Source organism: Kogia breviceps, chromosome 16, assembly GCF_026419965.1.
Source record: "Kogia breviceps isolate mKogBre1 chromosome 16, mKogBre1 haplotype 1, whole genome shotgun sequence".
NCBI classification, from domain to species: domain Eukaryota; kingdom Metazoa; phylum Chordata; class Mammalia; order Artiodactyla; family Physeteridae; genus Kogia; species Kogia breviceps.
In genome coordinates this window covers 23,094,527-24,152,319 of record NC_081325.1, presented here as the reverse complement: position 1 = coordinate 24,152,319, position 1,057,793 = coordinate 23,094,527, and the positions used below count along the sequence as shown (strand labels likewise).

The 1,057,793-nt window shown below is 40.8% G+C and overlaps 4 protein-coding genes, 1 long non-coding RNA gene and 2 pseudogenes across 18 annotated transcripts; 2 read left to right on the top strand and 5 right to left on the bottom strand.

Annotated features, from left to right (window-relative positions):
• Positions 1 to 20,772: 20,772 nt before the first annotated feature.
• On the bottom strand, positions 20,773 to 21,449 carry LOC131743454 (spliceosome-associated protein CWC15 homolog pseudogene; annotated as a pseudogene).
• Positions 21,450 to 46,239: 24,790 nt separating this feature from the next.
• On the bottom strand, positions 46,240 to 51,785 carry LOC131743542 (dynein light chain 1, cytoplasmic-like; annotated as a pseudogene).
• A 31,276-nt stretch (positions 51,786 to 83,061) lies between these two features.
• Positions 83,062 to 698,121, bottom strand: ENOX1 (ecto-NOX disulfide-thiol exchanger 1). Of its 11 annotated transcripts, XM_059042200.2 has the most exons (19): positions 697,610 to 697,968; positions 563,905 to 563,970; positions 506,782 to 506,941; positions 388,266 to 388,409; positions 354,403 to 354,549; positions 304,965 to 305,108; positions 303,977 to 304,114; positions 243,366 to 243,536; positions 241,945 to 242,151; positions 238,031 to 238,264; positions 227,593 to 227,805; positions 209,668 to 209,774; positions 205,441 to 205,558; positions 179,766 to 179,950; positions 152,688 to 152,795; positions 148,236 to 148,292; positions 124,211 to 124,313; positions 112,000 to 112,085; positions 83,062 to 84,025 (listed from the first exon to the last, which is right to left on the bottom strand). In XM_059042200.2, exons 5-19 carry the CDS (start codon positions 354,488 to 354,490, stop codon positions 83,894 to 83,896), a joined length of 2,091 nt encoding a protein of 696 aa, XP_058898183.1. In that variant the 5' UTR covers positions 354,491 to 354,549; positions 388,266 to 388,409; positions 506,782 to 506,941; positions 563,905 to 563,970; positions 697,610 to 697,968; the 3' UTR covers positions 83,062 to 83,893. The 11 variants fall into 11 exon arrangements, with proteins under 11 accessions (XP_058898183.1, XP_058898193.1, XP_058898191.1 ...); XM_059042210.2 differs by lacking the exon at positions 354,403 to 354,549 and having other exon boundaries at positions 697,610 to 698,121; XM_059042208.2 differs by lacking the exon at positions 148,236 to 148,292 and having other exon boundaries at positions 697,610 to 697,891.
• A 34,968-nt stretch (positions 698,122 to 733,089) lies between these two features.
• On the bottom strand, positions 733,090 to 767,463 carry CCDC122 (coiled-coil domain containing 122). 3 transcript variants are annotated; one of them, XM_059042220.2, is made up of 6 exons: positions 766,652 to 767,463; positions 757,681 to 757,768; positions 757,056 to 757,171; positions 751,153 to 751,551; positions 750,283 to 750,399; positions 733,090 to 736,037 (listed from the first exon to the last, which is right to left on the bottom strand). In XM_059042220.2, exons 2-6 carry the CDS (start codon positions 757,724 to 757,726, stop codon positions 735,867 to 735,869), a joined length of 849 nt encoding a protein of 282 aa, XP_058898203.1. In that variant the 5' UTR covers positions 757,727 to 757,768; positions 766,652 to 767,463; the 3' UTR covers positions 733,090 to 735,866. The 3 variants fall into 3 exon arrangements, with proteins under 3 accessions (XP_058898203.1, XP_066872272.1, XP_058898206.2); XM_067016171.1 differs by lacking the exon at positions 757,056 to 757,171; XM_059042223.2 differs by lacking the exons at positions 757,056 to 757,171; positions 757,681 to 757,768; positions 766,652 to 767,463 and adding an exon at positions 753,401 to 753,479.
• LACC1 (laccase domain containing 1) lies at positions 766,878 to 777,461 on the top strand. 2 transcript variants are annotated; one of them, XM_059042212.2, is made up of 7 exons: positions 766,880 to 767,395; positions 768,729 to 769,333; positions 770,187 to 770,365; positions 771,483 to 771,648; positions 774,485 to 774,710; positions 775,812 to 775,972; positions 776,992 to 777,461. In XM_059042212.2, the coding sequence occupies exons 2-6, from the start codon at positions 768,784 to 768,786 to the stop codon at positions 775,969 to 775,971; spliced, it is 1,281 nt and encodes a 426-aa protein (XP_058898195.1). In that variant the 5' UTR covers positions 766,880 to 767,395; positions 768,729 to 768,783; the 3' UTR covers position 775,972; positions 776,992 to 777,461. The 2 variants fall into 2 exon arrangements, with proteins under 2 accessions (XP_066872271.1, XP_058898195.1); XM_067016170.1 differs by lacking the exon at positions 775,812 to 775,972 and having other exon boundaries at positions 766,878 to 767,395.
• A 233,446-nt stretch (positions 777,462 to 1,010,907) lies between these two features.
• Positions 1,010,908 to 1,014,952, top strand: LOC131743197 (uncharacterized). Its single transcript, XR_009331727.2, has 3 exons — positions 1,010,908 to 1,011,006; positions 1,012,141 to 1,012,486; positions 1,014,875 to 1,014,952. It is a non-coding gene; the product is annotated as an uncharacterized lncRNA (long non-coding RNA).
• A 10,059-nt stretch (positions 1,014,953 to 1,025,011) lies between these two features.
• Positions 1,025,012 to 1,029,806, bottom strand: SMIM2 (small integral membrane protein 2). Its single transcript, XM_067016901.1, is given in 2 exon segments — positions 1,025,012 to 1,025,169; positions 1,029,575 to 1,029,806. Coding segments are annotated over 2 exon segments (390 nt in total).
• Positions 1,029,807 to 1,057,793: the final 27,987 nt, after the last annotated feature.

Below are 1,057,793 nucleotides of genomic sequence, written 5' to 3'. Positions count from 1 at the left end.
CTGTCCTTAAGGGTAGCCTTGGTACGTGGTGCTTGACCTTGTTCTAATAACCGTCACCTCCTCCTCACACAGATCCATACCCTAGACGTTGGCACCAACTTACTTCTTCCTCCTCCCTCCCTCATCCCGTGCTACACAGAGCTGCTGACTTCACTGTGTTCCTTGGGTATCAGACTATGAGTTTTCACATAAAAGAACGCCCTCCTCTTCTGGGTGATGTGCTTTGTCACCTGGGCCTTCAGCTTGTGCTGTGGGTCTTACGGTGGCATTGGCACTGACGAGGCTTTACCGTGTGGCTTTGGAGGCAGTGGACACACACACACACACACACACACACAGGATGACAGAGGAAGACACACGTGTAGTGGCCTGTGGTAGCTACTGATCTGGGCTGTCAGTCTCTTTCTCCCAGTACCGACTTTGCCTCCTAGCTGCAGAAACGGCCATGTGGCTTCCTTTCCCTGGACACATCGATCAGCCCAGGCTTGGGCGTGAGACCCACGCAGAGTTCATCAGAGTCTGTCCCTGGGGTTGAATCATGTAGCCATGTTCTGTGCCGTGTGGGCGAGGAGAGAAACTGAAGCCAGTACATAAAGGAGAGCCAAGACAGCAGAAATGAGTGACAAGAGCAAAGGGAAGTGTCGTGGAGGCACTGAACACTGCTGCTGGTCCTTGAGGTCCTGGACCCTCCACTGCTACTTCAGTTACATGAAAATCCTCAGCATCCTTCTTAACAATGGGAACCACTTATTCTCTTGTCTTCCATAAGCTAGTTCGTGATGGTCTCTGACACATATGGCTAAAATGGCCCGGACTAATACACTTTCTGATGCCAGCAGGTGCCGGTTTGATTTGTGAATTTAGATGAGACATCCCTCTAGGGACTTCTGGAAATAGCAGGAGGGCACTTTGAGAAAGCACTGTTTCTTGCAGGCAAGCAGGATGAGGTCTCCTGTCATAATAATTTGGATTATAAAAGGGAAGTGTGACCTTGTTTTATAATCACAGGCTAATGAAGCCAGGAATATGTAGGTTATACCCTCACAAAGTCACATAAACCTTTTAGCCAGACTGGCTCTGGCTGGATCTCCCCCACTTGCCTGGTGCCCCAGTGTCTCGGACAAGATCAGACGCATGTCTGAAATGTAGCTGTGAAGATCACTTGGTGATAACTTCACCCAACACTCTACAGAGAGAAGCTTCTAGGGAGAATTGCGACAGTTTAATGGTGACATCAACGTACAGGAGGAGAAGGGGAAATAATCAAGGGTAACATCAAGGTTTAAGGCTGGGGAGGCAGGTGTTTGGCGAGGCCACTGACCTAGATTAAAACATTATTGAGGGGAGGCTAGGTACGTGGCAGAGATGAGTTTAGTACTGGACACACTACACAGACAGTGCGCGCGGGGCACTGAGATCCACTGTGTCCGCTGGGACTTGGAACCAGTGCTTGGAAACCAGATCTAGAACTCAGGAGAGAGCTCCCAGCCAGCACTTAAGAACTCGATGTCACAGGCATGTAGATGGACTTGCAACCTCGAAGGTGAAATTTAATTATTTAAGAAGGTGGTTGTGTTCGTTTCCTAGGTTTACTGTAACAAATTATCACAAACTGGGTGGTGTAAAACAGTGGAAGTTTAGTCTGTCACAGTTCAGGGGGCTAGAAGTCTGAAATCAAGTTGTCACGGGGGCCGTGCACCCTCTGAAGGCTCCTGAGAATTCTCCCTTGCCTCTTCCTACCTGATAGCTGCTGGTGTTAAAAAACAAAATTCAACTGACTAAATTTTCAAGACCTTTATTGGCTTTATTCAGTGATTCATGAACGAAGCAGCATCCCATGCAGCAGACAGAAAGGAGTTCTGCCGGAGCTGTACAAAATGAGAGACTTTTATAGGCAGAAGGGAGCGGGAACGAGGAGGTTATACTAGACAAAAAAGCGATTGGTCATTGCAAGGTTACTTTCTTTCAGGGGAAGGCAGGGGTCCGCGTAGCAGATGACCTCACTAGAGCTGAACAGGTGATTCCTGGTTGGCTGGTTTAAGATTCCATTGCTGGAAGAGGCTGAAACTGCAATTAAGTGTTAAATCTCTTTTTAGTGACGTAGGGTTTAGCATAAGTGACTCCATTTGGGGCCTGTTGTCTCGTTTTTAACCCTGGCAATTGTTGGTGCTCCTTGGCTTGCAGTGGCACCACTCCAATCTCTGCCTCTGTTGTCATGTGGCCTTCTCCCTCTGTGTCTGTCTATCTGTATGTGTCCTCTCCCTTTCTTATAAGGACATTAGTGGGAATTCCCTGGCGGTCCAGTGGTTAGAACTCAGTGCTTTCACTGCTGGGGCCCGGGTGCAATCCCTGATCTGGGAACTAAGATCCTGCAAGTTGCATGGCATGGCCAAAAAAAGAAAAAAAAAAGAGAAACAAAATTAGTCATCCTGGATTTAAGACCCTTCCTAATCCAGTATGACCTTGTCAACTGAAAAAGAAAGAAAGAAAGAAAGAAAGAAAGAAAGAAAGGAGGGAGGGAGGGAGGGAGGAAGGAAGGAAGGAAGGAAGGAAGGAAGGAAGGGTAGAAGGAGAGAGAGAGACTTCAGCCTGGGAGACAGCCTCTCAGAAAGCTCTGAGGACCTGCCCCCAAGAGGGGCAGGAGAAGCAGCCAGGATGCAGAGGAGTGGTTGCTGGAATAAAACATGTAGTCTGACATTAAAAGATTACTGCTAGGGCTTCCCTGGTGGCGCAGTGGTTGAGAGTCAGGGGGACGCGTGTTCGTGTCCCTGTCCGGGAAGATCCCACATGCCGTGGAGCGGCTGGGCCCGTGAGCCATGGCCGCTGAGCCTGCGCGTCCGGAGCCTGTGCTTCAACACAACATGAAGTGAAGAGAGAAAGAAAGCAAGCTAAGGGCAGAATCATGAGAAACACTGGCATTGTAGAGGTTGGAAGGGAAGTGTCAGCAGAGACAGGAGGTAAAGGAAGGAGAGATGAGAGCGGGAGCGGGCAAGGAAGCCCAGGGGCATAGAGGCTTCTCGAAGCACAGGGGCTAACACACATCCAGAGCCGCTGAGAGGGCACGGGTCCATCGGAGAGTACTGGGAACCTCAGTGGGGTGACCGACCATCCCAGTTTGCCCATGACTGGTGGGGTGCCTTGGATGTAGGACCTTCAATGCTAGAACCAGGACAGTACCAGGCCCACCGGACGGTGGGTCTGCCTCCTTCAGCATCCGCTGTTATTTAGAGCTGAGGGTGGAAAGAAGACAGGGATGCAGAGTAGAGGCTGGCGAGTGAGTGGAGTTCACAAATGTACTTCCCTGAGGCATGGTTGTGGCTCTGCTGGTGACTGGGTTGTGTTTTTCTGAAAATTTCGCCACACTGGGAGTTTGCTCGGTTAAGACGTGGACTGGAGTTTTTAGTCCAAAGTAAAGGTCTTCAGGTAAGGTCAGCTCAGTCTCTAACCGCCTGACATCACGGAAGAACCAGATTATCGGATATCAAAGTGTCCATCAGATGCACTGAAAGCCACTCTCAGCCTCCTTGGCTGGTGAGACATTCTAGGGCACACTAAATGAACCCGCTGAACGTGAGAGCTACCTTGCTCTGCCTTCTGAGCACTTATTTTCAAAGCGTTCAGCACTAGGCAAAAACCTTAATATTTCCTTAAAAGGAACTCATCAGGATGTCTGATTCCATCCAGACCTTTGGATGTGTGATTTCATTATTCATGGTTGACACCCCTCTTCTGGCTTTTGATCTGTAGTTTACAGAATATGTGTATAAGGAGGTTCTCTTTTCCATAAACTCATCTCTTTACCCTCTCAGCCCAGAATAACTTTGCATTTATTCCTCTGATAAAGTGTTGATACCATGAGCCAGCATATATTAAAACTATTCTGGGCTTCCCTGGTGGCGCAGTGGCTGGGAATCTGCCTGCCAATGCAGGGGACACGTGTTCGAGCCCTGGTCTGGGAGGATCCCACATGCCGCGGAGCGACTAAGCCCGTGAGCCACGGCTGCTGAGCCTGCGAGTCTGGAGCCCGTGCTCCGCAACGGGAGAGGCCGCGACAGTGAGAGGCCCGCGCACCGCGATGAAGAATGGCCCCCCTTCGCCGCAACTAGAGAAAGCCCTCGCACAGAAACGAAGACCCAACACAGCAAAAATAAATAAAAATTAGCTAATAAAACTCCTACCCCCAACAAAAACCAAAACCAAACCAAAACAAAACACTATTCTTATACAAACACAGCACTAGACGTATATCCAGCCCAGACCGGCATCCAGATCACTGTCAGGGCTCCTCGAGTGTTTGCTGATGATGAACAGCAGAGGGCCCTGGGGGGGATAGTCCACAACCATCAGGTCTGGAGAAGGAATCTCTTCTTTTTTTTTCTTTTTTGCGGTACACGGGCCTCTTACTGTTGTGGCCTCTCCCGTTGCGGAGCACCGGCTCCGGACGCGCAGGCTCAGCGGCCATGGCTCACGGGCCCAGCCGCTCCGCGGCACGTGGGATCTTCCCGGACCGGGACACGAACCCGCGTCCCCTGCATCGGCAGGCGGACTCTCAACCACTGCGCCACCAGGGAAGCCCAAGGAATCTCTTCTGAGAACAGTCTCCCATTTCTGTTGCTAGCTTGCCAAAAGGTAGCTAAATAATCTCAGCCTTAACTCAATAATAAGCATTTAAAAAAATATTTATTTATTTAGGCCACACCCCACAGCAGGTGGGATCTTAATTCCCCCACCAGAGATCGAACCTGGGCCCCCTGCATTGGAAGCGTGGAGTCTTAACCACTGGACCACCAGGGAAATCCCGATAATAAGTATTTTAGAATACACATTAAAGCACCAATTAATTTAAATTCTTCAGTGGCTTTCCACTCTTCTGATGCAGACTAATATTGTTAACGAGGCTTCCAAGGACCCTGCCTGCCTCCCCAGCTTCACCTACCCCAGACTCTTCCTCCCTTCTGCTCTCAGCCCTGCTGCCTGTCTTGCAATTCTTCAGAGATGATACTGTTCCCTCTTCTGCCTCCTCTGAGTTTAGGGTTCTTCATTCTCCCTTCACCTGGACATCTCCTACTCATCTTTCTCCTGTCACCTCAATTATCACTATCTCAGGGAAGCACGTCCTGACCCACCCCATGTCCCACCCACCCACTCACCTCCATCCCTAGGCTAAATCAGAGTCCTTTATTTGCTTTCACAGAATCTCTACCAAGTCAAGATAGGCTGGATATGTGAGCATAGCAAGCGCCACCGAAATCTCAGGGGTAGATAAATGAGGATCCACTGAACTTGACACTCACCCTCCAAAGCTTGATGCCAAATCCTCTCTTGGGAACTCACCTCTCTCTCTCTCTATCCGTCTATCTATCATATCTCTATATAGTTTTTGTAACACAGTTATTTGTTAGGTATAGACATCCATCTTCCTAATACTTTATATTATTTGTGCTGCTCTATTGACTGCAACTAAATTTACAAAGAATATGTTTTGCTACAAGTAGCAGAAAACCTAAATAGCAGGGGCTTAAGCAATAAATAGGTTTTTATTTACTCACCAAGAAATCTGGAGGTAGGTAGGTGGGTCCTGGGTAAGCATGTAGCATTTCTGTGACATCAAGACACTAGATTGTCATCTCATCTGTTTTTGGCTTTCTCCTCATGGTCACAAGATGGCTGCCACAGCTCCAGGCACTATATCCTCCCCTGACCATGTTCAAAAAGCAGCAAAGAGGGTCAGATAAGAGTGTTCTCCTTGTGCGCCTCCCTCCTTTGATGAGGGAGGGAAAGTACTTCCCAGAGACCTCCCAGCATAGCACCACCTTTAGTTGCAAAGGGGGCTTGGAACATGAGTCTCTAGCATTTTCACTCTTTAGAGTGGGAGGCGGGCAAAAGGAAGAGGGCATTGGAGTGTAGCCAGATAGCAGTGTTTGCCATGGGACCATGTTTATTGATCTTAGTCCTTCAACCTCCGACTTGGAAACAGATAAACCATCTGTTTTCCCTTCCTGGGGAGTAACAAGTTATTAATAAATTATGCTGCCAGACCACAGAGAGTCCTTAAAACAAAGCACTGTCAATCCAAGGCCCCCGTTTCATTAAACCCATATTCGTTTCTATTGCTCATTTGATGGCCTCTGATTGTTCCCTAGGATGGGAAGCATTAGAAGTAGAGGAGAAGGGGAGAACGGTCCCTCACATCTACTCTCCCACCCCTTTTCCCCAGTTGCTGAATAATCATAAGACCCCAGGCATTCCAGCCATTGTTGGGTAACCAGGGAACTAAGGCTACAGGTTCAGGGCAGGGGGATAGATATGTTCAAGAAACCTCTGTGCTAGAGCCCTGAAGAAGGCCACTGGAGAGAGGATACATTTCTGATAGAGCCACGGTAGCCATCGGTGAGGAAGCTGGCAGTGCCGGGCAGCACTGGGCTTTCATAAGCCCCTGAGATGACTCCTGTGTCAAGCCCACTGATCTGCTACCTCCCCGCCTCCAACGCTCTTCTCATCTCACTATAATTTCATCTTCCCAATTCTCTTAATCTCACGATTCTCAAGAGGGTTTTAAGAAGCGCTCCTTTCATTTCCAGAGGACACTTCCTTTGGAAGCAGGGTTGGCTGATGGCCGATTGTGGACCCACAGGTCTAAACCGGAAAGCTTGAACATGCAAGAGGCCAAGCAAGGCAGGGTTCCTGAAGAATCAAGTGCAGCCACGTAATCGCCGTTGTCACTCCTGACCTGAGCGTTCCCACGCCAAAGGGCCAGAAACACGAACACCTTGACCTCGGCCTGCCCTGTCCGTCTGTCTCCCACATCTCACCCACACTCTTGTCTTCCTCTTCCCTCCTCGGATCCTCACTGCTTTGCTGGCCTGACTCCACTATGTCTCTCTGATACAATTTGTCTCCTGTTCCCTGGTGTTTGGGGGCACATGCTGTGCCCCCCACTGACCACTCCAGGCTCCTAGGGACCCATCCTGCTTTGGTTGGCCTACTCAGCTTTCCCAAGTCCATCATTCCAAGCCAAGAAAAGAGATCCTAGCTGTGAACACTGCCTGGATCTTGGAGGTTAATCTAAACTTGAACAGGCTTCCTTGGGAGTTTTCTGGATCTCGTCTGCACCTGTCCTAGACCACGATCAGTTCCTCTCTTTCCCCTCATACTCTGGCCAGTGCTGGTCTGGCTCCCAGAAATGGGAATGATGCATGGCCTTCTTGGAAGGGCCATCCCAATGGGCTCTCACCTCCACGGGCTGCTGGGGCTTGTTTGTGAGACCTGACTTGACATCTGGTTTCCAAGAGTACCAACAGACTCACAACACCATCAGAATGTGGCCTGGCCCCTGACTCCATTAGTTTGAAAACTGTTAGTCACAAGAAATTTGCAGCCCAGATGTCAGCTGGGATCCTTGTGACTTTTGAGATTCGAATGGCATTGGCTTCAGAGCGCTGTGAACAAAAATATGGGCCCAAGTGTCCATCTGCCCAGATCCCACATCTGGGTACTCTGACTCGCTGTGTGAGCTTGTGCAAGTGACTTAACCTCTCTGTTTCTTCGTCTGTAAAATAGGCATAGTAATACTTTTATAAATTTGGGGTGATGATTCAATGAACCATTGCAAGTAAAGCACTAAGAACAGGGCCAGACATACAGTGTTACCATTAGCTCTGCCCCATTTCTTCTAGCAACCATGGCTCTGAATTTCTGCGGTAGCTAAGGGGCTAGTTCCAGGGACTGTCTTGCCATCTCATGCTCTCTGGTTGTTTTCTACACTGCCACCATGCTCAGTGCCACCCTATGTTCAATACCACCCTACTTTCTTTACTTCCCCAAATACCTCTGATCTCTAAGGTTGGGTATGCAGATGGCTTTCTGACGTAGGGCAAGGAGGGGGATTTATAGTACAGTGCTACACAACTTAGATTGAAATATGACATCCGGTTCTTACAAGTTCTTTGAACTCCACAGTCCCTAGTGTCTCACCATCTCTCTTTTATTTTTTTTTTTGCGGTACGCGGGCCTCTCACTGTTGTGGCCTCTCCCGTTGCGGAGCACAGGCTCCGGACGCACAGGCTCAGCGGCCATGGCTCACGGGCCCAGCTGCTCCGCGTCATGTGGGATCTTCCCGGACCGGGGCATGAACCCGCGTCCCCTGCATCGGCAGGCGGACCCTCAACCATTGCGCCACCAGGGAAGCCCCATCTCTCTTTTCTGATTGCCTCTTTCCTTACCTCTGCACCGAATATTCCCAGTAAGGTATTTTCTTGAACGCAGACAGCTCTTTTGTCCTCAGAGGAACTCAAGTTGCAGCTTTTTGAGTAGAAAAAAAAAAATTTCTCCTCTTTATATGTTTTTCATGATAACTACTTGTGACAAGCAGAGATTTTAAATGGGCACTAGTAATAAAATGGTAACTATCAACTATCATTAGCTTGTGTTTTACAGTTTACAGAGTATGCTCAAATTCCTTATTGTCTCATTTGGATGAATTTCCTTTTCTATGCCTGAAGGGTTTACAAATAAGGGCTTCATAGCAGAGGAGGGACACACACGAGTACCCATGAATACACACATGTGCATAGCTCCCCGTTTTGCGTGGGCTCTGCGATGCTCACATCAAGCTCCATGAGGGACAAAGGCCCCAGATCAATCTATAGACAAAGTCATTGATGCATTGTCTATTGATCCCAAGTCCCGGGCTGGAAACTTCTGACACCATGGGCCGCCATGAGGAGCTATTACAACCTTGTTCTCCTAGTGGATACACGTACTGAGTTTCTGAAAATTCAGAGAACAGTTGGGCTCATCTTCCTCTGGGATTATTGGGTCATTTCTCAGCATGTCTGAAGTCTGAACAGGAGTGAGGCCCCGATGAATCACACTCAACGTCTACAGTTCAAGCAGGAGAAATCTGAAATTTGAACAAAGATTTAAGTACTTCCGAGCACACAGCCTTTCATCTTCAAGGACTAATTCACAGTGTGCATTTTATACATCTTTATATGGTCATGTTACCATTCCTGGACCCTTATTTCTTAACAGTTGGTGGGTGGAGTGACACTTATAAGTGAATTCATTCAATGGAAGAGCTTGCTTTTTTTTTTTTTTTTTTTTTTTTTTTTTTGCGGTATGCGGGCCTCTCACTGCTGTGGCCTCTCCCGTTGCGGAGCACAGGCTCCGGACGCGCAGGCCTAGCGGCCATGGCTCACGGGCTTAGTTGCTCCGCGGCATGTGGGATCTTCCCGGACCGGGGCACGAACCTGTGTCTCCTGCATCAGCAGGCAGATTCTCAACCATTGCGCCACCAGGGAAGCCCATGGAAGAGCTTGCTTTGACACGTATTTCATTGGCAGAGGCCATACTTTCAGCACATATGTTTGTATATCCGTGTGATGCTTCATTTTGGAAAGCAACAATAACAACTGCGTCATTAAGCAGCAGAGAGGCTCATGTTTCAGCTGGCCTCGTAGGGAAGACAAACAAAAATTATCTTGTCAAGTCATAAAATGGATTGTGCTTTGGCATAAGGTGCCTGCTTATTGCTGGGTTCTACAATTCCAGGACTTGAATTTAACCTGTGGTTTTAATGTAAGTTATCACCATGACCCCCGGCAACTTACCAGTTTCTCTCTGGCCTCTGGGGTCCTTGCCATGACTGGGATGGGAAGTTGCTGGAAGTCTACAACTTGGATCAGTCATTGCCCAGGCCTTTTCCAAGTGTCCCTGAATAGTTGCAGAAATGGAACACAGTGACTTGTCAGGAGTGTCCTTAAGGCTCTTTGCCACCATTGTAGCTTTTTTTTTTTTTTTTTTTGTGGTACGCGGGCCTCTCACTGTTGTGGCCTCTCCCGTTGCGGAGCACAGGCTCCGGAAGCTCAGGCTCAGCGGCCATGGCTCACGGGCCCAGCCGCTCCACGGCATGTGGGATCTTCCCGGACCGGGGCACGAACCCGAGTCCCCTGCATCGGCAGGCGGACTCTCAACCACTGCGCCACCAGGGAAGCCCACCATCGTAGCTTTGAACACACATTTAATGTTGTAATTGGCTGATCACTTTTCAGTCTCCATCGTTGGATCAAAAACTCCAGGCAGGGACTGTATCCTATTTATCTCCATATATCTAGCATTTAACATAATGCCTGGAATATAGTAATGAATTAACAGCTTTGTTGAGGGAATAAATGAATGGCCCTGCCCCAAGGGGATAAAGGAATTCATTTTCTCTGAACTGAATGATTCCCCTACGACAACGCTCACCTCTCCTAATTTCCTTTGGATCTCTTTACGTCTCTTGTGTGGTGTCAACTGAAAATTGTCACCTGCCCTCTGGTTCTACAAGGATTAAGTCACTAGGCACTGTAGTCGCTGACCTTCAACATACCCTGAAAGAAGTTCGGGGTGGACATCAGGAAGGAGGCGCTCTGTGCTCTGGGAAAAACAGGCAGAACAGACCTTCAGATAGATATTTTCAGTAGAAGATTTTATAAGCTCAATTTCTGGCATGTTCTCACATCTAGGAAAACACTAAGGGACTTCCCTGGTGGTCCAGTAGTTAAGACTCTGCTCTTCCATTTCAGGGGGCAAAGGTTCGATCCCTGGTCAGGGAACTAAGATCCCACATGCCACGCAGAGCGTCCAAAAAAAAAAAAAAATTAGAAAAGCACTAAAATCATTAAGGAGACATCCGTTCCTCGTGACTAGCAGCAACCTTCTGCCAAAACGTGTGCTTGATTGCCTGGATCCCCTCTTCGCTAAAATCATATGTATATACTAACCTCTCCCGTATGTCTTTCAAAGCAGTTCCTCAGAGCTCTCTGAGAGGCTGTCTCCTGGGCTACAGTCCTCATTAGGCCCCCAATAAAACTTCACTCACAACTCTCACGTTGTACGTTTGTTTGTTTTTTTTTTCAGTCGACAGTAGTTGCATGCAGGTAAGGAATATTGACTGAGAACATTTACACTTTATTTATTCCCTATCTCCCTCAACAGACATGACAGTGAATAATTTTATCGTAAAATCAAATGTAAGGTCAAAGGGAGGGCTTCCCTGGTGGTGCAGTGGTTAAGAATCTGCCTGCCGATGCAGGGGACACAGGTTTGAGCCCTGGTCCAGGAAGATCCCACATGCCACAGAGCAACTAAGCCAGTGTGCCACAACTACTGAGCCCGTGTGCCGCAACTACTGAAGCCCACATGCCTAGAGCCCGTGCTCCACCACAACAGAAGCCACTGCAGTGAGAAGCCTGCGCACCTCAACAAAGAGGAGCCCTCACTCACTGCAACTAGAGAAAGCCCGCGCACAGCAACGAAGACCCAACGCAGCCAAAAATAAATAAGTAAATAATTTTTTTTAAAAAAAGGTCAAAGAGAGGCATGATGGGTTGGGACCATGGGAGAAGAGATGCCTAAGCTCGTCCCAAGGCCAGGGGATGTATGAGCACCTTCAGCTGAGAGGGGGGCTCAGCCACCTCCTGGGGCAGTTTGAAATGTGTTTGTCATGATGAGACAACAAGCAGCCCTTAATGGGTGAGGCTCAAGGATGCTAAACATCCTATAACATTTGGGTTGGTCCCTATAATGAATAATTTTCTGCCCTAATGCCATTAATGACTCCCATAATAGTGAGTCATCTTTTCTATTGTAAGTTAGTTTCATTTCAGGATATGATGTTTCTTTCCCTCCTCCATCCTTTCCTTCCTTCTTTTTCTTCCTTCCTGCCTCCCTTCCTTCTTCCAATACTTACTAAACATCTACAGGAAGTGAATGGTGAGGTTTATGAAGATGAATCAGGCATGGACTTGGTCTCAGGGAGCACAGCCATCCAAGAAAAGATATGACATGTGCTCAAAAAGCAAGAGAACTGGGACTTCCCTGGAAGTCCAGTGGTTGACACTCTGCACTTCCAATGCAGGGGGTATGGGTTTGATCCCTGGTTGGGGAACTAAGATCCCACATGCCACGCAGCATGGAAAAACAAAACCAAAACAAAACAAAAATACCAACCAACCAACCAAAGAAACAAACAAACAAAAAAAAACCAAGAGAACTGGGCAGAAAATAATAAGTGGAAGGCAACTAAAGGTAAAGTGTTAGAGGAGATAAGAGGGAGAGATGTGCTTGGTGTTTTCAATGAAATGCATCTTACAAATCAATATCCAGTCATGTTCATAGAACTTTACAGTTTACAAAGGCCTCTCCTATAGAATTTCCCATCCATATTCTTCCTCAAAATAACCGTATAAAGGTACTTAGTTTGTCCTCAGATTTATCCCTCACCAGTTCTCTGCTCTACTCTGTGTCTCCAGGGCCCTGACCATGCAGGCCATGCCCTGCTCCCTTAAGAGCCCATTTCCAGCAGGGTTTCATTAATGGGAAGCACTGGTGGGAGCTGGCAGCTTCTCCATTAAGCAGTGAGTGGCTCTTTCTTTTCTGCGACCCCACCTCCCACCAGACAGGCCTTGGTGCCTGGACTCAGAGTTCTGCCTCCTTCCCCTTTCCTCCTCCTGCTGTTGCAAGGCTCTGGTTTCCCTTGCCTTCCCTTCCTGGGTCTCAGAGCCTCCATCACCTGACTAAGCAACTCCTTGCTTAGTCCTTAGCAAATTCCCTTGGCTGTAAATATTTGAAGGGGATTGTGTTTTCCTAATTAGATCCGAATTAGAAGGAAATCATTTTTCTTAACATTTAGAGATAGGGAGAGGAAAGAATTAAAGGACTTTCCCAAGGTCAACCAGGTACACGAGGCAGAGCCCAGGTCTGTCTCCTGACTCCGACTACAGGCCTTTATCCACTGCTTCACGCTCTTTCCCATAGAGAAAATAACAATGAGAAAGTCATACAAAGATTTTTCCAAGATTGTATGAAAGACATATCAGGGGTTTTTTTCTTCCTCTTTTAAGCTTTGGTGATATGGCTTTTGTTTTGATTTGTTCTCGGAAAAAGTTAATATATTAGCTAGTTTAGGGCAATGCCACACAAGTGCTTATGGATATTAGCCTGACATTTGGCAAAGTCCCTTATGATAGCCTCATGGAATAACACATGTTGGTACAGTCACATGGATTAGCAAATGACTGATGCAAGATAAAGTCCTCATAGTACTTTATGTCCTAATATCTCAGCATATTGCTATGATTATCATGGTTAGCTCACCTTGGAAGAAGAAGAAAAGTAAAAATATTGAAAGTGCTCTGGGTTTAGAAATATTTTGATAACTATATGAATCAGAGATACATTTGTACGGATTACCACACTCTGACAAGAATATTTTAATTCCTCAATATTACTAAATTAATTACTAAATGTTACTAATCAATTGATTCAAAAATAACAAATCCCTGTTCTCTGAAAAGGTAAAAGCAAAGCTATACAGACAAAATCACACAAGGAAGCATACACATACACACTCACAAACAGAGAAAAAGGTCACAGACACCCCAAAACACACCACCGGACGCAGTCCTGCCCACCGGAAGACAAGATCCAGCCTCATTCACCAGAACACAGCATCAGTCCCCTCCACCAGGAAGCCTACACAACCCACTGAACCAACTTTAGCCACTGGGAGCAGACACCAAAAACAGCAGGAACTATGAAGCTGCAGCCTGCAAAAGGAAGACCTCAAATACAGTAAGGTAGTCAAAGTGAGAAGACAGACAAACACACAGCAGATGAAGGAGCAAGGTAAAAACCAACCAGGCCAAACAAATGAAGAGGAAATAGGCAGTCTACCTGAAAAAGAATTCAGAGTAATGATAGTAAAGATATCCAAAATCTTGGAAATAGAATGGAGAAAATACAAGAAACGTTTAACAAGGACCTAGAAGAACTAAAGAGCAAACAAACCATGATGAACAACACAGTAAATGAAATTAAAAATTCTCTAGAAAGAATCAATAGCAGAATAACTGAGGCAGAAGAACAGATAAGTGACTGGGAAGATAATATACTGGAAATAACTACTGCAGAGCAGAATAAAGATAAAAGAATGAAAAGAATTTAGGACAGTCTTTGAGACCTCTGGGACAACATTAAACACACCAATATTCTATTTATAGGGGTCCCAGAAGAAGAAGAGAAAAAGAAAGGGACTGAGAAAATATTGTAAGAGATTATAGTTGAAAACTTCCCTAGTATGGGAAAGGAAATAGTCAATAAAGTCCAGGAAGCACAGAGTCCCACACAGTACAAATCCAGGAGGAACATACCAAGACACATGTTAATCAAACTATGAAAAATTAAATACAAAGAAAGAATATTAAAAGCAGCAAGGGAAAAACAACAAATAACATACAAGGGAATCCCCATAAGGTTAACAGCTGATCTTTCAGCAGAAACTCTGCAAGCCAGAAGGGAGTGGCAAGATATATTTAAAGTGATGAAAAGGAAAAAACTACACACAAGGCTACTCTACCCAGCAAGGATCTCATTCAGATTTGATGGAGAAATTAAAACCTTTACAGACAAGCAAAAGCTAAGAGAATTCAGCACCACCAAACCAGCTTTACAACAAATGCTAAAGGAACTTCTCTAGGCAGGACACACAAGAGAAGGAAAAGACTTAAAATAACAAACCCAAATCAATTAAGAAAATGGTAATAGGAGCATACATATCAATAACTACCTTAAATGTAAACGGATTAAATGCTCACCAAAAGACATAGACTGGCTGAATGGATACAAAAAGAAGACCCATATATATGCTGTCTACAAGAGACCCTCTTCAGACCTAGGGACACATACAGACTGAAAATGAGGGGATGGAAAAAGATATTCCATGCAAATGGAAATCAAAAGAAAGCTGGACTAGCAATTCTCATATCAGACAAAGTAGACTTTAAAATAAAGACTATTACAAGAGACAAAGAAGGACACTACATAATGATCAAAGGATCAGTCCAAGATGAAGATATAACAATTGTAAATATTTATGCAGCCAACATAGGAGCACCTCAATACATAAGGCAAATGCTAACAGCCATGAAAGGGGAAATCGACAGTAACACAGTAATAGGGGACTTTAACACCCTACTTTCACCAATGGACAGATCATCCAGAAAGAAAATTAATAAGGAAACACAAGCTTTAAATGACACAGTAGACCAGATAGATTTAATTGATATTTATAGGACATTCCATTCAAAAACAGCAGATTATGCTTACTTCTCAAGTGCACACAGAACATTCTCCAGGATAGATCACATCTTGGGTCACAAATCAAGCCTCAGTAAATTTAAGAAAACTGAAGTCATATCAAGAATCTTCTCCGACCACAAAGCTATGAGCTTAGAAATTAATTACAGGGAAAAAACCGTAAAACACACAAACACATGGAGGCTAAACAACACGTTACTAAATAACCAAGAGATCACTGAAGAAATCAAAGAGGAAATCAACAAATACCTAGAGACAAATGACAATGAAAACACGATGATCCAATACCTATGGGATGCAGCAAAAGCAGTTCTAAGAGTGAAGTTTATAGAAATACAATCCTACCTCAAGAAACATCTCAAATAAACAACCTGACCTTATGCAGAAAGCAATTACAGAAAAAAGAACAAAAAACCCCCAAAGTTAGCAGAAGGAAAAAAATCATAAAGATCAGATCAGAAATAAATGAAAAGGAAATTAAGGAAATGATAGCAAAGATCAATAAGACTAAAAGCTGGTTCTTTGAGAAGATAAACAAAATTGATAATCCATTACCCAGACTCATCAAGAAAAAAGGGAGAAGACTCAAATCAATAGAATTAGAAATGAAAAAGGAGACATGACAACGGACACTTCAGAAATACAAAGGATCATGAGAGGTTACTAATGGACAACCTGGAAGAAATGGACAAATTCTTAGAAAAGCACAACCTTCTGAGACTGAACCAGGAAGAAATAGAAAATATAAGCAGGCCAATCACAAGCACTGAAATTGAGACTGTGATTAAAAATCTTCCAACAAACAAAAGCCCAGGACCAGATGGTTTCACAGGCGAATTCTATCAAACACTTAGAGAAGAGCTAAACCCTATCCTTCTCAAACTTCCAAAACATAGCAGAGGGAGGAACACTCCCAAACTCATTCCATGAGGTCACCATCACCGGGCTACCAAAATCAGACAAAGATGTCACAAGGAAATAAAACTACAGGCCAATATCATTGATGAACATAGATGCAAAAGTCCTCAACAAAATACTAGCAAACAGCACATTAAAAGGATCATACACCATGATCAAGTGGGGTTTATCCCAGGAATGGAAGGATTCTTCAATATACGCAAATCAATCAATGTGATACACCATATTAACAAATTGAAGGAGAAAAACCATATGATCATCTCAATAGATGCAGAGAAAGCTTTCGAAAAAATTCAACATCCATTTATGATAAAAACCCTCCAGAAAGTAGGCACAGAGGGAACTTACCTCAACATAATAAAGGCCATATATGACAAACCCACAGCCAACATCATTCTCAATGGTGAGAAACTGAAACCATTTCCTCTAAGATCAGGAACAAGACAAGGTTTCCCACTCTCACCATTATTATTCAACCTAGTTTTGGAAGTTTTAGCCACAGCAATCAGAGAAGAAAAAGAAATAAAAGGAATCCAAATTGGAAAAGAAGAAGTAAAGCCATCACTTTTGGCAGACTACATGAGACTATACAGAGAATCCTAAAGATGCATCAGAAAACTACTAGAGCTAATCAATGAATTTGGTAAAGTAGCAGGATACAAAATTAATTCACAGAAATCTCTTGCATTCCTATACATTAATGATGAAAAATCTGAATGAGACATTAAAGAAACACTCACATTTACCATTGCAACCAAAAGAATAAAATCCCTAGGAATAAACCTACCTAAGGAGACTGAAGACCTGTATGCAGAAAAGTAAAAGACACTGATAAAAGAAATTAAAGATGATACAAACAGATGGAGAGATATACCATGTTATTGGAATGGAAGAATCAACATTGTGAAAATGACTATACTACCCAATGCAATCTACAGATTCAGTGCAATCCCTATCAAACTACCAATGACATTTTTCACAGAACTAGAACAAAAAATTTCACAATTTGTATGGAAACAGAAAAGATCCCGAATAGCCAAATCAATCTTGAGAAAGAAACACGGAGCTGGAGGAATCAGGCTCCCAGACTTCAGACTATACTACATAGCTACACTAATCAAGACAGTATGGTACTGGCACAAAAGCAGAAATATAGATCAATGGAACAGGATAGAAAGCCCAGAGATAAACCCATGCACATATGGTCACCTTATTTTTGATAAAGGAGGCAAGAATATACAATGGAGAAAAGATAGCCTCTTCACTAAGTGGTGCTAGGAAAACTGGACAGCTACATGTAAAAGAATGAAATTAGAACAATCCTTAACACCATACACCAAAATAAACTCCAAATGGATTAAAGATCTAAGTGTAAGGCCAAACACTATCAAACTCTTAGAGGAAAACATAGGCAGAACACTCTATGACATAAATCACAGCAAGATCCTTTTTGACGCACCTCCTAGAGAAATAGAAATAAAAACAAAAATAAACAAATGGGACCTAATGAAACTTAAAAGCTTTTGCACAGCAAATGAAACCATAAACAAGATGAAAAGACAGCCCTCAGAATGGGCAAAAATATTTGCAAATGAAACAACTGACAAAGGATCAATCTCCAATATTTACAAGCAGCTCGTGCAGCTCAGTATTAAAAAACCAAACAACCGAATCCAAAAATGGGCAGAAGACCTAAATAGACATTTCTCCAAACAAGATATACAGATTGCCAGCAAACACATGAAAGGATGCTCAATATCACTAATCATTAGAGAAATGCAAATCTGAACTACATGAGTTATCACCTCACACCAGTCAGAATGGCCATCATCAAAAACTCTACAAACAATAAATGCTGGAGAGGGTGTGGAAAAAAGGGAACCCTCTTGCACTGTTGGTGGGAATGTAAATTGATATAGCCACTATGGAGAACAGTATGGAGGTTCTTTATAAAACTAAAAATAGAACCACCATACAACCCAGATCCCACTACTGGGCATATACCCTTCAAAAACCATAATTCAAAAAAGAGTCAAGTACCACAGTGTTTGTTGCATCTCTATTTACAATAGCCAGGACATGGAAGCAACCTAAGTGTCCATCGACGGATGAATGGATAAGGAAGATGTGGCACATCTATACAATGGAATATTACTCAGCCATAAAAAGAAACGAAATTGAGTTATTTGTAATGAGGTGGATGGACCTGGAGTCTGTCATACAGAGTGAAGTAAGTCAGAAAGAGAAAAACAAATACCGTATGCTAACACATATATATGGAATCTTAAAAAAAAAAAGTTCTGAAGAACGTAGGGACAGGACAGGAATAAAGATGCAGATGTAGAGAATGGACTTGAGGACATGGGGAGAGGAAAGGGTAAGCTGGGACGAAGTGAGAGAGTGGCACTGGCATATGTACACTACCAAATGTAAAATAGATAGCTAGTGGGAAGCAGCCGCATGGCACAGGGAGATCAGCTCGGTGCTTTGTGACCACCTAGAGAGGTGGGATAGGGAGTGTGTGATGGAGACCCAAGGGAGAGGGGATAAGGGGATACATGTATACTTATAGATGATTCACTTTGTTATAAAGCAGAAACGAAGATACCTTTGTAAAGCAATTATACTCCAATAAAGATGTTAAAAAAAAAGAGCACAGGAGCATATTATGGAGTAATGCATTAAAGCAAAGGCACAATTTTTGAAAGTCTGAGACACTTTCACAGCAAGACAAAGGTGAGGAGAGAATGTACGTTCTCAGAGTCAGTTCCTTGTCTCGAAAGATGTTAAATAAATAAAAATTAAAAAAATTCTCATCTATCCCTAGGTGTAATACGTGGCAGGTACTCTGTTGTGTTTGTCCTGCTTAAACTATGGAGTTGAGACCACACTGCTTCTGGGGTTGGGACTGGGGTCTCCCCTGAAAAAGAAAGGCTTACAGGTATCAGTTTTTTGTAAATGAGGTGATTTATCGGGAAAAATTCTCACAGTTCTTTGGGGTAAGACATCTAAGAGTGTTTCTGCTTGGAACAGATGTGGGACCACCTGCAAGAGAGAGTTAACATAGGAGCATATCAGGTTTTGTTGCTTAGAGGGGGCAACAATTCTCAGCAGAGAGAACTTGTGAATTGGTGGAATTATCACCAAGTTTCTCTGGGCTGAGTAAGGAACAAGCTGGCCTGTTTCGTCTAGCTCCACTGGTGAATAGCGTCTTTTCCACATTGTTAGGTTGGTGGAAAGTGTTAGTCCCCCTTTGGTGGGTGCGTTTAAATGGCTACAGCAGCCTCTGATGTCTGCATGGTGAAGGTAGTGATGTAAATGGAAGAGCTCCTGCCAGTGCCAGCTTTGGAAGATTGAGGTTTTATTAAATTGAGGAAGTTGTGGGTAGATGCTCATCAATACCACTTCTTCTCCTTGGGCACTTTGGAAGATTACATTTCCCAGCAGTTAGTTTGAGGCTGGTGTGACCCATGAGATGTGGGCAGAAGTGATACATGCCACTGTTAGACCTGGCCCCTGAAATCTTCTGTGAGGTTCTTAGTTTATACTCTCTGTTCCCTGTCCAACTGCACGTTAGAGCCATTCTATGGAGGCAGCCCAGTTCCCTGAGTATTGCATAGTGGCAAAGTGCCCAGGAATGTCATTTACTCTACATTGGACTGAGACATGAATAAGAATTAAATTTCTGCTGTATTGAGTCCCTGAGATTTGAAGGTTAATTTGCTACAACATCATCGCCTAGTTTTTGTACAAAAAGGTCGAAAGAGCACTAATCAGTGAACTGTTGCTGATTATCTGCAGAAAGGGGTACAGTGGTATATGACACAGCTCTGCTTTCTGCCTGTTAATGATCTCGATGAGGACACTGGTAGTTTGCTGATCAAATTGGAAACTGGTGGGAGACCGGAAGGGATACCTGTGTACCTGATGGTATCATAGAAATTAAAAATAAGTTAGGGCTTCCCTGGTGGCGCAGTGGTTGAGAGTCCGCCTGCCGATGCAGGGGACGCGGGTTCGTGCCCCGGTCTGGGAAGATCCCACATGCCGCGGAGCGGCTGGGCCCGTGAGCCATGGCCACTGAGACTGCGCGTCTGGAGCCTGTGCTCCGCCACGGGAGAGGCCACAGCAGTGAGAGGCCCGCGTACCGCAAAAACATAAAAAAATAAAAATAAGTTTAAAAAATTAGAATAGTGGGCCAAAATAAACTTCTATAGGGCTAAATAGAAACACCTAGACATTTGTTCATGGCCATTTATATATTTTCTTTGGAGAATTGTCTATTCAGATCCTTTCTCATTTTAAAATTGTGTTGTTTGTCTTTTTATTGTTCACTAGTATTGGTTCTTTTTATATTCTGGATACTAGACTCTGAACAGACACATGATTTGCAAATATTCTATCCCATTTTTTGATTTCTCTTTGTAATTTCTGTTGTTTTTTTTTTTAGATTATTAGAAGCACATTACAAGCAGATTCCCTTTCCCATATTAAAAAGAAAATACATGACTGGAAATATTCAGAGATGAAAACTGGGTTAAACCAATTCCCAAGTCCTTATCAAATAAGGTATCAATAAAGGAAAAGATATTTTGGAACTTAAAATTAGGGAAACCTATACACAATTTAGAAGGGAGGAAAGAGAAAAAAAAAACTAACCACAATAAAGTCAGAGTGTTTACATTTTACAGTCTTTAATTAAGCACAAAAACTGTACTATTTAATATATTTCTCCATGAACTTTTTGTGAAATTCAGATTGCAGCGTATCATTCACAAATCTTTTTCTTCTTCTGATCATCCACGCCTTTTGCACAGTCTTTAAAAGCAAAGCCTTCATCCCACCTTCTTTTAACTTTGAAGTTGTCCTGAGGCTGGGATGGACCAGTGAGATTAGAGAGAGCATTTCCATTCAGAATGTTTTTCGTACGAATTCTTTTTTCTTCGCCTTTTTGTTCTTGTTCTTTCCTGGCCTGCTCTTCAGCTCTTTCTTTGTTATTAATCTTTTCCAGTTCTGCAAGAGCTACAGTATCATCATCATCATCATCACTCTCTTTATCAAAGTCTTCATTTTCATCTTATCCATTAGAGGATCAGCTGCATCAAGGTTGGCAGTGGGAATCTGGTCTAATCAAGGCTTCTTTGACTCTGAAGAGGAGGCTGTATGTTCTCGGTTGGACGATCTCTTATTTTTTTCTCTCCCTTCCAACTCTCTCCTGAAGTCATGGTTCCTAACCTCTTCAGGGACATCCTGAGTGGTTTGTCTATATTTTTATCTGTATGAGAGGGTAGGTCTCTACTTGAATATTGCTTTGAGAGTTGGCTCAGATCACCTTCTCCTTTTCCTCTCCTACCCATTGCAGGTTCAAAAGTTGGCCTAGCTGCTGCTGTCATCTTTTATGGGTGGCTGAGGTCCAATGCCCCAGTCTCTGGAGGTTATACAGACACCATTATGACTCTGTAATTTCTTGATAGTATCTTTTGATGTACAAAATTTTTAATTTTGATAAAATCCAATGTATTTTCTTGTCGGTTGCTTGGGCTACACGTGTCATATCTAGGAGATTATTGACTAGTCCAAGGCCATGAGGATTTAACCTAAGTTTTTTTCATACACTTAGGTCTTTGATCTCTTTGGGGTAAATTTGTTTTGAGCAAAAATATGGTGCAAGGTACAGGTCCAACTCCATTCTTTGCATGTGTATATTCAGTTGTCCCAGCACCATTTCGTTGTTTTTTTTTTTTTTTTTTTCCTGCGGTACGCGGGCCTCTCACTGTTGTGGTCTCTCCCGTTGCGAAGCATAGGCTCCGGATGTGCAGGCTCAGTGGCCATGGCTCACGGGCCCAGCCACTCTGCAGCATGTGGGATCTCCCCGGACCAGGGCACGAACCCGTGTCCCCTGCATCAGCAGGTGGACTCTCAACCGCTGCGCCACCAGGGAAGCCCCCCAGCAGCACCATTTCTTGGAGACTGTTTTTTCCCCCCTTGAATGGTCATGGCACCCTTGTCAAAAATCAATTGAGCATAAATGTGTGGATATATTTCTAGACTTTCAATTCTATTCCATTGATTTACACATCCATCTTTATACCACTACTGTACTGTTTTGACTTTGTAGTAAGTGTTGAAATTTGGAAGTGTGAGTCCTCCAACTTTTTCAAGATTTTGGCTATTCTGAGTTCCTTGAATTTCTATATGAACATTAGGATCAGCTTGTCAATTTCTGCAAAAAAAAAAAACCCATCTGGATTTGTGATAAGGATGGCATGAATCTGTACATCACTTTGGGGAGTATTGCCACCAGAACAATATTAAATCTTCCAATCTGTTCACACGGGGTGTCTTTCTGTTTAATTAGGTCTCCTTTAGTTTCTTTCAATGATTTTTGTAGTTTTCAGTGTATAAGCCTTGTACTTGTTTTGCTAAATTTAAACCTTAGTATTTCATTCTTTTTGATACTATTGTAAGTGAAATTATTTTCTCAATTTTGTTTTTAGATTGTTCATTGCTAGTGTATAGAAATACAACTAACTTTTGTTTATTTTTTATCCTACTATCATGCTAAAATGGTTTATTAGCTCTAAAATATTTTGTGTGTGTGTGTGAAGTTAGAATTTTCTATATACAAGATTATGAGTTTGGAAGTATTCTCTCTTCTTCAAGTTTTTGGAAGAGTTTGAGAAAGTTTGGTGTTAATTTTTCTTTAAATGTTTGGTGGAATTAATCAGTCAAGCCATCTGGTTGTAAGCTCTTCTTTGTTGGGAGGTTTTTTATCCCTTGAGCCACTCTATGTCTTTAGGTTGGTGATTTAATATATTACATTTAAAGTAATTATTGATAGGTAAGGATTTATGATCACCATTTTTGTTAATTGTTTTCATTATGTGTTCACACACACAAAATATATATATATTTTGTAGTGGTGTGAATTGATTCCTTTCTTGTCATCTTTGGGTGTGTATTAAAGATTTTTTCTATGTCATAACTATGAAGTTTATATAAAATAGCTTGTATTTAAGATGTTATAAGAGCCTATTTTAAGCTTATAACTTCAGTTACATACAAAAAACATAATTTTACTTCTCACCCCACATTTTGCATTGTTAATTTACATATTTAAAAATTGTAGTTCTATTCTAGTTATAGTTATTTTAAATAGTTTCACCTTTAAAATTTTATAGTAGGGTAAACAGTGACTCACAAGACATATCATTTTCAAATTATAGAAAATCAGAGAGAAAGAAAAAATCATGAAGGAAACCAGAGGGAAAAAATATCTTACCTATAAAGGCACTAAGATAAGAATTACATCTGACTTCTTCTCAGAAACCATGTGAGCAAGAAGTGAGTGGAGTGAAATAAAGTATTGAGAGAAAAAAACCCCTACAACCTAGTATTTTGTACACTGGAAATTATTTTTCAAAAGTGAAGAAGCAAAAAAGGACTTTCATAGACTATTAAAAACTGAGAGAATTTATTGCCAGTACACTAGTTTAGTCTGTTCGTGTTGCTATTTGTTATTGTTTGTGCATTTGTTTCATGACTTGTCTGAACTAATGTTGTGAAGTCTATATTTTTTGCTATGTGGGGCCACTTAAGTCTCTGCTCAGTTAGCTAAATGGTGCTGGGGAAGTAGGCTATACATGTAGAAAATAAAACTTGACTTCTAGTCACCCCCCATACAAAAAATAATTCCCTATGGATTATAAATCTATATCTTAAAGATGACATGATAAAGTTACCTTTGGATGAGTTCTACATGATTTTGGAGTATAAAAATATTCTTAGAACAGTAAAGAAAGGTACTAACCTACAAAAATTGATGTTGATTTATTTCCCACATTCAAGAGCAAAAGGAAATATGATTATCTCAACAGATGCAGAAATTCAACATCCTCTCATGAAAAAAACAAAGCAACAAAACAAAACAAAACAACCCCCCCAAGAAAACAAGAAATCCTTTGCTAAGAATAGAAATGAGTAGTTATCATAGATGAGTTTCTTTCTATGTGTAGGCCTTTTTTTTTCTTGCAGCTACTGATATGATCATACAATTTTACTTTTTTTTCTGATGCAGAATTTTTTTTTTTTTTTTTCATTATGTGGACCTCTCACTGTTGTGGCCTCTCCTGTTGCGCAGCACAGGCTCTGGATGCGCAGGCTCAGCAGCCATAGCTCACGGGTCCAGCCGCTCTGCGGCATGTGGGATCTTCCCAGACCGGGGTACGAACCCGTGTCCCCTGCATTGGCAGGCGGACTCTCAACCACTGCCCCACCAGGGAAGCCCTGATGCAGAATGTTTTTATTTTTTATACAGCAGGTTCTTATTAGTTATCTATGTTTATATATTAGTGCATATATGTCAATCCCAATCTCCCAATTAATCCCACACACCAAACCCCCCACTTCCCCTCTTGGTGTCCATATGTTTGTTCTCTACATCTGTGTCTCTGTTTCTGCCTTGCAAACTGGTTCATCTGTACCATTTTTCTAGATTCCACATATATGCATTGTATATCCTTGCCTCCTTTGTCATAGAATAGTTGAGCAAGATGCGTGGATTTATCTCTGGGTTTTCTATCCTGTTCCATTGCTCTATATTTCTGTTTTTGTGCCAGTACCATATTGTCTTGATTACTGTAGCTTTGTAGTATAGTCTGAAGTCAGGGAGTCTGATTCCTCCAGCTCTGTTCTTTTCCCTCAAGATTGCTTTGGCTATTCGGGATCTTTTGTGTCTCCATACAAATTTTAAGATTTTTTGTTCTAGTTCTGTAAAAAATGCCATTTGTAATTTGATAGGGATTGTGTTGAATCTGTAGATTGCTTTGGGTAGTATAGTCATTTTCACAATATTGATACTTTGAACCCAAGAACATGGTATATCTCTCCATCTGTTTGTGTTATCTTTGATTTCTTTCATCAGTGTCTTATGCTTTTCTGAGTACAGGTCTTTTACCTCCTTAGGTAGGTTTATTCCTAGGTATGTTATTCTTTTTGTTGCAGTGGTGAATGGGATTGTTTCCTTAATTTCTCTTTCTGATCTTTCATTGTTAGTGTATAGGAATGCAAGAGTTTTCTGTGCATTAATTTTGTATCCTGCAACTTTACCAAATTCATTGATTAGCTCTAGTAGTTTTCTGGTGGCATCTTTAGGATTCTCTATGTATAGTATGTCATCGGCACACAGTGAGAGTTTTACTTCTTTCCAATTTGTATTCCTTTTATTTCTTTTTCTTCTCTGATTGCTGAGGCTAGGACTTCCAAAACTATGTTGAATAATTGTGACGAGAGTGGACGTCCTTGTCTTGCTCTTCTAAGAATTTGTCCATTTCTTCCAGGTTGTCCATTTTATTGGCATAGAGTTGCTTGTAGTAGTCTCTTAAAATGCTTTGTATTTTTTCAGTGTCTGTTGTAACTTCTCATTTTTCATTTCTAATTTTATTAATTTGAGTCCTCTCCCTCTTATTCTTGATGAGCCTGGTTAACAGTTTATCAATTTTGTTTATCTTCTCAAAGAACCAGCTTTTGGTTTTATTGATCTTTGCTACTGTTTTCTTTGTTTCTATTTCATTTATTTCTGCTCTGATCTTTATGATGTCTTTCCTTCTGCTAACTTTACATTTTGTTTGTTCTTCTTTCTCTAGTATCTTTAGGTGTAAGCTTAGATAGTTTATTTGAGATTTTTCTTGTTTCTTGAAGTAAGATTGTATTGCTATAAACTTCACTCTTAGAACTGCTTCTGCTGCCTCCCATAGGTTTTGGATTGTCGAGTGTTCATTGTCATTTGTCTCTAGGTATTTGTTGATTTCCTCTTTGATTTCTTCAGTGATCTCTTAGTTATTTAGTAACGTATTGTTTAGCATCAGTGTGTTTGTGTGTTTTACGTTTATTTCCCTGTAATTAATTTCTAATCTCATAGCTTTGTGGTCAGAGAAGATTCTTGATATGACTTCAGTTTTCTTAAATTTACTGAGGCTTGATTTGTGACCCAAGATGTGATCTATCCTGGAGAATGTTCTGTGTGCACTTGAGAAGTAAGCATAATCTGCTGTTTTTGGATGGAATGTCCTATAAATATCAATTAAATCTATCTGGTCTATTGTGTCATTTAAAGCTTGTGTTTTCTTATTAATTTTCTTTATGGATGATCTGTCCATTGGTGTAGGTGAGGTGTTAAAGTTCCCTAATACTATTGTGTAACTGTCGATTTCCTCTTTTATAGCTGTTAGCATTTGCCTTATTATTGAGGTCCTTCTATGCTGGGTGCATATATATTTATAATTGCTATATCTTCTTCTTGGATTGATCCTTTGATCATTATGTAGTGTCCTTCCTTGTTTCTTGTAACATTATTTTAAGTCTATTTTTTCTGATATGAGTATTACTACTCCAGCTTTCTTTTGATTTCCATTTGCATGGAATATCTTTATCCATCCCCTAACTTTCAGTCTGTATGTGTCCCTAGGTCCTAGGTGGGTCTCTTGTAGACAGCATATATGTGGGTGTTGTTTTTGTATCCATTCAGTGAGCCTGTATCTTTTGGTTGGAGCATTTAATCCATTCTCACTTAAGGTAATTATTGATATTGTATGTTCCTGTTACCATTTTCTTAGTTGTTTTGGGTTTGTTTTTGTAGGTCCTTTTGTTTTCTTGTGTTTCACACTTAGAGAAGTTCCTTTAGTGTTTGTTGTAGAGCTGGTTTGGTGGTGCTGCATTCTCTTAGGTTTTGCTTGTCTGAAAAGCTTTTGATTTCTCCATTGAATGTGAATGAGATCCTTGCCAGGTAGAGTAATCTTGGTTGTAGGCTCTTCCCTTTCATCACTTTAGATATAATGTGCCTCTCCCTTCTGTCTTGTAGAGTTTCTGCGGAGAAATCAGCTGTTAACCTTATGGGAGTTCCCTTGTATGTTATTTGTCGTTTTCCCTTGTTGCTTTTAACAATTTTTCTTTGTCTTTAATTTTTGTCAATTTTATTACCACGTGTCTTGGCATGTTTCTCCTTGGGTTTATCCTACCTGGGACTCTCTGCACCTCCTGGACTTGGGTGGCTATTTCCTTTCCCATGTTAGGGAAGTTTTCAACTGTAATGTCTTCAAATATATTCTTGGGTCCTTTCTCTTTCTCTTCTCCTTCTGGGACCCCTATAATGCGAATGTTGGTGGGTTTAATGTTGTCCCAGAGGTCGCTTAGGTTGTCTTCATTTCTTTTCATTCTTTTTTCTTTATTCTGTTCTGCAGCAGTGAATTCCATCATTTTGTTTTCCAGGTCATTTATCTGTTCTTCTGCCTCAGCTATTCTGCCATTGATTCCTTCTAGTGTATTTTTCATTTCAGTTATTGTATTGTTCATCTCTGTTTGTTCTTTAATTCTTCTAGGTCTTTGTTAAACATTTCTCACATCTTCTCAATCTTTGCCTCCATTCTTTTTCCAAGGACCTGGATCATCTTCATTATCATTATTGTTAATTCTTTTCTGGAAGGTTGCCTATCTCCACTTCACTTAGTTGTTTTTCTGGGGTTTTATCTTGTTCATTCATCTGATACATAGTCCTCTGCCTTTTCATTTTGTCTATCTTTATGTGAAAGTGGTTTTCGTTCCACATGCTGCAGGATTGTAGTTCTTGCTTCTTCTGTCTGCCCTCTGGTGTATTGTGTAGGTGTATCTTTAGACTCTCCATTCTATTCCATTGTTTCATTTGTCTATCGTAGCTCCAATATCATACTCTCTTTATTTTCCAAATTTGATGTCCAGTAGAGTTGGCACTCTAATATTTTTGCAGTTCAAAATTATACTGATTTTGGGGCTTCACTGGTGGTGCAGTGGTTAAGAATCTGCCTTCCAGTGCAGGGGACACAGTTTCAATCCCTGGTCCAGGAAGATCCCACATTCCATGGAGCAGCTAAGCCCATGTGCCATAACTACTGAAGGTCACGTGCCTAGAGCCAATGCTCTGCAGGAAGAGAAGCCACCACAGTGAGAAGCCCGTGCACTGCAACAAAGATTAGCCTCCACTAGCCGCATCCAGAGAAAAGCTGGAGTGCAGCAATGAAGACCCAATGCAGCCATAAATAAATAAATAAAAGTATTTAAAAAACTATGCTGATTTTTATCTTTTGTATTTCCATATAACATTTAGAATCACCTTGTCAATTTCCACAATGAAAACAGTAAAACATGTTGATATTTTCTTTTGGAGTGCATTGAATTAATAAACCAAGTTAGGGAAATTGATATCTTGACAATGTTGAGTTTCTCAATGTATGTACCTAGATATTTTAAAATTTCCTCAGTAATATTTTATAGTTTTTATGTAGAAGTCTTGCATATGATTTTTTGTTTGATTTTTTCACAGATATTTTATGTATTTGGATGTTATTGCAAATGAAATCTCTTAAAACTTTATTTTCATTTTTTTCTGGTATAAAGAAGTATGATTAATTGGCGTAATAGGGTTGTTCAGATAAACAGAAACAATAGGATATATATAAGTATGTATGAGGAGATATATTTTAGGAATTGGCTCATGCTGTATGGAGGCCAAGAAGTCCTTTGATTTGCTGTTTCCAAGCTGGAGAACCAGGAATGCCAGTGGCATAATTCACTGTGAGTCTGAAGGCCTGAGTATTGGGCTCTGATGGCATAACTTCCAGTGTGAGTTTGAAAGCCTGAAAGCCAAGAGCACTGAAGGGCAGAAGATGGAAGTCTCAGCTCAAACAGAGCAAATTTGCCCCTTTTCTGCCTTTTTGTTCTGTTCAGGCTCTCAAAGGAATGGATGATGGTCACCCATGTGAGTAATGGAGATCTTTAAGCTGTCTACTGATTCAAATGCTAATCTCTTTCAGAAATACCTTCACAGACATACCCTGAAATAATGCTTTACCAGCTATCTTGGCATCCCTTAGCCCAGTCAAGTTGGCACAGACTATTAACCATCACAATTGGTATATTTACCCCATGAAAGCTGTAACCTTATAAATATGATTTTAAATTTTAATAGCTTGTAATTGTACTTTGAACTTTCTACATATACAATCTTGCTTTCTGCAAAAAAGAAAAAGAGAGGAAAATGTTGTTTTATTACTTCTTCCTCTCCAACACGTATATACTTATTTCTTTTTTCACCTTCATTGTGCTGACTAGAACTTGTATTAAAATGTGAATATAGTGGGTTGTGTAGGCTTCCTGGTGGAGGGGACTAGTACCTGTGTTCTGGTGGATGAGGCTGGATCTTGTCTTGTGGGCAGGTCCACGTCCGGTGGTGTGTTTTGGGATGTCTGTGATCTTATTATGATTTTAGGCAGCCTCTCTGCTAATGGATAGGGTTGTGTTCCTGTCTTGCTAGTTGTTTGGCATAGGGTGTCCAGCACTGTAGTTTGCTGGTCGTTGAGTGGAGCTGGGTCTTGGCATTGAGATGGAGATCCCTGGGAGATTTTCGCCATTTGATATTACATGGAGCTGGGAGGTCTGTGGTGCACCAGTGTCCTGAAGTTGGCTCTCCCACCTCAGAGGCACAGGCCTGATGCCTGGTTCAAGCACCAGGAGCCTGTCATCCACACGGCTCAGAATAAAAGGGATAAAGAAAAAGATAAAGTAAAATAAAATAAAATAAAAAAGTTATTAAAATCAAAACCAAAAAATAATTATTAAAATTTTTTTAAGTAATTAAAAAAAGAAAGAAAGAAAGAACAACCAAACCAAGAAACAAATCCACCAATGATAACAAGAGCTGAAAACTACACTAAAAAAAACAAAAGCAAACAAACAAACAAACAAAAATGGACAGACAGAACCCTAGGACAAATGGTAAAAGCAAAGCTATACAGACAAAATCACACACAGAAGCATATGCATACACACTCACAAAATGAGAAAAGGGGAGAAAAAAAAAAAATATCATTGCTCCCAAAGTCCACCTCCTCAATTTGGGATGATTTGCTGTCTGTTCAGGTATTCCACAGATGCACGGCACTTCAAGTGGATTGTGGAGATGTAATCCACTGCTCCTGAGGCTGCTGGGAGAAATTTCCCTTTCTCTTCTGTGTTCGCACAGCTCCTGGGGTTCAGCTTTGGATTTGATCCTGCCTCTGTGTGTAGGTCACCTGAGGGCATCTGTTCCCCGCCCAGACAGGACGGGGTTAAAGGAGCAGCTGATTCTGGGGCTCTGGCTCACTCAGGCTGGGGGGAGGAAGGGGTATGGATGTGGGGCGAGCCTGCAGTGGCAGAGGCCAGCGTGACATTGCACCAGCAAGAGGCGCGCTGTGTGTTCTCCCGGGGAAGTTGTCCCTGGATCACGGGACCCTGGCAGTGGCGGGCTGCACAGGCTCCTGGGAGGGGAGGTGTGGAGAGTGACCTGTGCTTGCACACAGGCTTTTTGGTGGCTGCAGTAGCAGCCTTAGCGTCCCATGCTTGTCTCTGGGGTCCGCGCTGATAGCCGCGGCTCGCGCCCATCTCTGGAGCTCCTTTAAGCAGCGCTCTTAATCCCCTCTCCCGCACACCAGGAAACAAAGAGGCAAGAAATAGTCTCTTGCCTCTTTGGCAGTTCCAGACCTTCTCCCGGACTTCCTCCTGGCTAGCTGTGGCGCACTAGCCTCCTTCAGGCTGTGTTCACACCGCCAACCCCAGTCCTCTCCCTGCGATCTGAGCTCTGAAGCCCGAGCCTCAGCTCCCAGCCCTCGCCCGCACCGGCGGGTGAGCAGACAAGCCTCTCGGGCTGGTGAGTGCTGGTCGGCACCGATCCTCTGTGCGGGAATCTCTCTACTTTGCCCTCCGCACCCTGTTGCTGCGCTCTCCTCTGTCGCTCCGAAGCTTCCCCACCCCCTCCCCCACCCACAGTCTCCGCCCGCAAAGGGGCTTCTAGTGTGTGGAAACCTTTCCTCCTTCACAGCTCCCTCCCACTGGTGCAGGTCCCATCCCTATTCTTTTGTCTCTCTTTTTTCTTTTTCCTACCCAGGTATGTGGGGGAGTTTCTTGCCTTTTGGGAGGTCTGAGGTCTTTTGTCAGCATTCAGTAGGTGTTCTGGAGTTGTTCCACATGTAGATGTATTTCTGATGTATCTGTGGGGAGGAAGGTGATCTCCGCGTCTTACTCTTCGCCATCTTGAAGCTCCTCCTCCTGGATAGTCTTTAATACATAAAAAAATTCCCTTCTATTCTTTGTTAACAAAGAGATTTATTTTTTATGAAAGATGTTACATTTCTACATCTGTTTAGGTGATCATATTTTGTCTTTTATTATGTTAATGTGGTAAAATACATTGTTGTTTTTTAAATTCTCCCCTCCAGCTCGGTCACGTGTTCAAATAACTTTTTGGGAAAAGCAGTAATAAGAGTTCTGTTATATCTTCAAAACAGGAAGGGAATGAAACCAAATCTGGCCTCTGTACCCTGACACTGAATGAATTCTCAGAGACAGAGTTTTGGGTGAAGTAGAAAAGAATAGCTTTATTCTTTGCCAAGCAAGGTGGGCCACAGCAGGCTTTTGCCTTCAAAACTCTGTGTCCCAGCCTGGAGGGGGTAGTGAGAAGTTTTATAGTAATGTTCAAAGAGGGCGTGATTAGCTCGTGGACATTCTTCTGATAGATCGGTAACCAGGTAATTGGGAGTCAGCATCATCAACCTTATGCAAGATATTTCATGGATTTCTGCGAGTCACTGTCCAGTTTTCAAGTCACATAAATGGAGAGAGAGGGGCCACTCCCATGCGAATCCCTTCCTGGATTACTTCTAGGATTTTCCAGCTCTTCTGCATCCCTCGATTACAAACGTTTTAAAGGGATGTGTAGAGCAAGAGGCAAACAACACATACTTTGAAGTGTGAAGTTCAGCAACAGGTGGGGTGCCCCAGAATCCGGAAGTCATTTAGAGTCGGTGACAGAAGCCTGCTCCTCTGGGCTCAGCAGCTGCAGGGCACAGTACTTCCTAGTGGTTTTGGGGCTACAGGAGGCTTGATTTGTAGTTTTGCAGTGCTCCTCGCGAGCTGCACAGCTGGCCCTGCTGCTCAGCTGCTGAATTCTGTGGAGATGCTTCTGAAGGCATCCCAGAGCAGCCGGCTGCCACTGTGAGAGGGCCCAGACAGCAGTAATCCTCAGCACTTCTAGCGTCTGCAGGCAGCCCAGCATCCGGATTATGGTTACAACACCAGACACTGAGCAACCCGCCATCCACGCATTTGGTTACTGTCTCTGTCAGAGGCAGTTGAGGGAAGACGAAAGGCTAGCAAGGCCTGTTGTCGTCATAGTAAAAGGCTGGGATTTGGGCCTATAAGCAAAGGCACTGGCCAACACGAGAGGCCGGCTGGCCAGCATGATGTGTCATTAACCAGGTGGCGAGTGAGCACGTTATCCGAACAGTAGGGCATAAGGGCCTGGAGTAGGGCACGCACTCGAGGCCGAGGAGAGGTGGCTGCAGAAAAGGCCTCGTGGTGCAGCCCTCAGTGGGCCAAGTTGCTCATCTCCAAACAAGAGGCAGTCGCTTAAGCCGACGAACGCCACGCCAGAAGTTACCAGGTGCTATGGGTAGCTCAGCGCATCATTGCTCACGACGCACGTTGCACTCCCAAACCCAGCCGTCCGCGCATGCTCAGCACAGGCAGCACTAGCTGCTGGCCGAGTGCAGAGTCTCAATTCGGAGATGTTCCGGGGCAGCTGCAACAGCAGAAGCAGATATTCTCGCCCTGGCTACAGGCTCCAGCGTAGGGTCTGGCGCAGGCTCCGGCTCCCGCTCCCACTCCTGCTGCAGCTCCAGCTCTAGCTCACCCCAAAAAGCCTCCACCAGCCTGTGCTTTAGGAAATTCAGCCCCTCCTTACGCTTCAGCCTGCAAGGTGAGTACTTCCTCCCTGGCCGCCATGACTGCCTGTTTTGGAGATAGTTAATACGTTGATATTTGAATGTTTAATCAAACTTGCTTTTTTTTCTTTCTTAAACCCAAATCGGTCATGATGTGTTATCCTTTCTGTATGTTATTAGATTTGGTTTGCTAAAATTTTGTGTAAAACGTTTGAGTATATGTAAATGTGAGAGATGGACCTCTAATTTTCCTTTATTTAATATCCTTGGCAAGTTTTGTGCTTTCCTCATTGAATGAGCTGGGAAATAGTTCCTCTTTTAATACGCTACAGAATTTGTCAGTCTGATGTAATTTATTCCTTAAATATGTTGACTAAAAAAAGTGCACAATGTGAGAATTGTGAGTTAAGTTTTATTTGGGGCAAAATGAGTACTGTAGCTGGGGAGACAGCCTATCAGATAGTTCTGAGGACCTGCTCCAAAGAGGTAAGGGGAGAAGTCAGTATATATGTGATTTTAGGGGATACAGTGCAATCAAGCACACGTTTTGGCAGAAGGCTGCTGCTAGTGGTGAGATGCAGATGTCTCCGTAATGATTTTAGTGCTTTTCTAGGTATGAGAAGATGCAACAAATTGGGCTCATAGAATAAGTTCACCATAAAAACAACTTTTCCATATGTGATTTTTCTTTCAACTTTACAATCTTCTTATCACAAACTTACGCAAGGTATTTTTCTCAGAAGTCCCACTCAGGAGACTTCTTTTATCTCATTAGCCAGAACTATGTTGACTCTTAGATACAAGAGTGTTAAGGGAATTGATCATTTTCACCTGGGCCCACTGCTGCCACAAACAAGACCGGGATTCTGTTAGATCACAGCAAAAAGCAATTAAGAGGATCTTAGTTATTTAGCTTTTGTATTTTTAAAGATTCCTTATAAAAGCAATATCATATGATATTTGTCTTTTCTTGTCTGACTTACTTCACTCAGTATGATAATCTCCAGGTCCGTCCATTGTTGCTGCAAATGGCATTATTTCATTCTTTTTAATGTTTGAGTTATATTCCATTGTATGTATGTACCACATCTTCTTTATCCATTCATCTGCTGACGGATATTTACACTGCTTCCATTTCTTGGCTGTCGTAAACACTGCTGCAGTGAGCATTGGGGTGCATGTATCCTTTTTTTTTTTTAACATCTTTATTTGAGTATAACTGTTTTACAATAGTGTGTTAGTTTCTCCTTTACAACAAAGTGAATCAGTTATACATATACATATGTACCCATAACTCTTCCCTCTTGTGTCACCCTCCCTCCCACCCTCCCTATCCCACCCCTCTAGGTGGTCACAAAGCACAGAGGTGAACTCCCTGTGCTATGCTGCAGCTTCCCACTAGCTATCTAATTTACATTTGGTAGTGTGTATATGTCCCTGCCACTCTCTCACATCGTCCCAGCTTACCCTTCCCCCTCCCCATATCCTCAAGTCCATGCTCTAGTAGGTCTGTGTTTTATTCCCATCCTACCACTAATCTCTTCATGACTTTTTTTTTTTTTAGATTCCATATATATGTGTTAGCATACGGTATTTGTTTTTATCCTTCTGACTTACTTCACTCTGTATGACAGACTCCAGGTCTATCCACCTCGTTACAAATAACTCAGTTTCATTTCTTTTTATGGCTGAGTAATATTCCATTGTATATATGTGCCACATCTTCCTTATCCATTCACCTGTTGATGGACACTTAGGTTGCTTCCATGTCCTGGCTATTGTAAATAGAGCTGCAATAAACATTTTGGTACATGAGTTTTTTGAATTATGGTTTTCTCAGGGTATATGCCCAGTAGTGGGATTGCTGGGTCATATGGTAGTTCTATTTGTCGTTTTTTAAGGAACCTCCATACTGTTCTCCATAGTGGCTGTATCATTTTACATTCCCACCAACAGTGCAAGAGGGTTCACTTTTCTCCACACCCTCTCCAGCATTTATTGTTTCTAGACTTTTTGATAATGGCCAATCTGACCGGTGTGAGATGATATCTCATTGTAGTTTTGATTTGCATTTCTCTAATGATTAATGATGTTGAGCATTGTTTCATGTGTTTGTTAGCAATCTGTATATCTTCTTTGGAGAAATGTCTATTTAGTTCTTCTGCCCATTTTTGGATTGGGTTGTTTGTTTTTTTGATATTGAGCTGCCTGAGTTGCTTATAAATTTTGGATATTAATCCTTTGTCAGTTGCTTCATTTGCAAATATTTTCTCCCATTCTGAGGGTTGTCTTTTGGTCTTGTTTATGGTATCCTTTGCTGTGCAAAAGCTTTTAAGTTTCATTAGATTCCATTTGTTTATTGTTTTTATTTCCATTTCTCTAGGAGATGGGTCAAAAAGGATCTTGCTGTGATTTATGTCATAGAGTGTTCTGCCTATGTTTTCCTCTAAGAGTTTGATAGTGTCTGGCCTTACATTTAGGTCTTTAACCCATTTTGAGTTTATTTTTGTGTATGGTGTTAGGGAGTGTTCTAATTTCATACTTCTACAGGTAGCTGTCCAGTTTTCCCAGCACCACTTATTGAAGAGGCTGTCATTTCTCCACTGTGTTTCCTTCCCTCCTTTATCAAAGATAAGGTGACCATATGTGTGTGGGTTTATCTCTGGGCTTTCTATCCTGTTCCATTGATCTATATTTCTGTTTTTGTGCCAGTACCATACTGTCTTGATTACTGTGGCCTTGTAGTATAGTCTGAAGTCAGGGAGCCTGATTCCTCCAGCTCCATTTTTCGTTCTCAAGATTGCTTTGGCTATTCGGGGTCTTTTGTGTTTCCATACAAATTGTGAAATTCTTTGTTCTAGTTCTGTAAAAAATGCCAGTGGTAATTTGATAGGGATTGCATTGAATCTGTATATTGCTTTGGGTAATAGAGTCATTTTCACAATGTTGATTCTTCCAATCTAAGAACATGGTATATTTCTCCACCTATTTGTTTCATCTTTAATTTCTTTCATCAGTGTCTTATAGTTTTCTGCATACAAGTCTTTTGTCTCCTTAGGTAGATTTATTCCTAGATATTTTGTTCTTTTTGTTGCAATGGTAAATGGGAGTGTTTTCTTAATTTCACTCTCAGATTTTTCATCATTAGTGTATAAGAATGCCAGAGATTTCTGTGCATTAATTTTGTATCCTGCTACTTTACCAAATTCATTGATTAGTTCTAGTAGTTTTCTGGTAGCATCCTTAGTATTCTCTATGTATAGTATCATGTCATCTGCAAACAGTGACAGCTTTTCTTCTTCTTTTCCTATTTGGATTCCTTTTATTTCTTTATTTTCTCTGATTGCTGTGGCTAGAACTTCCAAAACTAGGTTGAATAAGAGTGGTGAGAGTGGGCAACCTTGTCTTGTTCCTGATCTTAGTGGAAATGGTTTCAGTTTTTCACCATTGAGAACAATGCTGGCTGTGGGTTTGTCATATATGGCCTTTATTATATTGAGGAAAGTTCCCTCTATGCCTACTTTCTGCAGGGTTTTTATCATAAATGGGTGTTGAATTTTGTCAAAAGCTTTCTCTGCATCTATTGAGATGATCATGTGGTTTTTCTCCTTCAGTTTGTTGATATGGTGTATCATGTTGTTGATTGATTTGCATATGTTGAAGAATCCTTGCATTCCTGGAATAAACCCCACTTGATCATGGTGTATGATCCTTTTAATGTGCTGTTGGATTCTGTTTGCTAGTATTTTGTTGAGGATTTTTGCATCTATGTTCATCAGTGATATTGGCCTATAGTTTTCTTTCTTTGTGACGTCTTTGTCTGGTTTTGGTATCAGGGTGATGGTGGCCTCATAGAATGAGTTTGGGAGTGTTCCTCCCTCTGCTATCTGTTGGAAGAGTTTGAGAAGGATGGGTGTTAGCTCTTCTCTAAATGTTTGATAGAATTCGCCTGTGAAGCCATCTGGTCCTGGGCTTTTGTTTGTTGGAAGATGTTAAATCACAGTTTCAATTTCAGTGCTTGTGATTGGTCTGTTCATATTTTCTATTTCTTCCTGGTTCAGTCTTGGCAGGTTGTACATTTCTAAGAATTTGTGCATTTCTTCCAGGTTGTCCATTTTATTGGCATAGAGTTGCTTGTAGTAATCTCTAATAATCTTTTGTATTTCTGCAGAGTCAGTTGTTACATCTCCTTTTTCATTTCTAATTCTATTGATTTGAGTCTTCTCCCTTTTTTTCTTGATGAGTCTGGCTAATGGTTTATCAATTTTATTTATCTTCTCAAAGAACCAGCTTTTACTTTTATTGATCTTTGCTATTGTTTCCTTCATTTCTTTTTCATTTATTTCTGATCTGATCTTTATGATTTCCTTCCTTCTGCTAAATTTGGCGTTTTTTTGTTCTTCTTTCTCTAATTGCTTTAGGTGTAAGGTTAGGTCGTTTATTTGAGATGTTTCTTGTTTCTTGAGGTAGGATTGTATTGCTATAAACTTCCCTCTTAGAACTGCTTTTGCTGTATCCCATAGGTTTTGGGTCGTCGTGTCTCCATTGTCATTTGTTTCTAAGTACTTTTTGATTTCCTCTTTGATTTCTTCAGTGATCACTTGGTTATTAAGTAGTGTATTGTTTAGCCTCCATGTGTTTGTATTTTTTACAGATCTTTTCCTGTAACTGATATCTAGTCTCATAGCATTGTGGTCAGAAAAGATACTTGATACGATTTCAATTTTCTTAAATTTGCCAAGGCTAGATTTGTGACCCAAGATATCATCTATCCTGGAGAATGTTCCATGAGCACTTGAGAAAAATGTGTATTCTGTTGTTTTTGGATGGAATGTCCTATAAATATCAAGTAAATCCATCTTGTGTAATGTATCATTTAAAGCTTGTGTTTCCTTATTTATTTTCATTTTGGATGATCTGTCCATTGGTGACAGTGGGGTGTTAAAGTCCCCTACTATGACTGTGTTACTGTCGATTTCCCCTTTTATGGCTGTTAGTATTTGCCTTATGTATTGAGGTGTTCCTATGTTGGGTGCATAAATATTTACAATTGTTATATCTTCTTCATGGATCGATCCCTTGATCATTATGTAGTGTCCTTCTTTGTCTCTTGTAATAGTTTTTATTTTAAAGTCTATTTTGTCTGATATGAGAATTGCTACTCCAGCTTTCTTCTGATTTCCATTTGCATGGAATATCTTTTTCCATCCCCTCACTTTCAGCCTGTAAGTGTCCCTAGGTCTGAAGTGGGTCTCTTGTAGACAGCATATATATGGGTCCTGTTTTTGTATCCATTCAGCCAGTCTGTGTCTTTTGGTGGGAGCATTTAATCCATTTACATTTAAGGTAATTATTGATATATATGTTCCTATTACCATTTACTTAATTGTTTGGGGTTGTTCTTGTAGGTCTTTTCCTTCTCTTATGTTTCTTGCTTAGAGAAGTTCCTTTAGCATTTGCTGTAAAGCTGGTTTGGTGGTGCTGAACTCTCTCAGCTTTTGCTTGTCTGTAAAGATTTTAATTTCTCCATCAAATCTGAATGAGATCCTTTCTGGGTAGAGTAATCTTGGTTGTAGGTTTTTTTTCCTTCATCACTTTAAATATGTCCTGCCACTCCCTTCTGGCTTGTAGAGTTTCTGCTGAAAGATCAGATGTTAGCCTTATGGGGATTCCCTTGTGTGTTATTTGTTGTTTTTGCCTTGCTGCTTTTAATATGTTTTCTTTGTATTTAATTTTTGACAGTTTGATTATTGTGTCTCGGCGTGTTTATCCTTGGGTTTATCCTGTATGGGACTCTCTGTGCTTCCTGGACTTGGTTGACTATTTCCTTTCCTATATTAGGGAAGTTTTCAACTATAATCTCTTCAAATATTTTCTCAGTCCCTTTCTTTTTCTCTTCTTCTTCTGGGACCCCTATGATTCGAATGTTGGTGCATTTAATGTTGTCCCAGAGATCTCTGAGACTGTCCTCAGTTCTTTTCATTCTTTTTTCTTTCTTCTGCTCTGCAGTAGTTATTTCCACTATTTTATCTTCCAGGTCACTTATCCGTCCTTCTGCCTCAGTTATTCTGCTACTGATCCCATCTAGAGTATTTTTAATTTCATTTATTGTGTTGCTCATCGTTACTTGCTTCCTCTTTATTTCTTCTACGTCCTTGTTAACTGTTTCTTGCAATTTGTCTATTCTATTTCCAAGATTTTGAATCATCTTCACCATCATTATTCTGAATTCTCTTTCAGGTAGACTGGCTATTACCTCTTCATTTGTTAGGTCTGGTGTGTTTTTATCTTGCTCCTTCATCTGCTGTGTGTTTTTCTATCTTCTCATTTTGCTTATCTTACTGTGTTTGGGGTCTCCCTTTTGCAGGCTGCAGGTTCGTAGTTCTATCTATTTTTGGTGGCTGTCCCCAGTGGCTGAGGTTGGTTCAGTGGGTTGAGCTGGTTTTCTGGTTGGGGGGACCAGTGCCCCTGTTCTGGTGGATGAGGCTGGATCCCGTCTCCCTGGCGGGCAGGTCCACGTCTGGTGGTGTGTATGGGGATGTTGGTAGACTTACTACGATTCTAGGCAGCCTCTCTGCTAATGGATGGGGCTGTAGACCTGTCTCGCTCTTTGTTGGGTATAGGGTGTCCAGCACTGTTTGTTGCTGGTCCTTGAGTGAAGCTGGGTCTTGATGTTGAGATGGAGATCTCTGGGAGAGTTTCGCCGTTTGATAGTACGTGGAGCTGAGAGGTCTCTTGTGGACCAGTGTCCTGAGGTTAGTTCTCCCACCTCAGAGACACAGCCTTGACACCTGGCTGGAGTGCCAAGAGCCTTTAATCCACACGGCTCAAAACAAAAGGGAGAAAAAAATAGAAAGGCAAGAAAGGAAGGAAGGAAGGAGGAAGGGAGGGAAGGAAGGAAGAAAGGAAGGGAGGGCGGAAGAAAGGAAGGGAGGAAGGAAGGAGGGAATAAAGAAAGGAAGGGAGGGAATAAAGAAAGGAAGGGAGGAAGGAAGGAGCGAATAAAGGAAGGAAGGGAGGAAGGAAGGAAGGAGGGAAATAGGAAAGAAAGGAGGGAAGAAAGGAAGAAAGAAAGGGGAGAAGACAAAATAAAGTAGGGTAAAATACAGTTATTAAAATAAAAAAATAATTATTAAGAAGAAAAATTTCTATTAAAGAAAAAAAAACCAAAAAAAAAAAAAAAAGGGTCGGTCTAACCCCAGGACAAATGGTGAAAACAAAGCTACACAGACAAAATCTCACACAGCAGCACCCACATACACATTCACAAAAAGAAAAAAGGGGAAAATAATAGTATATCTTGCTCCCAAAGTCCACCTCCTCAACCTGGGATATTTCGCTGTCTATTCAGGTTTTCCACAGATGCAGGGCACTTCAAGCTGACTGTGGAGCTTTAACCCGCTGTTTCTGAGGCTGCTGGGAGGGACCTCCCCCTCTCTTTGTTCGCACAGCTCCTGGGGCTCAGCCCTGGACCTGGCCCCGCCTCTGCGCGCAGGTCGTCCGAGGGCGTCTGCCCTTCGCTCAGAGAGGGCGGGGTCAAAGGAGCAGCGTTAACGGAGCAGCTGATTCGTGGTCTCTGGCTCACTCAGGCGGTGGGTGGGGGGGCACGGATGTGGGGCGAGTCCGCGGCGGCAGAGGCCAGAGTGACGCTGCACTGGCCCAAGGCGCACCGCGCGTTTTCCCGGGGAAGCAGTCCCAGGATCCCGGGACCCTCGCGGTGGCGGGCTGCACAGGCTCCCGGGAGGGCCGGTGTGGAGAGTGACCTGCGCTCGCACACAGGCCTCTTGGTGGCGGCAGCAGCAACCCTAGCGTCCCACACCCGTCTCTGTTGTCCGTGCCGACAGCCGCAGATCGCGCCCGTTTCTGGAGCTCCTTTATGTGGTGCCCTTAATTCCCTTTCCTTGCGCCCCAGGAAGCGAAGAGGCAAGAAAAAGTCTCTTGTCTCTTCGGTAGCTCCGCGCCCGTTTCTGGAGCTCCTTTAAATGGCGTGCTTAAACCCCTCTCCTCGCGCAGCAGGAGGTAAAGAGGGAAGAAAAGGTCTCTTGCCTCTTCGGCAGCTCCAGACTTCTCCCGAACTCCCTCCCGGCGAACTCCTTCCGGGCCAGCCGTGGTGCACTAACCCCTTCAGGCTGTTTTCACTCTGCCAACTCCAGACCTTTCCCTGGGATCCGCCGGAGGCTCAGTTCCCAGCCCCGGCCTGCCGCGGCGGCTGAGCAGACAAGCCTCTCGGGCTGGTGAGTGCTGATCGGCACCGATCCTCTACGGAATCTCTCCGCTTTGCCCTCCGCACCCTGTGGCCGCGCTCTCCTCTAGGGCTCTGAAGCTTCCCCCTCCGCCACCCGCAGTCTCCGCCCGCGAAGGGGCTTCTAGTGTGTGGGAACCTTTCCTCCTTCACGGCTCCCTCCCACTGGTGCAGGTCCCGTCCCTATTCTTTTGTCTCTGTTTATTCTTTTTTCTTTTGCCCTACCCAGGTATGTGGGGAGTTTCTTGCCTTTTGGGAGGTCTGAGGTCTTCTGCCAGCGTTCGGTGGGTGTTCTATAGGAGAAGTTCCACGTGTAGATGTATTTCTGATGTATCTGTGAGGAGGAAGGTGATCCCCGCGTCTTACTCTTCCGCCATCTTCTCGCTCCCCCCTCGCATGTATCCTTTTGAACCATGGTTTTCTCCGGGTATATACCCAGTAGTGGGATTGCTGGGTCATATGGTAATTCTATTTTTAGTTTTTTAAGGAACCTCTGTACTGTTCTCCATAGTGGCTGTATCAATTTACATTCCCACCAACAGTGTAGGAGGGTTCCCTTTTCTCCACACCCTCTCCAGCATTTATTGTTTGTAGATTTTTTCGTGATGGACACTCTAACTGGTGTGAGGTGATATCTCATTGAATGTTTGTTTCAACTTTTTATTTTATTTTGGAGTATAGGTGATTAACAATGTTGTGTTAGTTTCAGGTGTACAGCAAAGTGATTCAGTTATACATATACATGTATCTATTGTTTTTCAAATTCTTTTCCCATTTAGGTTGTTACATAATATTGAGCAGAGTTCCCTATGCTATACAGTAGGTCCTTCTTGGTTATCTATTTTAAATATAGCGGTGTGTACATGTCAATCCCAAACTCCTTAACTATTCCTCCGCCCCACCCTTCCCCTTGGTAACCTAAGTTCATTCTCTAAATCTGTGAGTCTGTTTCTGTTTTGTAAATAAGTTCATTTATATCATTTTTTAGATTCTGCATATAGGCAGTAGCATACAATACTTGTCTTTGTCTGACTTACTTCACTCAGTATGACAATCTCTAGGTCCATCCATGTTGCTGCAAGTGGCATTATTTCATTCTTTTTAATGGCTGAGTAATATTCCATTGCATATATGTACTATGTCTTCTTTATCCATTCCTCTGTTGATAGACATTTAGGTTGCTTCCATGTCTTGGCTATTGTAAACAGTGCTGTAATGAACACTGGGGTGCATGTATCCTCTTGGATCATGTTTTTCTCTGGATATACGCCCAGGAGTGGGATTGCAGGATCATATGGTAGCTTTATTTTTAGTTTTTTAAGGAACCTCCATACTGCTCTCCAAAGTGGCTGTACCAGTTTACATTCCCACCAGCAGTGTAGGAGGGTTCCTTTTATCTCACACCCTCTCTGGCATTTATTGTTTGTGGATTTTTTGATGATAGCCATTCTGGCTGGTGTGAAGTGATATCTCATTGTAGTTTTGATTTGAATTTCTCTAATAATTAGCAATGTTGAGCATCTTTTCATGTGCTGCTTGACCATCTGCATGGCTTCTTTAGAGAAATGTCTATTTAAGTCTTCCGCCAATTTTTTTTTATTGAATTGTTTGTATTTTTTTGATATTGGCCTGCTTGAGCTGTTTGTAGATTTTGGAGATTAATCCTTTGTCGGTCCCATTGTTTGCAAATATTGTCACCCATTCTGTGAGTTGTTTTTTTGTTTTGTTTATGGTTTCCTTTGCTGTGCAAAAGCTTTTGAGTTTAATTAGGTCCCATTTGCTTATTTTTGTTTTTATTTCCATTACTCTAGGAGATGGGTCCAAAAAGATATTGCTGCAATTTATGTCAAAGAGTGTTCTACCTATGGTTTCCTCTAAGAGTTTGATAGTATCAGATCTTACATTTAGGTTTTTTGTGTGTGTGCGTGGTACGCAGGCCTCTCACTGTTGTGGCCTCTCCCGTTGCAGAGCACAGGCTCCGGACGTGCAGGCTCAGCGGCCATGGCTCACGGGCCCAGCCGCTCCGCGGCACGTGGGATCTTCCCGGACCGGGGCACGAACCCGCATCCCCTGCATCGGCAGGTGGACTCTCAACCACCGCGCCACCAGGGAAGCCCTACATTTAGGTTTTTAATCCATTTTGAGTTTATTTTTGTGTATGGTGTTAAAGAATGTTCTAATTTCATTCTTTTACATGTAGCTGTCCAGTTTTCCCAGCTCCATTTATTGAAGAGAGTGTCTTTTCTCCATTGTGTAGTCTTGCTTCCTTTGTCGTAGATTAATTGACCATTGGTGCGTGGGTTTATTTCTGGGCTTTCTATCCTGTTCCATTGATCTATATTTCTGTTTTTGTGCAGGTACCATACTGTCTTGATGACTGTAGCTTTGTAGTTTAGTCAGAAGTCGGGGAGCCTGATTCCTCCGGCTCCATTTTTCTTTCTCAAGATTGTTTTGGCTATTTGGGGTCTTTTGTGTCTCCATACAAATTTTAAGATTTTTTGTTCTAGTTCTATGAAAAATGCCATTGGTAATTTTATAGGGATTACATTGAATCTGTAGATTGCCTTGGGTGGTATAGTCATTTTGACTGTATTGATTCTTCCAATCCAAGAACACAGTATATCTTTCCATCTGTTTGTGTCATCTTTGATTTCTTTCATTAGCGTCTTATAGTTTTCAGAGTACAGGTCTTTTGCCTCCTTAGGTAGGTTTATTCCAAGTTGTTTTATTCTTTTTGATGTGATGGTAAGTGGGATTGTTTCTTTAATTTCTCTTTCTTATCTTTCATTGTTAGTGTATAGATATGCAACAGATTTCTGTGTATTAATTTTGTATTCTGAAACTTTACCAAATTCATTGATGAGCTGTAGTAGTTTTCTGATAGCATCTTTAGGATTTTTTATGTATAGTATGATGTCATCTGCAAGCACTGACAATTTTACTACTTCTTTTCCAATTTGGAATACTTTTAGTTCTTTTTCTTCTCTGATTGCTGTGGCTAGGACTTCCAAAACTATTTTGAATAGAAGTGGTGAAAGTGGACATCCTTGTCTTGTTCCTGATCTCAGAGGAAATGCTTTCAGCTTTTCACCATTGAATATGATGTTAGCTGTGGGTTTGTCATATATGACCATTATTAAGTGGAGGTATGTTCCCTCCGTGCCCACTTGCTGGAGAGTTTTTGTCATAAATGGGTGTTGAATTTTGTCAAAAGCTTTTTCTGCATGTACTGAGATTATCATATGGTTTTTATTCTTCAATTTGTTGATGTGGTGTATCACACTAATTGATTTGTGGAGACTGAAAAATCTCCACCCTTCAATACCAGCAGGTAGGTCTGGCCCAGGCTTTACTGAGGTCACTTCTTTTTTTCCTGGGTCCTGGTGCACACGAGACCTTCTGTGTGCCCTCTAAGAGTGGAGTGGTTGTTTCCCCCAGTCCTGTGGAATTCCTGCGATCAAACCCCACTGGCCTCAAAGCCAGATTCTTTGGGGGCTCCTCCTCCTGTTGCCAGACCCCCAGGCTAGGGAGACTTTCACTTCTGTGGGAGAACTTCTGTGATATAGTTATTTTCCAGTTTGTGGGTCACCCACCCAGTGGGTATGGGATTTGATTTTATCACAATCATGCTCCTCCTACTGTCTCGTTGTGGCGGCTTCTTTGACTTTGAATGTAGGATATCTTTTTTGGTAGGTTCCAGCATTTTTTGGTCCATGATTGTTCAGGAGTTAGTTGTGATTTTGGTGTTTTTGTAAGAAGAGGTGAGCTCATGTCCTTCTACACTGCAATCTTGTCCCCTCCTCTCCTGTATGGGATGTTTTATTTTGCATTCTTGAATTAATATTTAACTGATTTCTTATATCTGATGTCTTATTCCATTTAGGCTGCTATAACAAAAATACCATAGACTAGGTATTTCATTTTATTTATTTAATTTAATTTTTAAAGTGTAAATTCCTGCAGATTTTTTTTAATGAGCTTCTTGTGACTTTTAAATTTATTTTTTACTTTTATTTATTTATTTTTAGCTGCCTTGGGTCTTCATTGCTGTGTGCGGGCCCTCTCTAGTTTCGGTGAGCGGGGGCTACTCTTTGTTGCGATGCATGGGCCTCTCATTGTGGAGGCTTCTCATTGCAGTGGCTTCTCTGGTTTCCAAGAACGGGCTCTAGGCATGCTGGCGTCAGTAGTTGTAGTGAAAGGTCTTAGTTGCTCCACGGCATGTGGGATCTTCCCAGACCAGAGCTCGAGCCTGTGTCCCCTGCATTGGCAGGTGGATTCTTAACCACTGCACCACCAGGGAAGTGGTGCACAGAAGGTCTTGTGTGCACCAGCCTTCTATGTGATTCTAATAGGGTATGCAGGAAGATTTTTCCCTTTTAAGAGCACCTTTAATCTTTAGAGTATACTTTGGCCAAGGCAGAGGAAGGGAATAGTCTAGAGCCCAACAGATTTCTCAGTAGCCCAACTTTCTTATCAGCTTATTTCCATTTTACAGCCATACAGGGCTTAAGGAAGTTCTACTACATGTTCATCACCAATTGAGGACTAAGGTCCAGAACACTCTAAACCAGTATCTTTTAACAAAATGAGCACTTAAGGAAAGTATTTATCAGATCAGGAGTAAGAGTTAATCCAATAGTTTCTCTGCCATGCATTTCTCAACATGCACTTCTAAGTAGTATTCTTCCATGCACAACAGTAGCAGGATGGGCAAGAATGAAACTCAAGAGTATTGAATAGGCTAGTCTATTATATCCTGCAGAAACTTCAAGGAATCACTCCCACCAGCCTACCCAAGATCAAATAATAGGCCATCTTCAACCCTAGATTATTATTATTATAGATTATTTGGACAAATCATAATTAATGCACACTTTTCCAACAGATTTATATATGTTTCTTTAACGGAATGGATTTTGAAGAAAAAAAACATGGGGCAAAGAGGTATGGAATAAAAAATAAATACAAATGTAAGCTGTTTTGCTAATTGCTTTATAACCACAACAAACTAGCACAAAAAAATGCCCCGTACAAAACAAACACTATAAAGATCGAGATGTTCCCTTAGGCAAGGCTGAAGATTTCAGTCTCTGGTATTTGGAATTTAGGCTGCAGTTCTTGTGGTGGATCACAGGGTATGTGGCACCGTCCATGCTCTTAACCAGATTTGAACAGGAGAATGGCCCTTGGCCCAGGTAGAAGTAGATGAAGTCTTTGGTTTAATGTGTCACATAACTACCGAAGTTCCTCCCCGTGATGCAGTGCCAGGTGGATTGTACTTCTTGTCAAACTTCTTCTTGATATGGGCTGCAATGTCCTTCACTATATTATATTTCTCCAGTGCCTGAGTAGCATACTCCACCAAGTCCTGTTGCATCTCCTCTGACATATTGGCATTTTTTGTTTGTTTGTTTGTGGTACGCGGGCATCTCACTGTTGTGGCCTCTCCCGTTGCGGAGCATAGGCTCCGGACGCGCAGGCTCAGCGGCCATGGCTCACAGGCCCAGCCGCTCTGCAGCATGTGAGATCTTCCCAGACCGGGGCACGAACCCGTGTCCCCTGCATTGGCAGGCGGACTCTTAACCACTGCGTCACCAGGGAAGCCCCATATTGGCATTTTTGATCACAGCCTTTTTGTCACATATGGTTACCAATAAGCAGGGGCTGGCTGACTGCAGTGGTCTCCTGGGAGAGGGGCTGGTGAGTCTCAGACCAGTTGGGAGCAGCCAGATGGGGTATTTTAAACAACAAATATTTATTTTTCACTGGTCTGGAGTCTAGAAAGTCCAAGATCAAGATGCCAGGAGGCGTGATGTCTGGTGAAAACTCACTTCTGGTTCATAAAGTATTCTTCTGAAAAATATTTATCTGAGGGCCTGTTCTGCCAGTTTTTCTCAGAGCACAGAGTGCCTCATTCCTGATCTCTACCCTAAACTCCTTTCAGAGTGTGTTGAAGGTCAGTGGCCAGAGACTTCATCCTTGTAGAGGCAGATGGCAAGTGACAATTTTTAATTGGCAAATATTTGATGGAAGGGACTGGTGAATTCTTCTGGATTTAAGATTCTCATTGAGGGAAGGCTTTAGATTATGGGCTTATTCCTGCAATAGAAATAGAACTATTTGGAGTTTATTTTTGGATTTGGTAAGTTGAGCTTTCTTAAGGGTACATTTCATCTAAATTTTTAAGTTAATTGTCTTAAAGTTGCACATAATAAGCTCATATGATTTTTCCAATATAGGACCTGTAATGATGTCACGTTTTCCTTTTTTTTTTACATTTTTTCATTGTTTTAACTTTATTTTGTTTAGTTTTTATACAGCAGTACTTATTAGTTACCTATTTTATACATATTAGTGTATGTATGTCAATCCCAATCTCCCAATTCATCCCACCACCACCCCACCCAACCCCACTTTCCCACCTTGGTGTCCATACCTTTGTTCTCTACATCTGTGTCTCTATTTCTGCCTTGCAGTCCAGTTCATCTGTATCATTTTTTAAGATTCCACATATATGTGTTAATATACAATATTTGTTTTTCTCTTTCTGACTTACTTCACTCTGTATGACAGTCTCTAGGTCCATCCACATCTCTACAAATGACCCAATTTTGTTCCTTTTTATGGATGGGTAATATTCCATTGTATATATGTACCACATCTTCTTTATCCGTTTGTCTGTTGATAGGCATTTAGGTTGCTTCCATGACCTGGCTATTGTGAATAGTGCTGCAATGAACATTGGGGGTGCATGTGTCTTTTTGAATTATGGTTTTCTCAGGGTATATGCCCAGTAGTGGGATTGCTGGGTTGTATGGTAGTTTTATTTGTAGTTTTCTAAGGAACCTCCATACTGTTCTCCATAGTGGCTGTATCAGTTTACATTCCCACCAACAGGGCAAGAGGGTTCCCTTTTCTCCACATCCTTTCCAGCACTTACTGTTTGTAGATTTTCTGATGATGCCCATTCTAACCAGTGTGAGGTGATAACCTCATTGTAGTTTTGATTTGCATTTGTCTAATAATCAGTGATGTTGAGCATCTTTTCATGTGCCTCTTGGCCATCTGTATGTCTTCTTTGGAGAAATGTCTATTTAGGTCTTCTGCCCATTTTTTGTTTGGGTTCTTTGTTTTTTTAATATTGAGCTGCATGAGGTGTTTATATATTTTAGAGATTAATCCTTTGTCCATTGATTTGTTTGCAAATATTTTCTCCCATTCTGAGGGTCGTCTTTTCATCTTGTTTATAGATTCCTTTGCTGTGCAAAAGCTTTTTAAGTTTCATTAGGTCCCATTTGTTTATTTTTATTTCCATTATTCTAGGAGGTGGGTCAAAAAAGATCTTGCTGTGATTTATGTCAAAGAGTGTTCTTCCTATGTTTTCCTCTAAGAGTTTTATAGCATCCAGTCTTAAATTTAGGTCTTTAATTCATTTTGAGTTTATTTTTGTGTATGGTGTTAGGGAGTGTTCTAATTTCATTCTTTTCCATGTAGCTGTCCAGTTTTCCCAGTACCACTTATTGAAGAGACTGTCTTTTCTCCATTGAATATCCTTGCCTCCTTTGTCATAGATTAGTTGACCATAGGTGTGTGGGTTTATCTCTGGGCTTCCTATCCTGTTCCATTGATCTAAATTTCTGTTTTTGTGCCAGTACCATATTGTCTTGATTACTGTAGCTTTGTAGTGTAGTCGGAAGTCAGGGGGCCTGATTCCTCCAGCTCCATTTTTCATTCTCAAGATTGCTTTGGCTATTTGGGATCTTTTGTGTCTCCACAACACTTTTTGTTCTAGTTCTGTAAAAAATGCCACTGGTAATTTGATAGGGATTGCGTTGAATCTGTAGATTGCTTTGGGTAGTATAGTCATTTTCACAATATTGATTCTTCCAATCCAAGAACATGGTATATCTCTACGTCTGTTTGTGTCATCTTTGATTTCTTTCATCAGTGTCTTATAGTTTTCTGAGTACAGGTCTTTTACCTCCTTAGGTAGGTTTATTCCTAGGTATTTTATTCTTTTTGTTGCAGTGGTGAACGGGATTGTTTCCTTAATCTCTCTTTCTGATCTTTTGTTGTTAGTGTATATGAATGCAAGAGATTTCTGTGCATTAATTTTGTATCCTGCAACTTTACCAAATTCATCGATTGTTTCTGGTAGTTTTCTGGTGACATCTTTAGGATTATGTATGTATAGTATCATGTTATCTTCAAACAGTGACAGTTTTACTTCTTCTTTTCCAATTTGTCTTCCTTTCATGGCTAGAACTTCCAAAACTATGTTGAATAATAGTGGTTGTCCATTTTATTGGCATAGATTTGCTTGTAGTAGTCTCTTATGACACTTTGTATTTCTGTGGGGGTGTGTTGTAACTTCTCCTTTTTCATTTCAAATTTTATTGATTCGAGTCCTCTCCCTCTTTTTCTTGATGAGTCTGGTTAACAGATTATCAATTTTGTTTATATTTTCAAAGAACCAGCTTTTAGTTTTATTGATCTTTGCTTTTGTTTTCTTTGTTTGTATTTCATTTATTTCTGCTCTGGTCTTTATGACTTCTTTCTTTATACTATCATTGGGGGTTTGTTTGTTCTTGCTTCTCTAGTTCCTTTAGGTGTAAGTTTAGATTGTTTATTTGAGATTTTTATTGTTTCTTGAAGAGGGATCATATTGCTCTAAACTTCCCCCTTAGAACTGCTTTTGCTGCATCCCATAGGTTTTGGATTGTTGTGTTTTCATTGTCATTTGTCTCTAGGTATTTTCTGATTTCCTCTTTGATTTCTTCAGTGATCTCTTGGTTATTTATTAGTGTATTGTTTAGCCTCCATGTGTTTGTGTTTTTTTTCCCCTGTAATTGATTTCTAATCTCTTAGTGTTGTGGTCATAAAAGTTGCTTGATATGATTTCAGTTTTTTAAAATTTACTGAGGCTTGATTTGTGAACCAAGATGTGATCTATCTTTGAGAATGTTCCATGTGCACTTGAGAAGAAAGTATAATCTGCTGCGTTTGGATGGAATGTCCTATAGATATCAATTAAACCTATCTGGTCTGTTGTGTCATTTAAAGCTTGTGTTTCCTTATTAATTTTCGTTCTGGATGATCTGTCCATTGGTGTAAGTGAGGTGTTAAAGTCCCCTACTATTATTGTGTTACTGTTGATTTCCTCATTATTAGCTGTTAGCATTTGCCTTATGTATTGAGGTGCTCCTATGTTGGGTTCATATATATTTATAATCGTTATGGATCGATCCCTTGATCATTATGTAGTGTCCTTCTTTGTCTCTTGTTACGTTCTTTATTTTAAAGTCTATTTTATCTGATATGAGTATTGCTACTCCAGCTTTCTTTTGATTTCCATTTGCATGGAATATCTTTTTCCATCCCCTCACCTTCAGTCTGTATGTGTCCCTGGGTCTGAAGTGGGTCTCTTGTAGACAGCATATATGTGGGTGTTGTTTTTGTATCCATTCAGCGAGCCTGTATCTTTTGGTTGGAGCATTTAATCCATTCACACTTAAGGTAATTATTGATATGTATGTTCCTGTTACCATTTTCTTAGTTGTATTGGGTTTGTTTTTGTAGGTCCTTTTCTTCTCTTGTGTTTCCCACTTAGAGAAGTTCCTTTAGCATTCGTTGTAGAGCTGCTTTGGTCGTGCTGAATTCTCTTAGCTTTTGCTTGTCTGTAAAGCTTTTGATTTTTCCGTCGAACGTGAATGAGATCCTTGACAGGTAGATTAATCTTGGTTGTAGGTTCTTCCCTTTCATCACTTTAAATATAACATGCTACTGCCTTTTGGCTTGTAGAGTTTCTGCTGAGAAATCAGCTGTTAACCTTTTGGTTGTTCCCTTATATGTTATCTGTCGTTTTTCAAATAATTAATTAATTAATTAATTAATTAATTTTTGTCACATTGGGTCTTCGTTGCTGCATGTGGGCTTTCTCTAGTTGCAGTGACCAAGTGATACTGTTCATTGCGGTTTGCAGGCTTCTTATTGTGTTGGCTTCTCTTGTTGCAGAGGACAGTCTCTAGGCCTGAGGGCTAAAATAGTTGTGGCCCGTGGGCTCAGTAGTTGTGGCGCACGGGCTTAGTTGCTCCACTGCATGTGGGATCTTCCCAGACCAAGGCTCGAACCTGTGTCCCCTGCATTGGCAGGCAGTTTCTTAACCACTTCTCCACCAGGGGAGCCCTCCCTTCTTGCTTTTAATAATTTTTCTTTGTCTTTAATTTTTGTCAATTTGATTACCATGTGTCTTGGCATGTTTCTCCTTGTGTTCATCCTGCCTGGGACTCTGTGCTTCCTGAACTTGGGTGGCTATTTCCTTCCCCATGTTAGGGAAGTTTCTGACTATAATCTCTTCAAATATTTTCTCGGGTCTTTTCTCTCTTCTCCTTCTGGGACCCTTATAAGGCGAATGTATGTGTGCTTAATGTTGTCCCAGAGGTCTCTTAGGCTGTCTTCATTTCTTTTCATTCTTTTTTCTTTATTCTCTTCTGCAGCAGTGAATTCCACCATTCCGTCTTCCAGTTCACTTATTCATTCTTCTGCCTCAGTTATTCTGCTATTGATTCCTTCTAGTGTATTTTTTATTTCGGTTACTGCACTGTTCACCTCTGTTTGTTCTTTAATTTTTCTAGGTCTTTGTTAAACATTTCTTGCATTTTCTTGATCTTGGCCTCCAAGTTTTTTTCGAGGTCCTGGATCATCTTCACTATCATTATTCTTAATTCTTTTTCTGAAAGGTTGCCTATCTCCACTTCATTTAGTTGTTTTTCTGGGGTTTTATCTTGTTCCATCATCTGGTACATAGTCCTCTGCCTTTTCATTTTGTCTATTTTTCTGTGAAAGTGGTTTTCGTTCCGCAGGCTGCGGGATTGTAGTTCTTCTTGCTTCTGCTGTCTGCCTTCTGGTGGATGAAGCTCTCTAAGAGGCTTGTGCAAGCCTTGATGTCACGTTTTTCATTCTTAATTTTTGTTGTTTGTGTCCCCTCTTTGTCTGTCTCCATTCTTCTCTCTCTCACACACATATCGTCTCTGGGCTCATCTTTTTCAGGCTGGTCAATTATAGGTTTGGACCAAATCTAGCCTTGGATCTGTTTTTGTCAGTAAAGTTTTATTGGGACACAGCCGTACCTATTCATTTATTGTTTATGACTGCTTTCATACTACAGTGCCAGATAACAAGTTGCACAGAGACCATAGGCTTGCCAGGACTACAAAAATAATTTACTTAGCCCTTTCCAGAAAAAGTTTTCTTACTCCTGATCTATGCTATTAGTCTACTGAAAGAGCCAACTTTTGTCTTTGTTTCTCCTGTGTTTATAAGTTTATTTATTAAATATTATTATTATTATCAATACATTTTCTTACATTTATTGTTTCTTCCATCTTGTTCATTTGCTATTTTTTTAACTTCTTGAGATGGTTTCTCAGATAAATTGATTTTCAGTCTTTCTTCTTTACTACCTTATTTATGAAGCAGTAAGTTTCCCTTTAAACAAGGCTTTAGCTGCAACCCACAAACTTTGATATGTTTTTAGTACAATTCAAAATATATTCTAATTTCCAATGTAATTTCTTATTTAATCCTTGGATTATTTAAATTTGGACTTCCTAATTTCCTTTGAATTGGCAATTCCAATTCTGTTACCAGATCATAAGGAAATTATTAGAGATGCAGAAAATAGTTTTATATATAAGGGTATTCAGAACAACATTGAATAGGAAAAGTTGGGTAGAAACTAAATATTCAGTGAGGACAATAATTAAATTATGGTACATCTATAAGGTAGAATAATGTGTGGTGATTGAAAATCATATTTTTTTTTTGGTACGCGGGCCTCTCACTGTTGTGGCCTCTCCTGTTGTGGAGCACAGGCTCTGGACACACAGGCTCAGTGGCCATGGCTCACGGTCCCAGCTGCTCTGCGGCATGGGGTATCTTCCTGGACCGGGGCACGAACCTGTGTGCCGTGCATAGGCAGGTGGATTCTCAACCACTGCGCCACCAGGGAAGCCCTGAAAATCATATTTTGAAAAGCATTTACTAATATGAGAAAATAAAAGATATAAATAAAGGAGAAAACAGAATATTGCACTTTTCACATGGCATTATTCCAACTTTTTAAAAAGTATATTTTCAGAGATAAAATGATAGAAAGATATAAAATAATTTTTAATGTACTTAACTGAATGGTATGGTCAGTTTTTTTTTTTTTTTTGGTAACAGATTTTTCCCAGTTTTATTGAGATATAATTACCCTACAGAACTGTGTATGTTTATGGAGTACAGTTTAATTACTTGACCTTCATGTATTGTGAAATGATTACCAACGTAAGTTTACTTAACATCCATCGTGTCATATAAACTGAAAAAAAAAAAAAAAAGAAAATGTTGTTTTCCTTATGATGATAAATCTTAGGATCTACTCTCTTAACAACTTTCAAATATACCATACAGCAGTGTTAACAATAGTCATCATGTACATTACATCCCAAGGGCTGTTTTTAATTTTATTTTTTTCATTATATGTTTTTGTATTTTTGAAAGATTTTTATATTGAGTATGTAGTATTTTATAATCTAGAAAAAGGGTCCTAAAAAAGTAAGCCCATAGCTCACCTTTAATCCAGTGGATTGTGTGAACTGTTCTTTTATCACAGTCTTTTTTTCAATTAATGTGTAGTTGATTTACAATATTATATTAGTTATATTAGGTGTATAACATAGGGGTTGAATAGTTTTATATATTATACTCTATTTAAAGTTATAAAACATTGGCTGTATTCCCTGTGCTGTACGATATATCCTTGTATCTTATTTTATACATAGTTCGTACCTCTTAATCCCCTACCCTTATCTTGCCCCTCCCTCCTTCCCTCTCCCCACTGGTAACCACTAGTTTGTTCTCTGTATGTGAGTCTGTTTCTGTTTTGTTATATTCATTCGTTTGTTTTATTCTTTAGATCCCACATATAGGTGATAACATACCGTATTTGTCTTTCTCTGTTTGACTTATTTGACTACGCATAATAAGGTCCATCCATGTAGTTGCAAATGGCAAGATTTCATTCTTTCTTATAGCTGATAACACAAAATCTTTAGGAAGCTAGAGATTCTTTACATTTTAAAATATTTAGTTCCTATCCTATATTTCACACTAATAAATGAAGACAGAGACACTTGGAAAAACCATATGGGAGGTTGCTGGTGAGGTGACACCAAGCATCTTCATCTTGTTCCAGGGAGCAATCTGCTCCATGGCTCTAGTTGTCTTTTCAGTAGTTGAAAATGGTTTCATCCCTTGCAGCCTTGGTAGTCTTTAGTTTTATTGATTGAGTTAATACTTCTTTATCTACAAAAGTGGAATGGATTTTTTTAAAGTCCTTTTTGTTATGACAGGGATGTATCCAAGTGGATTCTATTAACTAAATATTTTGTTTTAAAAGTATCTAAGTAGTATTTGGGGAATTCTCTTCTTGAAATTTCTAGTTAGCTTTTTTAAGAACTGATTTTTTTCCTCTGTTCTTTATAGAGCAGGTCATTTGTGGAGGGATCTTATCTTCAAAGGAAGGCTGAAGAGGGGCAATTTGGTTGCTTGACTGATTACTGTCCACAGCTTTTCTATATGGGATGTTTTATTTCACATTCTTAAATTAATCTTTTTAAAATTTACTTTTATTTTTATTTTACCTACTTAAACATGCAGCATGTGAGTTCTTTTTTTATTTTTAAAATAATTTTTATTGGAGTATCATTGATTTACAGTGTTTTTTTAGTTTCAGGTGTACAGCAAAGTTATACATATATCCACTCTTTTTTAAGATTATTTTCCATATAGGCCATTGCAGAGTATTGAGACATCTTGAATTAATCTTTAACTGATTTCTGTTATCTGACGTTTTATTCCATTTGGGCTGCTATAACAAAAATAAAGACTGGGTGTTTCAAACAACAAATATTACTTCTCACTGTTCTGGTGGCTAGAAAGTCCAATATCAGGATGCTGGCAGATTTGGTGTCTGGTGAGGACTCCCTTCCTGGTTCATAGACAGCTGTCTTCTTGCTATAACCTAGCATGGTGGAAGGTGCAAGGGAACTCTCCTGGGTCTCTTTTATACGGACACTAATCCCATTCATGAGGGCTCCACCCTCATGACCTAATCACCTCCCAAAGCCCTCACCTCCTAATACTAGCACATTGGGGGTTAAGGATTTCAGCATATGAATTTAGGGCAACACAAACATTCATTCTATAACATCTGATTTTTGTTTTCTTTCAAATGTTGATTAACTGATTTTTTTCCTCTACCCCATCACTCTTCTTTCTTCTCTAGCTGAGTTTCAGAAAACTGGTGAACTTATTTTGTATATTGATTCAGATATGAATAGTTTGTGAACTTTCTGAAGGTTTGTATTGCTCATTTTGGCTAAAAATTTTCCTGATATTCCCAGGACCCTGAATTCTTCCCTAATTCAATGAAATGGTCTGTTTTTATATTTAAACTTTGGCCTGCAAGAATAATGCCATCTTGATAGAGCTAGGGGGTCTGCTACCTTGGACTGTTGCTTAAAGACATATTTCAGTTTTATTTAAAAGCTCTTTTTTTTTTTAATGTGTATTCCCCCACAGCACCTTAGCTGAAAATCAGATTTTAGTCTAGAGATTTATACAGACCAATGCCTCTTTCTTTCTTCCTGTATACCAGTAAAATTGTGTATTTCATTTTAACCTCAATCTGCCTGTGTTTAAAATATAAAGCTAAGGTTAAGGATTTCACTATTAGCAACGCCACCTGGACATCTCAGTTTCTAGATAAAATCTTTTACAGAGACTATTTTATTAGCCCCACAGCTCAACCCTACTATATATGCCAATTTATCCTATTAATCCTTAGCTAGAAAAATATCCGAATCGTTTACAAGCTAAAGTTTGTTTTAGCTTTTTAGTTTTCTGGGCCTTTTCCATGTTATTTCCATCAGCTTGGGGGAGGAGAGGCTCGGACCTTGGGGACAAAGAGGCTCTAGGACTGTCCACCTACTGTAGCTGGCCCTCTCCTGCTTGCCCCTTGGCCTAAGGTCTTGGTACCTCCTGGTGGAAAAAGAGAGTGAGGCCTGCGGGGAAAGAGAGTGCCTCCCTGGACATTTATGGTGGGGCTCTGATGATCCTCCTTTGTTGTAAGAGGGTCTCCTGTCTTATCCAGGGAGGAATAACCTGGAACGCCTTCTGTTGCTAGGTTGGAGGTTGGAGATTCCGTGTCTGGGTGGCCTTCCTCTTTTGGGTGGGGGGATGCAGGATGCCTTGCTACTCTGTTGTTCCTCTGGTCCCAAGGTCCCAGACCAGTTGGCTTTCTTCTTACCACATTTTGCTTTCCTTTGGTGCCTCTTTTGCCATTCGCAGGTTTTATTCTTGTGCTTAGTGGACAGGAGTCAGGAGAATGGGTCTATACCCATCTTGTCTGAACTGGCTGTTTTTAGCTGTATAAAAGGTTTTATTGTATTCACACTTCTTTTCTTATTTATGAAATGGTTGCCTGCATTCAGGGACCATATGTGATCTTCACGCCAGAAGAACTCCAGGACTTCTTCTCTGCTCATGTACAAAAGCAATGATTGGATTGAAATGCTGTAGAACCCATGAAATACTGCTTGGACCAATTCTGCAGTTGGGACTCAGGATGTCTTAGGACTGGGTTCCAGACTTTACACTCATATTCAGATTTCAACATCCTACTCATGAGCTGGGAAAAAAATGTGTTAAGTCTGTTGGAATTAGGGGCTGGGGAACCAAAGCCATGTACTTTCTGCTCTTTCATGTTAAATAAGGAAACAGTCTGCCTGCTGAGTTGGAGATCTTTATTGCTTGGAAGATTTTGCCTTACCTGGCTTTCTTTGCCTCCCAACAGAAAATCGGCTGTGTCTAGAATTTTATTTACCAAAGCAAAGATCTCAAGGTTAACCTGGACATTACAACCACTGGGCTTCAGGAATGTCTAGTGGCAGGGGGAGAACTCATAGAACAGAACTAATAGCCTGAGGCGTCTCCTGGGAAAGAACTTAAGCCCCGTCCACTGCTGGAGTTCAGACACAGGCGTGTATTTTTCTTGACTGTTCTCTTTCCTTCACGTTCCGTGTCTAACCTCTCCACAAATCTTGTCAACGCCACCTTCTAATAGGTCCAGAATCCAACATCTCCTTGTCTCCACGGCTATCCCTCCACAAACCAACATCAATGCTCAGTACACTGGCTCACCAGCTGGTCTCCCCTCCCCTCTAGCTCCTCCGCCACAGAACTGCAAGTCAGATGATGAAACTGCCCTGTTTAAATCCCTCCAGTGTTTTCTACCTCACTCAGGGTAAAATTCAAAGTTCTTCAGTGGCCCATAGGGCCCCACGTGATCCAGCCTCTGATACGTCACTGACCTCATTTCCTTCTCCCCTCCTCGCTTACTCCTCTCCAGCAATGGCAGCCCTCAGACATGCCAAACACCCTCCTGCTTCAGCACTTTTACACTTAGAATCCCCTCTGCCTGTGATGTTCTTCCCCACATTTCACATGGCTGAATGTTTAACTGCTCAAATGACCCCCTTGTCAACAGATCCTTGCTAACCCAGGTATATAATACTTTCTCCACTCCTGAGTTGCTCTTAATCCCCTTACTTTGCTCTGTTTTCCTTTATATCACTTGGCATCGGTTGAAATAGGTATGTATTTGTCTCTTTACCTCTTAGGAAAACGTAAGCTCTGTGAGAGATAGGACTTTGATGCATTCCTTCCGTATCACTTGAACCTAGAACAGAGCTTCACATGTTAGGTGTTCACTGTTTAATGAATACATGAATGAGTGAATGAATATAGATGCTCTCATACATCTCTTCAAGGTGGAACTGGGAAGCCTCCTACAAGAACTCGTCCTAATGAAATGAGGCATGGAAGAGTTTTAACCAAGAGCCGGGAAGGGTATCCTAAAGACTGAGTAATGACTATCCCTAGGCCCAGTACCCATTGGACACATCTTTGGATCTTTGGAAAACAGTAAGATTGTACATAAAATCAGAAAGATTCATTTCCCTGGACTGTTAAACACGGGTACCAAAACAACACTGGTGTAAGGACCAGAGGAGAGAATTTTCCTCTCCTTTCTCCATGTGTAAGTTTCCTATTTACGTGTAACACACTACCAAAACTTAGCAGCTTGGAACAACACCCATTCATTATCTCATAGTTCTGTAGGTCAGAAGTCTTGGCTGCATTCTCTGCTTGGTGTCTCACAAGCTCAAAGTCATGGTGTCAGTCCAGCTGAGCTCTTCCTTGGAGACTCCAGGGAAGAATCTGCTTCCAGGGACATTCATGATGTTGACAGTTCCTTGTGGCCAAAGGGCTGAGGTCCTTGTTTTCTTTCAGGGGCCAGTTTCAGCCTCGGAGGGCACCTGCGTTTCTTTCTCCTTTGCCCCTCCATCTTCAAGGCAGCAACGGTACATCAAATCCTTGTGCTTTAGATCTCTGACTTCTCTCTCTGCCATGAGCTGGAGAAAGCGCTGCGTTTAAAGGGCTTATTCAGTTTACGTTAGGCCCGGCTGGATAATCTTCCCTTTGCCATATAAAGTAACATAATCACAGGGGTGACATCTCATTGTGTTCACAGATTCCACCCACACTCCAAAGGGAAGGGGCACAAAGTGAGGGTCGCGGTGAGTCATTCTTAGAATTCTATCTAACACACTGATTTCACTGCACATCACAGCAAAGGTTTGGTCCCGAAAGCTTGGTTTCGGGCATCGGAGATGATACTGATGGAGAGGCGGTGGAACCCGCTGTACTTGTGAGACAAATAGGACTCCTGAGGACCTTCCAGCCCTGGGGAATTCTAGAGGGAAATGGGGTACTTCTGGGGGTGGCAGTACCCTTTCAGCTTGGTAGACCAGTGGTGCTGGCAGGAATAGACTTGATTATGGACCCATGAGAGCTACCTTGTAGAGAACTATAGAAAGACTGAAGAAGTCAAGAATTTCCAAAGGGTAGGTGATCCTGTAGCAGCAGATAGGAGCCACAAATGAATCAAATATGAGTAATTACTACTGTTCAGGTGACACGTTTGTGTGTATAAGGTAGTGAGGACTGGGGAACTTTCCCCCTGTCAGAGCAGATGTTAGTAACTTAATCTGCTGAGGTCTTCAGGATCTGATGCATGACCTTCTATGGTCTTTCAGTTTCCCACGGATGGGAAACAAGTGGCCCACGGGCTGTGGTTCACCACTCCCATGCCCCGGCATTGGCTGACCGCATAGACCTGCCTGCCGGGCCTCAGAATCGTCAAGACTCTGCTTCTGACCACCACTGCCAATGAAACAGAGTTGAAATCCAGGGTAGAACTCATCTCCCATCCCTGGACTACATTATACCTCAAATTCCAGCCATCCCAGAAACAGAAAATTTCGACTTATTTCTTATTCCAGCTGCAAAATTGCATACTGTAAATGTTAGAGGAATACCTTGACTCCCTCTATTATGTACCATTAGTTGAATCTGACTAGAGAAAGGGAAGCAAGGAGAATTGAAATCTTTTATACATTTTTTTAGGGCTATTACTCAAACTTATATGAATTGTGGGATTCTCTTCTCCTAGCACTCCCCTTTCCTAATGGATGGAAAAGGAATTAAAATGATTAGATGGCAGGAATACAGACCCATAGAGGATGGAGTAAAGTCATTTGTGCTATTTAACCTTCTTAGAGAGGACTCAGTATGTTAACATTAAGAGGTTGTGCCCTGTTCCCATGGAGGAGCAGAGCAGGCTTAGGAGAGCTGTCAGGAAGCTCAAGTGAAGGCAAGTTACTGAAAGCTATGTGATCTATTGCCAAGAGGGACACAGGGGTCTCTTGGGTGGTGCGGAAGCTCTGTTTGGAGGTACAAAGGTAGAGAAGGGGCTACTGGAGCCTTGTGTGGTACTGAACCTTGAAGGTTAACTTTTTAAAAAATTTATTTTTTATTGAAGCATAGTTGATTTACAATGTTGTGTTAGTTTCTGGTATACAGCAAAGTGATTCAGTTATACATATATATGTGTGTGTGTGTATATGTATATAATATACACGTTTTCACAGTCATTTCCATTATGCTCTATTAGAGGATATTGAATATAATTCCCTGTGCTATACATAAGACCTTGTTGTTTATCCATTCTGTATATATTTAATAGTTTGCATCTGCTAATCCCAAGCTCCCAATCCATGCCTCTCCCACCCTCACCCCCCTCTTGGCAACCACAAGTCTGTTCTCTATATCTGTGAGTCTGTTTCTTTAACTTCTTTATATTGATGTCTCAAGGATGGAACTACACATCGCAGCCAGCTCACACGCTAGAGATCAGGTATTTCTAGATTAGACAGTTGAGTCAAAGAGAAAAACCATGACTCAGTCTCAAAGACAATAAACAGAGGTTACCTGTAACTTGGCCTTCCAGAGCCCAATGATACAACTCTGACCTATTCCCCATCACTTCTCATGATCTAGGTGGGAGCCACCCCGGTCTCAAGGCTTTCTGGATGGCTGTTCTCTCTTCCTGGTCTGCTCTTTTCTCCCTCTTTGTCTGGTTAGCTATGGTTCAGTCGTCAGATCTCAGTTTGTGTCATGCCCTGCAGACCTGATCAGATGCCCCCGTTACTTTACACACCTGCCTAGAGCCCTGTACTTGGTCTCAGTTACACTTGTAGTTACTTTTTAGTAATTCTTACTAATTAATTAATTACTTGTGGAGTTCTTTGTTTAATAAGGGTGTAAGTTCCTTGAGGGCAGGGCTTAGCTCTTTCTTCTTCACTTCTGTATCTGCGCATCTTGCCTCCATTTTTAACACTCAGGCAGGGGCCCAGTAAACATGTACTGAATGAATGAAAGAACCAAAACACTAGGACATGGCCTTTGGAACACTGGCTATGATGAAAGCATGCTGCAGGTGGGTCTGTTTTTTTTTTTTTTTTTTTAACATCTTTATTGAAGTATAATAGCTTTGCAATGATGTGTTAGTTTCTGCTTTATAACAAAGTGAATCAGCTATACATATACATATATCCCCATATCTCCTCCCTCTTGCGTCTCCCTCCCACCCTCCCTATCCCACCCCGGGTCTGGTTTTTAGTATGCCTTCCCCCTCCTGTAGTATCTGTCTTCCTGCAAACATCCACCAATTCTGGGTTCATGTACATAGGGCTTACTGGGCTCTCAGTTGGCTGTTTGGTATTTGCCCAGTTAAGGAGCTGAGCTGACAATGACCAGGGCTAGTTTATTGTGGGAGAATCTTAACAATGTATTTCTAGGTTCCAGGTGCTGGGAAGATTCTAAATAGGTAACCAAGGTGCTGATCTAGGAAATGTCATGTGCTGTGGAGGGTCTCCTCAGACTGCTAAAGGAATGTCTAAAGTCAGGCCACATGGCAGATGGTGATAGGTGGGAGAGAATTGTCTTGTGGTGGTGATGTGGAGGGAGGTGGATCAAACAGCTGTTTCTGTTTTTTAACAGCAGCTGTGATAGTCAAAAATGTCTGCAAGACATCTGGCATTTTTGTCGCACCTCTAGAAACTATACACCTCAATAATATGTGCCTTACAGGCAAGGGCTCTGCTTGTTGGTTGATTGTAGGTGGGTTGTTGGTTGGTTGGCTGGTTGGTTAATTGTTTGTTTTCTGCTGGTCAAGTCTCGACTTTCTAATTGACTAACGAAGTCATGAGCCTCCATCACCCTGTGTGAAATGGGACTTTCTTGTCAGAATTAATCTCGTGTGCCTTTGGTGCTCCCAGAGAGGCTGGTAGGCATTTCATTTCATCCTGAGTGCTCCCCGGCAGGCAGCAGGCCGTTTAGGGTAGGAAGCACATCGCTCAGATCTGCGTCCAGAGCCTCAACCGCAGTGCATCACAAGTTTGTCCTTCAGACGGGTGTGTTGGTCTGAACTGAACTGAATGTGTTAGAGTATTCACCTGGCCTCCCCGTCACCACCAAGCATGGACTGGCCATGGAGAAACAAATCCAGAGCATCTGGCCCTCTTCCTTTATCTTTGTGTCATGAGTCTTCCTTCTGTCTTCTCCCCTTCCCTCCTTTCTGTCTTTCCTTCTCTCCCCTTCTTTCTTCGACCTTCCTTCTCAGTTTCATTCTCTGCCTCTCCATTTCTCTCTTTCTGCATGATTCTTTTTATTCTTCTTTCTTTGTCTGTTTCTCTCTTCTCTTCCCCCTTCCCCGTGCCATGTAATGGTTTGTTGGTAGTTAACTGCACAAGGATACCTTGCCAAGAAGAGAAATGAGGGTGGATATCCAGCCTACACTCTTGTTTGCTGAGGCCTAAGCACTGGCATGGGGTTTTGTCTGCCCAGAGGAAGCATCTTTTTTCTAATTTACAAAAAAAGCATTTTTGAGGCTAACGGCAGCTCTTTCTTTTCTTAGAATACTCTGAGGGGAAGCAGTCATTTTGTATTTTTCTCTTGACTCAGGCTTCTTCTGAATCTCAACAGGAACCTCCTTTGCCCTTCTCCTCTCACCTGCTGACCAAACCTGAGCAGGTCAGAATTGCATTTGTATCAGAAACATACCATTAAAAAAGTCTTTCTGCAATAGTCTAGTGGCTTCATCTTTTTTCTGCTGATCCTTTATTTTTGTTGGGACTCTTTTGAGTAGAAGAGCTAACCTTTCCATCCTGTGCCTTAGTTTAACTCTGATTTTCTCTTTTCAGTGTCTACATAACTAAACCCTCCTAAGCTCTCGTTGATCCATTGGCATGGTAGTGCTTATTTGACAGTGGTGTTGGTTCCATACTCTCTGACAGGAAATCTTAGGATGGGATATCTTTGCAAGCTGCAGGACAGTCAGAGGACTGTAGACTTGGAAGTTCAAGTTCTTGGAATGCTCTTGAGATTAGGGTCATTTCTCATTTGCATTTGTATCTGTAGTGCCTGGCATGTTGCTTGGCTGGCGCGAGATAGGCATTCATCAAGGCTGCTGCATGCCCCCAAAGAAGGGCATAAATAAAGCCTCCTTGCACTGAAGGCTGCCTAAGAGACTCATCCTGGTGCTAAAAGTAGCCATTATAAATCCACGTCAAGGCGGCGCACTGATGCTCACATTCAGCTGACTCGGGGTAGAGTTAGGCTCTTGAGAAATGCAAGAAACAGGAGCATGTTAGGTTAAGCCAGTTAAAAGACATAAAGTACGCAAGGGCTTCCCTGGGCGCAGTGGTTGAGAATCCGCCTGCCAATGCAGGGGACGCGGGTTCGTGCCCCGGTCCGGGAGGATCCCACATGCCGCGGAGCGGCTGGGCCCGTGAGCCATGGCCTCTGAGCCTACGCGTCCGGAGGCTGTGCTCCGCAACGGGAGAGGCCCCAGCAGTGAGAGGCCCGCGTACCGCAAACAAAACAAAACAAAAACATAAAGTACATGGGGAAAGCCAGTTTCCATAGAACAAGGCCTCATGCCAGGTCCGTCAGGTTAGGAGAGCAGGAGGGATTGTTCCTTGATCTCCTGTCGTGCCATTGCGGTGACAGCAGTTTTGGTCTGCCTTTTTTGTTCTTACAGACTGACTTCCTGCTGTCCTCCAGCCTCCCAGCTCCTGCTTGGTGTTAGAGTGTCCCTCAGCTTCTGGAGTCCCTCCTTTCTGGTGGCCTCTCTCTGTAGGTGCCATCACCCAGCCTTTCAGGAGGGACCTAGTGGGTTGCTGGGCCATGTCCAGCAGAGGACGCACTGCACTGTGCAGAGCCCTGTTCCAGGCTGCGGCAGGGACAGTGCCTTGTATATGGTGAGCCCCTCAGACACGCACTGTCGGGGGCAGGTATTCAAGGCTTCCTAGAAGTGGTCAGAGTGCATGGCCTTCACACCTTGTGAGGATTGCTGCTGTCCCTTGAGTGTCAAACCAGAATGTCGCTAAGGGCACAGTCATATCCCATTCAGCACTGAGCCATTTAGTGTAGCTTGTCCCAGGAATACTCTTATGGTACGTGAACACATCCAGTGTGGTACTGAGACAGTCAAAGGACAGTGGAGCAAGTCAATCAGTAGAGGAGGCATCATCGAAGCTCTTGGCCGCTGGGTACTTGCAAGTCATAGAGACCTAGCTTTGCTTGATTCACGGTCATTTTTACTTGGCTGTGACTTCTTTTTACGTCATTGACTCAAATGATGGACAGAAGGTGCTAGAGGTGCCTCAAAAGTGCCAAGGGAGAGTACCGCACTGAAGTGTTTTACCGAAGTTTGGCTCTCCTTCAAGAAGATGGTTCAGAAAACAGAATTAGGTCATTAGCGATTGGCAGAAATGCTTTGACATTATGAAAGAAGGACATCCTAAAACTCCCTGCAGCCTGGGAGGACTGACTCAAGATTATATGGAATTGGAAAAAATGATGGTTGGATGTGGCGAGCATTGCCCTCCGAGGAAGGCGCCATTAAGACCCTCATAAGCCTCAGGGCCCGACTGTACTCTCCTTGGTATGCATCCTGGACTTTATGGTATGAACGTAAAAAAGGAGACGGCCTTTGGCCAGATCACCCCAGGGACCTGCTCAGTTACTGGGAGTCCCTGGTTGTTCCCTAAAGCTAGGAAATGCAATGCTGGAGGGGAACTTGGTGCCTTTGTGGAACAAGCGATAGATTTGCTGATGCAGATAATGCAGATAAGGTGGTGACTAAGCCAAGAGACGGTAAACCTGCTTAGTTCCACAGAACAAAGGTTACGCAAAGTTTCTACTTTACAATGACCATGCAAAGTCCCTGCTTTACGGGTATATATATATGGCTATGCTTCGTTATTAAACTTGCCTTGCAACCATCAGTTGCTTGTGCCCTCCTGATCCCATACCTTGGTGCATTCAGTTCCCTACCCCCTCTCGTCGATTGTTGCTGCACTTTGAGGACCCGCCGCGGCTGGCGGCAGTTGGAGCTTGCCAGACTTCAGGGGATTTGATGAGGACAGTCACCACCTCTTTAAGGATTATGCTGTCATGATTCAGTTGGTGCCTTCATTTTGGGGAATGCGTTATCTTCAACCTCTCCCCCCCATGCTGTCTCCCAAGAAATGAACTCAAGACAGTAACCGGGAGAGCCCCGGCCTTTCCCCCGTCCTCACACAAGTGCCACCCACTGGGGTGTTCTCCGCCAACGTGAGGAACAAATGGGGCTGAATCCGTCCTCTCATCCCACAGGGAGTGTCACCATGAGCCCAGAATACAGTTTTCCTTTTGGGGACTTGGCAGCTAGCCCAAGCCTCCTGCCTGGGATTGGGGCTGGGGGCAACTGAGGAGACGCTGCCCAGGTCATCGTCCTTGTCCCCCTTGATGTCTCCCTTTAAGCGGCAGACTCAGTCACGGACGCCATCCATCCAGCACATTTCATAAACAGTAAATTCATTTTAAAAACCTGCCGCTGAGCAGCCATCTGTCTCCATTTTGGTCAGTCTGCTCTTATAGCCGTGCTGCTGTACCGTGAGGCTGTCTTTCACGGAAGATGCCTTGATCCGAAGGAGAACGTGTTAAACGTGGAGACAAGAGCGATGGGCCGGCTGACAGCATTTCCACCCAGTAGCCTTTCATCACTGGAGCTTGGAATTTAAATCTTGTTTTTGACGTAAGGTGATGATATTGATAGTTTCTATATTTCGCTGTGCTTGATTTATAGACGTTAAGATTACAGAGTGTTCCAACATCCTGATTTATAACTTATTAGGAAGAAGGCAGACAAATGTTGTTACCACGTGAGCATTGCTGGTGGATAAACTGAGGCACAGAGTACTTAAGTTTCCAAGGTCAGATGGCAAAGGAGGAAGAATTGGAACGTATCTTGGTTATGATCTCCCTCTTGAACAATCAAGTCATCTCCCTGTGTGTGTGTGTGTGTGTGTGTGTGTGTGTGTGTGTGTGTGTACTATTTAAGCATTTCACAAAACTGCTATACATGGACATTTTTCTCTTCAGAGACCAGTCTGAATATAGCAAAGAGAACTGGAACCACCCCTGGGCTGAGCTGGAAGAAGCTGACAGCTGGATCCCAAGCCAGTTTTTTTTTTTTTTTTTTTTTTTTGCGGTACGCGGGCCTCTCACTGTCGTGGCCTCTCCCGTTGCGGAGCACAGGCTCCGGACGCGCAGGCTCAGCGGCCATGGCTCACGGGCCCAGCCGCCCCACGGCATGTGGGATCCTCCCGGACCAGGGCACGAAATCGTGTCCCCTGCATCGGCAGGTGGACTTCCAACCACTGCGCCACCACGGAAGCCCCCCAAGCCAGTTTTTAATACGTAACATCCTACAGTGTTTCTTCTTGCAGCACTCAAGACCTCTCTTCACTAATCATTTTTTATTAGGGGGGACAACATTAAACAAAACCCCAAAACCTCAACAACATAAAAATCTCTGAAACCAAGCCAAGGATGCAGACGGCACCAGAAGGGATTGTAGGCAGTGGGGACTCCTCTTACAAAGGGGGCTTGTTAATTTATGCTAGGTCCTCACGTGCTTGTCTCTAGATGGAATCATTTGCAAGAGCTCGGAGTATATTTTCCTATGCTTACCATCAGTGAACACCCTTAAAAGCCATTTTGGGTGATAGAAGAAGAGTTTAGGCGGGGAACAGGTTTTCAGAGCTCTTGGGAGTTTCATTGTCTCCATGACTGTACCATACTTTTATCTGTTAACATGGAGACTTATCTAAAACAGATCTAATCTGGAGGCATGGATCTCAAGGAAGGCAGCCATCCTGTTGCGTTGACCCCCGCAGCATCCTGGGCTGTCGCTAGCTTTGTTTCCGTCCACTTTTCTTTGAGGGAAGTGCTTGGCATTGACACGTTCCCACCAGTCTCTGTGTTCATCCTCTTTGTGGCTTTCCCACTGCTTCGGTTTTTTTTGTTTGTTTGTTTGTTTGTTTTTGATACACTGAGCCCGGGACCTCCTTCCTACTGGAATCGAATGGGCCACCTTGCCTTTGAACTGTCAGTGGCTGTTAAGAAAAACACTTCTGCCTTACTCCTGTTCCTTGGGGCGCTAGTTCTAAGTGTCAGCTTGGATAGGTACGGCATCCAATTGTTTGGTGAAATATTAGCCTAGACACTGCTGTAAGGTATTTTTTAGATGTGGGTAACATTTAAATCAGTAAACTTTGAGTAAAGCAGATTCCTCTCCATAATGTAGGTGAACCAATCTGTTGAAGAGGAAGAGCAGGCCGCTGCTGGAAAGGCTGTACCCAAGGGGCACTGTCAGAGGTAGTGGGGCTGCTCCAGGACCCAAGTTTCCTGCTACTCAGCCTGAGGTCACCGACTGCTGTGTGGGTGCCGGTGTCCCCCGTGTCTGCCCAGCAGTTCCCTGCTGAGGAACGGGCTGTGCTCCCTGTGCTCAGGCCACTGGGGGGGGGTGCGGACCACCGCCAAGTGGTCTGAAGTGTTCTTCCACGGACTCTTCACCGGAAAATGGAAATAAGGTTGATAAAAAAGTGAATTAAGAGTATTTGCTGTGGATTATTAAGAGGGTTAAATGAAGGTGGACCTGCCACACAGTGAATGCTGTATGTTTATTGAATTAATCTAGTATCACAGGCTGTTGATTTGATGTTGTAGGCATAAAAAGATGTCCGTGTATGTACTATTATTGCGTGAGGAGCGGTGGAGAAAACTGTGGAATACCCTTCATAGTGTTCCCAAATTGTTGTTTCTAGTTTTTCTGAAGGCATGTGGTTGGCGTGGTGGTGAAGGAAAGAGCATGAACGTTTGGAGGTAAATAAAGCCACCTTCAGGGGCTTCCCTGGTGGCACAGTGGTTGAGGGTCCGCCTGCCGATGCGGGGGACACAGGTTCGTGCCCCGGTCCGGGAAGATCCCACATGACGCGGAGCGGCTGGGCCCGTGAGCCATGGCCGCTGGGCCTGCGCGTCCGGAGCCTGTGCTCCGCAACGGGAAAGGCCACAACAGTGAGAGGCCCGCGTACTGCAAAAAAAAAAAAAAAAAAAAAAAAAAAAAAAAAAAAGCCACCACCTTCAAATCCTTGCTCTCCCATCTGTGAGCTTTATGGTTGAGAGCAAATGATATTATCTTCTGGAGACTCCAGACTTTTTCTTTTTTTTTTAGTTGAAGAATAGTTAATCTACAGTGTTGTGTTAATTTTTGCTGTACAACAAAGTGATTCAGTTGTACATCTATATATACATTCTTTTCCATTTATCATAGGACACTGATTACAGTTCCCTGTGCTCTACAGTAGGACCTTGTTGTTTATCCATTCCATATATAATAGCTTCCATCTGCTGACCCCAGCCTCCCACTCCATCTCTCCCCCGACCCCCTCCCCCTTGGCAACCACAAGTCCATGAGTCTGTTTCTGTTTCATAGATAGGTTCATTTGTGTCATAGTTTAGATTTTACATATAAGTGATATCATATGGTATTTGTCTTTCTCTTTCTGACTTCACTCAGTATGACAATCTCTAGGTCCATCCATGTTGCTGCACATGGTATTATTTCATTCTTTTTTATGGCTGAGTAGTATTCCATTGTGTATATGTACCACATCTTCTTTATCCATTCATCTGCTGATGGATTTAGGTTGTTTCCCTGTCTTGGCTATTGTGAATAGTGCTGCTATAAACATAGGGGTGCATGTATCTTTTTGAATTATAGTTTTCTCCAGATATATGCCCAGGAGTGGGATTGCTGGATCATATGGTGATTCTATTTTTAGTTTTCTGAGGAACCTCCATACTGATTTCTATAGTGGCTTCACCAACTTACATTCTCACCAAAAGTAGGAGGGTTCCCTTTACTCCACATCCTTTCCAGCATTTGTTATTTGTAGACTTTTTAATGATGACCATTCTGACTGGTGTGAGGTGATACCTCATTGTAGTTTTGATTTACATTTCTCTAATAATTAGCAATGTTGAGCATCTTTTCATGTGCCTATTGGCCATTTGTATTTCTTCTTTGGAGAAATGTCTATTTAGGTCTTCTGCCCATTTTTCAGTTAGGTTGTTTGTTTTTTTGTTATTGAGTTATATGAGCTGTTTGTATATTTTGGAAGTTAAGCCCTTGTTGGTCACACATTTGCAAATATTTTCTTCCATTCTGTAGGTTGTCTTTTCACCATTTTTTATGGTTTCCTTTGCTGTGCAAAAGCTTGTAAGCTTGATTAGATCCCATTTGTTGATTTTTGTTTTTATTCCTATTGCCTTGGGAGACTGACTTAAGAAAACATTGCTATGATTTATGTCAGAGAATGTTTTGCCTATGATCTCTTCTAGGAGTTTAATGGTGTCATGTCTTATGTTTAAGTCTTTAAAGCCATTTTGAGTTTATTTTTGTGTACGGTGAGAGGGTGTGTTCTAACCTCATCGATTTACATGTGGCTGTCCAACTTTCCCAACATCACTTGCTGAAGAGACTGGACTCCAGACTTTTTAAGACTCTCAATTTGACCCTGGCTTGATAGGGGTGGAGGTCTTGAGAAGTATGCTTAGGTGGGTCCGTAGAGAATTCACCTTGAGAGGATGCATGCTTTGGTGACTCACCCTAGCTGACAACCGCCGAGAAGCAAGCCTTCTGAATGTGACACCATGTCATGCCACTGGAATCTTCCCCAATTTTGCCACAAAATTTGTCCCAAACTGCTCAAGAATGATGGTTATAGACATACTGGAAGCCTTATAAAGAGCTATAAAACCTCGTGAGTAGAGCAGCAAAAGTAATTGGGGGTAGAGGACAAGCGTAGAACAGAACAGCTGCCTTTGGAAGGTGAAAGGTCTTTCCTGTGAACAGCTGTGAGAAGCCCCAACTACGCACAAGGCTGGGGGATGGAAGGAAGCTCGACACCCCGGGGACATTGCTTGGTGACGGTGGAGGTGGTATCCATTTTTAACAGCAACAATAAAATTGGGATTTTTTTTTTTTTTCTCGTTCTCTCGAGTAGTGTTTCTTAGCCTAGTAGAGAGGTTACTGCCCCCCAGGGGACATTTGACAATGTCTGGAGTCATATTTGACTGTCACGCCTGGGGTAAGGGGTGCTGTTGTCATCCAGTGGCATCTAGAGCTGCTAAGCAGCCCGCGGTGCACAGGACAGCCTCGCAACAAAGTATCTGACTCCAGTTGTGACTAGTGCAGAGATGGAGAAACCCTGCTGTAGAGACCCTCCCTGCCCTACGCGAAGGGGAGGCTCTCCGAATGCGTGCTGTCAGACTGCTGGCGGTAAAAGCATAGGAGGCACATTGCAGCCTGTAGGAGAACAGGAGACTCAAATGTATTTTGGATGTTTCCTCCAAGACAAAGGATTTCATTCAAGGCCGAGTTTGGTGCTACGGGAGCTGCCACATTAAAACCAGGTATTAGATCGAAGGATGTGAAACCAGTTCACCTCATTGCCTCAGCGTGATGGTGAGATAAAGCCAAGATGGATTTCATGACAGTGTGAGAGCTTCCCCGACAAAGTGATCTTGTGTCGGCCATTCATTTGGTGCTTTCTGTGTGGTCTCCTGTTGCTCCAGGTTTCATCTCCCCAGTTAGAGGGCAAACTCGGAGCAGCCGAGGGCTACGGATTCTCCCCTTTTCTGGGCCTCCTGCCATTCCTAACAAAGGGCAAGCCCTCAGGAAAGGAATGTGTAATAAAGGAAAGTCACCACCTAGTTCAATGTAGTCCAAAGGGCTGACAACCTGAAAAAAAAAAAAAAAATTAGGACAGGAAGAGGAAAACCATCCTCAGTGAGGAATGTTCTAAAATTAGAGTCTGCAGTACAGGGATTGTATTTCCTCAGAATATTAATGTGCCCTCCCTGTAGTACATCATCGAGATTTCACTGGAAAATTAGGAAGGGCAAGGGAAGAGTTTCAGGCCGGAAGGCTATTTTGAATATCTTAAGTGATTGAAATAAGCAAATTTAAAAATGAACTTGTTTTCTTCAGGACCAGATTAATGACAAGGCAGTAAGTGTTAGGTCATTTTTATGGTGGCAGATCGGAAGCCTCAGAGGATTCTTGTGTCCTAAAGAGCTGTTCATCAAAATATTTTCCAGTTTCTTCAAGTTGCAAGGGAACATAAAGAATGGTGTTTCCAGTCTACCCTGCTTAAGAGGTTGTGACCTGTTCAAGAAAACTTAGTGGCAGGGCTTCCCTGGTGGCGCAGTGGTTGAGAATCCGCCTGCCGATGCAGGAGACACGGGTTCGTGCCCTGGTCCGGGAAGATCCCACATGCCGCGGAGCAACTAAGCCCGTGAGCCATGGCCGCTAGGCCTGCGCGTCCGGAGCCTGTGCTCCGCAACGGGAGAGGCCACAACAGTGAGAGGCCCGCGTACCGCAAAAAACAAACAAACAAACAAACAAACAAAAAAAAACAAAACTTAGTGGCAAAGTCAGGACTAAAACCAGTTTCTCAGCTGCTACACTATCATCCTATGCTGCTTCACCTGCCATTTGTCCTGGTGCCTGAGAGTCCACCACTGACAGGTAGGGAGATGAAAAGAGGGTAGGTGTTTGGTCAGGCAGATAGATGTGGGCATGTATCCAGCTTTGCTGCTCCCTTTCTGTGGGGCTTGATTAGCTTTCCTGACTCTTGGTTTCTCATCTGGGAGGAGAGAAAGTGATAGCCACGAGCAGTTTATTGATCTGTGCCACGAAGGTTTCTGGGTCTCCTAAAGCTCTTTATTGTAATGCAGTTATTACAAGTTTCCATAACTTAGACTAGCGCTTCTCAGAATGTGATTCGGGAAACACGTGTTCTGCAAGATGTCTTCAGAAGTTTTCTCTGATTAATGTGTCTCGTGGCTAAATAAGTGTCTGAGACACTAGTTAAACCAAGGTAAACAGACATGGGAATTCTCAGAGCCTTTAATAGGTTAATGGGTACTGTGATTCACCAAAAGGATATAATAAACAGCACTTCACAAGTCTGTGTGACTACAGAACTCTTTTTTTTTTAGTGGAATATCTCATAACATCTTCGGGAACATTAGTTTCTGTGGAAGACAGTTTTGGAATTATGGTAGGTTGATTGCATTGAAGGCCCCACCCCCTGTCTGGGCTCAGCTGTGTGACTTATTTTGGCCAATTGGTGGTTAGCAAGTGTGATGAAAACAGAGACTTGGAAACTTGTTGTGCGTTGAGGCTTGCTCTCTTGCTGCTCTTCATAATCATAACCTTAATCATACTCTTCTCTTGCTCCTTCATCATCGTCATGAGTGTATGCTAGGGCTGGTCTGCCAGAAGGATGAGAGACACTTAACGGAGGAGAGTGGATTTGTCACAGCTGAGGTCATTGAGACATGTGTGGTTCAAGCCAACCACCGGCCAACCAGCACCAGAAACATGATCCCAGTCAGCAGCTAGTTGACTTAAAGTTCATGCAAGGGAACCTAAGATCAGGAGAAACTCCCAAATTAAATCACAAACCTGTAGACCTTGTGAGCTAAATAAATGATTGTTTTAAGCCATCCATTTTATTTATTTATTTATCTGCGGTACGTGGGCCTCTCACTGCCGTGGCCTCTCCCATCGCGGAGCACAGGCTCTGGACGCGCAGGCTCAGCGGCCATGGCTCACGGGCCCAGCCGCTCCGCGGCACGTGGGATCCTCCCGGACCAGGGCACGAACCCGCATCCCCTGCATCGGCAGGCGGACTCTCAACCACTGCGCCACCAGGGAAGCCCTAAGCCATTCATTTTGGGGTGGTCTGTTATGCACCATTATGTGTGGCGGTAGAAAACTGATACAGAAATTGGAATGGAAACTGGTACAGAAGCGACGGAATGTCTACACTCTGATCCCAACTGTTCATTTTATTCACTCATGCAGAATATGCTTACCCCCTCCTCCCAATATCCCTAATGATCTCATTTAATCATAGCATCAGGCTCAAGGTCCAGGGTCTCAAGACACGTAACATGTTCGAATGTGGCTCCTGGATGTAAATTCTTTTTGACGAAGGCCTATGGATGAAAAAGATAAGCTCTTTTACCCCAAACCTACTACACTAGGGTAAGAAAGGACAGGATAATCCTAGCAGACAATCCCATTCAAAAGGATGAAGAATGGAAGTTACATGAGGCAGTAGTTCATAGCAGTTCTGAAGTCTAGTCCTGTGAATGCTGCCAGGACCTCCTATTCCAGAGGAGGGGAATATTCCTTGATTGGGCCTCAGTTATGCTCCCTGAGAGTGACTCTGCAGTCCATTGTTTTCTGTGGCTCTCTGCTCTACCATCCAGGTTGATTTAGTTATCCACTCTCCTTGGCTACCTCTGTGTGCTTTGAGCAATTTTCTTACCCTCCTTTTTGTTTGTGGAAATGGGGGACCCAGAGATTGTCCTACTTTTTCAACAGTCTCAGTTTCTTTTAGTATAAATTGGTAGAACTCTTGCCAATGCAGTACCCGCAAAGTTTTTGTGAGTTTCTTACAAATCTGATGAGCCAAAAGCAAAACCTACAATTCTTTTAGAGCTAGATCTCTCTCTAGACTTAATTACTGTTATTTGGGCAAGTCAGGTTGCTGTGGGGCAAGGCTCTTAAGATTCCTAGCAGCCCTTTTGTCTAGCTTAGAGGTTCTGCTAGGTTCTGCTTGCTTTCTCTCAGAAGTCATAATAAAAGGTCTTAAATGTTTGTTTGGATCCTTGCCCCAGGCATTATTTTACTTTGAGAATCTTTTGCTGACTGAAGAGACTACAGATAAGAAACAATTTTGTTTTCCAACAGAGAAGTTATGGTCCTTCTATAGTCCCTCTAAACTTGCTTACACACTGGTTGGTTATTTCTTGAACCCTTCTCTTTTCTTACAGGAACCTTATCAATATGTAGGTAGTGAGAGCCACTGATACTTTCGACATTCTGCCTGGAAATGTTATTACTCAAATCCCGAAGTTCAGTAGGTACATTTCCTGTCTTTTGAATTACCAAATGACAGTTTTACCAGGTTTTTTTTTTTTTTGCTGCTACATAATTAATGTTGCTATTTTTCCATCCTTCTATAGCAGTTTTCTCATTACTTTCCCAGACTCTGCCCACTTCTTGGTCTCAAAGCCAATGCCACATGTTTTACTTTTTTGTTATAACAGCACCCTAATTCTAAGTCACAGTTTCTCTGTTAGTTATCTATTGCCACAGATAATGCTGCATAACAAGTCACCCCAAAATTCAGTGGCTTAAAACAACCATTTATTTAATCTCACAAGCCTGCCAACCAACAGTTAAGGCTGGGGACTTCCCTGGTAGCGCAGTGGTTAAGAATCCACCTGCCGACGCAGAGGACATGGGTTTGATCCCTGGTCTGGGAAGATCCCACATGCCACGGAGCAACTAGGCCCGTGGACCACAACTACTGAACCTGTGAGCCACAACTGCTGAGCCCACACGCCTAGAGCCCACGCTCTGCAACAAGAGAAGCCACCGCAATGAGAAGCCCACACGCCGCAACAAAGAGTAGGCCCTGCTCACCGCAACTAGGGAAAGCCTGTGCGCAGCAACAAAGACCCAATGTAGCCAAAAATAAAACAGACAAGAAACCAATTAAGGCTGAATTATACTTCTTGTCTTTGACATGAGGTCAGCTGGCTTTTAGCTGATCTAGGGTGGCCTTGACTCAGGCCACTTGCCTCAATTACTTACATTATTCATCATCCCGTAGGCTAGCCTGATATGTTCTTATAGCCATGTCAGAGAGCAAGAGTGCATAAACCCAGTCATGCAGGAGGGCAAGCAGAAATTTGCAGGTGCTTGTCAAGCTTCTGGTAACATCTCTTTGGCCAAAAGCAGGTCAAAATGACCAAGTCCAGAGTTGGAGTGGGAGGAGATTACAGAATTACAGGGAAAGAGGAGTAGATACAGATTAGCCATTAAATAGGGCTGTTAATAATCTCCATCTGCTATAGGAATTGTTGCTGTAAATATAAGATTTCCTGGGTTAGAACCTTGCTCCAGGGCCTCCCTGGAACAGGGCTCCTTGATGTCCTCATGGGTTAGCTAGCTCAGTTTCCTTCCCTTTTCTGACTCTTTCATAAATTGTTTGGAAAGTTTTCAAACCCACCTACATTTTTTGCCAGTGTCATCTTTTCAGAGTACGTTTCATACATTTATTATCTACAGTGGTTAGTGGCACCTTCTCTTATTTGTCCTAAGTTAAACATCCTCCTGGGAAGAGTGAATACCTGATAGAAATAGAAGGAGAAGAGGGAAGAACCTGAAGGGGCAAAAGTGATTACTGAAAGCAGAGATGTTTGAGTGTCAGTATAGTTGTTTCTGTGTACATGTGGCTACATCTGTGTACATTTGCATTGTGTGTGATATACACACGTGTGTACATGAAGTTTTATTAGTATGTGAACGTATACATGTCTGGGCACATGTGCATTCGTGCCTGTATATATGCATAGTGGTGGGTGTTCCTTCCCAGTTTATTAAAATATTCCACTATGCTTGACCTGATAAATCATGAGACAGTGAGATGAGCACTTACAGGGCAAAGCCTTATGGGAAGAGAAGGAAATAGGAGTCCAAAGGGGGGTTATAAGAACAAAGCAGGAGTTGGGTGCTTCCAGGTTTGAGAAATTTCCAGCGGTAGTAATGAGGATTTCCTCAGCCCTTCTCCCCCCATGTTTTTCCTTAAACCTGGATGCTGGAGAGACATGAGCTAAAAAAATCCATGTTGCCTTTCCATAAAGTAATATGAAGCAGAGAAGCACAAGATAGATTTTATCCCTTCTGTTCTCCCACCAAAATGTCCCCTCCTTACTGGAGATCGAGAACCTACCTAGTTCTTTCTCAGTCCCAAGATTGGGATGTTGTTCTGTTTCCTTTGAAATATTTTATATTTGAAAAAAACACACCAGGTTTGTCTTTGCCAAGACTGTCTTCCAGGAGGTCTGGTGTGAGTTCGGAGCTTTACTGGTTCTTCATTGATTTCGTGAGTCCCTAAAACCTCCCAGTGAGGCCACAGGAATCTAGAGGTCTTCGGAGGCCTCATTCTAGATTCACACAGCCCACCAGGCTCTTGGGACTGTGGGAGATTTCCGGTTACGTTGTGTTAAAGCATTTGTTATTCCAGGGAGGAATCAGGAAGCTGAATCCACTTGATATGTTAGTGGTGACCTCTGAGGGGACATACTTTCCAACTGGCAGTGGACTGTGAGGCCATGAGATTGAAAACGTTTGATAGAAAACGTTTGCTAAGGTCTATGAACTTAGATGACCTAGTAAGACCCAGATAATGGATAAAATTACAGAAAGACCCTATGAGACAGGTTGTTACTATTAACCCCATTTCAGAGATTTAGCCACGTTCCTATGATCACTCACTTGGAATGATTCCAGAAAAATGCTCTTGAATGCCTCACTCTTCTGTCTCTACGACCAGGCAATCTACTCCTTCCATGGCCGAAAGGCTGGAAGCTTCATTTCTCAGCCCGTAGAAACAAGCAGTGATACATAAAATACTTGACTATAGGTTGGCACAGTCTTGACTTTGCTGTCTGTCCTCTGCCACCCACAGTTTGATTGTATACCAGGCCCAGCACCACAAAGCCTTTTCTTTGGCGTACATTGAACCAAAGTCACCGTGACCGGCTCAGGGAACAGATATTGAGGTGCAAAACCCTTCCCAGTTGCCGGCCAGCCTTAGGAAGTGACAATTATCCTCACCAAGAATTCATAGCACTTTCTATTTGAAACTTGATTTACTGTCATAAAAATGATGCATGATATGTTGATTTGATGTAACAGTCAATGCCTGTTTAATAAAGCACCCACAGTGGTGTTAATACATTATCTCCGCCTGAAGACAGTGGTTGCCTTGCCAGCCCTTATTTCACATTCTGTATCAAAAAATACGAGAGAAACCAACCCTCACTTAGGCATAAACATATTCAAAGGCAAAAGATTTATTTATTGATGAGCGCCTCAACTTGACCAATTTTTAGCTTTTTCCATTCTTCTTGGAAAGAAGAATGCTTTCCAAAAAGAGATTGCAACCAGATGTCGTGGCTTACATGGCACTTGCTCAGATGGAAAGCATATGAAATGGAATATTCAGGTTTCTGATTCAGTCCTATTCTTATCTACACATAGCTCTACTTAAGTGAACCGGACAGTGTTGGGGTTGATATTAAGACAGACTAGTAAACAAGAAAAAAGAGTTTTACTCCCTACAATAGCAAATGAGCTTTATATAGAGATTTCTTTGTGCAGGGGAAGATATTACAATTTTCAACACACAATAAATATATTTGCTAGACCAAAAAAAAAAAGCATCTCATTACCTGCAATGCATTTTCTATTGTACATTAACCATTTTTTTGCTTTGTATAGAAAAGTACCATCTTGTACTGTAAAATGTTTGCAATTTATTTTGTGAGTCTGTTTTTCCCATGAAGTAAGAACATTCCATTCCATAGCCCTGTACAATACATGTACATTATAAAAGAGGTGAAATGTGCATTAGAAACGTCTGAGCTTTATTGTTTGGGTATCTGTACAGTTCTGAGAGCAGGCAAACTGGAGTTAAAATTTTGGACCCAAACAGCTTATTTTATTAACACAACCAGTCTGTAATTACTAGATTTACTGGAGTCTTTTACTTTGATACTCTCAGCAACTGTAATAGACATGTATGTTCTCTAAAATAATACTGTTGCATGTTCCAGCTACAACTATAATTCTTCCTGACAGTGTTTCTGCTGGGTTAAAGAAAACATAATTAATACTTTACTTAATCCTTGCATACTGTATACCTAGTTGACCATCATTCAAAATGGCAGTTGCCCAGAGCCATATAGTTTCTTCCCAGCTGAATGTATATGACCCTGATTACTGTTTGTTGGAAATATACGAAATAAGTAAAAAGGGAGTTGTAACAAAGAATTCTGGCTCTAGATTTACTCCTTGCTGAGAGTCACTGTGACGGTGACTGCCCATTTGACTGTAAGATTTTTGAGAGTCTTTGCAGGTTAGAGAGTGGCAACTATTTTGCTTATGTTGGTCTTAATGTACTTAATGGACTATTGAACATATTTAATGGACTGTTTGTGGGGATGATGCTTATACTTGTCTTATTTTATTCGTATGTTTAGAAACATATTGACTTTTTATCCCTAAAGACAGGAATTGGCTAAGAGCAGGGAAAGGACTTGCCTGCTTTGCTTGGGCTGATATATCTAAAGTACTGTTTCTGAAGAAACCAATGCCTTCAGTCTCCCTGGCTTTGATTTGCATGCTTTATGCATGCTCTCTTATTTAATCATCACAGCGATCCTCCGACATAGGTGTTGACAGTACCGTATCATCAATCTGGGACTAGCTCCTCACTGGGTTTAAGTAACGAGCCTTAGTCACAAGGCCAGTGAGGGTTAGGGCTGGGACTCAACTCTGACACAGACTGAATGCTCTCCTACATAGTATGAGAAATTGCTAAATGTTTGAAGCCCAGAAATTAAAAAAAAAAAATCCACTAGAAAGCAGAAGAGGGAAATTAGAGTTGGTGGAACTAGAAACACAGTATTTTTCTTGTGTGTGTGTGGTACGCAGGCCTCTCACTGTTGCGGCCTCTCCCGTTGCGGAGCACAGGCTCTGGACGCGCAGGCTCAGCGGCCACGGCTCACAGGCCCAGCCGCTCCGCGGCACGTGGGATCCTCCCGGACCGGGGCACGAACCCGCGTCCCCTGCATCGGCAGGCGGACTCTCAACCACTGCGCCACCAGGGAAGCCCGAAACACAGTATTTTTAATGATCTAATATATAAACACATTCATTATAAATTAACTCTGAAATGTTCATGTTTGGTGTGCTACACATAAAAGTATAGTTTACTCAGATACTAATGACAGACTGATTGAATATACATGTGAACCTTTTACCATTTTGATATAAAGCGAGCCAAGCTATAAGATTTTAGGAAGCTTACATCTCTTTATTTTCTCAGTTTATGGGGAGAAACTATGAGCATTACGGTAAAATAGTTCTTACGTTTTCAGGATAAAACATCTTTTATTGAGTGTAACATATAAACACAGCACCCATTTTTAGAAAAGGGATTAAAAAAAAAAAAGTCAAAGTAAAACATCCCCAACCCTTACCAAGAAAAAACAACTTGTCACATACCATATTTGTTGCATGCATGTTTGTTTAAACAGTCTCGTTTTCTACACAATGACTGCCAACATTTTCTACTTTTGTCATTTTTTATTACCCTCATTGAAAACGAGAGGTTTATCAAGATGGAAACAAACTTCTCTACACTCTCAAATGTTGTTTTTGAGGTGGTATTTACTAAAAGTACTTGAGTACTTTCAAACATAGACAACTGACTTTTCCTTGCTCCGACAGAAAAAGGATACTTCAGGCAGCCGGAAGAGTTCTCATACAATGGAATATTATTCAGCATCAAAAAGGAGTGAAATTCTGACACGTGCTACAACATGGATGGACTTTGAAGACACTTAGCTAAGTCAAGTAAGTAAGACAGAAGGACACATACTGTATGGTTCCACAGGTATGAGAGGCCTAGAACAGGCAAATTCAAAGAGACGTAAAGTAGAAGAGAGGTTACCAGGGCTTGAAGGAGGGGGGATAGGGAGTTACTGTTAAATGGGTACCGTAAAATGTGTTGGGGATGATGAAAAAGTTATAGATATAGTGGTGACTGGTTATGTACCCTTGTGAATGTACTTCATGCCACTGAATTATACAATTACACATGGTTAAAAGATAAATATTACGTTATACATATTTTTCCACAAAAAAAAATTTTGTTTCAAAAAGTCAAGAATGCTGCTGAGATCTTACAAGTGAGGGAAAGAAACTTCTAGCCTCTATTACTGGACCTAATATCTCAATATGTTCTGATTCAACAAATTCAGAAAATTCCCGTGTGGGCTTTTCTTTCACGCATTGGGTCCGTTCAGTCAGTAAATACTTAGAGGTCATGGCAGTCTGAGGGACTAGAGGGATGAGTAAGGGAGGTCTCCAGCCTGCAGGATGTGGGAGAGGCAGCTGCATTCATAACCGGTTAACATACAGCATTAGGGCTGCAGTAGAAATGTACTGAAGTAGTAGTGGGAACACAGGAGAGGAGATTCCTGAGCGGATCAGGGCTTCATAGAAGAGTTAATAATTGACCTGGGTTTGAACTTGAAGAAGGAATTGGGTTGCTTTTTATATTTCAATAGTATGTAGTACATTATCGCTCACATTGTCTGTCTTGGAATCCTGGATCTAAAGTATGTGCAGCCTTTTCAAATACTTTGCAATTTTTCCTTTTGTGTCTAAGCAAACTGGTCTCTGGAGGCAGGAAAACATCTTGGTTCCTTCTCTGTCCTGCTTGCTAAATATTTATAAGTAAAACCACGTTGAGAAATAATTCAAAGTAAACGAGACACGCTTGGATCCCTCAAAAGAACTTGCGGTCTAACGAGGAGATGAGGCAAAGACAGCTGGGCAGTAAATGCCTTAAGAAATAGTCAACGTGGGATGGCTGTGCAGAGGCCTGAGAAATGACTTCTGGGGAATGGAGAAAAGCTTCACGGCTGAGGAGGGTCTTTGTGTTTTCCTCTTAAGGCTGTGTAGAATTTTGACAACTAGATGTGAGTAAGGTCTTTTCCTTCAGATAGAAAGATATATGAGCAAAAGCAGAAAGGCAAAAAGTTAGCCCTCCTCAGGGGAGCAGTGAAAAAGCAAGCCAGGAAGCCCTGCTGGGGCCAGGTTACAAGGATCTCCAAACTTTCAATGCTCTGCTTATTCTCAGAATCCAAGAACAATGATTTGTTATTGGGTAGATTTAGGAGAGAAAGGCCAGAGTTTTCCCACTTGTACGCAGGTGCAGGGGATGGTGGAGAATAAAGGAGGGTAAAAGCGGTGATCCGGAGGTACTGCATGGGCATTGGGCTCACAGGATAAGTGGGGATAGACTGAACTAGAAGCATGATGCAGTGAAAAGAAAAACATGTTTTGGAGTCATTGGGTCCTGGTTTCAAATCCCATATTCAGAATTTTCTAACTGTGCGAGCTGGGCCAAATTGTTAGAACTTCTGAGTCTCATTCTCCTTGTGTGACCAATGAGGACAATAATACTATCCTTGTATAGGGTTATCCCGAAGATTAGGGAGGATGGGGCGACAGACATATGTAGACGGCCCTCAAAGGAACCAATGTTAGTTCCTTCCCTAGGTGATCTCTGAAGTCCCATCTGAAACCAGAATGTGGGTGAAATAATTTAGAAGTTTCTTCTTTTTTCCTGCAAGAATAAGTTATTTACACAATTGAAGGAGTTAGAAAGTAGTGTCTTTTTGTCAGATCTAAAATAAGGTCGCACCAACTCCTTTTCCTAATCAGAGCTCTAAGCTAGGTCTACCCGGTGCAGTGTATCCTTCGGCTAAAGTGACTACAGGCAGTACTTGAAAATAAGAATGCACATTTGAAAACATCTACCAGACTTTCAATTTGCAGATAGTCTAGATTGTGGTACCTCCCCTTGTGTCCCTACTTTATAACTGCCACCTCACAGAATTTGTTTTTTTCTAATTATTTTTCAGGTGAACCTCTTAGGTCTTCTATTTTACAGTAACGTTATCTGTAAATGAGTTCGTCTCCTTTCTGACTGTTGTATCCTTATTTGTGTCTCCTGACTTTTTTTTTTTTTTAAGTCTTAGTTCTCTCATGTTTTATTTGATATTTTTTGCTCTTTTTTTTTTTTTTTTTTAACAAATTGACACTGTGTACAAAGAGTTCAAGTGGCCATAAAACTACTGCTTTAAAATTGTTGGCTTTTCGTAACAGAGGTATAGTTTGAATTCACATCAGAGCTTTACAAAATGGCAGTAGTACAAGAATATGACTTTCTCTAGTATACAAAACCTGTTCTGGCTTTCCTTTGGCTAAGGAATAGAAAACTAGACAGCCTTCTAAAGCTGCCACAATTTCCCTAAATGCTTTGATAAAAGTTGGCATGCTTCATTTCTCTTGCTTACCCTGATAACACTGGACTAAACAGAAAATGAAGAAAATTCAGTCAGTAGTAACTTAAGCAGTTGCTAGCTCGCTCTGGATAAATGTGTCAGGATGATGGTGGTAGTGGGCATTAACGGGTGGTAATGGGAAGGCCTCTAGTATTTCAACATTTAATATGACATTGATATTTAGTTTGAATCCCATAGCTCTGTTGTCACATCTTTCCTGTTACGTGGCTCACATCATATAGACACTTTAGGGAAAATGTCTTTTCCCCATTGAACTATGAGCTCATTGGGGGCGGGAGGGTGTGGGTCCTTTCTTACTCAGCTCCATATTCATGGGTTTAGCACTGAGCCTGAACATAACATATGTGTAGATATTTATGGGAGGCACGAATAAGAACCTTAATTTATCAGGGCTCAATAAAAAGAGCCTGAGGACAATAATGTCCAATAGGGAATTATGAATGTCTTTTCAGAATTTCAAAGAACATTCACTGTTCAGCTGTCTTCCTAAAAAAATGTTTCATTAAAAATTAATATCTTGAATACTTGTCTTTTTAAAAATAATTTTTATGAAAGGAAGCAGGAAGGAGATACAATTTAAAACCCTATTCTACTTGTAATTAAAGAAGGGAAGCCCAAATTCTCTCTAAACTGTTGGTCCACATATGAATTCTTTAATTCCTTTTCTAACTTGTATGTATTCCAGAAAACATACAAATAAGTAAATCCAGGAATTAATAATATTAACGAATTAATTGGCTACTTTGTTCCTATGCATGAGGACACAAAACAACGGTAAAATTTATGTTGATTACATTTGGATGTCATATCATCTTGGTATTTTCAAATACTGTCTATTCTAATGCTGTATAATCTCCTTTTCTTAGTACTTTCCACTTTATGATTTTTATATATTCCTGTTTGAAATAACGTTTTGTCTCAATGTCACTCATGCATTTGTTTAATCATTTAAAAATGATGGTCTGTGAGATGGGACTGAATAATGTGAAAAATATTTCTTAAGGAAGAATGAAAATATATCAAAGAACAATTTGCAAAACCAATATGGTAGAAGTCATATTTATTGAAAAAAATTAATATCTTTGCTATAAAATTTGTAACAGGAATATTTACTGAATGTTTATTTTGATGCAGAAACCTGAATTTTATACCAAGTACAAGACAGTAGCACTAGTTTTTCTTTTATTTACATTTTATGAAAATTGTTATGCAGTCCATGTTAAAAGAACTTATGATGGAGAATTGTTACATTAGAAAAATAATATTCTTGGTAAAGCATTCTCAAGGAGTCCAATCACATCTTCTGCCTCTTCAATAAGGCAAAAGTCCCTAGAACAGCATATAACTTAATTTATAAAATACAGTAACTGTTCAGACACATATTCAAGTTTTCTTTTGGTATGATTTTTTTTCTCACTGTAAAATTACTTTTTTTCCTCTCTTTTTTTTTTTTTTTACTAAAACAGAAAGACTTCCAGGAAAATGTCATTGAATGATTTCAGCTATAGATTACATATACAACAACTCTGTAGCCTAGCAACAACCATTGCCACACCATCATTAACTTTAAATATTTTACTTGGTGAGCTATTCTCAAATGTAGCATATTTTAAGGTTTTGCCATCATGACTGTGGAAATCGTTGGTTTTCATAGCAAACAGATCTGTCACAGTATGAAGCTTTGTTTGTTTTAGGGAACTGGTACACAATTACATTTCCACTCACAAGAGAACGCCACAGATGTAACTAAAGTCAGGCTCTGATGGCTCCATAAAGGTCCTGCGCTGGACCAGCCCCAAACCTCCTGGGCTCACACTGCACAGTCCTGGCTGGGTTCAGGCAGTTTCATATCCAGAGACTTTGCTGCTCTTCACAGTTAGGTAGTTTTAATTCCTTCAAAGGCACACAACTTCCACCTTTTTTCCAGCGTTGCTCCCACGCCTGTGAATTCCTGTTTAAACATGCGTGGCAACCTCATCAAAAGCATTTCGATTTCGTTTGCAGATATCTGTTAGAAACGAAAAAAAGTCACTTTTGGGAAACAAGGAGGCAGGGGTTTGAGTGAGGACATGCTTTCCCAATGAGACAAACATGTAGTTTCCTACTAGGCTTTAAAGTAATGTTCTTGTAAAAGGAGCACAAGTTAAAGGGCTGAATGTGATTAGCTTCATCATCTCCCGGGCAGCTGGTGGGAGGGGGGCATGAGACAAGTGGGTGGAAAGTTTCAGGTTCACCCTTCATATGGATGGCTACCTTACTGATAGCAACATGCCTGAACAGCCCTCCCTAGATAAAAAAGGAGATGGGGTGGGATTTAAGACGGCTCAGAGCAAACTGATCACCACACCACTTGGGGAAAGCTACCACTCCTCTGATACAAAGGGCAGCACTTTTATCTAACTTGGTGAGGGCCAGAGGGCATGTCGGTGGATTTCTTGCCACCTTAACTTTCTCTTAACTTTCACAGGGACCAGAAGACCATAAAGGTTTAGGAATAAAAATGAAACCCAGCAACCACAGCAATACAAGTCTCAAGGTCCATCCAGTCATAAAACCCAGGTAAGTTTTTTTTTTTTTTTTTTGCGGTACGCAGGCCTCTCACTGTTGTGGCCTCTCCCGTTGCGGAGTACAGGCTCCGGATGCACAGGCTCAGCAGCCGTGGCTCATGGGCCCAGCTGCTCCGCGGCATGTGGGATCTTCCCAGACCGGGGCACGAACCCGTGTCCCCTGCATCGGCAGGTGGACTCTCAGCCACTGCGCCAACAGGGAGGCCCCCAGGTAGGTTTTTTAAATGCGGTTTTTTTTTCTTCTCCCAACTTTTATTACATATATTTTTATGCCAGTAATTCATTTTTTCTTAAATAAAGAACAAAACAACCACAACCCTTTTACTCTAATGCAGACATTGCTCTTTTTTTTCTGTGTTTGCATCCTAATCCATGCATATATATAAGGATCTTAAATAGCAAGTTGACTGAGATCCTGGAAATAGAGGTCTGACATTTCGGTTTAAATTCCATATCATACTATTGTTGTGATCCAAATGACCCTACCAAGATAGTTTTTCTAAATCTCAACAAGTGGGGATGACAACATTTAGTAAGGATGTGTGAAGACTACTGGCTTAGCACAGATTTGGGCACATAGAAATGTTCAGTGAATAAGACCTCATTATTTTTCACTGTATGGATATCATTTTAGAGTCTATACTTTCCATTTAACAATTAAGAGAGACCAGGGACTTCCCTGGTGGTCCAGTGGTTAAGACTCTGCACTTCCAATGCAGGGGGTGTGGGTTTGATCCCTGGTCAGGGAACAAGGATCCCACGCACATGCCATGTGGCCCCCCCCCCAAAAAAAAAAATCCAATTAAGAGAGACCAAACAACTGATACCACAGAAATACAAAAAACCATAAAAGAATACTATGAACAATTATATACCAACAAATTGGACAACCTAGAGGAAATGGAAAAGTTTCTAGAAACATACAATCCACCAAAACTGAATCAAGAAGAAATAGATATTTTGAACAGACTGATCACTAGAAATGAAATAGAATCTGTAATTTAAAAAAGAAAAAAAAGCCTCCCTGCAAACAAAAGTCCAGGACCAGATGGCTTCACTGGGCAATTCTACCAAACATACTGATCTTTCTCAAACTCTTCCAAAAGACTGAAGAAGGAATACTCCCAAAGTCATTCTATGAAGCCACCATCACCCTGATACCAAAACCAGACAAAGACAATATAAAAAAAAGAAAATTACAGGCCAATATCTTTGATGAATATAGATGCAAAAATTCTCAACAAAATACTAGCAAACTGGGTCAGAAGACTAGATGGATGGCAAGGTGAGAAGGACTCATCTTGCCGTGGCTGGCTTTGAAGACAGAGGTAGGGAGCCATGATTCAAGGAACACAGACAGCTTCTAGAAGCTGGACAAGGACTCCTGCCAGTGTTGCTGAGGCATCCTGCATCACTCAGAATCCCAGTGGTTATTACCCAGTTGGTGCTGAAGGAAGTTCTGTTATGGATGCACAATTAGACTTCCTTATTACTACTGTGAAGGGGTGCTGTTGAGCCTGTTGATATGGCACTGGTTTGTAAAAAAAAAATCTATCAATCAGTAATTAAGAGTATGTACATCATGAAGATGGCAGAATAGAAGGACCTTGAGCTCACCTCCTGACATGAGCACACCAAAATCACAACTAACTGCTGAACAACCATTGATAAAAAAGACTGGAACCTACTAAAAAAGATATTCTAATCCAAAGACATAAAGAAGAAACTCAACGAGATGGTAGAAGGGGCACACTTGTGAAATAATCAAATCCCATATCCCCTGGGTGGGCAACCCACAAACTGGAGAACAATTATATCGCAGAAGTTCTCCCACAGGAGTGAGAGTTCTGAGTTCCATGTCATACTCCCCAGCCTGGGCGTCTGGCATTGGGAGGAGGACTGCCCAGAGCATTTGGCTTTGAAGGCCAGTGGGGCTTGAGTGCAGGAGCTCCACAGGACCAGAGGAAACAGAGACTCCATTCTTGGAGGGCCCACACGATTTCTTGTGTGCACCAAGACCCAGGGCAAAAGCAGTGACTCCATAGGAGCCTGGGTCAGACCTACCTGCTGGTCTCGGAGGGTCTCCTGGGGAGGCAGGGGGCAGCTGTGGCTCACTATGGGGACAAGGACACTGGTGGTTGGTGTGAGCTCTCCTGGAGGCTGCCATTTTGGCACCAAGACCTGGCCCCAACAGCCTGTAGGCTGCAGTGCTGGGACGCCTCAGGTGAAATGACCAACGTGGTGGGAACAGAGCCCCACCCGTCAGCGGACAGGCTGCCTAAAGACTTCCTGAGCCCACAGTCACCTCTAGACATGCTCCTTGACATGGCCCTGCCCAGCAGAGGGCCAAGACCCAGCCCCACCCACCACCAGTGGGCAAGCATCAGCCCTTCCCACCAGGAAGCCTGCACAAGCCTCTGGGCCAGCCCCACCCACCAGGGGGCAGACAATAGAAGCAAGAGAACTAGGATCCAGCAGCATGCAGAACCAAGTCAGCAAATGCAGATCAGAACCTACACTGGGACCAGCTGGCCCCTGGCCCTTGGGTGACAAGAAGGGAGTGTATTTCTGGGACACATAGGACATCCCCTACAGAAGGCCACTTCTCCAAGGTTAAGAAACATAACTAACCTTCCACATACATAAACATACAAATAGAAATTTAGACAAAATGAGATGGCAGAGGAATATGTTTCAGATGAAGGAACAACATAAAACCCCACAAGAACAACTAAGTGACATGGAGATAGGCAATCTACCTGAGAAAGAATTCAGAGTAATGATTGCAAGGATGATCCAAGAACTCAGGAAAAGAATGGGTGCACAGAGTGAGAAAGTTACAAGGGTTTTTTTTTTTTTTTTTTTGCGGTACGTGGGCCTCTCACTGCTGTGGCCTCTCCCGCTGCGGAGCGCAGGCTCCAGATGCGCAGGCTCAGTGGCCATGGCCCACGGGCCCAGCCGCTCCGCGGCATGTGGGATCCTCCTGGACCGGGGCACGAACCCGTGTCCCCTGTGTCGGCAGGCGGACTCTCAACCACTGTGCCACCAGTGAAGCCCACAAGTTTTTAATAAAGAGTTAGAAAATGTAAAGAGCAACCAAACAGAGTTGAAGAATACAATAACTGAAATGAAAAACACTAGAAGGAATCAATAGCAGAATAAATGAAACAGAAGAATGAATAAGTGAGCTGGAAGACACAGTGGTGGAAATCATTGCCACAGAGAAGAATAAAGAAAAAATAATGAAAAGAAATGAGGACAGTTTAAGAGACCTCTGGGACAACATCAGATACACCAACATTTGCATTATAGGGATCCCAGAAGGAGAAGAGAGAGAGAAGGAGCCTGAGAAGATATTTGAAGCAATAAAAGCTGAAACATTCCCTAACATGGGAAAGGAAACAGTCACCCAAGTCCAGGAGGAGAGTCTCAGTCAGGACAAACCCAAGGAGGAACAGTAATCAAATTGACAAAACAAAGAAAAAACATTAAATTGACAAGAGAAAAGCAACAAATAACATAGAAAGAAATCCCCATAAGGTTATCAGCTGATTTTTCAGCAGAACTGTTACAAGCCAGAAGGGAGTGGCACGATAGAATTAATGTGATGAAAGGGAAAAACCTACAACCAAGAATACTCTACCCAGCAAGGCTCTCATGCAGATTTGACAGAGGAATCCAAAGATTTACAGTCAAGCAAACACTAGAAGAATTTAGCACCACCAAAGCAACTTTACAAGAAATGCTAAAGGAACTTCCCCAGGTGGAAAGGAAAATGCCACAACTTAAAACAAGAAAATTACAAAATGGGAAGGCTCACTGGTAATGGCAACATACAGTAAAGGTAGGAAATCATCTACACACAAATATGATATCTAAGCCAGTAATCATGAGGAGAGTACAAATGCAGGATATTTGAAACACATTTGGAATTAAGAGATTAGAGACTTAAAACAATTACGTACATATATATAGACTACTATATCAAAACCTCATGGTAACTGCAAACAAAAAAATCTATAGTAGATACACACACAGAAAAGAAAAAGGAGTCCAAACACAACACTAAAGACAGTCATCAAATCACAAGAGAACAAAAGAAGAAAGGAAGAAAAAAGACCTACAAATCCAAAACAATTAACAAAATGGCAGTAAGAAAATACATGTTAATAACTACCATATGTAAATGAATTAAATGTCCCAACCAAAAGACACAGACTGGCTGAATGAATACAACAACAAGATCTGTATGTGAGCTGTCTACAAGAGATCCACTTCTCAGACCTAGAGACACATGCAGACTGAAAGTGAGGGGAGGGAAAAAAGGTATTCCCAAATGGAAATCAAAAGAAAGCTGAAGTAGCAATACTCACAGAAGACAAAATGGAATTTAAAATAAATACTGTTACAAGAAACAAAGAAGGACACTACACAGTGATCAATCCAAGAAGAAGATATAACAGTTGTAAATATATATGCACCAAACACAGGAGCACCTCAATGTATAACATAAATACTAACAGCCATAAAAGGAGAAATCAACAGTAACAGTGGGGGACCTTTCATCAGTGGACATATCATCCAGACAGAAAGTCAATAAGGAAATACAGGCCTTAAGTGACACATTAGACCTGATGGACTTAATTGATATTTATAGAGGATTCCATCCAAAAGCATCAGAATACACTTTCTCCTCAAGTGCACATGGAACATTCTCCAGGACTGAGCACATGTTGGGCCACAAAGCAAGCCTCGGTAAGTTTTAAAAAAACTGAAATCATATCAAGCGTCTTTTCCAAGCACAGCACTATGAGATTAGAAATCAACTACATGATGAAAAAAACCCGCAAAAAACATAAACTCGTGGAGGCTGAACAAGATGCTACTAAATAACAATGGATCACTGAAGAAATCAAAGAGGAAATAAAAAAAATACCTAGAGACAAGTGAAAGCAAAAACATTGCATTCTAAACCGTACAGGACACAGCAAAAATAATTTTAAGAGGAAAGTTTATAGTGATACAAGCTTATCTCAGGGAACAAAAAAAAAATCTCAAATAAACAACCTAACCTTACACCTAAAGCAACTAGAGAAGGAGGAACAAACAAAACCCAAAGTTAGTAGAAAGAAAGAAATCATAAAGAACAGAACAGAAATAGAGACTAAGAAAACAGTAGAAAAGATCAATGAAACTAAAAGCTGGTTGTTTGAAAAGATAAACAAAATTGATAAACTTTTAGCCAGACTCACCAAGAAAAAAAGAGGGCCCAAATCAATAAAATTAAAAATGAAAAAGGAGAAGTTACAACTAACACCACAGAGATACAGAGGATGAGACTAGTACGAGCAACTATACACCAATAAAATGGACAACCTAGAAGAAATAAACAAATTCTTAGGAAGGTACAATCTCCCAAGACTGAACCAGGAAGAAATGGAAAATATGAACAGACCAATTACCAGTACTGAAATTGAATCAGTGATTAAAAGACTCCCAACAAACAGAAGTCCAGTGCCAGATGGCTTTGCAGGCAAATTCTACCAAACATTTAAAGAAGAGTTAACACCTATCCTGAAAATATTCCAAAGAACTGTAGAGGAAGTAACACTCCCAAACTCAATCTATGAGGCCACCATCACCCTGAGACCAAAGTCAGACAGATACCACAAAAAGAGAAAATTACAGGCCAGTATCACTGATGAACATAGATGCAAAAATCCTCAACAAAATACTAGCAAACTGACTCCAATGATACATTAAAAGGATCATACACCTTAATCAAGTGGGATTTATCCCAGGGATGCAAGGGGCTTTTCAATATCCACAAATCAATCAGTGTGATACACCATATTAACAAATTGAATACAAACCATATGATATCTCAATAGATGCAGAAAAAGCTTTTGATAAAAATTCAACACCCATTTATGATAAAAACTCTCCAGAAAGTGGGCACAGAGATAACATATCTCAAAATAATAAAGGCCATATATGACAAACCCATGGCTAACATCATACTCACTGGTGAAAAGCTGAAAGCATTTCCTCTAAGATCAGGAACAAGACAAGGATGTCCACTCTCGCCATTTTTATTCAACAGAGTTTTGGAAGTCCTAGCCACAGCAATCAGAGAAGAAAAAGAAATAAAAGACTTCTTTTCCAAATTGGAAAAGAAGTAAAACTGTTATATTTGCAGATGACATGATACTGTACATTGAAAATCTCACAGACACTACCAGAAAACTATATACTAGACCTCATCAATGAATTTGGTAAAGTCTCAGGATACAAAATTAATACACAGAAATCTGTTGCATTTCTATACACTAACAACAAAATATCAGAAAGAAAAATTAAAGAAATAATCCCATTTACCATCACACCAAAAAGAATAAAATACCCTGGAATAAACCTACCTAAGGAGCCAAAAGACCTATACACTGAAAACTGTTAAGATTCTGATGAAAGAAATTGAAGATGACACAAACAGATGGAAAGATATACTGTGTTCTTGGATTGGAAGGATCAATATTGTCAAAATGACTATCCCACCTAAGGCAATCTATAGATTCTATGCAATCCCTATCAAATTACTAATGACATTTTTCACAGAATTAGAACAAATATTTAAAAATTTTATGGAAACACAAAAGACCTCGAATAGCCAAAACAATCTTGAGAAAGAAAAATGGAGTTGGAGGAATCAGGCTCCCTGACTTTAGACTATACTACAAAGCTACACTCATCAAAACAGTATGGTACTGGCACAAAAACAGAAATATACATCAATGGAACAGGATAGAAAGCCTGGAAATAAGCCCACACAACTATGGTCAATTAATCTACAACAAAGGAGGCAAGAATATACAATGAAGAAAATAGTCTTTTTAATAAGTGGTACTGGGAAAACTGGACAGCTACATGTAAAAAAATGAAATTAGAACATTTTCTAACACTATACACAAAAATAAACTCAAATGGATTAAAGACCTGAATGTACAACTGGATACTATAAAACTCCTAGAGGAAAACATAGGCAGAACACTCTGACATAAATTGCAGCAATTTTTTTTTGATCTCTCTCCTAGAGTAATGGAAATAAAACCAAAAATAAACGGGACCTCATCAAACTTAAAAGCTTTCGCGTAGCACAGGAAGCCATATACAAAATGAAAAGACAACTTACAGAATGGGAGAAAATATTTGCAAACAATGCAGCTGACAAGGGATTAATCTCCAAAATACACAAACAGCTCATACAACTCAACAACAAAAAAATAACCCAATCAAGAAATGGGTAAAAGATCTAAATAGACATTTCTCCAGAGAAGATATACAGGTGGCCAAAAGACATATGGAACCATACTCAACACTGCTAATTATTAGACAAATGCAACAGAGCTACAATGAGGTACCACTTCACACCAATAAGGATGGCCATCATTAAAAACTCTACAAATGGGCTTCCCTGGTGGTGCAGTGGTTGAGAGTCCACCTGCCAACGCAGGGGACACGGGTTCAAGCCCTGGTCTGGGAGGATTCCATGTGCCGCAGAGCAACTAAGCCCATGCGTCACAACTACTGAGCCTGTGCTCTAGAGCCTGTGAGCCACAACTACTGAACCCACATGCCACAACCACTGAAGCCCACACACCTAGAGCCTGTGCTCTGCAACACAAGAAGCCACCGCAATGAGAAGCCTGCGCACCTCAACGAAGAGTAGCCTCTGCTTGCCTCAACTAGAGAAAGCCCACGCGCAGCAATGAGGACCCAACACAGCCAAAAATAAATTAAATAAATAAATTACAAACAAACTCTACAAATAACAAATGGTGGAGAGGATGTGGAGAAAAGGGAACCCTCCTACATTGTTGGTGGGAATGTAAGTTGGTACAGCCACTATGGAAAACAGTATGGAGGTTCCTTAAAAAACTAAAAATAGAGCTACCACATGATCCTGCAATCTCACTCCTGGGCATATATCCGAAGAAAACTATAATTTGAAAAGATACATGCACTGCATTTTTCATAGTGGGACTATTTACAATAACTAAAACATGGAAGCAACCTAAATGTCCATTGACAGAGAATGGATAAAGAAGATGTGGCATATTTATACAATGGAAGATTACTCAGCCATAAAAAAGAATGAAATAATGCCATTTGCAGCAACATGGATGTACTTAGAGATTATCAGACTACGTGCAGTAAGCCAGACAAAGACAAATATCATATGATGTTGCTTATATGAGGAATCTAAAAAAAATGATACTAATGAACTTATATAAACAACAGAAATAGACTCACAGACATAGAAAACAAACTTATGGTTACCAAAGGGGAAGTGGGGGGGAAAGAATAAATTAGGAGTTTGGGATTAACATATACATACTACTATATATAAATAAATAACCAACAAAGACCTACTGTAAAGCACAGGGAACTATACTCTATGTTTTGTAATAACCTATAAGGAAAAAGAATCTGAAAAAGAATAGATATATATCTATGTGTAACTGGATCACTTTCCTGTACACCTGAAACTAACACAACATTGTAAATCAACTACACTGCAATAAAAAAAAAAGTTATCAAACGAAATCCAGGAATGCATAGAAAAGATCCTCATGATCAAGCTGAATTCATCACAGGGTCACAAAAGATGCAGAAAAAGCATTTGATAAAATTCAATATCCATGGATAAAGAAGATATGGCACATATATACAATGGAATATTACTCAGCCATAAAAAGAAATTTATTTGTAGTGAGGTGGATGGACCTAGAGTATGTCATACAGAGTGAAGTAAGTCAGAAAGAGAAAAACAAATACTGTATGCTAACACATATATATGGAATCTAAAAAACAAAAATCGTTCTGAAGAACCTAGGGTCAGGACAGGAATAAAGACGCAGACGTAGAGAATGGACTTGAGGATGTGGGGATGGGGAAGGGTAAGCTGGGATGAAGTGAGAGAGTGGCATGGACATATATACACTACCAAATGTAAAATAGTTAGCTAGTGGGAAGCAGCCACATAGCACAGGGAGATCAACTTGGTGCTTTGTGACCACCTTGAGGGGTGGGATGGGGCAGTGGGAGGGAGACACAACAGAGAGGAGATATAGGGATATAATGTATATGTATAGCTGATTCACTTTGTTATAAAGCAGAAACTAACACACCATTGTAAAGCAATTATACTCCAATAAAGATGTTAAAAATATATATATGAAGAAAAAAACCCAAATACCTAAAAACTTAATGGCATTAAAAAAATATTCAATATCCATTTATGATAAAACTCTTACCAAAGTGGGTATAGAGGGAACATATCTTAACATAATAAAAGCTATTCATGACAAACCCACAGCCAATATAATTCTCAATGGTGAAATGCTGAAAGCCTTCCTGGTGAAATCTGGAACAGGATAAAGATGCCCACTCTCACCACTTCTATTCAACATAGTATTGCAAGTCCTATCCACAGCAGTCAGACAAGTAAAATAAATAAAAGGTATCCAAATTGGAAGAGAAGTAAAATTGTCATTATATGCAGATGACATGATACTACATATAGAAAACCCTAAAATATCCACACAAAACTATCAGAACTGATAAAATAATTCAATAAAATAGCAGAATACAAGATTAACATACAGAAATCTGTTGCATTTCTTTACACTAACAATGAAATATCAGAAAGGGAGAGTAAAAAAAAAATCCCTTTAGGAATCACATCAAAAAAACTCCCCCAAAATTAAGGAATAAACCTGACTAAGGGGGGGGGGCAGAAAGAAAATGGTGGAAGAGTAAGACGCGGAGATCACCTTCCTCCCCACAAATACATCAGAAATACATCTACACGTGGAACTGCTCCTATAGAACACCCACTGAACGCTGGCAGAAGACCTCAGACCTCCCCAAAGGCAAGAAACTCCCCACGAACCTGGGCAGGGCAAAAGAAAAAAGAATAAACAGAGACAAAAGCATAGGGACGGGACCTGCACCAGTGGGAGGGAGCCGTGAAGGAGGAAAGGTTTCCACACACTAGAAGCCCCTTCGCGGGTGGAGACTGGGGGTGGCAGAGGAGGGAAGCTTTGGAGCCACGGAGGAGAGCGCAGCAACAGGGGTGCGGAGGGCAAAGTGGAGAGATTTCCGCACAGAGGATCGGTGCCGACCTGCACTCACCAGCCTGAGAGGCTTGTCTGCTCACCCACTGGGACAGGCGGGGGCTGGGAACTGAGGCTTGGGCTTCAGTCGGAAGCCGGGAGAGGACTGGGGTTGGCGGTGTGAACACAGCCTGAAGGGGGCTAGTGCGCCACAGATAGCCGGGAGGGAGTCCGGGAGAAGTCTGGAGCTGCCAAAGAGGCAAGAGACCTTTTCTTCCCTCTTTGCTTCCTGGGTGTGAGGAGAGGGGATTAAGCGCACCACTTAAAGGAGCTCCAGAGACGGGTGCGGAGCTGCCAGAGAGACAAGAGACTTTTTCTTGCCTCTTTGTTTCCTGTTGCAAGAGGAGAGGGGATTAAGCACGCCGTGTAAAGGAGCTCCAGAAACGGGCGCGAGCCACAGCTGTTGGTGCGGACACGAGAGACGGGCGTGGGATGCTACAGCGGATGCTACGGCTGCTGCTGCCGCCTCCAAGAAGCTTGTGTGTGAGCACAGGTCACTCTCCACACCTTGCCTCCCGGGAACCTGTGCAGCCCGCCACTGCCAGGGTCCCGGGATCCAGGGACAGCTTCCCCGGGAGAATGCGCAGCGCGCCTCAGGCTGGTGCAACGTCACGCCGGCCTCTGCCGCCGCGGGCTCGCCCCACATTTGTGCCCCTCCCTCCTCCCGGCCTGTGCCAGAGCCCCCGAATCAGCTGCTCCTTTAACCCCGTCCTTTCTGAGCGAAGGGCAGACGCTCTCGGACGACCTAAGTGCAGAGGCGGGGCCAAGTCCAAAGCTGAACACCAGGAGCTGTGCGAACAAAGAGGAGAGGGGGAGGTCTCTCCCAGCAGCCTCAGAAGCAGTAGATTAAAGCTCCACAATCAGCTTGAAGTGCCCTGCATCTGTGGAATACCTGAATAGACAGCGAATCATCCCAAGTTGAGGAAGTGGACTTTGGGAGCAAGATATATTATTATTTTCCCCCTTTTCTCTTTTTGTGAGTGTGTATGTGTGTGCTTCTGTGTGAGGTTTTGTCTGTATAGCTTTGCTTTCACCATTTGTCCTAGGGTTCTGACCGAACTGGTTTTTTTTTTTGTTGTTGTTGTTGGTTTATAAAATTTTTCTTTTATTTTATCTTCCTTTCTTTTCTTTCTCCTTCCTTCCTTCCTTCCTTCCTTCCTTTCTTCCTTCCTTCCTTCCTTCCTTTCTTTCTTCCTTTCTTTTTCTTCCCACCTTCCTTCCTCCCTTCCTCCCTCCCTCCCTTCCTTCCTTTCTTCCTCCCTTCCTTCCTCCCTTTCTTCCTCTCTTCCTTCATCATTTCTTCCTTCCTTTCTTCCTTCCTTCCATTCTTCCTTCCTTTCTTTCTTTCCCTTCTATTTTTTTCCCCCTTTTATTCTGAGCCGTGTGGATTAAAGGCTCTTGGTGCCCCAGCCAGGCACCAGGGCTGTGTCTCTGAGATGGAAGAACCAACTTCAGGACACTGGTCCACAAGAGACGCCCCAGCTCCATGTAATATCAAATGATGAAAATCTCCCAGAGATCTCCATCTCAACCCAAGACCCAGCTTCGCTCAACGACCAGCAACCTACAGTGCTGGAAACCCTATGCCCAACAAATAGCAAGACAAGACTACAGCCCCATCCATTAGCAGAGAGACTGCCTAAAATCATAATAAGGCTACCGACACCCCACAACACACCACCAGACGTGGACCTGCCCACCAGAAAGACAAGATCCAGCCTCATCCACCAGAACATAGGCACTAGTCCCCCCAACCAGGAAACCTACTCAACCCACTGAACCAACCTTAGCCACTGGGAGTAGACACCAGAAACAACAGGAACTACGAACCTGCAGCCTGCAAAAAGGAGACCCTAAACACAGTAAGCAAAATGAAAAGACAGAAAAACACACAGCAGATGAAGGAGCAAGGTAAAAACCGACCAGACCTAACAAATGAAGAGGAAATAGGCAGTCTACCTGAAAAATAATTCAGAATAATGATATTAAAGATGATCCAAAATCTTGGAAATAGAATAGACAAAATGCAAGAAACATTTAACAAGGACCTAGAAGAAATAAAGAGGAAGCAAGCAACGATGAGCAACACAATAAATGAAATTAAAAATACTCTAGATGGGATCAATAGCAGAGTAACTGAGGCAGAAGAACGGATAAGTGACCTGGAAGATAAAATAGTGGAAATAACTATTGCAGAGCAGAATAAAGAAAATAGAATGAAAAGAACTGAGGACAGTCTCAGAGACGTCTGGGACAACATTAAATGCACCAACATTCGAATTAAAGGGGTCCCAGAAGAACAAGAGAAAAAGAAAGGGACTGAGAAAATATTTTAAGAGATTATAGTTGAAAACTTCCCTAATATGGGAAAGGAAATAGTCAATCAAGTCCAGGAAGCAGAGAGAGTCCCATACAGGATAAATCCAAGGAGAAACATGCCAAGACACATATTAATCAAACTATCAAAAATTAAATACAAAAAAACCATATTAAAAGCAGCAAGGCAAAAACAACAAATAACACACAAGGGAAACCCCATAAGGTTAACAGCTGATCTTTCAGCAGAAACTCTGCAAGCCAGAAGGGAGTGGCAGGACATATTTAAAGTGATGAAGGAGAAAAACCTACAACCAAGATTACTCTACCCAGCAAGGATCTCATTCAGATTTGATGGAGAAATTAAAACCTTTACAGACAAGCAAAAGCTGAGAGAGTTCAGCACCACCAAACCAGCTTTACAACAAATGCTAAAGGAACTTCTCTAGGCAAGAAACACAACAGAAGGAAAAGACCTGCAAGAACAAACCCAAAACAATTAAGTAAATGGTAATAGGAACATATATATCATTAATTACCTTAAATGTAAATGGATTAAATGCTCCCAGCAAAAGACACAGACTGGCTGAATGGATACAAAAACAAGACCCATATATATGCTGTCTACAAGGGACCCAGTTCAGACCTAGGGACACATACAGACTGAAAGTGAGGGGATGGAAAAAGATATTCCATGCAAATGGAAATTAGAAGAAAGCTGGAGTAGCAATTCTCATATCAGACAAAATAGACTTTAAAATAAAAACTATTACAAGAGACAAAGAAGGGCACTACATAATGATCACGGGATCGATCCATGAAGAAGATGTAACAACTGTAAATATTTATGTACCCAACATAGAAACACCTCAATACATAAGGCAAATACTAACAGCCATAAAAGGGGAAATCGACAGTAACACAATCATAGTAGGGGACTTTAACACCCCACTTTCACCAATGGACAGATCATCCAAAATGAAAATAAATAAGGAAACACAAGCTTTAAATGATACATTACAGAAGACGGACTTAACTGATGTCTATAGGACATTCCATCCAAAAACAACTGAATACACATTTTTCTCAAGTGCTCATGGAACATTCTCCAGGATAGATGATATCTTGGGTCACAAATCTAGCCTTGGTAAATTTAAGAAAATTGAAATCGTATCAAGTATCTTTTCCGACCACAACACTGTGAGACTAGATATCAATTACAGGAAAAGATCTGTAAAAAATACCAACACATGGAGGCTAAAAAATACACTACTTAATAATGAAGTGATCACTGAAGAAATCAAAGAGGAAATCAAAAAATACTTAGAAACAAATGACAATGGAAACACGATGACCCAAAACCTATGGGATGCAGCAAAAGCAGTTGTAAGAGAGAAGTTTATAGCAATACAATCCTAACTTAAGAAACAGGAAACATCTCAAATAAACAACCTAACTTTGCACCTAAAGCAATTAGAGAAAGAAGAACAAAAAAACCCCAAATTTAGCAGAAGGAGAGAAATCATAAAGATCAGATCGAAATAAATGAAAAAGAAATGAAGGAAACAATAGCAAAGATCAATAAAACTAAAAGCTGGTTCTTTGAGAAAATAAACAAAATTGATAAACCATTAGCCAGACTCATCAAGAAAAAAAGGGAGAAGACTCAAATCAATAGAATTAGAAATGAAAAAGGAGACGTAACAACTGACTCTGCAGAAATACAAAAGATTATTAGAGATTACTACAAGCAACTGTATGCCAATAAAATGGACAACCTGGAAGAAATGGACAAATTCTGAGAGAAGCACAACATTCTGAGACTGAACCAGGAAGAAAAAAATATGAACAGACCAATCACAAGCACTGAAATTGAAACTGTGATTAAAAATCTTCCAACAAACAAAAGCCCAGGACCAGATGGCTTCACAGGCGAATTCTATCAAACATTCAGAGAAGAGCTAACACCTATCCTTCTCAAACTTTTCCAAAAGATAGCAGAGGGAGGAACACTCCCAACCTCTTTCTACGAGGCCACCATCACCCTGATACCAAAACCAGACAAAGACGTCACAAAGAAAACTACAGGCCAATATCACTGAGAACATAGATGCAAAAATCCTCAACAAAATACTAGCAAACAGAATCCAACAGCACATTAAAAGGATCATATACCATGATCAAGTGGGGTTTATTCCAGGAATGCAAGGATTCTTCAACATATGCAAATCAATCAAGATGATACACCATATCAACAAACTGAAGGAGAAAAACCATATGATCATCTCAATAGATGCAGAGAAAGCTTTTGACAAAATTCAACACCCATTTATGATAAAAACCCTGCAGAAAGTAGGCATAGAGGGAACTTTCCTCAATATAATAAAGGCCATATATGACAAACCCACAGCCAGCATTGTTCTCAATGGTGAAAAACTGAAACCATTTCCACTAAGATCAGGAACAAGACAAGGTTGCCCACTCTCACCACTCTTATTCAACATAGTTTTGGAAGTTCTAGCCACAGCAATCAGAGAAAATAAAGAAATAAAAGGAATCCAAATAGGAAAAGAAGAAGAAAAGCTGTCACTGTTTGCAGATGACAAGATACTATACATAGAGAATACTAAGGATGCTACCAGAAAACTACTAGAACTAATCAATGAATTTGGTAAAGTAGCAGGATACAAAATTAATGCACAGAAATCTCTGGCATTCTTATACACTAATGATGAAAAATCTGAGAGTGAAATTAAGAAAACACTCCCATTTACCATTGCAACAAAAAGAACAAAATATCTAGGAATAAACCTACCTAAGGAGACAAAAGACTTGTATGCAGAAAACTATAAGACACTGATGAAAGAAATTAAAGATGAAACAAATAGGTGGAGAAATATACCATGTTCTTGGATTGGAAGAATCAACATTGTGAAAATGACTGTATTACCCAAAGCAATCTACAGATTCAATGCAATCCCTATCAAATTACCACTGGCATTTTTTACAGAACTAGAGCAAAGAATTTCACAATTTGTATGGAAACACAAAAGACCCCGAATAGCCAAAGCAATCTTGAGAACGAAAAATGGAGCTGGAGGAATCAGGCTCCCTGACTTTAGACTATACTACAAGGCCACAGTAATCAAGACAGTATGGTACTGGCACAAAAACAGAAATATAGATCAATGGAACAGGATAGAAAGCCCAGAGATAAACCCACACACATATGGTCACCTTATCTTTGATAAAGGAGGGAAGGAAACACAGTGGAGAAATGACAGCCTCTTCAATAAGTGGTGCTGGGAAAACTGGACAGCTACCTGTATAAGTATGAAATTAGAACACTCCCTAACACCATACACAAAAATAAACTCAAAATGGGTTAAAGACCTAAATGTAAGGCCAGACACTATCAAACTCTTAGAGGAAAACATAGAACACTCTATGACATAAATCACAGCAAGATCCTTTTTGACCCATCTCCTAGAGAAATGGAAATAAAAACAATAATAAACAAATGGGATCTAATGAAACTTAAAAGCTTTTGCACAACAAAGGATACCATAAACAAGACGAAAAGACAACCCTCAGAATGAGAGAAAATATTTGCAAATGAAGCAACTGACAAAGGATTAATATCCAAAATTTATAAGCAACTCAGGCAGCTCAATATCAAAAAAACAAACAACCCAATCCAAAAATGGGCAGAAGAACTAAATAGACATTTCTCCAAAGAAGATATACAGATTGCTAACAAACACATGAAAGAATGCTCAACATCACTTATCATTAGAGAAATGCAAATCAAAACTACAATGAGATATCATCTCACACCGGTCAGATTGGCCATCATCAAAAACTCTAGAAACAATAAATGCTGGAGAGGGTGTGGAGAAAAGGGAACACTCTTGCACTGCTGGTGGGAATGTAAATTGATACAGCCACTATGGAGAACAGTATGGAGGTTCCTTAAAAAACGACAAATAGAACTACCATATACGACCCTGCAATCCCACTACTGGGCATATACCCTGAGAAAACCATAATTCAAAAAGTCATGCACCAAAATATTCATTGCAGCTCTATTTACAATAGCCAGGACATGGAAGCAACCTAAGTGTCCATCGACAGACGAATGGATAAAGAAGACGTGGCACATATATACAATGGAATATTACTAAGCCATAAAAAGAAATGAAACTGAGTTATTTATAATGAGGTGGATAGACCTGGAATCTGTCATACAGAGTGAAGTAAGTTAGAACGAGAAAAACAAATACCATATGCTAACACATATATATGGAATCTAAGAAAAAAAATGTCATGAAGAGACTAGGGGTAGGACAGGAATAAAACACAGACCTACTAGAGCATGGACTTGAGGATGTGGGGAGGGCGAAGGGTAAGCTGTGATGAAGTGAAAGAGTGGCATGGACATATATACACTACCAAACATAAAAGAGATAGCTAGCGGGAAGCAGCTGCATAACCCAGGGAGATCAGCTCGGTGCTTTGTGACCACCTAGAGGGGTGGGATAGGGAGAGTGGAAGGGAGGGAGTTGCAAGAGGGAAGAGACATGGTAACATATGTTATGCATAACTGATTCACTTTGTTGTAAAGCAGAAACTAACACACCATTGTGAAACAGTTATATTCCAATAAAGATGTTAAAAAAAAAACCAAAACCTGACTAAGGAGGTGAAAGACTTATGTGCTGAGAATTATAAGATACTGATAAAGGAAGTTGAAGATGATTCAAAGAAACAGACATATCCCATGCTCTTTGATTGGAAGAATTAGTACTGTTAAAATGGCCATGCTAACCAAAGCCATCTACAGATTTAATGCGAACCCAATCAAGTTACTCATGACATTTTTCACAGAACTAGAACAAAGAATCCCAAAATTTATATTGGAACCATAAAAGACCCAGAATTGCCAAAGCAATCCTGAGCAAAAAAAAAAAAAACACAAAGCAGGAGGCATAACCCTCCCAGACTTCAGACAATACTACAAAGCTACAGTAATCAAAATGGCATGGTATTGACAAAAAAATAGACATATGGATCAATGGAACAGAACAGACACCCCAGAAATAAACCCACACACCTACGGTCAATTAATCTTTGAGAAAGGAGGCAAGAATATACAATGGAGGAAAAACAGTCTCTTCAGCAAGTGGTGTTGGGAAAGCTGGACAGCCTCATGTAAGTCAAGGAAGTTAGAATACTCCCTCACACCATTCACAAAAATAAACTGAAAATGGCTTAAAGACTTAAATATTAGAGATGACACCATAAAACTGCTAGGAGAGAACATAGGCAAAACATTCTCTGACATAAATTGTACCAATGTTTTCTTAGGTTAGTCTCCCAAAGCAACAGAAATAAAAAGCAAAAATAAACAAATGGGACCTAATTAAACTCAAAAGCTTTTGCACAGTAAAGGAAACCATGAACAAAATGAAAAGACAACCTATAGAATGGGAGAAAGTATTTGCCAATGATGTGACCAACAAGGGCTTAATTTCCAAAATATACAAACAGCTCATCCAACTCAATAACAAAAAAACCAAACAACCCAATCAAAAAATGGGCAGAAAACCTAAATAGACATTTCTCCAAAGAAGGCATACAGATGGCCAATAGGCACATGGAATGATGCTCAACATTGCTAATTATTAGAGAAAATGGAAATCAAAGCTACAATGAGGTACCACCTCACACCGGTCAGAATGGCCATCATTAAAAACTCTACAAATAACAAATGCTGGAGAGGGTTTGGAGAAAAGGGAACCCTCCTACACTGCTGGTGGGAATGTAAATTGGTATAGCCACTATGGAAAACAGTATGGAGGTTCGTTAAAAAACTAAAAATAGAGCTACCACATGATCCTGCAATCCCATTTCTGGGCATATATCTGGAGAAAACCATAATAGAAAACCACCACCTAGAGTGGTGGGATAGGGAGGGTGGGAGGGAGGGAGACGCAAGAGGGAAGAGATATGGGAACATATGTATATGTATAACTGATTCACTTTGTTGTAAAGCAGAAACTAACACACCATTGTAAAGCAGTTATACTCCAATAAAGATGTTAAAAAAAAAAAAAAAAAAAAAAGAAGGAAAAAATGGAGAAAAGGAGGGAGGAAGAAACCTTTTAAATTCCCCAGCCCAGCAGTAACACGGGCAGGTTCAACTCTAAGCTTTTTCTAAATGTATCTGCATATTGACCACTGGGTAGCCTGCTGTTTCCCTCAACAATTGTCCTCTGTAAGGCTCTCTACATAAACCAATATGTATGTAAATATCATGTGTGTTGGCAGTAAAGTGTTCCATGTTAAGAATACACCACAATTTGTATTTAACCGATAAAACAAAAACAAAAACAAAAACAAAAACACATTCCCTAGCCTCGTCTCTGGAGTCTCTAATTCCACCCAGTGTGGGGTGTACCCAGATTATTGTTAATAATTGCCCCGGGTCAGGCATATTTGGGTTTACATTGAGGATTTAAATCAGATACGCTCGAATTTGCATCTGGGCTAAGCCTCAAGCAAGCTGTCTGACCTTGGGCAAGTCATTTAATAGCTGTAATTCTCAGTTTCTTCATATGTATAATAGAAATAATAACATCTCTTTCAGTATAATTGTGAGGATTGTTTGTAAAATGTAACACAGGGCCTGGCACAAATACAATTTCTCTTTATATCTGTCTTAGGCGATGCTGATCGAATAGTACACACTAACAGTCAAACCTTTTGTGGTAGATGGGTCAAGCCCTGTGTTCATAAGCCAAAGGAAACAAGTACAGAGAAGTGTGTGGTCAAACCCAGTTTTCAGTTGGTCCAGAAGGCAGTTTTCCTTAAGCTTTGTGAAGTCAAGGTATTCTCTTAACAAGCTCCCTTTTTTCTTTTGGAGGACAGTACGGGTCATCTACAGTAGGTTCCAGTCCCCAGTCAAATTCAAGTGATACCCCTGGGATGAGCAGTCTTTTTCCAGATCAAGCAGAGGCCATAGAGAAACTGACAGGTGGAAGGAACAGCCATCCCACCACACACTTGTTTCCAGCACAGCTATCACCTTTTTTTTGGAAAAGTGGGGAAGAAGCCTCGTACTGTTCATTAGGAAGGGGAGAAAAGGCTGAATTCTCGAGGGGAAAATAAAGATCTGATCTAAAGCTAATGGCTTTGTAGGAGGCCAGCTGGGGTTAGGTCAGGCCATCCCACCTAGCAGTCCTGCAGCTGATTGTAAAAAGTGTAACATCTCACAACCACTGCGAGACTTTTCCTTGCCAGACTCTTCTGAACACACTTTTTAAAATTCTCACCATGCTCTTGTAAGAGAGGGAATAATTTACAAATGAGGAAACTGAGGTCCAGAGTGATTAGGTATTGTGGAGTGGGAATTAGAAATAATCCATTTGGTCATTGCCTCTGTGCTTATGGGTGGGGACCATGGGGGAGGTGTCCCTATACAGGAGGGCAGAGCTCCTCTGTGATGAACACTGTTTTAGAGTGATATCAACATCAACAGCAAAAAAAAAAAAAAAAAACCCTGAAAGTTCCCAACTCAACCAGCCCATACACAGTCATATGCTAATGTTTGGGCATCCCCTCCTGAACCATTCACCAAAAATTTGCAAGCAAATCATGCGGAATCTTGGCTCGCCTGTACTGAAAAGTAGCAACATCTTGTTTTCCATGGTGGCTTTTGACCTGAGCCTAGACTTCAACCACAAAGGAAGCAGAAGGAGGCATGCAGCAGGAAATAGGTAGCTACCACTTCCTGAGTCCCCGCTGTGGGCCAGGCACAGCGTACATGCTTTTAGTGTATTATCTCATCAAAAAGTTCATTAAACAAGCAAATAAACCTTTCACTTGCTGGAAGAAAGAAATGTAGAGGCAAAAGATCAGATTCCAGTCATGGAATGACCATTAACCAGCTTCACCATCTTGCTTAAGTCACTTAATCTCTCTGGGTATTTTCTCATTTGCAAGACAAGGGAATTGGAAAGAAGCTCATCAGATGCTCTAAGGACTTGGATTTGCGTGCTGGCCCTACCATATATTAGCACTGGTCTTTGGGCAAGCCATTTAAAATTCATCTGTCCACTAGGTTGTGGCAAAGATCTCAAACTGAGAGAATGTAATAGGTCTTTTGTGCACTTTTAAGCACAAAACAAATGGCAACCAACACTTAGTAGCACTTACTGTGTGCCAGATACTGCTGTGAATGCTCTTCATATATTAAGTCATTTAACACACATTATAGCCCATAAAAAACCCCGTTTTATAGACAGTGAAACTAAGGTTACAGAGACGTTAAATAAGTTGTCCAAGGTCACACAGCTAAGATGTAGTGAAACTAGGATTTGAAATTCTCATAATTATTTAGTTTGAATAACCACTTAGCCAGAAATGAGCATAATGAAAATTGGTGTCCTCAGAAGTAGTGAACTCTCAGTTGCTGTTGCTAGTATAAGGTAACAGCCTGATTCTGCCATGAAGATGTAAATAATGTGGACAGGGATGTGTCACAATTACGGAGCAGTCCCCCTCAAATGAAATCCCATCTAAAATATCCATTAAAAAATAAATAAAAAGCTTCTGTACAGCAAAGGAAACCATCCACAAAATGAAAAGACAACTTACAGAATGTGAGAAAATGTTTGCAAAGCGTATGTCTGATAAAGGGTTAATATTCAAATTATATAAAGAACTCATAAGCTCAATAGCAAAAATACAAATAATCCAATCAAAAAATGGGCAGAGGATCTGAATAGACATTTTCCAAAGAAGACATAGTGATGGCCAATAGGTACATGAAAAGCTGCTTAACATCACTAATCATCAGGGAAATGCCAACAAAACCACGATGAGATCTTATTGTAAATAATCTAGAGATGATTTAAAGTATAGGGAGGATGTATAGGTTATATGCAAATACCAAGTCATTTTCTACAAAGGACTTGAGCATCTGTGGATTTTGGTAGTCACAGGGGTTTCCGGAACCAATCCCCTGCAGATACCAAGGGACAAGTCTACTGGGAAGCCAATAGAAGGAGCCTGATTGAAAAAAAAAACAAACAAACCCATTTAATAAGGCGCTCAGCTAAATTCTAGAGCATTTCCCTAAAGATGTTTATATCTCATGTGAGAAGAAAAATGAAGGAGAAACTGCTTTCATGTTAGTTTGATGGTTTCTAAACCTTTTCCCTACCCTGACAAAATAATCTATACGACATGTGACATTTGGGGATCTCCACGACAAAGTCGAGAGAAAATTCAATTTGTCCTTCTGTTTTACCCTATGGCCAAAGAATTTTTACTTTACAAATATCTTCGTTTACTTTAATTCTGTTCTCTTCCTTATAAAAATGTGTCAGCTCTTGTGATACTGCCTTCATAATATCCTTTCTCTTCCCACCAGTCATTTCAAGACCATTGGTCTTGAGGCCTGAAAGCATCATAGAGTCGTCACATAAACAAAGCATCCAGCACTCACTGGCTGAGCTCAGAGTGAGAGGTATCCGTTTCCCCACCAGGTGCGCAGGATTCCCTTCCCCATATCCCTTCTGAGGTCAGGGATCCTCGCTAAGCTCCTGTTCGTCATAGATGGAAACACCGCGTCCAGGGCAGGGCTGCTGCTGGCCCAGCTGGTGAGTGGAGGGGCTAGAACTCAGTGCAGGGTTTCTGATGCTGAATCCAGCCCTGCTTTCGCAGCACTGGATTCGCTCTCTCACAGGGATACTATTAGGCGAATCAGATACACGTGGCTAAGGGAGTCCCGTGTGGCATTACGATATAGATCAGAAACGTGCCGTGACTAGGAAATCTCATTTTCCCATATACCATGTATTGGTGCTGTAGCAACTGGGGAGGACTCTCCTAAACATGATGCTTTTATTACCCTCTTACCCAGCTGGCTTTTATTCTAAGAAACTGGTGGTCTGTGTCTTTGTAGTCTTTGATGTGGTCAGTGGATCCCTCCACTCCTATTTTGTTTAAAATTTTCTAACATTTATTCTTTTAGAAAGGATTGATTTGCTCTAATGAAAAAGAAAAGGAGAGATGAGAAGGAATAAAGGCTCCGTGTAACTAAGGGGCTTATGTGGTGGCAAATACCACAGAGGGAATTTGTAATTTGACTTATTTTCTGATTTGCTGACTCTAGCTCAAGCCCATTGCCTCCTTGCCAGGCCACTAAGCACATGTATAAACGGACACGAGCCGGCATAAATCAATTGTTATGTGGGTGGTCGGCTCCATGCCCCATATCAGTCAGGCAAGGGAGGCAAGTGGAGAGCAGTGCCTGTTTGGGGGACTGAAAAGACACCGACATAGGCTTTGTCAAGGCTGGAGAGTCAGAGAAGCCAACTGCAAAACCAGATTTCCTTCCATAGGATAAACTGACGGTTAGCCTTTAGCGCACATTTAAGTCTTGTTCATCCTTATATCCCTGGGCAGAGCACACACACACCTTGCAATAAACGTCTGCAGAGAGAGATACAGAACGTAGGTGGGGAGGGAGGAAGGACACAGAGGAGGAGGTTTGAGAGGAAAAAGGAAAGAAGATAAACAGAAGTGAGGACTTAGGAAAAGAGAAGGAAAGGACTGGAAGGAAAAGGAGCAGGGAGGAAGGCAAGGAGGTACGAGGAGAAGAACAAGAAAGAAGGAAGAAGATAAACAGAAGGAAAGAACTAGAAGGAGAAAAGGAAGGATCTTGATGCAAGGTGAGAGAAGGAAGAAAGGAGAGAACGAGGAGAAAGGGGAGACACGCAGCAAGGACAGCTAAAGTGCCCCAGAGGAAACCAGAGAATGAACACGGACTCAAGGGCACCGCCTGCTGGTCATGACCCGTATGGACTTCCCCCTTCTCCACCTCCTATTTCACTCAGTATCTATCTGCCTGCCAGATTTAGCACTTCATTAGTTCACATCTGATTCTCACGTTAGTTCATAAATATACCATTTCCTCATTTAGACTACAAGCTTTTTGAGAGCAGGGTCCTTTCTTAGATTTCTTTTGTGCCCTGGCTATTCCTCGTCTGCCTAGTCCCTAGACAGTACTGGGTTTGTGAAAAGCCGTGACTTAGCCAAGCAGTCACCGGGTCCCTGGTGACCTTGTCATTTTCTCTTGCTGTGAACAAGCAGCTTCCTTTCTACTTTTCACACAGCCAGATGGAAGTCTCTTTACCTCCGAAGTTTCATATGCCTTATGCTTTCCAGAGGTGCTGTGATGTCTAGAAAACACATTCACGATAGCCTGTCGAAGCAACAGAAAACTCATTCACTCATTAACATACTGTGACAGGTGGCTATTTAGGAGAACACCAGAATATACACACTATTAAAGATTATTCAGGTGGGCAATCTTACAAACACTACTTGGAACACTTTCTCCAACCTTACTGCCTAGCTAGCTGTCATCTGGGAAAGAATGCGCTTCAATTAAGGCTGATTTGAATCTCCTTGGAACTGACAAGATAGTTTATGTTCCAGAGGTATGCTTCTAGTATACAAATGCAAATGGTTTGCCCCTTTGGTGGGAAATGAACACTTCGCGAGCACCCAAGCCTGTTACCAAACACGGTGTCCTGACAAAGATGGCAGCTCTTTCTAAAAAAACTCCAGTCTCTGTGGCCACGTTACATCGAGTCTGGTTTCAGAATCAAACCTTCCATTTCGTGGGTTTGGGGAAGAGGCTGCCGGTATGTAGAGGCGGGAGCCAGACACACTTGGAGAACTGGGTCTTCATCTCTTAGACGATATATAAACTGGGGGAAGAGCAGAGGACTCCCTCCTCTTGACGGTAAGACTGAAAATATTCATCTGCTGCTGTTCAAATGTGACTTCCTTGCTGCTTAGGATCAGTGAGTGACCTTGAACGGGCTCTGGGCTGATGTAAGAGATAAGATAGTGTTGCCTGTGTGGAAGGGCTGACCTGCCCCGTGCCCAAGGCATGAGTTTTGACTCAGCAAAGCTTCAAGAAGCCATGTCCTCTGACCACCCCGGCCCTGCCTCCCTCTGGATGCATCTTTCTGACTTGGTCATGTATTTCTGATACAAGAAAGCTGAGCGAATGAGAGTGAGTGGTTTAGAAGAGGCAGAGGAGAAAAAGAAATATGCAGATATCATTCTCAAGAGCAGAAACAGTATTTAACTGGAAAATGGCCTGTTTGGGGATACGCAGTTTTAGGGAGCCGTGTGCAATTTACATGCCCAGCCTAATTTAAATCAGTTCCTGTCTCCCCTTCCATTTCTGATCATTCATATACCCAGCTGTGGCCTTTGGGGAAAATCCTAAGAAAAACAGCTTTGTTACAGGCTGGACTGAGCCTGCTTTCCTTCCTCCCATCAGCACAGGAGGAGGCAGAATCTAAATGTTATCTTAACAACAGTCGTGGTAATAATAGTGATGCTGTCTGATCTCAAGGTAACTGTGTTGTGCTACGTGGAATTTTTAAAAGGCTCTTTCGCCAGAGTCAGCAAACCTCCTGTGTCGCGAAGGCCAGGCTGAGTCCCCTGCTTTCATGCAGCGTCCCCCTGTCACTGATTAACCAGAGCAGGTGCCCCAGGCCGCTGTGCAGGAGAACCTCAGCATCAGGGTCTGGCCGCAGCTCCAGGATTATGAGCCTTCTGGCAGTTGGTGCAGGTACAAGGCCCTGGTGGATACTTAGAGGGCAAACCTCTCATTATTTTGTTTTCTGCTTAAAGCCCCAAGGGTATGGAATTCCAGTATATAGCAGTAATTTGCTCTCTGGATTAAAAAGTCTAAGTATCCTCGCAGCCTCACTGGGATAGAAAGAATATTTGGTCCAATCCCTGGCACCCAGGAGTTTTAGTCAGAACACTTTTTGATGTATTTTCAGGCGTGAGGCAAGAATGTGACAGCTCCACTGAGCGTTCTGTCCAGGAGGTGAAGGGCTGTCTGGGAGAGTCCGAGACCCTGTATATTTCCTCTGTGGGGGAAATACCTTATCTCTTATCTTCTAAAATAAAGGTATCAGTCTGAGATGAAATGGAATCTCCCTCTACCGAATCCCTTCCGGAAAGCCCCATCATCTAAGGACCAGAGACCAGGTGTGTGAATTCCCGCCTTACTGAGCGAGACCACACAGATCTCACCCGAGCAAGTGAATGACGGACACCGTCCTGAGAGTTAAGACTAGAACAAGAGCTCCTACCCATCAGATAATCAATTATACCTGGACGTGCACGCACACACACACGTATGCAACTCACATGTGCACACACGTGTCATAGATATACAGATCGTCCGCCTGCACTGACGGGCCAGAGGAGACAGGAGCCCTACAACTCTTAGGTGAATGATGAGTGGATTCCTTGGCCATTTCAGCTCATACTGAAACAACCACGACTTCTTCACAAAGGCTTCCCACTTGGGATTTCCAGAAAGGGAAGGAAAGAAATGGCAACAGTACAAGGGAAGGGTAATAGCAACGATAGGAATCATTTCTCGAGGGCTTATTCTGTGCCAAGTACAGTGGTGCAAGTGGCATTTCATGTAGCCCTCCAGGCAAAGTTAGTGGTGATATTATGAAGAATGGTACTGGAGAAGGAAAAACAGACCAAGAAAGTAGGACTTCGAAGCTTTCTTTCAACAAAGTAACGTCGTATCGCTCCTCCTCCTCATTTCATCTGAGTTCACAGGAGCGGTTTCGGTCACCCTCCCCTCCCCCAGGGAAGTGAGGGGAGGCCACTGGGAAGGCAGTGGCATGATTGTGAACATCAAGACTCCTCCGGGCTCCTCCTTCCCTCTCCCTCTGTTTGGTCTACCTACCCTGTCACCGGCTGCGGGAGAGTAAGAGGCTATGGATCTCTATGACCGAGAAACACTTCTTGTTCCAGATGACTTCTCTCAAAGGTGAAGTGGAAGACCCATTAGAAAGGTCAAGCGGTTACGGGGTTGTGAATTGGTAAGATCTTCTCAATCAACATGAGATGACCGCGTAGCAGGGTGATCGATACTGACCACTGAAGATTCAGAATGACTTCATGTGTGTGTATTTAGGCCAGAGAGCTGCGGGCCTGGTCCTGCACATTCTAGGCGCTTTGCTGTGCTCTGTGGAAGAGCTTCTTACCTCCGTTTTCCTTCTCAGCAGGACACTTAGCGCACTGTCCAGTGACAGGCCTAGCATCTCTGTCCCCTTCCAGGGCCCCCCAAGGCAGTACTGGTTAATGCCATCGCTTGATCTTCGCAGAGGCCCCTCTCACTATGCACTGGAATTCGACCCATAAATTGAGCTCTTTTTGTCCCTTCTCTTTCGGGGCACAAACACCCCAACGGGCTAGGAGGGTAGCTGGTCTGCAGAGGAGAAGAACTAGCCTCACAGAAATGAGGAGTGATGTCCTGACCCTGGGTATGACCCTCAAGGGGCACAGCTGAGAGGAACTTTTGTAGTCTTTTTTTTTTTTTTTTTCCATTTGGAGAATGATGCTAAAAAAACCACCATTAATACAGTTTTCTTGGGAGTCACATCAGATTTTTATGTTATTTGAGGTGATTTTTCCTCTATTGTGTGGAGCCCTTAACATAGAATCCTGTGAGAATACGGTCTAAGGCTAATGCCCCATCAGTCACCCTGACATGATTTCTCCCTTGTTGTGGGAACTTTCAGGCCAACCTGCGCTTTTAGATCCCTCATATGCTTTTCAAAGTCATTTGGCGTGTGCTGAAAGTCACTGTCATTTTCGATAACTGCTTTTCTTTCTACAAAGACAAAAGCAAGCGAAAAGAAGACAACTCTCTGCCAGAAGCTGAGTTCCTGAGAAGAAGTACGGATAAGCCTCCATACACGGTTATAGCCCTAACGCAGCTCACGCAGCTTCGACCTGCAGCCGGCAGTCAACACGCTACATGTTAGCAAAAATGCAAGTTGAGAAACAGGACTTACCTTGGAGTCCAGCTGCTGCATGTATGACCAGAGATATTCGATATTGGCTCCAAAGGGGTGGACGTGAAGGAACGTTGATATGATGCCTGAATACAAAAGACAAACCACTGGGCATTATTGAGAGGCAAATAAAAGCGTCAGGCGAATAATGCCATCTGACCCCAGTGACAGTTTTGTCAGGCTGGGTCGTGGCCTGGCCATTTCTAAGGGCTCTCGGCAAGCATTCGATGACTGCACGTTTTGAAGACGGTAATGGTAACATGGCCAACAGAACACTGTCTCCTGGAACGACAGTAGTTGGAAAAGCAAGACTCTCAGGAAACACACAGATGAATGAAGGTATTTCTAAACAAAGACTCCTGGAAGCATTTCAACTACCAATTTTATGCTTGATTTGCCAATATAAAATCGTAATTATTGGAAGGATAAAATGATCCTTTTCTTTCCCTCACTAGACTCTGCAGTATGAAAACGGCTCCTACAGCTGTGTCAAATTCCCCCTGATAATTACAGCTGCTAGTTACAAAGAGTATTTAATCCACATTTCCCCTCACCGCCACTGAAGGATGCACAAATCCTTTGCCGTTTCCCCCTGGCTCTTGCTGTTCGTTTGAAGGGAGCTAGCCTGCTCTCACCCTTCTCGCTGCTGTAATTTACAAGATCATTTTAAAAGGCCCAGGAATGGACGGTTTGGCTGGAGTCTCATTATAAATCAGAGGGCTTTCCCGTCGTGAAAGTCAACTGTCAACATTGTACTGACAAATGAAAAGCTGAACGGTAGTGTCGGGGCTGAGGTAAAAGCATTACCCTCCTACCCTCCCTGCTCTTATATCCAAAATCAAAATGGTGAAAATGAGGACGTCAGCTCCATAGGCCGTATGCTCCTATTTGTTAAGAAACTGTGTTCAGACGGACATTTTTGGCTTCTCTTTGAGACAGGCTTTGAGATGAGTCAAATTTGAGGATAAGGCCTCAACGTTCTGTTTATTGTGATGCTTTGGTGCTCGAAAGCCAAAGAGGGGAGACCCACACTGGTATGAAATGCAGTCGGGGCAAGTGCAGGCCGAGCACACCGTTCTGCACTAGGTCAGGCTATGAACTGCAGGGTGGCCTTGGATTGACCTGGGATAGGGTCTCATGGCCCCCTGATCTCCCGTGTGATGCTTGGCATGCTCTGGATGAGTGTCAGTTTTTAAAGAAAAGTTCTCCGTTTATCCTTAGGCTGAGAACAGAGAACCAAAGAGTCTACACAAGTACTTTCAAGACCTCTCCTCAGAACACTGCTTTTATGTGGGTTTTCTTGGTGGACAGTGAAATGAGGAACATAGAGACGATTAGTTACATTTCTCCATAAAGCTAAAACCTCAGTCTTCAGAGATTGACCTTTTCCCTGAAATATAAAGAACGGCTGTTTTATTCTGAGATTATGTTCTTCGTTTTTTGTTAAAATGTCCTTCTCTTATGAAATAATGCTGATGATGGAAGGTAACAGTGGTAGTTGTAATCTCTTTAAGTGGCAAATAGCCATTTTCAATATATGTAAATGGGATTGTTTTGTCCCCCTCCTACCACTTTGTTAATTTATGTTTTAACTGTACAGACCTGGCAACTGCTTCCCTGTGTCTGAAATTCTCAAATCTCGTGAGGGGGCAGTATAAGTAATTCTGTTACCAATAAGAGGTAAAGTATAGAGTCTCATGAATGATTTACTTAGAAAATAAATTAGAAGTCTTTAAAAAAATAACATTTCCATTTGCATTCCTTAAGTGGGAGAGAGGGGGCAGAATTCTTACGGGGAATTGATTTTTTTTTTTTTTTTTTGCCTCGCCATGCTGCATGGCTTGTGGGATCTTAGCTCCCCGACCAGGGATTGCACCTGGGCCCTCAGGAGTGAAGGCACAGTCCTAACCACTGGACCGCCAGGGAATTCCCAAGGGGAACTGCTTCTATTTCGGGATGGTGAGTGGGGCTTTCCCTGCTGTCCCAGGCTGAGGACAAGTGGTACTATGTCTACTGCTTTCCACAGAGAGCCTCCAACAAATGGTAGGCAGACCCCTGCCCCCTATAAGGAGGAAAGGAGGAGGACAGGGAAGGGAGAAGGAGTAGTCAGTGCTGGCTGGCTTTGTGAGAAGGCGAGGGTGTTCCTAGTGAGAAGCTTTTCTCTTCTCTTAAATGCGATGCTCCCAGGGAGGGGAGGAGGCGCCTCAAGAGAGCGGCTTGTAGAGACTGGAGGGGCCCTGCAAGGCAGCGAAGCACATTCCTTTCCTTGGCTGGACTTCCGCTTAGGCAGCAGACTGACTCATCTGGCTTGGTGCCCAGCCGAGCACAGGGGAGGCGGTGGGGTGCTGTAGCCTTTGGGTGACAAGGATGTGTGAGTTTCCCAAGGGACAAGGGGGTAGCTCAGAAGGCTTGAGCAGCCTCACAAGTATCCCAAGGGCCCCAGCAAATAGAGAAAAACATTTTTTATGCTAATATCCCTACAGGACAAAGAATCATCAACATCTCCTGGATAACCTGCAGCCTCTCCTGTAAATGCCCTTGGGAGTGTGACACGAAGTTAGTTAAATGCCTCCAATAGAATGAATAGGATGGTTCAGAAGAGGATGGGGGTGGGGGCTATGGGGGAGTGGCTGACAGCTCTTGACCTAAGAAGATGAAGGAGGAAATTCAGGGAAACCAGAAGTGGGAGGACCTGGAGTGGCCGCCTTTCTTGCCTCTGTGATTGAGAGGCAAATCAATTTCCCTCACTGTTTACTGTCCCACAGCCCTAATCTTGGGTCTGTAGCCCCAAGGAACTCTGCCCTTAGACGGCATTTGTGTGTTCTGGTTCAGGAGCAGGAATATAGTATACATTTACAATAAATGTATGTTGAATGAATTTGTCCTCTAGAACTGAGAATGGCCAGTTTACTTCTTGAAAATTTCTACTGTTCTATTATTGACACCTCAGGAGAAATACGAACCTTAAAAATTGCTACCAGTACTAACCAAGGATGTCGTACTCTTTCAAATACCAGGTAACTTTGAGGAATTAGTCATCAGTGATTCCTGCCCTTAACTCATCCTGTTCATCCTGTTATGAATTCAGGACAGAGTAACTTGGATACTTTGGGCATGGAAACTTTTTATTGAAACTGTTTTGCTCATAAAGCTAAGGGGAAAATGCACATGTGATTTCTATATATCTTTCTAAAATCAGATTAAAAATCCTAATCCGGACATGAGTGTTTTTCCCTAGGAGAGTATTTAGAACCATCTTAGTGGTAGCTGATATTAACAAGCCATTAGCTTTTCTTTATAAACGTTTAGCAATTGCCACTAAATACATCTGGGGTCAAAGCAGGTAGTCAAATAAAGGTTTTCCAAGCTTTTCCTATGGATGGTGACCAAGTTCTTCAGTATTGCTAGAGATGCAGTAGAAATGGGAACCCTCAGTCATCATCCCCCAAGGACTGCGCCCTCCCTCCCCCTCCCCCACTTGCTCCTGCCTATCCCAGTAGCATCACAGAAGCATCAGTCATGGCGGCTGAGAAAAATGTAGTTTCCAGGCCCTGGTTCTGGATCAGATTCACTTCGAGGAAGCTTCCGAAACAATCAAACTAAAGCCTCTTAAAGCTCCTTTAAAGGAACTGGGATATATTTCCTGAGAATGGGGGGGGGGGGGAATGGATAGCTGTAACTCAAAATCAAATGAAAAATGCTACAAACCCAGAATTGGAAACTATTTATGGTTCTCTGGAAGACCATAAACACTATAAAGGCTGGGTAAAAGGAACACTAGGAACTGAGGGTGGAGAACTCAGCCATTACTGAACTAACTGGTGGCTCTCCAAAGGGATGGACTCAACAATTGGTCTTGGCTGGCTCCATGGAGAAGCGAGGTCTCCACATTTAAGAATGGGTTTCCTAACAGTGGAAAATACAACTGTAAGTAGCTAGATTAAGAAAATAAGGAAGGAATAGAGGAGGCTGTCAGTACTCTTGAGTTTCCTGCACAGTTCAGGGCCTGAAACACTACTTTAGAAAGATACACAAACCAGCTCCAGACAGCATATGGCCAATCCCTCATTAGGAAGGGCCATTTAAACAAGCACATAGAGGCATTTTGAGCTTTTCCCATCAACGTCATCTAGTTTATTCTCACTTTTAGATGTCACCAAGACCAAGGGAACGACATTTAAATTAACCAAGTAGTGCTAGATTTTTACTGATTCATTTCCTTAGCAGCAATTAGATGCCAAGGTCCTAGGGACACAGCATTGCCCAGACAGACAAGGTTCCTGCTCTTGGAGAACTTATATTCTAGGTAAGCAACATAGACGATAAATGCAAAGATTAAAAAAAGAGATATTTTCAGAGAGTGGTGGGCATACTGCAGAAAACAAAACAGGTAACAGGACAGGAGTGGGGAGTATCCTCAAGCTTGGTGGAGGGCTGCTTTATAGGAGGTCAAGGAAGGTGAATTTGTCCATGTGTCAGATGAAGAGGAGTCAGCCACAGAGACCCTGGGGGAAGGTGACTCAGGTACAGGCACCAGCGAGTGCAAAGGACCTGAGGTGGAAATGAGGTGGCAGGAACAAACTTGGCTTCAGAGTGGTGCAGCATGCGTTTAGAGGTAGGTGGGGAGCCAGATCACGTAGGGCCCCAGTTTAAGGGGGTTGGATTAAGCTCTAGACATAGCAGGAAACCAATGGAAGGGTTCTAAGCTGGGGCATGATATGAGCTGAATTATGTTTTCAAATTTTCATTCAAGGCTGCTGTATGGTGAATAGACAAAAGGGAAACTGGGAAACCAATTAGAAGTGTTTGCAACAACCAATGGGTCACTGAAGAAATCAAAGAGGAAAGAAAAATATACCTAGAGACAAGTGACAACGAAAACACCATGATCCAAAACCTGTGGGACACAGCAAATGCAGTTCTAAGAGGGAAGTTTATAGTGAGATAAGCTTACATTAGGAAATAAGAAAAATCTCAAACAACCTAACCTTACACCTAAAGCAACTGGAGCAGGAAGAACAAACAAAACCCAGCATTAGTAGAAGGAAAGAAATCATAAAGATCAGAGTAGAAATAAATGAAATAGAGACTTAGAAAAAAATAGAAAAGATCAATGAAACAAAAAGCTGGTTCTTTGTAAAGATAAACAAAATTGATAAACCTTTAGCCAGACTCACCAAGAAAAAAGAGAGAGGGCGCAAGTCAATAAAATCAGAAGTGAAAAAGGAGAAGTTACAACTGACACCACAGAGATACAGAGGATCATAAGAGACTGGTAATGAGCAACTATACACCAATAAAATGGACAACCTAGAAGAAATGGACAAGTTCTTAGAAAGGTACAATTTCCCAAGACTGAACCAGGAAGAAACAGAAAATATGAACAGACCAATTACCAGTACTGAAATTGAATCAATAATTTAAAAACTTCCAACAAACAAAAGTCCAGGACCAGACGGCTTCACAGGCGAATTCTACCAAACATTTAGAGAAGAGTTAACAGCTGTCCTTCTGAAACTATTACAAAAAATTGCCGAGGAAGGAACACTTCTGACCTCATTCTATGAAGTCACTATCACTATCACCCTGATACCAAAACCAGACAAAGATATTTTACAAAAAAAGAAAACTACAGGCCAGTATCACTGATGAACATAGATACAGAAGTCCTTAACAAAATACTACTAAATCAACTCTAACAGCACATTAAAAGGATCATACACCAGGATCAAGTGGGATTTGTCCCAGGGATGCAAGGATTCTCCAGTATCCGCAAATCAATCAATGTGATGCACCACATTAACAAACTGAAAACTACAAACCATATGGTCATCTCAACAGATGCAGAAAAAGCTTTTGATAAAATTCCACATCCATTTAGGATAAAAACTCTCCCAAAAGTGGGCACAGAGGGAGCATATCTCAACATAATATACAGATTTCTTTTTCTCTTATGGACTCTTATTCTTAAAATTGTATTGATACCGGCACAAAAACAGATATATAGATCAATGGAAGAGGATAGAAAGCCCAGAAGTAAACCCACACACTTATGGCCAATTAATCTATGACAAAGGAGGCAAGACTATACAATGGAGAAAAGACAGTCTCTTTAACAAGTGGTGCTGGGAAAGCTGGACATCGACATGTAAAAGAATGAAATTAGAACATTTTCCAACACCATACACAAAAATAAACTTAAAATGGGTTAAAGACTAACTGTAAGACTGGATACTATAAAACTCCTAGAGGAAAACACAGGTAGAACTCTCTGACATAAATCACAGCAAGATTCTTTTGGATCTGTCTCCAGGAATCTCAGCTCTGCAGAGGAATAGATGTCTCTAGACACAGTCATATTTTGCTGGAAACCTACAGAGGACGGACCAGAAGTCTGGAGAGCCGTCAGGGAGGGGTTATATGAAATCTGGGTCTCCCACTAAGCCACTAGGGGACAGTTGTCTGTGGGTGGCTGCAGAGTGACAAAGTATTTATGAGGAGTGGAGAGAGACAAGACTGGGAGTAGGTAGCAGAAGACTGATCAAACACTTGTGGTTTTGGTCTGATGTTTCTAAGTGCCTTGGGATTCTAAAAACCTTTAATTTTCCAAAAAGCAGATTTTTCTACTTATTTGGTGATTATAATACCTGATCTTGTACAGTTAGTTTTTCAGTTTTTTAAAAAAAAAATCTTTCTGTCTTATTTTAACTAAACTCCTGAGACTGTATTTGGGCCTTTCAGTAAATTGTTCCTTGTATCTGAAATGGCCTTGACAACTCCCCATCTAACCAGAGGAAACCCTATTCATCCTTCAGGGCTCCCTCAGCTGTTCTTTCTTCCCACAAGGCATCTGCAGCAGAAATAGCTCCTTCTCTGTATTTCTGATTTTAGTTTCATGGTCATTTAACTACTTGCTTTCTATAGTAGACTTTTATAGACTATAGTCTATAAAATTCTTGAGGGAAGAGATCACCTTATCACCACCGTCTGCTAAGATACGTCTTGGTACATGGCAGGCCACTAGCTCCCAAAACACAGTCCCAGAGGTGACTGCTTCAGTATCACCTTGGATGTTAGTTTTATAATAAACAGAATCTCTGTGTGTGAGGACAAAGATTCTGTCTTTTAAACAGGCTGCCCAGATGATTCTTTTCCACGATGAAGGCTGGTAGTTTTTAGAGTAGGCTCTTGACAAATGTTTGTTGATTTACTGATACGGACATTTGTGTCTTGGAAACAAGGTTTAGGTCAATGGCTCATTCTTTACGGTCAGTAGCTTTCAGACAAGAACACACCTCCCCAGATTACTTTTCTCAGGTGCGGCCTAAATATAGCCTCAACTCTATTCACTGAAAACACCAAAAAGTTGCCACTCAACCTTCTTTAAGTGTTTTTCTCTACATTTCCTTCATCTGCTTCCTAATACCCATGTATAAGGGGGACATTCCAATTCAGATACAGGCTGGCTGTGAGGAGATGGGTTAAATGGTGAGAGTGATGGAAATGGTGGTGGTGGTAGGAGGGGAGGGGCTTGGTGTGAACAGTCATCTTGGTTACCCATAATATGTATGTCCTGATCCGCAGAGGAGTCACGATGGTATGTGAAGAAGCTTGCCTGATCGTTAAGAATGTGAGGATGGTTCTTAGGGGTCTGGGGGAGTTTGGAACAGCAACTTTATAAACAGAGTTGTTGAGAAGGTTTTGACTATATTTGGGTGGGATTTACAATGATGACCAGCATTGACAGGGAGCCAGTCGGGGCTGCTGGGATTGGGAATGTGTTGTGTTGGAATTAATTAAAAAGAAGAGAAGATGGAGTGATACAGACCCAGGGTTAGACTGTCAACGTCTCCTTAGAGCTATTTGCCTGTCGATAAAAAAATTTGATCCATTCTCCTTCATAACAATAGCCAGGGGTCTCCAACCAAACACAGCTCCAAAGCTTTGGTCCTAAACCAGAAGTATTGACTCATCCTCTCCCACACAAGTTCAAAGCATGCCAAATCCAACAGGTAGGGCACATGTGAAAGGAACCAGGAGTTCTGGCATAGACACTAGGCAATGTCAAGCTGACCTAATGTGTGGTTCCCATACAGTTTTGAGATATAAAATGCTACCCTCCAAAACTCCCATAAAAAATGTAATTCTTTTAGGTTCAATTATATGCCAACCTGTCTTCACAAGGATTGATTGCATAATAAATAATCTAGCAATCAATAATGAAGTGCTTCCTAGGGGCCTAGCTACTTTAGTTGAGTTGGAACATAGCACTCGATGCCCGTTCATTGTCAAGCAGAAAGTTTGGTAGAATGGTGGATCTCCCAAGGGACTCAGGATCGAAATCTGCAAAGCTCCAAGTAGGGTTACTGATGAAATTCTACTGATATTCTGTAATGTATATATAATTTAATATGTCTTAAAGACACCAATTTTATAAAATGGTCATGAGAATCTCTGGAAAGAATATACTCTTTTCCCAGATAAATTAATGTCGCAAATAATGAGGATTGCTCATTATTTAGGAAGCTCTAGCCTCAGTTTTATGTTTTCTGTAGATGAAATCCATTTGAATAGCTTATCTTTCACTCCCCTCTTCTCTTCCAGGCAATCAAGATTTGTGCCACTGTGCATTTTTTATATAACATCTGTGTGTCCCAGGAGGGTGTTACCTAAATATGTTCGCATATAGCACATATATAGGCATCTACATGTGCTGAAGATTTTGCCAGCAAGCATTTCCAATACAAGGGAGATTTTCTGCTGTGCTCCTAGCCTTTTAGAGTGACTTAGAGCAGGCCTACTGTATCCTATATATGGGTTTAATTATTCCAAGGGAAGATTCCAGGGACATTGCAGAGTATTCCTGACCCCTCCAGATTTATCAGAAGTCCAGGGGGCTCCCAGAATCATTCTCCCCACAAGTATTCTTCGGAAAAGAGTAGCCCCAGCACCAGAAACTCCTTTTTCTCTCTAGCCTGGTCCAGAGCAGTTTTGGACCCATATTCTGTCATTCTGTCTCTATCACAGTCCTTATCTGGATTCCAGAAGCTGCAGGAGAGGTCTTTATGGTCCCAACATTTAGATTTCTACAAAACACGAACGGCCAAACTCAATTAGCAGAGAGGCACATTTAATGGCGGGGAAAACTGCACCCTTTGGCAAGGTCCGTTTTGCCAGTCTTGGAAACTCTTCTCTACCCTGGCATTCTTTTGGATGACTGCTCTCTCTTTGACTACAAAACAGTGTAAGTACCTAGGAATTTTGGGGTAGGGTTTGGGCAGGAAGTCACATCTGTAATAAAACTTCCATTAAATAGAGTAAGATAAAATATTGTGGTGGAGAGGCAATGGAGAAATGAAGGGAAAATTAAACTCCTAAATTTAACCAAACCTTAAATCTCCAGCCTCCCTTCTACCTAAACGGTCTCATATATTGGTTCAAATTGAGTGTCACATGCTGTTTTTCTTTTGCTCAACGCTGAACTTCAAATGCTAATATGAGGGACCAGTTTAAGAGACCAAAAGTGAGAAAAGTCCTGGAAAATTTGGAGTTGGTTGTACCTACTTTTTATTGAAGACCCCGACTTACTAAGTTTTTAATTCCAAACACAGTTGAATTGACCAATTTTTAAGTTTTTTCTAATATTAGAGACCTCAGCAGAGTTGCCGTGTTACAAACATAACCCTCGTATTTACTCCCATTAACCTACAGTGTGTAAAGCATATTGTTTTTAAACTTTTGAGGTGGCTGATTGAAAAAAAATGTTTGTGTCGTGTGTGTGTATACACATGGTCCCCAACTTACAATGGTTCAACTTAACAATTTTTTTGACTTTATGATGGTGCGAGAGCAATACACATTTAGTAGAAACCATAGTTCAAATACTGAATTTTGATCTTTTCCCCACCTAGTGATATGCAGTATCATATTCTGATGCTGGACAGCGGTATTGAGACGAAGCTCTCAGTTAGCAACACGATCATGAGGGTGAACAACTGATACACCATTCTGGACCCACACAACCAATTCTGTTTTTAACTTTCAGGACAGTAGTTAATAAATGACATGAGATATTCAGCACTCTATTATAAGAGAGGCTTTGTGTTAGATGTTGCTCAACTGTTAGCTAGTAAGTATTCTGAGCATGTTTAAGGTAGGCTGGGCTAAGCTATGATGTTTGGTAGGTTAGGTGTATTGAATGCATTTTTGACTTACATATTTTAAACTTATGATGAGTTTATTGGCATGTAACCCCATCATAAATTGAGGAAGACCTGCGTGTGTGTGTGCACGTCTACACCTATAGTAATTTATATATAATATAAATACTTTAAAATAAATTTATATATGTAAAAATAACATACTGTGTGTATATATATAATCTATCTATATATACAGTAACTATTTAGCAGATATTGTAAATGAACTATGTTCTCCAAGTACATAAAAGGAGAAGCAGCAGTCTATTGTGAGAGGAAGGAAATAAAGAAAATGGATACCCATTTCCATTTTTTTTACCGTCAAGTGGTCTATATTATTCAGACTTAAAGAGGGAGAGTTTACTGCTGATCATTAATTATGTGCTCTGTTCATACCCTGAAAGTATCATGGGGGAAATCACAACTTTGTCACACTGAGCGAAAGAGAAACAGTTGTCAGTTTGACACATTTTCCAATAGAAGAAAAATCCAGTTGCTAACTACATACAGGTTCATTTTGGGTTCCTGGAACTGATAGCACATCAGCATGTCTTATGATGAAATTTGTGCACGGCATGTTATTACAGCTGTATATCATCAGAGAGAAAAAAAATAATTGGTTTTCCTTGGAGTAGCTCTAAGTTGATGTCCTATTCAATAACCTTGTAGTTGAAAAATCTATAGATGATGGATGAAGTTGAGACTATCTTTTGAATTTAATTCCTCCTGTGCCAGCTTCTACAGGACCTGATGTACCTGTCATTTTGAGGTGAATGCATACAGTATTTAGAAAGTGCAACCAGGCGGTACTTCTGCCAGATAACAAACTACAGAAGAACAGTTTGTCTCACGTGTACAACAGCCTCATCCCTCACTCTTAATCATGCCATAGAGGAGCCAGGCTAAACTTGGAAGCTCACACTGGGGTCAGTGCCAAGGTGCAACTTGAATCAACGCTGTGCATCAGGGAGTGAAGCTGGTAGCTTCTCCTTCTCTGGATTTGAGAACTCTGGAGACAGCCTTAAATATACAGGCTTCGAAGGTGGGGTCCCAGGCACGGTACCACCACAGCCCCATTGAGAAGACTTCCTTATGAGACTAAGTACTGCTTTTGTGTACGCTGATGATCACTGTCAAGTGGGGACAGGGTTGGATTGGGAGTTTGGGGTTAGCAGATGCAAAGTGGTATTTACAGGATGGATAAACACCAAGGTTCTACTGTACAGCACAGGGGACTATATTCAATATCCTGTGATAAACCACAATGGAAAAGAGTATGAAAAAGAATGTATACATATATGTATAATGGAGTCACTTTTCTGTACAGCAGTAATTAACACAACATTGTAATTCAACTATACTTCAATGAAAAATAAATAAATAAGAAAAGAGAATATTTAGAGCTTTCTCTGGTCCTGACAAAGAAAAAGCCAACTTAGATATATTTTGTGGGGCAACTGAATATGTTTAGGTGAACAGCAACTTCCTCGCTTCTTCCTTCCCCTTCCTTAGTGGCCAGCTCGTCTTATTTATCTTGGATAAATGAGTCCAGACTTGGGCAGGGAAGCCTGGTCAGACTGTCCTAGATTGGCCTAGCACTGTAGTCTAGACGTCCCTGTATCATCAGCATTTGAGGTTTGGCCTCGGGACTGACCTCAGGACGTGGCCACTCCGGAGCCTGGGGAACTTCTGCACTGAACCCAACCTGGCGTCCAGTTGTGTCCACATTTGGAAATGCAGATTTATAACATGTGAAGTGCAAGTTAATCTGTTTTCCTTGTACTCAGTTTTACGCTGGATAACCAACTGATACACATAGTTACAGAAGAGCAAAGTCCCCACTGGCTTGCATGCCCCTAGTTTGAAATGTGTGTAATACAATCTTGATGAAGTTAATCCTACCTCTGACGAAGCTTTTAAATCATTAACAAGTTGGAGGTGAATTACTTAAATATTGTTTAAGTGAATTATTACCTACGAGAGAACAGACGAGGAAAACAGAATTTCCTTACCGATTAGCAGAGCTTCTTTCTCTGATTTTAAGCCTTGGCTTCTTTTCTCAATATTGTTCTCTCGGTCTTGGTTGACCAATGCGACTGTCAACACATTAATTTCCTATAAAGTTAAAAAACAAAAACATATAGGTGTTTATGTAGATTCTGTGCATTCCAACAAAAGCCACCAGGTCTTTTAAACTCTATAAAAGAGGTCATCGCTTCCATTTATAACTGAAGATCAACTTTTATAAGTGATTGGTCTATTTGCCCGAGAGTAGAAAAGTAATTCTCAAACTTAGCCTCCTAGCTGCTGCTCCCAGCAAACCAAGTAACTCTTTGCAAAAGTGGCACATTTTGTGCAATTATCTTACATTTTTAATCCATGTTTTGATCAAACTCTGTTAGCAAAAACGATTTGACTTTAGCTACTTTAACAAAGTTTTTATTTCAAATATGAAAAAATTTCCTGAAAAGCATATACAGACTCACTTATAATACTATGCAAGTAATTTGTGTGAGTGTGTGTGGGAAACAGGGCCTATTGGGAAGGTGAGATAGAACTGTTGTTAGGAGTGTTGAAGATGAGTAAGTCTATGTTCTTATACATAACTGCCAAAGGTAGATACAGCAAAGGTTGGGAAATCGTTTTCTCTGGAAACTAGAAATGAAGAATTGTACAGCAACCCAGTATGTGAAACATTGAGGCTCGACTATTTTTAGTTCTTTTGGTATTTTTAATTTAAAAACAGAGAAAAATATTTAACTCATATTCTCCCAGACTTGATATTAGGACTCAAAATGGAGAATGATTTAATAGGAGATCAAATTTAATGATCAGAGACCTGCATATATGGGATGGTAGAATCATTAGGGTAGTGGAGTCTCACTGGAGGGAAATTTCTCACTTAAGATGGGTCTTATAGAAGGACTAGCGCATTGGACAAAGAGTTAAGGATACTGTTTCCATTAGATGATAAGGACTCTGTCCGAAGGGACAAAGGACAACTTAGATGGTTTGGCAGGTGTTCCCAGGACTGGAGCTGGTTACAGGATAGATATTTAGCTAGTTTATATAAATTAACAAAGTTGGCCAGATAAAGGAATATCGGAAATTATTGGGGGCATGTTGAGCCTGTGAAGATTTTACCTGAAGGCATTCAAATTAAGACTGGTCCAAGGCGAGTCGAGCCAGTTAGACTTAAAAGGTCATTAGAAAGATGCTCTTAGACTTCTAAAAAGGGATCTTGGGAAGCAGTCCCAGCAGAAACACAATCCAGAACTTGAAAACAACAAACCCAAAGGTGTATGTAGATGGGATCAGAATATTTTATAAAGAGAAGTCACAGGGAATTCCTTCTGTGATGAAATAACATAGGGATGTGTTTTAAGGGCTTGAAGAGGTACAGGAGGAAACAGAGCAGAAGGGGGACTCTCCTTTCCATTATAGTCAAAGGTGTGTCCAAGCATGTAAACGGAGACTTGGGTCTTTAACACCGTTTAGTGAAGTGGACCAACTTGTGACCATTCAAAAGCATCACTACTGACCTAGAGCCTAAGCCTGCCCCAGGCATCATATAAAAGGTCAGACCCTTCAGAAAGAGACAGACAAATACCATATGATATCACTTATCTGTGGACTCTAAAATATGACACAAATGAACTTATCTACGAAACAGACTCACAGACGTAGAGATCAGACTTGTAGTTGCCAAGGGGGAAGGGAGGAGTTGGGGGAGGGATGGACTGGGAGTTTGGAATTAGCAGATGCAAACAGTTATTTACAGGATAGATAAACAACAAGGTCCTACTATACAGCACAGGGAACTATATTCAATATCCTGTGATAAACCATATAGAAAAGAATATGAAAAAGAATGTGTGTGTGTGTGTGTATGTGTGTGTCTATATATATATATATACACAAACACATATACATATATATGTAAAACGAAAGCACTTTGCTGTAGAGCAAAAACTAACATTGTAAATCAACTATCCTTTAATAAAATAAATTTTTTTTAAAAGTTCAGACTATTGCTGACAGAGTCACAGAATTAATGAGATAGGTGAATGCTTTTGTTATACATTTTGGCAGAGACATAATTTAAATTTAATATGGGTGTGTTTTAAGGGTTAGAAGACAGGACAGTAGTTTTAGATAGCCACTTGATGTGCTGTGCTTTTATCTTTTTCCACTATAACAAAAAAGGCGAGGAGTATTGTAATGACTCATGACTCACTGGTTCCTTAGAAAAGTAAAGTTAATTTGATTTGTCTGTATTTGTAGTAGAGTCGTTTAATTTAACAAGAGAATTACAGTTATTAGTAGGTGGCGAGTCTGGGGTTGTCTTCAAAGTACAAAGTAGATATAAGCAATATCCATACCCTCTTTTTGTGTTTTCATTTAGCTAAATTATCATCCAATGTTTGTCAAAAGAGCTCCATCATTATAATTGGTTAAAGGGAGTACACAGAGAGAAGGTGGAACTAAATAATTCCCCAAGTCAAACCCTTCTTGCATTTAAGCTAAGCCTATTTTTACTTTCAGCCACTCAATAAATATTCATGCTGCATACATATATTACATACCTACCACATGCCAAGGAATGCTAAGTTTTAAATGATACTGAGTCTAAAAGTGACAAGAAGTGCATGCTTACCAGCAAGCAGTTCTTAAAAAAGGTCTGTAAGAAAGCTTACAGGAAATGTCAGTAGATGAAGCTGGAGAAGTAGGTGGACCGGGATAAGTAGCTTGGATTTTACCCGGAAGGCTTAATGAAGGAAGAGTGTTCAGCACAGGAGTTACATGAACAATTCTGCATTTTAGGATATTGGTTTGCAGGAAGTGGAAGTAGAGGCAGGGATGCCAGGCTAGAGCCTATTGCAGTTGTCTATTTAATTCTGACCTTTTTATAACGAGGGTAGAACCCAAGTCAGTGATGTGCAGAGGGCAAAACATAAGAGATATTTAAGAGGTAGAACTAAGAAAAATCCGATGACCTGGTGGATGCGGAAAATGTTGAGAATGAGTAAGTGCCTCAGTGAAAAGGAAAATAGAGAAAGCAGCAAGTATGGGGGAAGATAATTCGTCCAAATTTGAACTTAAGCTTTCTATGACATATTGTCAAGATATCTGAGAGAAAGTAGGATCCACAGGTTTTTGAACTTAGAAGCAAGGCCCTGACAGCTCTTTTATGGCCCATTTCTCAAGTTAGTGTTTTAGCACACAACCCTGATGTCTCCTTCTGGGGCAAAGAAAAGGCTTGCTTATTGCTTGATATAAAAGAGATGGCTCCCCCAAGCTCACTGTTCCTGCCCTGTAACATAATCCACTGTACGTTCAGGCTTCCATCTGGGGCCCTCTATGGGGGCATGACCAGCCTGTAAGATCCATGAGGATAAAGCTGGTGAAGCCAGGACCACTGTCTTGGGAGCACAGGATAGAACCTCCAATGGACATCTGCCAAAACCTTCTCTGAGAACAACCCATCACAAAAGGGACAAACTGACCATAACGGAGCACACTTTCAAGGATATCAGAGGGTACCTAGTTTGTGCTTCCTCTCTAACTCTATAAATCCATGCTTCAAGTCTAAGTCCTCGTCCTACCTTAAGAGTTTCACATTCTCTACCCAGAATGTTCCAACTTATCTCTTCAGTAACTGGGGAATACCTTTTACTGGGATGTTGGTCATAAGTTAGAAAGACGTTGCCCCTTTCTTAAAAACTTCACTGTTCTTTTGACTCATTCCTACCCCAAATCTCTGGAATATAGAAGGAAACTTTCATCATTAGAAACATAAAATTAGTAGACTCTTTATCTTTGATCACATACACATCCTTTACCCTGATAGTTGAAATATGCCCTGAAGAATTACGTGTCTACTGGTGAAGGTGTTCCAGATGCTTAGAGATTGCAAACTGGATGTGGATCAGCGCAGATAGAGGTTATTAAGGACAAATTGTTAATGGTGTACAAAGTATACACTAGGAAGGAAACATTAGGATGGGGCTCTAGAGTTTCCGCACAGTGAGATCAACAGGATTATGAAATAGTGTTCCGGAGGAAGTGGTAAGAACTCCACTCACCTGACGCAGTAAAAAGCACTCCAGACTAGAAAATGCACAATAAGTAACAATTCCGCACTTGGCAGGAGAATGAACAAGATTATCTACTAAAGCTTTTCTCAGTCTACCTTTTAACTCTCATTTCTGTGATACTTAGAAGGAATCATTAAAGGGCTGGAAGAAGAGGTTTTTCAATAACTGAAACTAGATATCATGGGGGTTGTTTTTAGACTTCTTAAAGGTTAAAGCTACTCAAAGGCAGAAATTTCCCATCTAAGGGTCCTTGTCAATTACTTTAAGAAATGGTCAAAGTAATTTATCCATTTAGAAAAGCTCTTTCTAAATAATTTACTGAGCTAGAATTGTGCTTTGCTGTTGTTTTGTTTTTGTTCCCCTACACCTACCCAAGACCCTAAGAACCAAGAATAGGGTTTCTTCAGCCTGATAAAATCCTTTCCTTATTCCTTTCACTTAATTATTCGTGTGACCTGCTTAACTTTAGTGCTATTTGCTTTCTGCTGCAAAGCTTCTTGAATACATAGTGCATACCCACTGTATCTACTGTCTCACCACCTGAAAGCTCAGCTTTCTCATTAATCACCCGATGAAACTATCCTTTGAAAGATTTTCAGTGACTATTTTCTCAGTCTTCGTACCATATGATATTTGACATCACTGACTCCACCTCCTTAAACCATCTGCCTCATTTGCTTCTGTTACATAAGAAGTCCTGATCTTTTTCCTCCTAATTTTTTATTTCATCTTCATTGGTTTTTTTCTTCCCTCTGCTGGCCCAGTACACATGGATAAGAAGGTTACTTTCTCCTTTTATAGTCTAACTTTGGTACTTTTGCCAAAGCTCAGTCACCACTTTTTCTTCTCTGTTTCCTTTGATCAGAGTTCTTTCATTCTCACGGGTTCAACTATCATCACACTTAACTCTTTAACTTCTGTTCCTTATCACCAACTGACCACTGGGTTTGTTTGCTTGAAATTATCACTTCCCATTTCAAGTTCAGAATGAGAGGTGGTCATGAGGTGGTAGGGGACATACTACATGCTTAAGTTTTAGCCTTGGCTCTTCCACTAACAGTTAGTTGACCTGGGGAGAGTTATGCAACATCTTTAAGCCTCAGATCAGTTGTCTAAAAATGAGGGTGCTGGGTAGGGTCCATCATCTCTGAATAATGCTTTATGGAACCCCATCAGCTCTACAGAGGTGACATGGAAGGTCCAAGGAGCAGATCTCTAGAATTCCCACTCCATTACTACTTGCTTCTGTTTTATAATACAGGACTTCTATTTAAGGCTTCATTGAAAGGAATGTCCTTATTTTGAAAAATGTGTGAATCCAAGTCCTTCCTGATGTGGTGGTTCTTCTAAAATTCTGTAATTTTATGGCTAACGTCCAATTCACCTCACATGTCAGACTGCATGTTCTTCTAACTTTTCTGTTTCTATTAGTAGTACCATCATTCTTCTACTTGCAGGCCTTTGATTCATTCTCTTCTATCCCCTAAGACCTCTCTAGATCTGAATTCTATAAAGTATCTGTGAAATGTCTCTAATTCCCCTTCCCCATTTCCACTACCAGTGCTCTACTATCACTTCTCCTCATTTCTTACTTGGACCACCACAAGAACCTCCTACCTTGTCTACGCCTTTGGTTTCTTCCTCTTCCAGTCCAACTTACATGATATTACCAGATCAGTTTTCTAAAATGCCACTTTCATCTTGTCAATCTCCAATTTAAAACTCAGATGCTTTCTGATAACCCGTAGGAAAAACTCCGATGCTTTCCAATAACCCGTGGGAAAATGCCAGAGTGAGCCTGGCATTCAGGTTCAATCCTACTGATACAGCCCATCTCTTTTAGATGTTCTGTCCAGATACGTTCTTAGAAAGTGCTCTTCTTTTCTTCACCACCTCCTACATATATTTTTATACACAGGACAAGTCCCATATCTCTTAAGGGCATTTTATTCCAGGCTATTTGTACATTTTCCTTATCTCAGCACATCTCCCCTGTCACTTCTGTGGCAGCTGGCCACTTATACATTTGGAATAAACTGAGTCACCCGTGTTTGTTTCCTCAACAAAACCGCCAACTCCTTTAGGGCACTCACCGTATCCAAGCAAGTGAGACAGCACGGTCGAAAGGCATCCGTGTTCTAATTCTGTCACCATTATTTACGTACTAGATAACTTTAGGCAGGGTATCTCTGAACTTTCTTTTACGTAAATCATGGATAATAACCTATACCTATCCCCCGGGGTGCTGTGAAGACCAAATGTCATATGTGACATGGTGCTTTTGAAAACTATAACCTTCCAGGAATATTGTGGCATCACTTTTATTATCCTCAGGACTGAGTGGATACAGCACAGGTGCATAATACATACTTGGGGTACTAAATCTAGGTGAGAATTCTGTATAAGACCTTGACTACAATTATATAAAAACATGTATGCGAAAGTGATAAACTGTCATGGGATTCAAATTGTACATATTTTCTGTTTTCTAAATGTTCTGTGGCGCTGTTCTTCTACTGCTATCCTTAGATTCCCCATGTCACTTCCTACACCGTCACGGCCACACCATAAGGCCTTACTCTTAGACGTCACACTCCATGGACTGAAGGGCCCCGTAGACTACGGTCAAGATGCCAGTTAGCTACTTCAGTATCCTTTACTCAGAATTTTTTTCAGAGTACCCAAAGCAATCCATCAAGTGATAGGCCAGTCTCCACTAACCTTCAGGGATTCCTCGTAAGATTAGAACCATGGTCAGAGGAGGAAGGGGGATGGGGATACGTCTCACACTTCCCTTTATGAGCCAGTGACTGTCACGTTGCAGGTGCCCAGTGGCTGATAAATGAAGGAACGGCCCACAGACAATGGCCTGGAATAGTGGGAAAAAAAAAAAAATGATGGATTTGGACACAGAAGACTGGTTCTAATTGCCACTCGCTGTGTACCCCTGTTTCATGATTCCTGTTTGTCAAGAGAGGGGTTTGAAGCAGATGAGCGCTACAGTGTCTTCTTGCTCCAATATTTCATCTCTGCTGTGTGCCCTTTCCCCTGACTTGGGGCTTCCCTTCAGAGTAAGGCAGCCAGCTTGGTACTGACAAGATGCACTTATCCTGGATTTCAGTGCCAATAAAATTAGAAGGAAGAGAAGAAGAGGGAGGAAAAAAACATTTAAAAAGCAAATGGATGAGAAAAGGATAGATGAGAATGAGTAACTGAGGAAGCTTCAAAATTTCTTGCGGTTTAAGGGAATGCAAGAATGCATCAATCCCCAAGACTGAGCAGGCTCTCGGGAATTTTCTGTGGCTTAGAAGTCCCAAGGCCTCACTAATCTTACCAGTGGCTGAAGCTTGGTACTGCCAGTCCTGAGGGTCATGTGTCCCCACCCTCCTGTCCCTTTCCTCAGAAGCCTTTGATGTCCAGGGTCTGCAGAGGAGAGCCTCAGAGGCCCAACAGGCTTCATCCTCAGAGAGACCATCTGAGAGCAGAGGTGCGGAGCGCCCACCCTCAGCCAAGAGTTAGTGATTCATCACAACATTAGCACATTTTACACACTGGGATATGAGCCACCGCACTGGGCTGCAGTTGCTGGACTCAGACCCAGAGTGCATGCATTATGTCCTAAGACAACTCCAAGATTTCCTAAGATTTCCACTCGCAAAGATTAAAATCAGTGAGAACTGGTTCTGCATCGTAAAAGGGACCCTTTAAGGGCTTCCCTGGTGGCGCAGTGGTTAAGAATCCACCCGCCAATGCAGGGGAGACACGGCTTCGAGCCCTGGTCCAGGAAGATCCCACATGCCGTGGAGCAACTAAGCCCGTGTGCCACAACTGCTGAGCCTGCGCTCTAGAGCCCGCGAGCCGCAACTACTGAGCCCGCGAGCCACAACTACTGAAGCCCCCGTGCCTAGAGGCCGTGCTCCACAACAAGAGAAGCCACTGCAGTGAGAAGCCCACGCACCACAATGAAGAGTAGCCCCCGCTTGCTGCAACTAGAGAAAGCCCGCGCACAGCAACGAAGACCCAATGCAGCCAAAAATAAATGAAGAAATAAATTTAATTAAAAAAGCCTTTAAAAAAATAAAAAGGACCCTTTAAGAAAGAGAAAATTCACTGTGGTTTAGTTACCAGAGATATCCACGGAAAGCATTTCTCCTGGTGGCTTTCTTTTTAGAGCATTCTTGGTTATATTTATTTAATAAACACATATAGTGCTTAATTTGTGCATGTAGTATTATAAGAACTTTACAAGTATGAACTCACCCAATCCTCCTAACAGCTCTAGGAGGTCGGTACATTTTACAGGTGAGGAAAATGAGGAATGGAGAGGCCAAGGACTTGTCTAAGGTCACACAACGAGTAAGAAGCAGACTCGGGATGTGAACCGATGCTGTCTCACTCCAGACTCTTAACCACCGTGCTGGGCTGCCTCTCTTGAATGGACTGTAATGTCAGCCTATTACGGTCCTTGTCAGCTGAAAAATGCCTGTGGAGCGCTGGGACGCCATCCCCTTCTGAGGGCTGCCGGCAGTCCGGGCCTCTTGGGGGGCCAGCAGGGGCTCCAGGCTGGCTGATGCGTGGTGGCTCGGGTGCAGTCGTGAACGCAAAGGGGAGTGGAGCAGAAAGGCAGCAGGGACCTGGCCCAGGAGCAGTGGTAGCTGGGATGGGCCTGGCTCTCTGCTGCTGTTAGGTTGGTGACACCTTGTCCTTCGGACAAGCGTGACTTGTAACCATGGTCCGAGCAACAGGTACGCAGTTTGGAAGATGTGTGCGGGGGAAAGCCGAGGTCGAGGCAGCGCTCCAAAGACCAAGTGAGGGCCACGGGCAGGACCGGCCAAGCAGGTGAAGAGACGCGGGCAGGGGAACCGGGGGAGCCCCAGCCATACCCCAAGTATGTGGTAGTAAAGCAGAACCACTGAGGTGATGGGATAAGAGAGAAAAGCGGGGGATACAGAAGCCATTCGAAAGGAAGAATGGACAGATTCTGTGTGTGAAGCAGAGGAAAGAAAAGAATTAAAAAACGTTCAGCAAAGTCTGGACCGCTAGGAGAATAATGATGCTAGAATCAGAGGTCACAAAGAATGAGAAGTACTGGCTCCAGTATTTCAGAAATACTGGATGTGAGGTCTTGGAAAGGTAGCTGGAAACATGGGTCATAGGCTCAGGATAGCATCTGGGCTGGCAGGGGCTCTCCAGCCCACCTGCCGTCTCTCCCCCCTCCCGCAGGTAACAGGAGGAGTTGTCCTTGCCACCCTCAGAGTGTCTCTGCCTGGACTTCACGTGCCTGCTCTACCTGCAGTCATTTCTCTACAAAGCAACAGTGTCCTCAGTCGCTAGCACAGTCCCCTGCACATGGTAAATCTTCAGCCAGTATTTTTTGAAAGAATAAATGGTAGACTCTCGGTAATATTTGTTGAATGAATCTGTTATTACCCAGAGAGGGTAAACTTCATAGGTGAGACCGACTGGCAATTACAGGATTTGGTCAGCACCCTTGGCTGGGAGTGATTTCCCAGAAGTCTGGGACTACATATAATGGAGAGGGAAAAAAACAATGCTGTCGCCTTGTGTATTTTACATTCTTCTGGTCCCTAAATGTATTTGATGTAGCATCATTTTTAAGTAAAATAATTTCTTTACTGCTTTAGATTTAGACAGTAAAAAGTTAACTTTGAGTTTGTGTCTAATATTAGTGCTTTCAATATGTTTTTAAATTAAATATTAACTTTTTTTGGAGACCATAATATAAGCTTATAAACTTTTCCCTTTCTTTTCCTTTTTAAAATTTAAGACAATTCTCTAGTTCATGTTAATTTTTTTTTAACATCTTTATTGGGGTATAATTGCTTTACAACGGTGTGTTCGTTTCTGCTGTATAACAAAGTGAACCAGCTATACATATACATATGTCCCCATATCTCCTCCCTCTTTCGTCTCCCTCCCTCCCACCCTCCCTATCCCACCCTTCTAGGTGGTCACAAACCACTGAGCTGATCTGATCTCCCTGTGCTATGCGGCTGCTTCCCACTAGCTAGCTGTTTTACGTTTGGTAGTGTATATATGTCCATGCCATGTTAATTCTTAATAATAAGGTTTCTTGGTTTTTCTCTTTACAAATATATATACTGGCAGAAAATTTATAGAATATAGATTTTAAAAATTAACTGGAATTCTACTACTCAGATATAAGCACTATTAACATTCAGATATTTACCTTTCATATTTTATATATAACCCTCCTCCCACATACTCATATATATAGTATAATGTAATATATATACACACACATGAATGTATACATATATAGTTGTGTGTGTGTTTATATATATATATATTTATATATATATAGTTGTTTAATTCTTATTTGAAAAAACACGATTATCCCACATATACTTTTAACAAGAGAACCCTGATAGGAAAGAGTAATTTCAATTTTGTAATGTTTTCCATTAAAAACTAAGAGCATACTGCTGCCTGGATCATAACTTAATTATGGCTATCACAGTTCACACCAAGCTTAAACTATGGTCTCAAGCTGGTGATTAGATGCCTTTTTTTTGGCATAGTTTTGTGACAATCATATTAACTGAAACCCATGTAAAAATGAGAAAAAAATCTTTTGTATTCCTTTAGCTCCATTCATTATTTAAAGTGTAGGTTGTAGTGTTTTATTTTAGCTTTACTATATGCTGCCATAAATGTTGCCAAGTGAAAAATAATACACTTGATCTCAAAAACAGTTGTGTGTTTCTCTTCAATACGTAAAAAATGGAACCCATACTACTGTATCCACACAAGTGAGGCTACCCTTCATAGCCTGAAAAAGTACTGACGTGAAGAATCTCCTTAACCAATAAAAATGGAGCAGCAAACAGAAGAAACTAAAGCAAAATACTTTTAAATGTATGTATGTGCATCCAGAATTAGTCAGTTTGATTCATCTTATATGATACTGACTCTGTTGTTGGTAAAGATTAATTGTATTATGGTGCTCTTGGCATGTTATTTTCCCAGGCCATTTCTCAGTATGATATTTCGTATTTTTCTCTGCTACAAAGCACTATCAAAATTTTCACCTGCTAAGTTTACGTTACTAATGATAATATTAAAATTCAGAGTATTTTTGATCTGTATAGAGGTAAATTAGGTCATGAGAATACATGGGATGCAATCTGATACATGGGAAAGAGAGACATTTAATTCTTATTAAAGTAAAATCAAATTTTACAAGGTTTGCCAGCCATACTGTGAGATCTTAGTAAACATTAGATAGTCTCCCCTCCCTAACACACCAAAATCCAATTCTCTCCTCTCACTGCCTTCTTGCATATGCCACCTATGAGAAATACTCCAAGAACAAAGTGGTCTGGATTGCTGATGCATGGTTCATGAAGGATGTAGCATTTGGCGTCCTCTGAATTAAAAAATAGTATGAATAAGGGCAATGATTATAATACTAATAGTTAGCCCTTGCTGAGTACCAGGTAGATGCCAGGTGTTGGTCCTGCCATTATCCCTATTTTACAGATGATAAAATCGAGGCACAAATAAGCTAAGTACTTTCCTCAGCTCACATACCTAGAGAGTAGTGGCTGTAAGACCGGGCCCCAGGTAGCCAGACTTTGGAGCTATTAGTCTATACTGCCTTCTGTCCAAGTTACTTCTCAGGGTATCACAACTTCCGGACTTCGTTCAAGCCCCTAATCCCAGCCCAAAGTCCTTTCCTTGCTGAGAACACTGAAGCCAGTGTTTAGTGATTTCCCTTTTCAGCACCTGCTGTCTCCACAATGGGCCATGTGCTCCTTGAGGACGGTGACCAGGCTGTGATCGCATGTGCTCCCAACACACAGCACTCTGTCTACAACACTGCATGGCTCATCATGTGGACTTGGGTGGACACAGGAGCAGCTAGTTGTGAGTCCACCTATCTTTTGTGTATTCTCCAAATGGCTGTGATTTCTTATAAACCAGAGTCTGGCAATTACTAACTGTGTATTTTCCTTTGGGGATTGAATCACAGCAAAGTTCAACATTTAGACTAAAGTCTCTGGACACCTCAGTTCAGTATAATTCAATTAGAATTTATCGAACCTCCACCACTCTCTCATCCATCAAATATGTATTGAGCGCCTACTATATGGTTGGATTTGTGCTAGGTAAGATTCAAAGATGAATCATAGTGGTTCCTGCTCTCAAAGAACCTAAGAGTCTAGAGTATGGACAGGCACGTAAAATATATTGAAAGACAGTGTGATGTAACTATGACAAGGGTTGGCCTTGGGGGCTGTGGAAGCCCCTAGCAGCACCCAATCTGAACTGGAGTGCACAGCAGGCAGTAGTTACCCAAAGTATGGTCTGCAGACTGATGGCCCTGGGAGCTTATTAGCAAATTCTCAGGCCTCAGCCCAAACCTTCCCAATCTCAAACTCTAAGCGGGGGGGGGAGCCCAGCCATCTGTGCTTTAAGAAGCTCTCCTTTTGATTCTGTTGCTTACTAAAGTTTGGGAAGTATTGCCTTAGAGAATGTAAGACTCACAGACGCATAGCCACACGCAAGAAAACTTACACCAAATTAAAGCTGTAAAATAAGAAAGTTGGATGAGTGATCCCTAGTACCTCAATTCTAACTTTCACAGTCGGCAAGACTTCTGCACACATCTTAACCTGAACTGCAACGAGATGTGCTTAATCCTCAAGGTCACCTGCAAATAATATAGATAAGGAAGTGTTTGCATTTCTCACCTAATCAGGCCAAACAGATTCACAGAGCTGTCTGAGGTGGCTGGAGTTTCTACGTCCACTCAATCATCAGTCAACAAGTGTTATAAATGTATTACAAATGTGCCCACCTACATAGGCTCATCACTCTGTTAGGTTCTGTAACACATACCTACACATTACCTTCCCTTAAGGCACTTACCCCTGAGTTGAGAAGCTCGGTGTATCATAACTGGGTTGTTCAGAATGTTTGGGATAATGATCAATACTGTGGGAACATGAAGAAGATGGTAATTGATTTGGGCTGATCTTAGGATGAGACCCCAAGAAGTAGGAATTGAGCTGGGGCTTCAACACAGCAGAATTTGCATTGCCGGCAAAAAGCATGACATGATAGATGGAGGAAAGCTGAATTACCAATAAAAAAATCTAACTATTGAGAGTTTTTCATGTATGGTGCACCTAGCCGAATTCGACCTGTTGACTAAAGTCATTTATTCAGGATCCCAGGTCAACAGTTATTCCCACTAGCAGGCCAACAGTAATTGTGTTCTTACCAAGGGGACCAACTTGAATATTGCTGTGTAAAATGTCTAGGAACAGGCTTCCCTGGTGGAGCAGTGGTTAACAATCTGCCTGCCAATGCAGGGGACACGTGTTCGAGCCCTGGCCCGGGAAGATCCCACATGCCACGGAGCAACTAAGGCCGTGTGCCACAACTACTGAGCCTGCGCTCTAGGGCCTGTGTGCCACAACTACTGAAGCCTGTGAGCCACAACTATTGAGCCAGTGAGCCACAACTGCTGAAGCTCGTGCACCTAGACCCATGCTCCACAACAAGAGAAGCCACTGCAATGAGAAGCCTGCGTACTGTAACGAAGAGCAGCCCCTGCTCTCCGCAACTAGAGAAAGCCCGCGCGCAGCAACGAAGACCCAACGCAGCCAAAAATAAATAAATAAATAAATGTATTTATTTATTTATTAAAAAAAAAAAAAAAAAGTCCAGGAACGATACCTAAGCTTACAGTGGTGAGACATGTTATACTTGTGTGCATGTGTGTCAGTGTGTGTGTACGTGTGGTGAGGGGAGCGGGGGATTACACCCACATAGGTTTGGGGGCTTTACATAGGTTACACTTGCAGACCTTTCTCCTAGTTTCAAGTCATCTTTCTCAAAGCTGACAATGGCAAGAAAGTGTGCAAATTATGTTCTGAAAGTCTCATAAACATAAGTAGCTCACCAGCATACACCGAACAGTCTGGAACCTGTCCAGACAAAGAAAGGCACTCTACAATCTCACAAGGAAGCTGCTATAACAATAAAAATGACGGTGATGCAGCATCATGGCCACAAATCTCTCCTACAAGGGCAATTTCAGGGCTGGGAAGGCTGAGGCTTAGAGGATTTTCTTGGGGGAAGGAAAAAAAAAAAAAAAAAAAAAAAGAAGAGAAATCTTAAAACAGTAACAACAACAAAACCTATTAAGTGTTCCAAGGCTGATGAATCTTCTCTAGAAAGAACGTAAAATGTGAAGGCCTCTTCCATTGGGCAGGGGCAGTAGCTTTCCTCCCCAGCTCAACGTTTGCTCTGCCTGAATTAGGAAGAAAGACATGGAGGGAGTTCAGGCCGAGGAAGCTCCAGGTGGCTACAGACAGGGTGCCTGGTGCCCCGGAGAGCAGTGTGGCTGGGTGCCCTTCTGGGCGGGGTGGGCAGGCCGGGAGGGAGGGAGGGGAGGCTGCATTTGGCGGTGAGCTCACAGCTGGGGCCGACCCCCACCTCTCAGGTCCCAGACAGGCAGGGGGGGGAGTGGAGAGGGGCGCCTCCGTCAGAGCAAGGCTGAAGGAGTAGAACGCACTTCACTCGCTCGTGGGCAGAGTCTGAAATTTGCAAGTACTGTTTCCAAGTCTGACCTTCGTAGTTACCCCGAGGAAGCCCGTCCATATCGCATCTGCACATTAATATCTGAGTTGTTCGCTTCGAATTCCAGGATAAACGTCTTTTGGGGTAGGGTTTTCATTACGTGGGCAATAGTCACGCAACTACAAACACACCTCCGGTGAAGGCCGTTTCGCTACTCGAGTTGGCAGGGACGGGTGGGATGGTGACAGCAGAAAGTGATGAAACTTAGGAAGACTCTTCCTGGCACAGTCTTTCCCGCCCCTGTCCCCCTTTTTTCTTCTTTCCACCTTTCCACCTACTTTCCTTCTTTGTCCTCTTCCTACATATTTCCTCAAAGAGACAGCACAGTCTAGTGAGTTCTGGGGCACTGTGGTGGATGAGGTCTGGAGACGAGCAGTGCGTGTGGTGAGAGAATGACTGCCCCGTGCAGCGTTACACAGCCCTCCTGAGACCCAGGGATTCTGAGCAGAGAATCCTTGCGCAAGACCAGCGTCAAGACGGCGAGCCGAGCCACGCTCGCCCCAGCCCTGGCCGGCACATTTCACACCTCTTCCTTTCCTGATCTCCGTGGTTAGCAGAAACTACGAGTGTGGAAATCACTATAGAACATTTCATATTCTAAAAGCAACAACAAGTGTCTAGGAAGCCCCACAGCTCCTGAGAAACATAGAGAACTGACAAGAGGCGACGCTCATCTCCCGGTGAATCCCTGGTTCCCTGCTGTTTTCAGGTCACTAATCCGGGTGATATGTCAGCAGGAACCGAAGCTGCGTGAGAGAAGGGGGCACCCCACTTTCCCCTGCCGTCTTCCAGAGGCACGAGAACGAACTGCTTCTGTCCACCTTTTGGGCTCCTGGCTTTTTTCACAAATGCTCCTCAACTTTCGTCCTGTTCCGTTTGGGGCAGCACATCGGGCAGTGCTAAGCCGTATCTCCGGGGAGGCCCGGTTCCTGCGACGGAGCCCTCTAGGTTCATTACACCTTCAAATGATATCACCTGCACTCAAGTCACGTCTGTGTATTCCTGGGTGCATCTCTTGTTGACGGTTTTGAGTTTCCATGTATCTTCTTGGCCATATTAGAAATAAAAAGTTAAGGTTCTGTTTGGGCTTAGAACTCATGTTGTCCTTTTACTTGGACATTCTTCTCAATCTCATGTATTCTCTGGAGAGGGTGGACAAGCCTCACTTGGGTAGGGGTGGCCTGGGTTTGGGATCCACACAGAGAACAGGTTCTGCCATCCCTAGACCACCAGGAAGACGCTCTAGTTCACAGCACAAAACCCCCAATAACATGTCTCAGCATCAGTCTTCTAAATCATTCACGAAGGCTATACCATCTGCCTTTCTCTTCAGAATGCAGGCATTCTTGGGAGCTACTTTCATCTCCTGCTGAAGAGCTCAGTATCCTCTCTATGTGGTCACATCCAGACAATATTACTGGTTGTTTATCTCATCACTTACCATGTAGGGGCTGAGCTTTAATCTTTTTAAAGAGTTAGTGGATCTCCCTCTATCCCTAAATCCCATTCAAATGGAAAAGCATCCCCACTTCAGAAGTGCTTAAATGGTGGACGGATTAACTAATACATTGTTAAAGAATACTCATTGCACGCTATCCATGACAGCAAAAGCAAATAATATTTTAAAGTCCCACAGCAGGGACTGATTAAATACACTACAGCACATCTGTGGCATGAAGTATTAGGCAGTCACTAAAAGTTGTATTAAGAAAACATTTAATGACATGGGGAAACACTCATGATTTACAATGAAAAAAATGTATGGCTGTAAAACTGCCCACATAATATGCTGTAAATTTGGTAAAAATGTATATATGTGCACATAGGCAAAGCTGAAAGAAACACAAGGAAGTGTAAACACTAATTTCTGAGTGGTAAGATCGCAGATGATTGTTTTCTTTATATTTTCCACAAAAAGAAAATGGCTCTTTTGAGATAAGAGCATTTGTGTGTGTGTGTGGGGGGGGCATTGGATTTATAAAAGTTACCAATCTTCCATTCTAAACAATTGCTTTTGCTTCTGCATCACGTAGGATTATCATTAACCTTTTGGGGGAAGTATATTTGTCTCCAGAGTGGAAAATTTTGGTTTCAGATCTTGATTTTAGCTATATAGGTATCCATGTCTGTGTCAGACCATTTCAGTCAGCACTGAAATTTATGTCTACTTTGGCTGTTTTCATGTCTCCAAACCCAACCTGTCAGCTTTATTAAACATGCGCTAATCCTATTACATGCTCCAAATCCCCTAATGGCCAAGCAGGTCCTACCAGCTCCCGTCCTGACAAAAAGGACTAACTGTAGGCCCAGCTCCAGCTGTGGAAACACATGGCGGGTTGGCAGTGAGGCTCCTGGTAAGGAAACTTCTCGAGTGTTTACTGGAAACAAAAACACTAACCCCGAAGCCAGCTTTGTCCAACTTTGACAGCAGTTCCCTCTCTAATCCTTCCTTGGGGCACATGCTGAGAAGAGAGTTTATGAACAGGGTCTCCTCCAACCATCAGTCCTTTCCGAGGGGGCTGGGTTGGGATGCGTGTGGTTTTTTTTCACATGCAATTCTGGATTTCACAGCAAATGGCGGGGATACGGCTAATTCACAGCAGAAAACGTGGTAAACTAGCTGGAAGAAGGCAGCTGGGTGGGCGCAGGAGGGTGGAGTCGGGGTAGAGGTGGGAAGGGAAGCACCAGCAGAAGAAAAGCAGCGTTACAGAGGCTGTAACTGGAACAAAAGGCCAGAGTCTGGGTGTGAGCATTTAATGTGTGAATGGGGCCATATATTACAGGCTAAAGGAAACAGCAGTCCATGAAAAGTCCCCCTTCTTGATTTTAGACATCTACAGAGCAAGGGTGACCTCAGGCAGCTACAGACATGGGTCCATCTCTCCCTGAAGGAAGATAAAGTGACTACTGGTTTTCCAGTTGAGATTTTCAGGGGTCTCAAAGCTCCCTACATACCTACACGCATATACCAGTCCCCTCAGACTCTCCTCCCCGAGGACCCAATCCTTCCAATAAAGGTCTTGTCTCCAGAGAGTTTAGGGAAACGTGCAAACCAGCTACCTCAAGCCCTTTCATTATTCACACTGTGATATTGACCCAAAGGTGGAGAATGAGTCCTGATGGAATGGGACAGAGGACAGGCAAGTGTTGGTGAGAGCAGGGCACGATGACAGAGTCAGCTCCAGGTGGGGCAGGAACCATGTCTATATTAGTCACCGATGGATCTCCAGAACCCAGCACAGCACCTGGCACGCGGAAGGATGGAGCAATAGTAATACCCAACGCTTCCCGGCCACGTCAACACTGCTTAGCAAAGCTCACAATAACCCTATGAGGTAGCTGCAGTCGCTACCTTTGTTTTAGAAGTGAACAAAATGGTGGTGCAGGGTGCAATGAACGGCCCAGGGTCCCCCAGACAGCAAATGGCGGAACTAGGACTAAAGGCAGGCTACTTGGTGCCCAGATCTGTTCTTAATCTCTACACTCTGCTGCCTCCTTCAATGAAGACTTGTTGATTTACTGAGTCAAAAAGGGATGGAAGGTGAAGTAAGTCAGACAGAGAAAGACAAATATGATATCCCTGATATGTGGAATCTAATTTTTTAAAGATGATACAAATGAACTTATTTATTACAGAACAGAAACAGACTTACAGATAGCGAAAACAAAACTTACGGTTACCAAAGGGGAAAGGTGGCGGGGAAGGATAAATCAGGAGCTTGGGATGAACATACACACGACTATGTATAAGATAGATAACCGGGCTTCCCTGGTGGCGCAGTGGTTGAGAATCCGCCTGCCGATGCAGGGGACATGGGTTCGTGCCCCGGTCCGGGAAGATCCCACGTGCCGCGGAGCGGCTGGGCCCGTGAGCCATGGCCGCTGAGCCTGCGCGTCTGGAGCCTGTGCTCCGCAACGGGAGAGGCCACAACAGTGAGAGGCCCGCGTACCGCAAAAAAATAATAATAATAAAAAAATAAAAATTTTAAAAAAAGATAACCAACAAGGATCTACCGTATAGTACAGGGAACTCTATTCAATATTTTCTGATATCCTATATGCAAAAAGAATGTAAACAAGAATGAATATACGTATAGGTATAACTGAATCACTTTGCTGTACACCTGAAACTAACACGTTGTCAATCAACCATACTCCAATAAAATTTAAAAAAAAAAGGGGGGGGGGATGGAAGACTGTACTGGAACACAGACTGGAGGCCTTCGTACAGCCTCAGGCAGTGAGGTGGTGAGAAGAAAGACCCCCAGGCGCTGGAAGGACCGTGGCGTCTGCAGTCTCGCCCCCGGTATCTGCAGGCGCACGCTCCCTGGGCCGGTGCTCCAGTTCCCTGCCATGGAGCCTGTGGAATGGGGCGAGGGAGGGACAGACCTTTGTGCTGAGGTGTTCCTTACTGTCTCGTCTACTCCTCCTCCAGTTCAAGATCAGGCCAGAAGTTACAGGAGGGAAGGATAGAGCCTGAGTGTCTTTATTCTCTGAGACTATGGTCCCAATTTCCTGTGGGGTTTTTCTTTTCCTTTAGCCTTGTTTGATACATCAGGATGTATATACTCTCTCGTGCTTACGTACCCGAAGGACGGTCAGCACGTTCTGCACTGGGCCAAGGGCTCGACGCTTGCAGAGGTTCCGCCATAGGCATCATTAGAATACACGGTTAATGGTAGCTTTCTGCCGCAGCGTGTACTAAACTTGAAGACTGTTCTGCACACAGTGTCTCTCCCATATGCTCTTAACATCTTTACTCTGACAACTTAAAGACAACTTGAGGATTTACTTACAGAGGCAACGTGAAAAACTAAAAAATCTTTTCTCTTTTGTGTTTTTGTTTTATTGTTGGGAGGGAAAGGTGTTCCACTACACAGTGGTAACCTTCAGGGCCACAAATTCAACCTCTTTACAGACTGCAAATGATTTTTGTAACGCCAGTGTGTGAGCTTGAATTATGCAAGTAGAGGAGGGGGCGGTAAAAGCTTTCCTGTAGCAGAAACAAAGAGGGGGGAGAAAAAACTCATGGAAAGCTTCTAGACTAAATTGTTCTATACGTTGCCGGCTTCGGTAGCCACTTTATTTGATTCCTCCTAGTTGTTCTGCATTTCTTGCATCCTCTCCTTTCCCTTCCACTTTCTTGCCGGGCATATGCGCGTTAAAGATCATGGGTGGTGATACCTCTGGGAGGAAGGTCATCAAAAGAGATGCAAGGTGAGGACAGATATCAAATTAATTACATTCAATAAAGTAATTAATTAATAGTAAATTTAATTTAATTTTTTTTTTTTTTGAGGTATGCGGGCCTCTCACTGTTGTGGCCTCTCCCGTTGCGGAGCACAGGCTCTGGGCGTGCAGGCTCAGTGGCCATGGCTCACGGGCCCAGCCGCTCCGCGGCACGTGGGATCTTCCCGGACCGGGGCACGAACCCGTGTCCCCTGCGTCGGCAGGCGGACTCTCAACCACTGCGCCACCAGGGAAGCCCAGTAAATTTAATTTTAAATTCAATTGTAAAAGTTTTTAATTTAAGGTTTTGATATCTGTTATACATAATGACCAGGGACCAGGTTAGTTATTCAGCAATCCTAGGGGTTAAGAGAGAACTCGGAGACAGAGACCAAAAGCAAAATCACAGCTTTGCTTTTGAGGAAAGAAAATTGGTTTTGGAATAACTGAAGTCTCTGAAGGATCTGTACTATAGGCTAGTTTTAAACTTGGATATGCTAAAATATATCCAGTTCCAAATACAAGGAAAAACCTGCTTCAAATCTTAAGTGCAGTCCTCTTGGAGAAAAGGCCTTTGCAATTGATCTCAGCTTCTGGCTTCAATGCTTTTAGATTAGCCTTTCAGAAACCTCTTCTCGTGGGCGTGGTGAGCTCACAGAAGGTCTTGTGCAGGGGGACAAGGGTGAGCTTTGGAAGGGTGCCTCTGTTTGGAGACCTCAAGAATAGTGAACAAGGTGTTGGTCAGATACTGTCGTTGCCCAATAAAATAGAAAATAATTAGTAACTGACTGACTCTAGGTGCGGCTAGCGCATCTCCTAAGCTTGGCTCTTGAGACTAAATAGGCAAAAGAGTTACTAAGTTGCAAGACTGGACACATCTTCCCCCCACCACACACACATCTTTGAGCGGCAGGTGTGCGTCTGTCATGCTGACATTTTGAATGCCCAGCAATTCCGTTAAGTCTGAATCTCCCTGCCATGCTTCATGACACAGCTATTAATACACAGAATCAACCAGAAACAAATATGAGCAATGCAGACCAAGATTTATGGACGTGTTAATTACGGCATTATTTATAAAATTAAAAAAAATAGGAAGTTAAATGCCTAACACATAGGCACATGGTTCAGTTAGTTCATATCTACTCTGAGGAACATTTACTGACCAGAAGAATACTCGTGGTATAATGAGAAATCAATAAGGTACAAAATGGAAGACACTATGGATCCTATTTATTGGTTCATTTATTTATGGTTTTTTCCCCTCTGGTCATATACATGCACGTGACTGGGAAGAACTAAACTAAAATACTGATGGTGACTATCTCTGAGTGATGAGATATTAACTTATTTTTCTCTACCTTTGTATACTTTTCTGTAATTTTCCAGTTTCACACAAACATTTTCCTTTTCCAATAAAATATATTGCTTTAAGAAAGCAACTGTTAATTCTCACAAGAACACCCAGCTAAGCCAGCACCAGTCCACTATATAATTATTATTAATAAATGATAATGTACACATTTCCTATCCCTGCACGTGAATAATCATGGTGAAAAAAAAATCTATATGTCTCAGTCAGTAACCTCTGGGCCAGAAGCTTTAAAGCTCATGGTCTGCATTAAAATTCATCCTGTCAAAGCACTGCCTACTGTATTGAGTATTGCTGATATCGATGCATGAAGAGGGAATTGATACTTGTCAAGGACGTACTCTGGGCCAGGTGTTTCTCTATGGGGTTTCGCTTAGTACGTCTGGAGGAGGAAACTGAAGTTCAAAAAGGTCAAACCACTGGCTCTGGTCACATGGCTACTCAGTGATCAGAATGGATTCAAACCCTCTCAGTCTGGCTTGAAAGCCCCCTCTCCTTTCACCACCACAGGGCTGGTGAAAACTTCAGATGACACGTAGACTTCATTTCAGACATTTAAAGATACCTTAAAATATTTTGCTAGCGCTCCAACGGTGTGGCCAAAATGACTGATCTTTGTTTCTTTTCTTTCACACAACCTAGTGGAGGTGCTGGGGAAACTGCCCAAAGGAGACCACATGACAGACAGAAAAGAGAAGGACAGGTGCATAATCCACCTACTGGGAAACCCTTGAAAGAACAGGCAATTTTTAGAGTTGCACGAACTAGCCTAGCACTCTGCTCAGTGAGAGAGGAGGCGGCCAGCTGAGATGTCAGGCAGGTGCCACCAGACTCCATCAGTCCCACAGATCTCTCCTCGAACCCGCCCCAGCGGGCAAGTTGCTGCTTCTCTCTCCTGCTTGGCCTGACTGAACCCCATTTCTCAACAGTCATTTTGGGGGTTGATTACAAAGCACACATCATGGATTCTAGAGAGGTAGTTTTAAACGTTAAAAACTTTCCTGTAAGAGAGGACAACAGACCTCCAAGATGATCTCTTTTCACTCTTTCCACTTAACAATATATACCTTTTGACATTTCTCAAGAAAGAGCCTACAGACTAGATATTGTGTCAGGCCTATCCTTCCACGTAGCATCTAACTGAATTCAATCAGCAGATGAGTTTGTAATCCTAACAACATCCCATGTAGTCAGAATCTCACAATTACAAAGTGCTTCCACATCAGTGATGTCATTTGCTTCTCACAGTAAACCTGAAGGAAGGAAAGGGAGGTAATGTCACCCCCATTTTACAGGTCAGGAAATTGAGACGTACTGCCACTTTGTCTGGCTTATTGGATTATCCCACAGATCCAGGAGCCGTTCTTGAGTATCCAGCACAGAGAAACCATAACAACACCTTAAGATTTCCATGTGTCTTAGCTCATTACATCATGATAAGCTTTTGAGGTAGCCTGCATCGTCAGTTTTACAAATGAAGAAAATGAAGCTCAGGGGGGTTCAGGAACTTGTCAAGCTGACACAGCTAATAAGCAGCAAAGTCTGGGTTTCAAACTACGTCACGTCACAGCGGCCTCAACTTCCTGTACACGTATCACATCTTGTAAATTGCCTGCCCACGTGTCCCTCAGTTCATCAGCCTTTTGTTGTAAGTTCTTCGAGGGCAGACACCAAGCCTTATATTTCTTTCTAACCACCCCCTCCCACAGTTAGCAGAGCCCTATGTACAGAGTAGGTTCTCAATAAGCATCATATGTTAAATATCTGTTTGGTAGGAACAGTAGTTATTAAGAGGGATTTTTTGGTACTCTGAATGTCAGGGTCTCTGCTGTATATAATTAAAACAAGAGTGAACATGGAATGTATAATTTCTCCTCGCTCTAGCTTAATCAGGCATTCATTACCATGTCTGATTCTGTGTTATGTGAAAAGAGCTGCTTAGTAAGCATTTTCTATGAAGAGGATAGTCAGATACATAGAGATATCAAAGAGATTGTTTAAAAAGGCGAAAACAAAACCATCCAACATATGGAGAGACGATGATGGCGTACTATTTCACCTGAGACTAAAGAACTTCCAAGGCAAAGAGAGCACTTGACTAATACTGGGAACCTCAAGGTACACCAAGGAGGAAGCAGAGTGCCAAGCGGGATCCTGTGCCATCAGACTCTGTCTCAAGAGGACGGATGCTCCATGCAACTGATCGGGGTCAGAAACAGAGAAAGGTACGCTTTCAAGGGCTTTTCTGGGAGAAGGGGTTTGCTTTGAAACCTCTTCAGCATAGCAGCCATTTCACTACCCTCTTCACTGCCAGGCAAACTTAATAAAAACACATGCAAAAAAAAAAAAAAAAAAAAAAAACCACATGCAATATACAATTTGTTACCCTGTTGGGTCTCATTCCATTTGCCCTCCCAATACCTCATTGGTCTGTAGCTTTGAAAATATAAAGGGCTCGAATAAATTCACTGAGGTTAGAATTTTTAGGATAGAGCTTAGCTCAAGTACTTCTATGTCGACATTTGGTAACCTAAGCTAACAGTATCTACCATATTTTATTGCCAGACCACACATTAGTAATCTTAATAAGCCGCTGAGACGCAGGGCTTCTGACTTCCTTAGTGTTAAAAAGTGCCACACATTCTCGTGGGCATTCAACCAACACCAAGCAAGAAGAGCAAACACCAGGTTTGTGGTACCTACATTTGTGTCCTCATGGCTGTGGCCATTGGTCTCGACCAACTCCTTGGTACCCTTCAACTGCAGATTTCAAGAAAGAACAAAACAAAACAAAAAAACCCAAATGAATAAGTAAGCATTATCTACTAAGTGTATATCATCCTGTTAACCCTGATTGATCTGAGGCTGCACTTTATGAAACTTCCAACAAGAAAAAAACAGATGGAGCACTTAATTCTAACGAGTCTTCCTGAAACCAGCTTGAGACCAATATTTTACGAAACCTGATGGCTGGCAAGAAATAAATGGGCCTTGGTCATTATTTTTAAATAATAAAATTAGAAAGCAGTTCCATAGGCATAAAATGCATAAAATTCACTCTTAAGAATAATAAATGATTTCATTTCCTCGTTGTATTGCTAGTAATTTAAACCCTGCAGTGTTTGCAAGTTGCCACCAGCTAAATGATGTTATACTAACAATCATTCGAGAATTATGTATTTCCCCTTGTTTTAACATGCCGCAGTGCTGCTTTAGGTGTCCTCCTTGACAACCTATTTGAATGACTAACATGGTTTCTGGAGGTCTAAAAGAAGATGATTTGCTTCTTTTTGGACAGGAAGAACTGGGAACACATCTCCTTGGTCACCGAGGCATTAGAAGAAAAGCTATTTCTCAAATGAGATTTTTAACAGTGAACGTCTGAAAATGCCTCTCCCTCAGAGGGCTTAGGAGTAATCAGTTATCTGGAGATTTCTGGAAACCTTTAATTGGCATTTTATCCTAGCCTGACTTGAAGCAGACACATGAAGACAGAGAATAAGGGCAAAGGGGAGCAGGCCTTGTAGCTGTTTGCTGGTATTTCTTCCTGGCTTATTATGCTCAGGAAGCAGCATCTTCTGCATCCTCTTTTTTTATGCCTAAAATATTCATGGTGGGATATAAATGCTTAAAGTTTGAAAGAACATAAATGCACCACCAGTGTGTTTGATTCAAATGCTGGTTCTTTCGGGCTCTTTGCACATGTTAAAATGAAAGCTTCTTTGATTTTTGTCAGGCGGTCTCAGACTCTCAGCAAGAAAACCTCATGCTCTCCGTGCCAAGAGAGAGGCTCTGCCAAAGCAACGGCGACATGGAGGAGCTGAGTGTGGGGGCCAGTGGGGCAGAGGAAGACTCACCTCCACATCACCCTCCTGCTTGAGAAAGAGGCGTGCTGCCCTGTGTTCTCTGGGGCTACGCCACTGATGTTTCTACACGTAACAAAGACAAGGGAGCACAGGCGATGTGTGATACACATGAGAAGAAAAAGGGCGCCTCAGTGACAGGAGTGCCATCTGTTATCCGAGGGCACAAAGGGACTTAAAAATCCCTGTTTTCCTGTCTTAAAGTTTTCTTTTCATAGGTGTTCCTCATCTTCTCCTTTTCATCCACCCTCTCTGCTTGTCCCACCTTGTAACTCGTGCTTCTGGGAGTGAAGAGCCGGGATGGCTCCCAAGAAGGTTTTGTTACTTCTGCCCTCAATGGCCTGCTCCCTGTTCGTGCCGGAGCTGCTACCCCTCCTCCAGACGGAGGGGCTAACATCTTGTCTGAGGATACCTGGGCTTGGGAACAGGCTCCAGGTGTTGGAAGCTACCACCTCTGTGCACGAAATGAAAGGCAGGAGCCAGCGGGGCCTGCTGGGACCTGGTGAAGCTGCATCTTAGCAAACAGAGAGCTTAAGGAATGAGCCTGCCTTCCCTGGGCTGAGGGCTATGGACGGTAAGGGTCTGCCCTCACGACCTGTTCCTTCTCTTCGGGATTTCCATCACTTTAAAGAGCAAAATTCCAAGTCTTCAGAGCAGGGTATATCTTTTCGTGTGTGTGTGTGTGTGTGTGTGTGTGTGTGTGTGTGTGTGTGTGTGTGTGTGTGTGTGTGTGTGTGTGTGTGTGTGTGTGTCTCTCTCTCTCTCTCTAATACAGTAAGTCCCCTACATACGAACGAGTTCCGTTCCGAGAGCGCATCTGTAAGTCCAATTTCCTTGTAAGTCCAACAAAGTTAGCCTAGGTACCCAACTAACACAATCGGCTATATAGTACTGTACTCTACTGTGATGGGTTTATAATACTTTTCACACAAACAATACATAAAAAACAAACACAAAAAATAAAGAAAACATTTTGACTCTTACAGTACAATACCTTGAAAAGTACAGTAGTACCAGCTACATCATGGCTGCTTTTATGCTTGCTTTTGGACATCCTGGGCTTGAAATAAAGACACTGTACTACTGTACTCTACACAGTACTGTAAAGTATGCAAAAGCACGACCACTGGTAGAGGATGCACGCACGTGACAGTGTACGCCAGACATGTGAACTAACTTATGTGACTGGACAGGCGAACGCACATTTACATCTTCGGAAGTTCTCAACTTGAAGGTTCGTATGGAGGGAACTTACTGTAGTAAGAGTCTAGGCCCAATCAAATCTCTGGGGGTGAGGCCATCTGTTTAGGCCCTATCTGTGCAGGCACTGAAAAGGTGTTTGCACGTATAGCTACCCTACACAAGTCCAAAGAAAGCTTTGTAAGGCATTGTTCAGAGAGGCAGAGGTGTGTTTTTAAATGTATGTCTGTGCGTGGCAGGAGGCTACAGGGAGATGGAAGGAACGTGTCCATTGCTTGCTCTCATCTACAAGGATGACAGGGGCACCAGGCAAGGGGCTCTCGGGAAAACAGTCTGGTGGCGACAACAGCACCCAAATGCATTTGGCTGCTGTGGGCTCTCTTAAGCTTATGTATTCTCGGTGCCTTTGCTTGAAAAAGAGCCATCCCATTACTACAGCAGATTTAAAAATGCTTCCTTTCCAGTCATATTTCCTAGGTTTTTAATGATTTCAGTTGTTCTGAATCTTGTTCACGTTCCCCATTTATCTTTCTTTTTTTTTTTTTTAAGTAATGGAGAGTGAAGCGTGATTTTTTACCAAAGCCTGTGTGCGCACATTGCTCTTTAAAAATGCATGCCATGACGACAAGGATATAGCAATGAATTCTGCAAAACTTAGCATCTATTTTTATGACTGGAGTTTGGACTTTGAATCAAAATAAAGGAAAGGATTTGAGTCATTTAGAGAAAGGAATTCACCCCTCCTCATCCCAGTAAATCAAGGAGGCAGACAGAGAAAATGTAAAACAACAAAGCTCAGAGCTATGTCTGTTCGATCAGGAGCAAATCTGGACCAAATCAGCTCTACTTTGTTGAAAGCCTTTTAATAATGTGAAAGAAGAAAGAACAGTGACTGCAGGTCTCTTAGACAGTGAGTCATTGTGAATTTAGTCATCAATATTTTTTCAGTTCAATCTAACTTATCCAAAATCATATAATGTAAGCCTCAGTCTAAGTTACTGAATCTTTCTTAATCATATAAAGATAACGATTGTCTTTAGAAAGCATTTTCCTCCAAAGCTATAAAAGCCTATAAACTATTTAACATCTTCACTTTTCCCTCACAATTCACTTATACTTTTAGGGGAAAGTGACTGAAAATATATTTTCTTGAGTCCAAACCATTAAAAAGTTAAAAATCACTTGTAAAGTGACTGAGTCACAGCTGACCAGGCTCATACTCTCCCAACTTCATAGTTTTTTTAAAAAATATCACTTTTGAAGTTATATATGTTATACAAAGGACCTCCTCATATACCACTGTGAGTGAAAATTTTAAAGCAACCTAAATTTGACTACCCCCAAAGGGCTACGGTTACTATATGTGATTTTTTTTTTCCCTTCCATTTGCCATTCATTACATCATGGGCAGCATGTGAAGGCCAGAAAGAGGAAAGCATTTCAAGAGCTTTCTCAGCTTCTCGCATGTAGATACTGGGCTTAGATTTCACTCAGCTGCCGAGCGATCCATCTTACCCTGCTGTAAGACAATAGTTTCAAATCTACTTATCAATGTCAGGCCACACTTTAGTATCAAAGAAAGCCAGGATGAAACGTTCAGATTTACAAACTTCACATAAAAGGTTTGTTGCTCACCCTGGTTAGATAAGTGCCCTGATGCACAAGGGAGAGATTTTTTTTTTAATGTCACCATGAATCAGTCCTTCTGATTCAGATGTCTGCAGGAGGATCGTGGGCTATGCTAAACTCATTTTCCTTGCGATTAGACTTAAGAGGAAACTAGCTGCTTGCTGTGAAATTTATCTGCACTGCCAATGCTCTAAAACTTTGTCAAAATTCATCTGTCTTCTGGAAGAAACTTTCACACATCGCTGGGGGGCTTGGGTGGTCTAAAGAGGTACCAGAGCGAAAACAGAGATGCTGGAGATGAGATTATAAATTCTACCCAGCAAAGCTGCTAAGAGGTGGGGAGGGTCCAGGCTGGTCATTTCGAAGATTAACTGCAGCAGTGTTTGCGTGTGTGTTGAACACGGGGGAGGTGTGTGTCCGTGTTTGAACTAATTCACGAGGCAGAGCTGTTGCATTCACTTACTTGTTCCTGGAGGACTTTGAGTAATGCTTGTGTGTGTGACTGCTCTTCCTTTGCTTGTTCCAATTCTGACTTTTTGTTGTTTAACTCCTCCTGGATGGTCAGCAATTGCTGTGGAAAGGATATTTAGGATAAGTAGGATTGAAGGCCAATGGAATACTGTAAGATATTGAAAACATCCATCCCAAAACACGAGGAAAAGGTTTGTACATGTCTTAAAGCTTAACCCAGACTTCAGTTGACTTTTTTTAAATGTCTGTTTCACACACACCCCCCCACGCAGTGTAACGAGTGTGCAGTTTTTGCCACAGTATCAGGCTGTTTGTGATACTGATGCACAACGCTTGTTTCAGTGTTTGTGGAGCCACCTTTATATTCCTTTAAACAGATGCATATTTGTAAATATATGTAGAATAGTGGTAAGAAAATAAGACGTTGACAGCTGAAGCAATTAAATCATAAAAACACTTAAAATAATGAGTCAACTTGTCCGAGGTTACATCATTTTACATATGACCCTAAAGCTAGCTTTACAGTAGCTCTGTAAAGCTGCTTCACCAGGTGGCTGGGAGCACAAAAGAGCCTTTTACCTTCTCTGTTATGATGGTGATGTTTTATTAGATCAGCAGGACTGAAGTCCAAAGTGCAATCAATACATGAGCCAAGAAAACTGCTGATATAAGCTGTCAAAACACTCAGCTATGGCCTGCACTGTTGCTTTGAAGCAGGGCCACCAAACGGATTGCTGTTAAGCCTTGAGCGTCCCTTGCCCTATCAACTGTAATGCATGGGGAGGCTTACCTGGCCTGCCAGGAGGACGGGGCTGCCCAGAACCAATTCTCTGGAACATGGTTATATGCTAATATATACACAGGCTGGAGAGCACATTCAAAAGCTTCCAAACAGGCCCTGGAAGCAGCTCTGTCTATTCAGAGCTTCTTGACAGCAAAGGGCTAGTTTGCAAAGACAGAAGTCTGTTTCTTCTGTTCCCGCACATGACAAGTGCTGCACTAATGATAGGAGAATGTCAGTGCGTTCCTGCCACGAGGGTAGCTGTCTCCACACCAAAGCTGCGACTTCTGGGGCTTGACAAGCTGGCTGCAGAGCTGCCTGGCCAGTTCTGAACTATCAAGGCCGGAATAAACACTGGCACTGGATTCCTGATGCTTAAAGTTGCCAAGGGGAAGGATTAAACGAAATCTTCAAAACTGCTAGTTTGGCGGTACGTTGTCGGGGAGGAAGTACTCAGAAAATCACACTGTGCCCTAACCCCTGGGTTTGCTTGTCCTGTTCCCTCGTCCGGTGCCGGATGTAGATTTAAGAACCTGCTTTGGTTCCCCAGCATAAACAGTGATTTCTTTGCAGTTTTCAAAACACTCAGCGCCCCTTATTTTACCACCTGCCCGTATCATACTCACATATGATGCAATACGCACATCCCACACGGGCCCCCTTCACACGTTATGTGATTCAATTGTGCACCAATTGATTAAAGTGCGGAAACCAGGGGGCCATATTGTACTTTGGCACCATGATAAGTGATGAAAATGACCATTTCCAAACAGTGGGGAATGACCCTGTTTCTTTATTCTCATTCACGACCAGCCCCAGAACAGTTCCGAGAGGATCTGGTGCTCTGACTTCCATGATGCCGAGTGGATTTTTATGTCATTAGACAATTTTGAATCCGCTCCTTAAACCTCCTTTAAAAATGAACCAAATGGGGCTTCCCTGGTGGCGCAGTGGTTGAGAGTCCGCCTGCCGATGCAGGGGACACGGGTTCATGCCCTGATCCGGGAAGATCCCACATGCCACGGAGCGGCTAGGCCCGTGAGCCATGGCCACTGAGCCTGCGCGTCCGGAGCCTGTGCTCTGCAACGGGAGAGGCCACAACAGTGAGAGGCCCGCGTACCACAAAAAAAAAAAAAAAAAAAAAAAAAAGAACCAAATGAAGGACAGGAAATTGTCTTCAAACGTAGGTAGCTTATGTTCACTCAAGTGCAGCACTCGAAGTAGCAAAATTTAGAAACGACTGATGTCCAGCAGAGGGGGACTGGCTACAGTAACGATGGTGCATCTGTACAATGGAACACCATGCAGCCATTAAAAATGAAGCTGCACAAGTGTCTCTGAACATAGAACTAACTCATAATTTACTGTTCTCCACATGAAAAGTTCAGGCTATGAAAGGGTTTCACTGAATTTTGCAAACTATTCATAGAAATGAATCTGGATACTGTCTCTGGGTGAGTGGGCTTAAGGATCTGTTAGTTTTGCTTGTAATTTTCTGGTATGTCTGTGAAGGAGCAGACACTGCTTTAGTAAGAACAGCAGCGAGAGCAAACAAATGAACTTAATTAAGGTTGGGGAAAGGACAAGGAAAGGAAAACCACTTGGACACAACTCTCAGCTGTTATTGCCAACACTGTGAATAGATCAGAGGGGAAGGGAGAACTCCCTTGAGTCTGCCATTTCATGTACACGTTTACAGCACTGCTTCACGCTGCTAAAACATGCGTGCGCTCGTGTACACACACACACACACACACACCCTTCCCCTGACCTCACTTCCCATGTAAGTTTCCACCCATTCTCACTGTTCCTTGGAATCACACTTTTAAATGAAAAAAAAGTGTGACTCCTATAGGAATCATCCCCAGTTCCTTTCCTTCTCATATGTAGACAACCGCTTTCAACGGTTTCTATCTTTTTTATTTGAATGCGTTTTTCCAAAATATATACTGTTGTTTTGAGAGTATGCATTTGTATGTTAAGTGATAGCGTTCATATTTCTTGTTTACTATGTTTTTAAGATCCATGTTGATATGTATATATATCTAACTATTGCTTCTGGTGGCTGCATACTATTTTACGGGGTATGTCTACCCAGTTATACCTATTCCACTCTCCCAGTGAAGGCCACTCAGATTATCTCCAATTCTCCTCCCCCTGTATAAGGCTGTAGTGGGAGATGCTAATGCTTGCCCCTATGGACCTGTGGGAGACTTGCCCTGGTCCATATCCAGCAGTGGAGTTGCCGGTCATGGGGCATGCCTGAGGAGTTCACTGCCAAAGCTGCGTCACAGAATGGCTGTACCAGCATACCTGCCCACCAGTGCTATCTGAGTTACTGTGTCCCACACCCACACTAACACTTTGAATTATCCAACTTTCTAACCTCTGTCAGTCTAACAATATCAAGATTCTTCACCTTGGGACTTCCCTGGTGGTCCAGTGGTAAAGAATCCACCTTCCAATGCAGGGGACGCGGGTTGGATCCCTGGGTGGGGAACTAAGATCCCACATGCCACGGGGCAACTAAGCCCACGGGCCATGGCTACTGAGCTCGTGCGCATCAATGAGAGAGCCCCGCGTGCCGCCAACTACAGAGCCCACGCGCTACAACTAGAGAGAGAAAACCCGCATGCCACAACTAGAGAGAGGCCCGTGAGCTGCAACGAAAGATCCAGCGTGCCTCAACGAAGACCCCGCGTGCTGCAACTAAGACCCGATGCAGCCAAATAAATAAATTAATTTATATATATTTTTTAAAAAGATTCTTCATCTTTGAAAAATCTCGTACTTCTCTGACCCCCTGGGGTTTTGTGCATCTCACATGTCTGCCAGCTTTGGAGGTTTATTGACACTTCTTAAAGGGAGAGTCAAGGGTAGTGGTTCTTAAATCTGGAGAACTTTTCAAACACACTTATTCCTGGGTCCCACAGAAGACCAATTAACTCAGAATATCTAGGGGATGGACCCAGGCAATAATATTTTTTTTAAAAAACCTCCACAGATAATTTTAATATCCAACTGGGAAGGAAAACCACTGTCTCTTTAAATGCTTATTTAATCCTGATACAACGTTGCTTCTGTCCAGAGTACCCTACTCAGACTCTGCTCTTACTAAAGTCATTAAGGCTTTTCTAACTGCCAACTAGGATGCCAGGTTCTGTTTGCCTTGGCATGTCCTCTCTCTCCAGGCGATCCTGTTCACACCCATGGCTTCAACTGCACGGGCTCAGCTCCTGCGCTCCTGCTTTTCAAAGCTGACCTCACAGCCTCCGCCTCTCTTACTGCTCACCGGACCCTTTCCCTACAGTGTTTCAAACTGTGCTTACTATCACCCCTCCCCCACAAGGCTAATTCTGTTCCCCTGGTAACCAGAGTTAAAGCCTTGAGGTCCACGCTCGCCCTTCCATCACCCTCGCAACCTCTCTGCCCGTTCGTTCCTCTGCCTTCTCTCCAACCATCTTCAACGTCATGGTTAGGATGAGCATCTCTCTTCTGGATCTGCTTTTTCCTCCTGTCATTCACCCTACACTCCTGAGAAAGTTGGCCACCTAAGAATCAAAGTGCTCCCGTGCTTAAAAAATACCACTGATCCCCCAATCTCTACTGGATGAAATCCAAACCACTGGCTGTGTCGTCCTTCCCCAGACATGCTAGGTCCTTTCATGACTCTATGAAAAGCCCACTACCCAGAATTCTGCCTGGCAGATTCCTCTTCATTTTTAAAGCCAACTTAAAGAATGTTTTCGGGCTGACGTCAACCCATGTGATGACTTTATACGATAGAAAAGAGCCCCATCCTCTAGGCAGACAGGACCCTTCACCAAGGCACATGGTTGGGCAGTAGAGTAGGGGCTTGATTTCATTCCCTTTCACCCATTTGGCCTGGTGCCCTTGTGCAGGACAAAACCTGCACAACTATAAGCAGTGGTCTTGGTTTCTTCCTCAATAAAGACCCCCTCTGATCACCCAAGCAAAGTTAGCTGTTCGAACTTCCATGCTCCAAAAGCACTTTTGTATGATACATTACATTTCATAAATATCTCCCCAACTAGCCTACATCCACCAATGGTAGGGTCAATAACTGGGTGACCTCTAACGCACAGCAGGTGCTGAATGAATGAATGAGGAAAGAGGTGAATGAATGCTTGCTCTGGTTTCCCCAATTCTATGAGATTAAGCCATGATCGAGCAAAACACAAAACAAAAGAAAAACAAGAAAACCTCACACACACACAAAAGCCAAAAGTAGAACAGTAAGAACAAGTACCTGAGGATCGATCACTGGGTGATTTATTTTGTTCTAGACGTATGGGTACATGAACTCTTCGGAGGAAAACAGCACTTAAGACATTTTGATTCTTTACTCTGGAAGTTCTAGATACCATCCTTCATCTATAGGGGAATATTTCTTAAAGGTCTAAGAAAAGCCAATCAGTGACTTTACAAGTATGTAATTTCTTCCCCATGTTCCACCAAAAAGCAAACAAATAAACCAAAACCACCACTAGAGGAAAAACAAAATAAACACCCCTAGACTATTTTCTGCGTTCTTTCAAATGAATTGTTTCTTTTGTTTACAAAAGGTAAACTCACGAATCTAATATTTATGTATTCAAAACCGTGGTGATTCAAACCTGTTGATTGTTCATATGACGAGATGTCTTATAAAAAAAAAAATGAGATAGTCTGCAACTAGATAATTTAAGTCAGCCTTTCTGGTCTTTTTTCACTTGAAATCTGTGAGACTGTATAATATTCTTTCCAGTTTGAATTTTTAAGTTCCAGAGTGCCTCAGATTACAGAAGTTCACAGGCAGCTAGAACTTCATCAGAAGAGCCTCTCGGTTGGACTGGCTGACTGCAGCATAATTGTAATTTAACACTGGGAAGTGTGGCATTAAACAGATGCACTAGTACGTTTTTGGTGGTTACAACTGAGTTTGTTCCAATTAGGCTATTATCCATATGCCAATCAAGTGCAAACACTCTGGCGGACAATAACAGGTAAATAATCGCCGAACCTGACACATCTTCTTCATATTTCCAGGCCACTGATTTAATAGGATCATTTGTAATGCTCTTTGGGGATGCAGACTTCCACGTGTGACAGGTCTTTCTCTCTGACAAATCCAAAGAGCATTATCAGTGTTATCTGGAAACCCAGAATAACTGAGGTCACGTTTCCATTCTTGCTGGGCAATTCATAGGCACCCAGAGGTTAAGTTATGTATCCGAGGCCATGGTATTGGGTAAACACCTACCCCTTGCACAACTCGATTTTCCTACTTCAAACTGTGGTTTCTACCCTGACAACCACATTGACCCGTCAAATCTGAAATGGAAATCAGGACATGCCAGACTTCAAATCCCCTAGCAACGACCTCTACCTAGGCATTCACCATTTCCACTTAAGACCCAGGCTGCTGGAGACGTGCCTTCGTGTATCCTTCTGTGAGCGCTGTGATGGATTTAACTTTCCTTTAAAAACTGTAACCCTTTCCTTGTCTTTTTCCCTTGAATTTTATAATTTTGTCATTAAGGTCAAGTCTTTATATAGCTAACATATCAGATAAGGTTAGATTCCCTGAAAGCCCCAGACTACAGTGCAGGTTCTCTGTATGAGAGAACACCAGCAACGTCTCATGACAAGCTGACACTCACTGAATGGTGAGGCCTCAGGAATCTCTTGCAGGACTGCTGAGCTGCTTGGGGATGGAGCTGCTGGGTGGCATGAAACTGAGAGCAGCTGACTTTGTGTCTCCATGGTGGTGGAGGAGTACTCTTTCTAAATTCACGGTGGTGGCAGCTCATGTGAACTCGTGCCACTAGGTAGATATAATATATACTGATAGTGACTGACACCTACACACACACACACACACACACACACACACACACACACACACACACACATTTTCTCTCTTTCCCTCATTTCAAGATTTCCCCAGTGACTGGCTCTATGTTCAGTTCTTTTAAGACAATCCAGTAATATTCAATTATCAATCAATCAAGCAATCATTCATTTATCCATTCCTTCAATCATCACTTGTCTCCTAAGTACACAGCTGGGCTAGACAGTATGGAAGACAGGGAGGAAACAAAGTAGCCTGTCCTCAAGATGCTGCGTCACGAGGATGCTAGTCTATCCACTAAAATGAATTTAGGATGGCACAAAATACTCTAATAGTGGCTACAACCAATGTGGTTTCCCTAGGAGATTCTTAGGGATCAGTTCAGGTGTTAGGAGAACATGAGCTCAGGGGATCCAATTTGAATCAGAACTTGTTCTCTGCTCATTAGAAATGAGCCACCAAATACTAATGCTTAAAGTCTGGAAATATTTGAGCCCATATAGTGTCATCAATTTTTAATGTGTTTTTGCTCTTTTGATTCCGTTTTTAATAAATGTCATTCCATCTCCATAACTTTGCTATAAATTCATTCGATGCCCTACTTAGTGGGATAAGCCTTTAAGGGATCACTAGGATATCGCCTAAGGAAACGAGGTCCCCTGGCTCCCAAAGAGAGTTTTCCACCAAAGGCCAGGGTGGGTGTGACTATGTCTGGACAGACCAATCAGCAGTTGTTTTAATGTCTAGACCGTGGGGCAACGCCTGCAGGCATCCAGCACCACCATGTCTGCACATCTTGACTCCAACCCGATTACTCCGCGTATTTCAGCCTGCTATCTGAACTCCCCGCCGCCGGGGCCAGTTCTGCCAGATCCGTGTCGTCTTGTCCTGCTACAAGGTGAGGGGATCTGCTCATTCGTCCCTTCCTCCTTGGTGAGATCCTGCTACCCCAACACAGCTCTCTGCTTCTGCTGCTTTTCTCCCCAGGCTCTCCAGACCTTCCAGTCCTCAGCCCTGCTTTGCTTCTCACTGACTTCAGAACCACTTAGGAAGGGCAGCCCTAGGTCCCACTGCGGAAGCCTGCCGGTTCCCACCTCACATCTAACACTGAATCCCGAGCCAATCCCTGAGTGTTGGGAAAAGCCTGAGATATAAAAAAAATCAAGTGCATATTATCACAACCTAAGAGCAAGGCTTTGCCTAAAGGCAAACACATCTAACAGTATTCCTGAGAAAGGAGAGAAACCTGGGTCAGAGGAAGGACAGTCATTTACTACCTGGTACTCACAACGTTCACTTTTCTCCTTGGGGAAAAAAAAAAAAAAAGATGGAATTGAACTAGTTTGAATTTTTTTGTCGCACGAGGTGGTAAGACTACTCCTAATTTATTCTTGTTTAAAATGTCATCTGCTTCTACCTGCGGATGACACTGCGCTTCAATTTATATCAAGGTCCAAGGGTGACCGAGCCTGTGGCCTGGTTTATCCATTCCAGTGCCTCGCTCTCTGCCAACAGCTCAGTGACCCCTGGGGGAGAAACATCTTTTGGAGAGAACCCCCCCCCCCCCATTTAGATGACTGATAGCAGAACACCAGATCCTAGGAATGGAATTGTGCTCAGAGCCTAATATCCTATTACACCAGGCTATACATATTTAATTCCTTGGGTCTTTCCTCATAAATCAATTCCTTCAGGCCCGTAATCTCGTCAATATCTTTTCTGATATTGAATTTTAAATGCCATTCTCATTGCTAGGCAGAAAGGCCATCTCTTACTCGTGATGGGATCAGGTTTCATTTACAGCTGAGAGATGCTTGGGGGAGCCTGGCCCTGTTCCCCGACCCTGCTGTTAAGATCCGAATGTCGGTCAGAGCCAAACAGCCCAGGTGCAGGCCCTCCAAGAGGTCAAGACAAGGAACCCTGGGGCCATGGCTATTGGTGCCCTGGGGGCCTGGGACAGCTCTGGGAGGCGGCAGAAGTAAGTGTTTTCAAGGGTGTGGATCCTCAAGGGGGTCCCTGAGACAGGAGGCACCCTGCCACCCACCCAGGGCGGTGTGCTCTGCCAGGGGTTCCCTTCTCTGAACAGACGAGCGAGGGCCTGACCGAGGACACACACAGTGTGCGTACACTGGAGCAAGATCTCGCGGGACGTGGGCGAAGGGAGGCCATGGGCCGTGGGTTCTCTGGAGGGGAAGCGTACAACCCAGAGGGCAAGGGTTTGGAGCTGGAATGTTTCCAGGTTCCCTGAGGCTGGCTCCTAACACTGGTGTTTCCCCTGCTGCAGCGAAAGGGAAGAAACCCTGAATTCTGTGAGCAGTGCAAAATTTCCGAAGGGAAGCAGGAACGATAAATGTAAGACTTCAAGAGTGACCGAGAATTGGGAAACGCAGGCAACCACTGAGATGCAGATTTGGGGGCCTAAGTCTGCAGGCAGTGGAAGGACTCCAACGGCGGGGCTCTGGGAGCTGTCGACGTCGGTGCAGGAAATAAACAGGTGCAACTGCACAAAACTTAATGGTAATCGAACTAACCCGAAGGTCCGTCCACTGATTATCAGCGAGCACCAGCAATTCTAACATAATCAGTGATAAAATCCTTTGTTGAGCTAAAGCCTAACCAATTGCTGCCGTTACTGATAAGAGTCAATATACATGTGCAAGCTTCAAATGAGCAGAGTTTCACTTCTTACCCTTTAATAAACATACTCGATGTAGAAACGAATTTGGAAAATGTCAGTATCATAGTCTGCTCCCACCCTCCCCCTCCCCCGCCCCCATATGCTCACACGGGACTCAGCTACAGCCAGCTTTTGGATTTTGAGCTTGTCTCAGACACAGTGTCTCCAATCCCTGTAGCACCACATGTCTTCTTACATTTCTACAGTAGATTCGAAATAAACGATGGTAGCACAGTTATTGCAGAGACTGAGAACTAGAACTGAGCTACTTCGTTCCACAGGACCGCTTAAAGAATTTTTATGGCTAAAATTGGAAACAGTGAAACATGCCGAGAACCATGAGTTGTATTATTTTTGTTGAGTGCAAAGTTTAGTTCTTATGTTACCTATTTTTACTGAATTTTAATATTTTCCAAGTTGAAATGAGTTCATTCAAAACTGTTGACTGTTTGCCTTAAAACTAAAGGACAGATCAAGAAAATGTTACCAAATCAGTGGTACTATTAGTAGTTGCCTAAACTGTATCTTTTGCATTTGGATTTGTTAAGATTCATATATTTACTGGACAGTTATTTACAGACTGTAATATATTAACTATAATCAAAAGATCAAAGTTCCAACTGTTAGGTGGGTTAAAAAAATTATTTAATAGAGAGTTGTGATTTTCCCTTACATTGTACTATTTTATTTAAAAATTTTTTTACAGGCATAATTATATGTGAAACTCAATATAAGAAAAATTTCACTGTATTTCTTTCTTGGCCATTATTATTACTTGTTTCATTTCATGATTTTTACTGAAAATAATTCTGTCGTGTAGTGGAGGAGGATGTTTAAAAAAGGACCCCCTCGGAGTGTCAAGTTATGCTAGGCAACACACCTGGCACGCAGCCCAGTGTCTGGGCAGGAGAGGAGATCATGACCTTGGGAGGGGAGAAATGTGTCATCAGACATGGTTTTAGAGCCCATTTCCTTTCCTTGGATATCCTCCTGGGAGGGCCTTGTGTAAAAGACAAGATACCCTTTGGCATTTGTATAATCCAATGGAGTTACTTATCACGATACGCCACACCCCAATGAGGCAACATTATTATGAAAAGAAACACAGTCAAGGATTGGAGAAAAGGCAAAAAAATAAGCCCCAGGTCATTGTTTCAAGGTTAACATGGTTAGCTCTATCGCTGACTTGCTGTGTGACCTCGAACAAGCCACTTTACTGCTCTGGTCTCCTCTTTCCCTCACGACTGTCTCATGAGGAATGATTTATCATCTGCAAAGCAACGCATCAATTAATGTCTTGCTTACTGAACGCAGGAAAAGATGCAAAGGTGGCTTAGAAGACTCAGAAACCTGTTTTCTCTTCTTCCGATGATTTTCTTTTTAATAGTGTGATTTGTAGTGTCGTTTCAACTTCCTGTTTTTCACTTCCCTCACATGTTAAATAAAGATGACAATACTCATGAGTGAGATGTTATGAGACTAAAGAACATCCATTAATATGTGAGGCTCCTTAATGGCAACGGGTACTGAGTTAAATGAAAGGGCTGTTACTATCCCCTTTGCAAAAATGGACAGACTAAGGTCAAGCGAGTGGGCCTTACATGAGTGGGCACTCCTGGGGATTAATATTCATAGCGGAAGGTCTGTTGTTCAGTCCCATCTTGGCCATGCTGGTTGTCCTCCTTCAGCCAATTTTCAAAACACAGGGCCAGCCAACCTGAATTAACACCATTCATGCAATTCCCAAGGGAAGGTGTCAAATGCGTTGCTGAAGTAGGAATATATATCAGTGATATTCTCTCTGTTGCCTCTGCTGGCAATTCCACTGCAAACAATAATCCAATTTGCTGGGATTTATTTATTCTTGTCACTTTTTTTTTGGCAATTATATAAGGTGGTCATCACCCCAGCCTCTGGGCACATGTACAGCTGTCAATGTAGAAATTTAAAATATTAACATGCTTTCCAGCCAGGTTGGCCCATTTACTTCAAACAAGAACCTAATTGCACAGCTGGGTCTTGCATTGTGTCCCAAAGGCCAAAAGAGATTTGTTCTTTTTCTGCAGGGTTTATAACCCAGTCATGATCAGAGCTTATAGCTAGAAAACCCTTTATGGGTGACTTGTGACCAAAATCCTGTGGCCATCTTTGGAGTTGGCTTATGCAAAGTGATCTGGGCCTCATTCAGTTCAGCCTGCGGAGAGCCAAACCAGGCTCTTTCTGGCATCAATAACAGACACTACCACCATCAGCGACCACCTTGACTGCAGTTTTAGGAAAGCAGCTCTTGACTTAATGGTTACAGAGTAAGAACGTGAGTTGTGGTTTTGAGAGCTTTTAGTTGAATCCTAATTGGTGAGAAAGTTGTGATGATCTAACATGTAAATGCAGAGAGAAAATACAGCTGAAAGATCTATCTCTACATCAGCCACAGATGTCTGACTAAGGATGGACATGGCTCGTCACTTATGTTGCTTAACTCTTGATTAATGGTAGAACTTGAGTGAAGCTAATTCAAATGATAACAATATTCCCAATTTTCCTTTGTTAGCACAAGTTGACGTTTTTATAGCTAGGACACTCAGACATCTAGGGGCAGGGTGAGGAGAGGAGAACTGTCCCTGAACTGAGTGCTTTCAATCTTTAGTGGCTCTGCAACAAGGTTTGCAAATAATGGGCACATTCGTCTGTCACAGAGAAGGTGTGAGGCAGAGGATGTCTGCTCGTTCCCCGAAGTCTCCACGTTATTTTAATACACTGGGGCTGGTCTGGGACCCCTCATTACGCATCTCAGAGTAACCAGAACCTCGTGGAGGTCTCCAAGTTTCACCTGTTCCCTGTTCCAAAGCCAAGCCCTGGGGAGACAGGTGAAGGCCTCACCAGATAAGGACAGTCTCCCTAAGGGGCTTTAACCACCTGCAGGTGGTCTCCGTGGCAGTTACTTAGCCTCTGGACTATCTCAGGTTTGCCCAGTCCCTGAACTGCAGACTGTCTTTAAGGAAAAAGCCAAACAAAACTGCAGCAACAGTAGCAGCAGCTGCAAGAGAAAAGCTCAACAGAGACTGCCATTGTGAAATGTGCCACATATTCTTAATATCCGGGGCTGAGATCCATTGGGTAAAATAAAATATAGCACCACCCATTTTGCATAGATCTCAAGGATGCAGACAGAAAATTACCATTTTAAGCCAATCTTCTCTGCTTCTGGAACATTAAACATAGGAAGCACTAAAGAAGTGAGCTGAATCGCTCAGACCCTTTACAATAAATTGTGTCAGCATGGCCATGAATGATAACAGCAAAACAGGGTCCCAAGGTATAAAAATTAAGAGAAATTAAAGCTGTAGCTCTACACTTAATATCAATATCAATCTACCCTGTGATGATGTGTTCCTCCGGCCTTAGCAATCCCTCAACTTGAGATCGGCGATTGCATGCAATTTAACATTACATGTGGGAAGTCAACCCATGTCCTTTTAAAGAAAATTTCAATCACAGGTTTTGCTGAAGTCAGCTGAAAGGCCAGCTTCTAACAATGATGGCACAGAAAAGATCATCTTGTGTGATACACAGCTAGTTACGTGTGCATTCTAGAAACAGGGAAATCAACACCAAGATTAGTGTTGATGGCTTTAAATTTTTTCCAAAAGAAAGAATAGGGAGACAACATTTTTAGGGACTGCCAATAGACTCTACATAGCAGTGATTTTTACTTCCTGATGACAATTTGAAAATGTAAATCATGATACAAGTAAGTGACATAAAGCAGTTATATTCTAGTCCAAGTGATTATATCAGGATTAAGAAGGATTATGTGAGAATTACTTTGGGAAGTTCAAAAAAAACCCACCTGTTTTGCCACGAGTTCACTGTGGATAATCTTTAACAAGATATGAAAGTTTTCTTTTATTCCAAGTTGTTACAATCTTCATTTTTTTCTGTAGTTTCATATTATGAATGGGATATTCAGTAGCTATTAAAAAGATTGTATTATTTGGGTTTAACCTGTTAATGGGATTGTATCATATTAATAGACTTCTGTAACGAACCAACCTTGCATTCCTGGAATAAATCCAGTTTGGTGGTTTATAAAATACAAGATTAAATTAGCTTTTAAAAAGGAATTTTAAGTCTATGTTTGTAAGTGAGATTGACCTGTAATTTCCACCCATCTTTTTTACTGCCTTTGTCCTGTTTTGATATCAAGTGTACTAGGTACACTAGCCTTATGAGTTAGTTGGGAGGTGTTTCCTCCTTTTCTATTCTCTGAACAATTTTGCAAAAGATTGGCATAATCTTCCTTGAATGTTTGGTAAAACCTTCCAGTAAATCCATTTTGGATCTGTTGCTTTGATGGGAGATTTTAAGTCTCTAACTCCAATTTTTTTATGAGATCAACCAGGCTTTCAATTTTTTCCTGATTTAATTTTGATAAGGTTTTTTTTTTTCCTTTAGGAATTTGTTTATATCACCTGAGTTTAAAAATTTGTAGTAAAACTATTCCTGATTTTTTCATAGTTCTTCAATCTCTGTCACATCTATAGTTATAACTCATTTTCTTTTAAAATATTGTTTATTAAGTTATTCTCTTTATGATCAGTGTTGCCAAATTTTTCAATTCTATTAGTCTTTTCAAATAGCAACATTTGGCTTTGTTGATCTTCTCTAATGTATGACTCTTTGTTATTTTAGTAATTTCTATCCTTATCTTTACTTATCATTCCTTCTTTGTGTTTACTTTTTTTGTAATAAGAGTTGGATGCTCATTCCTGTTTCCAGTATTCTTTTTTCCTTAAACAGATATTTAAAAGTTTAAAAATTTTCCTCCAGGTTCTGTTTTAGCTGCATCCCACAAGTTTTAATGTGCTGTATTTTAATTATCAACTACTTCCAACTATTTTAAAATTACAACTCTGATTTCTTTTTAGACATGTGGACTTAGATGTGTGTTTTAAAATTTCTAGGTATATAGAATTTATTTTAGTTATCTTTTGTGACATTGATTTCTAACAATTTTATTTTGATCAGAAAATACTATCACCCCTTTGAAATTTGTTGAGACTTGCCTTAAGGTCTAGTATGGGATTAATTTTTGTAAATGTCCCACATATATTTGAAAAGTACAGTTTTCTGTACAGGTCCTGCCAATCAAGAGTATAGGAGCTGAGTGCTATGTAAATGCTTCATCAACTGCAAACATCAGCAGGAACAGCAAGAAGAAGGGAACGGCAGAGCTGCTTAGAAAAGTGTCTTCACTCCCTGACATCTTCTAGGGTCTTTCATTCAAAGTAGGCTTGGTATGTTGCCACTGTCCTTTAAGTATCAACGTGTGATGCAATCTCACTTTCAAAAGATAGGAAAAACAATCAGGAAGAAATTTTAAGCACTCTATTGCCTGGTTTGGAGTCTTCTTACTACTCTTTCTAAGCCTTGGTTCCTTGATAAGCATGATAAAAATGTCAACTCCCAGGATGCAAGGCTCTTAAAGCATTTGGATAGTAGAAAACATTGTCTGAACAGAAACATTTGTGACTGCACGTACACACACTCAGCGTGTAATAAGCTTACTCAGCTTATTTCCCAAGGTTGTAGTCATTTTTCCATAGCCCTGGAGCCACACCAGATGACGTCAGTGACTAATAAGCTCCTTAGCATCTAATACCAGAAGAGAGCATTCATGACCCCTAAAGACAGAAGGGCTCCATCAATCCTTACACTTCAACAAAGATTTGTCAGAAATCTGGTTCTATTCAATCAATGAGATGAGATTATTATGTATTCGGGCATGAGTAGGAAGAGCAGCAGGGATTATGAATGAGGGAAGTTGGGGCTTCCCTGGTGGCGCAGTGGTTAAGAATCCATCTGCCAATGCAGGGGAAACGGGTTCGAGCCCTGGTCTGGGAAGATCACACATGCCGCAGAGCAACTAAGCCCGTGAGTCACAACTACTGAGCCTGTGCTCTAGAGCCCGTGCTCCGCAACAACAGAAGCCACGGCAATGAGAAGCCCGCACGCCGCAACTGGAGAAGGCCCGAGCGCAGCAACGAAGACCCAACGCAGCCAATCAATCAATCAATTCTCAAAAAAAACAAAAAAAAAAGAACGAGGGAAGATGGTTTACAGTTTTCAATAGCTGAGAATAAAACGTGTGGCGACTCAACAATTTGTTCTTTTCTTCACCTGTTTATTCAGAGAGCTGTTGGCTATAAAGGACTAAATTAGCCATGAAAGACTGGCCTTAGGTGCCAGAATTAATCTCTACTCCAATATCAGAAGAAAAAATAAACTAACAGTTATTTAACATGCTGGGGGGAAATCATAGCCCCTGTGTCTCACCTCATTTTTCAGGGGGCTAGGAGATCGATATAAATGAATGTAAAACGAAAACAGTCTCAGCATGCAAGCATGTGGAGGCCCAGTAAGGAGCCAAGGCCCAGGAATCAGGAGCCATGAGCAGCGGAGGGGAGAGGGGGGATGGGGGGGATGCGGCTTAACTCAGTCACTTAAACTCTATTGGATTAAAATCAGGAAATAAGTGGGCTGGTCTAGGGGCTCACCAATGCCCCTCCTAGCTTCAGCAGTCTGTATCCTGCAGTTCTCTGGAGGTAAAAATAGTGGTGAAATTGAGCCCATCTCCAGTCCAGATTTTATATGTAAAGCAGAATTCCCATCATCGTCACATTCTACCTTGCTTTTTATACAGTGGGTGGACCATGAGAAATGTCCAGCAAATCGTGGACTTAAAATCAAGCACATCAATCACCCGCTGGGCAGAAAAGCAGACTGAAAAGACCAGACCAATCAACTAAGACCCAAGGACCCATGAGGGAAAGGTCAGACCTCGGAGGGCTCCTTAAGTGACCTGGCAACTCTCAGAAATCTATGTGAGCTCACGTTGTCTGATGTAGAGCGGTGAAACTACATCACAAACACCTCTTTTCTCCTTCTCCCTAAATGATAAACAGGAGGATTACCTGGGGAAAATTATATTGTAAAAAGAAACTCAGCACAACAGCTTTTTTATGGACTTTACAGCTAGGTCATTACCCAGATCTTCCTGAAATAAATTGCGAGTAGCACTGAAGAAATACAAACCACTAGGGAAGAAATATAAACCCAGGAGCAAAGAAAACAAGATGCACAGAGAATTAGTGAAGGACAAAAGTGCAGCGTCCCACTCTGTGTTTAAATGACTGAAAAATGTGTAATGCACTGGTTCAGGAAATGACTTTGGATAAAATGTAAATCATGGGCGAAAACATGTATCTCTGATACCGTGAATGAGAGTGCTGGTGCTCGCCAATGAGAGCCTTCTGACCGGAATGCCTGGCTTAAAATAAATTAAAGCGGTGGTGTGGCGGAGGACATAAAAAATGGAATGTGTATGCATGGGGGACAGCAGAATAAATTACAAATGTAATTCCAATAAACTACAAAACAAACGAAAGAAGAAAAAGGTGATAATAAAGGTGTGGACTGTCATTTTGCACATCTTTCTTTTATAAGTACCAGTTGTAATGCCCCTTCCTTGGAAACTTATAACCAGAGTTCAAATATACTTTCTCCTTTTTTATCTCCCCCTGTACTTCCAGAAAATAAAGCTGTTGTGGTCATTTACTTAGTGTGTGTGTGTGTGTGTGTGTGTGTGTGTGTGTGTGTGAGAGAGAGAGAGAGAGAGAGAGAGAGAGAGAGAGAGAGAGAGACTCAGAGACATACAGAGATGAAACAGAAAGCACCAAAGCTGGAGAGGTAATTACCAAACTGGGGAAGTCGCATCAAATTAAGAACTTCATGAGGCAGGGTCTTTTCAGTGATCAACTGAGTGAAGTGGGTGGTCTATAAAGTGAGCACCGGAGTGGGCTATAAATGTGTTTAAGTTTCCCTTGATGACTATTCAGGGTTCTTTGTTAAACAGAGGAGAACACTTAGTCTTTAACTAACCATCTAACATCCTGGTACTGAATTCCCAATTCCACCCTTTGGTTACAAGTCCAGAAACGTTAACTGACTATGTCTGGCTAGCCCCTCGGTTGATCTTTAAAACTGACAACACTACATGTTTATGTGCAAAGAGAGAAGGAGACTGAAAGAATATATGTAAGTGCTAACCATAGTTAGATCTGGGTGGTGACACTCTGAATGATGTCTTTCCTTTTATATGCTTCTTTTAGGTTTCCAAGTTTTTTTTTGCATTGAGCATATACTCTTTTGTATGAAGAAAAATAAAACAAAAATCGAAACGACGAACCTAGACCCAGAAAAACTGCAGCTCCCGAGCTTCTCGGCCGCTCTGTTTATTCGCTCACTCAGATAAAGAGTCATTCTTCTCCTTCCTCTTTGCTTCCATGTTGTGTTCTTTCCCCACCCCCTACACTCCTCCCTGTTTTCTCTTCACAGCCTTCATTTCTGATGAGAAGGAAATGGGCTGCTCTCCCTAACCCTCATGTTCCTCTCCTAACCAGCTGCACGGAGAAAGCCCCGGAGCGCGACTCCCTCGCAACCGCAGCCCAACTGGAGATGATGGATAATTACATCAGTCTGGCTGGGAGCGTGACACCTGCTACACGCAGGCGGCCACGTGTGCGTCCGGGTTCAGGGTTTCAGCGTGGAGGAGGCTGCTTCTTTGCATGGTTAGACTATAAAGAAATGGAGTCAAGGCCAGAACACAAGGATTCATTTTCGTGTCCGTGGCTGGAGGGAGATACGGCAACGGCCAAACAGTATGTGTCTGTGGTCAAAGCCCATTTTGATTTGCTGCGTTCAAGAAAAGATCCATTTCACTGGAAAGCTGGTACTCTTGGCCTAGGGGCAATTTCTAAAAGAGGCGGTGGAGGGGAGGGTCATTCAAAGGTCATCCACCAACTATGGCTGACAGTGTGCAGGAAAAGCCAAGTTCCTTTATCCTGGGAATGGCTGCAAATCTCCCAAGGGTCTGTATTTCCTACTGCAGACACTGGGGAAAGTGGCAAAAGGTAGAAGCCAAGCGATTTTAATGGTCTGCAGGGCAATGCCATTATTTCTACCCCTGGCTCCCACATGCGTTCATCTGCTAGCCTCACTGCTTTCAGAAGAGACGATTACTAATGAGGATACATTTGATGATCAAATTAATTACGGGCAGAGCAGGAGCTCTAGCGGTGAGCTGAAGCCTCCCAGAATTAAACTTCATTAGGGCTTCTCTTTCTCATCCCAGAAGTGAAGCGATTTCTTTTCACAGTTCAAATTTAATAAATAAAAGCCACGCGTGTGTCACTTTCTTATTGCTAGCTCTTACGCTGCTAATGTCAAAACCATGTTAAGGGCTGTGACATAGTCAGAAAAGAGGCAATGGGTTTTTGCCAAAAATATTTCTCGCAAGCAAGGAGCGCCGGAAGGGTAGAGCTTCCCCATGTCCTGCTCCCCTGGTCACCGTGGCCCTGAAGCCCCTCTTCTCCACCTGGTCCACTGTGGGGAGTTACGGGGTGACAGAGAGAATGCAGGGGCCGTGGTCAGGCAGGCCTGGGCTGGAAAGCTGACTCTACCACGTCCATGTTGGACCCTGGGCAAGTCACTCGTCATCTCCGGGTCTCGAGTTCTACCTGAGAAGCTGGGATAAGCTCATACTCCTGAGATGTGAGCGCGGAGTGGAGTAATGAAGAAGTTTTTGAGAGTAAACTGGGGCGAGCAGGTCCTCTGGCTGTAAGGGGCGGCGGAGCAACAACGCTGGCCACCCCAGGGTCAGGAACCTCAGCTCTGGATTTATCCAGACTTACTCTGCAAGGCCTGAGTCTTCTCTTAAACCTCTACGCGTCTTCACGTTGGTCCCAGGAACGTGGCGATTGCACTTTGCATTTGCAGAACAGCTTTTCCAAATGCGTTCACCATACATGACCTCATTTTACAGCCACAAACGCTGACCGAGGCTGGCAGGGTCCATTCTCCGGATGCAGAACCTGAGGTTCCGATAGGCTGATTTGTACACAGTTGTGCAGAAAGCGGCCAAGCTGGAAACCCTCTCCCTCCTACTGCTTTGGTGTTTTCATTTTCTTGGGCAGAAGCTCGGTGCCGCTCACGTCCATGAAGGCAGAGTATCTCCTTCCTTATCTGAAGGTCTCTGTCCAGTGAAAACGGCAAGGTGCCCATGGTCCTCCCTTGTTTGAAACTGCTTAAAACTCTGGGCGGTTTCCTCTCCATGAGCTTCACTTTGAGTCCTTTGTATCTTGTCCGGAGTCAAATGGGAATGTGCCTTAGTAACTCCTAAGCCCCTAGGCAGATGTCAGGTGCGATCATTTCAAACGGGTTGGGCTTTACAATGTGAAGCCCTGAGCCAAGAACCGGAGCACTGGTTACTATTTCTCGTTCCAAATGTCCCCAACCCTCCCTTCAAGAGTCTCACACTGCAGTGGGTACAGACGTTCTGAGACGTGCCAGGGAGTGTGATCTGCAAATGTTAGAAAATGCACATGCTGCCACCAAGACAGCTGACATTTAGCAGCCAAAGGGAAGGGGCACTGAATTATAAGTGAGGATTATCATCCCCATGACGCAGGCTGCTATTACAATGCATCATCCAAAGTACTGGTTGAAGAATAGGTAGAAAATGAAATGACAAACTCTGGGGTAGTTAAGGAAGGACAACCACGGTAGACCCCAAATTAAGCAGCGTTGTGAACCTCGATATCCTGCCCTGGAACCTATGTAAAGCCACATCTGAGAGACGTACATGTTTTTATGATTGTTCTGATTCTAGCAAAATATCAAAGACTTTTAACATGAATGTGGGAAATGCCTTGCGAGTTGTTTTCTATTCAGAAAGAAAGAAACTTCATCTGGGTAAGTCGAAATAGAATAAAATAAACATGGATTATGTCTCTGCAGCCACAGCTCATAAAAATTCCAGATACGTGTGTGAATATGTCTTTATGCATACATATATTTTTTGAACTTAAAAAAATGTATTTATTTATTTTCAGCTGAGTTGGGTCTTTGTTGCTGCGTGCAGGCTTTCTCTAGTTGTGGAGAGCGGGGGCTACTCTTCGTTGCAGTGCATGGGCTTCTCATTGTGGTGGTTTCTCTTGTTGCAGAGCATGGGCTCTAGGCGCGTGGGCTTCAGTAGTTGTGGCTCGCGGGCTCTAGAGCGCAGGCTCACTAGTTGTGGCGCACGGACTTAGTTGCTCCACGGCACGTGGGATCTTCCCAGACCAGGGCTCAAACCCGTGTCCCCTGCATTGGCAGGTGGATTCTTAACCACTGCGCCACCAGGGAAGCCCCCCTGTGTCATATTTTTAAAGAACCCACGTAAAGCTCCAACTTCTCTCTTGTTAGTACATACTGCAGCCTCTTCCTGTCACCTTTTTCAGACTATCGTCCTTTTCTCCTCTTAAACCCCTCTAATTTTCAGATCTGCTTCTTCAGTCTGAAGCGTCTATATTCCAAAATATGCTGCCTTAAGTTCCTATGTTCCTGCCTCTTAGACATTCAGAAAATGTGCTCTCTGTTCTTCCCTTCCCTTGTTTCTGGAAAGCCAGAATAACATGGAATATTCTTCCCCCATCCCCTCCCCGGGCACCATGCTAACCGAGGATTCATTCAACAACTGGATTAAGCTAAAACCCCTGAAACAGGTTCTTGTTCCAAATGTCAGACCTGGTCCATGTGTGTTTGCTTTTGCTTTTTCCTTCCTCCACAGGCAATTAAAATGTCTGTCAGTGATTAAACTTAAAAGAACAGAGAGAATGGGAAGGGAATTCCATGGAGTTCTTAGTGTAGGACAGACTCTGGCCTTTGTGGAATTCCCAACTCTCCTCAAAATGAAACCTGCCAGTCAGTGAGCCACCGGGCAGGAGAAAGACTCAGCTGTGGAGGTGACCTGGACTCAGCCATCAGTAAGCCACACGGAGTCCTAGAAAAGTGACCCCAGCCCTTCATCCCCGATACAAACAGGCTACCACGCATTACCTCACGTGAGAAGGAACCTGGAGCATGAAAGAGACTGACGGAGACACAGAAACCAAACAGCCAGTCCCGGAGTAAATAGAAACGATTCAGGAACAATAAGAATTAAAAAATGCTAATTAGTATTCTCAAAAAAAAGATTTGAGAAGATGCTGCAACCAAAAAGTAAGACTGTGTGAAAAAGATAGTAAACAAAGAACAGAAATGACATTTGCAAATAAAATAACATGATTATCAAATAGAAACTTCAGTGGAAAGGATAAAAGATAAAGTTTAAACAGATAATATGAGAAAAAGGACAATGGGCACAGAGCATCAGCCTCGTAGGTCCCTTATATGACTGCTGGGCACTTCAGAAAGAAAATAAAAATAGAAATGACAAGTGAACAGTTATCAAGAGAACAGAGACCCCTGTTGCATTTACCCCTGTTACCTGTCTGTAGCACCTCGCCCAAGTTCTTTGTAGCAGCACCACCTGTGAAGGCCAGTGCCAACAGTGGCTGCTGGCCTTTCTAGGATTTTCAAAATTTTTAAGGGACATGCTTTTTTTCAGAAATTAGAAAGAAATTATCTGAAGTTGTCTTGGGTAAGTTCATTTTACCTGTCTTCCCCTCAAGTTTTCTGATGATCAAAACCACCCCCACCCCAGCAGAGCCATCTTCATCGCAATCCTTGATATGACTCCTGCTGCCATAATAACGATCCTGACTTTGACGTGTACACGTGAGACTTCATTACATAGGACAACAGGAGGGGACTGGAACACAAACTTTTCACTATCTCTAAAAATGTACTCACTAAGCAACTGAATCGTTTAAAGAAGATTTCACAAGAGATGCTCACCTCTCCTTAAGTGGTCAGAGCACTCACCGATGTTCTCATTTCAACACACTTTCATTTATTTCTTAACATATATCCCAAAGACCGATCCTTGACCAACTTTTGGCAAAACTAGCTGGGGTTACTGTGTATTTTAAGAAAGTAACATTATTGTATTTCTCTGTCCTCTTCTATAAAATTAGTCTAGATTAGATTTTGTAATACATACACAGAGAATCCCACATCTACTGCTCTTTGAGCATAAGGGAAAAAAACCCAATAACTTAATTTCTAAAATGATATTGATCGTAATAGTCCTCTTTCCCCCAATTTTTTTCCCTGGTCTCCCTTGCTGAAAATTGTCAAGACAGCTGACTAGCCCTGATCTTTAATAACGGGAAGCCAAGAGTGTTAGTTCTACGCGGGCTAATGGTCTACTGGCCTAAGACAGCTGGTCTTCAGATGACATTTGCTAACAGCAATAAAGAGCATCAGCTGGAAGTTATGTATGAGGGACCCTTCTGACATAATCATCATTAGTCACTCACAGTTTTATGACCAGCAGCTTATAATGGTATCCTCTTATCATCTAAATATTTACCAGTCCTATCAATACGATTTACACATGGCTTCAAAAAGAATTCTGATTTGTAAGTTGGTTATTTAGAAACATGACATACTGACTTATCCTCGTGAATAAAAATACAGATCCTGTTTAAATTCAGGTGTGCTTAAAACCATAACGAGATACTAATACACACGTATTACAGTGGCTCAAAAAGACAGAGTAAAACAGAACCAACTGGCCGTTCCAAGTGCTGGCTGATAAGGACACAGAACAATTGTAATTCTCATGTAAACCCTCGGGAAAGCACAACGAGACAGACACTTTGGAAAACAGTTTAGCAGTTTCTTAAAATGTCAAACACCCTTACCATACGACCCAGCAATCCTACTCCTAGGTATTTACCCAAGCGAGATGAAAAATTATGTCCAAACAAAGAGCCTGTAAGTGAATGTTTATAGCAGATTTATTCATATTGGCCTCAAACAGGAAACCGCCCAAATGTCCATTAACTGGTGACTAGATAAACAAAGCATGGCCTTTCCTTACCGTGGAACGCCATTCAGCATAAAAAGAACGAACAACAGACACATACAACAACGCAGATGCATCCCCAATTCGTTACGCTGAGTGACAGAAGCCAGACTCAAGAGGTTGCATACAGTGCGGTTCCACTTACATAACTTTCCTGAAAAGGCAGAACCATGAGGGTAGAAAACAAATCAGTGGCTTCTGGGAGTGGGGTGGACTAAAAAGGGGCATAAGGGAATTTTGGGGGGCGGTGATGGAATTATTTTATATATTGATTGTGGTAGCGACGGTTACATGAGTGTATGAATTTGTCAAAACTCAGAGAACCCTCAAAAGAGTATTTTTCTTGTGTGTAAATTTTACCTCGATCGACCTAAGAAAATAATTCAGTGTGGTAAACCTGGAGGTAAATAAGAATTTCAAATATGGGTATGCTTTTCTTGGATACCTAAAGATATAAACGAAAGCCCCCGACCTTACTCTCCCTGTGGCAGAGACAGGTTAACTTTGTTGCCAGCTTCAGATCAGGTTAAGGCCACCATGTTACCATGGATACAAGCTATTATTTCCTTTTGTGTGAAACCTCTAATATTAAATCGTGGCTCACATGCAAGGCAAGGGGAGACTAAGAAACAGCCAGACAAAGTCAACCGAGGCTTTGTCATTTGTCAGAACCCTGCCCTTAATGTTTCCTCCATGAACTCATGAGAAACCATGTGAAGTCAGTGAACATATTCCTTCAGGAATGAAAAGAAGAAAGGTTAGAAACTTTTTGGCTAAAGTTGGAGGCAATTCTACAAATTTTATGCTAGTCTTAAGGCTGTTAAGACTGTTTATATTCTTCTGTTTGTTGCAGAAATAATTTCCCCTACATGGATTGCTAAAACAATGACATATGAGAGACCAGCCCTCTCCTCTACCTGTTGACTTGCCTGGGAGACGATGCTTTTCTGATATAAAGTGGACAGAGGGCAGATTGAGGGTGGGTTTTAAAGTCAGGAGAATCCTTTGCAGTGGGGCTCAAACTGGTAAGTTGTGGGGCTTCACTCAAAGCCGGTAAGGTAGAAAGATGACTCTTAAATAAGCACATATATTTTAAAACTATATTAAAGATGTGTTGCCACAGTGATCGCCATGCATCCACCTAACGACTAGTGAAAATGAAAATCATAACAGCTGCCTTTGAGCTAGTGCTTTCCGCGTGCTAAGGAGGTGCTACACGGACCCCTAGGGCATCACCTCTCCCCACACCCTGCCCGCCCTGCTCTTTATGATCCAAGAATCCCAAACAACCCAGAGCTCCCCAGAGGCACCAGGCGAGTTCTTGCCTCTGTGCCTTTGTCCATTCGTTCCTCCATTCAACAAATATATTTTGACTATCTACTCGTGTCTGTTGATTGAATTGCGTCCCCCCAAATTTATATGGTGATGTTCTAAAGCCTGTGCTTCAGAACGCAAGCTTATTTGGAAACAGGGTCACGGCAGATGTCATTAGTTAAGATGAGGTCATACTGGAATAGTGTGGGCCCCTTAATCCTATACAAATTGTGACCTTATAAAAAGGGGAAATTGGGACACAGGCACACAGGCGGGGAGAAGGCCATCTGAAGACAAAGGTAGAAAGCAGGCTGATGCGTCTACAAGCCAAGGAAGGACAAAGCTCGCCAGCAAACCTGAGGAAGAAAGGGGAAAGTCCGGAGCAGACTCTCCCTCGCAGCCCACAGAGAGACCAACCCTACCGACACCCTGCTCTTGCACTTCTAGGTCCAGAACTGTGAGACAATAACTTTCTGTGGTTTAAACCAAACCAGAACAAACCAAAACAAACCCCCAAACAAAATTCCCCCCAAAACAAAACACACACAGTAAAGTACATTTCCTATGGACCAGGAGATTCTGCAAATGTAGAAGCCTTGAGAACTGAACTGCTCCCTTAAGGGGCTGGAGCTCAGTGGGGATGCATAGCAGGGGCTCCAGTGTGGACCAGGGCGGGGCGCTGACACCCCTGCATGCTTCTTCCTGATTGGCTAGCTCACCCTCGCCTGCCTCCTGACTTCTTTCAGATTTGAATTTTCAACCAGCTTAAAGGTTTTTTTTTTTTTTTTTAACACCTTTATTGGAGTATAATTGCTTTACAATGGTGTGTTAGTTTCTGCTGTATAACAAAATGAATCAGCATATACATGTATCCCCATATCTCTTCCCTCTGGCGTCTCCCTCCCACCGTCCCTATCCCACCCCTCTAGGTGGTCACAAAGCACCGAGCTGATCTCCCTGTGCTTTGCGGCTGCTTCCCACTAGCTATCTATTTTACATTTGGTAGTGTAAAGACGAAGACGTTCAGAATGGACTTGAGGACACGGGGAGGGGGACGGTCAGCTGGGACGAAGTAAGAGAGTGGCACGGACTTTTATATACAGCTTAAAGGTTTCTATCAACTTTTCGTGCAACCAGAGTCGTCTTTCCTGGAGGAAAAGAGGGCCCGACGCATGAGGTAGGAGAGACGGCAGGACGCTCCTCCTCCTGGCAAGGGCGCCAATCACCCCCAACATGCGGACAGATGGACAAGCCCCGGGAGCTCCCCACGGCAGCTGTTCACACCCATTTCCAAGTGCGGGGGCCTGAGCCCCGCCTGTAATGACATTTTCCTGGCTGGTTCTGACCTCTGAATCTTGCTGAGTTGTCTAACACACACCGTGAACATCAGCGAGTTAGGACTCAAAGCCAAGACACCAAAACTGTTTAAGACAGAATTTCTGTGACTTGGTCATTAACTTGTTTATATCCCGATCCACGCTTTTTTACATCCCTTCCTCTCAATTATTTTTTCCCTGCTTGGCAGAGGTTTTAGCAGCAGGTACCTCTAATCATTAAGACACTTTTGTAGGCAATTCAGGCTCCTGCTCTTAGAGAGCCGTCAATATTGGTGGGGGAATTTGAAAAAAATATCCTACTCACTATATAACTGCCCATTGTCTTGCTTATATTTTCCTTGTTTATAGAACACAATCGTTCTTTCCAGAAAAGAGTGGTTAGATTTATATATTCAGAGGAGTAATACAAATAACCATGTGTGATGATAATTTAGCCTATATTATTCTAAGATAACTCACACACCTTAAGGGTATCACATATCAATCAATGTTTTCAGGTATAAATCCAGCTATGACTCTTTGATTCTACCCTCTGCTGCCAGTGCTGTTTTTTCCCACCCCCTGAGGCCCTCATTTCCCACAGTCCACGTTCCTTCCGCTTCCTCCAAAGCCCACAGCTTCTATCTCTTTCTTACATGAGCTGGAAACACCCAGCTTTAACTTGAGTGTGTCAGGACGAAGCCTGTCCGTCTTTAACAAGAGCAGAGACGCTGGCCTGTTTCTCAAGTTACCCATCGCCCCAAATTTTAGTACTTCATCCATCCCATCGACAAACCTTTCTGAAATACAGAGTGTGTTCAGAGAACCGGTCTACATCCTAAGTATCATCCAAGAGAAATGGAAATAATACAGTTGACGTATTCATCGATCTCAAAAACAAACTCGCCACGCCTTTGTAGAAATCAGTCTGCCTGCTTTTAAGTTGAGAAGTTCTAAGATTACAGAACACTGGTGTCACAGCTGGCAAGGATTTTCTCACCTTTTGCCATGAGGCTAAATTTTATGGACGCAGCTTGCAAACTCCTAGATTCTCTTCCTTTGCTTCCCACTTCGAGCATGTAGTGCTTCAACCTATTTCTTTAGTGTGGCTTCTCCCCTGACCCTCCCCTTCCACGGTCATCAGCACTTTCCTGACCTAGCCACTCAGCTTTTCTGCTGTTCTTTTTTCTCCTCCACCTTTCCCAGCAAATAGCCGCCACTGCATACGCACGTCTCTTTCTCTCGAGAACAGAGACACCAATGCGGGCGCAGGTACCTGTTGCATGCCTTGCATGGTCTGCTGCAGGAACTGCACCTGCTGGTCCTTGGTCAGGTTTTCTTCCGTTCGAAACAGCTGCTCTTTCTCCTGCTTCAGCAGCTCCACTTCGTTCCTGTAGGCGTCCAGCTGCCACCGGAGGCTGTCGTTCTCTTCTTTAAGCGCGTAGGCCTGGGCGGCCAGGGCTGAGGGGCAAACAGAATGAGTTCAAGTGAGTGACCTTCTCTCTTAGAGGGACAGCCTTCAGTGAGAAAGGGGTTCTAAATCGGATTCTTAACGTTTGTACCGAACCCAAATGAGCTACCCTGGGGTGCTTTATTTTGCAGCTGGTGAGCATTGCTTCTTTGGGAATTTTTCCGCTATCCTATTTGTCCTGTCTTATGTGTGATTGTGGGCACAGGATTGACTCCTTCCAAATTCTTGTCTCTTGACCTCTTCCCTGATCCTAGGTTCCCTCTCAGAAACGGATCCATGTTGCTAGGTGATGAGAGTTTTCAGAATTCCAGGCAACCATCGTATCTACCTCGTGGCTGTCCTTTCCCTTTTGCAGGACGGCTCAGCTCCTTGGAGGGCCACTTTCTTTCAAATTATCAGCAGCACCCCAGTGGAGGCACGCAGCCGCAGCTGCCCAGGGGAGCTGAGGATTAATCCACACACACACACTGTTCCTGCTCTACTGTCGGGTCAGACTGACTGCATGAGTCCGTTAGTTAGTTCCCTTTGACTCCTATCAGAATGCTGACCTGGTTCCATCTGTTTCACCAACAGATTCCTACCCTAATACTCCTTCCTGAAACCTGAAATTCTCTATGTGCAGATTCAGAGCTCACTCACATCTCCACCTGACTGAGAAACCGAGACACTTAATTCAGGGTCTTACGCATCTCAAGGCTCCAAAAACAACGGAAATGGAATTAAACAGAGTGAGTGGTTCAAAACAAAATTGGGGATGGCGACTCCCTTCCCTAGTTTCCGGCTTGCTGCTTGGTGGTCTCTGCAATAATCACAATAGCTTTCTAAGCACTCTCTAGAGAGGAGACGCTGGACCATGAACTAACTCACTTCGTCCCCCCCATCAAGCCTCTGACGTGGGTGCTGCTCTTAACCACGCCCTCTTTACAGATGAGAAAAATGAGGCTCAGGGAAGTTAGAGGACTTGTCTGATCCCACGAAGAGAGTAGCATCAACAGCCTTCAGACCCAGAGTCTCTGCTGCCTGTCACTAGGTTACCCTGCCAGCCAGATGCGTTTAGCTCGTACCAGACTGTTTGAGAAGAACTCCAAATGCTCCCCCTCTACTTTCTCACCAGTTTCCCAGGCTTTCTTCCCCCCGCTTCAGAAAATCCATTCTCTACTTTCGTAAGCAAGAGAAAAGCGAAGATATGTTAAAAGCTTGTTATCAGAAGCTTCTTGAAAGAAGTAACTTCCGGTTGGTAAGGGCATGGCGTGGAGTCCCTGCCCAGCAGGTTCTCGGTCCAGGAGCATTTCCGCACCCCACACCACGTCCAACCCCAATCCCAGAGCCAAATCGAGGTCAGCCTCTCAGATGTTCCACCCACATATTACCGCGCAATGGTGACAGATCTGTACGGAGGTGCTCTGAAACCCCAGTGAGTTCTCTCCTTAAATATCAACCATCAAATTACATTAATAGTAGTTTTATAGTTGAGTGTTTTATGGTATTCTACCTTGCAAAATGATTGTGTATAGTACACACTGAAATACTCATCGAATGGAACATGCAATTAACCAGAAAATTCCCTACCTCAAACCATCAGGGATCAATTAGTCGACAAGCAGTTACTGCATATGTACTCCACGCCCGGAGCCTGTCCGGGCATCTTGGATCACAAGACAAGGAGACAGAGTATGTCTCTTCTCTCGAGGAGCTTGAAATATAATAGAAACCAATACGTTTGAAAGGAACACACTCAAAGCAAGAGAGAAGAGCCTGATGCCTGGCATACAGTAGGCACTCAATAAATGTTGGTTGGATACATAAACAAGTGACTAATTTAGTGTCAAGGTTTACTGCAAGAGAATCCATCCTACAGGAATTCAGAGAAGAGAAAGGAAAAGGCAGACTGGATTAATAAAAGAGGGCTTTGAAGGGTGAAAGCCCAAGTACTGGGGAAGAGCACCTCACTTGGGAGCAACAGCAGAAACAAAGCCCAGAGATGAGAACTGAAGACAGAATATTTGGGGCAGGAAGCAGAGAAGCTTGACCAAAAGGCAAGAGTCTGTCTGGAAGCAGTGAGAGAAAGGTGAACCATGCCAGGTGATGAGAGAGGATGGAGGTTCAGAAGTCAGGATGGAGAGGTAGGGTCAAATGGGGAGGCCAACTGAGAACCACTGAAGGTGCCGAAGCAGCAGAAGGGCGTGATGAAACCGCTGACTTAGGAAGATTGGTTTGGCAATGGCGCATGGAATGAACTGGAGGCTGAAGAGGATGAATAAAGGAAATTTTATTTGGTGTATATGTGTGCGCAAAAGAGAGGAACTGCCAATTGTACAGCTTTCAGGGACTGACGTAAAATCGGAGACGACCCAGGGTAGGCCCAAGAGTACGAGCTAGTGCTTTTTCAACACTGCACAGCCCAACTTCAGATCTTGTCCACACCCTGAGGTACCAACTCCTGACAACTCAGTTTACCAACCCCTAAGGAAATGGTTATGAGGCATCATTTAAGAGGGGGATGTTGTAATAGGGCAAAATTACAGAAAATGCAAATGATGGAAAAAGTGTTGGCGCTACAGAAGCCCATTACTGCATTTAGTAGCATTCAAAGACACTTAAGTCATTTCCTTAGGAAGCTCTATCTGGCCCTTTCTCAATTCAGAGTGGCATTTTTATTATCATAACTGATAGCAGGTGTTTGCGAAGAAATCGATTAGTATGCGGGGATGGAAATCACATTTTCCAAATGAATTGCATAGTCTGCAAGATATGCTGAAATCTGTGTAGCAAAATGCAAGCAGCTATAAAGCATGTGCCAGCAACGTTATTTCAATAAATTGTCTGAACATAAATACATATAGGGAAGTGCACCATCCATTATTTTAGGGCTTCTCTTATAAGACTGTGGAATGGCACTGCTGACGTTTCTTATTCTTGGCTTAAGCCAACTGACCACTGTTCCTACCAAGTAGGATGCAGTGTCATTTGCATTTCTGGAATACGAATGTGATATCATCATATTAAAACAGATTAAAAAAACCCAGCAGCTGTAACTCCATCCACCCCCAACCCTCCCCAAATCAATACCATAGCCAATCCCATCAACGTTTTTATAATTGGGGCATATAACTGATTTACATTCCTTATTAAATAATTTCAAGCTTCATATTTGCAAAGGAAATGTTGGTTACTCATGTGGCAGCAAAGTGGTTTTCTTCTAAAGGGTGAGAAATTATATATTGACTCCACTTAACTTGTGGTCACCTGTTTGTAAACATTATTCAGCATCTGCATGGATCCACCCCTCAGATGAAGCTTCCTGGAAGAAGCTAGATGATGTTTCTTGGACCAGAGCTCTAAAGGAAACAAAATCCTAATAATTTCTAACTTAACATCATTTCTCAGTGTATTCCAAATCCAGAAACTTGAAAGGACCACCCTTTCATTTCTCTCTTTTCTCTTTCATTCTTTCTAGGACACTGTATTAAACAGTTCTGAACAATGTATAATGAAGCTTCTGTGATAAAACTGACCCCTTGAAAGACAGTACAACCAATCCACTATTCAAATAAGAAGGATTAAAAATAAACAACAGCATGCATCTTTTTGTAGGAATCCCTGTGGACTGTACTGTGTTCCAATAAATAGAATATTTAGCTAACGTGGATTTCCAATTTTCAATAAAATAAAAAAAAAAAGAATACAGTGAGGCACTTTAAATGTAAACTATTCTGAACATAACTGAATTTTCCTTTGGTGATTTTAAAGGCACTGCTGAGTCCAGGGATGCCTCTGGATTATCATTCATTCATTCACCAATCAGCTATTTATAGTGAAGCCCTGTGAGGAGAGCTGTGGCCTCCACGAGGGGAAGGCCAGTGTCGGCATCAGTTTATACTTGCTCAGGACCTTAGGAAAATTCTGTTACAAGGATTTTCTGATTGGATCAAAAGTGAAATAACGACGTTGGAAAAACTCTGCTAAACAAGATTAAATTCCATTTCAAAACAGCACTAGACTACTAAAATTACCAAAGTGTATATAAGTTGATCCAAAGATTAAATTGCACTGCTGAAGAAGAGGCTTAAAGGCATTACAGCACCTTGCTGCACCCTTGACTAGATCCTATATAAACCATTAGTCTTTGTATTAATTATGGTCAGAGTGACCTCCTCCTTTGCCTCCTCCATTACTTACTGTGTTTCCCTGGGAACAGATAATGGCATGCTTACTTTCTTTAAGTAATACTCTGCTGAAAGCCTCGAAATCTCTCTCTTAGCAGCCTGAGCCAGCCTCAGAAAAATAATTGGCCTTATATGAAAATATGTAAGTTATTTTGGGATATGTCCCTGTAAGAGGACAGTATGTTAATATCTCTTTCATGCTCAGGGAAGATGCAACTAAATAATCAAACACTTTACCATATCGTTTCCAACAGTATCTGGATTTCTCGAAAACTGTTTGTCTTGGTGTCGTTGGGGGACTCTGTGTTTAACGTCCCCCTTCCACTTTGCCAGATGTCCTCCTGAAATGCTGGGAGGACGCTGCCCGGCAGTGCATTTCCTCCCCACGTGCAAAGAAGGTCTTTTCCAAGGTTTTCATCGGCTGCTGTCCAGAAAGGCACTTGTGCTGAAAGGTCCAGAACCCAGGACGACTGGGTGGGTCTGAGACCTGGAAGATACGGCCACCGTATCAGCTCGCCTTCCAGCCCCCGTGGCCTGGGCACTTAGGGACCATCCCCAGGTTCCACCTGCCTTCCTGCATTTTGCTCCTCTTCCTGCAGGGTGCCTGGGGTGGGGGTCCAGTGGCATTGCTGCAGCACAGGCAACACACTGTGTCATGCTTTTCTCTGCTTAGTGAAGCTTGTTCCTGAGAGACGACTGGCCCAGGGGCTGCCATCTGACTGGTTCTCACTGATGCAGTGTGAGGGGGGTGTGAGGTGTACCCTCTGCTCAATCCCTCATTACCTTCCTGCTGCCGGAATGGGCCTGGCTGGGTCTCTGAGTCATCACGTGGAGGAAAGGTGCCCACAGACCAAGAATATCTGCTTTGGACTCTACTGTGCCCAAGAAATAAACTTCTTTTTCTTTGGTAAAGACACCTGAAGGTTTGGAACTTATTTGTAAAACAGCTGGCATTACTCTAACCCAGAGTTTTCCAAATATTGGCTTGAATCAGAAATTCCTGGTGGGCGTGTTAAACACGTATTTCTGGACCCCTTCCCCAGAGTTTCCAAAGGGGTATATGCCTGGGATGCTGCCTAAGAATCTGCATTCCTCCAAGCTCTGAGTGCTGCTGATGCTGCCATGGCCGAGACCACACTTGGAGAGCGGCAGCTCAGGCCACGGCCGCTTCTATCCCCTGGCTTCTGAACTGGAGCTACAACTGGCTTGTTTGGACAAAAACGTCTGACGGCACCACAGGCTCAGCTTGGCATTCTGGTTCCATTCCTCGACCTTCTGAATGAGCCTCAGCCCCATGCGTTGCACCTGTGAAGGCAGTCCTGTCCCAGCCCTGTCTCCATGCCCCAGCCACCTCCTCATGGAGGGAGGGGGAAATCTGGGCAAAAGGTACAGTCACTACTGTTTCGCTTCCCCCGTTTTCCCCCAATAATAGTAGCAGTAGCAGCAGGAGTAGCCGTAGTCATAGGAATAGTAACAGTGGTAGTAATAGCTAACGATTTTATGTGCCAGGAAACGTATGCACAATCTCCTTTCACCTTCACAAAAACATGACAGAGTAAATACAACTATTATTTTTATTTTCCAAGTGATGGGACTGAGTTTGAGAGATGTGGAGGTTTGCACAGCTGGCTGGAGGGGACGTCCCCCCTCTGCAAGGGGGACGCCAGAACCTACACTCCCCGACGTGATGGCACTGGGGTGGCCCCTCGCAGGTAAGCGCCGCAGCTCAAGCGTGAAGGAAACCAGGGACCCTGCTGTGGGACCTGATCAGCTCCTAACAGAGGCAAACATTCCCTTGCTGGGTCTTTTTGGGGACTGTTCTGCAGGAGAGGGGCTCCACTACGGAGGCAGAGAGGATGAGCCCATTTTAAAATGAACACACGTAGAACTTCTGCAGGAGGAGTCTGGGAATGAGCCATACAGAAGTTAAACTCAGGCTTCTGGAGCCTTGAGGCCTGACTTGATCTGCTCAGGGATCCCACCTTCTATGCTGTGTCCCCCTCCTCTGAAATGGCTGCACTGAGACCACCGACCACTGAGCTCCTGGGCCTCGGCCAGTTATTAAGGCTCCATGAATGACCATAAGTGCGTGGGTTTATTCTGGGCTTTCTATCCTATTTAAATCCTGTTCCACTGATCTAGATGTCTGTTGCTGTGCCAGTCCATACTGTTCTGATGACTGCAGCTTTGCAGTATAGTCTGAAGTGAGGGAGCCTGATTCCTTCAGATCTGTTCTTCTTTTGGAGAAAACTCTAATTTGAAAAGATACATGTACCCAATGTTTACAGCAACACTATTCACAACAGCCAAGACACAGAAGCAACTTAAGTATCCATCAACAGATGAATGGATAAAGAAGATGTGGCACACATATACAATGGAATATTACTCAGCCATAAACAAGAATGAAATATTACCATTTGCGGCAACATGGATGGACCTAGAGATTCTCATACTACGTGAAGTAAGTCAGACGGAGAAAGACAAATATCATATATCACTTATATGTGGAATCTAAAACAATGATACAAATGAACTTACTGACAAAACAGAAATAGACTCACAGACATAGAAAACTTATGGTTACCAAAGGGTAAAGGGAGAGGAATAAATTAGGAGTTTAGGATTAAAATATACACACTACTATATATAAAATAGGTAACTAACAAGGACCTACTGTATAGCACAGGGAACTATATTCAACATCTTATAATAACCTACAGTGGAAATGAATCTATAAAAAAGAATGGATATATATATATATTATAACTGATTTACTTTGCTGTACAACTGAAACTAACACAACATTGTAAGTCAATTATATTGAAATAAAAATTTTTTTAAAAAGGCTCTATGAAGAGAGCCGTGTCCAAGGACTCTGCCTGGTCTCAGGAGTCCCAAAGGACCAGTGTTCCAGTGCCTACCCCACCCAACTCCTCTACGTTCTGCTTTTCTAGGTGTCCTGCACCTTCAGCTGGAGTAAAGGCAGTGAAAACGCTTCTTCCCACAGATTCCCCAGGGTCTGAATAGGCTCAGGAAGGCCCAGGACAAGCATCAGATGATCCTCAGGTGACCAAAACACGGGGTCCTTGGAACGCTGTCATATCGGTGCCCGCCAGCGTCCAGGAACAGAGCTGGAGAGCATCAGAGGCTCCTGCTGCACAGTCTCTTGCGAGACAGCCTCTCGTGGTCCGGACGAACTATAATCAATCTGTTTTCCAGTAACAGCTGTATCGCCACTGAAGCAGCAATCTTCCTCCCACTGCTGGCGGGAATTCCTTCAGCTACGGTTTTGCAGGATTATTATTATTACAACTTAGCACTGACATAACATTTTCTATTTGTAGTGTGTATTATGGTCTGCGCATTAGCTATGATTAGGGAGAGCTCACCAGAAGCACAATGCAGGGTCTATTTCCATCTTTGTGTGAGGCCAGTGGAATAAGGGTAACTTAGAGAGTGCAGGTAACCTGGATCTTGTTATTATAATGGCTTAAATGCGAGTCTGCAGGCGCAACCGGCAGCAGGTGACTCAGGAAAAGAAAATCCTCTGTCGCCCTGTCCACGGAGCTCCTCCTAAGGAAGCGGTCTGCACCGGTGGCCGTGACCGTGCGGTACATCTGGGCCACTGACGCTGCTGAGAATTCACCTCATTCACGCCTTACCGCTTTTCCATCGACCTTATTATATCTAATACCTCCCCCAACTCTCCCATTGTCCGTGGAGGAAAGTAAGTGAAGGAAAGAGGCATGCTCGCTTCTTCCAGTAGCAGGGTGTCTGCCATTTAAAAGGTTGAAGGATGCTCTGCTGGGTGAGGGAGGCCCTGAGAGTCCTCAGGGAAGCACAGCTGCAGTGAGGCCCGCAAACCTCGGCTCAGAGCCTGCTCTAGGCAAGCACCCCGCCTGACCTCGGGGGCTCCATGCCCAGCGATGGGGAAAATGATACAGGTATGGATGCGGGGAGGTCGCTTCCCTGCTCTCCCCACCACGAGCCGTGGGGGTCAGACCGAGGAAGAGGCTGGGAAAGGAAAGCTGGGGGTGGTGAGGCTCCTTTCTGAAGCAGGCGGGGCGGGGCTGGGCCTTGAAGTCAGGCTCACACTGTGAAAAGCTACAAGCAGTGGAAGTGGGGCCGTCCCACCGTGAGGACCCCTTTCCCAAAGGACCCTGCCGACTCCAGAAGGAGCCAGTGCCCAGGGGACAGGGTAAGATGGGTGCAGGGAGGAGGGGAGGCTGGGTTGCTAAGGGCTCGACGTCTTGGGTCCCAGCAGCAGACACATCGAGAAGGGCACTTGCCCCAACTCTCTCTTTTTTTTTTTTTTTTTTGCTTAGTCTTCCGTTTTCTTTTTCACTTGCAACCCCTATTTCGATTTCCAAGATGCAGGTACAGTTTTTTCTAACTCTCTGAAAGCTTTAGAGAGTCTTTGTTAGGGCCGTCAAGCCTTAGACCAAGATACATCACAGAATGACACGGGTCTTCAGGAACAGTGCTCCCTCCCTGGTCATGTTCCCCCCTCACAGACAGCACACCTCCCCCAGGGGGACCGTGCTCCACCCTCACTAGTGGTTGGTCTCATCCAAAGAGAGTAGCTTTAAACAGCAACCCTCCCTCCGAAGGCATTACTCCTCTCATTTCTCCTCTGCCTGCAATGCCAGGGCCGGGCCAACACCTTTCTCTCCTCCCAACTGGCAGATTTCTTTCCCTTTTAACAAATGGTCACTTCCAGTTTTCTTCAAGAAACCTTCCCCTCAAGGAGTGATGTTTTTCTACTCCTTCTAAACCCCTACACACACACACACACACACACACACACACACACACACACACACTCTCTCTCTCTCTCTCTCTCTCTCTCTCTCTCTCTCTCTCTCTCTCTCTCTCTCTCTCTCTCACGGCTGGTTACTACTACATAAAACGTATCCCTCCAGGGCTTCCCTGGTGGCGCAGTGGTTGAGAATCCGCCTGCCGATGCAGGAGATACGGGTTCGTGCCCTGGTCCGGGAAGATCCCACATGCTGCGGAGCAACTAAGCCCGTGAGCCATGGCCGCTGAGCCTGTGCGTCCGGAGCCTGTGCTCCGCAACGGGAGAGGCCACAACAGTGAGAGGCCCGCATACCGCAAAAAAAAAAAAAAAAAAAAAAAAAAAAAAAAAAAAAAACGTATCCCTCTGAAATGTGCAGTGGAGGTCAGCCCACACCTAAAGTGTGTTCTCAGTCCTAGGCATTGCCCTTTGCAAGGAAGAGTGATATTTCCCACAAAGCTTTTCTTTTAAGACACCAAATACTTGGGATAACAAAGATGCGTTGAATAGAAAGGCTTTCTCTTCCCTTGGGTTTTGTGCTGCACACAAACTCTATCCAGTCCACGGACTGGGAACCAAGGCTGGTGGGAAACGGTGGGCAGTGAATTCCCCTCCCTACCAGCCTCACCACCAACGCTGAGACTGGTTTATTGAAGCCCACGTGTTTGTGCCTGGCACCAGGGAAAAAAGATTCCCATCCTCTCTAGATACATAACCAAGGTAGAAATGACACTGGTATGAAAAAAGAACTGGTGTCTCCAGGCCAGCAGTCCTGGAAGTTTGTTCCACACACAGCCTCCATCTGTCCCACCTTGGAATCTCCTATGTGAGAATTCCTAGACCCATCCCAGACCCTCTGTATCTGAGTTTCTGAAATGGGGGCCTGGGGTTGTACATTTCAGCAAGTTTCTGGAGTAACTCTAATGCACACCGAAGTTTTGGAACCTCTTCACTAGCCTCTAGAGACCATAACTTTTTTCCAGGCTTGTGTTTCTTTCATTTTTTTTTTTTTTTGCGGTATACGGGCCTCTCACTGTTGTGGCCTCTCCCGTTGCGGAGCACAGGCTCCGGACGCACAGGCCTGGCGGCCATGGCTCACGGGCTTAGTTGCTCCGCGGCATGTGGGATCTTCCCGGACCAGGGCACGAACCCGTGTCTCCTGCATCGGCAGGCGGACTCTCAACCACTGCGCCACCAGGGAAGCCCTCTTTCATTATTTTTTGATGCCTGCTTTCTCTCAGCCTTTTCTAACGGCTTCTCTGTTATTGAAAGGACCTACTCTTCTCCAGCTTTTACCATCCAACACAGCCTTCCAGGGTTCTCTGCCACCTGCCTTGCCTTCTCACATTTCATTCATCTATCTCCCTGCTCCTCTCTGAATGCTGGTTACTGCCTTTCCCGTGATGATACTGTGACTGAATGCTTTCATAAATCCTCCAGGCAGTGTCTCCAAAACACATTTTTCTGACCTACTAAATGTGGTTGTGTATTACTTTCATTTGCAGCCATATTTCTGGAGAAAGCTCGGCTTCAGCAGGTTTGTGGCCTGCACCCAGGAGAGGCTGGGCTATACCTCCGTGCTCTGTGGGAACTAATCACCCTTGACCAAGGGCCCTTGGACCAGCCTCTCAGTGGAGGAGAGGAGGCCCTTCCTGCGTGTACACTCTCCCCAGACCAGTTGCTAGGTCCTCTGAGGCTTTTCTCTTTGGCAAATGCCCAGGCATCCCTGCTTCTTTCTGTCACCACTGATGGATGGGAAAATAGTCCTTGGCTATTCTCCTAGCATCAGAGAAAAGCAGGGACTCTGTCTTTCTGCATCCAGGCTATTTTAATTTTTCCTTTCCTCTAAGCTAGTCTTTTTTCCAATTAACCAAAGGATACTTGGATGCATCTCGCACAGATATGATGAGGGGGGTTCTCCACCCGTGTCACGCATGCCATATTTAAACGAATAAACCACCTGCCTTTCATTTCTTCTTTCTTTGGTCCTTTAATATTGCCCATGTCAGTCACTTCCTCTCCACTAATCATTTTTATCTTCTACTTCATTTTAATTGTCTTCTTGTTCTCATATTTTGTTACCTTACCTCTACTTGTTTTCTTTTTTCTTCTTTCCCACCTATAATTGACAGCCGTGAATCTTCATGTCACACGCCAGTGGTTTCCAATCCTTTGTGCATCAGACTCGTCTGAGGAGCATTTTGATAACACAGATGGCTGGGCATTAACCCCCAGGCATTGGTGTTTGTTGTATAAAGCTTCCCAGGTCTTTCCTGTGTGCAGCCAGGGCTGCGAACTGCTCATTTTACCTTTGTTACTGCTTAGCAGCATCCACTCTCCACATTGTCACAGTACCATTTGCAAAATGCCACGGAAACCCTTAATTGGTTATTTCTTACAACCTCAAGGAAACCCTCTTAGGATGAGCCTTATGTTACTGCTAAGAAAGCTGAGGCTTAGGGAAGGGACATCATTTGCCAAGCCACGCTGGAAACAAAACGAAGATCCCTCAAGGGGCCTCTGACCTCATCTGGTTCAAAGTTATTTCTGCACTCTGTTTGGTGGCTCTAAAACCTCTCTTCCAGGGACACCAATTCGCACTCATGTAGGCCACTTTCTCAGAGCTTTTCTAGTGGTTTGACCACCTCTCTTCAGAAGAGCGTCAAGGTGAGCTCGGCGTTCCTCAGTCAGGCCCAGAAAATGGGAAGGAAACTTGGAAGGAAGTCTCTCAAAAACTTATTTTCAGAACTCTTGATTTCTTCTCTACTTGGATGGCTCCAGCTCACATTTGTCAACTGGACACCTCTTCTCATTACTTCTTCCCATCCGCAGAGCCTGAGTGCGACAAAATCCTGCTTTGACAAACTCAGAGTCCTTGGGCAGGGAAAAGTGCATGCATTTTATAAACTGTCTGGATGGCTAAATTATAGCAATTTTTCCCTGGGAGAGAGTTGCTTGGATATTAAAACCTGCTGTATATTGAGTACGATCATCTTTCTCACATCCCCATAAAAAATGCAGTTTTTGCTTTGTTCATTAAAATGATTTGCTTTTGGTTTCTGAAGGGTATACTTTTCCAGGCAGCAATGTCTTATTCTTACTGGCAACTCCTTAGAAGCCCTCTGCAAGTGCTGAAGCCCCAGTTCAGCGCTATTAATCAGATGCTAAATGCTTTAAAACAGCTCTACCCCTTTTTCTTTTTTTTTTTTTAAATTTTATTTATTTATTTATGGCTGTGTTGGGTATCCGTTGCTGCACATGCGGGCTTTCTCTAGTTGCAGCGAGCGGGGGTTACTCTTCGTTGCGGTGTGTGGGCTTCTCGTTGCGGTGGCTTCTCTCACTGTGGAGCACGGGCTCTAGGCGCGCGGGCTTCAGTAGTTGCGGCACGCGGGCTCAGTAGTTGTGGCCCACGGGCTCTAGAGCACAGGCTCAGTAGTGTGGCAAATGAGCTTAGTTGTTCTGTGGCATGTGGGATCTTCCCGGACCAGGGATCGAACCCGTGTCCCCTGCGTTGGCATGTGGATTCTCAACCACTAGGCCACCGGGGAAGCCCTACCCCTTTTTCTAATTGAGAAATAGTGCTGTCTGGGCAAGTTTAGGAGGTGACCTTGATTGAATTAAAGAGGTCGCGGATGTAAGAGACTTCAAAGTCATATTCAATGATTTTAAAGAAATGACTTCCCTCCAATTAAGCAGAAATTAGCATGAAATATTTTGTTTCTGAAAGGTGAAAAGAATTCCTCTGAGAAAGCAGCTCTCTCTTTACTAGCTTTTTACTGAACATGGAGGAGAAGGCACCACGGATGGTTTTATATCAAGTGCTTTGTTAACATGGTGCTGATGACCCAGCATCTCCTTAGGAGCCAAAATGTTATATAGCTGGGGCAAAAGGTCCAATTTAAGTTTTGATTTCTATTTCAAAAGCCCAAGGACTTAACAACTTTTGATTACTAAAAAAAAAAAAAAAAAGCTCTACTTTCCATCTGCAATCATTTCAACGTAGTTCCAGGAAAAAAAGTTTCAAATGTTAACCTTACTTATTTCTTTGTTGTTTCCCCTTTTAGCTCCATCCTTCACCTTGCCAAGTCCCCTATCTTTTTTTTTTTTTTTTTTTTGGCGGTACGCAGGCCTCTCTCACTGTTGTGGCCTCTCCCATTGCGGAGCACCGGCTCCGGACGCGCAGGCTCAGCGGCCATGGCTCACGGGCCCAGCCGCTCCGCGGCATGTGGGATCTTCCCGGACCGGGGCACGAACCCGTGTTCCCTGCATCGGCAGGTGGACTCTAAACCACTGCGCCACCAGGGAAGCCCTACTAGGATTTTCCAGAGCAGATAAACACCACTCTCAGATCAAAGACTGAGTCTCAAATAGTCTTACAAGACTTCGTTTGCTATTTTTCCCCCCTTACTATGGCACTGCAAGACAAATGATATCACGGTCCCATACATGTCATAAGTAAGAATTCACTAAATGTTTTCATTTTATCATTGCTTTGTATGATGGCGTTGCTTAAGACAATTTCATGGAAGCAAAGAGCTAAGGATAGAGAAATGGATGGCTTTACGACGTTCGGATTATATAAACTATATGAGAAAAGTCTAGTATGGCAGGTGGAGACATTTCTTAATCAACCAACTGGTAAATCACTAAAAGAAGAATTAAATCTCATATCCTACTTCCAAGAGATTTGCCAAATATGTGTTATCACTTAAGTTTTACCTGAAAACTTGTAATTACAAAAAAATATATCCCCAATACAAACCTGCAGACATTATTCAGCATTCTAGCTGATGATTGTTTGGTGGTAAAACCCACATTTTTCTCATTAATTTTGAACATGCGGTAAGAAGAGAGAGGACATATTACTTCTAAGATCTCTTCCCGATCAAAACTTCCCTGAGTCTGTACATCTCAGTAACACTGATATTATTGCAGGTCATCTCCCTCAAACTTTTATTTTTAAGATTGATTGAGGGGTAGATCTCATAAAGAAAAGCCTCGGGAACAAGGAAGGATGGAGAGCGCTTCAGTAAGTCTTGAAATTAGATGGAGAGGCAATGAATGATTTTCAGGTAGGCTCTCCCAGGCCCTGGGGATGCAGGGGAAACATGGGATGAGATGGGAAATCAAAGAACTAATATTGTAGCTCAGATCATTGCAGATCAATCATCATATCTGTGCTTGTGTTTAGAGAAGTAGTTTTATTTTTCTCTTTGCCTTTTTGGAGAGTCAGGGAATGGAAGACTTGGGCTGTGACAGTGTGTCCACTTTACCAAAGGAATACATGACATGGCATGATTCGTTCCCGATGTACTTTGCCTCTTCAAAGCAGTTCTTCTTCTTGCCCAAAGCCATAGAGCTGGTTGTTTTTGAGGAAATAAATATCATTCAGCTAGAAAAGGGACTGTGCCAATTTCCTGAATATTTTTAAAAGCTGGCATTTCTGTTGGAATGGGCTAGAAAACAGTTTGCTGGATGCACTGCCTATGTTGAAGCCAATCTCTTTCTAGTCAGCAGAAAAATCCAGAAAGTAATGGGAAGACTAAGCAAAAGCCCCAGTCAGCCTGGTCGGGATTAACATTTTAAGGTAATAAACATCTCCAGCCTACCTTTGCTTCCAAACGGCATCATGGTGCCACGCACATAGCAGGCATTCAAAATCCTTGGTTGATTTTACTGACTCTTACGATGCCACTTAACGGCATTTGAGGGATATTCTATTCTGGAGCTTTTCTTCCCACAACATTTAGTGGTGCCATAGAAAGGTCATTAACATGGAAAGAAGAAAATTAGTACTGACTTCTAGTACTAATACCTAGTATTAGTACTAGCTCTAGTTCTAGTACCTTCCACTTACTATCTTGGGCAAATAATGTTAACTGTTCAACATGGGACTGCACATTCCTGTTTGTGAAGAAAGGAGAAGGTTATTAACGCAAGGTGCTTTCTAAGGGTCTCTTCATGTCTGAAGAGACTCATGGTTGCCAGTCTCCTTGTGGGTAAGAATTCAACATGTCTGCCTGGATCAGAACTTGAATTATTTCTTGGATCCTTAATTAAATAGTTACACAAATATGATCATATTGGGAATAGGAAACTGCAAGACGATGTGGTCTAGGAAGGTAAAATATTATGGAAAATTAAAGGTGATTATTCCCCAATTTGAAGCGAAAGAGGGCAATTCAATAAACTTCTATCATCTGATACCAGTTACGATTCATGACTACTTTCAACTTTCCTGTGATCAGAAATGGCCAGGTAGTATTCCTCAATCAATACAAATTTTACCACAGATTCTCCTGGGTAATTTTTATATTAATATTTGCTGTAGTCCAATTATTTAAATAATACATGTATGTTCGGTAGAAGTTTTTGAGGTGCAAAAATAAGAAAAAAGATCACTGGTAATCACACCATCTACAAATAGTCACTCTGAAAATTTTGACCTATCTCCTTACAGATTTCCCCCTAACATATAAATTGTGAATACAACACATACACAAACACACAACTGGAATGATCTGTACATTGATTTGTAACTGCTTTTTTTTTTTTTTTGCGGTATGCGGGCCTCTCACTGTTGTGGCCTCTCCCGTTGCGGAGCACAGGCTCCGGACGCGCAGGCCCAGCGGCCATGGCTCACGGGCTTAGTTGCTCCGCGGCATGTGGGATCTTCCTGGACCAGGGCACGAACCCGTGTCTCCTGCATCGGCAGGCGGATTCCCAACCACTGCGCCACCAGGGAAGCCCTTGTAACTGCTTTTTAAAAATCACTTAGCAATATACAGAGAACCTTCTCTCATGCCATCATATAGTTTTCTAAAACATGGTTGTTTTCAAGGCTGCTTACGGATATATGATTAATTAACCAATACCCTAGTGTTAGATAGTTACATATTCCTAAGGTAATTCTGACAACTGAAAATTTGGGTAACTGCCTCAAGCGGCAATGACCCACATGCAGGAAGTGGAACGCAGAGGTGTCTGGGCCACAGCGGCTCTAGAAGTTTTCAGTAAAATGGGCTCAATAAAGAACCTGCAACACCCTCCCTGAAGCACTACAATGAATCGACTCTGTTTTCCAACTTTTGCTCCAGAAATGTGTCTCCCTACTTCTCTGCTGGTAATGGGGAGTCTCAAATAAAACGTCCCTTCTCTAGCCCCTTCCCAGAAAGCTTCCCAAACTGTGTCCTGGAGCTGGGGAGAAGGTCTGTTGAGCACACTTTGGGATCAAGGACATGCATGCCAGTAAAACAGAGGAGTCTGTAAGCCATTTAGACATGGGAGCGCTCACTATAATAATAAATTTTAAAATTGCTATAAACTTCAATGTCCAGCGCTTCTAAGTATCATAAATGGAAGGTGGAATTTCTAAGAAAGGGGAGAAATAATTACTGCTACTTCTGTCAATTACTTTTTCCATTAGTTATGGGGCATTTAACTGAGTGTGGCTCACCGGAATTCAATTGGCTATCTGTCCTCACTTTCTGTATTCCTACGGTAGATCTTCAGGTCTTGGATTAATGAGGCTTACGGGCAACAGTGTTAGGAGTCAAGGTACAATAACTTTATGTCGCCAACTGTGTCTTGATGAACGATGCGGTATAAAAGCACAGGAGAATTAGGACAGTGGCGTTCATAAACGGTACATCAGGACCAAGAAGCTGGTAGCAGCATAGGTTTTAATATAGTCTGGTATCGATTCTTTCGGCCAATGTCCCACTTTAACGGTGTTAAAGTCACACTTTAAGATTTCAGATGGAGAGGTAGAGAAGAAAATCAATAGATACTATCTTTCCGCTACTAACCAGCTACGTATCTATAGTTCTCTGCCACACTCACATTTAAGGGACCTGAAAGATGCTTTGGGGAGGGCTGGCCCAATTTTCAGGCTTTAATGACCTCAGGTATCTACTCTGACCACCTCAAAGATTACAGCTTGAAGTCCTAAAGGTTCACGGGAAGGAGCCCATGATCCAGAAAGGATACACACGCACTTGCTCTATATTTTCTATTTCATTAATATATAAAAAAAGCTTTAAAAAACCCCACCTGTTATACAAAAAGGTCTGACTAAAAACAATCATGTATATATTAAAGAAATACATACAAAAATGCTTATATAGTTAGGCTGTGAAGAAAACGAATCAGAAACTAAAGAGTCTTTTGTAGTGTTATAACTGTTTTATCTTTTATTATTCTTAATCATTAGACTTTCCAAAATGAATAGGTATTTTTTATATAAAAAATAGATTTCATTTTCAAAAAGTCACACGCTGCTGGAGGGCAATAAACTGATCTACTAAAAGTGTTTTCTATAAGCGCCAGCTAGAATCATAGGTGAGCACTTAAAAAATTACGTCAGTGTTGAAAAGGATAATCCTCATTTGGTAATCAGAAATTCTGACTCGTTAGTTACCAACTAAGAGGAAAAACTAGGAATAAATGCCACTAAGGATTCTTTCCTACATTTAGGAAAGAGAAAGAAGAGAGTTACAAACTTACCCAAATTCTGTCATCTAAACTCCCTCGACAATATTCTGCATTTTTCCAGAAGTTGTGCAAACCCCACTTCAATTCCAACAACACTGTGTTAATTTTGCTCAAATGCAAGCTGAAAACATATTTTAACAGCCTGTCAGAATGAGATACTAAGAGTGTCGATAAAATGACACTAAAATAAATGTAAATTTAGACTGCTGTTATAAGTGGCTGCCTGGCTCTACGAAGATGTTAGGTTGCTATAGTATTTTCCATAGCAACTTTGCACCTTATTACATAAATATCCCCTCAGTGTCCTCAGAGCCTGCTAAGAAAACGGGATTAAATCTACTCCCCTATGTAATGATCCTGCATCAAAACTTATCAGAATGAAATGCCCCCAAAACATAATAAACTGCAATCTAGATCCCGGTGCCCCTGGCAGTTGAAAGGCATCACAGCGCAACAGGCTGGGCACGGGCGGCCGTGCCGTGACCTCGTGCTGCCCACTGGCCATTTGTCTACACTCCTCCTGGGTCAAGGTCTCCGCACTTCTCCCTTTCTGAACGTTGACTGGTAAGCTGCTCACTCTTCTCCTCTGCCCGCCAACTACCCATCAGCCCGAGAGCCCTTCACCACGCTCCAGGGGCTCCTGTCACCAGGCCAGAAGCCGGGGCTTGACAGAGCCGGAGTCCTCTCTGCAAGGTGGCTGAGCTGGGAGCATGTGCTGGGCTGTCACACAGAAAACTATTCAGAGAACGCAGCCGGCTCCAAGCTAGTGCTGACCAGGCGTGAATCGATGGAGACCCTCAACCAGGGCTCGCCCGGGTTTTCTGGAGGCGCCGCTCAGCTGAGTGGCTGGAGCATTAGGGAAAAATCTGTGGTCTCCGAGACACAACACAGTTTTCAGCAACCCGAATCGATTTGACACGAAACACACGATTACGGAAAATCTGTGCATATATGAGAGCGATGTTGGGAATACGGCACTGTCGCGGGCTACAGAAAAATAAGATTAGAAAGGGGCTCCGCTTAAAGACAGTGTAGCCTCCAAATGTGAATTTACAGAACAGATAAGCACCGTCTGGTTGGACAGGGGTGCTGCCGTGACAAAGGAATCCTGCTCCATGGGGTCGGTTTAACAGCATCTGCCTCTTACATTTAAAAGGTAAAGAAAGGATTTCTACACTGTTCAGAAACACATCCATTACGAAATGGGAACTGTAACTGCACATGAAATCAAGGAACTGAAAAATCGACCCCAAATAAACAATGATTTGATTTCCTTTGGCAAGATTAGCAAGATTTTTAAAAATAAATCAACGAAGGGAAGAAACAGAGAAAAAAGCCTTGTCTCCTGGCTAATGAAGCTCTATTTCAAGAGATTAGGAATGAAGCAGGCTGCTCAGCCCACCTCGGAAGACTGATTTCATCATCTTTAAGCCATATAAGTTTTAATTACTCACACACCTCCTTGTTTGGCCCTTGGGGTCCCAGAAGACATCCTGTCATGGTTGGAAATAAAACGCTCGTCTTTAACTTGGCGGTAACTGACGGACACACATCACTGTTCTACTTTCCAGTAGCCCTTCCCTTCTGTGGCCAGGCTGGTGCTGGGGGCTGCAGTGAACCTCTTCTTGGACTCGTGCCTAAGTGTAATCTGTCTGTTGGGCATTCTTATGTTTTTCAAAGCACTACCATACAGGAAATAAACGGCATCAGACAAATGAAGGCAGTCCTGGTGTTCAAAGAGATCAGGGGATAGCCTGAGAGAGCCTTATTATTAAGTTTTTTAACCTAAGACTTCCAGCTATATATGAAACTGTTTAGACAGACTGAATACTGCTGATTCCAAGTGAACTTAATTATAAGTCCCTAATTTGACTCAGTTGGCTGAAAGAGTTGGAAAATCTTTGACTTCTTACTGGAATTAAAAAAAAAAAAAAAAAAGTCCGTACCTATTCTGTGGTGAGTTTCCATGGAAACTTGACAACCCAGAAAACATTCTTCATAATGAAAAGAGTATCTGCTCCTATAAGGAGCTCAGAGTTTAAATAAGGTGTAATTAAAACCCAAGAGCATTTGTGCATATGGAATGGTTTAAGGGTCGTCTGTTAAGCAAGGGCCATTTTAGATTTACTCTCTTCTAAAAATCTGTGTTCAATGTACAATGTATACTCACCAAATATTGGGTTAGGTACATACACTGGAGAGTGACGTTCATTCTGCTTTATCCTGAATTTAAATTAACGGCTTAAAATATATTTGGCATCAGGCACTGTATTTCTATTAACTTAAAATGTTTTATTTATCTCTTTAAAAGCATCTCACACCTCAGAGCGCAGGGTAGGCTGTGTCTAACTCTCTCCATACCCCCGGGGTCCACAGTGTCTTGAACACAAGAAGATGCTTGACAAGTGTTTGTCAATCATTAGCATGATGCTGAGTTTCAATTCTCCCGTCCATAGTCTCTTCAGCAGGTGGCACTGAATTCTGGGTGTGCAAAAGTTCTGAACGCTGTGGAGAAATGAGCCATTCTTGTCTGAACACGCTTCTTAATGCCTGCCATTTCAGTTTAACCAGAGCAAGTGTTCTTAGGGCTACCATCTTCTGATCAACTTATGCGACAGAACCATCAAAGACAGGGACCAGAGGAAGGGGATTATGTGATTGAAGTCAACCAACTCTTTTTTTTTTTTTTTTTTTTTTTTTTGCGGTACGCGGGCCTCTCACTGCTGTGGCCTCTCCCGTTGCGGAGCACAGGCTCCGGACGCGCAGGCTCAGCGGCCATGGCTCACGGGCCCAGCCGCTCCGCGGCATGTGGGATCTTCCCGGACCGGGGCACGAACCCACGTCCCCTGCATCGGCAGGCGGACTCTTGACCACTGAGCCACCAGGGAAGCCCTACATGTGAATTTTTATCAAAAATTATCTTCACAGACTTTGGAGCAAGATGCCGATTTTCTTGAATGAATGCTTCGATAAATCTGTCTTGATTTTCGAATGTATTAGCAAAACTCATTTTCACTTTTATCAGCATCTTAGTTTGGCTCCAGCAAACTCCTTTTCTCCCTTTAAGAGTCACCGGCTGAGCAGCAGTGACTGGCCCGCCCAGAGGGATGTGGAAGTGACAGCCGGTCTGGCGGAACTCTGGCCAAAGACACACTGTAAATTACTATACGTGGTAAACAGCAAAGGTACAAGGAAGTATTCTTCATAATCAGAAAAGCAGAGATGCCCTGAGAAACTCTGATTAAAAAAACAAAAAATTGAACCCAAGGTATCATACAAGCCCTCACATAATAAACCTTGCTTTTTCTGAAAACCAGAGTCAATTCTCTCCACCTCCCCCTCAGAAATGCAATAAAACCCACGCAGGTTTTTGTTCTAGGAGGGAGATGGAGGGCAGGGCAGGGCAGGCCGGCTCCGGGGAGAGAGGGTATTATCCCCTGGGATTTCCAAGAATTCCTGAGCCAGCTGCTGCCCGTAATGCAAGGTCTCACTGTTTTCGCAGAAAAAGAGGGGGCAGGGATTCCTTAAAGGATGGAGAAGTTTACTTCTATTTCAGGTCTGGCAATTCCTCTGTCCGTTCAGTAGAGCGCTCTGTTTTCGGAGGCCTGCTTGGAGGTGACTAGACTAACACATGCAAATTTGTACCTAAAAAAACGAGTGGGGCTTCCCTGGTGGCGCAGTGGTTGAGAATCCGCCTGCCGATGCAGGGGACGCGGGTTCGTGCCCCGGTCCGGGAAGATCCCACATGCCGCCGAGCGGCTGGGCCCGTGAGCCATAGCCGCTGAGCCTGCGCGTCCGGAGCCTGTGCTCCACAACGGGAGAGGCCACAACAGTGAGAGGCCCGCGTACCGCAAAACAAACAAACAAACAAAAAAAACAAAACAAAAAAACAAAAACAAACAAAAAAAACCCGAGTGGCCTGTCACCTAAGGAGATGCCACTGGAAGACCTGTTTCCCTTAGGCTGTAGGGCCTCAGTCCCCCCCTTTCAGCAGTTCACACGATCTTGTCTGAAGCTTGGTCAAAAGACAAGATGGGATTCTTGCTGTTAGGCTGCGCCCCCCGAATATGCACGGCTGAAAGAACCACCACCACCTACCTGCCTTCTGGCAGGATCTTGAGAGCCCAGCGGAATAAGGAAGGTCAGTTGCTTTCCCTTCCCTCCAATCAGTCTTGCGCTTTCCTCATAAACCACACACCGCATTCTCTGGGTCCGTCTCATTTCGAAAAGCACAAAAAAGACTTTGAACTCCTCAAGGCCTGGCATTTGAACCCCGGTTCTTTCATCTCTGCCCTCGGCCTGGTGTGGAACACGCACTGTATTGTGTTCATTGATTTTGCTGACCAAGGAATGAGCCTGGAGAAAGTTCTGCAAGTTCAAGTCCTACTTCAGGTTCTTATCAGATGCCTGGGAGGAAAACCACAGAGGTCTGGGAAGAAGGCTCTTCAGTCGAACTTCCAGGGAGGACCCGTGTGGTCCCCACTGAGAGGAGAGGTCCTTGGTATCCCTGCGGATTCTTCCAGAGCACAGATCAAGGGGCCAGTCCTGCAGGTATATGCTTGCTGCCATGGTCTGTAAGATCTCCTCTGTGGCCTATTACTATTCTTGAGTCATTTTTATTCTTGTCTTATCCCAAGCAGGCTATGAAATTATACATATTTCTTACTTGAGAAATTGACAGGTTATTTAAAAAGAAATGCCACTCCCCCAAAAAATAAGGTGGAAAAAAAGCCACAGGTTCAAATCAGACGTCCTGATTGATTGCATTCTTTTCTTCTCCACCTACCTTATAAAGATGTTAAGGATCCAGGTTTTGTGTAAACTTGCCCCTCATCTAGCCAAAGACACACTGTAAATTACTAAACGTGGTAAACAGCAAAAGTACAAGGAAGTATTCTTCATAATCAGAAAAGCAGAGATGCCCTGAAAAACTCTGATTAAAAGTTATTTATTTATTTATTGGAAGAGCTCATTGAATTTAAGAAAAATCACACGCAAAACTCACTTTCTTCTTCTGATATATGAAGGTCTGAAGAATAGAAACGCTGTGTGGAAGGTCGTTTCCTCAAATAAGCAAATCCAAACCCAATAATTGAGCAGTCCTGAGAAATCTGATATCAGTTTAATAAGAGACATACATTGACACATAAATGCTCGGTTCATTTTTCAGACAAAGGATATATGGCTTCAGAAAGTAGTGGCGTGGTGCCTGCTTTTATGCTAAGCTTCTAAAAGATTCAAATGAACGGAATTTGAGGATGAAAGGGAAATTTTCTAAGGCAGTGGCTCTCAAACTTTAGCCTGCATCAGGATTCTGCCGAAGGTTTTAAATCACAGATTCTGGATCTCACATCCCCCCTCCCCCATCCTCTGGAGTCTGATTTAGTAGGTCTCGAGTAGCACCAAGAATTTACATTACGAATAAGTTCCTAGGTGATGCTAACATTGCTGGACTGGGGACCATGCTTTTAAGAACCACTGTTCTAGGGAAATGAAACTCCCCTCTGTATACGTCTGGATGCAGGAGCTTTTTCTTGTGATCATCTTATGCTTCTGGCATTCTCTTCTAAAGCCCTGGAAAAACAGAGCATTCTGACTGCTATTTATTTATTTATTGAAGTAGAGTTGATTTACAGTGCTGTGCCAATCTCTGCTGTACAGCAAAGTGACTCAGTTATACACATACAGGCATTCTTTTTTATATATATCCTTTTCCATTATGGTTTATCCCAAGAGACTGGATATAGTTCCCTGCGTTATACACTAGGACTTTGATGTTTATCCATTCTAAATGCAATAGTTTGCATCTATAAACCCCAAACTCCCAGTCCATCCCTCCCCCTTGGCAACCACAGGTCTGATCTCTACATCTGGGAGTCTGTTTCTGTTTTGTAGATAGGTTCAATTGTGCCATATTTTAGGTTCACATATAAGTGATATCATATGGTATTTGTCTTTCTCTTTGTCACTTACTTCATTTAGTATGATAATCTCTAGTTGCATCCACATTGCTGCAAATGGTATTATTTTGTTCTTTTTTATGGCTGAGTAGTATTCCATTGTATACATGTACCACATCTTCTTTATCCATTCATCTGTCAATGGACATTTAGGTTGTTTCCAGGAGGCATAACTCTCCCAGACTTTAGGCAATACTACAAAGCTACAGTAATCAAAACAGCGTGGTACTGATATAAAAACAAATGTACAGATCAGTGGAACACTATAGAGAGCCCAGAAACAAACCCACACACCTACAGTCAATTAATCTTTGACAAAGGACGCAAGAATATAAAATGGGAAAAGAGAGTCTCTTCAGCAAGTGGTGCTGGGAAGGTTGGACAGCTGCATGAAAATCAATGAAGTTAGAACACACTCTCACACCATACACAAAAATAAACTCAAAATGGCTTAAAGACTTAAATATAAGACATGACACTATAAAACTCCTAGGAGAGAACACAGGCAAAACATTCTCTGACATAAATCGTACCAATGTTTTCTTAGCTCAGTCTCCCAAAGCAATAGAAATATAAATGAAGATAAACAAGTGGGACCTAATCAAACTTACAAGCTTTTGCACAGCAAAGGAAACCATTAAAAAAAAAAAAATGAAAAGACAACCTGCGGAATGGGAGAAAATATTTGCAAATGATGCAACTGACAAGTGCTTAATCTCCAAAATATACAAACAGCTCATACAACTCAACAACAATAAAAACAAACAACCCAATTGAAAAATGAGCAGAAGACCTTAATAGACATTTCTCTAAAGAAGAAATACAGACAGCCAGTAGGCAAATGAAAAGATGCTCAACATCACTAATTATTAGAGAGATGCAGATCAAAACTATAATGAGGTACCACCTCACATGGGTCAGAATGGACATCATCAATAAATCTACAAATAACAATTGCTAGAGAGGATGTGGAGAAAAGGGAACCCTCCTACACTGCTGGTGGGAATGTAAGTCGGTGCAGCCGACTTACGGAAAACAGTACGGAGGTTCCTCAGAAAACTAAAAATGGAATTACCATATGATCCAGCAATCCCACTCTTGGGCATATATCTGGACAAAACTATCATTCAAAGAGAAACATGCACCCCTATGTTCATAGCAGCACTATTCACAATAGCCAGGATGTGGAACTGACTGGTCAACCTAACTGACCACTTTGTAATCTTGATGACTTGACCATTCTGGAATCTTGATTTTGGCTTCTACTAACCAAACTAGCAAAGATCCTCTATTCCTGGTCACCCGAAAAGGCCTGGGAGAGGTGAGTGTTTTATTCCCTTTTTGGCAAAGGTGGCGACTGTGGTTGTTCCCAGGCCCTTTAGGAAACACTCTTCCCCTCAGACAAGCAGTCTCCCTCGGTGCCTCCTACGTTTGAGTGAGCACTTCTCCTGCTTGCTCTTACAACATCAAGGGAATTACATACAATTTGAGAAGAGAGTTTTAAATCAGCGTCTCAGATTAGGCAGAGAATATCAATCAAGGTTCTCTTTAAGCTTCTCTCCTTTTTATAACTCAAGGGTTGATGCCCCTTTCTTGGTACCAAATGGGACCATCCCTTTGATTACAGGTTCGGAACTAAAATTTATTGGAAAGCAGTCTAATTCTCCAGCACATTGCTTCAGAGGCTAGAAAGCTTCTTTAGGGATTAAACATCTCCCATGTAAGAAGTACACTGACTGAAACCAAATTTTATCTGTATTTCAGCATCAGAGGTGGCTGCCACACTCTGGAAAAGGATTTTTATGGGAACAGGCAAATATCCTCGAAAATAAGTGTGGCCCCAGACCCACATACAGAGAAACAACTGGAACAATTTAAATCATTATGTTCCCAAGAAGGAATTTCAAGTTCTATTAATACAAGGCAGAGTCACTCAAAGATGAAAGTGTAGTTTAACTCAAATAAAAGGGAGTTATGTGGCCATTCCTCAATCTGTGTGCCCCATCTAAGATTAGGAAGATCATTAAGGTATCTCACAGGGATGTGGCAGTTCTCCACGTTACCTGATTCATCAACTCTCATTTTTTTAGTAGGGCTGTCACAGTTCTCATCATCCGACATTTCCATCTCCTCTTCTCGGCGGATGCCCATAAGCTGCTCACTCTGAGCGTTCCGGAGCTCCTGGAAGCAGAGGACCCAGGGGCGTCAGAGTCAGCGACACATGACACACCTTTCCCAATGGTCTCTCCGTGTGTTATGACTGACATAGGAATGTCTTCACCTCCCAAACACTGCCCCACCTAATCTAGAGTGAAGTTCTGAGGGGTCTGGGATGCGGACCAATCGAGGGATTCGGTATCAGACTTGGGAGAAATTCCTGATCACCAATGGTGAGTCAAGGGCTCTTCAGCAAGTTATTTAATCTCTGAATTTCCTCATTTGTAAAAAGGGGGACGATAACGTCCAACTGGTAGGGCTGTCGTGTGGCTCCCACAGAAATGCCTATTACCAGAACTGGAACGTAGGGGCGGCTAGGAATGTGAGCAAGATAATTTTTTTTTTTCTTTTCGGTACGCGGGCCTCTCACTGTTGTGGCCTCTCCCGTTGCAGGGCACAGGCTCCGGACGCACAGGCTCAGCGGCCACGGCTCACGGGCTTAGTTGCTCCGCGGCATGTGGGATCTTCCCGGACCTGGGCACGAACCCGTGTCCCCTGCATCGGCAGGCGGACTCTCAACCACTGCGCCTTAAAAGGTCAGTCTACCACTGACCCACTGTGTCACTTTAGGGATGTTTCTTCATCTCTCTTAGTGTCAATTTACTCACTGAGATAGTGTGACAAGGAGAGTTTTGAGGATAAAAATGTTAATGCACTTGAGATACTTAGCATCATGTGAGATACTAAGCATCATGTGAGAGACTTGGTTCATTAAGTTGAAAATGTTGACCACTATTATTATTCATGCAAAATAGTGTCCCTGCATGTGTGTATGTGCCCATGTGTGATCACATACACACACACATACATACACACACACTTCATATATCCAAATGGTGAAATTCAAATGATGTCGGAGGACAAAATAAAAACAGATGTCTTCTTTGTTGGTGTTTTACATTATCATGTGGAGTTTCTTGTTTATGTTGTAATGGTTGTTTTAGCATCCCTTTAAGATCTAAGGGTCATTTCTCTCTCCACTTCCTAGAAAAGTGACTGCATCAAGGCATTTAATTTCCTGAGCCTTTGTCTACTCACACATAAATGGGGTAGTAGTAATACAAGGCTGTTTGACTGCAAGAGTGTATGTGAAAACTCACTGTAAAAAGTAAAGAATTACACAATAAATTGTCTACTACTGTGCTTAAAAATCAGGACACTGTAATTGCTTACATTAAATAATTATATTATTATTTTGGATCAAGCTGTAAATTATATATTTGCAAATCCTTATCCATTCTGTTCTTTTATATGTTCTGCCCTCAAAAAAAGCGGGGTGGGGTGGAAAGACCTGCATTGTTGTTTTTCTCCCCATTTAAATTGGAGTCTCTAAAAAAAAAGTCAAACAGTTAAAATAATTTCACTTTATAATAAAAATCTATGAATAAGAATAAAACTAAATTACAACACCTAATGTATTAATGGCATGACTTTAAACACAGTTTAAAGTGCTCATTCGATGCATGGATGTGTCTATATTATTCTGTTACAGGTGCTCTCAACTCTCTTCTCTCCTTAGCACACAGATTTTAACTGTAGCACGATGCGAAGGGAATTCTGTATTGCTGACCACATTTGCATGGTCAGCTCTGAACCCTGGGAACCACAACTGCAGAGACAAAGACAGGGAAAGGGGGAGGGCAGAAGGCAAGGTCCCTGGGACAGGGCCACCCATCACAGGGCAGTCCTGAGAGGCACCAGGATGCCAGGCAGTGTCCCCTCCCTTGAGCATGCCACCCTGTAGAAAGAGGTCCCAATTCCACCATACGTAACACCATCGGGTCTTGGAGGCGGATGTCACATGTGATTAGTGGGGAAGTTTTTAGGTTGTGGACAACTAATCTTTCTACTGACAAACAGCCCAGTTCCCGAGGAGGTGGCCTGAAAATACTCGAAGCAAAGAAACTTCAGGTGGAAAGAATGAACGAGGCTAAAAGGGCCTGTTGTTTAGTTCCTACGGTTAGTGACAAACTGTCATACGGTAGCTGTTCTCGTGGGAAAGGGTGGCAGAAAGGAAAAGATTGGAGGAAAAAAAAAAAGCTGAGGCTGTTTCCACAGGGTGCCTCTGGTTCAGCAGTAAATCACTTGTACACTCTAATAAATCTGTAAAGGTGTTGCAGATAATTAACAGATGCTGTTCACAGGAACGTGGAAAAATCAAGCCAATTATCAAGCTCATATGCAACTGAGAAATCATCCACCATGTTAAATTGCCAACTGGTATTTAATCAATCGGGCACATGTAGGAGAGAAAATCAAAGGTAATTTAGAATTCCATTTCCTACTATATCAGAAGAGGTGGTGGGGGGAGTGGCAGGGAGACACAAAGACCCTTTACAGAAGCATCTTTCTGGGCTGTGTCCCTTTCTATCTCCCAGTAGGGAGCAAAGCAAGCAGGCTTCCTTGGGACAAGGCTGGAAGCCTTCGCGCGTGTCCTGCTCAGCAAGGGAGGGGATGGCCCTGCACAGGGGAGGCAGGGCTGGGGGGACGCGACCCGACGTGGCAGGAAGCGTGATTTTAGATCAGCTAACGGATAGTTGCCGCCAGGCCCAGATGTTTTATGCCCGGGTTTATTCCACATCATGCCACCTGCCCTTCTCTGAACATTTCTTTTAATCACGTCTGGTTTTATGTGAAGGCCCCACCAAAAAATAAAATAAACAATTCATAGGCAGATCATTCCCAAATCTGAATCAGTTTATGGATTCCAATTTAGTGTTTCGGAACCCTCGATTCACGTATTTCATCACTGATCTTCGGGACTCTTTGCTCATGAAAATCAACCTTGACGTGGGGCTCCAGTCAGTGTCTGGGAGAGCACTGGGTAAGCATCCTTTGGTTCTCTGGCCCCCGAAAAATAAAAGAGAAATCCCACCTCCTGCATCAGTCACGAACCACCTTCTCGGTATTTGTGAACAAAACAAAAAATGCCCTTCTTAATAATAAACCGCACTAGCCTTTTAAGTGTCTCATTATTGTGCAGTCATTCAGTACTCACCATAATAACAGTGATAATAAAGAATTCACTTGGTATGCATATGGATGCTACATCAAGTGCCATTGGTATTCAACTGTAATTTAGCATTAGTTAATGGGCACTTAAAATGCTACCCAAATGATTGATACTGCAGTACTTTGTGGTGCCTCAAACTCTACATAAAACACTTACTTTACAAGTGTGAGCCAAAATCATTAAATTAATAAACCTTACCTTCTATAAGTTTGGGATTTGGAAAGAGGGGATTATCATTTAGAGAACTTTAATATTAACATGCTAGAGACGGAGAGGCGTCCAAATGAAAAACATTCTCTCATTAAAAAAAAAAAAAAAAAAAAAAAAGGAAGAAGCAAACAAAGACAGTATACTTACTTTTAAATTACAGGTTCAAAGCGTACACTACACTGAGGAGTTAAAAATAACAGCTGGACCACCAGTGACTAATGACACAATCTGGTCCTTCTAGGTGGCAGCGAGGGTTAAGTTCTCAACTCTTGCCTTGGGGTAGGTACTCACACTTCACACATGCATTGATGCAGAAGGGTGGACAGGGCTAGCCTGGACATTCACTTCCCTGAGGAAATCTGCTCTGGGGAGAGGTCTGATAGGACCTGCTTGCTAGCACAGGGGACAAAGACATTGCTTAGGATGAGAAGATGTGGATGAAAGGCATACTTGCCATTTCTAGCCAAAGAGCAAACCGTCACCATCATGTTGTAGAACACTGAAAAGAAACTCAGTAATTTAAAAAGTAGTTTTCTATTTTACGTTACACTTTTTTTTTTTCTTTTTTTGCACAGTGATTAGGCAAAGTGTCTTAGCTTATTTCTGAGCTCTTGACTATGAATGGGAGAGATGCTTTTCTCCCTTTGCAGGGGGGAAAAGCACTCTGTCCTCTAAGCATTAAGTCAGCTGCTTTTCTGGACAAGGAACAAATCTGAGCTGGATTTGGAGCTGACAGTGAGGGCAGGATGACTGCCCACTGTAACAGAAACCATCATGGCTGCAGCCACACTATTCCCTGCCAATCCAGCTGTGTGATGGTGGTTAAAAAAGTAATAATAAAATCACCAACCTCAGAATGCTTTCGCCAAATGTCTATGTTCTTGCGCTGAGCTTTCGAGAAATGGTCCCAAGCTTTTTGTCTGGTAGAAGCGTTGAAAACGGCCACAATCTGCTCAACTTTGGTGAACAAGGAAGTCAAACAAGACAAGTAATTTATGTTGTGATCACTCTAGGGAAGCAAAGCAAAGACACTAGGAGTCTATGGATGATGTCGCAGCAGAAATAACATCATCAATATCCATCCAATTTGTGCCTTTTTGTACTTACATGTTAGCAAGGTTGGGGAGGCCTCCCTTCATGTCTGTCTCCATAACTTTAGGTTAAAACAAATTCTAAATATGACTGGGAGAAGTTCATGGACATCTGCTTCCAAGCATTTGTTACCTCTTGTCTAAAAATATGACTTGGTACATCTATACACCTAGATCTACAGATACACAGGCACTGGTGTCGACACACAAATATAGATATACAGATCAAGTAATGCCTGGATTGGGGCCTTAGAAGTGAAGCCCGGGGGAGGGGCTGAATGAGGAAGAGCCAAACACATCTCTTTTTAGCTTTTGGTCTCGATCCCAAGAACCCCAGTGCAGCCTGCTGAAGACATTACCGTGTCCAAGTTCCAAGTTGGGGCAATGAGTAGTTGTGTCATATCTCCCTTCGGTCTCAAGGCCATTTTTACTCCTTGGTCCCCTTTTCTCCCCGTTGCACCCATTATTAAAGCCAGCCCTCCAGACCTCTGGCAGAAAATTGGAGCCACTGCCTTTACTTCAAGACAGACCAAGGCTCACCCAACCAGCAGCACCGCATGCAGATCTTATTTCAACGCCATACGGCGTCCTTTGTAGCTCATCATGGCCACATACCATTCTCTGTTACTCCATTTTAACTTTCATAAGGCTCTCCTCCCTCTGGCTCCCGACACCCTGGAAGTTCTAACTCTAACACTTTGACTTGATTTAGCACGTCTGTGGCTTCCAGGGGAGGCACTACGTCCATGATCAATGTTGAAGGGTGGTGAACAAATGTAGACAGGGAAAGGGATGGGCTCTTAGTAGTGGATGTGAGAGGCGGGGTCAACCAACTGCAGATTCCATCTTGCTTAAGCAGTTATTGATCTAGTAAGCACGGGATTAAGGAAATTACAGCACTGAATGAACCGTATGATTAAACCTGAACTCCTAAATATTTAGTTAGGAAGGCACAGTCAAAATGAGCTTCTTAGGGATGCTAATGCTCTACTTAACATAAATCTTTCTAAAGTGATTCCCAGGGCTCTATTCTAAAAAAGGACATCAAAGCTCTTCCAAATCTTCCAGGTGTCCAAGGAATGTCACAGAGTAATAGAATAATCCCCACAGAAGAGCAAACACCTGGTGCCCCAATTTCAAAAATTAGAAATAAACAAGCGTGTGGTGGAGGAAAGAAAGAAAGCAGAGTCCCTTCACTTACCACCTGGTAAATATCTTCTAATGCTAATAAGCAACTACTTCTCAATCTATGGGTGATTTTCACAGGGGCTTTTACCTGGACCTTTTTCTAACTCAAGAAGATCGCAACTCCAAATCTCCTTATTTATCAGACTTCATCATCATGTCTCCTGATGAATCTGTTGCACGCGCTTGTAACAGGAGGATTTCAGCTAAGCTCGCGCTGCCCTTGGGCACGTGCAGCTCCCCTCTCCTGCCTCACCTGGAGGAAGTAACGCTGCCAGACTAGTCACAGTGAGCTGCTCCCAATCCTGACCTTCCCCTGACCACCGACCCCCAGGGCTCTGCTCGGATGCACTGCCCGCGGCTGGCCGAGGAGACCTGGTTCAGCCCCACTGCCTGGGCTTCCTATGGCTTTGCCTGCAGGGAGGCGGGGATCATCTGGGGCCTCCAGATGCCTGCTGCACGGGCAGCACAGAGCACTCGGCCCAAAATGCCCATGGTGGAATCCACTGCCTGGTGAGACTATCTGGCAGGGGTGGTGATCATGGGATTGTTAAAGAGTAATGGGTCTCATCGCTTTTAATAGTAGACCTCTTTGATCAGCATCCTTTAGAAGAGTAAGAACTGTGGTGTCCTGACACCAGGCCTGAGGAGAGAGGACAGGGAGGGTCGAGGCTGAGTTATCTGGGTGATAGAAGTCAAAACTCTGCCATCAATCAGAGAAGGCTGTTAATAAAGGGGATACACTAAAGAGAAAATTACGTGGTCATACATGCGTGTGTGGAGTGGGAGGCAGGTAAGAGAGACCAGTAATGCACTTGGAGGAGTACAGAAGGGAAGGTACTTAGAAGAAAGACTCTGCACAGGTTCAAGGGTAAAAATGGATCCCCTAGTATCTACTGAAGGCATGTACTCTTGCAGATATTCCCTGTTTGAGGATAAATGCCTCAGTTATTTAGAACATGTTATTACCATATTCCAGGGTTTAAGTTCCATTCATTCGTTCATTCATTCATTCATCCATCGAGGAAACATCTGAGATCCTCCTAGTTACCAGGCATTTGACTGATTGCTAGAAATGTATGATTGAGACAAAGTCCATGCCCTTGATGAGACCACGGTCTCCAGGGAGCAAGAAAGACAAGCAGATAATTATCTTATGCAAGAGAGGTATGGATGACAGCTATATGGGGACACAACAGCTAACTCAGTAGATGGAGTCAGGGAACACCCCCAAAGAAAACAACATTTGCTAAGTCTTAAATGATGAATCAATGCTTGCCCAGTAGAGAAGGCAGGGGCATCCCGTTCAGAGGTGGCCATGGAATTGTGAAAGGACCTTGTGTGAAAGTAGCTGGTGGGGATAGGGCTACAGCTGGGTGGGAATAAGTCAGGAAGGACCGTGTATGCCAAGCCAGACTGTGACTTTATACTGTAGGCTAGAGGAGGCATATCCGAGTAGGATTTGTTTGGGAGAGATGATGAAGGCTTGAATTAAGACAGAGCACTGGGATGGAGGGAGGAGCAAGGAGTCGAGAGGACACGGTGGCTGACCCGCTGTGAGGCTGGAGAGAAGACAGACCAGGGTGACTCAGACTTGAGAAGCGCATCAGAGACCAAGAGCACAGGTGGAGGTCTGAGAAAGAAGAGAAGGAGTTTACTTCTGGACAGGCTGAATTTGAGATGCCTGAAGGTCATCCAGAGGGAGCCAGAACACATACTGGAGGTTCAGAAAGAAGGCAGAATTCCGAGACTTATCTTGAATTTTCTGGGCCATTCTCCATTTCATGTAATTGTATTCTTTTCAACAGCATAATTAATGAAAAGCAAAACTAAATATGATTACTTTTATACTTCTTTTCTTATTAAGTTTCATACTTTCCCCCCACATGTTAACAAGTTAAAAAAAACCCTCAACCCCCCAAAACAAAAACCATGTAACTCAGCTTAGGTTTAAAAAATACTCGCACAGTATGTCTATGGTCCAGTTGACTTCTCTCATTTCTCTGCAGACTGTCCCTGAATCGGCCATTCATCTCGCAAATGAAAGATCTTGGGCACACAAAAGGACTCAGAAGACTGCTAGGGTCAGCAGGAATTCATCATCATTAGTGAAAAACGACCTCAAAGAGTATGCAGTAATGAATGTGATTCAAAGACGGCATATTTTTAAAACCATACATCAGGATGACCACTAGGATTGGTGTCCCAGGGAAAGACCATACTCTCTTCACTGTCTGCAGCAGGAAACACCAAAGAGCAAGTCTCTGAACCTGACTACCACTCACTACTTCTCCAGTACAATTCATACTGCTTTTTCTATACACAGTAAAACTACAGGTAGTTCCTAAGTGGAATCTTTAACACTCCACTTCACCGCTCAGCGAAGACAGAAATAGTAAACAAGATGGCACTGGCCTTCGTTCAAAAAGGTAGCGTGCAGACGTGGAGCTGAGAGCAGAGCAGATTCACATCGACTGCCACCGGGGCATTCACCACCCAGGGGGTCTACAGAGTGGTGGCTGCAGGGCCCCAGAAGAGCCTATAGCAATTAGAATCCTTCAGAAGTTTGGAAGTATTAACAACAGAAAGAGAGCTCCGTTAAGAGAATTAATATTTACCCTTCACACCTTGCAAACCGCCCTCCCGCAATTCTATGTGTTAACTTTGCCTAAGTTAGGTTATTTGAGAGAAATGAAAAAAATTAAAAGTGACTGATTTTTCTAAAGTATGCTTGAATGTCTGTCTTAGGTGTCATAGTAGAGTCCCTAGGACATTTCCAGCAGGTATAAGTGAACATTAGAGGAGGAAAAATAGAGCTTTGAGGAAATTGCTAATCACTCTTGTTAAAAGATAAACTGAGGTATATTAAAATTTTTGAAGTTTATTTCAACAAACGTGGATTCCAGTCGAGCGGCACCAAACCGGAAGTGTTTAGGAAGTGCACCACTGACAGGAGCTGGGGAGAGACTTACAGGGAAAAGGCAGAAGCAAAGCAAGGAGATTATTGTTTGGTTGTCTCTCAAAGCCTAGTTGGTTATTTGTGATTCGTTGTCCTTAGGCTTCCATTTCTTAACCTTGAGGCATTTACAGGCTTAGCTTTTGGTTTGCATACTTAAACCACCATGACATTAGAGCCTCCTCTAATGGCCTCTGTGTTTAATTAATTGAACACCCCACTAGTGATTATTCATTCTCTTATACACATAACATGCACACACATGCGAATAAATTCTTCAGCATTTGAACAAAAAATCCTAAGACTAGGTAATTTAACAACCTTTTTTTTTTTTTTTTTGTACTTTCCCCTCACCTCAAAATGTCTGGACATCTGCTGACTTCAGAACAGACTTCTTACATGAGAGAGAACTTTTATCAATTATCTTGAGAAGCACTTGTCTTCAGTCTTTTCAGAAAAGACAAGCTCAGAACAGGACATTCTGGGTGAACACCCAGAAACAGAACACACTCAAACAAGTTCCCTGGGAAGGAGCCGGGCACCAAAGCACAAAACCTCAGACTTCTGGGGGGTACGAGGCTCCTGATTCTTGAGCTCTGGGCAGAAAAGCCTTGCAAGCAATGAAAGAGAAAGGTTAGGTTCCTCCAAAGAACAAACCCAGACCTTTTCCTCCATGTGCTCCTGAGTGCGTGTCTTGAGTCCCCGCACCTCCTGCATCTTTTGTTCCAGCCAAGCAGCTGTGAAAGAGCTTTCAATCCATTTAGTCTCCCAAATACCAGGAGAAACCGATTAAGTCCGTATAGGCAGTAGGCCTGCCTAAATAGAGCACCTCAAACAAATCTTCCAAGCTGAATTTTTGTTTTTTAATGTTATCTAGGCTCCTGATAGAGCCTTAACTCTGTGGGGTTCAGAGGGAATTTTATTTTCCTTTAAGGGATAACGTTTTCCCAAATCCTCTGTGAAGAGCTCCTAAGAGATTTCCAAAGGCGTGTAACAGATGAAAGAGCTGAGTCCCCCCACTAGCGTTTTAGTGTTGTTTTTAAATACCACAAGCTAGGGTGGGACTGATGAGCCCCAGAGAATGGAGTAAGTGATTTGGGCCCTCTGGACGCCCAGAGTGAGACAGAGCCAGAGGGAGGAGCAGTTAGTGTTGAACACGACAGAGGAAGCTGCCAGAGTGATTCCCAGAGAGATCCCTGTGCCCTCACTTGCGTCCTGGGTCCTCACTCAGGAGCCAGTCAGTCTGGCGGGAAGCCCAGGAAACAGAATTAACTCCATCAAACCCATACATTAAGGAGGCACGGGCAGGAATTTCAAGTCAAGGAGGAAAAAGGGCATTCTGGGGTTTTTGTCTTGAGATGAGTAAAAAGAGCCATGCTGTGTAGCCCTGTGAATCCATTACAGCCCTGTTAAACCCGAGGCCCAAAAGCCACCAGCGGGCACCACGGTTCTGAACTTCCTGGCTAGATGAGGCCAGAAATCTGGTTCCTTTGGAGAGTGGGGTGTGGCTAGGAAGAAAAACATGCTGCTCAAATTATACAAAAAGAAACAGGGTGCTTTGGGCAAATTTTAAGCAAGCAGGAAACGGTGACATTGTTCCAATACATGGTAAGATATTAGGCAGACAGTGACTTTTGAAGCTCTGTATAGTATAAATCCCAATACACTTCAGGGAACTGTAGATACCCTTATTAATGCATCTGTTCAAATATTCTGGAAAGTAATGGAACAAAAATCCATGAAGCTATTATAATTTTAATGGTTCCTTACAATATATAGCATCTATTAGGCTTTTGAAAATCCAATCAATCATCCTGTCTGGATGATCCCTATTGACTAAATGAAAGTAATCTACGTATATAAGAAAAAAATGAATAAAATGAAACGTGAAAGTCTATCTTCCCATCCTGACTACTGCCCATCCAGTGTCTCTCTCTAAAGGTAACCACTGTTAACAGAGTATCCATCCAAAGAAAAAGTTATACATACAGTACACTATGTGTAACCTTGTTTGACTCACATAAAGTGCTAATATTATTGATATGTGCACTGTGCTGTATCTTGCTCTTTTTTACTTAACGTATCTTGGAAATCTAGTGCTACGTGTATTATCAGTAAGGCTGCAGTGAACATCCTCAGACATATTTTCTGACACATTCTTAGCTAAATATCTTTATAAGAAATTCTTAGCAGTGGAAAAAATAGATAAAAGAGTGCATGAATTTTTAATTTTTGAGAGCTATCGCCAAGTCACCCTCACATTTTATGCCCACAAGTGTTTTTCAGATTGTTTTCCTATCCCTTGTCAACAGGTGGTAATCAAGTGTTAAATTTTGCCATTCCTGATCAATGAGAAAAGGCCTCAATTACGTGATGGCCAATTCTCTGAACCCGAGCTATCCACATTTACAGTTTCCATTGTGAATCACGGAAAGAAGTCCACAGACTCATCAGAACGGCCCTTTTTATCAGTAACTGGCTTATTGTGAAGACCGATCATCCAGCAGGAAGGGAAGAGACCTGGTTTCTGGGTATCCCTTCTCCTTTGTGACCCTCAAAATGGTGACCCTGCTTTCCTCTGGGTCACCATCAACTCCATGAGTGGTGCCAGGAAAATCAGGTGACAGTAGCTGGCTATTTCTGATTATTTAGACTTACTGGGCCAGGCACTATGCTTGATGATGTAAAACAGTGGTTTTCAAAGTGTGGATCCTGGACCAGCATTGTGGGCATCACTTGGGAACTTATTAAAATGCAAGTAGCCCCTAGACCTACTGCACAGAAACTCTGGGGGGGGGGGCCCAGCAGATTCTTTTTCTAAAAACATTTTCCCCAGTTTTATTGAGATAGATATAACTGACATACAACACTGTGTAAGCTGAAGGTGCGCAGCATAATGATTTGCGGTATGTACGTACCATGAAATGATTACCACAAGGTTAGTTAACATCCGTCCTCGCACATGGTTATAAGTTTTTTTTTCTCGAGATGAAAATTTTTAAGGTCTACTGTCTTAACAACTTTCAAATACACAATACAGTATTCTTAACTATTGCTGTCGGGCCGTGCATTTCATCTCCGGGAATTACTTATTTTATAACTAGAAGTCTGTGTCTCTTGCCCTTCTGCACCCCTTCCCTGCAACCCTCAATCTCTGCCTCTGGCAACCACTGATGCAGCACAGTCTGTTCTTCCAAGGTCCCCGGGTCATTCCAACGCATAATGAGGTCTGAGAACCTCTGATTTAAAACATTACCTCATTTAAATTCCCCAAAAACGATCCGAGGCAGGTGCTATTATTATGCCCATTTCACTGAGGAAGAAACTGAGATTCACAGAGAGGGTATCATTACCAGTCATATACTTAGCAAGTGGTGAAGCTGGGAATGGAAAATAGCATCTGAGCAACTTCAAACCGTGCATTTATACCCATTTGTATATGCATTTGTACTATGGGCCAAAGTCTTACGAACACTGTGGAGCATACCGCGCCAGACCTTTCACTAGGCACCGGGAATCCCAGTATGAGAACTGCCGAGAGGGAGGCTGCAGACAGTGCCAAGGCGGGCAGGAAAGGCTTTAACAACAGCTGGTCCAAAACGTTAAGGTGAGCAGAATTTTCTACTGCAAAGAAGACGAATATTTGCGGCTGTGATGGGGCAGGAAGCTGCACTGAGCTCTGTCCAAAAGTGTACCGAGGAATGTGAAAGACAGCAAGGACGAATCCCAGGGTCCGGAAAGGGGGCCCCTGCTCACCTGTCTACCAGACTGCAACTGACTCCTTTCGGGGTGCGTGCTCAGCACACGCTTTCATCTAAAATCCGTGCTGTCCTACTTTTGCTTATCACTGTTGTTGAATCAAAGCCTCAGCAGGCGAAGCCTGAGGTGGGGCTGAGGGAGAGCTTTTAGGGGTCGAGGCGTTGCACAGGGTTTCTGGGGGCACGTGGGCGGGCAGGGAGGGTCATGCAGCCTGCATTTCTGAGGCCGTAGCTCCACCTCTAAGCAGCTGTGTGGCCTGAGAAACCTCCACCTGTTTGAATCCCAAGGTCAAGGGGGGTCAGTCCTGAATATCCTTCCTACCTCTGCCATCCCGTGGCACAGGGGTCTGCGAACTTTCTGTGAAGGAACAGACAGGATATATTTTTGGCTTTGCGGATCACAGGCTTACCTGCTAGAGCAGGGGTCTGCACACCTAAGCAATTTGTCTCCTGAAGTAGATGTTAAGCCATGTTGTCTGTGGCTACCCTGTCACGAGTCTCCCTGGACAGTGTTCTTTTGTTTGAGTACAAATACTAATCGACACTTCTTTTTCAGTTGCACAGAGAGTCAAGAACACATCATATCTGCCTTCAAGAAACTTTCCTGACACCTCACTTTTCCTCGGATCTAGCTTGAAAGTGTCCTGGCTTTAAAAGATTTTCGTGATTTTTTTTTTTTTTTTTTTTACATGTGATTCCTTCCGAAGTAGCTCAGTGACGTGTCCTCACACGAGCCCCCTCCCCCTTCCCCTCTCCCTGATACTGGGCAGTGGCTTTTTTCCCCAAGTCCCTACAACTGGGCTGGGATCAAGGTAGCAAGATTTTCATCCTTAGCTCCCGGGAGTTACGTATTTCCTGAACTTCTGTGTTTCACTCAACATTTATATGTTAATTCTTGAAATCTAGCCTTCTACAATGCTTTATTGTTCCAGAGTATAAGACTTAATTTCTCTCTCATATTTTGCTATCACTACATTTTAAAAGAAATGCAAATATCAATAGTGTATTACTTGGCTCAGTCACATATATATACATGTATAGATACATATATATATATATATATATATATATATATATATATATAGAGAGAGAGAGAGAGAGAGAGAGAGAGAGAGAGAGAGAGTGCACCTATATATATAGATACGTGTGTGTGTTACATATATTTATATATACATATGCAGGCTGAAAGCCAATACCAAAAAAGGCTCAATTCGGTTCTGGCAGGCTTCCAGAATCTTCTATCAGCTTTGCTGTCCTGTGAAATAGAAAATTCTGTGCTCATCCTTGATTTGGAAGTTTTTATAAAAGGTATTTTCTCTGGACATTTTGTCCCTGAGAACACAAAGGTATTTTTTTTTTAATGAAAATTATGTTTGTAGCACTTAAAACACTGGCGAACACAGCCATCTGTATAATTTTGAGGAGAAATAGAAGACCTGCTGAGTCGCTAAGGCAGTCATGGGGAATTTTTTTCCCATGGATGCATGATAGCAATGAGGACCGCAGACATGGGAAAACATTTTAACACGTCATAAAATTCTTTTTCGACAGCAGGGACATGGGAGCCAAATTTCCCCTAGCGGAAATTAAAAAACAAAAGAGTTTAGCTGAGATGTTCCTAAGAAGGAAATGATTTCAGAAAGAGCTTTTCAGGCAGGAGAAACGTGGACGACAATGCCAATCGGCCTGAAACGGGGGTCGAAGTTCACAGGGAGATCAGACACCCCTCGCATTTCACTCCAGCACTCAGTGCTCTACCTGGCACTTAATAGGGACCCGATAAATATTGTGGATGAGTTTCATCATTCATTCAAACGCCTGAGGCTTTTCCGATTTTAGTCAAGAAAACAGATGAGGACGTGGCAGAGGAGATGCAAGATACAGCCTCTCTGACAGGAGTTTTGGCGCATCTGCAGCACCAGCAGGAGGCCACACACACTCTCAGGGGGCAAAAGTGTCTTAAAACTTACAGTACTGCCCGGAGATGTAACCTCCGCAGCCAGGCAGGGTCGGGACGGGCACGGAGAGTGTCATCTGATCCTCTGTTCTGTGATCAGCTCCAGAGTTACTGACATCCCGGCGGGTACTTGTTGTGTGTAGACATTCAGAGATGTTCAAGGGTCGAAGGTGTCGATGCGATAAGGACAGCCAAATTTTCAGAGTGGGAAGAAAGCCTAGGGGACTGTCTGGTCAAACCCTTTCACCGCAGAGATGAGAAAACGAAGACTTAAGGAGCTTCAAGGCCTTTCCTAAAGTCACCTGGCTAATTTATGGTCAAGCTGGGATCACAACCAGGATCTCTTGGTGCCTGGTCTAAAGACTCTCCACTGTCGGCTTTTTTTCGAGATCTAAGATGAGGCTGATGCCGTTTCCTATCATAAATGCACGAAACAAATCTGCATGATAGTTCTAACCTTCCCAGTCTCCAGGTTAAAAGAACATCAATGACAGTGCTCTAATACTACTTCTGCAAAATTCTCAACTCAAGTATATTCTATGTATTTTACTTTTAAGGAGAATGGTATATTAGATCAAAGCCAGTTAAGATCACAGTTTACCCCCAAAACCAACATTTAGAATGTGTTTCGCAGTTCTTAGGTTCCAGCCCAATTTCCAACACTACTTTCATTTCCACCTGTGACATATAATCAACAACCAATATTTGTATACTGAGGTGCTTACAAGAATGTTGCCTGAAAGCGGTGCAGTGAGGCAGGAAAAGAGAACAGCAAACGGTCTCTGTCTCTGCTTAGCCTAAAATCTTGCTGGAGGAAAAAAACCTAAACCCCAAACCTGATGCTTGAAAGAATAATCAAATGCCCAAGTAGACAGTACCGACAGGCGCTACAGAAGGGAGGAGAAAGGGAGGCGCTTATGCATAGAATAGAGAGAAAAGATTCATGGAGGAGGTGTGATAGGAGCTTCGGTTCTGGTCTGGGGAGGAGGGGAAACACTTCAGACAAGGGATGGGGAGGAAGTACGAGTGCGGAGGGGGGAAAGAGGGTCGTGCTAGAGGCAAAGACTCTGTTTTCTGACCAGGTAGCAGCTCTTATATTCAGTGTAATGCCAGCACACTTCTTCACACCCACCTGTAAACTATAAGCTTACACTTATCCTCCTCTGATCATTTTCATTTTTCATAAACACACACGCACACAGAGAAAGCGAACTGTCCAAGGAGCCAAGAGTCCCGGGTTCTAATCTGCCCATAAAGTGCTAAATGACAGGGGCCTATCAGGGCTGCTCTTGGAACCTCAGTTTCCTCCTCTATAAAATGAGGGGGCTTGGGCCAACGAGGGTCTGAGGTCGCCTCCAGCTCTGACACTCAACGATTTCTAGTTTTCCGTCCTGCTAATACTATGGCACCTAATCTTAAATTAGTATTACTAAGTCCTTCTCCATCACCGTCTGCTTCCTGTCTGCCTTTTCCCCACTTTGCTCCCTTCCCTCTCTCCTCTCTTACCAGGAAGTGTGCTGGGAAATTTCGAGAGTGGGACAGTCATGGAGTGTTTAAATTTTCATCAGATGTGTGTGTGTTGTAACAAGGCATGGACAACTGATCAACCCGGCACGCACATTAATAACTGAGTGTTGTGGAACGCGCCTCCTCAACTTTCTAAATAGCTCTTCTCGGAGCTTGGAAATGACAAGCTTTGCTCGGAACTGAAAACCTGAACGTGGGCGGGCCTATGGGGAGTTCCTCGGACGTATAAATGTTTAAAGAGCAAAAGGAAGATCAAAACCTGAAAGTCTCTCCGTTGGGAAACATGGGGGAGTTTCTGCCCAATGGATACACTGAGAGGTGACATAAAGATGAGATAAGGATGATATGAGAATAAAATGACATAAGGATGAGATGATTCAGCCGTACTGAATTTTTTTCCCCTTTCTTTATATATAGTGAATGAGATCTATCCAGCCGGCCCAGAAAGCAAGGGAAAGCCCTCGGTGCCCGCACCGGTTTAAAGGATGCTCTCATCTAACATCTTTGAAAACTGCACGTCCGTTGTCACAGGTGAAAAGCGATCCAAAGTAGAAGCGAATGGATGCCATACTCCCCAAACTCTTGGCTGGGTTTAGTTGCTGCCCTTTGATGCTTTATGCCAAGGCTCAGATGGAAACAATGCCTATTTGATTATATTTACACAGCCCATCCTGGGGTGAAGGCCAGAGATAGGAAGAAGGTTAGAATTTAGACAAATGGTGGCAGAACTGAACACCAACAAAGCTAGAAGGTAACTGCTGGCCTTTGATGGAGACCTTGAAATAAATCTCAATCTTTCAATTACTCATGGCTCTTGGTTTTTTTTTTCCCCCTTTGAACAAATGCTATCTGTTCAAATATGAAAGCAAGGATAAGCAAGGCAAGGAGATATGCACATTTAATCCATTTTAATGGACTAACGTGCAATGGCATTTCCCTTCTCCTGGTCAACCAGTTGGCTATTTCCAACAAAATCTATATAGGGACCCACACTGTTACTGCGCTTGGAGCTTTGTAATGTACCTGAATGTTCCTGGCAGTTGTACGGTGGGCCCTCTCTTCAGGACACCAGGCCAGCCCCACTTGTTGTAATAAACTAGCTCAACAATAGACCTGCTTCCAAACTGCCTATGAACGACTCCCTGAAACTTCACTTTCTAATGGAGACGCTGCCATGGAATGCTAGGAGCATAACATTGACGTTGTGGGGATCTTTTACGTAGGAGGGAGCAACTGTCAGATAACCGGAAGATTTCCAGCCACTTTGGAGAAAGAAAGCTGAGATGTCATTCCCGAATCCCAGTGCTTTACAATCCTAATCTAATTCTGAAAGAGAAAGCCAAATGTGATTCCTGTGGTGTCTGCCAGAAACATTAAAGCCGATAAATGGGGGTGTGACTGGTTCTACTTTTGGAAAATATGGCAAGTATGTCGATTGCTGTGGACTTCCGCAGCTATTATTTTAGAGGTAGCTCCGTGTATGGACACCAAACTCACCCTGAAGCCACTTGGGGAAGCAGAAAATGCGGTGGAGACAAACAAACATAACTCCACCAGACATGAAATGAGATATATTTCAAAATTCAAAGGATGAGGAAATGTACACACACCTGCCAGGCTAGTCAGGTTACTGCTAATATTTTTATGGTGAATTTCGCGTTAGATTTTGGTTCCCCTTTCCATCTGGGGAACTGTCGTCTTTGTAAGAGCACATAAAAACGAATGGAAAATTCTGAGCTTGCTCAGTGAGCTATGGCATGTTCCCGTTCTACCTCACAGGCTTAACCCCAGCTGAGGCTCACACTGAAAGTATCTGCCATCTTCAAGTCATCCTGAAGGGTCCTGGCTATTGAGGATTCACATGAAGGCCCCTCAGGCCCTCTGAGGCTGGGGCGTGTACCCCCTGGACAGCTCTGGGGGCTGTCAAGTTCAGCTGGGGTTTTCACAATCCCTGTTGATATCTGCTGGCTGCTGAAACACTTCCCAGAATCAAATTACAGGGTTAAGGGGGGAATCTCTTAAACAGTAATAGGGAGATGGGGAAGGTACAGGTTGTCAGACAGTGACAACTGGGGAGATGTCAACATGAACTTTTGTGTTTATTCTTCTACCCCAACTCTCCTAACATCCTCTAGCCTGTTACCAAGTGTCTGGTAAAATACAGCAGCTTCCAACAAAAGCATAGCTGGTGAGCTCTTCCTTCAACTTGTTTGATTACACATGCAAGGTGAAACTCCGTTATCCACAGACAGTGCTAACACCAGTGCCAAACTGTTCTACAAGGTTCCTGGAAACTTCTGAGCTTACTGTTTCAGGCTTACTTCCTGCCTTCCTTCCAATGTACTCATTCATTCACTCACTCATCCACCAAATATTTGTTGCATATTTCCATGTTCCAGGCACTTGATATATATCGATGACTGGGAGAGATGTGTCCTTTCCTTTGTGACGTTTATTATAACAAACCAAAACCAGAGAATTCATTAAGTCATACCCATTTGGATAAGTGCCCTGAGAAAGCTGATGAGATGCAGGAATGGTGAGCCTGCTAGGAGAGGATGGATCAGGAAGGCCTCTCTGAAAGGGTGGCCTTACAGCCAAGACCTAAAGGATGAGAGGGATGGAAGCATGCAGAGTACAGGGAAGAGCACATCAGACAGAGGGAACAGATGTGCAAAGGCTCGGAGGTGGGAGGTAGCTTTGACGGGCTCGGGAAAAAGGCCAGTGGAGATGATGCCTCGTGAGGTGAGGGAGAGCTGACGTTGAAAAGGGAAGCACGGAGAGCTTAAGGCTCGGGAGAATGAATGTTATTGTAAGTGCAATGGGAATCTACTCAAGGGATTTAAGTGGGGAAGACGTGCTCTGAATTATGTCAGACAACGTGTGAAAAATAGATTGAGCTGGAGGAAAGGTGGAAAGGGAGGAAGTACACATGGCAGAAACTGCAAAATGTCTCTTTGTAGCCATTCTCCCCTCCTTCCTAACTCGGAGAACTCCAGTTTTATTCTGGAGAGCAATGGGCCCAGTCAAAAAAGTATATTTGCCATTTTCCTTGTAGCTCGGCATGGCCACATGTAATAATTCTCCACAAGACATAAATTGAAGCCTACTGGGGATCTTTGGGCAAATTTGCTTTCCTGCTCTAAAGGTGCAACCCCTTCCTCTTCCTTTCTTCCTCTCCTTTTTCTTATGTGATTCCAGCTTGTAAAAACAAGATGTGATGGCAGGAGCAACAGCAGCCCTCTTAGACAACTATCTAAGAAGGTTAATATTGATAGTATCACAGAAACCTCAGGCCTGACAGCCTTAAACCACTGAATCAGTGCCAACAAATCTGGGTTTCACTGTGTATAAAAAGAAAATGCTCCATTTGTTAAGATAAAGTTTGCTTGGGTTTTCCATTACTTACAGGTGGACACCATACTTAACTGACAAACCAGGCTCTTATCATCGTTCAGGCAGCCTGCATTTGAATGGTGGCAGTGAAAATGAATAAAAGTGGGTCAGTTTTGAATTGTTGAAACAATGGGATTTCCTGCTGTCCTATATGTGGGCTTTGGTGGTGAGGGATGGTGGGTGTGAAAATTACTTACAGGATTTTGGTCTGCAAATTTGTTAAAATGGGAAGGAAAAAACCAAAGAAGGATAGGTTTGAAGGTTAAAAGAATTTAATTTTTGGTATTTTACAGGTGAGGTACCTAAGTGTTATCTATGATAGTAATCTCCATTCCTGTGGTTTCCATGAGGTGGGATCTTCCTCCAAAATTCCTAGTCCTGCTCTAGCCCTTCATTCTCTTCTTTTTCAGGGAGCAAGTGAACCAGCCTGCCTGTACAGGGTACAGTGGGCCCTGGAACAACACAGGTTTGAACTGTGCAGGTCCACTTATATATACTACAATACTGCATCATCCATGTTTGGTTGAATCTGCAGATATGGAACTGAGGACAGGGAGGGCCGATTGTAAAGTTATACTCGGATTTTTCATCCTGCAGAGGGTCCAAGCCCCTAACCCCTGTGCGTTGTTCGAGGGTCACCTGTACTCACTCCCGTCTGCTTCTCCACGTGTGATGTGGTACATGTGGATACAGGCTCCACAGGAAGAAGCCTGTGGTCCTCAGAGCTGCCTGTGGCTGGATGCTCAACCCCCAGGTCCAGCATCAGGAAGCCCATCATCGCTGCAGATCTCAACCCCATTATCCAATTCAACTTTTATCAGGAGTAAAACACTGACGTTTGTATCCCCACGTGCTGGGACTTCTTTGTCTATCTCTCAGTGGTTTTACACTTAGGTTGGCTGCTACCTGTATAATACTAGACACATCCCATTCTTTCAGCCACATGATGGGGGGGCTTTTTTTTTAACGAGTGCCTCTTTCAACAGGTATCGCCAAGATAAAACCAAAATCCCTCCCCTATTCTAATGTGTGGCTGCCTTCCTGTCTTCCTTGTGAGAGTCAAGGATTGAGTCTTCCCTGCCCAGTGGGACTGTAAACCGCACGGGAATAAGGATTTATTTAAAACTGATGCTAGTGAGCAAAAGGTAATCAGTGATCATCCTACTGTTCAGGCAGTTGGCTTCCTGCCATAACTTGGTAGCAATTGTATTATTATTATTATTATTATTGTTATTATTATTATTATTTTTTCGGTTCTCGGGCCTTTCATTGTTGTGGCCCCTCTCATTGCGGAGCACAGGCTCCCGGACGCGCAGGCTCAGCGGCCATGGCTCACGGGCCCAGCCGCTCCGCGGCACGTGGGATCTTCCCGGACCGGGGCACGAACCCGCGTCCCCTGCATCGGCAGGCGGACTCTCAACCACTGCGCCACCAGGGAAGCCCCGCAATTGTATTATTAGAATGGTGTGGCCTTTCCCTCTCTCCCTTTTCTCTGCTACCAACCCATCCTACCCCACCTACTAATCAATGCTCTGCTTCCCTCCTTTAAAAGGTGGTCTGGGTGTTAGTGGACTTGAGCCTAGCCCTAGTAACCCCAACTTCAGAACCGCTGGGCATACACAGTCTGGTAAAAGGTCACTGCTCGCCACCAGGGAATCTAGGTAAGGTGTCTGACAATGGGCTCTACGAGATACAGCAGTTCCGCTTTTCCTTTTGTGTTTTTGTTTTTTTTTGTTTGTTTCTTTCTACAAAGACAGGGTGTCCAAGGTTGGTCTCATACTGGATATCTGGTCACTTATCAGAGTGTATGTTTGGGAGTTTCCTTATGTGACATTTTACGCTGTGGCAGAAATGGTCTTTTGACAACAGCAAAGTCATATGAAACACATTTACAGTTAAGATTCTGGTTTTTCATACCCTCCTCTCTTTCCATCCTGACGGATACATTATGGCTGGGGTTTACACTGATGAAAGAGGTGATGGGCGTTTTGGAACACTGTGTCATTGAAAATAATACTTATGCTCAGAATGAATATGTAAATTGCACATGTTGCCGTCCCGTGCGGGGTCCCGCACCTGGTGTGGAATGGAGCGCGGCACCGTTGCTAGTGTCATTCAATAGCTTTTACCAAGCAAGGGCACATCAGCAGCCGTGAGGCATGATGCCACTGTGACATTAACTACAGACACAGAGCGCCCCTAAAAAAATATATGTCCTTTGTTTCGAATAGAGCCCTGGGTAATTTCCCTAACTATTGTTCCACGAGAAAGCCCCGTTTACACCCTTTCATCAATTTAGGATCTGGACGTGAAAAATCACCGGTATCCAGGGGTTCAGGCAATTTGCTTTCCAAATGAAAAAAGGACAAAAAATAATACTGCAGAAGAATCTCTACTCCTGAGTTGCCTGTGTTGGACAGCCAAGGCTCACCTCAAATAAAGGATCCTGAGGAGGAGTTTTTCTGACCTTCTTTCTAAACGGAGCCCGAGGACAATGCGTGACAGTTTATTCAGGGGCTGCTTCTACTCTCGGCACGGGGAAATGTGCGGGTCGGGGTGTAGAGCCCGCAGGTGAGGGTGGCCACCCTGCAGGGGCGGTGTGAACTGCGGTGGGTCCAGCAGGCACCGAAGCATCTGTCTGCCCCGCCCTGGGGGCCAGGCCGGGTGTTCCGCGGAAAAGCTACAGAAATGCTGCTCACCTTGGCAAGTAAGCTCTCAGGGCGGGGTCCGTGTTCCTCCAGGTTGCCACAGGACATGAAATCGGTTATGAGGTTTTTGCCATTCGATATGGAGTAAGATGGGAAATTATGGGACTACTTACCCCCAAATGAAAAAAAAAAAAAAATGAGGACATAAGCAAAGGCAACATCATGACAAGAGAGATGGCCCCCAAAATCTTACTTACATTGAGTGAGGATGCCGGTTAAGGCATTTTTGAAATTCTCCTTGGCCTCTTCCATCTCCTGCTCATGGGTGGCTTTCTCGTTCATCAGCCGGCGGACATGGCTGTTGGCCGACTGCACCATGGAATAGAACTGGTTTGCGGACCGCCGGTTTACTTCCCCTCGCTCAATCCAGGACAGCAGCACCGTGATGGCCTCTGAAAACTTGCTATCGTCTGGAAATGCAAAACCACCAAGTCCAAATCACGCCCAGGAAAAGATTTTGGTTTTCACTTTGGTTCCTCTCTAAAGGCAAAGCACGGCCCATCCTAATGGATATGTTTTCAGAACTTGACCTTGTGAGCGTTCCTGCGACTAATGGCTCCATCATCACTTAGCTTGTCTTCCCTCATCTAACTCCACGGCACTGCACAACCACCCAAGAAACAAAGGGTGGTTCACCCTCTCAATTAGCTCAGTTTTAGAAGAACTGTTCCGGGCATCCTTTGAAATATGGTACAACCGCACTCTTCCACCAAACCCAGATTTCTCTTTCTTAAGACTGGCTCGAAAAACTGTTATTCACCTATTTGGCTTCCAGTTGATTTCTTTATTCTTTCACCACAAATAGCATACAGTGATGCTAGTTTTCTGACTTAGAATCTGCTGAGTTATTGTCAAGATGTGGAGGACAGATTAAATTACTTTAAAAAGTGGTTGTGATGTGAGATACTGTTCCCAAGGTGGTAGTAGGAATAGATCAATTCTTATTCTACTGCAGTTCAAAACTAATTTCACTTTAGGTTTAATAGAACATATTTGATAAAGCTGAAAACTAGGATATTTCCTTGTTTTCAACAAGAGGACCTGTTCCGGGGTGGTCAGTGTTAGCCTTGGAAGGCTACTGGAAACCCATTTGAACTTGGTTTGAGGGGTGTGTTGATGGGGGGAGGGGATGGGAGGTTCTACCTGCAAATAAGTGATAAAGTTTATTTCAGAGAAATCAATATACTTGCCCGTTTGCAAATAGTTACTGGAACAGATCTGTGTTTTACGACTGACTTGGAGGTGGAGAAGAAGCAAGTTTGAAGGAGATTAAGTTAATTGGAAGTGGAAGTTGTATGTCAGTTATTACAACATTAATTGATCTTATTGACGAAGGCTCACTGTGTATTTTCCAGATGAACTTGAGGAGACGAGCCTTTCATCCGTATTTTTTTTACCCCCGAAAAAAATGTGATTTAAGAGAAATATCCTAGAAACTAACACAACATTGTAAATTAACTATACTTCGATAAAAGTTTTTAAAAAAATCTTACATTTTCCAAGTCAACTAAGTAGAATCTGAGTTCTAAAAATAAGAAGCAAAATTAGACTAAAAGATTCAGATGCTTCTCAAGTATTTGACAAATACTAAGTGACTACCATGTTCCCTCTACTAGAGGAACCCCAGAGACATCCTTATACACTGTATGTGTATATTCCATTGTTTATATATTATTATATATTGTGTGCATACATATATACACACACATAAATACACACTCTAGATGAACAGATAGCGGGTGATTCATATTTAGTAAAGGAATTTTATTTTATTTTACTCACCAGAGGTTTTATAATCAACCATCGCTGTGAGTATTTTACACACCATACAAAGTCTGCATTTGCGGAGTGCTTTGTGAATTTTGCAGAGCGCTGTGGAAATACCATTAGTACCGTTTCTCCCAGAGGCCCCCTTTCAGACCAGGGCACTTCACTGCTGTGGCTGCTCCTTACCCAAGAGGTACCTGCACTGAGTGAAGGCAGGATCGCTTGACCCAGTGCCTGTGGATTCTCCAGGATGGAAATCCTGCTGCTGACGGGCCACCGTCCTGGGCCCTCTCCCGCCTGGGTGATGCCCATCTGGGCTTGGGGATCAAAGCTTTACTCCTGGGCAAACCTGCCCCTTCTGCCCTCAAGCTTTGATCCGAGGAGATAAGTGGCCTGGGGAAGGCCCACAGGGCAGCCTGCACGTGAAAGACTCAAGTTTCCTTGCCAATTTCAAACGACCGGCGATTGAGCGCGCGCACTTGTTCAGCGTCACAGCTGGTTTGCACAGTTTTGTTAACTCTGGAATTTCAGTCTGAGTTCAACACTCAGTGAACTCCAGCTGCACGGGGTTCTTATTTCATGCACCAGAGCGGCTTGTATAAGAGAGAATCCATCACACAACTTAACACTGCGTTCAACCCGTGGAGAGGCCCATAATTCAGCATTACGCTTGCGGGAGCCCCACTGCGACCCTTACAGTCAGAATAAATTCTGCCTCTCTCCCTCTCTCTGCCTCTCTGCAGATATGTGTTAGGAGAATGGGCCTCCGAAAAGACAACAGAAATCAACCTAATGCTTATAAGAAATCTTTTCTTTTTTTTTTTTCCCCCCTCTTAAAAAATAACAACAGAAAAGAGAACTCTGACTTCATGGACCATTTTTCCCCTTTGCTGTGACTTTCATCTCTACGTAACACAAAGAAAAATCCTCGATATTTTCGTTATGGGGCTTCCAAGGAGAGAGAGAGAAAGCAACGGGGTCCCATCTTTCTTTCACCCTCGTATGTGCGCGGTTTTTCCTTCTCTTGCTTGTGGTTACGCAGTTCATAAATACCTTAATTTACTGTCAGGAAGAACACACTTAAATTTTTAAAATGCATGTTTCCTTGAATGACCTAAGAGCCAAATTTTATTGTTTTTCACTCCTAGACCTAAAGCATCAGTTCACCAGATTAGACTTAATCAACAGTTTTCAGAAAGAGAGACAGCAATTTTAGGATTAAGCAACTGAAAATACACAGCTGAAAAAGTAAGTAGGCAAGAGACTTTCTAACACTGTAACAAGTAATAGTAGGCAGAATTCATTTTTCTCAGTATATAGGAATAAAATAAAAATATACATTATATACTGTATATATATTTTATATATATATATATATGGCTTAGTACATAGTTTTAAAAACTCCCAATTTCATCCTCTTTTCTGAACTTTCTGAGGCGGGCTGGTGGATGACTGATGTACTGATGTTCAAATTAACTGTGAAAACATTAGCTAACGTACAACTGGTTAAATCTAGTCGGTATCTGTTGCCATGTAAGACGTGACTTTCCATTAAATGAAGACTAAGTCAGCAGCGCCCCCTGAATAGCTACAGGAGGGTGTTGGAAGTGGTCATTTTTAATACCCCAATGAAAATTCAATTCTGGATGCAGGAGAAAGATCACAGAGAAAACCGAAAACAATATCAACTAATTTAAACAGGATTTAGATTGCAGCACTCTTAAAGCTATTCATGTGGAAAGAAATTAACACGGCTCATAAAAATTACATCAAAGACACACTTATAAAAATTCCAAACTTTCTGTGAACATGCATGGGTTCAACTCTGAACATGGGTGCCCTTCAGAAACTAGAATGTGCAGACATGCCTTCTCCCCACAAAGAATTGGGAAAATTGGCATATTATGGAGCGACTATGGACCATTTGCTCATTAAAAATCGCCCAATGTTTTCTAATCGGTGTCTTCACAATGTCACACCTGGGCTACTGCAACTGTTTGCTCCACGGCCTCCCTCGATCTGCAGTTTCCCCTTCAATCCATTAGCCATTCCTTTGTCACACTCCTCTTTGTTAAGGACCATGGCCTTGTCTCCCTACTTTTGCATGTACTGTGCACTCATCCTAGGGGCTCCGGAACTCCTGGTCCGCCCGGCTAACTGTTACGCTTCCCTCAAGAGTCAGCCTAAGTGCCTTTCATAAAGGAAGCTTTTCTGCAACCCTAACATGAATTCGGTGTCCCTTTGCTACGTTTCCACAATTCCCTACATATCCTGCTATGAAAACATTAGTCACTCTATACAGTAATCGTAGGTTCCTGTATCCACTGGCCCTCCAGTTCTGAGGGGTCAGCGTGAGAAGAAAACTTCCAAAACATATTTCAGTCTTCTGCTCACTCTGACTTTTTCCCTTCATAGTTTCTTTCATTATACTCTATTTCTAAGGGATTTGTAGTGCATTAGTGCTGGAAAGTTACAGCAAATCCAGCGGTCAGAAGTTGGGAAATACCCGTTGATAAACATTTTAATTTCAGGTTGAAGAGTATTTTCACATTGTCTACCAGAGATAAATGTTCTCATGGCACTTAAGCTGGCTGGTCCTTTTATCCTTCAGGCCTCCGAGGTTATTACCATAAGCAATGAAAGTTGAGAGAGATGTCAGATAATTACCCAGAAGCAGAGCTTTCCACAGTAAGCTAATCAGCTTATCCAATGACTTAAAAATCTTTTTGAAAGTTTTTTTTTTTTTTTTAATTCTGGAAGGTAATAACCCTTGCATTTAGCTTTATATTTAGCTTTTTAATTCTGGGAAGGTAATAACCTTTGTATTCAGCTTTGTGAGGACTAAATAATATTATAATGATTATCACACTTCAGTATCGCTATCTGAATCCATACCCATCTTATTTCATTTCTCGTCACGTCAGAATTTTTCAACCTCCCTCCCTATCCCTCTTTTCCACGTTTACTGAGCACGGGGCACGTAGTAGGCATTCTAAAAATCGCATATGGGACACATCTTTGCTAGTCAAAGACCACAAGCATGGGTCTCATTTGGGGGCTTATCAAAAACGTAGCCTCACCCTACTCAGGCCTCCTGACTCAGAATCTGCATCCTAGTCCAAGCGTTTCATATGCACATTGAAATTGGAGAAGCACTAGAATAAATCACTCAGTCAAAGCCAGGGAAACTGGTGAGGAGCTCACCTAAGTTAAAAGATAATGAAAACCTGAAATGGAAAGTAGCATCTGAGAGAGTGGCGAATACTGAAAGGCTCTGATGTGATTCTCAGGAGCTTTGTGAATCCCTGTCCCCAAACCCTCCACCCCCATTTAAAGAAGAGCTGCTTAAACGTCAGTCATCTTCATCCCAGAAAAAAATGTGAAAAAAAAGTCAAAGTCTTGGAAATGGGCACAGAGACTGCAGATGCTTTTGATGGAATGCTGGGCTAGAGGATCCTCTCCACCCCCCTCTGGGATTATCTGATTTTACAGGGATGTGAATCTCTAATTGTTATTGACCAGGCTATTTTACAACTCTTTAGGGACAGAACATAAATTGTGAAAGCGCATAACAATGCAAATAATTCTTCTCTGTAACAATGTAAATGAATTTTTGTCCAGAAGAAAATATAAGTCTTTACAAAGCAAACTCTCTTTTGAACCAGTTTTAACATCTTACTCATTCTCTCGTTAATTAGTGAGTTAAGTAAAATCACTGATACAGGCTCATTTTGTATTTCTTCTCCCTCTTTGGGTGCACAGGGAGATCTGGCCTTGAATTTCAGAACAATAAGTGTGACAAGAGCCAGGCCATGAGCCCTGAATATGAAAACTGAAGTGGGTTGGAGTAGCCTGATTTCTGGTGGGTCTAGAAAGGAATGACAGGAAGGGAGATTCCATGTTTGAACAAAATGTCTCGAGAATGAGGGAAAAAAGGAAGACATCCTACAACACTTTTCTTTCCAGAGAAACGGGGATAGACACGTACACACACACACACACACACACACACACACACACACACACACACACACACAGAATGAATGGTATGTGTATACAGCTGTCCCTGATTTCTGCCTTCTATGATAGGTGGAAATAACTTATAGTATACAGTCACATACTGATTCAAGCAGAATGGACATTCCAGATGGCACTGCTACTACAACATTCCCAAAATTTCACTATGTGTACCTAAAACGTAGACATCCCTAAACAAATTTCCATTCTCTGGCTGTTCAATTAACCATCAAGAGGGGTGGTACATTACCTATCCTTCAAATCACGGATAGCGTGAAAGGCTACACAAATGTTAATACTTCCCCCTCTACCCTCGACATACCTACAAGTTCACTTACACACACGGAGGCACACACACATACACAATCTCTCCAACAATTTAGTACCTGTGAAAATGAGAAAATTCAGCGGGGACAACATAAACATACACTGATTATTCCTGCTTTTGGATCAGGTAAAATGTTTCTAGATGAAATGGTCTCTCTTGCCTGTGAAGGTCAGTTACGCCCAAGGACGTGATTCTCAAACAGGTTCCCGTGCTGCGTATTTCCTTTGCCCTGAGAAGGAAGCCTGGCTTCTAGCTAATGGAGCTTCGACTTGGCTCAGAGCGTTATTGATTTTTTTAGTTTCTCAGAACCATAAATATTGACAACCATCTCAGCAAGATGCTGGCACCCACTTCCGCGGTTTCTCCCTCTGGCAGGCTGATCGGGGGCCAGTCTGTATGCACATCAGAGACTAGTCCTCAGAAATTACAAATGCTGATCGCAGGAAGACTGTATCCTGGGTGACATATCAGGGAATCCCAAGGACAACGCTTGCAAAGCTTTGTCAAAACTTCACCCGATTCAGAGAGAAACTCTTCATTCACCACATAATGAAAGATTATGTGACGCTTTCCAAAGGGGGCAAAAGTACACAAGAACTTTTAAATGCTCTTGCCAGGAGAAATCCCCAGTGAACCGGGAGATCATCTGTCCTCACTGTCTAGTCAATCTCTCCCTCCCACAGTCCAGACACAGGGCTCCTCCAGGGGTGGATGGTCTGTGTTAGACAAAGAGAAATTCATTATCTCATCTGCCTGATGCTACTGTTTCCAATAAAGTGTAATTATGGTGGTATTGAGCTTCTTCTCACTTTCTCCAAGCCGTGCTATAAACTTTGGATCTGTGAGCAGTTACTTCCCACTCAGTCTTCATTAAGTTGAACTGTCGCAGAAAAATGTCTGTTTAATCAGCAGGGTGCCCGCTAATTTTCTTTTTTTAGAATTTGTTTTAACCATAACAGACAGTGGGTGCTCCGTGCCTCAGACGCTACACCGTTACAACTCAATATCTCCTCTGACTTCAGAAGACCCAGGGGACCACTGGATCGGGGCTAGCGGGTCCCAGAAGGTCACCCCTCTCTCACCCCCACCTCTGCCGGGCTGGGTTGCCTACCACTCCCCGGCTAGCGCGCTGCGCTTCCCATGCATAATAATGGGAAGAGCTTTGTAATTGCCTGTGTCACTCAAGAAGCCTAAACTACACCTAAACTCTGTGAGGCAGGGGCTTTGTGTGCTGCTTCCCCGGCATCACAGAGTCAGGGATACGGCAGAGAGATCAGCGAATCCTTGCGGAGTGAGCGGAGTGATGGCCGAGGGCACATCACACTGTCCTACATTTCCCACCATGCCTGGTAGCACTGCTGGCCAGAAGTGCAACACACTCATAGCTCCAAACAGCTAAGAAAGAGAGACAGGAATTCATTTACTGAGCATCCACTGTATGCATAGGTTTACCACCGGGCAGGATATGGAGGGCCTTGTCGGTTATAAGAAAGACTTGGCCAGTACAGATTTTGCTGGATAAAGCTGATTTTCCACAAGAAAATTGTAAGGATAAACGAGTATGGTGTAAAATGGGAGGAAAAATGCTTGTAATAAATCTGAGATAGCAAGATTTCTCAGGGGAGGAAAAAAAAAATCAAATCCAATTAGGTATTTTCATTTCCTTTCTGATCCAGGCCTTTTTTTTTTTACCTGAGGTCTTGATGGTGTTTTACATCCCCACATCAAGGAAATCATCTTCAGGGAAACAGTTTCCTTGGCTCCTGCTGCCTGGTTTTGCAGCGGTATCAGGAGCATGGAGCGGATTTCCTCTCAGAGGCGGCCAATTTCCTAAGCAATTAAATGCTGTTTATATTCCAAACTCTATGCTTGGGTTGAAATTGTCAAGCTTGATATTACCTGACTGTTGCCTAAGATGTCACCCCAGCTAGCTCATTTTACTGTAACTACCATCTATTAAAATTTCCAATCTGTTCTCTCCTCAAGGGATCACACAGTACTTGGCAAAGGTACGGCTTCTAAATTCTTCAAATTATACTCATCTATATAAATACACAGTTTTGAAATGGCAAGGTTTGCAAATGACTTTACCAAACTGACTTCCCAATCTGCTATCCTTCAACAGGAAAGGCAATGCTGTGGACCTCTTACACGCAAAGACACTTCTGTGCTGGTTTCTTAAAAAGAACCTAACGTCGATGCCAAACTTTCCGGAAACTCCCCCACGGGGTCCCAGCGCCAAGGTGCTAGCTTTTGTCACTTCTGGGTGTGGACCCGATCGAATACAGTTTAGCTGATATAGCTCATTAAGTGATACTACACAGTGTACTGGATATTAAAGAAAACATTATTTGTTCCAAAATCAACGTTCCTGCTTGAGAATGTTGCTCTATCTCATTCTGCCCCCTCCTTATGGAGTCTAGCCTGAATGGAAAAGTGAGAGGACGTCTGCATATGCATTTTACATGCTTTTTATTAAAGGGACAGCCACAGCCTACGGTGGTAAGCCACGCCTTCTTGGAGCAGCAGAGCATGTGCCAAGGGCATCAGTAAGAGGTGCTCCATGGTTACGTCAACTAAAGAAGGTTCTACAAGGATCAGGTCATTAGCCACTGCAGTTGCTGACCTTCAACACACCCTGAAAGGAATTCAGGGCAGAGAAAAGGAATGCGGCACTCTGTGCTCTGGGGAAACTGGCAGAACAGGCTTCCACATGGGGAGATATTTTCAGGAGAAACTTTTATGAACCCCAATTCTTGCATCTTCCCATACTTAGAAAAGTACTAAAGCCATTAACTAAGATATCTGTTCCTTGTGACTAGCAGCATCCTTCTCCTAAGATGTGTGCTTGGGTGCAGGCACCCCCTTCACCAAAATCACATATATATTGACTTCCTCCTTTACCTCTTTGGAAAACTTCCTCGGAGCTCTCTGAGAGGCTGTCTCCTGAGCTAGAGTCCTCAGTAAGACACTGAATAAACTCAGCTCACAGCTCTTACAATGTGAGGTGTTTTTTTTTTTTTTCCAGGTCAACAGTTTCAGCGGCAACTATATCTGATTAGGGGTCCCCAAGGCTGGAGCAGGGGATGAGGGTTAGAAGCAGAAGTCTTTTTTCTTTTCTTTTTTTTTTTTAATGCTTTTTTAAAGAAATAGAATGTCAACTTCCTATCTTCCTACTAAAATAGGTTTCAGGCAGCTTTTCATATTTCCTTAAGTGAAAACATCCAATCCACTTTAAACACTGCCAGTTAAGCTCTAATAAAACACTCAAAGGATCAATCGCACCTCTCCACTCCCAATGACTTCTCCATCGTTCATGGAATAAAACCCCAATCCGGTGGCAGCCCTCAGGGCTTCACCATCTGGCCCCAGGCTGCCTTCCCAGCTTCACCTTTGCTCTGTTACCCCCAGGAGGCGACTTGACTTGCCTTTCTCCGCCTGTGCCCAAGTCCCCTCTGCCTCCTTGTGTCTTTACTCCTTGAGCTCCAGCCCCTGATAAGAATGTCTTTAGGCCCTTTCTTCTCCTGGGGAAACAAATCTTGTTTATCCTACAAGGTTCAAGCTCTGCCTCCTCTGTGAAGACTTTCTTGACACTGTCGTCAAAGCCACTCACACTTGTCCGTGAGTTCCCAAAGCATGTTGCTCATATGTTGGTCGACAGTCATGTCATTGGCTTTGCATTACAGTTCATCGTGGCCAGCGACCATGAGCTTTTTTTTCATCGAAACCTGACACGCCCAATAGACTGAGGAGGGTGTGACCATCACTGGCCTGTAAAGTGCACCCATGTTGCTGGAGTCAAACAACTTTGTTCAATAATGGAACCGAACTGACACACACGTCATCCTAACTTCCAAATCTGGCCTCTCCCCAGTCATTTGTAGTTCACTGTGGCAGGTACTAAACGCTCCGTCTCTCTGTCTTTATCCCCCAGGGCCTCAAACCCGGGAGACGAGCACAGAAAACAGGTAAAGAAATGACACATGCTCACTTCTAATACTTCCATAGACGTTAGGAGGGTCCCTTCCCGTCCACCTCTAAAGACAGGGACCCTATTCTACATTTCTCTTCTGTCCTGCACGGAACCCAGCACGGTTGCTGATGAGCCTTGTGGGGTGGGGTGGCGGGGGCTTTGTTAAGAGCCCAGCAGAGGTGTAAACTACAGACCTGGAGGAGCCCCGGGACCTGCCCGCCTGCAGGAGGAGGCACTGGTTCATTCTACAGGGGTAGGAAGTCAGATGGTGGCCTGCTACGCGGCTAGTGCGGAGGCCTCTTCTGCCCCGCTCTGCTTGACTTTGGTTGATATACACACACATTCAGGGAGAAGGCAGGGGAGAGGGCTGGGCAGGGGCACGGCTCTGTCCAGGCATTGGGAGGAAGCCCAGGTGACCCCGGTGCCATGAACTCAGCACGCGAAGGGCCAGGAGAAACCCCTGGGCCGGAGCCTGGGGATCCCGCTGCTTCCCTGGCGGCGGGCGATGGCCGGCGGGGAGGCGGAGGAAGCGAACGCGCGCGGCTCCTACCTTTCAGCTTCTCGGCCAAGAGCGCGGCCTCGTGCTCCGAGTAGTGCATGATGGGCGGCGGCGAGGGCGGCCGCAGCCGGTCCTCCTCCAGCTTGCGCCGGTGCCGTTCCTCGCGGGCGCGCATCCTCTGCTTGCACTCCCACTCGTAGAAGTCGTCCCGGGCCTGGGCGAAGTCCACGTGCAGCCGGCCGGAGTCCTTTTTGTCCGTGCTAGACCCTAAGCGCATCCGGTAACCTGAAACCAGTGGGAAGGCGGGTCACATCACACTGTCACAACACTGTCACGCGCGACTGTCACAGTCGGGGCCCCGGCCCTCAAGGCGCGCCAGGGGAGCTCTCGCTGATTTCTTTGTCCCTTACAAAGGACATCCTTCCCATAGGAGGTGGGAAAAAGCCGTTATCCTTCTCCGAGGCCATCCGGAAGCACGGCCCAAGGTACGCCTATTACAGATTTGGGGATAAACGTTCCACTGGGAGGTGTCTTCAAGCCAATGTTGCCAAGAGGATGATCTCAAGAACCCGGCCACTTATCCTAACTCCTTCCTTCTGGCTTCCAGGAAGATGGGAACAATATTGGGCATGTAGCTTTTCTCCCCCTCCACTTTTTATGGCCTCAGTTTTATATGTTCGATGGACTGTAACTCTGTTGCTAAGCCCTCTTACTTTTATATTTTAGAAAGAGGTGGAGTGCGAGTTAATAAATGTTATCTATGATATTTAAAAAGATCTACAAAGTAAATTCCGCGACACTTCTCTCACAGGCTATTGCTTCATTCTCCTAGAAAATGCTGCTTGCTCCGTTCTCTCTCGGCAGCTGCAAAAGCCACAATTACCGAGGCAATTTTGCAATACTGTTTTATTTCCACTTATCCTCTGGGGCACGCAGGAGAATATTTTACCTTCAATCAAGAGGCCTCACTGCGGCCTTCCTTACAGCCCTCCAGCACCTCATCTGGCACGCAGCACTGCACAAATTGTCCGTGCAATCTTTGAAGGCCACAGGAGCCTGTGTGAGAGCCCAGAGCTAGACCAAAAAATGGGCCTGGAAGTCTTTGGGGGATTTACGGTGAGCTACACAACTTATAAAGGTTATAAGCAGAAACTTGATCTGAGAAATCAACACAAACAGAACAGAAACCAGACAGCCAGCCTAACTTCAAGGGAAGGAGGTTTGTCTTTGAGGTTGCTCTTCAATTTGGGGTACTCAGATTTTTAAAAACATAGATTCAGGTCCCAGCAGGATCCCTGCTGTCAGGGGCTGCCAGAAGAGAGAGCAAAATAAGCACTTTTGCTGTGCAGGGACTTTGCAAATGAGACACCACTGTGAAATGCTAGGCTGCACTGCACTGATGTTCAGGAACTTGTGGTAGATTTCAATGGCTTATTTTAGCATCTGGGGTCGAAACTCAGCTGAAAAATCCCAGGAGAGGCCGGCTTCTCCCCAGTAAGGTACTTCACACCTTTGAAAAGTTACAAATGTGAAACCGATCTCAAGTCTGATTCCTGTTATGACCTTCTCACTCCCAGGTTGAAAAGGTATTATCTCTCTAAAACTGGGAAGACATAATAACACCTATCAAAAACGCAAACATCTCAAGAGGGAGGGGATTTGGGGATGTATGTACAGGTATAGCTGATTCACTTTGTGATACAGCAGAAACTAGCACACCATTGTAAAGCAATTATACTCCAATAAAGATGTTAGTAAGTAAATAAATTTTTAAAAAAGTGTTCACAAGCAAAAAGAAAAAAAAGCAAACATCTGATCACAGAGGGGCAGAATTAATGCTAAAGCAGAGTATATTTTGGTTGTGGGCTGTGGAAACTTAACAAATCAGCAGGCCATGGTGATATATACATAACAGCTGAGCAGGCAGAATGGCCTAAGACTGGCCAGCTGTCCCAACTGGCCAAGCAACTTTCCCCTGGTCATGTCCAGAGCATCACTTTTCAGACATTTCTGGTTCCCAAAATCACCCTCTCTTTCACCAAAACACCATCATTAAGGCCTTAAAAGAGCCCGTGATGAGGCTGAGTCTAAAATTAGCTTGGCCTTCAAATGTGATTGTGGTCCTAAAATTAGACAGGCCATCCAGCTGGGCTAGGGCTTGTGGGAGCTCTGACATAGAAGCAGCAGCCTGCCTTCCTTCCTTCCTGCCCCTCCCAGTCAGCCTTTCAGATCTTCCCAGGACGATGCCGCAACCTTGCCAGGGCAGCCCAGGCAGAGCTGGGGGACCCCTGTGTACTCAGGCAGCTAGGCTGGAGGTGAGGCCTTTGCTGTGGGCTCCTTCTGATGCCAAGGGGTAGTCAGGCAGGGGCCCGGGTCGGAGCTTGAAAAAAAAATATAGCATCAAGGCATAAATCTGAAACTTTCATGTGCCTAAATTTCGAACTGTTCATCTTTGGCAATGTACTATGAGTTTTCTGATTGGGTCTAAACATCGTGTTATGTCAGTGTTGAAAAGCACCTTTGATTTACTGTAGCCCTTTCAGTTAATCAGGTTGGGGGGGTAAAGTCATAGTTGTATTGGTGGAGCTGTGATTAGAACCCAAATTCCCAGGGCAGGATTCCCTCCCTATCATCGTCAGGATGTTTGTGTTAAAAACAACCACTTACTGAATGGTTCCCATGTTGCACGTGCCCTGCTTGGCGCTTAATACCCCTTATTTTGATTCATTCCTCATTACAATCCGATGAGGTAGCACTGTCACTATCTCGATTTTGCAGAAGAGAAAAGAGAGGCTCAGAGAGAGGTTATCTTGCCCGAGACATGTGAAAGCCAGTGCCATACACTCAACAGAATCCCCAGTTGTCTAATAGATTACTCTGATGCTGCAGCTCAAGACTTTGTGAGAGATATGAGTGCTGTATTTTTATTCCGTGTTTTACGGCCCACCTCCATTCTGGAATACTTTCAGGTTTTCTTTTCCACTGTCAGGCTGTATTGGAATAAGGGTTTTCAAGTTCTCCAGGTCACTATCTAGCTCAGGAAAGTCTCTGCAGTGTTGGAGTAACCCCAAGGCTTCTGGGGTTTGCAAGACAACTTTATGGTAATAGGGGCTGACGGCAGAGTGAAGTAAACCTGGTAGTAATGTTCAGATTTTTTTCCCCTCTTCTTTTCCCACTTTTCCCCACTGGCTTTGCCTCTGGAAGAGGGAAGTGACATGCAGAGTGACAGACTGAAATATGCAGATGGAGACAGAGAGGGAATGGCAGTGAGTTACATCTAAAAAGACAGCCTTCCAAAGCTACATTTCAATACCAGCTCTGTGATGCTTAGATTTGGCAAAGGGCTTGCTGACAGGATCCATACACTTGCTCCAACACCCATAGGGTGGAAGGCAGCAGGAGGCTTAAATTCAACCTCTGTAAAAATTTCCCTTATAAATGGCACCAGAGAAGCAGAGATGGTGGAGCGGGCTTAGCCAGGCTAAATACACCAGCACATGGGCGGTGATGCTGGGCCTCCTCCTCAGGCCCAGAGGACCACTCTCTGCAAGGCACTCATCTTGATTTGGTGCCCTGGTGTCTAGAAGGTGAACCACTTCTGAAAAACTGAAATTATGCTGAGAGAGGACTTTATCCCCCTAGAGAATTACATCCAATAATAATAATGGTCCTCAGTGTTCATAATATTGCTTCTCATCTAAGAAGCACTTGAGAACATTAATTAGAAACTCGATGGAATTCCTAAAGCCTGGATGGTGGGACACCGTGTCTGCAGCAGGGAGGTGCGTTCACAGACTTAACAGGGAGCTTCTGGCAGCCTAAGCAAAGGGCAGAATTCCTCCTTCTCCAGCCCCAAACTGCGAGGACTTTTATTGTGCATTAAGGCGCAAAAGGGAATACGCTCATATTAACATAACAAAACATCACAAAGCGCCGAGAAAACCCCCTTATGTGATGCAAAGTACCAGAAAGGTAAATGGCTTTATCAACCATGAACTCCTCTGCAAAGCGAATGTGACAAAAATTCTTCTTGCTTTTCCGAATCGCTGTGATGTCACCGCACTGCTCAAAGACTTCTTGGATGATCTCCTCAGTGGCGTTTTCTGGTAATCCCCCGACAAACACGGTCTTACACCCCGGAGGTCGTTCTCTTGTGGAGGGAGGTGGAAGATCTGAGAATCACAACAAAACAGAGGGTTTTGCCTTTTAGTTATAGTTGCTTTTTTTTTTTTTTTTTTTTTTTCTGGTTCACCCGGTGAAAGTCAAAACTCGAAAACTAACTTTCTCCATTCTGAGTAATGATGGATTTCTAGAGTGATTTACACAGGTGGCAAGGCTGTCCTGGTTTTCAGTGCCTGTCCCCTCCTTCTCCCCACCTTTCTCTACTTTCTGTGTTCATTTCTACACAGAGTGGCTATGCTCATCCGCGAACAGAGATAAAGTAAATGTTACCATAATTTCATTTCTCCTTCATAATACAGAGGCCCAGAAAATCGGGAAAAAAACCCCCACAGAACTTCATGAAGTACAAAGCACGATGAAATGAAAACATGATGAAAAACCGAGGCTTGTTGTCTGCTTTGTCTGGTTGCGGGATAATGGAGCAGTAAGGCAGAGCAGGCAGCAGAGCCTGAAAGCAGGCGCAGTACTTACTTGGCTGGGAAACACAAGGCCTGAAACCACCCCCTCCTTTTTTTATTATTATTCACATTTAAATGAGCAAACTACTAAATCTGAGGGAGCCTGCATAAAAAGATAAAAAGCAATCTTCTGAAAAGTCCACTTTAAAAAGGCAACACTGATTCGTATGAATAAAAAAAAAAAAAAATCCCAGCTATTTAAGCCCATAAATTTAGTATCAGAGGCTAAGTTAAAAAAAAAAAAAAAAAAAACTGGCCTATTTATTTCATCAAATGTATGTTTCCTTCAAGCGAATGCAATCTGGTCCAGGAACTCTGAGATGCGGGCTCCCCGCCCCCCTCCACCACCAAATTGCTAACTGCCAAATTAATTCCGTTTTCCATCCAGCAAAATGCATTTCAGAGTTTCTCTCCCACATTTGTGAAGATGGATGGAAGTGTTCACAGATTTCACACTCCGATCTGTGGCAAATGCTAGACTTTGTTGCCTGCAAAAAGGTTCTTAATGCTGGCTATTCACCCCATCACCCGTGCTGCCTTCATGGTGTCAGTTCAGCTCCTGGATAGACACAGGGACCCACATATTTGTTTTAATCTAGAGACGAAGGACTTCTGTAGAATGATTCCCCACTCTGTGTACCTAGGTGGGAGAACTTTGAGTCACATCTGAAAACGAATGCAATACTATATTAAAAAAGAAAGAAACTTAAATTGATGATCAAATACTTCTCACAGATATCACTTACTTGGGTTTTGGGGGAAAAGAGTACAGCTTTTGCAGTGGATTATTTCTTTGACGACAGCCACTTCTGTTGGCGGTGGGGGTACCAGCCCCAGGCCTGGTATCATTGGGTTAATAGGGGTGATCCCAGTCATCATGTTGAGGCCTGGATCAAAGCCTGGTACACAGATTGAGTCTGTAAAGTACACAAGATATCATTTTGGCTAGAGGATCTTAAACGGGTTTTTGTTGTTACTTTTGCTGTTTTCCTGCAAAGACGATTTGACTTCATGCTTCCTATGTTTTAGGAATTTCTCCTGGCATAAATATAGCAATATAGAAAGCTATTTCAGAAAGGTAAAGAGAAAATAAAAGATGAACTTAATGCTACATGGAAAGGAAGTTACATTATTTAAAATATTAACACGGCAGAATAGAACACAACGTATTCAAGTGTAAAACCATGCACCATGAAGCTTTGCTGTTATTGTGAACGTGATTTTCAGTTTCTTAACTTCGATGTGGATGTGACTGCCTTATGACCCAGGATGTGGGAAGAATATCATTTAACACTGAAGTGCCCGGTGAATACAACTGTCAACCCGGTTTTATCAAAAGAGCCTTCTTACCCAAGTGACCTCGATTTAAGAAAGTTCAGTTTATAGGTGCATACTTTATAATGATGTATTCAGGTCCAACCTAACCTATTTCCCATAGGAAATAAAAAACCAAGAGTGCTTATAATTACTAAGGCTGGGTTAGATACATGCGGGCATAAAATTAGCTATATACATTTCTGAGTTCTATTGGATAATCACACGTTCTTCCTATAATTCAATCAGCAAACAACTGACCACCCTTCTGGGCCCGTGAGCCATGGCCGCTGAGCCTGTGCGTCCAGAGCCTGCGTTCCACAGCCGTGAGGGGCCCGCGTACAGAAAAAAAAAAAAAAAAAAAAATTTATGCCCTGCATAAAAAATGGAAGGGCACAAAAAAGGGTGGGTTTTGCAATATAAACACTGAATTTTTTTCTAATGGGATAAATAATAAAGCAAGTCATTTCAAAAGTGATATACAGGGATTTTTTTTTTTTTTTTTTTTTAATTAGTAAGATCTTTCTAAGAGTAGGGACTGTTAAGATGTATTGAGTTTCTAGAGTAGCTGCAAGGGGATCCCTCTCCTGAGAATTTTTCTGTTTTCAGATAACATACTCTCATTGGTGGTGTGATACCGTTTGGAGATAGACAAACAGAAGCACAGATGCCCCCAGCAGTAGCTGTGGTGACCCTCCACTATAGTTCTCAGGGATGAAATTTCTTTCTCTTGTTTTCCTTTTCTCCCCATTATTCTAGATCATTCCCATTCTTCCCTTCTGCACCCTCTCCTTTGTGGTTCTCATGTCCAGCCAGCCGGGTGCCTTAGGCCCCTGCATGGCCTCACCCTTTGCTTACCTGTGCGGAAAGGTCAGATAAGCCCAGAGGCAGGTGAAGTAACTATAGGTTTTGTTTACCAAGACTCTCCAGCGGATACAGAAGGACCAGCACGGACTTTTCCTTTCTAGGAAGAAGTTTATTATAGCTTTCCTCCAGCTGCTTTGGGTGTCTCCATTCCTCTTCTGGACTGAACACAATAAGGAGGGTTATCCTGATTTATAAGCTCAGGAGGACCGCTGTCCCATTTATGAGGAAATCCACTTAATTTGACTGCATACCAGCCTTACTTCAGTGAAATGAGGTGGGGTTTGGGGTTTGTTTCTTGGTTTTGGCCTTTTTTAAGAAACCCTCAGTGTCAATGTCAAATAAGCATTCTCTTTCAAAGCAGTCACCCTGACATTCGAGGTACTTCTATAATTATGGTTCTCAGGTTCTTCGTCTCTCACATGGGGCTTTTGAGTGGATAATCTCTTGGAGCACTGGCCTCCTTAGGACTCCAGGATTCTTCACGGAAAATTGTTCAAAACAAAGTGAAGTACAAATGACATAAAAGTTTGGAAGTGACAGAGGCAGGCCTCACACTTTGGTTATTCGTCTGAAATCTTCATCAAGTTTCACAGGTGTTATTCCCATTTCACAGCTAAAATAATTGAGGCTTAAAGCGGTAAAGTAAAATTTCCAACATCACAAAGCAAACACACGGCAGGGTCAGAACGAGGGTCCAGGTCTCTGGCTCCGGATATAAAAACATCTCTTTTAACCACTTCAAAGTTTCCACCTAGAATGACCCAACTAGATCATTTACCTAATATATGCCACTACCACAAATGTACTCTACTCTTTAAAACAAACCAAGATGTAGCCTTCTGATCCGGATGCCAATTCTAAAGGAGAGCTCCAGAACAGAATGGCTTCCAATGTCATCACCACTGAGATAACACACTGTCTTCTCAGGAGGATACATTAGAAATAGAAATATTGGTAATGAGAATACTGGCGTGCTGATGCCTTTATTTAATCTCATTCCGTACATGAGATTGGTCTGTTCCTTTCCTGGCCTGGCCCTTACTATTGTTAGCCAACACGGTGATTTAAGGCTGAAACCACTCAGGACCGCATGAGAGCTCCGTGAATTACAATAAACAGATGTTTCCCAAAATGAGACGAGAAGTCCAGTTCTTGTGTTCTCTTTTAGTTGTAGCAGACTTGTGTTTTCTTTTTGAAGCCAAATAAATAAATACATCTTCAGGAATGGGGACAAAAGATACAACTCTTGAGCAAAATATTTGAATACAGAGCAAGAGTTACTTTGCTTTTTCTGAGACATTAATACAAAGAGACTGTGGGGTTGAATGAAATCTGCATGGTGAGTGTAGTAGCTTGAAAAGAGCTTAGCAAGGAATTAACACTTAAATTATGCTGAACATCAAAGGATCTGAGATTTAGTATTTGAGAGGAAGAAGTGGGAAGGATTAGACTTAAAAAGAAAAGTATGAACCCATTACTTTTTAACAATATATGAACAGATGAAAATTGTTTTCTCCAAGAGCACAGGAGGATCTCACCAAGCGCCTGCCAGCAGCGTCTTCCGGCTTCCACAGGGTAGAAGGAGTTTTTGAGTGCGGCTGCCACTAGGCTAGTGTCTGTGTCCCCAGCAGGAGACACAGCCACCCCCAGCCTCTCCAGGAGACTCTGCAAGATCAGCAGAATGCAGCCTTTGAAGACCTTCAAGATGGCGGAGGAGTAAGACATGGAGATCACCGTCCTCCCCACAAATACATCAGAAATACCTCTACATGTGGAACAACTCCTACAGAACACCTACTGAACGCTGGCAGAAGACCTCAGACCTCCCAAAGGCAAGAAACTGCCCACGTACCTGGGTAGGGCAAAAGCAAAAAGAACAAACAGAGACAAAAGAATAGGGATGGGACCTGCACCAGTGGAACGGAGCTGTGAAGGAGGAAAGGCTTCCACACACTAGAAGCCCCTTCGCGGGCGGAGACTGGGGGTGGCGGAGGAGGGAAGCTTTGGAGCCACGGAGGAGAGTGCAGCAACAGGAGTGCGGAGGGCAAAGCGGAGAGATTCCCGCACAGAGGATCGCTGCCGACCAGCACTCACCAGCCCAAGAGGCTTGTCTGCTCACCCGCCGGGACGGGCGGGGGCTGGGAGCTGAGGCTCGGGCTTCGGTCAGATGCTGGGAGAGGACTGGGGTTGGCGGCGTGAACACAGCCTGAAGGGGGCTAGTGAGCCCCAGCTAGCCGGGAGTCTGGGAAAAGGTATGCACCTGCCAAAGAGGCAAGAGACAATTGCTTTGGGGTGCACGAGGAGAGGCTATCCAGAACACCACCTAAACGAGCTCCAGAGACGGGCGCAAGCCACGGCTATCAGCACGGACACCAGAGACGGGCATGAGACGCTAAGGCCGCTGCTGCCGCCACCTAGCCGGGAGTCTGGGAAAAGGTATGCACCTGCCAAAGAGGCAAGAGACAATTGCTTTGGGGTGCACGAGGAGAGGCGATCCAGAACACCACCTAAACGAGCTCCAGAGACGGGCGCAAGCCGCGGCTATCAGCACGGACACCAGAGACGGGCATGAGACGCTAAGGCCGCTGCTGCCGCCACCAAGAAGCCTGTGTGCGAGCACAGGTCACTATCCACACCGCCCCTCCCGGGAGCCTATGCAGCCCACCACTGCCAGGATCCAGGGACAACTTCCCTGGGAGAACGCACGGCGCGCCTCAGGCTGGTGCAACGTCACCCGGGCCTCTGCTGCCGCAGACTCGCCCTGCATCCGTACCCCTCCCTCCCTCTGGCCTGAGTGAGCCAGAGCCCCCGAAGCAGCTGCTCCTTTAACCCCGTCCTGTCTGAGCGAAGAACAGATGCCCTCAGGCGACCTACACGCAGAGGCGGGGCCAAATCCAAAGCTGAATCCCGGGAGCTGTGCGAACAAAGAAGAGAAAGGGAAATCTCTCCCAGCAGCCTCAGAAGCAGCGGATTAAATCTCCACAATCAACTTGATGTACCCTGCATCACTGGAATACCAGAATAAACAACCAGTCATCCCAAAATTGAGGTGGTGGACTTCGTGTGATTTTGTCTGTATAGCTTTGCTTTTACCAATTGTCCTAGGGTTCTGTCTGTTTTTTGGTTTTTTGTTTTTTTTTTTCAGTATAGTTTTTAAGCGCTGGGTATCATTGGTGGATTTGTTTTTTGGTTTGGTTGCTCTCTTCTTTCTTTCTTTCTTTTTTTCTTCTTTTTATTACTTTAAAATTTTCTTTTATTTTTAATAATTGTTTTAAATTTTTTATTTTAATAACTTTATTTTATTTTATTTTTTTCCTTCCTTCTTTCTCCCTTTTCTTCTGAGCCATGTGGCTTACAGGATCTTGGTGCTCTGCCTGGCTGTCAGGCCTGTGTCTCTGAGGTGGGAGAGCCAAGTTCAGGACACTGGTCCATCAGAGACCTCTGGGCTCCATGTAATATCAAACAGTGAAAGCTCTCCCAGAGATCTCCAACTCAACGCTAAGTCGCAGCTCCACTGAACAACCAGCAAGCTCCAGTGCTGGACACCCTATGCCAAACAGCTAGCAAGACAGGAACACAGCCCCACCCATTAGCAAAGAAGCTGCCTAAAATCATACTTAGGTCTCAGACACCCCAAAACACATCACCCGACATGGTCCTGCCCACCAGAAGGACAAGATTCAACCTCATCAGAACACAGGCACCAGTCTGCTCCACCAGGAAGCCCACACAATGCATTGAACAAACCTTACTCACTGGGGGTAGACAAAGAAAACAATGGCACTATGAACCTGCAGCTTGCAAAAAGGAGAGCCAAAACACAGTAAGATAAGCAAAATAAGAAGACAGAGAAATGCACTGCAGATGAAGGAGCAAGGTAAAAACCCACCAAACCAAACAAATGAAGAGGAAATAGGCAGTCTATCTACCTGAAAAAGAATTCAAAGTAATGATAGTAAAGATGATCCAAAATCTTGGAAATAGAATGGAGAAAATACAAGAAAAGTTTAACAAGGATCTAGAAGAACTAAAGAGCAAAGAAACGATGATGAACAATACAATAAATGAAATTAAAAATTCTCTAGAAGGAATCAATAGTAGAATAACTGAGGCAGAAGAATGGATAAGTGACCTGGAAGATAAAATAGTGGAAATAACTACTGCAGAGAAGAATAAAGAAAAAAGAATGAAGAGAACTGAGGACAGTTTCAGAGACCTCTGGGACAACATTAAATGCACCAACATTTGAATCATAGGGGTCCCAGAAGAAGAAGAGAAAAAGAAAGGGACTGAGAAAATATTTGAAGAGAGCATAGTTGAAAACTTCCCTAATATGGGAAAGGAAATAGTCAGTCAACTCCAGGAAGCACAGACAGTCCCATACAGGATAAATCCAAGCAGAAACACATCAAGACAAATAGTAATCAAACTATCAAAAATTAAATACACAGAAAAAATATTAAAAGGAGCAAGGGAAAAACAACAAATAACATACAAGGGAATCCCCACAAGGTTAACAGCTGATCTTTCAGCAGAAACTGCAAGCCAGAAGGGACTGGCAGGACATATTTAAAGTGATGAAAGGGAAAAACTGACAACCAAGATTACTCTACTAAGCAAGGATCTCATTCAGATTTGATGGAGAAATTAAAACCTTTACAGACAAGGAAAAGTTAAGAGAATTCAGCACCACCAAACCAGCTTTACAACAAATGCTAAAGAAACTTCTCTAGGCAGGAAACACAAGAGAAGGAAAAGACCTACAATAAGAAACCCAAAACAATTAAGAAAACGGTAATAGGAATATACATATCAATAACTACCTTAAATGTAAATGGATTAAATGCTCCAACCAAAAGACATAGACTGGCTGAATGGATACAAAAAGAAGACCTGTATATATATTGTCTAGAAGAGACCCACTTCTGACCCAGGGACACATACAGACTGCAAGTGAAGGGATAGAAAAAGACATTCCATGCAAATGGAAATCAAAATAAAGCTGGAGTAGCAACTCTCATATCACACAAAATAGACTTTAAAATAAAGACAATTATAAGAGACAAGGAAGGACACTACATAATGATCAAGGGGATCAATCAAAGAAGAAGATAAAACAATTGTAAATATTTAGGCACCCAACCTAAGAGCACCTCAATAAATAAGGCAAATGCTAACAGCCATAAAAGGGGAAACTGATATTAACACAATTATAGTACGGAACTTTAACACCCCACTTTCACCAATGGAAAGATCATCCAAAATGAAAATAAATAAGGAAACACAAGCTTTAAATGATACATTACACAAGATGGACTTAACTGATATTTATAGGACATTCCATCCAAAACCAAGAGAATACACTTTCTTCTCAAGTGCTCATGGAACATTCTCCAGGACAGATCATATCTTGGGTCACACATCAAGCCTTGGTAAATTTAAGAAAATTGAAATCATATCAAGTATCTTTTCCAACCACAACACTATGAGACTAGATATCAATTACAGGAAAAAAATCTGTAAAAAATACAAACACATGGAGGCTAAACAATACACTACCCAATAACCAAGAGATCACTGAAGAAATCAAAGAGGAAATAAAAAAATACCTAGACACAGATGACAATAAAAATACGATGACCCAAAACCTATGGGATGCAGCAAAAGCAGTTCTAGGAGGGAAGTTAATAGCAATACAATCCTACCTCAAGAAACAAGAAACATCTCAAATAAACGACCTAACCTTACACCTTAAGGAATTAGAGGGAGGAATAAAAAACCCTGAAAATTAGCAGAAGGAAAGAACATAAAGATCAGATCAGAAATAAATGAAAAAGAAATGAAGGAAACAATGGCAAAGATGAATAAAACTAAAAGCTTGTTCTTTGAGAAGATAAACAAAATTGATAAACCATTAGCCAGACTCATCAAGAAAAAAAGGGAGAAGGCTCAAATCAATAGAATTAGAAATGAAAAAGGAGAAGTAACAACTGATTGCAGAAATACAAAGGAACATGAGAGATTACTACAAGCAACTATACGCCAATAAAATGGACAACCTGGAAGGAATGAAAAAATTCTTAGAAAGGCACAACCTTCTGAGACTGAACCAGGAAGAAATAGAAAATATAAACACACCAACCACAAGCAATGAAATTGAGACTCTGATTAAAAATCTTCCAACAAACAAAAGCCCAGGACCAGATGGCTTCACAGGTGAATTCTATCAAACATTCAGAGAAGAGCTAACACCTATCCTTCTCAAACTCTTCCAAAATATAGCTGAGGGAGGAACACTCCCAACCTCTTTCTACGAGGCCACCATCACCCTGATACCAAAACCAAAGATGTCACAAACAAAGAAAACAAAAGGCCAATATCACTGATGAATATAGATGCAAAAACCCTCCACAAAATACTAGCAAGCAGAATCCAACGGCACATTAAAAGGATCATACACCATGAGCAAGTGGGGTTTATCCCAGGAATGCAAGGGTTCTTCAATATAAGTAAATCAATGTGATATACCATATTAACAAATTGAAGGAGAAAAACCATATGATCATCTCAATAGATGAAGAAAAAGCTTTCAAGAAAATTCAACACACATTTATGATAAAAACCCTCCAGGAAGTAGGCATAGAGGGAACTTACCTCAACATAATAAAGGCCATATATGACAAACCCACAGCCAACATCATTCTCAATGGTGAAAAACTTAAACCATTTCCTCTAAGATCAGGAACAAGACAAGGTTGCCCACTCTTACCACTTTTATTCAACAAAGTTTTGGAAGGTTTAGCCACAGCAATCAGAGAAGAAAAAGAAATGAAAGGAATCCAAATTGGAAAAGAAGAAGTAAAGTTGTCACTGTTTGCAGATGACATGATACTATGCATAGAGAACCCTAAAGAAGCTACCAGAAAACTACTAGAGCTAATCAATGAATTTGGTCAAGTATCAGGATACAAAATTAATGCACAGAAATCTCTTGCATTCCTGTATACTAATGATGAAAAATCTGAAAGAGAAATTAAGGAAACACTCCCATTTACCACTGCAACAAAACGAATAAAATACCTAGGAATAAACCTACCTAAGGAGACAGAAGACCTCTATGCAGAAAACTATAAGACACTGATGAAAGAAATTAAGGATGATACAAACAGATGGAGAGATATAACAGGTTCTTGGGTTGGAAGAATCAACATTGTGAAAATGACTATACTACTCAAAGCTATCTACAGATTTAATGCAATCCCTATCAAACTACCAATGGCATTTTTCACAGAACTGGAACAAAAATTTTCACAATTTGTATGGAAACATAAAAGACTCCACATAGCCAAAGCAGTCTTGAGAAAGAAAAATGGAGCTGGAGGAATCAGGCTCCCTGACTTCAGACTATACTACAAAGCTACAGTAATCAAGACAGTATGGTACTGGCACAAAAATAGAAATATAGATCAATGGAACAGGATAGAAAGCCCAGAGATAAACCCACACACATATGGTCACCTTATTTTTGATAAAGGAGGCAAGAATATACAATGGAGAAAAGAGAGCCTCTTCAATAAGCGGTGCTGGAAAAACTGGACAGCTACATGTAAAAGAATGAAATTAGAACACTCCCTAACCGCATACAGAAAAATAAACTCAAAATGGATTAGAGACCTAAATGTAAGCCTGGACACTAAAAAACTCTTAGAGGAAAGCAAAGGCAGAACACTGTGACATAAATCACAGCGAGATCTGTTTTGATCCACCTCCTAGAGAAATGGAAATAAAAACAACAATAAACAAATGGGACCTAATGAAACTTAATACATTTTGCACAGCGAAGGAAACTACAAACAAGATGAAAATACAACCCTCAGAATGGGAGAAAATATTCGCAAATGAATCAATGGACAAAGGATTAATCCCCAAAATATATAAACAGCCCATGCAGCTCAATATTAAAAAAACACACAGCCCACTGCAAAAATGGGCAGAAGACCTAAAGAGACATTTCTCCAAAGAAGACATACAGATGGCCAAGAAGCACATGAAAAGCTGCTCAACAAAACTAATTATTAGAGAAATGAAAATCAAAACCACAGTGAGGTATCACCTCACACCAGTTAGAATGGGCATCATCAGAAAATCTACAAACAAGAGATGCTGGAGAGGGTGTGGAGAAAAGGGAACCCTCTTGCACTGTTTGTGGGAATGTAAATTGATACAGCCACTATGGAGAACAGTATGGAGGTTCCTTAGAAAACTAAAAATAAAACTACCATACAACCCAGCAATCTCACTACTGGGCACATACACTGAGAAAACCATAATTCAAGAAGAGTCAAGTACCACAGTGTTCATTGCAGCTCTATTTACAATAGCCAGGATATGGAAGCAACCTAAGTGCCCCTTGACAGATGAATGGAAAAGGAAGATGTGGCACATATATACAACGGAATATTACTCAGCCATATAAAGAAACGAAATTGAGGTATTTGTAGTGAGGTGGATGGACCTAGAGTCTGTCATACAGAGTGAAGTAAGTCAGAAAGAGAAAAACAAATACTGTATGCTAACACATATGTATGGAATCTAAAAAAAAATGGTTCTGAAGAACCTAGGGGCAGGACAGGAATAAAGACACAGACGTAGAGACTGGACTTGAGGACACGGGGAGGGGAAAGAGTAAGCTGGGGCGAAGTGAGAGAGTGGCATGGACATATATACACTACCAAATATAAAACAGATAGCCAGTGGGAAGCAGCCACATAGTACAGTGAGATCAGCTCGGTGCTTTGTGACCACCTGGAAGGGTGGGATAGGGAGGTGGGAGGGAGACGCAAGACGGAGGGGATATGGGGATATATGTATATGTACAGCTGATTCACTCTGTATAAAGCAGAAACTAACACACCATTGTAAAGCAATTATACTCCAATAAAGATGTTTTTTAAAAAAAGAAGCACAGGAGCCTATTATGGACTACCACATTAAAGCAAAGGCACATTTTTTTTGAAAGTCTGAGACACATGCACAGCAAGACAAAGGTAAGGAGAGAACGTACATTCTCAGAGTCGGTTCCTTGTCTTGCTTAGAAAAGCTGCCCCCGTGAACTTGAGAGATGGTGAGCTACAATTCCACTCAGGGAAAAGAGGGAGGAGGTGGAAATTGCCGCAAGAAAGAACCCAATTAAGCATATAGTAGAACTTTCTTCTCGAAACTGCACTTAAACAAGAAGAAATGTTACTTATTGCCAAGACTGCAGCCCTGTCCAGCTCCTCTTTGTATGGCTGGCTGCAAGCACAGAAGCAGTGAGGCTGAAGCTCAGCAAATGTTTTAGTTGTCTCTTCCCAACTGGACAAGACAAAAACAAATAAAAATCCTGCTGACTGATTCGCAGTCCAATGTTTTATTAATTAGCTGAGCATTTTTCAGAGGGCAGCCTGGGGTGTTGTGTTCAAGACTTTAGAGGTATGGCAGTTGAATTCATTCATTCATTCGCTCATTCATTCGACATTTTCTGGTCACATACTATTAACAGGATCTGGAGTTACAGAGGTAACAGCTACATGTTCCCCACTTGGGGAAATCACAGGGTTTGAAGACAGCGTAAAGGATGAGGACCAAACTCAGCAGAAGAGCTGAGAAATGTGAACAAGAGGCTCAAAGGACTAAGAGTCATCTAGGAAGGGATCAGTCAGGGGGAGCCTGATAAGACAGGAGAATTCCAAACAATCATCCAAGGCTACAGCACGGTGAGCACGTGTCAGTGTGGCCACAATGTCCTTAGGGGTCTTAGGAGGCAGATCAGAAGGGATCTTGCCGTTCAAGCTAGTGTGCCACCACTGGAGGGCAGCCACTGAAGGTCAGGTGTGCCCTGTGCCAGGCCACAGGCCCCGTGCTGTGCTACCCTCCATCCTTCCTGCTCTCGTCTGCTGCCCCTAGTGGTGGCTTTCCCCTTTTCTGCCCTTCCCAGGCAATGCCTTGGTAAAGAGTCTCATATTTAAGGTGAGAACTAGATTCCATTTGAAAGAAAGGCAACAGAGGCCTGTCTCTGGTCAAGGCTGGACAGAACTAGGTTAGGTGTGGGCTGGGCTGAGGCTCAGGGGACAGAGGTAACCTGTCAGTGCCAAGAACAAATGCGGCCCAGAAGGCAGGACACAGTGTTGCCAGGGAATAATAAGAGAAAAGAGGTGGGAGTCAGGCCAACTGGTAGCATTCTAGGTCTGGTGATGGGTAGAGATCGTTAGCGGCAGATAAAACGCAAGGCCAGGCTGGCCAGCTTTGCCAGGAGACTCCATTTGCAGGTCACAGGGCCTAAGCCACCCTGGTCCATGGTTCCGACTCAGTCCAAGGGGAACTGGCACTTAGCAACCACACTGTGGGGTCACAGGTCAAGAAAAACTAGGGAATCTAGCAGGTTACCTAATCTGGGACTCAGGCCGGAGAAGTAAGACAGGCTCTAGACACCAGACGCGAGGGCTGGGGTTTGTAGAAAGAGCAAGACACCCTGGTAATCAGTCCTGGAGCACTGGGCAGAGCACGACCAGGTCAACCCAGCTGGATGCTGAGTCCCAGAAGCAGGGCTCTGGGATCCCCTTCCTCCTACCTGAGGGCCAGGTGGGACCTCAAGTCCAGGGAGATGCCATGCACGTGGGGTCCCGGACCCAGGACTTGTACAGGCAGAAGCAGGCTGGAGGGGCTCTGATGAACATGCGGTAGCTCCTCTCCTTTCTTCAGAAGAATTATTGATTCAAAATATGATCTGTCGGGGGCTTCCCTGGTGGCACAGTTGTTGAGAATCTGCCTGCCAATGCAGGGGACACGGGTTCGAGCCCTGTTCTGGGAGGATCCCACAAGCAACTAGGCCAGTGAGTCACAATTCTGAACCTGCGCTCCACAATGAGAGGCCGCGATAGTGAGAGGCCCGTGCACCGCGATGAAGAGTGCTGCCCGCTTGCCACAACCAGAGAAAGCCCTCGCACTGAAACGAAGACTCAACACAGCCAAAAATTAAAAAAAAAATAAAAAAATGAAAATAAAAATATGATTTGTCGCCCCTCGACAGAGAAACCACGTGATACTTGAGGACATTCTGTTTCCTGGGAGTTTAGGAGGGGGAGACTGTTTTTCACAATGGTTTCCCGTTGCAATTGACAAGCCCTGCCCTTCTATAAGATCGGTTAAGTTCATGGACTATGAAGGTAACTCTTTTTCCATTCCGCGTCCTCCTTTTCTTTAACATTCTTAAAAAATCATTTCACGATCAACAAAGGAAAGTAGTTTCTAAAAAGGTGATCTTGAAGTAAAAGGATGTGGGCACAGCTGGGTGACCACAAGGCTGGCTGGTTCCTTAACCTCTCGGGGCTTCAGTGTCTTCATCAGGTAAAAGTGAACATGAATACCAGACACGCGACATCCACAAAACAGGAGCATCACAGGAGACAATCTGCAGGACAGCCGTCTATCGCGCCCAAGTCGGCAACCTGTGGTCAGGACCCTGGGTCTCCCACACACTGGCTGTGTGACTTCAGGGAATTTAACTAACCTTGCTAAGTCTTGTTTATAATATCTGTAAAATGGGGATAATCATATTTAAATCTTAATGTTCTTGGGTGGATTAAATAGGATTACGTGAAAACCCGAAGTATTTCACAGAATGTTCAACACATGGTTAAGTATGCAACTAATGGTAACAATTACATACATTAATATGTATTTGTACATCTATTTAATGTAATCTTATATAGGTATGTTATCAACATTGTATACACATCAGAGATCATCATGGGGATGTATTTCATTTGACAAACAGTTGAGTGCCTACTAGGTGCTGGATGTTCTGCTAGGTACGTGGCCTGCAAAGACAAAGATATGAGTCCTCTCTTCGTGGAAGCAGCAGTCTAGTGGCAGAAACAACTAAACAGAAAATGACAATCACTACAGTGTGATGACAGTTGTGGAACAGTTAAATAAGACGTGCTATGGAAACACAGAGAAGGGGAGCATCAGAACCAGTCTGAGATAGGGGGTGTCCTGGGTTAAATTGTGTCCCCTGAACGGGTATGTTGAAGTCCTAACTGCCCTGGTACCTGGGAATGTGACTTTATTTAGAAACGGGGTCTTTGAGGATGTAATCAAGTCGAGGTCATACTTGGTTGCGGGGAGCCCCATCTAATAGGACTGGTGTCCTTATAAGAAGAAGAGAAGAGACACAGACAGACACACAGAGAGGACGCAGGTAGTGACTGGTGTGAGGCGGCTGCAAGCCAAGGAACGCTGAAGACGGCCGACAGAAACCAGCAGCTAGGAGAGAGGCGCGGGGCAGATTCTTCCTTAGATCCTTCAGGGAGACGACAGCCCTGCCAACACTGTGATCCCGACTTCTCACCTCCACAACTGTGAGCAGACGTTTCTGCTTCAAGCCCGCCCAGCTTTTGGTACTTTGTTTTGACAGCCCCAGGAAACTAATACGGCAGGGTGGGGGGGGGGTAACTGTCCCAGAAGGAACCCCGGAGGGCATGACAGCTGACCCGAGTCTTAAAAAGGACGGCTTCTATATAGGCAATGGGCATATAAAAAAGTTATTTCCACAATATCCTTATTGGGATCATAAACACAAAGATAGTTCTAAATATTCTCTTAGAAGAAATGTCCTCTGGAGGCAGAACTGCTCTTAGGTTCTCCCTCTGTGAAGGAGCAAACCTTGAAGAATGCCATATATTTGTCGAGAACAAAGCAACCACTCAGATTATCAGTTAACATAATAGTGTGCTTTACACGATAAGTGAATATCTACAAGCAGAATCTCTACGAAAGCAAAATTGAAAATGTTGTTGTGATCTTTCCAAAGAGACCCAAAGGTGGAGAGGTATGTTTTCCGTTTAAACCCAGGATGTATATCAGAGGTGAGCTCCTGGAGCCCTGCTGTGCACACGTTATAAACAAAGACCTCATTCCATCAATAAAGCCCTCTGTCCCCTTCCATGGGGGATGTGATGCTGGCAGTTGGAGGAATGTAGCCGTCAACAGCTATTTCAAACACTGTTGACTTGAGTGAGGAAATCTGTGCCCATATCAGAAAATATGACATGACACCAAGTGAAGAGGATTTTCAAAACTTCTGACAAAAACCAGTGCAGAGAACTGACAGCTAGAAAGGGGTCTGTCAGATCTTTCTAGCAACCTGTACACAGGAACCAGATACATTTTGAGGGAGCAGGAGGTAAAAGCCCATCAAAGGTTCTGGGAGGGCTTCCCTGGTGGCACAGTGGTTGGGAGTCCGCCTGCCAACGCAGGGGACACGGGTTCGATCCCTGGTTCAGGAGGATCCCACATGCCACAGAGCAGCTGGGCCCATGCGCCACAACTGCTGAGCCTGCGCTCTGGAGCCTGTAGGCCACAGCTGCTGAGCCTGTGTGCCGCAACTACTGAAGCCCAAGTGCCTAGAGCCCGTGCTCCGCACCAAGAGAAGCCACTGCAGTGGGAGGCCCGCGCACCACAACGAGGAGTAGTCCCCGCTCGCCGCAACTAGAGGAAGCTCATGTGCAGCAACGAAGATCCAATGCAGCCAAAAATAAATAAATCAATAGATTTATTTTTTTTAAAAAATAAAAGGTTCTGGGAAATTCATGCACGCTGGGGGCCGGGTGATTTGAATTCAGTGCCGGAGCAGTTTTTTTTTTTTTTTTTTCTTACAGAGGCCTGAGCTGTCACACTCAAAGGAAGCGGCTTTGTGTCCCCTGGGCCTGCTGAAACACACCCGTCAGACACAATGGGCCTCACAGCTGAGGCATAAACACCACGCTGGCAGTGCCAGCCAGATGGGGAGTGGCTCACTTAGACAAGGAAGCAAAAGACACTGGGTGTTACTTCAAAGGCTGAAGGCGACTTGGGCATTTCCTAGTCCTACCCTCTTGATTTGGAGAGGAGAAAACTGAGGCCCAGAGAGCTTAGGTGACTTGCCCAAAGCGACACGTCTGGTTAGGAGTAAAGCTGGAATTGGAATCAAAAGTGCTGCGCTTCTTCACCGTGCATTTGCCGTCTCCAGCGCCTCCCTATCTGCCTTCCTTGGGAGGCCTCTAGAGACGGCACGTTCGCTAACTCCCAGGGGGGCCCATTCCATTTTCTAACCATTTTCACAAGGAGACAGTAACCCTTCCTGTGTTGACTCAGGACCTAACATCCTGTAGTTAAATCCCTTGTCCTTAGTCTTCACTCCTGAGCTACTGCCCCAGGCCTAATTCTCTCTCCCACCTTTACTGGTCAAATCCATGACAGAAGCTCACGGGAATACCCGCGTATTCTCTCGGCCACGCTTGGCACCCTGCTTCCCGCAGTCCTTTCCACATGGGACTGTCCTCGAAGACCACCTTCTCCGAGGTCTGGGGTTGTCCCCAGAAACAGGCCACGCAGACGCCGACACTCTGATCAGCAGTGCTCGCTCCCTTTCTGAATTCTGAGCTCTGTGTTTTTTGCTGACTTGGTGCATCGTGACTGAAAGACAGCGGTCACGTTTGAACACTTGCTCTGTGCCAGGCCTGTGCCGACAGCTTCACCTCCTCTAGTGATGCGGGCCTTTCTGGCAGTCCCATCACAGAGTTGACATCACTGAACGACCTCATTCAACTAGAACACACACGTCTTGTCTCTGCAGGATGCCATCGTGCAGCTCTGCAGTTGGCATTGTGAAATGAAATGGAAGATTTTGCGTCCTGCACTGAATTTTCCCCAACCTGTCTTTCTAGGTTCTCCTCCTGTCTCGAACGTTCCCTCCTGGGCCTTCAATATCTTGCACAGCAGCGGGACAGGTCTCTCTGTAAGTTCCTGCCCCTTCCAATGCCCCAGCAAATTTCTCCTTGCACGTCACACGCAGCCACAGAAGGGGAGGAGATCCCCTTAGACAAATCCATTTAGACACCTTCCCCCTAACGCTTATTTCTTCTGAACGCTTTGTTGTTGATTTCCAATCTGGAGGGCCATTGCCAAGTCCACTGGCAAGCGGGGTTACCCCTACTTCCTGGTGTTGGAAGCTCGTGCTGAGTTCTCTTCCCTGCCCTGTGGCCTCCTGCACCTTCTCACTCGTTTCTGCGTTTTATCTGAATGTTCTCCATGGCAAACTGTTGACAGTGTGCAGGGCATCCGTCCTGTTCCAGTGCTTTTGGACACTCTTCAGCAGATGAAGTAACTTCAGGGTTTCCCTATTTCTTTTAATGGTACTTGCCCTTCCTCTCAGTTCCCAGTTTGAAACCTCTGTAGGCAAACACATCCAGGGTAGGCCTTTCAGACAGACCTACCCTTGAAAGGTTTTCTACGGCATGTCCTGCTTCCACCCCACTGCTATTTAGATTCTCATTAGTGCTCATCCAGAGTACTGCAAAAGCCTCTTTGTGTGCCCAGAAGTTTCTATATCTTCTTCCCTCTTCTCCCACCCATCCCTCCCCACACCCCCACTCTCTCCCCGCAATCCCTTCTCACACCCCTGGACCTGGGATCAGCCAGTGATGCTCATGGGAGACCCATGAGAATAGGCCCTAATTGGGGTCTCTAAATTACTTCTTTCAAACTTCTTACATCCCTATCTCATTAGCTGATGATTAATTTCCTCTCTGTACGATGTTATGTGACATCATAGAGCAGGACTGTTACATAATGATAGGGAAAAAAGGACTGGATAGGCTCTTGGTGGTGTTCTCTGCTTTGTCCGCACTGATAGGCTCGTGGCACAGAAGCAGAAACTATTGAATCTTGAGGAATATTTTTGAGTATTCAGTCAAGCACGTAAGAAGCACTCTTTAATTTTTACCCATCTAGTAATCCATTTATCTGCCTATCTTTCCAAGGAGTGGGGACATTCCAAGTGTATGTTGAAAGACTAGAGAATTTATGTCAACACATTTCTTTCTGGCATTCAGTGCCTCTTCGCTCTGTAGAGCTGTTCCTCTTCTTTGAAGTCAGGGTAATAGCCTGGCATCGTACTGATATAAAGCCCGCTGTAGTCAGTGGTCATGACAGCAGAGGTGGTATTTCACAGCCCGTGAACGTCGTTATAGGGAACTTTCCTTTGAAACCTGCACCTTTCCAAGGCAATATACAGGGCCTAACCTTTTGATTTTATTTATCAACCTTGGTTTCAGTTTACAAAGGCATCTGGGAGACGGTAACATCTCGTAAGTTTACACAGGAACAAAGGAAAATGTATTCAACGTTTAGCTTCAAAGAAAACATTCACATCATATTATTTTAAACAATTTATGTAGGTTTCAATTTAAACTTACTGTTTGAAGGGGCTGAAGGAACACAGAGTTGGTCTCTTTAAATAAGATCAGTACGGAGCTGTGGACTTGGAGAGAAAATTGAGCCTATTTTTAAAAGTAAACACTTCATGCTCCTAAGGGAAACTGTGAGTCGCGTGTTGTATTTAAATCATAGACTAATCTAATATTAATTTAATTTTTCCACTGTGTGAGCATCACCTTAAGTCCTGGATCCAACACAGTCCCTGGACCTGGGTGTCACCCTCAAGAAATATTTGTTAAATGAATGAAAGAAATTGCAAAATTCGCAGAATTGACAGAGTTCATACTAAAGGGACAAGACAATGTAATGCTTGGTTGTTCAATCGTAGGGTCACTGCATAAATTCATGTAAGATTCTAGGGCGAATGATATCTGGTGTTCTTTCTGTTTAGCTTATTAACTGAACAACAAGAGCCACGAGGGTTTCTGCTAGTCATTCCTCTTAAGATCATTGGAAAATGACATGATTGTTACTCACATGTGACTGATACTGAGTCTGAGAAGCAGAGGAGTGACGGGATGCTCCAGACCACAGAAAACACTGACAGGAAGGTCTCAGTGCCTATCACTGGGGCCTCATACTCACCCTCCTGCCAGCTCGTGTCTGCAAAACACAGGCCTGATCCTGGAGGAATGGGATGGAGAGGCAGGAGGGTGATATGGTATCACTGAAATCCATACAAAGTCAATCGGCTTGGGACCAGTTGGAAAATTCAGGCCAGGAATGGATACTTTACAAAAATTATTTATTATGGGTACAACTTACTCTCATGCCACAGGGGAATGCTATCACCTAACGGTGGCATAAGTAAAGAGCTACTTAATCAAAGCAAGCTGACAAGAGGTAAAATAAGAACTTTAACTCATCCACTGCTAAAATTTTACCTAGGAAGCATAAACCATATTCAATAGACACTATCTTTGATTTTATACTGTGGTCAAGTAAGGGAAAAATAAAGATGGAGAAAGTAAAGGAAATGTAGATTCTGGGTAGGAATGAGGAAATAAGGGGGCAAAAAGAGTTGAAGATGGAAAGAAAAGAGAAATCAGAGGGAAAGGCAGCCAACAGACAGAGGGGTGGTCTGAGTGCTAAATTCCAGGGCAGGCTCACCCTTCTGCCCAGCTGACTAGCCTCTCTACTTCTCCATTCTTAATCTTCAAAAAGAGGAATAAGGGCTTCCCTGGTGGCACAGTGGTTGAGAATCCGCCTGCCGATGCAGGGGACACGGGTTCGTGCCCTGGTCCGGGAAGATCCCACATGCCGCGGAGCAACTAAGCCCATGAGCCATGGCTGCTAGGCCTGCGCGTCCGGAGCCTGTGCTCCGCAACGGGAGAGGCCACAGCAGTGAGAGGCCCGCATACCGCAAAAAAAAAAAAAAAAAAAAAAAGAGGAATAAAAATAATACTTACCTTGATAGGGTGGTTGTGAGACACAAATAAATTAAAACACACAAAGGGCTTGAAAGAGTTCCAGGTACATAGGAAGTGCTCAATACATATTAGCTAATTACTTTAATGAAGAGTATTATGTATATTTATTTGTGTGTGTAGAACATGCCTGTGTGTGCTACACTGTATACATGATACAATATTGCCTGAGCAAACTCTCTGCACAAAAAGGCATATCTCAGTCTTCTGTTGCTTTCTAAGTTAAAGTGTTATTATCTATCTTAATTTCAAGAAGTACTTCTTTAGGTGGAAATCAGGAGGGTCTTCTAGGTAAACAACTGAGAGAGGCAGTGCTGTACAGTTTCCCCACAGGAGAAATTTCTCCGAGAGTTTAGTATCAGGAAAATACTCCTCCCTATCCCCCAAGGACCCAAGATGTTTTTCTGTGCCTGGAAATGAGAATTACAGAATTCAGTGCTATTTCTGCTCTGCTTTTTCTGCCAGGAATATTAGGTGTTATACCCAAACACACCTTTGTGCTCTTCATGTATCTGGCATATCTGTTTTCCCCTTAAACTTAGTTTTTCCCTTTGCAATCCTATTTTATTAACTTAAATGAACATATCTATGTTATTAAGCTTCTTTACACATACACATGCGCACACATGCATATCTTTTAAATAAATTAAAACTGAGCAGCACCAGACTTTAAAAATACTTTGTCACATCTGATGCTCTGGCCAGATTTAATTATTTACACGTTGGTGTGCATTTTAATTTAGAAAACACCAATGCCAAACCATACTCTCTGATAGCCTGCCATTTCTAGCGATATCCCAGTGGCTGATTTTTTCAGAGAAGTAAACTAAGGTGGAATAATTTCACTAAGAAACCGCCATTTAAAACTAATTCAGCCTTTTGGGCTGAGCATGGTATACTTTGAGGAACATTTCTTTCTTTTTTTTTTTTTTCTTTCTTTTTTTTTTTTTTTTTTTTTTTGTGGTACGTGGGCCTCTCGCTGTTGTGGCCTCGCCCGTTGTGGAGCACAGGCTCCGGACGCGCAGGCTCAGCGGCCATGGCTCACGGGCCCAGCCGCTCCGCAGCATGTGGGATCTTCCCGGACCGGGGCACGAACCCGTGTCCCCTGCATCGGCAGGCGGACTCTCAACCACTGCGCCACCAGGGAAGCCCGAGGAACATTTCTTAACTGCTTGTTTTGGTCGAGTCTTCCTCCACACTGTCAACTCCTCAGTATGAAAAAGTCAGAGAACTCATTTTCCGCATGAAAAGTATACCCCCATTTTTTTTTTTTTTCTGGAGAGTTCAAGGTTAAAAGCAGAGACCAGCTGCCAGATTTTCACTTGAAATTATTTTCCAGAGACATCTTGCTTTGAATTGTCACTAAGCCTTTAGGCAACACTATATTTTCAAAGTCCTTTTCCTATCATTTAATAAGCCAGTCCTCATTACATCTCTCCAAGATCATTCCCCCTTTAAACATGAATGAGGAGGTTGAGGTTTGGGAGACTAAAGACATTTGCCCACAGCATCACTGGACTTGGAGGAGGGGTAGATTGTGGTCCATCCTCTCCTGGCTGCAGTGAGGGTCTACTTGCCTGTGGTCTCCAGGGAGGCTCAGGGCCCAGGGAAAGAGCTGGGATGTGCAACATTTAGGGGTCAGCCCCACGTTCACCTAAGGGTCCTCCTCACAGATGTGAGGCTACAACCTGCCCTGCCTACTTCCCACAGTTATTGTGGGTGCCAGATGTTACGACAGGTATTTATATGCCAGCAATTTACAAACCAGAAATCAATATACAAATGTAAATTATAGTTTGGGTTTTCCACTTCAAAGGCCTCTGGGGCTCCACAATGGTGCTAAGTGTTTATCTTGTGCAGAAAGAGAATTCAGTACATTATTCCATATATTATCGTGCCTTAAAGAGTACACAGGAGCATGCCAGGAGGCAGGAGGGGAAACGGAGGGGGCATGGATGTGTGTGTGCGTGTGTGTGTGTTGTACCCTCTTTCTTCTCACCATAACCCATGGTCCCAACACAACCATGCCATTCTCCACGTTAGGGTCATCCACTAAGTTCTTTTCTTTTTCTTTCTTTAAAGATTTTTTGATGTGGACCATTTTTAAAGTCTTTACTGAGTTTGTTATAATATTGCTTCTGTTTTATGTTTTCTTGGGTTTTTGGCCCCAAGGCGTGTGGGATCTTAGCTCCCCGACGAGGGATTGAACCTGCACCCCCTGCATTGGAAGGCAAAGTCTTAACCACTGGACCGCCAGGGAAGTCCCTGCACTAAGTTTTATAGCTGGAAACACTAAGGAGCTGGGTGGCCTACTGCCCTAGATCCCTCTGAGATATTTGCTCATTCAATATCTACTGGGTTGCTAAGCAATGTGCTAGTCGCTGGGGACACAAAGGTAAGCCAGGACCCCTCGCCCTGAGGTGCTCAGTACACTGTGATGCAGACACATGGGCACATAACTGCATTAGAAAGTAGCAGCAGGGCTTCCCTGGTGGCACAGTGGTTGAGAGTCCGTCTGCCAATGCAGGGGACACGGGTTCGTGCCCAGGTCCGGGAAGATCCCACATGCCACGAAGCGGCTGGGCCCGTGAGCCATGGCCGCTGAGCCTGCGTGTCCGGAGCCTGTGCTCCGCAACGGGAGAGACCACAACAGTGAGAGGCCCGTGTACTGCAAAAAAAAAAAAAAAAAAAAAAAAAAAAAAAAAAAAATAAAGTAGCAGCAAAATTCGGGAGGGCTACACAGCACCTGTGCCATCCTCCTGAAAAGAGACTGTCTACACTCTGAATGACAAGTAGCCTTCCTCACTGAAAGTATCTGTCTAGCTGAGCCACTGTGCCCCCAAGCCCGAGCACAGAGCACTTTGTAAATACATTCCCAAGTCAGACGGTGGCTTCCCCTTGGGGCTGGAGCCAAGCTTTCAATAGTGGTCATTTTTACTGCACTTATCTAATGACTTTTTTGAGGGCAGAGGACTGTTGGGTGTTTTATCTTTCTTTATCTGTATTATTATATGTCTTCCTCCTCTATCTTAGTAAGGGGGGCATTCTGGATCAGCAGGCCTCCTTCAGGCTGAGTTTACATCAAAAGCGTCCATGGCGTGGAGAACTGCAGTTACAAAGTACAGATCTGTCAGGGACCGAGTCCAAGGCCCAGCTAATCTACATCTGCGGGTTGAAACTGGACAGGGAATTTCCATTTGCCAGAGAAGCCAGAGTAGAAATGCTAGCTTGGGCCTTCATACCTTTATTCAGTTATGTTTTTGTTTTTTTCTTTTGACTGTAACAAAAGCAGATCATCACATTTTTTTTCAAACACATTTGGTAAGTCAGTCAAAAGGATTTGTCTTCCTTCTATCCCAGAGTGATGGGACAGAGGCGTGAGCGAAATGAACAATTTCAGCATAAAGTGTTTGTTGCACAGAGAGAGCTAAGCTAAGCTTAAATCAAAGAGAGTAAACTGGGAGGTTGTATCGAGTGTGTATTATGAGGGTTGGTCCTGGGGCCTTTTCTGCTCAGTACCCTTACTTGATGTCTGGAACAGAGAACTCTGTGACACACATGATTATTATTATTATTTTTGCGGTACACGGGCCTCTCACTGCTGTGGCCTCTCCCGTTGCGGAGCACAGGCTCCGGACGCGCAGGCTCAGCGGCCATGGCTCACGGGCCCAGCCGCTCCGCGGCACGTGGGATCTTCCCGGACCGGGGCACGAACCCGCGTCCCCTGCATCGGCAGGTGGACTCTCAACCACTGCGCCACCAGGGAAGCCCAACACACTTATTGAACACCATCATCACCAAGCACTTGTGCTCAAACCTTGTGTTGGGTGCTGGGGACACAAAAAGGTTGAAGACTGGGTTTGGGCTTCACGGTTCTATTGGGACAGAATCTTTCACGGAAAATAAAAGCGACAAATACAAAGTGCCTTAATTTGTTGAAAAGCATCTCAAAATGAGATGAAAGGGATGATGGTACTTGCGGCATTACACGACTGACCCATTCACGGTGGATGAGGAAAAGAAAGCCATATGTGTGAGACGGAAATCCATGTCAGAGAAACCTAGTCTCACAAGGTGTCCCTCACACTGTCCCCCTTTGCCACCATTTGTCAAGGGACTGTGCCAGGATGGCTCTGAATTATTATCACCTAAAGAAGCAGAGAGGGATGTATCGGGAGGATGTTGGTCAGACTCCCACCAAGTTCTTCTAACGGAATTCGGGCACCTCTCCCCTTGTGTTACCCCTCTGCACCTGGCTGTGGCTGGGCCCCCTGGCACTGGCCGCTCTTGTGGCCGTGGACACCAACTTCCCCTTGGACTGACTTTACATTAGCCTGACTGGGAAGTTTTCTGAGCTATGGTGATCACTACCCAGTTGTCCCCTCCATCACGCCCTCTCACAGTTCTTATTCTTTCGGATCCTTTTCCCCACAGACTGTTCCTGGGTATAGTCCCTTCTTCCTCTTGGGTGAATTGCCCTCTTAGTTGTGGGTGGCCTTGAAGAATCCATGTGGACCATGGAGGAGGGTTTGGTTGGGGTCTGGAAGAGTACTCATATTTTACTGAGTATTCTAGGGGTCAGGCAAAATACTAGGCACCTTCACAAACTTTATTCCACTTAATCTTCACTACAGCAGTTTAGGGGAAATTAAGGATGGGAAGAAATTTAAGTCAAATCATCACTTAGCAATGGCAGAGTTGGAACGCAAACCCAGGTCAGTCTTACTGCAAAGCTCCTTTTGTCTTACCAAGACTGTCAATGACACACACCTGAACTGGATGGATTATGGGGTTTTATCACTACACAGGACTGACTTTTAGCTGTAAACACCAGGATGGCCATATCACCATTTCAGGCCAGCACCTGTTCTGTCTGGTCAGTGCCCAAGACCTATCAGTTGTTAAATATTTGGGTATCACTGTTGCCCTTATCAAAATGAAATATGTGGCAAATGTTTAACTTCTGCTTCTGGCAAGGTGAGAGTCACAGAGACTGGAAATGCTCTCCCACCTGAAACAACTAAAAAGCCAGGTAAAATGTCTGCAACATGGTTTCAGATAATGGACATCAGGCAGTGCAAGACAATGAACCCTGAGAGCAGGGAAACAAACAAGGTGAGCTGTGTGACTCCCCAGCGCACTTCCAAGAGAGGCTTTCCAGGACGCAGCACAGGGACAAGGAGCCCAGGAGGAGCGCAGCAGTTTCCCTGGGTTAAGATATAGTTGGTAGTTTGGGGAGGCCAAGCCCATCAGAGCTTGCAGGGCAGAGTACTGGAGAGAAGAGAACTGCACACACCTGTGCAAGTACACACATGTACACACTTACATACACACACGCACATACACAGCCCAGAGATTAAAAGAGGACCCCCCACACACCTGTATACACACATCCACACACACATCCACAGCTTGGAGACTTAAAGAGGACCCACGCTGAGCCTTCAGCTGAGAACTGATGATGAATGCTTGCGAGGAAACTACTTAAGGCTGAGAAAAGAACCACTGAAGAGGATTAGAAGAAACAATCCATAGAGATCACAAACGCTGGGGAGAGTTTGTGCCCTCATCAGCTCGAGTAGAAAAGCCTCACCATTCATGGGGTACTGGGTAGGATACTCTGAATGGTATTGCCTCAGTGGTAGGGCAAAATGAGCCCTGGCTTAACAAAGCTTCAAAGCAACCCTTGAAAGGTTCAAACGATTGACAATTAACTTAAATGTCTCCTAGAATAAGCCTCAAGGATATTTAGAGGAATATAAAAATATCTAGCCCCTAACAAGGTGAAATTCACAATATTTGGCAACCAGTGAAAAATTACCACATGTGATAGGCTAACCCAAACCTGTGAATACATTTTTTTACATGGCAAAGGAAGATTAAGTCTGCAGATGGCAATAAGGCTGCAAATCAGCTGACCTTAAGATAGAGAGATTACCCTGGATTATTCCAGGGCACCCGACATAATCATAAGGGTCCTTCAAAGGGGAAGAGGGGAGACAGAAGAGAAAGTTAGAATGATCTGATGTGAGAAGGATTCAACCTACCATTGCAGGCTTTGAAGATGGAAGGGGGCCATAAGCCAAGGAATGCAGGCAACATTGAGACATTGGAAAGGCAAGGAAACAGATTCTCTCCTGGAGCCTCCAGAGAGGAATGCAGACTTGATGGAGTCTTGCTTTTAGCCTAATGAGACCTTCTAACCTATAGAACTATAAGATAGTAAATTGTGTTGTTTTAAGCCACTAAGTTTGTGGTAACTAGTTACAACAACACAGAAAAATACACTCAGCATACAAAGAAGAAAATGAGACCTACAATTAAGAGAAAAATAAATCAATAGAAACAATAACATAAATGATAGATGACAGAATTAGTAGACGAGGATATTAAAGTAGTTATAACTGTGCTCCATATGTTCAAAAAGGTGGAATAAAGATTGAACATGTTAAATAGACATGGAAGATTAAAAAATTGTAAGTCAAACTTAATTAAAAGCAAATCCAATTGAACTTCTAGAGATGAGAACTACAATATATGAGATGAAAACACAAAGAATAAAATGAACAGCAGATTAAACATTAGATTAAAAAATAGTGAATTTGCAGACAATATAAACAGCAATAGGAACTGTCTAAAAACAAAACACAGGGGAAAAAATAAGAAAACATAAACAGAACATAAAAAAAGCTGTGGGACAACTACAAGTAGCCTAATATACTTGTAATTACATTCTCTGAAGGAAGGAGGTGGAGCCAGAAAAATATTTGAAGAAATAATGGCTGAAGATTATCCAAATTTGACAAAAACTGAACTTACAAGTCCAAGAAGCTCAAGAATATATGGCACAAAAACATGAAGAAAAGTATACCAGGACACATCATAATCAAGTTATTTAAAACCAGTGATAAAGACAAATTATTAAAAGCATCCAGAGAAAAGTAGTTATATTATGTACAGAGGAACAAGATAACAATGACAGCAGATTTCTTGCTGAAAACAGTGCAAGTCAAAAGACTGGAGTGACACCTTTAAAGAATTGGGAAAAAAATTTTGTCAATCTAGAATTCTGTACCCAATAAAAATATCTTTCAAAAATGAAAGCAACATATTGACATTTTTGGACATAATAAACTGAAGAATCCAACACAGCAGATCTACACTATGATAATATTAAATAAAGTCCTATAGGCAGCAAAAAATGATATAAAATGTAAATCTTAGTCTTATTCTACACAAAGGAATGAAGAACATGGGAAATGGTAAACATGTGGTTCAGTGTAAAAGAGATTTTTGTATTTCTTTAAAAGATAATTGAATGAAAAAGCAAAAATACTAGGAATGTATTTGGGTTCATAATAAATATAGAAGTAAGACGTATAACAGCAAATAGCACATAAGACAATAGGGGGATATAAAATTATACTGTTTATGGTTCTTATACTATACATGAAGTGGTAAGCCAACAAGAGAGAAAACTGGAATCATGAAAGATACTCAATTGAAAAGAAGACAGAGGGCTTCCCTGGTGGCACAGTGGTTTAGAGGCCACCTGCCTGCAGGGGACATGGGTTAGTGCCCTGGTCTGGGAAGATCCCACATGCCGTGGAGCGGCTGGGCCCGTGAGCCATGGCTGCTGGGCCTGCACGTCCGGAGCCTATGCTCCGCAATGGGAGAGGCCACGACAGTGAGAGGCCCGCGTACTGCAAAAAAAAAAAAAAAAAAAGAAAAGAAGACAGAAAAATAGAAAGGATGGCATAAAGAACAGAATAGACAAATAAAACCAATTGGTAAGATTTATTTTAACCCAATTGTACCAATAATCATATTAAAGGTAAGCAGTCTAAGTATCCTAATTAAAAGGCAGAGATTGTTAGACTGGATTACAAAAGCAAGACCCAACTATATGCTGCCTGTAAGAAACCCATGTTAAATCTGAAGTCATAAATAGGTTAAAAGTGTTTAAATTATATACCATGCTAATACTAGTTAAAAGAAAGCAGGACAAGGGGGCTATATTAATATCAGACAAAGTAGATGTTGGAACAAAAATAAATGCTACCAGAGATAAAAAGGGTCATTTCGTAATAATAAAGGAGTCAAATAATCAAAAGAACATAACAAACCCCAAATATTTTTGCACTGAATAAGAGGACTAAAAATACATGAAGTAAAAATTGATAGAATGGAAAGATGAGGTAGAAAAATCCATAATATCAGTCAGAGATTTCAATACTTCTCTCTTAATAATTGCTAGAACAAATAGGTAGCAAATCAGTAAGAATATAGAAAGCTAAAATAACACCATGGATCAACTGGACCTGATTAACGTTTATAGAACACTTCTCTTAACACTAGCAGAAAACACATTCTTTTCAAGTGTACATGGTGCAATTACCAAAGATAGACCATATTTGGGGCATAAAGCAAATCTCAATAAAATTACAAAGATACAAATCTCACAAAGTGTATTCTCAGACCAAAATGGAATTAAATTAGAAATTAATGACAGAAAGACACCTGGCCAATCATCAAATATTTGGAGACTAAATAACGTATTTCTGAATAACCTGTAGGGTCAAAGAAGAAACCAAAAGAGAAATTAAAAAGTATTTTAAACTGAATGAAAAGAAATACAACAACCCAAAATTCATGGGATGCAGCTAACGCAGACTTAGAGGGAAATTTATAGCACTAAAAATGCCTAATTAGAAAAGAGTCTCAAATCAATGCACCTGATTTCCACTTTAAAAATCTAGAGAAGGGCTTCCCTGGTGGCGCAGTGGTTGAGAATCCGCCTGCCGATGCAGGGGATACGGGTTCGTGCCCCGGTCCGGGAAGATCCCACATGCCGCGGAGAGGCTGGGCCCGTGAGCCATGGCTGCTGAGCCTGTGCGTCCGGAGGCTGTGCTCCGCAACGGGAGAGGCCACAACAGTGAGAGGCCCGCGTACCACAAAAAAAAAAAAAAAAAAAAAAAAATCTAGAGAAAAAGATGAGCAAATTAAGCCCAATATAAACAGTAAAAGGAAATAATAAAGATAAAGCAGGAATCAAATATAAAACCTTAAAACTATAGAGAAAATCAATGAAGCCAAATGCTAATTCTTTGTGAAGATCAATTAAATTGATAAACTTCCAGCCAGGATTAGGAAGGAATAGATAGAAGATACAAACTATTAATATTAGACATGAGAAAGGTAACACAATTACAGAGCCTAATAAGTATAAATTAAAACTGCAAACAAATTTATGTCAATAAAACTGACAGCTTGGATGGAACAGGTTCCTTGCAAGACACACATTACTGAAGCTCACTAAAGTCAAAATAAATATATAGACCTATATCTATTAAAGGAATTGAATTCATAGTTAAAGTCATTCTTATAAGGAAACTGTAATTCCAGATGACTTCAGTAGAGAATTCTACCCTAGTATAAATTAAATATTAAAGAAAACATGACAGTAATTCTTCCAGAAAATTGAAGAGGAGGCAATATTTCCCAATTCATTTTATGATGCCAACATTACACTGATACCAAAACCAGAAAATAGCATTAGAAGAAAAGAAAATTATTAGTATCTGTCATGAACTGTGATGAAAAATTTTAGCAAATTGAATCGAATGATCCATATAAAGGATAATACATCATGACCAAGTAGGATTTATTCCAGGAATGCAAGATTGGTTTAACATTTAAAAATCAATTTAATTTACCAAAGTTGCAGACTAAAACTAAAAAATAAAACGACAAAACCCCAAAACCACAATCATCTCCACAGATGCAGAAAAAGTATTTGAAAAAATCCAACATCCACTGTCCCAGCGAACTAAAACTTGAAGAAAATTTCCTTAACCAAATAAAGGTGATGATAAAACCTAGAGGCATCCTCATGCTTAATTGTATTTTCTTTGTAAGATCAGGAACGAGGCAAGGATATCCACTCTTACTACTTCTATTCATCCATCAATATATATGACAACACAGATGATTTTCAGGATGATTATACTGAGTGAAAGAAGACAGAAATGGAGTACATTCTGTATGATATCATTTATATAAAATTCTGGAAAATGCAAAATAATGTATCAAGAGGAACAGAAGATTCATGGTTGCCTGGGTATTGGGGTGTTGGGGAGAGTGGGTTTGAACAGGCAGGAGGGAGCATTTACAAAAGGAACAAGGACGCTTCTTGGTGTGACCAATATGTTCATTATTTTGATTGTGATGATGATTTCACAAGTGTATTCACATGCCACAGCTTATTGAGTTATGCAATTTAAATATGTAGTTTATTGTGTGTTGATTATATCAATACTTCATAGATATATGAAGTAAAATTTAAACAAACAGCCCACTATTATGCCAATTCTAAAATCTCAGAAGTCAACAGGAAACATATTGGGGATTATCGAAGAACTCAGCAAAATCTGGCATGAAACATGGTTCCAGACCTCAAGCAGTTTTGGAAATTATAGATGATTTGGTAGGGTGAGATTACTTCTCACTCTCAACTCAATCCAAGAGTGAAAAAGTCTCCCAAGGAACATACCAACTTGCAGGGTTTTAGATGTCACTGTATATCTGAATTTCCTCCACAGAAATTCTTCTCCCAACTTGTTAAATTTTAAGACTTCTCCTTGGAACCGTGAGCAGAATGAGAAAAACACAGATGGCTCAAGCTCACTGTAATAATGATTCAAGGCAAGCAAAGCTTAAGCTGTTTGTGTTTCAGATTTTAAAATAGAAATGAGGAGAGCAACATCCTTATCCTGGGTGCTAAAATGAATATTAAGGCAAAGCTAGTTTAGATCTTGTTAATGCTGCAATATGATTCTTTTCAGTTTGTAATCCAATTGGAAATTCGCACATCCTTCCACTGCTTCCCTCACAATTAGTATTTTAAATAACTTCTACATGCTTATTAATAAATAAGGTCTATTTACTTACTCAAAGGCAACAGACCCTACGGTACTATCAACAAAGGCTTCCCTTGTGGTGTCCTGCTGCTGCTGTTTATAGGGCTGCAATTACAGAAAAAGGTTCTCAGGAAAAGAAGAAATGACACCATTACCAACGATAGGAATTCTCCCGGCACTGTGGAGACTCTTTATTGAAAGAAATACAAAGCCAGTTTGTTGTTAGCAGAATGCATGGAGTTTGTTTGGCAGTGGCTTTGCTCCTTCTGGACACCACCCTGCTGGTTAATGACGCTCAACTCTGAGCATCCTCCTTCTCTTCTTTGAGCATCTTTCTGAGTTAAATGTCTCAGAATAGGAAGGCTGCCACTCCAGGGAGGCGGCACAGCAAAATGCAGGAGACCGATGGGCGGAGGAGCCAGATTGCTCATGTGTATTTTCTGGCTGTGCTTCTCACTGGCGTGTTGTGGCTCAGAACAGATTCCTTAGCCCCTCTGTGCCTTGGGGGTACTCGTTTGTAAAAATGAGGTACTATTAGCACCTATTTCATTAGATTAGGATTAGATGAGATAATAACTCTAAGATGCTTGGCAAAATACCTGGCACATACACAATGAACGCAAGCAATTATTACGATTAACACAGCTTTGCTGACACAACCGCACTTGTGGAGAATGGATGATAGAAACATCTCTAAGCTGCCTCCTTCTGACAAGCACAGTAGGAATAAGACATAGAAGTACTTCTTCTAATGATACAGCAAAATCTTCTTGGAAAGAGAACTATACAAAACCAGTTTACCAAATAATAATTATACTAATACCACCAATTACTGAGTACCTTTGCATACAACTGCAAAGGCATCACGTACACTATATTATTATTAATTCCCATCGCAACCCCAAGAAGCAGATGAGAGAACTCCCATTTTCGAGACTAGGAAACTCAGGTCTAGGGAAGTTAAATACTTTGCCTCAGCTCACATGGATGGTAAGAGCATTTCTGCACAGAGCCTGGCAGAGTCTGGCTCTTAGCCCATGGTTTTGCTACTATGCCAGGTGGTTTTTCAACCCACAAAGTGGTGCTGTGTTCTGAGCAAAGCCGTTCAGGAGGAAAACAAATCTTTCAGAAGGCAGAGTTTCCAACAATGCACAGTCTTTCGAAATTATTAAAATAAGGACAGTCTCAAGTACTGCTGGGTGAAACATACTTTCCTTGTCATACCTGAACACGGAGATAACGTCATTATTGCTGAGCCATCTCTGTCTGTCAGGAGAACATACTTGAAATGATAATGAATTTTTTTTTTTTTTTCTGTTTTTTCCTTGGTCCCTACCTGGTACCATAATTCACATCAGGCTGTTTAGTGTTTACTTCCTCAGGGAAGGATATTATGCAGAAAGCACAAAGCAAAGAAATATGTGGCATAGTGGCATCAAGGTCTCACAGGGGTTGGAAGGACCTGTAGCATCAAGATATAGAGTAAGGCTTCCTGTTTCCCAATGGGAGGGAAGGCTCCTCTGACTGATGCATAAATGAGTGCATGTTAATGTATATTTGGAATATTTCATGAATAAAAATTAAGAATTAGTTATGGGCTTCCCTGGTGGCGCAGTGGTTGAGAGTCCGCCTGCCGATGCAGGGGACACGGGTTCGTGCCCCGGTCCCGGAAGATCCCACATGCCACGGAGCGGCTGGGCCCGTGAGCCATGGCCGCTGAGCCTGTGCGTCCGGACCCTGTGCTCCGCAGCGGGAGAGGCTACAGCGGTGAGAGGCCCGCGTACCGCAAAACAAAAAAAACCAAAAAAAACCAAAAAAAAAGTAGTAGTTATAAGCAGGAGAAAACTTGATCTTATACACTATCAATAAGCTCATAGCTATCAGGATACTCTCAAGATTCTCAAGAAAACGTACCATGATTAACTTTTATATAAAGTAACAATTCTATTAAAACATAGTAGCCTACATTAAATTCAAATTGTAACTATTAAAAATATGTGCAACATATAAAAGGGCAAAGCCCCTAATATGGAAAGAACACTAATAAGTCAAAAAGAAACAAAGGAAAATGTTTCAGTAGAGAATAAACAGGGAATTCACGAGAGGAGAAATAGATGCGTATAATCAATTAAGATTTTGAAAAGGTCCAAACTCATAAAAAAGAGATTAGATTTGTGGCTGCCAAAGGTGAGGGGTGGGGAGAGGCGGAATTGGATGAAGGTGGTTCAAAGGTACAAATTTCCAGTTAGAAAATGAATAAGTAATGAACAACATGCTGACTAGAGTTAACACTGCTGTGTGTTATATAGGAAAGCTGTTAGGAGTTCTCAAGACAGGAAAAATCTATTTACTTATTTATTTTTCTCACCTATATGAGATGATGAATATTAACTATACCTATCGTGGCAATCATTTCATGATACATATAAACTAAATCACTGTGCTGTGTATCTTAAACTTATATAATGCTGAATGTCAATTATATCCTAATAAAACTGGAAAAAGATTTGAAAAGGTTCAAATAAAAGCAAGATTCTTTTCACTCATTAGCAAAGGTTTAAATTACAATAATAGCAGTTTTAGCAAGGATTTAAGGAATGGGCCAACATTACATGTGGCTAAGTCTACTATTATACATCCAAAGAATATTTACTGACATGAGAAAATTATGTCTTTTTTCTCCCTGGTAAGAAAAAGTGATAAACAATTATATATTTGAAATGACACCATAGTTTTAGTATCAAATACATTTGTTTATACTTTTGTAAAAAAAGTGACCGGAAGTAAATACATTGATATAAGAGTGGTTATTCTGAGTCCTTAGATTACAATATTTTTCTTCTAAAGATATCTGTAATGTACTCAAAATTTTTATAACAAAACTATGCTATAAAATTTTTCTCTGTATGTTCCAAGGTCCTTTAAAAAAAATCCCTATCTTAGTTGGGAAATAGATGAGACAGGATTCATGTTACACACCCCTCCATATCATTGAGCATGTCATTACTGAGACATGCTGATAATGTATATAATTTCTTTGTAACAGTGTTGATGTTGTTTTCCCAAGAGGATTATTTAGGATTGGATGAGTAGGCCTATTAAAAATTTAACTTTACATAAAATAATTTTTAGAGCTAGGAGTCCATTTCAGCATGGACAGACTCTTCTGTGATAAAGGAATGAAGAGAATACAAATTACAATACTATATTAACATATTGTTTTTTCCAAACAAATGATGTGCTTAATAGCTGCTTCCCATTCAGTAAATCTATAAGTGGGAGAAAAGTGATAAAAACCAATGTTCACCAAATAGTAATATTAACAAACCATTGTTTACCAGCCATTGTTTACCTGGATATAAAATTTTTAGCTTTTTGAAAATTTCCAGTTAAAAAAATCAGAAATAAAATTACTTTGGGGCATTGTAATTTAAATGGTACAAGAACGTGATGGTTCCTTTGGGGAAATGAACTTTGAAATTCTACCTAATACTTTAGTAAGTAAAACTTCTCTTCAGGCGCTCTTCTAAAACGTTTAGAACTGATTTCAACACATCTTATTCTTTGTAGTAGCCTTTGACCATGGGCTTTCAGATTCCTAGCAGCAATCAGACTTCAAATATCAAAACTTGACCTGATAACATCAACCACAGAAAAAGCTTGTGAAACACATTTTTAAAAATTGGGAGGTTAAAAAATAAACCCTAATGGATTTAGAAATGAGAGAAGGAAATTGTATGAAAGTTTTCGAGTCCTCTAGAGCTGATGTCTCATCAATATATTTTCCCCCCCGCAAATATTAATAAGTGCCTTCTACGGACAGAGTGGCCTCTCCTCTGTGGAACCTCACCTCCTGGTGGGGAATTGGTAGAACATAAACCATAAAGAAAGAAGCTACTTTCAGGTAGTGGTAAGTGCCGGGTGTAGGGATGTAACAGAGTTACCTGGAGGTGGAAAGGAGGGAGGAAGCCATCTGATTGGTGAAGGAAGGTCTCTCTAGAAATGTGACTTTTGATTTGAGCTCCTAATAACAAGGGGTCAGTCTGTGGGAAGCTCTAGGTGAGGAGATTCTAGGCAGAGGGTACGGATGGAGCAAAGGCCCGAGGGCAAGAACAAGCTTAGCACGTTCCAGAACTAGGAGGAGGCCAGTGTGGATGAAACCTGGTGGGCAAAGGGTACCGTGAAGAGATGTGAAATCAACAGCAGGGGGACAGATCATGGTTTTTGAAACGTGATCCGAAGAACCTCCTCATCCCTACTATTCAACTGGATAATCACTATCTTTTATGACTTTCTGCTTCAGTGATCATTCAAGAGTGTTTTGTTTTGTTTTGTTTTGTTTTTGTGTTACACGGGCCTCTCACTGTTGTGGCCTCTCCCGCTGCAGAGCACAGGCTCCAGAGGTGCAGGCTCAGCGGCCATGGCTCATGGGCCCAGCCACTCCGGGGCACGAACCCGTGTCCCCTGCATCGGCAGGCGGACTCTCAATCACTGAGCCATCAGGGAAGCCCTCAAGAGTGTTTTAACATTAAAAAGATTTGAAAACTTCTGTAGTTTTAATTTTATTCTAATTGCTAGAGGATATATAGATACACACATATATGTTTATATACATGAATGTATATGTGACTGTATAAACACACGTAAGTTTATAAACATATATGCATATGCACAAACATGTATACACACAGACACACCTACATACCGGTGTTTTGGGGCATTTGCCAAGGATTCAGTCTAGAGAATCAGTGGCTTAGAAATCATGGCAGAGGAGGTAAAATTGAACCATCACGATTTAGAAGTGCTTGAAGCTGGGGAAGCAGAGTTAGCTACAAGCGGGTGGCAGCTTTTCCCCAGCCGGAGAAGCTCAGTTTGTCAGTGAAACCTGAGATGACTAAGAAAAGACACATGAATGACACGAACAGGTATATTTTGAAAACAGCAGAGTTGGAAAACACTAACATTAGAGACAGAGTCAATAATAACAATGAAGGCTGCCAGGATTAAGTGGATCCGTGTCACTTAGGAGACATGATCTAAATAGGGAAGAAACTCAACCCACGTGTGAGAATGTTTCAACTATTTTGTTTGAGGAGAAACTAATCTTGCTCACTGGCAAAAGCCGGAAGACTAAGCAAGAAAAGACCATGAGGGGACGGTACCTAAAGAACGAATCAGAATGATCTGAAAACAATAATGTTGGAAGATGAAGTATAATAATAAATTTGCTATGCTTGTCCAGAGTTCTGGAAATGAGAGGGGAGAGGATGGCTTTTCTTGTACTCCATCACTCTCTGGAGTAAAATCTGTCTGACATGGGATTCATTGCAATACCACAATCCATGTAAATTATGCATCCCTGTGTGGCTAACACTGTGCTAGGCAGAGTCTCTGCTCACAGAGAGGAAAACCTACTAAAGAGAAAAGGCCTGGTGTCAGCATCCTCTGGCAGGTGGAGTGTATCCGTTTTACAAAATCCTATCAGCAGAACCAATACTGGAAACAAACTGACCATAGCCCAGGGTCAAACCATATGGTAAGAGCAATCGTTGCCTTGGTGTGGAAGGGGAAGGGCAACACCACAGTTGGCCCAAGCTACCAAGGGAGGCTATTTGAATGGACTGGGACTAGGGATGCCCTCGGATGACCTGGTAGAATTTAGGTGGGTGGAGAGGTAGAGGAAGGTGTTTCTGAATCATTAACAGCTCAGCAAAAGCAGTTCAGTCTGATCCAACTGTGAGCCTGGAAATATTGCCTAATTATTAACTAGCAGGTGAAAAAACAGAAAAAACACCTCTGGTGTCACTGCAGGCTTCCATCTGGCTGTGGGACCATTAGGAGGCCCTTTAAATTATGGCTCCTGGGCAATACAAAGAAGGCAGAACTCTTGCTTACTAAATTAGCAGAAATAATTTCAACAACACCCAGAGTGAGCAAGGATGCTAAAAAGAGAACATTCAGCCATCTCTGATGAGGGTAGAAATTTTAAAGCCCTTTAAAAATAATTTGTGATGCCTCCAGAGTAACTGAAATGACCATATCATCTGCTGACCTGGAAACTGACCTTAAAGAAATATTCCAAATGGGAAATAAAAAGTCCAAGATACTAACTGCAGGGTTACTTAATGCTATTTGAAACTTGGCAACAGCTCAAAGACTACCAACAGAGCAGTCAAAGTAATGCAAATCGATGTGTGAGATCTTTTTCACCCAGAGAGAGAGAGTAAAGGTTAAAGTGCTTTTAAATATCCACTATTGGTGGAAGTGTAAAACGGGTGAAACGTTTGTCGAGGACAATTTGGCAACATCAAAATTTAAAACATTCATTCCTCTGAGTCGGTCAGTTCTAGAAACTTAGTATTTCAACTTTCCGAGTTCTAGAAACTTGGACAGTTAACATACTTAAAGTGTGTAAAGGGCTTTACTGATTCCAAGGCGTCTCCTAATTTCCTTTTCAAAATTATATAATACACACTACATCTGATCCCTGAGAGAAAGGGTATCATGATAGATATAATTGATAGGCCCACTTTCTAATAAGGAACATGAAGGTCACGGAGATTAAGAGATTTACCCTTACTATCCCTAAATTCATATGCCCAGCAAGTAAAAGTCAAATCCTTTACTAGTGTTCACTAGAATTCCATAAGGCTAAATACAGTCATCTTGTTTATGTAAAATATCTCTTTGTTTAGGCATAGAACTCCATTTCATGGAGGCAAACCACTAGGGTCTGGGGAGTAATTCCATATTTTCTGTGGAATAATGGATAATACTGCTCCCACTATATTTGGGGGGTGGTGTTTTTGGGGGGAGGGGAGAGAGAGAGGGGGAAGGGAGAGAGAGAGAGGGAGGGGGAAGAGGGAGAGACAGTGGGGTGGGGAGAGAAAGAGAAATGATTTGTTGGTCCTCTGACCTAGCATGTGTGAAAGAACAGACAAAAATAACTTATATGCAGATACAAGATGCAGTGTGAATGCTTAAATGGAGGTGAGGACTGTGAGAGATCTATTATTCACAAGTGTTGTGTATCCTTGGAGAGCAGGTTCCAACCGGGAGGTGAGGCCTTATTATTTCACAGCAAGAGAAGTAATAATTCTCATCGTTTCTAAAAGCCATGTGTACTACAGTGGGTTTCACAATAATCAATTAATTAACCAAAGTAAATATATAGAATGAGTTACAGCACAAAGATATGAAATCAAGGCATATAAATGAACTTCAGACATGTAAAATCCCTCTTCAGAAGGAGAGATTACACAAAAGAGAGCAATGGTGTCACACTAGATGGCCATGCCCAGTAATAACTTCAGTGAACACCTGTCATCATTGCTCTGTTATTTATCAAGGAAAATGTCTGCAAAAATTCAGTGAGTATAGGCAGAAAAACAGAAATATAGATCAATGGAACAGGATAAAAAGCCCAGGGATAAACCCACGCACCTATGGTCCCCTGATCTATGACAAAGGAGGCAAGGATATACAATGGAGAAAAGACAGCCTCTTCAATAAGTGGTGCTGGGAAAACTGGACAGCTACATGTAAAAGAATGAAATTAGAACAATCCCTAACACCAAAATAAACTCCTCCTCATCCTTCAGGATCTCAGGCTAAATTTTGACCTGATCCCATGAAGATCTATGGTAGATTCCTTCCTTTGTGCTCTACCGTTGCAGCATCCTACTATCTCCTTCCTAGTAATTATGATGATTTGTAATGATGTACTTATTAATTTACCTGCTTAGTATCCGTCTCCACCATTGGATAATAGCTCCATGAGGGCAGAAATAACTTTAGTTCTTCACAGTGAAAGGTGGACAACAAGTAAAGAAGGAAAAGAGGGAGGGAGGCATGGAAGGAAGGAAGAGAGGGAGGGACGGACGGATGGAGGGAGGGAAAATACTGTCACTTTATACAATGAGAAATGGTACGGAATCCCTATAATTGGGAGGGGGCAATATTAATTCAAAAATCCATTTTCTTGAGAATAAAATTTTAGTTGCAATACTTTCTGCATATTTTGGCTTTATTTTTACAAACACTTTAAAAATTATAATATGTTTTTCCTTAAAGTCTACTATTTTCTTTACCGATTTGTTTTTTCAGTCAAAGCACGAAAAGCTTGACTCTCCTGAGAAGTCTCTTAAAGAAATCCTTTCTCTGAGTCTTCTCTCTGTCCTCACACAAAACAAACAAACAAACACACCAACAAACAAAAGGTGTGAGGGGTGAGGCTGCTACTGGAGTGGGGTGGGTCCCCAATCTTGACCACTGTCAGTGGGTACCAAGGAGTTTGAGGCAAAGCCAGGCACAGCTCTGTGGATATTTCTGATATTTATATTAGTTATTATAAATAATTCATATAAAAAAGGTGAACCACAAATAATAAGAGGAGAGAAAATGAAGTATTGTATGCTTCTGAATTGCAGCTGGAAGGAAATTAATTTTCAGCCCAAACACAATAGCGCTTCACCCCTTTGATATGTCTGTTGGCTGGAAGTACAAGTAAGTAGCAACGAGAAACTTACACAGTCTTAGAGCTGCCTGCTGTGAGTACTCAGGTCTACGACCTGATAAAAGATAATCATAAGCCTTTAAGGAAGGTACTTTTTAATTTCTTTTTTTCAAATAGGAGAAAAAGGGGGTACAAATGGTTTGTACCATTCTAATAAAAAGAGAGCGGGTAAAGGGGCAAGAAATCAAAGGCAAAAAATTCCTTTTAAAAACATTTACTGAACATGCACCGTGCTGGGAGGTGTCGGGGCACAAAGATGAATAAAACATAGTTCTTTCCCTTAAAAGGCTTAGCATCAAGCAGAAGATACAGATTGGGTGGAAGGAAGAAGGGATGGGTGGACGGATGGATACACACGCAGATACAGCATGAGGAAAGGATGGATGAGTAAGCATGGTCTCCCAGGGAAAAGAAAGTAACCAGAATACACAATTTAACAAGGAAGAGTTAAGGAGACTCTGATTATAAATGTGGAGAAATGAGCATGGTTCATTAATTTTATCCATATCTCAATTGCCTTGGGATATATCAATAGGCTTTCCCTTTATATTAATGTACACAAAATTCTTACAGTGAATGAATGAAAAATGTGGTCTCCTATTAAGTCTTGTGCTTAAGCAGCCAAGGTTAGAGTTTAGTTGTTGCTTTATAACCAGTTTCATTCAGTGGAAAACATAATGGCACTCCCAGACCTGGCATGTTCTTCACCAGGTGTGGAAGGAAAGAGGTAAGAGTGCCTGGATGGTCCTCTCCACCTATCAAAGATGGACAGAACAGTCAAGATACATTATTCTGTAGAACTTAACTAGACCCTATCCAGACCTTATCTCCTCATCCATGAAATGCAAGGGCTGGACCAGATCAGGGTCAGCAGAAAGTTTTCTTCACGTTTGTACTGGTGTTGGCCGCCTGGAGCGCCATGTTGACATATAAAAACACATCCTACTTCAGTAGGAAAGAGGGTCCTGATAGGTTAGTAACGTCTGCATGGGAATAGTATAAGACACATTTGCCACTGTGGAGTGGATCACTAAGGTTTAAATGAAATATGGTATCTGAAATCTCTCTGAAAAATTAAACCCTAAACACCAGTATAAGGTATTACTATCTAAAGTCCTTTCTAACACCCAAATCTTATTTCTACTGAGTTGGAGCTCTTACCTTCCCATACAATGGATACCATGTTACGATAAATTCTTAATGATCCTTATTAATGGTTCTTAATAATTCTTAATAATGATTCTTATTTCAGTTATTTTTTTGCCCCATGCCTTGTTTTCAGGTTCTCATGAACATGACTGGAAGAGGCTTGGCCTTATTTCCTTTTTCCTTCCTAAGCATGGGGCCCAGCAGGAGGCCGTTGAAAACAGAACACGTGGTTTACTCACTCAAAAAAGGAGCCCGTCACACATCGACCATGCCAAGGGGTGCACGGACGCTGTGTTGGCTCTTTTCCTCAGTTTAAGCCTGGGCTCGGGAACAAGGGAGGTGGGTGGGAAAATGAAAACAGACACTTCTGGTTCCTCCTTACTCATGTGTTTATACAAAGTTCCTAATTTTTCTCAAGGAACTGACAATTCATAAATCAGATATAGCCACGACCAAGGGCAACTACAAATACGAACAGACAAGGCCACTTACTTAGGATTTTCGATAGTCTGTACCCTATTACCCTCTGTTGAGAGAAAAAGGTGGGCTACAGAAGGCCCTGTTCACCCTGCCCCCAAGGTTGCCTGAACTGAGATCTGATTTCTAGCATCTACACAACTCCTTCACGTTTGCCCTGGGTTATTGGTTATTCAGTAGATGCCGTGGCTCTGCCAAAGGATCTGCCTTCCCTCTGTTGCAAGTTGTTTCTTCAAAGCCTAGAAAGGTTAAAGTTCCTTACCCTGATTCTCCCACATCACTTCTATGGCTGTGTGTGCCATTAACTCTGCAGGGGCTCTCTGGGGCCATTAAAGAACAAATACACAAACAAACAAATAAAAACCACCACTGCCGCCAGAAAGATTACCTTAATTATAGAGATACTCTTCCTGTGGTTCTTGTTAAAAGTTACCATCCTGCTTTATTTCCTCAAGATATTACCTGGATGCTAGTCACTGTGCATAGTAAGGGCTTATGTTTTGAATTTTGAGGATTTTCCTAAGTCTAGTATTTCAGAGCTTTAAGAGAAGCTGGACACCCTGCCTTGACAGGTGGGCATAGCAAGGCCCTCAGGACCTGTGCAACTGGCCCATGGTCATTCAGCCCCCATGTGACAGCGCAGAGGGGGATTCACACCCAGCCCCTCCAGGGCCCTCGGCGCTCTGCTTCCCTATATGATGCTGACTGGCTTTTCCGGCACCTTCCTGCCTTCCCGGTCTTCTCTAGTCAGTCAGGGCCTCCTCTGGCCCCTGCAGAGCCTCTGGCCTGTCCCTCTCCCAGCCAAGCCCCAGCAAGGATGACACAGAAATCCAGACACGTATGACATTCTCATCTTCCTCCATTATTTCCCTAAATTGCTTTTTTCCTACTCATGACAAGGCAGTATTTTCTCACAGCTGGGGATGAACACATTCAAAAAGACGTTCTCAAATACATGGTTTCCGAGAGAGGCCACAAAGTTTTGAAAACAGAAAATGAGCATTTTTGAGTGATTGCCCAGTTCAGGAAAATGTCTCTGGTTAGAACCTCGTCAGCAGTGATTCACTCTGAGCGAGGGTCCCCTGAGGAGACTTTAGTTGCCTCGCATTAGAGTGTGAGGCCTATTTTTCCTGCTGAGATAGAGTACATGGCTAGGAAGCATTAACTGATGGAGGCCACAAGAGTTCCAGCCCGTGAAGTGAGGAATATTTCTTTAAAGATGCCCTCGTGGTTGCAAAGCCTCAGTGAACTTGAAGACTACAGTATTTCCCCTTGCTCTTAAGGATAAAGCGTCTCTTCACCCACAGGCATAAACCTGCAGAAGTAGAGCTTCAAGGTCAAAGATGTGCCTTCTATGAGGACAAGTAAATGTCCCTAACGAGGAGGAAAATATAGTTTATTATAGTTCAAGGATGTGCATCTTGATGCCCAAGACCTTTTTTTCCAAGATAAAACCCGGTTAGATAAGATTATACACAGTGCTTGAACAGAGTAGATGTTCAAAATATGTTTTTTAGATTCGCATTGGCAGCTCCCTTTTAGGTACTTTATGGCTCAGGTACTTTTACCAAAAAAATCAGTTGTAAAATTATGTTACAGTTAAGACCAGGGAAATGTAGCATCAGACAAGTTTCCTGACCCATTCCGAGGCCTAACGGGGTATCTTGTTTTGCTTTGTTTCCCCACCAGCCCAGGCCCTGAAGTACTTCAAGGAGTTATGTTCTCAAGTTTTCAGTTGTAATTTCCGGGCCTCGCGTCTCAGAAGGTTTGAAATAGGCCCTGGGATCTACAGTTGACACAGTGACTTGTGGAAATTACTTTGAGTAATACTGTCACAGAGCTACAACTTATGGGTGTGCTCTGGTACATGTGGATGCGTCCACTTGGCTTGTAGAGGAGAAGGGTTGTCACTGCTCCTAGAACAGAAGAAAAGTCAGAACAAGGGAATCACTGTGCAGAGGGGCCACGTCTTCTTCTTTCTTTCCCTTAAAATAGAGAGTTGGCCAAGATCACTTCCACCCCGCTACTCCTCCTTACATGCCCTCCAATGAGGGTAAAGGAAACTAACATTTTGGATCCCTACACTATGTCCCACACTTTCATTACCCATTATGGAAACTGCAACAGTTCTCTGATGTTGAGAGTATTATGTCCCCCCTAAGGACAGACGCACTCAAAGAAGGGAAATACGTCATTCCAAGTTATACAGCTAAGGGAAAGAGCCTGGATTCAAACCCAAGACCTCAGGCTCTAAAGCCACCATCTATCTGCCTCTTGCAGAGAGAGAATTCATCAATTTCTAATGAAAAGGATTTTTCTTTGCAAAGACCACAGAAAGGGTCCCCATTTATTGCTGTTATCAGCTAACTCCCCTTTCTCCTTCACACCTTCCAACCCTTCCAACCTCCTGCTTGCCCTTACCAGCTTCTCCCATCCAGTGACCCCTCCACGTTCTCTCTGACACCAGTCCTCCCCCCTTTCACTGATCTGCCCCCAGTCTTGTAGGACGGTGTGGTCTGGCTCCATAATGACTCTCCTGCAATGCTCATCATATACACTTTGTGCCCCTGTCCTTTTATTTCAGCCACCTGCTGAAACCCAACCTGGATAAAAGCCACCCTCCTTCTCTCTGTGCCCCCCCCCCACTGGGAACATACAACACTGCTGGGGGAAATCATGTCAGGCTCACAATGAGTGTTCATCAACCTTCCTAAACTTCTGTAGTCAGCTTCTTCTCACTCCTCCAGCGACTGCCTTCAAGGGCTCTCCCTTCTCAAACTTTTCATTCCTCATCAGCCCACCTAACCTCACCAGATAACTTTGCCTCCTACTCTTCTGGGAAAGCATCAATAGAAGCCTTCAGCCAAGAACTCCCTCCACCCGTGTTAGTAAATCAACCAGCCCACCTGCTCCGGATTTGGTACCTTCCCAAGAGTGAATACGTTGACTCAAGTCCATCTGATCTGTGTTAATCACTGACAAGTTCAAAGTTTCTTTTTTCCTTTGGGAGAGCTTTCTTTACTTATTTTTAGACTGAAAGGTACATATCTGCCTTATATTTATGATCATTTTCGTTTACTGACATTAACTGGAGGGCATGACCACCACGGTCTTATTCATAGCAGTCAACTTTGTATTACTACGTTTTTCCTGGTTAAACTTCAGTACAGATCTTAGATCACTGGACCCCGAGTCCTAAACTTGTAACTTTTAATGGAAATCTCCAGATTTCAAGCACAATAAATGATATGCATAAAAATTAATTAATTGAAATCTTTTAAATTTCAATGCAATATAAAAAAATCTCTATAATCATCACTCCCTCCCACCCCCCAAGATATATTTCCACCTAAGGTATTTATTTTTTAAAGTACAAGTGTAAAGATAGGGCTGGCCTGAGGCAAAAATGTAGGAGGTTTTGTTTTAATCATTTCCCCCTAATTCCTGATAGAGTGGAAAGAGTTTAGGCAGCCAGACCTGGATTTCCATTCCAGCACTGCCTCATTGTACCTGGCTAACCTTAGGTAAGTTAATTAACATCACCGAAGTTCAGTTCCCTTATCTGTAAAATGGGGTTAATAATATTTAGCTAGCAGAGGATTAAATGAAGCAAGGTATTTAGAGTATTTGGTTCATACTAGGTGCTCAATAACTGGTAGAGTTATTACTATTATTTTCACTATTCCTAGTAAAGCCATTCATAGCATAGCCTCAGATTTATACTGATTATGTCCCTAGGGAAAAACACACACACACACACACACACACACACACACACACACACACACACACACACACACACACACACACACACACACTTTTTTCAAAAGACTTTGAAAACTTCTGCTTGCAGCCATGAGGAAGCAACAGGGATAGAATTAAACCTTCTGCTTCAAGCAGCTAAAAAGTAAGACAAAATACATGAAGTGACAGTTTGCAGGGACTGGACAACGGAAAGTACAGGACAGTGATTATGGAGAGAAGAGAAACAGATGAAGTGACACCTATGATTGTCCCAGTCTGCTGTCTAGAAAGTTTTGAGGATTTAACTCAGGGAAGAGAAACCCAAACAGAGCCTGAGGCATACCTGAGTTCAGTGTCTGAGGAGGCCAAGCCAGCAGGAAATTATAAGGTCGAGCACTGGAAAGGAAGGAGGTTATCAGAGAGAGAGCTCTGGAGATCTTCAGATGATTCCCCTCAGGTCTTTGGCTGAGTATTGATCCGGCATGTGAAGGAAGTACCAAGGCAAAAATCATGGAAAAGGAGAAGGTGGTACCATTTCTGAAGCTCACAAAGCTCTGGGAGCCAATCAAATTTCCAATAACCAGAGAGGGGAAACCTTGCAATGTACTGGGGTAGAGTTCCAGGAAGGGTCTTGCCTCAGCAGTAGGATAAAATTATCTCCTAGACCCAATTATCCAAACTTAAAAGCTAGCCTTTGCATGAATTAAACTATTTTTAAGGAATTTAACTATTTTTTAAGGAATTTAACTGTATCTCAGAACAAATCTCAAAAATATTTAAAGGAATACAAAAAAAATCCAGCACCTAACAATGTAAAATTCACAATGTCTGGCATCCAACAAAGAATTACTAGGCATACAAAGAAAGAAATAGAAAAATATGACCCATCACAAGGAGAAAAGTCCATAAAAAGAACTTAGAAACATCACACATAACAGAATTAGTAGATAAGTAAGCTAAAACGGCTGTTATAAATATACTTTACATGTATAAGAAGATAAATGAAAGAATAAGAGATGGGAAGATAAAAAGAAGAAAAAGACGTCAAATCTCACAGACATCAAATAAGGAGGCTGATGGTTATGGCCACCCTTCATATCTAACCATGAATAATGACATAAAAGCTATACTTTAGAATAGTCTAAGGACCAGGTATAAAAGTGACTTTTCCAAAATTAATACATTTTAGATAATTAATTATATAAAGAAATCAAATCACACATTCAATCAACTATATAGTTATTGAGCACCCAGCTCTGTGTTTGATGATAGAGGAAATACAAAGATCAATTCGATATGGTTCTTGCTTGTATAAGTGTACAGTCTGTCACAGTGTGGGAGATACATGATAGCCTAATTATATAACGGCATAATGTGATATAGCTACAACTCAGAAACACAATATGGAACACAGAAAATGATAAGGCTGCAAAATAAAAGGAAATAAAAAGAAACAAGATACAAAAGTCACTATGCAATTTTTCTATATTTACAAATAAAAGGCGTTGACATTAATTCAAAACAAAACTCCAATATACAATAATATGCATGTGTGCACACAGGATAGAAAACACACAAATTGATTTTAATATAGGAATAAAACTGGTTTTTCTTTCTGTTCCCAGCTGTATTAGAATGTCTACTGTAGGGCAAGGATACAATTTTCCATTATGAAATGCAAATATCTCCCTTCAGCTCATGTTGCTGTCAAAGATATCAAAGCTTCTCTATCCCAGTGGAAGAAAAGGAAAACAAGAAAGCTAGGGAATGTGTGTGTTTGTGATGTATATGCACGTGTACACGTTATATATTTCTATGCAATGTGTGTATACTTAATATATCTATACATATATAAATATACATGCAATTCTTGGAATATATTTTCTCTAGTTTTAGGCTAGTGGGTAAGAAAGTGACTTGCATAGTTCAACACGCTAGTTGAATGGTACATATACCAGAGTACAGCAGACCAATTAAAGACTAAGCTAATCAAGAGACGGAAACCAGTTTAAAATTTTCAAAAAAATTGTTACGGCATACACAGGAAGAAAGAAATTACACATCGATAACTCAAAAGAAGTCAATCTACAAAGGAGTAAATTTACAAAGCAAGTAATGTTGATGTGCTTCATTCCATGGAAGAGAAAAAAATGACTATATTTCAAATAACTATATTATGTTATGCAAGCATTTGGAAAGGACTTTCATTTCATAACAGCTCTAGCCAACAAGGATATGGGCTGTTGTCACTTGTGGAGAGTTACTGGTGGACAAGCCTTGATTTGTCTGAAGTGACATCAATTACCTTATACATACACAGTACAGGCAGAAGCAAATATTACAGTTTTTGGAAACAATTATCTACAAATTCTCTTACCTCTAGAAACACTGTAGACACACACATCATAAACAAAGTACTAGAACGAAAGGTCCCGGAGGACATGTACATCCCCAGCACCTACGGCAATGCCTGACACATAATAGGTACTCAATACTCAGGTTCTACCATTAATCTCTTCTGGGATTTCCAGAAGCCTCTAGGTGTGAGGCCAGGTGTCTCTCACTACTCTTCAATCCAGTCCCTATAAAACAACTTGGCTGACCTTTTTTCTCCTTTAAACATGAGTCAGAGGTTGCTTCCCTGTTTAAAATCCTTCAATAGCCTGCACTTCAAATAAAATCTGTACTCCTCGCTTTGGCAGGCAGGATCTGGCCCCAGCCAACCTCTCCAGACATATGTTAAGTACCAACCTGCCAACCCGCCCCATGCCAACTGCCGCTTCTTGCCCATGCATATACCTGCTTTCATTTCCTTGAAAGAGCCAAGTTCTTATCACCTCTGGCCTTTCCACAGGGAATTTTAAGCTTTTAGAATTTTCTCATCTTCCCAAATTCGCCCTTTCTTCCTGTTCTTCCCTCCTGCTACCGGGACAATCTTCATTTATCCTTGGGGTCTTAGGCCGAATATCACTTCTTCAGGGGAACCTTTTCTGAACACACTCCAATCCCTCTGAGCTAAGTCAGGCTCCCATTCCTCTTTTGTAACAGCCCACAACTGTAATTATATAATCACCTACACAGCTGTTTGGATAACATCTGCTTCTTTAGAAATGTGTATCTCCACAGGAGCATCCCCTGTCTGTCATGTAAACTGCTGTTTCTCTAATGTCTTGTAACACACACTGTACATTATGAACTTTCAGTAATATTGTGGTGAATGAATGAATACACCAATGTACTGTCCTGCTGTCCTGGGGAGAAAAGGGTAAATAACCGTGGAAAGTATAACAGAACTGTCAAGGAGACATGAAATCGGGTACATAAATTGTGAAATATGAGTCAAGGGCCTATCTGTTTTCTGACACTTGATAATGAGAAATCTTTCAACCAGATGGAAAATGAAAACAAAAGAGGACCAAGCAGCATCTTTTAGAGAGTCCAACTACTAAGCACCAGGCTATCTGCATCCCTTAATCATGCCTGTGACAGAGTGTCACCATTAATATCTGAAGGGACTAAAGAAAGGAAGTTTGCTGGCTTGAATATAATTTTCATCTTAAAAATGAGTATGGGGGATGGTTTATCATCAGATAGTCTATCTGAGTGTCTCTGTGAGCTGATGAGATGGCTTCAGGTATAGATCCCTAGGTTACATTTTAAAGTCTCTGACTACTTCTCTTATTTCAAACCTCAAAGTCCAGCAACAGACAGCAATCTAGTGGGTCAAAAGAGAGGGCACAGATGAATGAGCTATTTGGAGATGCAATTAGAGGATAGACTGAGACCTGCATGAGCAGCTGAGGGCCTATGTCTAATTTCACAGCAAAAGTGTAACTAGGAGAGATAGGAGTCAATGGCCACCCATGTGCTGTGACTGCCAAAGCTACATCTCCATACCCGCTTCTTTCATGAGCTCTAGACCCTTACATGTGACTGATCACCACGTGTTTCCTTCAACAGCTTCTTCATATTCAACACATCCAAAGAGAAACTCGCCATCTTCCCTCACCCTTTCCCCTTCCAGCCTTCCCCATCTCAGTCAATGACTCCACCATTTACACCATTTCCAAAGCTAGAAGCCCAGGAGTCACTGTTGATTCTTTACCCGCCTTACGTTCCACATGGACTCAGTCATCAATTCCTGTTTTTTTTGTTTGTTTGTTTTCTATAATTAAATGTCTCATGGGTCCCTTCACTTCTGTCTCCACCACCATGATTATTATTGTCATTATTTTCTCTTACCTGGGAAACTGCTACAGCCTCCCATCTGATCTCTTTGCTGCCAATCTTCCCTCATTCCCATCAGCTGTCTGCAGGACTTAATAAAAGTGCTCTGTAAAACTGCAGCTCTAGATTCCACATATAAGAGATATCATATGATATTTGTCTTTCTCTGACTTACTTTACTCAGTATGACAATCTCTAGAGGAAGGATAAATTGGGACTGACATATACATACTACCATACATAAAACAGACAACTAATAAAGACCTACTGTATAGCACAGGGAACTCTACTCAATACTCTGTAATAGCCTATATGGGAAAAGAATCTAAAAAAGAGTGGATATATGTATATGTATAACTGATTCACTTTTGCTGTATACCTGAAACTAACACAACATTGTAAATCAACTATACTCCAATAAAAATCATGAAAAACAAAACAAAACAAAAACAAACAAAAACTACAGCTCTAATCATATGACTCTCCTGCTTACTGCTTTTCAGTGACATCCTATAGCACCCTTTATCTGTTAGTGGCAGAACCACTTACACTGATGTGCCTTTGCTTATTCCCTCTTCTCTATTTCCCCCACTAGGGTCTAATACAGGAGAGTGAGGTCTATGTCTTGTATTCCCAGTATTCAGTACATCTGGCTCAATGAATCCCAGTTAAAAGAGTGATGCTTCAGCAGATGAAAGGATTTAACAAATGCCTCTTCATATCTGGGCATACTGAAGAGGATCAAGTTGTTCCTGGTAGGATTAATCAACACAACAAGGAAACTAGATAAAAAATATTCTGAGGAAGCAGAGTGGAATTAAAATGAGTGGGGGCATCCGTGAGTCGGAGAGAGGAAGAGGACAGAGAGGGGACAGTCCCCGTGAGTTGTAAATCCCAGCTCTTCCCAGAGCGACAGAGAACAGAGGTGCTGAGAGCAAACTCAGAGCTTCAGGAGAAACCGCAAGGTAGGAACCAAGGAACAACTCGGATACCTGTGAGAGGGAAGAGGTCTTTTAAGACCTCTCCAGGTTAAGCTCCAGGTTAAGTCACGATTAGGCACGTGCACTTCCACAGCTAACAGGGAGGTGTGATGCCTTTTCTGAACATGTATTTGAAATACAACAAATGGCACACTGAGAAACTTGGGGTAAGAGATGCATGTCCACTTAAAGTCAATAACAGCTAAGGAGAGATTGCTGACATTAGGAAAGAAAATTTCAAAAAATTTAGAGCAAAGCAAGGTATAATCTCACAGTCAGAGAACATCCAGGAAATACTACCCATTCCCAGGCAGGCCTGGGCAAGCAACTTAACACCTGGGGACTCAGCTGCTGCTTTCCAAGCTTTCCAGTTGATGATGATAACTTTGGAGAAGAAGCCAGGGTATACAGGAAGGGAGCAGCTGGTCACACAGATGGTGTCAAAGCTCGGGATTTGATATTCTTGGTTTCAGCTGATGACACCAGAGGTGGAGATCGGGGGGCTCCTGAAAGGAGACAACGTGTATCGCAGGAAACTGGGAAGAAGCTTTTAGGCAACACCAGACCACATGAGGATTATTTTGAAACTTGAGATTAGGCAGTGACACTGTTCAGTGAAAACACAAACAAACAAAACTGTAAACTAGATCACAAGGGAGATATCGTATGTGGCAAAGAAAGATGGATGGTCCTAGAGAGGGATCTCCACAGTTGATGGGAAAAGTCTGGTTTAGATGGCTACATTCTAGTGTCTCATGAGATGCTAATAGATATTTTTTAAAGGCTAAATTGTGTCTAGGGAATCCTACATAAGAGATACCACTCTTTTAAACTGCACATTGCACATTAGCAGAGTAAAGGCTCTGAGGAACCCACAAAGAAAGCAACCTACTTGTGTTAAACCCAGAATTTGCCATGCTTGTTAGGCCGCGTAAATACTTACATGACATCCACCCTACCTAACAACTGTGGGACACTGATATTCCAACAGGCCAGTTTAGGAAACCTGGATCTATACCAATGCACAAAGAATTGATAATTTAAAAAAAAAAACAAGAAAAAAATTTAAATTCCACAAATCTAAAAGTATGAGGAATAAAATAAACATACAATACTATAAGGAGGGAAATATTAGCTCATAGACAAAGGAGGACTTTGAGTATGGGATTTAGTATACCAGTGTACCAGTAGAATGGTATATTTTGGATAAAAGAAACAAATTCAATGTAATGATCTCAAGTAGCACTTCATATGAAGAAGGTAAGTGGGGAAGTTCATGAAAGTGGGAATGGGATTGTGGTGGGGAACATGTGGGTGATGATGAAAGGGGAGGAAAATGAAGGAGGTGTAACTGGGAGCTCATAATGACCCATCAAAATGGCGTGATATGGCAGCAATAACTGCATCGGATTTCCTGGGAAATCTTTTTGATTAAAATCAGAGGATATGAAAAATGTGTGCCTTGTTTTGCTGATAACTTTAATCTCTCAATAAATAGGAAAAAAGTAGTAAGGAAAGGGATTTAGTGTCAATTTAATTTTAACAAACATGGGAAGAGGTGTTGGTCATTTAGAAATATCAGAAACTTTGGGAGAAAGCCAAGCACTCATAAAATCCAGCCTCCCCATAATTCTGTCAGAGACATTTTAGAGGAGATTTCTTGGAAAGAAGGATACACTAAATTATCTTTATGTCCCTTCTGAGACATTAAAGCTTGCCTCAAAGAGATGCCAGCATGAAAACTGGGCCAGCAGCAACATTCTGTGGCTCTATGACTATGGGAAAAAGAAACAAATAGCACCACACATTGGGTACAGTAAAAAGATACTTTATATAAATATACTATAAAGCTATAAGAATTGAAACAATGTGGTGCCAGAATAAAAAGAGATCAGTAGTACAGAATAGGTATTTCAGCAACAGATTGAAATATACATAAGAATTGAATTTCTGATAAAAGAAGGAAGTACATCCATGGAGGCATGGCAAATTAGGACTATATATCAGCTGTAGAGAGTGGGCAAAACCTTTCTGTATTTAGAAATGGAATAACCATAAAGGACTCATAAAAGAAATGTTAAACTTTTCTTTTTTTAAAGGAACGATACTAAAGAGGCAAAAAACAGACTGGATAAATATTTTTAGAAAATATGAACGTCAAGATTAAAATGCTCAGGGCTTCCCTGGTGGCCCAGTGGTTGAGAATCTGCCTGCCAATGCAGGGGACACAGGTTCGAGCCCTGGTCTGGGAAGATCCCACATGCTGTGGAGCAACTGGGCCCATGAGCCACAACTACTGAGCCTGCACGTCTGGAGCCCGTGCTCCGCAACAAGAGAGGCTGCGATAGTGAGAGGCCCACACACCGCAATGAAGAGCGGCCCCCGCTTGCTGCAACTAGAGAAAGCCCTCGCATAGAAACGAAGACCCAACACAGCCAAAAATAAATTAAAAAAAAAAAAGATTAAAATACTTAAAAGTAATGACCAAATACAAGCTAATAAAAAAATCACCTAGAATCCTATGTGATAAATGGATATAGTATGAAAGTAATAAATATATTTACAAAAGAGGAAATATGAATAGAAAATAAATGCAGGAAAATGATACAATTTAAAAAGAGTAATTATAAAATAATTTAAAGTAAAATAACAGGATGCCATCTTTGCATATCAAGTCAGTAAATATTAAATATGTGTTTATATTTTGGAAATTAATTACCCAGTATTTAACAAGAAAGTTTAAAATGTTTATTTGTTTTGAAAAGCTAATTCTACATGTAGTAGTCCATCCAGGCAAAATAATTCTAATTGTTGCAAAGCTCTATGCATAAAAAAGGTTCACTGCAATATTATTTGTTGAAACACATCAAAAGGAAGAAAGGAAGGAATAACAGGTAATGTTTAATGAATGCTTACTATGTGTAGGTACTATGCAGTTATTGTATGTGAAGTTATCATATTATAATCTCACAACTGTCCCAGGAAACAGATACAATCATCATTTTACAGAAAAGGTAAAATGTTTTTACATACTTGAAGAGATCATGTTCTCCACAGAAACTTGGTTAGTAAGAGTAAAAAAATGGAAATAGCTTAAATGTAAATACAGGAAAACTGTGGAAGATTTATTTAATGGATTATTCTAAAATTTTAATATAAAACTATAGAAAGGAAAAATAATTTAGGATAAGGTGCTAATAAAAATACACAATAGAAAATTTTATATTTAATAGGATTCAAATATTTGCATAGAAAAAAGACTGGAGGAAAACATATTAATACTAACCAAATAAAACAGGACTTGACCCTGAGACAGGGTCAATAAAGAGAGTCTGCTGGCAGCCCTGAGAACAAAGCAGAGTGTAGTTCAGCTGGTGGATGAGGGGAATGATGAAGGATGCTCAGGAAGAGCCCAAAAGGCTCAGACACAGTTGAAGCAGTTTGGCTAATACAGGAGATAGAGAATATAATTCACGGCAGATACGGTAAATCTTCTATAACAAGTAGGGCTGTAATTCTTTTCATGGTTAAGTTGCTGGGAAAATCATAAACTGGTCATGGTTAAAACGTCAGAAGACTCAAAATCATAAATTATTGAGGTTGTGGCTTACTCTGGAAGTCACACAACATTTTCTGAGAGGAGTGGGAAGTGGAGACAAGAGTAAAGTAACTTCTGCTATAGGAATACTTCAATTAGGCAGTTGAGAAAATTTGGGCAGAAACATACAAATCTCTGCTCTCAACTTATTAGAAGGAAGTATCTGTCTAGATTAACTTTAGGGAAAAGGAGTCTGGATAAACGCATGTTCAAACCATAGAAAATGCCATTTTATGTACATACACACACATCCCATAGCAGACCAATCTTCAACTGTATGAATTTTATAACATTTTGGAAAATTTTATAAATATTTTAAGTATAATGCTTTTAACTCAATATTTGACTTCCCTTTTTCTGTTTCTCGCTTTCCTGTCTACTGTCCTCTCTTCTCATGTTCTTTGTTATATTAAATAAGAAACCACATATATATTTATATATGTATGTATGTGTATGTGTGTGTACACATATGTTTGTATACATGTGCACACATGCACACACATTATATATAATTTACCACAGCTAGTTTAGACTTTTACATGTATGGCCCATATTGAGAAAAAGAACAAAAACAAACAACAACAACATGAAACCAAATGTTTGGTCAACTCAACTCAAAGTACACAGGTTTGTGGGTGTGAAACTTAGTAACTCTCCAAAGGCAATTGGTTTCTACTTAATGCATACCGTCTAAAAATGAACTATTGTTGTGCAAAAGTGAACTGTTCTTCTGACATATAACAATGACCACACTATAATAACTGTTGCTTCTCCATTGCAAATTCTGGGAGGGCAGGGGCCGTGACTATTTTGTTTACTGCTGGAGCCACTGCACCAGGACAGTGTCTCAAAAAATGTGTTGAGAGTGTGACTCCCTCCTGCGAGAGCACAAGAATCACAACTAAGTGTGGAACAATCATCGAAAGGAAGACACTGGAACTCACCAAAAAAGATACCCCATAACTAAAGCCAAAGAGAAGTCACAGTGAGATAGTAGGAGGGGTGCAATCACAATAAAATCAAATCCCATATCCACTGGGTGGGTGACTCACAGACTGGAGAACAATTATACCACAGAAGTCCCCCCACTGGAGTGAAGGTTCTGAGCCCCATGTCAGGCTTCCCAACCTGGGGGTCTGGCAATGGGAAGGGGAATTCCCAGAGAATCAGACTTTGATGGCTAGAGGGATTCGACTGCAGGACTTTGACAGGACTGGGGGAAACAGAGACTCCACTCTTGGAGGGCACACACAAAGGAGTGTGTGCATCGGGACCCAGGGGAAGGAGCAGTGACCCCACAGAGACTGAACCAGACCTACCTGCTAGCGTTGGAGGGTCTCCTGCAGAGGCAGGGGGTGGCTGTGACTCACCATGGGGACAAGGACACTGGGAGCAGAAGTTCTGGAAAGTACTCCTTGGCATGAGCCCTCCCAGAATCTGCCATTAGCCCCACCAAAGAGCCTGCAGCTTCCAGTGCTGGGTCTCCTCAGGCCAAACAACCAAAAGGGAGGGAACTCAGCACCACCCATCAGCAGACAACCATATTAAAGTTTACTGAGCTCTGCCCACCAGAGCAACAGCCAGCTCTACCCACAACCAGTCCCTCCCATCAGGAAACTTGCGCAAGCCTCTTAAATAGCCTCATCTACCAAGGCTAGACAGCAGAAGCAAGAGGAACTACAATCCTGCAGCCTGTGGAATGAAAACCACATTCAGAGAAGGACAGATGAAGTGAAAAGGCAGAGGACTATGTACCAGATGAATGAACAAGATAAAACCCCAGAAAAACAATTAAGTGAAGTGGAGATAGGCAACCTTGCAGAAAAAGACTTCAGAATAATGATAGTGAAGATGATCCAGGACCTCAGAAAAAGAATGGAGGCAAAGATCGAGAAGATGCAAGAAATGTTTAACAAAGACCTAGAAGAATTAAGGAACAAACAAACAAGAGATGATCAATACAATAACTGAAATGAAAAATACACTAGAAGGAATCAATAGCAGAATAACTGAGGCAGAAGAACAGATAACTGATCTGGAAGACAGAATGGTGGAATTCACTGCTGTGGAACAGAATAAAGAAAAAAGAATGAAAAGAAATGAAGACAGCCTAAGAGACGTCTGGGACAATATTAAACACACCAACATTTGCACTATAGGGGTCCCAGAAGGAGAAGAGAGAGAGAAAGGACCTGAGAAAATATCTGAAGAGATTATAGTCGAAAACTACCCTAACATGGGAAAGGAAATAGCCATCCAAGTCCAGGAAGTGTGGAACGTTCCAGGCAGGATAAACCCAAGGAGAGACATGCCAAGACACATAGTAATCAAACTGACAAAAATTGAAGACAAAGAAAAAGTATTAAAAGCAACAAGGGAAAAACGACAAATAACATACAAGGGAACTCCCATAAGGTTAACAGCTGATTTCTCAGTAGAAACTCTACAAGCCAGAAGGGAGTGGCATGATATATTTAAAGTGATGAAAGGGAAGAAAGTACAACCAAGATTACTCTACCCAGCAAGGAACTCATTCAGATTTGATGGAGAAATCAAAAGCTTTACAGACAAACAAAAGCTAAGAGAATTCAGCACCACCAAACCAGCTCTACAACAGATGCTAAAGGAACTTCTCTAAGTGGGAAACACAAGAGAAGAAAAGGACCTACAAAAACAAACCCAAAACAATTAAGAAAATGGTAATAGGATCATACATATCGATAATTACCTTAAATGTGAATGGATTAAATGCTCCAACCAAAAGACATAGACTGGCTGAATGGATACAAAAAAAAGACCCATCTATATGCCGTCTACAAGAGACCCACTTCAGACCTAGGGACACATATGGAATGAAAGTGAGGAGATGGAAAAAAGATATCCATCCAAATGGAAATCAAAAGAAAGCTCGAGTAGCAATACTCATATCAGATAAAATAGACTTTAACATACAGAAAGTTACAAGAGACAAGGAAGGACACTACATAATGATCCAGGGATCAATCCAAGAAGAAGATACAACAATTATAAACATATATGCACTCAATATAGGAGCATCTCAATACATAACGCAAGTGCTAACAGCTATAAAAGAGGAAATCAACAGTAACACGATAATAGTGGAGGACTTTAACACCTCACTTACACCAATGGACAGATCATCCAGACAGAAAATTAATAAGGAAACACAAGTTTTAAATGACACAATGATCAGATAGATTTAATTGATATTTATAAGACATTCCAATCCAAAACAGCAGATTCTACTTTCTTCTCAAGTACACATGGAATATTCTCCAGGATAGATCACATCTTGGGTCACAAATCTAGCCTCAGTAAATTTAAGAAAACTGAAATCATATCAAGCATCTTTTCTGACCACAATGCTATGAGATTAGAAATCAATTACAGGGAAAAGAACGTAAAAAACACAAACACATGGAGGCTAAACAATACGTTACTAAGTAACCAAGAGACCACTGAAGAAATAAAAGAGAAATCCAAAAATACCTAGAGACAAATGACAATGAAAACATGATGATCCAAACCCTATTCGATGTAACAAAAGCAGTTCTAAGAGGGAAGTTTATAGCAATACAATCCTACCTTAAGGAATAAGAAAAATCTCAAATAAACAATCTAACCTTACACCTAAAGGAAGTAGAGAAAAAAGAACAAAGCAAAACCCAAAGTTAATAAGGTTAACTAACTTTAAGTTAGAAGGAAAGAAATCATTAAAGATCAGAGGAGAAATAAATAAAATAGAAACAAAGAAAACAATAGCAAATATCAATAAAACTAAAAGCTGGTTCATTGAGAAGATAAACAAAATGGATAAACCTTTAGGTAGACTCCTCAAGAAAAAGAGGGAGAGGACTCAAATCAATAAAATTAGAAATGAAACAGAAGTTACAACAGACACCACAGAAATACAAAGCATCATTAGAGACTACTACAAGCAACTCTACAGTAATAAAATGGACAACCTGGAAGAAATGGAAAAATTCTTAGAAAGGTATAAATATCCACGACTGAACCAGGAAGAAATAGAAAATATGAACAGACCAATCACAAGTAATGAAATTGAAACTGCGATTAAAATTCTTCCAACAAACAGAAGTCTAGGACCAGATGGCTTCACAGGTGAATTCTATCAAACATTTAGAGAAGAGCTAACACCCATCCTTCTCAAACTCTTCCAAAAACCTGCACAGGAAGGAACACTCCCATACTCATTCCACAAGGCCACTATCCCCCTGACACCAAAACCAGACAGAGATACTACAAAAAAAGAAAATTACAGACCAATATCACTGATGAATATAGATACAAAAATCCTCAACAAAATACTAGCAAACAGAATCCAACAACACATTAAAAGGATCATGCACCATGATCAAGTGGGATTTATCCCAGGGATGCAAGGATTCTTCAATATATGCAATTCAATCAATGTGATACACCATATTAACAAACTGAAGAATAAAAACCATATGATCATCTCAATAGATGCAGAAAAAGCTTTTGACAAGATTCAACACCCATGATAAAAACTCTCCAGAAAGTGGGCATAGAGGGAATCTACCTCCACATAATAAAGGCCATATATGACAAACCCACAGCAAACATCATTCTCAATGGTGAAAAACTGAAAGCATTTCCTCTAAGATCAGGAACAACACAAGGATGTACACTCACGCCACTATTATTTAACATAGTTTTGGAAGTCCTAGCCATGGCAATCAGAGAAGGAAAAGAAACAAAAGGAATACAAATTGGAAAAGAAGAAGTAAAACTGTCACTGTTTGCAAATGACATGATACTATACATAGAGAATCCTAAAGATGCCACCAGAAAACTGCTAGAGCTAATCAATGAATTTGGTAAAGTTGCAGGATACAAAAATTAATGCACAGAAATCTCTTGCAGTCATATACACTAATAACAAAAGAACAGAAAGAGAAATTAAGGAAACAATCCCACTCACCACTGTGACAAAAAAGAATAAAATACCTAGGAATAAACCTACCTAAGGAGGTAAAAGACCTGCTGTACTCAGAAAACTATAAGACACAGATGAAAGAAATCAAAGATGACACCAACAGATGGAGAGATATACCATGTTCTTGGATTGGAAGAATCAATATTGTGAAAATGACCATATTATCCAAAGTAATCTACAGATTCAATGCAATCCCTATCAAATTACCAATGGCATTTTTTACAGACCCAGAACAAAAAAATCTTAAAATTTGTATGGAGACACAAAAGACCCTGAATAATCAAAGCAATCTTGAGGAATCAGACTCCCTGACTTCAGATTATACTACAAAGCTACAGTAAACAAGATAATATGGTACTGGCACAAAAACAGAAATATAGATCAATGGAACAGATTAGAAAGCCCAGAGATAAACTCACGCACCTGTGGTCAACTAATCTATGACAAAGGACGCAAGGATATACAATGGAGAAAAGACAGCCTCTTCAATAAGTGGTGTGGGGAAAACTGGACAGCTATATGTAAATGAATGAAATTAAGACACTCCCTAACACCATACACAAAAATAAACTCCAAATGGATTAAAGACTTAAATGTAAGACCTGATACTATAAAACTCTTAGAGGAAAACATAGGAAGAACACTCTTTGACATCAATCACAGCAAGATCTTTTTTTGACCCACCTTCTAGAGTTATGGAAATAAAAACAAAAATAAACAAATGGGACCTATTGAAACTTAAAAGCTTTTGCACAGCAAAGGAAACTATAAACAAGATGAAAAGACAACCCTTAGAATGGGAGAAAATATTTGCAAATGAATCAATGGACAAAGGATTGATCTCCAAAATACATAAACTGCTCATGCAGCCCAATATTAAAAAAACAAACAGCCTAATCCAATAATGGGCAGAAGACCTAAATGGACAATTCTCCACAGAAGACATACAGATGGCCAAAAGGCACATGAAAAGCTGCTGAACATCACTAATTATTAGAGAAATGCAAATGAAAACTACAATGAGCTGTCACCTCACACTGGTCAGAATGGTCATCATCAGAAAATCTACAAACAACGAATGCTGGAGAGCGTGTGGAGAAAAGGGAACCCTCTTGCACTGTTGGTGGGAATGTAAACTGATACAGCCACTATGGAGAACACTATGGAGGTTCCTTAAAAAACTAAAAATAGAATTACCATATGACTCAGCAATCCCACTACTGGGCATATACCCAGAGAAAACCATAATTCAAAAAGATACATGCACCCCCCCATGTTCACTGCAGCACTATTTACAATAGCCAGGTCATGGAAGCAACCTAAATGCCCATCAACAGATGAATGGATAAAGAAGTTGTGATACATATATACAATGGAATATTACTCAGCCATAAAAAGGAATGAAATTGGGTCATTTGTAGAGACATGGATGCACCTAGAGACTGACATACAGAGTGAAGTAAGTCAGAAAGATAAAAACAAATATTGTATATTAACGCATATATGTGGAATCTAGAAAAATGTTACAGATGAACCGGTTTGCAAGGCAGAAGTAGAGACACAGATGTAGAGAACAAATGTATGGACACCAAGCGGGGAAAGCAGGGGGTGGGGGGTGTGGGGGAAGAATTGGGAGATTGGGATTGACATGTATACACTAATATGTATGAAGTAAATAACTAATAAGAACCTGCTGTAAAAAAAATAAAAAAATAATTAGGGGAAAAATATGTGTGTTGAATGAGTTAAGTGAATATTGAAGCCCTATGTATCTTTCCAGATAGCTCAAGTCCCACCTCCCTGATAACATCTAAGCTCAGAGCCCCAGGCATTGATCCTTCTGGAAATTACTGAACCACCTCTTAGCACCTGATTCTACACATTATTATTATTATTATTTTTTTCGGTACGCGGGCCTCTCACTGTTGTGGCCTCTCCCGTTGTGGAGCACAGGTTCCGGACACACAGGCTCAACGGCCACGGCCCACGGGCCCAGCTGCTCCGCGGCATGTGGGATCCTCCCGGACCGGGGCACGAACCCATGTCCCCTGCATCGGCAGGCGGACTCCCAACCACTGTGCCACCAGGGAAGCCGTACACATTATTTTTATTGCTGTGGTTTTCAGTCTGGGGAGATATGCTCCCTCAACCCTCGAGGACACCTATATACATATATATTTTTTTCTGTTTTCCCAAAGCACTTGTTACACGGCACATGGAATATCTGCAATAAACATGTGTTAAATTAAATGATCAACTCTTTCAAATGACCTTCTGCTTTGTGATATCTCTAAACATTTTCTACATTGAACACACGACTGTTATTACTATTCCAAAGTGTGACGGAAAGAAAACAGGGAATGCAGTGTCAGTTAAGTTGGGTTTCTAAGTTCTGCCACTTCAGTGCTGGACGAGTCACCCAAACTGTGGTCCCCTCTTTCCCTGATTTTAACGTGGGAACAAGGGCCACGACCACCATAAGTGTATACCTGTCTCAAAGAGAAGACTGTGGAATCAAATGGTGTAACATCTGTGGAAGAGTTTTGTAAACTGGAAAGCAAATATGAGCTCTTCTGTTTACCCATTTAAAATACGAAACTGATGTTGCAGTGCCACCGGTGAGAGGTAACTGCGTGTGGCTTTTTCTGAGAATGGCTGTTCGGCAGAAGAGTGAGGTGACGAGGACAAGAATCTCAAGCACGCAGCCTGCCAAACCATGCCCCATGTCATAAATCCCAGACCGAGCTTAACACCTGCGTGCGCAAAGACTGCCAAGGCGCCTGTCACCCACACCCAGTGGCGTGGTTGCCGGCATCTTCCAACCCCGGAGAAAGCTTACCCGACACGAGCTGCTGCCCAGGCAGTCCCACGGGAACCATGCCCAAGTTATTCATAGCGGTGGCCCAGGCAGTGGGGTCCGTCACTGACATGTTCAGCTGGGTCGTGTCGATCGCGAGACTCCCCAAACCATCGGCTGCTGTGATGGGGTAGGGGGGAAGAAACTCTGACTTAAGAGTCCACAGGCAATGGTGTCTCTTTGAAAACAAATCGCCATTTCTAGAGACGTGAGGCTTCATTTAAACACATTCCCAAACCACAAAAAAATAACAGCACTGTAATCTACAGCAATGCTTTCTCCAGACGTAAACATAAAAGAGTTTCCAAATACATTCTGGGAGGAAACTGAATGACGTGCAGTTTATATTACACACAGCATGCCATTAAGGAATTACCCCTGGAAAAAACTGAAGAATCGCTTCCTTCTCCAGGTGAAACCTTAGTTAAGTTCCCTGGTGGAGAGGCAAAGCCAGAGGACTCTCTGGGTAAAACAAGTCAACTGGCTTAGAATAAATAAATTCATCTGTTTCCGAGTGTCATTCTGAAGCAGGCACACCCTCTAACCATCTAATAAAATCTCTAAAATCAGCTGTCAGGCAGTCAAATTTTTCCTGACTGAATTTATTAAGCGCTACCTTGTAACACAGTCTGTCCTTTACAAACTATTTACATCCATACATTAAGGAAATGCAGGTGTCTTTCTAAAGTGACTCCCCAAAATATTTCTTATAAGCACAGCCTTTCATTAAAACAAAATAAACAAATAAATAATACTGAAAACAAATAGCACAGAGCTTAAAAAAAAAAAAGAAAGGTCAGCAAAATAAGTTAAATTTGACTTAATGCTCTTCGATGTTCACTAGTGCCAGAGCCTGGTTTCTTTGAGGAGCCCAGGCTCCTGGTTCAATACTTATTTTCACGGCTGGGGAGGTTTTCCACTAAGACGCAAAATGCCATGTTTGTGTTCCGTGCTGGCCACTGACATTTACCTGCAGCCATCATCTGAGGAAGCCGCTGGGGACACTGTGTGATGCTTTCAAGGCCGCCTGCATCTACTACTGAGTTACGAGCATCCTGAGGGGTGGGAGTGCTTTGATGGCTGGGCGCAGGGTCCCCACGGAGATCATCGGATTCTGCAAAAGGGGAAGGAGAGCAGCGCGGTGAGAAAGTGTAATCGTTAACTGGGGGAGCTCTCATGGGAAAAACTGTTGTCTATTCAAAACACACCACAACGATAACAACCAAACAAATAAACAACAAAGAACAGCTTTCAGGGGGAGGCACAGAGGCGAAGCTGCATCCTTCTCTGGTCTCGGTCTTGGAGCCCGGGAGATGTGCGGGTCAACTGTCAAACCACCCGGAGCAGGGCTGGATGAAATAAACAGCCTGTCTGTGGAGTGCCTACTGCCTGGCCTCCTACTGAAGAGACTTCACAAACGGGGCTTATCAGACCCTCACAGCCCGCTCCGCACATGACACATCAATGGAGAGGGCAGACTCGGGGCTAAATGTGATTTTTTTTTTAAGTTAAAAAATTAATTGATGTTGTTATTTTCGAAGACGGTCGTCTGTGAAATGTATTCAGAGAAGGAGAAAAAGTCAGCAAGAGGGAGAAAAAAAAGCAAGGAGCTAGTCCCCGTGAGACTGGTAAAGAGTGTGCCCAAATTACAATCATCAGGAAAGGCAAAAGGAAAGAATGGTGTGCTGCCCACCCGTCGAAAAAGACGCCGACGGTGCTGGGGCAGCAGAGGAAAAGCATTTGTTTTCTTAGTTCTATGACAAGATAAATTTAACTGGCCACAATTTGTTTGGTCTGAATTTTCCCAAGAATTGCACAGCTTATATAGAAATGTATTTTAAAATTTTTTTTTTTTTTTTTGGTACGCGGGGCCTCTCACTGTTGTGGCCTCTCCCGTTGCGGAGCACAGGCTCCGGACACTCAGGCTCAGTGGCCATGGCTCACAGGCCCAGCCGCTCCACGGCATGTGGGATCTTCCCGGACTGGGGCACGAACCCGTGTCCCCTGCATTGGCAGGTGGATTCTTAACCACTGTGCCACCAGGGAAGCCCCTAGAAATGTATTTTTTTTTTTTTTTTTTGTGGTATGCGGGCCTCTCACTGTTGTGGCCTCTCCCGTTGCGGGGCACAGGCTCCGGACACGCAGGCTCAGCGGCCATGGCTCACAGGCCCAGCCGCTCCACGGCATGTGGGATCTTCCCGGACCGGGGCACGAACCCGTATCCCCTGCATTGGCAGGCGGATTCTCAACCACTGCGCCACCAGGGAAGCCCTAGAAATGTATTTTTATAAGACTTTTCAAAGCACCTTTCTGAAAAAGACAAAAACCAAAACATTACTTAAAGTTACAAAGGGTCCCTCTATGTTGTACCATTTATAAAATGCTAGGCCTTCTCTCCATACTTAAAAATGCAAAGACATAGCATTCCTACGTACATATTTTAAGAGCTCTTTCACCAGTTCAAGACTGGAAGACAAAACATATCACTTGGATGGCTGACCTGAGAAGTTTGAATTTTAAGTAGATTGGTAGAACAACTGAATTTGAAGTACTTATCTTTATTTAGGCTCAAGTTTAGAAATTTTTTTCAACTGTCTTTCTGTTAATATATATTTTAGAATTAGTGTTATAATCTGTCAGTGTATCTAGTGCAAAGTTTGGCCCTTTTATGGTATGCTCTTTTATTTCTTTGATTCTTAGGTGCAAGAATCAGTGATCCTTTTGAACACTGTACTCTCAAAAAAAGCAAAAACCAAACAAAAAAAACCCCTTACTGCCAGGTGAATGTAAGTTCAATTCAAATGGAAGCTCAGGTTTCAATATCTCAAGGACAGGTGGATATTGAGCAAATAGTTTCTATGGTCTCCACAAATCCCTAGCCCTCAGACATAGGGGAATGAGAGATGGTGGGGAATTATTTCCAACAGTCTATCAGGAAGATAAAACACCTTCATCAAGAAGTAGTAAATGGGGCTTCCCTGGTGGTGCAGTGGTTGAGAGTCTGCCTGCCGATGCAGGGGACACGGGTTCGTGCCCCGGTCCGGGAAGATCCCACATGCCACGGAGCAGCTGGGCTCGTGAGCCATAGCCGCTGGGCCTGCGCGTCCGGAGCCTGTGCTCCACAACGGGAGAGGCCACAGCAGTGAGAGGCCCGTGTACACCCACACACACACACACACACAAAAAGAAGAAGTAGTGAATGATTTCAACTTTGGGAGCAAACTGTACTCAGGACAAATGTTTCAAACCTCGCAATTAGACTCTACCCCCCAAATAAACTCAGAACGTGCTTAGATATTATATGCATCATTTATCCCAGGTAGTGGATGCCATCAGACAAAGAGATTCTCACCATATAAAATACACCCAATAGCATCAATACATAGCTAACCAAAATGCCTGCCCTTTAGCTAGCCACAGACCAGCAACATTTCTGTGGTGAAACCTCAATGCATTTCCCTCTCTCCACCTCCAGCCATTCCAGAACACCAAAGCAAAGTCAGCCTACAATGTGTTCATTCTTTTGCTCAAATGGCCCAGGAGGAGAGGCACTTCATACCACTGCAAGGTCACTATTTGTCTTACTTATCTCCCCAGTGAAGTTTAGTTGGCTGGTTCTTTTTCTAGCTCAAGTTCTCCCCAAACGGGCATTAATCACAACTTTTTTTGCTGTCCAGTGAGTCTGCAGTTCTGGAACACTGTATCAGAGAATATCCCTTTACTCTGTAGGCTTTATGACTTGTGCCTGACTGGCCATGTTTCACTTTGCCTTTTTCGCTACCGTATTTTAGGGGTGGTGGTAGCTCTCCTTGGCTTTATAACTGTTCCAGTGTTAGTTTTCACTTTAGTGACTGTGGTATTACCAAGGGGCATCGAGTGTCCCGGTGGCCCTTAGCTCCTACCCATGCTTTCAATCTCCATTTTAACAGACTGATACTGTTTCGAGAATAGTAACAAAACCGCTACTGTTTCATAACAAAAAGTATTGCTTCCTTGTCAAGCTGTGGTTTGTAAACCTGAATTTATCCTCTAATGAGACGGTGACATTCTATGTGTGACATCTCTTCAATCTCCCTATCCAATGGTTTGAATGACATACAACTTCATGTGGCTGCCATGTACCTAGAATGGTGACTCTAAAGGAAGTTCTGGCATGTCTTAGGCATTTCCAATAGACTCAAGGATGCCTTGCAATTCTTTTTTTAATAAATTGATTTATTTATTTATTTTTGGCTGTGTTGGGTCTCGGTTGCTGCGCGTGGGCTTCTCTTTAGCTGCGGTGAGCGGGGGCTACTCTTCGTTGCGGTGTGCAGGCTTCTCACCGCAGTGGCTTCTCTTGTTGTGAAGCACGGGCTCTAGGTGTGCGGGCTTCAGTAGCTGTGGCATGCAGGCTCAGTAGTTGTGGCTCGCAGGCTTTAGAGCGCAGGCTCAGTAGTTGTGGCGCAGGGGCTTAGTTGCTCTGTGGCATGTGGGATCTTCCCGGACTAGGGCTCGAACCCGTGTCCCCTGCGTTGGCAGGTGGATTCTTAACCACTGCGCCACCAGGGAAGCCCAAGGATGCCTTTCAATTCTTTAAAAATTTTAAAGTGATTTGGTTTGGGAGAAAGGTGATATTTTAAATTAATTACTACCTGGTAATTTATGAATAGTTACAAGAGTGATTTTTATACTCTACTAATATCTATTGTTCCTATTGAGGACCTGCCTTTTTAAATGATTCAAGGCCATAATGCCTAATTCATCATTCCAATGAATGTCTCTGCCTTAGTTTTCTTATTTCTAAACTACAGAAAAGATTAATATTCTTAATGTTTATTTATACACAGAGACGTGGGGAGTTAAAAATTATAGCTAATAAAGCACTTGGAATATAGTAGGTGCTAATTATTATTATTTTATTTGAAAGTGTAGTGTTTCCATTAAGGTACCCTGGGATCTTTGTGTTCTACTGGATAATTATGTAATTAATTTTAAAACAGTGAGTAACACTTGATATTTCTAAAAGTAAGTGTTGCCCTAGTTTTCTGTCACATCTAAGTTGTACCAGAATATTTCTTCCTTTTCACCGTTCCTTTATAAAATAATATAATGTAATTTAAAAGATGTATAAATTTTTCTCTCTAGGTTTTTCTTTTTCTATCTATGCAACTGCAAAAGATTTCAAGAGATTCATGATGAATTGTGAAATTGGCAGTTTCTATTTACAGCTTTCAGTGAAGTAAGATCATCCCCAAACAATCAGATGTACAAAATGCCAAGGATAACAGTACAGTTTTGTCCAGGTTTCACCTGAAATCTAACCTGATCTTTATTAAGGTACATTCAAGTACAAAACCTCAGACCCAATTTCATAACTGTTCAACAAGACATATTTATGCTCAGAATTTCACTGAGCTGTATCAATGGTGCAAATAGTTTTTGAAACTCACCAAGCCTAAAAAAATACTATTTGGCTTAAAAAAATGACACAGGCTTCTCCTGCTCTAAGAAACACAACTCATTCCCAAGGTTCCAAGGAACACAAGGACGGACGACACACACACACACACACACACACACACACACACACACATACACACACACACACACTGTGAGTAATAAAATCCATCTGTAACTGTCTACAAAACACAGATTCCTATTAAAAGGGGGTGGAGATGAGTTAAGTCTTGAAAATTTTTCTTTTGTTAATTTAAAAGCATGATTTTGTTTGACTTAAGTCCTTAGGTTTATACCTACTTCAACAGAAGAATAATTATAGTGGGAAAATTTGATTTCTTAACGTTTTGTTGAGAGTTCATTCCAAAGGAAACTTATTTCATATGACATTTGAAACTTTCTTATTTTATAGGAAGTATTCACTAGCATTATCATGGTTTATATTCTAGTAAAAAGAAAAATGCATTCCCATCCAAAGTTATACTTTCTGCTTTTATCACTAAGAAAATATCTCTCACACTTTGATCTCCATGTAATCAGTAGGGTGTTCTCTTGAGGTTATGGAAATGCTCATAGTTTAAAGCAATATAGAGTATTGTCAAATAGACATTACTTACCTTTTAACCCCATGATTTTTAAGCAACCATTTAGGAATAAGGGAGACATTTCTGCTTCCTATAATGGTAAGTGAAGTAATTCAGACTAATTCTCCCACTGAGGAACAACCAGAAGAGCCTAATGTCTTTCATCAGTTTTATAAAATTCTCACTATTATCTCTTCAAACACAAAAGGATCACGAAGACATGCTTAAATTATGGTAGAGGATTACTAACAGGCTTCTAAGGAGAATGGGTCCTCTTACACTGATCTAGGAGATGGGTGGAATCTGCAAGTTTCGAGGCAGAGCAGAATTGCTCTGCAAAATGTGGTTAAAAAAAGGGGCTTCTCTGGTGGTGCATGGTTAAGAATCTGCTTGCCAATGCAGGGGACACGGGTTCGAGCCCTGGTCCGGGAACATCCCGCATGCCGCGGAGCAACTAAGCCTGTGCACCATAACTATTGAGCCTGCGCTCTAGAGCCCGCGTGCCACAACTACTGAGCCCGTGCGCCACAACTACTGAAGCGCACACGCCACAACTACTGAAGCCCACACGCCTAGAGCCCGTGCTCCAGAACAAGAGAATCCACCACCGCAGTGAGAAGCCCACACACTGCAACAAAGAGTAGCCCCCGCTCGCTGCAACTAGAGAAAGCCCGCGCACAGCAACGAAGACCCAATGCAGCCAAAAATAAATAAATTTATTTATTTTTTAAATGTGGTTAAAAAAAAAAGAGAAAAAAGGACACCAAGGCTAAGTGCTTTGAGGGGAAAGAAAGAAGGGATCTTTGGTAGCCACTCATGAGAAAAGGGGACTTCAGAGAAATGACTAAAGCAGACTTTGAGGTGCTTCACTGGGAAATATACAATGTAAACCTTTCCCCTGCACCCTCTACAGAAATGTCAGCAAAGTCTATGTTGCTGCTTACTTCTTAGATGGGAATAGTTTTTGGATGGTGGGTACCCTTTAGAGGAGAGAGCTTGAAGAGGATTATAAGGAGGCAGCTGATAGCAGAGACTACCTAAGGTACTACATGATAACGCATGATGAAGTTTTCACGTCTGCTAAATATACAGGATGTTGGTTATTAATGATTGATGTCTCCTGATTAGTGTGAAATAAAAGGATTAAGGTTTTGAAGAAGAGATTTAAATTATATTAAAGTTTATGAGGAATTAGATTTTGTGGGGGAATTTCTGATGAAGAGAATTGTAAGGTAGGAATATTATATCAAATAAAGCTAGAAAGATCCTACTTGGAAATGGACAGAAAAGTCACCTCTTGGAAACAGTATAGGCAGAGGATGGAACTGGGCTAAGATGGATTCAGGCAGTGCTGGATCCTGTAGTACTTTCTATCAAAGCCATGAAATCAAAAGGTCTTCTTTAATACCTGACCTATGACTTTCTTTAATAACTTACTCACATGTTTATAAAACCATTGAACTCTTTTCAGAGGGGTCATGATGTGACACACCTCACAGAACAGCGCACCTGAGGAGAAAAATGCCGTTCCTGTTCTAAGTAGTTTTTAGTTTGCCCTTTGAGGCAAGAAGACAAAGGAGGTATGTATTCCCTCCTCTGTGTTTCCACAGTGCTCCGAACCTTTCTCTATACCAGCACTTGTAACTTCATATCCTAATGAGTTGTTTATGTCTATGTCCCTAACATGCTTAGATGATTATGGGAACTGGCCACTTTTGCATCCCTGCAGGGAGCAAGCATAGTACCTAGAGTATGCCAGATGCTCAGTATACATATAAAATTATAATGCATTTATAAATTTAAAATGTATTTAAGTCGTCATATGAATTACATATATAAAATTTTATATACACACGCACGCACGCACACACACACGCACGCGCACACACGTATGGTTTTCAAATAAATTCAGGCATAGAAGGCAGGAAAGAAAGTAAAAAGGAAAATAAGAAAGGGAAAGAAAGAAGTAATAAGGGAACAAAAAGACAATATTCAGTCCCAGTGTCCAGTCTCAAAGGTTGGAGGTTTGAAAGCTAAAGGGAAAATTGCTGTTGGAAACTAGAACACAGACAAGTATCAAAGACAATTTTTTTTAAATGTTAGAATTTTCCAGATAAGCTCTTGGTGTGCTTAACAAGTCATTCTCCAAGATCTAAGATTCCACACCTCCCTGGTAACCAATGTAGGGTCATAAGCAGGTTACAGCCATGTTCTCCTTTTGTGAGACTTCTTCCCAGCTGCTCTTTGGAGAAGCTGAAATCTATAAATAACGGCATCGCCTGATCCATCAAGTGCTGCATTAGTGTAACAAAGGCATATACCTATAGTGCTAAAGAAGTGAAATCAGGGGAAGAAAGGAAAAGTTTCAATTTGGCATGCACCACAGAGGATAAAAAGCAGGTCTGGCCATTTCTCAAACACAAAATGCCATTAAGGGTCTGTGATTACATCCTCCATTTTTCTACTTTGTCTAGTAGCCAATTTTAAACTACAGATCGTCATCCTTCCAGCTTAGGGAGGAAATGGTTACTGAATGGATGACAAAGTTTTACCCACGACATATCTGTCTTCGAAGAACTCAGTGTTGAAAGAGAAAAAGAGAGAACGAATATGAGAGAAACAGGAGGCCTCCCTCTGTAATGATGCCTTCAAACAAAATCACCAACTTTGCCAAAGAGATAACTCAACCAGCATGGCAGGATAGCAGATAAAGCCAATTATCTTTCGATACAAAGAAAAATACTATTCAGCATTACATACGTAAGTGTAGAGGTAAAATTATTATTATTTACAGAGGTAAAATTATTTTGTTTTCAGGAACTCTTTGCTTTTTGAAAAAATTACACTTTATATTTCTAAATTGAAGAAAATAATAAAAGAGAAAGCTTGAGACCATAGGAGTAAAGTACTTCTCTTTCCATTAAAAACAGAAAAGAAAATAGGACTGGAAGCTACTATGATAAAAATATGTAATTTCAAAGTCTTTGTAGAGACACCTTCCATATGTAGTATATTTCAGATTTTCTGAGAAGGGCAATATTATACTTGAAGACTGTTTGTGAAACATGACTTGGGTCAGCTAATTCCCCTCATTAATGGATACCTATCAATCAGGGCAAACACACCCAAGCTCATAGAACATCAAAATTCCAACCTGAGAGTTCATCACTTCTAACTTCTCCCAGATACAAAAGTCCCCAAAATGTTTCTGACAGGCAACTGTTTCAAAATAGCCTTAAAGTTCAAAAAGTCTCCCTGCAGCAAAGCCCTTATCTAGAAAACAAGATAGCTGAGCTCCGTCTTTCAATCCTACTTCTACAGTCATGTGTAGGCCTTGGGACTCTTTGAGCCTCTGAATAGGGACACTGAGGCATAACCGCCCAATAAGTAAGTCACAGACAAGTTTATTAAAATCAATAAGGACGTATCAGAGAATTCTTGCTTCCACTCAAACGACGAGTTTTTTTCCTGCTGGCACCCTCGCCGTTCTCTTCCCTTCCCATTCAAAAACTTCTACAGAATAGACAACGTAAACAGAAAGCTGGAACTACAAAAAAGCTTCACTTGAAATGGTAAAACTACAGGCTGCCGATGATAGAGAGCTGCAGAGAGACCAGAGGAAGAGTCCTTTTGAGAAAGGGGGTAACGCCTCTGAAACAGACCTCAGGTGGATTTCTGGCTTCAAAGACACAGCCATCAGGAGAGGTAACCTCTGTAAACCATGGATGGTGCCACAGATCAAAGAAGATTTTTAAATTAATGCGTAGTGTATTAAGGCCTATCATTCACATACTGGTCTCTTCAGCCACACTTATGTCCAGAAAGTGATTTCTGTGAACATTATTATCTTACTCATTTTACACCTTGACCCGACCACGGAAGACATATTAAGCTACAAAGTGGAACACTTTAATGATAGTGGGTGAAAAACTGACCCTTAAATGGCTGCAAACTCTAGTAAATGAGTTAGCTGTTTTCCAGAAAGCCCTGATTAGAGCTCTTTAATCTATGGAAATCTACCTGCAATAAAACCTGGATCCGACCACGACCGGCCTGAGCTGGCTGCTCATCCAGTTCAATGTTTAGCACCAAGAACATATTAGTTACTCTTTAAACTAATGTGCTCTTAATGATGCCATTGCAACACGGTGAATAAAGCATTAGCCCCGCAGCAGCTGATCGCACCCAGAGCAGGACACCACACCTCACCTCGGTGAGGTGTGTTACCGGGGGCTGGAGACCTTGTTTTTTTCTTCTCGAAATGAGCACGCGGAGCCCTTGCTGATGCTCTGTAACCAGTGGGCAGGAGAGTGGGGGCCCTGGGTTCCCTGGGATGGTTGGTCCTTTTTCCTCTTCAGGGAGTCAGAGATGGTGACATGGCGTTGGGCTAGCTGGGGGAGGGCTACTAGGGCAGGAGTAATGCATGTGCAGCGAGATATCCAGTTGGAAAATTCTTGGCTGGCAGGGAGCATCCTGAGGAGACAGGTCAAACTTTAGTTGATATTGGCTGGGTTTGGCAAGAGTCAAAAAGAGGGGGTGGATGGGGCATCCCTGGTGGCGCAGTGGTTGAGAGTCTGCCTGCCGATGCAGGCGACACGGGTTCGTGCCCCGGCCCGGGAAGATCCCACATGCCACAGAGCGGATAGGCCAGTGAGCCATGGCCGCTGAGCCTGCGCGTCCGGAGCCTGTGCTCCGCAACGGGAGAGGCCACGGCAGTGAGAGGCCTGTGTACCGCAAAAAAAAAAAAGAAAAAAAAAAAAGAAAAAAATAGGGGGTGGGATAAATGCTGATGGGCAGGTTCCAGCACTGAAGACAAGGTTGAAGGTCACTGTAAAACACTGCTGCTATCAGCATAACTCCTTCCTTTCCTTCCCTCCTCCCTCCCCTCCCCTTTCGCTCCCCGCACCTCTCTCTCTCTCTCTCTCTTTCTCTCTCTCTCTCCTCCCATACAAAGGTGTAAATGTGCTGCTCCACCCCACCTTCTCCCAAGAACACTCATACTCCCTGACACTCAGTGCTATTTGCCCCCTAAGCATGTCTTAATAGAAACCCTTCCTCTGTACAAGGGGATGGCATTTGGAGGACTAAGCTCCTCAAATGGAATCTCTTTCTCTACTCCTATCTTCCACATTAAGAACCCATCGAGCCCTGGGAAAGTCACTTCTCTTTCTAACTATGGCTGTGTTACCAACAAGGCACTAAAGGCACCGAGGTCTACAATAATGTTGGAGAACTGAAAATGGTTTGTGTCAACCTGCAGTGAAATGCGCATGATCAAAAGCAAATAGTTATTTAATGAAATACCTATGCATTTTGTATTATGACAACTTCTCTAATTAGCAAAGTTAATATCCATATAGACATCGTTTGAGTTAGAAATCATTTGTAAGTGGGGCTGTGTCGCACTGGAAAAAGTCTCTGAGTCCGCACGGTTATGGAGAAGTCAGAGCTGGCTGTAAATGAAATAAGCAACTTGTAGGAAAATAATTTCAAAAGCAGAATTATTAAAAACCCTGCCCGGGACTTCCCTGGCGGTCCAGCGGTTAAGAATCCACGCTTCCACTTCAGGGGATGCAGGTTCGATCCCTGGTTGGGGAACTATGATCCCACGTGCTGCTCAGCACAGCTCAAAAAAAAAAAAAATCCTGTCCAAAAGTGCTATAGACAAAATTATATTGAATTTCACATGTGAGGGCATTTCGTATGTTTCGATGTGGGGTGAGGCCTCCAGAAGAAAGCTGCTGGCACCTGGAGCCTAAGAAGTTTTAAGTGGCTGTTTTGAGGCACCATCTGGCCCCTTCCTGCCTATTGCGTGTGACACAAAGATCCGTCTCCCCTCAAACTCGCCACACTCAAGTTCAAGATCCAATGCCATCTCCAGTTATTTATTCACAGATTACTTACATATTACTGGTGGTGATGGCAGGGGGGAAGCAAAAACTGACCCTAAAGAAGACAGATATGAGAGAAAAACATCTGGCTCCTGGTGCTGAAAGTAATTTCATGTGAGCTGAGAGTAATCATATTTATTTATGGTTTTATTATTTATAAGAAAAAGAAATTATGCTGAATGTGCTTTGTGGGAATTACAGTATATTGCTATTGCTACCATAGTTTATTATTTTCACAGCTAGATGGCTTAAACCCAACCTAAACAAATATTTTAAAAGAATTCCCACTAGTATTACCACGTTTTCCCCTTTCTAGTCTTAATGAAAAAGATCACCTGCTCTTCAAGAACTCTGACGTTCTTGTACTTGTGCATGTCTAAATTTTATGGCTTATTATGAGACAATGTTTATTGTAAAATGATGACTAAGAAAATAAGCAGCAACTAGTGGTGGTTAAGCAGTGCAGGGTATGAGGTGATGGCATCTGAGAACCACGTGGCTGCCAGCTACAAATATTCACCAGGCCCTGGCCCATTAATGCAATCACGATAATGATTTTGTTACTTGCACAATGAAGCAGACATGTGTTCATGAGCTTATCCAGCATATCAATCTGACACAATCTCTACAACACAGAGTTTTATTAATTATTAATAAGCTAAAAATAGGGTAGATAAAACCGTGAGATACATAATCAACATGAAAACTAAGTGTAGCATTATTTCCAGACTTCCCACAGCAAACTCTCCTAATACTTAAACCCTTACTTTAATAGGAGACACCATCTTCATTCAAACACACTCCCCAAACACTTGCTACCCTTCCTATTTACCAGCTAATTCAACTGCCCTTTTTTTGAGTACTGAGATTTGCATGGAAATGCAGTGACGCAGTTCCTGTCAATCTGAGAATAAACATCCATATACATCAGGTAGATGGAAACTAATATTCTATTATTTATTTATTTATTTTGCGGTACGCGGGCCTCTCACTGCCGTGGCCTCTCCCGTTGCGGAGCACAGGCTCCGGACACGCAGGCTCAGCGGCCACGGCTCACGGGCCCAGCCGCTCCGCGGCATGTGGGATCTTCCCGGACCGGGGCACGAACCCGTGTCCCCTGCATCGGCAGGCGGACTCTCAACCACTGCGCCACTAGGGAAGCCCCGAAACTAATATTCTTTTAAGGACATTTTTATTTTAAAGGCATTTTTACTCATACTAACGCTTGGAATGAGTTAAAAAAAATTTAAAAAAAGCTGAAGTCCATAAAGTGAAAGGAGAGTCATTCTGTCAGCCCTCCCCCAGAGGCACCCAGTGGGAAAACAGCTTACTATATAACAGTCCCACATCTTTGATTTCATGAAAACTCACAACCTGTGTGACAGATGTTATTAGCACTTTTTTGCAAAAGAAGAAAAGCTAAGTTTCAGAAAATTAAGACCGGCCCATTTACCCCGGGTCACAAAGCTAATGACTGACAGAGCCCAGGGTTTAGTCTGTCTTAGCCTGGACCTCTATTGTTATAGCTTTGGGGAACTTTTCTCCAGCAAAGAGCCAGACTAGGAGGTCCCTCTTGGTTTGGCTGGAGGAGTCTGGGGTAAAGGGTTAGTTCTTCCCCCAGGGACGCATTCACTCAGTAGATCTTTAGTACATGCTTACTGTAGGTGGGTCACTGTGCTTGAGATTAGGAATAGAGTGGTGAGCAAGACACAGACCCCGTCTCCAAAAAGTTTGCAAAGTAAGAAGCGCTAGCAGGTGAACAAATACAACAAAACGGAAACAGAGTCACAGATGTAGAGAACAAATTAGTGGTTAGCAGTGGGGAGACGGAAGGGGATTAAGAGTACAAACTACTAGGTATAAAATAAATAAGATACAGTACAGGGAATAGAGCCAATATTTTATAATTACTTTATATGGAGTATAACATACAAAAATATTGACTCACTATGTTGTACACCTGAAACTACCATAATAAGTCCACCATAGTTCAACTGAAAAAAAAAAAAAATTAGCAAACTTGAGCTTGCTGCAGTGTGGCAAAGTAGTTACTCTTCAGAGCCTGCCTATTATAAGAAAACAACAACAACTGGATTCTGGATATCACTACTTATTAATGTATTGTTAGTCTTGATGAAGGAAGGAAAAATCACTAAGATTCTTTGCTTCCCCCACCTACCATTCTCCTCCTTCCCCCACTGCCCAACAAAGAGAAGGACAAGTAGGCTGAACCCAGGAGTTGCCGGAGCAGTAGGGCAAACATGAAGCCAGAGTTGCTTGGAGGGAAAAGTGCCAGCATCGGCACTGTGCCAGGAGACAGCCTGTAATGGTGAAGCAGAGGCAGGGTCTGAGTATCCCTCGGTCATCAGGACCTGGAAGCCTTGTTGTGTCTTTGCATGGCCCTCACCCCACCCCCATTCAGCTATCCTGACCCTTCCACTTCAGTTATAGAAACAGACGGGAAAGAATCAGAGCAAATCAGCAGAAACGTCTGCTGGAAAACGTCTGAAGGCCCAGGCTTTATGGAGAAGCACATTTTTCTTAGAATATTCACTGTGCATCTAGAGAAACAGAGGTGGGGAACGTATGCATAAGATGTCTACCTAGGGTTGATCGACAGTCTGAGGGTTTTAATGGGTTAGGTTTTATCAGACAACCTCACAGATGCCTTGGCCCCGCATTGGGCTTAATTTTGTCCAAATACATATAATGAGGGTCAATCTGTGGTCTGAGCTGAGAGCTTGGTGTAAGTATCATCGCCATCGAGGCTTGCCTAGAACTGCTCTCCCTGTGTAGACAACTTCTATTGGAATCTCCAGTTTACCAACACTCCCACCACATTTCTGCCACCTAACGAACTACGATAGTGAGAGATAAAGAGGGCGAGACGGAAAGGCTGGTCAGGGCCGTATGAGTGGGATGGCTGGGAGGTAGAGCCAGGTGACTACTCCTCTCTTCCTTTTCCTCACCCGTTCTGTGCTAGCACCCCTTCCCATCCTACCTCTCTTACTTCACAGGCTATCTCATTCCGCTGGCAGCTGGCAACCAGGCTGGCCCGGAGTTCAAGCCTGCTTTCTGCCTTCCACCCATGAAGGAGAGCTACAGGAAGCAGGAAATGGGGGTACTTTGGGGCCCGGGTAAAGCTGGGAGCTGAGTGAACCAGAAATCCCAACTTCTAATTCCTCTCCCAGGGGACTGGTGACCGGAGGGGCTGGAAGCACAAGGGTCTGTGTTACTGTGTGATGTACACTTGAGTCCATCTCCCACTGCGTGCTTATCAGGATCGGTACCGCTGTGGCGGTTACTTTTTCGTTCCCAGTGAAGATAGCCTGAAACCCTGAGAGCTGGTCTGGGGACCCACTTTGTGCCTCTCCTGTAAAAACATGCACAGCAGTTTGACAGCGCAATTTGTACATCACAAGAGAGCTCTCATCACAAGCTCGCCCCGGGCCAGTTCCCTGAGCTTCTCCACTGTATGCCTTCACTCCTCATCTCACGAGTCATGGGAGGGGCTAATGCGTAATGCCTCTTCGAGGAACTGAAAGAAACAAAGCATTACTGGCAACACGGTGAGACATTTTGATAGTTAAAATCCAGATCCCTTTAGATACGTTCTCATAGAGGAATTCTTTGGATTACAAAACAACAGCAAAACCTCCACCAACAGACAATTTTGTGAGCGCATCTTCACACCAACTACTCCCCCCTGAAAAGTCCACATTCTGGTTTCTCTGGTTTTTTTCCATCAGTATTTTGGCTTGATTCATTGTTCGTTCACACGGACACCAGAATAATAAGCTAGGTGGTTGGAGGCTGTGAGTGGCAGGGTTTGGCGGTAGCGTCACTGTTTTGGTCTGTAAACTCCTGTGGTCCCAGATATCAAACGTGGGAAAAGCGTGTTGTATTATCACCTTGACGACTTAATCCATTAAACGAAATTCAGGACAATGGCCAACAGCGGCAGGGATCTTTTGGCCACGTTATCTGCCATTGGATCACACACTCGGGAACCAGGGAGATGAGTAGGCCGTTTTACTCAGGGCAGCGAATTAAAGAGAAGATGTGAGTTAATACTGAAATGTGATGCAGGATAAAATACAGGTTATAGTCGGATCCTTCCAGTCAGAGTTGTACTGAGCTCAAATTGTTCCTGAATTTGCAAGCTTCTTGCTGAGTTAAATTGCAAAAATAAGTTCATATGAGGAGAAAAGGTGATTTCTGAAATATATTAAGGGTAATACAATGGTTGTAAATTTATATATGAAATCCAGAAAAGTGTTTTTCCTCCATGCCACGTGATCACAGTTTCGTTATATACAGTTACACAGTCTTATTTTATACTCTCCACTAGTTTCCTTTTTTTTTTGCTTCTCTTTTTAAAAAAATTTAATTTACTTTTTAAATAGTTTTTAATATATTTTCTTATTACTTTTCATTCTTTCTTTTTTCTTTTTGGCCATGCCATGCAGCTTGCAGGATCTTACTTCCCCAGCCAGGGATTGACCCCAGACCCACTCAGTGAAAGCGCCGAGTCCTAACCACTGGACCACCAGGGAATTCCCTGCCACTAGTTTTCTAGTATGTGCATATTCTTGACCCAAATCAATGAAAGCACGTGAAGTATAAGCAATAAGGGCCCCACATGGAGATTAACCAAGGCACTGAACTGCAGAGTACTGCTTGTCTTGTCCACTGCAGCAAACAACATGCCCAGTATTAAGAAGTGCTACATGACTTAGGTCTCGCTAATGTGGGTGGAGGGGCATTAGAACCAGAACGGAGAAGAAGCTAAGCCAACAGCCTACTCTTCAGTTTCCTCCATTTTCCAAAAAGCAAAACAACCAAACAACCGACCAGCTATTAGTTAATACCACATTTGAAGATTATTGAGCAGCAGAACTTTAGAGCAGTAACATGATGTTGAGCTTAACAGAAGATGGTCTGCCTCTGTCCATTTACCTACATTCTACTGAAACTAAATCAGGAAACCGCAGCATATTTGGTCAGAAGGTCTTTCTAGTTATAGTCATAATTTCTACCTCCCCCTCTACCTTTTTGTTCTTCAGAGAACACCTTCATAGAGAGGGGTGTTTTAAAATTCTGATCAGAATTGGCAGTGGGAAAAGAGCTGGGGAAATAATGGAGACTCAGTACTTAATGGACACGTTTATAAACCCTATGAATTTTTAACAAAGGAACAATATCCACAGTTAGATGTGAAATGAGCTTTTCTTTCTGGGCGCCCTTATGTTAAGCAGATTGTGAGTGGATTTTACTTTATATTTAATAAACGATACAAAGTGCAAAAAAAAAAAAATCACGATTTAACAGAAAATGAAAGCAAATTGTTGATTGCTCCCAGATCTTTTTGCTTCTTCTAGAATCTCAGAAGTGTGGTGGTTTTCAAACTGTATTTCATTTTATTTAAATGCCACATATATGCCAAGGAATTCAGCGGTACAGAGTCATTTTCCAACACTCCCGACCTAAAGCTGTCTTTTTGCATTATGTGGGTAAGTTTTTGTTTGTTTTCAACTGTAAAAAAAAATTTCCAAATGTAAAACTTTGGGGAGAAAGACAGTAAGCTTTCCCATTTGCAAACAAAGCCATCTCAAATAAATATTGAAAAAATGGAAGAGCGTAGCAGAAAACAGTGAGGCGATGGCTATTTAATTTGCATTTTGAGACCAAAGCTTAACTCTTACCTTCATATGGCTTGAATTTCTAGCATCACAGAAGCATACACAGCTTCCCTTTGCCCTCAGATGGCCTCCAAGGTCCTTCAGATTCTGCCTTCTGGTCACCTCTGCTGCCTCATCTCCTACAGGCCCCCTTCTCCCAGGGGCCCCAGGACACGGGCCTTGTTACTGTCCCGAGTCTGCCAAGCAGGATCCTCTCAGTGACTCGGCACCAGTGGTTCCTCCAGATGCCTGGACATCTGCCCTTTGCTAGCCCCTTGGTCCCTTCTCTACTGACATGTCACCCTCTGCAGAGAGGCCATCCCTGACCTACCCAAAATAGTAACTTCAGTTCCCTTCTGTCCTTCCACCAGCTGTATTTTTCTCCACAGCACTTCTCAGTATTTGAGGTTATATTACATAACTATTTCTTTGACAAGCTGGTGTTCCATAAGGGCAGGGTGACTTTTAAAAACTGTTTATGTTTTTCCTGCTAAATCGCCATCAACCAAAACAGCGTCTGGTACACAGTAGACACTCCCTTCCCCCCGCACAAGTGCACTGAATAAGTAGAATGAGTGTGTATGTCTGTGTATGTGTGTGTGTACATATATATATATATACATATATATACGTGATGCGTTAGTTATTTTTTTTTTTTAATCATTTCCATTTCCTGATGCTTTAACCTCTGGGCCCTTCCTGACACTGGAGGGACTGCCTCTCCCAGGGCTGGTCAATTCCTAAAGACGGAAAACAATAGGAGCATAATCTTCAAATGTGAGCTAACCAATCCAGAGCTCATACCCTCAATAGACTCCACTGTCCCCCTGCCCTAATCACCCCAGGGCTAGGCACCGGACAACTAAAGACAGCCCCTGTGCCTCAGAGCCCGGTGAAATGATTCAAACTAGCCAATCCAAACGTGCTCACCCTGCTTCACCCGTTCCTTCTCTCAGAAACTATCATGAAGCCTCCTGCCCACTTTCTTCCCTTGCTCCTTCGGCATCCTGACCGACCCTGGTGTCTCCCCCTGTGCCCACCCACCTCCCGGGGTGGCACGCATATTCTCTCCTCTTGGGAAATGTGAGTGACACACTGTCTTTACAATGGCAGCCTTCTCCTGATCTCTTGGCTTCACCATACCTGAATAATACTGAAATCTACATTTGAAAATGCACACATACAAATTTGTTGAATGACTCATACACGTGAAGTCCACAGCATCTTCAGGGAACATGATATATACACATCACCAGGAGTTATGGTGTCCTTGGACTCACGATAAATAAAATAACTGTACCATTTTAAAGATTTGTGGGTAATTTGGCCCTCATCTTGGCTCTGAGATTAATTTATGGATTGACTGTTTCTGTGGTTATTATTGCTGGTGTCTATTCGACCTTCAAAGCTTTTTTTTGGATCTAGGGACCATCAACGCAAGGGAGCAGCCCTGCCAGGTTCTTTCTGCCACAGACACAAATAATCAACACTGGATACCAAATGCCAATAAACTGTCAATACACATTACAAACTTATTCTCTTTAAATATAAGGAAATAATTAGTCCTGTCCATACTTTCCTAAATTACACTGAGCTCTAAAAGTAATGAGGACACATTTCTGCAGCTGAAGTACTCTGAGTTTTTCCAACACATGTTTTCTTTTCATTCCAAGAAAATATAGTTCATGTTGTTCCAGGGCCCAGTGCCATCTGAGGATGGCTCCATGTTCTCTGCTGGAACACACCTCGGGCAGGGCTAAGCCTGGGCCTGCAGGCATGGCAGCCATGGAAACTGATCCTGGGAAACTGACCTTTGATTCACCCTCCCAGTAAGTGCTGGGGAATCTCCTGGGTGTTACCCTCCTTACCCACCTGGTAAGGAGGAGAGCCCGAGGCGGGAGTCTTCAGCACAGTAGGGACAGGCCAGAAAGATAGAAAGACGTCTGCAGAAATGGCCAGGGGAGCTTCCGGAATGAACTGGAGGGAACCTCAACCCCGTCAGTTGCTGTCTTTGGCAGGAGAGCCCTCTCTGGGATTTGACAGCCTGGGAAGCTTGACTCTCGAAGGGGGAGACAGCCACGGAGCCTCACACCCCATGATGCAGCTGTCTGCGTGCAAATTCACACCTCCTGTACTTGCATTACACAGCTCTTTCCAACTGTGGTCCCCCTGCAGACAACTGCATACTCCCTAACAGAAATGCTACCTGACCCTGCTTAAGGTATTAATCATCATAACAGAGTAATCTGCAGAAAACTTCAGAAGGGTCATAAAACCGTGCTCATGTGCTTTGAAAACATGTTTGCCAAATAAACGCGAGGATTAAGAATTTACATCAGAGGAGTCCGGAGCGCCCTCTCTGGTCCATCAGCTTGGCTTTCCTTTCCCACTGGTGGCGCACTCAGCCCCCTGCCCGTCCTCACGGACAGCTTCTCCCCTGTGACCCCTGTTCTTCCCTCTCTTGTCTGCGCATCCTTCCTTCCAGCTTCACATCCTGGCCCCCCTCCCCTGAGAAACCTTACAAGGTCAAGTCTTAACAACTGCTTGCTCCCTCCTGCTCCAGAGTCCCTCCAGGGTGATATACTCCTCCGGTATTATATCCAGGGATTTAATGTGACTCATGAAACCATCATTTTAAATTTTGAATAGTTATGTTTACTTTAAGCTATGTGAAATGGATGTTTTGTGGATTTAAAAAATAGTCAAATATTGGCAGCTTCATATAGTTCAACTTAACATGTATCAGGAAACAAATGTATTAGAAGAAAACCATGTGATTTTGCAGATATTACGACTTAGGAAGAAGCTTAAATAGATACTTTTTGGAGTCGTATATAAACAAAAAAGTAAATAAATGTTCTGAGGATACAGACACGGCAAAAATGGTTAAGCTGGTATCCACCATCAAACTGAGGAACAAATGCATTTTGACAACCAGTGTTCCATATGCCCCTCTGGCCATGCCCGATTTTTGTGTGTGTATATGGTTATTTTCTTTGTGTGTCTGCGTTTGTGTTTTCTCTTCAACTAGTTTCCCAGGCATGTAAAGGCAGAGAGCAATTTGAATGATCAACCTCCTAGCACAGTACCTTCTACACAGCAGACCGACCTATGAGCAGGATTTGTCTGGTCACTTATGATGATGCTATCTCACCAGGAAACACCATTTGTTTTCCCTCTTATTATTCTAAAGCTAGAAACTGATGGGCCGTGCTGTTCCGGCCAGGAAGCCTGAGACCTGGAACAATTTACAACTCAGGACTCTTAGTAGCACTGCTTGTTAGAAACCGCCAAGAAGTGTTAAGAGGCAGCGTGGTCTGTTGGACAGACCACAGTTGACCATCTGGACTCTGTTTAGCGGCACACTATGCATGGTCCCCTCCACTTCCCAGCCCCAACAGACAGGGGCCACAAGCAGGTGGGAGAGGACAGACTACGGGAAGCCACCTCCTCCTGTGACATTCTCCTGGCCCCTGACCTCTCTGCCAGCTACTGAGCACTGCTACCAGCATCAGTTTCAGTTAAATACTGTCCTTTAAAAAATGAAGCCTGCATTTGCAGCAGCATGCATAGACCTAGGGATTGTCATACTGAGTAAGTCAGGCAGAGAAAGACAAGTATCGTACACTGTCGCTTATATGTGGGTGCAAATGAACTTATTTACAAAACAGAAATAGAGGCATAGATGTAGAAAACAAACTTATGGTTACCAAGGGGGAAAGTGGGGGAGGGCTTGGGAGATTGGGATTGACATATACACACTACTATATATAAAACAGATAGCTAATAAGGACCCACTGTAGAGCACAGGGAACTCTACTGAGTACTCTGTCATGGCCTATACGGGAAAAGAATCTTAAAAAGAGTGGATATATGTATATGAATAACTGATTCACTTTGCTGTAGACTTGAAACTAACACAACATTGTAAATCAACTATACTCCAATAAAAATTTTTTTAAAAATGATGCCTGGGTGTTTTGAAATGTGTGGGGAGAATTATGACTCACATACTTTAAAACATGAACTAATGTCACTCGTACATTATTCATTTCATTTCTCTTTTAAACACACATAAAATATTATGTGCCATTGGTATTTTGAAAGCTCTTATAACTTAGCTTTTATATTAAATCCAGTGTTTAAGAAAAAAATAATTCTGCCTACTAACCAGTCTTTACAACCATGCACAGCACAGAATGATGTGTCTCTATAGTACCTAGGAGGTCAGTCACTAGATGTCACAATCAGTAATATTAAAGAAAAAAAAGTTATTGTAGAAATGCATGGTGAGGAGACAGAAGAGATGTTATTTTCTTCTGGGGTGCCAGGGAAGTACCGCAGACAAGAAAAATATAGGCTGAGTCATGAAGGATAAAAAATACCTCAATAGGAAGAGAGAGAGGGAAAGTAAGCAGGCAGCTCAGGAAGGGAAAGGTAAATGCTGATGTGTGAAATCAGAGTGGGAGAGGCCGCTGAAAGGACAAAGCTGCCTCTCTCTTCACTACTGTACACTGAAGTGAAGTCATTCAGATTACATTGGTCTCTGTATCCATATAATGACAGGGGTAGTTTTTATTCTCTAAGATGTTGCTTTGAGGAAAATGTCAAGGGATGTGAATGCATGCTTCCTAAGTAAAACATTTTCCTACATAAAGATGCTAGCTTAGGGCTTCCCAGGTGGCGCAGTGGTTGAGAGTCCGTCTGCCGATGCAGGGAACACTGGTTCGTGCCCCGGTCCGGGAAGATCCCACATGCCGCGGAGCGGCTGGACCCGTGAGCCGTGGCCACTGCGCCTGCGCGTCCGGAGCCTGTGCTCCGCAACGGGAGAGGCCACAGCAAGTGAGAGGCCCGCGTACCGCAAAAAAAACGAAAAAAAAAGATGCTAGCTTATCAACTAGAAAACTAAAGTGAGGTTTTTTTTTTTTTTTTAATATATATAAAAGATAGTCTGAAAAGATTAGGAAAGTCTTAACAATATAAACATGCATTTACTCCCCAACTCATGCAATACTAAAACTAGGGTTACTGCTCAGAAGCGTAAAAGAGATCATTTTAGTAGAAAGAAAATAATGCACATTTTTTATAGCATAGAGAGTAATCTCAGAATTCATTAACCAAGAGACAGAAAAAATACACACAATATTATAGATTTTAAGAGAATTTTAAATAAAGTCATGGAGAGAAGATTACCAATGGTTTAATTAAACTAGGTTAAGAGTGACAGGAGTCTGTTCCCAAACTTTGAGGCCAGGGAAGAACTATATAATAGCCTTAGTACTGACTAGCTGCAAAAAAAGTCAACAACATGAAGATGACTGGACTCTTAGAAGAAAGTTACTATACCAGCCTGGATTCCATGATAGTGAGGATAGAGAACATTAATTCTAATCAGATCCACACCATTGACTTAGGAAAAACATTTTAAAACACCAGCAAAAAGATAAGTATAATATGAATGCAGAGATAGATATCAGCTCTAATTTAAGAGATTCTGAAAAATAAGATTTTGATCACATAACTATATAGTCATAATCCTAGTGAAAGAAAAGGAGATGCCATTATAGAATTCACCATGTCTTTACAAGAACTCTGATGAATTCTGATTCTACAAGGATGAGAAATAAATGGAAGCAATGACACAAAGTAGAGACAATCACAAAAGTGTCAGAAGATTCCTTAGGAGAACACTGGAGAGGCCTAAATCCAGAAGGACTGGGATTGAACTTTTGAAAAGCAACCAAAGGTAGTACATAGAATATGTTTCAAAATATCTGAAGAGGAGGAACAAGGAAAAATTGAAATATTTTGGAGGAAGGTCATTAACAATAAACAACAAAGACCACAGAATTGTTCAATTCCCCTTTTGTGAGTTTCCTTCTGCAAGCAAAATAATCCGCACATGCAAGCAAAATAATTCATAAATTGGGAAGTTATAATAAGCAACGCAAGCACGGAAGGACAGCCTGAGGTGGTGGTGGGAGAGGGGAGAGGAAAGGCACTAGGTGAGCCTCAGATATTCTCAATATGATCCTGCAGTCCCACTCCTGGGCATATACGCAGAGAATGGCCCAAAACGATGCATGCACCCCAATGTTTACTGCAGCGCTGTTTACAATAGCTAAGACATGGAAGCAACCTAAATGTCCATTGACAGATGAATGCATAAAGAAGATTTGATACACACACACACACACACACACACACACACTCACAATGGAATATTACTCAGCCATTAAAAAGAATGAAATAATGCCATTTGCAGCAACATGGATTGACCTAGAGATTGTCATACCGAGTAAAGTAAGTCAGATAGAGAAAGAGAAATATCGTATGATATCACTAATATGAGGAATCTAAAAAAAATAATAATATAATACAAGAGAACTTATTTACAAAACAGAAACAGACTCATAGACTTAGAGAATGAACTTATGGTTACCAGGGGGGAAGGGTCAGGGGGAGGGATAGTTAGGGAGTTTGGGATTGACATGTACACACTGCTATATTGAAAATGGATAACAGTCAAGGACCTACTGTATAGCACTGGGAACACTGCTCAGTATTCTGTAACAACTTAACTGGGAGAAGAATTTGAAAAAGAATAGATACATGTATATGTGTAACTGAATCACTCTGTTGTACACCTGAAAGTAACACAACATTGTTAATCAACTATGCTCCAATATAAAATAAAAAGTTAAAAAAAAAAAAAAGAAGCAGGTGTGAGACTCAATACTGGGAGGAGAGTGGCCAAGATGGCAGAGTAGGAAGACGCTGAGCTCCCCTCTTCTCACCAGCACACCAAAATTACAACTATTTACAGAGCAACTACTGATGAGAAAGACCAGAAGACTACCAGAAGAGACCTTCTACAACTGAAGATATGAGGGAGGAACCACAAGACAGGTATAGGGGGAGCAGAGATGCAGCAAAGGCAAGACCCACATCCCAGAAACTGGAGGATAATTACAGCTGCAGAGGTTCTCCCCAAGGAGCGAGGAGTACGAGTCCCACGTTCTGTTCCCCAGCCCAGGGGGCCTGCACCGGGAGGATAAGCCCCCAGAATGTTTGGCTTTGAAAGGCTAGCAGGGCTTACTTTTGGGAGAGCCAGAGGTCTGTGGGAAATAGACACTGCGGTCAGACCCACCTGTTGATCTTGGAGAGCCTCCCAGAGAGGCAAAAGGCAACTGGAACTCATCCTGTGGATACAGACACTGGTGGCAGGCATTTCTGGGAGCTCGTTCCACCACGAGGACTCTGATGCTGGCAAGTACCATTTTGGAATCCTCCCTCTAGCTTTATAGCCTCAGGACCCAGCCCTGCCCCTACCCAATAGCCTGTAGGCACCAATACCAGGATGCCTCAGGCCACGCAGCAGCTGGGAAGGGACACAGCTCCGTCCACCAGCAGAGAGGCTGCCTAAAGATCCCCTGAGCCCACAGCTACCCCAGGACCTGGCCTTATATGCCAGAGCGCTCAGGACCTGGTGCTACCCACCCGGGCACTAGCCCCAGGAACACCAGCGACCTGCAGTCAAAGACCCCGAGACCCAGCTCCACTCACCAGTGGGTCAGCAATAGCCCAGGGACCAGCCTCAATCCCTAGTGGGCAGGCGCCAGCCCCAGGAACCCCTGCACCCCAACCCCGCCCACCAGCAGGCTGACATCAGTTCTGAGACACCTTGGACCCCTCATCCAGCCACCCCAGGATCCAGCACCCCTCACTAACAGACCAACCCCAACTATGGGACACCCAGACTCTGCAGCCAGCTGTGTCAGAAACTACCCACCCTAGAACCTAGCTCTGCCCACCGGTGGGCTAGCAGCCTCCACACAAGGCAGGGCCTGGCAACCAACAGCACCGGGAGCCAGCCTGTCAGACTGCCCGTGGTAGTCAGCCCACCACAACGGAAGGGCCCATGAAGCCCACTTACGGGGCACCCCTAAAGCATACAGACAGCTCTGGTGACCAGGAGGAATTGCACTGCCGGGATGCTTAGGACGTCTCCTACCAAAGCCCACTTCTCCAAGGTTGGGAGATATAACTAACCTTACAAACACACAGAAATAAAACCAGTAAGTTAGGTAAAATGAGGTGACAGTGGAATATGTTCCAAACGAGAGAACAAGAGAAAACCCCAGAAGAACTGAGTGAAGAGGAGCAATCTACCCAATAAGGAGCTCAAGGTAATGATCGTAAAGATGTTCAAAGAACTCGGGAGAAGACTGGACGGACAGAGTGAGACATTAGAAGCTTTTAACAAAGAGTGAAAAAATATAAAGAAGAACCAAGCAGAAATGAAGAATATAATAACTGAAATAAAAAACACACTAGAAGGAATCAACAGGAGATTAGAAGACGGAGGAATGGATCAGCAAGCTGGAAGACAGAGTAGTGGAGATCACTGACTCTCAACAGAAAAAAGAATAAAAATAAAGAAGGACAGTTTAAGAGGCCTTTGGGATAACATCAAGTGTACTAACATTCATATGATAGGGGTCCCAGAAGGAGAAGAGAAAGAAAAAGGGGCAGAGCACATATTTGGAGATATTACATGTGACAACTTCCCTAACCTAGGGAAGGAAACAGACATCCAGGTCCAGGAAGCACAGAGTCCCAGACACGATCAACCCAAAGAGGACCAGATGAAGACGTGTAATTAAAATGGCAAAAGTTAAAGATAAGGAGATAATATTAAACGCATCAAAAGAAGAGCAACAAGTTACATACAAGGGAACACCCATAAGGCTATCAGCTGACTCTTCAGCAGAAATTCTGCAGGCCAGAAGAGAGTGGCACCATATATTTAAAGCAATGAAAGGGGAAAACCTACAACCAAAAATACTCTACCTGGCAAGGCTTTCACTCAGATTTGATGGAGAGATCAGAAGTTTTACAGATAACAATATCTTGTAATGGCCTATAATGGAGGGGAGTAAAAATTCAGGATTGTTAAAATGCATTTGAATTTATGAGATCAGCAGCTCAATCCTGAAACCAGTGTAATATGATACCAGGTTAAATGCTACCCACTTTACTCTCTTGCAAATCGGAGTTTGTAGCAAGTTTATCAGGATGAGGTGATTTGACTTTGGGAACTTAGTGCAACTTTGAAACTACCCATAATGACTACTGGAATCCCAAGGAGTTGGTGTCAGTTTTAAAATGGCAACTTACTAGGTGTGTGACTAGGGGAAAAAGACAAAGGGTGAGAGTAATCTTCATATATTAGGAGAAAAGCAGACATATATGATGGACTAGATTAGTTAAGTAATACACCAAAAAAAAAAAAAAAAAAATGGAATTAGGACCAGTGGGAAGGGGATACAGCAAACCAGTTTCAGGTTCATTCACTCTTTTTCCCACTCACTCAGTGAATATTTAGTTAACTCCTACTGTCTGTAGCACCATTTTAAGTTCTAGGCAAACAAAAACTCACTCCAAAGAGGGCTGGCCCAGACAGATATGTCAGTATATAGGTATGCACATAGACAAAGGGGTACATTAATTAAAACACAGGTTAATATAAAGAACAGAGAGGAAGACTCAGTCAACTCTGCCAGTGGAAGTGATTTTAGATTTTCTTGAAGGATGAATGAAGGTGAAAACTAGAATAAAAAGTGTTTCAGGCATTGACAACATTATGAGCAAACACACTTAGCTGAAAAGTGCAAGGTGTGGTATAGAAATGAGTGGTTTTTTTTTGTTTTTTTTTAAATTTTTTGTGATATGCGGGCCTCTCACTGTTGTGGCCTCTCCCGTTGCGGAGCACAGGCTCCGGACGCGCAGGCTCAGCGGCCACGGCTCACGGGCCCAGCCGCTCCGCGGCATGTGGGATCTTCCCGGACCGGGGCACGAACCGCGTCCCCTGCATCGGCAGGTGGACTCTCAACCACTGCGCCACCAGGGAAGCCCGAAATGAGTGTTTTTAATCGCCTGGAGTTTGTGGGGCAAATGGTGAAATGGTGGGGAATGACGCTGAAAACGTAGGTGCGGGCCAAACTAGGGACTTTGATCTCCATAGGCAATGAGGACCAAACAGAGCGTTTTAAATTGGGAGCGATAGGATCAAATTTGTAATTTAGAAACCTTCTCGGAGTAAACGAAGGGTCAGCTCACAGGGAGAGAAGCTTGGAGGAGGGTAATTCTAAAGTAATTCCTAGAGCCCAGGCAAAATGGGGCAGTGGCAGTGGAGATGGAGAGAGGGAACAGACTGAGAGACTGTGTCTCTTTTGGAGACACAGAGATAGGGGCTTGAGAGGCAGTCCAAATATATAGATGACGGTGCAAGAAGGTTTAGTTCAAAAGGAGGACAATGTGAGCTTTCCACAGAGCAGTCAGATGCTTCCACTGCTGAACTTATATAATACACAAAGCCATGTTTGTCCCTAGGCAGACATGTGCTTCTCTCAGTAGCCACAGAACTAGCCTCTGTGCCTGGCACACCGTGGTTCTCAGCCTTTGACGGACACCAGAGTCACCTGAGGAGGTTTTTACAAATGCATATGCTGGTTTCCACCCTCAGATTTTTAAACAAACCCTTAGTAGATCTGACGTGAGGTCCAGGCATTTTAAAAAAACAGCTCCAAAAGAGATTCTGATGTGTACCAAAATTTGACAGCCACTGGAGGACAGAGTTGATAAATGACAGATTCACTAATTAAAAGAAGAAAGGGAGGGAGAGAAGGCTTCCTGCAGTTTTTGAAAGCAGCAGCTGGTGGACCTTCTATACTCAACAGTATAGTGTCGCCTGGCAAGTCTACAAGATGCCCTTTTAGATTTTTCCAATTTCAAGCGTTCATGAACGTGCTGTTACAGAATCCCTGGCTTTGACCCTTGCAGACAGAGCACCGGCTAAGTGATTGCTGGCCTGACTCGCAGAATCTTTTCTTATATCTCTTCCATGATTAATGACCATCCTCTCTTATGGCTACCTGTTCTTTAACTTCATAACATTTTGTGTATTTGTTAATACATATTTTTCTCCGTTTGCTTTCCTCTCAATGCCTGTCTCTTCTACTAGACTGTGGTTCCACACAGGCAGGCATTCTGTTTCTTTTGCTCACGACTGTGTGTCCAGCACCTACCTAGCAAAACACAGGTGCTCAGCGAATAAATGAGCAATGAGCCAGACTTTTCTCATGAAAATGTTTAGGCCACATTGCAACACTTTCAACATGCCTACAGATCTGTCAGGAGGGTATTATAGACAGAGGAAACAGTTTCAGAAGTATTAAAATCACAAACAGCTGCAGACAAGATATTTTTAGATTTTCTTCCTTGAGAAAACACTTTAGTTCCAAAAACTTTGATGTTCTATAGGATACCTCCTTAAACAAAGTAAGTCAAATTTTAAAATAGGGAATAAATAAAAGGGTGAAATCGGGACAGGTGTTTAACCTGAGAGATATAATTTAAGCCCTGGTCCTGTTCCTTATCTAGATCTAAAGAGTCATACCCTCAAAGTCTGATGAACCTGGGGCTTTCATATCACTTATGTGTTAATTACCAGGTCTAACAATTAGGCACAGAAAAATGGGAAAAATCCTGAAGTTCATACTAGCAGAGCAATTAAAGAAGTAGAAACAGGCTAACTTCAAGAGCCGGAAATGTTAAAAATCTCTATATTAATTTTGATCAATGTGCCTCTATATGTTTGAACAGTAGTTTGAACAGTAGTAACTACTGCTGACAATAGTTACTAGGATATTTAACTAACCCATGACTTTTTAAAACATTTTACTACCTTGAGAAGTAATGTGATTTTTTTTCTACATAAAAAATTATCAAAACCAGAATTCTACTTTTCCTAAAATTTGCCAGGCACCAACTATATGCTACCACTTTCACATTTAAAATCCCATCTGATTCTCACAACCACTTTACAGAGCAGGAAATGAAAAAGCAGAGTTACGTTAGATGTATGCCTAAAACTGGAATACTGTAGGAAGTGTTAACTACAATAAAAAAATTCATTGAAGAATCATGTTAATCTAGATGAAAATGTATATTTATAAAAGCATATTTTTATTAAAATGGTAAATTTAAACTTCAATCATTGGACTGATAGAATACTATGCTTTAATTAAGGATATAATTTCATTTACTAAGGAGAAAATAATATTGTTTCAACTGATGTTATCAAAAGGACATTAAGACCAGTGATAAGATTATATTGACAGCATGTGCCCTTTGATATGATACACTGAGAAGTGTGTATAGCCTCTGTGGTATCTTTGCCCAAACTGTATAACCTCAATTTAGTTGTAAGAGAACATCAAACAAACCCAAATCAAGACATCTAAGCAGTACTCTTCAAAAATGTCACAATTGACAAAGTAACAGCATGGTTTGGGAGCAGAGACGATGCTTGGGAGGAGAATGACTCACCTCATCATGAAACAATGGCTGCAGAACTTCCAGGCCACAAAGCCTCATACCAAACCCTCTAGCCAAAGCCATGTGGCTGACAGGGTCTTGGTGCTTCGGCTGGGTATCAGGCCTGAGCCTCTGAGGTGGGAGAGCCGAGTTAAGGACACTGGTCCACCAGAGACCTCCCGACACCACATAATATCAAATGGCAAAAGCTCTCCCAGAGATCTCCATCTCAATGCTAAGACCCACTTCCACTCAACGACCAGCAAGCTCCGTGCTGGACACCCTATGCCAAACAACTAGCAAGACAGGGACAACCACACCCATTAGCAGAGAGACTTCCTAAAATCATAATAAGTTAACAGACACCCCAAAACACACCCCCGGACACAGTCCTGCCCACCAGAAAGACAAGATCCAGCCTCATCCAACAGAACATAGGCACCAGTCCTATGTTCCTTCCACCAGGAAGCCTACAAAACCCACTAAACCAACCTTACCCACTGGGGGCAGACACCAAAAACAATGGGAACTACGAACCTGCAGCGTGGAAAAGGAGATAGCAAACACAGTAAGTTAAGCAAAATGAGAAGACAGAGAAATAAACAGCAGATGAAGGAGCAAGGTAAAAACCCACGAGACTAAACAAATGAATAGGAAATAGGCAGTCTACCTGAAAAAGAATTCGGAGTAATGTTAGTAAAGACGATCCAAAATCTTGGAAATAGAATGGAGAAAATACAAGAAATGTTTAACAAGGAACTAGAAGAAGTGAAGAGCAAACAAACAATGATGAACAGCAAAATAAATGAAATGAAAAATTCTCTAGAAGGAATCAATAGCAGAATAGCTGAGGGAGAAGAATGGATAAGTGACCTGGAAGATAAAACAGTGGAAATAACTACCACAGAGCAGAATAAAGAAAAAAGAAAGAAAAGAATTGAGGACAGTCTCAGAAACCTCTGGGACAACATTAAATGCATCAACATTCGAATTATAGGGGTCCCAGAAGAAGAAGAGAAGAAAGGGACTGAGAAAAGATTTGAAAAGATTATAGTTGAAAACTTCTCTACTATGGGAAAGGAAATAGTCAATCAAGTCCAGAAAGTGCAGAGAGTCCCATACAGGGTAAATCAAAGGAGAAACATGCCAAGACACATATTAAACAAACTATCAAAAATTAAATACAAAGAAAAAGGAGCAAGGGAAAAACAACAAATAACATACAAGGGAAGCCCCATAAGGTTAACAGCTGATCTTTCAGCAGAAAGCCTGCAAGCCAGAAGGGACTGGCAGGACATATTTAAAGTGATGAAAGGGAAAAACCTACAACCAAGATTACTCTACCCAGCAACAATCTCATTCAGATTTGACGGCGAAATTAAAACCTTTACAGCCAAGCAAAAGCTAAGAGAATACAGCACCACCAAACCAACTTTACAACAAATGCTAAAGGAACTTATCTACGCAGGAAGCACAAGGGAAGGAAAAGACCCACAAAAACAACCCCAAAACAATTAAGAAAATGGTAATAGGAACATACATATCAATAATTACCTTAAATGTAAATGGATAAAATGCTCCAACCAAAAGACATAGATTGGCTAAATGGATACAAGAACAAGATCCATATATATGCTTCTACAAGAAACCCACTTCAGAACTAGAGACACATACAGACAGAAAGTAAGGGGATGGAAAAAGATATTCCATGAAAATGGAAATCAAAAGAAAGCTGGAGTAGCAATGCTTATATCAGACAAAATGGACATTAAAATAAAGACTATTACAAGAGACAAACAAGGACACTACATAATGATCAAGGGATCAATCCAAGAAGAAGATATAACAGTTGTAAATATTTAGGCACCCAACGTAGGAGCACCTCAATACATAAGGCAAATGCTAACAGCCATAGAAGGGGAAATCAACAGTAACACAATAATAGTAGGGGATTTTAATAACCACTTTCATCAATGGACAGATCATCCAAAATGAAAATAAATAAGGAAACACAAGCTTTAAATAATACATTAAACAAGATGGACTTAATTGATATTTATAGGACATTCCATCCAAAAACAACAGAATACACTTTCTTCTCAAGTGCTCATGGAACATTCTCCAGGATAGATCATATCTTGGGTCACAAGTCAAGCCTTGGTAAATTTAAGAAAATTGAAATCGTATCAAGTATCTTTTCTGACCACAACACTATGAGACTAGATATTACAGGAAAAAATTACAGGAAAAAATTACAGGAAAAAATCTGTAAAAACTACAAACACATGGAAGCTAAACAATACACTACTAAATAACCAAGAGGTCACTGAAGAAGTCAAAGCGGAAATCCAAAAATACCTAGAAACAAATGACAATGAAAACATGACGACCCAAAACCTGTGGGATGCAGCAAAAGCAGTTCTAAGAGGGAAGTGTGTAGCAATACAATTCTACCTCAAGAAACCAGAAAAATCTCAAATAAACAACCTAACCTTACACCTAAAGCAATTAGAGAAAGAAGAACAAAAACCCGCCAAAGTTAGCAGAAAGAAAGAAATCATAAAGATCAGATCAGAAATAAACGAAACAGAAATGAAAAAAACAATAGCAGAGATCAATAAAACTAAAAGCTGGTTCTTTGAGAAGATAAACAAAATTGATAAACCATTAGCCAAACTCATCGAGAAAAAAAGGGAGAAGACTCAAATCAATAGAATTACAAATGAAAAAGGAGAAGTAACAACTGATGCAGAAATACAAAGGATCATGAGAGATTACTATAGAAATACAAAGGATCATGAGAGATTACTACAAGCAACTATATGCCAATAAAATGGACAACCTGGAAGAAATGGACAAATTCTTAGAAAAGAACAACCCCCTGAGACTGAACCAGGAAGATATAGAAAATATAAACAGACCAATGATAAGCACTGACATTGAAACTGTGATTAAAAATCTTCCAACAAACAAAAGCCCAGGACCAGATGGCTTCAAAGGTGAATTCTACCAAACATTTAGAGAAAAACTAACACCCATCCTTCTTAAACTCTTCCAAAATATAGCAGAGGAGGAACACTCCTAAACTCATTCTATGAGGCCACCATCATCCTGATACCAAAACCAGACAAAGATGTCACAAAGAAAGAAAAGTATCGGCCAATAACACTGATGAACATAGATGCAAAAATCCTCAACAAAATACTAGGAAACAGAAACCAACAGCACATTAAAAGGATCATACACCATGATCAAGTGGGGTTTATCCCAGGAATGCAAGGATTACTCAATATATGCAAATCAATCGATATGGTGTGATACACTATATTAACAAGTTGAAGGAGAAAAACCTTATGATCATCTCAATAGATGAAGAAAAAGCTTTTGACAAAATTCAACACCCATTTATGATAAAAACCCTCCAGAAAGTAGGCATAGAGAGAACTTACCTCAACATAATAAAGGCCATACATGACAAACCCACAGCCAACATCGTTCTCAATGGTGAAAACTGAAACCATTTCTACTAGGATCAAGAAGAAGACAAGGTTGCCCACTCTCATCACTATTATTCAACATAGTTTTGGAAGTGTTAACCACAGCAATCAGAGAAGAAAAAGAAATAAAAGGAATCCAAATCTGAAAAGAAGAGGTAAAGCTCTCAGAAAACTACTAGAACTAATCAATGAATTTGGTAAAATAGCAGGATACAAAGTTAATGCACAGAAATCTCTTGCATTCCTATACACTACTGATGAAAAATTTGAAAGAGACATTAAGGAAACACTCCTATTTACCACTGCAACAAAAAGAATAAAATACCTAGGAATAAACCTACCTAAGGAGACGAAAGACCTGTATGTAGAAAACTATAAGACACTGATGAAAGAAATTAAAGATGATACAAACAGATGGAGAGATATACCAAGTTCTTGGATTAGAAGAATCAACATTGTGAAAATGACAATACTACTCAAAGCAATCTACAGATTGAGTGCAACCCCTATCAAACTAACAATGCCATTTTTCACATAACTAGAACAAAAAATTTCACACTTCGTATGGAACCACAAAAGACGCCAAATAGCCAAATCAATCTTGAGAAAGAAAAACGGAGCTGGAGGAATCAGGCTCCTTGACTTCAGACTATACTACAAAGCTACTGCAATCAAGACAGTGTGATACTGGCACAAAAACGGAATATAGAGCAATGGAACAGGATAGAAAGCCCAGAGATAAACCGACACACATATGGTCACCTTATCTCTGATGAAGGAAGCAAGAATACACAATGGAGAAAAGATAGCCTCTTCAGTAAGTGATAATGGGAAAACTGGACAGCTACATGTAAAAGAATGAAATTAGAACACTCTCTAACACCATACACAAAAATAAACTCAAAATGGATTAAAGACCCAAATATAAGGCCCAACACTCTAAAACCCTTAGAGGAAAACACAGGCAGAAGACTCTATCACATAAATCACAGCAAGATCCTTTTTGACCCACCTCCTAGAGAAATGGAAATAAAAACAAAAATAAAAAAATGGGACCTAATGAAACTTAAAAGCTTTTGCACAGCAAAGGAAACCATAAACAAGATGAAAAGAGAACCCTCAGAATGGGAGAAACTATTTGCAAACAAAGCAACTGACAGAGGATTAATCACCAAAATTTACAAGTATCTCATGCAGCTCAATATCAGAAAAATAAACAACCCAATACAAAGTGGGCAGAAGACCTAAATAGACATCTCTCCAAAGACGATATACAGATTGCCAGCAAACACATGAAAGGATGCTCAACATCACTAATCATTAGAGAAATGAAAATCAAAAGCACAATGAGGTATCACGTCACACCAGTCAGAATGGCCATCATAAAAAAATGTACAAACATTAAATGTTGGAGAGGGTGTGGAGAAAAGGGAACCCTCTTGCACTGTTGGTGGGAATGTAAATTGATACAGCCACCATGGAGAACAGTATGGAGGTTCCTTAAAAAACTAAAAATACGACTCAGCAATCCCACTACTGGGCATATACCCTGAGAAAACCATAATTCAAAAAGAACCATAACCACAATGTTCATTGCAGCTCTATTTACAATAGCCAGGACATGGAAGCAACCTAAGTGTCCATCAAGAAATGAATGGAGAAAGAAGATGTGGCACATATATACCATGGAATATTAGTCAGCCATATAGAGAAACGAAATTGAGTTATTTGTAGTGAGGTGGATGGACCTAGAGTCTGTCACACAGAGTGAAGTAAGTCAGAAAGAGAAAAACAAATACCGTATGCTAACACATATATATGGAATCTAAAAAAAGAAAAAAATGGTTCTGAAGAACCTAGGGGCAGGACAGGAATAAAGACGCAGACGTAGAGAATGGACTTGAGGACACGGGGAGGGGGAAGAGTAAGCTGTGACGATGTGAGAGAGTGGCAGGGACATATACACACTACCAAATGTAAAATAGATAGCTAGTGGGAAGCAGCCGCATAGCACGGGGAGATCAGCTCAGTGCTTTGTGTCCACCTACAGGGGTGGGATTGGGAGGGTGGAAGGCAGACGCAAGAGGGAGGAGATATGGGGATATACGTATACATATAGCTGATTCACTTTGTTATAAAGCAGAAACTAACACACCATTGTAAAGCAATTACACTCCAATAAAGATGTTAAAAAAAAAATAAAGCTACAATAAAAAAGTCACAATTATGAAAAACAAAGAAAGAATACAGAACTGTCCTATTCATTTTTTATATCTCTGATTATTCTGATCATCATTCTGAAGATCAGCAGTCAATACATAGTACTGGATGCATAAATGCAGGTTTAAGAAATTGGAATAATTCCTTATCGCATCCTAGGTATTAGCTAAATTCTATGATTTAAGCCTGTTTTTATATTATTTGCAATTTTCCCCAAACAGCTGTAATCAAAAAAGGATTCGCTATTAACTAGAGACTTCAGTTAACTGATTGAAAATTACTTTATGCTAAGCTAAATCTGTGTCATTTCTTACAAAGGCTGTACGTCTTTCTAAATCAGTATCTCAGCTCAGATTATTACAATTATGATGGTTGTTGCCATTGTCCAAACAGGAAAGCAGCCAGACAAGAAAAGTATAACAAAGACAGAGGGAGAAATTGAAGCAAGGAGGAAGGAAACGCTATTCCCTTGAAACACATTCATTAACCTGGGATTACTGCTAGAAGCTCCAGGCTAGAAGTGAGCAGCTTGCTTCTAAACAGATTTTAATTTTTAATCCAGTGGAATAGGTCAGATGCCACTCTCGCACCTGGAGGCCCATCCCAGAACCTACCTGCCCCAAGGCAGTACGGCGGGTCTGCTAGTAATGGTCACAGTTTGGGTTTGGGTAAACGCAACCTCCGGGCAACCACGTGGCTCTGCGTGTTCTCATCCCAAGGACCAGCAATCAAAGTTGGATGAGCTCTCACAATGAGGTAGGAGGTTTCTCCTTAGATATGAGTGAGAAAAGACACAGCCAACAAAAACATTTTTTAAAGTGGAGGTTGGAGGGGGGATATCTATGTTTGAAATGCTAATAAACAGAGATCAGCTTTACTAAATTAAAATTGGGTGGAGGCATACACGTTGGTTCAAATGTGATGCTCACGAGAGAAATGTCCAGGCACAAGAAAGATCTCCCGGGAAACTGAACGCCTAAATGTAGGGAGAATTGAACACCTAAATGTAGGGAAAATGGAACAGAGCAGGCCCTGTGCTTCCACAGGTGGAGCTAAAACAAGCAAAGATGAACCGGGTGTGACCGATTCCCAAGCCCTCCGCAGGCCTAAGATCAGCTGCGTATTAGCATAGGCAGGCCTCAGCTGTCCATGAAAATGAGAGCGTATATTTAAAGTTGCGTTTTAATTTAAAAGGTACTCAACATTTCTCGTCTTGTTCACTGAAAAAGGCCAACACCCGTGTGCTTTACTGATGCACTGCAGAACCTCAGTCTAAAAGAACTAGGTTTGCCACATGGCATTTGCTGAGGATGTGTTAAAACGCATAGTTTCAGAGCCAGGAATATTGTTTTTCAAACTCAGTGAATGCATTATTAAAGGACTTCTGCTGGGCCCACCACCGGGGCAGGGGAGAAGAGATGGCGGTGGCCCTGCACTCTGAATGCAAAGGGACAATGACTAAGTCATTCACTATAAACTCTAACAGCAATAACCCCAAACTTACACTCCTCCGCCCCTCTCTTCAATTCCCTTTGGCCAATCTAGAAAAAAGGAAAATGGAAACCTTTAAATAAAACTCGTATAAAACTTTTAGTTCCCAGCACAACATCTTTGGTTCTTCGGATGGTAAGTATTTCACTGAGATGGGCGGGTGCCTGGTCCCCTTTTCCACATTCTGGGGCTGCGTAAGCCTTCACATCAGCCCCCAGTTCTACTTGGAGATCAAGAGTATAATATACTGACTCCTTCCAAGAAGCTTTGTGTTAAAATCATTAAATGCCCACACAAGTAATTTTTTAATTAACTGAACCAGAAATAATGCATAATACATATATCAGTTTTATGACAGTGAGAAGTTATTCACTTTTAGTAAGCCAAGGATATCTGTTGTATAAATTTAAAATCTTAGGAGTAAGTCCAGTGTTTAAAATAGGCTATGGAAAAGCATGAAATTTATGTCAGGTGAATTCTGAATATAGGGGAGCCTTTATCATTCTAGGAAAAATACTTCTCTACAACAGGCAAATTCTCTGGTAAGTCCAGAAAGGATCCATTTTACTTGGAAAAGTATCCTCTTTCACTTGGAAAAATATTTTCTTTAAACTGCTCCCTTAGTGCATTTAAAAACCTAATTTGATTTACAGACCTCACTTTTACACACAACTCTTCTAGCATATATCTTTTGCACAAGGCAAAGTGAATTGGTGACAAAAATTTCTATCCCGTTAAGATGTGTGGGGAGCAAACACATGACCAGTATCCCCAGATGCAGGCAATATATGCTGAGTTTTATGTAACACGTTCCCCTTAAAAGTAAGAATATAAAATTCTTTCTTCAGAAGACCATGGTTTTCAAATTATACCTTCACTCGACACACTTTCCAAAACTCAGAACCCTGATGTTGAAAGAGCTGATGCTGACATAATTTGAGTCGACCCCATAAATATGTATAGAACTCTCAGTGCACCTCATCTGCTAATGTGCTGGGATTATACTCTCGTGGTATATGAATCAAATGCTCTGGCAGCACAAAATAAAGAGTGAGGATTCTGGAAGGCAACATGGGAGTACGGAGGGTAGATGCTCAGCAGAAGAGATGACATTTGAGCTGGGTCTTAAAGGATGAAGAAGATTAGGCCAGGCAGGGGAGAGCATTCTAAGCCAGAGAAAAAAACCCCACAAAAACAAAAACAAATCAGCCCATCCATACCAAGGGTTTAAAATCAGACTCTTAAAAGTGTTTTCCTTCAAAAAGAATCAAGTCTGAGAAGTCTAACACGACGTAAAAAATCACACACTGGATGGTTTCTTTCTCGCTGGCCTGCCCTTCTCACAAGCACCCTAGATGGTTAGAAGTACATGTAACAAGAAGGAGAGGACTTAAAGTACCTTGGTAGAAACAGAGAGAGAATGATTCCATAACTGAAGTAATAGTAGGAATTAGCACTGTAGGTTTGTGAGTGAGAAGTGCTACCAACGAAATCAGGAAAAGCATTGGAAAAGCATACTGCAATAATCATGCCTTTTTGGTCTATTTAAAATACAAGTTAAATTGATCTCATTAAGAGGGTCTGCTAAGAAAAAAGTCTGCCAAGAGCTATCAGCTACAGGCTGTGTAAGAATTTTGCTCTGTGCTGGGTCCTATTAGTCAGGAGGGAGGAGAGCGAGGAGAAACCCATCATTTTCTCCCAGTCATTTAATCACATTGGTCTCTTGAATAGAGGTAAAGGCTGGGCTCCAGACTTCACGTTTTGTGCTGTGTCCCGCTACAGAGAGACAAGGAAGGGGAGAAGCAAGGTCTCCTGGGTAGACCCGGACGGAGGAAGCCTGAGGCTCTAATGCCCAAGTGAAGATGCCACTGAAAGGCTGGGACCAGGAAGAGGCCAAGACTTTGATGGGTTTTCACAGGGCCTAGAAGCTAACAAAACTGGAGATAAAAACCTGAGGGAAATTTAAGTCAGCTGGGACCTAAATATAATAGGTTATAGTTTTGCTTATTCATTTTATAAAAGTTAATTCATTCACATTGGTATCTTTTCAAAGAGGGGTGCGTGTATGTGTAAGTGTACGGGTGTGTGTGCCTGTGTGTGAGAGAGAGGTAAAAAGATAAATGAACCGAGTGTCTCGATTGTGTTCACTGTTTTCTCTGAGCCATCGACAAGTAGAGCCGAGACGTAGGAAGAGTGTATTTAGGAAGACGTGCCTTGGAGAGTTAACCCTCTTAGTATTCCCCATGTAAAAGAAGGCTCTACATGTGGCTCCCTAGATCCGCATGTCACCCCTCCTCCCCGGGCAGGTGTGCAGACTGTGGGCCTGCCTGGGTCTCGCTAGACTTGGGTTCTGGCTTCTGGCTCTGGGTCTGCTGCTGACTCACTGCACCAACTTGGGCTGGTCACGGTTTTCTCAGGTGGAAAGGAAAAGCCAGTGTTTGGATTACACACTTTGCATTGGCTTTCCTCTCCCAATGTTCTCTGATTTGGCAGCACACTACAACGTTCTAAAGAAATGTGTTCATCCTTCTGGGTTTTACATATTCCCATTTGCGAGCCACTGTAATAATAACAATGCCCCATCTAGTGTCAAGACAGGGAATATTGGTTCGGGGGTGCAGAGTGAGGAATGGCTCTGCGGTCCTTCACGGCTTCAGGGGTCCGAATGGCAGTAGGCGTAACTGCTGTCCAAGGGGGTCTCTGTCACGTCCCACCCGCCCGACTTGGTGACGTAGGACGTGTTGAAAAAGACTGTGTTTTACGGCTTCCATGTGTGACGCACAACGCTGGCACAACAGGACTTTTATGAAGGTCAAAAGGAATCATCTTTCCTACTCTTTCGACTGGTGGCTATCGCCATCAACATAACAGAGCCTCTGGGCGATGGAGAAGGGATCCTGGGCGAGCTGCAAGCAAGTCACCCAATTCTGGCATCTCACCGACTTAAACCTGGGAGTTCTGCAGGGCTTCAGTCCTCCGCCCTTCCCTCTTCATTTCTTTCTTTCCAAATGCTCCCACAAGGAAAACATCTGCCACCAGCTCACAGCTCACCACACACACTTCCAACTTCCCAGTTCTTTGCAGCTCTGTGCTCTCCTTGCTAAATGCCACCCCACAGGAAAGTAAACCAAAGGAGGGAACAACGTCAACGCAGGGGCAATGCATGTTATCATTTAGACAAACGGCCCTCCTCCTCATGTGTCTGACTCTGCTGTGGCTTTTCTTTGGTCTCCATTAAGTGCCAGGGCAGTTGAATTTCATTTTTACAATATTGCCATGTACAAACTGCTTCATTTTGGAACCTGCCCCCCTCTCAGGACGCAGGTCAGTTTGGAAGAACGGTGTTTACCGCACGCCAGATGATGTCTGGGCGGAGAGAACGTAATGAGCCCAAACTCAGAAATTCTCTGCCACGCCGCCCGGTCTGCTCTCAGCCTGTGATCTAGGTGACTAGAAGCACACTTTACTTCCTGTGACCAAGTTCAACGGAAGAGGTTTTCTCCCTGTTTATCATTCTTATGCCTCATTCTCGTGATGGCTGGACCCATGCCAGCAGCGGTGGCTGAGGTTCTGGAATGCTCACGAGCTGGCTGGGCTGCCCGCTCCAACAACTCACCTGCTCTGATCTGTTCTAACAGGTTGCCTCCGCTATTCTGCCTTCTGTCCTTACCTTCCAGTCGGTCACTGGGAATTCCACCGTTTACTGGCCCAGTGGGACTTCTGCCCAGCCCTCTGCCCTGGCTTGTCAGTTTAATGTGCCTCTACGTTCCCCAATCGGCTTGATTCTAAGTGGCCCAAACTGTCCTTAAGTCTGCTATCACCAGCCCCACGTTCCTGCTCCAGGATCTTTGCACCCGTCCGGAGGGCGGCAAATCCTTTGAGCTCAGAGCGAGGGTCTCAGCTCGGTCCCACTGACCAATCCAGGTCCGGCAGCTGCGGTGCTCTTGAGTACAACTGTTACCTGGTAACCAGCAACTGAGGCGGCTCCCACAGAAGACTCACAAATGAGATGTGCCTCAGGGGGCCACCAGAGCATACTGGTCTCTGATGATCACCAGACAAAGAAAACGTTTAGAACATTTACTGAAGACCTAGAATGGTGCCTGGCATCCTATGGGGACTCAGAAAAATTTGGCAAACTATGTAAAGACACCTCTCAAATCACAAACTGCAAACGTTGACAGTTATGACTGGATATTGCTAAGCTCCCTCAGGACAGAGAGTCTGTCTGGGTTGACATCTGCATCCCCAGGGCCCAGCGCAGGGCCTGGCATCTAGCAGAATTGGCCAATATTTGCTGAGTTAGAATGACTTTGTTGAGAAGAGTATGTCAAAGGCACTTTTGGAGGAGATCTCATTTCCCAAGAATTGGGATGAGGCGGGACTTTTGAAGATGCCCCAGACAAAACTGTCAGATTGGTTGGAGCCCTGAATCTACATGCTAGGGTGTTCCTGGGGCACCAGAATCTCTGAGTCTATCCAGTGAGTAAGGACCACGACAGGATGGGCGTGGGAACTCTGCAGGACAGTCTATGACCTAACGTACATTTTCTCCTGCTGGGATCCTGGGCACCTTCAGGTTTGACCTGGGATGCAAGAGATTCTACTGGACAGCTGCTTAGGAGTAAAAAACGGGCATCTGGGTTTGGCCAAGCATCTTGGACGTCTGAAACACATCTGAGCGTGAAACAGCCAAGCTACAGGCCCTCTAATGGAGCCCAGCAGAGCTGCCAAAACAGCTGGGTGGCGACGAGCTAAGAATGCCATGCTTTCAGTGAATGGCGGCAGGCTAGTAGCTGAGAGCATTTATTTATTTTTTTTTTATGGTTTAAGCTCTCTACGAATGTGTGGAACACTATACTTAGGTCAATCAAGGGTACTTGAATTTCAAAATATATTAAAACGTGTTAAGTGTTCATTTCACATAAAATACAAACAAAGCATCCATCTTGAAAGTGCTCAAGTGCTTTTAGTTGAGCAGAAAAGCATATACAGATATAGAAATGTTTAGTCCTAGCTGGGGTTCCTGATTGTCATCTTCAGACATACGTTTCCACAACAGATGTGTTTCAATTACAACAGTAATATTTATTGAAAGGTGAACCATAAATGTACAGGCACTTGAAACATTACTGAACGAAAGTAATTTAAAATGCTGGTGGACTGCATTTTAGCCCTGCTTTGATTTTATCAGCATTTGTCAATTAATCAACATGAACCTTGTAAAACGTGTTCTCTTACTAGTGTAAACAAGCAAGTGCTTTCAGACTTTGAAGGAAAGGTCATTTAATAATTTGCTAATTGTGCAAAGAGAGATTAAAAAAATTTTTTTTAAAAAGGGAAGCTCTCATTACCACTCTGCATAAACAGAACTTTATTCAAGCTTAAACTTGCAAACTGAAATATGGTCAATGGTTGGGCTGTGGTGGTTTGTTTTTGTTTTTGTTTTTTTGTATTAAATAGCGAGAAACATTAAGATGGAAAGAAATTAATCTAGCTGCACGTTTTCAAAATTTATTTTAAGAAGCTTTCTGTTGTCACCTCTGACATTTCAGAGCTGCCAACCTTGAGGCTATGGTTATTAACAAATCAACTATAACTTCTTGGCAGACAAGTGAAGAGAAAAAAGACAAAGCAACAGAAATGGGAAATGGAGCAGCACAAAAGAGCCATGCAGGGGCAATGTTCTGTTTTCTTCTCTTTTCTTTTTTCTTTGCTTCAATTCATCCTTCATTCTGCTAGATTGATGTCAGCTCTCTACTCCCTACTTCTGACCACCTGGTTCATTTTAAGTGAGAAAGAAGCTGAGTCCAACTCTCCCTTGGGGGAAGCCAGGCCTCAGCACACCCGCCACCTCTCCTGGCCACCAAGGAAGTGCCTTAACTTCCGGGCACAGCACTACCACCACCCAGTGCTCTGCAGTCATCTGAAGGACTCGAGGAAGTTTAAAACGGGTAACGTACCTCGGAGAGCAATTTCTACCCTGGGGTCTGCAGGGCTGAACCGAGAAATCCGCACCATCTTAGAAGTATAAGTGGAACTTGAGATAGCGTGCCTTGAGGCGTTTGTAGGAGTCAGAATTTTGCACGGAGTTTACAGAGACAACGTTCCTTGAAGGGAGATGGGTCTTGGCAGGCGGTCTGGGCAAACTGCTTTGCTGCAGGTCTCCTTTTATAAGAGTTACGAGGCCTGGGTTGCTCTCTGCCTGCTCAAACTGGCTTATCAATCCATTCCATTCCAATCTGTTACTCGTTCTAAATAAGTCATTATTTCAGGCACATTTCCCTAAGCAGATGCAAACACTCTTTTCCTGTGTGAGACTCCCTTGGGCAAATTAGGTTTCTTGGAAAAGGGTCAAGGAGCAATCAAAGAAAACACCTACTGGGAAACAAGCACGGGGTTTCAGGGGACGCTGTCATTCGTGCAGGCCACACTGCAAGTCAAATTTTAGGCACTGCTCGGGCAGTGATGTTGAATCTGATAGGGCCAGGTATGGAAAGCAAAATCCTGATATCTGTAGCCAAAGTTTCTTTTTATCGTCATGACAAATACGTTGTTTCCCCTCCCAGAGTTATCAAAGTATAATTGAGAAATAAAATTGTATAACATGCATCTAACATGATGATTTGATATACATATGATGAAAAAACAATTCATATTTGAAGGCAAAATCAGAAAAATTTAAACAGAGATTTTTTTTTCTCTGCCTGTTTGGGCCTCCTCCCACCCCTCTGGTGTACACTGTGCACCTGCTTTATGCATTAACCAGACCTCCCCAATGGCAGAAAGGCCGGCTCAACCAAAAAGATCAATTTCTCTTCTTCTGGCACCAGCCATGTAACTCCTTGGAAGATAACATTCCTGTCTCAATCCCGTAAGGGGTCAGGATGACCCGCCACTCTCCTTGTCTGTGCAGACATCTCTGCTGAACTTTATGTATTGATACAAAGCCAATATATCATTTCCCTTAAAGACAGCGATTGGTACAGACCACATTGGTCAAAAGACTGAGGAGATACTGGGCCCCCCCAATGGAAGTCCTTAGCTTAAATACTTATGACCTTATTAATGTTACTAGCTATATTACTTGTATTCTTGTATTACTTGTATTGTGTTACTTGTATTCTGCCTGTTTTCCAAGATTATTGTTTCTTGCATTACCAAATGTGTGACTGAGCCTCTGATAAGAAATAATGATGACGAGGTGACTTGAAACAATTGACCAAATACAGAGCTCTGTAAGATCCATGATGGTAATAGTGCAACCTTAGATGTGGAAAAAAACAAGAGGGAACCATCTCCTGGACCGTAACAGAGTCTTAGTTCCCTCACCTATAAAATTGGGCTTTTGGCTACTGTTAACAGGGCCTAGTCCAGTAACAGCACACTGAGTGGTCCATCAACGAAATACTTGCCTTACCTGGGAATGAGCATTCCTAGCATAGTGGGACAAATTGGACATGGTGTGCCTCCAAAACCTTGGTAGAAATTAAGACTGAAAAGGAGGGGACTGTAAAATAAAGAATGTTGTTCACCATCTAGTTCTACAAGACTCAAGTCATTAATCACTGCAGTCGCTGACCTACAATACACCCTGAAAGGAATTCAGGGCAAAGATCAGGATGCAGTACTTTGTGCTCTAGGAAAACTGGCAGAACTGACCCTTAGATAGCTGATATTTTCAGGAGAAAATTTTATGAGCTCCGTTTCTCGCATCTTCCCATACTTAGAAAAGCACTGAAACCATTAACTATATCTGTTCCTTACCAATAGCAGTAACCTTCTACCAAGATGTGTGCTTGACTGCACGTACCCTTGTCTCCAAAATCACATATACACTGACCTTCCCCCTTTACCTCTTCGGAACAATTTTCAGAGCTCTCTGAGACACTGTCTCTCAGGTTATAATCCTCAGGTTGGTTTGAATAAAATTTACAATTTTTTCTTAGATTGACCATTGATTAATTTTTCATCAGTACACAAATATTGTGAAATGATTACCACAATAAAGTTAATAACATATCCATCACCTCACATAGTTACCTCTGTGTGTGTGGTTTTATTTTTTTATGGAAGCAAAACTGATAGTCATAAAATAATGGAAAGTTTCCTTGTCTAATATTTCTAATTAAAAGTTGCTAATCAAATCCTAATTCCTTAATAAAACTGCAGTATAAATTTTTGTAAGGGAAAAGTTACTATGAAATTATTATCTTCTGTTCTCGTTACCTTATCTAACACATGTGGAATATTCTGACATAGATATTGCTTATTGCATTTTTTCTTCTTTGAGTCATGGGGAGAAAAGTCCCTTTTATGTTCTTTTAATATTTGCTTTTATTAACTTCAGCTTCAGTTAGCTCACTTCCATATACTAAGATTCTTTTCAAAACAGAAGAGACAAGAGTTAAATGCAAATGTGGGAAGGGAAGCTGCTTGGTGACATGACAGCCGCTCCCTGGTAGGAGTTATTTCTACCTAAAACATATGCACCATATTAAGAAGCCACAGGGAAGAAATAAATGGATGTGGATGGCAGGTTTTCACTCGTTTCCTTGACATCTCAGAATACTGTAAATAAGTTTGTGCGTTTCAATTCAAACGGTTCCATGATCTTGGAGGTCTTAATCATTTGCTTTGTTTTTTTTTTACTCTTTACTGTTTTTTAAAAAATTTTATTGTTTTATACAGCAGGTTCTTATTAGTTATCTATTTTATACACATTAATGTATGAGGTCTTAATCGTTTGTATTAACAGTTTCTGGAGTGTACAAAGCTTGTGCTTAAGGACCATTATTGGCATTCAGTGCAGTCAGACTGCATTAAGCAGATGTACAACCTTGTTCATGGCTATCTTTGATCATCTTTACTTAAAAGTTAAGTTCAGGCTGATGAAGTGGCTTAGCATCCGCCTGTGTTTCAGCCTGTAAGTCATGCCCCACCAGAACATCTGGCTCTGCTGGGCACCCTCACGCTTCTCCAAATGAAACCAAAGTTGGCAAGGTGAATGGGAAGGACTGGCAAGTGGCATTCAACCCGGGAAAAGAGTTTAAAAGTGGCATATAACCCGGCAGCCCTGTTTTTAAATGTATCCAGCGTTGTGGTTTTATGCCGGTATGGTATGGGGAACAGGTTAGGAGATGCCTGCCATAGAAAAGATAGTTTGTTATATATAGTTTCCAAGAGGAAGAGGCATGAAGTACCACATCAGGCCATGCAGGGCCACATGGAGAGGTACCAGGGCTGCTCGGGAGGAGAGGAAATAAGGAAAAAGAAGTGGGCAAAAGCCTTTCCTGTAGTTTCTGCAGGGTAAGAAGGTTTAGGACTGGATAGCTTAAATAATTTCAGTGCGTTCTGGGACATAGGGATGATTCCTAATTGTCCAGGACCTGGCCCTGGTGTGATTTAGCAGAGGGGGATAGTGTTCTGGACTGCAGGAGCCTGATAAAAAGGGGCAGGTGTGGGCACAGCCTCAGGATTGGTTCACTCGGCAATCTAACGTGTGCTCCCAGGCAATCCGTTTGCTGTCTCTAGGAATTAGCTAACCCTAGGAAGGGCAGTGCCTCCTTGGCATCTGCAAGACTCTAAGGTGTCAAAATACATCTTATAAAATACTGAAGATAAAATAAGATTAATACAAGCCTGTCTGAAACACTTGTAAGAAGCATAAAAACAGAGCTTCTCAAACTTTGACGTGCACAGGAATCACCTGGGTATTTTGTTAAACTACGGGTTCTGATTCATCAGGTCAGGTGGGCGTTGAGATTTTGCTTTTTTTTTTCCTTTGCCACGCCCCACAGCATGGGTAACTTCCCCCACCAGGGATCAAACCCGCAGCCTCTGCAGTGGAAGCATGGAGTCTTAACCACTGGACCACCAGGGAAGTCCTGAGATTTTGCATTTCTAATAAAGTCCTTGGTGATGTTGGGGCCATGCTTTGAGTAGTTAGGGATAAGAATATCCCTTGGTCACATTCTGCAGGGAAAAGGGAAGAAGCTGACACTTGCCGAACCCCGCTTTGAACCAGATACCGCTAGGCCCTGAATACACAGACTTCATCTTGTTTTGCTCAGACAACGTCCTTTGCTCTTAGGAAAAATTATCCCAGTGTTACAGGGAAGGGAACTGAGACTCAGGGTAGTTAAGTAACCTGCCCAGGTCACTTAGCTGAAAGTCAGGAGATACAAATGTATCTGGCCCCAAACCCCAAGTTTTCCCACCACAACATGCGTACAGATGGTTCCACTCCAGTGGAAAATAAAATGTCTCTGTTGGTAAAGGCTTCGTAAAATATAAAGTGCGGACTTGAATCATGGACCATTTACAACTTGAATTCTGAACAGAAGAGAAATTCTGAATGATGTTCATTATTTCAGGACCAGAAATAAGCGGTGCTGACTAAATAACTTATATTTTATTATAGCTATTCGAGAAACACTTCACATGGGATTCCCTATTACACTAATGTCTTTATTTTTAAAAGTGACGCATGTCCATGGTAAGATACAAACAACAAAAGTCTGCCTTCCTCCCATGTGCTTCCATTTCTATTGCGCAGAGAGAACTACTGTTAGGTTTGTGTAGCCTTCTAGAAATCCTGGGTAAATAGTAGCCTTCTATGCAAATACTAAGCTTTTTCATACAAATTCATTCACCCAGCCATTCATTTTTCCAGGGGGAAAAGGAATAAGTAAAACATGCAACATCCCTCATGCACCTCACACTCCAGTAGGGGAGCTAGATCATAAACAAAAGAGTGAAATAAACATTATGTCAAATAAGGATAAATGATAATGAAGAAAAAGCTGGTGGAGTGGGGGGTGGGGGGCGGGGAACGTTTGCAATGATAAATGCAGTGGTTAAGGAAGGCCTCATGGAAAAGATGGTATTTGAGTAGAGACATGAAGGAGGTCATCCTATTCCACATTTACTTTTTCCTTTAGCAATGTACGTTAAAGCCCTTGCCGTATCACAACTTAAAGATCTACCTCATTCTTATTAACGGCTCCATAGTACTCCACTGTGTGCATATACCGTAATACTGATGGGCATTGTTACTTAAGCAAAGGCAATGTTTTAGATTAAGCTTGTATTTAACTTCTTAGGTGATCGTTTGAGTGGTCATAAGGAGATCTGGGGAGCATGGTATAAAGCCTGATGAAGTAGAAAGAGCAATTAGATGTGAAGCTGTGGCTGGGGGCCCTAGTGTGCCACTTGATCAGGTGATCATGTTATAACCGAGTATTCACTGAATGCCTGCTTCACATTAGTGGTTTTCCTTCTGCCATATCTTAGGCAGGGCTACATCCACCAGGTGCGGGGGGCTCTCTAGGAGCTTCTCTACCCTGATGGCAAGGCGACAACCTACTTGCAACATTTTCCTCAATGCCAGGCTACCCTGTAACCCCTGCGGAGTCAAATACAAACCCTCCAGGTGACAAGCTTTCCACAAAGGAAGCACAAGCACCAATTTTAGGGAGCAGTTAACCATCTGGGCTCTGAGTACAATCCTCCTCTTTTAGGAGAAAGCACGTAAGCTTCCTTAAAACAATGAGGAACAAAAACTCCTTACCTTCTAGCAATATTTATTTACATGGATACAGATGCTTAGCATTGGGCCATATGACTGAACGTATTTCACATTTAATGAAAGATTCATTTATGCATTTAATAATTATCTGAGGCAGCACCTGGATTATGTCAGCACTCTGCCGGGCTCTGTAGGAGGAATAAATATCTGTGCAGTGTGGTTCCTGCCCTTGTCACCTGCTAGCTCTTAACAAAGACTGGACAAAGGAAAAAATGACCGCGATTGAAAGCAGTGTGTGAGCAGTCAGTGGTGCCAAGGACAATGTAACAGGCATTAAAGGAAAACGGGAGGATGCTATGATCCAGAGAGGGATCCTGGCTGAGATATAAACAGGTAGCGATGCAGGTGGAACCAGGGGACTTTGGGAAGGGATGTGTGTGTGTGTGTGTGTGTGTGTGTGTGTGTGTGTGTGTGTGTGTGTGTGTGTGTGTGTTTTGGGAACATGTATGAATGGAAGGTGAATATAACTGCACAGCAAGCAAAGGCCCAGGCGAGGGAAAATACAGGTATTATATAAAGGGAACACGAAGCGGCCCACTAGAGCTTAAACACAGGATATGGGGGGTGGTCGCAGATGACAGGAGATGTTGGTTGGAGTGAGGCTGGCAGAAGGTTCTGAGGCCCCAACGTTGTAATTAGATATGAGATAAATAAATGAGTCTTGAAAGATGTCAAGAGAAGCACCATCAACCTCTTCCTCTTTTTCCGTTTTTGCTTTTATGGGGTGGGGGTGGGGGACTGCACACTTTGGTCTTATAACCTCTATTTCCAGTTCCAGTAATTAAAAAAACCAACTTAACACTTATCAAAGTAATATCCGCCTGTAGCTTAAAAAAGCAAGTACTCCGTAAGAGGCCTAGAATCAAAACCAGCCATCCCCACCTGTCTCCACCACCCCCACTCCTAGCTCCTCAGAAACCTCTTTTTTGGTTTGCGGTTTGCTTTTACCGTGAAAGATAATGATTTGCCTGAGCGAGGAGCCTCCTATACGGTAAGACTCTTGCCCCAGGCAGTTGCTCTCAGGTTTGGTTAACGGGCTGGCCCAGGGCAGGAAGACCGGTAAGTCTAACCCAGCTCTCCCCGATCCAGGAGGCTGAATACTGTCATGGGAAAGAAAGGACACCACTTTTCACTTTCAATTCTGATATTTGATTCCATATATTTAAGTGATATATGTACACTGATATTTCTTAAATGATCATTTTTAGAGATTATCTAATGTCTTACTACTCTGCAAAATGAGGAAAACTTGACACTGTGACATCATCACCACCTCTCAACAAGCGTTCTTCCCCCATCTTTCCAGCTGATTAAACAGCAAGTTGGGGTTAAATCAATATTCTATGTTTACATTGTTGTGACCACGTACTATTGTTTACTACCGAGCCACGCAGTATAAGAACGCACTTCCTAGCTTGTTCAATATTTTTTTTCCTGGTGCTACCTTTTGCTTCCTTCCTTCTTGTGTGTATCTATTACTAATCACGCTTGAAATTTTCGAAGGAACTATAAAAGTCCTACTAAAATCATTTTTGGCGTGAGCAACTCGACCAACGAATCTCTCAGATCTGCTTTTCCCTCCACAAGCCTCCCACTGAGTCCGCCCGGCCTCGTAGTTTCCCAGGCCAGCTGCCCACCTGTTGTCCTGGGGCTTCTTTTTAACACCATCTTGCGAAACCCCTGTGCCTCTCGCCTGTGTTGGGTCCCCCGCTTCCTGGATCCCATGGTTTCCTCTTTCTTGGTTTACATCCTCATTTTTGTGGAGCTCATTCTCTAGTAGCTTCCTAAGAAAAGGTACATGGGAGGTAAGTTTGTTGAGACCTTCCTTGCGTGTCTGAAAAAGTCTTAATTCTACTCTCACGCGGGCTTGCTAATTGTCATTTAATTCTAAGTAAAAATTCGTTCCCCTCAGAATTTTGCAGGCTGAGTTTCACTGTCTTCTAGCATCCAGTGCTGCACTTGAGAAGTCTGAGGCCACTGGTTCTCCTGGTCTTCTATCTGTGACCTGTTTTATTTCTCTGGAAGGTTTAGGAATCTTCCTTTTAGTCCCTGGTTTTCTGAAATGTCGTAGTAAAAAAAAACCTTAATGAGGATATTTTCTTATCCACTGTTCTGGGCACTTTCCCTTCCCTTTAAAGTTGGAAATTCCTGTTGTTCTGGTTTGCAATTTTTCTTGAATTATTCTTTGATACTTGTCTCCCCACCATTTTATCTATTTTCTCCTTTTGGAACCTCTATAGTGAAATGCTGAACCTTATGGACTGATCCTTTTTCACCTTCTTTTTCCCACCCCACTATCCATCTTTGCCTGTGAATCTGCTTTCTAGAAAGTTTGCTTGACTTTACCTTTTACACCTCTGAATATATTTTTTTTAACTCTGAGTTTAATTTCCAAGATCTCTTTCTTATTTTCTGAGTGTTTCTTTTTTATAGAATTTACCTTTTATTTCATGGATATAATATTGTCTCCCATCTTTCTGAAGATATTATAGATTTTTAAAAGCTCTTCTTTCGCTTCTTGAATTATCTATATTTTTCCAAGCCCCCCAACCTGTTTCTCTCTCTCTGTTTTGAGCTCAATATTTTACTCTATATTTTCTGTTGGGAGCCATACTCAAATAGCTGGTGATCCTCTCACTATTCATTTATGTTTAAGACTTTCACATATATATGTAACACTTATATATAAAGAAAATATAGAATTTATTTATATTGAGGTACAGTGAGTCCCTACACACTGATTAGAAACCCTGGCAGGGTGTGCATATCACCTGGCAGGCGTCCCATGAGGTAACTGGGTAGGAATCTAGCCATTCCGATAGGGACTTCAAATGCCAGTCAGGTCATTTCTTTGAGTCATTCAGTTTCTCTAGATAATATTCCTTTCAACTCCTGTCTAAAGAGCCTGTCCCAAAAGAATTTGAAAAAGAACAGATACATGTATATGTATAACCAAATCGCTTTGCTGTCCTGAAACTAACACAACATTGTTAATCAGCTATGCTCCGATATAAAGTAAACATCAAATAAAAAAAATAAAGAGCCTGTCCCTGGCTACAGGTGCTTTGGGAGCTACACTGTAGAACAGTCCAGGAGGGTCTCACCTATTCACTCTACAGAGTTTCACTTAATTCCCCTGGTTTCAGCTCTCTCTCCTGGGCCTCGTTTCCCTGAGTCCAGAGCATCTCTGATTCAATTTAGCCCAAGACTATGCCTCAAGCCCCCAGCAGGGATGGAGATTTGGTAGTGGCATTGTGAGGGTGGGAGAGGAACAGGGCCGAGCTAGTCCCTGCACTCCATTCCACTAAGTACTACTAACTACTCTGTAACTACTGTGAACTAGTCCCCCCTTTTCCAGGCTCACCCTCACACCCTTCTTGAGGCTCCCCTGGGTCCTGCAGGATCAATATGCAGGCTTCTCTCAGTACCCCTCAGCCACTCCCTCTCCATCACTGGGCCATCTTCCCAAAGTTTGCTGACGCCTCTTGTTTAGTACCACCTCCCCCTCTGTTCTCTCTCACCCTCAATCTGTGTATAGCTTTGTAAAAATTCTTTGCTGAAATTTTAGGGAGATTTTTGGAATTAGAAGATATAAATGCATGTGTTCGATCTGACAGAACGACAAGTTAGCAGTCTTATAAATTTTACTGTGTACTTATGTACTTATTATGTACTTCACTCTCGAAAGTTTATCCAGAGAACTTTAGGTGTTGCCCTAAATCAACTACTAACTACGTAACAACTGTAATACTTTCAGGTAGGATATGACTGAAATCATTTTAATTCTCTGTGACTTTCTAGGGAGTACCAGGCAAAGTGAGTTAAACTCCTTCATAAATTTATCTTTATAGAATCTCATTATAATCTTGGCTCTAGAAATTTGGACCAATCTTCAATTTGAGGCAGATGCCACATCAATTTTTAAATATGAAGGAAGGAAGGAAGGAAAGGAGGGAGGGAAGGAGGGAGGGAGGGAGGGAGGAAGAGAGGGAGGGAAGGAGGGAGGGATGGGAGGAGGAAAAAAAGAAACAGACATCAAGAAAATGATTTAAAAATAGAATAGTGAGAGGATTGGCCTAAATAAATAACTATTTTAAGAAAAGCTATGTACGTTTATTAAATAAGAAAAGAGACTGCAGAAAATCATCTGCCTTTAAGAAAACTAAACAATGATCACTCACTTGGAAGGAAGTTGAGTAATTTCTGCCCTGAACATTAGCTGTGAAACTCCAGTCATTCATTCAACAAGTTGCACCCAAAATGCATATAAAAAAATCACCATTATCCAGCAAGAAACTATCCACATAAGAAATTCTCACAATTACATACACAGATCACCTTCTAATTATGTACTCACCCTTTTATTGCATATATATATATGCATTCCTCACCTCATCCCCCAAATAAATTTAAGTCAGCTTGCTGGTTATCCTTTTAATATATTAGTTGAATATATTTTTATTTTCCTGAGTATATTTCTTACAAATTTGTCTACCTAAAATTATGTAATCCTCTTTATTCTGTGCCACACTCAATTATGGGCCAATAAGCTTTTAAAAAGTTAACCATGTTGTCAACAGGAATGCTTCTAATGTAGCTGTAATCACATTTTTGAACTTGATAAGATGAAAAACTTTGTAGTCAGATTGACCTTGTTTTGCATCCCAACTCTTCCACTTATTGAATGTATGACCTTCAGGGAGCTGATAACCTCCCCACAAGGAAAATGGACATACTATTATCTATTTTGCAGGTTGTTATATGGATGAAATTGTAAAATGCATATAAAGTCCCCAGAACATGAGAAGATATTGACACCTTAACTCTAAAAATATACTTTCTAAGTGAAGAGTTTTCACTTCCATTTTTAGGCATCAGATCACTGGTATGCTGGTCAACTAGAAGCAACTTGTCAGCCACTGAAAAGCAACGGGGAAGTTCTTACAGGCAATTAGGGAAAGCAATGTGAAAGTAGGGGTGTGGGGAGGAGGCCTGGAAAAAAAGTTAAACGAAGTATTTGACTTGGGATCAGTTCCTTAACCTTTTTGTAGTTTATTTAACTATAAAATTAGGAGGTTGGATGACGTCCCTCCAGATGTTCACAATAAAGAGTTCTGTGGCTGGATAATTTTGGAACAGGACCCCTTCATCCCATGCTCTCCCCCTCCCCCATTTAAGGCAGCAGTTTGATTTTGTTTTACCTGGCATATTACAAACTTATCCGCCTACAAATCCTCCCCATTTTTTCCCCCCAAATATTAGCATGTTTTGGAAAAGACGGATGAGCTGATCAGCAGTTTCTCATTCTATAATATGCTGCTCTGACTTTTACTACTTCACATAAATGTTCGGTTAAGGAAAAAAGGGTAAACGTGACGTGTGGGAAGTTTTATTTATTGATGCTTTCTCCTATAACAGCATAGAACTTTTAGAGTGGGAGAAAAATCTATCGCCATTCCAGTGAAACCAGATATTTCTAAGTATAGTTTAACATTTCATCTATGTGGTACCATCAATGTCTTGAACAGCTGATCGCCAAAGCATCCACTGAACTGCTGCCAATGAAGACAGACATATTACTGGGACACATCTGGCAATTCTGGCAACCACTGAATGAAATGAATCAACCTTGTAGTGATCGGACTGGCTGCTTGGCGATCAACGTGACTGGGATGGAAAATAACTGTGGGATAAACTAATCCTTAGACTGCAGGACTGAACTGTGATACCAGAATAAAACTCAAATGGGTGTTCATGATGAATACATTTTCATGCTACAAGTACAAATCCAACAGTTAAATTATCTCTAATAGTAAAATACGTTCACTTTTTCTATCAATCTACCAACATTTACTTTTATCTGAAAGGAAAAGACTGTGCAAAGTGTTTCCTGGTAATGAAAGGATATAGTAGGAAAGAGGCCAAAGAACCTACCAGAAAAAGATCCAGGAGCCAGATGCTCTGTCAGTAACTTTCCATGTAGCCTTCAGTAAGTCTTTGTTTTCTTACTTTTAAAAATAACTAGCCTCAAGTAGCTTATAATTTAGTTGATTATATTTACAAATTTGGGTTTTCCATTTAATGCCTTCGTACATTACAAAATCATTCTTAATTTATCTACATAGTGGAGGTAAAAGTGAATGAATATGCTGATGTTCTTTAATTAACTACATGCAATGAAGCCCCCCTGTTTCACTTTAATTGTAGGAATTCTATTAGAAACTGTTGCAATGTGTTTCCTTTCTCTCTTGATATGTCTCCTGCCTCTCAAGGCTGCTAAGGTTTGAAAGTGTTCTAATTATTTCTATATTTTCATAAAATATTTTATTCCCACCCCCAAAATACTTTTCCTTCTTCTCAAGAGGAAGTTTTTCAGAAAACAATTCTGTAGAATCTGAAGGATGAGTGTGTTAGTAGTAGGGTGACCAACTGAGGGGTTTCCCACTGTGTAGGACTTCCTGTGCTAAAACTAGCACAGTCCCTGACAAATGGAGATTGTGGGTCACCTTAGTTGGTAGCTTGAGAGAAGGACTGGAAGCGGCAATGGATGCCTGCATCAAAAAGTTGCCATTTTAATCCTCCTATTAGAAGCACTCTTCTTTCATCGCTAAACAGCTGTAGAAAGCCATCCAACAGCAGATGGATGAATGCACTTAATGACCTTAACTTTCTCTTACACCAGTGGTTCTCAATTCTGGCTTCTTACTAAAAGCATCTGGTTAGCTTTCTTTCTTCTTCTTCTTTTTTTTTTTTTTTTTTTTTTAAATGATACTATTCCCAGATTTAACTGATCTGGAGGTAAGTCCCAGTCACCGGCATATATGTATAAAATTCCCGTGCTTATTCTGTTACTCAGGGCTAAGAAACATTGCTTTGCATCCATTCTGAGATTCAAACTATAGGTCTAGCAAGAGCCATTCAAAGCAAGGAGAAATCTACTTTGTTATCTCTGACTTTTAAAATATTGCCTGCAAGTTTCCACTTCGTATTTAAAACAAATGAGAACCCACAAACTAACTTTAAATGGTATGTTTATGGTATGTTTCTCCCTTGTCATGATTATCGATCACCACCATCTAATGACATAATTTTTTGCACAAGAAACTGTTAGGCAGGTACTGTGGGACCACAGAGATTTCAAACTCAGGGTCTCTGCCTTCAGGCGGCTCACTGTAAAACACAGGAAGGTGACTAAATGATCAAGCAAAGGACCTCACGAGGAGCTCAAAGAGGAAACGGCTATGGCCTGAGACGGTTGGGAAATCTGCACAGAGCAGGTAGGATTTAAAGAAGGCCTTTGAGGACTAGGTAGGATTCTAATTAGAAGGCCAGAAAGGGCCTTCCAAGCAGAGAGTGGGTAAGAAGCAATCGGACTACCAAATTTAAACATACACAAAAATAATAAAGTTCACATTCTGAGCAATACAAACTATATGACGCAAATTGCTGAGCCAAGGGGACATAATTAGCCCTATCACTTTTTTTGGTGATAACCACTCCTGACATTGAAAAGAAGAACTAACCTGGCAGATGGAACGGTTGGTTCAGCCGAAGCACAAAGACAAGCTTGGTTTACAACGCAGAGAACAAGCCACAGAACAGCAGCAATAGTACAAGTCCTTCCCTCTCTCATGCTGGGCCCACCAAAGAGACCTTATTACCCAGGCATCAAGGCAAAAGCTGCTTAGTTCATTGCCAAACGCTTGAGGTTCCTACTCTATCTGATCGGATGATTATTTAATGTTGAGGGAATGCATTTAGGACAAAAATCATGCAAAAGTTATGTGTTGTCTTTTTTTTTTTTTTTCCAGTATGCGGGCCTCTCACTGTTGTGGCCTCTCCTGTTGGCGGAGCACAGGCTCCGGACGCGCAGGCTCAGTGGCCATGGCTCATGGGCTTAGTTGCTCCGCGGCATGTGGGATCTTCCCGGACCGGGGCACGAACCCGTGTCCCCTGCATCGGCAGGCGGATTCTCAACCACTGTGCCACCAGGGAAGCCCTGTGTTGTCTTTTATGTCATGTTATGTGATTATCAGTCATTGATTTTCAATTACTTTTATAATGCGATGGCCTTCTCTCTGGCTTTCAGAATTAAAGCAACACTGTGCCGTTTGTCCTTGACCCCTAAAATAGTTAATTTTCATATTTATTCCAATATCTGGCCTTCATGCAAGATAGGAACTAAATGAGTATGGGTATGCATCATCTCAGGAAGTCAGTTGGCAAAAAGAACACTGAGAAGTAGGCACCACTGGTATTTCACACATTATTAACTTATATTACAATTCAAATAAGCTTACGGCTGGCAAAAAAAAAAAAACCTCTTCTGTAAAGTGATCTCAAACATAATAGGCTTAATCAGAGATAAATTAAATTAGGCAGCCATGCATACTACAGCATATTAATTCTGAGTAGTTATTAAATACACTTTCTGTTATCAGTGGTGTGAACAACATTATATGCAAACAAATTCTTCGAGAGGATAGGAAATAAAGTTTATGTTTGGGATACTGTGTGCCTGATATTTTCCCATGCCTTCTTATAATGTTAAATAATCTTTTCTAATAATGGTACTGGGTTAAGTCTCCATAAATGAGTCAACTTCACTCCCAGGCAATTAAGCAAAAGAACAGCAGACAAAACTGCCAGTGTGGTTTTGGTTTTTTCCAAAGGGAGCTTTTCTACCTTTCTACTGCAATTTTTAAAAGAAGGCATTAGTGAGTCAAGCTGGAGCAAAGTTGTCCAAAACATAAGGTAGTGAATATTCATTATGTCAATTTTATGATGCATCTCATTCTGTGTCTTGGGTAACCTGTGTTGCCTGAGGATATTCAAAGAAGGAAATTATTAAGGTTGAGTGCTATTTTGTAAATAACATCCTACCATTCTCCCTTTGTTTCCTTAAATGGTAGTAATCTAACCCATCCAAGCTAGCATGCAGATTCCATAAACTAGCAAGTGGTGCTTCTGTGAAAGAAAAGAAAAAGAGACATCTAAGGGATGAAATATATCGAGAAAGGTAATGTACACACATTACCTTCCTGGATGTACTTTTGCCATATTATCTTGTTCTTTTATTAATCAATCAGGCCCTTCAATTTCTGTATCCAGAAGCAACTCAAGTTACTAGGTATGACCCTCCCACACACACCCAACCCCCAAGTCTGAGAAAAACGTTTGACACTCTGTGCTTTGCACATTTAAAACTCAATGTAAGGTGACAAGAACATTAAGCTGCCCAGTGAGCAAAATGTGAAACTAATTACTATCTGTTCTTAGCCATGGGTATAATAATTGGCAAATTAAAGTGCCTGAGAATAGCTGGGCCACCTGCATCAGAAAGCATCACCCTGGAATGACTAATGAATACAAATGTATGCGGCCAGCTTTACTGACAACTCCTTCCAACACCCGCAGCCTGAAAAGGCACATAACAGCACCTGTTTCACTTACTGTAAAGTAAGCATCATGTCGATCTTTCTGTAATTTAAAGGCATTAAAACCTAACAACCCTCAATATTTTGTATATACATACTGATTGAATTGACTGTTACTTACTTTTGAAATAAGTCAGAAAGAGAAAGACAAATAATGTATACTAATACATATATGTGGAATCTGAAAAAATTGGTATAGACGATCTTATTTACAAAGCAGAAATAGAGACAAATACGTAGAGAACAAATGTATGGATATCAAGGGGGAAAGGGGGCTGGGATGAATTGGGAGATTGGGACTGACATATATACACTAGTGATACTCTGTATAAAATAGATAACTAATGAGAACCTACTGTATAGCACAGGGTACTCTACTCAGTGCTCTGTGGTGACCTAAATGGGGAGGAAAACCAAAAAAGAGGGGATATATGTATACGTATAGCTGATTCACTTTGCTGTACAGCAGAAACTAACACATGGTAAAGCAACAATACTCCAATTAAAAATTTAAAAGAAAAGGTTTACTTACTCTTGCAAACCCAATGTCTTTCTTTGTAAGCTGGCAAACTGGGATCAACTTGTTTATTAAAATGTTGAATGTGAAGCTTTATAACAACTAAATTCAAATAAATACAAATGCTTCAAAAATAATTTTGTTTTAATAAACTTGCTACTATTATTCATCCATCTGTCCATCCATTCGACATTTACTGAATACCTACTATGTGCTAGGCACTTCTTGATATTTGGCAGAGAGAGATGAATAACATATTAACTTAAGGAGTCTGTCAACTATTGGAGGAAAGTTGCACGCACACAGCCATTTTCTACATGTTATTGTAGAAATAGTTTCAGAGCACCTTCCTTTCTCTTAGAGACTTCAGAGAGAAGACTCTTGAACTGCATTCTAGGACCATATAAAGAGGGCACAAAATGAAGAGTTTTTCTGACTGAACAAGCTTAAGAAAAGTCTTCCAAGCTGAGAGAGAAGCATGTGCAAAATCAACAAGAAGGTCATGGTCTGAGTGAGGAAAAGAAATCGCCTTCAGAGTAAAGGAATGAAATAAACACAAGAGGCAAGAAAGTCAACATATGATGGTGAACAGTAGGCAAGGGTGAGAATGTGCAGGGCCCCAGGAGACATGTCTAGGACTTGGGATTTCCTTCTATTGGGCAGTAGTTTGCAATACACATGCCAGGGAACCCTCAGGTCCTGGGAAGGGAGGGAGACAGACTAGGAAGGCATGAAAAGAGTGAAGGAGAGGCCGGCCAGTCAGGACTGGGCCCCGAAACTCTGCTTCAACCACAGTATCTTTGCCAATGTGTGTCTTCTGTTGGGCCTTCTAAATTTTTTAAATAACTTTTGAACTTGGAAAAATTTTAGATTTGCAAAAGTTGAAAAGATAATACAGAGAGTTCCCATAAACACCTCACCCAGTTTCCCCTAATATTAATCTCTTTATGTTACCACCACGGCACATTTGTTACAACTGAGAAACGAACATTGGTACCGTGCTATTAACTAAACTCTGGACTATATTCGTATTTCACCAGTATTTCCACTCGTGTACTTTCTCTGTTCCAGGATCCAATCCAAGACACCACACTGCATCGAGACACCATGTCTTTTCCATCTCTTTTGATGTGTGACAGTTTCTCAGTTTTTCCTTGTTACTCATGACCGTGACAGTCTTGGGGAATATTAGCCAGGCATTTCACACTCACTCTGGGTTTGTCTGATGTTTTCCTCATGAGTAGACTAGGGTTATGAGTTTGGGGAGGAACACCACAGAGGTGAGGTACACTTTCCATCACATCATATCAGGGGGCATATATCATTGACAAGACTTAGCACTTGCAATGCTAACCTTGATCACTCAGTCAAGGTAGTATATACTGAGCTTCTTCACTGTAAAGTTACTATTTCCCCTCTTCACATACTCTCTTATTTGGAAGCTAGTCACTCCAGCCCACACTGAAGGATGAGGGTAAGCTTTACTTCCTGGAGAGGGTTGTATCTACCTACATTATTTGGAATTCTTCTACAAGGAAGATTTGTCCCTTCTACTCCAATTATTAATTGGTTTAATCATTTGTTTATATTAGGATGAACTCATGCACATTTATTTTATACTTTAGATTATAGGACAATAAATACTGTATTATCTATTCTATTGCTCAAATTGTTCCACTTTTGCCATTGGCAACTATTTTAGGCTGGCTTTTCTATTCCTTCGACATGCCCACATCCTTTTGTTCTTTGAGCACTTTATTGTTTTAGGGCAAACCAGATAATTCAGTCCCATATTGTATTTGTACTGCCCCAGCCCTAGAACCAGCCATTTCTCCAAAGATCCCTAGTTCCTTTTAATGGAGGATGATATTTAGAAACTAGTATCTGGGCATGGGTGTGCTAAGATGCTACTGGGGTATCACTGCTCCCAGGCCCTCTCAGCAGAAAGAGTTAAGAATGTATGTATATATTCAAGCCCAGGTATATATACATAGCTATAATTGTTTCTGTATCCATCCATCTGTATATATATTACACCAAACATGAGTTCATACTAACATGTCCAACTATAACCCAGTACTAAATGGTTCATTCTGGCTTTCCCTCCTTGCTTATCTGCAAAGACCCTGACAGAGAGAAACTCGGCTCCCAACACCCATTTACTTATTTGTTTGGCTCTAGTATTTGAAACTTCTTTCGAAAACAAAATTCTATTACTTTAAAATAACAAAAAAAAGTTTGAAAACAAATGTTGTAAGAGAAGATCTTTAAATTATTTAATGTAGAAAAGTGACTTAATTATATTTATATTTTTAGAAACATTATTCTGACTGAGTGAGGAATGGGTTGAAGGGGGCTGAGACTTGAGGTAAGGACAAATGTTAGAAAGGATGCTGTGTAGAAAGGATGCTTTAATATCCAGAGGATATTAAAACCTGAGAAGAAACAGCAGCTATGGAAACACAGAAGAAGGAATTAATTTGAGAGATATTTTAGAAGATTCATAAATAGAATTTAAGTCAATGGATGTGGAAAGTGAGAGAGAGAAGATGGAGATAAATATGGATTAAGTAATGGGGTAAAGGTGTCTTTTTTTTTTTTTTTTTTTTTTTTTTTTTTTTTTTTTTTTTTTTTTTTTGCGGTATGCGGGCCTCTCACTGTTGTGGCCTCTCCCGTTGCGGAGCACAGGCTCCGGACGCACAGGCTCAGCGGCCATGGCTCACGGGCTTAGTTGCTCCGCGGCATGTGGGATCTTCCCGGACCAGGGCACGAACCCGTGTCTCCTGCATCGGCAGGCGGATTCTCAACCACTGCGCCACCAGGGAAGCCCTAAAGGTGTCTTTTTATCTCAGAAAATACATTGGGAGGAAAGCATCTGAGAAGAAAATAATTGAGTATAAGGCATTTAAAATGGAGTATCCACGTGGACACGCTTCAAAGACCTCCTGAAATGTGGTTCTGGATTTCAAGAGAGTTGTCTAAGCTCTAAAAGTGAATTTCAGGGTTTTAAGCCCAAAAAGGAAGATGCAAAATCTTGGGACCAAATAAAAAGGCCAGGAATATGGGACGAATAAGAAATAGAAGATCAAGGACAACAAACTATACAACAATAATATTGAGAAATAACATGCTGAATACATGAACATGTGGTATCTCTCCATTTATTTAGGTCATAATTTCTTTCAACATGCTTTGTACTTTTCAGTGTACATGTCTTACACTTCTTTTATTAAATTTTTTCCTAAGTATTTTGTTATTTTTTATGCTATTTTAAATGAAATTGTTTTCTTAATTTCAGTTTTAGATTGCTCGCTGCTGGCATATAGAAATATAACTGTTTTTTACGTACTGATGTTCTATCCTGCAAGCTTGCTGAACTCATTTATTATTTCAACAGTGTTTTTGTGAACTCCTTAGGATTTTCTGCATATGAGACTGTGTCATCTGTAAACAGAGTTTGGTTTATTTGTCCCTTTTCAATCCAGATGCCCTTTATTTATTTTTCTTGCCTAACTGCCTTGTTAGAACCTCCAATAAACTACTGAATAAAAGTGGCAAGACTAGACATCCTTGTGTTTTTTGATCTCAGGTGGGAAACTTTCAGTCTTTCATCAATAAGTATGATGTTAGCTGGGGGTTTTTCATAGATAATGCTTTATCAGATTGAGAAAGTTTCTTCATATTCCTAGTTCGTTGAGTGTTTTTAACAAAAGGTATTTTGTCAAATGTTCTTCCTGTATCTATTGAGATGATCATATGGTTTTTGTCTTTTATTCTATGAATATGGAGTCTTACATTCATTAATTTTTGAATTTTGAACTAACCTTGCACTCCTGAGATAAATCCCACTTGGTCATGGTGTATAGTCCTCTCTACATGTTGTTGTATTTGATCTGTCAGAATTTTGTTGAAGATTTTTGAGTCTACATACATAACAAATATTGGTCTGTATCTTTGTTTGATTTTGGTATCAGGATAAAAGTACACTTACAGTTTTACATATTAGCAGGAACGAATTGGAAGATAAAAAATTTAAATTATACCTAAATTATTAAAGATACATAAAATTCTTAGTAATAAATGCACCAAGAGGCATGTATGAATTATACACTAAAAACTATGAAATAGGGCTTCCCTGGTGGTGCAGTGGTTGGGAGTCCGCCTGCCGATTCAGGGGACGTGGGTTTGTGTCCCGGTCCAGGAGGATCCCACATGCCACGGAGTGGCTGCGCCCGTGAGCCATGGCTGCTGAGCCTGAGTGTCTGGAGCCTGCACTCCGCAATGGGAGAGGCCACAACAGTGAGAGACCCACGTAACACACAAAAAACAGCAACAACAACAAACTATAAAATATTGCTGAGGAATATTAATGAAGCGAATGTACATTTATGGATTAAGAGGCTCAATACTGATGTCAATTCTTTCCAAACTGAGGCTTAGATTTAACATATTCTCAATTGTAATCTGACTAAACTGATTATTTTTAAAACTGGTAAGCTAATTCTAAAATCTACATAAATTTTCAGAAGAAATAGAATATCTAAGCCAATCTTATAAAAGAACGAAGATGGAGGACTTACACATATGACTTGAAGACTGGCTGTAAAGCTACGGTAATCAATACAGTGTGGTGCTACTAGCATAAGGAGCAACAAAATCAATGGAACAGAATAGAGAGCTCAGAAATAGGTGCACACTTATGTGGTCACTTGATTTTTGAGACTAGCACTAAGGCATTCCAATAAGGAAAGGAAAGACTTTTCAAAAATTGTTGGAAGAATTAAACATCCCATATAGAAGATAATAAACAAATAATATACAAAACATAATAAACATAATATACAAAAGTTAATTCAATAAGGATCATAAATCTAAACATAAAATCTAAAACTATACAACTTTTCAAAGAAACCACAGAATTTTTTTGACTTGAGCATAAAGTTATCTTAGGATACAAAAGCCAGTGTCTATGAAAGAAAAAAAACCCCAACAAATTACACCCCCCAAATTAAACCTTCTGCTCAACAAAAAACATCATTAAGAGAATGAATAGACAAGCAATACACTGGAATTGGAAGGAAGCAGTTGCAATGTATACATCTAATAAAATCCTGGAGACTAATATATATTTTATACCTCAAAAATAAAAATACATACAAGCAACCCAATATAAAGATGGGCAAATACTTCAATGGACACTTTACAAAAGAAGATATGGCCAGTAAGCACATGAAGAAGATGTCAACATATTAGTCATCAAGAAAAATGCATATGTGATCACAATGAAATATCACTGAAAACCCAATTCTAGCTTACCAGAATAGCAAAAATTAGAGACTGACAAGACCAAATGCTGTTGAAGATGTGTAACAACTAAAACTATCATATATTGTTGATGCGAATGTAAAATGGTACAACTCTGTACAAAGATATGGTAATTTCTTCTAAAACTCAATATACACCTACCTATGACTAAAATTCCACTCTTAGATATTGACCTAAAAGAAATGAAACCATATCTTCACGAAAGACTTGTTCAAGAATGTTCATGGCAACTTCATCCAAAATAGAGCCTGAAAAGAACACAAGTGTCCATCCATAGAAGAATGGATTAACAAACTGTTGTATATTCATGCAATCAAGTATCACTCAGCAAGAGATAGAAATGAGTTACTGACAGACTCAGGAACAGATTAATCTCAAAAACATACTATGTAAAAGAAACCTGACACGAAAGAGTATGTAGTATATGAGTCTACTTATATGGAGTTCTAGAACTAGAATTGATTTACTCTAGAGGTGGGGATGGGGATGTGCTGGGAAGGTGTATGAGGGAATTTTCTGGGGTTGATAGACACTTGGGTAGCACAGGTGAATATATCTGTTGGAACTCATAGAAATGTACACTTAAGATCTGTGCGTTTTATGTAAATATGTAAATTTTACCTAACAATTTTACTTAAAAAATAAGAATCATATAAAAAATCATAAACTTTGAATTCTAGTAATGGCACATACACCAAAGCATTTGGGGGAACTGTAGCGATGTCTACAATTTACTTAGAAATGTTTCCCAAAATACAGTGGATTCATGGATGAAAACAGGGATGCATAGAGGTAAGCATATGAGTGTTCACTGACAATTTCTTTCAACTTTTCTGTGCGGTTAAACATTTCCATAATAAAATCTTGCAAAAGAAAAAAAAACCCTTAAAAACTGAGTCTTTCACAATAAATAATAAATTAAAGGAAAAAGTTAAAAGAAAAAAAAAGAAAGCAATCCCAACTCATAAGTTACTCCATGTGAACTTGGCACAGTATTTAAATAAAGAGTCGATGTCTAAATTTCCTTATTTGTAAAACGAAAATGATAAATAATACATTTTATACAGGAACCTTAAAGGACTATACTTGCTAATATACGTAAAGAACAGTTCTTGATATAAATAAGCACTGAGTAAATGTTTGGCTACTATTTTTAGTGAGCACGGAGCGCCTGTGGCCATAAACCCACAAAAATAAAATGTCTCAGAAACAGAAAAGGAGGACACAGTTTGCACACTTTGTTAAGGCAATTGTGATGTTTGTTGCATAGATAAAATCAGATTCACTGTTATTTTTTTTTTCTGTGCGTGAATGTCATTTATCAGGACCCCTAAGCAAATGAGCTAGTACAAAGGAAATATTATATTTTAAAACACCCATAAAGCATATTTTTAGAAATGGTATTTCCTCAACTTTCATTCCAGGAAAATGCTAACACATGGCGTGGAGCATGCTGGGCCCAGAAAAGAAAGCCTGCCAGATGCCACAGCAATAAATAGAGTGGGGCTTTGGAGAGGAAAAGTAAAATGAGAACATGTAACGTTATGCCTCCAATACCCTTACCATCTGGTATTTAGCCCACTGCAATTATGGGGTTTTTGGAAATTCACCTTTGTAGGCCATCTTTAATTAATTTTCTTATTTATTTGTTTAGCAAACATTTAAATCACAGCCTACTTTGGGCAGAGTTCTGCATGCCCTCCAGGACCTCAGAAAAATGAAGGGTGAGGTAATTTTAGAAAGAAAAAGTTCTAAGTGCAGTATAATGAGAAGTTAGTACTATTTACACCTGCCACCTCCTTCTTTAATATTCATTTTAAAAACACAATTTTAACATTTTCAATCGATAGATTAAGCAGCCACATATTTTCACAAACGACAGGAATTCACAGACAGGAAAAGAGGTGGCAGAATGTGTTATGTGGGTTATGTTTTACTTCGCTGAGAAATGTGTAAGTAGAAATACATTTTTATAAATTATATTTCCTATAGTGTTTGCATTATCATTTTTATCAATATTTTAAATGCAAGTGGAATTTCTTAATGTGGTATCTTTTACTTTCAATTTAGCAATGTTTCTGAGAAGAAAACTGAGCTCTAGAATGTTGAAAATTGTCTCATTCTATTACGACTGCTCTCCTTCGGGTTTTCAAATATACTTGTGATAATCCTAAGAGACTGTGACTGATGGACTTTTACCCAGAATTTTAAAACAACAACAATAACAAATTCTTTTAAATGAAAGGAAAAGTACATTCTGTTCCCTTGACTTGTCTTTATTTTGGTATTATACGTTCTCTGCTAAAATTTAGGATGGACTTTCTAACATTGATGACATTGTTCAGTAAATAGCAGTCCTTTGTGTGTGTGCAAATTTTCAAATGAATGGAAATGGTCTTAGACATTTTATCTGGAAAACTTTCGCCTATAGTATTTATTCAAACGTTGTCCATATTTTCAGGAAAGAATTGAGAAAAATGTCTTTCTCATAAAAAGATGTCATTCCCTTGTGGCTATTATGAAAGGAACTCCCTCTCCTCCCTCCAGTACACAACACACAAACCCTGTGCTACCAATAGAAGCGAAACATAAAATTAAAGAAACACTGACTGCATGCCAAATTCTGGGATAACAGGGAAGAGAAAGCCAGTCGGCAATCACCTCTCCTAGCCCTTATCTTCTCCTCCCACTTATCTCTCCCAGGCTGGGGATGTCTGGACTCTATGACCTCTTTCTTCAGTGGAGACACAAGCTGTGAGTCAGGTGCCCTGAACTTTAATGTCTATTCTTCTTCCCCTTTAACCTTACTGTTCAGAGAAAATAAAATGTTTTACGTCAATGAAAATACTCAGTCACTTGGAAATCATCTTTCTCGGTTTCAGCACCAATACACCTGTGATCTTAAAAAATCCTCTCAATTTAGATAGTAATGAATTTGTCACAGAAGTATATTAGGAGACCTATATTCAAATAAAGTTGCCCACTGACTTTAGGTGAATCCACTGTTTTCTAAATCAATACAAGTTGCTTAGGATGATCAAAGGCCAAACTTTTGTAATCTCTCCCCATGCAGATCATCTTAGAGTAAAATTATTAGGGAGAAATTAGGGATTCGTAAAGCAAGACAGAGAGAGGGTTTTTTTTGTTGTTGTTGTCATTTTGATTAGCTACAAGCTTATACCACTGTATTTACTGGAGAGTGTATAACTGTCTTGAAATGAAACATCACATAATTCCAACAAGTATGTTCTCTCTAGTTCACCTAAATTAGGGAGGCTTCCCTATATTCATGTTGTCTCTTTCACAAGCATCCTTGAGATTGTTTGTCCTTAATTACTTACATCTATGCTTCAAGTATTAGGAGCACGCTTGAAATTTACCATTTTTCTAAGTTCCTGACACGTATTAGCTTTGTTTTCTGCCTAGACCTGCTAACCTAATTTTGTCTTCAATGCTTTTGGGAATAATGCATTCCTTATCTTGAAATTTTCCATAGCTGTTTCTATATTAAGGAATCCAAATGCAGGTTTCAATTTACTCATTATGAATTTGCTGATCCTCTAATCAGAATTAAAAACCAAATGTTTTTCATTCTTCTCCATTACGTTTCAAATTTTAACAGATACTCTCAAACTGTATTTGAAAAACTTACAATCCAACACCATGACCAACCTTTCTGCCAAGCACTGGTGCCTAAATCTTTCTTTCTTTTTATTTTTTTAAGTGCTATGGATCCTGATATAAAAGACAAGGGAAAGAAAATGCAGAAGGATGACAGTAGGCCTATTACTGGACACATGTCCTCTTTCTCCTCTGCAGCTTCATCTTCTTGGATGGTATCAGAACCCAGGGGCTCCACCCCAACTCCTGAGAGAACGGGCTGGCAGAGGAAAGGAGAGGCTGCAAATCTGGTGATAATTTGAGCTGAGTCCTGATGCCACATCTTGTAGGAAGACAGATTGACAAAGCAGGATTTTGATTTTCTAAAGTGAAATCCACCAGAAATTAAGAGCGTGCAGTTTGTGGGAACTATAGCACTCTTTTAAAAAAATTTAATTTAATTATTTAAACATCTTTATTGGAGTATAATTGCTTTACAATGGTCTGTTAGTTTCTGCTGCATAACGAAGTGAATCAGCTATACGTATACATATATCCACATATCTCCTCCCTCTTGCGTCTCCCTCCCATCCTCCCTATCCCACCCCTCTAGGTGGACACAAAGCACCGAGCTGATCTCACTGTGCTATATGGCTGCTTCCGACTAGCTATCTATTTTACATTTGGTAGTGTATATATGTCCAGGCCACTCTCTCACTTCATCCCAGCTTACCCTTCTAAGCTCCCCGTGTCCTCAAGTCCATTAACTACGTCTGCGACTTTATTACTGTCCTGCCCCTAGGTTCTTCAGAACCATTTTTTTTTCAATTCCATATATATGTGTTAGCATATGGTATTTATTTTTCTCTTTCTGACTTACTTCACTCTGTATGACAGACTCTAGGTCCATCCACCTCACTACAAAAAACTCAATTTCGTTTCATGTTATGGCTGAGTAATATTCCACTGTATATATGTGACACATCTTCTTTATCCACTCATCTGTCAATGGACACCTAGGTCACTTCCATGTCCTGGTTATTATAAATAGAGCTGCAGTGAACACTGTGGTACATGACTCTTTTTGAATTATGGTTTTCTCAGGGTATATTCCCAGTAGTGGGATTGCTGGGTCGTATGGCACTTCTAATTTTAGTTTTTTACAGAACCTCCATACTGTTCTCCATGGTGGCTGTAGCAATTTACATTCCCACCAACAGTGCAAGATGGTTCCCTTTTCCCCACACCATCTCCAGCATTTATAGTTTGTAGATTTTTTGGTGATGGCCATTCTGACTGGTGTGAGGTGATACCTCATTGTAGTTTTGATTTGCATTTCTCTAATGAACAGTGATGTTGAGCATCCTTTCATGTGTTTGTTGGCAATCTGTATATCTTCTTTGGAGAAATGTCTATTTAGGTCTTCTGCCCATTTTTGGATTGCATTGTTTGCTTTTTTGATATTGAGCTGCATGAGCTGCTTGTATAATCCTTTGTCAGTTGCTTCATTTGCAAATATTTTCTCCCATTCTGAGGGTTGTCTTTTCATCTTGTTTATAATTTCCTTTGCTGTGCAAAAGCTTTTAAGTTTCATTAGGTCCCATTTGTTATTTTTGTTTTTACTGCCATTTCTCTAGGAGGTGGGTCAAAAAGGATCTTGCTGTGATTTATGTCAGAGTGTTCTGCATATGTTTTGCTCTAAGAGTTGAATATTGTCTGGCCTTACATTTAGGTCTTTAATCCATTTTGAGTTTATTTTTGTGTATGGTGTTAGGAAGTGTTCTAATTTCATTATTTTACATGTCCAGTTTTCCCAGCACCACTTATTGAAGAGGCTGTCTTTTCTCCATTGTATATTCTTGCCTCCTTATCAGAAATAAGGCAACCATATGTGTGTGAGTTTATCTCTGGGCTTTCTATCCTGTTCCATTGATCTATATTTCTGTTTTTGTGCCAGTACCATACTGTATTGATTACTGTAGCTTTGTAGTACAGTCTGAAATCTGGGAGCCTGATTCCTCCAGCTCCATTTTTCTTTCTCAAGATTGCTTTGGCTATTCGGGGTCTTTTGCGTTTCCATACAAACTGTGAAATTTTTTGTTCTAGTTGTGTGAAAAATGTCATTGGTAGTTTGATAGGGATTGCACTGAATCTGTAGATTGCTTTGGGTAGTATATTTATTTTCACAATATTGATTCTTCCAATCCAAGAATATGGTATAGCTCTCCATCTGTTTGTATTATCTTTATTTCATCAGTGTCTTATAGTTCTGCATACAAGTCTTTTGTCTCCTTAGGTAGGTTTATTCCTAGGTATTTTATTCTTTTCGTTGCAGTGGTAAATGAGAGTGTTTCCTTAATTTCTCTTTCAAATTTTTCACCATTAGTGTATAGGAATGCAAGATATTTCTGTGCATTAATTTTGTATCCTTCTACTTCAGCAAATTCATGGATTAGCTCTAGTAATCTTCTAGTAGCATCTTTAGGATTCTCTATGTATAGTATCATGTCATCTGCAAACAATGACAGATTTACTTCTTCTTTTCTGATTTGGATTCATTTCATTTCTTTTTCTTCTCTGATTGCTGTGGCTAAAACTGCCAAAACTATGTTGAATAATAGTGGTGAGAGAGGGCAACCTTGCCTTGTCCCTGATCTTAGAGGAAATGCTTGCAGCTTTTCACCATTAAGAATGATGTTTGTCATATATGGCCTTTGCTATGTTAAGTTCCCTCTGTGCCTACTTGCTGGAGGGTTTTGAACATAAATGGGTATTGGATTTTGTCGAAAGCTTTTTCTGCATCTATTGAGATGATCATAAGGTTTTTCTCCTTCAGTTTCTTGATATGGCTTATGCCACTGACTGATTTGCGTATATTGAGGAATCCTTGCACTCCTGAGCTAAACCCTGGGTGATCATGGTGTATGATCCTTTTAACATGTAGTTGGATTCTGTTTGTTAGTATTTTGTAGAGGATTTTTGCATCTATGTTCATCAGTGATACTGGCCTGTAGTTTTCTTTCTTTGTGACATCTTTGTCTGGTTTTGGTATCGGGGTGATAGTGGCCACGTAGAATGAGTTTGGGAGTGTTCCTCCCTCTGCTATATTTTGGAAGAGTTTGAGAGGATAGGTGTTAGCTTTTCTCTAAATGTTTGGTAGATTTTGCCTGTGAAGTCATCTGGTCCTGGACTTCTGTTTGTTGGAAGATTTTTAATCACGGTCTCAATTTCAGTGCCTGTGATTGGTCTGTTTATACTTTCTATTTCTTCCTGGTTCACTGTCGGAAGGTTGTGCTTTTCTAAGAATGTGTCTATTTCTCCAGGTTGTCCATTCTATTGGCATATAGTTGCTTGTAGTAATCTCTCATGATCCTTTGTATTTTTGCAGTGTCAGTTGTTACCACTCCTCTTTCATTTCTAATTCTACTGATTTGAGTCTTCTCCCTTTTTTTCTTGATGAGTCTGGCTAATGGTTTATCAATTTTGTTTATCTTCTCAAAGAACCAGCTTTTAGTTTTATTGATCTCTGCTATCGTTTCTTTCATTTTTGTTTCATTTATTTCTGATCGATCTTTATGATTTCTTGCCTTCTGCTAACTTTGGGGGTTTTTTGTTCTTCTTTCTCTAATTGCTTTAGGTGTAAGGTTAGGTCGTTTATTTGAGATGTTTCTTGTTTCTTGAGGTAGGATTGTATTGCTATAAACTTCCCTCTTAGAACTGTTTTTGCTGCATCCCATAGGTTTTGGGTCGTCATGTTTCCAATGTCATTTATTTCTAGGTATTTTTTGATTTCTTCTTTGATTTCTTCAGTGACCTCTTGGTTATTTAATAGTGTATTGTTTAGCCTCTATCTGTTTGGTTTCTTTACAGATTTTTTTCCTGTAATTGATATCTAGTCTCAGAGCATTGTGGTAGGAAAAGATACTTGATACGATTTCAATTCTCTTAAATTTGCCAATGCTTGATTTGTGACCCAAGATATGATCTATCCTAGAGAATGTTCCTTGAGTACTTGAGAAGAAAGTGTAATCTGCTGTTTTGGGATGAAATGTCCTAAAAATATCAATTAAGTCCATCTCGTTTAATGTATCATTTAAAGCTTGTGTTTCCTTATTTAGTTTCATTTTGGATGATCTGCCCATTGGTGAAAGTGGGGTGTTACAGTCCCCTACTATGATTGTGTTTCTGTCGACTTCCCCTTCTATGGCTGTTAGCGTTTGCCTTATGTATTGAGGTGCTAGGTTGGGTGCCTAAATATTTACAAGTGTTATATCTTCCTCTTGGATTTTTCCCTTGATCATTATGTAGTGTCTTGCTTTGTCTCTTGTAATAGTCTTTATTTTAAAGTCTATTATGTCTTTATGAGCATTGCTACTCCAGCTTTCTTTTGATTTCCATTTGCATGGAATATCTTTTTCCATCCCTTCACTTTCAGTCTGTATGTGTCCCTAGGTCTGAAGTGGGTCTCTTGTAGACAGCATAAATACGGGTCTTGTTTTTGTATCCATTCAGCCAGTCTATGTCTTGTGGCTGGAGCATTTATCCATTTACATTTAAGGTAATTATCAATATGTATGTTCCTATTACGATTTCTTAATTGTTTTGGGTTTGCTATTGTAGGTCTTTTCCTTCTCTTGTGTTTCCTGCCTAGAGAAGTTCCTTTAGCATTTGCTGTAAAGCTGGTTGGGTGGTACTGAATTCTCTTAACTTTTGCTTGTCTGTAAAGGTTTTAATTTCTCCATTGAATCTGAATGAGATCCTTGCTGGGTAGAGTAATCTTGGTTGTAGGTTTCATCACTTTAAATATGTCCTGCCACTCCCTTCTGGCTTGCAGATTTCCTGCTGGAAGATCAGCTGTTAACCTTATGGGGCTTCCCTTGTCTGTTATTTGTTGTTTTTCCCTTGCTCCTTTGAACATTTTTTCTTTGTATTTAATTTTTGATACGTTGATTAATTGTCTTGGCATGTTTCTTCTTTGATTTACCCTGTATGGGACTCTCTGTGCTTCCTGGACTTGATTGACTATTTCCTTTCCCATAGTAGGGAAGTTTTCAACTATAATCTTTTCAAATATTTTCTCAGTCCCCTTCTTCTTCTCTTCTTCTGGGACCCCTATACTTCGAATGTTGTTGCATTTAATGTTGTCCCCGAGGTCTCTGAGACTGTCCTGAATCCTTTTCATTCTTTTTTCTTCATTCTGCTCTGCAGTACTTATTTCCACTATGTTATCTTCCAGGTCATTTATCCGTTCTTCTGCCTCAGTTATTCTGCTATTCATTTGTCGTAGAGAATTTTAAATTTCACTTATTGTGTTGTTCATCATTGTTTGTTTGCTCTTTAGTTCTTCTAGGACCTTGTGAAACGTTTCTTGTATATTCTCCTTTCTATTTCTAAGTTTTTGGATCATCTTTACTATCATTATTCTGAATTCTTTTTCAGGTAGACTGCCTGTTTCCTCTTCATTTGTTTGGTCTGATGGGTTTTTACCTCACTTCTTCATCTGCTGTGTGTTTCTCTGTCTTCTTATTTGCTTTACTTACTGTGTTTGGGGTCTCCTTTTCACAGGCTGCAGTTTCACAGTTCCCATTGTTTTTGGCGTCTGCCCCCAGTGGCTAAGGTTGCTTCAGTGGGTTGTGTAGGCTTCCTGGTGGAGGGGACTGGTGCCTGTGTTCTGGTGGGCAGGATCGCATCTGGTGGTGTGTTTTGGGGTGCCTGTAACCTTATTATGGTTTTAGGCAGCCTCTCTGCTAATGGGTGTGGTTGTGTCCCTGTCTTGCTAGTTGTTTGGCATAGGATATCCAGCACTGTAGCTTGAGGTCATTGAGTGGAGCTGGGTCTTAGCGTTTAGATGGAGATCTCTGGGAGACCTTTCGCCGATTAATATTATGTGGAGCCGGGAGGTCTCTGGTGGACCATTGTCCTGAACTCGGCTCTCCCACCTCAGAAGCATAGGCCTGATGTGGCTGGAGCCCCCAGACCCTGTCAGCCACATGGCCAGGTACGTGGGGAGTTTCTTGCCTTTTGGGAAGTCTGAGGTCTTCTACCAGCGTTCAGTAGGTGTTCTGCAGGAGTTGTTCCACATGTAGATGTATTTCTGATGTATTGTTGGGGAGGAAGGTGATCTCTACATCTTACTCCTCTGCCATCTTGAAGGTCTCCCTCCTCTAGCCCTCTTATCAACAACTATGCCACATGAGAACCCAGAGCCATGCTCAGAGCTATCATTACGATGGATACTGATAAAAGTCATATCTTTACCATTAGAAAACAGTATTAATAATCTCATAGTGGGGATATCAGTACTACCAGAACAAATTGTACTTAAAAACTTATGTGCACTAAGATTGAAAAGCATTTTCTTGCTGATTTCAGCCATATGGGAAGGCCTAAATAGTACTGTGACACTTGGCAGAGCAGCTAGAGGTAATATGTGCAAGAATTTCTGGCTGAAATCCTATTTTCTGTCGACTTATACTCAGTTACAAACTAAACTTGGCACAAATCTTAGCTTAGTAGAACTCCATCAACTACAACAACAACAAAAAAGACCAGAGCATTGTTTGCAACAGAAACTAAAGGAAATTCTCAATACTTACTAATCTTTTTATATGGAAAATTGCATTTGGCAAGTGCTAAGATCAATTACAGTCTAATAGTTTCCAGTATCTTGAAAGGAATAAATAATTAAAAGGAGCAAGAATTGAACCCTGGAAAGGCTCTGTCAGTTCTAGAAATAATTGCTTTTACTCTTCAATTTTTCAAAGTTTCACTTTTTTAGTGGCGTCAACTGGCTCAGCCCACTGTCATGTACAAATTAATGGACTAAGAAAACTTTAATTTCTTAGAATAACAAAACAAAATTTGAGAATAGTCTAAACACCGAGACATACAGTTCTTAAAATTTTAAGGGAGTAGACATTTGTTTTAGAGCCCTAAATAATCTAGTAACCTTAAATAGAGACTTTAATTTTAATAACTTTTGGGAATTGGTGCTCTCAGTTAACTCTGATCTTTCATTTGTTTTTAGACCTTTAATTTTCAATCAGAGGAGATCTAAATGTTGAGGTTAAGTGTTTTAGTAGATGAAAGATGATTACTAGTAACATTAAAATATCTCTAAATCAAATGACCATGTAACCTCTACAAATATTACTGTAACTTCTACAAATATTTCTTTGTTTATTTATTCAATCATTGACCAAATATTTATTTAGCACATGCTAGGCAAAATGCAAAACAATGGTAAAATCTACCAAAAAGTACAAATATACATCCGTTTGAGGGTTTTTGATAGCTCCCATTTTTTGAGGCACCACAATCTAAAAAAACACTTGAGATAGATCTTGAAATATACCTGACTTTAAAAAAATAATATACATTTTTCTAATGTTATTATGAAAGTAAGAGACCAACAGAAGTATTTGGTTAAATGGAAGAGAAAGGCCTCCAAAACTGGCTGACCTCTGAGGTGACAGAGAATAAGAAACTGTGCAGGTGTCCTTTAAAAAGTATCTCTCAGGAATACCAATCGAGTCTCAGAGGCTAAAGATTAGAAGTAATCCCTTCTTCCTTCTTTCATTCTCTCTTGTTTGTCTTTGCTCTATTCCTTTGGTCTTTTCTCATTGTTTACACATAAATATACTTGATTTAGATGGAATTAATACAGCCACATTAGAAACTGCTCATAGAAAATTCAGTGGAAAAGGGACAGAGGCACATCTAATGGTAATAACAAAACAAAATAGAAAACTTTGTTGACAAGAAGAAAATAAAAGGTTTTCTAGTAGAGTTAAAGAATAACTGTTTCCCAAGTGCCTATTCAATGGCAGGGAGGGTGCTGCACTACCAAACGTTAAACCTATATCTATATGTCTACATGTCTACTGTGAATGATGAGATGGGTGTAGGAAGGTGGTTGTCCAGAAAAAAAAAAAAAAAAAGACTGCTGAATGTTCCATTATGAGAAGGTAGATACATAAAACAATTAACTACTACAAATAAGTCAAATGTCCATATGTTAACAGATAATGCTAAAAAAATACCCCCAAAAAAACTGTTGAGGAAAAACAAATTGTAAGGTTTAAATTCAGTATGATCTCATCTATGTAAATTTAAAAATACTATCCCATATATACAGACACAGACATAATTAGATACAGATATATAATATAATATAATAGGAATGAAATACAAAATCTTATATATAAGTTATAGTATCTATGGCGATGGGTAAGTAGAAAGAATGGTAATTTTTTTTTCACTTTAAAAAATAGATATCCAAAGCAACTTTAGAAGTATTAACATTTTAAAATATGGCAGTGGAGATGGTGGCCAAGCTGGTGAGTAGGAAGACCCTGAGCTCACCTCCTCCCATAGCAAACGAAAATTACAACTGTTTACAGAGCAACTCTCAATGAGAATGATCTGAAGTCTAGCAGAAAATATCTTCTACAACTGAAGATAAAGGAGGAGCCACAACAAGATCAGTAGGAGGGGTGGAGATGCTGTATAGTCAAGACCCACATCTCTAGGTAGGTGGCCCACAAATAGGAGTATAATCACAATTGCATAGATTTCCCCCAAGAAACAAGGAGTCTGAGCGCCACGCTAGGCTCTGAAGCCTGGGAGTCTTGCACCGGAAAGATGAGCCCACAGTATTTCTGGCTTTGAAGACCAGCAGAGCTTGCATTCAGGAAAACTGGAAGGCTACAGAAAACAGAGACTCCGGTCTTAAAGGGCACATGCAAAATCACACATATGCAGGGACCCAATGCAGAAGCAATAATTTGAAAGGAGTCTGAGTCAGACACACTTGCTGATCTTGGAGAGCCTCCCAGAGATGCAAGAGGCAACTGGGGCTTACCCTGGTGACAGAGACACTGGTGGCAGCCATTTTTAGGAGCTTATTCTACCATGAGAACACTAGTGCTGGCAGGCACCATTTTGGAGTCCTCCCTCTAGTTTATTAGTGCCTAGACCTGGCCCCACTTGCCAACTTTTCAGCATTAGTCCTGGGATGCCCCAGGCCAAGTATCCAGCCTTGCAGGGACACAGCCCCACCCACAGTCAGGCTAGCACTGCGTTCAGGACTTACTGGGTCATGCAGGCAGCTAACTGGGACTCAGGGCCCCCACCGCCCACCAGTGGCCAGCAGCCTCTGTACTAGGCAGGTCCTGGCAACCAACCAGGCTGGAGATCAGTCACATCAGCACACAGTAATCAGCCCCACCACAACAGAAGGGCCCATGCAGCCTACACAGGGGGAGGAATACCTAGATCATATAGCTACGGTGAACAGAAGGGAGTGTGCAGCTTGGTCCCATTGATGTCTCCTATGTAAGGCCAAATTTCCTAGATTGGGAAATGTAACTGACCTACCTAATATATAGAAATAAAAGCAAATAATCAGGCAAAATAAGAAAACGGAGGAATATTTTCAAAATGAAGGAACAAGGTAAAATCTCAGAAGGGCTAAGTGAAGTGGAGATAAGCAATCTACCCAATAAAGAGTTCAAGGTGCTTGAGGAACTTGGGAGAAGAATGGATGAACACAGTGAAAAGTTTAACAAAGACTTAGAAAATATAAAGAAGAGACAAACAGAGCTGCAGAATAAAACGACTGCAATAAATAAAGAAGGAATCAACAGTAGATTACATGATACAGAGGAAAGGATCAGCAAACTGGAAGACAGAGTAGTGGAGATCACTCAAGTTAAACAGAAAAAGAGAAAAGGATTTTAAAAAATGAGGATATGTTAAGATACCTCTGGGACAACAAATGTACTAACATTCTCATTATAGGCGTCCCAAAAAGAGAAGAGAGAAAGAAAGGAGTAGAGAACTTAATTGGAGACATAGTATCTGAAAATTTCCCTAACCTGGGAAAGGAAACAGATATCCAAGTCTAGGAAGCTCAGGGAATACCAAACAAGATAAACCCAAAGAGATCCACACCAAAAAATATTAGAATTAAAAAGGCAAAAATTACAGATAAAGAGAGAATATTAAAAGCAACAAGATAAAAGCAACTAGTTACATACAAGGGAACTCACAAAGGTTATCAGCTGACATTTCAGCAGAAATTCTACAGGTCAGAAGAGAGTGGCACAATATTTTGAAAGTGATGAAGGGAAAAACCCACAACTAATAATACTTTACTGAGCAAGGCTATAATTCAGATTTGATGGAGAGATAAAGAGTTTTACAGACAAGCAAAAGCTAAAAGAGTCCAGGACCACGAAACCAGCCTTACAAGGTATGTTAAAGGCATTTCTCTAAGCAAAAAAGAAAAGAGTACAACTAGGAATATGAAAAGTATAAAAGGAAAAATCTCATTGGTAAAAGCAAACATACAATAAAGCTGGAGGAATCAGGCTCCCTGATTTCAAGCTATACTACAAAGATACAGTCATCAAAACAGTATGGTACTGGCACAAAAACATACACATAGATAAAAGGAACAGAATAGAGAGCCCAGGAATGAACATATACTTATATGGGCAATTAGTCAATGACAAAGGGGGCAACAACAATACACAATGGGGATAAGACAGCCTCTTCAATAAATGGTGTTGGGAAAACTGGACGCCTATATGCAAATGAATCAAACTGGACTACCTTCTCACACCATATACAAAAATAAAATTTATTAAATTTATTAAAATTTATTAAATTTATTATAAAATTTATTAAAAACTTAAATGACCTGACATCATAAAACTCCTAGAAGAAAACATAGGCAGTATCCTCTTTGACACTGGCCTTGGCAATAACTTTCAGGAAATGTCTCCTTAGGCAAGGGAAACAAAAGCAAAAGTTGAAAAATGGGACTGCATCAAGCTAAAAAGCTTCTGCACAGTGAAGGAAATCACCAAAAAAACGCTAGCTATTGAATGGGAGAAGATATTTGCAAGCGATATATCTGGTAAGGGGTTAATATCCCAAATATATAAAACTCATACAACTCAACATCAAAAAATGAAACAATTGATTGAAAAATAGGCAGAGAATGTGAACAGACATGTTTTTCAAAGAAGACACATAGATGGCAATGGACACATGAAGAAATGCTCAACATTACTAGTCATCAGGGAAATGCAAATTAAAATCACAATGAGATATCACCTCATACCTGTGAGAACGGTTATTATCAAAAAGACAACAGGGTTTCCCTGGTGGCGCAGTGGTTGAGAATCCACCTGCCGATGCAGGGGACATGGGTTCGTGCCCCAGTCTGGGAAGATCCCACATGCTGCGGAGCGGCTGGGCCTGTGAGCCATGGCCGCTGAGCCTGCGCGTCTGGAGCCTGTGCTCCACAACAGGAGAGGCCACAACAGTGAGAGGCCCGCGTACCACACACACAAAAAAAAGACAACAAATAATAAGTGTTGATGAGGATGTGGAGAAAAAGGAACCCCAGTCAACTGCTGGTGAGAATGTAAATTGGTACAGCCACTATGGAAAATAGTACGGAGGCTCCTCAAAAAATTAAAAATAGAACTACCATACTATCCAGCAATTCCACCTCTGAGCATTATTCTGACAAAAACGAAAACAGTGATTTGAAGAGATATATGTACCCCTATGTTCAATGCAGCACTATTTACAACAGGCAAGATATGGAAGCAACCATCAATAGATAAATGGATAAAGATGTGGTATACAACTCAGTCATAAAAAAGAATGAAATCTTGCCATTTGTGACAACATGGATGGACCTAGAGGGTATTATGCTAAGTGAAATAAGTCAGACAGAGAAAGAGAAATGCTGTATGGTTTCATGTATATGTGGAATCTAAAAACCAAAACAAATGAACGAACATAAAAGAACAGACTCATAAATACAGAATGTAACAAAGAGGTGGTTACCAGAGAGGAGGGAGATTGGGGGATGAGTGCAATAGTTGAGGGAGATTAAGAGGTACAAAATTCCAGTTACAAAAAAAAGATGAGTCACAGGGATGAAATGTAAAGCATGGGGGATATAGATAGCTATACTGTGATATCTTTGTATGGTGACAGATGATAACCAAACATATCAAAGTGATCATTTTGCAATGTACAGAAATATTGAATCACTATATTGTGTACCTGGAACTAACATAGTGATGTAGGTCAATTATACCTCAATTTTTAAAAATGTGTAAACACTGGGAGGAAATGCATAAAAATGCTAATAATGAAGGTTCTCTCAGGGGGGGTGTTATGGGGTGATTTCTAATTTTTCCTTTATGTTTTTATGTATTTCTATTTGTCTGCAATGAACATGTATGTTTTGCTTGTAAAATTAGAAAAAAAAACAATAAATGTAATCCAAAATGAAAATCTTAAAATAAAATATGGCAGTAGGTACATCCATTATTTTCTGTAGGCTTAAACTACTTCATAATAAAATTTAATATATTTTTAAATTGTGTTGTTTAAAAGAAGAATGCTGTCGAAATTTAGGTAATTAGAAGGAGCTAGTCCAGTAAGTCCAATTTTCTTACTTTTGAGCCCAGAATATACAAGGCTGATTATTTTCCATCTTTAGCAAGAGGAACAATGGAGAGTTAATGTAGCAGAAGAAACTGTCCTTGATATGATGAATCATTGGCACTTTTGGCAAATGGATGGTCATTTCTAGAAGGAAGTGAATTATCTGAACATAATTATATTGAATCCTCTAGTTTTAAAAGAGTGTTTCTACTCACACACTATCCATGTAGGTTACTCTTTTTCTTCCTTACGGGGTGTTAATGTGAAGCTTTAGGGGCACAGTCAATGGATGCTACATTTTCACTGCTGCTAAAAATGTGTAATTAGAGTCTGGATTTTGAAATAACAATTTACACACATAAAGTACTGACTAGCTGTGCAAGACCACGATTGACTTTTTATTTTTAAACTCCTCACAAAACTTTCTCCTGATTCAAAATTGCCATCAGACATTTTCTAATGTAATTAGAAAGGAAGCCACAAACATCTTAACTTTGAATGTGTAATTTTTAGAATAGCAAGATCCAGAGAGTTCTGTTTGTTTGTTTTTAAATCAGAGTGGTAAATAAGTCTGAAACATTTCACTAGTGAGGCAAGACTCACTCGAGATATATTGTTAAACCTGAGGGGTGAAAATACATCACAGACACAAGTGGTATTACACAGCACACATTTTTCTGAAAACGTAGTCTCTGTGCATGAGGATTAGATATATACCCACAATAAGAGAGCATATTGGCCTATAATTTTCAACATTACATCCTTGTATTTTTTGTTGTAGGCTATTTTTCAACTGGTAGAGGAACATGGTCTCATAAAGCTAATATTTATTCTTCCATGTTTATAGAGCTAGTAGAGCCCTTCAGGAAATGAGAAACTGAGAAGTCACATATATAACTTGGTGTCCTGTGCACCAAGGAAGAGAGGACAGGAAAGTCACCATGTTTGAAAAATCGGGCTCAGGAACTCAGTTATAAAGCTTTAAATAATTAAACAACACAAGGTAAGGGAGGCCTTTGATGTTATTTCTAGCTCCATAAACGGAGTCTATTTATAGATGATAAATCTTATCATGTAGGATTCTTCATTTTACTAGAGAGGAAAGAAAAAGAGTCCTTTAGTTCAGTTCCCATGTGTAACTCTGTAGTTGTGTGTATTTTGTGCAAGCTAAGGAGGAGAGTAAGTGTAATCCACTGTAACAACCAAGATACCCCTACCTATAACTGTGTCTTTAAATCATGAATTCTTCTCATTTTCTTATTAAGTAACCTCTGTACTAGGGAATTCAATGATTCCTTATGTTAAGTCCAAAGAAAATAGCAGTGAATGAGAATTTGTTTTTCTATGGAAAGGCTGTGCCTGTATTACGGTAAATGTCTCAAGAGATCACACCCCTTAACACAGCTTTTGTGGGAGAAATTTCCTGAAGCTCACTGTTTCTACGTCCTTTCCTTTTAATGGATAGCCTTACTTGAGATTTTGGAAGAATCCAGAGAAATAAAAGGCATCAAGTCATTTCCTCATTCTCTGCAGACATGAAGAATGGAGGGCAGGAATGGAGGCAGCTGCCAAAAGATAAGTGAGGGACAAGGCAGAAATGTGGATGGAGGGTGGGTGAGGGATATCGAGGCTGATGGGAGAGAGAGTTTCAGCTGCAGTGAAGGGCCCTTTGAGCTACCCGCAAACTGATTCCTGAACTACCGAGGAAGCCTGTGACACGGAGCAGAGAGCTGACACTGGGTGCACGATACAAAGCAAGTGAAAAACTATTCCTTTGCTACTGACCTGTTCTAGTCTTCCCTTGGATTTCAGATGCTCTACCCGCCCTTCCTCTCTCAGTGACTGAGCTGAGGATACCTTTGCAACACCAGCCCCACTATTTCCTCTGGGGTCCGAGCCCTGTCTTTTCTGTAAGTCCCCAGAGCTGTCCACTCTCTCCTGTTTCCCTGCACTGAGTTCTGATGTTATCTTCTGAAAAGTACTCTGCTCCTTCTCTCCATGTTCCTATATCAAACAACAGTGATCTCCCTAAACACCAAACCAGAAATTCTGGTTCTCCAAAAGAGTATCCATATACGCACGTTGGTGTGTTTCTAGACAGCTGAAAAGCCAGTGTAGACCCAGAATTGAAGAATGATAGGGGGAAAGAGAAAGGCACCCAGAGTTAAAAACTGGGGTCCAGGCCCGGCCCCACCATTTGCTCAACTCTGCCCATTTCAGCATGCTCAACTCTCACCGGAGACTCTCTGGTCCGGGCAATCCGGGTCCTCCTCTGCAGGGACAGGCAAAGGAGGTTTGAATTTGGTTATCACGTCAACTGGGGACTGGGTGGCAGGGCGCTGCTGGTCTTTAGTTCCTTGAAGGCAGGGCTACTAACCTTTCTATTGATAAAATCCATGGGCTGATCTTGCATCACAAAGAAGTATCCCCCTGAAAATGTCAATAGTGGCCCCACTGAGAAACAACAATAGATGATTTTTCATGTTCCTGCAACCTGTCTATTCTCAACCTTAAGTGGAATGTAGAGAACTTAAGAGACTCAGAACAAAACTGTGGGGATAAATAAATTTGTGGACTGTACAATTTCACAGGAAAGGTTCAGAAAAATGGGTTTCTCTCTCCTGAAGAGAAAAAGGATGACTTGAGACTTAAGTCTATGATGATACAGGGGGACTGACCAATACATTCTGTCTCGATTAAAGAAATAAAGTGCCACGCGAGGAGATCGGGAAACACGTAGGCTTTCTAGACAATGAGGTTTCTAAGAAAGGAGAATCTATATTAGGATTCAAAAGGAAAGTGGATACCTAGGTATAAAGGTCTGAAAACAAATAGTTTCTCATTGGTTTCAGACAGTTCAAGTGGGATCTTATTTGCAGACTAGGGAAGAACATTTAGGTAACTTCTCAAGTCCTTTCCAGCACCTCTTTTTCCATCAGACACTTGTTACATCTCTGCACACCATAACATCCGACCAAGCTGACAGACTGGAGAGTTAAAGATGGAGACACAACCTCCCATCCGTCCTCTCCCCCAATATGTACCACATGCCTCACCCTTCAAAGTGAATCAATCATGGGGCCCAGCAATGAAGGGTGCAGTGGGAAAACTGGAATCTAGCCCAGCACTGAAGTGAAATCTACTTTGATTTCTCAGTTGAAGTAAGAGAATTAAAAAAAAAAAAAAACCCACAGTAGAGGGCCATTACGGGAGAAAACATTTGTCACCGTGGACAGAATAAAAGTCCAATCGAATGAAATAAACGCTGTAGAAAAAGACATGTCATTCTAGGGAAAGTACTCCGTTCCTTCTCCCTTGCTCTTCACTTAGTTTTTATCCACTCAGTGAGCCAAGCTTTATCTGCTCTCTTGCTCATTTTTCCATCTATGAAAGATGGGTGGATTAATTTCAGTCTTTGGGTAGGTCTTTGTCAGAAAGTACTTTCAGAATAAAAGCGGTTTACTTGGTACCATCTCAGAAGCAGAACACGCACTTCCAAAATAAAATGCTTGCTTTGCTAGTAAGCTCTGTCCTTAAGTGAGCAACAATACTGTTAGTGATTTTTCGAGCTGTTAACGCACACACATTAAACAACCACCACCATCACCCTGTTCTATCCTAATAAATCATAGGGTGAGGACCCCTTGGCAGGGCTAAATGAAAACATTCTGGCTACTGAGATTTTATAATTTGAAAAATGTCATAATGATAACACTAGTTGATATTGACAAATGCAGTTTTGATTTTCAATGTTTCAAAATATAATTTATCAGCGAGGTCTTAGCTAATTGAAAGTACTTAACAAAATCTGATATATGTAGACACTCAATATAATTGTACTGGATCTATTCAGTTAGAATTTATGAACACAGAAATAAAACTTGTTTTAAGCCAACGTGGGGGATATTTTATTTCTAATATCCTTGTAACATCCCACAGAGCATCTAATAATAGGTATGAGAAGGATCATATCAAATTTCTTCTCATTTATATCCATCTCCCAATGAAATCAAAGGATTACAATCTGTGCATAACCTATTTCCACAGTTCTTATTGCAATAGGGTATGACTATTACCCATTTAAAAAATAGCCCTCAAAATTAATAATAACTTCAGTGAGACAAATGGAAAAATTAACACAAACCTTAAGACCTCCAGCAGATCAGAAGACAAATGTGTTCTTTGGGAACTTGACCGAAACAAGGTATTCACACAACTCTTTTAAATGGAAGCTGTTCACAAAGGAAGTCCCATGGAAGACGCTGTAGCTCTGACATGCCAGATGCTTCTGGAAGGAGAAAAAAAGCGCACCATTAGGATGTGTCCAAAGTATCGTGACTGCCACTGTGGTCAGAAAGTGCTGTAGTAGCACCTACCGCTATTATTAAGATAACAGTATTAATTGCTATTACTTTTGTACCCCCAGATCTTTTTACTCTTAAATGACAGGGTGGATGGTAACCTTTCAGCACTGTGTTTAGAAACTTTTAAAGGCCAGCAGTATTTTATAACTAAGCGAACTCTGCTTTTCCCCTTATTTAACCAGACAAGGGTTGAAGGACGGTGCTCAGGGTCTGAGCATGAAGGCGAAAACACTACTTTTCACTGAGAACCCACCAGCTGTGAGGCACTGGGCACAGGCTCTTTAATCTGAACGATGGCCCTGCAATTAGAAGGCACTGGCCCCATTTTCCAGATAAGAAAGCTAAGGCACAGATTCCTGAAGTCAGGTTTACAACCCAGGCATCAAAGCCTAAAAGGCCTCAGGGCTGACTCTTCCCCTCATTTCACTCTGTGGCCTGTGTGATTTAGAAAAATATTTCACTTGGTGCAGCCACTATGGAGAACAGTAAGGAGCTTCCTTCAAAAACTACAAATAGAGTTACCATATGATCCAGCAATCCCACTCCTGGTCATGTATCCAGAAAATAAGGAAACTCTAACTCAAAAAGCTAGATGCACCCCCAATGTTCATAGCAGCACTATTTACAATACCTAGGATATGGAAGCAACCTAAGTGTCCCTGGACAGATAAATGGATAAAAAGATGTGGCACATATATACTATGGAATATTACTCAGCCATAAAAGAGAATGAAATAATGCCATTTGCAGCAACATGGATGGACCTAGAAATTATCATACCAAGTGAAGTCAGTCAGACAGAGAAAGACAAATATCATATGATATCACTTATATGTGGAATCTAAAACAAATGATACAAAAGAACTTATTTACAAAACAGAAATAGACTCAGAGACATAGAAAACAAACCTATGGTTACCAAAGGTGTGGGGGGGAGGGATAAATTAGGAGTATGGGATCAACAGATACACACTACTATACATAAAATAGATAAACAACAAGGACCTATGCTATAGCACAGGGAACTATATTCAATATCTTGTAATAACCTATAATGGAAAAGAATCTGAAGAAGTATATATACAACTGAATCACTTTGCTCAACACCAGAAACTAACACATCATTGTAAATCAACTACACTTCAATAAAAAAGAAAAATATTTCATAAACAGAAATATTATTGACAAGAGAACAGGTAATGCTGCAATATACTAGTGACTCACATACTACTAAATTGATCAAGAAAATTCCTCTCCTCATTTGCTTTAGTTTTATATCAGACATTGTCTTATTGAGTCAGGCCCCAGAGAAATACAGACAGCCAACTTTCAGCAGTGCACTTCCTCTCCCACCTTCCTCCTTATGCAAAGAGAGCTCTTTGGAAACCCAGTGTTGCCAGTGGGTTGCGGGGCAGGTTTGTGTGCTGTGTGACATCAACGAGATAGCAATGCAAACGGTCCATCTTCCTCTGATGCCTCCATGTGACCCACAGTGCCTTCATCGTCCCAGTGAAAGAGGACATCACCTTTCCCTAAGGGGAACTGCATCCCTGATGCAACCAGGAATAGAGCCTGCGTCTTCTGTGGATGTCTCTGAGTGATAGGACTGCATCTCCTCGTAGCTATATCCATCTTAACAGCTAAGGGGTGGCTGACAAGTCACAGCAGGGCTCCATCTAGATTTCCGTTCTTATTTTTAGTCAAAAATCTACATGTTTTGGGTTGTTCCATTGCCAACAGCTTACTCTCCACCAGCTGTCCCAGCACCCACTCTTACAGCATGTTTCAGGGTCACTGCCCACCAATCAATCACTTAAAAATTCCCCTCAAAGTGCCAGCTTTTAATGCCAGAGCCTTCTGTATGAGCCTTAGAACTTCTAGGTCATAACCACACAATACTTGGGAAGCTCCTCGGAAAGGCTAGAGAAGGATAAACCAGGAAGGTCACGTGTAACTTTTAAAAATTTTTATTTTCATTTAGGCAACAAAAGCTTAAGGCATGAATAAAGAAACAAGGAAGAAAAATTGATAGAGTTTTCAGAGCTCTGCAGAACTGGATTATTACGTGGGGAAAACAAAAAAAGAAAACAGAGCCAAACAGAGCCAGTTTATCTTTGCTTATAAAAGAAGGAAGAAGAGCTTGACAAAGAACAGGGAATGAAAATATCTGGACCATGGAATCTAACCTAAATGACGGGAATAAAAAATGAATAGAAACTCTTCTTAAAAATCTCACATACCAGCTTTCTGATTTCCTCACATCCCTTAAAAACAAAGTTTCAGGTGGTATGCCTAAATGTGTAGACCCTGTTTCCCATAAAACCTCGACGGCAATTTCCAAACATTCACTCAACCACTATTTACTGCACACTTCTTTTATTTTTTTCATTTTTATTGAAATATAGTTGATTTATAATTTGTGTTAGTTTCAGATGTATAGCAACATGATTCAATTATACATATATATAAATATATATATTCTTTTTTACATTCTCTTCCATTATAGGTTATTCCAAAATATTGAGTATAGTTCCCTGTGTTATACAGTGGGTCCTTGTTAGTTATCTATTTTATATATAGTAGTGTATGTATTTTAAGCCTAAACTTCTAATTTATCCCTCTCCCCCTTTCGTCTTTGGTAACCATAAATTTGTTTTCTATGTCTGTGAGTCTATTTCTGTTTTAAAAATAAGTTCATTTGTATCCTATTTTTTAGATTCCACACATAAGCGATATCATATGGTATTTGTCTTTCTCTAAGCCAGACAGAGAAAGACAAATATCATAGTGCATACTTCTGAGTCAGTCAATATGTCACAAAATTCCAGGAGTACTGATAAAAGCAAGATGGCCTTTCCCTCAAGCATGTTACTGCTCTGGAAGCAGATGCAACTTGGACATCAAAAATTATGAGAAGGTGGTACTAATATGTGTTTGAAAGAATGGGGTCTGGACCAGACTGCCTACGGTTGTTCTTGCTTCATCACTTACTAGCTGTATGATCTTGGGCAAGGTATTTAAACTCTTTAACCTTGGCTTCCTTATCTGCAAAATGCAGAAATGATATACTTGCCACGTAGGCTGCTGTGAGCATTAAGTAAGATAACCTATACAAACAGCTTGGCACTATAAGGGGAGCATGGTAAGAAGTCATCAGTTGTTAAGAAGGAGTAGGAATGCTGTTACATAACAGAGCATGATGATGTCGGAAAAAATGCTCTGAAACTTTGAAAGGGCTGGCAATCCTTTTTCTCAGGAATGAGGGGAATCAAGAAGGCTTCAGTAAGGAAGGTAGCATTCAAGATCAACCATAACTAAACACACAGAAATAATTATGCTTTCACAGAAATCCTCTAATGATAATTGAAAAGCTAGAAAATGAGCTACTTTAGAAAAAAAAAAATAGGTCCATGAAATTAGACGTTATTTTCCAGGATTTGGTGTGAAAGTAGATATCCACCATAACAACATAGCCAGGGAACGATACAAAGAAGAAAATCTATGTATTGCTACCAAGAAAGATACAATATCCCACCGGGTCCTGTTCTATTCAACTGTAATCCAAAATGACACCAGGGCTTTTCAATGGAATTGGCAAGCTCTGGGCACACCATTTAAAAACTTAGCCTCAAATTTAAGTCACAGGGCTTGTGACTCAAATCTCCAATGTGACCTTTACAGGGTATTATTGTTCAAGGAAACATGCCTGTCACTGTGCAGAGAAACTATATGCCCTTTTATCCTGGAAAGTATGATGAAAAGATGCACTATATTGTTATAAGCACAGAGCCACAAAAGGATTCTGGCTTTGATTCTCTAGAAGCAATGAAAACAAAGACTCCATTTGATTTTGTATCATTCATGTAGAAATGCTGTCTTATCACATTAACGAGCATTCCTATTTCCCCCATATTCTGGACTTCATTTAATTCAAAAGAAGCTTGGCAGGAATCTCATCATTTATGGATTTAAAATATAATGCCTCTGACTAAATCCCTTTTTCAAGGGCTTACTGAGCCACGCTACTTGTCTTTGTCAGACCCACAGGATATTGTACTGAACAGTACAGCTAAAAGCACACAGTGACTTGAATTCTCTCACCCCTCCTCTGCGTCCCAGCCCTGGGGGGTCTGTTTAGAGAGAGGGACCTTGCAAAAGATGTAGTGTCATCATTCCTTTCTCACCCTTCTTTATCCCTTCCGCTGAATTAGGAAATCCTATCAACTCCTCCTCCCATTGATCCATCTCATGACATCACATTTCATGTGCTACCATATGCTTTTTGCTGGTGTTTCCTTCTTGAAGCTCATCCTACAAGCAGTCAAAAGATCTGGCATCTTCTTTGACTGGTGGTGAGATGGTGGTGAGAAATAAATATCAGAATTAAAAAAAAATATGAAAGAATGAATGCATAAATGAAATATTTTTTAAAATGTCACTCTAATTACATTCATCCACTACTCAAGAACTTACCGTGGTTCCCTATTTTCTTAAGGATCAGATCTACCTCCTCATTAGGAATACCTGTTCCCACCATCCTCTCTAACCTTAAAACAGACTATATATGACCCAAACCCTTGGGTCAGTTAGAAATAGTTTGCTCATTATATTATAGTGAATCTCAACTAGGGATGCATCGTAATTACCCAGGTCAACTAAATTGGAATCACCGGAGGAAAATCCTCACTATATGCATTTTTTTTTTTTTTTTTTTTTTTTTCAGTACGTGGGCCTCTCACTGCTGTGGCCTCTCCCGTTGTGGAGCACAGGCTCCGGACGCGCAGGCTCAGTGGCCATGGCTCACGGGCCCAGCCGCTCTGCGGCATGTGGGATCCTCCCGAACCGGGGCATGAACCCGCGTCCCCTGCATCGGCAGGGGGACTCCCAACCACTGCGCCACCAGGGAAGCCCACTATATGCATTTTTTAAATGCTCCACAGGTGATTCAGATGTACATCACTTGTTAGGAACTGCTGCTGTGTCTCCTCCTCCTCTAGGTGTATGAACCCACCTAGCAGGGCACATGGAAGCCTCACCTTTTTTAAAAATAAATTTATTTATTTATTTTTTTGGCTGCATTGGGTCTTTGTTGTCGTGCACAGGCTTCTCACTGCAGTGGCTTCTCTTGTTGCGGAGCACCAGCTCTAGGCGCACGGGCTTCAGCAGCTGTGGCTCGTGGGCTCTAGAGCGCAGGCTCAGCAGTGGTGGCGCGCGGGCTTAGTTGCTCTGGGGCATGTGGGGATAGCCTCACCTTTTCAGTGAATCTTCCTAGGCCATAACAATATTCCATCCCTTCTCTAGTTTCTCATCATAGAGTTAAAACATTTCAAACTAGAAAGGATCTTCCAATGATTCTCTTGATTGACTCTGTACTAGTATTCACACCCTTGTGTAATCCCCTCTCCTTCCCCACCTTGAGTGTCTTCTGATGAACAGAGTATGGCAGAAGGGATGGGCAGTGACCTCTCTCTTGCCCTGACTCTAATGATGCCAGCTGCCATGCTGTGAAGTGCTCTATGGAGAGGGCCATTTGGCAAGGGACTGAGGCCCTCAGTCCACCCACCTGTCGGCAACTGAACCCTGCTAACAGTCACTGAGGGAACTTGGAAATGGATCCTGCTCTATTTGAGCAGGGTGAACTGCAGATCCTGCCCCATTTGTAGTAACTGTGAGTCTGGCCAACACCTTGATTGAAGCCTTGTGAGAGACCATGAGCTGGAAGGACCCCTCTAAGCCATGGCCAGATTCTTGACTGTGATGGTTAATATTATGTGTCAATTTGGCTAGGCTACGGTACCCAGATATTTGGTCAGACACCAGTCAGATGTTACTGTGAAAGTATTTTTTAGATGAAATCAATATTTAAATCAGTAGACACTGAGTAAAGCACATTATCCTGTGTAATATTGGTGGGTCTCATCCAGTCGGACGAGGGCCTTAAAAGAAAACAGGCTGAGATCTCCCAAGAAAGAGGTTATTATGCCTGCAGACTGCCTTTGGACTTGAGCTGAAATATAACTCTTTCTTGGATCTCCAGCCTGCCCTGCAGATTTTGGACTTGCCAGCCTCCATAATCTTATGTGAGCTAATTCTTTGAAATAAAGTTCTCTATAAAATAGATGGGTAAAGATATATACCTGTATATCTCTCTATATTTGTGTATATATATTTGCGTGTATAGATATATACACTAAACACACACACACACACACACACACACACACACACACATACACACACACACACACATACAAACACCCTGTTTTGTTTCTCTGGGGAATCTGCTAAATTTCAGGGTAATTTGTTAAGTAGCAATACATAGCTAATATGAGACTCCTCCCCCTCCACAGCACTATTACTTTAAAAATTCCTCTCTAATTAGGGCCTTCAAGCTCTGTCAAGGTAAGTACCATGTTCACCATGCTTGCAACCAAACCTACAGCTCCCAGTATTGTGCCTGGTATATGGCAGGTGCCCAATACATATTTGTTAAATAAACTAGTCAGTGATAAAGCTTTAGCAGCAGTGTCTTCCTATAACCAAAAAATAAATAAAAACAAAAAACGAAATACTAAACAAAACAAAAAACAATGGAACAATTCCCCAACTAAGATTCTTACTGTCTACAAGTACAGGTACCTTCACAAGAGGTCCAAATCAGTGTGAAATTTTTAAGGTGACACATATATCCCCTTACTAGTGAGCAAAAAAGGAAAGATGAGGAGAACTGAGACACATTTGGAGACTGGAGTGGAGATTTTATGGAGCTGGAGAATAAGACTAGAGTGTGAATTCCAGAATAACACATTGGAAATTTTGTTGACTGGCTTAGAGCTATTGGAAGTGTTTTTGTTTCAGGTGGATTTTGACTAGGAGTGTGTTTTTGAAGATAAATGTGGCATCAGTGTTCACAATAAGAAAAAAAAGGAGAGGACTATTGCTAATAGAGTGAATTAGAGAGATAGGTGTGAAAATATAAAGGAAGGCCCAGATGGAAGAAAAAGCAGAGAATAGAGGAAAGTCCATGAACTAGATGGAATTCATGATAAAAGAGAAGAAACAGTCAAAGATTATAAGAATATTTTAAGCCTGGGTTTGGCGAAAATTGTAAGAACACTGACAGAACGTGGAAATTCAAGGGGGGAAACTGCTGTGTGTCTCCATGACCAGGAGAGTAGAAAGCAATAATCAAAGCTGCTTTAAGATTTAGAAAAGTTACATTCCTTCCTATGATTATGAATATTGAAAACTCAAGGTCTGATAAATCCCCAAAGATCAGTACGGAATATCAAAGACTATGTCCTCAATTTTTTTCAACTGGGATGTAATTTACATACAGTAAAATACACAGATTTTAAGTGTACATTTCAGTGAGCTCTGTCAAATGTAACCAATACAATAGATAAGATAATGAGCATTTTCATCACTCCCAGAAAGTTCCTTTCCAGTCAAGCCTTTCCAAAAGGGGAGCTCTGGTTTCTATCACCATTGATATCTTTGCCTATACTTGAACTTCATATATATAGAATCATACATTCTAAGTTATTTTTTGTCTGGCTTCCTTTGCACAACACAGTGATTATGTATTATTAATTTTGCAACTGCAACTATCATTCTTTTTATATAGCACTGCATTCTATTCCTAATTGTTCGTTAAATATTCTTGTGCCCATGGTCATGACAGATACCAGCGTGTATTTTTTTAATAGTGTCCTTATCAGAACTTGGTATTAAAGTAGTACAGATCTCAGAAAATGACCTAGGAAGTGTACTACTCTATTTTCTGTATTTACCTGAGATTAATATTATTTCTTCCTCAAATATTTGAAGGAATTCACTAGTAATACCATCTGGATCTGGAGGGTTTTTTCTTTTTTTTTTTGGTTGTTGCTGTGGGAATGTTCAAGTCAATCAATTAATTCAACAAATACAGAGCTAGTCTTATTTTCTATTTCTTCTTGTAACAGTTTTAGTTGATCTTTGTCTTACTAAACAAGAAATTTTGTCAACTTCATCTAAGATGATTTTGTCTCTTACTAATTCTCACACCCTAAAATAACAGTTCCTGCACTTATTTTTTTTCCTTTCCACTTCACTTGACTAAACTAGATCCACCTCTCTAGGTTTCCTTTCTTGATATATTCAGATTAATGTTATTTTTTTCCTCTTCTGTGAGCTTCTCCAGTCCTTACTAATTTAATCTTGTACTGCCTTGTATTTTCCATTATCTTTCATTAGTTTATTTTACCTCTGAAAATAGATTATAGAATTCTTGAAGGCAGAAATTATACCATAAACTTCATTGTTCCCCATAGCAACTAGCATACTCATTTAACATTAAATAAATATTTATGAGATTACTGATTTTTCCACTCTGTGGGTTAGTTTAAACATCTACTGTGGATGAGTTTGGAGCACCTTATATAGTGCCAGGAAGCATGGAGTGTTAAAAAAATAATGATGGTAACAGAAACTAGTATTGGGCATGTCAAAAGGCATAGGAGCCAACCTGAAAGAACTTCCAACGGCCAAAACTGGAAAAATTTGAGAAACAAAGCAAATAATTATAGTACCAGACCATATAACCCAAAGAAAAAAAATAGTATGAGTTCAGAATCCCATAAATAAATGATTGAATAAATAAATAAATAAATGGGAGAGAAGAGACTAGTCTTCCTTACAGACTAGGTAGAAAATGTAGAGGGTATGTATGCTTCAGCAGTACATGGGATTAAAGTGAGAAAGATGAAGACATGGATCCCAGGAAGATTAATGCAAGACAAGATGCCTAGATAACAGCTGCTCCAGTATGGGACAGCAGGTAGTATCTAGGAAAAGGGAGTATTGCAAAGAATCTGAAAGTACTTAAGGATGCCATAAAGACAGATTATGGAAAGAAAAATAAAAACAATTAGAAACTCTAGGAAAAAAAATAGCTACAAAAAAATAAGGCAATGTAATCACAGTATACGAATTCAGCAGTGAATAATAATGCTTACATATTCATAATAATTTTTTGTTGAGGTTTTTAACCTTTAGAGTCAATCTACTGACAAAATGCTAAAGTCTTAATATGATTAAAAAGAGAATATAAATGATTCAACCTTAGTAGTGTAAAATTAAAAGCACAAGTGAGCAAAACTAGAAAATATTAAAGGGAGAAGTTACGGAAAGGGTAATAATCTCATAAGGTAAGAAATCATTAGATACTGTCTGTAGTTAATAAGATAGAAATATAGGAATAAATATATTATTTAAAAATATGTAGGTAACAAAAGAAGAACTAAAAATGGTAGTATATTGAGAGTGGGATAGTAGTAGTACAAATACACTAGATCCTTATTTATCATAATAGTAAGTCAATATATTAATATCTAAATTTGACAAATCAACAAATGGTGATTATACACGTACACACACACGATACAGCCAATATCACAAATATATTTAGAGCTACAGCATCAAAAGTATAAACAGAGAAACATACAAAAGAATTATAAGCTTTTCTCTGAAAGATTTAAAAATTTTTCAATTTTTAAAAGTATATATATGTATATATATGCATTTTATTGATAAAAATAAATATTTTTGAAATAGTAAACATTTTGAATGTGAAATATTTATTAACATTAAAAAAATCTACATGGAAATCATTCCATTAGACTATGCTTCATAGTGCAGCCCTTAATGTTTAAATAATGGTATTTTAGAAATTAAAATAGTACATTTTAAAGTCTCAAATAGAAATGTCTTCTACAAATCCTATCTTATGGCAGGCCATATCACAGAAATATTTCAGAATACACGACAAAATAGCCTACTTTAGGGACATTAGGTGTTGAGGAAATTAAAAAACTGTGGTTAAAATATTTATGAAAAATATATGAGGTGGGTAAATGCCTGTCCTTCATGACTCTTCATGATGGCATCTGACACATATCAGAGAAAAAGGGGCACCTTGGTCTCTCACTCACTAACACAACAATGAAAAACTCCTTAAACTGGAGCCATCCTGAAATACCCTGAGTCTGTCATTTATTCCCTCTGTGATTGCCAATATATGAAGTGACAGTGTCCATCAGAATCAGGGTTTGTGAACTACACCCCTGGCTGTCATTTCTAGGTGACAATACCTCCACTGTCAAACATGGTAAAGCTCAAAAGACTTTAGGCATAGTGGAACACCACAGAATTTATGCCACCTGAAATTTGGGGTGTACCTGATGTGGCATGAATTTGAATTTTCTGGATATAATAAACTACTCTGTGATACAGATTTGGAAAAAGTAAAAATGAAGTGAAAAACTTTAAAAGGAGACAAATGTCAAAATACAAAAGACTGTATCGTCTGTGGATGGTATTCTCATTCATCTTCAAATTTCCTTTGCTCCATGTCCAAACATTTCAAATAAAGAATTTTTCCAATATCATTTGATTCAGGCAAACATCTGAAATTCAACAGCAGACTTTAAATACTTCCAGTCTTGTAGGAGCTTTAAAAATGAATGCTGAAATATGCAGGCTTTTCTTCCCCCCTTCCTGAATGAGAATTTTCCAGCTGCTGCTAAGTTTCCAGACATATGTTCTCAGGGTTGGAGAGTCATACTACATGTATATTCTATTTTAGCAAAAATTAGGGCTCGGAAAGCTTGGCAAGTAGCAATGGACTTCAGATATTCGTTGGAAATCTTTATGGGAAGAGTTTATCTGTGTGTGTGTGTGTGTGTGTGTGTGTGTGTGTGTGTATACATATACATCTAGAAGAGGGAAGTCACCAAAATGTTTTCGCAATAGAATAACAACCAAAAAAGTAAATAACATATGAATGTTATAAGATCCCCTTCCTATGAACGAAATCAGAGCTTAAAGAGCCTTGAGATCATGGCATGTGAATTTTCACAAGCCTTCTAGAATAAGGAAAGAACAAGATGTTGCCACCCTGCCTGCCTGCACTGCCTTTCTGAAGCATTCACATGTAGCAATGGTTGTTACTAACATTATAATTACTACGCAGTCCTTTTAAGTAGGTAAGTTCCAGTAGAGTGAGTTCCATGTCTCATTTACTATGGTGTCCCATCTTCTGGAAGAGAATCTGACATATAACAGGTATTTTGTAAATTCTGTGCATTAATAACAACCTTTGACTTCTATTGTATTGACAGAGCAAAGGAGCAAGTTGAAGTGAAAGAGCTTTGCAATTTCTCAAACATTCTAAGATGCCAGTGATGGCTGGTGATATTCTGCATAATCCAATCCCCTGTTGGGGACAGCTCCTAAGGGTTCTGACACAGCCATTCCCTGCACTTTGAATTCTAATGCACCTACAGAGGTGAGACACAGAATCATGCAGTTGTTTGGAGTATAAACTCTGGAACCAGGCTGCCTGGGTTCAAATTCCACCTCTGCAACTGACTTACTGGCTGTATGACCTTGAGCGAGTTATTTCACCGCTTTATACTTTGTTGGCTCATCTGTCAGTTGGGAGATAACAGTACCTAATTTACATGGCTGTTGTGAGAATTAAATGGGTTACTTTACATAACTCACTGAAAAAGGGCCTGGCACACAGAAAGCATTTAAGTAGTGCTGCTGGTGCCGATGCTACTATTCTTATTACTGGGTTGGCCAAAAAGTTCGTTCGGGTTTTTCCAGAGCATGGAAAACCCGAACGAACTTTTTGGTCAATCCAATACTACAGGGAAGCGGAAAAAAGTATGAGGAAATTAGGTCATGTCCATACTGTGATTTTTAAAAAAATTTTTACCAGTGCCATACAAGGATAGAGTTTACATTCCTGAATTCCTCTGAATATTCAACTTGATGTCCTATTCCACATATTTAGCTCCTTAAAGAGCCCAGTGGAACTACAGCTTAGTAAGGTATACGTTTTGGATAAAATATGGATATTAGTTGAGGCATTTAACCACGGAGGCAGCTTCAGGGTCTCTGTTCACCCTGTGCGTGGTTTTCAAAGCACGTGGCTGAATGTGTTTCCTCTTTCATGAAGGCCTTTTAAAATGATGTGGACAAGACAAGCTTCTTTATACATAAAACTATTTTAATTTTGATTGAGATTTGCTTTAGGAATGTTCTTAGTGTTGGTAAGCTGACACATTTTCTGACAGCAATTTCATTCAGAAGAGTTTAGTTTATGATTACTGTACACATGATGGAGTTTGTGCAGTTATATTTATATTGACTCTTTGCGCCATTAGTACTGAAATCCAGATGTCACTTTACTTCAATGCAAACATATCAGATTGACCTGAATTTTTCCAGAGACTTAAAAGGAAAAATCCCAGACAAAACAACACGCCACTTCTGATCCACACTGTGCTGCGAGCAAGACCTTTCAGTTAGAACTTACTAAAATTAGGTCAAGGGGTTCTCTTGTGGGAGGGGGGGGGAGTAGTTTGCCAAAGAAATTCTAAAATTTCCAAAATAAAGCATAAAGCAACATGCCATTTCACTGATTCTTATTTATGCTTTTACAGTGCTTTGGGAAGTCTCAGACCATTGGTCTGCATCATTTCATCTCCTTGTACGGGAAAACACTGTCACCAGCAGCTGCTGCTTCAAGCTATAATAATCTTGCAGGTTTGTTCTAAGAGATCCCCAGAAACTTCCTTCCCATGGGTGACCATGCTAGTACCCTAGTGTAAAGCTTAGAACTGTGTGTGTGTCTGTGTGAGTGCGATTTATCATTTATAAGATCAGGGTGAGCTTTTCTATTACTAGGAGGTCCAAAGATGGCTATTCAGATTTAAACCACTGCAAACAGTTACTTAAAAATCTTTCTAGCAACTAACTGCTGAACAATCAACAACAGGAAGACACCGGAACTCAGCAAAAAAGATATCCCACATCTAAAGTCAAAGAAGAAGCCACAATGAGACGGTAGAAGGGGCGCAATCACAATAAAATCAAATCCCATAACGGCTGGGTGGGTGACTCACAAACTGGAGAACACGTATACCACAGAAGTCCTCCCACTGAGGTGAAGGTTCTGAGCCCCACGTCAGGCTTCCCAAACTGGGGGTCCAGCAACGGGAGGAGGAATTCCTAGAAAATCATACTTTGAACGCTAGTGGGATTTGATTACAGGACTTGACAGGACTGGGGGAAACAGAGACTCCACTCTTGGAGGGCACACACAAAATAGTGTGTGAATCAGGACCCAGGGGAAGGAGCAGTGACCCCATAGGAGACTGAACCAGACCTACCTGCTAGTGTTGGAGGGTCTCCTGCAGAGGCAGGGGGTGGCTGTGTCTCACCGTGAGGACAAGGACACTGGCAGCAGAAGTTCTGGGAAGTATTCCTTGGCGTGAGCCCTCCCAGAATCTGCCATTAGCCCCACCAAAGAGCCCGGGTAGGCTCCAGTGTTGGGTCGCCTCAGGCTAAACAACCAACAGGGAGGGAACCCAGCCCCACCCATCAGCAGACAAGCAGATTAAAGTTTTACTGAGCTCTGCCCACCAGAGCAACAGCTAGCTCTACCCACCACCAGTCCCTCCCATCAGGAAACTTGCACAAGCCTCTTAGATAGCCTAATCCACCAGAGGGCAGACAGCAGAAGCAAGAAGAACTATAATCCTGTAGCCTTTGGAACAAAAACCACATTCACAAAAAGACAGACAAGATGAAAAGGCAGAGGGCTATATACCAGATGAAGTAACAAGAAAAAACCCCAGGAAAACAAGTAAATGAAATGGAGATAGGCACCCTTCCAGAAAAGGAATTCAGAATAAAGATAGTGAAGATGAACCAGGACCTCAGAACAAGAATGGAGGCAAAGATAGAGAAGATGCAAGAAATATTTAACAAAGACTTAGAAGAATTAAAGAACAAACAAACAGAGATGAACAATACAATAACTGAAATGAAAACTACACTAGAAGGAATCAATAGCAGAATAACTGCGGCAGAAGAAGGGATAGGATAAGTGACCTGGAAGAAAGAATGGTGGACTTCACTGCTGCAGAACAGAATAAAGGAAAAAGAATGAAAAGAAATGAAGACAGCCTAAGAGACCTCTGGGACAACATTAAACACAACAAATTCGCATTATAGGTGTCCCACAAGGAGAAGAGAGAGAGAAAGGACCACAGAAAATATTTGAAGAGATTATAATCGAAAACTTCCCTAACATGGAAAAGGAAATAGCCACCAAAGTCCAGGAAGTGCAGAGAGTCCCATACAGGATAAACCCAAGAAGAAACACACTGAGACACATAGTAATCAAACTGGTAAAAAATTATTGAAAGCAGCAAGGGAAAAATGACAAATAACATACAAGGGAACTCCCATAAGGTTTACAGCTGATTTCTCAGCAGAAACTCTACAAGCCAGAAAGGAGTAGCATGATATACTTAAAGTGATGAAAAGGAAGAAAGTATAACCAAGATTACTCTACCCAGCAAGGATCTCATTCAGATTCGAAGGAGAAATCAAAAGCTTTACAGACAAGCAAAAGCTAAGAGAATTCAGCACCACCAAACCAGCTCTCCAACAAATGCAAAAGAAACTTCTCTAAGTGGGAAACACAAGAGAAGAAAAGGACCTACAAAAACAAACCCAAAACAATTAAGAAAATGGTCATAGGAACATACATATCGATAATTACCTTAAACGTGAATGTATTAAATGTTCCAACTAAAAGACACAGGCTTGCTGAATGGAAACAAAAACAAGACTCATCTATATGCTGTCTACAAGAGACCCACTTCAGACCTAGGGACACTTACAGGCTGAAAGTGAGGGGATGGAAAAAGATGTTCCATGCAAGTGGAAAGCAAAAGAAAGCGGGAGTAGCAATACTCATATCACATAAAGTAAACTTTAAAATAAAGAATGTTACAAGAGACAAGGAAGGACACTACATAATGATCAAGGGATCAATACAAGAAGAAGATATAACAATTATAAATATATATGCACCCAACATAGGAGCACCTCAATACATAAGGCAACTGCTAACAGCTATAAAAGAGGAAATCGACAGTAACACAGTAATAGTGGGGGACTTTAACACCTCACTTACACCAATGAACAGATCATCCAAACTGAAAATAAATAAGGAAACAGAAGCTTTAAATGACACAATAGACCAGATAGATTTTGTTGATATTTATAGGACATTCCATCCCAAAACAGCAGATTACACTTTCTTCTCAAGTGCGCACGAAAGATTCTCCAGGATAGATCACATCTTGGGTCACAATTCAAGCCTCAGTAAATTTAAGAAAATTGACATCATATCAAGCATCTTTTCTGACCACAATGCTATGAGATTAGAAATCAATTACAGAGAAAAAAATGTAAAAAACACAAACACATAGAGGCTAAACAATACGTTACTAAGTAACCAAGAGATCACTGAAGAAATAAAAGGAGAAATCAAAAAATACCTAGAGACAAATGACAATGAAAACACGATGATCCAAAACCTATGGGATGCAGCAAAAGCAGTTCTAAGAAGGAATTGTATAGCTATACAAGCCTACCTCAAGAAACAAGAAAAATCTCAAATAAACAATCTAACCTTACACCTAAAGGAACTAGAGGAAGAAGAACAAACAGAACCCAAAGTTAGTAGAAGGAAGGAAATCATAAAGATCAGAGCAGAAATAAATGAAATAGAAACAAAGAAAACAATAGCAAAGATCAAAAAAACAAAAAGCTGGTTCTTTGAGAAGATAAACAAAATTGATAAACCATTAGCCAAACTCATCAACAAAAAGAGGGTGAGGACTCAAATCAATAAAATTAGAAATGAAAACGGAGAAGTTACAACAGACACTGCAGAAATACAAAGCATCTTAAGAGACTACTGCAAGCAACTCCATGCCAATAAAATGAACAACCTGTAAGAAATGGACAAATTCGTAGAAAGGTATAATCTTCCAAGACTGAACCAGGAAGAAACAGAAAGTATGAACAGACCAATCACAAGTAGTGAAATTTAAACCGTGATTAAAAATCTTCCAACAGACAAAAGTCCAGTACTAGATGGCTTCACAGTTGAATTCTATTGAACATTTAGAGAAGAGCTAACACCCGTCCTTTTCAAACTCTTCCAAAAAAATTGGAAGGAACACTCCCAAACTCATTCTATGAGGCCACCATCACTCTGATACCAAAACCAGACAAAGATACTACAAAAAAAGAAAATTACAGACCAATAACACTGATGAATATAGATGCAAAAATCCTCAACAGAATACTAGCAAACAGAATCCAACAACATATTAAAAGCATCATACACCATGATCAAGTGGGATTTATCCCGGGGATGCAAGAATTCTTCAACACACGCAAACCAGTCAATGTGATGCACCATATTAACAAACTGAAGAATAAAAACCATATGATCATTTCAATAGATGCAGAAAATGCTTCTGACAAAATTCAACACCTATTTACGATAAAAACTCTCCAGACAGTGGGCACAGATGGAACCTACCTCAACATATTAAAGGCCATAAACGACAAACCCACAGCAAACATCATTCTCAATGGTGAAAAACTGAAAGCATTTCCTCTAAGATCAGAAACGAGACAAGGTTGCCCACTCTTACCACTATTATTCAACATAATTTTGGAAGTCCTAGCCACAGCATTCAGAGAAGAAAAAGAAATAAAAGGAATACAGATTGGAAAAGAGGAAGTAAAGCTGTCACTGTTTGCAGATGACATACTATACATAGAGAATCCTAAAGATGCTACCAGAAAACTACTAGAGCTAATCAATGAATTTGGTAAAGTAGCAGGATACAAAATTAATGCACAGAAATCTCTTGCATTCCTATATACTAATGATGAAAAATCTGAAAGAGAAATTAAGGAAACACTCCCATTTACCACTGCAACAAAACGAATAAAATACCTAGGAATAAACCTACCTAGGGAGACAAAAGACCTGTATGCAGAAAACTATAAGACACTGATGAAAGAAATGAAAGATGCTACAAACAGATGGAGAGATATACCATGTTCTTGTATTGGAAGAATCAATATTGTGAAAATGACTATACTACCCAAAGCAATCTACAGATTCAATGCAATCCCTATCAAATTACCAATGGCATTTTTTTACAGAACTAGAACAAAAAAATCTTAAAATTTGTATGGAGACACAAAAGACCCCGAATAGCCAAAGCAGTCTTGAGGGAAAAAAACGGAGCTGGAGGAATCAGACTCTCTGACTTCAGACTATACTACAAAGCTACAGTAATTGAGACAATATGGTACTGGCACAAAAACAGAAACATAGATCAATGGAACAAGGTAGAAAGCCCACAGATAAACCCACACACCTATGGTCAACTAATCTATGACAAAGGAGGCAAGGATATACAATGGAGAAAAGACAGTCTCTTCAATAAGTGGTGCTGGGAAAACTGGACAGCTACATTTAAAAGATGAAATTACAACACTCCGTAATACCACACACAAAAATAAACTCAAAATGGATTAGAGACCTAAATGTAAGACCAACACTATAAAACTCTTAGAGGAAAACACAGGAAGAACACTCTTTGACATAAATCACAGCAAGTTTTTTTTTTTTTTGATCCACCTCTTAGAGTCATGGAAATAAAAACAAAAATAAACAAATGGGACCTAATGAAACTTTAAAGCTTTTGCACAGCAAAGGAAACCAGAAACAAGACAAAAAGACAACCCTCAGAAAGGTAGAAAATATTCGTAAATGAAGGAACTGACAAAGGATTAATCTCCAAAATATAGAAGCAGTTCATGCAGCTCAGTATCAAAAAAAACAAACAACCCAATCCACAAATGGGCAGAAGACCTAAATAGACATTTCTCCAAAGAAGACATACAGATGGCCAAGAAGCACATGAAAAGCTGCTCAACATCACTAATTATGAGAGAAATGCAAATCAAAACTACAATGAGGTATCACCTCACACCAGTCAGAATGGCCATCATCAAAAAATCTACAAATAATAAATGCTGGAGAGGGTGTGGAGAAAAGGGAACCCTCTTGCAATGTTTGTGGGAATGTAAATTGATACAGCCACTATGGAGAACAGTATGGAGGTTCCTTAAAAAACTAAAAATAGGACTACCATATGACCCAGCAATTCCACTACTGGGCATATACCCTTAGAAAACCATAATTCAAAAAGAGTCATGTACCACAGTGTTCGTTGCAGCTCCATTTACAATAGCCAGGACATGGAAGCAACCTGAATGTCCATCAACAGATGAATGCATAAAGAAGATGTGGCACATACACACAATGGAATATTACTCAGACAGAAAAAGAAACGAAATTGAGTTATTTGTAGTGAGGTGGATGGACCTGGAGTCTGTCATACAGAGTGAAGTAAGTCAGAAAGAGAAAAACAAATACCATATGCTAACACACATATATGGAACTGAAACAAAACAAAACAAAACAAACCAGTGGTTCTGAAGAACCTAGGGGCAGGACAGGAATAAAGACGCAGACATAGAGAATGGACTTGAGGACATGGGGTGGGGGAAGGGTAAACTGGGAAGAAGTGAGAGAGTAGCATTTACATATATGGACTATCAAATGCAAAATAGCTAGCTAGTGGGAAAGAGCCATATAGCCCAGGAAGATCAGTTCGGTGCTTTGTGCCCACCTAGAGGGGTGGGATAGGGAGGGTGAGAGGGAGATGAAAGAGGGAGGGGATATGGGGATATATGTATATACATATAGCTGATTCATTTTATTATACAACAGATGCTAACACAACATTGTAAAGCAATTATACTCCAATACAGATGTGAAAAAAAAAGAATTACCATATGACCCGACAATCCCACTACTGGGCATATAACCAGAGAAAACCATAATTCAAAAAGAGACATGTGCCACAATGTTCATTGCAGCACTGTTTACAATAGCCAGGACATGGAAGCAACCTAAATGCCCATCGACAGACAAATGGATAAAGAAGATGTGGTACATATATACAATGGAATATTATTCAGCCATAAAAAGGAATGCAATTGGGTCATTTGTGGAGATGTGGATGGACCTAGAGACTGATATATAGAGTGAAGTAAGTCAGAATGAGAAAAACAAATATTATCGCATATATGTGGAATCCATAAAAATGATACAGATGAACTGGTTTGCAAGGCAGAAATAGAGATACAGATGTAGAGAACAAACGGATGGACACCAAGGGGCAAAAGCGGGGAGAGGGGCAGTGGTGGTGGGATGAACTGGGAGATTGGCATTGACTAATATGTATAAAATAGGTAATTAATAAGAACCTGCTGTACAAAAGTAAATAAATAAAATTAAATTAATAAAAAAGAATAGCTTGTATGTTATGCATATTTTAGAATAATAAAAATCTAACTTTACCATTGAAAAAAATAATAATCCTTCCAGAATGAAAGAGCCCTGAAAGCTAATCCTAACTTGCTTTCCTTCTGACTGTGCTATACACTGGTAATTACACATGCTGTTTGAGGCACTTGTACCATTTTGCACAGTTTCATTCCCAGATTCAAACCTATTCCATCCTGAGAACAAAAGCTGGCAAGAGGCACTCAAGTGATGAGTGAACAAAATGCAACAGAAAAGCAACAAACTGACATGGAAATGTCATGTGAGTTGCTGAATGGCACGCAGCTCTAAAGTTTACCAAAATATTTTGAAATACTTTGCCAATGAGCATATAATTGACTGAAAGACTTGCCAGCACTGTTCGAGAAATGCCTAACATACTATATAATAAAGAAAACCATTTACAAAAAAAAGTTGTATGTTAAATTTTTAGAGAGCTTTCAAAACCAGTGTGCTTCCCCTCCCATTTCTGGCCAAGGAAATAACTGTGATAGTATCAGCTTTCATATTTTGATGTTCATACTTTCCTCACTGCCTATCACTTGCATTTTTGCATGGCAGTCAAATAAGTCAGTCAATGAACCTAAGCACGTAAGAACCTAAGAAGTACAAATTTCCCGGCTCAAATTGCTATTAGTAAGATTCTGACTCATGAGGTCAGAATCTACCCTCTTATGTGAGCATCATATTCTTCCATCCACCCATCCACCCATCCATCTAGTCGTCCATCCATCTATCCATTTTTCTAACAAATACCAGTCAAGTACCTAAGATGTGTCAAGCATTGTGCTGGGTGCCAGAGATATAACGATGAAAAAGACAGAGTTCCTGCCGTTATGGAATTTACAGCATAGCTTGGAAGACTCACAGTAAGAGGAATATAAGTCCTAGGATAAAGAAAGAAGAGCAGGCTAGATAGGACATAGAGAGAAAGGTCATAAAGGATTCCTAAAGAAATAGCATTTATCCTGAGGCCTTAAGAATAAGTAGTACTAGGTCTGAAAAAAAATGAAGGGACTTAGGGGCCAGACAGAACGCACAATGGAGGGTGTGAAGCATTAAAAAAACCCCAAAACCCTCAAAGAAGGAAGGGCTGGTGTGTAGAGAGCAAGCAGAGAAGTGGCAAGAAATAAGACTCGAGAGATGGGCACAGTTTGGGACTATTCCTGTTTTTGCCCTTCTCCGATTATTTATTGTTTTAATCAACACTGGACAGGGTAAGTCTAAAGATACTTCAGGGTAACCCTGAAGTAATAATAAACAAGAAAAGTATTATTCCATTATTCTTAACAGAAACCTCACCTTGCAACCCAGTGAACTGTCTATAACTAAACATGAGCAACTATCCATCTACTCATTCAGGAAATTTGGGGGAGCCTTTAAATGACAGGTCGAGTATCATGACCACATCTCCAAGTGTGATTTATGTTTCCTTTGTGAGACTTAGTATAATGAGAAAAAAGTAACACAAAAGTAATGAATACATTTAAAATCAATATATAAAAAAGGAGAAAAATCACAAGTACTCCTTCAAGTAAACTTCAACAAGTAAAAGTTCCAGTAAACGTTCTCCCTTAGCTGTTGATCACATAGTTTGCAAAACAATAGTTTTCAAGGAAAAATAAGGATCTCAACACTACTATTTTGCATTAATTTATTACATAAACAATTGTTTTCCTAGAATACATCAAAATCTTTAACCATGAAATGCATATATTAATGCAATGCCCGTTTACATACCGACACATTTATGTACACATTCGTATGTGCATATATTTCTCTCTTAGCAGGCAGGAGAGGAGCAGTAATAATTAGCTTTTATTCTTATATGTTAAATAGAGCAAAAATATCTATTTCATATTCACCTCTAAAGACAAAGAGGTAATTTTGGATTTCAGCTCTTTTTCTTGTTGGATTCTATTAAAATTAAAGTGGAATAAAATAAAATTCAGACCAGCTTTATATGTCCTAAATTTCCAATTGAGTTTTTTATTTTATTTTTTTTAGTCCTAACTAGTTAGTTGCATCACAGTAAGTCCCTATGGGTAGCTGCTAAATTCCTAAACCAGGAGCAACTATATTTCAGGAACATGTTTATATCTAATACCAAATATGTTTTTATCTTAATAAATTAAAAAATATCTCTCCTATCCTTTCATTTTTTCCTAAATTTTCTCTTCTCTCTTCACTTTGGCATGTGGACTTGTGGCTACGGCCAAACACGTTGGTTGAGAGGGAGTATTAACTTCAATAGCTGGGAGGGAACAGTGAACAGTATCTGCCAGCCAACTCTCCTCTGTGTTCTCCCCACCCAAGTTCTGGGTTCTGGCCCCATGCAATTCTAACAGCCTGTTCTAATTAACCCTTCCACATTCGGTTGTCTAAAATGATATGCTGAAATCTAGCATATCAAATGGTAGGCCTACTTTGGCTTAATCTGTAGAAGTTTCGTATAACCAGAGCTGTCTAATAATGGGACTGTTTACCTTATAAAGTAGTAACTCCCTTTATCTATGTCTGCTGAGCACTGGAATATTAGCTGGATAATCATACAACAGAAAATACAGGTGGATTCCACAGAAAAACATGCCCAGAGGTCCAGAATCCATTACCCTCACCCTCCCCAATCCTAAAATAACCTTGTCATCAGGCCTGAGGCTTCCTGCCTGCCCAACTGTGGGCTGAGGCCCCCTCCCTTTCAGTAACGAGACCACTTCACAATGGTCATCAGTTCACTGGTGCCTTTCAGATACACGTCTTGTTTCATTTTCATAGCAGAGCCATGCCAGTATTCACAGACAAATTCACGGATGTTCACAGCTTTGATCCACATGTCCAAGGTCACACAACCAGGAACCAGAACACAGGTCTTCTGAGTCCCTACAGGTCACTTGCTCTAAAAGGGAAAAGGCTTAGGCAATGTCTCAAAAAGATTCTGGGACTGTGTGCATGAAAATCACTGATCACTGCGGGTGATTTTTTTAAATGCGTTCTTCTGGATCCCAGCCAAGAGCTAGGAATTAGATTCTCTGGAGGGTGGGGCCAAGAGTCTGCATTTTAACAAGCTCCCTGGGTAATTCTTACTTGCAGTAGAGTTGGTGGACTGCTGCTCTAAGTCTTTTCTTCCATCTCTAAACTTTCTGGAGGGTTCGTCAGCTTGTCATTAAGAACATTTCTGGGAATTTTTTATTCATCATCTGAGCGTCTTATATGAACAAGTCACTGCCCTGACCCTCCCAGTCTCACATATTTTACTTAACAAATACTTATATAGTATTATTTACTACATGCTAGGCCCTGTTACTTGATTAAATTCTCACCACAACCTCACGTAGGAGATGATATTATCATAATACTCGTGTTATAGATGAGGAAACACATGCACAGAGAGGCTAAAGGGACTGGCCTCAAATCACACTCAAGGCGTGAGTCCAGGCTGTCTGGCTTGAGTCCGTGTGTCAACCACTGCGCTAGGCTAGACCTGCAGCTTCAAAACCAAGATTTGCGATCGCCCTGACAGTGCTGGGGGAGCACTGCTCACAGCACCTTCGATTTGAGCTTAATGGATTAATCAGCTTAGGGTTGCTCCAGGACGTCCCCCTACTCCATGCCCCACGCCTCCACGTGTTCGGTTCCCTCCGCCAGCATGCCCGGTACGCCCCCAGCCCCCTCTTCACACAGCTAACGCCTTCTCATCCGACAAAACCTGGACACCGTCCCTGGATGTCCAGGATGAGTGAGAGTCCCCGCTGCTTCCCATCCAGGGCCCAGAGCACACTGGCCTCACGGCACTGACTGCACTGAGCGACACCCCCAGATCTACTCCTGTCTTCCACTGGAGACTCTAAACCCCCTCGGGGTGGACATTAAGCCTTATTTATTTTCTGCCCCAGCTGTCTGGTGGTGAGTAGGAGCTCCAGAGATGCTTGTGGCATAGAAGAGTGGTTGTGTGCAAAGTAAGGAATGGTTATTTGCTTTATGATAGAATTTACCAAAGGTTTCTAAACCCCTGTGCTCATTTACATACCAGTAATTTCTGGACAGCAAGCCTGGAGAACAGAAAGTTAAAGCCACTGCCAACTGGAGATCAATCCAAATTTCCGATAAAATAATCTCTGAAATTATCATTTAAGTCAGTGGGAAATCTTCTATGGGCCTATGAAAACGCGACTTAAACAGTGGTTTTCAGGGACACGCCTGTACACGTTAGCGCACGCTGGCTTCGGTGCTGTAAATGTGTAAGCAGATGGCGGAAGTGAAGCTTGGCTTGTGCATTTGGTCCTTTCCTCTCCAGCTGGAAGAAGCAAGAAATTCTGAGAGCTCTCTGCTCTCCTGGCTACTGAAGGATCAAGTTTCCCAACTCGGCAATGACCACTGAAGCCATCTGGGGAAAACAAAATTCTTTCGCACAAGAAGAACATAACGGAACGATGGGGAGGGACTGGTTCTTTGGCTCCTGCTTCTAGAAAAGTCTAGTTGGTGTTCTGTCTAACTTGTCTCTCAGTGGCCTAGTACATCAAACAGGATAGTTGCAAAACGTTCTACAGTCTTGGGGTCAGAATAGCCTACATGCCTAGAAAGCCACCCAAGTTGTAATTAAATCCCTCAAACAAGCAAAGTGGCCCCAAACACAGAATATTAACTTCCCCATCTTACACGGTTTACTAAATTCTTGAGATTGCATACATGCTAAACAGGCTCACTGACATTTTTCTTCCTTTAAAAGAGATTTAGTCTTTTCCCTCACATCAAAGAAACTATATCAAAGAAATACAAAATGGAATTTGTGATTAGTAGAAACAGACCGTATTAATTTTTCCTTCTAAACAATACCCTAAGACGAAAACAGGCTAAAGCCATTATGCTAATTCAGTGATGGAGAGCTCAGATTGCCACACGAATAAACAATGTGTTTCAGATAAAACAGACTATACACACTGTACCTCACAATTATATTTTATGGCAGAAAACATATTTATGAAGCTTTTAGCCTGGTAATTTAAGGGAAATGCCCTCAAGTCTTCAAGTCCCTACAAGTTTCATGTGAAACATACAGTTCTATGAATACTATTACTTTAGGAAGTAAAGTCCAGTCAATGTCTTTGAACAAAAAATTCAGGAGTTAGTGCCCTCTGCCTTGGTTGTAGGCCTGACAGGCCCTAGTGTGGGCCAATTATCTCTGCTCTGCCCTATGGTCAAAGAATGCACTATTATTTTCCTTCGAAATGGAGCCTATGAGACAAGTCAGGGAGCCCTGATGGCTGATCAAAGAGAGCAGCCCCCAAACAAAACCAATCTAAAGAATGCATTCCTCACTAGGAAGAACTCATCAACCATATCAATAAGGTTTCCTCTCCTTTAAATGCCCTGCCTCCTTCTTTCAGTTCATTCTCAGGAGGTGAGTTGTGAGAACTGATCCAAGCCAGTTTGATCATTCATGGATATTAGATTTCTTTTGATAGGTGAGACTGTCTCCTCTCCCACAGCCTGACTACAAAACTAGGCCACATATGCAAACATCTATTAGCAAAAGCAGGCACAACAACAGGTTCGTAAGTCACTTCCATGAGAACTCCCTCTTTCTGTTCTTTTTGGTGTTCCAACATCATTTTGGATCAAAAGTTCAGTGCAGGCAGATATCATGATATTCTAATACAATATGCAGCTAACTCTTTTAGTTAGTTAAGGATAGTTTTTCATACAAGACGGTGCTGAACTATAAACCTATGGTCATGTTCAACAGGTGACTGGCTTTCCCATATTTGGTTCACTAGATTCTAACATCTTGTTCATCCACAAATCTTGAACGCTTTAATTTCACCACTGGGAGAGAAATTCTAAATACTCCTTGTTGATCAGATACAAAGATCACTGACACATTTATCGTAACCATCACATGAACCTTTCAAATACTAGCAAAATGCCCTGAACTGAATATTCTCAATTAGAAACTTCGCATTAGTCTTCCATCATTGTGATGTAAATTAATTCACATACAACACACACGCACACACACACCATTGCGTCTACACTGAAGAATTTAAAAGTAAGTTATAGAAAACATGACCAAGTAGAATATCCATTCATTTTAACATTTTTTCATTAAATTTAAGATTGAAATTAGTAATTCTAGGCAATACGTGACAAATCTCTCTCTCCTACGCACGTTGGAAATTCTTGCCAAATCTTACTTCGTTTTCACAGTATATGAAAGACTTGGGGGCCTAAAGAGAGCATGCGTGGAGAATATGAAAAGCCTGGGTGCTAGTTCTAAGTAGGCAAATAACCATGTAGTGCCTTTTGGTTAGGAATCTTTGTGCAAAAGTCTCCTCAAGAGGTACTGTCGGAGCAACTGAGATGCATATTAATTCATATCAAATTGCAACAGATTCAACTCAATTCAATTACATTACTGAACACGTGTGTGTTTCCCCCCATCTTACCATCCACCATATATACCACCTCTGACCCCACAGCCTGCAGCACTGCACTAATCACATGCTGGTTCTGGTTTGGGAAACAAAAAGACAACAACGAAAAAAACTTATCCGCCTACTAATAAGGAATATATTCTCTGGCCTAAGAACAAAACTTCAACCTACCTCTCAGCCTACCTGGCCACCACTTTGACCATTTCTTCCCATTTCCTGTCTCTGTGCTTCAGCTCCAACTGTTCCCAGCACCTGAAATGACTTTCCCCACACCCTCCAGGATCTCCCTTTAACTAGTTCTGAGATTGTGACGAGTTCATCTCAGCTTGCCCAGAGCACCTGGCAGAAAGCCTATACTGAGCACTTGGTTGGCAGCCAGACAAACTGGGCCTGGGAGAGCGAAGACCAGGACACCCCAGACCACAGAGCAGATCCCAGGAGCAGGCCATGCGGGGAGAAGGGAGTTGGTTAGCAAGAGGAGACAGGACCAAACACAGAATGTGCTCAGAACTCTTCCTCCCATGTGATCTTCTCTGACCTGTGCCATTAACCAACCCTCTCAACAGTCCCAAACTCATACTCAATGCCCTTGTCTCTGCTCCCTTGCCCTTGACTTAGACTAAGGAAATGGATCCAGACTTCCAGTGGGTTCAGTGTCCCTGCTAGACCCCCTCTGTTACATATAACATCTCCATCCCTGAACATTTACACCACTTTTTAGGTGTCCACGTATGTGTCTGCTTTCCCACTGGGCTATGAGCTTCCTGAGTGAGCCTTGGCCTCATTCATCTTAGTGTTCCCAGAGCCCAGCAGAGCACTTGGCCCATAGTAAATGCTTTTAAAAATGTTCATCAAGTAATTGAATAAATAAATTAACTCTAGTTTGGAAGTGTGACAGTGCCTACTGATGGCACCAAGCTCTGCTGGCTTGGTGATCAGGTTTCATCACAATGATCCTGGGCCATGCTCATCCTTTTGCTAACTCTCCCATAGGAGGTCAGAAGCAAGTCCTCGAGTGCCTTCCCCAGCAACCCGTGTTGGGATGTACCCCACTGGTATTGACCCTGGTTGTTCCTTATATTCCCTTAAGGGTAACAGTCACCCTGCATACATAACTACCTTGATGTTCTCTTTATCTTACTAATAAGTCCTCCTAAGTACACAGCAAGTTGTTGTTCTTTTTTTTTTTTAATTTCAGAACTATATTTTATTTAAATTCTTAAAAACTCTCTAAAGTCACTGCTATGGTGTGTGTTCCTTCAAATTCATATGTTGAAACCGAATATCCAATGCAATGGCATTAAAAGGAGGGGGCCTTTGGGGAGTGATTAGGTCATGAAGGTAAAGCCCTCATGGGTAGGATTAGTGTCCTCGTAGACGAGGCTTGAGAAAGTTCCATTGCCTCTTCTGCCCTGTGAGGTTACAGTGAAAAGACACCAGGAAATGGGCCCTCACTGGAAATGGAATCTGCTGGCACCTTGATCTTGAGCTCTGCAGCCTCCAGAACCTTAAGAAATAAATTTCTGTAGTTTATAAGCCACCAACTTATGGTATTTTTGTTACAGCAGCCTGATTAGACTAAGATAATTACTAATAAATACTGACTTATCTCCTGCTACATGCAAGAAAGTAGGCTAGCTGGGTGGGGTCCAGAAAATGATAAGACGTCTTTTTTCTCACAAGGGTTTTTATCTAGATGGGGAGACACGGTATGTACCCACGAAGAAAACCACCATCAAATGAGCTACACAGATGTGGGACTAGAGGGCTTTGCTGCAGTGGCCGTCAGCCAGATGGAGTAGAGGGCGTTTGAAGAGAAGGTGGAACTGTGATGGAAGCATAATGTAAGCACTTAAGGGTCAAGGAAGTCACGACAAGCAGGTCCAGGTCCCAGGATGCTTTGCAACAACCCTGGCAGTGGGCAGGAAGAGACTTCAATGGAAAACCAGGAAGGAGGCAGGCTCTGGGTGAGGAACCACATAATCAAGGCAGTAGGCTCATCCTGGGCCCCAACCATCACCTGCAGTGACCATCACTCTTTAAAAGCAATCCTTTCATGAACTCTCTCTTCCTCGTTAGACATCAGGATTAAAAAAAATAAAATTTACTAAGACAGCTAATAAATAATCGAAGCTGCTGAAAACTTTTCAGTGTGGCATATTTGTACTGGATTTAAAAAAAAGAAAGAAAGTGACGTGGCAAAAGCAGGGTTGCTAAAATCACCACAGATGAGCACCAAATGGCCAATGGCTTTAGCAGACACCTCAGAAGATGTGTAATGAAAATGGGCCACATTATGACGTGAAGGCCACAACTCTAAAACATGGCAGAGCTTCACGTCTCTGCAAAGTTAATCTCTAATTGCGTTTAACTCCATAAACCCAACAGCCCCATTCTTTAGAAGTTTAGTTTTAAAGATCTAGCATAATAATTCTAGACTACTATATCCCTTTTCATAGGCACATTGTGAGACATTAGCAGAGTGCTATAAACTTTAATCAAAATGAGACTAAAGTGACTTTCTCCAGTGTAGAAAACTACACTTTTTCTTTTTTTCCTTATCTGCAGAGGGTTTAGCATCAACTCTATAAGCTAAACAGGAAATGGTCCATACTTTCCAAAAAATATATTACTTCGGAGAGTTGAAACATAAAGCCTGTGCCTACAAATTACACTATAGAAAAGTGCACAGTCATTCTCTTTTCTTTCACATAGAACCAAACCAGCTGAGAGAAAGGGAGGGAAACCAACACTTACTGGTCACCTTATTTACCTTCTGCAACCCTGTGCGACAGGTTTAATTATCTTCATTTTAATAGATGATGGAAGTGAGATTAGAAGAGTAATTCGTCCAAGGTCATGAAGCTAATAAGGGGTAGGGCTGGGACTCAAACCCTGACTTGAGTCCAAAAACTCTTGCGTCCTCGTGCATAAGAGAACACGCTACATTCAGTGAATGACGTAGAAGAATAGGCAAGAAAGGGGCGCGGTGTGTAAAAAGTCTGCTTCATCCTTTGGCCCCACCACTGACCAGGGTGAACTGTGATGCAAACACTTGTGACAACTGGGTAGGGCCAGGAAAGGCCAAATGGGGCTCAACTGAATGGGGTGGAGGGGAAGAGATGTTTGCACAGACACGTGGAGTCCAGTGAATCAAAAAGTAGTAGTTAGCCATAGGCCATATTATGCCTATCAGATGTTATGTTTTTTAAAAAAGAATTTGATGTCAAATATCTCATGTAAAGAAACATAACTAACTATGTAGATGATTTGGCTACCTGAAATCACCCTGGGCTGGCAAATGAGGAGAAAAGGTGGGTCTCCATCAGAAGACCCCACTCATTCACTCTGTCACACCACACACTGATCCACAACTACACGAACAATAGTTCACTGGTCAGTGTGGGAGATGTAGTTACATATGATTCCTGTCCTAAAGGAGCCACAATACTGCAGGCGAAGACTGACAAACAACAAACATTCCAACGTAAACTCAAATGCAAAACGTACACAATCTATAATACATACCCTAAGAGTCCAGAGGAGGGAGGAACGTTGCTTCCCAGGACCCCAAGGTCCCTCCCATCCCTTCACTCGTATTACCACCAGTCCAGGCAAAAACTGAAAGGAACGAACTAGTAGGGCCATGTTTTAATCTACATGCAGACAATATGATTCCCTCTAGCTTAGCTAAAGGGAAGGAGGGAGGGAGGGAGTGGAGAAGAACAAACTGAGGAAAAGACAGGAGGAGGAAAATGCTTATGCACTAACTTCTAAGAATTTGCCAGAACTCTGTATGATACAAACTTGGTGTGTATACTTTAGCAGAAACAGTTTTCCCTACCATGGGGATACCTGAGAACATATCACTATTTTCCAAACAAAAGAAGAGTGTGCTCTGGCCCACACTCTCATTTGGAGCTGTGTGAAAAAGTCAACAGAATTTGACTTGTGTCCAGACCCTTTGCATGAGGTACACTGACCCCTTGTGTCTAGAAATAGGGTTTTTTTTCTATAAGAGAACAATCAAATTCTATATTTTATAGGTACATGATAAAAGGCACAAATTGATAAACTCCAATGTTTTACTCACATGACCAATTGAATAATAAAACACTTAGCATCGGTTTTAGAACAATGAGATAGTCACTCTGAGAAGACTTGTTTGGATATAACCAGACGTGATGAGGTATGTTGTGCAGGATACTATAGACCCAGTAGAGAGAAGCAGGCAGGATCACCCAAAGACTAATGCCAGAGGCTCAGCCCAGTTTGCTTAACAACCGATCCTGGTCCGGTACTCTGGCTCCCACAGGAGGGACTGTGCCCAAGTTCTCTTTCCCATGACACCAGTGACAACCCCACTTCCATGAGGAAGGCTGCCAAGTCTTCCCTATACCCTCTATACCTTGCATACAAGTCAAGTCCTTTGGTACCCAAGTAGTCCTTTGTCCCTGAGCCCTACAAGGCCACTCTTGTGTCCTTCCTCCTAGAAAGGAAGGACAGCAGAGGAGGGAAGCTCTCAACAGCCTCTGAACTTTATCAAGGGGGGGTCAGTGAACCTAGGACCTCTCTGACCTAAAGTCCCAGCCTACACGCAAAGATACTTGGCCCTGAAAGGCCATTGCTTTGGACAAACAGGAATAGAAGTTTGAGCTTAAAGACTGAAAATATAAATTGTCCAATACTGTATTTCTACTGTATTTTAATCATTTATTTGTAAGACTAGCTCCTCTGCTGGACTAGGAGCTCCCTGAGGTCTGGGACTATGTCCTCAAGGCCTAGCTCAGTTCGGCAGATAGAGCAAGCTCATCACGTGCTTGTCGAATACATGGAAAAATTAGTGCTACAAGGCAAGAGAGTTGCCCCCAGATGAAGTATGAATTTTCAAGCTGATGTGGCACTTAAGTATTTATAAGACACCACGGAGGCTGATTAGTACAGCATCACGAATAGAATCAAATCCTAAGTATCTGACAATTTATTTGTGGACCAGAACATTTGTGAGGGCTTGTGGTTATCAAGGTGAGGCTACCTTCAGAGGGGTCAGAGGCTGATGCTCATTGGCATATACATCAAAGTTCTTGAATTAGGAGGAGAAACTCTATTTAAAAATAGGGAAAATGAAAAAAATGATTCTTGTATTAACGAGATGCAGATAATTCAATATTTTACTACTAAACCACAGAGATCTAGATTACTAGGGAATAGCAATTGCTTTGAGTTAACCACCACTCTGGATAAGCCAGCGTTAGCTTAATGAGCTTTCTGTGTACTGGGCTTAATAAAAAATTGTATTAGCGTTTCATACAAATGCGGTAGAGTTGATGAATTACTCATAATGAAGGAAAATAACCCCTAATCCATTTTAATAATTCCCTTATTTCAAAAAATAGAAATTTATCCCTAAGCACACAATCCTAGAAGATGATACAAGCCTAGAGAAATGAATTGATTTGCTGAAGTCACATAGCTAATTAATGATGGAGATAAGATTAGAATCAAGGTCTGCCAACTCCCTGTCTGGTGTACTTTCCACCACCTCAGGGGTTCTCAAATGATGCTCTGTGGAACTCACCGGGCACCCAGAAGTGGGGCACAGGGGGGCCTGGAGAGCAGAGTTCCACTGTTTGCCTCACGCTTTATTTTCAGGTAGAGCCACTGGGATTTTAGTGCTTTAGTATACAGATTTGTGGATTTCATGCCATTAAAAAAACTACTATATACAATTACCATCATGCCATAAAAGAAGGGATATTTTGTTACTAAAAACATTTAATATTAAAGAATCTCAGAATAAATGGAGATTCTTGATAAAACACAATACCATCCTACATTTTTCTCATTTCGTTATGGATCACAGAAAAAAAGCCAAACATGGAAAGGCACTGTTCTGTAGACCTGTGCTTGGGAAGCAACAGTTTTGTGGGAAAAACATAGAACTTGGGGTCTCAACCACATCACAGTAGCAGGGCATCCTTGAGTGAGTTGCTGTGTTCTCTGCCTTTTATCCATAAAGTTCAATAATAATTCCTGATCCACAAACTGCAGGAGTTCTTCCTTCACAAAAAATAGAGTCTGGTTATTCTCAAAATGTGGCCTCAAGACTACCTACAAAAGCAACGTCTGAGGTGTATATTAAAAACCCACGTTCCTTGGCCCTACCCTGGATGAGGCTCAGAAAATGAGGTCTAGTTCTAAGAGATGTGTGTTAGAAGGCGGGAAAACCTAGGTTCTTGTTTTGTCAATGGTGGTGTACCGTATCTGCTCAATCCCTGCAGAGGCTGGTGGTTAGATTAAAAGGATGGAATTCCTTTGAAAATCTGCACTAACTAGCAGATAACTAAAAAAGGGAACATGAAAAGGAGGACAAGAGCAAGAAGGACCAGAATAAAGAGGACATCACTTACTCTCACAGTTGCCTTTTTCCCATCTGACAAAGACTGTGAACAGGATCAGTGACTTTTTAACCCCCCTCTTTGCAGTTAAGCTATTTTCAAGCAGAATCTTTCTTCTGACAGATGCAAAGCTGCTCGGGTAGAAGTGACCAGGGACCCTGTCCCTTGAGCCCCCTCTCTCAGACACCCTCCACCCTCCAGGTAGTCTCTGAGGTCCCCTACACTGGACGATAACAGAAATATCTGCTCTCTGAGGTGTCATTCTGGCTCTAAAGAAGGTAAATCTAACCATTAAGCATCAGTCATCAACCAACGCCCCTGGCTCGACTATAATTAGCACAGAAAATGTAGCCAACTCAATCATCGGATTCTCCTTCTTAATGAGGGATTCACGTGCAGGTGAAGTGGCTGGCATAGCACACCACAATCAATGAGAAGACCCTACCCTTAACGTATTTTTTTTTTTAATCCATTACTCTTCTTCCCACCAGCAGTGCACAAGTGTTCCATTTCTCCACATCCTTATCAAAACTTGGTATTTTCTGTTTTTTTTTTTTTTTTTTTTTTTTTGCGGTATGCGGGCCTCTCACTGTTGTGGCCTCTCCCGTTGCGGAGCACAGGCTCCGGACGCGCAGGCCCAGCGGCCACGGCTCACGGGCTTAGTTGCTCCGCGGCATGTGGGATCTTCCCGGACCGGGGCACGAACCCGTGTCCCCTGCATCGGCAGGCGGATTCTCAACCACTGCGCCACCAGGGAAGCCCTGTTTTGTTTTTTTGATAGCAGCCATTCTAAAGAGTGTGAGGAGATATCTCATTGTGGTTTTGATTTGCATTTCTCTAATGATAAGTAGTGGTGAGCAACTTTTAAACTTGTTGGCCATGTGTATGTCTTCTTTGGAGAAAAGTCTATTCAAGTCTTTTGCCCATTTTTAAAATAAGTTTGTTTGTTTTCTCTTGTTATTTTTGAGTTGTAGGAGTTCTTTATATATGCTGGATATTAATCCCTTATCATATATATGATTTGCAAATATTTTCTCTCATTTAGTGGGTTGCTGAATAATATATATTTTTAGTTCCTTGGATTGACTGGTGTCCTCTTAACCTGTCCGTAATTTATTTTGGATGGTGTACTGCTACAGAAGAGAGATGGGTCTGTTAGTCTGATTCGTGCAATTCTTAGCAAACAATACTCTATGCAGGCTTGATGCCTAAAGTTTTTTGAGGATGATTATGAAACAACGTAGGATACTATTTGGTATCGCTCTTCTTTCAACAATGGCCGACAAATGGAAGTACAACTGTTAATTAAAAGCACATAATGTTGCCCTATTATGAATAAAATGTCCCAGCTCACTAGAGCATAATTTCTACAGCATTAGTGGAGAGTTAACTAGCTTTATTAAAGATTTGGAGGACTAGTCACTTTTTCATCATCCTTTAATTAAAACCTCTACATCTTGTACTTAAAAGCCTTTGTTTCTTACCCATTATTTTCATCCTTTATTCTGGCCTTGAAAAAACAGGATGAAAAAATTTTTTTAATTAATTAATTTTATTTATTTATTTTTGGCTGCATTGGGTGTTTGTTGCTGTGTGCAGGCTTTCTCTAGTTGCGGCAAGCGGGGGCTACTCTTCGTTGCAGCGCGTGGGCTTCTCATTGAGGTGGCTTCTCTTGTTGCGGAGCACAGGCTCTAGGTGCACGGGCTTCAGTAGCTGTGGCTCGCGGGCTCAGTAGTTGTGGCTCGTGGGCTCTAGAGCACAGGCTCAGTAGTTGTGGCACACGGGCTTAGCTGCTCCACGGCACGTGGGATCTTCCCGGACCAAGGCTCGAACCCATGTCCCCTGCATTGGCAGGTGGATTTTTAACCACTGCGGCACCAGGGAAGCCCCTACATTCTTAACTTGGAATTTGCTTTGAAGTAAATGGGAGGGCAAGACATAACCTCCCTCAACCTTGGGTCTCTTCCCCTCCCAAAGACCTACCCTTGAGTGCCTGGCACAGTACCTGATGCAGAGCAGACACTCAATAAGAGTGTGTTAAGTAAACTAATAATTTAAACCTATTAGTGAGGATTTGTGGGGTATTATGTGCCAGGCTTTGTGCTGTGTGCTCTACAGCCATGATGTCACAACCCCAGGGACAGATGTTGTCACTTCACAACCACTATACTCTACTATACTCAATTCTATATTTCTCCCCATAAACCCCAGTTATGAACTTTCTCTCCACTAAAAATTCTGTATGCTTCTTAAGGAAAGGAGAACTGACTGGTATTTTTTTATATTGATTTCAGGACCCTCATTTCTCAATCCTTTTATATAAGTAGAGTTTATTAAGCTTGTTTCAGCCCAGCTAGGAAGAAATCTAGAAACAATGTATTTTTTGGTTTCATCCTTTGTCACTGAATTTGGCCTGATGCATCTTGCAAGAAATAAAAATGGATATGATGTATGTGATAAGGAATCTGAGTGATGGAGAGCAGTAAGCAAGGCAGCTAACTTTCTACACCAGAATTATCCGTATGATTAAAATATAAAGACACCTGAATTTATCTTTCCTGTTTATGCTGTTTGAGTTCCATTAAGTCCATGTTTCTGCTTTCTTCTCAATATTGTTTTCCATATTTCAAATGTCTAATTAAGTAAACACAATGTAAAGTGAGATGATATACTGTTTGGAAAACCATAAAATTATAGAGTAGATAGGTTTCCATTATAATCCAATTTTCACTGTGTCATAATTTTCCCAAAGGGTTTCCTTCGGGGTTGAAGCTTTCTAAGCTTCGTTTCAGCTCAAAACTGAATGTTTTGATTCATGTGAATTTGGAGAAGACTCAACTCCACCTTTTCTCTGCTGATCATATGTGTTTGTTTCCTGTAAAAGTAGATCAGGCTTCATCTCCCTTTTGCTGACGTAGCCTCTGCAAGACCCCCTCTCCTTCTGAATTCTTGAGCGCTTAATTACTTAAGTCACGTAAATGGTGCAGAAGACTAGTGAGATGACCTTCTTGGCTCAACAACAGCCCCCCCAGTTCTACCCCTTGTACATTGTACCCCCTAGTATATACTCTCTCTATATACATAGGACTACCGTCTTACTACTGACACCTAGAACTGTTGGATCAAATGGAATGCCGATTTTAAATAGTAATATATGCTGCCACACTATCTTCCAAAATGCCTGCACTAAATTATTATAATTTCACCCAAAGTACATATATGAGAGTACCTATTCCCTATATTCACTAACATTGAATTTTATCAATCTATTGGATAAAAATTTCTGCACTGTTACTTAATATAAAATTCCATCCTTGTTATGAGTTTGGATATTTTATTGTTCATTTTTTAATTCTGTCACTCATTTGCTTTTTATTTTGATGTGTTAGATCTAAAAGTTATTTTTTGTAGAAGGTTGGGCACCTCTAAAAATATCTTTATGGTACCTTCATGTTTGAGATTTCTGGGTTCAAAGTAATTTTCCTTGACAATTTAATGTTTTAAACTTCACTATATTGCAGAATCCAGGGTGGCCAAAAAAGTCTGCTAACATAATGCATTCTTTCTTTTTTAGGTAGCCTTCTTTTTCATCCTTGGGAACAGAATTCTTTCTTTACCCCATCCTAGGAGTTCTAAAATTTCATCAAGATGCACCTAGGTATAGGTTGTTTTCCTTTCAGTTTGCTGGAAATTGGCCAAACCATTTAATCTCAAGACACAAGTCTATCTCCAACTTAGAGAAATTATCTTCTGCTATTTCTCTAATAATTTCTTTGCTTATTTTCTTTTCTATTTTCTCTGCTCCCTTCTAGAACTCCTAGTCAATAAATGTTTGACCTCCTGGATTGATTTTCCATGCCCCTACATTTCTCTCATTTTCTGTCTCATTTCTTTGGATTTGGGAAGGAGTGCCTTAACTTCCCAAATCACCATTCGGCATTCAGCATTTTCATTCTGTTATTCAGCTACTCCATTGATTTTTTTTTTGGGGGGGGGGGAACTTACATGTTTGCCAGTATCTCTTTCTGGTTCTCTGACTCTACTATTTCTTTTTTCTTATTTTTAAGTTTAAGCGATATCATGTTCTCCTACACTTGAAATTGTCTTTAATGAGGTTAGAGTATGCAAAACTTGATTCCCAAACTACATGTACTCTAATAAGGCACTTGAGTTTAGGTTGCTTAATGCAGAAATTGGGGAGAATTCTGTAACACTATTGTGTGCTTACCTAAATAGTGAATTATGGTGCTATTAACAGTAATTAATATGTTGAAAATTTCCTGCTTTTTAAAGTATTTTACATGTATTAGCTCATTTAATCCTCAAAGTAACCCTGTTACTCCCATTTTACAGAAAGAGACATTGATAGAAAGAGACTAATTACTACTGGTAATTATTATTACTAGTAATCACTAGTAATACCAAAAACTACTAGTAGTATTATTGTTATTACTACTATAATACCAAATACTACTACCAGAAGTAGAGGAGCCAGGTTTGATCCCCAGAAGAGTATCTCCAGCACCCACTCAGTTAAAAAAATCAATAGTCTAACAGTCGTTTGTACAACTATTAAAACAACAAACAAATAATTAATGCAGATGTCACACTAAGCTGTCCAACCTGGACTAGTCTGAATTTAGATGTCAAGAATGCCTCTGACTCAGTATCCCTCTGAATCAACCACTGAAGCTAGGACAACCCTCTTGGATATATGTTACATTTTAATATCCATCTAGTATTTCATGTGGCGTGTGAGTGAAGGCTATCTTGGAGTAGACAGGAGATAACTAAACAAAGCATCCTATGTTCATAGTATTTCAAACAATACCTATCAGCTTTCATAAATCAGCTGCTTCGATGGAGGTAACAAGCTTGACACAGATATTGTTAAGAACTGAAGTATATAATCAGAGTAGACAAGATGTTTGGGGGATTTACTCTGTGATAGAAAGAGTACGATTTCTCCAAAAGAATCAAAGCTGGACAAAGGAAAGGTGCTGCCGTTCAATTATTTCTCACTTATCACTTCTGATAGGAGGCCACCTGGGAGTGACCCTGCAGAGCCTATACCTGTGTTAAAATGCCCTCAGCTAGAGCTCATCATACAAGCGATGCTAAGAAATTAAAATTACATGGCTTGGAAAATGGCTGTAGCTGAGTGCCAGCCAGCAGAAATCTCTCCTATGCAGACATAATGCATCATCAGAATTTGAAAATCATTATCTTTCCACATTAGCGCTAAGTGGTGTGTAGAATCAACCAGGTTGAGAATGATTAAAGTTAAAAGAGTGTAGTTATAGCGAAAATAACAATAAATGAAACTACCTAAAGTACCACTGGCTAGTTTTAAATCGTTAAGAACAAACAGGAATTTGCTAAATCATTAAAATCAAATTAGCATAATTTAGGATCTAAAATTATTAGAGTGTTAATGCAGTGATTACATTTCTTTAAAGTCAGTTAATGAAAAATCACTGTTACTTCCTGTTTGGAAGAAACTGCATTAACTAATATCATTGGGTACCATTTAGATTAGCCAGTTCATCTCCATAGGAGCCAAAATTTGTATCAGTAATAAGAATGCTAATATTTTATATATAATTAGGATGAAAGCTCTTGGCCATATACAATTATAAGTAGAAAATGAATTTTCTACTACTCTATTCAAAATATATATACAAATTAATTAAAAACTAAAATGAACAGGAAGTAAAAACAAGTAAGTTCTAGCGATCTGTTGTACACACTGCCTACAGTTTACAACTCTGTATTGTACACTTAAAAAGTTAAGAGGGTAGCTCTCATGTTATGTGTTCTCACAGCACAATAAAAGTTTTTTTAAAAGGAGTTCAAACAATCTTCTTAGGGTAATGGGACTACAAGAGGTTTTGCATTTTGCTTAAAATTTCAAAATATTTAATTTCTATCATATTAAAGACTGAATCAATACATGTTCTGTTACAAAACATTTTCTGTAAGAAATTCTATAAAATAAACAAAAAAGAAGAAAATAAAATGACCCCTAATTTTTCAATCCTGAGATATTACCATTGCTCAACAGTTTGATATACACTTTCCAGTTTTTCTCTTTACTAGAAATATTTTTATTTAAGAAATGGGACAATTTTCTGTGTCCCTTTATCACTAATAGCCATGGACTTTTTCCCATGTTTTAAAAAGTTTTTCCATAACAGCAGTTCTCAAAGTATGGACTGCAGACTCCTAAGTGTCCCCTGACATTCTTTCTTTGGATCTGGGAAGTCAAATCTATTTTCATAATAATACTAAAATGTTATTTGCCTTTTTCACCATGTTGACCTTTGCACTGATGGGGCAAAGGCCATCGTGGGTAAAACTGCTGTAGCCTTAAAAAAAAAATCAAAGCAGTTTTTGAGTGTGATACAGTGTCAGAGAACAATGTCCACGATTATTTGAGAAGGCTATTGAAATACTCCTCCCATATATGTGTGGGGCTGGATTTTCTTTATATTCTTCAGCTGAAACATATCATCAAACAGCTTGAATAGTGAAGTAGGTACGAGAATCCAGATGTCTCCTATTGAACCAGTCAAGTAAGATATTAAAGACATTCACGAAAATCGAAAAGAACACTTACTGCCCTCACTAATACTTTTGGTTTTGAAAAATATATTTTCCAAAAAGTATGTGATTTAACAGGTAATATGCTTAATGTTGCTTATATATTATTTTTTCTATTTAATTTCTAACACAGTTAAACATTGATAGATATAAATCACATGAACAAAAGTTCTTTGGCATCCTCAGTCATTTTGAAGGGTGTAAAGAAGCTCTGAGACCAAAATGTTTGGGAAAGGACTTTTACCAAAAGCATAGTGGTCTTTTTAATGGGCATGCCTTAAAGTATTTAACACCAGAATATACAGTTCTTGAAAGCAGGGACTACTAGGTCAATCCTAAAGCACCTGGAGAGGGAGCTACAGCTCGTGGCAATCCTGTCCTTCCCCCAGGGATGGGTAGATTGAAGACAAAAACCAGAGGCTAAACTTCCCTCGGCTGTTCAGACACAACCACATTCCTCTCCTGCTTAGCTTTTCGCTCTTCTCAATATTTTGTCTAATTTTTCTAGGATTTCCACAGAAATAAAGTTCAAAGAAGGTGAAATACAAATTTATTTCAGAAAGCCAAATGACATTTTCCTTGAACTCACCTTACACTTCCGATATCTTTACACTTCTGATAGCTTTTTAAAAAATTTCTGATCGATACTCAATCAGGTTGAGTCCTGAGCACCTTAGCTTGGTCACTTACTCCCCTCCTATCTTCATGGCCTCTCAGTCAAATACTGGAGACCTGAATGGCCCTTAATTAATGAATTAGAAGGATTATTTAAATCAGTCTTTTTTTTTTTTTTTAACAAGGTTAAGAATATATTTATAGTATTAAGAACTCATGGCCCAGATTATCTATTTTGCAAACCTGGATTTTCTTAAATCGGGATTATCCACGCTGAATAACTGATTTTTTAAAAAATTAACCTAGAATTTTAAAAATGTCTGCTCAGAGTCCTAAAGCATAAAAATTCCATAAGGGCTTCCCTGGTGGCTCCGTGGTTAAGAATCTGCCTGCTAATGCAAGGGACACGGGTTTGAGCCCTGGTCCGGGAAGATCCCACATGCCGCGGAGGAACTAAGCCCGTGTGCCACAACTACTGAGCCTGCACGCCTAGAGCCTGTGCTCTGCAACAAGAGAAGCCACCGCAATGTGAAGCCCACGCACCTCAATGAAGACCCAACGTAGCCAAAAAATAAATTAAATAAATTTTAAAAATTCCATAAAATTCCACTCTCTCAAGCATTAATATTGCTTTTAATGAATTAAATATATACAGAGTTAGCCACATTAATCTCAAATGGTCTCTGGGGGGCTTACCTAAGTAACTTTAAACACGACTATACTCCCTAAAATGTGTTCCGCAGTACTTAGGACTTTTCATTGTTATAGAGGCGCTTGAGTACCTATTTAAAGTAGTCTTGGTATCCACGCCAGAAGGCTAAAGAGAGTAGAACTAAAGGACAGTACAGCCATGTGAGGTTCTCAAACTGTGAACCCTGGAGCTGCAGATCCTTACTGTAGTGCCCAGTGAGTATGGCACTCCTTATCAATGATTTTCAAATGTGAAAGTTGAATTTTCTCTCCAAAAATGTATACTGGATCTTCCTATTTTAAATCACACCATGCCCTTCTGTCCAACCCACCCTTTCCATGTTACGAGTCAATCACAAACACACTTAGAGTCCTCAATAAACAGAGATTCTCAAGAAACCTAAGAGTGGGGCATGAAACAATCCACTTGGGTCCTCTTCCCAACTTCCTTTGGGCCTGGGATACTTGCATTTGGCCAGGTCTTGTGTTCTCAAGACTAGGCACACTGTTGCTGCAACCAGTGAATCAAATTCTTCCTACCTCTACCGTACCCTTCACCCATGGCCCTACTCCTAAGTGTCTACCCTTTTCCTCTCCTAGGATAAGAAAGTGATTATTTGGACAGGTTCTTGTCATTTTCAAGGGATAATGTTTTTGCTCTCTTTCTCTCCTATGACAGAAGGAGAAAACACGGAAAAAACCAAAAACCTAAATACTGTTCCCTACCTCATCCCCTAACTCCTAGAGAGTGAAGACAGTAATGCTATCACAGAGGAAGGGAAATGCACCTAAGCTCGCTCTTCTAAGGGCTGTGGAAAGTGATGCTGTTGGTTTCTGGAAGGTATAGTAATTCCCAGGTGACCACAGTAGGAATCCGTGCTTCTGAAGTAGAGGCCTCAGGTGGCCCTTCTCACTCTGGGACTTCTCAACCGGCAACGATTTTGCCCTATAGAGACACTTTTGGTTGTCACAACTGGGAGAGCAGGAGTGGGGGAACGCATGCCCCTGGCATCTAGTGGGTGGAAGGTAGAAATGCTGTTAAACACCCTACAAGGCACAGGTCAGCCCACATGGCAAAGTATTACCTGGCACGAAATGCAACAGGTTAAGAAACCTTGCCCCAGTCTAATACGGCATCTAGGTCCATGGATATAAATGGAAACACTGCTTGCATTACTCACTAGTTCATTCAACTACTTGCATTTTTTGTACTGTTTTCATTACCAGAGAGATCTGATCCCCAGCTCTTACACTTACCAGCTGTGGGACCTTGGGCAATGGGCTGAAACTCTGTGAATCATCAATGAATGAAAAAAATAAAACAGCCAATAACACCTTCAAGACAACTGCCATGAAGATTACATTAGATAATACATATAAAATGCTCAGTGAGTAAATGTTAGCGGCTGCTGCTAGCACCATCATCATCACCAGCATTATTATCACTGCCAAATACTTAATAACTACCAAGTGCCTGTCCCTGTGTTTGGACCTGAAAGTACACTAATGAAGAAAGACTTGGAACTTATCAGTAAGAAGCTCACAGACATACCCGGTAAGCAAAAATGCAATCAGGAGACATATCCTAAGGTTCTGAAATCCTAGAGAATTGTCCCCAAGCAAGACGTACGCTTGTGCGCCCCTTGACCACTTGGTGAGACCCATCTCTTCTTTCTCCTCCAGCATCACAGGGTGCTATGCTTGTCCTAACTGGGTCTTCTCACGCTCTGCTTCCCTGCTACCTCTCCCTGCCACCACAACCCCGGGTTCTTTGGTTTGGTACCTCAGGCACTTTGTGGTGAGGAGTTACTCTCACACCAAGAGAAAACAGCATGCAAGTGAAGTGGCATGACTTCCCGTGGGTCTCAGAAAGAAGGAGGGCTGACCGTGTCACCATGCTCAAGATTCAGGGGTCAAAGGTCCAGCCCAGGGGGAGCATGTGGAATGTACCATCAGTCTACCCATGCCCTGTGGCATTTTTGGCGTGTGTCAGCTAGAAACTCTTAATTTAGCAGAAATAAGCATTTTTTCCAGGAAAAAATTCCCCCAGTTAAATAATTCTCCAGAATTTATCTTCTTTATTGTATCACATGACTTTTACTTATCCCTCTTATACCACCTGATACAGCTCTGCTTCTTGCTCTGTGCAAGAAAGTTATAATTTGCACATGCACACTCTAACTTGTAACTGTACGAATGACTGCAGTGTCACATTCACTAGAACAATGACCTAGTGCATAAATAAATAGGGCTTGGAAGGAAGGCATAGTCCTTATGAGAATATCCTTTAAGCCCTACAGTTCAGAAATGAAGTTCTGTCTTGCATCATTCTACACATTCAATAGTAGGAAAAATTACTGGAAAGGTAAAAGCCCCATTTGGATGGTGCATATTTTTTGTGGATTTGGATTAAGCCCAAATGATTATTTTTCCATTAATGTAGAAACACTGTGGAAAAATGAATCATGTTTTAATTGCCATAATGCTGTATCATTTATTTACACTAGAAATGACTGGTGAATCTGGTTTGGTGCTAAGTCCTAAACAAGCCAATTAGTACTCAGATTAACCTCTGTAATCACTTTCTAGCCAATTGCTTTCCATAATTTTTTCATAAAATTTGTTTGCACTCATGTTTCTTAATGAGGCAGGTAACTAGCCTTGCATTTCAGGAATTTGGTCCTCCAGCATAGGAGAGTTTATAGTATTTGCTTTGGAGAAATTTACTTGCATTTAATACAAAAATCCCCTATTTTGCTGAAAGACTTCAAACCGTAAGAGGATACAAGATAATTAGTTTTTGGACTATTAAAAAACAGAGAGTTTCACTTAAAAAATAAACCAAAAAAGTCCATGGGTTCTCAACTCTATAAACCCTTCTTCAAGAAAAATACACATTCCAGACCAGAATGATAAAGGAAGCAGAGACGTGCCTTCATGACAGGTTTCCCCCTTCAGAGTATATCATCACCTTCCATAACATTTGTCTATTATTCTGGTTACTCACTATCTTATACGTTCGGGAAATAATATTTTTAAGAGTTCATTGTGAACAGCACTAAGCCATTTCCCCTTCTGTTGGGGGAGTGCTAGGCATGTACTTACTTATGTCCCAGATCTGAGCTGAAGCCCTACGTGCCCGCAGAGTCAGGTGTACCTGGTGTGTGGAGGACTGGCTTTGGACTAGTCCGTGCAGACACAGGAGGAACCAAGGAGCCTCCTGAGCTAGGAAGGGAAGGAAAAGGACTGGCAAGGAAACAACTTTCTTCTACGACAAGGGACAAAGATACAAGTAAAAAGAACTGATGCTGAGAGCAACATATTGGCTCCTCTCCGAGTACGGGGGTACTGTTCCAGCAGGCGCATGGGAGTCCTCGCTAGAGAAATTACAATAAAGGTAGTGTCAACAAAGAAGAGCAGTTTTTCCGAAATCTCAGTGGGGCACTAGAAATGCAAGATACCAGTAGCATTTATCCAGCAGCATTTATCAATTTATGGGAGATGATACTCACTCCTGGGCTGCAGCTAAGTGCCCTGGATGTGAGACTCCGCCACCCTCGGATGGGCATTAGTAGAAAGCACAAGAACTCCCAGTCCCCAGTGCCATAGGGACCACATGTGGAGTCAGAGCCACTGGAAACCCTCCCCGGGGTGGGTGGGGAATAAACCTGCTGGTGATTAGCGGTAATCAAGAAGACTCGCTCACAGAATATATGTGAGACATTCACTAGAGACTCCCCAGCTGCTTGGGAGGAATCTGAGGGAGCTAGCTGGAGCCAAAGAAATGCTGTTTTGTAACTGTTATTGTGATGTGTTTCTATTTCCAGGATGAAGGGGCTTGGGAAATACACAAAACGTGCAGAAGTAACAATGATGACTGTGATAATAGCTACTTTATTTTCCGTGTAGTTCTAGCCATTGTTTCTGTGCATTAGGACAACTGTATCAACATATTTCACTGGAAATTAATAAGCTCTCAAGTTAAATTATAAAAGACCCCGTGACGTGAGATACAATATCCAAAAGTATTGAACCAGGGGAAGGAAACTGCTGAAAATCAATGTTTCTTCTATCTTCTCATGATGATGAACCACATACCTAGGAATTTTCTTGGCTTATTACTGATTGAAACCAAGGAGTAGAAGAACTACTGTCTCATTCACCTGGAGTCTAAAGATTACTGGGGGGCACCCCAGGCACCTGTCAGGTCTCTTACCCCAGGGCAAGGTCCTTCTGGCCACAGTTAACACCCACCAGGCAGAGTTCTCAGATACCTGGAAGCAGAAGTCATTCTACAGTGTAGTACTTACTTAGCCTCTGTCCTCCAAGCAGATGAAAGCACTGCTTCTCAGTCATCGTGCATTTCCTGGTCTCTGGACACAGCCTCCCTGGACCTAGGACAGCTGCCCATCTTCTCAGCACTAGCTGTTTTCTCTCAGCTTATCCTAGATCTTGCCCTTGACCTGTGTTCTGGCCCTGGCCCTGACTTCCAATTCTGCATTCCTCTCAATACGGGTAATCTCTCAGGCAATGTCTAACCTAAATTCATGATATTTAATCTATTCTTAACAACTTCATAGGCATTCTATATGGTATCAAATATTAAAAAGTATTCCCTTCATTTTTCTGTTATTTCGTCAATTTTGATGATATCATAGAGAAGATGAGCAATTAAACGTCAAATGGCACAGCACAGGTCTGAGTGAGGTCAGAATGACCTCTGACAGGACACAGGCTTTGATTACAGATTTGGGGGGCACATATGCAAACTATACTGTAGATTTTGGGGTGGATACCCTTTTCAGATTAAGATAAGTTCCTTTTCTTCCTGGTATACTTAGAGTTACTATCATGAACTAATGGTGAATCTCAATCAATACTTTCTTGATATATAATGAAATAATCACACAATTTTTCTCCTTTATAAAATTAGTGTGGAAAGTTACATTAAACCAATCTCGTGATATACCTTAAACTCAATTTGCTCGTGTGGTAACTTTTTTAATATATTAATTGAGTTAACTTGCTAATATTTTCTTTAGAAATTTTACCATTATTATAGTTGTTGATAATATTCTTCAACGTCTGCAAGGAACTATACTGATATCTTCTTTTTTCATTCCTGTTTTATTCTCTTTTTCCTTGTTTGACCTTGCCATTTTCAACAGACTTTTCAAGAACAAACTGGCTTTGATGATGGTCTCTACTATACATTTGTTTTAAAATATGCATTATTTTTTGCTCTTTTGTTTGTTTTCTTCCTTCCTGCTACTTTCCTTCAGTTTATTTTTCCTTCCTTGTTGAGATGGATATTCAGTGAATTAATTTGCAGTCTTTATTCTAACATATGCATTAAATTAAAATTTCCCTTAAAGATGGCTTCAGTTGCATTTTTATACATGAAATTGAGATGTCAAAATTTCATTATCATTCAGGTAAAATATTTTCTAATTACCATTGTTATTTCTTTGACCCATTTCATTATTTATGTAGAAGAATAATTCTTAATTTTTAAATATGAAAATACTCAAGATTTTAGTGTTGTTTTCAAGATTATTGTCACTGATGTAGCTTGAATAGTGATCAACTTTTAATACTTTGTGAGATTTTTAAACTTTCAAGTATTTTGAGACTTGACTTTTGATCTGGTCAAGTTCTGTATATGTTCCGTGTATATTAGACAAAAATGGTTTTCTGGATTTGTTATGTGTTCATTGTTCTTTACGTGTCCATAAGTAAAGTCTGTTATAGTGTTCAAAACTTCTAAATGTTTACTAACTTTCTGTCTGTTCTCTCTATTACTGAGAGAGATATATCACAGTCTCTTACTATCTGTTGTTTTTTAAACATTTCTTCTCTTAGTTCCATCACTTTTTGCTCTAATTAGCTCATATTATTAAGCGGTTAAAATTTGAGGATTATTATAATTTCCAGGTGAATTAAAGCTCTCACCATTTTAAAATACCCTCCTTATATCTGGTAATGTTTTTTGCTTTAAAAAATCATCTTAGTATTAATACAGCTACCACTGCCTTTTTGGGGGGGATGGAGGGACAACATTGGTATTTGCATTTTGTGCTTTTTCCCGTCTTTTCACTTCCAACCTTTTGACATCCTTATGTTTTATATATATATATTGAAGTACCATTAAGTCGGGTCTTATCCAATCTAACAACCTTTGTCCTTTAATTAGAGCATTACGCCTATTTACAATGAATACAATCGCTAATATATTTAGATTGATATTACCATCTACTACATTACCATCTACTTAGCTTTCTGAGGATCAGTATCAACTTCAATCATGGGTCTTATGAAAATTTAAAAAATTTTAATGAGAAGATTTGTACAAGTGCTTTGGAAATTATAATATCCTAAATCAAACTTTGTATTAGTAAATATTCTTCCACTGAAGATTTAAAAACAAACAAACAAAAGAACCTCTGCAATACAGGCTCCTGAACGCAGTTTCAAAGACGTTTTAAAAATATATCAGGTATGTAGCACAGGGAACTATACTCAATATTTTGTAATAACCTACAATGGAAGAGATATTAAAAATATATATATATGTATGTATATATATATAAAACTGAATCATTCTGCTGTACTCCTGAAACACAGAATTTTAAATCAACAATATTTCAATAAAAATTTAAAAATAAGTAATGGTAGCACTGCAAGAATATATGCACAATCTTCTGAGATGACTCCTTTGAAACAAACAAAACTCATGACGTTTGGAGTCAGAAGGTGTGAAGGAAGGGTCTGAGAAGGAAAGGGACTTGGTGAGTTTAAGTAACAGAAAGGAAGTATGGCAGGAAGTGATGAGATTAGTGTCATGGGCATAAGCTAGATCCTGTAGAGCTTTATGGGGTTGTTGACTGTATTAGAAACGCACTTCCCAGTATATAGGGCAATGTCATGGTCTCATTGATGTTTGTAATAGTCTACTTGGGCAGCTCCAGTAAAAGCTGATTAGAGAGACAAGAACGGAAGTGGGTGGACAATAAGGTAGCCATTGCAGACTCCTAACGACGTCTCCCCTCCAAAGACATGTCTTTCACTTGAGAAACAGAAGGAGGCGGATTCGAGGTATCTCTCAGGGTAGAATCATTAGGAGATAATTAATAATGGCTCACGTGGGAAGTGAGGGACAGGGTGGTGTTAACACGATGGCGTTGTGATTCTGGCTCAAGCAACATGCTGATGGGAAGTGTTTGTAATGAATTTTTATCTACAATGAAGTCTAATAATTATAGACCATTTATCAAAACTACTGATTATTATCTTATCATTATTTCATTTTCATTATTTAATACATTTTCCAAATTGCAAGCTTATGAAAACCTCTCACGGTTCTACGGTCAAACTCCAGTCTCTCTTTAATATTTTTCCTTTGCAGTTTTTGTGCTAAAAATCATTTCAAAGAAAACTGAACAGTACACCACATACTATCCAATACTATTCTTCTCACAAAAGACATTATAAGGTTTGGTCAGAAACCTTCAGTGTTTCAGACCAGGTTAACGCTGACTCTAAAAGAATTAAAACGAAACTTTTGTTCTAGTGCACTTTTCACAAGAAAACAAAATTGAAGCAGACAATTCTGCTGAACGACACTTTGTTTTTCCCTAACACAAAATTTCAGTACCGCTACTTTCAAAAGAAGCATTTCTATTATAAAAACCATCACGTTTGCAATTGAAATGATCACCCTCAAAACATTTATTGGGCTTACATTTCATTTAGGTTTTCAAGTTTTGACCTCTCTCTTGAAAATAAAAGGAAAAGTGCCTAATGGAATTGTAAGACTGTTGAGTACCAAGTTTTTCTTTTTTTTCCCCTCCAGTTATACAAGTTACGTCAAAAAGCATCCAAAAGAAAGAATATTTTCTGAACGTTAGAGAAGCTTCATTTATGGGGGTGGGGGGGACCCTCAACAATCATAATCTGCAGAGCACCAATAATAAATAATACACATCCCTCATCTGCAAAAGTGAACTGGTACAGATACCAGAGGTCCCTGGAATTTAAAGCACAGGTATGTGTGGAAGGTCCGGGGGCGGGAGGCACGTGTGTTGTACATGGGATCGTGGAATGAGGAAGCGGGTGAAGAAGGGGAAGGGTGTTAGTGCCTATATTGTTTACTGTAGAGATGTTTCTCCTGGGGTTAAGAAATGGAGAGAGGAGAGGGAAAAAATTTGATGGATTAGATAGAGCCTTGTTTTTCAAACATCATGTCGTGAGCCATTAGTACATGGCTCATTACCAGAATTTGTTTTATAAGCTAGAATAGAAGGTATCAGAATATATCATGTAACAAAGGTAATGTTTCATGAAACACTTGTTTCACATATATATGTGAAAGTATTTTGTGAGAATATATAAATGTGTATCATTGATTTGTCGTATAAAATGCTTTTAACTCTGTGGTTTGTCATAAAAAGTGAGTCACTGAGCTACAGTATTTAAGGTTCCCCGTCCCCTTCTTCTAACAGGAAAGGACCTTATGTTAAAGATCTGTTGATGCTCATTGTTTAACTTGGGCTTTATACCTTCAAAATAAAACTCCGAGCGTTCGCCTTATCCCTGTTCCCAGTCATAGAACAGAGAAGAAAATCTTGCTTCCAACGTCTCAGAAATTATCCCTTCTTTCTCTCATTCTGTGCCACAGGTTGATTCCCTTTAAGTAGTGCTCAAATCCTTTAGCCACACTAGATCACTGGGCTTTTAAATATTAAGAAGATCCTCTCTCTCCTTTGGGTATCTCTTTTGTTAGAGGGTCTTAAAAACTGGCATATGATCTGGCTTTATATCAAAATACATTCCTATCTAAATTATTGTCCAAATGAAAAAAAAAAAAAAAGTATGCAGTGAATCAGAATCACTTCCGCCCTGTATAAACTTGGAAAGTTATTCATCCTCTCTGAGCCTTAGTTTCTTTGGCTGTAAATTAAAGTTAATGCTATCTCCTTAGCCAGATTGTTGCAAGGAGTGGAGATGATTCGCGCCAAGTGCCTGACAAAAGTTAGGCATTTGATAAACGACTGTTTTGAATTATAATAACATAAGAACCCAAGCACACAACTGCTTCTTATCCTTCTCCTGTATAAGCAGGCATCTTGTTTTCTACCCTCACGATGAGCATTTTTCGTCTCTTTTCATCCCCTGAGTGCAACACAGGGCCTGACACCCGGTAGATGCTTGATAAAAGTTGACAGAGTTGAATTTTAAAAAGGTGCTGTTGTATTTTCTTGATAAGACAGTATCCCTATTGCCAAAACAATTACGAGGGCCAATCTTCATGCCCATATTAGCTCACTGGGGGGTTTTTTTGGACTAGGAATGTAATCTCAACAGGAAACACCCACCTCCCAAATGGTCCGAATACAAAAGGAACCAAAGTCAAGTTCCATCAGGTAAGCTGCATCTCCCCTGACAGGAAGTTAGCGCGTCTCTCTGCGCTGGGAAGAAGCCAATAATTGAAGGCACCTGGGAGTCAAGACAAGCCGTGCACTTAAGACTGAGGAGAGAGAGTGGTATTTTTGCTTAATTTCAAAAGCAAAGAACGGGTTGATAAGAGAGAACAGTTGTTTTGCTCGGAAACAAGCCTATGACAAACCAGACTGAATAGAGGCCAATCCTTATTTTCTTTTCCAAACTCCCTTCTGGAATACCACACAAGTACCTCACACCCCTAACTCTGCATCCGGTGCTCTGTCCTCCCCACCCCTAGCGCCTTGAGGTGACGGGGCACCTCTGAGCACCTGTCCAAGCCGACCTCGCCGGGAGCCCCACCCTCCTGTGACCACAGAGCTGTGTCTGAGGGTGGAGGGGAACCAGAGGTCTGATGCTGCTTCTCTGCCATCTCAGAAGAATTCCAGGTATCATTAACGCAAAAAGTCTGTGCCTCCCACTGAAACAGGCCACATGTGTATCAGTAAACAGACAGTCATCTCCAAAGGACCCCTAGGCATACGAAGGTGCTGCGTTTTCTCGCCCTGCTGTCTTCAAAGTGACAATGAAAATACAAGTCTTACACATCTAGCCTTTCCGGCTGACACGAGGGTGGCATTTGCTTTCTATTCTGCCTTTAAATTGCTTCACGAAGATAATCTTTCTGTCAGGTCTCTTTCTGTGTCCTCTCTTACACAAATAAGAGGCCCCAGGGGAGAAGGAAATACGAGCGTGGGGAGGGAGGGACTAGAATCCCACCAGTCAGTGGTCTGGTCTGTGGGCCCCCAGTCTCTATGAAAGATTGACTGGCAATGCTTCTCTCCCTGCTTTTCTGCCAGGCGGCAGGGTTAAATAATGTCATAAAGCAAAGCCAGAGGTCACATGTGGAAAAATGGCAAGAAACTTTCGGGGACTTGTGGATTTTCGAAAGTTGACATCCACACTGTGTAACACTGTGTGCGTTTCCTGCGGGCGAAGGGGTAGTTGCTGATTGTGTCAGAGGATGTTTCGGAGGCAGGTGTCTCCTCCAAGCCAGTGATGACATGTCTGACTGTTTGCGTCCACTGTTCTCTCTCTTCTTGCATCCAATCAAACAGGCCACCTGGTCTGAGCCACAGGGACCTCCGACAGGTGTGGGGTGAAGGGAGGTGGTGCTACGTCAACTGTTTGAAGTCTTCTCGGCGATGGCGAGGGGCAACTGAACTATCAACATTGGTTTATGTTTGATTCATATATAACAGTGGGTCAGCATTTGAACGGGTCTGGAAAATTCAGATATTCATTGTCAGTTGAGCCCCTACATTGTGCTAGATGATATTTAAGTGCTGGGAAGACAGTGTTGAATAAGGTCCCCATCCTCATGGAACGTGTATTTTTGAAAAATTATACAGACAGTTTTATTAGGTGGCATTTTACTGAGGGGTTGGAACTTAGCCTGCAAGGCAAGAAAAATTAAGTAAATGAAAAAATTGTAGCAAAAAGTGTTGTGCTCCAGGCATAATAAACAAACAAAGAAACCACCAAAACTTTCTTTAAGGAAGAAAATATGATCACAGTACGTGGCTACAATATTTTAAAAAGGAAACACAAAAAACAAAGTGCATGAAGTTATCGTACACAAAAGGAGACAAAGCATAAGTAATTATGCTAGTCCATGAATTCTAGTGGGAACAGGAAATAGATGAGCTAAAGAACAATTTCAAATAGTGATAAGTGCTATGAAGGCAGTAAAACGTGGTTACTAAATGGAATGACTGGATAAGAAGTGGAGGAAGTTTTAAGTGGGTTTAGAGAAGGTCCTTGGAGGGGCTGGCATTCAAGCTGAAAGCTAAAGGATCAAAAGAAGCCACCAAGCTCTGGTTCTGGTCAAGAGCAGCACAGGTAGCAGATGCAAATGCCCTGTGCAACGGTGGAGGGGAACCTCGACCTGTATACCTGGAGTCTGCTAAACAGCGGGCAAGCGGCATGAGGAGAGGTCACGGGGGCAGGAGGGGCATCCCACAGGGGCTTGTGGACGGTGGGAAGGAGTTCCCATGTCACTCTCACAGCAAAGGGAGGCCACTGGAAGAGACCTAAATCAAAATAAATACCCTTCGCCTCCCCACTGCATGTCTCCAGCTCAGTGCCTTCTACAGACCCATGCCTTGAAAGACTGCAGATTTCAACAGCAGAGATATGTGCCCCGCACCCCCAATTTCTACTTTTTTATTTGTGAAAAACATTCCATCAAGACCTATCATCAAAAAAAGACCTTTTACCTGCCACCACAGTCTCACTTACCACTCCAAAGTACTTCAGAATGGCTTGAACAGAAAGAAACAGGAACCAGAAAAATAGAGGAGTACAAATTAAATTATCCTTCTCACAACATCCCTGGGTTTGACTTGCCAAGTCTCAATGTCAGATTGAATTCCTTGGAAACGAGTACCTTCTGCAAAGCATCTCAGACACAGGCAATGCAGGCTGGACTAAACTGCTTGTCTTCCCGTAGGAGTTGTTAGCATCTCCCTTTGGACCAATTGAGGATTATTGTTTCAACAAGACATGCAAGCTCATTGTCTGTTAAGCTGGCTCAGCCAGCCATTAAATCATAGGAGAGATGGACCTGGCCTGTCCTCTTGCCTCTGAATGGGATCACAGTTAACTTCTCCAAGAACCCCACCGCAGGTCCAAAGACCAACTGGGGAACGAGGCTCTTTAGCGAAGTCTGAATTTTGTTTTAGTTCCCTAATACAATCAACTACTTTTGTCAAGTTAATGTTCTTAAGTCTACACCTGCTTTTTTTTCCCCTTAAATGAAAACAAACCAGAGACAAAATATGGAAATGCATGGAAATGCAATGGTTTCAAAGAGCCAGAGAACCCACAGAAGAACACATTAACTTAATTTGTACCCCCCAGACAAATGACAAGATATGTGTATAAGGGGAACAAACGTTTAAAAAAGCCATTAATGATGGGTGAAGATGAAAGTTATCTCTGACTGAAAAGGTAACTTAAAAAGACATCAAAGAGAAAGCTCTGCAAGTGCACTTGCTAAATAATCACCAGATGAGACAGACAGAGGTGCAAACTGGATTTTCTTAGTCTTGTAGGTCCCAAGGGAATGCTTTCATTTTGAAATACTGGTGAGCCAACAGCGCAGGAAGTTTTACTATTTGTAATGACTAGACTGAGTTAACAACGGATGATCAGATACTACAAAAAATGTGTTTTGCCTGAATACATCTGCATATCTTCAGATGGCTCGCAAAACTGCAGTGAGACTAAACAAGAGATGACCTCTTCCGAGTCACTTCTAGAAAGTGGGAAACTGCTGCTGAGGTATCACTGCAAACCCAGAAAAGAGAGGGGTCTGAGACCCCAAGTGCTGTCAGGTAAGGCAGGTGCAGACCTGAAAATGGTGTTCAGGTTTAACTTCTCCACTGCCAGGGGCATCTGTGTCTAGAAACCTAAGTCCTCCTCAGTAAGCGGGGGGCTAGAGAATATATAAAAACAAAATAAATTTTTATATAAAATTAACAATTTTCTGTGTCTAAAATTTGGTGATAGTGTTCTTTGCTTTTGTGTATAATTGATATAAAATGCTGTTCTGAAATAAGACTTCTAGAACTAAGCTTAAATTTCTGATAAATAATCCATACACGTAAAAAGAAGAAATAAGCTTCCCTTTCAGAGGAAATCTTGGGAAACCGCCACAGTTTCTTTTTAAGTCAAAAGTAACAAAATTTCTTAAAAAAAAAAACCCCAAAACCCAAAATAATTTATTAGAACTGTTCCAGTTTCAAATGACAGAAACCCAATTCAAAGTAGCTAAAGTAAAAAGGAGTATTTATTGGCACACTCAGCTGAAAAGTCCAAGGGATAATGGATTCAGGTATGGCTAGATCTAGCTGCTTAATTTATATTATCAGATGCTTTCTCCTTAATTCTGTTCCCCTCTGCAATGGCTTTCTTTTTAAGCAAGTTATCATTAATAGAGCTAAAATAATTACCAGAAGTCCTGCATCATATAACAACCTAAGCTTAAAACAAAACAAAACAAATTTCTTCCATGAGTTCAAGAAATATTTTAAGATTGGTCTAATTAACCTGGCTTGGTTCACATGCCATCTCTGTGGTTTGCAAGCAGGGTGAGGGAGTAATGCTCTGAGTGGGATGATGTCAGCACCACTTGAATTCCACAGGTTAGGAAGAGACCTGGCTCCCACAGGAAAACTTGAGGTGGTGTTACCAGGAGAGGAACGCACACCACCATGTAAGACCAACAGATATTTACTATGTGATGTCTACGCCTCCATTTACCTGTTTCCTCCTCTTCCATCAAAATCCTATCCAAACTGATTTCAGATACTCCCTCCAGCCAAAACCCTCCCAAATTCCAATGAATTGTTCACTTTAAAGTGATTAATTTTTTAAAAAGTCTCTCTCCAGACTCTCACCCTGTGGTCTCTGGCCCCTTTCTGGAACTCCCAACGACTCTTGTGCTTTTCCCTCCGCCACCAAATTTACTACACTTTTTGAAACCCTCTGCTCCTGTGTTCATCTTAAATATAAAAAACTCCCCAAAGGCTTTTTATCCTTGCCACCTAGGACCATCCTTGGCACAAAATAGCAAATATTTATGGAATTAGACTGTTGTTGACAGAGACAGTTCTTCCATGGTGTCACACTGAATTTATTCAGAAATAGCAATGAAACAGTCTCCGGAAGACCCTACATCTTTAATGCCTCTATCTTGCAAATGGAAATCTGAAAATTCAGTCATTGAGAAATGCATGTTTACCTAGTCCCTAAAGCCCGACTCAGACAAGAATAGCAAACCATTAACCGCTGAAGTATTTTAAAATAACTCATTAGGAAGTGCTAGCCTCTCTATCCAACCCACAACCTAGTAAAATAACTTTAATTCATCTCTAACTCCATTTATATTTTCAGTTTATCTTGCTGATGTCACAAAAATAGAAGTTTCGTGTTTCACCACGATCAAAGATACTTCATGTAAAAATAGCCTATGGAACAGCAATACATGCCTTTTCAGATGATGTCATTTTAAACACTGCATAAATTTACTATTACTTAAAATACTAATGGCATAAGTGGATACTAGAAGATACTGCTCTGCATCTTGCAAATGTACATAGGCTCCGAGCCTCACTCCCATCTGTGTCCTCCTCAGTGTCGGATGAAAATGAGGACCATCTCGCAATAACCCGGTTCTCAGTTCAGAACCGTCCACTTCAAGTGAAACTCTTGTGATCAAGCCCTTAAAGCCGTACTGAATCCCACATTCAGGTCCTGTTGGTTCAGGAATGACTGATACCAAGGTCCTCGGAGCAAGGGGAAGAGAAACTAAGACTAGCTGCGGAAGGTCTGGGGTTGGGTATCTTACACACACATGATGGGCGTCCCACCATATGCAAGTTTTCATACAACATGGGGTCTTCCTCCAGAGCTCACTATCAGCTACCCAGTCTCATGCTGGAGGGAAAAATGGGCTGTGCAGGACTTCCCAAGAGATGGTATAAGCAGGCAGAGAACCATGTTTGTTATTCTTTATAGGCAATTTAGGGACAGTTCAAGCATAGTTTTGCCTACACGTCTTTCTCTTCTTGTAACTGACTGCAGGTAAGGTACAGCTATCCCTTCTAGAAATAAGATGCAATTCCACTGTTCAGAGAATCAACCACCACCAAAACTCTGAAAGACAGATAAATGTTACTTACTGGCCTGGTTGATACATGAGAAAATGAAGCCTCAGAGAGGTTAAGTAACTTTCATACAATAATGTGCTCAAAAACTTCAATTCTCCCCCTTCCAAAGATTACAAGACCTATCTTCAGGATACTTGTACACAGCAAAAGAGTTGCTCTTTGTTTTGTGTTAAAAAGAGAGCTAATCTCTGATGAACGTTTTGAGATGTTACAAATAGAATTTAAATCACTGTTTTATGCTATTACAGCAAGGGTTTCATATCACAAAATATGTCTCTTAATTATTGAAAAGCTTAGACCAGAAACAACCCATATTTAAAGAGTAAATCCCTAGGGTATTTGGGTCTTATCCCAGCAACATCCTTCAAATACTCTAATAATGCAAGAGATCTTTTTTCTTTTTTTTGAGGAACTTTAGGTAACTCTCAAAAACACACAGAATCTTAAATTTAATTTCACTTGGCTTTTAAAAACAAAATCAAAGTCGCAGATGCTATCCCCTCAAGACACTCTTTCTCGGATCTTCCTCCAAGCATGACACACCTAACAGATAATGAGTTGACATTTGAGGTGAGGCCTCAAAATGGGGCAATTAAATTGAGTTTGGGGGACTGTTTATCTTCTAAAAAAATTACATGGCATATTTCTGCTCCAGGAAGCTGCTGACCTTTTAAAGCTACAAAGCATTTTTATATACCAAAAGCATTTTCTTTTTGTCTTCAAAGGTACCTTATAGTTTGATCAAATTTAATAGTCGTTGGTTTATAAGCTACAACCATTACTGATTATGTTTGACTGCAAAGCAAAAGAATATTTGCTAACCTAACACCATTTAGATCCCACCTAACATCACGGTGGCACAATTGCCCACAAAGCTGCTCTAGCCTCCTGGGGGCTTCCTTCCACGGCTACACCTGGCCAGGGCAGGAGAGGATGGGCCCAGTGCAACTGCGCACGGGCAGCAACCCAGACAAGATAAGACTGTTTTGACATAACACGTATACAGTGAGCTTAGTGTGTTTAAATTCTCCTCACAAACCCTTAACTCCCCTCCACCCCACTTCTTCAGTTTAGCAAACGTTCACTTTATAAGGAGACAGGACTTTGTTCTTAGCCAGCCCTCAGCTCTACCTGATGTTTTCCGTGCACCATCTCTCCAACCTCTGCCAGGAAGGAGCAGGTTGTAACCCTGATCCTCTGAGAGATTTCTGATTTAGGAAAGAAAATGCTTAAAAAGAAAATGCTGAAGTATTTATTGACAGGCTCCACCTCCCCGTGGGAGACGCTCTGTGATGTCACAGAAGGGGCATGCCAGGGGGGCCACATGCCAGTTGATTTTTGAAATTCCCAGAAGCCACAGAAAAGGGCTCACCTCTGCTCTAGGTGGCAAACATGCAACCATAATACATTCATTAATCTGAGCCTCTTAGTTAAAAAAATGCAGCTTTTACTGTATTCCCAGAACCTTCCTACTTCCCTTTTCATTCTTATTTCCTCCCTTTTTCTTTCTCATTTACACAGAATTTTAGGGTCAGAAGAGATCTTGATGGTTAAATAATTCAACTCCCTTGGCTATACTTTCTCCTTGGTTTGTTTCCACTGCATCTCCATGCCCCAGCTTGCTTCCTCTCATCTCTGAAACTGGACTTCCTCCTCCCTTCCTTCCTGCTTCCTCCTCCCTTCCTTCTTGCTTCCTCCTCCCTTTCTTCCTCCTCCCACTCGCTCTGAGATCGCTGCTGCCTAGGGTAGGATCATGCAGAGGCAGGATCATGCACTCCCGGGATGAACAGCAGGACCAAAACAAGCATGACTTAAGGGTTTAGACCATGTCATAATTTAAGGTCCAGGACCAACCGACCCAAAAGGACCTACCTGACTTCATGGTCCTTTATCTGTCTTAACATATGACAGTAGGACTAGGCACTCAGTTATCTACCAAACTAATGAATGAACAAATTATTGCTTATCCACATAAGTAACATATTTGAAGACTATCATTCTCCTTTAAAATGGAAACATACCCATAGAATTAAGGGAGGGGTTTTCACTGGTTACAGACATCTTATTATGAATTAGTTTAATCATATTACTTTTTCCTAATTTAATCAGCCAGAATTAGAGAAAAAAAATGGAAGTTTGTGATGACACTAAGAGAAAGAAGTAATTTTGGAGCCTGGGCTTTTTTGTAGGTGGGCAGGTAGAAGGTTGGGGGTGGAAGTTGAGAGGTCCTGAAACAAAATGGGAACTTTGGACAGTCAGAGGCAACCTAAGGACACAATGGGCACCTAAAGGTAAGAGGAGACACCAGGAGATGGCAAAGGTATATAAACAGGAAAGATGGCAACAGCATAGAACATAAGTATTACTATTTGCCTTAGGATTATATAGCTGTAGTTACAGCACCTATGTACTGGAGAACCTGCCTTAAGTGGTCTATGAAGAAGTCATGACAAAAGTCAATGGTGAATGTAGGACTACCACCATTCCACAAGTATTTTTAATTTTCCAAAACAAAACAAACAAACAAGAAAAGAAAAAAAAGCTGCCCCATAAGACACCCTGGGCTTGACCGTTGGCTGCTCTGATGACAAAGTCTGAAGAGAAAGCTCATACTTCACTGGGGTCCAATACTCACCATTCCTCAGAACTGGCTCACTAAAATACCTCCTTCCTTTCTGACGTCATTTGTATGATTCAATTTTGTTTTGGTTTCCGGTCTTACAAATTGTCAGTTGCCATAGAAAATGACAAGTAGAGGGATTAAAGGAAGTACAGGATAATGATGAAACAAGAAGCACAGCATAGATCAGGCACATGGTGGATGTTTTTTTAAGGTAGATACATTGAAGTATTGTTTGGTTGTTGTTATTGTTTCCATTCTAGGCCTAGAATACTGGGAGAAAGCACAACATTATCTTTCCAAGTGCACTAATGCCACTTGGGAAAATACAAATAATTACAGGTGGGTTCTTGTAATAATATAATATATACCGGAGACATTCCTTGTTATTTCCAAAGAGATTCCTCAATCTGCTTTGGAGATTCTAAAGAGATTTTCCATTCCTTCCAAAATGTATACAAGATACAAAAAGACAGGTGTACACAAAGATACAACTACACATCAGAAGGAAGAGACAAAATAGGAAGCAACATTACTAATTTAACAGTAGTCTGGACTGCAATCCTACGTCTGCCCACATTTATCTCAAAAGGAACCCTTCACGGGCCCGTATGTAATTTAAATGAGATACCAAAAGATTGTTAGAATTAATAAACTAATTCAGGGCTTCCCTGGTGGTGCAGTGGTTGAGAGTCCACCTGCCGATGCAGGGGATGTGGGTTCATGCCCCAGTCCGGGAAGATCCCACATGTCGCGGAGCAGCTGGGCCTGTGAGCCATGGCCACTGAGCTTGCGCGTCCGAAGCCTGTGCTCCACAAAGGGAGAGGCCACAATGGTGCGAGGCCCATGTACCGCAAAAAAAAAAAAAAACCCAAACAAACAAACAAACAAAAACACAACTAATTCAGTAAAGGTAAAGGGTACAAAATCAACATATAAAAGCCAGTCATGTTTCTATATACTAAAAAAAGGAATACCTGAAAAATATTATATCTGAAAAAGAAATAAAGAATACCATATATATTACGATAGAATCCAAAATAATAAAATACTTAGGAATAAATTTAACCAAGGGGGTGAAAGATCTGTATGTTGAAAATTGCAAGACAATGATGAAAGAAATTGAAGAAGACACACATAAATGGAAAGAAATCCCAAGTTCATGGACTGGAAGACTTAATATTATAAAGATGTCAACACTACTAAAAGTGAACTACAGATTTAATGCAATCCTTACCAAAAAAATTTAAAAATCCATCCTAAAATTTATAGGGAACTCTGAATAGTCAAAACAATCTTGAAAAAACACAAAATTAAAAGCCTCACACTTCTTGAATTCAAAACTTATTATAAAGCTACAGTAATCAAAGCAGTATGGTACTGGCATAAAGACAGACATACAGACCAATGGAATAGCATAGAGAGCTCCCCAGAACAAACCCTTGTATATACAGTTAAATAATTTTCAACAATGTACCTAGACCATACGATGAGGAAAGGACAGTCTCTTTAACAAATGGTGCTGGGAAAACTGGATATTTATATGCAAAAGAATAAAATTGGAGCCCTGTCTTACACCAGTCACAAAAATTAATTTTAATGAATTAAAGACTTAATTGTAAGACCCAAAACTATAAAACTGCTAAATGAAAAATACAGGCAAAAAACTCCTTGACATTGGTCTTGGCAATGATTTTCAGAGATGATACCAAAAGCACAAGCAATAAAAATGAAAATAAACAAATGGATTACATCAAACTAAAAAGCTTCTGCACAGCAAAAGAATCAGCAAAATAAAAAGGCAACATACAGAATGGGGGAAAGTATCTGCAAACCAAATATCTGATAAGGGATTAATATACAAAATATATAAGTAACTCACGTAACTTAAAAAAAATCGAATTAAAAAATGGGCAGATGAATAGATATTTTTCCAAAGAAGGCATCTAAATAGCCAACAGGACATGAAAAGATACTCAACATCACTAACCATTAGGGAATTGCAAACCAAAACCACAATGAGCTATCACCTCACACTTGTTAGAACTGCAGTTAACAAGAAAACAAGAACTAACAAGTGTTGACAATGATACAGAGAAAAGGGAATCCTAGTGCACTCTTGATGGGAATGTAAATTGCTACAGCCACTATGGAAAACAGTATGCAGGTTCCTCAAAAAGTTAAAAACAGAACCACTGTATGAACCGTCAAACCCATATGTATCCAAAGGAAATTAATCTCTATCTCAAAGAGGTATCTGCACCTCCATGTTCATTGCAGCCTTATTCACAACAGCCAGGAGGTGGAAACAACCTAAGTGTCCATCACTGAATGAATGAACAAAGTAATCTGGTGTATATATACACAGTGGAATATTATTCATCCACAAAAAGGAAGGAAAACCTGACTTTTGTGATAACATAGAAGGTCCTTAAGGGTATTATGCTAAGTGAAATAAATCAGACAGAAAAAGATAAATACTGTAGGTTCTCACTTATATGTGGAATCTAAAAATGTTGACATCACAGAAATACAAAGTAGACTGGTAGTTACCAGAGGCTGAGGTGTGGGAAAAATAGGGACATGCCAGGTCAAAGGGTACGAACTTCTAGCTATAAGACAAATAATTTCTGGGAAGTTAATGTACAGCACGGTTACCACCACTGTATTATATATATATTTGAAAGTTGTTAAGAGAGTCGATCTTAAATATTATCACCACCAAAATAAATGGTAATTGTGTGAGGGGACAAACATGTTACTTAATTATATTGTGGTAATCATTTCACCATATGTATATGTATCAAACTATCACACTGTGTACCTCCAACTTACATATATGTCAATAATATCTCAATAAAGTTGGGGGGCAAGGGAGGAAGTTACATATTTATAGTGCTGTACAATTTACAAAGTAATGAACATTGTCTCCTTTGATTTTCATAATTTTAAAAAATCTCACATTCCAAAATGATGAAATTGGTACCCAAAAGACTAATGTGACCACTACAAGGACACACAGTGACTGGTTATAAAACCAAGAACCAAACCTGGTTTCCAGCCTGAAACACTTTCTATTACACCACCAAACTTTTTATTATGTACGTTTCCAGAGTACAGCATTAAAATTCAACATCTGTAAACACTACAAAGTGATCACCACCACAAGTCTAGTTCCCATCCATCACCATACAGTTGACCTCCCCCTTTTACCCATTTCACTCATGGCCCAACTGTCTTCCCCTCTGGAAACCATTAATCTGTTCTCTATATCTATGAGTTTGTTTTTATTAATGTTTTGGTTTTTTAGATTATTCATATGAGTGAAATCATATAGTATTTGTTTTTTTGTCACCCGACTTATTTCACTTAGTATAACACCTTCAAAGTCCACCTGTGTTGTCTCAAGTGGCAGGATTTCATTCTTTTCAAGGCTGAGTAGTATTCCATTGTATCTATATACCACTTCTTTATCCATTCATCCATGAGTGCAAAACTTAGGTTGTTTCCATATGTTGGCTACTGTAGATAATGTTGCAATGATCATAGAGGGGCATACATGTTTTTGAATTAGTGTTTTTGTATTCTTCTTATCAATACATAGAAGTGCATTGCTGGGTCTATGGAAGACCAATAATTTTTAATTTTGCGGGGAATCTCCATACCGTTTTTCACAGTGGCTGCACCAATTTACAGTCCCACCAACAGTGTAAAATGGGTCCCTATTCTCCACATCTTCTCCAACATTTGTAATTTCTTGTCTTTTTTATAACAGCCATTCTAACAGGTGTGAAATGATATCTCATTGTGGTTGTTATTTGCATTTCCTTAATATTTATTTATTTATTTATTTATTTTGCGGTATGCGGGCCTCTCACTGTTGTGGCCTCTCTCGTTGCGGAGCACAGGCTCCGGACGCGCAGGCTCAGCGGCCATGGCTCACGGGCCCAGCCGCTCCGCGGCATGTGGGATCTTCCCAGACCAGGGCACGAACCCGTGTCCCCTGCATCGGCAGGTGGATTCTCAACCACTGCGCCACCAGGGAAGCCCCTTAATATTTAGTGATGTTGAACATCTTTTCACGCACCTGTTGGCCACCTGTATGCCTTCCTTGGAAAAATGTCTACTCAGGTCCTCTGCCTATTTTTATTTTTATTATTTTTTTTATTTTTAAATTTTTTTAAGCATTTTAAAACATCTATTTATTGACTTAATTTTATTTTTTATAAAATCTTTATTGGAGTATAATTGCTTTACAATGCTGTGATAGTTTCTGCTTTATAACAAAGTGAATCACCTATACATATACATATATCCCCATATCTCCTCCCCCTTGGATCTCCCTCCCACCCTACCTATCCCACCCCTCGAGGTGGACATAAAGCATCAAGATGAACTCCCTGTGCTATGTGGCTGCTTCCCACTAGCTATCTATTTTACATTTGGTAGTATACATAAGTCCATGCCACTCTGTCACTTCATCCCAGCTTACCCTTCCTCCTCCCTCTGTCCTCAAGTCCATTCTCTACGTCTGCATCTTTATTCCTGTCCTGCCCCTAGGTTCTTCAGCACCATTTTTGGAATCCATATATATATGTTAGCATACAGTATTTGTTTTTCTCTTTCTGACTTACTTCACTCTGTATGACAGACTCTAGGTCCATCCACCTCACTATAAATAACTCAATTTTGTTTCTTGGGCTTCCCTGATGGCACAGTGGTTGAGAGTCCACCTGCCGATGCAGGGGACACAGGTTCATGCCCCAGTCTGGGAGGATCGCACAGGCCGCGGAGCGGCTGGGCCCGTGAGCCATGGCCACTGAGCCTGCGCGTCCGGAGCCTGTGCTCCGCAACGGGAGAGGCCACAACAGTGAGAGGTCTGTGTAACACACACACACACACACACACACACACACACACACAAATTCGTTTCTTTTTATGGCTGAGTAATATTCCACTGTATATATGTGCCACATCTTCTTTATCCATTCATCTGTCGAGGGACACTTAGGTAGCTTCCATGTCCTGGCTATTGTAAATAGAGCTGCAATGAACATTGAGGCACATGACTCCTTTTGAATTATGGTTTTCTCAGGATATATGCCCAGGAGTGGGATTGCTGGGTCATATGGTAGTTCTATTTTTAGTGTTTTAAGGAACCTCCATACTGTTCTCCACAGTGGGTGTAGCAATGCATATTCCCACCAAGAGTGCAAGAGGGTTCCCTTTTCTCCACATCCTCTACAGCACTGATTGTTTGTAGATTTTTTGATGATGGCCATTCTGACTGGTGTGAGGTGATACCTCATGGTGGTTTTGATTTGCATTACTCTAATGATTAGTGATGTTGAGCATCCTTTCATGTGTTTGTTGGCAAATCTGTATATCTTCTTTGGAGAAATGTCTATTTAGGTCTTCTGCCCAGTTTTGGATTGGGCTGTTTGTTTTCTTGATATTGAGCTGCATGAGATACTTGTAAATTTTGGAGATTAAACCATTGTCAGCAATCCTTTTATTCATCTACAAATATTTTCTCCCATTCTGAGGGTTGTCTTTTCATCTTCTTTATGGTTTCCTTTGCTGTGCAGAAGCTTTTAAGCTTCATTAGGTCCCATTAGTTTATTCTTGTCTTAATTTCCATTTCTCTAGAAGGTGGATCAAAAAAGATCTTGCTGTGATTTATGTGATAGAGTGTTCTGCCTATGCTTTCCTCTAAGAGTTTTAGAGTATCTGGCCTTACATTTAGGCATTTAATCCATTTGGAGTTTATTTTTGTGTATGGTGTTCAGGAGTGTTCTAATTTCATTATTTTACATGTAGCTGTCCAGTTTGCCCAGCACCACTCACTGAAGAGGCTATCTTTTCTCCATTGTCTATTTTTGCCTCCTTTATCAGATATAAAGTGACCATACATGCATGGGTTTATCTCTGGGCTTTCTATCCTGTTCCATTGATCTATATTTCTGTTTTTGTGCCAGTACCACACTGTCTTGATTACTTGATTTGTAGTATAGTCTGAAGTCTGGGAGTCTGATTCCTCTAGCTCCGTGTTTCTTTCTCAACATTGCTTTGGCTATTCGTGGTCTTATGGGTTTCCGTACAAATTGTGAAATTTTTGGTTCTAGTTCTGTGAAAAATGCCCCTGGTAGTTTGATAGGGATTGCACTGAATCTGTAGATTGCTTTGGGTAGTACAGTCATTTTCACAATGTTGATTCTTCCAATCCAAGAACATGGTATATCTCTCCATCTGTTTGTATCATCTTTAATTTCTTTCATCAGTGTCTTATAGTTTTGCATACAGGTCTTTTATCTCCTTAGGTAGGTTTATTCCTAGGTATTATATTCTTTTTGTTGCGGTGGTAAATGGGAGTGTTTCCTTAACTTCTCTTTCAGATTTTTCATCATCAGTGTATAGGAATGCCAGAGATTTCTGTGCATTAATTTTGTATCCTGCTACTTTACCAAATTCATTGATTAGCTCTAGTAGCTTTCTGGTAGTGCCTTTAGGATTCTCTATGTATAGTATCATGTCATCTGCAAACAGTGACACCTTTACTTCTTCTTTTTCGATTTGGATTCCTTTTATTTCTTTTTCTTCTCTGATTGCTGTGGCTAAAACTGCCCAAATGATGTTAAATAATAGTGGTGAGAGAGGAAAAACGTGCCTTGTTCCTGATATTAGAGGAAATGGTTTCATTTTTTTCACCACTGCGAACAATGTTGGCTGTGGGTTTCTGATATATGGCCTTTATTATGTTGAGGTAAGTTTCCTCTATGCCTACTTTCTGGAGGATTTTTATCATAAATGGGTGTTGAATTTTCTCAAAAGCTTTCTCTGCACCTATTGAGATGATCATATGGTGTTTATCCTTCAATTTTTTAATAAGGTTTATCACACTGATTGATTTCCATATATTGAAGGATCCTGCATTCCTGGGAAAAACCCCACTTGATCATGGTGTATGATCATTTTTAATGTGCTGTTGGATTCTGTTTGCTAGTATTTTGCAGAGGATTTTTGCATCTATGTTCATCAGTGATATTGGCCTATAGTTTTCTTTCTTTGTGACATCTTTGTCTGGTTTTGGTATCAGGGTGGTGGTGGCCTTGTAGAATGAGTTTGGGAGTGTTCTTCCCTCTGCTATATTTTGGAAGAGTTTGAGAAGGATGGATGTTAGCTCTTCTCTAAATGTTTCATAGAAGTCACCTGTGAAGCCATCTGGTCCTGGACTTCTGTTTGTTGGAAAATTTTTAATCACAGTCTCAATTTCAGTGCTTGTGATTGTTTATATTTTCTATTCCTTCCTGGTTCAGGCTCAGAAGGTTGTGCTTTTCTAAGAATTTGTCCATTTCTTCCAGGTTGTCCATTTTATTGGCATATAGTTGCTTGTAGTAATCTCTCATGATCCTTTGAATTTCTGCAGTGTCAGTTGTTACTTCTCCTTTTTCATTTCTAATTCTATTGATTTGAATCTTCTCCCTTTTTTTCTTGGTAAGCCTGGCTAATGGTTTATCAATTTTGTTTATCTTCTCAAAGAACCAGCTTTTAGTTTTATTGATCTTTGCTAACATTTCCTTCATTTCTTTTTCATTTATTTCTGATCTGATCTTTATGATTTCTTCCCTTCTGCTAACGTTGGGGGGTTTTTTGTTCTCCTTTCTCTAACTGCGTTAGGTGTAATGTTAAGTTCTTTATTTGAGATGTTTCTTGTTTCTTGAGGTAGGATTGTATTGCTATAAACTTCCCTCTTAGAACTGCTTTTGCTGCATCCCATAGGTTTGGGGCTGTCATGTTTTCATTGTCATTTGTTTCTAGGTATTTTTTGATTTCCTCTTTGATTTCTTCAGTTATCTCTTGGTTATTTAGTAGCATATTGTTTACCCTCCATATGTATCTATTTTTACATTTTTTTTTCCTGTAATAGATGCCTAGTCTCATAGCATTGTGTTCAGAAAAGATACTTGATATGATTTCAATTTTCTTAAATTTACCAAGGCTTCATTTGTGACACAAGATATGACCTATACTGGCGAATGTTCCATGAGCACTTGAGAAGAAAGTGTATTCTGTTGCTTTTGCATGGAAATATCATATAAATGTCAATTAAGTCCGTCTTGTTTAATGTGTCATTTAAAGCTTGTGTTTCGGGCTTCCCTGGTGTCGCAGTGGTTGAGAATCCGCCTGCCGATGCAGGGGATACAGGTTCGTGCCCCGGTCCAGGAAGCGGCTGGGCCCGTGAGCCATGGCTGCTGAGCCTGTGCGTCCGGAGCCTGTGCTCCGCAACGGGAGAGGCCACAACAGTGAGAGGCCCGCGTACCACAAAAAAAAAAAAAAAAAAAACAAGCTTGTGTTTCCTGATTTATTTTCATTTTGCATGATCTGTCCATCGGTGAAAATGGGGTGTTAAAGTCCCCTACTATTGTGTTACTGTCGATTTCTCCTTTTATGGGTGTTAGCACTTGCCTTATGTATTGAGGTTCTCCTATGTTGGGTGTGTAAATATTTACAATTGCTATATCTTATTTTTGGATTGATCCCGTGATCATTATGTAGTGTCCTTCTTTGTCTCTTGCAATAGACTTTATTTTAAAGTGTATTTTATCGGACATGAGAATTGCTACTCCAGCTTTCTTTTGATTTCCACTTGCATGGAATATCTTTTTCCATCCCCTCACTTTCAGTCTATATGTGTTCCTGGGTCTGAATTGGTCTCTTGTAGACAGCATATATACGGGTCTTGTTTCTGTATCCATTCAGCCATTCTATGTCTTTTGGTTGGAGCATTTAATCCATTTACATTTAAGGTAGTTATAGATATGTATGTTCCTCTTCCCATTTTCTTAATCGCTTGGGTTTGTTATTGTAGGTGTTTTCCTTCGCTTATGTTTCCTGCCCAGAGAAGTTCCTTTAGCATTTGTTGTATATATAGCTGGTTTGGTGGTGCTGAATTCTCTTAGCTTTTCCTTGGCTGTAAAGGTTTTAATTTCTTTGTCGAATCTGAATGAGATCCTTGCTGGGTAGAGTAATCTTGGTTGTAGGTTTTTCCCTTTCAACACTTTTACTATGTCTTGCCACTCCCTTCTGTCCTGCGGAGTTTATACTGCAAGATCAGCTGTTAACCTTATGGGGATTACCTTGTATGTTATTTGTTGCTTTTCCCTTGCTGCTTTTAATATTTTTTCTTTGTACTTAATTTTTGATAGTTTGATTAATATGTGTCTTGGTGTGTTTCTCCTTGGATTTATCCTGTATGGGACTATCTGTGCTTCCTGGACTTGACTATTTCCTTTCCCGTATTCGGGAAGTTTCCAACTGTAAGCTCTTAAAATATTTTCTCAGTCCCTTTTTTTTCTCTTCTTCTTCTGGGACCACTATAATTAGAATGTTGGTGCATTTAATATTGTCCCAGTGGTCTCTGAGACTGTCCTCAATTCTTTTCATTCTTTTTTCTTTATTCTGCTCTGTGGTAGTTATTTCCACTATTTTATCTTCCAGGTCACTTATCCGTTCTTCTCCCTCAGCTATTCTGCTATTGATTCCTTCAGAGAATTTTTAATTTCATTTATTTCATTGTTCATCATTGTCTGTTTGCTCTTTAGTTCTTCTAGGACCTTGTGAAACGTTTCTTGTATTTTCTCCATTCTATTTCCAAGATTTTGGATCATCTTTACTATCATTACTCTGAATTCTTTTTCAGGTGGACTGCCTATTTCCTCTTCATTTGTTTGGTCTGGTGGGTTTTCACCTTGCTCCTTCATCTGCTGTGTATTTCTCTGTCTTCTCATTTTGCTTAAATTACTGTGTTTGGCGTCTCCTTTTCACAGGCTTCAGGTTTGTAGTTCCCGTTGTTTTTGGTGTCTGCCCCCAGTGGCTAAGGTTGGTCCAGTGGGTTGTGTAGGCTTCCTGGTGGAGGGGACTGGTGCCTGTGTTCTGGCGGATGAGGCTGGATCTTGTCTTTCTGGTGGTCAGGACCACGTCCGGTGGTGTGTTTTGGGGTGTCTGTGACCTTATGATTTTAGGCAGCCTCTCTGCTAATGGGTTGCATTGTGTTCCTGTCTTGCTAGTTGTTTGGCATAGGGTGTCCTTCACTGTAGCTTATTGCTCATTAAGTGGAGCTGGGCCTTAGCACTGAGATGGATATCTCTGGGAGAGCTCTTTCCGTTTGGTATTACGTGTAGCTGGGAGGTCTCTGGTGGACCAATGGCCTAAACTTGGCTCTCCCACCTCAGAGGCTCATGCCTGATACCTGGCCGGAGGACCAAGACCCTGTCAGTCACACAGCTCAGAAGAAAATGGAGAAAAGAAAGAAAGAAAGAAAAAATAAAATAATATAGTTATTAAAATAAAAAAGTATTACTAAAAGTTTAAAATATTTTAGAGTAATTTTTAAAAAAAGAAAGAAAGAAAGAAGAGAGCAACCAATCCAAAAAAGAAATCCACGAATGTTAACAAGCGCTAAAAACTATACTTAAAAAACAAACAGAAAACGAAACAAAAAACGACAGACAGCGCCCTCAGAGAAATGGTAAAAGCAAAGCTATACAGACAAAATCACACAAAGAAGCATACACATAACACACTCACAAAAGGAGAAAGAGGAAAAAAATATATATATATATATATTTGTATATATAAAAAGGAAGAGAGCAACCAAATCAATAAACAAATCTACCAATGATAATAAGCTCTAAATACTAAACTAAGATATACGTAAAACCAGAAACAAAGTAGATGAAGAAAGCAAAACCCAAGTCTGCAGTTACTCTCAATGTCCACCTCCTCAGGTTTGGGATGATTTGTTGTCTATTCAGGTATTCCACAGATGCAGGGTTTATCACGTTGATCGTGGAGATTTATTCCGCTGCTCCTGAGGCTGCTGGGAGTGGTTTCCCTTTCTCTTCTTTGTACACACAGCTCCTGGGGTTCAGCTTTGGATTTGGCCCTGCCTCTGCGTGTAGGTTGCCTCAGGGCGTGTGTTCCCCGCCCAGACAGGATGGGGTTAAAGGAGCAGCTGATTAGGGTCCTCTGGCTCACTCAGGCCTGGGGGAGGGAGGGGTACAGAATGCCGGGCGACCCTGAGGCAGCAGAGGCCAGGGAGACGTTGCACCAGCCTGAGGCACACCGTGTGTTTTCCCGGGAAGCTGTCCATGGATCACGGGACCCTGGCAGTGGCGGGCTGCACAGACTCCAGGGAGGGGAGGCGTGGAGAGTGACCTGTGCTTGCACACAGGCTTCTTGGTGGCTGCAGCCGCAGCCTTAGCATTTCATGCCCATCTCTGGTGTCCACGCTAATAGCTGCAGCTCCTGCCTGTCTCTGGAGCTCATTTAAGTGGTGCTCCGAATCCCGACTCCTCGGGCATCCCAAAACAATGGTCTCGTGCCTCTTCGGCAGCTCCGGACCTTTTCCCGGACTCCCTCCCGGCTAACTGTGGTGCACCAGCCCCCTTCAGGCTGTGTTCATGCAGCCAACCCTAGTCCTCTTCCTGGGATCTGACCTCCGAAGCCCAGGCCTCAGCTCCCAGTCCCCACCTGCCCTGGCGGGTGAGCAGACAAGGCTCTCAGGCTGGTGAGTGCTGATCGGCACCGATCCTCTGTGCGGAAATCTCTCCTCTTTGCCCTCCGCACCCCTGTTGCTGCGCTCTCCTCCGTGGCTCTGAAGCTTCCCCCCCCCACCCCCCATCTCCACCAGTGAAGGGGCTTCTAGTGTGTGGAAACGTTTCCTCCTTCACAGCTCCCTCCCACTGGTGCAGGTCCCGTCCCTATTCTTTTGTCTCTGTTTTTTCTTTTTCCTTTTGCCCTACCCAGGTACAGGAGTTTCTTGCCTTTTGGGAAGTCTGACGTCATCTGCCAGCGTTCAGTAGGTGTTTTGTAGGAGTTGTTCCACATGTAGATGTATTTCTGATATATCTGTGGGGAGGAAGGTGATCTCCATGTCTTTCTCCTCCGCCATCTTGAAGGTCCCTCCCCTATTTTTAAAAATCAGGTTTTTGTTTATTTTGTTGTTGAGTTGTATGGGTTCTCTATATATTTTGGATATAAACCCCTTATTGAATATATGATTTGGGAATATATTCACCCATTCAGTAGGGTGCCTTTAAAAAAAATAATTTTATTTATTTTATTTATTTATTTTTGGCTGCATTGAGTCCTTGTTGCTGCACATGGGCTTTCTCTAGTTGCGGCGAGTGGGGGCTACTCTTCGTTGCGGTGCGCAGGCTTCTCATTGCAGTGGCTCCTCTTGTTGCAGAGCACGGGCTCTAGGCACGCGGGCTCTAGGTGCGCAGGCCCTAGAGCGCAGGCTCAGCAGTTGTGGTGCATGGGTTTAGTTGCTCCGTGGCATGTGGGATCTTCCCAGACCAGGGCTCAAACCCGTGTCCCCTGCATTGGCAGGTGGTTTCTTAACCAATACACTGCCAGGGAAGCCCTAGGGTGCCTTTTAACTGTGATTATGGTTTCCTTCACCATGCGGAAGCTTTTAGTTTGATATAGTCCCATTTGTTTATTTTCTAGCAATTTTTAAATTTTTCAAAATTGGGCTAATTATACCTTGGCAATAAGTAAGACTTCTAAGACATTTTGAAAGTACAAAGTAGCTTTATCTATAACAAAATGATACTTGTATTTTTAACATGTCTTTATACCCAAGCGCTCATGTTGAATGATATATTCCTATACATAGGTATCTCGGGGTACTTAAACTCTGAAAAGTAAATCTACAATAAACTCAAACCCACTAATATCCCAAATCTTTCAAATGTAAACAGAAGCTAGGATCAAGGACAGGAGCTATGGAGGGAAAAGTGCTATTATTACATCACCCTATCTGTGTCTTAATAATCACACAAAGGACAACTGCCATCAGTAGTGTATGTATCCTCAACGACTGATATTCTCAACCCTTGCTTCTTTACTTTGTACCCAACTTTGCTAATTTCCAGTACTGGATTGTACTTCTTTGTATTATTTAAACTACTCTATCTAGACATGTTCCTTTCACTAATTAGTCTGTACTTGACTTTTCCCACCGCTTTGATAAGTGAGATAATTGCAGAGGAAAGGCCAAAGGCTTTATGGTCAATCAGATGACGAGAAAGGGAATATGGTCTTTCAGCTGAGGAAAATGTAAAACATTATGTGGCAAGGCAGAAGCTATTAGCAGAGTCAATATTTCTCCTTAATAACTCATTATATCAAAGCCCCGACAGGATGGAGAAAACCTCAGTCTACCTACATGGAAGCTTCTAAACTGGAAAATAAAATTCCATTTAAATTACAAAGACTTAATTGGCATACAAAGGAAATGACAAGTTACAAAATCAGCCTCCAGATTCTGAATGTGTTAGGAGTTTTTAAATCATTAGTGCAGAAAGAAAAGCAGAGAGACAAAGAACAGTGCTACTCCCCGGGCTGCACATTTATAATTTGCAACTGGTAAATATGTATGAATATGCTCCACTGCAGCTCAGGATGACATACTGCTTGATAGAGACAGCACAGAGCAGAGGAATCAAAGCAGAGAAAGGCTCAGCAGTTATAGCCCACCCCCTCCCACACTTAAGAGTTTTCAATCTTCCCAAATCTCCCCTTACTTAAAATACGCTCATTTAGGAATGGTTTCTTCAAATGAAAAGTACTTTGATGCCAATGGACGTTCAACGCACAGCAAAAAGTGTCCCATGGTCAGCTCTAACTGTATCATGAGGCATAAATAATAGTATTTTTTCCTACACTTTTAAACTTCCCCCTTCTCTTTGATGCTTCCAAGAAAACAAGCAAGCAATTAAAAACAGTTACTAGGCTTAGTTGTCCAATTGTTTTAACCACAGAACTAATTGTGTTTCTTTCCTAATAGGTAGCAGAAGACAAAAGAAACATTTTGTAGTAATTGACATGGGGAACACTGGGTTTTCCCTGAAGGACACTATCTCCTTATTTATAGAGATGATGGTGAATACAGACACTACTTTGATTCTACTACAAACTTTTACTTATAACGTTTAGTTAAAAACATTTTTTTTTTCTTACAAGCTCAAATGACTTTACTGTAGCTCTCTCAAATCTCATGGCAAGTTAAAACTGAGAGTTCACACCAGGAAATTTGTTTAGAAAAGGCCACAGCTGGCGAACCAGCAACAGAAGAAGGCCAGGCTCCCTAACATCTTAAGATACTATTCCTGATTGATTAATTATTTCTTTTTTTTTTTTTTTTTTTTTGCGTTACGTAGGCCTCTCACTGTTGTGGCCTCTCCCGTAGCGGAGCACAGGCTCCGGACGCGCAGGCTCAATGGCCATGGCTCACGGGCCCAGCCGCTCCACGGCATGTGGGATCTTCCCGGACCGGGGTACGAACCCGTGTCCCCTGCATCGGCAGGCGGACTCTCAACCACTGCGCCACCAGGGAAGCCCGATTAATTATTTCTTACATGCCACAAACACTTATCAGACACTTAAATATCAGACATAGGTTTGATGAGAATTATACGGAAGAAAGTTCCCAGAAGGTTCTCTCTTGAAAGAGCTCGACAATCTAAATAGATCTGGAAGGCACACAACATCGAAAAGTTACACAGCATTACAGGATTTAAATTATAATACAAAATAATAGTCAACTGTCACAATCACTGCATATAATTATGGGCCAAAGAGGGGCTACAGTAAAGTTTAAAGAAGAAATCTCTATTGGCAGGAGTTTTCAAGGAAAGGACTAGGGGAAAAGGTAAGAGAGTTGAGTGAGACAGCACGTGAGCGGGTGAAAAACGAAAACAACAAATATTCCAACAAGCAAGCGCAAGCCAGTGAAAACACACAGTCCAGTGTAAAGCCGAAGAAGATCTACATGACTTATCAGAGCGGATAAGGATAGAAAAGTCCACCCAAACGACCAGGAAGGGCAGTGGCAGGATTGCCTAGAACTCAAGGTGAGAAAGTTTTCTAACTTAAGATGGGAGAAGAAATGGAGAGTCAGGAGATTCTCATACCGTCTCCAAGTCCAGGAGCATTTGGGGCGTAGAAATTGCACAGGGAGGATATCCTCTCTACAGAAGAGGCAAGTTTCATATACAGCCAGAGTTGTATAAAGAAGTCGAAGCTTTCAGAAGACCTAGGAGCAAACCACAACTTCAGGGAAGGGGCACTGGCAGGATGGTTCTTGCAGAAGAAACCTGCTGACGGGAACAGAAACGCGTGCATGCGAGGGGACCCCTGTGGGGACGGCTTCAGTGCCAGGAGGGACAAAGGTGGCTGAGATGAGAAGCACAGTGGCTTTGATCTGGTCCTCAACACAACCTGGTGTCACACAGCTTCCAGAGCTTCACCAAATGCTAGAAATAGCACCCTCCTCCCACCTCACCTGTCACTGGCAAGGATCATGTCCTAAGATGCTTTACAGTGAAACCTGTCAGGTTCCAACAGCTTAAAGAGCTGGGCTGAAAGCAAAAGATTCATTTTGTGGATATACATAGAAAAACCAGGAATAGCAAGAAACAAGATATAGGGAAACTGTTGGTTAGGAGGTCATACTTGACGGGGCCTGGAAGACTTACTAGAACTGCTATTCTTCCCCCGTCACCCATATCCCCTGCCTTGTGAAATTCCAGCACATCTAGGCCCTGTGTCCCACTGCAAGAAATCCCAACCAAGAGAAGAGCTGAAGGGGTCCTGTGTGTGAGAGCCATAGTCTTGGGCCAGCGCTACTTGGAAGGCTGCCTCTGCGTCACATTCTGAGGGCTGGGAAACCAACGCGGTGTTGGGTTGTCAATAAGGCAGCATCTGCTGATTTGGGTACCTCCGGGGAGTACAGGAAATGACTTTGCTAGGCTTCGAGTTGGCAGCTGCCCTCTCCACTTTCCACAGGCAGCTTTCTAACTGCTGTCACTGTTTCAGCAGAAAGGCCATCAGCCGTTGCATCAATGCCAGAGCTTGACTGGCTGGGAGAATTCTGCCCCATCTCCAGTGTGAACTGTCCCTCTGGGTGACCTTACTCAAGCAGCAGTGAACTGGAGAACAATAAGTCTGTGGTTCACTCCCTTGAGGCCGAGCACGGCTGGATGGGTGAGCCGGCAGGACCAGGGTTCCCGCACCACACCGAGGGAGCCACAATATTTCCAGGATGGGTCTGGGTTTGTGTCGGCAGCAGGGAAAGTCCAGCGTTTCTATCACTGATCGCAGTGAGTTAGTCAACGATTTGCCTTAGTTACTCTGACAAGCTTTCATTTATTTATTTTTGCCTCTGTGACAAGGACACACTTCCGCCTTTCAACATGAAATACGTCGGACATTCATTATTTTTCATTCCTTTTTTTTTTTCCCACTCTTCCAGGTGAAGGGCAAAATGATCATTCTGGTGAATTATAGGTGGGAAATCAACATAAGACACAAAGATTAAAGAGAAGTAGATTTTTAAAAGAAAATTATTGGTTTTTTTTTTTTTTTTAATGTTTTCATGTAGCAGAACTTCCTTTTACTTAGCTGGTCAATACAGTCTTGGGGACTGAGAGATCTTTCTGATAAAAGAGCATTTCTCTTCTGCCACTTCATCATCTACTTCTATCCTCTAACCACACTTTGTCCCCTTAAAGAGGACAAAAGCAACAGGAGGAAATTTTTCTTGTTTCCAGCCTCCCAGCCCTTGCCCCTCTTCTCTCAACTATTTGGCTTCCATTATGAAAAAGGTGCCACAAACAGAGCATAAGTGTGTTACTAAGGACACTTCTTCAGTTCACGGCACCACTCGCTCAGCTAAATCTGGTAGACTTATGCACATCTGGCCCACTGGCAAGTCTCAGCCGAATTCAGCTGTACTGGTCTAGGGGAGCAGGGGGACGGCACTTAGAGTGACACCCAACTGGCGTGCTGATTCCTTAAATGTGCAAGGGTCACAGGCCACAAAAATACCTCCTCCAAACCCATGCACCCTTACTTGATGTTTTTATAGTTTTTTTTTTTCTCATTTTCAGTGCTCGATTCTCTCCTTTAATAAAAACCAGTTTTGTCCTTTGGCTATTTATAAACCACACCGGAATGCAGTATTCTGTGCACAAGCTCACTTTCTGCACAGCATGGGAGAAAACACAGATCTGGGGAGATTTAAAATCTGTGGACCCCAAACCCACTGCAGATTCTGAAGATTTAGATCTTACTGTCTCTCAGGCAGTTCAAAACAGCTTCTGAAAGGGAATACTTATTTCAATATGCTCCCTCTATGGTTCTTGAGGTATAACAAAGTATCACAAATCATAAATATCCAGAATCGTGAACAAGAGAATAAGAACCATAATTGCAGAGAATATGTGGAATTTCCTCCTTCAAGTCAGCAGCCAAAGGTAATACAGCAGGAAGGGAACCATCTGGAACAGTGGTGGGAGTGAGAGATTAGCAAAATGTATGGCTCTTAGAATGTATAACGAAGAAAATCTTAATTTCTAACAGGAATTACAACATGCCAGGAGCATGGACCACAAGAAAAAATATCTAGTTCTTTGCTGTAAGTAACTTTCTAATAATGCTGAAATATATTCTCCTTTAATAAAGTCCTTTAAATATACTCTAACTGGGGTTTTTCTTCAAAACTAATATATGATTAAAGTAAGAATTTCAACTAGTTCAAAAGACTAACCAAGAAATAAAAGGCTTCCCAATGACCAGAGTCCTGCTTTCTAAAGATAATAACCAAAACAGTTCCATGTACAGCCCATGCATACAAAAGCATATATATCTGCATATCTGCACATGTGCATATTTGCTGGTACATGCTTAAACCATATGGAAACGTTTGCTAGTTTCTTCAGATATGCTCAACTGTATATAAAATTCCTGCAGCATTGGTCCATATCATTGTCATAGATTGACTTGCTATTTTTAACAGCTGCCTTGTATCTTATTGAACAAGTCACTATAAACACCTATATTCCTATTCATATACTTTCAGGTTACTTCCACGTTTTAACTGTTACAAAAGAAAATGCAATATGCTTTCTTGCAGTTAGAGCTGCATATTTTGTATAGATAGACCAAAACTCTTGCAAAAAACACCTTGCCGATCTACACTCCTTCTAACAGTGTGAAAACTTTTCACCATCACTAGGTAACACCACCTGTTTAAACTGTTTTCAATTGACAAGTGATAAATACCATCTTATTTTAACATTTTGTTTCTTCCATCATTAATGAGGCCATGTTTCTTGGCTACTGTATTTTTCTTTGAACTAACCATTCACATTCTTTACTTATTTTCTTTTACTGGGTTGTTACCGTTTATTGATGCAAACACAGGAGCCCCTTGTTTAGCAAGGAAATTAGCCCATCATCTGTCGTATATATTACAAATACTTCTCCTAATTTTTCATTTGTCTGACTTTAGTTTTGTTTTGGAGTAGGAGGCAGTCTTCTAGAAAATTAGATTTGTTAAACAATACATCAGCAACTGTACTGTATGCATGGTTGGAACTGTGACCTGCTTTATTCAGGTGTTAAGCTTATCTCAGGTAGCAAGGTCATCAGGACTAACTGATAGAAACTCCCTCAAGTTTCACAGAGTCACAGAGGTCCCTACAACGGGGTCACCTTCACCTTGCAGCCTCTTGCCTTATCCTCAGACAGGAACCTGACCCACAAGTGCCTGCTCCTTTTATCTAGAGGTCACTCAAAAGGCAGTAAACATTTCTTTTATTTGTTCCCCTTCCTTCCTTACCAACAATTTTGCGAAGAGTCAGGGAGAAAAGAAAAGAATTCATTTGATGAAACAAATTCAGCAACTTCCTAAGATTCCTTTTCCAGCCTCCCAGTGATTCACCCGGATCTTATATTCCAGGGTTTTGCATCCTCTCCCTCATCACCACCACTGACATGGGTTACTGAGGGCGTGCTCCCCGTAGGCGTTGACCGGACTTGCCACTGGTATGCACAGAATGACAGGGCAGGAGTCCAGCCAACAACGAGCTCGCCTGTACTTGTGCAGGTGGGGAGCTGGCGACAAGGTGCAAATCCTGACCCCCGAATTGTTCACTGTGTTACCGATAGCCAGTTAACTTCCAGGGCTCAGAATCCATATATATAAGATACCGATAAGTACAGCATGTCAGAATAATAAGAGCAGCTACATCACCGGACTCCTATACAGGTAAAGGAGTTACTACGCAGAGCTGCGCCTGGCACGGGGCAAGTCTTAAACAAACATGGTCTGTTAATAACAATGAGACCAGCGAGCAATATAAACAGAGTATGATAAAATCCAACAAGCCTTATTTAAGTGCTACTTGACCACAGAAAGGGGAGCCCCAAAGGATCAGTCGAGTAATACAGCAAGGAACAAGCAGGACTTGAGAAGGAGGCCTAAGATAACCAAAGACAAGTGTGTGCATTCCCAAGGCGGGGAAGAGCCTTAAAAAACCACCACCTCAGGGCCCCCCCGAGTACACCAGTGTAAGCACAACAAAAGGGGAACTGAGATAGAAGAAGGAAACAACTTTAAAAATGTAGACTGCCCAGGAGTTAACCTCTCAGACAGCTCATCTCTGTTTGTTTAAATAAGAAAATGTTGACTTACTCTTTGCTCTCAAGGAATAAACTGGATCAACTGTTATCTCAGAAGGAGAGCTAATCCCTAACAGAAGAAAGGAAAGCTGCATTCCCAAAGTTTATCTCTAGGGCAAATGTTTGAAAAAAGAAATGCCGGTCCCACGGAAACCCTGCCATAAAGGACGGAGAACTTTCCAGGCTGGTCCCTGCAGCCCCTGGCGATAAAAGCTGCTAAGGCAGAGTTGGGAGACTACCATCCAGTTCATTCATTCATTCATTCGTGCATTCGTTTATTCACGCATTCGTTTCGCTCATTTGACATTTGAGGACCGCCTACCACCAGTGCACAGCTCTCCTAAGAGAGGGGTGTCAGTCATGATCAGAGAGACATGAGGTGTCCACACTCACGGCGCTTGTAGTTCAGTGTCGGGGAGGGAGGAGTGAGGGGCACAGAGCATAAGAATAAACCAACGGATGAAGGAGGCTCAATGGGACAGTGAAAAGCACCGTGGAGACGGTCAAAGCAAGAGCTGTCATGGGGTAGAAGGCCACTCTGAGGAAGTGACATCAGATGACATCTGAATGAGGAGACAGATCATCAGCAGGAAGTTCCGGGCAGAGAGAATGATCAGAGCAAAGCTGCGGCGGCCGGGAAAGGCTTGGTGTGTTCCCAGCACAAGACGGCCAGCGAGGCTGGAGCTGAGTGAAGGGCAAAGTGCCAGGGACGATGCTTCCTCACCAAAAAGTGACCTCGAGTTCCGGCTTTGGACATCAAGCCCACATGTCCCCCTTTCCTCCGCCGTGCTTTTCGCTGGCAGCGCCTGCCAGGGGTTTAGCAGCTCCTCAGCTGCTGACACAGAATGCGTGAGGTCAGGACCTCAGAAGCGCCCACAGCCAACGGGTCTCACACTCAGGGATCCAGGAGGGGGCCTTGGGATCCCAAGAGCCTCATGGGAGGAATGGGAAAGGCTTGGGTGAGTGAAGGGTAACTAGGTGCTCACAGCTCCGGTACCCATGAAGACACAGTCTGGGGAGGCAGGGGGGGTGGAGGAGAGTGGATTTCAACTCATCTTCAGCAGAATTTTAGTCTGACTTAGTTAAGGGAAAGATGGATGCCTTTTTTTCCCCTTATTTGCCTGCGGGTTTCCAAATTAGCACTTGGGATAAAATCAATTGGCAATAGCAGAAATTCCAAGGGTGCCCTACGTACAAAGCAAGACCAGGGGAATGAAGACAACTGCTGACGTATCACTAAGATTTAGGTAAAAACAAAATAATGCCCAAAATGCCATCCTAGTAAATGTCCCTTAGGCTGACTCTGAAAAGCAAAACAAAGCCACTGATGATGGATGGAAATGAATCTCACCTAGTATGATAATTTTTAAAGAAAATTTTCTACTTTATTTGTTGGCCTCTTTTTTAAAACTTAAAAGTTTATAATCACCATGCATGATACAGTATCAAAATAACTTGTGACTGATGATAATTAAGAATAGGAAAATTAAGCAATGCCTGCTTTTCTAAGCTGAGTTTCAACTAAATGTGTTTACTACTAAAATCATGCCTTCTCATACAAATGGGGAACGTAAGTAAGTTGCTCTGGAGAGGTTAAGGTTTACATTTTTTCCCCCCTTTGTCATTTATTAGCGTGGATTAATAGGCCAGTTTATACTTGACACTAGATTTCTTTATTCTTAAAATAATAAGACCAAATTTCTCTATGAGGTCATACTGCTTTCTTAAAAAGGATGCTTATTCCACAGTCACAAGGAGTCAAACTCAAGGAACTTCTCCACAAAGTTTAGGCATTTTGAACATTTTGGGTATGGTCATTTTAGGGCAAATCATCAATGCACGGGTCAGAGAATTTTATACTTATTATACCACATGAATTCTATTTTACTAGTATTTCTAAAGAAGATGAACACCCCAGGTGAATAAATATATTTTATTTCTGGGTTCAGAATATACAAATTGTTATTTTCTTTCTTTTTTTTTTTTTTTTTTTTTTTTTTTTTTTTTTGCGGTATGCGGGCCTCTCACTGTTGTGGCCTCTCCCGTTGCGGAGCACAGGCTCCGGACGCACAGGCTCAGCGGCCATGGCTCACGGGATTAGTTGCTCCGCGGCATGTGGGATCTTCCCGGACCTGGGCACGAACCCGTGTCTCCTGCATCGGCAGGCGGATTCTCAACCACTGCGCCACCAGGGAAGCCCACAAATTGTTATTTTCAATGGCAATAGCATATCTATCAAGTCCTTCTATGTGCAGCTGTACAGAAGAAACTCTGGTTATATGGGGAATAAACTATTATTTCTGAAAGACAAAGAGCTAAAACTAGAAGCTAAGAACTCTAAGAACTTAGTGTTGTTTGGATTGGCATCACTTGATAGGAGAATAATTAAAAGACATTGTTCCCACTCTCAGAAGAAAAGGTACACAAGTTTGAAAATTTAATAATGTAGTAAACTATACTTATATTCTAAATAAAGTGAGTTTAAACATTCAGGTGTGTGAAAATGTTTTACAAATTATGAAATACTGTAAAGTGCAAGGACATGCCATTATTAGTGGAGTTGTTTTACTGTGCCAATCATCACTAAAGTCCTGTCCATAATTAGTTTTTCAGTGACCGGGCCCAGATCATTTAGAATAAGAGTGATCAGAATGATCTGATCTCCTAGAATGAGAAACAGCTAATGGAAAAAGTTATTTCATCCATGAAACGAACGTGTTTATTCATAATCTGAGCAAAGTACCTCCATGTCAATTCCTGATTGGTTTTTCCAAGCACTTTTTAAAACTCACCAGAAAAGATGAAGCAAAAAAGATACAACTAAAACCTGATAGTGTAATTAGTGGCCTGGAAACTTGGAATAAAAACCACATAATAACCAGATCTTTAATAGGAAGTCAATATCAGGGCACATTCCTTACACTTAACTCTGAAGAGTTAGCAAAGTAGCACATTTTAATAGAAAATCAGCATCAAGGGCTTTTTCACCATGTCACTAATTAATTTATAATATTTTAACCTCTATTATTGTTTTAAAAATCATGTGATCTGCAGTCCCATGAGTTCTATCACTTTCATCTAACCATTCTATAATAGTTTTAAATGTCTAGTATGCTTTAAAATGGACAAAATTGTACCCAATAAATAAACTGCTTGCCAAGAGGTACTTTGTTTAAAAAAAAAAAAGGTTAAAATTGCCTTAAATGGTAAATATAATTCCTAAAGTTAATTTTACCCCTGTCTAGATACGACCCAATAAATAATTAATTAATCTATATATATTTATAAAAAGTAGAATGAGAATCAAAATATCCCGAATTTAGAGGAGAGAAACTGAGGTTCAGAGAGATAAGTACCTTGTTAGAGAAAGGATTAGTACTTAATCTACGTCTACTGTGCTTCCTTCCTTCAATCAGAGCCGCAAGGAAGAGAAACAGGATTTATAAAGTAGATTCATAAATCATGATAACATGAGTCAGGGTATGGTTATGTAATCTCAAACATCTTTGATTTTAACAAGCTAGAAACCCAGAGCTTGATATTTATTGAATTACATACGTGCCTTTCCTTGTTGTCTTGTTTACAATAAATTTATAATAAATATTTACAGGATATTTCAATTTGTGAATCCTAGCCAGTCTGCTTTCTAATGAGAATATAGCCTATTTGGGTTTTAAAGCTTTCTGACATTTGAAAATGTTTACTTTGGGTCTCTCAAAACCACAGAAAATGCTTCCCTACTATAAAAATCCTGATCAGTTGTCCTTTCAAAACAAAATATGAAAAATCCCTAGGTGATGGATTTTTTTGTGATAGAATGACACTCCTTTTTTTCATTCTTTGACAATTGGCACTATTATTTATACACTTGAGTTAAATTGGATAGAATATACTTACAGCCAACAATATTTTGATCAAAGGTGTCAGATAAATGCTTTGCCTCAAAAGGATAATCCAGAGACCATTTTCCCCCTTCCCTGATATGCATGAAACCTTCTATAACAGCCGGAACTTCGCGCACTGTCCATGGAGAATGACGTACGTTACGAACACCCAAAATCTGAATTAAAATTTCAGCCTTTGACAAGGAAGAGCTATCCTTGACAAATATGTCAGGGTGCCTTTGGAAGGAAGGCTGAGAATCCTCTGGCCATTTCTGTCCCTAAGAAAGAGAAAAACCACACTTTCACCAAAACCAATGTCGGCGTGATAAACTCCTCCCCGACCGGTGTGGTCAGATCAGCCCACTCCAGCTGAGGTCCTGAGGGTCAGGTCAGATTACGAGCTGAGAGAAGAGAGGGTGGCACAAATAAGAAAGAACCAAGCTCTGAAAACAATGCCTCCAGACACGGTCATTAGTTCTAGCCTCGGCCACTCTACGTGGAGTAGGCCCGAAAATTCCAGAGTTGGGTTCTTCTGGGTCTGCCAAAATTCAACCTCCCACATGAATTTGTTGACTTGGGTCCATTATTAGTATAATCATTGCTTTCATCACCATGATCATTAAGTTTATAAAACTCATTTTATTGATGAAATTAGACAGAGGAAGGCAAACAGACTCCATTGCTAAAGCCAATTTTGGTCTATTCGTAGTGGCAGCCCAGGGGACTGCACTGAGAAGCATTCCGAGGCCGGGGACGGTAGGAAAGTGCAACCTACTGATTTCACGCTGTTCATTATGGGTGCAGGCCTGTCAAACCTCCAGGGCTTATAGCACATGTAAGGTAATCAGTAAGTATTTATTAAAATAATCAATAATAATACTTCAATAGTTGCTCCAGGGGTCTTCCTGCCTCCATCCTCAGCCTTTTCCAAACCACATTGCTTTAAAATGACCTTTTCTATAATTGTGTTGGATCATGTCTGCCCTTCTCATCCCTGGTTCTTTCTTCTCATTGGGCTCACTTATGAAGCATGGCATACAACTTATAAAAACCAGCCACGGCAGACAGATAAATAGACTGGATGGATGGATGGGTGGCAGGTAGGTAGGTAGGTAGGTAGGTAAGTAGGGATGCTCTCTGGCTGGCTGATTGGATGAATCAATGAGTAGATAGAAAGAAGGAAAGATAGAAAGAAGGAAAGACAGAAAGACCCCAGATATTCACCCAGGACATCTTCATTAATCAATGGACCAATTATTAATTAGAGAATAATTTTTCTGTTCTCCTAATCCCCTTTTGCTTTGGCTCACAGGCCTTCTTGAAAGCTTTGATTTCATTGTAACCCACAGGCTTGGTTAAAAACACTCCCAGTGAGACTCTCAGCAGAGGAAGGGTCCCCTGGTATTCCTACATGGAGAAGCATATTGAGACAATGCCCCTTTACTGAAGTCTTTTACTTGGAGTAGAAAGGCCAAGCTCCGTGGCAGTACAGACTCTGTCCTTCTCCATCTGGCCTCTGCTGCTCTCACTCAGCTTCATCTACCACCAATCCTCATACCCCAAGGAAAACTTCTCATGAGTTTAAATTAACATCCGCAATTGTCGAGAGCAGGAACTTTGTCTTAATTTGTCTCTGTTTTCTTAGTACCCAGCACAGTTTGGACACACTGAATAAAAATGAGATACCTTCAGAGCTTGTCAGGCTAGGAGGCCAAGGGAATAGTGATGATGTTAATCAAGACAGGGGATGAGAAATAAAAGCAGACTGTTTTGTGAGATGTAATTTGTTTCATTTGGAGATGCTCAAATTTCAAAGTTCCAGTAAGATGTGCCCCCAAAGAAACCAGAAAGTGGGGAAATCTGGTCCTAGAGCTTGGGAAAGGGGTTAGGGCTGAAGGGGGTAGTCATTTGGGAATTATCTGTATGTAGGTAGCAATGGAAGCCATGGATAGATAAAGAGGACCTAGTAAAAGACCAGAAAAGGAGATAAGAAAAGAACCCTGTAGAAAGGCTTTGGGGAAGTATAACATATCAAAGACTTAAGAGGCCAAAGGCATTAAAAAGTTAAAGTAAGAAGGAGTATCAATCAGGTTAGTGTCTCATAATGGTCAACGGGGATGAAAAATATACTTTAAAGATTTTTTTGATGTGGACCATTTTTTAAAGTCTTTATTGAATTTGTTATAATATTGCTTCTGTTTTATATTTTGGTTTTTTGGCCACGAGGCACGTGGGATCGTAGCTCCCCGACCAGGGATCGAACCCCCATCCCCTGCATTGGAAGGCAAAGTCTTAACCACTGGACCACCAGGGATGTACCAAGCGGGATGAAAATTAAACAGAGATAATGGATTTTACAAACTGGGGAGATGGGGTGCAGAGAAAAGTGAGACATCATTGAGAGCAAATTCACTGCAGGGAAAGGACCAGGGAAAAACAGACTGTGGTTGGTTACAATGAATGAGTATCTTTCATTCAGACTCATTACTGAGACTACGTGTGTGGATGAAAGATGGCTTGAGCAGGAAGTCTTCAGTGGCCACCTGGGTGGGAGTGGAGGAAGCACTGATGAGAAGCATGGTGAGAAGGTATTAGCAAATGCGCAAAAGCAAGAAGGATCCTACTCTTCCCGCTGCAACCTTACTTTATATTTCGGGCCAGATGTCCTTAGGAAAATGGTTCCACTATTCCTACTGGCGACGAATGTTTATCCCCACCTCCTCACCCTCATTCCTCGTGTTTCCACAGAGCTTAAGGGAACATCAACTTCACAAGAAGATACAGTCTCTGCCTTCCCATTGACTTCTCCTTGAAAAGGAGTAACTTATCTGATTTTTATGTTTGGGCAAAGTTATTGAGCTTGTCCAGCTCATCACCTTCCTGCTTTAAAATCACAGGAGGCATGGGACCTCCTATTCATCTTGCTTTCAACAGCCTGCCACAGCTGGGGAAGACTGCAACTGTCTAGCTCTGCCTATAACTGAAGGGTCAGTTTATATCAAAGGGGCTGTATTAAGAAGCCCACGTGGTCACAGATGTAAGCCATAGTCTCCAATTCAGTCATACTGATAAATAAACCTTATGGTATGTGCTCCATTTGTCTGACTCCCGTGTTTGCTTCTCAACTGGATGGGAATTCAAGGCAACAATCCATGCTTAATCATTACCACCTTAAAACTACCTTTCAAGGAGTTTGTTAAAGAAGAGACACAGAAATATAAGTCCTCTAACTCCTCGTTTGAGATTTGAAGGGGTGGAAGTAGATAATACCTAAAGTCCCTTTCATCAATTTCTAACCATTTGTTTGTTACTGTGTACAAGTTCATAAGGGATAAGTAGGAAGAACCAGGAGTCAGAGACATCTCAGGAGCTGAAGGAAGTGAGAATGTCAAGTATTGTAGAAGCAGGCAGTCAACCATGTAGTATACCAGAAAAGTCTCCTAGGGTAAAGACACATTAAGAGATCAGAGGGCACCTTGTCAAGAGCATTCTCCAAGAGAGGAAGGGATCAAAAGAATAAAGACTGCTGTATATAAACAGAAATGTATTTACACACCTATAGACACAGAGAAAAAGATATAGACAAACAAAATAAAGAATCAACCTGGAAAAAAAAACTCCTCCCAATTCCACCGGCTAGACTTTTCTAGGCTTATGTAAGCCTCTTCCTCCAGTAGATTACAAAACTTTGTGCTTTTGCATCTAAATTTTCCCAGATAAAAAACCAAACAGCCACAAAATGCTTAAAAGGAAATGCTAAGGGCTTCCCTGGTGGTGCAGTGGTTGAGAGTCCGCCTGCCGATGCAGGGGATGCGGGTTCGTGCCCCGGTCCGGGAAGATCCCACGTGCCGCGGAGCGGCTGGGCCCGTGAGCCATGGCCGCTGAGCCTGCGCGTCCGGAGCCTGTGCTGCGCAACGGGAGAGGCCGCAACAGTGAGGCCCGCGTACCGCAAAAAAAAAAAAAAAAAAAAGGAAATGCTAAGAACTGTTTCGCTCAAAGAAAAAAACAGAGACTTTTTTAACTGAGGTGAAGACAGTAGAATATTATTTTTGCTCTCTTGTGCTTTGGAAGCTCTGAGACCTTTTCAGAGCTTAGGTGGGGAGGGTGTGCAGGCTCCGAGCACAGTGTGTCACGGCACTTGTGCCTTAAGGACTAATGGGTTTCGTCTGATTCATCAGTGAGTACCTCTGGGAACAGAGGGAAGAAAGCAATTTTTTTTTGTTTTGCTGCTGCTGTAAACAGAAATCTCACTCAGCCCTGCCCTGAATTCTTGCACAGGAAATCTCTGCTCACCTGCCTCTTGAGACACAGGTCTCCAGTGGGCACCCTCCAGTGGTAGAAGCGAATGTGTTCCACGCAGTGAAATCAACTGCTATGTGTTCCATTGTGGCGACCACAATTCCCAGGGGCAAAGCTGATCCACGCCAGTTTTCGGCTATAATCCCCCTGGAATCTATCCCTGCTGTTTGAGGGATATTTATCTGCTTATCCCCGAGGCCAGTTCTTACAGTTTCCACATAAAAATCACCTCTTGCATGAGACGTGAAATTTAAAATCATCCCTTCATAGATATCACTGAGTCACTCCATTACCTCTGGGACAGATATAAATTATGCATTCTTTCATTCTCTTTAAAATTTTGGAGGCACAGGGGGACAGAGAAGGATCTCATTGACACTAAAAATAATATAAGGCATACCAGAAAGAAACAATAACTCGTGTGACATTAACTGTTCCAGAGAGAAACAATAACTCGTGTGATATTAACTGTTCCAGAAAGAAACAATAACTCGTGTGGAATTAACTGTTCCTCATGCTCCAAAGGCTCCCTGCTTGGTCAAGGAAATCACGTAAAGCATGGAAAACTAACAGCAGGCTTGCATGCTAATGACGGCTGGTGACAAGGACTCACTGAATGTCACTGTTTCCTGTCCTCATGCTGCTCGTTTTCCTTATCTCAGTGACTTCTCCCTTCACAAGACTGATGTACCCCATGAATTAGCATCCTTCTGCATCCTTCTGGGTGTCTGCAACCACGAAGGCACTCAGAAATGTCTGCATTCGAACCGTAAGCACTCTTATGCCTGCCCTTCCCCCAGCACCACTGCTTAATACTGAGAGTTATTTGTTTGTACTGTGGAGATGGTGTTGTTGGAATCCTCTGGAGCTAGTCTGATTTTTACCCCTAGATGCTGCCAAGGCCTGCTGTCACGCGTGTATTCTTACTTCAGAGAGGGCGAGACATTTTCTCAATTAGCATGAGTAAGACGCAATGGCTGTCACTCCAAGAATGAAGAAGTGTGTGTGTTCTCGTGCTCTCCTGCTACAACGACCCATTTCACACCAGCATCTGTTCGGGGCTGAGGAGCTATTCCAGATGTGAGCTAGCAGCACAGCCCAGCAAGTATGTTACCCAGACGTCCACAGAGGGCTACAGATGTTTCATGCCACGGTCCATATTCAACATGACTGTGACTCATTTTTTTTCCATTAAGATTCTAATAAAAAAAAAAAACCCTTTCTTAGAGAGTCAGACTCATGCTAGTCAATATATTGCTTGCCTCGGGTGCCTGAGATAACCTGAAGACAATTCAAAGAACAGCACCCCCCAAAATCAGTCTTGCCACAGAGGTTAATTCAGTTGCTTGGTCTTTAACGGCTGCTGGTGATAGTTTGAGTTCTGTGACTGGTGGGAAAAGTTGAGACCAACTTCCGTTTCCTGCTTGAAAGCCTTCCCTCCGGCAAAATGCACCATGTAATACTAGCTTTTCAATTTAAAAATTAGAGACATCCGGAAACCACTGTTCCCTCCAAACAAGAGAGAAAAGCACTGTTCAGATGCTAAAATGCGTACCACAGTCACCAAAAACATACGTCAATTCTGTACAAAATGCTTTGAAGCCCTTGACCTAATGAGGTTAGTGACAGGGATATGGATGACTAGAACAGAGAACGAAACTGAGAAAGAATTTTGTGCCATATTTCTCCTGTCATTTAACCAATTTTCTCCCTCAAAATTACAACATGGATGGCAAATCTTCAAGGCTAGTGCTGCATAGAGCAGACTAAGTGCTATTTAAAATGTAATATAATATGTGTGCCCATCTGATAGGAGGAAACAAGGGCCCATGGGAAGGACTTTCCAGATAGGTAGGGGTCTTAGAAGGTTATAAAGATGCCAATCAGAAAACTGAATCACTGAACAGCTACTCCCAGCCAATTAGAAAAGTGCAGTGTGGTCAATGGATTCTGCAAAGGAAAGAGTCCTTTCAGCCTCTCGGCGGCATGTACCCACTCCATTCCCTTGACCTCCAATTTATAATCCATTAATTTCTACTAAAATGAACGTTGTGGGTTAAAACCAGAGCTTGGAAGACGTTAATGGAAACGGTTTGATGTGTGTGCCATGTATACTGCTCTCCAAGTTTCCTGTCTTTGTAATTCACTATCAGACATGCGAGGACATGCAGAATGCTGGCACTTCCACTGCTGATCAAAATAGACTTTCATTTTCCACTTTAATCCCAGCAGGGCATCTGTGCTGTCTCAACACCTGTCATGCTCGAAATCTCAGTCAAGAGGAACCACAGGTTTCTGACAAACATACTTTATCATCGTAGGGGACTCCCTGCTCCAGAATCACTACATGGATATTTACACTGATTCGCTGCAGAGATACGGGCTGTGGAAGATCCAGGACACTCAAGATTCCTCCACAGTGACTGACATCCAGGATGAGAGACTCCGAACTGCACCGTGCCTGCACCTGCTTGATGCTCTAGGAACTGCGCATCAGACTGAAATGGGATAGAGAGGGAAATGGACTAATTAAAGTAGGATGTTCTTTTTCCTTCCCTCAAGGATGTTTCTGCAAAGTGGAGTCTGAAAACAGAGACAAGACTAAGAAGATACATATAGAGTCATGGGATACAGAAGAAAAACAGGAGACCAGCAAGACTCAAGCTCTTTTTAACCACTTGAAAGGTAGACAAACTGGGAAAAAGACAGCAGCAACAGGGAAAACAGTATTCCTTGAGGGAGGGCACAGGAGAGACCCAGATGCTTGGCAGGAGTTTATTGCTTTACAAGGTTTGGGCTAAAGTTCACCTGAATTTAAAATTTGTTTTAAGCACCTATAAGTAAAGAATATTTTCCATTCTGAAAGAAAAGGTACAAGCATCAAGTATATGGAGAGAATCACCTGGCCCTTTAATATTTTACTTTACTGAAAACACATCAGTATGAAGACCTCCTGAAAGGAGGCAGAGGACAGAGTATGGCCTTCTCATTTGGTGTTTTAATGAGAACCATGAGGAAGTTGGACTCCATCTGACACTTTCAATCTCTGAGGTCTCCTTGGACAAAGAAGCAAGCACTACCTGCCTACCAGGTGAGAGTTGAGAGGAAAGTCTGCCAAGCTTAGACTGTTTTCGTAAAACAAACTAGGTCAATCTCAGGAAACTCCACCACTGCTGCTTTCATTGCCCTCCATGCCCTGCCTCTGATGAGTGGAAAAGATATCAGCTACTCTCTGGACAGAGACAAGTGACATACAAGATTTCAGTGGGCAGCCTTCAGGCCATATCTTCCAGGCATCTAAAATCAGCTTTATTAAACTGTTCCTAAGAAGTGCCTCTGCCTTCCTGCTGACCCATCAATCCTTAAACTCTCCTCCAGAGGTTCGTGTTACAGGATGCCTTTATACTGTGGTTATTAACAAGTGACCATTTATCCCAGTGGCTCAGAACAGCAAGACTAGGACTGTCACCAGAAGAATAAGACACAGATTCCTCAGTCATTTAGCAAAGTGCCGGCTGAAGTTCTCTTCACCCAATAAAACGCCTGCCTGGCCATTTGGAATTTGACACCAGGTTCTCCTTTGTAAGATCAACCAACACAGGGGGCATGAGCTTCTACTAGTTACAAGGGATGAGGATGTATGTACACCTTGACTGTATCTAAGGGCTAATTAACACCTAGGAAGCACATCCTAGAAATACATTGTAATACGTAAGTTCCCAAAGACTAAAAAGGAAAAATATGAAATAACTTATATTCTGTTGAAATGTATTGACCTAGTAGTCTAACGAGAAACTTGTGAGAGTGGATAATGGAACAAAAAATATTTTCTTCAATTAAAAAGACAACTGAGGGAGAAACGTTGAGAATGAAGAAAATGGGATCCTAAAAGCAGTCAGAGTTAACTGCCTGTCTTAGAAATGCATATCTAGTCCCATCATTTCCCTACTTAGACTTGCCCCAAATCCTTAACTGGCCCCAAATCCCCAAATCATGCCAAAGGACAACAGAAGCTATTTGAGGGTTTTAAACTGGGAGAGAAGGAGAGTATCTCATCTCCCCTTCTGCTTTTTAAGACCCAACCCACCTGTTATTCAGGTTTCTTCTTTATCCAGGAAATCTTCCCACACCAATGGGGTTAGGTTCCTTATAGTGTGATCTCACAGCACTCTGTGCTTTTTCTTAATACAAATCACTCTTGTACTTATTTTTCCATGTCTCTCTATCCCCCCTAGATCTGGGCTGTCCAATATGGTAGGCACTAGTCACATGTGGCTACTCAGACTTGAAATGTGGCTAGTTCAAACTGAGACGTGCTTTCATGCAAAACATATATTGATCAGATTTGGAAGGCTTTACGTGAATTCATGCAGAAGGAATGTAGCCCAGCTGACACCTTGATTTTTAGCACAGTGAGAACAACATTAGTCTTCTGACCTTCAGTTCTATAAGAGAATAAATGCGGGTTGTTTTAAGCCACTCAGTTTGTGGTCATTGTTACAGCAGTAACAGAAAACTAATACATGTGGCTGCTAGAAGGTTTATCTATATGGACCACATAATATATCTGTTGGATAGCACTAGGTTCAATTATAAGCTTCCGGAGGGCAAGGACTGTCTGTGTCATTCGCAGCTCCCTACCCTATCCCCAGCACACTGTCTGGTTCATGCTGGTTAGTCCAAAATAGCAGGAGTGAATGAGGCAACTGAAATAGAGACAGTTCCTCTCCTTTCAGAAGTTTGTAATCCATTCATTATTCTGATAAACACTGATTAAGCACTCACTCTGAGCCGGGTGTTGCTCAAGGCCCTGAGGATACAAAAATAAACAAGAAGTGGTTGCCAGAGGCTGAGTGGGTGGGGGGCGGGGGCAGGGAGAAACTGCTTGACCAGTATGGGATTTCCGTTTGGGGACAATGAAACTGTTTTGGAACTAGATAGCAATGGTGGTTGCATAACTCTGTGAATGTACGAAATGCCACTGAATTGTTCACTTTAAAATGTTTTATTTTGGGGCTTCCCTGGTGGCGCAGTGGTTGAGAGTCCGCCTGCCAATGCAGGGGACGCGGGTTCGTGCCCCGGTCCGGGAAGATCCCACATGCCGCGGAGCGGCTGGGCCCGTGAGCCATGGCCGCTGAGCCTGCGTGTCCGGAGCCTGTGCTCCACAACGGGAGAGGCCACAACAGTGAGAGGCCCGTACCGCAAAAAAACAAACAAAAGTTTTTTTGTGGGACTTCCCTGGAGGTCCAGTGGTTAAGACTTTGCCTTCCAATGCAGAGGGTTCGATCCCTGGTCGGGGAGCTAAGATTCCACATGCCTCAGGGCCAAAAAAAAAGCAAACCATAAAACAGAAACAGTATTGTAATGAATTCAATAAAAAGACTTTAAAAAATGTTCCTCATCAAATAAAAATCTTAAAAAGAATTTTTTTTGTGATGTGAATTTCATTTCAATAAAAAATAACAAAACAAGAAGATAGCATGGTCCCTGGTCCCTGACTTGAAGGATCTCAGTGTAGCTCAGGGTTGTATGTACATGCCCTAAAGCACTATAGGCCTTATGCCAGATAGCCATATCCAGGACACAGCTGCTTAGGAAGGAGCAATGGCCAGGTGGAGGATGGGCCTGGGTAAAAAAATGGGTGCCAGGAAAAGCTTGAAAAGATAATGGCAGCTGTTTTTGATAAACCTTCTAAGATGAGTAGGATTTTTTCTTTTTAACCATGCAAACTGTGAGTATTCCAGGCAGAAAGCTCAAACATTTATAGCAACCCAGAGTGACTTTTCAAACTCTTGGCATTCTCTATCAATCTGTCTGATTCCACGTCTCTATCCTAATTCATAGTCCTTACAGAGGAAAGCCTTATTAATCCTTAAAGCCACAGCTACCGTAATTACCCACAATCACAGAACCCTTGGAGTAAAGAGCTATTTAAAATGGGAAACTACAGAGAAAGGGAAATAGGAACCAGAGACTTGATTGAGTCTATGGACAATCCAATAAAATGTTCATGTAATGTATAGTTAGAGAGAAAGGAGGATTAAACAAAACAAAACTAGCTTTGTTCAGAGTTTATCTGACAACCATAGGACAGCCATTTGAAGCCATCTGGCTTCTGATACAAGCAAGATGTACAGACCTAAACACAACTTGGGAAGAACACCAAGAGGTCATCAAAATCACAGGACAGACATCAAGGCAGATGAGACCATTTGGCTTCTCTTCTGTTTAGGAAAGATTTAAATACAACCTGGAAATATCAACAAAAGTTATCTCAACTAAGAGCTGACTCGAACTCAACTGTATTCTAAATAAAGGGGAAGAGGTAAGTTGGGAAAATATATATATATTTTTAAAATTAATTAATTATTTTATTTTTGGCTGTGTTGGGTCTCTGTTGCTGCGCGTGGGCTTCCTCTAGCTGCGGCGAGCTGGGGCTACTCCTTGTTGCGGTGCACAGCCTTCTCATTGCGGTGGCTTCTCTTGTCGAGGAGCATGCGCTCTAGGCATGCGGGCTTCAGTTGTTGTGACTCTTGGGCTCTAGAGCGCAAGCTCAGTAGCTGTGGTGCACGGGCTTAATTGCTCTGCAGCACGTGGAATCTTCCTGGACCAGGGCTGGTACTGTGTCCTCTGCCTTGGCAGGCGGATTCTCAACCACTGCGTCACCAGGGAAGCCGGGGAAAAATATACTTTGATCAAGGAGGCTTTTATTTTGTTTCCAAAAATTTTGACACATATGAAAACTTTTATTTCTAATTCTTAATAATAATGAATGAAAAATCAAATATTTGCTCTCAATTCAAATGTTACCTCCTCGGAAAGGCCTTCCTATCAAAAGCAGAATCACTCAACAGTTATAATACAGTCACCTTGCTTTATTTCCCTCATATGATTATCTGATACTTTCCTGTTCACTATCTGTTTGCTTCTGCCTTTCTCTTTCTAGAATGTCAGCTTGATTTGAGTCCAGCTTGTATGTCTCATTCACTGCTTATCCACAGCATCTATAAGAGTGCCAAGTCACAGAAGGTACCTTTGCTGAATGAACGAATGAATGAACAAGAAATTCAAATATTATTACCTGACTTAATTCCACATCCCATCTCTTCCCCCCAATGATTTATAAAACTTTATAACTGGAAGACTTATTAAGTTTACATCTATTCTATAGGTCATCCTTGATTTATTGAGTATTGTAGGATTAATTAAGAGCATGGAACCAGAAATCCTATTGCCTAGATAGGAATTCTAGTTCCTTATGTTTTTTTCTTCTAGTGTGTGACCTTGGGTAAGCTACTTAACCTTTCTATGGCGTGGGTTTCCTCATGAGTGAAATCAAGGTATGTTATAGAGTTGCCTGATGACTAAAAGTATCTAGAATAATGCCTGGAACCTACTAAGCACTCAATAAATAGAATTCCATAATGGGTTGAAGTCACAGAGAAAAGAATAGTGGCTTAACAAAATGTAGAATTTTTAATCCTTAGATGGTTTTAGGCTGAGTTTTCTGTACCCAGAGGTGTTCAAACAGAGATTTAATTATCCACTTGATGGAGATATTGGAGAGAGGATTTACACAGCAGAAAGCCATTTACATGAGATAACTTTTAACATCCCCCTTCCTATTCCTGCAACCTTAAGATCCTATGGTCATGACTAACACAGTAAACTGAAGCTAAGAAGGATGTAGCACAGTTCCCCAGTGCAAAAACAAAGAGCATTTTAGGCTCCAGTACTCAGCAGGTACATTTGCCCTATTTTCACAAGAGAGCTGATGTCTTTCCTGTACAACAGGGGAACTTCCTGTTGACTTCTGACCATTGGTGTCTATGTTCCTGACCTCCTCACGAGACTACAAGGAATGAGGGGTAGATGAACATGGGGACCGGGGCTCAGATGTTCTTGGAGACACAAAAAGTTAGACTTGCTTAGAAGCCTCATGATAAAGCAAACTAAAAGGAGCCAGAAGGGAAGAAACTGCAGACGTTGAGATCTGCAAATGTGTGTTAGTTTCAACTAACCATTAATTCTTAATCGGAAAGGAAGAATTTAAATATATTCACATTTAAAGAAGGCCATGTCTTACCGCAGAGAGACGTATAGGAAACTGGGAACAAGCCAACCTGTCCCAAAGAGACCTTCGATAGAGTAGGGAAAAGTAGTCTCAAGGAGTGCTTTGAGATGGCCACCAAGACAACCACCAGAGAGGGCAGGGTTCGGCGGTAAGGGCTATGTGCACAGGGGGTCCGCCCAGGTGTAAACAGCTGGTAGCGGGTCTTTTTAAAGGAAGGTGAGACCTGAAAAATCTAAATCTAGGTTCAGAGTGAAAGAATGAATCAGTGGGCTTCTTCGAAATCTGTGGTACCAAGACATAACCTGGGACACTCATGTCCTTTAGAATCACAAAATCTGACATCACCTGCAACACCAGGAAAGACCATTAAATGGCATTCTCCATTCATTTTTACATTAAGTGGATTTTTATCATATTACATTCACTACAAATTAGCAATCTGCACGTGCTGAGTCAGCTGACTTTCAGCCTTCTTAGTTTTTGTAAACTGTAATGGACCCTTTTAGTATCAACAAGTAATGTTATGAGCATTCACAGACATATTATAACTTAATTCTCACCAGTGGTAGATGTGGAGCAGCTTCTCTATGAGGTATTTTCAAGTGCTGACCAGAATAGCTGCACTAAGAACAGTTCCGTACACTCAGGTGAATACCTAAAAATACATACTTATTCTCCTTTCTAGCAGTGAAAGTCATTTTCAACCACCCTAAAAAAGACTTTGATGTCAATGTGTGTTAGCTTCAGCTAAGCTGTTTCAAATATCCACACATTCAGGGGGATTCTTTCAAATTCTGATGAGCTAACCAAAAGTTACTTTGAAATTGTTATATTCCTTCCACACTGTTTGCATACAATTTTTAGTAAGCTCATCTTGAGTTCTAAGAACTTCAGAGTTTATTTTTATAGATAAGGTTCCTCCCTCTTTCAATGGAATCCTGATGTTTTTTGTGTTACATATACAGAAATTTGCTTGAGTCTTTAGGAATTTATTTTAGAACTAAAGAATTTAGTTTAAAATTTCATGTACGTATGTTATTTAGTATGCCATATTTACATTCAAGAACTTGTCAATTTTACACAGCTTGCCCTTTGGGAGATTAATTGCAGCAGATGGTAATGAAAGTCAGGATTCTGTTGAAATATATATAGACTTATTTTAAGGCTATTGGAAGAGTTAGTTTATTTGGTTGACCTTTCTTACAGTTTCTTGCACCCTAACGAGAGCAAAATATTGGAATGGAAAGAGTCTGACTCAAGCAATTTTAGCACTCTGATTCCTACTGGCTTCTTCTGCCATCACTATTTAATTAATTTCATCAGAATCTCAGAAAGGAAAAAAATTGTTTCATATATAACTTAAAATAATTTTTTTAAAAATCTTAAATTTTCTCATAAGACATAGAACTATCATATAAATGAGAGGAAAGAAAGATTTAAAAACGTATTTTCCAACCATGAGTGGTTCTAAGTTACAAATGATACTGTCTCTACAAACCTAGGGGATACTTTCAGATGTTAAAATAAATTGGAGGAGTCTACTGGCCTAAACTGTATAGAAGCCAGAGAAGGTAAACATCTTGCAACACACGGGGCAGACATTCACAATGAAGAGTTGTCCCTACCCAAAATGTCAACAGGGGACATGAGGATAAAATACAGAAACAGATAAGAGCAGAAAATTATTTATCTCTTTCCACTTGTGATACATCAAGTATACAAAAAAAAAGGTAATAATTTAGAATATCTGAAAACTAATAATTTTATAATTAATAATCTGATTTAATAATCTGAAAACTAATAATTTATCTAATAATTTAAATAGCAGATCTAATTAGTACAGATCATATCTCCACCCTGAAAACAAAGAAAATATCTTCTTTTCCAGTATCTGTCAAACAGGCAATATTAATACAATATTTGACAATGTATTATGCCACAAATAAGACATCAATAAATTTCACCAAATAGGAAAGTGCAAAAAACATTCTTTTATCATGATGCAATAAATCTGTTAATTACTAACAAAATTAGAAAAAAGTATACCATATCTTCCAAAAATTTTAACCTTCTCATAATTTGGGGGTCAAGAAAATAACATCTAGAAAACAACTATATGGAAAAAAAAACAACCCCTATGGGGTAGTTAAAGCAGTGCTCAAAGGAAAATTCATAGACTTAAACAGTTTATTAATAAACAAGAATGAATAAAAAATAAATTGAGCATTTGAGTTAGGATCTTAAAAGAAACAAAAAGTACAGAAAGCAGAAAAAGGAATATACATAAGTATAAATTAATTAGAAGAAAAAAGAGTAGAGGATTAATAAATAAATCAAAAAGCTAGTTCTTACACTGTTAGCTAACCAAATCACGGGGGATAAGGAAGAAAACTGATACAATTATACAACATAAGAAACAATAAAAGGTAAATAACACCGATATAGAAGACATTTCTAAAAAAATCGTAAGAGATTTATTTGCTCAACTCTATATAAATAAACTTCCAAACTTGGATGAAAGAGATAATTTTACAGAACATATGGTATCACAAACTGCCTCCAGAAAAAGAAAGATCTATTCAGACCAATTACCATGCAATAAAGAAAGTAAATGGTTACCCCCAAAACTGGACACACACACACACACACACACATATGCACACACACACAAGGCCTAGATGGTTTCACAGTACAATCTGCCAGAACTTTAAAGTTACAGATAATTCTAATATCATATAAACTCTTCCAGAGCATAAGGAAAAAAAGACAAGGGTGATTTCCAAGCTCTTCTTACAAAGCAATAGTAACATTGATACCAAAACCTGACAGACCAAACTAAATAGAAAACTATAGTGCAAACTCAGGAATAGCAATGTGGAAATCTGAAACCAAATATTGACAAACACAATCAGTAACAAATAAAATAATATGCATGGCCAGATGGAATTTATTTCAGGAATGTAAAGAATAAAAACCTTAGGAAGAAATCTGTCAACACCAGATTCCTCACTAGGGCACTTGATGTCTTTTAGAGAATGAGTTTTCCTTTCCACATTAATCCCACCACTCCAATGACAGCCACACTATGTCATTCAGCCTTCCGCATACTTAATGCTATTTCTTATCTCTTGACCTCTGCTAATTTTTTATCTGTGTTTGGAATGTCATAGGCCCCAACTTCCTCCCAGTTCTAAATATTCTATCCACCTACCAAAACCGCATTTAAATATTAACTCATAAGAAAAGCTTCCTTGATTCTCTCCACAATCAGAAACCTCTCTCCTTCTGCGAAACCACTGAAAAGCACTCTCACTCTCTTTCTCTCTCTCCCTACCCCTCCTTCCCTCCCTCCCCACTCTCCCTCATAGCACATGTATTTAACCCTGTATACAGATATTTACACCTGTAAGGCACTACTTCTCCTATCAGACTGGAAACTTTTTTGAGGGTAAGCGCCATGTTTTAGGTGCCTTTGTATGCCAATCATCCCAAGCACCAATCCTTCCCTACTTGAATGTTCTGGTGCATGGACACATAAAAATCCAGAATATAAATGCAGAAGGCAAGCTGAACACTTGTGAGAAATGGTTTTCCTTAAAAATGTTACTGTGTGTGCACAGAACAAAAAGTTAGAATCTGAAAGTCAGCAGGGTAGTAACATCGCCAGCCCCACTCTCACCCCACAGCTGGAATCAGGGCAGCATGAAATGTGCTCAAGTTCCTGACGTAGGAACTCTAATTACCTTCAGCCAGCCAGTAATCTGACAGCAACAGCTACTGCAGAAGCCAAAAAACTGCTAGAACCATCAATTCAAGGCATGGGGGGTGGGGAATAAGTGAGTAAAGGAGTCAGGATGGAATTGTTGGTTTCATTAGCTTGTTGGTTGGTAAGCAGGTACTTCACACACCCAACACACACCCTGCTATGCATGCTCATCCTCTTCACATTTTCATTTTCACGAAACCCAGATATCAACCTGCGTTCTAAAATTTCACTGGAAATGTGTAAACTCGTGAGACAGTCATAATGTCGAATTTCAACATGTATGTGCAATTTGTTATGTGCAGTGGGGTCAACAGTCCTATCAGAACTGCACCAGAAGGTTTGCTAAGAACAGAATATTAAACAGAGCAGAGACTATGGGGTATAACGTGAGAAACTAACACTACGTTAGAACGGTACCAGAAGGTCATACTCCGACCATTGTTGATACACTTTTTGAGAACTGGACTTTCAACATAAACCTGTTACATTGCTATCAGGTGCCACTTCAAAAGCAATGAAATCTAATGACATGACAAATTTCTGGATCATTCTGAACACAGGAGCTACAGTTCATTTTAAGACCACATAAAACAAAGAAGTTGACATACCTAGCGCTTTCCTAGAAGGGAAATGTAGTGCTTTATTTTTGGCCTGCCTCTCACGTCGATCCATCCCTCCTTCAGAACGTGCCCTTCTTAGATATTTGAGATGCCAGCTCTCGGTTTTCCTCCTGCTTCACTCATGCTCCCTTATCTTTGCAGACCTCTCCTTCTCTACCTGCCCTTATATTTCAGTGGTCCCCAGGCTTCCGTATTCAGCCCTCATCTCATCTCACACCACACACTCTGCCATTTCAGAGCTTAATTTTATTCACGGTTTCAACCCAAAACTAAAATCAAAGTCTTATGTCATCAAAATCTCTATCTCAGATAAGAATCCTGTACCCAAATTTCCCCAGGTGGTTATCAACTGCATATGCACAAACTGAACTCACTTTCTCTGTCCCAACCAAGAGAGATGAAATGATGGTCCCCCAAAGATGCCCATGTCCGAATCCCCAGAATCTCTGATTATGTGGCAAAAGGGATTTTGTAGATGTGAGTTGGCTAAGGATCTTGAAATTACCTGGTTGGGCTCAATACAGTCACCAAGGTGCTGATAAACGTGAGGCAGAAGAGTCAGTGCTGAGTGGTTCAATGTGGGAAAGACCTGACTGGCCATTGCTGCTTCTGAAGACAGAAGGGGGCCATGAAGCAAAGAACGTAAACAGCCTCTAGGAGCTGGAAGAAGCAAGAAGGGATTCCTCCCTAAAGTGTCTGGAGGGAACGCAGCCATGCTGACACTTTAATTTTAGCCCAGTGAAACCCTTTTCAGACTTCTGGCCTCCAGAATTATGAGATAACAATTTTGTGCTGTTGCAAAACACTAATTTTGTGGTCATTTGTTACAGCAGCCCCAGGATACTAATATCACCAATTTTCTCCTTAGTCTATGGTACCACCCTGAAGCATCCTTAGATTCATCAATCACTCTTGATCACCACTCTGCCACATGAGTTGCCAAGAACTACTGACTCTATCTCATAAATTCTTCATGTCCCCTCACAACCATCTGTTCTTATCTCCATGGGTACTCCCTGAGACAGATCTCCATCCCAGAGTCGTTACTAGTCTCCCTGAATCTACTTAAGCCACTCCCTCCCCCAGCCCCAACCTAGGCAAGGTTCGTCTTCAAACTGTCCCCAGAGAATGTCTACATGACACAAATTTGATCAAGTCTCAAGCAAAATGGCTCACTGCTGACAACAGAATGACAATACATTTCTTTACCTAAAAAAAGGGTCTTCATATTTTGACACCCACCTAAGTATCCAATTTTAATCTCTGCCCTCTGTCTAAACCTGGTGCTTCACACAGCATTCCATTCGTATTTGGTACTTCATCTTTACTCTCTGTCTGATGTTCTCTCACTACTTGACTAAGTGGCAAACTCCTACATATCTTTCAATACTGAACCAACTGTGTTGCCAAGTTCTCAACAACGACCTTCCTGAAGGCTGGGGCCTCTCTCCATCTCTTTCTCAGTGCCTAGCCCAGCCCTCACTCTGAACCAACAGAAGGGACAAGCCTTCCCTTCTCATGGCCTCTGACGTATGCCTGCCCTATCTTTCTCCTAGTTTTGGCTCACATTTGGCTTTGGAATTAGTTTGAGAAGTAACTCAGTAAGACACCATGCCCTCATGCCCCTTAAATCTCAATGAACAGGTGCTAGATTTGAGAAGTGACACGAGAACAACCACCCCTGGCATCAGGGCCACTTCTTCTAGCGCAAGAACTTTACCTTAAAGGATAGACTTCGGACAAGAGACTCTGTCAGTCTCAGTTCTGCTATAGATGAGACCTACTCAAAGCTATTCTTACACCAGCTCTTCACTTTTCCTTCTTGGCTATAAAGAATTCTGCTTTCTTTCGGTTTGCAGCACAGGTAAGGCTTTGTACTTTCAAATAATTTCCACCCCTTTTCTCTGGCCCATATCAAACTTCCTAATACTGTGCTTAAAATATGGAAATGAAAGTTAAACTCTAATATGGGCTTTATCAATGTTTAACACAGTGAGTGAATTATTTCATGATTCTTGTGTGTTACATTCTGGTTAATACAACCCAGATAATGTTGGCCTTTTTGAAAATAGTCTTATATTGCTGACTCACATCCCTGAGTGACAGAGTGAGAATGACTTTTTACCTGCAGAATACTTATATGTCAATTCCATTCTATATGATGGCTAGGATAATTTATCAGTATTTTTTTCTAGAATAAAAAAAACTCACACTTTTGCAAAGAACTGTCTGATGCACTGACAGTACAGTTCATCTTGAGTTGATGTTCCAACTTGATGACTGCAACCATTAGACTCAAATCAGAGCTTCACGAAGTTCCCTAGCAGTTTTCTTCACTTTTAAATATGTGCTATATATTTATGTGGGTAACAATTCAACTCCAAGTAAAAATAAATACATCAACTATCAGTTGATACAACTTCATTTCAGGAGCCACAAATACCAAAAATAATGATTTAGACAGACCATCTAGAAATAGTCTTAGGAGGTATCCTCTGATTTGATTAACTTCTGTGTATTTTTTCCGTTTAAGTCTACAATGAGAAAGACAGAGTTGAGAGCAGAGAACTCTTTTTTAGTTAATCTTCCTTTCTGATAAGGCAATGGAAACAAAGGTCCAAATTATGTTTCTGAAGTGAAATGGGATGAGATAAACAAAAAATTTCATTCCTACTTCACTCCTGGGAAAAAATCTCAATCCAGATTAAGTATGTTTCTATTCATTTAACTAAATTAAGTTCATTTCACTTTCTCATACTGACCTGATAAAATTGAAGCATACATATTAGAAAAAAATTTTTGACATACTATAAGGATTTAATATTATCTCATTAAAATAAGATGTATAAGCGAGTGGATTTGCAGTGGAAAAATGTGGATCACAGTCTTAGTTCATTCGCTCACTATCAGATCAAAAAAGTCACATTATCCCTGCAGAGCTCTATTTCTCTTATTCGGTAATACTAATCAGTAATCAAACTAATGCTTATACCTTGTTTTCTTTCCTCTGCTGTGAGTAAGGCTGAAAAATCTACACAACGATTAAAAATATAAAGAATAAGATCAAAATACAAACCTGTAATAAGAATCAGTATCATCTGTGGAATAGGGCCTAGTACTCTGATGTGAGGAAAGTGAGGCTGAAATGTGAAGCTGAAAGTCCTCCTTGAGCTCCATGTCCCACACCCTCTAGAGATGTGGCTTCTGAGCTCCTATTTCCTCATCAGTGCATGAGACTGACTGCACAGGTTTCCAGATTTTCTTCTTACAGTGAAAATTCTGAGAATCTCAATAAATAAATGATAAAAACAAGGATCCTCTGGTGATGCAGATGTGAGGATGCAGGGTCTTGCTCACTCTAACCCTCTGTTCCATCCCAACCCCAGTTCTAACTGCAACATTTTAAAACCAATGGATGAGAATTTAAATACGGGTGTTCCCAATATGAAAGTCCTGGTGTGTCAACTATAGGGCACTTGCTGGACATGGGATGAAGTGGTATTTTAAAGGCGCTGAGCACTGGGCCAGACTTATATTTCCAACCATTGGTGGACTAAACATTTAGGAAAGCTCTCCTGTCAAAAAACACATACGTGTTGGATAAATTGTAACTAACTCACATATAAACACATTGCCGAGCTCGCCAGGAAACAAACAAAAGATGGAATCCACATAGTAAAATCAGAATGGTAAGAAAAGCTTGAAGCTGAGGCTTCCCTGAGGAGAAGTGACTGGAACTAGGTTCCCACAGCCTTGGATATTAATGGGATAGAGAGAGAGGAAGGTTAAACCTGAGATTCTTAAATTCAATTTGTACTGGACGGAACTTCACCCTCAGAGAAAGTGAACACTATTCCCTCTGCAGAGGAAATAGGTAGGAAGCCTACTTGTCCCTGCCACGCCCATGATTTTAAAAAATGATAATAATGAAGATAATAATAGTCTCCCCTTAGCATCTACAACAGGAGACCAGATCTCACTTAAGTGTGCACTTCAAATTTACACTTCGGCTGTCAGAAAACCCCAGCCCAAATAATTAAATAAAAGTTCTCCTAAGTTTTCAGTACTCCCTGATGCCCAGCTGAAGCATAGGCAAGTCCACTCTAGAAAAAACAGCATCCTTAATGTCTTAGTCATCTCAAGTTTCCATAACAAAATACCACAGACTAGGTGGCTTAAACAGAAATTTATGTTCTCATAGGTCTAGAAGCTGGAAAACTGAGATCAGGGTGTCAGCATGGTCAGGTTCTGGTGAGAGCTCTCTTTCCAGCTTGCAGAGGGCCACCTTCTTGTGTCCTCACATAGTGGGAAGAGAGACAGAGATCTCTCCTTCCTCTTTGTATAAGGCCACAGTCCTATCAGATTAGGGCCCCACCCTTACAACATAAGTTAACCTTAATTACCTCCTAAAGATCCTATCTCCAAATATGGTCACATTGGGAGTTAAGGTTTCAACATTTGAATTTGGGGGAGGACACAATTCAGTCCATAGCTCTTAATATAGGCTCCTCATAATTCCCACAGATTAAATTCAGCCAAAGATGAGCTCATAATCAAATGTTACAAAATGAAGATGAGGAACCAAGTCACCATAGGTGACAGTAAGAAGCACCAGCAAGGCAAAGATTTAAAACCTTGATGACCTCAAATATTAAAATTATACAATGCAGAATATAAAATAGTCATGTTCCAAATAGCTAAAGAAATAAAAAAAGAAAACATTCTTAATAAGCAAAAAAAATAAGACTAACAAAAAACATTCAGTCAGACTAAGAAGACAACAAAATAGATGTTTGGGAAATAAAAAAGAAAATTTTTGAAATTAAAACTCTATGATACATTACACCACAAATTAGAACACACCTGAAAAAAATGCTCTGTGAACTAGAAGACAGACTTTAAGAAATATAAACCAGATTATAGCATAAATTGACAAAGAAAACAGAATATGTGAAAGAGTAGCTGTGAGACACAGCCAACAGAAAATGACAAGAAATGTATAACAATTAGTTTTCTTTATCAAAGGACACCATAAAGAAAGTAAACAGCTAATTCACAAATGTGGTGAAAGTGATACCCACAAAGGATGCTACACAGAACATATGAGAATGCTTATAAATCAAAAGATAAAGACAGCCCAACAGAGAAATGGACAAATGTCAAAAACAGATATTGTAAAGCAGAGGAAGCATGAATGGCCGATAAAGTTATGAATGGATACTTAAATATTCAGAGACATTTAAACTATGAGATACCATTTGACACCCAAGACTCGGGAGAAATTTAAAAACATACAGTTTCCAAATGTAGACAAGAACTCAGAGCACTGAGAACTGGTAGAAAATTAAATTTGTCTAACCACTTTAGAAAATAATTTAGCATCATATTTGAAGATGCACACATCCATTGACTAATCATTTCAATGATTAAATATACTCCCCAGAGAGACACATGCACCTGTGCATCAGAGACCTGAGAAAAGTGAAAGGTCTTGACAGCATGGTTTGTAATAGCAAAAAAAAAAAAAGAAAAAGAAAAAGAAATGAAAAGAAACCAATCTAATTATAAACAACTCAAATCATGTCCACCAACAAATCATTAAAAACTTCTGGAATAGTCATATAATAGAATATTTCACAGGAGTGAAATTAATACAGCATAGCTACACTAATTTACATGAATAAATAAATCTCAGGAAAATCATGTTGAGTTAAAAAAAGAGCAAAATAGAGTCTCACTCTATGTAAACTACAAAAACATAGAAAACACATTGTCTACAGATGCACACATGAAAACCATAAGATACAGCATGATAATTGCAGGAAGTGGTTTGCTGGGAGACAGGGGAGAGGACAAAACTGGAGGAGCGAACATAGGAGCCATTTGATTGATTTCTAAGGTTCTATTTCTTTTGTTTTTAAATTATTTTTTATTGGAGTATAGTTGCTTTACAATGTTGTGTTGGTTTCTGCCGTACAACCAAGTGAAGCAGCTATACGTATACATATACCTTAAGCCATTTTTCTTCACATTCACATAATTTTTATTACAGTATATTGTTATAGCTGTTCTATTTTATTATTGCTTATTGTTTATGTGTGTGTGTCCATCTTTTTTTAGCATCTTAATTGGAGTATAATTGCTTTACAATGGTGTGTTACTTTCTTCTTTATAACAAAGTGAGTCAGCTATACATATACATATATTCCCATATCTCCTCCCTCTTGAGTCTCCTTCCCACCCTTCCTATTCTACCCCACTAGTGGTCACAAAGCACCAAGCTGATCTCTCTGTGCTATGCAGCCGCTTCCAACTAGCTATCTATTTTACATATAGTAGTGTATATATGTCCATGCCATTCTCTCACTTCGTCGCAGCTTACACTTCCCCCACCCCGTGTCCTCCAGTCCATTCTCTAGGTCTGTGTCTTTATTCCTGTCCTACCCCTAGGTTCTTCAGAACCATTTTTTTTTAGATTCCATATATATGTGTTAGCATACAGCATTTGTTTTTCTCTTTCTGACTTACTTCACTCTGTAGGACAGTCTCTAGGTGCATCCACCTCACTACAAATTACTCAATTTCATTTCTTTTTATGGCTCAGTAATATTCCATTGCATATATATGCCACATCTTCTTTATCCATTCATCTGTCGATGGACACTTAGGTTGCTTCCATGTCCTAGGTACTGTAAATAGAGCGGCAATGAACATGGTGGTACAGGACTCTTTTTGAATTATGGGTTTCACAGGGTATATACCCACTAATGGGATTGCTAGGTTGTACGGTAGTTCTATTGTTGGTTTTATAAGGAACCTCCATACTGTTCTCCATAGTGGCTGTATCAAATTTACATTCCCACCAACAGTGCAACAGGGTTCCCTTTTATCTACACCCTCTCCAGAACTGATTGATTGTAGAATTTTTGATGATGGCCATTCTGACTGGTGTGAGGTGATACTTCATTGTAGTTTTGATTTGCATTTCTCTAATGATTACGGATGTTGAGCATCCTTTCATCTGTTTGTGGGAAATATGTACATCTTCTTTGGCAAAATGTCTATTTAGGTCTTCTGCCCATTTTTGGATTGGGTTGTTTGCTTTTTTGATATTGAACTGCATGAGCTGCTTGAAAATTTTGGAGATTAATCCTTGTCAGTTGCTTCATTTGCAAACATTTTCTCCCATTCTGGGGGCTGTCTTTTCATCTTGTTTATGGTTTCCTTTGCTGTGCAAAAGCTTTTAAGCTTCATTAGGTCCCATTTGTTTATTTTTGTTTTTATTTCCATTTCTCTAGGTGGTGGGTCAAAAAGGATTCTGCTGTGATTTACATACAGTGTTCAGCCCATGTTTTCCTCTAAGAGTTTGATAGTATCTAGCCTTACATTTAGGTCTTTAATCCATTTTAAGATTATTTTTGTGTATGGTGTTAGGGAGTGTTTGAATTTCATTCTTTTACATGTAGCTGTCCAGTTTTCCCAGCACCACTTATTGAAGAGGCTGTCTTTTCTCCATTGTCTATTCTTGCCTCTTTTATCAAAAATAAGGTGACCATATGTGCGTCGGTTTATCTCTGGGCTTTCTATCCTGTTCCATTGATCTATATTTCTGTTTTTGTGCCAGTACCATACTGTCTTCATTACTGTAGCTTTGTAGTATAGTCTGAAGTCAGGGATCCTGATTCCTCCAGCTCTGTTTTTCTTTCTCAAAATTGCTTTGGCTATTCACAGCCTTTTGTGTTTCCATACAAATTGTGCAATTTTTGGTTCTAGTTCTGTGAAAAATGCTATTGGTAGTTGGATATGGATTGCACTGAATCTGTAGATTGCTTTGGGAAGTATAGTCATTTTCACAATGTTGATTTCTTCCAATCAAAGAACATAGTATATATCTCCATCTATTTGTATCATCTTTAATTTCTTTCATCAGTGCCTAATAGTTTTCTGCATATAGGTCTTTTGTCTCCCTATATAAGTTTATTCCTAGGTATTTTATTCTTTTTGTTGCAATGGTAAAAGGGAGTATTTCCTTAATTTCTCTTTCAGAATTGTTATCGTTACTGTATAGGAATGCAAAGTGATTTCTGTGCATTAATTTTGTATCCTGCTACTTTACTGAATTCAGTGACTAGCTCTAGTAGTTTTCTGCTATCATCTTGAGGATTTTCTAGGTATAGTATCATGTCATCTGCAAACAGTGACAGCTTTACTTCTTTTCCAATTTGGATTCCTTTTATTTCTTTTTCTCCTCTGATTGCTGTGGCTAAAACTTCCAAAACTATGTTGGATAATAGTGGTCAGAGTGGATAACCTTGTCTTGTTCCTGATCTTAAAGGAAATGGTTTCAGTTTTTCACCATTGAGAATGATGTTGGCTACGGGTTTGTCATATATAGCCTTTATTGCATTGAGGCTAGTTCCCTCTATGCCTACTTTCTGGAGGGTTTTATCATAAATGGGTGTTGAATTTGTTGAAAGCTTTTTCTGAATCTATTGAGATGATCATATGTTTTTTCTCCTTCAATTTGTTAATATGGTTTATCACATTGACTGATTTGCATATACTGAAGAATCCTAGCATTCCTGGGATAAACCCCACGTGATCAATGGTGTATGATCTATTTAATGTGCTGCTGGATTCTGTCTGACAGTATGTTGTTGAGGATTTTTGCACCTATATTCATCAGTGATATTGGCCTGTAGTTTCCTTTCTTTGTGACATCTTTGTCTGGTTTTGGTATCAGGTTGATGGTGGCCTCGTAGAATGTGTTTGGGAGTGTTACTCCCTCTGCCATATTTTGGAAGAGTTTGAAAAGGATAGGTGTTTAGCTCTTCTCTAAACGTTGGACAGAATTTGCTGGTAAAACCATCTGGTCCTGGTCTTTTGTTTGTTGGAAGATTTTTAATCACAGTCTCAATTTCAGTGCTTGTGATTGGTCTCTTTATCTTTTCTATTTCTTCGTGGTTCAGTCTTGGAAGGTTGTGCTTTTCTAAGAATTGGTCCATTTCTTCCAGGCTGTCCATTTTATTGGCACAGAGTTGCTTGTAGTACTCTCTCATGATCCTTTGTATTTCTGCAGTGTTTGGTTTTACTTCTTTTTATCATTTCTAATACTATTGATTTTTTTTCTTTTTTTAAAACATCTTTATTGGAGTATAATTGCTTTACAATGATGCATTAGTTTCTGCTTTATAACAAACTGAATCAGCTATACATATACATATATCTGCATATCTCTTCCCTCTTGCGTCTACCTCCCTCCCACTCTTCTTTTTTTTCTTGATGAGTCTAACTAACGGTTTATCAATTGTGTTTATCTAGTCAAAGAACCAGCATTTAGTATTTTGATCTTTGCTATTTTTTCCTTCATTTCTTTTATTTCTGATCTGATTTTATGATTTCTTTCCTTCTGCTAACTTTGAGGTTTTTTGGTTCTTTTTTCTCTAATTGCTTAAGGTGTTAGGTTAGGTTGTATATTTGAGATGTTTCTTGTTTCTTGGGGTAGGAATGTATTGCTATACACTTCCCTCTTAGAAATGCTTTTGCTGCATCCAATAGGTTTTGTGTTGTCATTTTTCATTGTTATTTGTTTCTAGGTATTTTCTGACTTCCTCCTTGATTTCTTCAGTGATCTCCTGGTTATTAAGTAGTGTATTGTTTAGCCTCCATGTGTTTGTATCTTTTACAGATTTTTTCCTGTAACTGATATCTAGTCTCATAGCATTGTGGTCAGAAAGGATACTTGAAATGATTTCAATTTTCTTAAATTTACCAAGGCTTGATTTGTGACCCAAGATATGATCTATCCTGGAGAATGTTCCATGAGTACTTGAGAAGAATGTGTATTCTGTTGTTTTTGGATGGAATGTCCTATAAATATCAATTAAGTCCATTTTGTTTAATGTATCATTTAAAGCTTGTTTCCTTATTTATTTTCATTTTGGATGATCTGTCCATTTGTGAAGGTGGGTTGTTAAAGTCCCCTACTATGATTGTGTTGTCAATTTCCCCTTTTATGGCTGTTAGCATTTGCCTTACATATTGAGGTGCTCCTATGTTGGGTGCATAAATATTTACAATTTTTATATCTTCTCTTGGGTTGTTCCCTTCATTATTATGTAGTGTCCTCCTTTGTATCTTGTAATAGTCTTTATTTTAAAGTCTATTTTTTCTGATATCAGAACTGGTACTCCAGCTTTCTTCTTTTTTTAAAAAAATTTTTTTGGCAGTGCTATTCCCTCACATTTATTTTTAAATGTATAATATGTGAATTTCCATAGGGGTGGGAAAGATGCTCCAGCTTTCTTTTGATTTCCATTTGCATGGAATATCTTTTTCCATCCCCTCACTTTCAGTCTGTAGGTGTCCCTAGGTCTGAAATGGGTCTCTTGTAGACAGCACATATACAGTTTTTGTATCTATTCAGCCATTCTATGTCTTTTGGTTGGAGCATTTAATCCATTTATATTTAAGGTGGTTACTGATATGTATGACCTATTACCATTTTCTTAATTGTTTTGGGTTTGTTATTGTAGGTCTTTTCCTTCTCTTGTGCTTCCTGCCTAGAGAAGTTCCTTTAGCATTTGCTGAAAAGCTGCTTTGGTGGTGCTGAATTCTGTTAGCTTTTGCTTGTCTGTAAAGGTTTTAATTTCTCCATCGAATCTGAATGAGGTCCTTGTTGGGTAGAGTAATCTTGGTTGTAGGTTTTTCCCCTTCATCACTTTAAATATGTCCTGCCACTTCCTTCTGGCTTGCAGAGTTTCTGTTGAAAGATCAGCTGTTAACCTTAAGGGCCTTCCTTTTATGTATTTGTTGCTTTTCCCTTGCTGCTTTTAATATTTTTTCTCTGTATTTAATATTTGATGCTTTGATTAACATGTATCTTGGCATGTTTCTCCTTGGATTTATCCTGTATGGGACTCTCTGTGCTTCCTGGACTTGAATAACTATTTCCTTTCCCATATTAGGGAAATTTTTAAGTATAATCTCTTCAAATATTTTCTCAGTCCATTTCTTTTTCTCTTCTTCTTCTAGGACCCCTATAATTCTAATGTTGGTGTGTTTAATGTTGTCCCAGAGGTCTCTAAGACTGTCTTCAATTCTTTTCATTACTTTTTCTTTATTCTGCTCTGTGGTAGTTATTTCCACTATTTTATCTTCCAGGTCACTTATCCGTTCTGCGTCAGATATTCTGCTACTGATTACTTCTAGAGAATTTTCAATTTCATTTATTGTGTTGTTCATGAAAGTCTGTTTGCTCTTTATTTCTTCTAGTTCCTTGTTAAACGTTTCTTGTACTTTCTCCATTCTATTTCCACGATTTTGGATCATTTTTACTATCATTACTCTGAATTCTTTTTCAGGTAGACTGCCTATTTCCTCTTCATTTGTTTGGTCTCGTGGGTTTTTACCTTGCTGTTTCATATGCTGCACTTTTCTCTGTTTTCTCATTTTGCTTAACTTACTGGGTTTGGCGTCTCTTTTTGCAGGCTGCCGGTTTGTAGTTCCTGTTGCTTTTGGTGTCTGCCCCCAGTGGCTAAGGTCTGTGTCCTTGTGGATGAGGCTGGATCTTGTCTTTCTGCTGGGCAGGAACATGGCCGGTGGTGTGTTTTGGGGGTGTCTGTGACCTTATTATGATTCTAGGCAGCCTCTCTGCTAATGGGTGGGGTTGTGTTCCTGTCTTGCTACTTGTTTGGCATAGGGTGTCCAGCACTATAGCTTGCTGGTCCTTGAGCGGAGCTGGGTCTTTGAGTTGAGATGGAGATCTCTGGGAGAGCTTTCGCTGTTTGATATTACATGGAGCTGGGAGGTCTCTGGTGGACCAGTGTACTGAGCTCGGCTCTCCCACCTCAGAGGCAGAGGCTTGACACCCAGGCGGAACACCAAGACCCTGTCAACCACGTGACTCAGAACAAAAGGGAGAAAAGAAGAAAGAAAGAAAGAAAAACATAAAATAAAATAAAGTTATTAAAATAAAAATATTATTAAAAATAAAAAAATTAAAAAGTAATAAAAAAAAAAGAATGAAAGAAGAGAGCAACCAAGCGAGAAAACAATTCCATCAATGATAACAAGCACACACACACAGAAAAAGGACAGACGTAACCATAGGATAGATGGTAAAAGCAAAGCTATACAGACAAAATCACAGAAAGAAGCATACACATACACAGTTACAAAAAGAGAATAAGGAAAAAATTATATATAACTACATACAAAAAAAGGAAGAGAGCAACCAAATCAATAAACAAATATAGCTGTGACAATAAACTATAAATACTGAACTAAACTAAGATAAACATAAAACCATAAACAAATTAGATCCAGAAAGCAAACCCCAAGTCTACAGTTGCTCCCAAAGTCCACTGCCTCAATTTGGGGATGATTCATTGTCTATTCAGGTATTCCACAGATGCAGGGTATATCAAGTTGACTGTGGAGATTTAATCCACTGCTCCTGAGGCTTCTGGGAGAGATTTCCCTTTCTCTTCTTTGTTCGCACAGCTCCCGGGGTTCAGCTTTGGATTTGGCCCCGCCTCTGCATGTAGGTCGCCTGAGGGCATCTGTTCTTCACTCAGACAGGACAGGGTTAAAGGAGCAGCTGATTCGGGGGCTCTGCCTCACTCAGGCCAGGGCCAGGGAGGGGTATGGAATGCGGAGTGGGCCTGCAGCACCAGAGGTCGGCATGACGTTGCACCAGCCTGAGGTGCGCTGTGTGTTCTTCTGGGGAAGCTGTCCTTGGATCACAGGACCCTGGCAGTGGTGGGCTACACAGGTTCTTGGGAGGGGAGGTGTGGATAGTCATCTGTGCCTGCACACAGGACCCTTGGTGGTTGTAGCCGCAGCCTTAGTGTTTCATGCCCATCTCTGGGGTCTGTACTGACATCTGCGGCTCACGCCTGCCTCTGGAGCTCGTTGAGGTGGTGCTCTGGATCTCGTCTCCTCACGCACCCCACAATAATGTTCTCCTGACTGTCAGGCAGTTCCAGACTTTTTCCCGTACTCCCTCCCAGCTAGGTTCGGCACACTAGCCCCCGTCAGGCTGTGTTCATGCAGCCAACCCGAATCCTCTCCCTGGGATCTCACCTCTGAAGCCTGAGCCTCAGTTCCCAGCCCCCACTCCCCCCGGCAAGTGAGCAGACAAGCCTCTCGGGCTGGTGAGTGCAGGTCGGCATGGATCCTCTGTGCGGGAATCTCTCCGCTTTGCCTTCTGCACCTCTGTTGCTCTGCTCTGCTCTGTAGCTCCAAAGCTTACCCCCCACCCACCCCCTGTCTCTGCCAGTGAACAGGCTTCCTAGTGTGTGGAAACTTTTCCTCCTTCACAGCTCCTTTCCTGAGGTGCAGGTCCCGTCCCTATCCTTCTGTTTCTTTTTTTTCTTTTTTCTTTTGCCCTACCCAGGTACATGGGGAGTTTCTTGCCTTTTGGGAGTTCTGAGGTCTTCTGTCAGCGTTCAGTAGGTGATCTGTAGGAGTTGTTCCACATGTAGATGTATTTCTGATGTATTTGTGGGGAGGAAGGTGATCTCTACGTCTTCCTCCTCCGCCATCTTGAAGGTCTCTAACTGTGGTTCTATTTCTTAAGCTGTGACACACACAGCTGCTGTTTTACTATTCCTCATAATATAAATACATGTTACATATTATTCATTACATGCATAAAATATTTCATTAAAATCCTTAAAAAGTGCTGTGGAAGGGATTGAATGGCAAACCCTGGGCAAAACTGGGGACTCGGCCAGGTATGTCTTTGATTCCCCCCCACCTGCGTCTTTCCTCAGACTTAAAGGCACATCTTATAGGTTCCAGCCACAAATCCTGCCAAAGGATAATCAAGGTTTGGGCTCATAAAAGTCTCAGGTAACACTTCCCAAGGAACCTTTGAAATGAACAGACAAGCTTTGGCTTTGAAGTCCTCCCAATAAGCCCCACATCTGCCTGGTGTCACCTTCTCCCTGGGGTGCTCCACCCCCACCACACAAGCTCCTCAATGGAGGTGACTGGGGCAACGTGCTGACCACTTCAAAAAGCTTCCTGGAGCTTCTTCTAGACTAATTACTCCTAATTATCACAATGCTCTGTATGTATTTTTCACAGTATATGGCCGGCAAGTTTTTAATCATTCATCTTAGTGGGGAAAAAAATCATCTGAACCTCTTTCAGACAGATATGAAATGTGAAAGGAATCCAAGGAAATGTACCAGTACAATGTCTTGTGATTAGATATCTATTTAAATATAAGTGACTTCTAGATTTAAGACTTTTGTGGCTGTATGTCAGCTGATCAATGTTTCCTGAAACATTCAGTCCTTATAAACATAACTTAGTATATTTGTAGTATATAATTTAACATCTTGAGTGTCTGAGACAGGTAAAAATGTGTGATTAAGTAACTTCTGGGAAGATTCACGTGGTTTTATTCATAGGTGATTAAAAATACTATCACTGTTTTAATAAAAACAAATACATATAGAATGAAAAACAAAATCCTAGGGGAAAAACATTTAAGGGATAGACTACTTGATTTACTCTTGTAAATAATAGAACATCAGTGTATCTATTAGTATGTGATTTAAGATAATTCCTCAAAATTAGTTTGGTTGCATTTTTCTTTATTTACATATTTTTAACATTTATTTATTTATTTTTAGCATCTTTATTGGAGTATAATTACTTTACAATGTTGTGTTAGTTTTGCTGTATAACAAGGTGAACCAGATATATGTATACATATATCCCCATTGCTTGGATTTTTAAATTCTTACATCAGTATGCAGAAGTTATTGGTATAGATTTTTCTATGCTGAAAATGCAATCTTAATGAACTATATTATGGAAGGAAGGGATGGAGGGAGGGAGAAAAGAAGAAAAAAAGAAAGGAATTCGACTTTTGCTAAAGACAGCCTACGTGATTCAATTAAGCCAACTTAATGTGCACTGATATTTGCCAGATTACTATCCTTCTCTGCAGAGAAAAGGTCCTAAAACTGCTATTGTTTATCACAAACTCTCCTAAAGTCAAATTTGGATCTGATAAAGTCAACAATTCTTCAGCACTCTGAAAATCAATCTCAAGTAGAAGTTGCTAATAATTATTCCTTTGCCGGGTACCCATACAAAAACAATGTCAGAAATTCTTAAAGTTCTACTTGATATTCTACATCAGGGGGTCCCCAACCCCCGGGCCATGGACCGGTACCAGTCTGTGGCCTGTTAGGAACCGGGCTGCACAGCAGGAGGTGAGCGGCAGACGAGCAAGTAAAGCTTCATCTGTATTTACAGCTGCTCCCCATTGCTTGCATTACCACCTGAGCTCCACCTCCTGTCAGATCAGTGGCAGTATCAGATTCTCACAGGAGCATGAACCCTACTGTGACCTGTGCATACGAGGGATCTAGGTTGCGCGCTCCTTATGAGAATCTAATGCCTGATGATCTGAGGTGGAGCTGAGGCGGTGATGCCAGCACTGGGGAGTGGCTGCAAATACAGATTTTCATTAGCAGAGAGGTTGGACTGCACAGAGACCATAATAAATCAACTGCTTGCAGAATCATATCAAAACCCTATCAGTGAGTGGGAAGTGACAATTAAGCTGCAGCTGGTGGCAGGCTATAGTGGCAAGTGAGTTGATGTACTTCAATTGTACAGCTGCACCTGGTAGCAGGCTTTAAGTCAGAATGCAACACTTACTTTAGTCTGTACGTGGCCTGCCCATTATTCTATTTACCACTTCCCTCATGCCCCTTTCCTGCACTGCGCACTTGTCTCAGTCACAGTTTTAGTAAGCCCTCAGGCTAACCCTAGCCAAAATTAGTAAAAAAACAAATGTTGCTGGAGAGCTTCTTTGAAAAGGGGGAAAGACCCAACGAGGAGATAGCAGAAGACTCTAAGACTGCCAACAACAAGAAAATACCAAGAGTCCAACTTAATTTACAGGTTCTTTGTAACGGGTGATTCACATTCTCCAAACCCACTTTGTATAATATGCAGTGACCAGCTATCCAGCGAAGCCGTTTGGAAACTTTCAAAACTGTTTCACCACATGGGGACCAAGCATCCGGCATTAAAAGACAAGCCTCGGGCTTCCCTGGTGGCTCAGTGGTTGAGAGTCTGCCTGCCGATGCAGGGGACACGGGTTCGTGCCCAGGTCCGGGAAGATCCCACATGCCACGGAGTGGCTGGGCCCGTGAGCCATGGCCGCTAAGCCTGTGCGTCCGGAGCCTCCGCAACGGGAGAGGCCACGACAGTGAGAGGCCCGCGTACCGGAAAAAAAAAAAAAAAAAAAAAAAAAGGACAAGCCTCTGGAGTTTTTTTTTTTTTAAAAAAAACGTGAACACAAAGAACAGAAGCAATTATTGAAAGCCACCATTTCATCAAATGTGTCTGCAATGAGAGCATCATTTTTAGTGGCTAACCACATCGCTAAAGCTAAGAAGCCCTTTACTATTGGTGAAGAGTTGATGCTGCCTGTTGCAAGGACATTTGTCGTGAACTTTTTTTTTTTTTTTTTTTTTGCGGTATGCGGGCCTCTCACTGTTGGGGCCTCTCACTGTTGTGGCCTCTCCCGTTGCGGAGCATAGGCTCCGGTGGACATGCAGGCTCAGCGGCCATGGCTCACGGGCCCAGCCGCTCCGCGGCATGTGGGATCTTCCCGGACCGGGGCACGAACCCACGTCCCCTGCATCGGCAGGCGGATTCTCAACCACTGCGCCACCAGGGAAGCCCTGTCGTGAACTTTTAGGAGAGGCTGCAGTTCAAAAGGTGACACGTGTTCCTCTTTCAGCTACTACCGTAACTAGACGAAACAGCAGAGGATACTGAGGCACAACTGTTAGAGAGGATTAACGAGTCACTGTGGTACGCAATCCAGGTTGACGAGTCTACCAACGTTCACGACAAGGCAACAATGCTTGTTTTGTGAGATACGTTTTTCAGGAGGACGTGCATGAGGATATGTTACGTGCACTTTCGTTGCCAACCAACACCACAGCTGCAGCACTGTTCAGTTCTTTGAATGATTACATACCAGGAAGACTGGTCATTTTGTGTCAGTGTGTGCACAGATGGAGTGGCTGCCATGACTGATTTCACTACTCCAGTCAAAGAGATCGCTTCTGAATGTGAGTCTACGCACTGCGTCATCCATAGAGAAGTGCTGGCTAGCCAAAAAAGGTCACCTGAACTTAACAACGTTTTGCGGGATGTGATTAAAATTATCAAGCCCATTAAAGTGCACGCCCTTAACTCACGACTGTTCGCGCGGCTCTGTAAGGAGATGGACGCAGAGCACACACGTCTTCTCTTATACACGGAAGTGAGATGGCTTTCTAAGGGTAGTTCACCGGCCAGAGTTTTTGAGTCCCAAGAGCCAGCCACTGCAGAGATTTCGTTTAGAAAAACAGTCACCACTGGCAGCACATTTCAGTGACACAGAACGGGTCGCACAACTTGCTTCCTTGTGTGACATAGTCAACCCGCTCAACAAACTCAATCTGTCACTTCAAGGGAGAACGACAACTGTGTTCAAGTCGGCAGATAAAGTGGCTGCATTCAAAGCCGAACTGAAATTCTGCGAGCGACGGGTAAACACAGGGATTTTTGACATGTTTCAAACTGTAGCCGAGATTTTGAAAGAGAATGAACCAGGGCCTTCTATCACCTACTGCAGCTTTCAAACGAGTTTGAGCATTACTCCCCAACCACAAAAGATCCCCGAACTGGGAGGGAATGGATCTGTGACCCATTTGTGAATAAGCCAGGTGAATCGACTCTGTCCGTGCTACAAGAGGATCAACTGCTTGAGATCGCAAATGACGGTGGCCTTAAAAGTACGTTTGAGACAACTTCAAATCTCCATATGTTCTGGGTTAAAGTAAAGGCAGAATATCCTGAGATTGGCACAAAAGCACAGAAAAGCCTGCTTCCGTTTCCAACATCCTGTCTTTGTGAAGCAGAGTTTTCTGCAGTGACAGCGACCAAAACGAGATCACGGAGTAGACTAGACATAAGCAACTCACGTCGGGTGTCACTGTCTCCCATCACCCCCAGATGGGACCAGCTAGTTGCAGGAAAACAAGCCCAGGGCTCCCACTGATTCTGCATTATGGTGAGTTGTATAATTATTTCATTATATATCACAATGTAATAATAATAGAAATAAAGTGCACAATAAATGTAATGTGCCAGAATCATCCCGAAATCATTCCCCACCCCACTCCGGTCTGTGATAAACCCGTCTTCCATGAAACCGGTCCCTGGTGCCAAAAAGTTTGCGGACCACTGTTCTACATCACTGAAGTTCTCAAAAATATTAGTACCTCTCAAAATAATTACCCAGTAACAATATTTGGCTAGTGTTTCATATACTAACAGAATAAATACCACTGAATTCCAAGAACTGCCAGTATACTTGGTTTCAAATTTTTGCTAAAAATTGTTTTAGAGGAGAGCAGCAGTCTAGGGTCTGGTAGCGATTGCTTCCTGGAGTGACTTCCTCACCTATTTACCTTCCGGCACGTTGTGTGGATCGACAGTTTTGCAGACAGCAAAGGAATTCTACTGTTTTGCCCAGAATGCACCTGCAGGTCTACATACTTCCAGGGAAAAGGACCAAAATAAAGAAACAATTCCACAGCCTTACCTACTAATGGATCAGAAATAAAATTGTTTGGGGATGGGGTGAGCAGAGAGAGAGTCTGGGAGACTGCTATAGGAGGGCCCCTCCAAGTCTCTGAGTCAGCTGCAAATTCCCCAATTTCCTTCTCTTGGTTACGCTGTCTGTAGTGAAACCCTTAAAATGAAACCCCTAAAATATATATTTTTTAAAAAAGAGTTGCCTCTTTTCTTTTAGCAGATGTAGTCTACTAGTTGAAACAATCACACGACAGCCCAGATTTCAGGGGAGGGGACAGAGTCCCCAAAATTTAAAAAAAAGCAGCCCTTCAAAACCTTCAAAGCTTATCTGGAAGGTAAAGTCAATTGGGAGGAGCTACAGAACATGTTCCCTGCTTAGTAGGAATCAGAGAGGGAAGGCGGGGAAGCCCCGCTCTTGAGGACACGTTTGGATTTGTAATTCTGTGGCTTTCCCCCACTCCAGCACACACAGGCACCCCTTTTCAAACAATTTGTCAGCCTTCCTCCAGGGGAAGATCTTGACTATTTAAAACTCAATTCATAGTGAGGATGCTCCATAAATATTAGTCACCTGAACTCCTCCCCCTTCTCCTCTTGTCAAAATATATGACCTGTTTTGCACAGAAGCTGAGAGATGGAGTTTGGAAGCACGCTGAAACTAGAAGTTCAGGCAGTTGAAACCATCTGGGTTTTTGGACCACAGTCTGATCCTCATATCTTCAAGTTCCAGCAGGATCGCTACAAGGTCAGCCAGTTGATTCCCTCTTACGGAGCCCCATCAACACCAACCCCATTTGCTCTCGCGTGCGTGAAAGTATGTGGAATTGCAATCAGGCTGACACACAAGACCTACAGCATCTAATTTCCGGCTGATACAGTAGGTGGTTAGGATATGCCAGGCACTGTGCTGCCTTCCATTCATCACCTCACAGAATTTACACCGCAGCCCTGGCAAGGAGGTATTATCATCTTGATTTTACAAATGAAGAAACAAAGCTTGAGTGAATTTACATAACTTCCTATGTCCCATAGCTAACGACTGGTGGAGCCAACATTCCAACAAACCCAGACCTAACTCGAAATTCCACACGTGAGGCTACACCACCGTTTATTGGGAGCTGGGGCGTGTGGAGGCCACGGAATTGCCCTGCTCCAGTCTCCCTTCAAGATAGCCTGCTGCGGGAAGCCTGGCTAACAGATAGTTGCTGGACCTTTGCATCCACCGTGGCTTTCCTCTGAGACCACGATTCCCTGGGGCTTCTCTCCACCCATCTGAACTTGACCAGAATTGGCCCATTCCCACCAGACCTGGGATTCCTCTAAAGCTGCACCATCTAATTCAGCTGCCACCAGCAGCACGTGACAATTGAGCACCTCAAATGTGGGTAGTGCGGCAAATATTTAGTTGTGTTTCATTTTAATTCATTTAAGTCTAAGTAGCCCCAAGTGGCTACTGGCTACCATACTGGATAGCAAAGACCCAGAAAATTTCTGTGGCTGCAGAAAGTTCCATTAAACTGCATTGCCCTAAAAGGACAACTTCTGCTTAAAGAGATCATCAGACTGAAATCTGCAAAGATCCACAGGGGAGGTGAAAAAGACTTACCTGAGAGGCACTTCCCTTTGAGATAGTCGTCCCAGAAGAGGCTGCAGACACTAGGGGAAGATCGTCAGAGGTGAAGAGAGGTGGGTGGACAGCAGGAAGGCAGCAGCACAGAGCTCCGGTGACTCAGAGACACAATGCCTCTCTGGGGCTGGTTGCACAGCTGGGGAAACAAAGCGTATCTTAGAAAGGGGAGAGGAGCATACCTGGGTCAATGGGGCTGAGTGAGTAGGATTTTATGTGGCTACTGAGAGAGAAGGGGAACAAGGACCCACATGAGGTACAGGTCTCGGAGAAATACCAGGTAGGAGGAGTTAGGTACGTTTTCTTCCATCGGTTTCTCCTACTCTTTTCTTTCTCCCTGATTATCTGACTCTGATCTCCTTACAACATCCTTATTGTCCCTCATTCTCCTCCACCCTCCAGTCACCAGAAAAAAAAAAACAAACCCTGCAATAAATACTTTACTTCTTTTATGTATTAGACTTTCATGTTCATTAGTCTTCATGAGGATTAACTGAACATTCAATTTTTTTTCTCAAGAAAAGTTAACTGTTCTTTGAACATGTATTATGACCCTCAGCTAACATTCTTTCATTAAGTCATAGAGTCAGTGGTAAGATGAGGTTATACTTTTTACCTTCATCAGAGGTATTTTCACAGGAAAATGTTGGCTAACACTAGCTTTCTTGTATAAAATAAGAATAAAAAATCTTGTGAAAATAAAATACACTTAAAAGATATGTACATACAATTTCACTTACTGAAAAACTATAATCAAGGCAAAGGTCTTTTCTTAAAACAATCAACTTTAGGAGTGACTTGCAAATTAATCTGTTCTTTCCTTTAACAGTCATTAGCCTGAATTGGTACCTAAGCCATAACATGAGAAAATAAAAGATTCCCATCAACAGTTTTAAATTCTGTAGCCTCAATTCCCAGATAGACTCTTATTAGTTGGTTTTATGAACTTCTCTTCAAAATGTGTGAAATTAATACATTCATCTAAAAAGGCAACTGAGAATTCATATACAGCTCAAAAATACAAACTTCAGAAACACAGATGTTCTACCAAAGTCTCACTTGCTTACTCCCAGCTAAATTCATCACTGAGCATTAAAAAGATTTTCTAAACTGTCAAGGACGAAAAAAAAAAATGGTATTATACATTCACATCTGGCTCTGTCACCATCTAGGGCACGTTACTATAGACATTAAACATCTGGGCAGGAGGAAAGGATCTATTGGGGAGCTTTTGGCTACCATGACAACTGAGTGTACGTCCCTCAAACAGTTCGGTCTCTGCTCATCTACTTTTAACACCACTGCAGGTCTTTCATTCTTATTCCAAAAGCCCAGAGTAGGTACCATTTTAAAACAACAATCATCATAGTAAATAATATTTACGTGTAGGAAGTCAGTTCCTAGAGCATGCTTCCCTTGCTTCTGTCCTAGTTGTTTATTACTGTGGGTAGGACAAATTCTTTCTAATTGCAGTGATGCAGTTAGTTTGGACTTTATGGCTTTTAGATGAGGAAGTCCTCTATTTCTGAGTTACTCAAGAGATGGTGCTTAGTGAAAAAGTCTTAATGAAAATTAGCCACCATTCTTCTTCCCATGAAGAAGCCTCCCTTCTGGATGTCAAAAATGTTTATCAAGATTCTAAATGACACAGAATATGGAAAATAATAATTACAGCTTCCATGTAAGTCATGTTTTCTGTATATTGGATGTGCAATGCACTTTATACACATCATTTTCTATTTATTCTTCAAAACTACCTGTAAAGTTGGTGTTATTACTTAAATCTCACAGTTATGGAAACTAAACTATGGAGAAAGGTATAACAACATTCACTCCACAAATATTTACTGAGTGCCTACTGTGTGCTACGCACCAGGAGTATAATGGTTTGAAGCATTATAGCATGTGCCTACTTCCGTGGAGCTAACCATGCGTGGGCAAAGGGAAACAAACAGCTAGTAAGGGACAGAGGCAGTAACAGAGAAGCTAATTCTGGTTTTTGAGTGTCCAAGATGGCAGAATAGGAAGCCCCGAACTCACCTCCTTCCATGGACACACCAATATCATAACTATTTACAGAGAAACTATCTATGAAGAAGATCTGAAGACTAGGAGAAAATATTTTCCACAACTAAAGATATAAAGAAGGAACTGAAATTAGGTAAGAGGGATGGAGAATTGGTATAGTCAGAACCCACACTGCCAAGTAGGTGAGCTACAAATGGGAGGATAATCACAATTGCAGAGGTCCTCCCCAAGGATCGAGTGGTCTGAGCCCCGCAATGGGCTCCCCAGCCTGGAGGTCCTACACTAGGAAAACAAGCCCCCAGAACATCAGGCTTTGAAGGCCAGCAGGGTTTGCATCTGAGAGAGGTGGAGGGCTATAGGAAAGAGAGACTCCACTCCTAAGGGCACACACAAATCTCACACACTCCAAGTCCAGCACAGAGGCAGTGATTTGAGAGGAGCCTAATTTGGACCCACTTGCTCACGTTGAAGAGCCTCCTGGAGAGGCAAGGGGCAACTGGGACTCCACTGGGAACAAAGACACTGGCAGCAGCCACTTTTAGGAGTTCATTTAACCACAAGGACACTGCCGATGGTGAGCACCATTTTGGAGTCCTCCCTCTAGCTTATGAGTGCCAGGGACTTAGCTGCCTACCAGTAGGTTGACACCAGCCCCAGGCACACTCAGGGCTACACAGCCAGCCAAGCTGGGACCTGGCCCCATCCACCAGCAGGCTGGCAGCCACCGCATGAGGCAGGGCCTGGCAGTCAACCGAGCCAGGAGTCTGCCCTACATATCACCACACCCAAAGTAGCCAGCCCGCCACAACAGAAGGGCCCACAGAGCCCACAAAAAAGCATATCACTAGAGCACATAGCTCTGGTGGCCAGACGGGGAGTGTGCGGCTGGGCCCAAAGGATGCCTTCTAATTCTCTCTCTCTGTGCACAAAAAGAAACTAAAAATGGATTAAAGACTTGAAGAGCTGAAACCATAAAACTTCTAGAAAAAAACATACACAGTATGCTTTCTGACATCAGTCTTACAATACTGTTTTGGATATATCTCCTCAGGCAAGGAAACAAAAGCAAAAATAATCAAATGGGACTACATCAAACAAAAAGTTTTTGCACAGTGAACAAACTGAAAAAGTAGCCTACTGAATGGGAGAAGATATTTGCAAATCATATATCTAACAAGGGGCTACTATCCAAAATGTGCAAAGAACTCATACAGTTCAACATGAGAAAAACAAGCAACTGGTTTAAAAAATGGACAGAGGACCTGAATAGACATTTCTCCAAAGAAGACCTACAGATGGCCAACAAACACATGAGAAGATGTTGAACATCACTAAACATCGGGGAAACACAAATCAAAACCACAATGAGGTATCACTTCACACCTGTCAAAGTCAGCACTGCAAAAAAGACAACAAATAACAAGTCCTGAAGAGATATGGAGAAAAGGGAACCCTTGTGCATTGTCAGTGGGAATGTAAATTGGTGCAGTCCCTGTGGAAAACACTATGGAGCTTCCTCCAAAAATCCAGATTGCTGGTTATACACCTCTCTCCCCAACTCCCATTCACACTGGTAGCCTGAAATTAGCCATGCTTGGCACATGCTAAAAATTAGGCCTCTTTTCTCCCTGAGAGCCAAATTACTAGCATAGCACTCTCCTCCTAAAAATATACTGCCCCCCCCACAAGGAAATATGCTTCATGAAGGTAGAGTTTTGTCTGTTTTGATCAATGCTTTCTCCACAAGACCTATAGTGCTTGGCACATTGTAAGAGGTAAATATTTGTTGAATGAAATAATATTTTTCATAGCTCCTACGCTCAAGCAGATTGAAAGACGACTACCAAAACTCCAATATTCCATTTTCAGAACTTGTATAAACACATTCTGTGGTTCAGAAAGTCTGGCCCTTTCCCAAGCCTACTTCATCTGCTCATAAAGGGGTCTCCTCAAAAAGGGAACCCTCCTACATTGTTGGTGGGAACGTAAGTTGATGCAGTCATTGTGAAAAACAGTATGGAGGTTCCTCAGAAAACTAAAAATAGAATTACCATATGACCCAGCAATCCCACTTCTGGGCATATATACAGACAAAACTATAATTCAAAAAGATATATGCACCTCTATGTTCATAACAGCAGCATTTGCAATAGCCAAGATATGGAAACAACCTAAATGTCCATCGACAGATGAATGGATAAAGAAGATGTAGTACATATATACAATAGAATATTACTCAGCCATAAAAAAAGAACAAAAGAATGCCATTGGCAGCAACATGGATGCAACTACAGATGATCATATTAAGTGAAGTAAGTCAGACAGAGAAAGGTACATACCATATATCACTTATACATGGAATGTAAAATATGACACAAATGAACCTATCTATGAAACAGAAACAGAATCATGGGCACAGAGAAGAGACTGGTCGTTGCCAAGGGAAAGGGGGCTGGGGAGGGGATGGAGTAGGAGGTTGGGGTGAGCAGATGTCAGCTTTTATATATAGGATGGGTAAACAACAAGGTCCTACTGTAGAGCACAGAGAACTATATTCAGTACCCCATGATAAACATTAATGGAAGATTATAAAGAAAGAATGTGTGTGTGTGTGTGTGTGTGTGTATATATATATATATCTCTGAATCACTTTGCTCTACAGCAGTAATTAATACAACACTGTAAATTAACTATACTTCAATTAAAAAAAGAAAAAATTAAATAAATAAATAAATAAAGTAAAGGGGTCTCCTCTCTGCCTGCATTGTTGCTGAGAAGGAGGTACAGGACTCACCAGTGAACCTTAGTCCCTGGAAATACCTCCAACTGAAAAAGGGCAAACAGCAAATTGTGAAAAGTATGACACAGCTGGCTTCCACTTTTATTGTAACCTGTTAGAACAAATACCAAACTACAGGCGATATGGTGTGCTATGAATAAAATTGCAGAAAAAGGTTTGGGCTCCTTTAAAATACACTACTTAGAATGTGAGGGAGCTTCCCTGGTGGCGCAGTGGTTGAGAGTCCGCCTGCCGATGCAGGAGACGAGGGTTCGTGCCCCGGTCCAGGAAGATCCCACATGCTGCGGAGCGGCTGGGCCCGTGAGCCATGGCCACTGAGCCTGTGCGTCCGGAGCCTGTGCTCCGCAATGGGAGAGGCCACAACAGCGAGAGGCCCGCGTACCGCAAAAAAAAAAAAAAAAAGTGAAACTACTTTTTTTTTTTAAAGTCAAGGAGCAGTTTACCAGGAGCTCTGAAGGGAACACCAAGGTGACAAGGACCTGTACAGTTGAAATAGGATTCTTCCACTTATCTATAGCTCTGTGTTAAGTTGGGTGTTTCCATCAGAGACAGAACATGGCTGACCCACTAAAAAGTGTTAACAGGATCTTAACTAGATTTTAGTAAAAATAGTTGAGTGTTAGCGAGCTTGTTGAAATCCGTGGAGGCGGTCAGAATTCTGCTGGGAAGTTGGGAGAATCTCTGGCAAAGAATAGACGCAAAGTATTGGATTAACTGGGCCAAGAGTACATAGTTTGTACTTAGTGTGCAAAGAGGTTCATTTTTCATAAATAACACTTTCTAACTTTCCTTACATAGGTGTTGCTAATATATCCCAAATAACTCATTTATAATTGCAGAGTTTATTAGTAAAAAGTTCCTTATACTTTTCCTTATTTTCAACCATTATTAGTGGTAGTAAGTTAAGACATCCTTGGCAGCAAAGTTACCAAAACTCTGGTCTGGCCACAGAGGAACCCTGGCCTGATGTGTGTCTAGTGCTTTTGATCCCCTCAACGCATCAGACCCATTATTTCACGTGATCTACCAACAATTCTGTAAGGCAGATATAACAATCCTCATGTTATAATTATGAAAACCGAAGCCCAAGGAGGTTACAGCTTACCAGTTAGGGCAAATATGGTCACTAAAATCCCAGACCACAGACTCAAGAAACCTACTGCTCTTTCCACCACATGATGCGGGGTCTACTGGAATAAAATTTAGTCTCTTTGGTGATGTGCTGGGCCTGGGTAGATGTTAGGATGCCCCAGCTGAGCCTCAGGTAGGGTCATCTTATGGAAGCTCTATGGTCCTGATCCCTGAGTCTTATCTGGCTAAATTCCACCTTGAGCTTAGGGTACTGCATAAGGCTTACAGCCAGTAGCATCCAAGTCACTGAGCTGAGAATCATCTGGGAAAAGGCAGGAGTAGGGGACCTCTGCCTGGTGCCTCCAATGCAGGTTGGCAGGAAATAATCCCTTCATGTGACACCGCCTGTACAGTCTCTTCCTCTGTTACCTGCTCCTGAAAAATGTCTTAGAAACACATCCTCTGTGTTACTAAAGACACTTCAGTAACTGAAGTCTTAATGCAATACATGAAAACATCATCTTATTTTGAGGGGTGAGAACGGGTAGGAGTATGGGAAGGGCAATGTATTATTTTGGGTTGAGTCTCCTGATGATAAAAATACTGGCTTTTAAATGACATAATTCTTCTTCCCCCAGACATAAATTATTTCTCTTCTGCTCAGTGTCACAAATATTTTTATCTCCTATGCAAAGAACATTGTGCTGGGTGTCAAAAGATATAATGATGAATAAGAAATGATTCCTTCCCTCGAGGAATCACTGATCTAACGAAAAGATGGAAATCTTTCTAGAATAGATTTTTACATGTGTCTACCTTCTTAAGAATAATATTACACAGCTTTTCCTCGGTGACTTGGGGCATCATTACGAATATCCGCTGCTGTCCTGACAACAACAGTGGACACAGCTGTAGTTAAGTTAGCCAAGAACTTGCCACCCACCTCTTTGGATTGGCTAGACGGATGGATGGATGGACAGAAAGACGGATACAAATATCCCTTTGCGCTCTGGTCTTGTCCCCATTCTTCCCATGCCATATATGAACGAAAGACCTGCCGTGTGACAAATGTGCCTTGAACAAGCACAGAACTGCCTTTAGTCTCCACTGAGGCACAGGGAGGGCTGAAGCCTTCTGCTCAGCACCCTGCTGAGTCCCCAGAGCTGCCCTGAAGGTCACTTCTTACTGCTGGGCCTCTCTCTGACGTCAGTGTCACCCACCCACCCCCTCTTGTCACTTGAATTTCCACACCGCTGGCACCCCCCCCCACTTCCAATCTCTGCCAATTACTCTGCGACTCTTCACTCTCTTTGCTGTCCTCGAATTACACTGTACCTAAGATGCCTAGCAGAGGGCAGTCACAGAGCAGGCACTGGAGAAAGGCTGGTTTTGGACGTGACACTTTTCCCAGTCTCTGCATCTTTCACAGGATCAGGTGGATACATACAAGAGACTGCTCCTCTTTGCGGTCAGCGAACCCACAAATCACAATCCATCACTTTTTATTTGTGCGTATCTGTGAATAAAGTTTTCTTTTTTTTCCTCTCACCCCTGCACGACACTCATTATGCTTGCCATAACTCATTCGTAACGGTATATAGTCCAATAGCTTAAAAGCTCCTTATTATTTTCAAAAATTTTCTCTACCCAGCAGTTCTATTTTAATAAAATAGTCACTTCGGCCTTATTTATATTTTTATAAATAATTTATATTTCGGTTATAACGAGTAATTCTGGGTCTGAGTTATGGTGTCGTGGATACACGATTTGAGCTTTCTAGAAGCAGCATCACTGCCACTCCGATGTTGCTTCCTCTTACCTAATGATGACAAACCTACAGATGAGATGAAAGTCTAAGGTTCACAGCTAAAAGGCAAAGCAATTATAAAGTATGGCACGTGTAGCATCTGATAATTTCTCTCCGCATAACTTCACACTTGCATTTGAGAAAAAAAAAGGTTCTTGTCTTATTTGTAACATAAACCATGTCATGGAATCCTTTTATTCATTTTGTTTTATTTATTTTATTTTATTTTTGGCTACGTTGGGTCTTTGTTGCTGCATGCAGGCTTTCTCTAGTTGTGGTGAGCGAGGGCTACTCTTCATTGCAGTGTGCGGGCTTCTCATTGCGGTGGCTTCTCTTGTTGTGGAGCACAGGCTCTAGGTGCACGGGATTCAGCAGTTGCAGCACGCAGGCTCAGTAGTTGCAGCACGCGGGCCCCGGGGAGCACAGGCTTCAGTAGTTGTGGTGCAGGGGCTCAGTAGTTGCAGTGCATGGGCTCTAGAGCGCACAGGCTCAGTAGTTGTGGCTCGCAGGCTCTACAGCGCAGGCTCAGTAGTTGTGGCTCAAGGGCTTAGTTGCTCCGTGGCATGTGGGATCTTCCTGGACCAGGGATTGAACCCATGTCCCTGGAGAATCCTTTTATTTTAATCTCCTTGCAGGCTTTCATTAAAGCTAGCACATATAATTGCACTGAAAACTGATAACTATTACACTATTATGGCATAAGAATTAATGGAAGGTGCATTAACAAATATTAAAATAACTGTTACAAATACAAGAAAAACATGACTGCACTATACTCTTAGGGGCTTCATTTATGTAAGAATTTTTCCCATCTCCTTCCTGTTCACCCAGACAACAGCCAGATAAATGACAGTCTCTAATCTTTACTAATAGGGTTGTTTTCTCAGAGAATAACTTCCTATGATCCCCCCTGTTTTGAAATTTTGCACCTCTCATGAGTATATGAAAATCCCAGCATTTCACTTTGTCCCATTTCAAATTTATATGGCAGAGCTTCAAACGCTGGGAGCTGCAAAGTGCCCATTCTCAGGACGTATCAACCATCTGCCCTGGTCATCAAGACAGAGTCCAGACATCAAAGTGCTCATGGCATTTATGCAATGTTTTTGTGATATTTTGCAGGTGATAAATGGAGTCTAGCTTTTCCAAACTCAGACCCATTTAATTCCACGCACGTGAGTACTTTTCTTGTGCTGTGTATTCAACTGTGCATGTTTGTATTTGCTCACTTGCCTCCCCCCTTCCCCTGCCATCTCTCTCTCTCTCTCTCTCTCTATCTCACTCGCTCGGGCTCTCACTCTCTCTCGCTCTCTCTCGCTCTCTCGCTCTCTCTCGCTCTCACACACACAGCCACACACAGGCACACACACACAGCCACAGACAGACAGACAGACAGACAGACACACACACACACACACACACACACACACACAGAGTCTGAGAGCAAATCATGTAGGTGCCCCAGAAAGGCTAAAGGTTTGATACCCATTCAAACTGATATTTCTAAAGTATTTACTCAACCTTTTTTAAGTGGAATTGGGGAAAACTTATTTTCTATTAAGAAAAGTGTGTATCTCTTCATGGTTAGTTAACAGAGCTAGTTCACACACTGATTGAACATATCACTTTCTCGAGCTTCAATTTCTTTTTTCACAATGTTTTGGTCTCATGGCTGGCTAAAATTAGTTACTTATACTCATGAGGAAAGCAGTAACCTACACATATAGAGTTACAAAGTGGATCACAGAGTTCCTTGGTTTGTTTGTTTACATTCAGGTTGTCAAAACATTTTCCACTTTTCCCTGGTCCTTTTCTCAGTTCAGTCTTGTTTTCTCTTCAGTCTTCCTGGCTTCCTACAATTTACCAAACCAAGCAAAATCTTGGAAAGCACACTAACTACTTTCAAATGTAGATACTAAAAATAAATGTACCGCATGGTGATGACAGTTAATAACACTAATATATTTGAAAGCTAAGAAAATATACCTTAAAGTTTCCATCACAAGAAAGAAAAACTGTAATTGTGTGTGGTGATGGATGTTGACTAGACTTATTGTGGCAATCATTTTACAATGTATACATATGTCAAATCATTATGTTGTACACCTGAAACTAATATAATGTTATATTCAATTATACCTCAATAAAAGAAAAATAAATTTAAAAATAAATAAATCACTCATTTCCAATAAACAGACCTATATAAAATACTACTCAGTATAAGAATTTCAACTGACTGTGAATTGCCAAATTCAGGTGATTGCAATTGTGGGGAGGCTTGCTGTAACATTGTGCAACATATCTAATATAGTTCAGCAATGCCAACAATTATTGTTATCTTGCTCCCACCCCTATGAGGAGGCTGGAATAAATTTTGTCTTGCCAACTGCCTATGTGTTACACATGGAAACCTGAGTTAATAGGTGCCATGTTTCCTGTTTACACCAATGATATTCCATTGGTATACACTGGTGCCAGAAGAAGCTGCCTTTCCTTAATTCAGATCTGTTCACCCAGATACGCACATGTATCCCTGGATCCATCTGTTAGGCATCAAGAATTACAATACTTGGAAGACTAATCCTCCAGTCTAAACGTTTGAATGTTAAATGCTAAATTACGTTGCAGGATCTGAAGCAAGGAAGTTGCAAACATGACTCAGTCACACATCTGCTGCAGTCCTGTCCAGATGTCAGAATGCATCAGTCATTTCGGATTAATTTATAATGAGAGAAATCAAGGAACGACCCATGTAGTCTCAAAGGTCTACTTAGATGATGGTGAAGACCTGTGATGCTCCCTGAAGTATGGCTGACTCTCCAATCCTATTAAGGATATATGTTTCTGACATTTTAAATATCTTTAGTCAGTGATTTTAGCCACTTGGGAAAAACAATGTTGCAGCATGTAATTTAAGGTCATTTCAACAGAGCCAGTTCAATCTTAAATCATCATTTCTAATGCATTCTAGCAATGCTTGTTTTGTGAAGCCACTCTGCACAATAGTGCCAGTGACCATGGAATGTGACTGAACAACAAATTACTTGTAGAGTTTGCAAAACAAGTCAACCTCTCAGCAGTTGGGAGCTTTGCCTAAGAGCCTGTGCTTGCCCCTGGCATGGTACCTTGCTCTTCTTCTTCAGTGTCAGCAATGCCACACTGCTTTCCAGCCTCCTAACTCGCTGGCCTCACAAACACAGACTCCCTAAGTGCTCTCAAAGATACTGGTTATCACCTTCCGGGGAGACACTTTCTTTTCCTTTCTGCAAACTCTGCATTTTTTTTCTGTCATTCATATCCAATCAATCACTGTCAACAGTCATCTTCACATATGAATGTTAATACTAATATTAGTAGAGAATTCTTGGTAACCTGTCATGTGGGTAGAGTTGAAAGGGGGTGACCCTAAGCAAGCAATCCAAAGGAAAATCATTTTAACTACTCTGAAAGCTGACCTCTGTGAAGCAGTCAGAGAGCGCAGATTAATGTCCCAGATAGGCTCACTGTGAATAAGATGGTGTGTATGACAGCTAGGAAGGGCCAACCAAGTAGATCACTTGACCGGCCCAGTTGACAGTAGCAGAACATGTGGGAAATGAAAACACAGATATAGCCTGTATGGGTTACTCATATCCTTGTAAGTCACTAATTTGAGAGCATCATATTTGATGATTGAGAAAGATCTGGAAGGGAATTGGATTATCATTGACAAAGTTCTAAATGGATAGAAATAACATCTTTGTTGGTGCCCCATCTGTCATCAGCTATAAAGGGCAGATTTATATTATTATTATTTTTGCTAAAGTCATTGGAATAGAATTATGGGTTCTTTCCAAAAGAGTAAAAAGAAAGCAGACGTTATGACTCCTGGAAAGTTTTTACCCAAGAATTCCTGCAGGGTGATTTGAAAATTAATGCTTTTTCCTCCAGGGGAACTTGTATAAAAAATTAATTTGATAACAAATTAATTATCATAAATTCTCCTCAGTATTTTTCTCACCAAGACTTTTATGACTCTCAAAATAAATCAACAGCACTATGATCTGTGCCTTCCACTGCAGCCCAGTACTTTGTTCCATAAGTGCAATACAATACATTTCATTTCCCATCATCTAACACTATCTTCGCAAACAAATATTAAGCCTTACATTTTATAATAAATAGTTCTGGATGATAAAAACTGTACTTAAATATTTCTGAGTGATAACAAAAGTTTACACTAGTTGCCTGCTTAGTTTTTTCAGACATTGCCAAACTGTTTTCCAAGGTGGCTGTACAATTTCACATTCCTACCAGCAATCTATCAGTGATCTAGTTTCTCTGCATCCTTGCCAGCATTTGCTGTTGTCACTAGTTTTAATTTAGCCATTCTGATAGATGTATAGTGATTTGGCATTGTGGTTTTAATATGCATTTCCATGACGACTAATACTATCCAACGTTTTCACATGCTTTTTGGCTACCTGCATGTACCCTTTGGTGAAACTCTTCAGGTCTTTTCCCACTTTCTAATTAGATTCTTTTTCGGTGTTGACTTTTGAGAGTTCTGTATATATTCTAGGGTAGTAGTTCTTTCTCAGATTAGTTGTTTGCAAACATTTTCTCCCAGTCTGTGGCTTATATTTTTATTCTCCCAACAGAGTCTTTGGCAGAGCAAAACAAGTTAATATTAATGAAATCTGAAAAATTCTGATTTATTTATTTTTTCTTTTGTGGATCATGCTTTTGGCATCAAGTTTAAGAACTCTTTGTCTATGCCTAGATCCCAAAGATTTCATGCTACTTCTTTCTAACAGTTTTGTACTTAACTCTATGATCTATTTTGAGTTAATTTTTGTATAAGGTGTGAAACTGAGATTGAGGTTCATTTTTCACCTATAAATGTTATTGCTCCAGCACTGTGTGTTAAAAAAGGTAACCTGCCTCCATTTAACTGCATTTGCACCTCTGTCAAAAGTCAATTGTGCACATTTGTATGGGTCTTTGACTGGGGTCTCTATTCTCCTCCATTGATTGATGCGTCTATCCCTCCACCAAAACCACAGTCTTGATTATAGTGTCTATATAATAAGTCATGGAACTGGGTAGATTGAATCTTCTCATGCTGCTTTTTTCAAAATTGCTTAAACTATTCTAGTTCTTTTGCCTTTCTATATAAAATTTAGAATAATCTTGTCAATAGCCACAAAATTATTCCTGTGATTTTGATAGGAATTGCTAGCAAACCTCTATATCAGCTTGAGCATAACTGATATCTTCCACTCCATGAACATGGTATGCCTTTCCATTTGTTTAAGTCTTTTTTATTTCTTTCATTAGTATTGTGTAACTTTTAGTATACAAGTCTTGTATGCTTTGTTAGATTTACACTTAAACACTTCTTTTTTTGAGCAACTGTAAGCAGTATTGTATTTCTGAATTTCTGTGTCAATGTGTTCACTGCTAGTATAAATACAACTGACTGTATGTTTAGCTGCATCCTGTGATCTTCCTGAACTCACTTATTAGTTCTAGTGTTTTTTAAAAACATTGATTCTTTGTGATTTTCTGTATATACAACCATGTTGCCTGTAAATAATGGAAGTTTTATTCTTCCTTCCCAATCTATGTGTTTTTTGTTCCTTGCTTTATAGTACTCTGTAAGAATGGTGAGGGTGGATATCCTTGCCTTGTTCCCAATTGTAAGGAGAAAGCATTCAGCCTTTCATCTTTAACTGTAAAGTTCTGTGTAGGTTTTTTTTTGTAGACTGTCACATATCAAATTGGGAAAGCTCCGCTATCCCTATTTTTTAATGAGATTTTAAAATCATGAATAGGTGTTGAATTTTGTCAAATGCTTTTTCTGCATCAATTGATATGGTCATGTGTTTTCTCTAACTTATCAATATAGTGGATTACATGGATGGATTTTCAAATACTGAACCAGCTATTTTTCCATGGAATAAATCCTACCAGGTCATGGCTTACAATTGTTACATATATTGTTGAATTCTATTTGTTACTATTTTGATAAGGATTTTTGCATCTCTATGTGAGAAATATTGGTATATAGTTTTCTATTTTCTATTGTTTTTGTCTGGTTTTGGTATCAGGGCAATGCTAGCATCCCACAATGAACGGAGAAGAGTTCTCTTCTACTTTCTGGAAGAGACTACAGAATTGGTATTAATTATTCTTTAAATGTGCAACAGACCTCTCCAGAAAAAAATCAGCTGGGCCTGGAGATTCCTTCTAGGGGAGTTTAAAATTATGAATACCATTTCCTTAATAGTTACAGGGCTATTCAAATTATCTACATCATATTGGATGAGTTGTATTATTTTGTTTTTAAAGGAATTAGTCTATTCCATCTGGGCTGCCAACTTCATGTAGGTAAGACTGTTCATAGTATCACCTTTATTTCTTTTTGAAGCCTGCAGGGTCTGTAGTGATATCTGTTGTTTCATTCCTGATACAAGTTATTTTTATCTTCTCTCTTTTTTTCTTTGTCAGTCTTGCTACAGGTTTGTCAATTTTATTGATTTTTTTCAAAGAAGCAGTTCCTCGTTCTATTGATTTTTCTCTGTTTTTCTGTTCTCAATTTCACTGATTTCGACTTTTACCCTTATTATTTCCTTTTTTTTAAACTTGAGTTGGGTTTAGTTTGCTGCTCTTTTTCCAGCTTCTTGAGGTGGGAACTTAGATTACTGATTTAAGACTTCCCTCCTTTTTATATGAATTTAGTCCCATGAATTTCCCTCTCAAAACTGCTTTAGCTGCTGCCCACAAATTTTATGTTGTATCTTCATTTTCATTTAGTTCAACGTATTTTTTATTTTCCTTTGATACTCCCTCTTTGACCTGTGGATTATTTAGAATTATGTTGCTCAGTTTCAAAGTGTTATGAGATCATCCTGTTATCTTTCTGTTATTGATTTCTAGTTTAATTCTATTGGGGTCAGAGAACATACTCTATAGAGTTTCATGGCTTTAAATTTGTTAAGTTTGTCTTATGACCCAGTACATAGGCTTTCTGGTATCTGTTCCATGGGCACTTGAAAAGAATGTGTATTCTGCTGTTGTGTGGAGTAGTTTCTAAATGTCAATTAGATCCTGTTGATATGTTGATTAATGGTGTTATGAGTTCTTCTATATCCTTGCTGATTTTCTGTGTAGTTATGCTGTCAACTGTTGAGAACGGGATGTTGAAATCTCCACCTGTAATTGTGGATTTGCATATTTCTCCCTTCAGCTCTATCAGTTGTTTTTTTTTTTTCCCACATATTTTATAGCTCTGTTGTTTGCTGCAGTCACATTTAGGACAGCTATATCTTCATGGTAGATTAACCCTTTTATCATTATATAAAGTTCAGCTCTTTCTCTGGTGATTTTCTTTGTCTACATTATCTGATGTTACAACCTTGAATTCCTTTGATCGAGGTTGACAAGATATATATTTTTCTGTCCTTTAACTTTCAATGTTCCTATATTGTTATATATGAAGTGAGCTCCCTGTAGACGGCATATAGTTGGTTTTTGTTTTTTAATCCATCCTGACAATTTGTCTTTTACTTGATATTTTTAGATTATCTGCATTAATGTAATTATTGATATATTAGTGCTTCTGCCATCTTATTTTTAATTCTGTTTGTTCTGTTTTTCATTTCTCTATTTTTTTCTTGTGCTTCAAGTGAGATGAACACTGTAGAATTCCATTTTGATTTATCTGTAGTGTTTTTGAAGGTATCTCTCTGTATAATTTTTCAACGGCTTCTCTAGATATTATATATATACCTAACTTGCCACAGTCTATCGGTGGCATCATTTTACCAGTTCAAGTGCAATAGAGAAAACTTACCTACTTTTATGTCTCTTTACCTTCCCTATTTAAAATATAACTGTAATCAATATTTCCTCTACATTAATTTAGAAGCTATATCAGACAGTGTTATAATTTTCATTTCAACTACTGAACACAATTTGGAAAATGCAAGAGAAGAAAATCTAATATATTTACCCATATTTTTGCTTACCACGTTATTTCTTCTTTTCTGAGTGCCCTGAATCCTTTTTATTTATTGTTTCCTTTCTGTTCAGAGAAATTCCTCAAGCCACTTTTTTAGGACAGGTCAACTGGGGTCTAATTCTCTTAGTTTTCCTTATTCTGAAAATGTCTTGATTTCCCCTTCATTCCTGAAGGATATTTTTACTGGGTTTAGGACTATGAGTTGACAGTTCTTTTCTTTCAGCACATGAAAAATATTGTGCCACTTCCTTCTGGCTTCCATTGTTTCTAATGAGAAATATGCCCTTTTAATTATTTTGCTCCTGTAGGTAAAGCGTTGTTTTCTCTTGCTGCTTTCAAGATGTATCCTTGAAAATAGTTTTGAAAATTAATTATAATGTGTGGTGGTGTGGCTCTGTGTTTATTCTTTTGGGGATTTGTTCAGCTTCTTGAATCTGTAGGTTTATGTCTCTTGTCAAATTTAGGAAGCTTTCAGCCACTGTTATCTTTTTTTTTTGCCACTATAATTTCAAGCTGTTCTTCAGCACACCCTCTTTCTCCTTTCCTTCTGGTACTTCAATGCCATGAATATTAGATTTTTTGTTATAATTCCACAGGTCCCTGATCCCCTATTCATTGAGAACTTTTTTCCCATTCCATTTTCCCTCTGTTGTTTGCACTGGGTTAATTTTTCTCATTCTGTCTTCCAGTTCCCTGATTCTTTCTTCTATCCCCTCCATTCTGCTGTTTAGCACATCCACTGACATTTTTATTTTGGTTCTTGTATTTTCAGTTCTAAAAAGTCTACTTGGTTCTTCTTTATAGTTTACGTTTCCTTGTTGAGGCTTTCTATCTTTGCTGGGGCTTTCTAGTGTTTTCATTTATTTCAACAGTGTTTGTAGTTGCTTATTCAAGCGTTTTTATCATGAATGCTTTAAAATCCTTGTTAGATAATTCTGACTGTCATCTTGATGTTGGCATAAATAGATTACCTTTTTTCATACAATCTGAGATATTCCCAGTTCTGGGTATGAAGAGTGATTTTCAATTAAAACCTGAACATATTTGTATTATGCTCTGAGACACTGGTTCTTATTTAAACTTTCTATTTTAATAGGCTTTCCCTGATACTGATCTGATAGGGATAGGGATGATACCATCTCATTATTGCCAAGTGAAGGTAGAAGTCCAGCTTCCCTACTGAGCCTCCATTGACACACAAGTGCAGGGTTTTGTTAGATGAGTATCCATTTTCATTTGTTTAGCCCTTGCATTTGATTATATCACACCTTTATTTTCCAGACGTTTTTGCCTCATAGTCCTTAAGTGCTATTTCAACAACAGTGGGAACAGAATATTCCAAGAATAGAACAATAAAATATCATTTACAACAGGAATACAATTAAAACACCCTCTCCCCAGTTAAAGCTTATTGTCATTAATACATAGTCCCTAAAACAGGTTTGATTTTGTTTAATTCAAAAGATGAAGCTCCTTCTTTTCTCTACAAAGAAACACACGCACATAAAAGGATTAACTCCTTGCAGACCTCAATGTATATAAAGATGTGTGCGTGTGTGTATACAAACTTCTGATAATATTTGCTCACAGTAGAATACTTAGGGGAAAGAGAAATGCATATATATATATAAATGCATATATATAATATATATAAATATTAAAAAATATATTTTTATATATTTATTTTTATATATTTATTTATTTATATTTTTATATATATAAAAAAATATAACTCTACATAATACCATCTAGCTATAAACTACTCTTACATTTTCTTTGGAGTAGTCCATTTTAGTTTCTTCCTATGCACTTAGTATTTTCTTCTCTTTATAAAATGGGCTTATACTATAATAAATACCATTTGGAACCCTGCTTTATCCACTTAACCTAATAATGGGTTTTCCCATTTGGTTAAATGGTTTTTAAAAACATGAGTCTTTAATGGCTATAATAATATTCTACCTTATGAAGGTGCCATAACTTATTTAAACATTCTTCTATTTGAGGATATGTTTTTACATTTTTGCTGTTTTTAATAATACTGCAATGCATATTTTTTAACATAAATCTTTGATTTTTTTTTTCCCCTTAGGGCAGACTGCTAGAATTTGGATTACTGGATCGCAGCTACTAATAGCACAAGGCTCCCTCCTAGAGCAGGAAACACTGGTGTGGGTTGGGGCTAAGTGAACTCTTGGCCGTGGCATTTAAAAGAGTTTGCAAATTCTGCATCCTTCTAGCAACACACTGTTGGGGTTCTCTTTAGGGTACTTATATCCTGTGCAATAGTGTGGCCAGGCAAGCCTGAGGCTCCTCTGGCTTACACCAAGAACTAGTTGCTTCCTCTGTTCCTTAGAAGAGTTGCTGGGAACAAGGGAAACTGAGTCATGTGTGTACTTCCTCTGGTCTGTATCCTGTCTCTTTTCACCACTGGAGTAGTAAGGGCCAAGATGAGAGTGTGAGTCAGCGGAACGGTGTGAGACATTTTTCGCAGGAAGGCTTACTTGCTAAATTTTAGGACAGATAAAAGAGATTCCATGCTGTAAGGAAATAGTATCTTTAAAACAAAATTGGAAACACAATTATCTATATGTAAGTACATTTCTGTCTATCTATCGCCAAAATTTAGGTGACTCGATAGTTTCATCACACTGTGATTGTGTTGTATCTGATTACATATTGCTCTCAATAAAGTACTTTTAAGCTATTTTATTTTCCATAATAGATCTTGTAAGTTATTTAATTGTAAAAATGTACAATGCCTTCTAATATTACGTTCTTTAAAACAAGAATGTTTTCCACTGCCGACAAGACAAACAGCAGTACCTTTACACAAAAGAAGAACTCATTTGTCAGCTTACTTTGAAACATCCAAATTTCCATCAGCCATTTGCTCTTCCTAGAGCAGGCTGAGCGGGGGAGAATTCACATTTTATTTATTCATGCTCTTTGTTCATTTTTCTATTGAGGTGTTAGGGTTTCTTTTTCTTATGAATTTGGGAAATTCCTTTAATTACCGATGATATTAACCTTATGTCTGTCATATTTGTTGCAAATATTTTCCCCAGTTTTCAGAACCAGTTGATTCTGTATATGGTGCATTGATTTTTTATAATTCAGAAATAAATTTAGTACATTAAAATATGTCTTTTTGCTTTAGCATTTTTTCTTCTGTATAGTTAGTATACCTTCCCAAGTCCAAAATCACATATATATTAAGCTATATAAATGATTTTAATATCATTTTTGAGAAATCATTTGAGTCTTCATTGATTTTGATACCATTTTTATAATATACTAAAGTATTTCATCTACTGGATCTTTTAAAGCCCTTGCAATTGTACCACTGTGTTATCTGATGATTCTTAGATTGTTTACTGAGGGAATCTTATAAGGCAAGTATTCTTTCCTCCACTACCATTTCCCTTTTCTTTTCCTCAAAATTTTAAATAGCTCACCCATTTATTCTTTCAAATGAATTTCACAGTCAATAATTCAAGTTTCAAAAAATAAATTCTCTTAGATTTTAAACGTAAAATTTAAATTTTATGATTATTAAAAATGTTTACACTGGTAAACATGTGAAAAGCTACTGACTTTCACTACTAATCATAGCACTGCAGGTGATCTGCCATCCTAAAGTAAATAAAAATTTTTAAGTTTGATAATGTTTGGTGTTGGTATAAGTATGTGGGAAATTAGCACTTTCACAGACCACTGATGACAAAGGAAATTGGTAGTTATTTTAGAAGAAGTTTGTCACATCTGTCAAAATGTAAAAGGCGTGCACCATTTGATCCAACAATTCCTCTTCTAGGACTCTGTCCCACAGACATTTTTACACATGTACATAAAGATACAAGGCAGGTCATTGTACCATTTTTGTAATAAGCCCATATTGGATTCCACATAAAAATCTGCCTCAGGGGAATGATAAACTATGGTGTGCCCATATAGTGGAATATTGTATAGCTATTACGTAGAATGAAGTAGATTTATATGTAATAATATGGAAAAAAAACTCTAAGATACAGTAGTCCCCCCTTATGTGCAGTTTTGCTTTCTGAGGTTTCAGTTACCCACAGTCAATATAGTCCGAAAATATTAAATGGAAAATTCCAGAAATAAACAATTCATAAGATTTAAATAGGACATCATTCTAAGTAGCATGATGAAATCTCATGCCATCCTGATCTGTCCCATGTGGGATGTGAATCATCCCTTTGACCAGAGTATCCCACTTGTTAGTCACTTAGTAGCCGTCTCAGTTATCAGATCAACTGTTGCAATATCACAGTGCTTGTGTTCAAGTCACCACCCTCTTTTTATTTAATAATGGCCTCAAAGCACAAGAGTAGTGATTCTGGCAATTCAGATGAGCCGAAGAGAAGCCATAAAGTGCTTCCTTTAAGTGAAAATGTGAAAGTCCTTGACTAATAAGGAAAGAAAAAAAATCATACGCTGAGGTTGCTAAGATCTATGGTAAGAACAAATCTTCTGTGAAATTGTGAAGGAGGAAAAAAGACATTCGTGCTAGTTTTGCTGTTGCACCTCAACTGCAAAAGTTACAGCCACAGTGCATGATAAGCACTTAGTTAAGATGAAAGAGGCATTAAATGTGCACAATAAGATATTTTGAAAAATCAAAACTACAGTGAGGTACCACCTCATACCAGTCAGAACTGCCATCATTAAAAAGTCTATAAATAAGAAATGCTGGAGAGGGTGTGGAGAAAAGGGAACCCTCCTACACTGTAGGTGGGAATGCAAGTTGGTGCAGCCACTGTGTAAAACAGTATGGAGGTTCCTCAGAAAACTAAAAATAGAACTACCATATGATCCAGCAATCCCACTCCTGAGCACATATCGAGACAAAACTATAATTCAAGAAGATACACACACCCCTATGTTCATAGCAGCACTATTCGCAACAGCCAAGACATGGAAACCTAAATGTCCATCAACAGATGAATGGATAAAGAAGATGTGGTATATATATACAATGCAATACTACTCAGCCATAAAAAAGAATGAGATAATGCCATTGGCAGCAACATGGATGTAACTAGAGATTATCATACCAAGTGAAGTAAGTCAGAAAGAGAAAGACAAGTACCATATGATATTACTTATATGTAGAATCTAAAATATGCCACAAATGAACCTATCTATGAAACAGAAACAGAATCACTGACATAAAGAATAGACTGGGTGGCTGCCAAGGGGGAGGGGGTTGGGAGAGAGATGGAGTGGGAGGCTGGGGTAAGCAGACTGAAGCTTTTATATGTAGAATGGATAAACAAAGTCCTACTGTAGAGCACAGGGAACCGTATTCAGTATCCTATGATAAATCATAATGGAAAAGAATATTTTTTTAAAAAGGTATTTTGAGAGACAGACACACATATTCACACAACTTTTATTACAGTATATTGTTATAATCGTCCTATTTTATTATTATTTTTAGTCTCTTACTGTGCCTAATTCATAAAGTAAACTTTATGATAGGCATGTATGTATAGGTCAAAATAATATAGAGAGGGTTCAGTACTATCCAAGGTTTCAGGCATCCACTGGGGGCCTTGGGATGTCTCCCCCACAGATAAAGAGGACTACTGTATATTATTAAATAAAGAATAAGTTTGAGAACAATATGACCAACGTAATGCTATTTCTATTTTAAAGTATGTCTTCGTGTGTGTGGGGGGAGGGGTAGTATGTGTATGGATAAAAAATATTGAGAAGGGCAGACACTAAAAGGGTAATTATATTTACTTCTGGGGAGGTAAGTGAAATTAGAGAGTAAAAAGAAAGACTATAACTGTTAATCTAAGTATTTGTATATTGTTTTATTTATCCACTGTAATACTGTGCTCATATACAACTTACATGTTTTAAATTAAAAAACTTAAAAGCGACACCTAGTCGCTATTAATGTTATCTTTTCCTGGACTCCTATTTTGGATTTCTATGTGTTTATTTACTCTCTAACTGGGAGAAAGTTATTCGTACTTAGTTGGCCAACAGATAATATGTGTGAGCTCCTGGCTGGCAATGCCCCTGGGGTGGTGGTTTCTGAATCCCCTTCTGAGTTCCACCTTATGGTACAAGTTAGTCTGGAAACTTTTAGGGTTTAGCTAGCATTCATCCTGGACTACCCTAAGTGACTCGGGTGAGATTTCTTTTTTCCTCATTGCATATTTCTCTACCGCCAAACCCCAGCAAACACAGAGTGAGAGAAAAGCTACAATCCTTGGTGTGTTACATGGGGAGGGGACTTCACCATCTGGGATGGATTTTATTCTTCCCCTTCTGCACCACCCACTAAAAAAGGACAGTAAACTACTGGGAATTGCAGTCCATGAAGATACATAGCAATTTGGTGCAGAGGAGAAGTTCTGCTACAGTATTTTTTTTTTTTTTTTTTGACTGTGCCACACGGCTTGCAGGATCTCAGTTTCCTGACCAGAGACTGAAACCAGGCCCCAGCAGTGAAAGCCCAGAATACTAACCACTATGCCACCAGGGAATTCTCACCTGCTACGGTATTTTCAACATGTCAGAAAGCACATGACCCACAGGAGAGAGCTGCTCAGGCTTTCTACTGGTACAGAAATCCAATCCTGGCCAACAACTTTTATTCTCAATTCAGCTCTATCGGCCTCGGAATCAGTAGAAATTCCTTCAGGAATCCTGCAAAAGGCTACCAGTCTTATTTTCCACTGGTATTATGTCTTTATCTTTTTCTGTGTCACCACTGATACTTAAATGGCAAGTTGGGAGAGGATGTGTCAGGGCCTCTCAGCCAGATGACACTATAATTGTGTTATTCTGCAAATAAAAGTCAAGTCCAAAAACATAATACAACACTGCTAATGGACAAAAGAGGCCATAAACACAAAAGGTGTATGTGGACAAACCCAACCGTTAGAACTTTGCTACACCGCAGTGGTGCATCTGCCACTTACTAATGAAGCATGGCGACTCTCTAGGGCGCTAATTCTCCCAAGGACCAAATACCCATTTACTGTGTAGGTGTGCAGAGAACAGGGAACGTTCCAGTGACAGCTGCTCTGAAGATCAGGACCGAGGAGAGAGAAAGGAAAGAAAAGCAGCATTACAATACAGAGAGACCAAAATCTGAGTGGAGATAAAGACAGACAGTGGGGAATAAACAGGAGATTAATACTATGAAGCGATGAAAGAGGATTGAGTCCTAGAAGGGGTAGCAGAGAAAAACTCTGTAACTTATCAGTGGGAAACGGAAGCTCTGCTGGGAAAGACCTTCGGCCTAATTTTTTTCAAACTTAAAACTGGGATTTTTGAGCCAGGAGGAAATAATAGGTAAGTGGGGAAGCTAAGGCAATTTATCACAGTGATCATTTCCACTGATAAGCGTTTCTTTGTTTGAACAAATGCCCAGTCTTAAAAACCAAGTTGCAACTGAACTAACAACTCGGTTTCCAGTGACGTTCCCCGTATAAAAAAAAAAAAAAAAAACTTCCAAAAAATGTAATATAAAAAGAGTGAATATACGGTATATTTTTGGTCTTTTGACAGAGATAAATGCGCTAGAAGGACACCTGCCACTCTTTACTTTAAACGTGGAAATCGTGGGTTGGCCTAAAAGATGTAACAGGTTAGAGTAAAACCCGAACGAACTTTTTGGCCAGCCCATATGTTCAATCCATATACCTTCTATAATTTCCACATGTGAGAATATGTTTAAAGATACCCAATATCAGAAAAATATGATGTATATCAAGATTCTGTTGGATCCTGTCAGCTACTCATAGCGAGATAAGCCAGCAAAGGAGGGGCCAGAACTTGCCGCGGCAGCAAGTGCATGTGTGCAGAGTGGGCAAAGCATAATGCTCACGCTGACCTCTACTCAGGACAAAAGAAAACTAGGGAGTCCCAGGACCCAGGGCCATATGCAGAAAGAGGCCCGGCAGTCCTTGGAAGCCATCCTGCAATGGTCCACAGACACTTATCTGTCAACAGGGAAGCGGCAGGGCCCTGTCCCTGGGCTGGACTTCTCCGCAGCATAGCCACTTGTTCAGCCGGTGGAATTAGCTGGGCCTCGATCCGACAAGAGAGACCAAATGACTGACTAAGAAGAGAGTTCTGACCTGGACCACATTCAAGCCACCTGAGGTTTGGGAAGTCAAGACACAGAAGGTTTGCTGTTACTAAGAAGGTTAACATCAAGAAGGGTTAACATCAAATGGGCTGACAATGCACCACTGGGACTGGGAACCATGCCCGGGGCCATGCAAGTAATAGTGACACATAGCAAACACGACAAAAGGGTCTCCTATCGGTAGGAGTATCGGAACATCACATCCAATTTCAAATGATGGAATCTCCTCAAAGGTGAAATTTTGCACTTGAAGTCTGTGGTTAACAACTGTTTCATGGAATCGTGGGACGCTGACTCTGGAAAAGCAGGCAGACCGTCAGCCCAGGCTGCCCAGGCTCCAGTATAACTTGCCGCTTAGCTTTTTTTTTTTTTTTTTTTTTTTTTTTGCTGTATGCGGGCCTCTCACTGCTGTGGCCTCTCCCGTTGCGGAGCACAGGCTCCGGACGCGCAGGCTCAGCGGCCATGGCTCACGGGCTTAGTTGCTCCGCGGCATGTGGGATCTTCCCGGACCAGGGCACGAACCCGCGACCCCTGCATCGGCAGGCGGATTCTCAACCACTGCGCCACCAGGGAAGCCCTGCCGCTTAGCTTTGAGCATCATCACCTCAGCTTCCAGGGCCTCGGTCTTCTCTTCCCAACAGTCTCTATGGCCACCTCTGGAAACTCTTGAAGGCCATGAATTTTTGTTATGAGGCTCCTATCACAAATATAATCTTAGTAAAAACGATCCTATACTGTGGCATTCCTACTTAGTCAACAACAAATCTAAAGGGGATAATCACACTCCAAAACGGATGTTCAGAACAGTCCAGCTTCCTTCACCCAAATCCTTTGAAAAGCAGACACGGTAACAAGCCAACCAAAACCTCGTTAAGACTGATCATGAAATAAATCATGCTCATGCCAGCTGAGCACAGTCTCCCTCACCCCTCTGGGCCCAGCTCCGTCTTCCCTCCATCAAGGGCTGGTGTGTCAGGACTGGCTTTGTCCCACAGCAGCTGGGGGCCATCGGTCCCGGCTGCCCTCTGTGGGCTGGACACAGCTGTGGCGAGGCTGGGCGGTGGAACAGTGTCGGGTTTCATGAGGAGGCAGGAGGGAGAAGGGCTGATCTTAGAGACACACAGGAAGTGGGGTGGGGGGACTGGTTATAAGGGACACAGGTGTGCCCAACCCAATCCAATCAGGAAGAGTTCCCAGCACCACCCAGGGTTCCTAGTACAGGTCGCCCCGGTAAGCAGCTTTTTTTGGCAGCAAAGAGCTGCTTGCAGGAAAGGGGTCTCTGCAGGAGGCCTCTTTTGTCTCATCACTAACCTTAAACCAGGCACCCTCATGCTCTACTCAACTCCAGCCCCAGCACACCTTTCAAATCTCTTGATCACATAATACCTTGCCTGACTTGTTGGTTCTTTCCATAGATCAAAGAGGTAGACATGAAGAATAAGTAATTAACATATGACGAGATCTCTTCCCTAGCTTCCCCTTCAGTAACCTCACCAACAAACTGTGTGAACAAGGTAGCATCTAAGGAAAGATCACAAGAAGTACACAAGCCTGCACAGAGGTGGATGAGGACGACTCTGACCTCCCCCTCTCAATGATTAACTGAGGTTACTCATTTTTCTCTTTAAAAACGTTCCTGGCTGAGCAGAATCTTTGGAGGTGGTTTTGTGGGGGGTCACTGAGTCTACCATCTCTCCAGATCGCCAGCGTTCTGATTAAAAGCAGCTTTCCTTTCTACCAACATTTGCCTCTCTCTCTCGAGTACTGATTTTTGAGCGGTGAGCAGCCAGACCTGAGATCGGAACGCCCCCAGTTCTCCAGGGAAGGCCACCCCCAGGTCAGTCCTACTCCAAACACAAGTCTCAGCCAGAGTCTCTCCCAGGACCACAGGAGCCTAGACAGCTACAAGGGGACCTCCCAGGCCTAACTCAACCAGCACTTCTCTGTGATCTTGGCACCAGAGGGGGAAACTGGAAAGAAAGGGGCTGGAGGGGAAAAAAACTTTTATATGGTTCTAACTTTATGGAGAACAGAACAAGCTTTCTAATGGTACCGCTTGGAAGCACGTCGACGTAAAGCCCAGGTGACTCAGCTCACAGTTCCTCATCTTTCATAGAATTCCAATCCTGGCACAATCCTTGTATGAGGATTAAATTTATTCAGAACCTGTTTTCCAAGAGCTCCAAATACTGCACACAAGTATTTGTTTTTACTAATCTGCTAAATCTTTACAAAATTCCTTTTCCTTTGGTTAGAAATGAACAAAGCAGGGTTAATCTCTACATCTTTTTCAACCATGGAAGCACAACTGAAACAGAACAGCCAATCTACCGCAGGTAATACAGAAAGTTAAGGAGGATCCTCGGAAAAAACGGTCCTGAGGGGAGAAAAAGATCACTAGCACAAGCCCTTGCCCCATGAAGCCCCATAGCCCACGGACAGCCAGCAGAGGCCAGGCCTACCCAGAACGCTCCCTATTCTCAGATACCCATGGAACAGGAGGCAAATTCTGAGGATGTACAGATTGGGTTTTTCTGATCTCCGTGGGCAGCTGCCACATTTGAATTCAAGTCCTTTAAGAATCCACTCACAAATGCTGAGCGTCTCTGCTTTATCTACAGAGATTTTCAAAACACTCACCTCCTGTCTCTCCCCACTCTTAAAAACATCATCCCCCAACATTCACTGTATAACTGTAAAGGAGCAGGACCCATGGGGCCTTCTGGGGATAACCCCTCTCCCCATCTCCGAAGTACCTAGACAACTGTCTCTGATGCACAATTCCTGAGTTGTTTTACAGATGCTGAAACCCTCACCAAATAGAAGACTGTAACTACTTGATGGCCATGAGCACATAGGCCCCAGATCTACTGGAGCCTGAGGACTGACAGTATTAATCCCTGTGATACCGCCCTGCTATCTCACGATCAACCAATCAGAGAACTGTGCACGAGATGGTCACACACCCTGGTGACTCTCCTCTCTCACTCTGACTTTAAAAATGCTTTCCTGAAACCCATCAAGGAGTTCAGGGGTATTTTGAGCACTAACTGCCCTGGATGCCTTGTCTGCTGCCTTACAATAAAAGCTGCGTTTTCCTTCACCACAACCCGGGGTCGGTAGATTAGGAAGCCGACCCAAGAGTAAGGTAATGAATCTCTAACCGTTCCTCAACAAACAAGTCTGAAAATGGCAGGCACATTTCGCCTTTGTCCCACCAGGATTTTACAAGGTTGAGAAGGATGGATTTCAGTATGAAATCCATCATTACAAAACTCTCCTCATCTGGCAAAGGGAAACAGCCCAACCAGAGTTCTCTGCTGAACATCTTTAGAGGAAGCCAAAGAAAGAGCAGGAGCAGGAAAACGGGTCAAAGGGCAACTCTTTAACTTATGAAAGCACAGGCCACCTTGCCCAACTCACAAAATCAGAGCCTGCTTTATTCAGCTCATCCTCTAACCACCATGTACAGACAGGAGATTCTTATCACTGCAGTCTCATTCTACAAAATAGAACTCCATTTCCTCATCTTTCTGGATGGCCATGAAATAATGTACATCTTGTAAACAGAGGTTGGTTACCTCAGGGAGGGGGGTAGGAATTAATTTCAAGCCTATCACATAGTTTCAAGTTATTTCCCGTGAGATTTCATGGGGGTGCAGCACTGGAAGCCATAATTTCCATATTTATTGAAAATTGCATCTCAGCCAAAGTGGTACATTGTGTCCTCACAGTGAGACCTCACCCAGAGAAACAGAATTAACTCACCCTATCATCATAAGTGTCCAGGGTCTTTTCCAGAAAACTGTAATATTTGACCCTCTAATTCAGAGACCGTTTCTTTAAATGCGCTGCATTTTAGCAGACTGTAATTTAAGGAACTGATTTCTAACCTAATAAACTTCTTTGCCAACTAAACCAAAGAGTTTATATCTGTGCAGTGCATAGGAAGTGATAATAGAACCAAATGGCTACTTTTTTTCAATCAGACATCTCCCAGCCGGATTGCTTAGCTGGGTCTTTATTTATTTATGGCTACATATTTTCTTCTCTAAGGCTGTTTCATAATCTTCTAAAATATATTTTTATATAAAAATATGTATTTTTATATATTTTATATATGTGGAAACTACATGTGCTTATGTATGTATTTACATGTCTGTACACGTGTGTTTATGTGTGTATGCATGTGTATGTATGTGTGAGTGTATGTGTGTACAGACTGGCACAAATTTAGACTGTGAGAAAACGACTGATAAAGGATGCTGCATATTTCATGTACAATATATGTGAATACTGGATTTTACAACCACTGCTGATGGCATTATGCTGTTTTATTAAAATTACATTATGCACATTATGTAATTAATTCACTGAGGCTTCCAGCTCAGAACACAACCCTCCACAAATCTGGATTTTTAGTTTTAGTTTGCTTTTGTTTTAGGAGTATTAACACCTCTTTAAGAAGACAGCGTGGGGTTGGCATGAACATTAACACATACGCCACAAAAAATGGGACACATACAAACTCTTGCATTATGAGAAAAAGTTTGAGAAATTAAGTAAAATTAGTTAATGAGAAAATAAATTGGCTATTATATAAAAATGTTAAGAACCCAATATTTTCTTAAGGAGATGTGCACTGAAGATAGTTGACATTAGTCTTAGATCACCAGTAACCTATTTGACTCATTAACTGAACTGAAATACAAATAAACAGTATTGATTAGGACAGTGAGAGTTAGGGGCAAGCATTTATTAACCTTTGGAGTTGACAACAGTACCCTCCCATAGTACATCCTATGGTAGATCAGGAGTCTGACCCAGCATGGTTTCTGTTTTGGGGTGGTTTTTTTTTAATCTCTTTAACAATGCCCTTTGCATCTATAAGTGATTTAGTTAGAAATTTTTCAATGCTGTTTTTATTAAATAAATGAAGTCTTTCTCTACTGTTATTCTTGGTTTTATTATATAAAAATATATATTTTGGCAGCCTTAAAAAATTAATCTTAAAATATTTCCCCAAAATTATTACATTCCAAGTATATATCCTCGAAAAGGAACATCTGTTTTATCTCTGAGTAGTCGAAATCATGTAATGTTTATGCCCTACTTTAAAATATCATCTAAGGAAAAAAATTAAATTTTCAGGTTCATCATATCTACTTTCATAGCTCCTCAATTACAGGATATGTATTTTTTTTACATTTTAACATTTTTGAAAATGAGATACATCCTAAAAGAATAGCCACATTAAGTTTGGATTTACTCTTTATTTTCTCCTAAAACACTATTAATGCATCTAGCTAATCCACAGTGTAATAGACATGAGAAAATACATTATTTTCCACACGCCTACGACTTACTAAGCCTGTAGGTTCTGCCACATGCTTAATATAACAGTACTTCTCACACACAGAAATTCCTATAAGCAGCCTAATACCCCCAATCAATCACCTTTTTGCTTGAAAGAGAGGGAAAAGGTAGCACCAGGAGCCACCAAAAAGAATAGAAAAGTGAAGTACATACTTCTCCAGTATGCTTTTCGGCAAGCAAAGTTCATGTGATTTACTTCTGGCCAATGAGAAGAAAGCAGAGAAGTGGCAGTTCTAGGAACGCTTACATTCAACCAACAAAGAGAAAAGACTTGGCTGGTGTGACCTCTTTTTTTCCCTTCTTCCTGTCTTATTCTTTAAGGATAATGGTACCACAGCTCAGAGAGGTTAAAATAACTCACCCCAAACCATGCAGTTGGTAAGTGGCAAAGCCAGAGGCAAATCAGCCTCAGGGCAATAGCCAATTCCTTAGGAGCTAATTTCTTCAGAGTGCTAAATAAAACGTTACTGGGGTAATAGGCACCAGTCAAATCAAATTTCATCATGCAATCCTTTGTAACTAGCAAAATGTAAAAACAGCATTCTCAGGTAGTTAAAAGCCTGTCCCATTCCCCACCCACTCACCGACCCACACAAAGAAAGCCTGCCCCAGAATCACTCATCTGTCTTGTTGGAGTAACCCCCAGTTACTGCACCCTAAAATTCTGAAATCAAATAAGCATGGATGGCGCTCTCTGACTCAAGCAATTGAGAGATTTTATTATCTAATATGTAAATCTCTTAATACACATCCCAACTACTTGATTTAGAAAACACACACACACACACACACACACACACACAGTCTACAGTAAAATCAAGAAAAACTAAAATAGAGAAACTCACTAATTTTACCCCCAGAACATTGATCCTGCCTTGACCAAAGTTAATAAATCAGTGAAGCTGTAAATACATTATATTTTCATTACAGACAATCATTTTCCCCATGCCTTCATTCAATAAGTGTTGAACAAATATTTAAAGACTAGAGATCTTGGAGGGATGTCTGACCAGGAAGCCCCACACGCCTTGGACCAGAACTGAGCAGAGATGGAACTCAAATCTCAGGTCTTTTTGCCTCCAATTCTAGCTTAAGGAACTTAGAAATCCTGAGCCCAAAAAGTGAACCTAGTAACCCCACGCAAGTGAGAAACTAAATCCAGGTGCCAGAGGTCTGTTCAAATTTGCTGAGCACTTGCTCTGAATAGAGTTCTACCCAGAAGGTGATATACATTAGAATAAAACATGCTCCTGCCCTCAAGGCCCTTGAGTCCCTGTGACCATTGTGTGATTTAAATAATTCAACTGAAATCAGAGACATTATCAGTAATAAAAAACATTTTAAAAGAAGTCTCATGTGCCTCTTAAGATATCTCAAATTAAAATGAAGCTTTCCATTTGACAAAACTCTAAAATATATACTAATCAAGATAAAAATGACCAGAATGATAATGGCCACAGTGATGTTTAGTATTGAGCACTTACTATGTACCAGGCACTATTTCAAATGCTTTCCAACTTCTTTTTTTTGTGGCACGCGGGCCTCTCACTGTTGTGGCCTCTCCCGTTGTGGAGCGCAGGCTCCGGACGCGCAAGCTCAGCGGCCATGGCTCACGGGCCCAGCCGCTCCGCGGCATGTGGGATCTTCCCGGACCGGGGCACGAACCCGTATCCCCTGCATCGGCAGGCGGATTCTCAACCACTGCGCCACCAGGGAAGCCCGCTTTCCAACTTCTAACACACAACAAGAGCATTAGATATTATTATCCTAATTTTACAAATGAGTTCACAAAAAAGCTTAGAGAATTACCTCATAACTTGTCCAAATTTACATATGCTAATAACCACTACACAATTCAGCCTCCAATTTCAAAAAATCCTGCCACTATTCTGTAGTTCTTTAAAAAGGGCTAACAACTCCCATACACACACGTACACACAGACATGTAGTTTTAACTGTCTCTACAGGTTTGTTTGCTTTGAATATCCCAAACTTTAATCAATATCAGAAAAGAAAGCTGGAAGCTAGAAGCTGAGCGAAATACTACCCATACGGAATGGGCCATTTGTGGTTAAAAAAAAAAGAAAATGAAAAAGAAAAAATCAGCAAGGTGAAGAAAATGAAGAGTTTAACAAGAAAGTTTCCAACACTTCATACTTTGTGAATTGAAGGAATTATTGAGGAAAAATATTTTTAGAAAAGCATTTAAATTTATCCTGCGGGTGTCACTGACACTAAGGTCATTTCAACACAATGATTTTCAAAGTAACAGAAACAGAACTTAGGGTGGAAGCACCCAAGAGATGATTACAATAGAATCAACACTGATTTGCTCCAGCGTTCCAGGAGAAGAAAGTATAGACCTCAGTTCCCCAAGATTCTGCTGGAATTGGATGTCTTTACTTAATTAACTGCTCATCCATGATACTATCTGAAAAATGCTGACCCTGCAGCTTTGTGCAGATGACTGCTCTTGCCTCAACAACTCTATTTGTTGGAATATCCATTTTCCTGTCTAATAGAGCCCAGAGTTGGAACTTCCTCCACTTGAGCTGATTTTCTACTGCTTCATTTATGCTACAGCTGTGTTTGTACTAGTTGTGAGATGTTTATCTCCATGATCATATACAGTCCAAGGTAAAGAAAAATATAGGTAGAAAATGAAAAGGAAGAGACACTCCTTTCACTGTCTTTCAAAGTAGAACAATTACAATTAGGTAGGGGAAAAAATACCTGTAAAAATGAACTCAAATCATTTTTTTTTACTTATAAAGGAAAACTGCTGACATAAGCAAACTGACGTAAACTGTGTATGTGTGTCCTGTCTCACCAATGTGCAAGTTTCTCTACTGGATTATAAGGTTCTTGAGGGCAAGGGTTAGATTCAAGAAACCTCACCTCTTACATGGGATGATGCCAAGGCCTGGGCCATGGTGTCTGTGTTCCCCACTGTGTACTCTCTGGTCGTGAAGGAGCTGAGATTTGCTGATGATCACCGCCAGGTTAGTCCCTACAGACCCAGGGCAGCACCCTGCCCACGGGAGGTGCTTATTTAATATGAGTTGGACTAAATGGAAATAATATAAGCATTACCCAGTTACCTCCATTAACAACCAGTTTAGATGAGCTTTGATATTTTCCAAATTGTTCGTTTGTTTTCTCCTTTTAGAATGGTTACTATTTAAAAGTTTAGGCATATGGTAATACTTAGCTGGAAGTAAATACTTAACCCAATCTCTACTAAGTAAAGTCCTTAACATTTTATATACAGTCTGAAGACATACATAAAAATACACATATACATACAACACACACATTTGGAATAAAAGCTGGTCTCGGCATAGAGTGGCTCTTTTCTCTGTGAAAGCAGCGAATAGAGATTTACACTTCAGGAGAAGGCAGGCACCTTACCATTTATCTTCCTTCAACACATCAACTTCCCTCCCCCCGTCTACCTCTTCAGTCATGGGTGCCTTCATATTCAGAACACAGCAGCTGCTTATTTTTAAAAGTCCAGAACTTCACAGCTGCTCACTGTGCTTTCTCATTCCATTCCCACCGCAAAGCTGTCATGTAGTTTGTCAAGTCTGAAAAATCTCTTTCCTACTTTTCATTGGAGACATTGATTAAATCGATAAAAATAGAATCCCAAACTGTCATGGCTCTTTCAGTCATCTTAATTAATTCTAATTAGTTTTTAAATATTCAGTTCCTGATTTCCCATAAAACTGAGGGCATCACACATACGTGAGCTGTCGTTATTTCTTAATGCTAGCAGTGGTAATAGTAAGGTACCCGTCCATTCTTCCCTGTGATCTTTATACTTTCAACACTGATTAGTTGTATGTGGCTGGTAAATAATTAATTTGATTTTATAGTGAGTGACATATTTTGAAATCTGCAAAGCACCTTATGCTGGGAATTTAAGCCAACCCTTTCTTTTCCCGAGATCGTTCTGGGCACTCCTGCAATAATAAGTTGGAGCAGATCTTGACTTTCCTATTAGCATCTCACAATTTATGAGCTTTTGATAGCCATGAGATGATTTTTAAAGGCTGATTTTAATTCCCCAATGCACCTAGATAACTAGAAAAATAACAGACAATAAATGAGTGCTTTAAAGAAGGAATTTAAGAATTTAAAGCTTCACCCAAGCTGAAAGTAATCAAAAAAACTTTATAATGGTCCTGAACTGACTTCAATATTCCCTTGACATTATTAAAGGAACGTATCAGCTTTGAATAACTTACTCCATTTAGGCTGCACAACTATCCTATGATGCAGTAGTCATTATCTACAGTTGTTACATGAGGAGATTGAGGCTCAGATATTTTAGGCAAATTACAGAATTAGGAAATGGCAGATCTGAAGTTCAATCCAGATCCAGCTGCATTCAGTCTAGATCCAGCCACATTCACAGCCCTCACCAACCCCCAGGAAGAATGTGAGTCCTTGAACTTCCTGACATTTACAGCACTGCATGGGTCCTTATATCAAGTTTAAACCTAAAAAAAATCAAAGTTCATTTATTTCATGGATTATCCAAGACTCTGGGGTTCAATTTATCACTGGCTACGTACTGAGTAGGAAATGATAGGGCTACAATTTTCAACCACAATCATAAGTAAAGATTTAACATATTTGGGGAATTATTTGAAAAATCAAATGTAAAGAAACTTGTACCTCAAATAATAATCTTCCCAGTAGAATTTGCCTAGCAAGTTTATTGTGGAAATCAACGAAAAGTGTGTATTGTTCTAAGCGAAACTCTTTAGGTAAGTTTCTATCAGTATCATCCACTGTCAAAGTGTTAAATTCTTACTTTTGTTACTCCTGTAACCAAAGATGATCAAACAATCAATCACATGCCTTCTGCAGGCTCCAGGTAAAACCACTTTTAATTAAAATATCCTTCAATTACCAATTCATTAGAAATTCTGAACTCCATGGTAATTGAGAATTTAAGCAACAAGTTTGGCTGAATCACCATCCAAAAATACTGAGTAGAACTCAGTAAGTGAAGAGAATTAGATATGAATTTTTTTCCTAAAGAGAATTCAGATTATATCAACTCACTGGTACAATTCCATGTATTTAAAGACAAACACCTTTGATAGGTCATTATTAGGAATTTAGCTAATTATGCATGAGTTTCTACTGGGAAGCTTTACTACATGTCTTGTGATGGCATTTATACCAGACTATCTTTACAAGGATGTCTGTAAATTAAACAGCGTGAAAGGATGAGGACGGCATCTCCCTCCAGGACTGAGGACAGACTGGTTACCTAACCAGGATAATAAAGGCTGAGTACATTTGCCAGCAGCTCTTTGTAAGACTGGTGGCTTCCTAAACTCTGCCTTCCTCAGCTGTGACACAGACCTACCAGGTGTGAAGTACTCACCTGCGGTCACTCAGTGTTGCCCCCCTGGGAACTGGGGGACAAGGGAAACTGACGCAAGCAGGAAGCTGGCGCCGCAGGCTGTGCCATGTGGAATAGAAGCCTTTGTGTCTGAGCCAAGCGTTTTGTGTCTTTTTCCAACATGTATGGAACTGTGGCAGGCTCACTTACTAGCTCACAGGCAGGGTAAAATCTCAGAACCTTCACTGCTCTTGACAGTTACGTGTGATTGATTAAGTATTTCCAGAGGCTCACCAACTCCAAGGCAAGTTTTTGCACCTCCCTCTGAAGGCTGAAACTCACAGGTGTCTCTTGCGCTCACACAATCATGGCAAACCCACTAGAGAAAACCACCTTTCTACAAGACCTGGCCACCTGATAGCTACTAAAATGAGGGACGACGAGAACAAGCAGAGGAGGCTTGTCCACTGCCGGGTTATTAGCGCCATCTTGACCATGTATCTATACGCCCCGAACAAGATATCCTTCTTACTCCCTGATTGATTGCATGCTTTCCCAGGCTGACCTGTAAACCCCCGCCATCAATCAGTCTCATGGGAAGAAAATCTCGTATCTTGTTCCCTCCTCTCTTCAGGCTACCCCAAGGGTGACACAAGCCAGACAGGTTTTTGAGGCACTGAGGTGCCCCAACTTGCTTCCTTTTCCCCACCTTGCTGGTCAGCCTCATGGACAGTAATAACCAATATTTACAGAGCACTTCTCAATAATCATTTGATCCTTCTCCCACCTGGAGATGCAGACAATCTGTAGGTTCTCTTCACAGCGGCTCAGCGAATCCAAGGGGCTTCGCCCAAACCCACAACTGGTAACCGATGAAGCGGACACGTCATCCCCGTCAAGCTCGGGGCTTCCAACTCTTTCTTCTGTAACTGTTCCACCCTGGACGCCACGAAACCCAGAAGCCCAGCAAAAGGTTCAGCCAGGGGCTCAGACCGCGGCTCCTCCGCCTGCGCCTCACAGGGAACGCCCACACGCGGCGTGGTTCTGCATCCTCCCAGCACAGACAGCAGCTCCCACGTCTCCCCCGCCCCCGGGAGGAGGGCTGCGCCTGCGCACAGTGCCATCTGGCCCAGGTTCCGGAGGCGGAAACCCAGGGGTCCAATCAACCACCCCCCAACACACCTGCACAGAAACTGAGGCTGTGCCCTCCAGACCCCACTCTGGCCCTCTCATTCGCTCCTTCAGCTTACTCTCTGAGTAGCCCCATGAGAGGTAGGGGAGTACAGTGGTTAGGGAGCAGGGTCGAGAGCTAGACGACATGGGATTTTTAACCCTGACTCAATCACTTATTAGTGTAAGATCTTAGGCGACTTATTTAACCTCTTCGTGCCTTAGTTTCATTATCTGTATAGTAGGGATAATAACAGTACCTCTATTACAGGATTGCTGTACAGATTGCATGAATTAAATAAATTGCTCCAAACAGGCCTATACTCAAATGTTATCTGTCACCACCACTACAGCTGCTATGAGTCCCCACTGAACACACTGGTCCCATTTTGGTTAGCACCCCAATTTCTCACTGTCAGGCCTGGGCCTGAGTTCAGGTGAACTTCTCCAAGTTCCCCACACCCAACCCTACAAAACCCCTACAAAACAGCAATCTAGCCTTGCCCAATCTGCCATCAGAAACAAAACTGTCAAAGAGAGTGTGATGAGCTCCAGAAATCTTTCTTGCTGAATGAATAAATGTGTTGGGAAGACTCTGTCCTTCACAATATATATTCTGGGAATACAATGTTCTGGGCTGGAGCATCCTTACCTGCTCTGTGAGTAAATCCACATGGTAGGCAGTATAATGACCCCTTTCCCCCCGGCACCCAAGATGTCCACATCCTTTTCCCGGAACTATGTTACTTTACCTGGCAAAAAGGACTTTACCGACGTGAGTAACAAGGACATTGAGAAGGAAGATCTTCCTAGATTATCCAAGTAAACCCAATCTAATCAGCAGTCCTTAAAAGCAGAGAAACTTCCCCAGCTGTAGTGAATCAGAGAGATGGCAGTCAGAACAATTCAGCTCATCATTGCTGGCTTCGAACATCTTGAAAGGGGCTACAAACCAAGGAATGTGCGTGGCCTCTAGAAGCTGAAAAAGGCAAGAAAATGGATTTCCTCTGCAGCCTCCAGAGAGGAACGCAGCCCTGCTAACAGTCTGATGTTAAACCAGTGAGACCTGTGCTTGACTTCTAATCTCTAGAACTTTAAGCTAATAAATCTGTACTGTTTAAGTCGCTAAGTTTGTGGCAACATCTTACTGCAACAATAGAAAACTAACAGAGTCCCTCTGGATTCTCCTACTAGGCAAAGACCACAAGCCAGTATCTGGGCACTATGCTGTGGAATTAAGTAACAGAAAACCACATACTTCCTCACTAATTCATTCTTTCATTGAGTCACTCAATGAACTTCTGAAGCACCTGCCATATGCCAGGCACTGTTCTATGTGCTCCAGAAACAACAGTAAAACAGAAACAGTTGGCTTCTCTTCCATGGAGCTTATGTCCTAGAGGTAAGAGAGAGAGAGAGAGAGAGAGAGACAGTAAACAGGCCAATAAAGAAATAAAACAATTTCAAACAGTGATAGGTGCTGTGAAGAAAATAAAACAAAATGAAGAGATAGAGCACACTGGGGCAGGGCCGGGAAGGAAACCCCAGACTGGGTGGGAGGAAGGCTCTCTAAGAAATGACATTTGAGCTGAAATCAAAAAGGTACAAGGAGTCAGTTAAGGCAAAGATCCAAGTCAGATCCTGAGCTGCTAACCCATGGCTGACCCAGGCATTCTTACTGAGAAGGTAAAAGATGAAATAGCCACTCTGAGAAATTGACACAACTTCTTGCTCCAAAGAAAAGTACACCTTGTGAATTGCTTCGCTCATTTTCCTGTCCTCACTCTTCACAAGCATGACTTTCAAGGCTTTATTTAACCTACTTTATGAGCAGTGTAAAGGCAGCAGTACCCCCAGAGTCCCTGATATCATTCTCAGTGAGACCACTCAGCGCTCTCCTTATCTGAATATGGATGCAGTTAGATTCCTGGGACGGCCAGATTGCTCTCATTGTGATGGATTTCCCTGTGGCTGGCTGTTTCCTGTATCAGTGACACTGGCTCCAGGACCGAATCCATTGCTCAGGTTCAGACCCAGATGGAGAGCCAGAGCCGATGCAGACCCAGCTGGCTCCCCTGCACACTTAATTAGGAGAAAAATATCAAAGTCTCTAGATGGTGAGTAAACGTGTAAACTTCTCTCTCCTGTCTTATCAGGTAGGAATGATGGTCTTTGCCATCCAAATCACACCTACACACAACAAGCCACTCGATTTATCTATTATTGATAAATAGTATCTTGCTGTGACATCTATGGTAAAATAATGAAAGCCACTCTAATTTTGATTAAGATTGTTGTAGTGTCATTAATTATTTCTCACAATTGCACCTTTCATAGGTTCTTTATGAAGGTCAAGCTAGAATAGCCAGGCAAGCTGTCTCAAGCCAGCATTCCCAGACATACACAAGCAATCCAGAGCAGCGCAAGCCATCTTGTACACCTGCTAAGACTCTCTCCCACAAATACTTTGCCATGTGAGAAAGTTACAAAGGTGAGATATGCAAAACGATTCCAGTTCTAGAGCTATTCTACCCATTTTTGTTGTTTTATATGTTAACATAAGAAACTTACATATAGACTTCATATTGAGTGGAAAGCCTTTTTTTGTGGGGGAGCTGGGGTGCAGAGTTAACACTTCACAATGATAATTCACTGACCCTGAGGATGGTGCTCAGATTTTAGAGCCAGAATATGAGTCTGATTTCCAACCCCACCATACAACAAGCGTACGACCTCGAACAGGACACACCTCTGACCAAGCATCAATCCTTTCTTCTCTATAGATTGAAGTTGAAAGAAACGCCCTTCCACCTGTTTCAGAGGGTTCTCACAATTCCAAAACGAGATGTACTTTGTGAATTAAATATAAGCCCCCCCCACAAACCCCGGCCTCCTCACTCATGGTGCTACAAATATGTTGCGTTTAAGGCAAAAGCCCGGATCCCGGTTCTCCGCACTCCACCCAGGATTCCTCTCCTCGGTGACTCCCGTGGGATGCCCTGGTGCCTGTGGGCGTGGCTGTTCTCGCACCTGAGAGCATTCCTCTCCTTTTCATCGGTTCGGCTCCGCTGACCCTTCGTTGCCCTGCCATCCACAAGTCACCATCGACCCCCCCCAACAACATTCTCTGGACAAATAACTTCCTCTAAATCGCCAACCTCCAGGCGCGGCCATCAGGGAAACCCATTTCCACTCTCGGGCCTTGCTCTTTCAAAAAGGGACCACCGAGAAGAAGTCGTTAGGCACTGAGACCAGTTCTTTGCAGGGACTGGAAAACTTTATCTTTAAAGGGCCAGATGATAAATATTTTAGGCTTCAAAGGCTTAAGTAATGTATCTCTGTAACACATTCTTCTTTGCTTTGTTTTTACAATGCTTTAAAACCATAAAAACAATTCTTAGCCTTTCATCCTTACAAAAACAGGTCACAGGCTGGATTTGTCCCGAGGGCCGGAGTTTGCCAACCCACGCCGTATGCCACAGTCTCGTTCATGCCAGAGCATACTTGTTTGTGTGTGTGTGAGAGCAGGTGTCTTCTGTTGGTAAGGGGAGTTGAGGGGAAGCTAGTTAAGTCAGGAGAGGTACCTGGAGCCTCTGTTCCCTTGGACACCCAGGTCACTCAGTCTGGTCCCACGGGCAGATTTCTTCCCACGTGGCTTTCTCGCAGTCCAGCCTCTTTTGGGGAATCCAAAGCCGTGGGAGAGATCAGTCCATGTGTGAGCTCCAGAAGTAAGCCAGGCTCCAGTCCTCACCCTCAAGGCTCCTGAGTGGTATGTAAATCAAGCATGTGGCTTCCATGCCCGCGAACATTCTGTGACAGTTAGAAGGCCACTCTCTGCCCACAGCACATGGATGGAACCTGGTGGCTGCAGTTACTTATGATACAATCCAGCCTGGTAAAAATGCATCACAGGGCCACCCAAAATATTTTAGACATTTATAATCTGCTATGCTTACTATCAAAAAAGAAGAAAAAAGAAGGGATGAGGAAGGGGAGGGAAAGACTGCAGAATATTTCGCTTGGATGTCATTATTACCACAAAATCATTTCACCTGGTACTTATATCACATTTATCAAACACTGTCACATAATCCAAAAGCAAAAGTACGATTCCCCACCATTCACAGTTTCTAAAGGAGAGAGAGTAGATTTGGTCTTCCTTTGGATGTTTTCTCCTCTTCAGAGAAAACTTCATTGCAGTTCTTCTTGATTTTCACATATATGCCATGAGTTAAGGCCTCCGCAAGTGTAGGGGGTGCCCATCTGCAAATTAGTAAGTGATGCCACCTTGGCCCACAGAGGAGCTAGAAAATGGGGCCCCTTTGGCTCTGTGTCTCAGCACAGTTTGGTTACCGAAGGTGCCTTTGTCAGGGGATGAGTGGGGGGGGGGGGGTGGAAGGCACCTCTTACCCTGGCAGATCCAGCTGTGCCCAAGGACATCCGTGTGGGTGAGCAGAGCCAAAATGGCTTCTCACCCTGACTTATGTCCTTGCCAGGCCGCACGACAACACACAGAGGCCCTGACTTGGTCCGCGAGTCAATGTCTTACAGGCCGGATGAATTTAGTCCATTTTATGCAACTATTAGCACCATGCGGACACAGAAGCTGGTGGTAATATATATGGCATTGACTATGCTGGTGCTGTTGCCATCGGTAACTTGTCAGCTGGAGATCCTTTGTTCATGATCGCTTAAGGAGGGCTGATTTTGAGAGGGACGGAGACATCTTAGAGACAGAGAGGGTAAAACCATGCACAGTGTGGGTAAGTCATAGGAGGAGGGTGACTAATAGCCATGAAGTTGAGCGGAAAGAGAAGGGTAACTAACTGGTACAACAGAGCCGAAGCTGAAGCTGAGGATGGAAGCCTGTTCCCTGCAGAGGATGCTGAACGCCTGGAGGTTTAAACTGAAAGAGGACTTTCTTCAACAGTGGGAAGGAAGGTTTGGGAAACCTTGTTTGCACTGATGGAAGAGGTAACACAGCTGAGCAGCCCAGACGGGAAAGAATAGACACAGGTGGGGGCCTGGAGATGTGTGAGGAGGAAAATCTGAAGCTGCCTGGAAGCTAGGTTGGAAGGGGGAGGAGGGAAGGGCGTGGTGGAGTCAGGGCTGACTGGAGTTCCTGGCCCAGGAAAGGACTGATGGCTGTGTTTTGGTTGCCAAGACAACAAGCCTACATGGCAGCCAGAGAGGCCTCAGAGTCTCTCTCTGGGATCCTCCTGCTCTGGGTCATGCCGTGCAGACCTGATCTTCTTCCATTAAACGTACAATATGTACTCTTGTTGCGTGAGGTATGCTTATCATCTGAAAGGACTCCCCCTCCCCATTGTATCAGGATGCTGTGGGTTGCAATCATGCTTCAGAAACACATATTTTTCAGCATTGTTAAGGGAAACAAACATCTGTGACAACTGATCCGAACCCATTCATAGGTAAGATAAATAAAAGCATTCTGACCTGTAGCATTATATGTAACTTCTTTAAACACGGAGAACTTTCCAGCAGAGAATGTACTCCATATCTTCCTCTGGAAACTAAAGATACTACATATAAATTTGAAATCATGTATCTCTTCAAAGCATTAATTTTTAACAAGGCCAAAATTGCTAACAACTAGGGAAAGTACTGATTTATAAATTATGTGCTCAGCACATAGTATACATTGTGAATTTGCATGCATATTAAATGCAAATAACCAGAAGACCATAACACTAAAGCTTCAAATTTATATGTGCAAAAGACAGTAAATCCTAACATTAAAGTTCTTCCCAGAAAATATTAACTCCCCACATCCCATGCAATGGCTGCACAGTCAGGGGAGTGGTCTCAGTACAGAGTTTAGGAATAGTATAACTTGTACCACCCATGCCACCCACTCACCAGACGGAGCAGACGAGACCATCTGCATCCTGTGAGGCAGAAGTAAGGTGCTGATGCTGCCCAGCTTTTCAAAGCTTTTTTTTTCCTTTTTTTTTCATAATTTGACAGGAAAAAAAGGTACCACCAAAACTGCCACTTTTGAATCACTAAGAAAATCTTTCTTCATTGTAAAGATTTCAACATTGAGGAAATGGGACAAAACACAGCTAACTTCGCTCTTCCACCAAAGTAAAAATCAGAGGTATGTGATGTCAACTTGGTAGGCTTTGGTGCCCAGTTATTTGGTCCAACACTAGTCTAGCTGTTGCTGTAAAGGTATTTTTGTAGATGAAATTCACAGTATCCCTCAGTTAACTTTAGGTGAAGGTGAGTACCCTGGATTATCTGAGTGGGCCTCATATAATCAGTTGAAGGCCTTAGGAGCAAAAACTGAGTTTCCAGGAGAAAAAAGAATTCTGCCTGAAAACTGTAACATAAAAATCCTGCCTAGGGCTTCCCTGGTGGCACAGGGGTTAAGAATCCGCCTGCCAATGCAGGGGACGCGGGTTCGAGCCCTGGTCCGGGAAGATCCCACATGCCGCCGAGCAACTAAGCCCGTGTACCACAACTACTGAGCCTGCACTCTAGAGCCCACGAGCCACAACTACTGAGCCCGTGTGCCACAACTACTGAAGCCCGCGGGCCTACAGCCTGTGCTCCCCAACATGAGAAGCCACCACAATGAGAAGCCCGTGCACGCAACGAAGAGTAGCCCCCGCTCACCACAACTAGAGAAAGCCCACACGCAGCAACAAAGACCCAGTGCAGCCAAAAATAGAATAAATAAAATAAATTAATTTAAAAAAAAAAAGAAATCCTGCCTAAGTTTCCAGCCTGCTGACTTGCCCTACAGATTCCAGATTCAAGGCTACGACATCCACTCCTGCCTGCTGGCCACACCTGAGTTTCAGACTTGCCAGCTCCCACAGTTATGTGAACCAATTACTTAAAATAAATATACTATATGTACATACACACAGGCATAGATGTATGCATATCTATTGATTCTGTTTCTCTGGAAAACCCTGACTGATACAAGACTCAAAGGGATTTCCCACTTAGAACAAAGTGTTCAGTATTATAATCCATCCTGGTGGTTGGGTGAGTGCTGCTTGATTTTGATTACAATGTAAAAATTAATGTATTCTCTTTAAAAAATTTTTTTTATTGGGAGACATATAACATTATGTCAGTTTCAGATGTACCACATAATGATTCAATATACGAATATATTGCAAAATGATCACCATAAGAAGTCTGGTTAACATCCATCATCACACATAGCTATACATTTTTTTTCTTAGAATGACAACTTTTAAGATCAACTCTCTTAGCAATGTTCAAATGTACAATACACTGTTATTAACTAGAGTTACCATGTTCTACACTACATCCCCATGACTTCTTTTATAACTAGATGTCTGTACCTTTTGACCACTTTCACTCATTTTGTTCAAATAGCTCCACCACTGTGGAGTGCAGGACTTTCTTGAAAATTTCCTTCAAAATACTCATTTAAAGACTTCTCACTCTAAGAGGCATAATGGGGAACTATATTTGTAAAAGAGGCTCATGAAGATCTTTCTGGTGGCTGAACGTCTGCTCAGCAAGGCTGCTTTGGGGGCTCGCCTTGCTGTATTCATAATTGTGAATTCTCTGTGGATGCTAAGTCTTGGGGGATATGGAACTGTTCCCTCATTTATGGCCTAAACCACAAGTCATACCATCAGCTCGAATGAAGCTAATATCCCTGTCAAGTTCAGATCAATTTCACGGGTTTAATGCCATTCTGACTGCTCCTTCTCTGTCTCCTTTCCTCCCTGGGCCTCAAAAGGCAGCTTACTGTGTGCGCTCTCCAGCCTCGGCTCTTCCCATCTCCTCTCTGTGACACGGAATGCTTAGCCCCACACCCGGATCCAATTACTGTGTGCGCGCAGCCCATTCAGGGGCCTGTTGCTCCCTTCCCCACAGCTAACTCTTCTCACACCCCTTATTTACTGCTGACTGTAGGATCTCCTGGGAGCGGGAGGAACGAGGGAAAGGGTCACAGCGCGTCCAAAGGAGAACCGACCAAATTTCTATCTTTTGCAAACTGTTCCATTGCCACGCTTCCATGACTTGTAAGCTGGGAAGAGAACTGATCTATTCTAGAAGGCATTTGGACATCTGCTGTACATAATCTTTTGGATACGCCCTCTTTTTTTTTTTTTTTTTTTCGGACTGGTAGGGATGGGAGGAGTTCTCTGAGGCAGCCCCCCAGCCTTGACTGAAAGTTCTCAGTAAGCTCTCCTCATCTTCTGTCTTCTCTATCTCACCAAGGCCAATCTCTTCTCCTTCTCCCTTCCTCACTGCAGCTCTTCTCCCCATGTGCCTGCCTTCTCCCTCTTCCGAGTTATTGTATAACCCACAGCAAGAATCACCTCCCCCAATATACACTACCAAATGTAAAATAGACAGCTAGTGGGAAGCAGCCGCATAGCACAGGGAGCTCAGCTCGGTGCTGTGTGACCACCTAGAGGGGTGGGATAGGGAGGGTGGGAGGGAGCGAGACGCAAGAGGGAGGAGATATGGTGATATATGTATACGTATAGCTGGTTCACTTTGTTATACAGCAGAAACTGATACAACATTGTAAAACAATTATACTCCAATAAAGATGTTAAAAAAAACAAATTACCTCCCCCAAATGTCACTTTGATCAATCATGTGACATGTTGCCAAGTGTTCCAAATGTTTCTTCTGAAATTAAATTTCCACCCCATCTCAAGTCCACCAGCTGACTCCCTGCTTTCCCCTCACTCTCCTCCTTTCTAGCTGTGCCCCCAGCTCACAGGCCCCAGGCCTGTGCCCTGCCCCCTCTCTGCTCTCCAGAAGGGGAGGCTAACCCTTCTCTCTTAAGACTCCTCCCCTAATACGTTCCTGCTCTCCTTTGAATCTCTACTTGGAAGGAATTCTCTTAACATTAAAAAATAACCCTTGCTCGTTTTTCACAGAGAAAATTCAAGAGGTGATGGGCTTCTGGATCCCACATCCCAAGTAAGTAGCTCACTATGGTTTTCCACCATTCCTGATTTAGATCCTGAGGCTGGGACTCACATACAGCTCACATCCAGGAAATCCTGGGGCAAAAAGTCAGTAACTACCTGAGTAATAACTTGCTTGATTTCATCTGAAAGAACAAAGTTGCAAATGAGAAACCTCCCCCGAATTTAACCTTTCCTCTCGGCAAATTCTCTTAGACACGGACACTAATCTACACAAGTATTATTAGGCATGCATATCAGAATATAGTTCCCATTGTGATTTATGCACGTGTTACATCCAGTTATGGATGTATTTTTGGAAAATTGTTTTTTAAATATTTAATAGCCATTAAACGGGTAAAATAATACTTTGCTCCTTATGGAACAGTGAAAAGTCATCCTAGCACTTTTTGCAAGTATTTGCAATTGTAATCAGTAATGCAGGCAGAAAGAATGCCAATGGTTTTCAATCATCACTGGTAAAAATGTAAATTCTTTAAAATTAAGACTCTGAAGTTCACCTGCATTAATCTACTGCTAATTAGCAAGCTGGGACTATTTTCTAGGATTCTGAGTGGCTTAACATCATCAAGACATGTCACAAGCTCCATCCAAATTATTCAGTACATACCATGCATTATTCTGAACCTCTCAGAAGATGAAACAAGGAGAGGCAATGAGAGTGTCTGAAGAACAAAAGGAGAAACGAAGCACAGAGACCTCAGGCTAAAAGTATAAAACCCTTGAGAGGGTTTTAAGGACATTTTAGAGGCCTGAAAAATGAGAACAAATCAGCAGGCCCATTAACTCAGCAGCGAATTAAAGCACCATTGTTTCCAATTTCAGCCTTGAATACGAAGGGCACCAAATGGACCACATTCTGCTTCCCCTCTGTAGAACGAGAGTGAGAAGTCACTGCTCTGTATTCTTAACTGCCTTTCTTCTTTTCCAGCTAATTTAGTGAAAGAGTGACTATCCATTTCTTAACTCTTCTCCTAAAACATTATTACTAACTTCCCGAGGACCATGTTAAAGGGACAGCAAGAAAATAAACAATCCGAGATTCAAAACACAAGTTCTATTTCCCCATTAATTTCAGCTTCTCTTCTTCCATTTAATAAAAGATGAAGTTTACTATCTTCAGATGTATCGTTCTTTACCTTCATACTTGAGACAAAATGGTAAAATACAGCATGTGGTTAATCCACAAACTGAAGAGCCTCTGAATTTAAGAAGTGGGCCATATTCCACAATTACATCTATTTTATTGCCTCGCCTCATGGAAACGGGGTTCAATGCAGCTCTTTCCAATCCTTGGATGAAGTAAAAGGTCTGGAAGATCTAATATGACATGAGAGATATTCCTTGAGAATCAGTTTGTATTTATACCAATTTGTTCGTAACACAGTCTCACCTGTTTAAGTAGTGCTAGGCCCACAGGTTAACTGCCTACAACTTTTAAAGTCATTATTTGGGACTCTGCTTCCACATCTAGAAATCAGTGCATCCCAGCTGGTAGGTCTCAGCACGCTGCTGTGCTGTGACTTGGTTCCAGGTTTGCTATGAGGTCCTTGACACCCCTCAGCCTCAGAGAAGCAGGTGGGGCCCCGTGCAGCTGGAGAGGTCACGGCTGGCCATCAGCTTCCCCAGAGACCAAAGGCACAGTCCCCACTGCTCTGCTGAGAAGCACTGCATGTCCAGGGACACCCATGTTAACAGGCCGCTGCAGAAGGCACCACTGCCCTTCTGGAGAAGCCCTCCACGCAGCTGGGGGAGGCATTTGCATTCCAGATGTGCAAGGCACAGCTGGCTGAAGGTGGGCCTCTAGTAAGTTGGAGAGGGGGAACTGGTGGGCAAAGCTCTTGGTATCAGCTCCCCAAATTCTCGCTTTATGGATTTCAGAAACTTCTTTCCACTGGGGGCTAATGTGCCCTTTTACTGGCATCCAAGCTACCTATGGGGTGGCTGCTCTGACAATGAACACGCATTTTACCAATTAGGGCCCCGTCATCATTTTTCATTACTTCATAGAAAACAAATTCAAAGGGCAGTATCGGAGTATTGCATTTGTAGAGCAAAGAAAATGGTTAAAGCTGTTGGATTTTTTAAACATAATTTTAACTGTTGTAAAATTTGGAATAGTGGTGAAACAGCTTGACTATTTCTTAATCGATGCCTGTGTAGTATCTGACGGTGACTAATATGAATTCCAAGAGAAGAATCACTGACATCTTGATCAAGAATTCTATTTAGCTATTTACGCAAATAGCAATATGAAAAGAAGTCATGTTCATGAAAGCAAATTCAGGTTTCTCATTAGAAAATTTGAAAAGATTTTATTTGGAAGTTTCTTAGCTATACAAAGGTCCCCAAATGGATGTCCCTAGCTTACTATGTTATTAAGTATCTGTTCCTATGTGCGCCACACTGAGGTGAAATTGAGAACTGATTTTAATAACATGCTTGTATCACTATTTCTTGGTTTTTCAATTTTAGGCGTTATCTATTGGCCTTCCAATAAGGAAGATGAGGGTTGGTTGGCTGGTTAGTTTTCATCCACCTATACTTGTCCCATGTTCCTATCCTCAGAATTCTAGCACAATTTTGGTTATATTAAATACCCATTTTATATCATTATAGCTACAGAGACATTATTAGTATCTGAGTCATGTAATATTCTATGATTACATTTCCTTTTCTGCATTCCTTTTTCTCCTTCCTGTTACATTTCATTGAAATGTTTCCTTTTAATGTAACAAACCAGTGTTACATTTCACGTTGGTTAGTTTCCTTATATAATTATCCTGAGGTTATCCTCAAAGCCTCCCCAAGATTTGTAAATCTCCTCTCAGTAGGAATAGATCAGGTGTTTTATCAATTTCACCATCTTCAAGTGGTCTCTGCTGAAGCTCTCTACCTACTCCTGCTGAGATCAGTGGATCACTTGTCCCTCTGCACAGCTGGCTCTTATGTTGGTCCCATCTCAGGGATCTGGGGTCTTTTTGGTTTACCCTGTCATTTATTGGAGTACATCATGGTGTTGTCAAGTTTCATGACCATGTACTGGGATTACCTTTTAATTGGGAAACTCCTATCTTTGGTTGGGAGAGATTTTGTTGAATTATTCCTTTGATGGTTTTCTGTCCTCTGTTTCCTATATTCTCTCAAGTTGGTGCTGCTGTTTTTGGACGTTGGACCTCATGAACCAATCCTATAAATTTCTTATTTTTTCTATATCATTTTCTATTCTTTCTCTTTTACTTCACATTCTGGGAAATTTCCTTAACTCTATCTCCCAACCCTTATAAATTCTGTTTCACAGTTGTAATATCACACCTTATCTATCTGAAGATACAAATGATTTCTTTTTTTAAGATATTTTCTTCCTGCAAAGGTTCTGTTTTCCTCCAAGTTGTTTTTTTTGTTTGCATGTTTTAGTTTCTGTCTCTCATAATAGAGACTTTCCTTAAATATCTGATGATCCTTGGCTGTCTGCTGGTAATTATTGGTGAGGCCCGAGAAAGTCAACAGGAAGGTTTTGTGTGTGGGGAGGGGTGGGTTGATTTGAGATTTATTTTAGGATTGTTCTAGTTAGCGCCTCTTCTTTGGGAACCCCTGATGTCAGTATCCTTGAGTTTTATTTTTAGGTCATAATCCCAGGGAAGTCTCCTGCAGATAGGGTATCATCCAGGCTGCCCTCAGGCTAGGGGGCAGGGAGAAGAAGGTAGTTATGGTTCTCAGGATTTGGTAAATCAGTACAATCTCCCAGATTTCAAGATTATATAATACCACTTGACTTTTCCTAATACCTTCCAATCCAGAAACCTCTATTTTATCATCTGTACAGAAAAAAAAAGTCTCCATTCCTATTGTGGAGTGAAAGAGGGGCAGTTAGTTACCTGCTTGTATAAAGTTGGGGAGCAGATCTGAACTTTCAGCCAATACTCCTCATTTTAGTCCTGTCTTCACTCTCATTTCCAAGGGGATCTTGTTGCTGAAAATTCCTGAGCTTCGTAGAAGCCGTCAGTGTAAATTAGGCTGCTTCTCCCTTTCTCCTCTGCTCAGTGAGCTGTCACTCATCCACCTGTATCCCAGATTCCAAAGTGCTATGGCTGTCGCCCCATTCCTTTGTTCTTATAGAGATGTAACTTAAAAAAAATATCCCGGTCTTCCCTGGTGGCGCAGTAGTTGAAGAGTCCACCTGCCAATGCAGGGGGCGCGGGTTCGTGCCCCGGTCCGGGAGGATCCCACATGCCGCAGAGCGGCTGGGCCCGTGAGCCATGGCCGCTGAGCCTGCGCGTCCGGAGCCTGTGCTCCGCAATGGGAGAGGCCACAGCAGTGAGAGGCCCGCGTACCGCAAAAAAAAAAAAAAAAAAAAAAAAGTCTCTTGTCACTTTAATCGTGTTTCAGGAAGTGCCCGTAACTAAATAAAACATGTACCATCTTTAACCTGAAACCTATTAGTCACTCTTCATCCTTTCATGTTGACACTGAAATGCGGATTACTCAATTCATTTTTTTTGTTTTTGTTTTTTTTGCGGTACGCGGGCCTCTCACTGCCGTGGCCTCTCCCATTGCGGAGCACAGGCTCCGGACGCGCAGGCTCAGCGGCCACGGCTCACGGGCCCAGCCGCCCCGCGGCATGTGGGATCTTCCCGGACCGGGGCACGAACCCGCATCCTATGCATCGGCAGGCGGACGGACTCTCAACCACTGCGCCACCAGCGAAGCCCTACTCAATTAAAAAAAAAAAAAAAAAAAAAAAAAAAATTTAACCATTTAGACAAGACCCAATGTTCAGGTGGAATAGGAAGTAGGAAAAGAGAAATTTGGGGTGAAACTGAATTTAATAATTGTATGTTTTTTGTAAACAAGGATGTCACATTGTCCTAACGATGCATTGGGCATTGTGGGAAATAAAAACGTCCTTATTTCAGAACAGCCTTTAAAAATTCTCAAAAAGATTAAATATTAAAGAGCTCCTTGAATGGATAATTAGCCTAAAAAAGGGTATCCAGAGGGGGGAAAACTATGACAGAAGAGTGGAACGGTAAGAGGCAAACTCAGTGGAGGAAAAAGGACTTAAACTCAGTTTCGAGGAATAAACGTTACAAACATTTCTACTGCACAATCTGCATAATGTGTATTAGATATTGATGTGATCAATTGATGGGGAAATAAGATTTATTTAATGCAGAGTAAGGCAGAAAGGAAAAAAAGCTCCTCTACTTAAAATACAGCTGCTTTAAGTTTTTACTCTCAGTTTTTCACCATAGCGGGTCATTAGGATGTCGAAATCATTTTTTAAAATACCAGTTTAGTTCTCTACAAACTTGTGAAAAGGGATACAGTGAAATATACTTTTCAGTGATGTTCAGGTTTTGAAGTTACACTCCTATAGATATTGAAAACACCATTATCATTGAAATACCTGCTGGTAAAACAACCTTGTTACTGTGTGCCTGCAACCTTCTAGTTCCTAAGGCCATTTATCTCACTGAAATAAACGTCTTCACAGCATGATTCTTGATAACACACAGTTTTAAGGACTAACATGATTGCCTTGGGCAGACTGACTCTAATTGGATGGATCTACATATGAGAAGAAGAATTCCAAGGAGAGCATTGTGCCTGTTTGAAAATGGGATGATGCCGTGCAGAGACCAATCTGCCTTCTGCATCGGGCCTGGGTAGGGGCAGGTGGGAGTTCAGTGTGGATAGGCTGTGGGAGAAGTCTAAACGCAGAAGCTCTGTGGGGTGGGGAAGGGACTGTAAAGCATAATGAGCCTGTAACTTGGGAGACAAAGGCGAGACACTGAAGTTTTCTGAAGAGGCAGTAATGTCATCAAAGAGATATTTCTCAAAATCATGTAATCTGCCAGTGCTCTACAGGGCTGAAAACCAAGTCACAGGCCACTGGTCAGACCCTACGTAATACAGAGATCCAAGGTCACACGAGGCTGGCCTGGGCTGCCCGGCGATGGACGTGTGAGAGAACTCACTGAATCATCTCTACTTACAGTACACAGACACAGTCCATCAAGGAAAAGGGATGGGACTGAATTAGTACCGACGAAAGGACTTACACTGAAGTTGTGTTTCAACTAATCCATGGTCTCCTGTGGCTTTTAATTCAAGAAACCTTTCCTGAGTATCTACTATGTGCGAGGCAGACGGGCTTTGCTCATCGCTTTGTCTCGTTACCTTATAAGCTGAATGTAAAAAATTCCAGCTAATTGATTTCACAGACTGATTGATGTTCTTCTGTAAAAACAACAGATTGATTCTTTTATATAGACAGCAATACTAATTCTTCCATTATGTTCTTCTCTCCTGGTGCACAGAATCCAATGGACTTTAGGGCCAACTCGATAGGAAGAGCAGAAGAGAGGCATTAAGAGAACAAGGTCCATTAGGCCCAATATTGCCTCAATTACTTTAATTCCATTATTCCTGTTCATATTTGTCCTTTAATCGATGTCTCCTTTCAGTTACTCATACTTACCCTTCTCAAAATCACAAGTAATAGGATAATGGTCTTTTGAGCTCAGTGGCAGCAGACTTTCAATATATTTATATGAATATTTATATAAATATCTATTTATATTTCTGAATTTGTGATTGTCTCCAGATCTGCAACGGAGAAGTCTTAAATTGAATCAAGTCTTCCAGAGGCCATCTCTTAGAAAGATGCAGAGCTTCTTAATGCAATATAGGTGCTTTCACCTGTTATATCATTTGTCATTCGCTGTCAAGACCAGGCACACATGGCTTAATGGCTTTCTGAGTTTCTTCTTCCCATGTCTCAGCATTAGGGCAGTTTAATTAGTTTTCAGAGTGGACCGCTTTTCTGTCCATATCCCAGCTTTTTGCTTACTGTAATCCTTCTCCCTTCAGCGACAATTATTCTGCCCTGCAAGAGTGTCATCTGGACCTTACGTTAACCACAGCCTCTTCCACACGACAGGTAATCAACCCCTCGGTTCCACCTCTGTAGCAGCCTTACAAATTAAAGGAACTCTGTTTTCCCTCCACTCTTAACAAACATCAATGCAGCACTGACAATATGTAAGAGGCTGCACTTTGAGCACAAACAGGGCACGTAATAGGAATGTAGCCCATTTTCTGAGGACCTGCCAGCCCTTCTGAGGGTGTTATAAAACTAACCCATGAGATAAGAGAGGCATGTGACACTGTGATGTGAGGAGTACATCGAAAGTTCCCCTGCAGTGAGGAAGGGGTAAATTACTCATGAGTGGAGAAAAGTTTCATAAAGGGGATGGATTTGAGTGAAGTCCTGAAGGATGGGGGGGTTCTGAAGATGGAGGCTGGAAGGACAAAGGAAGAAACTGTGTGTGAGAAGCAAAGCAGGCGAGTGCAGCCAGGACAGGTGATTTACAGAGTAAATGACCGAGCAATCCCACTACTGGGCATCTACCTGGAGGAAACCATAATTCAAAGAGAGGCATGTACCACAATGTTCATTGCAGCTCTATTTAAAATAGCCAGGACATGGAAGCAACCTACGTGTCCATCGACAGGTGAATGGATAAAGAAGATGTGGCACGTATATACAATGGAATATTACTCAGCCATAAAAAGAAATGAAATTGAGTTATTTGCAGTGAGGTGGATGGACCTAGAGTCTGTCATACAGAGTGAAGCAAGTCAGAAAGAGAAAAACAAATACTGTATGCTAACACACACATATATATATATATATGGAATCTAAAAAAAAAATGGTCTCATGAACCTAGGGGCAGGACAGGAATAAAGATGCAGACGTAGAGAATGGACTTGAGGACACAGGGAGTGGAAAGGGTAAGCTGGGACGAAGTGTGAGAGTGGCATAGACATATATACACTACCAAATGTAAAACAGCTAGTGGGAAGCAGCCGCATAGCACAGGGAGATCAGCTCGGTGCTTTGTGACCACCTAGAGGGGTGGGATAGGGAGGGTGGGAGGGAGACGCAAAGGGGAGGGGATATGAGGATAGATGTATATGTATAGCTGATTCACTTTGTTATACAGCAGCAACTAACACACCATTGTAAAGCAATTATACTCCAATAAAGATGTTAAAAAAAAAAGAGAGAGAGATAGAGAGAGAGAGGGTGCTGAGCTCTTCGAGAGCCAGGTTAGGAAGCCCTGACTTCCCTCTAGCAGCAGTGAGGCTGGGAGGAGTTTGGCAGGAGATAAGCCTGTTAACACAGGCAGCCTCCTTGCAAGGTGCAGGATGAACCCGAGGCAACTGCAGGTTGCAGACCTGAGACGGAAGGAAGGCTCACAGTATGTGAGGGGACCTTCTCCATTGTTGCCTGCTTTCCCGCAGAGCCTCAGCCAGCCCTACACCCTCCCTCCCACCTCATGCTCCAGCAAGGCCGCCCAAACAGCAAGCAGTACACACACACCCTGCTCCCCACACCTCCCTGCTAGGCCGCCCGCCCCTTCTCCTTTAGAATGTTCTCTCTCCACCACACTGGTCCATCTGGCAAGGTTCTTACTCTTTTCAGTCTCCACTCAAATGCCACCTTCTCTTTGAAGCATTTCCTGACTTCCCCAAGCCAACTCCGTTGCTCTTTTTCCTGTGTGTGAGGAGCACATGGTACAGAGCCCCATCACAGCAACAAGTTCTGCATGACCACCTCCCACCTAAATTGTGACCACCTTGATGTTATCCCCAGAGCCATTTTTGGCACATGTGAGAAGGACAATACTTGAATGGATGAATGAGTGAATGAACAAATGAACAAACTGAATGGTCATATAAACAGAAACAAATGGAAGGAAAAGCCACGAAAATGATCGTCATAGATGAAAAGGGGAAAAGAAAGTAAAAATATGGAAGAATTAGAGAAAACTTGATAGAGCTTAGTGAGAGCTAAATGTCAGGGCAGCAAGACATGGAAGAGCACGCCGAGCTTCTGAGTTCTCTGCCACAAGCCCTCTGCTCTTCTTCATGACTTTTATACTCTCAGCTTAAAAGCTCTGAGTACAGGGCTTCCCTGGTGGCGCAGCGGTTGCAAGTCTGCCTGCCGATGCAGGGGACGCGGGTTCGTGCCCCGGTCCAGGAGGATCCCACGTGCCGCGGAGCAGCTGGGCCCGTGAGCCGTGGCCGCTGAGCCTGCACGTCCGGAGCCTGTGCCCCGCAGCGGGGGGGAAAAAAAGCTCTGAGTATAAGCTTATGGATTTAAAAGAAACAAAAAAAGAACCGTCAGGAGACAGGCAGAAAGAGAACAAACACTAAGATTTGTATCTTAACTTACCAGTGTGCAAATATTTTTTCTGAGAAAGTCTGATAGAATCTTGATTCAAAGTATAATTTCTTTAATTAAAATGTTTCCCATGTATCATAGAAACACTCTGAAATTTCAGAGGTCTTAAAACTACTGGGTTAATTATTAACTAAAAAAACATAAAAATCATTTCCCCTTTTTTTAAAAATCAGAGTTTCACGGTGAATATGCATATTATTATCAATTCCACAAAACAGATATATCTGAATTTTCAGAAATCTCAGATTAGAGAAATTGGAAAGTGCAAAATGGAAGAGGGGAAAAGACTTAGCAACAAGTTAGTTTTTAGTTTTCAAGACACTTGAGGTTTCATTTCTGCTTTATTTCTCTTTAATGGTAGAGAAGTGTTAGGTACACACAAAATAACCTGGTTATTAAAATAAGATTTATTAGAATGTTGTAATTGTAGCAGTGCCACTTTAGGGTACTAAACAAGCTGTTTAAGGACTGTTTAACGACCAAGATGCAATTGCTTTCTGAACTCGACACGACATCATCAAAGAGCTCTTCCACCATCACTCTGATACGGTCATTGTGTGACCAAAACAAACTGTTTTAATTTAGGCCTGTAGACATTCTCGCACACCAAATGAGGGGATTCACATGGAAGTTATTATAGAAGGATAGTAAGCACTTGTAATAGAGGGTAGTCAGCACTTCAATAAAATGGAAAAGACAAGCAAGCAGTGGAGGCGCCAGGGTGAAGTTATACAACCATATACGACGGCATTTGGTGGAACCGTGCCTGCAGGCATCACACACACCATAAAAATTTGCCTTGTGGTTCACCAAGTTTGTTAGGACTAATGTCACAGTGAAAAAGGCTAAAATGAATTTTTATTTTCATTTTCATTTTCTACTGCCTGTCATCATCTTATAAATCCAGTGCTGTCTAGGCCAACACTATCCCTCGGCCATGCCATGACCCGCAGCCCCGCCCCCAGGAACAGGAAAGCTTCCGTGGGGTTGGGAAGCCTGGAAGTCAATTATCCCAGCCCACCTGATGTCCAGCCTTGGGGAGGCCAGATGGGAGCCACACAGTCTGTATCTAGATGTTGGCCTGCCCACCTGCAGCACTAACCCGGGGCCTGAAATCAATTCACAGGGTCTCTAAAGATACCTGCTTCACTCCCAGGACCAAGTCCCCACTGGCCTTGGACTTCTCTCAGCAAGAGGCTTCCTTTTGGGACAGAAAGGTAATCCTTTCCTGGAAGTCACAGTAGATATGTCCAGAAAGCTCTACCCTTGCAGGAAATAAGGGTTTTCTAAATAAACGTCGCTGAGGAATGGATCATTTAAGTGCTATCTTGAGACCAGTGTCCTCACATGTTACCAATACTCAAATCTAAGCAACACGCAAAAGACCACTGCTAATAAGTTCTACCCGAGGAAGCACAGAGAAGAGAGAAGACACAACGGGAGCAGACCTGTTTCAGGACTGCATTTAGAGATGAGAGCTCTGGAACAGATGTTAAATTTAATAAGCCCAAAGTGATGCAGCTGGAAAGAAAGAATAGCCCGGCTAAGTATGATTTCAATGGTATTGAATTAGCTGCAAAGATATCTTGATGTCCTGATAGAGGTGGCATGTAAATTGCCAGCTCAGCCTGCCATGCAGTAGAGAAAGTGGGCCTGGCTCACAGAGAGGGCTACATTTTAGGAAAAGTCTACTTGCTGTTACTTTTCAAGGAAAGCTCGTGTCCCGTTTATGTTGTTGTTGAACTTGGACTATCCTAAAAGCAAGAGGTCACTGAGGATAAGGGAGCAGAAGTGCTGCCCACCTCTGGTCACCGCACTTTGCTTTTGCCAAATGAATTTGACCACAGTCATTATGGTCTTCGCCATTCACTCATTCAACCAATATTAAGCAACAAGCTCTGTGCTAGTTTCTTTAGGGCAAACCAAGAGGAACGAAGTCTCCTTCCCTTAGATAGTGTTATGGGTTGAATTATGTGTGCCAAAAAGTATGTGGAAGTCTTAATTAAATGTGGCGTCATTTAGATGTAGAATCTATGTAAATGGTTAAATGATGATGAAGTCATTAAAGGAGTCCCTAATCCAATATGATAGGTGTCTTTAAAAGGGCAGAAAAGTGAACACAGAGATAAACAATGCAAAGACACAGGAAGAGGATGGCCGTTCATAGGCTAAGGAACACCTGAGGCTACCAGAAGCTAGGAGAAAGGCATGGACCATATTCTCCCTCACAACTCTCAGGAAGAACCAAGCCTGCTGACACTTTGATTTCAGATTTCTAGCCTCCAGAACCGCGTGATGATAAGTGTCTGTCATTTAAGCCACCTAGTTTGTGTTCCTTTGTTACAGCTGCCAGAGAAATCTAATACAGACTGGGTCACAAAAGAAGCAAGGCCGATGACAAAATTGCCATGGTCAGTGGAACTCCTGTGCAGGTCTATCCACAGATGATTTGATTCAATTAACAGGGCCAGGTTCAGTCAATGGACCAGAGATCACCACCATCTACGTCCGTTCCATAAAGACCATCAAAGAAAGATATGGTTTATATCCTATACAGAGGCTGACCCAATGTTTCATACTCTAAAAGATGATTAGAAAGAAAGAAGCCATAAAGGTTAATGGAAAATTAATCTTGCTGACCTATTGGGGCAAATCAAAGTTGTGGGACATACATTTATTTAAAAGGAAAATGCAAAGAATCTTTAGAAGGGCAACTTCAGATAAGGGGACAGAGATAAAATTAAAAGAGTCTTCAGTATTCAGCTATTTACATCAATGTTGAAAAGATTAAAGCCTTCTGATAAGGTAACAAAGATGAACAATAGCAATAACTCTATGTTAACACTGTAGAAGATGGAAAGAGATTCCAGGTGACCAGTCCTGTTTCCTCCCTGGTTGTCTACAGAGCCCTTGTTTTAGGTACTCTGAGATGCTCCCCAAATGCACACTAGTTCACTGAGACCACCCATGACCGGCCCTCTGCACCCCAGTACAAGTGAGTGAAACACACACACAAGAGCATGATGCCAACTGAGTGATTCAGCTACAGCACTTCTCATACAGTGACAAGCAACGCGCCAGTGGCCGTGCTCGCCGCTTGCTGTACCCACCATCCCTTTACCTGAACATGGTGAGTGCTCTCTCCTCCACAGCTTATAAAGATGGCATCACGCTGGCTGCAAAGGACCTGTAAAATAAAGGCAGCCGTGTTACAGAAAACTTCCAACGGCGAACTCAGAGAGCTGCTGGAATATATATAAGCAGATGCAAGGTTTCGCTTGCAAAGTTCGAGCTGAAGGTTGCCCCTTCCTACTTCCAGCCATTCTAACTGACTGTCCTTGGAGAAGGTCTCTGCATGGTCACAATCCATGAATGCAAGGGTCTCATCATAAACACAGCCCTTGAACTGTCGATCTTCCACAGAATATTTCCCCTTTAAAAGTCGTCCTTGTTGCTAAAGTAGCTACACCAGGGCTAGGGTCAGGGCCAGGACCTCCCAAATCTGGAAAAGCCTACATAAATAAAGCTGTATATTAGTTAAGGGCAGTACAACCTAGAGTATCAGTTGAAAGCAGTTTTGGGGGGGTGATCAGTATAGGGTTACTCTTTTTATGTGTAGGAAAGACTTCCTGCAAATTTCCAAGTTGACATAAGGGTCAGATATTTCTATGTTTTCTCTTAGGAAGTCTGTTTCCTCAAACTGTAAAAATGCATCTGTATATTTCCATAGAATAAATCCCAACTTTGTTTACTAGAAAGTATTTCAAAATCTTGTTACTCGAGTCAGGTCTACGGACCAGCAACATCAGCAACACCAGGGGGCCTGAAACGCCAAAACCTCCTGAAACAGAATCTGTATTTTCACGGGATCCTCAAGTGATTCCTATGCACATTCATGTCTGAGAAGCATGGTTTTGAAGCTCCTTATCTGTCTGACCTGCAGTTGCTAGAATCACAAGAAATAGGTTGCCTGAAACTTCAAGACTGTCCTCTGGTGTCCAGAAGTTAATGGAATCACAGTCCCTTTAGTAGAGCTGAATAAAGTCCCCAGAAATCCCTTACCACTGGCTAAGTCAACTCTTCTCTTCCAGAATATGTGGGCTAATTGTACACTTATACCTGAAGCATAGTTGACTCTAGAAGACTTTCGTTTTACACTTACAAAAGCAGCACCATAGCCATTCATTCATTCCATAAGCAGTCAGTGGACATCTATTTAGATGCTCCATAATATCCAACATTGGGTAAAGGGCCCAAAGTGTAGGGGAAGAACAGAAATTACAATAGGAATGGGAGCCCGAATAGGGAAAGGTTGGCACCAGAAGCCAGGGTGCAGAGGAGGGCGCCGGTGCACACTTAGAAAGCAGCTGACCCAGACCTGGAACGCTGCGAGGGCTTCCTGAGCTGAGCTTCGAAAAAAGAGCAGGAAAGGTGTTTCAAGAAGCAGCCCACCTGTAGGCGCAGTGAGTGTGGTGCTGGGTTAGGGCAAGTACCCAGCCCAGCCATGAAGGAGTCAACTACCTTTACTTAGAAAAAATACTGGATTGTGACGGTGTGGAGTTCTTTTTCCCAACTGCTTTGAATATTTGTATGCATGAGTTCTAAAGGCGGCGGCGGCCGTTGGGAATATTTTTTCCCTTTGAGCTCCCCTACCTGTAGACAAGGAGGAATGGCAGGCATCAAATGCAAGCGGCACTGACACAGAAGTCTGCCGAGCACTGCAAGAGGGCAGGGACAAGGGAACTGAGTCTCCGCAGCTGCTCTCTGATCACACAGAGTGGCGGTGCAGCTGCAGCCAGCAATACAGGGACCACAAAGAGAATGGCATTAAAGTTAATACAAAAGTCAGGAAACTGTCTTCGGGGAGGGACACTGGCTATTTGGCTGCTGCATTGCTGGGAGCAACTGAAGGCTCTCGGTGAGACCACAGCGTGCGTGCCCCTCTCTGTGCCCGTCTCCTCTCCCTACATTTAAGTAGTCCTTATCCTGCCTCCTTCCCCCTCGCTTCCTCTGACTCACTCTCCTTCTCCCTTACCAACTCCAAGTGCCCTCCCGTCTCTAATTCAACTCCCTTCTTCTTTTCAATCTGCCTGCTTTCTCGCCCCCTCCTGCTATGAGAAGAAGAAGATGAGGGAGAGAAGCGAGGATAACAGAGCATCTTTCTACCTTTCCCCCCTTGAATCTCTTTTCTCTGTTCCTCACTAATGTGCCCATACTTCTTTCCCCTCTTCTAGGCTCTCTCCTTTCCCAGAGTCGAACCTCTGTTATCAGTGTGTAGCCAGACCTCCCAGGCACGGAGCTTGGATATTATAGGAAAATTGCTGGGCTCATCTGCTGGAGTTCACAGATTCTCCCAACCTGCTGCCAGGTCAACAGTTGAGAAGGCAAAAAAAAAAAACAAACTTTAGGGACTTCCCTGGTGGTACAGTGGTTAAGAATCTGCCTGCCAATTCAGGGGACACGGGTTCGAGGCCTGGTCCAGGAAGATCCCACATGCCGCAGAGCAACTAAGCCCATGCGCCACAACTACTGAGCCCACGTGCCACAACTACTGAAGCCCACGTGCCACAACTACTGAAGCCCACGCGCCTAGAGCCCGTGCTCCACAACAAGAGAGGTCCCCACAATGAGAAGGCCGCGCGCTGCAACGAAGAGTAGCCCCTGCTCACCGCAACTAGAGAAAGCCCGTGAGCAGCAACGAAGACCCAACACAGCCAAAAACAAATAAATAAATTTATTTTTTTAAAAAACTTTATAAATGTAGCAAGCTAGCATTTTCTTAGCAGTTTTTAAAACGTAGACAAATGCTGGGTTATTCAGCTGCTGTGCTCAAAGGGTACCGAGATGTAAAATATACTAGACAAAAGGATTTCATTCTACCTCCGGTTTTTCCGAAGGACGCTCCCTTCAACCCACCATAAATCCAACCCTTTCCTTTCCTTAGTGTGTCTTACCCCTCTTTGTGTCGATGCCCCAAACCCTCCTGGAATGACTGAAATGGGCCTCATTACAGGCAGGAGTTACCAGAGTGCTTCCTGACAAAGACACAATGCAGCACACAAAAAGGCTCATTTAACGCCCCATCAGGAAGCCTTACAAGTTACAGCTTAATAAATACATGAAGATTATTATAATACAGAAAATGTCTGGTACTACCACTTCCTGCATGCAATGCACTTACGGAGTACTCTACAGAGTTGGCTGTGATATGGCAATCTCACACATACTCTTTGAATTACAGAAAAGCAATTTGGCTTTCTTTAGGTATTTCACTCTCATTTTCAGCCCTGTGAACGATCAGCAAAACTCTGTAGACAAATCTGCTTTGCTCACCCTTTTATCCCAGCGCCTAGATGTAGTATGTGCCCCTGGCATATAGTGTATGCTCCCCAAATGTCTGATGAATGAATGAATTAATCAAAGAATCAACTGACCAATCAGTACTGGCCTAAGACACAACAGAATTAAGCAGCTGGAGGGAAATACTATGGCACACGGATGCACCTTGAAAATTTCCCCTAGGCTTTTGGCAGCGGCACCTAATCATAAGGTAAACACAGGGCTGTGGATGTAACTCGCCTCCAAGAAGCAGAAAGGGCAGAGGGGCTGACTGGGCAGGGATACTGAGTGGTCAGATGTGACAACTTACATTCAAACAGCAAACGAGCAAACAGAAAAACTCTAGAGAACAGACAAAAGTTCTCCAAAAGAAATACAGTAGCCTGGGATAAATCAGTCAATCCCTCCGTTTGTTGCCATGATATTTTGTCCAGACCCTATAATTACTGATGCTCTCATCACACCTTTACACTTCTTCAACAGTTCTGAGTCAAACTAGGAAGTAAGGACCTGATCATAGCTCACCGAGATTTCGTAGGGAAGCCAGGAAGGCTCCAGAATGGATTCGCTCTGTAGACCAGGAAAGGGATTGCAATCCTATCTTGGAAAAGGGCAAGAGGAGACATGACAGGTGGAGCTAGGTCTAAATAGAACCCCAAGAGGTCCTGCCTCTCTGGATTCATGTCAGAATTCAGAGACCAGGTCAGCAGTTGCCCGAAACAGGGATGCAAGTCACTCCATATCAACCAACCAAGAGTTAGAGCAGAGCTGGCTTAGCCGGCAGTGTAATTTGTTATATCTGGCTCTGAATCTCTTAAAAATGTATTTAATCAACAGTATATAATCCATAGTATTTCTAAAATCAGCATGTTCTTTGTGTTCAAAAATCATGAGTGTTTCTTTTTAACGTTCACAACATTAACACCATGAAAACCACTGAGCTGAGATGGTCACCCCTCCAGAAAAGGCCTTTTCAGAAACCCAACCAATTTTCATGTAGAAAGAGCCTCCTATGTTAACTTTCAACTCCACTGCCCCCTCCGACCTGAAACAGTTTTAACGAAAGCCCTGCACTCACATCTGAAAAGAAGGATTTGCCTCTTGAGGAAAAAACTTTGACAACTCTAGGACGCATATATTTTAATTTAAATCTGACCCAGCGTAAAGTACCTCAATGACCCATCAATGGAAAAAGAAAAAATATCTTTAAACAGTCCCTAGATGTTACTTACATTACCACATCTGAGTATCATGAGACCTAGATTTGTTACCTAGACAGTGCTTTCTAATAATAAGGAATTGAGGAAAAGATAACATGTTTGTTTTTGCGGTACGCGGACCTCTCACTGTTGTGGCCTTTCCCGTTGCGGAGCCCGGGCTCCGGACGCGCAGTCTCAGTGGCCATGGCTCACGGGCCCAGCCGCTCCGCGGCATGTGGGATCCTCCCGGACCAGGGCAGGAACCCGCGTCCTCTGCATCGGCAGGCGGACTCTCAACCACTGCGCCACCAGGGAAGCCCTATAGCATGTTTTAATCTTTCTTCCCCTTAAGTTTCAGTTTGAGGTTTCTGGCAATATAGTTTCCTAGCTATACATGGACCACAGACAGTTCTACGATTTCAGTGTTACCTATACAACATTATAAATATTGAGAGGAAGAAAAGTAGTTGTATTTGCCATCTGTATCCACTCCCTAAAGCTATACAGCTGTGTTTCTGCACTGGTCACCACCCAAAGCCAGTTCTGAGTGCCAGCTCCACCTGTGATTCACACAATTCCTTTTCCAGACCACCCCCCCCGTTCAGTTTACCAGCACCTCAACTTTGTGGATTTCTTCTAATCTCACCTCAATAAGCTACTGCTTATGGGAGGATAGAAACCCACTTCTTCCCACAACATTTGGGTGCATGTGTGTATTTGAGTGTTTGTCTCTCATGTGATTTCCAAGTTAGAACTCAAGGTCAAGTAGACAAATAGTGCTTACACAACAAGAGCTACAGCATGAAAACAGATCAAGGAAGGGGGCCCCCCCTCCCATCACTTCCACTATACCCCTGAAAGATATGATCCAGATAATCCCCTTCCCAGCCCCTAGATCCAGTCAACCCCTCCATTAAGCAGACCTTCCTGAGAGAGGGGTCTGGGTGAATGCCACTATAAGAGACGGCCACATATTTCCACAGTTTAGGAGGATAAAGCAATTACAGTTTCAGCCATTCATGAATAAAGCCTCTTTAACATTTTAATGAGAACATTAAACTCAGCTGCACTTGGTTTGGTCTCCCTAGAAAGTCTGTTAGGTTGAAGCAAGTTTCTTCGAGAAGCAGTAATGAAAGTGCAGGTCTCTCTGTGCCACCCGGGCATGACTGGGCCACAAACCCTGGCTGCACGATGCCTCTCCTGAACGAGCCCATATATTCTGATAAGGCTACAGTTTGGTAAACAAGAAGAGGCATCTGGAGAGATACCTTCCTCTCTGCAGTATTTGTGGGCCTGGGTGTGCTCACTCATTTCGTATCTGACTTGTCTCCTAATTTGTTTTTTATGTTATACACAGCTTGGAGTACAATGTGTGACTCAGTAAATGTACAATTATACTTTTCTGCTATTTTCCCTTAATCATTTTCTACCGCCTCTGTTGTCTCTTGCACAAGGCTCCCAACTTCGGCTTGCCTGGAGGCCCATTAAATTCAGCAGACAACCAAGAGAGCTTCAGAAGCCAAAGGTGAACAAGAAATAATTCTCAGACTCAGTGACTTAACGTGAATGTCTGCCTCTTCCTCTGAAGAAAACCTGGAGCAGTGTGAATGAAAGAGTTTGTCACCTTGAAGACCAACTAGGAGAGAAGCGTAAAGCTACAGCGGGTTCATATATTGAAGGTCACTGATGCATTCAACTCTCCCAACGTTTACTGAGCGCCTGCTATGCACTAAGAACTGTTCTAGACACTGGGGTGCAACCAGGGGTGAGGCAGACAAGACCTTCACTCCCACAGAGCTTGAAATCTCGCGGGAGAGACAGGTAGTAAACAATAAAAGAAAATGTCAGAGGGTAACAAGTGCTAGAAAGAACCTACAAGAAGGTGATGTGACAAGAGAGCCTAGTTAAATAGGGTGGACAGGAAAAGGCGAGCAGAGCGAAAAGCTAAAGCAAAATCCTTAAGGTCATGGAAAGACAGGGAAGCATCTCAAATGCATATCACTAAGTGAAAGAAGCTATTCTGAAAAGACGACACGCTGTATGAGTCCAAGGGTATGACATTCTAGGAAAGGCAAAACTATGGAGACGGTTAAAAGATCAGTGGTTGCCAGGGATGAGAAGAGGTAGAGAAGAACAGGAGGGGCACAGAGAATTACTGGGGCAGTGAAACTTCTGTATGATACTACATTATGGTAGATGCATGTCATCATCCGTTTGTCAAGAGCCATAGAATGAACAGCATCAAGAATGAACCCTAAGGTTAACTATGGACCTCTGGGTGACAGTGATGTGTCAATGTAGGTTCATCAGTTGTCACACATGCATCGCTCTGGTGGGGGGATATCCACAGTGGGAGAGACTGTACACGTGGGCAGGAGATATATGAAAACTCTCTGTACTTCCTCCTCAATTTTTCTGAAGCTAAAACTGCTCTAAAAAAATAAAGCTTATTTTTAAAAATTCTCAAGGTAAGAAAGTGTGGGGTGTCGAAGAACAAAAAGGAGTCAAGCTTCACTAGAGCTTAGTGAACCAGGCAGGGAGGGGAAGGCCACCAAGGAAGCTAAGGAGGCCATGGTTAGAAGTTGGAATTTCATTCTAGAAGCACCAGGAGCCACGGGCCAGTCTGAAGCAGGGCTCGGCATAATGCGTTTTACATTTCTGAAAAGTCACTCTGGCTCCCGCGTGGAAGATGGATTACAGACAGGAATCAACAGAGGCTGATGATGGTGACAGCAGTAGAAGTGGATGGGTTTGAAATATGCTTTGAAAGAAGAGCTGCCAGGATTGGTGATGGATAGATTGGAAATGAGAGGTGAGGGAGAAAGAGAAATCAAAGGTGATTTCTGAATAAGAAGAGAGACCATTCCCTGAGAGAGGGAAGACCCTTGGGAAACGACCTATGAAGCCCACACAAGATGCCATGTGGAGCCCTAAGGAAGCAGTGGGGGTCCGAGTTCACCAAGGGAACTCAAGGTCAACTTGCCTGACCTCTGCCTTCATGTGAGTAGCAGATGTGTGCATGTGTGTGATACATACACTCACATACGTGGATATATGCAAACATGCGTCATGTTTAATAGATGGGTTTTGCAATTCAAAGCAAATCTGAGATCATTTCAACAATCTTTCAAGGAAGAAAGAGAAAGAGTTGTGTTACTGTTGTTGTTTCCATTAACGTGCAAGGAAGCTGAGGGCAAATAGGGGGAAAAGTCTTTCTGGAGGTCGCACTGCAAGGGATCAGCGGAGCTGAAACAAGGAACCAGGATTCCCTGCAGGAGTTCACACCACGTATCACAGCCTCTGTAAATCATCCCGAAAGTTCAGGGCACCCCCGAGCACCACTCTTCACGTGGGAACACGCACCCCGGAGGAGGGAAGGGTGGGGTTGATACGGCCTCCTTTCCTATGGCTAGCTTATCCTGTCTGGATGCTATTGGAATGATCCATAACATGTGGCCGACAAATCTAAAAAATCAATAACATGAAAGCAAACCTCACAGACAGCAAATCAAATATCCAAGTGCAATGGGACACTGATTTTTAAACAGACATTTAAATTATGAACAACAAGGCCTCTCAGGCACAAGCCCCTCAGAAACCTCGTCAGGGTTACACATAAGGAGCTTCCTCAGAAACGGAAGCAGCTGGCCTACCACCACCTCTTCATACACCTCCTCAGGACCTCCTCCCCTGTGCCTTAGGTTTTCCGAAGAACATCCAAAGCACCGAACACATTTTAGGAAAAGGGAAAACCAGAGTTGACAGGTCAGGTTTTTGCAATATTATTTAAAGGAGTAAAATTCAACGAGATGAAATCACCACTAAAGCCATTCCGGTCATATTTGAAGAAGACGGGGCAGCCCCGGGAGGACTGGGCATGCTATCTTGTCTGCATGCCACCTCTACATGGCTTCAAAATAGACTCTCCTTTTCCATCTACCAGGCTCTCCCTCAGAAGCTGCGAGGTCCCCCACCTCGACATTTTGAAGTCTGAAAGGGAAACAAAGAGGGGGTGTCTGCCTCTGTGTTTCTCGCTGTGAGTCATACACTCCCTGCTCTTACTGAATGTAGGTTGTTTGTTTTCTTGTTGATTTTCAGACTTCCTCTCTGCTGCTCTTCTCTAATAATGTGTTTCCAAAGGACCTCTACAATGGCAGGCACAGGCCAGCTAATGGACAAGACCACAGCATGTGGCACCCACAGTAACTAGACTGAGGGCGCCCAAAGGAGGAGGTTCGGGAGAAAGGAGCTTTGAGATGCTTGGTCAGCTGCACCCTGTCCTCCTCGCTGGAGATTTAGAAAGTCACCTGTCAGGGCTAAAACCACACGTAAAGATGGGAAGCACTCCCCCTACAACATTGATTTTCTTACCGAATGCTTTCACAGAGGTACATAGGCCTGACAGGCTCTCTGCACACACAGAGGAGAGCGGACACCTGCCCTATTGCTAGATAGACGCTCAGGCAGCTCACTCCCTGAAACTACCCACAGGCTCCCATTCACATCAATATATCCTCCAGCAGGCCCTATCTCCCTGTCCGCTCTGCCCTACAGAATCCTTTGTCCTGCTTCGTACACATCATCTTCCCTAACTCTGTCTTCTCATATCAGTAAAGTTTTCTTGCTTTTTTTGGTAGTGTGGTTATTGAGATTTGCAAAGAGCGCTCAGGAAAGACAGATGGCAAGAAGGAAGGCAAACTGGGGATAATTCACAGGGGACTTGATTCAGAGAGTCTGCTCCTAGGAAGAGCCTCGTCAGCGAGCAAGATGGGCCGATGGTGGGAGGCCTGGAGAGCAGATGGGCACGCAAGTAGGAATGACCAAAGGCAAGCAGTGGATTAGAAACCAGGGGGGCATTCGAAGCAGTGGGCTTTCGACACCACTAGGAGACATCTTAGAGGCCACCCTAGAGGCTGGAAGCAGGAGGCTGCAGGATGCCGGCGGTACCTGTCACTAGAAATGGCTAGTAACAGAGTAGGCAAAAATAAGGCAAATGCTCACACTCTTGTCCCTTTATAGTCAGAACGATCCCTCTGTACAGCTCTATTTCTTGTCTTTCCTTCACAGCTAGGGTCTAATGTCAAATGCTCTTTTATCCTCACAAGACACCTGAGACCCTGGCCAGACAATTATCAGAGTGATGATCCTATCTTTACACAATTAAACACTACCGCTTTCTTTGCCAAGCATTTTCCACATATACTGTGTCTTTTCATTCCCATAACACTATGTGACATGAGCACTATTAAATCAGTAAATCCAGGCTCAAAGAGATTTAAAAATTTTGCACAATGCCACCCAAGTGAAAGAGCCTTCATTCAAACCCAGATCTTGTGGCTTGAGATCCTGTGCTTTCTAGAACACGCTGTTAGTATATTTCTTGTTCTCTAACTCTGTGTGCTATAAATTTCACCAATCTAGGCTTCACTAATTCAGAGCTGCCGAGGCAATAAACCACCATCAAGCAATACCCCACCTACTTGGAATCTGGGAGGTGCCACAATAAATGTGCATCCAATATCATACAGGGTGCCGGATGAGGAAGCTACCAGCCTAAATGTGGAGAAAAAGAAAGCTTGCCTTTGTTTAGTCATGAGGCCTACATCACCAACTTAGCACCAATATGCAATTAAAAAATTAATTTGCTAACTACAAATGATTTAATTCTGTCCTCATGGCTAACCAATGTTTTTTAAAATTTGAAAAAATAATTCCCCCAAATATAAGAGGTATAATCTTAAAAGTAGTAGCACTGAGTCTAGAGTCTAAAATTAAAAACCACCACAGTCATACAGTTTTGTCAGGAACTTTTATTATTTTTATATTATCCCGTAGCTCAAATTACTATTAATTCATATCTGCACCTCCTTAAAGAGTCCAGCATAAAGCTGGTCTCCAAATATTTGCTGAATGGATGGATGGATACATACATGAACGAATGCATGTGTCCATCAAGCTATACTCCATGCCAGTGGAAGAGGGAAATGCCACTTGCTTCAAGGACAATGGACCAAGCCACGGAGACACAGAACCAAATCCTGCTATTTGCCAACTATGTCATCGTGGGCAAATTAACTCACACTTTGATTCTGAGCTTCCTCATTGGCAAATGGGGACAACTGAGTGCCACACAGAACTGGTGTGAGGATCAAATGAAGTCACAGACTCGGCACATTGCTTGGGTTGCAGAAGTTGCTATAGCTTATGTATTTCCCCGTCTCTCTCCCGCATTCAGCGTGACCTCTTTCATCCCAACCTTCAGAATGGTGCTTCAGTACACAAAACCCTGCTGTAAAGTTAATGGTCAAACATCAAATTTATTTACAGTGATGACCAATCTCCCCTCCATTAACATCAAACTTATTTTTTTTTTTGCTTTACGCGGGCCTCTCACTGCTGTGGCCTCTTCCGTTGCAGAGCACAGGCTCCGGACGCGCAGGCCCAGCGGCCATGGCTCACGGGCCCAGCCGCTCCGCAGCATGTGGGATCCTCCCGGACCGGGGCACGAACCCGCGTCCCCTGCATCGGCAGGCGGACTCTCAACCACTGCGCCACCAGGGAAGCCCAACATCAAACTTATTTATTCATGGTCTAGAGATAAGCTGTTATGCGTAAAAGGTGTTCAACAGATTTCGATGACTAAATGTTTTGAGGACTAAATGAGTAAATGTCCCAGAGAAGTGAAACTCATCAATACTCTTTCTACTTGAAAGCTCAAATGTAATGTATACTTAACCGCTTTGCTAAAAGAACAGGTCGAAAGAACTTTAACTTTTTCTGGACTCGGGGCTGTCAACATGAATTTAAGTTTTAGCACTGGAATAAGAAGTTACAGGGATTTCCCTGGTGGTCCAGTGGTATAGAGTCTGCCTTCCAATGCAGGGGACACGGGTTCAATCCCTGGTCAGGGAACTAAGATCCCACGTGCAGCAGGGCAACTATGCCCGTGCACCGCAACTAAGCCCGTGCACCGCAACTACTGGGCCGGCACACTCTAGAGCCTGTGTGCTACAACTAGAGAGAGAAAACCCGCACACCACAACTACAGAGAAGCCTGCGCGCCATAACGAAAGATCCCGTGTGCTGCAACCGACACCCGACGCAGCCAATAAATGAATGAATGAATGAATGGTTATAATTCCTTGTAGGCTTTTTAAGTCAGTAGATTTGCTAACACTAAATGTTCCCAGATTTCGACACTGTGGTCACAGCTTTCATTTCTTCCTGTGGTCAAGGGCTTCATCCCCTGGAGGGCATGAGACACTGCGGAATTAACAAGACAAAGTCCCCGTCATCATCAATATATGTATATATATGTATAGCTGATCCACTGTGTTATTAAGCAGAAACTAACACACCATTGTAAAGCAATTATACTCCAATAAAGGTGTTTAAAAAAAAAGAGTTTATCAGGACTCATTCTCAGATATTTCTCATCTGTGGCCTCATGACACATATGTTTGGTAAGAGCTTGAAGGAGGGCCTGTATCTTTCCTAGACCAAGGAGGACTGCTCTACCCCTAATGTCTTCCACATATGCGGTACTCAACAAATACTTATAAATTAATAGGGTAAATAGTATGCAACCTTTGTAATTATCATTTTCTACTTGAAGATTTTATTCTAATCCATGACCAGGTCCCTTAGCTGTTTGAGGCTATACTTTTTCATCTGCAAAATAAGGCAGTTGGGTTAAAGGATCTCTAAGATCCCTTCCAACATTAATCTTCCATGATCCTTTACTTCTAGGCACCTATGTATGTTCCAGATGATAGAGCTGCTGGAAATCCGACTACCAGGTAAGTGAAATCTTAGAGGACATAATGAATAAACAATGCATCCTTCACCCTCTAATACAGACATCCTCACAAGAAGATATTATCCTTGTACCATGGCAACAAATATAAAAAGAATGAGCTCTCTTATTTCTCTCACCCCTAACATCATACATAATAGTAGAAAGATTGACCTTGGCATGTAAACATATTGTTCCATTTTTTTTTCCCCTGTATCAAATGTTCATAAGTGAAAAACTAGTTTATCTCCAAAGTCAACTGCATTCAGGCAAATAAAACCTTAAAGGCATTTTTTTTTTTTTCCTCACAACTAAATCTAGTGCTTTCATTGACACTCTGTTCCCAGCTATTTCTTGGTTCATATATTAACTTATCAGCTACATTTGTTTAAATGATACTACAGTTTCACTGTTTGCACAGAAATAGAATTCAACTCCTTTAAACTAGTCTAACTTTCTTAAACTGAAACTTCTAAATTAAAAAAAGTTCACACAGACGGGAAGCAGATACTTTCAAACGCCAAGTCAAAGATTTGTCAACACAAATCTCTGCACAGCTGGGAGGGCACTTATGGGCACCGCTCCTCCCCTGGAGACAGAGGACACCTTGGACAGCTTTCTCTCCCAGGTAGGATGGTACGCCTGTAAGTCCATCCTGCACGAATTCAAAGCACACTTTCCTCCAGCGTTGTACCCAATCTCAAGGGAATGGGGGAAATGAAGAAAACATGTCATCTCTGCCTCAGAGGAGATGCAGCTGGGCCAAGGGAATGAAAGAGGCGACACTGACAAACATCTGCCTGGGATCCGAGGCTAGCTTTGCCATAATTAGCTGGAAACCGTGGGCAAGTTACTTAACCTTTCTGATCCAGCGTCCTCATCTGCATCGTGGTGCTAGTGACAGGACCTACCTCATTAGTGCTGTTAGGGGGAGTAACTAAGTTCCTGCTCATCCTGGCACACAGTAAGCACTCGACCTTAGTTCCTGTATCGTAATTATCACCATTATGAACACATAACGCATGAGTTGAAATTTTTCACTGTTTTTATTTAGCAAAATTGAAGCTATAACAGATCCTAGGAAATAACAGGAAAAAACAAAGTGGAAAACGACTTTTTCAACAAGTTTCATTTTTCTTGTGTCTTCCTGACAAATCCTAACCATATCTGTTCCTCAGAGAGATGTAAAGATGGTGGTGGGTAGGGGTGTAGAGAAAGATGTAAGGAAATATTGGACAGAGAGAAAAAGAGAAAATAAGAGGGGGCAGGCAAGAGGAGCATTACTGAGTTACCTAAAACCATCAGGTAGACAGGAGCTGAACAAAGATGGAGAGAACCTTTGTTGCAGCCTTGCCCTGGCTCGTTTCCTTGTCTGCCCAGAAAATCCTTCCTCAAGCACTGAACTACCACACTTATCTTTTCCTCACCACTCTGTGCTTTTCTTTCCACTGTTTACAACTTTGTTTTATCGAATATTAGACGCAGAAAGAGCCTTAGGTTCCCTTATTTCATACGTGAGAAACACTGAGGGCTAATGAGACCAAGTCATTTACCCGGGGTTGGACAGCTCGGCAATGGCACAGGCAACATTAACATTGCACTCCTGGTGCCCGTGGTCTGTGCTGTCTCCCCGAGGACAATAAAACGAGGACATTTACCCACATGGAGTCTGGCTGGCCCTTATCCCGTCTGGCAGATATGTAAGTTTTTATCTTGGGAAGAAAATCTTGAGAAATATTCCTAAATGAATTAACAAGAAGCTTATGTTTTTAATTCAATAAACATGTTTTATTATTAACTTCATTGCCTGCTAAGCCTGAAATTAGGTTTTTCTATGCTTGGGCAGGTCCTCCCTCACCAATAACAGAACAATCAGATTTCAATTAGACAGATATTCTCACTTGGGCCATACACACACACACACACACACACACACAGACACACACACACACACACAACTTGGCCATAAACACACACACAAAGAGGCACTTAATCAAAACACAGTTTGAGCCCATTCTTGTTGCTACTCTTCCTGCCTGTGTTTAAGAGAAGTAGATGTCAAATGTTACAAGATAAGGCTCTCTGAATACAGAGGCTTCAAATCATTTATCTTCCAAAGTAGGAACAATTCCTTTGCTATTTCTAATCCAATAACAAAAGGCAGCCTAACCACTGTACTCAACAAGCTTTTGTATCTGGATTCTCCGAGTGCCCTCCGTATGCTTTGCCCAAACCAGGTCAACAGTCTCCTAAAGCCTTGACTTCCCTTCTTCCTAGTTTTCAGTTCCACAGTGGAAGACTCAAGCTCCGAAACCAGAGCCTTTTAGTACCATTTAATAGTATATATTTAAAAATAAACACTACAAGTATGTTTTTCCGTTGTGGTTATAGCTCAGATCCTTAAGTGTAAGAATCTGGCTGAAACGTTTTGAAGCAAGAAGAAGCCCCCGGTTTGCTTACACTCTCCCCCTTTCTCTTTCCCTGCTACGAGCGTGGCTTCTTATTTGCTTCACTATGTGGGCTTTCAAAGCTGTGACCTCACTGTGATTAAGGAAGAGACTTTGGCCATCTTCTCACACTGTTTAGACTATTGGAACATCTGAAAATCTGGGCCACTAGTAATAACTCAGCTCTGTTGCCTAAAGAAGTGTTTACTTTTAGTCGACTAGACCCACAAAAAGCCTATTTATTAGAACTGTACTTGGTAAGTGTTGTCTACGTGGATTATACTCTACTACTACTAATATGTGCTCTGTTTTTCTTATTCTCTTTATTTTTCTTTCACAGTCGATATAGGCTGGCCACCAACGGTGGTGGTCGTAGTGGCTGCCATTCTCATTCATATGAAGCCAATAATAGGAAAAGCAGAACTCCACATTGCAAAAACAAGTGTGGAAATCAAACACTGAAGCTTGGGAAGAGTTGAGCCCCAAATCTGCAAGTTTCTAAGAAAAAAAAAAAAAGTTGCTGCATCCTCCTACCCTGCCTGCCAACGAGCAGTGGCAGTTCAGTCTCTCCAGATGCCTCTCAAAAAAAGAAGCGCTACAAATGTAACAGGAGCTGAGATCCTGGGGGAACCAATTAGATTTAAGCCGTTTTCAAAATTCTGTGGGAAAAAATAAAAAATGAAATCGGAAAAAAAAACCCACACCTGGCACTTGACATTTTACATGTTCTGCTTAGCGCCTGTGGAATAATCCTCATATAATGACTAGTTGTCACGTTCATAAAATAAACCTTGGGTTTTTAATGTAATAGAACAGAACCACTAGGCTGGGAAAACAAACCACTTCAGAGGAAGAATGCGGCACATCAAATCTAAACCTCATCCTCTGTCTTCAGAATGTCAGCCAAAACATGAGAAATTAGGCCAAGGTCAATGGCAGATAATTGCACAGAAGTTCTCCTCCAACAGCTGGCTGGGTAATACTATAAGCTTCCCGCAACTGTCTAGCAAAGCCAGGGTGGGGACAGTCCTATAAGGCAAGAGGAATTTTTAGATCCTGCCTCCACCCCTCCAACACAAGCTCCTCAGTGGCCCTTTGATAAGTGGTGACAGGAGAAGCTGAGAAGGGAAAGAGGAGCAGCTTCAGAAAGGACAGCAAGTATCTCCTCAGGTGCAGAAGCAGGGCTGGGTTTCAGCAGATGGAAGGAACCAAGCACCTGGTGTCCCATGCCTCCTAGAGTTCACCGCACGAATGTGATGCCTATTTGTGAGTCAGGCATAGCCTTTCTTAATTAGATGCACAGCTGAAACGTCAATGACAAAAGAACCAGGCAAAAAGTGAGGCTTATACAAAACCAACTTCAGTTGGGTTTCTGAGATGGGTTTCTCTTCACTCTAGGATGAAGTGGCCACAGATCTACCTCCAGAGATGATTTTGTAAAAGCAACCACTCTACCCCTCAGGCCCTCACTCCCTCCTTCATGCTGTCTTAAATATGGCATCAAAGTAACGGGGTCCAAGAAGTGAAGAAAGAGGTAAAAGGAAACATGCCCTCTTGAAAAATATTCCAGGGCTCCTGGGCAAGGACATGCTTTTGTTATACTATGTGGTTGAATGTGAAACATCCAAAGATGAAGATGCAGGCGTCTATGCAAGAAGCAACTCACCTGTCAGCACCTGGTCTTTCTCAAGTTCTACCTTAAATATAAGCTATTCCATGAGGTTGTTCTGATGTCCTAACTGGAAATAACATCTCCCTCACTTGAGTTCCCACGTCCTTTTCTATTTTGTATTTTAGCCATGTGTGTAACTGTCTTACTGCCCCTTTAAGCTCTTTGAACAATGATATTTTACTGAGTGCAAAGAATGAAATATAATGAATGTCAGATTCTTGACTATGTGGTAGAGACAAGTATGTCAGTGACTGAGGAACCCAAGTGGTCAGGGAGGACTTTACCCAGCTATACTTGATAGGACATCAGAGCTACACTGTCAAAGGAAGGAAGAAGAGCGTATCTAAAATTAAGGAAGACGTAGAGAATGGATGTGTGGCCACAGGGAAGGAAGGGGAGGGTGGCATGAATTGGGAGATTGGGTTTGACATAAATATACCACCATGTGTAAAACACATGGCTAGTGGGAACCTGCGGTATAGCACCGGGAGCTCAGCTCGGCGCTCTGTGATGACCTAGATGGGTAGGATGGGGGCGGGTGGGAAGCGAGGGAGGTCCAAGAGGGAGGGGATATATGTATACATATAGCTGATTCACTTTGCTGTACAGCAGAAACTAACACAACATTGTAAAGCAATTACTACGCCAATTGAAGTAAAATTAAGGAATAAGCAAAAGTCTGAAGTCCCAGGATGTCTCCAAACACTTTTATTTAAAGTCTAGTAGGTTCTAATGACCCTCTGAGAGGCCACGAAGGGCAATCAAAGGTCCTTTGAAGACAGGAACATCAATCTCATGATAGCGCTGCTAATCCACACCAGTAATGGTGATCACTAGAGGATAACAATATCTTTGTTTCTGAGGTCCTGGAACGCCTCTGAGGGCCATCGGCCTACAGAGAATCTTCAGAAGCAATTGAATTCCCATGTTTGCATTCACCACGCTGAATTATAGGACCTCTAAGGGAACAAGAAAGGATTAAGAGCTTAATTAAGCCGATGCTCCGTTACGCGCAGTAGCTGCTGCCAATCATGATCAGTGACAAGTTACATCTTTTCATGAACTTTTTGGAACAGTATTTTCCCTAGATAATTACAATATGGGAGTACGTACATTGTGTCAGCCAAACCACAAAGTTCCATGGTCACAGCTAACTAGTATCCATATCAATATTTGAGCTTTGCAATCAATGGCTTTCAGAGAAAGTGTTTAGAGTGTTTCTTTAGAGCTAATACTTTTTAGAAATAACTGCTCCTTCAGCGTTTGCTTTCTTTCTGGCCTCACTGTGCAAATCGTCCTGCTCTTCCTCACTTTCCCAAGAAACCCAAGGTCATTCTCTATGGTGTTGGCTTTAAATACGACTTGGTGCCAAAGATCCCCACTCAGCTTTCAAGTTCACCTGGATGACACTTGCCCACACTGGGTCTCTTCCTGTTTCCATACATCCAGATCTAGTCGATCCGACCGGCATTTTCTGCAAAAAGTTTCACTTCCCAGGAATTGCCATCTGCCTCTTGCATAGTTTCCTCCCATTCCCCTGGGGAGGTGGCTGCCCAGAAGGCAGCAGGGAGGAGGAGCTTTTTGATCGAATGAAGCTTCTCTGCAGGACTCGCAGCTAATGGCGAAGAGCTGAGCTGGTAGCTCTCTGGGGAGAGCAGGTGAGCACAAGTGTAAGGGCTCGGCTGAGCGTCACCGGGGCACCTCGCTGGCAGCCTAAAGCAGGTACTCCAACCTCTGTGCGGTGACGTGTTAATGGCTTACGTAATGAAGAAATGAGTCGGTGTCCTTGGCAATTCAGACTTGAACTATGTAAGGCCTCGATTCAGAAGGAAATTCTGAAAGACAAGTATTAAATGGTGACTTTTTATTTTTCTTTAAGGTGCTGGTGGTGGGAAAAAGAGGCTAATAAATGATAGACATCTGTGTTCTTCTGCTGTTTCCATCCTTCTGGACTTTTAGATGACTGTGAGCTCCATGTTGAGCCCAGCTAGTGTTGCCCCTGCATCCTGGGAAATGAGAGCACCTTGGCCTGCTGAGCCCAGTCCCATTACTTAGCAGATTCGCCCTCCTCAGGAACTGAAGAAGCTTGCCACACACAGCCTTTTAGAAGACCCAGGGCAAAAATCAGCACACTTTTAAAAATTCATATTTTATTTAAGTATAGTTGAATTATAATGTTGTATTAATAACTGCTGTACAGAAAAGTGACTCAGTTATACGTACATACATTTTTTCATATTCTTTTCCATTATGGTTTATCGCAGGATATTGAATATAGTTCCCTGGGCTATCCAGTAGGACCATGAACGAAATACTGCCATTTGCAGCAACACGGATGCAACTAGAGGTTATCATACTAAGTGAAGTAAGTCAGAAAGAGAAAGACAAATACCATATAATATGACTTATATGTGGAATCTAAAATATGACACAAATGAACCTATCTGTGAAACAGAAACAGAATCAGGGACATAGAGAATAGACTAGCGGCTGTCAAGGGGAAGGGGGGTGGGAGAGGGTTGGATTGGGAGTTTGGGATTAGCAGTTGCAAACTGGTACATAGAATGGATAAACCACCACACGGTTTTAAACAATGAGAAATCTCCTGAAATAAATGAAGTCTTGGCCAACATAAACCAACCAAGGAATTAAAGTGACGGATGAGACCTTAGTATAGATAACCCTTCAGCAGGCTCTTGCCATGTCATGGTTAAAATGGCAAAGGAAAGTGTCTTGACATTCTAAACAAAGAGCAAATGATAGGCAAGGCTTAGAGTTTGGGACCTCATAACAAAAGATAACCCAAAAGAGCTGTTAGGATATGCCAGGATTGTATTTATGTTACCTCACTGAATCCTCATAACGATCTTTTGAGGTAGATGGTGGCGTTAATAACCTATTTTTTTTTATTTTATATTTTTTTTGTGGTACGCAGGCCTCTCACTGTTGTGGCCTCTCCCGTTGCGGAGCGCAGGCTCCGGACGCGCAGGCCCAGCGGCCATGGCTCACGGGCCCAGCCGCTCCGCGGCATGTGGGATCCTCCCGGACCGGGGCACGAACCCGTGTCCCCTGCATCGGCAGGCGGACTCTCAACCACTGCGACACCAGGGAAGCCCCCAATAACCTCATTTTTAAGATGAAGAAACTGAGGCTTAGTGAGCTTAATTAAGTAAATCATCCAAGTCTCCCCAGTTTGATGGGATTTGAATACATGCTATCAGTTACTTATACCATCAGTGGCCAAGGAGATTTTTTAAATCAGAATTAGTCTATTTCCAAGAGATTTTGGAGGATGAAAGAAAGGGGTGAGCAAGAAAAACAAGGATTCCTGAAAAAAAACAAAGCTGTGAAAGATAAAAAGAAAGAAACTGAGGAAAATACAGAATTTCTCCCTCACATTATCAGTTCATTTCTCTTATCTGGCTTAATGAGGCAAAAGGAGATTCTAAAGTTGGACCGTGTGAATGTGTGCCCATTAAGACTGGGGCTTGTTCTTAGCCAAGTGAGTTGTCTGTTAAACACAGTTTCCCTTGTAGACTCAAACCTCACTCACATGGTGTCGCTCTTAATCAAGTGTGGTCTGTCCCCGTGTGGCTATTTCAAGCGGTCAACGCCCAGGAACTGAGTTTTTCCTACTGTGTCTCCTCCTTGGGGAGGCCGGGAAGGGGTGGTGACACCATGGGAACGGCGTGTGTCTTCTCTCCTGTGACTCAACTGAATATGTCAAAGAAACGCTGCTCCTGCTGGCTCTGCAGCAATACATGAATTATTCGATCTGCCAAGCAAACTCATGTGGAAATCAGCAGGCTATCTCTACCCGAGTGCCACGGAAAAGTGGGCAAGGCAGCAATGAGAAGCTCCTCAAGCAAAACCAAACCACAAGAGAGGTGAACTTTAGCCGCTTCCTTCATTCCTCCCATAAAAATGTGTACGCACATCTCCACCTTCCTCTTGCCAGAAATGGGGAGAAAAGAATTTCCTTCCCCCTCTGTGCTCTCATAACTACTTCGGACCAACTGCTAAATTACAGTGTTTACCATATTGTCCTGCCATATATTTTAGGTGTCTGCCTTCCCACTTAGGTAACAGCTCCTTTTATCCCCTGAATATTTGAGTCCCATGCATCTGGCATCGCGCTTAACAAATATTGTTAAACAAACCAGTGGAAGAGTGAATGTAACGATGAGTGAATGACAACTTGCTCCAGGGCTCTGGCTAACTAGGGCAACAAGAAATGTTCTCTTTCCTCTATTGTTTATGACTGAAGATGGCTGACACTGCCACACTTAGAGGGAGGTGGGGAGGGATAGATCACACCCATCTGTAGTGTTAGATGTCTAGGATGTTTGGGCACTTAATGAATGAGTGCTTCATGTGGGGTTATGTGTGCATGTGTTTTGCATTCTATCTCATAATTTGCTCCCTTCATCACTTATTTTCTTTGTACTTAATTAACTCAGTTAGAATCCTTACTCTAAAAAAGGCATTCTCCTTCTTCCTATAAGTTCCTGGAGGGAGGAAAGGGCAGGAAATATGACTTGGTGTCACCGCACTGTGCTGCCCACAACCTGCCAGCCATGTTCCAGGTATGATGGAGGCTGGAATTGCAGCAAGACTCAATACAGACATGGCCCCTCCTCTTGCAGAATTTACAGTCAGTGATAGAAAGAGAGAGAAATAATAAGGTGAGTAAAGTGTAGTAACTATGACAGAGGAAACGCAAGGTGTTATGAGAGCACAGAGTAAGGAGATCAAACCTATTCTGGAAATCAGGAAGGGCCTCCTAGACAAAGTCCTTTTAAGTTTTGACCTGAGAAATAAGTAAGACTTATCCAGGTGAAAGAGGAATGTGGGAAAGGGGAGGGGAAGACCCAGAGACAAGGGAGAACACGATGTACATGAAGCAATTAAAGAAGTAAAGAATGGCTGGGGTTGAAGTCAGGAGGCAAGCTTGGGCCTCAGCTATTTTATACTCAGGGCAATAGAGGTCACTGAAGGATTTTAACCAAGGTGGTGTCATTTGGATCTGAGTTTCAGGAGAAAGACTGGGGTCGTAGAGAAAGACATATAGATTTGGGAGTTGTATCATTAGAGTAGGCTAAGTGTAGCAATAAATAGATCTTCAACATTTTCCTTTCAGCATGATTACTTTGGATGCCATATGGAGAATGGATTATAAAACTGTGAGACTAGATACACAGAAACCACTTAGGATGCTGTTTCAGTCGTCCGGATGAGGATGGCAATGATGGAGATGGAAAGAAGTGGATGGGTTCAAGAGAATATTAAGAAGGCAGAATTAACAGACTGTGACAATTGTAGGTCAGGGGATGGCACAAGGTTCCTTAAAGGGCCAGAGAGGAAAAACTTAGGCTTTGCCAACCATACAATTTCTGTCACAGCTACTCAACCCTGCTGCTTGGGTGAGAAAGCAGACATAGACAATATCCAAGGGCATAGGTGTGCCTGTGTTAACAGTAAAATTTTCTTTACAATAAGCAGACCAATAGGCCAAATTTGGTCCAGGGCTGATGTCTGCAGACCACTGGACCAAGTGAGGGATGCAGTGGTAAAAGCATCAAAACTGGTCCCAAGTATGGGGCGTGGGGCCCTGGGTGGCCGGCTTTCTATTCACAGAGAAAAGGACGCTGGAGAAGGAGCAGGGTCAAGAGAGAGGGAGGTGTGGGCAATGTTCAGACAAGTTGAGTTCAAGATGCCTGAGAGACACCGCCCAAGCTCTGGGTAGAGATATAGAGATTTGGGAGTTGTCTTGGGCAGGGTAGACTAAATGTTATAAACAGACCACCAAAATTCTGTGGCTTTAGTCATAAGAAGTTTCTCAGACAGTGATGCCAGAAACTCTAACGGGGATGGGGGGAAAATCAATCCAGGAGCCTGTCCAATAGCAGCACCCATGTTACTGAGTCGCAAGGGGAACAGTTCAGAGAGGAGCTCTTGCAGTAGGCTTTTGTGCGTCAGGTCTGAAAAAGGCAGCATGTCTGCCCACAACCCACTGGAGAGGTGTCACCCACACGGCCACCTAACTGCAAGGAAGGCTGGGGAACACAGTGGAGCTGTGTGTCTAGGATCAACAAGGGTAGAGTGGATTTGCAGGGAAAGCCACCAGGATCGACCGCCAGAGTCAAAAGTACCTACACAGGCCAGAAGGCTTGAGGGTGAATAAAAGAGATTCAGGCAACTGAGAGGAGTGAGACCAAGTCCAGGGCCCCGAAGAACACCAAAGTGAGGAGATCCAGCAAAGAGGAATGACAGGAAGAAAATAAAACTGGGAGAGTGTGTGAGATATTTAACAAACATATGAAGAATGAGCACAAATTTAGTCCTTAAGCATCAAGCCCACCTCTGACAAGCTGACACGTATTTGGTACCTCTGATATTTAGACAAAAAAGGAGCCAAATTGCATTAGGAGAAAATGGTAAAATCAGCTCTGCCAAAAAAATCTATCAGTAGGTTTTCATTACCATTCAGATGGACTGCTTTAGGGCTACATCATACAAAATTTTTTTTCCATTCACTTTTGTGTCCATATATCAACCTATATAGATAAAATGTGTTTTTCTGCATTAAAAATTTTATGTGGTTTTATATGCATGAACATACTAATATAAATACAATATATGCCTGTCTGTGTACACACACCCACTCAGCACTCCCAGGGTTCACTACCACAATGCATTTCTTTCTCACTTCCATTTTTTTTTTTTTTTTGTGGTACATGGACCTCTCACTGTTGTGGCCTCTCCCGTTGCAGAGCATGGGCTCTGGACGTGCAGGCTCAGCGGCCATGGCTCACGGGCCCAGCCACTCCGTGGCATGTGGGATCTTCCCGGACCAGGGCACGAACCCATGTCCCCTGCATCGGCAGGCGGACTCTCAACCACTGCGCCACCAGGGAAGCCCTCTCACTTCCATTTTTTAGCAATTTTCCACACTCTCTGCTTTGTTCAAGGCCTCTCCACCTCCTACCCGACACGTTTGCATGTCTGGTCCTGGCTCCCAATGAGAAGACCAAGGAAAATAAGTTGGACTCTGCTCTGATGACATTTGAAGCACTGTTTCATTATTACAAAACAGAACAGAGCCTGTAGCTTACACAAGAAAATCCAGGCCAAAACACCTATGCCCTGTCCACAGCCCTTCTGAGCCCATAAGACCTCAGCTGGGAAAAGAAGCATCTGAGATCTTACAGAGCTCAGGCTACCAACCTTCCCCATTCACTTTCTTTAGAATGTACAGTCTTTGGGGTATGGAAGTGGCTTCTGAGGGTTTTGTATCGGAACACTCTTTTCGGCAGAAAAACAGCCAGCCTTGCTTATAAATAAGTTAAAAAAAAAAAAAGACAAGCAGATTTTAAAAAGATGATCTGCCCGGGTGGTACATAGATGCTAAAGAAAGCAAAATTAGTAACCTCATCTACTTGCCCAGCATAAATTATTAGTGTACTCAACCTGACAAAGTGACTATTCATAAGCCTGACCTTGAACACCGTGGGGTTCAGTAAATACAAATTGCGGATGGTGACAATGTTACCCTTATTTCCTTACTTAATGACACGCAGGTGGCAGTTCAGTGGCACAAATCATATGCATTTTATTGTTTCCTTCACTGCTCTTCACGTTGTAACTCATAACAGAGGTGAATCTAACTATTGGAAATAGCCTCCCAATTAGCAAAATTAATTCTTCCTTTCATTTGACAGAGACCAGCCCATGTGTACAAGCAAAGAAAAATTTTGTAAGCAGTACTTCTGCTCTGGCTTATGTGATGAGATATTCTGTGAGCTCCAACAAGTCTTTCTTATTGTTGCTTTTATAGGGTCATCACTATTCAAAGTCGGCTAGCTTCAAATATCATCTGCAAAGCACATCTAGAAATTGAGCTGCTGATGCAGATAATGTATGAATCTGAGAAAACTGCAACTTGTTTCCCACTGGCTAGGTTACATATGTAGTTTCTTTACAAAAAAAATTCTAGACTCTTTCAGCCGTTTCAGGGGCAGCTGTGGGAGAAGGGCAGGAGTTCACCAACATGAGGTACACAAATGTCAAAAGCATTTGCTCTAAAAGAGTATGCGAATGTGAAATACACAATTTGAACACTCCATCTGATGCTTCAAATGGCAGCTGGGTTGGAAAGCCCAACAATTCTTTGGTCAGATTCTCCTCTCACCTCTGTCTGTCTCCTAAAGCTGCCAAGTTAACTCTGCCATCTCTTCCTCTTTACAGGATGGTCCTGTCTCCTCCAAGTCTGGAAAATGGAGGCTATTCAGCCATGATGGGAACCCTGGACCACCCTCCGTTCTCCCACCTGCATCATCAATCATCCTGCTTGAGTCATCACCAGACAGCTTCCCATCAGCCCCCTTTCTCTCCCTCCACCACCCGTTCCTTAGTTCAGGTCATCGTCACCACAGAAACGTCTAGTGATCTCCCTGCCTACAGGCTAATTTCTCTACAATGGAGCCTACCCATGAAAAGCAAACAAAATCTATCTAACACACAAATCAGGCAGTATCTGGCCTCTGCTTAAAACACTTTAATGATATACACCATCTGAAAATAAATCTGAATTTCTTACACGGCAGCGAGAACCCCAAACATTAGGCACCAGACCATGGCTACAACCTCATTTACCGTGACATATGCCTCTTAGCTCGCTCGCTTGCTCGCTCTCTCTCTCTCTTGCTCTCTCTCTCTCTCTCTCTCTCTCTCTCTCTCTCTCTCACACACACACACACACACACACACACACCCTCCCTCTTACTTCCCACCCCTGGGACCAGTGGCACTGAAGTCTCTGCCTAGAATGCATTCCTCGTTCCCCATCCTGACCCTCACTTGGCTCCTCCTACTACATGTTTATGGTTCATCCAGGGACCACCTTTTGGCAGCCTTAGGACGCCCTCTCAGTGCTCTCCAAATACTCTCTGTCCAACTCTGCAAGTGAAAGCTGACACTGCTATTCAGTGATACACTTTTGTATCTCTGAGTTAACAGCATGGTGATCTACTGAACAGAGTAGAGGAAACAGAATTAGATCCAAACCCACAGGAATTTTGTGTATGATGAAAGTGGAAAAGCTATGGACTCTCAAATGATGGTGCTCGTATAATGGGTTAAACATGTAGAAATGATAATTTTGGATATTCAGCAAGTGTCTTCTCCCCAAATTAATTACACATAGATTAAATATTAAAATGCCTAAAAAAAAATCACAGAAAAATTAGAAGAAAATTTACAAGACGATTTCTAGAGCCCAAGGGAAAGGTTTTTCCAAGCATGATTTTAAAAACCAGAAACTACAAAGACTGATACATTTAACTAGCTAAATAAATAAGTAGCTTGTTAATTGGTGAAAAGTACTATAAAGCCAAGTGAAAAGAAAATCAACAAATTGAGAAAAATGCCTAGTTGGTACATTGCCTGGCACCTAATTTATTTTGAGTAAATTGACTTATATAGCATAGTGTTAATCTCCCTAGTATATAAAGAACTCTTGTGAACCAATACAAAAAGACAAACCTATTAGAAAAAGCAAAACAAATGACATTAAAAAGTACACAAATTGCTTCTAAATTTATGTAAAGTTTTCAAACTCCTAAGTCAAAGCAATTCAAATTTTCAATGATATTTTGCATACCAGGATGATGAAGATTAAAAAAATACTCTGGGTTATTGAAGGTGTAGGAAAAGGGCACAGTTAAATACTGCTGAGAACAGAGTTCTGGAAAGTAGTTAAACAGCAAGACTCAAAATTTCTGACGCAGAATTTTCCCCAGAATTTATCCTAGAGAACAATCTACACATCCATCAACATGGAGCTACTTAATAAGACAGAGTAACTCTTTATACTGTACTATCATATACCCACTACAATTCAAGATATAAGTGTATTTACTTACATAGAATGCTATGCTGCAAATTTTTTTGAGTTAAAAAATGTATAACATCCACCTATTTAAAATATGTTTGCTCATATGTGCAGAAAAAAACCAAACACTTGGAAGGATATTTACCAAAATGTAAATAATCATTATCTCTGAGAGGTAGGAACATGAATTCCTTCCTCATACCTTCTTTCTTATCTGACAGTTTTTTTTAACACAGCATGTATACTTTTATAACTAAAAAATAATTACTGGGACTTCCCTGGCGGGCCAGTGGTTAAGACTTCACCTTCTGATGCAGGGGGTGTGGGTTCGATCCCTGGTCAGGGAGTTAAGATCCCACATGTTTTGGGGCCAAAAAACCAAAACATAAAACAGAAGCAATATTGTAACAAATTCAATAAATACTTTAAAAATGGTCCACATCAAAAAAATCTTAAGAAAAAAAAATTACCAACAATATAACTCCCTCCATGGTTTGGAAAGGATGAATAGGCAAGCAGATTCAAAAATTTATTGAATTCAAAATTCAATAAATACTTTAAAAATGGTCCACATCAAAAAAATCTTAAGAAAAAAAAATTACCAACAATGTAACTCCCTCCATGGTTTGGAAAGGATGAATAGGCAAGCAGATTCAAAAGGGGCCAGGTACAGGGTCTTCTCCCTGAGAATAGCGGCTTCACTAGCGTCCTGGGTTTTACTGCACACATCTTGAGGTGGCTTCTGCACATCCTGGTAGAGGGTACACCTGCAGCACTGGTTTTGCATTTTCAAAAGATGCTGGTCGCCTTTGTACTTCCGTTCCACCAGTTCGTGAAAGAAGTGGCCCCATGCCCTCCAGAGCCATGTCATCATGGCCAAAATAGAAGCCCAGAGAGAGAAAGCCTTTGAATTTAAACACACTCTTGGATTTGTGGTTCTGCACGCTCTCCTAACAGCATGGAAGTACTTACAAGGTATATATTTTTGGACAAATGTCTTAATGTCGCAGAGCTCTTACTTTTTTGTTTATAAAATGAGGGTAAAAGCCTACACAACACACTGAACCACCTTACCCTCTGGGGGCAGACACCAAAAACAACAGGAACCACAAACCAGCAACCTGCACAAAGGAGACCCCAAACACAGTAAGTTAAGCAAAATGAGAAGACAGAGAAATATGCAGCAGATGAAGGAGCAAGGTAAAAACCCACCAGAGCAAACAAATGAACAGGAAATAGGCATTCTACCTGAAAAAGAATTCAGAGTAATGACAGGAAAGATGATCCAAAATCTTGGAAATAGAATGGAGAAAATACAAGAAACGTTTAACAAGGACCTAGAAGAACTAAAGAGCAAACAAACAATGATGAACAACACAATAAATGAAATTGAAAATTCTCTAGAAGGAATCAATAGCAGAATAACTGAAGCAGAAGAACGGATAAGTGACTGGGAAGATAAAATAGTGGAAATAACTATCGCAGAGCAGAATAAAGAAAAAAGAATGAAAAAACTGAGGACTGTCCCAGAGACTGCTGGGACTACATTAAACACAGACAACATTCGAATTACAGGGGTCCCAGAAGAAGAAGAGAAAAAGAAAGGGTCTGAGAAAATATTTGAAGAGATTATAGTTGAAAACTTCCCTAATATAGGAAAGGAAATAGTCAGTCAAGTCCAGGAAGCACAGAGAGTCCATTAAAGGATAAATCCAAGGAGAAACATGCCAAGACACATATTAATCAAACTATCAAAAATTAGATACAAAGAAAAAATATTAAAAACAGCAAGGGAAAAACAACAAAAAACATGGAAGGGAATCCCCATAAGGTTAACAGCTGATCTTTCAGCAGAAACTCCACAAGGAAGAAAGGAGGGGCAGGACATATTTAAAGTGATGAAAGGGAAAAACTGACAACCAAGATTACTCTATCCAGCAAGGATCTCATTCAGATTCGACAGACAAATTAAAACCTTAACAGACAAGTAAAAGCTAAGAGAATTCAGCACCACCAAACCAGCTTTACAACAAATGCTAAAGGAACTTCTCTAGGTAGGAAACACAAGAGAAGGAAAAGACCTAAAATAACAAACCCAAAAGAATTAAGAAAATCGTAATAGGAACATACATATCGATAATTACCTTAAATGTAAATGGTTAAATGCTCCAACCAAAAGCCAGACTGGCTGAATGGGTACAAAAACAAGACCTCTATATATACTGTCTACAAGAGACCCACTTCAGACCTAGGGACACATACAGACTGCAAGTGAGGGGATGGAAAAAGATATTCCATGCAAATGGAAATCAAAAGAAAGTTGGAGTAGCGATTCTCATATCAGATAAAGTAGACTTTAAAATAAAGACCATTACAAGAGACAAAAAAGGACACTACATAATGATCAAGGGAACAATCCAAGAAGAAGATATAACAATTGTAAATATTTAGGCACCCAACACGGGAGCACCTCAATACATAAGGCAAATGCTAATAACATCCATAAAAGGGGAAATCAACAGTAACACAATCATAGTACGAGACTTTAACACACCACTTTCACCAATGGACAGATCATCCAAAATGAAAATAAATAAGGAAACAGGAGCTTTAAATGATACATTAAACAAGATGGACTTAATTGATACTTATAGGACATTCCATCCAAAAACAAAAGAATACACTTTCTTCTCAAGTGCTCATGGAACATTCTCCAGGATAGAACATATCTTGGGTCACAAATCAAGGCTTGGTAAATTTAAGAAAACTGAAATCATATCAACTATCTTTTCTGACCACAATGCTATGAGACTAGATATCAATTACAGGAAAAAAAACTGTAAAAAATACGAACACATGGGAGGCTAAATAATACACTACTAAATAACCAAAAGATCACTGAAGAAACGAAAGAGGAAATTAAAAAAATACCTAGAAACAAATGACAATGAAAACATGACAGCTCAAAACCTAGGGGATGCAGCAAAAGCAGTTCTAACAGGGAAGTTTATAGCAATACAATCCTACCTCAAGAAACAAGAAAAATCTCAAATAAACAACCTAACCTTACACCTAAAGCAATTAGAGTAAGAAGAATGAAAACTCCCCAAAGTTAGCAGAAGGAAAGAAATCATACAGATCAGATGAGAAATAAATGAAAAACAAATGAAGGAAATGATAGCAAAGATCAATAAAACTAAAAGCTGTTTCTCTGACAAGATAAACAAAATTGAGAAACCATTAGCCAGACTCACCAAGAAAAAAAGGGAGAAAACTCAGCAGAATTAGAAATGAAAAAGGAGAAGTAACAACTGACACTGCAGAAATACAAAGGATCAGGAAAGATTACTACAAGCAACTATATGCCAATAAAATTGACAACTTGGAAGAAATGGACAAATTCTTAGAAAAGCACAACCTTCTGAGACTGAACCAGGAAGAAATAGCAAATATAAACAGATAAATCACATGCACTAAAATTGAAACTGTGATTAAAAATCTTCCAAGAAACAAAAGCCCAGGACCAGGTGTATTCACACATGAATTCTATCAAACATTTAGAGAAGAGCTAACACCCATCCTTCTCAAACTCTTCCAAAATATAGCAGCGGGTGGAACACTCCCAAACTCATTCTATGAGGCCACCATCACCCTGATACCAAACCAGGCAAAGATGTTACAGAAAAAGAAAACTACAAACCAATATCACTGATGAACATAGATGCAAAAATACTCAACAAAATACTAGCAAAGAGAAACCAGCAGCACATAAGTGGGGTTTATCCCAGGAATGCAAACATTCTTCAACATATGCAAATCAATCAATGTGATACACCATATTAACATATTGAAGGAGAAAAGCCATATGATCATCTCAATAGATGCAGAAAAAGCTTTTGACAAAATTCAACACCGATTTATGATAAAGTCTCCAGAAAGTAGGCATAGAGGGAACTTAACATAATAAAGGCCATATATGACAAACCCACAGCCAACATCGTTCTCAATGGTGAAAATCTGAAACCATTTCCACTAAGATGAGGAACATAACAAGGTTGCCCACTCTCACCGCTATCATTCAACACAGTTTTGGAAGTTTTAGCCACAGCAATCAGACAAGAAAAAGAAATAAAAGGAATCCAACTCAGAAAAAAAGAAGTAAAAGTGTTACTATTTGCAGATGACATGATACTAAACATAGAGAATCCTAAAGATGCTACCAGAAAACTACTAGAGCTAGTCAATGAATTTGGTAAAGTAGCAGGATACAAAATTAATGCACAGAAATCTCTTTGCATTCCTATACACTAATAGTAAAAAATCTGAAAGAGAAATTAAGGAAACACTCTCATTTACCATTGCAACAAAAAGAATAAAATACCTAGGAATAAACTCACCGAGGGCAACTGAAGACCTGTATGCAGAAAACTATAAGACACTGATGAAAGAAATTAAAGATGACACAAAACGATGGACAGATATACTATGTTCTTGGATTGGAAGAATCAACACTGTGAAAATGACTCTACTACCCAAAGCAATCTACAGATTCAATGCAATCCCTATCCAACTACCAATGGCATTTTTCACAGAACTAGAATCAGAAATTTCACAACTGTATGGAAACACAAATGACCCTGAATAGCCAAAGCAATTTTGAGAAAGAAAGACAGAGCTGGAGGAATCAGGCTCCCTGACTTCAGACTGTACTACAAAGCTACAGTAATCACAATCACACCAGGCAGAATGACCATCATCAAAAAATCTACAAACAATCAATTCTGGAGAGGGTGTGGAAAAAAGGGAACCCTCTTGCACTGTTGGTGGGCATGTAAATTGATACAGCCCCTATGGAGAACAGTATGGAGGTTCCTTTAAAAACCAACAATAGAACTACCATACGACCCAGCAATCCCACTAGTGGGTATATACCCTGCGAAAACCATAATTCAAAAAGAGTCATGTACCACTCTGTTCATTGCAGCACTATTTACAATAGCCAGGACATGGAAGCAATCTAAGTGTCCATCGACAGATGAATGGATATATGTGGCACATATATACAATGGACTATTACTCAGCCATAGAAAGAAACAAAATTCAATTATTTTTAGGGAGGTGGATGGACCTAGAGTCTGTCATACAGAGTGAAGTAAGTCAGAAAGAGAAAAATAAATACCGTATGCTAACACATATATATGGAATCTAAAAAAATAAATAAAATGGTTCTGACGAAACTAGGGGCAGGACAGGAATAACGACGCAGGCATAGAGAATGGACTTGAAGACACAGGGAGGGGGAAGGGTAAGCTGCGAGGACGTGAGATAGTGGCATGGACATATATACACTACCAAACGTAAAAGAGATAGCTAGTGGGAAGCAGCTGCATAGCACAGGGAGATGAGCTCGGTGCTTTGTGTCCACCTAGAGGGGTGGGATAGGGAGGGTGGGAGGGAGACACAAGAGGGAGAGGATATGGGGATATGTATATACATATAGCTGATTCACTTTGATATACAGCAGAAACTAACACACCACTGTAAAGCAATTATAGTCCAATAAAGCTGTTAAAAATAAATAAATAGGTAAATAAGTAAATAAATAAATAAAAAGGATGAATTCAGTGGAGAAAGAAGACAAAAACAGTGCTCATGTGAATGGGTGGAGAGAGCCGGGTCATGTTTCTAAAAGAGCTGCTACTGTAAGTAAATTATACCAATCAGGAACAGGGGACACTCATATAAAGTTCATCTTCTTCAGGTCTGCCAAACCTGACTGACACAATACCACAAGACCACCTGAACTGCTGAACAATTCACACTATAAATGTACTCTACTGAATCTTTCTCATACCCAAGACCAGGAGAACATATTCTGACACCAGTGAGCCTAAAACAAGGACGAACTGTTCATTGTCGTAACAGAGGAAGCAGGGCTAATTTCCTCCCTCACTCACTCTGTTTGCCTAGTTTTAGTCAGAAAAAAAAAGGGTGGAAGACTTTTCAGCTCTAAGAATAAATCCATGAGTAGGTTACCAGGACATGTTGTAAATCTACACATATGTCCCCCCGCCTGTATTTTTTTTTTAATGCCTACGATTAGCTAATAGTTATCACAAAAACAGATGGATACCAGAATATGGTTAGGAAAACAACAAACAAAATGTCAGTTAACTAAGCTTTAGATTCTACATGTTTTATTACTCAATATAATTTTAAGTCCATCGCTTTAAAATGGGGCATTTCAACCATGGGGAGTAGGAGAAAGCTAGGACTTAGTGATTGGTCTTTCTAAAGACAAAAGAAACAAAAGTTATTTCTAGTGACCTTTGATTGTTTACCTTCAAGCTGGCTAATCAGATGTAAATTGTCAGCCCATGGATATGCATAATCAACTTTATTCCCTTTGCTAATTGAGAAATAGAGCTGTTCATGTCTAGGAACATTTGAAAAATGCACCAAGCTTGCTCAATGGGGCAACTTCTTTATAAAAGTCAGAGTTTCCATATGGTAAAATCATGGAAATTAGGCTTAGGGGGAAAAAAAAAACAAAAACAAAAAAAACACTAAGAAAGATTAATTTGTTACTGAGCTAGTCTGGGCTGGAACAAAATCAGTATTAACCCCAAAGCTGGGATTTTTTAAAACTACTTTTATGTTCACAAAAAACTCCATGAGCCCTTATGAAAAAGCAGTCCATCACTTTACTACTCTGAGTTCCTCTCCTGCTGTGATTATGCTTCCCTAGCTGGCAGTGGCTCTGGCTTAGAGGTCACTTTGCCAGGACACTCACTTACCTACTGAACTTGGTTCACACAAGTCAGTCCTTCCCTTTCTTTAACCCTCCTTAAGTCTTTTTAGTTTTCTTTAAAACTGACCACCAAAAGGTAAGTGGGTCTCATTTCAATTGTGTAAAAAGGGGACCATATATTCTCTTGAGTGACACTTCAAGACTGCTTCCATCTTTATAACCTCAGTGGAAGCATCCATCATTTCAGTTATTGTTGGTGTTCCAGAAGATGTGATTGAAGCAGTGGCCAACTGCAAGGACCACCCTGCCTTCTCCATTCTGAGATAAGACCCATTTCTACCCTTATTCAATGACTCCCTTGTTTTATGAAACCCAAATTTTACACCCTCTTCTTTGAGACAGTCCTCATTAATGAACATTCTCTCCCTTGTAACAATGCGAGTAGAACTCTCTCCTTAATTGTTTGGTGCATTTTGTCTCCCACGTGGTGCACTGAAGAAATGAAAAGCCACTGCTAAGCGTAAGCCCCAACCCTTCTCTCACAGGATGGAAAACCCAAAGAACAGAGGGACGGGAGCGAATGCACTGATAACAGTCCAGTCCGCAGCCCCCATCAGTCCAGGCGAGGGAAGGCACACGGTCGGTGGGGCTTTATCCTGAGGGAGGTCTGACTTCAAACTCACTCAGTCATCAGGCCTCACAGAGCAGCATGTTCACAAGACACACCTGACACGAGGTGTAAGCTCTTCGCAGAGGGAAACATCATTAGTGGATCTAGCACGTGTTTTGAAAGAATGGTCCTTCACTCCATCCCCAGTACACAGGGTCCTACATAGGGTTACTTAACCTCTCTGAGCCTTTATTTCCTCGTCTGGAAAAGTGCTTTAACCAGCTTTCTCCCACAGTCAGAGGGCCCACCATGTTTCAGTGAAACATTCAAGCCCTTTCTCCTTTTACCTTTCAATTCTCTAATCTAGTCTTTTTTTTTTTTTTTTTTAACTAACAATTTTATTGACACAATTCACATACCATAAAAATTCACCCTTTTAAAGTATATACTTCAGTGGTTTTTAGTATGTTCAGAGTTGTGCAACATCACCACTAAGTAATCCCAGAACATTTTCATCGTGCCCCAAACGAAACCCCACACCCGTTAGCAGTCACTCCCCATCCCCCCATCACAGCCCGCGGCAACCACTAATTTACTTTCTGTTTCTATGGATTTGCCTGTATGTCTTCAAGGCTCATCCATGTTGCAGCATGTGTCAGTATTTCATTCCTTTTTATAGCTGAATCAAAGTCCACTGTCTGGATATACCACATGTCACTTATCCACTCATCAGACGATGGACATGTTTGGCTAATGTGAAGGATGCCGTCATGAACATTTGCATACAGGTATTCCTGCGGAACTAATGTACTGCTAGTTCTCCTGAGTACGCACCTAAGAGAAGAACTGCTGGGTCGTATGGCCCTTCTATGTCTAACCTTTTGAGGAGCTGTCTTCCAAAGTGGTTATACCATCCTCTTTGCTTTTGACCTCTTTGGGTTCCTTCTGTGCCTGTTTCCTGGTTGTTTTGGCTCAGCTGGGAAATAACTGGGGTGATTGCAAAGGCATTTTCTACAGAATGAGTTAGTTTTAGCCACTACAGGTAGAGAAAACACAACAACGCGGTAGACGTGTGTGGGGGCCACATAAAGTGGTGCCGTGTGGAGCACACAGACGGGACATCCACGGCAGGGCAGCAATGGTGCCTGGAGTTCAAGAACCAATTCCGGAAGCTCTGAGTGGGCTTCGAGGTGGTTTAAATTTCTAAGCTCTAGATTTATAACAATAAACTACACAAATATAAGCACACTCATATCTTTACTTCAGGGGCTTACCATATAACCGGGACAATACAACAGGAACATAAATAATGACAAAATATGGTTTTAAAGAAACTAACATATGAGAGAATAATTCCTGCTGGGCATATCAGGGAAGATTATTTTGGAACAGAAAGCATCTTTACTAGCTCTTAAAGGATAACTAAATTTGTGAGGAGGAACTGCATCTCAGACAGAGGAATGGTATAAGCGAAGGCACCAAGTGAAGGAATGAGAATGAGGGTTAGAAAAACAAGAAAGTAACAAGGAAGAACTGACATTCTAGCAATTGACTGAATGTGCAAAGTGAGGTACAAGGTGGAATAAAAGATGACTCCCAGGTCTTTCGGGCTTCCCTGGTGGCGCAGTGGTTGAGAGCCCGCCTGCCGATGCAGGGGACGCGGGTTCGTTCCCCGGTCCGGGAAGATCCCACGTGCCGCGGAGCGGCTGGGCCCGCGAGCCACGGCCGCTGAGCCTGCGCGTCCGGAGCCTGTGCTCCGCAACGCGAGAGGCCACAACAGTGAGGGGCCCGCGAATCACAAAAAAAAAAAAAAAAAAAAAAAGATGACTCTTTGGCATGGAGTACAAGATAGATGGTAGTGCCATTCACAGAAATAATGGTGGCAAAGGCTAGAAGAAGACCTGGCATGAGAGGGAAGCAATAAGTTAGTTCCCTTCCAGACATATCAATATACAGAGTTTAAAGTCCAGGGGAACATATGCAGGTGGGGTCCACTGAGCAGATAAAAATACAGAATTGGAGCTTAGGAAATATTTCCTCATGGAGGTCATTGCTGAAGCCCCCAGAGTGAGTAAGAGGGAGAAGAAAAATGGTCTGTTTCAACTTATACCCAAACAGGAAAGCCAGTCCCCTGGGGAAGCCAAGGAGACCAGGACTAGGCAGGGCCAGGATGTGGGAAACAGACCCAGCTTTAGGACCGAGCCTTGAGGAAGGCAGCCAGCTATTCAACCACAATGCTCCGAAGGACAAGGCAAACTCAGACTTAACCAGGCCAATGCTGACATTTGAGAGGTTTAATCCGGTAGGTCAGGCACAGCAGCAGGAATTTCCCCCTCAGAGAGGCTAGCCATTTCCAAGGGGTTCTCCTGCACTGACTGAAGAGATGGAGGGCAGGGTCCAGCCTCCCAGGATGAGCAAGAGCTGAGCAAAATATCCAGGTTCCATCTGAAGGGATGGGTTCCACCAAGACTCCGGTTTCCACTGGCCGGACAGACACAGTGGGATGTGAGGAGGGAGGCCCTGGTGCGGATGTGGGTACCAGGACTCGCCCTGTCTCCGCTCTGTCAGCACCTGGCCCGGTGGGGGGACACGGCAAGACTGACTGGGGCCCCACACGCTACAGGATAATAAAGCTTCTGCTGTGCTTTCTGTCCTGTTCAGGAAAGGCCCAGAAAGCCAGTGATGCCGAACCTTCAGATGCTCAGTTACTCCAGAATCAGGGTTGAGGAAGGAAGGGATAGAGCCGTACACAACATCCATATTTGTCAGGACAAAGAAGGAAGAGGAAGAAAGAAGATAAGGCAGGGAAAACATTCAGACAACACTCTATACACATCAGTGAGAGTGATGGTGATACAGGAGAGAAGAGGGTCACGGGAAACTAGAGGGACAGAGAACTCAGAAGAAATAAGCAGGTCACCAGGGAACCCTTCTGAGCCCCCTAATCGTCACCAAAATGTTCGCTTCACTGTATCCAACAGTGACGCGCTCCCGCAAATAATGCTTTGTTGGCCCATTTTTTTAAAGCTCTCCTTTTGGTTTTTGGCAACCAACATGTAAGAGTGACAACTGCTGTATAAATACCTTTTGGTGAATACATCCAATCTTGATCTATCAATAGAAACTGTCTAAAAAGTGAAAGAAAAGATCAAAAATATAAATTGGAAATATGGACCTCCAAAAGCTCTCATTTCTAGAACAGCCAGAAAAATCTCAGAAATGCTGCAGAATTCCAAGTCACGACATAAATAATAAAATGTAAAACTCAGTGGTTATAAAATAGACAGACTGTGAACTAAAATTTAAGCAATTAAATTATATTATTAAAAGGTATCTTTTGGAAATTTAAAAGATAACAATTTTAGTACAAATAAAAACTCACAAAAATGCATAGTTGTTTTTTTCCCTTGTCTTCTATCGAGACAAAAAGTAAAACAAAAATCATCTTAACACTGAGATCAAAAATAGAAAATTTCAATCAACACTGCTATACTTTTCACAAAATTATAACAGGCTGAAAACTGCAAGCAGCACATGTCATGTCTTTTGCACACTTCACTAAAGATATATTTATTCAAAACAAAATGTCTCCCAGTGATCCTGCTGTAGAAGGAACATGAGTCATATATGCTGAGAAACTCTTCTCACAGTTTTAACCTGTTAGGGGGAAAAAAAAATGCAGAGCTTCCAGCCCATCCACTAGTATAGAGGCCTGTGAAGAACAATTTTAGTTTTAAAAAGCAAGAATTGCTTTGGCACTTTGAGGCCTGATATCCAACATTGCAGATCTAGAAGCAAAGAACTCATCCCAGTTCATTACTGCCTTACACCTTGAGAAGCAATTGCACGACTCATTCTGAAACCTATACAGACACTGGGACCAACATCACGAAGCTTGTGAAGGACAACCAAAAGCCCAGCGGATAATAAACTAGCATGGTGGCTCAGGCCCTCCATGGAGCATCTCCTGGAAAAGCTCGGTGGCCCCTAATATCATGCTGCGCCCGCAGTTTAGAATGACTTGCTGGAGGAATGCCCCCTATGGAATGATCAATAAACCAAACAGACCACTTCACGTTTACCCACAGTGGCTTCTGGTTCAGGGTTCTGATCTGGGGCTCAGCAGAGGAACCCACACACTCGCCTGTTAGGGAAAAGCATCAAAGAGATTTGTCTTGATTCTCGGATGGAAAAAGTGCTGTGGTCCAACAGCAATTGCTAGAGGGGAGATACACTCCAGAGCTTCCTTAAAGTTACTCCTTTTCTGAATACTAAAGAACTCTTCTCAGGCTTTCTGAATGAGCTGAAAACCAGTTTTGAAAGGTAAGATATTAAACCATTCCTATAGGGAATAAGAACACTGGAGATTATTTACTTTGCTGTAATTACTCTGGCACATAGGGAGATTAGCTTTCAAATACTACTAGGTTTGCATACAGAGATTTCAATAATGGAGAAAAATTAGTTCATGTTTTGTATATTTAGGGGCTTGAAATATATATTACTGCTAAAGAGTGAACACCAGTTAATGCCTGTGCAGTGAATAATAATTACCAAAACCATTAACTGTTCCCAAGTCTGCATTTCTTTCCCCCCAAACCATCATTTTTTAGAAGCATCTTGATTTTTATTGGAGCCAATGGTAAATGAAAATGTATTTGTACATTCACAAATGAGTTTGAGTTTCATACGTCTTGGATTTTAAATCAGGAAGCAAGGCAGTAAACACTCTCATCCAGTAAGGGCAGAAATAAAATCTGCTTTCAACTTAAAAAAAATTTTTCAGAAAGAGATAAATGGCCTTTAAAATTTCATTATTTACTAGGATATTTTGGGGGGGGGGTTCAAGATTATTAGCGCCATGACTTTAGCTTAGGACAAAACATATTACTGCAAAGGTTCTCATAGCAACCTCAGCTTTATAAGCTCTACCCTGCCACTTGTTATCTTTTAGGGGAGGAGTTGCTAAGATTAAATGACAATGTTTACATGACCTTTTTTTTTAACTTTTTACTTCGAAATATTTATCGACTCCCAGAAAATTACAAAAGTATTATAGAGTTGTGTGTACCTTTAGCCCAGCTTCCCCCAAATGGTAACATCTTACATATCTATAATATAACATCAAATCCAGGAAACTACACTGGTACGATACTCTTATAAAGACTACAGGCCTTATTGAGATTTTACCTGCTATTACGTATGCTCATGTGTGCATATGTGTGTGTGTGTATGTATTGTACTTCTATGCAATTTTTATCCCCTGTATAGATTTAAGTAACCACCATTCCCAACAAGAAACAGAATTCTATCCTCCCTCACCAAGGAACTCTCTTATGCTTCTCCCCTCATCTCATCCCTGTCCTTGGTTACTACTAACATATACTTCATCTCTATAATTCTGTCATTTCAAGAATGTTATATATATGGAATCACGTATTATGAAACCTCTTGAGATTGGCTTTCTTTTTCACTCAAAAGAATGCCCTTTAGATCCGTCCAAGTTTTTGCATGTATTAGTAGCTTGCTTGCACCTTTTTTATTGCTATCATTTTAATCATCATACAAATTGGGTTCAAAAATATAATGGTGGATTTTACTGGATCGATAAATAATACTCCTCTCATGTTCCAAACAAAATAAGAAAGCAAATGAAAGCAGTCATATAATAGGGACAGAGATATCAGTGTTTTACTGTTCAATCTGATTGGAGAACATGGTTTTACATCTGCTGCCAAAAGTGCTGGCTAACATTCTACTGCAGGATTAAACTTATCCACTGGCAGACAGAAAGAAAGTGCAGAGCATGCTGAGTTCATACTCCCCAACTCACCTCTCAAGAAAGGCCGAACACTCCAAACACTCAAGAGGCCTAAGTGAGGAAACATTGTGAAATGGGAAATGTTCTTTCCATATGCTTACTTCCTCAGGTGTAGTGTACAAATTTTCTCTCCTCCACAGAAAGACAACGAGTATGGAATAACTATGCCACCCAACAATTCAGCTTTCTTCTCGTGTCCCAGTCACCATCTTTTTGTTCATCACCTTCATTTATGGGTAACCAGAAATGTGGCTCTCTCCCTGAGGAACGACCACTTATCAAGACTGTAAATCTGGGCAGCTTCAGATGGCATTCTCAGCTACCTCTTTTAGGCTTCTCTAGGAATCTTACACATCTATCCTCCTTCTACTGTCAAAAGGCCCAGTGATGAGCCTATTCCTAACGTAGTTCTATAGACTATCTCAACACTGTTTCTCGATAGTGGATTTTTACTCAGGAGTTAGACATTCAAAGCAAAATGTATAAGCAACAGGCAATACGCTAGGATTTGAGAGAACTTAACATAAATTCTGAATGAAAACTGTATCTGCTTTGTTTTCCCATTTGTTCAAAAAGAAATCGCTAACTATAGAAATAAGCTGTATTTACCAATTCTATATCAGTCTTCCTTAAGAAGCTGTCTCTTTATTAGCTTCTCAGTTCTATATCAGTCTTCCTTAAGAAGCTGTCTCTTTATTAGCTTCTCAGTTTTGCATTTTAAAAAACAACACTGTATCTAATGGGATATAATTTATTTTTTTAAAAATTACATGCAATTGATGGCAAAACGGTAAACTAGAACGAGCTATTTATTACATCTCTTACCCAGGCAAAAAATCTAAAGAAAATATCCTTTTTTTAAAAATTGAAGTATAGTTGATTTACAATGCTGTGTTAGTTTCTGGGGTGCAGCAAATTGATTCAGTTTTATACATATTCTTTGAAGAAAGTATCCTTGATAACAAAGAACCAAAATTCTAAAATACCAAGATGTCAGGGATAAGGAATGATACCAAAGATAGATGTACTCCCGTACTTTTCTTAATAAGGAGGATTATGGCTAACAATTAAATTATTGACAGAGAAAACTAAAAAGGAGGAAGTATCTCAATAAGTTAGGGAGAACCACCTAAAGAATAAAAACTGAATGAGTATCTTTTTAAACAAACAAAAGAAAATTTGATATATCCAAAGGAAATTAGAAGAAAACAGGAAAAAAGAAAAAGACATAAATATAAAATGTGAATAAGATGGAAGAAACAAGTCCTGATGTAACAGTACATAAAGTCATTATAAATGGCTTAAATTCAACAATGAAGACCTGCAGAGGAGTTCTGACTTCTAGTAATGGTGGAGTAGCTTTTATCAGACTAACCTTCCTGCTGAAAATAAGTACAAACTCTACACAAAATATAAAACCAACTCTTTGAAGGTACTGAACATAAACCAAACAAAAAGGAGAGCTGAACTTTGAAAGAAAGAAACCACACTGGGTAAGACCTACTTTTATACATCTTTTCCCCTGGGACAGTGTAGCTGGAATTCAAGCAGAAATCCACAGTCTTGTTGGTTTGAGGGATCAGAGGACAGTGTCAGAGGCTGCCAGAGCACTGTAAAAAGTGGCCAGTGTTGGGGTGGAGGTAGGGAAACCCCAAACCTACAGTCTTCATATAAATCCTTGGCTGATTACATAATTGTGCATGAGTGGGGAAAGACTCCAAAGAGCACAGGAGAAACCAACCAATGGAAGGCTGAAAGAACTAAAGACGTATTTCATCAGCTGTTTACCTCAGAGGAAACAAAATTTGCAATTCAAGTCCTGCCAACTTAGGGGTGACATGGGAAACAACTTGGGCTTTCCAGTGATGCCACAGATGGGCCATGCCATAGAAGAAAAGACTGTGTTGAAATACTATTTGTCCTAGGACTAAAGGCAAAACCAAAATATGCCTACACTAACAAAGTCTTTTACCAAGCCTCCATAAGTTTAATGTGATTTCTATGTAACCCAACCAGCTGCTACAACACAACAACATATTCAGAGGAAAATAACACAATCCAGAGTGTCTACAACATATCATCCATGATATCAGTATGCAATAAAAATTCACTAGATATGAAAATAAGAAAATGTGACACATAATAAAGAGAAAATTCAGGCAATGGAAACAACTCTGATGTTGGAATCAGCAAACAAAAACTTTAAAATAATTATTGTAAAGATGTTACAAAATCTATATGAGACTTTGGGTCTGAAGGATGACTAGCCAGGAATTTCAGGAAATGTACAGAAGCTGTAAAAATAGAACACATAGGCCTTCCCTAGTGGTGCAGTGGTTGAGAGTCCACCTGCCGAGGAAGGGGACATGGGTTCGTGCCCTGGTCTGGGAAGATCCCACATGCCGCAGAGCAGCTAGGCCCGTGAGCCATGGCCACTGAGCCCACGCGTCCGGAGCCTGTGCTCCGCAATGGGAGAGGCCACAACAGTGAGAGGCCCACGTACTGCAAAAAAACAAACAAACAAAAAAAAAAACCACATAAATCCTAAACTGAAAAATACAGTATCTGAAATTGAAAATTTTAATGAATGGAATAAACAGTAGATTGGCCACAAGAAAGAATCAGTAAACTTGAAGCGAGGTCAACAGAAATCATCCAAACTAAAGCATAAAAATCAGAAATAAACAAATAAATTTACTATCATTATAGAGTCTCAATAAACTGAAAGATGTTACAAGGTAGTCTAACATACTTATAATTGGAAACCTCAGAGGAGAGAAGAAACAGACAGGAACAGGAAAATTATCTGAAAAAAATATTGACTGAAAATTTTGCAAATTTTATCAAAAACAACAATGACAAATCCAGGATAAATAAAAAGAAAACCGCACCTTGGAAAATCATAGTCACACTGCCAAAAAGCAAAAAAAGAAAAAAAGAAGAAATGAAAAATGGTCTATATATGGGGGGGCAGTGGGAGTGAAAGGTTTGGGTGGGGAGAGAGGAAGAGAATAAGAACGACAACAGAGCTACTGTCAGAAATAATATAATAAAGGCCAGGAGACAATGGAATGACATCTTCTTCAAAGTGCTGAAAAAAACAACTAAAATTCTATATTTGGCCCCCAAAACAGCTTTCAATATCTCCATTTCAAAAATGAAGACAAAATAGATATTGTCAGATAAGCAAAAGTCAATTTTAGCAAGATATCTGCATAACAAAAAAGACCAAAGAAGTCTTTTTTGGGTGGAGAGAAATAATACTGAGATCACTTTAGATACTGGATATCAAATATTGAGATCTATAGGAAAGAATGAAAGAAGACAAATAATATATGGATAAATATAAAATACTACATATTTTCTTCGATTCTTAAAAGTCAGTTCACTAATGCAAAAGCAATAGTAATGTATTGTGGATTTTATAACATATTTTAGAAAAAATGAGCTATCAATAGCACAAAGGCAGAGAGGGATGAAAATAAAAGTGTACTGTTGTAAGGTTCTTCCATTTTACATGCAGTTTTATAACATTACTTGAAGGTAGTCTACAATGAGATGAAGCTGAATGTTTTACTTTTTAGAGCAACCATTAAAAATAATACAAGAGATATGTACAAAAGACAAAAGAGTATATAAAATGGGATACCCAAAATATTCAATTAACAAAAAGACAAAGGAGCAACCAAAAAAACCCCCACAAAATAGAGGGGACAAATAGAAACCGAATAGTAAGATTGCATAATTAAACACAAATATCAATAATTACATTAAATATATATAGATTAAGTCATCAAATTACAAAGCATAGATTGTTAAACTAGAGAAGGAAGCAAATAATTACATGTTCTATAAAAATGATGCACTTTTAGAAGTAAAGACATGGGTTGAAAAAAATGGGAAAACTATAATTCACATAATATGACACATAAGAAAGCTGGTGTGGCTTTGTAAATATCAAACAAAGTATACTTCAAGCCAATGGATATTACCAGGGAAAATAAATTACTTCACAAAAAAAGGGGTATACTTACAGGGCCATTTCATTAAAGAATAACAATCCAAACATGTATACACCTAAGAATTTTAATAAACATAAAGCAAAAAAATGGCAGAAATAAGGGGGAAAATAGAAAAATTCACACAGTTAATGATTTATAATCTCTCTCTCAGGAAGTAATAAAAAGAGAAAAAAATAACCTTATATATGAGATTTGAACAATACTAACAACCAAATTTAACTTAAAATATATATAAAATATAAAACTCAACAATGTACAATTCACATAATACACATTCTTGTCAAGTACTTTGAAGAATATTCAATAGGACAGACCATATATTAGAACATAAAACAATTCTCAATAATTTTTTATATATTGAATATCATACAGAATGTTATCTGTCCACAAGGCATTTAAATTAGACATCAATAATTAAGGTCTAGATATCCCCCCTCAAATATTTGGGTCCAATGAAGAAATCATAAGAGAAATTAGAAAATATTTAGAAATGAATAATAATGGAGCACATCATATAAAAATTTATGAACTAAAGAGTGCTTAAACAGAATTGGTCACTTTAAAGAACTTGTATTAAAAAATAATAAGGGTTTAGAACCAATGATGTATGCTGCCAAGTTAAGAAGCTAGAAAAAGAATCACTTTTTAAAAATAACTAAGGGACCCAACTACCCTCCCTGGAAACCAGGGAAGCTGGCAGATACCTCCTTTGCCTTCTCCCTCTAGCCAGCTCTAAGTCACTTGTATCTCCCTGGAAGGAGCTGGTACGCAAATCTGGCACCTCAACACTTTAGATCAGATGGACCTAATACACACACACACACACATACATATATATTCAGTTATAGATATATAACTGAATCACTATGCTGTACACCTGAAACTAACACATTATAAATCAACTATACTTCAATTTAAAAATGGTATTAAACATTAATAAAAAATAAGTCCTAATAAATTAAAGAAGGTTGATATATATCAAGCATGTTTTCCAACCACTATGGTACAAAACTAGAAATCAATTATAAGAAAAGAATGGAACATTCACAAATATGTGAAGATTAAACAAAATGCTACTGAACAATCAATGAGTCAAAGAAGAAATCAAAAGAAATTTAAAAATCTTCACACAAATAAAGATGGATAAAATATACCAAAATTTATGGGATGTAGCAAAAGTAGGGCTATGCAGGAGGTTTATAACAATAAATACCTTTATTGAAAGAAAAATCTCAAAACAACTTAATTTTACATCTCAAGGAACTAGAAAAAGAGGAGCAAATGAAGCCTCAAGTTAATAAAAGAAAGGACATAAAGATCAGAGAGGAAATAAATGAAACAGAGGCTAAAAAATCAATAGAAAAGATCAATGAAACTAAAAGTTGGTTTTTGAAAAAAAATAAACAAAATAGACAAAGCTTTAGCTAGACTCACCAAAAAAAAAAAAAAAAAGAGAGAGAAAGGACTCAAATACATGAAATTAGAAATGAATGAGGGGATATGACAACCAATGCCACACAAATACAAAGGACTATAAGAAACTACTATGTAAAATTATATGCCAACAAATTGGACAACCTAGAAGAAATGGATTAATTCCTAGAAACATACAATCTACAAAGACTGAATCGTGAAGAAATAGAAAATCTAAATAGATGGATTACTAGCAAGGAGACTGAATCAGTAATCAAAACCTCCCCAAAAAACAAAAATCCAGGACCAAATAACTTCACTGTGAATTCTACCAAACATCTAAAGAAGAATTAATATTAATCCTCAAACCCTTCCAAAAAATAGAAGAGGAAGGAACACTTCCAAACTGATTTTACAAGGCCAGCATTACCCTGATACCAAAACCAGACAAGGCCACTACAAGAAAAGATTAAAGACCAATATCCCTGATGAAAACAGATGCAAAAATCCTCACCAATGTTAGCAAACTAAAATCAACAGTACATTAAAGAGATTATATACAAACTGATCAAGTGGGATTCATTCCAGGGATGCAATGACAGTTCAATATCTGCAAAACAATCAATGTGATATACCACATTAACAAAATGAAGGATAAAAACCATATGACCATCTCAGTAGATGCAGAAAAAGCATTTGACAAAATTCAACATCCTTTCATGACAAAAACTTTCAACAAACTGGGTATAAAGGGAACATATCTCAATATAAAGGGCATATATGATGAGCCCAAGGTTAACATCATATTTAACAGTGAAAAGCTTCAAGCATTTTGTATAAGAACAGGTACAAGAAAAGGATGCCCACTCTTGCCACTTATGCTGAAAGTCCTAGAAAGAGCAATTAGGAAAGAAAAAGAAATAAAAGGCATCCAAATTGGAAAGGAAGAAGTAAAAATGTCTCTATTTACAGATGATATGATACTAAATATTAAAAAACTAAAGGCTCTACCATAAAACTGTTAGAACTAAAAAACAAATACAGCAAATTTGCAGGATACAAAATCAATATATAAAAATCAGTTGCATTTCTATACACTAACAACAAAATACCAGAAAGAGAAATGAAGAAAACAACCTCATTTACAAAACAAAAAAAACAGGAATAAATTTTACCAAGGATAACGCATATATGTGGAACCTAGAAAAATGGTACAGATGAACCGGTTTGCAGGGCAGAAATAGAGACACAGATGTAGAGAACAAATGTATGGATGCCAAGGGGGGAAAGCTATGGGGAGGTGGGGATGGGGGTGTGATGAATTGGGTGATTGGGATTGACATGTATACACTGATGTGTATAAAACTGATGACTAATAAGAACCTGCTGTATAAAAAAATAAATAAAATTAAATTTAAAAATTAAAAAAAACAATTTACCAAGGAGATGAACAATACATACACGGAAAAGTATAAGACATTGACTAAAGAAATTGAAGAGGACACAAATAAATGGAAAGATATTCCATGTTCATGGAATGGAAGAAATAATATTATTAAAATATCCATACCACCCAAAACATTCTACAGATTCAGTGCAACTCCTATCAAAATTCCAATGGGATTTTCCACAGAAATTTTTCTTTAAAGTCATAAAATTTATGTGGTACATTAAAAGTTGCTCAACATCATTAATCATCAGGGAAATGTAAATCAAAACCACAATGACATATCACCAAAACAATTTTTAAAAAGAAGAACAGGGGCTTCCCTGGTGGCGCAGTGGTTGAGAATCTGCCTGCTAGTGCAGAGGACATGGGTTCGAGCCCTGGTCTGGGAGGATCCCGCATGCCGCGGAGCGATTAGGCCCGTGGGCCACACTGCTGAGCCTGCGCATCTGGAGCCTGTGCTCCGCAACAAGAGAGGCCGCGATAGTGAGAGGCCCGCGCACCGCGATGAGGAGTGGCCCCCGCTTGCCACAACTAGAGGAAAGCCCTCGCACAGAAACGAAGACCCAACACAGCCATAAATAAATAAATAAATTAAAAAAAAAAAAAAAAAAAGAAGAACAAAGTTGAATGATTTACAAAGCCTGATTTTAAATTTTACAAAATGTTACAGTAATCAAGCAAATGAAGTAAATCAAGGGAATAGAAAAAAAATTGAGAAATATGTGTGGACATATATGACTAACTAATTTCCAAAAAAGGCACAAAAATCATTTAGTAGAGAAAGCATAATCTTTTAAACAAATGATAATGAAACAACTATAAATCTGTAATGAAAAAATGAGCCACAAAATATACAGAAAAAGTAATCCAAGATGTTTCATAGGCCTAAACCTAAGAACTAAAACTGTAATGCGGCTAGATGAAAACACAGGAAAATACCTTTATGTCCTTAGGATGGCAAGGATCTTTCTGCACACAAACCCACTAAGGGTTAGGCAAAAAATACTGATATTACTCACCAATATGAAAACTTCTGCTCATCAAAAGACAGTGTTTAGAAAATGAAAGATAAGCCATAAATAGGAAGAAAATATTCAAAATACACATACCTGACAAAGGACTTGTATCCAAAATATTTTTTATTCTATAATTTAATAATAAAGAAATAGACAACAAAATAAAAAACAGGCCAAAGAATTAAATAGAACCTTACACAAGAAGATACAAATGGTCAATTAGCACATGTAAAGATGTTCAATTAGACGTCACTAGTTATTTAGGAAATGCAAATAGAAAACCATTTGCAGTTTTTCATATACCTATCCCATGATTCAATAATTCCATTCCCTGGTATTTACACACTCTATTCCTTCTTCCACCAAAAAAGGCATTGTACATAAATGTTTATAGCAGCCATATTTATAGTAGCCAATTAATCCAAACAACTAAAAATTCCATCAATACCCTGATGGATAAACAAAGTGTGGTATATCCATACAACAAAATTATGCACAGCAAAAAAAGAAATGAACTGCTGACACTGACAACAATCTGCAGAATCTTAAAAATATCATGCTGTGCTAAAGACACCAGACATGAGTATATATTATATAATGTCATGTATATAAATTTCTACAATAGGTCAGACCAAGATATATTGATAGGGGCTCCCCTGGTGGCACAGTGGTTGAGAGTCCGCCTGCTAATGCAGGGAACACGGGTTCGTGCCCCGGTCTGGGAGGATCCCACATGCCGCGGAGCGGCTGGGCCCGTGAGCCACGGCTGCTGGGCCTGTGCGTCCGGAGCCTGTGCGCCGCAACGGGAGAGGCTGCAGCGGTGAGAGGCCCACGTACAGCAGAAAAAAAGATATACTGATAAACATTAGAAAAGTGACTATATCTGTGCTTCAGAGCAGGATGTGGAAAGTGACTAGCAAAAGGCAAGAGGGCTCAATCTAGGTGATCAAAATTTCCATACTTTGGAGTGTAGTTCTATAGCTATATACATTTGGTAGCTTCATCAAAGCATACACTTTAAATCAGTACAATTTATATGTATCAATTATAGTCTCTCCATGCAAAAGACAAATATTCCCTAAATGACTCTAAAACACAAGCAATACCTTGTTTATAAAAATCACATTTTTAAAAGGGATATAAAATTATAGAAATGAAAGGATAAAATATATATATGTCAAATATAAATGAACCAAAAGAAAGCTAGTATAGCATTCTTAATATTTGACAAAAAATAGAATTCAAGGAAAAATCATAAGGGACAATGAAATTACATGTTAGTAAATGGAAGAGTAGGTTGAGAATATGAATCCACCATGTACGTAAATGCACCTAACAATTTTGCCTCAAAATATGGAGAAAAGTGGATATGTCTAATATTGTAATTATGGTATTAACTCACACTCTTGGAAACTGATGGATGACACAGACAATAAGGTAGCAAAACAATAAAATATAATAGCATAGTGAATAAAGTGAAACTAGTAGCTTTAGATAAGACTCTACCCAGAAGCAGAGAAACGTGTGTGAGAACACTCCTAAAAACTGATGATGTAATAGGCCACAAGAAACAATAAATTCCAAAGGATCAACATCATACAGAAAGTGTCTTATGACCATACATAATACCTAAACAAATCAGAAATTAAAAACAAAAGGGAAGCTAAAAAACAACAAAAAGAACCTATGTCTGGAAAATAAATAACCTACCACAAGAAAAAAGACTAGGTGTAGGCATGGGCCAAGTGTGTGAAGGGAGTCAAACGGTACAAATTTATAACTGTAAAGTTATAAAATAAATAACTCATGGGGATGTAATGTACAGCATGGTTACTATAAATAATAATACTATTATCTATAGTAATATTACATAATATACTTTTATTATGTTGAAATTTGCTGAGAGTAGATCTTAAAAGTTCTCATTACAAGAAAAATATTTTGTAACTATGTGTGGTGACAAATGTTAACCAGACTAATCGTGGTGACCATTTCATGTTATATACAAATATCACATCATTATGTTGTACACCTGAGACTAATATTATATGTTAATTATACTTCAATAAACATTAATTAGTTAAAATAATAAAAACACAGATACAAATACAAATGGGAAATTTTAAATGAGAAAAGAATAACTGTTACACATTCTTGAAAATATTAAATATCAAAATTGAGATGAAGTAGAAACCATCATTAAACAAGCATTAAAAAACAGTAATTGGGCTTCCCTGGTGGCGCAGTGGTTGAGAGTCCGCCTGCTGATGCAGGGGACGCGGGTTCATAGCCCGGTCTGGGAGGACCCCACATGCCGCGGAGCGGCTGGGCCCGTGAGCCATGGCCGCTGGGCCTGCGCGTCCGGAGCCTGTGCTCCGCAACGGGAGAGGCCACGGCAGTGAGAGGCCCGTGTACCGCAAAAAAAAAAAAAAAAAAAAAAAAAAAAAAAAAAAAAAACCCAGTAATTGTAATAATGATAAATTTTAAAAATCTCTTCCACGACAAAAAAGATCAGGCTCAGATCATTTTGCCAATGAGCTCTAATTTGAAGGAATAGAAAAATCCCTACCTCATACACTAAATGGTTAATGTATACAGGAAAACAAAAAAAGCTGTCTAATATATTGGAGGATAACACTGGTATCTTAATTATAAAACCTGATAAGGACAATGCAAGAAAATTCCACTAATCAACATATATGCAAATATCCTAAAGCAAACATCAGCCAATCAAACCCAACAAACTATTAAAATAATAATGGAGGAGAAGGAGGAGTCATGATCAAATAAAGTTCACCCTGATAGCCAGACATATCTTATGTCTGGAAAATAAATATCCTGATAATTCAAGGATAGTTTGACATGAGAAAATCTATTAAAATAATCAACCACATTAACAGATGAAATGATAAAATCACATGATTATCTCAATAAATGCAGAAACAACATTTGAAAAAGTCTAACAATGATTCAAGTTAAAAATTCTCAGACTACTAAGAATGAGGGTAATTTCCTAACTAGAGAATGATAATATACCAAAATCTACAGCTACAACCATAACTGAACAACTTTAGACACATAATGTTACCTGTGAGCGATCACTACTTCAGGCCAACAATGTGAGACAAGAAAAGGAAATCAGAGGCATAATGACTGGAGGAGGAGAGAAAAAACTGATTAGCAGAAAGTGACTATCAACATAGAAAAAATTTAACACAATCAACAGAAAATGTGACCATCAACATAAAAAAATAAAATAAGCTAAACCAAGGTAAGAATGCACAGAATCAATATATAAATAAATTTAAAATAGAATAAGAAATTTGAGCAAGGTAGTTAAATTGAAAATTGCCTTACAAAAATCCATAACATGGCCTACAAAAGTAATAACCAAGTAAAAGACATAAAAGAAAATAACATCCACAATAAAACAAAATATCTCTAAATTATCTTCAGAGTGCACAAGTCCTTTACAGACAAACCTTAAAACTATGTTAAGATCAGCCGTAATGGATACAATGGATTAAAGGAGATATATTCCATGCATAGGAAAAAATTGTTGTGAGTCCCTCATTTCTGTTTCCTACCACAACCCTTCTCCACCTCTCTCTGAAGTCTCAAAGTCGAATTCCAAGCTGATCTAGAAGTAGCATGTAAGTTACCACTGGCCACCCTCCGTGAAGGTCTGGAGTACCCTTCCACATACTCACTTTCACCCAGATTCCTAAGCCTTGTACACCGCCTATTAGAGTCAGAGGTCTCTCAACGGAGAGAACTGTGTTCTTATATTTCCCACTGAGTTGCAGCATTGCACACCTACCCACAGGTGCACACACTCATTCAAATACACATGCACACTCATGCATCCGCACTCAGATGTTCAGGGTTAGGTGTTGGTTTCTACGGCTTTGTCTGCTCTAGGCAGCCTTTCTGTCTGGGAGCTGGAGCTGATCATGCAGTGACTAAGCATTCAGGCTCGCCCTGAATCCTCCCCAAACCAATGGAAACAACCAGTGGTTGGGAAGCTGTGAGATAAGGAGAAGATCACAGGTGAAAGGAGTAGAAACTAGAAATGCACCAAGTCCTAAGGCATTCATAGGCAAGACACCTGATTTAAGACCTCATCTCAACATAAGGAATCCAAAGCAGCAACCACCAGGGGACACAAATGCAGCTCACCAAGTGTGGACAACCTCAAAACATGCAATGGGACAGCCAGAACTCCAAGAGACTAGCCAGAATCCTAAAAGGGTTTGCTATACCCTTTGACCATGGATCTAATGGACCACATCACCTCCTAACCCCTAGCCTGTCCAGATGAATGAGTCTCTTGCCCAATTCTGACCTCCTGTCTCAGGCTGCTGGAGAAGATATCAGAACCCATATGCTATCTCTGAGACATGATAAGGGCGACATTTTAAAATTCACTGGAATTTTCACATATAAAGAAAAGAACTTACAGCCTGTTCACCTAATCCTTTCTTCAAGCAGATATATTTGAAAAAAGTCAAGATTTATATCTCTAACTGTAATAATTTTAAAAGCAAGACAGAGAATTAACAGTGTTTCATTTTAGGGGGAAATTATCTAAAGTTAATATAAATTACTTACATTATTACAGAAAAATCACATATATAAATCTGACGTTTCTCTCAGGACGATGTTTGCAGATTTACAGACCCTATGCAATATAAATGAGAATAAAGAAGCAAGGATAGGGGCTTCCCTGGTGGCGCAGTGGTTGAGAGTCCACCTGCCGACGCAGGGGACACGGGTTCGTGCCCCGGTCCGGGAAGATCCCACATGCCACGGAGCGGCTGGGCCCGTGAGCCATGGCCGCTGAGCCTGCGCGTCCGGAGCCTGTGCTCCGCAACGGGAGAGGCCACAGCAGTGAGAGGCCCGTGTACTGCAAAAAAAAAGAAGCAGCAAGGATCTTCTTCAATTATTCTCGTGCCACACAGAATAAACGTTCTATAAACCCACCATGTTGTCTTTGCTCAGGCCAGCCTGGACCACAGCTGCTCCTGCACCTAATGAGTTCTGCACTCCCATCCTCCATGCCTTGGCACGTGTTTTCCCTCATGTAGAAATCCTTTCAATGCCCCTCTCTTTTTAAAATTGATTTATAATTGACATGTAACATTCTATTAGTTTCAGGTGTACAACATAATTATTCCATATATGTATCTATGGTGAAATGATTACAATAAGTTTAGTTATCATCAAACACAGTTACAATTTATTTTCTTGTGATGAGAATTTTTGAGATCTACTCTCTTAGCAACTTTCAAATATGTAACACAGCATCATAAACTACAGTCAATGCCTCTCTTTATCCACCCCTTCCCTCAGTGGCTACTCAACATCACCTTTTCCTTGAAACTTTCTTGCCAGGTGCCTGATCCCATAGGGCTCTCCCAATTATAGCTCAGTTTCCATCTGCCTTGCACTCGACTGACCTGTTTCTCCAGTAGGCAGGGCTGGCGTCATGGGTATGTGACCTGTGAAGTCACACGGAGCCCCACTCTCACGCCCCCACCTGGTTTGATGCTCCCTGTCAACATCTTGAAAACTGTCATAATTTTATCTTTGAACCTGTGTCTTGTAAGTGAATGGAACGTGAGCAGATGAGTACACAGCACGCATGTCCACAGTGCTTTTCCACGTCATTGCACAGAGCTTTCCCGATGCCCCATGAGCACGGAACTCCGGGGACCCACAGTGTGTGCGAGTTTGGCAAGACTCAAAGCACAAGGTCAGTGTATCACATTGATCACTGAGTAGTGAGTAAGTGGAGGCACTGAATGCCCCCAAAAGGCCATGCTTTTTATTTGAACCAGAACTTGGTTTGACTGTAGAAAGGCAACAGTTCTAAGTGTTAGCCAACCGTTTATGCTGACAATAATGACGTAGAAAGAAAAGGAAAGAGAGGGTAACCCACAGTTTTCCTTTCAGTTCTTCATTATTTATCAGTAAGCAAAGGTAGAGAGTGTTAGGCAGAATATGTACATAAGAAGTGAAAGAAATAACTGAGGTAGTTTTGTTCAGTGTTTCCACTGTTCTGATAAGAACGGGACACATAGGAATTGTGTAATTTCAGTGATTCCACATACAAGTTTAGTGCCCTTATATTTACATTTAAAACCTGCATTGCATAATATAAAAATGAATGGTAAAGTTCATGCTAATAATTTAAATTTTCAATTATTCCTTACTTAGAATGACATTAAACAGCAAGTAAAAAACAAAACAAAACATAAGAAACCACAAGAGAGGAAAAAACTTTGTCTTACACCTTTAATGGCCTCTTTTCCCATTTTTGAACAAGGGACCCCACATTTTCAATTGCACTGGACCCCATAGCCAGCCTTGCCCCCAAGACTTAAGTTTCCAGAAGGCAGAGACTCTGCTCTATCCATGGCTATGTGATTGCAGCACCTCAGCCCCTAATTTGAGTTCATTCAGTAAACACCTGTTAGATCTCGAATGTGGTGGGTATAATAAAAGAACAAAAGATCATAGGGTCCCAAGATAGGAAAACAATCATCTGTCTCTCTACTCTGTGCCCAGCAGACCACAGCTGGGGTAGTAAGGTCAGTTCCAGCGGTCACATTTGAAAAGGCATTCAGAAAATAACCCATCAAAAGGTACTGGGCTCAAATTGTTTTGGCAACTTATTACATATGTATTACCAAAGGGAAGTTAATTGACCTTTGTGAGTGTCAGTTTTCGCTTTTGCAAAATAAGGATAATAAGGTATTAAAAAAAAAAAAAGACCTAGGAGGACCACAACCACTGACTTCTAACTGTTGAATGTCTGTCACAGAGAAAACAGAAGGGTTAAGAGTGACACGTAGAAACCAATGGGAGGAAACTTCTGAGAATGCAGAAAACCAGTATGAAGAAGAATTTCTGAAGAGGCAAACGTGGGCCTGCCTGGGGATACAGTAAATTCTCTATCTCTTGAGAGAGTAGAGGAGTACTTGACAAAGTTTTAAGAGACATGTAATATCAGATAAAGATTAGGACATAAAATAATAACAATGATTGTGGTAGATATGGTTTCCTGGTGCATCCTAAATGCCAGACACTATGAGAGCCACTTTACCATATACTATCTTATTAAATGATAACAACCAATCCACAAGGTGGGCAATATTTCTCTTATTACTTTTATTCTTACTCTGAGGATAAAGAAGAAAGTGTAATTATTTATTCATGATCACAAAGCTAGTTTGTTATGAAGACAGCCACCTTCCACTGAATTTTCTTCAAACTCTGAGATTCAGAAATATTGGGCAAATGCTGAATGAAATAAGAATGATTACAAATCCCATGTCTGAATGTGAAAGACTCCCAAGATGGTCCCCTCAACTTCACATAAATGTGACAATCTCCATCTGAATCATTGTGAGGGAACCTAAAAAAATGCAATAAACTGTCAAGGAGAATTACATCATTACATTATCAAGCAGACCTTTAAAAAATCCGGAGACAAAAGACGTTTTCTTTCCTAGACTATCCACCCAGTTACCGAGCTTCCAGCCTTCCCCATACTGTTATGCCATCTGAAGAAACATTCGAGGTTCTGGAACTCTATCACTACACAGACAATCCCTAAACATTGCCCTCACCTTCCACCTTGCAGGGCAAGTGAGAGCCTGGGCCTGCCACTCAGTAGTTTTGTCCCATTTTAATACAGATGTTGCAGCTTTTTATACTTACACATCTTGAAAATCACCCTAGGAAAGCCATATTTGGGCTCTTGGAAGTCTGGCAGGTGTGAAAATACCTCTTGGCGGGACAGTATTCACTTTCTCTTGCTTGTTTCCTACCACTTAAGCCCAGGACATGACTGAAACCAACATCTGTAAAAGCAAAACTGGGATGCTCATTTAAATGCTTCCATTTTCAAAAAGTTACTCAGGAGCCAAGTAAGTGTTCTGTATTCTACCCGTTAGGATTGTTTTGAAATGACATCACCACAAATTTCAACTGAAAATTCAGAATTAGAAGACAGCCAACTCTATCTGCTATTCCTAAAAGCACTTCAAACTCTTAAACTTCTTCTATTCATTTCCAGTAGGAAACAAAGCACTCTGTGAGTACAAATGCATTTTTAGCACACTTTTGCAAAAGGGAAAGCCCAAGACAGGAGAGTCACTGAAAGCACTCAGATTTAGAATTGAGTTGATATCATAGCTAGAAATGGGATCCAAGACTCCTTCTGACCAGGTGTTACTCTCCATCAAATTGGTGGTAGCATTTCAAGAATCTATACAAATGCCTGGAGGAAAAGATAAAAAGACAAAAAAAAAGGATGAAAGAAATAAAAACTATATATATGAAAGAAAGAAGAACTGGACCAAACCCTCTAGCTACAAGTAGGAAAAAAGGAAATTAGACTCTTGAATGTTTCATTAGGATAAAAATGTCCAAATATGAGCTTTGCCACTGAAAACAATTATTCTGTGCTATCTGATCAGCAGTACAACACCTTATCTCTTCACATCACTAGGCTGTTTTTATATGTGAAACTACATGATATATTACACTTTAATACCTATATTCTTCAAAAATAGTAGAAAAATACCTACACAGCATAAATCATACATAACATCACACTAGGTCTTTTAAATAATGCTGTGAACACCAGGAAGATTCTGGGGGGCCATCTTTCATGTTCTTTTTGCTACTGTCCAGATGGAAGTGCTTACGTTGCCTCTCTACCAGTTCCTTTCAATTAAATAAATCAAATGTGTACAAAGGACTTTTCATGTATGAGAGGTACCAAATGCTTCTGTACAAATAGGAATGTCATATCTATCCTCCTCAGGACCCAGAATGCTAAATTCAAACACACCTGCTATAACCTCTGTATACTCCCCTGATATGTCTGATACCTCCCCTGATTTCTCCTCCTTTTGACATCTCTGTTTTATCAACACCTCCAACCCATGGATGGAAAGGACGGAAGAGGGAATTCCCATAGCACCCACGCTTCCCTCCCTCCTTGGCAGCACGTGGAGAGAGGGAAGCAATCTACTTGTCTGAACCTGGGCACAAGGACAATTTTATTCACTTGTGTGTCTCCCCTGACTAGCACAATAGTAGCAATTCAATAAACACCAAATGCGTATGTAAAGATTAAACAAAAACGAGTCAAGTTTGCCTTTGTATTATAACCCTGGTAATAGGTTTTGGAGGAAATTCAACTAAAAACGGAAATGAACTTAAAGATTCTGGATTGTTTCCAATTCATATTTATATAATTCATCCTTCCTCAAAAGAATACACTTTCCTTTCTTTCCATCCCCCCTTTCTGTCTTTCCCCCTCCCCATCTCTCTCTTTCACACACCCAGCTTCTATTTAACTCTATGCAAGAAATACACTTTTACATTATTCAGTTACCCTGCTTCATCTTGCTATGAAGTCAGCATATATGAGATAATGACAAAGGAAAAATTATCTGACTCTATTATTCTCATCATGAGAACACAGGCCCACTGAGAGGAAGGGAAGGACAGAGCATGACTGCCAGCACTGAATGCTCTGCTGTTTGGCAAGACAAAGCTGAGGTAACATTTTCTTGCATATCAGGAATACAAACATTATTACATGGCATATATGTCCCAACTTCCTTGATTATTAAGTTGTAATTCTGAAGCATTTGACCTTGGCAGGAAAGGCTAAGCTAAGATTTTCCTGCCTGGTATCTAGAAGAAGTGATGAGCGCATTTTCTTTTTTAATTCTGCTTTTATGAGGAGCTCCTTTCCCATGGATTAAGCTACCATCATCCAATCACTCTGAGCCTGGCAGGATGACTATAAAGGACCCTGCTTCCCTAAAATGCTTCAATGTTAAGGGATCAGGAATGGTTAACTGGGCCTTTATAATTACCACCAGTCTAAAAAGTATGGAGAAAATGCTGGTGTAGGAAGATCCTGAACTTACCTCCTCCAGTGGACACAAGAAATCTACAACTATAAACGGAATAATTCCCATGGAAAGGTACCTGAAAACTGGATGAACAGAGCTTTCAAACAAAGGGTAAAAGGACAGCCCTAACATGGGGAGGAGAGGAAGAAATATGGTCTCACCAAGGAAAAAAAACATGCACCAGCCATGGTGATCCACAATTAAGAGCAATCACAAAGGTACAGGGAAATCCCATAAAGTTATCAGCAGAAACTTTATGAGCCAGAAAGCAGTAGCATGACATAATCAAAGTGCTAAAAAAGAAAGACAAAAAAACTTCCAACTAATTCTCTACACAGCAAAGCTTATCACTCAGAATAGAAGGAGACATCAAGAGTTTCCCAGATAAGCAAAAGCTAGAGAAGTTCATCACCACTAAACTGTCTCTATAAGAAATCTTAAAGGGACTTCTTTAAGCTGAAAAATGGCATTTATTAATAATAATAAAACTTACAAAAGTAAAAATCTCCCTGGAAAAGGAAAACATAAAGGTAGTGAATCAATCACTTATAAAGCAAGTATGAAGGTTAAAAGACAGAAGTAGCAAAAATAACTAAAATTACAGTGATTAGTTAAGGGATACATAAAATTTTAAAACGTAAAACATGTCATAAAAAGTATAAAACATGGGGGGAGGGAGTAAAAAGATAAAGCTTTGGAATATGTTCAGATTTCACTTGCTACCAACTTAAAACAGGCTACTATTTATATAAGATGTTATATTTGAACATCATAATAACCACAAGGAAAAAACGTAAATACACAAAAGAAAATGAGAAAGGAATCTAACCACTAAATAAAAGGACACTAAATAAAACAACACTAAATAAAACTGCCAAAACACAAGAGAGAAAGAGAAGGAAAAAAGAACTACAAAAAACACCCAGAACAAAAAACAAAACAGGAGCCCTGAACCAAGATGGCAGATAGAAGGACATGGTCTCACTCCGTCTTGTGAGAACACCAGAATCACAACTAGCTACTGGACAATCATCGACAGGAGGACACTAGAACTCACCAAAAAGATACCCCACATCTAAAGACAAAGGAGAAGCCACAATGAGATTGTAGGAGGGGTGCACACAGTAAAACCAAATCCCTTAACTGCTGCATGGGTGACTCACAGACTGGAGAACACTTATACCAGAGAAGTCTACCCACTGGAGTGAAGGTTCTGAGCCCCACATCAGGCTTCCCAACCTGGGGGAAACAGATGATCCAAAATGAAAATAAATAAGGAAACAGAAGCTTTAAATGACACGAAAGACAAGATAGATTTAATTGATATTTATAGGACATTCCATCCAAAAACAGCAGATTACACTTTCTTCTCAAGTGCACATGGAACATTCTCCAAGATAGATCAGATCTTGGGTCACAAATCAAGCCTCAGTAAATTTAAGAAAGTTGAAATCATATCAAGCATCTTTTCTGACCACAGCGCTATGAGATTAGAAATGTATTAAAGGGAAATAAAAGTAAAAGACACAAACACATGGAGGCTAAACAATACGTTACTAAATAACCAAGAGATCACTGAAAAAATCAAAGAGGAAATTTAAAAAAACCTAGAGACAAATGACAATGAAAACACGACAATCCAAAACCTATAGGATGCAACAAAAGCAGTACTAAGAGGGAAGTTTATAGCTATAGAAGCCTACCTATAGAAACAAGAAAAATCTCAAATAAACTATCTAACCTTGTACCTAAAGGTACTAGAGAAAGAAAAACAAACAAAATCCAAATTTAGGAGAAGGAAAGAAATCATAAAGATCAGAGCAGAAATAAATGAAATAGAAACAAAGAAAACTATAGCAAAGATCAATAAAACTAAAAGCTGGTTCTTTGAGAAGATAAACAAAATTGATAAACCATTAGCCAGACTCATCAAGAGGGAGAGGACTCAAATCAATAAAATTAGAAATGAAAAAGGAGAAGTCACAACAGACACCGCAGAAATACAAACCATCCTAAGAGACTACTACAATCAACTCTATGCTAATAATATGGACAATCTGGAAGAAATGGACAAATTCTTAGACAGGTATAAGCTTCCGAGGCTAAACCAGGAAGAAAGAGAAAATATAAACAGACCAATCACAAATAATGAAATTGAAACTGTGATTAAAAATCTTCCAACAAACAAAAGTCCAGGACCAGATGGCTTCACAGGTGTATTCTATCAAACATTTAGAGAAGAGCTAACACCTATCCTCCTCAAACTCTTCCAAAAAATTGTGGAGGAAGGAACACTCCCAAACTCATTCTATGAGGCCACCAACACCCCGATACCAAAACCAGACAAAGATACTACAAAAAAAGAAAATTACAGACCAGTATCACTGATGAATAGAGATGCAAAAATCCTCAACAGAATACTAGCAAACAGAATCCAACAACACATTAAAAGGGTCATACACCATGATCAAGTGGGATTTATCCCAGGTATGAAAGGATTCTTCAATATATGCAAATCAATCAATGCGATACACCAAATTAGCAAATTGAAGAATAAAAACCATATGATCATCTCAACAGATGCAGAAAAAACTTCTGACAAAATTCAACACCCATCAATGATAAAAACTCTCCAGAAAGTAGGCATAGAGGGAACCTACCTCAACATAATAAACGTCATATACGACAAACCCACAGCAAACATCATTCTCAATGGTGAAAAACTGAAAGCATTCCCTCTAAGATCAGGAACAAGACAAGGATGTCCACTCTCACCACTGTTATTCAACATAGTTTTGGAAGTCATAGCCATGGGAATCAGAGAAGAAAAAGAAATAAAAGGAATACAAATTAGAAAAGAAAAGGTAAAACTGTCACTGTTTGCTGATGACATGATACTATACATAGAGAATCCTAAAGATGCCACCAGAATACTACTAGAGCTATCAATGAATTGAGTAAAGTAGCAGGATACAAAATTAATGCACAGAAATCTTTTGCGTTCTGATACACTAATGATTAAAAAATCTGAAAGAGAAATTAAGGAAATACTCCCATTTACCATTGCAACAAAAAGAATAAAATACCTAGGAATAAACCTACCTAGGGAGACAAAAGACCTGTATGCCCAAAACTATGAGACACTGATGAAAGAAATTAAAGATGATACCAACAGATGGAGAGATAGACCATGTTCTTGGTTTGGAAGAATCAATATTGTGAAAATGACTATACTACCCAAAGCAATCTACAGATTCAATGCAATCCCTATCAAATTACCAATGGCATTTTTTATGGAACTAGAAAAAAAAATTTAATTTGTATGGAGACACAAAAGACCCCGAATAGCCAAAGCAGTCTTATGGGAAAAATACGGAGCTGGAGGAATTACACTCCCTGACTTCAGACTAAACTACAAAGCTACAGTAATCAAGACAATATGGTACTGGCACAGAAACAGAAACATAGATCAATGGAACAAGATAGAAAGCCCAGAGATAAACCCACGCACCTATGGTCAACTAATCTATAACAAAGGAGGCAACGACATACAATAGAGGAAAGACAGTCTCTTCAATAAGTGATGCTGGGAAAACTGGACAACTACATGTAAAAGAATGAAATTAGAACACTCCCTAACACCATAAAGAAAAATAAACTCAAAATGGATTAAAGACCTAAATGTAAGACAGGACACTATAAAACTCTTGGAGGAAAACATAGGAAGAACACTCTTTGACATAAATCACAGCAAGATCTTTTTTGGTCCACCTCCTAGAGTAATGGAAATAAAAACAAAAATAAACAAATGGGACCTAATGGAACTTAAAAGTTTTTGCACAGCAAAGGAAACCATAAACAAGACAAAAAGACAACCCTCAGTATGGGAGAAAATATTTGCAAACAATTAAACAGACAAAGGATTAATTTCCAAAATATATAAACAGCTCATGCAGCTCAATATTAAAAAACCAAACAACCCAATCCAAAAATGGTCAGATCTAAATAGACATTTCTCCAAAGAAGACATACAGATGCCCAAGAAGCACATGAAAAGCCACTCAACATTACTAATTATTAGAGAAATGCAAATCAAAACTACAATGAGGTACCACCTCAAACCAGTTAGAATGGGAGTCATCAGAAAATCTACAAACAACAAATGCTGGAGAGAGTGTGGAGAAAAGGGAACCCTCTTGCACTGTTGGTGGTAGTGTAAATTGATACAGCCACTATTGAGAACAGTATGGTGGTTCCTTAAAAAACTAAAAATAAAATTACCATGTGATCCAGCAATCCCACTACTGGGCATATACCCAGAGAAAAACCATAATTCAAAAAGAGTCATGTACCAGAATGTTCATTGTAGCTCTATTTGAAATAGCCAGGACATGGAAGCAACCTAAGTGTCCATCAACAGATGAATGGCTAAAGAAGATGTGGCACGTATATACAATGGAATATTACTCAGCCAGAAAAAGAAAGGAAATTGAGTTATTTGTAGTGAGGTGGATGGACCTAGAGTCTGTCATACAGAGTGAAGTAAGTCAGAAAGAGAAGAACAAATACCATCTATTAACGTATATATGTGGAACCTAGAAAAATGGTACAGATGAACCAGTTTGCAGGGAAGAAACTGTGACACAGATGTACAGGACAAACGTATGGAACGCGGCGGGGGGGTGGGGGTGGGGGTGTGATGAATTGGGCGACTGGGACTGACATGTATACACTGATGTGTATAAAACTGATGACTAGTAAGAACCTGCTGTATAAAAAAAGAAATAAAATTCAAAAATTAAAAAAAAAATCCAGAAAACAATGAACAAGATGGCCATAAGTACATACCTATCAATAATTAATTTAAATGTAAGTAGACTAAATTCACCAAAGACATCAAGTGGATGAATGGATACAAAGAGAAGATCCATTTTATATATCTGCCTATAAGAGACTTACTTTTGGAGAAAGGACATACACAGACTGAAAGTGAAGGGATAAAAAAAGGTATTCCATGCAAATGGAAATGAAAAGAAAGCTGGAGTAGATACATTCATATCAGAGAATATAGACTTTAAAGAAAGACTGTATAAAAGACAAAGAAGCGTGTTATATAATGATAAATAAGTCAATCCATGAAGAGGATATAACATTTATAAAAGTATATGCTCCCAACATAGGGCCACCAAGACACATAGCAAGTATTAATGAACCTAAACGGAGAAACTGAAAGCAATATAATAATAGTAGGGGAATTCAACACCCCATTTACATCAATGGATAGATCATCCACACAGAAAATTAATAAGGAAACACTGGCCTTAAATGACACACTTGACTAGATAAATTTAACAGACATATACACAACATTCCATCTAAAAGCAGTAGAATAGACATTCTTCTCAAGTGCACATGGAACATTCTCCGGGATACATTGCATGCTGGGTCACAAAAGAAGCCTCAGTAAATTTAAAACAAAAAAGAAACAATATCATCTTCTTCAACCAAAATGGTACAAAACTAAAAATCATCCACAAGAAAACAAAAACACAGAATAAAGCACAAAAATGTGGATATTAAACAACATGCCACTGAACAACCAATGGTTCATCTAAAAAATTCAAAGAGAAATTTAAAAATACCTAGTGAGAAATGAAAACAGAAATACAACACACCAAAGATTAAAGGATGCAGCAGAAGCATTTCTAAGAGAAAAGTTTATAACAATACAGGTCTACTTCAAGAAACAAGAAAAATCCCAAATAAACGATCTAACTTCATACCTAAAAAAAACTAGAAATAGAAGAACAAATGAAGTCCAAAATTAGTGAAATGAAAGGAAATGATAAATATTAGAGAAGAAATAAAATAGATTTAAAAAACAATAGAAAATATCAACGAAACTAAGAGCTGATTCTTTGAAAAGATAAACTAAATCAATAAACCTTTAGCTAAACTAACCAAGAAAAAAGAGAAAGGACTCAAATAAAAATGAAAGAGGAAAAGTTATAATAGATACCACAGAAATACAAAGGATCATAAGAGACTACTATAATTACACACCAACAAATTAGAAAACCTATAAGAAATGTTTAAAGACCTAGAAATGTGCAATCTTCCAAGAATGAATCAGGAAGAAATAGAAAATCTGAATAGACTGAATACTAGTAAGGAGAGTAAGACAGTAACCAAAAATCTCCTAACAAACAGAAAGCCCAGGACCAGATGGATTCACTGGTGAATTCTATAAAAAAGTCAAAGATTTAATACCTACACTTTTCAAACTCTTCAAAAAATTGAAGTGGAGGGAAACCTTCCAAACATTGTATGAATTGACATTACCTTACCTTGATAACAAAACCAGACAAGGACACCACAAGAAAAGAAAATTACAGGCAATATCCCTGATGAACACAGATACAAAAATTCTCAACAAAATATTAGTAAACTGAATCCAACAATACTTTAAAAGGATCATATATCATGATCAAGTGGAATCTATTAGAGGGATTCAAGGATGGTTTGACATCCATAAAAGCAGTCAATATATCACTTAACAAAGAGAAATATAAAAATCATAAGGTCCTCTCAAGAGATGCAGAAAAAGCTTTTAACAAATTTCAACATCCATTTGAGATAAAAAACTCTCAACAATTCAGGTATAAAGAGAATATACCTCAACATAATAAAGGTCATATGTGAAAAGCCCACAGCTAACATCATACTCAACAGTGAAAACCTGAAAGCTTTTCCTCTAAGATCAGGAAGATGACAAGGATGCCCATTCTCACCACTTTTATTCAACATAGTATTGGAGTTCCTAGCCACAGCAAGTAGACCAAAAAAAAAAAAAATCCAAACTGGAAAAAAAAAAAAAGAAGTAAAACTGTCACTATTTGCAGATGACATGATATTGTATATATAAAACCCTAAAGACTCCACCAAAAACTGTTAGAACTAGTAAATGAATTCAGTAAAGTCACAGGATACAAAAATCAGTATACAGTAATCTGTGATATTTCTATACACTAATAACAAACTAGTAGAAAGAGATATTAAGAAAACAATCTCACAATTACATCAAATAGAATAAAATACCTAGGAATAAATTTAACCAAGGTGATAAAAAATTAATATTGCTAAAATTTGTTAAAATTTCCCTATTACCCAAAGCAATCTACAGATTCAATGCCATCCCTATCTAAATTCCAATGGCATATTTCACAGAACTAGAACAAACAATAATTCTAAAATTTGTATGGAAACACAAAAGACCCCAAATAGCAAAGACAATCTTAAAAAAGAAGAACAAATCTGGCGGTATCACATTCCCTGATTTCAAACTATAATACGAAGCTATGGTAATAAAAACAAGATAGTACTAGTACAAAAACAGACACACATATCAATGGAACAGAACTGAGGGCCCAGAAATAAACACATACATATATGGACAATTAATTTATGACAAAGGAGCAAAGAACATATAATGGAGAAAGGATAGTTTTTTCAATAAATGATGCTGAGAAAACAGGACAGCCACATGCAAAAGAATGAAACTAGACCATTATCATACACCATACATAAAATTTAAAAATGTATTAAAGACCTCAATGTAAGACCTGAAACCATAAGATTCCTTGAAGAAAACATAGGTGGTAACCCCACTGACATTAATCTTAGTGATGTTTCTGTGGATCTGACTCTGAAGGCAAGAGAAACAAAAGCAAAATAAACAAATGGCACTACTTCAAACTAAAAAGCTTCTGCACAGTGAAGGAAAATATTATCAAAATGAAAAGGCAAACTACAGAATGGGCAAAGATATTTATAAATCATATGTCCAATATGGGGTTAATATCCAAAGTATATAAAGAACTCATACAACTCAACAATTGAAAACAAAATAAAAAACCCTGTTAAAAACAGGCAGAAGCTCTGAATAAACATTTTTCCAAAGAAATTTCATACAGATGGCCAACAGGCATGTGAAAATATCATCAGCATCACTAATTACCAGGGAAATGCAAATCAAAACCACAATGAGATACCATCTCACACCTTTTAGACTGGCTATTATCGAGAAGACAAGAAATAATGGATGTGGAAGACAATGTGGAGAAAGGGGAGCCATCATACACTGCTGGTGGGGACTGTATATTGGTATTGACACTACGGAAAACAGTATGGAGGGTCATCAAAAAAATTAAGACTAGAACTACCACATGACTAAGGTATTTACCCCAAGAATACAAAAACAGTAATTCAAAAAGATATCTGCACCCCTATGTTCACTGCAGCATTATTTACAATAGCCAAGATATGGAAACAAACTAAGTGTCCATCAATACATAAATGGATAAAGAAGATGTAGTATGTATATGTATTTGTGTATATATAAACACATAAATACATATACATACACACACGCGCGCACATGCGCGCGCGCACACACACACACACACACACACACACACACACACAGGCAATGGAATATTACTCAGCCATAAAAAAGAATGAAATCCTGCCATTTGTGACAACACGGATAAAGTTATTATGCTATGTGAAATAAGTCAGGCAGAGAAAGACAAACACACAAACATATGATTTCACTCATATGTGAAATCTAAAAAAACAAATTAACAAACAAAATTTTTTAAAAAACTCATAGATACAGAGATTAAATTACTGGTTACCAGAGGGGAAGGGGTTGGGGCATGGGCAAAATGGGTGAAGGGGGTCAACTGCATCGTGATGGACAGTAACTAGACTTGGGATGGTGATCACTTTGTAGTATATACAGTTATCAAATTACAATGCTGTATATCCGAAACATATAATAAATAATAATATATTATTAATAATAATAATATTATACAGAATATGGAGCTCAGGTTCACCAACTAGTGATGTTATTCTCTTGCTATGAGGTGTCCCAAAGAGAAGGCTCAAAAGAGCTTACACATTTATCAGCTGAAGTCATGCTCCTCTCCCTGAGATTAGGCCAGGACTTGGACAGCAAGACTTTTACAGATATTAATAAAAGCATACCTTTTGTCTCCTGTGTCAAGTTTATCCTCCACCAGTAATAAATTTCTGCAGGAGCAGTAACTGGTGGTCACTGCTGTTGTTATTTCTATGGCCACCTGCTGATCCTGACCAGCTATGAGCCACTTAAAATAGTTTTGATGCTCCTAACTTTCTTGGTAACCAGATATGATCCAAGGAGCTCATGACGACAATATGATTTTTCAAAGCAAACCACATATTTAGACAACAAAGGAATGAAACACAGTATGGTCATGCCATTGAAAAAATGTAAACCCACAGAAAAACACACGTGAGAGGACAAAGAAAATCTTAAGTTTTTAAGCTCTGACTTTTGTTATGCAATTTCATGTCTCAACTTTAGTCATTCAGTGGCCATCCTATCATCTGCATGAGATTAAAAAATGAACGACTAGCGAACACCTGAATCACCTCAAAAATATGCACATGCTTTAACCAATCAAGGACAAGGAGAAGAACAGGCTTAAAGGAGGAAGTCGAAATTCTCCTTCGATCAGAATTCAGCCCTAAAGAGACTAAAGAAAACATATTGTTTCTTTTAGGCAAAAGCATTTGAACTTTGGCCTCAAGGGCAAAGTCCTGCACCAAGGAACACCCTGAACATCTGGTCTCCATCTTTTCTTTCCCCCATGCAGGTGTTGGTTACTGACACTCCAGCTCTTTCCTGGAGCCCTTCTTGCCATCTCAGACTCCAGAGTAAAGGCCGATGTCCCCCCAAATCACTTTAATGAAAAGTTACATCCTTTTTTATGATCATTCTGTGGCTAATTCCTCACTACATGTGTTCAAGCAGAAGGAAAGAAAAGAGCAACACCCACCTCCAGATGCAGCAATTATCCCCACCACCCAGCTGAGGTTCCGCTTTGCAAGGATAACCAGAATTGTGCTGCCCCTCACGCTCAGTAGACAGCGTAGACACAGATTAAAATGAATTCAATCCACGTTCTTTTCTACTTGGCTGGCAGACAACCTAAGTAGACCATCATTACAAAGTGGTTCTAGAAAGTTTGTTTTAGACGTGGCCAGGGGGCTCACCACGAGGAGCACAGGGATGGCAAAAGATGGTGATGGAGTCCACAGGTAGCTGCTGTGGAAGAAGAGGGGACGGAGCGGAGGCAGGACTATAGAGAGGCTGGTGCTCTGAATTAAACCTTGTGTTGGATGGCCAAGGGAAAGACAGGATTAGACAGCCTCCCTCTACTCTCCTTCCCATCCCACCCTCCCCACTAACCCCACCTTTAATCAAATGTATGAAGCCATTTGAAAAATATTATCAACTTTGAGGGGGTTTCTTAATGTTAAGATCATTGCCCTTGTTATTAGGCGTTTGCTTATTGATTCTTTCATTTTAAAGAAGTCAAATTTTAAGGTTACTTGTAGATCCCAAATAGCCATATTATTAATAGCACATCTGATAGGAACAGTAATATCACCAATCCACAACAAGAACTCATTCTAAATTTAAAACAAAAGCCCCCACTTACCCTTTTTTTTTTTTTTTCCTGTACGCGGGCCTCTCTCTGTTGTGGCCTCTCCCGTTGCAGAGCACAGGCTCCGGACGCGCAGGCTCAGCGGCCATGGCTCACGGGCCCAACCGCTCCGCGGCATGTGGGATCGTTCCGGACCGGGGCACGAACCCACGTCCCCTGCATTGGCAGGCAGACTCTCAACCGCTATGCCACCAGGGAAGCCCTTACAGGCTTTTTTTTTTTTTTACCCTACTTTTTATTACAGGAAATGTCCCATAGTCTAAAGTACTCAAAGCTGTGGTACCAGCTGTGGGAATTTAATACCTCTTGGGCTCTTATGAATCCAATTTCCCCTCCTTTTATTTTCCTTTGCTTTCTTCTTTTCTTATCATCTTTCTTTTTCTTCTTCCCTGAAGAGGGATGAAGGGACAAAACTAAGGTGGGGATAGGGCAAGTGACCTATGAATCAAACCAGCCAGATTTTCACAAGTCAGAGCACATTCTTTTCCTGGGACGGTCCTCAGAATAAAAGAAGAGATTGGAAACCTCAGATTCATAAGTTTTAGTTCAATGCCATTGCTTAATGTGGAATTAAAGACGTCTGAACAAAATAGCATCACTTGTCAATTTAAAGAGGTAAAAAGCATTTTGTTTATTTCTTTCCATATCTGTTTTCCAGGCCTCCTTAGATTGCAAGAATTCTCGGGGTGGTGATATCCATCTGAGTCTAGCATAGTGCTCGTGTCTCTGGCATTCAATACTCCATCCCTTCAGTGAACATCTGGAGAGCTTGGGCAAATACATTATTGTTTCCCATAAAGTGCACTGAGATCCAGGACTCTCTGGGATGGCAACAGAGTCTGAGTAATATAAGAATTTAATATATTCATTTGAGAAAATGAATGCTGGATTAAGAAAAAAGAAAAAAACATTTTTTCACAGCAGAAATTCTTGCAGAATGTGAGATGCAGTGGGAATTTCTAAGAGAGGGGTATGGTGAGTCGTATTTCCCAAGACTTATCTGACCACTAACTCCTTGGTGTTACATGTCACTAGTCAACGTTCTATAAAACACAAGTTGGAGAGGAAAAAATGGACCACATATTTACAATCCACTCATGCGTATTTATAAAATTTTTGTCTGAATTATTTTTAAATGGCAGATGGAGGTGTGTGGAGCATCAACAAAACATAAGTGACTGGGAGAGGAGGGTGGAGAGAAAGTGTCTGCCCTTTCTTTGATCAGTTAAGCTCCTAATGAGCTCCTGGGCACCCAGTTACCTTCCAACTCAAACCTGAGCCTCTCTCTCAGCTTTATTCATTCAATCAAGAATAATAATCATAATAACCACTTAGTCCAGTCCTTTTGTTCTATACATGAGAAAAGAGAGGCCCTAAAATAGGTATCTACTTTGCCTGAGGTCATTTAGTGAAAAAGTGGCAGAAGACAGAACAGAAAATCCAATATTTCAAATATCCAACATTCCCTAAAATTGCATTTACTCAATATGTACTCCAGATCTAATATAGGCTAAGATAAAGTAGAAAATCTACATCAGTATTTATTTAACTCAGATTAAAAAAACACCACTCTTGATTACAGTAAAATTTGGCTTTGGGGATAACTCAGCTAGGCCTAGGTAAACATTCTTGCATTATTTATGGAGAAGGCAGCCGTCTCATGTAAATATGATTCACACTGGAAATGGTGGAATCCCCTTGGCTTCTGCTGTGGGAGACCACCCCCCCTCATTTCTGGGTAGGATTCCCTTCTCTGGAAAATCTTCCCTACCCTAAATTTGGGTTCCCCTCTTCCCCGCCACCCAATGGGGTAGGGAATCTTTTCCACTCTCACAATTTTACCCACCCCACATATGCTAATAGCTCCCAAATGCATAACTGTAGTTAGCCACCCTAAATACTTCTGCAGTAAAGCAGCAAAGAGAAGAAAAGAAAGGAAAGAAAGGAAGGAGAGAAAAGGGGAGAAAGGTGGACTCTCCAGGGCTGGCCTTGCAGCAGAGAAACTGTTTCTATCCCATGGTGCATCAAATTAGGCACGGCCTCATTTTCATCCATAAACTTGATCCTTCACTTTTGCTCCCAGTTTCAACTGTTAGTGCCAGCAGTCCTCTAGATGCCCAAACAAGAAATCTGAGATTCATTCTATATTACTCCATTGCCCTCAGAACTCACATCCAATTAAACTCCAGCGCTGGCTGCTTTTACCAACAAGATTCCAATTCTCCCTTTTAGCTTGGATAACTCAAGAAGTCTCCCCCCAGCTAGTTTGCATGCCTCTGGCCTTACTCCCACCCTCGAGCCCATCCTCTATGCAAGAAACCATTCCCCAGAGATCCTTGTAAAATACAAAACTGACTCCATCTCATCTGTGCTCTAAACCCTTCAGCAGGACCGTATCACCTACAGCCCTAATTCCCTAACACAGGCTTCCATGTACCTCTGTCCAACAGCTAGCCTCACCATCACGGCCCCATACTCTGTGTGGTCCTGGAACTGCTCATGGCTTCCTGCTGTGCCCGCGTTATTTCTGACCTCAGTGCTTGTTCATGCTGTTCCCGCATCCTCACCTCGATTCTGCAGAATTCAGCTCAGGCACCCTCTCCTCCAGGAAGCTTTCCCTGGTTTGGGCTAGTCTAGCTATCCATTCTCAGTACTTCGGTGATACCCTGTAACCTGCAACTGCTCTCTCACAGGGCTTCCTCAGTCTTCCTTGATGGTGTGTCTCATCCCTGAGGGCAGAAACAATGTCTTCCTCCCCTCCAGATGCCCAGTTCCTAGCACAGTGCCAATTACGTAAGAGGTACCCAATAAATGTCTACTGAATGAATAAAACGAGTAACCAGCTATGACAAGCAAAACCCACTAATCCCACCTTGTCTCTGAGTTCCTCCCCACTTCCCAGAACCCCTGCCAAGTTCTAGGTAATGGCCATGGGTAATCACATCAATTTGCCATACACTAGAGATTACTCCAATGTAAACGTCACTCATTCGGCTGGCCTTTCCAAGCCAGTTTTAACAAGGTTTTCTCTGTTGAGATGTTTCCTGGACTGAATTATTCTGATGTTTGCCTCAGTTCTCTGTCACTCTCTATGGATGGAGCTTTCTACAGTAATTGACAGAGTTTACAGTTTTTTAAAAGTTCCTGTTGAAGATATTTCTAAGCAGAATATTAGAGCCAAGTGTTTTCACTCAATCATAATGCCCTTCCTCAGCCAAATTTATTTAGGCTTGGTCCCCGTCCTATTTTTTTTCTTTCTTTGGGAATAATTTGAGAAAAAAAAAAAATCTACTCAGCCATTCTGAAGTGAGAGGAGATTTAAAATTATTAAAACATACTTTACAATGAAGGTGCAACTGCTTTTGGCTCAGAATAACCAGCATAATTCAAAAATGCATTCAAACTACATTTCAATTTAGTATCTAGCTTAAGTCTTCCTGATGAAATCACTGTCTAACCAGCTTAAAGCAAATTAAATATTTTCAAGTTAAAAAGGACTAAAGCTATCACTTCTGACTAAATGCAATCAGCATAGTATTTTAGCAGAACATTGTGATTATTATAATACATAATAATAATAAACATTTCTGCCATCAGGGTCTTTGGCACTGCAGAGAACAGAAAGGAGCTTGCCCCATGGACTTGTGATGTAAATTAAACAAGCAATATGAGTCACACAAGTTTCACAGGTTAGAGTTAATTAACATTTTATCCCAAACAGAGAAAGAAAAGGGAAAGAAAATTAAAATCAATATTAACAGCATCAGAATTCACTTCAAACCTTATAGGAGTCATCTGTAATGTGAATATAATTTAAGAGACTTACAACATCACCAAGCCCAGTCTGATGCCCTTTGCTCCTGCCCCTACTCAGCTAATCCTTATAAACAGCGGATTTGCATGGTTGATTCTTATACGGCCTTACACAGCCAATGGCAGACCTGCCAAGAGACACACGACAGATTAGCTGAACTCCAGGGACCCACTCCTGTTGTATGACTCAATTTTCTCTCTTTTTTCTTCCCCCACCCCTTATGACTAAGTATCCAATAACAGAAAATACACTGAAGCTAGATTTATCTCATAGTGTATTCATCCTTTTTTAAATTGAAGTATAATTGATTTATAATATATTACCTTCAGGTGTACAACATAGTGATTGAATATTTTTATAGATCGATTATGTTCCATTTAAAGTTATTACAAAATAATGTCTATAATTCCTTGTGCTATACAGTATATCCTTGTTGCTTATCTCTCCCATACATGCACCCCAATGTTCACAGCAGCACTATTTACAATAGCCAAGAGATGGAAGCAACCTAAGTGTCCACCAACAGATAAATGGATGAAGAAGATGTGGGATATATGCACATGGAATATTACTCAGCCATAGAAGAGTGAAATTTTGCCATTTGCAACAATATGGGCGGACCTAAAGAATATTATGCTTAGGGAAGTAAGTCAGAGAAAGACAAATACTCCACATTATCACTTACATATGGAATCTAAAACAAATGAATGTATATATCAAAATAGGACAAACAGACTCATAGACATAGAAGACAAAGTAGTGGTTACCAATGGGGAGAGGGAAGCAGGGAGGGGCAAGATTGGGATATGAGATTAAGAGATACACTGTGGTTATTTTTAAGTATACACGCTGAAATCCTTTTTTTTTTTTTAAGATTTTTTGCATCAATTTTTAATTGAGATATAATTGACATATAACATGATATTAGTTTCAGGTATGCGACATGACTTGATATTTATATATGTTGTGAAATGATCAACACAATGTCTAGTTAGCATCCATCAACATACATAGTTACAAATTTTTTTTCTTGTGATGAGGACTTTTAAGATCTACACTCTTAGCAACTTTCAAAAATGCAATGCCATATTATTAACTGTAGTCACCATGCTGTACATTACATACCCATGACTTATAACTGGAAATTTGTACATTTTGATCCCCTTCATCCATTTCTCCTACCCCCCAGCCCCCACCTCTGGCAACCATCAATCTTTTCTCTGAATCTATGAGTTTTGTTTGTTGTTATATAAGTGTGTTTACTTCCACATTTAAGTGAGATCATATGGTATTTGTCTTTTCCTGTCTGACTTATATCACTTAGCATAATGCCCTCAAGGACCATCCATATTGTTGCACGTTGTGTAGGGTGTAAGTTTCATTTTCTGCATGTGGTTGTCCAGTTTTCCCAACACCATTTATTGAAGGGACTGTCCTTTCCTGATTATATATTCTTGGCTCCTCTGTCATAAACTAATTGACCATAAGTGTGTGGATTTATTTCTGGCCTCTCTATTCTGTTTCGTGTATCTCAATTTTTAAAAAAAGAATACTTTTTCATACATTTTTATCCTTCTTGGCCACATTCTTTCTAAACTAATTTGGGTTTACTGATTCAATGATCTAGCATTGCTTCTGCTTAATGTTTAAGATTATAAAATATGTAAATTTGTAATAACAAAATTGAATCATTATTCTGACAAATATTATTTCAAAAGTAATTATATTTTGTAGTATGTCAGCTTGAAGATGATCTCCAAAATATTCAGTAACTTAAGACCTTAAACTGATGCTAAATTTATCTAAATAATGTATATTTGTTAGATACTAAGATAATTTTTAAGAAAGATAAATACTGAAACTTCAATTACTAGGCTTAATTTTAGGTTTATTTACTTTTTGCCCCTGTATTCATACGGTAGAGGATATCCTATGTAATATACCTTTATATATATATATATAGATATATATATACTTCTTAATGAAAATATCCATTTTTGCCACTTGTAGATGATGTACTAGAAAGATGCTTTATGGATATAGAGTACTACGGAAGGTTCATGGGAAGGGAATTTTATTTGTCAGTGTCAAAGTTGGCTAACATTTGATAGGTTTATTTAAAATATTTTCAAAAAGAATTTTAGCATCAAATATTGTACTAATACAAATCTAAAGTTTCGTTTTCTTTCTGCTAAAACAACACAATTTTCTTGAACTGCTGGCCTACTCTCTTCTAATTTACATTTTTAAAATTGAGGTGATGTTCACATAACAGAAAGCTAACCATTTGAAAGTGAAAATTGTAGTGTAATTTAGTTCATTCATAATGTTGTGCAACCATTACCACTATGAATTTCCAGAACATTGTCACTGACACAAAAGAAAACCCTTTGTCACACCCCATTTCCCTCTCCCCCCAACTCTTGGCAACCACTAATCACTTTTCTGTAATGTGGATTTGCCTTTTCTGGATATTTTATATAAATGGAATCGTGATATGTAGCCTTTTGTGCTTGGCTTCTATTAGATTGAAGTTTTCAAGGTTCATCTATGTTGTATATCATGTATCAGTATTTCAATCTATTTACGGATAAATATTCTTTACAGCTGAATATGGATATACCACATATTCTTACCATTCCTCTTTGGATGAAATTTGTGATGTTTTCACCTTTGGCTATAGTAAATGGTTCTACTATGAACATTTATGTACAAGTTTTTGTTTGAATACAGGTTTCTAATTCTTTTGGCTAGATATCTAGGAGTGGAATTGCTGCGTCATGGGATAATTCTATGTTTAACTTTAGAGGAACCACCAAACTGTTTCCCACAGTGACTGATCCATTTTACATTTCCACCAGCATTTTACAAGTGTTCCAATTATTCTACATCCTCATTGACACATTATTTTCCACCCTTTTTCTATATATAGCTGTCAAGTGTATTTGAACTGGTATCTCATTGTGGTTTTGATTTGCATTTTCCTAAGGATTAGGATGTTGAGCATCTTTTCATGTGCTTTTTAGGCATTTGTATGTTTCCTCTGGAGAAATGTCTGTTCAAGTCCTTTGCCCATTTTTATTTTTATTTTTTTTAACATCTTATTGCAGTATAATTGCTTTACAATGATGTGTTAGTTTCTGCTTTATAACAAAGTGAATCAGTTACACATATACATATGTTCCCATATCTTTTCCCTCTTGCATCTCTCTCCCTCCCACCCTCCCTATCCCACCCCTCTAGGTGGTCACAAACCACTGAGCTGATCTCCCTGTGCTATGCAGCTACTTCCCACTAGCTATCTACTTTACATTTGGTAGTGTATATATGTCCATGCCACTCTCTCACTTTGTCACAGCTTACCCTTCCCCCTCCCCATATCCTCAAGTCCATTCTCTACATCTGTATCTTTATTCCTGTTGTGCCCCTAGCTTCATCAGAATCTTTTCTTTTCTTTTTTTAGATTCCATATATATGTGTTATCATATGGTATTTGTTTTTCCCTTTCTGACTTACTTCACTCTGTATGACAGACTCTAGGTCCATCCACCTCACTACAAATAACTCAATTTCATTTCTTTTAATGGCTGAGTAATATTCCATTGTAAATATGTGCCACATCTTCTTTATTCATTCATCTGTGATGGACACTTAGGTTACTTCCATGTCCTGGCTACTATAAATAGAGCTGCAATGAACAGAGTGGTACATGACTCTTTTTGAATTATGGTCTTCTCAGGGTATATGCCCAGTAGTGGGATTGCTGGGTCATATGGTAGTTCTAATTTTAGTTTTTTAAGGAACCTCCATACTGTTCTCCATAGTGACTGTATCAATTTACATTCCCACCAACAGTATAGAGGGTTCCCTTTTCTCCACACCCTCTCCAGCATTTGTTGTTTGTAGATTTTTTGATGATGGTCATTCTGACCAGTGTGAGATGATATCTCATTGTAGCTTTGATTTGCATTTCTCTAATGTTTAATGATGTTGCGCATTCTTTCATGTGTTTGTTGGCAAACTGTATATCTTCTTTGGAGAAATGTCTATTTAGGTCTTCTGCCCATTTTTGGATTGGGTTGTTTGCTTTTTTGTTATTGAGCTGCATGAGCTGCTTGTAAATTTTGGAGATTAATCCTTTGTCAGTTGCTTCATTTGAAAATATGTTCTCCCATTCTGAGGGCTGTCTTTTGGTCTTGTTTATGGTTTCCTTTGCTGTGCAAAAGCTTTTAAGTTTCATTAGATCCCATTTGTTTACTTTTGTTTTTATTTCCATTTCTCTAGGAGGTGGGTCAAAAAGGATCTTGCTGTGATTTATATCATAGAGCATTCTGCCTATGTTTTCCTCTAAGAGTTTGATAGTCTCTGGCCTTACATCTAGGTCTTTAATCCATTTTGAGTTTATTTTTGTGTATGGCGTAGGGAGTGTTCTAATTTCATACTTTTACATGTAGCTGTCCAGTTTTCCCAGCACCACTTATTGAAGAGGCTGTCTTTTCTCCACTGTATATTCTCACCTCCTTTATCAAAGATAAGGTGACCATATGTGTGTGGGTTTATCTCTGGGCTTTCTATCCTGTTCCATTGATCTATATTTCTGTTTTTGTGCCAGTACCATACTGTCTTGATTACTGTGGCCTTGTAGTATAGTCTGAAGTCAGGGAGCCTGATTCCTCCAGCTCCATTTTTTGTTCTCAAGATTGCTTTGGCTATTCGGGGTCTTTTGTGTTTCCATACAAATTGTGAAATTGTTCTAGTTCTGTGAAAAATGCCAGTGGTAGTTTGATAGGGATTGCACTGAATCTGTAGATTGCTTTGGGTAGTAGAGTCATTTTCACAATGTTGATTATTCCAATCCAAGAACATGGTATATCTCTCCATCTATTTGTATCATCTTTAATTTCTTTCATCAGTGTCTTATAATTTTCTGCATACAGGTCTTTTGTCTCCTTAGGTAGGTTTATTTCTAGATATTTTATTCTTTTTGTTGCAATGGTAAATGGGAGTGTTTTCTTAATTTCACTTTCAGATTTTTCATCATTAGTGTATAGGAATGCCAGAGATTTCTGTGCATTAATTTTGTATCCTGCTACTTTACCAAATTCATTGATTAGCTCTTGTAGTTTTCTGGTAGCATCTTTAGGATTCTCTATGTATAGTATCATGTCATCTGCATAACAGTGGTGAGAGTGGGCAGCCTTGCCTTGTTCCTGATCTTAGTGGAAATGGTTTCAGTTTTTCACCATTGAGGACGATGTTGGCTGTGGGTTTGTCATATATGGCCTTTATTATGTTGAGGAAAGTTCCCTCTATGCCTACTTTCTGAAGGGTTTTTACCATAAATGGGTGTTGAATTTTGTCAAAAGCTGTCTCTGCATCTATTGAGATGATCATATGGTTTTTCTCCTTCAATTTGTTAATATGCTGTATCACAGTGATTAATTTGTATATATTGAAAAATCCCTTCATTCCTGGAATAAATCCCACTTGATCATGGTGTATGACCCTTTTAATGTGCTGTTGGATTCTGTTTGCTAGTATTTTGTTGAGGATTTTTGCATCTATGTTCATCAGTGATATTAGCCTGTAGTGTTTTTTCTTTGTGACATCTTTGTCTGGTTTTGGTATCAGCATGACGGTGTCCTCGTAGAATGAGTTTGGGAGTGTTCCACCATCTGCTATATTTTGGAAGAGCTTGAGAAGGATAGGTGTTAGCCCTCCTCTAAATGTTTGATAGAATTCGCCCGTGAAGCCATCTGGTCCTGGGCTTTTGTTTGTTGGAAGATTTTTAATCACAGTTTCAATGTCAGTTCTTGTGATCGGTCTGTTCATATTTTCTATTTCTTCCTGGTTCAGTCTCAGTAGGTTGTGCCTTTCTAAGAATTTGTCCATTTCTTCCAGGTTGTCCATTTTATTGGCATAGAGTTGCTTCTAGTAATCTCTCATGATCCTTTGTATTTCTGCAGTGTCAGTTGTTACTTCTTTTTCATTTCTATTTCTATTGATTTGAGTCTTCTCCCTTTTTTCTTGATGAGTCTGGCTAGTGGTTTATCAATTTTGTTTAACTTCTCAAAGAACCAGCTTTTAGTTTTATTGATCTTTGCTATAGTTTCCTTCATTTCTTTTTCATTTATATCTGATCTGATCTTTATGATTTCTTTCCTTCTGCTAACTTTGGGGTTTTTTAAATTCTTCTTTCTCTAATTGCTTTAGGTTCAAGGTTAGGTTGTTTATTTGAGATGTTTCCTGTTTCTTAAGTTAGGATTGTATTGCTATAAACTTCCCTCTTAGAACTGCTTTTGCTGTATCCCATAGGTTTGGGGTCATTGTGTCTTCATTGTCATTTGTTTCTAGGTATTTTTTGTTTCCTCTTTGATTTCTTCAGTGATCACTTGGTTATTAAGTAGTGTATTGTTTAGCCTCCATGTGTTTGCATTTTTTACAGGTCTTTTCCTGTAATTGATATCTAGTCTCATAGTGTTGTGGTCGGAAAAGATACTTAATATGATTTCAATTTTCTTAAATTTACCGAGGTTTGATTTGTGACCCAAGATATGATCTATCCTGGAAAATGTTCCATGAGCACTTGAGAAAAATGTGTATTCTGTTGTTTTTGAATGGAATGTCCTATAAATATCAATTAAGTCCATCTTGTTTAATGTATCATTTAAAGCTTGTGTTTCCTTATTTATTTTCATTTTGGATGATCTGTCCATTGGTGAAAGTGGGGACTCCCTCAAATCCTTTTAACCAAAGACTGTTTGAAACTGATGTATAAACAATTGAAGCTTCTAGAATACACGTCCCTTCTCATAAAATTAATTATATCTTCTACCAAGTCATTGAAACACACATGCCAAATAAGGATTAAGGCCCAATCATCCCCTTACCACTTAAACAAATATTTTAAGTGAATTAGTTTCCAAATGCTCAGTACTGAAGAACCAATACCAAAAATAGTACCCTTAAAAAAAAAGACAATGGGCTATTAGGTGAAAGAATAATAAGATATATTCCTCTCAAAGCTTGCTCCAAGATTTTCTTAAATGAAAATCCCCACAAGAATTAAGTCGGTAAATTCCAAAAGTTCAGCATGGTTCAGGCAGCACTGTCTATTGATATTTTTGGTTTACTGTCCCTCAGCACTCACTGGATTCTCTCTGGCCTTTCGGTCCACCCCAGGAAAGCAAGACAAAGCAAGTTCTCCACCTGTCCATCAGACTGCTCTGGATGTGGCAGAGGCCAGGCTGCACACAGTGACAGCTCACATCACTGACACAAATTACAGCTAATTGCACAGGGCCCACGCACAGCATAAAAGTCAGCCCACATCCAAGAGACTAAGCCAGTCACAAGAGACACCTCACTATTAACCAGTCCCTTCCTGGAACCTCCCTCCATACCTAGTGGTAGAGGGTAAACCTCTCTCCAGGATATATCTTCAGACTTGGATGATCAGACCGCATTCTCCACAAAAAGTATATGTATCATGGTGGAATGGGGAACAAAAATATAAGGATTTCATGTACCCTAAATAATCTTATACCATTCTTACAGGGGAACAATAACATATATATATATATATATATATATATATATATATATATATATATATATGCGCATGTGTGTGTGTATTATAACACTGCATTTTATATAATGGTACATTTTCTCTTCTATAGCAAGATAAAAGACCAGATAGTAATTGCTATGTGAAAGGTCCAGTAACTGTTTTTGAAGAACACCATCGGCTCAGTTACTTCCCACACAAAGAACTGAAGGACAATAACCTCTATGCACAAACGAATCTTGGCCTTTACAAACATGTCAGAAGCATCAAAAGGCATTAGCGCAAGCCACATCCAACGTGGTGGTTTATCCTTGGACTTTGTCTGAATGTTCCGAAGTAAAACAGAGACCCAGTCTTTCAATACACCAAAAGCACTGTCCTTTAAAAAAGCTTTTTTCATCTTTCTTTGTACCAGAGACTTGTCTTCCAAATAACATTGTTCAGATTGCTGATCTGAAGGTTCAACCCCTCACCAAGAGGCTCTCTGCATCTTAGACATGAAAAACAGCTTTAGCGTTATTCTGGGGTGAACTGTGTCCCCCAAGATGGTATGTTGAAGCCTAATATCTAGTATTTGTGGATTCAACCTTATTTGGAAATAGAGTCTTTGAAGATGTAATCAAGTTAAGATGAGACCATCACGGTGAGCCTGAATCCAATATGACTGACATGTTTACAGGAAGAAGAGAACAGATGCTGACACACAAGGGCCATGTGATGACCAAGGCAGAGACTGAAGTGCCATAGCACGAGCCAAGGAGGCCAAGGACTGCCTTCCACTGTTGCCAGCAAACCACCAGAAACTAGGGAGAGGCAAGGAAGGATTCCCCCCTAGAGACGTCAGGGGGATCATGGCCCTGCCAATACCTCAATTTCAGACTTCTGGCCGCCAGAACTATGAAACAACAAATTTGTGTTGATTTAAGCTACCCTATTTGTGGTACTTTATTATAGCAGCCATCGGATACTAATACAAGGGGCACCTCTTCCACCCTTTTACCTTGCAGCAGGACTTCATGAAAACTTCCCTGATTGTCTGGATGGGGGCTAAGTCAAGCCCATAGAAGCCCCCTCCATAACCCATGCAAACAGATAAGATCCCCTGACAACAGAAGTTCTTATCTGTAACCAAAGAGAAACGAAAGTGTTGCTGCAACCTGCCACCTTCAAACTTGAAAGTACCTTTGGAAACTGCTGAGGTCACCCTGCCTTCCTTTCCCTAAGGGACTCATCCTGGAGAAGGCAATAAGGCAGATCCAGAAGTGCCAGCAATCAACTTCGGACCTGTCATTTGCCTTTCAGAACACCCAGATGTTAAAAGCCTTTAGTAACTTGATGTTTTAACATCCGTAGGTATGGGTGCATAGAGGATGACAGCTCTGGATTATTTAATGAGGTCACAGCATGTACTGCTAGCAACTGAGAAAACTGAGCATTCCTGTTGAAGAGATGGTAATAAAGAGGGATGTAAAGGAGAATCCAGTTTGCTTTGTTTGGAACAAAGGTATGTGGGATATATTCCCAAGGACAGAGGACAGCTCTAGAGACACAAAATCAGAGAACTTACTAGGAGAACCAGTCATATTTTTAGAGATCGCATACCATAATTTTACAGATGAGAAAAACCAGGCTCAAGATACATCTTTAGGACTTCACTGCCAACCCCGACCTAGGCAGGCCTTCTACCAGACTGCTGTCTGTCTGCTTCTCAGTCTCCAAAGAGGGGGGTGATGGTGCCTGTTTATAACGCGCTTTTAGATGCCCTAGCTAAAGCCAATTTTGTGCCAGCACAAAAACAACCAAACAAAAAAACCCTAATGTTTTAAAATGGAAAATGGGTTTGGGAAAATGGGGGACACATTCCTATGCCATAAAAAGTTAATCAAAATTCTCAGTGTTTAAACATATCAGAAAGCATGACATTTAAGGTAACAATCTAGGAAACTGGGCTTTTAGAGATCACAATTACAACTTGGCTTTTCTGAACAGACGTAAAAAAATTCCTCTCTGCTATATATAAAAACAAAACAATAATGTAATCAATAAAACACATTATAGTATTTACCGAACTGAAACAAGCAATAAAATTTATTACCACTCATTGTCAACCACACAAAGTACTTGTAGAATCGGGAAGTATGAAAAGAAGAAGGCAAATGTGGAGCAAAAATGAAATGTGAAAGGTAAAAGGCCACAGAGAAAAACAATCCGAAACCTAAGGACAGTTAACACACATAGATCTCATCACTACAGAAGGCTGTTCAAGGTTAAGACTTCAAACAACACAGGTCTCCCATTTAGTACTGACCACAGCATGGAGAACGATGGGAAGAATCCTCGCTTTCCCAGACTTCCCGCAAAAGTGCAGCATTGTAGAAGGTAAAGTGAACAATAGAGAATGATGATCAAAACCCATTTTCAGGACTAACTACTTCCGTTTTCCTCCTTTTATTGATTTTTTTTAAACCTACTTTGCACTCTCTCAGGCAGCTTGGTTGCAGGGCACATCGTTTAATGTACCGTATTGATTCAATAGTACACATTTATACTTGTGTAGAAACTTTTGCTACAGTGCGTTTATTGATCTTTGAATTATTAATGGAGGCCAGAAAACCTGAAGAGCTTTATCGTAAATGTTTTTTATTTTCTCAACTTACGGCAAGAAAATTATCAAAACTGTTCAGCAAATGAAGCATCGCGCTTTGCTTATTCCCTCTAGTCAACGGGTTATGTTTCAGAGGTGCTGTCAGTAAGAATTTTTTTTCTAAAGTCACGATTACATCAGACTGAACGACTGATGTGGATGAAAATGTCTTTTATGTTTTCAGTTTCTAGAAATATTCCTGACGTACCCTTAATTTGGCCCTGGGAATAGCAAGCATTTCCTTTCAGTGTGGCCATATTCGGATTACACTGAGCTCGTCGCGTGAGCAAGCTTTCTGGCAAAGTTGCCTCAAGGTTAAGAGCCTGAGCTAATGTTGTTTACAAACTGTAATTTTGGGTGATGTCCTTGGCCAGTAAGATTGGTGCTGGGGAAGAGCTCCCATCTATCTGGAATAGTTTAGGAAAGCTCTGAAGCAAATGGAAGAGCCTTGCATGCTCAGAAACAGGAAGGAGACATGGAAGTGAGGGGTACCTGTCAGCCTATTCAGGCCTTCACTGCTGCTGCCAAATGCAAAGGGTTCCTGGAGATCCAGACCAACATTTGCTTGAGGAAACCTGCATCAGTCACTAGGCCAGTGCCCAGGCTGTCTGGTAATTACTACAAATACTTCAAGATATGTAGCCCCTCTATTAATCTCAATGACCCAACTACACAAGTTATATGCCTCACCCAGAAAGCATAGTTCATGCATTTACATACCATGAGTGCAAAGCAGGATAACATACTCAACAAGGAAGCAGACGAGGCCTGACCTTCCAGAAAGGACCACCTGATTTTTTCTTTTTTTTTTTTTTTTTTTTTTGCGGTACGCGGGCCTCTCACCGTTGTGGCCTCTCCCGTTGCGCAGGCTCAGCGGCCACGGCTCACGGGCCCAGCCGCTCCGCGGCATGTGGGATCCTCCCGGACTAGGGCACGAACCCGTGTCCCCTGAATTGGCAGGCGGACTCTCAACCACTGCACCACGAGGGAAGCCTAGGATCACCTGATTTAAGGTCTGATATCCACAAACATAAATGTTATCAGGCAAATCATAATTCGTGAATATCATGAATATACCTTGACTTTTATTATTTAAAATTCACGTATAGCTAATCTGCCAATCACACAGAACACACAACGGGGCCCTTACACAGCAAACGTAACCAAAACTGTGGAATCTAATTCTTATGCTGCTCCACTTCCCACACGGGGGACCAGCCTCACTTGAACCAATTCTGATAGAAGAACAGGGGCTATGATTTTAAGCCATTTTTCTCTCTTTTTTTTTTTCTGTAGATTTCTTACTTTAAATTAAACCTAAATTCATAACCGTAATTAGTTTCCTTGAAAATCTTCAGTATTTTAAATGAAAATGTGTAGGAAAATATTATTAATAAGATGGTGTTTTCCAAATACTACTATAAAGCATTGGGAATGCCATATTATTTATTTTACAACATGAATACTTTCAAAAGCCCTTTTACCCAGGCTCAAAGAGCACACAGTATATGATACAACCTAGAGGAAAATAATTTTATAAATTAGACCATAGTTTTTTAGATATAAAGGTCTTTAATCAGTTTTTCAACATAACCAAATGTAGTTATACGGTCAGGTATAAGGCAAACAATCCAGTAATTTAAGGAAAAGCTCTGTGTGACAGTAAGTGAAAAAGAAAAAATATCTGACACCAAAAACATTTATTCTATGGTTAACTGCCTTTCTCTAGTGTCATATATAGAATTACAATGGAATTAGTTCTTAAGTTATCAATTAAAAAGATTAATTGGTTGGGGCTTCCCTGGTGGCGCAGTGGTTGAGAGTCCGCCTGCCGATGCAGGGGACACGGGTTCGTGTCCCGGTCCGGGAGGATCCCACATGACACAGAGCGGCTGGGCCCGTGAGCCATGGCCGCTGAGCCTGCGCGTCCGGAGCCTGTGGTCCGCAACGGGAGAGGCCACAACAGTGAGAGGCCCGCGTACAGAATAAAAAAAAAAAAAAGATTAATTGGTAAAGATACATTAGTCTGTTGTATTTAAATGGTCCATCTCTCATCCATATGTAAATAGAAACAATGCTTTCATTTGCTACTTTTCAAAGTAAGTGCCTTCCAAATAATAATCCTTTAATTGCATATCGTTAGAGATGTTTAAAAAAATAATAAAGAGTTAATATCTAACAGGCATACCAAGATGGCAATTGATTCCTTTTGCATTATGTTTGCTCACTTCCTTTTCATGATACCTGACCGTAACAAGCATCTGAAGCATAGATGAATGATTTTTGCCTCAAAAACTCTGAAATCATCTCATTTATTCATACTAGATTTGCTAATCAGTAACTCAATTCTTATGAAGCCCCAATATTCCACCCTAATTAAAGCTGTAAAAAAAGAGGCACTGCCTTTAACCCAACCCTTTTCTGCTTTGGGAGCGCTTCCAAGCCATTTCCTCTCTGAATCTTCTCAACTAGCACCCAAGAACTTAACCCTCTTCATGACTTAATGCGGTTGCCTCTTTCTCTTTTTTTTTTTTTTTTTTTTTTTTTCACATTTTGGCCATGCCGCAAGGCTTGTGGGATCTTTGTTTGCCACCAGGGATTGAACCCGCGCCCCCTGTGGTGGAAGCACAGAGTCTTAAACCACTGGACCACCAGGGAAGTCCCAGGGTTGCCTCTTTATGGATGGTACCCCCAACTTTGACCAATCTGCAAAGGTACATTTTTTTTTAAATCTATCCTTTCTCCCCTTTCTTCTGCTACTGTTTCCTAGGTTCCAACCATCTAATCAGCTTGATACCAACTGTTCACTAACAATCTTATGAGGATGTATTTGTAGACAATATCAGACCAAAATTCTTGCCTTCATGAGAGGCTAACACAATACATAAACTAATTAATTGATAATAAATATATATGTATGTATATATGTGCATGTATATATTCTGTTAGTTCTAAGAGAAACAAAGAAAAATAACGTAAGAGAAGAGCTGCTGTGGTGCATTTTAAATAAAATGGTTATATAGGTGATAGCTGGATAAAGGCCTGAAGAAAGTGAGAAAGTCTTGTGGATAGATATGCGGGAAGGGCAGAGGACACAGCAGATTCCTAAGTAGTGAGTCCGGCATTTCTGAGACACAGAAACAAGGCCAATGTGTCTAGAGTGGGGTAAATAAGGCAAAGTGTAGTGAGTATTCGAGGTACCAAGGACCACTGTAAAGACTTTGCTTTTACTCTGAATGAGAAGGGAAGCTACTAGAGGGTTTTGAACAAAGGAGTAATACCCCTTTTTATTTTTAAAACATCTCTACTGAGATACAATTGACACACCATACATTCATCCATTGACAAAGTGTACAAATCAATGGTCTTTAGTATATTCACAGAATTGTGAAACCATCACCACAATCAACTTTAGAACATTTTTATCACTCCAAAAAGAAACCCCACAGCTCTCAGCAATCACTCCCCACCCCCCAAACTCCTAGCCCTGTCTCCATAGATTTGCCTTTCCAGGACATTTCATATAAACTGCATCATGCAATATGTGGTCTTTTGTGACTGGCTTCTTACACTTAGTATAATGTTTTCAAGGTTCATTCTTGTTGTATCATGTACTGGTACGTCATTTCTTTTTACTGCTGAATAACATTCCATTGTATGGATATAGCATACTTGGTTTATCCAGTTATCAGCTGATGGACATTTGGGCTGCTTCCACTTGTTAGCTGTTATAAATAATGCTTTTATGAACATCTGTATACCAGTTTTTGTACAGACATGCATTTTCAATTATCTTGGGTAAATACCTGGAAGTATGCTTGCTGGGTCATATGGTAACTCTATGTTTAACCTTCTGAGGAACTGCCAAGCTATTTTCCAAAGTGGTTGAATCTTTTTACATTCTATCAGCAGTGTATAAGGGTTCCAACTTCTCCATATCCTCAACCCTTGTAATTTTATGTCTTTTTGATCGTAGCCATCTAAGCTGGTATGAAGCAGCACCTCATTGTGGTTTCGATTTGCATTTCATAGATGGCTAATATTATTGAGCACCTTTTTGTTCTTATTGATCATTTGTACATCTTCTTTGGAGAAATGCTTATTCAGATCCTCTGCTCATTTTTTAATAGGGCATGTATTTATATTACTGAGTTGTAAGAGTTCACTACATATCCTAGATACAAGTCCCTTATCAGATATATGGTTTGCAAATATTTTCTACCATTTTGTGGGTTGTTGTTTCACTTTTTTATGATTTGCTGTAAAACACTAAAGTTTTTAATTTTGATGAAGTTCAAGTTATCCATTTTTTTCTTTGGCTTTCTTGTGCTTTTGGTGTTGTATCTCAGAAACTCTTGCTTAATCCAAGATCATGAAGTTTTATAGCCATGTCTCCTTCTCAGAGTTTTATAATTTTAGCTCTTATATTTAGGTCTTTAATCCATTGTGAAATAATTTTTGTATATGGTGTGAGAGAAGGGGGTCTAACTTTATTCTTTTACATGTAGAAATCAAGTTGTTCCAGCATCTACTTGGAAAGGACTATTCTTTCTCCACTGAATTATTGGCTCCCTTGTCCAACTAAATTACATTTTAGCAGGATTTAGCAGGCTTTGTCTGTTGCCCTCAAATGGGCAAGGGCAGAAGCACAGAGACCAGTGAGGAGGCCACTATCATAAACCAGGTAAGAGATGCTGGTGGCTCAACCAGGAGGGTGACAATGGAAATGCTAAGAAGTGGTCAAATTCTGGATATGCTTTGAAAATTGAGCTGGTGAGACCTGCTTAGAGATTCGATATGGGTGTAAGAGGAAGAGAGGACTTAAAGTTGACTCCAATATTTTTGGTCATGATGTCACACAGACTACAATTTTGGTTTGGAGAAGAGTGACATGATCACCTGGGCTACTGTATTAAAAACAGATGGTAGGGGGATGAGGATGAGGGCAGAGTGACCATTCGGAAGCCTACTGTGATAAGCCCTCTTTGGGGATTTATCTGAATTGTCATTAGTCCTTCTTAGAAACACGATGACCAACCTCTAACAAATTAATTGTGAGCACTGCAAATCTCACCACAGGTCAATCGAGAAGATATTACAGGCTAGAAGGGATTTTAGAAATCCTTCAAATCATACTCCTCCAGAAGGTATTCACTGGAAGACAAGAGAATCTCATTTCGTATTAACTCAGAAAGTCTTTCAAGCAGCTCTTGTAGCAGACTTTCTAATAGGTCCAGCCCAGGGGGTTCTCAGGCACAAATCTTCAAGTTCTATGAAAACCCTTGAGACGATGGTCAAGGCCCAACTCAAATAGCTCATACCACTGCACTGGGAAAAAGCACTGCACCTCTAGTGTTCCTTAAAGAGACGTAATCTTCCTCCCCTGGCCTCAGAAGAGGCAGGTGAAGCAGGATAAGGACTGTAGCACACAGGGAGGGAACAGAAGCATTTAAGCTGTCTCATTCGTCATGAAAAAAAAAGGTAATTTTCTTCTGGATTTAGCAACTTTCCACTCCCTTCTATCCTAGACAAGATTTCCATTTCAGTGAAAACCTACTGAGTCCACAAGGCACAAGGAATAGCTAGGGTTCCTTTCAAGAGAAAGCAGGAGGCTTGGAGTCTTCTCCAAAAACTGGCTCTAGGCAACCTTGAACTAGTTCTGACAACTTGGTATACAGACAGACAAAAGGAGTCTCAGCTCAAGACCCTAATAGGCCTCTCAAGTCATTTTTTGTCAGTGAAGCAACAGCTAATGAGGAAGCACTGCCTCTCAGCACTAGAGATATTCAAAGGAAAGCAGTCCAGGGTACCATGTCACGGATTCCCAAGGCACACAGAAGAAAATGTAAATCTGTCCCCGGGGCCTGGAGACCAGACAAAGACCAAATGGAATCCTAGAGTAGGTTGTTAAGCTGTTATGTATAGAGGAATGGGAGGCATCTGATGAACCACTCTAAGACTGACATTAAAACACACAACCCAGGGCTTCCCTGGTGGTGCAGTGGTTAAGAATCTGCCTGCCAATGCAGGGGACACGGGATTGAGCCCTGGTCCGGGAAGATCCCACGTGCCGCAGAGCAACTAAGCCTGTGTGCCACAATGACTGAGCCTGCGCTCTAGAGCCTGTGAGCCACAACTACTGAGCCCACGAGCCACAAGTACTGAAGCCCGCGCACCTAGAGCCCGTGCTCTGCAACAAGAGAAGCCACCTCAGTGAGAAGCCTGTGCACCACAACGAAGAGTAGCCCCCGCTCGCCACAACTAGAGAAAGCCTGCGCGCAGCAACAAAGACCCAACACAGCCAAAAATAAATAAATAAATAAATACATGTATAAACAAACAACCCAAATGTAAATATGAAGACTATTTGCTTCAATTAAGTCTAAGCTACAGGAGTGTGAACTTTCAGGTCTTCTCAGCGTACAGCTCTGCCAGTGCTTTCCCCATTATTAAAGTGTGTTTATACCGGGTTTGGCTTTCCATCTATTACAGAAAAATTACATCTTGCCACCAGCACTACAGAGGCCTAAACACAATAAATCCTCCACTGACCTTGAACCCAAGCTAAAGCAGTCATTCTCCTTGGTGCTGAACTGCCTAAATAATGCACTGCAAAAATGGCTATGAATATAAATTACATCTACAGTGCATCTTAGCATCCACGGATTACCAACAGGGTACACGTTTTTCCAGAAGGCAGTGTTTGTAGAGGCACTTTGATGTAAGCAAAATTCTTAGGGAGATAACTGGGAAGGCACTCCCTGGCAGAGGATGACCATGTGTTTATTGAGCACTAAGCGTGTGCTGGGGCTTGAGTCCCACAAAGGAGGTGGCAAGGCGGCAGCAGCCTCTGGTCAGAAGGTTTCACAAGGGTAGAGGAAGAAGCAGCTGCTTAACAAAGGACATGCAAGAAAAAGAGATAACTGCAATAGAGAGCTCAGAGTGGCAAAGCATCATGAGATAGGTAACAGAAAGCAAGAGTAGAAGAAGACAAAAACATCAACCAGAATGTCAATATCATGGAAAAGGGCATTTCCATTAGAACCACCAAGAAAATGTATCAACATGGAAAAGTGTTTATAACATAAAGTTAAATGGAAAAAGATATCAAACGATGAATGCAAGACATAAAATCCTGTACACAAAAGGCTGAAATCTGGAAGGGAATGTAGAAAACTCAAAACCACCAGATGAGCGTGGTAGAATTATGGGCAGATCAGTTTTCTTTCAAAAATTTCCTTTAATCTTATGGTAAAGACACGTGTACACACACACCATATTTTTAAAGGCAGTAAGAGTATATGTAAATATTCACTGCAGCTCTGTGATGGTTTAACAAATGGGAAACAATTCAAATATCTGTCTACAAGGGACAGATCAAATAAATTCTGGGCATATATAGAAAATGACTTCCTATATCACTTTAAAAATTGAGGTATATCTATTTGTACTGACATGAAACTATGTCTATGAGACATGGCCAAGTAAAAATTTTAAAAGGCAAGACACAGAAAAACATGCATGGTATAAAAATATTTTTATGAAAATAAATAGCTACAACAGTATTTGTTGGTATAGACACAGGAAAGAAACAGTATGGAGTAATAGACAAATGGAGGGGAAATTATGGGATTGGATGCTTTCATTTCCTACATTAATGTATTTCTGTAATGCTTGGATTTTGTACAATATAAACATATTACATGTGTCACTGGAAAAACTTCTTTTTTTTTTTTTTGCGGTATGCGGGCCTCTCACTGTTGTGGCCTCTCCCGTTGTGGAGCACAGGCTCCGGATGCACAGGCTCAGCGGCCATAGCTCATGGGCCCAGCCGCTCCGCGGCATGTGGGATCCTCCCGGACCGGGGCACGAACCCGTGTCCCCTGCATCGGCAGGCGGATTCTCAACCACTGCGCCACCAGGGAAGCCCCGAAAAACTTCTTAAAGAGTGAAAATTGAATCAAAAAATTTTAAAACAGCTAGTATATGTGAACAAACTTTAGAAGTGTATCCTAAGGTAACAGGGGTAAAACATAAGAGGAGCTTTGAAAAACAGAGGGTGGATAGGGCTAGGGCAGGGCAGGGTATAGATAGGCAGTGTAACTAAGGGAATGAAAAGCACAGTCATGCTGAGCTCTAACCTGGGCAGTAGCTAACCAATCACCCTGAGCTGAAGGGCAGAAGAAATGAGAAAACCATCTGAACCTCAAAGGAGAAGGTATTTCACAGGGTACAAAGGACCACTGTCCATCCACAGACTTCTGAGAAAAAGTGCCAGGGAATTTCTGAAAGGCAGAAGAGAGGAGGTGGCAAAAACATGGAAAAACAAGGTTGAGAATGAATGGGTAACAGTGACTAAAACAGCACAAAAGAAAAATAAGGGGCAAGTAAACAGAATTTATGAGGGGACTCATAACATAGGGCTGATTTACCAAAAGCCAGTCAAGCACAAAGTAAGCTGGCTCCAAACCCATTAACCTGAAATCTACTTTTTGGCTTCCAAAAAGCAATCAGAACTGCAAAATGCAGTTTGTCTTCCCTTAACAAGTCCAGCAAATTGCAGTTGAAAATCGCTGTTCCTATATATCCTGTTAGTCTGTGTCACCATGTCCCAGATGTTCCTGGGAATTGGAACAGCTAATCTGTTCAGTTACCAAGCCCTGCCGTCCAGTTCAGCAGGCTAGGAGAGCTGCCAAGAGTAAATGGTACCCCTCAGTATAAACAGTAAAACGATCGGCTCTACCACTCACAGGGACATCTAATCCACTACGTGCCTCAGGTCCCTAGTCTGAAAAATGGGTACAATTTCAAAGAATTGTGAGATTCAAAGGACAGACGAATAACTCAGTGCCTTGGACATCATACAACACTTAAATGTTTCTGAATGAACAAATGAACCAATGTAGTTTGGTGCTATATGTACTTTTTTTTTTAAGTATAGCTTGCTTATTTATTTATTTATTTATTTATTTATGGCTGTGTTGGGTCTTTGTTGCTGCACAAAGGCTTTCTCTAGTTGTGGCAAGTGGAGGCTACTCTTCGTTGCAGTGCACAGGCTTCTCATTTTGGTGGCTTCTCTTGTTGCAGAGCACAGGCTCTAGGCACGAGGGCTTCAGTAGTTGTGGCACGCAGGCTCAGTAGTTGTGGCTCACGGGCTCTAGACCACAGGCTCAGTAGTTGTGGCACACGGGTTTAGTTGCTCCGTGGCATGTGGGATCTTCCTGGACCAGGGATCAAACCCGTGTCCCCTGCATTGGCAGGCGGAATCTTAACTACTGCACCACCAGGGAAACCCCTATATGTACTATAACTGTGCATGAAACAAAGGTATGGGAAAGGGTAAAATTCTAGTGAATTCTATCTTACTGCAGTAAGAGCAAGTAACTTCCTTCTAACATCAAAGTCTCCCATTTACTGCTTCTACTACCGTTACTGCCCTTCCTGGGCACCTGTAACAACACATCCTCAATGCTGAAAGTGTATTTCTGTGCTTTTTTGCCTTTTCTCTTTAGAACTATAAGATCTAAGATGGTGAGGGATGCTGACTTCAGACTTCATGAGCAGGCATATAACCAATTAACACTATAAAGCCACGCAGAGAGAACCTTCTGGGGCCAACCTCTATGTGGTGGTAGTGAAGGGGATCCCAGATCCTTTGGTGAGGTAAAACAGTTTTGAGCATCTAGATGTGCACAGCACATCGAATGGGATACCTCTTACCTGAAGTGCATTAAGATGAAGCAATACCCTCTTGGCTGGAGTTTGTTAATCTAGGTCCTTGAATACCAAAGGGACTCATGGATGGAATTTATGGAGGTACTTACACTCAGATGGGAAAAAAGTTAGATCTTTATTTTTACCAATATCTAACTGAAATTTAGCATTTGCTTCAATTATGAATTTAGGCAAAAAATCATGGTAGCGTTAGCAGTACTTGTACATCTGTCACCAACAGAAGCCACAGGTATTTTCATATCTCATTGTAATTGATGCTAATATTTCAAAATATCATATATGTTTATAACCAGCTTGAAATTACAGTGGTTATTATACCCATTGCCAGATCAAATATAATGTGTTAATCAAGGAGCACATGTATTACTACATAACAAATTTGATTTAATACTTTGATAACTATAATTAATATAATTGGTTCCTTATAATTCTATGTATTTTATCTTATGCATTCACGTACTTTGCTCTGAGAAGTAGGACATGAACTCTACCAGACTATCAAAGATGTCCGTGACACTAAAAAAGGTTAAAAAGCCCTGCTCTAGATTATACTGTCCAACAATTGAAAGCACTGTGCAGGCTTGAAACACGTTTAAATGTGAAGGTGAAAAATATGAGAATCTGCAATTATCCTGAGATGTATGAGTTGCTCATATTTACCAAAAAGTTCAAAATTAATAACATGACTTACATAATAGAGCAGCCTATGCATGAGACAGTCCAATTTGAGTTTTTATAATCTTTTCCCATTGGGTTAAAAACACAAGCATCTGAGTCAAGAACTTGTCTTTGAATCCTATCTCAAATTTACTGTCTGGCCTTGGGCAAGCCAGTAAACCTCTCTAAGCTTCATTCTTTTTCCTCATCTATAAAATGTGAACGATAATACCTGCCGCAAAGCATTACTAAGAGGATAAAATAATACATGCAAAATACTAAATAATACATGCAAAGTACTTAGCACAGCACCTGATATAGTAAGTACTCAGTAAATTGTAGCACTATCACTTCTTTACCTTAGTCATTAATGGCGTTTGAATTATAACTTACATTGAGTGTTTAAGATGATTTCTTTAAAAGGTTATATAATCAAGAAGCAATATAATACACTGCCTCAGAACACAGACTGTAAAGACAAACTGCCTGGGTTTGAACTTTCCTCCACCACTTACAATCTGTGTAACTCTGAGTAAGTTCCTCAATTTTTTGAGATTGAGTTTCTACATCTGTAACATAGAGAAAATAATCATATCTACCTCATAGGGTTGTTATAAGGGTCAAGTCATAGCCATATGTGAAGCACACTAAAAAGTGCCAGGCAGGGGCTTCCCTGGTGGCGCAGTGGTTGAGAGTCCGCCTGCCGATGCAGGGGACACGGGTTCGTGCCCTGGTCCGGGAAGATCCCACATGCCGCGGAGCGACTGGGCCCGTGAGCCATGGCCACTGAGCCTGCGCGTCCGGAGTCTGTGCTCCGCAACGGGAGAGGCCACAACAGTGAGAGGCCTGAGTACCACAAAAAAAAAAAAAAAAAAAAAAAAAAATTCAGGGTTCTTTTCTGAATATAATATTAACCCTCCCAGCAAGACAAGGAATATTAAAATCAAATGATGAGGGACTTCCCTCGTGGTGCAGTGGTTAAGAATCCGCCTGCTCATGCAGGGGACACTGGTTCGAGCCCTGGTCCAGGAAGATCCCACATGCCACAGACAAACTAAGCCCATGCGCCAGAACTACTGAGCCTGGGCTCTAGAGCCCATGAACCACAAGTACTGAGGCCACGTGCCACAACTACTGAAGCCCGCATGCCTAGAGCCTATGCTCTGCAACAAGAGAAGCCACCGCAATGAGAAGCCCACGCACCGCAACAAAGAGTAGCCCCCACTCGCCCCAACTAAAGAAAAAGCCCATGCGCAAAAACGAAGACCCAATGCAGCCATAAATAAATAAATTTATTTTTTAAAAATAAATAAAATGATGATACATACCCCAATAATTCTAATATACTATAAAATCAATGCTCATCACTATTCCCGGTACTCAACAAAAATGCAAGTACCAGATCTGCTTTTTTAAAAAAAACTATTAAAAGATTGCTAAATCAGTAGTTTTAAAAGTGAGAAGCAATAAATCTTTAGGTTTTCCCCAGATGCACACAGAGGTATTCCTTGGAGATTTAGTTTTCCAACACATATAGCTAAAGGTTCATTCCCAGGAGGAAGGAAAACAAGAAGCTTTTTGTACCAAGAAAGCAAAATTTGGCATAATCTGGGCTTAACGGCCAAAGATTATCAGGTAGTAGAAATATTTACAGTGGAACCGAGGCAGATTCATAATTAGAGGACTCTCCTCTTCGGTGCTCAACTCGTGCCAGTTATTATCATTTCCAACATCCCTTCATGGTGACCAAAGTAAAACATTTCAGCTGAGGGATTCACGGTGCCCTTGCAATGCTGGCTTTCAACACTGCAGGCGCTTTGCAAAGCACCCAGGGAGAGATGGACCTGGTCTTTAGTGCTTGGACCACGGAAGCTCGACCACATTGAGATGCCTTCCAAATCTCCAGGCTGCTGAGCTTGGCTCTCAACTCCAGGCTGATGTGATTCTGCAGTGGAGCCGTTTCACAATTTAGGTTAAGGTGAATCTCTGACCTGGAACCTTTTGACAAAAGAGCCTTGGAACAAGATTGGCAAAAGTTCCCTCTCTGTCAAAAGGTGGGGTAAGGGGAAGACAGGAGAGAATCCAGGAATGGATATCCATGTGTACGCATCTGCACAGTTGACAGTAGGTGCCAAATTTTCCACGTGGTCACATTTGGGGTGGGGGGCACATTCAAGATAAAATACTTTCACAGGAAGTAATCATATGGAACCTTTATCAATGGAAAATTCTCTTCTTATTTAACTAAAATCCTACATATCCTTAATTATCAGAGTTAAGCATTCATTCTAGGGTGAAAATAATCTTCCTTAAAACAAATACAGCCTGTTACTGCCCAGATGTGCCTATGAGCTAAAATCCTAACTCTTCAGGATGATAAGCAAGTCCTCTATGGTCTGGCCCCTACCTACTTCTCTAGGTGCCTTTACTTCCACAGCTGCCAGGATGCTAAATCTCTCTGTGAGTCCTCAAATTTTTTGCCATGCTCCTTCACACCACTCAGCCCTCACTGAGCCTCCATGAGGCTTGGAGTGTTCTGTCTTTGCAGCAGTTCTGACAAATGCTTACCTTTTACAGCTCAGCGAAGATCACCTCCCAGGGAAGACTGACCACTCCTTTCTTTGTGCCCCCAACAGACCCTGTACCACTCCTGCCTGCTACAGCCCTTTACTACACTGTTTCTTAAGAGCTTTATGGAAGAGTATTTCAAATTCAAGACACTGCACATTTTAAGTGTACAATTTCATAAGTTTTAACATACAGCTATGAAGCCATCACCTCAATCAAGATAATGAACATAGCCCACTAGCTCCAAAAGTTTTTCATGCCCTTTTGCCATCTCTCCCTGTCACCCACTCCCTGCCTTTCTCCATCCCAAGACAACACTGTTTTGCTTTTGGATACTACATTTATTAGCATTTTTAACAGTTTTAAATATATGGAACCATACAGTATGTATTCTTTTGGTGGGGATGGAGGGGGAATTGCTTCTTTCACTCAGCCTAATTACACTGAGCTTCGTCCAGGCTGTTGCATGAATCAACACTTCATTACCTTTTATTCCTGAGTCGTTTCAGCATGGGCTGAGCTATGCTATTGTACAATGAGTTGGCCCTTTCACCTGTGGAACAGCATTTGTATTGTTTCAACTTTTTGGCTATTACTAAGTCCACTACTACGAACATTCACATGTAATTCTCTGAACAGACACATGTTTTTATTTGTTTCCTCTTGGGTAAATATGTAGAAGTGGGAATGGATGAATCACGAGGAAGATGTTTAATTTTTTTTAAGGAGCTGCCAAACTGTTTTCCGAAGTGGCTGCACCATTTCGCATTCCGTGAACAAAGTATGAAAGTTCAATTTCCTTCATAACCTCATCGACATTTGACACAGTGACTTGTCTTAATTATAGCCATTCTAATATGCCTATTGTGTTATTTCACTGGAGTTTTAATTTGCATTTCCCTAATGATTCATGATGTTGAGCATCTTTTCTTCTTTATTTCTTCTTCAGTGAAATATCTGTTCATATCACATACTTGTTATTTTAGTGGGTTGCTTGTTTTCCTATTAAGTTTTGAGAATAATTTATATATTCTGGATGCAAGTCCATTATCATATGTATTTGGAAATATTTTCTCCCAATCTGTGGCCTTTCTTTTTCTTTTTTTAAAATGTATTTATTTATTTTTGGCTGCTTTGGGTCTTTGTTGCTGCACGCGGGCTTTCTCTAGGTGCGGCAAGTGGGGGCTACTCTTTGTTGCGGTGCACAGGCTTCTCATTGCAGTGGCTTCTCTTGTCGCAGAGCACAGGCTCAAAGCGCGACGGCTTCAGTAGCTGTGGTGCGTGGACTCAGTAGTTGTGGCACTCGGGCTGTAGACCACAGACTCAGTAGTTGTGGTTCACGGGCTTCTTTGCTCCGTGGCACATGGGATATTCCTGGACCAGGGCTCGAACCCGTGTCCTCTGCATTGGCAGGCAGATTCTCAACCACTGTGCCACCAGGGAAGCCCCCTATCTTTGCAATTTCTTAACAGTATCTTTTGAAGAGCAGGAATTTTTAATTTTAGATGAAGTCTAATTTATCAATTTGTTCTTTATGGATTGTGGTTTCTGTATCATATCTAAGAAACCTCTTCCAACCCAACGTTACAAAGATTTTTTTCCTGTTTTCTTCTACAAGATTTATTGTTTTAGGTTCTCCTTATATTTTATAATCTATTTTGTGTTCAATTTAATATATACTATAAGGCATGGTTCAATGTTCATTATTTTTGCTTATGGATATCCAATTGTTCCAGAGTCATTTCTTGAAGGAACAGTCTTAGGCCACTGAATTGCCTTTGCACCTTTGTCTAAAACCGGCTGTATATATATTTGTGTGGATCTATTTCTGACTCTCTGCTCTTCCACAGTAATCTATTTGTCTTCTGTGACACCAGCACCACACTCTTGGTTGCTGAGCTTTATAAGTCATGAAATCAGGTAGTTTTAGTCTTGCAACTTAGTTCTTCTCTTCCAAAGTTGTTTTCGCTACCTAGTCGAGGATCTTTGCGTATCTATGTGACTTCTTAGGTTCACCATTGCAATTTCAAAAAGTGCTAGCATTTTGATTGTGGTTGCACTGACTCTATAGATCAGTTTGGGAAAAACAGACATCATAACAATATTGAGACTTCTGACCATGTACAAAATACATCTCTCAATTTATTTAGTTCTTCTTTAGTTTTTCTCAGTAACATTTTATGGTTTTTCAGTGTATAGGTTTTGCACATCTTTTGTCAGATTTATCGCTAAGTATTTCTATCCTTGATGCTACTGTAAATGGCATTTTGTATTTCAATTTCTGATTGTTCACTGTTAGTATACCATAAAACCGATTTATTTTTGAATTTTATTTAATTTTTTAATATACCAGGTTATTAGTTATCCATTTTATACATACTAGTGTATATACGTCAATCCCAATCTCCCAATTCATCACACCACCACCCCCTGCCCGCCACTTTCCCCCTTGGTATCCATGCGTTTGTTCTCTACATCTGTGTCTCAATTTCTGCCCTGCAAACCGATTCATCTGTAACATTTTTCTAGGTTCCATATATATGCGATAATATACAATATTTGTTTTTCTCTTTCTGCCTTCCTTCACTTTGTATGACAGTATCTAGATTCATCCTCATCTCTACAAATAACCCAATTTCATTCCTTTTTATGGCTGAGTAATATTCCATTGTATGTATGTACCACAACTTCTTTATCCATTCATCTGTCGATGGGCATTTAGGTTGCTTCTATGACCTGGCTATTGTAAATAGTGGTGCAGTGAACACTGGGGTGCATGTGTCTTTTTGAATTATGGTTTTCTCTGGGTATATGCCCAGTAGTGGGATTGCTGGGTCATATGGTAATTCTATTTTTAGTTTTTTAAAGAACCTCCATACTGTTCTTCATAGTGGCCATATCAATTTACATTCCCACCAACAGAGCAAGAGGGTTCCCTTTTCTCCACACCCTCTCCAGCATTTGTTGTTCGTAGATTTTCTGATGATGCCCATTCTAACTGGTGTGAGGTGATACCTCACTGTAGTTTTGATTTCATTTCTCTAATAATTAGTGATGGTGAGCAGCTTTTCATGTGCTTCTTGGCCATCTGTATGTCTTCTTTGGAGAAATGTCTATTTACGTCTTCAGCCCATTTTTGGAGTGGGTTGTTAGTCTTTTAAATATTGAGCTGCATGAGCTGTTCATATATTTTGGAGATTAATCCCTTGTCCGTTGATTCGTTTGCAAATATTTTCTCCCATTTTGAGGGTTGTCTTTTTGTCTTGTTTCTGGTTTCCTTTGCTGTGCAAAAGCTTTAAAGTTTCATTAGGTCCCATTTGTTTATTTTTGTTTTTATTTCCATGACTCTAAGAGGTGGATCAAAAAAAAAAACTTGCTGTGATTTATGTCAAAGAGTGTTCTTCCTGTGTTTTCCTCTAAGAGTTTTATAGTGTTGGTCTTACATTTAGGTCTCTAATCCATTTTGAGTTTATTTTTGTGTGTGGTATTACGGAGTGTTGTAATTTCATCTTTTACATGTAGCTGTCCAGTTTTCCCAGCACCACTTATTGAAGAGACTGTCTTTTCTCCATTGTATATCCTTGCCTCCTTTGTCATAGATTAGTTGACCATAGGTGTGTGGGTTTATCTGTGGGCTTTCTACCTTGTTCCATTGATCTATGTTTCTGTTTTTGTGCCAGTACCATATTGTCTCAATTACTGTAGCTTTGTAGTATAGTCTGAAGTCAGGGAGTGTGATTCCTCCAGCTCCATTTTTTCCCCTCAATACTCCTTTGGCTATTCGGGGTCTTTTGTGTCTCCATACAAATTTTAAGATTTTTTTCTTCTAGTTCTGTGAAAAATGCCATTGGTAATTTGATAAGGATTGCATTGAATCTGTAGATTGCTTTGGGCAGTATAGTCATTTTCACAGTCTTGATTCTTCCGATCCAAGAACATGGTATATGTCTCCATCTGTCTGTATCATCTTTAATTTCTTTCATCAGTGTCTTACAGTTTTCTGCATATAGGTCTTTTGTCTCCCTAGGTAGGTTTATTCCTAGGTATTTTATTTGTTTTGTTGCAATGGTAAATGGGAGTGTTTCCTTAATTTCTGGTTCAGATTTTTCATCATTAGTGTATAGGAATGCAAGAGATTTCTGTGCATTAATTTTGTATCCTGCAACTTTACCAAATTCATTGATTAGCTCTAGTAGTTTTCTGGTGGCATCTTTAGGATTCTCTATGTATAGTATCATGTCATCTGCAAACACTGACAGTTTTACTTCTTCTTTTCCAATCTGTATTCCTTTTATTTCATTTTCTTCTCTGATTGCCATGGCTAGGACTTCCAAAACTATGTTGAATAATAGTGGCCAGAGTGGACATCCTTGTCTCGCTCCTGGTCTTACAGGAGATGCTTTCAGTTTTTCACCATTGACGATGATGTTTGCTGTGGGTTTGTCATATATGGCCTTTATTATGTGGAGGTAGGTTCCCTCTATGCCCACTTTCTGGAGAGTTTTTATCATAAATGGATGTTGAATTTTGTCAAAAGCCTTTTCTGCAACTCTTAAGATGATCATATTGTTTTTATTCTTCAATTTGTTAATATGGTGTATCACATTGATTGATTTGCGTATATTGAAGAACCACTGCATCCCTGGGATAAATCCCACTTGGTGATGGTGTATGATCCTTTTAATATGTTGTTGGATTCTGTTTTCTAGTATTTTGTTGAGGATTTTTGCATCTCTATTCATCAGTGATATTGGTCTGTAATTTTCTTTTTTTGGAGTATCTTTGTCTGGTTTTGGTGTCAGAGTGATGGTGGCCTCACAGAATGAGTTTGGGAGTGTTCCTTCCTCTGCAGTTTTTTGGAAGAGTTTGAAAAGGATAGGTGTTAGCTCTTCTCTAAATGTTTGACAGTATTCACCTGTGAAGCCATCTGGTCCTGGACTTTTGTTTTTTAATCACAGGTTCAATTTCATTCCTTGTGATTGTTCTGTTAATATTTTCTATTTCTTCCTGGTTCAGTCTTGGAAGGTTATACCTTTCTAGGAATTTGTCCATTGCTTCCAGGCTGTCCATTTCATTGGCATAGAGTTGCCTGTAGTAGTCTCTTAGGATGCTTTGTATTTCTGCAGTGTCTGCTGTAACTTCTCCTTTTTCACTTCTAATTTTAATGATGTGAGTCCTCTCCCTCTTTTTCTTGATGAGCCTAGCTAATGGTTTATCAATTTTGTTTATCTTCTCAAAGAACCAACTTTTAGTTTTATTGATCTTTGCTACAGTTTTCTTTGTTTCTATTTCATTTATTTCTGCTCTGATCTTTATGATTTCTTTCCTTCTGCTAACCTTGGGTTTTCTTTTTTCCTCTTTCTCTAGTTTCTTTAGATGTTAGGTTAGATTGTTTATTTGAGATTTTTCTTGTTTCTTGAGGTAGGATTGTACTGCTGTAAACTTCCCTCTTAGAACTGCTTTTGCTGCATCCCATAGGTTTTGGATCGTCGTGTTTTCATGTCATTTGTCTCTAGGTATTTTTTTATTTCTCTTTGATTTCTTTAGTGATCTCTTGGTCATTTAGTAATGTATTGTTTAGCCTCCATGTGCTTGTGTTTTTTACGTTTTTTTTCCCTGTAATTGATTTCTAATCTCATAGCGTTGTGGTCAGAGAAGACACTTGATATCATTTCAATTTTCTTAAATTTACTAAGGCTTGATTTATAACCCAAGATGTGATCTACCCTGGAGAATGTTCTGTGTGCACTTCACAAGAAAGTGTAATCTGCTGTTTTTGGATGGAATGTCCTATAAGTATAAATTAAATCTATCTGGTCTGTTGTGTCATTTAAAGCTTGTGTTTCCTTATTAATTTTCTGTTTGGATGATCTGTCCATTGATGTAAGTGAGGTGTTAAAAGTCCCCCACTATTTTAGTGTTATTGATGATTTCCTATTTTATAGCTGTTAGCAGTTGCCTTATGTATTGAGGTGCTTTTATGTTGGGTGCCTATATATTTGTAATTGTTATATCTTCTTCTTGGATTGATCCCTTGATCATTATGTAGTGTCCTTCCTTGTCTCTTGTAACATTCTTTATTTTAAAGTTTACTTTATGTGATATGAGTATTGCTACTCCAGATTTATTTTGCTTTCCACTTGCATGGAATATCTTTTTCCATCCCCTCACTTTCAGTATGTACATGTCCTTAGGTCTGAAGTGGGTCCCTTGTAGACAGCATATAGATGGATCTTGTTTTTGTATCCATTCAGCAACCCTGTATCTTTTGGTGGGAGCATTTAATCCATTCACGTTTAAGGTAATTATCAATTTGTATGTTCCTATTACCATTTTCTTAATTGTTATGGGTTTTTGTAGGTCCTTTTCTTCTCTTGTGTTTTGCACTTAGAGAAGTTTCTTTAGCATTTGTTGTACAGCTGGTTTGGTGGTTCTGAGTTCTCTTAGCTTTTGCTTGTCTGTAAACCTTTTGATTTCTCCCTCAAATCTGAATGAGATCCTTGCTGGGTAGAATAATCTTGGTTGTAGGTTCTTCCCTTTCATCACTTTAAATATGTCATGCCACTTCCTTCTGGCTTGTAGAGTTTCTGCTGAGAAATCAGCTGTTAACCTTATGGGAGTTCCCCTGTATGTTATTTGTCATTTTTCTCTTGCTGCTTTCAATAATTTTTCTTTGTCTTTATTTTATGCCAATTTGATTACTATGTGTCTCGCCGTGTTTGGCCTTGGGTTTATCCTGTATGGGATTCTCTGCGCTTTCTGGACTTAGGTGGCTATTTCCTTTCCCATGTTAGGGAAGTTTCAGCTATAATCTCTTCAAATATTTTCTCAGGTCCTTTCTCTCTCTCTTCTCCTTCTGGAACCCTTATATTGTGAATGTTGTTGTGTTTAATGTTGTCCCAGAGGTCTCTTAGGCTGTCTTCATTTCTTTTTGTTCTTTTTTCTTTATTCTGTTCCACAGCAGTGAATTCCACCATTCTGTCTTCCAGGTCACTTATCCGTTCTTATGCCTCAGTTATTCTGCTATTGATTCCTTCTAGTGTATTTTTCATTTCAGTTATTGTGTTGTTCATCTCTGTTTGTTTGTTCTTTAATTCTTCTAGGTCTTTGTTAAACATTTCTTGCATCTTCTCGATCTTTGCCTCCAGTCTTTTTCCGAGGTTCTGGTTCATCTTCACTATCATTATTCTGAATTCTTTTTCTGGAAGGTTGCCTATGTCCACTTCATTTAGTTGTTTTTCTGGGGTTTTATCTTGTTCCTTCATCTGGTACATAGCTTTCTGTCTTTTCGTCTTGTATATCTTTCTGTGAATGTGGTTTTTGTTCCACAGGCTACAGGATTGTCATTCTTCTTGCTTCTGCTGTCTGCCCTCTGGTGGATTAAGCTATCTAAGAGGCTTGTGCAAGTTTCCTGATGGGAGGGACTGGTGGTGGGCAGAGCTAGCTGTTGCTCTGGTGGGCAGAGCTCAGTAAAACTTTAATCCGCTTGTCTGCTGATGGGTGGGGCTGGGTTCTCAACCTGTTGGTTGTTTATCCTGAGGTGACCCAGCACTGGAGCCTACCTGGGCTCTTCGGTGGGGCTAATGGTGGACTCTGAGAGGGCTCACGCCAAGGAGTACTTCCCAGAACTTCTGCTGCCAGTGTCCTTGTCCCCACATTGAGCCACAGCCACCCCCCACCTCTGCAGGAGACCCTCCAACACTAGCAGGTATGTCTGGTTCAGTCTCCTATGGGGTCACTGCTCCTTCCACTGGGTCCTGATGCACACACTACTTTGTGTGTGCCCTCCAAGAGTGGAGTCTCTGTTTTCCCCAGTCCTGTCGAAGTCCTGCAATCAAATCCCACTAGCCTTCAAAGTCTGATTCTCTAGGAATTCCTCCTCCCGTTGCTGGACCCCCAGGTTGGGAAGCCTGACGTGGGGCTCAGAACCTTCACCCCAGTGGGGGGACTTCTGCAGTATAACTGTTCTCCAGTCTGTGAGTCACCCACCCAGCAATTATGGGATTTTATTTTATTGTGATTGTGCCCCTTCTACTGTCTCATTGTGGCTTCTCCTTTGTCTTTGAATGTGGGGTATCTTTTTTGGTGAGCTCCAGTGTCTTCCTGTCAATGATTGTTCAGCAGTTAGTTGTGATTCTGGTGCTCTCAGAAGAGGGAGTGAGAGCACATCCTTCTACTCTGCCATCTTGAACCAATCTCTAAACAACTGATTTTTATATATTGATATTGTATCCTGGAATCTTGCCAGAAGTCACTGGAATTAAGAATTAAGTTACCATCTCAATGCCTCGGGGGACAAAGGAAGTTGATCACAGCGACATACAGGAAAATGTATGCTGTGGAGGTACACTTGCTAGGGGAAAAAGAGGAAATAAAGATATCTCCTCTGCATTCCTGTTTCTGTATCTTTGGCCTATATGGTTCGAATGAGTCCTTGAGCTCATTAGCCAAGTGGTTTGGAAAAAATTCTAAGATTTAATGCATAGGGTCCTTCCTAAAACAGTTTCTGCAATGGGAAACAGTATAATCCCTCAGCACAGAAGAGGAACTCCAGGGAGCCTGTAACAGTAATGCTTCACCTTCCTTTTGGCCTTGATTCCTTTAGGATGGTTTCCGCTTCCTCATCCTTTTATAGCCAGGTTTCCTTAATAGGAATCTAGCCCTTACAATTCAGAACAGGGACTTAAACTGGAGTGTGTCCTCTATGTATCTACTTGTACTTTGAATGATTAGTCTGAGGTTCCTGACTCTGAATTCTACATATGACATCATGTTGACTGCCTGTATAAGTGAATCTGCTTACGTTCTTGTTCACCCCGCAACCATAAATACGATGCTTGCTCCACAGTGCAGCACATCCTGTTTGCTGCACTGATTCTCTGCAATAGAAAACTCCGAGGTCACATGTTTCTCCATCCTTCACATCCCCAGAACTCTATCTGCTCAGGACATAAAAGAAAGGATACCATTGTTACAAACCCCAGAACACAAAACCACTTCTCTATTCTACACTGCACAGAAAACCACAAAGCATGTTTCTAGTTGAAAGGATTTGGGGTAGAATGTGAGCATTTTCAGCTATACCTGCATCTCCAGATAACCATCACTGTCAAGAGCATCATCTTTTAGTATGAATGACACACTGTATGAAGGGCAGAGCGAAAGGGAGACACCAGGGGAAAAACATACAGAATTAACATCAAAGGATGAAATGTGGTCAAAGCTCCCTAAACCTGCTTCCTGTTTCTCTATGTTGACATACAGTCATTCAGGAGGCCTCTATCACTGCCTTAGTTGGGGCCTTGCATACCTCGGAAGTTCTCAACCCTTTCACTCTCACACACTCGCTCTGGTTATAAAACATTACCTGTGGGCCATAAATTTCTTCCATATTAAAAATAATTTTTACAGCCATAATATATTTTACAGTATAACATTAGAAAACACGACAAAGCCAAAATAAGAAAACAAATCATCATTAAACTTGCCAGCCAGAGATCACCGCTCCTAACATGTGGTATACATTCACCCAGACTTTTCTCCCCTGTACCACATTTTCAACAAAAATGAAATTAGAAAGTTTTCCACAGTTGTTTTCTAAATTGTCAAGTAGGTAAAAATGGCAGGAACACATGTTGATTATTTTTTGGTGCGATTTTAGCAAAAGAAGTAAAAACATTACAGAGAGCGTTAGACCTTCAACAAAAGCCATAAAATAATTACGGTGTGAGACCTGCACTCCCTCCAGCTGCCCGTGGTTTATTACTAAAATGAGCAGAATTAACTAGCAAATGGAGAAATCCCTTACTAATTAGAAAACCATAGCCGGAACACTGTCACTCAGCCAGGTGGCATGAGACACCCCATCCACAGACAGAGCTCTAAGCAACCTAGAAGTATATATGACCACACACAGGGTGTGGGAGAGTGGGGAAAAGATAAGTCCATGTCGTTTCTGCTGGGAAGGAAAAAAAAATTTAATAAGTGCAAGAGGTCCAGAGAAAAAGAAGTATATGAGGTGGGAGATACAACCCACCACTCGGCATTGTTCCGTACACCCACGTCTCTCACTGGACTGCAAGTCCTAAGCAGGTATCTTATTCCTCTTTTTTACCCCCAGTGCCTGGCACTTAGTGAGGATTTGCTGGATGGATTTAGGGGCTGTCCCAGAAGCAGCTGAGTTGAAATTGGGTGGGCGGAAATTAGCTTATGTAACACACTACAAAAAAGATGAAAATATAATCTTCTCTAATTATAACTGTCCCATTGAGATTTAGGCAGAAGTCAACTGTGCAGGTGTTAAAGGTAAATGTTTGTAAGTAAGCTGGACGACACTAAGAACCCTTAATCCAATATCTTAACACACACACACACACACACACACAACTGAGTTTCCAACTCCTAGTCAAATATATTTTCACGAAGTACACTAAATAGTGTATTTAAGTACACTAGTGTACAAGGTTAATGTGTGTTATGAGGGGAAAAAAGGGTGGAAGATAATTATATAAGATACCTGATGTATAAGCCCTGGGTTCCTTATCTGTGAAACAGGGATAGAACAGTACTTAGCTAATAGGGCCTAAATTAGATGGTTAAGTGAAATGATATTTATAATGATCTTAGAGGACAGTTAGTATTCAATAAATGTTATTATTGATAACAGTAATAGTAGTAACAATGCATATAGTAACAAGTAGTAATACATAAACATAGTCACATATAAACAAGTATTTTTGTTTAAAGTCCAGCCAGATTTCAGGGCACAGGGCAAGGCATGACAGCAAGGTAGACAGTAGCAATTCATGTGGTCAAGCTGCTTATTAGAAAAGAGACCTAAAGCAAGGGAAAGGAGACCTTATTTTCTCAAGGACAAGAAAACTGAGAAAGACAGCTCTATTTTAGAAAAAGCTGTAGAATGGAACAAAGAAAACATGTGCCAGAAAGATAAGTAAATGAAAACCTGGGCTGGAAATTGATTAGTCTCTACCATACACCTAAAGATATGTAAGTAAACATATAACCCAAGAGTTAAATTAAGCTTATCCCCATTTAACTTTGCAACCCCTCAGGCTATGTTCCACAATGCCTAATAAGGAAATGTCTCACTTAAAAAAAAAAAAAAAGTGATGGAGAGGGAGCTGATTGAGAGGCCACTATCTTTCAGACATAAATGTAATTGTAAAACTCTAAATCAGAGCTCGGTGCAGACATTACAGGCTGCACATCAGAGTCAGCGGGATAAGCATTTTTTAAATAAGGATTAATGGTTTCCATTTTATATCACCTTGGAATGATAAAGAGTGATGTCGCTTCAGTTTGTAGATATAAGCAACATTTTAAGATACTTACTTCTTTGATGGCATCTGAATCCAGCCAGCGTACAAGCACATCAAGCTGCACTATATTTAAGTGTATCCATCCATCCATCCATTCGTTCATTCAACAGATAATTACTGAGCATCTCCTTTGTGTTTGGTACCATATCAGATGTTGCAGCTACGACTATGAGCAAGAGTGACATGATCTCTGCCTTCATGAGACTTATATTCTTTCAGGAGAGTAACATAATTGCTTATTGACCACAAAATGTTCAGTAATGGGAATTACAGAGAGACTTTGGGAAGACCTCACTGGATGCAGAAGCATCTACTCATCTGAAAGGTTATCATCAACAGTAAGTTCATCTCTTCCGTACAATGTGAAAACAGCTCAATTTTTTTTTCCCATTTAGATAATGAAAACAAACACTTCATTCACCTGCCATCATCAAAGAGTATTCTGGCCCGGCTAAGTGTATTTTCTAGAAAGCTGGAAAGCATCCCCCTGTGCTGAAATTTTATTTAAAATTTCAAAACACTAAATCCTTCTAAAACGCAACAAGTTGTACACTCCTCTGCATCACTAAAACGGACGGATGATTGGGATTTAGTCCCTCTTCAACGGCCCCTGGTGATCTCTGAGAATGTCAGTACCACCTATTCACTTTGAACTCTGCCCCGGTAGGTAGAGGACCAGAACTCTGGCATCTTGCTGTAGCCTGCTGTCCGTCCGTGCCCTCCCCCACCCCTCCCGGTAACCCGGGGGACATCCGCTTGTTTGAGCCGCATCACACACCCCAGCACAGGGACACAGTCTGTCTCCTTTAGGGCCCCCTGACTGCTGGGGCACGAGTCCCTACTGCCTGCCTCCGCCACCACGCCTCCGTTCTAACCTGCTTTCTTCAGCTATGTCTTCTCCTCTTGTATTTTCTAAGCCAAATCAAAAATGAAAATTTCCAAGGGAACCCAAACAGCAGGCACCATATTTAAATTTAAATTTAAAGTAAAAACAGGGAATTCCCTGGTGGACTAGTGTTTAACACTCTGCACTTCCACTGTGGGTTTGATCCCTGGTAGGGGAACTAAGATCCCGCATGCCTGTGGTACAGCCCCAAAATTTAAATAAATAAGTAAACAAATAAAGTAAAAAGACCTTTTGCCTAAGACAAAATTCAGATGCATGGCATTTGTGAAAAATCTTTTCAGGGGGCCGAGGGGTACTGTGCTTTCCTGACTTTACTTCCAGAGCATTAAAGTAGAAAAAACAAAGAAATAAACACCACCGACCTAGCGCATTATGTAATTAACATTATACTGCATTTTTCTCTACGAAGAGCTCAAACATTTGTACTCTTGTTTATTTTCCCCAAATTCCTGAGATACAGAAGAAAACAAAACAAAAAGCAAGTATAATTATTAATACTTTGAGAGGGAAGCTGTGACGACCAAGATTCTAAGTGAGTTGCCCAAAGTCACTGAAAGAGGCCTGAGGGTCTGCCCCCAGTCCTCATTTTGTTTTCAGGAAACAATGCTTCCCAAGCATTCCAGAGCAAAACTGCCCACAAGAGACCTGATTTTCCTCTCAGTTATAGAGAAACAGAGGTAAGAAAAAGCAAGTTCCTCAAAACTAAGATCAGTAAAAATCTTTTAACAGATGTTTTCAGTCTGAAGAAAACCACCCTATTTCATACAAAAACTTACGGAAAGTACCTCAAACTTACAGGAAAATACTCGCATCTCTCTACACCATCAGATGGACTTGTCACCTTGAAATTGCTGAGGTTAAGTGCAATAACTCTCAAAGTACTTTGCATACAGTGAAAAAAGTCACACCATTCTCTGACAGTATATAAAACTAACTACACATTTTCACAGAAAGGACTTTGCCTTAGCAAGTTACAAATATCAACTCCCCGCCCACTATTTTTGGACTAGACTGGATTGTTTTCAGCTGAATTTCACTGTTGCGACCCGCCTCAACTCGCTGATCAACCGAAGGGACCGTGGCGCCATTCTTTCTCCTCCTTTGCGCCTGCTGAATCTCCCCGGATTCTTGTTATATGATATTTTAAGTGTTCACAATGTTCTCACTGCTTTAAGCCAAATCTGTGTCACTTCCCAGCCTCAATGAGTAAAATACTACAAACTTTTATAGAAGAGGAGTTGGAAACAGCATTCCAAGTAGTCAGCAGGAGAACAAGAAGAGAAATGAAAACAATAAAAGTAAAAGCAGGCGTCTGTGTCCTTCTTTAGGTCATGCTGCCGCCTCCTGCAAATCTAATTACTGCACATCCTCCTCCTTTTTCTACACCAGATGTCAAGTAAAGCTGGACGTACTAGTACAGGTAGGAGAAGAATGTTTAAAGTGCCTGGCTGCACGTGACATGGCCAGGACTGCTGAGATCCGTCTGGAGGGATGGCTCACTGTTGGCAAAAGTATGCAGAATTCTTCTGGCAACATCTCCATTACTCTGAGAAGCTCATAAATTAAAGCAGCTCAGGGGCAATTTAAACTTTGTTACGAATTCGGTCTCTCCTTCCACTGTGTGCTTTCTGTTTGGAGCTCTAAGATTAAATGTGAGCTGCAGATGCAGCCGCTTCTGTTTCTTCCATGCATACCTCTGTCCAATTTTCCCTTTACTCCCTGGCCTGTCGACAGTCTACCCTTGAGAAGAAAGAAGAAAAGTTGTGCAGGTCAGGAGAGATTATTTATTCTACAGGAAAGCCAAGTCTCAGTTCTCTGAGATAACTGGGGGTGAGAAGTTAGCTTCCTTTTAACCCTCAGGTTTGAGTTTCTTCCTTATCAACTTCCTCAGTTGTTTAGTTAACCAGGGGATAAAATTTGAATTTAACTCCCTACAACTGTTCCTGTATGTCCTTTAAGTGGTAGTGCTACTAGTTAAGTATTGAACCGGACAAAACACAATCTAGAAAGAAAAGTAAAAGCTGGATGTTTTGCCTTCAACCAGAGTAAGCCAGTGGTATCCATTTTCACTAGAAGGAACTTAATAATCTGGGACAAGCACTCACTTGGAATCATACCATCCAAAGAAAAGGCACTGTGGGTAGCCAACTGTGGGAATTAGGCAAGGTGTTTACTCTCTTACTATTCACGAGGTAAAACATACTTATTCTACCTAAAGTCAGGAGATATTTTAAGAAAAAAAAAAAGTGTCACTTTGTATGAAGCCTGAAGTATTTATGGACTATTTATATTTTAGTTAACGTAATTAAGAGAGAGTCTAAATGATTCAGTCAGTTCTCAATTATTCCTACTAATGGAGCTGATCAATACAGTGGAGAGCCTAAAATGGCAGCCCATATAGCTTAACGATGGCTCATAAATCTACACTCTTTATTACTGGTATATGGGTGCACAGAATATTCTTCAGATTTAATAGAACTCATCCGTTCAAAGCAGTTGGGAATCTTAGAGGGTCATTCTGTCCAATCCTCTTCTTTTGCACCCAAGGGAAATTTGGCTTAAAATGTTTAAGGGACCACTGTTGTTAAATGGAAGAGTCAGGTTTCAGTGTGACCATTGCAACGGACATTGTGAAGTGGAGCCCTGTGGACTATATTTAAAAGAAGTCTTAAAAGCAACTAGTTGCTTCAGTTAGTGTCTTCCAATCCCTGGCCCTATTCTTAGTTCACTTCCCAAAATACCAGTAACAAATACTAACTACTGAGACCCTCCTCAGTACAAGTCTCCGATGGATTCAGTACTCCAACATACATAGGACTTAATGTCCTTTCATCTTTCCAGGGCTGTTGATTGATGTCTTCCTTGAGGAAGTAGGCAATTAGCAATTTTGATTTAAAAAATGCGTCACTGAAATTTTTGCTAGCCTGGAATAAGCAAAAGGCTTTTGTAGATCAATTATGCAAGAGGGATAACACAGCAACTTAAAAATAAAATGTGAGCACAGTCTGGAAATAGAGAGTTACGTGCATCAGCACAGACACAGAAGACCTGTAGAGAATCTGTATCTTAAACTTATGAGAATATATCTTGTTCCAGGAGAATTCCAAAGGAGACTCCAAAGCTTTGCACAACCTTCCCTGGCAGGACATGTCAATGTTTACCCTCTCACAACCACGAAAAACACCAATTTAAAACCTGCCGGGCTTCCCTGGTGGCGCAGTGGTTGAGAATCCGCCTGCCGATGCAGAAGACACGGGTTCGTGCCCCGGTCCGGGAAGATCCCACGTGCCACGGAGCGGCTGGGCCCGTGAGCCATGGCCACTGAGCCTGCGCTCCGCAACGGGAGAGGCCACAACAGTGAGAGGCCCGCGTACTTACCGAAAAAAAAAAAAACCTGCCTATTGCAGTTTAATAGGCCTAGTGGTTTTTTTTCTCATTTTGCCAAAATGAGGTCGGCAAAAACATAAAGAGGGGATGTGATGCCTCACAAGTGTCACTCAGTATCGCAGGAGAAAAAACGGCCCAGGACTACCTCTCCCTAATCCCAGCCCCTGCCCTGAAATATCTATGAAAATGTTTTTAAACGTTAAAAAAAAATGAAAATGAGAGAGAGAAATCCTTGAGATGTTTGTGAAAGAAAACACTGCTGGAACAGAAGGCCTTATATTCCACAAGGAAACATCCTCATAAACCCAGCTGAGAAATGAGCCCACTTTTAAAACGGCACAACCAGGAGCCGGGATAATTACAATAGAAACACTTTATTTCGAATCATGAAAAGAGTTACACTTGATCTTCTTGTTAGCAGGGGCTGTGCAGACAGCAACATTAACTGTTAAATGTAAGGGCAGATAACAGCTGATTTGAAAGGGGATTGTGTAAATCTAGTTAAAGAGCAACTTTAGAAGATTATTTTCAATTACCAAGATAGCATCATGGTTCTCAGGAAAAAAAAAAAAAATGGAAAGGTTTGTTCTTTACACCACATACAGTGTATGGAATCTAACAAAACCGCCTGCTTTCAAGCAATAATCTCAGCCAGCAGCTAATATGCCTTACCTCCACTTTACCCTCCCCTTCTTCAAGTCATTTTCAATTATTTCCAGCACTCACTCAGCTCTGTGAACAAAAAGTCATTTCAACCAGAGAAACAGCTTTAAAAAATCCCCTTCAGGATAATTACTAAAAGCTTTTAGATTTCCGAGTGCCAACTATACATAACCTGGGAGACCTCTAAACTAGGGCCAGGGTCAGGGAGAAAAAGCATGCCTGTTGGGGTGATGAAGTAGCATTTGCTTCACCTGTCAGAACATTTAACAGAGCACATCTGGGCCTCGGCCCCTTCCTCCACTGTCACTTCACCTCAGCTCATACAGAGGAACACACAGATTCACATACCGACCAAAATGCAAGAAGCCACATCTCTAGCTACCTGAGATAACCCTGTCAAGTGAAATCCCCACTTGTCATTTTCTTTAATATGGCTTGTGTAGAGGGTGCTAATGATTTATTTAGAAAAAAAAGAAAAAGAAAACGTAAATAGGCAACAAAGAACCTACTGTAAAGGAGAAACATCAAACTAGGAAGAAGGCCCTGTACCTTCCTGGCTCTATCACACACAAGCTATGTGACATTGCAAGCCTCATCTCTCCCTGTTCTTGTACTTGCCATGTGTTCCCAGTGCTCCAGCCACTTCACACTACTCTCCCTGGACATAACTGTGTTCTGCTTTGCCTCTGTGTCTCCTTTTTGAATGACCTTCTCTACCTGGAGAACCGCTTTGGAGCCCAGCTTAATTCTCACCTCTGTGAATAGTACCTCCACTCCCTGGTCACAGGGGATGGTACCTTGCTGTAGGCGCCTCTAACACTTATCTTCATCATTATGCCTACGACACAGAATTTGTTATCTATGCCTGCCCACTTCCTTCTGTAGCCTCCATGCTCCTCGGGGACAGGGATCATCTCACCTCTGTACATTCTAAAGAGATATACCACATTCTTGGATTGGAAGAATCAACACTGTGAAAATGATTCTACTACCCAAAGCAATCTACAGATTCAATACAATCCCTATCAAACTACCACTGGCATTTTTTACAGAACTAGAACAAAAAAATTTCACAATTTGTATGGAAACACAAAAGACCCCGAATAGCCAAAGCAATCTTGATAACAAAAGATGGAGCCGGAGGAATCAGGCTCCCTGACTTCAGACTATACTACAAAGCTACAATAATCAAGACAGTGTGGTACTGGCACAAAAACAGAAATATAGATCAATGGAACAGGATAGAAAGCCCAGAGATAAACTCACACACAAATGGTCACCTTATCTTTGACAAAGGAGGCAAGAATATACAGTGGAGAAAAGACAGCCTCTTCAATAAGTGGTGCTGGGAAAACTGGGCAGCTACATGTAAAAGTATGAAATTAGAACACTCCCTAACACCATACACAAAAATAAACTCAAAATGGGTTAAAGACCTAAATGTAACGCCAGACACTATCAAACTCTTAGAGGAAAACATAGGCAGAACACTCTATTACATAAATCACAGCAAGATCCTTTTTGACCCACCTCCTAGAGAAATGGAAATAAAAACAAAAATAAACAAATGGGACCTAATGAAACTTAAAAGCTTTTGCACAGCAAAGGATACCATAAACAAGACCAAAAGACAACCCTCAGAATGGGAGAAAATATTTGCAAATGAAGCAACTGACAAAGGATTAATCTCCAAAGTTTATAAGCAACTCATGCAGCTCAATAACAAAAAAACAAACAACCCAATCCAAAAATGGGCAGAAGACCTAAATAGACATTTCTCCAAAGAAGATAAACAGAGTGCCAACAAACACATGAAAGAATGCGCCACATCATTAATCATTAGAGAAATGCAAATCAAAACTACAGTGAGATATCATCTCACACCAGTCAGAATGGCCATCATCAAAAAATCTAGAAACAATAAATGCTGGAGAGGGTGTGGAGAAATGGGAACACTCTTGCACTGCTGGTGGGAATGTAAACTGATACAGCCACTATGGAGAACAGTATGGAGGTTCCTTAAAAAATTACAAATAGAACTACCATACAACCCAGCAATCCCACTACTGGGCATATACCCTGAGAAAACCATAATTCAAAAAGACTCATGTACCAAAATGTTCATTGCAGCTCTATTTACAATAGCCAGGACATGGAAGCAACCTAAGTGTCCATCAACAGATGAATGGATAAAGAAGATGTGGCACATATATATACAATGGAATATTACTCAGCCATAAAAAGAAATGAAACTGAGTTATTTGTAGTGAGGTGGATGGACCTGGAGTCTGTCATACAGAGTCAAGTAAGTCAGAAGGAGAAAAATAAATACCATATGCTAACACATATATATGGAATCTAAGAAAAAAAAAATGTCATGAAGAGCCCAGGGGTAGGACGGGAATAAAACACAGACCTACTAGAGCATGGCCTTGAGGATAGGGGGAGGGGGAAGGGTAAGCTGTGACGGAGTGAGAGAGTGGCATGGACATATATACACTACCAAATGTAAAATAGATAGCTAGTGGGAAGCAGACGCATAGCACAGGGAGATCAGCTCCGTGGTTTGTGACCATCTAGAGGGGTGGGATAGGGAGGGTGGGAGGGAGGGAGATGCAAGAGGGAAGAGATATGGGAACATATGTATATGTATAACTGATTCACTTTGTTGTATAGCAGAAACTAACACACCACTGTAAAGTAATTACACTCCAATAAAGATGTTAAGAAAAAAAAGAACAGTCAGAATATGAGAGAACATGCAGTAAAAGTTTGTGAAATAAAGAATGGATCAATGAAGGAATGAATAATGAACTGAAGTTACCAACTTTCAGTTTCATCACCTTTAAAGAAGGGATAATAATCGTTACCCAGTGCATTCAGAAGTCATGATGGTCAAAAGATGAGATGGTGCTTTGCACATTGTTAGGTGCTGTACAAATGTACGTAATAATGATGCTAAAGATGGTAATATTCAAACAAACCCCACAGTGTACAAATACAGTATATCTTCACATACAGTTAAAAAAAAAAAAAGTTATTATTCCCTATACCTACTTCATGCCTACACTCAACTCAACTTCAATATTCTTTTCTCAGGGAGAGAAATTTAAAATTTAGCAAAAGAGGACACTTCACTGTCCAAAAAAAAAAAAATGTTCTCCTGACACTAAAACTAAATATCTAAAAGTCAGAGAATCATTAAAGTTTCTTTACATGTGCTTCTCCTTCCATTAATTAACCACAGTTTTCTGCAAGCATGTGAGACTAGATTCCACTCTGTGATGGCCATTGAATACTGCACATTCCGCCCGCATGCTGTCACCTCAAATGCAAAACCGCAAAGGGAACTGAAGGATCTTGGGAGGGACTCACAGCAGAATGATGGTCTCACACGTCAGCTGTAGGTAACTGAGGACTATATGCTGAATGTTTCTCTTCAAATACTCTCTGTTCTTCCTAGCCAAAATACTCTCTTGTCACAAAAAGAGAAAGAATTCTCTCACTCGATTAAGACCGCTGCTGTAACAGTAAGAAATCCTAAAGCTGTTCCATTAGCTTGAGGAAGCATAGTGTCCTCTCCTCACTCAAGCACCATGTCCCCTGCGGGCCTGGGACAATGGGGCATTGTCACTGCTATAGCTCAGCTGTAGAAGGATCTGCTTTGGTACACTGATGCCTAAAAACCCATATGCTCACAACTGTTCCCTTAGTTATAGGTCATGATTATTTTAAGGTGAGAAAAGACTCTAAAATGACATTCATGTCCCAACACTCCCCTCGCTCAGAAGAACTAAACAGATGTAGTTTCTAAACGTGTAGACATATTCAGGGTCAAGCTATGACCAGTCAAAATCCTGCAAAAGAGTCAAATGCATCTGATCATTGTCTAGATGGCTGGGAAGGGAGAGTTCTCACTCTAAGGATGAAAAGCCTATCCCAGCTGAAAGCAATCAGAAGCGAGCTGGCCCATCAGCTGCCCGGCCACAGCTGTATCCACCGCTCTGCTCACCCAAAGAGATTCATGCTCTCCTGGTGCCAAAATAAATGTCTCTCTTAAAAAAAAAAAAATTGCCCAATTGAAAATAACTCTCTAATCTGCATCCTTTCAATAGAACTGAAGTGCACTTCACCAACACAGAGCACAGGCATCTTGAATTAGCAGAGAACTATTTTTAACACATGAAGGATAAGATATGAAATTAGTTTCACGGGGAATGAGAACCTTGGAGATTATTTACTTTGCCTTAATTACTCTGACTCACCATTAATTTAGCTTTCCTAGGGTACTAAATATTTCACGCTAAGATTTGGAGACTAAAGAGACAGGAGCACAGATTTGGAGCACTGGAAGTCTGCAACAGCATCTTCTAGAGGCCTGGATGCCCCCGTTGAGCATCGAAGGCCATTCACGGTGGGCCACTCAGTGACATTTGCAGTGGCTGTTTCTGTTGTTTTTCACCCTGGGACCAGGAGCTCTGCCCTGAAGGATGCAGGGAGCCAAACTTTCTTCAGCTTCTTTTTAACAACTCGGCCAATAACATCACTAGTGCTCACAGCTATTCACGGCGACTGCCAAATAGGGCAGGCCACAACTGCCTGCAGCCAAGTAGAGAAGAGTTTGGGCTACACGCTTCAGGAAGTTTTTAATGACCAGTGCAACTCGGCAATGAAGTTGATTCCCAGGAAAGATGACAAAGGAGCTACTCTGGCAGATATTCTATAATGGCTTCATTAGAGCATCAGTGGGAAAGGATGCGCTCAGCTCCCACCAAAGCACTACCGATGAGTGGGGTCTACCACGTACAGCTGGGCACTCGCCAGAGCCTTGCACGCTCCCCCGTGGCTCTGAATCACCTTGTCCACTGGCAGACATCACAGACACGGGCTGTGCTCGGCAGCGGACAGGAGCCCGAGGACAGCGATTCGCTGGTTCCCAGTCGCAAGAGGAGACTCGCTGGGGCCACTCAACCTGCTGGTGCCCCCTGGCTCCAAGTGCTATTCGGCAGTGAGTTGGGGGGCATCAGGCAGAGACCCAGAGCGCTGGAGCCCTCCTTTTGACCCACGATCAAAACAACTCTGCCTTATTCTAAATGTCAGAAGAACTGACCCTGTCTTACGTAATTCCATTCCTGTGAGCTTAAGCCATTACTTTTCTCCACGAAGCATGCTATACCCTAACGTTCTCTTTTCCCGTATAAATGTATTTGCACCCTGATACCGTTGTGCTTCGTTTATAGGTTGCCCTTTTCCCTCTTCTTCTTGATGAGGATATTATTTGACTTCATTGAGCCATATCCTTCTAGTGTTCTGAACCCAAATCAACAACATAGCAGCCAAGTTCACACATCTCCAAAACTCCCCCACTTCTCTACCTGGTGATAAAATGCTGTCATGGAAATATGTTTCTGTGGCAAACATATCTAATTTAACAATAATAATTTATATTTCTTTAGCCTATGCATAGCTTTGGAACATGCTCACGTATTTCACACATTTTATCTTACCTACTTTTTTCCATTTGGTCCCTTTCTACATGTCTCATGCTCATGAAACTCCCACCTTGCAGTCACTTCCTACAGGGAAGCCTGTCCTCTTTGTCACTGTTGATGCAACTTCCTTGCTTTCTGGGTCACACACCTCATTTGGGCCATTCGCACTTTCAGTCCCTTTTATCATTTACAATTCTCAGGTGAATCTCTTCGGTGCCATATCTTAATACTAGACATTATATTACTTCTTTTGCATCTTCAGAAAGAACAAAGCGTGTCACTACTAATCATTTCTACTGGGGAGACAAGGAGCATCACAGAACACAATGTGGTGGAGGACGGGGCTCAAAATTCCTACCTCTTCCACTTACCAGCTATGACAGTGGACCATTTACTCAATCTTTTTGAGCCTTGGTTTCCTCTTATTATTGGCATAAGGAAAGGTTGCCATGAGGAGCAAACAGGATGGCATCTGAAACTGTGCCTGAAAATACTCAAAAGATGCTAACTGTAATTCTCCTGCTAGGTTCCCATTCACGCACCATTCTCATTCACACTAGCAATTGCTATCCCGGCAAATAGCATCTCACTGCCATTGGGTCCCTGAAAGTGTGTCTTCCCATGAGCTTCCCCACTCACTTCCTCCAAAGGATGACCAAGGTACACTAGGTCCTACCATCCGAGAGATCACCGATTTCCAAGTTAGCTTTTTCCTACTAAATTCAACTTCAAGAAGTTCAGATGTACTACAGTTGAAAGTGCAGAGGGTAAATGTATGAATGACCATCCTCTCCCAGCATTTCCAATCATGTCTGGCCTGTCTTCATATCACACTGAGATGTGAGATCGAGAGTGACGGGGTGAATGCAGAGCACGTGCCAGTGGCAGCCAAACAGCCCATCCCTGAGCCATTGCCCATCAAGCACTAGACTTGCAGCTGGTAGAATGCATTCCTCTCCATCCTTTTCTCTTGGCCTTCCTGGTGAAACATTTTACACCGCGGAAGCCTTGATTAACCTTAAATTCTGTCACGTCAAATTCGTCCTGCTCAGAGAAGTTGTGACATCTGAAATTCTGCTGTAAGTCTGAAGTCTCCACTTAAAGGTTCAAAAGCTAAAAAGTAAAAAAATAAAAACTCCCAACAGGCAGTTGAAGGATTTCAATGTATAATTGGCAAAAGGGTGGTCTGATGGCTTAGATATCTGGCTTATGGCTATTAACTGTAAAATGGGCATACCCTTTGAACCAGCAATTCTTCTAATAAGAATTTACCCAAATGAGATTATTGCACAAGTATAAAAGGATGTACCTACAAGCATGCTTAGAGCAGTAATGATTTCTAGATTGAAAAACTGGACACAAATGTCTATCAGTAAGCCTAGAGTAAAATCTGACTGACAGCCTCCTCAGCAAGCCGTTTTCCTTCTTTTCTACCAGTACTCTGAGTTTCCTACACATGAAGTCCAGAAGGATTAGAATGAACTTCTACCCAAATCTGAAGCAATCAGAACATTGCCCTGGTCACTTTTTTTTTTTTTAACTAATTAATTTATTTATTTGGCTGCAACATGTGAGATCTTTAGCTGCAGCATGCATGTGGAATCTAGTTCCCTGACCAGGGATCGAACCCGGGCCCCTTGTATTGGGAGCGTGGAGTCTTAACCACTGGACCACCAGGAAAGTCCCTGCCCTGGTCACTTTACCTAAAATGGTCCAAGTAGAAGGAAGCCAGGATTTTTTTTTTTTAATAATTTGTTTGTTTGATGATTAAGTGAAGCTCTCTTTCTCTGGACAGTGAATGGGCCCCTAGAACCACAGCTATTTTTCCACCATGGGGAGCATGAAAAAGAGCAGGAAAGAGAAAACTATAAAGAAAGAAATCCTAAATCCCAATTAAATCATGCCTGAAGACCCTACCTACTGGATTTTTCAGTATGTTCCTATTATCTAAGCTAGTTTGCCCTGGGATTTGCATTACTTACAATGAAAAGCATCTAATACAACTATTCAGTCATTTAAAAGATGAGATATATTTGTTGACATGGAAAGATGCCCAGAACATGTCATTAGAATAACATAGCAGATTACAGAATAGCATGTACAGCAAAATTCCATTTATTTAGAATTTTATCTGTATCTTGTGTGTGTATGTATATGTGTGTATGTACGTGTGTATATGTAATATATATATATATTATATATACACACAGAGACAGAGACAGACAGACAGAGACAGAGAGATATTCCTGGAAGAATTTTACTAAAATGTCAGCAATGGTTAACTGTATTATTTCTGAAGAATTTTCCTTCCCATATTCTTGTATAGCGTTTGCTCCTGTACAACAACATGCGTTTTGTGGGGAGGGGGCACAGAAAAATCAAGCTTTAAAAAAAGCTGGGTATTTACTGATTGTTTCCCTTTAGTGTAAAATAAGTGGACAGCTTTGCCTCATATCCCTCTCCAAACCGAAGTGTTCCGAGGGGGGGAAAAAAATAATTGAAGATGCTACCCAGGCACTCAAAATATTATTTCATTATAAAATTCCATGACAAAGCAATGAAACTGCTTTAAGATCTGAATTTGTACATGCTGAAAAAGAAACACAGCCAGAGGTGCCTAAGTGTCTTTCTAGAAGAGTAGAAATAATATTAATCAAAAGGAAACATCTTCTTAAAGAAGCTGAGCAATTCCCTTTCCAAAAAGGGAAAGTGGCAGTGGCGGAGGGCGGGAGATAGAGAGAGGGTAACACAGGTGACAGTGAGCAGAAAAAGTGCCCAGGGGTGGCTGGTGTGGGGCACCGTCATGCTAATATGCAGAGGGTTTAGCCCTTGGCTGCTGCTGGACAACCATACCCTTTTCTCATGGGGAAAACCTCCCACCCCAAAACCTAACCCCACTCCTCAGCAGTGGAGGACTATTACAGTCACTTTAAACCACTTCAAGCAAACTAGAAAACTAGATGTTCTCTGTGAGTTTTTTCAGTGTTGACATGGAAAGGTATAATTTAACCAAACATAATTACATAAATTGTTGGGAGGAAGAGGATTATCTGAAAGATCCAAATGCCACTAGGATAGAAACATCTGAGCACCTTATTAGACTTGGCTCGAAGTGACATCTCTGAGAGGAAGCACTGGGTTAGAAAAACGTACCAAAGGCAAATGGAAAACAGAAGTCAAAGACAAAAATCTTGATCTGTTTATTGGTGATTTTTACTACAGCTTGTAGGATTTTCTGACTATAAAGTCTCAAAAACTCTGGCTCTAAAATCAGTTAAGTGAAGTAAACATCTCTTTGAAGTAGCAGGAATCTTGTAGATATAAGGTAACTCCAAAAATACTAGGATGGTTTGTTTTACAAGTTTATTTCCTGCACTTGTTTCTTTTACAATAAATTACTATACTGTACCTACATTGTATTTCATGATAATGCCATGGCTCACAGTCAGTCACCATTTAATTCTGGGAGAGTCCCAATACTCCACGAAAGGAAAGAATCAAAGATAAACACCACCCATAAAATTGTCTATATTACACATTTGCCTTTGGGATCAAGTTAAAGATACAGCTCTGGAAAGCATCCCTCCCACTCAAAATCACAAGCATGCCCTAGGTTATCCATGTGTCTATTCTGTGTCTCGTTCTAATTCATCCCACTTCGATGGACTGTTGGCAGCCTTCAATCTGAAAGGGCATCAGAATGAGAAAGAAGACACTGAGTGGTTCTCAAACCTCAGTTCCAGTAAGAACCCCCCTTAGGGACCCTCTTCGGTCCTTCTGCATCAGTATCTTGAGGTGGGCTTAAGAAGCTGTACTTTTTTTTTTTTAATTTTTAATGTATTTATTTTTGGCTGTGTTGGGTATTCGTTGCTGCACGCGGGCTTTCTCTAGCTGCGGCAAGAGGGGGCTACTCTTCATTGCGGTGTGCGGGCTTCTCACTGCGGTGGCTTCTCTTGTTGCGGAGCACAGGCTCTAGAGCGCAGGCTCAGTAGTTGCGGCGCACGGGCTTAGTTGCTCCGCAGCATGTGGGATCTTCCCGGACCAGGGATCGAACCCGTGTCCCCTGCCTTGGCAGGTGATTCTTATCCACTGCGCCACCAGGGAAGCCCGAAGCTGTACTTTTTTTTTTTTTTTTTTTTTTTTTTTTTTTTGCGGTTCGCGGGCCTCTCACTGTTGTGGCCTCTCCCGTTGCCGAGCACAGGCTCCGGACGTGCAGGCTCAGCGGCCGCGGCGCACGGGCCCAGCCGCTCCGCGGCATGTGGGATCCTCCCGGCCCGGGGCACGAACCCGTGTCCCCTGCATCGGCAGGCGGATTCTCAACCACTGCGCCACCAGGGAAGCCCCCGAAGCTGTACTTTTAATAAGCATCCTACATAGATCTGAACAGGGTATGGATCACCCTTTGGGGAAAAGTGATGTAGGTTATTACAAGGTGACCAAATCACTTAACAGATCATCAAACCCGATTATATGACTCTCCTTGGATCATTCCATTTTTCTCCACATCTGTGGTCCCTACTCTTGCCCCTTGTCCAGGAAGTCAGTACCACCACCCCTCCCTGGAGTTGACCCTAGTTTCCAAGTTGGTTGTCTTGCTTCTGCTCTTTCCCTCTCCCATTCCTTCTCCAGAAACATGCCAGAAAGATCTTCCACACTACAAACCACACCACATGACTCCCCCCGAAACCCTTCAATAACTGCTTAGTGGGTAGGGATTTCCATTCCTGGTGATGAAAATGTTCTAGAATAGACACAGGTGGCAACTGCACAACACTGTGAATATACTAAATGCCACTGAATTGTTCACTTTAAAATGGTTCATCTTATGTTCTATAAGTTTCACCCCAATTTTAAAAAAAAAGAAAAACAAAACAAACACTTTTCAATGGCGCCCCACTGCACTTAGGCTAAAATTCCAAGTCCTCAGCCTGGCCTGGTAGGTCTGGCATCATCAGGCCCTAACCTACATCTCAGAGTCTCATTCTGGCCACTGTCACCCTCACTCTCTGCACTCCAGCCGCAGAGGCTATCTTCCAGTGACTCTCACATCTGGGCCTCATACATGGGACCCTCCCCAACACCTCGCCGTGGGATAACCCCAATCAACCTTCAGGTCTTAATTTATAAATTACTCTCCCATATAGGCCCTCCCTGACCACCCTCATGGTATCCTTTCAGAGAAATCTGGTCTCTTCCAAGAACTTATCATGAGCTCCAATTACATAATGATTTTTCTTTTACTTGATATTCTTTCCAGTAAACTATGGACTCCCAGGAGGACAGGACCAGGGATTTTTGTTCGCTACTGCATTCCCAGCACCTAGTGGGAACCCAGAAACCATAAATACCTGTTCGTTTGGCACAAAGATTATGTAGCATGCTTTGCTCCAAAAACATTAAATCTCTACTACAAAATGAGTATCGAGCTAGGTCACAATATGATAGGAGATTTAAAGTATATATGTCGACATTAATAACTAGATGAGAAAAATCAGAAACTACTTAGGGCCAACTCAACACAGTATGGAGAACACCCTCCAGGCACAGAAAACAACCTCTCTGCCTGCTACAGCACCTGCTTTGTGTTTCTGGACAGAATCAAGTCCCCGATGCTCAAGAAAATGCGATTTAAAAACTCTCTCCTTGTGCCACTACACATCGCTGAGTAATAAGGAAAGAAATGGAGGCTGTACCTTTGCAGAAAGACGCAACTGAACTGGGTAAAAGACCAGGCTTCAGATGGATGTCAGGAGAAACCACGGGCTGCCCTCACATGGGCACCACTTTCTTGAAGGAAAGAAAATGTGTAGAGTCCAACCCAGGAAGAAAGGACCTTCAACTCACTCTGTTATGAGGGATTTTTTTTTAAAGGGAAATAGAGGAGAAACTCACACAAGAGCAGGCATAATTGGTATTTTGTTACTAAACAAACTGTTCCTCGGTGATTATAGGTGTGCAAGTGATTTATTCCTTCCAATCTTGCATTTGTATTAACTAGAACCCTAACTTGTCCAAGAGGCTGAAGTGTGTCTTAATTACTTGCCTTCAAAGCGTATGCCCATTTAAAATAAGCTTATTTCTTTTCCACTGTCAGCTCACCCAGCACCACCTACTCCACAGTCCTCCCGCCCAGCTCTCAACACTTGGGATCACCGTGCAGAGCAGAGGCCAGCGAGTGGCCCAGCTCCAAGGAGATCTATCTGTGCAAAATTCTGTAAACCAGCCCACAGAACATTCTCCAGCCCTGTTCCCCCTGCAAGGGCAGGAGAACGTCAAGACCTGAGCACATTTACTACCCATGCCATAGGCTATTTTTCAATACTTAAACTCTTCTTTAGCCGAAGCTTTGGACTTTCCCAAGCCCCAGTCCTTAGACCTGGTGGTGAATTTAGAGTAACCCCATATGTGCTGCAATGCCTAAAGGTACTGCTCCTGACATCTGAGGATGGGGCACCTACAACTGGGTTGTCTGTGCAACCTCTTGGCATCTTAGTCGGACAGAGCTCGAAAGCTTTCTCCTTGCTCCAACTCCCAACTCTCTGTGCTTGGCTGGGGAACCCCGGAGAAGGGACAAAGCTGCCCAACGCGGCCAACTATGGGACCAATACGGGAGGAACCCTTAAGGTAGTGCGCGAGGCCACCACACCAACTGGCCACCAGCTTGGCTTCCTCTGACGTGGTTTCTAAATTTGCTTTAGCCTCGAAGATGCTACTTGAGTCCTATTCCCTTCTTCCCAAAGCATCCTTATTAACGTTCTTACCAATGATTTTGTTAGAGAACCACGTACACTTCTATAGGAGAGGAGGTGGAGAAGCCTGATAACACATTTGGAAAGCACACTTGTGCAGGACAGTGAAGTGCCAGCAAAACCAAATCCTTAGGTAGCAGAGGTATAACCTGTAAACTAGAGGACATTCAGGAGTGAGTCATGAGACCAACATGTTAATACGGGCATAAGGATATTACACACGGAGATGAGGTCAGTAAGAACCACTGGCAGAAAATTAGGTAGAGATGGTTAGTAAAAGAGGAGCTCAAGGACAAACTAACAAGGACACTAGGAGAGGTTGCCAAAATGCCGAATAAATTTGACAAAGGGCAATTAGTGCTTGGAAAACCAGAGACTAGGAGAGGATGGCTAGTCGGTAAAAAGATGGAGGCTCCTGGTGGGAGGGGTGACATTCTAAATGCAGGTACTTTCTGCCAGGATTGGAGACGGCCAGACTTTTGCAGTGGAAGAAGCCAGAATGTCAGAAAGAGGAAAACGTCGTCAGAGTTACACCATGCCCACGCTTTCAGGACCTGGGGACTGTCTAACTAGGAAAATAGGAATCTCTTCAAGTATTTTTCACAGAAGAAATTTATGAGAGAGAGTTGGTTACTCGGGTGATGGGGGAGCAGAGAGCCTGCACAAGACAGTGAGACAATCCAGAGATCAGCCAGAGCAGGAAGCTGCCGCCTTGCCTAGGCTGACAACAGACCACGGAAGGAGGGGGTGCTGCTGGAGTCCACGGGCCAAGGTCACTTGTGAGCAGCTAGAACCAGAGAAGGTCCGTCAAGCGCGAGTGGTTGTGCCGGGGAGGGATTCCCTCTGGCTGGGAGCCGTGCGAAGCTGGAGGAAAGAAAAGATACCCTCCCTGGCTTTGCCCTTCTCCCTGCTGTCTCCCACGTGCCTTCCGCAGGCTGAACACAGCGAACCAGCTGACTCGGAAACCTGGGTGAACAGCCTGCAGGGGTGAACAGCCTGCAGGGGTGAACAGCCTGCAGGGGTGAGCCTCCGGCACACGGAGGGGAAGGCGGGGAGAGGGCCAGGAAGCCTGGGGCGAGGACCAGGAGTCACAGCGAGCTGTAATAAGCAAGCCTCTTTCCCAACAGATACACTTTTAAAAGGTTTGTTTACTGCCATATAATGGTCACACAGGAATAAGTTAAGTGGAAGCCATACCTGCCGGACTGGCCTATTGACCTTCCTGCTGCGTGCACGTGACCCTGATCTATTCTGCACAGTCCCCGAGTTGCACGGGTTGGGGGATTTATCCTATAGTAAATATCCTTTCTTCAGTTACAATTAATCCAGGACTAGTCTTAAAAAGCGCATTTTTTCCCCAAAATCCTAGGGGAAAAAAAGGTTCTTTGAAAAAATTTAAAAATATAAGTATTTAATCGGAGAAAATATACGCATGCACACCAGGGCCCACAGGCCCACAAATGAGTACAGGTGAAACTGGGGAAACCTGACCAAGACTGGTGGACCTCAGCGATCCATGTCCTGCTTGTGATGCTGCCCTATAGGTTTGCAAGACGTTACCACAGGGGGGAAATGGGTAAAGGGTACACAGGCTCTGACCATGTTATTTCTGACAACTGCACATGAATCTGTAATGATCTCCAAATAAAAAATTCAATTAAAAAATATAAATATGTTCCTACTCTTCTAAATTAATAAGGACTCTTCCTTGCCACTGTGTTTCACCCATAGTGTCTCTGGTCCGTACACTCACAAGCGCGGTGCTCCTACCGTCAGGACTCTGATCTCCCGGTGAAGCAAGGCCCAGTAAACTCTGTGTTGCCCCCTCTACAACTTCTCAGAATTCCGTCTTCTCTGTGTCATGGGCTCAATGCTACTTTTGCAGAAATATGATGGTGCTAGGTTGCTCTTATTTGATGATTCAGCCTTTGCCTTTCTGACTGCAGACGGAGCCAGGACCTTAGTCTTCATGCACGGGACAATTAGGAGACTGCCTGATCTTATTTCAGATCAGCTAACAAGCCTTAACCTGCTCATTTCATGATTAAGAATTCATTTCAAAACCGCTCTTTCTGGATGCATGCTTCCCTTCTCCCACCCTCCACACCCTCTGATCTCCTTTGGGAGCTGGTGGCCTAAGAACCGGCAGGAGAAACTGCAGAAAAAAGCCTGGCACTTTGACAGACCAAGACGAAAGAGCCAGCCCACTCCCAGCTGCCACTCATTCACTTAGCTAAAATATAGGCTACGGGAGAAGCGGGGAAAACAATAGATAGAAGTGCCTGCTAGGTCTTCCAGAAACTGATGCTGGATGAAAATCCCTTCTTAGCCAAGAGTATGATGGGGAAAAAAAATCACTATTCATCACAAGATGGACACACACCACAGACATCTCTCCAACTCTCCTCTACCACTCCACGTATCCCGCCCGTAAAATATAACTTTCTTCCTTTAATGATGTGGTGGTAAATTATTTATATGCTTCAATTTAGCTTTGTCTTCTTTTATTTATGCCCAGAACTGTACTGCTTAACTCCAGAGAGCCTGACCACGATGACAGGCAAGGCGGAGGCATCTCAGCCCTTCAGGGGGTATCGAGCTGGAGGGACAGCAGGCCAAGCTGCGGGTGGAGGACTGACGTCTGCGTCTGGGGAGGAGCTAAGTGAGCACACGTCTCAGGCCTCTTGGTCCTGCTGACTTTTCCAGCCAGCTTTCCACCCAAGTCATTCTTGCCCCCTTTCCCCATCTCCAGTCTCCCAGCCACTACCTCCGCTGTTTGTCTAGGCACCGCCACCTCCCAGCTGGTCTCCACGCCCCCAACTCTTCCCCTATCAATGCATTCCCCACACACCTGCCAGCAAGGTCGTTCTCAGCTGCAAATCAAGAGTAAAGATGCCCTCGCCTTAATTCTTCAGTAGCTCTCTATCACCTGAGGCCGGAGTGCCCAAATTTGCCTAATGAAGAAAACCAGTGGGGGCATTATTTTAAAAATAAATGAAGCAGATTCTTCAGTATCTTGCGTTGGGTTTCTCCAGAAACAGACCTTGAGACAGAATGTATTTACTTTTTTCCTTTTTTTTTTTTTTTCTTTTGGCCATACTGCGTGGCATGTGGAACTTCCCTGACCAGGGATGGAACCTGCGCCCCCTGCAGTGGAAGCGTGGAGTCTTTTAACTACTGGACCACCAGGGAAGTCCATGAAAGAATTTAAATGCAAGCTATTCATCTAGGCGGGGATCCTAGGAAGGACTAGTGGGAAAGGAAGGCAGCCAACAAAGCCCCGATTATCTAGCAGACAGCCACCATGGGCAGCATCATCAGTCTCACTAGGGGATCCTGGGACACAGCGTAGGACACACATCAGTCTCTGCACCTGATGGGCCAAGATGCTAGGGTACTGCCACCCAGCTCTCTTCAATCATTGGATGAGGTCCACTCCTGGGGCCATCTAACTTCGCTGCCCTACAGCTGCCCCCCATGTGACAGAGAAAGCCCTCAGGTGGAGAACAGTAGGTGCTTGCAGAAGAATTCTGCAGATGTGCATGGGAGCAGTGAGCATCCGGGCATATGTACGTGTCTACTCGACTTGGCGTGTCCCTGAAGAGTCTGATTCGGGGGGCTGGGGTTGGGACCCAGGAATCAGTACTGTGGCAAGAACAGGAAGACTGTGAAACACTGACCCATATCATAAAGTTCAAAATCTTTGATGGGTCTTACTAGTCTTCCATGGTCTGCCCCCTGCCCTGCTCTCCAAACCTCCTCCCCCTTCCCCCCTCCCCCAGCACAGTCACTTTGTGAACCACACTGAATTTGTGCACTTCCTGCAAGTCTTCCCTGCAGGCAGCATATTCTCTGCTACAAGCAGGAACTGTGCCTTAATAATCTCTATGATCCCCAAGGCCAGATACTATGTCAGTCATATAGTAAATGCTCAATAAGTGTTTGTTAAAGAAATCACCCTAAAAGGAAATAGTATGGTATTACTTATATAGGTTCTGTGGACATAACTATCTTCCCTATCTCTCAAAGTAGTAGTAAAATGAAACAAATATCTATTGAGCACCTAATATACAGAAGATACTCAGGAATCCCTCCAGAAAAGCTCTATAACCTTTGATCAACATACACCTTAACAGACACTTGCTGCTACAAAACTGTGAATTAAACCCTACAAGCGAGACAAACAACGGAGGTAGTGGTGGAAAGGTGAAGGATGCTTTACGGGGAATTGGAAGCCTGTCAGGCTTTACCCTACCTGGTGATTCTGCCAGGGCTGTCCCCAGAGACACGGTCGCCCTTCACATACTTCACAAAGATGGAGCAGGATGAAGAAGAACGTCTTATTTCAATGCCACTGATCTCTCAGGATTAAGACTTCTTCCAATCACCAGAAATTTGGCACCTGAGACCTCGATGGTAACTCTGGGCTCTATCCCTTAAATGCACAATAGCTTCTGTGGTTTCCAAGCTACTCAAGGTGCTCTCTTACAAACCAAATCAGAGGTTTGGACAGTCGGAGTCACTAAAGACCTCATCGGTGGCTTTTCTCCCCCTGTCTGGGTTGTTAACCACAGTGCCCTGGCCACACTCCAGTCTGGATAATTACACTGGAGCGAACAGATTTCACCCTCCAGCTCCAGCTAAATAAAGTATTCCTTCGGCCCAGCTGCCGTTACCTTTGTTATGCTGCTGTGGGCTATTAAAGAGCTCTTCTGTACTTAGGATGGCTGTATTTGTGAAAAATCAATACCCTTGGTATAACTTTCTACACCGACAAGAGGTATATTCCAAAATATCACTGGCTAAGTTAGTTTTTTGACATGTTTTTATACAGGGCCAGAAACAATTAGAAAAGTACAGTCATTTCTCCTCCATTTCCCCAACTTTTGCTATTCATGCAGATACAGACGGGAATATTTGCAGCATCACATAAAGGAGGCAGCAGGTGCATACTCCACAAAATACACACTAAGTGTCTACCACGTGGCAGGCTCTGTTGCGGGTACTGTTGTAAGGGTCATGGGTTATGTTCTCAGCATAAACTTGAAATTTTTCCAAAGGGAATAATTCAATTTAATTCTTCCTCTGCTGCTACATTTCTGAGAATCTGAATACATCAGCTTTACTTAAAATCTATCATACACAGGTCTCCCAATCAAATACTATTTCCATCCACTCTTTAAAAAAAAAAATAGAATCTACAGGAACTTAAACTCAATGTATATGTGGGTGGGTGTGGAAGTAAGTATATGTGTGTCTAAGAATGAGAAAATATGCTTTCTTGGCCAGCCTGGAGGGCAGCAAATGGGATGCTGCTTGGATAAATATTTATTTGTTTGCTTGTTTAGCAATCATCCTATTTGTGCGGGTGAGAGTTTACAGGTTATAATAGCAGAAGCTGACATAAGGGAATGGAAAACGCAAATATCTCTTGTTTAAACCTTCTCTTTACTGTATGAAAAAAATACAAATCAGGCCCTTTGGTGCTCTATCATTAGGATGAAAACCATGAAAAGGAAAAGAATGAAAACACATATGCATACACACATTCTCTTGAACATGAAGATAGGAGAGGGAAGTTAATTAAATTTCAAGATTCCAGTGGAATAAATTAAATGTAAGAACTACAGGATATTTAACATCATGCCACGCAAAGAGAAACGGTTCTGAATTTTTTAAAATAATAATAACCTTAAAATTCAGATTAATCTTAGAGGATCCAAAGCAAGCACTTGTCCTGAACAAACTACAACCAGACTGTGAAAAATGATTTTAAAAATCAGTGACATCCACTTGAAATCTGCAAAATTATTATTCTGCTTGGAAATCCTTCTAGCTAGAACAAGTTAATAGCAGACTTCTAAAACTAGGTTAAACATGCTGTAAATCAATTTATTCCCCCCTACAAATCTGCTACAGTGCATGCTTTTCTGGTGAAAATGGCTCTGCAATGGTACTTAAAACTGTCACTACACTGTTTCTCCAACCAGTCCAATCCAAGTTTTTCTTCCAGTTAAGGTGTATTAAGGTGAAATGACTACCTTTGTCATAAATAATAAATAACAGAATACAGATTCTTTAAAGTAGCATAAGGAACTTCAAAATGTATCACACATGCAATACATCGCCTAAGTTCAGAAAAAAGCCTTAATAATGCACACGTGATCCAAGTTCGCCATCCACTACTCCATTCATTATCATTTCAGAGTTCAGAAGCAATCTGCACTATTGCCATCTCTCACAAATAGATGAGTTGTCCTCCACAAGCAGGCTTCAGGTAATACCTTTGGCAAGACAGCTTTGATAAGAGACTGAAAGGAAGATTATGCAGCTACACAGTCTGTCCCATGTGCTCTATTTTTTAATTTTTATTTTATATTGGAGCATAGGTGATTAATGATGTTGTATTAGCTTCAGGTGTACAGCAAAGTGATTCAGTTATACATATACATGTATCTATTCTTTTTCAAATTCTTTTCCCATTTAGGTTATTACAAAATATTGAGCAGCGTTCCCTGTGCTATACAGGAGGTCCTTGTTGGTTATCTGCTTTAAATAAAGCAGTGTGTACAGGTCAATCCCAAACTCCCAATCTATCCACCCTGCCACCCTTCACCCCTGGTAACCATAAATTCGTTCTCTGTGAGTCTGTTTCTGTTTTGTAAATAACTTCGTTTGTATCTTTTTTTTTTTTTTTTTGAGCCCAGATCACTAGATCAACAGCACATCTATCACGTTGCAGACAGACCACAACACGTGATTAATTAGCTGGGATGGTTAAACTCTTGCAGGTATACAAGCTGACCAACACAATCCTCAATCTCATCCCCGTCTAAAATTCATTTAGAGAATAATAGATCATTAAAGGTTGTCCAAAGATGTAAACAATTACCAAAGCAAGGGACTGGGCTTCCCCAGTTTGAGGAAAGAGGGGGAAAGCCACAGGACTTTCCGTGACTGAGGGCTGAATACCCAATGCATCTAAAACCATAAGGTAGCCTGGTGTCAACACTGAATTTTGACTCCCAAATATTACTGTATTTTCTAAGTATCTTTATTAGGATAAAAATCTTGGTTACAAATTCTGTGTAAAGAACAAAGAAAGAATAATTTGAGGGAGGAAACAGGAGAACATTTTTCAAGTGTGACCCAAGGCAAGACATCCTGGAGATGACTCTGTAACCAGGCTGAAATCACAACACCTAACTGTGCCTCAGCGTCCCTTAAAACTAAAGGGTTAGGCCAAAGCATCAGTCTCTAACTCCCTCCTGGCAGTAAAATCCAGTCACCTATTTAGGTATCACAGAGAACTCAAGTTTTTGTAAAATCCTAAGAGCATCTGACGGCAGCAGAAAATGTGCTTACCGTGCTTAATGACTATGAAGGGAACAATGAGAGGGTCTAAACAGTCCTCCCAGTCTTGCATTTCTCAGTTTATACTAGGCTTAGGAGGGCAATTGAAATTAGATGCTTCCTTTCATCCCACAATAACAATATAATTCTTATTATAATAAAAATTTTGAATGTACATTTTAAAAACATCCCCAAAAGAAAACCGCTTCACCTTCCTCAAATGAAAGTTAGTAGATGTGTCTCATTTGGAGGGTTGCGATGCTTGAGCTACAGTTATGAGTGTCAGGATGTGGAAGCAGCTGTCACTGCTTTGTTTTTCATTCACAGTAGGTGGTTGCCAAGCAACAAAATACTATTGTCTGTTTCCATGATCTATTGGCCAATTTTACTGGTGATAATGCTTTCCACAGTTTAAAACAGGGCCACCATTTGGACAAGGAGAAATGAGAAAAAATTCTAAGGATGACGATAACATATATATAACTAAACACACTGAATGTACCCCCAAATTATGTGTATAAATATATAGCTGTGTGCTGATATACATACATATATTTTGCATGTGTGTGTGTGTGACTATATACATTTTTGTTCTACCTACCTCCAACCCATCTCAATTTGATAGGCCAAAGACTAGAATCTAAATCCCTGAGGGCAAATCAAAGCATGATCTGGAGATATGAAAACACAGTAAGAATTATTTTCTCAACAATAGCAATAATTTCCAATTTGCCAGATGTATCAAATTCTGTCCTTTGAATACAAAGTTCTTCAGTCAGAAAAGTAATTATACTTATATAAAAACAATAAATGGAAAACCTTTACTATCTACTTTGGAATCATCAAACATATTTAATATGTGGTTTTACTTCAAATCATCTGCTACCACTGTGTACAAAGATAATAATTCAAGTGGGAATATTCTGCTTTTCTTTACACCCAAGAATCTTAACATATATTCACTTTGTAAATAATTGAATTGTGCTCCCTGGAATAGCCTCATGTGATTCCCCACTTTGTTTTGATATTGGTCCCTAGGGAATAACAGTCACGCTATGTTACTCTTGCATATTTCACTAGCTTACAAATAAAATAATGCAGTGTACTCACTATAAAGTTGTCAACAGTAGTTTGCATCAGTTGCTGTTTGTTTTCCACTGACAAGGCTTCCAAAGATAAGAATTACAATATTCTTAGATGTACAGACACAACATCAAAACAGTCTTAAGGAATTAAAGCTGGAAAGTGCTAGAGGCAATCATGCTTTGAAATGAAGAGAAATCAGTGTCACACGCACACACATATATTTCTGCAAAGACCCTAAATAATGCCAGAACAGTCTTTGGATTTTATGCAATGCTCATCCGTCTCCCTTTCACAATATTCCAAAGTACTTTAACTATTTAGTGCGTCCCTATAAAGGAGCCGTTGAAATTCACTTTTTGAAATTCATTACCACTTGCAAATCGATATATTGCAAGAAACTGAAATAAGCAAAACCCATTACGTGGATTGACATTATTACTATAAAATATATCAAAGGGGCAACGTTAGCAAAACAGAAACAAAGTGTGTTAAATAATGAACTGAATACTGTTCAAAATTACTTTTCCGGACAGAGCCATCTTCAGCAAAACGCTCCCGGGAGCGCCCATCCGGGTTTCTCCTTCACGTCTCGCCCCACACATGACCCACTTACTTCTCAAGGTTGCTCACCTGTGTCTGGCCCTCACCAAGAAACAATTTCCTTCTCACTTTCTCCACCCTCTTCATAACCCTTAGGCACCCATTACTTTCTCCAAACTACCAGACTCAAATCTGCAGCCCACTTTGCCAGGAACCTCCCCATAAGCACTTGTTTCCCTCATCCTTCTAGATCTGCTTTAAAAATCTCCACCACCGAGCAAATACAATATTAATAAAAATAAGATTACAAACCAGTTTTTTTTTAATGTCACAGCAGCAAAATGTTGAGAAACAGAAAAGGAGAAAAGCAGAAGCGCACTTGGAGGAAGGCGGGTGGGAGTGTAGCTATACACAATGGGACGCGAGGATCCAACCGGTCCCGGCTTCCCCACCTGTCGACCCCGCTTCCCCCATGTGCGCGCCGCGGGATGACAACCACAACACTCCAAACCACCACCCCCCCAGAAAGGAGGCGGGGTTACGCCTTCAGCCAATCAGGACCCGCAAGCCCCAGGTGTCCAACCTATGGGGTGGCCGTGGCAGTGCAGGAGGAGGACGTGGGGTGGTCGGGGAGCGGCGGCGTCCGTGGGAGGCGCGCACGTGTGGAGTCCGGAGAAGAGGGGAGGCGGCAGGCGTCCGGCTACCGAGGCGTAGGCTCTGCACCCTGGCAGCCGCCGAGTCCTGCTGCCCAATGCCTCTTTTGCGTCGGGCTGGACCGGGCCTCCCGCCGAGGAAGACCGGTCCACTGTGTCTAAGTTCCCCGAGTAAGGGGACAGTCACAAATAACAACAATAGTACCTAGTTCAGACAAGGCGGGGAGGAAAGTTTCCGGCCCGCACCCAGAGGAGTCCGCCAGGGCTGGGAGGAGAAGGGATGCAGGGCGGGAGGGTGACAACCGGGAAAGAAGAGAGCAGCGGGAGGGCTGCGCGAGCAGGACGCGGACCCGGGTGCGGTTCAGGGGGCGGCGGGCAGCGGGGTGCGCTGTCCAAGGTGCACGGGAGGTGGGAGGCGCGCGGCGGGCGCGGAGCCCTCAGCCAACACTGGCTGGCGGCGCGGGGGAGAGCTGAGAATAGCTGTCTGGGCGCCAGGCGCCCCCAGGCTCGTAAAAGTCACCCGGGTGGAGCTGAGGTAGGGAAGGGAAGGGCGCGGGGGGCTGCGGTGAAGCCCCACGTTCCCCTGCCCCCCTCCCTACCGGCCTCACCTCTAGCTCCATTCCCCTCCCCCCGAGCCCACTCCCCTCCGAGCCTCTGTCCTGGTGCCGCGGCGGCGGCGGGACCGCGCAACCCCCGCTCCGAGCCCGGACGCCCCGGGGATGCTGCGGGCCCCGGAGCAGCTTACCTGGGGCCGCGGTACCGGTAGCGGAGGCAGCCAGCCCCGCAGACCCGGGCGCGGCGCGGCTCCTCCTCGCCTCGGCGTCCTCCTTCTCCGCTTCTCCCAGGACTCGGTCCAGGGCACGGAGCTCTGAGACCGCGCCGGGCTCCAGCTACCTTTCCCACCGCCGCTTCAGCCGCGCTACCGCAGACAGAGGACGCCCAGTGGCGGCTGGAAGCCTGTGTGAGTAGCGGCGCCGGAGAGAGTGGGGTCTGCTGAGAGGCGCTGGAGACTCCGCGGCTCAGGGCGCGCGGCCGTGCGCACGCGCGCCGGCGAGTGTGAGTGTGCGTGTGTGTGTGTGCGTGAGCGTGCGCGCGCGCGCGCCCACGGGAAGGAGGAATCGCGAGGGGAGAGGGAGAGAGGCCGAGAGGCACTCGCAGGGACCGAGGCGAAATTCTTCGCCCTCGGAAATCCGTAAACCAGGGAAAGGAGGATCGAAGTTGCGTGTGGCCCGGGGGAACTGCCCACAGGGCGGTGGCAGAGGAGGAGGGGAAGGCAGCGCGGCGCGCGCGGGCTCCAAATCCGAGATGGGCTGGGCCGAGCGGAACGCGCAGCCACCGATGCAGCAGAGGCGGCGCCCGCAGCCCACTGTCGCGCTGCTCCCTCTAGGGAGGGGCCGGGCCGCTCGCTCCCGCCACCGCCGCTGTCCGGACTTCTCGGCTGGGCTCGCAGGGACAGGGATCGAGCCCCCACCGTGGCCACCGCAACCTTGGAGGCGCTCGGCTCGCTGAGGGGCCGAGCGGGGAACCTGGCGCACGTGGCCGATTACCGGCTGGAGCCGGCGCGTTCAAGAGCTGCGGGCGTGGAGTGGGCGGTGGAACCCGGGCGAGCGCGGCCTGCCGCCTAGACTGGGTAGAGGAAGCCGGGCGGGGGAGCGAGGGTGAGGTCGGTCAAGGGTGCGGTCAGCAGGCACAGTCGAGGGTTGTGAGGGCTTCCACTCAGGGCGGAGTGTTCCCTTTTTTTCCTCCTCGGAGGCCACTTTTCCTCGAAGTTATACACTTCCCAGGTAAAAGTGCCGGCTTCCTCTTTGTTCGGATTCAACTAACTGTGCAGGCATCCGACTTCTTTGAAGTCCGGCGTCTCCAAGAACCGGCCAGCCTGGCGCCGCTCTTGGCCCTTTAAACCTCTACTCTCTCATTCAGCCAAGCTATATTGTATACCATAGAAATCAAATTTTCAGGCACACTTACATGCCCTTTCTCCTAAAAGACTTATTGTCCTAGCGGTATTCTTTTCCATGCTTGTTTTAAACTCTGAATGCACTTTTATTCCCTCAAGAATTTCTTAAAGGGTCATAAGGTCTGCTTGATACTTGAAATACCCTTCCTGGCAAGAATCCTCGGGCAGGGGCGGGGGCAGGGTTTGTGTTTCGTACACTTTTGCATGCCCTCCAGTACTGAGCCCAGTACCGTGTACTTTGTGTGTTCTCTATAAATGCTGAATGAATGACATTGTTTTCTAGCTTCACATGTCCTGAAGGCGAAGACTTGGATGCTGGGAAAGTCATTACCACCCCACCAGACTTGCTGGATTTTTAACTTATACCATTTCCCTGTGTGTGACTATTTTCCCCTCTTGCGGCCAGAGCCCCAGTGCAAAGAATGACAGCAGAGAGTACTGACCCACTGTGCAGTCTCACCAAGGTGCTGGCAGAGATCACTCTGCAGGGAACCCGATGGGGCACCTGGGTGTGAGAAGGCTAAAGCGTGCTTCATTTCAGTCCTGGGGGAATCCAGTCTCTCAACATGAAAGTCACATTTCATTAGCAATTTATAATGTCTCTTCTAGAGTAGAAGGGCAGGAAAAGAGGTTTAAGAGAAATGCACGTTTCTAATAGCTTGTCGGGTACAAAATCTGCGCTTGCAAAGAGCATTACTTAATGGCTACTTGCCAATACATGCAGTGTCACCCCAGACTACTAATTCTGCTGAAGCACCAAGGCCACATCCTTCAACCTTGGTATTTCTACAGTCATCCTCTTAGAAGCAAAAGTCCTCGATCTTACATTCCATGCTAAATTTCAGTTCCTTTGAACTCAGGCTCTTCTATGAGCTTCTTCTCTCTCCACTCATGATATCACAGCTTTGAAATACGTCTGTTCTCTAGTGGGAGTCCCTTTAAATGATTCCTCTTCTGTCACTCAATTTACAATCTTCTTAGAAGCCACTTATTGTGATATGGAATTCATGTGCTTTTTTGTTAGGTTGAAAGCTTAGATACTTTAAATTTTTACTTGAAAGGAAGCTCTAGAACTTGCAGGAGGAGCAGAAACCTCTGACACCCCAAATGGACTCGTGACAGCCAACCTTTAAAATGGCTATTAGAGTCTTCCAAAATAATTTTAAATAATTTTGTTTTGCTTAAAAAGTTGCCTTTATGGTTTTATTCAACAGCTTCCCAAGTGCTTGCTTACTTGGTGGGATGGAAGAATGGAACAAAGCCGTTACTTCTCTGATGAGCACCAAAGGGATTAGACTCGTGTTTGTAAAAACAAATACATTTACAAGAAGCCAACATTTAAAAATAAGAATGTAGGCTTGGAGCAATCTTAATGTATGTTAATTTAAAAGATAAACCATAGAAAGAAAGACTAACAACACAAGAAAGAAAGTGTTTCTGACCCACTTAAAAGTTTAGAGGACTAGCTAGGATTAAAATGCTATAAACCATAGCTCTTCATGCTAGCTAAACACTAATAAAAAATGTTCTACCGAGAAATTCATTTTCATATGTTATTATCAGTTGAACTGAGAATTAATAGCATAATTATAAAGGTTCGATTTTTCTTCCTAAAAAGGGAATGCTCCTTAACGTCCTAACTGCTTTTTTCCATTTGCAGCAGTGCAATGAACTAGTCAAACATTAACTTCCTTAAAAATACTGGATTGGGAACGGGTGGGGTGTGTAGAGAAACACTTTAAGCTGATTTGACCACAATTAACTAATCTGCCCATCTAAAGTTATTACAAAGGCTTTCTGCCTCTGAAGACTGGTAAATTTAGGCTGTGAGATGTACCGTGAATTCCAAAATCAACTCCTCATGCTGGGAGCAGATTGGTCCAAATTCTCTCAAGTGAGAAGGCAGGGACCGTTAGCTGAAATGCTGCTGTTGAGTTTAGTGGTTGTGAGCACGCATAAGGATACAGGTAATTTCCCCCATAATTAGGTCACAGATCACTTAGTGCATTAGAGTTTTAAATGATAAAAAAAAACACCTTGACTTGCACCTGGACCCAAATGCCAGCTCAGTACAGAGTGTAGCATGGGAACAAGAAGAAGTTTCAGGTTATCCTGTTTCTCTTCATGCTCTTATACATTGTTTTATTCCAGATATTACTTAGGGCAATTTAATTCTAACTGGAGATCGGGCATGTTTAGGGAAGTCAAAAATCAGAGGAAAAAGGTTACAGTGTATTCCAAGCAAATGTAGGTGGGCTTCCAGAGTTATCAGTGCTGACATTCCGGAGACAGGCGAAAATATTAAAGACCACAGGTTCTCAATAGTTTATGGAATGATGGATTTCCTGGAAGATGAAGAAAGCTCTAGATCCTCTCTTCTGGAAAGTGAGCATATGAACACACAAAAAATTTGAATAAAATTTCAGGAAGTTAAGGGAACACCCTTTGAAGCTCAGGTTAAGAACCCCTGTCTAACATAGATCCTTTGCACATTGATATTTCTGGCTAAAGGGAAATGAATTGGTAGATATACTACTATCCTTACTTCTGTTTTTAACCCAATACAGCATTTGGTTGTCAATACCAAGAAGATACATAAGCAAATCAGTAAACCCCACAAGTATTTATTGAGTACCTACTTCATAATCAGTACTATTCCTAATGCCATGATTGTTACAAAGAAAGTATAAAATGCAATCTATCTCTGCCTTTAAGGAGCCTACAATCTAGCTATCATTATTCTTGGGAACAAAAAAGTGAACATAAGCATAATTTATCACTTGACCAGGTGCAAAAAACTTGAATTACCAATGTGACTTAATGAGCCATTTGTTAAGTAAATAAACCATTCCATTGAAAATTGATTAGCGGCCAAGGTATATATGCATATTTTCATATTCATATTTCCTAGTAGTAATAAATTACCACACGATGTATAAGGTAAAAAGCTAGTCTGTTGCTGAATTCTGAATTTTAGATTGGGGATAAGAAGAAAATTACTGACAAGAAAAAAATCAGCCATATTGGCAATGGCAGCTGTGGATTAAGTATCCCTGGAGATCTCTGGGCAGAGTGGAGTTGATTAGAATATGCTAATCAATTTTATATAGTTTATATTTCAGCTGATCCACAAATTAGTAGGACCACCCATGTATTTTGAAATTTCTGTATCTACAAAGACCCTTCCATCTATTCTTGGATAATTTTAGTGTAATATTTTATTATGATTCTCCTTAAAATTTCTTAATTTTTGCCCTCTGTTCTTTTCACTTATTAACATTATTTATTTTTGGTTAATAGAACTTTTGAAACTACAACTCCTTCACTCAATTCATGACAAACTTATAAAGAGGAAAAGCAATAATCCAAGGAAACAAGAGGTTTTCATTTAAAGGAAGTGTTACCATGAACTCCTCTCCCACTTACAGGGTGGCACGAACATAAAGCCAGTCACATAATTAGAGCTGTGGAAAGCTCAACCATCCATGTATTGACCACTTACATAGCCTGCCTCTCCAAGGGCCCCAGAGACTTCGTGTGGGGTTACCAGGACTACCAGTCACATCTTCTTACTTCTCCAGAGGCAGTCTTAGTGTCATATAAAAATGGCACTGGACATCAAGTTGTAAGATCTGAGTTCAATGCCAGCCTGGCAAACAAGTTGCTATGAGACCTTGGGCAAGTCACTTTCTGAGTTTCAGTTGATCCTCCTGTGTAATGTGGACAATAAAAACTACCTCATTGATTAAGAAAATTACAACGTGAGAAAGGGTTTCAAATGTTGTGGGAGCTAAGTAAGTCTATGCAATCTTGGATTTAAATCAAGTGTGTGGCAGAAAACTGGAACACATACACGAATGGGAAGCTCCTGTAGAAATGCTGGAGCCTTTGTTAGACTATAACTTAAAGAACATTGAACTGATTTGATGATTTCTTGGAGTCCCTTCCAAGGATATTTTAAGAAAGCCACAGACAACCAGAAGTTGGCAGAAACAGACACATGCAGGAAATTGTGGGTTCCATAATTCTAGAGGTGTTGTAATTCTGTAAATTCTGCTGCTGTCGCAAAACCCAAGCTTTTGTGTTCATTTGTTTTTAATTAGTGTCTGTTTTTCCTGTCGCACAGATCCTGCTTCCCCAATGGTGTTTTGAGCTGCTAACTTAGCTGTAGGAACATTTATTTTACAGATTAAGACCAACTGTAAAATTTTTTTTTTAAACAAAAATAATTCACTGTTTATTCCTCCTTAATTGTGAAAGAAGTGTGTGTTACTCATTGGGGGAAAACAAGCAATACAAAAATGTATAAAGAAGAAAAAAATGCTGTAACATCACCTCTCAGGGACCAACCAACATTCCTACTTTGGTGTATACCTTTCCAGACATGTTCTTTGCATCAGTTTATTGTTTTAAAATGTCATTCAAGTCAACATATCAGCCATTTAAATACATACTAGCATTTTACCAAAAACAGTTAAACTCTTTCACAGAAAGATTCAAAAGTGGTTTTGGTGGTTTTTTCCCTTTCATACTCTTCCTTTTCAGGATGGATTCTTTGCTCAGCAAGTCCTTTAAACAGGATTTTACCAAGTCATCCTTGAAACCTTCCCTTTTTACTTCCCCACCTTCACCACTTCTAACAGTGAGTACTTCTTAATGACCCTTTAAAAACTTAATCTCACCTTGAGCTGCCATGTTCTGGAGTCACAAGCCCTGCTCCTTTGGCCTCTAGCCATTCTGTGGATGCTTTGCATTACTTAACCTCCACCCCCAAGATGAGGTCCAGCTCTGACCTTGGATCTGGTACTGAATTCCCTGATGGAGCAGGAAAGATTCTTGATTTCAATAAGTAACCAGAATGTTCACTGGAGTGACCATCTACCAGTTATACAGAAGGTTGGCCTGGAGATGAATTATTTGCGTTCATGTTTTGTGTCAATTGCTGCAGGCAAAATTTGGGAAGTATGCTTTATTTTGTTTTAAGAGGCTATAAACAGTCCTTCAAGACGAAAATGCTGACTATAATTCCAAAAGAATCTCCTGCTTTTGCAGTTGATCATGCTCACTGTTTCACCCAGGAAGCTATAATTATTAATGAAACATAATAACGATGTTTATAATTTTGTTGATTTGTTAGTTGTACAGAGCACAAGTCCCCAGAGTAAAACAACCCCAATCCAGGCTATCCCATTCTGCAAATCCAGGAGACCAGGACCTCTGGCATCACTCTTAAAATGAAAGCTAAAGAGTTGACAGTAGGAAGGAAGGAAACTAAGAAAACAAGGTGAGATTAATTATCTATTGGAGTTCTCTGAAGAATATACACCCTACCTTGTGAATTATGAAAGTTTAGTGGTTTTTTTTAACCACACATTTGTTTATTTATTTATTTTTGGCTGTGTTGGGTCTTCATTTCTGTGCAAGGGCTTTCTCTAGTTGTGGCAAGTGCGGGCCACTCTTCATCGCGGTGCGCGGGCCTCTCACTATCGCGGCCTCTCTTGTTGCGGAGCACAGGCTGCAGACACGCAGGCTCAGTAGTTGTGGCTCACGGGCCCAGTTGCTCCGCGGCATGTGGGATCCTCCCAGACCAGGGCTCGAACCCATGTCCCCTGCACTAGCAGGCAGACTCTCAACCACTGTGCCACCAGGGAATTCCCAATTATGAAAGTTTTAAGGAAATAAGTTACCACCTTGTATGTGCAACTCATCTAAGAAAAGAATGGGATAATAAAATGCAACATATGAGACAACCTATAATCTTGGAAATTGTATACATGGCATAGCAATATGCATTAATAAGTTTTAGAGAATTGATAGCATGTCTCTAGCATTCATCACAGAGAGGCATCATGTTTAGCAAATCAGAGAATTTCAGCAACTAGAAAGGTATACTTTTGTTGCACAGGATCATTTATCTTGATTCTTTCCTGTCCTAGATGCTGCAAGTTTATGTCTACAGGTACACCTTGGGTTAAGAAGTGGCCTTGGGCAGGAAGAGGTACCAAGTTTATAGCATGGAATCTGAAAGGTGAGGTGAAAGAAGAAAGTCTGAAACTGGGAGACAGGACGAGGCCACTGCTCCAGAACCAAGTCCATGAGAGTTGAGTAGCCATGGAATGCCCCTCATATGTGGTACTTGGCTAGGCTGAAGCTCAAAGAGATGGATGTGTTCCACTTTTATTTCTTTTGACCCCATTATCAAAAGTCAGCCTTTATTTCAATTAATATAATATGGCCATATTTGACCAGAATCATTAAGAAAAAATAAGTACCAAAATACTTTTAATTTTTAATTACTTTGTGGCAGTTCTGCTAAAATATAGTATGTTGTATATCCTTTAATCATCACAAATTAAAATCATTGTAATGAATATAATATTTAATAGTAAATAGAGAGCATCAAAAAGTAAAAATATGGGATTTAAGATCAGATTGAGCTAAATTTAAATCATGGGTCTGTCACTCTCTGGGTGAACATGGGTAAGTTTCTCTTTTTTAGAAAAGAGAAATTTTAATCTTATTGATCTCTTTTTTAGAGATCAATAAAATTAACTTAAAAAAATTGAAGTAGAGTTGATTAACAATGTTGTGTTACTTTCAAGTGTACAGCAAAGTGATTCAGATATATATACACATATATATACATATACACACACACATATATATACATATATGTCTATGTATATTTATTTATTTATTTATTTATTCTACCTCTCTGGAGAACATGGACTAATACACCATCCTCCACCAACAAATGGACCTTTGAGTGTACATGTCTGCTTTCTCTGTATTCCTTCAAGGTGTCAGCCATCTCTTCTTGTTTCTTCAGTGTGACTGACTGTAGATTCTTCTCTGCTCAAAACAGAACTCCATTGCATAGACTTGGGGACACCTATTTTTCACTACAAACGGTCTCTTTTTACTTATTTCCCATGCCTAGGCTATGTTCTGAATACATAAAGTATTGATATCTTTAAAAAAATGCCCAGCAGAAAAGGCATGCATCTGCCTACCCTCCTTCATGTTCAACTCCCCACCCCTCATATCATAGCACATGTTCACCTTTGTAAACGAGTTTCTTGTGATTTCAGCTGGCATGAATCATTTGCTCAGGACCAGACCATTCACCAATGTTTTGAAACTGCAAAACTGGGGACCAAGCCTCACACCATGAAGATTTCATTAAGGGTTACATCCTGTGTGACCTAGCCTGAACATTCAGTGATTTTCATATCATAACAGTCACAAGTTTTTGGAAATAAATGAACTCAAGTTCTTTTCCATATTTAAGACAGTCCATGGGTCAAGTTTTCAAATGCAAAGATCCAGTCTGTATATTTATATTTATATTTCTTAATCTGTGATGTATAAGGGATTTAATCAAAGTATAAAGAAGAGTTTCCAGACAAAGAAAGTGATTGCATCCAAATTGAGGTGAGAAAGATGATGGGATTGTCCTCTCTGAAGATCTTTATAAATAGGTCTAAATAAAAGTATTTATACATAGTATTTCCTAAAGGCAGACATTGATAATCAATCAAGTACTCTTCGGGTCAGATGATTCTCCGATACTGTAACCTTCTGTTCTCTGAATAGAAAATTCAGAGTAGGATAATATATTTTGATAGTTTTATTCCATTACAATTATAGAAGGAAAAATGAAAAGAAATGGAAGTTGGCCTTTAGCAGCTGTTTTAATGAGACAATCTTTGTTTCAGATTTCTGGAAGGGAGACAATAGTCTGGGAGAGAAAAACAAGATTTTGTTCTTATTGTGGTAAAAGATATTTTGTTAAAGATCTTGTTCTTATTGTGTGCATGTGCGTGTCTGCAAGAGAGAGAGAGAGAGAGAGAGGGAGAGGGAGAGAGGGAGAGAGATCTAAGCTACCTGCTATGGACTGAATGTGTCCCCACAAAATTTGTTATGTGGAAGACTGATCCCCAGTGATGGTATTGGTATTAGGTGGTGGGGCCTTTGGAGGTAATTAGGTCATGAGGGTGGAGCCCTCATGAATGGGATCAGTGGCCTTACACGCCTTACAAGAAGCGACATGAGAGCTTGCTCTCTACATGTGAGGATAAGACAAGAAGATGGCCATCTGCAAGCCAGGAAGAGAGTCTTCACCAGACCCTGCATCTGCCAACATCTTGATCTTGGACTTCCCAACCTTCAGAACTGTGAGAGATAAATACTGTTTAAGCTACCCAGTCTGTGGTATTCTGTTATATGAGCTTCGACTAAGGCACTACCCCAAGTTATTGTAGTAGTTGTTGTCTTTTACCCTAACTTTGGCAAAGGGGCCATGTAGTAATCTGTTCTTGGACTAGAAGACTATTAGAATTTCCAGGAAATCAGTAAAGTTTTGCTAACAACCATGCATAATTATGTGATTGTGTATGTGTTTTACTCATATGGGCTTCTCATTAATTAGACAGTTAACTAGAACCTTATTTCATTCTTAAAAATATGTCAATTATGACTTTGTATTTGGCTTATATTTCTTTAAAGTTATTTTCACTCTTTTTAGATTTCATGTTACACATGATTACCTGTAACTAATGAAAATAAAATAAATGCTTTAAACTTTTTAGTGAATCTCACATCAGGGCTCCTTTGTTTTTTGGGTTTTTTTTTTTTAGCATTCTAACAATCTTATGAAAGAAATATATCCTATACCTATGCAGAACCACAGTCCACAACTAAATCTTCACAGTGACAGTGACTTCCCTCATGGCATAGTTGTTAAGAATCTGCCTGCCAATGCAGGGGACACAGGTTCGAGCCCTGGTCTGGGAAGATCCCACACGCTGTGGAGCAACTAAGCCCATGTGCTACAACTACTGAGCCCGTGTGCCACAACTACTGAAGACTGCTTGCCTAGAGCCTGTGCTCTGCAGCAAGAGAAGCCAACACAAGAAGAAGCCCACGCACCACAACAAAGGGTAGCCCCCGCTCGCTGCAACTAGAGAAAGCCCGCGCGCAGCAAGGAAGACCCAACGCAGCCAAAAATAAAATAAATAAATAAGTATTTTTAAAAAATAAAAAAACTTCACAGTGACATTCCTTAAGAAGGCAGTGTTTGCCCTGAACAACCATTTCACGAAATTCTTCTAATAACTGCATTACTCTGGAAATCAATGGAATTGACTTGTAAATTCTACAAATGGAATAAGATAAGAGTAAGGGCACAATGCATCCAAATTCAAGCTTCATAGTGCTTTATTTTAGACTGTTGACTTATGTGATGTGAAGATGGAAAACACATCTTAGAGTCAGAAAACCTGGGTTCAAGCCGTGGGTCTCCCAATTACTGTCTTACTTTCAGTAAGTTATTTTACCAACGCCTGCCAAACTTTTTCATCTGTAAATTAGAGATAATGGTGATGCCCATCTCACAAAATTATTATGAAGATTAGATTGTTCACATAAAAATTTTGTAAAATCTAAGGCATTATATAGATGCTAAAATATCTGGGGGGTATTACTACAATTGTTACTACTTAAAAATATTAATAATTTCAAAACTATAGGATCACAGTCAACCATGAGTTGAACTACTTGGCATAGTTTCTAGAGCAAAATAAAGCACATGCTTGTTGTTCACCTCATGCCAATATCAATGTTTCCCCCATTGAGAACACAGCATAGTATAAAGCATATAGTAAGGTGTTCAATACATCTTGTTGGACTCAATTGCCCCACATTATTTATTCCCTTCCTTTTTTTTAAATTGAAGTATATTTGATTTACAAAGTTTCAGGTGTACAGCAAAGTGATTCAGTTATACGTACATATATATACATATGTATATTCTTTTTCAGAGTCTTTTCCATTTTAGGTATTAAAAGATATTGAAAATAGTTCCCTGTGCTATACAGTAGATCCTTGTTGTTTATCTATTTTGTATATTGTAGTATGTATCTGTTAATCCCAAGCTCTTAATTTATCCCTCCTCCTATCCCTTCCCCTTTGGTAACCATAAGTTTGTTTCTTATCTCTGTGAGTCTATTTCTGTTTTGTAAATCAGTTCATTTGTATCATATTTTTATTTTTTTAAGAATTTTTAAAATTTTATTATTTATTTATTTATTGTTGGCTGCATTGGGTCTTTGTTGCTGCACTCAGGCTTTCTCTAGTTGTGGTGAGCGGGGGCTACTTGTGGTGGCTTCTCTTGTTGTGGAGCACAGGCTCCAGGCACACAGGCTTCAGTAGTTGTGATGCGCTGGCTCAGTAGTTGTGGCTCGTGGGCTCTAGAGTGCAGACTCAGTAGTTGTGGCGCACAGGCTTAGTTGCTCCGCAGCATGTGGGATCTCCCCGGACCAGGGCTCAAACCCGTGACCCCTGCATTGGCAGGCTGATTCTTAACCACTGTGCCACCAGGGAAGTCCCTGTATCATATTTTTAGATTCCACATATAAGTGATATGATATTTGTCTTTCTGTCTGACTTATTCCCTTCTTTTTACTCAACTTCTTTTCTTTTCAATCCTCCTGTAGCTTTCTTTTTATTTTACATTAGGTTAAAAAAATATGTATTTTACATTATTTCACAGGAAGCAAACATCCTAAGGACTATGAAAAATGCCCATAGCACTTTCCATCTAAGAAATTCGTAGGCCTTTTATAAACACATTAATGTCTACCACAATACTGTCTACCTTGAATGTTTTCTCATAGTTTTATCATGCATGTTTGCCTAGTTTAAAACCACAGGGCAGGAACTCTATCTAATTCTGTTTGTAAATCAGGGAGTGAGCATTGTTGTTCAATACATGCCAAGAAGCAGCAGCTTGCATGTGAGGTGAATAGGTGGAAATTATTATTTCTGTCTATTGCAAGGTGAAAATAAAATGGGTACTTTACAGTTTTCAAAGCATTCTCATATCGATTATCTGGTTTGTCCATTACACCAACACTGTGAGGAAGCTAGATAGGGCAGTTTCACTAACTGCCCTATCTAGGCTCTATCTAGGCTAACTATTGTTAACCTCCTTGAATGAAAGCAGAGAGTGAGACTGAAAGGTTAAATGCCCTCGCTAATATCCCTCGGCAAGTCAGCAGCACAGCTAGGGAGGAATCCAAGCCTGCAGAATCTCTGCCCATGCTCTTCTTAACTGATATCACAGGAACTTCATAGCCATAACCAGGACTTGTCTGTGAACATGTAAGGAAGCATATCTATTTTCTTTCCTTTGAATATGTGCACTTAACTCTGACTGGGGTCCACAGCAAGTGTTTAGTAAATAGTCGTTTAATTAATTAATTAATATAATGGATATCCTATCGGCAGGATTCAATAAATAATTATTGAATTCATGGCAAGGCCTGAAACCCCTGCCATCTAGGCTGCTGCTCAACCCACGGAAAACCGTTATATATTGCAAATTTTCTGTTTCATTTAGCAAAACTTCTTATGCCAGCTTTCAGTCCTACCTTCCAATCATATCATTCTCCCAACAAGTTGCTATCCCTGATCAGTAGCTCAGGCACATAGCCATTTCTCTAATAGACTCAACTATAACTTGCAAAATACAGTAGAAGAGCCCTTAAAAGTTTAACTTTTCATTTCATTAGGAAAATGTGTGATGTGTTTATTGCCAGAATCTTCTGTGTTGCCCGCAAGTCAGGCCCCGATAGCAGGACACACATGACTTGTGATTGAGAGACTGCTATGAAGTTCCCCGTTTGTGCTAATGGCATATGAGAGTTCTGAGACATTGGTGTGCTTACATTGAGCTTTGAAAAGTGTTGGTCACACAAGCTGGATTGTGCAATAGGGGAGTTGGGAATTGTAGAGTGTAAGGAAGGGGAGGGTATGAGAATGGCTGTGCGTTTCTCAGCAGCTGCTTTTCTTAGATGTGGCCAGAAATAGTGAGTAATCCCCTCACCTAGACTAGACTGAGCCAGAGGAACTGCTCGCTCACATATTAGTTGCTAGAGTGATCTTCAACCCTTGATGGTGCCAGAATCAAATGACAATGCACATGTTTGAATGTGCATTAGTTTAGGGACAAAATCGACATCCTCCACAGCCTTTATATATATATATATATATATATATTTATATTTATATTTATATATATTTATATTTATATATATATTTATATTCATATATATATATGCTTTCATTTTGCAGATGCATCTTAGTCTTTTAGTAGCATTTTGCCTAATTAGCTTTTCAAAATGGTTCATCAAGGAAGTCAGTGGTTGAACTTACTGTCTTATTTATCCAAATCATAATCAAGTCTGATTATGAACCAAGAGACTACCAGCCCTTTCTCAGCCACGCAGCCTCTGTTAGACGCACATGTTGGTAAATTCAGCTAACTTTGTGTCCTCGGTTCAGTTTTTCAATTTCTAGTAAACTGACAAACAAAACATCCATCAAACTATTTCTCTTGGAAGAAAATCTTATGTAAAATGAAGACTGTATGATAGAATGTTGTAATAACATTTTGAGAAATTGTAGAATATACAACCCCGGATTCATGAATGCGTCCAATATCAACATGTGGTAGTTCAATTTTATTATCCCTTCAATAAAACCATCTCAGATTTTCAGTACTTTTCCAACTTTTCATATCAAATGAGAGATCTGAGAGACATGCAGAGGAAAGGACAGAAGATAGTGGGTCCCAACTCCCTACCCCATGACCCTTATGTCTTCTTTATGTTTATTTTGCTTAACCTTTAATTTCTATATCCTGATCAGGCATATATTAACTAATATTTCTGAACAGCACAAAATAATATATATACACATACATATTGACACTAGCTAAATTAACAGATCTAAACATCTAAATATCAACCAGTCTTATTTAAAGTAAAACACAGACAAATACTTGTTAGGTGTTACTCAAGTAGGGAAGTTAATTTTCATTAATAGGAGTCAACAAATGAATGGCTCAGATACAGCATAATGTCTTCCTTTTGGTGTTCTGTTAATTCTACAGTTTATTTCACTGTACTTAATGTTTTGTACAGTGTTATTCTTATTAATCTTTAAATGCACTAATAGAGGCTTTTAAAATGATTCTATTTTTATTTCTCTTAAAATTATGTTAAAAAAATTATCAACAACTAACTTTTTGTAGTTGTAAATCCAGATTTTCATCTATAAAGTTGTTTAAGGGCCCACCGATGTTCTGAGTTAATTTTAACACGAGTATTGAGCTATTCCTACTTTTCAGGCACTGTGATAAAATACACCAGTCACTTCCTATAGGGCATGTATTATTATCCTCATTTTTTATAGATGACAAAGTTCTGCTTCAGAAAGTTTAAATAAGTTCCCAAGGTAAGAAAACAAATAAATGCTAGTATCTATCTAAGAATCCAGATCTTTCTCCAAGGCCTATGCTCTTTTCAGTATATCATGTGGCCTCTCAAATTTTAGAACCATCAAGGTTTATATAGATACAGCACGCAAACATACACACAGCACAGTAGGATTCTTTCCTTTTTAAAAATAGTCTTGGCATCCAGAAAACAATTGCATTGGAAAGACATGAGTATCAGTAGTGAACTTCTGACAGTTTGGTATATACCTGCCTTGGCTTTAACCTTTACAAAATCTTAAATAGCATTGGACCAACCTTGAGGAATCAACCTTGCTCTTAGTAAATATGACTTGTGAAGGAGACAGTTTCTCATTTTCTGCACTTCTAAACAGTTGTGTCACCAGGTATAAAAACTAACAGTAGATTTAACAAGCTATTTATTTCAATAAAGAGAGAAACTCTTATTATTCACCAAGAATAGACTGCATTTTGGGGATACTCTAATAGATGGCGGAAATAACAATTGAAATTCTGAATACATTAGAACCCCAGCATGCTGCAGACCAATTAAAATTGACAACCAAGTGGAGCAAATACACACAGATAAATATAGAAAATTCAAGTTGTTTTTAGGGTGATTCCCCCCTTTTCTCTTTACTAGTTGGTATTTTTCTTCCTTCTGAATATTCCAGTTCATTTTGTTAATCTTTTTCTGCTTGGCTTCTGAATTTTTATCAAATCGAATGCCGACAGACATCAAATTTTAATTCGTAGTAGAATACCTTGGCACTTTGATGTATTTAGTGCTCTGATGTTGGGAAACTATCACTAACTAGAAATACTAGCTTTTGTAGACAATGTATAATTTTCATAATCTTAAACTGAGATGGGCAAAATAGACACTGCACTAAATGTTTCAGCCATGTGTTCACCTCTCTGTATTAAATTAGTATTGGCAGCTGAGTAGGAGATTACAGGGTATGACTGCTTTAACCTTCAATAGTAAATGATGCTTGCTGAATTGCCTCTGTGTGCCTCTAAAGCCCAAGAAGCTTAAAAATATAGGTTTGATGCTAATGATGAGAAAACACAGTAAATTAGCATCCCATAGGTTGGGGGAAGGTTACAACTAAATATATTGCTAATGGAGATTATGGAATTTATTTTTCAGAAGTTTTTAGAAAGTTTTGTGTCAGACATGACTGACTCTAGGAGATTGTTTGGTACAACACCATAAACAACAGATACCACTACTTGAGTACCTCTTACGGATCATGCACTGTACTGGATGCTTATACTATTGAGTTTCATTTTCATAATATTCCTATGGCATAGGCATTGTTATCACAATTATACACATGGTAAAAATGACGTTCAGACAAGTTAAATACTGGACCCAGGGTCCTATGATTAGACCTGGGACTGGAACCCCAGAGCTCACACCAGTGCCCCCTTCTGATCTCAGTGACCTACACACATGGGTCACACATTAGTTCTTTCTCATGTGAAAAGACACAATGAAGGTTTTTTTCATATATGTATTATAGCATTTGAAAAAAAATGATGTTAGAGAACAGCTATAGGTATAATTCCAATACAAACATAATTTCATTTAAACACAAGTGCAGTTCTGGCCTGAAATTGATTTTTAACCTACATCTTTTTTGAAGAGGGAGCATCTGTAGTGTATGGGGGTGGGTGGAGGAGGAGAAATACAGCTGTCTCAGCAGCACTGAAGGAAAAGGAGCAAGTTAAATGCATTCTACACTCAAGATTAATAATCCTCAAGTACTTTTCTATTTAATAAATTGTGACAGAGTTACTCAGTGTAGGTCCAGAAAAGGACAGAATGATTGGGCTTGTAAGAAAACCTTTTTAAAAATGGAGGTTGCGGGCTTCCCTGGTGGCGCAGTGGTTGAGAGTCCGCCTGCCGATGCAGGGGACGCGGGTTCGTGCCCTGGTCCGGGAGGATCCCACGTGCCGCTGAGCGGCTGGGCCCGTGAGCCATGGCCGCTGAGCCTGTGCGTCCCGAGCCTGTGCTCCGCAATGGGAGGGGCCACAACAGTGAGAGGCCCGCAAAAAAAAAAAAAAAAAAAAAAAAAAAAAAATGGAGGTTGGGGCTTCCCTGGTGGCGCAGTGGTTGGGAGTCCACCTGCCGATGCAGAGCACACGGGTTCGTGCCCCGGTGCGGGAAGATCCCACGTGCCGCGGAGCGGCTGGGCCCGTGAGCCATGGCCGCTGAGCCTGCGCGTCCGGAGCCTGTGGTCCGCAACAGGAGAGGCCCGCGTACCGCAAAAAAACCCAAAACCAAACCAAAACAAACATGGAGGTTGGATTTATATTATTGTAAAAACAAATAGATTTGGGGGTGAGGGGAATGTTTCCTTGCTGAATTAACTTGTAAAAAAGTGGCCAACAGTGCCATCTACTGGGCTTTAATTTTCTCTTTGTTAGAAGTTTTGCAGGCAGAACAGTTGTGTATATTCAATACATATACACAACATAGATAACAAAACATATTAAATAAGAAAAACGTTTGTTACCCGTCATGAAGATTCCAAAATATTTTAAAGTGGCTGTTTGTTTCTTTATGAATTCATTTAAAGTCACTTTACTCTTGGTATTAAAGGAAATAGTCAATAAAAACAAAATAATTGTCTTCACAATGATTAAATATTAAAAAAAACCTTTCTCGAAAGAAAGTTAAATTACCCTACATGGAAGCATCATCAAGTAAAAACTGAGCGAAATCTCCCCAGGTTTGCTAATTAACCCATCTCATCTGCTCAGCTGACAACTCTCCAACCTCAGTCTGATCCACCTCAGAGGCTAACATAACACATTTCCTTCTTCACAAAGAAGAGGAGGAGAAAAGAAACACATAACCTAGCAAGGAGGCCAGAGCCTATGTAGTATGAACAATGCTCATTCTATGAAGCTCACATAGTGGAAAAGAGCTGGGCTGGATGTGTTGTCCCCAGGTCTTCCCAGGAGGACTCGAGGCGCTAGGTCACCTGGCTTCTCCCCTCGTCAGTGTGCAAGGCGGTTTGTCATCCACCTCCTGGCAACACCCAGCACAGTGTTTCTCAAATTGAGGTCCTCGAACCACCTGCATCATTATCATCTGGGGAGTCTGTAAAAGACTTATGTTCCTGGCCTGAGTCGTAAAATGTACTGAATCATAAACCTCTGGTCTGGCAGCCAGGCATCTTCATTTAACAGGCTATTCTTATGCACATTGGGGTTTGATATCCATTGTCCAGCACCTTGGGATTGTTTACTCTGTAGCCTCTGATGCCTAAGAACACTCTGCAGGTGGATGAGCCTCCAATGATCCATCCCAGGCCTTTCCTGCCAGGCCTGTTCTAGAACACTGTGTGCCTGCCCATCAGCACCATCTGTGGCATTTTAAAAGTTGTACATTACTCAGCCATGAAAAAGAATGAAATAATGCCATTTGCAGCAACATGGATGGACCTAGAGTTTATCATACAAAGGGAAGTAAGTCAGACAAAGACAAATATTATATGATATCACTTATATGTGGACTCTAAAAAAATGATACAAATGAACTTACTTACAAAACAGAAATAGACTCAACAGGACATAGAAAACAAACTTATGGTTACCAAAGGGGGAAGTGGGGAGAGAGAAATTGGGAATTTGGGATTAACAGATACTACTATATATAAAATAGATAAACCACAAAGACCTAGTGTATAGCACAGGGAACTATATTCAATATCCTGTAACAACTTATAATGGAAAAGAATCTGAAAAAGTATATATATTATATATATATGTACAAGTGAATCACTTTGCTGTACACCTGATATATTGTAAATCAACTATATTTCAATTTTAAAAATTGCTGATGGCATACCAAACAAAAAAAGAAAGAATAAAGCTTTCCACAACATTGATTTACTTAAAATAAAAATAAAAAATAAAAATTGTCCATTCCTGGGTCCCATCTCAGTGATCCCGATTCACTGGGTAGGTCCCCAGGCCGCACCAATGTACAGCCAGTCTTGGGAAGCTGCAGCTCTGGGGAAACTCCAGGTCTACCCTGACAAATCCTGTCTTCAGGAAAACTATGGAGCAGACAGCATTTGTTGGCTGTCTCCCCCTGCCTTTTGAGTGTCCCCTCCTTCCTACTGGCACCCTGCCTCTCCCTGTGGGCCACTCCCCTCTCTCTACTCCCCATACTCGGATACCTTTCATTTATCCCATTCTTGATCAGTCTTGTTAATGGCAACTAACCTCTCCCAGAACTTTAGCTTTTAATGAACTTAAGTGACCATCAAGTGGCCTATAAAGTCTAGAAACATAAAATATGATTTTGTCATATATTGTAATATAATATAAATAAATCATTTATTTATTCTTTTTCCAACTATGTTCTTAGATTTGGTGCTCCTTCTTTAGATAAAATGCCAATTGCTTTGGCCTGGTAAAGGCTCCCGGGTGTGATGGTGATGCGTGTGTGTGGTTCACAGAGTGTGTGAACGGTGTGGCAGTGTGGACAGAGGTTCAGTTACGCAGCCTTTTGTGGAAGCTGGCTTGTGTGTGGTGTCACCTCTCCTGGAGATGCTGGTGCAGTGAGGCCGCCTCACTGTCAGCAAACCAAACCTGTCTCTGACTCCCCCAAAGGACAACAGTGACAGCAGGGAAATGCATCCCCAAGACCAACAACACCCTCCTGTCACTCAACTACATCCAGTTCAGCCTCAAACCCAGCTCGGGTATAAGCCCCCTGTGAAGCCTTCTCCTAGGTCAGCCCTGTCCACAGTGATCTCTTCTTGTTTAAAACCATAGCACGTACAATCTGACCCACTCCATGACAACTAGTCACTGACTGTTTTTAAATAGTTCTTAAGTCGTGTTGAAGAAGTAGGGTGTGAAGAAAGATGATTTGAAAGTGAACATTTGCAATAATATGGAACATGAGATCAATGCTACAATTCTTTCCAACTCATTGGAAATATGCTCATAAGAGGCAGAGACCATGTATTTATTTATATCTTCCATAGTGTCTCATGCAGAGCTAATGCCCAATAAATAGTGGCTCATTTAATGCAAATTTTTCTTTCCTAACTGTCTTCAGGGCTAAGACATGAATAGCAATTTTTGGATTGCTCAGAAGTTCCTTTAATGCAGGATTTGTTGACTCTTCTGCAGATTGGTGATTACAGTCAACAGAATAGGATTATATCTGAGATTGAGACCCTCTGAATATCACTGTCATGAAATTTTGATTCAGCCTCTTCCCAGACCAAGTCCTTCTTCACGTGGTGATCTTAAAAGCCTACCTGCTTTATTCCATCAAGCCCTAATTGGCTCTCCAGCTTCTTTCTTCATGCAGAACTGCTCCCAGGGCAATTCCATTATGCTCTAAGCAGTTTTTGCCCTACTCCCCAGACTCCACCACAGCTAGAAGACACGTCCTCTTCTTACTGGTTGTTGGTTGACCTTTTCCAGTGGGTCTCAACTTCAGCTACATATCAGAAACATCTGAATAACTTTGAAAAATCCTGATGCCCAGGTCTCTTAAGCAAGTCTGATTGAATTGCTTTGGAGTGGATCCAAGAGATTTTAAAATCTCTCAGGTGATTTTAACATGAGAACTGAGAACACTTCGCTTTTCTTGTGCTCAAGCTAAGAAGTTCCTATTTTGCCTTTCTCCTCAAATTTAAGTCAAAATTCCTGACTTAAGATGTAACTATTAAAAATTAATATATGAAAATATTGACATTTACAAAAAGTAGGCAGATAGTGATATAGACTTATAAATCCAATTGTAATTGTATAAATACAAAGTATTTGTATTTGGAGTGTTATACTTTACCTTACTTCCATCACCTTATGGAGGTAACTAAAATCCTCAGATATTTTAAAGGTTTTAAGGCTAGGGATTCCCCGAATGTGTTTAAGAACCACCTAGTTGATATATGAATTATAAATTGGTGTGAAATGGAAAGCTCTCATAAAACAAGACCTTGGGAATCTTCACAATGGTCTCTCTTCCCAAGCATTTCTCCCAACCTTTAATGCTGGAGAAATTAAGGAGTTGAGAGATGTAATTTGCTTTCAGGAGAGGATGGCCTTGAATGGAATTTAGAAGCAATGTGCTGCCCAGTAGATGATGTTGCCAGCTGTCATATCTAAACCGGTTTACTGCCCACTCGGTGCACCATTTCCAGGATTTAGATGTTAATTACCTTTGGGTACAGTAGCATGGGATAGTTCTCAGCCCATCACTATGTTTTGCATGGCTCATCAGTGCCTAGGAGATATGTAAATAGCTAATAAATATACGTGTGTAATAGGTTTCACTAAAATAAAATGATTCACATTAGGACAAAATGCCCTCCTCCATCCATTTGAAATTGTTTCATTTAATTGTATTCTACACTATTGGATCCCTACTAATTCTGTCAGTAATCAATGGAGATGATGATGGGATAAAATCTGCACATCTAACATGTATTTTATCAGCAAAAAATAGCTGGTCTGAAATACATAATTAGTTTATAAAATGTGTTTTTGAACACATTTAAAGAATGAGTTTTTAATCTGCCAATTTTGCTGAATAGGCATTTATGGGTATACAGGGAACTCTGAGGACAATTATAAAAGAACTCATAGCCAATTAAGGGATGAGCCTTAGAAGAGTAATATGAACTATTGACCTGAAATTGTTATGAAACCACGTCATCCTTCCAAAAACATATTCTGTTTTGTGAGCTGAAAACAGCCATTTCTGTTTCTGTTCCACCTTCCTTGCTTTTTGTTTCTTTTTTAAGAATTTTAACAGATTTCCTAGTCTTAGGTATTGTTACCTTTCTAAGGATTCAGAGATGTATAATTGAAAAATCAAAAGATTTGACAAGTCAGAAAGTCAGAGTGAGAAGCAGCATACATAGGTGTGATTCTTGAGAGACCCCCCGAACCATGCTGCCTCCTTTTTTTAACTGCAGACCCATTATGTAGGTTTATTTTCTTTGTTCTCTTTTTCGCACTAACTAAGCATGTTAAAGTTGACCCAGCAGCATCTGGGTCTTTAGAGATAAAGTGGAATCCAGTGGCACAGTAACATCACATATTTTTAAGTATGGAATTTTGTCCTTTTTAGAATGGTTATTAATATTGGATAAATGCCCAGGTAATGGATATTTTTGCTAACTATTTTGTAAATTAAAAGAGAAGATCAATAGAATAGCAAATTATCAAAACATGATGGTCCCCTGCTGCCACACAAGGACAAGCTAAAATCTAGAAAGTAGACGGTGAACAGAAGCCAACTTCGTGACAATCAGCAATTAGCAGTGACTTGTGGGTGTTGAGCTACTATTGATCAACTGACAAAAGAAGAAAGAGGGAGGGTGAAGGGGAGGAGAGGAGGGGAAGGAAGCTCTTTCTTCACATTGTTCTGTTAAAGAAGACGGTTGTTAAATCTTGAATGAGAAACCAGAAGGCACTCCTTGGATACCATGATTTACATGGTTACAAACTGATTAGAGTAACTCTGCCTCCTATAAGATAACGGCAATTGACAACTCCTTCTCTTCAACCATTCCTATAAAGTCCAAGAAAATTTATTGCAATGCGCAAAAACTTGGCCTACGTTAACAGATGATTAGGGCCATGGGTGTTACACAATTCCAGGGACAACATTCTAGAGGAGACTTACTGTTTTAGCAGGTATGACTCTCAAACCACAAACATAACTGTGCAAAAAAAAAAATCCATTGACTTTCTAAAACTCACCTTAATTTCTGACTCCGGACTTCCCATCACGACTGCTTGGAGGAAACTGTAACTTCTGCTTCTTTTGGAAACTTCCTCCATGCTCAAACTGTGTCATTTTTTCGGGATTTTGCACACACAACAAGTAGACACCGAGAGGAGTCAGGTTTGAGCCAGCTCAGGAGGCTGCCGGTTGAAGTGAAAGGACCCCAGCAGAAGGAGACTGTGGGTGCACCCCTAGAGGGTGGACACTGCAGGGGACAATAAGAGGTCATTTGGAAGGAATCCTACTAGAGAACAGTGCAGACCAAAGTGCCCTGACTAGGAGATATTTAAATCATCTGCACATACAACTTGGGAGAGAAAGAGAGTCTACATTTGACAGACTACGAACAGCAAAGCTAAGTAAATAGGCCTTTGCTCTTTGCTCTCGGCCCTCCTCCCTCACCTTAGGGGTGGGGAGAGGAGGTCATGGTATTGGGAGTTGGAGTTTAGAAGAAGACAGCAGTAGAAGCAGCCTGCACTTCCTAATCCTGGTACCCAAAGGCAGGAGTCAGACCTTAGCTGAAAGAGAAGTCTTATTGTAAGCAGGAAATTAGAGTTACATTTATGCTTACCTAAAGATAAGACTGTAGACATGGTTTGAAAATGACCAGAAATGCTATGGGATTTCTTCGAGAGGTTGCCAAGTTGTAGAAAGGATACACCGACCAGGACATGGATGAAGACAGTGGTTTCCTGATGGTGTCCTACTGAATTCACACTCAATGTCTCTTTCCATTCTTTGTCCCTCCAGGCTGGCGGCACTCTGATGCTTCCATATTGTCCTCCTCCACAGTCACAGCCAGTGTTTGAAGCCGTTCTTCACTGGGTTCTTCTGCCTCCCCAGATATTTCCTGAAAGCTGCATCTGACTCCTGCTCCAGGATCTCCCTCTCTGCGGAAAGCCTTTCTCTTCCTCCTACTTTTTTCAAACCAAGCAAACTTGGTTTGCTCCTGCAAACATGTTCTCCCTCATGCATCCTCCATAAGGAGTGTAAGTTCTTCTATGGGCTTAGTTTTATTTTTAGAAAGAAAAGCCAGAAAGGATAGGGGCTATTTTTATTTTCTACACTTGAAGTAGTAGAGCACAGAGGGCTATTGGCTTGAATATGGAAAAGAATAAGAAGAAAAATTAGGTGAGAGAAAATACAAATTATATGTCAAAATATTACTCAGCTCCGCTTTGATTTCTGGTGGAATTTAGTAATCCTTGATCTGATTGAATTTTCTACTGGATGCAGAAGACATATGTACTTAAGCTAATCTCAGTATATTTTATACCTTGGTGTGCTTGCTTCTTCCCCTCTGCTACGTGTGGGCTGAGAAGCAGCACAGTGTGCTGATTGAGATCACCAGGGTTCAAATCCCAGCTAAGCCATGATGTCACTATGGGACCAGGTACAACTTACTTCACCACTCTGTGTCTCAATTTCTCCATATGCAAAATGGGAATGATGGTCATAATAGCATCTCCCTCATGGGGAAATTATGAGGATAGAATTAATGTTTATAAAGTGCTTATGAGAAAATAAGAGACATAGCAATGCAAAAGAGGTGCTTGCTGATGATAATTTGCTTGTTCTCTTACATTCTAGAGTGTCCATGGGGTGATAAATTTGCTACATGCATAGCATTCCTTAGCTAGACAGTCTTTCTTGAGACCACCCCCCAGACTGGGTCATTCTCTCAAGAGTTCCCTGTATTACATCTTCAGAGCACTTACTATCTCTACAATTCAATAAATAACCTCGTAATAATTTAACATCTGTCATCCCTGCTCAGTTATGAGCTCTATAACTAAGTTGACTCCTGAGATCCCTTATAATTCATGCAACTGTCTGGGGCTTTCTGATTCGGAGTCAGCCTGGTATTATATCAGATCTGCTGTAAGTTTGGGGGTTATAGGATATATTCTAGCAGGTTTCGTTCAAGCATTTTAAAAAAAATGTTTTACTTTCATTTTTTTAATCAAAGTATAGTTGATTTACAATATCGTGTTAGTTTCCAGTGTTAGATTCAGTTATACATAAATATGTATTTTTTCTGATTCTTTTCCATTATAGGTTATTATAAGATATTGAATATAGCTCCCTGTGCTATACAGTAAATCCTTGCTGTTTATCTATTTTATATATAGTGGTGTGTAACTGTTAATCCCATACTCCTAATGTATCCCTCCCCTGCCTCTTTCCCCTTTGGTAACCATAAGTTTGCTTTCTATGTCTGTAAGTCTTTTCCTGTTTTGTAAACATGTTCATTTGTATTATTTTTTAGATTCCACATATGTGATATATAGAAATTTTACTTTCCAGGGGAAGGATAAAATGACATCAACCCATTAGCTGCTTTTAGAGCTATAACCAATAAAAACATCTGGACTTAGTTTTTGGCTTTAAGAGAGAAATTTAAAAAATTAAATTGCTACCTCTTCATATTTATTCCGCATATTTTAAGACTTTAAAAAGAAAAAAGTATAGGTTCCCTAGAGGCCTTGTGGCATGCTCCAAAACTGTTAGTTTCCAGTTTAACTTAGACTAATAGGTTGGTTGGCTGAGGACTGCTTGCGGGAGAGGGACTTACTTAATGATTACAGAGAACACTGATACGTGTAGACTTCATGTTTTGAAAATCATTATGAAGGAATTATTATAAATAATAATATTCATAGAACACCATGTGGAAAAGCACACCATAGTTATGACTTCATAGCCAAAGCAACCTAGAAGAGTTAGATCCAGCAGATAAACCAATAATGTAGACACTCAGAGATGGGGTTCCCTTCTCTCCCTCCATGAAGCAGCCCTCCCAACCCCACCCGGCCTCAGTCTCAGTATATCTGATTCAAACATTCTCCTTTACTCTTTCCCAAGAGTAATTAGACCTGCGTGCTGTGGGCATTCCAGCACATGATGGCTGTAGTTTGAAATATCCAATTTTTTCCTTTCCTTTTCATCCAAATCCTGTCCATCATCCCCAAAATAGCTCATATTGTTCATTCCTCTGAAAATCTGTAAAATATGTTGGTACTTCATTATAACTGCTTTTTCAGTGTCACTGAACTGATTCATCTGTTTCACATCTTACTGGAGGAACAACTGGGTATAAGATAAAGGAGAAAAAAGACTATATGTTGCACTTTATGTTGCCAAGAGATGCAGTTAGTAGATGTACAACTAATAAACGATCCAGAACCCTGGAATACTTAATTAAATCAAGTTACATATTTGTGTGGTGCCCTAGCAAATGTCTAGCATGGGCATTTAGGCTTCCATAAATATTAGCACTTCACTTGTAATCTGAGATGTTGAATTTAGTTTTAAAATAGACCAACAAGCCACACAAACTACTTCCCAGGTATGTTTTGAGTTCAACATTCTTTTTTACAACTTCTATATTTACCACTATACCACCAAATAGAGAGAATAGACATTTAAAATGATGACCCTATGGTAAAATTCCATAATTTTTTTTAAGAAAGAAAAGTTAAAAAGTGTTTGACCTACTGAGTTTATTTAATCCAATTTCCATCCCATCTTTTGCTGTGCCTCCTGATCCTGGACAACAGAACACTGCTGAATAAACACTGCAAAGCTGAACTTAGTAGGTTCACCATGGATTTACACTAACCCCGGATTTACTCTAATTGGTGTCATTTAGATCATTAAAGCTAATCCCTTTTTTTAATGGCTTTATGGCAGTTCACACCATTTTCATTTTCCTCAAATGACTAACTCTACACTACTAACGCTACACTGTCACCTTCAGCTGTTTTTCTTACACTCTATCTAATCAAGAACTCCTTTGATTTCCCTTTTCTTTAAATTGTCCTTTTCCTTTATTCAGTCTCTATTTTTTTCATCCTGACTCAGGAGTGCTCTTTCTTCTGAAGGTTACTCCCTTACTCTCTGCCCTGAAGCCTGTCCCCTCCTGGGCTTCCAGGATGCACTCCACGAATAGCTCCCACTCTCTTGTATCTTCAATGCTGCCTTTTTCATGAGCCCTGCAAGCATGGTCAGATTTCCCAGGCCCTAGGAAATCCTTCTCTTAACCCTTCTAGCTACCCTACAAGTTATCTTGCATTTCTAGCCTTTCATTTACTATCTCATTTCTCAAAAGTGCAGTCAATATATGTTATCTCAACTTATCCACTTTTTTGTTTGGATGTATTGCATCCCACCAGTCCTTATACTGAAGGCCACAAATTCCAGTCCTAGGGGGTAAGCTTGTGCTTAAATTCTAGGACAAAACTACTCACAAGGAAGCAACTATCACCCCTTAGATTCAGTTTTGAATCTCTGTAGCAAGTGCTCCCACCTGGAACTAGATTCTGCCTATGTCACTGCTACTAGAACTTACTGAAGCTAACCATCTACCAGCTGTATTTTCTGCCTACCGCTAACCCCCATTGCACTCCTTTTTTCTCCCTTCGCGTTTGGACAGATAGATATCAGAACATTAACTTTACTATTGATAAAGCTGATTGGTAAATGTTTCTTTACATGTTTGGCTGAATAGTTTTATTAAATTGAACTTTCTCCTAAAACAGCAGCCCAGAATGTGCTCTCTCTGCACTGGATTTGCAGTCTGGCTTACAAGAAAAAGAGTCGGGGGCTAAGCCTTCTTCCAAATCAACAAAAGGTAAGTCACTCATCTATTGGGACAAGTGGAAGTTCGGAGATTAGCTGAAAACATTCCTACCATAATTTTCCATTCCTGGAGAGTAGATTAGACATCCTCTTCTCTTTATGGAAATATGAGCCATGGGTAATAAATGTTCTACACTATCCATCCTCTGCCTCCTTGCTAGGGCTTCTCCTAACTCCTGCGCCAGAAAGCCTATCTAGTCTTAGACACCGTGCCACCCCTGTTGCTGCTGGAATACACTCACTCCTTAACCTTACACACTGGTTTCTGGCTCAAAAATCAACCATATTAACTACTCAGTCCAGTGACACCTTCCCAGTCCTAATCTTATCTCACTTCTCAGCTCTAAAATTCCGATCACTTCCCATTTGACTGTGGAAAAAGAGGCAAAGATCATGGGGTCATGCACTACAGTTTTGTACGTTGTTTCTTATATGATTACCATTGTTTCCAATCAGAAGAGAGTTCTCTTAACAACCAGGTCCCTCTACTCTAGGCTTTTGTAAAATCAACATTCATGTTAAAATGACTTCCTACTGATGTAGGAGAGGAATAGGAGCTTTGGAGTAAAATCAGATCAGAGGTTAGGTTTGAGTCCAAATTCTGACACATACTAGTTATATGACTTTAACTTTCCACTGCTTCAGTAATTTCAATTATAAATTGAGAATTTTGTGAACTAATTAATACTAATTGTATTAATAGTAGTTAATATGTATGGAATATTTAATTCTAATCACTAAGGATTTTATCTGCATTATCTTATATAATCTACAACTCCATGAAGTAAATCATGATTATTCCCATTCTACAGATTTTAAAATGTAGACTTAATGAATGTAAGAAACTTGCCCCAAATCACACCATTAATGAGTGATAGTTTGGAATGAATCTAGTGAAACAGGTATTAGAACTCAAGTTTCTATAACTCTAAAGTTAAAGCTCTTAACTGTGTTTTTCTTCTTTCCCTATACTTACTGTATGCAAAGACCTCCTATGGTGTATTGTACAGAAAACGAAGTCATTAGATAGCCAGCACTGTCTTCATCATCATCATGATTGTCATTATTACTACTCCACAAAGGATTACATTCTAACTTGGCCAGTGGTCTTTGTGTAGTCGTTTCTCAATTTAGTTTATTATCAGGTATTTGCTAAAAAGGGGTCTACTCTCTCTTTTTCTCTGAAAACCTTATAGTGTTATTCATGTACTAGAAGAAAACATGGGCATGTTCCTTTATGAGTTAGGTACAGGGAAAACTTTCCTGTGACACAAAATACAGAAGCAATAAAGAAAAACACTGATAAATTTAACTACATAAAAATAAAACAAATTTGCATGGCAAAAGAAGTACTATAAACAAAGTAAAAAGACAAATGACAAACTGGAATAAATATGTGCTACTTGTATCACAAACAAAAGATTATTCTGGCATCAAGGTAGATGTATTGACCAATGAAATAGAATACAGAGCCCCCAAATAAACCATCCCTTATATGGTCAAATGATCTTTGACACGGGTGCCAAGACCATCCAATGGCAAGAGGACAGTCTTTTCAACAAATAGTGCTACAAAACTGGATGTCCACATGCAAAGGAATGAAGTTGGACTCTTACCTTATGTCATACACAAAATTAACACAAAATGGATTAAAGACCTAAATGTAAGAACCCAAACAATAAAACTCTTAGAAAAAACATAGAGGAAAAGTTTCATGACATTGGATTTGGCATGAATTTTTTGGATATGATACCAAGAGCACAGTCAAAAAGAAAAAATAAATAAACTGGATTTCATCAAAATTAAAATTTTCTGCATATCAAAGGACGCAATCAACAGAGTGAAGAGGAAATCTATGGAGTGGGGAAAATATTTGTAAATAACATATTTGATAAAGGATTCATATCTATATCAAGAACTTCTACAGCTCAACAACAACAAAAATAAAAACAACCGAATTAGAAAATGGACAAAGGACTTGAGTAGACATTTCTCCAAAGAAGATATACAAATGGCTAAGAAGCACATGAAATGATTCTCTACATCACTAAGGAAACATGGCTCAAAACCAAAGTGAGATATCACTTTATATCCATAAGGATGGTTATTATAAAAATAAAATAAGTGTTGGTGAAGATGTTGAGAAATTGGAACGCTTGTACATTGCTAGTATGCTAACATAATCTCTCAGGTTTGGGGAGCGAGTTCAACATGAGTGATCAACATGATATGGCTACCATAAAAGCCTTTGTAAACTTAGGTTGTATTAATAGAAAACTGAGTCCCAAGTATGGAATGAAATAAGACTCTTCTCCAGGTGGCTGATCAGACTAATACCTTAAGTGTTTTCTGTTCTGCATCTTTCATAGGACAATACCAAGGCCGACCACATCCAGAGGGATGTGACTAGGATGGTGGAGGGATATGAACTAAAGTCACATGAGTTGTTATAAACTGGGAATATTTAGCTCAGAGAAAACAGTTCTTGGGCTGGACGTGGGCTATATATTTCCAGCGCTTTGAAACAGAGTTCATAGTCACTTAAAAAATACATATAATTAAAATATACTGTTCCTAGTGTTTTGCAATCTACTTTTCCTCTTAATTTATTCAACAAATTTATACTCTCAGTAATATGCATATTAATAAGCTCTTTTTTCTCATTATTTTTAATAAGGTATATTGGGCTTTTCATTTTTTTATTCACTCCACTCCAGGGCCCACCATATTAAATAGTGCTGCAGTTTTTATTCAGATTCAAAGAATGCTTACAATTTCAAGAACCTGGGTATTCTTTGAACTTATTTGCCTAAATTGTGATGCATTAGCAATTACAATAGTTAATATCACAGAATACACATTTTCCCTTTGGTATATGGGATGTTAAACTATGTTACAATGGTCATTTATTTATCAGCTACTCAGTGCCTTTTCTCAAATGGCCCTGGTTAAAGCAGCCATAATTATACTAAACTATATCTGAAATTAAAGCATTTGGGAAACATCCTAATGAAAGCTCAAAAACTCCCTTTCTACCAGAAAAATAACACTCTCCAAGGCCTAATAAGCATGGTTAAGGATACTTCTGATGCCAAAACTCTGAAAAGCACTTAAAACTCCTGTGCCATCAGCTAATGGAATATTGCCATTCTAGGGGAAAAAAGTAAAGAATATTTGAAAATGATTAAAAGAGAGGGCATTTTTAGTGGTGTAAAGAATAATATAATAGACATTAGGAAGTTGGTTTCCTGAAAATGATTTTGCTACAGATGTAATTAGGAAAGATATAAAGTGTGTCATTGGGAAAAATTAGGCCCATGTACCACAAAAAAAAAAAAAAAGCATGGTTCAAACTGTTTATAATTTAAGAACACAAGAGCATATTTCTTGTGACTTGTTAAACATGTTTACTTTCATTAGAGTTACGTAAAAGTTTCATTTCATTTTCTAAAAAAGCATTTAAAGAAAAGATTTGGTCTTTATAAATATTCACATATTTTAGTTTAAAATCATAAAAGTAAATTTTGGAAGTAATTTTCATGTTCTTTTATAAATAATAAATGAATTGTCTGTTATTTGGTATCATCCTATGTCAATCAAATGATCCCATGCCAGACTATCCATAATTAAGCCCAATATATAAAAGCTTAAAGTTATTTTAACCTATTTTAAACAAGGAACTCTACATAAGTTCTCTAAATTGTAAGCCAATATTTATTTTGATTCAGAAATCATGGTATAGATTTCTTAGTACTTCTAAGCTACAGTATTGCAGAGAAACTGAGGCATTTTAAATGTAGTTCAGCTTTATAGTAGCTGTAACTGTTGAACTTGGTTCTGAGGCTGTGTTAGAGTTGACTCCTGAATGTAGGAGAGAGAACTTGAAGCAAATTTGTGAATATACATGCCTACAGAAGACCTAGAATTTTGTTTTGGCTGGTGGAAAGTGTTTACTGTTAAATAGAACAGGAAAAAAATGGGGAAAAAAAGGCAGTGTTTACTGTTTAGTCCTGAAATGGATTTTGTGTCTTTGGAAAGTTTTTCTTTTTTTCTTTTTTTCCCAGAAGAGGCATTTCATGCTCAGTTTTTACTCAAAGAAGATAACTCAAGAAATAGTATTGGGCTTCCCTGGTGGCGCAGTGGTTGAGAATCCGCCTGCCGATGCAGGAGACACGGGTTCGTGCCCTGGTCCGGGAAGATCCCACATGCCGCGGAGCAACTAAGCCTGTGAGCCATGGCCGTTAGGCCTGCGCGTCCGAAAAAAAGAACTTCCCCTGTACTTCACATACAAATGTCAGGACACATCTGGTGAGGTAAGTACTATAAAAAAAAAAAAAAAAACGAAAGAAATAGTATTAATAATAAGATTAGAGGTAAGAGAGACTGACGAAAGGGATGTTGGGAGATATTGACAAGAAGAGCAATGGTTATCTTATTCACTAATTCCTTCAACATACACCAGAGCACCTATTATGTATGCCAGGTATCTGCTTGCTGATGGCAATGCAAAAGGGAATAAAATAGAAACTTTCAGAGTCTGATGAGTGAAAATAATCATGAGAAAATAATTGCTTTGCAGCCCACCTCAAATGTCACCTCTTCTTTTAAACTCTTCCACCCTCGCCTGCAATTAATTGCACCTTATTTTGTGTTTCCACAGGGTTTGGTTTATGCTTCTATTACAGGATGTTTTATGTTGTATTTGAACCTATTATATACATGTCTCTCTTGCCAACTGAATTAATCTCCTGAATGGAAAGAACCATGACATATTTATTTTTGCAATTACCTAACAAAGAAGGTAGAACGTGAAATTTGTTTCTTTGCCATCATCAGCTCACTGTGTTGGGCTTTAACGCATACCAGTCAGCTTCTTTTTTAGATTATGTTACAAAATGAAAGCGGATATTCAAATTTTGTTCCTATTGCTGGGCCCTACTTCCATAAGTGTAGGACATTTTGCAGAATTTTAACTTATTTATATATCAGCTTGAAGTTTTGAGGACTAGCAACACTAATGTTTACAAGTGTTTGGAGGCCACAAGCAAGAAGTCTTAATAACTTTAGCCTAGGTTAAAACCATTTTCACAACACTAATAATTTTTTTATAACTGTTACCAATTTTATATTTTTCGATGCTGTTAATGTAAAAAATCACAAAGATATTATAAAATACCCTTAGCAATACTTTTAAAGTGACTGTAAATTTTCTGAAACCATGATGACAGATGCTATGATTTTGATTTTTTACCATGTTCTGTCTTCTAGATCCACATTTCTTTGCAATATTCTGAGTTAATTACTCTTGATCTGCAACAGACTGTTATTCTAGGGTTTTCAGTTGTAGGTGGAATAATGAATGATTAAAAGGGAGAATTGCTAATTTAAAAAAATGGAAAAGATGGGAAAGGATGGTTTGAAAGAACCAGGATGATTATATGAGGCCATAGGATCTGGGGATGTGCACACATGATTTTTTCCTGTCCCTGTCTTTGTCATTTAGTTGGAATGGGAGCAACCAAAATATTTTCCTTAAATATCACCCTTTTTGTCTGGTTGCATGAGTCTTTTAATAATCCTGTCTAAAAATCACATGACCTCAGCACAGTTGAAAACATTTTAAATTAAAAAATTGTTAAATTCAAAATCAAGATTAATTTAATAAATTTATAGTATGTAGCAACATGGTAGTTCCTAAGAATACTAATATCAAAAAAGATTAATACAAAATAGTGATTGATTTATTATACTTGAAGGTTCATAGTGTACTTTTATTGTTGTACTAAATAAACGGAACAAAGTTTGTGTCTTTTGGCTTGCCTTTTTAACTTAAAGCAAATAAAAATATCAAAATTATACTAAATGGGATAGCAATTAGATTTCAAAGGTGCTAAGTTTCTTGCTTTTTTTTTTTTTTCCTGTTGCTGTTGCTGCTGGAAGCAGAATTGATCTGGAATGAGGAACCGGAGTAGAGTAAGTCATATCTTGAAAATAGAGATTTCAATGTGTAATTATTTTTGCAAGGTGACTTGGTTTGGGATTCCCAGAAGCAGACTCCAAGCAAGTGATTTATTAGTGAAGTCCTCCCAGGAGAAATTGGTGAGGGAAGCAAGACTGTAAAGAAAAAAAAGCCAAGCAAGGCTGTAGTAGCAGGTAAAGTCCTTTTGAGGGTAGCAGGACTTCCACAGACAGTGTTGGTGAGAGCTAGTGGAGGTAAAAGTATAGGTCACTTGGGAGAGGGGTGCTCAAAAAGGATAAAAAAGAGATCTGAGAGGGTCTGGGCAGAGCACTGACTCCGTCAGTGTTTCTGAGAAAGTTCATCTCTGGGATGCAGTTCAAAATAAAGATGGAGTCTCTTGCATAAGACAGTTATAAATGAAGAAATTGTTTTCAATGTTTGGGATCTAAATTTAGGCAAGTGAATTAAACTTTGGAGTTACACCAAAAATGAGAATTGGAGTCTGAAGATGATACAACTGGGGCTCTGCAGAGACTGAGAAAAGGAAAGCTCCGAAGAGGAAGTGGTATTTTTTGCTGGAAAGAAATGGAAGAAAAATGGGAGAATTAGACTAATTATTAGGAAACTGTGCATGAGTAAATTACATTGACAGATTAATTGAGATTGAAAGGCTTAGAAGATGAATAATCTAAATTAGTGAAAGATTAGAAAAAGAATGAACTCTTCTGAGAATTGAGTGCTTTATACAAATTTGTATGAACCACAAATTAAAATAATATCAACATTATCTAACTTCCCAGCCAAGTCAATATTACATCCAAGGGGCAGAGGTGTCCTCAAAACTGTCTCCCTCTAAGCAATGACAGACACTCGGCAATGGCTGTACACAGTCTCTGTGGGAAAGGTGGATGAGAAGAAAACTGTGAAATATTTTCAGCCAAGTATATGTGCTGACATCTGGCTGGCTAACTGGGCATGAATTAGTTAACATTAGTCATTGAAGACAAAACAACTCATTTTTGCAGGATTGTTATATTTTTCCCATATCACATACATAAAGAAGCACTATGGAATCAAGGAGGAATAGTCTTGAAAGCACCTTGAGGAAGCTTCTCCAATACAAGCACGGGGATTACAAATTCCTATTCTATGTAAAATAATGTCATGGGGAGTAATAAGTAATACATAATAGATAAGGTGGACGATATGTCTTGACTTAAATGTTTTGGACAAAAAAGAAATTTGAAGGTGTATCTTAGACTGGCAGTGTATTATCATTGCCTCTAAATTACCTTGTGCTATGTGACTGAGCAATACTGGCAAATATCTGTAATTTAAATGTTTTATTCCAATTCTGACATGATTGTTATGCCAGAGAGCTTTTTGAGTAAGAAGCCTTTTAAAACTATTTATCACATGAACTCTGGTTTTGCTTTTGGAATACATCATCTCATTAATTAAAAGACTGAAGTTTCATTATTTCATGTCTGTCTTTACTGGGTTATGTAAACAGCAACTCTGTCCTTACTAAATCATATGCTATTTTAATTTTTCTAAAAATGTAGACCTCATAGCCATCATTGAAATAGAACATTACAAAAGAGAAAAAGCAACTTGAAGCATCCCATTCTTAGATATGTATTGAATAAATCTATTCTGTTATTAGTATCTGTTTCAATTTATTTTTCCTGGTTTCGGTCATAGTTCAGTAACATTCAGGAGAAAGTACTATATGGTAGCTAATGTGATATAGAAGACCCATTACTCATACTGCCAAATTTATCAGGAAAGTAAAAGAACAAAAACCAAAAACCAAACCCTTCCCTTAGAAATACATTATAAATTCAAGTTAACAAATATAGCATAGGTTATTTATGACAGGCACACAACTTTTAGCTACTGATCATTAGCTTTACTAATCATTAGCTTAGTTAATGAAAAATAAAATACAATATTGAAAATATGAGCAACTAGTAAATCAAAGTTTTTAGTTAAAAAACCATAAGTTCTTCTTAGTCTACTGACTCTCCCCACCAAAAAATAGTCCTAAATTTCCACAATATTGATATAGGCCTTAATGATTTGTATGGATGAACAGGGATTCCATGTTCAATGCAAGATGATATAGGAACTTCGAGTATTAATTGTAATCACCTATGTGAACTTTACAAGGTTCCAACGCAATTTTTATAAGCAGAATTTCACTTTCCTTAGCCAAAATGTTTTACTAATACTGACTTTCATGTACTGATGTCACACAGAGTGAAGTAAGTCAGAAAGAGAAAAACAAATACCATATGCTAACACATATATACGGAATATTAAAAAAAATGGTTCTGATGAACCTAGGGGCAGGACAGGAATAAAGACGCAATTGTAGAGAATGGACTTGAGGACACAGGGAGGGGGACGGGTAAGCTGGGATGAAGTTAGAGAGTGGCATTGACATATATACACTACCAAATGTAAAATAGATAGCTAGAGGGAAGCAGCCGCATAGCACAGGGAGATCAGGTGCTTTGTGACCACCTAGAGGGGTGGGATAGGGAGGGTGGGAAGGAGACGCAAGAGGGAGGGGGTATGGGGATATATGTATACGTATAGCTGGTTCACTTTATTATACAGCAGAAACTAACACGACGTTGTAAAGCAATTATACTCCAATAAAGATGTTAAAAAAAATTTTAAAGCAGTTGTAGGTTTATAACAAAATTGAGAGAAAGTCACAGAGGTTTCCCATATACTCCCTGGTCCCACACATGCACAGCCTTCCCATTTATTAACGTTACTCACCAGAATGGTACATCTTTTTAAACCAAGGATGAACCTACACTGACACATCATAATCACACAAAGTCCACAGTTTACCTTAGGATTCACCCTTGGTATTGTACATTCTATGCATTTGGACAAATGTATAATGACATATATCCATCATTACAGCATCATACAAAATATTTTCACTGCCCTAAAAAAATCCCCTGTGCTCCACCTATTCATCTCTCCTCCAACCCCCCACCCTCAGCAACCCTGGCAACCACTGATATTTTTACTGCTTCCATAGTTTTTCTTTTTCCAGAATGTCATATAGTTGGACTTAATGTAACTTTTTCAGATTGGCTTCTCTCACTTAGTAATATACACTGAAGTTTCCTCGTATCTTTTCATGGCTTGATAACATTTCTTTTTTAGCACCAAATAATATTCCATTGTCTGGATATACCACAGTTTATTTATCCATTCACCTACCAAAGGTCATCTTGGTTGCTTCCAAGTTTTGACAATTATGAAAAAAGCTGCTATAATCATCTGTGTTTTTGTGTGGACATCAGTTTTCTACTCCTTTGGATAAATACCAAGGAGTGTGACTGCAGGACCATACGTTAAGGGTACGTTTAGTTTTGTAAGAAACTACCAAACTATCTTCTAAAATGGTTGTACCATTTTGCATTCCCAGCAGCAATGAATGGGAGGGTTTCTGTTGCTCCACATTCTCATCAGCATTTGGTGTTGTCAGTGTTACAGATTTTGGCCATTCTAATAGGTGTGTAGTGGTATCTCATTGTTTTTTGTTTTGTTTTGTTTTGTTTTGTTTTTTGTGGTACACGGGCCTCTCACTGCTGTGGCCTCTCCTGTTGTGGAGCACAGGCTCTGGATGCACAGGCTCAGCAGCCATGGCTCACAGGCCCAGCCGCTCTGCGGCATGTGGGATCTTCCCGGACCAGGGCACAAACCCGTGTCCCCTGCATCGGCAGGCAGACTCTCAACCACTGCGCCACCAGGGAAGCCCTATATCTCATTGTTTTAATTCTCATTTCCCTGATGACATACCACGTGGAGCATATTTTCATATGCTTATTTGCCATCTGTGTATCTTCTTTGGTGAGGTGTCTGTTAGGTCTTTGGCCCATTTTTTAATCTGGTTATTTGTTTTCTTATTGTTGAGTTTTAAGAGTTTATTTTATATTTTGAATAACAGTTCTTTATCAGGTTTGCCTTTTGCAAATATTTTCTTTCAGTCTATAACTTGTCTTATTCTCTTGACAGTGTCTATTACAGAGCAGACATTTTTGATTTTAATGAAGTCTAGTTTATCAATTATTTCCTTCATGGGTTGTGCCTTCGGTGTTGTATCTAAAAAAGACATCACCATACTGATGGTTAGCTAGGCTTTCTCCTATGTTATCTTCTAGCAGTTTTATAATTTTGCATTTTGTATTTATGTCTGTGATCTACTAACTCTAACCCTAACCCTAATCCTAAAAAAAAGCAGAAAGAAAGAAAATAACCTAGTTCTGAGTCATGGGCCAATGCTGATTGTGTTACAGCATAAGCCACTTGAAGTGTTAGCCATAATAAGCCATGCAAATTGCTAATAGGACTACTAATATTAGGCAAACAAGATTATCAGGTTTTATGTCAGCTATACTCTTACTGAATCTTATGCACATAGAAAGGTGAGGAGAAAATTTACCTAAGATACCGTTTTGATGTTATTGCTTTGAACTCATTAAATCCTAAAAGTGAATATTTAAAAACCATATCTTCAATAATTAATGTTTTGTTTCTGCTTCTAAAAACTTGATGCAATGGAGCCACAAGAAGGAGTGCTTTTATTCTAAAAGGCACAAGTATGTTGCTGTGGACATAGTATATGACTTTCAATGAGAAAAAATATGTGTTAGTCTACACTGGTTAACATTAAGAGCTGGTATGTTTGCCTTACATGATGTTATAAATTCAATTTAGCTATAGAATAGTAAGAAAGAACATACAGACAGAAAAGTGAACAAAAAATTGTATACATTGTACCAGTCTAAAAATATGTCATCCAACAGCAAAGAAAAATGATTGTTACCTTCTGGATAAAAGAGAAAAACTAAGTAAATATCTGAAGCCTCGAACATATAACAACCTTATTATAAATGTCAACATTTATGGACTGCTTTGAAGCCAGGGGTAAAAAAGCAGGTAGTTTGAAACAGACAACCATTTAAAATATCTTAACAATTTAAATCATTGTAAATTCAAATGCTTCTTTTCTTCTAAATTTTTGCTTCATGTGCTAGTAAAGGCAACATGTTTATAAACAGGCATTCATGAGTACAATATATCTTATACACTCAAAATATTCATACAGAGTCTTTCACTATTTTTCTGTGAGCCTTCCTATTGTCTCTCTATTTCTATCAATTATCGGGTTGGAAGGCAGTTCAGCAAACAGATGACTGATTCAAAGAAAAGAAAACATATGTGTCATTAAGAGAGCCCTCTGATAGTGGATGTCAGTTGTTAAGACCCAAAGGATTTTCTCACCTTTCTATCCCATAATTTTTATGGCATAGTCTGTGCTCAGCATTACCCTATACTACATTACCCTACGGCCATGTTCATCTTTCGTTCCAATGCATTTTCTCAGTTCAGCTGCAGTTTTTTGCAGCTGTTGAATGTTCCATTGCCATTGTCTTCTATCTGACTGAAGCTTGTTCACCTGACAATGCAAACGCTTAAGAATTGCACCGTATCTCTTATGTTGTACCTATTAAAAGAAGAGCACATGTCAATGGGCCTTGAGAAGGAAAAATAGTAAACAGCCATAAAGGATATTTTGACTACTCTAAAGAGGAAAGCACTTGATTAAAAATTACTCACTGTAAATAATAATAATAATAATAAACAGTAATTATAAGTATTCAACACATTACATGCTAGATACGGTGATGAGAGCTTTTTACATGTAATTAAGTTCTCATAACACCTTATGATGTAAATATTATTATCCCTACTTTTGTATAAACTGAAGATCAAAGAGTTTAAGTAATGCACTCAAGGTTTCACAGCTAGCAAGTGATGGTGTTTGTGATTTGAACACAAGGGAAGCATCTGTGATGGAGGGCCTTCTACTTATCAAAGCAGGTTCTGGTTAAGAGAAATGGTTTCATTTCCTTTGTCTAGTGGTTCATTGAAACACAGACCCATAGATCTAAAAGATCCAGGAGATCATATAGGCCATTTCCCTGCCATTAAGTAGATCAGTATTTATGCTGAGACAGACAAGGCTACAGCGGAAGGCAGTGAGGCACAGTGGAAAGTGCATGGGTTAAGGCTGAATAATATTTCATTGTGTGTATACACCACAGTTTGTTTATCCATTCATCCACTGATGGACACTTGGGTTGTTCCTGTTTTTGGATATTATGACTAACACTGCTATGAATATGGATATAAATATATCTTTGAGACTCTGCTTTCAATTCTTTTAGGTATATACCCAGAAGTAGAATTGCTAGATCCAACAGTAATTCTATTTTTAATTTTTCACTGAACTGCCATGCCGTTTTCTACTCTGGCTGCACGAGTTTACATTCTCACCAGCATGTGGGAGGGTTCCAATTCTTCACACACTGAAAGTATTTGATATTACCTGTCTTTTTGATCATAATCATAGCCATCTTAGTGGGTGTGAAGTGGTACTTCCAGTGAGTGTGACAGTGGTGTGACACTGTGACACTTTAAAGTGTGAGTATGACACTTTAAAATGAACTCATTAGTGGGGCTGGGAAAGTTATTTCTTCATTCTCATGTCTATTTAAGAGAGAGTTCTAGTCAGTCAGGAAGTGATTCTAGGTCAGTACAAAGAAGAATCAAGTTGTCAAAACACCAATTCACCAAATTTGTCAAAATAACCAATTTGTCAAAGTAAGTTTATAGCTTAAGATGGCTGTAGGGACACAAGACTCTGGGTTTCTGGGGCCTTAAGACTCTGTCCCCGACCTGTCTCCCCTTCTCTCCGTAACTCAGCTTTGCTTTTTACTGGGACCCTCAGTACAGTTTCTCCTCTCTCTTTCCCAGCTCCTCCCTTAAGTTGGAGCTTTCTCACCTTTATTATGCCATCGCTCATTTTGATAGTATATGAGGACTATGGACTTCTTAGAATGTTTTTAAATGCATAAAATAAAACATACAGGATTACAAAAGAAACCAATTATATGGAAACACAGTTCTGCAGAGCATCAGGGGAACTAGGAGAGAAACACTGTAAGCATTCCAAAATACTGGTATAAAAACAAAGTGAAAACTTGTCAACTAACACTTCACATAAATTGCTATAAACTTTAAACATCCTTTTAAGTTTTCAGTTTTGTTAATTCTTCAAAGTCAGATAGTTCATTCAAATTGGTGAACTAGGCCTCCTGATATATTGGTGAAACAGAAAGTAACTTTAAAAGAATTATAAATAAATTAGTAAACAGAAATATCATATTAGATAATGAAACTATATTCAAAAGAAGATTTTTAATATATCAAATATATTCAAAGGGATATATATCAACTTATATGTATATATGTAATACATATCACTGCATATATTTATTAATATGTAATAAATATATCCATTGATATAGCCAATAGCATACATTCGTAAGAATATAGTCACTGAATATGCTTATATACATGTTCATAGAATATACTAACAGAAATCAAATAACTAGAACAAAATTTTGGTTACTCCATAAATCATATTAACCTGTTTCTAAAATTATTCTTCAGCAGTGAAGCTGTGAAACTAATACACCATGGATCAGAGTAGAGACATGCAAAGTCCCCTTAGTGGGACTCTAGATCACCAGCCTCAGCTAGATATCACAGGAGGTATTAATATAAACCAAAGAAAGAATATATCATCAGAAGGGATTATGTGAAGAATATAGCACAAAAATAGGCAAGTGAAGGAGACATGTGTTTGTAGTTCCCATCCAGTGACTATCTGATAAGAATAACGCTGTTACGGAGATTGGCTCCTTGAGTGTCCAGAGCCAGAGGTCAAGAATACTCCAAATCAAATGACTGACTTGATTTCCATGCTCAGTAATTAACTTTATGATAATTTGGCTTCCAGTGTAGTTTCCTTACAGGGAGAAGAAGCACTGATGACTGATATGTTTTCTGATTTCCTTGAGAGTTTTGTTTATTATTGTAAATTAATAAACTGGCATTTGAGTTTTATACATCAGGTTCTTGTAAACTCTACTAGCACTTCTCCATGTCTACCCAACCCTGGGATACTTAAAAGGTTAATTTTCTAAGCCCACAAGGCTAAAAGGAGGTTTTGGCCAAGAAGTGACTTCGTAAAGGTGAAGGTCACATTGTGAGCCTTCTTGAAGGCCAGCCAATTGTTCAGCCTCTATTGGTATAATTCTGCCTTTGGTATGTGTCAATATTCAAACTTGAATACCATCACAAAACTAAGGATGTAGTGGTTCTGGAGAGAATACAGCTTTTTTTGCCTCTAAGAAATGGAGGAGCTACTATTCTTATTTAGTTATTGTTACACTCAAGGCAGAAATAATAATAATAATGAAGCAGGGGTGGTGCTCAGAAAACACAGTGGCAAAAAGAGTGGCCTCTTCATTCCCTTCACTCTAGACACACTTCACTTCTAGAATCTGAGTCCAAGTACGTTCTCATATTAAGACTTTTGCACTTATTTTTTCCTTTGCCTGGAAAGCTATTCCTCAGAGCTACATGACTAGCTCCTTCACTCCTTTACATTGTTTGTGTTTTGAAAGTGAAACCAACTGCATTCCTGAGATAAACTTTGCTTGGTCATGAGTTACTAACCTTTTTTATACATACCAGCAAATGTCAATTTGAAAATATTTTGCATCTACGTTCATGAGGAACATTGGTCTGTAATTACTTTTCTGGTAATGTTCCTGTTCATTCTTTGTGTCAGGGTTATGCTGGCCTCCTAAAATAAGCTGGGAAGAGTTCCACTCTCCATTTTCTGAAAAAATTTGTGTAGGCTGGGTATTATTTCTTCCTTAAATGTGTGATAGAATTTACCAGTGAAGCCATGTCAGTCTGAAGCTTTCCTTGTGGGGAGGGTTTTAATTATGAGTTCAATTTCATTGGTTCCTACTTCACACCATTTATATAGCCTAATTTTAAATGGATCATAGGTCTAAACATAAAAGTAATTTCTTCCTGTGTTACTGATGGTATGTGCGCTTTTCAAGGAATTTGTCCATTTCATCTAAGTTGTTAAATTTATTGTTTATAATAGGCCTTTATCATCCTTTTAAGTCTATAGGACCTAAAGTAGTGTCCCCACCATCCTCATTTTTTTGATCATTATTGTTATGGTTTATCAATTTTATTAGTCTTTTCAACTTTTGGCTTTGTTGATTTTCTTTGATTTTCCATTTTCTATTTCACTGATTTCTACTATTTATTATGTCATTTCTTCCTATTTGCTATTGGCTGAATTTATTCTTATTTTTCTAGTCTCTTAAGATGGAAGCTTAGATAATTACTTTTAAACCTTTCCTTCTAATATGCACATTTAAATCTGTAAATTTTCCTCTGAATACTGCTCTAGCTATACCCTATGGTTTTTTTATATGCTGTGTTTTCATTATCATTCAATTTCAAATATTTTCTAATAATTCTCATGATTTCTTCTTTTTTTGTGATTTCTTCTTTGACTCATGGATTATTTATAATTGTGATGCTCAATTTCAAAATGTTGATGTATTTTCTAGCTTTCTTATTGTTACTTTCTAATTAAATTCTGCTGTTATCAAAGAATATCAAATTCTTTGAAATTTATCATCCAGTGTATTGTCTATCTTGGTGAATGTTCCATGTGCATTTGAAAATAATGTATAATCAACAGTTATTAGGTGGAGTATTTTATATATGGTAATTACGTTTAGCTGGTAGATAAGTTGTTCAAATTTTCTATATGCTTGCTTACTGATTTTGTGTATTGTTCTATCAACTATTCAAAAAAGTTGTTAAGCTCTCCAATACGATTGTAGATTTGTGTCTTTTTCTTTTTAATCTTGTCAGTTTTTGCTTATGTATTTTGAAGCTTTATGATTAGGTAAATACACATTTAGTATTATTATTTGTTTCTGGTGAATTGACTGGCCCTCTTCAACTTTGATGGTAGTCCATATCTTAAAATCTACTTGATATTAAAACAGCCATGACCAGCTTTCTTAAGATTGGTGTCTTCATAGTTTATCTTTTTCTTTCTTTCAACCTGTCTGTGTCTTTATATTCAAAGTGCATCTCTTGTGCAAAAGTTATGTTCGCAAATTGTTTTTTCAATTCAATCTGATCATTTTTACCTTTTAATTGGAGTGTTTAGTCCATTTACATTTAATGTAACCAATGATATGTTTGGGTTTAAGTCTACCATTTCAATATTTGTGTTCTATTAGTCTTTTTTGCCTTTTTTATTTATTTATTTTCTGTCTACACTCAGAGTGGATCACAGACCTAAATATAGAATGCAAAACTATAAAACTCCTAGAAGATAACACAGGAGAAAGCCTAGAAGACCTGGGGTTTGGTTATGTCTTTTTACATACAACATTGAAGGCACAATCCATGAAAGAAATGATAAGCTAGACCTCATAAAAATTAAACCTTCTGCTCTGTAAAAGACACTGTCAGGAAAATAAGACAAGCTACAGACTGGGAGAAAATATTTGCAAAAGACACATCTGATAAAGAACTGTTATTCAAAATATACAACAAACTCTTAAAATGCAACAATAAGAAAACAAATAACCAGATTAAAAAATATGCCAGAAACCTGAACAGACACCACACCAGAAAAGATATACAAATGGCAAATAAGCATATGAAAACATGCTCCACATAAAATGTCATCAGGGAAATGAGAATTAAAACAACAAGATACCACTACACACCTATCAGAATGACCAAAATCTGCAACAATGACAACACCAAATGCTGGTGAGGATGTGGAGCAAGAGGAACTCTCTCATTCATTGCTGATGGGAATGCAAAATGGTACAGCCACTTTGGAAGACAATTTGGTGGTTTCTTACCAAACTAAACATACTCTACCACATGATCCAGCAATCACACCCTTTGGCATTTACCCAAAGGAGTTGAAAACTGATATCCACACAAAAATACAGATGCTTATAGCAGCTTTATTCATAATTGCCAAAACTTGGAAGCAATCAAGATGTCCCTCAGTAGGTGAAAGAATAAACTGTTGTATATCCAGACAACAGAATATTATTTAGCACTAAAAAGATAAATAAATAAAACAACAAATGAGCTATCAAGCCATGAAATGTCACAAGGAACCTTAAATGCATATTACTAAGTGGAAGACGCCAATCTGAAAAGGCCACAAACTGTATGATTCTAACTATATGATATTCTGGAAAAGGTAAAACCATGGAGACAGTAAAAAGATCTGTGGTTGACAGAGGTTGGGGGAGGGAGGGGTGAATACATAGAGCAAAGAGGATTTTTAGGACAGTGAAACTCTTCTTTTCTTTTTAAATTAGTTATCTATTTTATACATATTAGTGTATATATGTCAATCCCAATCTCCCAATTCATCACACCACCTCCCCCAAAACTCTTCTGTATGGTATTGTAATGGTGGATACGTGTCATTATACATCTGTCAAAATTCATAGAAGGTACAACACCAAGAGTAAACCCTAATGTAAACTATGAACTCTGGGTGATAATGATGTGTCAACATAGGTTTATCAGTTGTAACAAATGTACCACCCTGGTGGGAGATGTTGATAGCTTGGGAGGCTGCCAGGGGGCAGGGGGTATGAGGGAGCACTCTGTACCTTCTGTTCAATTTTGCTGTGAACCTAAAACAGCTCTAAAACAGTAAAGTCTATTAAAAAAATCAATAACCATCACTGTTCTTGTATATTTAATGTGACTTTTTTTCTGGCTGCTTTTAAGATTTTTTTTTTTTTTTTTTGGTATGTGGGCCTCTCCCTGTTGTGGCCTCTCCCATTGCGGAGCACAGGCTCCGGACGCGCAGGCTCAGCAGCCATGGCTCACGGGCCCAGCCACTCTGCGGCATGTGGGATCCTCCCGGACCGGGGCACGAACCCACATCCCCTGCATCAGCAGGTGGACTCTCAACCACTGCGCCACCAGGGAAGCCCCTAAGATTTATTTTTTTCTTTGTATTTGGTTTTCAGTCGCCTGACTATAATTTCCTTAGATACAGTTTTCTCTGTATTTATCCTGCTTTGGGTTTGGTAAATTTCTTGAATCTATGAGTTATTTTTTTAGTCAAGTTTGGAAAATTGTTGGCCAGTATTTCTTAATATTTCTGTTCCCTTTTCTCTCTCTCTCCTCACCTCCTGGAACTCTAATTACCCATACGTCACATTGCTAAACATGGTCTCACAAGTCACTGAGGCTCTATGCATTTTCTTCAGTTTTTTTTCTTTTTCTCTGTATGCTTGCTTTGATGACTTCTACTGATCTGTCTTCAAGTTTAAGAAAGATCTTGCTTCTGTTGTGTCTAACCTGCTATTAATTACACCTAATAAATTTTTTCAACTTTTTCTTCAGTTCTAAGATTTCCATTTGGTTCTTTTATATGATTAATATTCTTTCTCTTTACCCATTACTGTGTATCCATCTTTCATGTAGAACAGGGGTCCCAAACCCCGGGGCCATGGACCAGTAATGGTCTGCGGCCTGTTAGGAACCAGGCCACACAGCAGGAGGTGAGCGGTAGGCAAGTGAGCAAAGCTTCATCTGCAGCTCCCCATCTCTCCCCATCACTTGTGTTACCGCCTGAACCATTGCTCTACTCCCCCCATCCCTGTCCGTGGAAAAATCGCCTGCCATGAAACTGGTCCCTGGTGCCAAAAAGGTTGGGGACCGCTGCTGTAGAATATTTAACATATTTAATCATAATTTTCCGTCCTTGCCAAACAACTGCTGAATCAACTGTGACTGGTTTTCTTGATTATTCTCTTAATTATTGGTAATACTTCTCTATTTGTTTACATGTGTAAGAATGCTTTTTATTAACTCAACAGTGTACATATAAACTCTGGATTACGTTATTTTCTTCTGAAAAGTTTTGAATTTTGTTCTAATTGTCAGTTAAGTTATTGGTGGATCATCTTGAACTTGTGAGACCTTATTTTATACTTTTGCTAGAGTGTCCATTTCAGTTTTGTTCTTAGATCTAGGCCTTGTCTTTAGTTTTGTGTTAGCTCTTAGTTCTGAGTATGGTCTTTACTCCTAAAGTGTGGCAGTAGTAGCAGTGGGCAGATGCTAAAATCTCAGGTCAGTTCTTCAGCATTGTAGCTGTTTTCCCCCACTGTGATCCTTGAAATTTTACACCCACCCCCAATGCAACTGCAGTTCAAGTTAAAGCCAAGGATTTGAAGGGAGATAATATAGAAGTTTGGGGCTCCAAATAAGGCCAAATTAATATTTACTCAATCAACCTCAATATGAGGGGTAGGAATCCCTACAACAGTATAAAATGATTTCAAACATAAGTTATTATTATTATTTGTGGTGATAATTATTGAGAACATATTAAATATTAGTAAGATCACGGAACTTATCTTACAACTCAGTAATTCTACTTCTTGATACAAAGGGTGTGTGTACTATGTTCACTACAACACTACTTTTAATGGTGAAATGCTGGAAATAACTTAATGTCTATCAGTTGTGGCATGTTTATATAAATTAAGGTATAGTCATACTGTGAAATATTTTGCAGCAGTTAAAAAGAATAATGTAGGCCCATAGGTACTAATATGAAAAAAAACTATGATATATGTTATTGAGTAAGTAAAGTAGTTGCAAAATTATATGTATGGTACTTTATGTAATCTTCCCCCATGCATAGATGTGTGTTCATGTGTGTGTGTGTACATGCACATGTGTATATATACATATATACATACATACTCATGCTTACCCAAGTGCACACACCAAACAGCAGTTGCCATTAGGAAGAGGTGAGTGTGAAAAGAGAGCAATGTAATGGGAGGCAGTGGGCAAAGGAACTTTAGCCTTCCCTCTAAAATTTTAATCTTTTCCAAGGAGAATATATTTCCACAGAAGTGAAAACCATTTTTTAAAAAGATTGGGAGTAGAGTCCAAAAGACATGGACTCATATTCTATTCTGTCCCTTATCACCACTAGCTATATAACCTTGTACAAGTTATTTAAATTTTCTGAAATTCTGTAAAATATGCTACTGTGAGAATTTAAATGGGATAGCCTACACAAAGTGCTTGAAAAATACCAGGCACTCAATAAACAACAATAGATTTAATAATACTGAACATTTCTTCTTGTACCTTTTGTAAGACAGAATAATTTGTTACCAAGTTATCTAGCTATCTGAATCATTCTTACCCTGCCTTTAGTTTACTTTTTTACCTTTGCTTCTTTGGGTTTTTCATGTAGGACCAGCTTTCTAGTTGTGTAATCATTTCTGTGGCTGACCTCAGTAAATGAATGGATTAGTTAATTGTGTACCCTGCATGTTGCATTGTAACAAGTGAAAGGTATTTTGTTCCTGATCTTTAGTAGCTCCGAAAGCACTCTAAATTTTTCCCTGTCTTTTAAATTTGGAGCTCAAATTGAACAAAATTTAGGCAAGAGTAACCGTTAATAAATCTTACAATGCTTTACACAATACCTGTTATCACAAAATGTTACTTGCAGCACTCATCATTTGCTAAAAACTTCTTAACTGCTCTAGTTTCCCTTCCCTGAAAACTCTTGGATTTGGCATATAACATGTTTTTAAAAATGCTGCTTAATGCTTTATATTTGAAGCTTTGTATTTGTATGCTTTGTATTTTGCTTCCCCACTTTTCTTCGTCAGTGACTCATAACTTATCTTTATTTTCCTCTCTTTAGTTCCTTTCTTCTAAAATATATATAAGGATAGACAATAGACAGGGAAAAAAGGCATTTGGGGGTAATTATTTGGAAATACTTCTTTCATTCAGACATGCCCTAAAATTACCAAAAACATTCATTTGACTAAAAAAAAAAACCATGTAAAATTCAAAAACCATTTTCAGTTTTTCTTAATAAAAAAATATAAAAAGCAACATTAATATCAAGATTAAACATGAAAAGCACAAAATATTGAAAGAATTAAACATTAGAACAAAAGAATGCTATAATCCAGGCAAAAGATGACCATGAACTGTACCAAGACCATGGCTAAAAACATCCAGAAGGAATAGAAAAAGAAAGACTCAAAAAAGAAATAAGTAATAAAAATCTTCTGGTATTTAAATTTATACTCTTAAAAAACTAGTTGTTTTGAGAAAGAAGTTACTTGTGTCAATGATAAATTCTCATCATGCAATAAATGAAATTGTTGGGAAAAAAAAGCAGTGTTCTCAAGACAATGCTGTGGGGGTGGTATTTGTCCTTCAGTGTTATAGTTTATTACAGATAATCTCTAATTTCTTAGACTTTCATTTTTTCAACCATAACATTGTGATAGAATTGAGGACTACTTTTTAATGCATTAGAGTTAATAAAACTAAAGTTTAAAAGCCTAAAAGGATCTTTAGTAATCCTATTATGAAAGCTTAAAAGAGAGTTTATTAAATTTCACGATAATATACTGATGAAAACATAAAAAACTGAAGTCTCAAGCTCAATGACATTCCATCTAAATCTATCATTAGTAGACATTTACATCACCCTTTACCACTAAAAATACCTATGTACACTTCTGCTTCTGTCAAAATAAAGTAGATGCATTTCATATACCTATTCCTCATGCTAAGTACAACTAAAATCCCTGGACACTGTATATAATATTAGCATAAGAAGCTTCTGAAAGGTGGAGAGAAGGCAGACTGGTTGGAGACCTTAGGATCCTAGGAACAACTTGGTAATGAGTTCCCTGAGTTTTCATTTTGCCTCATATATCCCAGAGTGGATATGGGGAAGACAGCAGGCTGGAAATGCCAATAGGTGCAGACAAAAACAAAACAAAACAAAACAATACAAAACAAAAGAACTCCAAGAAAAGCCTGCTATCTAGCCAAAGGACCAGGAAAAAGGCAGACTATGCAAGACTGAAAACTTTTAGGTAGTAACTACTCAAGTCAAACACCACAGAAAAATCTATGGCCCCACCACCACCCACACTAGCAAAGCCTACACTTTCACCATTACTGGGCTATTACAAGGTGCCCCGGTCCTCCTGCTGGGGTGGTGTCAGAGAAGGCTGACTGGGGAGCCAGGACTTTTTATTCCCTCTGGAAAGTAACAAACCACATCCTCTGGTGTGAGTGGAGCCCATCTGGGGAGGCTGGACTTCTACTCCCATCTAGTGGTAGCAAGGCATTCTTCCCCCTCCTAACTGGGAGAATGTCAGAGGAGGCCTAGTGGAGAGTCAGGGCTTTTACCACCGCTCAGTAGTAGCCAGGCCACATCTACACCGGAGCAGTAAAGAGGTGCTCCTGCCCTTCCCAGCCACGGGCTTATCAACAGAAGCCTAGTGGGCAGCCAGAACTCCCACTTTTGACTAGCAGTAACAAGAAGCCCTTCTTCTCTCCATGAGTGTCCATGGAGACTCTGCACTTCCAGTACTACCTGGAAGCAACAATGACCCAGAGTCTTAAAACATAATACCCAACATGTCCAGATCTCAATAGAAAATCTCTCATCAAAGCAAGAACCAGGAAGACCTTAAACTGAGTAAGAAATAACAATCAACATGTGCCAACACCAAGAAAATGCAGAAGTTAGCATTATCTGACAAGCATTTTAAAGCTGATCATCATAAAAATGCTTCAATGAGTAATTATGAATTGCCTGAAACAAATGAAAATATAAAAAGTCTCAGCAAAGGAATAAAGGATACAAAGAACCAAATGGGAAAAACACAGTAACTAAAATAAAAAGTTTCATGGGATGGTTCAATTGCAGAATGGAGGGGATAAAGGAAAGAATCAGTGAATGGAAGATAGAACTCTAAGGATTACTCAATCTGAAAAACTGAGAGACAAAAGACTGAAAGAAAGAAACGAAGAGAGCCTCAGGGACCTGTAGGGCTATATCAAAAAAAGACCTATGATTTGTGTCATCAGAGTCCTGGAAGGATAGGAGAAAAGAGGGCAGAACTGCAAAAGTATTCAAATAAATCAGAGCTGAAAATTTCTCAAATTTGGCAAAAGACATAAGCCTACAGAATCAAGAAGCTGAGAATTTTCCAGATAGTATAAATCCAAAGAAACTATTTCTAAAACATATAGCAGTAAAACTTCTGAAAACTAAAGACAGGAAAGCTTGAAAGCAGCAAGAAACAAATACCTTATCTGTAGAGAGAAAAACAATTCAAATGACAGTGGATTATCTGTTAGAAATCATAGAGACCAGAAAGAAGTGGCAGAGCATTTTTCAACTGAAAAGAACTGTCAACCCAGAATTCTATATCCACCAAAATATCTTTCAGAGATGAAAGGGAAATGAAGACATTTTCAGAAGAAAAAAAAAAAAAGAAAAATCCCAGAGACTGCCACCAGCCTAATTCTCCTAAAAGAATGAATTTAGAAATTTTCTAAAGAGAAAGGAAATGATAAATGAAGAAATCTTAGAACATCAGGAAGGAAGAAAGAATATGGTGGAGTAAAAATATGGGTAAATACAATAGACAAATGGAAAGGGCACAGCTAAAGTGTATGGGGTTTCTTTTGAGGTGATGAAAATTTCTAAAATTGACTATGGTAATGGTTACAAATTATCTGTATTCATACTAAAACCCATTGAATTATGCAATTTAAATGGGTGAATTGTATGGTATGTGAATTATATCTCAATAAAGCTGTTTTCAAAATCAGCATAGTGGTAGCCTGAGGAAAAGGGACAAGAGAACTTTCTGGGAATGATGCAAAAGTTTTATATCTTGATCTAGGTCATGGTAACCCAGGTGTATGGTATGTATAAATTGTCAAAATTAATCAAGCTAATCCCTTATAAATAGTGTACCTACTCTTATGACAATTATACCTTAATAAAAATTACTAAGAATCTCAAATTTCTCTCCAAAATGCTTTTACCAATTTATACTCATACCAATAGTATTTTAGAATTCAGGTGGTCCACATCTTACAAATTGTAATATTGATAATTGACAGGCTAAATATGGGGCCTTATTGCGGTTTGAATTATCAACCCCTTATTGTTAGCGAGGTTGTTCATCATTTCCATTGGGGCTTTTTTTTGATATTCATGTTTTGAAAGGTAAGACTTTTCATACCATTTTACCAATGTTCTATGGCTTGTCTGAAATTTTCTTATCTCTTAGTCACTTAGGTATGTTACAAATACCCTCTCTCAAAATGAGTCTTGTCTTCTTTATTGTTATGCTGCATCTCAATAATCTAGAAATTTATGATATAGTCAAAAGTAACATTTAATCAATGCAGTTTGCATATATGTCTGTCTTTTAAAATAAATACTTCTGTAACACAAATGGTTAAGTTTGTCTCCTATATTGTCTTCAATCCTCGTGGAAGCATGTGCATGTATGTGTTAAGAGGCAGGAATCTAATTTTATTTCAAAATTGTCTATTTTTTCATATGGCTAACTTATTTTTGTTTGTACCATTTATGATGGATTATTTCTGGATTCTTTTTTTCTGTTTCACTAATCATTTTTTCTATTTCTATGCCACTTATATACTGTCTTACTATTATAGTTTTATAATGAATCTTGATATCTAGAAGGGTAAAAAAACACCCATTTATTTAGATTGCTAGTAAAATATAAGATAAAATCATGGTGTTTCTTGAAGAGAGTGTTTTGTAAAGGTGAGGGGTTTTGTCTTAAAATTCCTCAGGTTTTTTTCATTGTGTCAAATTAGTCAAAAACAAGTTGAAAATATACATCTTTTTATTTTCCAAAGTAATTTTTTTTTTTTTTTTTTTTTTTTTTTTTTTTGCGGTATGCGGGCCTCTCACTGTTGTGGCCTCTCCCGTTGTGGAGCACAGGCTCCGGACGCGCAGGCCTAGCGGCCATGATTCACGGGCTTAGCTGCTCCGCGGCATGTGGGATCTTCCCGGACCAGGGCACGAACCCGTGTCCCCTGCATTGGCAGGAGGATTCTCAACCACTGCGCCACCAGGGAAGCCCCCAAAGTAATTTTTAAGGGTGAAAATTATTTTTTTGCCCTTAACAACGTACACTTTTCCATTTTTGTTCTGCCCTCATCTAAACAATAATGACTACAGAGGTCTGCCAGTGGCACCTTAAATTTAGCCTCACTTTTAATTTTACATATCAGTTTGTTGTTTTTAATTGGACAGTTGAAAATTACTAATAGGAAGTCAGAGGGGTTTAGAATACCAATACTTCCATTGTCTTTACTTTACTTTGAAGAGTCTTTAATTTCTGTCTAGGAGTGGTCATATTTTTGACTGGATAGCTTCTACTTTCTGTTTTTTTATGTTTATAGCAACTTTATTCATAATGGCCTAAACCTGGAAGCAAGAAAGATGTCCTCTAGCAGGTGAATGGATAAACAGTGGTACATCTAGAGAATGGAATTATCACTCAGCTCACTATCAAGACGTGAAAACACATGGAAGGGTTTTAAATGCATATTGCTAGGTGAAAGGAGCCAATTTGAAAAGGCCACATACAGCATTAGCCTCTGCTTTCTAGCCGTTAATTGGGTACAAAATTGGTGGAATGCGACCTGGAAGAATTCTAGGCCAGATTTAAATAAGAGTACTTGCTTTCTTTGAATGTATTAATATATTTGAATATTTTTGAATGAGGGAGTCTCTATACTTATCTATTAATGGTTTAGACTTATCAACTGCTTTTTGTAGTTCTTTTTTGTTCTCTAGCTGTTTTGGGAATTCAGAGTAAACTATGGAAATTATGACTATAGTAAAAGTTTAAAAAATGATCCCATAAAACAATGAAATCCAGATAATTAAGACTTACCTCTATTTCTTTTCTTAATTTTTCATGTGTCTTTTTTTCTTCCTCAAGAAAACAAGTTTTTTCAATGATGGATTCTTTTATAGTTATAATTTTATCCTTTAGGTTTGTAATGTCGTCCTGTATGTTTATAGAATTTAAAATATACACATCAAACAATGAATGGTCAATATAAATCCAAGATTTTCAGTGTTTCTGTAATTTAAGAAAACTAGCCATCACATTTAATTTTGATAAATAGGATTAGAATATTACTTCTATAGGTACAAGGAACAAAGAATGGTTATTCAAGCAAGCAAACCTTAGATTTGAAAATACAGAAGTAAAAACCAAATGAAAATAAGACATAAAGGAAAGTGGTAGTCACAGGGGCAACTGCCCAGCTACGATATAAAGGATATTTTTTAATTCTTTAGCAAGAAATAATAGATATTTTAAGTTTTTATCTCCCAACGTCTTCAAAGAATATTAAGAAAAAGATGCTTAGGGTACAATTATTAATTCATATTGTTTGTGTAACAGCATTAAGCACACTAAATTGATTTTAATTGGTCTGGATCCATTAGCCTGGAAGCTAGAGTTTCAACATCTTTGTGAGTCACACCTGTAACAAATGGATTAATTGTTCACTGTGATTTTGTTTGACTATATATTTTTATTAATCCATAAGGGATTTGGGGATGTTTCCTTTATGCATTTGCACATATGGCATAGTTGCTACATAACTCATGCACTTATACAAGTTTTCAAATTTGTGAATTGAGTTAGAGCACCCATGGGTATTTTATTAAGTTAATGATAAGTTTATCACTTAGTAAGGGTACTCGCAATAAAAGGAATAATAGAAAACATTTCAATAGTGATATTTCAAACCTGTACTTGTTTCATCAGGTTTCCTTCTGGATTTTGGAGATCCTGCATAAGTTCCTCTTTCATTGTCTTTAGTTTTTTAACAAGGTCTCGTTTCTCACTGAGTTCAGTCATGAATGACCATTTGCTCTCTACCTCTCTCAAACTATCTTTATGTGCTTTTATTTTTGCATAGTATTCATTATATCTTATCATTTGTTCCTCAAAATCTTCTTGTGCTGCCTCTATGTCAAATTTAAGCTTCACATTTTCTGTATGTAAGGATTTGATTTGATTTTCCAGGTTTCCACACTGAAGTTTGGTATTCTGTATGGCAGCATCTTGCTGATAAATTTGCCTTTCTGTTTCTTTAGTTTCTGCAGAGACAGATGCTATTTGTGTTTTAAGCTCATGAAGTTCATTCTGTAAGATATTTCAACATTATTATTATTAGTTCATGATATTCAACATGAAAGAAAAGTCATTGTTTTGATCCATAGTGTGTGTAGAAAAATCACTTAACATAAAAAATATATATTTATCAGATATAGAAAAATGGATGCATAACAGGATACATGTAATAAAGTAAAAAAATTATTTTATAATCAGAGGGAGCCCAGGGTTATATATTTCTTATTTTTTAATGTTCATCTAATTCTAAATATTAAAATTTTATCCTTTGTCTTAACATTTTATATGTAAAAGATACTTTACAATCATTTTAATAATATATTTGTGGGCAATCAGAAGTACAAACTAAAGAAAAACTATATGATAAAAATGATAAAACCCTGAATTGAAAACACAAAAGATCTAGGTTCTAGTTTCCTTACTACTATCTACTAGTTGGGGTGATCATACATAGCAAACTTAATTACCCTATTCAAACCCCACTGTCTTCACTTGTAAGATAAGTTTAAAGGTATATTTAGCTTTGCCTCTCTGAGGCATTTGGCATTTCTAACCAGCACCTCCTTTTTAAAACCTAGCAGCACTCTTCTCTGCTTCTCCTCAGGTATCTCTGAGCATTGCTTCTCAATCTCGATGGTTCCTTCAAATACAGGTTTTCCTCAGGGTACAGGCATCATAATTTCCTCCTCTCATTCTGTATACACTCCTTGGGTAATCTTATCCATACTCGGATCTTGAGATACATATATGCTAATGATTCACAGAATATAAGTGGCTGTTAAGTCCTATACCCAGCTGCCACTGGCCATCTCAAATTCATTGTGTCCAAAAATCAGACTAATCCTCCCCTCCCCGATCCCATCCTGCTCTCCCTTGTATCAGTCACTTATTGTCAGAACCACAAAACCTCAGTGACATATAACTAGTGCTTATTGCTCATGTGACGAGAAGCAACTGGGCTTGGCTAGGTGGTTCTGTTGACTTTGGTTGGATTTCCTCAAATGTCTGGAGGTTGGCTGACTGTAAGATGATTTAGGTTGGCTTCAACTGGGCCAACTGGGGTGTCTTGGCTTTGCTTCACATGTATCTTATCCTCCAGTGGGCCAGGCCAGGCATGTCCTTCTCATGATGATAGCAGATGCAGAAGAATGGAAGCCCAATTATGGAACAACTTTTTCAAACTTCTGTTTGAATAACATCCTAGCTGGTCACATGATCAAATCTCAGTGGAGGGGTAGAAAGTATGTCCACCCATTATGGGAGGGCATTATCATGATAAATGGTAAAGGGTGTGGATATACACGAGGATGAAGATTTGGGACTAAAAATGCAAATTACCACACCCCTATGTTCCCAAACTTAGTTAATGGTATTCCTTTGGGAGCCATATTTAATTCCTCCCTTCTCTTTATATTTAACTATTCATCAAATTCTGTAGATCCTCCCACCAATACAACTGTAGGCCTTTATCCTTTTTCTTCTATCCAGTATGGTCATCCTCTTTAAATGAATCTGTAATTTTGGGAGGGAAGCACTTCACTAAAAAGGCAGACCCAGCCTATCCTTTTCTTGGCAGAGACAAGAGAGGGAAGTACACTGAAAAATACATCTTGCTGATGAACTTCAATCTTTATCTCCAGCTCTTAATATTTAAAATGCCCACTCGACAGTTCCATTTGGATATCTAATAGATGTCTCAACTACACAGGTTCAGGAAAGAACTTTTAATTTGCACCCCCAACATGTTCCTCTTCCAGCTTTCCTGATTTCAATAAACTGTACCACTTTCCACCTGGACACTTAAAAACCTAGTAGTCGTTCTTGATTCTTCCCTTAACCTTAACCCCCACAACCTATTTACCAACAAATCTTGATGGTTGGGCCTCCAAAATATATAAAATCCCAGCTCACTTCTGACCAGTCTTTGTAGCATAGTCCAGCTTCCAACTGGTCTCCCTGTTTCCATGCTTCCTCCTCTCCCCCAACTCGACTCCATTTTTCAGGCAGAAGAATCCTTTAAAAACATAAATCATATCATGCTACTTCCCTGCTCAAGATCCTCCAGTGGTTTTCTATTGCACTAATAATAAAATTCAAATTCTGTAATATGGCTTTTAAGGCCATACATGCTCTAATCCCTATCCACTTTGCCATCCCTCTCGTGTACTACTCTCCCCACTTCCAGCTTCCTTTTGTTTATGAAATACGCCTAGTTCCTTCTCTCCTAAGGGCATCTGTAATTGTTCCCTGAACCTTAGAATTCTCTATCCCTAGCTATTACCTGCTGGGGTCTTTGTCTTTCACAATTCAGCTTTATTATTACTCCTCAGAACAGTCTTCCTTGAATCAAAATAAAAATTAACTACCCACCTTCCTCCCCGTTATTCTCTACACATCATCCTATTGTATTTTCTTTGTAAACACCTCAATCAATGGAATTACTTTATATCTTTATTGCTTGCCTGCCTTAACTAGAAAGTAAATTCCATGGGTGCAGTAAACTTGTCTAACTTCTTTACCACCATCTTCCCTGTAGTTAAAATAGTACCTGGCACAAAGTAGGTGCTCTATAAATATTTAATAAATGAGTGAATGAGTGATGTACATGGAATGGTCAGGAAAGGGACACATGACCTGTCAACTAGATCAGGCTGTTGACCCTATTGGTCAATATGGGGAGATGACATTTACACTAATTTGGTCATCATCTCTTCTCTTTCTTAGACTAACATAACTAATAGACTGTTGACTTTTCTTCCTGGCTTTATTCAATTCCTCCTCCAATCCATTTCTACTCTTTCACTAGAATTGTATGTCTTCTTGTTGTTGTTGCTGTCTCTCCCTCCTCCTGCTTCTCCTCCTCTTCCTCCCTCTTCCTTCTTTTCTTCCTCTTTCTCATCTCCCTCCCCCTCTTCTCTTGCCTTTCTTTGTTAATAGATTATTGAAATATAATTGATATAAATAAACTGCACATATTTAAACTTTACAATTTGACAAGTTTTTTTTGTTTTTGTTTTTGTTTTTTTTTTTTGCGGTATGCGGGCCTCTCACTGTTGTGGCCTCTTTCGTTGCGGAGCACAGGCTCCGGACGCGCAGGCTCAGCAGCCATGGCTCACGGGCGCAGCCGCTCCGCGGCACATGGGATCTTCCCGGACCGGGGCACGAACCCGCGTCCCCTGCATCGGCAGGCGGACTCTCAACCACTGCGCCACCAGGGAAGCCCCCAATTTGCCACGTTTTGACTTACTTTTATGATCATGAGACTGTCACAATTAAGACAGTGACCTTATCCATTACCCACATGTCCAAAAATCAGATATGTCCATAAAAGTTTCCTCCTGATCCCTTGCGATCTATCCTTCCCTCCTCAGCTCTCTGCTTCCAGGCAAACGTTCATCTGCTCTGTCACCAAAAATTAGTTTGCATTTTCAAGAATTTTATATGAAAAGAATCATAAAATATATACAATTTTAGTCTCACTCCTTTCACTCAGCCTAATTAGAGACTCATCCATGTTGTCAGATATATCAGTAGCTCTTTCTTTTTATTGCTGAGCAATATTTCTTGTATGAATACACCACACTTTGTTTACTCATTCATCTGGTAGACATTTGTGTTGTTCCTGGTTTTCCAGTGGGCATACACTTTTATTTCTCTTGGGTAAATGAATAGCTAGAAATTGAATGTATGGGTTATATGGTAGATATATTTTAAACTTTTAAGAAACTGTAAACTTTTTTCTCAAATGGTACATCACTTACATTCCAAAATAATTGGGTCTGAAAATTCCAGTTCTTTTATATCTGCACCAGCACTTGGTATGGACAGTCTTTTTAAATTTACCCATTCTAGTGGGTATAGAATGAAATCTCACTATGATTTCAATTTGTATTTCTTTAATAATTGATGATACTGAGTATCTTTTCATGTGCTTGTCTTTTGCAATATCTGTTTGCATGAAATGACCATTGAAATCTTTTGCCCATCTTTAAACTGGGTTGTTTGCCTTCTTGAATTGTAAGAGTTCTTTATATAGTATAAATAAATTCAAGTACATTGTCAGGTATGTTTTCAAGTATTTTCTCCCAGTCTATGACAACCCAAATGCCCATAGGGCCCCAGCAGGTATACCTCACATTCATTTTCATAACAGTGCCTTTTGAACAGAAGTAAAATCGTTTTTTAATGAAGTCCAATTTTTTAAATTTTTGTGTACTATTTAAGAAACCTTTGCCAAACCCAGCATCACTAAGTTTTTCTCCTGTATTTTCTTCTAGATATTTTGTAGTTTCAGTTCTTGTTTTTAGGCCTATGATCCATTTGGAGTTAATTTTCATATACAGTATGAGGTGAAAATTGAAGTTCACTTTTTTTGCATGTAGCTCTCCTCCACCACTTGTTGAAAGATTATCCTTGTGATATATAATGAAATAATTATACAACTCACCATAATGCAGAATCAGTGGGAGCCCTGAGCTTGTTTTCACTTGTCACTCACTGATAGGGTTTTGATATGAGTCTGCAAGCAACTGATTTATTATGGTCTCTGTGCAGTCAAACCTCTCTGCTAATGATAATCTGTATTTGCAGCCACTCCCCAGTGCTAGCATCACTGTCTCAGCTCCACCTCAGATCATCAGGCATTAGATTCTCATAAGGAGTGCACAACCTAGATCCCTCACATGCGCAGCTCACAGTAGGGTTTGCACTCCTATGGGAATCTAATGCCACCAGTGATGTGACAGGAGGCAGAGTGGTAATGTGAGCAATGGGGAGCGGCTGTAAATACAGATGAAGCTTCACTCGTTCGTAGGCTGCTCACCTCCTGCTGTGTGGCCCAGTTCCTAACAGGCCACAGATCAGTACCTGTCCATGGTCCAGGGGCTGGGAACCCCTGCTCTAGAGCATATTCTTTTCATTTCTATGTTATATTTAATAAAAAAAAACCTTTAAAAATTAAATACACTGTTTTCATTTTTGCTCCTTTAGCTATATTAACAGAGAACAGTTACATCTAATTATGCTGAATACAAAAACAAGTATGGCTTCCAGATGCCTGTGGTGGAATTATGAACATATTTTGAAATTGAAGGAACACAGAAGTGTTCCTTATCTACCTGAAATGTTCACTGGCAACTAGTAATTCATGAGCCATAGCTTTAAGAACACAGGCTTAAAAACTTAACCTTTCTTCAATTCAGAATTTTACGAAAAACTATCAAATAGAGTGAATTAATAATTCTATGTGACATATTTTTTATGCTTATTTATAGTCACAGTGACCTTGTTGAATGTTTGCACACTGGATGTGTAAAATGTTCCATGAAACTGGAATACTCATGTAGACTTTACTTAGGGATACCAGAATAATTTAGAAGGTGTAAATATGAAAAGCAGACATTTTAAGTTGCCTCCTCAGAGTTATTAAGTTATGCTTAATAACTTCCCTGTTACAAATTTAATATAGCTTTGAAGACCATAAAGACTCATTTAAAAGACTGTGTGAAATAGGTTACCTGCAAATGGAACAGAACTTTTTTGTTTTTTTCTATTTCTGATGTTTGTGATTGTTGTTGCTGTGCAACTTGCTCGACAGTATCAGTTAATGAAGATGTGTCTTGTTTAGCCAGAGCTAGACAAAATAAAGTACATAATAAAAATCTAAATGCAAACATTCTAAGAAACATGTTTCTTCACTCAAAGTCATGAAAATTGTTATGTTTTCTCAAAAGTAAACTAAATTTAGGGTTGGTATTCTTCCTTTTTGACTATAAACAAAATCAAAGGCCATAAAACTAGACAATTCAAAGTCACCTACTGCAATATTATACCTGTTACTTTATGGAGCAGTATAAATATTTTGATTGTCCTAAAAATTTTTATCTAGACCATTTGCACATATACTACAATTATAGTGGTACCATAACCATTTCTCTATTGCAGTTGATGAATTTTCATTATAGGCCCGCATTTTCAGGTTGTTATACTTTTTCTAAACATTCTAGAAGTTTCCTCCTGGTAAACTTTAACAGCTTCCCTCTATTCTAATTTGCTACTAATTTTAACACGATTATCCTATCATACTACTTTTTTGTTACCGCTCATCTTTTAGTTATATATTTCTGAAGATCGCTTCATTACCTTCTTCAGGAACTCCTTGACTCTTCCTTTCTTTGTTGCCTGACATTCTTGTGTCTCTCTTCCCCTTTTTAGTTCACCTTCTTTACTCCTACAAAATAATCAGTGTAGATAATTTCACTTTTCTTTTCCGTCATGTATTAGTGATCCTGAAAGTAAATCAATTGTCAAATATCTCACAAGGATGACAATGACATTCGTCATCAGTTCCAAGAATTAAAATACAATGATTGAGTGAGAGATATGGGGAAAAAAGTAGAACTGTTTTTCCATCTTGGTTGTCCTGCTTTTCAGCTGTTATGACCCTGAGAAGTTTCTTAATTTCTTTGTTCATCAGTGTCCTCATCTGTAAAACCTCATAGGACTGTTGTAATAATTAATGTATGTAACATGCTTAGCATAGTAACTGACATAGAGTGAGTAACTAATTATTCTGGATTAGTAGCTAGTACCTCTAGAAATATTATGAAATGGATTCTAAAACTATAACCAGAATCTGTGAAAAACAGTGCCAAGAGGAATTAGCAACTTCTGTCATGGGTATAGGATGCAGGGAATATGGCACTCCTGTGTAAGGCCAGGGTAAGCCTTACACAAGTTTAAAATCACCATTCAATCTCTTCTATACGTAGGAGAAACTGATGAGATGAAGGGGTAGATTTTTTTCTCCCCTGAAAGATGGAGAGAAAGAGTTCTTCCCTGTACCAGCACAACAAATGAATGCTGAGTTGGCAGAGTTAAAGGCATTACCAGTCTTTGGAAAAAGAGTATCTGATTTTGCCCGTCCATTCCTATACAAAAGAAATTATACAATTTTGCATGATTAATAAAAGGAATGTAGTGTTCCTGCTTAACATTTGAACATATGGATTTTTCTTTTTAGATGACATCCTTTTTAAACATCTTCTCCCTAAAACCACCTAGTTTCTCTGAAGTTCATGCCATCATGAGCTTCAGATGAGTAAAGTAAGAAAAAGTAAAAAGTAAAGTAAGCTTTACTCTTCCTTATTGTTATCCATTGACTTCTAAATCTCTATCCTTCACTCCTAGATTATAGTATCTGACTTACTGTGTCTCTATTACTACTTTTAAAAATATTTCTTTGGAATTTCAACATCCACACAGGTGGTACTTTTAATACCCTGACTTCTCAGTTCTTTGATGTTTTTCCTTATCCATCCTCCCCAGCCACCCAGAGTATCACTACACCTCATCCATAATCTCAGATTTAAACACTTACTTTTCAGCTCAGCCCTCCTAGTATTTTGACTGTAAGAGCTGTTCAACCACATTGACTCTTCTACCTTTTCATGGTCCCTTAGCTTTTCATGTACTCACATCACTTACCCAGTTTAGATTCCTTTGCATTCAACCTCACTTTTTTTGTACCGCTCTCTCCCTGTCCTACATCCGTGGAAAAATTCCAACCAGTTTCTTTGCTTACATACTAGTAGCTGAATACGCCTCAAGAAAAGCACACACCTGTGCTGTGGTCTCACTTAAAATTCAAGACACTTTATGTTAGGTGGGCCCTTGATACTAGGCCCCTAGGATTCATCAAGTTTCATGGATGATTATTTCACTCCTTCTTCTCTGTCTTCAAACCTCCCACATCTCTTTCTCCCTCGTCTTTCAGTTGATAACCCACCTTCTTATTTAACTGAGATAGTAGGAAAATATCAGAGACGGTGGTAAATCACCCCATCTACCAGCTTTCCTGGACCTATACCTATATACTAGTCTATTCTTTTCTTGCAGTGAATAAAGTGTACTTGCTCTGACCTAGGGCCAATCCTCTACTTCTGTACCCCTTCCTCTCCTACTCAAGGACATTGCTCCTTCAAACATCCCATCAATATAATTTCCTCCTTTATTTGGTCAAACATATTATCCTGGACAGCCTATCATATAATCCTCAACAATAACCACTTTTGCTTGACACTTTATAATCCTTTCAGCTATTGACCCCTTTCTTTGCTCTCCTTTATAGGCAAGATCTTTGCTGTCTACTTCCTCTCCACCTATTCTTGAACCCACCAGAATTAATCGTTTACAACTCTAAACTTCTTATCAATGTATCTATGACATCCACACTGTCACTTCAATAGCAAGTTTGGTCCTCATTTTCCTTAACATATCCATGTCATTTGACACATTTGATCATGCCCTCCTCCTTAAAACAACATACTTCTTGGTTTCCTTTGCTGGCTCCTCCTCACCTTTCTCATTTATGTTAGAGTGCCCTAGCACTCAGTCCTCAGGCCTCTTCTTTTCTCTAAACTTACTCTGCAGGTAATGCCGTCCAGTTCTATGGCTTTAAACTCCCCTTATAGGCTCACAACTCCCAAATTCATATCCCTAACCTGATATCCCTCTTGAGCTCCAGACTCATAAACAATTTCCTACCTGATATTTCCACTTGACTTTCTTACAGGCATTTCAACTTACTATGTTCCAAAATGAACTCTTTATGTCTCTGTCCACTCCATCACTACCCCTAAACCTGCTCCTTCATGGTCTTCTCCATCCCAGTAAATTATAAGTTCATTTTTCTTATGCATACTCAAAACTCTAGAACATTAGCAGGGAGGTATCTAGAAGGGTATAAAGCCCAAGGCAATTTAATCAGTCTTGCCCAAGATAATAATAAATGAGAGCTCATTGTTGATGTTCCATAGACCCTTTGGGAAATCATTTGAGATATTCCCCAAGTATGTGGCCCAAGACTGCTGCCCCAATTGTTTTACGCAATAGACAAATAAGAATCTTGACTCTTTTCTTTCTCTTACATGCTGCATGCAATTCTTTTGGCAAAACTCACTGGTTCCACCTTTAAATTATATTGGAATCCAACCACTCCTTACCTCTTCCAAATACTATCTTAGCTAAGAAGGCTTCCCTGATAATCCCTCTAAAACATGACCTTCATCCCCCATTTCCTTACCCTGCCTCATTTTTCTTAACAGCATTTATCACTTTTATCATTTTTCTTTTTTAATTTCCTTTTACTAATGTAAGCTCCATGAGGGAAGAGACCTAGAACAGTGTCTGGAACATAACAGGTGTCTAACTATAGTCTATCTCCACTTCAATTGACCCTGGTCTACTGACAGAATAATGCTTCTGAAACACTGTTCTGATCACATCAAATAGCAACCAGTCTTTCAACTCCACCTTAGATGCATCTTCTTTAAGAAGTTTATCTTGATCTTTCTGGGTAGATATGATCTCTCTCTCTCTCTCTTTTTAGCACAATTGTTTCTATATCTCTATTATACCAAGATAGATAACAGTGTAGGTCTCAGGCTAAGATAGGGCTAATCTTGAATCTAGGTTGTGCCACTTACTAGTTTATTAGGTAAATTCTTTCCAACCTGAGCCTCAGATTCCTTGTCAATAATAGTACCTTCCTCATTAGATTTTTTGTGAGGATGAAGTGAAATAATGAATATAAAGCATTTAGCAAATTCCTGCCACTCAACAATTTATATTCCTACTGTTTACATTATTTTATACTATATTTCTCTATTAGACTATAAGCTCCAGGAAGTCTTACTCATTTTTGTATTCTTTAAAGTATTTGATGAAGAAACCAAAAAAAAAAAATTAAGAAAATTAGATTTATACAATAAAAAATAAAGTAACTGGTACTTCTTGATATCTATTTCTGAAGCAGCATAAATTGAAGAACTCTTGGATGATATTTATTTAAACCAGCTATTCATGAAAGGATATCTGGTTTAAAATTGAGGAAGTTTTCATTTTTTCTGGATCTCCACTGTAGAATGGACAAAAAATAAAAATGAAAACAAACTACTGCCATCTACTGATAATTCATTACAATTGCATAAATCAATAAAAACAAGAGTTTAGAGACTAGACAGTATTAATTATTCTTTCATTCAAACCACGTATGTCAGTACATATTATATACAAAGCATTGTGGGAAATATAAATATGAATTAAGTGACTGATTTTAAAAAAACACCTTATAATACCTACAGTATTTGATAGTAAATATCCAAATATTACTTATAAAAAATCATTTAGGCAAAACACTCTCAACTAAAAAAGTAGCTTTACAGAAAACAATGCAATGGAAATACTATAAACCACCATGTTCTATATTAACTATAGCCAACATTTACTAATTACCATAAGTACTTTCACATAGATTATGTTTTATCCTTCAGAGCAATCCTATAAGCTAGACATGATTTTTACCTGTATTTTGTGAATGAGGACTAAGACTTCGAGAAATAAGGAAATTCGCCAAAGGTCATACATCCAAGCAGGAAGGATGAAATTTGAAGCAATTAGGATCCAAATCAACACTTATTACGTATTTGGTATGTACTAAAGCATTGTGATGAGCATGATTTTTGTGCACCATCTCATCTGAATTCAAGAGGCGAGTGCCTGTAATTGGCCCTTGGGAGGAGATTTTTTAAAGGTCATGGTTTGAGTTTTTGGAAACTCATCGTCTGGTACCTCCCTTCAAGTTAATGAGCAAAATAAAGCAAGGCTGTCAAACTCCCCTAGGGTTTTGAGAGCTTCTGGCTTAAAAGAATCAAGACGAGGCAACTGTCCATCCATGTGTGCCTATGTCACATAAGCATCATTTTTCATCCTGAATGGAAAAAGCTGTTTATGTGGACCTGCCAGGCAGTTTAAGTAGTTTATAATTACCTCCTACCCCCTTTAGAACATACAATTTATTAGAAAACAAGGAAAGAAAAATTACTTAGTTAATTTTCACATAAGTGTGAAATTGCTTTTGTTTTTGTTTTCCAAGTGGGAGGGGGAGTTTAATATCTGAAGCTGATGTTTAACTGGGGAAGCTAAAAAAACTGACCTGGGGAAGAGAGAAGAGTTTTCCTGGAATTGAGAGTTTAAAATTATGTCTATATTTGTCATAAGCATGATGGAATCAGTTCTGGATGGTTCAATTCCAACAATAAATTAAAGAGGAATCATGGGGAAAATGTAACAAGCTGCACAAATGAGTAAGAATCAATAATACATATTTCAGGTAAAAAAGAGGACAAGTCTTTCCAACCACATGTTTTCAAGAGAAGTTATATCATCAGAGTTATCCAAAAAGAATAAATCAATTGAATCATTAAAAATGTATTGCATACCTATTATATACTAGAGTCTTAGAATCTGCTGAAACTAGGGACTTTTCTATTCCCTGGCTAGGTAATGAGATTAAAGTTTCAGGATGCTGAAAACAGAAAGAAACCAGAGGATTGGTACTGTTCCTTAACTTTCTTTCAAAGACAATTTAGAGAACAGTCAGATATTACTCATTGATAGCTTTAAGCCAAAGGTGGGATTTCTCTGAATGTACAGATAGTACCAGACTACAAAAATATCTCGTTTTGGGGTGTAGACATACAAGGGTTGGTCTGCAGCTCACATCTAAGTTTTAAGGGATGCCCAGGCAACTGTTTGAAAAAGCAATTATAGGTCTTTGGTGAAATCCAGTCATAACCTCCCTGCTTGTCTCATTCAGGACAGTAAGTCTTTTATTTTTACTCTGTAAACAAGTAAACATGATTTCTAAACCAAAAGGAGCTCGTAGCAGGTTGAATTGTGGTCCCCCAGACAGATGTCTGTGTCCTCACCCCCAGAAACTGTGAATATGAGCTTATTTGGAAAAAGGATGTTTGCAGGTGTAATTAAGTTAAAGACCTCAAGATGAGATCATCCTGGATTTAGGATGGGCCCTAAATTCAGTGACAGATGAGAGGCTGAGCATGCAAACAGTGACTAGGCCATATATAAAAACAGGACTCTGACCCACAACCTGCAGCAACCAACCCAGGAAACCATCCATCATCTACAGTAACCAGCTAGCCTGCCATCTGAAGTCAGACCACTATCTCTAACAACAATTCAGGAGCCAAACATAAACCCCTATAACAAATGGCCCCAAAATGGCCAGTGCTTGATTAATAAATAAGTTTCCCTAGTTTTTGTCCCTACTTCCAACTTAGGACCAACCAGAGAAAGTCAAATAGGCACCCCTAACCAATCACACAGGATGCGCAACTTCTAGTGAGCCCACCTACAGCTTCCCCAGGCCAACAGCCTGCAATCAGGGCATACTTGAAGATTTCCCTTTTTTCCACTATAAGCTTTCCCACCCCGCTGCCTGCCTTTGAGTCTCTGCCAAAACACAAGTAATGTGGCTGAATCCCTTATTCTAGCAAGCTCTGAATAAATAGCCTTTGCTTACTCTATCATTGGCCTTTTCTTTATTTCCACTCAGGTGTCTTTATATGAGAAAGGTACAGGGAGATTTGAGACTCAGACACACAGGAAAGTAGACCATGTGAGGATAGAGGCATAGAGCCCCAAGTCATACACCCCAATGCAAGGAACACCTGGAGCCAACAGAAGCTGGAAGAGGCAAGGAAAGCTTTGAAGGAAGCAGGGTCCTGACACACCTTGATTTAAGACTTCTGCCTCCATAACTATAAGACAACACATTTTTGTTGTTTTAAGCCATCCAGTTTGTGGTCATTTGTTATGGAAAACTTCGGAAACTAACATAATCTTTTAACAAGGAAATTTGCATGTTACATGTCCTTTTCTGGAAGGACTCATAAACCCTAGTGTGAATGGTTTAAAGACAACTGTCCCCAGTTTTATTCTAATTGTTTTCATGATAAGGATTTACATGGTGATTAAGCATGTCTGGGGATTTCCCCAATGGTTCCCCTGAACAGCCAGGCACTCTCTCTGCCCCCAAAATGCTCTAGGCCTCTATGGGGGAAATAGATGCAAAGTCAAATAATGAAAATGTAGAGGAACAGTAGGTGTTCTCTTAGTCTACCTACACTTAACCTCTAACCAATTAACTCATTTTGTTTCCTTTTAAATCATAAACTGCTAATTCCCACATCACACTGAATGCGCATGCTGAATGCTAAAGGGTTAGAAAGCTATTCTCCAGTGAGTCTGCCCACTCCTGCTCCTACCAGTGGAACTGTACATCTGACAATGTCACTTGTGTTTGTTCCTGAACCTGTTTATGCCAGTTGTACTCGTCACTGTGCTTTCATAATTTAATTAAATCTTATGTAAACCAATGAAATAGTATGGAAATAAAGTTTGTTTCTTTAAAAGCTATGTTTAATATTTTGGAAAGATCCAATTAAGGTGAGTTGTTTGAATGTGTGAGATAACTATAAATGATTATAAAGAAGAAATCTGCACTCAGCTTCACAAGTGTCTCTAGGTTATTTTTTTTTTTTTTAAAGGAACCGAATCTTGGGAAAGCTTAGCTGATGGTTGAGAAGTGTAGTTTATGGAAGAGATATGATGCAGAACTCTAATCAGGAGGCCATGTGCAAAGAAAAGGCCTGGACTTTCTCAACAGATTGGCAAACAAGCATATAGTTGTTTTAGGTTAAAAAATGTTTAAGGTATTATGGTATACTTTTTCATAACTCTCTGGTTTAACTGACTTTCCTTTGAAACAGTTTTATTTAGATATAATTTATATACTACCGTGTTCATCTTTATGAGGTATACAATTTAATGTTTAATTGACTTTTTCAATGTACTGCTTGGTTATGGATACAGATTGCATCTATGAGACAGCTTCTCCTATACAAACAAAATGCTAAAAGAAGCAGTTAATTCTGCTTAGCGAGCAGATGGGGATTCAAGGTGATGTTTGAGCTTGAAGGGTCTTGAACAAGTAACAGCTAAAAAAAGCATATAAAGAGAAGAGTGTTCTAAGCAGAAGGGATAGCTCATGCAAAGGATGAAATCATATGGTGTTCCAAGGAACAGCCTTTAGTTTGAGTGGCTTGGGAATAGGGAAGTTGTATTTTCAAATCTAATTATGCATCTGAATCATCTGTAGAGATTAAAACAAAACAAAAAGCAAAGCAAAACAGGCCAAGACTTGACTCCCTGAGTTTCTGATTCAAATGTAGATCTGGAGGTGGTGGAGGGGGGAGCTCCCTGGATTTATATTTTTTTAAAGTGCTACTTGTAGTTCTCAGGTGTAGCCAGGATTGAGGGCCACTGGAGTGGGGGGAATGGAGATGAGGCCACAGCCCAGTACCAGATGGTGAAAGGAAATGGCATATAAATACAATATAACGGCGAACTTTCTCTTCACTGACAGAGTCCCTAATCTGAAATATTTTTTAAACTTTTTTTTACTGTTACCGTTGCATGACAGAAAATGAATTCCCACCATTGTCTATAAAAACAGAGATAAATGTTTTCACCCAGCTTTGTAACTAAAGACCTCCAGTTTGCTTACAGTAATATTTAACATAGAGCAAGCTCAGGGCGGAATGGATCAGGTGCACCACATAGCACTCAGTGCTCTTAATAAGTGTCCAGCCAAAATGATGAAAGTACAATTTTTGACAGAAACATCTGCCAGATACTGAACAGTGGGTTCCTATTCTGGGTTGGTGACGCCATAGAATAGCAGCATCTGCCCACTTCAGGTGCTCTTCTAAACTCCCAGATGGCTGAGATTCTTTCTCTCAGGGACAGGTTCTTCAGCACTTATCGTCTGAGCGACCGTCAGAAGAAAGGGACCCCCTCCTTCCGTCATACCCAGTTCCACAGGAAACATCCTTTCTCCTACTCTTTGAAGGTTGGACATATTTCCCCTTGGCCAGAGCGTCTGCCTTCCATATACGTAGGAGCTGTTCAACCTTTTTAAATAAATGAATGTTATGCTCTTTCAGGGCAGAGAAAGGATGCTAATTTACATCTTTATCACAATTCTAAGGGTCAGTGCCTTCTAATTTTCTACTCCTGGCGCGTATTTTTCAAAGGGCACCTAGGACCTCCGTTTATCCACACAAGCGCAGGAGCTGTAAAGTTTAGTCGGCAAGTTGGGCAGAATCAGCAAAAAGGCAAAGGAAGTGTTCAGCCAACTCGTTTCTGGAAACAAATAAAACAAAACCGTTAAAAAAAAAAAAAAGTCTACCTCAGAAAGCACGTTACTTGAACTTGGATGGGACAGAGTGCCAAGGGCTAACGCAAGGAGGTTCTCAGGCCTGGGCTCTGGGGAGGAAACCGAGTGTCCCGACCGCGCTGCCGGGCCGGCGACTCGTTGTGGCCGAACTGGGAGCGCGGACGCCGGGAAAGGGTTTCATCGCCCCCGGGCGTGGGGAGGCGGTCATTGACCCGAGGCCGCTCAGCCGCGCGCCCCGTCGGGAGGCCCGCGCTGCTCCCTCGCGCCCCGCCCAGCCACCGGCCCGCGGACCCGCCTGGCTCCCGTCACTCGGTCGGTCCGCCGCTCCGGTTCCCGTTCTTCCTCCTGGCGCCGGGCGGCGGGTGCGAGCTGGCGCCCTCCTGACCCGGAAATGCTAACGGTTTCCCGCGGTTGGGCGCGTCCGACCCGAGGGTCGCTCCCCGGGTCCTTCCCGCCTCCCCGCACCCAGCCCCCTGGCCCGGCCTCCGCGGCTGTCGGGGGGCTGCCGGGCGGGGGCTCCGTCAGTCCGCGGTCAGGCGGGTGAGGCGGGACGGGCGCCGCCGCCCAGCGCCCGGGCACGCTCTCGCGGCCTCCCGGCCTCGTTCAGGCGGAGGACTGGGGGCGGCAGACGCCTCAGAGCTCGCCGCCCACCGAGTGTGCAGCGGAAAGCGACGCGCGACGGGCGAGGACGGAGAACTGCCTCGGGTGTGCGTCTGGCCGTCGGAAAATCTCGCAGGGGCGGGAGGAGTCCGGCAGGTGAGGATCGGCGCCCCACGGGGCCGAGCGCGGAGCCGGGCGGGTGGCAGAGGCGTCGTGGGGCTTTTCATGGCCCAGAGGGAGGGGGTAGGAGTGGCGGCAGGAGAAAACCTTCCGGGGCAAAGGGGGTCACCGAAGGGGTCACCAAAGAGAGACCGGCAGCCTGGGGTGGGGGAGGGCAGAGGCTGGGGTGAGAAGATCTGTGCGCGGGGAGTGAAGAGAAGAGCAGGTGGGAAGCACACCTGATCCAAATTGCCGTTGCTTATGAGATAATTGCCATACCTGAGTCCTGCGTGAATCCTGGAGTCTGCTTTTATCTCCTTAAAAACGCATTTAAGGGCCTTCCCTGGTGGCGCAGTGGTTGAGAGTCTGCCTGCCACACGGGCTCGAGCCCTGGTCTGGGAAGCGGCCCCCGCTCGCCACAACTAGAGAAAGCCCTCGCACAGAAACGAAGACCCAACACAGCAAAAATAAATTAATAAAAACGCTTTTTAAAAAAATTGAAGTATAGTTGATTTACAATATTAGTTTCAGGTGTACAACATAGTGAGTCAATATTTTTATAGATTATATGCCGTTTAAAGTTATTATCAAATATTGGCTATATTCTGTGTGCTGTACAATATATCCGTGTAGCTTATTTATTTTATACATAGTAGTTTGTACCTCTAAATCCCCGACCCCTATCTTGCCCCTCCCTCCTTCCCTCTCCCCGCTGGTAACCACTAGTTTGTCCTTTGTATCTGTGAGTCTGCTTCTGAAAAACAACAATAACAAAATGCAATTTTTTGAAAGAAAAAAAAAGCAAATAAGAATTAAAAAATTTTTAATTTTGGGGTACAGCTCCATTTAACCTATTGAACTTGAGACCCAGGTATTTCATAAGAAGGAATGTAAATTAGCAAACCAGTCATATCCATATCCGGATTAATGATATATCAATAAGTTGACACCCTGTAATTAAAAAACAGGACTTTGTCTAAGTCAACAAGTCATTCCCTGCTTAAAATTTGCTACTTGCACCATTGTAAAGCAATTATACTCCAATAAAGATATTTTTAAAAATTTGCTGCCTGAAAACAAAACAAACACTGTTGTTTTGCTGGGAAGATGTAAAGTACTTTCACAAAATGAATTAAGAGATGGCTTTGCTTTTCATTGTCCTGGTTCTGACAAATAGTGGACTAGCTTTTCTGGGAGGAATCTAGATTCAGTATTTTGGTTCCATTTTTAAGTCAATGCAATTCTTTTTACCCATCCACAAGTTTCTGTTGTAACTATAAGGAGATTGATATAACTTTGTATTCTTACTTATGCTAATTTTTCTTTACAGGTGATTTTGGGGGGCACAAAAACCTTCTTTGAAGAACTTTGTACAGTGTTGAAGGATGGCAGAAGCAGTGTTGATAGATCTCTTTGGTTTGAAATTAAACTCTCAGAAAAACTGTCATCACACATTACTAAAGACATTGAATGCTGTCCGATACCACCATGGTGCCAAGGCCAAGTTCCTTTGCATAATGTGTTGTAGTAACATCAGCTGTGACCATGATAATTGTGAATTAGAAACAAGCAATGGATTATCTGCTTTCCTGAGAGAATTTGAGACTGTTAGCAATCCCAGCATGGCTGCCTCATTGTATACCATTAAACAAAAAATTGATGAAAAAAATTTGAGCAGCATTAAGGTAATTGTGCCTGTGCACCGGAAGACATTAATGAAGGCTTTTATTGGTCAACTCTTCACTGATGTTTACAATTTTGAGTTTGAAGATTTACAGATGCCTTTGAGGGGAGGTCTTTTGAAACAGCCTACTGAAATAAACATAATCACAGCTCAAGAACTAGAAGCAATCCAGAATGAAATAGAAACATATTTGAGAAGTTTGCCAGCACTGAAAGGAGAATTAACCATTATCACATCTCCTTTGATCCCAGGTATGTTAAACACTATCTGTTGTTTTTACTGGATGTGAAAAACCAGTCTTTCTTTACAGGTTGTTCACCTCTTTTTGCTTCTTTCTTTTGTAGACTAGTGAATTTGTGTGTTCATTAGCATCAGTTACAACATGGGAGTGTCATGCATGGCCTTGTAGTGTCAGGGGTGTCAAGGGATAGCCACCCTAAATAAATAAATACTCTTTATGCAAATTCAGCTTTAAGACAAATCCCCCAGCCTTCCTTTTAAATGAGATTTATGACCGTAAGCATTTCCTACTTAGAAATTCTGAAGCCTTAACTCATTGGTGCTTTCACAGAAGAATGAAGTTTACTGTGAGCTATATGAGCTATATGCTATTGGGATAACAAAGACAAATGGGACAAAAGATACCCTTTGAAGAGCAATAATCCAACAGAGAAGGTAAAACAAACTCAAAGCATTATGTCGTAAGAATAGATGGAGGTATAAAGAGCTGTAGAGGGCTTCCCTGGTGGCATAAAGAGCTGTAGAGGGCTTCCCTGGTGGCGCAGTGGTTGAGAGTCTGCCTGCCGATTGGGGGGACGCGGGTTCGTGCCCGGTCTGGGAGGATCCCACATGCCGCGGAGCGACTGAGCCCGTGAGCCATGGCTGCTGGGCCTGCGGGTCCGGAGCCTGTGCTCCGCAACGGGAGAGGCCACAACAGTGAGAGGCCCGCATACCGAAAAAAAAAAAAAAGCTGTAGAAATTAGAAGGCAGATAAACTAATGCAGGATGAGGTGATTAGGGAAAGTCTTAATGAGAGTGGGTTTGTAATGCTTATAGTCTTTTTTGTATGTCGTGTTTTTAATCTTCATTTTTTATCTTCAACAGATATTTTCATACATGGATTTACCACAAGAACAGGTGGAATATCTTACATACCAACTCTTAGCTCATTCAATCTCTTCAGTAGTTCCAAACGGAGAGATCCCAAGGCTGTTGTTCAAGAAAATCTGCGTAGGCTGGGGAATGCAGCAGGATTTAATGTGAAGAAATTTTACCGAATAAAGGTACAATTTTGTTTCCTATTTTGGAAGATGTAAAGTATATTCTTATTTATTTATTTATTTATTATTTATTTATTTTTGACTGTGTTGGGTCTTTGTTGCTATGCGTGGGCTTTCTCTAGTTGCGACCAGCAGGGGCTACTCTTCCTTGCAGTGCATGGGCTCCTCATTGTGATGGCTTCTCTTGTTGTGGAGCACAGGCTGTAGGCATGCAGGCTTCTGTGGTTGTGGTGCGCGGGCTCAGTAGTTGTGGCTTGCAGGCTCTAGAGCGCAGGCTCAGTAGTTGTGGTGCACGGGCTTAGTTGCTCCGTGGTATGTGGGATCTTCCCAGACCAGGGATCGAACCCGTGTCTCCTGCATTGGCAGGTGGATTCCTAACCACTGCGCCACCAGGGAAGTCCCTAAAGTATATTCTTGACTCTGCTAATGACTACATGGACTTTATTTAATTTTTGCATCTAGTGTTTTATCTAAAATTTAGGATAATATTTGTGATTATTTTTCTTAGAGCTGTATACCATAACCTAAAGATCAATTCTATGACGATATATATATATTTCACCTGGAGCTCCTCACATTTAAAAGTACAGTGAATTCTCATAGTGCCACTGCCCTTTTTGATTTAGAAGGAAGGTTCCTGCATGGTGGGAGAGAAAAGCCATTATTAATCAACACTAGGAGGAACTAGGGTACAACTGATGAGATAATTGTTTCTTACAGAATTCTAACATTATTTGACTCCAGGAAAAGTAAAAATATCATTGATTTGGAAATTTAATTTCTTTCAGTAAATTAGTACTTTGTGGAAAGTACTGTAATTAGAGATTTACCCATCTCTAGTGGGAGGTATTCATGATGGATGGACTATTTTGAATTTTTTTAAATGTTTGTTAAATGTAAAAGTCTGCTTTCCTTTGAGGAAAATATGCAGAGATTATCATATCATAAAATCAAATAAGTAAATTTGTTATTTTATCGTATATGGACCTGATATATTTAATGAATGCTTGTAACTTTAAACTGGTTACATAATTTTGTACAAGATGCGTACTTTCAGAAAAGCTTATGGTATGAGAAACTCTATCTTCAAAACATTTTTTTCTCACATCTTTGGTATTAGACTGATCATGCCAATGATGTCTGGATTATGGGAAGGAAGGAGCCTGAATCTTACGATGGAATCACCACAAATCAAAGAGGAGTCACAATAGCGGCTCTTGGTGCTGATTGTATACCGATAGTTTTTGCCGATCCTGTCAGAAAAGCATGTGGGGTTGCTCACTCTGGTAAATGTACTTAATTAAACATCTAGGATTTTACCAATTATTTTTGTACAGGAAAAGTTATAATTTCTTTCTGATGGACATTACAAATAGTTAATTACTACCCATGGTGATAAGTGTAAAGATAGGGAAGAGCTAGCAGACTCTTAGGACAGGAGCAGATAAAAGAAGTCCCTAAGTCAAATTATATGAATCAGAGTATAATTCCCAAAGAAAGCAGTACTTAGGTTGATTCCTGGGGGATTTGTAGGATTTGGCTAGGTGCCAGTGTTTCCGCAGCAGGGGTGCTATTAACATTTGGGGCAAGATAGTCTTACACTGCAGACCAAGTTGACTTGGCTTTTGAAATTCTTCATGCCAGTAGCACTCGGAGTTGTAATAACCAAAAAAAAAAAAAGCCTCCATGCTTTTCAGAACACTCCCAGGGAGTTGTTATACTGCCTCTAGTTGAGAACCCTTGAAGTCCAGGGAATAGGAAGTTGAGACATGTTGGGTCACAGAAGGTGTTTATGAAAATGCAGCAGCATGTGTAAAGGTGTGGAGGTAAGAAAAAGCAAGATATGTTTGGAAAACCGCATTTAGTTTAATATGCTGTAGTCTAATGGCTTTAACTATTCTCTAAAGATAAGAACAAAGAATTTTTAGGTTCTGTGTTGTGTTAAGGTTATGGAATTTTGTTTTCTGGTGGTTAAAAAAAAAAATACTGTTTAGACTACCCAGGGGTTATGAGTCTATGTAAAATGAAGAATGATCTTTTAGATTTTATTCTGCTTGTAAATCAATGACTACTTTGTCTTTTAGACTATAGATAAATAAGAAAGTGGTGCATTTTTCTTTTGATCTACCTAAAGTAATGAATGACTAGAAGTCAGTAACATTGTCAAAAGTTACTTAAAATTTGAGGCCTAGTTCCTGGATATAAAAGTAGCAAATATTATTTGCTACTTCCTGGGTTTTGAAACATTAAATTCAAAAATATCAAAGATGAAACAGTCTTGAAAAGGAACAAAGTTAGATGTCTCACATGTCTTGATTTCAAAACTTGTTATAAAGCTACAGTAATCAAAACAGTATGTATGGTGCTGGTATAAAGACAGACATATAGAGCAATGGAATAGAATAGACATCCCAGAAATAAACCCTTGCATATATGGTCAAATGATTTTTCACAAGGTACCTAGACTATACAATGGGGAAAGGACAGTTTCTTTAACAGATGGTACTGGGAAAACTGGATAGTCATATGCAAAAAAATAATGTTAGACCCTTATCTTATGTCATATATAAAAATTAACTTATATATAAAAATTAATTTTTTAAAATTTTTAATTAAAAATTTAATTAATGTTAATTAATTAACATTAATAAAAATGGATCAAAGATCTAAATGTAAGAGCTAAAACTCATAGAAGAAAGTGTAATCGTAAATCCTTGTGATCTTGGATTAAGCAATGGTTTCTTAGATATGATGCCAAAAGCACAAGCAACAGAAGTAAAAATAGATAAATTGGATTTTGTCAAAAGTAAAAACTTCTGTGCATCAAAGGACACAGTAAACAAAGTGAAAAGTCAACCCAACCGATTGAGAGTAAATATTTGCAATTCATACATCTACTAAGGAGTTAATATTCAGAATATACAAAGAACACCTACAGTTCAACAACAACAACAAAACCCAACTTGATTGAAAAATGGGTAAAGGACTTCAATAGAACATTCTCCAAAGATGATATGCAAATGTCCAACAAGCATGTGAAAACATGCCCAACATCGCTAATAATTTGGGAAAAGCAAATCAAAACCACAGGATATCACCTCACACCCATTAGGATGGATAATATTATTTTTAAAAGTGTTGAAGAGAAATGGAAACCATAATGCACTATTGGTGGGAGTATAAAATGGTGTAGCTCCTATAGAAAACAGTATGATTGTTCCTCAAAAATTTTTAAATAGAATTATATTACCCAGCAATTCCACTTCTGAATATATATCCAAAAGAATAGAAAGCAGGATGTTGACAGGATATTTGCACACCCATGTTCATAGCAGAATTATTCACAATAGCTAAGAGGTGAAAGTAACCCAAGTGTCCATCCATGATTGAATGGATAAGCAAAATTCATACAATGGAATATTATTCAGCCTTAAAAAAGGAAGGAAGTCCTGACCCATGCTACAACATTGAATGAATCTTGAGGATATTATGCTAAGTGAAATAAGCCAGTCACAAAAAGACAAATACTATATGATTCCACTTATAGGAGGTACCTAGCGTAGTCAAATCCAGAGGAACAGAAAGAAGATGGGTGGTTGCCAGAGACTGGGGAAGGTGGAAAGGCCAAGTTCTTGTTTAATGGGCATAGAGTTTTAGTTTGCAAAACGAAAAAGTTCTGGAGATTGGTTGCACAACAATGTGAATAGACAATGTTACTGAAGAGTACACTTGTAAACAGTTAAAATGGTAAATTTTATGTTACGTGTTTTTTCCCACGATTTTTAAAAGTGTGCATAAAAAGTGAAGGAGAAAGAGAAGACTAAGAAGATATAATTCCAGTGGAAACTGAAAGTATAGAACATTTTAAAAAGGAAGTGGAAGGGACCTCCCATTAAATGTCTCTTCTGTGTCAGGTGCTTTGTATAATATACCTCATTTAAAAACCAGTATTTTAATTAGTTTATTATTTGGCTTAATTAATTAATTTTGTGACTCATTTACTATTTCTGGACTTTGAAAAATACATAGACTGACTCTGCTCATTTTTAACTTAGATATAAATTACGATGAAATTTTCTTATGTTTTAATTTTGCTTATCTCTTTTTCTTCTTATTTACCAGGTTGGAGAGGTACTTTGTTAGGTGTTGCTATGGCTACAGTGAATGCTATGATAGCAGAATATGGCTGTAGTTTGGAAGACATTATTGCTGTACTGGGGCCCTCAGTAGGACCTTGCTGTTTTACTCTTCCAAGGGAATCAGCAAAGGCATTTCATAATCTTGATCCCAGATGTGTACGGCTCTTTGGCTCACCAAATCCCTATGTTGACATCCGTAAAGCCACGAGGTATGCTTGATTTCAGTCCAGAACTGCAAGTTTGATTATTGCTTATTGCTTCTAAAATGAAGATAATTTTAGAAAATAATTATTAACTCCAAGAAAAATTCAGGTGGCAGGTATTTAAGTAGCTGACCTATACACTTATAAAAAAACTAATTTTAAATATGAAATCTTTCCTGATTTAAGTTTGAATAACAGCAGTCTTCTGATCTGGTATCTCTTATTGATTTAAAAGTGAAGGAAGAAACAGTTGGCATTTAGTTTTAAGAGATCTACTTAAACTTCATATAGAAAAGTTGGCACTTTTTATAGAAAAGAATGGCACTTTACAGACATTCCTCAGCTAAATTCTCCTAAATATAATAAACTATCAGGAAACTGATATTTTAAAATTATTCTTATTCTCTGATTAATATATTTTTAAGCAAAAATACTAGATAATATAAACACATAGATACTTTCAAGTTTTTTATGGTCCCTTGCATTTTTGAATTTATGAAATTTTGCTATTAATAGATAATAAAAATTATTTGTCATTTCTACAAAGGAAAATTGATGTCTGATTTGAATTGTGTTTCTTTTCCAGTCAGCAAAACCTTACCCAGATTCTCCCTCATTTAGTACATAAGTAGAAAGGATTGAAATTGATTCTTAAATGCGACCTGTGAAATAAGTGTCACTAATTTATAGTCATATTTCATACCATAAAGTGTTTAAGGAGAAGCAAGTTTTCTGTGAAAAATCTGGTTAATAAAAGGAAAGGAGGCGGGAGAGACAGATGACTACAAAGCATGCTCTGTCTGAATCAATTGAATCTTGTCTTCAAGATTCTTCTTAAATAAGTGCTTGATTTTGCTTATAGAATCCTGTACCCAGATCATGTCTGCAGGACAATAAGGAGGTTATACAGTTCATATATAAACTTAGGTGATTAATGGTGGTGAAATCTACCATTTCCTGACTTGTCCCTATTCTGTAACTGAATAACAATTTGCATTGTTCCAAGCAGATCTTTCCCAGAATTCTTTTACACCAATATCCATACTTTTTCCATATTGCTTTGGCTGTTGGTAAACTTTCTGTCTTTTGAAAAATCTGTATCCTAAGGATTCTTCTAGAACAGGGAGGAATTCTACCACAGAATATTCAGGACCAGAACCAAGATCTCAACCTCTGTACCTCCTGTCATCCTGACAAGTTTTTCTCCCATGTCCGAGATGGCCTTAACTTTGGTACACAGATTGGCTTCATATCAATTAGAGAATGAGGTATAGTAGCTTCTCTCTCCCTGCTCCCCCTCCCTCCTCCTCCCTCTTTCCACCTTTCCCTCCCCTCGTTTAAAAAAATAATTATATTTAACTTTACTTCTTTATTCCTATAGCAAGAATTAATTCTCTACTTTTTAGTGAAGCAATAGTAGTAGAACAGTTAATTTTCTGTGACATACTCTAATATAAAGAGCAGCTACTTCTTTTCCTAGTTAATGAAGAATATATTATAAGTATATATAAAAGTATAAAATTAAAACATTTTTTTCATTAAAAAATCATGTATGTATGCAATTTAACTCTCCTATGTACTTGACATCTGTATATATTTTTGACATCTGTATATATTTTTTTGACATCTGTATATTTTCTATCATAACATCTGTATATCTTTCTTTTTTAACTTCTTTTGAGTTTTGAGAAGAAATCTTTACATAAAAATTCTAAATTCTATAATAATAATACATACACAGACCAGCCTGGTTTTACAACCAAATTTCCAGCTGATTATCTATAGTAGGAGTTGGTCAGTTTTCTTTAAAGGGCTAGATAGTACATATTTTAGGCTTTGTGCAACATGTAGTCTCTGCTCAGCTATTCAACTCTGCTTTTGTAGAGCAAAAGCAGACAGGAGCAGAAATGAATGAGTATGTATTTGCTTCAGTAAAACTTTATTTACAAAATAAAGTTTGGTCCACAGGATATAGTTTGCTGACACTTGAGCTACAATCATAGAGCAATATTGAGTGTAATTTCATTAAATTAGTATTTCTTAGAGATGGATTTTCTTTTTTTAGTTATACAAAAAATATTTTGTGACAGTGATTTGACACTGACCCTTTAGCATATACCTGATTTTCTTTAAGGTTACTTTTTATTGAATTAATATTGTTTTTAGGCTTTACAATGTCTTTAACTCTTTAATATACAAAAGGCTTTGATAGATTTAGTGATTTTTACATTGATATTTTAATAGCACTACTAATGGCCTCATATTTGATTTCTATGTATTTTTACAGATACTTGACTGGACTTTTGCATAACTATTTCCTGCTTCCTTCCAAACCAACTGTAGGAGAGAAATTTAGCTGTTTGATATACTTAAAGCCAAAAGGATTATAATGAATAATTCATCTTTCAGATATATTTTCATTATTATCCAAAGCCAAATGATTTCATTGATTCTAACAATAACTGACACAAAATCAATATGATGTATTGGGTTGGCCAAAAGGTTTGTTCATTTAATGAATACGTTGTTCAATAACGTTCTTGGTGAAAATGACAAATGTGTCTTTTATTTTTACTTAAACCCAAATGAACTTTTTGGCCAACCCAATAGTTTATATGTTACACAGATAAGGATTATTCTTAAAGTTTGTACTCTGTAATTGTTACATAAATCAGGAATAGGTCTATTCAGTTTAGTATTTATTGGGTAGCCTCTATTTGTCAAGTATTGTGTGAATCATAGGTGAAATCAAGATGAGTAATACTTTTTCCCTTTGAGTCTAATGTAGTGGAAGAGATAACCACTTCTAACACTTTAATTTTAATAGCCAAAGAGTACAGGAGAAGGGAGGATTAATTCTATGTGAAAGGCAGAATAGAGAAGATATTACAGAGAAAATGACTTACCACATGCGCCTGAAAGATGATGTATAGGCTTTTGACAAATAAAGAACAACCATAACAGGTAGAGGGAATACCGTAAACTAGGGCATGAAACTGTACGTGTATAACATGTTCTGGAAAGAGAAGGGTGTGGGCAGGAGTTACTGGAAAAACAGGTTAGAAACAGATTAGTTTGGGTCTCAAATGCCATGTCAGAGAGTTTGGAGTTTATTTTCCAGGCAAAGAGTAGGCATAGAAAGTAGGAGAGTGTTTTTATGTCCTTGGCATTATATTTAACAAGATGGATTTAACTTGTGAGAGACTAAAGCAGAGAGATTAGTTAAGAGGCAGTCACGATACTTTTAAAAAGAAATATGAAACCTGAATGCAGTGGAAATTAAAACAGAGGCAAGAGTAGGTGAATTAGTGAGACATTTCAGAGATGGAATCTGCAGATCCTGTTCCTAGATCATGGAGGTAAGAGGTGAGGAAGAGTGGAGAAGTCCCTGATGCCTCCACAATCTCTGCTTGGCTGACTACCTAGAGTGGCAGCAAAGATGGGGAGGAGGTTTGGGGCAAGGGGGAGGGATAATGAGGTTGACAGACAGACTGAAGTACATCCAGATGGAAATATGTGGTCAACAATTAGAAATAGAGACCAGGAACCTGGGAGGGAGTCGCAAAAAAGACAGCAATTTGGGAGTTGGCTATGCAGAGGCAATACCCGAGTCTGCTGGAACAGGCGGGATCATCTCTGCAGAAACAGAGTGAGAAGAAAGGAGGTCCAAGGATGAAACCTCATGCAACACTTGCATTCGGAGAGCCAGAAGCTGAACCAGTCAAAAAGATTAATCCTAGAAGAAAAAAAATGTATAGTCATTTTGGAGAAAGAAGCCAGCATAGATATGAGAGGTACTCAAAAAGAAATCTTCAGGGAGTTCCCTAGTGGTTAGGATTTGGCGCTTTCACTATGGAGGCCCGGGTTTGATCCCTGGTCAGCATCCTGCATGCCGTGCAGTGTGGCCAAAATACAAAAATAAATAAGTAAGTAAGTAAAAAAAAAGAAAAAAAGTCTTCAGAGAGAAAATAAAATGAGAAGAAACCAATGGATTAACCATGTTGAAGCTGTTCTACAGGTCATGGTGGTGGAGTCAGATTTCAGTTCTTTGAGGAAGAGGATGCACTAGTGTCAACCGTTCTTCGCTAGTATTTATTGGAGAAAATAAAGCACCGAGGGCTGTATTTTGAAGCATGGTGTGTGTGTGTGTGTGTGTGTGTGTGTGTGTGTGTGTGTGTGTGTGTGTGTGTATTTGGGAGAGGGGATGAGTAGTCTTAAGTGTATTTGTAGGCTGAGGAGAGGATTTAGGCTGTTTTCACTTGGGAAAAATGGTATGTATAGTACATACTTTTAATGTGAATTGTCACATTGTACCTTAAAAAGATTTCTTATTTCATACATATATTTCTTACCTGAATATGCAGAAAATTACATTTGTTTGGTACTTATAAAGGACTTTCAAGTCCATTACCTCATTTTACCTTTACAGGTACCCTGAAGTACATGTTAAGTGCTATTCCTTTTATTCAGAGGAGAAAACAGCCTCGGTGAGGTAGAGGCTAAAATCACATAATTTGTGGTAAAGTAAGATTTGAACCCACATCTTGTGACTCCAAATATCATTTCAGATTTTACAGTTAATCAGAGCTATCTAAATTAAATTTTTACAACTTTTTGTTAATATCACATATTCATCCACTCAGTCAAAATGTTGAGGTGCTAGGGTAGGTTAAAAATTATAGTTATGGCCCTCAAGATATTTAATATCCAGTGAAAGGTGACATTCAATAAAGCAACAATTTTAATACTGTGATATGTGTTGTAAGGTTGTTTAATTCTTTTAGGTAACTCATAGCTCAGTGTGAAATTTATATAAAATCCCTCATTTCTTCCAATTTAGGGAAGGCATTAAATATAAATCATAGGACAAACTCATGCAATCAAACTCATGTAAAATACTCTTGTTTCATGATAACAGTAACATTAAGGAATAGTTCCATTGAGAAAGATGGATAATTTTCCAGTTCTTCACTGTATATTATTTTGTTGAATGCAGAGTATTAGGCAGCCATGTTTTACTTTATGTACCAAAGTACTCCAAAACCAAATAAAAATTATGTTTGATTATCTATGATTTTGCATTATCTGTGTCAAAGCATAGAATGAAAAGTTGTCTCCTTGCTGTTTTACTGAGTGAAAAGTATTGATTCAGTAACTCAAAATCAGAATGTTTGTTGTTAAATAGTCATATCTTATTGCCTCTACAAGATGTCTCTCTTAAGCATTTGTGTATAAGTTTCTGGGACTTTTAGGGTGTAACTACAATGATGACTTTTAATAAGTTTTGTTCTGTTTTCAATCTAAGCACTAGTACTAACTGCACATAGAAAATATAAGTTGTTTCAGTAAGACAATAAATTAAGTTTGTAAATCAGAGTTCATGACATGATTTTTTAGAGGTACTAATTAGCAAACTAAAATGTATCTAATTGTAATTTTAAATTCTGAAGAGTAGCATAGTGATTAAATATGCTATACTCCATTGCTTTATAAAGCAAAGGAAAAAATGGTCTTTCCACTAGGAGGTAGTATTTCTACAAGTAGCTCTGCTCTGTTTCTTGGTATAAAGTTGAACCAATCTTAATCTCTGTATTTATTTGTACAAAACACATATATGGCTCTTACTTTAGATGCAACTTATTATAGTTCAAGTAGGTAAAAACATTTAGGAATCCTCACCTACCTGGGTCTCACTTCTACAGAATCTCCAGTAACTGCTTTTCTGTAAGTAGATTGGGGGGTGGGGTGGGGATTTAAAGAAGCTTATTCTGTGTCACATGACAAAAACATAAATGATACCCATGGATTCAGAAGCTGGAAATAAGAGGACAGTGACATATGCACTCATTTTATATCTCAAAGTGGGATTTGATATTTGTTTTCACTCAGTTGTCCTAAAGTTGTACTTCCGATGTATCCATCCTTTTATGTGAACTCTTAGAGAATGCCACCAACCTTAGACATGTATCTGTGTGTGTGTGCTAAATGGTAAACAAGAAATATGTGCCATGTATGGCACATAGCCTCTTTGCCCCAGCTAACATGAAGTCACACAAAATACATTGGATGCAGTGGAATCATAGATTTCCCTCTATAAAAATTTTGTAAATCGGGCAGTAAAGAATGGAAGCATGGTCCTTATGCTCACTCTGTGTTCATGGGAGCTCTGGTCTAGAGCGCGTCCATTTCCATTGCAGGCAGTGTTTTTAAACTTTACCTGTTATTTCAAAGATGAGGCAGCTGCTGTAAGTAATGCATTGTTCTGTGCAAGGTCATTGCTTAATGAAAGAAAAAGAAATCTGCCAGTACTGCTTTTTCTGGATGAATGCATTTGGTTTGGACTCACAATGATCACATGTCAGTTGTGTGGAGACAAACTTCTCATACTCTCCGTAGACACATTTTCTTTGTAGAGAAAGAAATGCTTACATCACGCTCTCTGTGTCTGTGTCAATTTCCTGAGGTGAGCTATGTCCTTTCTGTATCTGGAGCAGGCTTTTTGTTTTATGTAGTTCTCAAAAGGCTGGGGTGTCCAGTTACTGTATCTTATTAAACAATTAAAATTTCTAGCAGATTCAATAGCTCAAAATACCACATGCCTTTCTAACAACAAAAAGGGTACTCTCATTCCATGAGAAACATCTGTAAAAAATAGGCCTGTTCATGGTGACAATTGAGTTTTGAATTTTTATTATCCTTTATTTTCTTATTTTTGCATCACACATTGCTACAGTTTACATCTTACCAGTGCTTCCCTATTATTTCACTTTCCTTAAGTGCTTGTTTTAGCCTGAATCTAATAAAGCTCTAGAGCTAATTATCAATGTATAAGAAATATGGGGGAGGGAGGATTAAGTTAAAGGATACCACAAATTTGGGGTGGTCAAAAAGTGATCCACCTTTTGGAACTGGTCAAGAATTTTAAAAAGGATGGGAGATACAGCTGAAACCAATAAGTCAACTATACTTCAATAAAAATTTTTTTAAATAAAAAAGTGGCTATATCATTTTACCAAAGAAAAGCTAGGAGGGGGACTATTCTGGGTTTAAATAGATTTATTAGACCTAACAGTCCCATGAAATGAGTGGGCCTAGTTTGGATTCCAATGAGAAGAAACTATAGAACATATTTTTGAGACAATTGGGAAAAATTTGAATATGATCTAGGTATTAAGTGATACCAGGAATTATCATTAGTTTTTCTAGAGATTAATGATATTGAAGTTCTGTAAAAAAATATGTTGATTTGTATTGAACTGTGTAGGAGTGAACTGATGTGTTACATGCCAGTTGCTACCAAATGTTTCAATAATAATAATAATGATAGTAATAATAAGGATATGATGCAAACATGGCAAAATCTTGAATTGTTAAACCTGAGCGATGGTTATCTGGGGGTTCATTGTACTGTTTTCTCTACTTTCGTGAATGTTTGAAATTTAGCCATAATTTTAAAAAATTTAACCTTCTTGCACTGCTAGTAATATTTAAAGTAACATTTTTGTTTAGAAAAAGCATGTACACATTTCAGTTTTCTTTATTAAAGCAGAAGATGAACATTGTCAACTCATTCTTTTATATGCATGGTGTGGGGAGTGGAGAGGAGAAAGCAAACATATCTGACTGTTGGATTCTTGTTTAAATGAAGAATATGAGAATTATATGCCATTTATATTAACACAGGAGGTCTATAATTCACAAAATAGGAAACAATAAGGAGCCACACTTTTCTGCTAAATAACTATCCTAAAATGATAAGCTTACTTTTACATTTTCTATTAAGTGGAACCTGGTTGGTATGATGATTCCTTTAATGAAAAACTACATGGAACTTCCATCCTCTGGCATAAGAATAGTCTAGAATAGAATAAAAGTGTATGGCTTAATAGCAGTTTATGGTAAAAGTTAGTGTTTTTCAATGAGAATTAATGGGACTGCCAAAAACCCTCATGGGATTCCAGGTTGCCATATAGAAGTATACTTCTAGAATGAGCAAAGCAGTGTTTCTATTCTGTTCTAAATTTATTAGACCATACTTGGGGTATTGTAGTACATTTTGGGAAGTACCCCTTAAACAAGGTCAGAGAAAAGCAATACTAATGGTGAGGGGGCCCAAAGCCAGATTATGGGAGGGATGGTCAAAGGGTCTAGAAATGATTAGTTTGGAGAAAAGAAGTCTCAGTGGAATTTAAACAGCACACCATAGATCATTTGAAGTACAGAATGCTGACGGAATAGAAAAAAGTAGAACAAATTAGTGGAAATTATAGGAAGACTGATTTTGGATTAGTATGAATGTCGAGAAAGGCTATCTGCCATGGGCCTTAAGTACTCCAGCAAGGCCCTCTTTGCTCTTTTTTTTCCCAGGACATGTATCAGGGTTGTGTTTGCAGCAAGCAATCTTGAGGGATAGGTAAAGATACCAGTTTGGAGAAAAGGCAGACTTGCTTACCACTTATTATAAAAGTGAATTCCCCAAGCTCAGTGTTCTTAACCTAGGACAAAAACCTACCGTGTGTATAGAATACACCTGAGCCCCTCTTTGGTGCCCCCATGGGACTTGGAGGGAAGGGAATTAACTCAGATATGATGTTTATCCTACTTGTTAACTATGAATAAGGAAATCTTTTGTCTCTAACTCAGTCATCTCACATCTGCCAACACTGGTGAAACAGTGATAGACTAATTTATTAGCTCATAAGTAGGACTAGATCGATAAATCCCAGATCCAACAAAGGAGAAGCACATTAGTTTGTGGGTTCCCTATTGAGAGGTGTTCAAAAGTTAATGGATACAATGGAATGTTACTCAGCCGTAAAAAGAAACGAAATTGAGTTGTTTGTAGTGAGGTGGATGGACCTAGAGTCTGTCATACAGAGTGAAGTAAGTCAGAAAGAGAAAGACAAATACCGTATGCTAACACATATATATGGAATCTAAGAAAAAAAAAAAGGTCATGAAGAACCTAGGGGTAAGATAGGAATAAAGACACAGACCTACTAGAGAATGGACTTGAGGATATGGGGAAGGGGAAGGGTAAGCTGTGACAAAGTGAGAGAGTGGAATGGACATATATACACTACCAAACATAAAATAGATAGCTAGTGGGAAGCAGCCACATAGCACAGGGAGATCAGGTCAGTGCTTTGTGACCACCTGGAGGAGTGGGATAGGGAGGGTGGGAGGGAGACGCAAGAGGGAGGGGATATATGTATACGTATAGCTGATTCACTTTGCTGTACAGCAGAAACTAACACACCATTGTAAAGCAATTATACTCCAATAAAGATGTTAAAAAAGGGGAAAAAAAAAGTGAATGGATAAAGCTCTATTTAGGATACTGCATAAACATAGCAAAAACCAAAGCCCCAGACTAGTTTTCCTTAGACATTCAATGTCATGCCAATTGCATAAATTTTATTTTTCTTTTTAGGAAAGACAGTATATAAGTTTAGACTTGTCTGTAGAAAACCAGAAGATTCTTACTGAGTTACTCCAAGAGAATATTGCTATGCCTCTCCAAGTTGAACCACTAGGAAATCCCTATATAAACATGGCCTCAATACATATTTAAATGACCCAACTTCACCCATTGTCTCTATGTATCCCTAATCTCATATTCTTTATTTGCCTTCAGATGAAGGGAGACTCAAAATTATTATGCCAAAGATGTAATTCATCTCTGATTTCATGTCAAAGCTTTTAGCACCCTGGGGAGTCAAGATTGGAATCTTGAATCTCTGCCTTGACAGCCCTCTTTCTGCCCTATGACAAGTTAAGTATCTCTGACTTGTCTTATTGGAAATTCATGAACATAAGTTTTATTAGCTTTAATGAAACTTTAGTATCTAATGTGGTGGTAAGCACACTCTATTTTTCTTTCATTACTGAAAGCCTTTCATAATATTTACCAGAATACTTTGAAAAATGTGTATTAAAATCTAGTCTGGCTTTCTGAATGAGTGGTGTGATTCAGGTTTGGATCACATATGATATCACTGAACGTAAAGTTTTAACACTAGCATCATGGTGATAACCTCTCACAGTCTTCCTTTGTCTTTTGCTTTGCATATGATTTGTGCATCATGCACATTCATCCACTGGGTGGCAATGTGTACTCAAGAATGTTTACTCTTTCTAGTTCCCTCAGTCTAACTTAAATTAAGCCATCAAACTTTTATTTGGAAAATTGTCATTGTATCAAATCTTAAGAAACAATATTGCCTGAATTCAAGCTCCTACCTACGGAGATTTTAATAATGTTAATACTTCCTACCATTTACTCTCAACCACATTCTTCTCCCAATATGTTCACAGGCCACACATTTGCAAAATAGATGATCCCTCGTGCTCTTCTCAATCCACACCATTTTATAATTATTCATACCTCACTCCTTAAACACCCACATGCCCCTTCTATATTCCCCTAAACTATTTTCTGACCCCAACACTCTTAGTTCCCCACTTCTCATTTCTGTGGCTCGTGCCTGACAATGAATTTCCCCCTTTTCCATTTTGTTTCTTAAATACCACATCTCCTTCACAGTGAAATCAAGAGACACATCATTAAGCTCCTATATAACATAGTATACATGCTCTCTGGTTCTGTACTACATCCTAGATAAGGAGAGCAGATTCAGGATATTCATTTAGTCTTGGGAAGTCCTATAGTTCCCTTTCACTTGACTTAATTGTCCAAAATGCAGAATAATGCTAATTAACTAGCTCTATGTAAGATTTACCTTCAAGTTAAGAGAGGGAAAAACTTCCAAGAAATTAAATTGTATATCAAGTGTGATTAAAACATGAGAAAACCCCCAAAACTTTATATATTTTTTTAAAATGGAAAATAAAATAGTAATAGCAGTTGCATTAGATGGTGAGATTATGAAAACATTTTTCCCCTTTCTGCTTTTCTGTATTTTTCTATATTTTCTATTTTTTCTATATATTTTAATGAACTATACTTTTTTCAGAAGAAAAATTATATCTGTGCCTAAACCATATTTTATCTTTCTCTTTCCTGGATTGAAAACCTCCTTTTTCTTTCACATATCCTTGGCTGTCTAATTTTCCAAAAGGTACTTAATAATATTTTGATGTTTCCTTGAATCTTCACACAGTGCTGAGTGTGATGGGAGGTTTGGCTCATGCTTTCTTTTTTTAAAAACAATCTTTATTTTAGCATAGTTTTTAGACTTACAGAGAATTGTAAAAACCCCCTGTACCCCCCATCCACTTTTCCCTATTACTAACATCTTACATTAGTTTGGTACATTTGTTGCAATTAATGAACCAATATTGATACAGTATTGTTAACTAAAGTTCATACCTTATTCAGATTTCCTTTGTTTTTGGTGTCCTTTTTTCTGTTCCAGGATCCTATCCAGGATACCACGTTACATTTAGTCATCATATCTCCTTAGGCTCCTCTTGGGTATGACAGTTTCTCAAGCTTTCCTTATTTTTTTATGACCTCAGCAGCTTTGAGGAATACTGGTTAGGTATTTTGTAGAATGCCCCTCAACTGGGATTCCCCTGATGTGTTTCTATTGAATAGACTTGAATTATAGATATTGGGGAAGAAGACCACAGAGGTGAAGTCATATCAAGGGTAAGTACTATCAGCATGACTTAGCACCATTGATCACCTTGCTGAGGTAGTGTTTGTCAGGTTTCTCCATGATATAGTCACTCTTTCATTCCTCCTTTCCATGCTTTACTCTTCGGTGGTGTGTACACAGCTACACTTAGTAGGGAATTATGTTCCACCTCTGTGAAGGAAGAGTATCTACATAAATAATTTGAAAATTTTCTGCACAGATTTATCTACTCTCCTCCCTTTATTATTTATTCAATAATTTATATCCAAAGGAAACAAAGACACTAATTTGAAAACATACATGCACCCCAATGTCCATAGCAGCACTATTCACAATAGCCAAGATACGGAAGCAACCTAAGTGTCCATCCATGAATGGATAAAGGAGATGTGGTACATATATACAATGGAATACTACTCAGCCATAAAAAAAGAATGGAATAATGTCATTAGCAGCAATATAGGTGGATTTAGAGATTATCATACTAAGTGAAGTAAGACAAAGACAAATATCATATGATATCATTCATATGTGGAATCTAAAAAATAAAGTGAACGAATGAATATAACAAAAGAGACAGACTCACAGATAAAGAGAACAAACTAATGGTTACTGGTGGGGAGAGGGAAGGGGAGAGGGGCAAGATAGGGGTAGGGGATTAAGAGGTACAAACTACAATGTATAAAATAAATAAGCTACAGGATATATTGTACAACACAGGGAATATAGTCAATATTTTATAATAACTTTAAATGGAGTATAATCTGTTAAATTTTTGAATCACTATGTTGTACACTTGAAACTAAAATATTGTAAATCAACTAAATATTTCAATTAAAAGCAAAAGAAAACAAAATTCAGTCATCCCTAATGAATCTTTCTGTACTTTTAGTACTGATATGTAGCTTCTCTTCTGGCCCTACTTAGAGATTCTACATACACCAACACTGAGACCCAGAGATCTGGTGACTTTCTTAGGTCACCCTGCAGTTAATAGTATGGAACCGGATGCCTACTCACTTGACCTTCGACCTTCAGATCAGAGCTCTTTTCACCACAGAGCTTTGCCTCATTTAAAAATTGATTTATGCATTTAGCTCATTCATTTGTTCAACAAAAAATGCCTGAGTAACTGCTTCATATCTGACACTGTGCAGGTACCTACAAATTTGGAGAGTTTATACTACTTTAAATAGAATCTAAAACTGGGTAAACTGCCACCAGGTGGCGTAAACACTCAGACTGGCAAGGATATTTGTAAGTAATTTGTAGGTAACCATTCAGTTTTTCCTCTTAGACATTTTTTCAAATTCAGATGGTGAGAACTGGTCTGAATGTGTAATCCAGGTTTATCATGTAATGCAAAGGTGCAGCCAATCTTCCAGCCTCCCAGGCAGAAATCTTTGAGTTATTTTTGTTTCATTTCATGTTTTACTTATTGAGTCACTGCTTGTTCAAACTGGCTTCTTCCCTTACCTATAGCCCCTTCATAAAAATCTCCAATTTAGAAGTGTCAGGATAAAAACACCCTGGTCTGGTCTCAGCCTCCTGCAATTTCACTGCTGCTTCTGAGCCTTTGCTCCTAATGTTCTCTTTCCCTGAAATTCCTCTTTTAAACTCTTTCATCACTGACTCACCCATGTTCAGCAAACATTTGAGTAGTCATTATGGTGATTGGTAATATATGAAGTCCCAAGCTACATACTCTCTCCACATATTGCTGTGTTCCCCCCCTACCCTTCTGAGGTTAGAGGATATCTAGTTGGTAAAATGGGTGTATGAACAAATATATTGAAAGCATTTACCAGGCACAGTGGTGACAAGAGTATCAGCCTTGTACAGATGGTCAAGAAAGAAATTGGCCCCTGGGGTAGGACTGAAGTTAACTCAAACTGTGTAAATGGATACAGAGTTAAAGATGGTTTTACATAGTGAGATGAAATGCCATGGTATTTCAAAGTCTGACAATTTTAGCATAGGTAGAAGGTACGATGTATGTAAGCAAATGCTCAAAGTTGGTATGAGAAAGAAAGGCAGGGATCAGATTATGAGGCCCTTTGAATGACACACAAAAAAGTTAGGACTTTATGCTTTAGACATTGAGTCATTATAATATTTAGAAAGGGGGATGACACAAACATTTGCATTTTAGAAAGATCATCTGCAGCTGTATGTGGCATGGATTGGAGAGAGGTGAGACCAGATACAAGGTAACCAGTTAGGAAATGACCATAGAGCCTGGGTGGAAAAACTAAGGCCTGAACCAAGGAAGAAGCTGTCTGAAGGAGACACAGGGATGAATCGGAGAGATTCAACAGAATTTGATGAGGAATCAAATATGAGAGTAAGAAGAGGGCTGGGTAACCACCGGTATCCTGATTTAGGTCACTGGGTGAGTGGTGATGTCATTAAGCAGGATAGAGGATATAGGAGGCTGAGCAGTTTTTAGGTGGTGATGGTAATGAATGTCTTGAGTCTACTTTGGGGCATATTATCTGATTATTTGTACTAGTCAGCTTCATACATTATTAACACGCAGGTTAGAACGAAAAGTCTCCGTAAAGAAAAATCTTCTACCATTCATCAATCTAATCAATATGCAGTCAAAAATATTTTAGGAGTTAAGTGAATGGGTCTTGTGGAACACATATTCCAAACTTTCCAAGGCAGTTTCACTTCCTACAGTATTATTCTTTTTAATAAACACAAGTCATTAAATATATAAATTTAAGATGATTTAATTTTTTATCTCTTGTAAGACTTTTCTCATAAATAAGTTCATAAATTATTAAAAGGTTTAAGGTATGAGTCCTGCTAGTTAGGAATCTGCAGACTAATCCAGATGAAGAACTCAACACCCAGTGAAGAACCACTTAGTGGTAAACTGCGTTGGTGTAAGGGTTCGTGGTGCATCCAGAAAGTGGCTGTCATTTTGGACAGAGAGGGCTGTGCTGAGAAGAGGCTGGAACTGCAGCAAAGCTCTGAAGAATGAACAGTACCTGAAAGTCAGACACTGAGTGAGGAGAGCAGCCTTAGGAAAGGAATCAAACTGGAAATAACCTCAACGTGTCCAAGGGAGATGGAGGACCATGGCCTATCTTGATTAGTCTTTCGACTCAGCCACAGAGAGAGGCTGCTAGGTGGTGTGACTCCTATTTCTGCCTTCCTATATCCAGCTCCTCTTCACTTTGGATCATTTTTCTAAGGTATAATGAAAATTTCTAATCGTGTGGTTTCCAAGGTTTTTTTTTTCCATTCCCTTCCTGACTTTTTCCCATTTCCATCTCATTCTGAATTTTAGCTTTTCTTTTTTAAAATTTTTATTTATTATTATTATTTTTTAATTTTTATTTTTTTGCAGTATGCGGGCCTCTCACCACCGCGGCCTCTCACGCTGCGGAGCACAGGCTCCGGACGCAGCGGCCATGGCTCACGGGCCCAGCCGCCCCGCGGCATGTGGGATCTTCCCGGACCAGGGCACGAACCCGTGTCCCCTGCATCGGGAGGCAGACCCCCAACCACTGCGCCACCAGGGAAGCCCCTATTATTTTTTAACATCTTTACTGGAGTATAATTGCTTTACAATGGTGTGTTAGATTCTGCTTTATAACAAAGTGAATCAGTTATACGTATACATGTATCCCCATGTCTCCTCCCTCTTGCGTCTCCCTCCCACCTTCGCCATCCTACCCCTCTAGGTGGTCACAAAGCACGGAGCTGATCTCCCTGTGTTATGCGGCTGTTTCCCACTAACTATTTTACATTTGGCAGTGTATATATGTCCATGCCACTCCCTCACTTCGTCCCAGCTTTTCTGACCTTAGTCCTAAAAGCTTTTGCTAAGTTTTAGGATTCCCTAGTCACCTTACTTTCTATTTTGGGTAAGATTCCCATTTTCCTGTGAGGTATACATGCAGTCTTTTGAGGCAATGTTATTGGCATTGCCATTAGAGGTAACTGTACAATAGTGAGATATTCTTCTAGCATATTTTCAAGAACTGTGGATAGATAAACGCATGGTACTGAAAAATCCACAATGTAAGGTGGATATATAATCATGTCTCCTGCATAGTAGCCATCTGATAAATCTTTATAAATGAATGAATTTTATGTAATAACCTATTAAAAAAAGAATACATCTTTTCTATTACACATTTTTCACAAGGACTTTTTACCGCCAGAGCAAGAAGTACAGTAGAAGCTCCAGGGATAAGTGGCGAGGTCACGTTTCTTCTGAGATAATTCCTTTGGCTTCTCCTTTAAGTCAAGTCAAGGTCTGACTCCTGATGCTCTGAGGTGAGGTGAGGGTCAGGGATCTTGTGTGTCAACCCCCTTCTCTCCAGGGGGCCCTAGCTCAGGGATCTGTAAGAAGTGTATCAAAACATTAGTCCAAGTGTCTGACTCCACTTCAGCTATTTGTGTTTGAAATTTTGTATTTGAAAACAGTTTGCTCTTTAAAGTTGGTGAACATTCCTTTTATAATTTGTTTACACTGTTTGTTGGACAAGCTACTAATATTACTGATAGAGCAAAATTAAAATTAAACTAGCCTCACTCTGATGGTTGATTATAAATCCCAAATTAGCAAAGTCCAATTAATGAGGTTTTATTATCTCTGTATATATGTGTATGTATACAGGGTTACATGTATGTGAATTAAGAATGATAGCAATTTAGAAATAGAGGGACACAGAGAAATGAATTCTATTTAAAGCCTACATTTTTGCAGATGAAGAGATATGCAACTGGTAAATTGTTCTTCTTTTACCCAAGAGACTAGTTCTATATTTAAACACAATCCAGAAATAGCCTCCTTTACAGATGTAACTTGCTATGACTCCACGGCTCCTCTGAGCACGTACATATTATGTAATGCTCTTACTTCTATTAGCTGTCTCTTATCATCTCCCATAAGTCTCTAGCCACTTTGCAGATAGAGATTTTATTTGTCTTTGCACAATCCCCACAATACCTGTCCCAGCCCATCCCCATGCCTGATACTTGATTGAGCATCACTCAAACCAGTAGGCAGCCATGATCCTGCACTGAAATCAAGGAAACAACCATTAAGGTGATAGATCTCTTGTGAGCTTTGCAAATTTTCTTCTGCTACAGGACATCTGACAGTTTCCCCAGATAACCCTGTTTGCTATTTGGAGTCCTGTGGTCTCTACTCTTCTCCTGATAGTAGGAAGCTGTGCCCTTATGCTAAGGCTCTCCCATCCCGTTGTTTCCCTACTCTAATACCAACAACTGCAGTGGGCTGCACTGGGTTTGCCATTCTCTGGTTTGGATACAATTTAGAATTGTCGCCACTCCCCAGCCCCCCTTTTGTGGTGCCCCTCGGCTTGACCTCCTTCATCCCGGCATGCTGGGTGGTAAGTAATGCAGGCAGCATGTGTAATCCCACCCTGAGATCTAAAGCTGTTGCTTGCCTGGTACTGTTACATAAAATAAATGGATATTGAATAATTCAAAAGAGTGAATTTGGACATTAATTATTCACTCAACAAATATTTATTGAGTACCTAATATATACCATACCAGACTTTTTCCTGGGTGCTGGAGATGCAGCAGGTAACAAGATCAAATTTCTGCCCTCATGAAGGGCATTCTAGTCAAGAGGGATACAAAAAACAAATAAATTAATAGATATATAATATAAAGTCACTGCTAAAGAGTAAGTGCTGTGAAAAAACAAGAAGCAGGGAAAGGGAATAGGAAATGACATCACTAATCAACATCACTAATCATCAGGGAAATACAAATCAAAACCTCAATAAGCTATCACCTCACACTGTTAAAATGGCTATTAACAAAAAGACAAGAAATAACAGGTGTTGGCGAGGATGTGGAAAAAAGGGAACCCCTGTGTTTTGTTGGTGAGATTGTAAATTGGTGCAGGCACTATGGAAAACAGTGTGGAGGTTTCTCAAAAAATTAAAACTTAAAAAAAAAAGAGGCATTGCCGCTGAACGGGAAGTCATTATTATTGTGACAAATGTTTCTGAGAGGTCATAGTTCATTTATTGAGTGTCTTTCATTTGCTGGGTATTTGTTGGGCATTTAAGATTTAGAGATGGATAAGACACAGTCCCTGCCCTCAAGAAGCTCCAGGACAGAACTGTGAACAAATCAAAATGTCATGGAACGAATGCAACAAAAGCATTTACAACTCTCCAAGCTTGCTTTATTGTTCCCACTTCATACATTAGAAACCAAGACTCAGGATTAAATGATTTGTTCAGTATTATACCACAGACAAAACTGAAATCCAACATGGGGATAGGGAGTTAAAACCTAAACCCTTCCTCTCATTCTATACAACCTTTCTCAGAAAGTGAATGCAGAGGTGATCCAGTCCAATACCTCACTGGAGGCTGGAATCCTTGTAACCTTAAGTAGCAAAAAGCCAGCATCTTGGTGAATTGGGCCCCACGATAATTGATGTAAAATGGATTACATATGCTTTGTCCTGCTTTATAATTCTACTCTTTTTACCCATTGACTTAGATTGCCCATCAAAATAACATTTATAATATTAAATAGTAAGTTAAATTTGCATACCTATCCTGGGCTAGTAGAAATCTGAGATGTCCACTGGATGATACTTTGGTCAGTTTTTAAAATATCTGAGTCACAGGCTATAGCCTTTTAGTGGATTGAATTTTTGTTAATATAAACTATTTTGATGATAAAGGCAAAACTGAATGGATCATTAGGTCGTCCATTCCTGAGAAGTTAAAAGGAGTGTGGACAGTAATATGGTATCCTGAGGGCTGGAGTGTATGTATAATTACAACTTTCAGCTCTGTTAGCCACTATGAAGCTATTACTATAATCTTCTATATCAGTATTTATTAAGTGTGTCATAACACTTCCAATATGAAATGGCTCTTCATAATTGTTCAGAAAAAATATCTGTGAGCTAATTTTTGCAGAACATTTACCATAACACTGTTAAGACAAATTATAGGTACCCTACTATTGTTCCCATGTTAAGAAAGAGAAACTAAACTAGAGCAGGAAATAAAAACTATGTGCTTCACTTGAGTACAGTAATAAGTCATTCGAAGAGTCCAAGATAGGACAGAATTCTAGTGGCTACTAGTGTGGATTAATAGAGTTTTAGATTTTGAAACAAAACTTTTGGGGAATGTCAAGGGCACAAAAACAAACCCACCCACTAAGGCTTAATTTTCTGTAGCCTATCAGGGAGAAATTTAATGAGCACATTTAATGCTTAGGCAAGAACTGGGATAATTATGAAAACTAGAAAGGATTAGAAAGCTTGGTGAATCAGAACAATGTTTCTGTGCCATCATTTTACACTGGAGGATGTTTGCGTTTTGTTCATTTCTTTTTTTTTTTTTTTTTTTTCGGTATGCGGTCCTCTCACTGTTGTGGCCTCTCCGGTTGCGGAGCACAGGCTCCGGACGCGCAGGCTCAGCGGCCACGGCTCACGGGCCCAGCCGCTCCGCGGCATGTGGGATCTTCCCGGACAGGGGCACGAACCCGCGTCCCCTGCATCTGCAGGCGGACTCTCAACCACTGCGCCACCAGGGAAGCCCCGTTCATTTCTTATAGTGAGTTTCATATTGGCTACTTGAGGTCTGGTATTTGGTTTACTTCAGTTCCAGTTAGCATAATACTGAACGCCAATGTTTTGTTACTTCAGTTTTCCCTCCTTTCCCAATTCCCAAGCTTGTCAGCACTAAATGAAGACCTTCCATGGAAGCTCAGTATTGAAAGTCTGTCTCAGTATTGAGTTTCTTACACCAACAGAGACCCTGCAGCAAAGCTGCAGATGTTGCTTTCCCACCTTGATGGCGGAGCATTGGAGCTGAGTTGGGCCTATTCTCCAGGTAGCCTTCACTGCTGAATCTGCTAGAAAACACTTTCAATAGACCTCTGATGGAATCTGGAAAATAATGACCAGAAAAAAAAGTCACTCAACTGCAGGTCTAGATACTCAGAAAATGTTTTATTTACAGTGGGCAAATATCCTTAGAGAGTTTTAGGAGCTATTCCCACATGTGTGTTTGATATAGAAACAGGATCTCAGTTATTTCTATCTCTGGAGGGGATATTTGTTTACACAACAGAAGGGTGAGGTTTTAGAATGTTTTGTCTATGAACCTATGTGAGCAGGCCCCTAGTATAAGGAATTAGGTCTATTAGGATCTATCCGTTATTACTATCTAGCTAGTAGGGTCTATAAGGAATTGATACATTTTCTTTTTATTATTTTTCTTTTTTTGTCTTATTTTTAAAAAGTCAAGTGGATGGGAAAATGTATTGGCCCTCTTCCTTTGGATCAGAAGGTAAACATTCTCTCATTATGAATAAATTCTTTGGAAGAGGGTAAATTGAAGAGTTAGAACAATTTGAGATGGGAACACCCAGCCTATTTCTCTGCCAGTAATGGACATTACCTCATGACTATGTTTGAAATTTTCCTCAGCCTGCTTGTAAGGGCTGGAATTGATCAATTCAAGCATTTCCATGACACCAACTTGATTTTTCTCCATCTGAATTTCACACAGTTTTCTTCTAGCTAGAAGGTAATTTGTTTGGCTCATTATAAAAAATGTTGAAATGGCAAAAGTTTCCAAGATTATGTCTATTTTTTTCTTTCTTTTGGTAAAACCAAACTGCTTCAATAGTCAATTGCCTAGTTAAATGATTAAATTCTTATCTATTCCCATGGCTTGCAGGATTATGGTTGTAAAAACATTAAGTCCTACAGAAAACTTATGTAACTTGTACTAACATCTTTTGGAAATGAGATCCTTTCTTTAAAAATTCCGCCATTTTTCTCTTCCATAGAGATTGAATTACTTGTTTACCCTTTTTGTTTAAAGGCAGACTATTCGATTTCTCTCAATTATTACATCCTTTATTATAAGTATGACTCAGCTGAACATTCTTGTGACCAGTTTTTTAAAAATATCTTTCTTCCCTTTATTTTGGGGAATTAAGTTGGTGTGCTAGTGCTTTTCTTTCCCATGAAGGAGCCTTATTGTTCTTGTGGTGAAGGCTTCTAATTCACTTGGACATCTTTAGACATACTTTGATTATTTTATAGTGGTTGGACTTTTCTTTCCTTTGAACCAACACCTATTCTGTACCTTTCCCTTGTTGTACTTTTTTCTACTCATTATTCAGATGGTCTTTCTCTTCTAGTATCATATTATTTTAATGATTGTAGTTTTGTAATATACATTTTTAAACAACTTTATTGGAGTATAATTGCTTTACAATGTTGTGTTAGTTTCTGCTGTATAACAAAGTGAATCAGCTGCATGTACACATATATCCCTATATGCCCTCCCTCTTGCGCCTCCCTCCAAACATCCCTATCCCACCTCTCTAGGTGGTCACAAAGCACTGAGGTGATCTCCCTGTGCTACAGCTGCTTCCCACTAGCTATCTACTTTACATTTGGTAGTGTATATATGTCAATGTTACTCTCACACTTCATCCCAGCTTACCCTTCCCCCTCTCTGTGTCCTCAAGTCCATTCTCTACGTCTGCATCTTTATTCCTGTCCTGCCCCTAGGTTCATCAGAATCTTTTCTTTTCTTTTTTTTAGATTCCATATATATGTGTTATCATATGGTATTTGTTTTTCCCTTTCTGACTTACTTCACTCTGTATGACAGACTCTAGGTCCATCCACCTCACTACAAATAGTTCAGTTTCATTTCTTTTTATGGCTGAGTAATATTCCATTGTATACATGTGCCACATCTTCTTTATCCATTCATCTGTCGATGGACACTTAGGTTGCTTCCATGTCCTGGCTATTGTAAATAGTGCTGCAGTGAACATTGTGGTACATGTCTCTTTTTGAATTATGGTTTTCTCAGGGTATATGCCCAGTAGTGGGATTGCTGGGTCATATGGTAGTTCTATTTATAGTTTTTTTAAGGAACCTCCATAATGTTCTCCATAGTGGCTGTATAAATTTACATTCCCACCAATAGTTCCCTTTTCTCCACACTGTCTCCAGCATTGATTGTAGATTTTTGATGATGGCCATTCTGACCAGTGTGAGGTGATACCTCATTGTAGTTTGGTGGGTTTTTTTGCAGTACTCAGGCCTCTCACTGTTGTGGCCTCCCCCGTTGCAGAGCACAGGCTCCAGATGCGAAGGCTCAGTGGCCATGGCTCACGGGCCCAGCCCCTCCGCGGCATGTGGGATCCTCCCAGATGGGGGCACGAACCTGTGTCCCCTGCATTGGCAGGTGGACTCTCAACCACTGCACCACCAGGGAAGCCCCTCATTGTAGTTTTGATTTGCATTTCTCTAATGATTACTAATGTTGAGCATCCTTTCATGTGTTTGTTGGCAATCTGTATATCTTCTTTGGAGAAATGTCTATTTAGGTCTTCTTCCCATTTTTGGATTGGGTTGTTTGTTTTTTTGATATTGAACTCCATGAGCTGCTTCTATATTTTGGAGATTAATCCTTTGTTAGTTGCTTCACTTACGAATATTTTCTCCCATTCTGAGGGTTGTCTTTTCGTCTTTTTTCTGGTTTCCTTTGCTGTGCAAAAGCTTTGAAGTTTCATTAGGTCCCATTTGTTTTTCTTTTTATTTCCATTTCTCCAGGAGGTGGGTCAAAACGGATCTTGCTGTGATTTATGTCATAAAGTGTTCTGTCTACATTTTCCTCTTAGAGATTTATAGTGTCTGGCCTTATATTTAGGTTTTAATCCATTTTGAGTTTATTTTTGTGTATGGTGTTAGGGACTATTCTAATTTCATTCTTTTACATGTAGTCCTCCAGTTTTCATAGCACCACTTATCGAAGAGGCTGTCTTTTCTCCATTGTATATTCTTGCCTCCTTTATCAAAAATAAGGTGACCATATGTGTGTGGGTTTATCTCTGGGCTTTCTATCCTGTTCCATTGATCTATATTTCTGTTTTTGTGCCAGTATCATATTATCTTGATTACTGTAGCTTTGTAGTATAGTCTGAAGTCAGGGAGCCTGATTCCTCCAGCTCCGTGTTTCTTTCTCAATATTACTTTGGCTATTCGGGGTCTTTTGTGTTTCCATACAAATTGTGAAATTTTTTGTTCTAGTTCTGTGAAAAATGCCATTGGTTGTTTGATAGGGATTGTATTGAATCTGTAGAATGCTTTGGGTACTATAGTCATTTTCACAATATTGATTCCTCCTATCTGAGAACATGGTATATCTCTCCATCTGTTTGTATTATCTTTAATTTCTTTCATCAATGTCTTATAGTTTTCTGCATGCAGGTCTTTTGTCTCCTTAGGTAGGTTTATTCCTAGGTATTTTATTCTTTTTGTTGCAATGGTAATTGGGAGTGTTTCCTTAATGTCTCTTTCAGATTATTCATCATTAGTGTATAGGAATGCAAGAGATTTCTGTGTATTAATTTTGTATCCTGCTACTTTACCAAATTCATATCTTAGCTCTAGTAGTTTTCTGGTAATATCTTTAGGATTCTCTATGTATAGTATCATGTCATCTACAAATAGTGACAGTTTTACTTCTTTTCCAATTTAGATTCCTTTTATTTCTTTTTCTTCTGTGATTGCTATGGCTAACACTTCCAAAACTATGTTGAATAATAGTGGTGAGAGTGGGCAACCTTGTCTTGTTCCTGATCTTAGAGGAAATGGTTTCAGCTTTTCACCATTGAGAATGATGTTGCCTGTAAGTTTGTCATATATGGCATTTATTATGTTGAGGTAAGTTCCCTCTATGCCCACTTTCTGGAAAGTTTTTATCATAAATAGGTGTTGAACTTTGTCAAAAACTTTTTCTGCATCTATTGAGATGATCATTTGGTTTTTATCCATCAGTTTGTTATCCATCAATTTGTGGTGTATCACATTGATTGATCTTCATATATTGAAGAATCCTTGCATTCCTGGGATAAACCCCACGTGATCATGGTGTATGATCCTTTTAATGTGCTGGTGGATTCTGTTTGGTAGTATTTTGTTGAGGATTTTTGCATCTATGCTCATCAGTGATATTGGCCTGGAGTTTTCTTTTTTGTGACATCTTTGGTTTTGGTATCAGGTTGATGGTGGCCTTGTAGAATGAGTTTGGGAGTGTTCCTCCCTCTGCTATATTTTGAAAGAGTTTGAGAAGGTTAGGTGTTAGCTCTTCTCTAAATGTTTGATAGAATTTGTCTGTGAAGCCATCTAGTCTTGGGCTTTTCTTTGTTGGAAGATTTTTAATCACAGTTTCAGTTTCATTACTTGTGATTGGTCTGTTTATATTTTCTATTTCTTCCTGGTTCAGTCTTGGAAGTTGTGCTTTTCTAAGAATTTGTCCATTTCTTCCAGCTTGTCCATTTTATTGGCATATAGTTGCTTGTAATAATCTCTCATGATCCTTTATATTTGTGCAGTGTCAGATTTACTTTTCCTTTTTCATTTCTAATTTTGTTGATTTGAGTCTTCTCCCTTTTTTTCTTGATGTGTCTGGCTAATGTTTTATCAACTTTGTTTATCTTCTTAGGGAACCAGCTTTTAGTTTTATTGATCTTTGCTATTGTTTCTTTCATTTCTTTTTCATTTATATCTGATCTGATCTTTACGATTTCTTTCCTTCTGCTAACTTTCAGGTTTTTTTGTTTTTCTTTCTCTAATTGCTTTTGGTTAGGCTCTTTGAGATATTTCTTGTTTTTTGAGGTAGGATTTGTATTGCTATAAACTTCTCTCTTAGAACTGCTTTTGCTGCATCCCGTAGGCTTTGCGTTGTGTTTTCGTTCTTATTTGTTTCTGGGTATTTTTTGATTTCCTCTTTCATTTCTTCAGTGATCTCTTGGTTATTTAGTACTGTATTGTTTAGCCTCTATGTGTTTGTATTTCTTAAAGTTTTTGTCCTGTAATTGATATCTAGTCTCATAGCATTGTGGTCGGAAAATATACTTGATATGATTTCAATTTTCTTAAATTTACCATGGCTTGATTTGTTGCTGAAGATATGATCTATCCTGGAGAATGTTCCATGAGCACCTGAGAAGAAATATCATTCTGTTGTTTTTGGATACAATGTCCTATAAGTATCAGTTAAGTCCATCTTGTTTAATGTGTCATTTAAAGCTTGTGTTTCCTTATTTATTTTCATTTTGGATGATCTGTCCATTGCTGAAAGTGGGGTGTTAAAGTCCCCTACTATTGTTATGTTACTCTCGATTTCCTCTTTTATGGCTGTTAGCATTTGCCTTATGTATTGAGGTGCTTCTATGTTGGGTGCATAAATACTTACAATTGTTTTATCTTTGTCTTGGATTGATCCCTTTATCATTATGTAGTGTCATTCTCTGTCTCTTTTAATAGCCTTTATTTTAAAGTCTATTTTGTCTGATATGAGAATTGCTACTCCAGCTTTCTTTTGGTTTCCATTTGCATGGAATACCTTTTTCCAACCCTTCACCTTCAGTCGGTATGTATCCCTAGGTCTGAAGTGGATCTCTTGTAGACAGCATATATATGGGTCTTGTTTTTGTATCCATTCAGCCAGTCTATGTCTTTTGGTTGGAGCATTTAATCCATTTAAACTTAAGGTAATTATCGATATGTATGTTCCTATTACCATTTTCTTAATTGTTTTGGGTTGTTTTTGTAGGTCTTTTCCTTCTCTTGTGTTTCCTGCCTAGAGAAGTTCCTTCAGTATTTGTTGTATAGCTGCTTTGGTGGTGCTGAATTCTCTTAACTTTTGCTTGTCTATAAAGGTTTTAATTTCTCCGTCAAATCTGAATGAGATCCTTGCTGGGTAGAGTAACCTTGGTTGTAGTTTTTTCCCTTTCATCACTTTAAACATGTCTAGCCACTCCCCTCTGGCTTGCAGGGTTTCTGCAGAAAGATCAGCTGTTAACCTTTTGGGGATTCCCTTGTATGTTATTTGTTGCTTTTCCCTCTTTGTATTTAATTTTTGATAGTTTAATGAATATGTGTCTTGGTGTGTTTCTCCTTGGATTTATCCTGTATGGGACTCTCTGCACTTCTTGGACTTGATGGGCTATTTCCTTTCCCATGTTTGGGAAGTTTTCAACTATAATCTCTTCAAATATTTTCTCAGTCCCTTTCTTTTTCTCTTCTTCTTCTGGGACCCCTATAATTTGAATGTTGGTGCATTTAATGTTGTTCCAGAGGTCTCGGAGACTGTCTTTAATTCTTTTCATTCTTTTTTCTTTATTCTGCTCTGCAGTAGATATTTCCACTATTTTATCTTCCGGGTCACTTCTCCATTTTTCTGCCTCAGTTATTCTTCTATTGATTCCTTCCAGAGAATTTTTAATTTCATTTATTGTGTTGGGAAAAGAGGTATGCCAGTTACAGGGTGAGGAGTTGAACAGTACAGCTGAGAGTCAAGAGGAGTGACATGGACTGAGCACCTATGTCCTGACTTAGCCTCAAGTGGTCCTCAGTAGAATCTAACAGGTGGACCCTCCTGGGGATCCAGGAAATACTGCAAACACGGGGAATTCAGTCCATTGTTAATGTTGGCCAGATCACAGAGAGTATGTGTTAGGAAATACCAGAATTCACAAAGCAAGAATGTTTCTGTCTTTTTCATAGGCATCTAAAAATGGAATTAGCTACTAAAGAGAAAGAAACAACCAGGTTTTTCAAGAGGAGGAGGAGAGGTTTTAATTCCTTTTTTTGCCTTACAGATTTTTCTATGGCTAGCAGAACTATGCTCGTCAATCCTTTGGTGTTGACAGCAAAGTATCCCACAGTATCTGCCAGGTAGCTGTTGATCTGTAAATCATCCACCTTCTCCCAGACTTATTGCCTCTGGAGGGCCCCTGTGGGGCAGCCTCCTGCTTGAAGCTGAAAATAATTGCTGATCTTTAAAAAGGCAGAGAGAGGCCTGAGGGAAGGAATACTGGACATAGAGACTAGTGGCATTGGGGAAAGGGGAGCTAACTAGTTTGCGAAGTAAACTTTTCCTCAAAAATTCAACTGAAAGCATTCACAAGTCTGCACATCCAACCTTGTTGGCTGGTCATCTGCGGCAGCAGAATTCAGACTTGATGACAGAGCTATGTGAATCCTGGGTGGAGAGATGTTCCCATGATGTGCCCAGTGGGACCTTCTGCCTTCCCGCTGACAGCATCATCTGTTCCAACAACAACAACAACAAAATTATGCTTCTAATTAAGACTGAAGCTGAGAAATTTTCCTGACAGCGGTGGAAGTTGTAGCATGCATGGCCCTTTAGATTTGCATTCTTTGTTCAGTGGGACATAAAGTCACTACTTTACCAACAAATTGAAACACCGAGGATATTCTCTCTCTCTGACTTTCCTACATACTATCACTACACCACCCCACACGCATGCATGAGACATACACATCCAGTTACTACTTTAGAGTAAGCTCTTTTTTTTCTTTTATAGTTTCAGGTGGAATCAATCAGTCAATCAATTTCTCTGTGTGTCTCTGTCTCTTTCTCTCTTTCTTCAATATTTCTCAGACTTGTGGGGGACTTTCCCTCCAGATATGGTGGTTTTAAATTCAGGACAACCCTGATAGAATAAAGACTTTTTACCACTAAGGAGATTTGAGAAAAATATGCCTCTGTCCCTAAAGGAAATAGCGAAAGTTCATTCCTAACAATTTTTTGAATGGGCATTAACTGCTGAAATAAGTGAAATAAGTTGACAGTTTCCCACAGTGGCTCATTTGAATTGGGCAAGAGGTATCTAGAAGTGCAGAGTTTGGTGCATTTGGTAAAAATAAAACAGCCTCCTTACTTTATAATGACAGCTTGTGTTATAGGTTTCTTCCTAAAGTGGAAATGTTGCCAAGGCAATACCTTGGCAATCTTCTACATGGCTGCTTTTTACATTAATCCACACAGGCTTCACGGACGTTAATCTTTATAACACACCTATGCAGTCCAGAAAGGCAGAATATATTGTTTTAGTCTGTTTTTCATGAAGGGAAAGAATAATAGAAGACAAATGTTTCTGGTCTCCACTCGTCTTTCCAGGACACACTGTCAACAACCAGACCTGGGATTTTGAAATGGCCTTAGGACCTCAGCCCAGGGCTGTGGAGAAAAGAGAGCAGGAGACCTAAAGAGAATGAATGCAACAAGCCAGATCAAGGACGCAGCTGATGATCAGAGCTGGAAGGTCTGCCACTGAGACAACGTGGAGGCCAGGGGGCAGAAGCCCAATAGGAGCCAGAGCCAAAAGTCACAGTTAGCAAAGCTCAGAGCCAAAGAACAAGACAGGAACCAAAGAAGCAATCAACACTGAGCAAGAATGTCCAGTGTCAGCATTCAGAAAGTGCCCTCGTGACCTCCCTTGGTGCAGTAGCGCTTCCTTATCCCCAGGGTGGGCAGCCCCTCTGGAAATCAGTCCCTACAGCTGGGCTTAAGGAGCGATTAACCTTGGAGTCGGGGTGAGCTGTTTCAATTTTTACTAGACCTTCCACTATGAGGAGACAGAGACAAGATCCTTATGCCCAAGATGTCTCTGGAGTCATTAAGCTCACCAAAGTGGTATCATAGGGGCAGGGCTTGGACTAGGGTAGGCGAGTGAGGTGCCTAGGGTGCCAGCCTTAAGGAGGCATTCACTCGTAGTGTCAGACAAATGCAGGTCACTGAGGCTCAGAGAGGGGAATGATGCTTCCCTACCCAAGGCTGGGCAGCACTGGCCCTGACACCCGATGGCCTCTGTTTCCCTTTGACATTGGGCCACGAGTCCATTCTGAATCAGAGTCTGGGGACCCTATGGTGTTTCTTGAAACAAAATATATGTTAATATTTAGCTTCTCCCTGGCATTTAATAATGTAGGATGGATGAAAATAAACTCCTAAATCAATGTAACAGAAAAATGTTGGTTAACACCATGGTAGAGACATTTTCTCTTATCCATTGGCTGGCCAGGAAGTTCTAAATACTTTCCCAAGAGTACTTGCTTCAAAAAGAACAGAGAGAAAGTTACTGAGAGACCCCAGCAAATGTTTGCTGAATGAATAGATAATGAATTCGAACTGACAACAGGGAGAACAGGACTCACGTGAACCCCATGAAAATATTCAGTATTCTTCCTTTGAGTTCCATCTGGTGATTAACAAGCTTGGTTTATTTTATATACTAATTTTTTTCAAACGATATCTATATTAAGTGCCCCAAAGCTTTTCCTCTGAAACTTATCATTTAAATCACTTTAGTTGACTCTGATCCCAACCAAGTAAGATGTTAAGGAAAGAACAAGTACAAGAGAAATAGTATAAAACTTTATCCAAGAAGACTTGTTGGTTAATTTTGATTTGGGGTGTTTGTGAAGAGCTCCCTCAAATCCATATTCTAAATCTAAACAGGAGTAGCTTCAGTTTTCCAGTCAAGAGTGATTTTCTTTCTTTCTTTTTCTCCACTGGGCTCCACAGATTGGGCTGTCTTCTGTCTGCTTCTGAGGCTGTCATCCATCTCCAGGGTTTATAGTTGCTGACAACGTGCTTCAATAATTCACAAGGAACAGGACCCATTTTGTGTTCCCCCTTTTTTCAGTTGGCTCAGTGATGCAAAGCAGATTAAAAGCATGCTTTTTGTCAGTGAAGTAAGTCGAGAGGTATCAGAGACACCCTACGAGGAGTAATAACTGAAGGAGTTACTGCTATTAAATGTTTTCCAGCAAAGCACAACTGGATAAAACCAGAAACACACTGGGGTCTGCCCGGCACCCTTGAATCCTGCTCACCTGGTGACTGTACTCAAGAATCCCCTGTCTAGCCTCCAAAATGTGGAGTTGATTTATTCCGGCTCTCGAGGTTTAAGGAAGGGAAATCTAAGGACAAAATGAAATTCTAAATTCACTCACTCAATTTATATAACCTGTGGCATTTGTTTGCTAATTATCTTGGCAAGATGTTTAAGTAGCAACTATTATGCATTCTTTCCATAATTCTCTTCAAAAGAAGATGTCTTTTATTTCTGCGCAGGCTCAGACAACAGAGCAGGAATGAGAAGGCCACACAGCTGTGACTTTCACTCTTCAGAGAAGGAGTGTCCTGGGGACGTGCCGTTGCTCGTGTGTCTTTAATATTAGATGTAAAAAGTTCTGTGTCAGGCTGAAGTCCCCAGACTGGCCTCATCTCAGAGGAGGCTGGAGCCTGTCAGGGCTCCCATGTCAGGGCTCCCGTGTCCTAACTTTGTTGACTGATTTCTGCTTATTGAAATTCAGCCGCAGCAGCAGAAGCTGCCTTCTCCCTGTAGCTAGCTCCTATCCCTGTGCAAATAAGACTGTGGCTCAAAGGCTTTGTAAACCACGATTTCCAGGGCCAATTTCAATACTCCGGTTCCTCTCTGAAGCCAATAACCAGACCCACACCAGAAGGTGGACACACCCCTCCAGATAAAGAATGGACTTATTTAGGTTCATGCAGAAACCAAAGAGGAAAGAACAGGATGGATGATACAGTCCTATACTGGCCCTTGCAACTGAGCTGAGGGCTGCTTCGTGGAGCCTGGCTGACTACGTTCTCGTGTACACATAGCACACCCTCTGCACGACCTCGGCATGCCTTGCATCTTCAGTTTGATTTTGGCATTAGTGGTTTTCATAGATTTTTCTCCCTCATATTTTCCACATATCTCATATCATTATTAAAAGTGTATTTTGGATAGATTGGTCTTAGCCATTGAGTAAAAAATTCTGCTTTTGAAAAGTATATTTGTAATGGAATATTGCAAGGCTCATGATCTGGAAATCAGCTGACATCTGCTATGTCTTTATATGTCAATACACATAAATGTACACAGATATACAGATAGATAGTTCTACACATAAAATATTAACTATATTTACATGCAGTTTTCTTTAGGTAAGTAAATACAAAACTTAACCTCCTCTATTTACAATAGCCAGGACATGGAAGCAACCTAAGTGTCCATCAACAGATGAATGGATAAAGAAGATGTGGCACATATATACAATGGAATATTACTCAGCCATAAAAAGAAATGAAACTGAGTTATTTATAATGAGGTGGATGGACCTGGAGTCTGTCATACAGAGTGAAGTAAGTCAGAAGGAGAAAAACAAATACCGTATGCTAACACATATATATGGACTCTAAGGGAAAAAAATGTCATGAAGAGATTAGTGGTAGGACGGGAATAAAACACAGACTTACTCGAGCATGGACTTGAGGATATGGGGAGGGGGAGGGGTGGGCTGTGATGAAGTGGGGGAGTGGCAGGGACATATATACACTATCAAATGTAAATTAGATAGCTGGTGGGAAGCTGCTGCATAGCACAGGGAGATCACCTCTGTGCTTTGTGACCGCCTGGGGGGGTGGAAAAAAAAAAAAAAAACTTAACCTCAGTTCCACTTGGCTTTTGGCAAGAAGTTGGCACTTAGTTTTTCATCCAATTGGCAAATGCACATAATTAATAAATGAGTTTAAAGGATATAATTTTTCCTTTTGTTTTCTTTAAAATGCAATTTGAGATTGGAGTAAAACAGAATAAATATCAATGGAGGCCCAAAACCTTACAAAAACTTTAATAGGATAAGCCTGTGGTAGCTGGAACCATAGCCCTTGAGGTCTACACTGATCCAGAAATTCCAGTCATCAAAACCTGACTTTTTTTTTTTTTTTTTTTTTTTTGCTTCTCCATCATATTTTGAAGCTTGTGGTAGCCCTAAAAGTGTTGCCAGTTCACTCTTACAACTTTGCCCCAGGCTGAGGAAAGAACTGACTCCAAAATGTGTTCTGACAATGACATCATCACAAAGGTGAGTCTTCTTGGTGTTAAAACTATCATGGCGGCAGATACAGGGGATACGCTCTTAGGCTTCACTGAAGGGATGCTGGGAGCAACTAGCTTCCCCAGGAGGATGCCACACAGACACACCAAAACGCAGGAGTGGGTACATGACTGTGAGATGCACTGGTCCTATCACATACTGCACCATCAGAGACTCTGGCTCAGCAGAGCACTGGAATGGTACATTCAAGGCATAGCTGAGGCAGCAGCTTTGAGATTAGGGTAAGGAGGTGGGGTTCATCATCTAGGGTGCACTGTGTACTTGATATCAATGAATATTATATGGTGTGACATCCTCAGTAGGTAGAATACATACTTCCAGGAGTTAGGGGTCAGAGCAGGAACGGCCCTCCTTCATCACTCCATTACCTGCTTGGAGAATTTCTCTTCCTCTCCTTGTTTCTCTGTGTTCTGTCCTGGCTTCTTGTCCTGGTTCCCTTTGGTCCTTCCACCAGAGGACACAGAGTCCTATTAAACTATAATCGACAGCTCAGCATTTTGGGCTCCTTGTGCCAAGGGACCAACAGGCAAGAAGAGGGGGACTCGTGGCATCAGGAGGAGATTGGGAGACTGTCTGTCATACAGCGGAAGCAGGGAAGAATATATTTGGCACCCAAGTGATTTTTTTAGGTGCCTCTTGGTATTACTTTGCCCAGTGTTGACAGTAATAGGCAAGTTCAGAAACCTTAGAGAAGGACGTGGTGACTGGAAGCTTAGAGCCCTCTGGTCAGGTTCATCCCACCAGGTAAGACACCCAGACCTGTGGAGGTGCTAGGTGAGGTTGAGGAGAATATAGAATGGAGGTGGAGGAGGAGAATATGAGTTTCGCTTGTGATCCCAAGACTGGCTGCTCAGCTGGGGCTGTGTTTCTTGCCACTAAACCTCAGTAAGTTTACCTGAGGAAGAATATACCACTGTCTTAACAAAGCTGCCTCCAGAATGTATACAGAGCAGTGGATTCAAAGGGTGGACTCGTGAACTCCGTGAAGTGCTATGTAGACCCTCATTCAGTAGCAAAAAAACTTGCTCTCCAAGCTGCCGGGAGTGCTGCAGACAGACAGCTTTTGCTGTCAGCTTACTTTGGGAATTGTCTCAACTGAAGAGAGCCACTGGCATCCAGGAACTGGTTGACCTGGGGATGTCAAACTTGTTGCCTCTTGCTAAAATGGTATATCTCTATATCTTGCAGCTTCAGAACTCAACTGTGCAGTTTGCTGAGGTTTTTAAGACTGCAGTTGTAGCCCAACATCTCCCTTCATCCACTCCTCTTATTTTCCTTCTTTCCTCGGGTGTTGATCAAGAGAACCTCTAATAAACTTCCTACATGCAAACCACTCCTCAGTCTCTGGTTCCTGGGGAACTTAACTTGCAGCAGTGTTAAGAAAAAAATGAAACAGGGAAATGGAATAAATATCAGATATCAGGAGGGGCTGCTGTAGTTAAGATGGTCAGGTAGGACTCCTCCAAGAAGTTGATGTTTGAGCTGATGTGTGAATGATGAGAAGGGGCACAGAAAGATCTGGGGGGAGTAGCCTCCCAGACAGAGGAAAGTATGAAGACCCTGAGGGGAGAATGAGTTGGACATGTTCCAGAAAAAAAGGAAGGCCAGTGTTACGTGTGATAAATGAAAAACAGGCCAGTAAAATAAGCTGCTGGATCATGAAGTTTGAACTTTATTCTAAATACAATAAGGAATTATTAACAATAATTTAAATATTACTTTGACTTCTGTGTAGTGAATGACTTGCAGATGTTGAAAGTAGAATCGGGATGAATGGTGAGTTATAAGGTCACCCAGGAAAGAAATGGGGTGTTTTAACGAGGGTGGTGATGGTGGAGTGTGATTGATTTTTGCTATTTATTTTGGAGGTGAATCTAAAAGAAGTTGTGATGGGTTACATGCAGGACAATGAAAAAGAATAATTAAAGATGACCCCTAGGATAGGCCTGAGCAACTGGGGCCACATCACTAATTGGGGTCAGAGGAGAATGTTTGAAAGGAGAAATCGAAAGCAACCTGAGGATGGGGTACAAAGTTCGCAGAGAAAAGAACAGATTCAAAGCTTATATTACCTAATTTAGTAGTGAATTCAACTTTGTCAATCTTTTCCATCCTTCTGTGCTTCAGTTTCTTAGTTGTCCAGTATTTCCTAGGCAGTTATGAGATTTTACAGGCCTCAATCTATAATTATCTATAAACTGGTTTAAGCTTCTCAGAGATTTTGCATTTTCAGCCGCCTCCCAAGTGACACTGATGCTGTGGTCAGAGGACATTTTGACAGACCCAGACAGACCCAGTTTTGAATTATTTCCCAGTCAATTATTAGTTGTATAATATCGGGGGAGTTTAAATCTTCTCAGAACTTTCATTTCTTTTAAAATAGGAACAATATACATACTTCATAATGTTACTGAGAGAATTAAATGATGTCATGTCTGTAGAGCATAAAGCAAGCAACCCAGATCCTCATTCACAACAGGGTTCACTAATTTAGCCTCCTTCCCACTCCATCTCAAAAAGGGTGTCTATTCACAAATTATATTAGAATTTTTAAAACCTCATTATTAGGCCATTGGCATTCAGAGAATTAAGATGTGTGGTTTTGACTACAGCTAAGTAACTCCAATGGTCCAAGAATGTAGTCTTTTGAATTTTGCTGAACTACATATTTAAGTCCTATACACTGAGGTGACGGTCATTGGCAGTAGTGAGTCACTTTCCTGGGGTGAAACCTACCCAAGGTCAAGCATCCTCATCTCAGACCAACTTTATGGTCTGAGCTAAGGCTCAGATGAGCTAAGGCTCATCGTCCCATCCATGCACCTTTTGTGAAGCAAGAAAATCTCTGTATTTTATGGAAAATGCCCCTGCTAAACAAAGGCACAAACAGAAAAAAACAAACAATTCGAACCAACCAGTGAAGAATGTTGGCATGAAAGTGAGGAGAAAGCTAAGAAATCTAGGAAATAGATGATGCTTATACAGCAAAATAGGACTTTGGGATAAATTATGGTGTGGGAATGCCACACTGGTGGTGGTTTGGATTCACGATATAAATGCTTTTACCATGTGCCCCATAAGGAAATAAGGAAAGGTAATTCACAAACTATTTCAATAAATTTTCCAGACAGAATTTATACTATTTCCTTTATAAATGAGTCTACTCCTCTATTTATAGAATTATGAAGGTCTTAAGGGGTCAATTAAAAGTTTTTAATGATGCTTGACTGAACTTTATGGAAAAACTTCTATGCTACAATGGTATCTGTGATTTGGGGAATTTGTAAATTGTGAAGTGGAAATTGTTAACCATCGGATTGGTAATCACATTGTAAAGAGAGAATTGGCATCTTTAATTTCTTGATTTACAATAAGACCATGGTATTTGTCAATAGCTATTCAGCACCATGTACACAAAGTACAGGGGCAAATAAGACATGGATACTGCCCTCTTTTGAGGATGGGAAAACACTGGCTCCATGATGCAAATATAACCCTGAAAATTAGGAAGGTAAATTGTCTTGGGGAAAGAATATTGGGATCTATAACTGGCAGATGCTCATAATATAGGTGCATTTAAAACAGCTGTTAATCCCCTGGTAATCAAAGAGACAAAATGGAGATATAATTTATTATGATACTAAAGCACTGAGCTAGCTCTAAGAAATCTGACACATCCTAGAAGTGATCAGCAAATCTCAACACTTGCTTTCTGTCAAGTCACTTAACTTTGACTGGATACTGTCTGTGGTAGCTAGGGCTAAAACACGCCTAAAGATAAGATATATTTCCACAAAAAAATAACTTTTATACTCACATCCATAAAAAAAGAAAACCCAGCAGTCTCACTTTCAGAAGGCTCCGATCAGTCTCAACACCATGGTGTTCCTTTCATTTGAACCTTGTAATCCTTGTAGGATGGATGATCCCACATTCCATGGTTGTTTGAAGAGTCTTGAGTTGAATTCTGTGGACATGTTGCTCTCTGTTGCAGAAAGACTGGTATTTCCTAGGTCAGGTTAAAGGGAGTGAACCACAGGATTGATTAAAATTCCATTGGGCACTAATTCCTTTGTACTATCTTCTAGAATCCTCACTTAAAATGCAGATGCTCTAGGGAGGGTAATACATTAAAGAGCATTAAGGAGTAACACTATCAAGAGAGCTGTCAAGGTCAATTTCCATCCTAATAACTTCCACAGAATGTCACTCATTCTTAGAAGGCTGTTCAAGACTTTTTCAAGACTTCACTTGAAAGTCTTTATCAGAGTTCCTGGTCTCCTGAGGGGAGATAGGCTAACCATTTGTATTGCCCCAGTGAAATGGGAGGAAAAAATGTAGTATGGCATACAAGCAGTCTTAATCAAAGGGGGGAAATAAACTCTTGTGGGTGTCTCCCATTTCCCAGACTGTGTCCTGTGAGCTTTGCATATGGCATCTCATCAAATCCTTTCTCCCGTGTCATTATGCTCTTATTTCTATCACCGTTTTATATTTTACGGATGGGAAACTGAGGCTATGGGAGGTTAAGTAGCTGCCATGAGGAGCTGATCTTGGAGTCAAGGTTGCCCTATCTCCTTTCAAAGCTCATTAAGCCAGGAAAAGAGATTTTACCTAGGAAATTTGGTCTAAGGCATTTTGGTTCTCTCCCTCACCACCCAGGTCCATATAATTCTGACTTGTACAGAGGCTCTTCAAGAGAAGGAATGTAGAGGATAAAAGGTTAACATGTTAAGTATTATGAGACTTATTATTGAGCAGGACTGGAGTAGCAATGGAAGGAAAGCTATTTCCCATGTCCTATTTTGAAGAAATGCCTCATTTCTTTATTTTTAGAATGTTTAGAAAATTATTCCGTGACAAAGCTAAACATAATCTTACCATATGATCCAGCGATTGTGATCCTAAATGAGCCAAAACTTAGGTCCACATAAAACATTGTGGGCACATTTTTACAGCTGCTTTGTTCAAAACTGCCAAAATTGGAAGCAACCAAGATGTAATTCAATAGGTGAATGGGTAAACAAATTGTGGTACATTCAGACAATGGAAAATTATTTAGTGATAAAAAGAAATGAGCTAGTGAAAAAGACATGGAGGAAACTTAGCACATATGGCAAATGAAAGAAGCCAGTCTGAAAGGCTACATACTATATGACATTCTGGGAAAAAACTTTAAACAGAGTAGAAATATCAGAGGTTGCCAGGGGTTCAGTGGGATTGGTGGGGTGGTGGAAGGAGCTGAACAATTGTCACACAAAGCATTTTTAGGGCAGGGAACTATTCTGTATAATACTTTAATGGTGGATACATGACTATGCATTTGTCAAAACCACAGAACGGTACAACACGAAGAATGAACCCTGATGTAAACTATGGACTTCAGATAATAATAATGTGTCAGTATTGGTCCATCGATTGTACACACCAATGTAAGATGTTAGTAATAGGGAAACTGTGGGCAAAAGGTGGGGTGTCTTGGAAAGAGAATATATGGGAACTCTCTGTACTTTCTGTTCCATTTTTCTATAAACCTAAAACTGCTCTAAAAAGTACATTACTTTAGAAAAATCATTCTAAGTATAGACAATAATATTGTACTATAATTATGTGATGTGATAAATAGTGCTACAATGGCAATCATATTACAATACAAAAGTGTATCAAAGAACATGTTGTACATCTTAAGTTTATACAGTGTTATGTGCCAAATATATTCAATTAAAAAAATTATTCCAGGACTTCCCTGGTGGTCCAGTGGTTAAGACTCTGTGCTTCCACTGCAGGGGAAGTTGTTGGGGAACTAAGATCTCACATACTGTGTGGTCAAAAATTTTTTTTAAAAATTCAAATATTTAGAAACAAAACCTCAGGTGGATGCAGTCTATGGACCACCACTTTGTGATCTCTACTGAAAATGTTTAGCTTGGTTTCCAGCACTCAATAAATGCTACTGTTCAATAAATTAAAAAAAAAAAGAAAGTAAAAAATTTTTTAAAAATTTCAGAACTATTCCATTCTTCAAATGTCTTATTAAACTCTAACAGATATAGGCAGAGAGAAAAGAAGGAATAAGAATAGTGTAAAGGAAAGGAAGATTCAGAAAAAATATGAGAATTATAATAAGCTAAAAAGAAATTTGTGCCAGCAGGGGGAAAAAAAGGAGATTAGAAATTAACAGAGCCATCTCTTTGTAATATTTTTCCTTCTTCTCTTCCTTTGTTCTTTTCTGGGGTATGGGCTGGGTCGAAAGACTTCAGCAAGCTTAGAATGTGGAATACGATGACAGCATGGACTCGTAAAAATAGTCTATGCATATTCCCCCAGGCAGGCATTTTACTTAGGGCTGACAGAAGCCTAGGATATCTGGAACAGTCTATATTTATGAGATGATTAAACATGAGATGGTTAAACTCTAACTTCTGGGTGGTTGGGGGAAGAGAACATATAACGTGCTGCCACTGGAAGAATCATGGGGCTGAACAGTTGGGAACCAGCTTTCAGCTTGGACTCCAAGTGTAAATAGGGCAGATGGCGGGGGGATGTGCAGGGTGCTGGAAATCAGTGGTAGAGGTGATATGGAGGCTCAGAGTGAGTGATAAGAAGGAGCTTAGAGGATTGGAGAGGTTCTCTTCCAAACAACTTTTCTTTTCTGTTGAGGAATAATATTGCTACAATGGCATATATATATATATATATATATATATATATATATAATAGGTATTACACATATATTACAGTGCATGAATCTTAGGCATATAGTTGGTTGAAGTTTTATCTGTGAACATACTTATGATCCACAAACCATATCAAGATACAGAATATTTCCAGTATTTCAAAGACCTTCTTTGTGCTCCTTTCCAGTCAATACCTCTGTCCTCAGAGGTAATCACTCTGATTTTTATTATTAAAAATAGTGCTACTATGAACATTGGGGTGCATGTATCTTTTCAAATTAGAATTTTTGTCTTTTCTGATATATGCGCAGGAGTGGAATTGCTGGATCATATGGTAGTTCTATTTTTAGTTTTTTAAGGAACCTCCATACTGTTTTCCATAGTGGCTGCACAAATTTACATTCCCACCAACAGTGTGGGAGGGTTGCTTTTCCTCCACATGCTCTCCAGCATTTACTATTTGTAGACTTTCTGACGATAGCCATTCTGACTGGTGTGAGTTGATACCTCATTGTAGTTTTGCTTTGCATTTCTCTAATGATTAGCAATGTTGAGCATCTTTTTGTGTTGGCCATCTGTGTGTCTTCTTTGGAGAAATGTTTAGATCTTGTGCCCATTTTTTGAGTGGGTTGTTTGTTTTTCTGATATTGAGTTGTATGAGCTCCTTTTCTTCATTTGTTTAGTTCTATATACTGTTTACTATCATTGATTCATTCTTGAACTGTGCCAGAAATACAAATCTCTTTAAATATATTCAATTACAACAGGTAACTATCACATCATTCTGTTTTTTTTTTTTTTAAGACATCTATCTATTCCCCTTCTAGTCTGGACTGGCTGATCTCTAGGCCTGCTACACCAACGCTGCCAAGGAATTTTCGGTCATTACCATTTGGGGGATTCCCTTTGCCTCTCTCCTATGTTGGATCCATTGTTTCCTAGATCCTGTGTCTTCTGCTTTCTTGCTTTCCTCATTGTTTTGATGGAGCACACCTTGTAGCTTCCTAGGAAAGAGTTCATAGGAGATACATTTTTTGAGAACTTGACATCTTTATTCCAGTTTTATAATTAATCAATCATTTGGTATCTTGTTACAATGAAAAGCATTTCCCTCAGGATTTTGAAAGCATTGCTCCAGCATCTTCTAGCTTCTGATATTTCACTTTATGTTATTTTGCAGTAGTTGTAACAACGTGATGTAATCAGTGTTAGTTTGATTCCTGATCTTTGTATGTTTTTCACTCCCTGGAAGGTTTTAGGACTTCTTATTTGTCCTTCGGCTCCTGAAACTTCCTGACTGTAGGAATTGATGTGGATCTTTGCTCAAGTATTGTGCTGGGCATTCTGTGGGTCTTTCCATTTGGAAGCTTTTTTTTTTTTTTTAGTTCTGACACATTTTCAAATTATTTCTTTAATAATTTCTCCCTGTTTTATTTTTTTCCTCTCTTTCTGAATATTCCATTAAAAGGATGATGGACCTCCAGGTTGATTCTCTAATTTTCTTATCATCCTTCCTATTTTCTGTCTCATGAACAGATATGTCATACTTTGTACTTGATTTACTAAACTTTATCTTCGATCTCTTCTATTAAAATGTTCAGTTTTGCTCTTTTTTTCCTAATTCCCGAGAATTTGTTTTTGTTTAATAAATGTTGCTTTTTTACAGACTCCTCTTTATTTTATTTTTATGAGGATTAGTTACAGTTTTTGTTTTTTGAAGTTTTCTTCTGTTTCATTCAATGCCTCTCTTTTCTCTGTTTTGTTTTGGTCTGCATCTTTCATATTGTAGGTCTTTCTCAGATTTACTGTTATTATTGGCTGTGTGTTCATTATTATTATTAATGAAAAAGGTTTCTTCTAAGTTCTGAATGAGTAGGGGGCCTTGCTGAGCAGTGGGTTTCACTCTAAGATAATCTGGCTGAGTGTTTTCTTAGTGAAACCCCAACTGTCAAGATCTGCAGAACTTTTTGCTGAGTCAGTTTCCCTAGATATGAATCTTCCAGTTTCATGCCTGAGGGTTATGAGTTCTTGCAGCATTCTGGGACTGAGTGGGAGAAAGTGCTGCAATGGGGGTGAGGAGGGTTCACCTTTCAGAAATTTCACATTTGGCCTGTTTCCCTTGTATTTAGTAGAGCTCTCTAGCAAGGTGAGGCTATAGCTCACCAGTGAGCAAACCTTTTGTTTCCTTTTATGGTGGGGGAAGAGGTAGTCTGAGGAGGCTGAGGAGGGAGATCTATGAGATTAATTTTTTCTTATACAGATTTTCAACTAAGCTTCTGGTTTTCAGCCTCACCTGAACACCCCACCTTCAGAGGTAATTGATACCCTGACTACTGAGGCTTTCGGTGGTTTTGTCACATGCACCTGCTTATTTCTGGAGTTACCTTGAGGCTTCTCCAGCTCAAACCCCTTCAGGCTTTCTCTAGTTTCCTAAGTTAGTAACTACTCATCCACAAGACTTTCAGCTTTCAAACTTTTATTGTCATTTCTTTTCCTGTTCTCTTTATACTTGTGGATTTATATGTTTTACTGTCTTTACTGCCTCCTTAGTGAGGTTTCTGGAGGGAAAAGAGTAAACATTTGTGTTCAATCTACATTTTAACTGAAAGCTGTTTAGTCAATATGTAAGAATTTAAAGTCATTTCTGGATGTCTCTGAAACATAAGTAAGTATTGCTACTTTTCACCATTGTTCTAACAGCAGACTGATAAATAAAAGTGCCCATACTCGGTATGTCCCTTGCGGAATGTTATAGAATGAAATGGGAACCAAGAAATGGATCATTGCCAAGGAGACATTTTGGGACTAACTTTTCTGGTCATATTTAGGATCAAATCCCCACAAAAAGGTGGCAACATTATAATATAAAACTGCTGCTCTGAATCTGTTGGCTTGATTATTACAGGAAAAGAACAAAAGAAATAACAGAATATAATAATTATCAAACGTGGTATATTTTTAGGAATGATTATTTTACTCATTTGATGCAAAGACTAGAAACCTAATTTAAGATTCCAATGGAACGTTCAGATTTTATTTACCAGAAATCCTCCAAGTATGTGAGCATATTTTAAATACATTCTACTTATGCTTTTTAGTCTTCATGGAATTATTTCTATATTTTACAGATAAATGTCCCTTGTGTTACAACCAGCCATAGGTGGTGATTCTGGTTATTAAAAAAAATACACATCTGTTAAGAAACCTGACACCAATTTGTGATAGTGGTTTCTTTCTTCCATTTTGCTTTGTGCAGCTGGAAAATTAGGCTACTTGTTTTTTTTTTTTTTAAGAATGAAATAAACTCCAGCAATTGAGGGAGTTTAGTGACATGTTCCTCACATGCCATCATTAGTGACTTCCAGAGCCTGATCTTGGATAACTAGTTTATTAGCCTCCAACACTATGAACGAAGATTTATTTAGCATCAATAGTTGATAGTTTGCCACTGCCAGATTTAGATGCTGCTATAATATTACATGGTCAAGAAAAGTACGAGATAGGAAGAAAATATGGGAAAGTATGTTTAAGCCTAGCAAACTAATAGGGTAGATAGAAAACTCCTCTAAAGAGACTTCAGAAATTTTGAGTTTTTCAGACTATCCAATTACATGGAGCATTTAAAGGTAAGGAATGTGGAGAGAAGCTGAATGGAAATTATTTCAGACATGTGAGGCTGTATGCAGGAGTTGGGAGTGAGAGAAAAGAATGAAGGGAGTGAAGATTAAGTAGAGGAAGGAGACACGTAAAGTGTGCCGAGTTGGGTGGGGAAGAGCCTAGACACTGAGAGTGTCTTGCGCGTTAGGTATGAACTGTGAGCTTTTTAGTGAATGGCCGCTGACACTGTAGCAGAAAAACTGACAAAGTGCCGTAGAATTTAGAGTCTGGAGCTGATGTAATACTTAGAAAGCTGTGACGCATGTGATCCAATCCCTAAGTCATGTCACTTTACAAAAGTAGAAACGGGCAATCCGAGCTTTAATATAGTTCTCAAAAATATTTGAGGAAGTGCAAGTATGTGACCCAGAACATATTTTACTAAAGTCTTTTCTAACCTGCAGTCCCCAATTCCCAGGCGATTATGTGTGCAGGGCTACTGACTCATCTGTCTTTATTGAGCAAATTGCCTAATAAATGAGAATACAATCTGGTTTCCAATATTATTAGCAGGTTTTTGAGAAAGGCATTGGTATAAATATTGTTCAAATAGCTTCTGGATTACAGAAGGCTTTCTGCTGGTTATCCTTTTCTTGGCATCTAACCAAGTTTAAGGGGAAAATAAGCCACCTATGTTTCTTGACCTTCCCACAAAGAGTCAGAATTCCATTGGTTGCCACAGCATAGCCTGTGTCTTTGTGATAGAAGCTTTACTGGGGTGATAACCGTTGTTACTGAGAGAACCATGACGCTCCAAGTCCTTCTCCTTGGGTTATTATCTGCCCAGGAAGGATGCTGAGTGGAGGATTTAAAGGAAAAAAAATGCTTTTTTGAAGGATCCACAAATCCCTGTTGTGTATGCCCATGTGAACACCAATCCAATGGAAAAAATTTACCATGTTGACCTTTTTAGCAATAAGGCCTTTTGTAAAGTGTTAACTGAATGATTAAAATCTGTACTAAAAGTGTATGATTAGAAAAATTCCTCTAAAAATCTGTACATTTGAAACAAACCAATTGATTTAGTAATTCAGCCTAAGGAAATTTTATCTTGGTAAGTTACAATTGTGAGAAAAGTTCAAATTTGTTTATCACAACAGACTAAAGGGCAGATCCATTTCATTTTTATATTAAAGAATATTTTTCCAAACCCAGTCCATAAAGTCATGTATAATTAAAACATAAAATATGGCAGAAAAGTCTATAACAAAAATTATCCTTTGTTTTAATTTTTCACCCTTGAGAAATCCTAGAGTAGATTTATAACTCTTTATAAAATCAAATCAGAAGAGTAAATATTCAGTAAGCACATATGATGGGCCAGGCTTTGCCTTAAATCCTATGGGAGAAACAAAGAAAGTTCCTGTCTTCTAAAAATCTGGTAGAAGAATATCATTAAGAACTGAAAGTTTAAATAATATCATAATATATAAGTAATACTTTAAGACAACAATGGAAAAGCACATACAAAGCTAACTGTGAATACAAGTCAGATGTTAAAATTCCTTTGGGAATCAGTAGTTCAGCTCTTTGGCTAAAGAATAGAGTTTCTAAAATGGTAGAGGAGACAGGCCCAGAAAGTAAAAATGTGTTAAAATTATGGACCTTAGATGCCACGCTAAGATTTTAGAACTTGATTTTGTAGGGAAACCATTGAAAGATTTTAATTCTAAACTTAAATGGAGAAGTGACAAAATCAGAGCAGCAGGTTGGAGCAGTGACTCTTTCAGCTGTGTGTGGATGGGACAGAGAAACTTCAGACACCGAGATGGCTTAGAAGGTGCTGCCATTGGGACTTCCCTTGTGGTCCAGTCATTAAGACTCTGAGCTCCCAATGCAGGGGGCCCAGGTCCAATCTCTGGTCGAGGAACTAGATCCTGCATGCTGCAACTAAGAGCCCACATGCTTCAACTAAAAGATCTCACGTGCGGCAATGAAGACCCCGCATGCTGCAACTAAGACCCTTTGCGGAAGGAAGGAAGGAAGGAAGGAAGGAAGGAAGGAAGGAAAGAAGGAAGGAACTGCCATTTCCCAGGTTGTTTAGGTCCCTCCGTGGAAATGGGATGGACCTGCCATCACCCCAAGTTTAGTTCAGGGGTCCAGGCTGACGATGCCACACACACACTATGAGAGCCTGAGAAGCTTTATTGCTCACATAATGAGACTTTTAAAGGAGAGCAGGACAAACTCCCAAGCAGGTCCAAAGGCTTGGGAGATCCGGAAAGGGCGACTGGGTCTGCTTCTTACGGTGGTTAGAGTGTAGGGAGGGAGTGAGTGTCCCCTCACATGTGCTGAGGCTTGTGTGACCTGAATTTCCTGCCGGTGCCAAAGGAGGGAGCACCCAGGCTTCTTATCATCTGGCTGTGGGGCAGCGGGAGAAGAGGAACGAAGTGGCTGGAAAGTTGTCAGCAGACATAAAAAATGGAGTCTGATTCTTTGTAACACACATATAGGGCAGAAAGAGTGATAAAGTGTCAAATGAGGGTGCTCTGTCAATATTACACATGAGCTATAAGTCTCCACCTGATAGAACCTGCACTGTGGGAGGGCAGGTCTCTGGAAGAATGGATTTCGATGTGCATGTGGTTATATGACATTCAACTTTCAGGCCTATCGAGGGCCTTTGGAATGTCAAAGAGGAGGTCTCTAGGGCTTTGAAATAAATATCCCAGGAACTCTTGACCTTTTGTCCATTGCATTTCTTTTTTTAAAAAAAATCTAATATATTGCTTATGTTTGGAGAAAGATTTTTTGAAAGATGCAAAGCTGAATTTGATTGTTTGCATCTGAGATCAGTCATAGATTCTGTTGTTCAATAAATCAGTGTGCTTTGGTTTGAGCACCAGTTCCATGCTGTCAATCTATATGTACAGTAATAACTACCTAGAAAACTTGTTTAAAATGTCTATTTCTCCTTTCAACCCCAGGGATTCTGGATGAGAGGTTTTGCGTGGATCTCAGGAATGAGCCTCATGACAAGTGTTGCTTATACAGGGGTTTACAGGCCTCACTTGAGAAGCACTGCCCCATGGTGTACCCAGGACTGCACCAGGTATTGCAGAGGCTTCAGGCAAAGTTTAACATGATCAAAATCAACAAGAAGCCGATTGCTTTGCTGGCTCTTTCTCTGCTTAATCAACTTTGAACTTCTGCACCTGTTAAGTTTGTAAAAGCAAAATTAAAATAAAAGCCAGGACTACGGTTCTGTTTAATTACTGTTCAGGAGTTAGCAGTGCTTGAGTGCTTACTATGAGAAAGGGCTCTATATGCTTTTGAGTGTTTCACACAGGGGACTTAGTTCTCTGATTTTATGTCTTAAAAAATAGCCTTTTGGTTGCTATGCAGAGAATGGATGAGAGGGAACAAAAGTTGAAGTGGGAAGATGGGTAAGGAGGTTGTTTTACCTTTCTTAAAAAATTTTATTTATTTAATTTATTTATTTTTGGCTGCGTTGGGTCTTCGTTGCTGCGCGCAGGCTTTCTCTAGTTGCGGTGCGCAGGCTCTAGGTGCACGGGCTTCAGTAGTTGTGGCTCTAGAGCGCAGGCTCAGCAGTTGTGGCTCACGGGCTTAGTTGCTCTGAGGCATGTGGGATCTTCCCGGACCAGGGCTCGAACCCGTGTCCCCTGCATTGGCAGGCAGATTCTTAACAACTGTGCCACCAGGGAAGCCCACCCTCTGACTATTTTAAGTGTGGAAAAGTTCCTCATGAAGGAAAAGCCAACAAAGAAAGAAAACTGATAATTCTAGGCTTAATGAGCCAGAAGCAGAGTAGAACTCAGAAAGAAATTTTTAGAGGCTCCCCCACCTCCTCCCCAAAGTAATTTTGGAGAGAAGGTAAGAAGAGGGAGAGAGAATCAGAACTTGAGCATTTCAGATTTCATTTTTTGTTCCTTTTTATCCTTCTAAAATCCACCCCCGCCCCCCAAATATTTTTCTCCTCAACTTTAGCAGTGTTGGCTCTGAAAGCCTACATGTCAGGCAGGTGTCTAAGATGATGATAATCTCTGTAGGAAATTACATATGTAAATATTCTTTCCTTGGAGAATTGAACAAAAATATGTTTCTTGATGTTGGATAAGAACCCAGCTCTGGAGTCATTCTCCATCACACAAATTACTCTTGTAGTAACTCGAAGGTGGCACACTCGGTGTCACAAGACAAGTATCTCCTTGTCCAAGAAACATGACTCAAACTGCCATGAGACCAGAACAGAGTGGTGGTTTCATAGATGCTGTGCTTTTTCCACACATACTACATAGAACTCCTTTGATAGCAAGCTATAGAAACCCAATTTGAATTACTTTAATGAAAAAGGGTATTTATTGTAAGCATAGAAATATGTCTCCTGGAAACCAAGGTCAGAAAGATGGCTGGGCTTCTGGAACAACTGGATTAGGCTCTTGAAAACCCTGACTCCTCACATTCTTTTTTTTTTTAACAGTTTTATCTACCTGACAGAAAGATAGCTGCTGAAAGCCCTCAGAACTTTAGCCACTTAGACAGAGAGAGAGAATGTGATGCTCTCGGTCCCAAGTCTAAAACTCCTGAAAAAAGAGCTTGTTGGCTCTGCCTGAGTTAGGGTCTTACCCCTGTGAATAAGAGTCAGAGGAGGGCAACACTGGGTTAACAGAGTGGACTCTACAGAATCCATGGAGGTGGACAGGAGGGGACAGCTCTTCGAGGAGAGTTGAAGAAACACATTTTCTTCAGAGGTCTCCAATGATAGATAGAAAGGTACTAGGTAAAAAGCCTCATACGTATCCACTGCACAAGAAAGTTGTGTATGTGAATGTTGATGGAACTAGTTCTCTTAATTAAATTAATGACCGACCTAAACTATCAAAAAGCAGGAGAACACTCAATCCAAAGAGATATCTAAACATCAAGAAAATAGAATGAATAACAAATAAAGGTTGGCATTGTATTTTTCTGTTAACTGTCATCTGGGTAAGCCATTTCAGAGAAGGATTGACCTCTTTGCCTTCTCTAATTAAATGGTATCTTTATCTCCACGAGCTGGATTTTCCTACAATGAGGTAAATACTTGTTTACAAAGTATTTATAAAGTTTATAAGAGGGCAAAGTCCCTCTTAACCTCTCCCCGATCTTCCCAATCTGATGGGTGAAGACATTTACCTCCATTAATATATAAATATATGGATAATCTACATAAATAAATCATGGACATTTTTACATTTCAATAAACATAAATCCTACATTTAAAAAAAATAATTTACCTTGAAATAATTTCAAACTTAAAGAATACCATATCTCCCCATCCAGATTCCCCTTTATTAGCGTTTTACCACATTTACTCCTTCATTTTCTGTCTTTATATAGATATAGAGATAGATATACCCATCATTATTAGTTTTTTTCTGAGTCATATGAGGGAAAGTTGCAAACATGATGCTCTGTCATATTTAGATCCTTCAGTGTATATTTTTCCACATCGTATCCCCAAACAAGGACACTTTCCTACCTTTCACCATACAAATTTTCCAACCAGGAAATTAGCACTGATACAACTGATGACACTACTCTGCAAAGCACAATCCACAGACACCTTTCACATCTCCTCAATGGTCCCCAAAATATCTCTTTCCCTTTCTCACTCAGGACCCAATCCAGAATCATGAGTTGTATTTAGTTGTCATATCTCTTTAATTTCTTTTATTTGGAGTAGTTCCTCATTCTTCCCCTGTCTTCCGTGGACTTGACATTTTAAATTCTGTATCTGTATTTAATTCTATATTCATTCTGTATAATGTCCTTCAACCTGGGTCTGTGCAATGATTCCTCAGGCTCAAACAAGAATGCCCATGCATTCTTGACAGCAAAACCCCCAGAAATGATGCTGTCTATGCTCTTCTCAGGGCACCACACAGAAGAAAATATGATGTTGACCCATCCCATCATGGTGATGTAAACCTTGATCACCTTCCCACCCATTTTAAGAATCACTTCTATAGGGGCAGGGATGGCTGATGCAAGTGTGCTGCTAACCTCATTTTTGTTGTGCTGTGGAGGCGTGAGAAGAGGGACAAGGACTCTTCATTTAGATTTTAATGTTGGACAGACCTTCTGGAAGAATCTGAGCAGCAAGAACTCAAGATAAGGGCTTCAAGAAACACAGAGAATGGTCACAAGAATGTCAAAAACTTACAAAACTAGAATTAACCTGTACATTTAATGACTGCTCATAGAATTATAGAATAAAACAAAATTTTAGAGCTGGAAGGGACTGTTATAAAACATTTAAAACAGATCTCTAGCCCATCAATTGTTATGAATTACTGATTGATTTTGTTGATGGGCTTCTTCAATGTTCCTCTCACCTCTTTTTCCTGGCACTGCCAGTGGGGAAGTTCCCAGTGAACCGCTGCTTTCGAGACTGGGGGGGTACAGAGATGCACCTGCATCCTTTGGCCAGGCCTGAAGGGAAGGGTAGATGCAAACGATAAAAACACTGGAGACACAAGGACAGTCCCTCCCCATTCTTAAGGTCATTTATTCATGTTTTTATCCTTTATTTCATTCTAAAAATTATTTAAGATTCTACCTGAAAACATATATATAATGCTACAGGATAACTGAAGGAAACTAAGATAAAACCAGAGACAAGATTAACACACAAAATCCTTGAAATACATTGCCTGAAGAGGTTCCAGATTTGGTTCTGAGCTTCCTAGCTGCCAAACAAAATGAAACATGATTGATTACAATGTTTAGAGTGTCTAAAAATGAAAAATCCCTTTTTTATCAGAGATGCACAGCTCTTGCTGATATTGAGAACTGAGAGAAACATCTCCTGTGATTTCCCAAGGAGAATGACATCCTCAACAATAATTTCTGTGATAAATAAAATGGCAAGTGTAGAACGACTTCCTCTTCTTACCTCCCTGGATGCAGGTCAAAGAGGCCCAATGCCAAAGCATAGCTAGTGTACAAGGGACCAAAACAATGAAATTAAAAGCAATATTTTTCTTCCTTAGCTCTTTTAGATTCAAGAGGAAGGAGTGGATTCCTATAGCCTTATGGTAATCTTCCATGAATGACATTTCTTAAAACTAAGCTTTTTATTAAAAAATAGTTCCACAGAGAACTTCACAGTATATTGTCTATTTACCTAACCTCCAGGTTACTGACAAAGGCAAGTGCCCTACATATATTTTAAGAATAAACTGAGAGAAAGGCAGGTTTGACATCTCCTTATGACATTTTATGAATAATATGGGGTCTAACCAGGGTATGTGACTGCCCGGGGGCCAGCCCCAGCTTCACACAGGGGTTGGGTAGAGGATGTACTCTTAGGCAGGGCCAAGATCTTCCCCAGAAAGTAGTTAATTGTTTCACTTGAACACACAGACAACTCAGGCCTAGAAGCATTATGGGTTAATACATGTTCACAAAATTTTCACTGGAAAATGTTGCCATTAAGTGACATGCATCACCTAAAGTGTCCATTAAAACAAAAACAACACCTCAAAGACATAGTTTAATTTAAAGAACTAATGTAAAATACTATTTAATACAAACTAATTAAAATTTAGAATCTCTGAGCTCAGAATGATAGGATTCTGGAATGGTTGATGTTCATTTGTTCTTTCTGGTTATAGAAAGCTGTTCTGGAACAGCTGTCCAGTTTATGACACCAAACTATGTCATCAATTTCCAGCTATGACAGAATACCTGTGTTCCTGCTGGAAAACAAAGAGCCATTAAAAAAAAAAGTCTTGTTGCAGCCCTGCCAAAGCAGTCAGGACTTAAGGACCTAAGAAAAGGGAACAGCAAAGAGGCGTTTTCTGATTCTCGATCTAGAGCAAGACATGAGACTCTGGGCAAAGAACTGCTATAAGGCAGATGATTAACCGGCTAAAAACATTAACTCTTATAAAGAGATAATTAAGTGAAGAAAAAGTAAAACAGAGGCATATAAAAGTCACTAATTATATATAATTATGATATAATTATATGATATAATTATATATCAATGTCCAGCCACTGCATCAACATGTATGCCCAACTAGGGGACAGGGAAATCAATCTCCCCTTCCCAAAAGTGACCCCCAAGGGATTGTGACCTCTGCACCCCAGTGTACACAGTACCTGGATCAGGGATGGGTGAGAGGCTCACCACCCTCAGAGTCACCTGCCTAATGCACTGTGGTACAGCCAGCCCAGGATGCCACCCTGGAGTGCACATCCTGTCCCAAGATGGTGTGGAGCACATTAGTTCTACTTTACTTCCTCTGGTGGGAAGGGGCAGGCATGTCCTGAGGCAACAGGGAATGAGAGGGTGGGTGGTTGAGAGCCTGTCTGAGAGAGGGCAGTTGAGATGGGCCCTCCTGTAGGCCAAGCCTCCAAGCCATTAGTACAATGTTCCACTGGCTCACTTATTTTAAAAACGTAAGTCAAAGATAAAATTAAGACTTTCAAGACAACACCATTAACCCCAAGCACAAGACCCTTGTGAGCATGGGGCTCTGTGACTGCATTGGTGGCATCCTTGGGAAGTAGGCCTTCGTTGGAAGTGTTGTCTCCAAGGTTATGGAGCCTGGTCATCATGTTACTTGAGTCCGCTTCCTGTGCTAAGTTCTTTCCTGCTTCAGCCTTTGGTTTTTGATGTTTTGTGCTTCGTTTTAAAACACATCATTCTTTTTCTTGCTTAGTAATCAGTTTTACCAATTCCCCATGTCTGAAATCTTCCATGGAAAAAGTTGAATGAATGTACTGCTAATTTTCAGGGATAGTGTGTCAATATTCTTAAGTTAAATAAACAAAAAAATACGTCTTAATTGATTTTAACTGGGTTGGGTTAAATTTTGTCTCTGTGATTCCCCATTCTTCTTTATTTTGATCATCAAAGGCACTATTTAATTCTCCAAGGGACCTCTTCTAACATACTAGTTTTCATGGTTTAAGTGGAAAATGAGAATATCACACTGGTTTGCAAATCTGGATCTGATGAATGAGAATATTGTAAATCGAAGCTCTACTTGGAAAAATACATTTCAAACTCCCAAAGAGGTAGATATGATTTTTTTGTTGGTTGTTTTTATTTTGTCTTCAAGATTTCTGATAAAGAGTGAAGCCCAGAGCCAAATAATCATACTAAAAATACTTTGGGCTAAGATTGACTAATGCCTGTAAAGCCTCTCTTCTAGAAACTTGTATGAGATTCTCACATGGGCAACCAAGACAGGATCTTGAAATTATAACTTCTCATGGCACAGCTGACACTCTTTGTTTCCTGGCTCCAAAGAAAAGTATAATCTTAAAATGTATCCAATACCTCTTAAAATACACTCTGACTCATCTCTCAAACTCCAGGCCCTATATTCCTGCTGTAAATTTGATATTTAAATACACATTGAAGCCTCAGGGGATGTGAGCTTGGTTAGCGGGGAGCCCTATTTATAATCTGCAAAGTCCATTTGTTTTTCTTATCTTTCTAAGAGATTTCTGGCTCAGTCAACAAAGCGGAGTTGGAAGCTTTAGTAAAGAACTCAGCAGCTTAAGCAATGTAATGAGGAAAAGAGGCCTTCAAGGAGGGAAGGTTATAGAATGCAAGTCCGTGTGCCCCACACAAAGTGAGGCCAAACAATAACAAAACGCCAGAGTCTGGAGCAGGGAAAGCTTTATTGCAGAGCCATTTCAGGAGATGGGTGGTTCACGCCTTAAAAACCCTGAACTTCCCAAAAGCTTTCAAGCAAAGCCCTTTTACTGGAAAGGTGAGGGAGGGGCGTGGTTAGTTGTTGCACACTTCTTGGTATTAGATCCTTTGTTCTTGAGGTCAGGTCATGGGCATGGTCAGGTCATGATGTTCCTATAAACCTCCACCGAAACAGATGTTATTCTCCGTTCTGACAAGAAAGGGCAATGTCCCAAGGCTCAACTTTAGCCCTCCAAGGTCCAGGACCTGTCCAAGAGGATGGGGTCCCTTCGCAGTCTGGTAACCCTGCCCAGGAGGGCTCGTCCAGCCCCCAGTCTGGGTCCTCCCGCCAGTGCCCAGGGCCAGATGAGGAGGCAGATCTCAGCTGGCGGCACCCTCAGGGCCAGGCCCCCAGGCCCTGCCCAGCCGATGTCACTGAGGGAGCTAGGCACCCAGGACCCAGCTGGCCCTCAGGCTTTTCATTTAAACTGGAGAGAACCATTTGTATGGGACCAACAGGAGTACACGTTGTAGCAAATATCAATCAGGTTAATTCCCAGCTCGCGACTATTACCCTTCTTTGACAATAGCCCCAATCATAGAGGTGGACCTGAAGTAATGACGTGCAATGTCCCTGCATCTTAGCCCTGACCTCTGGCCACCTCCGAGGGGTAGACAATTGATCTAAGCTGGACCAATTTTTGAGACGAGCAAAAAGACTGAAGCTTGTTGAATCTCTTACCTTAATGGCAGTGTCCACATACTGCAGCTGCTGAGGCCTCCATGGACCACGACCCACGGAGACAGACCCCGCCATTAAGTCGCGGAGGTGGGGATGGGGGAGAGTTTTGCTGCCGCTTCAAGGCCTGGGCCCGGCCAGTGGGCGGCTGTGGCGAGGGCTCTGGAGCTCTGCGGGACACAGTGTTCAGTCTGTCCCGGGGCTCCCTAGCTCACCCGAGGGCAGAGGGCCTGGAGGTCCCCGGGGAGAAGGCCACGACGCACCTCTCACCTCACCCTCTGCCGCAGGGACCACTGGGAGCTGACTGTTGGAGCAGAACCTCTAACCACCGCGCTCAGGGTCTCGTCCTAATGGTCTCGCGCGAATGGCTTCGCTCAGGGTCTCCCGCTACAACCGTGCACCCGCCCCGCCCCTATTACAGGAATGGACACTTTGAGGGCCAGCAAGGCCGTCATGAAGCGTGGACAGCTGGACAGGGCAGTTAGAAGTCATGTAATGCCCCCTGACTTCTCTTGCTCAGACCTCCAAAGAATACTTTGTTTTACCTGTCTAGTGCATGGGAGGGGTGGCAATAACTGAAATAATGTGGTATTGGGAGGTCGTGGTGACAGGACGAGAACGGAAGTTTCCAGAAGCTTGGCTGGGATGCCCCGATTCAGTGTTACGCTGGAGAAAGTTGTACTGGCTTAAGAGAATTAACTGTTAAATATTTTGGTAGCTTGAAAATGGCCACGGGAATTGGTATATACTATAAATCAAAGTCCCCCCACCCAACCATCCACTGGCCCAGGATTTGGTTTACCAATACTGCAGTGTCTGATTTTAAGTGTATACTATTTTCTAGAAATGTTCTCTGGCTCTCTCTGATTGCCTGTGGCTCTTCCTTTGTGGCGTTCTGAGACCCTTATCTCCATTTATCTCCGTTATTTATGCACCTGCTTCAATTCCTGGCCATATAAGCCATAATGTCTAGCACATAATAGATGCTTACCAAATGTCTCTTGTGTCAATGGACCCATGAAATGCACATTTTCAGACTCACATTAAAACTAAGAAAAGGTAGATTTTTACTAGCAGCATTTTTTAATTCTTTTTTTCATATATGTAACATTTAGTGATCTCCTATCATGTAACAATGTACCAGGTCCTGAGGATTTACCACAGAGTAAAGCATGTTTCTTTTCTTCAAGAAGCTCACAGTTTTTTTGAGGAAGACATATATAAATAACCACACTACACTTACATCTATGTATTGATAATACAATATGAACAGTCATGTTCAATTTTAAGAATGAGTGTGTTAGAGTATGAGTGTGTTTTTATAAGACGTGTGTTAAGAATCACTTGTAATAACATGAAATTTGAAACATAAGTATCAATCAGTAAGGGACTGGTTAATTAAATTATGAACTGCCAATAAAATGGAATGGTATGCAGCCACTAGAATCAGGTACAGTTATGGTTGCTGATATGGAAAGAATCTCAAAGATGTATTTTTCAAAGGAAAGAACAGCACAGTGAAAAGTTACATGTATATAATAATCCTTTTTTAACTAAAAGGATATATACATAAATATATTTGCATGTAAGAATGCCATTATATGCATGCAAAAAACTTTTAAAGGAAATACAAGGTGGTTATCTTTAGAAGAGATTGTAGAGAGGTAGATTTTTTTACTTTTTAATTTTAATATTTACATATTTCAATTCTCTATTATAAATTTCAGTGGAGACTATGAGACTATTTAGTTTTCTTCTTCGTACTTTTATATAATAAGTAACTCTAAATGTTCTTTAGAAAGCAGTGAGGGACGCCATTAGTATGTTTAAATTTTATATAACCATTTGGTAATACTTATCAAAAATTTAGAAGTGCCTACCTGTCATTCCAGTGTTTTTACTGCCAGGTGTGTATCCTACCAAACAAGAACACAAAGGTAGATGTACAAGGATGTTTGGCCCATCACCTAAACTGGTGAAAATCAGGAGTGAAATGCCCATGAAAAAGAGACAGCTTTAATGAATTATTACAGTGCATCTAAGCAATAGCATATCAGGCAGTGGTTAAAATAGATAAATGAAGTCTTGAAAAAAATGCTCCTGGTTGCAAAGCAGTGTATTACACCCTCATTATAATAGTGAAAATATTATATTCATATAGATAATAGAGTCACATCCAGTGAGGGGATTCGGTCTTCAAGCAAATTCATCGCTGAGAATCAACTACAATCAAACCTGCATCTACAAGCACTAGGACCACACTGAGCTGTGAGATGTATACCCTCCACAGGCCTGGAAGCAGCTCTCCTTAGGGCCAGCAGAGTCCCAGACTCTCTCAAGTCTCTGTGCTCCACGGAGTAGAATAAGTAGCCCGAACTTCTATCTACGCTGCTTTCTCTTTGCAGTTTTCTCTCTTTCTATATATTTTTATTATATGTGCATTAGTTGGTTTGGTAGGTTATCATGCAACTCCAATACATAAAGATTTATATAGAGTAAAATATCTGAAGGGCTACATGGCAAAGCATAACAGTTTACTTCTGAGAAAGAGGTGGAGATAGAAAAAGAGAAAATATTTTTTCTTTGTGCCTTTTATATTGTTTGAGTGTGTATTACTTTATACATGCTAAAATATATATTTTATACTTAATATTTTATACTAAAAAGAAATTTTAAAAATTGATATGGCTAACACATTTAAGGAAATGTGGAGAGGTATGAGACGAAGGTGTGTTGGGAGATTGAATTTGATTCTGTAGATAATGAGAATCACATGGAAATTTTTAACCTCTAAGGGTGATGATATTTCAATTGATATTTTTGGAAGATAACGTATAGGATTAAAATTATAGGTGGAACTGGTGAGAGGTAGACTGAGTTTATGAATCAGTTATCTTTTGGTTTTTATCTAAATAATGAAGATATTCCTCTACCTAGTTTTGCACTGGAAGTTCCTAGGGTACAGTATTGAGGTCCCTATGTGGCTATAAGAGTAGACAGACGGTCAGACATTCAGTCCCCAATTCTTTCATCTCTACTTTCATCCTCATCTTGTGTCCTGGCATCCATTAAGTGTTTATAGGTGTCTTGGCAAGAGGGAAATTCAGGCTCCTTCTTGAGTCATATGAGTGGACCAACAGTGATGCAGGGAAGAAAGCTCCCAATGGAGGTCAGCCTTGCTGGAAATGCAGAGATGGACAATCCCTGTTCCTAGGGTGGTCAAGGGTGTCAGGGTGCAGCTTGAAAGTTGTCATTGGAGGGTGACCTGGGTTGCACTCAGTGGCACTGACTCCCAGCTAATAGCCCAGGGCTCTTTGAGTTATAGTGATTTCAGTTCCTTCCCCCGGTGATTTTCATAGGGTGCTAATCTCCTCCAGGGCAGGTTCAAATGAAAATCCCTGTGTGAATGTTAGGTGAGTGAGAGTTCAATGGGGTGCCAATCATTGGATTTAAAATACTTCATGTTGGGTGTGGTGGCCCAGAAACCCTCCAGCAGAAGCAGCAGGAAGGAAGGTTATGCATCATCTGAGTATTGATTTGACTCCAGAATGTTGTCTACTCTTGTTGGCAAATACTGCGTGCTGTCCAGGAACATGGCTATGAGGCTGGGTGAAGTCCTCTGCTTTGGCAGAGCCCTAGCCTAACCCCAAAAACTTTGGGGGGAAGGTCACTTCCTGTCCCTTGCTCAGATGAGATAGCATTTGTCTATAATAAGTCTGAGGCCCATGTTGATACCATTTATAGAGAATGTTTCTTTCATTATATACCTAGCCAGATCCTAAGACAGGCCTTCAGAGGAAGGATGGATCAAGACCATGTCTAGTGTCTGTCACATCATAGAAATTAAACAACTATCTCCTTTTCTGTTTCTAACTCAAATACAGTCTACTGGCCCCATTTCTTTCTACCTCTGTGGTAAATTTATTTTGGATTTTGTTATCCTCTTTGCCACTTACCTTGATTGGTAACACCGTAAATAGGTCTTTCCAACTCATTCATTCATTCATGTCTTCATTCATTTATTTTTTTGACAAGTACTGTGTTTGTTGAGTGCTTGTGTGGGTCAGACTGTGTGAGGCATTAGGAATATAATGATGAACAAAGAGAGTCTTGGTCCTTACCCTCATGTTGTTTAAAGCCTAGAGCAGGACTGAAGTATGAAAAAAAGAATAACAGTAAAACACAGAGCCACAACCGTGAGAAAGCAATGATGGAGTGGTACAAGGTGAGATTACATAAAATGAGAATCATCTGGTGAGGAAAGTCAGAGAATGCTTTGCTGGGGAGGTGACTCTGCTGAGCTCTTTTTTCAGAAAAGCCTGGCTTTTGGCCAAGTTGATCAACTTCTTACCAGAGAGTGAAGCAACATTTCTAAAGTCACTCTAAAAGAATGAGAAATAAAGGTCAATGGAACTTACTTGGCCATATTCACAGAACTAAAGGTCATTCAAGTGACTCTGAAGGACACAAAAAAAAACAAGAACAAAACAAAACTAAAGAAAGCAAACAGGTACCCTGCTCTATTTATTAAAATGTTGCTTAATATTGGTATAATAACACTGAAGGATATAGTCCCTTCCTGACACCTGAATCTGTGGAGTTAAAAAGACCATTTTCCACTTACTTTGGACACTTTTTCCCTGTGAATGTTCTGTTCTGTCAACAGCCTATTGAAGCCCATTTCCAATCATTTTTTCAATTTTTCAAGGTCCTTCAGGATTTTGATGAGCAGTTATTTCTCTTCTCCTCACAAAGAGACCTGCTTTAAGTTGTCTATGACTAGAACGGATTGAGTTACTTAACTATCATGCTGAAGAAACTTCGAGAGGCAAATACAGGTGTCAGCAACACATTCTGCTTTCTGGAATTGCAGGATGGAATTTCCAGCCATAAGCAAGGGTGCTAGTTAGCATTTCTGGTTGGAGAGTCTGACTAACAAGCTCCTTTCTCAGGAAACAGGAGTGCCAGTTGCCTGGTTATTATCAGTTGTAAAACCAGGCCCCACCGGTGATGTGTTACAGACCTCTCTTCAGAATTCCCCCATCTAAGAGATGACTCATGAGTCAGAATTTTGGGAACTGCACAGGTAGCCATCCTGAAATTTCAGGGAAATTTGTCTGGCTTACAAATCATAAAAATAAATAGATGCTACATATTTTGAAAGAGACACAAAGCTGTCTAAGTATGGGGGAGATTGAAATGTATACAAACATACATATAGTAACTTCCTCTTCACGAATGAGATCCTGAAAGATGACGGCTTCCAGGGCAAATGGATGAAAATGATCACAGTTAGTTTGAAGTGTTTAAGTCATTAGATGCTGTACAAGTCACAATGCAATGGACTCACAAATTAAGCAGGATTGATTGGTAGTAAAATAAAAAATTAAGCAATATATGGAAATGTTCAACTGTTAAGAAACTGACCAATGCTAACATGTAGCAGTAATTAAAATAATTCAAAGGGCTTCCCTGGTGGCGCAGTGGTTGAGAGTCTGCCTGCCGGTGCAGGGGACACAGGTTTGTGCCCTGGTCTGGGAGGATCCCGCATGCCGTGGAGCGGCTGGGCCTGTGAGCCGTGGCCGCTGAGCCTGTGCGTCCGGAGCCTGTGCTCCGCAACGGGAGAGGCCACAGCAGTGAGAGGCCCGAGTACCACCAAAAAAAAAAAAAAAAATTCAAAAATAATAAAGCTCATTAATGTTGAAAACAGGGAGAAACAGTTCATCTAAAGTACATATATTTTGCACTTAAACCGTGTATTTATTTTTTCACATCCATTATTCCCTGTGAGCATTATTACAATCCCTTTTTTACATGCTGATATGAGTTTATTTCTCATTTCTGATTATAAACAAAACACATTTTTCATGAATAATTCAAAGAGATAGAAGAAGAGATATAAAGTTAAAAGCAAAATTCACAGGAAATCCCAACTGAGATCACTATTGTTAAGAATTTTGTCAACATCCTTGCAGATGCTTCTATGTATATATACAGTAGATACCCGTGTAATAATTTTGCATTTGCTACCAGGTTGATACTTTGTAGTATATACACAGTCAATAAATATTTTCTTCCTACTCCCTGGGAAGGAAATTTTATTCACTTAGTATTTTCTTCTCTCCCTACCTTATTATTCAGATTATGGTAATTACTACCAAAGGAAGAGGTAAGAGGAGCAGGAAGAGAAAGAGATGATCAATTTGGGAGCAAAGTTTGTGGATGAGACTGGAAAAGCTGTTGGGGAGAGAGAGGCTTCAGGAAGGAGCTATAATATTACAGTGTGAAAGAGAACAGGATGAAAAAGGTGGGTTGCAAAAGATATTTTAAGATATGGTACTGTGAGTTAGCAGCTGTATGTCCTTTAATGTTTTCTGAAAGTTGAGAGCAAAGACTGAAATTGCTTGGTAAAGCCTTTTGTTAGCTGGGCTGTTTCTGTGAAGGTCATGGTGCTGAGACTGGATCTCAGAGGGATATGGGATTTATTTGATTTATATACAAATGGGATTTTATCAACTATGCTGCTTTGTAATTCCTTTTCTCTCAAAAATACGTCATGGCACTTCTTCTCAAGTCAACAGATATAAATTTCCATGATTCTCTTTAGTGGATTCTCTGGTGGGAATACACCATATCTTTATAATCAGGCCCATATTGGTGGATGTTTAGGTTGTTTCTAATGGTGATGAACACCTTTGTGAATCTTTACATGTTTATGTGACTATCTCATTGGAATAGACTATTTATTAGATATAACATTTTACATTTTAAATTTTATTACGTAATACCAACAAAATGTCACACTAATCTATACCCTCACCGAGTGTAAAAGTCCCATAGCCACCCAGACTCATTCTTATCATCTTATTTTTTTGAAGAGGATTGCCACAATTTGGACAATATATCTAGAGCACACATCTTAAGAAGCTGAAACACAGGAAGACTGAGGGACTCTCAACTAAGATGTTAGAACTGAGTATTTCTAGTCTGGTGACTTCTCTATAGGTGTCTTGTGCCTGGAAAAGCCAAATGACAATGACATCTGTTAGGCCACACGGAGACTAATGCCACCCAGAAGGTAAAGAAAGATAGTGAAAAGTGGCAAATGAAACTATTTTCAGTTCAACTCATCTGTGTAACCAGGGTGCACACCATGGTGATGAGATGATGTGTATAAAAGTACTTTGTACATCACTAGACGTTGAGGTACCACTTGGGAAAACAATTGCCCCCTTTATCTGTACAGTTAGGACTGTGTGTGTTTAGCTAATTGAAAAATTATAAGCATTGTGGTTTGACCTTGCATCTCAGTGTCATTTTTATCTTCTGCAACCTGATAGCCAAATTCCCAGTAAAAGAAGCATTTGATATTACAAAAATGTGCTGACAGGGTCATTGCCAATCTGGACCATGTTTCCTTGTGATATCCTGATGATTCAAAGCCAGAACGTCCAATGCTATGCTGTCTTGTAGCAAATGTACTACAGACAGTATCTTTCTCTGTCAATTTGTGTCCCCACGTTGCCTTTGACCTTGGCCTATATTGATTCTATGCTTATTTATATTCATTTTGTCTCTAGAAAAGTGGGTCCAGACAGCCGTCTCTGAGTTTATTTTACCAGCTCAGGTCTTGCCTGACTCTTAAGGATTCCAGTCACCAGAGCAGCTGTGTTTAACCTTGTCTGTTAGTCCTTGCCCAAGAAACCCATCCGAATTGGCAATACTTCTGAAAACACAAGTGAGACTAAATTACAAATAGAGAAAGCGTCTGGGTTAAGATAAACAGTCACCAGACAAAAGCTATCTCCTTCCATGTTCTTTTTTCTGTAGGAAAAACAAGGAACTAGATCTGATCTTATTCTTAGGTGAGATTTGTTGTTCTATTTAAAAGCACTTATCTCAGAATTTCTGAATAGCAATAGGAAGTGGCATCGGGAGGGGTGGTTTGCAGTGCAGTTGTCTGCTTATAGTAATAAAGATTCAAATCTAGTTTCTGCAGTTCTGCCTTTGGTATCTTTATTTTGAACTAGAATGGCACAGAAAAAAATGGATTGAGGACCTTGTAATTGGAGCATGTCTTATATTTCCTAGTTACAGGGACCTTCAGGAGATTAGATTTTTCAGGATACTTAAAAGCACAGAAAAGCAAAAAAAAAAAAAAAAAAAAAAAACCCTCCTACCTCGCTGGTAATTCCTGTGTGAGGACAGGACAACCTCTAAGGTTGGAAACCTAGGTGAGGGAAGAAAATCATTTCTGTTAGCAGAGGATAATAAATAGTAATTATTTTCAACTATGTTTGCCCCTATGAGATAGTCTCACCATCCCAGAGACATGGTCAATGGGAAGTGGTCTCATTCAGTATGAGGAATTGCATTCTCCTTTAATTCTGGGGACCCTCAGGTAAGTACACACTGGCCTGCTTATCTTCAAAAGTTGCCCATGCAATCTGCAAGTTAAGAGAAGAGGGCAGGGGAGACCTTCAAGATGGCAGAGGAGTAAGATGTGGAGATCACCTTCCTCCCCACAAATACATCAGAAATACCTCTACATGTGGAACAACTCCTACAGAACACCTACTGAACGCTGGCAGAAGACCTCAGACTTCCCAAAAGGCAAGAAACTTACCCATGTACCTGGGTAGGGCAAAAGAAAAAAGGAAAAACAGAGACAAAAGAATAAGGACAGGACCTGCACCAATGGGAGGGAGCTGTGAAGAGGCAAAAGTTTCCATACAGTAGAAGCCCCTTCACTGGTGGAGATGGGGGAGTGGGCAGGGGGGAAGCTTCAGAGCCACGGAGGAGAGCACAGCAACAGGGGTGCGGAGGGCAAAGCGGAGAGATTCCCGCACAGAGGATCGGTGCCGACCGGCACTCACCAGCCGGAGAGCCTTGTCTGCTCACCTGCCGGGACAGGTGGGGGCTGGGAGCTGAGGCTCGGGCTTTGGAGGTCGGATCCCCCGGAGAGGACTGGGGTTGGCTACATGAACACAGCCTGAAGGGGGCTAGTGTGCCACGTCTGGCCGGGAGGGAGTCCAGGAAAAAGTCTGGACCTGCCGAAGAGGCAAGAGACCATTGTTTCAGGGTGCACGAGGGGAAGGGATCCAGAGCACCGCCTCAATGAGCTCCAGAGACGGGCGTGAGCTGTGGCTATCAGCGCGGACCCCAGAGACGGGCATGAGATGTTAAGGCTGCTGCTGCCGCCACCAAGAAGCCTGTTTGCGAGCACGGGTCACTGTCCACACCTCCCCTCCCAGGAGACTGTGCAGTCCGCCACTGCCAGGGTCCCATGATCCAGGGACAACTTCCCCGTGAGAACACACAGCGCGCCTCTTGCTGTTGCACTGTCACGCCTGCCTCTGCCGCCGCAGGCTCTCCCCACGTTTCGTACCCCTCCCTCCCCTCGGCCTGAGTGAGCCAGAGCCCCTTAATCAGCTGCTCCTTTAACCCCATCCTGGCTAAGCGAAGAACAGACGCTCTGAGGCGACCTACACATAGAGGTGTGGCCAATCCAAAGCTGAACCCCAGGAGCTGTGCGAACAAAGAAGAGAAAGGGAAATCTCTACCAGCAGCCTCAGGAGCAGTGGATTAAATCTCCACAATCAACTTGATGTACCCTGCACCTGTGGAAAACCTCAACAATGAATCATCCAAAAATTGAAGCAGTGGACTTTGGGAGCAACGATATGTACATTTTTATCCTTTTTCTCTTTTGTGAGTGTGTATGTGTGCGCTTCTTTGTTTGATTTTCTCTGTATAGCTTTGTTTTTACCATTTGTCCTAGGGTCCTGCCTGTCCATGGTTTTTTGTTGCTGTTGTTGTTGCTTTTTATTTTTACTTTTCTTTTTCTTTTTTTTTTTTTAGTATAGTTTTTAGCACTTGTTTTCATTGGTGGATATGTTTTTCGGTTTGGTTCTCTCTTCTTTCTTTTTTTCTTATCATTTTTCCTTTTTTATTATTTTTTATTTTTAACAATTATTTTTTATTTTAATAACGTTACTTTATTTTATTTATTTATTTACTTATTTTTCCCTTTTCTTCTGAGCTTTGTGGCTGACAGGGTCTTAGTGCTCCAGCCAGATGTCAGGCCTCAGGCCTGTGCCTCTGAGGTGGGAGAGCCAAGTTAAGGACATTGGTCCACCAGAGACCTCACAGCTCCACATAATATCAAACAGCAAAAGCTCTCCCAGAGATCTCCATCTCTATGCTAAGACCCAGCTCCACTCAATGACCAGCAAGCTACAGTGCTGGCCACCCTATGCCAAACAATTAGCAAGACAGGAACACAACCCCACCCATTAGCAGAGATGCTGCCTAAAATCATACTAAGATCACAAACACCCCAAAACACACCACCAGACATGAACCTGCCCACCAGAAAGACAAGATCCAGCCTCATCCACCAGAACACAGACACCAGTCCCCTCCACCAGGAAGCCTACACAACCCACTGAACCAACATTAGCCACTGGGGACAGAAACCAAAGAAAACGGGAACAACGAACCTGCAGCCTGCAAAAAGGAGACCCCAAACACAGTAAGTTAAGCAAAATGAGAAGACAGAGAAAAACACAGCAGATGAAAGAACAAGGTAAAAACCCACCAGAGCAAACAAATGAACAAGAAATAGGCAGTCTACCTGAAAAAGAATTCAGAGTAATGATAGTAAAGATGATCCAAAATCTTGGAAATAAAATAGAGAATATATAAGAAAAGTTTAACAAGGACCTAGAAGAACTAAAGGGAAAACAAACAGTGATGAACAACACAATAAATGAAATTTAAAATTCTCCAGAAGGAATCAACAGCAGAATAACTGAAGCACAAAAGCAGATAAGTGACCTACCTGGAAGATAAAATAGTGGAAATAATTAACACAGAGCAGAATAAAGAAAAATGAATGAAAAGAATTGAAGACAGTCTCAGAGACCTCTGGGACAACATTAAACACACTAACATTGAATTATAGTGATCCCAGAAGAAGAGAAAAAGAAATGGACTGAGAAAAGATTTGAATGGATTATAGTTGAAAAATTCCCTAATATGGAAAAGGAAATAGTCAGTCAAGTCCAGGAAGCACAGAGAGTCCCATACAGGATAAATCCAAGGAGAAATGTGCCAAGACACGTTCCTTGCCAAGAAACGTGCTGAGACACATCCAACACTGCAGAAACACAAAGGATCATGAGAGATTACTGCAAGAAACTATATGCCAATAAAATGGACAACCTGGAAGAAATGGACAAATTCTTAGAAAAGCACAATCTTCCAAGGCTGAACCAGGAAGAAATAGAAAATATAAAGACCAATCACCAGTACTGAAATTGAGAATGTGATTTAAAATCTTCCAACTTGGGCTTCCCTGGTGGCGCAATGGTTGGGGGTCCACCTGCTGATGCAGGGGACACGGGTTTGTGCCCCAGGTGCCACCAAGTGGCTGGGCCCATGAGCCATGGCCGCTGGGCCTGCGCATCCGGAGCCTGTGCTCCACAACGGGAGAGGCCACAGCAGTGAGAGGCCCGCGTACCGCAAAAAAAAAAAAAAAAAAAAAAAAAAAAAAAGACTTCATTTAAATGTAGTAAACCTGGGTATAGTCTGGGAGCATCCCAAGTTCAGAAGATGAAAAGAATATACATGTAAGAATTGGGCTGGGACTTCTTGCTTGACATTGATACTAATTAAAAGTCTAGGAGTAAGGAATTTTATGGCAAGAAGCTCCTATAATGCTGACTTGTAAACTAAGATTGAGAAGGTTCTGAAAGACATAGATGTTGTATTGAAAGAAAGGTCAAAGATACTGTCCAGTATGTTTAATTGTCACCTGTCCATCATCAAACAATACTTCAGGGATAACAGCTCGGAGTATGGAAATTAAGGTAGTGTCTCTAGTCCCTGAGTTTCTATATCTTTCCAGAGCAGAGACATTCTATCCCAAATCAAGAGATACCTACTTGCAATTATTCCTGATTTTTTAGTCTGAGAGATAAATTATATGCCAAATTTGATCAGAGACTTAAACCAGAAAAATTATCAGTCACTCGAGATTTTTTTAACTAATATTTATTGCCCTTGGGTTCAAATGAATCCGAATTTGGTTAAAATCCCTGCTGCAGGACTCTCCTTCAATCCTGATGGAAAGATTTGGTGATGAATATAAAAAAGATCAGGAATCACAGGTCATGTGACTTCGGCTGGATGATGGGAGTAGAGAGAACTGGGTGGAAGTTGGGGGTTCCCACCTTGAGTAAAGAAGAAACCTCTGTTTGGCTGTGACTAATCACTGCATCTAGGACTACATGTCTAGTGAGTTCAAGCGAACCTACTTTCAATAGAAGCTACATATGTCCTTGGGTTTTCCTAATTTTTAATTGTTGTCAGTTAATTAAAAAACTAGAAAAAGGTGAAAGGAAAAGACTTTTGCTTCTAGTTGGGATCTAGAGGCATATGAAAGCCCTTTTCTTCCATGGTAACAAAAAGAAAAATCCATACAAAATCTAAATCATACTTTTCCATGGGGCAAGCAAAGAGCAGTGGACACAAGGAAGCCTTGATGAACAGAACTGGCTCAGTAATTCTCCCTCCAAACCAAATTTTGCTGAGAAGGCAAGAGTAAAGAAGAAGGATGGTAAGTAGAGAGGAAATAACAGAAAACTTATGTTCCTATGGTAACTGAATTCCAGGACCCTGACTGAGTTGAATCTAAAGGTGAGCCAAAATTACCTGCAAAATTTCTTGTAGCTCACATACTGACAGAATCAAAAAGGCAGTGGGGGCTTCCCTGGTGGCGCAGTGGTTGAGAATCCGCCTGCCGATGCAGGAGACACGGGTTCGTGCCCTGGTCCGGGAAGATCCCACATGCCGCGGAGCAACTAAGCCCGTGAGCCATGGCCGCTGAGCCTGTGCGTCCGGAGCCTGTGCTCCGCAACGGGAGAGGCCACAACAGTGAGAGGCCCGCATACCGCAAAAAAAAAAAAAAAAAAAAAAAAAAAAAGGCAGTGGTAAGGAAGGTTGGGTTGTGCTCGACATCAGTTTTCATCAGAAAAATGCAAATTAAAACCACAATGAGATGCAATTTCAGACCCAGTAGAATGACTAAAATTAAAATTATGACATCAAATGTTGGCAAGGAGGTGAAACCATGGGAGCTCTTACACACCGCTGGTGGGAGTGTAACTACTTTGGAGCACTCATTGACAGTTTCCTGTGGTGTTATGTATACCTATCCATGACAAAGTAATTCTATTCCTATGCATATACCTAAGAGACATAAAAACGTTTGTCCACCAAAAGATTGTACAATAATGTTCTTTACATCAGATTTATTCATAGTAGCTAAACATACTTCTGAAAATATAAGCTTATTAAAAATATAAGTGCCTGGGGCTCCAGGCACACTTTCAGAATCAGAAATGGCATTGAGGAGCATTGTACATAGAACAAACACCTGGTGATTGCTATCATCAAGGGACCACTGAATTCAGTAACTACATTCTGTAGTGGATGTGTTTACCTTCCTAAACAAAAGCACCAGGAATCTTGCACTTAAAATAACCAGGCACTTAGGGGGTCAAGAGGTGGATTTTGCTTCCATTGGTTAACATCTGGGTCATGCAAATGGCATTTTCTTGCAGTGTTCTCTTTAATAAATGGCAAATGTTTTCCTCCTGGCAATCAGCACTGGAGAGTAGTCTGCTTTCTAGCTTGCATGGATCTGGGGTTAAAATAAGTTTGAAGTCCTCCTCTACAAAAACAAGTTTAGCAAACATCAATCCTTTCAGAAAATCATTGAGACTTAAATGGCACCTTAATAGTATTCTTCCATCTTCCAAACAGTTGGGCTGGAAGATTTTTGTGGGAATGCAAATCTGAAACCCAGGGCTAGGGGCTGGGTAGGGACGCGATTTCACAGGGTCTGGCAGATAAGAGTTGTCATGCCAACCCACATTTGCAGTGTTTCTTCCTATTCACTGAGGTTAAGCTAGAAAAAAAGTATTTTTTTCTCCAAACATTTCTCCCGATCACTTTTATGTGACTGGCACATTTTCATCTTGTGCAGAAAGTCTGAGCCCAAAGAACAGACTTCACTTCTGTGCTATTGATTGAAAGAGAAAACGTGTGCTGAGTGCCATAGGAACTTCCATCTAAGGAGTCTAATCATCTTTTATTTCTGCTGAAGAAATAAAAAAGCAAGAGATAGGTAAAATGGATTTTTTTCTAAGCCTACCTTGTGAGCACACGTGTGCACGTGTGTGTCTTCATGTGCATGCTTGTACAATCACAGACATGAACCAAGCTGAGGTTAGCACCCTCCAGATTACAATGGGAGGCCTGGAGCATTCCCTATGGACTCTGGCAAATGAGTGTGTAAGGATGCAGGGCAATGGCTGACAGATTGCCGTCTATTCTCTGATAGTAACCTGGCTGGTGTGTCGAGGCCCTGGGGAAGTGCTGCTACAGGTACCGAAGTCTAGCCAGTGAAGCTTGTCAGGCTGATGGATGGGAGTGAATCTCAAAAGACCATCAACACTGCCACCTCGCCTTCAAATGGAAGACACACCAGGCTGACTCAACAAATAGCTCAGCATCACCCAGCAGGAAAGGCAGCTGGAGGAAGTGCAGGAAGATGGAAGGGGTGAAAGAGTGCTGGTTTACATGGGAAGAAACTGATGACTTGTTAAGTCTGACTTATTTTGACAATGAAGGCAGTTTGTCCTGGTGTCATCTTAATTACCTTCTGTGCAAAGGGGAAAAAAGGCAGTAAGTGGCAACAGTTAATTTGCACTGTCAATTGATTATTATCTTTTCTTTCTAGGAATTCTTCTGATGCACAAAGCATATTCTATAACTTTCCCCTAGAGATGAATTCTATTAGATTCAGCCGTTTCTGTCTCCTCAGAAAAGGTACTAACATTGCCAATACTGAGCATCTGTGTGTGTGGGTATGTGGGTGTATGAGGATGTGTGTGTGCGTGTGTGTGGGGGGGGATATTTGGTGGTTTTATTTTGCATGCAGGTAAGTTTTGTGTCCCTTATGGGAACCTTTAAAATTTCTCTTGCTTTCTGGTCTCTAAACTCCAATAGCCATTTGTACTTAAGACCAGATGCTCTGCAGAAACCAGAACTAAAACTTATTTTCCTCTGGGGGCTTAGAAGGAAAGAGAACTTTTTTCAAGATGATGATGAGGAATTCACACAAATCAATGCTTCAGAGGAGATGTGAGTTCTCACCTGAATTGGCACCATCTTTAGAAGGCACATCACTTATCCACTCAGTTTTGAGTTTTCTAAGAAAATAGAGAAAGCAGTGCATCTTACCTATTTTTGGAAAAAAGAAGAAAAGAGCAAGAACGAACACAATCATCTCTGCTTTTCTACTCTCTGATTTCTCCTTTTTGCTTATTTCACACTCTCTAATAAAGGACCAATGGGAATATTTTATACATTTATTTAGTATTTATTTACTTATCCGTTTATTTAACATTTATCCATTGACTCAGCAGTTTCCACTAATGTCTGGGTAGGAAATGTCTCTGCACAGGTGTGGATGGGGGCAGTGGACCTGCCCAGGGAGTACCCGCTTATGGCAGTCTGCTCAGAGACCACCATCATGAGTAAGCTATGTCTGAAGTCAGGAGAGGAGGGTGCCTGTTTGGAACGTGATATATTAAGTGGCTTATAACTGACTTCTTTAAACTCCCTTCCCACTCAGTCCTTTGGTTTTGGCCCCTGAGTCCTCCGGTTTTCTACACATGCTTGAACCAAAGAACTCCCAGACCAGGGCAGGCAGCAGAGGAGTTGTGTGGTCTCCACGCACATGACCAGCCTCCCAGTCCTCCTAGAGAATGCCACCTTCACTCCCCACTCCCAGTAAAACCTAGCATCCTGTCCTGTGCAGAGTAAGGACTGAACTGTTTGTTGGGTCAGTGAGAAAGTGGATGAAAAAGCAGATTCATTTGTTTGTGGCGCCTCTGCTCTCCTGCTTTTAGTCTGAGTGAAGATGAGCCAAGAGAACATTCTCTGACAGAGATGAAAGCCAGCAGGCATCTGTTTGATGCCCTAGAGAACAAGCAAGGAGCTCTGAGGCAAAGCCCTCGTGAGGAGCCCTGAGCTCCTAGGGCTGCTGATAATGATGTGGTTTCAAGGTAAGGTCAGTGGACCAGAACCCTGAGAAAGGATCCCAAAGGCCTTGGGATCCCGGGCTCTCTGCTCCACTGACCGGGACATCCTTAATAGAGCATTAGTGGGGAAGAAGGCAGCTGTCAAAGGAGAAGAAATTCTCAGTTCCACTCAGGATATGACAATGTGGTTTATGGAAGAGACAACTTTAAACAGCAAATGATAAAGAAGGGCTGTCACTCTGCATTTACAGGAAAATTCTGTGGGCTCAATCTAAGAAGTGGATTTGTGCTCTGACTGTAGAGCAAGCAGCGCCAGGGCTGAAGGGAAGTTTCATGCCCAGAAACACGAGTTCAAGTTTTGTAATAGCACACAGGGTTCTTCTAATGTCTAACCTTTGGACGCTGTAATGTGGCTCTTTCCTGACCTGCTATGTTCTTGCTGATGGTAGGGACCTTCAAGAATCATCTCCGTAGTAGCTCCTTGCTTACTTACAGACTTCCATGGACACCAAGTTGCTTCTGTGATTCTTGTAAAAAATAGATAAGCCATATGACGATTAGCAACTCATTGTTCTTTAGAGATCAGCAATGTGGAAATATTATCTATCGTTTTTATCATTTGAGTCCTAAGAGACATCTGAGAATCTATAATACGCTACACTAAATGTAACACAAGAGCAGTTACTCTTTCAAGGAGATATCTGCTTATCAACTCTCCAGAGAGGCTGTGGGAAAGGCTATCTGTTTGGGATTATTCCCTTTTCCAGCCAAGCAAAGTTTTGTATGCCCACAACGTCTCACCTCCTTGGGCTCGTGTCATTCTGAAGATTCTTCCCTGCTCCTAGCATACCCTCTTCTCACTGAGCCGCTCTCTTCATGCCTTTAAATGTTAACATTTAAATCATGTCCTCAAGCTTTCGGCCTCCTGGAAGACTTTTCAGAAAACCCCTCTCTAAACTCTTCACTTTGGTTGGCTCAGCCAGCACTGGCTTGAAGCCATAATAAGCTGTATCTATGATTTCTGTTTATTATTTGCACACTGTCATGTCTTTGCATTTAAGTTAGACTTTGTATCTGTCCCAGGTGGGCAAGGGAGGTCTTTGATTTTGCCAGGATCTTGAGACGCATGTTCTGCACATGGCAGATTATGTTAATGGGGTCTAACTGATCAACGAAATGGGGGCTCAGGTTGAACCTGGCAGAGAGGAAATGAGACATGAAGCCCTGAGGGTGGCTGAAGAAAAGGCAGTCATCCCAATGGACTATGTTCCATTGAAAGGTTCCTGTTGAAATATAATAGAGAACAGCAGGAATTCAATGCACCACCATTTACCATCTGATGGATATTTGGTTGTTTGCTGCTTGGGTCTCTCAGTCCAGCTCCTGGAAGACATATGCCCTGCAGACTGCAAGTTCCAATTACTGGGGAATTACATCTTTAAAAAATACAGTTTCCAGAAATATAACATAACTAAATAAAATCTAGTACTGAAGGCAGGAAGAAACATCCGTCTCCTAATGCTTAGCTGGAATAGCTTTTCCTCCAGCACATGGGACACATTTTGTTCAGTTCCTTCATTGAAGACAGATTGGAAAAATGAGAAGCAGTTGAGTTTGGGAAATTAATTATCGTATCTTTGTGTCAAATGTGGTAATGCTTTGAAAGTAGGATTAGATGGACATCATATGGAGACTAGGAGCTGAGAGACACCATAGATAAATGAAGAAAACAAAAGCAAAATATTTTTGAGTCAGTCATTTAATCGTCCTCCTGGACAAAAGATAACCTTGTGTTATAAGCGTTCAGGTTATAGAGTAAAAGATGCATTTTATACTCTCATGTAAAGGCATAATCTGCAAGGGTATAATCTGACCCAGGTGTAACCCAATCTGTGAATTTAAAAGATGCTTTAGGGCTTCCCTGGTGGCGCAGTGGTTGAGAGTCCGCCTGCCGATGCAGGAGACACGGGTTCGTGCCCTGGTCCGGGAAGATCCCACATGCCGCGGAGCAACTAAGCCCGTGAGCCAGGGCCGCTAGGCCTGTGCGTTCGGAGCCTGTGCTCCACAACGGGAGAGGCCACAACAGTGAGAGGCCCGCATACCGCAAAAAATAAAAAATAAAAAATAAAAAAAAAAAAAAAAAAAAAAAGATGCTTTATAACAGGATTTAACTGTACTTGTCCGAATTTTGCCCTTCATTCCAGTTGTGGGATTTAATTAATCATTACCCAGAGGTCAGTCACCTCAAGGCAAATGCCATAAAAGGACAAAAAAATTATCTTAATGTGGGTTAGGATTAGATGCTGGCAGTTTCCATTTTCTTACTATTATCAATTGTTTAAAGAGCTTTGCTGAATGACCTCATTGTACGTGTGCCTTGAGGCTTTCTAGAGCAATTTGGAAAATACGTTGTAGAACAAACCACAAGATTATTAAAACGACTTTAAACAGTATGAGTCCAATTTCCAAAGGAGGTTATAATACTCATGTTTACTCATATTTTGTCTCCTTATATAATTATTCTCACTCCATATTTCGAGAATACAATGTTTAAGAATGTGTCCCCACCTAATAATTATCTCAGCCCCCTCTTTACTCTTTTATTTCTGTTCTTTTTATTCTAGGAAGCAACTTTCTGGCTTCTAGCAAGAGCTCACAGGGGAATTTAAGAACGAAAGGCTGAGTGATCTAGATTAAAACCCCAGAATCCCTCCTTCATGTGCTTTCCTTTCAATATATGTAATTTTTTCCCCATCAAGGAATACCTTTTGAACAAAATTAAGTGGGTTTGTCCTCACCACTATCAGCAAAGGATTAAATACATGGTTTCTTCCCACTGCTCTTTTATTGCCTGTTTCTGCCCCCGTGTTCCCTGAAGTGTTAGAAGTTGGGCTAGAACCTCTGCTAACTGCCACTCAGAAAGATTAAAAAGACGGTGGAGTAAGGAACAGGTGCCCCGAGGACATCTGCTAGTGGATCCAACTTACTGTGATCCCAGGGAGCTAGAGGAGCAGATCTGCTGTGATTTGCCCAAAGAGGTTGCCTCCTGGTAACCTGTTTCAGACCAAACATACCAAAGTCTTAAACATGAAACTTGAAAGCAAAGGACATTCTAAATAAAGACCACCTTTTCATCACTTCATATATATTTTCTTCTTCTTTTCTAATTCATCTTTTTTGTTTCTCTCCCAGATTAATTGTCATAGGTATATTTCAAATCAAGATCTCTATCACAATCCCTCTTTTATATCTAGATAAAATGTTGGATGTGCAAGGAGGATTTGTCATAAAAATATGAAATAACTTGCCTGTCTACACTGCTAAGATAGAAAGAGTGCTGGATTCCATCTTCAAGTGTTCAAGTTACAGTGATGCTGTTAGCTATTGCAAATAACCATTGCCTCCATTTACTCAGTTGGAAAGAGTATAATATGATACTTTAAACTCTTTCTATTTCACAAAGACTGGGTGAGGCTGAAGTGAGATAGATATTGCATAAAACTTAAAATGTAAAGTACATACTACAGAAATATAAAATATAGTTAGTGCATTGTGAAGAGCAGTGTCATAACTTGATCTTGTCTTTTGTTTCTTGTTTGTTTTTTTATTTGCTTCTTGCATTATGCCAAGCATCTAATAATAGCCAATATTTATGTTTCAAGCACTGTGCTAAGTGGTTGGCATATGTTATTTGTTTATATAATTATTGGCTACTATTACCATCTCCACTTTACATACGAGGAAACGAAGGCACAGAGAGGCAAAGCAAGTTGCCCAAGGTCACACAGCTGGTAATGGGGATCTGTAGTAGGTTGAATTTTGTCCCTCATAAAGTTACGTCCAAGGCCTATCCCCTGGTACTTGCGCAAGTGACATTATTTGAAAAAAGGTCTTCCTGTATGTAATCAAATGGACGATCCTGAGATGAGGTAATCCTGGATTAGGATGGGCCCTGCATGTAATGTGAGTGTCCTTATGAGAGACAGATGGACACAGAGACTCAGAGGGAAAACCATGTGAAGATGGAGGCATGGATTGGAGAAATGCTGCCACAGGCCTGGAGATGTCTGGGGCCACCAGAAACTAGGAAGAGACAAGGAAAGATTCTTCCCTAAAGCCTTCAGAGGGAGTATGGCCCCGCTGACAGCTTGATTTAGGAACTTGAAGTGTCGAGAACTGTGAGAAAGTACATTTCTGTCATCTTAAGCCACCCAGTTTGTGGTAATATGTTACAGCAGCTGTAGGAAACCACTATAAGGCCCCAGGATTCAAACAGAAGGAGTCTGACTCCAGAACGTAAACACTTGGCTGTTTTCTTTTAATTCACAGTTTTATTTGAAGTACAAGTAAATTTGGGAGAGAAGGATATTATAAACTGAATGTGGTATGATTGTTTCGGCGAAATGAAATGGTTAAATTGTGGGAGAGTGTTCTTACACAAGCTAAGACATCAAAATCATTGTTCTGGGGCTTCCCTGGTGGCGCAGTGGTTGGGAGTCCGCCTGCCGAAGCAGGGGACACGGGCTCGTGCCCCGGTCCGGGAGGATCCCACATGCTGCGGAGCGGCTGGGCCCGTGAGCCATGGCTGCTGAGCCTGCGCGTCTGGAGCCTGTGCTCCGCAACGGGAGAGGCCATGACAGTGACAGGCCCGCGTACGGCAAAAAAAAAAAAAAAAAAAAATCATTGTTCTGTGGGGATGGGGCTGTTGGCCTGTTGGCACTCTAAGTTTTTCAAAATATTTGGTCCAGAAGTAGTATAATAATTTAGTTTTAAAAGATTAAAAAATTAAAAATCCTTTCGGAAAGAGAAAATAGTACATTAACACTCAGCAAAGATAAACAAACTCCCTAACAAGTAAACCCAATAAGAGCAGAACACAAGAACATGCTAGCTGATGAGTTGAGATCTGTGCTATTGTTATCAATAACAATGACAATGGCAGTTTGGGATCAATACGTATTGTGTACTGACAGAAAAAAAACAATTTCTTAGAGCTATTGGGTTTCTTGGCCCAGACTAAAACGTCTCTGAACAATCTAGCATTTCCTAGCCTGGCTAATATATTTTACTCATGAATACATTTTTGTTCCATAAAATATTCTCTCCACTTCCACTGATTTATAAATATACCATTCAAAAGCTGTTATAAATAGAATTCTTTGGAGGTTGAGAAAAGCTCTGGTCAAGGCTACCTCCTCCCTTGTCTGGGCTCTTGGACATCAGCTTTGCACGATGATAGCTCAGCTAGATGACTCAGTAGCCACACTCATCCTTCACCTTCCTCTGGAGAGACATGGAGGACCAATGAGCCTCAGGAAAAGAGGAAGTGAGCGCCACAGCCAGGATCCCAGTCCACCTCTGTAAACATCAGGAGCAGCTACTAAGCTTTGTCTTTTTATGTTCAGTAAAATTTAAGTCTGCCTGAGCTAATTCCCTAACTCCGTCCCTGAGTTCTCTCCTAAGCTCTAATTCCATGTTTGCGATGGTTTTTTACAACCCTCCCCTTGGTTTTCCGTCTATGCAATAAGATTCAAATGACCTTATTGTAGCCCTTCTTTCCCCCTCCTAATCCGATCTCAACCTGGGGCTTCTCTGAGTTACTCATGCTTTTAAGGGCAACACCATTCTCCCTGGAATCAAGCTTTGCCTTCATCTTTCATCCTGACCCCCCATTATTTGTGCTTCCAATCATTTGTCAAGAGCTGTTAAGTATACTCCATAAATGTCTTTCACATCGAAACGGTCCTCTCCATTCCCACTGTCATTACCTGCCAAGGTTAAGTTATGACACTTCTTTTATTGCATTTCCACAGCTTGCAAAACCAGTTTTCCCCTCTCAGCATGCCTGAATTTTATCCCCCACAAGCCCCTCTCAGATTCTACTTCTTCCAGGATTCCAGCACTCCCACCTGAAATAGAGGTAAAGTACTTGTGTACCAAAAACACAGAGAAAAGAAGACCCCGCTCTTCAAGGTTTTACAAGAGTGAGGAGGTAGATAAATAAACAGACAACCAAATCTGGGGCTATATGAAATTAGGGTACTTGATTTGGATGGTAACAAGATCAGGGCTCCAAAAAGGGCAGATATTCAGCTGGTTCATACAGTGCGTGAACAGCGGTTTGTGAACTACTGAAGTAGTTTTGTCTTGGTTGTTAAGTAGCTGCTCTGATGCCCTGGCTGCTTGGGCCCAATTCTGGTATCTCTCCAGGATCCAGCCAGGCAGAAAGTCTCCAGTATCTGAGCCAAAGCTCTGGCCCACATCTGTTCCCGTTTGTCAAACCTTGCCATCTTATTTATTAAATATTTTAAGTATCTCCACGGCCTGTCTCACTAACTACAGGTGAAAGCTTGGGACTGACAGAGATGGTGAGGGAAAGAATCAAACCCACTTGACCAGGGAACTCTTCCCAACTTGGTTCTCTTCCAGGGGATGCCACTGTCCTCTGCAGTCAGAGTTCTGAGATCACAGAAAACCCATCTTGTGTCTTTTTCCCTTAGAATGTTTTTCATCTTCATAATTTCCCATTATTCTGCTACTTTCAACATTTCTTCATTTCTTCTTCTTTCTTATGCATTCAGGACCCTGCTCTAGGCGTCACATTTTTGTATGTATGATCGACAAAGTTAGCGAAGTATTGGAATCTTACAGATTTAACCTGTGACTTAATTATGTCTTTAGTAGGAAGGCACTCACCCACAGATGCCCCTTTCCTTCTAGAAAGGAGAATTTCTCTCTGATGACATGTCTTGCCCCAATTATTGCCCTTCCTCCTCTGTGTCCTCTCTGCCAATGCTGGACTCTTGACATCCAAGTAAATCAAGAGACCTTGCTGGAATCACTAAAAGACTTACTGTTTGACTTGACAGTCTCACTATTGTCTGCCGAAATTTTACCAGTAAGTTCAAGTGACAGCTGGGGAACATAGCAGAGAAAAGGTTTCCATTATCAGAGGCCTTGGTGAGATGTGCTCATGATCAAGGCTCAGAGGGGCTGGAAACTCAAAGAGGCTGAGTCTCCGGGAGGTCAAACATCAACTGACTCTCAGTGCATTGTGGATGCTACGGACCTGCCAGGTTTCTTGTATAAAATGCTGCTGTTTTCTCTGAAGCAGTTCATGTGCTCAGTGGTAAAGCTAAGGTGTGCTCACAGTTTGTTTGTGCCTTATTTTGGGACCAGGGCTTAACCTGTAGAGGCCTGGATTAATAGTCCTGTCACTGGGTAAAGCTCTAGGTGTCTTGAAGTTTGGACCAGTTCCTGGCCCCTCGGCTGACTTGTGGCCTCTAGTAACCAGCTCCGCTAGTCATTATTTCCCACAGGCTTCTCCCCTTCCCCTGCCCAATTCTGGAATGAGAATGCAGGGCTGGTACCACTGTCCTCTAGCCTATTGGTACCCTGTCCTTTTCCAGAGCATTTTCTGATAGGCAACAAAAAACACAACAAAACAATTGCAACATCAAAACTCAAGGAAGCATAGGATAAAATGATGTATCCTTGTAATCAATACTTAGCTCTTAAGTGTGTTGCAAATTGAGCTCCTATCCTATTTTCTTTTCTTTTCTTTTTTTTTTTTTTTTTTTTTTTTGCGGTACGCGGGCCTCTCTCTGTTGTGGCCTCTTCCGCTGCAGAGCACAGGCTCCGGACGCGCAGGCTCAGCGGCCACAGCTCACGGGCCCAGCCGCTCCGCGGCATATGGGATCTTCTCGGACTGGGGCACGAACCCATGTCCCCTGCATTGGCAGGGGGACTCCCAGCCACTGTGCCACAGGGAAGCCCTATTTTTATCTTATTTTTGAAGCCCTCATGCTCCAATCTGTATTCTTCTTGTTCTGCCCCGTCCTTCAGATTGGAGCTTAAGTTCCCAGTTCTGACAGGTAGCTCTCCCAGAGATAATTCTCTTACATAATCTATCATCTATCTATCTATCTATCTATCTATCTATCTATCTATCTATCTATCTATCATCTATCTATCTATCTATCATTGATCTTCTCTATTTTTATCCTTTGCTTATCTTCGGAATTCTCTTATAGATCTCTTGGCACTATGCCTTACTTTACTTCTGCATAACTGGTGTTTATTACAAATAAATCACCAACATTTTTTATGATAGTAGGATCATCTCTTCCCCTTTATTTGCAATTACAGCTAAAAATAGCACCCAATATATTAAATAGCTCTAGCAGAATAGCTTGCTTTCACATCATTTGGTCAAAACTACTCTCCTTGAGTGAGGTAATCATGGTGGATTTTTGTAGATCACCTATTTGTTGTTGCTGTTTCCTTGAAACAATTTTTTTCTTGATCTTTTTTGTTTGTTTCTTTGTTTCTTTGTGGTACGCGGGCCTCTCACTGCTGTGGCCTCTCCCTTTGCGGAGCACAGGCTCCGGACGCGCAGGCTCAGCGGCCATGGCTCACGGGCCCAGCCGCTCTGCAGCATGTGGGATCCTCCCGGACGGGGGCACGAACCCGCGTCCCCTGCATCAGCAGGCGGACCCTCAACCACTGAGCCACCAGGGAAGCCCTTCTTGATCTTTTGATATCAAAACACTTTATTTAATAATTTGACCTAACCTAATATATTTAAAACACTTCTTTTCTGGAATTTTCCCTGAATTAAAAGTTTCACTGCATATAATTGACATATAACTTTATATTAGTTTCAGGCGTACAACGTATTTGATTCAATATTTGTATACGTTGCACAATAAGTCTAGTTAATATCCATCACCGTACATAGTTATAAATTTTTTTCTTGTGATGAAAACTTTTAAGACCTACTCTATCAGTAACTTTCAGGTATGCAATGCAATATTATTAACTATGGTCACCATGCAGTACATTGCATTCCCATGACTTACTTATTTTGTAACTGGAAGTTTGTACATTTGATCCCTTTCACCTATTGCCCATAATCTGTATTTCAAAAATTCCAAAACAGACTGGGTTTGAACTGACTGCTTCATCCCCGCACAGGTGTCTCTTTGCCTGACACTTATCCCGTATGTCTCAGCCTGAGCCAAACTAGAAACTTCAGTGTTATTCCCAACTATTCCCTTTTTCTTTAACCCACTACATTCCATTTGTGGTCTGTATTGCAGATTTTGCTTTTGAAAATATCTCCACGTAGGTCCCCTTTTTCCACGCCCACTGGTCCTGCCTTGGTCCAGGTCCTCATCGCGGTTCACCTGCACGAGTCACCTTCTGCTGGCACCATTGCAACCGGTCGGTCTGATCACCCCACTCCACTCCTTTCTCCTCTCTGCTCTGGCTGTGTTCATTTATCATTATTCTGTGCCTTTACCGCCTGCTGTTTTCTCTGCCCTCAAAGCACTTCTCAGCTGGGAACATCCCAGTTCAAAATTGCTTTAAATCTTTTTGGGAACGTGGTAAAATATGAAAACAAAATAAAACGAACAGCACAAACCACCCAAGAACAAAAGTCTACCGGTTCTTTAGAATTGGGTTCCAAGGCTGTGTTCTCAGGGCCCTTCCTGATCTCCCTCAGCAGGGCAGGCAGTGTCTTCCTGGTGTCCCCACTGGACTGTGGTCAGACACTGGCTGCTTCCCTCACGGGGTTAGAAGTTGGTCGACTATGGAGGTCAGGGTCCATGTCTCACCCACCCTTCTTTCCTTCTTTTCCAATTAGTGTTTAACACGCCCACGTTTGTTGGGTCCTCCTGCACCCAGGCTGGTCTCCATTTGACTCTGCAGCCCCTCCATGTGCTCCTGAGGCTCCCCCTGAAACTCAGGGCCTGGAAGAGAGAAGTATTTTTCCTCTGTGAGCCCCAGGTCCTTCCTCACTGGCTTCAAGCCATGCACTTTCTGTTGCCATCTTCTTTCTTCACTGGAAATGAACCTGGTTCTTGACTAAAACACCTGTATTTTCTCCAGAATCTGGACTGTGTCCGATATGAGTATAGGTTCTTGCTCTCTGTCTGGTATTGTGATTTGTAAACTTTCTGGGTGAGCTTGTCAAAAATGCAGATTTCTTTCGCTTGTTCCCCCAACGTTGTGATTAATACCCCAGCAAACTGTAATATATGTTTTCCTATTCATGTCTGGGGTCAAGAAAGGGCTTCCTGGGCTTCCCTGGTGGCGCAGTCGTTGAGAATCCGCCTGCCGATGCAGGAGACACGGGTTCGTGCCCCGGTCTGGGAAGATCCTACATGCCGCGGAGCAACTAAGCCCGTGAGCCATGGCCGCTAGGCCTGCGCATCCGGAGCGCCTGTGCTCCGCAGCGGGAGAGGCCACAACAGTGAGAGGCCCGCATACCGGAAAAAAAAAAAAAAAAAAAAAAAAAGGGCTTCCTTTGCTTCGCCAGAAAACCCACATCATTAGTTCTGCTCTGATTGGCAATGCTCACCCCCAAACCAATCCACTGGCCAGGGTGATATGTGGAATACAGCCACCCATGCTACTTTTTTTAAACATATTTATTGGAGTATAATTGCTTTACAATGGTGTGTTAGTTTCTGCTGTATAACAAAGTGAATCAGTTACACATATACATATGTTCCCATATCTCTTCCCTCTTGCATCTCCCTCCCTCCCACCCTCCTATCCCACCCGTCTAGGTGGTCACAAAGCACCGAGCTGATCTCCCTGTGCTATGCAGCTGCTTCCCACTAGCTATCTATTTTATGTTTGGTAGTGTATATATGTCCATGCCACTCTCTCACTTCGTCACAGCCTACCCTTCCCCCTCCCCATATCCTCAAGTCCATTCTCTAGTAGGTCTGTGTCTTTATTCCCATCTTGCCCCTAGGTTCTTCATGACCTTTTTTTTTTTCTTAGATTCCATATATATGTGTTAGCCTATGGTATTTGTTTTTCTCTTTCTGACTTACTTCACTCTGTATGACAGACTCTAGGTCCATCCACCTCACTACAAATAACTCAATTTCGTTTCTTTTTATGGCTGAGTAATATTCCATTGTATATATGTGCCACATCTTCTTTATCCATTCATCTATTGATGGACATTTAGGTTGCACCCATGCTATTGATTGTCTGCGTGACTCAGAACAAAGAGCTTAACATCTTTAATCAAACTGACAGACTTTAATTTAGTTTTGTGATCCATAAGCCCCAGTTTTGCAGACAAGAGTGGGAGGTGTTTGAAGCCAAAGGAGTTGAAAAAGGAGCAAGGTTTTCAGAAGAGAATCATTGGTGTTCATTGTTACTCACTGTGCCTTCTCATTCATCTTTATGTCTAACCACTAGCAGATGTTTGCTACATGGTTAAATCTCATCATGTTTGTCAAGTGAATGGATAAATAAGTGAATATATCTTTACTGTAAGTACTTGAGATGTGTTGTAGTAAATTCATCTGGTCCTCTAGTGTTTCATTTACTTTAAATGCCATAAGATTTTGTGTTGATGTATTCTGTCCCATACTGAACAGCTTTAGGGTTATATAATCACAATCCTCTCCATGTAATCTAATGTTCTAGAAAAATCAAAACATTAAAATAGTCCATCACAGAGCGACACAAAATTGAAGGCAAAAATGTCAAAGGTAACAATGATAAGACTCCCACATTAAGAATAATATCATTTGAATTGGCCATTAGTGTTATGCTTTTGTTATTAATGTTACTGTTTTCAATTTTAAACATGCAGAATATTGATTTAACACAGTTTGTTGCAAAGCACCAACATCAAATTTATGTTTGCTGCAAAATACCCCATCTCTTAAACTAAATCTGCTTTCTTAGGTTTTGAAATTGATATTGAATTAGGGAGAAATTACTTTTAATCCTCAGATTGCCACCTATAGCCTGTGGCAAGCTGATGGTATCAGTTATATACTGCTGCTTAATAATCCACTCTAAAATTCACTCGCTTAAAACAACAATAATTTATTTTGATCATGAATCTGCGATCTGTCAGGGCTCAGCAGTGACAACTTGTTTGCTCAGTTGGGGGTGAGTTGGGGTAGCTTGACCAGGTTCATGTGCTGCTTGGACTTCCTGATAGCATGGTGGTTGGTTCTCAAATGTGAGAATCCCAAGAAGGAGGAAATTAAAACCCAGTGTCTTTAAGACCAGTGTATGAAAACTAGAATAGTGTCTTTACCTTTGAATTCTATTAGTCAAGCTGTCATAAAGCCCAGATTTATGGAAAGGACATATTTATGACAATGCTTATAAATGTCACAGTGATCTCAGTCTTGGCTCTTGCCCATATAAATGAAGTTTCACTGAAATATTGAATTGTTATAACATCAACTTTTTTAAGACTATCAGAACTACTTCAACTTCTTAGAATATTAGACATCTCCCTTTGATTCCAGAAATCTGGCTCTAATTCTTCGATGAAACAGTTCCTAAGATGCACAGATTCCCCTTGGAACCTGTGTTAACTAACTCTCTTAGGTCAAGGTGGCCCTGATCGCTGCACTCAGCTGGCATTTAGCTCTTAGCTATGGTACCCTTCCCTGCAGCTAGAGAAGTGAGAGGTGAGCTTGCTGAAAAGACCTGTCAGCCAAGTGATGTCTACTCTTCTTGTGTGAAAATTAGCCCCTAGCTTGGAACACTTCAATTCTTGCCAGAAAATTGTCCAAAACAATTCAAATGTGAACTCTTTACAGTACCTCTTTGCTTGAGTTAGTTGGAGGTGTGGCTGGTGAAACACAAAGTGAGCACATAAACAGCTTCCTGAGAAAACAGAGATGCTATTCAGTGCATCCCCAGGAAACACAACTCTTTTTGAACGGTTGGATCTCCTCCTGAGAAAAGACACAATCAGAGATCACACAATCTATGTTCCCCTGCCAGGGAATTATGCCAAGTACGGAGTACATGGTGGGGGGTGTGGACATGGGGGTGGGAGAGAATGGGGTGGATTTCTTTGTAATAACCAGAAAAGCTTAATATGTCTCCCTGGTATGTGCATATTCATCTACAACGCAAGGCTGTACAATGGATTTGGGAAATCCTCTCTGGGGACCCAGCATGATCTAGGATATAACAGAAAGAAATGTACCCTTTAATTTTACTCTTCTTGCTGTTTCTCTGCTGCTAAGATGACTGCTGACGGCTTCCTCATGAAATGACAGAAAGCAGTGCTAGTCAATGTGTTTGTTTAGTACACGGCATCCAGTCCCTTGAAGTACTTGGGGCCCTAGAGGGAGGCAGAAAAGGGGATGAAGAACAGTGGATATTGTCACTGACCTTTGTCTACTTCAAGACTTACATGACTTGGGAGGGGTAAAATCCTGGAGACTCTCCTTTTCCTAAAAGGAACGTTCATTTGTCAAAGATGTACATAGTATTCTGGACATTGCATAGGAAAAGTTTTTTAATGTGTAAGCACAGGGCAGCACTCTCAGTATTTGCAAAATGCCATTCCCCCAGATTTGGCCAAGATCAGGTAATGCAGATTTTTATCTCCTACCTACCCTTTTCTCATGGTTTGACACTCCCCTGGGACGTTCTATTCTTTGAGCACAAATTTATGCCAACATTAGGAGAAAGAAACCCGCTTGCTTCCTTGTGTGATGGTGGAAGAACGTCAGGCAGAACACCACTTGGTTATATTTCCCTTTCAAGAAAGATCCACAGTGAATTTGTCAAGGGAACTGGAAAGAAATCCAGGTTGAGATGATTGTTAATTGGCTCTTAATTAATAATTCTGGAAAACCTATATTTATGAACAACTGGTTCTTGGAGTCATACCAAGTTTATTCAAAAACAAGAAGCAAATATTTTATTACCTTCAAAATATATTGTCCCTGTATCTTCAAACTTGAATATTCTTTGAATCTACCTCCAAAGAATTCTCACATAAATAAATTTATTATGTCTCATCTTAACCTTACACATTTCTTGTGCTAATGCAGTCTTATTTTAATCTGCTGTTATTCTTTTAAATATCAGATTTCAAAATGCAGCATATAAAGAAGAGCTACGCAGTTCATTATTATTATTTGTTTTTACAAGCTAAGAATGTAATCTGCCTACAATACCTGCTGTCTTGGTGATTGGGTTTTCTTTTTCTCTGTGTTCAGTGTGAACCTGTAAGGCCCAGAAGTTGCATCTTCAGTTCAGCTGGGCAGAGCAGGCCATTCCTCTGCCACTGGGACATAAAATTCTACATTTTATTTATTTTGTTTCTTGTTTCAAATACCTGTCCTATGCTTCCAGGTTTTAGACTTATTTTTCAATTTTCTCTAGCAGACACTGGCAATTTTGTTTTCCAAATCTTCTTTTATATTTTATCTATAACGTGGAATGAGAGTTCCATCTTCTTCATGGCTAGTCTCTCCATGTCCTTCTCTTTCTTTTCTTTTTCCTGATTGTCCTGTGTTTACTTTCACTGACTTCCTAAACTGGATTATCCAGGCTATCCTCTTTATTTATGAATCCTGAGGTGGTGTTCTCTCTCTATCAGTGAGGAGCTGTTGAGCAGATGAGTGACTTGTAGACATGGAACTGGAATGCAGTTCTATACATATATGAAAAAGTGGACTGACAGGATTAGAAGATGTGGGATAAACTGAATTAAACCACAGGAGCTAGTTATCAGACAAATGTGAATTATTTCCAGGAAATTTGCTTGTAATGTCTGTAGAGAGAGGGGATGCTGAGGTTAAGGGCCCAATGATGAAGATGCCAGATGAAAACCTACAAAGGCTGAAAGAAAAGGACTGCATCTCTGTGGCTATGAAAATCTAGAGGGGAAAAGACTAGTCATCAAAGAAAGAAAGAACTTGAACTGGGGTGGAGGACAGGGGTGAGTTTAGGTCACAGGGTTCCAATCGTAAAACCCAGAAGATGGAGCTAATTGGTATCAATGATACAGAAAGGGATTAACATTAGACTCAAACTAAGGAGGGTGTATCTGATGTCCCACAGATATACTCCGGAACAGGGGAGTATCTCCAGAACAGGGGCAAGAAGCAGTTTGAAAATGGAAAAAGCCAAACTTGGGTGTGTGTCCTGCAGACTTAGCAACTGGCTGAATACCTACAATTTAGGCCTTGGGTAGAGTTCATCACCTGAAATAGCAAGGCCTCCAAGACAGAGTAGAGTAAAAAAGTACAGGGATTGATGTTTGAAGATGAGTTTTGAGCCCTGACTGTATGTTCTTAACACCTGGGTGGTCTCTGTAGAAAGGGAATTTGGGGGGCTCAGTGTTTCAGGGGGTCCTAGGTAGATACTTTTCATTATTCTTCTTTAATTTCTTCTTCATTTTGCTGCATCTATACTCTGAGTCACCTAGATTAATTAGAGGAATTCCTGAATCTTTCTCCTTTATTCTGTCTCCCACTCGTCAGGAATGGAGACATTGTAAAGATGAAATGAGATGTGTTATTTAGAAGCACTATATGGGCAGAGGATCATAAGAGTTGGCAGTGGCCCATCTAAATTGGGGTTGGTTTTCTAGGATGCTCTGACACCCTTAGTTCTCACCCTCTGAGTGTAGCATCCTAAGATTTTTAGATGATATATTTTTTCAACAAACATTTATTAAGCCTGCACTAAGTATTTGTATCTGGCGTAAACAATGGAGCTACCAGATGAAGACCTGGGGCTGCTACCTAGGTCTGCAGGGGAGGCTGTGGGAAGCCAGGCTTATAAAGCCTAAAGTTTATGTGACTTGCAGGGTTCTCTCTAAGAAAAAAAAATACCAACTTACAAATATAAATTGAAGTATAAAAGAGAAATTTTATTGATTTAGAGTGAGAAAAAATTCCAACAAATTTAAATTTTAAAACTCAGACAAATAATACAAATATAAAATCCAGGTGGGAAAAAAGACGTAGTATTTTTATTAACTAACTCCATAGCAAACTTCTATTACTTTTTTCCCTGTATTTTTTGACTATATAATCTTTAATCTCCTCTTCATATGACAGTGATTTTTTACAATTATTTTGCATAGAAAGACAGAAAGGTAATTCAGTCTTTCCTGTAACTTAGCCCAGTGAAATTTGTTTTTTATTATTGATCTTTTTTTTTGGGGGCGGGGGCGGTACGCGGGCCTCTCACTGCTGTGGCCTCTCCCGTTGCGGAGCACAGGCTCTGGACGCGCAGGCTCAGCGGCCATGGCTCACGGGCCCAGCCGCTCCGCGGCATGTGGGATCTTCCTGGACCGGGGTACAAACCCGTGTCCCCTGCATCGGCAGGCGGATTCTCAACCACTGCGCCACCAGGGAAGCCCTATTACTGATCTTTTTGACTAGGTGTGATTAAAGGCTGAATCACTCACTTAACAATTTTATATATTGAAAGACTAGGAGACAGTTTGGTACATCTCATTTCACTTAACTGCCCTCATGGTCTGTGCCCAGCATGGCAGGCTGCTCTTGTTATAGTGCAGCCTCTGGCCTCACTCCTGAGTGTCGTGTTACAGGGTGAGTAACAGGGTGAGTCAGCCCTGTGAACAGGAGTATTCCTGGAAGCCATTCCTACACGGGCACAGCTAGTGTCACTTAACTGTACATGGAAGTGTTTATGAACCACGTAAATACACCTGATTAAATCCAAATAAATGTCTCTCTAGCTCAACTCTCTTCAAGCTGGATCCCCTAAATGTCCTCAGCCTTTCCAAGCTACCCAACATGAGGAGACATATGTAAATTGGGGTAGGGGCAGTCAGAGTGGGAACGAGACAGTGGACTTAACTCATTACAGTTCAAATAGATTATATATGCAAATTTTACAAAGATCTACAGCCTCATGAACGCATGAGGCCCAGGGCCTTTGCGAATGAAGTGCCCTGATGCTTGAGTTTTATTAACCTCCATGTAAATCCACCTGTGGGGAGGCAGGTAGGCGACCTGAGTGAGTGAACAAAGACGTCACAGTGGTATCGAACTTGGAGCCAAGTCTTGAAAGTTAAGGAGACGTTTTTCAGCAGGTCAGTGGGAATGGCCAGGCCTCATGGGAGGTGCCAGTAAAAGAGACAAAGAAGGAACGGTGAGAGTGAAAGAAAGAGAATCAGATGAGAATGGTGCCTTTGCAGAGTTTTAGAGCAAATTTCAATAAGGGATGGTTAAGTGCGGTGCCACATCCAAGCGGTGAGAACCTAAAGGGGCCTATTTGATTCGGCAACTAGGAAGCCACGTGGTGACCTTCGCCACCGCGGTCTCAGTGCTATAGTGGGCGTCGAGGCTGACTTCAACGGGCCGAGGAGGGAGTGGACCATAAGGAAGCTGGCATTTTGATTCTCTTCCTGGAAAGTGAAGTGTGCCTGGGAAGGGAAGAAGAGGCGGAGTGCTGTACCTTTAAGAAAGCATCAGGATGAGGGAATCTTCATTAGTACTGTTTTTTTTATTAAAGAGGAGCGTGTCCAAGCATGTTAAGGATGCCCCGTAAGGGCAGTTGGTAAAGACAGAGAAGTGTCCCTGGTCTGAGCAGAGAGCCTGTGGGCTCGATCTGCTCGTAATGTTGCCCACCTGCTTCTCACGACGTGAAAGTTCTCTAGGATGGCTTACTAACACCAACCAGCTGAACAAGTGTGCAGGTCCTCAGAAGAGGCTCTACATACTCATCCCAACATGCCAGGTGGTGGCCGCAGCTCAGCCCTGCCCTCTCAGCCCACACATTGAAAGTACTGAGTTCACATTCGGTTCTCCTCCAGTTTCTCATCTTCTCATCTCACCCCTTCTCCCAACCCTCTGCCTCTGTCCTGTATCTCTCTCCACCCCCTTTCTTTTCCTTTTCTGATATGGAATATTTCTCATGCCATTACTATTCTTATAGATATAACTCTTAAATGGCTGCATAATATTCTGTAACATGGATTAGCCATTCCTTAGTCTAAATCTCTTGTTGGACATTTGATCTGTTTCAAGATGATTGTTCAGTTATCTAAATTGTTATGTATAGTAGTTGCTTATTCCCCGAGGATCAATTTCAAAAAAAAATTTCAAGAAATGGAATCACTTACACAAAGATATGCATGTTTATATGGCTTTTGACATATACCACCAAATTGCTTTCCTGGTCTCTCAAATGTTTGATGATAAAGAAGCACTGAGAGATCACAGGCTTTTTCATTTGGTGAAACACATTTGAATAACATGATAAAATGGAAAATCTGAAGTAATCATCTGACACATTTGGGTAAAATCTGGATTTGATTGTTTTTGTCCATATTTTGAATTGACTAAGTAAAGGAGAACTGGCCTCCCCATTTTCTACTTATTGTCAAAATTTATTAAGATAAATTAAATTGCTTCAGACTTGCAGTTGGATCTTCCTGGTTCTTAGACTGTCGTTACTGCCCTGACTGGTCAGGCTGGGGTGAAAAACACTTCCTGGCAGTCAGTAGGCTCTATTCTGGGATATAGAAACATGAGAACCAAGGAGAGGAAAGCTGATCCACCAAATAAACCAACAGGCATGGTGGACTCATAAACGACAGCCAGCCCAGGACAGTAAACTCACCTCAGGGAGAGAGGCTGAAAGACCCATCTCCTACCTTGCACCCCAGGGGGTCCTGAATCCTGACCCCTGCTGTGAGAACTGAGGATGTTTGCCACCTTTCTGGCCCATTCCTTGGTCCCCAGGTTCTAGGATCTTGCTGAATAGCCTGAGGACAATTGAGATGCTAAAAACAGAAGGAGAGCTTTTCAGAGGCTTCCTCTCAGAAGATTTTGCCAAATTTCTGGGAATACATAAAAAGTTGGGCCACGAAAGCCTGGGTGATCTGTGAATATAAACACATCACTAGGGGAAATCCAGCTTTATATTTTTTAACAAAAGCCCTTTTTAAAAAATCTTGGATTTCAAAGTGCTACCCTCTCCAAATTATAATCATATAGTGGCATCAAACAAGAAAGCTCTTTGATAAAACCCTGCCTATTTTGGGAAGGGTGGAGATGAGAAAATGTGGGTGGGAGCCGTGCTTGGTCACAGCTTAAGAAGCTGAACTTTGATCATTTGGCAAAGAAGGAGCAAGACTATGCCTCCAACTCACAGCCTCAAACCGAAACTCGTTAATAAGTCATGTCTCACCCACTCCATTAATGATCAGCAAATGACTGGAACTCTGGCCAAGAGGCCCAGACTTCAGGACAGAGTGTCAAATAACAACTGACACTATCCATTAAAAATAGTGCTTTGGATTTAAATGGGTGATTCAGACTTGATTTCCTACCTTTGCCTGGGATAGTACTGTACCTAGGAGGGCTGTTTTAAAATGTTTCTCTTTCATGTGAAAGGAAGGTTTTATTGCAACCATCTGGGCAGTGAGCTCAGACTCAGCTCTGTGGGAGTTGGATGCGCCCACACGTCCACCTCCAAGGCTGAGGGCACTTGGCACTGCTGGCCTCCTGAGCACAGGTGTGCACTTGACTCTCCAGACCAGGTCACCAAGAACAAGAGGATGGTTCAGGAAGTTATGTCAAAGTTTTACACCATTTCCAGAAACTCCTCCCTTTGTACTCTTCACATCATTCTCCTTCTTCATAAGAGGAGAACAATGAAAAGGCTAACTAGTCAATGATGAATGACACAAGCTAAACAACCCAGGATACTCTTTGGCACAGGTGATAAACTCAAGAACCAAATTTATCTTTCCAGTACATGCCCATATGCATAATGACTTTATAAGTGTGTTGACCAAATTGACCAGATAGATCATTTTAAAATAAAGTCTACAATAAAACATACATTTGTTGTTCATAGGATATGATTATTTTTCATCGAATTTGTTCGTATTGGCTAATTGGATTGGCCAGTGTGCTTTTCTGAATTTCAGTCAGCACCACCATATGTCAGGCCAATGAAGGATGTTTAAGCTGTGTATTCTCAAGATTTTGGCCACTATGAAATGCATGCCCCTTGAATGTGGATGAATTTCTGTTTTGTGTACAAGTTCTCCTCCCCTTGGACATTTTCCCACCACACAGCCAATTATCAGATCCCATTATATTTACGGACATACAATGTGTCTACACTCCCTGCCTGGTCATTGGTGTCTTGGGCACCTCCTACTCAGGAGAACAGAGAATGGAGCCTGGAGAAAATTGTATGAGTCAGTTTTCTAAAGGGATTGCAGACCAGTAGTATATGTTCAGAACCCAATTACCAGTTCCAAACGGGATAGCACAGGAAGGGGCTTTCACGCTGTGGTAGAAACTAGAGCAGAAGATGAGAGGAACCCACATGTGATGACGTCAGAGTTTAGACCACGAGGCTTCAGGAGAATTCCCCGAGCCAGGAATTCACAGCAGCTTTACAGCAGCTTCTTAGTCCTCAGGCACAGGCGCAGGAGGAGCACTTAGAGAGTGGCTGCATGGCAGACGTAGCCGGTGGGAGGCGCTAGACTTCGAATTCTGAGCCCCTAACAAAATCTCACTAAGAGTTTCCAACCTATAGACCCCAGTCCAAATACACTGGACTCTTCACACAGATGTGCAAAGAGTACCGTGGGCCTAAGTGTTTTAAGAATGTACTAGAAACGTCAATAACACCGTCAGTTCATGGTCTCACTGTGAGACTGAGGCTAGACAGGCCCGTGAGCTGTGAAAGCCCATCTGTGGTGGCCCAGGGCAACAACAGTGGCCCCAGTGGCCTGGGGAGGAGTGGGAAAACCCCTCCAACCTTATTTCTGCCCAAACCCTGATCTCTTCTCTTCTCTCACCCTCACCCCTTTCCTTTCTCCATCAGGTCTCAGAACTGTCATCAGATTCCTAAATCCCAATGTTAAGACCTGTAGAAACCCCTCAGGTGTGTCTGCTGAGTGGCCAGTCTCTGCAAGTGGACACTTCGGCTGGTCTGATGGGACTGGGACCACTCTACCCTGTCTTTCCTTACAAGCATCCACGTGAAGACCCCACCATTGATACCATCTTGTTCCAATGATGGTTTTGGATCCTTGCCAAGAGAGCTAGAGCTTGTGCCTCATACAGGGAGCATAGCTCCTCCCTGGAGATGCCTCTTCCTTGCCAAAGGAAAAAGAGTGGGCAGTTGTACAAACAGGAATGGAGAACATGTTATGTGCTCCAGGAAGGTCTGTCCCCTAAGAGGGAGAAATGACACTCACTGGTCAGGGGAGATCAGCTGTGCTTCTACTGGCTCTTTCTCCATCTGTCTAAAGGCAGGCTGGGTAATGGCTTCTCAGGAGAGAGATGGGAGGGAAGGGGAGGGAGAGAGAGGGAGAGATAAGCACTGCAGGGGGTAACCCCTTGTCTTGTTATTGCAGAAGAAGTGCCACGGAAAATAACAATGCCTGAGGAAAAGTAAATAAGGCAGCCTGTACCCTATAACTCAAAACAGCCTTGCAGTGAACGATGAGACTCTCTTGTAAAACCTGAATGGTGCCAGTGGAAACTAGTGCTGAGTTATGCAGGTTTGTAAGCTGTGCAATCTTTCAACAGGTTGGAGGGTGGACAGGTTACTTTCAGGAATTTCACTCATTCCTTGAATTCTTTTCTGAGTGAATCTGTGATAAACAACTGAATTATAGTGCCAGGCAGGAGCTGCAAAGCAGCCAAAGATGATAAACAAATGTGAGGGAAGACCCAGGAAAGGATCTGAGTATTCTGGCACCAAAAGAAGCTGCAACCTAGATCCTATTATTCTGCCAGTTTTTACAAAACCATGGCTACCTTGTCTAGTTGACACCTTGGAATTGCACTTTATTATAAACTTTTGAATAATTCTAGTATAAAATGAAATCAATTCCTGATTTGTTAGACTCATTACAAAAATACTGATGGTATTCAGAGTTCTAGAAGACACATACAACAATATTATAAAGGTCTAAAAGTGCCTTGGCAAACTCTAGTAAAAATTATGTTTCTCTTAGAAAAAAGTATGATCCTCATGTGAGGTTTTCCTTTTTGGAGATTGATTTAACAGCCCCTTGACACGATTAGATAAGGGGGATGATGGTAATTACAAAATTTTAATACACAAATGGCCAAGGAAGTAGAATTTTCACTAATGGAAATAGGAAAGTCCCCAGAAATGACTGGCGTGAGAGAAAGCTGATGTATTTCACATCAAGTGTGAGATGTGGGTAAGACACCAAGTTAAAAACAGCACCTTGGAAACGGGTATAAACTTGGAGAAAGTTTTGGTAATTAGTCATATCTCAGAAGCCAAGGAAGTAGATGCGATTGAAAAGGTGGGGATGGTGAGGAGGCAGAGGAGGAAGATCAAAGAGCATGTGGAGAACCCAACTCCAAGGGGATCAGCTGAGGATAAGGTTCCTGGGGGAGGAAGCAAAGGAAGAAACTAAAGAGAGAACCAGCACAAAGCATTTATGGAGGCCAAGGGGGAACGTGAGAGGCAGGGCTCACAAGGTCCAAGATGGCCTGCGGTCTAACAGCTCTTTGACTTGTCTTCCATGACCCTCCCCGTAACTTTCTCCTTTCCTGTGCACTGGCTTCCTTGCTATTCTTTGAACGTGCAGGCAGGTCCCACCTTAGGGTGTTAGCACTGCCCACCCTCTCTGCCTGGAGTACCCTTCCTCAGCTGTCTACATGGCTGCCTCTCACCTCCTTCGAGTCTCTGCTTGATTGTTCCCTTCTCAGTGATGTCTACCTGCTCTCCCTTTTCTGTTTTCCCTAGGACCATTTAATATACTAGATAATTTACTTGCTCATGTGTGTATGTAATAATAATTGGTTATTTATGTTGTTTGATCTCTGCCCCCAAATCAAATATAAACTTCATGAGGGCACCTATCCTGAGTACCTACAACAGTGCTTGGTATGGAGAAATACCAGAAGACTGTCTGTTGAAGGAAAGAAAGAAGAGTGTTGGACAGAGCTGAGAAGACAAGGAGGCAGGCGCAAGAGAATGGGCAAGGTCATCAGATTGATGTTTGGGAAGTCCTTGGCAATCTAGTGAGAGTTGTTTGGGGACAGTAATTGGGGGCTGGGTAAGTGGAATTGGGGCAGGGTAGAGGAAGTGGAAGCAGCAGGGTCAGAGAGCTAACTTGTAGAGCAAATCAACTTCTGGGTATAATATTTAAAACTCCAGAACTGTAAGCAACTGGATCAGCTCTTCATGATGCTGGTTTTGGAAGACAAATCAAAGGCACACACTGGGTTGGCAATCACAATGGGCTGGCCTGTGTGGAGTTGCAATTTAGAGGGTAGGATGTGACCTGCAGTGTCTCCAAATCCATGTGACATTGAGCTGTTCTACAAAGGAGGTACACAGCCTGTTGAAGTACCACCTATTTTAAGACAATCCAAGTTTCTGCAAATCCAAACCTACAAATCGCATGAGTCAAGGGTGATGGATTTCAGATGGAGATAAGAGAGAAAGGGGAAGTGGGAAACCGAGAATGCGGCTAGGGCTCCAAAAAAACACAGGAAGAGACAGCGGGGAGAAGACACCCCCTACTGAGGAAAGGCGACAGTCTGGGCCTGCCCCAGAGAAAACAACTGTGTCCAAGGGCCACAGGGGAGGAAAGGGCTCAGGGAGGAGACTGTTCTCGGAAGTGAAGACAGCCAGAGGAGAACAACAAGCTCAATTATAGAAAGATCCACAGGAAGAGGATCTGCTGGGGGAGGGAGTAATTGGAATTTGAGACAGTGAATAGCCAGAAATCAAGGAGTCAAAGAGGAGAGGGAAAGAGAAAACCCTGAGGGCAGCCAAAGGAGGAGTTAAATCCATTTCAAGAACAGGCTTCAAGAATAGAATAGGCAAAGCCACAGAGAGAGCTGAAGGAGGAACTTGAGAAACAAAATAAAAAGTAAATGGAAGAGGGGAATGGAAAATCTGAGGGTATCTTTTGTACGAGAAACTGGGAAGCGTTCAAGTGTGTGTAGAATTTGTCTGATGTTGGGTCATTAATTCATTCCGCTGTGCCGTGTGTTTGCATATGTAACACATCAGCACCTTGTGAGGGACAAATGCAATGCAGAGAAGTGGGGCCCAGGAGTGGGAAAGGGAGTCAGAGCCACATGATGTTCATGTAAGATTCAGTAGTGTTTGATCCTACAGAACCTGAAAGGTGGGCTCACTAGGGGTCCATTATCTGGTGGACATTGGGGCCACTTGGGAAAAATTCACAACACTTTCTATCTGGGATATAAGGCTCGATCAATGAGCTAGAAAATATTTCCTTTGGTTGACATCAGCAGTAGGCAGCACTGGGGTCTCCAGCAATTGTTGGGTGGTGGCCTCCCTGTGCCTTAGGCCTTGGCAGGGCGGGGGCTTTTCTTAAGCATGATCATACCAGAAAAACAATGGTTAACATTTATTGCAGGGGGGGATCCATGTCATGAGCTGTGCTAAGCTTTTTGTGGAATTCCATATTTGCCTACTTGCTAGAGTATTCATGACTCCAAAATCAATACTCACAGAGCTTTTGCGGTCATTCAGGGACAAGGGCAGAACAGAGAAAAATTTGAGTCCCCTGACATGTGTGTTCCCAGCTGAGGTCAAACAGGGTGACATTCTCTTCTTGTTTCAACTTTCATACTGTAAACAAGTGTCCTTTTTGTAGTCTATGTAGTACCATGTTTTTTGCATTTTTGTGCTTTTTGTTGGTGATTTCACTGTTTGAAATGGTCCCCAAGTGTAATGCTAAAGTACCTCTTGTATTGCTAAGCACAAGAAGGCTGTGATCTGTTTTAGAGAAAAGAAGTATACATTAGATAAGCTTTGTTTCAGCATGAGTTATAACGCTATTGGCCATGAGTTTAACATTAATGAATCAACACTATATCTTAAACAAGTTATCTTTAAACAGAAACACATATAAGACAAGATTATGTATTGATTACTTGACAAAAATGTGACTAGAGGCTCTCAGGAACCTAACTCTGTATTTCTTCTCCTGATGACAGTTTAGTATTTGCTAATTCAGTGTTTGTGGTGACTCTATAGACTCTAATTGTCGTGAATAATGAGAATTGACTGTACGTTATTTCACTTAATAGTCATAGTTCCAGAAAGTAATTCTACAAAGGTCATATTTTACAAAAATTTAGGCCTAGATGAATTTTAGGCCTAGAGAGGTTAAATATTGTATTCAAAGCTATAATACTGGCAAGGCGGTGGAACCCAGTTCTGACTCTAGATCTCCAGCTTGTGATATTGGTGTTACCCTGGTGTGAAGGTGGATGCAGAGAAACAGTGGATTCTCCAAAATGTAGGGAGGATTTTATTCGTGAACAAACATAAGTTTGCCTGAGGAAACTCCTCAAAATTATTTGGTGGGAATTTAAAGTAGAACTGGAATTTCTAAAATCACAGGTAGAGAAATAACCAGGAAAATACTGTTTGCTGTTTTTGCTATGACCTTAGTTTATATTCTGGAATGGGATGGCCTGGGGAGACTTGGGTCTACACGAGGTTGTGACCATGCTTTGAAGAGAATAAAACACTATAAAAATACGTGATTCATTACAAAAACGCTGAGCTGGGAGCAGGAAGTTCTATTCTAGTCCTAATTCTGCCAGTAACTGCTGTCAGGCTTTGAGAAAGTCATCTTCACAGCTCTACACCTTTGCTGCTCCACCTATAAAATGAAAGTATTGGTGGCTGATTCTCTCTGCCTCTAAGTTTTTAGGCTCTGACAACTGTATAGGTCTACGTGGTTTCTAACTGGCTGGCTGTAGGTCCTATTTTGCCTGGAAGAGACTTAGTTTACACCTTTTGTCTTCGTATCATTATTAATAGTATCTTTTACTCTCAAAAGTGTGTCACTTTGGACAATAAATTATAAGATTGTTCTGTTCTCAACCAATATTTGTTCCATGTATTTTCTTGGATAGCTCAGATACAAGAAAGCCCTTACCCTGTCTTAGGAATGGAGACCAACTGGATTACTTCTTCCGGATACAGTGGGTTCCTGGTGTCAGGTCATTGAGCTACTTGGCTCCTACCTGTTACCAGGTTCCTGGTCTACCCAAATTGGCTCTTGCCTCACATCTTGGGTCTCTATACCAGGTGCCCTGATGCTTAACCTGGGAAAAAATTCTGTTTTGGCTTTTGATTCCCTAAAAGAAAATTGTATCCAAAGAACTGTAAAAAGAAGATAGTCTGTAATACAGAGAAAAAGTAGTTTGATATAGCACTGCTGATTCAAGGACACAGTATGACTCAATAAGTCATTCCTAGTCATATTAGATGTGATTTTATCATAATATAATTCTATCGATACTGATTGAATATAACAAAAATTAACTTTCTAATATAGAAATAAAAAAGCTAGACTGAGAAGTGAAATGTTGAAACAAAAGCTTCTGGCAGTCTTTTGAGTCTTACTAAATGTACTGTTTGTCTTTCTAAACACTGTTTCATCCTCTTGTTGTCATGTAAGAAAGTTACATGCATCACTATTCAAAAAAATAAGTAAATAAATAAAACCTTCACTATTGAACAAAATATTATCTTTTCCTTCACTCATTCAAATTTTACAGAAATAAAGCACATAAAAGAAAATAGTTATACCCTATTCTTTTTGGTAGGTTAAAATGCACTAGATAATTTTATTATACTGTTAATTTGCTTAGCAAAGCATTTCTTCCCAGATAGTGAAATACACACTTTAACACGGGCCAGATTAAATAACTCTAAACTTTCTGAATGTAGTTTGGAAAATGAAATGATCACAATTTAATTCTCTAATCTGTGTTTCTGGTTCCAACTCTCCTTTCCTATCTTTCTGGGTAACCTTCAGCTATTCAATCCAGAAAATGTAATATGCTAATGATTGAACCAACATCACCAGACTGGCATCTTAACTGAAATTCTTCTGCATGCTGCTCACAGGTTAGGAGTGAACAATTTCTCAGTAGCAATTGCTTGCTTCCTGGAAAGAGCTCTGGTTCAGAAAGGAGAATTGGGGGAGAAGTTGTACTTGGTGCAAAACTGATTGACTGACTTATGTCTATTATCACAACTCTTTGGGACAATATTGAAATGGATTATTGGATAAAAGACCAGATTCCTTGGAACTTGCCAGCCAGAAACTCAAATGGAAGACTGCACCCTGGATGTTCTGAAACAAAGATGCCAAAGTAGCCCTGGGTCCCTCCCTCCACGGGACTTGCTCGGTGGTCAGGAAATGACCCAGAGAAGGCCAAGGCCTGGCAGTGACTCTGCTGATCTACTCTCTGAAGAGGAAGAAACCACCAGCAACTTTTATCTGGTTCAGTTTGGAGTTTAAAATATCATCCCCTGTCGTTGTCCAAAAGGGGCAATCTGATCTTATGAGCAAACAGCAAAAGGAATGCATAAAAAAAAAACATAAAAAATCTGTTTGTTGTTGGTTTCTGACAGTTTCCACAATTATCTTAATTTGAAATGTTGGATGTTGTTAGGACATTTTTACTTTGTTCCTGATATATGTGTTAAGTAAAATCTCTCATGATGTTGGGTATTTATGCTTAATCTGTTTTCTGTTAATAATCCTTCTCATTTGATTATGAAAAAAATGAAACAAATGTTGTCTCTTTTCTTGGTGTCTGGTTCAAGATATTTGACTTTTAAATGTTGGCCCGAGGAAGGAGAATGTGGTTGCTATTTGCTGAGCCTGGATCAAGGAATTTGCTATGTGTTAGTTGAACTCATTGGTACTACTGCTTACCTGCTACCCAGTTTCCTCCCCAGCCACTTTATCATTCTTTAAATGTTTCACCAATATGTACCTCATGTTTGGGCATGACTGTATGCACAGTTTCATCTTCCTCTTTTATCCAACACTTGGGGTAAAATAAAAGTTATGTGGTAACCAGTTCACATCTTGAACTATCTGCAAAGATTGACCAGGCCAGGCCCAGAGACACAGATCATATTTAAGACCAAGACACAGAGGCAAGGTAGTTGAAGATCCAAGCTCAGAGCCGAGAGGCCACAGGCTTGAGGTGGTGACATGAAGGATCACCAATACCCCACAGACTCTGCTCTGGAGTCAGAGCTGTTCCTTCATCCTCTTCTAGATTTTCTTCTATGAACAAGTGTCTTTGGGACCATCTCAGGTGAGCAAACCTCCTGGGAGTGGGAGACCGGAAGTGTTCTCTGCCACTGATTGGAGGTACTAGGTGCAATTTTTAGGAATCTTGGCGAGTTTTTTCCTTCATAACTTTTATTTTCTCATGGTTAGGAACAAACCTAAACAACATAAGTAATTCTGTTTAATGGAAATCAGGAAAGAAAAAAAAGGTAACTAGGAAGTGTTCTATACCGTGCATGGACCATAACATTCATATAAACCAGAGAGGATGCTAGGAACTGACAACACTGTGTAAGGGAATAATAGAAGCAAGACCTCCAAAATATTCTGATGAACCCAAATATATTTAAAGTAACAAAAATATGAAGAGTGCCCTTTTTCAGTCACAAATTTGACAGGTTATGTAAATAACTGGTTCTATGCTTACTGTACAACATTGTTAAAGGGGGACTGCTGAGACAGTTCATCACATGAGTTTAGTGAGTCAAAGAGGACTTTTTCCTGATTGGAAGGAAGCTATCAATGCTGAGAAGCCCTGGAGAAAAGAGACATATTTTGACCAGGTTTCTTCTATTTTTTGCTCCTATGATCTGGCCTTGAAAAGACAGATCACAGAATGTGAAAAAAAAAAATTGAAGCTTCCCAAGAGATAGGTAAATATCAATAGCTCTTTTTCAGAAAAGGAGATGTTATTCCTGAGCCTCAACAGGTGAAAAAATGAAACCTCTGTAGGTTTCTAGGAGGAGGGGCAGGAGGAGAAACAGTAGAGGGAATTTCATCCGAAGCTACTGTAGGTCCCACAGACAGGATAAGGATCTGGGACCTGAATATGACCTGCGGGTAGGTGTGATGAATCAAAAGTGCCCTGGGAGGGGAAAAGAAAGACTTGGTCTTTTTGCAGTGGCTGTCAATCATTGAAATGTGACAAACAGATTGATAAAGAGATCACATATTTAAGTGTATTCCTTCAAGTTTTATTCTGTAATATATTGTGCCATATGTATATAAAATAGCTTAATCTGAAAATGAAACTGCTTTTGATAATTTTCTTTAATTAAAAAAATCCTAATTAGCTGTTTTCCTGTTTCTGCCAGTTTTTACTAATTAAGGAAAGCTGTCTGCAGACCTTCTGCCCCCATAGGAGACACCAGTGTTTACATGATGCAAAATAATTTCAGATTTAGTGCACAAATAATCAGTCCCCATACGACTGGCCTTGAGCATCTATACTTATTAAGTGATGGCAAATGTTAAACCCTAGGAACAACAAATGCTCACTTAGATCATCATATGGGAAAACAATCCAAGCTTTGGAGCCAGAGAGATATGGATTCAAACCCTAGCTGCATAGTAACCAGCTGTGTCATCTGTAACCTGTGAGATCTTAGTTTCTCATCTGTATCAGCTATAATTTCTAATAAGCTGTACTGTTGTAGGAATTAGCTATAATATATGCCAAGGGCTAACACAGTGCCCCCAGAGCTTTAGGGCCTCAGTTAGAGCTCATTACTGTTATTACAGGAGACTGTGAGACCATCCATATTTTTATTTTTAATTTTTATTTGTTTTAATATCTTTATTAGAGTATAATTGCTTTACAATGTTGTGTGAGTTTCTGTTGTATAACAAAGTGAATCAACTATATGTATACATATATACCCATATCTCCAACCTCTTGTGTCTCCCTCCCACACTCCCTATCCCACTCCTCTAGGTGGTCACAAAGCAATAAACTGATCTCCCTGTGCTATGCGGCTGCTTCCCACTAGCTAGCTATTTTACATTTGGTAGTGTATGTATGTCCATGCCACACCCTCACTTCATTTCAGCTTAACCTTCCCCCTCCCTGTATCCTCAAGTCGATTCTCTAAGTCTGCATCTTTATTCCTGTCCTCCCCCTAGTTTCTTCAGAACCATCTATTTTGTTAGATTCTCTATATATATGTCAGCATATGGTATTTGTTTTTCTCTTTCTGACTTACTTCATTCTGTATGACAGACTCTAGCTCCATCCACCTCACTATAAATAACTCAGTTTTGTTTCTTTTTATGGCTGAGTAATATTCCATTGTATATATGTGCCACAACTTCTTTATACATTCATCTGTCACTGGACACTTAGGTTGCTTCCATGATCTGGCTATTGTAAATAAAGCTGAAATGAACGTTGTGGTACTTTACTCTTTTTGAATTATGGTTTTCTCAAGGTATATGCCCAGTAATGGGATTGCTGGGTTGTATGGTGGTTCTATTTTTAGTTTTTTAAGGAACCTCCATATTGTTCTCCATAGTAGCTGTATCAATTTACATTCCCACCAACAGTGCAAGAGGGTTCCCTTTTCCCCACACCCTCTCCAGCATTTAGTGTTTCTAGATTTTTTGATGATGGCCATTCTGACTAGTGTGAGGTGATACCTCATTGTAGTTTTGATTTGCATTTCTCTAATGATTAGTGATGTTGAGCATCCTTTCATATGTTTGTTGCCAATCTGTATATCTTCTTTGGAGAAATGTCTATTTAGGTCTTCTGCCCATTTTTAGATTGGGTTGTTTGTTTTTTTGATATTGAGATACACGAGCTGCTTGTAAATTTTGGAGATTAATCCATTGTCACTTGCTTCATTTGCAAATATTTTCTCCCATTCTGAGGGTTGTCTTTTCATCTTGTTTATGGTTTCCTTTGCTGTGTAAAAGCTTTGAAGTTTCATTAGGTCCCATTTGTTCACTTTTGTTTTTATTTCCATTTCTCTAGGAGGTGGGTCAAAAAGGATCTTGCTGTGATTTATGTCATAGAGTGTTCTGCCTGTATTTTCCTCTAAGAGTTTTATAGTGCCTGACCTTACATTTAGGTCTTTAATCTATTTTGAGTTTATTTTTGTGTATGGTGTTAGGTGGTGTTCTAATTGCATTCTTTTACATGCAGCTGTCCAGTTTTCCCAGCACTACTTATTGAAGAGGCTGTCTTTTCTCCATTGTATATTCTTGCCTCCTGTATCAAAAATAAGATGAACATATGTGTGTGGGATTATCTCTGGGCTTTCTATCCTGTTCCATTGATCTATATTTCTGTTTTTGTGCCATTACCATACTGTCTTGATTACTGTAACTTTGCAGTATAGTCTGAAGTCCAGGAGCCTCATTCCTTCAGATCTGTTTTCCTGTCTCAAGATTGCTTTGGCTATTCAGGGTCTTTTGTGTTGCCATACAAATTGTGAAATTTTTGTTCTACTTCTGGAAAAATGCCATTGGTAGTTTGATAAGGATTACATTGAATCTGTAGATTGCTTTGGGTAGTATAGTCATTTTTGCAATGCTCATTCTTCCAGTCCAAGAACATGGCATATCTCTCCATCTGTTTGTATCATCTTTAATTTCTTTCATCAGTGTCTTGTAGTTTTCTGAGTACAAGTCTTTCGTCTCCTTAGGTAGGTTTATTCCCAGGTATTTTATCCTTTTTGTTGCAATGGTAAATGCGAGTGTTTTCTTAATTTCTATTTCAGATTTTTCATCATTAGTGTTTAGGAATGCAAGAGATTTCTGTGCATTAATTTTGTATCCTGCTACTTTACCAAATTCACTGATTTGCTCCAGTAGTTTTCTGGTAGCATCTTTAGGATTCTCTATGTATAGTATCATGTCATCTGCAAACAGTGAGAGCTTTATTTCTTCTTTTCTGGTTTGGATTCCTTTTATTTCTTTTTCTTCTGTGATTGCTATGGCTAAAACTTCCAAACCATGTTGAATAATAGAGGTGAGAGTGGAAAACCTTGTGTTGTTCCTGATGTTAGAGGAAATGGTTTCAGTTCTTCACCACTGAGAACGATGTTGGCTGTGGCTTTGTCATATATGGCTTTTATTATGTTGAGGTAAGTTCCCTCTATGTCTATTTTCTGGAGGGTTTTTATCATAAATGGGTGTTGAATTTTGTTGAAAGCTTTTTCTGCATCTATTGAGATGATCATATCGTTATTCTCCTTGAATTTGTTAATATGGTGTATTACACTGATAGATTTGCTTATAATGAAGAATCCTTGCATTCCTGGGATAAACCCCAAGTGATCATGGAGTATGATCCTTTTAATGTGCTGTTGAATTTTGTTTACTAGTATTCTGTTGAGGATTTTTGCATATATGTTCATCAGTGATATTGGCCTGTAGTCTTTGTTCTTTGTGACATCTTTGTCTGGTTTTGGTATCAGGGTGATGGTGGCTTTGTAAAATGTGTTTGGGAGTGTTCCTCCCTCTGCTATATTTTGGAAGAGTTCAAGAAGGATAGGTACTAGCTATTCTCTAAGTGTTTGATAGAATTCTCCTGTGAAGCCATCTGGTCTTGGGCATTTATTTGTTGGAAGATTTTTAATCACAGTCTCAATTTCACCACTTGTGATTGATCTGTTTATAGTTTCTATTTCTTCCTGGTTCAGTCTCGGAAGGTTGTGCTTCTCTAAAAATTTGTCCATTTCTTCGAGGTTGTCCATTTTATTGGCATAGACTTGTTTGTAGTAATCTCTCATGATCCTTTGTATTTCTTCAGTGTCACTTGTTACTTCTCCTTTTTCATTTCTAATTCTGTTAAGTTGAGTCTTCTCCCTTTTTCTCTTGATGAATCTGGCTAATGGTTTCTCAATTTTGTTTATCTTCTCAAAGAACCAGCTTTTAGTTTTATTGCTCTTTGCTATTGTTTCCTTCTTTTTCATTTATTTCTGTTCTGATCTTTATGATTTCTTTCCTTCTGCTAACTATAGGGTTTTTTTTGTTCTTCTTTCTCTAATTGCTTTAGGTGTAAGGTTAGCTTGTTTATTTGAGATGTTTCTTGTTTCTTGAGGTAGGATTGTATTGCTATAAACTTCTACCTTAGAAATGCTTTTGCTGCATCCCATAGGTTTTGGGTCACTGTGTTTTCACTGTCATTTGTTTCTAGGTATTTTTTTATTTCCTCTTTTATTTCTTCAGTGATCTCCTGCTTATTTAGTAATGTATTGTTTAGCTTCCATGTGTTTGTATTTTTTACAGATTTTTCCTTGTAACTGATATCTAGTCTCGTAGCACTGTGGTCAGAAAAGTTACTTGATATGATTTCAATTTTCTTAAATTTACCAAGGCTTGATGTGTGACCCAAGATATTGTCTATCCTGTAGAATCTTCCATGAGCACTTGAGAAGAAGGTATATTCTGTTGTTTTTGGATCGAATGTCGTATAAATATCAATTAAGTCCAATTTGTTTAATGTATCATTTAAAGCTTGTGTTTCCTTATTTATTTTCATTTTGGAATATCTGTCCATTGGTGAAAGTGGGGTGTTATAGTCTCTTACAATGATTGTGTTACTATTTATTTCCCCTTTTATGGTTGTTAGCATTTGCCTTATATATTGAGGTGTTCTTATGTTGGGTGCATAAATATTTACTATTGTTATATCTTCTTCTTGGATTGATCCCTTGATCACTATGTAGTGTCCTTCCTTGTCTGTTGTAATAGTCTTTAATTTAAAGTCTATTTTGTCTGATATGAGAATTCCCACTCCAGCTTTCTTTTGATTTCCATTTTTATGGACTATCTTTTTCCATCCTCTCACTTGCATTCTGTATGTGTCCCTATGTCTGAAATGGGTCTCTTGTAGACAGCATATATACATGTCTTGTTTTAGTATCCATTCAGCCAGTCTATGTCTTTTGGTTGGAGTATTTAATCCATTTACATTTAAGGTAGTTATTGACATGTATGTTCCTATTACCATTTTCTTAATTGTTTTGAGTTTGCTATTGTAGGTCTTTTCCTTCTCTTGTGTTTCCTGCCTAGAGAAGTTCCTTTAGCATTTGTTGTAAAGCTAGTTTGGTGGTGCTGAATTCTCTTAGCTTTTGCTTGTCTGTAAAGGTTTTAATTTCTTTGTTGAATCTGAATGAGATCCTTGCTGGGTAGTGTAATCTTGGTTGTAGGTTCTTCCCTTTCATCACTTTAAATATGTCCTGCCACTGCCTTCTGGCTTGCAGAGTTTCTGCTGAAAGATCAGCTGTTAACCTCATGGGGATTCCCTTGTATGTTTTTTTTTTCGTTTTTCCCTTGCTGATTTTAATATTTTTTCTTTGTATTTATTTTTTGATAGTTTGATTTATATGTGTCTCGGAGTGTTTCTCCTTGGATTTATCCTCTTTGCACTTCCTGGACTTGATTATTTCCTTACCCATGTTAGGGAAGTTTTCAACTATAATCTCTTCAAATATTTTCTCAGTCCCTTTCTTTTTCTCTTCTTCTTCTTGGACACCTTTAATTCAAATGTTGCATTTAATGTTGTTCCAGATGTCTCTGAGACTGTCCTCCATTCTTTAGGTCTTTTTTCTGTATTCTGCTCTGTGGTAGTTATTTCCACTATTTTATCTTCCAGGTCACTTATCTGTTCTTCTGCCTCAGTTATTCTGCTGTTGATTCCTTCCAGAGAATTTTTCATTTCATTTATTGTGTTGTTCATCATTGTTTGTTTGCTCTTTAGTTCTTCTAGGTCCTTGTTAAACGTTTCTTGTATTTTCTCCATTCTATTTCCAAGATTTTGGATCATGTTTACTATCATTACTCAATATTCTTTTTCAGGTAGATTGCCTAATCCTCTTCATTTGTTTGGTCTGCTGGGTTTTTACCTTGCTCCTTCATCTGCTGTGTGTTTCTCTGTCTTGTCATTTTGCTTAATTTACTGTTTTGGGGGTCTCCTTTTCACAGGCTGCAGGTTCATAGTTCCTGTTGTTTTTCGTGTGCGCCCCCATTTGGTGAGGTTGGTTCAGTTAGTTATCTATGCTTCCTGGTGACGGGGACTAGTGCCTGAGCTCTGGCGGATGAGACTGGGTCTTGTCTTTCAGGTGGGTAGATCCATTTTCAATGGTGTATTTTGGGGTGTCTATGACCTTATTATGGTTTTAGGCAGCATCTCTGGTAATGGGTGGGGTTGTGTTCCTGTCTTGCTAATTGTTTGGTATATGGTGTCCAGCACTCTAACTGGCTGGTCGTTGAGTGGAGCTGGGTTTTAGCATAGAGATGGAGATCTCTGGGAGAGCTTTTGCTTTTGATAATACATGGAGCCGGGAGGTCTCTTGTGGACCAATGTCCTGAACTTGGGTCTTCCACTTCAGAGGCACAGCCCTGACACCTGGCTGGAGCACCAAGACCCTGTCAGCCACATGGCTCAGAAGAAAAGAGAGAATAAAAGGAAGAAAGAAAGAAAAAACAGAATATAAAAGTTATTTAAAAATTAAAAATATATTTAAAATAAAAAAATTAAAAAGTAATTAGAAAAAAGGAAAGAAGAGAGCAACCAAACCAAAAAACAAATCCACCTATGATAACAAGTGCTAAAAACTACACTAAAAAAAAAAAAAAAACAAAAAAAACCGAGACAGGCAGAGCCCTAGGACAAATGATAAAAGCAAAGCTATACAGACAAAAATCACACAAAGTCCACTGCCTCAAGTTTGGGATGATTTGTTGTCTATTCAGATATTCCACAGATGCAAGGTACTTCAAGTTGATTGTGGAGACTTAATCCACTGCTCCTGAGGCTGCTGGGAGAAATTTCCCTTTCTCTTCTTTGTTCCCACAGCTCCTGGGGGTTCAGCTTTGGATATGGCCCCGCCTCTGCATGTAGGTAGCCTGAGGGCATCTGTTCTTCGCTCAGACAGGATGGGGTTAAAGGAGCAGCTGATTCGGGGGCTCTGGCTCCCTCAGGCCAGGGGGAGGGAGGGGTACAGATTTTGGGGCGACCCTGCGGCAGCAGAGGCCAACATGACGTTGCAACAGCCTGAGGTGTGCCGTGTGTTCTCCTGGGGAAGTTGTCTCTGGATCATGGCACCCTGGCAGAGTCGGGCTGCACATGCTCCCAGGAGGGGAGGTGTGGTTAGTGACCTGTGCTTGCACACAGGCTTCTTGGTGGCTGCAGCAGTGGCCTTAGCATCTCATGCCCGTCTCTGGGGTCCACACTGATAGCTGAGGCCTGCACCCATCTCTGGAGCTCGTTTAGGTGGTGCTCTGAATCCCATCTCCTCGCGCACCTGAAACAATTTTCTCAGGGTTCACACACCCTGAAAAACATGTGAAGGAGTTCCTCCTATGTCTCTATGACTAAAGAAATTAATTTCCATACATTTCATCATATCAAAATCAAGGCTTGTGAAAGTATGTATTATATAAAGTTAGTATATGGCTTAAATAAGGTAACACATGCAAAATGAATTGCACATAAGTGTTCAGTGAATGTTAACAATTACTAGAAACCTTTTCTCATTGGTTTTGTTTTGTCTTTGGAATTTCCAGACTACTTTCTAATAACTTAGTTAAACACAATGTTTTACTACCTTTTCAGGGGAATTTTCACTTCAAACTTTGTAGGCATGATGCCCAGGGGTTTGTGTTCTTGGCCTTGAGGTCTCCTTAACTGTTGTGTAGTGGGAGGAATGATGACTCCAGAGTTAGCAGATCTGGACTGCAGTGCTAGTGCTGCCACTAACAAATCAGCCCAACCTCTCTGGGACTGATTCCTATCTGCAAATGGAACCCATCCAGTTCCAGAATGCTAGGTACGTATCCATACCTGATATGACAAGTGAGCCTATAGAGAGAACTGGTGAGAGAACATAGAGCTGAATGGTGGCTGCAGTCAGTGGGGTTAGAATACAGATAGATGGTGAAGTTTAAGGGGAAAGGGGAAGAAGACGAAAGAAGAGGAGAATCAACTGGTCATAGAGGAAAGGGATGAGGAAGACAAATGAAGAAAAGAGAGGGAGAAGGAAGAAGGTGAGTAGAAAGAAAGAAGAAAAGAGAGGGTTGACTGGGAATCCCTGTTCTGCTTGATTATGTAAGTGATGAGCAGTAGCTGGATGCTTGTAAGCTGGCTGAGAGTTCAGGGTTATGGCTGACAGTGGCCGACTTCCCAGTATGAGGAAACCTTGTGAAGTCACCTTTCCTTTCCAGGAATTAGGATTTGGAGACACCAAGTTTCTCCAATGGTTAAGTGCAGGATCAGACCAAAAATAGGAAGACTGTTTGAAATGTTCTTAGAAAAGGGAATGGAAAACAGAAGGGAGGAATTATTACAGAAATAATGCAAGAAAATTTCCCTGGAGAACATAAGAATTTGGACAAAAGGGCCCTTCAAGTGCACAGCAGCATAACAAAATGAAAGATAAAACAAAGCTCATGATAATCCTGAAATTTTACAACGTCCATGAACAATAAAACATATATTATAAGTTTCCAAGAAGAAAAAACAGGTAACACAATATAGATTAGGAATTAGAGTGGCATCAGTCTTCTCAAGAACAACACTGAAAGCTAGAAGACAATAGAACAATGCCTTCTGTTCTCCAAGAAACGAATTTCTGACCTAGATTTCTATACCCAACCAAATGCTCAATTAAGTATTTTCAGATGTAGTCAGTCTCAAAAATTGACTTGCCACACACAATTTCTTAGGAAGCAACAAAATAATGTGTTCTATGTAAATTAAGAAGAAGGAAGGAAGGAAGCAAGGAGGGAAGGAAGGAAGGAAGGGAAGGAGAAAGGGGAGAAGGAAGGAAGGAAGAGGGACTCAGGAAACACAGGCTCTATCACAGGAGAGAAGCAAAGGGAATTCCCCGTCTGCTGCTAAGGGCAAATCCTTAAGAGTCCTAGAAAGAGTTAAGATTGGAACAGGAAGGCAAGGGACTTCGAGAAGGTTGTGGGAAGAAGAAATTGAAACTGATATCACCTGATACATTTGATCATGTCAAACGACTCTTTGTAGTTCAGGTGGAGACTTGCCAAAAGAATTAATGAAAAGCAAATAGAAAACAGAATAAATACAAAACATAAAAATAACAAGTGGTGGTATGGGGGAGTTACCTAAGAAAGGAATGCAATCATAGTAAATTACACGGCTCAGCTCTGGAGATGTTTATTGCCATAATAACATAAACACTGAATCCTTATGTAATCACAAACTGTGGTAAACTACATTGGGAGGATGAATGAGGGGAAAGTGTGTGTTTGGAGGGTGGGACAAGAAAAGTAAATTCTAATCTTTCAATGTAAGAATTCAATATATAATATCTAAGTGTGAGAAAACATCCAGAAAGAGATACAAACATATTATAAAAATGGACATAAACAATTAAAAAGAGTTAATAGTAGTTGTCCCTGGGAGGCAGGAATCTGGAAAGAAACTGCTGCTTTTTTCATTATTGTTGTTTTGAGTCTTGCAGTAATATTTGACTTTTTAAACTGTATACATAAATTACTTTAAGGATTATAAAAATTATATTTAAAGTGTATTCAGAATGTAGAGAAAAACATACCTCACTATGATGACTGATGTGAAAACCCAGAAAATCCCTAACAGATAAGCATTATATGTTCACTTTACATGGGAAGAAATTGAAGCCCAGAGAGACTGTACAACTTGACATAGTTACTAAGTAGAAGAGCCAGTGATCAAACCCAGTCTTTCTGATTTCCTATTTCAGGCTTCCTCACAATACCTTCCTGCCTCTTGTTATCTTTTTTTTTTTTTTTTTTTTTTTTTTTTTGCGGTACGCGGTCTTCTCACTGCTGTGGTCTCTCCCGTTGCGGAGCACAGGCTCCGGACGCACAGGCTCAGCGGCCATGGCTCACGGGCCCAGCCGCTCCGCGGCACGCGGGATCCTCCCGGACTGGGGCACGAACCCGCATCCCCTGCATCGGCAGGCGGACTCTCAACCACTGCGCCACCAGGGAAGCCCTCTTGTTATCTTTTACCTTAAAATTTTCATATTGCTATAAATAATATCATGCACATAATAGCAACTAAAAATGTCTGAATATACAAAATGACATCCTTCATTAGTCGTATCTGTGCTAAATGAGCAGAATCTAATGTCGCCGTCTCATCCTTGGTATGGAACAGGGATGAGCATTCAGGTGGACAGTAGGTACAGCTTTGGGGTCTAAAGATTTTCCAAGTGGATAAATGTTTCTCTCTAGAGCAACCCAAGGCACAAGAAACTAATCTCACTGCTTAACAAATCTTCTCAACTGGATTAAATGTACCTGGGAAATAACATTTCTATTTGCTCTCAAGACATGATTGCATTAATCCTTAATGATGTACCTGACATGGGAGTTAGACAAGAATATTTTAATTGAGTGCTAACTATACCACTGGTGCACTTTTCTACATTTATTTTTCAAAAAGCTATAAGCTTTGATGAGCTCTCAGTTCTCATCTATTAGTTTGAGATAGCCCCTGATTAATGTCACCTCCCTTCCACAAGCACAAGGCATCACCAGCCTTCTCCTTGGTAATCAGATATTTTTTGCATCCTTTGGTACTAGTTTCTGAAAGTGTCATTATGATGTCTGCAATTTGCAGAATTCAATGGCAGCTCCAGTAAAATAAACACAATCTAATCATGTCAAGATTGGACTTGGCCTGAAGTAGGATGATTTGTTTTCATTCTTTATAATATGTGAACACCTGCAAAAGTGGTAAATGTCCAGATGTTTCTTAGAAAACTTTATGAAGAGATTATAGAGGAAATTTAGATTGAGTTGCTACATATCCTATCAATTTGACCTTTCTAGTCTAAGTTCTTGGGTTTTAGATTTTTGAACCCTTGGAATTTTATGGAAAATGGTGCATTATGTGCATTTTGAATGAAAGATGGTCCATACTTTCATCAAATTAGATGAAAAGAGAGGTTCATAACTCCCAAAACATAAAGAATCATTGTTCTACATAAAGAAATGAAGTCCATGTGGAACTCTTTAATTAAGATTCTTCTTAGTGGAAACATAAGGATTATTACAAAGGGTATTAGTAAATTTCCAAGAGATAGAAAGTATTAAATATGTCCTCTATCATTACTATTCAATTCTTTTTCTATTTCTGGAGCCATGAATCTCAAAGTTCATCTGAGACAAACTTCATTTCCTCTCCCATCCCATCCCCTAAATTTCCTTTTTTTTCTAGCTTTTGAGGGTTCATATGAGATTATCAATAGACAGTACTCTTCACTGTGGCTTCCAAGTTGGGTTGAAGTTTCTACTTCTTTCTCTGCATAGTATACTGAACATACTTAATAGAAAAGTGAAAATCTAAAGCATTATATTATTCAGTGATGCCAGTGGTGTAACACTGCTCATCTTTTCCCTTGTTCTTTCATTGATCAGAAGCAGCTTTTATTTATAAGCAACTCATGCAGCTCAATAACAAAAAAACAAACAACCCAATCCAAAAATGGGCAGAAGAACTAAATAGACATTTCTCCAAAGAAGATATACAGATTGCTAACAAACACATGAAAGAATGCTCAACCTCATTAATCATTAGAGAAATGCAAATCAAAACTACAATGAGATATCATCTCACACCGGTCAGATTGGCCATCATCAAAAACTCTAGAAACAATAAATGCTGGAGAGGGTGTGGAGAAAAGGGAACCCTCTTGCACTGCTGGTGGGAATGTAAATTGATACAGCCGCTATGGAGAACAGTATGGAGGTTCCTTAAAAAACTACAAATAGAACTACCATATGACCCAGCAATCCCACTACTGGGCATATACCCTGAGAAAACCATAATTCAGAAAGACTCATGTACCAAAATGTTCATTGCAGCTCTATTTACAATAGCCAGGACATGGAAGCAACCTAAGTGTCCATCAACAGATGAATGGATAAAGAAGATGTGGCACATATATACAATGGAATATTACTCAGCCATAAAAAGAAATGAAACTGAGTTATTTATAATGAGGTGGATGGACCTGGAGTCTGTCATACAGAGTGAAGTAAGTCAGAAAGAGAAAAACAAATACTGTATGCTAACACATATATATGGACTCTAAGGGAAAAAAATGTCATGAAGAGATTAGTGGTAGGACGGGAATAAAACACAGACTTACTCGAGCATGGACTTGAGGATATGGGGAGGGGGAGGGGTGGGCTGTGACGAAGTGAGAGAGTGGCAGGGACATATATACACTATCAAATGTAAATTAGATAGCTGGTGGGAAGCTGCTGCATAGCACAGGGAGATCACCTCTGTGCTTTGTGACCGCCTGGGGGGGTGGGATAGGGAGGGTGGGAGAGAGGGTGATGCAAGAGGGAGATGTGGGAGCATGTGTGTATGTATAACTGATTTAGTTTGTTGTAGAGGGAAAACTAACACACTATTGTAAAACAATTATACTCCAATAAAGATGTTAAAAAAAAAAAAAAAAAAGAAGCAGCTTTTGTGCCATCTCTGCTAGAGCTCTCAAAAGCCATTTTCCACTAAGCAATTGTAGAGAAAATAAAGGGTCAACTCAATGAAAGTTTTGTGGCCTGGATTTCTGAAACTTTTTAAGAGATTTCATCATTGTTAAATTTAATCTCTAGCAACCTGGAAGCATCGTATAAAACTTCCAGGAAGGACATTTAATTGATTATTCTGGTTAAGAAACATTTTTATTTAATATTTTAAAGATCAACTATAGAATAGTTTAGATCATGAAGAAATACAACACTTACTACAATGGCTTAGCATTGCCATCAGTGCTCCAGAGCCAGGATGTCAGCCTCCCACTACACTATCAAGATGCTGCAGAAAATCATTAGATGATGTCTGTGAGGTCCATAAAACTCTTGAGATTTAGGTTCTATACGAACAATGCAAAATGTTAACTCTGAAAAGATAGCTCTCGAAATTCTAATTATAGACCTCTTTGTTAATCAACACTGGAGATAGCCATGACTTAAATGGTCTCTTTAAGCCTGACTATTGCTGATTCCCAAGTAGCCTATAAGGATGTGTTATAAGTGGACACTTGTGACCATTTCATCCAATCAAAGAATGCAAGGTCTCACAGTAAGGTCACATATAATTTAGACACATATATTAGCAAGAAGTATAGAATCAGGAGTTTTGAAGTAAGCAGTCAGTGCAAAAAGAAATGTCAAACAGGGTTCAAGTGTTAGTTTAAATTTACACTCATAAATGGATATGCCTTTAAAACAAAATAATAAAATATCACTCAAACTGTCTATGTCAAAAGATTGAAATAACTAAACCTTTTATTTTCAATAGCACTTTTTGCTTTTTTGTAGGTCTAGTGCCAAACAACAAGTATGACAACTTTTCCTGCTTATTTCTTCAGGAACTAAGGACAGACAGACCTGTAAAAGGGGTCGTAATGATTTTCTTCAGAAGTAATAAGGGAACTAATGTGAAAGTTAGGAATCTTTGAGAAATGTCCACAGGCAGCTCAGTCCTTTAATTCACAGTAGGGTTATTTTACTTTTTAATAGTTTAGGATGTAATGGATAATTTAATTAAATTAGTTGATTTTGCTCAAACTATTATATTAATCCACTGTTATTTTTGGTAAAGCATGTCACTATGATTCTAATACTATTTAGAAGCCAGGAATACATAATGGAAGAGGACATTTAGAGGTAAACATCATCACTAAATTTTAAAAACCTTTCCAATTTATGAAATTGAGTTTTATTTAAATATTTTGCTCTCCTTTGATCTTTGTCAATATTTGTCTAATATATTTGCATCCCTCAAATCTGATCTGTATATGTTCTGTTTATAATATTTAAATATACACATTTTATGTTAGTAGCTTATACAATAATTTCCCATGTATTCTAGATAAAAGACATTGAAAATGTAGGTTACAAAGGATTAATTTTATGTATAAACATCATTCTTATTCAGTTATCTTTATCTAAGAGAAACAGTTCTTCATATGTAAAACCTTTAGGAGAGTTCACTGTAAATATACCAGAGCTGAAGGAGGGGATTGGGGACAATAATTTGTGATTAAATCCAATCTTTTAATCCGGCTGTTGGGAGTTTCCCGTGAAACCCCTGTCCTCAGAGATTTGCCCCTTTTAACTCTAATTAGTTGCATGCTTATTGATTTAGGGAACAGGAAAATTCACCTCCTCAAATAGGACATTTTCTGAATTGAAATGCTCTTAAAGGGGTGTTTGATGTGTCAGATAGCTGTGACCCTTTTAGAATTAAGTTACCGCTGGTATAAAAATATCAGTTAACACTCATAGTCACCTCTGTTCTACATATAGAATGTGTTTACATACCTGATATTGTATATCTGTAGTATAGCCTAATTTTCCAAATCTAATCTAGATTGATCCCATTTTCTGGGGCAAGAAAAGCAACTTGTAATATAATCTTTTTGTCATAACCCTCAAGAAGTATCTTCTGGGCTTGAAAGCATGCTGGAGGTTCTATGTGTTGGCTCACACCTCAAGAGGAAGTTTGCACCCAACTTGCCTCTCTGGTCCCTCCATCACACCGGGAACTACACCCTGGAACATTCACCAGATTGTCTTAATTCACCAGCCTCCTGCCTTGTGTCACTCAACTCTAATGGAAGAACTTGAACTGTTTATAATAGAGATACTTTAATTCTAGAATTAAAAGATTGGACTTTGCCACACACAAACAAAATCTACTTTTTCTAGCTCTAAGAGTTCTGGTGAACATTAAGGAACAGGTTTTAAATTTTTTGTTTTTAATATGAGCCAGCAACTCTGTACCATCTTCTTTACAAAGCGAAGCATTGACAATCACCCACTTGCTGACCCCGTCTCTGCCTTGGGTCATCTGAAGTCAGCTACTGCCATCCTGGGAGGATGGTGGAAAATGCCAGTGAAATCGTGCACTAATTCAATGACATGTCCATTGTTCCACTCATTTAAGAAAGCAGTTTTCTGAACAGCGAAGCATTTCTCATGTTCCTGGCTGTACTAAATTAACTCAGAAAGGGCTCCCCTGGTGGTGCAGTGGTTAAGAATCCGCCTGCCAATGCAGGGAACACGGGTTCGAGCCCTGGTCCGGGAAGATCCCACATGCCGCGGAGCAGCTAAGCCCGTGCGCCACAACTACTGAGCCTGTGCTCTAGAGCCGGCGAGCCACAACTACTGAAGCCCTCGTGCCTAGACCCCATGCTCTGCAGCAAGAGAAGCCACTGCACCACAACGAAGAGTAGCTGCCGCTCACCACAACTAGAGAAAAGCCCACGCGCAGCAACAAAGACCAGACACAGCCAAATAAAAAAATTAATTAAATTTTTTTTAAAAACTCGGAAAATGTAAGGATTAGACCCTTTGCTGTTTATCTCTAGTTCTCAGCTGTCATCCTGGGTTGCAAGAGCCCAGAGTCTTCTTGATCATGAGAGGACTTGTGAGCATTCAGAAAAGCCTAAATGGACTCTCGTTAGGTCACAGGGACTTGGAGGTAAGAGCATATTCTGCGGCATTCGTGGTTCTGCCTTGTAGAATTGATATCCTTAATTATTGATATCCTTAATTATAGGAGCTGTGAGTGAACGAATGACCTTCTAAGCTCCGTTCCCCGAGTAGACTTAGTGCTGTCACAGCTCAGAGGCAATCACTGTCAATCAGCGCCAGGTCAGCCCGTGGTGGGGCCAGGGGCCTGGGCTATCAGAAAGACGCTGGCTAGGGTCGAACAACCGATTTCCCTACTCCCGTACACAGATACACAAAAGAGGGGCTCATTGCTTTCTAGAGCTTTAAGTTCTTAGGTGCTGATAGAAGCTACGGGTTCCTGGATTTGGTACATCTGGGCAAAGAAAGGTTACTCTGGGGTATAAGATATTGAAATTCAGCAGCTGAAGAGGATAAGAAAGGCCAAATCACAGAAAGACAAACACTGCATGATTCTACTTATAGAACAGTCAAATTGATAGAATCAAAGAGAGGAATGAATGGTGGTTGCCAGGGGTGGAGGCAGGAGGAAATGGGGAGTTATTCATCAACGGGCTTAAAGTTTCAGTTAAATGAGAGGAATAAGTTCTAGAGATCTGTCCAACATTGTACCTGTAGTCAACATGCTGTATTGTACACGTAAACATTTGTTAACAGGGTACATCTCCCATTAAGTGTTCTTACCACATTACAATAAAATTTAAAGAAAAAAGACCAGCAGAGCCAGATTTGTCAATACTTGTTTAGCAGATTACAGGACCCAGGAATCAGTATCAGTGACAGTCTAAAGCATGACTCAGGCCAGAGGGAACAGACAATAAAAAGAAAAACCTTTCTCTTTTCAGAATAAGAATTCTCTGTCTTCAGAGAACACTGGATGCCTCTTTACCACACAGCCCTACAGCAAAATGCTTTTCGCATCTACAAAACACTGTGGTTTACAGTTTACCTGAAGCTTGTTATTGTTCCTCTACCTAGTAACCCACATTTACTATTTCTTCTACAAGAGCCACATAGATGAAGATGGAGTATAACACCTGAAATAATAGAATTTTACAGGAAATAATGCAAATGAAGCCGTTTACCCTTAATGACCCATAATAAAATGCTCTTGTTACCAAGCTCTGCAGGCCAGCCCAGTGCAGGTTGCCATGGTAATGTGCAGCTGTGCCTCCACACTGTTGCTTAATCATCAGTGTGATGTCAGGCCCTTGAGATAACCACAAGCTTAGAAAATCTTTACAGCCTCAGTGACAGTCCACTTGGGACTTCAGTTATGTCTGGATGAGGGCCTCTGTGTCCAGGTATAATTAAAATACACTCAGACTTATGATTGGAAATGATTTCAGCAGAGAATTAGGTCATCTTTTAAATTCTCCATTCACTTCCATTTCTCCACATGACTATCCAGTTGGAAGTGAGCCAGAAATGGGGCAGCCCCAGTGCATCACTGAGGAGGATCTCCTACACCTGTGCAGGGCTCACCCTTTGTATGGGTGGGATAAGTGGCTGGTCTACCCCAGTCCACATATAAAAAGGACACGATGAAGACCTTCTGTCCCCTCTTCCCATGTTCCCTGCATTTACTTCCGCCATGACTGAGCCTGAAATTCTCACTATGATTCTTTTCTCAATTTAGACAAAAAAGTCGGGACATTTAACCAGAGTACAATTTTCAAAATGTATTTATTATCTTGGAGGAAAAAACAGGCCCTGAGGAATCTGTCATTTTCCTTCTCTTTTTTTAATTCCTTTTTTCCTCCCCCCCTTTTTGTTCTGTTTTAAAAGTGTTTATTGGGTACCATTATCTGCCAGGCAATTACCAGGACATAAGGATGAATAAGGCTCAATACATTTGCTCTAAGGAGCCCACAGGTTATCAAGTGGGATGTGGCATGTAAGCAAATGTGCAAGCTAAAGAGACAGAGGCATGCACAAGGTCCACGTGGATAAATTCTACCTGAGGGAGAGCAGGACAGGCTTGGAGAGGCAGTGATATTTGGGATACCTCTCAAAAGGAAATTAGTGGGATTGGGGGAGGTTGACAGAGGGGACAATGTGAGTAAAGACTGAAGGCATGGAATGATCTTGAATGTTTGGGGAATTGCAAGCAATTCAGAATGGCTAGAACTATGGCCTTGAGAGCAATCTGGGGGAGAAATAAGACAGATGTAGGTAGGTCCAGATTGTAATGAGTTTTGGCTTTATTTTGCAGGCAAATAGGAGCTACGTAAGGTTTCAAGGAGGGAAGGAAGAGAATTTATAATTGCTATTTAGGAAGACTATTCTTCTAGCAAAGAAAAGCATAAACTGGAGAAAAAATGGGGGCAATTAGGGAGTTATTGGAACAGTGTGACTATAGAAGACATTTAAGGTGTTTTGTTTTGTTTTGTTTTTGTCTGTCTAGCATCTGCTTTTTGAAAGAGAATTGCCCTGTTATCAACCCCTGGCCCACCCTCACACTAATGGACATAAGACCCAAACCCAGCCCATTATAGTACCCTAGCCCTGGTTCACTGTGACTGGTCCAGGGGTAAGCACATAATCCAAGCAGCACCAATCAGACTTCTTTCATGAAACTTCACATATGGACTCCTGGATGTACGATTCTTTCTTTCTCCCTCCCTCCCTTCCTTCCTTCCTCCCTCCCTCCCTCCCTTCTTTCCTCCCTTCCTTTCTTTTCTTTCAGGTGAAAGGTTGTAGCCTTTGGTTTCCAGAAACCACCTCTCCTGTGATATAGAAAGGGCACTTTGATCATTAAGCCACTTAGAGGAAAATACACTAAAAGATGGGGAAACAGAGATTTATTGATATTGTTTGAGCCCCCTAGAATCTAGGACCTAGATCCAGCTGTGTTGAAACCAGTATACCAGTGCACTTTCCATTTACATACACCAAAAGATTCCTTTTTGCTTGAGCAAGCTTGAGTTAGCTTTTTGTCACTTGCCACTGAATGTTTCCTGAATAAGATACCAGGTAAAAATGGTGAGACCTTGAGTTGAGGCTATAGATGATGGTTTCAGTGACAGTAATGAAGCTGCTCAGGACTTACAGAAGTGGGCTGAGGGAAAAGCACTAACAGAGGCACCTACAAAGTACTGGGGGGACACAGAGGTTGGACCCTCCAGTCATGAACCTCCAACTCCTGCACAAGCAGGGGTTGAGAAGTTTCTGCTTTGGCAAGTGGATTGGTGAAGAACATTTCTTCTTCTGATGGAGGCTCTCTCTCCTTTGGAGTGACCAGATTCATAGGAGTTTAATCTTATGCTGAATTGATTCTGCCTTCAGATCTCACTGGCCTTGATTCTGTTCATCAGATTCCTACAGAATATATTTAGTCTTTCTCTTACAGAAAATCCCTTCTACATTTTAATAAAGCATTTGCATATCTCTTTCATCTTCCCCTTTCCAATCTAAACATCGTGTCTCTAGTTCCCTTCCAATGTGCTTCACGGGACATGGTTTGGATGGCTTTTATAGTAGTACTTACCAGTATGTAAAGTTATCTTTTCAACTATTTGTTTATCTTCTGTTTTATTAAATCAGTCACCTCCGTGTGAACAGGCACCTTGAGTGTTTCGTCCACCATTTGTACCCAGCACCAGAATCAGTGACTGAAACAAAGTAGGCGCTCAATAAACATTTGCTGGTGAGTAGTTTCTAGTTTCTAGTCCATCACCATCTCAGTGGATCTCTTGTTTGTCTATAGCCCACTAATATGCAGTATCCAGAGTATCCAGTGCAGGATACTCTGAAATCAGTAGAACCATCACAGAATAGAAGGGGGTAGTTGCCAACTTTTTCCGGATCTTTATATGATGCGCCCCAACATTGTATTGGCTTTAGGGGGAGCTACATCACATTGTCACTCTATATTGCTCACCTCAAACCATTAAGTCTTTTTCATGAAGCAGTTGCTAAGCCTTGTCTTCCCATTCTGTAACAGCCTTGCTAGCTTATTATATATTTTGATCCTTAGTCCAGAATTTCACATATACTCCTGCTAAATTTAGCCTAATGAGGGTCACATGGCTTTTGCTTGTGATGATGTCATCCAATCTTTAGTTCTCCCAGCTTTCTACCAACAGCATAATCAATGAGTCTGACTAGTCTTCCAGAGGTCAGCCTTTCTGCATCACCCTTCTCCCCAAATCCTGGCACGTGGCCTGGTGTCTAGAGCATACTCAGTTAAATGTTTATTGGACAAACTTGAAAGGCATACCTTCTATATTTTTCAGGCTTTGATTAAAATGTAAAAAAGGACAGAATATTTTAGCTTTCTTCCAGAAACATCCTTCTTTTGGTATCTATCTCTCAATGTGTATTAATCCAAATGTGTTTGGATTCAGCTCATTTTTCTCCTTCATCTTTGTCATAAGGAAGGTTTGGGGATATTTTGCTGTTATCAAGATACAATGTACTTACACTATAGAAACAATTTCAATGAAAGATGAGTTTAGATTGACATAACTTGATATTAGATTGACATAACTTGATATTTCTGGCAGACTGCTCATCCTAGGTTTGGTCCAAGAGGATGCTGAGTGGAGGAGGCAGGAAGCAGGAGTTGGAGATTACTGTGCTCCACATCCCTGGCTAAGACCATCTGAGTTGACTATGTTAGTTACAGCAGCACTACTTTTTCCTCAATGCTATAGTAATGACTTGGAACACTATGAAGGACCTTCCTTAGATTTCAATGTCCTTTAAAGCCAAAGAGCATATGGTAACAGACCAAGCCAACAGCCCCTTTCAACATAAATTGGCATGATCCTTCTCTCTTGAGTGGATTCCTCCAGAATCCATGGCATAAAGAGCCACATTTCCTTGAAATGTACAGGACATTTAATAACAACCACAGTATCTCCTACATGATTTATGGCTGCCTCTTTTCTGTGGATTTTGGTAGGAAGAAGGGAATTCAGATTTGACTATACGTGGGGGCAGTTCAACAGGCTTGTAGCATCATTTTGTTCAAGTTATTTGAGGAGGCTGTCACTTCCTTCCAATCTGTGCCAGTTAGTATGATTACTATCACATCTCTACTATCACATCTCTACTCTCCATAGCCAGCAAATTAGGAATGGAGAAAAATGCAGACAGTTCACAGAGATGTTATTTTTTCTCATCTTTTTCCTCTTTCAGGCACTCTTAAATGGCTTACTGAAAAATGTTGCCAAACCTTATTTTTTGCTTCATAAGGCATAAAAGAGTTTCTCCACCCCACCTACCCCTGCCATCCCCCTTTTCTCCCCCTCTTTTTTTTTCTCTCTTTAGAAAATGCTCAGAAAAGCATGAGCATCTTAGGGTCAGAATATCATTACAAAGTAAATTACTATTAAAATTAGCTAAGTGGTAACCTCAGTGTCTTAAAGAGTCTCTGCCTTGTCCTATGTGTTGAATTGATTGCTGGAAAATACTACACTGTCAGAGAGCTTTTAAATGTGTAATATTTCACAGTCCTTCCTGGGCCAAGGACTGAGTTTGGCTAATTTGAAGTGTATTGAGCTTAACGGTACCAAGTACCTCCCTCGATGAGTACTATTTGAATAAAAATAATGCATAATAATAACAGCTCCATAAATATTTGCTGACTGATGCTTTTATGGATTCAGTGAAGAAACTCTCCATTCATTACTTAATTTCACTGCTTCCCTATTTCTCCACCAGATGGCAGAAGAAGGGCCAGGTTATTGAGTTTGAGATAATTTTGATTGTTAGATATTAAATATGAGATGGTATCAAAGGTAGGAAATAAACTGTGAAATACATTGCTATTATTTTATTTTTATCATATGTTATACATGGAAATATCTTGAAATAAAGAAAGGGTTGTGGCGAACTTAGGTGAATCTTAGAATTTAGGTTGGAGATTACAAATTAAGCCAGGGATTATAGACCAAGGGATATATTAATCCTCTTTCTGGTATCCTGATGAAATGGGCAACGGGCATGGGGAAATGTCTCAAAGGGTGTTTTTCACCCATCGTCCCTTTGCATTTGGAAATATAATAGGAAAGACATGTGGATATGAGAAACGCTCTTTTATCCAGTACTGCAACGGATCCAGGCCTTTCAGGAATTATATCCTCTACTCCTATTTAGTGTTACTTTTGAGGCTAAACCCTTAAAATCCATCCCACTGGATAGTTAAAATGTATGAGGAAATAAAAAGGGTCAGTCAAGGACCCGAGGACCATCAGCCAACAAAAAGAAGAGTTTGCATTCTTACAGCTGGTAAATGTTTAACATCTTGGCACTGTCAAGTGTTGCCCAAGTTCTTAAACAAACTGGGAAAAATATTTTATTATTCCTGTATAAATAGATTTAAAGGGGGAGATTTGAAAAAGACAGTGTGTTTCAGTCAGAAAACAGCTCCATTCCCCTTCATTCTCATTGCCATTTCTCATCCATACCAAAAACCCAAAGCACTTTTCATAATTTACATAGTCTGTCTTTTGAGATAAAAGGCCATTAGATTACAGTTGGGAGAGAAAGGGAGTGAATTGTAAGAAATTGTTTTGAAAATAGTCTTTTCAGATAATAACCTGCATGCTAGAGATGGAAAATTAATTTTAAGACAGTGGATCAAAGATTTTTTTCATCCATATTTGAGAAGAATATTTTAAGAAGCACACACATATTTATGATATTTTATTGCACAGCCACCCTGTTTTTTGAGACTTTGGTTTTAACCTTTGCTAGTCACCATGGCAACGAGGACACAAATACAACATCCATACTAAGAGCTGAATATGTGAGGTGGAACTTCCACGGATACACATAATATGTATATTTGACCAAAGCATTACAAAAAAAAAAAAATGTAACTTTAAACATAGTAAATTGTCTGAGTGGTAAAATGGAAATAGTGTATATGACTAGGAAAATGTAATCTCATAAATGATCAGAGGGAAAATAGTGTTGGATTCCCCTTCTCTCTAGAAACTCCATCTTGCATTCTTCCTTCTCCCTTCCTGATGTAAAGAACATCATGGGAAACTTGAAGAAAATCATTCTAAGACTTTTCTTCTTTCTAAAGTCTAAGCCTAAAATAAATGATTTATTTTTAGGCAAATCATAAACCTGTAATCTGAGACACTGGTCTTACAAAAACACTTCAGCACTTCCAATTACTGGCTGTAAATTGCTTTTGTAAAAACCCTCCTAAATGTTCACTCTGCATTCTGAAAGAAGAAAACAGATGCTAAAATTTCATCCCTATAAACTCCAACTACTGGCTAGGTTGCTTCTCACACAGAATCCTGTGAAAGCAGGGGGGAATGTGTGGATTCTACAGTGGCATAAAGCCTAGATCCATGCCCAAAGTTCTGCCCTGGACTTTGAATAACATCTGGGAAGGAACCAAAAAGAGATCCTGCTCTGGCTGTGACAAGGGTAACACCAGATGTGAGATGCATGTGCATTGGGGAGGTTTTTGGGCAGGGGTGAAGAGCCACAGAAGAGAAGCAGGGAAGTGTGAACACCAGAGACACAAAGAGAAGCCCCTGCAGGGAGCCTCACACAGATGCTTAATAAATGCTTTTGGATATGACTGAGTGATCAAAGGGTGGTGTTAGCACCAGGCAGTCTTAGTACCATCACCTATGGATGCCTTTGGCAATCCAGATCCTGGGTTATATGGGGTAGTTGGACTGCCAAAGGGATGCCATGCCCTTGGGCTTGTTATGAATGGGCAGCCATTCCTCTTGCTTGAGTCACACTCCTCCGTTGTTGGAAGCCTGTACTGAGCACTTTCCCTATGAAGAGCCATCTTGGGTGTATTTTTCAGATCTATGAGAGATGCTGCAAAACAGCTCCTCAGTTTCCTTATGTCTAAAATGAGATACAAATCCACTAATAATAAGTAATAAATTTATGTACAAAATCTAACTCATAATGCTGCATGATGCTAAAGAAAAAAATTTAGGCAACTGTTGTAAAAACTTAAGGTCCTTTTCATCAGAATGTTCTTCTGCTAGCATCCGTCAAGGAGGTAGTATAGTAGAGTGGGCAGAATGTTGGCCTGAGAGGCCAGAGAAGCAAATTTAAGTTCCAGATGGGTGGCGACCTGCTGTGAGATCTGACAAAACCTCACAGCCTCTCTGGTGTCCAGTTTTCTCATTGGCAAAAATAAGATGCTGGCCTAGAAGATCTTCTATCAAATATTTTATTATTCTAGAGAGAATTAAGTAAGGAATTGAGAGCCTAGTGTCCCTGGGAAGGTCAATTTTACTTCTGACTCCCTCAGATAATCCCCTAGGCACCTGGAGAAGGGGGAGAGACATTTATATTCAAATGTTCCAGTTGGGTTTGGGAAATCAGAATAAAAGCCAACATATCTTACATGCTAGAAACATGGTCCTAGCGTGGGAAAGAGAGAAAGGCAACTGCTATACAGTCAACACCAGCTCTGTCTCTGCCCCTGACCTGCCCTGGCCACACCCTTGTCTAGGTAAACCAATTGGGATGGCCAGCAACCCAACAGCCATGTGCATAAAGGGTGTGGGGATGGGGGCAGGTAGGAGAAAGAGAAAAAAGACTTTTCTGGTCCCAAGGTAAATAGGATTTCTTTGGTATTGAGTGGAGAAGAATAGGCATTACTATTGGTTACCTAAGTCCAACTTTCAAGACTTTCCAACTCTGAGACTTTTTCAGTTAAAAAACAATGTGGTGGGGAGACCTTCAAGATGGCAGAGGAGTAAGACGTGGAGATCACCTTCCTCCCCACAAATACATCAGAAATGCATCTACATGTGGAACAACTCCTACAGAACACGTACTGAACGCTGGCAGAAGACCTCAGATCTCCCAAAAGGGTGTGTGAGGAGAGGGGATCCAGAGCACCGCCTAAACAAGCTCCAGAGACAGGCGCGAGCCGTGGCTATCAGCGCGGACCCCAGAGACGGGCATGAAACGCTAAGGCGGCTGCTGCCACCAAGAAGCCTGTGTGCAAGCACAGGTCACTGTCCACACCTCCCCTTCCAGGAGCCCGTGCAGCCCGCCACTGCCAGGGTCCCGTGACCCAGGGAAAACGTCCCCAGGAGAACACACTGCACGCCTCAGGCTGGTGCAACATCACGCCGACCTCTGCCTCCACAGGCTTGCCCCGAATCCGTACCCCTTCCTCCCCGCGGCCTGAGTGATCCCCCCAATCAGCTACTCCTTTAACACCTTCCTGTCTGGGCGGGAACAGACGCCCTCAGGTGACCTACATGCAGAGGCAGGGCCAAACCCAAAGCTGCACGCCGGGAGTTGTGTGAACAAAGAAGAGAAAGGGAAATCTCTCCCAGCAGCCTCAGGAGCAGTGGATTAAGTCTCCACAATCAACTTGATGTACCCTGCATCTGCGGAATACCTGAATAGACAATGAATCATCCCAAAATTGAGGTGGTGGACTTTGGGAGCAATGATATATATATATTTTTTCCTTTTTCTCTTTTTGTGAGTGTGTATGTGTATGCTTCTTTGTGTGATTTTGTCTGTATAGCTTTGCTTTTACCATTTGTCCTGGGGTTCTGTCTGTCCTTTTTTTTTTTTTTTGTATAGTTTTTAGCACTTGTCATCATTGGTGGATTTGATTTTTGGTTGGATTGCTCTCTTCTTTCTTTTTTAAATTTCTTAAAAAATTTTTTTTTAATTGTTTTTTATGTTTTATTTTAATAACTTTCTCTTTCTTTCTTTCTTTTTTTCTCCATTTTCTTCTGAGCCATGTGGCTGACAGGGTCTTGGTGCTCTGGCTGGGTGTCAGGCCTGTATCTCTAAGGTGGGAGAGCCAAGTTCAGGATATTGGTCCACCACAGACCTCCCAGCTCCATGTAATATCAAACAGCAAAAGCACTCACAGAGATCTGCGAGTCAATGCTAAGAACCAGCTCCACTCAACGATCAGCAAGCTGCAGTGCTGGACACCCTATGCCAAACATTTAGAAACACAGGAACTCAACCCCATGCATTAACAGAGATGCTGCCTAAAATCATAATCAGGTCACAGCCCCCCAAAACACACCACCGGACACGGTCCTGCCCACCAGAAAGACAAGATCTAGCCTCATCCACCAGAACACAGGCACCAGTCCCCTCCACCAGGAAGCATACATAACACACTGAACCAGCCTTACCCACTGGGGACAGACACAAAAAACAACGGGAACTACAAACATGCAGGCTGCAAAAAGGAGACCCCAAACACAGTAAGTTAAACAAAATGAGAAGACAGAGAAACACACAACAGATGAAGGAGCAAGGTAAAAACCTACCAGACCAAACAAATGAAGAGGAAATAGGCAATCTACCAGAAAAAGAATTCAGAGTAATGATAGTAAAGATGATCGAAATTATTGGAAATACAAGAAACATTTAACAAGGACCTAGAAGAACTAAAGAGCAAGCAAACAATGATGAACAACACAATAACTGAAATTAAAAATTCTCTAGAAGGAATCAACAGCAGGATAACTGAGGCACAAGAATGGATAAGTGACCTGGAAGATAAAATAGTGGAAATAACTACCACAGAGCAGAATAAAGAAAAAAGAGTGAAAAGAATTGAGGACAATCTGAGTCATCTCTGGGACAATGTTAAACGTGCCAACATTTGAACTGTAGGGGTCCCAGAAAAAGAAGGAAAAAAGAAAGGGACTGAGAAAATATTTGAAGAGACTATAGTTGAAAACTTCCTTAATATGGGAAAGGAAATAGTTAATCAAGTCGAGGAAGTGCAGAAAGTCCCATACAGAATATCCAAGGAGAAACATGCCAAGACAAATATTAATCAAACTACCAAAAATTAAATACAACAAATGAATATTACAAACAGCAGGGAAAAACAACAAATAACATACAAGGGAATCCCTATAATAGCTGATTGTTCAGCAGACATTCTGCAAGCCAGAAGGGACTGGCAGGACATATTTAAAATGATGAAAGGGAAAAACCTACAACCAAGACTACTCTACCCAGCAAGGATCTCATTCAGATTGGATGGACAAATTAAAACCTTTATAAATAAGCAAAAATTAAGAGAATTCAGCACCACCAAACCAGCTTTACAACAAATGCTAGAGAAACTTCTCTAGGCAGGAAACACAAGAGAAGGAAAAGACCTACAATAACAAACCCAAAACAATTAAGAAAATGGTACCAGGAACATACATATCAATAACTACCTTAAATGTAAACAGATCAAATGTTCCAACCAAAAGACATAGACTGGCTGAATGGATACAAAAACAATATCCATATATAAGCTGTCTATAAGACACCCATGTCAGACCTAGGGAAAGATATAGACTGAAAGTGAGGGGATGGAAAAAGATATTCAATGCAAATGGAGATCAGAAGAAAGCTGGAGTACCAATTCTCATATCAGATAAAATAGACTTTAAAATAAAGACTATTACAAGGGACAAAGAAGGACACTACATAATGATCAAGGGATCAATCCAGGAAGAAGATATAACAATTGTAAATATTTATGCACCCAACATAGGAGCACCTCCATACATAAGGCAAATGTTAACAGCCATGAAAAGGGAAATCGACAATAACACAATCATAGGAGGGGACTTTAACACCCCACTTTCACCAATGGACAGATCATCCAAAATGAAAATAAATAAGGAAACACAAGCTTTAAATGATACATTAAACAAGATGGACTTAATTGATATTTATAGGATATTCCATCAAAAACAACAGAATACACTTTCTTCTCAAGTGCTCATGGAACATTCACCAGGATAGATCATATCTTGGGTCACAAATCAAGCCTTGGTAAATTTCAGAAAATTGAAATCATATCAAGTAATTTTTCTGACCACAACGCTATGAGACTAGATATCAATTACAGGAAAAAAATCTGAATGGAAATCAGTAAATTAGAAAGCAGAAAAAAAATAGAGAATTTCAATTACACTAAATTTTGCTTCTTTGAAAACATTAACAAAATTGATAAACCTTTACTTAGTCTGATCAAGGAAAGATGGAAGTAGACATAAATTACCAAAATCAGGAACAAAAGAGACACCATGAAGAAATTAAAATAGTTATAAGTGGATATTATGAATAACTTTATTCTAACAAATTAGACAATTTAAATGAAATGGATAAATTCCTAGAAAGACACAAATTACTAAAACTGACTATAAAAGAAATAAATCTGAATAGATCTACATCAAGTAAAGAAATTGAATTAGAATTAAAACTCTTTCCACATAGAAAAGCTGAGGCCCAAATGACTTTACTGGTAAAATCTGTGAAGTCATTTCTTTTAAGGAAGAAATAACACCAGTTCTACACACACTCAGAAAATAGAGGAGGGAATACTTTTCTACTTATTTAATGAGGTCAGTATTACCTTGATGTCAAAGCAAGACAGTTATCATAAGAAAAGTGAATAAATAAAACTATGGAATAGTAACACTCATTCACTAATAATAACTATGGAATAATAACAAAAATTATTAACAAAACATCAGCAGATCATATCCATCCATATAAAAAAGGATTACAAATGATGAAAAGCTCAGATTTGCAAGAGTAGTTTGAAGTTCAAAAATCAATGTAATGTACAATATTAAGAGGATAAAGGGCAAAAACCATATAAACATCTCAATAAATGTACAAAAAGAATTGGAAAAAAACACAACACCCATTTATGTTAAAAACTCCCAAGAAACAAGCAGGAAAAGAGAACTTCCTTAATTTAATAAAGAACATCTATAAAAAAAACCTATGGTTAACACTTTGCCTTCCAATGCAGGGGCCGCAGGTTTGATCCCTGGTCAGGGAACCAAGATCCCACATACCTCAGGGCCAAAAAACCAAAACAGAAGCAATACTGTAACAAATTCAATAAACATTTAAAAAATGTTCCACATCAAAAAAAATATCTTAAAGAAAAAAAACGTACAGTTGATATCATACTTGGTGGTGAAAGACTAAATTCTCTCTCCCTTAGACTGGGGAAATTCACTGTATATTGGATACTCTATCCAGTGAAGCAAGGCAAGGAAAAAACCTAAAGGTATATAGATTAGGAAGGAAGATGTAAAATGTTTTATTCACAGATGAAATGATCTTGTGTGTAAAACATCCTAAGGAATCTAAGAAAAGACTGTTAGAACAAATGATAAGAGTTTAGCAAGGTAATAGGAAGATGAATATACAGACAGTAATGTATTCCTATGTACTAGCAACAAACAATGTAAAAATATAATTAATAAAAAATTCCATTCATAATAATATCAAAAAGAACAAAATACTTAGGAATAATTTATATTTCTTTAAAAAGATAAGACCTCTACATTGAAAATTATAATAATTGCTGAAAGAAATTAAGGAAGACCTATATAAGTGAGAAATATATCATGTTTGTGGATTATAAAACTTGATATTAAGATGCCAATTTTCCACAAATTGATCTACAGATTCAAAATGATCCCTACAGAATTCTGGCTGGTTCTTTTTTTATTAGATTCAATTAGTCGATCCTAGGAAGCATATGTAAATGCAAAGGACATAGAATAGTCAAAACAATTTTGAAGAAGTGGTGCAAAGTTGAAGGATTTACACTATCTGATTTCAAAGCTCAACACAAAATAATAGTAGGCAGGACAGTGTGATGTTGGCATAATGGTAGACATAAAGGTCAATGGTGCAGAATAGTCCAGAAATAAGCTCACAGGTATATGGTCAATTTATTTTCAACAAGTGTTCCAGGGTAATTTAATGGGGAAAAACAGTCTTTTCAACAAATGGAGCTGAGAAATTAACTTTAAATTGATCACAGACTTGAATGTGAGAGCTGAAACTCTAAGATATGTCGAAGAGAACACAGGAGAAAAATTTTTGTGACTTTAGGTTAGTAAATATTTCTTAGATATGGCATCAGAAGCACATCTATTAAAAATGTGATAAATTGGACTTCGTCAAAATCACAACTTTTGTTCTTCACAAGATACTACTAAGAAAATGAAAAAATAAGACAGAGGCTGGGAGAAAATATTTGCAAAACAACTGCTAAAATAATTTTATATAAATAAATAACTTTTACAGTTCAATAATAAGACAACCAAATTAAAAATAAGAAATGATTTGAATAGACATTTCTCCAAAGAAGATATACAAATGAGTGCCACTAGTCATCAAGGGATGCAAATTAAAACTACAAGAAACCACTACACACTCACTAGAGTAGCTTAATTAGAAAAGACTGAAAATTCTAAGTGTTGGTGAGGATGTGGAGGAAGTGGAACCCTCATACACTGCTGGCAGGAGTAAAATGATACAACCACTTTGAGAAATACTTTGATAGTTTTTTTAATGTTAAATATAAACTTATCAAACAGACCAGCAAGTTCATTCCTAGATATCTATCCCCCCAAAATAAGAACGCATATCTATACAAAAACTTGTATGTGAATGGTCATAATAGCATTACTTGTAATAGCCGAAAAATGGCAATGTCCATCAAATGATGGATGTATAAACAAAATGTAGTAAATTCTTATAATGAAATATTACACAGCAATTAAAAGGAATTGATTACTGATACGTGCAATAACATAGATGAACCTCATAAATGTAATGCTAAGTGAAAGAAGTCAAATGCATTAGACTATAATGATTACATTTTAAATAATTTCTATAAAAGACAAAACTTCCTGGGGCTGGGGAGAGAGCAGGGATTAAATGAAAACAGTTCAAGGGAATTTTTCCATTGATGGAAATGTGCTAAAACTGGATTGTTTCTGAATGTTTATAGCATCTTTTTTTCATAATCACAAAATACTTGAAGCAACCAAGATATTCTTTAAGAGGTAAAATGGATAAATGAACTACAGTACAGTCATATGATGGAATATTATTCAGCCATAATAAGAAATGTATTATCAAGACACAAAAAGACATGGATGCATCTTAACTGCATACAGCTATGTAAAAGGAGCCAGTCTGAAAGAACTATGTACTGTATGATTCCAATTATGTATATAACATTCTGGAAGAATCAATGTTATAAAGATAGTAAAATACTCAGTGGTTGCCAAGGGTTCAAGGGTGTGGTGGGGGTGAGTATTGAATATGTGAAGCACAAAGGATATTTTAAAGTGGTGAAACTATTCTGTATGATACTAAAAGTGTGTATACACAGCACTATGCATTTTGTCCAAACCCACTGAACTTTAAAGGACAAAGAGTGAAACTCAGTTTATGTAAACTTTTAAGAAATCATGCAAGGTATCAGGGGATACCAAGGAGGAGTGTAAGCTATGACAAGAGACTCTAACGGTATTACAGTGTATGAAACAACCTCACTAAGGCAGGTAGGGAGAAAAGGCGCTGATCTAAGTGATTTAGGAAATGAGTGGAGTCTGTAAGAATTAAAGGAAAAAGAACTTGCACATAAGCACTGTACTCTGATTGGTAAAGTTGCTTCCATTAGGGATATGGTTAATGATTCAGAAACTACTATACATGTATATTGGAATTGAACAATCAAGTAAATGGATGGTAGAGGATGAGAGTCAGATTTCTCACTGTTAGAGCGGATGTTTACAGGTAAGCAAGGGAAGGAGGCCACAATGAACCATGTGATAACGGATTAGGTTTGGAGACATCAATATGAACTCATGTTTAGCTTAATATAGATATAGATAGTTATAAAACAAAATGTTTTTAGATATGTGTAAATACATAGGTTAGTATACACACATATATTTCTTTGCTCTGTCAGCTAAGAGGACCCAGAAGCACCAACACCGCAGTAGCAATAAACACACCTTGTATCCAGATCTTGGTTTCTAATACCATTCCCAATAAAAGGAACTAAGACTCCTTGGAGAAATGGCTGATTCTAAGGCTGGGTCAGGAAATAGACAAGATGATCCTGGAGCATCTTACAGTCCAGAAAGTAAGGAAGTGTCCAAAAAACAAAAACAAAAGCAAAACAAACAAACCCTATAATAAGGGAGATATTCCCAAGGGATATAGGAGCCAACTGAAAGAGCTCCCAAAGTCCAAAGCTGGAACAATATGGGAAAAAAATAAAATAAAGTAGTATTGGATTATAATTCAAAGTATGAAATAAACTTCCATGAGCACATATTGATATAAAGAATTGAATAGATAAATAAATGGGGTAGAAGGTAAATATCTCCCATGCAGAAGAATTCCAAATAATTTATGTAGATACTCCACCCTCAAGAAATGGGGCATGTATCCCCACACCTTAAGCGTGGCCGTGTAGCCAGCACACAACGTCTTCCTTTAGAAGAGTACGAAAAGAGGGAATAAAAAAGTAACTTTGCAGTGCAGAAACCTGATAAACACGACCTCAGCCAGGTGATCACGATTAACTACAACAGTGATGTCATGTGGGTAGTATGCACCCTTAATATAATGTGATGAAAAACGGTACTTTAACTCTGTGGTCTTCCTCTCCAAAACCCACAATCCCAGTTTAACCATGAGAGAAAAATCAGATAAATTCCAACTAAGGGTCATTCTACAAAATATCTGACAAATACTCCTCAAAACTGTCAAGTCATCTAAAACAAGGAAGGTCTAAAAAACTGTCACAGCTAAGAAGAACCTTAAGGACACATGATGACTAAATGTAATGTGGTGTCCCAGATGAGATTCTATAACAGAAAAAAGAAATTCGGTGAAAACTAATTAAATTATGGACTTTACTTAATAATAATGTTTCAACATTGGCTCATTAATGGCAGCAAATATACCATACTAATATAAGAGGCTAACAGAGGAAAGTAGGTGTGGGGTATATGGGAACTCTCTGAACCATCTTCACAAATTTTTGGTAAATTTAAAATTGTTCTAAAAAATAAAGTTTATTTTCAAAAACAGAAAATTATTCTCTTTCCTGTGATATTACAAGACAGATCGGGGAAGTTCTATATAAAAAAGTCTGAGATAAAATGATATCACACAGATAAGTTCCAGAAAAATGTTTTCCATTTGGCTCTGTGCTGGCTTAGTGCTGAAGTGGCAGCCAGAAGAAGTTCAGAGTTAGAATTATTATTATTACATATTTGGCAGAAATTTCCATTATTGACAGCTGAAAAAACATGACATGGGACCCTTGAACAGAACTGAACAGGGAAATACAAACTCTCTCAACTTTGTTTTCTGTATGCAGCTGACATCTCCTATGGAACAAATGGCTGGATTTTAAAGCCTGCAAGATATTTCTTTTAGAAAACTCTTGCTTTAATAACTGTAGAATGCTGTCCAATGCTCAAAGACCCCTTAACTCACTTGATGCCTAAAGGACTTTGTGAAGTGGGTTTTGCTATTACTTAGAGGAAGAAGCAGGTTCAGGGAGGGTAAGTAATTTGCACCAAATATACATCTCAAAAGTAGTGGAATTGGAATTTAAACCCAGGTCTTGCAAATTAACACCAAATACCCTTTCTACAATGAAATTTATTTTGAGAAAGCCTTTGTCCTGTTCTTTGGCACATGTTACAAAATATCAGGCATCTAGAACAAGTGGGCTTTGGCCTTCTAAGCGGGCATAGGTACAAACAAACCTCAAAATTCTTCTGCCTATCATTAAGTCTCAATTCCAGTCATTTAATTTCTTCTTTCAACCTGTCGCCCAAATGCTTTCACTGTCTCTGCTTCTTGTATGAGTCTGATTAGAACTTTAGGTCTCTCATTCCTGCTCAGCTGGTAAGCAGTCACTCTGTATCTTACTTGATTCTGCTTCCACACCATAATTCAGCTTTCTTTTTAAAATTTTATTTCTCTTTCCTTTTTTTTCGTGATAACATTTAAATTCTCTTCTAGCAAATGTCAATTATACAGTATATAGTTATCAACTATAGTCACCACCTTTTACACTAGATCCTCAGACCTTATTCATTTTACAGTAGAAAATTCAGCTTTAAATTCCTCACCCATTTGCCTGATGCTGAGAACCTGGTCCCTATGCCTGTTTTTCCTTGGTTCTGACCAAGAGTGACACATGACAAAGAGTGTCAGACTGCTAGAGATGACCCAAATGCTATTTTATAGGTTCTCTGTACTATTTTTAAAAGCTCATTGAAAAGTGAAGTACTTGAGAATTCACGGAGTTATTATGAATATCTAATTCTACCTCATCTCTCTTCTCAGTCTTAATATGTGTCACTTCTATTGAAGAAGATGAGGAATTGGGTCATTATCTTCAATTTCACAGTAATATTTCACTGACCTCTAAAAATATTTACTATTAAAATGATATAGAAACTAATTCTTTAGCTGAATCAGTCTTTAGTAGAAGAGAAAAAAATAATACTGTACATTAGAAGAGCAAGCTTTTCTTTAGGAAGGGACCTTGGGTTTTAACAATCTAACCTGTTCAGGTACAGGACACCATGAGATGTATTTAGCTCCTATCCTTGTACAGGTTATTGTGGAAGAGATTCACATATCACATGATGGTGTGGAGGGCCTCGGGAAACAGAATCGATAACTTTGGAAGTCAGTCTTTTAAGTCTATGTATCAAATGAGATTTCATATTGGTTCACTCCAGTCCATTAAAACTCATCTCATTTGTGTTACCAGAGTGATATTTTCCCTGTGCAGTGCTTTATCAGTTCTCATTGCTTTTGGCTCATGATTCTGAATTTGAGTCTACATGCTCCTAGGGAGATGAGAGCCTTATAATTCTAAAGGTTGCAGAGCCAGTGGCTTTGTCTCCATGTGACCAGGCACTGAATGGCAATGTTCTCTTGCCCCCTGATGCTGCCAGGTAGGCTGGGGAAGAACATCCTTGGAGGGACAAAGACTTAGAATAAGGGAGCAGGGAGAAGGGTCCAGCTACAGGTGCTGAGAAGTATAGTCTAGCAGAGAGAATGTTGTCTCAGGGAGTATGGAAATAAGCCACAGGTATGGGGGAGGGACATTGGAAGTAAGAAGACTGTCCTGTGAACTAAGTCAAAGCAAAAGAGCAAGGAAATTATGAGAGACAGGCAGAGGAAGACCGTGAAGACTGAGGTATGAAGGGAAGAAGTCTAGGCAGGCAGAAAATATAAAAAATTTGTTAGCAAGTAACAGGGCTTCACCTCTTATGTCAAAGTTCAAAAACAAGACTCTAGTCCCTTACTTGTCCTTTTGGCTTGGGAACAAAGAGGTGGGCAGGCAAGAGCAAGACAAGGCTCAGTATGAGACAATGGCCAGCAAGTAGAATACAGGGGCCATGGGGAGGAGGGGAATGGGAAGTTAGTGTTTCATGGGTACAGAGTTTCAGTTGGGGATGATGAAAAAGTTCTGGAGATAGACAGTGGTGATGGTTGCATGACAATGTATAATGTGAAAATACTGTGCATTTAAAAATGGTTAAAATGGTAGATTATATGTTATGTATATGTTACCATAATAAAAATTTTTTTAAAGAAGAAAAAAACTTTTTAAAACAGAGAGCATCAGGTTTCCAATGCAGGAACTCAGACACTAGGGACAAGGAAGAAGCCAGATTCTCAGAACTGGCACCTGAGGTGGAGACTAGCTCTTGGGGCTAAGACAGAAGGGCCTGTGTACAAGGGCAGAGCTGGACTGGGGGCACACGTGACTTTGTGCAGGGACTCAGGGTGTGATCTGGAACTTCTTGCTGCTGTTTAAGCCTCGGAAGGTTGAGCCTGAAACTGGGCTTAAGTAGCCTCAGCTATGGAGGGAGAAGAAGCCTGAAGAGGCTGGATATTGGGCAAGTCTAATCCATGTTGGTTTCCTGTGACCTCGTTTTCCTCGCCCAAAACTCATGTTGGAGGTGACAAGAAGAAAGTCAGTCCTGAGAAAAACCAGAGCCCCCACTGAAGGAAATAATTTGAGAATGAACAGAGTAGAAAGAGGATATGGAATTTCTAATAATTTAGGCCAACTCACTAACGGGTAGACAATTCTTCCTTTTGAAGAACTCTACACCTTTTCACTAATGAATTCATGTCCCCATAGAGATATAAAGGATGAGAATTTGGTCCAAATATATACTTAAACTGGATCGCCTTGTAAGGATGTTTTTAAAAAAATAAAAGGCAGCACCTGTGACCTATTAAGACTGTTAATGTACTCCCTGACACAAATACCAGAAGGGTTTCTACAACAGCTGGAACATGGCTCAAAGATCTTTTGTGTCTGCTTTTTAATGTACTTCCAAAGTGACTTCATAAAACTGTAATCACTTCTACCAGTGGGACTGAGGTTTTGTTTAACTCCCTGAGTCCATCTTCCAACACTATTTATATTTAGTGATTATTAATATTGCCTACTCTAAATGTCTTGAAGATAAAAATCAAACCCCACATAAGTTACCAATTGAGAGACAAGTCTTGAAAGACTTAGGCAATCCAAACCCACATGTCCTTGGCCACAAGTCTCACAAAATGGCATTTTTTTTCTAGCTCTACCCTCACACAATCTGTAGAAACTTCAGCCCCCTCAAATTCTTCCCATGAGGGTCTTAGGCCCAGATTCTTCCCATATGGCACCTCCCAAGGGTGCAAACAACTAACCTTCTTGGCACTCATGGGACCCCACTGTGTCTGAACTTCCATAGTGCTGCATCTGCCTCTGCTGTGCCTGAGGGGAGAGCCTGGCTTTCAATGCCTACCAGAGAGGCCAACTGTTCCAAATGTCCACCCTGAGGCTGATGGTGATCAAGGTAAAGTGATCCAATATCTGGGCCACTGCATTTAGTCATGACAGATTCTGTACTGTCATCAAAGCCAACTTGCCACTCCACTTCCACCCCATTGTGCTTGAGCTTTGTTCAGTCATTATGTATTCTTTTAGTCCACAAATGATTATTGAACATCTATTATTTACAGAGCAATAAAGTGGGCTTATGGTGTACAGTTATGTAGGAAAGAAGCATCATGGAGCTTAGATTCCCATGTGTAGACTGACAGTCAACAAGCGAACAAGTTAGTAGATGGACAATTACCTACATGAAATGCTGAGAAGGAAATAGTCAAGGTGTTGTGATAAGGAACGAGAGTTAATGGAATTGTCAGGAGGTAGCCTCATTCAGGAAATGACATTTAGATTGAGAGCCAAAGCAAGGGAAGAAAACAACCCATTAAGGATCTGGGTGAAGATTTTTCCAGGCAAAGGGAACAGCAAAGTCCATAAGGAATAAAGAAGCATGGTATATTGGAAGACCTAGGATAAATCTGGAGTGAGTGTGGGTAGAAGAGAGACAGAGTCAGTGACAGAGAGGCAGGGTGGCAGGAGGTGGAATTGGAGCAGTAAGGAGTAGCCAAGCTATGTTTGTGTTTGTGGGTTGTACTGGGGTAACCATTAAAGAGCAGAGCAATGGAATAATTTTCTTTACATTTTACAAAGATCATCTTGACTCTATGTGGGGAATTAGCAGTCAGAGTCTAATTAGAAATTAGAGGGGAATAAGCGTGCTAGTAAGGAGAGTAGTAAGCATACAAGTTGTAGCCAATTGAGTAAGAGGTGATGGTGGCTTGAAGGACAGTGACACTGGACATGGTTATAAGTAAATGGAAGATGTATTTTAGAACCAGAAAAATTTGCAGATAGAGTCAACATAGAGGTATGGTAAGGAGAAGAATCAAGATCAACTACCAAGATTCTGGCTTGAACCTTGGATGGATGCTGATGCATTTACTAAGATGAGAAAGATGAAAAACTTTGAGGGGAAATCCAAAGTTTACAGCATATTCAGGTTGATGAGTTACTGAAGTTGGGCACTGAGGCATTTGTGTATAGTCATCTGTTGATTTAACAATATTTGTGAATCTCTACTGTACACTGGAACTGGGCTGGATTCTGGGGGTAAAGCCATAAACAAAACAGAGGTGGTCTTAGCCTTATGAAATTTATAAGCAAGTAGGACAGACATTGAACAAGTAACTAACATGATGTAGGTATTGATGTAGAAATCAGGGGGCTCAGGGAGGGAAGAACAAGAGGAGATGACAATCTGGGTGGCTCGAGCAAAGGTTTCCTAGAGAAGTGATATTTAGACTCAGCTCTGAAATATAAATGAAATAGGTGGAGAAAGAGTTTCAGGCAAAACATGTGTGCAGAGCATGTGTAGAGGCCTGGAGGCAGGAGAGATTAGTCTTTCTAAGAACGAGTCTTGTAGTACTAATTCTTTCCCCAGAGAGTCTCAGTCTTCACAAAAACAGCTTGTAGTGGGCTGGCTCCACCAGTCCTCTAGACATGTTGGCCATGGGGTCAACAGTTCACATTCCAGCCAGGACTCCTGCTACACTGCGTTTAAAAGATCTAAGTTCAGGCTTTCAATCCACCGTTTCTTGAGCACCTAACCATGAATTATGGTACTCTAGATGAACTTCTTGCCTTTAAGAAAGAACCTGTCACTTAGCAGAGGAGTAAAGAGTATTATATTAAAATTATGTATAAAGAACAATGGGAAGATTGAAAAAGGAGTGGCTCACTCACCCCGGAGGCCACAGAGAAGACATCACAGAAGGAAAGGAGGGAAAGAGAAAGAAAAGGTAACACTGACATCAGGATGAGCACACGGAAAACATGTGTGAAGGAAAGAATTGTGTGCTTAGGAAATGACAAGCAATTGGTGAAACAAACCATTCTTATGAACTTGATTTACACAATGAAAACAAATAATTTCCTCTCGAATACATTTTCTTCCTTAGTGCTAAGACTTCTCTGCATTTAGCAATAGCTGTGATTTTGTAACTGGTGAGTTTCTCCAAGGAGATAGAATTGAAGGCTAAGGAAATAAATGATCCAGTTCCGGTGGTCATATGAGTAAAAGAGGGTGGAATCCCCCAGCAGCCAAGCTGAGACCAGAAAGCTTTACTCCCCCCTCGACACATTTCAGCTGACTTCACAGGTAGTCAGGGAGTATGGGATATAGATCCTCTCCTTACCAGGAAAGAAGTCATTCACCTAGCAGTCGCTCTGTCCCCATCCCCACAGAAAGACCCCCAGCCCTTTGGTAGCGCTCTATATTCCCTACCCCACGCCCTATATTAGAGCATCTGCCATTTGGAAACTTTCAAGCACAGCTTTTCCCCGTAACTGATGGGAAAAATCCATTTGCTTGTGGCCATATCTTAATTAAAGTGGCATTACATAAAAACAGATTTAGAAATTTCAATAACTCAGACCTGTTAGAAAATGAAGACAAGAAAAGGGAAAAAAGTGGGAGTAGAGAGAATCCTAGAAAGAGGATATGAATCGATGTGAGAAACTATTTCCCAATGAGCCCCCATATTAATCACAGCTTTCAGGCAGCAGCCTCGGAGACCACAGCTGGGTGATAATTAGGAACCAAGCAATCATTCTGAAAGGAGTACAAGATGGAACATTATTAGGTGATGTGGGGTTTTTTTTTTTCTTTTTTGAACCCAGAAATGTGCTCCAGTTCCTTAATAGCTTTGAAAAGCAAGAACATTAAACATGAAGGCAATGTGTCAAGGGCAGTGGAAAACTAAAGCATGGGCTTTCTTATGTCTGTCCTAGGAGGAGTCTAGTCACCTAGTCACATTAAATTAAAACACTCCAGCTGTTGCCAGAGGTTGGGAAGAAGGAGAGGGATAAATAGGTGGTGCACAGGAATTTTTAGGGCGGTGAAACTATTAGGTATGATATTCTAATGGTAGATACATGACACTGCATATTTGCAAAATCCATAGAAATGTACAACACAAAAACTGAACCCTAATGTACAGACTTTAGTTAATAATAATGTGTTAATTCTGGTTCATCAATTGTAACAAATGTACCACATCAATGCAAAGGGTTACTAAGGAGAAACTGGAGGGGGGAAAGGGAATATATGGGAACTCTGTATTTTCTATGCAATTTTTCTGTAAACCTAAACTTGCTTTAATAAATAAATTCTTTTAACTAAAAAAATAGTAAGATACTCCAAAGGTTAGTTGCTGAATTTGACCTCTTTTACTTGATTGAATATTCCAAGACATTTATGGAATTTCTACTGCATGCTATTTCCTATTTTAGGCACTCAGGACTCAGCATTTAGTGAGACAATATCCCTGCCTTCTTGGAGTTTTATTCTAGTTGGGAGACAGATAATAAACTCATAAAAACACAAATAATGTCAGGCAGTAAATGCTATGGAGGAAAATGAATCAGTATAATGCACAGGCAGGGGAGGTGGCTGCAGTGCTGTGTTAGATGTGGTGGTCAGGGAAGTGCTCTCTCAGAAGGGACATGTGATGGAAGCCTTGAGAGAGGAAGTGAGGGAGGGACCATGCAGACCACTTAGAGAGGCGTGCTGGAGCCCTGGAGAGAGAGGAGACAGCCCGCTGTGATGGAAACCTGTGTGCCTGGAGAGTAGTGAGGAGGAGCTTAAGAGGCAAAAAGGCCAAAAGTGATGGCTAGGGGTCAGATCATATAGGGCCTTTTGAGCCATATAAGGACTCCAGATTTTATTCCAAGCATGACAAAAAGCCATGGGAGAAGCAACCCAAGTGTCCACAGACAGACGAATGGATAAACAAAATGTGGTATATACATTATATACAAAGGAACATTATTCAGTTTTTAAAAGGAAGGAAATTCTAGCACATGCTACAACATGGATAAACCTTGATGATATTATCATCGTCATTGGCTAAGTGAAATAAGCCAATCACAAAAAGATACAAACTGATTCCACTTATTTGAGGTACCCAGAGTAGTCAAATTCATAGACAGAAAGTACAAGGGTGGTAGCCCAAGGCTGGGAGGAGGGTGTAGTGGGAGTGGTGGTTAAATAGATACACAGTTTCAGTTCTGCGGGATGAGAAGGGTTCTGGAGATTGGTTGTACAACAATGTGAAGGTACTTACACTACTGAACTCTTCGAACTAGATCACAACTTCCATGTGGCTGACGGCAATTCTAAGATGCCATGATTATTAGATGCATCCGATCTCAAAGATGTTAAAAACGTAAAGAAAAAAGCATTATCTGTATCTGTTTCATATGGCTACTGTAATAAATTTCCACAAACTTGGTAGCTTAAAACATCACAAATTTATACTACTACAGTGCTGGAGGCCAGAAGTCACAATGGTCTCACGGGGTTGAAATCAAAGCCACACTCCTTCAGAGGCTCTAGGGGAGAACTCATTTCCTTGTCTTTTCCACTTCTTAGAGCTGTGATCCTTAAATTCCTTGGCTTGAATCCCCTTCATCTTCAGTTACATAACATGTTGCTTCGGTATCACATTACCTTCTGTGTCTACAGTTAAATCTCCTTTGCCTCCATCTTTTTTTTTTTTCTTTTTTTTTTTTTGCGGTACGCGGGCCTCTCACTGTTGTGGCCTCTCCCGTTGCGGAGCACAGGCTCCGGACGCACAGGCCCAGCGGCCATGGCTCACGGGCCCAGTCGCTCCGCGGCATGTGGGATCTTCCCGGACCGGGGCACGAACCCGTGTCTCCTGCATCGGCAGGCGGATTCTCAACCACTGCGCCACCAGGGAAGCCCTGTGATTACATTTAGGGCCCACCTGAATACCCTGGGCAATCTTCCCACAAGAAGATCCTAAAATGAACCACATTTGCAAAATCCTTTTTGCCGTATAAAGTAACATTTACAGATTTCAAGGATTAGAACCTGGATATCTTTGGGGGCCATTATTCAGCCTATCACAGAATCTTAGACTTGATGAAATATGTAGAAGTCACTTAAAGCCATAGTCTGGATGAGATCATAAGGGAGTGAATATGGACAAAGAGGAGTCTGATGACTTGCCCCTGTGCATTCCAACATTCATAACTCAAGAAAAGGAAAGGGGAGACCTTCAAGATGGCAGAAGAGTAAGACGCGGAAATCTCCTTCCTCCCCACAAACACATCAGAAATACATCTACATGTGGAACAACTCCTACAGAACACCTACTGAACACTGGCAGAAGACCTCAGACTTCCCCAAAGGCAAGAAACTCCCCACGTACCTGGGTAGGGCAAAAGAAAAAAAGAAAAAACAGACAAAAGAATAGGGATGGGACCTGCACCAGTGGGAGGGAACTGTGAAGGAGGAAAGGTTTCCACGCACTAGAAGCCCCTTTGTGGGCGGAGACTGTGGGTGGCGGAGGGGGAAGCTTCAGAGCTACGGAGGAGAGCGCGGCCACAGGGTGCGGAGGGCAAAGCAGAGAGATTCCTGCACAGAGGATCGGTGCCGACCGGCACTCACCAGCCCGAGAGGCTTGTCTGCTCACACGCCAGGGCGGGCGGGGGCTGGGAGCTGAGGCTCGGGCTTCGGAGGTCGGATCCCAGGGAGAGGACTGAGGTTGGCTGCATGAACACAGCCTGCAGGGGCTAGTGCGCCATGGCTAGCCAAGAGGGAGTCCGGGAAAAAGTCTGGAGCTGCTGAAGAGGCAAGAGACCATTGTTTGGGGGTGAGCGAGGAGAGGGGATTCAGAGCACCGCCGAAACGAGCTCCAGAGACGGGCATGAGACGCTAAGGCTGCTGCTGCCGCCACCAAAAAGCCTGCGTGTGAGCACAGGTCACTATCCACACAGCCCCTCCCAGGAGCCTGTGCAGCCCGACACTGCCAGGGTCCCGGGATCCAGGGACAACTTCCCTGGGAGAACGCATGGTGCGCCTCAGGCTGGTGCAACGTCACACCAGCCTCTGTCGCCGCAGGCTCACCCCGCATTCCATACCCCTCCCTCCCCCCGGCCTGAGTGAGCCAGAGCCCCTGAAGCAGCTGCTCCTTTAACCCCATCCTGTCTGAGGGAAGAAAAGACACCCTCAGGTGACCTACATGCAGAGGCGGGTCCAAATCCAAAGCTGAACCCCAGGAGCTGTGCAAACAAAGAAGAGAAAGGGAAATCTCTCCCAGCAGCCTCAGAAGCAGCGATTAAATCTCCACAATCCACTTGATGTACCCTGCATCTGTGGAATGGCTGCATAGACCACGAATCATCCCAAAGTGAGGAGGTGGACTTTGGGAGCAACGATATATATATATTTTTTCCTTTTTCTTGTTTTTTGAGTGTGTATGTGTATGCTTCTGTATGTGATTTTGTCTGTGTAGCTTTGCCTTTACCATTTGTCTTTAGGTTCTGTCTGTCCGTTCTTTTTTTTTTTTAATGTAGTTTTTAGCGCTTGTTATCATTGGTGGATGTGATTTTGGTTTGATTACTCTTTTCTTACTTTCTTTTTTAAAATTATGTTTTAATTTTATAATTCTAAACAATTATTTGTTATTTTTATGTTAATAACTTTACTATATTTTCTCTTTCTTCCTTTCTTCCTTCTTTCTTTCCCTTTCTTTCTTTCTTTCTTTCTTTCTTTCTTTCTTTCTTTCTCTCTCTCTCTTTCTTTCTTTCTTTCTTTCTTTCTTTTTCTTTCTTTCTTCCTTTCTTCTCCCATTTCTTCTGAGCCGTGTGGCTAAGAGGATCTTGGTGCACCAGCTGGGTGTCAGGCCTGTGCCTCTGAGGTGGGAGAGCCGAATTCAGGACATTGGTCCACCAGAGACCTCCCAGCTCCATGTAATATCAAACAGTGAAAGCACTCCCAGATATCCAGATGTTAATGCTAAGACCCAGCTCCACTCAATGGCCAGCAAACTACAGTGCTGGACACTCTATGACAAACAATTAGCAAGACAGGAACACAAACCCACCCATTACCAGAGAGGCTGCCTGAAATCACAATAAGATCACAGACACCCCAAAACACGCCACTGGTGTGGATCTGTCCACCAGAAACACAAGATCCAGCCTCATCCACCAGAATACAGCCCCCTGTATTAGTCCCCTCCACCTGGAAGCCTACATAACAACCTTAGCCACTGGGGGCAGACACCAAAAACAACTGGAACTATGAACCTGCAGCCTGTGTAAAGGAGACTGTAAGTTAAGCAAAGTGAGAAGACAGAGAAACACACAGCCGATGAAGGAGCAAGGTAAAAACCCACAAGACCAAACAAATGAAGAGGAAATACACAATCTACCAGAAAAATAATTCAGAGTAATGATAGTAAAGATATCAAAAATCTTGGAAATAGAATGGAGAAAATACAAGAAACGTTTAACAAGGACCTAGAAGAATTAAGAGGAAACAAACAATGATGAACAACACAATAAATGAAATTTAAAATTCTCTGGAAGGAATCTATAGCAAAATAACTGAGGCAGAAGAACGGATGAGTGACCTGGAAGATAAAATAGTGGAAATAACTACTGCAGATAAGAATAAAGAAAAAAGAATGAAAAGAATTGGGGACAGTCTCAGAGACCTCTGGGACAACATTAAATGCACCAACATTCAAATTATACGGGTACCAGAAGAAGAAAAGAAAAAGAAAGGGACTGAGAAAATATTTGATGAGATTATAGTTGAAAACTTCTCTAATATGGGAAAGGAAATAGTCAATAAAGTCCAGGAAGCACAGAGAGTCCCATACAAGATAAATGCAAGGAGAAACATGCCAAGACACATATTAATCAAACTATCAAAAATTAAATACAAAGAAAGAATATTACAAGCAGCAAGGGAAAAACAACAAATAACATACAAGGGAATCCCTATAAGGTTAACAGCTGATCTTTCAGCAGAAACTCTGCAAGCCAGGAGGAAGTGGCAGGACATATTTAAAGTGCTGAAAGGGAAAAACCTACAACCAAGATTACCCTACTCAGCAAGGATCTCATTCAGATTTGACAGAGAAATTAAAACCTTTACATACAAGCAAAAGCTAAGAGAATTCAGCATAACCAAACGAGCTTCACAACAAATGCTAAAGGAACTTCTCTAGGCAGGAAACACAAGAGAAGGAAAAGACCTACAATAACAAACCCAAAACAATTAAGAAAATGGTAATAAGAACATACATATCGATAATTACTTTAATATAAATGGATTAAATGCTCTAACCAAAAGACATGGACTGGCTGAATGGATACAAAAACAAGGCCTGAATATATGCTGTCTATAAGAGACCCACTTCAGACCTAGGGACACATAGAGACTGAAAGTGAGGTAATAGAAAAAGATATTCCATGTAAATGGAAATCAAAAGAAAGCTAGAGTTGCAATTCTCATATCAGATAAATTAGACTTTAAAATAACGACCATTACAAGGGACAAAGAAGGACACTACATAATGTTCAAGGGATCAATCCAGGAAGAAGATATAGCAATTGTAAATATTTATACACCCAACATAGGAGCACCTCAATACATAAGGCAAATGCTAACAGCCGTGAAAGGGGAAATCAACAGTAACACAATCATAGGAGGGGACTTTAACACCCCACTTTCACCAGTGGACAGATAATCCAAAATGAAAATAGATAAGGAAATACAACCTTCAAATGATACATTAAACAAGATGGACTTAACTGATATTTATAGGACAGTCCATCCAAAAACAACAGAATACACTTTCTTCTCAAGTGCTCATGGAACATTCTCCAGGATAGAGCATATCTTGGGTCACAAATCAAACATTGGTAAATTTAAGAAAATTGAAATCATATCAAGTATCTTTTCCCACCACAATGATATGAGACTAGTTATCAATTACAGGAAAAAATCTGTAAAAAATACAATCACATGGAAGTTAAACAATATACTACTAAATAACCAAGAGATCACTGACAAAATCAAAGAGGAAATTTAAAAACACCTATAAACAAATGACAATGAAAACATGATGACCGAAAACCTATGGGAAGCAGTGAAATCAGTTCTAATAAGGAAGTTTATAGCAATACAATCTTACCTCAAGAAACATCTAAACTAAACAATCTAACCAAAAACCTAAAACAATTAGAGAAGGAAGAACAGGAAAAGCCCAAATTTAGCAGAAGGAAAGAAATCATAAAGATCAGGTTAGAAATAAATGAAAAAGAAATGAAGGAAACGTTAGCAAAGATCAATAAAACTAGAAGCTGGTTCTTCAAGAAGATAAACAAAATTGATAAACCATTAGCCAGACTCATCAAGAAAAGAGGGAGAAGACTCAAATCAATAGAATTAGAAATGAGAAAGTAGAAGTAACAACTGACACTGCAGAAATACAAAGGACCATGAGATATTATTACAAGCAACTCTATGCCAATAAGATGGACAATCTGGAAGAAATGGGCAAATACTTAGAAAAGCACAACCCTCCGAGACTGAACCAGGAAGAAATAGAAAATAGAAACAGACCAATCACAAGCACTGGAATTGAGACTGTGATTAAAAATCTTCCAACAGACAAAAGCCCAGGACCAGATGGCTTCACAGGGGAATTCTATCTAACATTTAGAGAAGAGCTAATACCTATCTTTCTCAAACTCTTCCAAAATATAGCAGAGGGAGGAACACACCCAAACTCATTCTACAAGACCACCATCACCCTGACACCAAAACCACACAAGGATGTCACAAATAAATAAAACTACAGGCTAATGTCACTGATGAACATAGATGCAAATTCCTCAACAAAATACTAGCAAACAGAATTCAACAGCACATTAAAAGGACCATACACCATGATCAAGTGGGGTTTATCCCAGGAATGCAAGGATTCTTCAATATACACAAATCAATCAATGTGATAAACCATATTAACAAATTGAAGGAGAAAAACCATGTGATCATTTCAATAGATGCAGAAAAAGCTTTCGACAAAATTTGACACCCATTTATGGTAAAAAAAAAAAAAAAAAAAAAAAAACCTTCCAGAAAGTAGGCATAGAGGGAACTTACCTCAACATAGTAAAGGCCATATATGACAAACCCACAGCCAACATCCTTCTCAATTGTGAAAAAAATGAAATTATTTCCACTAAGACCAGGAATAAGACAAGATTGCCCAATCTCACCACTATTATTCAACATAGTTTTGGAAGTGTTAGCCACAGCAATCAGAGAAGAAAAAGAAACAAAAGGAATCCAAATCAGAAAAGAAGAAGGAAAGCTGTCACTGTTTGCAGATGACATGATACTATACAGAGAAAATCCTAAAGATGCTACCAGAAAACTACTAGAGGTAATCAATGAATTTGGTAAAGTTGCAGGATACAAAATTAATGCACAGAAATCTCTTGCATTCCTATACACTGATGATGAAATATCTGAAAGAGAAATTAAGGAAACACTCCCATTTACCACTGCAACAAAAATAATAAACTACCTAGGAATAAACCTACCTTAGGAGTGAAAACACCTATAAGCAGAAACTATAAGACACTCATGAAAGAAATTAAAGATGATCCAAACAGATGGAGAGATATAGCATGTTCTTGGATTGGAAGAATCACCATTGTGAAAATAACTCTACTACCCAAAGCAATGTACAGATTCAGTGCAATCTCTATCAAACTACCAATGGCATTTCTCACAGAACTAGAACAAAAAAATTTCACAATTTTTATGGAAGCACAAAAGACCCTGAATAGCGAAAGCAATCTGGAGAAAGAAAAACGGAGCTGCAGGAATCAGGCTCCCAGACTTCAGACTATACTACAAAGCTACAGTCATCGAGACACTATGATCCTGAGACAAAAACGGAATTATAGATCAATGGAACAGGATAGAAAGCCCAGAGATAAATCCACACACATATGGTCAACTTATTTTTGATAAAGGAGGCAAGAATATACAATGGAGAAAAGACAACCTCTTCAATAACTGGTACTGGGAAAACTGGACAGCTGCATGTAAAAGAATGAAATTAGAACATTCCCTAGCACCATACACAAAAATAATCTCAAAATGGATTAAAGACCTAAATGTAAGGCCAGACACTATCAAACTCATAAAGGAAAACATGGGCAGTAGACTCTATGAAACAAATACAGCCAGATCCTTTTTAACCCACCTCCTAGAGTAATGGAAATAAAAACAAAAATAAACAATTGACACCTAATGAAACTTAAAAGGCTTTGTACTGCAAGGGAGACCATAAACAAGATGAAAAGACAACTCTCAGAATGGGAGAAAATAGTTGCAAATGAAGCAACTGACAAAAGTTTAATCTCCAAAATTTACAAGCAGCTCATGCAGCTCAGTATCAATAAAACAAACAACCCAATCCAAAAATGGGCAGAAGATCTATATAGACATTTCTCCAAAGAAGATATACAAATTACTAACAAACACATGAAAGAATGCTCAACTTCATTAATCATTAGAGAAATGCAAATCAAAACTATAATGAGGTATCACTTCACACCAGTCAGAACGGCCATTATCAAAAAATCTACAAACAATAAATTATGGAGAGGATGTGGAGAAAATGGAACCCTCTTGCACTGTTGGTGGGAATGTAAATTGATACAGCCACTATGGAGAACAGTATGGAGGTTCATTAAAACACTAAAAATAGAACAACCATAGGACCCAGCAATCCCACTACTGGGCCTATACTCTGAGAAAACCATAATTCAAAAAGAGTCATGTACCACAGTGTTCATTGCAGCTCTATTTACAATAGCCAAGACATGGAAGCAACCTAAGTGTCCATCAACAGATAAAGGGATAAAGATGTGGCACATATATACAATGGAAATTTACTGAGGCATAAGAAGAAACGATATTAAATTATCTGTAGTGAGGTGGGTGGACATAGAGACTGTCATACAGAGTGAAGTAAGTCAGAAAGAGAAAAACAAATACCGTATGCTAACAGTTATACATGGAATCTAACAAAAATAAAAAGGTTATGACAAACCTGGGGGCAGGACAGGAATAAAGACACAGATGTTGAGATTGGACTTGAGGACACGGAGAGGGGGTAGGGTAAGCTGGGACAAAGTGAGAGAGTGGCATGAACTTATGTATACTACCAAATGTAAACTAGATAGCTTGTGGGAAGTAGGTGCATAGCACATGGAGATCAGCTCAGTGCTTTGTGACCACCTACAGGGGTGGGATAGGAGGGTGGGAGGGAGACCCAAGGGAGAGAAGATATGGGGATATATGTATATATATATATAGCTGATTCACTTTGTTATAAAGGAGAAACTAACACACTCTTGTAAAGCAATTATACTCCAATAATATTGTTAAAAAAAAAAAAAAGGAAAGGACCCATCAGAGGAGACTGCAGAGTAGCAGTTTCTGAAGTCTGAGACAAACTAAGCAATTATGTGTCTTTGTAGCCAATTAAAGAAGGTTTTTTCAAAAATTAGGAAATTATCACTTGTATTAAATGCTGCTGAGTAAGATGACAATGTGGAATTGACTATGTAGTAGATTTGGTGCCTTTGATAAAAACAATTTAAGAGGAGTGGTGAGTATGGTAACCTGATTGTGTGGGTTTAAGAGAGACTAGTTGGAGAGGGAGTGGGGAGAACCAGCAGAGAAAACTAGAGTTTTTCTATAAATAGAAGTGGAGTGAGGGTGAGAAAGTTGGTGTTTGGCCAGGCCTTCAAAATGAAAGAGGAAGGGGCGAAAACATCGAGTGGGAGACAGGGATATTCTAATTATGGGTTGTGGATTTAAACAAAGTGAGGTACGTTAAGGACAGTGGTTGTAAGTCAATATGGCAGAGGTTCTTGTTTATGAATAATGGTTAAAGTTGTGATACCAGATAAAGCATGCTGATCCGTGTCCAGGTCATTGTGCCACAAATTAATTTTGTGTTTCTAATCATGATGACAAAGAACTAAGCTTACATTGAAGTCTCATTGCATTCAAATGATAACTGGAATACAAATCATAATTACAAAGGCCACACTGAATTTGATTTCCTTTTTTCTCAACCTTATAATGTTAGTTTCATTTTCCCATGAGAAATTACTGATAGCTCTTGGGACGATTGTTATGAATTCTTTTAATGAAAACATTTTCTCCCTCTTTGCTGATTTCACATGACTCTTCTAATATAAAAATTAAAAGTTTATTCTGAAAGAATCTCTAAGGAAAATTGTCTTCCACATAAATGATTACATGACAATAAGTAACTCGATATACATTATTATCCTGGAGGTTTGAGAAAGCAATAACAAGAATACTGATTATTTATTGAGACTCTATTTATGTCTATCATTTTGCTAGGAAATTTCTAACCTGTGCAGCAACATTGCAAGGTAGGCATTATTATCCTCTTTTACAAATGAAGAAGCAGAGACTCGGGCAACATGACTAAGACCACATGGTTAAGAAGTGACAGAACCTGGGAATCTGAACCCTAGTTATGATGACTCTAAGACCCCTTCTCACTCCTCCACTCTTCCTTTGTTTCTTCCATACACTCTGGTATCATCTGCTTGTGAATTACAGCATCACTCTCTAGTGGTTTAGTGTGTTTGTTGTGGGAGGGCAGGTTAGTGCTTTGCTGTAGGTCGATAACCCAAGTAAAGAGTCTAGTGGTTGTGGTTGCTCATTATTCACAGATTTCACATAACCACTTGTTATAGATTATGCACAGAATAGCACTTTTCCACCAATGCTACCATGTTGTGCTGTCTCTCATGTAACTGATGCACCAGTGAATTTTCAATAACTGAGGGAAAGGGGCTACTCAATTCCGCCACCTTATTTTCAAGATTTCAGCAGAAAATGATTAATATCACCTGCCACTCATTCATGTATCCTTTTACCAAGTTACACTGAAAGATCATAGTGCTACTAGATAAATGATCATATTTTTAGAATGAAATAATAGCCCACTTATTTTCTAAAAATAAGTGAGCTATTAATGGTTCTCTTCCTCTTACACACACCCACACTGACATTGCAGAACTTGTTTTCCAGTACCTTTCTCTTTGGTTTCAACTAACATCTTGCTGGTAATATGATCTCATGGTTTATTTCTTTCTTCCTATCACTTGGCTTCCAGCATAACTACAGTGTAGTCATCTATTAAAAATGTAGTTGTCAAGTGATCGGTTTCCTAACTTCAAGTTGTTATTTTATTTGGCAGAGGAAATATAACACTTGTTTGATATTTAAATATTTTTTCATCAAAATGATATTTAGAAGTAAAAGAAATTCAAAAGTTCAAGTCATCTACATTTTAAAGAATCATAGGGTACCTTGTATATCAAATCAACTCCCTCTCTGATAACATCAATGGACGCTGAACAAATACTGAAATGTAGCAATTTGAAAGCATTAGAGAATAAGCAAGGGGGGAAGGAGTGAGGGGACGAATATTCTGGAAAGAAAGAAAATACAATGAGACAAGCTGACACTTTGTTGCTTTTCACTTTGAGACATTTTACCACTGATAAGCTGTGCAAGGTGAAAAGAAAAGGAGACAAACACAATGACACACATAAGAAGTTAAAAACTCTAGCAAACTTTTGTTGATATCATGGTACTGGGAAGACACAAATTGGAGCTTAAATCCCAACCAAGGATGAGAGGCAATGGTCAACATTCTATTCTTTGAGCTGAGACCAATGAATAACTAACTACATGCGGAGACTAAAGGCAAACTGTAAATAGACAAGCCCTCACAAAAATGGAAACTCAACCAGATTTCTCCCAGTCCCCCACTGAATCAAGGTTACAGGGTCCTACTCTTACTGCCTGCCAAAAGAAAAATAAATCTTTTATGGAAATAGATAATAACACAAAAGTCTCTACAATTTTTCATAGGTAATACCTATTATTCAATTGAAAATTACTAGCGTGCCTGGAGACAGGACCAAATGACTGAAAATCAAGAACTAGAAAGAAAATAATAGAAATAGATCCAAAGGCAACCCAGTTATTAGAGTTATCAGAAAAAACTTAAAATTAACTATAGTCAATATTTCTGAGAAAACTGATGACAAGCTGAAGAATAGGATACTGGTATCTTTCAAATAAAGAATCAAATAGAATTTTTAAATTGAAAAATACACTATTTTAGATTAATAACTCAATAAATGAGTTTAACAAAATTAGATAGAGCAGAAGAGAGAAATATTGAACTAGAAGATAAGTAAGTGAATAAAAATTCAGATTGAACCATAGAGAGAGAAGAAGATGAAAAATACAGAAAGACTGTAGAGTATATGAAATACAGAAAAAAAAAAAGACCTAATATTTGTGATTGGATTTACAGAAATAAAGAGGGAAATAGGACAGGAACAATATTAGCAGAGATAATGACTGATCATTTCCAAAACCTGATGGAACATATCAATCCATATTCAAGAAGCTCTAAGAACCCCAAAAGACTAAATGTAACAGCAAAAACAAAAACCCCAAAACCCAACTCCAGACACATTGTAGTCAAACTGCTGTAAACTAAAAACAAAAACAAAAGCAATTTAAAAGTAGCTGGAGAAAAAGACTCATCACTTTCAAAGTAACAATTACAAATTGATTGCTTCTCAACAGAAATAACAGAAGTCAAAAGACAATGGGGTCACATCTATAGAAAGCTGAAATAAAATAAAATAACTCTCAACCTTAAATTCTATACTGAGTGAAAATATTCTTAAAAAATGAAGGGGAAATGTATTTCTCCTTGTATGTTTTCATACAAACAAAGTCTTAGAGCATTAAGTACCAGCAAAACTACTAATAAATATTTAAAATATGGTTTTCTCTGGGTATACAACCAGTAGTGGGATTGCTAGGTCATATGGTAATTCTATTTTTAGTTTTTTCATTTTTTTTTTTTTTTCTTTTTTGGTACACGGGCCTCTTACTGTTGTGGCCTCTCCCATTGCGGAGCACAGGCTCTGGACGCACAGGCTCAGTGGCCATGGCTCACGGGCCCAGCTGCTTGGCAGCATGTGGGATCTTCCCAGACCGGGGCACAAACCCATGTCCCCTGCATCAGCAGGCGGACTCTCAACCACTGCGCCACCAGGGAAGCCTTATTTTTAGCTTTTTAAGGAACCTCCATACTGTTCTCCATAGTGGCTGTATCAATTTACATTCCCACCAACAGTGCAAGAGGGTTCCCTTTTCTCCACACCCTCTCCAGCATTTGTTGTTTGAAGATTTTCTGATGATGCCCATTCTGACTGGTGTGAGGCCATCCCTCACAAAATGCAGTTTTGATTTGCATTTCTCTAATAATTAGTGATGTTGAGCAGCTTTTCATGTGCTTCTTGGTCATCTGTATGTCTTCTTTGGAGAAATGTCTATTTAGGTCCTCTGCCCAGTTCATGGCAGCACTATTTACAACAGTCAGGTCATGGAAGCAACCTAAATGTCCATCGAGAGATGAATGGATAAACAAGATGTGGTACATATATACAGTGGAATATTACTCAGCCATAAAAAGAAACAAAATTGGGTCATTTGTAGAGACGTGGATGGACCTAGAGACTGTCATACAGAGTGAAGTAAGTCAGAAAGAGAAAAACAAATATCATATATTAACGCATATTTGTGGAATCTAGAAAAATGGTACAGATGAACCAGTGTGCAAGGCAGAAATAGAGACACAGATGTAGAGAACAAATATATGGACACAATGGGGGAAAGGGTGGGTGTGATGAATTGGGAGATTGGGACTAACATATATACACTAATATATAAAATAGATAAATAGTGAGAACCTGCTGCATAGCACAGGGAACTCTGCTTCACTTTGCAGTACAGTAGAAACTAACACAACATTGTAAAAAACTATATCCAAATAAAAAATAAATAAATATTTAAAATAATTTTTCAGGAAGAAGAAATAGCCAATAGAAGTCAAAAGAGAAATAAACATACTCACAATTATATGAGTTGGAAATTTTGACTCATTTCTCTCCCTAACTGGTAGAAAAAAACTAGGTAGAAAATCTTTAAAAACATACAAAATTGAACAACACTATCATCCAAGTGACATAATTGACATCTGTAGAACTTCCACCCAACAACAGAAAACATATTCTTTTCAAGTGTACACAAGACAATCATTAACACCACACTGAGTGCCATAAAACAAATCTCATTATTTGTAAAATAGTTTAAGTCATACAGAGTATGTTCTCTGCCCACAATGAATTAAAGTAGAAATCAATAACAGAAAGATATCTGGAAGTTCCCCTAGAATTGAAGATTAAACAACATACTAATAATTGATGAAATCATGAAGTCTCATGGTATTGGCCAGGCACCCATCATCTTCTAATACTAAGTATAAATTACTCGTGTTCTTTTCCTGGGTAAACTGTAGCCACATTGACCTCCTTGCTGTTACTCAAATAAGCTACACATTTTTTCTGCCTGAGGCCTTTGCACTGGCTGTTCCCTCTTTCTAGAAAGCTTGTCTTCTCTGATAAATTTGCATGGCTCATTCCCTTGCATCCTATAGGTCCTTGTTCAAATATCACCTTCCCTGAGAAGTGAAACCTTCCCTGAGCCATGATTTCCCTGATTAATTTTTCTACCTAGCAACTCCCAGCTAAGTTTTTCTATTTAGTTCATATTTATTTTCCCACCCCCACTAAAGTATAAGCTCTATGAGGGCAATAATTTTGCCTAACTTGCTCACACTGTATTTCTGGAATAATGCCTGGCACATAATGGGGCCAAGCTACCTTTGCATACACTATTCCTACCACCTGGAAGGCTCCTTCTTACCACTCAGTGTTTTAGGTTAAATACCACCTCCTCAGAGAAGTACCCCCATTCCATCCTACTTGTTCTTTCCACCTTTAAGATTTCTTCATGTGCTTATATTTCTCTGAAATTATCTTACTATTTGTTTATTTCTTTGTTGTCAACTTCTTGCTGTTGTAATGTATGTTACACTGTACACCTTGTGCACAGCTGATCCTAGAACCTGAAACAAAACACTGCCTGCCGCATAGTAGGTGCTCAATAAATATTGGATGAATGAATGAATGGACTTGAGTCCTTTGTGCTTTTCATTACCTTTGCTAGAATGTTCATATTAACCAACCTCCAAATCTTACTTTATGACTTTTTGCTCTGAATAATGTGACCTGTAGTTTCTATGTAAAATATAACCTTGTGTGGTGACCCAGTGTCTTACAGTTTGGTAAAACATCCAGTCTTAACATAAACAACAAAAAGAGTAATAGCAAAATCCTAATTTGAGAATTTTATTCAATTACCCTGGGGCTAATAAAGGTAAGTTCCTCCTGTTCAATCTCCTATTGTTCCTCCTAAAGTCATTCTGCTTCTGAATCTGTCACCTTTCTAAACTGAATATCCTCAGCAGCAAAAGTGAAATCCTTTAATCTTCCATTTTGGAGCCTATGTTTGAAATGGATTAAAGAGTCAAACAAAATTAGTTTCCAAATCTTCAATTTTCCAGGCTTACAGGCACTCTCCCTCTCACTCAGAAATGAAGGTGGCTTTGAGCCATCTGTTACTTCCTGTGAAACATTTCCCTCAGCTGTCATTGCTGATTGTTCTACTTTTCTTATGTAGGAGAAAAAGAAACTTTAAAAGAGAAGGACCCTCCCCCGCCACAAAAAAAGACATCTCCTGGCCACCTATGTGCACAGCTTTGTTTACTGGTCCTCTAGTTTTCTTGGGAGACCTCGCCAACAAGAAGCTCCATTTAGCTGACAACAGCCATTTCTCATTAAGCCCCCAATTTAAGCATGACCCAGAGTGGAAAATTGCAAAACAGGAAGCTTGCAAATTGCATCAGAGTGTTATTAGACCTTGGTGTAAAAGACCCTCTATGATGCTGGCTTTGGGATGATCCCTAAATTCTATAGGAGGAGTTTAGGGCTTTGTGTGCAGGGCTCCTGTGGGAACTGGTTCCTCTTCATTGAGTTACATATATCATGGAGAAACGTGCCTACAGGCAGTAACCCAAGTTCTTTTGGGAATGCTGACTAAAGGTAGAGTAACCATGTACCCTGATATGCCAGCAGGGACAGTCTCATATTATGCCTGTTGTCCCAGGGTAATTATTAGGAGTACGTCCTTTCTCTCTCAAAAGTTTCCCTGTTTGTCAGAAACAGTCTCACAGACATAGAGAACAGATTTGTGGTTGCCAAGGGGGAGGAAATGTGGGGCAGGGAAGGACTGGGAGTTTGGAATTAGTAGTTGCAAACTATTATATATAGGATGGATAAACAGCAAGGTCCTACTGTATAGTACAGGGAACTAAATTCAATATCTATGATAAACCATAATGGAAAAGAATATGAAAAAGAATATATATAGGTATAACTGGGTCACTTTGCTGTACAGCAGAAATTAACACAACATTTTAAATCAACTATATTTCAATAAAAATTTTTTTAAAAGTATTCCTGTTTGAATAATCAATTCTATCTATGAGCATCCTAACTAAAGATTAATGTGGCTGATGAAACAATAAAAAAAAAAAATCCTGTTCACATCTGTGGCAAATTGCACACTTGTTTGGATGGCAAAAAGAAATCCTGCCAAGTTTCAACAGTGTTCAACAAAGTGCATCCACTGACTGACTTTGGCGGGCTGGAATCTTGGACAACCCATTTCAGACTGTTTGAATCCAGGCTTCCCAACTTTGGTGTCTAAAAACTGAAGACAATTAATTCCAGAGAAGCATTTACAATTTGCCTCATGAGCCATCCAGAGAAATAAACTTCATCTTTCTTTTATTTGGCTTGTTCTAGAGCTCTATGCTGTCTGAAGTGGGTCACTGGCCATAGATGACTCTCGAGCATCTGAAATGGGCTAGTTCAAACTAGATGGTTAAGGATAAGATGCACAGATGAATTTGAAGAATGTTCCAAAAAAGGGGAAAATATCTCTTTAATAATTTTAATATTGATTACATATTGAAATAGTGATATTTCAGATATATTGAGTTAAGTAAAATATATTACTAACATAAATTTTACTCATTTTATTTTCACTTTTTTAACATAGCTACTAGAAATTTAACATTATCTATGGTGGCTTGCATTGTTTATCTATTAGACAACACTGATCTAGCCATTTTCATTTTTATCCAAGGAGACCCACTGAACTGGAACTAAGCAAAAGATCTGGATTTATTTCAGCCTGCTGTTTGGCAATCTTTGTTTTCCTTGGGTCAGGTATCTACTAACACTTCCAGACTTAAATTAGATAACAAATATTCATCATCCATTTCTATGGGGAGGAAATCAATACATGATAATGAAGTTCTGCTTCCCTAGAGTGACTGATTTAATCTCTCTTAAACAATTATGGGTTTTGCCACAGAAAGCACACTCCTCCTATTTAATCAATAAGGAAAAGACTGCTTCATATGAATTCATCTTGTCAATCATTTTTGCATATTCCCTTACTTAAGTGGATATTACTAGCAGCTTTTTTAGGCGATTTGTCTTATTTGCACCTATATTTATATGGGTGGAATGTGAACTACACATATGTTCTATTGGTCAAAGTTGTTGAAATTATCAGGTTGGGTAAGCTGTGAGTGTGAAATATGATTCACAGTCAGTGATTTAGGTGGAATTTAGTGAACTGAAGAGCATAAATAAATAAAAATCTATCTGCACTGTTTTAAAAATTGGAGACAATTTTTCTAACTTGTTAGAAATCTTTCAGACCAAGAGTGTTGGTGGATTTTTGAACACATTTTTTTTAAAATGTAAGAAGGGCAGCACCTTCCATGTTACGGGAAAACTGGATTGATAACAGGGAAGGGCAATGTAAACATTAGGAGGAACACCCTGTAAGGCTGATAAGGGACTCTGGAGACCCAGGGAATTATTTCTGCTCTTTGGGTCCTAAGACTATCCTTCCTTCCTACTGATCATCCAGACTGTCCAGGTCATTTCTTAAATATGAGATAATAAGGAAGGTGTGTATAATGCAGGGTGGCCTACAATTATTTTATGCCAAAGAGAACTTCAGTTAATAAATAAAAATCAAATCTGTAAATGTCTCCTTATATTTGCATTTTAAAAACCTGTAGCTGTCATTGCCTTTCTATCTGTAAACTTGTTACTGAGTCTAACCTGAGGTGAGAATTAGTATGAACAATTCTTTCAACTCAGTCCCAAAGCAGCAAGAGTGCTCATATTCAGTGATAGCAATTTTCATAGCCAGTTGACATCAACATTCTTCTAAAGAACTTTTATTTACTTGGCCGTCTCTCCTTTTCCAGAAATACATTAAATAAAAACAAGAAGTCTCTGCATAAACAAAGCTGGTGTTAATTCTATCTTTCTCTTAAGCTCTGAGGATCATCTTCGAACACTGGTTGTAAATTGCTCCAGCCTTTTCAAGCAAAAATGCTCATTTTGCTGTGATATTTTTAGTGTGCAATTAAGCAAGGACACCTGGAACACTATTTCTTGAATTCAATGCGCTTCATTTGGATGAGTGGACATCTATTTCTCATCTCTTTATTTTATAGATGGAAAAACAGAAGTACGCTGGTATTGAAGAGTGTATCCAAGCCTCACAATGAATGGATAACAGATTTCTCTAATGGAATCCGGTTGCCATGCTATTTATGCTTCTCTCATGTATAATACCTTCCACCTCCTGTATTTTAGCAGCTAGTATTTGTAATATATTGTTTTATTTAATTGCTTTTTAAATTTAACTTCTCTATAAAAGATGGACTATTGGTTTAGAATGCAGGAATAACAAAAGCCAGCAATGAACGATTGCTGTCTCTATAAATAATGGCCATTTTGATAACCTTGATTCAAGATGTGACAAATTTTATCATGAAAGTTTTGCTAGGTTAATTATATTTCATGCTGCAAGCATTGAAAATTAGATTTCTTATTTACAGTCATTTATTACAGTCAGGAAGTACTGTCATCAAATTTGATTCAGATGGATTTTCTTGGGTGGGAGAGAGTGGGCTTAATTGAAAAAGTTTCTATTTTAAAACACACTAGAGTTTTCTATTCTCTGGTTTTGAACACAAAAGGGCTATATCTGCTGCTCCTCCAATATTTCCTGCATGTACTTGACTTAATTACATTGAGAAATGAAACATGTAAACAGAACAGAAATTTCAAATTAGAAGGTACAAGAATATCACAGTTAATTGAAGAGACATAATTGTAGCAGTTATATATCAACACATCCTCAGACAGTATAATCTTCTACATTAAGTGAATTCATATCTTTGAGCCAATGCTCTTAAACAGTCTCAAACGAATCAAAAGATCACATTTGTATTAGAAGGACTAAGATCTTGATTTCATGAAAGTGTGTCAAGCCATATTGCTTCATTGCACACTGAGTATACAGCTCCCTATTTCCATCAGTAAGTATTTGTTCAACACAATGTATCTGCAAGTGTACTGGGTACTGTACAGAATGTACTGGAGATTAGAAGTGGCCAATTTCATCTGAGCATCAGTTTTATCTGATGAAGAAGGCTCATTTAAATGACATCAAAGATACCATAAGCAGGCTCAATCCAATACAAAACTAGCTACAAAGATTTCTCTACTTCATATTTATTTTTCAAAGAGATGTGCTTTTTTGTGAAATCAAAGGTACTTCTTAATCTGAGCATCCTGTTACTCCAGTCTTCTCCCTCATGGTGTCTTACTTCAAAACCTATGTTCCTGCTATAACGCTTTCTCAGTCATGCCATGCTTCACCACACATCTGAATCTCTACTTAAAACAGCCTTTTAGGTGGGAATTTCTATTACTCTTCCTTCTCTAACTCTGCCTGGTGAATGCCTACTCAGCCTTCAACTCAACCTTCAGATAATCCATGAAGGCTTTTGTAAAATACCTTTACTTCCCATGACTCAAAGAGAATTTACCACTCCCTCTGTATCAGGTTGTTAGGGCTGCCATGACAAAGTACCACAGATGGGGTAGTTTAAACAACATAAATTGATTGTCTCACAGTTCTGGAGGCTAGAAGTCTGAAATCAAGATGTTGGCAGTGTTGGTTCCCTCTGAGGGCTATAAAGGATAGATTTGTCCCAGACCTCACTCCTTGGTCGCTAAATGGTTATGTTTTTCCCTTCTCTTCACACTGCCTCCCTCCGTGCATGTCTGTGTCCAAATTTCTTCTGCACAGAAAGGTAACAGTCATATTGGATTAGGGCTTGCCGTAATGACCTCACTTTAACTTGATTACCTCTGTAAGGACCCTATCTCCAAATCAGGTCACATTTTGAGGTGCTTGGGGTTAAGACTTCACCAAAATTCATTTTTGGTGTACCAATTCAACCTATAATGCCCTCTTCTATTCCTTTCCCCCTATTTATATTGTAATGATTTCTTGCACTGGTGTATTTTTTTTTCTGCCTGACATCTTCCATTAGTTCATAATCCTTTACATAGAGGGAACCACATTTGATATTTCTCTGTAGCCTTGACTTAGTATAATTCCTAGCACAAGAGGATGCTTATTAAAGTCAGTTGGTTGGTTTGCTGATGGAATGATGAATAAACAAAGGCCCAAAATGATAGTAGTAAAGGCTCTCCCTTTTATTTATAGAAAGAACTATAGAAATCAGTGTCTGGAGTTCCACATTTACCTTTTTTATAGGCCCGTATTTCTCACCAGACTATGAATTTTTTGAGGACAAAAACCATGTTTCATTCTTGATTGTGATACAAATCATTCATTAGTGGCTTCTTTAATATCCACCTTACTCCTCCTTTTTGAAAATAGAAACTAAATTTTGTTGGGGGAGGCAAGGTGTCTCAGGCTACCTTGCAGATACGTGAGGTTATGTGATGGAGTTTTGGCCAATGAGATATAGGTGGATGTGTACATGGGACTTCCAGGAAAAAAGGAACAGGAACAGACTCAGCTGGCATGGTTTTTTGCCCTTGCTATTTCCCTTTTTCCTACCTAGAATGCAAAGGCAATCCTCAGAGGTGAAGCAACCATTCTGTGACAAGACAAATAGCATATTGTAAGCTAAGCAAAAGGATTGAAAATATCTTTACTTCACCTCAATCTTGAAAGAAGTTTTCTTAGTATCAGATTCTAAATTGACATTTATATTCCCTCAGCAAGAAGAAATTGATGCCATTGTTGCTCTTGAGAAGTTAGCCACAATGATAATTGCTTTTCATTTGTAGTGTCTTCTTGCTGACTGTTTCTTTAAAATCTCTTGTGTGTATTTTGTTTCACTGTGATATGTTTAGATATAAATTTCTCTTGTTTATCATACTTGTGGACTCATTGATATTCTTTAAAAACAGCATTAGTCTTTCAACAGTTAGGGAAAATTCTCAACAATCATCTCTTCAAATATTGCCTTTTTCCCATTATCATGATTATTGTCCTCTAAAACTTTAATTAATATGTGTAAGATAATCCTACTTTATCCTCTATGTCTTTAACATTTCTTTTATATTTTCTGTCTCTTGATCTCTCTGGAATGTATTCTGTATAACTTCTTTAGCTCTATCTTACAATTGACTAATTCTCTCCTTAGCTGTGTCTGTCTTTTCTGTTGTTTGTATTGTCTTATTCCTTTGAGTTTGTCTATTTATTACTTGTAGAATTCTAGAAATTCTCTAGTGATTCTTTTACAAATATATTTGGTTATTATTTTTCAATTCCTTATTCTTTTTTATATCCTCAAGCTTTTCCTTTATGTCTCAAAACATTAAATATAGTTTATCTTTAGTGTCTGATAATTTCAATATATGAAGTCTTTGCAAGTCTGATTCTCCTGTTTATTATTATTGATGGTTTTCATTCATGATGTCTTGGTTCTTTATGTGTTTTGTGAATTTTGGCTGTAGGCTGATCATTTTTCTTATCACATTATCAGTGGGAATTCTTTGAGGAATGAGTTGAAATCCCTCTAAAAAGAATCAGATTTGTTTTACTTACATAATATGTTTAAAGGCACCACTAACTTGGGTCCACTTTATATTTTTTACTTGATGTTTTCTGAAACACAAAGACATCACGTGAAATAGATTGCAAACCCATGTGAAGTCAGGTTTATAGTTTTGAATTTTCAGGAGAGATTACTATCATCCTCTACCCAGCACCCAGACTGAGACAGGTACATTTATCTATTTTCCTGTCTGGATAGTGGTTTTGCTTCTTGTTTACTGTTACATTGGAGGTATAGTCCTTTGGATGCCAGTTTTATGCTGGGTGTTTTCTATTGGCTTCAGCTTCTTGTATGGATGTTACTTTTTACTTCCTGGCTCCTGCATCTCAGCAAGCAGTAGCTCCTGCATCTCACCAAGCAGTAGCTCAAGTTTTCCTGGGTTCAATAGAAAACCTCAAACGGAAAGACAACTTTGTCAGTCTCTTGTTCCACCAGGTCTCTGCATTCTCTTTGCTTTTGACCTCTGAGGATTCTTTCTTTGTGCACCAGTTGATACACTCTATATTTGCTCCAGCATTCTGGATGTTTCAATTCAAAGTTATCTATCTGCCATACTACCAGAAACAGAAATAAAAGTTTACATTAGTGAAAAATTCTAAAATAAGCTGAATATCTACCACTAAAAAATTAGGGGTACATATACACTATAAATATCATGAAGCCATTAAAATTAATGTGGTAGATGCACATATACTGACATAGAAATATCTCTAACAAATACTTTGAAATGAAAAAAGCTAGTTGCTCAACAGTATGCATAATATAATTCCATTTTATTTAAAAAAGAAATGTACATGTTTTCTAAGGACCCATTTTTAATGTAAATGCACAGAAAAAACATTTAGATATTTACATACAAAAATTAAAGAATTTTCTATGTATTCTTTTGACTTTTTGTGATAAAAATGTATTTGTGCACTACTTGGGTTTATTTGAAAATAATCACAAAGGAGTGGCCTTCAAGATGGTGGAGAAGTAAGAAGTGGAGATCACCTTCCTCCCACCAAATACATCAAAACTACATCTACATGTGGAACCACTCCTACAGAACACCTACTGAATGCTGGCAGAAGACCTCAGACTTCCCAAAAGGGAAGAAACTCCTCATGTACCTGTGTTGGACGAAAGGAAAAACAGAGACAAAAGAATAAGGACAGGACCTGCACATCTGGGAGGGAGCTGTGAAAGAGGAAAAGTTTCCAAACACTAGGAAACCCCTTCACTGGTGGGGACGAGGGGTGGACAGGGGGGAAGCTTCGGAGCCATGGAGGAGAGCATAGCAACAGGGGTGCAGAGGGCAAAGTGGAGAGATTCCCGCACAGAGGATTGGTGCCAACCAGCACTCACCAGCCCGAAAGGTTTGTCTGGTCACCCACTGGGGCGGGCGGGGGCTGTGAGCTGAGGCTTGGGCTTTGGTCGGAAGCCGGGAGAGGACTGGAGTGGGCTGCGTGAACACAGCCAGAAGGGAGCTAGTGCACCTTAGCTAGCTGGGAGGGAATCCGGGAAAAACTCTGGACCTGCCTAAGAGGCAAGAGACCATTGTTTCAGAGTGCGCAAAGGGAAGGGATTCAGAACACCACCTAAACGAGCTCCAGAGAAGGGCGTGAGCCACGCCTATCAGTGTGGACACCAGAGACCGGCATGAAATGCTAAGACTGCTGCTACAGCTACCAAGAAGCCTGTGTGTAAGCACTATCCACATCTCCCCTCCCAGGAAACTGTGCAGACCGCCACTGCCAGGGTCCCATGATCCAGGGACAACTTCCTTGGGAGAACACATGGTGGGCCTCAGGCTATTGCAACGTCACATTGGCCTCTGCCTCTGCAGGCTCGCCTCACATTCCATACCCCTCCTTCTCCCTGGCCTGAGTGAGGCAGAACACCCTAATCAGCTGCCCCTTTAACCCCGTCCTGTCTGGAAGGGCAACAGATGCCCTCAGGTGACCTACACACAGAGATGGGGCCAAATCCAAAGCTGAACCCCAGCATCTGTGCCAACAAAGAAGAGAAAGGGAAATCTCTCCCAGCAGCCTCAGAAGCAGCAGATTAAATCTCCACAATCAACTTGAAGTACTCTGTATCTGTGGAATACCTGAATAGACAACAAATCATCCCAAAATTTAGGCGGTGGATTTTGGGAACAACTGTAGACTTGGGGTTTCCTTTCTGCAAATAATATGTTTCTGTTTTTATGTTTATCTTAGTTTAGTATTTAGAGCTTATTATCATTGGTAGATTTGTTTATTGATTTAGCTGCTCTCTTCCTTTATATATATATATATATATTTTTTCCTTTTTCTGTTTTTGTGAGTGTGTATGTGTATGCTTCTTTGTGTGATTTTGTATGCATAGCTTTGCTTTTGCCATTTGCCCTAGAGTTCTGATTGTTCTTTTTTTTTTTTTTTTAGTATAGTTTTTAGCACTTATTATCATTGGAGGATTTGCTTTTTGGCTTGGTTGCTCTCTTCTTTCTTTTTATCTCTTTTTCTAATTACCTTTTATTGTTTTATTTTAAATATTTTTCTCTATTTTAATAACTTTATTTTACTTATTTTTTCTTCCTTTCTTTTTCTCCCTTTTCTCTGAGCCGTTTGAGCTGACAGGGTCTTGGTGCTCTGGCTGGGTGTCAGGCCTGAGCCTCTGAGGTGGGAGAGCTGAGTTCAGGACATTTGTCCACCACAGAATTCCCAGCACCATGTAATACCAAATGATGAAAGCTCTCCCAGAGATCTCCATCTCAACCCTAAGACCCAGCTCCACTCAATGACGAGCAAGCTACAGAGCTGGACACACTATACTAAACAATTAGCAAAACAAGAACACAAACCCACCCATTACCAGAGAGGCTGCCTAAAATAATAATAAGTTCACAGACACCCCAAAACACACCAATGGACGTGGTCCTGCCCACCAGAAAGACAAGATCCAGCCTCCTCCACCAGAACACAGGCACCAGTCCCCTCCACCAGGAAGCCTACACAACACACTGAACCAACATTACCCACTGGGGACAGACACCAAAAACAACGGGAACTATGAACCTGCAGCCTGCAAAATGGAGACCCCAAACACAGTAAGTTAAGCAAAGTGAGAAGACAGAGAAATACACAGCAGATGAAGGAGCAAGATAAAAACCCACCAGACCAAACAAATGAAGAGGAAATAAGCAGTCTACCTGAAAAAGAATATTGAGTAATGATAGTAAAATTGATCTAAAATCTTGGAAATAGAATGGAGAAAATACAAGAAACATTAAGCAAGGACCTAGAAGAGCTAAAGAGCAAACAAACAACTGTGAACAACACAATAACTGATATTTAAAATTCCCTAGAAGTAATCAATAGCAGAATAACTGAGGCAGAAGAACAGATAAGTGACCTGGAAGAGAAAATAGTGGAAATAACTACAGCAGAGCAGAAGAGAAAAAAAAAAAAAAAAGAAAAGAATTAAGGACAATCTTAGAGACCTCTGGGACAACATAAAATACACCAGCATTCGAATTATAGGTGTCCCAGAGGAAGAAGAGGGAAAAAAAAGGGACTGAGAAAATATTTGAAGCGATTACAGTTGAAAACTTCCCTAATATGGGTAAGGAAATAGTCAGTAAAGTCCAGGAAGTGCAGAGAGTCCCATACAGGATAAATGCAAGGAAAAACACGCCAAGACACATATTAATCAAACTATCAAAAATTAAATACAAAGAAAATATATTAAAAGCAACAAGGGAAAAGCAACAATTAACATACAAGGGAATCCCCATAAGGTTAACAGCTGATCTTTTGGCAGAAACTCTGCAAGCCAGAAGGAAGTGGCAGGACATATTTAAAGTGATGAAAGGGAAAAACCTATAACCAAGATTACTCTACACAGCAAGGATTTTTTCAAATTCGACAGATAAATTAAAACCTTTACAGACACGCAAAAGCTAAGAGAATTCAGCACCACCAAACTAGCTCTACAACAAATGCTAAAGGAACTTCTCTAGGCAAGAAACAGAAGAGAAGGAAAAGACCTACAAAAATAAACCTAAAACAATTAAGAAAATGGTAATAGGAACATACATATCAATAACTACCTTAAATGTAAATGGATTAAATGCTCCAACCAAAAGACATAGACTGGCTGAATGGATACAAAAACAAGACCCATATATATATATATATATATATACAGACTGAAAGTGAGGGGATGGAAAAAGGTTTTCCATGCAAATGGAAATCAAAAGAAAGCTGGAGTAGCAATTCTCATATCAGACAAAATAAACTTTAAAATAAAGACTATTACAAGGAAGAAAGAAGGACACTACATAATGATCAAGGATCAATCCAAGAAGAAGATGGTAAAATTTTATGTACCCAACATAGGAGCACCTCAATACATAAGGCAAATGCTAACAGCCATAAAAGGGGAAATTTACAGTAACACAATAGTAGGGGACTTTAAGAGTCCACTTTCACCAATGGACAGATCATTCAAAATGAAAATAAATAAGGAAGCACAAGCTTTAAATGACACATTAAATAAAATGGACTAATTTTTCTTTATAGAACATTCCATCCCAAAAGAGCAGATTAAACTTTCTTCTCAAGTGCTCATGGAACATTCTTCAGGAAAGATCATATCTTGGGTCACAAATCAAGCCCTTGGTAAATTTAAGAAAATTGAAATTGTGTCACATATCTTTTCTGACCACAATGCTATAAAACTAGATACCAATTACAGGAAAAAATCTGTAAAAAATACAAACACATGGAGGCTAAACAATACACTACTAAATATCCAAGAGATCACTGAAGAAATCAAAGAGGAAGTCAAAAAATACCTAGATGTTCACTGCAACTCTGTTTACAATAGCCAGGACATGGAAGCAATCTAAGTGTCCATCGACAGATGTATAGATAAAGATGTAGCATATATATACAATGGAATATTACTCATACATAAAAAGAAATGAAATTGAGTTATTTGTAGTGAGGTGGATGGACCTAGAGTCTGTCATAGAGTGAAGTAAGTCAGAAAGAGAAAAACAAATACCATATGCTAACACATATATATGGAATCTAAAAAAAAAAACGGTTATAAAGAACCTGGGGCAGGATAGGAATAAAGATGCAGACATAGAGAATGGACTTGAAGACATGGGGAGGGGGAATGGTAAATTGGGATGAAGTGAGAGAGTGGCATGGACATATATACACTACCAAATGTAAAATACATAGCTAGTGGCAAGTAGCTACGTAGCACAGGGAGATCAGCTCAGTGCTTTGTGACCACATAGAGGGGTGGGATAGGGAGGGTGGGAGGGAGACGCAAGAGGAAGGAGGTATGGGGATATATGTATAGCTGATTCACTTTGTTATAAAGGAGAAAGTAACACACCATTGTAAAGCAATTATACTCCAATAATGATGTTTAAAAAAAGAAGAAAATAAACACAAGTTTAAAGGAATAAATTAAATAAGACATATAAAGTACTTAATATAGTACCTGACACATCATAAAAACTTAATAAATTTTCACTTAAAAGTAAGTTTATTGATGGGGTAATAGCAGGATACGATGGTGATTTGCGATTTATTACAAATCAGTTGCAGACCTTGAATTGGAAACTTTATCTTTTAAATAAAAGTACTGATCTACTCTCAAACTATAATTTATAGATCCGTTGCTTCACTTACAGCTTCCAGATATTCCAAAAAATGAGTGTTAAAATGTGCTCTGTGATCAAATGAATTTTAAAAGTTCTGGGTTATACAAAGTATAATAGTTTAGTTTTGTTTTTTAACAGAATGAGTTGTCAGAGCTGTAAAATCCTATTATGTGTTGTGAATTTCAAAGAGGGAATTCCTGTATGAAACGCTTCCCAATTTTACTGAACTCCAGAATCCCTTCTCCGAAGCACCTCCAAGGGCTTCTCTTCTGTGAAATGCCTTTTAGGAAATACTTCACTAGCCCATAACACATATAAGAAATATCACAATATCCATTTCCTGACTCTGAACAAATTGTGAGGTTTCACAGCCAGTTTGTCATGGTGTTTAATGGATAGTGCAGTCTCTTTGTGCTTTAGTTTGTCTAGAACAGATTCCAAGAATAAACACTAACTTGTTTTGTAAGGGAAGGAAAGAGACCTTCCCTGTCTATGCCCCATTCTTCTTCGGATTAGCATTGGTTAATGGATGGAAAATATGATGCATCAGAGCCATTACTCGGCATCAAATTACCTAAGCCAAACAACAAAGAGCAGCCATGGAAAATAAGAGGAGAGAAGAACAAGACCCCTGATGTCCTTGTTTCTGTTGACTGTTACCACAACCAAGGACCCTGCTGATGGGGAAAAAATACACTGCCTTCTGTAACTGGATGAAAAAGTATTTGTTGCACATGCTTGGACTGCATAAAGGAAAACTGCATGAAGTCAGAAGATATCAAAACAAAATATGTAATTTCTTAGCTGTAAACTATTAATAATGATTGTAAACATGCTAAATATCTCCTTTCTCCACTTTTCACGTCTGCCAGTTGCACCACATTGGCAGACAGCTATTGTCTTGGCATTCTTCATCCTTTTGAAAATGTGCCCTTCAATTTGTAAGCTTGTTCTCACAGCACCAACTAATCAAAGGACAGGCATGGAAGAGGAAAGAGAATAAGAGCCCTCATGTCCTTGTCCCTGCTGACAGCACCTTCAGATACAGCCATCCCCAGGGCACAAACGTTTTGAAGAGAGACAGATTACAAGCTGGATATGCAGAGTAGGGACTTGAGATTTAGACAGAAAGGAACTGGTTCCATTTGTAATATCAGGGGTTAGAATGGTTTTGTTCCTACAGTATGCTAACTGGGCTTGACTTAGATTATTCCAGATTGTGACAAGCAGAGACTCCTTACCTCTATAAGATGTCTGCAAACCAGAGAAGCCTCCGTGAGACATGATATTTTTAAAAGGCTTCTAGAAGGAGAAGATCTTTTTGGTGACATCAAAAGTGCTTCCTTCTTCGAATCCATGAATAGAAGCTTTTCCACTGTGTGAAATTATACCATGACTTTTTCCTTCTCAATTATGAAAAAGCAGTAAATTGATGATGTGGATTTTTTAACTCTTTAAGCATGGAATTGCTAACAAAATTCAGTGTTTCCTGACCTTTGCTTCTGAGTGGGTGTGATGTAACAAGGGCACTGGTAAGGACGTATATGGGTTACTGTCTGTGTCCAGGAAATTCTTGGTTCTGGTAAAGCTGAATTTGATCATTCAATTATTAACAAGTGACAAAGCCTGGAATATGTCTTCAACTGTCCATATTTATTAAAATTTTTCATCTCTGTTCTCTTGCTACTCGTGAAAGTGACAGTGAAAAACTGTCACAGTGACAGTGAAAAAGCTGTCCATTAACATGAAAGCAAAATGTTATGCAGTAACGATGCTTGAAGCTTCCTGCAGTGCTGGAATTTTTAGAAATCATTAATCATAAATTACCAGCAATGACATGAGCAACTGATAGGTCTTCTCTTTGGTAGGTAAAACTATCCATTATAAAATAATAATACACTAGGTCAATATGTCACAGCCTTCAGCAATTTTCTTAAAGTTACTTTAACACCAGTGTCACCAACGTTAAATTCATTTTACATATAGAAAAACTGAGGCTATTCTACCAAATGATTTTTCAGAATGAATCAGAGTATTTCAACTAAGATCACCAGCTTAGCTCCAGATTTAATTAAAGCCTCTGGCATATTTATTGATATGACAGGCACAAGTAAAAGTCATTGGTTAATGAGTTGGGGTTGGAGTGGAGATGGGGTTCCATTAATCACAAGCTCTGGGTCATTTGTTTCATCCATCAGATTCAAGAACAAGCAACATGATAAACTATTAAAAGGTAGACTTCAACCATATTTCTCAATATGTGATTGGGAACCACATGGGGAGTAAGCAAGTGTTATCTTAGAGGAAAGGAAATAAACACAAAGCTTGAGAATGTGAAAGCAAAACATTCTAGCCCAAGATCCTTGCTTATCAGCTCAAGAGCTTCCTACTCTGTGTGCAGAACCTGTCCAAAGCAAGGGGCAAGTTCAGACTTGCACTGAGATGCTTCCCTCCTCTCATTTCTCTCAATTCCGCTCAGCCACAAGAACCTGGTGGCTTCCTCCTAATTACAGGGTCTGCAGGAATCTAAAATGGAAATAAAATGGCCCAAGCACATCCAAAGCCCAGAACCCATTGAGAGGGACTTCATGTAGGATAGTTCTTCCCAGTGCTATCATTTGAGACTTTCTCTTGGTAATATTTCAAATCACTCCCTTAGAATAAAGACTAGCTCAAGCACTTGGTTCTTTGAATAAAGTTCACAAGGAGATGAATTCTGAGATACTAATCACGTGACTTTTACCAGGTCACTTCCCCTCTGGGTCTTTGTTTTCCTATCGGTAATGAGAGGTGGGGAGTATTAAAACCAGGATCCCAAATCACAGCCCTCCAGAGAGCTCTGGACAACCTGACGGCTTAAGATCCTCCCCACTTCAAAATTCTGTGGTGTTTTGCATTAGGCAGCATTGGTATTAAGCAAAGTCATGGCTCTTTGACCCAGTTCTAGGCTACATATATATAGCCTTTTATTTTATAATATCCTAAGATGATAATCTTCAAACAAATCAGAAATACAGAAAATCACATAAAAGAACAAGTTCCTGAATATCTACCACCTGAACATCTACCACCTTTCCTCCTTTGACAATTGAATTATGTTCATAGCTTGTGAAACAGCTATAAATCATCTATCTCCTCCTTCATACTTTACAAAACTCAAAATTCTATTACAAGTAAGGAATTGCCAACTATTGAAACTGTAGGCAAACTCAATGCTTGGAGAAAAATTTTAAAATTTAAGCTGTCAAAGAACAACACATAATTTAATCATCATAAAGTCTACATACTTCATTCCAATCAGATACCATAACAAAATTTTTTATCAGATATCAACAGATAGAAAGCCAATTTCTTCTTTTAAGTCCCAGCAGAACTAAAGGATATATGCAAACAGAAGAAAGAAAAAACAATGTGTTGAAAAAAGGCCCAATACATCCTCATAATGTTACTGGTCAATGAGAGAGACAGAGAGAGACAGAGAGAGAGAGTCATGACTACATATTCCCTTTCTCTGGATGTGAACTGACTTTGCACAGGCTGTCATATTCACTGTGTGCTTTCTCATGGAAAGGATTTCAAGACAACTTGCCATCAGGATCTCAACCACCCTGGAGCAAGGGAAATGGCACCTCCCATCTCAGAGCTCTAATAGGAAATTGCTTTGAAAGAGTTGATTGGCTTCTTTCACATGACACCTGATTCATATCCTTGACAGGTTTAACTTTCAATGAAGGGAGAGCTCATTAGTGTTTTTCTGAAATGGCCCTGTGTATTGAGAGCCAATTCTTCTAAACTTGGCTTGCTCATCCTTGTGCAGCATCTTCAAGAAAAGCAATTCTGGTACATTAGGTGGCTTTTGTTAGCCAGAGCCAGGAAAGTTCCCTGACACATTTGGATTCTAACTGGGATCAGTGTCTGACATCCTGCAAGCACTCCTGGGGAATCTCCACAAATTTTCCATCTTCTCTCTTGTTTGCATTACTCTCCGGGAAGGTTCAAATTAGGCAAGCACCAATATTTGGATGCAGTGACGTGATAAATAACTACAGTCTGAGCTTGTGATTGTATTTTTGAAGTGTTAGACTGGAGGAGGTAAGACAAATAAATAAAACAAACCAAACACCACAAAGAATAATCAATTAAGAATATGGAAAAGACATTCTATAGAACAAACTCTTAAAGAAAAAATCCTCCATCTAAATATGTCCAAAACTGAATTTATAATTTTCCCTCTAAAACCTGGCCTTCTATCTGTGTTTCTTGTCTCAGAAAATGTCATCACTGTCAGACCCACTTGCACCCGCTGTCAGACCCATCCTTCTCCAAGTCCTGTTGATTTCTATTTTTTACTTTTTTTTTTTTTTGCAGTACATGGGGCTCTCACTGTTGTGGCCTCGCAGAGGCTCCGGACACACAGGCTCAGCAGCCATGGCTCACGGGCCCAGCCGCTCCGTGGCATGTGGGATCTTCCCGGGCCGGGGTACCAACCCGTGTCCCCTGCATCGGCAGGCAGACTCTCAACCATTGCATCACCAGGGAAACCCCCTTTACTTTCTTTTTGAACTTTATTTATTTATTTATTTTATACAGCAGGTTCTTATTACTTATCTATTTTATACATATTAGTGTATACATGTCAATCCCAATCTCCCAACTCATCCCACCCCCACCCCCCAAACACTTTTCCCCCTTGGTGTCCATATGTTTGTTCTCTACATCTGTGTCTCTATTTCTGCCTTGCACACTGGTTCATCTGTACCATTTTTCTAGATTCCACATATATGCGTTAATATACAGCATTTGTTTTTCTCTTTCTGACTTACTTCACTCTGTATGACAGTCTCTAGGTCCATCCACGTCTCTACAAATGACCCAATTTTGTTCCTTTTTATGGCTGAGCAATATTTCATTGTATATATGTACCACATCTTGTTTATCCATTCGTCTCTCGATGGACATTTAGGTTGCTTCCATGACCTGGTTATTGTAAATAATGCTGCAATGAACATTGGGGTGCATTTGTCTTTTTGAATTATGGTTTTCCCTGGGTATATGTCCAGTAGTGGGATTGCTGGGTCATATGGTAATTCTATTTTTAGATTTTTAAGGAACCTCTATACTGTTCTCCATAGTGGCTGTATCAATTTACATTCCCACCAACAGTGCAAGTGTTCCCTTTTCTCCAAACCCTCTCTAGCATTAATTGTTTGTAGGTTTTCTGATGATGCCCATTTTAACTGGTGTGAGTTGTACATTTGATATGCATTTCTCTAATAATTAGTGATGTTGAGCATCTTTTCATGTACCTCTTGGCCATCTGAATGTCTTCTTTGGAGAAATGTCTATATAGGCCTTCTGCCCATTTTTTGATTGGGTTGTTTTTTTTTTAATATTGAGCTGCATGAGCTGTTTATATATTTTGGAGATTAATCCTTTATCCATTGATTCATTTGCAAATATTTTCTCCTATTCTGAGGGTTGTCTTCTTGTCTTGTTTATAGTTTCCTTTGCTGGCAAAAGCTTTTAAGTATCATTAGGTCACATTTGTTTATTTTTGTTTTTATTCTCATTACTGTAGGAGGTAGTTCAAAAAGCATCTTGCTGTGATTTATGTCAAAGAGTGTCCTTCCAAGGTTTTCCTCTAAGAGTTTTACAGTGTCTGGTCTTACATTTAGGTCTTTAATTCATTTTGAAATTATTTTTGTGTATGGTGTTAGGGAGTGTTCTAATTTCATTTTTTTACATGTAGCTGTCCAGTGTTCCCAGCACCACTTATTGAAGAGACTGTCTTTTCTCCATTGTATATGCTTGCCTCCTTTCTCATAGATTAGTTGACCATAGGTGCATGGGTTTATTGCTGGGTTTTCTATCCTGTATTTCAGTTTTTGTGACAGTACCATTTGTCTTGATGACTGTAGCTTTGTATAATAGTTTGAAGTCAGGGAGTCTGATTCCTCCAGCTCCATTTCTTTTCCTCAAGATTGCTTTGGCTATTCGGGGTCTTTTGTGTCTCCATACAAATTTTAAGATTTTTTGATCTAGTTCTGTAAAAAATGCCATTGGTAATTTGATAGGGATTGCACTGAATCTGTAGATTGCTTTGGGTAGTACAGTCATTGTCACAATATTGATTCTTCCAATCCAAGAACATGGTATATCTCTCCATCTGTTTGTGTCAACTTTGATTTCTTTCAACAGTGTCTTATAGTTTTCTGAGTCTTTTACCTCCTTAGGTATGTTTATTCCTAGGTATTTTATTCTTTTTTGGAGCAATGGTGAATGGGTTTCCTTAATTTCTCTTTCTGATATTTTGTTGTTAGTGTATACGGATGCAAGAGATTTCTGTGCATTAATTTTGTATCCTGCAAATTTACCACATTCATTGATTATCTCTAGTAGATTGCAGGTGGCATCTTTAGGATTCTCTATGTGTAGTATCATGTCATCTGCAAGCAGTGACAGTTTTACTTCTTCTTTTCCAATTTGTATTCCTTTTATTTCCTTTTCTTCTCTGATTGCCGTGGCTAGGACTTCCAAAACTATGTTGAATAATAGTGGTCAGAGTGGATATCCTTGTTTTGTTTCTCATCTTAGAGGAAATGGTTTCAGTTTTTCACCATTGAGAATAATGTTTGCTGTGGGTTTGTCGTATATAGGCTTTATTATGTTGAGGCAGGTTCCCTCTATGCCCACTAACTGGAGAGTTTTTATCATAAATTAGTGTTGAATTTTGTCAAAAGTTTTTCTGCATCTATTGAGATGATCGTATGGTTTTTATTCTTCAATTTGTTAATATGGTGTATCACACTGATTGATTTGTGTATATGGAATTCTTCCATCACTGGGATAAATCCCACTTGATCATGGTGTATGATCCTTTTAATGTGTTGTTGGATTCTGTTTGCTAGTATTTTGTTGAGGATTTGTTCATCTATATTGACCAGTGATATTGGTCTGTAATTTTCTTTTTTTGTAGTATCTTTGTCCGGTTTTGGTATCAGTGTGATGACAGCCTCAGAATGAGTTTGGGAGTGTTCCTTATGCTGAAATTTTCTGGAAGAGTTTGAGAAGGATGGGTGTTAGCTCTTCTCTAAATGTTTGATAGAATTCACCTGTGAAGCCATCTGGTCCTGGACTTTTGTTTGTTGGAAGATTTTTAATCACAGTTTCAATTTCTGTGCTTGTGATTGGTCTGTTCATATTTTTTTCTTCCTGGTTCAGTCTCAGAATGTTGTGCTTCTCTCAGAATTTGTCCATTTCTTCCAGGTTGTCCATTTTATTGGCATAGTGTTGCTTGTAGTAGTCTCTTATGATACTTCACATTTGTGCTGTGTCCATTGTAACTTCTCCTTTTTCATTTCTAATTTTATTGATTTGAGTCCTCTCCCTCTTTTCCTTGATGAGTCTAGCTAAATGTTTATTATTTTATTTATCTTTGCAAAGCACCAGTTTTTAGTTTTATTGATCTTTGCTGTTATTTTCTTTGTTTTTATTTCATTTATTTCTGATCTGATCTTTATGATTTCTTTCCTTCTACTAACTTTGGGTTTGATTGTTCTTCTTTCTCTAGTTCCTTTAGGTGTAAGGTTAGGTTGTTTATTTGAGATTTTTCTTGTTTCCTGAGGTAGGATTGTATTGCTCTAAACTTCCCTCTTAGAACTCCTTTTGCTGCATCCCATAAGTTTTGGATCATCGTGTTTTCGTTGTCATTTGTTTCTAGGTAGTTTTGGATTTCTCTTTGATTTCTTCAGTGTTCTCTTGGTTATTTAGTAATGTATCATTTAACCTCCATGTGTTTGTGTTTTTTACATTTTTTCCCCCTGTAATTTATTTCTAATCTCATAGCGTGTGGTCAGAAAAGATGCTTGATATGATTTCAGTTTTCTTAAAATTACTGAGGCTTGATTTGTGACCTAAGTTGTGATCTATCCTGGAGAATGTTGTGCGTGCACTTGAGAAGAAAGTGTAATCTGCTCTTTTCGGATGGAATGTCTTATAAATGTCAATTAAATCTATCTGGTCTATTGTGTCATTTAAAGCTTGTGTTTCATTATTAATTTTCCGTCTGGTTGATCTGTCCATTTGTATGAGGTGTTAAAGTCCCCCATTATTATTGTGTTACTGTCGATGTCCTCTTATTATAGCTGTTAGCATTTGCCTTATATATTGAGGTTCTCCTATGTTGGGTGCATATATACTGTAATTGTTATATCTTCTTCTTGGATTGATCCCTTGATCATTATGTAGTGTTCTTCCTTGTCTCTTGTAACTTTCTTTATTTTAAAGTCTATTTTATCTGATAGGAGTTTTGCTACTCCAGCTTTCTTTTGATTTCCATCTGCATAGAATATCTTTTTCCATCCCCTCACTTTCAGTCTGTATGTGTTCCTAGGTCTGAAGTGGTGTCTTGTATACAGCATATCGATGAGTCTTGTTTTTGAATCCATTCAGTGAGCCTGTGTCTTTTGGTTGGTTCATTTAATCCATTCACATTTATGGTAATTGTCAATATGTATGTTCCTATTACCATTTTCTTAATTGTTATGGGTTTGTTTTTGTTGGTCCTTTTCTTCTCTTATGCTTCCCACTTAGAGAAGTTCCTTTAGCATTTGTTGTAAAGCTGGTTTGGTGATGCTGAATTTTCTTAGCTTTTGCTTGTCTGTAAAGCTTTTAATTTCTCCATCAAATCTGAATGAGATCCTTGCTGAGTAGAGTAATCTTGGTTGTAGTTTCTTCCTTTTCATCACTTTAAATATGTCCAGCCACTCCCTTCTGGCTTGTAGAGTTTCTGCTGAGAAAGCAGCTGTTAACCTTATGGAGTTCCCTTGTATGTTATTTGTCTTTTTTCCCTTGTTGCTTTTAATAATTTTACTTTCTCTTTACTTTTCGTCAATTTGATTACTACTTGTCTTGGCATGTTTCTCCTTGGGTTTATTCTGCCTGGGACTCTCTGTGCTTCCTGGACTTGAGTGGCTATTTCCTTTCCCATATTAGGGAAATTTTCAACTGTAATCTCTTCAAATATTTCCTCAGGTCATTACTCTTTCTCTTCTCCTTTTGGGACCCCTATAATGCAAATGTTGGTGTGTTTAATGTTGTCCCAGAGGTCTCTTAGGCTGTCTTCATTTCTTTTCATTCTTTTTTCTTTATTCTGTTCTGTGGCAGTGTATTCTACCATTCTGTCTTCCAGGTCACTTATCTGTTCTTCTGCCTCAGTTATTCTGCTATTGATTCCTTCTAGTATATTTTTCATTTCAGCTATTGTATTGTTCATCTCTGTTTGTTCTTTAATTCTTCTAGGTGTTTGTTCTTTAATTCTTCTAGGTCTTTGTTAAACATTTCTTGCATCTTCTCGATCTTTGCCTCCATTCTTTTTCCGAGGTCCTGGATCATCTTCACTATCATTATTCTGAATTCTTTTTCTGGAAGGTTGCCTATCTCCACTTCATTTAGTTGTTTTTCTGGAGTTTTATCTTGTTCCTTCATCTGGTACATAGCACTCTGCCTTTTCAATTTGTCTATCGTTCTGTGAATGTGGTTTTCATTCCATAGGCTTCAGGATTGCAGTCCTTTTTGCTTGTACTGTCTGCCCTCTGGTGGATTAGTCCTGTTGATTTTTTTTTTTTTTTTTTTGCGGTACGCGGGCCTCCCACTGTCGTGGCCTCTCCCGCCGCGGAGCACAGGCTCCGGACGCACAGGCCCAGCGGCCATGGCTCAGGGGCTCAGTCGCTCCGCGGCATGTGGGATCCTCCCGGACCAGGGCACGAACCCACGTCCCCTGCATCGGCAGGCGGACTCCCAACCACTGCGCCACCAGGGAAGCCCAGTCCTGTTGATTTTAACATGATCTTCAGCGTCTCTTGAATCTGACTCCTCTCCATCTCCACTGTCTTCACCACCAACCCTGCTCTGGTAAAAAAAACTGCTGGGTTGTTTAGCTTCCTCTGACTCTACTTTCTCCAGTCCATTCTCATGCCACAGCTAGGATAATCTTTTCCAAACATAAATCCAAAAACAATAGAAAGCTGCTTTAACACTCTTTTCTTTGCTTTTATTGAAGTATAGTTGATTTACAGTGTTTGAGGTGTACAACAAAGTGATTGTTTACATATATATATTCTTTTTTGGATTCTTTTTCATTATAGGTTATTACAAGATATTGAATATAGTTCCCTGTGCTATACAGTAGGTCCTTGTTGTTTATCTATTTTATATATAATAGTGTGTATCTGTTGATCTCAAATTCCTAATTTATCCTTCCACCCATCTTTCCCCTTTGGTAACCATAAGTTTGTTTTCTACATATGTGAGTCTATTTGTTTTGTAAATAAGTTCATTTGTATGATTTTTTATATTTCATGTATAAGTGATATCATATGATATTTGTCTTTGTCTGACTTGTTAGTATGATAATCTCTAGGTCCATCCATGTTGCTACAAATGGCATTATTCCATTCTTTTTTTATGACTGAGTAATATTTCATTATATATATACTACATCTTCTTTATCCATTCATCTGTTGATGGACACTTAGGGTGCATCCGTGTCTTGGCTAATATAAATAGTGCTCCTTTGAACACTGGGGTGCATGTATCTCTACGAATTAGCTTTCATCTTTTCCGGATATGTGCCCAGGATTAGACTGCTGGATCATATGGTAACTCTATTTTTAGTTTTTTTTTTTTTTTTTTTTTTTTTTTTTTTTTTTTTTGCGGTATGCGGGCCTCTCACTGTTGTGGCCTCTCCCATTGCGGAGCACAGGCTCCGGATGCGCAGGCCCAGCGGCCATGGCTCACGGGCCTAGTTGCTCCACGGCATGTGGGATCTTCCCGGACCAGGGCACGAACCCGTGTCTCCTGCATCTGCAGGCGGATTCTCAACCACTGCGCCACCAGGGAAGCCCTATTTTTAGTTTTTTAATCAACTTCCATACTGTTTTTCATAGTGGCTGCACTAGTTTCCATTCCTACCAAAGTGCAGGAGGATTTCCTTTTCTCCACACCCTGCTTCACTTTTGATTGCCTCTCTGGATAAATCCCAAGATCCTTAACACAATCCAGAAAGTTCTCAATGTTCTGGCTTTGCCCTCTTCTCCAGCTTGATCTGAACTATTTTCCTTCATACACTGTGCTTTGGTCACTCTGACCTCCTTTCAGTTCTTCAAACTCCAGTTTCCTCCTACTGCAGGATCTTTGCAGATGCCATGAAGCCCAATGTATAGTGCTCTTTGCTCTAGCTTCCACTCCCACTCTTTTAATTAACCTTATTGTCTTTCAGATCTGAGATCTTTCAGGTCTGAGATCAAGTTTCGCTTTCTCAGAAAACCCTTTCTTGATTCCCTCAACCAGGCTCATCTTCATTGTCATAAAACTGTCTTCCTTCCCTTCAGAACACTCAGCTAACTTGCAATTTTATTTTCATTCATGTGCTTATTTGATTATTATCTGTTTCCTTTATTCTAATGCAAGTTCAATGTAGGCTGAGACCATGTCTGATTTTTCTCACTATTGCATTTTTTGTTCTATCAGTTTCAGCGAGAAATATATTTAAAGCTTCCACTGTGACTGTGGATTTACCTATTTCTCCTTTAATTCTATCACTTTTTCTTCATATATTCTGAAGCTACACTATTAAACGCTACAAATATAAATCCTAGTGGATTGACCTTTGTCACTTTTACAGGGACCCTTTTTGTCTTACAATTTCCTTTTTTGATACTAATATAACTATGCCAGCTTCCTTATGGTTATGGTTTGTATGGTGTATCTTTCTTCATTCTTTTGGTTTTATTCTTTCTGTATCCTTATATTTAATATGTTTCTCTTATAAGTATTGTACTATTGGGTCTTGATATTTTAATACAGTCTGACAATATAAATTTTAACAATTGTTTACATTTAAGATAATTGCTGAAACACTTAGGTTTAGATTTTCCATCTTACTATGGTTTTTTTCAGTTTATCCCATTCATTCTATATCCCTTATTTTTTCTGCTTATCATCTTTTGGGTCAGTCAAGTAGGTTTTACTACTCCATTTTTTCACATATTGGCAATTATGTCATCTTTTGGCATTCTTTCAGAGTCTATTTAGAGATTCAACATGAATCCTGGATTTATTAAAGTATAATATAAAGTAGTATTTTAAAAACCATTTCCTGTGCAATGAAAGGAAATTAAATGCTTTGACTTTACTTATTATCTTCTTTCTAACTTTCATGTTATCACTGTCATGTATTTTAATTCTCAATATATTTAAAACCCCATACAACATTATTCATATTGTTTTATAGATTCAATATCATTTAGATTTACATATATATATCTTTTCATTACTACTTATTCTATATTGTAATTTGTTTTTTACTGTCACTTACCATCACTTTTCCTCTGCCTAAAGACCTCCCTTGTGTATTTCCTCCCTGCAGGTATTGGTGACAAATCCTTCCAGAAAATAAAAGGTTCAAGTCTCTGGATCCAGCTAAAAATCTTTAAGAAAAACAGAGAAGAGAGGGACTTATTGAACTGTACCATAATTATGAGATTAACAAAATCCAGGCTTTGGTAAATTCTATAGGTCTGGGGTCCCCAACCCCCAGGCCATGGGTTGGTACCAGTCCACATCCTGTTAGGAACCAGGCCACACAGCAGGAGATGAGTGGCAGGTGAGCAAGTGAAGCTTCATCTGCCTCTCCTCATTGCTCCCCGTCACTTGTATTGCCATCTGAAGTATCGTTCACTTTATTGCCTGAAACTTCCCCACCTCCATCCATGGAAAAACTGTCTTCCATGAAACTGGTCCCTGGTGCCAAAAAGGTTGGGGACTGCTGCTATGGGTCAAACAGCCCTCTTCAACAGATAAAGTCCCTATAGAAGAAAGGAATGGAGGAGCTCCACTGGATAAAAAGAGACTTATGTGCCACATCAAACATTTTTTTAGTGGGCCAGAATAAACTAGACTGTCTAGGGAGGCATATTTGGATAATAAAACTATAAACCTGAGAACGAGATAACAATAAAAGTATGATAAAATGGTAAGCATTGCTCTCAGGGAAGGCAGTGCATTGTGATTGGGATAGCACACAAGGAGAGGTTTTTGAGTGGCTGGAAAAATTTTATTTCTTTACAGTGGTTGCAAAGGTATTAGCCTTAAAATAATTTATAAAACTATACCTTTGTTTTATGTAATTTCTGTATCTATATTTTATTATAATTAAAAGATACAAAATAGAAATAAATTTAAAATTAGTAAATTTTATGTTCAATATTGAAAGACAATTTTTATAATCCTAGTTTGGAAGGGGCATTTTTCACCTCAGGATGATATATCAATGTCTTTGGCTTTCATAACTTTTCTCAAGAATTCAGCTGTCAGCCTTATTGCTCTCCTTGAAGATAATGGGTCTTTTTTTCCTATAGCTGGTTTTTTTTTGGCATGCCACATGGCATGTGGGGTGGGATCTTAGTTCCCCAATCAGGGATTGAACCTACACCACCTGCAGTGCAAGCATGGAGTTTTAACCTCTTCACTGCCAGGGAAGTAACTGTTTTTAACATTTTTAACTTTGTTTCAGTTTTAAGCAGTATTTTGTTAAACATCTTTATTGGAGTATAATTGCTTTACAAAGGTGTGTTAGTTTCTGCTTTATAACGAAGTGAATCAGTTATACATATACATATATCCCCATATCTCTTCCCTCTTACATCTCCCTCCTTCCCACTCTCCCTATCCCACCCCTCTAGATGGTCAAAAAACACCGAGCTGATCTCCCTGTGCTATGCAGCTGCTTCTCACTAGCTATCTGTTTTAAATTTGGTAGTGTATATATGTCCATGCCACTCTCTCACTTCATCCCAATTTACCCATCTCCTGCCCCGCATCCTCAAGTCCATTTTCTAGTAGGTCTGAGTCTTTATTCCCATCTTGCCCCTATGTTCATGACCTTTTTGTTGTTTGTTTTTTAGATTCCATATATATGTGTTAGCATACGGTATTTGTTTTTCTCTTTCTGACTTACTACACTCTGTATGACAGACTCTAGGTCCATCCACCTCATTTCAAATAACTCAATTTCGTTTCTTTTTATGGCTGAGAAATATTCCATTGTCTATATGTGCCGCATCTTCTTTATCCATTCATCTGTCGATGGACACTTAGATTGCTTCCATGTCCTGGCTATTGTAAATAGAGCTTCAATGAACATTGTGGTACACGACTTTTTTTGAATTATGGTTTTCTCAGGGTATATGTCCAGTAGTGGGATTGCTGGGTCATATGGTAGTTCTTTTTTAGTTTTTTTAAGGAACCTCTATACTGTTCTCATTAGTGGCTGTATCAATTTACTTTCCAACCAACAGTGCAAGAGGGTTTCCTTTTCTCCACACCCTCTTATAGTTTGTAGATTTTATGATGATGGCCATTCTGACCAGTGTGAGATGATATCTCATTGTAGTTTTGATTTGCATTTCTCTAATGATTAATGATGTTGAGCATCCTTCCATGTGTTTGTTGGCAATCTGTATATCTTCTTTGGAGAAATGTCTATTTAGGTCTTCTGTCCATTTTTGGATTGGGTTGTTTGTTTTTTTGTTATTGAGCTGCATGAGCTGCTTGTAAATTTTGGAGATTAATCCTTTGTCACTTGCTTCATTTGCAACTATTTTCTCCCATTTTGAGTGTTGTCTTTTTGTGTTTTTTATAGTTTCCTTGCTGTGCAAAAGCTTTTAAGTTTCATTAGGTCCCATTTTTAAATTTTTGTTTTTATTTCCATTTCTCTAGGAGGTGGGTCAAAAAGGATCTTGCTGTGATTTATGTCATAGAGTGTTCTGCCTGTGTTTTCCCCTAAAAGTTTTATAGTGTCTGGCCTTACATTTAGGTCTTTAATCCAGTTTGAGTTTATTTTTGTGTATGGTGTTACAGAGTGTTCTAATTTCATTCTTTTACATGCAGCTGTCCAGTTTTCCCAGCACCACGTATTGAAGAGGCTGTGTTTTCTCCACTGTATAGTCTTGCCTCCTTTATCAAAGATAAGGTGACCATATGTGTTGGGGTTTGTCTCTGGGCTTTCTGTCTTGTTCCATTGATTTATATTTCTGTTTTTGTGCCAGTACCATACTGTCTTGATTGCTGTAGCTTTGTAGTGTAGCCTGTAGTGAGGGAGGCTGATTCCTCCAGCTCTGTTTTTCTTTCTAAAAATTGCTCTGGCTATTTGGGGTCTTTTGTGCTTCCATACAAATTGTGAAATTTTTTGTTCTAGTTCTGTGAAAAATGCCAGGGGTAGTTCGATAGGGATTGCATTGAATCTGTAGATTGCTTTGGGTAGTATAGTCATTTTCACAATGTTGATTCTTCCAATCCAAGAACATGGTATATCTCTCTATCTGTTTATATCATCTTTAATTTCTTTCATCAGTGTCTTATAGTTTTCTGCATACAGGTCTTTTGTCTCATTAGAGAGGTTTATTCCTAGGTATTTTATTCTTTTTGTTGCAATGGTAAGTGAGAGTGTTTTTTAATTTCACTTTCAGATTTTTCATCATTAGTGTATAGGAATGCAAGAGATTTCTATGCATTAATTTTGTATCCTGCTACTTTACCAAATTCATTGATTAGCTCTAGTAGTTTTCTGGTAGCATCTTTAGGATTGTTTATGTATAGTATCATGTCATCTGCAAACAGTGACAGCTTTACTTCTTTTCCCATTTGGATTCCTTTTATTTCTTTTTCTTCTCTGATTGCTGTGCCTAAAACTTCCAAAACTATGTTGAATAATAGTGGTGAGGGTGGGCAACCTTGTCTTTTCCTGATCGTAGTGAAAATGGTTTTAGTTATTCATCACTGAGGACAATGTTGGTGTGGGTTTGTCATATATGGCGTTTATTATGTTGAGATAAGTTCCCTGTATGCCTACTTTCTCAAGGGTTTTTATCATAAATGGGTGTTGAAAGCTCTCCCTGCATCTACTGAGATGATCATACATTTTTTTCTCCTTCAGTTTGTTAATATGGTATATCACATTGATTGATCTGCATATATTGAAGAATCCTTGCATTCCTGGGATAAACCCCACTTGATCATGGTGTATGATCCTTTTAATGTGTTGTTGGATTCTGTTTGCCAGTATTTTGTTGAAGATTTTTGCATCTATGTTCATCAGTGATATTGGCCTGTAGTTTTCTTTATTTGTGACATGTTTGTCTGGTTATGGTATCAGGATGATGGTGGCCTCATAGAATGAGTTTGCAAGTGTTCCTCCCTCTGCTATATTTTGGAAGAGTTTCAGAATGGTAGGTGTTAGCTCTTCTCTAAATGTTTGATAGAATTCGCCTGTGAAGCCATCTAGTCCTGGGCTTTTGTTTGTTGGAAGATTTTAAATCACACTGTCAATTTCAGTTCTTGTGATTGGTCTGTTCGTATTTTCTGTTTCTTCCTGGTTCGGTCTTGGAAGGTTGAGCATTTCTAAGAATTTGTCCATTTCTTCCAGGCTGTCCATTTTATTGGCATACAGTTGCTTGTAATAATCTCTCATGATCCTTTGTATTTCTGCAGTGTCAGTTGTTACTTCTCCTTTTTCATTTCTAATTCTATTGATTTGATTCTTCTCCCTTTTTTTCTTGAGGAGTCTGGCTAATGGTTTATCAATTTTCTTTATCTTCTCAAAAACAAGCTTTTAGTTTTATTGATCTTTGTTATCATTTCCTTCATTTCTTTTTCATTTATTTCTGATCTGATCTTTATGATTTCTTTCCTTCTGCTAACTTTGGGTCTTCTTTCTCTAGTTGCTTTAGGTGTAAGGTTAGGTTGTTTATTTGAGATTTTTCTTGTTTCTTAAGGTAGGATTGTATTGCTATAAACTTCCCTCTTAGAACTGCTTTAGCTGCATCCCATAGGTTTTGGGTCATTGTGTTTCCCTTGTCATTTGTTTCTATGTATTTTTTGATTTCCTCTTTGATTTCTTCAGTCATCTCTTGGTTATTAAGTAGTGTATTGTTTAGTCTCCATGTGTTTGTATTTTTAACATATTTTTTCCTGTAATTGATATCTAGTCTCAGAGCATTGTGGTAAGAAAAGATACTTGATATGATTTCAATTTTGTTAAATTTACCAAGACTTGATTTTTGACCCCAGATATGATCTATCCTGGATAATGTTCCATGAACACTTGAGAAGAAGGTGTATTTTGTTGTTTTTGGATGGAATGTCCTATAAAAATCAATTAAGCCATCTTGTTTAACGTATTATTTAAAGCTTGTGTTTCCTTATTTATTTTCATTTTGGATGATCTATCCATTGGTGAAAGTGGGGTATTAAAGTCTCCTGCTATGATTGTGTTACTGTTGATTTCCCCTTTTATGACTGTTAGTATTTACATATGTATTGAGGTGCTCCTATGTTGGGTGCATAAATATTTACAATTGTTATATCTTCTCTTGGATCGATCCCTTGATCATTATGTTGTGTTCTTCTTTGTCTGTTGTAATAGTCTTTGTTTTAAAGTCTATTTTGTCTGATATGAGAATTGCTACTCCAGCTTTCTTTTGATTTCCATTTGCATGGAAAAACTTTTTCCAACCCCTCACTTTCAGTCTGCATATTTCCCTAGGTCTCAAGTGGGTCTCTTGTAGACAGCATATATATGGGTCTTGTTTTTGTATCCATTCAGCCAATCTATGTTTTTGGTTGGAGAATTTAATCCATTTACATTTAAGGTAGTTATTGATATATATGTTCCTATTACCATTTTCTTAATTGTTTTGGGATTGCTATTGTAGGTCTTTTCCTTCTCTTGTGTTTCCTGCCTAGAGAAGTTCCTTTAGCATTTGTTGTAAAGCTGCTTTGGTGGTGCTGTATTCTCTTAGCTTTTGCTTGTCTCTAAAGGTTTTAATTTCTCCATCAAATCTGAATGAGATCCTTGTTGCATAAAGTAATCTTGGTTGTAGGTTTTTCCCCTTCATCACTTTAAATATGTCCTGCCAGTTCCTTCTGGCTTGCAGAGTTTCTGCTGAAAGATCAGCTGTTAACCTTATGGGGATTCCCTTTTGTGTTATTTGTTGTTTTTCCCTTGCTGCTTTTAATATTTTTTCTATGTATTTAATTTTTGTTTGTTTGATTAATATGTGTCTTGGCGTGTTTTTCCTTGGATTTATCATGTATGGGACTCTGTGCTTCCTGGACTTGATTAACTATTTCCTTTCCCATATTAGGGAAGTTTTCAATTATAATCTCTCGAAATATTTTCTCAGTCCCTTTCTTTTTCTCTTCTTCTTCTGGGACCCCAATAATTCAAATGTTGGTGCATTTAATGTTGTCCCAGAGGTCTCTTAGACTGTCCTCAATTCTTTTTCTTCTGTTTTCTTTATTCTGCTCTGCAGGAGTTGTTTTCACTATTTTATTTTCCAGGTCATTATCCGTTCTGCCTCAATTATTCTGCTATTGATTCCTTCTAAAATTTTTAAAATTTCATATATTGTGCTGTTCATCATTGTTTGTTTGCTCTTTAGTTCTTCTAGGTCCTTGTTAAAGGTTTCTTGTATTTTCTCCATCCTATTTCCAAGATTTTGTACCATCTTTACTATCGTTATTCTGAATTCTTTTTCAGGTAGACTGCCTCTTTCCTATTCATTTGTTTGCTCTGGTGGGTTTTTACCTTGCTCCTTCACCTGATGTGTGTTTCTCTGTCTTCTCATTTTGCTTAACTTACTGTGTTTGGGGTCTCCTTTTCGCAGGCTGCAAGTTCATAGTTCCTGTTGTTTTTGGTGTCTGCCCCCAGTGGCTAAGGTTGGTTCAGTGTGTTGTGTAGGCTTCCTGGTGGAGGGGACCAGTGCCTGTGTTCTGGTGGATTTGGCTGGATCTTATCTTTCTGGTTGGCAGGTCCACATCTGGTGCTGTGTTTTGTGGTGTCTGTGGCCTTATTATGATTTTAGGCAGCCTGTCTACTAATGGGTGGGGCTGTGTTCTTGTCTTGCTAGTTGTTTGGCATAGGGTGTCCAGCACAGTAGTTTGCTGGTTGTTCAGTGGAGCTGGTTGTTGGAGTTGAGGTGGAGATCTCTTGGAGATTTTCACCATTTGATATTACGTGGTGCTGGGAGGTCTCTTGTGGACCAACGTCCTGAACTTGGCTCTCCCACCTCAGAAGCACAGCTCTGACACTTGGCTGGAGCACCAAGAGCCTGTCATCCACCTGGCTCAGAATAAAAGGGAGAAAAAAAAAGAAGAAGAGTAAATAAAATAAAGTAATTAAAATAAAAAATAATTAATAAAAATTTTTAAGTAATAAAAAAAAGAAAGAAGAGATCAATCAAACCAAAAAACAAATCCACCAATGATAACAAGCACTCAAAAGTATTAAAAAAAAAAAAAAAGACAGAACCTTAGGACAAATGGTAGAAGCAAAGCTATACAAAGTCACACAGAGAAGCATACACATCCACACTCACAAAAAGAGAAAAAGGGGAAAATAAAATATATTGTTGCTCTACCTCCTCAACTTGGGATGATTCATTGTCTATTCAGGTATTCCATAGATGCAGGGCACTCCAAGTTGATTGTGCAGCTTTAATCCACTGCTTCTGAGGCTGCTGGGAGTGACCTCCCCCTCTCCTCTTTGTTTGCACAGCTCCTGGAGTTCAGCTTTGGATTTGGCCCCGCCTCTGCATATAGGTCACCTGAGGGCGTCTGCTCTTCACTCAGACAGGATGGGGTTAAAGGAGCAGCTGATTAGGGGGCTTTGGCTCACTCAGGCCGGGGGAACGGAGGGGTATGGATGCGGGGCGAGCCTGCGGCGGCAGAGACCAACATGACATTGCACCAGCCTGAGGTGCACCGTGCGTTCTCCCGGGGAAGTTCCCCCTGGATCTCGGGGCCCTGGCAGTGGCGGGCTGCACGGGCTCCTGGGAGGGGAGGTGGGGATAGTGACCTGTGCTCGCACACAGGCTTCTTGGTGGCGGCAGCAGCAGCTGACCTAGCGTCTCATGCCCGTCTCTGTGGTCCACGCTGATAGCCGTGGCTCACGCCCGTCTCTGAAGCTCCTTTAAGTGGTGCGCTTAATCCCCTCTCCTCGCACACCAGGAAACAGAGAGGCAAGAAAAAATCTCTTGCCTCTTTGGCAGGTCCAGACCTTTTCCCGGGCTCCCTCCCGGCTAGCTGTGGTGCACTAACACCCTTCAGGCTGTATTCACGCAGCCAACCCCAGTCCTCTCCCTGGGATACGACCTCCGAAGCCCGAGCCTCAGCTCCCAGGCCCCGCCTGCCCCAGTGGGTGAGCAGATAAGCCTCTTGGGCTGGTAGTGCTGGTCGGCACTGATCCTCTGTGCGAGAATCTCTCTGCTTTGCCCTCCGCACCCCTGTTGCTGTGCTCTCCTCTGTGGATCCAAAGCTTCCCCCCACCACCCCTCGTCTCTGCCAGTGAAGGGTCTTCCTAGTGAGTGGAAACTTTTGCCTCTTCACAGCTCCCTCCCCGAGATGCAGGTACCATCCCTATTCTTTTGTCTCTGCTTTCCCTTTTTTCTTTTGCCCTACCCAGGTACGTGGGGAATTTCTTGCCTTTGGGGAGGTCTGAGGTCTTCTGCCAGCGTTCAGTAGGTGTTCTGTAGGAGCTGTTCCACATGTAGATGTATTTCTGATGTATTTGTGGGGAGGAAGGTGATCTCCACGTCTTACTCTTCTGCCATCTTGAAGCTCCTCTGAAAATGGTGTTTTTGTCTCATCTAAATTAGTGAGTTTTTGTTTCATCTAAAAGTTAACCACCTGCTGACCTGATGGACCTCATGGTACCACCAGGGCTGTCCTCTCCACACGCTAAGCAGTTTTATTATGGTATGCCTTGCCATAGTTTACTCGTATTTGTCCATCATGTGATTCATAGAGCTATTTCTATATGTGACTTTTGCTGTTCATGTTTTGGAAAACTCTCAAATATTGCTTCTGCCGATTCTGTTTTTCTCTTTCTGGCACTACAATTATACATTTATATATGATAATTTGTGATGTCCCATATATATCTTATCTTCTTTTTCTGTTTTGCATCCCTTTTTCTGTTTGTAGTTCAGTCTGGATATTTCTATTGACTTACATTTTGGTTCATTATTTCTCCCTTCAGCTACGTCTAATGTACTCCTAATTCATTTATTGAATTTTTCAATTTTATTTATTGTATTTTTTTGTCCTCTGACTTCCTTCTTATTCTTTTTATAGATTCCAGTTGTCTGTTGAAATCCATCTAGTCACTGATTTTCTTGAATATAATTAACAGTATTTAAAGTGTGTGTCTGATAACTCCAGTGTCTATATAGAATCTGTATCCACTATGGATCTATTTCTATTGTCTTCAAATGATTTTTGGTCATTGGCTTATCTCCTCGTATACTAGAAATTTTTAAATTGAATACAGGATTTATTCTATGAAAAATTATAAAGATAATTTGAGGCTCTGGGTGATGCTGTCTTTCTTCATAGGGAATAACCTCTCAGTAGTTAAGCTAGGCAAATCACCTTAATCCAACCTAGGGTGAAGCAGCTTTTAGATTTTGTGAGAGCTAGTCTGTACTTACTTTGCCTTTACTCATAGAGTGTTGCCCTTTAGAGCTCAAAACTGAAAGCTGATAGTGTTCCTCAGTGTTCCTTCTCCTTAGCAGGCCATGAACTCTAATTTTGTTCCATGAGATTGCTGAAAACTATCTTCAGCCACTTATGATCTTACAAATGCTTCCAGGAGAAAGCAGAGCTGCATTTTGATCTTACCTCTTTGTATTTACCTTCCCTCTGGAATCTTGTCTACTAATAACCTTGCTTCCTTGGTAACTCTCATATTCCTTCAAACAGATTTTTTAAAAATATTTTATCCAGTTTCTCCCAATTATTCTTTGTGGAATGATTTGTCTGATAAAAACGAATCTGTCCTAATTACAAAGTAATGTCTGTCTTTAAATAACTACTATTTAGGGCTTCCCTGGTGGCGCAGTGGTTGGGAGTCCGCTTGCCGATGCAGGGGACGCGGGTTCGTGCCCTGGTCCGGGAGGATCCCACATGCCGCGGAGCGGCTGGTACCGTGAGCCATGGCCGCTGAGCCTGCGTGTCCGGAGCCTGTGCTCCACAACGGGAGAGGCCACAACAGTGAGAGGCCCGGGTACCGCAAAAAAAAAAAAAAAAAAAAAAAACTACTATTTATTGATCATTTACTCAGAGACCCTATTATTTTCTCACAGCACTCTGAGTTTTCCCTTTGTAGAATTCTCCACAATTTTTAATTAATTATTTTTATGTTTCCTTGTTTGACATCTGTCTCCCCTGCTAGATTATAAATGCAATAAGCCAGGAGGAATCACAACTGTTTTGATCACCTTGGTATCTAGCTTATATTAGGCACTCAACAACTATTTTCAGGGAATGAATGCAGGCTTATGGGCTAAGAATTTTAAGTACGTTATGCCATCTTCATTATAATCATGTAAGGCAGGTATTGTTATGTCTGATTCAGAGAAGAGATAAAAGAAAATTAAAGAAGTGAGCAGCTTCCCAAGGTTACCATATATTAAATGTTCTGTAAAACTCCTCTTCTTGGACACTTACTCATTATGCTTTTGAAACCTGTACATGCAGCCAGCTTTTTATTTTTCAATATGCAGGCTATTAAAGCATCCTTTATTTCATTCTCTTCACTGTCCCCTTCCTTCTTTTTCATATTCCATATCTTAATTTTGAGGGCTTCAATGCTCATAAACATTTCATTCGGGAGTAAACTGGAAAAATAAAAGACTAAGAAACTCACAACAGCTGAGGAGGTATCTGTGCTCCAACACATCAAAAGAAGGGCACATCCTCCCCTCCTTTCATGCCTCAGAGGACAGCTTTGGGATCTGGGCTCATTCATTTAAATTTTTTAAAAGTGATTTTATTTTATTAAATAGGCTTTACTTTTTACAGTAGTTTTAGGATCCAAGCAAAATTGAGCAGAAAGTACAGAGCTCCTACCTACCACTGCCTACACACACACACACACACACACACAACACACAGCGGTACATTTGTTATGCATGAACCCACATCAACTCATTCATTTTTATCCTGCTGTGTGAAACCATCTTGGATTGTGTGTTTGCCCAATTTCAGCCATCATGTGTTAAAAGTGCTAAAAGTTAAAAGAAGTTTTGACCTGCAGTTAAAATAAAAAACCTCTGTCTCTTTGTCAGCATTTATTCTGTTCTCAACACGCTGCAGTAAAGTTCACTTACCCCTGAACTTTGGCCTTTCCAGTGCATTTCAGTGTTTGCATGCTCAAAGCCAGACAATTAATTTTAATATTGCCTTCTTAAAGGAAATCAGGTATAATCTTTAAAAGCCATAAATGATCACACTGTCAGGGTGAGTCTGGAATCTTTGAGATGCTACCCACACTCATGGTGCTCTCTAGTCCTGCCCACCCCACCAAGATCTGGCTCCGCTCCTACCACATCTGTGAAGCCTGTCTTCACAAGCTCCATCCCACAATTATGTTCTTCTCTTTGGTACCATATCCGGCCTCAAACTATCCTTGAGAAAGTCATTAACCCCTCCTGAGCTTCAGTTCCGTCATTGGAAAGTGTGAATCAAAATACCTCCATACAAGTTTGTAGGTAAATTTAAATGTACCCAAATTTATTCATGCCCGACATACAGTAGATACTCAGTAAACATCAGTAATCTCTCTCCCTCTCTCTCCTTACCTGCTCAGGTGTGTTTGGAGGATAGGTACACAATGGGAGAGACAAAACTATACAAAAACGTGCTTGGACATAGGTTGTAGCAGAGAGCAATGTCTCAGGGATATTACGTTTTTCCTGGGTTTGTAAAGAAGGAGGACTGTGAAATAGCCAGAGCAGAGAAGCTGAAGTATAATGGAGCTGCCAGGGAAAAGTCAAAGGGAAATGGGGGCACCATTTTGCCCAGGGATATAATATTACCTCCAAAGGGCAAAGGGAAACGGAGCACAGAATGATTGCTCACCAAGATGGATGACCACATGCATATCTTGGTGGAGGCTGTGCTTCCAGCTCAGAGAACACAGGTAATATTTGTACACACATCAAGGAGGAGGGGAAGGATTTCTGAGAGGGAGACGCAGAGGGCTCCATAACTCTAGGCACCAAGTAAAGCTATTCCAGGACCATCGTAGGACAATGAGTAGACCATTTGGCAGCAGTGGGGTCCCTGGAAAGTCAGGAGGAACCTAATAGTAAAGCACCTTGAATGTCCATTGAGGAGGATGGAATTTATCCTGCAATCACTAGGAGCTATTAGGAAACTAGCTGGACTACAATGTAATGACTGAGGTACTTGGGCAGCACAGACTGCAGGGGAAAGAGGCTGGAGGCTGGGGAACAAGTATGAAGTTCTTGCAGTGGTCTTGGTATGAGCTGACAAGGCCTTATATCCAGCGGCATCAGTGGGAAGAGAAGGGAAGGATTTGTGTTCAAGCACTGCTTTCTAAAATATTTCTGTGGCTTCTGGTTTTGGATTTTCCCCCTCTCACCATTATATGACAGACTATAGGTGTTTAAATATGCTTTTTTCACTTGATGAGCATTTAAAGTCTATTTAAAAGTAGAAGAAAATAATAACATGGACTTGATTCTGAGAGCTTATTTTTAAAATATTGTAAGGGAATGAACTAGCAAACCCTCCCCTGCCACCCACCATCAAAGAGATCCATAATATAATATAATTAATTATAAATAATGAAATATTACCAAACCTGGTGCTATTTCACTCAGGAAGCAAAGGGCATAACTATGACAACCATTGTGATTTATCTTATAAAGTAGACAGACTCAGCACAGGCAGAAACAAAGGCTTCTTAATGTTAGTGAGTGTTCCAAAATGGGTAAAGTGAAAGTCATGGTAATGGAGAAATAAAGTGACCTGGTGAGGCTCTCTCAGGGGAGGGGGAGACAGAAATGAAGCTGGGAGACCTTCACACTTACCCTTGATCCTGTAACCATAGCCCAGGCCTCACCGCCCTGCCCTCTGTATACATTGACTGAACAGGGGTGTGTCCATGAACACCCAACCGAAGAGCTTAAGGAGGAATACGTGGCTGTGTTTCAAGGGGCAGAAAGGGATCAAAAAGTGAATCATCCACTTTTGGAAAAAGGTAGAAACTTCTGAGAGCAAGGGTTTGGGTGACTGCACTTAGAGACTTGAAAGAGGGCTGTGTGGTGAGGGGGACTGGAAACAGGAGGGTCACATCAGGAGCACAGGAAGCACAGCTGCCATTGGCTGAGACCCTATCTGTGCCAAGCCCAAGTCCTCTTCTGCTGCCATGTCACCTAATTCTCCCTTCCAGAGTAGATTGGGGGACACTCTCAGCCCTATTTTGTACATAATAGTGGTGAAGCTTAGAGACCTGCAGGAGGTCATCCACAATCCTACTTGGTAGAGCCAGGAATGAAATCCAGGAACACCTCCCTCCGAGGATCTATCTGTCTGCCCTTGTTATGGCCTGTTATGACATTCGATATTATGAAACAGAATGCTTACCGAAAGGGAAAATGACTCCTTCATGCAGTGCCTGTGTTTTGTGTATTGTTAACCTCATCTGAGTCATGTTTTTTAGTCCCAAACCTAACACTCCTCCCCCTGCAAAGCTGCATCTACCTGGCCCATGCCTTCTTGGGAAAAGCTCTTTAGTACAGCTGGCAGGCCTTTGGAATTACATGTTTCTGTTAAAAAAAAAAAAAATCTGAGTGAGGAATCAGTCTCACTTTGGACTCAGCTCTTTGGCTTGAACAGAGAGAAGGAAGTCCAAACCTGAAACCTAGAGAGGGAAGTTTCTGCTACGCCAGTGCGGCTATCCAACAAGGAACACCTTTACTGAGGCAGAGGATGGAATCTTTACCCCTCTGCTGAAGCTTCCCGCTTCACTGAGAGCACCACCTCCCCACTCTCCACAGGCTCATCCTGCTAAGCAGTCAGGAAGTCCCAAATGAGGGGTTGCCCCTCCAGGCCCCTACCCTCCCCATCTCCCAGCTGGACCCAGGGCCCCTCCCTGTGTTCCCACCACACCAAGTGCTACCCCTGTCATCACGCTTGCTGTTTATGTGACTTCTTCCCTACTGAACTGTGAGTTACTTAAGGTCAGGTCTTATTCCTCTAAGAATCCCTAGAGCTTTAAACCCTTAATGACTGTTTACATGAGTAAATACATGAATGAAAATGGCTAGTCTAAGGCTTTGTGGGGAGTATAAAAGTAGGAGTCAGATGTGAATTACAGAGAAGGTCAGACACCTCCCACCCCAGATTCCAGAAACTTCTCCCCTCCTTTCCTCATCTTTCAGAGTGTGATTCTTTCCCAGCCATTCCCAAGTGGGAGGACACAAAGGAGCTGAATGTGTGATTTGTGTCCATGCTTCATTCTTCTTTTTCTTTTTTAAGAAACATGATGGTCCCATGTTTGAAATATGTTCAATTAACTCCAGATATAGCCTACTCTACCTTCTTTTATTCTTCAGATATTTAGTCCTTGTCTTCCCAGCAGGGAGAAATAAGAGTGCTGCTTCAGAATCCTACTTGATTATATTTATTTCAGGCAGTTATGGTGAAGGGTGCTCAAGGGTGGGAAACAAGAATAGAGGATTCCCCCTTTCCACTCTACAGGGTCTCAATCAGCGTGACCTCCTTGACTTAGTGCCAGTGTTTCAGAAGTCCAGATTAGAGGTGGAGGGAACTTGCCAGCCCTGACTGACACAGCACAGGGTGAGAAGACAGAGCTGGGGAAGAAAGCTCCTCTCCCTGCAGCAGTACGACGAGGCAAAGGGTAAATGGGTGTGGGGGGGGGCTTCCTGCCAGCTGTTCCCTGTTCAACTTTCTGCCAGGTGTCTCCTGTGTGCCATCCGCAGGGCTTGGACGGAGGCCAGGAGCTGCTGCCACCACGAAGGGGGGTTATTTGCCCACTTGGCTTCTCTCCTTTATGAATCTTCACCTACGGGCTGCACAGCTGGCTCAGGGCAGGGTAGAGCCTCCTATACAGAGTTCCAGGTACCTGTGCAGTGCTATCACCCTGGGCTTCCTTCCTTCTCCTTCCATGTGCTCTCCCTGTGTCCTCTTTTCCAAGGATTCACTAAACAGTACAGGGAAGCAACTGCGAGGGGGGTTGGTGGCCAGACTCAAGGTTGAAGTGCCTGATCTTGCATATAGGCAAGGAACTTTTTCTCTCTGGCTCTATTTTTTCCCCCTCATCTATCAAATGAAGCTAAATATCTCTATGTTGCACACTGTCATGATCATTAAAGCTGTGGTTCTCAATTTAGGCTGCACATTAGAATTCTCTGGGAAGCCTTAAAATGCCAGTGCCTGGGCTTCCCACAAACCAATGAAATCAGAGCCTTTGGAGGGTGGGCCCAGGCATCAGTATTTTAAAGCTCCCCAGGTGACTCACATGGGCACCCAGATTGTGATCACTAGATTGGAGGTGATGTATACAACCTGAACAACATAGCACCTTCTGAATATAATAATAATTAATAAATGACACCAATAATACTATTATTACTCTTTTATTATTCCTGCCCTTAATCTTATTTCTGCCAAGGAAAGAAGTCTCGTTATATTGAAATTGTAAATAACAGAACACTCACAAGTGATTATCACTAGCCTCTAAGCTGCTCAGTGAGAATGAAAGTGACTTAAAATAGCCAGTCATCTGTGAAGACCCCATTCTTTAAAATATGCACATATGTTCCCTCATTCCCATGGCATGACTTCTCACCCAGCATGCTTCATCCAGCCTGGGTCTGTGCCAATGGAAACACTTCCAGTTGAGGAGCCCAGTGCCCTCATTTCCAGGTGCGGATGGCAGGCAGCTGTCTACTTTTACAGCCCAAGTTACCTTTGCTCTGCAGTAAACAGATGAGTCACAGTTGGTCCCAGCAGGTCAAGTAACAAGCAGCTCTGGGCCATCCTGTCTGGTGGCTTAGGCTGTTGAGACAATGACCTTGGTACCTATGAGGGTGCCATAAAGTTGGGCTTGACACTCTTTAAACTTATCTTTGTTTGCTGATTGTTTGGCTGGAGGGACTCGTGTTGAGTTATTACTGGTGTCTATGGGCCCTGGAAGATAAGCATAATTAGGGTGAAAGGCAGGCAAGCAGCCCTTCACTAGCTGAAGCAATGGGTCAAGTAGATTAGCACAGACAATTGACATGGATAGACAACCCCCTAGCTCCACTTTGGATATAAGTTTTCCATATTTCTCCAGACTAAATATGTTTTGAGTGTTCTTAGCAGAAGAGCAGGTTGAAGGTTAAGATTTCTACCTGTCCCATCCCTATCTGGATGGTGGGGTGGGTTAGCTTGGGTTTTAGGCTACTATTTACATTTCTCTGAAATCTACCCATTTCTTTGCCTCCAAACCACCAAAGTATGGGCCAGAATCAAGAGATGATGCATTAATGCTTCTTATCAGGATCCTACATTCCCTCTTGCCTCACAGAGCAGTCACAATGATGCTTCCTAATCTCAGATAGGATCATTTCCCTTCCCTACTTGAAACACTCTGGTGATTTCCCTCTCATTCTCAGGATCAAGCCTCACCCTTTGAAATGCCTCCGAGCCTATATCAGAATCTGGCCACCATCCCACCTTTCCATCTCTTCTTGCTACCAGCTCTTTTCCTTCCAGATCTTGGAACCACAACCTTTCACCTGCCTGCAGCACTTTCTCAAGTGCAGCTAATACCTAGAATCCTTCACTTTCCAGCTTAAACTTCATTTCCTTAGGGAAACATTTCCTTCTTCCTCCTGTGAGTTCCTGACACATAACTCTCTCACACTCTGAGTTTCCAGCTCTAACACTTCTCAGGCTTTGTTGTTACCTCTCGTCTAACCAGAATTTAAGTTCCATGAAGGAGGGACCCCATCCACACTCTTGTCTGCACCTCCTCCCTTTCTATTCTTAACATCTAGTGGGTGTATGCATTTCGAATGAACCCTGTAAAGACTTGCCAAAGTCTTTGTTATCCCTTCAACGGGTCCACTGGGAAAGGTCAAAGCAGTGGAAATGTCATAGGAGCAGAATATCATTCAGAGAAGCAACACGTGTTATCATTCTACATAGCAGTCAAAGAGCCAATAGTTACCTATATTGTGTGATATCCCTACAACATGTAAAATACATGTATAGATTTTTTAAAAACAGCTTTGTTGAAATATAATTGATATACAAAAAAACCCCCAAATCACAATGATATATATACGTATCACCTCATACCAGTTAGAATAACTATTATTAAAAAAAAAAAAAAAGACAAGTGTTGTCAAGGATGTGGAGAAATTGGGACCCTTGTGCACTTTTGGTGGGAATGTAAAATGGTGCCGCCACTGTGGAAAACAGTGTGGAGGTTCCTAAAAAAATTATAAGTAGAACTACTATATGATCCAGCAATTCTACTTCTGGGTATAGATCCAAAATAATGTTAGATATTTTATCTTTATGAAATATGCACTTAATTGGTCATTGTCTTCAAAGAATTCTTCGCTAGACTATCAAGAGGTGAGACCATTGTTAATTACTGAGAAGAATGGGCATAATAGCTGACAATTATTTAGTACCTACAGTGTGCCAGGCACAACTACGTTATGAGGTAGGCACTATTATTACTCCCATTTTGTGGATGAGGAAACCGAGAAGCACAGGGAATGAAGTCATTGCCCAGTACCATAGAGCTGGTACATTGAGACCATATTTGAAACCAGACACTGCTGTTCCAGGGCAGGCACCAGTTATACTGTCTCCCCGTGGAACTGCCTTCCCACTACCTTCCAGAACTTAGAGTCTTTCACATTGGCAAGAAAATATCACAGGCTGAGGATGTGCAATAAATGTTCCATCCCCCTTTCAAGACCTAGAGCAATTGCTAACAGCTCAGAACATGAGAGGTGAGGCTTCATTTCTCACCTCCATGAATTATTTCGGAGGAATTTATTGTATTCTCAGTGACTAAGGAACTGAGGCCATGAGGAGATATAAAGGCATGTCATTATAGATGGTGTAATCTTTAACTTTATTTAAAGGACCTGGAACTCCGTGGCTTCCCACCCATTTTGTGACCCAGAATTGTGCTTATCTGAAGGTGCTGTGTGACTTTGGGGAAGTGATTATCAATCGACATAGCTACAAGTCCTCTTGCAGGATCCAAGGAGGCCCACAGTGTCTGGCTGTTTCCACGCCAGCCTCCTGGTCTGGAGAATTTGCACAATGCTTTGCCTCTCCAATTTAAGTCAAGAGCACAATGGGACCACTATAACAGGCCTTTCCACTTTAATTAAATTTCCTGCAAGGGGCATCTGCTAGTTTTTTCTAGTTTTGCTGGCAACACTTGTATGGTTAGTGCAGATCCACTGCCACCGAGCAGGGTTCTTTGCCTACTAATTATTAAAGGAATGTAGGTGCTCTGAGGGCTCAGCTGCCAACAACCTTGTGATTATTACTATTTATTGGTTAGGTGTCCTCTTCTCCATGCTTTGTAAGCCTTGATATAGGCATCACGTTGACTTCCACTAATAAAATCACTTGCTCTATCACTAAGCCTGGTGACAATTCCTGTTGTGATTAACTCTTTCCTATTTCTTGAACCTGAGAAATACATTATTCTACTACAAGGAGCTCAAAAATGTTAGATATATCCTCCTTTTGATAATAGCACATTTTAATGAAGAGTTAGATACCTTATAGGCACTTTCTCGTTTCACTTTTACAACATCCTTGTGTGTACTTACTGTTATTGTGTCCATTGTATAGATGAGAATACTGAACACACCGGGTTTGCTTGTTTGTTTTTAAGTGACCTATCAAATGTTGCACAATCAGTAAGTAGCAAAACTGGGATATAAACGAATGCAACTGATTTTAAGAGCCTACAGACTTAACCACTGTGCTGTGCTATTCTATCTTACTTCCCTATACTGTTTTTGAGTCATTTTATCCATTAGAGTTGTAGCCATGAATACTTGATTGTTTGATCATCAAAAATATTGTCCTGAGCATCATTCAATTTCTGTTACGCACATTCTTTCCCCACCCCCAGCACACACACAACTATGCCCACATATACCCCCCAAATTCAGGCATATAAACTTTGACACATTTCCTGTTTCATAGAATCAAATTGTTCTGTCTCATACACAATCACCTTATCAATTCTTCCAAGGTGATCTAAAACCTATACCTTGTAAACCTTTTTGGAAGTTAAGGTGACCTTTTTGAAAAGGGAGAAGTTTCCCTGAAAACAGTATGAAATTCCTGGGAAAGTATATACAGGGTCTAGAGAGATGGTCAGACAGTGCTTGTCTCTTCATATAGGTTGAAATAATGTCTGAAGCCTCTTAGGATTGATTTCATTTCACCTTGGAAACTAACCACAGGACAAACTGGGTCGGATAAACATATCCTTGGCATCTCTTGAAGCAGAAGAAGTGCAAATTTCCTCCCGTGACAATAACCGGGCAGTTGCAGGCAACTGACAAACAAGAGACCTGAGCCAAGCCTCAGCTTTGCTCCTTACTAGTCTTGTGACCCTGAGCACATCACAATCTCTTGGAGTCTTGGTTTTTCTTTCTTTGATGTGAGCCTGACAATACTTGTTCTCCTGCCAGACTCTTCAAAGGGTTCAATGAAATAGCTTGAGAAAGCCACCTAGCATGGTGGCTAGCACAGAGTAGGCCCTCATGAAAAGTGGAATCTTAACCTCATGTATTAGTGGGGCTCCTTAATATTCCAGGGAGTGTCTAAACATTCTCCCTGTAAGATAATTTGTTAAAATGAGCACATTGCTTGGTCTCAGATCCCCAGATTTCCAGAGGCATACTCGAAGTGAAGTTTCAGTCACTTCACATTGAAACAGCAAAGAACAAAATGGGAAAATAAGTGATTTGAAGACTGTCAGTGAAACGAAGAGGTAGTCACTAAGAAACATTTTTTTTAAGTTAATTTAGTTAACTTTTTTACAGTCGGACAACTTAAGGTTAGGAGTGAGGATAGACAAAGGCTAATGATCATTTGACGACAAGACAAAAAGTGTAAATCATACTAACTATGACAGAATAAAATCTATTTTCCTCACTTCAGGAAAGTGACTACTATATGGACAGAACCCAGAGAAAACACTTTAACAGCATTGTTTGCTGAACAGAATTCCTGTAATGAAATCAAAAACATTATTATGACGGGTCATCTACCAGGGCAGAGAAATAATTTTGTTATTACAGGCTCAACTTTCTAGAGATGGTTTTCTGAGAGGATTTTGTGAATGGTCACTTTTGTATTTTAAAGATAGATGTTGATAAATACACTGAGGAATCAATTTCAGAGCATATGTGAAGCCCAGACTCAGCATGTACATTATCTGTGTCTTTTTCCCCTGAGAGATGGGAACCTCTCCTATATGTCTGTGCTGTTGTAATGACACAACATTTTACTTTCTGTCAAGCCAGGTAGTAATTTGAGGGGCAGACCCCATTCCATCATGTTTGGTTTTCCAGCCCTTTGCCTTCTTCCTCTCCATGGAACCACTGAGGCTCCTGCAGAAACCCATCAACAGAACTCCTTCCCCCATTATTCTGGACTTGCAAAGGGGTTATTTTGTTGTTAGTGGTTAACAATTTACTAGAAGAAGGTGAAAGATGATTCTATACCTCTGCGGCTATTTAGCTCTTTGAGAATTGTTTGTTTATGAAATAAAGCAAGACTGCAAGGGGACGCTCTGTGACAGTGAAAGAGGCCCAGGATCAGTTATGTTAACTGGTAGGAGTAATGGTGACTGCCACAACATGCAGCCACTTGAGACCATGACAACATATCTGTGTCACTGTCTATCTAAATGTCATGGTAGATGCTGGATTGTGGGTAGGGTGTCATTTTGCCTTTAGAAAAAAAGAAAAGAAAAGAGTACCTAAAATATCTCTGCTAGTATTCATTCATTCATTCATGAAGTGTTAATTGAGTGCCTATCAATGGGCAAAGGTCTGTGCTAGTTGCTATGGAGATCAGAGCCAGGACGTAGGGAAAGGCAAATGAGGCACTGGCCTGAAGCACAACATTTAGTGATGCCAAAAAACTCAGGAATCAAGATAAATAACACATTAATGCAATTTTTTAAAAAAATCAAAATTAATGCAAAAATCTATGATGAATGACATATTAAAATTTCCAAAAAAGACATAATCATTAACAGTGCTGGCCCATACTGGAGCCTGAGGCAAAAGGGAAAATCTGAAAGAAAAAAAAAAAAAAGAGAAAATAAAAGGAAAAATACTGATCCACTCTTCATTGAAAAATTTGACTTTTTGTCCATCAGGGATTTTTTTGCACTAATTTTTATTTTTTAAACTGTCATGTTATGATGCTATTTATTGTGACTGGGTTTTGGGGGGGCCCCCTTAAATTTTGCATCTGAGGCCAATGCCTCAATCATCTCACATGGTCCCAGCCTGTTGGGGATTTGAAGATTCCTTATCACTTTAAAAAGCGATACATGCAAGTAGAAAGGTTATGGAGAAACGTCAGGAGCTAAGAGGAAGGAGAGCTTATTTCCACAGTGGGGGTCAGTGAAGGCTTTAGACAAGCCTGTGTTTAAACAGGACCTTACCATGCTAGGGCATAAGGCAGCATTAATAGGGAGAAGATACAAGAAACCCAATCACGCTTTTAAATGAAGCAAGGAGCATTACTAGGTCAGAATAAGGGAAGGGAATTCTCAGGCTGTAAATGGAGGATGTGTGCCAGGTGATGAAAATGTGTATTTAAACAGCACAGAGTGCATCTGGGAGTCCTTCCCATGGCAAAGGAGGAGGCCTTGCAGGGACAGATTCAGCTTATGATGCCTTTATATAATCAAGACCCCTTTTTCCAACTCTGTGGATGGAGACAGAAGGCAGTGTGTGGAAGCGAGTGAATAAATCATGCTGTGAATGGTGAAGGAGACACCTTGCACCTAAAAGGTATCTTCATTCAGCAAGTGAATTCTCACCCCAAGGACTGGTTTCTGACTCAGCAAGCAGAAATCTGTTGTGGTCAATATCAGGGTTTATGTCCACGCCAATGAGAAAAATCCTGATATGGAAAACCAAACCGTTATAAGCCACAAAAACATAGAGGAGAAAGCATGAATTTAAAATCGTCTAAAAATTAAATTAAAATTGTGTCTGAGAAAGAATCAGAGCTTAGCTAGAGGGCTTGATTCTGAATCCTGTAATTCATTCAGGCTCCACCATCCTTCATTGACTACTCACCAGATTCAGAAACAGAGATTTCAGAAGGTTGTTTTGACTCAGTTCTCATTTTTGAATGAGCAGAGTCATTTGTGAATCTATACCAACCCAATCCAGAAGGGGCAGACTGCTGGCAGAGAGAAGGCACTTGATATTCAAAATGAAAGGGAGTGTTTCAGGTAATTATTAGAAGTCACCTGATGCACAAAAAGTCTAACGTGGACTGTTTGGGCACAAACAGTGGTATGGGTTACCATAAGCAATTCTCTGTTGAATTAATAAATGAACAACACACAACCTACAGGTTGTGCTGCAGGTCACAATCCTATAATATTTAAATTAGCTCACAATCCGATAATATTTAATTGAGAGTGGGAGAATAAAGCCCACTTTTTTTTTTTTTCTTCATCTTTCACCTGAAGATGAAATCTATGGCATTTGATGCCCTTGAAAGATGTTCAGAGCTTCCCTGGTGGCACAGTGGTTGAGAGTCCGCCTGCCGATGCAGGGGACACGGATTCGTGCCCCGGTCCGGGAGGATCCCACATGCTGCGGAGCGGCTGGGCCCGTGAGCCATGGCCGCTGAGCCTGCGCGTCCGGAGCCTGTGCTCTGCAACGGGAGAGGCCACAACAGTGAGAGGCCCACGTACCGCAAAAAAAAAAAAAAAAAAAGATGTTCACATTCCTCTTCCAAAAGGAGTCATAGTTTTTGCCTTCAACTTGGTGGGTTTAACACCCAGGTCATTAAAACTTTTACCTCACCCAGAGGTCCTACTTTCTCAGAAAACCAAATGATAAAAAGTGACTAACCAGCAAAACAATCTAGTTTAAGAATGAAAAAATTGTGGCCTAAAGTGTGTTCGTTTACTTACTTTCAACAGAGCGATGGAAATAGGTTTCCATAGACTTCAAGGATGTGAGCCCTGAAAGGGCATGTGGGCAACACTTAGTCCAATGGCTTTCAAATGCTGTATAGTGGTATAGTGCTGTATAGTGCTTTCTCCCAGGGAGGTCCACCTGCTCCCACAGCATATAAAACAGACCAAGGGGAGCTGCCCTGACCGAAGTGGGGCAAGGGTCTAGAAACCTCAAACCGAGTCTTCCCCTAACACCAAATGAAGCCAGGTTTAAAAAAAAAAAAAAAATCCCTGAAGGAAAAAAAATCCTGGAGGAAACAGAAGCCCAGAAAGTTCAGATGATTTATTCAAAGTCACACAGCTGTAAGGGATGGGTTTAGGATGCAGCTTCTGACTCCACGTTCCTGCTTTTCCTGTTGTGCCCACAGATAGGATGCCAAATCCAAACAGAGCCATTTCCCATTGCAGTGCACGTGCACCCATGTTTGTGGTTTTGCCCTAATTTGACTAGGTCAGTGCCCTCTAACTTTGTTTATAACAGGACCCACAAACAGTGTCTGCTGAGGCACACTGGGCAAAGAGCCAGACCACTGGCCCAGGGGTTTGGGTGGTTCCAAGCCTGGCCCTGCCACCCTGAGGAGTGAGAGGAATCTCTCTCCATATACCTGTAACCCATCACTGTGAGAACACAGGCTGGGCAGCTCGAGGCTCTGCAGCCCAGCTAACTACTTCTCCAGAGAAAATTAAGAGAGGAAAAGACTTTGACCTGATCATGTTCTAACTATGCCCCCAGAGCCTATGATGTGCCATTTTCTAGCACTTGTTCAGTAGCAAGATGTATGCATCCTGGGCAGGGCTGTGTGCTCAACAAAGTCAGCAGATATGCAGCCATATTATTTCCATGCCACAAAGTTTTCTTAGAATCTATTTGGCCAAATCTCCATTCTAAAAGCTGTGGTGAAAATGAAATTGGATGAGGTCACGAAATAAGTGTCTGATGAATGCTGTCAAAGGCAGATCAACCAGGTGTTTTCAGAGCAGGTGGAGGCTTCAAGGAGAAGGGATAACTGGACTGTCGTGAAAAAGAATAGGGTTTCAACAAGCAGAGAAAGGAAAAAGGGCCATCCAGGTGAAAGCAACAGACTGGAGAGTGACAGAATTCCCCTATCAAAGTGGGAAAATTCAAGCCTTGTTAGGGGAAAGGTTTGCTTTGTGATTTGTAAAGGAACAGGGGCCATGGAAAGGCACACTGGAGAAGTGGGGCAGGCCAAGACTGTGGAAGGCCTGGAGTGCTGTACCAAGGAGACTGGATTTTATCCTACACAGGCAGACCTTGGAGATATTGTAGGTTCAGTTCTAGACCACCCAAAGGAGCAAATATTGCAATAAAGTGAGTTTCACAAAATTTTTGGTTTCCCAGTGCATATAAAAGTTATGTTTATATTACAGTGTAGTCTGTTAAGTGTGCAATAGCATTATGTCTCAAAAAACAATGTACATACCTCAATTAAAATATACTTTATTGCTGAAAAATGCTAGCTGTCATCCGACCCTTCAGTGAGTCATAACATTTTTGCAATAGTACCATCAAGGATCACTGATCACAGACCACCATAACAAATATACAATAATGAAAAAGTTTGAACTATTGCAAGAATTACCAAAATGTGACACAGAGACACAAAGTGAGCAAATGCCATTGGAAAAATGCCTCCGATAGACTTGTTCAATGCAGGATTGCCACAAACCTTCAATTTGTAAAAAACGCAACATCTGCAAAGTGTAATAAAATGAGGTATGCCTGTATTCATTCTCTAAGACAAGATATTAGACACTCACTGGGTGTTAGGCACTATGGTAGGTGTTGGGGATGCAGAAGTAAATTATAGTCTTAAAAGTAGGAGAGCGATCTAAAGAAGTAAATTGTCATAAGTACTATGATTGAAAGCTGTATCAGAAATAATAGGTAAAAAGTGAGGCTAGTCAACTCTATATGGAGCTTAGGAACCCCTCCAGGGATGAGGTGGGAGGGGACACTGAAGTTTTTTTTTTTTTAAATGATGGTGTATTTTATTTTTTAACATTTTTATTGGAGTATAATTGCTTCACAATGGTGTGTTAGTTTCTGCTGTATAACAAAGTGAATCAGCTATACATATACACGTATCCTCATATCTCCTCCCTCTTGCGTTTCCCTCCCTCCCCCTCTCCCTATCCCTCCCCTCTAGGTAAGATTTAAGAAAACGGGACTGCTGGGCCAGGGATATGATTAGAGCTGCACTTTAGCAAGATCTCCCTCACTGGGTAATGTGGGATGGTTTGGAAAGAGGAGCAACTGGAGACAAAGATCCTGGCTGGAGGTCATCGTGTGGTCCAGGAAAGAGACAATGAGAGTAATGGCAGCAGTGATGGAAAGGAAGACACTGGTGGATCTGGCTGGTCCAAGTGTCAAATCAGATCATGCATTGCTTAGCAACTACCTACAGCAAAGTCTAATTCATATAATGAACCTATGAGAACAAAGTTATGTCTATTTCTCTGCCAGCTATGTTGGAGTGCCTCCAAGGGCTGATACAATCAGATAGTCCAACTTCTAGAACGTTCCCCATCCCTGTAATGTAAAACTAAATCCTAAATAAATGACTCCTCTTTCTAAATATATCCCTTTTAAACCAAATTACCAAAATCCCTTTTAAACCCATCTCCTGGTATTTATACTAAGCATCTTTACCTATCTCTCCATTCTTAGTTTCCAAAGTAAATAAATCTTTCCAAAGAAGATTTATGGGGAACTAGGATATTTATCTTCACATATTTGAAGATTTAATCATGAGGCTTAGATCCATTTTTTTGTGTAAATGGAAGAACAAATCTTTCTGCCTCTGACCCCCAGGAGTTTGCTATACATAATGATAGTAAATCCAATAAATCCCTCAGCAAGCCTATAGGCACACCCCCCACGTATATTATAGCTCAGAGATGAGCGGACAAAGATACTTTCAAAGAAATTAACTGGGAAAGCAGGGCCTCAAATCTTAGAGAAGCTGGTAAGAGTGGGTGGACTCAGAAGCAACCTTTTTCCTCCTCAATATGTGAGAAGAAGGTCCCTGATGGTGGGTCATGGGCAGGGCAGGCATATGGGCTGTATTTGGATCAGTGAATGTGCTTTGTGCCTAAAATAGTATAATTTGTACATAGTAGTCACTCAATAAATATTTATGGAACTGAATTTTTCAAAGATTTCAGATGAATATAGGGAAAAACTTTCCAACAGTTAGAGCTGTTTAACCATGATGACTGGAGAAGCAAAAAAGCTCTCTACCATCTTCTTCTCCTCCCCTTCCTCTTCCTCAGCCTGCTCTTCCTCCCCCTCCTCCTTCTTCTTTTTCTTCTTAACAACACTATGATTGCAAATACCACTTCATGAGAAAGACCATACTGGAACTACAGGGAATACAAAGTCCCAACTGTGTGTGTGTGTGTGTGTGCTTGTGTGTGTGTGTGTGTGTGTGTGTTTGTGTGTGTGTGTAGTTGGGGAAGGAGGGGGGCAAGAGACCAGAGAATTAGAGATAATAATATGCAGAAATGTCTGCTCATTTTATGACAGAAGAGTTCAAAGGAAGAATGACTACATCAGATTGAGAGAATCTAGAGAGACTTTTTGGAGAAGGATGAATAGAATCTAGAAGGACTGCTAGCATTTTAATAGAGTGAGGAATGGATGAGCAAAGAGAAACACAGGCACCAGTTATCTATTATACTTTGGCTGGGGCACAGGGTTCAGAGAGTAGAAGGTAAGATTGGAAAACTTGTTGGGATCATAAGGCAAAGTTTATTAGGGGCTAAGGGGAGGAGTTTGTGTCGATTTCCCCGCTTATGGCTGTTAGCATTTGCCTTAATGTATTGAGGCTTGCACTGGATCTGGGTAGCTATTTAGGGTTTCTTTACAATAAAATGATTTAAAAGGATTTAAACTGCATTTTGAGGAGACTTATCTGGCAGCAATGAAATAAAAAGAATATAAGAGAAAGAGGAAGGAGGCAGGGAACCAAGTGAACAGACAATGGCCCAGAAGTAAGATAATGATTACCTGAACGAAGGATGGAGAAAAGGGAACAGATGTGAGAGAAATGGGGAAGTATGAGGAGGCACTAAAATGGCCCTGAGCTGCTAAGTCTGGCTAACTCTAGGTAAGTTAGCTCTATAGATGGAAATAGAACACAGAAGGGATCCTCACAAAAAAGAAAGGATTAAAAAGAGAGGAAAATGAAGAATTGTTCCTTTGGAAATGTGTTGACATATTACCCACCATGCCTGCCTCATTTTGATTTTAAACATCATAGTATCACTTCTTTTGTATCTTGCCTATAGTTCATTGCAAATAATGGTGGCAGTGCTGAAGTTAGCAAATGATGTACTATTTTATATAAATGAGTATGGATTCAAAGTTATGGTTCCAATAACCAGAGTATTCACTTGCATTCTGATAGGCCTTCTGAAGTGAAAGAGAAAAGAGTGTAGACGTAGCAAATTTATCACAGCCCTGAGTATACCCGTGGGAGTGCGTCATTCATTAGAACAAAACACGCCATTTATTTCACACAGGAAAAGTGAGATAAGCACTGGTTTAACAGATTAGAGCCTGTGAATTTCTCTGAATACTGTCAGAGTGGTTAGTGAACAAGTAAGAAATAAGCTCTCTGTGCCTGTTTCCTCCAAAAAGAGGATGAGAGTACCACCCTCAGAAGATGGTGGTGGCGATTGAAGGGCTGATGGATGCCAAGTGTCTAGCATGGCACTGACAATAGGAGCTCAACAAGGAAGGATTCTCTCCGACCTCTCAGCCCATCCCCCAGAAATGGGATCAATATCAGGCTCTAAGCCACAAGGGAGACGTGAAAGCTCACCTCCAGTAAACCAGGCTCGCCCAAACTGAGAAAAAGGGACTTTTACTTTAGACATAGCTTTGAGGAGGAAAACTGTTTCTCTTTCAATTAATATGAATATATTTAATATTTGAGATGTTAGCTAAATCTACTTTTAACACTGTTTTAAAAAATTTAAGCAATTGCAGGCCAGACTTTGAGAAATTAAGCCTTCTGCAGACATGCTAGCTCAACCCCACTACTGATCCCGTGGACTTTCTGCTTAGAGATTAATTGTAATGGTTTCATTTCACACTTTCCCATTTAAAATGGTGGGTGGCTAGCCTAATGCACTTAACATAGCTATTTCCTATTTGGTTTTCCATTTCTATAAATACTATATAAGATATTGTACTATTCACTGTGTGAGCTATAATCAGTCATTATAATTTTGCTGTGTAAATTTGTATAACAAACGACCCACAAAGACATGCTTCTAACCAGCTGTGTGACCTTAGCAAATTTACTTCTCTTCCTTGGTCTCAAGTCTTCATCTGAGACAATAGTTTTAATAACGTCCCATTGTTATGAAAATTAATTGTTGGGAGGATTGAGATAGGTACATAAATTTCCTAGCATAATCCTCTTCCTGACTTCCTGTGATAAGGCAAGATGACAATAATTCAGGTTCTGAATGTGCCAGAACTCTTCTAAGTGCTTTCTGCACTAACTCAATGTTCTCAAGGACCTTATGAGTTAAGAACTATGATTATCCCTATTTTATGGAAGAGGAAACTGAGGCACAGGGAGGTTAAGGAACTTGCATAAGGTCGCTTACAAGTAAGCATGGTCAAGTCCAGATCATTAGTACCAGAGTTTGGATTCATACGCTCTATGGCTCTTGCCACATTTGGGTTCACGACTTTAACATTTTTGGTGATTTCATGTCTGTGATCCATAGGTTTTCATGAAGGAAGGTGAGGATCTCTATTAATAATAGAGTCAAAATGCTGGATAGACGTTTAAATTTCTTTTGGTTTGATCTATTTTTCCAGGTAACACTAGTAGAACTAAATCAAGCCAGTAAATGGCTGCCCAGCCCTCTCCCCCTACTTGATAAATGTGCTCTTAATTTAACCAAGGCTTCAGAAAAAAACCAAAATCTGCCCTTTGAGTCTCAGATGAATCGCCTCACATTCCTATCTGAGGGGCCTTACACCCCTTTTGCCTCCTGGATCCTGGATGCATAAGGAAAGTATGCCTTTTTATATTGCTGGTCAAGTTCCAGTTCCTCCCATTGAAACACTGACTCTGTGTATCTATGTGTACATCATCTCATTGTGCCCTTGGGGCTTTCTCTAACAAGGGGGTATGGATGTAGAAAATCCAGAAGAATCCCTTGATTTTCACACACACACACACACACACACACACACACACACACACACACACACACACATTGTCTTATATGTATTTGATGTAATTTATAAGTACTTTATGCTCTTTTACTGAAGACTTAGATAGAGGGGTTTACATCATACCCATGCAAACAAATAACTTAATATTTATATGATATAAATATTTTTTTCCATCAACTGAGACTGACTACCACAATATTTTCCCCTACCTCCTACCCTCACCCTCACTAATAAAAAATATTATACTTTCATTTTTTAAATACATAATTCAGCCCTCTTCTTGTTCTCTTTTCTTTCCATTACTCACCTGGGGCCGAACTTTTCTGCTCAACTCTTCCCATCAGTCTGGCTCATCAAGGTAAGAGAAATTCTGAGGCCAGGTGCTAAGATAGTCTATTCCCATTCTGTTCCATTAAGCTTGTCCACAACCTTAGTGAGGAATGCATCTCTGTGAACAACCAACCTTGACAATTAGGTGGCAAGTGCAAACATCGCACCTCAAATCTCCTTCTTCTGCCTCTTGTCCTATGTACAGAAGCCCAGAGTGTGGGATCCGTCCAGCCTGACATAATATTCCATCCCAGAGACTGCTTCTTGGCGAAGAAGCTGTTTTTAATTTTCCCCCACTCCAGAGGCAATTGGCTGGAGGGGAAGAGATTGGAACTGAGGCAAGAGAAGTGTCGCCGTGGAGGGCTCTTTGCACCATGGGGTGGGAAAGAAAGGTGCTGATGGAAGGACGAATGAGCAGAGTTTAGGGGGCACCACCAGAGATGAATCAGAGAAGGGATTATGGCAGAGAAAGTCTCGGAAGCTTCAGTTGACTGAGAGCTCTACAAAAGTAAGCTGGAGATTGAGAATCAGGTCCGGGTCTACTGGATGATCACCCCTGTTTTATCCTTTGCTCATGGGCAGCAAGCTGCCATTTTTCTCTCCCCTCCTCTATGTCTTTTACCTCATGGTCAGCATGTCCAATTAATATTTATTTAACACCAAGGATCGGGTAGATATTTGGAGAATAGACTAAGAAGAAAAGCCTGGATCCTGCCCTGGAAAGCTTTTGGGGTCTTTCCTAAAGATGACATCTGATTCTTCTAGAGCTGCTGTATTAGGTAATTTGAGAGCAAGTGGGAAACGCATTTCGCCCAGATTTAGTCCCAGCTATCTTCAAACCAGGGTAATAAAGAACACAATATGAATTAGTAAAATTTCCAATTATGCCAAATACATGGACTTTGGCACACAAAAGTCAAAAATGTCTCGAGAAGGTATACACTTCCTAAGCAGAAAGCTGCTCAGTGCCAGGAGAGTCAACCCCTGGGAGTGTGGACAGTCTGGGCTCTGAAGGAGGGTGCGTGGCTGCTTGTGAAGTCTTCCAGCAACACTTCAGAGTCAACACCATCAGCCAGCTTCTCTTCATGGAAACCATTTTGCCATCAAAGAAAAATTCTATTTTCCCCTCATTTAATTACCTGGACTTTGCTAAATTAAATGCACTAAGAGACTGGGAGCCAACATCTACAAATGGGAAATCTCAGCCTCCTCTGTTTTCTGCAGATCCGTGCCTCCTTGAAAACAGACACTGGGCAATGGAAAATATGGTAAAAGTTTTAACATTCATGCTAAAAGGAAAAACACCTTTCCTTTCCTTTACATTGGCCAGCCACACCTGGCAAGGCAAAGACCAGCTGAGTGAAGAGTCACTTGTGCAAAATCCAGCTGAGCTGTCAGTTGAGCTCAGCAAGCAGTGACTTGGAAACAAAAACATCAGGGGAAAAAAATCTTCAGCTTAAGATATATTGCAGTTCTGGTGTTAGAATATATATATTGGGTTGGCTGAGAAGTTCATTTGGGTTTTCCAAAAGTTGTTACAGAAAAATCTGGAAGAACTTCTTGGCCAACCCAGTATTATATATGTTTAATTATATGTGTTATGTACATAATGTATAGTCAACTTTTTTGAATTGACAAGAAGTAGGTCATTCACCTTCCAAGAAATGTTCTCAAGAAAATATCCCAAAGTATCCAATTTTATTTAATGTTGTATTAATGCCTAGCACACAAAACAAGAAAAGTAAAAGCAGTGAAAACAATTCTCTGTAAAGCAGAAAATATTTGCTCTAAAATTTCCAATGTGATGCCAGTCCTTTGTGAAGCTAAGTAGAGGAGGAGACAGGAGATAGGGGCACCTTAATAATCCCTTTAAGTCTTCTCTCTAATTTGGCCAGAAAGGAATTTACATCTTTGCTTGATCTAAAACATGTGTTCCCAGGTGGGAAAAGAAGTCTGGCTGTGGGGAGAGGAGGTAATGCTACTCTTTGCTTTTCCACATGGCTTTAGTCAAAACCTGCTTAACTTTTCTGGAAACAATTTCTCTATTTGAAAAATAGAAACACAGATGCTTCCTAACAGACCCTGATTGTCACATGTCTTGAGATTGAGGTGAGGAAAGTGGAAACTTTTTTTTTTTTTTTTTGTGGGCCTCTCACTGTTGCGGCCTCTCCCATTGCAGAGCACAGGCTCCGGATGTGCAGGCTCAGCGGCCATGGCTCATGGGCCCAGCCGCTCCACGGCATGTGGGATCTTCACGGACCAGGGCACGAACCCGTGTCCCCTGCATCGGCAGGCAGACTCTCAACCACTGCGCCACCAGAGAAGCCCAGTGGAAACGTTTTTTATCTGTTCTGGAATGAGTGGGCTGGTAGCACAGAGCCATGCCCCAGCACACTCTCCTCCCCATCCTAATGCCCAAACCAACCTGAGATTCTTTGGAGTCTGTACATGGCATTAACGAAAGCTGAAAAAGCTTTCCCTAACATTCAATTCCTTAGTCAACTTCTGGGCCCCTTTAAACTGTGAACAAGACGACCCTTGTTCTGGAAAATATATCACCTCTTGCCAACACACACACATATACAAAAACACAACTGTTGGGCAAATAAATCTTTCCAGAGAAAATAGATTCCTTTCCAATTCAGTCAACTGTACTGAGCTGGAAAGAGAGAAATGTTATTTTTCCAGGATGAAGGGAAAACAAGATCTCTCCTATTTACCCTGTCTAGCCCATTTCAAAAGAAGGTCAGTTTAGTGCCTCCGTAAAAAAAAAAAAAACCAAAAAACCAAAAAACCCTCGTGTTGTTTATCAGAAGACACTTGGTTCCTTTCAGACTGGGAATCACACATTGGAGCTCTATACTTTTTCTCTTTGACCTAAGATACACATGGCAGGGCTGAATTCCCTGATGCTCTGGAGAAGTCAAAAGTGTTGGGAATGGGAAAGACAGAGGGTGGGGACAGATTCTGATGATGCGGGATTCTTTGTTATGGGCCACCCTCTCCATCACCAGCCTGTGTCTCACCCAAATCACTGAGCATGAAATATTGAGCTTATCAATTGATCTCCACTTCATTCAAGGCTGCACACATATTCTATGCTTACTTTTACCTATATTCTCCATGGTTTGTGGACCTGACTAATCACCTAGGAGAGTGAGAAACATGGAGTAATGAAGTGCCTGGCAGAGGATCATGGGTAGAATTTAAATTGGACATAAGGCTGTACACTCCCTGGCATGTTCTCTAAAGCTTACTAGAGTGAGTCTCAAGGAAATCCCATCCATGGCTCTGCTAACCTGAGACTGAAGATCCCAGCTTTCTAGGTCCCCAACAGGAAGATAGGCTTCATGTGTATGGCATAGAGAATATAACTGTTACTCATTTAAAGTCTGGTGGAAAAAATAAAATTTGTTTTTTTGTGATGAATTTGGGAGACTAAACTTTAAAAAATCGTATTAAAAAATGTTCCCACAACAAGAATGAACCTTGAGGACATTATGCTAAGTGAAATAAATCAGTCACAAGAAGACAAATACTGTTCAATTCCATTTATATGAGGTGTCTAAAGTAGTCAAACTCTTAGAAAGTAGAATAGTGGTTAGTAGGGTCTTGGAGGAGAGGGGAAAATGGAGTTGCTATTTAATGTGTATAGAGTTTCAGATTTACAAGGTGAAAACGTTCTGGAGATCTGTTTCATAACAATGTAAATATACTCAAAACTACTAAACTGTACACTTAAAAATAGTAAAAGTTCATGGTATGTGTTTTTATCACACAAACCAAAACAGAAAAACAAGAAAACCTGTTGTCTACATAATTATTTTAGAAACTAGAGAATAACAAACTTGAAATGGATTTGAGAGAAGTCATCTTGTCACCCTCCCACCCAATGCAGGACATTGTATTAGATTTGGCAGAGAAAGGAAATAATTTCAAACTTTTTCATTTGTTTCAAGTATTGTTAATACTCGTCTTGCCCAATTTGTGGTTACCATAAGCTTATGCAATATGTGTTTCTTTCCTCTCTGTTTCATTCCAAACCAATTCCAAGCAGAATAAATGATCTGCTTGATTGCACTGGAACGTGAGTGGGCCCCAAATGGAAAAAGTTGTCTCCTCCCTTCCCATTTGTTTAATGGCTGCTGTGGTTTGGATCTTCCCAGGTCTGGGAGGGAATAAGATTTGTTTAAGAATTCAAATTCTGGCCTCTTTCATATAAGCACAAGATGTAATAAGTAGCCAATTAAAAAAAAAAAAAGAATTCATATTCTGAACCCGAGGAGAAGAGTCAGAAAACCTACAGTTCCTCAAGATGCAGCCAAAACTGCTGCATGGACTCCTGGTTCAAGAGATCCTTCCAAGGCCCCATTTCAGCCTGGCTCCAGAGATTGGAGGGAAAGGAGGGAGCATTTGCAAAGTCCTTCTTTCCAGAAGCACTAAAGGTCTAAAGACTGTTCCAAAGAAACCTCCATTTCTAATGACTGAGATGGGGAAAAAAATGCTGTGTTGTTTCTTAGACAAACTTTTATCATCTGAGAATGATAGAGAGGAAATTGTTGATTTTAAAAAGAATGTTTAAATAATGCAGGATTTAAAACATTGTATCTAGACCTGTGCTATACAATGCCACAGCCACTAGTGCTTACTTGTGATTAATAAGCACTTGATGTGGCTCATCTGAATTGAGATGTATTCTAAGTATAAAATATACTGTATTTTGAAACAATAAAAAGATATAAATATCTTGTTAATAACTTTTATATTGCCCACATGTTGAAATTATATTTTGTATATATTGGGTTAAATAAAGTCTATTATTAAAATCAATTTAGCCTGTTTCTTTTTATTTTCTTAACATGGCTGCTAAACATTTTAAGTAACAAATGTGACTTGTATTATATTCTTATTGGACAGTGCTGATGTAGACTACTTTGTGTATAATTAATAAAAGAAGAATGGAAGGTAAGGGTCTACGGTGATATGATAATAATATTAATGATAATAATAGACAGCCTTTATGATACATCTACTGTGTCCAAAGCTAAACCTATATGATTTTAGTTAATCCTAATAACACTCCTGAAAAGTAATTATTATTATTCCACTTATTGAAAGGTTAAGCATCTTACTCAAAATTGCATAGCTTGCTAGTGGTAGAGCTGGTATTTAAATTCAGGTTTCCTGGCACCAAAGTACATGACCTTCCAGTTTGAAATGATGTCTCTTGGACTGTCATGTTTTTGTTGTCATTTGTCTCTACATAATTTTTTATTTCCTCTTTGATTTCCTCAGTAACCTGTTGGTTGTTTAGTAACATATTGTTTAGTCTCCATGTATTTTTTCTTTTTTGCAGTTTTTTCCCTGTAATTGATTTCTAATCCCATAGCATTGTGGTCAGAAAAGATGCTTGGTATGATTTCAATTTTCTTAAATTTACTGAGGCTTGATTTGTGCCCAAGATGTGATCTATCCTGGAGAGTGTTCCATGTGCACTTGAGAAGAAAGTGCATTTGGCTGTTTTTGGATGGAATGCTCTGTAAATATCAATTAAGTCTACCTGGTCTAATGTGTCACTTAAGGCCTATGTTTCCTTATTGATTTTCTGTCTGGATGATCTGTCCATTTATGAGAGTGGGGTACAGTAAGCCCCTTACATACAAACCTTCAAGTTGCGAACTTTCAAAGATGAAAATATGTGTTCGCATGTCCAATCATGTAAGTTAGTTCACATGTCTGGTGTACATTGTCATGTGCATGCATCCTCTACAAGTGGTTGTGCTTTTGTGCACTTTACTGTACAGTACTGTATAGAGTACAGTATCTTTATTTCAAGCCCAGGATGTCCAGAAGCAAGTATAAAAGCAGTGGTGATGTAGCTGGTACTGCTAAGAAGCAGCAAACAATAATGGAAACAAAAGTGAAAATAATTGAGAGTGGAATGAGAAGAAAAGATGGTAGACATTGCTTGCTCTTATAACATGAACTGTTCAACCATCAGCACAATTCTAAAGAACAAGACAAGATCATGGAACATGTGAAGTCTGCTGTGCTGCTGATGTTGACAATAATATTGAAGAAGCATGGAAAAGGGATGAAGGAAATGTTGAAACTTCTCAGTGTGTAGATGAAGGAGCAGCATCAGCATTGAGTCCCACTCAGCTTAATGCTGATTCAAGAGAAAGCTAAAAGCCCTTATGAAGATGTGAAGAAGAAACATGACAAAGAATCAGAGGGTGCATCTTTTAATGCCAGCCATGGCTGGTTTCATTCGTTCAAGGCTAGAGCCAGCCTTCACAATGGAAAAGTAAGTGGTGAGGCAGATACGGTAGCTGCCCGGGAATCTCCTGAAACACTTTGAGAAATTACTGATGAAGGCACGTATTTACCTGAGCATGTTTTTAATGTGGATGAGACAGGACTGTACTGGAAGAGGGTGACAGACCAACATTACATCAGTAAGAAGGAAAAGTTGATGCCAGGCAATAAAGCAGCAAAGGATAGGCTAACTGTTGTTTGGTGGCAATGCTTCTGGCAATATGAAGCTGAAGCCTCTGTTAGTTTATCATTCACAGAACCCAGGGGCCCTTAATAACATAGCTAAGGGCTCTCTTCCTGTTTTGTAGAAGAGTAACCCCAAAGCCTGGGTTACACGGGCCATTTTCCAGGACTGGTTTTCCACCACTTTATCCCAGAGGTAGAGAAATATTGCTTGGAGATGGACATCCCATTCAGTGTTTTTTTTGCTGCTCAACAGGGCTCCAGGCCACCCCCCATTCATGGACAACTTTCATCCCAATGTCAAAGTAGTGCATCTTCCACCAAATACTACATCACTCATCCAACCTCTGGACCAGGGAGTTATAGCGGCTGTCAAGAAATATTATTTATGTCACACTTTTTGTCATGCAGTAAAGGCAACTGACTAATCAGGAACACCGTTGAAACAATTTTGGAAGGACTATAACATCTACAAGGCCATAAAAAACATTTACTTTGCTTGGCATGATGTTATGGCCATCACCATGAATGGGGTTTGGAAGAACCTTTGCCCAAAGTTTGTTCACGATTTTCATGGTTTTGAGAAAGGTGGATGAGGAGTCCAAAGAGGTATTCGTCAACTTAGTGACCCTCAGCAAGAAGCTGGAGCTAGATCTGCAAGAGGATGACTTCATTGAACTCCTTGCTGTGCAACATGAGGAGCTCACTAATGAAGACCTGACAGAATTGAAGGGCCAGAGAAAGGACAAAGAGAGACAGGAGGAAGAAGTAACTGAAGAACCAAAGAGATTCATGACACAGGAAATGGCAAGGGGATTTTCTTTATTTAAGGAGGCAGTGTTAGATTTTGGGGCACAGGACCTGAATGTATAATGGTACATGAAGGTTGCAGCAGCCATTCAGAATGCAATCCAGTGCTATCATGTCATCTATGATGAGAAGAAAAGAGCTACTACCCAGATATCACTGGATCATTTTTTTCAAGAGGGTAGATAGAATTGAATCCAGCGAGTAACCAGTACCTGTGCCACCACTGTCAGGCATGAGTGAAATTGCAACTTGCCCTCCGTCTCCTATTGCTGATGATCCTTCAGCTCTACCATCTCCCACCTCCTCTTGCCTGTTCACTTGATACCAGCCCCTGTATACCAGCTGTTGTCGTACCACTGTACTTTTCAAGATACTGTAATGTAAGATTAAAAATGTTTTCTTTATTTTTTTGTTTGTTTTTTATGTATTATTTGTGTAAAAAGTATTATAAACCTATTACAGTATGGTACTACGTAGTCAATTGTGTTAGTTGGGTACCTAGGCTAACTTTGTTGGACTTACGAACAAATTGGACTTATGAACATGCTCTCGGAATGGAATTCATTTGTATGTAGGGGACTTACTGTATTAAAGTCCCCCACTATTATTGTATTACTGTCGATTTCTCCCTTTATGGCTGTTAGTGTTTACCTTATACATTGAGGTGCTCCTATGTTGGGTGCATATATACAATTGTTATACCTCTTTTCTTGGATTGATTGCTTGATCATTATGTAGTGTCCACCTTTGTCTCTTGTAACATTCTTTATTTTAAAGTCTATTTTGTCTGATGTGAGTATTGCTACTCTAGCTTTCTTTTGATTTCCATTTGCATGGAATACCTTTTTCCATCCCCTCACTTTCAGTTTGTGTGTGTCCCTAGATGTGAAGTGGGTCTCTTGTAGACAGCATATACATGGGTCTTGTTTTTGTATCCACTCAGCCAGTCTATGTCTTCTGCTTGGAGCATTTAATCCATTTACATTTAAAGTAAGTATAGATATGAATGTTCTTATTGCCATTTTGTTAGCTGCTTTGGATTTGTTTTTGAAGGTCTTTTTTCTTCCCTTCCTCTTTTGTTTTCTTCTCTTGTGATTTGATGTCTACCATTAGTGATGTGTTTGGATTGCTTTTTTCTTTTTTGTGTCTGTATCTATTGTAGATTTTGATTTGTGGTTCCCATGAGGTTTTTGGAATGATGTCTCTTAAGCATTCCTTACCTCACTTTAAAAAATATGCCCAAGAAGGTCGACATTTGGTGACTTGGAAAAAGCAGGGATATCTTCTCACTTAGTTCCTAACTATAGCTTAAAAGTTTTGATGATCTAAAAAAATCAGCATTATCTATTCATTCTTTTATTATTGAGAAGGGGTTAATAGAAACATTGGTCCTTCAAATACAAAAACTAACAGTATTTAAGTTAAAGAAAATTGCAAATTAAGATTAAATCTTTCCTAAACACAGAAGAAAAAGGAAACTTATTTGGTGGGGGAGAAGTTAATATTAATTGAGTACCTACTAATTCCATTAGGGTACCCCATAAGTTCATAATTCTTAAAAGGTCCCAAATGGAAAACATCATCTTTATCCTCAAAGAAGCTCCTCCTCTTTCTTCATTCTGTATCCTGGGCACTGTCATCTGAATCTACCCAGTCAATGATTAAGCCAGAAGCCTTGTTGTTTTCTCTACTCCTCTCATCTCCTTACCATCCTTTTAGTCTTGCCATTTTATATGACACAGCTTTACTCACTTGCTGAACAGTACAGATTGTGCTTCCCAATGACTGTGCCCATCTTTACTCCCACCAGCAAGACTTATCCCCGTATCCAGCCAACACAGGGCATAATTTAGCTTTCTAATTTTTTCCAGTCAAATAAGTATAAAATTATATCTCACTGTTATGTTAAGTCAGCGAGTTACTTATTACTTGTTAGCTTTTTGAATTTATTTTCTGTAAATTGCCTGCTGATATCCTTTGCCCATTTTTCTATTGAAGTTACTGTCTTTTTTCTTCTTGATTTGTATGATTTGATTTCTTGTTGATTTGATTTGATTTCTTGTTTGATTTGTATTCTTCTACATTCTAGATGGGAATCCTTTGTCCATTTGAAACATTTTAAAGGCTCTTCACCCATGTTTCTAACTTTATCCATGTGTAACTTTGATGTATTCAATAATCAATTTTATACCATATTTTTTTTGAAGTTTTTGCTTAAGAGGTCCTATACTGCCTCAACATCAGACACATTTTAAAATACATTTATTGTGGATCTCAAAGGTCTAGCTACAATTTTAGTGGAATTATATTGTATTTACGAGATAATTGTGGGGAGAGTTGATATCTTTACAATATTAAGTCTTCTCATCTAAGAACATGGACTGTCTCTTAATCACTCAGGTTTTTTTCTATGTCCTTTATTACAATGTTTAAGTTTTCTCCAGGAGGCTTTATGTATTCTTGGTTAAGTTAATTACCAGACAATTTTTAGTTGTTGTTGCTATGTGAATAGTATCTTGCTTTTGTAGTTGTTTGCTCTTAGAAATGTGCTTATAATTTAATCATACATCCACCACGTTCTTATAATTTACCTGTTGATTTTGGAGAAAATGAGTATATCATCCTTCAAAAACCAATAGTTTATTTCTTTCTTTCCAAGCCTCTTATTTCTCTTTCTTTCCTTCAGTCTTGACCAGGATTTCCAATATTATAGTATTGGTTGTAATATACAGTGGTTTCTGACCATAAGAATATGTGTTTCCATTCTTAATCGGAATGCACTTAAAGTTTCTCCAATAAGTATAATATTTACTGAGAGTTTTGGAATATAACCATCATTCATTTAAGGGAATTAAAGAAATTCTTTTCTACTCTTGGCTTACTAAGAGTTTTTAATCATAAATAAGTAAAGAACTTGTCAAATACTTTTTCTGCATCAATTAAAATTATGATTTTAAAAAAATTTAATCTATTAATATTCTAAATTATATTGGCAGAATCCTAATGATGAACCATTCATTAATCAAGCTGCATTATTTTAAAACATACTGTTAGAATCAATTAGCTAGCATTTTAAAAATATTTCATCTTCTGGGCTTCCCTGGTGGCGCAGTGGTTGAGAATCCGCCTGCCGATGCAGGAGACACGGGTTCATGCCCTGGTCCGGGAAGATCCCACATGCCGCGGAGCGGCTGGACCCGTGAGCCACGGCTGCTGAGCCTGCGCGTCCGCAGCCTGTGCTCCGCAATGGGAGAGGCCACAACAGTGAGAGGCCCGCATACCGCAAAAAAAAAAAAATATATATTTCATCTTTTAAAATATTTTTAAAAAGAGGATAGAGTTTTCTTTTTAATATACTGTGTTCATCTGATTATGCCAATATGAAATGAGCTTGGCAGCTCTGTGTTCATCCCTTCTGGAGTAACTTGGAAACTTTTTGTTCCTCAAGAGTTTGGTAAAACTCACCTGAAAAAGCCTACAATTTTTCTGAGCATGGAGGTTGTTAATTGCAATGTAATCTCTTTAAAACTTATTGGTCTATTCAAGTTCCCTGTATCTAATGCCAATTTTGGCATTTAATATTTTTCCATTTTGTCTAGGTTTTTGATTTTTTTAGTTCATAAATCTTTTAATGTTTTAATGTGTTTTGAAAATGATAGTTGCTCTTGGAGATTTCAATCAATACAGAAAAATTTAAAGAAGAAATTGAAAATCCCACCCCAAATCCTAGCCCTAGAAATAATCATAATATAAACACCTCTCTATATGTACATAGTTATAAATTTTTATGGCAGACATTTCTTAGTATGCATAATTATAATATTATTAATAATAATAGAAAACACATATAGTACTTTATATTATTACATAAGATACAGGTAGAAGAATTACATACATATACAGATAGAAGAATAGATGCCTGGATAGTAAAATGATGGATAGATAGATAGATAACCCTGCATATATTTTTAGTATAATACCCCCCCAAAATATTTATTTTGCATTTATTGATTACAGATACATCCCCCATAGGATTCTGCACACAATGAGAATGAGAGCCCTATTTTTCATGTCACTACAACTAGCCTGGTTTCTGGCATGTCTTCCAAGCTTATCAAATGTTTATCAAGTGCATGATTGAGGAAATGAATGAATGTGCAATGCTATGTGCAAACATTGTTCTAGGAGCTACACACATTTTGTTTATATGATCTTCCTCAGACCCTTGCAAGGAAGATAGTACCATCCCTATTCTACAACTGAGGAAACTGAGCCTGGAGGTAAATAACTTGCCCATGGTTCAACAAGCGACAAGTGATTAGCAGGATTCTGGTACCAGATCTGTCTAACTCTGATACCTGCTCGTTTTCCACTGTACCCCACTGACATGAGAACAAATACCCCAGAATAAAGGCAAGACAAAAATGCAAAAGGGCCAAAAGAAATACCAAGAATCTGCAGTTCCTTCTTTGAACAAGTGTTTAGTAAACTCCTCCTCGACACCAAGTGTTGGGAGATGAACTGGGTTTCATTGTTTCATAAACAGGGCTCTTACCTTTAATCCTTACAAAGCAAACAGTGAAACATGGTGACTTGGGGTTAAGCTCTGCTCTGGAGTTGGGGTGGAATGAAAGGGAGACATGAAAGAAGAAGAGTGTTCTTAAAGGCTTCCTACGTAAAAACAGGGGAAAAAGAGGGTAGGCAACTGGAGGGGGGAGGGACCGTGATCTACATCAACAGTGATGAGCAGAAGGGACCCCCTTGGGGGACAGAAGCAGGGCTGCATCCCGGCTAGTCTTCTAAAACAGTACCCGTTTGGATCCACCAATCAGGAAAAAATGCGCTTTCTGGGCTGGTCAATTAGAAGTTTCCCCTTCTTCCTGCTGCATGCACCACACCGGGAGCTGAGCAAGAACAGATTCCAGCTGCTCTTGCATCGGCTTGACTGGGTGACCTTGTCACCACCGCCCTGCCTCCTGGGGAGAAGCTCCTGGTAACGCTGTCCTCATGATTGCTCACTTTACTTAAGGTCACTTTAACAAGGCTTTAGAACAGATCACAGTTGGTTTTGTGATATCTGTCATTTAAGATGAACAAATATGTCAATAAAAAGAATTATTACCCAACTAGAGGTTGCAGGGCTGGCAGGATAGCTTATTTTCTGGTGATCTGCATATTCCCAGAAACCCCGATTAAGAATTTCAGATTTCCTAACACTGTTTTAAAATATCGCCAGTTCTCTAAGAAGAAATGTATTCTGGTGGAGGGTGTATTAAAAAGAAAACATGTTGGGATCCTGTCTTCATGGTTTTGTTTTTTTTAATTCTGAATTTTTGTTGAAGTATAACATATACACAGAAAAGTGAACAAATTATAAGTGTACAGCTCAAAAAATTTTCACAAAATGTATACATCCAAGTAGCCGGCACCTAAGTCAATAAACAGACTTCGTATTAGTACCCCAGGAACACCTTCATGTCTTCTAGTCACTCCTCGCCATCCACAGACAACCACTCCTCTGACTTCTAATGCCTCGGGCTCGCTTTGGCCGTTTGTGAACTCTGTGTACATGGAATCATTCAGCGTGCACTCTCTTCTCTCTGGCTTCTTTCTCTCAACCTTATTTTCATGAGATTGATCCAGCTTGTTGCCAGTAGCAATAGCTCATTCATTCTTAATGCTGTATACTATGTCCTTGTAGAAATCTACCACAAATAACTTAATTCATTCTCCTATTGGTGGATATTTGGGTCACGTCCAGTTTGGAGCTAATGTGAATTGTTGCCAGCCATTTTTAATGTTTGATTGTTGTTAACATACTCCTGCCAAAAGCCACACCAAATGTGAATGTGAAATTCAAGGTCTGATAAACTGTTGTGGTTGTAGGAAGCAAAAATAACTGTGAAAGATCATTTTCCTTGCTTGGAAAATTTTAAGGTATGGTTACTGTATAGGCAGTTATATGCAAATCACTGCATAAGGCTAATAAGTCATTAGCCAGTGAGAAGCAAACAAGACTGATGAATTTGCAGGTAAAGAATACAAGTCTATGTGATCCCAGCAGCAGCTGGTTATTTTTACCCTCTGCTTTTAGCAAAGCTTGGTAACTTTTTCATCATACGATTATGTGACACTCCTAGGATTTAACATATACACTGTGCTGATCAACTTAAAACTCTGTGAGGTAAATGGCAAGTTGCATGGCTCCTATGTTCCAGAAAAGGGAGTTTAGTCAAACCACTTCACCTCCCTCTCATCCTATTCATGATAGCGAGTTGATATCAACTTCAGACTGAGCTGAAAGCTGTCTCCAGCAGTCCCCCCGCCCCCCGAACACGGTCAGCTGGCATGTGCCCAAGATGTCGCTGCAAAGATCTCGTGGGAAGAACCACAGCCTTGAGGTGGGAGGAATTCTATTAATACCTTAGACTTTTATAGTTCTCTGCCTGTAGAGGACTTTGAGCGTCTTTTCAGAAGAGCTGGCCAAAGCTTGTGACTCATATGCCAGCATTAGGAGAAACGTCGCTTTGGAGACGGGCCTTCATATGGCTCTTGCGGTGACTTCCAAGCTCCTTATATGGGCTGATTTGTCATCTCCAGCTATCGTGTTCACGGTTCAAAAATATGACGAACTAGTCAAGGGGTAATTCTCTTTTCTCCCCTAACATCACTCACAGCACCTCAGCTTTCTGTATGTCTCCAAACACGCTATTCCCAGGGCTATTTCTCTCTGTGCCATGTATTCCTTTGGCTGTCTGGTGAAGTCTATGGACTCTTTCTCAGAATACTACTTTAAAATGTGTAAAATAAAATACATAGGACTAGAAAGGAAATCAAGTATATAAAAAATACAGTTATCCAAATAGTAAAACAAAACAAAACAGATTTGTGATGTTGTAATGTATATGCTTCCTTATTGACATATAACAAGATCTAGAGGTGGGGAAACAACATAATTTCAAAGTAAACATGAGTATTCACAATATTTGAAGATATCTGGGACAACTCTAATGTGACATTAAAATATTTTTACTTCTATTGGTGACAAAGCCACAGATACTAATACGTCTGTGGTTTACAGCCTATATTTATAGTTAAAAGGAATTTTAAATTTCCATTAAAGGATAATAAAAACTTAAGATGTATTGCCCTTTTCCATCTAAATTCATAACTCCCCTGAATTCCTTCATAATCCCCTGAAATCTATTCTCACTTCAATGCCTCAAGGATGACCCTTATCTGGACACACACACATACACACCTTGAAATAGCATTAGCTGTCTAGAAGCCACTGGCTTCTCTTCAGAAAGCTGGATTCCAGGCCAGTCCTCTCTGTCAGAGAATAGCCAACTTCAATCTTGTGACTATGGTTCTTAGACTTTGCTAGTACATCCAGACAAGAATTGACCTTGAATTTAATCCTTGCCTTCTCTTGTCAGTTTTAAGAATGACTCCCGGTGACAGGCTGAGAAACAGGCTTTCTTTATTTTTTTTTTCTTTAAAGTCCTTTATTTTCCCACTACATACTTCCCTTCTTTTTTAAAAATTATCTATCTATATATTTTTTATACAGCAGGTTCTTATTAGTCATCAATTTTATACACATCAGTGTATATATGTCAATCCCAATCACCCAATTCATAACACCCCCACCCCCACCCCCCCTTCGTTTTCCCCGCTTGGTGTCCATACGTTTGTTCTCTACATCTGTGTCTCAATTTCTGCCCTGCAAACCAGTTCATCTGTACCAATTTTCTAGGTTCCACATATATGCATTAATATATTTGTTTTTCTCTTTCTGACTTACTTCACTCCGTAGGACAGTCTCTAGATCCATCCATGTCTCAACAAATCACCCAATTTCATTCTCTTTTATGGCTGAGTAATATATTCCATTGCATATATGTACCACATCTTCTTTATCCATTCGTCTGTTGATGGGCATTTAGGTTGCTTCCATGACCTGGCTATTGTAATTAGTGCTGCAATGAACATTGGGGTGCATGTGTCTTTTTGAATTATGGTTTTATCTGGGTATATGCCCAGTAGTGGGATTGCTGGATCATATGGTAATTCTATTTTTAGTTTTTTAAGGAAGCTCCATACTGTTCTCAATAGTGGCTGTATCAATTTACATTCCCATCAACAGTGCAAGAGGGTTCCCTTTTCTCCACACCCTCTCCAGCATTTGTTGTTTGTAGATTATCTGATGATGCCCATTCTAACTGGTGTGAGGTGATCCCTCATTGTAGTTTTGATATGCATTTCTCTAATAATTAGTGATGTTGAGCAGCTTTTCATGTGCTTCTTGGACATCTGTATGTCTTCTTTGGAGAAATGTCTATTTAGGTCTTCAGCCCATTTTTGGAGTGGGTTGTTTGTTTCTTTGATATTGAGCTGCATGAGCTGTTTATATATTTTGGAGGTTAATCCTTTGTCCATTGATTCATTTGCAAATATTTTTTCCCATTCTGAGGGTTGTCTTTTCATCTTGTTTATGGTTTCCTTTGCTGTGCAAAAGCTTTGAAGTTTCATTAGGTCCCATTTGTTTATTTTTGTTTTCATTTCCATTACTCTAGGAGGTGGATCAAAAAAGATCTTTCCGTGACTTATGTCGAAGAGTGTTGTTCCTATGTTTTCCTCTAAGAGTTTTATAATCTCCGGTCTTACATTTAGGTCACTAATCCATTTTGAGTTTATTTTTGTGTATAGTGTTAGGGAGTGTTCTAATTTCATTCTTTTACATGTAGCTGTCCAGTTTTCCCAGCACCACTTATTGAAGAGACTGTCTTTTCTCCATTGTATATCCTTGCCTCCTTTGTCATAGATTAGTTGACCATAGGTGTGTGGGTTTATCTCTGGGCTTACTATCTTGTTCCATTGATCTATATTTCTGTTTTTGTGTCAGTACCATATTGTCTTGATTACTGTAGCTTTGTATAATAATCTGAATCCAGGGAGTCTGATTCTTCCAACTCCATTTTTTTCCCTCAAGACTGCTTTGGCTATCCAGGGTCTTTGTATCTCCATACAAATTTTAAGATTTTTTGTTCTAGTTCTGTAAAAAATGCCAATGGTAATTTGATAGATTGCACTGAATCTGTAGATTGCTTTGGGCAGTATAGTCATTTACACAATGTTGATTCTTCCAATGGAAGAACATGGTATATCTCTCCATCTGTTGGTATCATCTTTAATTTCTTTCATCAGTGTCTTATAGTTTTCTGCATACAGGTCTTTCACCTTCATTTTATTCTTTTTGTTGCAATGGTAAATGGGAGTGTTTCCTTAATGTCTCTTTCAGATTTTTCATCATCAGTGTATAGGAATGCAAGAGATTTCTGTGCATTAATTTTGTATCCTGCAACTTTACCAAATTCATTGATTAGCTCTAGTAGTTTTCTGGAGGCATCTTTAGGATTCTCTATGTATAGTAACATGTCATCTGCAAACAGTGACAGTTTTACTTCTTCTTTTCCAAGTTATATTCCTTTTATTTCTTTTTCTTCTCTGATTGCCATGGCTAGGACTTCCAAAAGTATATCGAATAATAGTGGTGAGAGTGGACATCCTTGTCTTGTTCCTGATCTTAGAGGAAATGCTTTCAGTCTTTCACCATTGAGAACGATGCTGGCTGTGGGTTTGTCATATATGGACTTTATTATGTTGAGGAAAGTTCCCTGTATGCCTACTTTCTGCAGGGTTTTTATCATAAATGGGTGTTGAATTTTGTCAAAAGCTTTCTCTGCATCTATTGAGATGATCATATGGTTTTTCTCCTTCAGTTTGTTGATATGGTGTATCACATTGATTGATTTGCGTATATTGAAGAATCCTTGCATTCCTGGAATAAACCCCACTTGATCATGGTGTATGATCCTTTTAATGTGTTGTTGGATTCTGTTTGCTAGTATTTTGTTGAGGATTTGTTCATTATATTCATCAGTGATATTGGTCTGTAATTTTCTTTTTTTTGTAGTATCTTTGTCCGGTTTTGGTATCAGGGTGATGGTGGCCTCATAGAATGAGTTTGGGAGTGTTCCTTCCTCTGCAATTTTTTGGAAGAGTTTGAGAAGGATGGGTGTTAGCTCTTCTCTAAATGTTTGAAAGAATTCTCCTGTGAAGCCATCTGGTCCTGGACTTTTCTTTGTTGGAAGATTTTTAATCACAGTTTCAATTTCATTGCTTGTGATTGGTCTGTTCATATTTTCTACTTCTTCCTGGTTCAGTCTTGGAAGGTTATACCTTTCTAAGAATTTGTCCATTTCTTCCAGGTTGTCCATTTTATTGGCATAGAGTTGGTTGTGGTAGTCTCTTAGGATGCTTTGTATTTCTGCAGTGTCTGTTGTAACTTCTCCTTTTTCCTTTCTAATTTTATTAATTTGAGTCCTCTCTCTCTTTTTCTTGACGAGTCTGGCTAATGATTTATCAATTTTGTTTATCTTCTCAAAGAACCAGCTTTTAGTTTTGTTGATCTTTGCTATTGTTTTCTTTGTTTCTATTTCATTTATTTCTGTTCTGATCTTTATGATTTCTTTCCTTCTACTAACTTTGGGTTTTGTTTGTTCTTCTTTCTCTAGTTCCTTTAGGTGTAAGGTTAGATTGTTTATTTGAGATTTTCCTTGTTTCTTGAGGTAGGCTTGTATAGCTATACACTTCCCTCTTAGAACTGCTTTTGCTGCATCCCATAGGTTTTGGATCATCATGTTTTCATTGTCATTTGTCTCTACGTATTTTTTTATTTCCTCAGTGATCTCTTGGTTATTTAGTAACGTATTATTTAGCCTCCATGTGTTTGTGGTTTTTTACGTTTTTTCCCCCATAATTCATTTCTAATCTCACAGCTTTGTGGTCAGAAAAGATGCTTGATATGATTTCAATTTTCTTAAATTTACTGAGGCTTGATTTGTGACCCAAGATGTGATCTATCCTGGAGAATGTTCTGTGCACACTTGAGAAGAAAGTGTAATCTAAGAAAATGTAATCTGCTGTTTTTGGATGGAATGTCCTATAAATATTAATTAAATTTATCTGGTCTATTGTGTCATTTAAAGCTTCTGTTTCCTTATTTTTTTTCATTTTGGATGATCTGTCCATTGGTGTAAGTGAGGTGTTAAAGTCCCCCACTATTATTGTGTTGCTGTCGATTTCCTATTTTATGGCTGTTAGCAGTTGCCTTATGTATTGTGGTGCTCCTATGTTGGGTGCATATATATTTATAATTGTTATATCTTCTTCTTGGATTGATCCCCCAATCATTATGTAGTGTCCTTCCTTGTCTCTTGTAACATTCTTTATTTTAAAGTCTATTTTATCTGATATGAGTATTTCTACTCCAGCTTTCTTTTGATTTCCATTTGCATGGAATATCTTTTTCCATCCCCTCACTTTCAGTCTGAAAGTGTCCCTAGGTTTGAAGTAGGTCTCTTGTAGACAGCATATATATGGGTCTCATTTCTGTATCCATTCAGCAAGCCAAACAGGCCCTCCTTTAAATGATGTTCTTGCTCTTTGAAAAAATCCGGGAAGTTTAGATGATATCCAGGAATTATTGTTAATTTTAATTTGACGTCAATCAGGTTAATGAATGCACATGATTATGAAGGGAAATGTCCAAATTTTTTTTTTTTTTTTTTTTTTGTGGTACACGGGCCTCTCACTGTTGTGGCCTCTCACATCGCGGAGCACAGGCTCCGGACACGCAGGCTCAGCGGCCATGGCTCACGGGCCCAGCCGCTCCGCGGCATGTGGGATCTTCCTGGATCGGGGCACGAACCCGTGTCCCCTGCATCGGCAGGCGGACTCTCAACCACTGCGCCACCAGGGAAGCCCCAAATTTTTTAGAGATGCTTTCTTAAGTATATAGAAGTAAGTAACATATTTGGGATTTGTGTTTAAAATTTTTTAATTACTGTGGGTAAAAAAGGGAATTAATGAAACAACAGTAGTGAAAATTTGAAAATTCTGGACTCTGGGTGATGATTATATGGGGATAAAACTGTTTATTCTACTTTAGACTATGTTTAACTTTTTTTATTATTAAAAACCTTAAAATTAATTTTTACACCAGGAAGTTAGGTAGAGAAAGCTTTTTAATAGTGCTGGTGTGCTTCTTTATAGTAATTATTATTTAACTTATTTCAATGCACAATATGACTCGATTGTATTTTCTCTCTTATAGTAAATACACAAGTTTTAAAAATTAATTTAATTCATACCTTTTGCCAGTTTTCACATATGGTCTTGCCCTCCAGGACTTTATATTCATGTTGGGAAGAGATGGTGCATATACATGAAACCACAGTTGGGAAACAACATAAGACAGAGTATGGTATAAATGTCAAAACGTAATAAAGATGGAGCATGTGATAGGAGTTCAAGAAAGGGAGAGATCAGTGAGGACTGGAGGCAGGGCTGATAGCTTGGAGTTGGACAATGCTGCCTATCAGTCTCTGGGTTCATTGCCTCTGGCTAATTTAGGCTTCTTTCTTTGCACTCACTTCTTCACCATGGAATTACCTCTGGATTCTTAAAGCTCATAAGCAACAACATTCTTGCTCCCAATATTTCCCTGTCCCCTTTCCCTTGGAGGCTGTGTTTGATACATCCTGAGTCTCCGTGGATGTGTGCCCCCTATTCTGCTCAGGGCTGCTCTGCTTCATATTTCTGTCCCAGATGGCAAACAACAGCCCAGATGCTAAGTAATACCATAAACATTCTTGCTCACGCATCCAACCCAGTGTGATCCCTGGCCTTGAGTGACGGTGGTAACGCTTGCCAGGCAGGCTGTCAGTGGACCACTGTGCCTGACCCCAGTGTTGCCTCAGAGGAGAGCCTCTCCCTGCCGAGTGCTGGGGAACAAAGCAGTAAAGCTTCACAAAGATCTGCCACCAGGGCACAACGAAAGCGAAGGGGTGGATTCTTAAGCATGACTGTGGAACCTGACTGACTGGCAGCAGTTACTGGAGCCAATTTGTAGTGCTTGGAATGAACTAGAATGATCCCTCAGAGCAGGAGAAAAATAAATTCCTAGAAGCCACTCAAGAAGACCTACCTCCCAGATGATCTAATTTTAAAAAATTGTTTTACATTGCTTAGGTCATTGAAACCAAAGCAGGTTTTCCTTTTTTCTCTTCATTAATTCTAATTTTGAGTTACCTGAGGAATTGTGAGCAGGTTACCTGGCCAGGCTGAGTTGGCAAACAGATAAAGTCAGTGTGGGAGGGACAAGCATATACCTGTGCTACCATTCACTCCAAAGCTGGAGGCTGCTGTCAGTACAGCAACTGTTTGATCCTTTCATGGCTTCAAATCACAAGTTTGAAATGCAAGAGAAAACATCAGATCCATAGTGCTTAAGACTGGAAGGATTCAAGGAATCTGTCCAGGACACACCCCTGACAGATATGCAGAAGTTCAACCCAAGTGGCCATCCCTCTCTGGGACCTGCCTCCCCTAGCCACCATCTCTGTCCCATCTCCTTGGATAAGGGGACTCCATCAGAGACTCAGGTCTACAAGATTTCATTTTATTCCACCTCTCATGTTCAAGGGCATGAAAACAAAATGCTTTAACAACAATAACAACAACAAAAATAACTGCTGCTGTTCTGTGTCTGGGGAGAAGCTTCTCAAAGGAAAAGGCATCAGGGTGTGGCCTTGATTCATGAAAGTGACCTAGAGAGTGACCTGGTCTGACCTAGAGAGGCCGGGACAGAGAAGCACCAAACTTCTGCTTAATAAAGTAACCAGAAATCTGAGTTTCCTCAGGGAAGCAAAGTGACATCATATGGTCTGAGTCTCCAAAATCAAGCAGTGGTCTCTGGAGACATGACAGAACGTAGCAGGCCTTGAGGCTCAAGGAGGGCCATGAAAAATTTCTTGGGGCAAGAATGGCTATAGCATTTTACAGAACTGTGGCATTTTAATTTTCTGTTTTAAATAGTTTCTCTTCTTCATTATCTTGTGACCCTTTCCATAACCTCCAACCACTCTGTAAATCTGTTACACACAACAGCTTTGATTGAGGGGAGCTTTGGGGATGAACAGAGATGCTATCCAGTGTGAGGGGAAAGACGGATAGGTCAGCAATTGCAGGAGCTGTGAGTGGCCGTTAAGAACAGGCTACTGTGGAGAGAAGGCTGGAGCATGGGCCACCCCACCTCGTGAAGGGACGTGAGATGACTCCCTTTCACTCAAAACACACTAGAAGTAGGTGAACTTGATAGGAAGGCAGGAAAGAAGCTAGTTCCTACTGGGGAGAGGGCTGTACTCGCAGGAGACACTTGGATATTTGGTTTACATATGAAAAAAAAAACGCATTTCTCTGGTTTGGATGACAACCTCCTACACACACACACACACACACACACACACACACACACACACACACTTAATCATTCCCGTTTCTTGGTTTCCTTAAAGTTCTACTTATCTTCTATTAGAGCAATTATCCCATTACACTATATTATTTCTGATATACTCATATGTTTTTATAATTATACTTGTGAACTTTTTCTTTGTATCTTTTACCTGTCAAGCACCTGGCATGTGTTCAGAAGTGTTTGTTGAATGAATATTTGAATAATTGGCTACTACACATATTGGTTAACAAGATGGAACCCTGAGTCACTCAGCAGAATCAAGTCTCATTTGTCATCAAGGAGCTGATGCCAGTTTTGTTCTTACCTTTCTGCTCATCCCTGAGGCACGCAGATGAACCCTGGACTTCAGGAAGCATTAGTTCTGTGATGACCCACACTGAAATCTGCAACACTCCTCCATGTCCTGTGGCTTCTGGCTGAGGAGGAGGTGTGGACAGGCTGGTGTGGGCATGTCACTGTCACTGGGCCTAGAAGAGATGGCCCAACTGCACTGTCCAATACAGGGGTCAGCTTATCTCCAAGAGCAGCAATGGCCTGTGAGTAAGAAGAGTGGGCGTTTGAGTGCGCATGGCATTTGAGTCATTTGGCAAGTGCCTGGAAGGCTCTCATCACACAGCTCCCCACATTGAGCTTTCCATTTCCTATCATAATACCCCAAATTCTGTCACCGTTATCTATTCATGCTTTTGAGTATTTCAGAGATTCCAATTATTGAGTGATTTCTTTACTTGGTATCTGTGTAGGATTCTGGAATAGGGGGAGGTGGGAATAGGTAAGGAAGACAGAAAAAGAAATGGGACGGAGACATAAACAGACTTTGTCTCTCTTCTAGCGGTTCCCAGTGCAGGGCAATACTTTCCAGAATACCCTTAGCTCTTCCAAAGTTGCCCAGACAATATTGAGAAGCCCAGCAGGCCAGGACTCATAACACATATTCTTTTTTATTTTTTTATTTTTTTATTTTTTTGCGGTATGCGGGCCTCTCACTGTTGTGGCCTCTCCCGCTGCGGAGCACAGGCTCCGGACGCACAGGCCCAGCGGCCATGGCTCACGGGCCCAGCCGCTCCGCGGCATGTGGGATCCTCCCGGACCAGGGCACGAACCCGTGTCTCCTGCACCGGCAGGCGGACTCTCAACCACTGCGCCACCAGGGAAGCACACATATTCTTTTTAAAAAAAAATATTTATTTATTTGGTTGCATCAGCTCTTAGTCGCAGCAGGTGGGTTCCTTAGTTGCGGCTTGTCGGCTCCTTAGTTGTGGCATGCGAACTCTTAGTTGCAGCATGCATGTGGGATCTAGTTCCTGGACCAGGGACTGAACCCGGGCCCCCTGCATTGGAAGCGTGGAGTCTTAACCACTGAGCCACCAGGGAAGTCCTTCATCACACATATTCTTCCATACATGCTTTCTCTCCCAGCCACACAGCACCTGAAAACTCAAGCACTCAAGAAATAAGAGAGAAGAAGAACATCAAAACAATGTATGTTGCTTAATGGTACTGTCACCTTGGTATGCCCCAGGCCCACATTTCCAGGCTCCCTTCTCCATCCAGATAAGACCTAGAATCTGAAGAAGAATCCTTTTCTAGATGAAGACTAAGAATAAAAGGAAACACAGGACTGAATTTCCTAATCCCAAATTGGAATGTTGGTTCGGACATATATGTAAATTTTTTCTGTGAAGTCTTAAAGAAGGAAAATAAATTGCCCTTAGTTTACATATAATAAATCTCCTTTATTAATGGATTTAACTTTATTAACTCCTGTCTGGGAGAAGGCTGTTAATCAAGTTGTCCGCTGTGCCGAGACCCCTTCTGGAACTGCTTCTCTTAACCACCCAGACCGTGGCTATATGCACAGGCCCTGGAATCTGCATTCCATTTACCTTCCGTGACCAGCTCAAACCAGTGATTTGTTGTGCTTTCTCTCCTCATTGTAAATAAATATTCACTTTGTACCTAATTTTGCATCTGTGCTTTTGTGTTCCTTTTCATCAAGAGGGCCCCCATGTTCTATAAGTTTCAGCACCCACAAAGTTGGATCTGCCCTTTCATACATCTACTCATATAGTGCACATGCTCAGTGTGCGTAATTACATAGGAAATCTCAATTAACAAGGGTCCTGATAACTGATTCTTAATTAACCAAAATGTTCTCTGCATAATGCCCTCAGATGCAAGTAATGAAATTGGGAGAAAAAAAGCAATTTCTAATTTTAGAAATGTAGCAAGTGTTCTACCTGGTCCCAAATCTTTTCTCCCTCTGCATGTACAGAAATACATGATAACAGCTAACACTTACATAATATTTACTGTGAGCTGGGCTCCTTTCAGTCCTCACAAGCACCCCCCTGAGGTGGGTACGCTAACTGTACTCATTTTATAGATAAGGAAACTGAGGCATCATTTCCCAAAGTTACACCTAACATACAGGCCATCTGCGTCCAGGATCTAGGGTCTCCACCTCTAAGCTACAGTCACCTGTGTAGGATCATTGTTTATGTTAGAAATGATGACCCAGTAACACAGAAACAAAATGTTTACTTTGTTTTCAATTGACAAATTGAAGCCCCTATTTCTCTCAGCATTCTGGTTTAAAAAGTTGTGGTTACTTCACTTTTGATTTCCTCTTTTCCTCAACTAGAAATGAGAAACATCTCTAGAAAACCAGGGTACCCTGACACATGGTAAGGGATTATAATGGGCTGCATGGTGCCCCCAAAGATATCAGTCCTAACCCTTAGAACCTGTGAATGTTATTTTATATGGTAGTTTTAACAGATGTGACTAAATTAAGAAGTTTGAGAGGAGATTATCCTGAATTATCTGGGTGGGTTCTAAATACCATCAAAAGTGTCTTTTCAAGAGATTAGACACACACAGAGGAGAAGGCGATGTGAAGATAGTGGCAGAGATTAGAGTGATGCAGCCACAAACCAAGGAACACCAGGAATGCTGGCAGTCACCAGAAGCTAGAAAAGGCAAAGAACTGATTCTCCTCTGGAGCCTGTGCAGGGAGTGTGGCCCTGCTGACACCTTGATTTCAGATTTCTGGCCTCCAGAACTGTGAAAGAATAAACTTCTGTTGTTTTTAAGCCATCAAAGTTGTGTTAGTTTGTTACAGCAGCAATAGGAAACTAATACAAGGTTCAATACATGGCAGCCAATAGTTAGAGCATAATAATAATCATAGCTGCTGCCAGGCACTGCATCCTTATAATGTATTGGTTATGCACTCTGTGACATTTATTCCCCATAAGGTAAATGAAGAAAGTGAGGTCACACAGCTGCTAAGTGGCAGAGCAAGGATTTAAACCCAGGTCTAACTCCAAAGGCCATGAACAGAAATAACATATGGAATATACTGTCAATCCTAACCCCTTACATGGAAATTACTAACCAAAAATGAAAGCCAAACTCCAACAGTTCTTAATGATTTTTCTGAGACTAGATTTCCTAAATATACGTTCACTCTCTGCCCATACACCCTCTCACATTTGGTTATTTGTTGGTTCTTCTTAGTGCCACTTAAAAATGAGGTACAAACTACCATTAGCCTATTTTCCAAATGAAGACACTGAGACACAGAGAAGTTATTTGCTGGAAGTCACCCCCCAGAGCCTGGCCTGGAAATGTTTACCATCATCACTCCTTTATCTATCCCTGCAGAATCTTGGTCTGGGTCTGTAAGAAAGAGCTGGCAACTTTCAATTTTTTAAGTGCCTTTTAGTTTCAGTAGGTGTATCAGCTCTGTGCACAAAGGTTAATTAAACCACAATAAAATGCAGAAGCAGCCAGGTCTTTGTCTCCGAGGTAATAAAATCACAAATGATTCCTGTTCAAAATGAAGCTTGTAATAATCTTGCCAGTGGGTTGTGTGCATTTTTTCCATTTTAACAACATGTACTTCTCTCTTCATGAGAAACATTAGGTCACAAAAGCCAATCTCATCTACATCTTTACAATGTTGTTTATCATCTTTCTGCATGCAGGAGATAGAACTGGTAATGAAGCAGCCAAATTGGATTCTAGGGAGGATTTGTCCTGACTTAGAATACTTTCAGAATCCATTCAAAATGCTTCTGATTTATCATTAAGCCCTCTGAAGCCATTTATTTGGAGCCAGCTTTTCAGGGATAGGACATCAACTGTGTCCAGTTATCGGGAATTATAACACAGCTGATGAAGTGTGACAACACAGAGTCCACTGGATTTGCAGGAGATTATAGGAGGGTGCTATAGAAGTCAGCAGCTATTCCATGGAAAATGTTTCTGAGCAGAAAGAGAGAGAATGAAAATAAAGAAACAGATTCGATCCTGTCACCTGACACCTCTCCTGTGGTCTCTGCGTTGAGCTTATGTGGGTTTCCACTCCCACAATTCCTTTTACCTGCCCCTGTATTTTATTTGCATCTTCTCCGGCCCACTCCCTCTCTCCCTCAAGCAGGTACCATACAAAACTAGAAGCAGGGATGGAAGGCAGATTGATGCTTGTGGCTATAAGCAAGGGTGGGTAATATGCTCAGCCACATCATGGACACAGTTATATTCTGAAAAGGGCAGGTGGCGTGTTATCTGAGATTTAGCTGAAGCATAAAATCCAAAATACTTCACAAACCATGAATCATAGTCTTGTACTCACAGCTGCATCTACATGAAGGTATTCTAGGTCAGCCTGCCCCCTTCCCACACTACACATACTAGGTTCTGGAGAAGCTCGTGGGAGGAGCAGTGGTGAAGTGTTTCAACCTTGTTGGCAATATCGTCTAGAATTACCAATATACATACTTTGTGATCCAAACATTACACTTTTGTGATCCCATCCTAAGAGGAAAGAAAAAAATGCCCTAGTATGTATGGATTTATGTGCAAGGGTGTTTGTTGCTCAGTAGTAAAAATCTAGGGTACAGACAATCTGCATTTCCTACAATAGAAAATGGTTGAAGAAAGCATGAAAAAAAATATATATATATAATGGAATATTATACAGCTATGAAAAAGAATGTGTTAGATCTATATGCATGAACTTGGAAGTATGTCCATATAGGTTATTAAGTGAAAATAGTCAATTGCAGTATAATGGACACAATACTGTATGATCCAGCTTTAAATTATTAGGGCTTGGTGTCTACAGAAAGAGTATCATCATATCAATATCATCTGTAAGTCTGAGGAAGGCTCATCAGCTTATCCATAATACAAAAATGTCTGAATCCTAAATTAGGCTGGTTTCAATCCGATTACGCTTGGATGGACTTAATAATAATAATGCATACATGCCCTGCCTAAGCTTATACTATGCGGTAATCCTCATGAACTAAGAATACATTTTACCCTCTAGAGAATTCCCTTAAAGTTGAGATTCTGCTGGGGAGTTAGGTTGAGGGGTAGGATGAAAGAAAGCATTTTAGAGCTGCCTTTTCAAAATACAATGACTATGTCTTACCCCAGACCAAATGAGTCTGAATTTCCAGAAGGTTGGGGATGGGAGATGGAGAAGGGGGCCAGAAAGTGTAAAAGAGCTCCAGTTGATCTAGTCACTCTTTCCTCTCTTTTTCCTTTCCTCCCTTTTGTGACCCATTTGAAAATAACTGTCTTAATGTATGTGCCCTACTTCAATTATCAAGAGGCAACTGTAATAATGATAGTAGCATTTATAATGTGCCAGACACTGACCTAAAGGTATGAGCATAAACTAATTAATTCTCAAAACAACCTACAAGGGAGGTGTTAATTATTATCATCCCCATTTTACAGATGAGAATATACAAAGAGGTTAAGAATCATACTCATGATTACAGAGTTAGCTAGTGGTAGAGCCGGGGTTTAAAACCCAGGAAGTCTAGCTTCAGACTATATGTAGAGATGAGAGCCAGAGCAAATGAAATAGGGCAGGCTCACAAGCTCAATAAAGCATTTTAATGCCCAAGTTTCTCATTGATCTTGTCACTTGGGTCAGACCTAAAGAACTGTTCTAACAATACTTCTCAGTGCTCACCCATTGCCACACTCCTCATCAGTGAATTGCCCTGGCCCTTTAAACTGTTCAATGTATCTGAAGAAATGATTCTGAGAAAACATGCTCTATTGTTTCTCTCCTTCCTCTCTCAGTCCCTCCCTTGCCATGGAAACAGGCTCCTTTCATAAACAGAGAACTGTACAGAGTCTCCCATTAAAAGTCTGTTAACGGGCTTCCCTGGTGGCGCAGTGGTTGAGAGTCTGCCTGCCGATGCAGGGGACACGGGTTCGTGCCCCCATCCGGAAGGATCCCACATGCCGCAGAGCAACTAGGCCTATGAGCCATGGCGGCTGGGCCTGCGTGTCCGGAGCCTGTGCTCCACAACAGAAGTCTGTTTAAAAAAAAAAAAAAAGGGGGGCTTCCCTGGTGGCGCAGTGGTTGGGAGTCCGCCTGCCGATGCAGGGGACGCGGGTTCGTGCCCCGGTCCAGGAAGATCCCACATGCCGCGGAGCGGGTGGACCCGCGAGCCATGGCCGCTGAGCCTGCGCGTCCGGAGCCTGTGCTCCGCAATGGGAGAGGCCACAGCAGTGAGAGGCCCGCATACCACAAAAAAAAAAAAAAAAAAAAGGGCTGAAATCCCATGATGTCTAATTTCTCCCTGCCATGTTCCTAACAGCCATCATTTCCCAGACCTGTCTTGAAAATTAGGCTGAGTACTGGCTTGCCTTGAAATCCTTTTCTTAGGGGAGGAGGTGGTGGCGAAGGAGACAGGCATATAAATGTCTTTTTCTCTAAAGATGGCTTCTTCTCAGCCTACAACATGGAAATTCAGTCTTTCTTGGCTTCAAGAATTATGATGTTGTGGGAAGAAAAATATCCTAAGAGTTAAGGGCCAGTTCTGTCACTTTGTAACAATATGTCTTCAACCAAGTCACTTAACTTTCTGAATTTCAATTTTATAATTTGTAAAATGGGACAATTAATTGCTGCTCTACTTACTTTACAAGGCGGTTGTGCTGATCCAAACAAGAACCCAGATCTTCTGACTTTATGTCCATGGTGCCCAAACATCTATCCATCCATCATCCTTTCATTTCTTCACTCTTCATTATGTACAGTATTTTCCAAGAGTTAGTGAAATGAAAAGTATGTGTACTTTGGGAGGTTGGGGGAAGGAAAGAAGAGAGGCACCCCAGATTGGGAAAGGGCATTGAAGGCAGAGAAAATGAGGTGATTAAGAGCATGGTGTGATCAGGGACCTACAGCAGCCTATGACTCCACGTTCTATTTTACATGCTATTCCAATTCCTTTGAGGACAACAGTGTACGTAGCACAAAAAAAGAACTACTTTTTAAGGTTTCCTTAAGACAGAGCCATTTTTAGTTCATCCAGCCAGGGCTCTCTAGTTAACATCTTCTATCTCAACTTCTCTCTAGGTCCTTCTGCTGAAACATACAATAACTGGTGAACAGAAGTGGGCAAGGCTTACAAGTCAGGTGGGCACCTCAGATCCAGCCATAGGGAAAGGAATCTGTGAGGTGCTTTAAATCTATGTCAGATATAAAAATAAACCTTAGGTATGACATATTGTATATAAAGTGTAGGTTCTATATGGCCCATATTTAAGGTGTACACCTTGATGTAAGGGGCATATAGCAATAATACTTTAAATTTGTAAAGTGCTTCTCCGTGTACTATTAGATTTACCTTTAAAGTATCCTGAAAAGGTAAAAATATAAGAGAACAGGAAATGTTACTTCACCAGCTCTATATTATAAGTAAAGGAACAGAGACTGGAAGCAACCTGTGATCGATAACATAGTAAAATCAGCAGCTGAGCAAGAACTAGCCTTTAGGTTTCCTGAACTCCAGGGCAGAGCTGACTTCCCATCTGAGGCGATTACTGAGAATTCATCGTCAGATTTTGGAGGACTTCTTCTATACTGATAATATTGCTGATAATTCTAGAATTACTCATTGATCCACGTACTCATCTCACAAACCTTTAACTGAGGAAAGGGAGTGGAAGGTGTCTAGAGACAGGGCTGGGGCAGTAATCAGAGGCCAGAGCCTCATGGCCGTGAATGCCAAGTTCAGTGTTAGGCCTGCATCTGAGGGTAATGGGAAATCCCTTGAGTTTTATGTAGGGGCATGTCCCAAGCATTTAGCAGCAGTCACTCTGAGCTACTGTGGGCCCGACAGGAATGGGCAAATCTTGGAGCAGGAAACCAGTCAGAACGATGGCGACAAAGCACGTGAGAGATGGTGGTGGCAGCTTAAAAAGCGAAGTGAACGGATCACATCCAAATGTGAGAACCAAGGTGTCATTCTTTCCTCGAATCCCACTGTTAATGAATTTCTCCTTCTAGGACGACTGCAAATGTGTTTCTGGTAGGAAAACAGTCCCTGCTCTCTGCCTCCCCTTGTTCCCCATCAGTCCCCGCCCCTGGAACTGTCAGGAATGAGACAGGAAACAGAAGGCCGGGACCCCCGGGGTCTTGATTACAGAGATCAATTGTTCCGACGCGCAGATTCCAGAGCCCAGGCTCGCTGAGGCCATTTGCAGCACGTCGTGACTTCGCCAGCAGCCTGCTCTTCTCGCTAACGAGGTTTCGCCAGCCTTTTAACATTAAGGCCAGGCATCTGGGCGCCCGCGGCAAGCGCTCTGGCATTCGCTAAAGTCCCACAGGCCGCCTGGCTCAGGAACCTCTCCTGACTGAACCGAGAACGGTCAGGCGCACAGCCGTTACCCTTCCCACAAGGCGTAGCGCGGCTGAGGGGGTAACCCGGGTAACCCCGCCCCTGCCACCTCCCACAGCTCTATTGGCCAATGCTCCTGCCACTCATCCGAGCGCCTGCCCGGAAGCGGGAGTCTCCTCCCCGCGTTAGCGTCTTGGTGGTTCGTTGTTCCAGGCGCTTCTTTGCTCCTGGAGTAGGATGCTGGCTCCCCCCTTCGCGGCCTACAGCCGGCCTGCATAAGCACTTTCTCTGTGGAGTCTAACCCTGTGAGATGGACCCCGGAGGCATAGTCCAGTTTTACAGGTGGGAGAAATAAGGGTCCCAGAGGTTGAGTGACTTTCCATAAATCACATCCTGGGTTTTTAAAACGAGATTTTAATAGTGGTTCCAGACCCGCGTTTTCGGCTCCATAGCATTGACTCAGTGGTTAATCTGAATTTGTTTCTTCATCTGTGAAATTAGGAAAATAAGAGCCACCTTGCGGAACTGGTGTGAAGAATAAATAAAGTAACAGGAGAAGAATCGGGTATGAGGACTGGCCCGTGTAGGCTGTTAATGAATAATAAGTAGGTAGGTACAGAACCTCCCAGGTCTTCTGGCTTCTAGTCTGGGACTCGTTTTGCAAAACCTGTGATACTCAGAAGTCCAGAGAGCTCAAGATGGTCCAGGGACGTATTTAAGGGCTTCAGTGAGTTCTTACATAGGAGACACACTGCCGGAAAACATACTCCTCTAAGACAAATGCTAAACATTATCTACTACCAATAATATAACAGTATATTTTTTGTCAACTTTTTCTCAGGTATTGTTTTAAATGCTTTATATACATTGAGTCATTTAATCTTCCTAGTGACCTCTGAGGTACATCCTGTTATAATTCCTGTTTTACAGATGAGGAAATTGAGGCACAGAGAGGTTAAATAACCTCTCCTTGTTTATAAAGCTATAAGTTGTTGGAGCGGAAATTTATACCCAGGCAATCTAGCTCTAGCTCTTGGAGTCACACACATTAATATTTGTACTATATACAAGAGCTCTCTTTGATAATGAATACTTTTGTCACTCTCTCCAAGATGCCTTTAACTTTTTTTTTTTTTTTTTTTTGCGGTACGCGGGCCTCTCACTGTTGTGGCCTCTCCCGCTGCGGAGCACAGGCTCCGGACGCGCAGGCCCAGCGGCCATGGCTCACGGGCCCAGCCGCTCCGCGGCACGCGGGATCCCCCCAGACCGGGGCACGAACCCGTGCCCCCTGCATCGACAGGCGGACTCTCAACCACTGCGCCACCAGGGAAGCCCCCCTTTAACTTTTTAAAACTCCCAAAAGGCAGGAGGTAAAAAGCAAAAACAATGCAGTGAGAGGAACCTACGTCCTGAATTGTGGAGAGACTATTTGCGGACTGATTATTAGAAACCCATGTGTGGGTGCTGTGTTTGGACTTGCATTTTAGCTGAGCCCTCTGGACTCTCACATCCTTTAGTGTCTCTGTGGACGTGCCCACTGTGGGAAGATGGCTGAATGACATGATTGGGATGGAATGCAGTGGTCTTCTTAACTGACCACACAGATACCTGCCAGAAGAGGAATGCCTCACTTCCTCGTGATATCTTTGAAGACTTTCTGAGAAGGTGATAATATCATCCAGTTACCTCACAATCACAAGTCGTACTGCAGTGACTGCAAGTCCTGTGTGTCTCATTCAACAGGTGTCACAGAACAAAGAAGGAGGTGGGTGCTGGTAGACCTGAGGGGACCAAGGACTCAAACTGAAGGTTAAATGCTGTAAGATGGGAGCAGAGATTTATATGCCTGGCAGACGAAAAGGGATAATATCTACAGGGAAAAGCTGGAGGCAGTTCTCCCTGGGAGCCAGGTCAGAGTTCCTGCTAAAGTGACTTTGGCCTCTGTAGCTCTGGTGGCCTTGAACTATACAGCACACTTCCATACACAACCTCTGTTTATCCAAAGCAGTCCTGATTCTTGATCAAGAAAAATACCCAGGTTCTTGGGCTTCACCGTTCTCTTCTGCCTTCTCTTCCTCCACCTTTCCAGGTAAGCTTGGGAAATATGGAGTGTGAGGAGGGAGTAGGGATAGTGCTGGGGGTTAGGACCCAAGTGTTCCCTCAACATCCAGAGATGATATTTTGAGTGACCAGAGAAAATGCAGTCTCCATCAAAGAGGGAAATACAGGGCAATTTTGGTAGAGAAATATCGGTTGTGAAATTCTAGTGGTGAACATACAGACATAGATGGGAGATGAGGCAAAAAGCTGGGAGCCAATGATGCCATTTGCTTGGGAAATGGAATAAAGCATGGTATGAGCAATAAAGTCTTAGGCAGAGACTGTGGGTTAGATGTTTCAGAGGACAGTTTGGTTCTGTGGGTGTTAGCCACATGGGATAGGGGCAGGGCAGTGGAGTTAAAGGCCCAGGAACAAATCTCAAAAAGTGTGACTCTCCTTCCAGAAAAGAAGGGGCTTCACCAAAGCCATTATCCCTCAACCCCTCCATCCCAACCACCTGGAGAGTCTCATCATGATATGAGTAATATCCACTGTGCTGCTTAGTATTCATTCAGAGACATTTATTGTATGTACACTTTGTGTTGGGCGTTTGCTAATTGGCTATGAATACTAACCTTTCATAAAAGATCCTAAAAAAGATTATTTCTGTGCTGTGCTCCAAACATTTCTGATTTCAGGAAAATGGAAGAAGCAGTGGGCTTCAAAGACACTCCTGAATAGCTTTGTAGACATGGGCCAGGGAGAAGATCCAGAATGAGGCAAGGAAAACAGTCCTCTCTTTTGGAATCGGAAACATTTAAATGTAGACTTTGATGTTCACCTTGAACATCATTAATGAGCGGATAAGCATTAGGTTGAGCTATGTGAAGTACCGATATTCAGTTGTTCTGAGCGGATAAGCATTAGGTTGAGCTATGTGAAGTACCGATATTCAGTTGTTCTGAGCGGATAAGCATTAGGTTGAGCTATGTGAAGTACCGATATTCAGTTGTTTTTGATGCACAGAAATGGTAGCTTCATATGACTGAATCTTAAAGAATCCTGAGATAAATAATATATACTAGGGGATGTTTAACTTACTTGATTACAGGGAAAGAAATACTGAGGAATTTTGTCTAGGTCTTTGTAGGAGTGAGTACCGCTAATTGTAAACAATCCATTAAAAAATAGTCTTGCAACAGTTCTATGACACAATTTCATTAATGTGATGCAGAAAGAGATCACATTTTAATTGGATAAATGCTTGGATGTAAAGTAGAGCTAAAAGGTGTAAAATTGTTTTCCAGTTATTTGGGATGAGAAATTAAAGATGTTGCACAGTAAAAAAAAAAATAGTCTTGCACTATCTCTAGCTAAAAACATGAGTTTTATTCATCTATTCATTCATTGTAAAAACAACAAGAATCATTGAGCATCTCGTATATCTCAGTCACTGTGCTAGAGACAGAATGAAATGATGGTCCCTGCCCTGCGGGCACACACAGAATAGGAGTAAAGGAGGGAGGATGATGCAGTGGATGGTGTTATGGGGACCAGTCCTGGGAGAATAGCAAAGCAGTGCAGAGAAGGAGCAATGAAGATTCTGGGGAAGGAGCGGTGTGATCTTAATCAAAGGGTTTGCTGTAGGAGAGAGAAATAATGATTAACCAAATGGTTAAGACAGGAAAGAACATTCCAGACAGAACTGGGGAGAGAGGACCACATGATTTAAAGAAACAGGATGTGCTTAGAGTGAATTAAAATTTAGTAAATCTACAGAGAGGCATTTCTCAAAGGGCTTTAAGCATCAGAGAGCCAGAGAGTCTGTCATATTCTTGTTCATATACCCAATGTTGAGTCCAAGGTAGTGCCTAGCACATAGTAGGTGCTCAGCAGATGTTGAACTAAACTGACCTGGAAAAAAGCCTGAAATTGAAATTGATCACATACTCAAAAGAACCTGTCTTCTCCCCTATTCTTCTTAGTCCAAACTGATGGAAATTCAATGTGTTGCTTGAAATGTTATACAAGACAACATGCACTTCAGCCTACCTCTGGAAAGAGATGTAGTTATGTAACCTGTTAATCTGTGCGTAAAGTAGATGTCAAAAGAATGTCTTGCCTTGGAAACTTTTTCAGTTCCTTTTTTTGAATGTGTATTATATACTCTGTATAGGCAAGGTGATATGCCAGATTCAGGAACACAGTGGTGAATAAGACTATTAGCCCCTGCCTTCAAGGAACTTAATATTTAATAGATAAAAGTTATTAAACTAATATTTTCTAATAATAATTTGGGTAAATTAAATGGAAAGCCAATATTCAGATGCCATGGGAACATATAACTGGGGGCCTAGCCTAGACTGATGGGGGTTGGAAGGGTGCTCAGTATAAGCTTCTTTAAAGAATACACATTTAAGCTGAAATCATATGACAGGGAAGGAAGAGTGTTCCAAGAAGATGGAACAGCACATGTGAGGACCATGAAGAAAGGGAGGCTGGCCTTCTAACAGGTATGACTGTGTGACTATAACTACAAATCGATAAAAACATCTCATATGATCCTTCTAAAGAGTAATTGTCTGTCATTTTAATCCAGAAGATCCTAGTTCATAAGGAGGAAAACCACTTCATTCATTTATTCAGCATGTGTTAAATAATTTCCATGTACCTGAAACTGTGCCAGGTACTGAAAATTAAGGAGAGAAAAACCTCATGAACCTCTAGACACTGACAGTCTTGTGAGGAAACAGATGAGCCCACACACCATTACAGTGCAGTGTGGTCGTTTCTGTGCTTGAGGTGTCACCTGCAGGACACGGGAGAGGTATGGTCATATTTGCCTTGGCGAGGCAGGGAGGGGTCTCAGACAAAGTAGCTTCTGAAGGATGAGGGCATTCCAGGAAGCAAGAGAGGCATTGGAGGAGACAGCATGATGTACTCAGGGAAGAGCAAGTCATGAGTCGTACACAGGGCTGCTGGGAAGAAGAAGGAAATGTGAAAGGAGGTAAAGTTAGAAAGGTGGGCAGGGGTTAGATGTTGAAATATCTTGGAAAGGACTTTTTATTTTATCCAGTAGTCAATGGGGAGAATTTTAAATAAGGAACCGGCATGATTGGTGGACTGGAATAGTTGCGACTAGGGGTAGGAAACCAGTAAGGTGGCAGTTGTCAATCAAGAGTCCAAGAAGAGATAAATGCCCAGGCCCCCTACCAGAGCCATGATCAGGACCAGAGAGGAGGCGACAAAGGTGACAGAAGTGGGATGCTCAAGAGATACAACTGATGGGCTTTGAGAGTGACTGGAGCTGAGCACAGGAGAATAGGAGAGGTGGGGGAATCTAGATCGACTCCAAGGCTTATAACTCAGGAAGCTAGGTGATAGGAGGCATCCAGAGAGACGAGGAGATTCCTTATTATTCAGACTGCAGCACAGAATCACCAACAGAGCTGACTTATGAATAAGATGTTGGGGTTCTTGAATCACCAAATGTTTTGGAGTTTTAGGATTTTACATAGAGATTTTACAGAGAGAGCTCTGCAAAGACTAAAAAAAAAAAAAAAAAAAAAGTGTCAAGAGGAATGAAGTCTTTATTTCTTAAGTCCCAGCCTCTCAAACACCTCCTCCTATCTCACTCCCCCCAGTTGTATAGCTGAAACCACAATAGCCCCGGTGCATTGTGCCATTACCACGTATAGCCAAACAACTACATAACCACCAGAGAGCAATGAACATGGCCATAAAGGCACAGAGTAGTAATTATTTTCCCATTAGCACCAGCCACACTAATATCAGCAGAGAACAATTAACATTCCTAACCTCACGGTTAGGCTATAACCTCCACATGTCTTGCAGGAATAGATTGATGAATGGCTTAGGAGGAATAAGCAACAATAAAGCAGCTGTGCAGTGAGACCTCTGAATCCTAGCCATGCCTCTGGGAGATCAGCCGTGCCAGCAGGTGGGAAGGCAGTGGAAGGACTCGGTTTTGATTGCTACTGATCTAGCCAGTGCCCAGACAGAAAACGTCTAATTCAGCTGCCCTTTCTTTGGGTCCCCAGGAAGGAAGCATTTGAGTGGGAGAAAAGCTATAGCAGTAATGACACAGCAGACAGAGTCCTTTGCATTTATCTTTCTTTATTCTGTCCATCACTAGGCAACTATTCTTTGTGTTTAAAACTACACGTCATTCTACAGTGTAACGCCTTATTCTCTGAAGTAACCGTCTTGGTTTGCAGCGTGCTAGGGGATATCCATTCTATCTATTTCTGTTTAGGTCAATCACAGTGAAGACCAAGTCATTTTGAACCAATAGCCTGATTTAGGAATCTCTTCTCTGTGTTCTTGTAGTATCATGTTATAGTGGATCATAAACTCCATCACAATTGCATGTTTGTCCATTTTTCCCTCCAGACTACGACATCCTGGAGGGTAGGTACTATGTCTTGTCTATGTTTGTAGCCACATCTCCAGCACCTAACACAGCTCTCAGCTACATGGACAGTACTCCATAATTGTTGGTTGGATGGATGGATGGATGGATGGATGGATGGATGAGTGAATGTCTTCCCTGAAATTCAAGCTTTACTGTTTGAAAGTGTGACTATTTGGTTTAAAGAACAGGCAAGGCTAATTGAATAGACTTGGCCAGGAAGAATTAGGCAAAATGTAAGCTAAAGAGGACTCCCTGCACCAGCCTAGAGAGGTCTGATATGTATGAGCCAGGTGCCAGCTGCAGAGGCAAGGCCATTTCTCTCTTCTGGCTAGGAACAGCACGTGGCAGAGACTCACGCGGGGATCTGAATAGCAGAATCACACGAGTGCAGTGGCTCATTACTGCACAGGCAAAGAAGGGGCGCTCTCTCCAAGTAAATGTTTAAGTCTTAAGGTGGGTTCCCTAGAAGCAGAGCCTTAGACAAGGATTCTTGTCCAAGTGATTTTTTTAGTGAGGGCATGCTGTCAGGAGAAAGGGAGCGAGGGGAGCAGAAGAGGGCAGGGGAAATGCCAGTATGTGAGCTCAGCTGGAGACTAGCTGCAGCTTTATCACCATGAACTTTGGGGTTGGTCCCACCTTAAGGCAAGGAGGCTAAATCTTTGTCTCTCTATATGGGTCAGTCATTGGCTGTGGGCTATCCCTTGAAGGCAGGGAACCATATCTGCCTAGTGACAAAGATCTTGTTTTAGTGGAGGGTGATTCTCTCCATGGGCAGCTGTGGGTCATTGGCGCTCAATGCCCAGAGCTGGTAGTTTTACCATACATGCCATGGCTGGTAAAAGTAGTCTGGGCATGGCACCAACAGCATCTACTGGAAATGGATAGTGTGAAATAACATGGATTATAGTAATCTCTCTCAGTTATTGAGCACCTACTATATGCCAAGTGCTGTGCTAAATGCTATATATATATATATATATATATATATATATATATATATATATGTAAAATATAAAGTATAAAATATAAATATGTACATATGCTCATATAATCCTTGGAATATAGCTATTAGATAGGTAATATACTACCATTTCCATTGGACTGATGAGGAAACTCAGAAAACACCATACTTCATGCTTAGAATATTTCCTTTCTGTGTCTGCATTTTTATGGATAGAATCAGGATATTGCACATCCAACTGGCCTGAATTCCATGCATTCATTCAATTCATGAATTTCACCAATGCTGTGGAGCACCTATTACGTGCCATGACTAGACTAGGCCCTAGGGACATATCAGTGAACTGATGGTCTTGAACCCTGCTCTCAAAGGGTAGGACTAAGCCTCAGGCCCAGTTCCAGTACCCATGTGACACAACTAAAAAATACTTTTGGACACTTGTGTACATTCTGCTCCATCAGGCCTTAATCAAGAAAGAATCTCGACCCCAGGCCTCTATAACAATCCCCTTGAATTCCTTGCATACAACATGCTACTAGATTAGAAAAATCAGTTTTCAAGATTATGTACAAACCAAGCATCCCTGTGCATGGAAGAGATTGAACTTGGTGAGCTCTAAATACCCTTCAAGCTCTCACATCCTGGAATTCCTTCTTCTGACGATCCACCTGATTATGGTTACATCCTTTGTAGGGGACTGTGATGGTCAGCCTGACATGTCAACTTGGCCCAGTTATTCAAACACTAATCTAGGTATCACTGGGGAGGTATTTTGTATATGTAATTAACATTTACTTAAATTGATTTTAAGTAAATGTTATCTTTGATAATCTGGGTGGCCTTCATCCAGTCAGTTTAAAGGCCTTTAGAGCAAAACTAAAGTTTCCCTGAGGAAGAAGAAATTCCATCTGTGGACTGTAGCATCAGCTCCTGTCTGAGAGTTTCCAGCCTGCTGCTGGCCTGCCTTACAGATTCCAGACTTGCCAGCTGCCCCCATAATCACTTAAGCCAGTTCCTTGAAATAATTCTACGTGTGTGTGTATGTGTGTGTGTGTGTTTGTGTGTGTGTATGTGTCTCTGTGTCTCTGTCTCTGTACACATACACACACACATACATATTCAATCCACTGGTTGTTTCTCTTGAGAACCCTAAATGACACAGGGACTCACCATGTCCTTTTTTTTCTTGTAATATTGTCTGGTGTGTATAGTCTTGTATCTTGCATGTATAGTTATGGCCCCCATTTAGATTACTAGTAGGCAGATGAAGCCTGTGCTTAAAGAACCAGTAAAATAAGACCACAAAAACATGAGAAAAGTTCATCTTGAATTCACTTAACTTGTCCAGAATTTTGCAATCAGAAAATCCAGAACTTTTACACACATGTAAGCTCTGTGTTTTACACTAGAGGTTTGTTTTTTTATTTTGACCTGTAAACGGGTGGAAGGGATCGTATCTTTTCATGTTAGAGCCTCTAAAGGTATTCATGCAGCTCTGTGTGTTCCCAAGTAGAATGTAAACTCCACAAGGTCAGAGGCCAAGTCATAGTTTTTTTGTGACCCTATAGTACCTGTATGGTGCTTAACAGAGACTCATATATACAGGAGGTATTGAATCAATCTATTATTTTCCTTTAGTTTCATTTCTCCAGAATATGTTACCTTTGGGAAATGAGAAACAGGCTCAGAGAAATGTCGGTTGGTTGGTTGGTTTTTAGGCAAATCGATTTACCATCTCCAAGGGAGAGGCTGTTTCCTCAGTATAGTTGGAGATTTATGATCTGAAGAGCATTCCAGAGACTAGCCCTTCTCTTGTTTCTGTGTCGTTGGTGGGGAGCTAGGGGTCCAGATGACTGATGTGCATCCGGCTTTGCAAGCATTTTACAGAGATTAGTTTTCACAACAGCACAGGGGAAGGCTGCTCCAAGCCGGCAACAAGTGCTGTTGGCAGAGTGCGAGGGGTTACAGGGGACTTTTGCTGAGACTCAGAGTCTAGACTCTTTCTTGGATGCTATCGGGAATAGCTGTGTGATGTGTAAACAGCAAGCATCCAATAAATCTTTGATCGTAGGTTGGCTGACTCTTGACCCTTGAATTATTTACACTCTTGGTGGAGAAAGTGAGGAGAGGTGCAGGTTCAGAGCAGAGCTCTTTTCAAGGCCACCTAGAGAGTACTTTCATATATCACCTTTCACAGTAATGATCTGGAAACAACCATGGCAATTACCCCGGAGGCAGATGTTTGTGTGTATGGAGTCCGAGGATGCTGAGTCATCAGAGTTACACCAAGCAAATGAGCAGTTCTCTGGAGAAGGACAGACATTCACCGTTAGCCCGAGGCTGGTGAGTTCAGCACCAGGTGAAGGCTGCTTATTGCTACGAATGCCTGGCCTGAACCTTCGTCAATGGCCTGAACCTTCCCTTGGCTGTTGAACCATATTCACACTCTTTCTTGATCACACCCTGGAATAGTGATGTGAAGTGTAAACAGCAGGTGTCCAATAAATTTGTGTTCATAAACTGGCTGAGACCTGACCCCTGGATTACTAACACCCCCGACAGAGAAAGTAGGGAAAGATCCAAGTCCTCACACAGATAACTCTAGCTTCAGCTGAGAATTTATGAACTTGAAAAGAGAAAACATAAATTCATTATTTAGATCATAAAGGAAGGACTTCAAGTTGAGTCCAACCCATGATGTGGAACTTCCATTAACCGGAGTGTGCACCCTGGGGTCTCTCACCCCCAACCAAGGACAGAAAATATTGTGCACCTGGACACTGCAGAAATAGAGGCAGATATCAGGGCCCAAGAAAAATGTGGGGAAAGACTTCCAGAATAAGCAGATTAAGACAGTCAAATTATAAAACAGCTGTGTGTAGTAATACCCCAAAAAGGACTGAAAAGTGAAAAGAAAGAAACGTGAGGGTGGAATAGACAGCATCTCATGTGTCTCTGAAAGCGTCTCTTCCAGCCCCATTAATTCCACCACTTCCTCACTTGTCTCTGCTTCCTGCCTTCCCGCTTCCATCCACTCCCCTCCACACTGGCCAGTGACTCTCCTCCTGTCCTCTCTCCTCTTAAGGCCTTCAGTGTAAAAGCCCACATCCTTCACAGGACACTCAGAAGCTTCCCAAACTAGCCCCGGCCTCTCTCCAGCCACATCTGTCACTCCGCCTCCCTCCCTCTATTCTTTGTTCATGCAACTATTGCACGTTCCTTTAACTGCTCCCTGCTCTTCTGGCTTCCAGGCCTGAAATACCCTCAGCAAACCTTTCAGGAGCTCACCAACCCTGCCAGGTCCATTCAAATCTGGGTCCCGTCTCCTCAGGCTGAGTCCATCCATCCTTCCTTGACGCTTCCCCAATAATTCCCACTCTCCATGTGCCACTGCACTCTAATTACTTATCTAGTTTATTCGTACTTTAATTTTCTCTAGAGTATGAACTCCTCAAAGCCACAGGCAGAGGTTTATTCTTTTCTTTAAGTTCTCGGTGCCTCATTTGGTACCTGTTACTTAATAGGTCCTCAATACATGGAGTTGGACAAATGAATTAAGTAATCAGTTAAGCCACTTAGATCTCTAGGCCTGATGTCCAGCTTGCACTCAGGTAATTCTCTCATGCATTCTCTACGTGCTGCTGCTCTGAGAATCTGTGCTCATTGCTATGTCCAACTCACACCACTGCCTCACAGTTCCATGTATTCCATATATTCACGGTGACTTCTGTGCATAATCTGTACTCATGTTGTAGGAAGTAAGCTTCCCAAAGCACCAAGCAGTGAATATGGGATGGCTAATAAATACTATTTAATTATGTCAGCAATTTGTCCTATTTTCCTGCCATTCAGTTCTGTGCTTTGAAAAAAGAGGGACTCACACACAGGGTCCAAGGCTGGTCTGAATTCCAGGGAAATCCACTTGTTAGTGGGGTCGGGACCTGCATGCACTTGCTGCCTTCCTTCGGTTATTCTCCATCTGCTGCCAGATCATGGCCCCCAGATACACAAGGACCCCCCCCTTCCACGCCCCATTTGGGGAGGGGCTGATTAGTGATCTCCTGGAAATCAGGTACAGCTTTTGGGCCAAGAGAGAAGCCTCACTGGGGCCAGTGTGGGGCGGAGAGCTGCTCTTCAGAATAGAATCGTGCCTAAACTGAGGCATAATTTGGCTTAATTCAGCGTTCTGAACAAACAATGACAAATGAGAGCTTTTTGTTGTTACTGTAGCTCCATGAGCAAGCTGAACTAAGCAATTAGAGAATGATGATTGTCTGCAATCAGAAGGGGAGAAGTGTCAGAACGAGGCCAGCAGAAGCATTGACACGATAGATAATTTATTAGATGTTGAATGGCTGTTTTTCTCTCTCCAGGCCTTTGTGAGAGAAACATCCGAATGCCACAAGTACATCCCCAGGGAGGCTCAGGGTGGCAGAAGCCCAGGCTGTGGGGACATAATTGCCTTTTATCCGCTCTGATTTGGGCTTTATCAAATCATCTGGCTTCCAGGGCATTCTGTAGCAGAAGTGCTCATGGTGTTCCATCACTGGGCCCACTTCTGCTGGAACTACCAGGGGCCCGAGAACCTGAGGGACCACAGGCTTCCAGCCCATGCTCTCCTCCCAGGCCTCGGAGCCTGTGCCGGCCACTCTTCTGATAAGCCCTGATCTGGCTTCTTGCTAAGTTCTGTGGGGGCTCCAGCCTTGTCTCTTTTCATCCCAGACTGGTTTGGGTCTGGGCTCTGTGCCCATGGGAGACTTGCAATGTTAATAATAAACAAGTAGTCACGGTAAATATGACTTTTGCCCCCTTAGGGAAGAGTGGTGGGGCTTAAAGGCTTTTGTAGGACTCAGCATCCACTTGTCCATCTGTCCATCCATCCATCTTTCCAGTAAAGCTCTGTTGCATTTGGTCTGCTCAGAGAACAGGGAGATTTTGCCCTGAGGTAGCTCACAGCAGAGAGGAAATTAGACCAGACACCACATAAGCACCGTGAGGTGCTTAGAAGGTCAGAGATCATACCCCTCTACCGTTAGCCTGGAGGCCCTAAGGAGGCATGGAGACACCCCACACTCCCCAGTGACCAAGCAACAGCTGATCCGTGGGGTTTCAGCTTCCCAGGAAGACTTGAATAAGTGAAACCTACTATTGCCAGTGGTTGGTCATATAGGAGACACTCTGAAATCTTTGGTGACCAGCAAAAGCTGGCGGTTGTCAGAGACATTCAGGGCTCTCTATCCTGCCGCTGCCTTCCCTCAACCCCCCACCCTTCTCTCCCTCTCTCTCTCTCTCTCTCTCTCTCACACACACACACACACACACACACACACCCCTCTTCCATTTGCCCCAGCCATATGCAGGTATTGTGTTCTCTGACACACTAGGCTGTTTCATCCCTTTGTCCTCACATTCTGTCTTCCAAGTGGTCTGCCTGGTGAGACCTCCTGGGTAGCCTCAGGACCTGCATACATAGACACCTCTGCAGAAACCCCTGGGCGGTGCCAACCATCCCCATCCCTGCACCCTGTCCACACAGTGTGTGTGTGTGATCACAGGCCGACTAGTGAATACACCTGTGGAACGCTCACTCATCCTTTCATCCTTGGGACCCAGAAGGAATGCCATGAAATGTGTTGAAAAGGAGTCAGTGTTGAATATTCAGGTATCTTCTTGTTAAAATAGTCTTCTTTGTATCTCTCATATTCATTCATTCCCTGATTCAATTTCAGACATTTGTTGAGCACCTACTGTGTGCCAGTCATTTGGTTCAACCCAACTGTCATGGTCTCTTCCTTTAAGAATCTTCTAAGTATTCTTAAATTAACCTTGAGACTTGTGCAAATAGTGTGTGTTCGAGTCTTGAAGTGAGTTGGAGAAAAAAATACCATCTTATATTTACACAAGTGATTTAGTATATCGTGAAGCATTTGAAAGTCCTTTGATGAAGACCTCTCACAGTTGAGTAAGGAGGTTCACACTCATCCCTACTCCCGGGGACCGTGGGAAGCAACATGGTTCTAAAATCTGAGCTGTGTGTTTTCTGTGGAGCTAGCACATGCGTTCGTCAGCTCCCGATGCCACTTTGAAGCAGAGATGGGTGACAGATGGCAACGGTGCCACTCAAAGGCTTGTGGGTGGCACTTAGCCACTCCGCTGCATCACTATTACTTTGTGGACTCATTTTTTCCTTTCCCGTCTTTCTCTCTCCCATTTCTCTCCTGCTGTCTGTCCCTTTCTCTCCCCTTTCCCTCTGTCTTGAAAACAATGTTTTTAAATTTTTTATACAATTTTTAAAGGTTACTTTCCATTGGCCGTTACTACAAAATATTGGCTATATTCCCTGTGTTGTACAATATATCCTTGTCGCCTATCTGATGACTTTATCATCCTGTACATACATACCCTTAGGCATTGCTTAGTATCTGACACTTGGCGCTAAAAAGGCTTACTTCCCTTCAGTCCCAAGCTGAATCAAACCCCAACTCCTAAACGTGACCTGGAGAGATTCGGGGGGGGGGGGGATGGACAGAAATGGCCCAGCCTCTGTGTTCCTTTGGCTGTTGAGGACTCTGCTCCATACCATACCCCCTGAGGTGAATGAACTCAGCCAGCAGCTCAGCCTGGGCTACAAACTAGGAAAAACCCAGGCAAGGGACAGCATTGCCTTGTCTGGTTTAAGCAAAAGAACTTGGAAGATACGCTCAGCTTTGTGCAGGTCAGACAAGGGCCTGGAAATGGAACCTGGGCTTTCTGCTTAGGGTTTCACACCGTTGCAAAGCCAGGCAATAGGAGCAGAAAGACAATGATTGCTTTTTACGCAGTGCTTGCAGAAAAGCCCCCTTATCCCAGCATCAGCTTCCCCAAACTCTGCCAAGTGTACAGTGAATCTTGCCTGGCGCTGATTTATTACAGGAGAAGAGGAAAAGAAACAGCAGGCCCTAAATGTCAAGGTGAGGAGGAGGGTAGCCTGCCCAGAAAGGGAACATAAGAGTGTTCTCTGGGGTATAGCACATGACTGGGATCTCAGGCCTGGAGGGACCAGGAGCCAATTCAAGTGGGAGGTGTCGGGAATGCAAAGTCGGCTGTAGACTCAGCACATTAAAAATGTCAAGAACAAGGCAGGGAATAACACAAGGAAAAGAGTACCTTCTGTTTTGTGGGAGGAGGGTTACAAAATGTCAGAAGCGCACGTTTGCTTTCATGTGTCTGCTTGGTTGCAAGTCGAATCTGCTGTCTGCTGGAACCCAGGAGGACTGAAGGGCAGGTGGCATCCAGGAACCTGCTCCCGCCTTGGGGAGTCCTGTCTCTGCCTTCCCATGCTCCCAAGATTCCGCAGCTGCATTAAGAGGAATTTAGAGAGCAAGGCAATGCAGGCCTCCCCCAGGAAAGGGAGCATTTATGGCGCCACTCACCAGGGCTTAAAGGAGTGAAGGAGTAGCTGAGGCCACACCTGCACAGAGTCCATGTCGTTGGCAAAACAGAAGATGAGGGGCTTCCCTGGTGGCGCAGTGGTTGAGAGTCCACCTGCCGATTCAGGGGACACGGGTTCGTGCCCCGGTCTGGGAGGATCCCACATGCCGCGGAGCGGTTGGGCCTGTGAGCCATGGCCGCTGAGCCTGCGCGTCCGGAGACTGTGCTCCGCAATGGGAGAGGCCACAACAGTGAGAGGCCCGCGCACCGGAAAAAAAAAACAAACAAACAAACAAAAAAAAAAAAAAAAAAAAAAACCAGAAGATGAAACAGCAAAAAATCCTCCAGGCTTACTCCAGGCATCGTTTTTAAAGACACTGAGCTCAGTTCTCTATTTCTTACCCATGCAACCCTGATGCAGGGCCTCCACTAGATACGTAGGAGAAAAGATTCTTCCAGCATGTAGAACTCCATCATTATTTGTACCAGAGCCACGGGCTTCCTGTCCGATGGCTGAAAAGGAGCAGTGCTCACCAGGAAATGCACACTTGCCACTCTCAGCAGGAACCTGGCTGTTTTGAAAGCCCACCACGTACAAGATGCTCCTGGGAGGCAGGAGTTAGTTAGGAAGCCACTGTCTTAGTTTTCATGCCTGAAACAGAAATCTGGTTGCACAGAGCTTATGGGGGAGGTGGTCCCAAGAAACGCAGTGAGGGATTGGGGAAGCAAGACAGAGAGGGGAAAGCAAAAAAGGGGATGTTATGAGCAGGCTGCTGCTGAGAGCATTGGGGTTCACTCCCACTGGGGTCCCTGTCAAAGACCCCATAGAAAACTCCTCAGTTGTCTTATCGAGGGGCAAGGAACCTGAGACATTTATGCCCAGCTCCTTCCCTCATTGGTCTTAACCAATGCCAGAGAACCATGAGCTCTGGGGCTCTTCTGGGCCGCCTCAGCCCCACCCAGGGGCTCAGCCAATTCCCGTGGCCAGAGAAAGCCTTCAGGATGCAGAAGCTTGATGTAAAAGCCACAGTGCGTCCGGAAGCTGCAGATGACCTCGAAGGGGATCTGCTCTATCCACCTTCAACAGCCATTGTGGCAGACGGTAGTTACGGCTGTTCACCTGTGAACCCTGGCTTGTGTGTGTGAGTGTACATACACAAGTGCACACACAGATACTCACATCATTGCTCCACTCCTCTCCCTCTCAGCTGCATTCCCCTCACTACAGCCTCATAAGCAGCGAGCCCCCAAATGCTCTCAGCCCTGACGAGTCACGCAGCCTCACCTTGCTGTACAAGTGGAAATGGAAGGTGCTTGGAAGTGGAAGGTACTTGCTGTACAAGCAAGTGGAAACAGCGCCTGCAGCCTCCTGGGCCCCAGACACGCCAGTGGAAACCCATGCCAGCTTCCAGCTCCTGCCCAGCTGGAAGGGCTAGCACTTGCATTTGATGTTTTGCGTAAGCCCTGCTGCAGTGCAGCATGGAGTAATGGAAAAAACTGGAGCAGATGTCAGGAATTTGAGGTTTCTCGTCTCAAGTCCACCAGTAACTTACTTAGTTGAATCTAAGGAAGTTAACTAAACTTTCTGGAACTTAGTTTTCCCATTGGTAAAACTGGAGTAATAACACCTGCCCTGTTTACCTCCAAGAGTTGTGGTCGGACTGAAAGGAGACCACTGTCTTAGTTTTCGTACCTGAATCAGGGGTTGTACCTGGAAGCACCTTCAAACTTCAGATTTCTCTTGCTCAGGCTTGGCCTGATTACTTGATTTTAGCCCCTAAAGCAGGGGTCTTGCTGAGTGACTCTCTTGGTCCAGGCAGACCAAGTCCAGGACTCGGCCACTCCCAGAGGCACTGTCCCGTCTGGGGACAGGCCGGGCAGGCTTGCTTGCTGCCTGCATGGGGCCTGACCCCTCCTGTCTCTAAGTTTAGTTCCATGTCCAACAGCAGATTCCTGAATCACTGTACAAAGTGACAGATGGGGCAACGCAACCTCCCCAAACTACGATGGGGAGGAGGGAGAACAGCAGCTACTGTGCTTAGCATGTATCATTAAGCCTGACGCAATAGCAACAGAGAAGCAAAGGTCAGTTGCGCCTGACCCCTCCAGCTAAACCTGGGAGTGCTTGTCAGTCGCTCAGGGAGGGCTACCCCCTGGGGTGAACACCGCTGCCGGGGCTGGAGAAACCAACTATTCGGGAAGAAGTCTTAAGGTTTATCTCACAAATATTGGGGACAAGGCTTGGGGCTGTAATAATGGTAACAAAGCACTTTGTACTGCTCAGTGTGGGCCCCTCCAGCGTGCTGGGGCAGTAATAGTGTGTGTGGCGAGAGCATGCTGAGCCCTTCTACCCGGGCTCCGGAGGAAAAGCTCGTATCATCCTCCAGTTGCAAACAATGAAAGCAGAGCAACTCTCTGCAACAGAAACGTGTTGTTGGCAGTGGGGGGAGACTTGCGGGAGACGGTAAACAGTTCCCAGAATAAACCCCCACATAAATCCAAAGAATGTTCATGTGGAGAAGCTACCGCTCCCACCCTCTTTTAAGCCAAATGATATCCTCCTGCCGGAACAGAGTTGTTCTTGGCACTTGGGAGTACGTGTGAGGAGGGAATCAAAACACGACACCTGAGAAAGGAATCCATAAGGAATCTGCGGCCAGAGGCATGGTGAGAAGTAACAAAGAAAGATGAGTTGGTGGCAGGAACGAAGATTAACTGTACCAGGGAGATGGCATCTTGGCTCCTAGAGCAGAGATTGGGGCGGCCAGCACTCGGAGGCGCGGCTGGGCCAACGAGCTGCAGAGACACACGCGCCCTTCCTGCACTCTGCCTCTGCTCTGAGGGCTCAGGGGAGCGTTCCTGCCCAGCTGCATGGCAGCCCCAGGTCAGGCTTCTGGAAGCTGAGGCCCCAGGCCCTGCTGCCTCCTTGTACCAATTCTGGAAGGACATTCCATACCCAAGTCAGTGAGGCTTCACCACGTGATGCAAAAGATCAACCGAGAAAGTAGTGAAACCTGATGGAGAAAGTCCTCCCTTTCCTCCACCTTCAGTTACACAGAAACTGCCTGTGGGGACTTCGGCAAGTTTGACAAATGGCAGAGGAATCTGGAAGAATTTCTTTGCTGGCCAAGAGGAGTTGATGACTGGGCATAAACATGCTGCCATAGTTCTTTGTACAGTGGAGCTCTGCATGGCAGGCACAAGTGCCAGATTCCTTTCAACTCTTTCCCCATCTAATCCCCGCATACTCCTCACGTTGATAGCACTCTGGTAAAGATGAAGTTCTCTGCCATGGCAAGAACAAATTTATCACCAACACTGTACGTTCCAACTAAAGGCTTCACTGTGTCCACATGAATCATCAGGCAGAGACGGCTACACTTGCCCGACTCGGAAACTCTTCACTCATGGAGCACTTGTACCGACTAATGCCCACTAGTTACCCAAGCACCTTCTCCAAGTGGCTCGAAGCAGTTTACAAGCTGCTGGCTCATTCTGCATCCTGTCGCTTGGAGGGAAAACACAGGTGGGGAAAGAGGAAGGGGTCGACACGATCATCTGCATTGTATATGGAGAAACCGAGGCTCAAACAAGCCCTCAAGTGAAATGCCTAGACGTGTATGAGTCAGACGCTGCCCCTGGAGGAGACAAGATGAGCTGTTCTGAACCCTAAGTGGAATATTTTCCTGCCCAACAATGGCATGCAGCTGTTCTGACACAGCCTCAAAACAGGCGAGCCAAACTGCAGGCTCACAGGATTTTATGTTGATAGCAATTCCCGCCCCCTCACTCCGTCTCTGAATCTTGCTCTATCTCTATTGGATCGACATTAGAGGCCTCCCAGCCCTCCTCTCCTCCTGACCTACTCCCAGTTTTTACGGGCACCTCATTCCTGACATTTTCTCCGTCCTTAACTGTTACCTGATCCCTGATATCTCTTCCATGTTGAACCTCTACCATACCTTTCCCCGACGCCCAGAGGTAGGATTGGCAATAGGGACAAAGCTCGGGGCTAGGGTGAAACTCAAAGGTGGAGTATAACGTGCCCATTTTACTCATCATTTAATTAAAATTCTCTTTTATTGAAGTATAGTTGTTTTACAGTGTTATATTAGTTTCAGGTATACAAACATAGTGATGCAATATTTTTATAGATTACGCTCCATTGAAAATTATTATAAAATATTGGCTACATTCCCTGTGCCGAAAAACTAACATTTATCAGCTTAATTTTTAAGCCAAATCGAAATATCCCTATGTCTAAATAGCCACAAAAAAAAGTGGCTCTATTAAAATAGCTGCATCCAATGAACTGAGAGTCTGGATGTCACCTGCTTCTGGCACCTGACTGTGGTCCTCTTTTGTGCAGCTTTGCCTTCTGTTCCGCTCTATGCTGAGGTGTGGTTAATGAGAAGAGGAGCTAGCTCCAGGGCCTCTTTCAATCCTCTTGTTCCAAGTGAGGACTATGTACGTGTCATTGATGAAACTCATCCGAAAGCCGAACAGGATGCTAATGGCATGGCCACATGTCTCCACCTCCCCGGGAGGCCGCCTGGCTGGCATCAGTCCTCTCCCCGACCTCTTTCCTGCCCCCATTCACCCATGAGCTCTTATTGGGTCAGAAATGCAATTCTTTGCTGGTGCCAGACAACCAGATGATGCTGGAACAAAGGAAAGAAAAAGCAAAAGCAGATTTCTAAATTAAGCACAAGCCTCATTTATAAAAATAAATAGCCACAGCCTAGCAACATGCTCACAGCTCAGCTTCCCCCTGTGATGAAGCCTCTGTGGCTAGAGCCAGGGATGACACAGCCTTCAGGGGGCCCCAGGCCTGGCCCCTCCCCATGCATAGTACTCATCTGGAAAGTGCTGACAGTGGCACGTTGAGGGCCTGGCCCAACCGAGGGCCAGGCCGCAAAGGAGCAGAGAGAATCCAGAGCTTCCAAACCTTAATGAGGTCCCTAAACACCTACAGACTCTTGGCAGTAAGAAACATACCCGAAATAATAGCACGTGAAGTTCCTTGGGCTGCAATGGTAAATGCAAGTGTTTCCTTAAATTCTCTTTCAGATTTTTCATCCTTAGTATATAGGAATGCAAGAGATTTCTGTGCATTAATTTTGTATCCTGTTACTCTACCAAATTCATTGATTAGCTCTACTAGTTTTCTGGTGGCACCTTTAGGATTCTTTATGTATAGTATCATGTCATCTGCAAACAGTGACAGTTTTACTTCTTCTTTTCCAATTTATATTCCTTTTATTTCTTTTTCTTCTCTGATTGCCGTGGCTAGGACTTCCAAAACTATGTCGAATAATAATGGTGAGAGTGGACATCCTTGTCTTGTTCCGGATCTTAGAGGAAATGCTTTCAGTTTTTCACCATTGAGAATGATGTTTGCTGTGGGTTTGTCATATATAGCCTTTATTATGTTGAGGTAGCTTCCCTCTATGCCTACTTTCTGGAGAGTTTTTATCATAAATGGGTGTTAAATTTTGTCAAAAGCTTTTTCTGCATGTATTGAGATGATCGTATGGTTTTTATTCTTCAATTTGTTAATACGGTGTATCATAATGATTAATTTGCATATATTGAAGAATCCTTGCATCCTTGGGATAAATCCCACTTGATCATGGTGTATGATCCTTTTAATGTGCTGTTGGATTCTGTTTGCTAGTATTTTGTTGAGGATTTTTGCATCTATATTCATCAGTGATATTGGTCTGTAATGTTCTTTTTTTGTAGTATCTTTGTCTGGTTTTCCTATCAGGGTGATGGTCGCCTCGTAGAATGAGTTTGGGAGTGATCCTTCTTCTGCAATTTTTTTGGAAGAGTTTGAGAAGGATGGGTGTTAGCTCGTCTCTGAATGTTTGATAGAATTCACCTGTGAAGCCATCTGGTCCTGGACTTTTGTTTGTTGGAAGATTTTTAATCACAGTTTCAATTTCATTGCTTGTGATTGGTCTGTTCATATTTTCTACTTCTTCCTGGTTCAGTCTTGGAAGGTTATACCTTTCTAAGAATTTGTCCATTTCTTCCAGGTTGTCCATTTTATTGGCATAGAGTTGCTTGTAGTAGTCTCTTAGGATGCTTTGTATTTCTGTGGTGTCTGTTGTAACTTCTCCTTTTTCATTTCTAATTTTATTGATTTGAGTCCTCTCCCTCTTTTTCTTGACGAGTCTGGCTAATGGTTTATCAATTTTGCTTATCTTCTCAAAGAACCAGCTTTTAGTTTTATTGATCTTTGCTATTGTTTTCTTTGTTTCTATTTCATTTATTTCTGCTCTGATCTTTATGATTTCTTTCCTTCTGCTAACTTTGGGTTTTGTTCATTCTTCTTTCTCTAGTTCCTTTAGGTGTAAGGTTAGATTGTTTATTTGAGATTTTCCTTGTTTCTTGAGGTAGGCTTGTATAGCTATAAACTTCCCTCTTAGAATTGCTTTTGTTGCATCCCATAGGTTTTGGGTCATTGTGTCTTCATTGTCATTTGTCTCTAGGTATTTTTTGATTTCTCTTTGATTTCTTCAGTGTTTTCTTGGTTATTTAGTTATGTATTGTTTAGCCTCCCTGTGTTTGTGTATTTTACGTTTTTTTCCCTATAATTGATTTCTAATATCATAGCATTGTGGTCAGGATAGATGCTTGATATATTTCAATTTTCTTAAATTTACTGAGGCTTGATTTGTGACCCAAGATATGATCTATCCTTGAGAATGTTCCGTGCGCACTTGAGAAGAAAGTAGCACATAACAATCATTCAATAAAGGTCAATGATTCTCTTTCCCACCCCCCTTACACAGGTAGCTTTACTAGTTTCCCTACCTTTCTGGCCCCATAATCATTACTGTTAGTCTAAAAAATTCAGTAAAATGAGTATGGCAACTGTGGTGCTTCAGGTCACTACATAACAACTCAAGTCTATATCCTTTCCAGAGATGATTGTCCTCATCCCCAGTTTGACACCTGTCCCTTCTCCCTCTCTGAGCTTCTCCCTCATCTTGCTTGTGGTCACATGAAACCCCACATCTGGGCAGGGGACACACAGCTGCTCGGAGTCCTCCAACTTTCTAGACAGAAGAAACAAGGTCGACTTCGTTGCTTCAAGGCATCTAGTCTTCTTTCTAATATCGAGTCTTTCCCAGCCATTTTGCTCTCCAGGTCCCCCCAGCACATATAAGGAGAAAATCTTTTGAGCAATTCAGTTAGCAATTCAATCAACCAGAAGACACGAATCCATAGGAAAATGAGGGAGTGATTTCCTCACAGACAGTTGTTTTTAATAAACCAGTGTCTACTGCTAAGCAACCTTAATGATGCCTCTTCCACAAGTACAGCTAAATAGAATACTTTATTATTACCATGAATTAAGTTGATGCTCTCATGAGTCAGAGGGAGGTACCAGAGAAAGTTTTACTCAGGCTGCAGATGAGTGTAAAACGCTTCCTAAGAAGCAAAATAGGAGCAGCGTGCCTGGGCTGTGTTATTTAAGGCACATAGTTATTTTACTCACACACGCTTACTTGGGGAGTTAGCGGTAAAGAGCTGGATTGTTCATTCACAGCTGAGTGGATGGAGTCATGGTGTGGGAGACAGTCTCCCTGGTTCTCCCAAGAAGACTAATAATTAAGGTTGCGGTTAGGTCTTCCACCAGACTAAGGGAGGTCCTGTGGAACTCCCTGGACGTGAAGAGAGCCTTTGAGGCAGATTAGATGTTGCAACTGTCAAATCCCACAGCACAGGCATTATGCCAAGGGTAAGAGGTGAACTGCGAGCCAGCCAATAAGAGCAGCAGGAGAATGGTACCATTTCCAACTGCTCTCGTCTCCTGACCCTGTTTGCAGAGGTAGGGCATTGGCGAAGCCAGCCGCACAGTTCCTTTTGCAAAATTTAACACACTGGGTGGCTGCCCCTCCCACTGTCCAAAGCATGGAAAAATCCTTTGGTGTAATTTCCTAAGCCTCTAAATATATATGTCCTTTAATACCTAAAGGTGGCTATTTCCACAAAGCCAATCAGTTAAGGTAAAGAGCAACATTTGGAGGGAGGAATGTTTGGAGCGGAGAAGGGGGATTTCCCAGAAAATTCAGTATCTCCTTTATAACTTCTTCATCATCATCTTTTTGATACTGCAAAGAGTCAAAATAAATTTTCCTTTTGCCTCCAGTTAAATGAAACTATTAAGCTGCTGAAGGTGACACTGCAGGAAGTGTGCAGATAACTACAAGAAGTATGAAGAACTCCTGCTTTGACTAATTTTTTGTGTGTCCATCTTTGACCCTTTGCTCCCTCTTTCTTGTTCCTTATCTCTAAAAACATGACCAAGACCTGAGGCTTCTCACACCACATCTCCCTGTGTCTCTTCCTACTGCTGTGTCTCCTTCCAGGTCACTGTTTCCTCATACTTGGACCATGGAATAGCCTCTCAAGTAGAGGTGAGCAAAATTGAGAGGCTTGAAGAGAGAACTGTCTCAGGAACTCCACCGTACTCTCCTTCCTGCTGGAGGGAGAAAACAAAAACAAAAGCAAACATGGCACAAACTGGGTCATATAATTCTGAGTTAGTGTTAGAGTCATTGCAGGAAGCCACTTAACTTCACTTTGCTTTGAGGTTTCCATCTATAAAAGCAAAGCATGTGACTTGCTCCCTACTCATTACCCAGGACTGTACTGGGAAGATTTATGAACAAACGTTTGGAAAGCTCCTGAAGGAGGGAAGAAATCTGATCACTGAGTGTGTCCATTGTGAGGAAAGATCATTTGAAACTAGTAAGCCAACAACAGACTATAGGAAAGGAAAAGATGGAAACAGCCACCACCTGGGAAAATGAAAGAACTCACCTCCAATCTGGTGAAAACTGTGTGCAGTGAGGACCAGCGTCCCTTGCAGTGGACGCCAAGGGAAGCTGCAAGAAGCAGTGGAGATGAGAAAAGAATCAAAGCAGGCCCCAGGATCCAGGAGTTGACAGGCTATCTTGGGAAACCAAGCACACTATTGGGGAAAGCCAAAAATCCAAGATCTTCCCACATAATCCCTGCTTTGGAGATGTTGTCGATCTTGTTGGTTACATAAGTATATATCGTTTTGAACATTCATCAAACTCTACACCTAATGTACAGTATATGTAAATTTTATCTTACTTTAAAAATCTATCTAAGCCCATTCAAATCAATGAGTTCCCTGCTGTGCCCACGAGCACCTATATTCCAATTACCAATTTTTATAACAACAGTTCTCATAATTATATTCAACAAGATGAATGTATGCAAATATGGATATTCATGTCTATCATAATAGATACAGTTAGAGTAAAACTGACTTTGTCATTCTCTAGTAACTGTTATTTCTGCACATTTATAACACACTGCTGATCATTCAAATGCCAAATGCCTTTGGAATTACCAAAAATAAAATCAGATTGTGTGCAGCAGACTTTTAGTGTTAAATATGTTTTAATGATTTCTAATTCATTAAAAATTGGTAAAGCATGTGTGGAAATGTGAAAATTCTATTTATCAGAATATTGGTTTGCCCAAATGATACTATACTCTTAACAAAACCTAATAATAGAGTTTACTATATGTATGATTTAGACTTTGGGGAAAAAATAGGTAACAACAGTTATAACTGAATTCATGAATTAGCTGTTGTTTGGTTTGAAGTTCTAACACAAAAGATAAATATTGCTTAACCCAGACTAGTGACTTACTGAGAATAATCAGTGTCTGAAAGGAGCCTGAAGCTGGGTTCTTGATAAAGAAATATCACACTTTTGTAAATCACACATACTTGTGAAATTCAAGTTTGTGTATTTTCTTTCTAATAGAAACTTCAGATAAAGAAAGAACTTATTTGAGAATAGGCAATAAATATAAGCCAATCAATTAATTTGCTGCCATTTCTTGTCAATATCAGCACAGGCTTGATCTTTAAAGGCAGTGAGGTTCAATCACCGCATCATCTTCCTCATCAGCATGGGTCCTCTGAGACTCTGAGATCTGCATTCAGGAAATTTATCCAGGACTGCCCTAGGGCATAACACCTGTAGGATAGCAGAAGAAACATGACTAGAAGGAAAAGTTGAGCCCCACTGCAATGGTGACAAATATCTAAGCTGATCTCAGGAGAGACTCTGAAGATGAAAGAGGACTCTATTGAGGACCCTTCTGGGGCAAAGGGAGCCAGAACTTGTACTGTCACATCAACCCATCATTGAATATGGAACGCCTCAGAAAAGGGACATGACCTTGAGCAAGAGCGCTTCCTTTGGCTTATGGAGCTATTGGCAGCCAGAAAAATGAATGTCTCAGACCTGGGGGGGAATCTGGTGTTGTATCACAACATCCACTACAATCTTCATGTTATAAGTCTTTACTAAATGGCTGGCCATGTGCTAAGCTTTTTACACACATTTTCTAATTCTCACTATAGTCCTGTGAGGGAGATAAATTATCACCTCTTTTTACAGTGGGGGAAACCAAGGCTTAGGAAAGCTAAGTAACTTTCCCCAAGATCACCCACCAACTGCTTAGCAGTACAACCTGTGTTCAAACACAGGCTACATGTCTCCAAAGTACTTGCACTTGACCAAAACCCTGGATGTAGAGTCAGGAGGCCAGGATGCCCTCAGTGACAAGCTGTGTAGGCTTTACCAAATGCAGCTCTGAATCTCTTCTTAAACCTGCAGAGGGTAGACATCTTTCTGAAACATTCGGGGACCCTCTAAGGCACCAGAAAGTGGGGAGCAAGGGGCAGATTGGTCAGAGCTAGCAGAATAACTCTCCTGTGGATGTGCCCTCCAGGGCTCGTGGTGTCCAACCATCGATTTGGAGGTATCTACAGGGGATGGTGAACTTGAGTGCCATTAAGGCCAGTTTCAGTATCCAAGGAGCTTTTGGGCAGTAGTGGTGCCTGCAGTCAGAGGGGTGGGAGGCCTGTAGTTCTGGGTTGTCTGTTCACCTAGAAGCAGGGCTCTAGGAAATGGACAGGGGACAGGGAATCCAGCAACAGCAGAAAGATGTTACACGTTTCAGCTGACAGGCGCTGTTAGACTCCAGTCCGGCTGGACCAGTAATCCTTTATCATGGCTTCCAAGGCCATGATAATGTTTACTTGCAGACACACTTCTCCCTCCACATCCATCTTTTTCTCCCACCTCCTGCTGTGCCCCCAGTTACAATGAGTTGCTTTCTTTTTCTACAGCATGCACTGTGTGCCTTCTCAGCTTTCAGGCTTCTGCCTGGAAGACCATTCTCCCTGGTTCTCTTTCTTTACCTGGCTAACTCCTACTCATCCCCCATGTGTCTACCAGGACTCTTCCAGGAAGCCTTCCTTGACCTCCCAAGACTGAGTAGGTGACCCTCCTGTGTTCTCCCAGAGCAGCCTGTGTTGGGAGGATTATATAATGACCAGCACATAACAGCACTCTTCTTCAAACAGTGGCCATTATTATTCTTCTTCCTTGATGGCACCCGTCATTCTGAATTGGAGACTGCATGCTTTGCCTGGGCCTGGGCCTGGGCCTTTACTCTGTCTCTACCATCTGCCACATTGCAGAGCATACAATAAATGCCTGATAAATATTTGCTGAAACAATAAAAACCTCAGTTACACAACTGGGTAAACATGGACAGGACAGCATGGGGGAGGGGGAAGGGAGGGAGGTGGCTAGGGCTCTCTTGCAATCTCCCAGAGACTGGCCCGCAAAGCCAGTGCCAGTCTCTGCCAGGAAGTAGGTCTGAGCTTCCATCTACTTTGGCTGTTGTGCTCAGGGTTGTGTAAGCAACGGGGAGGAATTCCTTTCTGGCTTCAGAGCCTGTAACTGAGAGGGCAGACAAGGATGGTCACATGGGCAGGACCACTGTTCAGAATGTGATTCCACCTTTTTTTTTTAAGAGAAAGTGCAGCATATGGAATATACATGGAATCTTGGGTCAGACACACCTGCATTCAAATCCCTATTCCTTACCTATGGCCATGAGGTAGCTTTGGGTAAGAGCAGAATTTTGGGGGCAAGACTTCCTGGATTTGAATTCTAGCTCCTCCACTTCTTCACTGTGTGACATTGGACATGTTACGTCACCTCTCTGTGCCTTGGTTTTCCTCATCTGTAAAATGGAAATAATAATTTCTCCTTCACAGGGTTATTATGAGGATTGAATGAGTTCATAATTGTAAAATTCTTAGAACAGGGCTTGGCGTATAGTAAATACAATGTAAAGGTTTACCTGATTGTTCTGAGCCTCAATTTTCTCATCAGAATAAAATGGATATATGTAGAACACTTGGCTCAGTGCCTGACATATGGCATACTCCCAGTAATTATTATTATTATTTCTATTACTATCACTTCCTTTGTAAGTGGAAGATACCTTCTTAGGGTGAGCTAAATTGAATAATAGAAACTTTCTTCCGGTGGATACTATTGGTCTCTACTGACGATTGAGCTACTTCTGTGTGGTTCTGAGCCAGCGTCTTCCCCTGTGCCTTGTTTTCTTTCCCTAATGCTCTGAAAACCTTCCTCATAGACCCAAACACTCAAATGCATACCTACTTCTCTGATAAATGAGCAAAGGAGGGGTGTATTAATTTTCTTGGGCTGCCATACAAGGTACCACAAACTTGGTGGCTTAACACAACAGAAATTTATTCTCTCACAGCTCTGGAATCAGAAGTCTGAAACCAAGGTATTGGCAGGGCCCCCTCCCTCTGAAAGCTCTGGTGGAGAATTCCTTGCCTCTTCCAGCTTCGGTGGCTCCAGGCATTCCTTGGCTTGTGGTGGCATCACTCCAGTCTCTATATTTGTCTTCACATGGCCTTCTCCCTCTCTGCATCTCTGTCCAAATCGTCCTCTGCCTGTCTCTATTAAGGACAACTGTCATTGGATTTAGGGTTCACCCTAAATTCTGGAAGACCTCATCTTGAGATCCTTAACTTAATTATACCTGCACAGACAATTTTTCCAAATAGGCTCACATTCACATGAGTTGGGAGGTGAACATATCTTTTGGGGCCACCTATTCAACCCACTAGAAGGAATAAAAGGGCCCTAACTGGTTCCAAATAGAATCCATCCCTTTACCTTGTTTGAACCTACATATATTTCCTTTTCCCTTTTCCTTTCCCCTGCACACCTGTTCCAGTCTCGTCCATACTTCTTTTATGGGATGTTCACAGCCAGAGGGGCAAGCAAGACATCCTGACCGACTAATGTGCTGCTTCCTAGCTCCACTCTGGTCCACGTCTGTACCTGCCTCCTACCTCAGGATTCGCCGTCAGCCCGTTGTATACTTGAGCCCATGAAAGCTTATTCTGTTTGGCCCACTAAGTTGCCTTGCAGATAGCCGGGAGAGTTGGATGTCACCCTGGGACCTTGCAGTACCAGCTGGCCCCACCTGGCTCTTCACCAGGGTTGCCTTAGTCACACATCAGATTTCATAGATGAGGCCAAAGCAGGAGACCCTGGTGAGCTGGAACAAGTAGGGGCAGTGGATCTGGGTCAGAGCAGGAATTATGTTTGCACTTGGACCAGGCAGATAGGCTCAGAGAAGGAATCTGGGTCAAAAGCTTGGCAGACTAGTAGGAAACATGAAGCCTGATACACAAATTAAACTGGAGACTAGCTCTTCATCTGCACAGTCCAGTTCTTGGTTCTCCAAAGTCTGATTGAGGTGGGTCTGTGACATGTGGCATATCATATGTTGTAAGGGCCAACTAAATTTAATGTGTATTCACCGAGCATTTGCTATCATGCCAGAATCTAGGGATACAGAGTTAAAACATAGCAGGCGACACATACACATAAAAAACTAATGTCATAAAATGTGATAAATATGTGCAAGTGTTATAAGAGGTCCAGTTCTGCCTTGGGTTAGGGAACGGGTCATGATGGGGGCACAGAGGAGGTAATATTTAAGTGGACTCTTAAAGAATTCAGTAAGGAGAGTGTGAAAGGACAGCCCAGAAAGTATACCATCCAGCTGACCAAGTGGGTGCCTCTTCCTCTCCTCATGCTTTGTGTTGATCTCAAACAAAGCCTAGATCTTGCATAAAAAGAACCATTTTTTGCACAAGATCTATTTCTGATCAGCAATCTAAAGGCAGATATCAAACGTGTTCTACAAATGCGTCGTGGCCCAAAGAAACAACCAACCAGAAGGGCCTCCAGTTGTGAGGAACTGGTTTGGTGGGTACTGGCTGGATAGCAGAGGCCCCACCTCCACACCTACTACTATCCACGCAGTGGGAAACTAGTGCATCAGCGTGTTTCAGTGATACATCACTATTGAGATTATCACGTGGCCTGTTTGGATGTCCTTCTTATGAAAATCTTTTTCTATTTATTTTACATATAGAATATGTTGTCTCTCAAACCCCAAGAAGGCATTTCTGATCGCAGTCTCTGATAAAAGGGAAGGAGGCTATTGTTCATTACTCCCTGTCCCATATTTTTTCAGAATTTAATGAATATCTCTTTGAACTTTCTTGGAGGTCTCTTGTAACCCAACATCTTTATAATTAAGTGATATTTTAAAATTAGGAAATGGGGCATCTTCATGGAATATTAGTTTTATCTAATTATTATTAAGTCACATTTAAGTAACCTAATTGGGTACATAGGTTTAAATGTTTCCCAATATTAAAACAAGCATGGATATATTATTCAGCATTTTAAATATATATATGTTATATATGTATATGTCATATATATCAGCGTTGAATATAAAATTCAAATAAATTTTAGAATCTAAAAGTTGACCTCAAAATAATGAGAAAAGCCAGACGTATGAATCCATTTATATGACATTCTGAAAAAGGCAAGATTATAGGGATAAAATTCATCTCAGTGCTTGCCAGGGGCTGGAAGTGGAAGAAGGAAACTGCAGAAGAACACAAGGAAATTTGGAGATGATGAAAAATGTTCTATACCTTGATTGTGATGATGGTTACATGACTGTGTATACTTTTAAAATTTTAATTAACTATACAATTTAAAAGGGTGAATTTTACTTTATGTAAATTGTATCTCAATAAACCTGACTTTTTAGAAAAAAATCAGGTTACTCCAGGCTCCCTTTACAGGCTAATTCACTGCTGCATCTACTCTTTCTTACTTGCTTTTGGGAATACCCAGATAGAAGAGTTTGAGAATTACCCATTTAACATCTCTTCTCTTTAAAAAAGGAGTTTTGAGTATGATTCTGAGTAAGACGGATCCCAAGATCTTGAACAATTTAAACATGAACAAGCATTTCAGGAGTAGGAGGTATAGGGCAACTTCAAATGTATATAAAATACCAACATACCTACACACAATGTTTTAGAGATATGTAATCATTTATCTCAGTCTTCCTAAACTTCTTTACTTGTGAAATGTTCGCTTGCTGCTCTATATCAATAAGGCAAGTCTATCAGTTTCTTGTAGTGCAAAGTACCACAGATTAGGTGGCTAAAACAAGGGAAATTAATTTTCTCACAGTTCTGGGTGCTAGAAGTCTGAGACCAAGGTGTCAGTGGAATTGGCTTCTTTGGAGGCCTGTCATCTTGGCTTGTAGAGGACCGTCTTCTCTTCCTTGTGTCTTCACATTGTTTTCCTTCTCTGTGTGCCTGTGTCCTAATCTCCTCTTCTTATAAGGACACCAATCATATTGGGTTAGGGCCCACCCTAATGGCCTCATTTTAACTTGATTAACTCTTTAAAGACCCTCTCTCCAAATACGGTCACCTTCTCAGGGGTTAGGACTGCAATATATGACTCTGGGGGGAACACAATTCAGTCCAGAACAGCATGCTTCCCATTCCTTACCTCTCCAGCCGTATGACGTCTCCCGAGATGTACCTTCCTCCTTTATTTTTTTTCACTTTGGTTTCCTCCCTGCTCTGTCAACATTTGCAAAAGGTGGCAGGAAACCCAAACACTCTGACACCCTAAGGTGCTCTAACACTGGATGCAGGCCCAGATGGAAAAGTGTGCCATTTAATGTGTTTGTTTTTGTTTGGGTATATTCTGACAAATCCTTTCCTCAAAAGGTTTCGTGGAGCAACTTTGAACTCTCAAACTACATTCGGAATGCATCAGACATGTCGAACAGAAACTCAAGTACTTCTTACAGTGCCCATAGCCTTGAACTTATTGCCAGCACACGTATAAATGGCGAGAAAAGCTTGAATAGCAAATCTGCCGTAAGGCAACCATAGTGCAGTTGGGTTTTTTCGTTTTGTTTTTTTGCGGTACGCGGGCCTCTCACTGTTGCGGCCTCTCCCGTTGCGGAGCACAGGCTCCGGACGCGCGGGCTCAGCAGCCATGGCTCACGGGCCCGGTTCCCGGACCAGGGCATGAACCCGTGTCCCCCGCATCGGCAGGCGGGCTCCCAACCACTGCGCCACCAGGGAAGCCCAATAGTGCAGTTTTTAACCCCAGCTTCTGCTGCTAGTGTGGGTAATTAATGGTCAGATAAAAGTCAGATCCAAAAGTAATTAATTTCTGAGCAGTACAATCATTTCAAGCTGAAAAGATTCCTCTTCTCACTGAAAGGCAGCGAGACTTGTTGAACTTCTGGCAGAAGGACCCTCAGTGCTGGCTCTGCTTCCTCTACCACAAGACACTATTCCCAGGCAGCTCTTGGAGAAATGGGAGCAAGTCCAGTGGTCTTTGCATGGTCTCATAGCGCAGCAAATGGAAACGTAAGTAGCTCAGACTCTCTGTATAAAAGCAGTTGATGCAAACTCTGTACCCTTAGGTTCAACTTTTGTGCAAATAAAATACTGACAACTCTTTACAATTAATACTGGGACTAAGAAGTGATGAGCCCGCAAGGTTCTGTGTGATGCATGGATAAAGATCAGTGAATGACACAAGATCAGGAAGATAAAACGTGAAGGGGACCTATAGATAAGAAAAAAGGCAGAAATAATTCAGGTTACAACATCATACTTCATGAGAGAGGAAACTGAGTGATAGTCATGTATTGGCTGCCCTTTATTGAGTGGCTCTTATTGTGCAAGGCCTGTGCTAGGTGCTCTGCATGGGCCCAGGCCTAGAACAGCACTGCTTTTGCCTCTTAAGATCCCTCGTTTGCAGATGAAGATAGTGAAGCTCTGTAACATGCAGTTAATTAGAACCCAAGCACCAAGTTTCCCCTGATGCTCAAGCCCCTGATGCTGCTATCCATTGTAACAGCCGCTTACTCATTAGTAGTTCATCGTACTGAGCAAACAGAATACGGAACGTACTTTTTTCCTAAGTGTGGTTTCAATTCTCAAGTGATTGTTTCAATTCTCTGCATAAAGTTCAAAGAAGCCACATACCAGTAGATTCTGCTAAGAGGGTGATGCTTCAAACAGGGGAACGCAATTGATTTTTGCATTCAAGGCTCTGATGTCCAGAGAGGGCCAACGTTATTAGGAGTAGCTCATTTACTTGAAGGGGTGAAGTTTGTCCCTTTCTGCTCAATTCACGGCAGTTGGGAAGGTGTGGTCCCTCCACGGATGAGCTTGCTGTCCAGTGGAAGACAGGACAGGCTGGACAAGAACTGCACAGATACACTGGATTACAGTATCCGCGGAGTGACGAGGAGGTGGCCGTAATGCTTGGTGCAAGGTTGATAGGAGCAACTGCGAAGCGTCCAGAAGGGAAGACACCTGACGAAGGAAAGTGAGTAGAAGAGGAAAAAGGAGCACTGGGTGATGGCAGTAGTGGCGGCTTTAAGTGCCGTTTGGCCCAAACTCTTAACAGAGCACCTAAGCGTGCATGGCGAGAGCTAGGAAGGCTTTAAGCCCGGGGTTGGAGTCTGAAACTTCCAGCCACATCTGCCCTGACTCTGGTGCCTTGGCTTTTGAGTTTCCACAGGCTGCGACTCAAACCTGGTGTTTTCTTGGGTGGGGAAGGGGTAGAACAAATGACTAGGTCAGCAGGGAGAGAAGGGAGGGTGACTGGCAACCATTATCCCTGCAACCCTGGAGAAGGGGGTCCTGCCTGCCTGGCCTGACTTCTGCTGTGGCTGTCACAGTGCCCCTGACTCACCCAGGCTAGAAGCCCAAGAGCCAACATCGACACCTCTGACTCCCTCAGGCATCATATCTGGTCTCCAGCGCGGAGGGATTTTACCTCCAGACTATATTTAGAACCCACTCCCTTGCTCCATCCCTTGCTTTGGGCCAGGCCCTCATCCTCCTAAACTGGTCTTCCTGCCCCTAGTCTACTCACTGGAATCCATTCTCTGTGCTCCCACTTGTGTGATCTTTCCGAGAAAGAAAGCAATCCGATCACATGCTCCTGTTTCCTTTTGCCAGAGTTGTGGTTCTCAGCTGGAGGTGCCTCTGAACTCCACAGACCCAGGAGCAAATTTACGCATGTATGACACATGGCACAGGTTGTTAATGATGAACAAACGCTACATCTCCACATATTCTACCCTCCCCTGTAGTTAGATTGGGGCATGTGACTAGTTTTGTCCAATGATTTGTGAGCAAAAGTGACAGGGTCACTTCCAGGCTGAGATAGGGTGCCTCCTCCGTGCTCTCTCTTCCCCTGATGCAGGGACCTTGGAAGATAATGTTCTCAGTGGCTTTACTGCAACATGATGGGGGGCTGCTGTATAGTGTAGACATAACTTTTATATGCACTGGACCTGACTTGAACAAGAATAAACCTTCATGTCTTAAACCATTGGGATTGGGGGGGTTTGTCTAAGGCATCAGTTAATGTTCTATATCCTTTCTCCGCAATTTAATAACACGCCTTATCTCATGCTTATCCATTGCAAGTTATGGACGTTGGATGACTTTTTTGAAACGGGAAACAAATTACTGCTTAATAATCACAGGATTGGGGGAGGTTAAAAAGAAAAGACACGATCCACTGGAAAGAAAGTATAGAAAGTGAGTCCTTAAGAGTGAATACTGGGGACAGCTGGCCTACAGAATAAAGCCCAAACATGAAGCTAATGTCAAAGCAGAGAAGACATGAAAGTCTTTGTAGTTTTGTTCGTAATGGCTTCTTGTTGCTCTGTGTTGTGATCAGCTTGGACTTCACTATTCCACAACTGCACGTTGCCCTTCCATGTGACCTAGCCCTTGCAAACACTAGTCTGTCATCTTCAGCCTTTACAACTCCACCTCATCCTTCAAGACCCAACTGAAATGTCACCTTCTGCACTGAGCTCCCAGCTCCCTCAGCCATGACCTCAGTCACAGCATCTCTTTTATGATATTGGGGTTTTACCTATGCATGTCTTCCTCTTCACTAAAACAAGAACTTCTCCTGCACAAGTCGTGGTTCGTTTTCATCTCTGTGTCCCTGAACCCCTAGAATAGTGCCTGGTACACAAGAGGTGTTCACCAACTGCTTTGGGGGACCCTTCTAGACACTTCAGATGGGTTGCCCACATGTGGCAATGAATAAACTACATCATTTTATTAAACCTCATAGATACTACGTTTTTTACAAATTGAAGGTTTGTGGCAACCCTGCATGGAGCAAGTCCATTGGTGCCGTTTTCCAATAGCACTCACTTCGTTTCTGTGTGTCACATTTTGGTAATTCTCACAATATTTAAATTAATTTTTTAAGTAATAATAATGAAAAATTAATTAATTTTTCATTATTATTACATTTGTTATGGAGATCTGTGGTTAGTGATCTCTGATGTTACTAGTACGTCTCACTGAGGTCTCAGATGATGGTTAGCATTTTTTAGCAATAAAGTAAATTAATTTAAATTATTATTTTAATTTAATGTATGTACATTGTTTTATAGACATACTGCTCTTGCACACTTAACAGACTACAGTATAGCATAGACATAACTTTATTATTATTATTTTTTTAAATTTGCTTCCTCCACCTTTGTACATGCAGTTTATTAAGAATGTCTACCCATTCATGGGAAGCATTTTATTTTTTTCCGGTACGCGGGCCTCTCACTGTCGTGGCCCCTCCCACTGCGGAGCACAGGCTCTGGACGCGCAGGCTCAGCGGCCGTGGCTAACGGGCCCAGCCGCTCCGCGGCATGTGGGATCTTCCCGGACCGGGGCACGAACCCACGTCCCCTGCATCGGCAGGCGGACTCTCAACCACTGCGCCACCAGGGAAGCCCAGACATAACTTTTATATGCACTGGGAAATCAAAAAATTCACGTGACTTGCTTTATCATGATATTTGCTTTATTGCGGTCGTATGGTTATCTCTGAGGTCTGCCTGTAGTGAAATTGTCTAGACCTTCACTTGTAAAATAATTCTATAGTTAAGAGTAATCAGTGCCTCAGCACCAAGTTCTTGGCACATGTTCAAGGACTATAAGCCCTAAATTATATATACTAGTATGTAAACTGCCAATCAAACACCACCTTCCACAGTGGAGGGACAAACATAATGAAACCTGAGTTTGGTAGAACCTAACAAAACTGCTCATGTTACTTCTTCATCTCTCCTTAACATGGAAACTGTCACGTTTTCTCTATGTTCTATGCACATTTCAGCTCCTGCCCTCAGACAGTCAGGAGTACAGTTTCTTAAACAAATTAGGAGATTTGATAGCCTGACCTAAGGTTGTCTAAAGCAGACCCAGGTACCACCAGTCCCCTTGCCTGCAGCCACGGCAGAATATCTCAAGGACCACGAGGTCCCAGCCATGAGTCTGGAGCCCACCTCACAACCCCACACCATCCCGAGAGCTTCCGCTAGTCAGTTGAAGCTGGCACTTGAAATGAATGATTCATATTCTAGGTTTTAGTTGTAAAAAGTCAGGACCCCAATGCATAAACTGTCCTAAATCTTGTGTCTATCTCTGGGTCATTTATTTCTGGATGAAAGACAAGTTGCCTGTCTTGCAGGATTTGTGTTCTTTACCTCTCTTTTTTTTTCCCTCTAAACATACAAGGCAGAATACAAAATTCAACCATTATTTCTCAGTGAACTGGACATTAAACTACTATAAATTTTCAAGGCCTCCATGATCTGGTATCCCTCCCTCTCTCTTTTCCTGTTAAACAAAGCCAGGCTGTGTATCGCATGGTCTCCTTAAGCTGTTGCCTCAATCTATAGGATTGTGCAAGATGCGACGTTTTGGTGAGTCACTCGGTGGCATCTACGGGAGGCACTTGGTGAAGTCTCCCCGAAAGTGCTTTTTTAGGGCACTCCACCGTTCTCCATGTTGGCTGCCATTGTCTGGTGGGCGTGTTGGAGTTAATCCGTTGCCATCTGTCTTTATTTTGCTAACTCACTCAGTCGGACGCCACACAGTTGAGTTCTGCAAAGGTCGGCTCTCCAGTACAACAATTACCAAGTCTTTCTAAACAATATCACCACACAGCATTCTTCCTGCCCTGAAGCATTCGGGCTTATTTTGCCTTGCTTTGCTTTTAGGGCTCTTCATCTTCAAAGATTAAGAAAAACTGGTCTGAACTCAAAGCCACAACAAGGCATGGCTCCTCTTTCCAAACTGACAACATGCCAATCGACCTGTTCCTATTACATAAAAACCCCAGGCAACACAGCAGAGGACGTGGGCTGTGTCCATATAGCCCACATCGGAACCACCACATCCTCCAGGATGCAGGTACTCAGAGTGCATTTTGTGGTTGTTGATGATGTTATTTTCATATTTGAGGGGCTGGTAGGAGGGGTGAGGAGTGAAGCAGAAAGAAAGAAGGAAAGAGAAGGGAGGGGAGAGTGAGCTGATATTTGAATGGCATTCTTCCATTGCTATTCCAAAAGAAGGATGAATTAATCATTTCAATGGCCTAGAAGTGGTATTTGTCCTTCCATTGCTTTTTTATTCATTCATTCATTCATAATGTATTGAAGACCTACTGTCTGTGTCAGGCACTATACTAGATGCTCCAGATATAGATGGGATCAACTCACCAAGAGTCACTGCCCTGTTGGGGCTTACAATTTGTGGGGAGACAGATATTCATCAAGTAAACACAAGAGCGAGTGAGACAGTCGAGGTGTTGTACATGCACTTAATAGTGGCCCTCACCTAGACTGGGGTCAGAGTCATCTCTGAGACAGACGAAGATGAAGAGGGTTTTAAAATATCATTCTTCTTTCTACGCTCCCATGTGCTAAGTGCTCTGCTTAGCAATTAGCACATGCTAGATTAGTATGTGGTGACCATATGGCGAGTTTTTACTGGGCATGGGGAGAGGAAGGTCCAGCAGAATGAGAGCCACAGTGAGAACACAGCCCAGTCCCTGATGAAGAGGCAAGAGCTTCTCTTACACAAGCAGAGATTTCAGCTCTCCCTGTTCTGTTTACCAACCCCTGGATATGGCTTGTTTCTCCTTACAAATTACTTCCTCCGTAACCATTTACTTTCGCCCTATTTCTCCACCAAAATTATATTAAAATCTTCTTCCATCTTCTATCTTTATTGAAGTCCATTTTGTTCAAAGTTTTAAAGTCCTGATCAAGCAAAAGTGAATTAAACATTAACCTGGTATTTTACCCTGCTATCTTAGGGTAGTTCTTCAGAGTTGATTCACCCTCCGAGTTTTAAAAAATATAAAGCAAAGAAGAGGCAAGGATAAAGGAAATCTCCTACCGTGTTTATTTGTCTTCTCCATTGTATTACTGTACTTTCAGGAGAAAGTACTATTTTATTCCACTCTGCAGGGTTTCACCTATAAAGAAAGCAAAGGGAGCCCATATCCTGATGCACTGGCATACGAATCAAACAAAGGCAGGCCTGCTAATCTGTAATTTTTAGGAACTGCAAGTTCCCTGAGTTTTGTTATAGGTGCTGGAATAGATGGACCTTTGTTGGAGTTTAATGTGGCCTCCCTGCTTACCAGTGCATTTGTGAATGACCCAGTCTAAAAGGACTTTATCTTGACAACCATACTTGTTTGTCATTAAATATTTGAGGTCTGAGTCCTTTAAGGTCATCTCTGGGAGAACTGCACCAACAGGTAGTTTGTAGACCAGTCCCAGCTGCAGCAATAACACAGGAAGACTTTGTTTTGCTTTTGTCTTGGTTTTACCAAAGACTAAGCAAAGGAGAGCGAGCAATTTGGTAAAACCAAGGTTTTACCAAATTCCTCCTGGATGCTGACTCCAGGTCAGCAGGCAGTGCCCTGCATGATGGCGGGGTTCTCCTGCATGGACACCGACCGTAACCATGGGAAAGTTCTGTGGGTGGGGCTGTCCTGGGAGAGTGGCTTGGTCTGTGGGGCGGCCATGAGTACAGCTACGTGCCTTTCTGCTCCCACCTCACTGGGGTCTGCATACCCCGTGGACCTGGTGGGGTGGTGGGTGTAGAGGGCGATGGGGACTCCAGGGGAAGAAGAAACATTTCTGGAGCTGTGGGCAGACATTGGAGAGCCAGCCCTTTACAGTGGCCACAGCAGTTACCATGGAAAACTCTGAGGAGGTTGCTGAAGCCCACTGGAAGCAGCCCTGGCCATGTTCTTCCTTTATTGACCTCTAATTACAGACCACATAAGCGAGTACTCATCCCTAAGACTTTCCCTTCTTCAGCTTATGCGACATGAACCCTGTTGTTTTTGCTCCTTTTACCCTGAGTGACCTCTGTTGGCCTCCTTTGTAGACACTTGTTTTACTCTCTCCATTTACTCATTAACCGTGGTCATAAAAGCCTTGGTTAGAACTCCTGCCTTCTTTCTCCTCTCTTTTCTGAGACGTTCCTCCATTTTCTTGGTTTGAGCTCCAAGTTGTCTAAAGAAGATACAGCTGGGATTCAGCAAAGGTAGAGAGAAAGCTAGCGTGTGTTGATATGTTGAGTTTTGCTATGACCTTGAAGGCCCTGGTGCCAGGCATATATGGTGCCTCAGTCCATCCTACAGTAACCCTGCAAGGGAGGTGTGTCATTACCCTTTGTTCTTTCATACATTCATTCCTTTTTTCTGAAGATCTTTTTCTTCCTCCCTCTTCTCATCTTCCAAATTTCTACTCATTTGCAAAGCCCAGTTCAATTACCATTTGCTCCACGCGGCATCTCTCTTAACTCCCCAGGCCCCTTTAATCTCTTTGTCTGAATTCCATGGCCCTAACATCATCCTTCTGTTAGAGCAGTTACCACATTACATGCACAGCACAGTTTTCAAACTTCCCTACTCCCCAAAGTTGTCTTTGGGGTGCTAGAGAACAAGACGGGGTCCTATCTGGCTCGATATCCTAATATCACGGTACCTAACACATAGGCAGGTGCTTAAGAAATATTCATTTATCGTCTGCTAGCTAGCCTTTGTTAGCTCTGTGTGTCATCTCAAGCAACCCTCACAATAACCCTATGAGGTAGGTCATTACCCCCACTTCACAGATGAGAGGAGTGAGGTTTAGTGAAGTTCAGTAAATTGCTAAGATCCACACAGGCAGAATCGGGACATGAACCAATGGGAACTGAAGCCAGGGTCCACACTCTGCCACGCAGTCACTCCCTGGCTGTGGTGACACCTGCAGCTGTCGCTTGACGGTGAAGAGAGAGGAGCTCTCAGCAAGGACACTGGCACAACCCAATGCTGAATAAAGCATGCATGAGTTTATGAATTAATGGACAACGGAGCAAAGGAATGAGTCCATGCCTATCAGTCTTTCACATGGTCCAGCCTAATTCCTGCTCCTCCAACCTCCCCCGTTGCTCTGCCCTTTCTTCCCATAAATGAGCCTTCATCTCCTCCCTGCCTGGTTTCATGCTGACTGCCTACAACACCTTCTCGGTGGGTCCCTCAGACCACAGCCTCTTTCCTCCTCTGCCCCGACCCCAGCCATTCTACACACAACTTCTGAAAATTAATTCCCAAGCCTTGTTCTTGGGTTCACACTCAAGGATTGATTTCAGCTTCTGACCCACTGTTAAGTAAAACCGAGGTCCTCGAGGCTGACTATAAGAGTCATTTCCCTTCATGTATCCATCATTTCAAAAATTAAATTTTATTTTATTGAAGTATAGTCGATTGACAACATATCCATCATTTTAAACCAAGCAATTTCGTTCACTGCCCCTGGTCCACAATGTGCCTGCTTCGCTTCCAGATCTTTGCCCGAGCCATACTTCTGGGAATACAGAGATTAAAGCTTCAGTCTCTGAAGTTCACAGGTTGGTGGAAAGACGGCTGAAAGAGCAATTACAAGGCACTATAATTGTGGGAGGCCGTTCAGAGGAAAGCCCGGTTGCTATGGAAGCACATAGGACGTCCTCCCGCCACATCTGCAGTAATCTTATCTCTCAGCTCCCTCACCAGCTCCACTCACCTCTCCCAGGGCGCTTCCTATGCCTGTCCTTTCACTTGGACCCTCCAGGTCCTCCTCCTCTCATTTGCAATCAGATTGTTCTACTTTTATCTGTACTTTTATTTTTAAAGGTTGTTTTCATGTGGGCCATTTTTAAGTCTTTACTGAATTTGTTACAATATTGCTTCTGTTTTATGTTTTGGTTTATTGGCCGCGAGGCATGTGGCATTTTAGCTCCCGGACCAGGGATCGAACCCACACCCCCTGCATTGGAAGGCAAAGTCTTAACCACTGGACCGCCAGGGGGGTCCCTATCTGTACTTTTGGATTCATTCATCTGCAATATATATATATTTCTTTGAACTTTGCCTCCTCAACTGATGAACTATAATGAGAGAAGTGAGGATAAAAGAAGGCAAGCCACAGGAAGGGTGGCTGCCTTCTCAAGAACATCTCCCAGAAGAACAATGGAAGTGAAAGGCTTGGATGACTTTTGCTGCACTCACCCCAGCTGTCTCCTTTGGTGGTAGGGGGTGTGCCCTGAAGTGAAAGGTCAAGATGTAACTCAACCCTGATCTACTAGACTTCCAACAACCTTTTGGGAACCCCCTAAAACGGCAGCTCACAGATGACAGGCTGCTGTTTCCATACAGCTGAACTGATCGTGGAGGATATAAGATACACCCTTGGAACTCTCAGAGAGGCTTGAGGGGTGAGGACTGAAAGAAACCCCAAGGCCCCACGGGGGACACAGCTGAACAAGCAAAATTTCATTCTAGAGGTTCACAGCCTCATTTGTGTCCAAGGCTAATGAACCTGGGAAACATTCACACATATTCCAGTTGTGGCTCTGTAAGGATTTACCAATCGACTAAGGGGAAACAGGCTCTCCACGAGACGATCCCAGGAAAAGCAGAACAGCCAGCAAGGCTCAGCCTGGCCTGGCTGGTGCCCCAAGCTTCCCACCATCCTGCCAGGAAAACTCCGGCATTCCAGCATCTGGATCCGAAACACTTGGTTGACATGGAAACATGTCAACAACATCTACGGGAGTTCCCCGGTGGTCCAGTAGTTAGGACTCCGTGCTTGCCCTGTTGGGGAAACAGGTTCGATCCCTGGTCGGGGCACTAAGATCCCGCAAGCTGCACGGCATGGCCAAAAAAAAAAAAGAAATCTATGTTTCAGCTTTCTCGCTCTCGGGTCTGGCATGTTCCTCTCTGGCTCCAAGCCCCTTTGCCTCCAGCCTTCCAAAATCACATTTCTCCACTTCAGTCAACTGTCCTTTGAATCAGCCAGTCATTGGGTTGAGGAAGTCTCTGCTTCCCTCACAGTCCTGAGGAGTGGGTGCTGGGAGTTGGGCTGCGATGGTCACCTTGCCCGGCTCTGCCATCCTAGGGGCTTAACGCCATCAGGCTTGGGAGCCTGGCGAAGCTCCCTTGCCACAGGGGCTTTCATTTTATGTCAGCAGTTTCACTGGCTCCGGGGGTGGCAGAGAGAAGAGAACCACAGAAAGAAAAGAACACACCACAAATCACTGAACTCAACAAAGCTTTGAAGTAAAGATGCAGAGCTTTGGCAAAAATCCAGAAATCTAAATACTGGGCTGTGCTTATGAAGTTTGCTTATGCGTAGACTTAAGCAAACAGATCCCCCGTCTCCTTGACAACCAGAACACAAGCATGTTTTACCTGCATTATCTACTCTCTTTGATGAAGCCAGGCATAATTAATGGAGAAAAAAGAGTTCACGTCTCTTAGACAACGTTTATCTCTCATTCCTCTCTGGCTGAGAGCTCACCTACACAAACTTATTAACATCTCACCTGTCGAATTGATCAGCCATGCCTTCTACTTGCTGGTGGAAAGCTAATATACCTTCACCTGTCCCTATCAGTCAACATTATTTAGGGGACGGATAAGAAAATTTGCTTGAAAGGTTGTTCTGGAAAGTTCTATTTATAGAGACACCCCTAAGTGGCCACAGACACTATCTATAAATAGCCTCCTTTGTGTGGGAGGGGTAGGGCCACGTTGTCACCATCCTGAACAAAGAGAAGAGGCCTTCCTCCCCCTTGGAAGGACGGACCCCACACACGTCTGCTCTCTTGGTATATAAGACAAGCCATGTCAGTTCCAGGGTGTTTGATGTGAACCGAACCCAGGGATTTGCCTAATAAATTGGACCAGCTCAAGGGTATGGGTGGCAACAGCCTCTAAATGCTTCAGGGCTCCAGGGGCACAGTCTCACGAGAGAAGCAGCAACCAAGATAAAGCAGTCAACCCTAGGAAGCTGATATCTCAGCCCTCGAGTCTGGAATGCTCATTTCCCCATGACTGTCCTCACCACCACAGTCCCAAGGCCAGCGGGGAGGATGGTCAGTGCAGCAGGACAATGTCCTGATTTCCTCCTGATTACACATGTTAGCCTGACCACAGAACAGTTGCCAAACCCAACTCTGATGGGAAAAGCCATTATTTTCCGAGAGTCGACAAGTACCCTGTTCTCATTCCAGTTCAGCCTCGGGGAATCACTTAGCATCAGTGGGGGAAAGGAGAAGCCTGAAGTAACGAGATGGAATGAGCCAAGGAGGAGATCTACCAATTATCAAATTCAGCATCCTAATGGGAAGGTCACTCAGTGTGGGAAAAAATAGGATCCCTCAGGGATGAGTTCCCAAGTGGCCCTCTCAGAAAAGTGTTCTGCTGGCTTATGCCGAGAAGCAGGAAGGGACAGTGGAGGGGCTGGCTGTGTGGCCTGCCTCCAGCCCCACTGGGGTGGCTTCAAGTGCCGTGCAGGTGGATTCGTTGATGGATGTTTCTTGGAACCAGTAGCAGATTTATGGAAACTGATTACACAATCATAGCTGGCCTGGACAGAGCTCTTGTGCAATTACCAGAACCCTGCACTACTACTCCTAATTCACATAACAAACATTTTCCACCTTCTTAATGAGAAGAGCTAATGTTTATTGAAAAGCAAGCATTGTTCTGAACTCTTCATATCTATTACCTTAATCTGCACAGACCCCTACAAAGTGGGTGCCATTGTCACCATTTCCATTTTACAGAAGAGGAAACTGAGGCATAGTGAGCTTAAATAACTTACCCAAATTCTCTCAATGTATGCAAGTGGCAGGATTTGAACATAGGAAGCTTTATTCCAAATAAACGTATCTGCTTCCTACATTACTTTTGCACAAAGCACTACACAAGGCATCTGAAAGAGGCTCACAGAAATGGCATGGTCCCTACCTTAAAGGAGTTTATGGTCTGGGGGAGAGAGACAATGACATTGCCTTCTGACTTAAGCAGACTTGGCGATTTGGAAAACATCAGTTTCTTTTGGTAACTATTGGTAACCTCTTACGGTTAGAAGCACATGAGGAATTATAAATCCCCTCTCCCACGACCTCAGAAATGTTGGACTGAACCCCATCAGACAAACAAGCATGCATTGGCAAGCAAGCGCAAAAACAGGCATTCAGACTCACTCAGTGGTTTAGGAGAAGACCCACTATGGCCCTGGCAGTCGAGGGAGCATCGTGCATGAAAGGCTGGCACTGGGGCAGACACAGTGATGTTCTTAGGAGAGCACTGGGCAGTTCTGGTTCAGATCAGGCAACAGGGTCCCCCGTGAAGGAGAGGACAGAGGACCAAGTGGCTGATGTCAGGCCTACATCTGCCAGTTTCTTATGTCTTGTTCATAAAAGGGCGGGGGACCAGTGGGGCCTGTACAATATCCCTAACCAACCACCAGTGTTGACACTATTCATTGTACCAAAGACAAGATTTCACTAAAGATACGGGGAGTGCTAGATAACCAACCCCTCTGCAGGTGCTGACTCATGATCAGGCACGTCATGTGCTGGTTAACCATCCTAGAATGTTGCTTCCTGATTTCACAGATTATGTCTGGTGACCTCTGTGTCCAAAACCAGCATCCACTGAGTCATTTTGATCTAAGTCAGTATCTCTCAAATGGTACTGTGCTGTTCAAAAATAAAATAACCAAGAGAACATCCCATAATACAGGAAACATTGTAAGGACTTGAACACACAAGGCAAAGCTCTTATATCAAAGGGTGATTTGAGGGGGAATATGCCTTATATTTATTTATTGTCATATAAAAAGCACGTACTGTGTGCGTGACATGTAGCAGATGCTCAGTAACTGTGTTTCCCTCCCTCATTATCTCATTTAATTCCCATAAAAAACGCTATAAGGAAGTTATTATAATTTTTGTTTTATAGATGATGAAACAAAAGATTAGAGAGTTTAAGTGACACGACTACAGGTGGCCACCCTGGGTTCACACTACAAAACCGATACATTCATGGTGTCAATACTGCCTCTCCAACACGTATAACTGAGCTTTGCAGAATATTGTATTTACAAAGCACTTTCACGTGCCCTATTTCACCGGATCTTCAGAACACTCCTGTGACATGAGAATTATTATTTTCTTCACTTCTAAGTGGAAGAAACAGGTAGTGGAATTACAGCAATTTCCCCAGGTTTTCTAAGGTGAATGAGTCTGCAGAATTTGAACCCGTGTCTTATGACGCCCGAACCTTTGCTCTGGGATCCACACCATGTGACATCTCAGCGCAGAGCCCAAGGCTGGCCACAGGGCTGAATGTGAGCTGAATACCAGCGTGCTCCATTCATGGGCTCCCAGGATCCAGCTGGCTCGTTGGTGTTCCAGAACTGCCCTCAAATCCTATCTCAGCAGCACGGAGGGACCACTTGTGATGAGAGTGATACCCAACATTTTTGTGGCATTTTATAGTTTATAAAGTACCTATCTCATATGTCCTAATTGTGAAGGAGCCACTCTAAAAACAGAACAGCAGAACAGCAAGGTGACCATATTGTAGCACCAAGCCCTAATGTTATTCTTGGATGCTAGAATCAATTCCCACATCCCATAGAGGCCACTTTCGTAAGTGACACTCCCCATTCCTATTGCTTCACTTAATCTCCTTGAGGCTACCTTGATCTTCCAGGTATACTTTTCTCAGGATCCTTTTGAAATAGATTTGCTGTATTAAGATTATAAAAATAGTATGTGACTCTTGTCACTAGTTTAGACTAGTATAAAGGAGCAAATTAGCATTAACAAGTAACCCACTAACCAAGGTATGCTAATTTTACTATCTTTAGACATGTATATAATATATATTTATATGTATATATATATATATAATATTCCATTACATCTACCTGTATGTATGTACCATTATTTATGTATTAATGAACATTTGCTATTTGGATTATCTTCAATGTCTACACAACATTTCAATGAAAATTCTTGAATATCCATCTATGTATACTTGTCTAATTTTCTAGAAATGGAATTGCTGTTCATAAGAATGTACTTTTTAAAGGGTTTTAGTACATATTGACAAATGACCCTCCAGAGAACTGAACCAATTTACACTCTCACCAACAGAACATAAGATCCACCTTTCCCACACCTCTGCCCACAGTGAGAATTAGCAAAATGTATTCTTTAACAAGCTGATAGGAGAAAACAATAACTTGATTTTTCACTTTTCTTTCACTATTTGTGAAGGTGAACGCCTCTTTAGCGGTTTATCAGTGAGATGATCATATAACTTACTGTGCAATTTAGAGTGTTTTGAGTGAAAAGGGGTGCTAACCAGAAGGAAAGCAAATGAAACTCATGTCACACTGGCCATTGCATTTCTTAGTTTGAGAATCACTTGCTTATAACTTTTGCTTATTTTTCTATTATGTTTCTTAATGATTACCTGAAGATCATGTTACAATAATAATATTAACACTTTGTAATTTATGTTAACTATATTTTCCTGGTATGTTGTTTTTATTTTTAATTATAAATTAAATAATACATGAACATTGTTTTAGTTTGTTTCACATTTCTTTTTAATTGAAGTATGGTTTTTTTCATTAAACTTTTTGAGACAGTTGTAGATTCACATGCAATTCTAAGAAGTAATATAGAGAAATACTCTTTACCCTTTAACCCAGTTTCCTCCAATCATAGTACAATATCACAACCAGGATATTTGGCATCGAGACAGTCAAGATACAGAACATTTCCATTATCACAAGGATCCCTCATGTTGCCCTTTTAGAGCTACATCCCTCCCACCCCCCCATAATCCCTCACAACTGCTAATCTATTCTACATTTCTGTAATTTTGTCATTTCAAAAGTATTACATAAATGGAATCACACAGTATATATAACCTTTGGGGACTGGCTTTTTTCATTCAGCATAATTTTCTGGTGATTCATCCAGATTCTTGTGTGTATCGATAGTTTGTTCTTTCTTATTGCTGCTTGGTGTTCAAAGGTATGGATGTATCACAATTTGTTTAATCATTCACCCATTTAAGTACACCTGGGTTGCTTCCTATCTTGGGCTGTTACAAATAAAGCTGCGATAAACATTCATGTACAGCTTTTTGTGTAAACACAAGTCTTCATTGCTCTCGGATAAATTCCTAGAGATGCAATTCGTGCATCATTTGATGGTTGCGTGTTTAGTTTTTTAAGAAATTGACAAACTGTTTTCCATGGCTGTACCATTTTACATTCCCACAACAAAAATGTATGAGTCATCCAGTTTCTCTACATCCTTGCCACCATTTGGTGTTGTCACTATTTTTTATTTTAGCCATTCTCATAGATGAGTAGAAATATCTCATCACGGTTGTAATTTTCATTTTCCTTATGACTAATGATGTTGACAGTTTTTTCATGTGCTTATTGATATTTGTATATTCTTCTTAGTGAAATGTCTCTTCATATGTTTTGCCCATTTTCTAACCGGATTGTTTGTTTTGTTCACTTTGGGTTTTTGAGCATTCTTTGTATATACTAGATATTACTCCTTTGTCAGATATGAGGTTTGTAAATATTTTCTCCCAATATGTACCTTGCCTTTTCTTCCTCTTAACAGAGTCTTTCACAGATCAAATTTTTAAAATTTCTAATGTATCAATTTTTCCTTTTATATATAGATTGTACTTTTATTGTCAAGTCTAATAACTCTTTGCCCTAGATCCTGAAAATATTCTATTGTTTTTTCTAGGAGGATGCAATGTAACCACAGAGAAAGAGATTGGAGTGAAGTGGTTACCAGTCGAAGAATGCCAACTACCCCAAGACTCTCGAAGAGGCAACAAAACAGATCTTCCCTAAGGCATCAGGTAGAGCTGCCCTGCCAGCACCTTTCTTTCTAACTTCTGGCCTTCAGAAATGTGAGAGAATAAATTTCTGTTTTTTAAACCACAAAGTTTGTGGTAATTTGTTGCTGCAGACACAGGAAACCAATAGAAAGCTGTATATCAAAATATGTTCCAA

What these genes read in the sequence shown, in the direction of transcription:
- ENOX1 (XM_059042200.2), bottom strand. Translation starts at nt 354,490, where the DNA reads ATGGGATCCAGGAAGCGGGGGACCCAACACAGGCGAGAGGCACAGGGG. An exon ending in TCTTTTCCCCCAAAACCCAA is followed by an intron (nt 242,152 to 243,365) that starts GTAAGTGATATC and finishes TGTGATTCTCAG; the next exon opens with ATCTTCCACCTCCCTCCACA. An exon ending in GAAAGAAGCTCTGCTAATCG is followed by an intron (nt 112,086 to 124,210) that starts GTAAGGAAATTC and finishes TTTTGTATTCAG; the next exon opens with GCATCATATCAACGTTCCTT.
- LACC1 (XM_059042212.2), top strand. Translation starts at nt 768,784, where the DNA reads ATGGCAGAAGCAGTGTTGATAGATCTCTTTGGTTTGAAATTAAACTCT. An exon ending in CACATCTCCTTTGATCCCAG is followed by an intron (nt 769,334 to 770,186) that starts GTATGTTAAACA and finishes TATCTTCAACAG; the next exon opens with ATATTTTCATACATGGATTT. An exon ending in ATGTGGGGTTGCTCACTCTG is followed by an intron (nt 771,649 to 774,484) that starts GTAAATGTACTT and finishes CTTATTTACCAG; the next exon opens with GTTGGAGAGGTACTTTGTTA.
- CCDC122 (XM_059042220.2), bottom strand. Translation starts at nt 757,726, where the DNA reads ATGTCAGGCAACAAAGAAAGGAAGAGTCAAGGAGTTCCTGAAGAAG. An exon ending in TCAAGGAGTTCCTGAAGAAG is followed by an intron (nt 757,172 to 757,680) that starts GTAATGAAGCGA and finishes TATTTTGTCTAG; the next exon opens with CTCTGGCTAAACAAGACACA. An exon ending in AAGTTCTGTTCCATTTGCAG is followed by an intron (nt 751,552 to 757,055) that starts GTAACCTATTTC and finishes AATATCTTACAG; the next exon opens with AATGAACTTCATGAGCTTAA.